Raw genomic sequence first — 1006946 nt, 5'->3', positions numbered from 1 at the left:
AAATGGGGGTGGGAGGCACTGGGCTGCCTAAGAAGGGGGTGAATCAACCCAGAACAGATTAATGCTCCTATTCTTACAAGAAGTGGCAGAAGGACTATGAATTTCCCCTGAATTTCCAGCCTGGATGAGATAGGGGAACTGAGTCTCTCTTCCCACTCTCAAAACAAACAAATAAATGAAAGAAACACTATATTGTCTCACCCAAGAAACATGTTTAAATTTTATTTAAGGGATCCAAAGAAATGATATATGAAAGTTATTTCAAGTATTATTTCAGGTTAGTTGTGGACAGTGTTTTGGAGCAAATGGGACCTTTTAGCTCCCCTCATTCTTCACCATGTGGCTATCTCGAACAAAGGGATGGTTCTCTATAGAGGAATCAACATGGTAGAGTGAAAAAAAAAAGTGATGGTTTTGGAGTCAGCGCACCTAGAGCCAAATCTTGCCTCTGAAAAAGGCAGGTAGGTGGTTCAATGGATAGAGAGCCAGTCATAGAGATGAGATACTCCTGGGTTCAAATTTGGTTTCAAACACTGACTAGCTATGTGACCCTGGGTAAGTCACTTGCCTAATCCTTACCACTCTTCTATCTTTGAATTAATACACTATCTTGATTCCAAGACTGAAGGCAAGGGTTTAAAAAAATTTAAAACTGATATCTGTTATCTATGTACTTTATAATAATGATTGCCTAATGAATAAAATAGCCTTTCGAATACAGTGCCTAATTCAACAAGTGGCATTGTAAATCAACAATTAAGTGGCAAGTTTGTGCAAAGTACCATGCTAGGTGCTGGGAACCCAAAGATTTAGGATACAGACCCTGCTATCAAGGAGTTTATAATCCACTGGGGAGAGGTGGAGTTGAATGAATGAGAAACATGCACAAAAAGTATACTGAAAATTAGAATATGATTAAGTGCATGAGGGAGATAATTTTTTTTCCAGGGAGAAAAGAAGGGATAACTTTTACTTGGAAGGATTAAGATGGGTGTCATGAAGAAGGTAGGTTTTCAAGAAAGGACTTCAACTAGCCAACATGTAGAGGAAAGTGTGTTTGCGGCATTTGGATTAACATATACAAATGGGCAAAGGTAGGAGAAAGCAAGAATTAGATCTATTTTTTGATTTTGTGGAATCATCTGGTTTTTTATTTTTATCTGGTATATAATTCCTTTCTATTTTGTCTGATTTTTTGAGGGTTAGAGATTGAAGAGGTTTGCAAAAAAGATGATTTCTTTCACTTAAGTTTCAGAATAAGATCCAGAATTAATTTTTTAAAAGATATTTTATTTTCCCAAATACATGTAATAGCAATTTTCACATGTTGTCTGAAGTTATAAGATCCCAGTTGTCTTCCTCCATCCCTTCCCTCCCCTTCCTGGAGATGGTAGGCAAATAGATCTGGGTTATACATGTATTATCATGCAAAACATATTTCTATATTGTACATTGCTGTAAGAGAATGCTCATATAAAACCAAAATCCCCAAATAAAAAACACAAATAAAGTGGAAATTAGTATGTTTTGATCTGAATTCTGACTCCAAAAGTTCTTTCTCTGGAGGTGGATACCATTCTTTGTCATGAGTCTTTCAGAATTGTTCCAATACCCAGAATTAATATTAAGGATGTACCTTTGAAAGAAGAAGGCTGAGGAGCAATTTAATATATTTTTCAGGTATTGTAAAGATTATTATAAGGGGTGGTTGGATGGCTCAGTGAGTACAAGGTCAGGCCTAGAGATGGGAGGTCCTGGGTTCAAATCTGACCTCAGATACTTCCTAGTTTTGTGACCCTGGGCAACTCATTTAACCCCAATTGCCTAGCCCTTACCACTCTTCTGGCTTGGAGTCAATAATTAGTATCAATTTTTTTAATTAAATTTTTATCTTTAGTTTATTCCAATAACAAATTTATACGTGATTTCTAAAGTTACATGATTCCTGTTTTCTCCCTCTCCTCTTTTCTCCCCTCTCCCAGAGTTGACAAGCAATTCATCTGGGTTATGCATATATTATCACTCAAAACATAATTAGTATCAATTCCAAGACAGAGGGTAAGGGTTTTCTTTTTAAACTCATCTTATGGAAGGCAAGGATCAGTAGGTCTCTGTTCCCCCAGAGAATAGACCTGAAGGAAATGGATTTAAATGGCAACAAGAGATATTTGGGTTGGACCAAAGGCAAAACTTTCTGAGAAGATTCTTGCACTGTGGTTTTAGAAGGAAAAAAAGAGCAGTTTATCTGCACCCCAAAAGTAATTCAATATATACGACTCATTTTCCAGAAGAGATTATAAAAACCTCCCAACATAAACAGGCTCAGAATGGCTTTATAAAATTCATTGGAGAGATCTCTCTGGAATATCTGTTAGCGTGCTTAGCAAGGGTAGGAGCTTAATGACAATTTGCTGACGGATGGAAGAATCCACAGTGCAAATTGTGGGCATTAAGAGACCATTCACCTTTCCCAGCATAAATAGGCATCTCTATTGCCTAAAGATTAAATCAGTCCAAGTGTCTGCTGCTACTCTAGCCCATTCTCTCCAGCTATTATGGCTCTTCCTTGAAACCTCTGAAGGCTGTTAGAATCATGTCTCTGGAGCTAGCCTATGGTTAATTTGTCTGGGTTGATTGCTCACCTGATTACAACCCCTGCCTGTCTCTTCTGGCTTTTCTCTGTTCTTCTGCAGATAAATTGCTTCCTTTTACCCACTGAATCATGCTGGGCCTCTTAACCCTGATCTCACAGACTGGGATGGGACATTCTTGATTGACTTCCTTTGCCTCTTCTCTGCTAGTGCCTCTATCCAAGCAATTCTGGGGAAAAGAAAGGGAAATTGAACCAAAGCTGGGGTCAGACCGGAAGCAAGAGCTGGCTGCCCAGAAAGTCCAAATGACTGCCCTCCAGCAGACGCTGGCTGGTGACTAAGAATTCTGTGCCTAGAGCATGATTATCTCTGTGAAACCAAAGGACAACTGGCACAGGGGCCATGTGGAAGACAGAATGTTTCCTGCCAGCAGCATAAAGTCTGCTGGGAAAAAAAACAACACCTGCAAAACTGTCCAACCAATTGACTGAACTTCCTAATTTTCTGACAAACTTTTTCGCTACAAACATTCTGACCAGAGTGACCTTCACAGCTACTTGCCTAATAAGGTCTTCTGCCTAATGAGCAATGTCCTTCTTAATAGAAAGCTGCTGGAAAAGATTTGGGCAAGAATTGCAGCAGGTTAAAAAAGTCTTAGAATCAATATCATGGATTGGTTTCAAGGCAGAAGAGCGCTAAGGGCGAGGCAACGGGGGTTAAATGACTTGCCCAGGGTCACAGAACTAGAAGAGCTGTCATAGATTTTTTAAAAAATCTTTTACAGATAATAAACATCAACCTTTGAATTTCCTGATGGTCAGAAGGAAGGAGACCAGTGTAGGAGTGTCAGATTTCTTTCATAGGGAAGCCCAGGACCTCCCCTGGGATAATCTGACTTTCCCTTAAAAGTTCTGACTTACTAATAAAATAGATTCATTGATATATTTGAGAAAAATTAGCCTATAATTCCTTTGATTGTTCACCAGTGCACCAGGACTGAGATACAACTCATCTCCTACCCAGACACCTATACTACCTTTATGAATGGAAGAACCATTCTTCCAGATACTCTTTTAGCCTAGGCACTGTAGACCAGATAGGCCAATAGGAGGTTCTCCACTTATGCCAAGGAAGCTCTGACTTGCAGCATAGTGAACTTTGGAAGATCCTAGGAACTTCTGGTTAAGATGGCATTTTATAGGGCATCCGAGTGGCTCAATGGATAGAGAGTCAAGCCTGGAGTTAGGAGGTCCTGGGTTTGATGAACACTTTTTAGCTGTGTGACCCTGGGCAACTCACTTAATCCCTTTTGTCTTAAAACAGATGCATGGTATCCATTCTAAGACAGAAGGTAGTAATTTTTTGTTTGTTTTTTAGAAGAAGGCATGATGTCCATGAGGCAGAGAAGAGGAGGCAGTGCATTCTAGGCATAGTGGGATAGTGAGAAGATAGTAAAAGCATATGATTACACATTGACAGAGCTGTAAATTAACTTTTCTAGGAAGAAACTTATTATTTTGCTCAAAAACCTCACAGCAAGCAGTAACAGGCAGAATGATAGCAGCCCAGTCAAGTACCAAGGTTTCTTATCTACCCTATAGAAGACCCTGGGGGACAGGAGGTTGAAGACTTCTTGTCTCCAAGAGCAACTTGGAATTGGAGATGGTCCTGATCTCCTCAAATGGGATTATTTCATTCTTTGAATCTATAAAGATAGTAGGAAGCTTTTAAATTAAAAAAAAAAAAACTTGATTTTCTATAATGCCCAGTATTCAGTGCCTTAAGATTTACAAAGTGCTTTAAATGTTTTCTCCTGTGATCCTCATGGTAAGCCAATGAGGTAGGTCCTATTCTTATCCCTGAGTGAGAAGTTAAGTAACTTGATTTGAAAGGTCAAGCAGAGAGGAGACATCTGTGGAAAGATTCTGATTTGTCCTGACAAATCCAGTGTTTCTTTGCTTTGCTGCCAGATTTTCCCAATATCTCCCTCCTTTTCCCAGAGAGCCAACTCTTATGACAAAGAATAATTCTAGTTCCTTCCCTCTATTGATCTTTTAATTCATCTTCTAAACATCTTGGCTGTATATTGTTGGTTTTGCATATTGTTCTCCCCATTATACTGTTGAATTACTTGAATTCAAGCGGAGACTTTTAGTTTTCTTTGTATCCCCAATGCTTAGGGAATCAAAGATGTTTAATAAATATTTATTGACTGAAAGAAAAAAAAAGTGAAAAACACTTTTTTCCAGTATGTTTTTGCTCACTTCAATGGCTCCCAATCAGGAAGGAGGCAGAGTGGCACACCTTGCAGATGTCTCAGTCAACCATCTCTTTGGCTGCCTAGCAGTGGGGTCTTCTTTTCGAGTCTCTCCTCATTCTTTCCTCCTTTGTCTCTCCATCTCTTTTTTCTAAGACTAGAAAGGAAAGTACTCAGCAGGAACATACAGGCTCTTTTTAGGAAGAGCTTGAGTACCTACACTCCATTTTAAGATTCTCTGCCTTTTAAAAAAAGGAAATGAGATATATTGTTAGTAAAAGTAAAATGAAATCAATCCTTATAACACCAATGTAGGAGAAAGGAGTATTCTAGCATTTTCTCTCTAACTAGGTTCTCCTTCCTCAATGAATTTGAAATTATACACAACTAAATTCACTTGCCTGATATATATCACACATGTTTATGTGAAATGACAATCAGGATAAAAAATTTAAAAAAGATAACCAGGGAACAGGCAAAGTAAATGGTGGGACAGTTTTTCAGAAAATCTGATCAATGTCAATCATTCATCAGAATAGTTCAGCTACCAATATCCCAAATCCTCCCTCACATTAATAGCAAAGTTTTTTTTATTTGTCAGCATTGATTATCTAGATATTTTCCTCAGCTATCTATTTTATTTTGTCTTTAGGTTCTCTCTTGTGTTAGGACACATTAAAGAGCTTATGACAAGTGCTTTTTTTCCTGATTGATCTATACCAGTTTTACTTCTTTTCCTCTCTCTTTGGAGTTTGTTTATGCTCACCAAATTTGGTTTTATTGCCATCATGAATAAAGTCTTTACACATGCCCAGAAACTAAGTGACTTGTCCAAATAAGGAAACAATAAAATATAATATAAAATAACCACATACACTAAGAAAGAACTTGATTTTTTCTCCTCCTGGTTAGAGGAATTTTGACCCACCACCATGTCCCAAAGTTAAGATGGATTTTCCATGCTTTCTAGATCCCTCAATCACTTGGTTGGAGACAGGAAGCCTGGATTGCTTCATCATCCACCTTCCCAAATCAGTGTAGGAGCCACTAAGAAGCAGTATTCTGGTTCATCTCTGAACTTACAAGATGAGGGGAGAGGGAAGAGAGAGGAGAGTGGGTATTTGAGCCATTGGACCTTCTAGAATAGAAGTTTCATATTTGAGAATATTACCCTGCTTTGGGTGTCTGTGTATGGTCTTCCTCACCCTGTTACCTCCTGTTTCCTGACTCACATGCCTAGACTCCCTTGGCTATGTCTCCTAATTCCCTCTAGCTTTGAACTTGGTCTCTACAGGTCTCAAAGGACATTGGGACAACTCAAATACCATCTTTTGCAAGAAGCTTTTCTCAAGTCCCTTAGCTGTTAGCACATTTCTTTCTATTGCTAGCCTGTCTAATCTGTCAATCTTTTGTATGTACCCACTTACTTACATTTTCCTGTCCTTTTAGAATGTAAGCTCCTTGAGGGCAGGTCAGTTTTTACACTTTTTCAAATCACTACCATGTCTTAAATAGTAAGTGTTTAATAAATGTTGATTGATTCTTTTTTGAACCATCTGCCTAAGTTGCTAAGCAAGGTTTAAATGTAATTTCTCATAACGCCCTGTAGAAAAGTCTGTGCTATGAAACCCTAATTATACGAATTAATAAAACTATTAAAAAATGATTTGTAGGGAGGAAAATGATGTAACAGGGCCTTCTCCTGTAAAGTCTTTGTGGTAGATCTTTCAAAACTCACTTTACCCCAGATCTCGTCCGGCAGAGCCATGGCAAGGAATTTGGGGGCTAGTAACAGCACAAACTGTGCTCAGGGGAAGGGGTAAGAAATGCATGTGTCGCCTCTGTCAGATCAGTTCTCCTGTTTTCCTTTCCTTTTCCCTTCCTTCTTCTTTCCTTATCTCTCCTCTCCTTTCCTCATCCCCTTTCCATTCCCTCACTATCCATTCTCCTTCTCTTCCCATCCCCTGCTTCTTTCTCCTGGGCTCTCCTTGCACTTAGCATAACCAGATCTTTTCCACAAAGCAGGATGTGTCAGGGAGCTTTCAAAGAGAAGGAAGAGTTTTCATCAGTAATTGGTGGAAATGGCACAAATGTTCTTCCTCAAATTATCCCTGAAAATGCAACTATATGAAATTAGCGAACTCTTGGGTGTGCAAATTATCACTTTGGGAGATTTGCTGACTGTATATCTTTGTCAGAATTAGCAAGAGTAGATCAGAATTGAGTAGGATATATCAATGCTAGTCTTCAATTAACATACAGTCCATCTAGCATAGAATATTTTAAGAATAACTGTGGTCTTCTGAAATTATCTATCTATCTATCTTTCTATCTGTCTACATGTCTATGTCTGTCTTTCTATCTTTGTGTCTGTCTGTCTGTGTCTCTGTCTGTCTGTCTCTCTCTCTCTACCTACCTACCTACTTACCTATCTACCTATTTCAAGGTCTTCAAGTAGAAGGGCTGAAATTTTTAAAAATGTGACAAAAGAACCTAGTCACAAGCTACTTCCCTGGCTTTGAATCTTTATTCTCTGTGTGTCTTTTAGTTGAAAAGAGACTGACTATTTTGTTCTTAAATCTTTACACTTAACTAGTATAGAGCCTGATATATCCCCTTCAAAACCCAGCATAGGCAATTCATTTTTTAGTTTTGATCATGTCTATGAATGGATATATCAAAGCCAGAGCCAATGAATAATGTCAATCAATATTCCTCAACATGGTAGGTGAATTCAACTTTGAGTTGTTAGTCTAGAAATGGTCTAAAGCCTAATGCTTAGTTGTTTTGGGTTGTAAAGGCTGAATATAACTTCCTGGTATTGTTGAAGAGAAATAGATGTTGATCATTTGTTTTTATTGTAGTCTTCTGGGCCAGGAATCCGGGGAATTGTTCTTAATTAAGGAAGGGTCTTTGGGATCCCTCTGGAAAAAAAAAGATTTTTTTCAATTCCCCATCTGTTGCTCCTTTCCTTAGGAAAAAATAACATGACCAACTTCTCAAAGGGGATGAATCATTGAGGAAATATCAGAATGGCCCTTCATTGCTCTTTATGACTAATTCTGAAACTATGTCACCAGGGTATTTTTACAAATGTTTAAGGTAATATCTGCAAAGAACAGAGTTATTCAGGTGAAAGGTACTCCAGAAGAACTCGTTTTATTGTAGTTATTCTGTCTTTAATTGCATATTCTGACTAGAAATTCTTCAGTTAACATTTTGAAATAGGTGAGACATCTGGAATAAAAGGTTGATGTTATTGTCAGTAATTGGTAATCCTTGGGTTATTTTGCTATGTTCTAAATCCTAATCACATTTAGAGACTGCCAGCTTTTCCAAGGCTGTAAAATTGAAATCTCCATCCCTCCATTCCCCCCAAAAAGAATATAACCCAAATCTAAATCTATTCTCATCCTACTTGGACTCTGTTCCAGTTGCCCTTGCTATTTAAGTCAGAAGTGCAGATACAGGAGTAAATGAACTATAATGATGATGAAAGGATGTTACACTTTAACAGTCATATTTTCATGTCCTCTTTCAGAAATGGCCTTCATTTCCACTTTGTCAGAACTCTGTGAGTAATGGAAAAAGTTGAAAAGGAGGGAGAGTAAGGAACATCGACGCCAGTCTCTTCCCCACCACCTCTTTCTTTCCATTTGATCCAAACAGAGCAGAAACACTAGGATTTAAATGTTCTTTGGGTAGATCTACAAACATCAAGTGAATTTAGTATATAAATATATGGTGATACTGTGATTCTGAGTTGTGTAGACAGTCAGGATGAAAGTATGAATATGTATCAGTCTATTTATTACCCTTTTCTCTTTGGAATTAAAAAACAAAACAGAACTCTTACCTTCTGTCTTAGAATCAATACTGTGCATTAGTTCCAAGGCAGAAGGGTGATAAGGGCAAGGCAATGGGGGTTAAGTGACACAAAGCTAGGAAGTGTCTGAGGTAATTTTGAACCCAGGACCTCCCCTCTCTAGACCTCTGTATCCACTGAGCCATCTAGGTGTATGGTCCCTTTGAAATTTTTCTTATTAGTTCATTTTTCTTTCCTGTTTTTATTTGGTTATTTAGTTCTTCCCCTTTCCCCCCTTTCAGTCAAGTAGATTCCTGGTTTCTCTCCTTTCCTTCAACTAGCCCTGTTCATTGTTTTTTTTTTTTAATTTCACTTTTTTTTTGCTCATTTCTAGAGATCACTTTCATTCTGTTCATTATCTATACTTTCTGCCTACTCTAGACCCTTATTCTCTTGTTTATAATGTCCATAATTATCTATTCCCTTTCTGTTTTCTGTATTTCTTATGGAATCATTTCACTTTTCACCTTTTGCTCTGCTGGTTTTAACTACATGGAACAAGATGTCCCTGTAAAGGTATCACCTGCCGTGACATGCTACCTCCCCCTCATCCCTGCCTTCTTGTATGCTGTTGTCTCACCTTTTAAATTTTAAGCTCCTTGGGTGCAAGGACTGTCTTTCAATTTATTAACTGTATCCTCAGTATTTAGCATATTGCCCACCACATAGTAGATGTTTAATAAATGTTACTGCTTTAATTGGATTGTAATGCAATCAAAATTTCTGAGAGATTAATTTTGGGGTCTTTATTTTAGACAGCTTCTATGGCTGTCTTGTAGAGCTTTACTCACAGATTTCTCCCTTTCCACTGTACCTCACTCCAAGAACAATTGTAATTTTTGCAGATGACAGAGAGGTTTTTAGGCATTATGGTGGGACCTCTCCTCTACCATGTTCCAGCTTAAGCAGCACATCATTGATCTTTATCTTCCCCTTGGTTACTTTCTTTTCCCATTTGCCTCAAAATTTCCTACCTGGGTCCATGCCCGAAGATTCCCCCAGGAGTTTCAACTTTCCTCCTCCTAAGGTAGGAAGAATGTTCTTTTTAAGCACCAAATCCCCTGGACAACACCCAGCACAAGTTCCTCTTCTCCTTACAGAAAACAGACCTTCACCCATAGGAACATTCATCAGCAGATTCTCCTCCTACACCAAAGGAAGGTCTTCCTCTCTCCCATTCCTTTTCAGTTCTTCAACCCTCCTCCTCACTCACCCACTTCCCTATGGGTCCTTATCTTCCTAAAAAACTCTACAGATCATTTTCCCTTCATTCCTAGACCTCAGTTGAACCTGGGCACATTTCATAATTCCCTTTATCACCTTGCTTTACTCCCTCTCATGCACTCTCACATTTTGTAATGTAATCCCTCAAAAAAATCATTGCTTCACCTATAGGAAAAGTGTTGCAAGGCTCTTTCTATAACACCCTAAACTCAAGTCTCAACCATTACCTCCACCTGACCTCCTTAGAAAGAAATCTCTTCTTGCTTTCTCTGCCTTCATTCTGCTACTATTCTATAGATATTGATAGTGGATAGAGTGCTGGACTTGGAATTAGGAAGAATAAGTTCATACAATCCAGCATGATACTTATAAGGTGTCTGACCAAAGGCGAATTACTTAACTTTCTTCAGCCTCAGTTTCCTCATCTTTAAAATGGAGACAATAATGCTACCTTTCTATCTCCCAGAGTTGTGAATATTAAATGAGATAATAATTGTAAAGTGCTTAGAAAACAAAATGGTATATATAAGCTATTATTGTTATTATTATGATTATTGTAGTCTGTCCAGGATAGAGGCTTTCTTTTTAGAGCTGGTGACTGATAATATAATTTTTGAATATAAATATTTTTTTCCTAGAGAATTTAGCTCCAATGAAATCATTTAGACAACATTTTATGATATGAGAATAGATGTCTAAAATTTCCCCAATCATTAATTTCTCAAATTTTCAAAATACTTTTTTTGGACAGATGGTTCATTAAAATATGATTAATAGTGCTTCATCTACATATGAAACATATAGGGAATAATAAGTAACCATTTGTTTAGTTTTTTCAAAATAAATTACCATACTGAAATATGTTCTAAAGCAGATAGAAAGATGCAGATCCTTTTCCTTTATTTAAAAAAAGAGATTTCATAAATCATTTTTGACTCCCAAGGCTATGATCAACTATTATTTTTTAGAATGGATTTGTATAAGCAGACTTTTAAAGAATTTGTTATTAATCTTTCATATTAATATGAAACTATTATTCTAAAGGTTGCTTTCTACAGTCAATAGACATTCCAATTCAATAATTATATAAGTACCTGAGTGAATTGTAATGACCTAGATTATGGAAAAATACAACTATATTTTGTGTTTGTGTTAGGCAATTAAATACATATATAGATCAGAGTTAAGAAATTCTCAAGCCACAGTGGAGTCTTTCACAGAATATACATCACCTGTTCAAAAACAGATTCTTCTCAGAAATATTGCTAGTGAAAATACTTTCTTTAGTACTCTGTAAAAAAAAAAATGATTCAGTTGGTCTTTGCCTTTGAGCCACTGACTCTTTGGATTTTGTTTTTGTATCCTGATGACCTGGCACAAAGTAGATGCCTAATAAATGCTTGTTGATTAATTTATCCAGAGGAGTTAATGACCAAAAGAAAGAGCCTAAAGGGGTCAAAATGGTTATAACAGCTTTCTGTTAATTGAAGAAAAGTTGGAAACAAATGGTGTGCCCAGCACTTGGAAAATAACTGAAACAAATTGGAATGTTTTATATGAAAAGTGAAATAGGCTTACACTTAAGGGAACCTGGATAGGAAGATGTTAGTGATCTCTGGGAAGGCCTGCATGAGAAGTTATAGAACTAGAAAGAAGAACTAAAAGAAAAACCTACACAATGAGTGAAATAAGGTCAATGAAGACAACATGAAAAGACAAGGTTCAGATAAAATATAAATGCACATGATGGTGCCAAATGATTGTTGTTAAAACACATTTCTTTTCTTTCTGTTTAGGAATGAAAAACTGGGAGAGTAGAAGATTATCTACTCTTTGTCACAATATTAGATGTTTTGCTTTCCTGGTTCTTTAATGGAAGGTTCTAGAGTTGTATGTGTGGGCAAGTATTTGTGGGTATTTAAATCAATTATTGCATCAAAAGAATTGTAAGCAAATGTAAAATATATATATAAAAAATGCAGTTCACCAAGTCAAGAGGAAAAGAAGCAACTCAACACAACAAAAAGAGGAAATACTTAAGGGTTTGGAAATTCTCACAATTTAGAAATAACAAAAGTTCTACTTTTGGGATTCAGTTTTGATTTACAAAATAAAAGGACTCTGAACCATGGGAGTTCACAAATTTCAATTAAATTAGGTTTATTATAAAGCTCTCTTGAGGGAAGCAACAGAAGGAGATATAGTATCCCATGGCACAATTCTAAGAACAAATGCTCCTGAGGACCTACTAAATTCTTTTTCCCCCTAATGACTGAATAACTTTGGGTAAATCAGTTGATCTATTATTTTTCATTTCTACATCTCTAAAAGTGTGATTAATTGTGCCCATTAATCTTCCTAGCAAGATGTAAGAATAAAATGAAGTAGTTAATGTTCCTAATCTTCCTTGGACAGGAAAAAGTATATTTTTGAAATACATTATTAGATGAAAAGAATAATGAATATGATAAAAATTATAAGGAAAGACATAATGTACTTGGAGTGAATATATATTTTGTGGCACATATAATTCTTCTGACTTAGAAGTGAAAAACAAGAGAAGGCAAAGGCTTATAAATTATATAGAACCTAAAAACCTGTATGTCATGAAAACTTTCCTGATGAGAAAAGACAATAGTCTTCCCTTCAATTTCAGCCAGATTAACATAAACTTCATGGTTCAATTAAGAATAATTACTACATGAAAAGTTAATGCTAGCTATTAATATATAAAGTTGAAAAATGACATAGTCCTTCCCTTTGGGTAGTTTATAGTCTAATGGGGTTGGGGAGTGGGACAAAATAGATATGTAAATACTTTGAGGATTTGGTCCCCTTTGGCCATTCTTAACACTACAGTTGTTGGTTGATTGATTGCATGACTTTAAAGATGATGGGATTCATGTCTTGAGAAGATCTTACAGATCATCTCATCTAAATCCTTCACTGCACATATATGGAGATTGAGGACAAGAGAGATTAAATGACTCACCCAAAGGCTCAAAGGATGTAGGATTTATTTTCAAGCCTTAACTCCAAATCCAGTTCTCTTTTCATTATGTTTGATGTCATTAACAAACAAAGGGAAAAATTTGGGGGAAAATGATAAGTTTTGGAAGTGTTGAATTGAATTACTAGTGGGACATTTACTGGCAGAGATGTCTATGACTTAGCTGGATATATAGGATTGGAATTCAGAGGTGATAACATAGTTGGATATGGAGGCTCTTGACTAATGACTGAAAACTTTGGAGTTCATAGATAGGTGATGCGTGCCTGAAGTCAGAAGGACCTAATTTCAGATTTGCCCTGAAATATTTATTAGCTGTGTGACTCTGAGCAAGTCACTTAACCTTTACCTCCATTTCTTCAACTATAAAATGGGAATAATAATAGCACCTTACATTCCAAGGTTGTTGTGAGGATCAAATGAAACAATATTTGTAAAGCACTGAGGACAGTGCCAAGCACTTAGTAGGTCCTTAATAAATGCTTGCTATTGATAACAATAATTACAACATATGAGCTTGCCAAAGGAGAGGATACAGAGGGAAGAGAAGAAGGCTTAGGGCAGAAAATTTGGGAGTATGTATACTTAAAGTGTGACAGCTAGGAGGTACCATAAATAGAGTACCAGGTTTGGAGTTAGGAAGACTCTTCTTGAGTTCAAATCTTGTCTCAGACCTTTATTAGCTATGTGATCCTGGGCAAGTCATTTAATCCTGTTTATAGCAGTTTCCTCATTAACTGGAGAAGGGAATGGCAAACTATTCCAGTATCTGTGCCAAAGAAAACCCCCAAAGGGGTCACAAAGAATTGAACATGACTGAAAAATAACTAAATAACAACATACTTAGAACATGTGAGAAAGAAATAAACCTATTTGGGTATTGTAAGATTAAAATTTAAGGCCAAACTGTGGCAGGTAAAAATTAGTTTTACTCTAGAAGTATTACATTTTTTAGAGGTTTATTAAAGGTTAAGAATTTAAGAAAATACAAAATAAGAAAGCACATGTCTAGGCCCAGAGAGCCCATTCACAACCACTCACACCTTGCCTGCTAGGTAAAGAGCCTTGTGTGCTCAGTAGCGGAAGTAGGAAAGAAGACTGAACTGTAGGCAGACTCTTTAAATAATCATTTTTTTCTCAGCCCAGGTGAGAATTCAGGTGAGGTTACAAAGCATCTCGGGAGCTAGAGCAAGGACTTCTGGGGATTGGAGTCCAGGGTTCAAGTCTCCATTTTTACAGTATCTATGGAATGGATAGTCCTATTATACATTGTCCTGGGTGGATCACATTTGAAGTGTTGTGTTCAGTTCTAGGCATCATATTTTTAAGTGATATTGATAATTTAAAGTAACCCAATGAGAATTTGACTAAGCAGATATGATGTTTCAGGCATTCTACTAGCTGCTATGGATGCAGAAGGGAGCAAGTCCTGCTCTCAAAGTGCTTATATTCTCTCAGGAGATACAACATGTACAGATTATGTATATATATAAAACTTGAGGATGGAGAATACATTATTTTTAAATTAAAAAGAATTTTTTACATATTACATGTTGACATAATTTTAACAATCATTCTCTGACATTTTGCCATCTATATTCTCTCCCTCTCTCCCATCCTTCTATGCTCCCCATGTATTGTTGCTATCATGCAATACATATTTCTATGTTTGTCATATTGTGAAAGAGGTTACATGTCACTTTTACTTGAAGAAAATTCATGGAGGAAATAAAGCTAAGAATGGTATACTTCAGTCTGCATTCAGAGTCAGTCTGTTCCTTCTATAGCAGTGGATAGCCTTTTTCATCATGAAATCTTTGGAACTGTCCTGGATCCTTGCATTGCTGAAAGTACTTAAGTCATTCATAGTTAATCATCCTGTGTACAACATTCTCTTGGTTCTGCTCACTTCACTTTGCATCACTTCATATAAGTCTTTCCAGGGTTTTTTGTGATCATTTTTTTTCACATCTTTTGGCACAGTGATATTCCATTACAATCATATGCCAGTACTTTTTCAGCCCTTAATTAGTCATGTCTATACAGAGCAGGTATGATCTGAGTCTTGATGGAAAATAAGCATTTAGAGAAGTTGAGGTAAGAAGGGAGGAATAAACAAAAACTCAACCATTGGGAGCATATGGTCAGATCTCTGTTTTTGAAAAATCCCCTTGTCAGTTGAAAGGAAGACACTTGAGGCATGGAGCATTTTGAAGGCTATCACAATGATCCAGGCAAGATGTGATGAGGACTTTAACTAGAGTTGTAGATATGTGTGTAAAGAGAATGACAGTATACAAGAGCTGTTGTGAAGATAGAAATGACAAGATTTGGCAGAGTTAAATATCTGGGGAGAGTGCAAATGAGGAGGAAGAATATATCAAAGTAGCAGGCTTAGATAGATGATTGGGAGAGTAATAGCAAATTTTTGAAGAACTGAGAGCTTTTAGGGAAAAGATAAGTTTTAGATCTGTTGAATTTGAGATGCCTACAAGACAATCCTAGATGTCCAAGGGACAGCTGATGATGTGTGATTGTAGTTCATAAAAAAGACTAGGACTGACTGTATAGATCTGGGAATCATCTACAGAAAGATAGTCATTGAACTCATGGGAGCTGATAAGACCACCAAATGAGAAAGTATAGAGTGAAAAGGGAAGAGATCATAGGACAGAGCCCAGGGCAGAGGTGGTAGGGTGGTAGGAACACACATGGTTAGAGGACATGACAGGAATGAATCAGATGCAGTCAGAAGAGAACAATGTCACACTTCCCCCATATTTCCCCCACCCAAAAAAAAAAAGCAACAACACCCCAACCCAGAAAGAGAATATCCAGGAGGAGCAGTGTTAAATATAACACTGCATAAAAGTCAAGATAGAAAAATATTGGGAAAAGGACACTCATTCCATTTGACAATTAAGAGGTCAGTGTCATTCATTTTTATTCCTTGTCACAATGGATAAAACATTTATTTAGGTTGTGGGGGCAAGGGCAGGGGGAGGAGTGCAATGTGTAAACAAAAGTTATCAATAGTGTTTTTTTTTTTAAAGAGATCATTAGTTTCTGTAGAGTTGTGGGTACTGAAGCCAAACCTGGAAGGAGTTGAATGAGTGGACAATGAGGAAGTCTAGTAAAGATTATATTTTTTAGGAGTTCAGCAAATAAAAGGAGATAATAAATATAATGATAGGTTGAAGATTTAAAGCTGGCTCAAGGGAAGAGTTTATTGCTGTTGCTTCTTTTTGAATGGTGGAAACCTGAGCATTTTATTAGCATAGAGAAGAATACAAAATAGAGGGAGAGAATAAAGAGGAGAAAATAAATGACAAATGGAGCAAGATTCAAGAATGGGATGGACCAAGGACCTGTGAAATCATTGGCTTTGGCAAGAATGGTCAGCTCCTTTTCTGAGACTAAATAAAAAGAGGAGCGGATGAATAAAGACAGAATGTTTGATGAGAATAAGAGAAATGAAGGAACTCAAAAGGAATGGTTTCAATCTTCTATTTTCCCCCTGAGAGACCAACTGTAAACATTAAGGATGGGATGTCCAGAGTGCACTCTATCAATTAGATGCTATAAAGAATCAGCTAGCAAGGGTGGATCCTGATACTAAAAGAATGAGAGCAGTAGCATGGCTAATGAATTAGCCTAATATTACACCCTGGAATAGGGCAGCTTTTTACTGAACTACATCTTAGAGTAATTCATTTTTAATATTCTTAGCTAATAGAATTAAAAGTTGGTGTCAGGGTGGAGTTGAACCTCAGTGACTGAGGAAAATGACATTTCTTGATTTCAAACCATTTTAATATTTGGTCACCAGTAGCATCTTAGTCAGATTGTTACCAAAACTGGGAGTGTTCTTTGTATTCTCTTACCATTTGACTGGTCTACATTTGAAGTTAGTGTCATGTAAAGCTTCCTTTTTTAGACCAAAAATTACTATTCTTTGGGGGAAGCCAGTGGCTCAATGGATTGAGAGCCAGGTTTAGAGAGAGCAGGTATTGAATTCAATCTGATCTCAGATACTTCCTAGTTATATAACTATGGACAAGTCACTTAGCTTCAATTGCCTAGTCCTTACCTCTTCTACCTTGGAACACAGTATTGATTCTAAGATGGAAAGTGATGGTTAAAAAATAGAATTCCTGCCCTTTGTGAGCTACATGATGTCATTAATGTATTCAAATGAGTCTATATTTCTTTAAAATAAAAATACTAAAAATTTGACTATTAAAAATAAAGCCAAATATCATCAAAATTTGTTTGTTTGAACCAGTTTTTCCTCTGGACTGATGTTCTTTACAAACTGGCCTTTGTCTAGTGTTTTGAGTACTTCATTCTGACAGATGATTTCAGCAATCTTGTAGATAGCATTTCAGGCAGCCAGGAAGACTTGACTTTTTCAGTAGAAACAGGCACTTCCTAATTGGTACCAAGGGGAAAACATTTCATATACTTACAAGCAGCCACTGAGCTCTCACAAGAACAAATGAAAATACTCCTTAAACTTTTTTTAAAAGTAAATTTGTGGAAAATCAAAGGAAAGGAAAGAAAATCTGTCTGCTCAAGACAGACCATAGACCAGTGTAGCAATAATTTATAGGGATGGTATGGAGGAGATACTGAATAGTAAGATACACTAGAACATATTTTCAAAATGTTTTATTTTAGAGGTTGTCTCCTCAGTGCTTCAGCTATCCTTAATTACTAATCTCCTTCCTTCCTTCTCTCCTTCCTTCCTTCTCTCCTTCCTTCCTTCCTTCCTTCCTTCCTTCCTTCCTTCCTTCCTTCCTTCCTTCCTTCCTTCCTTCCTTCCTTCCTTCCTTCCTTCCTTCCCTCCCTTGACTCAGTTGATAGCTAAGTTGCTCATATAATCTGCTGTGTAGGTGACCCAGGCTTCATGATAGCTATGTCAGCAGAACACAATGTCAAAAGGCTATTTACATGGAGTTGGTAATAGATGATATCGCTATTGTCTGAAGAAGAAACTAGCTAGCCAAGTACAGGAAGGCTCATCATGAGATTTGGTACCAGGTTATATATTAGTCACTTATTTACTTATATGTGTTTTTTTTTTAACCCCTGTCTTAGAATCAAGGCAGAAGAGTGATAGGGCTAGGCAATTAGTGTTAAGTGACTTGCCCAGGGTCACATGGGAGGAAGTGTCTGAAGTCAAATTTGAACTCAGTGCCTACTGACTCTAGGTCTGGGCCCTATTCACTGTGCTATCTTGCTGCCCCATTTGTTAATACCTCATTAAAGATGTTTTATTAAAAAAAATTTACATTATGGTTCCTTGATAGATACTCTTTCTTGAACTATCCTTTGTTACAGAGGAAAAAGTAGGAGAAATCAACTAAGTGATGGTGTCTGATGTATGTTATAGTGCAACAACCTGCCTCCATTGTCTGAAAATTCACTACTCAGAGGAAGGAATTGAGCTTTAGTATCTTTTTTCCAGGAGTAAGATTGGTCATCGCAAATAGCTTTGTTTTCACTTATGTTCTATTTGAACAATTTTGGATACTGTTTTCAAGGTTCTTCTCTCTTTGCTTTACTTCTTTTCATACTAGCCCTTTCCTATGTCTTCAATTTTCTAAATTTTAATATTTATCAGTTTCCATGTATAATAATATTCCATTGGGCAGCTAGATGGTGTAGTGGATAGGGTCTTGGAACTGGAGTCAGACAGACTCATCTTCCTTGAGTTCAAATCAGGCTTCAGATACTTACTAGATAGACACTTAACCTTGTTTGCCTTGGTTACTCATCTGTAAAGTGATCTGAAGAAAAAAAAATAGCAAGTCACTCCAGTATCTTTGTCAAGAAAATCCCAAATAGGGTCACAAAGAGTTAGACATGACTAAATTGGCCAAATAATAACAAATATTCCATTACATTAATATGCTACAAACTATAAACCTATACAAAGAATGCTTACTAAAATATAGTGCATTGGTAATCTTCAATGGTTAATGGAGATTTGTATAAATAAACCATGTATCCTTGAAGTAAATAGTCTATAGATGATTTGTTACCATAGAGTGAAAGCAAATTGATCTTTCCTTTCTTCTTCTCTTCTTTCCCCTTTCCTCTCCTTTCTTTTTTTTTCCCTTGCGGAAAAGATAAAAAGATATCTGGAGAAAAAGTGCTCCAATCGACTAGAATTTATGAAGAAACATGAAGTCCTTCCTGGATAGAAGAAATTTTCCAGGAGGAAAACAAAGAAGAAAAAGACTGACATGCTGGTTAAAGGAAAGGAGATATTATAATAGTTAGCAACTCCTTGCAGAAGAGTAGAGAGTCAGTCATGTATCACCCTGATTAGATAGTCAAGGGGTACACTGTCATTCTAGGATGTGTTTCATGTTTCCTGGGATCTTGATAATGAAATAAGTGAAAAACTATTAATGACTATTACCAGTTTGTCATATCACATATGAAATTATTCTTTAGGAAGAACCATAGGCAGAGATGGAGAGACAGATAGAACATTTATTAAGTATTTTCCATCAAGTTAGATTTTTTCCTCAAGAAGCTTATATTCTAAGAGGGAAAGACAACAAATGAAGAAAAGCTGAAAAGCAGAAGGGAGTCTCTGGTGCATACCTGTCTGGGTGAGTGGGAAGGAAGCAAGTATGGTGGTAAAAAACCAACCAGTAAGACCTCTGGGCAAGAAAGTGAGCTATTTGAAAGGCACGGGTGGTGTTTTCAACAATACTTTTTTGCAGAAGTAGGGATTTTTAGTAGAAAGAAAAATACTGGAAGTGAACAGTTAGTCAAGAAGGTATGTTGGACAATGGGATTTTGGTATCTATCATGTCAGTATTATAAAAGATATTAGGGGAATGCAAGGCTCAGGAGAGGAAGAAGGGCAGCAATTATACTACGTGAAGAAAAATGTCCTTCCATGTTTCACAAGTGCTAGGGTCCTGGGACACAGGAGTCTTAGTGAACTCAGAGTCCATCTAGAGTGTTTCAGGGAATCAAATAAAATGAGATAGTTGCAATGTTTCCTTTGGATCAAATCAATCTGTACTTGGAAGAAGAACATTTAGTTGATAAGAAATGGATGGTGTTGAGAGTGTTGCTGTGGAGAGAATGAGTTCAATGCATTTTGAAGAACAAGTTGAAGCTGGCATATGGCCCTGGAAACTTGTTTGAACATGGAATTCCTCCTCTTTTGTCATTATTGTGTGGGCCTGTTCTGTGGGGTGTGTGCATGTAGGTCCTGGCTTATGGCTAGTCCTTTCCTAGAGCTGATACACTATGTATGAAAGAATTGGGTAACTAAATAATGAAAATTGTGGTCAAATTCAATGCAGTTTCATTTGTCTGAATTTCAGAAGCTGAGATTACTTCTGATTTCTCATCAGTAGGGCAGAATGCCCATCAAACAGCATTCACCCATATATGTCATATTTGTACTTTACAAAATGATCTGCATATTATAAGCTCTTAAAAATGTTTAATTCATGGAATAGCTGCATAAAAGCCAGCACCATAATGACTGTTTCCAATGTACTACAACTATTCTCCATCCTTCCTCACTTATGAGACTGTTAACCATTCTGGTGCAGTTAGAACGGGGCTGGACAAATAATAGGTTGGAACGTTGTTTATGCTTTATCAGTCTTAGGAATAGTCAGAATAGAGAAATAACCAAGTGCTCTGATTAAAATGATACCAAGTCTGCTGCAAATATCTCTTATTGAGTTGGCATGCTACTCTAAAAAGTCATTCTTTTGTTAAAATGAAAATATACATAGATTAGCAAGTCATAATTGGTTTTTTAAACTCCTCCTCTCTTAGCTTCCTTCCTGACTTTGTTTAGCTTTCTATACCACCCTCCAGCTGCTTTTATCACCCTCAAAGAATGGTTTACCTCTTTGGTGCCCTCCTTCCAATAAATTCCTTTTGGATCCTCCATTTTGAGGAAGTGCCCAGGATTGTGTTGCTTAATGCTTTATTCCACTCCATTCTCTCCTCCTGATTCTCCAAATTTCTCCACCTTGCCTCAATAGGGAGACTTTCTCCCCTTCTCATCTTCCCCACTCCCCAATATTTTCAACTCCCTTATATGTATCATCTTTCACCATTTGAATGTAAGCTTCTTGGAGGCCGGCTGTCATTTTGCTTGTATTTGTATTCCAGTAAGTAAATAGTAGTAGGAATGAGACTCAAAGCCAGGTGGTGAACAGAATGTTTGGCAGTTTTTTTGGAGACACAGTCTTAACGCATGCAGACATTCATTAAAATCCTTTGTTTATTCATTCAGCAAGCCTTTGCTGAGTATGTAAGTTGCTGCCTGGTACTGGATTAGTATCATAAGGGATGCAAAAGGACTAGAAGATCTCACATCTGCATTTAAGGAACATTTATGTAGGGTACATATTATTCTAATGTAAAAAAAAACTGAAAAGCTAAAGGAAATTCTTGATAATTGAATTTAAACTATATACAAAATACTGAGAAAATGAAAAATAAGCAAAGAATCCATGCTGACTGTGTTGGTCAGGGAAAGATTCCTGGAGTAGGTAATTTATGAATATCTTAAAGGAAATGATGAATTTGGTTGGATGAATTTTTTTGCTCTTATTCTTTTTTCTTCATTCATTCATGCAATATTCACAGTTACTATACACTGTCTATTATTGTTGTAGGCCAATGAGGGAACTACAAAGTTGAGATAAAACATGATCTTTGCTCTCAAGTAGCTTAGGGTCTAAGAAGGGAATAAAACCTAAACAATATTTCTTAAGTGCATTAGAGTTGGAAAACAAAGGACTTCTTGAGTAATAATGTCAATCAAATGAATAATGATTAATTCTACTTTTGGAAAGAAATTCAACATTTTTTAAATATAGTTATATACTTCCATAGGGGGAGAAAAAGTAATTGACATTACAGTTGTTACACTTTTAAAAGCCATAATTTATGAATATATCATCACATGCTCTATCTCTCATCTTAAACATCATATTTGGAAGGAATGTGACATCTAGACATCCTGAGAAGAACTCTGTGGAGCAAATACAATTCCTCTCAGCTTTCAAAATACTGAGTAGAATGCAAGTAAATATGGGAGTGGGATATGAATAAAAGACCTATATGAAGCTGGCAGAGATATCTTCTTGAAATTTTGTTCTATATTCCCACCTTATGAGTAATACAAAATCCTTGATCCCTCAACTAAAAGAGAGAATTGCTTCTCTGTTACTTTTTACTTCTTCATATAATTGAGAATTTGTTATGTATATTGCATAATTGAAAATTTGTTACCCTAAAAAAGAACTACATTTCCCAGGATCCCACTGACTTCCTGTCCTTACGTACTTCTTATAGACAAGGGATAAATATTGAGTGGGCACTTCTACTCTCTCTCTTGGGTGTGCATCAAGCGTGGTGAAGGTGGTGAGTGGGGATTTTGAAATGGCTAATGGGCATGTCTTTATTTTGTCTCCTCTTTATTCCTTGATTTCTAACAATCATTAATAAATCTCCTAAAATATAATAATTTTATTATTAAATCATTAATTTTAATTTTTACAATATTTAGGTGACAGACATAAACATAAATCATTCTTCTTTTAAAGAGAGTTGGGGATACTATCTACCTCCAAAGAAAGAACTGCTGTAGTAGGAATGTAGATGAAATATAGATTTTCACTTACTTATTTGGATATATGTTTGGGGGTTTTGGTTTTATAAGAATTGTCACTCACAAAAATGAACAATAGGGAAATATGTTTTGCGCAATAATGCATAACCCAGATTGAATTTCTTTCCAACTCTGGGTGGAGGGAGAGAAGGCAGGAGGGAGACAATTTAGAGCATATAATTTTGGAAAATTTAGATGGGAATTTGTGATTACATATAATTATAAAAATAAAAATTAAATTAAAAATAAACAAAGAAAATTGGATTTATTTAGAATTTTTTCTTTCTAGAGTAGTGTTTGTTTTTAAATAACTTTTAAGACTTAGAAGCAAGTGATTAAACTTAGTGAGAAACATTCACTTTTGAGTTACTACCTCATAAAAAAAAACTAACAAAAGATAGAATAGAATTCTACCCTCCTTTGCTTCAGCATGATAAGGTAAGGTGATAATAATAGTAGTAGTTGCCATTTATATGGATAACTAGATGGCATGTTGGATAGAGCATCAGACCTGGATTTTATTAGAACTGTCTTTAGTATGTTTTTTAAATACCTTTCAAAAGAGATGTGCACTAGGAGAAATGCCATGCTTTCCAAATAAGACTGAATGTAGGAATTTTGCATTGATTGGGACCCAGAAATGATCATGAAACATAGAAATGAGTGTGAATTAGAATATGCTATTGAGAGAAGACCACATGTAGATTCTATTTCCACCAGTGTCACTGGCTGGTTAAGCTGTCAATCCACACAAGTTTAGCCAAAGATAATTTTAATCCTTTATTTCTCTTTCACAGCAGATATAATATTGATTGGCTAGGTCAGGCAGCTTATGCACCCACTCACAACCATAGGTAATAAGCCCCAACTAGTGTGTTTACTTTTGCCAGCCAGTCAGAGGAAACATAACTTTAAAATAAAGACATTTAGACAAGGTGCTTTTCAAATAAAGCAACAGTAATATATATCCTCTCATGCTCATAGGTTATTATACCATTGGAAAAGGGTGTACATGTAGAGACACATATGACCAAAAATACATCAGGTCAGGTAACATGTATAAAAGAGCACAAGCAGGAACCATTATTATCTGGCATATTCATGGAGGATAGATATATCAATAATCCATTTGTCTAGGACATATGTAGAGGGCACACATGTAGGCTCATGTATGGTCATGGCTTATGCATACCTAGGGAATCTTGTCATCCTATACTGTAGAGCTGCTGACATCCTTTGGTATTGCCATCACACTATTCTCTGCTGGGTACCACATCTCCTCTCTCTACTGGGCATTGATTCATCATGCTATTCATTACTTCTCTACCATGTTACTTCTGCTGGTTCTCTTGTAGTCAGTTTTGCTGATTTCCTCCGTCACATCTGTTGGGTTTTACCTCCTTAGAGAAAATGACTATTCTCTGTTGTTGGGTGAAGTGACTAGGAATTCTCTCCCTGACATGAGTAGGCTGATATTTTATTAACACATGGTTAAGGCTATTTATTATCACATTCATTTATGGATTCACTCAACTAACAAGGATTTTTTATTTTAAAAAAGATATTTTATTTTCCTAGTTACATGTAATATTAATTTTCAGCATATATTTTTCAAAATCATAGGATACAAGTTGTCTCCCTCCCTACCTTTCCTCCCCCCTCTCAGAGATGGCCAACAATTTGACCTGGGTTATCCATGTATTATCACACAAAACATACTTTCATGTTGGTCATTGTTGTTAAGAGAATATTCATATAAAACCAAAATTCCAAAATAAAACCATAAAAAACGAATGTGAAAATGGTATGCTTGACCTGCATTCCAATTCTAGCAATTCTTTCTCAAAGGTGGATAGTATTTTTGTAATAAGTCCTTCAGAACTGTCCTGGATCATGATAATTCTGCGAATAGCTGTCTTTCACAACTGATCATCATGCAATATTACTATTACTGTGAACAACATTCTACTGGTTCTCTTTATTTCCCTTTGCATCAGTTCATGTAGGTCTTTCCAGAACAAGCATTTTGTAAATGCCACCTAAAATGTCAGACACTGGGGATAGACAGACCCACATACAATCACACACACATACACAGACAGACACACACAGACACAACGAAAGCCCCTAACACCTAATTAGGTAGCAGCCATTTAAGTGAACAATATATTAAACTAAAGTTGAATATATCCTTTAACTCTCTTGTCTGGTGCTGATTTAAGGTCCATGCTCACAGGCAACTATCTGATTTTGGATGTGGTCATTTCTTTTAACTCCTGTTATATTCCTGACTACAAACTTCTGAGCTCATTTCAGGAAATGCTCAGGAAATTTCAAGAAAAATTCACAAAAACTGTATGTAAGTTGAGACACCCAAGGTGAATGAATACCACACCCAAGATCTTCCTTAGCACACAAATGAAGCTATTTCTGATTTTGTAATGCATATCAGCAATAAATACCCTGCCTTTTGTGCTATAAATTGATCATTACAGAACCTTGATGGTCTCCTTGCAAGAAAAGTCCCAACAGCAACTCACATTTATATAATGCTAAATAGGAGGCTTACAGAGTGCCTTCCTTGTAACAATTCTTCAAGATAAATAGGGTAAGGATGCTTAGTCATGTTTTCCAAATGAGGAAAAGAGCTTAGAGGTGATGTACCCACAGTATCAAGTATCAGAACAGACATTGAAATTCAGATATTCTGAGCTCTTTTTATCAAACCATGTGGCCATTCTCAAGAAAAAGGTCCCAAATAACATTGTGAGGATTAAAGGGTCCTCTGTTGTTTTGGAAACACAAGAACAATGCTGGCACTGCAAAAACAAACTCTTGCTTAGTTTTTCTTCTTTGGAATCTTCTAAGTGAGTGTAAGACACTTTGAGACCCATAAGAAGCATTTTGGGTAGTCTTCTTCATTCTAAATGTGCCCATTTCCTTTTTTTTTCTTTCCCTATTTGATTAAAGGCACCTTTTTACCTATGGCTTTGGGGGGGGGGGACGGACAAATAAGATTTCATTTGAGCGAGAACTTGTCTCTTTCTATAAAAGTCATGATGTCTATCCATGAGACTCTACCATATGAAGGAGATAGGACTTCAACTATCCTTCCTCTCCTTCCTCCATTCACTAGGAAAAGTGACAGAGCACTTGTGAAACTTAATATTCCAAATTTAAGGATAGCCTCTCCAATGGGTCAAGGGATGGGGTCCCTTTCTCTTCCCATGACCTCAAAATGATCATACTCTAAAGTTTTTTAGCAATTCCACTGGTTGCATCCTTCTTATATTTTCCATCTCTTAATCTCTAAGCTTGTCTGTTAATCTGTGGGCCTTCCTTTGGCATGAATTAAAAGGCTAATTTTATATTACAGAAAATCCCAAGCTTTCTTGGTTCACTAAACCCTTAGCATCTCAATAATTTTTTCATGGCACCTGTAGATCAAAATAACTACTTGGATAGTTCTCATTTTTAAAATAGTTAAAACAGCTTATTAAGTATTTATATACTAAAAAATTAATGGCCATTAAAATACATACAAACTGAAGGAAAAATGTTTTTATTTAATTTTTAAATTACTACAGTTACTAATGGGATTTCTATGCCTGGACCTTGGACAGCTTCTCTGACCTTGGAATCAAGTTTGGACACTGACACCCTCATTCCTGTTACATATTGATTTTTTTTGCATTGAACTTGCTTTTTATCACAGGAACTGCCAAAAACAGCTTCACAAAGATGTAATGTCACAAATGAGAAGATTTAAGAAGTTACTGGCATAATCTTAAATACAAGTAAACAAAAACATATCTCAAATATCTGAGAATGTCATTTAAAGGAATGTGGAGTAATCTAGCATTGACACTGAAACTATGAACCACCTTGAATCTATAATCCTCAAAGTACCCAATATTCTTTGAGTATCACTAGAAAATAATCCTCACTTGAGAGTTTGCTATGGTGTCCAATAGAATGAGTTTTACATATATCTGGCCAACATGAGACTTTTTTGTGAAAGCTTCTTCTAAATTTCAAAATCGTTGGATCAGCTGAGGACTTTAGGCATCTCTAAATGAGACAAGGTCCCAAATAATCTATTGTGGGATGTCCAGATTTGGCAATAAAATGATGCTTTACAATAGCAAATTAAAAGGCAAGCCAAAGTTTTTGGAAGTATATTTTACTCAAGATTAAAATCACAAATTATTACAGGGTTCTGTGTGGATAGAATTTGCTAGGACTTTCTTACCCAACATCCCATTTGTGTGCTCACATCAACTACAAACACTATGTGTGTACATATGGAAGATAAAGCTTTGGTGTGACCCCACCTCTCACTGGAAGAAACCTCAAAGACTATTTAATCTATCACCTATGAGACTAATAATTCTATTTCTGATATCTCCACAAATGATCATTTCTTTTTTTGAAGCCTTCTAGTAATGAAAAACCCAACCTTCTGAAGAAGCACTTTGGGATATGTATGATTGCTAGAAATTTTTTTCCTCCTCTATTGAGCCTAAACCTACTTTGCTGCAACTTCCACTCATTACTTCTAGTTATATCTCCTAGGATCAAGCAGAATAAGGCTTTATCAGGACAGCTCCTCTTATACTTGAAGAAGACTCTCATGTATCCTCTAAAACATCTTTATTTTAGGCTAAATACCTTAGTTCTCACAAATAAACTTTGAATGTCATGATCTCAATCTGCTTTGGTCACCCTTTCATTCTTTTCTGAAACCCCAGTTTTCCATTTCCCTTCCACAAAATGTGGTACCCAGGACTTAATGCAATGCTCTAGACAAGATCTGACCAGGTCAAGTTCAGTGGGACTATTCTGTGGCATTCTAGATTTTGCTCAATACTGTGCTTGGTGTTATGCATTTACTATAGAGTGGGAATATCAATGCAGTGCACTGATGGATCAGAGAAAAGCATGGATTCCATCAGAAGCTTTCTGGGATTCTGAGTAAGTCATATCAAAGTAACTTCCTTCATTATTAGGGATGAAGAAATTAGTTGTAGGATTGCAAATGCATGCACCCTTTCTTTGATTTCTTTCCCTGCTAGTTTAATTTACTTTTCATAATAACAAATGCTATTTACCCTATACTGAATTCGGTTTATTTTTTATTAAGAATAATTCCTTTGGAAAGGACCTTGCTATTGTAACTACATTGTAGCATGGCTGTTGTGCTGGCAATGGTGTATTGGGTGTATCCTCAAAAGGGAGTTTCTTAATGAATTCCAGTTGTGTTTCACAATACTTCTAGAATGGTGGTAAATGGAGCTTTCTAACTCCAGCTTTGGTCTAAAACATAGTAGTTCTGTTTTAAGGCCAATGAGAGGATGACAAGAGTCTTGTTTCTTTGTGGCTCACCATGACAGCAGGGTTTCAGTTAAGATCCTCACTCTGTTGTTTGATTTATGCAGCATTTCTCTCCTTCCTTGTCCCTTCCCCAACCAAGGAACCATATTTATTTTTAAAAGTTGAAGTGAAATAAAATTTACTTGGTCTTAAGATCTAGAGGGAAATGCTGTGATACCCATGGATATAAACCATGAATGAGAACCACCCAGATAGATGTGAATACATAATTTAACTATCCAAAGTCCTTTGCAAATTTCAACTGCAGAAAAATGGAATAGTCAAAGGTTAAAATGCTTGGGATCTAAAATATAAAAGTCAGTTGAATAAAGAAGATGAGTTTCTCAATTAAAATAAATACCTAGGATTTAATTAATGTCATCCCTCCCCCAGAGTTCAAAACAATTTAACACAAACTACCTTTGATCTTCATATCCACTCTACATAGGGTTATAATAGATATTACTCTATTGTTTGACTTTCCTGGTACTCCTTTCCCTCCCTGTTTCTTTCATCTTCATCATGTAGACAGGAAAGATGAGCCACAGAGAAGTCAGGTACTAATAGCAGGGGTGCACTTGAATCTAGGTCTTTTAATCCCCAGACTAGTTCTCTTTTCAATGGACAAAATGTGATGCCAGATGTTCCACAGGGTTCTTTTTTCCACAGGGTTCTTTAAACTGCGAGGCTCATTAAAGAGAAAATGGCCAAATAATGAGCAGCTTACATTCAATGGCAAAGCACTATAATAATTTTTAATAGGAGCCAGGCTTGCTGTGTGTTTGATGCCAATTCACACATCTAATTTCTCAATGTTTTTTTGATTTTTAGAAGATCTGAAGTGCTTCCTATTGCTTTCAGTTTGTAGAATATTGGGTCATGTTTAAGTCTTCCTTTCAGTAATTGTACAATACAACAGTAGAAATTGGGTTTCTTCTTGGAAATAGATGTTTGTTGGGTGGGTTTCTTGGGAAACAGTCCCCCCCCCCTCCCAGATATCATCACTACTGAGAAAACTGAATTAGTTTTCTTGGAATTCAGTTGAATGTTCTTATTCTAAAGCATATAATTTCTCTACTTCTCCATCTCATTGAACATTATTTTACCACACTTATTTAACTTATATATTATTATACTTTTGTTTTTTCCTTATTTTGTAGTTGTTCTTTAATGGAAACTTTAGAGATGGGATAGAAGTTTTCTTGAATAAATTTTTTCATTTTACTTTTATTTAGTTTCTTAGATATTCAGTTATCATGTACTTTCTTTTTCCAAGGAGTGTACATATCACTGTATCTTGACAGCTAAGCTCCATGAAATTTCTATACATAAAGAATTTTGGAGAAAAGAAAGCTTGTTTCTCTTTAAGTGAGCTGAACAAATATATAAATTCATAGATACTTGGGAAGTTCATTTGAAAGAACTAAAAATCAGTCACTCAATTTTTAATAGAAAATACTGCTTTAGTGTCTTGACAACTTTTGCTTCTGTGCTTATATTCCTTTATATTAATTTTTCAAAGATCTCCACTAATGAGAATTATATTTGTAGAGTTATATATATGGATACATATATGTATGTAGCATGTGTACATCTATCTATATCTGTATATGTCTTTCTTTCCATTTATCTAACATGGCAAATTTTGGGGCAGATTCTTTCTCAGTGCCCAGATTATTTTCCTGATAGCATTTTTAAAATTAGATGATACTTAATGTTACTAAGCTTCTAAAACTCTTGTAGATGTCTTGTAGAAGACATCACACAAACGTAAATGTGCTCAACCCCTGGCAGGTGCTGGAACCCCAGGAGCATCTGGAGCAAGAGATTTCCTTTTTTTCAACTCAACAATTGAATTAATTAACAAACACCTACTAATTGTCTATTATGTATCAGTAAAATGATAGGCCCTGGAAATGCAAAGAGAAAAATGCAACAATCTCTGCTCTCGGGGAATTTATATTCTAGTGAGAGAGAGAAAATGTACAGATCAATAGAGTCTGTCCAGAATATCTGGGTTCTAAAGGATTGGACATGGTAGTGTGCCTTGGTTACAATTCATATTTTCATTTTCCATGTCACATTCCATTAAATTACTACTATAAAGTGTTTCTTTCCATCTGTTACTAACTCGTTGCCTTTCCTATTCTAGCAGTATTTATATACTTCACTTTTGCTGAGACTATAAAATAACTTGAGCAGATCCCAACAACCATAGAATACTCATTAACCAAAGTGTCTAAAACACTTGGACATTTTCTTCTATTCATGAAAATAAAATGTTATTTTTTAAAAAAGAAAAAATAGAAATTCAGTGAGACCTTGTGTCATTTCATATCTTAGAGTAAGCTAATTACAGATATTGACTCTCCCGGTATTATGATATTATCTAGTATATTGCTAATTATTTTTATGATGATATTTTAATTAATTAATTTAGAATGTTTTTTTACATGGATATATGATTCATTTTCTTTCCCTCCCTTCTTCCCTCCTCCCTCCTGGATCTGATGAGCAATTTCACTGGGTTATGCATGTATCATTGTTTAAAAACCATTTCCATGTTATTAATATTGGCAATAGAGTGATCTTTTAAAAGTCAAAATAACCAATCATATACCCATCAAACCATGTAATCAATCATAAGTTTTTCTTCTGCATTTCTATCCCCACAATTCTTTCTCTGGATGGGGATAGTGTTCTTTCTCATAAGTTCCTCTGGATTGTCCTGAATCTTTGCATTGCTACTTGTAGAGAAGTCCATTACATTTGATTGTGCCACAATATATCAGTTTCTGTGTACAATGTTCTCCTGGTTCTACTCATTTAGCTCTGAATCAATTCCTGAAGGTCTTTCCAGTTCACATAGAAATCCTCCTTTTATCATTTCTTTCAGCACAATAATATTCCATCACCAACAGATACCACAGTTTGTTCAGTCATTCTCCAATTGAAGGGCATCCCCTCGTTTTCCAATTTTTTGCCACAACAAAGAGTGCAGCTATAAATATTCCTGTACAAGTATTTTCCTTATTATCTCTTTGGAATGCCAACCCAGCAGTGGTATGGCTGGATCAAAGAGCAGGCAGTCTTTTAATGCTCTTTGGGCATCATTCCAAATTGCTTCCAGAATGGTTGGATCAATTCACAACTTCACCAGCAATGTATTAGTGTCCCAGTTTTAGCATACTGCTTATTCTGCCATATATCTCTCTGTGACATTTGAGGTGATTGGGTCTTTGACTTTTCACCCAATTTATTAATTTGATGGATTTATTAGTAGTTTTATAAAGTGGGAAAAGACAGATCAGTCGAGGTTTGGTAAGTTAAATTCTAAAAGTGCTATCATTTCTTTCCTAACTTGCCTCATTAATGTCCTAAGAATAAGGAAAATACTTGTCCCAGGAATCATACAAATTGTAAAGGAATTTTATATTGTTTAATTTTCTTTACTTTTCTTTTCCTTTCTTTTCATGGAAAGAAGATGTTAAGAAAGGCATCTGTGTTTTGCATTGGAAAGAGAAAGATAAAATCTTTTGATTGTTCATTTAACTCTTATTTGGAAAAATTCTTAGTTAAAAGTTAGAGAAGGGCACATTTTCAGACACAACCAAGTCTCCCATTTCTGGACACATGAACTAAAACACATGGAAGGAAAAATTACCTATTCTACAACAATCTTCATGAGGCACCCCTTCAAATACCTGAAGTAAATATCTTTCATATCAGTGCCTAACTGTACATTGTTTCAAGTCTCTGATATGGCTATAATAGACCTTAGGATTCAAAAAGCTTTTAAATGGTCCATTTTTCTTTATCCTTGGTTTAGATTTTGATCTCCTTGTTAGGGACTGTTACATATTTCATCTTTGTATACTATGAGTTTAGCCCAGTGCATTGCACATAGCACCGTGCCATAAAATACATGTTTGTTGAATAGAATATTTAAGAACCAGTTTCCATTTTCATGAGAAGCTGAGGGTCCCTTGATTTTAATTTCTCAAGGTGTGCTTTATACTGTGAGTGTAATACAAAGAATATGCTCATGCCATATCTGACTGTAATAAGGGGCAGAAAGAATATGCCCTTGGTACAACTCACAGATTTTGTGCCACTCTCATGACTCCAGAGAGACTGAGTTTATTTGTAGGCTGAGATTTCTTCTCTCTCTTTGCTATTCCTCTTTGTGTACTTCTCAACTGCATGGGGTTGGGGTTGGAGAGGGGGAAGGCATCTGCTTCTGATATTAGGTTATCAGTAATTTTACAATATAGGGAGCCTTTTAAATATTAATGCAGAATAATAACTCAGCTGCAACCAGCCTCCTTCCCTGTTTCATAGTGTCTGGCCAGCCAGTGGTCTTTCTTAAATCTCTGAGGATTCTTCAGAGCAGGGTGGTATGATAGGTGAGTGCAGGGATGAGGGGAGAACCAAAGGAGAAGGGGAGAACCTGCTTCACTGCTTTCTCCCCTTATTTCCTTCACTCTTTTCCAGCCCCCACCTCCCTGGGTTGCTATGCAGTTTCTATGGCAGCAGCATCCTCAGACTCAACTTTCACCCATCATTTAGAGCCAATTAAGGTAAAATAGTGAAGGGGGGGGGGGTAAGAAGGGGGCGGGAAAATAAGGGGGAGTGTTGTAGGGGGGAGAGGGAGGAGAATCCAATTTAATGCTGCAAGTGAAGCGTTTACTCTGCCAAAGTCGCATTACAGATTCTAAAGCTGCAATTATAGCTCCTCTTTTCCTCTTTCCAAGCCCGAGCGGGAAGCAGCAACAACTCTTCTCTCAGCTCTGGGATTGGTGTGTAGAGGACACATCACACAAGCAGCCATATTGAAGACCCCTTGGGGGGAACCCCAATATCACAGAAGATCCTTCAAGACCTCAGCAATTGCCTCTGCATCTCTTCTGACTTTCTCATCATTCTCTCTCTCTCTCTCTCCTCTCTCTCTCTCTCTCTCTCTCTCTCTCTCTCTCTCTCTCTCTCTCTCTCTCTCTCTCTCTCTCTCTCTCTCTCTCCTCTCTCTCTCTCTCTCTCACTCTCTCTCTCTCTCTCTCTCTCTCTCTCTCTCTCTCTCTCTCTCCTGTTTGCCCCTCTATCTCTTTTTTTCATTCCCTCTTTCTCCCTCTTTCTCTTTCCCTGTCTTTCAGTTCATTTGTTTCTTTGCTCCCCCACCCCATACGTCTCTTCCATCCTATTTTTATTTCTGATCCACCAGAGGAGAAAAATAGTAAAAAAAAAATGCCAATTGCTCAGTTATTGGAACTATGGAAAAAGATCGAGGTGGAGCCCATGGAAATAGAGGTGAGCAAACAGTGGACTTAAAAAAAATAAAACAGGTGCCCTGAAGAAGCTGACCTCTGCAGTAAATAGATGATTTTGCAGATGTATAGCCTGATATTGCACTATCAGGAATAAAAGGGCACGTGATAGGGCCGGGGGCCGGGGAAGGAGGGGTGTATTGGATGTACTCCTAAATTAAACTTTTGTACACTCCTGTAATAAGTATGTCTAGATTTTCGTGGTATTGGCATATTTCACAACTAACCTGCTCTGGCTTTAATTACCAGTCAACAAGTGGCTTTCAAATGATCTTCATTTGCTGTGGGGACGGGTGAGCAGTGATGTGTTTGGATCAAAAAGAGCTTCTAGAAAGTGGCAAAGAATCTTCACATGCCAGTGGGGATGAAAGATAAAAGTAGCAATAGAATTAAAGGGAGGATGGATTAACTTCTTCCCAGAGGTTACCAAATATGATATGTTAAAAGTTGGTCTTGTTTCACAGCCAACCTCACAGGACTGCGGTGGGGAAACTGCTTTGGAAGCCTTAATGGACTTTAGAAATACAGTGCTGTTATTATTATCAGTAATAATAATAACTCTGTATTTAGCTAGCTGCTTGAAATCTCTATAAAGATTATATTCATTTCCCAGAACTGAGCTAGCAGGGGCCTTAGAAGTCATGTCTTCTGATCTCTTATCTTGAATTACAATTGCATTGTCCTAAAATTTTGCTGTATAAAAACGTTTCCCAAAGATTGAGGGGAAAGCCCTATGCTAATTAAATAACTAAACAAACACACTGGAAGTACTAAATAAGCATGGCCTCAAATTGTTTTCTTGAAATGACTCTTCATAATGCTAAAATAATCTCCATCAAGCATGTTTTCATTAAATTCCAAAATAGTTTCTCTTTCTTTCATAGTGCATTTGCATCTTTAGAGTTTTTATTTTGCTCATGCTTCATACTTAATATATCAAGAAATTCACCAATGCATGTTGCAATGTGAAAAACAAGATGCAGTTTTAAATTTAGGAGGAATTAACTTGATCCTTTATCTTGTTTTTCCTTGTAGTGCAGTTTCAGTTTTGTTTTGTTTTAAAGAAAGTTGCCTGTTATCTGATAGAAACCTAATAATTATTTAAATTTATCAAGGTGCTCCTTATTGCCTGAAAATATTAAATAATGAAACTGTTTCATAGATGGAGTTGAGAGAGACATCTAATTATTGTTGGTTTTTCAAAACTAAATCAGTAATCAGAAAAGAGATAAAATGAAGGCTTGGCATTGTATTAGTTACTAATTTGCATGTGATATTGGAACATTACTTAGAATTGTTTAGAAATTATCCCTACAATAAAAGGACTTAAAACTCCAGTCTTTGGTTTTGTTAGATTAGAAGGTCTTTATCTGTTTAATAGCATCACTCCAAAATAGAATTTTTATCAAGCTAGATTAAAAAAAAAAAAAGAGCCCCCTAGAGCCTCTTAAATATTTTATAACTACAAATGTCTGATACAGAGCTTAAGTGCAGATGTAGTGCTTGGTTACCAGTAAAAAGGCAGAAACACCTTGAGCTGCATGATCAGTATTCTTGGGGTTCCCAGGTGAGCCCTAGAAAGCAAGGGATAAGATCACTGTTTGGTTTTGCAAAGTTTAGCTTTTAAGTGGATGATCTAGAATTGAAATATATGCTACAAATTAAATCACAGAGAACCTTGTTTCAAAATAGAAGTACTAATATACCAGATATTTTAGTCGTGGTTTGAATTAGTTGCAAAAAGAAGGCTAAGATTTTTTAAGGCTAAGACTTTTAACAATAACAATGTTATATAATCCTCTTTACTGAGCACATAAGACAAAGTAATATTGTTTCATTGAATAGGTAAAATTTAACTGACTTTGTTTAAGCAATGTGTACCAACAGGATAGCCAAAAAAAAAGTAGAGAAAAAGAGCTCCCAACAATATATCAATTAGTATTAGATTTAAATTGGTATCTTCACAAAATACCCTTTAAAATGGATTGCTTCTCCCACCCACCCCCATTCCCATCTCTGCTCCCTCCCTGCCTTTGTGTGTGTGTGTGTGTGTGTGTGTGTGTGTGTGTGTTTGTTGTTTTTGTCATGATCAACTCTTTAGGACCCCATTTAAGGTTTTATTGCAAAGATATTAAAATAGTTTACCATTTTCTTCTTTGGCTCATTTTACAGATGAGTAAACTGAGGCAAACAGGGTTCAGTGACTTGCTTAAGATTACATACAGCTAATAAGTGTCTGAAGTCAGATTTGAACTCAGGAAGATGAGTCTTTCTGACTCCAGGCGCTGCATTCTTCCACTGTATAACCAAGCTGCCTACCTGCATTTAGTATAAAAGAAACAAACAAATAAAAACTCCAAACTTCCAATACATGTTATGTTATATTTCATTAAGTTATAAGTCAACAAGTAAAATTCGCCATTGCCAAACTGGTCGGTCATCTTGTGTTGAGTCGGAATGGCCAAGTTCAAAAATGAAGCAGTTACAGCGACTCGTTTAAATCATTGAAGTTCTTGGCTGACCCATTTCATTTGTGTGTTACAAAGAGTCTGAACCTTTTACTTTTCTGGGAGACCATATGACGCACAGCTATAATAGACATTAAAAAATGGGAAATCCTTAGGTTTTGAATGGAAAAAAACCAACAGAATTCTCTTAAAAATAGGCCGTAGGCTCTGCTCTGTTAATGTCTGACCTGATTCATTTCTTTTCCCAAGCAGTCCAGTAAATTAGAGATGGCAGGAAAGGAAATGGACCTTTTTTTAGTCTTCACTCTGCTCCAATGATATTTAAAACCATTCTAATTTCAACACTAGTTGTCCATGAATCAAATTTCCTAGTAGCTCTAAGAAGAAATAGTTGGTTGATAGGCAATAACATGGGGTTTTGATTTATTATATATATCAAATAAATAATAAAATGGAAATAGTTAGAAATGCTTTCTGATGTTCTTTTCTTTGTCCTTAATTTAAGTATTTTATTTTACTTAAAACTTCCCTCACCCTCCCACTTTTATAATTTAGATTGCTAAGAGTACTAGTTCTTCACTTTCAAATTGTTATTAATTGCAAAGATTTTTTCATCATTAATTGATCATCTTTGACAAAAGCATGGCACACCATGGTACCATTTTAAATGTCCTGATTTTGTTGTCAGAGGACCTGGATTCAGATCTTGGCCCTGTCACTTTCTATCCATATATATCACTTTAATCTCTTTGGGCCTGATTTTATCTATACAATGAAGGTATTCAACTGGGTGGCCTCTGTGGTCATTTTGAACTCTGCATCTATGATCTTGTGCTTATTTTAAGTTTATTTTCCAAACTATTTATAAGGATTTGAATTCTCCAGGCATATCAGTTGTTTATATACAAAGTGAAGTTTTTAAAAAAATGTCTATCTGAGACAGAATTGCACTCTCTAAATCTAAGCTTTATTTGCTTTCTCTTTTAAGCTGCAGGGAAAGTGCTGACCTTCACTGGTAGAAAGAATTCCCTACATCAGTGAAATAACAAGTCTTATTCCCTGTTTAGAATTATACAGACTTCTTGTTCTATATTATGCTGTTGACAAGCGTTTATGGTGTTAATGCCTAATTTGATATATTTCCTTTTATTTCTAGACCACTGAAGAGGAGGTCAGCCTTGATGTAGAACCTACCACAGAAGAGGCCACAAAAGAAGTAACTATATTTGCTTTATAACATTCAGATAATCCAAAGATAGGAGGTTGGATTTTACTAGCCTGTGCCTAGTCTCAAATTGTATCTCCTTTGCATTTCTAACCTTATTTCACAAGTTAGCTATCTTTTACATATGTCCTTTTACATATGTCTTAATATGTCCTAAGAAAGGTAAGCATAGAAAGGAAAGAGGGGAATAACAAAATTTAGATAAAAGAGAAGAAACAGAGAATAGAAGAAACATATATGGCAACAAGTGACATTTTACTATAGTGTCTCTGAGAAAATACTGAGGATTTTAGAAAGGGGAAATGAACTGAAGCAAAATTTGGCCTCTAACTCAGGAATGTCTTGAAGGAAGAAATGATCAATTATGAAAACAAATTAAGGACAAGATGAAGAATATGACGTATGGAACAGGCAAGTAGTTCAATGAATTAAGTGATAATTATACCTACTTGGAAACTGAATAATTCAACTTTTTGAGATACTGAATGAAACTCTACCTGTTATTTTCCTTTTGAGGTGACTATGACGTATTAAAAATGTGTAAAGGCAAGCTAACTTGTGAAATATGAAAGTTGAAGATGCAATTTATATGAAGAGCCTTTTCTTTAGATAGGAAAGACAGCAGAATATTATCTTTGACAAGAAAATAGGAATATCCTATCTTTTCTATCTTTAAAAAAGTTTCTTCATATAAATTGCTTCTCCAACTTTCATATTTCACAAGTTAGCTTGCCTTTACACATCTTTTAATATTTCATAATAAAGGTTAAGCACAAAAAGGAAGGTGAGGAGATAACAAATTGAGATAAATGAGAAGAAATAAAAAGAATTAATGTTATAGACAGTATCCTGAGAAAGAAATAGATGGAGATCAGGAGTAAAATAATACAAGTAGAAGGAATATTAACTATTGTTTAAAGATATTGATAATCTTTGGTTTTTTTCCTGGTAGAGGTAACTGTTTTTTATAAAAGTACCAGAAACAAAAGTAGCACTTGCTGCTATCATTATCCTGAATATAAAATTGTCTGTGAGGAAGGCACTGGATGCTAAGGAACTGACTTTCAAATTTCAGTTTAAACCTAAATAGAAGCCATAGAGATAATTCTATTGAAGAAGACTAGATTTATATGATTTATCAAGGAAAATAGTTTTCCAAATGGGTGTAATTATGGAAACTGAACAAATATAGCCAGAGTAGTTAAAATTACTCATAGGCAGTTGATATCACCCAACAAAAAAGCAAGTATGTATGATTCCTGTGTGTGAGGCACTGTGTTAAGTTCTGGGAATACCAATACAAGCTGAAAGAAAGATATAAGTTGGTAGGGGTTTTTTTTAAGTGGTAGTTTAAGTAGAGTAATATTTTGATAATTAACTTAAAATATATGAATTTAGAATGATACTGTGGGCTTTGAAAATCAAATGAAGAAAAATAAAATAAGGGTTTGGTAATTTTCTTTGTTTTGAAGAAATAAGAGATGATAAGCTATAGGAATTATATAATAGGATATATAGGAATAAATAGGAATTATAATGACTTAGGTTTCTATTTTTAAATTATTTGTGACTTTTGTGAGGTAATTAAAACTGTAGACCAGGTGTTACAGACTAGGGAATTTGGATCAAGAAGTATTTCAGAAGATTATGTCTTCAGATGTTAGAAACCAGAAATTACCATATGTAAATCTTGTGTGAATTGTGAGCCAGATGCTACTAGATTTCTTGGATACGTAAGTTGTTTTGGTCAAAGAAAGCCCAATATCATTATGTTGCTGGCTCAATTTGGCTGCCTCTTAATATCCTGCGCTTTTGCTTCTGACTTGTGAATTTGCAGTCTTATTCTATTCTCACCTCAGCAACTTATTTATTGATTTCAGTTTAAGCCTTTGTCTTTCCCAGAACCTCCACCTACTCTTTTGAAAAATAGATATCCCTACCTTTACCAGTCTTCAAAGAGGTGCTAGACTGGATGCACTGTCTAGCCAGTGACTCTCTGGGAAGGAAAGATATCCTTCACTAATTGGCATCTGAGTTCAACATACCAAATGTGGGTAATAAGAATTTAGCAGGCGCCTGATGGCAAGGTCTAATAGGAAGTAACCATAATTTAATAATCCATAGCTCTATTTTCTTCTACCAGTTCATTGAATTATAGGATTTTAGTGCTAGAAGAGGTCTTAGAAATTATCTGGTCCATCTCCTAGGCTTTCATGAGAGGTTAGTTTTAAGAGAACTCTGTGTATCAATTGTTGACAAATATTTGTGTTCTTTAAGCTTAAGTGATCTGAGAAATGATAAAGAGGTGGGCATTTGGGGATGTTCTTTTTATTTTATTTTTAAACCCTTACCTTCCATCTTAGAATCAATACTATGCATTGGTTCTAAGGCATAATAGTGGTAAGGGCTAGGCAATGGGGGTTAAGTGACTTGCCAGGGTCACACAGCTAGATATTCATTTTAGGGGGCTGAAAGGTTGAACTTATTGATAAGATTGTATGACTATAGGAATTGCAAGAATATTTTCATGTACATTTCACTCCCTGTATGGCTGCTTTCTGAAGGGTTACAGACTTCACTTCATCTGAACCTCAACATTTTTCATGAAAACTGGGAGGTAATGCTGCTATCAGGATCTGTCTTGAATGCAGTCATACTCATTAATCTTCCTAAATGTTATTTTTGACAATCAGGCTACAAGATAGTGGAAGTGATTATTAGCTCTTGACATTTACCCATCTTGAAAGGTCAAAAATGTGTAGCTGGTAGTTCAGAATGAATGGAGAGATTCCAAGGTTAGTTTTCTTTAGGTGGTGTACATAATATTCATGCGGGTATCTGTTTGGCAAAGAAGAGAGTTTTGGGAAATCTCTTGAGTTTTATGCTCAAATTCCAATGCCAGACTTTTCAGGTTAGCAAATTCTCCATCTAAAACATTTAGTAGGTATTTAATGCTTATGTTAAAATAAATGATTCTTACATAAATCCTTGCTAGGCTTCAGAATATTTGCATGAACAATAAATTATTGTTCCTCATTTACTGCTAGAGACATTAAAGTTCACCCTAGAGAGACAGTTTGCATGAGGTTATTATACAATCAAATTGTGGTTGAATTGGCTATAAAGTTAAAAGTTGGTCATATGGGCCTTTCTGAGTTCATGTGCTAGACAGCAGTCTTTATTTCTTTTTAAAGAATATCATAAATGAATGTCACCAGTTTGGAAATGCTTTTGTGGAACATCTCTACGTCATGTATCCTTTTTGTCATATATTATTTACTTATTTGATGAACAGAAATAATTTGGAAAAAATGCTTTGTCTAGATACACTTAATTTTGTCTATTCAGTTATACTTCTCCATGCTCTGATCTACCTGTTGTAAAACAGTTAACTGTTTTGAAGAAGTTTAGTTTGAAAAGAGTCTAAAATATGAAAACACATTTTGTTTTGTATGGGCGCTTAATGTAGTACATCTTTTTCATTTTTAAAGTGTTTTATTAATGTTTAAAATATGTGTTATTAATGCTATTGCTATTTTATCAAAATGATTTTTGGAAAATAAGCCCTTCTACTCCCTTTGAAATTGAACCTTCCCTTGAAACAACAACAACAACAAAATTAAAGCAAAAACAGCTAATTCCATGATCATGTTTGGCAATGTATATAACTACTGACTCCTCTGTGGAGACAATGTATGTTCTCTGAAATTATTAATGGTTTTTAAGTTACTTAGATTTAAGTTTTTTCTTAGCAGCATATCCTTTCCTCACCTGGTGAGAAGAGAACTTCATAGCCCCAAAGGTATCATGTTAAAGTTGCATATGATTTGTGCGATTTTATTTACTAGTAAGACTAGTGTTTCCTACCATTAGTGTTTTCTAATTAAGAAAAAAAACAAGCACAAAACAAAAAAAGTGATTTCTTCTAGAAAACCTTTCTCAATCTATTTTAAGGAAGCTTTATTTTTTTTTTAATTTTAAGGAATTCTTCTAAATTATTTTATGTAAAGATGAATCATAGACATTGAAGGAACAAAAAGGTTGGGGTCTTTGTCATCTTACTACTCACTTCCTTTCTGTAGACCATATACATTAAATTAAATAAAGTTACCAACTAGTAAGGATAGACTCTATAGCTTCTTTTCTAAGTGTTAAGAGAATGTGACTACTTAGTTTGGGGAAAAATAAAAAATATCTCCAAACAATTGAAGCACTTCCAAAACAATGGATTTGAAGTTGTTTAGTTACAATATAATAAGCACCTTTAAAATAAAAAATAATAAGCCTCACCCCTTTTTTAACCCCTTACCTTCTATATTAGAATCAATACTGTGTGTTGGTTTCAAAACAAAAGAGTGGTAAGAGCTAGGCATTGAGGACTAAGTGACTTGTTCAGACTCACACAGCTTGAAAGTTTCTGAGATCAGATTTGAACTCAGGTCTTTTTGGCCAGGTCCAGTGATCACTAAGCCTCTTATCATATATTTTTAAGAGTTGTTCATACATGTTGGATGTTATTACTATTGATGAGAGGCAATGTTTTTGGAGAGTAAGAGCATTGAACAGGTAGTCAAGAAAGATGTGTTTTCAAATCCTGCCTTCCCTTCTTACCAGTTATGTGACTATAGTCATTTGATTTCTTGGAGTTCCAGTTTCCTCATCTATAGAATCAGAATAATCTTCGCATCTCCCTTATAATATTGTTTTGAGGATGAAATAAATGACGCCTGAAAAGCACTTTGCAAACTCCAAAGCATTACATAAATGTCAGCTATTTCTGTTAAGGATGTGAACTATCATTTAGCTGATTGGATGTTTGCTAGAAAAACGAGATCAAGGGAGCTATTGAGAATGGCATTACATTTTCACTTTATCTCCTTGTGACTAGTGAGTCATAATTTTTCCAAAATGTTAGGTCCAATTTTTTTTTGAAAAGTGAGAAACAGTGCAACCCAGACACAGCTGAGAAAAATACTAGGGGAAAATGCAGTGTAAATCTGGTAATTTTCTTTTTTTTAATACTTTTTTTATTATGACCTAGAAAAATTTCAACAAACACGAACATATGCAAAGAAGGCCAGGAAATGAGGATTGTATATGAGACTGTGATTTCTAGTACATAAATTTTTCTTAGAAAATATTAAATTTAACTTGATAAAGCTTGGTAAATTTTCTGGGGTAATAAAAGATGTCCTCGATTTAAATAAGAAGATATGGGTTTAATTCTTGGATCTGTCATTATCTATGTGATCTAGGACAAATTAGGTAACTTCTCGGGGTTTCAGATCTCTCATTTGTAAAATGAGGGGTTTGTGCTAGATAGCCTCTGAGGGTGCCTTCCAATTTTAAATCTTATATTCTGATTCTGTACCAATTAAGGGGGTGGCAGCAGAGAGTAAAGGAGAACACAATATCAGTGGAACTGGGTCTAGATTTGCACAGATAAGGTATTTTATCTGTGAAAACAAAACTACCTGTGACTCACTTGAGAATGTTTGTGTATACATGATATCTTCTCTCTAAGTCAAGATGTTGTTCTTAAATCTACTTGAAATTTGGGGTCTTATCATTAAATTTTTTATGTTAATCATTGAAATATCGAGATGAGGAAGTACTGGGTTTAAAAACATCCAAAAGATGTACTCTTTAGTCTAAATTTCCTTCCTTTTAAGCCTTCTGCCACCATAAAGTGAAGTACCTTTTTGGTCACCTGGAGGAGCCAATATTATCCAACTGGACCAGAAACCTGGTGTCCCTTTGTGGTCACCAAAGATTTATAGGAGTAAAAATTAATAAATGCTCTTAGTATTTTAAAATATATAGAATTTTTAATGCTAAATCAAAAGAGAGGGAAAAGAAAAAAGATTCTTGCAGTCAAGTGAGCAGAGCAAAGAGAGACAGAGACTCATACCTGCAGAACTTTACCAAAAGCACAAGCTCCCAAAAAAGAGCCCCACAGCGTGGGTCTCGGCCAAATTTATCTCCCAAGCCTCCTTATGTAAAATGAAGACATGACTTAAAATGATGCTGGGAATGTAGCTCAGGTTTTGCAAATTTTCCATCTGCACACTAGGTATCTTTGTGTCTGGGAGGTCTTATTGGAATACCCCAACTAAAGTGGAAAAGGAAATTTAATTTCCTAGCTCTCTAATTCATACTCTTACAAAAGGCATTGAACCTGCCAGATTATTACTTGGGGAGAACATGAGTTTGAGTCATCCAGTAGGACTGAGCTCATTAACTCTTCATTTCTCTGAGCAGGTAGACAGAGGAATTTATTATTCCATTTAAAAATTTAAATTAGAAAAACTAACTTTAATAGAAACAAGACATGACCTAAGAACTAATGAAACAATTAAGAGGACAAACTAGTTCTAAGTTTAAGGAAGGCAGTTAATAATCTTGTGATCTTTAGAATGATAAAATTATTATCTAATTTTTCATATTATCTTAATGCCTTGTTGCCTTTTAAGACATGACTATTTATCAGTCTTTTAAAAAAAGACTGGCATTTTACAAATCCTAATGAATCTGTCAAATCCATTTGTGCTTCCATAGCTTATTTTTTTCTTTTTGTCTCCAAGGAAGGACATGAATCACTGTCATAAATGTCATGAGGGAAGGGAGGCTGGAGTTTTGATGCAGCAGGTTAAAATTTGGATACCAGCGGTACTTAAATTTTTATGTGTCATGGGCAGTCTAGTGAAGCTTATGTACTCCTTAAAGCAATGTGCTTAAATGTATGAAATTAAATTTACATGCTAACAAAAAACCCAAATTGTATTAGAATAAATTATAAAAAATATTTATTAAATGACAAGTTCACAACTCCCAATCTACATGGTAAATCCAATTAAGCTTAATCCCCTAATTAGCAAGAATAATTAGTTAAAATAGAAGCCTTTCAGATGAAAGTCTTCTTCCCCTACTTTGGGAACATTCCAGATGAACTCTGGGACTTCCCCCACCTTATTTTGTACCCTATTCTACAGAAGCTACCCTAGTAGTAACCTTTTGATGTCCTTATCTGTCTCCTTCATCCCCAAAGGAACAGTGCTCAATGTCAATATTTTTAGTTACACCTCACTGCATGATAGTTTTTTTTAAAATAATTCATTTGTGAAATTAACTAGTGTGGGAAAAAGCAGAAAAGTCATATCCTTCCCTTCTATCATCTTTGTTTAAAATCATCAAAGACGGGGCAACTGGGTAGCTCAATGGATTGAGAGTCAGACATAGAAATGGGAGGTCCTGGGTTGAAATCTGGCCTCAGACACTTCTCAGATGTGTAACCCTGGGCAAGTCACTTGACCCCCATTGCCTAGCCCATACCACTCTTCTGCCTTGCAACCAATACATAGTATTGGTTCTAAGATAGAAGGTAAGAGTTTAAAAAATAAAAATAAATTAAAAAGCTATTAAAGTTGATAATGTGACTAAGACGTTGGGAATACTCTGTATAATTAAGTCAATGAATGAAAGCCTGTCTCTATCTCCATGATAAAGCAGGAATTGGGGTTTTCTGGGACAATCAATGTGGTTTCAGTACTCTGACCTCTGCTGGGAAATTAGGATGTGAGCAAATTAGAAACAATGGATTATGCCCTGACTGGACTTTTTGGGAAATCTCTGCTTTTACTTCCATGGTTTGAAATTTTTATTAGATATATGGAATACTTTTGTAATAGGTTCAGGGAATTCAGGGAATATAGCCTCATTCTAAGGCTAATTTAGGGAACATCCACAATCATGGAAGATTTACATAAGATGTGTATTTGTCTTCCTTTTTCTGAACCTTCCCTGTCTTGGTTTAAGCAAATGAAGTTACAAGCATTTGTGGTTAAGCTAGAGGCTGCCAGCTGAGTCTGGGAAGCCCTCTAGTCAGTCACTTGTATAATAGAAGACTTACGTTTCATAGTGGAAAAGACAAAATGCTCTAGTCCAGAGTGAGTTGTTCCCAGCTACCTTCCAATATGTCAGCCATAAATAGGTCAGAGAAAACTAAGCACAAATGTTGATAGAATTTCTTTGGAGTCAGGGCTAAACGTTATGGATAATCAGAAGCTGCTCCAACTGTCTGAACATACATATCCTCTTTGATTAAAGCAGCCAACATCTGCTACCTTTTGATCCCTCTGCTGGAACCTTGTTCTTTGTCTAGCCATGTTCAGAAAGGTGTCTAGGTGAATCTCAAGCTCTTAGGCTCGGTCTGGAGAGAAACTGATTTCTCTGAAACAGTAAACTTTTTCCCTCAGCTCTTGAGAAACTGGAACTGCCCTAGAAAATTTTTGAGGGGGCAGATAAAAAAATGAAACCCTGAAGTCTGGAGATAAGAAAGAATACAGATTTTTTTTTGTTAAAAGCATTTTTTTAATTAAAGAGGCTTTAAAAATCTACCTGAATACTATAAAAATAATAATAGCAAGTTATAAAAATAGATGGGAAAACTATGCCAATACAGATTCAAAACTATTCAGATACTTTTGATAGATATAATCAAAAGTATCTTCAGTGATAAAGTGAAGTGAAGCTCAAATGTGAACTTCTCTTCAGAGCCAGGCTCAAAGATGCTAAAGAGATACTGGTTATAAAAAATAAAATATTTATTGAAATATATAAGGATAAAAAGGATTTATAACTTTAAGGGATTCTAACGCCGCCCAAATAAATCTCCCTGGTTCCACAAGGAACCACTTGTCCTGTTTTTCAGAGGCTACACTAATCCTTCCTGATCTGACTAACCCAAATGTTCCCTATTCTATAATAAACTACTATGTTATCCTTATAATTTTTAATTTACCTTCAAGTTATAAAAATAAGAAAGGCTAGCTGGTTGAATCTCAACAAGATTCAAGTTAGGACTCTGAGCCTTAGTAGACTCAGAGTCCAAACCAAAGACCAGGTCTTTCTTTGGTTTTCTGAGTTAAACAATCTATAAAGACAGTAATAGCTAGTTAATAGTGTTTCCCAAGTTGGAAAAAGAAAACACTTAACTCCTTCAGGTCTTTCCCTGAGAGAGAGAGAGAGAGAGAGAGAGAGAGAGAGAGAGAGAGAGAGAGAGAGATGTTACCTCCTCAAAGCCCTTAGAGAAAGAGTCTCTGTGTGTGACTCTCCAACTGCCAGAGACCAATTGCCACTCCCAGAGAGAGTAACTGTCACAGAAAAAACCATTGAACTGTCAACATTTGAAATTAACACTGTCTCATATATGCTTCAAACTCCAATTCTTTCTCAAGCCAGCCTCTCTACTTCTTATCTTTAAACTAATAAAACAATACTTATTTTCTAATATCTTCCTTATAATACACAAATCTTGTCCTCTGCTTAGGTCTTATCAGAATTAATCTGGAATCATCATTGTTTAGTTTTTTTTTTGTTTTGTTTTTTACCATGGGCCATTATTCCATTGCTCACATTTATATGGCCAGACTTGTTTCAAACTCTGCTTTGTTTTGACTTTGGGGAGTACAACAGACCTCTCAGCCATTTTTTGGTATTAGAAACAGTTTCACATTTGAGTATTCATATTGGGGTTGTCTTAAGCTAACTGAACTTTATTTTTCTCCTCTGGCATGTGCTTGAACTCAGAACTGACTGAAGCAGTAGGATATATAGCAAAATGCCTCAAGATTTAGAGTCAGGAAACTTGGTTTCAGAATTGGGCTGTGTTGCTGCTTGGCTCTGAATTCTGCTAACTGTGTGGCCAAGGGTAATTCATTCAAGCTTGCTGGGTCACAGTTTGCTCATCTGTAAAATAAGGAAGTTGCACTAAGCAAACCCTTGTATGCCTTTTAGTCATCAACATATAGTCCTATGCCATCTGCCTATTCCTTCAAGCTTTGCTTAGATTCAGAACCTTTTTTTTTTCTTGACTTCTGGTAATTTTGGGTATTCAGTTGTAGTTGTGTTCAATTTTTCATGACCCCTGTTGAGGTTTTCTTGGTAAAGATACTAGAGAGTCTTGACATTGCATTCTCCAGTTTGTTTTATAGATGAGGAAACTGAGGCAAAGAATGTTAAGTGATTTGCCTGGGGTCACACAGCTTGTAACTGTCTGAGGCCAGATTTGAACTCAGGAAGCTGAATCATCCTGGCCTGGCACTCTGTCCACTGCACCACCTAGCTTCTCTGACTTCTTATAATTACTCCTACTTAATCTCTAGATTGGGAAGTTGTTGATGGAGAACCAGTTTTGGGGAGCAGAAAGATTTTGTATTCTAATGCCACCTCTAAAATATACTAGTGATTTGAACACAGACCAGTGAAGCTCTCAGTGGCCCAGGGAATCTTTTTGGTAGACCCAAGAGTCCAGTACACTGGAAATCAATAGGTCCCCACCAAAAAAAAAAACAAAAAAAACAAACCTTGACTCTCCATGATCCCATTTGGGAGATAATAAAGTGGTTTGTCATTTCCTTTTCTAGCTCATTTTATAGATGAGTAAACTGAGGCAAACAGTTGCCTAGGATGACTTGCCCACGGGATATATAGCAAGTAAGGGTCTGAAGCCAGATTTGAACCCAAGAAGATACGTCTTCCTGAATCCAGACTCAGCATTCTATCAACTGTGCCACTTAGCCAGGTCCCTTCCTATGCTGAAATTCTAACCTTTAAAAAACAGCTAATAGAGAGGCTATATGCCTGGGATGCTACAATACTTTCTGCCTTACAAATCATCACAGTTTTGGACTGAAATAAATATTACATGTAATTATATTACAGAGACTCTGTATCATTCTGCAAATTTAAACCTCTGCTCCTAATTATATACTTTGTATAGCTATAGGAAAGATGCCTGATCTATATCAAATTGTTTTCTGGCAAAGAGGTTTTTCTTGGAGTTAATGAGCATATATAAAAATTTTAATCTTTAAAAAACAAAAAATTCCTTTTTAAAGATTAACTTAATTGAAGGCCAAAAGGGAGGAGAAAAAAATAGCCTTCTAAATGTCCACCTCTCAATTCAGGGTAGGAATTCAGCCTAACCTTTAAAAGTACCTATTTATCTTGGGGAAGAGGTAGCTAGGGGCAGCCTCTAAGTCTTAGAGTCTAAGAACAACAACTGTTATTGGCTCCTAAATCTTTTATTATTCAGAGAGGTGAAAGTGATTTGCCAGACTTCCCAGTTTATAGGTGTTTAGACAAGACAGAGGTCTCCACAAGTCAGGATATGAACATCACATGATTGGGGGGGGGGGGAAGTAAAGTAGTGATAACTAAAAAATGATAGCATATTCCCTTTTTTTTTTCTTTAAAGAAATGAGAAAAGAGACTAAGAAATATCTTAGGTGTTTCCCAAGGACCTGGAAAAACCTGAGATGATCCTAGATGATCTCTAAATTTCTTTTCTATATTTATTTGTTTTTAGTTGTGTCTGACTGTTCATGCCTCCATTTTGCATTTTCTTGGCAAAGATACTTAAATGGTTTCTCAGGTCCTTTTCCAAGTCATTTTACAGATGAGAACATGAAGACAAATAATGTTAAATGCCCAGGGTTACACAGCTAGTAAGTGTCTACAACCAGAGTTGAACTGAGGTCTTCCTACTCCATGTCTGGAACTTTAGGCACTGTGCCACTTCTTTTTGTTGTTGAGCCTCTTTTCCAGTCATACTGGATTCTTTGCGATCTCTTATGGGATTGCAATTCCTTCTCCAACTCACTTTACAGATGAGGCAGCAAATAGTGTTAAGTTACTTGCCTAGGGTTGTGCAGTTAGAACATGTGTGCGGCAGCATTTCAACTCAGAAAGATGAGTCTTCTTATCTCTAGGACAAGCACTCTATCTACTGTGCCACCTATTAACCTACTGCCCAAATTTCCTTTTAATTCTTAGATTTTGAGCTTTAGAGCAATCAATCAAATAAACCAAATTTAAAATCTGTTAAAATGCATTTAAAAAATCAAACTATTGTTGTAATAAAGTGAAAGACTTTATGTATTTACCTATATTACCAAGAATATTTCAAATTCCTATGATTTAAATTTCATCATAAGATTTTTTTAATAGAAAATGGATTTGCCTATTGTTAACATATTCTACTGAAGTATCAGAAAAGGAAAGATAGGAGGAAATTCATTTTAGTCCTTTCCCTAAATCAATCAATCTCAATGAGCATTTATTAAGTGTAAACTATATTCCAGAGACTAAGCTAGACACTAAGGGATACAAAGCAAAAAGGAAATGGCCCCTAAGCTCACTGAACTTACATTCAGTGTGGGAAACAACACAAAAATAAATTGGATATGAAATATATACAAAATAAATAGTAGTCATGTGGGGGAACAGGAATTAGCAGTTGGGGGGATGAGGGAAAGTCTCATATAAGAGGCAATGCTGAAGCAGAGCTTTGAATGAGAAGAAAAGGAAGCTCTAGAGACACAAAAGCAAAAGAAAATCTGCTCTAAGGGAGCTCATAGTCAGCTGGGAAGACCTCATAGTCTTGGATCCAGGAGCAAGCTACCTGGTATGAAACTGTTTTTAGAGAAATGCTTTCAGAGCTCAAAACAAAACAACCCAAACCTAACTCATAAAAGAACCTTTTCAAGTATAACATATTTGCAAATTCCTGTTACTAGATGCTTATGACTTTATTTAAAGTGGTAAACTATGTTATGAGTCTGTGGAGAGTATTTTTAGATGGAAATTATAATATTTAGCAGTGAGATATAAAATGGGAAAGAATGTTAGTTTGGGGCTTTTGTTTAGACTGTGGTAAGGCAACCTTATTCATATTTATCATTTATAGTCAAATTGTTTTTCTATTGGGCAAGACATTGATTTTTTTTTTAACCCTTACCTTCTATCTTGGAATTGATAGCTTGGTTCTAAGACAGAAGAATGATAAAGGCTAAGCAATGGGGTTTAAGGGACTTGCCCAGGGTCACACAGCTAGAAGTGTCAGAGGTCAGTTTTGAATGCAGGGTCTCCTGCCTCTAGACCTGGCTCTCAATTCACTGAATTATGTTGCTGTACCCAAGACATTAATTCTTGTGTGTTTGTATGCAAATAAGAATGCATGTTTGAATTTAATTTTAGTTGATAAATTTTATTTTGACACAGCAAATACTTCTCCACGTCACCCAAGTCTCCTGTCCCCCAAAGCACTTTCTTCCAAAATGGTTAAGCAAAATTCTAGTGATTACTTACCTTATAATCAATAAGGCATATTGGTTCCAGGGTAGAAGAGCAATAAGGACTAGGCAATTGAAGTTAAATGACTTATCCAGGGTCACATAGTTAAGAAGTATCTGAGGGCACATTTGAACCCAAGACCTCCTGTTTCTAGGAGTGACTCTCTACCCCATGAGCCACCTACCTGCCCTGTGATTACTTTTTTAAAAAAATGCCATGGAGCAAGTGTTCTCTCCCAATAATAAGTTTTGAAAGACTGATCACTATATCAGTTGTGTAATTGGTGATTCATATATTTTTATTTATGATGTGGGGGTGTTAGAATTGATACCTGAGGGCCTCTAATGACCATTTCCTTTTCTGTAGCAAATGAAAGTCAATTTGAGTATGAATTGAAAGTAAAAGTGGCATCAAGGCCATTCCTAATCTAAGAGCTGAAGAGGATATTTTTTCACATGTTATTGCAGCTGTGATTTAACTCTGATTTCTGAAAGAACTCCAAAACAAGATTATTTGCAAAAAAATACGAAAAAAATGAGGCTAGTTTCAATTAGTTTACAACATATGCACATTTTAGATAACAGTAAAAGCTGATGGACTAGAATAAAATTTTCCTTTGTGCTATGTTTTAAATTTAAAAAATTTTAATTATGGAAATACAATTTTTGAGAGGCAAAATAATTTTTATTTAGTTGATAGTGATTGATTTTGGGGGACAGAAGACTTGCAAGTGAGTCTTCTCTTTGACAAACAAGCTGTATCACCATGCAGAAAGTCACTTAATCTCTCAGTGCCCTTGGCAAATCTCTAAAATAACACATTGCAAAATAGGTGACATTTACCTCTCTGAAGGAGTGTCCACTTTGGAAATTTACTACATGGATTAATTAAGGTTGCTAGAAAAATTTTAAGCCTACAGAAGAGAAAATGAATAACCTGAGTAGTGTCTATTTACTCAGATATATTTTGATAGTTTCCTTTTATATTATTTTTATGGTAGTTCTCCTATTCCTTATAATATTTTAGGCTCTTTTATTTATGTATTTTAAAGTTTTGTTAATATCTTTTGTTTTTATATCACAGTGATATGTAAATTATCTCTTCTCTGTGTGCCTACTAATTTTCTTTTTGCAGCAATTTTTTTTTTTATAAAAACCCTTACCTTCCTTCTTGGAGTCAATACTGTGTATTGGCTCCAAGGCAGAAGAGTGTTAAGGGCTAGGCAATGGGGGTCAAGTGACTTGCCCAGGGTCACACAGCTGGGAAGTGTCTGAGGCCATATTTGAACCTAGGACCTCCTGTCTCTAGTCCTGGCTCTCAATCCACTGAGCTACCCAGCTGCCCCCTTTGCAGCAATTTTTGAAAACTTTAAAGTTAAATCAACTAATACTTGAACTTTTTCTAACAACATATACAACATTCTATATCCATGGTATTTGCAACTGTACTGATATTAGTCTTTAGTGTTTCATGGTTGATTGTCTTCAAGATAGTACATGCATCTTAAAATTTTTGAATATGATTTCTTTTTCTATTATTTCTTCCTGGTTTCTGTTATTTCTATATGGGAATATTGACCTTTTTTGTGTTTTCATTTTGTATCCTGTTAATTCACTGATGTAACTAATTATCTCAGTATTTTGGTTAATTCTCTGGAGCTTTGTAATTAAACTACTATGATATCTATTAAGAAGAATCATTTCACCTCTTTACTTTTTTTATTCAAAGATTTTACTTTTCCAATTTCATGTAATAATAACTTTCAACATATGTTTTCTGAAAATATAAGATCGAAATTGTCCCCCTCCCTTCCATCTTGGAGATGGTAAGTAGTTTAGCTTAGGTAATTCAAATATTATCAAGCAAAGCATATTTTCTTATTGGTCATAGTTATGAGAATACTCATAAAACCTCAAAACCCCCAAATAAAATCATAAATAAACTAATTTGAAAAATAGTTGCTTTGATCCACATTAGACTCCCACAGTTCTCTCTGTGGAGGTGGATTTTTGCCTTTAATTTTGTTCTTTGTCTTATTACTTCACTAGATTTCCTAGAACCATCTCAAATAATAGGGAAGAATTATGGACCTTACTTTCTCCTTGCCTTTACTTAGAAGGCTTCTAGTGGTTCTCTAATCCAAATAATGCTAGCTTTTTGTTTTAGAGATATGCTTTAGTCATATTTATTTGTTTATTGAAATAGTCTGGATAAAACTTCAGCTTGACAATTATTAGAAAATTAAAGTAGGCATAATTACTTGAAAATGATAAAAGTAAATATAAGAAAGTTCTAAGTAAATATTCTTTAAAAATAACTTAAATAGGGGCAGCTGGATAATTCAGTGGAAATGGAGGGAAGAGGGGGAGACAATTTTGATCTTATATTTTCAGAAAGTTCTGGAGACAGAAGGTCCTGGGTTCAAATTTAAACTCAGATACTTCCTAGCTGTGTGACCCTGGGCAAGTCTAGACAAGTCATATAACCCCCATTGCCTAGCCCTTGTCATTCCCCTATCATGGAACCAATGCACAGTATGGATTCTAAGATGAAAGGTAAGGGTTTTTTAACTTAAACTTTTTATTAATTTGAACCATTTGATCTATGTATATTTTAAGTTGCATTATTGCTATTCTACATCTTGTAAAGAGTCCAAAATTTGGTGTCATCTTTATTTTAGCTGATGCAAAAACATTATGATTAAAATAACAAGCAGATCTACTCTACTTCATATCTGTTTATTGTCTTCTTTTTACTTTTTTCAATAAATGCTCTTTTCAGGGAGATCTGGTTAAACTCAGTTTCATACCATGATCTCTTTAAGCTCATTTGCTACTCAGCTGCTTTCTGATGTTTTGTGATGATAAAGCCAGGAAGAGTGGTTGGTTTTCAATAATTATGGGAGAAGATCTATGTTGGAAAAATATTTTTAAAAATCAGTTGGAAATCAGTCACGAACAGGCCTCAAAGAGGGGAAGAGTCATAAAGAATAGGAAAAGTCAAAAATAATGCTTTTTATTGAGAGGGGAAGAAGAGGGAAAGCAACCAATAAAGCAGAAATTATAATAACAGTGTACGGCTGTATCATGTATTGTGGTTTCATAGTTATCTAAATTCCCTATTTCCCTATTAAACTATATATTCTATGAAAACTGAAATCATATATTTTAAAATGTATATCTTTTCCAACATTGGATTTTCTACATACAGTAGGAGCTCAAATGTAGAAATGAAATCAAGGTCTATAAAAGCATTTTTTTTTAATTTTATAGTATTTTATTTGATCATTTCCATGCATTATTCATTAAAGACAAAGATAATTTTCTTTTCCTCCCTCCCACCCCCCGTGCCGACACGTGATTCCACTGGGCATCACATGTGTTCTTGATTCGAACCCATTGCCATGTTGTTAGTATTTGCATTAGAGTGTTCGTTTAGAGTCTCTCCTCTGTCATGTCCCCTCAGCCATTGTAGTCAGGCAGTTGCTTTTCCTCGGTGTTATAAAAGCATTTTCCTTATATTTCTACTACTTTTGCATTACCATAAAATCTGTATAAGTAGTCTATATACATACTTCATCTTAAACGTAGATACAAGAAATGCTAGACTCTAACCACTGTAAAGATTAAAAATTGGGGAAACTGAGGCAGGTAGAAGTTAGTTTCTCTCTGCAAGGAGTATTATATTTTTAGAGGTTTATTAAAGGTTAAGGATTAAAGAAAATTACAGAATAAGAAAGCACGTGTCTAGGCTTCTGGCCTAGACAACCTCACCTACATTATGAAAAGAGCCGCATATGCTTGCAAGCAGAAACAGGAAAGAAAAAAGCCAAAAGCCTTTCCAATCAGGTTAAATACCCCATCTCGATCTCGGCCCAGGTGAGAATTCAGTGATATTACAAAGCATTCTGGGGAAGTGGAGCAAGGACTTCTGGGGATTGAAATCCTGGATTCAAGTCTCCATTTTTACACCACTGATTTTAGACATCAGTAACATTGCTAAATGCACTACAGAGAGATATTCATTTTAAGAACTTGATTATATAGCAAAAACTGCTGCCCTGAAGGCTCCTTTTTTAGAAAAGATGTCTTATGGTATGTTAGAATTATATAAGACTTCGTCCAACTGTAGCCCCAGAGATGAGTTAGTACATTGATTAGCTGAGTATCATATCAAGTATTGAACAAGGGGCTTCCATATGCTTCATATATATATATATATATATATATATATATATTTACCTGGATTATGGAATATTTCTCATGTAAGGACCCAACAAAAATTGTGGTGAGGTTTGTTAAACACTCCTATTCACAGGTTGTTGTTCAGTGTCAGTTGTGCCTGACTCTTCATGACCCAATTTGGGTCCTTTTTTTGTCAGAGATATTAGAGTGATTTGGCATTTCCTTCTTCAGTTCATTTTACAGATGAAAAACTGAGGCAAACAGGGTTAAGAGACTCATCTGGGGTCACACAAATATCTGAGGTCAGATTTGAACTCCAGGCCCAGCACTCTATCCATATGTCACTTAATAGCCATTCACAAGTTACAGTGTCTTAATTACATATATCTACAGAACAAAGCTTCCTTAAAGGAATTCATGGCAATGTGAAAAAAGTTTACATCACTAATCACTATTTCCAATGAAAAAACAAAGTAAATAAAAAATGAATACTACTCGGATGATGCCTTAGAGCTGGATGGACACCCAACAAATTAATTTCTCTGTCTCTGTCTCCCTCTTCCCCCACTCTCCCCACAGGTGGATAATAAGTAGGGCATCTGAGGCCAGATTTGTACTCATTCAACTCTAAGGCAACTCTAGGCTTGGCTCTCAATCCACTGAGCCAAAGAGCTGTGTTCAAAGAAACTAAATTCTAATGGGGGAAGATACTACCTACAAGAAAGCTGAAAAGGGGAGAAGTTACCCCCAAGGGGGGAAATGGTAGTGAAAGTCTATAGAAACAGAAATTTGCCAGAAGGGGAATAAAGATGTGGCTAGTTTGGATTTTTGTCTCACAATGCAGGTTCTTAGAGGAACTGGTAAATCAGAGGAAGAGGCATCAGGGGCAATATACAGGGGCAGTGTGAGAAGTTCACAAGTTGAGTAAATTTCCTTCTGTGACTTGGATGAACAATTCCAGAGGGTCCAGAGTAAATTCTGTGGAGAATGAAGAGCTCTATAGAAGGAAGAAGGTGGTGCTTTATGCATTTAAAAGACAAGGTAGATTTACACAGGCTGCAACAAACTATTAATGAGGACTTGTGTAGAAGAGGCTCAAAGCAAGGCTAACTGACTCATGGGAATTGTTGGTGGTTGAGAAAATGTTTATAACCAAAGGCTCTATGTGGAATAAGTTAAATCATTACCTAAATCAGTGTACTTCAGAATTTAATTCTCAATTCCAGTAGCCACTTTCTCACTTGATTCAGATGGCTTGCTTCTTGTTTCTGTAAGTGGGGAAAGGACCAAATAGAGGCATGAAAAATGAACTTGCCTCTTATGAATGCTATAGACCAATCAACAAGCATTATTACTATATGCCCCCCAAAAATGTTTAGCACTGAGGATACAAAGAAAAAGCAAAAACAGCTCCTGCCCTCAAGGAGTTTATATTTTTTCAGAAGAAGACAACACATTCACACACATACACATATATAACAAAACATACAAGATACAGAATAGATGGAAGGTAACTTTTAAGGGGATGGCACTAGCAGAGAAGGGGACCAGAAAAGTCTTCCCAGAGAAGTTTAGCTGAGTTTTTAAAACTTTAGAAGCTTTCACAGAGTCCTAAATGTAATCAGAGATTTTAAGACTAAGAAGTTAGGGAGGAGAATATTCTAGGCACGAGAAATTATCAGTGCAAAAAAGTATGGAGGTAGAAGATGGCATATAGAATGAGTAGGTCAGTTTGGCTATATCATAGAATGTGTTGAGAAGACTAGAATGTAAACAGATTGGAAGAGTTGGAAGGAACCAAGTGGGGAAGAGTTTAAGATGTCAAACAAAGAATTTTATATTTGATCCTGGAGGTAATTGGGATGCCATTGGAATTTATTGAGTTGGGCAATGGTCAACATAGTCAGACCTATGCTTTATATAAATCACTTTGACAGTAAAAATAAGAGGATGGGTTGGAGTGGGGAGAAACTTGAGGCAGGAAGACTAGTTAGAATGCTATTGCAATAGTTCAACTAGGTCATTGGTTATGTCAGTATATAGAGAAAGGGGCATATGTGAAAAATGTGTGGAGAAAAATAATTAAACTTTTTGATCTCTGATTTGAAGGTATATATGTATATTTACACACACATACACATATATGCATATATATATATGAGAGAGAGAGAAAGAGAGACAGAGAGTGAGAGAGTGAGAGAAAGAGAGAGAGAGAGAGAGAGAGAGAGAGAGAGAGAGAGAGAGAGAGAGAGAATAGTCAAGGATGAAACTGATGTTGAAATCCTGTGTGAATGAAAGAATGATTTTAACAATTATCAGTAAGAGCAGAACAGTAGAAAAGTTGGGAGGGGAAAGATAAATTCAATTTTGGACATGTTCAGTTTTAGATACGGGTGAGACATCCAGTTTGAAATATCCAACAGACTTGGTATTATGGGACTGGACCTTGGGAGAAAGCTCAGCACTGGATAAATAGATCTGAGAATAATCTGTATGGATGATCATTGAAAGCATGGAAGTTGAATCAGTAACCACATGAAAGACTTTAGAAAGAAAGAAAAGAGAAGATGGCACAGGACAGAGCTTTCAGAGATACCCATAGTTATTGGGCAAGACAAGAATGAAAATCCAGCAAAAGAACCTAAAAATGGAACAGTTAGTTATACAGGCAGGATGAAAATGAACAGAATGGAAACCCAGAGGACAGAGCCCCCAAGAGAAGAAGGTGGTCAATAGTGTCAAATGCTGCAGAGAAGTAAGGATTGAAAAGAGACCCAGAGATCCTTAAATTGAGATCAGCAGTAATTTGGAGATCGATGTAAGTTGAATGATAAAGTTAGAAGTCAGATTGCAGAGGTTTGGTGGGGGGAAAGACTAAGCAAGTAGAAGCCCTGATAGCTTTTTTTCCCCCTCACACAAGTTTGGCTAAGAAGGGTAGAAAGTCTATAGAATAAGACCTGGAGGATTTTGTAGAATGTAATGAAACTTTTTTTTTTGAGGACTAGAAAAAGGAGGATATTTGTGGGCAATAGGGAAAGAGGATATATACAGAGAGATGGAAGTTAAGTGGTAGGGGAAATAGAGGGGACAGTATATTTGAGAAGCTAGGAAGGATCAAGGGTATATACGTAGGAGTAAGCATTAGAGAAAAGGAACACCTCCTTATCATAGACTGGAGTGAAGGAACAGATAGTAAGGGATGAAATATAGTGATGTGAGATTAGATGAAGGTCCTCAATTTTTTCTTTCAGTGAAGTATGAGTAGAAGCAAGAATGTGCTGGAGCCAGCTCAAACCAGCTCTGGAGAGTCAACTTAGTTTACACTAAGGTGTGATAGTTTACACCTCAGAAATTTACTTGAAATTATGGTTTGGTTTATTGTTTTATTTATTATAAAACTAAGTGATGGAGAAAATATTATCAATGCACATTAAATTTAAGCACGTGTTGTGCATATATTGGTTTTTTCTTTTTCTTTTTTGGAGAGTTAGATGTGAAACATTTACCAGAATACTTTTTGAGAAGTCCTTAGCATGGAGGATTGGGATAGGGCATGACAAGGAAGCCAAATGTGAAGAAAATGTGTGGAAAGCTGCAGTGTTGAGGGATATTGACAACCAATTAGGAGTTGGTGAACTGCCTTTTGTAGGGAAGATCCAGATGAAAATAACCTTCATATATTATTTATAGACCCAGTCTGCAGCTTTCATAAATTCCTTCAGTTCCATTCAGAAACCAATGAATAGGCATGATGTAAGTGGGTGGTGGCAATAATCAAAAGTTAAAGTTTAAGGCATGATTGGCAAAAGGCAAAAAAGTAAGGATTAAAAAAATAGAGAAGAATCAAGATAGTGAAGGGAAGAGAGTGTAGCTAGAGCAAGGTGAGAGAGAGCCCATGATTAGAGGTAATGGTGAGAATAAAGCATAGGGTTAAGAGGGATAAGATACACAGAGAAAAGGAAAGAAAAACTATTATGAAAATTTAAAGGAAGTTCAGAATTTCTTAAAAAAAAAAGAAAGAAAAAAACCAGTGATGGCACAATGGATAGAGCACTGGGACTGAAGAGTCAGGAAGACCTGAGCTTAAATCCAGTCTCAGACACTTTCTAGCTGTGTGATCCTGGGCAAGTCATTTGACTTTAGTCTCCTCAACTATAAAATAGGAAATAATGATATCATCTCCTTCCTAGGTTGTTGTGACGATCACATTCACATGATATGATATTTGTAAAAAGCTCTTAGCACAGACCCTAGCACATAGTAGGTGCTATATAAATGCTCATTCCTTTTCTTCCTTTCACATGTAAGAGGAATCTTTGGGAGTGATGGTCCCTGTATGTGACTGAGCTACAATTAAGAAGTTGGTTTGGAAAATGAGTAACATAAACACTTGGGAAATTAAGGTATTTAAGGGAAGAGTAATCTTCATGTTGGAGTCCCGTGAAATAAAGAAAGGAGTTAGAATGGAGAACAAGTTTATGAGTAAGTCACTACACGCATGGAGAAAGGAGGGAGAAAGTCCAGAAGGTTGTATAACAGCTACTGGGTTGCTTCATTTACTATGAACATTTAGCATTAAGGAAAGCTCACTATGCTAAATGAAGGTTTTACAAAATCAATGCAAATTATAAATTGCATTAAGAACAATGCACTGAATTTGAGCATATTTACAGTTCTGTATGAAGGAAGAGATAGAGTCTGACCCTGAAAAATTTATTCTTTCATACCAAAGTATGTTGACTGTCTAGAGGGTGAGTTTTGATATATTCTTGAGTTATGATGTGAAGTTGGAATATTTTAAAACAGAAACTATTCAATGTTTCCATGACAAAGAATAGGTGGAAAGGCTCTTTCTTTTAGATTTAATATTTTTTTCACTTCATAAAGCGATTGCATGTAGATCTCGAAGGTGCTGTGATTTTTTCTTTGATTGACATATAAGTGCTGCATTTAAGAAAAAATTAAAATGTTATAAAATCACCTTTAAGAAAAGCATTACAGAATAGTCCTTTGATTTTCCAAATTCTTGGGCTCATTAGCCTTGAATTTGAGAAGAATTCTGCCTATTTAAATAAATTTTCTTCAGCTGATGACTGCTCACCAGGTTGCATTTGGGAAGTCAAAGGGTTACTAATTGTCTAACCCTAACCCTCTAAACAATAACCATATGAACAATGAAGAAGAAAACCTTATAAGATTTTCTTCAGATTTGGAATTACAATCAATATGTAATTGGATGAACAGATTTCCTTCTGGGATAAAAGCAAACGCAGAAAACTTAGCTCTCTGAAAAGGCAGTGAAAAATTTATTGCCTTTTTCGTGAAGCAACATTTTCAGCCTGGACAAGAATAAAACCCAAACTAAAAAACTGTATCTTGTCCTTACATTTTTAATTCTTTGGAAAGAACACCTAGTGAGTGAGAAAGAATATAGTAATCATAGCAATTACTTTTAATTTAAACATTTTTTCATTATGGCACATATATACATATAGTATAAGAGGCAATGTGACAATTGTGGAGGGACAGCTAGTCTCAATATGAGAAAGGTTTAGATTAGAATCCTTCATCTGACACAAATTGGCCGTGACCCTGAGAATTCCCTTAACCTCTCAATGCGTGGCAAACACTTGGCCAAATGTAGCCCAGAGACCAAACCAGTTTAAATGTCATTGGGTAATATTTAACCAAATAAATAAAAACATAAAACATAGATAATATTAATGTGTGGTTTTCTAAGTCAATATGTAGCCTATAGGAATCCTTACATTTCTTTTAGTGGTCTCCATTTTTATTTCACTGTTCTAGATAACTCTTTAAGAAGATAAATTGTAGGGGATGCTGCTGGGGGCTGAAACTAGGTGGGTCACTGGATAAAGAACCAGACCTGGAGATGGGAGGTCCTGGTCTCAGATATGACCTCAGATACTCCCTAGCTATGTGACCCTGCTCAAGTTCCTTAACCCCAACTGCCCAGCCCTTACTGCTCTTCTGTCTGACAACCATCTGACAAGTCATCATGGTATTGATTCTGAGATCAAAGATAAGGTGTTTTTTTTTTAATAGGGAAAAAAAAAGAAGATAAAATGCAGAGAAGTTTCTGACTTGTCTTATTAAAAAGAGCTTCACATTTGGAAAGTTCCTTATACCAATGAAATCAGTGTTCTTATCCTTATCCCTATATTTAAATAATTTAAAGCATAAATTTTTATTTTAGTTCAATGATAAGAATAGATGAAAAGCATGTAAACAATTTTCAATATAGTGAATAATTTAATTTAAAAAACCCTAGATTTTTATTATTCTCACCGCCCACTTCCTTCTTTTCTACTTATGTGCTGCTGAACAGAACCAGAGGAAATCAGGAAACAACTTTGACTGAATCTACTACAAATGTATGCTATTTAATCTGAACTAGGTCTTTATACAATAGGACAATTCTAGTGTTCCTTAAAGCAGTTCCCTGTCCCATTCATTGCAGTGGCTATTCTAAACTTCTTTTCCTCTCAAGCCTCCCATGCTTCTTCCAGCCCAATCCCCAACAGATGAGAACATTGCCTTATAACTTACCAAAAATATTGAAGCTTTTCTCTAAAAGTTTCTTCTCTCATTTCATAACACTGTGACATCAACCCCCACTTCTCCCACTATCTATTGGTGAGGTAGCATTTCTTTTGGTCAAAGTTTATTCTTACACATGTATCTTTAAACCATAATTACCCTCAAAATCATCTCCATCCTTTCTCCCATCTAACCTGTCCAATATTCCCCTAAATGTGGATTTACCATATGGTTCTGTCCTGGCCACTCTTCTCTCTTCATAGACCTTGTTTTATGATTTCAGCACATCCTATGTGTTTAATTTTTGCCTCTATAAAGATTATTTCCTGATATACATATCAAGTCTCAATTTTCCTTCTGACCTTGTATCACCAACTACCTACTCTACATTTCGACTAGATGTCTCACATGCTCAACATATACAAAAGAGAACTTATATGCTCCACCATTTATCCCTCTCTTTTTAACCTACATAACTTTGTATTTGGGGACAATTGTGGTTTTTTTCTCCCTGTATGAATGAAATTATATGTTTGTATCATACTGGCTCTGTTAAGACTCTTTTCTGAATGGAACTGGACAAGCAAGTGAGAATTTCCCAAGATCCCAGAGGACTTTTTTGATTGGGGAAATGGAGACTGTGTTTCAAAATATACCCCAGTCAATCAGTATTTAAGACAATGATTAATCAGGCAGCAATGCCACATTTTGCCATGAATTTGGGAGATTAATGCTCTAGTGAAACTGTGCTAACAGTGAACCTGCTCTCTTAGAGACTCCTTGGTGTGTTTTCATCAAGTGATGGGGCAGGGAGAATGGTTATACTCTTCTTGCTATATTTTTGAAACAAATATCCCTTTGTAATAGCTCATTGATATTAAATAGTTAATGAAACTGAGGTGCTGCCTACTAAGATCAAATATAAAATACTCTGGTGTTCAAAGTCCTTTATAATGTCGTTCCTTTTTATATATCTAGTCTTCTTATATCTTATTCACTCTCTCTCTATTCTACAATTCAGTGAACTCTTTTCTGTTCCTCACAGAAGTATTCCACTTCCTGTCTCTGTGCAATTTTCACAGGCTAATCCCTCCTGCTCTCCTTCCTCATCTCCCCATGTTGGCTTCCCGGGTTCCCTTCAAATCCAAGTAAAACCCATCTCTATGAGAACTCTTTCCCGACCTGCTTTTGTGCTTGTGCCTTCCCTCTGCTGATCACAATCAATTTCTCCTGTATACATCTTATTTGTACATGTTGTCTCCCCTTCCAGATGATGGATTTCCTGAGAACAGGGACTGTCTCTTGAATTTCTTTGTATTTCCAGTGCTTAGCATAATTGATTCCTGATCAACTGACATGGCAAAGGTTTAATGTTTTGATAAAATTTGTGTTTGTAATGAGACATCTTCCAGAAAGAGCTTTAGTTATATTTCTCTAATGATACTTGTCTCTGCCTCTGTCAAATCAAACTCAGTCTTGATTTGGAAAACCTAGAAGTAGATGGTATGACTTAGTAGAATAAATACAAGCCTTAAAAGTTAGAAAAATTGTTCTTGTCCAATGGTTTCAGGCATGTCCAACTCTTCAGGACCCCATTTGGGTTTTCTTTGCAAAAATATTGAAGCAGTTTGCCATTTCCTTCTCTAGTTCATTTTACCTGAGGCAAATAAGAGTTAAGTAACTTGTCCAGGGTCACACAGTTAATAAGTGTCTGAGGTCAGATTTGAACTCATGAATGAGTCCAGGTCCAGCACTACATCTACTGTGCTATTTAGCTGTTAGGAGATATCTGTATTCAAATCCCAGCTCTGATACTTGATATATGATACTTTATAAGTCAGAACTTATCTGAGCCTCAAATTGGCTCCTGGGTAAAATGAAGATCGTTATAATACTTATTTCACAGGTTTATTGGGAAATAAATACTTCATAAACCATAAAGTATTATAGACATGAGAGCTATTATTGACAAAAAATTTTCATAGGATCTCTCCCTTTTGATTTATTGTTTCTAAAATCTATTGCTGGCTTGGAAACCAGATCACTTGAGAGAACTGTGTGCAAATAATTATAAAAAGAATTTGAATGAGGACTGAGGGTCTCTCCTAAGAGTTCATTAGACTTAGTGCTGGAGACTTATGGCATTTGTTTTTGATGCTTTATGACCCTCTGTCCTTATATATACTTCATTCTGAGTTATGTTGTGGAGAGGCAAAATTGCCTCTAGGTAAGACCTAGATAGGTGAGTTGTGACCATATTGATTTACCTAGAGAATCAATACAATACTTTGTATATTTAAGGTTCATAAACCTCTAGCTATTAAAGTTAGCCTTTAAAAAGGTACTTTAGTGGATAGAGTGTTGGATTTTCATTGAAGAAAAATCTGAGTTCATAATCCTGCCTTTGCCACTTACTAGCTGTGTGACCCTGGACAATCCATTTAATCTTTTTTTTTTTTTGGTTACCATTTCAACTGTTAAGTGGGGAGCACCTACTTCATAGAGTCATGAGGATCATGTGAAATAACACATATCATGGACTTTGAAACCTCAAAGTGCTATGTAAATGTAAGCAATTATTGGTGTTAAAACATGCCCTCAGATACTTGTTAGTTGTGTGACCCTGGACTTAACTTCTATTTGCCTGTTTTCTTATCTGTAAAATGGGGATAATAACACATACTACCTAAGGTTGTTGTGAAGATCAAATGAAATGATATAATAATTGTAAAGTGCCTAGTTTAGTAGGTATTACTATTAGCATTAGTATTATGATTTTAATATCATTGTTGATATTTCATGCTCTATAAGCTCCAGTTATATATTGTTACAAGGGAATCACTTTAAAAGACTGATATATATTAATTTAAGGTCGCCAAGGAATTCAGCTATGTAATTCCTAAATGAAAACTCAAGTCAGCAGTAAATCTTTTATGGAGTTTAATTACAATAGGAGTAAGAAAGGAATTAGAGAGAGAGAGAGAGAGAAAAAGGGAGAGAAGGGAATAGGGCTTAAATACCCCTTCTGTTTAGGCTGGGCCAAAAGGCCCAAGCCCTTAGATAGCTGGGGCAAAGAAAAGAGATCAGTCCCTATTACTCACGTGACCAAAATGGAGAAACAGTCTCAGAGGCCCCCACCTTCAGCTTCCTTCAGAGCAAGCTTCTCAGAGCACACCGCAACCACTCCGGCCAACTCCTCAACCACCCCGAGTCTTCAGACCCCCCTGATCTTTAAGGAAACCATCCAAGTTCCCTCCCCTCAGTTCTCACATCTACCAATCACTGTCCATGTCTTCCCTGTGCCAATGGAGGCTCTAGCTTAACCCAGGACCGCCCAGAGGCTTTGCACATGTCTGTTGAAGGTCATATTTTCAAATAATTAAATCTTTGCTCCTTTGCTACAGCCCTTTCTAAATCCTGTTAACCTGAGTAGGGTAGAGATTGGAATAATTAAATTTTGATCTAGGCTGCAGCCCTTACTCAATCCTGTTAGGACTGAATAGGGTGGAGATTGATTCCAAGTATCTCCATTGTATCAATTCTAAAATCAATCATGACTCAAAGAAATTCCTGTTCTATGCTTAAGCATAGGTCAAAGTCCTTTCCATTGTTCAGCAAAGGGTTTCTGTCCTAAAGTAATCTTAAGAAGGGAAGGAGAAGGAACCTCCCATGCCAATGGGATTCACATTCCAATAGTCAAGACCCACTATCAATAGGAAATTTTTCAAGTATGAAATTTCCCAATGGTGAAATTTCCAACATTTATAAGTCTAAGAAATTTTGAGGTTTACAATATTACAGATCACTGAAATTCTTGAAGTTCTTTTGCCATGAGATTTCAGGCTTGGGTAAAGTTAAACTAAATTCAGTGGAATCTTTGGACTGCTCAGAAAACACCATGTTGACACAACCGTACCTATTTTTACTTTAAAATAATATCTTTCATCCATTTCCAATCTCCTGACAAATTGGATTTCTGTCTGCTTTTTGGGCCAGAAGCTGGGGGGGGGGGACCTCTTTCCATATCGTGTCTGCCTTCCTCTAGTCTTTCAGGAGATTCAGACCATTCTGGGGTTGGTGGTAATAGAATATAGGTGGAAAAGAGGGCAAACACCTTACTATAAGTAATCTGCTTCAGACTGATCTGAGCTGCCTGACCTGTAGGAACAATTTAATCACTTTGAGAAAAATCACTGTTTGAGAACTTGGTGTTCAGTGGTATTTATATATCTGAATAGAATAACATTTGTCTAGCTCATACTACTTTCCTTCCAGGGTTTATAGACTCTTAGAACCATTAAAGTTTGAATGGATTTCAAAAGTTATTTAACCCAATCTCCTCATTTTATAGATGTGGAAACTGAGGTTCAAGGGTGATAAATACCTTGCCCAAGTGTCAGAGACAAGATTTCAGGACTTTTTCTTACAAATTGGTAAATAAAATTATTGTTCTTAATTGTTTATTCCAATCTCTTGGAACAAACTAGAAAGGACCAAGAAAGGAACCAAAGCTCTCTTGCATTCTGTTTAGTCATTTTTGTGTTGGGTCCAAATGGGATTTTTTTTTGGCAAAGGCACTAGAGTGGTTTGCCATTTCCTTCTCCAGATTATTTTACTGATCAGGAAACTGAGTCAAACTGGGTTAATCAATTTCTCCAGGGTCATATAGCTAGTAAGTGTCTGAGACTGTGTTTGCATTCAGGAAGATGAAGTGTTGGTGAATTCAGGCCCTCTATCCACTATTTTAAACACTTTATCTACTGCACTACCTAGTTGTTCTTGTATATGGTGAAACCCAAGCTGTGGATGGAGCAGAGCAAGACCTTGGTCACTGGAAGGAGCTCTCTCTCCAGAGAGACACAGGACAAGGACAACTAACATTTCTAACACTTACCATCTATATGATCTTGAGAAAATTCAACAATGTCTCTGAGCCCTTGGCATTCTCATCGATTAAATGATGGGAGTTTGTCTCAGCTTTAAATCTATGATTTCCTTTTTTAACTTGAACAATTCTGCTTATCCTTCCAATCTTTGGTTATTTTAGCCTGAATATTGTTTCCAGAAATGCAAATTCTTGGGGGCGGCAATATAAAGTGCTTTCTTTAGGCTATAGAGTGGGCATATAGTTGTTGATATCAAGGTGCCAGTATTTAGCATCCTGTTTCTGTATACATGGATATTTGTATTTATTTTCTGACTATAGTATGTTTTCTTGGTTTGCTGCATTATGCTGTTAGATTAGCAGAGATTTTTTTCTTTCCTAATAGAAGCCATAGGTAAGTGATTTCTCCATAAATGAAATGCACTTTATAAACTACTGCTGGACAACTCCTCCTCTGGAACAGTCTAGAAAGCAGCACTCTGTTTCTGCCTTGTGAGCTCCCACCCTGTCTTACACATTTTGTCTGTATCGCCCCAACGCCCCCACATCCCTAGTGTCGGCATGGTGCTAGTCATGAATATTTGATGGGTTGTCAGGAATAGAATTCATATTTTCATACTGATTAGGAGCCAGTAGTTCATTTCGTGCTCCTTTTCCATCTCTTTGCTACTAACACTTTATGGAAATGTATAGAAACATTTTCTTGGAAACTTAGTTGCATACTGCATTTGTACCCAGTGAATACACATGTATTCTATAATACACATGAACACTACATTTTAGATGTAGATTTCTTGGAATTGCATCGGTATTAATGGATTTGGGGTTTGTTCATCTAGTATTCTTTGCTCTGTCCACATGACCATTCTGCTTCCTTATCTTTCTGATCTTATTTTTATTCCACTTTTCCTCCCCAATTCTTCATTATTCAGCCAGCCAGAAAGCATTTATTAAACATTTCTATGTACCAGACACTGTTCTAAGCACTGAGGCTACTATGAGGCAAAAATACTGCAGCCTACCTACATTGGTTTTCCATTGTCTTTGGAATGACTTGCAACATTAATTCTTTAGAGCCAGTGTTATTATACTACTCAAAACCATATAGCATTCCTGGAAGAATGCTTATGTTAAAAAGATGGTCCTTTCTGCAGGGAGAAAAGGGGGTCATTAAAAGAGATGCTGCAGTTTCCCAAATGGAATCCATCCAGCTCTCCTTTTCAATTCGGTTATTTAAGCTTTTTAAAAAAAACATGTAAGAATACTTGTATTTATTCAAAAGGAGATGGGTAGGGAGAGAAGAATGAGAGAGGAAGTGAAGTGTGGGAAGCTTCAGTTATTCAACCACCAAATATAATTTACATGTCTTTACCACAAGTTGAATAAAAAAAAAAAACTCAAAACAACTATGGCACCAAAGCAAAGAGGGAACCTATTTATGTAAATAGCCTGCTTTTGTGATTCATTGTTGTGTCTAACTTGCTTCATGCTTCCAGACTAATCTAGGCTGACTTTCTTTACCTTGTTCCCAGTTTTGTTAATGTGAAAGATGGAGACTCTCAGGCGATGGTGTCATTTCAGAGCGAATGTGATAGACTCAGGGACTTTTTTATTTTCTATCTTGGAAAAATTCCATTAGTTAATATCTAACACCAGTTCTCTTGACCATGTTGATTCAAAAGCAATCCCAGCCCAGATCCTTATTTTTCTATTTATGGTTCTAGTCACTTTATAAAGTTAAAGTCTATTTTCTTTGCTAAATGACTACTTTGCGGGCTAGCATAATCTCTAGTCACTTAAAAGTCAGGTTGTGAATTATGTCTATGGGCTCTACAGAAAAGAAGCATATGCAGAGTTGTTTTTCTTCCTCTCCTTTCCCATTTTTAGCTGTTTTTTTTCTTCTTCCTGTCCCCTCCCCCCCCATGTGTTGCCATAAACTCCATCTTGGTTTTATTCATTATAACTCTTTCAAGAAATGTAGGATTATGGATTTTACATGTTGATTCTCCCCCATGTAATACTTATTGTCATATTCAGTAGGTTCCTGGAAATCATATGGGTCAATCATTTACTCATTTTCATAATTCTGAGCTTCCATCCCTCTGAATTTCCTCCACTTCAGAACAAAATTTGACACATGGTATTATATTTCAGTAAAGGATATTTACTTAAAGTAGAAAACCAGGTAAATAAACAAGCTATTAAAATAAACAAGTATTAATAAACAAGCTATAAATCAATAGAAAGCAGTTATTCTACACCTTTCCATAACTATTACCTTCCAAAGCTTTTGAAGAAAAAGGGTGCTGCAAATCCATTTGTTCTCATTCTCTTATACTGGATTATTAGACTGGGCATTATAATCTAGGAAACTATAACTTTTTTTATACAAATTTGTGCATAAACTGAAAACTTAGTCTAACACAGTGTTTCATCAAGGACTTAATAAAACACAAATGAAATAAACACTCTTCTCAAGGAGCTTATATTAGGAGAAAGTACCATGCATAAGAAAGCACCTGTTAGATGCAAAATATTATATTATAAGATAATTTGGAGGTGGGTGGGAAAATGAATACTAACATCTGTATTAATTAGGAGTGGTATTATATAAAAGATAATACCTTACTTTGAAGAACCAGGACCTTTTCCCTTCCCTGACCCCCTTGCCCCTAGACCCCCTGCAGTCAAGTCACCACACCCTGTATACCCCTTCTCTGACCCCCTAGAGTCCCTGCAGTCAAGTTATTGAAGAACCAGTGACCACACCCTGGAATGTGCTAGGAACTGATAAGGACCCCAGCCACAGGAGTTCCTGGTCACTCCCCCTAGCCTAGGAATTCCTGTGCACTCCTCTACCACAAAAGTGTATAAAAAGCCTGCAAGCCCCAGACTCGGGGCCAGCCAGTTTTTAGGGCTGAGCCCCAAACTGCAGTTTGGTTAATAAAACTCCCTTCTGTATGTTACATTGTTGGTTATCATTTCATCTTTGGGATCATAACCGGGCATTTCATATGGGGGCTTGTTCTGGGATCTCATGAAGGAAACGGAGTATGACCAAAAGAGGGAGGACTCCTGTCACTGGGGCAACTCAAGATGATGGGATCTAGAACATGCCACATCTCGGTGGAGGACAGTAGGGTCTTGTGAGTAGCCTCTGGAGATGTTGAATGAATGAGCGGAGAATGTTCTGTGAGAGTGTGGGGGTAAGGGCTCCTGAGTCATTGACATATGGCTAAATGGCTGACCACTGGTCACCAGCAGGGGGCTTATTCAGGACGGCCTATTGCCAAGTCGGACTAATCCAGGAGAACTGCCCACCTATTTCTGAGTGTGGACTGGGAAAGTACACAGTTCCTATTTCCCACAAGGGGATAGGTCAGAGATCCTGGGAAGCGTGTGGACGGAGACTGTTACACCCCTCTTGGTTACCTTCACCTTTAAATGAATAAGGCTTCTGGGATCTAATGGTGACAAAGTACACAAAGGACAGAGAACGTCCTGGGATGGTTACAGAGGCATATTCTGGGCTCACCTGGGAATGGACTTTTTCTGACCATCTAGGCTGTTAATCCTTGAGTGATAGAATGATGGCATGAGCCAGTGATAGCTTTGGCCTATACATGAAGCACTCACTATATGTCCCTTGGGACATGAGGAAATATTTTCCCTGTCAGCCTTTTCCTTTGTGACAAATTCCCATAATTAGCACATAATGCAAATTGTAAAATTAAAGTTTCCATTTCCCCAAACAACCTATTAGGTTAATGATTGAAAATTCTTGAATTGTTAGGGAACATACTTTGAAAATTAGGTGAAGTTTATTCATAGATGGCTTGTATTTATAGCCTTAATTTACCACAGTTGAAGTCTGGATCTTGAGCTTGGAAATATAGCTCAAAGCTTCCTTGAATTTTCCCCAGAATCTGGGGTAAAGGAATTCATCTGTAAAATATTGTTACCCAACTGTTTATAGATGCTTATAGTTAATGTGTACTTTGCAAAAGGATATTCTTTCAACTCAGGAATCCAATTTCTTAAAGGGATCTATTCCTGTTAGAAGATTATTTCTGAAGAAGTCTGTTGGCTAAGATACCCAAATGCAAATGTGTAATCTGGTGTTCTAGTTTTTGCCCCAGTCCTGGTTTCTACACTTCTATCTTAGGGGCTGACTCTCCCCCTTGTGACCTGTCTGCCAATCAGGGGAATCAGTCGCTGGACATCCTTCAGATCTCCAAGCAGGTCCCCACCTACCTAGGACCCAGGCATTCACTGAGGACACGCCCCTAAAGACTGTGTCCACAGTCTTTCCCTTCCTGTTCAAGTTTTGGCGACTCCTCTGTGGGATATGTGGAACCTTCTCACTTCTCTAGTTGCTTCTGGGGTAGAAGCACTCATGACAGTCATCCAGATGCCCCTGTAACCTCGGCAACTATTCCAGCCTGAAGCCCTGGACATTGCCTACAGTCAATACCTCTTTCCTAATAATAGGAAGGGACAGCACTACAACCATTCTCAGCTCTGAAGAAGCTACAGAAGACTGAAACCATCACCCATTTTCCCTTAGATATTTGGAGAGGAGAGACAACATGGGCATTGAACCCCCAGAAACTCAGGCAGACTATTGTCAGGGAAATTCCTTTGCTCCCTTGCATCCTCCTGATTCCTAGCCTAAGGATTCTTTGCTTTTATGCTGATCATCTGGGGATAGTTCCATGCATTCTTAATCACCTAGTAGCTTTTGTCAAGGATCACATTAATACTGTCCAGCTAATGGTCCTTATCCAGCATTATCAAACCCTGACTCCTACTGAATCCCCTTATGATAATATGGTTGCATGAGGAAGATTCCTCATGTACAGCAAAAGAAGTGGGGAATGAAGAACCAGGTCCTATGCCCTTCGCTGACCCCCTTGCCCCTAACCCCCCTGCAGTCAAGTCACCACACCCTGTATACCCCTTCCCTGACCCCCTAGAGCCCCTGCAGTCAAGTTACTGAAGAACCAGTGACCACACCCTGGAATGTGCTAGGAACTGATAAGGACCCCAGCCACAGGAGTTCCTGGTCACTCCCCCTAGCCCAGGAATTCCTGTGCACTCCCCCTACCACAAAAGTGTAAATGCCTGTAAGCCCCAGACTTGGGGCCAGCCAATTTTTAGGGCTGAGCCCCAAACTGCAGTTTGGTTAATAAAACTCCCGTCTGTGTGTTACATTGTTGGTTATCATTTCATCTTTGGGATCATAACCAGGCACTTCAACTTGAACCTTGAAAAGAAATAGGCTTTCCAAAAGGTGGCTGTAACAAAAGAGAGAACATTACTGGGATAGTGGAGAGATAGCCCAAGCAAAGCCATGAAGGCAGTATAATGCTGTGTAGAGGAAATAGGAAGTAGACTTTGTCAAAATATAGATTGCATATGAAAGAATAAAATGAAATCAGTTTGGAAATATAGTCATCCCTCACTATATCATGGTTCACTTATTGTGGCTTTACTCTAGCATGGCTTTTAAAAAAAAATCTAATTCTCTATTGTGGAGTTTTCACTATATTGTGGGATTTTGAGGATGAATACTATACTGTACCAATGGAAATGCAGTACACCACTACCCCTTGCACAAATTTGCCAATGTGAGATTGTACACCACACATTGATATATGAAAGGTGACCAGCCATAGTACGGTGTTCTATATCCTGGATGCTGATTGGCTCAATGTTTATAAGAGTGTGGGAAAGGCTAATAAGAGTGTGGAAAAGGTTTATAGGAGAGTGGGAAGGGTTTATAAAGTCTTAAATATATATCTATCTATATAATAAAATATATATAATGCCACTACTTTGCTGATTTTCACCTATCACAGGGGTCTCTGGAACCTATGATAGGTGAGGGATCACTTTATAGGTTGGAGTATATTGAGAAGGGCTTTAAATACCAAAGAGAAGAATTTGTCTTTTATGCTTGAGACAATCAATATTGAAGTTTCTTGAGTGAGAGAAGTAACATGGACAGACTTGTGTATATATCAGTTATCAACTTAGATGTGTGTCAGAATATAGACTGGTCAGAGAAATGACTAAAGAAGGGGATCTAATTAGGAAGCTATCCTAATAATCCAATAGAGAGATGATTGCTAACCATGTCTGTGTGGTTGTAGTCATGGGAATGGAAAGAAGGGGACAGGTGTGAGAGATGTTATGGAGATAGAATCAACAACATCTGGCAACTGATTAGACATGGATGAAGGAGAATAAAGAGTCAAAGATGACTTTAAATTGTAAACCAGGATGACTGGAAGGTTGTTGGTGACAAAATTAGGGGAATTAATAACACAAGTGAGTTAAGGGAAAAGACATGGAATTCTGTCTTGGATATGTTAAATTTGTGGAGAAGTGTAGGTTGAAATTTCAGATTCAGTCTTTTTTTTTAAATTCACTTCTGATTCTTTATGACCTTATTTAGGGTTTTCCTGGCAAAGATTCTGGAGTGATTTTCCATTTCCTTCTCCAGCTCATTTGACAGATAAGGAAACTGAAACCAATAGGGTTTAGTGACTTGCCCAGGGTCACACAACTATTAAGTGTTTGAGACCAGATTTGAACATAGGAAGAGCAGTCTTCCTGACTCCAGGGCTGGTGCTCTATCTACTGTGGCTAGCTGCCACTAGGTGTACATTTAGTAGGCAGTTAAATGATTAGAAATGAGGAGAGGCTGAATTTATAGTTCTTGACATTAGAGTTCTAGTACTCCCTAAGTCAGGCAGATGTAGCTGAAAGTATATTCTCCCTGCTATTATATCCTCTTGGGACATAGAGGAAAAAGCATTTTGTCCTACTGCTTCTCAAAATCTTATGAGCCAAATGCTTGAGAAAAAAAATACCTCCTACAGCTCTGGCTGTATGCACCTGAGGGGAAATGCTGCATGAAGCTAGCTCTGTCTTAAATAAGGCTCAGTTCTACATGGTCTTCTTTCTGTCTGTCTCTTTCTTGCTCCCTCTGTGTACTTTCTGTCTGTTTCACTTGAGCTAACTCAGTCATTTTGTCTTTAAGTTCCTCATTAAAGGCCTCTAGTTATCATCTGCTCTGACCATATGTCACAGATCACCCCTGTATCTTTCTGATCCCATGCTTTACCCTACTTTTTCTGGGCAGTTCTTCATTAGTTAGTTAAAAAAAACCATTTATTAATGCTTATTATGCACCAGGTGCTATTCTAAGCAGAGGCTATAGAGGGAAACAAAAACATGGCAGCCTAGGCATGAAAGGTTATACCCTTTTCTTTTAAAAACGTCAGCACCTTGGAATGATCAACTGTGATATAGTCAGCTAATCTCAGGAATACAATGTTTAGGACAATAGTGAGGGATTTATGACAAAGAATGCTACCCACCTCCAGAGAAAAAACTGCTGGAGTTGGAATGTGGATAAAAGCACGCGATTTTTCAATTGTTTATTTGGGTGTATGTTTTGGGGGGTTGATTTTATTAGATTACTCACTTACTAAAATGAACAATACAGAAATGTGTTTTGCATGATAATACATGTTTAACCCAGATTGAATCACCTGCCAGCACCAGAAGGGGAAAGGGAAAGAAGGTAGGGAGATAAGTTCAATCATAAAATTTAGGAAAACGTATGTGGAAATTTGTTATTACTTGTAATAGGTCAAAAGAAACTTCAGTGCCAGATGACTGGAGTTCCAGTCCCACCACTGCTACCTATGTAGACCTGGGGCAAATGAAATAATCTCCCTGATGATATTCAATCATAGAGCTAGCAATGGTGCATCAGTGTGCCTATATCCCCATAGCTACTCCAACATTTTTTCTTTTCTTTCTTAAACCTGACTCTCAGAATTGTCTTAATTTACATTCGTCTAATTAGTAGTCATTTGGGAAATTTATATTTGGAAAAGCCTAGTTTTCTTCTATTTTAGTTTATAAAATCTTTAAGATTGTGCTTTCTTCTTTTGTACTATCTTATAGCATAATGATCCAAATAGAAGAGATACTGAGAATATAACACTGATTCGTTGACTTTTAAGAACAAGCTAGTCTGGGACAGATGAGAAATAAATTGTCAGTAAGAAAGAAATGACTTCAGAATATATCCATCAAATTTTACAGTGAGGCAATTCATAACATTTGTTATTTTTTCATCTTTTAACCTTTTGTCTTAATTCATAAGGAGTTGCTAGAAGAGTACGCAGTAGACAAAAAAATTTTGTTGAATGCATAAAAGAAAGTGAAAAGAAAGGTTTTATAATCAGAAATCAGGGAAGAATAGAGTCTGGTGAAAGGGACATGATTATGTACAAAAGATGTGCTTTATTGAGAACACTAATATCATATACTCGCAATTAAATTTCTATTCAAACATTAGTGTATGGAGTATAGAGATCTTTACCCTTGTCTCTTGATTTCTCTATCCAATTCAATAAATATTCATTAAGTACCTACCATATACAAGGTACTATAAAAGGTTCTAGAGATACAAAAATAAAATAAGCAACAGTCTTTGCACCTACAGTCCCTGCCCCTACAGTCCCTGCCCCAAAGCACCTTACAATTGAATAGAAGGAGAAGACAAGTATGGATCTAAGTGAAATACCAAGTAGGATATATGAAGCCTAAATTAGTGTTTAAGACAAAAAACTCTAAAAAATTGAAAGGAAGAGAGAAATAATTTTAAGTTGGGGTATGGGGGAAGACTTCATAGAGCAACTGAAAAAGTTTAAGTTGAAAAAGTTGTTTTTTTACAACCCTACCTTCTGTCTTAGAATCAATACGAAGTATCTATTCCAAGGCAGAAGAGCAGTAAGGGCTAGGCAATGGGGGTTAAGTGACTTGCCCAGGGTCATACAGCTAGGAAGTATCTGAGGTCAGATTTGGACCCTGTAAGATTTAAATGAATGTCCAATAACTCCAAGTATTATATTTTATAAAATTTATTAATAATCACCTGCAGTAGAAGAAATAAAAGAACAAAAGTAAAAAAAAACCTCAGTAAACCACGTGGGTAAAATTCTCCTGCCTGGCTCTCACCCAACTTCCACACATACTGCCTTCCCAGGGAACAGAGAAAGAGGGAGGAGTTGCATTCACAACTTTATACCTCAGAGCGGAAGGACAAAACGTGAGAACGGAAATGGGATGCTGGAAATTCTGGGGAGCAAATTCTATCCACATAATCCAGGTTCTCCTAATTCTCGATCTACTGTGCTACCTAAGCTGTACCATGAGAGTTATTTTTAGCAGGTTAAATTGGCAACAGGGGACAGCATGAGAAATGGTATAAGGAAGAAGAAGGCAGAACAAGGAGAAAGATTGAGTAGTTCAATTGGGCTGGAGGATAGAGTATATGAACTATGAGACCAATTTTGAGTCAGGGTGAAGGACCTTGAATGCCAGAAAATGCCTTGAAATTTGTTAACTTTATCTGAAAGGCACTGGGGAGCCATGAAAATTTTTGAGTACTACAATGACATGATTAGAATGATCCATTAGATTAGAGTGGTCAACAAGCATCATTAAGTGCTTACTATGTGGCAGGCAGCTGGGAACCCAAGAAAGGGCAAAAATAGTCCCTGGCCTAAAGGAACATACAATTTAACAGGGTGAAGAAATGATGCATTATGTAGATACAAGGCACATATTAAATATATGAAGGGAAACAATAAAGATATTGTAGGTTCGGTGCTAGCCCACTGCAGTTAAGTGATTCGTGTTAATCTTTTGGTCTCCCAAAGTCAATATAAGTTATTTTTATACTTTTTTGTAGACTATTCAATGTACAATAGTATATCTAAAAATGTACAGAACCTTTATTAAAATAATTTATTGATTAAAAATGATATCATCTGAGCTTTCATTGAATTACAATCTTTTTGCTGGTGTCAAGTCTTGCTTTGCTGCTGCTGAATGAATGAAAGTTGATGGCTGCTGACTGATCAGGTTACTGAAGTGAGGTGACTGTGGCAATTTCTTAAAACAAGACATTGAAGTCTGCCTCATTGATTGAGTCTTCCTTTCACATGAATATATAGAGGCCATTGTAGGGTTATCAATTGCCCTAATGTCAATATTGTTGTATCTCAGAGAATAGAGAGGTACAAAGAGAGAGAGTAGAACCAGGAATAACCAGTTTGGTGAAAGAAAGAAAGAGAGACAGATAGACACAGAAAGACAGAGAGTGAAGACAGAACCAGACAGAGCCAGAGCCAGAGCCAGACAGAAAGATACACACACACACACACACACACACACACACACACACACACACACACACACACTGGGGGGAGGGGGGGGACAGCCTTGTACTTCATGTAAATCACTGAAGAAATAGCCCTTATCTCTGTACTTTCTGGAGGTAAGCTCCCCTGTCCTTAATCATTCTTGATGGCAGAGTTCATTCTCAGCTCCCCTGGATAATTACTGTGACAACTGACCCCAAAAGAGAAGGGAGAAGAGCAATGCAGACAACTTGTCTGTGCTCCTTATCTATGGAAGAGGTCTCTAACCCTTTTTTTTTTTCAGGGAATACTGGTGTCCTTTGCTTTAAAGGACTGAGGTTGGCCAAGTTCCCAGCCAGAAGAAGAAAAGAAAAAAGGAAGCTCTGTTTGTTGCTAGACCAACTTCTTTGCTGGCAATCCTAGCAAACATTGGAGAAAGAATATGGCAGTGCCAATGGTTTGGAGATCTTTTGGTTAAGGCTTTGATTTTTCAGATGGTGATAATCCACTTCCTAAGACTCCTTCATAAGTATAGCTAGGACCACAGGTTCATGTCTTTAGACATATGTCAAAGGCCATTCCACAGGCTAAATCCCTCATTTTGTAAATATGGAGACTGAAACAGAAAGCTGTGATGTGGTGACCCAAATTACACAAATTGCCACTGGCAGGGTTGGCATTTAAACCAAGATTCTCTGATTCCAAATCTAAGTCCTTTCTACTACATTATATTATCTCTATCCTGTAGTATTTGTATATTTATACTTGTCTCTTCTTTCTTCCTTATCAGATTATTGTTTTCAGTTTCCTATTTCTCCTCCTTTCAGTAAGTGACAACATGACTACTCTTCCCTGAATAAGCAGCTGTGAGACTTTTTGCCCCTTGTTGGTTTTTTTTAGACCCTTATCTTCAGTCTTGGAGTCAATACTGCCTATTGGATCCAAGGCAGAAGAGCGATAAGGGCTAGGCAATGGGTGTTAAGTGACTTGCCCAGGGTCATACAGCTGGAAAGTATCTGGGGCCAGATTTGAACCTAGGACCTCTCATCTGTAGGCCTGGCTCTCAATCCACTGAGCTGCCCAGCGGCACCATTCCCCTTGTTTTATAAATAGAATAGAAGCCCTTGGAGAAAAGGGCAAGTATTGGTTTCTATCTATGTATTCCCAGCCGCTAGTAAAATGCCTGAACTTCAGTGGACACATTAATATAACTACATTGAAGTGAAAAATCATTTTTGTAAGGAAATATTCTTGGGCCCTCTAGCATGTTCACTCAGAGGACAGAGTCATGAACTCTCTGCATTAACCTGGTTGGGGGTGTGAAGAAAAAGAGAAATGATAGCTCTTAGTACTTGAGTCTGATTCGTGACTCTCTTAAGGGTTTATTGAAAATGAAAAATACATTTTCTTTTCTCCTTTCCATTAATTTACTCTTTTAGAATTCTTCAATTCTTTTCCTGTGCTATAGAAATTCAAATCAACATGGAGATTCTCTTTAAACCACAGCCCTGTGGTTGAATCATTGTTTTATATTTCATTAAGAGTAGGAGGAAGTGTGGGTGAGAGAGGGGTAGTGTGTGTGTGTGTGTGTGTGTGTGTGTGTGTGTGTGTGTGTGTGTGTGTGTGTGTAGGAGTAGAAGTGGAGGTAGAGGGAATAAAGATTGGAAAATAGAATAAGTGAGGGACTTGCAGAAGTTTCTATACCTGGGTACTTCTGTTTCATTGCAGCCTATGGGTCCGTCAACGAATCTATACAAAGAGTGCATGGATTTAACATGTCTTCCAGCCAAATGCTTTGTCTTCAGAAGAGAAAGAATGGAATGGAAAGGCATGAGTGTGTGTGTGTGTGTGTGTGTGTGTGTTTGTGTGTGTGTGTGTTTTACTCTTGCCATTGAGAGGCAAATGCTTTCTAAATACTTTTATATAGAAGTCGTTTAATTTCATAGGTCCTATTCTACACCAAATTCAATCTTTTCCTCCTTGCTACCTCCCTGATATCAAAATGCCAGCGAATCCACAAGTGACAATCATAACTTTGAACGTGAATGGGATGAACTCACCCATAAAACGTAGACAAATAACAGACTGGATTAGAACCCAAAACCCTACCATTTGTTGTCTTCAAGAAACACATATGAGGTGGGTTGATACTCACAAGGTTAAAATTAAAGGATGGAGTAAGACCTTTTGGGCCTCAACTGATAGAAAGAAGTCAGGAGTTGCAATCATGATATCTGACAAAGCCAAAGCAAAAATAGACCTGATCAAAAGGGATAGGGAAGGTAAATATATTCTGTTAAAAGGGAGTATAGACAATGAGGAAATATCACTAATCAACATGTATGCACCAAATGGTATAGCATCCAAATTTTTAATGGAGAAACTAGGAGAATTGAAGGAGGAAATAGACAGTAAAACCATATTAGTGGGAGACTTGAACCAACCACTACCAAATTTAGATAAATCAAACCAAAAAATAAATAAGAAAGAGGTAAAAGAGGTGAATGAAATCTTAGAAAAATTAGAGTTAATAGACATATGGAGAAAAATAAATAGGGACTAAAAGGAATATACCTTCTTCTAAGCACAACATGGCACATTCACAAAAATAGATCATACACTAGGTCACAGAAACATGGCACTCAAATGCAGAAAAGCAGAAATAATAAATGCAACCTTTTCAGATCATGAAGCAATAAAAATATTGATCAGAAGGGGTACATGGAGAGCCAAATCAAAAATTAATTGGAAATTAAATAATATGATACTCCAAAATCGGTTAGTTAGAGAAGAAATCGTAGAAACAATTAATAATTTCATTGAGGAAAATGACAATGGTGAGACATCCTTTCTAACCTTATGGGATGTAGCCAAAGCAGTACTTAGAGGAAAATTCATAAGCAGAAATAATAAATGCAACCTTTTCCAACCATAAGGCAAAAAAAATATCGATCAGTAAGGGTACATGGAGAGTCAAATCAAAAATTAATTGGAAATTAAATAATATGATACTCCAAAATCGGTTAGTTAGAAGAAATCATAGAAACAATTAATAATTTAATTGAGTAAAACGACAATGGTGAGACATCCTTTCAAACCTTATGGGATGCAGCCAAAGCAGTACTTAGAGTGAAATTCATATACATGAGTGCATATATTAACAAATTAGGGAGGGTAGAGATCAATGAATTGGAAATGCAAATCAAAAAACTTGAGAATGGACAAATTAAAACCCCCCAGAAGAAAAACAAACTAGAGGTCCTAAAAATTAAGGGAGAAATTAATAAAATCTAAAGTGATAGAACTATTGAGCTAATAAACAAGATTAGAAGCTGGTACTTTGAAAAAACAGACAAAATAGACAATGTACTGGTCAATCTAATTAAAAAAAGGAAAGAAGAAAGGCAAATTAAGAGCATCAAGGATGAAAAGGGGGACCTTACCTCCAACGAAGAGGAAATTAAGGCAATCATTAAAAACGACTTTGCCCAACTATATGGCAATAAATATACCAACCTAGGTGATATGGATGAATATTTACAAAAATATAAATTGTCTAGACTAACAGAAGAAGAAATAGATTTCTTAAATAATCCCATATCAGAAAAAGAAATCCAACAGGCCATCAAAGAACTTCCTAAGAAAAAATTCCCAGGGCCTGATGGATTCACCAGTGAATTCTATCAAACATTCAAAGAACAACTAACCCCAATACTATACAAACTATTTGACATAATAAGCAAAGAGGGAGTTCTACCAAATTCCTTTCATGACACAAACATGGTACTAATTCCAAAGCCAGGCAGGCCAAAAACAGAGAAAAAAAATTATAGACCAATCTCCCTAATGAATATAGATGCAAAAATATTAAATAGGATACTAGCAAAAACACTCCAGCAAGTGATCAGAAGAGTCATTCACCATGATCAAGTAGGATTTATACCAGGGATGCAGAGCTGGTTCAATATTAGGAAAACCATCCACATAATTGACCACATCAACAAGCAAACCAACAAAAATCACATGATTATTTCAATAGATGCAGAAAAAGCCTTTGATAAAATACAACACCCATTCCTATTAAAAAACATTGGAAAGCATAGGAATAGAAGGTTCATTCCTAAAAATAATAAACAGTATATATCTAAAATCATCAACTAATATCATCTGCAATGGGGATAAACTAGATGCATTCCCATTAAGATCAGGAGTGAAACAAGGATACCCATTATCACATCTATTATTTGACATTGTACTAGAAACACTAGCAGTAGCAATTAGAGAAGAAAAAGAAATTGAAGGCATTAAAATGGGCAAGCAGTAGACCAAGTTATCACTCTTTGCGGATGACATGATGGTCTACTTAAAGAATCCTAGAGATTCAACCAAAAAGCTAATCAAAATAATCAACAACTTTAGCAAAGTTGCAGGATACAAAATAAACCCACATAAGTCATCAGCATTTCTATATATTTCCAACACAGCTCAGCAGCAAGAACTAGAAAGAGAAATCCCATTCAAAATTACCTTAGACAAAATAAAATACTTAGGAATCTATCTCCCGAGACAAACACAGGAACTTTATGAACACAACTACAAAACACTCTCCACACAACTAAAACTAGAGTTGAACAATTGGAAAAACATTAACTGCTCATGGGTATGATGAGCCAATATAATAAAAATGACCATCCTACCCAAACTCATCTATCTATTTAGTGCCATACTCATGGAACTTCCAAACTTTTTTTTTACTGATCTAGAAAAACCATAACAAAGTTCATTTGGAAGAACAAAGGATCAAGGATATCCAGGGAAATAATGAAAAAAAAATACAAAGGAAGGGGGCCTTGCAGTCCCAGATCTCAGACTATATTATAAAGCAGAGGTCATCAAAACAATTTGGTACTGGCTAAGAGACAGAAAGGAGGATCAGTGGAATAGACTTGGGGCAAGTGACTTCAGCAAGACAGTATATGACAAACTCAAAGATCCCAGCTTTTGGGACAAAAATCCACTATTTCATAAAAACTGCTGGGAAAATTGGAAGACAGTGTGGGAAAGATTAGGTTTAGATCAACACCTCACACCCTACACCAAGATAAATTCAAAATGGGTGAATAACTTTAACATAAAGAAGGAAACTATAAGAAAATTAGGCGAACACAGAATAGTATACATGTCAGACCTTTGGGAAGGGTGAAGCTTTAAAACCAAGCAAGACTTAGAAAGAGTCACAAAATGCAAAATAAATAATCTGGAATACATCAAATTAAAAAGCTTTTGTACAAACAAAACCAATGTAATTAAATCAGAAGGGAAGCAACAAATTGGGAAACAATCTTCATAAAAACCTCTGACAAAGGTTTAATTACTCAAATATACAAAGAACTAAATCAATTGTACAAAAAATCAAGCCATTCTCCAATTGATAAATGGGCAAGGGACATGAACAGGCAGTTCTCAGCCAAAGAAATCAAAACTATTAATAAGCACATGAAAAAGTGTTCTACATCTCTTATAATCAGAGGGATGCAAATAAAAACAACTCTGAGGTATCACATCACACCTAGCAGATTGGCTAACATGACAGCAAAGGAAAGTAATGAATGCTGGAGTGGATGTGGCAAAGTAGGGACATTAATTCATTGCTGGTGGAGTTGTGAATTGATCCAACCATTCTGGAGGGCAATTTGGAACTATGTCCAAAGGGCGATAAAAGACTGTCTGCCCTTTGATCCAGCCATAGCACTACTGGGCTTGTACACCAAAGAGACAATAAGTAAAAAGACTTGTACAAGAATATTCATAGCTGCACTCTTTGTGGTGGCCAAAAATTGGAAAATGGGGGGATGCCCTTCAATTGGGGAATGGCTGAACAAATTGTGGTATATGTTGGTGATGGAATACTATTGTGCTAAAAGGAATAATAAAGTAGAGGAATTCCATGGAGACTGGAACGACCTCCAAGAAGTGATGCAGAGCAAAAGGAGCAGAACCAGGAAAACATTATACACATAGACTGATACACTGTGACACAATCAAAGGTAATGGACTTCTCCATTAGTGTCAATGTAATGTCCCTGAACAATCTGCAGGGATCTAAAAAACACTATCCACAAGCAGAGGATAAACTGTGGGAGTAAAAACACTGAGGAAAAGCAACTGCTTGACTACAGGGGGGAAAGGGATACGACTTAGGAGAGACTCTAAATGAGCACTCTAATGCAAATACCAACAACATGGAAATGGGTTCAAACCAAGAACACATGTGATACCCAGTGGAATCGTGCATCAGCTATGGGAGAGGTGGTGGGAAAGGGGCGGGGGGGGGGGAGGAAAAGAAAATGATCTTTGTTTCCAATGAATAATATTTGGAAATGACCAAATAAAATAATGTTTAAAGTGAAAAAAAAGGGCACGAATTACAGTTTTTAAAAAATGAATGTTTAAAAAATTGTTTTTACCTGTAATTGGAGAAAAATAAAATAGTACTTTAAAAAGAAAAAAAAAAGAATCTTCAAGTCAATTTTTCTTCAACTTCAGCAAATATCCGTTACTAATCCCAAAGGAATAGACCATCTTAAAAATATTTTAGCTTGATTATTTTTTTCTCCACCATGTAAAACGAGGGTTTAAATTTGGAAAAATTTGCCCTCAATATTTTTGTTGGATTTCAGTGATGATGATGATGATGATGATGATGATGATGATACTAACTCTTTCATTTAACTGCTGTGATCGTTGCCCAGTGATGGATGGTAGGGCAGGTAGATGGCACAGTGGATAGAGCCCTGGGACTAGAATTAGGAAAATTCATATTCCTGAGTTCATATCTTATCTCAGACACTTTCTAGCTGTGTGACCCTAGAGAAGCCACTTAACACAGTTTGCCTCAGTTTCCTCATTTATTAATTGAGTTGGAAAAAGAAATGGCAAAACATTCTTTGCCAAGATGTAGAAAAAAACATCTTTGCCAAGAAGAACCCAAAGGGGTCATGAAGAGTCAGATGTGACTGAAAAAATTATTGTATAATAATGAAGACATATTTTTATTGTCATCTTGTAGGCTTCTTCTGGGCTATAAATATAATGAAAATTCATAGTCTGAAGAATTTTCTATTGGGAAAAGGATGATTACAGCTTGGGTTGCTTTGAATTCTCCTTGTTAGTTACCACTAATACAACAGTGCATTGTTAGTTAATGCCAGGAAAGAAATGGGAATGGAAGCTATAAGATACCTGCATTGGTTCATTTGGGGTGGAATAATATAGAGAGCTGTCGTAATAGAGAATCAATTATCTTGGCAGTTGGACATATTGTACAAGGTCTTGGTTAGCCTTTGTACACTGGCCATCAGATTGAAAGTGAAAAGAGGTTGAGAGAAAATTTATACCTGGGGGGATGGTGGAAAAACAAATAAACAAATTGAAGTCTCCATTCTAAAGCAATGCATTGAAGGAAGCTATCTAAATGGAAATCTTAATTTAGGCAATGGTTAGTGAGAACATCCAAAGCTTCTTAGATGGCGTTAAATCCTTGAGACAATGGTAGTTATAGAAATGTGGAGCCATAGAGATTAGAAGTTTCTTGGAGGTATTCCTCTACAGTCTTTCTTTGAGTGCAGAAATCATAGAGCTTATATAAGTCATAGAGTGATATTACATTTCAGATCAGCCTGCTAGAATAACAAACTGGGGGGTAACATATTTAAATGTTTTCACACTTACCTACCATTTGTGGGTTGTGGCATAATAATAGAAGGACTATGCTTCCTGTGGGGCATGGGAAACATTTTGGTACAATCTTATGATTTCATCCATGCCATGAAATTTCTAGGTGGAAGTTCCTTCTACTAATATGCATTGGCAGTTTCTTGTAATTGAATCTTAAAGAGCTGCATACATTTAAGAAAGATTTAGTAACTTGTTCATGGTAACACAGCCATTATGTGTCAGAGTTTAGACTTGAACATATATTTTCCAGGCACCAAAGTCATCCCTCTATCCATTTCACTCTGCCATGTTGCTTTTTATGCAGCCTAGAATAAAGTTAAGGCATCCAATCTTTCTCCTGGAGATTTGGACTTCTCTTACCTAGATGATGGTCACTCAGGCCTATAGCAACATTGACTTGACCTTGCTTGCTACTGGTGGACCAGCTCTCTATGAAGTCAAGCTGGGAGTGGGTACCATGAAATTCTTGGAATAGTATTTGCATTGGATGCAAGGAGATAGGAGAGAGCAGGATATCTCTAACTTTTTAGGTAACATGTTGTCTCACTGGTTATGATTTCTAGGATATATATAACAGAGAAATTAAAGTTACTGAAGAAAAGGGTTCATCTCATTTAATGCTAATGAGGTTTTAGAGGTATGTTTCCTTCTAGATTGTTTCTCTTTCTTTAATCTCAGTGACTATATTCTCACTTAGACTCTCTCTCCTCCTGTCAGACCGTTTTTATAGACCACAGAAAGGAAAGTTCCTCCTACAAAATCCCTTCCTTTTGGACCTGCCACCCAGTGATGAAGAGGCAGCCTCAGCCTCTGAAGCTCAATAAGAAAATTTTCTGGGATCAAGTCCAGCTCAACTGGATATACCCATCAGATTATTGCAGCAAAGTCTGTACCTAGTAATTTCACACAGTTGATCAGGATTTCCTCTAATCACCATCCTTCCAAAAACATAATGGAGGACAGCCTGGACAAAAATAATAAGTGGGAGATAGCAAGTGGATTGATTTGGCTAGGAAAAAATGGGCACGGAGAATGTATAGTAAGCCTGAGTAGGTTGCCTTGGGCCAGATGAATTTATATTTTATTCTAGAGAGGAGAAGGAGCCATTGAATCTTTTAGAATAAGCCAGTGACATGACCACATCTCTGCTTGATTCCAATTTGATAAAAATAGTGGCTATGTAAACTTAGGCCAGTATTTCAAAGGTCTGGGGTAGTAGGGTAGGGTATATAGGTATTTCATGGTATTATGTTGAAGGACTTGTAATTATGGCAGAACCCTTGTCCTCCCCCATTTTTTCCAAATGGAGGGTTGCATAGATTATCTTCACAGATGTCTTATAGTGCCTCTTTTTTTAGTCTAGTCAGGAAATAAAAGTGGCTGGATGGGCTTAGGGGATATTGAGGAATAATTATTAGCATAGTCCTGTGGTTGCTTTGTTATCAATATTTCCCCCTAAGAGGGCTAAATATGTTTTAAAATTGCTAGAATGAAGAGGAAAGGATTATTGCTGGCTCAAGTGAATGTGTGACCCTTCTAAAAATTGATCCATCAATGATGACTGACTCCAGAGATCTTGGCCAAGAACTCTAATTATATCTACTTTCTCCACTACTTAACTCCTTGCTTGCTAGAGTTGGAGGATCTGAAGGTTGATTGCCTCTATCTCTATGTGGTGTTTTAGAGGATTTCTTTGAAGTCATTAATCAGCTGATTACTATCTATGGAATATGACATAGCCTAGCAGGTACCTGGAACAGTTAGTTGGGAGACCAAGAAGCTTATCTTAGTTTGGTTGGTAAAGAACTCTTCTAAGCAAATATCTATGAATAGCTTTATCTTTGCAATGAACCTCAGGACAACTGTAAACTTAACTGTCAAATTTCTCAATGATAATTATAAAACTCTTGGATGTCCTCATGAGGGCTTCCTGCTGACCCAGCAGCCATAAATAGAAACTTTCCCTGGGAAGGTTCTATTTTTGGCCCTTGCTCAACTCCTGCTATAATACTACTTTCTGGCTTAAAGGAGAGTAAGGGCAGAAATGGAGTTCAAGGTATGAGAGACCCAGAAATCATATGTTACTGGTTGAGGTTTTGATAGTAGGGGCCCAGAACTGAGAGGGGAATTGTGAACCATAAAGGCTCAGAAGATTATAATTAGAATAAGAAGGGTCTCAGAGTCAAAGGACTGTCTAACTAGATCTGAAAGATACCTCAGAGGTCCTTTGGTCCAATTCTTTCATTTTATAGATGAGGAAACGGAGACTTAGAAAGGATGTCAATCACCAAATGTTGCACAGATATGGTATTAGAGATAGGCTTAAACTTAGATCCCATGATTCCAAGTTAAGCACCCTCAGAATCCATTGGATTGTGAGTCCCTTGAAGAAGGGGCTGTCTTTTACCTTTTTTAAATTTTTATTTTTTAGATCTCTAGTGCTTAGTACAATGCCTGGCACATAAAATATTACACAATAAATATTTATTAATTGACTTACCCATACCATTTCACCATACTTTTGTCCATGAAATATACAGTATAACATTATATTTTCAAAACAGTCTAAAAATGATGAGAAGCAAAGGGAGTTCCCATATGCAGATCAAGAGGTCCACAGTTATACAACAGCAGTATCTGAAGACAGTCAAAACCAGGTCTAAATTCAAAGAAAAAGAAACAAAAACTTGTAGTAAGACAGGTTAAAGGAGGAGGTATGATTGAGTTTTTGTAGATTTTACCAAAATCTGATTATTTAAATTTATGCTTTTATTTTATTTTTATTTTTAAACCCTTACCTTCCATCCTAGAATCAATACTGTGTATGGGTTCTAAGGCAGAAGAGCAATAAGGACTAGGCAATGGGGGTTAAGTGACTTGCCCAGGGTAACACAACTAGGAAATGTCTGAGGCCAGGTTTGAACTTAGGACCTTCTGTCTCTAGGCCTGGCTCTCAATCCACTGAGCCACCCAGCTGCCCCCTAACTTTATATTTTTAATCAAAGGTGGAGGTAATGTCCTTGTCCATCTTATATCTGGAATGGGTCTACCTGAGTCTACCTGGGTCTACATTATCTTAAATGAAAGGCAAGCAAGGAGCATATCAAGTCCTACACTCAGAGTCAATGCATGGGTGTCAACAGTTTGGCACATGTTAGGACTGAGGGGGAAAAGTGGACATAGCTATTTTTTGAAAGCTTCAAAGAAATTCACATACTGATGATGATAAAGAGGCATTTAGGAGCATGAGGAAGTAGAATTTTAGGTTTAGTATAATTAGATTTGTGGAGGTTGAGAGACTTCACTAGGAATAGTACTTGAGAGACCATAGAAAAACAACTAACTGATTAGAATGTATTTGGGCTGTATGTTGCAGTAGGACAAGAATATATTGGAGAGTGGAGGAATAATGTGTTTTGGGAGTGAGCTTTCCATGTGGGAGGTTGGGATTTATAACTGCACAGTAGACTTTGGCATAAGAAAGACTGTGTATAGGACTTCATGTGAAAAGATGAATATGTATAACTAATTTTTGGTTGCTACTTCTTTACACAGCATATACCAATACAGAAAGAAGTCTAATGATAAGCTATCATATGATATTCTCTTCTATATAATTTGTTTATATTATGGGTTCTTCCTTCTATTTCCAAAGAGTTTTCTCAAAGGGCACATGATGACCTAGGAAGTCATGTGCCAACCTTTATTAAGACATAGTTGAAAGAACCATTCAGGGTGAATCACTCCAACACATTCAATGTTCCAAGGTGATAGGTAATGATTTGTAGCTCACAAATTTGAAGGAGAAAAGATTATTGTCCTTTAGGGATTTCACTTTATATGATGATTATTGAGACAAAAAAAAACAAAAACAAATGATAAGATCAATGAAGGAGAGAAGGCAAAGAAGGGATAGATTGAAACTGGGGCAAGTAGAGGTTATTCAAACATCTAGGGGGAAAGAGAAGAGGGAAGGTAATGAATTATGTATGGAAAGTGAAGAGTTAAAAATCATGAAGAAGTAGGGATAGATAATTGTAATAGGGTATGAGGCTAGAATAAAAAGTAGGAAAAGGGAGTGCTTGAAACAGAGGTGGGGTAAGAGAGAGAATTACCTAGGGAATGATTACAAAAGAAAATAGGGTAAGAAGTGCAGAATAGACAGGGTTATCTGAATCTGAGTTGGGACAAAAGACATACAACTAATAATTAAAGCATCTGACTCCATATTCATTACTCTTTCCATTACACCACACTTTCCCTGTTGGTATGGAAGAAAGCCCATAGACTTTTCACTGTATGTAGAGTAGATTCTACTAGGGGAACCTAGGAGATAGAGAATAGAGGGGAAGAGGGGAAATAATAATGGCAGGTATGCAGTAAAAGTCATTAGTGATCTGGGTGATAGATTGGGTGGCACAGAAATGAAGTAGCAATAAGAAGAATAGGTACTGATGGCTATTTAGGGGTCATATAGAATCTTCTGTGCTCCTTTTTCTTCCAAGAACAGGTCATATGACACAATAGCACTAAGCATTAATGAAATTTTGAGCACTGAAAAAAAATACATTATAAAATTATTCAGTTTAAAGTTACCATTTATTCTGATTAGTTTTACTGATTGTCTTAATATGGATTCACTTTAACCGTTAGATCATCAGGGCTACACTATTTCCAAAGGATGATCTTTACAGAAATAAGTATATTACTCAGGGCTAAACTCATAAATGTCCAAAAGAAACATGCCATATACTTTAGGATTGTAATAATATACTACATATACAGCAATATATCAGGGAGAAGAGTATTGGAGGCAGTCAACCAAATCAATAGTGATTAAAGACTTACTATGTGAAAGGCCTTATACTAGGTGTTAAGGATCGTTGAATTTAGAGGCACAAGATCATTTCAGCTAACATGCTAAAGAAATCTGCAGAAGGAAGAAGTCTGAATAGATCTATCTCTAGGTTGGTTATTTTATAATGTACCCAAAATACTGTACCCAAAATACAATAACACTATTGGCTCATTTTCCTTTTAGTAGAAAAATGAAACAATATAACTAATGATAAATGGATTTTATTTATGGAAATATATTAATTTGGTGATCAAATTATGAAAAATAATTTTCTTAATATTATTAAATAATTACATAGTTTGAACTAAAATTGAATTCAGTGGTTAGCTAAAATCCAGATCCAAAATTCCAAATAAATGGTCATCAATCTAACCCAGAAGAATTTTAGTTGTAGGTAACTCATTACCTCCTAAGGGAGTCTATTATCCTTTGGGATAACTAAAATTTTAGGATGCTTTTCTTTATAAAGTTACTTCTTTGCAACTTTGAACCACTGTTCCCTGTTCTGAACTTTGGGTTCAAGCAAAATGATTCTAATCTCTCTTGAATGTGATAGCCCTTCACATAATTAAAATCAGTTACTAAGTCTCTCCTATAAAATCTTCTCTAAGCTAAGCATCCTGGGTTCATTTAGCTGATCTAAACAACCATACTCACTTTTCTAATCATTTTGGTTACTCTCCTTGGGCAAATGGAATTTTTTCAGTGCCCTTTCTAAAATGTGGCTTCCAGAGTGAAACATAATATTCTGAAGGTTTTTTGGCCAGGGTATAGAGTAACAGTAATAGGATGTACCTCTTTAGTTGGTCTGTAGTTTCTTCTTATTGTAGCTTACAATTGTGTTAGCTATTTGGATAGTATATCATTCTGTTGACTTTGATTCACTTTGTAGTCTTCTAAACCCCTAAAGCTTTTTCAGGCTGTAGTGCTACATTTGATAAAGTAATTAAAGGTATATCATTGTTAATAGAAAGATGAAGCAGAAAATTTATCTCTTTGGTAGCTTTATCAAAAGTTATAGTCTTGGGAGCAATATTACTTGCCTGTGAGACATGAAATAGCTTATGAATTTATTGGGACAAACAATAATTTTATGTAGGTTCCTTCTGTGATAGCAATGGTTGTATGTTCCTATGTGTGTGTGTGTATATATATATATATATATATATGTATATACATATATATGCTTCTACTGACATTACACCTATTCAGAATGTTTGACCTTGAGCAGATGAGACCAGATGGAGCTGGTCTTACCTTTAATTATTTCTATTTTTCAATCAAGGTTGGATTTCATGCCACACATTTTATTGCTCTTTTTTTTTTGGTGTATCTTTAATTGTGTGTTTTTAAAGAATGGATAATACTCCAAGGAAACATACAACAGTTGTATTTCTTTAAAAAACACACATACATCACTGACTGTTAGAGATATAATAGCAGCTGTTGCTGTGGAAAAGCCAAGCATTTTACTACTTATTCAAGCCCACAATGAAATAGGATCAGTTGTGCTGAAGCATAAGAGAAAGCATAATTTTTTTAAAGTTATTTTTTTTCAGATTATATGTTGGTACAGTTTTCAATAAGTTTTTTTTATTTTTTTTTTGGTCTTTTTGTTTGCCATTTCTTACATGCAATAGTATTCTATTACACTCAGTCTGAGATCATGCTTGCTATCCCTGCTTTTTTAACTTTGGCTGTACCATAGTAGATTCTGTTCCAGCCCTTTATTTTTACTCTGTGTGTGTGTTTCCCTAATTTAAGAGAGGAAATCATAATTTAAAAATGGAAAACAGTGCCAAGAACAGACAAATTCTAAGTACTTAAGACTCAGAAAACAGGCATTCAGGACTTGAGGTTAGAAGAGTTGTTGATTCCTTGACAATGTAATGTAATACTCTTCAAGATGAAAGAACAGCAAAAAGACCTGTAAAAACAGTTGCAAACCATTGCTATAAAAAGTACTATTGGAAAGACAATATAAATACTAGAATATTGAAGATTACAAAAAAAGTAATTTTTACTGATGCACTTTGCTATAACATTCAAGATTATATCAAACTTATTGTCAGACAAAATTTAAGTGAACTTGTAAGATCTGGATATCCTTATCAAATTGCAAAATGTATACCACTCCCCTCCTGCCCCCCGCACCCCCCCATCAAATGTGGAAGGGATCTTAGAAGTTATCCAGTGTTGTCCCTTTATTTTATAGATTCAGAAACTGATGTCCAGAGAAGTTATGACTTGACCAAGGTCAAATAGAGATAAAATATGGACTCAAACTTGGAATTCATAAACTCCAAAGCTAACATTTTTTTCCTACTGTACAATTCTACCTTTCAAGAACTTAATACCTTTATATTTAAATTTTTAATTATTTATTTTAGTAAGCATAGAAATGTATTATTTATAATAAAGTTAGAAGGGTAGACTGCATGAATTGGAAAGAGAAACTCCATTTAAAATCACTCTAGACAATATAAAATATTTGGGAATCTATCTGCCAAGACAAACTCATGAATTATATGAATACAACTACAAAACACCTTTCAGACAACTAAAACTAGATCCAAACAATTGGAAAAACATTAATTGTTCATGGGTAGGATGAGCTAATATAATAAAAATTACAATCCTACCTAAACTAATTTACTTTTTCAGTGCCATATCTATCAAACTGCCAAAAAAATTTTTTATAGAATTAGGAAAAATTATAACAAAGTTCATCTGGAAGAACAAAAGATCAAAAATATCAAGGGAACTAAATGTGAAAGGATGTGGGCCTAGCAGTACCAGATCTTAAACTGTATTATAAAACAGTAATGATCAAAGCAATATGGTAATGGCTAAGAAATAGAAGGGTGGATCAATGGAATAGACTAAGGGTAAACTTTGTCACTATTTGACAAAAACTGCTGGGAAAATTGGAAAACAGTATGGCAAAAATTGGATTCAGATCAGCATCATACTCTACACCAAGATAAATTCAAAATGGGTAAATGACATAAATATAAAGAATGAAATCATAAATAAATTAAGTGAATATAGAATAGTATATCTGTCAGATCTATGGTAAAGAAAGGAATTTAAGACCAAGAAAGAGATAGAGAATATTACAAAATATAAAATGAATAATTTTGATTCTATTAAAAGGTTTGTACAAACAAAACTAATGCAACCAGAATTATAAGGGAAACAACAAACTGGGGGAAATTTTTTATAACAAAATTCTCTGACAAAGGTCTAATTTCCCAAATATATAAGGAACTATTAGTCATATGTACAAGAAATCAAGCCATTGCCCATTGACAAATGATCAAAGAATATGAATAGGTGGTTTTCAGATGATGAAATCAAAACTATCAATAATCACATGAAAAAGTGTTCTAAATCCTTCTTGATTAGAGAAATGCAAATCAGAACAACTCTGCAGTACTACCTCACACCTATCAAACTGGCCAATATGGCAGCAAAGGAAAGTAATAAATGTTGGAAGGATTGTGGCGAATTGGGACACTAATAAACTGGCATTATGTCCAAAGGGCTTTAAAAGAATGCATGTCCTTTGATCCAGCAATACTACTACTAGGTTTATACCCCAAAGAGATAATAAGGAAAAATGTTTGTACAAAAATATTCACAGCCACACTCTTGGTGGTGACAAAAAATTGGAAAATTTTGGGGTGTCTTTTGATTGGTGAATGACTGTAGTTTATGATGGTGATGGGATACTATATAGTGCAACAAGGAACAATAAACTGCTTGATTTCCATAGGAACTGAAAAACTTCCATTAACTGATTTGGAGAGAAATTACCAGAACCAGGAGAACATTGTACATAGAAACTGAAACATTATGGGACAATCATATGTAATTGACTTTGCTACTAATAGCAATCAATGATCTAGGACAATTCTGAGGGACTTATGAGAAAGAACGCTATCCATATGAAGAGAAAGAAACTATTGGGGTAGAAATATAGAAGGAAAACATTTGATTAATCACTTGTTTATATGAGTATAGGATGTGGGGTTGTGGTTTTTAAAAGATTGCTCTATTACGAAAATGAATAATATGGCAATCGGTATTGAGTGATAATACATGTATAACCCAGTGGAATTGCTTGTTGGTTCTGGGAGGGGAGAGTGAAAAGGTTAGGGAAAGAACATGAATCATGTAACAATGGAAAAATTCTTAAATTAAAAAAAAAAAAGAAAGGTAGGCTCTAATAAAGATGAGAAGGTGCATTTAAGTTCCATAGAGAAGAGTTTTTGTTTGATAATTGAGGGAACAGTAAATCATTGAAACTTATTGACTCATTGAAGGGGCATTGAAGGTGTACCAGTATTCTCTGTAACCTATTAATTTGTTAATCAGAGTTCTTTTAAATGGAACTGTTCAGATGTACAGTGTAATGATGGATCCCAAGAAGATACTATCTTACATTGGACTCAGTATGGTTTTATTATTAAAGTTATTTTATTGTAGCTTTTCTAGTCTATTAAGTGAAGGCTATGTACTAGAATATTCATTTGATCAGTATTCATTTTCTTGACCATCTAAAATAACAGAGTGTACTGTATTGGAAAAATGCTAGAGTACTTTCTGAGATATTAGACAAGTAGTCTGGAGCATGTAAGAGTAACTTATTAGAGTGGATACAGAGCTATTCTTGGAGTTAGGAAAACATTTGTCTACAAATACATTTCTAGGGCTATTAAGCTTTTTTTTATCTTCAAGGTAAGGTATATCAAATAAACTACTAGATTAAAATTTTTTAAGTTAAAATGTTCTTGAAACACATACAAAAGAAGAAGATAGAAAAGGGGGAAAGGTAGAACAATATTTTGAAATAGAAAAGATCAGAGTGCCAATGCCAACAAAAAGTCTTAGCTGGTATTCTTTCCTTATGGCAAAACTTTCATAAAAGCCTTCAATGTGATGTAGACCAAAAATATTTCCTATGCATTGTTAAGGTATATCTGTCTATGGAGACCTGAACTAGTATTTGGGGTGACTGAAAATGCAGGAGTAACACAAGGAAGGAAACACACACTTACTAAGCTCTTACTATATGCCAGAAACAGGGCATAGGATATGGGTGCTTTACAAATATTACTTCCTTTGATTCTCACAATAACTCTTTGAGGTAGGTGCTATTATGATTACCATTTGGGGGAAATTGAGGCAGATAGAATTTCAATGATTTGTACAGGTTCATGTAAGGCTCATCACCAAGGTCGGCCAGCCCTGTGTGACCTTACATGGGGTAACGAAATGAAGAGTAATGAATGGACCCTATATGAAAATGAATAGCGACTAAGCTTTATTGGGTTCACACAAAGCATATATAGGTTAAGACACACAGGAAGATATGATGTTACCACCCAGCAACACCAGGAACCAATAATTGGGCAGATTCATAGGAATTCATGACGTTACCTGCCAGGCACAAGGAAGAACCGAGAGGATTCCAAACAAGCAACTTTCCCACAGTCTCTCACAATTTCTCACAAACCTTATCAATCCTCCCTCTGCTGCTACTCCAACCTAGCATGCAGCTGGACAGGTCATACACAGTTCAACCCACGACCTTGACTATGCAGCCCAAGCAGGGAGAAGAGGAGGCTTAACCCTTATGGTTCTGCCTCGACTACAGGTTCACATAGCAAGTTTCTGAAATGATTAATAATAATGATAATAGTTAACATTTATAATTCATAATAATCCTGTGCAATGCCAGGTGCTATACTAAGTGCTTTATAATTATTATCTCATTTGATCCTCATAATCTTGGGAGGTGGGTACTGCTTTTGTCCCCATTTTATAGTTGAGAGAAGAGAGGCAAATGGAAGCAAAGTGATTTGCCCAGGGTAAAGAGGTGGTAATTTAATTCCTGCCTTGACTTTGGGTTTTTCCCTAGGACTTATACCTTGGAATGAGGGTTATACGTGTCTGATCTTACATATCTCCTCAAGAATGAGTTTCCTTTGCAGATCTCTTTGTGCTGGCATATTATTGGAAGGATTCATAGGCAGATTTTTTTTTAACTGGGTCAATTGCCTATGTGTTGTTTACCACTGATAAAACTTCCCTTGAGCTCAACCAAAGACTCACGTAAGTGTGTATTCTGAGACACCACCTGTTTCTAGAAAGAGTAGTCTTAGCCAGGGAAGTTAAAGTAGCCTTTCAGTTTTTTTTTCAATTGAATTCTTTCCTTCCTTCATCTAATAAATCCTTATTAAGCACACAATATCAGCAAAGTATTTTGATAGGTACTGAGGGAAATATACAGTTTAGACAAGGCAAGGTCCATTCCTTCTCGAAAGTTAAGGACTAATAGATTTTAAGAGGAGCAGGATCAAAATACAGATAGCTATGACACACGTTTCATGAAAAATAAATCAGAGAATTACCAAATAAAGTGCTTCCAAGGGGGAGATCATTACTACTTGGAGGAGTATCAGAATTAGGGAAGATGGGCACTAGATAAATACCTGTGAAATTGAGTAGATGTCCTTTTCACCCCATTTTTATGTATTAAAACTCCAGACCCTAAATTCTGGATACCTTCCATTACAGAACCCATTGATGCATAAATATGAAGATAGGTAGATAGATACTAGGCACTTAAAAATGTAGATTGGATTGGATTGGGTCAATATTTTATATCCATTAGTCTGGTAACATGTGCCTTTTTCATTTCAGAAACATTGTTTCCTTAAGTCAAACCAACAAGTCACCATAGAAAGACTTAAGATTCATTTCGCATTTCTTATTGAATAGTAAGTCCTAGTCTTTTTCTTCTGCAAACAATTTTTTTCTTTAAAAATATTTGTCCTGTTTACATTTTCTTTCAGCAGTGGCCAAATTATTATAAGCACATGTACTCACTTTTATTTTTAAATTTATTTTTTTTTGTTACACTAAAATTCCCAGGTATCCTCCACCCTTCCTCCCCTCGCTATACTAAGAAAAGCATAATCTAACAAAAATGTATGTGTACATATATAAAACCATGTCTTTATATTATTATATCATGTCAGTCCTGTACTTACTTTAAAAATAATAACTGATATCAATTCACTCTAACTCTTGAATTAAACCCAACCATAACCTGTCATCGGATGACTTTTAACTTTCACAAATTCCCTTCCACTGTGACAAATGGAAAACAAAATGCTAATCTATTTTTAAATTGTGTTTACATTTCAACTTTTTTCCTTGTCTTTGTTGTATGACTTTGAAATTCAACTGTCAGAATTGAATAATTATACTTTTTAATTGCTATTATTTTGTACTTCAATAGGCTTTTTTAAAACTCTTACCTTCTGTTTTAGAATTAATAATAATGGTTCCAATAAGGTCTAGGCAGTTGGAGTTAAGTGCCTTGCCCAGAGTCACTCAGCTAGGAAGTGTGTGAGTAGAGATTCGAACCCAGGATCTACCATCTCCAGATTTGACTCTCTGTCCACTGAGCCACCTACCTGCACCCCCCCCTTTCAGTAGGTTTTTTGAGGAACAGGAAACAGTGAAGAAATGTGATAGAGACAGGGTTTGTGGTAAAGGGGTAAGCTTGTTGACCCATTTCTTTAGAGTCTGCAATCTAATCTTAGTAGGATTGCAACATCAGAGAAGGAAGTTTCCCATTTTTCAAATGGTATTTTTCTAACTTTTTTCAGATTAAGGTTCTTGACACAAGGAAATATATTATTTAAAGGCTAGAAATAGATTCGTGTGTGTGTGTGTGTGTGTGTGTGTGTGTGTGTGTGTGTGTGTGTCTAAATTAATGGATGACAGATTCATGGTGGCAGACCTGATTTGGTAACACTCCTAATGATAGAATACTTGAGATGGATGGATGATGATTTTCTAAGCTCTATGGCAATTTTCTAAGATTATGAATATAAAAGCAGAGCTGATTTCCTAGGTTGAAGTTAACTCACTGGATGCTATCTATAATGACAAAATCACAAGTCCAGTACAAAATAATTGTATATTCTTAGCCTGAGAAGTACTAATTTGTATTCAGTGACAGAAATGAAATACACTCTGGTGCTCTTTGCAAACAGCCTAAAGGCTTAATTTTTAAAATTAGTAAATAGGAGTTGGAGTAGACCATCCACTTCCCAGGTGTATAGAAAATGGTTGTGAAATATTTTAAAGTGGCACTATAGTTAAATTCTTCATCTAATGGTACCTGCAAGGGACAATTACTGAAAATGTAGCCGGGTTTTTTAAAAAAATCTATGGGAACCAACTTTGCCTTGGTTGGGTTTCTGAGTCTATTGTGGTAAAGACTGAAAGTTCACAGGGCTGGTGTTGAAATGGGGAAAGACTTCAGACTTAACCACAGCCTTCCCTATTTGGGGAGAAACCAGTTATCTCAGATTATCAATCAAACCTTGGATTTTTTTTAAAAAATTATATAATTAGTTAATTTAGAACATTTTCCCTTTGTTACAAGAATCATATTCTTTCCCTCCCCTCCTGCCACCCCTTCCCACAGCCAACACACAATTCCACTGGGTTTTACATGTGTCCTTGATCAAAACTTATTTCCATGTTGTTGATGTTTGCACTAGGATGATCATTTAGAGTCTACATTCCAACCATATCCCCTCAAACCATGTAGTCAAGTACTTTTCTTCTGTGTTTCTCACAGCTTTTCCTCTGAATGTGGATAGTGTTCTTTCTCATAGATCCCTCCAAGTTGTTCAGGATCACTGCATTGCCACTAATGGAGAAGTCCATTACATTAGATTGTACCACAGTGTATCAGTCTCTGTGTATAAAGCTCTCTTGGTTCTGCTCCTCTCGCTCTGCATCAATTCCTGGAGGTCATTCCAGTTCACATGGAATTTCTCCAATTCATTATTCCTTTGGACACGATACTATTCCATCACCAGCATATACCACAGTTTGTTCAGCCATTCCCTAATTGAAGGGCATCCCCTTATTTTCCAATTATTTGCCTCCACAAAGAGCTCAGCTATGAATATTCTTGTACAAGTCTTTTTCTGTATTATCTCTTTGGGGTACAAGCCCAGCAATGCTCTGGCTGGATCAAAGAGCAGACAGTCTTTTAGCACCCTTTGGGCATAGTTCCAAATTGCTCTCCAGAATGGTTGGATCAATTCACAACACCAGCAATGCATTAATGTCCCAATTTTACCACATCCCCTCCAGCATTCATTACTTTCCTTTGCTGTCATGTTAGCCAATCTGGTAGGTGTGAGGTGGTATCTCAGAGTTGTTTTGATTTGCATTCCTCTAATTATAAGAGATTTAGAACACTTTTTCATGTGCTTATTAATACTATTGATTTCTTTATCTGAAAATTGCCTATTCATGTCCCTTATCCATTTATCAATTAGGGAATGGCTTGATTTTTTGTACAACTGATTTAGCTCTTTACAAATCTGAGTAATTAGCCCTTTGTCAGAGGTTTTTGTTATGAAGAGTTTTTCCCAATTTGTTGCTTCCCTTCTAATTTTGGTTTTGTTTGTATAAAAACTTTTTAATTTAATGTAATTAAAATTATTTATTTTATATTTTGTAATTTTTTCTAACTCTTGCTTGGTCTTAAATTTTTTCCTTTCCCAAAGACCTGACCAGTATAGTATTCTATGTTCACCTAATTTACTTATAGTCTCCTTCTTTATATTCAAGACATTCACCCATTCTGAGTTTATCTTGGTTTAGGGTGTGAGATGTTGATCCAAATCTGATCTCTCTCATACTGTCTTCCAGTTTTCCCAACAGTTTTATCAAATAGTGGATTTTTTGTCCCCAAAGCTGGGATCTTTGGGTTTATCATAGACTGTCTTGCTGAGGTCACTTACCACAAGTCTATTCCACTGATCCTCCTTTCTGTCTCTTAGCCAGTACCAAATTGTTTTGATGACCACTGCTTTATAGTATAGTTTGAGATCTGGTACATCTAAGCCACTTTCCTTCACATTTTTTTCCCATTATTTCCCTGGATATCCTTGCTCTTTTGTTCTTCCAAATGAACTTTGTTATTTTTTTTCTAATTCAGTAAAAAAGTTTTTTAGTAGTTTGATGAGTATGGAACTAAATAAATGAGTAAATAAGTTTGAGTATGATTGTTATTATAATTATGTTAGCCCATCCTACCCATGAGCAATCAATGTTTTTCCAATTGTTTAGATCTAGTTTTAATTCTGTGGAAAATATTTGTAGTTGTGTTCTTATAGTTCCCGTGTTTATCTTGGCAGATATATTCCTAAGTATTTTATATTGTCTTGGGTGATTTTAAATGGACTTTCTCTTTCTAATTCTTGCTGCTTAGATGTGTTGGAAATATATAGAAATGCTGATAACTTATGTGTGTTTATTTTGTATCCTAAAACTTTGCTAAAGTTGTTGATCATTTCTACAAGCATTTTGGTTGATTCTCTAGTATTCTTTAAATAGACCACCAGATCAACTGCAAAGAGTGATAGCTTGGTATGCTCATTTCATATTTTAATACCTTCAATTTCTTTTTCTTCTCTAATTGCTACTGCTAATGTTTCTAGTACAATGTTAAATAATAGAGGTGATAGTGGGCATCCTTGTTTCATCCCTGATTTTATTGGGAAGGCTTCTAGTTTATCCCCATTGCAGATGATGTTTGCTGATGATTTCAGATATATACTGTCCATTACTTTTAGGAAAGGCCCTTCTATTCCTATACTTTCTAGTGTTTTCAATAGGAATGGGTGTTGCATTTTGTCAAAGGCTTTTTCTGCACCTATTGAGATAATCATGTGATTTTTGTTGGTTTACTTGTTGATCTGATCAATTATATGGATGCTTTTCCTAATATTGAACCATCCTTGCATTCCTAGTATAAATCCCACCTGATTATAATGAATAACCCTTGTGATGACTTGCTGGAGTCTTTTTGCTAGTATTCTATTTAAGATTTTTTGTATCTATGTTGATTAGGGAAATTGGTCTACAGTTTTCTTTCTCTGTTTTTGACCTGCCTGGCTTTGGAATTAGTACCATATTTGTGTCATAAAAGGAATTTTGTAGAACTCCTTCTTTGCTTATTCTGTCAAATAGTTTGTATAATATTGGGATTAGTTATTCTTTGAATGTTTGATAGAATTAATTTGTGGATCCATCTGGACCTGGCATTTTTTTCTTAGGGAGTTCCTTGATGGCTTGTTCAATTTCTTTTTCTGATATGGGGTGGTTTAGGTATTCTATTTATTTTTCTGTTGATCTAGGCAATTTATATTTTTTTGTAAATATTCATCCATATCTCCTAGATTGGCATATTTGTTGCCATTTAATTGGGCAGAATAGTTTTTAATGATTGCCTTAAATTTCCCTTCATTAGAGGTGAGCTATCTCTTTTCATCTTGGATTCTGTTAATTTGTTTTTCTCTTTTCCTTTTTTTAATTAGGTTGACCAGTACTTTGTCTATTTTATTGGTTCTTTCAAAGTACCAGCTTCTAGTCTTATTAATTAATTCAATAGTTCTTTTACTTTCAATTTTTAAAATTTCTCCTTTAATTTTTAGGACCTCTAATTTAGTTTTATCTGAGGATTTTTAACTTGTTCACTTTCTAGTTTTTTAATTTGCATGCCCAATTCATTGACCTTTGCTCTCCCTAATTTGTTAGTATATGAACTCAAGGATATAAATTTGCCCCTAATTATTGCTTTGGCTATATCTCATTGATTTTGAATGGATGTGTCATCATTGTCATTTTCTTCAATGAAATTATTATTTATGTAATTTGTTCTTTAACAAACCAATTTTGGAGAATCATATCATTAAATTTCCAATTAATTTTTGATTTGCCTCTCTGTGTACCCTTACTAATTATTATTTTGTTTTATTTATTACATTGTGATCTGAAAAATTTGCATTTATTATTTCTGCTCTTTTGCACTTGTTTGCAATGTTTTTATGCCCTAGTCATGGTCAATCTTTGTGAATGTACCATGTGCTGCTAAAAATAAGATATATTCCTTTTTGTTCCTATTTATTTTTCTCCACATATCTACTAACTCTAATTTTTCTAAGATTTCATTCACATCTCTTATCTTTCATATTTATTTTTTTATTAGATTTATCTAGATATAATAGAGGAAGGTTTAGGTCTCACACTAGTATAGTTTTTCTATCTGTTTCATCCTTGAGCTCTACTAGTTTCTCCTTTAGATATTTGGATGCTATGCCATTTGGTACATACATGTTGAGTACTGATATTTCCTCATTGTCTATACTGCCTTTTATCAGGATGTAATTACCTTCTCTATCTCTTTTAACTAGATCTATTTTTACTTTGGTGTTGTCAGATATGATTGTGACTCCTGCCTTCTTTTTCTCAATTGATGCCCAATAGATTTGGCTCCATCTGCTTACCTTTACCCTGCATGTGCCTACCTTCCTCATGTGTATTCCTTGTAGACAACCTATTGTAGGATTTTGTTTTCTAATTCACTCTGCTATTTGCTTGTGTTTTATGGGTGAGTTCATTCCACTCACATTCAGAGTTATGATTACCAGCTGTGTATTTCCCAACATTTTGATTTCTACTCCTAGCCCTTCCCTTTCTTCTTTCACTATTTCCTTCTATATCAGTGTTTTGTTTTTAATCAGTCCCCCCTTTTCCCACCCCTATTTTGCTTCCCTCCACCCCCTTCTTATTCCCTCTTATTTTTCTTTAGGGTCTTTTTAATCTACTACACACACTCTCCCTCCTTTGTATTGCCCCCCCCCAGTCCATTTGTTACCCTTCTACTTCTCTATAGGGTGTGAATCAATTATCTGCCTCAATGGATGTGATTGTTCTTCCCTCTTTAAGTCAATTTCAATGCATATAAAAATTAAGTGTTTCCTGTCTCCAACCTCTTTACTCTTCCAGTGTATTGGTGTTCTCCCCCACTCCTGCCATGTGCTTCTTTATGACATATAAATTTATCCCATTTTGTTTCTTTTCCCATTTATCTTAGTATTAACCTCTGTTATATTTTATTTGTGGTTGAGACTGAAATATAATTAATTAGGTGGTCTTATTAGGTGGTCATCATGGATTTAATTTCTAAATCCCAAAATGAATTACTAAAGTAGAATGGAATTTATGGTAGTTTATTTACAATAGAGGGAAGATATTAAGGAATGAGAAAGAGAGAGACAGAGAGAGAGAGACAGAGAGACAGAGACAGAGACAGAGACAGAGACAGAGACAGAGAGACACCACTCCAGCTTCCTATGAGCCAGGTAGAAATTCTAAGGTCCTAATTAGGGAAAAGAGTCTCAAGATGATGGGCCTTTCTTGGAGGCTTACAACTCCAAGAAAGGCAGGGTTACTAAGTCAGCCTTTCACTCACCAACACTAACTGTCTAAAAAGAAAGCAGTCTGAGGTCTCCTGCATGAGCTCCTCCAGGGGTCCAGTTCCACAGCCAAGAGTCTTCACTCCAAGTCTGAGTGTCTTGTCTTCTAGTCTCTCCTTCAAGTGAGAGTTCTTCAATCATATTTAATCGAATATCTAATATAATTCAAATATCTCCTTCTTCTGGCCTCTGGTCCTCTTTTTAAAAATCTTTTTCTCTTGTGTCACCTCCCCTAAATTTCAGGTCTACCAATCACAGCAGATACTCCTCTCCAGGACTGCCCACTCTTTAGTTCACACCTTCTTTGGTTAGATTATACCTTTTTTGGTTACTTAACACCTTTTTTAGTTAACACCTTTTGTAGTTAAAATGGGTAGATATACTTCAAATACTGAGTTACCTTCTTTTGGGGATTAAAATCAAAAAATAGATTGTGGATTATAATTCAATCTTCCCAATAAAGGGAGAGCTAAGTACCTTCATTGTTACAATCAGGAGATGGCTAAATCCAATCTTCACAATCCCTTCCGATGATCATTGGGAGACAAGTCTCCTCATTGATCATTTAACATAATCATCTTGTAGTCTTAAAACCTTCTAACTACAGATGTATACAATATTTCAGTTTCTAAGAGGAAATTACAATAGAGAGAGAAATAGAAAAGATGGAAAGCAAAACTAATATTTTGCTAGGCACATTGACAAAAAGCCAAATAAGGGGGCAGTCCCCTTTGGCATAAAAGTGTACATTTACAATAAATGTTCAATCCCCTTTTGTTCAATCAATTTGTACCCAAAAGTTCATTCTCAGTCTTCTTGATGCAGTGTAGGTTTCTGCAAGCATCTTTTTTTCAAAGAGTTCATTCTTCTGGATTCAAGGAGTTAGCAAACTTCTTTTCCTGAAATTCTTTTAAATAATGGATTTTTAAAAAAATAAAAATACAATACAATCCCCCATGAAGAGTGTGCTTATCAACACCCAGATCAATTCAAAATATTTGAGTTATGAGTGTATGAGTCAATTTATCAAAAGAAAAAACCAAAAACATAAAAGAAAATAAAGGAGAAAATAAGCTTTTCAGAGAAATAAAAAGTCTAAATTAGAATCAAAATATCAAAAACCATATATGTAAAATTTCTGAATCAAAAAATAAATTCATAATAGATCCGTGTATTAGGGTCCAGTTAGAGTAATTTTTATCCCACAAGTCTGTAGGAAAAAAATGCAGTAATGTTGTATTTACCCATTATAAGTCAGGACTACAGGAATTTGCCATAATATAAGAGAGAGAAAAAAACACTAGATTTTTGTGTAAAAAGGGAAGTGTCATTCCTTAGTCCTATCTTTTGTCATTTCTCAGGGATAGGGGAGCCAGACTAGTCAATTGTTAGGTACTTTCATAGAAAGTATTTTGCAAGGAATGTAGTTTAAGAGTCCTTCATCTTAACATATGTCAAGTGCTGCAACCTCAAGTCTCACACTAGGTTCAAGTCCTTTCATATTGGTGTAGAAGATCATCAATCCCACATGAGTTGGTTTCTTTTGACCTGTGTGCTCTTTTGGCACTTTTCAGGTTAAATCTGTGCTTCTATGGCACTATGTAGATAAAATCTGTGCTCCTTTTTTGATCCCTAGAATCAGATACAATCATTAATCACAGTTCCATAACATTTATCAATAAATGGCAGGTTTCCATAGTGTAAAGCTTTGGGGTATGCATTTATATGCTAAGCAAATGGATGTCTTAGCTTACTGCAAAAATCAAAAATAGTTAAAAGAAAATCTTTTCAATACAATTACATGTGCTTCAAATGCAAAAAAAAATGAGAGAAAGAAAAAAGAAATAAAAATGCTATATGGCACAAAAAAGTGCAACAAAATAGTACAGACCCATCAATAGGCAAGTCTTATCATAACCAATAGTTAAATACAATCAATATAATCAATTACTCATTATCAACAGAAGGTATAATCAGGCACAGAGGTACTGTATTAAAAAATCAATTTCTTCTTCTTTGCTACTATTTGGAGGGGAGACAAAAATGAAAAGGTTTAATATCAATAAAAACAATAGAATCTTAGGGGCACCACCTTCTGCCCCATGTGGAGGGGTAGTAGCACCCTGAGTATTTTTTGGACGAGCTCCACTTAAGTTATACTGTTGTGGAGTTAGTTGGTTTGAGTTATCATTTGGTGTTGTTTTTTTTTTTTTGCAGCAGAATAGCCAAATAATTTATTAGACAAGAGACAAGAGACAAAACATTATGAACTTTCCAATCTTGTAAGACAGCTTTTCCCATTATACAGAATACAATGCTTCAAAATGGGGTCAATTGAAAATTGTCTTGTCCTACAGAAGGAGCTTCTGTGGATAAAAATAACTCATCAATGTCTTCTATTTCAGAGGTCACATGTAATGGTCGGGAGAAAGTTGTGTTTAAATTATCTGAGCCTAAATCTGAGTAAATATAGATGACCATTAAAGTCATGTTTACAAAAATACTGGTGACTGATGCCCCCTAGGGGAATCATGGCTCTAGGGATGTAGTATTTTTTGATGGGGCTTGTATATAAGCTCATTGGGATGATGGTCCTGAACATACTCTTAACCTATCTCGGCTTTCTTTTTTAAAAAGATATACTCTTATTGATACTTTTAAAAAACCACCTTACTTTCTATCTTGGAATCAATATTGGGTATTGGTTGTAAGGCAGAAGAGTGGTAAGGGCTAGGCAATGGGTGTTAAGTGACTTGCCCAGGGTCACACAGCTAGGAAGTGTCTGAGGTCACATTTGAACCCAGGACCTCCCATCTCTGGACCTGGTTTTCAATCCACTGAACCACCTAACTGCCCTGGATAGTTTTTATATATTAACTACCTTTCTTACAGTCAGTAAGTTTCTGAGGCAGCATCTGAAATCAGGTCCCCATGACTCTAGGCTCACTGTGATGTTTCATCTGTAAAATGAGGAAGAGAGTCTAGAAGATCCTGGAGGTGTCTTCTGGCAGTAAATCCCACAATCCCTAAGTCATCTGACCTTTCTACTTCAACTTCTTTCCCCTCCCTAAATAGGCAGGAATGGCAAGACTTCATGTTGCTTTTTTATAGTTAAATAACTGTATCCTTACTACATCCCTAGGGGAGTGTATGCGTCTTTTGCTGTAGTCATTTTATTCCATGTATCATATAATTTAATGGTTCTAACCATTGATCTGTTCCCTGCAAGGATGGTTGGGGACAGTTTCCTCTTTTTGCTTGTAGTCCTATTGTTTTTTGTTGTATGTAGTAATCCAAGTGCCATTTTGTTAATATTATATGATAGAAGTTCCACAGAGGTGTAGAGATCAGTTGAAATTGTGAGCAATTTCAGTGTCATTCTAGTGGGGAGTTTAAGGAAGAAGTCAAAGCCATTATTGGTTTCTTTTGGATAATCTGACTGCAACATTGCTGCCTTTAGGTTGTAGCCACCCATATTCATCTTACTGTTTTAGGTCAACTGGGTTATTTAAGGGTGAAAATTACACAGATGAGTCTTTGAGGCTAGGAAAAGCCTTGTTTCAATGTTTTGGTTTCTCAGAAGTTTTTCTGATATCATCATACCTCTAAATATCAATGTTCCCCAGTGTGCTAACAAAAGGTATCCCGAGTATCTGTCTTTGCTTCTATTGAGGATTCTATGTATAGTGGTCATAATTGGTATCCTAATTTTAATAATTGCTAAATCTATAATAAGATCATTTGGATATAACCAAAATTTATCTCTGATATGAAATTCTTAGATTGGCTATCACTTTAAAGGTATGTTTGAAATATTAGCTAATAATAAGACCTGTTGGTCACTCTCTAGATAGAATGCTGGGCCTGCAGGCAGGAAGTCTCATCTTTCTGAGTTCAAATCTGACTTCAGGTAAATCAGTTGACCCTGTTTTGCCTCAGTTCTCTCATCTATAAAGTGAGATGGAGAAGGAAGTGACAAATTGCTCCAGTATCTTTGCCAAGAAAACCCTACATAGTGTCAGATAGAGTCAGACACAACAAAAACTGACTAACCAACAACATCAACAATAAAATCTAGCTTCTGTGAAACATCTACTATGTAGGTGCTCTTTGGCTAAATGCTTTACATTATCTCATTTTACTTCCTAGGAGGTAGGTGCTATTATTAACCCTGTTTTATGGTTGAAGAAACTGAGGCAGAGGTTAAACGACTTGTCAAAGATAATCCATTTAGTGTCTGAGGTTGGATTTGGACTCAGGTATTCCTGAGCAAAACCTGAATTTAATGTTGAACGGTTATAGATTAATGTGCTGATATCCTCCCCCAGTTGCTCTAGCTTCCCAAACTTGAAAACAGAAAGATAGGGGGCAGCTGGGTAGCTCAGTGGATTGAGAGCCTAAATCTGACCTCAGACACTTCCTAGCTGTGTGACCCTGGGCAAGTGCTTAGACCTTACCCATTCTTTTGCCTTGGAACCAATACACAGTATTGATTCCAAGATGGAAGGCAAGGGTTTTATAAACAAACAAACAAACCAAAAACAAACAGAAAGACAATCTCAACCAGCTGGGTTCCAAACCCTGCAGAAATAACCCCAGAGAAATTCTAACAACTCACTTATGAAGATGAGCAGGGATGGAAACCATAGAGTACAATGAATTAGAAGAGCAGCAATCTTGGCCTCATGAAGTTGCCTCAATTTAATAAAAACATTTTTTTAAACGTCCACAGTATTCTGACATTGTGGTAAGTGTATAAAGTTAAAACCAAAGCTTATAGTCTACTGGAGGTCCATGAACTGGGAAGATATACACAGATTAATATAATAAAAAGTAGAGACTGATGGGAGCAAAGGAGACATTTAGGGAAAGTGTTAGAGGACTATTTGAGGAGGAAGTGAGTTTGTGTTTATGCCTCTGTAAATATCCTTTTAAAAAATCATTGACATGCTTTCTACTCAGTGAACTAGATGATTTTCTCTAGAGCTCTTAACATTTTTCAGGTTTCAAAGGCTTGTAGATTATCTATTTAATATCATTTACTTTCAGTGTGTCATCAGTTTTTCCTTTCTTTGTCATATGGGACTTCCATGATATTGTTCACACTTCTTCACTCATGTAATTTATCCTTGGTGATATGCTGCAACATTTGGGGAGATCCTGAGAAATTTTGGTATTCAGGAGGTAAACTGGAGCCAGTTAGAACTAGATAGATTGTTAAATATTCAGTGAGAACATTTACAGCTTAGAAATTAGCATGCTTTACAAATCAGGGCTTCATTTACGGTTCTGTTGACTGTCTATCTTTAAGAAGGTGTTAATCCAGATTATATTTAAAAGTGTATCCTTTTAATTTTTTGAGAAATTATTGTTTTCATTTATCAGAAAACCTCTAGAAGTCATTTATAATTTAAAGCTATGTAGCACAACACCAGTTATCACCATTTCTTATAGAAGGCTAACTGAAGTGAATCCATTTCATTCATGCTACACATTCATTATTGTCCTTTTCAGAACCCAGACGGACTTTCTCAAGATTACCACTGCCATGTAATACTTTATCATTGTCTGGCCTGCTTTCCCTGGTAATCCGGTAATCCAAAAGAATTTAAAATAGTTCTTCTCCCAGAAATAGGCTGAGATTCTGGTAAACTCTCTTCTTGACTTTCAATGGGACTATTCTCTACACTAGGACTATTGAATTAAGATAAAAACGGGGGCCATAAAACTATACATAACAGTCCTTATGGGTCACATAATGACTTAGTTTAAAATGCTTTATCTATTTTTATTATATTTTTTATTTTGCTAAATATTTCCCAATTACATTAAAACAACAACAACAACCTTACTCCCCATCTTAGAATCAATACAGTGTATTGGGTCCAAAGCAGAAGAGCAGTAAGAGCTAAGCAACAGGGTTAAGTGACTTGCCCAAGATCATACAGCTAGGAAGTATATGAGGTCAAATTTGAACCCAGGACCTCCCCACTCTAGACCTGGCATGTAATCCACTGAGCCACCTAGTTGTCCCCTCCCAATTACATTTTAATCTGGTTTGGGTCACACTTGAAAGTCTAGTGGAGGGCATCTCTGCTTTGATACTATTGTGTCATCATAGGGATATAGCTACCTATAGATTTATGAAGGACTCTTATGATTATCCTTCCTTTCCATCAATAGAAAGGAAAGATACAGTGAAGTATATATCTATTGTGGTAACAAAGAAAAATATCATTAAGATGGAAGTCAATTCATTTTGGAAATGAGAACATGATCACTGTGGGTACAGTGGGAAGGGAAGCTGTCTACAAATAATGGCAGGAACTCATTGAATTTCAGTTCAGTTCAAGAAAAATTAAATTCAGCAAGGAGCTGAAGGAGACAATAATGTATAGAGGAAAAGTGGGGATTTGGGGGTTTTTATTGGACTCTACTGACATCTAGTGGCGTACAGCTACAGTTAATCAGAGCACAGGAGGGCTGTATCTTTAATATAGTCTCAATTAGTAAATAAGGAAACTGAGGTTTCCTTAAGATCACACCAGGAAGTAGATAGCCACAGTGAATTTCAAACCCAGTTTATCAGATTCTAGATCCACTCATCTTTCCACTGTACAACATTTCTCACTACCTAGTTTCTGAGTATTAAGGGGGAAGCAACATGCCTCTCTTATCATTACTTAAAATATTTATTTAAGCATGCTTATCAAAGTGTCCATTCATGCATGCGTACTACTTTGTGCTGTCCTTTCAAGATAACATAGATGTAAAAGATAATCTTTGAACATCTTGGTGACTCAGTGGATAGGTTGCAGAATTTGTAAACTGGAAGAAATGAGTTCAGATCCTGCCTTAGACACTTACTAGCCATGCAACCCCAAGCAAGTCACTTAACCTCTGTCTACCTCAATCCTCATCTGTAAAATGGGTATAATAAGAAAATTTGCCTCCCATGCTGGTTGTGAAGATCAAGTGAGATGATATTTTTAAAGCCCTTTGGAAATCCTGTAGTGCTATATAAGTGCTAGCTAATAATAATAATAATTAGTAATAATAAATAAGGTAATTAGGTGGCTCATTGGATAGAGTGCTGAGCCTGGAATCAGGAAGACCTGAGTTCAGTTCTGGTTTCTAGAGATGTGCCTCTGGTGGACTCTGCCTAGGAGCCAGGTAGGTGGCTCAGTAAATATGGTACTATAGCTGGAGTCAGGAAGACTAGAGTTCAAATGTGACCTCCGACATTACCTAGCTGTGTGATCTTAGACATCATTTAATTTCTATTTGCCTAAATCCATTGGAGAAGGAAATGGAAAACCACAGCCATGAAAACCCAATGGCCAGTATTGGTGTACAATGATCCACAGGGTCACAAACAGATGCTATTAAACAACAATTTAATGATAATAATGCCAAAAATGTCTCAGTCAACATCAAACCTCAAGATCTATCTTTTTCTTGTCATATTGACATAGCAAAGGAAGCAAGGTGAGCAAGGGATTAGAAAGAGAGAAATCAATACATCTATTCATCACCAAATCCTCCCAGCTCTGTGCTGGGATTTATCCTAAGAATAAACAGAGGAGAAAGAGAGAAAACAGCCCTTTGGGTCATATCATTGATGTAGTTCTGCCTGTAGCCCATTTGACTTGTGGACATAATCACTTAAACTCTGTTGGCTTCATTTTCTTGGTCTATGAAATACAAGAGGAAAGGAGGTTGCTAGAGTAGAAGGTATTTCCAGTGTGAGAAATTCAGAGGTGGAGTAAACTTCCAAAGTGAAGAGATTTCTTATCTTGGAAAGAAAGAGAATATTTGTGCATTCTGGGGGTGGGATGTGTGACAGAGGCTGGCATTAGAGAAAAGTGGGCATCACATACATATTTTGTATTTACTGGAACATGCAATGCCCTAAGGAATGTCCTTTGAAAGCAGAGAAAGTTTCATTTTTGTCTTCATATTCCCAACATCTAATTGTGTCTCTCAGGTCACAACTAGTTTTATATAAATTGAAAAAAAAAAAACCAACAAACAAGGGGTGAGAATATCAGGAGTATATTGCTTTTGGAAAGAGGGGATAGAGTCACTGCCCTAGATAACAACTCCACAATTCTCTGTCCTTTGGCAACCATTCCTCTACAAGATGTTATTCATCTAAAAGAAAGAGAATGTAGTAGACTCTTAAATACTTATTGCCTAGGATACATGATTCATCCCATCACTGTCCTAAGAACTTGGGAAGAGGCAGATTCTTGTACAGGAAAGTTGAATTCCTGCATATCCTTAGTCTTTTATCTGTGTGTCATCACTGCATTACTACGTACTTAAGTACTTAACCCAAAACATAGAAAATGGGGTCTCTGTAATTAAGGAGCTCAGAATTTCATTAGGTAGGTAAGAGGAAGTTAAAATATACTAACTGCATGTTCTAGATTCAAAAGGTTCCAAGGACTGGAGAAGTTACTAGGTTCTCTCTGTCTCTCTCTCTCTGTGTCTCTCTGTCTCTGTCTCTGTCTCTGTCTCTCTGTCTCTGTCTCTCTGTCTCTGTCTCTCTCTGTCTCTCTCCCTGTCTCTCTCTGTCTCTCTCTGTCTCTCTCCCTGTCTCTCCCTGTCTCTCTCTCTCTCTCTGTCTCTCTCTGTCTCTGTCTCTCTGTCTCTCTCTCTGTCTCTCTGTCTCTCTCTGTCTCTCTGTCTCTCTGTCTCTGTCTCTCTGTCTCTCTCTCTCCTTCCTATTTTCCCACATTTAGTGACAAATGCTTTCCAAATGTATAATTATGTAGTAAAAGTTACCTCTGCATACATAGAAAGTGAAAAAAATAGCCTCACATTTTCAACTAAATATATTCCAGCACGGCTTATTTAAGGATATCTTATTAAGTGATAGATCTACATCTATATATATGTACACACATATAAATGCTTAAAATGTACAAGAGCTTTTTTGATATCCTATACAAATATATACATAAATACATACCTATATATGGAATGTGATTTGAGGAATTGCTCATACATTGTAAAAGCTTTGCCTCTGACCTCATTTGATATTAGTAAAGTACCTAATCTTCAAATGTTCTTGGAAATTAGGGAGTAACCTTTAGGCCAGGAAGCATGTGACAGAGTGGAAAGAATTTTTTCCCCCTAATGATTAGTCTTTGAACCAATATAGCTTTGGAAAATAGTCACAACTTTCTGTGGCATCAGCTATACTACCTGTTATCTCATAGGAAATCTATACTGTATTGTTTCTCCTAATTAACCTAAAGATGATGTATAATCAGTCATGCTGGGAAGTGCAGCTCTCTGTAGACTGGCAGTTTGCTCAGTTGGGCTACTAAAAATAATCACAGGATGATCTTTTTTTTTTTTAGTTTTTAAAACATTATTTTATTTGGTCATTTCCCTACATTATTCATTGGAAACAGATCATTTGCTTTTCCTCCCCCCCCCCCCCCACCACCCCTTCCCTAGCCAACGCGCAATTCGCCTGGGTATCACATGTGTCCTTGCTCTGAACCCATTTCCTTGTTGTTGGTATTTGCATTAGGGCGCTCATTTAGCGTCTCTCCTCGCCCAGGATGATCTTGACAGAAGCTATCGTTATCTTGGAGGTAGAGATAGCCTTTTGCAGAAGTTACAATAGAGGGGCAAAAAAACCTTTTGAACTTTTGGCATATAAATTTATGAGGCACCAAGTGATTATGCTTCAAAAGCAATTATTAACATGCAAGCAAAATATATTAAATGAACCATAGTCAATTTGGGGATTTCTTCCCCTTAGGAAAAAAGACTCCCAAAATGTGGCAGGGTGTGCTTGTATATATGTTTGTGTGCATGTGCTATAGTTTCAATAGGAAAAACAGTAATAACCACAATGGCAGCAACAATGATCATAATTCTGCTTAATCCATTACTTAAGCAGGTAACAATTTATACTTCAGTAGCACCTAAAAGCCTGAGTTGTGTCATAGTAGTCAAAAATATAGCACTGGTTAAGAAAAAGACTACCCAGGTCACTGGTGGACAAAATGCGCTACTGGTGGTAGTATACAAGGCAAGGAAATTATCAGTGTGAGCTTTAAGTTAAACTTTTAAGGCATATTGAAGGCATGTTTATATTCAAGTTACATAATAGCTTCATATAAATCATGAAAAAATAACTGGCAAGAACATTAGTAGTACATATATTGTTTCTGGAAAGGGAGGCTAAAGTGATTGTCCTAGATTTCATTCCACAAATTCTCTTTTTTTTGCAAACCATTCCTTTATTTGTATTGTTATTCTTCCATCTGAGAAAGAAGGTGGCTAGGAGGTAGCGAGGTGGTACAATGGATAATGGCTTAGAGTTAGGAAGATTTGAGTTTAAATCTGGCCTCAGAAACTTCATGGCTATACGCCAGGCAAGTCATTTAACCTCTATCTGCCTCAGTTTTCTCAACTGTAAAACGAGATAAAATAATAGCACACATTTCCCAGGGTTGTTGTGAAGATCAAATGAGAAAGTTGTAAAAAGTGCCTGGCATATAGTAAGTGCATAATTAATGTTTGTTCTCTTCCTTCCTCATTAGACTGTAATCTCCTTGAGGCCAGAACTCTTTATCTTAATGTATTTGTACCCACAGAACTTAGCCCAGTGCCTGGCAAACAATAAATTCTTAATACTTTATATTAATATAATTAATACTTAATAATTCCTTTGTTTGTTCATTCATTCGTTTGTTCATTCCTTCTATCTAAGATTTGTATCTTGGGCAGCAAAAACTTCAGAATTTTTTTCCCTTTATATCATATGAAATAGAGAGTGTGATTCAAAATGAGGTTAACACTATTGATTCCTTATTATCTGTATGAGCAAGACAAAACATGGATGCATGTTAGGAAATGAACAAAATATAGGGTTAGAGGGAGTGGAAGGGAGATGTTAGAGAAAGTAAAGTCCATAAGTAAAGCAGAAACAGCAAGTTTCATCTCTAAAATAGATGGTTTTGGAGGGCTTTAAGGTCTTTGGTTCTATCATTTTTTAGTTTTGTCTGACACTTTGTGGCCTTACAGTTTTCTTTTTGGCAAATATACTGAAGTGGTTTGCCATTTCCTTCTTCAGCTCATTTTACAGATGAGGAAACTAGGCAAATAAGGTTAAGTGATTTACCCAGGGGCATACTGTTGGTAAATATCTGAAGCTGGATTTGAACTCAGGGAAAAGTTTTCTTGACTCCAGACCTAGCTAGCATTCTATCCGTTATACCACCTAAGACTTAAGGAAGATTATTTTTATACTTGGAAAACTTATTTTCATTGTGACTTTTGTTTTTGTGAAGTGTTTTGTTACTGTGTTTATATAATTCCTGGGTTTGTCTTGGCAGTTATAAACCCCAATCTCTTCTATTACCTAAATTTAATTTAAATGGAATTTCTTTTTCTATCTCTTGTTTTGGGGCTTTGGTGGTAATATAAAGAAATACTAATTATTTATGTGGATTTATTTTATACCCTGAAACTTTGCCAAAGTTGTTAGATTATTTTAACTTGCTTTTTAGCTGAATCTTTACAATTCTCTAAGTATGCCATCACATCATCTGTAAAGAGTAATAGTTTTATTCAGAGAACTTATTTTCTATAGCAGGATGAATAAACTAAAAAGATAAACCAAAATCCATATTTTCTTTATTTTAAAAGGTTATTTATTTGTTTGTTATATTAAAATAGCCAATTAACTCTATCCCTCCCCTTCAACCATTATTTTTTTAACATTATTTTATTTGGTCACTTCCAAACATTATTCATTGGAGACAAAGATCATTTTCTCCCCCCCATCCCCCACCTCTCCCCTAGCCGACGCACGATTCCATGTGTTCTTGATTCAAACCCATTTCTATGTTGTTAGTATCTGCATTAGAGTGTTCATTTAGAGTCTCTCCTCAGTCGTATTCCCTCCACCCCTGTAGTCAAGCAGTTGCTTTTCCTCAGTGTTTTTACTCCCACAGTTTGTCCTCTGCTTGTGGATAGTGTTTTTTAGATCCCAGCAGATTGTTCAGGGACATTGCATCGCCACTAATGGAGAAGTCCATTACCTTCAATTGTACCACAGTGTATCAGTCTCTGTGTACAATGTTTTCCTCCCTTCAACCATTATTATAAAGTCATATTTTACCAAGTAGTTTCTACCTTATAGATCCATAGAAAAGGAAGTATTTTTAAACTGGTAGGAGGCTTAGAAAAAAAATATAATTCAATTAGATCATCAAAAAAATGACTTATTTGAGATTCATTTTTCCTCTGGTAGAGACACTAGTATAGAATGGAATTACCAAAAGAGGCATGAGAAGGGAAGAGGAGAATGAATAATTCTCTTCAATATCTATATGATTTCTTTTTTTAACATAAAAACCCTTATCTTCTATTTTAGAATCAATATTGTGCATTGATTCCAAGGCAGAAATGGGGTAAGGGTTAGCCAATGGTGGTTAAGTGACTAGCTCAGGGTCTCACAGCTTGGGAGTGTCTGAGTTTATATTTGAGAACTCAGGACCTCTTGTCTCTAGGCTTGGCATGCAATTCATTGAGCCAACTATCTGTCCTTCTAGTACTTATATAATTGCAAGTTGAATTTATTATTTTTAAGTATGAGGAAATGGAATGAATAGAATATCATTAATAGAATGTTAGACTATTTAATAGATAATTTGAAATGCTTTCTTTTCTGTTGTAATTAGATCTCTTAATTTCCAAATAATTAATAATAGGATAAGACTTTCTGTTTTTCACAGGAAAACATTAATTAAGACCTAGAACTGATGATCAGAGGTGATCATTAAAATACTTTGCTGGCTGAAAGTTAAATAAGCCACATTGTTTTTTCAGTTGAGTTTTGAGGCTGGCGCTACAAGCATTCATCACTTCCTTTGGTTGATCTTAAAAGTTGCATCAAAGTTGGCAAGTTCCTTTCATTTCATCTTAACTTAAGGGCTTGTGGACAGTTGAGAGAAACTCTTCACGTTATTTGAAAACATGTGGAGATATTTTTTGTTTAGAAACACCAAACGTAGAGGCTTGGTAAGTACTTTGTTCTGTCTTCTCAGTAAGCAATTGATGACAATAGCTCATGATCTATGTTTAAAAGTATTTTTCCTGTAACTTTCAATCATAACAGGTAAAAGCTGATTTGACCTTTCCTGAGACAAAATTAGTTACACCAGTAGAGGTAAGGAAAAACAGAGGGGACTACTTTTCCCCATGCTGTTATTAGTTGATGTGTTCTTTTGATGGGCTACATGTAAAGGTGATTTCTTCTTCTATGTTGTCACTCACTGGTTCAGACTTAAACAACAGGACAAACTATAGAATTCTCTGGATCTGGTACAACCCTATATGGTAAAGGCTAATTTAGTTGACTTTCTTTTTAGTACTTCAACACCACAGGTTGTGTAATAACGTCTTTGTACAGCAGAGGTCTGCCTTGTTTGCAAAACTGAAAATTTTCCCTTCTGATAAGCTTCAAGGCTCCAAGTTTTATCTTCCAGAATCTTTATTTTTGTCATAGAAAATTAAAAGAGAAGTTCCTTCGGTTGCAGTATCCCCTATTATACTGTTGTGCTTTGCTTGAAATAATTGGAAACTTGACATGGCACAAAGCATGGACTTGTTACAATGATCCTATTGGCAATTGTGGGTATAATACATTCTTGATTGTTTCTTTGATTGATAAACGTAAAACCAAGAGTCTTCATTATCGATGATAGTCAAATCAAAAAGTGATCTGTTATGTTCCAGGCACTGTTCTAAGTGATGGGAATATAGAGGAAGGCAAAAACATCCCTTGTCCTCATGGAACACACAATCTAATGGGAAAATAAATATGTAAACAGCTATATGCCAACAAGAATATATATAGCCTAACTTAAAAGTAAGCTCAGAGGAAAGGCACAAAATTATGGAGACTGAGAGAGACTTCTTGCAGATAAACTATAAAAGACTTTAAGCAAGAATCCTAAATTTGGATTCTAGGTTGGCTTACTCTGACAGATAGCTATAATATTGGTTATTTTAACTCAGAAAAGAGATTTCTTAAAAACAATATCTAATATAATATAATAAGCTTGTCAAATATTTAATCCTGATAACAATCCTGAGAGGTAGGTTCTATTATTAACCCCATTTTACAGATTAGGAAACTGAGCAGTTAAATAAATGCCCAGTCACACAGCTAATGAGTGTCTGAGCCAGGTTTTTAATTCAATCTTGTTTTTCAAGTGTAGCACTCATACAGCACATGTGGCTATCTGTTGTTGGTTTTTTTTGTTTTGTTTGTTTTGTTTTTTAATTTAAAACCCTTACTTTCTGTCTTCTAATTAATTCTAAATATAATTTCCAAGGCAGAAGAGCAAAATAAGGGTAGGTAATTGGGGTTAAGTGACTTACCCAAGGTTACACAGCCAGGACATGTCTGAAGCCAAATTTTAATCCATAACCTCCTGTTTCCAGGCTTTGCTCTCTATCCATTGAGATACCTACCTGCCCCAGCTGTCTGGTTTTTAACCACATACTAAGGGTCCTTAGAAGTCATATACCCCAATGTTTTCTTTGTTTGGAAAAGGCCTTTGAGACCAAAAAAAGTAGAGAGATTTGCCTGAAAATAGACACAGTGCCAGAGCTGAATTTTAAAACCAAGTTCTAAAATCTCTGACTCCAAAGCCAGCATTCTTTTCTCTGTGCTACACTTTCTCCCCTTTCAAATAAGACATCTGTAGAACAGATCTTTCTCATTTTTCTTCCCTCTGAAAAAATAGCCTCTAACACAGTAGAATGCTATGTGGTAATGATTATGTAGTACAATAGAATGCTGCTGAAGGTCTTGAAGCCATTAGTAACCAATTCTCCACTGTAGTTATTACATCTATTAAACTGGGCTATGTCCACAAGAATCAAGTAAGTGATCTGAACTTTACAAAATGGAACTTCCAAGGCAGAGTTTTGTCATTTTATGCATCACATGATGCACCCACAACTTTGGACCTCTAATTGGGCTTTTACTTTGATTGATTCTCCTCTTTGATAATATCCTAATTTGATTCTAATGCAAAAAAAAAGATGAATTTTGGAGCATTTGGTAACTTCCTATTAGTTCTCAAAAGATCAGAAAAGCTATTATGGGGAAAGAATATTCCTTTACATAATAATAGCCTTGTGAAAGTAGTAGAGGAAAAATGGACCTTAGAAAATCACAGGTGAGGAATAAACTACCCAGCCCAATTTCAGTGTCCTAGTCAGCTCTTTCTAGGTCACCAACTAATATGAGGTCTCCGGTACATACACATGTGTGTGTGTGTGGGGGGGAGTAATAGTTGCCATGGTCACTGTTTGGTTAAAGATGCATTTGGCACAGATGCTACAGATCCCTACATTGACATCACTGATGACAATCAATTGCCAGGAAGTTACATTGATGCAACTGATATTTATCATTTTATGTTACTCTTTAATTTAAATAATGATTTAGGACAGTACTAGAGCCTTAGCCATTAAGTGAACATTAGAAATTAAATTCCAATAAATAAAAAAAAGAAAAAGAAAAATTAAAAAGAAATTAAATTCCAAATAATATTCTTTTCTTTGATTTATTCAAATTCTTCTCATTATCTTGTATGAATTAGAGTTCTCTGTTGCTTTTTATTAAATATCTTTTTATATTCATATTTTTCTAACTACCTAGATAAAATCCTCAGCATCACATTGAGATGTTATTACCTCAGTTAAATTATAATTACCAATGAAAATGAAGCTATATAGAAGTCTCACTATAATGTTGAACAACCAATGATTTTGCATAAAATGAGTTTGGTTATCTCTTGAATAATGAAGAGAAGAAAACATGGCCTCGCCTCCTCTCCCATATTCTCATTTCAAGCTTGCTAATATTCTCATTTCAGGCTAGGCTTCTATCAAGTATAAGAAGAAAGTTGTGGGGGAATTTTTGTGACTCCTATTACCAGATGTATATTGAAATGTGCTTTATTGCTATTCTTCATTTGAGAGGGTGTAAACCATGTCTGAAAAATTCAGTATTTTGAATTACAAGGAATTATTATTTCAACATAAATGTTCCTCCTCCTCCTCCTCCTCCTCCTCCTCCTCTTCCTCTTCCTCTTCCTCTTCTTCTTCTTCTTCTTCTTCTTCTTCTTCTTCTTCTTCTTCTTCTTCTTCTTCTTCTTCTTCTTCTTCTTCTTCTTCTTCTTCTTCTTCTCCTCCTCCTCCTCCTCCTCCTCCTCCTCCTCCTCCTCCTCCTCCTCCTCCTCCTCCTCCTCCTCCTCCTCCTCCTCCTCCTCCTCCTCCTCCTCCTCCTCCTCCTTCTTCTTCTTCTTCTTCTTCTTCTTCTTCTTCTTCTTCTTCTTCTTCTTCTTCTTCTTCTTCTTCTTCTTCTTCTTCTTCTTCTTCTTCTTCTTCTTCTTCTTCTTCGTTGTCTCTCCTCCTCCATAGATATTCTTCTTATTACATACCTTTATTTCAGCAAGCTATTTCTTTAATGTAATTCCCAAATCCCTTTTCTTCTTTTAAAGAATAGCTCAGGTACTCCTCATCGATGAGGCCTTTCCTGGTCTCCTCTGGGATTAGTTTACTTTCTTTCATGAAATTATACATGCTTTATCCATATAGGTACTTATTACTGTACATGTTACATTACTCTAGGAGAATGCAAAGCAGGGAGGGCTTTTACTAGTTATTTTGGGCCCCCAGACCTAGAGAAAGTAGCATGAAACATGCCCTTTTTTAAACCATTTTTTTCTTTGAATAGCAAATTCTTTTGAGCATGAAGGGAAAAGAGACACATCAGAATACAAAGCTTTGTGGGGAGGAGGTGGTAGAAAGAAAAGAAATAGAAATATTGGGACTTAAGTCTCTGTAGGCAAGGTTGCCAGGACACTGAGAAGCTATTGTTGGGGCTTTGGGGGATTGGGGTGCTATCATTGGAAGGTTACCTTCTGGAATCTTTCTATTAAAACTAATTATTCTTGCTAACCAGGTGCAGAGATCATTTGTTTCTATGTTGCTTTAGGCCAGGGAAGGGTACTGGCATTCCTTTAAATTTTGGTACTGAGTAGTAGTAGTTAATACTACTACTACTACTACTTGGGATACTCTGCTAGGAATTCTTTCTTTTCTTTTCCTATCTTCAGAGCATAGCATGGTGCCTTCAATTAGAAAGTCCAAAATATGCAAGTGAATAGTAAAAAAATATGAATCAGTTCATGTGAAATTTCTTTTGGTTTCCCTCTACTCACTTGATCACAAAGATAAGAGGGAGGAGGTTTTTTTCTTCTGGGTTTCTATTTTTCTCCATCAATGAAACTTGCAAGTACTTAGATTAAGCTCCTTTATCTTAAGCCTAGGGCAAATGTTTTACAAACAAGTTAGGGAATTACAAGGCTTTCAGTTAAATATCCTGACAGGCTTTGCAATGGAAGCATAAGCAGGTGCTACTCCATTAACCTTGGGTTAGAGAATTTATAATGTTTTACTGAAAATATCATGAAGTTGCTGATATACCAACATAGTCATTAGCTGCCTTTCTTTCACATTGCCTAATAAAACCTATAATAAGAATATTTAACAGCTAACTAGATTTCTTATTTCCCTAGGACTAGTTCCTCTTTTATTTATTGGGTATTACTCCAAGGAAAAAAAAGGGAAAAAAAGACACAAAGGAAATTAACTTTCTAATAGGAATAATATATATGTATAATTATTCTCTCACACACACTCACAAATATATATTGTATAGGTATTATATATACACATGCATATGTCTAGGATATATATATATATATCTTTATATATATATATATGTAGCAGCTTAAGGTTTTCAAAGTGCTTTATATATGAGCCATATGTATAAAATGCTTCACATACATTTACAACTTTTTGTACACATAAAATGCATTATATATACCATACATATAATATACTTTGTGTATCATCTGAACTTTGCAATAACCCTGGGAGGTAGATGCTATTATTATGCCCATTTTACAGATGAGGAAACTGAGGCATGCAGAGGTTAAGTGACTTGCCCAGGGACACATAGTAAGTGCTGAGGCAGGATTTAAACTCATGTCATGCTGATTCCAAGTCTAGTTCTTTATCCACTGTGTCATCTACCTGTGTGTGTGTGTGTGTGTGTGTGTGTGTGTGTGTGTGTGTGTGTGTGTGTGTATGAGTGTGATATTTTAGGACTTGGTCATTAACGAATCTGGGATAAAAAAGTAGTTACTACTAGCCTATAAACCACTTAGACTTCCTTCTGTTTTTTCCTAGTTCTGCTCCCTCCACCCTAGAATGAATCCATTGAAGTATGTTTGCAGTTTAGATACAATAGGAGAAGCAGTTTGGTGGAGTGGACTGGAAGGCATAGGATCATCTGGAGCTGGATATCCATGTACAGAGGTCATTTAGTCCAAGTGGCCCCATTTTAGAGAGGAGGAAATGGAAACTCAGAGAAACTAAGTGACTTGCCCATACTCCCACAGCTAGGAGCACTAGATGCATGAGTTGAGCACAGGTCTTCTGGACTTCAAGTCTAACCTTTGCCTGTTAAGCCACATAGGGTTGACCCATGGCAAAGGACTTCAAATCCTGGTTCTATTACCTAGCACTGCCATGATCTGGGGCAAATCTATAACTTCTCTGCTTCTCACTTTTTTTTTCATCTCTAATGAGTACATAGCACCAGGTCTCTGGGGTCATTTTAAGCTCTAAATTATGAAGTCCATATACAAACCTTTCATTTTGTCCTCGCCTCAGAGGTAACCATCTCTGATTCTTTCTTTGATCCTCAGTGTTTATACATCTTCAAATGATCTCAAAGCATTTTTTCTGCATCTTTCTTTTGCTTGTTTCTCTCTCTACCTTTTATTAGATTTATATATATATATATATATACATATATATATATATAACTATGTATCCATTCTTTATAGAATGTAAGTTCCTTGAGAACAGGGACTCTATCACTTTTTATTTTTGTATTCCCTGTGCCTATGTATTTAAGTACAGGTCTTTAAGTATTTGTTGAATTGAATTGAATTAAAACTCTAGTATTTTCCCGCAGTATATTCATATTATTCTATGGAGTTCCATAATGTGATAGAGATAAATTATTTGTACATATTCTGTTCTAAAGCAAGGAGACTTTTACTAATCTTTAAAATTATAGGTTTAATGCTTTCTATAAAGAACATTATATTTAGGGTAGCTAAGTGGCTCAGTGGATTGAGAGCCAAATCTAGAGATAGGAAGTCTTAGGTTCAAATATGACTTCAGACATTACCTAGGTGTGTGACCCTGGGCAAGTCACTTTACCTCAATTGCCTTCCCCTTACCACTCTTCTGCCTTGGAACCAATGCTTACTATTAATTCTAACACGGAAGACAAGGGTTTAAAAATATTACATTTGAATATTGCAATGTGATTTTATTCCAATTCTGGAAGAGCTAAAATGATACCAACTCACATGCATTTAATTGATGCAATCTTAGCACAGCACTATATACTGTGAGCACTCAAATACTGATTGGTTGTCCTTGATCACATACAGTGGATACTCAATAAATGTTGATTGATTATCCTTGAGTATTCCCTAATCATGTCCAGTTTTGTGAACCACTTACATAGTGAGGGCGTATGTTTTTCATTGGCTCTCCTTCACATCAACTCTAAGGTCTATGTTACTATATAATCTTTAGTCCCATTTGGACATTTGGTGATGTAGATGTCTACAAGTGTCTCCATCATACTTGCTGTACCTTAGTTTACTAAGTTCCCCTCAAACATCTGCTTAGTAAGTGAAAGGTATTAATTTGTACATTAGATCTTTGAAACAAAACTGGCTTTGTGGTCCACTCACTTGATAATACTTTGTTGCTTATAATGAGATTTTTTAAGATCTTTTAGCAATGGGATTCAAGATGGGTTTAATTTATAGTAAATTCTCTTTTAAGTATACAGTCTTAAAGAGATATTATATATTAACATAAGCTGTGCAGTGGTGGAAAGGGTATGACAATTGAAGACAGAAGAGTTTGTCTTTTGGTTCATTTCCCTTTGTAAAATAATGTTTATGAATTGACAAAAATGGCTCAATATTCATTATGTTTTATATTTCTGAAAATAAATTTAAAGAGAAAGGCAGTATATCATAGTAGAAAGAACAATAGATTAAGCCAGGCCAAGTGAAGTGATAATCATTTATGAAGCACTTGTGCCAAGTGTTTGGAGACTAAAAGAAAAGGATGGAAAAGTCCCTTTTCTCGAGGAGCTCAAGTACAAACTAGATACATAAGAGAGAAATCAGAAATAATCTCAGTGGGAATGCACTAAAATTAAGGCCTGAGAAAGGCTTCATTTTCCTTTTCTTTTTCTTGATAATTCAATGCAATTCTGCCAATCAGTTGACTTTAAGTGATTAAGTGCCTACTATGTACAGGGGACTGGGCTAAGCAGGGGTGGAAATACAGAGAAAGGCAAAAAAAAAACCTTGTTCCTGTTCTAATGGGGAGATAACATTTAAACAACTAGGTGCAAAGAAGATATAGACAGGATAAATTAGGGCTAGTCTCAGAGGGGAGTATTCCATCCATGGAAGACAGTTTCAGAAGGAAATGAAGTATCCTCTTTTGGGAAGAACAAGAAGGCTAGTATCATTGTATTGTAGATTATGTAGACCCATGGTGGGTGATTTAATTGAAATATGAATAAGAAAATGATTTAGAGTAAGATTTTCCCCCTTTGAGCTGCTTATATGTCCTCATTAACACTTGTTGTCTGATCTAATAAATATTGAAAAGATCATTGAGTCCTTGTGAACTGTTTCATCAATATTAAGTGTCTGATACTCTGATAAATAGCACAGGCCCTGGTATTCATTTAAGTAATCTTCATTTATTAAATGAGTTCATAATAATTCAGGGCAATTGAGTAAGGTAGATTAAAGAATGATATCCTTATGATTAATTTTTTTCATTGGTTAAGGGAACATTTCTTTAAATTGTGATTGATTTCTAAACTTCCTTAAATTACATTGTATTTGCAGCCACTGATACCTTGAAAGTTATTTTGAATCTACATAGATGTTATGCTACTCTTTACAAACTGGGGCACGTAGGATATCTGTTGTGTCTTTTTACCCAAGTCAAATCATTTTTTCCCAAGTTTTTTTTCAAAATACTGATTGGGTTCCTTTCTTACACATTTCTGCCAAAATGCCTGGAATATCTTCTTTTAAAATTCGGTAAGCAAGCTACCCTTTCCCCTCTTTAAAAACTAGACCCAATCCCTAATCCCCAATCTCAAACTTTTTTCTTAGGGATTTTAAACACTGAGCTCTTGGATATTTCCCTTTCCACTCCCACCCCCACCCACAAGAGCTCATTAACACAGTTGGGATAAATTAGACTCCCCCCAACTTGTTCTGAGAAGGGGTTTATCATCACCAAACTACCAAAGGGATCTGTGGTACAAAAATGATTGAGAAAACCTGCCATCAGGGCTAATAATCTCAAAACATCATTTGACCATTGCTCAAGGTCTCTAGGCTCAAACTGCTCACAAACCAAGGTAACATTGGCTAGTTCTATTTCACCGTAATATACCATCTTCCCTGACTTTGGTCCCCAGGTGGGTTTAAACCAGTACTCATCTTAATCTGTGTCTGAACCAATCCTTATTACTGATTGACGTCTTCCCAATTTGGAGTAGTGAGAGAATGCAAAAGTTTGAAAGTTCTTTTGCAAGTAGAGGATATAAAGATCATGTGATAATGCTAAGGTAAGCTACCAGGACTTACCAGGTTGTACAGTGAAAGGACTAAAATCAGAATGCAGTAGAAACAAAAGAACATTATTTATAGCAACAGAAATAATGTGTATGCCCACCCCAGAGAAAGATAAAATAAATAACAAACATAATAATAAAATAAATACAATAATAATAATATAATAAAGAACATTTAATAATAATTAGTATTAATTAAATGTTATATTAATATTTATAATTACTAATATAATAAGCTATAATAAAATAGTTTTTAAAAGCAAGCCATAGTTATATATGCATATATATATATGTGTATATATACATATATCTTTTGTCAAATGAAGCCTTCACTAATGCAGGTAGGGGAGTGGGGGGGGAGATACCTGGGAATTTCAATGTAACAAATACATAAATAAAAATAAAAAGGAATTGGAATGTAGCATCATGAATGATAGTAGGGTCAAAACCCATGTGATCAACAAAATATGAGTTTGTGCAGGCTAGTAAAAAGTGAGGTCTATACAGTGGGAACCTATTGGGGTTTGATGTCTTTGTAAATAATAGGGTTTAAGCTTGAAAAAAGCACTCCCTCCATTTGCTATAGTCAGTGTTTTGGGAATATGCTCTCTATACATGACTAGACCTGTTCTCTAGTTTCCTAAAAATTAATCTCACCTGTATAGCTCTTGATATCACCTTCATTATTTTCCTTGATGATAGTCATTTCTAAGTGTTGAAGCTCATCACTTTCCAAAGGTTTTACTTTAAATTAAATTAGGCAACCCAAATTAACCACCTTTAGTCTTTATTTCTTACCATTTTATTTCGCATCTTGGAAAAAAAAGTGAAAATAGACAGTATTTTTATTTGTTTGTCTTTTGGTTCAAACCTATATCTTCCATGCAGGGAACAAAACCAGGACTGGCTTTGACATTTGCATTGATTTAAATCAGTAACTCAGTTGTTACTGAGGTGCCTGAAAAGTTAAGGGACTTGTTGACAGTTAATGACTAATCTATGTCAAATGTGAGACTTGAACCAGGATTTCTAAAGACAAACCCTTTATCCACCTTACCACACTACCTCTCAGTGTGGAAACTCTACACCCATACAAGAATAGTAAGTGATCACTGGTAAAATGATCATAGTTTGCAAGTTGGAAGGGACCTTGGTTATTTAGTTCAACTCTCTCATATTACTGATGTTTCCTCATTTTTGAAAGAAGGTTCTCTGATTCAGTGTTTTTTCCCCATAAAGTCTTCTGTTTTGGAAATTTCTTGTTAAAATCTTCAAAAAGCATGATTTCCCTTGCCTCTAGGGAAAATGGTCTTAACACCATAGAGTAACAGCCACCAGACACCATATGGTTCCAGTGGTTCCTGATAGGAATCATTATCTGGTTGAGATTCAATTTAATGTATTTGGAATGCTTCTGATTCATATGTTCATAGTTAATAAGTTTCACAAAGTAGACCCAACAAAAAAAAATCACCAACAAAAGAGAGTGAACTATAGTAAAAGAGGACATGAAAAAGGAATATATATATATATATATATACATATATATATATATTTTTTTTTTGCAAAAAGACTTAAATAATAGTATCAATGTGGTAAAGAGGTCAGGAATTCAGATTACTCAGACAGTTTAGGAATACAAGATAAATCAAGCCAGATTTGAGAAAGAATTCTATGTAGAATGTGAAATGATTCTTATCTGGGACTTAGACATAGAGAGAGGAAGATACATACAAATTCTTCCATTTTGAGATGGAATTGTAAAAGAAATTTAAGTTTCTTATATCCACTTATGCAAATCTTTTGTAGATGGAAGATGACAACAATAAATGCTTAAAAGGATGCTGGTAGACAATAAGAAATTATAGCTATTATGCAAAATAGATGAATTTAAAATTTTTTTATAATATAGTGAAGGTAAGTAAACTGAGATGCTATGTTATAGCTACTTACCATGGCATTTAATGAAAGGGTATACTAAGTAACCATGACAAAATTTAGTCAACTTTCTCACACAATCTTATTCCTTTAAAAGTGAAGAACATAAATAACTGATCAAAAGCCAAGGCAGCTCACATAATTCCTTAGTCAGTTTAGCTGTTAGATTTTTTTTAAACCCTTACCTTCCATATTAGAATCAATACTGGGTATTAATTCTAAGGCAGAAGAGTGGTAAGGGCTAGGCAATGGGGGTTAAGTGACTTGCCCAGGGTCACACAGCTAGGAAGTATCTGAGGTCACATTTGAACCTAAGACCTCCCATCTTTAAGCTGGACTCTCAATCCACTGAGTCACCCAGCTGCCCCCTAGCGGTTAGATTTGGAATGACTCTAAATCCTGGAAAATTAATTTCTCATTCTAATACAAGTATTTTCTGATGATTTAATTTGACTTGCATTTTGAAAAACAAAATTACTATGAGTGTTCTATTAGCCAGGAACTCATAAATGATATTCTTATATGACCTTGATCTAGAATGGAACCCAGAGTCAACTTCTCCCTCACAATCCAATTTTAAAGATAATTTTACAGATGTTTTAAAACTACATTGTTGGATCTTTGTGGGAAAGGACTGGCTTTTGCCTTTCTTCATATTCCTAGATCTTAGCATAATAATGCTTCCTAATACATATAATAATAAAATGCCATAATAAGATACTTAATAAATTTCCATTGACTGGCTAAGATGAAAAACTGAGCCTGATAGAGGCTGTGATTTTTCTGATATCACACTGGTAGTAATTTGGTAGATCTAGAAGTAGTCAGTTCCTTTGTCTCCATAACCAACTTACTTTGGACTATATACCCTGATGTAGGACACAAACTCCCCTCCCCCCTTCTACTGTTCTTTCCTATTGCTACTATCTCCAGTTTGGCTATTTAGTACACACTCAGTAGATTAGAAACTCGGAAAAAACTTCAGAACTTAGGTTTATTTTTTGAACAATGCTTTGTAAGAGATAAAGTTGACATTTTAAAGATGTTAGTCTACCATTGAGCTACATTCACTCAAAGTAGTCTAGTTCCCTCTTTCCTTGAATAGTTTTGAGATATTTTCTCCTCATAATAAAATTGATATGATTAAAGGCATTCCACTGAGCAATCGTCCCAATATACTTCCATTCACAAAAGTTGCTTTAAAGGTTGTCTTTGAATTGGTGAAATAGACTTCATGTCACTGTTGACATAGCTACCTATTAAGAAAAAGTAATATAGCTGATACCTTCAGTTTGGTGTTGTGTGGAGTTTCTACTCAGCATGCAAAATGGCTCCCAAACATTTACACCCTGAAGGTTTTAATATCATACACATGATATCAAATTGCCCCCTTCCTGTCACATTAAAGTAGCCACTATTACATAGCTATGTTATCAACTCTTAATTAATCATTTCTGCCCCCCAATAGATATGTCTCTCATTTCATTGCTTTCTTTTAATTGGAAAATTTCAATTGAAACAAATGAAAAATCCCAAACTGTCTTCTTTATCTATACATGGTAGCAGTTTACTAGAAGTAAAGGAAAAAAATAAGGGGAAAGTTTTCAGTAGTCCAGCTTTGTTTCTAACTGGAACAAAAGGATGTTAAAATTATAATTTTATAAATTATGAATCATTAGGAACTGTCATGACTAGAAAAGGAGATGGGTGGATCCTGTAGTTAGAGTAAGGAATAACAGATGAACAGATAAAGGTCACATTGGTACTTTTGAAATAGTAACGGAATCAAGGGAACATCAGAGAGTTTGATGGATTATTGATGATGGGTGATTTGGAAAGAGGTGAGCAAGAATCACATAGTATCAGAAGGTGAAGAATTGGGAGCAAAACACAACCAATGAGGTCGGAGATCCACAGTCCTGAAAGAGCAAGCAGTCACAGTTCATAATAGAAGTATTTTGTAAATATTAGTTGTGATCCATTCACTTGGCCACCTTCATTATGCTCTTAGAAATGTAAATGGAGATAAAATTGGAAGAAATTTCTTTCTCTATGGTGGCCTTGTTGGATGGGGCATCTGCTATGGAAAGGGAAGGAATCTGTAGTGAGAATGGGAACTAGTCATTTCCTACAAAATAGAAAAGAGTTGGGATGTGCCAGTACTCTCTAAAGAAATTCTGGTTTATCAGTGAATCTTTGCATGAAAATGAAGGGCAGCTACAAACCTGAGTAGCTTACTGGCCATTGTTAGGGTATGGGATGTAGATTAATTTTTTTGGTCTTATGATTTTCGGAATTGGGGAGATTAAGGAATGGGCAAAGAATTGAGATACAAGTTTTTTAAGTGTTCCTGTTAAAACCCAGGAAAATTGATTTTTATATAACAATTACTTTTAATGGCATGTATAACTTTTTCTGCTACTATTTCCTATATGACTTGAAATCAATTAAATATCATTTTCTTCTATGTAAAAGGAAAGCAATAATTTTTATCAGGAGATGGTGTTTGAGATTTTGGGAGCATGGTGCACATTATCTAATCAGTTATTTCTGTTACACACTTTAAAGGTTCATTGTTGCAAATTTGAAAGAAACAACAAAGTGACTTTCCTTAATTAAAAAAAAACAGTTTTGATTTCCCATTTTTTGCATTGGCCATTATCTGGTGCCATTTAAGAAACAGAAAAAAAATTAATGAGAGATTTCATAAAACCTTTATCAATGAACAGATGTTTAGTTTATTTTGTCATCTTCTAAGTTATAAAAGATGTACAGTCATTCTATATTTTAGATTTAATTGGGTTCAGTATATGTCCTTTTATGTTCATAATCAGAGAATTGTTAATAGCCTCAGAAGAGGACTTATTGCCTTTCCCTTAATGTGCAGATGAGTGGCATATTTCATTTGTGTTCTTTTAAAGAGCAGTGACAGGTTCTCAACTTAATTTTTCTGAAGCAGGAATTGTAATTAATATAAATTGTACCAGTGGGATTTATTTGTGGAGTGACCTACTTTTCATTATTCCCTAAAGTACTGTCAGTCGTGTTCACCTAGAAGTGATATCATATATGCACACATTTTATATGGACAGATGAGTTTTAACTAACCTTGTCACTCAGAAAAAGAACATGGGATGCACTCAGTTCAGAAGCAGTCAATTGGATGAAAGCATCAGAAGTTGTTTGAAAACAATTTTTGTCCAAGCCTAGGAAGCACTTTGCAAAGGAGAAATGTGCCTCTACCTTTTTAGTTAATTGTAAAAGGGGGAGGTGTTTCTATCCTCTTTATGTAGGGGAGACAGGAAGGGATGGACCAGATGTGTCTGTGTTTTAGCAAGCATCATGTGCTCTTAGGCTGGACAGAGGCAACATATGGTGCAAGTGGTGGGAATAAAGGAGTTTATTTTTCTGGAATAAATATATGAACTGATTCTCTTATAAGTAAGGCAAGCAAATACAAAACTGAGGATGAAAAGCTTGAAGAAAATTGAGGGTGGGTGGGTGTGAAACGAATGTGTACCAGACGACGCTGTAGTTTCTCAAAGAAAAATACCCTTTGCTCTTCTTTCTCCTTTTTTTCTGCCCTATTTCTCAAAAGGAAGAGATCTACTTCTTTATTTAAACCAAACTGAGTAAAATGTATAGATGAGAGTTCCATCTATTATTTTCAGCTGAGACACATAACATGTAAACAATTGCCAGGTGTGCTGTGGTGAGCTGCTCCTCCAATCAGCCAAACCAAGTATCTGTGACAGTTCTAGAGATTGAACTAGTTTCTTCTGAAGTCCAGCCTGGAAAGATTCAGACACGTCCTTCCAGTTTGTCTGATTGTGGTTTCTGTAGCTCTTTAGAGCCTGAGTAATTCTGCTGTTCTAAACGAGGAGAGGTGCAGCCTTGGAAGCTGGTCAGGTTGTTGTTGTTGTTAGGGGTTTTTCTCTCTTCTTTCTTTCTTTCTCTTTCCTCTTCCTTCTTTCTGTGAGCTGACAAACAGATCCACGCTTTTGCTGAATGAAGCCGGAGCCTCTTTGCCTCTGAAAACTGATTTCAAGGCAATGATGAGATAGAGCCAGTCTAGCCCTTTGATTTTTTTTTTAATTATCTGTAACTGGAAGGGGGCTGGAGAATGGAAGACATTCAGGTTGGGGGAGAGACACTAAGAGAAGTAGTGCTGCTCCTTGCCCAACTCCTTTAGGTGAAGCTAACTAAAATGAGACAATGACAAAGAAGATGATGGATTTTTGCTGAATTTGATCATCTCTGATCATTGGAGTGAATGAAAGATGATCAGATTACCACACAAGAAACTGCAGAAATTATTTCTAAAAAAGGTAAGAGGCCAGATGTCCAGTTACATGGGGGTGGGAATGGAAGCAGGTCCTGGGGAAATTTGAACTGTTTTTGAAATCACATAAGGCATGGGTTCTGTAAAGGTGGAGTCCAATCAAAAGTTATTTGGTGGGGTGGGGTGACCTTTTCTAAGTCCTAAAAATAATAATTAAAATATGCCCTTGACATAACAAATGATTCACTTGTAAAGTGATTTGTGCACAGGGTAGTTCAGCCACTCTTGAGACTGGGGTAATTTTTCTCCTTTTTTCTTATGTGAAAAGTCCTGCATGTTCTAGGCAAAATGAGCTTCATTTTAATATATTCAGGTGCTGCTGGCCACAGTGGGGTGGAGAAAGGAAGTGCTTCATTTATCAGTGTGCTCAATTTTATGATGATAGGGACAAAGTGGGATAAACTCTTCTCCTACTTGCAGGTTACTATACTTAAATGTTTTATTTTGAAAACTTTGTTTAAAGAGATCAAAACATTCTCATAAACTAATTGATTAGAATTTAGCAGTTTGCTCATTCATTTGCCAAAGGACCCAAACACTTATCCTTAGCTAAACATAATGAACATACATGAAATTCCAAGCAGCTGATAACGGACTATATCCCACAATCTGTTTGTTGGACTGATGATAGCAATTGATCTAAAATGACTATATCCTATATGATTACAATTAAGGGAAATTATGACTAATTATGTTGTCCAAAAAAATAGAATTAAGAACCCACTCTTCATAATATGTGATTAGCCTGCCTTGCTTTTAAAAATATGTATTTATTTGTATAACAATTATTCTCTCTCCTACCCACTACTCACCTCCTCTGATTGAACAATCAAAAGGAAACTCATAAAACTATAGTCCAGCAAAAAAAAAAAAAATCCCCATGTTGGCCATGTCAAAAAATGAATAAATAAATAAATGTGTCTCATTCTGTCCTTTACATCACTTTTCTGGTAAGAGGCAGGTGGCATGTTTCAACTTTAGTCCTCTGGACTTCTGTTAATCATTCCATTGATTAGAGTTCTAAAATCTTTCAAAGTTGTTTTTCTTTATAATATCATCCTTATATAAATTGTTCTACTCACTTGGGAGACTTAGTGGGCATTGAAATTTCCTATCTGTGCTTTCAACTATGTTCATATCCTTAGAAAATGTCCAATTCATGAAGCTTCAAGAATGTGTTTTTCATGACTATACAGGGTATGAGTTGATGTATATGTTTATAAAATGTTCTTGTATAACATGGTAGTAAAATTCTAAGACTGCCATCCATATAAAAATCATTCCTAAGTAATCTTTTTTAATCATCCTAAGCATACAACTTCCAAATAATATATTTGGTTTTACCAAACAAAATAGAGGCAGAGGTGAGACTCCAAATGGCAGCCCTTAAATCTCCTTATTGCTTCGACCATCTTTGGGAGTAGATAGATTCAGCATATCTTTGTAAAACATCCAGTATCCCTTTCCTGTGAGGTTGCTACATTTGATCTGCATGAATATCAGTACCATGTATATGAGTATGCACATATATATAGTATAAGTTAAATGACTAAATTTTGTCTTTAACAATTACTTGTATATACCATATTTTCCTTTAGTTTAACCTCTCTCTATATTGTTTCTTTTGGATGTCTTTTTTTTGGGAGGGGGGTTCAGGTAGACCATGTCCTTATGACCCAGAATTAATTTATTCACCTCACTTCTTCCTCTATGGAAATGATCTATGTTAACTTATTTATTTATTGATATGTTATTGATATGTATATATCAATTATTTGGCTGTTTTTTTTTTAAAGAGAATTTTGGCATGATGGATGAGGTATAATGTTATTTTCTTGTGTAGCTAAGGGTGCATAAAACAATTAGGTATCTGATACTATTCTTTTGAGGAGAATTTTCATATCAGTCAACAAATACTGAGCACTTATTACAGATAAGTGCAAGGAATTAAATGCTCCAATAAACAAACAACCATCATATGTTACACAGGTCCTTTTCTTTGATGGTATTTTCTCATTGTGATGATTTCATTCTCAGTTGTAAGTATTATCAGATCATTCAGGTAGAATTCAAATAGTCAAGAGAGACCTCGATAGAACATGTATCTTTAGGCCTTCCAGAAGACTTTTTTGGTAGTCTGTTGCCTATGTTAAGAAAGATACTGTTTCCAGGAAGAAGGACTTGACAGTTCTATACCATGCCCTGGTCAGGCTACACCTGGAATAATGTTGTGAAGTCTGGGCAACACATTTAAGAAGTACATTGTTAAGCTAGCTGGAGGGTGTTCAGAAGAAAACAATCAAAATGATGAAGGGCTTTGAGTTCATGATCCATAGTGATTAATCAAAGGAATTGGAGATGTTATAATAGTGATTATTATTATTTTATTTTACAGAATCACAGAGTTGGAAGGGAACTGGATGACCATGTATTCTATAAACCACTATTTATAAAAATAGAGACAAAACTCAGCAAGTAATTGTAGAAAAATTAATAGTTCATTGATAAGAAAAGTCACCATAGGGGGCAGCTAGGTAGCTCAGTGAATTGAGTGTCAGGTCCAGAGATGGGAGGTGCTGGGTTCAAATCTGGCCTCTGAGACATCCTAGCTGTGTGACCCTGGGCAAGTCACTTAACCCCCCATTACTTATACCTTACCACTCTTCTGTCTTGGAATCAATATGCTGTATTGATTCCAAGATGGGAGGTAAGGGTTTAAAAAAATAAATAAAAAAGAAAAGTCACCAAATTGAAAATGACAGTATTACCTAAATTAATTCAATTATTCAATATGCTAATCAAACTACTAATGAATTACTTTGTTGAATGAGAAAAATAATTTCAAATTTCATATGGAGGCACAAAAGTTAAAAAAAATATCAGTGGATATAATGGAAAAAAGTGGAAAGAAGCAGCCTAATAATACCAGATATCAATCTATACAACACAGCAGTAATTCTCAAAACAAATAGTACTGGTTCAAAAATAGAGAAAACAAGTAGTGGAACCTAGATTAAATACATAACATACAGAAGCAAAAAAAAAAAATCACATCATACTCAAGAAGGGATCATTCACCTTCTCCTTAAGGATTTCTGGTGGGTCAGGTGGGAAACTCATTATCTTCAGAAGAAATCATTTACATTTTTTGATAATCCTTTTTGTTAGGAAGATTTTTTCCCTGACATTTAACTTGTATTTGCTTCCTGGCAGCTTCCACATATTTCTTCTATTTCTGTTATCTGGGGACAAACAGTCTAGTCCCTCTTCCACCTGACAGACCTTGAGATATTTGAAGACAGCTCTTATGTTCCTCTTGAGCCTTCTCTTCTGGGCTACACATCCTCATCAACCAATCCTTGTTGGATATGAATTTAAAGCCCTTCATCATCCAGCAGTTCTGCCTTCTATCTGTTGCTAGTTACTGTTCCATTTACACTTATGGTGATTCTATTCCTTTTATTATGCTCTTTTGGAGACTCTCCAGCTTAAAACTTCCCCTTCCTAAATGTTTTGGCCGGAATTCATCATATTATTCCAGATGTGGTCTGCCCAGGAAAGAGTATAGCAAGACTATCAACTACTTATGCCTGAAAGCTATTCCTCTCTTAATGTAGTCCAATATCACATTAACTTTTGGGAGGCTCTGATATATCACTCTTGACTTATATTGAGCCTACAATTAGCTAAAAACTCCCAAATACATTATAAATTAATTTGCCTATAATCAAAGTTAAATTCATTGGTAAGTGATTTGCCAACTCTCTTCTTTACTCATTGAAAACCAGGACAATATTTGTCCTTCAGTTGCTCTTCTATTATCCTCAATTTTTCAAATACCGGGCATCTCATCTACCAATTCTTTCAGAATCCAAGGATCCAAGTCACCTTATCCAGGTCACTTGAATTCAAGAAAGGTAGCTCTTATTTATAGTGGTTATAAATGACCAGGGTGATATTATAGTAATTTATATGTTATAATTACTATAATGCAATTAATATAATAATATCAATAACTAATCTGGCAATCAATATTATTATTGATCTTATTAACTATTTTTTCTTCTGTACTTTCCAGTTTATAGGTAATCTTGGTATAGAAAAGATACAAAATAATAATTCAGCAATTCCACCTTCTCTCTGTTGCTAGTGACTGTCCCATTCATAATTTACAGTGATCTATTCCTTTTATTCTCTTCTTAAAGATGTCCATAGATCTATTTCATAAAATTTCATTTCAGTGTTTTATTATCAGGATATCAAGTTATTTTTTTTTTGTCTTGGAGAAATCTTACTTGCCTTGACTTATATTATTTTTCTTATTCAGTCTTCCATGGGTAGCAATAATTAATTAGCACTTGTTGAATTAAATCATGTTTGGCTTCTTTCATTTAGGAAGAAGAAAATGGGCTTAATTCTTTATTCATTTCTTGAAAAATTAAATTTTAGTTTTTTGATATTTTTAGCATTTTTCTCTGGTTTCTTCAAACTTTAAAAGTGTAGTGACCAAAACTAGATCCAGTATGCTAATCAATGCTATTTTGTACATGCTTTATGTATCCTCTCCTCCCATCTAAATAGAATGTAAACTGTAATAGGGCAAAGGACCATTTCGTTTCTGTCTTTGCATCTCCAATACTGTGTGTTTAAATAAATGCCTGTTGAATTGAATTGGCCTGTGAATGTATTACTCCTTTTGGCAAATCCTGATATCTTCTTTACTATTCATTTCTTTTTGCTAAGACAAAGCAGAATTTCTTTTATTAGCTATTTTAGATTGATCCTTAGCAAATAGAAGACAAAAGAGGAAGTCATATGTTATATTAAGGGGCAATGGGGCAAAATATGAATATTAATGATTACTATCATTGCCATAAATTTTATGTCAAAGTATAACAATAGCTAGTGATCATAGCACTTTTAAAGGCATGCAAAGGACTTTGTAGGCCTTTTCATTTGATCTCAACAATTCTGAATGAATAGTTTCATTCAACAATTCTGTGAGAAATACTATTTTGATCCCCATTTTACAAAGAGGAAACTGAGGCACAGAGAAGTTAAATTATTTGCCTAAGGTCACATTGCTGGTAAGTGTCTGAGGCCAGATTTAAACTCAAGTCTTTCTGATTCCAAGACTAGCACTCTATTCATTGCACTACTCAAGTACAGTCAAGTATAGGATATAAAGGTATGTACAAAAGTGGGGAATTATTGTTCAAAGTAGGAATGTATGTAATGGTTGAATACTACAAGGAGGCAGTGTGGTCCTGTGAAAAGAGCACTGGCACTGGAATCAGAGGTGCTAGGTTCAAATCTTGCCTCTAATAAATTACTTTTCTTTCCTAGTCCTCTCTTCATCTTTAAAATAAAGGAACTAGAGTGGTGGTCCATGAAGTTCCTTCCAACTTTAGATGTATGATCTTATAAGCATTTGGGAACTAAGAATATTTTAATAATGATGAAAATCCCCTATTTCTCTAAACTTTTCTTCTAAACAATTCTTAATTTTAATTGTCTCTTATTTAATGGTAGGGGCTTGCTTACATGATTTTAAGAATTCAGTTTTGAGAGCCACCTCCATCATTGGATAGCAAAAGTGGTCAGTGAATCATTCAAACAACAAAGCTAATTATAAACTTGGATTCAAAATTTAGGCTAAGTCATCATGTTTATTCTTTCAGTAAATATTGTTAAACATGTGCTAAATGACTAGATATTGTGAGAGATACAAAGATGTGCCTCAAGGACATCATAGTCCATTCAGAAAGATAAGGCATGTGTATTTATTCATGTACTTCAGAAGGTTGTACTTTTGTCAGTATAGGCTCTCTCTGTATCAGTGCATAGTTGGCACCACATAAGTTTTCAGTAATTTTTGCCACTAAAAAACTTATCACCCTCTATTCAGCCTGGTAATGAGTCTCCTCAACTTAGCACAGGTGACAGACATACAAAGCTCATCTCAAAAGACTTTGCACCTAGTAGGACCTCTGAAAGTTTATAATCCACCATATCATAGTAGTCCCTGAAAATCCAAGCCACAGTGAATAACTGGAGGATATAACTTTGTTAGGGAAAGGCAAATGTCAAAATAACTAGGATATGAAACAGTATAGGTGATACTTAATGAGTTATGAATATGAAGGGTTCTAGTTACTGGTAGATAACCAGCAGGTCTTAGTGAGCTGTCTACCCCAAGCCTTGATGGGCAGATGAAAACAATTGGTTCCATGAAAACACTGGAAGCAGTTATTGGGGAGCATTTAGAGCTTGGTTAGACATCAAAGATGCTAAGGTCATCCACTGGTGCCATTGCCAGTCACTCTGCCTTTGTCTTTCCACTGGACTTAGATGACATTGGAAGAGAGGGTGAGGCTGATGACTTTGCGCATCTCTTCCTCACTTAAATCCAGTTCATATGCAAGTCATATTATCACCTCATGATGTCCTTGGACCTCTGAAAACAAAGGATAACAACAACAGTTCTTCAGAGGAAGGAGAGAATTTCTTCTGGGTGGGGAGTTGAAGGATACATTCATGAAGGGAAAGGCTTTTCAGCTGGGTTTCAAACAGTGGATAAAAAAATCAAAAAATCATGAGCTTAGACTCTTTTTCTACCTAGAAAATGATAGAGGTAAGAAAAGGCAAGATCTGTTTGAAAAACTTGCTGCCAATATCCATACTACATTTGATCTATAGGAAAATTTGAAGAAAAGTTGTTAATTCTTTTTCCTATTGCATTATCTATGGTTTTAGAGAAATATAAGATGTGCTTTTTAGTCAGTTTCAATTTAAGAATTCAAACCTTTTGTTAAGTTTTTGTCAATTCTCAGAATATTTTAGGAAGAAAAGAATGAAATGGTGGGCATTATTGTCCTAATTTTGAAGAAATTACTTTTGTTATAATGTTAATAGCATAGTCAGGTATTTCATCTTTGCCCTCATATATAGGATATTAAGTACATCTTATTAAGTAACAGTTATAATGAACTGTTAATGTGAAAATCCTTTATGATTATCATAGTTAAATTTATCATCTTGTGAAGTTTTCTCTGAAGGGTTTTAAAATAGGTGCTCATCCTTTTTTAAAAAAAAGAATATTATGCAATATTAGAACAATAATGACAAAAGATTATGGTAGAAGGATATTTAATACAATAATTTTAGGGAAGCACAAATGAAAAGTTTTATAGAAAAACTTTCATATTTAAAGGCAGGTCAATAAAAAGAAATTTATTTTCCTTTGCTGGGTTAAAAGTAAAGTATGTGTGTATATATATATATATACATATATATACATATATATACATATTTATATGCATGTATACACACATATATTTGTGGCATGAAATGTGATCATCAATTTATTGAAATTAGCTGATAAGATCTTGGAAGTGGTTCTTAACTACTTTATTATTAAGGAGCAAATGGGATGTAATTATATTGTTTGAACATGTTTATATGTATATTGCATTGTTCAGTAATTCATTTGTGTTCAACTCTAGGAAGAGTTAAAATACTTTTAGCGGTGTTAACATAGAGTATCAATATAGAATATTTCTGATGGTTGACATTTCTAGAACCTTCCAAACCTCCATTTTTGATCTTTATGTCAATGACATTATAATATTTCATGCACCTATTGTAGAATTGGGTTTTTTCCCACTTTTGCTTAGGTATATTTGATTATGATGATGATGATGTATCTGGTTAAGGGTGATATGATGCTTTGTAAAAGTAGTTAGAAGAGAATACTAAAACTTATCTGTTAAGAAGGGCATTTATGTGAGGAGAAAATATTAGATATTATGTAGAGTTGAAAAATATTTTGTATTATGAGATTGTAGAATACATATTTGGTAATGTAGTTTCCAGAGACAACTGGTGGTGTAGTGGATAGAGCAATAGAAGACAATTCAAATCCAGAATCAGACACTAGCTATGTGATACTGGGCAAGTCTCTTAATCCTGTTTGCCTCAGTTTCCTTATCTGTAAAATGAGCTAGAGAAGTAAATGTGTCTTTGCCGAAAAAACACTAAAAAAAAAAACCAAATGAGGTAAAAAAGAGTTGAAAATGACTGAACAACAACAATGTAGCTTCATTGTACCAGAGATAGTTTTCTAAAATTATGCTAGTGAATTTTTATTTTCAAAACATTTTTCTCACCTCAAAGCAGGGGTTCATATCCTGGATCCATGAGCTTGTTTTCAAAATATATTTCGAAAACTACGTATCAATATAATTATGTTCCTTTGAAATCCTATGAATTTAGCATTTGTCATGCATTTTATTTCATATATTTTTTAAAGTTTTGGTCTAAAGGTTTCACTAGATTGTTAAAGGGGTTCATGACACATAAGAAGGTTAAGAACCCCTGCCTTAAAGGGACTGTGTCTATGTATTATACACAAGTGAATCGCCCTTTCATCATTTAGGATGCTCCTTTCATTGATGCAGTTTGAAACCATCCTTGCCTGCCAATTCTATGTATCTCTTGTTCATGCTCTGTAATTTCACCACAAGGGGTCAACCCCACATGCTAAAGGTTCTCCCATTGCTTACCTCTGACATCTAGTGGATAACAATGGTGCATTCTGGTTATCTACCTGTTCATCACTATTTGAGTAGCCCATCTTCTCTATTATTTATTTTCCCAAAGTCTTCTATGTAAGCATATGTAAAATTGAAAAGGAAAGTCAGATGAGTAGTGCCAAAATGAGACTGCAGTTCTTTGTCCTTTCCAAAGAAGCCTCCCAGTCCCCCCACTTTGGAGCTCCTTAACAACATCAGTCATTTGTCTTCTGATTTGTATTGTTTTTTGACAAGCATACCTTGCCATTTCCCTGAACTGGATATTGGTACCCAAAGGAAAACTTTAATTTTAAAGAAGTAAATGGGAGTGTTTACCTTGTTTATGATTCTAGAATGAATGAATGAAAATATATTTCCTAAGTATTTACTCTTTGTCAAGCACTGGAGATACAAAATAGATAGGCAAGACAGACAGACTAGGAGGTCAAGAAAGGTCAAGAAAGAAAAGTCTGTATGAGCACCATATCATCACAGAAACTCAGAAATTGGAAGGGACCTCAGATATTCAGTCTACTCTATAATTGGATAGATAGTACCTACATCTATAAGCTAGCATTTGGACTGAACCTTGAGGAAAGTTAAGAACTGGCATTGACAGAGATTTATTTCAGGAATATATGTGACAGAGTAAAGAGCTTTGTTAGTTTCGGGTCTAGCTTCATTTCTCCATGAAGGATGAGCAGTGATTTGATGACTTTGATGACTTTGATTTTGATGGCTTTGATCTGTGAGGATTTCAGGAAGCAACATGGGGTTAACAAACCACCCTGCTCTTTTGGTGAATTAATGTTGTAATGTCCAATTTTTCTCTTGCTTCACCACTGACCTGAGGACCTTGGTGATAACCTATGAGAGCATTTTAGCAGTGTGCATTTAAATTTGCTGAGTTATAGGATGACAAATAAGGGGTATAAAATTAACAGAGCAACACACACCTTTTAGTGGTGTCAGACTGCTGCAGATTTCTTTTTTATTTCCCCCTCTCCTTCTGTTTAAGGAAAATAGAATTCATCCCTAGAGAGTTGTGTTTCTCCATTCTAAATGTGATTATAGCCTACAAAGTAAATGAGAAAGCTCAGGTCTTGGACCTTTCACAGATAATACAGAGGGAGGCATGAATTCAGTGAGATTTGTCAATTTCTTTTGCTTCAGACCAATTTGAAACCAAGGTTATGGGTCTTGCTGGGCCCCATTTTGCTCCTTCCCTCTCACTTTATCTCAGACCAAATGAGTTAAAGAGGTAAGAGGATGAAATCCCCTGGGGACTCTTGTGGATTGAAAGGGCAGAAGATTCTGGATCAATGGTAATCATATTTGTGAATGAATATGTTTAGAGGAATGGACTTTTGGGGAGATCTATGGTAATTCCCAGCATTGTAATAGAAAAGGCTTTCTTAAATTTCAGAACTATTGTTGCTTGTGGGGCTTTTAAGGCCCCCATGCAATTTTTTTGGATAAATGGCAATGGATAAAAAAGCAGTGGATAAAATGCTTTCTATTCAGAGGTCCTGTATTTACCTCTTCATGGTTACAAATACCAAGTATTTCCTCTATTCTTTGGTACTAAACTATGACTTATGAGAAAGATATGATGCCTACTGTGTGGAAGTTTAAACCTCACTTCAGCATACTTCTTGAAAAGATACTTGTTGGTAAAGAAGGGCTGAAGTCATAAGAGAGTCTCATAAGATTCTTATTTTCACTGGGTAGAGAAAAATAGATTTGGAAAATATTGTCTTAGTTTTACATTAAGGGAAAAGAGGCATCTCATCTCAGACTCACATAATATTAGTGCTAGAAGGAACTCTCAGAGGTCATCTGCTCCAATTCATTCATTTTATGGGTGAGAAAAATGATTTGCCTATGGTCAAACAGCTGGGAAATGCCAGAGATTGGAATAATGTCAAGATTTTTTTCCCTCATAGTTTATTACACCACCCTCTTCTTTTCCTCTTTGCTGTAAGGGGAAGATCTCAATTGAATAATTTTCAAATGAACTTGACAATACTCATTTTCTTCTTTTTCCTTCCTTTCATAAAGGGATGTAATGAAGTGAACAATTACAGAAGAACTAAGAATAGGAAAGAACTTGTGAATCTTGTAGACTGACTGAAAGAAGTACAGCACATCACCATTGTTTTAGTAGAGGTTATTTTTTTTTCTCTTTCTACCCATCCCCCACCATGTGATCAGCACTTCATATCTTATTTTATTGAGCTCTTATCAAGTATCAGAAGCAGCTTACACTCTTTCCGGATAATCTTCTGATTGCATTTTCATTTATTGAGCACCTACTGCATACATAGCAACATCAGAATAGTTTGTGTTCACTTTAAAGTTTACTTCCCACATAACAATCCTATGAGGCAGGCATCCCATTTTACACTTGAGGAAGCTGAGACCCCAAGAGCTTTCTAATAAATTTAAAGCTAGGACATTAGTCATTTTACAAATGAAGAAAAGAAATTAAGTCCCCAAGTTCACAAAATAAGTGTTAGGACCAAGATTTGAATTGATATTCTCTCACTCTGAATCCAGGGGCAGCTCTTCCCATTTTGCCAGGATTCCTTTATTAGCAATTATAGGAATAGTTAGCTGCTTTAGACAGTCAATTTCTTTTCTAAGAGGTAATTTCATTTATTTTTTATAATATTTTATTTTTTGCCATTTACAAATCATAAAATTTTTAACCCCTTATCTTCTTTTTAAAATCCATATCAATGCTGAAATTGATACTAAGTTTCAGTTCCAAGAAAGAAGAGCAGTAAGGGCTGGACAATTGGGGTTAAGTGACTTGCCAAGGGTCATTCAGGCTCTTTTTGATTTGATTTTAGGGTTTGAAGTTAGGACCTCCCATCTCCAAGACTAGTTCTCAAATCATTGAGTCATCTAGCTGCCTCTCATAATAACAATTTTAACATACATTTTCCAAAACTTTGACAAATTCTTTTCTTTCCTCTTTCATCTCCACTCCACTCCTTGAGATGGCAAGTTAATTTACTCTAGGTTATATATGTGTGATTATGCAAAACATATTTCCATTTTGGTCAAATTATGAAAGACGAATCATAACATAAAAAGCAAAAAGATCCCCCACACCAAAAAAAGGTGAAAAATAATATGCTTTAATCTGTATTCAGATTCCATCTGTTCTTACTTTGGAAGTGGATAGCATTTTTCATCGCAAGTTTTTTCAAATTGTCTTGGATCAGTGGATTGTCGAGAATAGATAAGATTTCACAGTAGATCATTGCACAATATTCCTTTCACTATGTACAATGTTCTAGTTTTTCTCACTTCACTTTGCATCAATTCATGCAGTTCTTCTCAGGTTTTTCTGAAATCCTCCTGTTTGTCATTTCTTATAGTACAGTAGTATTCCATTATAGTGATATACCACAACTTGTTTAGTCATCCCTCAATTGATGGACACTTCTTCAACACCCTATTCTTTGCCACCACAAAAAGAGCTGCTATGAATATTTTTGTACAAATAGGTCTTCCCTCCCTTTTTCCTTCTCTCTGGGACATAGATCTAGTAGTGGCATTGCTGGATCATAGTGTATGCACAGTTCTATAACCCTTTGGGGATAATTCCTAATTGCTCTTCAGAAAGTTTGGATCAGTTCACAACTCCACCAACAATGAATTAGTGTCCCAATTTTTTGCATCCCATCTAACATTTATCATTTTCCTTTACTATCACATTAACCAATCTGATAGGTATGGGGGGGGTATCTCAAAATAGTTTTGACTTGCATTTCTATAATCAACAATGATTTAAAACCTTTTTTAAATATGACTAAAGACAACTGTGATTTCTTAATTTGAAAATTGACTCTTCATATGATCCCATCAATATTTTGACCATTTTTCATTTGATGCAGTTCTCTATATATTTGAGAAATAAGGCCTTTATCAGAGAAGCTTGCTGAAAATTTTACCCCAGCCTTCTGAATCCCCTCTAATTTTGGTTTTGGTTTTGTTTGTACAAAATAAAACCTTAGACTCTCTTCAGAAGAGGAGCAATAACTTCAAACCCAGGTTAAAGCATCTGGAAAGCATCCTCTGGGGCATCCATTCAGATGGAGTCTTCTCAACAGCTGAAAACTCTGGAATCCATTCTTTCCAAGAGTGAAGAGCGTGGATGTCAGCTGACCTCTCTCTGAGAACACCTTGAAGGCATCATGGCCTCCCACCTTCTATTGAATATATATATATTCATATATATAAAGTATATAAAGATAGCTTCAAAAAAAAAACGGTGAGAAGATTCTGGGAATCTCAATTCTCTCTGACATGAAGAAACTGAAGAGGAGCATGAGAGAACTTCCAAATGCCACAGACTCCCTCAAGGAGATGCAGAAAAAAAGTCTTCACTCTGCCTGGGAAAGCCCATGGAGTTGATTCTCTTCCCTGACTATATAGAAAAATTGGCATCCATGGATGACATAAGGTCCGCCTTAAGCCAACTGGAATCAGATGAAAATGATTAGGGCTGCGGAGGATAGTCTGGCCACCTACTCAGTAAAAACTGAAACCAATGAGAATAACTCAGAGTTAACAAAAAGTTTATTGGATGACCTGAGGAGTGACCTGGATCAACTGTTGATGCAGATTTATAAAATTCATGAAAAATATTTAAACAATTTAAAGGATGCTGGGTATGAATTTCAGAGCCACTTTCCCCCAAGTCTCTCATGGCCCTCCCAAAAAATTCAACCCTTTTGTAATGAGCAATAGACATGCATGGAAATGTTGGGGCATTTCCCAAAGCCCCCTTTCTGACCCATTTAATTTATTTGCCATTATTGGGCTAGACCAGTGAAAACAGGCCTATGATTGCTTAACTACTTTGCATTCACTTTTAGTTTAGTTTTCTCTTTGAAGGGCCCCCACCTTCAAGAATATAAGGTATTTTCTTCAAAGAAATTTTAAATGCATAAGAAGGGCAAGTATGACTTCAGGTGACTATAAAAGGAGTAGGTTAGCATTCGCCTCAAAAGGTCCCCCTGACCACCATTTTATATTCAAGTAATAAAAAAAATTAATGCTAATTAAAATTATCCTTAAGGAAAATATATTTTTTGATAGGAAGGGAGATGGTCCAAGTTTTCTATGAGATGTCAGTCACTTATAGTTTTCTAGCTACAGCTGGTTGCAAACTAGAAACATCAACACAATTTAGGGGAAAATATGCTAATTCCTACTGTTTTTTAAAATACTTTACCATTGTACCTCCTATACCATGCTCTCTCATAGTTTTTTTCATCTCCATTCTTCCCATCTCCATTCTATACATCTTTCAGTAATATCCAAGAGTACTATACGAAACTCAGAAGGCATTGGTTTTGCTTGTACAGAACTTTTAAAATTTCATATAATTAAATTTATCCAATTTGTATCTCATAAGCATTTCTATTTCATTTGGTCATGAAGTTTTCCCCATTCATAAATCTGACAGATAAACTATTCCATGTTTCTCTAATTTACTTATGGTATCATCCTTAATGTCTAAATCACCTATTTTAACTTTATCTTCTTTTAGGGTCTATTTAAGAGGTAATTTTGAATAAAGACTTACTAGATATTTTTAGCCAGGGTACTAAAACAGTATGAAGATTTTAAACCTGGGTTCTTAACCTGGGCTTTGTGAACTTGCTGTTTAAAAATGTTGCGATACTTATACAATAACAGCAAAACATTTTGAGTTTGACTTTCTTTGCCTGTATGACTGATCTCACAACTGCCATTTCCTTCTTTGTGTGTTGGAGAGAGGTATGGGAGTGGAGATGGTGACTAAAACAAGGATTGGTGAAGGAGTGTGAACTTAAAAAAATTGATAACTATTTCTTACAATCATTTCTTTTGTAATCTGTGGTGTTTTATTTTCTGCATTAAAAAAATGATTCCAGGAAGGGATCTTTGGCACAAAAAAAGTACTGAACCCCATGACTAAAAGTTATCTGTGCCAGGGCCCCCAATTATTTCAAAATCAGAATGAAACTTTGATTTTTCCCTTTCCTAAACCTTTAAAATAACAGTTGTATTATCTTCTTTTGTTCTCTGCATGAATGTGGGGTAGAAAACCTATTTTCTGGCAACTAAACACAAACCACAATGATGATTAAGTAGCCCATACAGCAGAAATCACTCACTGCTAGGAGAACAATGTAATCCTTCAACCTGGGGTGACAGAAGCAGTACCCAAATGAGGGCAGGTGTTATTTAGGAATGGACTTTTTCCCTTTTCTTTCAAGTATCTAAATGGCAGCCGTTCCCTAGCTGATTGGTATTGGCTGTGACCATTCTTTGGCTTTTTTTCCTATAAATTATGAAGAAGCAGTGGCCAACTGACTGTATTCATTCCAAAGAAAGACAGCAGATTTCAGCCAATTTACACCAGTCCAAGAATTTCATCTTCTCCCTGATTTTTCTTAATTCTTTTTTAGAATGTAAAAGTGATTGTGAATGTATAAAACAAGTAAGCAAGAGCAAAGAATATATATAATAAATATGTATATATGTATATATTTATATATATTTCTGTGTTTATGCAGCTGGTAACAATAGCTTGCCTCTCTGTCACACCTCACTGATTTTTTAAAATGATTATTGCAATTACTGATGCTTGGCTCACTTTTTTAGTCTTTCTGATACATTGAATAAAACAAAAATTTAACGTATTAAAAAAAACCACCCCCATTTTCATAGTCAGTTAGTATAGACTCCTGTTTTGGAAGGAGAAAAAAATGCCCCAGGGATTATAAGTGCTACCAAGAGGATTGTGTTCTCAGCCTCTTGAAACTGCATGTGTTTTTTCTGTCTTGTCCTCTGAGCTGTGGTGGTAACGTTGGCTGTAGTTGCCAGGTTTCCCTGGGTTGGGAAGTCTCTGATTCAGCTCTTCTGGATCCATCATGACCCACTACCGATATGTGGCTCTAAGTGACAGGGAGTCACTGGGGAGCTGGACGAGGTTGTGCATCGACATGGATATCCTCTCAGTAGACAGTGCATTTGTCTCCCTGGCAGAGGATGAGGGACTCCTTGACTTGCCTCTGGAAACGGCTACATCTTCAGGGGTGGGTGCACTTGAAATATTTTTTAAAAAGAAATATCTTGGTCATTTAATAGAGTTTTTCAATGATAAAATGTTAGAATGGCGACTAAAAGCTTGAAGTTATTACCAGCTGCACCATCCCTTCCCCCCTTAAAACATAACAGCAATCTGATTGAATCGCAGATTAATTTGAAATGGGGCACCAGTTGGCCAAAATGTTATCCTAATCCTGAACTTCATTGTTTGGGTGGTAAAAGGATTAGGAATTTAATCCTGAGCTTGCATGTTAAGGCTAGACATCTGGGACCTACATTTGAACTACAGAATGGAGTAAATTCTATAAACTGACCTGAGGACTCATTGAATAATTTTTGTAGCCCTAGTTTGGCTGTTCAGGAGTTAACAGAAAAGGGGGAAAAGAAGGGGAAGGAAAGATTTCACTTTTATAGCATCTATGGCATAGGTTTTGACCTCCTGTGTGGAGGTAGTTTGAACCTTTGGTATGTATATGTTTCAATATCTAGAAGAGTTATACAGGAACAGTAATAACCTCCCTGGGGGGACAAGATACTAGTAATAAGCTCTTTGAAGATTAAGCATCTGTGTTGTTATGGCAACTAAAGGCCAGAGCCTTCTGCTGAATGTACCAAAAACGTGAGGCTTTGATAGCCTGGCCAGTTATTATTTTTATGTTGGAGTCTTTGTAAGGCTGCATTTGCAAAGCTCAATTGAAATGGAAAATATACTTGTTCTTCAGGAAGCAGGGCTCAGAATGAACATTACTAATCTGCTATCCCTTTATTGGGGACAGTGTGCTCTTTTAACATATTCTTTCCATGTGGGAATACCTCTTTCTACTTGGTCCTGCTCAGTGTTGCTCTTGGTTAGCAAATACTTCTAAAAACTCTCACCTGCTGCTTATTGTGACCTTGATATCTCTACAAAGTTAGTTTTTTTTTTAAAAAATAGGTCTAATGTGTTTCACTGGCAGCAAAGAGACGTGGATGGCATCCTTCTGGATTTCAGGGCAGAAAAAAGATGTGAGTTTTCATAGAGTTAGAGGGTTTTGAAGGTTATCTCTGTCAATAGTCCCATAGCTTAGAGCCATGTGGGCAAACCTGTGGCACATGTGCTGGAGCGGGCTGCTCTGTTCCCCTTTTCTGTTCCATGCCTGAGGACATTTTTCACTTTACCTGCCCAACTGCCCAATGGGAGCGCTTCCTCCCTCCCCTGTCTGGAATAAGGGGTCGGCTTACCTGCTGTGAGAGGGCGTGGTTTGGGTACTTGGTCTCTAAAAGGCTCACCATCACTGGCTTGGAACTATGTTGTTTGCATCCAGCACCATGGACTTCAGAATCTGTAGAACTGTACCATAACAAAGTAAAGAAGTTTTCAGGTGCTCAAGGTTTGTGTAGCTGTTGTAACTAACCTTTCTTGCCCTATTTTATGTTAATACATTCTTTGATATATTACAGTTTCTATTCCAATTTTTTCTTGCTGCATTCATCCAACTCCATGATTTTTTTTTTTTTGCTTAGAGAGTTCTGGGAATCCAGTGGGTATGAAATTAGTTCCTTTATGCATATATAACATATAGGGGTAACATGAATCAATAATTCTTGTCATGTGAGTAAGAATTTTAACCTTTGTATCTTACGTAATCTATTAAGACTATAAGTGGCAGGAACAGTTGACAATCTGTATTGGCAAAAAGAATTTCCTCACAGGGAGCGCCTACATTCATATTTACCTACCCCGACTCCCTAAAACATTTTTTTTGGCTTTCACATTTCTAACTCAAGTCAAAATTTTACTAAATATAAATATTTTTAACCTTACTCTTGAATGTGAGGAATTAGTCTTTAGTTGTGTGTCTTCATGTGCCCTCTTTTTGCATTTTGAGACTCAAATATGTCTCCTCCTCCCCATTAACTGCAGACCTGTGGCATTACATATCTGCCAGTTCTTCAGTGGTCCAATTCATGCAAGGAATCAACTTTCCTTCATATAAGAGATTTCTTTAACTTAACGGGGGCCTTTTTTGACTAGTATTGTTTGGTCACTCTCAGAAGAAAGATATCCAAAGAGCCTATTTTAACGAGATTTTCAGAGAAGATGGTTTACCATTATTTGTCCCAGAATTACTCATCCTTTCTGAGGACCCTGGATAGTATTGGGATATTGGTGAGACCAGAGAAATGTTGGGAAGATAGTAAGATATAAACCAACTAGGAAGAGCCCTGTTACTGGAATTTCAACAACTTCCCTGTGACTGAGAATAGCTAATTGGAATAGAAAAAGAGGGACGATACATTGACAGAACTAGTATAGACATTAGTTTTGATAAGATTTTTCTTAGACATTTAGATTTGGCTATTCTAGTCAAAGTCTATTTATGACTAGTCTATGGTACCCCTTTTTCTAACTTCATTGGCCACACAGATTTTGTTTGACTGCTGAGTGTCCTTGTTAGAAGCTTTGGATATAGAAGAATAAAAAAAAAAACATTCATTCAGCTATTTCCAACAGATACCATTTTGTTATCTTAACTGTTTTTTAAATTAATTTTTGACAGGGATAAAAGATAAATGAGTATATTTTTGGTTAGCTTAACTACATTAAAAATAATGATAACTTTACAAAGTTCTTTACTCATTTGATTCATACAACTGGTATTGAGGTGAATGATTCAAATATTATTTTAATTTTGCACATAAAGAAAACAAGGCTCTAAGATTTCTAGTAAGTTGTCCATTGCCATATAGTTAGTAAATCTAAATGGGATTTGAACTCAGATTTTCTCTATTCCTAAGTGAGTCTGCAACTCCATGTTGACTCCCAACAGAGTGCCAAAGACACATAACTCTGGAAATTTAATGGCATTTACTTGAACCATATTAACATCTTTATTTTATAGATGAAGAAACAAGCCCAGATAAGTAAGTGAAGGTCACATAGAAATGAGCTGAACAAGAATTTAAGTCTAAGGTTGTCTGACTCAAAGTCCTTTTTGCTGATTCTATTACATTATGATGTCTTAGCCACTTAAATAAGTCATAGAATATCATAGCAATACATTTTGACTTTAATTCATGTGTTTATTCCAATATGTTGGGTTCCACAGACATGTTTCCTTCAATATGTGGTAGAAGGCTGGGAGAAATGAAGGGGTAGAGCTGGTGATTAGCCAAGCTACTCTCCCGCACTATCAAAATAGGCTCAACTCTGGGGTCTTTTAGCTTAAAATGGAAAACATTTTGATAACTACAATTGAATAGAATTGGTATTTCTTATGATCCTTTGTATTTTATTTTATGTATTAAAAAAAAAAAACCTTTATTCTGAGAAGGGTCCATAGGTGTCTCCAGATTGCCAAATGGGATCCTTATCACAAGAAGAGTTAAGAGTCCTTGTTACAAAATGGCAGTGTTGGGGAATGCTGCTTTGTTCAAAAGAAAAATATTCAACGTACAGCATTCTTTTCCCTTCTGGTCTTGTTCCCCTGCCCTTATCCCACTTGGATCCCCCTTGTTTGCTTACCTGCTGTGGCAGCTTCTGTATATAGATCATGCTTTTGCTCCTAGCACCTAGATCTGGAATCCTGCTAATTTCTGGCTCTGCCTGAGCCAGAGGTCATAGTAGAAAGACTGAATTTGGAGTTCAAGGACTTGTGTTCAAATAGTCAGCTCTGTGACTTGTTACCTTGGTAATCTTGAGCAAAGCAGTTAAACTTTCTGAGTGCTGGATTTCTCATCTATAAAACGAGAGGGCTGAGCTCCATGGTTTTTAAGGTCCTTTCTTGCTCTAAATTGAAGTTCCTATGACTTACTGCTGCTTGCTTTGTTCATTCCTAGAATATGATTTGGTCCTAGCCTGCCCTGTCTCCACTAGATTTTTACACTTTGAGCTCAGGGTACCATTAATAAATCAACAGAGTCTCAAGTTAACAGGCTGCTTCCTTTCTACCCCAAACACCTGGCCTTGGTAATGAGAAGATAAAGAAATAAAACAGATCCAAATGGATCTCGTTTGAAGGCAGCTTATCTCTCCCCCTGTCTCTCACTTCCCCTTGTTTCTCCCTCCATCTTCTTTTTCTCCCTCTCTTCTTCCTTCTCTCTTTGGTCCTGTGTCTCTTTGACTTTGTGTCTCAGTCTCTGTCTCTCTCCTGACTGTAACTGTTCAAGGCTATTTTAACATTTGGATTTAAGTGAGCCATTTAGAGTGCATCTACCATGACTGGTAGATATGACTGGGTTTACATTTTGATTGTTTCTTCTTCTACTTAAAGTTTGTTTGCATTATAGTTTAATGTGATTTGTCAGTTGAATTACTTAAATATGCAAAGCTGCAATAGAGAATGTCAAGCAGAAGAGGAAATGTTAAAAACAGTAATGACAATGGCTTAGACAAGTTAAATTTGAATGACTCACCAGCAGAAAGCACTAAACTTGTCATAAATTGTTTAAATATCTCCTAATGCTGTTTTTAAAAAATTAAATTGCTGATAGTTTTGTTTCTTAAGAAGGAGGAAAACATCCTTCCTCCCCTCCTACCCCCCACTCCTTTTTCTTTTTCCAAGACTGGGAAAGCCTGAGAAACTTCCCCAGAACTTATTTAACATTTATATAAGGTTGTTCACATTCCCAGCTGGATCTTGCTTACTATAATGTATCTGTTGTGTAAGAATGATGTTGTTATATGGAAATAGAGATTGGTAAAATGATTATTTAAAAAATTCTTTTGTTCAGGGATTATCTTGGTTCTCTTTGTGTGGCTATATCTTCATATTCTTCATTACTAGGAGCTAAACCCATGAATGCATATGTCAGAAGTGGACAGGACTTGGATCACAAAGTCAGGAAGACCTGAGTTTGAATCTACTAGCCATGAGAACTTGGACAAGTCACTTAGTTGCTTTTGTCTCAGTTTCCTCATCTGTAAAAATAGGGAACATAACAGTACCTGTCTCCCAGAGCTGTTGCAAGGATTAAATGAGTTAACATATTAGAATACTTTGAGAATCTTAAAGAGATATGTATAAAATGCTAGATATTATTTTTAGGAAATTCCTTCTACTAAAGATGTTGACATTTCTGAAATTTATTCAGATAACTGCCTAGAGGACTAAGAGATTAGGTGACTTGTTGGAAATGATACATCCTGTATATATCAGAGGCAGGGCTTGAATCTAGGACTTCTTGAGTTTTAGGTCAGCTCTCTATTCTCTATACCTGTGGTGGTAAACCTATGGCACATGTGCCAGAAGGGACACTCAGAGACTTCTCTGTGAGCATGCCCACCATCACCCTAGCACTGAGTTTGCCAGAGTTCATTACTAGAAATCCAGAGAGATTTGGGGGCCAGGCTTAGTCGTGGTAAAAGAACAAGATTTGGAATTGAAAGTATCTGTATTCATATTCTAGCTCTACCTTGGGCAAACCCCATCTAGGAATGAGTTTCTTTAAATTTAAAATGGAAAAAGTTGAACTAGATTATCTCTTGTAGCTCTGAAGCTTATGATCTGAGCAGAACCTGGGTCAACAGCAGCTCACTCTGGTTCTTGGTCCATTTTTCCTAGTCATAATTTGTGCCATTAAAGACTCTCAGACAGTGAGTGGACTAGAAGTTCACCAACACTGAAGATGAGGCAATGGGTAGAGCCCTGGGTCTGGAGTAAGAAAGGCCTGAATTCAGATCACATCTCAGACCCTCACTAGCTGTGTGAACCTGGGCAAGTCAATTAAACCTGTTTTCCTCAGTTTTCTTATCTGTAAAATGAACTGTAGAAGGAAATGGAAAGCCACTTGAGTTATTTTTTTCAAGAAAACCCTATATAGGATCATAAAGAGTTGGACAATGATTAAAAAAATCATTGAAGGCATTTAAGCATAATAATTTCTTGATCATGTGAATAAGAAATTCTCCTGAAGTGGTCACATTATTTGAATGAGCATTTGGACTTTCCACTGAATTAGAACCAATGGCCAGATTTTATATAATTATAATTTAAAATAGTATGAATTTGAATACATAAGAATACATCAGAGGATTTATTATTCATACTAATCAGACCTTGCTGTAGAAAATGGGTGGTTATCTGTAGAAAAGATTATTTGATTGGGAGGGAGGTAACAAAATGACCTCCATTATTTCTTTTTCAATGAAAGATTCTATGATTCTAGGGGTCAAACCAACCAAATTAAAATAGTATCAAGATAGAAGAGAAAGAGGAAGATTTGTCGATTATAATAGGAGAGATCATAATTTATAGTTTATCCATCCACTCAGAAAGAAGAAACCTTAGCATTCTCCAAAACCCAGTCACACATTGATTTCCCACATATTAGATAAGTGAATAAGATTTTCTGCATCTCTTTTTTTTTGTGAGAATAAAGCTTAAGCTATCAAAGCTAGAAAGCATAACAACTCCCTAAAAGTCAATCTTTTCTTGGTGGAGAAAGCAAATGCCTGCCATTTCTGTTTACTCTGAGTTTCTGCGCTTTTTGTTATTTTTTTTTGTTTTCTTGATCAGATATCTGCTAAATTTCACACTCTGGCACATTCTCTCTCTTCCCCATACTCCTAACTGTGCCCCCACTTTGATCCTTTATCTGAACCTGTGGCCATCTCATTCTGTGGTCCTCTTCAGTCACAACTGGTCCCCCATGACAGAGCTCTGCCACTTGAAACTGCATCAATGCAGCATTGCTTTGGGATTTTTAAAAGCATCATTCCTGCAATAAGAAAATATGGACTCTGAAAACAAGGTTGTAGCTCTCAGGAAGGTTGGCACTTTGTGTGTTTCTTTTTGTCTCCTGCTGATCTCTGCCTCTAGTCTTTTCTCCAGTTACCATTACTTTCTTGGTGGTTCTATTATTCTTTGTTTCTTTTTCAGCTCCCATGCAGTCCTCTGCTTAAGTAACTTTCTCCTTTCTCCATTGAACACAGGAGAAAACAGGCAACTTTCCAAGATCAATAATCAATGTGCACACAGTCACTTCTTTTAAAGTTTAAGGCATATATTGAATCTTTCTTGTTTTGTTTTATATAGGAAAAGTATTTTCCTTTATTTTAGTAATCATCTTAACTCTTCATATCTATCAGTTTTTTAAATTCATTTAAAATTTTTTAATTTAAATTTTACTTTTAAGATTTTATTTTCCAATTATATGCAATAATGATTTTCAAAATACATTTTCCAAAATTTTAAGATCCAAATTGTCCTCCTTGCTCCCTTTTGTCCCCCTTCCTGGAGATGATAAGTAATTTGGACTGGGTGATATATTTATTATCATGAAAAATATACTTCCATATTGGTCATTGTTATAAGAGAATACTCATATAACCAACCCCCAAAAGTATAAACACAGATAAATTAATGTGAAATGTAATATGCTTTGATCTGTATTCCAGTTCCCAATAGTTCTTTCTCTAGAGATGGATAGCATTCTTTGTCATAAATTCTTCAGAATTGTCCTGGATTGTATTGCTGGGACTAGTTAAGTCTTTCAGAGATGATCATTGTGCTGTATTGCTGTTACAATTACAAAGTTCTTCTGGTTCTGTTTATTTCATTCTGCATCAGTTCATGTAGGTCTTCAGTTTTTTCCAAAGTCATCCTGCTCATTGTTTCTTATAGCACATTAGTATTCCATCATCATTATACCCCACAATTTGTTCAGCCATTCCCCAATTGATGGACAGCCCCTCAATTTCCAATTCTTTGCCACCACAAAAGAAAGCCTCTATAAATATTTTGTACAAGTAGGTCTTTCCCCCACTTTTAAAAAAATCTCTGAGGAATACAAACAAAGTAGTGGTATTACAGTCAAAATGTGTGCACAATTTTATAGCACTTTGAGGATAATTCTGAATTGCCCTCCAAAATAGTTGGATATTTCACAACTCCACCAATAATGCATTAGTGCCTCAATTTTACCACAATCACTCCAACATTTATAACTTTCCTTTACTGTCATAATTGACCTACACATCTATAGTTTTTGACATTTCTAGTGTATGTTCATTGGAGGGAGGGTAAAATTTAGAACTGTAAGGGACTTTTGCTAACACTGAACCAAATTTCATTTGGTCAGCAAATGAAAAGCTTTTAACACAGGCTCATTAGGAAGAATAACGAATTTGGGAACTATTGCCCTACCCACGAAAGTGAAGGAATAAGTAATCACAGTTTGAAGTAGAAGAAAAAAAAATCCCTGGACTTGGATTCTAGAAGATTTCACACTGATACTCATTAGCTATGTGATCAGGAGAGTAGTTAGGCTCCTTATTCTCAGTGTTTCCACCTGTACTATGGGGAAATCATATTTGAATTATTTACCTTATGGGAGTGTTCTGAGAAAAATTTCCTGTGAAATTTCATGTGTTGATAAATGTAAGATATTAGAGGAGTATTAAAGAAATATAGGTTAAATTAATCATTTCAATAACAGGGTCAGAAGTCACATTTTATATAATAATAATTACCTGCAGGAAATTGAATCACTGATATCTCTTTGCCATCTTCTCAGGCTAGCATACTGAGCTTGGAGTCAGGAGATACTTGTTTTCAAACTTTAACCCAGACACTAATTTTATGACAATAGGTAGACAGGTTACTTAATTTGTCTGAGCATTAATTTATTCATTCATAAAATGTAGATAAGTCCTGAACTTCTCAGAGTTTCTAAGAGGATTGAATGCGATAATCTATATAAAGTATATAGCAAACCTATATAAGTGCCAGCTTTTATTATTAATATAAACAGAGATGCTACTTCTGCAATGCATTTACTACCTCTGTGTTTACTGTCTTTAGAGGATTCCTACTGAATGTACTTTGACTTTTAACTGGGGAATTCTTAGCAGTTAGGTAGCTTTGACAATAGTCTTGAATAGAGAATAGATTTTTTTTATTAACTAGAAATTAAATTAAATTTTAAAAAATAAACAAAGCTGTTTGGTTTGCCAAACTTTTCTCAGGAACACCAGGATAGACTTAAATTTGCTAAAATTTTCTTAATTAAAAGCCTCTCCGAATAGCCCTTTGTGTTATTTCAGTAATGTGGCTAGAATTGGCAATATGGGGAAATCAGATTTTCATAGGTCCAAGGTGTGAGTGGTTAGAACTAACTGTGTCTGAAGTATATACTTCTCATATCCCTAGTCTTTCAACTCTTCAGTGAAATGAAGAGCTATATTTTCTTATCTTTTCTGAAGTTCGAGGTTGGCCCGCTAATATTTAGTTTTGATTGGCTTTTGAGTTTATATTATTATATTCATTGTGTTTATAGTGTTCCTAGTTCTGCTTACTTTACTTATATTGGTTCATCCAAGTAAGAATGCGATTTTTTAAAGATATCCTAATGTTGACCTGAAGACTGGATATAGAAAACCATTTCAGATGGGTAAGAAAAGAAGTTATATTATTTTTAAAATAGTCTACAAATTTGCTCAGGAACTTATTAGACAATTTAATGGCTATCTGTAATATTTACCAATCTCTTTACCAATAGACACTAGGGAAAAAAAGCTAAGCTTTGGAGTACTTGACTCTTTTATGACCGTAATTACAACAATTGTTCTTTTGTTCATTTTGTGGTTCCCTCCACAGCTAAGCCTGGTCACTTAGTGATAATTTAATTCAAACAAGAAAACATTTGTTAAGCACCTACTGTGTGTAAAGTCCTGTGATTTTTTGGTCAGTCATTTCAATCATGTCAGATTCTTTGGAACTCCGTCAAGCATTCACTTGGCAAAGATACTGGAGTGGTTTGCCATCCCTTCTCTAGCTCATATTTTAACTGATGAGGAAACTAAGGCAAGCAGGAGCAAGTGACTTGCTAAGGGTCACACAGCTTGTGTCTTGATGACTCTTCCTGACTCCAGGCTCCAGACCTAGAACTCTCTCCACTTGACCATGTATCTGCCAGTTAAGTAATATGTAATACAATATACTGAGCACTGGGGATTCAAAAATAAAATGTTCTCTGTCCATGAGGACCTATTTACACATTCATATTTCTTACTGGATGAATGGCAAGACAGGACAGTTAGAAACTGATATATTGTTTTGATTGATTTGTTATGTATTAAAGTGATTTTGTTGTTTTGGTCATCTTCTTTCAAATGTTTATAGTAGTTTAAATTATTTTATCTGAAAATTACATTAAGCTGCTAAGGCTTCATTAGCCAAGACTAAAGTTCTTAAAATCTAATCTCTGCAATATTATCATGCTTATAGAGTTTCCAGTAAGAAAGCATATATGAATGTTAATATTATTTACTGTTTACAGAATGTTTTGGCATTTTGTCTCTTCAGACTTTATTTGACCCTGTTCTCAATAAGCAATTTCTTAAAAGTTCCTAGTACACATTACATTGTGATGGGCACTGGGATACAAAAGTAATTCTTCCCTAAAGCATCTTATATTTTCAATCAGCCAAGAAGCATTTATTATGTGCCAAACACTGTGCAAAATCGTGTGGATGCAATAAAAGCTTTAAGGCAGGGCAGAGACAGACTGCATTCTGCTTCCATAAGTCCCTTAATTGTTAGGAAGTTTTCCTGATATCTGGATTTGCCTATTTCCAACTGGATTTGCCTATTTCCAACTTCTCCCCATTGCTCCTAGTTTTGCTCTTTGGAGTCTAACAGAACAAGTTTAATCCCTCCTCTACCAAACAATCCTTTAAGTACTTGAACACAGTGATTAGGCTCCTCTTCCTCATTCTCCCCAACTTCTTTTCTCCAGGCTAAAAATATCTATTTCCTTCAACCAGTCATAATATAAGAAGGATTCAAAGTCCTTCACTATTCTGGTTGCCTTCCTCTGGACACCATCTCCATCCTAGCAGTATCCTTCTGAAACTGGTACCCAGAAGGGGTGAGACTTGGGAAGGGGATATAGGACCTATTATATACCAGGCACTATGTTAAGTGCCTTCAACTGAACATATTCTTCCAGAAGAATTATGCTCCTTGGGCAAGTTGGTGGCACAGTGGCTAGAGCTTCTGGCCTGGCAGCAGGAATACCTAAGTCCAAATCTAGGCTTAGACACTTATTAGCTCTATGACCCTGGGCAACCTCAGTTTACTCATCTGGAAAATGAACTGGAGAAAGAAATGGCAAACTATTCAAGTATCTTTGCCAAGAAAAATCCTAAATGAGTCAGGCATGATTGAAAAATAACTATAATATCTCCTTATTCTGAGATACTATTTTGTTCTTAATGAAGTAAAAGATAACATTAATTAACTTTTTTTGGTTGCCACTGGTATCTCATATAAAGCTTACAGACTACTAATACTCCTCTTTATGATTATAATTATGATTATTATTTAAACCCTTACCTTCCATCTTGGAATCAATACTGTGTATTGGTTCCAAGGCAAAACAGTGGTAAGGGCTAGGCAATTGGGGTCAAGTGACTTGCCCAGGGTCACACAGCTGGGAAGTGTCTGAGGCCAGATTTGAACCTAGGACCTTCTGTCTCTAGACCTGGCTCTCAATCCACTGAGCTACCCAGCTGCCCCCTAATACTCCTCTTTTTAAACAGCTTTTGCCTAAACACAGTTTCCCTGTCTTGTACATATGAAGCTGATTTTTCATACCTAAGTGTAAGATTTTAAATTAGGTTTAGCACAATACTTGAGCCAGTCAAGATCTTTTTAGACCCTAACTCTGTTGTCCATTGTATTTCCTAGTCTTTCCAGCTTTGTGCTTTATCCTAGTCACTGACAAAATAGTTAAATATTATCGCCAAACACAGATTTCTGGGGTACTGTCCTGTATACCTCATACCATATTGACACTGAACCATTACTTCCTACTCTCTGATTCTAGTCTTCCAACTAGCTCTGAAATTAACTAACTATATTGTCATCTAATCTTCATCTTCACCACAGTAATAATCATAAGCACTATTTTATCAAAAACTTTGTTAGACTCTCAGAAAACTCTATTATCTTTATCTAGTTAAATAAGGAAATGATAGTTGGAAACAGGATGTTCTGGATGGACAGGGTGGTTGGCTCCTTGAGATGACCACTTCCCTTTCCAGATATTCACCAACTCTCTTTTTGAGGTTCTTTTAAAATATTTTCTTGGAAGTGAAGTCAAACCATTTGCCTATAGTGTGCAATCTCAATTCTTGTCCCACTTTTGAAAATCAGTCCAATATTTTCCTTTCTCTATCTCATTGAATCTTTCCCATTTTGCTGACTCTGAAATCACAGTTGTCATTTCTTTTAGGATCTGGGGATAGTGTTCCCTGGGTCCAGGTGACTTGAATTTAACATGAATTAAGTACATTTTAAAAACTATCTCTTTATGTATATTGTTAGTCCTTTCTGGCCTAACATTTCCAAAGCAAAGTTTGTTCTTGGCAGAGAAAATGGAAACTATATGAGTTGAGCAGTTCTTCCTTCACTTTGTTATCATTTATTACCATCTCACCCACTCTGAGCCAAGGTCCTGCCCTATCTCTTTTTGAGCCTCTTTTTTCTTTCAAAATTGGTAAAAGAAAATGCCCCGTCCTTTGCTTCCCTCATCAGTCTCAGCTCATTCTGAGTTTTAATATCCTTCCTATCATTTTTGTGGAACTTTTGTCATACTCACATCTATCCTTTATTAGCTTGCTTTGTCTCTTTCTCTTGGACATTTCTTTTTAGGATCTAGTGAGAATTTAAGTGAGTTTCTAGTACACCTACATCAATTTCTTCCCACAAATCCCATTTCCCCCTCCTCATTAGCATGGTTTCCCTCATGTCTTCAGAATTTCATTCTTGAGTATCTTCCCTTCTTCCTGTTCTGACTTCCCCTGAAGCATTTCAGTCGACAGGAAATGATCTTTTCCCCTTTCGCACGGTGCATGTTAGATTGAGCTTGTATTTCTTGTCCTCTATCATAAATTCTAGGAAAGACAGGACACTTCCCCTCAGGATTATCATCAGTTTTGACCCTATTAGTATCAGATCAAGAATAGAATATCTTCTTATTGGTTCTTTCATTTTTGAAGTATGAAATTATCACTATAGCCAAAAAAGTTATAAGCTATAGAGAAATAGACAGAAATAGAAGCAGAGACAGAGTATATGTGTTTGTGTGTGGGAGAGAGACAGACAGACATAAAGGAAGGAAGAAAGAAAAAGGAAGTAAATGCATTCTGGATATTTAGTCTGGATAATTATCACTACTATACTATGCTTCTGTTCTGAGTTTATAATCTGTTTCCCAAACTCCTCATCTATTTTTGCTTTCTATCCAGGTGGTTTGTGTAAGACTACAATGACAAAATCACTGTGTCCCCATCCTTTCATTTTAATACAAATACTCTTCACCATGCTTTCCTCTTCTAGCTTTTGAATTTTTTTTCACATGAGTTTACCTTCTTAATAATACCTTCCTCCCTTTATTTATCCTGTTTATTTTGAATAAGTCATATTTATTCAGAGCCATGGTCTACTTATGCATTTCATACCAGCAAGTCTCAACTCATGCAAGCCCATTAGGTAAAATTTACCACTCTACATTAAGGCCTCTAATTTTTATTTTGTTGCCTAAACTTTGGGCATCTGCATATTGACAATTAAGACCAAGGGTTTTATGGTTAGCTACTTTCTTGGATTTTCATCTTCAGAGAGTTTCTGTGTATCTAAGCTGCTATTTATCTTTCTTTAGTTTCTCTTTATGGTATCTGACTTGGAGGATTTACATATGGCTTCTCCTTCCTCTCTCATTCTTTTAAGTTTAAAGATCTTTTGATTATATTTTTAAGACACATAGCTAATATATGCTTCCCTATCTTTGTTAGATATGTTCCATCTTTGACCATTAATTTGTCATCCCTTTATTTTTAAGCCATGGCTTTAGATTTTATTCTCAGACACCACCTTCTTAGCCAAGTCTTTAGTTCCCAAAATAAAATTTCTCTTCTGCATCCCTTGTTTTCCGTGGATAAGTGAGGATAACACTCTGTGTCCTTGTTAGATTTTAGCTATTTGCCCTAGACGTTATTGGCAATACTTTTTTGAGTTTTTTAGGCTTTGCAATTTGTGCTTAGATGCATCACCAGACGTAGTTGTGAGCTGTTTTGATAAAGTTTTTGGAGGCTCTTTGTTATATCTTAGATATGTGTTTCTAAGAAAATCTGTTTTTCTTCCTGTTATTATCAGATGCACAGATAGCTGCTTCGCTACCTCTGATTAGGGAATCACCAACTACTATTACTCTTCTCTTCTTCCTCTGACCCTTATTGGACAATCTCACACCCCTATCTGAGGCTGTATTTTTTCATTCTTTGGAGGTCAAACAGTTTTTTCTTCCACATTACCCAGATCCTTCCTCTTTATGAAGAGCCTGAAATATATTTTTAAGCTTGAGTTTATTTGTTCAGAAGTCATTTTTCTTTTTTTACTCATCTAACCTTTTTCCATTCTTGAACAACCCAATAATGGTCTAGTCTCTTTCTCCACATACATCTTTTTTTCCAATGGAAGGCTAGCTTTGATTTCCTTTAGGAATATTTCATTCTCTCTAACAACTTGGAATCTGAGAAGTTTTCTGCAAGTCTGTTCACCCTCTCTCTCCTTGAGGATAGAAATCAGGCTATACTGAGAACACAGATAACAACCATTCTGGCCAAAATAGAAATATCATAACCTATGTACACTTTCTCCTATCTGCCATATTGATTGAGATTTTCAGGCTTTTAAAAACACTACTTGTGGATGAATACTCTAAGCAACAGATTAAAATTTTATGACCAATATTTGCCTCTTAATAACTTGATAATGTTACTCATTTTCCTTTTCTTATTCTCAGCAAGACTCCACAGCAGCCACTTACCTCTCTTTCACTAACCTGCTTTATTAGTTCGCTGCCATCAATATGCTGTATACATTTGCTTTACCCTCTGATTGATCCACTTGCCTTTTTTTACATCTATCTTCTCCATTTCCCTCTGGAGTTTACCTTTTTATACTTTTTTATTTTTATCCATTTTTATCCTCCCCATGATTATGATCCTATAAATTATTTTCCCTCAAATATTTCTCAATTTCTCTCAAATTTCCTAAATGCTCTCCCCAAATACAAACTCTGACCTATTTCACTAGTTCATAATAGTTCAAGTCTTCTATACAATTTCCTTTCCTATTCATCTCTAGTCTTTCTTTTATTGTTCCTTCTCACAAAGAAGTTAGAAGTAGAAAGATTTTTATTGGTTCTGTCAACAACTGCTGGTAATATAAAACAAAACTTATTGAAATTTTCCAAATGCTACAATTAGCTTCTGAGATTTTGAAGGTAATTCCAGGGTTTTTTTTCCAGTTCCTGTGGAATTCATATATTTAAAAGCTCTAAATTATGGAAGCAATTTAGTCTGACCTATATTTTAGCGTGTCTCCCTATATGACATTCCCAACAAATGATCCAGATTTTGCTTTTACTATCACTAGTGACTAAGGACTCACTACCTCCAGAGACATCACTCAGTCCTTTTGTGTTACTCTAATAATTGAGACTCCTATCCCCCCTTGCCCATCAAGCCCAATTTTGCTTCTTGGAAACTTCCATCCTTGTTCCTAGTCCTGCTCTGTAGGGCCAATAGCAAACTAATTTCCTTTGCCACATGGTTTTTAATTAGGCATTTAGAACCTTTAGATGAGACTTCTTTCCCAAATGATTATTTTAGTTATCTCTGAGTTGTTTTTATTTCGGACTTGAGTCTCTTTCTCTCTATTCCATCTTCAACAATGCCATGCACATAATCTTAATAGTTCATTGCTGTGATGTCACTTATGAACTCAAAATCTTTCAACATCTGACTAGTCTGTAGAATAAAGTATAATTGCTTATGTCAGGATTTAAGACTCTCTCCATTCTGAGTCCAACTTCCTTTCTTGCTTTATCTCACACAATTCCCTTTATGCTTCTACATTCTAGTCATATTGGGCTATTCATAATCACATGTGCAGTGGATAGAGTTATGGATCAGGAGTTGTGAAGATCTGAATTCAAATATAGCCTCAGACACCAGCTGTGTGATTCTGGGCAAGATGCTTTGACTTCTGTTTGCCTCAGTTTCCTTATTGGCAAAGTGGGGATAATAATAGCACTATTTTATATGGTTATTGTGAAGATAAAATAAGATTATACTTGTAAGTACTATATAAATGCTATCATTATCATCCTCAGCATCAATTCATATGCTATCCTTGGATCATGCTATTATTCCTCAAATCTGGAATGAACTTTTCTGTCCTCTCCAACTTTGTTGAAATTTGTTTTTTCTTTTGTTCTTGTCTTCATTCCTTCTTTTATTCTCTCCCTCCCTCCTTCCTTACCCCTTTCTCCTCCTTTCTTTTTCTCTCCCTTCCCTCCCAACCCTCCTTCCTTCCTTCCTTCCTTCCTTGCTTTTTTTCTTCTTTCCTTCTTCCCTCCTCCCCTTTCCCCACCCCCAAGTCTAATTTTGTGGTTACATCCACCTTGAAATCTTCTTTAATAACTCTACTTTCCTTACCCAGCAGAGACTTCACATCGCCAATGGAAGCTCCTAAGAGATTTATTTTTTTTAATATCCTATATGCTAGAGATATGAAAGACAGTTTCTATCTTCCAGGATCTTAAAATCAACTATAAAAGGAAATATAAATATATATATACACACATATATTTGGGGAGAAGGAATATATAGTTATACAGCACTAACTATGTTCTAAGCACTGTACAGACCTTTATCTCACTTGATCCTCACAGTGACCCCATTTTATAGTTGAAAAAACTGAGGCCAACAGAGGTTACATGACAGAGGCTATATACCTCAGTCTACACTATTGTGCTTTAGTCCCAGTACAATCTTTTTCAGTGGGGCTGTTTTCAAAGTTTCAACTTATTCAATGAATGCATGGAAACACATCCTGGTACTATAATAATAATGATACCTAGCATTTATATAGCACTTAATGACTTACATAGTGCTTTCCAAATATTATCTCATTTTGGATGCTAATATTGTCCCTATTTTACATATAAAAAAACTGAGGCAGACAGAGATGACTTGTCCTGGGTCACACAACTATTATATAGAGCGTCCAGGTGTGAACTGTGGTGAAGATGCCTTCAGGTCCAGCACTTTATCTAGTATACAACCTAGTTACTTTAATTTTCATTGAATGAAAGATCTAGCCTTGCTGATAGTGATTAGGCAATGTGGGAAAAAATTAGTCATTGCCGTTGTTCATTCATTTCAGTAGGGTCCAATCCTTCAAGATCCCATTTGGAGTTTTCTTGGTATAGATACTAGAGAGGTTTGCTGTTTCCTTCTCCAGCTCATTTTCCAATTGAGAAAACTAAGGCAAAAAAAGGATTAAGTGACTTGTCCAGGGTTACATAGCTAGTGTCGAAGACCAGATGTGAACTCAGGAAGATGAATCTTCTTGATTCCAGTACTGGGACATTATCTACTGCCTCACTTAGCTATCCTAGGAAAAAGTGAGAGACATCCCTTATTAATTTTGTTAGCTGAACTTTGAGGTTGGTGAGGAGCAAGTTCTCTAAGTAAAAAAGTCATTGTTTTTCTTATATAACAATTTGCAAAGAGGAAAGTTAGAAGTTCTTTTGAATACTTCTGAAGCCAAATCTTTCTGTATTACATAGATTTTCATGATCCACATGCTGTTGATGAGAAATAAGACACATGCCTAGAGGTATGACTCATTTCACAAAGGTGGCTGCTGTGGAACTCTAGGACTCTAAGGGAGATAATTAAACAACTTTTGGAGTAAAAAAGAAGAATGTGTGTGTTCACCAATTACTAAGATAGACTGAAATAGGGACAATAGATCTTCAAAACAGTGTGGCTCATGAGAAATTGACTATCTTCTTGTTCTGTTCCCCCATATAATCTGTTAATATGTTGTTCTCTTTTTATAGATTTATCACAAGCTGCCTTTTACTCAATCTCTTGGGGTTGGGTTTTTCTGATGCTCAGCATGGCAACAGTTGAAAGCAGTTGAAAAGGGAAGTTTTAAAGAGTGTATTTTCAGCAGGATTTCACAAGACCTTGGGTCTAGGATCTTTTGGTTTTGGATAACAAAAGTACCTTCAGTCCTTTGTATCTATTTATTCCTCCTCCTTGTTCAAATGTCTAGACTCTCTGGGGTTGGCTGTGATCTCATCCCCCATTTCTGTACTGACTGATGCCCCAGTTATATTTTCATCATGTCAGCTAGACACAGTTGAATCGGGACAGGGTCTTAGAGAATGAATCATGTCAACCCTAATCAAAAAATATTTTTTCATTGCAAATGCATAATCACTTAGTCCATGAACTTTATAGAACTGAGGTAGATCAAGTTTCTCTTAGCTACTCATTTTTCAGTATATCCTTCATATGTGATTGGAATGGGCAGTGGAATTTGATTATCACAAGTAGTAAATTTTCCTGGGAAGATGGTTCAGGAAGATGACCAAGGTTGGACATGTTTTCAATCCCAAGAAATATCATTTGTTTGAAGATCAGGGGCAACAGGGTGGTCTGAGGGCAGTGTTTTCTCACATCAGGGCAGGAAATCTTTGTCTTGACAAAAATTTCTAGTGATTTTTGTTCCTATTCCTCTTTGCCCCTAAAAAAACCTGTCTCTGCAGCCATTACAATTTTGGGGCATGTTACGGTCTTTCCTTTCCTCACATACAAGTAGGGAAAATCTGGTAAATTCTAATGAGTATGGAAGAATACCAACAAATAACATCCAAAAAGATAGAAGGAATAAAGTTTTACATTGAAAATAATCTAAATTGTATGCAAGTAATATCCCCATCTGGGAGTTCCCTAAATTAATGAAATCACAGATCCAATCTCCATTCCTACACAAATACTATGTAACATATCTCTCCTTAAAAATTTATACCTTATTGTAACCCTTAAGGAAAATCCCTATGGAGAAGACGGTTCTAAAATCATGTTCACAATATATCACTCAGTGGAGTGATACCAGTTAAAAATGTGAACCAAAGATAATAAAGTTCCAGTGATAAAAACCCAACACCAATATGAAGTTTTTCCACCCCCTCTGGGACTCAGTATTTCTAATCACAAAATAGCAAGAGTATGACTATTTAAGTTGATTTTAATTCCCAAATAGATATCTGGTCTCTCTGTCTTGCTTTAATGATGGAAGTGTTATGAACCTTCCAATTATAATATTTTTCTTTGTTTAGAGGTGTTTTTATCCTATACCCAATTCATTTTCTTTTACTTGTAGAAAATATTTCTAATGAATTCAGTATATTACTTAATTGGTTTCAATTTGCAACAACCGAATTATATTTTGAGACACCTGGTTCCTACTAGTCCTTTTTAAGACTCGTGAATTTTGACCTGTCAGGTGAAAATAATTCTATTGGTAACCTTTGCACTGACCTTTTTAAGCTTTAGAATTTGCAACTCTCCCTTTAATCTTAATGGGTTGGTAGAGGGGGATTTTTTCTCTTTTTGTTATTTAAGGTAATTATTCCCTAAATAAGATATGGAAGACAGCAGCAGATTTGTGGAATTTGTAAAGGACACAGATGTTTGGTCATATGGTACCTTTTCTATGATATTTTGAGTATGAGAAGAGGACAAAAGTGCAGCAAGGTATTTGCCAGTTTTATGTTTATCATTTTATGTAGGAGAAATGGTCAAAAACACAAAATCTATACAACAGCAAGAGGCTAAAAGCACTTTTAAAGTATCTGATTGCCATTGTCATGTGACTTGTACCAGCTATTCAAAACTTCAGGCTAACCTGAGTAATAGTTGTTAAAAACCAAAATAATATCAGACTCTCCACCCCATCTCTCTTGCTTCTCTCAGATTCTCTTTCTCTTGCCACCTTGTTTTTATTGCCTATAAATAAAGGCAACAGAATGTAAGATAAAGTAGTTAGTCCTGTGATTCTGTGAAAAATGTATATTTGAAATTCTGATCCATCAAAACTATAATCAGAGGCAAAGGAAGAATATATAGTTGTATATTGTTGGAGGGCAGAACATCATAGTTGACTGTAGATCAGGAACCAACCTTCATATTTAGCCTTATCAGGATACTGAGCCCCAGCAAGGTCAAATTACCTGTACAACGTTGAAAAAATTCATAACAGTGATAATAACAATAGCAATTCCCATTCATATAGCACTTTGAGAAGTACTTCATTCATGAAAATCATTTGATATACTACTGCTAATAAATAACAAAGGCTATAATGATAATTCACATTTGTGGAGCACTTTGAGTACTTTCTTCACAACTGTTTGTGATACATTGAAAGAATTTTTTTATCCTCTTTTTGTAGATGAGAAAACCAAAGCTCAGAGAATTTGTGACTGTCCTCTGCTCATAAATTTCAGAAGGAGCAGAGTTGGGATTCAAAGTAGAGCATAATTTGAACAGTGGGACTTGACATCAAATCCAGCATTCCTTTTTGACTTCTAAAGAATAAACTGGCCTGATTTGATTCTCAGCTCTTGTTACTGCTCCTGTGACCCTGAATAGTCACAAAACTTCACTGGGCTTTAGTTTGCTTGTGTGTAAAATAAGAGAGTTGATGACTTACTCTGAAAAGTTCTTTCCAGCTTTACTATTCTATTCAGTAGGGAGAGGCAACATAGAGTAGGGGAAAGAGATCGGGCTTAGTATTAGGAGAGACATGACTTCAAGTTCCGACTTTGAATTTATCCAGATAGTATATAATAATAGGCAAGTCACTTAACATCTTCAGACCTCTGTTTCCTCACCTGAAAGCTGGGGATGATAGTATTTGTATTATCTGCTTCACAATTGTGGGGTGAAGCTTGAAGGGATTGTAGAAGACAAGACAGTAATTTAGAATGAGATGACTTGGGTTCAAATCCGGGGTCTGGAGCTTAGTTTCCTCATCTGTCAATGAAAGGATTGATTAGAATTCTTTAAGATAATCCTTGCTTTGAAAACCTGTGACCTGGAAAATGTTCTTTTACTTTCTTCTCTTAAAATCATTAGCTTCCTTCAAGGTTTAGGGAAACCTTTTCCAATCTCTCTATTTCTTTCTCAAATTATGACATTTAGTTTTATATTTTATGCAAGAGTTGGGGGGGGTAGATTGAGTCAGTTAATTAATTACCCCCACCTCACGATAAGTGTCAGGATGCTACCTTAAATAGAGGAGAACCCTTCTCAGTTGACTTGTCAAGCATAGATTTTAGACTAAGTGCAAAAAAGTCCTCAATCTAGTTAGATGTCCTTGAAAACCCTTGTATGAACTGGAGTGATATTGGATGATAAGTATATTGAGATTCATTAGGAGACTCAGTTACATCCCTCATGTTGTCTACAAAATTGCTTACCCATTTCGAATCCAGGAATTCAAGTGGGGAGAGAAGAGAAAGTAATTGCTTGAAGGCTGGAGAAGAGAAGAAAGCATAAATCTTCTCACACTCCCCTTTTCCTTTGTCAGAGCAGAACCATGCAATCTGTAGAGTCCAAAGGATTTTATACTTTTCATTGACTTTCTCACATATGTTCCAGACAGCAGCAGTTGGCAATAGTATCCCATGTTGGGAGACTTGAACAGAATGGATATGAAGAGGAAAGGCATACTCAAGACTTCACAAGGAACCTAAAGGGACTATTATAATATGACAAGGGTCTACTTCATGGGTAACCCTTTGCAAGGGGAAAAAAGACTTCCCAAAACCAAGAGCTCTGAGCTACCTACTTCAAACATGTGCTACTCACTTTCTCCTAGTTTCTGATGGTGGGATAGTTTTATACCCCACCATGGCAAATTTCCATTGCTAAAAACTAATTAAGTTGGACTGGATGATTGATATCAACTGATAAACAATAACAAGAAGCTATGGGGTGGTAATTTGTAAGCAATGCCATTAGAAAAATAACTCAACATCCCCACACACATAGTAATTTCCTTCTGAGTATCCTACCTTCCAGGGCAAGTAGAGATTGAGTGAGTTGTCCAGAGCACATATGCTTTTCATTTATGAATATTCATTGAGCATAAGAAATTTAGTTTATTGTCTTTGTATCCTCAATACTTACCATAGTACTTTGCATAAAGGAATTGCTTAATAAATGTTTGTTGAATGGAAATGAAATCAATAAGCAGGAGTACAGTGGGAAAAGTGTTGGAGGAAGGAACTTTGTTCAGATTCTGACTTGGTTATTCACTACCTATATGACTTTGCACAAATAACTTCTCATCCTCATTTTTCTCATCTGTAAAATGAGAGAATTGCACTAGATTATCTCGAAGGTTCCTTCAAGTTCAAAAATCCATGATCATATGAATACTTCTTTAGACCTTAAAGTATTATAAAGTAGCATTTTATAGCCTTATTGGATTTATAGTCTATGCAAGCCATACTCATATGCATAAAAGGGAAAAACTATAAAAGAGGAGGAAGGATGATATAAGAGGCTAATGCATTCACTCCAAGCCACAAAGATATTAATGTGTCTTCCTCTGCATAAGTGATGAGTGAGAAGGAACTGTGTGTCTGTTGTACTACAAAGAAAAAAGTGAATTGTCACATTATCAGGTAACTCTATGGCACTTGACTCCACAGTGCATTTGGCAGCAGTATCATTAGCCAAGAATTAGTGTTTTTAACATCAATGAAGCAATATAAACAAAATCAGTAGGTTAAGGGATATTCTGCTACCCCAAGCTTCCAACTCAAGAACTTTCTCAGATATTAAATATCTTCTTTTTGTTAAGTCTCAGATCATATCACACATATCACATTATTTTGAGTCTATAGGATGGAAAGATGCTGAAATCATGAATTTAGATGTGAGCAACCCTAAGAAACACTTTCTTAAGTCTATCAAAATGACGTAGATATTCTCTTTTCATCTACTCTTCCCTACAAAAGGTAGAGTGGGTTTTTTTATGTGTGTGTGGTAAACAGTGGTAAGGCCATTGATGTGTGGAGCCATAATCTTTTAAAAGTAAAATTGTTTTGTGCTTAAGACTAAATTAAACTCCAATCATTAATTTCCATAGAGTGTATTAATATTAACTTGAGTAAAAGAAAGCAGGCAGAGAAGAAAAAGCTTATTTCTAACTAGCCACATGAGTGCTTCTCCACATGGCTCTCTCCTCCATCTTCCTTTCACTGCTGCATCCAAGGGAATATATATAGAGAGAGAGCCCACCTCCTGGAATCCTCTCTTTTATATCTTCTTCTTTACCCCTGGATCCTAACCTGAATCTTTCTGGGTCAATATACCTAGGTCACTCTCCCGTGACCCAAGCACAGGGAAGCTGGTCACACTCAAATGTGTGATCCTGAGAGGGGGTTCCCTTAACACAATGCTATATTGTGTAACTTAACTTGCCTATGTGATAACAGGTGTGCAATTAACTAAGGGACAGCAAAGGAAATAGAGATAAAAAGAAATACCTGATCTAATGGCACTTTTGAGGGTCTATCATTTATGTTGTAAATATCTTATATTGGCAGAAGTTTGAACAGCCAAAACTGTTCTCATTCCTTATGCTGAATTCTTTGTTTTTCCTGCTTTCTAAGAGATTAAGACATTTATATGGCTATTTTCATCTTGACTGGTTCAGAATTATTCTGTCTTTGGGCAATAGTCATCTTATCATTCACAAATAGGAAAATTTTTGCAAAAAGATGTCTTGATACATGAATTTAAATACATATCAGTTTTCCAAAGGGCAGAGAAGTTTGATACATTTTGGAATATGCTTCAAAAGATAATGTTATCTTCTTTATTTGTTTTAAAAATTGTATGGGTTGTCATCACTATGAGATAGTTTAAGAAAACCTATCTGAATGGCAAGAGGATAGGCTCAAATTCAAGTTGCCTTTTTGCTTTAAATTAATAGTGTTCATCTATTTATAATAACTTTATTTTGCCTTCTTATTTCTCTTCTGAAAAACTTGTTAGTTCAATTCCATGTTGAACTGAAGAAGGAAGGAAGGAGATATGTGATATGATAGGTTGACATCCTGATCTAAATGACCTTTCAAGGATCTTTTCAATGCCATGACTTGATAATAGTCAAGTCATCTATAAAATAAGCAGAGGAAGGGATCACAAACCATTCTATTTTCTTTGTCAAGAAAATCCCAAATGAGGTCACCAAGAGTTGGACATGACTGAAAATGATTGAACAGCAACAACAAAATCCTTGGTATTGCTAAAGTGAGATGTAATGACATAAAAAAGGATAAGGGTTCCAAGGGAGTAGTGACACTAAGGCATAAGCATAGTGATGGATAAGGACATTAAAGCTTTTGAACTGAGATACCTTTCCTACCAGAATTTAGTTGCGTTAATTGCTCTAACAAGTAACTAGAAGCTCTCAAAATCTGTTCTTTCTCTCATCCAGCTTGTGAAAAGTCTGTTATAGGAAAGGTGAAGCAGTTCTGTTTTTTTGTCTTTAATATTTCATCAAGACAAATTTATGAAATATTTAAATAACTCCTGAAGGAGAAATTGCTTTATAAATAAAACATGAAATTGCTTAGCATGGATTCGGCATCAATAGTCCCAGGCAAGCTGGCTCCCAGCAGTGCTGTTTTTTCCTTCAGTTTGGATGAGAAACAGTATCCCAGGGAAAAGGCTGTATCCAATACAATTGCTACTCTGCCAGCCCTTTAATGTACCTGTGCGTAAATCCATTATTTTTTCCTAAAGCTATTAATGAATAATGGCTGTGTGTTTTAATTGGCATGGCAAATAATTACTTGCTTATCTAATGGTGATATGGACTCTGCTAATTACTTTGCAATTACCAAATTCTGGTAGTGAGCACAAAGTAATTATATATTACTGATCTGTAAAACCTTGATGTGACTACTAAATAAATGAAATAATCACTTTTATTTTCCCTTGTATTAATAGGCAACATCAAATATGTTTACCGCTTGTGAGGAGCAGTTGGCCTTTGGAGAAAAGGGCCTAATATTCCTATTCTTCTCTGTTTCAGTACCAACAATCATTCCAGGTTACAGATATCAGAAGAAATCTAGTACTTGAAGGATCCATGATCTCATCAAATTGTCCTCTCTTCACTAAATGCAGATTTAACACCTCTGGCCTTTAGTTCAGGGTTTCTTAACATTTCTTTGTATCTTGGACCCTTTTGGAAGTCTGATAAAATATGGTGATCCAATCTCAAAATAATGTTTTTAAATACAGGGAAAAAAACAACATATAGGACTACAGGGGAAAGTTATGATGAAATACAATTTTCAAAATATCTTTAAAAAACTCAAATATTGGGACCCTCGGTTATCTATATAGTCTGTGACACTTAGATGAAGAACTACTGCTTCATAGTTCTCTTTTAAAATGTGAAAAAAAGGTTAAAAAATAAACTATGGGCAGTTGATGACTTGAGCTCATTGGAATAAATTCCAAGATATTTCCACAAGTTTAAATAGATATTAGTATTCTAAAGGACAGAAGAATTTGATACATTTTGCAATATGTTTGGACTCATCCTCAGACATTCAGTTTATCACTGCGCCCAAATGTAAAAGCTTTTACAACTTGGTAGGATCTGAGAGAACTTTTGAGCTATTGGCATAGGCTTCCAGGGTTTAGAGTTATGTCTATGCCATGATGGAACACACTTTAGTCAAGTTGACTTCTGGCAAATAGAAGAAAGCATAACATAGCTGTTAAATATGAATGTGCTTTAAAGATGGCATTAGGTGTGCTTCCTAGTTTTTAGAGAATCTTCCAGAGACATTTTAATGTAGGAATTTTCTACTTTAATCAAGCCTTTTTTTTTTTCAGTTTATGACCGTTACTATAAAATCATCTAGGAAAAGAATTTTCCCCCTTAATATGCCATTATAATATTGCATATTTGAGTTGTCTTTAGGCATCAGTCCTGTTAAAATAATTTAGGATACTTTTAGGTTGATATTCGACTGAAAGGAATTTGAATTCTAATTTTTTAAGGTACTTGGGTCAAAATAGCAGCTCTTCCAACTTCCTGACCCCTGCCAATCTTTTTTCCACATGTACTAGAACACACGTAACAAGTAATTCTGCTATGTAGCTCAAGAGCTCTGTGGGGAAATGTGAGAAAAATGATATAACTATCAGGATAACAAGAAGAAATTTAGAAAATCAGTGAATTCCATGCACCAAACCAGAGATCAATATTAAAACTACCTTGAAAAAGTCTTTGAGAAATTGGAACTTCAGAAATAAAGAGGGAGAGAGATTTTTCTGAAAAAAAAATTTTTCTGGAAAATTAATTTGTTCACTAATTGAATAAAAAATTCTTCTTCCACAATTTGCTGCCCTAACCAACATATTTAAATTTATCTTCCATTATTTCCCTTTAAACATTAAGAAAAAAAGCCCAATAAATACAACCATCCTAAAAGGGAATGACCTTCCTGAGAAGGTTACCATTACAGGAATTCTTAATGTGTGTACAGGGAGAGGACATTGGATGATCCCTTCTGATATATGCTATATGCTATATGAAGGTGATTCCTGTTCACAAACAGTGAACATGAGCTTTGCAACTCTGAGATTCTGTAATTCTGTTCATATTTTTGTCTCATCCCCTCTCCTCAGGAGCTTTCAGTCTAGTAGGAGGATGAGATTTCTCTAAACTTTATATCAGAACATCTAGTACAAAATAAATGCTTAATAAATCAAGCAGTCTTCTACTCAATGCAGTCCCATCTATATCCTCTCAACTATTTAATTCACAGCAATTACCTGGGAAGTAGATCTATTGTCCCCATTTTATGGATGAGGAAACTGAGTCAAATAGAGGCTAAGTGATTTGCCTAGAGTCACATAACCAGTAAGTATCTGAGGCTAGATTTGAACTCAAGTCTTCCTGATTCTAGACTCAGCCTTCTATGCACTGTGACACCTTGTTGTTTAGCCCTTCAGTCACTTCAGATTCTTTGTGACCCAAAGACACTTAGGTGGTTTGCCACTTCCTTCTCTAATTTCATTTTACAGATAAGGAAAATGAGGCAAACAGGGTTCAGTGACTTGCCCAAGGTCACACAGCTAGTAAATGTCCTAGGCTGGATTTTAATTTACATCTTGCTGACTCCAGATGAATGCCTCAATAGATATAATACAAAATAGACCCTGATGCTGCTTTTCTACTTCCACAGCCTGGTGCCAATGTCATGATCATTTTATCTGTTTGGGAGAAACTTTAATTGGGAAACCTTAACTGATATTCCTGAACAGATGACCAGCTATGGGGGAAGATCTTATATACTCCCCTGATCTGTAAACTCAATCCTCCAGACTACCATCAAAGCAAAATCATGCTTATGGCTTCCTTGTCATCCCCCAGACCAACCACTTTTAACAACTGGACCAGAGTGATGAAGCTCTGAAAAATCCCCTTTATATTGAGAAATAACAATTGAAGCTGAGCAAAGCTGGAAAATAATGACACACTATTCAAATAGAAAGTAGGTAGCTCAGATGCCCTATTTTTTGGTATATTTTTAACCTATTCATTACAGTTACCATCCATTCCCCACCGCCCCAACTCTTGGAAATCTTCTACAAATGAAAAGAAGTAAAAAAACTCAGAGGGATTAGGCTGATAATTGTGTTTCCTTCCATGAAAAAGAGGTGGGAATTCTGAGCAATGATAAACCTCCAATCTAGATGATTACCAGAGATGAGCATAGATTAGAACTAATCGGGAAATCAAATTTCATAAAGGAGAAGGGATGCTGTGCATACCAAGCCCCTCAAATCTCCTTATATGTGTACTAATCTTTGTGATCTACAGTGACTTAGAGAATGTTCAATAACAATCATAATGTTGTAAAACTTGTACATTGGAGGCTTATATCATCTATATCCTAGTACTTATTTGTCTTTTCCCTCAGAAATGCAATTTATTGTATCTCTTCCTCTATACTCTCATTCATTTTCTGGACTGAATAGGGTTCATAGTTGGGACATGAGGAAAAAATTTGGTCTCAGTGGATTGATAAAATTGGGCAAAAGGAAGAAAATAGAATTTTTATTTGATTCAATTGAATACATTTTCATGCTTTATAGCACAACTATAGTTGTTTTTGTTTTCTCCCTTTTTGGCTTATGATTTGCTGGTGGTATCAAATTATTTTATTATGGGTACTTAGGGAAAAAACAAATAAACAACCTTTATCTTCTCTCTTAGAACTGATACTATCGTTCCAAAGCAGAAGAGCAATAAGGACTAGGCAAATAGGGTTAAGTGGCTTGCCTAGGGTCACATATCTAGGAGTTATCTGAAACCTAATTTGGACCCAGTACTTCCTGTCTCAAGATCTGGATCTCTAACCACTTAGCTGCCTAGATGTCCCTAATAAGGTTAATTTTGCTAATTTTCATTGTGATTGTTACTCTACTAGGTACTTATAGGAGCCTACGGGGGCATGAAATTCTTTTCATTTTCTGTCATTTAAATGATTTTACCTACCTATTCAGTTTTTAGTGGAGAAGAATCAACTTTACATAATGACAGAATTTGAAACTTGTAAGAAAATTTGGCACTTAACCTTAGTACAGTCTCTTTCTTTCACAGATGAGTCAGATTAGTGAATGCCAAAAGGACTGCATTTGGAGTCAGAAGACCCGAGATAAAATTCTACCTCTTCTCTCTGTCATCTCCCTAACCTTGGGGAAAATCACACTAGTAGAATAAGAAATGCAGGGATTGAATAAATTGACCCCTCAGGTCCCCTCCAACCATAAATCTATCATTCTGTGATTTACCACAAGTTACAAAGCTAGCAGATGTACGACAAGAATCTGTATCTTCTGACTCCCTGGATTCCAAAAGAGCCTAAATAGAATTCCATTACTCAACACTTGATGGATTTAATGTTTTTGAATTTTTATCTTAATTAGCCATCTTACAGTTGTTGACTGTGACTGACTCCATTTAAAATTAATAACATTACAATATATTTAGCCATTTCTACAGCCACAAAAATAGAGAATGTAGTATTGTACCCTGTTCATGTTAGGGCTAACTTGCCATTGTTAGCCTAGCATATTTTGAAGACTATAAAGTATGATATTTAGGACATTATTTTATCCCTCAATTCTTAATAATAATATTTTAATTCTGCTTGTATTATAATTAATAGAGGAAGTTCCCAAAAGTCTTCAGTAGAAAGTCCAGTTTATGAAGTAATAGAAAGAAGAGAACTATGTCTTCCTCTGAATTGAAAATAAACGTTCATTATGTTTGCCTGCTTCAAAACTCAATTATATGAGTCAGTTCAGGAGAGATTGCTTGAGCTGACGTCAATTGATGCATCATTTTAGCTGTTTCTATTAGACCTTGTAGCATTAGAAAATAATAGTGGGTTTGTGTTAGAAATTCCATGTAAATCTGGGGAGCTTTTATTCAATTAGAGACATTAAGTACTCCTTGTTTAAACCACAATTTGAGACTCAATGGTGTTTTTTTAGGTAAAAATCTCTTAGCTTCTCTCCTTGAATATTATATTTTGCGAGTTTAATGTTCTCCATGTAAGTAGTAAGTGATAATCAATGGGCAGCCTGCATTTGCCACTGGTATTCATACACTGGTGAGTGGTCTACAGGAAGACCCCCAGCACATTGAGCAGACATCCTGTGAATGTCTTAAGGGGAAGACATAGAAGTTCCACAGGATGAGAAATGGTGGGTGTTTTGTCTCATTTTGTTTTTATTTTTAAAAGATAAGTATGAAGCTTAGTTAGAATTTTTATTTTCTGAACATTTTCGTAAAATATTTGTCTGTAAAGATATAACTTGGGGGCTGCTGGGTAGCTCAGTGTATTGAGTGCCAGGCTCAAAGATGGGAGGTTCTGGGTTCAAATCAGATCTTAGACACTTCCTATTGTGTGACCCTGGGCAAGTCACTTAACTATCACTGCCCAGCTCTTGCCTCTCTTCTATGGTATCATTCTTTGCCCCCCACCATGGTCTGTATCATCAAAGACTATGCTGATGCAGGGTTATCTCTATATCATGTGTCTTTGGAATACTATGCATAATACATACAGTGAGAAATGTGGGAATTCTGTTAAACAATATGCTAATCTTCTTAGTATGCAACCAAGATGACACCTGTTCACAAGGCATATGAAATCTAAGATTCCCTCCACCCTTGAATTAGTTTTATTTCCTTAGCTTCAAAATTTTTTGTCACTTGTATATTTGATACTGTTCAAGGAACCATCTGTTCTGCATATTATATATAAAATAGAGCATTTCTATATGGAAAAATATATAAACCTGTATAAGCTGCCAATATTTTGTTAAACCATTAACCAAACTGTTATGTGTGTGAAACTAATTATGTGAGAAATGTTTATTTATTTTAATCTTTATGAAAATTGCTCTTAGGGCACATTATGGAATATTTATAAAAAGACAAATTATTCTGGCTATCTTGATGGAAGATTCAGAACTGCAACCTTGACAGAATTAGAAATTAATGTGAACCTTTCAGTTACACCGCCAATGTAATTTCTTGAACCAAACAACCTCTGAGTCTCAGTGACCTTGTATGACATTCTTTTTTCTCTAGATCTTTCTTTCTCTTTCCTTCTTTCCTTCTTTCCTTCTTTCCTTCTTTCCTTCTTTCCTTCTTTCCTTCTTTCCTTCTTTCCTTCCTTCCTTCCTTCCTTCCTTCCTTCCTTCCTTCCTTCCTTCCTTCCTTCCTTCCTTCCTTCCTTCCTTCCTTCCTTCCTTTCTTTCCCTCCTTCCCTCCTTCCCTCCTTTCTTTCTTCCTTCCTTCCTTTCTTTCTTTCTTTCTTTCTTTCTTTCTTTCTTTCTTTCTTTCTTTCTTTCTTTCTTTCTTTCTTTCTTTCTTTCTTTCTTTCTTTCTTTCTTTCTTTCTTTCTTTCTTTCTTTCTTTCTTTCTTTCTTTCTTTCTTTCTTTCTTTCTTTCTTTCTTTCTTTCTTTCTTTCTTTCTTTCTTTCTTTCTCCTTTCCCCCTTATTCCTTCCTTCTCTTTCTTTTCTTTCCTCTGCCTAAATTTTAAAAAAATAATTCACAACCTTTTTCTTTCATTCAATTATCATCATCTGTATTTGCATCCATTGGTCTAAAGATCACATTCCTCTACTGAATTGTAAGAGATTTTTTCTTAATTATTTTCTATTTCTTCCAATGTTCTCCATGCAGGAGATACATAATAAATGATTGTTGAATGGAGGCTTATTAGACCTCTAAACATTTAGCAAGTCTGAAACCTCCCTCACAAAAAGAAAAAGAAAAGAATCTACTTGGATAGAGACATTAGAAACAAAACTGGTCTCTTGCTCTTGCTTTTATCAATTGCAAAGAAGTCTCAGTAAGTTCTCTTCACCAAGCACTTTGCATTCATTTTCACTAATTGAGGCATCTAAGTCTCTTAAGTTAATCACTTATGAAGTCATTGCAAAGTGCATTAGTTCTTAGGATTCTCCCTTTGTACAGCAGAAAGGAGCCAGTGGTCCTATTTAAATACTCAGTGAATGTATCATAAGAAATAATAAATTAATCTGTAAAGTAATTTGAATTTCTTTTACCGGATGAAATATATTTGTGTAAAAGTGAAAAGCTTTATCATTTTTGGTTTAAAATACCTACACTAAAGTTCTACTGCATGGCTCATCATAATGTTCAAGTGACCCTGGGTTTATGAAAGATGGGTAGTCCAGTAAATGGAGGGCTGGAACTGGAGTCAAGAAGACCTTATTTAAATTTTGTCCTCAGATACTTTCTAGCTGTGTGACTCTGGGAGAGACACTTCATCCTGTTTGCCTCGGTTTCTTCCTCTGTAAAATGAGCTGGAGAAGGAAATGGCAAACTATTTCAGTGTCTTTACTAAGAAAATCCCAAATGGGATCACAAAGAATTGGACATATCTGAAAATGACTGAACAATAATCTTAGGTAAGCATAATAACAACAGCTAACATTTATATGGTACTTTAAGGTTTTCAAATTTCTTTATCCTCTCAATCATCAAAAGAACCCTCTTAGGTAGAAATTATTTTATCCCCATTTTGCAGATGGGAAAATCAAGGGGTTCCAGTTACTTATCTTCCCTTACTCCAGCTTCAACACTCAATCCACTACAGGAAATCACCTAGCTACATACCCATGGCAGGTCTGATTGCACTGGAAAGGTTTTGTATGTTCAACCAATGATGGATTTTTTTTTCTTTTGCTCATAACATCATCCTATCTAAGTTTAAAGGAGCTTGTAACCCAGCTGGTCATAGAATAATGAAACTGGTCCAACCACCTTTTTTTTAACTTTTTTTCCTTCTACAAACCTTACTTTCTATCTTACAATCTATACTATCAGTTCCAAGGCAGATGAGCAGTGAGGGCTAGGAAACTAGGATTAAGTGACTTGCCTAAGGTCACACAGCTAGGAAGTATATGAGAACAGATTTTAATCTATGAATTTCCATCTCCAGACCTGACCTTCTATCCACTATGTCACCTACCTGCACCTCAAGCAACTCTTAAAAGTCTCTTTTCTACATTATAGGTTAGTTGAATACTGGGTCAGTGGAAATCATAACTCTTTGAAATATTGAAGAATAATTATTTAAATAATTGAAATTTTTTCAAATATAAACTGTCTATAGCATCAAAGTTACCCAGGTGTCATAAGTTTAGTGGCATTGAGATAAAAAGAGAATTGATATTTTAGCTTAAATCCTCCTTCTCAAATGACCAGCAAATATTTATTGACGCTCATTCTGTGTGCTTAGCACTAAGCAAGATCAAGATCCTTATGGTTTGTTAACTTTGTATACAAGGGTGATTTATTGCTTCAGCCATGACATCTTGCACCATGACTCACAAATATATATTTTTTAAACCCTTACTTTTTGTCTTGGAATCAGAACTAAGTCTTGGTTCCAAGGCAGAAAAAGTGGTAAGGGCTAGGTAATGGGGGTTGAATCATTTGCCCAGGGTTACACTGTTAAGAAGTGTCTGAGGCCAGATTTGAACTCAAGAGCTCCTATCTCCAGATCTGACTCTTTATCCTCTGAGCCACCTACCAGCCCCCACAAATACTTTTTTATGCGTTATTAATTTTATTTTTTCAGTTTCTTTTTGGTATTAATAAGGTCTGATATATTTTTTGTCTTATCTTCTCTATTTTATTAATTAAGAAAAATTTTCCATGGTTACAAGATTCATGTTCTTTCCCTCCCCTCCTTACACCCCCTCCCATAACCAACATGCAATTCCACTGGGTTTTACATGTGTCATTGATCAAGACCTAGTTTCATATTATTGATATTTGCACTAGGGTGATCATTTAGTCTACATTCCCAATCATGTCTCCATCGGTTATGTGATCACCCACAAATACTTTTTATTTAAATTCCTAAACCTTGTTGGTAAAGCACTTGTAAATATATCCTCCCTCCTTATATTATAAGAAAATCACTAATTTCATTCAGGATGCATGTACTACATTGATAAAATTCTTACCTCTAAGCAGTATTCTCAAAGACATTGATGAGAGTTTTGCTTTAGTCACTTTGCAATTTACAGAATTTATTATTGGACAGCTAGAGGTTTCAGTGGATTGAGAGTCAGGCTTAGAGCTGGGAGATCCTGGATCTAAATCTGCCCTTAGACACTTTTTAGCTATTGGACTCTGGGCAAGTCACTTAACCCCTAATGCCTGGCCCTTACCATACAACCAATACATAGTATTGGTTCTAAAATGGAAGGTAAGGATTTTTTAAAAAGAATTTGATAGTATCTTGAAGGCACTGTCAGAAACAGTATGATTAAATATAGGGTGATAAATATTGGTTTATTCCATAAGAGGAAGACTTATCTAAGGACTATATGCAAAAACACGACAATTTTCAGATACAACTTGCCCTCTCTATAAAAGGGCACATGGAGCATGCCAAAGTGAGGAAGAACTTTGACCAATATTTGGTTAGTTAGTTAATACATAGGTCAATACACACCTGCCAAAATGGGGACTACAGACAGCCCCCTGATTAATGAGAATAATGACTCCTGCAAAGTAATCACATTATTTGAATTCATACTAATTATTTTCAAAAGACTGAAATAAACTGTCATATTTTGCTTAGTTATAACTTTAAAGAATGTGAATTCAAACACAGGTAATTCTTTTACAGGATCAATTATTTGTATTCTTGAGACCTAGCCAAAGCCCTGATTCTCATCGTGAGTGAGGTGTAAGTATCATGGAGAGGAGAAAATGTAGTGGTGGGAGGTGGTAGTGAAGGCATTGGCCGAGAAGTAGTAATATCTCATGAACAGAACTGCCACTATCCTGGCTACCTTCCCTACTTCACCTCTGCAGGATACAAGACAGTATGAAGAAATACGTTCATGGGTCATAATGGAATATAATAATTAGGTAAGAGAGGTATATAGTCAGAAAAAGTAATGATGCCTGAGAGAGTTTCTGAGAATTGCATGGAAAAGATAACATTTAAGGTGGACCTTTAAGGATGAGAAGGACTTCCTAAGGCAGAGCTGGGTAAGAAAATGGCATTTTTGGACATAAAACCTGGCATAAGCCAAAGTGAAATAGCAGGAAAGTGTTAGACGTGATGGTCAGGTTCAGAGACATTGCTAATTATTCAGTGTCTTAAGGTAGGAATTTCTCAGGTGGAGAACCCCTAGGGGACTGTGTTTGGGACTGTGCTATTTAATTTTTTATCATTCTCCTGAAAAACCTTAAATGGCATGTTTGTCAAATTTGCAAGTGATACAAAGCTGGAATGGAGAGCTAAACCAATGGATGATGGAATTAGATGTTGCCAGTCTTAGGCTGACTCTCATAAGATAAAATTCAGTAGGGATAAATGCAATCTCTTTTTTAAAGTTAATTAATTAGTTTGTTGGTTACATTAAAATTCTAGTTACCTCTCTCTCTCTCTTCTGCCCTTTACTATACTAGAGAATGCATCATTTGATGAAAAGATATATTCACATGTAAAACTCTATTGCTTGTTTTGATGTGTCAATTCTTTCTCTGGAAGTGGAAATACCCAAGCCATTCTTCAAATGATATTTCTATTGCTACTTCTCATTCCTTATGGCTAAGCAGTCTTCCATGATTATATACCACAACATGTTTAGTCATTCATTCCCTAGTTGATGGATATCCTTTCAGTTTCCAGTTCTTTTTCACAAAAGAGAGAGCTTTTATAAATATTCTAGAACATAGAGGTTCTTTGCTTTTTTTTTCCTGATCACCTCAGGAAATAAACCTAATAGTGGTATTTCTGGGTCAATGCCTTGGTGTACACTTGTTAAAACAAACCCAGCAACTACATGAACATTATTATATAAAACACTTTATACACAAATAAAGTCTAATTTAAATGCTGTCATATTCATGAAAAAAAATCAACTTCTTAGGTATAAGATGGAGGCATGTTCAGATAGCCCTTGGATTTAAAAAATCTCAGGTTTTTAGCAGATTATAAACTTTTGTTAATCAACATTGTGATTTAGTGGCCCAAAAACATAATGTGATCTTGGGCTATATTGAGAAGCATATCTTCCAGTAATATGGAAATGATATATGGAAGATAAATTCCAGGAATATGGAGTTCCTCTGTAAGCTATCCTCTTCACACATCATCTGGAATATGTGGGTTCAGTTCTGAGTCTCACAGTTAAAAAAAAAAGACATTGATTAGCTGGAAAGTGTCCAGAGAGGATAGCAACAAGAAAGATTAAGAGCCTTGAAGTTCTATTTTTTTTTTTTGAAGACTTGTTAAAGGAATTGGGAATATTTCCCCTGGAGAAGAGAAAACCTAGGGGAAACATGGTTGCTGTCTTCCAAGTTTTTTAAGGACTGTTACAAAGAGAAAGGATTAAACTTATTCTCTTTGGCCCCAGAGGACAGACTTTGGAGCAATGAGTGGAAGTTACAAAGCTGAAAATTTAGGATTGTTGTCAGAAAGGAAAAAAAAAGTTCCTAATGATTAGTGCTGTCAAAAAAACGGAAGGGGATAAGAAAATTAGGCAAACACAGAATAGTACACATGTCAGACCTTTGGGAAGGGAAAGACTTCAAAACCAAGCAAGACTTAGAAAGAGTTACAAAATGCAAAATAAATAATCTGGATTACATCAAATTAAAAAGTTTTTGTACAAACAAAACCAATGTAATTAAATCAGAAGGGAAGCAACAAATTGGGAAACAATCTTCATAAAAACCTCTGACAAAGGTTTAATTACTCAAATATACAAAGAACTAAATCAATTGTACAAAAAATCAAGCCATTCTCCAATTGAAATGGGCAAGGGACATGAACAGGCAGTTCTCAGCCAAAGAAATCAAAACTATTAATAAGCACATGAAAAAGTGCTCTACATCTCTTATAATCAGAGAGATGCAAATCAAAACAACTCTGAGGCATCACCTCACACCTAGCAGATTGGCTAACATGACAGCAAAGGAAAGTAATGAATGCTGAAGGGGATGTGGCAAAGTAGGGACATTAATTCATTGCTGGTGGAGTTGTGAATTGATCCAACCATTCTGGAGGGCAATTTGGAACTATGTCCAAAAGGCGATAAAAGACTGTCTGCCCTTTGATCCAGCCATAGCACTACTGGGCTTGTACCCCAAAGAAGTAATAAGTAAAAAGACTTGTACAAGAACATTCATAGCTGCGCTCTTTGTAGGGTGGCCAAAAATTGGAAAACGAGGGGATGCCCATCAATTGGGGAATGGCTGAACAAATTGTGGTATATGTTGGTGATGGAATACTATTGTGCTAAAAGGAATAATAAAGTAGAGGAATTCCATGGAGAATGGAACAACCTCCAGGAAGTGATGCAGAGCAAAAGGAGCAGAACCAGGAAATCATTATACACAGAGACTGATACACCGTGGTACAATCGAAGGTAGTGGACTTCTCCATTGGTGTCAATGCAATGTCCCTGAACAATCTGCAGGGATCTAAAAAATACTATCCACAAGCAGAAGATAAACTGTGGGAGTAAAAATAAAGAGGAAAAGCAACTGCCTGACTACCGGGGTGGAGGTGATAGGACTGAGGAGAGACTCTAAATGAACACTCCAATGCAAATACCAACAACATGGAAATTGGTTAGAAACAGGAACACATGTGATAACCAGTGGAATCGTGCGTCAGCTATGGGAGAGGGAAGGGGGGGGGGGGGGAAGGAAAAGAAAATGATCTTTGTTTCCAGTGAATAATGTTTGGAAATGACCAAATAAAATAATGTTTTATAAAAAAAAAAGAAATGAGAAATGAGATGATCACAAAATATATGGAAAATTTATATGAAGTGATGAAAAGTGAAATGTGCAGAACCAGAAGAATATTTTACCCAGCCAAAAAACATTATGTATGTAGATCCAGGAAAACTCCAAGGTACTCATTATAAAGAAAAGATATCCACCTCCATAAAAGGAATGAGTTTAACTGCAAATTAAAACATCCTATTTTTTGTTTAAAAAAAAAGAAAGACTTTCCATGATAATACATGTATAACCTAGAGCAAATTGCTTCCCATCTCTGGGAAGGGAAAAGGAAGGGGGAGGAAAAGAGATAATTTGGATCTTAAAACTTCAGAAAGCTTATGTGGAAATTTGTTATTGCATATAATTGATAAAATAAAATATCTTTTTAAAAATAAAATAAAATAATGGAAGGGGGTACTTAGAGACCTGGTAGGCTTTTTCTCTTTGGAGTTCTTGGAGTAAGGCCCGATGCTAAGTTTATGTGAATTTGGACTTACCATTTCATTTCAAGAGAGAAAGCATGATATAGTGAAGAAAGTTAAAATCTTGGGTCAGGAGAATGCTGGATTCAAATCCTACCTCCAATACTTACTGATTTTGTGACTCTGCAAGCAAATCACTGAATTTTACTTTCTTCAACTATAAAATTGTAATAATATATTTATACTTACATTGAAAGGTTGTTGGGAGGTCACTGGAGATGCTCTATCATTTAAACATCAGCTATGATTATTATTTTTCCCACATCTTGGCTTTGGTTCCTTCATTTATAGTATAATTTGGTTGGACGACATGAGTTCTAAAATTCTCTCCAGCTTTACAATGTTGTGATTTATTGCTGGCACTTTTTTCCCAGTTTAAATTTTGATAGAAAAAGTGAAGATTAATGGTTTTTTGAGCAGGGAAGCAATACTGTACTTTGACCTTGAGCACAGGGATACACCTGTCTATTTGCAAATAAAAACACACCCACTTAAATACTTGAAGGTAGGAAAGAGACAGAAGGACAGAGACAGAGAAAATTAATTCTAAACAAGATGGATATGACTTCAGAATATAGTCCTTGTTTGTAGGAGTTGGTAATAAAACCTTTATGTATTTTGTTTTGCAACCACTACTCTACTAAACGACATTAGATTAATGGTTATAATGATTTTTAAAGAGTTCTGCATTCTTCTGCTCTCATTAACAGAGCCAGACAGGAGAAGCAATTAACAGCTAACACAATCTGAGTTTCATGAAATTGGGGGAAAAAAGGTTACTGAGTAATGGGGAGTTGAATCTAGTCAATAAATGGCCCAATTCCCCCTTGAGTGTAAGTTAAATTTTCCAAGCCATTATCAGAATTTCACATGCATACCAGATAATTTGCACTAATGTTTTCCAAATACCTACGGAATTGTTTTTTGTTATCACTATACATAAACAAAGAGTTGAAAAAGCAGAGGGTATGCTATCTGAAATAATTTTCCAAATGTGCATATCTTTCTCTCTCTCTCTCTCTCTATATATATATATAAATGTATGTATGTATATATATATTTAGATTACTTGCAATTGAAAATCCATTTCTCTGCCATCCCTTGTAATAAATAAGCAGGTCCATAACACTAACAAAAACACCAACTTAGCTTGACAGTATATTAAATGTTACATACCCAAAGTCCCTGACCTCTTCTTCAAGGTTGGAATAACATTTTCTTCTCTCTTTTTTCAGGGCAAAACCTGATAATTATGCCCAAATATACTTTTAAAACAATTTATTTCATAATATCGTGATATATCATTAATTCATTTTATAAGAGTATCTGAAATCTCCTTACTATCTACCTTTTCACTTTTCTGAGAAGCAAATTTTTAAAGATTAATTCATCAAATTTAAGATTAATCAAGTGAGAATTACTATTTTCCATAAGAACAGATTCAATAATGATTTTATTTGCTTAAAGCAAGATTTTAAAATGGTACCTTATTAACTCTGACATGCCTTTAGGAACAAATATGTTTGATTTTGCTTAATAACAAATAAAATAAAGAGCAAGGTGCTGGTTAGGAGAATAGGGAACACGTGATTTTATTTTCCTGTTTTCCAGATTGATCTAATGGAAATTTTTGAAAAAATTTTAGATAAAACAATTATGTGCTCTGTATGAGGAGAAAGCACAAATACCACATGTCAGAGGGGAAAATTGATTTTCCCTCAATTAGATCTGCAGTTCAGTGGGGTTGGAGAAGATTATTAAATCTAAATGATATATACTCACCAAGTATCTAACCCAGTACTCTATACATAGTAGGTACTTAATAAATGTTAAATGAATGAATGGAAATTTACTATCAACTCCCTAGAAAGAAAATAAACCTTCAAAATTATTACCTGGTTTGATTCAATATGCATTTATTTCTAAGATGAAATATGAATCATGCTAATTTAGAGAATGGACAACTATATCTGGGTACAGACATATGGTGCCTGGTGTGAGAAAATTAACCTTATAGATTCATTTGAGTTTGGAAGGCTATAAAGCCATGTTGATGAACCTATAGCACATATGCCAGAGAATGCCAGAGGAGGCTTTTCCCTTCCCCCTCTGTACGTGCTCCTGAGGACATTTCTTACATGATCCACCCCTCTGCCCAACAGCCCAGTAGGAGCACTTCCTTCTGTCCCTCCCCTCATCTGGGGTAAGGTGGGGGGGCTCATTGTGGCATGAGGGTTGCAATTTGGGCACTTGGTCTCTAAGGTCTCTAAAAGGACTGTCCCATCAGGATAGATGACTTAGCAGGTGTTCTAAATTCTGGCTTTCTGAAAGTATATTTTTCCCACAGAGATATCTTAGAATATTGTTAATAGTGAAGTTGGATTTGTTAAAATTATTGCCTAGAAAACTGAAAATCAATATTGGATTCCTTCAAAGACCAAATAAAATATAGAATTATAAGGGATATTAGTAGTCATCTAGTTTTCAGGATCATAAATATAAAACTGGAAGAGATCCTAGAGAAAATATAATTAAATCTCCTCATTCTATAGTTGAGGAAATTGAGGTCCAGAGGGATTAGGTGATTTGATCACAGTTACACAGATAATAAGTGTTAGAGTCAGGATATAAACCCAAATCCTCAGATTCCAAGTCAAGGACCTTTTCCATCATACCACAAAGATGCCAAAAGGGTTTGAAGGTGCTTTTCTTTATTATGGTCAATGATGACAGAGTTCTCTGTCCCTTCCAAGATGGTAGCTCCATGCTTCATATGTCTTTTCCCACAAACATCTTTTTGATAGTTTAGTTCTTTCATTGATTGGTTGATTGATTTGTAATCAGCCTGTGAAAGGACACAGAGGGTCAAGGTGTACCAAAGAGTTATTTAGCCTGTGAGACAATAGTCTACTTGATAATATTATTTAGAGCACAAAATCTGAAACCCAGTTTGAGGCCAGGTAGATCAAGATCAGAACTGAGTAAAACCACATAAGGTCATTGAAAAGAGAGGCATTATGGCAAAGACAAATTTGGAGGATTTAAGGATCAAATGTTACTAGTACCTGAATGATGCTGGCCAAGTGATGTGACCTCTTTAGATCTCATTTTCCTTATCTATAAAGTGAGAGAGTTTGGAAAAATAATAATTATTATAAAATGATGAATATTATTCAAATAGTAAATAATAATAATGTTAAAGATGGCAAAAATAACATTAGTTATCATTTGTATAGTGCCTTTGATGTTCCAAGCACTGTGTTAAGGGGTTTATAATTATTATAAATGGTATCCTTACAACAACCTTGAGAAACAGGTGCTATTATTACCCTCGTTTTTGCGTGTGCCTCACTGCTAGGTTTCTGTGTATTCATTATTCTTTCTTCCCCTCATGGACATTGTGCATATTATTTGGAAAAGCATGACCAAGGTTTATGGGCAAAATGTTATGCTTTCATTATGCTTGATTTTCCCAAAAATATTATGTTATGATGACTCCTGTTTTGACCTTCTTGCCTAAATTATTTTTCTTCTATTTTTTTTTTATTTTTCACTTACATGTAAAAAAAATTGACAACTGTTTTTCAAACTTTTAAAATTCAGATTTTCTCCTCCCCTTCCCTGAGGCTGTGAATAGTCTGATATCGTTTGTAACTGTCCTTTTATATAATACAAATTTCCATATTGCTCATATCATGATAGGAGACACAAATCACACATACATCAAAAATCTCATGAAGGAAATCTAGTGGAAGATTCTTGCCTAATATTTGAGTCAATGCAATTATAATGACTTATGTATATGGTAAGCATACCTTTGGGGGTGCAAATGAGACCATGGCAAGCAGTAAGGATGTTTTCTTCCTTCCTCTCTAAAAACCCCAACATTATATTCAGGACTCTGAGAACAAATGGTAGCCATATTCATGCCCCCGTGGGGAAATTGTCTTCTCTGCTATAGTGTTGGTATAGAGGGAGTGAACAAGCCAGAAAGAGACAGAATCTAGGCAAAGTGGGCAGAACCATGCCTGGACTACATTAGAGATGAATAAAATAGAATGATTGCATATAGGAGATAATAAATATCTGGTATCTGGCATAATCTGCACCACAGGCTTTTATTGGTAAGCATAATAACTTTATCATATGACTTATTCAAATGTCAGTGTAACTGGGCAGTGATAAATGACTGTGTATTCAGCTGCACATGCAAAAGGTGTGGGCATTTATAGCTGAACAAGTTAAATTTTTGTTTTTTCACAAATGATTGTAAGCTACCAAATAGTGCAGCTGTGCACATTAGGGGAGACAGAAGTTATTTACATCAGCTTTGTTTGCCTGGGTTCAGGGACAGTTGAGGTCTTATGCTCTAATGGAAAGGACTATGCTCAGAATCATGAAAAATCCTCTGAATTTTAGTCCCAGTTTTTCCATTTAAATCATGACTTCCAGTGACTATCTTAAACTCTTGCTACTTCTCTAAAATGGGGTCAGTTTGTTTTATTTTAAATTAAATTTTTAAATTTTTTATTAGAGAGTATCTAATGCCATTCTTGTGGGAAACATGATGAGATTTGGGCTAATATGGAGGATTCAGAACTAATCGAATGGCCACACTCAAGGAGGAGTCTGATGATTTGCTATTATCTTGGAAGGAAGTCTCTAATAACATGCCTCAGGGATCTTGGATTGACTCTATGCTTTCTTATTTTTATTTTTATTAAGGCTTGGCTAAAGGGTTAGATAACATACTTTTTAAATTTGCAGATGCCACAAAGTTTAGAAGAGATAGCTGATGCTTCAAATGGTGGGCTAGAACACTGGACCAAATCTGATAAGATGACATTTGATAGGGATAAGCATTAAGCCATATATCTGTGTATAAATTCACTCTGGATAGCCTTTTTTCCCGTGCCCACAAAAAAGGTTCAGATAGGAGGAGGTATATAGAAATAACTAGAAGAATCAACCCAGGACTGCAAAATTTTCCACCCACATTCCATTCTTTCCTCCTACATCTCATCTAATTTATTCATGATTATATATATATATATACATATATATATATATAATGTGCGTGGAGTCTACTTATGCATTTTTAAAAGGCTATTGTTTCTTTTGCCCTCTAGAGCAATGGGTCTAAAACAGTCATCTTCAGACCTGAGGTCTGTAAACTGTATTTTTTTAATAACTGTATTTCAAAATAATTTTCTTTACAACCTTATTTATATACTTAAAAACACCATTCGGAGAAGGGATCCATAGGCTTTGCCAGACCATAAAAGGAGTTCCATGTCACAGTAAAAAAAGGTTAATCTTTGCTCTGAGTATAAGATGGCTATGGCTAGGCTTCTATAGGGCTAGATTCCTATCATATGTGCCTCTTTGTTATTTAAGAATAAGGACAGATAACTGAAAAATTGAGTAGCCACCAGGGCTGATTAACACATGTCATCTTTTAGTATGTACCACTGGCAGTTTGCATATCATAAAAAATATTTGTGAATTAGCTTTAATTTATGCATAGTTATATTTCTTTCCTCTTGAGATCCAAAGCCAATTCTTATTTTAAAAAAATTAATCTTATAACCTGTGGAGTGCATGGGGTGTTAACATTTTGTCTGGAAATGTATCTAGGGAGATTGGTGGACTGAGAAAGGTCAATAGTATGATGTGACAGTCAAAAATGCTATTTCAATCATCTGAGTTTGCCTTAAGAATGGCATAGTATCCTGTTCTAGGGGAGATGAACTTCCTATTGTACTCTTCTTTGTTCAGACCATCAGGAGTATTACATTCAGTTCTTAATTTCACATTTTTAGGAAAGAAGTTGGTAAATTGGAGAGTGTCCAGAGGATGATGACAAAGATGATGAAGTGTCTCAAGGTCATGCCATACAAGAATTAGTTGAAAGAATTTTGCCTTATTGAGCCCATTTGAGGAGAGACTTTATTGGTACTCTCTGTCTTGAATGTGGTGAAAGAGTCATGTGAGAGATGAATCAAAGTCTACTAGGCATATACTACAAATCTTTCAGTTAAAAAAAAAAACCCACCCATATCAAAATAGGTGTAGCTGCAACTTTTGTTGTAGAAAAAATTGAAAAGAGTGAATTTCTTTCAAGTGAAGTGCCTTTCCATTTCCCTTTTCATGTGATTACAAAGAAATAAAGATCCTTGAATAGCTTTGCTCACATCCTCATAGGTATTTTCTCTGTCTCTGCTTAAAACTAGGGCAAACGAGGGTACATAAAACTGGGACATTTGATCAATTTCTGGAACTGTTGAAAGTACACTTTTCAGCAGCACGATTGGCCATTGTTCACAATTTTAAATGTCATAAATGTCTCTTTGTTTTTCAATCATTTTCAGTCATGTCTGGCTTTCCGTGACTCCCTTGGGGTTATCTTGGCAAAGATACTGCAGTGGTTTGCTATTTCCTTCCCCAGCTAATTTTACAGATGAGGAAACTGAGGCAAAAAATAGGATTAAGTGATTTGCCCCAGGGTTCCATAACTAGTTATTATCTGAGGTATATTTCAACTCAGGAATAAGAGTCCATGACTCCAGGCCCAGTACTCTATCCACTGTGTCATCCAGCTGCCAAATGTATTTTTGGGAAGGCATTATAGTTGTTTTTGTTGCAAAACTTTGCAGTCTCCACACTGAAGTTGGTAGAATTGCTTCTTGTTTGTCAGGTTCATGATGAATCTTTGCAAAGTTTTGCAAAAGTCTCAGTAAATTGGTATCACTACATATCTCAGAAATTACATAATATCAAATAAATAAGCATTTAATAAGAATTTAACATTATGCAAGGCACTTTGCTGTTCTGGAAACACAAATGCAAGCTGAAACAAAGACTGCCCCTTTAATAAATAATAAAAATAAAAACAGAGTCTTGATGGAGGAAAGATAATACATAAAAAGAAGCTGACAGGAGGTAGAAAATTCTGTAGGAAAGTCAGTCAAGAGTATAGCCTAAGGAGGAATGAAATCAAGGGTGACCTCTGGGTGTCTTCCTTAAAATGGAAGCTCTAGATGGAAACAGTGGATCAAAGAAAGGGTTTTAAGGGGGTAGTAGGTACTTCTACTTTGTGAAGTCCAAGACAGAAATGACCTTCCAGAGTGGAGAAGTGAAAAAATTTCTGGGGCATTAATAGTGAAAATCTGGGAAGAAAGTTGTGAGTGCAGCATGCAGAATATATCAGTTTGGAAACTTTCTGGAAGATGTATTGTAGAGGCTAGAAGCAAAGTGGACAAATATTAGATATGAGAAAAAAAACAGAGGGGAGAGTTGAGGATAACTTACAAGTTTCCAACCTAGGTGCCTGGAAAAATGGTTGTATCTCTAATAGAAATATAAAAAGCAACAAAAGAGGAGGATTGGGATTTGAGGAGTTCTGCTTTGGGCATGTTGATTTGTTAAGACTTATAGGATGACTAGTCATATATATCTAATAGATTTTGGTAGTCCTGGACTTTATAAAGAAAGTAAGGAGGTAGATAGAGATTTTAGTGTCATTTGCATAGAGCTGATGAACCATGTGATTTCATGAAATAACAAGAGAAAAGAGGAAAGAACCCACAATAAAAACGTACTATGTACACAGAAATGGAGATATATTTGAAGGTGAAAAGGGTACTGTTCCTGTCCTCAAGGAGTTTACATTTTAACTGTAGAAGATGAAAGTGACCTTAATAATAATCTCCAAGCTCATCAGAATCCATGCATTTTTCTTTTGAAATAACCAATAAATTTGATGATAGAGCAGCAAAGTATGAAGTCAATAACAAAAATTTTATTTCTTTTTTGATTGAGGTTTGACACAAAAGCATGAGTTAAATAGCATAAGATCAATGTGTTCTGATTGATCTAGTTGTTGTCTGCGTCATGATGTTTTTTAGCGTTTGTGAATTTTGTACTCACTGATGAATATTTAAATACAAAGTCCCTCATCTATCTTTTCCAATGTGTCTCTAGTCCTTTTGTTCCCAATTTTTTCCCATTGATTTAATCATGTGAATCATTGGTTTTCTTTAAATCTATTTACCTCCCTCTTCAACCCACCCCAAAAGGAAGAGAAATAAAATCATTAACCTTTATAGCATTTATCTTTATATGAGAGTTTAGAAATAAAAATTCAGAATGGAGTCCTATTCTTGGCCCCATCATAGATCTCGTGAATCATATTCTACTACATGCCCAAGTCACTCTTATCAGCAATATCTTCAGAAATCAGAAAAAGGGAGAAGGAACTCAAGAAAAGGGAAGTTTGGAATTGGAAGGGTTCACTCAGGGAGAAGGCAAGAGAGTACAACCAATGTGGGAGAGATGACCTGCCATAAAGCTGAAGGATAAAGAGATTTGAGTTCATGGTAAAGAGAAAGAATGGGGTTTAGAGTTGCAAAGCAGAGAAAGAGGAAGAGTGACAATAGATTTTGATCAGATAAAGGAAATTCAGAGTATAAGAACATGGTTTATCAGACATTGTTGATGGCAAATAAAGGATATGGCTTATCTGTGTAGTTGTGAAAGGGTGAAGAAATAAGTCATGGGAAATGAATAGGTTGAGGAACTAGAATATTAGGTTAAGCCAGTGGGGATGAACTTTTTAGAGACTGAGTGCCCAAATTGCACCCTCATGCAACATGTACATTGCTCCTTTAACCCAGGCAGGGGGAGGAGGGAGGGATAGGAGGAAGCACTCCCATTGGGCTGCTGAGCAGAGGGGCAGCGACTGATATGAAAAGATGTCTTCAGGTGTGGTGAAGAGGAGGAAGGGAGCAGCCCTCTCTGGCTCATGTACCATAGGTTCACCAAAACAGGGTTAAGCTATCAATATGTATGTTGAAGTTTCCTAATATGTTCAAAGAAATTGGGGAGGAGAAAAAGATTGAAACAGGCACTGAACTCAATAAAGAAGAAAAAAGGTTATCTTGGAGGTCAATAGGCAATAACTACCAGGATCAGTGACAAAATATGTATTGAAGGAACCTGACAGGAGAAGTTACCGAGTGATGGTAGTAATGGGAGAGTCTGGAAGTGGCAATGAGAAGTAGGAATATAAAAACTCATCCAGCACAACCAATTAGCCAGGTGGTATGAATGAAAATTCAAAATGTGCTAGAAAAGTTGGCCAAGGAAACTGTGTCATCAGGAGGGAGGCAGGTAGGTCTCAGTGAAAAAAACATGGAAGGAACAAGAAAGGAAAAGGCTAGGGATCAGAAAAATTGGAATAGAGTAAGGTTTGATGGGGTCCGAGTAAGTTAATCCTTGGGGGATGAGTTGAAGAAGGTTGTCATTGTCCATCATACTTTGGCCTCAGGTGGTTCAGCATGTTTATCCTGGGTAAGTTGCTTTCCTGTGATCCCTGGATAGGCAGTTCTCTACTGGATTAATTTCTCTGATCCCACCTGAATGTACTCTATGCTTAGTGTTCTAAACTCTCTGAGGATTTGATCAGTGTTGGGGGAGGGGAGAAGAGGGGGGGAAGAGAAAAGGGGGAACAGAATTTCTCCCCCCCATTCCCCTCAAGAACAATTAGAATAATTCCTTCTTAGTGTTGGCTCCAACTCAAGGAGGAAACTTGACTTGACTAACTTTACACTAGTCTACACTAGTCAGAGGTGCATCTGATTCTTTTAACCAATGGGAAGATGTTTCTATGTGGTATCACTTGCCTTCATCCAATGGTCCAAGCATTATAATCCATTACAAATTAAGAGTTTATTCAAATGAGCTTTGGGAAATTTTCTTAACACCTCATTTACTTGGTGAATTAATGCAAGTGAAATAATTGTAGTATGTTTTTGTGTGAACTCAATTCATTTGAGCCCCTTGGAAAACCAATAGTCTATAATAAAAGGCTAGACTTCAGCAAATGGACTGTTTGTCAAAGATATAATTAATATCTAATGTGGTAAATGTGATTTCATGATAAGAATTCAAGAATATATCCTAAGCTCTTGTGAACTCATTGCCAAATTGTGCAAAAATGATTGCATGCAAGTGAAGGAAATATTCCATAAACATGCATTTTTAAAGATGTAAAAAGTTGGGGGCAGCTGGGTAGCTCAGTGGATTGAGAGTCAGGCCTAGTGATGGGAGTTCCTAGGTTCAAATCTGGTCTCAGACACTTCCCATCTGTGTGACCCTGGGCAAGTCACTTAACCCCCATTGCCTAGCCCTTACCACTCTTCTGCCTTGGAATCAGTACTCAGTATTGATTCTAAGGTGGAAGGTAAAGGTTTAAAAACAATAAAGATGTAAAAAGTTGCAAAGCTAATTGTAGGGCAATAAATATAATTGTTTTTACTTTATCTCAGTTAGTTTGCACCCCCTGAAGGAGGTACCCAATTACTGATGGTTGGTACATTGATAATAAAATGTCCAATTACAAGTTTGAAAAGCCAAGTTTTATTTCCAGTTCTTGTACTGACATAGGTTCAAAAAGAGGGAGAAGATGAGGCTGTTCAGGGATGATATAGGCAACTGTTTACTCTCATGTGTTTGTTTAGACATACGGAAAACAAAGTTCTTAGGTGGTCCCTAGCAGCTTTAAGTGGAGAAATCTAGAGGAACTGGACTACTTCCTGGGAAGAAGCCCAGGAGAAGAGACAAGCTTAAGGCTACAGATGGAGCAAAGACTGCAAGAAGAGACATGTAAAGTGGGATTGCCAATAGTATCCCTGCATTCAGGAGTCCTGGCAGGATCCTGATGGCTTCAGAACTGGAGCTGAGGTGAATCTAGCCCCAGAGGGATTCAGTAGAATTCTATATTGACCACTGAGAGCAGCAACCTGAGAAGAGAACAGGGAACAGTTATTGACCGTTTCCTCCCATGGTTCACTAAAAGGTTCACTTTTTCAGCTCACTCATACATTTTCCTCAGATTTCTATCCCAACCATTCACCATCTGGAGGTTTAGGAGATTATATTCATTTGCGTATTAGGGTAGAAAATGATTCTATTACTTTATTACCTTTTGTTATTTACATTGTTTTTTCTATCTTAATTAAAAGCATTTGCTATTTGATTGGTGATTCTTATGAGGTGCCATAATAAAGTGCTATATTGGATGGGGACTTGGGATATGATTTGCATAATTGGTTACCTAAAACAGCCATCCTGCACCTGGGGAAAAGTAGCAAGAGGCTGTGTAACCAGAACTGCAGTCTTCAAGGTTAGAGCTGTTACATAAATGTACTTAAGGTTTCACTATGAATATTTTACATGGCTCATATTTGCAAGCATTTTCTATTTGTAATTACACAGAGTTTTGTATACTTGTAGTCGTATGGATGAGAAATGTGGCTGATTCTAGGTTGTAAATTTTCTTCTTTTTAAAAAAACCCTACCTTCTGTCTTAGAATCCATACCAAGTATTGATTCCAAGGCAGAAGGGGTAAGCAATTGAGATTCAGTGACTTGCCCAGGGTCACACACTTAGGAAGTGTCTGAGGTCAAATTCGAACCCTCGATTATATATTTTCTAAAGGCATTATGCATTGATTTTTCAATTTTAGCTGACTGAAAAAACTAGTTTTCCACCCTTTTATTATCATCCATTCCTGTAGCATACTATAACATTTCTACCCAGTGATATGACCCAACTTTTTAAACATTGAACTTAAAAAAAAAACAGTAAAAAAAATTTCTTTATCTTTGTTCTTGAATTTTTAAAACCCTAAGCTCTTGTCTTAGAATCAATACTAAGTTGGTTCCAAGGCAGAAGGTCAGTAAGAGTTAAACAATTTAGGTTAAATGACTTGCCCAGGGTCACACAGCTAGGAAATATCCTAGGTTTAGATTTGAACGCAGGACCTCCTGTCTCCAGGACTGGCTCTCATTCACTGAGCTACCTAGCTATCTATTCTTGAATTATTTTTATATGAATTCTTCCTTTGGTGCCTTATGATAATATTCTTCTGTCCTTTAGATTTTTCATCTCTTCCCAGTTCATTCAATTTTGTACCATTTCATTAACCTATGGTTTCTCAGTAAGTGGCCCACTAACAAGAATTTCAGTTCTGTCATCCTGCTTGACTAGGATCCAATATGACCACAAGGCTGAGCCATAAATCTAATTTTTTTAAAAATTAGAATGCAGAGAAGTTAAAGAATATGTTTAGATGATTTCTGGTATAGTCCATGGGCAAAAATTCATTGGTAAGATATCTAGGCAATATGCCATCAAAAATATTCTACCAGGGAGAGCTGTTAGGCTGTGAATACCAGAGAAATGATGCAAAGCTGTCAGAAAATCAAATTGGAAAAAGCTTTGGAAGAATATAGCATTAATGAGAAATGTAGGGCTTTGCTGGAAAAGACCTTAGAGATGATCTAATCCAGTGCCCTCGTTTTACAGATAAAGAAATTAAAATTCAGAGATGTTAAATATTCTGGCAAATTCATACATCCAGTTAGTGGCTGAACCAGGATGTTCAGAACCAGTTAAGAGGTCTTTTCAATGCTCCCATTGCTTTCTTGATATAGTATTGGGGTGGGGGTGGGGGTAAAGCAGAGGGGCTGGATTAGTAACTTGTCCCTGGTGACTGAACCACTAAATAATTTCAAGTGACCATATTTTTCAATATGGAGGGTGAAGGTGGGAGAAACAGTTATCTAGTATGTGGTTTAATTCCCGATTCAGCCATCTGGAATTCAAAACTCTCTCTGTTATGGGAAAGACCTTGACTCCCATCTGAGAGCAAAGAAATAAGTAATTAAAAACAAAAAGCTGTTAAAGACAGATCTGCCAGTTTGAAATACTCAGTTGATTAATTCGCAAATATGTAAAATTATGTTCTAGTTAATTCAATATTCCTGAAAGGCAATTTAGCCTCCTTCCCTCATTAAGATGCCTTAGTATACGCTTCATATTTCTTTCTTTCTTTCTGACTTGATTTTAGTTCAAGTAAAACAGTGTACACAGGGTGCATAACAATGTCATAGGCTCATAGATTTCAATCTGGAAAGAACTCAAAGACGATCACAGGTAACGTATTATAATGTAAATGGGTAAATGCTGATTAGAGCACCGGAACAAGGTGTGCTATGTGTATAAGGTATACTATTTGTACAGGGACATGTATAGAAATAAGTGACAGATATAAGCATCTAAACTGGTCTCTTCTGATTTCTTTCCACTGTATGGCATTGCCTCTATTAGGAATACCTTCATTCTTGAATTAAAAAACAAAACAAAACCTTACTTTCTGTCTTAGAATCAATGCTAACAAGGCAGAAGGACAATATGAGCTAGGCAAATGAGGTTAAATGATTAATCAGGAAATGAGGGGAATCAACATGATACACCACATACAGTGCTAGACCTGGAGCCAGGAAAGACCTGAATTCAAATACATCCTCAGATACATACTGGCTTTATGACCCTGGACAAGTCACTTGACCCTAGTTGCCTCAGTTTCCTCGACTGTAAATTGAGTTGGAGAAGGAAATGGCAAACTACTCCAATATCTCCTGCAAGAAAAACCCAAATGGGGTATATAGGCCAAATGATCACCCTAGTGCAAATATCAATAATATGGAAATAGATCTTGATCAATGACGCATGTAAAACCCAGTGGAATTGCACATCAGCTACAGGACAGAGTTGGGGGGAAGAGCGGGAAAGAACATGAATCTTGTAACCATGAAAAAATATTCTAAATAAACTAATTAAATAATCCCCCCCAAAAAAGAGAAAGAAAAACCCAAATGGGGTCAAAAGAGTGTCTGAAATGATGGCACAACAAAAAATAAGAAATTGAGACAACAGATATATCCTCATCTTTTTCCAGATGTTCATAAGCAAATATGAAGTTAACTACAAAGAAATTTGTAGCTTAGATATAGCTCAACTCTCCTTTTCACTCCTTAAACTTTTCAGTTTCATTGCCCAGCCTTTCTTCCATACCTCTTGTAAGAGAGACAACCTAGATTAATCTGCCAGAGGAAGAGGACAAGCAGATTCATCATGCTGGCAGACCATCTTGAGCAGATTAAGTCCAAGTTTCTTCTCTTATACTCTGTTATTAGATAAAACCCCTATCATCCCATTCTCACAGACGGAGACTTTTCTGTGCCCTTGATCTAGTTCCCACCGTCCTTTCTGAAGTTTCTCTCTATAGGCATCTTTATTTCTCCTTCAAATCTAGCTATTCCCTATCTGCCTATAAATGTTCAGGAATCTCCCAGTCTTTAGGGAAACAACCTTCCCTTGACCCTTCTAGCTAACATGAGCTTTCTCTGCACTCCTTCACAGCATGTGAAAAAGTCATCAGAAGCCTGGACTTCCATTTCCTCATCACCCTCTCTCCTTAGTTCTTTGAAAATCTGATCTGTATCTTCACCTCCGTATGCAAACTCTTATTAAAAGTCACCAAATACCCTCCAATCACCCAATCCCATTACTTTTTATTTAGCCCTCAACCTTCCTGAACTCTTTGTAGCATTTGGAATGGTCATTAACCCTCACCTTGATATTTTCTCTTTCATTGGCTTCTGAGAAATCACATTCTTCTCAATCTCTCTGTAGTACATTCCAAAGTTCACTTCTTGACTCTCTTCTTTATTCTTTCTCTATAATCTCCTTCTCATCAGTGTTATTCATCCCCTTGACTTTCACTATTACTACAAGGGAGGTCACTCCCCAAATTATATCAGTCTTTACTTGTCTCTTAAATTCCAGAACTTATCTCTGACTAATTAATTCCAGTTCGATGATTCTTACTTGATTGTTCTATTAGCACTTCAGCTTAAGATATTCTAGCAGTTAGACTAGTCTAAAGGGGGATGATTTGTCATGGAAGGCTTAATGGTTTCTCCATCCACCAAAGATTTTCCAGCAACCACTAGATAAATAAGAGATGCTACAAAGGGGATTCCTGTTTGGATTCAATTTTGGATTAGATGACTTTTCCAAAGCTAAAATTCTGTGTAAAGCTTTTATGTGTTTTGTTAATGTGTTTACTGATTCATTGACTGGATCTCTCTAACTTACCCAGGCTCAAAGTTCTAGGACGAATCATGAGACAATCCCACTCTAGTGACCTTGGGAGTTCTGACCAACTTTTTATCTAACCTGGGTCTGTTCACCTCTCCTTAGGCCACCTGGTGGTCCCCTCTACCTTCTTCCCTTCTTTCCCAATAGGCTCCCCACTTCAATGCTGAACTTAGTGAAGATATTAGATCAATTTAGCTCACTGCAACTCAGAACTCTTGTGCTCAAGAGATCTACCAGTCTCAGCCTCCTTGGCAACAGAGATAACACACATTCATACCAGGCCTGCTGGTAAGTTCCAAATCAAAAACCCTATCTTTCAAGAAACTTTCTCTCATTCTCCCTTCTACTCCAACCACTCTGTATGCCTCAGTTTCTCATGTATAAAACATTCATATTCCCTTTCATTTCTGTAATCCTATGAATATATAACAAAGAAAAATGGCACATGGTCCCCTTTTGTTCCTGTGGTGACAGTAGGAAAATGGCAGACATGGGAATGGGATGATTAAATATTTCATAATCTGTAGATTTTCTATAAGCATTAACTCCCCTATTGGTACTTGAAACTTTGTCCAGTGACCATTGAGCATTCATGACAATGAAGGATATAAATTATATCCATCCTGTTGTTGCAATTAAGTAAGGCAGCATATTTATTTTCTAAAAAACCTTTACCTTCTGTCTTAGAATCAATAAGAAGTATCAGTTTCAAGGGGGCAGCTGGGTAGCTCAGTGGATTGAGAATCAGCCCTAGAGACGGGAGGTCCTAGGTTCAAATCTGGTCTCAGACACTTCCCAGCTGTGTGACCCTGGGCAAGTCACTTGACCCCCATTGCCTAGCCCTTACCACTCTTCTGCCTTGGAGCCAATACACAGTATTGACTCCAAGACAGAAGGTAAGGGTTTAAAAAAAAAAAGAAGTAACAGTTTCAAAATAGAAGAGCAGTAAGGGCTGGGCAATTAGGGCTAAGTGACTTGCCCAGTGTCACACAGTTAGGAAGTGTCTGAGGCCAGATTTGAACTCAGGAATTCCTGTCTCCAGGGTATCTTGCTATCCACTAAACCACCTAGCTGCTTCCAACATGTTCTTTGATACTCAACCAATAACCTCACAACAAATTTTTGAGCCCTGGGAAAGACCATAGTAAAAATTTGGAAGATGTGACTTAGTGATAAGAAATTAAAAAAGAAAAGAAGGAAAAAGCATTTATTAAGCACTGACTATATACTAACTGCTTTACAAATATCATCTATTTGATACAACAATCCTGGGATATGTGGGCTATTGTTTTACAGCTGTGGAAACTGAGGCAATCAAGAAAACCTGAGTTCAAATCTAAACTTCAATGTATATTAGTTGTTTGACCCTAGACAGAAGTCAATTGGCTTGCCAGTGGTCACTATACAAAATGTCATGCCTGTATACTTTCTTCAAAAAGAGATTTTAAAGGCATTAAATATGGTGAACACTGAAAAGCATCACAAAAAGTGAAATAGATTTCATCTTAATAAACCAGAAGTAACTAGTGACTAATATGGGAGTTACGTCCCAATTAGAGGTCTATGTATAGTCAGAATACCAATGTGTTAGAGCAAAGATAAAATTCAATACCAGATTAGAAAAAAATAAATATGAGAGATATAGTGTGCAATTAAAACAAATTGAAACTGAAGTATCTAAGGATGCTATTAACGCTGAAAACTGGGAAATAGACATATCTCTTGATGGAGATCAAAAGCACCTTTCATGAAAGCAGAAGAGTGGAAAATAGAGCAGCAGAGTATGTCTTTATGGCAACAACATTGATCAAAAGATTCAAAGAACAGACTATCCCACTCTACTTATTTGTTTACTATGAAAAACCAACTTTATTAGGGCAAAATGCTGTCTTAAAGCTGGAGTTTTCAATATGGGGTCTGTGCTTTTTTTTTGTACTTACAATATTTGGATTTCAATATAATAATAACTAACATGTATAGAGGTTGCAAAAGGCTTTGTCTATGTTAATTTATTTAATCTTCACAACAACTTTATGAGGAAGTTACTACATATATCATGAGTTCAATTTTACACTTGAGGAAACAAAGGCTCAGAAAGGTTACTGGGCCAGGAAGTGTCAGAGGTAGGATTTAAAGCACATTAACAGCCACGGCTGAATTGATATTAATTGATATTGAGTTTTTGAGAGAAATTTGAGGCCATTAAAAGAACTTTGCATCTTAGTAAATATAATCCAGCCCCCTCTTCTCCTTCTGTTTAATTTTGATTGAAACTCATTGTCCATCTGTCTTTACTCTCTCAGATAACCCTGCTGAAGGGCAAGATTTTTGCTCCAACTGAATGTCAAAGTTTGGGTAATAGATTTTCAGTCCACTTGGATTTTCCTGTGCTGGTGGTCAGGACAGATTTTTTTTTTGAAGCTTACAGCTCTTTTCCAGAAAGTATTTATGTTCCGATGTTTGCAACTAGCATAATGCCACCTCCAAATAGGAGCATGTGGAAAACATTTATTTAGTATTTATGAGAAATCCTTGTTCCATTTGGGTTCCACACCAGATTTCTTTTTATTATATTGAAATGCCTTTGACAAACATGTCTCCTTTTTATGTCTTGCCTGATGTTTATGAGCAGAGGGTGGGCGTCAAACAACGTTATCATTGTTTTTAGATCTTTCAGTGACTGGGTTTTTATATATGAGTGAAAGACACTTTGTTAGAACAAAACTTGCCTTCTGTTGGCATTTTGCTCTACCAAATTAATTACTTATGACACACACACATACATACACACAGACAAAATAAACACGGCCAGTCAGATTTTAGATTCTCTAGACATTTCAATCAGGTATAATTGGCTCATTGTCAAAAAAAAAACTAACCTTCCTTTAATTTTTCTACCTCCAATTCTCACTGTTAAATTAACTTTCTTGGGTTAAGACCTTGTCTCTCAAAAGGGCCTGATAAATGCCAATGTGTGATTAGAGAGGAAAAGAATTGCTTTGAATCAATTATTATTGTCAGGACAATCTCAAAATTTCTCTCAGCCCTTGCAATTTCCCCTCTCCATGACAATCTATAGAAGAGGCTTATCTCAATTTACTTTCTATGGTATATGGTGCTGAGAGGAAAATTTCAGAATGTCTTTCCAGAAATAACTGATTTAAAGTAATATCACCCTAAAGGTATTATGCCTGAAATGCTTTGTAAACTGTGTTGATTTAGAATAAGGTGACAGGTTTACCACCAGGATCTAAATTGAACTAGTCCCTTTCCCATTTTTGAACTAAACAAGGTGTGAATGCTTTAATTGGCATTCTCATAGTAAGTTTGGAAATTTTTTTTATAAAACCACAAAGGAATTAAGAACCTATTGAGAAGAGGAGAAATTGAAATACTGCAGGAAAATGTGAGAAATAAAGTTTAAACTTATAACTTTTATTAAATTTATACCACATAAACTAGATTTATTTTTCATGGTCTCCCCAAAATAATGATTTAAAAAATATATAGGTAGTGAAAGTAAAAATGTATATTATGTGTGAATTGAAAAATTTATACATTTCATAAAAATGAACTGTATAGAATTATTTCTTTTGTATTAAATCTGTACCTTTTCCCTATCTCTAGTCTTTTCTTACCTGTGATAAGAAAATGGTGGATACAAAGGTTTCTACTACAGTGTTGCCCTGGTTAACCCACTCAGAAACTCTCATCAAAAAGGAGATGCTCCTGAAGAGGCAATGCGGCTGGCTCTTTTTGTGATCCATGATTTATTTTTGAAATATTCACTTTTCATCTATCTATTAATACATTCTTGAATTTTGTTGGATATATTTTTCTGTGATTGTGGGGAGAAGATATAGAACTCTTTATGAGTCTTATCAATCAATGAAATTAATGCAACCAGAATAATTAAATATTTTCATTCAAGAATTTTCTAGTATTTTAAAGATAAGGAAATTTACCTTTGGAGAATCAACTTGCCCCAAAATTACACAGTTCCTTCAATCATATTACTGAAGAAATTTTAGAAGAAATCTACTCTAATCCATTTTACAGATAGGAAAAGAGAGGTCACAAAATTAACAAGTGACAGAAACTAACCTACCAATACATATATAAAAGAATGAGTCTGGAACTATGATTTCACTGGTGTAGGGAAATGATCTCACCAATTCAAATCTTCAACTCTTTCATCATTTAGTCTTAGAAAGTTGCTTTAGGTATTAAGAGATCATAATGAGATCTCTTAATAAGAGAACATAATGCAACAGATCAGGTGGCCTGATGAAGGCAGAGAAGAAAACCAGAAAACCAATTTCTCATAAGCTATAGACCTCCCAACCTAATGCATCCCAGGATCAAATTGCCTTTTCTGGTTGCCAGATTATACCATTGACTTGTATGGAGTTTTCAATCCATTGATCAAAATACCTGAATGGTTTTTTTTTCTTCAGACTATATAAGGGATAATTATCCCTTCCCTATTTTGTATTGATAAAGTCTGTTTTTTTCAGTCCAAGAAAATGACTATTAAATTTTATCTTAGTACATTTGATCCATTGGCATATCTTGTTACAATTCTGATTCTTTTTTCTAGCACATTAACAGTCTGTCTCCAGCTTTGTAGTATTGGCAAATTTGATAATTTATGCCTGTGGCAGGTAGGTAAGTAGAGTGGTGGGGCTGAAGTCAAGAAGAACTGAGTTCAGATCCAGTCCCAGATACTAGATGTGGGGCTCTAGACATCACTTAACACCTATCTGCCTCAATGTACTTAATTCTAAACGGAGGCAAATAAGGTTAAGTGACTTTCCTTGGTTCATACAACTAGTAAGTTGATCTCAGGAAGATGAGTCTTCCTGATTCTAAGCCCAGTGTTCTATCCACTGTACCACCTAACTGCCCTTAATATTCATTTACTATTTCTTTAATAGTAGATTTCTGGCAGAACTTTAGAATATGTCAAGGTGACTGCCCTATAGTTTGCAGATATTATTCTTTTTTCCTTTTTGCAAAATCAGGATAACATTTGCCCTTTCCCAGTCCCATGATTTCTCTCTGGTTCTCTTCAGCCTATTGGAGACAATGAATTGGTTCAGGCATTGCACTTTCCAATTCTATCAGTATACAAGAATATAGTTCATTTTGGGTCAGCTGATTTAAGCCATCAAAGACATTTGGATTCTCTGTTTCTTTCCTTAGTTATCTTGAGTATTATTAACTCCCTATTAAGTGTTTTTGTCCTTTTTTAGACCAAAGGACATTCTTCTAGGCAGAGAAGAGAGAAGAAAAATAAGTATAAAGCATCTCTACTTCCTTTTTGCCAATAGTTATCATTTCCTCTACCTTAATTAGTGATTCTATCCCTTTTTTAGTAACCTCTTTTCCCAAATTAACTTTTTTACAAAGACCATTTTTGTTGTGCTAAGCTTTCCTTGCCAGACTTCAGACTATCCAAATCATTGTGTTATTTGTACTGTTGGCCTTATTCTTACAGTTGTATCATGCCATGCATCCACTCTGTTATCTGATGTTACTTCCAGCTTCTGTTCATATCTTTTAAAAATTTAAGTTGTCTGGTCAGTCCCCTATATGCATCCATACTATATATACTCTTTAGATAGCTCCTTTCCCTATCTTATTAGGATCATTTTCTCTTTGTGCCTTTATGATTTCATTATTAAACTTTTCATCTTTCTTGTGTTGACTTCCTGGTTGTAATAGTTAAAATGGTGGATGCCATAAACTGTTATATTTAAAAGAGTTAGAGCCATAAACTGTGGCAGTTAAAAGAGTTGGTGTCATAAACTGTAAGAGTTAAAATGGTTGAGGTCAAAAACTGTAGTGAGTAAAATAGTGGAAGATAGATATAAGAGTGGGTGAGTAAATTTGACCACAGAAAATATGTTTCACTACAGTGTCTTGGTTTTAAATCAAATATAAGGTGGTCGCCAGGGAAATATTCCCAATTATGAATATACCCAAGTCAACTGAGTTTTATAGAGAATTTAATTAATAATACAATGAGGAATTAAAGAAAAGAGAGAGAGAGAGAAAAAGGAAATAAGTATGAAGGGCCTTAAGCCAACATGGCCTAGAACTGAGTCTTAAGAGAGAGAGAGATCAGTCAGTCAGTCTTTTATCACTCACCACAAGGTCTGTCTAATAAGCAAGGATTCTAGTGTCAGAGTCTCCTCAGAGAGAGTTCCAGCCAGAGTCCTCCTCAAAGAGCCTTCCAGCCAGAGACTGTTTCAAAGGGCCTCTCTCAAGAGCCTCCAGAGGGACAGAGTCCCCTCAGAGGAGCTCCAGCGAGACCTCCTTAGAGATTTCCTCCAAGAGCTTCCCTTCTCCAGAGCCTCTCTCAAGCGATTCTCCAAAAAGGATTGTCTTTCAAGAGATTCTGCTTTTTCTTATATAGGGGGTTTTCTCCTATGTCATCTCCCCTAAGTTCTTCCATCTACCATTCACAGTAGATGTTTTCCAAGGGACAGCCCATTCTGAATTCACTGCTGGGTCGACTAATCCCTTTAGTAAGTTTGAATCAGAAAAAAACCCTGCTGGGTCGACTAATCCCTTTAGTAAGTTTGAACCAGAAAAAACTTTTCAGAAAAAAAAGTTTTCACCTCTTTGCTTCTGGCAAGTTTACAAGTTGCCTGACCTTTAATAGGTACTTAGCACCCCATTGTATTAATTCTAAAAATAGGCATGGCTTAAAAACCTTTTTGTCTCATTATAAGTATGGGTTAAAGTACTTTCATTGTTTAGCAAGGAGTTCTCTCCCCCAAAGCAGTACCAAGTACTGGTGGAGCAGAGGTCCTCCCATTTCTGATCCATGTAGAGTTCTCACTGTCAAAATGGGGAATGTTCCCAGTAGGGAATTGTTGCAATGGAGAATTCCCCAACATGGAAATTTTTTTTTTAAATATATTTTATTTGATCATTTCCAAGCATTATTCGTTAAAGACATAGATCATTTTCTTTTCCTCCCCCTCACCCCCCATAGCCGATGCGTAAGTCCACTGGGCATTAGATGTTTTCTTGATTTAAACCCATTGCTTTGTTGATAGTATTTGCATTAGAGTGTTCATTTAAAGTCTATCCTCTGTCATGTCCCCTCAACCTCTGTATTCAGGCAGTTGCTTTTTCTCGGTGTTTCCACTCCTATAGTTTATCCTTTGCTTATGAATGGTGTTTTTTTTCTCCTGGATCCCTGAAAGTTGTTCAGGGACATTACACCGCCACTAATGGAGAAGTCCATTACGTTCGATTATACCACAGTGTATTAGTCTCTGTGTACAATGTTCTCCTGGTTCTGCTCCTCTCGCTCTGCATCACTTCCTGGAGGTTGTTCCAGTCTCCATGGAACTTCTCCACTTTATTATTCCTTTGAGCACAATAGTATTCCATCACCAACATATACCACAGTTTGTTCAGCCATTCCCCAATTGATGGGCATCCCCTCGTTTTCCAGTTTTGGGCCACCACAAAGAGCGCAGCTATGAATATTTTTGTACAAGTCTTTGTGTCCATTATCTCTTTGGGGTACAGACCCAGCAGTGCTATGGCTGGGTCAAAGGGTAGATATTCTTTTGTCGCCCTTTGGGCATAGTTCCAAATTGCCCTCCAGAATGGTTGGATCAGTTCACAACTCCACCAGCAATGAATTAATGTCCCTACTTTGCCACATCCCCTCCAGCATTCATTACTTTCCTTTGCTGTTATGTTAGCCAATCTGCTAGGTGTGAGGTGATACCTCAGAGTTGTTTTGATTTGCATCTCTCTGATTATAAGAGATGTAGAACACTTCTTCATGTGCTTGTTAATAGTTTTGATTTCTTTATCTGAGAACTGCCTATCCATTTCCCTTGCCCATTTATCAATTGGAGAATGGCTTGATTTTTTGTACAATTGATTTAGCTCATTATAAATATGAGTAATTAAAACTTTGTCAGAGGTTTCTATGAAGATTTTTTCCCAATTTGTTGTTTCCCTTCTGATTTTAGTTATATTGGTTTTGTTTGTACAAAAGCTTTTTAGTTTGATGTAGTCAAAATTATTTATTTTACATTTTGTGATTCTTTCTATATCTTGCTTGGTTTTAAAGCCTTTCCCCTCCCAAAGGTCTGACATGTATACTATTCTGTGTTTACCCAATTTACTTATGGTTTCCTTCTTTATGTTTAAGTCACTCACCCATTTTGAATTTATCTTGGTGTAGGGTGTGAGGTGTTGATCTATTCCTAGTCTCTCCCACACTGTCTTCCAATTTTCCCAGCAGTTTTTATCGAATAGTGGATTTTTGTCCCAAAAGCTGGGATCTTTGGGTTTATCGTATACTGTCTTGCTGAGGTCGTTTTCCCCCAGTCTATTCCACTGATCTTCCTTTCTGTTTCTTAGCCAGTACCAAATTGTTTTGATGACTGCTGCTTTGTAATATAGTTTGAGGTCTGGGACTGCAAGGCCCCCATCATATGTGTTTTTTTTCATTATTTCCCTGGATATCCTTGATCTTTTGTTCTTCCAAATGAACTTTGTTATGGTTTTTTCTAAATCAGTGAAGAAGTATTTTGGTAGTTCAATGGGTATGGCACTAAATAGATAAATAAGTTTGGGTAGGATGGTCATTTTTATTATATTGGCTCGTCCTATCCATGAGCAGTTAATGTTTTTCCAATTGTTCAAGTCTAGTTTTAGTTGTGTGGCGAGTGTTTTGTAGTTGTGTTCATATAGTTCCTGTGTTTGTCTTGGGAGATAGATTCCTAGGTATTTTATTTTGTCTAAGGTGATTTTGAATGGGATTTCTCTTTCTAGTTCTTGCTGCTGAGCTGTGTTGGAGATATATAGAAAAGCTGATGATTTATGTGGGTTTATTTTGTATCCTGCAACTTTGCTAAAGTTGTTGATTATTTCAATTAGCTTTTTGGTTGAATCTCTAGGATTCTTTAAGTAGACCATCATGTCATCCGCGAAGAGTGATAACTTGGTCTCCTCCTTGCCTATTCTGATGCCTTCAATTTCTTTATCTTCTCTAATTGCTACTGCTAGTGTTTCTAGTACAATGTCAAATAGTAGAGGTGATAATGGGCATCCTTGTTTCACTCCTGATCTTATTGGGAATGCATCTAGTTTATCCCCATTGCAGATGATATTAGCTGTTGGTTTTAGATATATACTGTTTATTATTTTTAGGAATGACCCTTCTATTCCTATGCTTTCTAGTGTTTTTAATAGGAATGGGTGTTGTATTTTATCAAAGGCTTTTTCTGCATCTATTGAGATAATCATGTGGTTCTTGCTAGTTTGCTTGTTGATGTGGTCAATTATGTGGATGGTTTTCCTAATGTTGAACCAGCCCTGCATCCCTGGTATGAATCCTACTTGATCATGGTGAATGATCCTTCTGATCACTTGCTGGAGTCTTTTTGCTAGTATCCTATTTAAAATTTTTGCATCTATATTCATTAGGGAGATTGGCCTATAGTTTTCTTTCTCTGTTTTTGACCTGCCTGGTTTTGGAATCAGTACCATGTTTGTGTCGTAAAAGGAGTTTGGTAGAACTCCCTCTTTGCTTATTATGTCAAATAGTTTGTATAGTATTGGGATTAACTGTTCTCTGAATGTTTGATAGAATTCACAGGTGAATCCATCAGGCCCTGGGGATTTTTTCTTAGGAAGTTCTTTGATGGCTTGATGGATTTCAATTTCTGATATGGGATTATTTAAGAATTCTATTTCCTCTTCTGTTAGTCTAGGCAGTTTGTATTTTTGTATATATTCATCCATTTCTCCTAAATTGGTGTATTTATTGCCATATAATTGGGCAAAGTAATTTCTAATGATTGCCTTAATTTCCTCCTCATTGGAGGTGCTGTCCCCCTTTTCATCTTTAATGCTGTGAATTTGCTTTTCTTCCTTCCTTTTTTTAATTAGATTGACCAGTACTTTGTCTATTTTGTTTGTTTTTTCAAAGTACCAGCTTCTTGTCTTATTTATTAAATCAATAGTTCTATCACTTTCGATTTTATTAATTTCTCCCTTAATTTTTAGGATTTCTAATTTGGTTTTCTGCTGGGGGGTTTTAATTTGATCGCTTTCGAGTTTTTTCAATTGCATTTCCAATTGATTGATCTCTGCTCTCCCTTGTTTGTTAATATGAGCTTTCAGGGATATGAATTTGCCTCTGATTACCGCTTTGGCTGCATCCCAAAAGGTTTGAAAGGATGTTTCGCCATTGTCATTTTCCTTGATGAAATTATTAATTGTTTCTATGATTTCTTCTTTAGCTAAACGGTTTTGGAGTATCATATTGTTTAATTTCCAATTGGTTTTAGATTTGGTTTTCCATGTACCATTACTAATCATTATTTTTATTGCCTTGTGATCTGAGAAGGCTGCATTCATTATTTCTGCTTTTTTGCATTTGTGTGCTATGTTTCTGTGACCTAATGTATGGTCAATTTTTGTGAATGTGCCATGTGGTGCTGAGAAGAAGGTGTATTCCTTTTTATCCCTATTTATTTTTCTCCATATGTCTATTAATTCTAATTTTTCTAAGATTTCATTCACTTCTTTTACCTCTTTCTTATTTATTTTTTGATTTGATTTATCTAAATTTGATAATGGTTGGTTTAAGTCTCCCACTAGTATGGTTTTATTGTCTATTTCTTCCTTCAATTCTCCTAGTTTCTCCATTAGAAATTTGGGTGCTATATTATTTGGTGCATACATGTTGATTAATGATATTTCCTCATTGTCTAGAGTCCCTTTTAACAAAATATAATTACCTTCCCTATCCCTTTTGATCAGGTCTATTTTTGCATTGGCTTTATCAGATATCATGATTACCACTCCTGCCTTCTTTCTATCAGTTGAGGCCCAGAAGGTCTTACTCCATCCTTTAATTCTGACCTTGTGGGTGTCAACCCGCCTCATGTGTGTTTCTTGAAGACAACATATGGTAGGGTTTTGGATTCTAATCCATTCTGCTATTCGTCTACGTTTTATGGGTGAGTTCATCCCATTCACGTTCAAAGTTATGATTGTCATTTGTGGACTCCCTGGCATTTTGATTGCCTTCCCTAATTCTAACCTTTTCTTCTTCGGTTCTACCTTTTAGTCCAGTGATTTACTTTGAAACAGTCCCCCTTGTCCCCTCCCTTGATGTTTCCCTTTTTAGTCCCTCCCTTTTTGTTCCCTCCCCCTCCCCCCTCTCTTTCCCTCCCTTTTTGTTCTCCCTCTCCCCCTCCCCCCCTTGGTTTTCCCTTCTCCTTACCCTTGTTGGGTAAGATAGAATTAAGATCCCAATGGATCTGGATGTTTTTCCCTCTCAGAGTTGATTTCCCTGAGATTGAGGTTTAAGTAACCCCCCCCCTCTTCCTCTCCTTCTTATAGGAGTTTTCTTCCCCTCCCCTTCCCCTGTGAATCTTTGTGTGAGAACCATTATTCTATTTGGTCTTTCTTTACCCCCTATTTATACATTACATTTTCCCCACATATTAGTATACATAGGTTGATATAAATGTAGTCCTTATAGAAGAGAGTTTGAGTAAAAGAAGATAACATTTTTCCCTTTTCCTTAATATTTACCTTTTCAGGTATTCCTTGCTCTTTGATTTTCGGTATCAAACTTTCCACAGAGCTCTGGTCTTTTCTTTGCAAAAAGTTGGAAGTCTCCTATTTTGTTGAATGCCCATACTTTCCCTTGGAAGTATATAGTCAGTTTTGCTGGGTAGCTGATTCTTGGTTGGAGACCCAGCTCTCTTGCCTTTCTGAAGATCATGTTCCATGCCTTACGATCATTCAGCGTAGAACTTGCAAGGTCTTGTGTGACCCTGATTGGCATTCCTTTATATCTAAATTGTCTTTTTCTGGCTTCCTGTAGGATTTTTTCTTTTGTTTGATAGCTTTGGAATTTGGCAATTACATTCCTGGGAGTTGTCTTTTGGGGGTTTAGTGTAGAAGGTGTTCTGTGAGCTCTGTCAGTGGCTGTATTGCCCCCTTGTTCTAGAATCTCTGGGCAATTTTCTTTGATTATATCTTGTATCACCATGTCCAGTTTGGTGTTTATTTCTGGCTTTTCTGGGAGTCCAATTATTCTTAAATTTTCTCTTCTCCCCCTGTTTTCCAGATCTATCACCTTGTCGGTGAGATATTTTATGTTCTCTTCTAATTTCTTGGTGTTTTGGCTTTGCTTTATTAGTTCTTGCTTTAAAGCCTAGTTTTCTTTTACAGTTTGGTCAAACTGGTTTTGTAGATGCGTGAATTTCTTTTGCATCATTTCCCACTTTTCCTCCCAGAGGGCTTCCATCTTTTTGGTCCTTTCTGATTCAAATTCTTCATGGGTTTGTGGAGAGTTTCTATTTCCTTTGGAAGATTTTGGAGAATTTTCTTGTATATCTTCTTCTATCTGCTCTGTATTTTGTATTTTGGCTCCATAGAATGTGTCCAGAGTCGCCCCTTTCTTCTTATTTTTCTTGGTATTTTGGGGCTTCTGTGCTTCTGTGGAGTTTGTCATCTCTGAACGTGGAGGATTGGCTTTTCTTGTCTTTGTCTGGTGATCAGAGGCTTTAGTCCTGGGCAGATGTTGGTTCTATGGGCGTTCCCTGGGTTAAACTGAATATGCCTCACTGGAACTGGAATGGAAGGGTCGGACCACGAGGCCACACTCTCCCCCTGGCTCGATTTCCGGAAGTTGCCTTCAGAATCCCTGGCCGTGAGGCTGTTTCGTCGGCCTGCGGGGGGATGGGCTGCCGCTTCCCCAAGCTCCGAGAGCACAGACTTTCACTGAGACTTGGATAGCAGGATCCAGCCCGTGAGGCTGTCTTGCCCGCCCTGAGGGTTGCTGTTGTTTTGACCAGCTCTCTGCAGCGGAGGCCCCAGGCAGTAACTTTCACCCGGACCGACCAGCTCTTTGCAGCGGAGGCCCCAGGCAGTAACTTTCACCCGGACTGGGACTTGGGTAGAAGACCCTGAGGGTTGTTGTTCCTCAGACCCTGCTCTCTGAGCCCGGCGCGGCTGCTGATTCCGGGAGCCTTGGACTCTGCGCTCCTACCCCTGAGGTCCGAGGGATCTCGGGTTCTGGCTTTTAAGGGGAGCCGTACCTTTTGAACCGGGTCCAGGTCCAGGAGGAGGGTTCCCAGGGTCTGTGCTGTTGATCGTTTTGAATTTCGGCGCCTTAGGAGCTTCTAGTTTGGGATCGGTCGGGAAGGGTTTTCCGGAGATCTGAACTTCAGCTTTCTCTAAGCCGCCATCTTAACCGGAAGTGCCCCAACATGGAAATTTTTAACATTCACAAGTCTGAAAAATTTCAAGATTCACATGGTAGAATTTTAGTCCTTGGAATTATACCTATCCTTTCTCTGAGTCTTTTGAAATTTTCTTTTCCTAAATCAAAGACATCTGTCAAATTGTCTTGGTTTTCTTCACTTCTATCAAAAACTGATTTCTTTTCATGGGTGTAGATTTTCTTTCAGCAATAGCCACATTTTTAAGTGAATAGATGGCTGGATCTGGAATCAGGAAGACCTGAGTTCATATCTGCCCTCAGACACTCCCTAATTGTGTGAACTTCGACAATCTACTTAACCTCTGTTTGCCTACTGGAGGATGAATTAGCAAACCACTCCAGTGTCATTGACAAGAAAATTCCATGGACAGCATGGTTTGCTAAGTCAGATATGACTGAACATGTGAACAAAAATAACAACACATTTTCTCTTCACAAATAGGCTCTAAGTTCTCATCTATTGGACAAGTCTTATAATGCTTTGGACACTCCAAAGAACAGTGCATAATGGAGAATTGACTAAATTTTGGTTAATTGACTTAAATAATCCCCAGGTCTCCCATTGGCACAAACAATAATAATAACTGCCTGATAGCACTTTCTATTTTGCAATAATCTTTCTACATGCTATTTTACTTGAACTTCATAGCAGCCTAGTGAAATAGGGCAACAGGTATGATTAACCTAATTTGATAGCTGAGGAAATTTGCATCTCAAAAAAATGAAGTGGAGGGCCTAAAGGTGGCACACAGTATATAAGACAGGGATAAGATTTGAACCTAGGTTTTCCTGGCTCCTCCTAAAATCTCGTCTTTCTGGATAAGTTTTTTTCTGTGACATCTTCAAGATATTAATGTTAGATTCACATATTTATCATGCCATTTTTTTTGCTTGGAATTATCATGATTCTAGGCTGCTGGATGGTTCAGGAGACAGAGTACTGAGTCTCAGAGTTAGGAAGGTGTGAGTTCAAATCTGATCTTAGACACTTATTAGCTATGTGACGCTAGGACAAAGTCATTTAACCTCTTAACCTTTAACCTCAGTTTCCTCATTTAGAAAACTGGGATCTTAGCAGCATCAACCTCTTGGGGTTGTTGTGGAGATCAAATGATATGATATTGATGAAGTGCTTAGTATGGTGACTAGTGTGTAGTAGGTGCTTAAAGAATACCTGTTCCCTCTCTCTTTCCCTCTCTGCAGGTTTGCTGGAAAAGACCAAATTTTTACCACCAGTTCCGTCCATGTGAAAGCTAATTTTCTTTTTCTTTTTCTGTTTTTCTGCTGTAGTCAACAGGTTGTTATTATTTGAAGCTTCAGCCTTTTTGGCTTCAAAAGCAGTATTACATGACTGGGATAAAAAAGAATCAAGCCATCTCCCTTTGTTGCTTTTACCCAGCAGTCCCCAGTGATGCACATTCCTTGATGTCATTCTGTGCGTCAAGGGTGGCCTCATTCATTTGATGACCTCTATCTATGGCAATGAGAAGAAAAGCCTGAGATGGACACTTTTTAGCATTGAATTGGCAGAGCCAAGGGCCAAATTATCCAAGGCTCATTCCTCTTGTCCCATAGAAGACCATGGAATTCATGCTCCTGCTTTGTTCTTGCTTGTATGAACAGGGATGATAAATGTCCCTTTGATCAGGAATGGCAAATTTTATTTATGTAAAACTTAAAGGTTTGAAAAACATTTTACCCATTCTGTCTTATAAGCATTTTCAAACTCATTTTACAAATGATGGGACTGACATATAGAGACCTGACTTGTCACTGATCACCCAGAAGGAGCAAGAGCCTGAACTCAAACTCACATCTGCCTCCCAGGGCACTACCTTCCAGTATAATACTTGACTTCCCCTGCCACTAGGGGAATTTATTTTGCCTAACTGTGTAAACCTATCACTAAGGTTTTTTTTTCTTTCTTTTCTTCATTGAGGGGACAGAGGTAGGTGGGAGGTGAGAAAGAGAAAATTTAAAGCTTGTCAATTGATTGAATAAAATACAATTTTTTAAAAAAACTGCGTAGATTAGTAGGTTGTCCATTTTCTTCTGTACAGGTTTAGCCTGGTGACATATTGCTACAACCATGTATTTTAAGATCATTAAGCTAGTCAGGGCTTTCTCTGTGTTCTCTAACTCCCTGCAGCACCTACTAAAACATTTTCCAAAAGCTTGGTTCTGGCTGGTTGGTGAACTTGCTGCAGTGATACATGATATTCATAAAGAATCAGTTGGCATTCGTTAATGGTTTATCTGCCTAATTTGAGCAGAGAGGAGTTTGTTCAAATCTGTTTGGAGCTAGAGTAAACACCGAGTAGGATCTGACCATAGTATTCTAGCATCTCCTTTGCCTTCTCTCTCTCTTCCCCCCACCTCAGCAACACTATGCTCTCTGCTTTTTTTTTCTTTTCTGCTTTCTACTTTTCTTTTCCCTATTATTCACTTATGCTATTTTTCTCCTTTCCTCTTATCCTACAAACAGCTTGAGCTTATCCACAAGGCCCGTAAGGCATTTATGGGCCATTCAACTAGAATCTGTACTAACCTCTGCTTAGCAACCCCCAAGATCTTTATTAAGATGATGCAATGTTACTGCTGCACTCAAACTTCCAAGAATGACTAAGCATTCTACATAAACACACTAATAGTCACGCAAATACACATACATACAGATAGATAGATAGATAGATAGATAGATAGATAGATAGATAGATAGATAGATAGATAGATAGATAGATGGATGGATAGACGGATAGATGGATGAACAGATGGATGGATGGATGGACGGATGGATGGATGGATGGATGGATGGATGGATGGATGGAGAGATAGATAGATAGATAGATAGATAGATAGATAGATAGACAGACAGACAGACAGATTTTATAATTAGCCTGGTTCCTGTGGCATGCTAGGTTCAGGGATTTGGGGAGTTGTCTGTATGTGAAACCTAAAGAGAAAACAAAGGATGATCATAGCAAGAGTAATAGTAACAGCAACTAATCTTTATAACATTCTTGGCATCCCTGCATGCTTATGATAAATTACCACCCCAGCCATATTGTACTTGACTGTTATTTCTTATTTGTGAGCTAAAGTTTTACTCATTTACATTGTCATCGATGGTTTCATTAACTGTTACAAGTTCATTAGTATCATGCACTATAAAATAAGCATGAGTGAGTGAATATAGATACGAATGTGTATGTTTAGGGGAAGGAATGTGAGGTAGATATGACTAATGTCAAGGTTATTAGACTAGTAACCATCCAAGTCTCCTAGACTCTATGAGTTTCAAAATGATGAGTACTGGTTTTCAAGCTGGAGGAGCTGAGTTTGAATTTTGACTCTGTTACTATTTGTGTGACCTTAGAGAAGGCAAGCCATTTAATTTCTCTATGGACTTCAGTTTCCTTGCTTGTAAAATGAATGGGTTGGACTAGGTGATCTCTTCCAGCTCTCGTTTCTATAAATCTTCATGTTTCTGATTTACCTTTAATAAAGGAACTATAGACAAGTTGTTATTATACCACCCCGGGGCAGTTTTTCTTTATAAAATATAGAGATAGGATTAAAGTCACAGATGTGTTAATAAACTCCTAGAACAGGTGTAATCCATAGATTGAAAACTGCTGAATTTTGAGTTAGAATATCTAGATTTAAACCTGACTGCCCATTTAACTCCTTGTGTGACCTTTGGCAAGTTACATAACTTCTTATTCTACCATTCCTTTATTTGTAAAATAAGGGGGTCAAGATTCTATTTTTGACATTTTTCCACCTCCAACTCTGAACTTTATTTAGGTCCTCTAAGAAGGCACTAGAAGTTTAAGTTCAGTTTAATCCATAAATATTGCTTTTGAAAGGTAATATCAAAAATTGATTTTTATTATTTTTTATCAGTTGAATTTTCATCATTCTAAATACTTCCCTTTTTATTGCATTGGGAGGAAGAGAGGGGATAGAATTTTTAACATCTTAGTTTAAAAAAATTGAAAGGCACACCTGAGGTTAATTGATTTGCAGAAAGAAAATTAGAAAGTTGCCAACTTTTCTCTGTTGTAATTATAGCAAACATAGGTTTGCATTCACCAAACAAAACAATTCTGTTCTCATCATTTCAAATGTTGTATTTCACTTTATTTTTTTTACTCTGTTCATTTCTTTCATATTTTTTTTGGAGGAGGCAGCACAGAGCAAGATTTAAGTAGAAAAAGAAATATGTATTTTTAATGATGTAGGGGCATAAAAGACATGACTCATTAGTTCTATTTTTTAGCCAATTTTATATAACATAAAGTTGAAAAACCTTAGCTTTGACTTTAAAATAATTCTTATTCAAGCCTGAATTTTTATTGCTTGAACCTTAAAACTTATGGTTATAACATGCACTATGATTTAAAAAAATATTAAAGGTAGCCACAATTGAATGAACATCAAGCAATTTTTTTAAAAAATGCAATCAACCAAGTATTAATTAAAATCCAGCTGTGTACACAGTACTGTGCTAGCACCATAGGGTGACAATAAAATAAGGTTTACAAAGCACTTTTCATGAAAGAATGATGTTATACTCTCTGAACTTAAGGAACTTACAGTCTTTTGGGGCAGACAAGACAAAATAAAACCCTGAAAAAGTTGCATAGTATTAGAACAATTACATAAAACAAGGCAAAATGAGATAGTATCATCAATACCTGTGAAGTGCTTACTAGGCAAAAAGACAATGTGTTTTAAGCTTTTGTTGATCCTTTGATTGATCCTTTTTCCAATTAAAAAAAGAATAAACAAAAGCAGTAGTAGTGGTAGCAATTCACACTTATTGCTTTATTACAATAAATAATTTTACACCCATTTTTTCATTTGTTCTTCCCCCAAAAAAATCTTTGGAAAATTATCATTAAACTCATTTTAGAAATGGGGAATTGAGATTCCCCAACTGATGCTGGGATGCTGGTTTTTGGTTTTGCCTCTTTAAAGGAGAGAAGAGCACCTAAGGGTCTGGTTGGACTTAGGAGTTGCTGGGGGAGGTATGACTTCTAAAAACACTCTCTATGAATTTCTTCTGTCTTCCAGGTATTTCCATTTCTCTTCACTCAAATAATCAATATATCATTTCAGACTTTCATTACCTTTTACCAAGCTGATTCAATAACCTCAAATTTCTTTTCTCTGTAATCCATCCTCCTCATTGTTGCCAAAGAATCTCTTAAAATGTAGATCCTACCATATAATTTCCTCTACTCAACAACTATAGCAGGTTACTTCTAGAATTATATAAAAGTCCTCCACTGGGCATTTAAAGACCATTTTGACCTGTTTCCAGCTTTTTTTTTTTACCCAGGCTCATTGAACCTTATTCCCCTTCATGTTCTCTATGCTCTAATAAAACTGACCTTATTGTGCCTTATAGAAGATAATACATCTCTGCTCTTTGTGCCTTCAGACAGGCTGTCACTCGTGCCTGGAAGGCACTCTGTCTTCACCTGTGCCACTTAGTATCCCCAGTCTTAAAATTTTAGATCAAGAAATACTTTATCAAGCTTTTCCTAAACTCTCCAGCTTCTAGCCTCTTTTCTAACTGTGTACATGTTATAAGGACCCTGTGCCTATATATGTATTGTCTCCCCTACTTGAATGTAAGCTCCTTCAGAGGAGAGACAGTTCATTTTTGCCTTTGTATTCCAAATGCCCAAGACACCAATGTTTGTTCATTGGTTGGATTAATTTATAGAACTTGGGGAGGTAGTGGCAAAAATGACAGAATCCCTAAAATCCTGCCTTAAAGGTGTTAATATTCTATTTTGGGAATATAACATGTATACATGTAAATAAATGCAAAATATGTACCAAGTAAGGCCAGTGTAACAAGAGAGGAATCTGGAAAGGCCTGATGTAGGAAATATCTCAAGCTCAACTGTGAAGATAGCCAGGTTATCATAAATCTTACAAAACAAACTATAGTCCTTTTTACTCTCTGTCTTGTTTTTTGAATGTCAAGCTCCCATGTCACATCACTCTTATCCTGCATATTATATTAATAGTTCACATGTAGAGAGGGGTCTTTGTTTATGTCTTGATCAATTCACCTTTGACCCAGTTCCAACTAGTTATGTTGAGAAGAAAGAAATAATTGCCTCACTTCCCTCCTTCTTTCTGGCCTTCATTCTGCCAAGCAATCTTGTGCTACTAACTCCTTCTGGTCTAATGGATTCTGAAAAGCTATTCAGGCTGTAACAGGTTACAAACAAGATCTCAATTTTTTCTTCTTTTTTTTTCTTTTGAACAAATGCCTACATGGCAGGAGCAATGAACTAGCAAGACTGAACAAATGTGTCTGGACTTTACCATTGCCATTAAATAATAACTTAAAATAACTTACAAAATAAACTAATCTGATTGATTTTCTGAAATGCATAAGTTATTTTGCACCATAATAAAGTACAAGTGGTAAATGACTCACAGAAATGGCAGAAACATGATTATCAGTTGAAATCAAAGATTAGAAGACATGGTAAGCAAATACCTTAATAAATTTAAGTTGTCACTAATCCCATAGAAATTACCTCTTAGAATACTGAAAGAACTAGTGGATGGGGTGGTTCAGTCACTCTCTGTATGTTATTAAAATCCTAATTAGGCATGATTATTATTGTTGTTGCTGCTGCTTCTCTTTTCTCTTTCCTCTGTCTTTTTTAAAAATCTAATCATTATTTATTTTTATCATTGTTTTCTTTTTAAATTTTGAGCTCCAAATTCTCTCTCTCCTTCTCCTTCCCCATCTTCTGAGAAGGCAAGCAAGACAATATCAACTATATATATGAAATCATGCAAAATATATTTTCATATCAGCCTTGTCAAAAATAAAGCAAAAAAAAAAGAAAATATGCTTTGCTTTCTTCTCAGAGTTCATAATTTCCCTATGGAAAGTTGATAACAGTTCTTCATCATGAGTCATTTGGAAGTGTCTTGGATCATTATATTGATAATAATAGTCAAGTCTTTCACAGTTGATCATCATTATAACACACTGTGCACAATGATCCCGGTTCTTCTCACTTAACTTTTCATCAGTTGATATTTGTTTTACCTTGTTTTTTTGAACTCCCATGCCTCTATCAATTTTTATAGCTCTTAACAATTGGAAAGTATCCTAACTGCCAATTCTTAGAGCACGATAGTATTCCATCACAATCATATGCCACAACTTGCTTAGCCATTACTCTGTGGATGAGGATCTCCTTAATTTTAAAGTTGTTTGGAGGAGAATATTGGAAGAGTTCAGCTTCTCAGCCTGTGTGCCACTATCTTGGTATTAGGTAGGATTTCAACAGAATCTGTGATTTTGTTTAAAGTTGCTTTCAAACAGATTTACTATTTTTTCACATTTTTACTCCTTCCTTCTTTGTTCTCCAATATCTACAAGCTGTGTAGCTTGGTGTGACAATCTCTTATCATCCTTGCAGTTATCATTGTTGGCATCTAGATTACATAACCATGAATAAATATATTGGGTCCTTGTTAAACATTTGCTAAATTGAAATGAATAAATGAACTCTGACATTCCTGCAAACAAAACCCTCCAAATTCCCAAAGATTGAATTCCCTTACTCCTTTCTTTCTCCCCCTCCAACTCCCTTTATCCTAGGGTTAAAGTATTTATTGGGTCCCTCTTCCTTCAAGAATTCACCTATGTTTCCCTCTGTCTTGGGGGCTATTGAACAACTGTTACTTCTTGCTTCTCACTGCCTATTCCATTTGCTTTAGTAGCGATACTATTAGAGATGAACAATGGTTGTCATAACAAAGAAGCAGAAGGAAAATACTGTAAAAGTGAATTCTGAATGCTCATGATCTGAGATGATCTTTTTGTGACAAGGAAGGAAAGGAATGACTAGGCACCCAGAAGTTCTTTCTATCTCATCCCCCTTAATCAATCAATGGGCTTCATAAATTAGATTTACCCCTAGAGTTAAAAAGAGAAAGTGTCCAGGTCCAAAAAATATTTCACTCAATTGCTTGCTTCATGTAATATTAATTATAAAAAGAAAATGCCATATAATGAGAAGGAATATATTGGTATCAACATGATTCCTTTCAAATGTAAATAATAGACCAAATGCTATTTTAAAGGCAAAAGGGAGTATTGGTAATCTAAATGCATGGGTATGAGGAGAAAAAGGCAAGCAGAAAGGGGAAAGATGGAAAAGCTGAAACTCACCACTAATATTGTCATGCAAAACACTTCCAAATTTGGTCCTTGTTGTAAGAGCCAAGTTATACATAGCACAAATCCCAAAATAAAATCATAATACACTGATATTGAAGGACAACTCCTTTCTTTCTCTGGAGGTGGATAACATTCTCATCACAAGCCTTTCAGGATTGTTCCAGATCAGTGCATTGCTGAGAGTAGCCAGGTTTTCACAGATACTCATCATCCAATATTGCTATTATTAAAAACAATGATCTCCCAGTTCTGCCTATTTCACTCTGCATCAGTTCCTGCAGATCTTTCCAGCTTTTTCCAAAATCATCTTGCTTATCATTTCTTATAGCACAATAGCATTCTATTACCAACATGTACCACAATTTGTTCAGCCATTCCCCAAATGATGACCATCCTCTCAATTTCCAATTCTTTGCCACTACAAAAAGAGCTGCTGTAAATATTTTTGTACGAGTAGATCCTTTCCTCTTTTTTGCTATCTCTTCAGTAGTGGTATTACTGGATCAAAGGTTATGCATAATTTTATAGCCCTTTGGGCATAGTTCTAAATTGCCCTCTAAAATGGTTGGATTAGTTCACAAGTCCACCAACAATGCATTAGTACCCTAATTTTGCCACTTCCCCTCCAACATTTATCACTTTCCTTTACTGCCATATTAGTCAATCTGATAGGTGTGAGGTGGTACCTCAGCATTGTTTTAATTTGCATTTCTCTAATTAAGAATGATTTAGAACTTTTTCCTCTATGATTATCTATGGCTTTGATTTCTTCATCTGAAAATTACTTGTTCATAACTGTAATGGAGGGGTTTGTTGGTGGAAAATAGAAAACAGGAAGGATCCAGGAGAGACAGCTGATGGTTTAAGGTTGACTCAGAGAGAGAAAAGTGGATTTCGATTCATTTTCTCCTTCAACCTTCGCTCCTCAACTTTGACTGCTCTCACATATTGGCTCTTGTCCCCCTCCACTACTAGAGCCTAAAAGGTTTCTTCTCAGCAAGATGTCTCTCTGACTTCAAGTTTGATTCAAATTTGGGAAAGGATAACCACTTTAATATAAATTAAGTCAACTAAGGTAACATAAAGAAAATGGTTGGCAGGGAAAGAATGGGTGAGGAAAATGGGGAAGACGGTCCTTTCTCTAACTGCACCTTTCCTTTCCTCCTTGAGTTTTGGGGAACTCAGGCCTTTCAGCCTGAGCCCCCTGAGAGATAGTCAGGTTGGCTGGCCCTGGTCTCTCTAGCCCCTGGCCACAGTTCAGACTCAGGGCACCAGAAGCTGTGAGGTAAAGTTTTACAGTGGCTCAAATGTCTTCTTCAGATGTTCCTTCAGTTGGGAATTAGAATTTCAAGTCACCAGGAGATGAAAAAGATGGGTATATCCCAGGAGAAAGGCTTGGCCAGACCTCTCCTCCTAGGCTTCTCAAAGTTGAAAGAGCTATCCAACTGAAATCTCAGTCAGAATCTTCTGTCTTCTCAACATTCCAGACCTCCTGGGACCCCTCCCTCATCGAGGTGAGCAGATCCACAAACTCGTTAGCCTGGTACAAACCCTCTGTCACATAACCTTTGACCATTTGTCAATTGGAGAATGGCTTGTATTCTTATTAATTTGACTTATTCCTCTAAAATTTAAGAAATTATACCTTTATCAGAGATAATTGTTATAAAAAATTTATAAAAAATTCTAATCTTTGTTACATTAGTTTTGTTTGTACAAGTTTTTTTTTAAATTTAATATAATCAAAATTATTTATTTTATATCTTATATTACTCTCCATCTCGTGTTTGATCATAAATTCTTCCCTTCTCCAAAGATCTTCCAGGTAAACTATTCTATATTCCCCTAATTTAGTTATGGTATCACTTTTTATATCTACATCATATATCCATTTTGAGGATATCTTGTTATAGGGTGTGAGATATGTTCTATACCTAGCTTCTGCCCTACTGTTTTCCAATTGTCCCAGCAGTTTTTGTTTAACAAGAAAACTTTATTCAAGCTTTTTAAATAGATTACCAATTAGAGAAGCTGAAATAAATCTGTCAGACTCATTTTTTTTAATTTGCAAAGGGTAATTCTCATGCCTTAGTCGATTACATAACAGTTCTGTGCTTTGAAATCATCAAATTGACTGTCAACATTTATATACACAACCAGCAAACATTTTGAAAGTATTTACAGATCACTAAGGAGGACACAATTCTTAAAGGATTGTCATTATTTCATCTCCTTGGGGAACTCCTAGAATGGGAATTCCTTCCATGTAATGATGCTACTCAGATTCCAGTTAGCTATTACTCAGTTGACAAGACCCCAGAAGTTATTTAAGGCACCTCGAGGGAAGGTGATTTACCTTAAGTAACACATCTAATAAGTGTCAAAAGTAGAATCTAAAACTATACTTTCTATTCAAACTTAGCCCTCTATCAACTATACCAGGCTGCCTTTTTAGGAGGGAAAATAAAGAAAATTAAAATTTATTAATAAATATCCTGTCTTATCGAATTTAACATCTAGTAGCATTACCATCCAAGCCAGCCAAATTAGTCAAGAACCTCTTCACAGTTTTCTACCTTCACTAAACATTCTAGCACCACCCTCAACATTCACTGTGGATGCCTAGATCCTTCTAGGAAACTTAAGCAGGGAGAAGTCTGCTGCTATTCCATTCCCTGGATGGCATCTTAAAACAAGATGAAGCAGTCAGTCAATGTCTGACTAAATCGTGATTTAACTAGCAAATCTATTTTCCCTCGCAGGCCTCTAGATTTCCCAACAGCAACAAATAGGAGATTTTGACCAGCTAATTTTCTTCAATAAAAATATCTAATATCTTTTTGTTGTTGCTGTTGTGACCAAGATTATCTCAGCAATGCAAGGTGGATACATTTATTACTTTTCTCAGTCAGTGGAAGGGTAGTAATAATAATTGGGGGAGGAGAGGAAAAGATTGGAAAGGGAGAGAGATTTTAGCAGGCATGGACAAAGATGCTCACTCCATGGAGGACAGGTTGAATGTGCTTTTAACCCTGTTACTTAATGAACCAGACAGGTAAATTACTGGATCCCAGAAGTATGTCTGAGCATGGTGAGTGGGTGTCCTCTTAACTGCATTGCTATTATTTTTTATGCTTTTTCTCCCTAGATTCTTAGAGGTCAGTATATAGTTATTTGAAAAGATTGTCAAGAAAGTCTTAGCAGATATGGTTTAAACCTTAAATTGGTGACAACACTACATTATATTATGAACATCATTAGAGTAAAGTCATTTAACTGGTAAACTAATTCTCTTCAAAAATTAATGGAAAATATGAATACTAAAGTTTTTGTCTTGTATTACTACAAATTTTTATGAGGAATATTATGAGTGAGTTAGAATTTTAAATAGCCAAAGGCCATATAAGGGAGCCTGGGTTAGTGGGTGTTAAAGGAATAATCTGCATATGTCCTTTAGTCTTTTCCATTGTGTCCTACTCTTTGTGACCCAATTTGGAATTTTCTTGATGAAGATACTAGAGCAGTTTGTCATTTCCTTCTGTAGCTCATTTTACAGATGATGGAGCTGAGACAAACAGGGTTAAATAACTTGTCTATGGTCATGAAGCTGGTGTCTGAGGTCAGATTTGCACTCGGGTTTTCCTGACTCAAGCCCAGCCCTCTCTTCATTGTGCTACCTAGCTACCCACAACCTGAAAATAAGGAATAATAAATTGCATTTGTGGTTTTTTGACTAATTGATTACATGACTTAGGTCAAATCACTTGAATTTTGTTTCATATGTCTTCATTGAAATGTGTAGAGATCACAAACAGTTCAGAAAAGGATCCTAAAGGTCATCTCATCTGATTTACTCCTCTCCCAAATCATTTTACAGAAACTATTATCTAAAAGGGTAAAGGGGGGGGGGGGAACAGCTGGGTGGCTCAGTGGATTGAGAGTCAGGCCTAGAGATAGGAGGTCCTAGGTTCAAATCTAGCCTCAGACACTTCTTAACCCCCATTGCCTAGCCCTTACTGCGCTCTTCTGCCTTGGAGCTAATACACAGTATTGATTCCAAGATGGAAGGTAAGGGTTTCAGTAAAAAAATAAATAAATAAAATACAAGGGTAAAAGAATGGTTTTACCAAAGGTTCTATAGAACCAAATGACAGGAAACAAATTCAAATCCTTTGAGTCTAAATCAAGCAAACAATGTTAAAAATAAAAGCCTTCAGAATTGTTTTATAAGTGCTAAATAATAATATTTGGCAATTGTTTATTCAATAGCATCATTTCAAGCCCAACCAGTAAAACAAAAGGAAAGGATCAGAAACTTCTGCAAATCAGGAAGATTTCAAAGAGGGATAACCTAGCCATCTTCCTGCTTTCCTGGTCAGTTTCCCCTTCCCTTCACCATTGTTTGTTGGAGTACCACTGACCCTGGGCCCAGTTCCTCTTGAGGGAGTTAGACTGGTAGCATATAACAGGTGGCAAATCTCATTGAACCTGCCATCCAACAGAAATAGCAGTTCCTATATTAGGTGAATGACCTTGAGGTATTTGATTTAATCATTCTCTGAAAGTGATATCAGTACCAGGCCACAACAAACTTGCTGAGGAAATTCCCTCAGCTCTTCCACTTACTCTCAGGGTGATCAAAGAGAAGAATTTGAATAAGTGTTTGCAGAAATTTACTTGAAAGATGGCTGGAATGAAGGCGTGAAATTCTTGATGAAGGAGTAAGACTTTTAATGCTGAAAGAGTGAGACTCTTTTTCCTTGACCAAAACTGTAACTTCCAACTTACATGACATGTTTTCCTTCTTCAACCAAGTCTTCACTGAACTCTTTGGGTCACTGTTAGTAAGTACTATTCTGTTTCTGTATTTTTACAAAGCATTCCAGACTACAGCTTTGACCTTCATATAAAAGGGGTGGGAGAAGTGGCTTGTTAATGTTGAAGGTCTCAAATCTGTGTTTTTAAACCAAATAGAACTGATATTTAAATTGATTTTCTTTATGGTAATAAATGATCTTTGGAAGATCTTTGGAAGAACACAACTTTTTCTCTCCACATTTAATGTCTTATTTTCCTTAATATAAGAAGCCTATTAAAATCTGGAATGTAACTTCCACTTCGGAACATTCTCTTCTGTCTTGTTTTTCGATGTCTTTGTTTAGGAACAAACTTGCTCTTTATTTGATTTCTTTTTCCTTTAAGTGAAAACCTGTGAAATTTTCATGGACTGCATAGTGTCTACTCTGTCAAAATATTATTTGATCTTGTTCTTGAAAGGACTGAGATCGGGGTATTATCTTGTACTAAGCACGTAATGTAGTGCTTGTGCCCTTATTCTAATAGTAAACTATTCCTTTTGGAAGTTTACATTTGTAGCTTGGCATATTTTTCTCTGGGCTACACATTTGTCTAGCCACACTTTATTAGTTGTTCTAATGCAAACATTGCTTGAGGTATGTGTTTGGGGTGGGGGTAGAAGAAAAGGGTATGGAGTGTCAGAGAGATAGGAAACAGGTAGTCTGTTACTCTTTAGCTCTAACTCCATTTTGGAACCTGCCTTAGGCATGTTATTTTTTTTCTTCCTCTTATCTTTCCCTTTTCTCCAGATACAAGGCTTCTCTTCTTCCTTCCTCCCAACTGAAAGAACAGATAAGGGAGAGAGAATGATTAGTTTAGAGACAAATATTCTGGTTCCCTTTTTTATTCCAAAGCATGCCAAGAACTTTGTTTTGGTCTTTGCATGCCCAGCATTTAACACAGTGCCTGAGACATGGCAGAGAATTACTACATACATACTAGATTGCATTAAGCCTTGGGAAAAACTTTGGTTGTCTACCTTTGATACAATCAATGTTATACTACAAGAGACCTTGTCAGAATCAAGTGTGACATAGATTCCCTTATAGAATGTCTCTCTTGGTCATTGAAATACATAGCACTGTTAATTTATACAACGTTCCCTAGTACTAATGATTAAGTGCATTTCATTTTTGGATGGGAATCACCATTAAGTTAGAAGGATAGAAGGGAATATATTCATATGTAAACAGAACTCTTCCTATATCATGAGAAATCATCTAATGTTTGCTTAAAGACGTCCAGAGAGATGGAATCATTTTACTGTGGGGTCCAATCTATGAAAAGCAAGTAAGCTAGGAACTGGATGAGGTACAACGATCTGGTCCTACTCTCATGTAGCTTTCAGGAAGCACACATGATTAACTATAACACAAAACATGAGTAAATAAGAGAAGTACAAATTGTCATATGAGGTGTGAGGGAAAGAGTTCACTCAGGTCATAGGGGAAAAGGTCATTAATGACTAGGGGAGGAAAATCAAATAAGTCTTGTTGAAGAAGGTGGAATTTGAGTGAGGCATCAGAGGATATATATGAATTCCAGAAGAGAGGGGGAAGAGAGAGAACTGAGAAAAAGCACAGATTTCAGGAAATGTATGTGGGAAAGTAATGATAAAATGCATACATGGACAGTGGTGGAAGACAAAATGAAATAGTCAATCAGATGAAAATGCCTTTTCTAATAATCAGATAAAGGAAAAATTAAAATGTCAAAGATTTTGAATAGCAGACTAAATTGGTTTGACCTTACCTGTTAGGTAAAGTAGAGCCAGTGGAGGGTTCTGAGCTCAGTAGAGACTAGATTAGTTCTTTATAAAAGGAAGCTAAGTCTGCCAGAATTTAAAAGATGATCTGAAGGATCCAGTAAAGTGGAGGCTATTACAATAATCTAGGCTGCTAATAATGAGAGACTGTATTAAAGTGATGGCTCTGGGGATAGATGTGAGAAATATCATAAAGACAGAATTGTGAGTATCTTTTCCCCACTTTCAACAAAAATAAGAATTAGGGGGATTTTTATAGCATTTTACAAAACTTATCTTATTTAATCCTTAGAGCATTCCTGTGAAATGGTAGGTCCTATTATTCATTATATTTTACAAAGAAGGTAGTTGAGTCTCTCAGAAGTTAAGTGACTTGTCTAGGATTATATTAAAGATGTATAAAGAAACATTTGGACTGGGGCTTCTCTGAATCCAAGTTTAGCATTCTATCTACTAGTCTACCTAACTATAGAAGCATCTAGAAATTCTTTTACATAGTTTATTCTCCCATCTCTTCTTCCTCCTCCATATCTTGAAAACCTTCTTATCACCTTTGCCTCAGAAATTCCTTGACTTTGTTCAAAGCATACTTGAGATACCACCACCTCCTCCTACAGTAGTAGCCTTTCTTGATTTCCCCCAGCTGTCAGTGCCCTATCTCTGTTGAGATTACTTTGAATTGATAGCTTGGTAGCTACTTTGTATTTACTTGTATAAGAGAACACATGTGAATCACTTTACAAACCTCAAAATACTATATAAATATTAATACCTTCATTGTAATTATTTTGTATCCCTTGAGTAGACTATAAACTCCTTGATGGCAGGTTCAGTGCCATTTGCGTTTTTGTGCAGCCTAACACACTGATCAATTCTGAACAGATAATGATTGACTCAAAAAGTACCAACTCTTTTACAATGTTGTGATCTTAAACAAATTATCTCTCCTCTTTGGATCTTGGCTTCATCATACACAAAATGAGGATATTATACTCTATGCTTTCTAGGGTCATTTCTATTTCTAAAGTTTTTGATAAAGCAAACTTAACAAAGATCTATAAAGTCACAGTACACCAATTATGATGTGAATAATGTAATAGTCTTAAATACTGATAGACTTTGAAACATAACTAGTAAAATATAGGAAGTTAACTAGTTAGATGATTGTTAATTTTTTTTTGTTGTTATCTGTATTAGCTCTGGGAAACAATTCTGTCACTTGGGTGTGACTTGTGATTTGAATAATGTTTCCCTGTAGGACTGACTAGCAGCAGAAATAACTGAGATGTCTGGTACATTTAGTAGCAATAGTGAGATGACTTTTGTCATCTGAGTGAGATGAGTGGATTTTTAAATATCAAAGGTTATTAAGGTCAAAACTTTTCAGTGATAAGATTTCCTTTATTAATGGCTTTTCTTTTTTCCTTATTTTATTTTCCCAATTTTCTAGCCACATAAATTGTCCTTCCTAGTTGACTTTCCTTATAGATTATGATTTTTATTAGTTTAAAGTGTCTCTCCCTCTTTGGATTGTGTCAGCAAGAGTGAATCTAAAAATAGTTTTTAAGCTTGAAAAAGGACTTGGTCTGATATTTATCAGTACCACCCTCTTCTGTTTTTCCCCATTTCCTGAACTAAGAAACTCTGAGCATTTACCTATAAGAAAAAAATTGAAAGTTTCTCTATCAAAGACTCTCATAGAAAATGGAAAGGGTAAGAATGGAAAGAGAAAGGAGATACATTCATTTTTTAAAGATTCAAAGTATTCATTCATTCAACATTTTAAATTAATAAATAAGTACTTACTCTAAACAATATATGCTTATTTCTGGGGATTTAGAAAAAATAAGCAAGACAATGAAAAAATAACTTGTAGAGGGAAGCTAAGAGAGTGGTGTCAATAATAATATGCCCAAGAACCATGCTTTTGCCTCAGCACAGAGTTTGTTACTAGAAAGCCAGAGAGACATGGGGCTGGGCTGCTTCCCTTACCCTCTCCATTTGCACCTCAAGACATTTCTTAAATCACTGTCCTCACTAAAAGGTTCACCATCACTGCCCTAGAACCAACCCAGTGGGGTCTGGTTCCATCAAGATATTGTAAAACTTTACTTCTCAGAGTTCAGTTCTCAATGAAATATTACTATGAAAGTGAGTATGTACATATTTTACAAAATTCAGACTTATTCTACCTCAATTTTTGTTAGTTATTTATAGGACTTTGAATAGGAAAGGGAGAATGTGAATTAATAAAAAGAACACTGGCCAAATTATTTGGGTCTTTTTTTTTATTCTACCATAGCACTAGAGTGATTTGAAGGATAGTTCTGTAAGAACCTTTGCTTCAGTTTATCTATAAAGAACAGATAATTGTGCATGTATGTTTTTAAAAACCTTTTTGAGCTTGAAGAAATTATATAAGATTATTTGTATCATGGGTAGGTAGATGGTAAAGTAGATGGAGCCTAGACTTAGACTCATCTCCCTGATTTCAAATCTGACCTCAGACACTAACTTTGTTACCCTGGGCAAGTCTCTTTACCCTGTGTGCCTCAGTTCCTCATCTGTAAAATGAGCTGGAGAAGAAAATGGCTCCAGTATCTTTGCCAAGAAAACCAGAAATGTGGTCACAAAGAGTTGGTCATGACTGAAAGCAGCTAAAAAACTGAACTTTATTATAAGACATATGGGTTCTAGGCCTTTTCCTTTGTTGGCTAAATATCTTTAGCCTAGAGTTTCTTTGGTTGTACTTTATAATCAAGAAGCATCAGACTTTTTTCTCCAGTGTTACTTAAAAACATCCCTGCAAAAAAAGGCAAAAAGAGAGGAGGAACATCACTATATCACATTTTGATGAAAATGGCCACAAAAGGAGAACCTAGAGCAGCTAACCCATTGTTGAAAATGTAGGTCATTTTAAAGAAACAGCTTGAGGTGAAATGTCAGCCAATGAAGCGAGCCCTAATTATGTAGTAATGTCTTCAAAGTAGAGGACTATTCATGATCAGGAAGCATAATAACGCTTTTCTTGAAAAGAAGAATTATCTCCAAGAAAGGAGTTGGAACTTTATATGTATGTCAGGCAGAATTGGCAGCTTATTATGAGATTATGATATGAACTGACAGGCATATTGTTTTGTCCTAGATGGAAAGAAAGGCTTTCCTTTTCTTCATAGTTGGATACTAGCTGTTGCTTCTAGTCACTAAACTATTGTGTGTATCACAGGATCAGTGGCATAGCTTCTATTTTTAATAGGAATCAGTTGGGAGCAGGGCTGGGACACAGGTGCAAAGGTGGGTAAATAGATGGAAAGGAGAACTACTAAGATAAGAATGAAAGGAGAATGTTGGCAACTGAGGACGAATCAGGGAGAACATTCATATTTTTTATAACATCTCAGTTATCCTTTCAGAACTTTTCTTTTTTACAAGTGTACTTGGAGTCCATAAACTTGAGTTTTAAAAAATATTATTAAAGGCATCTTTCAGTATAATTGGTTTCCTCTGCAATCCTTTGGCTTTTATTTTATGCACTTAAAAACATTATTCTGAGAAGTGGTCCATAAGCCTCACTGCCATACTGCCAAAGGGATACATGAGGCAGAAAAGGTTAAGAACCCCTGCTTTACTTCATGTTTCCATGAACAGTAAGAGAATTTTAACTAAGCTACTATATCCTTAAAGTACCTCTATTTTGCACAGTGGTTTTAAAAATTATTTTCATATATTCCATTAAAAATTTCCCAATTACATTTACAATTTTTTTGGATTTTGAATTCCAAATTTTCTCCCTTTATTCCCCTCCTCCCCCCTCCTTGAGAAAGTAAGCAATCTGATATCAATTATACATGTGAAGTTATGTAAAACATATTTCCATATTTTACAAAAGAAAAAAAAAACAATAAAAATGAAGAAAGTTTTTTTTTTTTAAAGTGCAGTAGGACCTCATTTTACATAAACTTATCATATGTAGATCCGGGCATATGAGATTGACAATAAAAAAAAAATAAAGGCAGAAAAAATATGTAAAATATGGGAGCAGCTAGGTGGCTCAATGGATTGAAAGCCAGGCTTAGAGATAGAAGGTCCTGGGTTCAAATTTGGCCTCAGACATTTCTTAGCTGTGTAACCCTGGGCAAGTCACTTAACCCCTATTGCTTAGATTTATGTTGGCAAACCTTTTGGCATGCCAGCTGGAGAGTACTACTTCCTTCCCCCTCTCCATGTGCTAAAGGGCATTTTTCATATCAGCCACACCTCTGCCTACAGCCCAGTGGGGGTGCTTCCTCCCACACCTGTCTGTGGTAAAAGGGTGGCTCACATGTGGTGTGAGGGTACAGTTTGAGCACTCAGTCTCTAAAAGGTTCACCATCACTAGCCTGTGTCTTACTACTCTTCTGCCTTGAAACCAATACTTAATATTAATTCTAAGAAGATAAGGGTTATTTAAAAAAAAACAAATATAAAATAAAAAATCTATTCCATTTTCCCAAGTGGTATAAAATTTTTCAGTAGTTGACCCAATCGCTCTCATTCTTCCTCTGAGCATCAGATGAATCATTACATTTTTTTGTGCCAAACATTAGCTCCCATATCGGGCTTTGTCCAGAATTCTTTCTTATAACTACTTATATCTTCATCAGAGCAGTGTTTCTCTTTGTTTCATTAATGCTATAGTATTTATTTTTTCAAAGAATGATAGATATGTCCATATATGAAATATTTATTAAATGATAATAATTATACTTATTAAATATAATATGTAATTTTAAACTACATGAAGGATCCTAGAACATAATGGTCTGTAAAACAAGGTTCTATACTTAGTTTGCATTCAGATTTCAACAATTCTGCCTCTGGAGGTGGATAGCATTTTCACTATGGGTTCTTTGGAATTGTCTTGGATAATTGTCTTTTTTTCTTTTTTCTTCCTCCTTTCCTCTTTCTTCCTTCTCCCCTTCCTTCCTTCCTCCATATAAACTTCCTGAAGTTATATGATTCATGTGGTCTCCCTCCCTTCTTCCCTCTCCCCTCCTGGAGTTGACAAGCAATTCAGTCTGGGTTATTACATGCATTATTGGATAATTGTCTTGATCAGAGCAGCCAAGTATTTCACAATTGATCACCCTTGAAATATTGCTGTTACAATGCTACAATTTGTGTACAATGTTCTCCTGGCTCTCATTTCACTTTGCATGAATTCATATATTTTCCAAGTAGTTTTTAAAAAAAGGAAGATGCCAAGTAGTGTCCTGCTTCCTCCTCCTGGCACCTTCATCTACATACAAAATTTGCTATTTATATTTCTGATCTTTACTGATATAAATAAAGAATGCATTTGTGTGAGTCAGTATTTTTGTTTGTTTTTGTCTTTAAAAGATCATATAACTCTTGTTTATTTTATGTCATAAGTAAGCTCTGTAGAGCCATGTTTCTGATGAAATCCTTTGATACAGTGACCAAAATATAGGTTAAAATGTATTGCAAGCAAATTTGTCTTGTGTCACATCCAAATCCCTTTTGATACTCCCTCTGCCCCTAATTCTACCAGGTTATTAGCAGTAGTCCTTTATATCCATATTCCAATTTTTCCCCACTTTTTTTGGTAACATTGTCTCACTATCAATGCTTACACATCCTTTATTGATGTCAGGGAAACTTTCTGAAATAATCTAACTGACATAGAATTTAAATTCTGTGAAGGACCATGACAATGTAAAGGGAATAGGAAGAGTTTGAGAAAAGGTAGAGGAGTAGTAGAAGCACTACAGAGGGATGCCCTGCATTGAGGCAGTCCTTAAAGAGCCCAGTGTAGAATGATGTACATACGCATTGTCAAAAGCACTCATTGATTGTACTGGTCAACACTCCTTTAACCTTGCTGACATTTCATTTAAAAATTATCTGTTTGACATTTAACATAGAAAAAGAAGACAAAGCAAGTCATGGACTAATCAAATAAAATGATTAGATGTGTACAATCCAAATACTCCAGTAAACTGTCTCAATGAAAAAAATGAACTTGGTAAATGCTGATGCATTTCTCTACTTTTATAATCATTTCCCTAACATCACATTCTTTTCTCTACTCCACTCCTGCCTTTTCCTTGGACCTTCTCTGCTATCTTTCTCCTAACCTCTACCATTTGTATAGAGCAAAAATGCTAGAAGTAATACACCATAGTGATTATAAATAACAAAAATTATGAGGCTGATGATGTTACTGTACATATAAATAAATACTTATAATACTAAGACACTTAAAGGAACCATAAGATTTACAGTTATAAGGGATTTCCAAGACAATCAAAAGTTTAAGTGATTCAACCTTACTCAAGGTTAAATGGGTAGTAAATCATGGTGCTAGGATTCAAACGCAGATCTTCTGATATCATTCCTACACTTTTACCCTTGTACTATGTGTCTTCTTGATATATTTTTTTCATCTTCATTATCCCATTTGGTACATGTGATTCCATAGTTAATGTCAGGGATTCTTTAATGAATGTGGAAAAAAGGAAAGTTGATAGCAGGACTGGAGAAGGACAAATGGGGCCTGAAATTTAGAACCAGTCATCTTGGCCTTGATTTCTGGCAAGATTCTAGAATATATTAAAAATTATTATGGAATATAAAGAAAAGGAAACAGTAGTTACAAAGAGCATCATCAAGAATGTGCCATGCCAGATTACCCTAATTTTTTAATGGGCTCACTAGGTTGACAGATTAAAGAAAATACCATAGACATGATTTATCTACATATCAGCAAAACATTTCTCAAAGCCTCTTATGTTCTTGTGGACAATGGAGAAATATACACTTGGCAAGAACTCTATTAGATAGATTTAGGATTGATTGAATGACTAGATCCCAATGAAGTCATCTAGCATTAACACAGATAACCTATGGAATTTGTCCTTGGCCTGTGCAGGCTAGCATTTTTGTCATTTACTTAGAAAAATACTTATATGGAATCCTTTTGAGATTTGCAAATAACACAAAACTTGAAGTGTTGGTCAGCATTGGTAAGGAGAGTGATGATCAAAAAGATCTCAATAGGCTAATCCATCATGCCTATTTAATAAGATAATATTAATTGGGAGGTATATAAAGATTTATACTGAGGTTAAAAAAATTAATTTCACAAATATGAAGTGTAAGAGATGTGACTAGATAGTAGATCATGTGAAAAAATAGCTTCAGGCATTTTAATCAATGGCAAGCTCAAATTGGTCAACATTTCCATATAATAGCCAGAAATATTAATGCCATCTTGGCCATTTTGAGTGACTTGGAATTCTAGATCAAGAGAGGAGATGATTTTGCAGTTTGTCCAATCATATTCATTCTCCCTCTGAAAAGTGTGAGTCATTACATTGTTTTGCACTAAACATTAGCTCCCCATCAGTCTTTGTCTGGAGTTCTTTCTAAGAAGTCTTTTCTGTGTCAGAGCAGTCCTCCTCTGTTTCAGTAACAACATTTAGTTCTTTATAATGACCCCAAAGTACAATAGTAGTGATATTGGTAGCTCAGATAAGCCTAAGAAAAGCTGTAAAATGCCAAAGCATATTTGTATAACAAATATTCATAGTAATGAAGTTCACTATTATGCTTAATTTCAATTTAGATGTAGGGTCTTGGAATTTATTGGTCATGTCAAACAAGATCTTATTGTATCAGATTTTTACTTGTCTGGTAGCTGAATTCATTTGCTGTATGATTGTAATTTAACAAATATTTGTTATGTATAGGGTACAGTATTAGGGTATTGGGGATACAAAGGACACCCCCCAAAACAAAAACAACACCAATAAAAAGAAAATACAAGCTCTACCCTTAGAAAATTACTGGGGCAAAGAGATGTAAAACACATACACACACTCATACATATATACATATGAAATACAAAATATATGAGAAATGATTTGAAAAGGAAGACTGTGTTAATGACTGAGGTGAGGTGGGGAGAATTGAGATAGGAGAGTGGAAAAGAATCTGGAAAGGACTTCTATAGAAGGTAGTGTCTGACCTGTGCTTTGAAAAAAGCCAAAAATCTAAAACACAAAGGAGGGGATGTATTCTAGGCTGGGAGGAGCTTTTCTCCCTGCTCCATTAGGAAGAGAGGTTATATATTGAAAAACGCCTAAAACTGTACTTAGGATTTTCTTATTGTAGTCAGGAATATACTGTCAAGAAGTTAATGAGACTAGCAGGCCTGTGCCACAACTATTATTTTGCATTAGTTCTTGGCTTGTTTATAGCTCTTATTTTTATAGTGTTGAATTTAAAAACATAGTTCTTTAAAAGAAGAAACTTCAACAACAAAAGGTGTAGGCTCTGAAAAGGTATCAGCTTGCAACACTTTTTACTAGCACACAAAATATTCCCTGGGACTTTCTCCCATTGTTAATGTCACAGTGATGATTCATCTGCTAGAAATAAGCATTGCTAGCCTGAAGATATACATTAAGTTTGCTGCAGGTCATCTTTTCATTTTTCCTCAAATTTGTTTTTCCCCAAATTATTAATGCCTAAAGCCAAATTTCTTTTTGAATAACCTGGATTCTTTCAGGCTCTGAGCAGATGGGATCCATACTAATTTACCTAGCTTAGAAAGTAAATTTTGAAATGATGTTATATATTACAAATAACTGTAACAATAGTCACATGAGTATTGTTCTCAAGTCAAGTGGTTCATTATAATAAAAGACTCTTGATCTCTTCTTAATCCCAAATCCCTTATTTTTTATACTTTGGCTCTCTTCAGAAGATGCCACAATCCTGGTTACTGGCTTCAATATTATTTTTTGCTTTCTGCTCTTTAACTTACTAAACTTGTAGAAATCAGACAATTTTTTGACCCACAGTACCACTTTCATGTCCCCCCATTGTTTCCTTCACTCAGTCATTTCTCCTTCTTTGAGTTTCTCTCAATTTACTGATACCACCAACATAGGGTGACAAAAACTTGAGCTATTAAAGCTTAAAATTGCACTAAGATTTATGGGATACTATATATCTATATCTATATACTATGTAATCTATAGCTTTTGGAGTTGTTCTCATTTCTCTCTCATGGAGTTTAGTATTATTTTTCTTCCTATCCATAACCCCTCCTTTCATAATTAGGAAATTGGATATACCTGTTGCTATCTTTTTACTTCAACTGGTTTCCCTCCCTATTTATCAACCTTTTAAAGTTCCATGACCTAAATCTTCACTCCATAGTCTTACAGAGGAATGATCATAACTTAGATTTTTCCATTGCTTATGTCATATTAATCTCCTGTCATTTCTATCATGCCTGACTCCTCTCTTTACCATTTTTTGCTCTTACCACAACATTAAATCCTTTATTATTATATACTCCCAATTTATCTTCTCTACAATATCGTTGGTAACATTTTTGGAAGCTAACTAAAATTGTCATAACCTTGACTCATAGGATCATAAGATCATAGAGAGAAAGCTAGAATGCACTGCAAAGGCCATCTAAATTTTATTGAGAAGGAAACCCAGACCTAGAAAGATTATCTTGTCCAAAGTCATAAATAGTAAATGGCAGAGCTGGGATTTGAACTCAAGTTCGTAGATTTCATATCAGTGCTCTTTCTAACAAACAGTGATTTCTCCCTTGCCCTTTTATCCTTATATTATTCATGTTTCGCTAATGCTTAAACCTGGATTGCCCCTACCATGTTCCTTTTCTCTTGCTTCTGAAAACTAGAAACAATAACAGGACCATGCTATATGGAGTCACTATAGTCACTTAATATCTCCACAAGACATTTACTGTTCCAGCTAAATCTCTATACTTTTCCCTGATTGACTGAATTCTTCCCCTTTCATTGATCCAAACTTTCTTCCCACCTAACATCTCAGTAGATTACTTTGATTTACCGGGGAAAGATAAAAACAAACAACAACAACAACAAAAAACAAAAAACAAAAAAACAAGATGAGCTTAGAAGTTTAAAATCTCAGTCATCTTTGTTTCTCCCACCCTCTTTTATTAGGTGTCTTCTAACAGAGGCTGCTTGAGATTAAAGCAATGATTCTTTTTTGGATATAAGATGGATCACATGACTGATGTGAAGTCCCTTGAAAAATTTTGTGATTTTTTTTTTGATTCCTTGAATTGTGGCACTTGAACTAGATATGTGACATGGCAATTCAAAGAATCTCAGGGTTGAAAGAAGCCTTAGAAGGCATATAATCCAGTCCACTTTGGGGTGTGTGTGTGTGTGTGTGTATATATATATATATATATATATTTTTTTTTATAAATAATGTGGGGAAGGGATGGTAGGAGAGAGATACCTGGGAATTTAACAAACAAATTAATAAGAAAAGAAAAGAAAGTGACCTTATTCTTTTTTCTTGACCTTTCTACAGCTTTTGACATTGTTGAACACTTCTGTCTCAAGAATACTTAAATTGGGGGGCAACTAGATGGCTCAGTGGATTGAAAGCCAGGCTTAGAGACAGGAGGTCCTACACTCAAATCTGGCCTCAGATACTTTCTAGCTATGTGGCCCTGGGCAAGTCACTTAATACCAATTGACAAGCCTTTACCACTCTTCTGCTTGGAACTAATACTTAATATTGATTCTAAGACTGAAGATAGGGATTCCAAAAATACTTAAGTTTGTCTTTCCTTTTATAATGTTCCTCTCCTGGTTTCTCTCCTTCCTATTTGACTGGGTCATCTCCCACCCTTTGTCTATGAGTATGGCTGTTCTCCTTGGTTCTGTCCTGATTCATTTCTCTCTTTAATTCTCTTCTTTTGTGATTTCATGGAGAGGATTCTAACTCTATTGCAAAAGCTTTTTACCAGATCTGGAATGTCCTCAGGATTCATGTTTACTTCTTAGTTTATCTCTAGTTTTTTCTAAGACTCAGTTCAACCCCCAACTTCTACCTGAAGCCTTCCCTGATCTCTCCAGATGGTAATGCCTTTCCTTTAAAATTACATTTTATCCAGCAGGTATTTACATATGAACATTCTGCCCTCAGACATAACATAACATATCTGCCCTCAGAACCTAGCACAGTGTCTGTTAAACAGAGTAGTTGTTGAATAAATATTGTTTGGATTAAAATAAAGTGGACTACCGAGAAAATTCAATTCAAAGAGAATGTTGATGCCTTTCTGGGGATATTCAGAATAGGTTTAAAATAACAAATTTCTCAGTGTTCATATAGACCATAGCCAATTCTAAGAAAATGGTAATGGACTTTGGTGGATTTCATTGCACATTCCTTAATTTATTTGATTATTCACATGTCAGCCCACTATAGTGCTAGGAAAAGATGCTTTTCAAAGCTAACATTGCCAACCCTGCCTTCTCTACAGTGAAAAAAAATTCTCTCAGGTGATACTCCATGGATAGAAACTAGGATGGAATGGGATCAAGGCAGTCCCATTCTCTTCATTTTTCATTTTCCCTTGAACTTTTTTCTACTGGTTTTTTGACTTCTTCATTCCCTTTCTTCTGTTTCCGACTCATGCCACATTCTTCTGAAATAGTAGTAGTGACTATGCTCAAGAGGACAAGGAAAGTCAAGCTTCCTAGACAGTGAGTACAATATTTTCTCACTCTGCTCATTCTGATCCCTTTGGTTTCTAAGCATTTCAGTCACCCTGGTAAAAGGTTCCCCATAATCAAAACAAGCTATTAGTATTCAATATACTTACCAACAGGCATTCAAAGAGCACTTATGTGCCCAAGATAGAAGAAATTTTAAAAGAATTTTGGATTTCTATTTTGGCTGTGCCATTTATTAGCTCTATGACCTTGGACAAGTCTTCTAATCTTCATGGGCTTTGGTTTCCTCTGCAAAAACAACAGATGAAATGGTTTAATTGGGAACAGAAAGCTAATACTTCAAGCATTTAGCAAACAATAATGTGCTAATTTTATGATCAGACTATAAACATAAAAGAAATCCAGTTAAAGTAAGAGTTAATATGTCATTTCCTGTCATTTCATCTGAAAGGGGGGGACTAGATCTGTTGGGAATAACAATGTGCCAAATCAGCCCTAGAGAACTAGAGAGAACAAAGTGGCTCTCCTTCCTATTGTTCTTCACCACCACTCTCCCAAATTCTTAGTATGCCACCCATCCCACTTGACTGTCAGCCATGTGGTGGGGTAGACTACCTCATTCTAAATTAATAAGCCTGTTAATATTTTTTATAACTCCTAAAATTATTGTTTCCTCTTTTCATGGCTCTGAATGCAACATGCTCCAGTGATGCTTATGGTATTGTAATGAGTTTGAGGGACATTGATTTCCCTGAGAGCGAAGCAGAGTTAGTAAAAAGGGAAGCTTATTTATAAGATTAATGGAAAGAAATAGTGAGTCAAAGATTATCCTTAAATGAGCTATTGACTTGTACTAAACCAAATCTGACTTGTCACAGTTGAGGAAACAGCTTGATTAGTTTTGAGATTGACATGAGGGAGTAATGAGGGAATTTTAGGACATATTTCACATTTCTAACATTGGGAAAATTGGGTCTGATGATTGCAGTAAGGACCTTGGGAAACAAAAATTGTGTTTCACATTGATACATTGTGCAATTTATGGCACTGATAATGATCTTTCTTTGCTTTTCAATTTTCTCTCCTCTAATTAAGAAGAAATGTACACGTATGTATGTAACATTTTATAGATCTGAAGCTTTTATTTCTTAAATGCGTTTCCTTATGAATATTGCATTGAGGGAGAGAGATTCAGAGATTTTAATTACAGTTTAAATTGTTTATGCCTTCAATTATAAACATTTTCTCATAAGCTTCTAGCAGTAATGGAAACATTTTTCTTTGGTAGAATTTCTTGGGTGTGCTAATGAAACTAGGCTAACTGATTAAACTTCAGACCACCATAAGCTGCTTCATACTTGGGCACAACTTAGAAGTGGGTTTACTTGAAGTCAGGGAAATAAAATAGAGCAGTAGTCAAGGTCTTCATCAAGCTATTTCTCAACTTTTTTTTAAAAAACCACTTTAATCCTAGTTATCTTTATGCTTAGTCATAAATACTTTTGAGTTACATGAGTGGAAGTTAATTCTAAGTAGCCATCCTTAGCAGAGACTATGGAAGGAAGCCACAGATTTAGGAGCTGATCAAAAATCAAGGGTAAATATTTTCCCTTAACATTTGTTTGGGTGATGTAGCTTATCTCACAGTATCTTGAAATACCAGTTGGAGTAATTTATTTTCTGGTATCAGTAGTGTCCATCACATGAAACAACAGCAGGGAACAGAGGATAAAATATTAGACTTAGAATTCAATAGACTTGGATTTATAGCTTACTCCTCTACTTTACCATTTGGATGCTCATAGATAAGTTATAGCCTCTCTGGTCTTCAGTTTCATCATCCATAAAATAAAGATAATAATAACTGCTATACATAACTCAGAAAGTTGTTATGAGGATCAAATAAGATACTGAATGTAGAAAAACTTCTAATCATGAAGTAATATAGGAATAAGAGTTTTAATCCTTTTTTTTTGGTCCTGTATCCCCACTGTCTAGCATCAAAATATTGATTTAATAAATGTTTGTTGAATGAATTTGAATTGTATTTTAAAATAATCAAAGCATAAAAGTATTTGAAGAAAATTAGTGCAGTCAACAGGATAATCAGAAAGTAAATTGTGTTTGTAAGTTCTTTAATAATAATCTTAAAATATTTGTTTGTTCCTAGTTCATAGGGAAATGGGGAGAATGATTCTATGCTTTATCTCTCATAATTATTCACATATAATTTAAAACACTTGTTAAGTAATTTGCCAATTATTTTTATATTCAATTTTGAAATGATTTTATTCATATTCAGAAAGAGATTTTGCAGCATATACTTTAAAACAGTTTATAAAAAGTGTTAATTAAGATGCATACAGGAGGAAAAACATGAGATAGTTAAACCATGAAGTCAGGGGAGGCTCTGGAGTCAGAGGACTTGGGTTCAAATTGTTCCTCAAAGGAGTACTACTAATGTGACCCAAGGCAAGTCACTAAACCTGATTGAGCCTGTTCTCCAGGGTTTTAGCCTATGACCTTGTGAGCCTATGAGTAACAGTTGCATTGGTTCTGACTCCTGGAGTAGTTCCAGGTTCCATGTCTGTAGAGATAGAAATGAAAGGCTTAAGTGGTGGTAAGTCCTCTAGGACTACTTTTCAGGTCAGCATCTTTCTGCCAAGACAGAATAAAGTACAATGAAAATATGAAATTTGTAAAATAGAAGAGATTTTTAACATAAACAAATCAAGTTGGCTTCAATTGTCCTTGAAGCCCTAGGTTCTCTTTGAGCTATGTGAATTCTCTATGGTTCTGTAGCATCACTTGAGTTGGGAATATGCCTGGGAAGAAGCCTGGGGTTGGTGAAGAGCAAAAGACTTCAGACTCTTGTCTGTTGCTCATGGGAAGCTTATTATTAAAATCTTTTCCTACAAACAGTGGGCTTATTCCAAAGATCTTGGCTTTGGGGTTTTATTTGTGATGTGCCAGTTCAAGCCAACAATTCACTGAATTTTTATTGATTTAGATGTATTCCCTCCCACCCCCATGCGGGTTAATTCCCCAAATGATATTCAAATCAGCAGGGCAGCTCTCCAGAGACTAGCTGAATACTGACTACACCCTAGAGGTTTCTAGTTGTAACACTACTATCATTGAACTATTTTAATACTGCCATAGCTCAGCAGCCTCTTTTGCTGTGCTCCCCACTGATTATTAGCCATTTAATAAGACTTTCGAAAAGTATTGGCTAAGGAGGTTTAGTAAGATGGAGAAGACATTCTCCCCTTGTAAATACAAAAGATCCCAGGGGAGAGCAGGTAGAAACTTAAGGAGTTTATGTGGCCAAAAAAGAACTTAGAACTCCTGATTTCTGGAAATCTGTTTCTTCCTTTTTTGAATTTCTATGATGCTGTCTTGAAGTGTATTTCTCTGAGGGCCAAAATCCTTGTCAAGTCCTAAAGTTCCCTTTCCATGATACATTCTAGTTTGTCTTCGATATGTCTCAGTTTGTTCACAGTGTGGGATGAAATGGCTGGGGGAAGAAAAGAGAAACCCAATCTCTTCTATCACCTCCCAAGAGTGAGTCTTGCTCAGGAGTCTTTTGCCATTGATTTGGCAATCCTTGCTCAACTGACCTACTTTCAGGAACGTTCTATTTTTATGGTGCCAAAAGTTCCAGATGTGTTTTTGTTCAGCCTATCACAAGACATTTCCCCAGGTGATATCATGCCTTCATTTAAGGTTCAAAAGACTTTACTTCTCTGAAATTGATTAAGGACTTGTTCACACTTAATTATACTTACAGATTGATTTTGATACAGCTGTCTGGGCCATCTATAATTATATTAATTGAGTTAGGGGTGGAAATCCCAACTCTTATGCAGAGAAAGAGATAATATCTAATTTTATTTAGTGCTTATGTCATTCTTCTTACTTGTGATACCTCTTCCTCTACTTAAACAAATTCTTCTCATTTTATAAGGTCCAGTTCAATTAATTTTTCCTCTCAAGAAGCCTTTCTCATGACTCCAGTGATCTTTCTCTCTAGTGACCTTCTTGCATTTATGCTATTCCTTTGGTACTTAATCATAAGTTTTCTTGTGACAACTATTTAATTGTTTTATTTTTATTTGATTTATATGATTATTTGTTTTTTTATATCTGTACTATATGCCTTGTCATGATAGATTGGGAGTTCTTTGAGGGTGAGGACTTTATTTAGTATTTCCCACAGTCCCTAGCATAAGCATGCTGTACTACTGTAGATACTATGTTAAATGTAATAATAGTATTAAATAGCATTAATAATATTAAATCATATTACATAGCAATAATAATGGTAGTAAGTATATATCACTTTAACATTTGTAAAGCATTTTACAAATATTATTTTATTTGACCCTAGTAATATCCCCATAAGATAGATGCTGTATTTTCCCCATTTTATAATTGAGAAAACTCAGGCTAAGAGATTTAGTGATTTGGCCAAGGTCACACAGCTAATAAGTGTCTGAGAAAGGTTTTGAACTCAGATCTTCCTGATTTCATGTCTAATGCTCTATCAATTATACATCCTATTAATAATAATCAAAGGAATAGCTAGGTAGCACAGTAGATAAAGCACCAAGTCTGGAGTTAGGAAGATCTGGGTTCAAATGTGACCTCAGATATTTCCTAGTTGTGTGATCATGGGCAAGTCACTTAATCCCAATTGGCTATCCTTTGCTACTGTTTTGTCTTAGAACTCATACTAAGACAAAAAGCAAGGGTTTTAAAATAATAGCATCAAGAACACTGATTTATGTGTTATTTTCTACTTTTTATGCTCATTTATCATATTATAACACTATGACATGGGCAGAACAGTCATTAAAATCCCTAGTTACTTAATGAGCAAACTGAGGTTTAGAGAGGTCAAGATTTGTCAAATCTCATGCAATTGGTTAAATTATTGCACTAGAACTTAAATCCAGGATCTTTTACTTTATCAAGTGCTTTTCTACAATACCCATCTGCTTGATTATAGATTGTACTTCATTTTTCTGAGGTATTACAACTAATCTTGATCATTTTTGCTATAGAAAAAATATAACAGAAAACAAGAGGAATATATGCAAAGAGAAAGTGACATAAAGGAACATATATTTTTTTCCATAAGCCTTCAGATTCTAGTTTCTAGAAAGCCTCCTACAATTATACAATGAGAAAGAAAGCAACAAGCCACCAGTGCCACAATTTCTTATTTCTCCTACAGTTCCTCTAGCCAACACTTAGACACAAGCATGGTAGATGATGTACTTTACTTTTCCATTCTCTTCTCAGTTTTATTTTACAGCATGCTATAATAGAAATGACACTGGGCTTTGAGTTAGAATATAAGTTAAACCCCTTGTCTGACCATTTATTATGTGACTGGGCACAACACTTAATTTCTCTGGTCCTCAGATTCTCCCTCTATAAAATGAGGGCAATAAAAGACAGGTAAAACAGTGAAGAGAGTAGCAGACCTGGAGTCAAGAAGACCTAGATTCATATATGGCCTCAGACACTTTGTATATGTTTGATCCTAAGCAAGTCACTTAACCTTGTTTGCCTAGCTTTTGCCTTCCTGCCTTACAGTTGCTACTAAGTCAGAAAGTAAAGGTTCTTTTTTTTTTTAATGAGAATAACTGTCTACCTCTCTAGATTACTGTGAGGAAAGTATGTTTTAAGTAGCAAAATGCTAGGTAAATGTGAATTATTTATTGTGTTACACTCTTACACCATATTTGTGGTTTATATTCTCCAGAATCCTCCCCTACCCACTGGAGCCCACCTACTATGTCTTATCTGGTGTGAAGATGACCTTGAATTCTCAAAAGCAAACCAGCTCACTAAGATAAGCCAGGGCAGAATTTAGCAAGCTAGCTGGGACTGAGTGTTCAGATGTAGCAGGATCAGCTGAGCTAAAATGAGTGAGGTTCAACATAAGGTGTACATAAATTCCTTGGTCACAGCCATTCTCGAGGACCATATATTAAGTTACAAAGGGGTTTGCCAGACCTGGAGTTGGGAAGACCTGGGTTCAAATTTGGCCTCAGATGCTTAACTAGCTATATGACCCTAGGCAATTCACTGAACCCTAATTGCCTATCCCTTGCTCTTCTGCTTTGGGAGTTATTACTAAGACACAAATTAAGGGTCTTTAAGAATTTTTAGGGGGTTTTGACACTGACTTCCACAAATGGAATCATAGGTTCTTGAAGTTTTATAGTGGTGTCTGCTCTTATGAGAAAATAGGATAAAGTAAAGCTATTTTTATGTAGTAAACATATTCCTGTAACATAGCAACCTTTCAAAATCCCAACACATCAATATACAATTGTTCAGAACTTCATCTTTAGACTGTACATCTCAGTTCCACAAACTAAAAGGAACCAAAAGATATCGGTACTCAACGTATCTTTGGTGTGACCATGGAAGCATCTCATTATTATATCAAAGAGGTGCCTTTTCTGCAATTTATCATTTTAGAGAATTTCCTGAGACACAGAGAGGTTTGGTGACTTGTCAAAGGTCATAGAACCAGGATGTGATGGTGACAAAACTTGAATCTAAGTCTTCTTGACTCTAAGGAACTCTCTATCCTCTATATCATGCTGCCTTTAAATGTGCTAGTTATTTTCTCTAATTTCAGAAATTCAATTCAACAAATATTTATTGAATACCTACTCTGGGTAGCTAGGTGATACAGTGGATAGAGTACTGGGCCTAGAGTCAGGAAGACTCATCTTTATGAGTTCAAATCCACTCTCAGATATTTACTAGCTGTGTGACTCTGGGCAAGTCACTTAAGCCTGTTGGCCTCAGTTTTCTCATCAGGCAAATAGCTCAGAGAAGGAAATGGTAAACCATTCCAATATCTCTGTTGAGAAAACTCCAAAATGGGGTCACAGAGGGGCAGACATGACTGAAAATTATTGAATGACCTACTATGTCCCCAGAATTTTGATAGTCAATATATAATATAGAAAATATAAAGTAGTCCATGTTTTTTGAGGACTTCATATTCTATTTGAGAAGAGAAAACTTACTGATGTGAAAGAATCATAAGATAATATAATGAAGGACCAAAATATACTATACAGAGGATCTAGGGTCAGTAGTCTTGCAATTTTTGGCCTATGTGACCTTGGACAAATTATTTAACATTTCTGAGCTTTAGCTTCCTTATATGTAAAATAAGAGCTTTGCACTGTTAAATTAAAAAATAGTTTATAAAGTGCCTAGTAGCTTAAATCATCTCTAATATGATATCTAGTGCTAAGTTGTATGGTGCTTTAATTATAAGTGTTTGGGAGGCTATGCCAAGGGGGAAGCAAGTAAGAAACTGGAATTGTTGGGGAAGGCTTCATGAAGGAGATAGAAATTGAGAGGATCCTTAAAATACAGATAGGATTTGGAGAGGGAGAGAGAAATGGACTGGATATCCCAGGTTGGGAGCTGGGAGCTGGGTGATATTATGAGCAAAGTCATGAGTCAGGAACTAGCTATTTGCTAAAGGAGATAATGAAGAGATTGGATTGCCTGAATCAGAGGACATATATTGGAAAGGATATTTGGATATTTAGGATCAGGTCAAGAAGGCTTTAAAAGGTATGATGAGGGGCAGCTAGGTAGCACCATAGATAGCGTGCTAAGCCTAGAATTGGGAGGTCCTGGGTTCAAATGTGACCTTAGACACTTCCTAGCTATATGACCCTGGGAAAGACACTTTATCCTAATTGTTTTGTCCTTGCTGCTCTTCTGTTCTGAAAATGATACTGAGATAGAAGGTAAGAAATTTTTTAAGTTAGGATGAGTTTAAACTTGATGCACTAGAAAATGGCAATCATTACAAGTTATATTGATTGGATTTTGGTCTCTGGTTTTATTACTCCTGATGCAGATTCATGTCCATATAGTTACTCCACTATAAATTACCCAAGGTTGTACATTTATCTTAACTCTGTGCTATTTCTCTTGAAGCACAATATGTTTGCCCATGAGATCTGCTGCTTGCAGTACATAATGTTTTGCATGACTAAACGTATCCTTCTCACAAGAGCCTGAAAGTGTCTTTTTGGCAATGTTTTTATATATCAAAAAGCATCTCTTCAGAGGCAGCTAGTGCAGAGTTTTTAAAGTCATGCTCTGAATTTTTTAATACATAACTATCCCAAGACAGGAGCATGACTATTAGAGCAATAGTTCCTTGAAATGCTACATCTCCCTATCCTTAGGAAGGAAAACCAAAGAGAACCCTCTTAAGTTTGGCTGAAAATAATGGGAAAATGAGCCTTCTATTTTAAAAGTTAAATAGATGAGATTGTACCATTTCCCTTAGGCATCTATCTAATTTCTGGATATTCCAGTCTTTCCTGTATGGAAGTTTCCCCTTATCCTTTAAATGCAGTTTGCTTCAGGTTAAATCCATTTCCTTTACTCTATCCTCAAAAGAGATGGATAACATATGGTCATCCTACCCTATGTAAGTAGTCCCAGTAGCCTATTAAGTTACCAGTCAGCCTTTTATTTCAAAAGTTTAAAAATTCTAATGAATATAACCACAATATAACATGCCCTGGCAATAGCTGCATTGGAGAATGAGCCACATTTTCTGGGTCCTAATGAAATGGATAATTGTTGTAGGTCTTCATTTGATGCCTAATGACTGCAGTCATTTGGCTGCCATACGGATAGCAACTTCTGAAGAGATGTCCAGCTTTCCCTTAGTCATTTTAAGTCTTTGAATACAAGCCAGATGTGCTCAGACTCACAAAAGATTACCAAAGTCTGATGGGGTCCATGATTAGAAGTACTTCAAACTTAACCTGGGGATATAATAAAATACTTGGACTCAAATGAGATAATGTATGGGGAAAATGCTTGGTACATGCAAAATACAACACTATCAGTTACCTGAAAGTTCATTATTTTTACAGATCAATGTTTATTACACTCCAGTCTACCCATGCTCTCATGGTGTGTAGTTCAGTGTCTAGTCACAAATGACATTTATCTACCCAGTCTGTGTAATATTTGTCTGTGGTCTGTCTGTGAATCCATAGACTAATAAATTAAAACAGAAAAGGATTGTAGAGACCATCTAATCCAACCCCCTCATTTATAGTTAAGGAAATTGAAGGTCAGAGAAGTTATGGGGCTTGCCTAAGGTTACACAGGTAGCAAGTAATGAAGGCATTGTTTGGAACTTAGGTCTTCTGAGTACAAAGCAAGAGTTCTTTCTATTCTATCAGATAGTCTCTGCCAAGAAAGGGGTCCACTCAACATTCTGGGAGCCTCCTTATAATTCTTGACATTGCTAGGTTTCATTGAAGTATACATTGAGAGTTTCCCCATTATATTAATAATTTTGTCTACATAGTATTCATTATAACAGGAATTGGGATTGATTAAAAGTACTGTCTCTTCAGAGATAGCATGAGAAGTTATGTTGTGTTCCTTCCAAAGATTCACAGAGCTGAAAAGAAGTCAGATTCAATTTGCTCAGTGTTCTCGCTTCTGTAAATATCACACCCAAGGCAAGTTTCATATGTGCTAGATCATTGCAACGAAATCTTCAATGATCCAGTTCCTAGATTGGTTGGTTAGCCAAACTATTATGGCAATGTAACAAATAAACATAGCCCCTAAACTCTCTTCATTGTCCATCTCTTGCATTAGACCTTTTAGCTAATTGTCTAATGGCCAGAAAAAACTCGTACTGGTTGACTAATTTCAAATCATATAGATATCTCTTCAAATATGTATATAGACACATTTGTCTGAATCTGAGATATTGGTTCCTGGTTCTTTTTTTCTTACAAAATCTCCTATCTTTACACTCTGCCCTTCCAGCCTTGCAGGGAGACTGACCATTGAAGTCATCTTCAGGAAACTTAATTACCTCTAGTATTTATACAAGAGATTTACTCATTCTGTCCCAGGATGGGCAGTGGTCACCATTGCAAGCCCACCTGCTGGGTTCAAAGTACCCTTGTTTCCAATCAAAGTGAATTACTCTTCAAACAGCATTCTTCCTACTTCCCCCATATACTTTCCTGAATTAATTACATTGCTTTTTAAAATAAATGTGTTTAGTGAGATCCTCTAGAAACTATGATGAATTGTCACAATGTGGAACTCTAAGCATTTTTGTCTTCAGATTCAGAGATGTATTAGAGGGTTGGATTGGATATAATGGAGAAAGAGTAGATGATCTTCTTCAAATATGGCTCTCCACTAACCCTGCCTTTACTCCCCTCTAATAACTGATTAATGGGCGAAACTTTTCCCTTGGGTAAAGAGAGAAATCAGCTCTCTCCCCGTTCAATATAACAAGGAAGTCAATTTAAGATAAGTGACACTTTATTCTAACAAATGGTGGTAAGTGGTAAGATAAACAAGATGTCTGCAGGTTGGAGTTCATAGGAAAGAGGGGTAAGGAAAGTCCCAATCTATCTAAAGTATCTTTCTCCCTCCCCCCAAAGTTGAGAGTCCCAGACTTGTCAGCCTGGTCTCTAAGAGGCTCAGGATTCAGTGACCCCTGGTCTTAACACAGCAAAGCCAATGTCCAGACTCAGGGTATCACAGGAGCTGTGTGAGATCTTCTGATGCTCTTCTTCTCAGGTTCTGCCTTAACTCTTGGTGTCTTTAGGGGTGGGGGACAGTGATTAGGATTAATGAGGGATTTGTAGAGCTCAGGAGAGAAATCTCTGATCAGCCTGTCACCCTTGGTTTTCTCAAGCAAGAGAGAGAGAGATTGACTTCCGGTTAAGATGGCGGCTTAGAGAAAGCTGAAGTTCAGATCTCCGGAAAACCCTTCCCGACCGATCTCAAACTAGAAGCTCCTAAGGCGCCGAAATTCAAAACGATCAACAGCACAGACCCTGGGAACCCTCCTCCTGGACCTGGACCCGGTTCAAAAGGTACGGCTCCCCTTAAAAGCCAGAACCCGAGATCCCTCGGACCTCAGGGGTAGGAGCGCAGAGTCCAAGGCTCCCGGAAGCAGCCGCGCCGGGCTCAGAGAGCAGGGTCTGAGGAACAACAACCCTCAGGGTCTTCTACCCAAGTCCCAGTCCGGGTGAAAGTTACTGCCTGGGGCTTCCGCTGCAGAGGGTTGGTCAGGGTGAAAGTTACTGCCTGGGGCCTCCGCTGCAAAGAGCTGGTCGGTCCGGGTGAAAGTTACTGCCTGGGGCCTCCACTGCAGAGAGCTGGTCAAAACAACAGCAACCCTCAGGGCGGGCAAGACAGCCTCACGGGCTGGATCCTGCTATCCAAGTCTCAGTGAAAGTCTGTGCTCTCCGAGCTTGGGGAAGCGGCAGCCCATCCCCCTGCAGGCCTACGAAACAGCCTCACGGCCAGGGATTCTGAAGGCAACTTCCGGAAATCGAGCCGGGGGGAGAGTGTGGCCTCGTGGTCCGACCCTTCCATTCCAGTTCCAGTGAGGCATATTCAGTTTAACCCAGGGAACGCTCATAGAACCAACATCTGCCCAGGACTAAAGCCTCTGATCACCAGACAAAGACAAGAAAAGCCAATCCTCCACGTTCAGAGATGACAAACTCCACAGAAGCACAGAAGCCCCAAAATACCAAGAAAAATAAGAAGAAAGGGGCGACTCTGGACACATTCTATGGAGCCAAAATACAAAATACAGAGCAGATAGAAGAAGATATACAAGAAAATTCTCCAAAATCTTCCAAAGGAAATAGAAACTCTCCACAAACACATGAAGAATTTGAATCAGAAAGGACCAAAAAGATGGAAGCCCTCTGGGAGGAAAAGTGGGAAATGATGCAAAAGAAATTCACGCATCTACAAAACCAGTTTGACCAAACTGTAAAAGAAAACCAGGCTTTAAAGCAAGAACTAATAAAGCAAAGCCAAAACACCAAGAAATTAGAAGAGAACATAAAATATCTCACCGACAAGGTGATAGATCTGGAAAACAGGGGGAGAAGAGAAAATTTAAGAATAATTGGACTCCCAGAAAAGCCAGAAATAAACACCAAACTGGACATGGTGATACAAGATATAATCAAAGAAAATTGCCCAGAGATTCTAGAACAAGGGGGCAATACATCCACTGACAGAGCTCACAGAACACCTTCTACACTAAACCCCCAAAAGACAACTCCCAGGAATGTAATTGCCAAATTCCAAAGCTATCAAACAAAAGAAAAAATCCTACAGGAAGCCAGAAAAAGACAATTTAGATATAAAGGAATGCCAATCAGGGTCACACAAGACCTTGCAAGTTCTACGCTGAATGATCGTAAGGCATGGAACATGATCTTCAGAAAGGCAAGAGAGCTGGGTCTCCAACCAAGAATCAGCTACCCAGCAAAACTGACTATATACTTCCAAGGGAAAGTATGGGCATTCAACAAAATAGAAGACTTCCAACTTTTTGCAAAGAAAAGACCAGAGCTCTGTGGAAAGTTTGATACCGAAAATCAAAGAGCAAGGAATACCTGAAAAGGTAAATATTAAGGAAAGGGGAAAAATGTTATCTTCTTTTACTCAAACTCTCTTCTATAAGGACTACATTTATATCAACCTATGTATACTAATATGTGGGGAAAATGTAATGTATAAATAGGGGGTAAAGAAAGACCAAATAGAATAATGGTTCTCACACAAAGATTCACAGGGGAAGGGGAGGGGAAGAAAACTCCTATAAGAAGGAGAGGAAGAGAGGGGGGGGTGTTACTTAAACCTCAATCTCAGGGAAATCAACTCTGAGAGGGAAAAACATCCAGATCCATTGGGATCTTGAATTCTATCTTACCCAACAAGGGTAAGGAGAAGGGAAAACCAAGGGGGGGAGGGGGAGAGGGAGAACAAAAAGGGAGGGAAAGAGAGGGGGGAGGGGGAGGGAACAAAAAGGGAGGGACTAAAAAGGGAAACATCAAGGGAGGGGACAAGGGGGACTGATTCAAAGTAAATCACTGGACTAAAAGGTAGAGCCGAAGAAGAAAAGGTTAGAATTAGGGAAGGCAATCAAAATGCCAGGGAGTCCACAAATGACAATCATAACTTTGAACGTGAATGGGATGAACTCACCCATAAAACGTAGACGAATAGCAGAATGGATTAGAATCCAAAACCCTACCATATGTTGTCTTCAAGAAACACACATGAGGCGGGTTGACACCCACAAGGTCAGAATTAAAGGATGGAGTAAGACCTTCTGGGCCTCAACTGATAGAAAGAAGGCAGGAGTGGTAATCATGATATCTGATAAAGCCAATGCAAAAATAGACCTGATCAAAAGGGATAGGGAAGGTAATTATATTTTGTTAAAAGGGACTCTAGACAATGAGGAAATATCATTAATCAACATGTATGCACCAAATAATATAGCACCCAAATTTCTAATGGAGAAACTAGGAGAATTGAAGGAAGAAATAGACAATAAAACCATACTAGTGGGAGACTTAAACCAACCATTATCAAATTTAGAAAAATCAAATCAAAAAATAAATAAGAAAGAGGTAAAAGAAGTGAATGAAATCTTAGAAAAATTAGAATTAATAGACATATGGAGAAAAATAAATAGGGATAAAAAGGAATACACCTTCTTCTCAGCACCACATGGCACATTCACAAAAATTGACCATACATTAGGTCACAGAAACATAGCACACAAATGCAAAAAAGCAGAAATAATGAATGCAGCCTTCTCAGATCACAAGGCAATAAAAATAATGATTAGTAATGGTACATGGAAAACCAAATCTAAAACCAATTGGAAATTAAACAATATGATACTCCAAAACCGTTTAGCTAAAGAAGAAATCATAGAAACAATTAATAATTTCATCAAGGAAAATGACAATGGCGAAACATCCTTTCAAACCTTTTGGGATGCAGCCAAAGCGGTAATCAGAGGCAAATTCATATCCCTGAAAGCTCATATTAACAAACAAGGGAGAGCAGAGATCAATCAATTGGAAATGCAATTGAAAAAACTCGAAAGCGATCAAATTAAAAACCCCCAGCAGAAAACCAAATTAGAAATCCTAAAAATTAAGGGAGAAATTAATAAAATCGAAAGTGATAGAACTGTTGATTTAATAAATAAGACAAGAAGCTGGTACTTTGAAAAAACAAACAAAATAGACAAAGTACTGGTCAATCTAATTAAAAAAAGGAAGGAAGAAAAGCAAATTCACAGCATTAAAGATGAAAAGGGGGACAGCACCTCCAATGAGGAGGAAATTAAGGCAATCATTAGAAATTACTTTGCCCAATTATATGGCAATAAATACACCAATTTAGGAGAAATGGATGAATATATACAAAAATACAAACTGCCTAGACTAACAGAAGAGGAAATAGAATTCTTAAATAATCCCATATCAGAAATTGAAATCCATCAAGCCATCAAAGAACTTCCTAAGAAAAAATCCCCAGGGCCTGATGGATTCACCTGTGAATTCTATCAAACATTCAGAGAACAGTTAACCCCAATACTATACAAACTATTTGACATAATAAGCAAAGAGGGAGTTCTACCAAACTCCTTTTACGACACAAACATGGTACTGATTCCAAAACCAGGCAGGTCAAAAACAGAGAAAGAAAACTATAGGCCAATCTCCCTAATGAATATAGATGCAAAAATCTTAAATAGGATACTAGCAAAAAGACTCCAGCAAGTGATCAGAAGGATCATTCACCATGATCAAGTAGGATTCATACCAGGGATGCAGGGCTGGTTCAACATTAGGAAAACCATCCACATAATTGACCACATCAACAAGCAAACTAGCAAGAACCACATGATTATCTCAATAGATGCAGAAAAAGCCTTTGATAAAATACAACACCCATTCCTATTAAAAACACTAGAAAGCATAGGAATAGAAGGGTCATTCCTAAAAATAATAAACAGTATATATCTAAAACCAACAGCTAATATCATCTGCAATGGGGATAAACTAGATGCATTCCCAATAAGATCAGGAGTGAAACAAGGATGCCCATTATCACCTCTACTATTTGACATTGTACTAGAAACACTAGCAGTAGCAATTAGAGAAGATAAAGAAATTGAAGGCATCAGAATAGGCAAGGAGGAGACCAAGTTATCACTCTTTGCGGATGACATGATGGTCTTCTTAAAGAATCCTAGAGATTCAACCAAAAAGCTAATTGAAATAATCAACAACTTTAGCAAAGTTGCAGGATACAAAATAAACCCACATAAATCATCAGCTTTTCTATATATCTCCAACACAGCTCAGCAGCAAGAACTAGAAAGAGAAATCCCATTCAAAATCACCTTAGACAAAATAAAATACTTAGGAATCTATCTCCCGAGACAAACACAGGAACTATATGAACACAACTACAAAACACTCGCCACACAACTAAAACTAGACTTGAACAATTGGAAAAACATTAACTGCTCATGGATAGGACGAGCCAATATAATAAAAATGACCATCCTACCCAAACTTATTTATCTATTTAGTGCCATACCCATTGAACTACCAAAATACTTCTTCACTGATTTAGAAAAAACCATAACAAAGTTCATTTGGAAGAACAAAAGATCAAGGATATCCAGGGAAATAATGAAAAAAAACACATATGATGGGGGCCTTGCAGTCCCAGACCTCAAACTATATTACAAAGCAGCAGTCATCAAAACAATTTGGTACTGGCTAAGAAACAGAAAGGAAGATCAGTGGAATAGACTGGGGGAAAACGACCTCAGCAAGACAGTATACGATAAACCCAAAGATCCCAGCTTTTGGGACAAAAATCCACTATTCGATAAAAACTGCTGGGAAAATTGGAAGACAGTGTGGGAGAGACTAGGAATAGATCAACACCTCACACCCTACACCAAGATAAATTCAAAATGGGTGAGTGACTTAAACATAAAGAAGGAAACCATAAGTAAATTGGGTAAACACAGAATAGTATACATGTCAGACCTTTGGGAGGGGAAAGGCTTTAAAACCAAGCAAGATATAGAAAGAATCACAAAATGTAAAATAAATAATTTTGACTACATCAAACTAAAAAGCTTTTGTACAAACAAAACCAATATAACTAAAATCAGAAGGGAAACAACAAATTGGGAAAAAATCTTCATAGAAACCTCTGACAAAGGTTTAATTACTCATATTTATAATGAGCTAAATCAATTGTACAAAAAATCAAGCCATTCTCCAATTGATAAATGGGCAAGGGAAATGGATAGGCAGTTCTCAGATAAAGAAATCAAAACTATTAACAAGCACATGAAGAAGTGTTCTACATCTCTTATAATCCGAGAGATGCAAATCAAAAGAACTCTGAGGTATCACCTCACACCTAGCAGATTGGCTAACATAACAGCAAAGGAAAGTAATGAATGCTGGAGGGGATGTGGCAAAGTAGGGACATTAATTCATTGCTGGTGGAGTTGTGAACTGATCCAACCATTCTGGAGGGCAATTTGGAACTATGCCCAAAGGGCGACAAAAGAATATCTACCCTTTGACCCAGCCATAGCACTGCTGGGTCTGTACCCCAAAGAGATAATGGACACAAAGACTTGTACAAAAATATTCATAGCTGCGCTCTTTGTGGTGGCCCAAAACTGGAAAACGAGGGGATGCCCATCAATTGGGGAATGGCTGAACAAACTGTGGTATATGTTGGTGATGGAATACTATTGTGCTCAAAGGAATAATAAAGTGGAGAAGTTCCATGGAGACTGGAACAACCTCCAGGAAGTGATGCAGAGCGAGAGGAGCAGAACCAGGAGAACATTGTACACAGAGACTAATACACTGTGGTATAATCGAACGTAATGGACTTCTCCATTAGGGGCGGTGTAATGTCTCTTAACAACTTTCAGGGATCCAGGAGAAAAAAAACACCATTCATAAGCAAAGGATAAACTATGGGAGTGGAAACACCGAGGAAAAGCAACTGCCTGAATACAGAGGTTGAGGGGACATGACAGAGGACAGACTCTAAATGAACACTCTAGTGCAAATACTATCAACAAAGCAATGGGTTCAAATCAAGAAAACATCTAATGCCCAGTGGACTTACGCGTCGGCTATGGGGGGTGGGGGGGAGGAAAAGAAAATGATCTATGTCTTTAACGAATAATGCTTGGAAATGATCAAATAAAATATATTTAAAAAAAAAAAAAGAGAGAGAGAGATCAACTGTCTCCCCCTGGAATCTCCTGTTCCCTCAAGATTCCAAACCTCCTTCACCATCCCCTGCTGTGGATGCAAAACTCAGCATGTCTTGCAGGCTATGTCCCTCAATGTCTCTGGATCATTCCTCTATCACAGAGAGAAAAATCTAATGGCACAATTCTATGAATGAGTGAGAGAAAAAGGTGGGGGAAAGGAACTGGAGCAGAGAGAGCATGAGAAATAAGGGGGGGGGCAGGAAAATGAGATGAACAATGAGGTAAGTAGGAGAAAAGGGGGTGTAGTGGAAGATGGGAGGGGAGAAGAGGAAGATGAGAGAGAGGGGAGAAGAAGAGAGAAGCAGGCTTGAGGAGAGGTGAAATCACAGGAAAAAGAAATGGGGTGAGAGGTTACAGAGAAGGGTGGGAAAAGAGGGGGAATTTCAAAGAAGGGTAGGAAAGGCAGTAGAAGAAAATGGAAGATAGACAGGTTGGTGAGAGAGAGGAATATCACAGAAGTGGGTAGGAGAGAGAAACAGGGAGGAGGAGAGGAGGAGGAAAGAGAGAGAGAGAGATTTTATGATCTTTCTCAAGAATTTTTTTTACTTTTGTAAAAATTGAAGTTAGATTTAAGGAGCATTTTTATTGAGGAGAAAAAATGTTATGGCCTTTTGCTGGTTGTTTTTTGGAAAAAATATTCAATTATGAAAAAATAATTGAAATGACTTTCAACAAGAAATGATAGAAGCAGTGAGGCTCATATTGACAGGCAGAATGGCCTGGTGACTAGCATCCTCAGATTGGGTCCAGATTCAGGTTTGGATCCTATCTCATATGCATGCTTTATGGGCAAATCACTTAACCTCTTCAATTTCCTCATCTCTAAAATTGGACAATGACACTCTTCTTATCTCTTTTAGCGTGCTTATGAAGAAAGAACTTTGCAAGCCTTAAAGTGCTATAAAAATGTTTCACTCTGTTACAAACAGGGAATCAGGAATCCATCATAAATGTAGTTCATGCCTTCTGTGGATTAGCATTGACCCTTGTCTGAGTAGGTAGAGGCAGGGCAGGAATGATTTCTGCTGATCACCAACAGCTCAATAGTATTAATGCCAGGTGATGGGAGTAGAGTCCTGTGGCTTCAGATTATGTACTTCCTAAAATGTAAGTATACAGGTCAATTGGTTAGGGACATCGAAGTCATTTATCATCTGTGGTAGAGGCACAAGAAGGTTCCAAATGGAATGTTCCCAGGAGTGGCAGTTGAGCTGACCAGGGGGAGGGGACTTGCTTAGAGTCACTCTCTCTGGAGGTTACAGAGAAGGGTGGGAAAAGAGAGGGGGAATTTCAAAGAAGGGTAGGAAAGGCAGGTAGAAGAAAATGGAAGATAGGAAGGTTGGTGAGAGAAAGGAATATCACGGAGGTGGGTCTGTCTAGCTGAGAAGCACCAACTATAATGGCAGGAGTGTTCCAGACCCTGCAAGGATAAACATGCTATCTATTTTCTCTAACTGCTTCAAATAGATTGTGAAAATGTCACAAGGATTGTTACTGTAAACACTAGAATTCTATATAAAATCAGATGTGGTCCTTTCATGTTAAGCTTTCTCTCATGCATCACCTAGAATTCCCCAATTCCCCATAACCCAGCTCACAAAAACCCCAGGAGTCTTTCCCTTGTCAGGGAGGATGACAATATCTTTGTGCTAACCCTTTTCTAAACATTGTACCTATATATTCTCCTATGGAATACCAGCAGGAAGTACCTTTACAACCAATGGTCCTCCAGACAATTAGCTTTGTTTAAGGCAGAGATTCTTAACTCAGAATATAGGAATGTTTACAAAATATATATTTTGATAAATGTATTTCAGTAGAATTCGTTTTATTTGAAATCTTCTGGATTTTATTTTATGCATTTAAAAACCATTCTGAGGAGTTAGCTAGGAAGCACAGTAGCGAGAGTGACAGACTTGGAATTGGGAGGACTTGGGTTCAAATCTGTCCTCAGACACTTATTAGCTGCATGACCCTGAAGTCATTTAATCCCAATTGCTTAGTCCTTACTGCTCTTTTGTCTTAGAACTGATTTTAAGACAGAAGGTAACGGTTTCAAAAAATAAATTCTGACAACAGATCTATAAACTCACTTGGCTGTCAAAGGGCTCTATGACATAAAAAGGTTAAGAATCCACAGTTTAGTGGCGTAAATGGTAGGTTCTGGCAACTGAACTAGTGTTAAGTATAGGTGTTGATATTGCTTTAGTATTTCTCCTATGAAAAGAAAGAGTGGAGCCCACAGCTGTGTAAGACTGAAAAATCCCTTAACTGAAAGTAATTGAAAGAGTGAATGTGGGAAGAAAGCAGAAGTTATTCTATGTCTATACTCAGAGACTATGCCATTCCTTGATGTGAAAGAAATGATTCCATGTGTATCTGGTTTCATGATGTCTCTAGAAGCCATCATATCACAAGTAAGTTGAAATTTGTTCAGGAGACAGTAAATATATATGATTTCAGACAAATATGCATAGATATGCTTTGTCTCTGAATATTATTTTGTTTCTACATAGTATGCTATAATCTAAGCTTTGTTAGGGCAGGGACTGTCTCACTATTATATTTCTCTCCCCAACACTGTGTTTGGTGCCTGCTGATGAATACTTATTGATTGACTAATATTTACTAAACATCATAATGCTAAACTCTTGAGTTTTTTCCTAATAAAATGCATCATTTGTAATATATCAGAGTAAAATATGCCTTAGAGTAGCAAATTCTAATTTTCACCTTATCCTAAATTATAAAACAAGCCAGTTCTGGACAAAGAAACTGAAAAAAGTAATTGGATTATTAAATTGGAATGGTTTTCTGGATCCAGGTTGGGCCTCACTCCATTTATCATTGGCACAAAAGAGAGAATTTGAGAAAACTGTTACCAGCTGTAATGATGCTTGGGTCTCACTGAGGAAAACAACTCTGGAAGCGTAAAATGCTACTCCAAGTTCAGGATGTATGTAATAGAGAATGGAAGCATTTCTTATCTCCTGTGTTAATGGTAATCATGGGTTGAATGACTGTCCAGGTGCCATCATTATTTGGTGATTCTTGTTGGTCCTTTATTGGAAGGAGGGGATTACGCCAAAGTGCTAAATTTCACAGGAAAGCAAAATGACTTTTTTGACTACAAAAGACAACTCGGAATCACCAGGATTAGGGAAGGAGAATGGAGGAATTTTCTTCAAGCTTAAGATGTAATTTTTTCCCTCATTCTTCCTAAATATATTCTTCACTTTTATCAAGATCTCTAGTCCTCTAATGCCTCCTTTATTGCACTATATCAATACTGCTTTAGACTCACTTTCTTCCTTTCATGGTCTTAACCTTATAGTTGACCACTTCAGCTATACATTGTCCTCTACCCTTGAATCTTTTGTCCCACTTATGTTACCTTTTATACATTGTATTACCCTTACCACATGGTATCTCTTACCTTCAGTACAACTATGCCAAATGGATGTGATAGAGATTTATTATTAAAATAAGGCTCTCACTGTTTTATCCTTCTCCAACTGACTCTAAATCATTCGTTCTGAAGTAGCTGATTCCAGTACTCTTCTCTTTTTCTTATACCACTCAATCAGCAGATCTTATTTTCTATTTCACCAAGAAAATAAAGGCTATTCTCCTTAAGGTCCCTCTTCTCTCTGCATAATGTCTGATTCTGTCTTTCTTTGCTCCAGGCCCTAAGAAAAAAAGTGGCCTTCTTGTCAAGCCCAATTCTTCTACTTGGGTCCTGGTCTTAACCTTTTCCCCCAACCATTATCCCTTCAGTAATTTTGATCATACTTACAGTTGATTTCAATATCTCTCTTTCTCCCACTTCTATATTTAATCACTGCTTATCCATGTCACTTCTACCCACCCACATCTTATCTAGCCTTAAACCTTACTTATACCTTACCTTATGTCCTCCAGTTATGGATTCATATTCTTTCCCCTTTCGCAGCCAAACTTTGTATACTTCTTTAAGCCTTCATTCTACAAGACCTCTCTATATTTTTTGACAGCTGACTACCCTTTTACTCCTCCTGGATATTTACTCCTCCTTTGGCTCTTGTAACATATTACTCTCTAGTTTTCCTTCAATGTGTCTATTTCTTCTAAATCTCTTTTCCTGGATTAGCATCCATCTTTCATCCTGAACCATAGATGTCACCCAAGGTACTGTCTAGGACCTCTTCTCTCCTCTCTCTATACGTCTAGCCCTTTCTCTCTCAATGATTGAATGGATTATACTTGTAATACTAACCTAGAGATCATCCAAAGAATGAGGTTCTGATCTAAGCATGACAGTTTTGATGTGACCCACAAAACAATGGAGATAGATCAGAAGACCAAAGTAGTCAATCAAAAGGACCTCTTCTTTTGATACACTGCCCCCAAGTAATAATCACTTCATATTAAATAAAACTTAAATAAGCGTTTGCTGCATGAATGAAAGAATGAATAAGCAAATAAATGTTTTGAGTAATTTTCAGCTCTGGGCATCTTTTCTGACTGAAACTCTGTACTTACTGACCTCTTTAGCTTCTTTTAAGTACCATCGAAAATCCCTTCTTTTATTGGAAGCCTTTCCCAACTCTTCTTAATTCTAAAGCTTTCCCTCTTATACTTAAATTTCTTTCTCTATATTTATTTGCAGGTCACCTCCCCCATTAGATTGTAAGTTACGTCAGGGCAAGGACTGCCTTTTGTCCCTTTTGGTTTCTAAAATACTTACAAAACAGTGCCTGGAAATAGTAGATCCTTAATAAATGTATACTGATTGCATGTAAATTCGTGGGCAGAGGAAGAATCCTTTGGAAATGGAGACCAAAGTCAAATATGCTAAGTGGTACTCACTCAGCTACTTAAGGAGTTAATTCATTTAGAGATTTGATCATTGAAATGTACTTTTTGAATTGCCTTTTCTTCAGCCTTACCACTTAAGAAGGGGCTTCCTTCAAAATTAATAGTGACTTCTGAATTACCAAATGCAAAGACTTTCACTTAGTCCTTACCTCATACTTTGACCTTTCTATAGCTTTTGACATTACTTGCAATTCCCTGTTTAACACTTCCTCTTCTCTTGTTTTCCACAACTCTTAAGCAGTTCATTTTCCTCCTACATCCTTTAACCTTTCCTTCTTTGGTTTCTCTCCCACTCTTTATCCCCTAAACCTGGGCATCTCCCCAAGTTTCCATACTGAATTTCCCTCCTCCTCTCTTTATACATTCCCCCCTTATTAGATCATCCCTTCCTGGGTTCTTAGCTATAATCTGTATGTGATTGACTTTATATCTTTATGCCTTTCTCTTAAACTTCACTCTCCTCTCTTTAACAACCTGTTGAACATTTCTAAGTGGATATCATATCATCTTTTTTTTTTTTTAAATAAACCCTTACCTTCCGTCTTGGAGTCAATACTGTGTATTGGCTCCAAGGCAGAAGAGTGGTAAGGGCTAGGCAATGGGGATCAAGTGACTTGCCCAGGGTCACACAGCTAGGAAGTGGCTGAGGCCAGATTTGAACCCAGGACCTCCCATCTCTAGGCCTGGCTCTCAATCCACTGAGCTACCCAGCTGCCCCCATCATATCATCTTAATGTAAACATGTTTGATATCACACTGATCATATCTTATCACCTTTTAAACACATTTTATCCATTAAAATCTTCACCAGTTACCAAAGTTCAAAATATAAATTCATCTCAATTCCTCTGAGTACAATCCCCTTAAGTTCTCTATGTTGTTCTGCAAGTAGATTTCTTATAGCATTTGTGTAGGTAGCATGGTGCATAAGATACCAGACTTGGATTCAGAAAGAATGATAAAAGTTCAAATCCCGCTTCAGACACTTAGCTGTCTGTGTGACTCTAAGCGAGTCCCTTAACCTGTGTCCTCTCAGTTTCTTCATTTGTAAAATAGGGATAATAATATCACTATTTACAAGGTTGTTGTGAGTGTCAAATTATATATATATATATATATATATATATATATATATATATATAAACCCCAAATTTGTAAACATTAAGTTCAGTATAAAAGCTACCTGGTATTATTATTGGTGCTACTAATATTATCATAGCAATACTATCATCTCCACATTATACCATCACTATACTCTGCTATTTCTGTTCTAGTCATCCACTACCACTTTCTTCTCACAAGAACCTTGGATTCTATATCTAGAACCACCCTGAGGTGTTATAGGTAAATTTTTGCCATATCTTGGCCAGAGCATGGCCTCTATGCCATTTCCCAGCCATCTTCATACAATATATTACCCCTTTTTGGATTGTCTTCCCCCCTTTGGAATGTGAGTTCCTTGAAGGCAAGAACTGTCTTGTTTATATATACTGATATCCCCAGCTATTAATAATTTGCATAGTACTTGGCAAACATTTAATATATCATTTTACTTTCCCATTCTGACTTTTATTGATGTCTCCTCAGAATTAGCACCAGTCTTCTCATTGATTCCAGCAAGCTTGTTTCACAATGATAAGTATAGATTGCTAGGAAGGCAGTAACTGTGTATTTTTTATCCTGCCAAAGATTGCCACAGTTAGGGAGAATTTAAGAGCCACTTGTCTTAAATCTCTAATTACGACCTGATGGTTTCTATGGTTTCTACTTTTACTGACTGAACAAAGTGATGTTTTGTTGCATATTGACTACTTGGCATTTCTTATATCTGTTCCTTGAGAACATTTAAGGGATACTGATTTTGATCAAGTTTGACACATGACTGAAAGATATCTAGTTCAATGTAATAATGTTCAGCCTTAAACAAACTCGTGGCTAATGAATCATTTTATCTTATTTCCCAAAGATTTTATTATATTTCTACCAATTGCCTGAAGAAACAATTTTTAGACTTTTTGTGATCCATATTCTTTCTTTTCCTCTCCTTTCCCCTCCCCTAGATAGTAGACAATGTATTATAGGTTATATATATGCTATTATGTAATACATATTTCCATATTTATCATGTTGAAAAAGAAGATACTTTATCACACATACAAGAAGATACTTATGAAGGAAATAAAGTGAGAAATGACATACTTCAATTTGTATTCAGAATGTATCAGTTCCTTTTGTGGTGGGTGATAGTATTTTTCATCACAAGTCCCTTGGAATTGTTTTAAATACTTGGATTGCTGATAATAATTGCCATTCATGGTTGATCATTATACAATATTGATGATACAGTATATGATATTCTGCTGGTTCTGTTCACTTCACACTGTATCAGTTCATAGAAGGCTTTCCAGGTTTTTCTGAAATTGTCCAGATTTCATTTATCATAGCACAATAGTATTCCATTACAATCATATACCATATCTTGTTCAGCCATTCCCCAATTGATGGACATCAATTCAGTTTCCAATTCTTTGGCATCACAAAAAGAGTTTCTATGAATATTTTTGTACAAATAGGTCCTCTCTCCAATTATTTGATCTCTTTGGGATACAGATCTAGGAGTAATATTGCTGGGCTGAAGAGTATGAACAGTTTTGTTGCTTGTTGGGAATGGTCAATGAACCATTTTAAATGGCCCTACCTTCTGGATTTGTGTTAAACAAAGTTCACCATGAACAGAATCACTAATTGAGTTACTGCTATATTTTGGGTCATGACTCTGTTTTCAGTAAGTATGTATTAAGTACCTATTATATGCAGGTCACTATGCAGCAAGGTACAGGGAACACAAAGTGGGAAATTGGCACACCCCTATTGTAACCTTTTCATTCTTATAATTTATATCAAAACAATTCTTACAACTTTAAGTTTTCTGATGTTTGTACAGAATAAGCATCAACAATCAGACCTCTGACCAATCCAGTGGACTAAAGAGACATCCCCATTAGTATTACTAGAAAAATTGATTGATAGGCTACTATTGCCACCTAAAGAGATAGAACTGGAGCAAGATGAAGATCTGTGTGTGTGTGTGTGTGTGTGTGTGTTAGTGAGTGAGTGTGTGTGTGTGTGAGTGAAAGAGAGAGAGAGAGAGAAAGAGAGAGAGAGAGAGAGAGAGAGAGAGAGAGAGAGAGAGAGATCTTTTGATTGCCAAGATTATGAGAGAGAGAAGACAAGGGAGAAGTATTCTGATGAAATTCAAGATTTCATCAAATGTTTCAAAAGACTAGCTTTTTTAAGGTGGTAAAATGTTGGGAGTAAAATTCATTTTTAAAGAATGCTTATGTATCTACTATGAAAACTCAGCTTTTATGAAGAATGTAAAATATAATACTTGAAAGGGAGAAAATATTTAAGAAAACAAATTTATACTAAGAACAGGCTGCAGAAGCTCCCTACCAGCATGTATCAAAATAATTAATTTGGAATCTTGCCAGTGATAATGTAAAGAGCGTAAGGAAAGCAATCTTTTGGTGTACCCCTAAATATTATTGAGGTGTTTACATTGATTGAAATAAAAGTATCAAGAAAGAAAAGAGAGAAGGGAATGAAGGAAAGAGAGATGAAGGGATAGAGAAAAAAGAAAGAAGAAAGGAAAAAATAAAGGAAGGAAGGTGAAGGTAAGGAGAGAAAGAAGAGAATTAGTGATGGGATCGTTAGCCAATTGTTGGTATGTTCTTGACTTTCTTGTACCATTGGAGAGATACTTCACTACTTTTTAACCTTTTGGATCTTTTTTTTGAGAGGGTACATTAGCACAAGTGTGATAGTAATGACATAAGAATGCTGTAGAGAAGGTCTAATTTTAGACATTTTAAACATAGTAGAAATGAACTGCTTGCAAGAATTTTGACATTCGTTTTCTTCCTTCACATTTTGTGATCAATCAGTTGTGAGAAAATTGCCTTTCAATAATTTTCCTGTGTTTGATATTCCCTAATCATTGCTTCTTCAGATTATATATGCCCATAAGAGGGTAAGCAGTAAATGAGCCATCATGAGTTTTTTCAGCATAATTTCAATCATAAATGCTTAATTGGATTCATTATGATGGGAAAGCAGGTCTCTAAGTATCTCAGGGATACTCAGAGGCTATAATGATGCTATTTGAATTTCTCATGTGAAAGACAGGTTGTCCTGCAGTAGCTAAGTAATGTCAATGGCTTTGTTACAATCTTGGCTCCTTCACTGGCTCACCATTCCCTCTGAACATTACTTGAAATACCTTTCTGAGTTTTTTATTTTCCAAAAATGAGGATAAAGTGACCGATTTGCTTTTCAAGACTACTTTTAATAATAACTAAAGATGGAATTCAAAGCAAATAGTACCTAAGGAGAAAGAGTTCATTAATTTTAAAAAATGAGAAATTCAGTTAAAAGTATTTAAGTGACTTCATGTGCAAAGCATTATAAATAGAAGGAAGAAATAGCCTTCAAGGAACTTATATTCTACAAGAATAAAACTTGCAAAAATAAATATGGCATAAGGTAGAGCCATAGCTCCATATCTCCTAGTTTTGACTGTAAGGTAAAGTATAGGAAGGGAAGGAATATATCCATCCAAATACTTCTAGAATTCTGGTCCTGACTCTTCACTCTGTCCATTTCATCCCCAAGTTTTGTCTTTTCTAGCCTACTTCCTGTGTGGATGGAGGAATGTGGGAGGAGTGTAGTATGCATATATAAAGTGGTGTCATACACTAAGCTGTTCTAGGGGGAAAGAAATAAAAACAAGGAGGACCCACCTTTTCATCAATTAATCAGCAAGTAAGAAGCACCTTCTTTTTTCTAGACACTATATTAAGTGCTAAGGATTAAGTGTAGTGATTGAAATATTCCCTGCTTGCAATAAAGTTTTTACTAACAAAGGGGGGAAAGTAAATTATAGAAGGCATAAATATAAAGATGATAAATATACACATATATACACATAAAAATATTATCTACAGTGTATTAAGGGAAGGAGGCCACTAGCAATTGGGGGAAATCAGGAAAGGTTTCATGCAGAAGATAGTTCTTAGGCTGCAACTTAAATGAAGAGAACATTTTGAGGTAGGGGGAAGGAATTTATTCTATTTAAATATTTTCCTTTCATTTTGATTATTCCTAACTTAAAGGTATGTAGCTAGTAGTATGTAGAACTTTTGAGCATTAATAGCATTTGCATACAAACCATGGGCTGCTCCCTTGTGTGGAGGTTCATTTCTCTGTGCCTTCCTTATTCTGATGCACTTTCTGTTGCTTTTACAAAGCAACACCACATCATATCAGTGACTGTTAATCTTGAGGCCAACACTATTAAAGAATATATAACTAGCTCATCAACAATAAGAAAGTAAATGCATATATTTTAGAGATAGGCTGACATGCTCTTATATTGAAGTTTCCTTTTGGTAATAATATTTTAGAATATATAGATTCTTTTCCTTTTTTCCTGATCATCTTAGGAAGCCAACCTAATAGTGATATTGCTGGGTGAAAAGTATACACAGAGCATAATTCTTTCAGCAAAATTTCAGACTGCTATACAAAATGGTTGGAACAGTTCAAAGTTCCACCAACAGTGTATTAGTGTCCCCATTTTTCCACATCCCTGCCAATATTTGTCATTTTGCCTTTATACCATCTAAGCTAATCTAATAGCTATGAGATAACTCAAGAGTCATTTGGATTTATATTTCTCTAATTAATAATAATTTAGAGCATTGTTTCACATAGTTAATATAGTTTTGATTTCTTCATCTAAAAATTGTTCATATTTTTTTACCATTTATCAACTAGAGAATGGCTCATATTCTTATATATCTGACAAAGTTCTCTATATGTTTTATTATAAGACTTTTGTAAAAGATCAGAAGTGAAACAAAGATGGTCATGATCACCACTATTATTTAATATTGTATTAGAAATGCTAGAAATAGCAATGAGGGAAGAAAAAGAAATTGATGAGCAAAGAGATAATTATATTTCTTTTGCATCTGACATGATAACATATACAAAAAATCCTAGAGATTCAACTAAAATATCATTGAAACTCTCAATAAGTGATATAAGATAAATCCAAAGAAATCATCAGCATTTTTATATATCACCAACAATATCCTGCAAGAAGACCTAATAAGAGATAACTCATTTAAAATAACCAGAGATAGAATGAAATAACTAGGAGTATATCTGCCAAAACAAGCTCCAAATCTACATGAACATAATTTTCAAATATTTATACAAATAAAGTCAAATTTAAATAATTGGTAAAATATTAATCATTCATGGGTGTGCAGAGCCAACATAATTAAAATTACAATCCTACCTAAACTAATCTAATTATTCAATGCCATCCCAAATAAACTAATAACAAATTATTTCATCACACTAAAAAAATAATAAAATTCACTTATAAAAACAAAAGGTCAAGAATATCAAATAAATTAATGAAAAAATGTAAATCAGGCTCTTTTTGGAGCCTTAAAAGTAGATTTAAGCATTAACAATTTTTGAAATTGATAGAATACTTGGCATATACATAGTACTAGCCCCTAACCTAATATTAATGAAAGTATTTTTGTTGTATAGAACAACCCTTGGGTCACTACTGGGTAGTAGAGAGATCAGTAAAGAAGCAGTGGATAATGCCTATTCTATCCCTTCTTCCTTCTGTTGTGGACCACCACCTTCATGTGCCCCAAACTGAGGAACTGGACATTTAGGATGGAGCCAAGGTGGCCCCAGAAGCATCAGCAGGTTCTACTTCTATCCCAAGTAGTTGGATAAATTGGGAAACACAATTATAAAACATGTTGTAACTTTCTTGGCATATCATAAAACCTCCAACAAATCAGTAATTCTTCAAATATATTTTTACAGCTCTGTGATCAAGTTGAACAATTGTATATATGTTGTTTTCATGTCTGCTCTATTTGACTGAAAGGTCCCTAAATTCAGGAGCTATATTTCTCTTTCCTTTCTTTCTTCAACATCTCAGCACAATGACTACAGTAAAAGTTTAATAAAGGTAGTGGCCCAAGGGTTGTTCTATAGGACAAAAATGTTTTTATCAGTATTAGGATGGAGTCTATTAGTATGTATATGCCAAGTGTTTCATCAAATAACAAAATAGTTAATGCTTAAGTCTTATTTTCAAGACTCTAAGAAAAACCTGTTTTACATTTTTCATCAATTCTTTTGATAGGTTTGACCTTTTGTTTTTCCAAATAATAAAAGAACTCTTTTATTATTTTTCTAGTTCAATAAAATAAAATTTTAATGATTTAATTGGGATGTTATAACTTATTTGGAATAACTTGGTAACTTACTTGGAGTTGAGACCTAGGTTCAGATTTATATGGGCAGAGCTATGAAGGTGAATCCCATTCTGGTACTTGGACAGCAGTTTCTGACCTCATGATTCCCTCCCTACCTCCTGAAAAACTGTATTTTCCTCTAACTTCTCTTTTTATTTTGACATGGCCACCATCTGCCAACTTACCCAGACTTGAAATTTCATCATCATCTCCCACTTTTCCTTCTTACTCATTCCAAAAAATCCATACCCAAATCAATTGCCAAGTCATTCCAATTCTATCTAAAAAAAGCAACTGGTTCACATAGCAATTTAAGTTATGCAATATGCTTTCCTCACAACAACACTGTGAGGTAAGTTTCTTGATTTGCTATAACCAAGAAATTCATCACAAATACCTCTTACCTCCTGATAATGAGATTCTACCTTCATAACTAACTCAGTTCTTGAAAATAGAAAAACTTATTATCAAGAGTAGTCAATTTTCCAGTAAAAAACAAAATAAAACAAAACTTATAGCAGCTTTTCCCACCTCTTGAACAACCACCCCATCCCCCGCCCTATCCAAGAACTGGAAACAAAGTGATTGCCCATCAGTTGGTTGATTAAATGAACAAATTATAGCTTATGAAAATAATGGGATACTATTGTGATAAGAAATAGCAAAAGAGAAGAATTCATGAAAACCTTGGGGGACTTATGTGAACTTATATGGAATTGAGAAAGCAGAACCAGAACTATTTATACAATGATTATAACACCATGAAGGAAAATAACTGTGAAAGATTTAAAATCGATGATCAATGCAATGACCAATTAGGAATCCAAAAGACTGAGGATGAAGCATGCTTCCCATTTCTTGGCAGAGAAATGATGAGCTAGAGGTGTAGAACGAATTACACATTTACGTATTTAAACTAGTGTGTATTTGCTTCCCTTATTGCATGGTAATGCTTCACTTATTTCTAAGTGTGGGAAGAAGATATGAAGGACTTCTCTTATTTTAAGATGGCAAAATAAGGAAGGGAATCATGGAGGTAGTGATAAGAACATTCTATGCTCTCCTCAGAAAAAAGAAAATAAAAAAGGGCATCCATAAAACATTAAAAAAAAAACAGAAATGGGAAATTCAGAAAGGGACATGGATAGGTGTTAGAACTACCTAGTCAAATTTAATACATACGTTTAAAAATATCTATAGTAATTGAGAGTTACAGTGTTGTATATAATCTTTTTCTGTTGTTTAAGAATTCATGTTTGTTATTTTTCTATTTAAAAATAATATTAAAAATACATTTCAGCTCTGCGCAACTTGCTATTTACCTCTACTGGAAGGATCCTTTGAGAATGAAGAGTTAATTTGCACTTTAACCACAAATACCCTGCTTTAGGTCCTGATCATTTGCTATGCAGACTTTGTAGCAGTCTAACTGGTTTTCCTTCCTTATCTTTCCCCCTCTCTGTGCCATCTTTCACATTGCTAGATATATGATCTTATTAATGTACTACTCTAATAATTACTTTGTTACACAGAAATCTTCTTTAGTACTGCATACTAAATAAAATGTAAATTTAATCCTGTTATTCAATGGCATATCTGAATATACCATGCCACATGTGTTCTGTGTCCCAGACAAAATGGGCTATTCATTATCTACCATTCTTGTCCCACCACCTCCAGTCTTCATCTTCTATGTCTGCAACTGACTCCTCTCCATTTCTCTGACTTTAAAAATTCCTCTTTTTTCATTCCAACTGGGACTATGAGCAAGTTACCCAAGTTCTCTGATCTTTTGGCAACTCTCCAAGACAATAAATTATAAATAGGTTGTAGTCTCCATTGGTGGAATAAGTTCCCATGTTGGAAAAATCCAAGCCTCAAGTGCTCCAGCATTAAATGATTTATATTCCTCCTCAGATTCTCATATTTTGTACTGTATCACATTCTGCCTTAGATCCTAAATAAGTATAGATTTGTTTTATTCTCTATATTATTTTGTAAACTCCTTGAGGGGAGGACCTATGCTTTATTTCATTCTGGATATTTCAGTGCTTTATAATAGGTGCATGGGGGCAGTTAGGTGGCTCAATGGATAGGGAGCCAGACCTGAAGATGAGAGGTCCTGGGCTTAAATGTGGCCTTAAATACTTCCTATCTCTGGGACCCCAATTTAACCCCAATTTTCTAGACCATACTGCCTTGGAAAAATTAGTAGTGATTCAAAGGTAGAACATGAGGGTTTTAATTTTTTAATGTGCTAGGTGTATGATAAATTTATGTGAATCAAAATACAGAACATTTGGGAGATGGTAAACCTGACTCTGAGGCCTGATTATACTTCAACCTAATTGTGTGCCTTGGTCAGAGAATTTATTCTCTTTGCACCTCCATTTCTTTATGTGCCCATTACAATGTTGGGATGGACTAGGTGATCTCTAGCTTTCCTTCAAGCACTAAAATTATATCATTATATAAGCCATTATCATGGTTTAATGAAAATTGAACATTTAAAGAAGTGATAATATTTTGAAAACAAGAAGCTGTACTTAAATCTGGAAAAAAAAAGTCTGAACACTATTTGTGAGCCCAGAGTTATTCAATTTCTTGTCCAGAATTCCATCCAAGTAGTAACTAAGCCAGATGAAGGCTTTCAAGATTCCTTTTTTTATTTGCCAATTTTCCTTTTAATTTATACTTGCTTTTTTATCTACCAAACAACTCTGGCTCCATTGTAAATGTGAATTATTTGAAAGAAAACTTCATGTAGCTTTCAAAATGTTCTCTCCTTCTCTCCCTTTGTCCTCTAACTGCTAAAGAAAGATAATCAACTAGATTGCAGTGGGCAGATGAAGTGAAATATAATTATGGGCATGACTAACACTGTTAATTTCCAAAGGGTGATCCATTTAAAGAAGCAGTCTACATGGTACTATTTACTTAGGTGGCTCAGAGTTCCTTAATTGTATTTAGCTTGTAGTTCTCAACACTCTATCAGAAAGCAAGAAATAATCTATGCTTTTCAGATAGAGAAATGGAGAGGTTCTGTGACTTAGACGGGGATAGAACCTAACACTTGTATCTTTTTCCTGTTCTATTCCCAGAAAGCACATAGCAAGCAGATCAACAAAGAAACACATATATACCAATAAACACACATACGCTTATGAAGCATGTCATAGAATTAATTTCTTCAAATGTACAGTGAATGGATAACATGTGAGGTCACCAATGCTGAGATTTTATGATATTAAATCATAATTCAGTTGGTTTTGTGTGCCAAATATATATACATGTATATTATATGTAGATACATATGTATGCATTAATGACTTTTATTCTGACTTGGAATCATGCAATGTCAGAGTTGGGAGTATCTTCAAATGCCATTTAATTTAAATCTGCACACATGGAGGAATTCACTTTATAATATTCCACAAACATTTAGCCATTATTTGAAGACTTGTAGAGATAGGGAATTCATTACTTGCAAGGTAGTCTTTTTCAATTAGGGATAGTTCTGTTCTTTGGAAATTCTTCCATATAACAAGCCAACTCAAATCTTTTTTTTTTTTTTAATAAGAGGGACCTTAAAATATTTGAAGATCCTTGTCATGTCTGTTTGCCGTTCTACATCCCAACAGCTATTTTACCTTTTTTAGGCTAATTGTCTTCAGTTTCTTCATCTACTCTTATATAGGATTTTTGGGATGTGTTAAAGGAACAATTTATTAAACATCTATTCTTTGCCAGACAGTGTTCTAGCACTTTACAAATATTATCTCATTTGATTCTTACAAAGAAATAAGTGCTATGGTGATCCTCATTTTTTTACAGCTAGAAAAACTGAAGCAGAGATTAAATGACTTGCCCATTATCACACAAAACTAGTAAATATAGGAGACTGAATTTGAACATAAGCCTTCCTGGCACTAGACTCATTATTCTAATCAGTGCAAGCACTCATGTACCCAAGTCCTTTCAATATCTTGGTCACTCTTCTCTTAGACCCTTACTGGCTTTATCTTTCCTAAAATGTGATGCATGGAATTTAACTCACATTAAACTCATGTGTCCTTAACTATTGCAAAGATGTTTAGTCTTCCTTGTTCCAGATACTATGCTTTTATTCTCATTCATAGGTTGCATGCATTTTTCTGGATTCCTTCATGATGCTGATTCATTGAACTTGTAGTTTAACAAAAACCCCAGGTCTTTAGCCCATGAATGACTATCTCATACTCATAAATATCTTATACTCACATAGTTGATTTTTAAATCAAGGGGAAGGTTGTTGAATTTCTTCTTATTAGATTTTATTGATCATTGAAACCTGTTGAAACCTTGGGGTCTGGTGTAATGTAGTAGAAAGAATTCTAGACCTATTGTCATTCTATATCCTGCTTTGCTCTCAAATGTATGACTATTCATGTCATAGGACTGTAAGATCAGAGATTTAGAGCCACAAATGACCTGAGACGATGCCTACTCCCATCCCCTCATTTTAGAGATGATAAACTTGGACCCAAAATGCTTCAGTGACTTTCTCAAGTTCATATAAGTATGAAATGATAAATCTAGAATTTGAATTCAGTTTCTTTTGATTCCTATTCAGATATTTAGGGAACACATATGGAAATTTGGGGATTGTTGCTCTTGTTCAGTCATGAGCAACTATCCTATTTAGGATTTTCTTGACAAAGGTACTGGAGTGATTTTCCATTTCCTTCTCTGGTTCATTTTACAGATGAGGAAACTGAGGCAAAGAGGGTTAAGTAACTTGCCCAGGGTCACACAGCTGGTAAGTGTCTGAGGTCAAATTTGAACTCAGGCCTGACACTTTATACATTGTGCCACCTAGCTGTTCTAAAAATATGGATAATGATATCTTTATTCCCTGCCTCCCTGTACTGTTATGAGAATCAAGTGAGATGTTACCTGTGTGTCTCTACATGTATATGAAATTTAAAACTGCAATGAGATATACAGGGATACCTTGAATATATCTTTGTGCATGGTATACCTTCTTTTTATAAAGTGCCAAGCAGAATAGAGTTTATGTCTTATTAATTCCCCCTTGTTGGAATTAAGATTATTTTGTAATACCATCAGCTTTACTTGTTTTCTTTTTCTTAGTTCTTTATGAAGATTTTCACCCCTAAACTTTGGGTCCTGTCCTATGCAACTCATGCCCTTCTCTTTTCTTGTTTATTCTCTTTCTTCCTCTCTCTAAATGTAGTGTAGCAGAAACAACTGCCCTGGCATTTTGAAGTTTGAATCTCACCTTGACTCTTTAGTAACCCTGGGACCTTAAGAGCACATGATTAGAAAGTTACTTTTTTCTTTCCCTATCCTTTCCTTATGAAAAGTGGGATAATAGCCATCTTTTCCCATGGCTGTAAGTCAACTATATAGTGGTTCTTAAGTTTTGTTGCACTGACAAATATAGAAGTTAGCATGGAATAAAGAGTGAGAAAATATTTTATTTCTATTCTTATCTAGACTTTACTGAGAATTTATCAGTTTCTCCCTCCCTGCCCCACCAGACATTTGAAAGCTTTTTCCCCAATGAAAATTATTTAAGATGTCAGCTAGTCTGACTATACCTGTAAAGAGCTTCCCCTCCCACATTCCTCACAAATGGTTATTAAACCTTTAATTAAAGATTGGGAGTTATTAAAAATCATATTGTAAGGCCTGAACAACCAAAGGACTCATCCCCCTCAAAGACTCTTGATCCATGACCTAACCCTACCCAGAGTTCCCCAACTATTCCAAAGAAGATAAACAGAAATAGACGTCAGGAGCCAACACTTAACAGCAAGGATCTGACCCTACCCAGTGTTCTGGTAAGAACCTACCCTATATAATCCTCCTCTCCCCTTCGTTCAGGGTTCCATCTGCCTTGGAGGCACTGGGACCCAAGCTCGAGCTTGCAATAAAGCAGTACTTCTTGCTTTTACATTATCTGGTGTGCCTCCTAATTTGGGAAATCAGAACTGGGTCTAACAATACCATCTTCCAACCAATTCCCAATGTTAGAATCATGTCTGATTCTTCCTCCTTTGCATCAAATCCGTCTCAAAATCCTTTCAGTTCCTTTCCTCAATGTCAATCAGATTTGACCTTTTCTCTTTTTTTATACAACCTTATACATAGATTAAAATAGATCCTTAATTATCTTCCACAACTTTAGCCATCTTACTCCTTTGCATCTTGCAAGCAATTGTCAAGGTAATCAGAACGTTAAATAAAATATAGATGTCTTTTCTAACATTCTAGTCCTCCATCTACTATTCAATATTTACATCTAACCAAACCTTTTCCTCTTACCAAATAAAATAGTTTGGTTTGTTTTTTTTTTAATTCTTGTTCTCGGCATGGCTATATCTTACAACTTAAGCAATTCCTTAACCATATAGTAGTTTCATCTTGTTCATATCTCTCAATGACTTTTTTTGAGGGAAGGAAGTGTAAGTGACTTGCCTAGGCTCATACAGCTGCTAAGTGGCTGAGTCTGGATTTGAACCCTGATCTTTCTGACTCCAAACCCAGCACTCTATACACTGCAACACCTAGTTGTTCCCTCCCAGTGATTCTTCTCATACTAAGCCACCTATGTTTTATCTTTGTTCCCTGTACACATATGTAATAATCCCTCTTATCTTTTATGTCCATCACTTCCTTCAAATCTCATTCCAAGATTCACACTTAAGAAAACTTCCTGACTAATTTTACCCCACTGATCACTTCTTTGTCTTGCTTATTTATGTATTCTATCTGAATATCATTGTCAGACACTTGTTTTTTTCTCTATTTTTCTCAATTATAAGACTGTGAACTCCTCAGGATAAGGAAAGAATCATCTACTTTCTGTTCTAGAGAGTACCTAATATAGCATAGTGTATTGACAAGTGGTAGGACTTCAGAGTCATAGATTTGGAGCTACAAACAACCTGAGAGGTCCCCTAGTCTAACTCCTTCATTTTACCTATGAGAAATCCAAACCCCAGAATGTGATTTGTTCAAAGTCAGACCGGTTTTAAGTGGCAGGGCAGGATTTAAATTCCCTTCCCCAAAATACATACTCCTGACCTTCTCAACTGATTTCTCAACTTTTCCTTTTGAAGCCTCATTCCAGTTCTGGAATTCACACCTTGGAAGTACCTTCCTCCCTTGTACTCTCTTCCTCTGATTGGATTGACTCCTCCCATTTCAGGACCTTCAAAATCTCTATTTAAGGGAGGCACCTAAATCAGTAATGTCTCACTCATCTTTAGTATGTACTCTAGTCTAGACCTACCTTGCCCCCTTTTTTTCTCCACTCTCCCTTTCTAGCTTCCTTTTATATATTGTGCATCCCTTAGAATGTAAGCTTCTTGGGGGCAGGGAATGTCTTTCTACTTATATTTGTTTAAGCAGTGCCTAGCAAAATAGTGCATACAAACTAAATGCTTAATAAATGTTTGTTGATAGGTATTGATAGTGTTGTGCCCCAGAAGCATTTTTTAGCAACATTTGATTCTTCAATAGAGTTCAAAACTGGTCAATACTGAGGCTTGTTTTGCTTTTATACACTAAATACCAATTGTTTTTGTTGGGTCCAGTGTAGTTGATTAGAATCTGAGTTTAAGTGAAGGGTTCATCTGGTTTAATGAAGAAAGAGACAATGGTCTTTCTTTTGCCAAGATACATCAAGGCTACGGGGAAATAGGATTGAAAATAGAAATCCCATCAGGAGCTTCATCTTGGTCTGGGAAATTGAACAAAAGAAGGAAAATTAAATCAAAGTGGAAGTGTAATTCTGTAAAAGAGGTAGCCTATGCTCTTTGCAATCTATCCGGATCAGGATGAGTAAATGAGAGAATTTATAGTCTATATCATTGTAGAGTCAGGGTCAGCAGCTTATGTTGCCTAAGGGATTATAACTAGCCAATTTACATTCCTAGTGGATAAATATATCAGCCAAAAGTATTTGCCTTTTTTTCTCATTTCATCCCTTTGTCTAATTATGTCCACTATAACTACATTATGGCACCACAGAACACAGTGTGGCATAATAGATGGAATTCAGAACTTAGATTCAGGAAGACCTGGGTTCAAATCTTGACATTAATACTAACTTCCTCTGTGGCAAGTACTTAGCCCTTCTAAGCTTTAGGATTAAAGATGCTTTATAATCAACATTAGATGGAGAAAGCTCCTACAATGACAAAATCAGAGGTTTGGGGGCATTAATATAGTGTTTTAAGGATATTCTTTTAGGTGGTTTCCACATTCACAGAGCACAATGAGCTAGTGATGTAAGGCAAGTCTGTTTTTAAAAGCTGCTAATTCTACTAAAACTATTTACCTATTGTATATTTTAAAAGTCACCTTTATCTTTTCATTTTCATTCAGGGGGTCACCATGTCTATAGTTTATCTTTATAGAGCTGGTACTATTTTATGTTGTATTGATAGTCTATAAGAGCTCACAGCTGGCAGCTGGGGACAGGGTTCAAATTCAAACCTTTCTAACTCCAAATCCTATACTCTATCCATTGAGCTAACTAGCTGGCTGTGATGCTGATCTGTCAGTATAACATGACTACAAATGAGAAAGAAGGATTTCTATTTGAATTTAATATGAGAAGAAAAGGGGAATTTCAGTGGACTCTTTAACATGGGAGTGACATAATGATAGCAGTCATTTTAGGGAGATTAATTTGGCAGCAGAAAATTGGATGAACAAAAGTCAGGGAGAACAACTAGGAAGTCATTCGTAATAAAGCTATGAGTCAAATGCCTGGTCTGCTATTACATCCTTGAATATGTAACAATATAAATCTGAAGCTTTTTAAGATGAGAATTTTGAGAATAGGGCAGAGTAGTACCTATATTCTTATAATTGAATAAGTAATTTAATTAAGGTAGGGTTATTATCTTTATTATGTTGACTCATCCTACCCATGAGCAATAAATATTTTTCAGGTTATTTAGATCTGTCTTTATTTCTGTACAGTGCTACTTTATTCTAATCTCAGAATCCTCATTTTATTTTCCCCTCTGGACTACAATTTAGGGAGAGGGACTGGATTTGTAAGTTCATTCATGTAAAAATCACTCTATCTATACAGGTGAATACCTTCTCTACAAATTGTATCCTAGAGAGCATTGAGAGGATAATTGATTGGTGGAATAGGCAATTAGTAATAAAGAATTACTAATTAATTGACCTAAGAATGTTCCAGTCCCCGACCTTGTTTTGGAAAAGACTTTCAGCATACATTCCTCTACTATTAGTTTTGTGGTAATTTTGATCTCCATGGATATTGATGGGGATATAGATTTCCCAAATCTCACTACTGGGGAATCTGGCCTCACCCCTCCCTTTCTTTGTACTTGGATACTTATTGTTATAGGCTCCTTTTTATTATTATTATTATTATTATTCCTAAGATTTTTCCTATAGCTAAAAATTTTTCAAGATATTTTTATGTAAAGAATCACCCCAATTTTGGGGGGGGGGAGTGAGTAGAACCAGTTGTATATAATGAGCTACAGAAAAGGATTTGACAATTTAAAAAATAGGAACAAAAGTAATATAATTTAATTATAAGTTCAAGTTACTCAGCAAATCACTTTTCAGTGATCCAGAAATTTCTGATTTCCTCTTTGCCAAAACAAGTCTGACTATGAGACATCAGCATAATGTTTATCTAATGTGTCTACAGAAAGCAAAATCTTTTAAGTCAGAAGCTTCCTTCCCTCCCAATGTTTATAACATACAGTGTTCTGTATATAGCAAACATTCAATAAAAGTTCAGTAATGAAATACTATCATTCATTCAACAAAAGCTGCTTATCAGATGCAATGTCCTATACTAAGAATTTGGGGGAGGTACAAAGATGATAGACAAAGAATTTAAAAAGATGACATCAAATGGTGACATTGATGCTTAGATAGGTTAAGTGTTTTGCCACAGGTAACATAGGAATTAAGTAGCAGAAATGGGATTTGAACCCAGGTCTTTTGACCCCAGAAATTAGGTGGGCAGCTATGTAGTAAAGTAGATAGTGTGCCAGGTCCACAGTTTGGAAGACTCATTTTCCTGAGTTCAAATCTGGCCTCAGACTCTTACTAGTTATGTGACCCCTGTGCAAATCACATAACCCCATTTACCTCAGTTATCTCATTTGTAGAGGTTTCCTCATTAATGCTTCAAGTTGGTCATCTATCCTGTCTATCATCTCAGCGTTTATATGGTGCCACTATGCACCAACCACTGTGCAAAATGTTATTTGATCCAAAGAACCTAGGGGATTGGTGTTATTATTATCCCCATTTTACAGTTAAGGAAACTGAGGAAGAAAGAGGTTTGGCAACCAAATTCAGGTTTCAATAAATGTCTGATGTCAGATTTGAACTCTGATCTTTCTTATTACAGTCAGTCTATACCACAAAGCCCAGGGACAAATCACTTTCCAGAGAAGTAAAGCAAGGAATGTATACTTCTTATCATTTCAAACCAATCTTTCAGAGGGAAATAGAACAGAGATAACTTGTCACTACTGTAGACAATGTACACTCATTTGGCAGATCCATTGGGAATTATTCCAGCATATTGCAGAGGCCAGCAGGGAACAGCTGTGGGAGATTTTTTAGTACAATTAGTTTTGTCAGTCTGTGCTTAAATTAAAAGCTTAATGAGTGATTCTACATAATTTTAATTTTAGTTTTAATTAATAAGCTTGGAATTGGGAAATGGCACCTTTTGTCTTAATATCTTCAGTACGTTTGACTTGTTTTTCCTCCTAACTCATTAATGTTCGAGGTTGGACATCTGTCCTGTTTATTTACTCAGCACATGACTTTGCATCCTCCTCTGAGATTGCACAGGAAAGACTTTGATAAATGAAAATTTGTATTTGGAAAGGAAAAGAAAAGATAAATGAGTATCCTGGCGCTCCCTATAGTGAAAAGTTCAACTAGGGTAGAAACAATTTCTTGGAAGAGCTCACCTACTGTGATTAAAACACCCACCTTTCTTCTAGGATACACATATTATAGTTAAGGAAAAAAAATCAGATATCTTCAGTGAATCGGTGTTCCAACCGTTGAACGAACCAAATGTCTGAATTCTGTATAAGACAAGAATGTTTCCAAGGGGATTGAGCTCTTGGATCAGAAGGGTTTTTATAACTTAGACTTTTACAATTTTATAAATGTCATAGAATGATATAGAATGAGAGACAAATAGTTGACTTGTCTGAGTGAGCTTGTCTCTCATTACCCACTTTTGTGATTGATTTGCATCCCTTGTTGCCAACCATTTTTCTTCCCAGAATCCATAGCATCAGTCAGTACATTTCCTAAGCTGTAGGATTCCTAGTGTTCTATGCACTTGAGTGCCTCTGCAGTAGTGGTTCCCAAGTGGAAAATTTAGTTGAAGTTCTTCTGGAAAGATTTTTGAATGACAGAAATGGACAGGTTACATGCTTCAAAGACCCCAGAATACAAAATGGTTCCAAGAAGGTGAAGAAATGGCTAGGCACCAATGGTAGTTGCCAAATCAAATACTTGAATTTCCTAAAAGTGTGAGAGAACAGAAAGTGACAAGGAAGTAGGCAAGAAGCCCAACCCACACACCCCAAAAATGGGCAGAAAAGGAAGGGTTAAATGAGAAAAGTAAATGGAGAATTTAGACAAACATGATGTTAGTAAATTGATACCATTCCTATGGATCTCTCCATCTTCCCTGACCTTTTGTTTTTTTTTGCTATAGCTCTTAGCTTTTATAGTTCTTATATATACATATATTTGTATGTGTTATAGCTCTTAACTTTCAATCATTTTCTATGGAGTTTATGTTTTCTTTTCTTAACTTCCTCCAGTGGAGCATCAAAACTGACTTTTGAGCTGAGCCTGTGGATAAGATAAAGACTTCCAGGGAGGTGGAAAAGGAAGGAGTGACATAGGGCACTAGTAAATGAAGTTTTTAAAAACACATTTACTAAATATGAAAATAAAGGCAGAACCAATACAAGACCAGAAGGCAAGCTCAAAAATCCCATAGACCTGTAAGAATTGTTTGAAGAAGATTATATCCTAATAGGAACTAAGGCTTCTAAAAAGTATTTTTAAAAGAAGTGACGTTGAAAATAAGAGAAAGAACCATTTATTAGATGCCCAGGTATATGCAGAAAGAATGGTGTGCTAGATCTTGGAGGAAATATTCGGATCTATGATATCATTTATATGGATGTTCCTTTCAATGATGGAGATCTCCATCCATGCCTCTTCAGCATATATGACTCTGTTTTCATGTCTTCCCTACTGTTTGCCACCCAATGTTTATCTAATGTGATGGAGGCTGTTTTTCCATTTCTTTTGATTAAAAAAAAAACAACAGGTCCTCTTAATCCAAATCCAGGACTCTTACCACTAGACCATTCAAAAGATGTGGTTTTGAGCCACTATTCCACTGCATAACCTTAGGCCTCCTTCTGTTTCAGTTTCTTTATCTATACAATGGAGGGATTAGATTAGTTGATTTTTTCAGATCTTTCAACTCTAACATTTGGTGATTATTTGAAACAGCAGTATTTCATTGAAATGTACAATTGAACTAGGGTTTTTTTCCCCTACCACAGAGTTACTATTTATTCAGGGATATACCAATTTTCCCAGATATTTCTTTTCTTATATAGACATAGGCAAAGCTTCAGGATCTTAGAATTCTAGAACTGGAAGCAGAACCTAGTTCAATCTCTTCATTTTACAGATAAGAAAATTAAGGCTCACAGAAATTTTTAAATGCCCAGGAATGCTAGAATAGGAAGGGGCCAGTTTTTTAGGCTGAATAGACAAATTGTTGCTAAATAATATAGACACAAAAGCAGGTTGGTGCAGTTTCTCATGCTCAAATGAAATAATGTATGTGAAGCATTTTGGAAATAAATGCTATATTCAGTTATAATTATTATTATTTATACGTACATCTTTTTGTCAAATGCTGCCTTCTCTAATCCCAATGAGAGGGACTGAGAGAGTAATCTTGGAATTTTTCATGTAACCAGCAAATATGTAAGTTCAATTTTTTTGAGCAAAAATAATCATCTTTATGAAAGCCATATGACTGACAAGTAGCACAAATCTGATAAAGATGCAGTCACTATCTTCTTAGAAAACGAGCAAACTTTAAAAAAAGAAGAGTACGCTTAAAAATGTAAGGTATTGTACCAACAGCTGTTCTTTCATTTTAATCTCTTCTCCCACTTCTGCCACCCTCTTCACGACTTTCTTCTGTGTGAAACTTCACTGCGCAGCTATGTTTTCAGTCCTTGACCTTTAGTCTATTTGCTAAATGGCAGGCAAAGCCTCCTAGCAACTCCCTAATTGAAAAAAAAAAGGAAACAAACGAACAACTTTACTTAATTAATTGTTAGGCTAGTTTAATAAACAGTTTGATGTTATTAGATGTGGGTAACAAAAGGTCAGCTTCTCTTTTCTAAAACTGTGGTATATTATTGTTATGCATATTTGAATCCCATTCATGCCATCTGTTGGTGAACTTGCTGTATTTTCTTTATTGCTAAGAAGCCATTTTCTGTAGAAATCCTCGTTTGTTAGCCCTTCTCAATGTTTTCAAAAAATCACCAGTGCCATTTATCAAATATTTGGGAACTTTACACTGCCCAGGCACTCAATCTAATTGTTTCTTGACCTTACCTATGACCAAATGCAATATATTTTGGATCTAGAAATTATACCATCCTTCTGGGACTTTATATATTTATATATTATATATTATTACATTATATATATCTACTTTATATATTTCCAAGGAACATTATCATACTGATCATCAGATTGCTTCTGTGAACTCAGGTTTTACATTAAGTGAGAACTTGAAGAAGCCTAAATTGTATGTTCATTAGGAGATAGAGACAGAAGGGCCAGAGAAGAAAATATTCTTGTAGCACATATTTTCATAATTAATTATATTCTGCCCTTTACTGCCTTTTAGTTGCTTCATGTTTCTAATTCTTGCTCCCTGAAGTATATGGACTCCATCACAGATTTCTCTTATATTCCTCGTCAGTAGCTAATGCAGGAGAAAGCATTGTACAATACTGGTTAAATTCTTTTTCATAGGATGAAGAATGCCATAATTTAAGAGCCAGAAAAGTGCCATTCAGTTCACTCCTTCATTTCACTGCTGAGGAAACTGAGGCCAAATATTTCCCAAATACTAAGTTGAAGAGCACGTATTTGAAATTAGGTCCCTCATGCTAAATTCAATACTTTTTCCACTTTACCATATTATTGACTTGTGTGATTCTGGTATGAAAGTTATCGTAAGTCCTTTTGTGGGGCATTATCCTTTGGGGTTAACTGACTTAATTCTACATGAAATTAGAAGCAAGGCATGGTGTTCTAGCTCCAGTACGTGAAAAGTTAACAAACATAAGGAGTTGCTGGCAAAAACAATTAGGCAAACTCAGATTCTACTCATGTGTGCCAGGGCTATGTACCATGCTTTTCCCAAATGTTGATATACTTAAAGCCACCGCTCCCTAAAGCTGAGAAAGTCTGAGCTATTCCTTTAGTATATGAAATAAATGACATGAAGCAAATTTTTTATAATGCCAAGTTCACTGTTCAATACACTGGAACTTAATACATATTTGTTGACTGCTTGCCATCTATTATAGCTTTCTCTTCCATCTTCATCCTGTCAAGGAACCTTCCTGCAACATTTGGCATTTCTAACCACACTCTTATGGATATTGTCCCCCACTTTATGATGTTGCAAAATTCTGGTACTCTTTTTATCAGTTCAGTTACTCCTGCTCAGTCTCTCACACTAATTCATCATCCTACTCTTCTTCCTCATTGTGAGTACCCTCCAATCTCATGTGCTCGGTTGTTTTCTTTTCTCTCCATGTGTTCTTTCCTTTAGCAATCTCTTCTATCTTGATGGCTTCTATTATCACTCTATACATTTGGTTTCCCCAACGTATTGATCCAGTATTTTTCTTCAGAATTGCAGTCTTGCACTTCAAGTGATTTCCAGACACTTGGATTCTCTTCCCACACCTTCAAGTCAACCTCAGAGGCAATATGGTACAGGGGAAAGAGAGCCAGCTTTGTAGTTTTAAGACTTGGTTTCAAGACATGGCTCTGCCTTTAAAGATACCTGTGTGATCTTGGGCAAGTCATTTAATTTTGGGGGGCCTCAGTTTCCTCAATTATAAAATGAGATATTGGACTAGATGTGTCAAAAGACCCTTCCTTTCTAAATCAGTGATTTCCATGGCCTTATCTATACTCAGATCAACCCCTCAACATCATCCTAAACTTACTCCTCATCAATTTCCTCATTTCTATCGACCATGACATCATTGTCCTAATTAACCAGACTCAAAACCTTGAAGTTAACTCTTCTTCTTTCATAGTCTCAACCCTTCTCCCCTCCTTCCATTCAATCTGTTGTCATATCCTATTCATGTTCCTGTTCCTGTTCCTTTTCCTTTTGTTCTGTTTTTCCCCCACCAGCATTGATATTCACTTCATTTAAAGCTTTATCAGTTTACTTTGAATGTTGCAGTTGTATCTTAATTGGCCTTCATGCCTTGAATCTGCCATCTCCAATTCATTGTTCAAATAGCACTCCAAATAATTTTCCTAATCTATATATAGATCCAACCATTTCCTCCCCTGCTCAAAAACCTTGTTCCACATTTCCTCTAGAATGAATTGTACATTTCTTAGCTTGGCATTTAAGTCCTTTCATAATTTGGTTCTGACCTGTTTCCATCCTTATCCATAATACTTCCCTTGCCCATTCTACATTATAAAGCATACAAAACTATTTACTATTTCTGGATTTCATCTTGGATTCTACTCTATCTGTGCATTCTTGCAGGATGTCATATGCCTTGAATATACTCCTCACATCTATTTGTTGAAATCCTTCTCTTCCTTTAAGGTCTAGCTCAGATATCATCTCTTCCATTATACTAATCCTCTTATGTGAAAGTCATTTTTAACTTTAAAAAAATTTAGACTACTTTGGCTGAATCTTTCTGTCTGTCTCTATCCCACCTCCATCATAGTCTACTTTGCATAATTTTATTATGCATTTTATTAGATTTTAGCCCCTTGAAGAAAGTGTCTTTAAAATTTTTTTTCATCATTGAAACCCACCAAGACCTAATGTATATCAAATTAAGGACTTAATACATATTAGCTTTATTTTTAAGCAAAAATTAATCTATGTTGGACCAGAATCCAAGGCAGAGCAGGCACATGAAATTAAATTAGTTTGACCTTAATGTTTGTGAGGCCAAAGGAATATATTATATCCTTATAGAGCTAGGATAAAGTTAGCTTCAAAGAGCTAGCATGGAGCTACAGATATATCTATTTCTGTGTTCCTTGTTTTATAAACATTTGCCAAGGAAGGTAGTAGGAAGGGACTGAGATGAAAGTATGAATTGTTAAGCAATCCTATTTTTGCTGAAAAAGAAACTAAAAATGCTTCCTGCTGGTGGTGACTCAGTAGTTGCTGTGAGTGTTACACAATGATGAAGCAATATCAGCTAATGGGCATAACTTGACCTATGTACTGGGAGAATATCTTTGTTTCTAAATTAGACTTTTGGCACGAACACTTGTAGAAAGAATAGACCTAAGATATTTTTGCTTTACCTGTATTTTTCCATTGAAAAGAAGGAGGGAAGGAATGAAGGGAGAAAAAAGGAAGGAAGGAAGGAAGGAACAAGGGAGGGAGAGAGGAAGGAAAGAAGGGTGAGAGGAAAGAAGAATGGGAAGGAGAAGAAAGGGAGGGATGAAAAAAGGAAGGAATGGAGAAAGGAAAGAAAGGGGAGAGGAAGGGGGAGGAAGAAGGAAGGAGTGAAGGAAAAAAGCATAAGAGAGGAAGGAGAGAGGAAGAAAGGGAAGGGAAGGTTTTTAAAAACCTTCAAGACATCCTGGGAAATTCTTTGATTTGTCATCTTTCTGTTCCAAAGCTCCATTTACCCTTCATGAATGCTCAAACTACAGAAACCAGAAAACCACAAAATAATGAGAAAAAGAGGAGATATATACAAACATAATTCTCTCTCTCAAGCTCCTTGTTCTTGAGATATCTTAAAAGCACTTTGGGAACCAGTTACTCAGAAAAAAAAAATACCATATGGTATATTTATAAGAAATACTAATACAACACTGTAGATAGAGGAATTAGATCCTAAAAGTAGATGAGGGGAGATTTTTTTTTTAACACACCTAATCTGGCTCTTCTGCTGAAAGCATAATCTTTCATTTGAACTCTTAAATTTATTTTACATTGCTTGTATTTCTTCCAGAGGAAATAAGGTCTGAAATAATGAGTAAGACTAATGAATCCCTATTATTTTACTCTGAGTATAAACAGTGAGTGGTATTTGTTTTACAAGCAATATTCAATCTGAAAACCTTTTGAATGCTCTTAATACAAAGCCAATGCCAGCACCAGTAATTCTACTTGCAGGGAGATAGCTGATTTCAGAACACTTAAAGTCATCAGTGGTTGCATTCTTGTGTTTAATTAAGCTCTAACATTTTTTTCCTTCAACAGTTCTGAAGCAAACAATTGCTTAATTGGAAAATGCTGTAAATGAAATGTTACTGTGCTTTGCCCAATGAGGAAATGCTTCAAGAATTGGACTAGAGTAGGTGTGGAATAACTATTTACATTCAAGCATGCCCATACTGGGTTAAATTGCTGAGTTCTCTACAGTTGGCTTCAGTTTTACCATAGAGAAATATCTATTTTTCCTTGGGAATCTGGTAACTGTCACTAAGAAAATGAATACAGGAAAGTTGCCTTTGAAAGCAAAACCAAGAATTACTCTATGAATGATTCAACACATTTGCTAAGTGAATATGTTATGACCTCTGAATTGTTTATTTTGCATTTATCTTACAGTTCATAATTTGGAGCATTTTTATATAACTATTAATAGTTTACATTTCCTCTTTTAATTTTTATTTTTTAGAGGGGGTGGAGGTGACTAATCCCATTTCCTATTAATAGAAATTAATTCCCCTTAATAAACATTTCTTCAGGGAGTAAGCTTGGAACCTCATGTTAGCCAATTAGATCAGCTTGGAAAAAGAAGAAATCTTCATTGTTTTAAAAAGAAGATGACTTTGAAGATCTCTCAGTGGACCAGTCCTTACACTCATTTCATTTCTTCTTAGTTTTCTTTTTTCCTCTCTACTTTATGATACTAAAGAGCTTCAAATCGGTAGGATAGAGCAGAGGTATGGGCTCAGAGAGTTACTCCATGCTCTACTTCCTTAAAAACCTGGAAATCTATTTTTATGAGAGAGATTCTCTCAAGTAGCAGTTTCTGCTTCCCCCAACCCCCAGGAGTTACTAAAATGGCACAATTAACTAACACCACATGCTGTAGAACAAGATTCTCCTTCTACCTCTATGGCAATGAGATGAGACCAGGAAAACAGCCTGCACTTGGCATCTAATCAATTCCTACTGGGTTCCTATTCTAAGAACCCCTTCAGGGAATCCTTGTTCAGTTATTTACATTTGATGAAAATGTGATAGTGTTCAACATCGAAGACTTTCCCCCATATTGGGTTTACATTACTAAGGGAGTTAGAGAATTCCCTGAAGTCCCAGGGAAGGTACATATCACAATCACTCTTTCTGGCCAAGGGAATATTGTTCTCCTCCAAAGACTGTGGTCCAATGAGACCTGGTTGTACACGTAGAGGTGTAATAGTGAATATGCATCCAGAAGGAAAGGAAGTCAACTTGGAATGCAACTGGCCCCTGCCCAACTAGAGAAATCACCCTGGCCATCCAGCATTTAGAAACTCCAAAATATTTCAATGGATACATTATCCTCACTAAAAATCTGAAGGAATTTTGGCTTCTAGAACTCTGTAAAAATTGCCTAAGAAAGTTTCCTCATAGGTGTGCAATGAGGATGCAAATAAATCTTCAAGGACATTTTTTAAAGATCTGTCAATACACCCAGATGTAATATAGATATGACTTAAACAGACCTGTAATTAATATTTTTATTTAAGCCACAAAATTCTCATCCATCTAGGCAGGTTAGCTCACTTATTAGAGCATAGTGCTAATGAGGTCTAAGGTGAAATTTTGCTACCTGTGTGATTCAAATGTCTTAGAAGTGAGCAAAGCTCTTTTTCTCTACCACTGCCTCAGGCAGCTGTCATCCAGATCTATTCCAGTATCTTTCAGGGGTAACTGGGTGAGCGGGCAAGGATGGTTCAACATAAATATATCCCTACTTTTGGAAAAAAAGGAAGTCAAATTTGAAGGACTATATTCTTCATAGAGATAGTTAATATGATATAATGGCTAGCCATTTTTGAAGCCAGGAAGACCAGAGTACAATTCCTTTCTTGACATCTTGACATCCTCATGACCCATGATTAAGTCCTATAATCTGTTAGGAGGCCAGGCAATGGTATAGGAATTACCAGTCTTTATCAGTGATGTTTCCACACACTCTGAAATTCCCTTATGCAGTGAAATCACAAGTCTGAACTTTAAAAAGAGATAAAAGAATCGTGTTACAGAGGGAAAAGATGTCACTAGTCAAAATTCTTCATTTTGCAAATGAAGAACTGCAAGGTAGGAGACTTGTTCAAGGTCACTCAGCCAGCTAGTGGCTAAGCTAAACTTGAAATCAGGTCACCTCTCCATTTCCCTAGGCAGTAGAATCCTCTTGATGATAAGAATAATACATAACGTAGGCTTCCAATCAACCATCTGTACCCATGTGTTCAATTCAGCAAGTTTGGGGATGTGCTCTATAATGTGGGTAGCAATTCAGTGATTCTTTTTCTAAACCTTTAATTGCCTGGATGTACGATGTTATATAACTGTGCCTGGGGGGGGGGGGGGGGGAAGGCATAAAATTAGGATTTCTATTCATTACTCTTTACATAGGTCTCAAATAATAGTGGACTGGTGAGTTAAACTAAATTAATGGCCTGCCTAAGTGATAGTTCCATGCATAAAGAAACAATATTAGAAAAGGTTTGAGGTAAATATACCATAGTTCAATGTTTAATAAATACAAGAACACCAACTAGTAGAGAAAGGAATCCTTGTGTGACAAGAACTGCTGGGACAAATGGAAAACAATGTGACTAGATAGATGGATGAAAGGAAAGGAGAAAGGAAGGAAGAAAGAGAGAGAAAGAGAAAGGGAAAGAAAGAAAAAAGAAAGGAAGGAAAGAAAGAAATGGATAGATAGGAGGAAGGAAAGAGAAATAGATCAATAGATAAATGAACACTTATACCACATGAATATTTGTAGTGCACATAATCACTTTATATTCTGCTCATTTTCTTCCCGCTCTATGCCCATACATGTAGGCAGCTACCTATATATTGTATTAAAGGGCTACCTAAGCCACAAATTTCTTTTCCCAGGATCCTACCATAACATCTGGAATGTCTGTTATGGAAATCTCTCTATTATCTTAAGGCATTAACTTCATAAAGACTCTGTTAAAATGCAAATATGTGACCTGAATATAATAATTTTACATTATTGTCCAGAATTATCACGTGTGGCCTTGGGTTACTGAGACAATGAAGAAGTAAATTTTGAATAGAGTAGATTAGGACCTGAGAGAGCATCAGAGTATGAAGTACTATTAGGTTTAGGTAGACCCTCAAGTCCTGAAAAGAATAGGAGGAAAGAACACTAAGGATATTGGAGGTGGGCGGATGAGGTAATTAAGGCAAAGGACAGCCAAGAAAGAAGAAACAAAGAGGGGCCCTGAAACAGAGTCTATGATTTTGTCCAGAGTTGGCTCTGGTGGCAGTTTCTTGCTTAAATACAGATGAGGCAACACTGTATAAAGTTATTGCAATCAAATCTATAATCTCTACCTTTTTTGTTCCCTTTGACCTGGGACAGAATCCACATAGGAGTTGGTATTGTCTAGCAAAAAAAAAAAAATAGCTTATAGGGGTATCTTGCTCCCTACAATTACTTTCTTATCAAAAGGGGAAAACTTTTTTTTCCTTATCATTGTTAGGGCAACTTTAAAGCCTTGCTGGTCTTTATAAATCTAGGCTTTGGGGTTTGAATTGGGTATAGATTCCACACTTACATTAACAGTGGAAGAGTTCGTTCTTGCTTGGAATCTCTTAAGACCATCGAGTTTTACCTTCACAGTCATTATTTTCAAAATTGATCTTTGTGGGAAACTAATGAATATATCATTGGCCCATTGCTACCATGCCTAGAAAATACTCTTCATTTTGTTAAATGAACTGACTGGTGGACCAATATATATTCTCCATGTTGGATAGATTCTATAGGACAGATGATCAGACCAAAAGATGAAATTCTTCATGGATGAAATTCAATTTCAGACCCAATATATTGGAAAAGGCTACTCACATACTATAAAAATGAGTTCCTGGCCAATAATGTACAACATAGCACTTAACACAGTGCCTAACACAAAATAGACACATAGTGTTTATTGATTCGACTTGACCTTATAGGATGCTTTATGACTTTTAAAATTTTTCATTTTATATTATAATAAAGTATAAGATCCATGTTATCAAGAATGTGTTAATCATCCTTTCTACCTCAGCCTCTAGCATTTGCCTATAGTAGATATTCAGTAGGTATTTGTTGTCTAGAATTCATTGAATTAAATTCTAAGGTGATTTGAGATTGTCAAATTCTGTGATGAAGGTTCTAAGTACTTTCCCAGATCATTACACATACTCTTCGCCTTTTTCAGGCTTGATCCATTAATGAGGAAGTTCACTTTGACCTTGCTGTCTTCTCTCAAATCCCTTGTTTCTTTGTCCTATCAATGATCATAGTGGGACCAATTTCAGCTGTGCAAACTGGATTACTCCCGCCATCTTTCTTATGTTTTCCCTTGATGTGCTTCTGAAGAGAGCTGGAGGAAGTCACAAATTATACCCATTGGCTCCACTACTAGTATAGATTTTCTAATCTCAACTGTACTCTCACTGTAGCAAAGCAATACTTCAAATCCTCCCTAATTCATTATAGCACTTACTGTCTCTCCTCAAATCTCCTGTGGGACCCTCTCAGGTGGCAATCATACCTCTTAAAAAAAATTGTGGCCATTCACTCTACTCCTAATCTCACCTTCCTTTATCATCCTTCTCAACTTTTTTTTTTCCTTTACAAAGTCTCTGGTAAAAAGGTGGCAATTTTCCTTGCTAAAGCCATCTCCACCACAATATGTATTCTTGGTCCCTTATCCTCCCACTTCTCTAGCATATTGTTCCCACTATCATCCCTAACTCTGTTTCTGGTCTTTAACATCTCTATTGATTTCTCTGCTGCCTATAAGCATACTCATGCCCCACCCCATTCTTAAAAACCAGCTTGAGGGACAGCTAGGTTGCTCAGTAAATAGAGAGCCAAGCTTAGAAATAGAATGTCCTTGGTTCAAATCTGATCTCAGACATCTCCTAGCTGTGTGACCCTGGGCAAGTCACTTGACCCCACTTGATGCTTACCACTTGTCTGTCTCAGAACCAATACTTAGTATTAATTCTAAGATGGAAGGCAAGGGTTAAAAAAAATAACTCTGACTTGATCTTATCAGACCTTGGACCTATAATCCTATGTTTTCCTCCCTTTCTCAGCTCTGTCTACCGCAATTTTTTTTCTTTTTTTCATTCTCTTCTCATTCTTCTCTAGACTATGTAAACTGACTTTCTTCCTTATTATTCAACTGAAGCATCTCTTTCCATTGTTAGCAATGCTTTCCTATTTGAAAACTTTTAATGACTTTTTCTTCAGAAGAATAAGTCCTCCCTTCCCTTCTTCAACATTAGATACTATTGATATACCACCTTCTCTTTCTCAATATATTTGTTATGATTAAAATTCTCTGCATATTAATTTATATTTATTTATAAATCTTTATTCATAAAAGTAAGAGAGAAAGAGAGAGAGAGAGAGAGAGAGAGAGAGAGAGAGAGAGAGAGAGAGAGAGAGAGAGAGAGAGAGAGAGAGATTAAGAGAGTCTCACATGATCATCTGGCCACACCTAACTAATCTGAATTTTGCCAAACTTGTCTCTGTTCTCTAGTCAAAAAATGGCAGGACCAGGAAATATCTCCAACCCAAGAGCCAGCTGCTTCTTCCAAATCCCTCTCTTAAAACCCCTAGTAATAATGTCACTCCTCCTGAATCTCTCTGGTTGAACTTCAGGCCAAGTCAGCACAATCTTCAGAATACCTGGAGTCACTCAAGACTAGGGGCTTGCTAGACTCTCTTAGGAATGCCAGGAAGCCAGGAGGTCTCTATTGTCCTCCTATGGTATACCTATGTGCCTAGTCAAAGGTTGGGGCTGATACCAACCAAAAAGGCTTTCAAACACAATAAGAGGTACAGTTTATATTAAATTCACACACACTGCTCTCTCTGAATTTTCATGACATTGTTCTTTCTTGATTCTCCTTCCTATTTGTTTCTTCTCAGAATCCTTTGCTAGATCATCATCCTTATTATGCCCCCAAATTAGTATATTCCAAAGTTCTATCTAGCAAACCTTCCTTCTCTCACTTGGTGACTTTGTCAACTCCCATGGGTTTAATTATCATCTTTTTGCTTATGATTTCCCAGATCTATACATCTATCTATAGGTTTTCTTCTGAGTCCCAATCCTTTGTCACCAACTCTTTATCTGACCCTTCCAATTGGGTGTACTGTAGACATTTAAGACTGAGCATGTCAAAAAAAAAAAAAAACTATAATGCTCCACACCCTATAACTAAAGTTAACAATACCAGTATTATATTGTTACGGGTAAAATTTAGGGTTGGGACTGAATGTATCTTTTAATTGGTCACCAGGGATTTAAATTCTAAATCCCAATGAAATACTCAAGTCAGAATGGAATTTTATGGTGGTTTATTTACAACAGAGAGAAGATATTAAGGAAGAAAGGGAGAGGGGGAAAAGAGAAGGATAGCTGTCCTGGCCTGATCTGCACCAGGCAGGAGTTCAGAGGCCTCAGCCAACAGGCCTTCCCAGAAGATTAAATCTAGCTCGGTTTTTAGCCATAAGGCCTCCTCCAAGATGAGGGGCCTCCTCGGAGGCTGGTGATCTTCCAAGTCAAGTCCCACTGCTAAGGTCTCTCACAGGAAGTGACAGGAAATATAAAGGCAGATTTTTGCATCACTTCCTGTGTCTTACATGTACCAATGGTGGCTTAAACTTGGCTTTGGACAGCCCAGGGGGTCAGTCAGTTGTTTTTGATTTGTCACTTGCTAGCACATGTGGGGTTATAGACCATCTTCCCCCACAGTTAATCCTTAAGTGGGAGTGTATACATTCCTGGTTGCTAAAATTCTAAAGACTAAGCAAGGTGGAGTAAATCTAAAATTCACAACATTCACTTACCCCCCCCCCATATCCATCCCATTGCCAAATACTGTCTCTTCTAATTTCATAAGATCACTTGCTTATGTTCCCTTCTCTCCACACAAAAAGCTACTACCCTAATCCAGGCTCACCTCATCCCTAAAATGAATCATTGAGATAGCCTTCATATTGATATCTGTTGCCTTCAAAAATCTTCCCATTGTAATCTGTGTGATCTTTGTAAAGTGTAGATGTGACTATGTAATCCAATTATGCAATAAATTCCAGTGCCTCCCTCAGGCCTAGAATGTTGTCATTCTACTTGTGAGAATCCCTGGCTTCTCCTTCAATATGGCTAGATCATAGAGCATGCAATCAGGAACAAAGTGTAAGAAGACAGGAAAGGCCAGAAGTCAGGTTCTAAAGACCTCTAAATGACAAAACAAAAGGAAGACTTTGTAGTTTATCCAAAGCTACTAACTTCAGGACCACCTCACTTCTAAAATGAACTATTGAAATAGCCTTCACATGGATATCTCTGCGTCAAGAATCAGCTCAAATGTAGTCTTCTGAAACAGGTTCTCTTCTAAGGTTACCTTTTGTCTACTCTCATGTACCTTGTATGTTCCTATTTATATTCATGCTATCTTTCTCATTGGAATATAAGCTCCTTGAGGGCAGGAACTGGTTTTGCTTTTGTATCGTCAATTTTTAGCATATTGATTGATATAATTAATGCCTTAATAAGCTTCTCTATTAAATATTCTATTATGTATAGTTTTAAAAACCATTAGAAATGTATTATCCATACACAGTCTACGTAAATGCTTGATGTTTTAAAGGAGAGAAACAATATAGCATAAATTATATAGTTCTGGACTTTATATCAGGAAGACTTTGGTTTAAATCTCTCCTTAGACAATTATTAGTGTCACCAAAGGCAAGTCACTTAAAGTCAGTGTCAGATTCCCTTCTGTCATTGAGGAACAATAATACATGTAGCCAAGAGTGTGCCAGTAAATATTTAACAACTAGATTGTGCAGGTGTGCAGGGAATGTAGGCATATGCACACTTTTAAATTTAATCTGTATTATTAACACTTTCTTAAATCTAGACAAACAACAAAGCAATCAAATCCTTATTTGTAATGATTATAGCCAGTTTCTGGGTATAAGTGCTCACACTGAAAATTTAACAATGGATTGTCAAGTTGAATCCAGAATACCCTGCTTATAGCATATACACCTAACTATGTTGTTGCAAAGCTCAAATGAGATAATGTATGTAAAGTGCTTTGACATATAAATGTCACTGGTTACAGTTATTAAAAGATATTTTTATACTGACAATCACAGTGCTCTATTTAATGTTAATTGGAATCCATAATAATTATTTATAGAGACAAATAGTGCAGGGAAAGAGCTATCTAGAAGGGATAATGTAAGTAAAATATCTAATCAATTTTGGATTAGCAATTTATGAATTATTTTTGAATATAAGAGAAGCTACTTAATATAGTAGAAAGAATGATTTATTAGAAGTCAGGAAACTTGGCTCCTACTTTTGGCTCTACCAGTTATTAACCTTCAAGTGAATATACTTTTCTGGTTCTCTGTTTTCTCATCTGTAAAATGAGAGATTTGGATTAGATCAGCTCTTAGATATCTTAGTTCTAAGATTCTTTTAATCAGTTGGATTTACTCCAGCCAGTTACCTAGAAAACATATTTCTGAACCATGCTCCTACTCAAAATGTAATGCTCAATATTGAGAAAATATTCTCCAATGAATATGTGGTCCTATCTATGAGGGTACTCCCTCCAGTGATTCAGGCTACAATACTTCTATGCCCAACCATCCTGTGCTACTTATCCATATCTTTCTATCAATTCAGTCCAAGAGGTGACTATGCATTGATACCAAAAGAACATGTAGGTCATTTGCCAGTTACACTTTCTTATCAATATGTGATCAGCCCATCATTTTTTCTGGTCATATGTTACTCTAATAAGATCTTTTATATTACTTATCTGTAATTCCTTGCTTGGGTACCCATCATACATCCCTTAATGTCTTTCTGATTGACCTAAATATCATTTCTTTGAATACTGGGATTAATAAATTTGGCCTTTGTTTCATGAAGAAGCTATGGATCATTAAAGGAAATGCAACTTTTTCCAGTGGCAATCCAGCCTACTCTCTTCTTCCTCCTACCTCATTGTCTATATGCAATATCTATCAGGGAGATTATGTATGTGTGTGTGTGTGTGTGTATGTATGCGTGTGTACAGAGAATGAGAGTGATCTATATAAATGTTCAGATTCTTCTCCAGTCTCAACTCCAAAAAATGAAGAACTGACTCTCACAGGAAGTTGTAATTCCTTTTAAAGACACTTTCTTTTGCATCACTTCCTGTACCTTCCTCCACTTTTTACGTGGACAAATAATAGCCTTGCTTAGCGCTGCCCAGGAGCCAGTCAGTCAATTCTGATTCATCACCCACTATTGCCCAGGTGGGTCACAGACCTTCCCACTAAATGATTAAGTGGAATGTTTATACTTTTGGTGATTAGATCAAAAAATGGGCAAATCTCCCCACTAAACTTTAAGTAGGGTGTTTACACTTTTGGTGATTAAATCTAAAAATGGGCAGGGGAGTTAATTTAATTTTCCCAATCAGGGGAGAGTTAAATTTGATCTTCATAGAGGGGAGGGAGGGAGGATGATATCTGGAAATTTTAATGTAATTAATAAACAGATAAATAAAATCTTAAAAATAATAAAATTTTATTTATTTATTAAATTTATTTTTAAAACACTTTAAGTTTTGCACAGTTCCTTTCTTACAATGAATAAACCATGTAGATATTTATTATAAATTTGATTATCCTCATTTTACAATTGAGGAAACTAAGTCTGAGAAGAAAAGTGATTTGACCAAGTTCATAGAACTAGTTATGTTTTAAAGTTGGAATTCTAAGCCCTGTTCCTGTGACTTCAGTACTCTTTCAATTACCCCACACTGCCTCTAGGCATATCATGACATTTTCAAGCAAATAATCAATTTTCAGGGTTTGTGTTTTTAAGAATTATCCTGTATAATTTTCCCAGCTTTTCATTTCATAAGTTAAAATGACCAGTGAACTTGAAAGTGCTATAATTTACTTTCCTGTTTGAGTCTAATTTTTCATTGAGAGCATGACAGGCATTGTAACAGTTGATATATAATGAACTGACACAGGATCTGAGTCTCTTCTGCTATTTGGGAAGTCATCAAAATCCACCGCTAGCCAGCAAGGGAAGGAAGTCCAAACACATTAATAACTGGAAGTAGTGATGTAACGGCCTGAGAGAAATGGTCACACTTAATTGGTTGCATATTGGCTCACTGATGTCAGCTTTCTGAAATGATATCAAAACCTCAGGATACACCATTGTGAATACAACAGCTGTTCCCTCCTGAGAATTCAGGTGGCTTTTACGGTAGCTGATTAAATGTCCTTCACAAACTTAGACAACAATGTCAGGTTACTGGCAAATACCTTTAATTACCCTGGGTGTTCCAGCACTGAACCCCAGTTGACTTCTTTAGAAAAATAAATCGATCTGATCTTTTGGAGTTTAGTCTCATTATATAATTGTGACTCGTGTCAATAAGTACATTGCATTAGAATAATTAGCAGCAGGTATCTAGCTGGTTTACCTATCTTCAGAGTTGAATATTTGAGAGCTTTCTTTATCAAAGACCATATTAATAGCTTTAAGTAGTTCTTTGTGAAATTACAATTGTATAGTGAAGGACCTTTATTTCTTCCCTTTGGGAGCTCCCTCCGATTATATAGATTGCAAATCATCTTTTAATTTCCAGTATTAGGGAGTTGCCCAATTTATAGAAATGTTAAATGCCTTGGTCACAGTCATTCTAGGAAGTTTTAGAAGCAAGATAATAGATAAAGGACTTTCTGACATCAAATCCAGCACCCTCTGCTCATTGTTTTCTTTTCAGTGGAATCAGATAAATAATAATAGCTTTTGGGTAAGGCTTTTTTGAAAAGAAAAATAGCACAAATATTCTATATTTTACTTTTGTATAATATTGAGACTTACAAAACCAATGTGGTTTGTCCCTGAAGGTTACTGAACTAGTAAGTATCACTAGCCAATAATCAAGCCCAAGTCTTCTGATTCTGACACCTTTCCTTTATACCATAATGCCTGTCTCATAATAGAAGGATAAGTTTTATATAATATGTTATATTATATATATACATTATATTATATTATATATATTATATTATATATACATGTAAAATATTATAATTTAATATTGTTATAATTAAGTTATAAGTAGTTCATTAAAAACCAACTGTAGCTTCACTATATTTTTCCTTCATTTAGGTGGCATTCCTAAGACATAATAATTAATTTCAGCATAATACTCAAGTATGTTCAAAGAGCAGAAGCAAATATATAATATGATTATTTTAACCTGTGTGTGTATATGTAAGAGAGAGAGAGAGAGAGATTGATTGATTGACTTGGGGATCAGCATATTTTTATAAAGCTTTGTAGAGCAATAGGTCATATTAATAGTTGAAATGGTCAAGAGGCAACAATAAATAGTTCAGTATATAGAAGGCTAAATTTGAAAAGTCTCAACTTGGATCAGGTATATGGGCAACACACACACTGCCACACACATCTGCCAGTTGCATGAAATGGATTTTTTAAAATCACAGATCAGAAGGAATAGCCAGTCTATTGTTCCTTATTGAGGAAGATGGCATCCCAATTAAAATAATTTGTACTATCTAGTTTTTAAATGCTTGTATTTTTCCAGGTCCTAATTCAGTGTTTGTCTGGTGTCAAATTAGATTATAGGCTCTTTATGGTCAGAAACAGTGATGTCACAACCTCTAGCCTCAGGGCCTATTCTACACGAAATGATTAATCAATGTTTATTAAAGTTCACAGATTTCTTCTTGCTATCTAGGGGAAAGATTCTACATTCACTTTGGTATCTCCTGTAGGGCTTAAATAATCTGTTCTAACAGAGTGGTGGGTAGAATGAAGTAAGTAGAAAGTACACTAAACTTAACTGGGTTTCACTATATCAGATTAACATTTCAGAGATGGAGGACAAGAGGGAAGGAAAGGAGAAAAGAATTTGGAACCCCCCAATTTTTTAAATGAATATTTTAAAAACTGGGTTTGAATCCCACTTTTCTTATTAGTAAATAATATGTTTTCTCTGTGTGTATGTTTTCTCAGCCTCAGTGTCTGAAAATGGGATGTACGTATTCTTTAGCTACCTACTTCACAGTTATTATTAGTAGCAAATGAATTAATGAATATGAAGCATCTTATAAATATAAATATATACTATTATTGCCAGAATTTTTTCCTTTTATATTATGTATAGCCTTCCTGCTATAGTTTAAGTCTGTTTCCTCTTTCCTGTTAAATTCCTTCCTAAGTTCTAGCTATGATTTCAGTGCCTATCTAGTAGATAGGCTACAAATTAGGACAAATTGTTAACATGTCTAAAGCTCAGTTAACTGTCCATGTGATAATTCTAACTCACTTCCCAAGATCTTTGGATTATGCAATTTCCCTATCCTACCACAATTGCCTCATTAAGAGATCTCTTTATGGGAAAAAATTTAAGGTCTTAACTTCTGTCTTAGAATCAATTCTATGGCAGAAGAGTAAGGGCTAGATAATTGGGGTTAAGTGACTTGCCCAGGATCACACAGTTAGGAAGTATCTGAGGCCAGATTCAAATCCAGGGCTTCCATTCCCCAGACCTGGCACTTTATACACTTAACCACTTGGTTGCACTAGCTTGGTAAAATTTTAATGAAAGGAATAGGGATATTGCCTTATTCAAACCTCCCCAAGACACTTCATGCATAAACTTCTCCTAATATATTCTTTCCTATATAATGTAAGTCCTCCAAGAGCAAGAGAGTGTTTCATTTTATTCTTCATATCTTCAGTACCTGGCACTTCATAAGTGCTTCATAATTTTTTTCATTTGCTTATGAAATTTCCAACTGGTCAGTGTCTTTAAATGTCTTTGATGAACATTGCCAAATAAACTCTTACACTTCTATTAAAGTAATTTTTTCTAAAACAAAGGCTAGGAATCTTTGTTTTACATTTATGGGTAATAACAGCTAACATTTGAATCGCACTTTAAGGTTTGCAAAATATCTATGATCTCATTTGAAAAAAAGGATAATCTTGAATTATGATTGGGAAAGTTCAAACATGTCAATATAGTTAGGTTATTGATAATTATCATCCTTTCCTCTTATCTCATAGGGGGAGGAAATATTTCTCTAAAACCAGCTCCTCCATTTGTCTTCCTGAATCCCACCATTTCCTCTCTGGAACAATTGATTTCCACCATTTCTGTCTTTAGCTCCTTCAGTTTCTTCTCATCCATGAACTCCTCCCTTTTTGCTTTCAAACATTCATAGATTTATTTTAACTTAAAAAAAAATCAGCTGAGAGTTACCCTGGCTAGCTGCTCTTTGATCTTCCCCTTCCTCCCATTGCCAAAGTCCATGTCCATGTGGTCTATACCAGCTGCTTCCTCTTCCTATTCAGCCTGGGACAAAAAATAACAATATTAGTTCTCAGCTTCTTCCCTCTTCAGCCAGGCTTGCCTCCTTTCTTGGTCAGTCAACCCCCAGAGAGAACAGAGGTTTCCCAGTTTCTCCTGGCCAGCTCAACTGCCTTCTCCTGGGAAAATTCCATTTGGAACTTTCTCCTTGATTTTGCAGATCAGGTCCCCAGCTTGTTTCTTGCATGCTTGGCTTGCAAGTCCTTTCTGTCTCCATGCCTCTACCACAATATTCAGTTATTCCTCTATTAACCCCTTGCAATCTGTTTTGGTTCATTTAGCCCTGCTAAAAACCACTGTGTGTATGTGTACCATTTTGTCTATCTCTTGTACCCAACAACCCCCTTCTTGTCAAATCTACTGCACTTTTCTCTATCCTACTTGTCATTAATCTCTATACAAATGAGGTTGTCAATGGTTCCTCTGCTTCTTAAAACTATCTTGATTTTTATGATTCTAAACTATCCAGGCTTTCCTCTTAACTCCAGCTCCTAATTAATGCACTCCACAAATGTTCAAAATTCCAATGTATTGTAGGTGAAACAAAGAAGCATGATACATTATCCTAGTCTTCAAGAAGGCTACAATATAAATACAGAGACAAAAGTAAAAAATGTAATAGTAATACAAAACAATAGAAGAGACACTAATTCCTTTCCCTGACTAAAAACTAACCAACAAACTGTTTGGTGGCTTTCTTATTACATACAGTATAAAGTGCTAACTATTTGAGCTGGCATTTAAGGCCAATCTGACTCTATGCTGTCTTTTTAGCCTTCTTTTGTACTACTTTTCACAATCTGCCTTTATAAATAAATTAAATTACTATTACTGATTCTCTCTACTTATGCATGTTTACTTAGGCTGCCCCCATGCCTAGGACACGTTCTAGTTGTTATGAATAAAAATTAATCTTGGAGACTTTATATTAAATTTATAAGTATTTATTAAAGAGAAAGAAAGAGAGAAATAAGGTTTCCAGCCTTTCTAATATAGTTAAATCTGGTCCTGGATTTCAGACCAGCGAGGTCCCCTCCAGGATGCTGCTTGACAGAGATGGTTGCATAGGGACCAGAATGGCTCAGAGAATGGCCTAGAAGGACACTAGGGAACAGGATGGGAACCAAGAGGCCCTTGGGTTTCCTGCACTGATTTTTCAAGCCTCCCTCTAAGTCCTTCCCTCAAATCCTTCCAGATCCTTTAATTGTCCCACAGCCTCCATACCATATTTCCATGATTCCTCAGGAAGTTTTGCTGGTCAGGAATCTGACCACCCAGATGGCAGCCAAAATACGTGACTCTGTGACTTCTATGTCCTTCCACTGGGGTGAGTCTTCCAGGATTGGTCTGTGTTGGATGTCCCCCAGATATTTAATTCACACACATTTAATACATCAGTTACCACTTCTTTCACAAAGCCTTTCTTTGACCTACTCTCAGCTGCAGATGATTTGACTCTCAATCAGTTTTTCTTAAAGACCTTTAATTCACTTTTGATTCACTCCTTTGCCCTCATTACATTCAACTTGAGTATTTGTCCTTTTCAGGTATGTGTTATACCCCTTTATGAGTATATAAGCTTCTTAAGAGTCATTACTATAATTTCTAATCCTATAGAAAGAAGCTTACATATAACTATAGTATGTGCCTAATGCAAGTTTGATGGATTCAACTGAATAATATGATACATGGTTAAGTGACAAATAAAGATGCAGAAAGTACTAAGAATTTAGTCAGGAGAGTTCATTTTGTGTTGAAATGGTCAAGGAAGAATTTATGAGGGAGGAAGTGGCATTTCAGATGGCATTTGTAAATAGCATTTTCTTCTCCATTCCTGTACAAGTAATCAGATCCTATATTCTCTTTTTTCTCTACTTTTTTGATACTTTCTAACCTTGGGTATCTTCCAAGATTATGCCTTCCTTCTGCTATTCTCCTTCCATGTACTCTCTCCTTTCTAATTCTAGACCCTCACTTCTCTTGTCATATTTTTAACTATCAATAGGACATTGATTGGATGAACTAGCATCTTCTCAAACTCAGCATGTACAAAAACTGATATACTGTACACTATTGCCTCATTATCTAACTTCCCCTTTTCTGCCAGTGGTACCATCATTCCTCCTGTTTCCCATACTAGAAGCCTTGTAGTCTTTATATCAGTTTCTTCTTTTTATCGCATTTATCTTCTCTCTAGGCCATTTCTGTGAAATATCTCTTTTTTTCCAATTTCTGATGTCCCTACCCTAATGTAGGCTCTTATCACCTTATACCTGAATCACTGGAATAACCTCATAACCAAGTCCCCAACTCATGTCTCAGACTTGGTTCTATTCTGAATACAAATATGAAATTAATCTTTGAAAACAGCATTTTCATCATTTTACTTTTCTGTTCAGAAGTCTGTTATTCAGTTGTTCAGTCATGTCAGATTCTTCATGACCCCAGAGACCATAGTGTCTATGGAATTTTCTTGGCAAAATACTAGCATGCTTTACTATTTCCTTCTCTAGTGGATTAAGGCAGACAGGTTAAGTGGTTTGCCCTGGGTCATACAACTAGTAATTATCTGAGGCTAGATTGGCACTCAAGTCTCCAAGGCTCTATCCACTAAACCACCTAGCTGCCTCCTAGCTGAAGAGCCTAAAGTAAGTGTCGAATTATGAGTTTCTTCTGCCTCAATTTCAAGGGCACCTGGGTCCACTCTGTCTGTCCACTCCTAACCCTGACCATATTAGCCTCTCATTCTAACCAAGTCAAATATTTCCCTTTCCCTTTCCCTATCCTTGCTCAATTTTGTTTCTGTGCCTTTGATTATTGTCCTAACATGTCCATAAAAAGCTATTTCCCTATACACTACAAAGACACACTCTTTTTGATAAATCAAATCCTGCCCATATTTTAAATCTCCCTAAATCTTTTCTGAACAATTATAACACACACAATATTCAATAGGACACAAGTGATATAACTTCTATTGTTCTGTACTTGTTTTATGTATGCTAGACTTGTCTTACCAGTTTGTAAGCTTTTAACAAGCTTAACAGGAACCAGCATCTTTTCCTCTGATTCTCTGATACCTACTACAGTACTAGGTACAAAGTAAGTGTTCAATAAATATTTGTTGATAGATTGGCATGCACATCTTGTTTGAATTTCCTGCAGCCATCACTGCATTGAAAATGCTTTATTTCCTTAAAGCTAGACAGTTTAATGGAAAAGAACATGCAGATGTAGGTTCTAGGAACAGGGGTTAAAGTTCCAGTCTAATCATTAATTTGTTAATGTGAGCTTCTAGGATTTGTTTGTTCCCATCTATGTCTTATTAATTTGAAAGCGGAGATATTCCCATCACATTGCTATGAGACAATATGAAGTCTTTTTTGATGGATTACATTGTCTCGATACCCAGTGCATATTTACTAAGGTGCACTTCTATTCCTCAGCATGGAAGGGAGCATTATTCTTGGTTGTGATTAGATCTATGGTTTGTTGACAGCAGCTGATTTCTATGATAGTTCATGGATCTAACCTTTCACATTCTACCCTTCTGGGGAAAATAGAGGAGTGGGAGGATAAGAAGAGAGAGACTGCTCAAGGGCATCAGTTCTTTCAATTCCTACATCCCAATACATGGAAGGGGGAAGTTTCATATAGCAAATAAATAAATAACTATCCACTATCATGAATTTCTAACAAATGAAATTTTTATGTTGCAACACATTATTCTGTAATAAAAAAGCTAGCACAGGTTTATGATAAACTTCTTCATAGTTTTAATTTGTTGGTATTTTTCCTCCCCTCTCCCCCTCCCAAATCATTGACTGTATTCCTGCTCCTTTGTTTATTTGCTGGATCTTTGGGTTTGAGCTATTCTGTACAGAAGGGGCTTCTTCTCTGCTCTGCTGATTAACTGGAATAGGCTGATAGAGCTGACTTGTTGTATTAATAAGCCCTGAGGTCAGATCTTCCCCAGCTGCCAGCAAAAGGTGAAAGTGTAGAGACTGAAGGTAGTTACCCTTATCTTCCTCTCTACTCCTTTCTTCCAGCCACCTCCCTGCCAGCTGCCAGCTCAGAGTCCTGAGCTTCCCATGGTGGGAAGTACTCTGTTGGGATTGCAGCCTTTACCCTGGGATCCTATGTAGGGGAGGGGTGTTGGAGATTGAGTTTCCCTGTTCTCTGAAGACTTATTATCTGCTCTATTGATAGACAGAATTAAGCCAGACCCAGCTGATCTGCAGAGCTGGATGTGCCTGAGACCAAAATTTCTAGAGACAGAGGCCCAAGATAAAGAGTGGTGGCTGAAGGCTGTGACCAAGCTGACCTCCTCTCTGCCCCTCTCCTCCAGCTGCTGCCCTGCCAGCTGTGGTCAGAGCTCTGAGCCTCGAGTAGCTGTGGTAGCAAGGCTCTTGTTCCTGACTGGAGCTCTCATCCCAAGATCCCAGCCTCCAACCACCTAAGTCTCAGCACAGAAGGTGGGAGATGGGTCCTGGGACCTTCTCCTTCTTTCTTTTCCTTAAACTCAATAATTCAGCCTTCTCTGCATACCTTTTAAATTCAGTCAAGCAGGAAGGTCCTGACTGCTTTGGATGTGGTTTTGTGTCCCCTTCAAAGCTCTTTGTTTTTGTTTGGTGTGGAAGGGTTTTCACAGAGGACTCAACATTGCTGTTTCTAAACCACCATCTTGACTCTGCCCCTCTTGTTAGGATTTTTAATGGCACAGTTCTCTACTGCTTTACTTCTGTTAGTTATTTCAGAAATAGTAGCAGTTTCTGGATTATTATGGTTGGGACTTCTCTATTTTACAAGGTAATAATGTATATAAATTCACAAATAAAAAACACGTTCTCTAAAGCTGAGTTCTTAACCTTTGTTGTGACATGGATGTCTTTACTAGTTTGGTGAAGCTTATGGATCCTTTCTCAGAGTAATATTTTTTAAATGCAGAAAATCACAACATAAACCAACTATATTGAATTTTTGTTGTTCAATAATTTTAGTCATGTCTGATTCTTTGTGACACAATTGGTGGTTTTCTTGGCAAAGATATTGGAGTAATTTATCATTCCATTCTCCAGCTCAATTTACAGATGAGGAAGTTGAGACAAACAGAATTAAGTGACTTGCCTAAGTCATACAGATGAGTGCCTCAGGTTAGATTTGAACGGAGGTCTTTCTGACTCCAAGTCCAACACTCTATCAACTGTGCCACCTAGCTACCCTATTTTGAAATTCAGCTGATGAAATTTATTTTTAAAAAACAATTTCATGAACGCTATTTAAGATCCTTTTCCCCAAAGAGGATTTTAGTTTCTCATCCTATATACTTAAATTTTACCTCTGAACAGTTATCTAGGTGGCCTAGAGTCAGGAGATTTGAGTTCAATTTCATCTCAGATACATACCACCTTTGTGATCCTGGACAACTCATTTAACTTCTACCTGCTTCAGTTTCCTCATCTGTAAAATGGAGATAAATAAGAATACCTATGTCTTAGAATTATCATTAAGATAAAATATTTGCAAACCATATAAATGCTAGCTATTATTATTATTAATAACTCTTACCTAACCTCTCTGAGTCTCTGGAGCATCCTATACTTTGTTATTTAGTTAGAAAAGGTTTGGAATTTACATTGATGGATGAAATTCCCACCCCAACAAAATCACAGAACTTGTTAAATAGATATGTTTTGTGGTGAGGGGTTTATTGATATATGAAATTTACTAGAGAACCAACTTTTACCAGTATGGATCAGAAACTTCTCTGCCTTATAATCAAAGAGTTGTTTCCAACACAATATTGTTCCAAGGGACTCATGATGAAAAAGGCTGTCCAAGGCCATAAGAGGAATTAATGGAGTCTAAATGCAGATTGAAATATACCATTTTTTACTTCATTTCTTTCATGAGCTTTCCCCCAATATGTGATATATATGTGTGTGTGTATGTATGTGTTTTCTTTAATAAGATGATAAATTAAAAATATGTGTTGTATGATACACATGTATAACCTATATCATATTGTCTGCCATCTCAGGAGAGAGGTAGGGAAGGGGTGAGGGAGAGAACCTGGGCCACAGAATATTAGAAAACAATTGCTAAAAATTGTATCTACAAGTAGACTGGAAAAAATAAAGCCCATGGTCACACAGCTAGTATGTGTCAGGTCAGAGATTGGATCTAAATGCTAATTATTACTTATTCCAAGGCTAATACAATTCACTTTGCCACCCTGTTATCCATTGTATACTTAAATAGAAGCTTTTCCCCCATTTCCTGTGTTTATTTTCTCATTGGCATTGACTATAATAGCATTTTGATTCATAGAATGAGTCGCTAATAGCATTACTAAACATTCTATTTTGACCATAATGCATTGAGCATACATATCCAATAATCTTAATAGTGTATATATGATAAATGAGTTGATTAAAAAGCAATTATTAAGGCCCTGTTAGGTTCCAGAACTGTGCTAAAAGTTGTGGATATACATATAAAAAAGATAGTCTGTGACTTTAAGGAGTATATATTCTAATAGGGAAAGATAATGCATATGGGAATGGTAGCTCTGGAAGGGTGTTTTGATATGGAAAATCACAGGAATGGTGAGAGAAGTCACAAAGAAATTGTTTGGCATCGCATTCCCAGGAATGCTAATGTTGTTTTGATCCAGTTCCCAGAGATCAAGATAGAAAAGGAGAAGAGGGAAGGCACATGAGCATGAAAATGATCAAAGAATAATGCTTATGGTCCAGGATTAGTTAGATGTGGTGAATTCCCACTAATCAGGAAAGCGAGAGCTGGAGAGTGGAAGACCATAGTGTTATAGGAAGGTGGCCAAAGGATAGATAGAAAAATATGAACAGAATATTCTCAGAAAATAATTGAAAAGCGATGGAAGAAAAAAAATCCAAGTTTACAGAGAGCTTAGCATGAAACTTAGTCAAACCAGATCCTCCTTATAATATCTATTGATAAAAAGTGTTTATTGCTGCTATAGAGGATATGATATTCTGTACAGTCAACTAGAAAAGAGATTCTGTGTTCACGGCAAAAATATTCAGATATTTCAGTTTGTGGATGACTTTGTGGTGATTATATTAAGTCTCCAAATACTAGAGGGACTTCTTAATGTGATCTTGCTCAAAGAAATTGGACTACAGGATGAATCCTTAGGGTCTTTTGCAAAAGTTCATTTTAAGGTTGAGGCTACTGGCAAATAGTATTTTCCTTATTGTATTTTCCTTGGCCATTGCATTTTCAAGTTCATGGTACTTTTGAAGAAATTCTGTAATAGAGAAAGAAGAAAATATTAGATATTTAAACAGAGTCCAGATGATCAAGTGTTGAGTACTCTTTGTATATGGGTTTCACTAGATGACCACTGAGACCCTGTGCAAATCATATTCTGTGGTTCTGTTCAACTGTGGCTCTTATACATAATCAGCACTAGAAAATGACCAATAGCATTCTGGCATCAAGGAAGGACCCTATGGGAAAATTAGAGATTGAATCACCAGTTCAGATCTCAGGAAAGCTAATTTGGATTCAACTTGATTTTTGAGTTCAACTATATCATCCATTTGTTTAACCATCCTCTAACTTCTCTTGTGTTCTTACTCTAAAAAAAGAAAATTTAACTCTACAATTACATTATGCTTTCTGACTATAAAATCCACCTTTGGGTTATTAAAATAATTAAGTAGGCTTTTCTTTTGGAGTTATTTTAATACAGCTTGATAGCTTTTCTTACTGCATGCTCATGGTAAGAAAAGCTATCAAGTTGTATCATTGAGTGTGACAGTTCTTTCTCTTTCTTCCTTCCTTCCTCCTCCTTCCTTGTTATTACTCATTCTTAAATCCTTAAATGAGTGATTCTCACAAGGAGTCATGTAGCTCTTTGAAAGTTCCCAAAGTGTCCTGCCCCACATTTATCCAATATATACTAGGCATAGACTAAACTATGCTTATGGGATATGGCTAAGACTTTCTTAGGAGAAAGAACATGTATCCAATTGCTGTTCTTGCTCTCCCTTTACTCCCAAACCTTTTTTTAAAAAATCATATGGTGGCTATGTCTATGAAACACAAGGATGATATAAAGGCTTCTTTAAATCTCTTTCTCAATACCATCTTGAGGCAAATCCTTCCTATGTTTTACGTTCATGCTGATGCCCTTATTTAGCCTCCTGACAGTGGGTAAAGTTCTCTTCAGTTTCTGTTCTCATAAGAATGTCAGAGGCACACACACACACACACACACACACACACACACACAGATACACACACACACATCTCATCCATTTCTGTGTACTTAACTCTTTTAGCACCTGTCTGCTCCTGGTTCCTTCAGTTCTTTTTCTTTGTGTCTGTAACAGTCTGCCCTTTTTCCTTTTCTTTGCATCCATTACTCAGACTCAAGCTCTCCAGACTTATCACCCTATTTCTTTGTGTTCATTTCCCTCTTAGTACCTTTCTGTCCATCTGTGCTTTGTCTGTCCCAGTACCTCTGGATCTAACTGACACTCTTCATTAATTCTCTCTCTTTATCTTCTAGCTTTGCACTTTTGATTTGTCTCCTTCAAAGAGCCTTTCCCTTTCAGTGTAACTATCTGTTCCTATATGCCTTTCTTCCAAAGCTCAGGAACTCTCTGGACTTCTTTTATTCCCTTTCAAATATCTGTACTTGAAGAGGCTGAGTATATTTGTACTTAAACAATGATGGAGGTAAAAGATGTTCCTGTAATTCAGAGAAACAGAAGCCTAGACAATGTCTGTTTACCACTCTGCTGTTCTCTGCTCTGTCTTACTCTACCTTTCCCTTTTACAATATAATCCCACCATTTTCTCCATTTCTGTCAACTTCTGGGGAAGAAACTTTTTTGAATAAGGGAGAATATCCATACTTTCTTGGGTGTTAAGGTGCCAAGCAACAAAAAGGAGCTTTCAAAACATTGTTCTGCAAGACTTCCTGGAGAAGAAAACCTTAACTAAACTGTGGATGATTCAAAGCTGGAGAGGTCAGCTAAGATATGAGATAATAGCATTAGCATCCACGAGACCTAAAATCTAAAAAATAAAATTTTCAATAACAAATTTAAAATATTACACATGGGGGCAGCTGGGTAGCTCAGTAGATTGAGAGTCAGGCCCAGATATGGGAGATCCTGAGTTCAAATATGACCTCAGACACTTCCCAGCTGTGTGACCCTGGGTAAGTCACTTAACTGCCATTGCCTAGCCCTTACCACTCTTCTGCCTTGGAACCAATACACAGCATTGATTCCAAGACAGACGGTAAGGGTTTCAAAAACTAACTAACTAACTAGGTAGATAAATAAATAAATAAACAATTAAATAAAATCTTACACAAGTAAAATGTACTTTTAAGTATAATATGAGGGAAAGCATTGATTTTGACATCTATTTGAAAGAGATCTGATTATTTTATGTACGTTGAGCTAAGTATGAGCCATTAGTTTGATATAACTGCCAAAAAATTGATATGATCTTGAACTACATGAAGAAAGTCATAGGTTCTGAAATTAAGATAATAACAGTTCCTCAATTCTCTGCCCTTATCATATCCCATCTGGAGTATTATGTTCATTTCCATGTGCCACATTTTGGGAAGGACACTAATAATCTAGAGAGTTTCCAGAAGAAGGCAAGGAGGAAGAACAAGAACCTTGAATTTGTGCCATGTAAGGATTGGTTGAAGGAACTGGAAATATTTAACTTGGAAAAAAGAAGTCTGAAAAGGAAGGGGATTAACTTTATCTTCAATCATTTGGAAAGTTTTCATATGGAAGAGGGATTAGTTTTTCCCATTTGGTCCTAGAAGGCATCTATTTGGTATCAGGAAAAACTTCCTAGAAATTAGTGCTGTCCAAAAATGGAATGAGCTGTCTCAAGAGGTAATCATCACCCCCTCTTTGGACATTTTAAACAAAGATTAAATGCCTATTTTCTGAGTTTGGAGTACTGTGAATATCTTTTCAGCTATGGGTTATATTAGATGGCTACTGGTATTACTTCTAACTCTAAAATGATATTTTGTAAATGGCCTTAGTGAAAAAGTCATATCGTACAGTACAAGTGCTGGATTTGGCCACAGTTCTGATATTTACTATTAGAGAGACCTTAGGCTGGTAACAAAGCCTTTCTAGACCTCAGTTTTTTATCAGTGAAAATGAGGCAATTGGACTTAAGGTCACGTCCAACTCTAAATCCTATAATCTTATGAATCCAGGGGAAAGGTCAGTGGATTTAGACACAGGGAGAGTTGTTTGAACACTGTCTCAAGCATCTCCTATCTGCATGAGGATGGGCAAGTTGTAGAACCTCTTTGAAGCTCAAATTTCTTCATCTATAAAGTTGTATCTATCCCACACATGTCTGTAAAACATTAGGTAATAAAATACTATGTAAATATTATGTTAATGACAGTTATCATCCATGAACAAAATCAGACAAAAGGGAACTACTCCTAAGAAATATATCAATTTCGTGCCATGCCTAAGAACAGATTTAATGTCTTGTAATTTCCTAGACAGCTTATATATGAAATAAAACCAGTTTATTTGAGTTACTTATAATACCAATACTGGCATAATTTGAAGAATAAAATGTGGTAATGCAATGAAAAGATTACCAGGTTTGGAGTCAAAGAGCTTGAATTAAATTCCTGGCTCTCTAATTTCCTACTTTTGTAAATTATAAAGTCCTTTCTGGGCTTTATGTTCCTCCTATGAAATATAAGTGTGTTGGGCTGGATGACTTCTAGGTCTTTTCCTACTCTAAATCAAGGACCCTATAATCTCTGCTCTCCATCCTCAGCATCACAATACCATGATTTTTTGCTCTTAGACAAAGTTAAAATTAGAAGGACTCTGCCTATAACATGGATGGCGACATGAAAGGGTTCATTACTCCAAAGTACCAACTCTTGTTTCTTGACATCTTATCAATATAGATTCCTTCTTTAGAATCTTGAAGGTCTGCCTTTTAATCCCTTATAAAAATATATATTCTCCCAGGAGCTGCTGAAATTTTAACTAATAAAGTTTACAATTAATTAAAAAAAAAGAAAGTCATCAGATGTTAAAGTTGGAAGTAATGGTTTAAATAGTATTTAGTTTGTGCCTTCTTATGAATTTATCTTGCATTTTTTGCATTATAAATATTTGTGGATTTACAGCAACATAACATTTGCTATGCATCTTTATTGGCTGCATGTCCTTTGTCAGGTGTTGGGAACACAAAGATGAAAAATGACAAAGTCCTCATCCTGAGGATATTTATAATCTGGTGGGGGAATGTGATGAGGAATGCATAGCTTCACAAAATGATGCCAGGTAGAATGCAATTTCATCATAGAAGAAAAGCAAATACATTTTTAATTAAAAAAAAACATGTCTTAGTAGCAATTCTAAGAGCAGGTACAAGGGCTAGGTAACTGAGGTTAAGGTAAGAAATGTCTCAAGGCCTGGTTCTCTAACCACTATGCTACTTAGATGCCTCTGCAAACATATTTTCTAAGAATATTTGTGGGAGAGAAGTTCAGCCAGGGGAACAAAAAAAGGTTTTACAGAGGTTGTGGTGCATGAATTGGTCTTTGAGAGAGAGGAGGAATTTTGATAAAGATGAGGAGAGAATGCACTCTAGGCACAGAGGATGATATATATATATAAATACACAGAGGCAGGAGAATAAAGAATGATATTACTGAAGGAGTCTCACAATCTAGTTTGACAGGAACCTAGAACACATGAAGGAATATTGAGAAGTAAGGCTGAAAATGTGGCTTAGTGATAGATTGTGATGAGCCAAGATATCTGCATTTTAGCCTGAAGATGATAGGAAGCCACTGAAGGTATTTCAATAGATTAGTGATCTGGTCACATAGGTATCCGAGGATTAAAAATATGAATTGTTCTTTTTAATCAGCATGAAAAATTATTGGGTGGCTCCTTCCACTATGCAGGTTGGCACCTTCTCTACAATTTATGATTGTTAAAGAGTTATTTGGAACACTGAAAAATTAAATGGCTTGCCTTGATCTAAGGCAACACTTGAACCCAGGTCTTCTTGGCTTGATTCTATCATGTTGTTTCATAGATATGAACATTAAGGGGAAAAAAATTTTAAGAGTTTCATGAAGGATGAACTAGAAAGAAGAAGTACATTGTAGTTGCTTATAAGAAGCAATTAACTTAAAAAAAATCCAGAGAAGTTTATTAGCAGCAAAACAAAACAAACACACACACAAAAAAACCAACACAGCCCTAGACATGAATGATCTCAGATGCTTTTTCAAATATACCCTGCTATATCTTTTAGTTAACAACATGATGTGTTAAAATGTATATATCTCCAAAAGATTCCCAATGAGTGTCTTCCTAAAGGAAATTTAGGAATTAGATCAGGCAGGTGGGAGAAACAATATGATAAGACAAGTCTTTGGATAGCCCTCAAATCATGCTACAAAGGATACTACCTAAACTACCTTTGCTCAAGGACAGCCCTGGACATCTGAGAAAAGCAATTTAAATCTATTTAAGGAATTTCAAATAATAAGGAAACGGGTGGTTTTAAGTTTGTGAAAATGAATGTGAACAATCCTTCTGGTGAAACCATCTCTACTTTTCTTCATTGGGAAAATTATTGTTGGATTTACTAGTACAGTTGCTCTTTCTCACCAGATAAGAGAAGATAAAAATTACTCATGTTGTCCTCTAGCCAGCCTGATTACTCAAGTGTTTCTCTGTGATTTCAGTCTTCCCTCATCTGTCCCAATATGAAATCAATTTTCTCCAATTATAGCACATAGAGGTTTGCTATTGCCAGTTCTTTTTGAGCTGAAAATTACCCTATCATGGGTTCAATTAACTTGCTAATCCTCCCTTGTGATACAAAGCTTTCACAAGCTTAAGATTTTCAATATGTGTCAAAAATATTTGGACAGCACCAGGTGTCTGAGTGCAATTGGCTAATTAGAAATCATATCTTTCCTTATTTATAATCATCAACTTCTATTGAATTATTCTCAGGTATGTAATATTTTACTAAGAATTATGGACATTTATCAAACACAGAGAAGACATGCATGGTGCACAAGGATGTGTTTTGACAGTGAGATTTGAAGCCAGGGAGAGCAAAGGACATGGTTTCAAGTATTGACTTCTTGTCAAAGGGGAAGTCTAGCTGAAGTCGCTCAGGTGGAAGCTAGGATGTAAGGTTGCTTAGAGGCAGCAGACAAAAATTATTGCCAAAATAGCCACATTAAAATTCAGAAGCCATAGAAGAATAAATTATCAGTGGGTTGGAATGGAAATTCCATGGCATTTTAGCTGCAACTGGAATGGTCATGGGGCTGTCTTTTCCCTCCATGCCTCATAATAACTTTTTAGCATGCTTTGCCCACACAGTTCTACAGCACTATAATCTACCTCTGAAGAGTTACAATCGACACAATAAAGCCCTTGTCTTAGAGGATATGATAATCTCATTGGCCATAAGAAATGATCTCATAGGCTAAGTAACAGACATATGCTCTTTCTAGGGCAGAGGGGAAATTATGGTAGCAGAGCTAAATAATTCAAGTCTTAACCTTGAGCTGTTGAGGAAAGCAATGTACCAAGGACTTCAGAGTGGTTCTCTATGTTCATCCTTCCCTCCTTGAGTCTCATGTATGGAGAGGGATTATTTCTATTTTCTTTTTGGTAGAGAGTGTGAATTATCTGGAACAATCGCTTTGTATGGTTAGTTTTAAATTATTTGTTTTATTTAGTAGTTAAAAAATTCAACCCACAGTTGTTATTCTATTATTAAAATAATTCCCTAAATGAAATGGAGAAGCTTTGTGTGTTTTTGAGATATTTGTATTTTAAAATAAATTTATTTTCTTAAAGTGAATATTAGGCAGAATTTACTTTCATTTCCTAATTCTGTTTAATAAAACTGAAATATTCTTAGAAAATAAGTCTAGAATATCCTTTCTCTTCCCACTTTGTTCATTTTCAATGGCTATTCTCCAGGCCTGGAATTCTCTCTGTCCTTATCTCCACCTCCTGACTTCACAGGTTTCCAACAGATAAAATCCCACTTTCTGCTTGTACATAATCATTTGCATGTTTTGATGGATTAGACCATGACCTCTTTGAGCAAAAGGACTATTTTCCATCTTTTTTTCCTTTTTTGTACACCCAGGATTTAGCAAAGTGCCTGACACATAATAGGAACTTAATAATGTTTGATGATTTAATTGTTTTGACTTCCAAAGTGAAGTCTAAAAACATTCAATTTCCATTTGAGCCCCTGTTTCTCTTATGTGTAAGATAATATTAAAAATCATAGATGTCCCTCTATCTAAGGGAGTATGCAAACCCAAACAATTTCCTGAATATAAATTACATATACTTTGTCTTTCATAGCAACTCTAATCTAAGAGCAAGTAATCATATAATATTTAATCTCAGGTACATAAGAGGGAAAGAGATCAACTTACACATAGATGGTGTCTCCAGCTTTCCTCCAGGATGGCATCTCCTACTTGAAGCTTTTCCCTATTTTCTCCGTTGTTAATGTTCCTCATCCTAAGTGACTGTGTATTTAATATATCTATATCTATATAGCTATAGCTACGTCATTGAAATTTATATCTATATCACCACCTCTCTCTCACTCCATATATATATATGTATAATATATATATATGATATTTTCTTTTTCATAGAATACAAGATCTTTGAGGGCAGGGACTGTTTAGTTTTTACTTTCAAAGCCAAAATACTTAGACTGGTCCCTTGTAGCTAAAAAATTTAATAAATTCTTATTGTGTTTGATAGATTATTCACTTTGCCTGAAAAGAAATTAAAGCAACCCATCAAAAGCTCAGAAATCATAATTCTTTTGAGTCATTTTAAATAACTAACCTCATTTTGCATATCTGTATGATTAAAGTTAGCATATGGAGAGAGAACAGGGGCAAATTAATAGAGATGCTATGAAGATTGCTGAGATTACTAATTTCTGAAGCCTAGTAGAAAAGCCATGTGTTTCCCTTTAAGGCACATAATGTATAGTCATGCTGCCAGGCAGCCTCTAAGAAGCCTTCCCCAGGGGAATGGGTCACTCCTCTCTTAGGGTATGCTCAGTTCAGACATTAATAAGTCATCTGTTTCAGTAGTTTTCTATATATGGAGTGGGGGTCATGAAAGCAAGATAGGTATCTTTGTTCTTCACTTCTGGAAAAGGAGGTTATTCCAAAGCCAGGAGCCAATGCCCCTGGAGTAGCTTTCAAAATCTCTTATATTCCTTTTGCAGAAAAGCTTTGGTAAATTGTTTCTAAGCCCAACTTTGTTGACCATTTTGCTGACTATTGGCTGGATATGGTGATAACTAGCATTTCACACATCTCCCCTCCCCAAAGGGGAAGGAAAATGCAGACCTGGAAAGTTAGGAATATTAAGTGCACTGTGCTCTATTCTGGTATTATCGCTTCTAAAAATATGACCAATAAGTTTTATAAATTATCGGGGCCTCTGTATTTTGCATTTCAGGTATTTGGATGTGTAGGGGGGCAGTGAGTGTGTGAAGAAAAGAGAGACAGAGTCAGAGAAGCAGAGAGAGAGAGACAGAAAGAGACAGACAGAGAGAAAGAGTTTTAAAGGAACGAGCTTCCAAAGGGGGAAAAAATCACTAGGGAAGACCAAAAGGAACTGACTGGGGGTACACACAATAGACACATGTAATATTTCTCTGAAATCCTCTGTGCCTGGGAGTGGGAAGCTGTCATTTGCTTAGGCTAATTATACATGCAGCAGAAGTGCAAGGTGATTGGCTGTAGTAACACTGAAGGCAAAGGAAGGGAGGGGAGAGGAAGGGAAAGAGTCTTGCTGCAGACAAATGTAAACAGTGGAAAGAAAGAGATCGAGAGTAAAAGCTTGGGGTGCTCTCCTCTTTAAACAGCCCCCGGAAATCTGCAATGGCTCATGTAGCCAGCCTTTTGTTCACCTAGCTCCAGCAGCCCCTGTGGGGTGGACGGAAAGCCAGTGCTGTGAAGGCTGCCAATGTCTCTTCCATGGATTTTAACAATAGGGACGGTGGGGATGCACTAGCTCCCCTCAGTACTGCAGCTCCTGGCCCTGCATGCTAGTTCAAACGGGGCAATGGAAACAAGCATGAGGAAGTTCACAGTGCGTAGATTCTTCTCGGTGTATCTCCGCAAGAAATCCCGTTCGAAGAGTTCGAGTTTAAGTAGATTTGAGGTAAATCGCATGGCCCAAATGATTGGGGTGGCATCCAGGGGAAAACGTAGGAACCCGGGAGTAACCGCAGTCGCTGAATGAATGATGAGTTGGGAAAGGCTATATTCTAGAGGTTGGGAATGTCCATCCGTACCCTGATGCTGCCGCCGCCTCTCTTAAAGCAATTGCTGAGTAGTTCACCTTTTGCCGGGCATATTTTAACCTGTTTGGTGAATTTTACTAGTGAAGCCTGATGCACAAAGACCAGTGCTTGGGAGTTATAGAAACTTATTTGAAATCATGGCTGATTCACCTACATCTAAACCAGCAATGCTCAAAATATTATCGATGTGACTCACTGAATTGGACTGCTCCTGTGGCTGTCAGTCAGCACTCAGCTTTGTCCTGTTGAAGTTTCCTTATTTTAAAAACAAAATGTAGCTGCTGTTAAGAATTCGTCAACAATAAACATTTTCCTTATTTACTTAGCTGGACCTCCGGGGCATTTTAATGTGTATCTGAATGCAGTTCTAGACTGTATCCAGAAATGCCACATGAGATTTAGGGGCATCCCATAAAGGTGGTAGAGAAGTAGAGGGTGTGCCCTCAATAGTCTCATCCAAATCCCGATCATCTCCCATGATTCTTCTCTTGTTGATTATTGCTTCTTCAGTTGCACACTAAACCATTTAGCTTAAAGGAAAATAAACATTATTTTTTTAGATTAGAGTATTTAAAATTGGTTCAAAATTAACCACCCTCACGCTGAGACACACACACACACACACACACACACACACACACACACACACACACACACACACACACACAGTCTACTTAGTTGGCTGGGGACATTCTAAAAAAGCAGCTTTACTTTAACAGCACTATGCATTAGGCCCCTGCAGCTTCACAGTCAATTTAGAATGGCCCTGAAAACCTGGCAGATCCTGAAAATGATGCCTTTCCCCCATATCATTCACTTTCTGGCTTTAAAGCTTTGCAAAGTTGCCTTCCAAACAATTCTAAAATAGTCTTATGGTAATAGCCAAGAACTTTTTGACCCACCCCAAACCCAAATCAGTTAAATTCCCTAACATCATAGAAAAGTAAGGCATATTTTCAATGAAGAGATCTCCTGGAATGAGATGAGGACTTAAGTTACATATTGCAGCATTGTCCTTGGCTAACTGGGAGTGTAGTAGGATATTTTTGTTTGTTCTTTACTTGTTATCTCATTTGAAACACCATTGCCTTTGTTTCACTGTTTCCTTTGTCACTGATGGCTCTGTATTGGACCCAGTATGGACCTCCAAGTCATTGAAAGCTCAGCTTCAGACTCAAAGGGAGCTTGGAATTATTCAATTATAAAGTTGATCTTGTGTCCTTGCTCAGACAAGAGTCAGAATCACTATGCTTAACCTTTATATGTCTGTTTTCTGTGAGAGAAAAGCACATATTTATAAGAGCCATTGATTAAGTGGTACTTGGAGGTCTCCCTTCCAATTGGGGAGGCTTGTTGATGACAGAAAAAATCCATACATTTAAGAATGCAGCCAAAATTTTGAAAGAATACAAACATTTAAAAATATCAAAGTGATAATAGAATTCTTGAGAAATATTTTTACCAGAACATGTTTATGATTTATATTTTATTTTTAATCACAGAAAAGACCGGGCGAGGATTTTTGAAATTTGTCAGAGTTGAGGGCTCATATCACAACTTTGCATTCCCTATCCCTACCTCATACCAGCCTTATTATATTTAAGATTATCTCTTGACCTATTTTAAAGCAGTTTGTAAGAAAGTTTTTTTTCTTTTAGAAAGCAAGGCCAATAACAATCTGTTCCATTATTGAAATGTTAAAATCATAAAATGTTAGTACCTATAAATGGCCAAACTGATTGGGGAAACCATAGTATTTTCTGAGAAGCTTCACCATTATTACATCTGCACATTCACATCTGATTGTCGAGCAAGGAGTACTAATCAACAAAATGTAAAAGGCAAGAGCACCCTGCCAGTGGCTTAGAATTCAGAAGTAGAAACATCCAGTAATTATCTCAAACAGATGAGTATTTGCCTTGGTTTGGTCTTGTATTCCAAATGAGAAAAAGACCCCAGTGACCAAGAAGTAAGTGAAAGCTAATTGACTTAGAAACATAAGACAACATCTCTGGTTTTTATAGCCAAATTTGTTTTTAAAAATACTAGTTTGCATTGACCCTGAAGTCTGGTGTCTCATAATATCTGAGAACCTCAGAATAGAATGAAATGTCATTTCTATTGGGGATGGGGAAGGAGAAGAAAAAAAAAAACAAACAAACTATTCATCTAACTTCCTGAACTGGTTTTCCCAAATACCATGACTTTAAAGATATCTCGCTTTGATTTCTAGTTCCTCAACTCTGATTTGTGGGCAGAGGTGATTTTATAAATTGTAAAAAAAAAAAACCATATAATGTAAACACCTCTATGACATCTGAATTGCTTTTATCAGATTCTCCATGATTGGAATGGGGGGGGGGGGGGAACAATAGAAAAAATGAATTCTTTTCCCTAATTTCCATGGTGCCTTTGCTTTAGGTCCCTTCTCATTCTTATGGGTTTATGTCTAACTCATGGGATCTTAGGATCCTTACTTCTTCCCAAAAGTCAGAGTTCAGATCTTGTTTGACGCCTTCCCAAATTTAGCTCTGGTGGCAGAGCTTTTGACAGCTAGAGGATTGTCTTTGCTTTAATGGTTGGAACTGGGCAGGGTAGGCAACTGTCTAGAAGAGCAGCACAAAAAGATACATTATGATAAATATGTTTTCATATTATACTTCTGCAGTAAAAAAAAAAACATGTAGTTTTAATTCTATTCCATTCAACACATCAATATTTATTTTGTCAGAAGGTGTCATGTGTATTTTATAATAAAGATTCAAATTTCCTAAAAGGGCAAGTTTCCACATGGGGGAAATTTTTTTGAAGGAGAGCAGTACAGTCTTCAAATCCTGTGTGGGGCATATAAATGCCTTGAATCAACTTTTCCCACTATGTCACTGAGGGGGAAAGTATTTTGTAGTCTATACTCATCCCTAGAAGGGACCTTACTGATGTGGATTCAACTCCCATGAACATAGAAGGTAAGGGATGGATGAATCCACTCAGACCATCTCAATAAATGGTCATAAAGCCTTTCCTCAAAGACTTCTATTGAGAGGATCTTATTACTTTCCAAGATGTCCCTTTATAGTTGTGGATAGCTCTACTTTAAAGGAGCTATTCTTCATATCAAAGAACTAACACAAGTATATCTCCCTGCAACTTAGTCATTGTCCTTAGTTCTACCTTTTGTTATCCAGTAGAACCAATCTAATCCCTATTGCAGATTTAAACCTTTCCGAGCTGTATATATTGATTAGGGATTACATGTCAGAAAAGTAAACTAGTCTAGAGTCAAAGGAAAATTTCAAATACTTGGCACCATATATGACTGTTTTAAAATTGTCTTCTAGGGGGGCAGCTGGGTGGCTCTGTGGATTGAGAGCCAGGCCTAGAGACCTAGGTCCTAGGTTCAAATCTAGCCTCAGACACTTCCCAGCTGTGTGATCCTGGGCAAGTCACTTAACCCCCATTGCCTAGCCCTTACCACTCTTCTGCCTTGGAACCAATACACAGGATTGATTCCAAGATGGAAGGTAAGGGTTTAAATAAAAACAAATGAATAATTTTTTTTAAATAAGTCTTCTAAAAATCCCAAATTTCCATGAGCTCCTATGAACCTCATTATACTTGCTGCCCTTCCTTAATTATAATGTATTTCTGCATAATACCAGATTTACAAAGTGGGCTAGTCATGAGATAACGTGAAAAGATAACCAATAAAGAGCCCACATACTATATTACTTATGTGACGTTAAGAAATGTGGAGGAAGACCCCCAAGTGTAAAGCAACAGCCTATGTAAAACTTACAATAAGGAAGAGACAAGCATACCATAGGATGATATTGTGTAGTTGTATTGTATACCACATCATTGAAGAGAGTAGCCATATCAATGAGATTAGAGACCATCAATGCATTTCTTCATTGGAGCACTATGAAATAGGTAGTTGAGTATATACACATATATATGTACATACATACATATGTGTGTATTTAAAATACCTATTTTATATGAGAAAACTACAATTTGGAGAATTTAAGTGATTTTCTCATGGTCTTATAACAACTAAATGTCAGAGCTTGTCTTTAAACCCACATTTCAACTTCTAAGCATGATACTCTTTGCTCAACCACATTTCCTTACAAGTATATATCTTAGGCTAACCTCTAAGGAGTCTTTACATTGAAATGGAAAACATATTTTTCTATTACAGAATACTTTTCATCTTCTCTCCAATTATGTGAATTATATTTAAAAACCAATTTATTTAAAGATAAGCCCAAGAATCTAAAAAAATTGTAACAGACTTACCCTGGAAACAAGTTCCATGTGATAATATCAAATTATACTATTTATGCTGCTAACATAATTGTTTATTTCCCTTGAAAAATAATATGTGGTACATATAGACACATGAATAGCATATTGGGCTTAAAATCAGGAGGATCTAGGATCAAAAACTGCCTCACACTTATATTGCTTATGTTGTTTCACTTAGTTTAGCATAATATAGATATATCTATCTATATAGATTACATATACTATAGATAGGTACATAATGAAATGAATTTTTCAATCTAATAGGATTCTGGAAAATTTTGTAGAAGTTTAGAGTATTTAGGGCTTATAAGATTCTCTGCAGCTAGAGTTTGCTTTGTAGTGGAAAAAACACTAGATTTTCATTTTGAATCCTATTCCTTGACCCCATTGTGATCTCAAGAAAGCAACTTGGTTAGCTGGAGTTTAGACTTAGATAGAAGACCACTGACTCTTCCATCTTTGAATTTTATATTGACACATTTTGTATTCTTGCCCTGATTTCTTTCTGTTTTGTTCTGTTGCATTTTGTCTAGTTTTGCCATAGCATTTTTCTCAAAATGGATTTCTGGAAAGTATGCATTAAATTAATTATTAAGTTTTACCTTGTATAGCCACTATTATCTTTTTCTTTTTTTAATCATATAATATTTTTAAATTCTCTTTTTTTTACTATGAACTTGATAAGCATTAATAAACATGAACATTTCCACACTGCAAAGACAAACTGTTTCACTGAACTATTTCAAAGAACAGAAAACCGAAGATCACATATGAAATTGTGAATTTCTATTATATATAGCTGGTAAAAAATATATTCCAAATTTTACATAGTAGTTCCAATCCTGCTTTGCTTGCCTGAGTCCCATTCTGCATTTTCTTTTGCTCTCTTATTTGTATTTTTAAATTATTTATCAATGTTCTTTTCTTTCTTTACTTTCTGATATAACTATCATTAACCCTACTTCTTTTCAAAACCCTCCTATTCAACAAAAAACTACCAAACTTAAAAAATTTAAATTTAAAAACTTAAAAAAAAAACTTTAAAAAAATTCCCTATATCTTCTTCCTCCTCCCCCCCAATAAGGCATGCAATATGCTAAGTGACTTGGAGACATTACGATATGTACAAATAGTCAAATTGCCTTTGTGAGAATGGTAATAATCTATAGAAAGTCATTTCACCCTTAAGTTCAGAAGCAATGGAAAAAATAGGTAAGTGTCCAACCTTCCTCTTATGTGTTCCAGACAAGTTTCATCAGATAAGGCTGTTTAAACTGCTACTTAGAGCTTCTGAAATTACATTAGATCTTACTTAAATAGCAATGCTGTCCTTCATCAGTGGTTGTTCCATGAAGCAACATGACTTGCCATATATGTGTTATTTGCTTTGTGAGTTTTCCATCCATCATTCCTTCAATAGTTTCTTCTTTTGGTCTTCATCCATTTAACTAAAAGGGACCTTGGCTAAAAGGAAATGCCCCACTTAAAGCCAGCAATCAGATGTCATGATTCAACTTCAGTTTCTTTCTTCAAAATTACTTCTGATCTCTAAATTGCCTAATCCAATGTCCTTTCTCAGTGCTTGTCCTTATTGATATCTATAAGCATTTGACATTGTTGACCACTCTCTTCTCCTGGATGCTTTCTCTTCTCTTTGTTTTCATGATTGTTGCTTCTTGGTTCTCATACTCCTATTTAGGGTTCTCTGCTGGATCAACATCATGTTTTGTCCCCCATCACTTTGCGTTGGGTCATCCTCTGTCTCTTTTCTCTCTCTCTTGTCAGCTCCTATGGACTCATTTACCATCCTTTTGAAGTTGACTCTCAATCACTATGATTCTAGCCCTAGTCCCTCTCCTGAGATTGCATATTACTGTCTATTGAACATTTACCACTTGATGCCCCTTTAGGCAGACAGCTCAAACTAACAAGCTTAAAATAGAATCCTTTATTCCCCCTGCCCTAAGCCCACCCCTTTTTGTAACTTCCCTTTTTCTGTCAAGAATACTTCTATTTTTCTGCTCACCCAGGTCCCCAGCCTAGGAGATATCCTTGTCTCCTCAGTCTCCTTCAAGCCTCATGCCAATCAGTGCTAAGTACTTATCTTCACCACATCTCTCACATTCATCCCCTCTCTCCACCTCCATAGCCAATATCCTATTGAGACTTTTGTCACCTCCTACCTAGACTAATTGAAATCACATCCTAAATATTCTCTTTACTGCATTTCCCCACTCTCCAGTCAATAAACGTTTATTTATTAAGTGCCTACTAGGTACTGGGCACTATGTTAAGTACTGGTAATACAAAGGAAAACAAAAGATGATTCCCTATGTAGAACAAAGAATTAGTTAGGGTGATTTGGAAAGAATTGACAAAGGTAAGGCATGCCTTCTCCACATAGATGCCAAACTGATATTCCTAAAGTAAAAGTCTAGATGTGCCTTTCCCCTTCTCAAGAAGCTTCAGGGGCTCCTCTTTACCTCCAGGATAAAATACAGATTCCTCTAGATGGCATTTCAAACCCTTCATAGGCTGACTCCAGCTTATCTTCGTGGTTGATTACACATTAGTATCCTTCTCACACTCTTTGCTCCTAGTTGCTGCATCCCATATGTGGTATTGCATCTCTTCTTGATTTTGCATGGGCTCTCCCTGTGTAACATTCTCTCATCACTTTCCCTCTGATTCTATTGTGCTTTTCAAGGCTCAACTGGAGTGCTTTGTTAATCCCCTTTTCATGTTCATTATTATTTTGTGAGTGTTGTTTCTCCTCCATAGGCTATAATCTCCTTGAGGCCACTTTTGTCTTTCTACTCCTAATATCTAACATAGCAACGAGGTTTCATTGTTGTTGTTTAGTTGTTTCAGTCGTACCGATTATTTGTGACCCCATTTGGCATTTTCTTGGCAAAGATACTGAGGTGGTGGTGGTGGAATATGCCATTTCCTTCTCCAGGTCATTTTTCAGATTAGGTAACTAAGTTCAGTGACTTGCAGAGGGTGACATAGCTATTTAGTGTCAGAGACTGGATTTGAACTCATAAAGATGAGTCTTCCTGATTCCTAGTCCAGTGTCCTATCCACTGTACCATTATGGATACTTAAGCGCTTTTTGACTAATTTGCTGCCTCTGTGGTTTCCATTTTCTACATCTCCAACCCAGACAGGCTAAGGAACCAATAGGTTAGAGGGACCTGAATCTCTAATTCTAACACCCTCCCATGATTTGGTAGTTCTATTATCCTGGTCTGGTACAGTTGTAGAGAATGTTAGCTGCTACATATCTCTATAGCCCTCAAATTCATTTCCCAGCTCACACTAATAAAGAGAAATACTAGATTATATTTTTCTTATACTCACCATAATTAATACCCCAAACAGAACTGGTTCATTCTAATATATGCACATATAAATTGGAATATGTCTGTCATATTAATATTAATCATTATTTAGAAGAATCTATCCCATTAAAGCTCTAAGGCTTACAAAGCACTTTTCCTCCTCAAACTCCATAAGGCAGCTAGGGTAAGCATTATTTCTACCATTTTATAAGTGAAGAACTGAATAAAAGACAGTTTGGATTTGAACTAAGATTCTCTGACTTGCAATTCAGTATCCTTGACACCCTAACCAGAGTAGAGAAGTATGGACAGAATACTAGGCTCAGCATTAGGAAAACCTTCATTTGATCCTGCCTCCAACATTTACTCTGTGACCATGGACAAATTAACTTCCCTGAGGCTGTTTCCTCTTCTACAAAACTGGGATGATAACAATTCACCAAATTTGTGTGAGGCTAAATTGAGATATTTCTGAAGTGCTTAGGGAATAGGATAATGGACTTTGAGCTAGGAAGAATCTCAGAAGTCATTGTAATTGCTCATTTTACAGATAAGGAAACTGAGATCCAGAATAATAAAGTAAGTTGCCCAAGGTCATTTGGTAAGAAAGTAAGTGGCAAAGTAAGTATACTGAGGATATCTAGACACCAAATCCAGCAATAATTATAAGGGCTAATTTCTTCTGCTTTATTACAGTGCTATAGAATGTTTCTTATTATTAATTATTATTAAAAGAAAAATCTAAGAGCTAATTTTCTTTTGATAGCTTAATCTAGTCCTCCCTGGAGTAGAGATATAAATTGTTCACTAGAAATAAAACTACTTATTCTTAGCATGGTGTCCTTGGCAAATGATCTACTATGTATTTGCTGTTCATTAAGTCGATTTCATTAACGAGAATGACTGTCCAGTTGGTGGGTGCCCATAACTATAGAATTTGCCGAGAATGTCCTGCCCCGGCCATGTCACTAGTTCTTCACCAAAGAGTAGCTGATATAAGGAAGACATAATGTGAACAATTCAACAATGCTACCTAGTTTTGGCTCAGAAAGGTTGAGCAAAGGACGTTGGAATAGTCAGCTAAAAAAAATTCTGATTTTAGTTGTTTGAGGTTTTCATTTACCATCTGTGCTTCTTACCTATAATCACAGATATCAGTAGTTAGTTGTAAACATACATGAGCCCATTAGTGTGTGGGTGTGGGTGTATTTTAAGGTGAAAACTGGTTTATTCTAATAAAGCAAACAGTAAAGAACTTTCAGTAAATATCATGTGGTATTTTGGCTTCAGTAATGGAAAAAAAAGCTTCCTGGAAAGTTAAACATAAGGCTTATCCTTAGTGCTTGATAGGTGAGTTCTTCTTCCAGATATTGGACAGCTTCCAGGAAAACCATTTCTAATTAAAATGGTTTTCAGGTACTGCTGATAAAATCACCCCAAGAAATTCCAGTAGGATAATCCCAATTTTATTGGCCTCTCTGATAGCCTTAAGTCAAAAAAGACCACAATAAATAATGCATAACGGCAAAGGGAGGTTTTTGTTTTTGTTTTGTTTTTAATGTAGGATGATTTGAGGGCTATATTTTCATATAATAGATTCTATATATAGACCACAAAAATCTCCAGGATTTTTTTGTAGGACTGCAAATCTTATTTTTAAGGCAGCTAGGTTGTGCCATAGATAGAGTATGGGGTCACCTTTGGTTTTCTCATTTGGAAAATGAGGGTGATAATAAAACCTCCCAGGGTTTTGTGGGAATAAAATGAAGATAATATTTGTAAAGCAAACCTTAAAGTGCTCTGCAATAATAGCAATAATACAATATATGCTATACAATAATACCAATTATTATTACTTATTATCATGGTGATGGTGGTAGTGGTTGTTCATGTTGAAGCAGCTACTAGAGTCATATAACCTCTTTTAGTCAGTAAAAATCTCCAAAATAGTATTGCTCAGTCATATATACTCAAGTTTTGTGGTATAAAAAGAAGCAGCCAGCAATAGTTTTTTCCCCCCTCTTTATATGCGTATCTTTCCCCCTTCACCCAGTGGCAGCCCTTTCTGTCACTTGTTACTTTTTGCAAAGAGAAAGTTGTTTAAATTGTGCCTAAATCTGTGTTCCTATAATTGCCAATTTTTTGTCCTTCAGGGCAACATGCAACGCATGGGATCCTTCTTTCACATGATTCCCCTTCCTATACTTGTAGGCAGCTACGCTGCCCTTTAAGTCTTCTCTTCCCTGATCCCTTTAACCCTTGCTATATGACATAGTTTTATAATTTTCCTAATGGCTGTACAATTTTAACCTTTTACTATATAGAACATTTTCTAATGGTTTTGCCTCTGTTTTCTAGATAGAGGAAGCAAGACACAGATTGCAGTTTGTCCAAATTGAAGGAGGCAGGCATAATTAGAAATACTCTGTCACTTGATCCAAGTCACCATATTCCAAGCCTTAGAGTCAGTCACAAAGGAAATAAGCTAGCAAGGGTCTCCTTATTTATGGCACATTTCCATAAAGCAGTGTATTTTATTCCTGGTGTAAATGGTTTGGGTCTCAACCCTCTCCCCCCTCAATTTGCTAGCACTCTAAGCTTGTTATTTATTTAAACAAGAAAAGGCATTTTTTAAAATAAAACTAAAATTATCAGTAAATAGCCCAGTGGTGGAAATACCAACAGACTGTTAAGCCTTCATGTGATTTAATCAAGCAAATGGGTCCAGTGCAAATAGGGGGGATTTCATGTAAAATACTGTTAATCATATCTGCTTTGCAGCTGTGTGGGAAGTCTTTCATGCTGACTAGCTAGCTAAGGAGATATAATTGTAGCAGTGCTATAATTAAACATTAAAAAAAAAAATCCCCCACACTAGGGTGTGTGAGGTAAATGTGCCATAACCACATACCTGTGATTTGTTATTAGTCAAGGCAAGAGCCAGTGTTTTCTGCCACCCTAGGTGTGTACCTATTGTTATGTGATAGCTTGTTTCTGTTAAAGCTTCCTGACAGCACCCTAAAGATCATTCAGGGAAGGAGCAGATGGGGAGACTGCCCTCCTTCCTTGAGTTCTCTTTCCATGTCGACTCTTGAGAATCCTTTTCCTCGCTGAATTCTAGTGTGAGTCTTCTAAAAGGTGAACATTTTCAATATCGGGGTACGTTTGCTGCTAAGCAATATCCTTGTTGGGTAGCCTTTTGTCCCCCCCATCCAGAGCTCTATGACAACCAGCCTCCCCAACACCAATGGAGTCTCTCAGTCACCACTATTATTGCTTTCCTTCTGTTCCCTCACCACACCCTTCAGTGGAACCCAGCTCATTCCAGACACTTGATGGTCCTCAAATTCTTCCTGCTGCCTTCGAGAGGTGGTTAAGGCTTCAGATCTATCTTTCTCTCTGAGAGGTGGGCATAGATGCTGTGCAAAATAAACAAGAACCAAAAGAATAGTGTGCAAAAACAACTACCAGAGTCCATGGGAAAGTCATTTAAAGGAGGCAAACATCTGAGTACAGGCATGCTTTTGGAGATATTACCAATTCTGTTCCAGACCACCTCAATAAAGCAAATAGCAGAATAATACCAGTCACGTGAATTTTTTTTAGTTTCCATTTAGTGAATACCAAAATTATGTTTAAACTATACTAAGTGCACAATAGTATTTTCTTTTTTTTTTAACCCTTATCTTTGGTTTTAGAATCAGTACTATGTATTGGTTTTAAGGCAGAAGAGTGGTAAGGGTTAGGCAAGGGGGTCAAGTGACTTGCCCAGGGTTACACAGCTGGGAAGAGTCTGAATCCACATTTGAACCCAGGACCTCCTGTCTCTAGCCCTATCTCTCAATCCACTGAGCCACCCAGCTGCCCCCAATAATGTTATTTCTTTTAAAATGACTATATCTTAATTTAAAAATACTTTATCCTTAAAAATGCTAACCGTCATCTAAAACTTCAGTAAGTGGTCATCTTTTTGCTAGTAGAGAATCTTGCATTCATGTGACTGATCAAGAGGTTTTGCTGAAGGTCGGGGTGCTTGTGGAAAAAGACCACAATAAAGCATGCCACATCAATTAACAAAAGATTTCTCTATAATGCAATAAAATGAAGTATGTCCATAATTTAAAATAATGGAACAGGGGCAGCTGGGTAGCTTAGTGGATTGAGAGTCAGACCTAGAAATGGGAGGTCTTAGGTTCAAATCTGGCCTCAGACACTTCCTAGGTGTGTGACCCTGGGCAAGTCACTTGACCCCCATTGCCTAGCCCTTACCACTCTTCTGCCTTGGAGCCAATATACAGTGATTCCAAGATGGAAGGTAAGGGTTTTTATTAAAATAATAATAATAATCGATAATGAAGTCAACCTTACTCCTCAAGAACAGGAGGAAGGCCTGTGGTTCACCAGGGCAGAATGTTGCAAACATTTCAAGAACCATCATTGGGTAGTATACATCGGGTTCATTTTTATTGTTATTTTGAGGTTCAATATGGAAGGAATCATTGTTAAGGGAGGAGTATTTCCAAAAATGACTGTGATGTTTCAAAAAGGCATTAGTAAAGCCTTTTTATTAAAAAAAAAAATAGGCATTATAGTCCCGTCTCTATTGAATAGAGGACACTCAAAACTATTCATTGGTCAGCTACTTTCAGTTCAATACAATTCTACAAACATTTGTACCTGAAGCTGGGAATAAAAAAACAGAAATGAAAAAAATTATCATCAAGAATCTTACTTCCTAAAGCAATTTTTTTTCCTGCCTGCAATTTTTTTCACATTCCTTTATGAAAAAAAAATATATATAATGCTTTTTTATGTAGACACTACCTATATACAGAGACATTCATAAATACATGTATATGCACATACATATATATATATATATACACTTGTAAAGTCTTTCCCTTCTCTTCCCTTCCCTTTCCCCCCTCCCTTTGTGCTTCCCTATTTGTTTTCATGTTACCATAACGCTAGAGAATCCTAGGTTGAATTGCCCCCAAGATTTCTTAGACTCCTGCGTTTACCTTGCTTCCAGTTCACCAAGGTGCTTTTCATCATAATTCATGGGCTAGCTGAAACAAATTCTGCAATATAAAAGCATGTTTCCCACCGTCTCAGTGCCAGATCTCATATATTACAAGGATTGAGAGATCCTAGGAAAGAGTGTGTAGAAATTATCGGCACTGCTGAAGACACATCCCAAAGAAAAGCAGTAGCAGGACAGAGTCCCAAGAAAGTGGTATTTTTTTTTCCTGGACATTTTGCCATAGGTTGTAACACTGTCTTTGCAGAAGACCATCCCCCTCACTTCTGTACTTTCTCATTAGACCTAGTGATGAAATAGCATCTGTTCCACAGGGCTGCTGTAAGGATCAAATGAGAAGAAATATGTAAATTGATTTGAAAACTTTAGAATGTTTCATAAATGTTGTTTATTATTATTTTACTAGGGTACAAAAGAAATTTGTGGAATTTTATTTAGAGGAAAAGAATTTGCTTTTAAGATGTTTATGTTGCAAAGGCTTCCACTACCCAGAACTTTGATGCTTTTGATAAAAAAACTGATGCAAACCTTGAAATTCATTTTGATTAGTTCAGTTCAATTCAATTTATATAGCTGATAGAAGGAAGTGTATAGAAAATGGAGATGGATGACTCGGGAAAATGTATGGACTCTTTCCTGTTGAAAATGTATGGACTGACTTCTTGTTCCTATGAAAAAATGTATGGACTACTCATTCCTATTACCCTTGAAAGCATAGGTATAAATGAATTTTTCCTTAGAATAATGAGAAGTATATTTCTAAAACCATCAGCAAACTATCTGTAATGGGGATAAGTTAGAATCCTTCTCTATAAGATAAGGAGTGAAACAAGGATGCTCATTATCATCAATATAATTTAGTAATATATTAGAAATGCAAAATATATTTAATAATTTATGCAAAGCTTGAGAACAGATATGATGGTCAACATTATAACAAAATACCTTTTTCTATTATATATATGTATGTGTCTTCATATATTATGGATATTATGTTCCATAATATTCTGTTTTCTAGTTTTATTCTTCGATGTGAGAACTAACATGGTATAATGTGGATAGAGAACTTGCCTCTTAGCCAGGAAGACTTGGATTCAAATCTTGCTTCCAAAATTTTCCTGGAATATGACAGTGTTCTAGGTAACTCTAGGAGTATAAGTTGTAAATATGTTGCACTGAACAGTACAGAAAAATTGTTCATCTTTGAGTTGCTTATACCCATGAAATGACAAGTCAGTTCCTTATTCTCTTTTCTTTATAGTGTCCAGAGACACTATAAAATGTCCATTTTCAGAAAAGGAGCCTAAGGGGAAATTTTTTCAAAAACAAACAGTGGCCACATGAAATTTTTTTTTTTAATTTGTGTCTCATTTTATGATCAGTAGCCATTTCTACCTTTCTCCCCCTGAATTCTCATCCTAAAGCAAAGATCTGTGACCTAAAGCAAAAACAATGTAATCTTCCATCTAAATTGCATAGTTTTAAGTAGAATGGAGTTTGGCTCATTTTCTGAATGCAGAAATAGGAATAATTCTTCTGCAAAGTGGGATAGAAATGCATGTTATGTACACAGGAAGAGCCCAATCGCATTTTAGGCATGATACTGTGCTTGAAGTGGTTGCTATGTCATTTGCTAAAAAGAGGGATTTGTGATGTGGCTGAAGTAGCCTTGTTTGCTTAACATTGAGAAGAAAAAAAAAGAGAGAGAGAGAGAGAGAGAGGTAGGAAAAACAGCCAGGAAATGTACCAATGATGGTGGTTTATTTTAGAACATTTGTAAGTGAAATGGGATATGCAGAGATGAATTGGTATCCTTAAACTTCTTGAATTCTACTCTGTTTACAATCAGTTCATGGAAAGGAACAGGTGTGAGCGCAGAGAGTTAATTCCTCAGATTTAGGCCAGGAAATAGTATGTTGAGTGTTGCTTTTATATTTCTGCATTTTAGCCAAAGGGCATGCAGGTGTTGTGCTATGTGACTAGAGTATCACTCTGTAGGGTCAGGCTCAGTAAAGAAGTAAATAAAAAGTGTCCAGCTGATAGGGCATGATAGAGCTTGTGTCAGATGGTTCATATACTTATTTCCTCCCTATCTGATGAATGATAGGACTTGCTCTTCCCAATTATCTCAGCTTTTGCTTCACTATCTACTTCTTTCCCTCTCTTTCCCTCCCCCCAGCCTTGCCTTTGGGACAGGATATGTCTCTGTGGGGGCACGATGTGGCAGATAAATATAGAAATGAGTAAAAGGAAGTTCAATCACAGAGATTCTCTGACTGACGTTTTTACACGTATAAAGGATGGGGAATAGGTATAATTACTAGAATGCTCTTGCTGATCAGCTAGCATTTATTAAGCACCTGCTATGTGTCAGGCTTTGTGCTTGGAGCAAAATAACCCCCAAAACAAACCCCAGCCCCTGCTCTCAAAGTGATCACCGTTTATTGGGAGACAGCATGCAAATAACTAAGTATACACAAGAGATAGATAGACAGACAGATAGATGGATAGATGGATGGATGGATGGATGGATGGATGGATGGATGGATGGATAGAGATATATGATAAATTAGAGGTAGTCTCAGAGGGAAATAACATAAAGACTTCTTATAGACAATGGAAGTTTAGTTGAGACTTAAAGGAAATAAGAGAAGAGGAAGGAGAGCCTTCCAGGAATGGAGGACAATTAATGAAAATGCTTGGAATTGAGAAACAGAGAAATGGAGTCTCGTGTGCAAGGATCAGCAAAGAGGCCAGTATAACAGGACTGTAGGAACCTGGAACAGTAGTAGGGGACCAGGTTGTGAAGGGTTCGATTGCCAAACAGAGGATTTTATATTTGATCCTGGAGGCAATAGGGAGCATCTGAAGTTATTAGAGATAGAGTTGATATGGTGAGGTCTGAGACCATTTAACATATCCTTCAAATGAGATATTAATCGTAAAGCACTTAGTATGGAACCTAGCATATAGTAATATCTAAATAAATTATTTTTATTATTGATTATTATTATTTTAACTGCTCTGACCACTACTTCTTTGGCTTTTTCTTCAGAGAATTTATTTTTGGTCCCTTTACTTCTCTCATTTTCCTTTGAGTCCATTTTATTTCTAACTTTGAAAAAATGAAGCAATCAAAACTACACATAGACTTCTGGTCTAACCTGCTACTGAATGAATTATGAAAGATGCATCAACATTGATTTCCTTGTTTTGTAGATGAAGAAATGGACACCCAGACTACTGTCATGATTTGCATCATGTCAGATGCATAATACAAGGAGGATTGGAATTGAGATTAGGTTGTTACTGGTTTTTTTCTATGCTATTCTTTCCAAACCAGAACATTTTTCATTCATGATTATTATTATTATTATGATTATTAGTCCATCATTTTGAAGAAGACCAATGACATCACAAAAAGTGATAGCTTGACAACTTGAACATAAATTGGATTTGTGAGGCCAAGATGCACAAAATTATCAGCCTCGCTGTTTCTTCCAGAGTAATAGCAGTTCAGTGGCAAGACAAAAGTCAAGTCTGGTGATGTCCTGGGAGCCATTGCATCACATTGGCATTTTGAGTATCTGTCCAAAGTTTCCATAGCACCTGCTTCAGCTGTCTTCGTGGCCATTGGAACAAATTATTCCCATCTACCCATTTCACCAGGAGACATTTTCATATGCTTGGGGTTGACATCACCCTAACTCAGTGATGGATTTGAATGTTGTTGGTTATCTGGTTTAGCCCATCTGCCATGGTGGTTTTGCCAGAGTGCTGCTTCTGCACATGCTATAGCTTCTTGGGGCTACAATTGAGAGTTGGGTGAAAGTTGGACAACAAAGGTCAATGAAAAGCCCTGAAAAGGTCTCAGGGAGTTCTCACACTGGAGGTGCTAGTTCTCCTTGAATACATAGTTAGGGAATTAGGGTATAGAATGTTGGAAAAAAGCAAGGAAGTATCACTTAATAATAATCCAAGGGATCGATGTATTATTCTTTAAAAATGAAGGGGAAGCTGGGTGGCTAAGTGGGTTCAGAGCCAGGGCTAGAGACAGGAGGTCCTGGGTTCAAATCTGGCCTCAGACACTTCCTAGCTGTGTGACCCTGGGCAAGTCACTTGACCCCCATTGCCTAGCCCTTACCACTCTTCTGCCTTAGAATGATTCTAAAACAGAAGGTAAGGATTTAAAACATGATTATCATTTATTTAAGTATAATTAGATTAAATATTTTCTTTTATATTAAATATAATTACTAAAAAAAGAAATAGCAGAGATGTGTTAAGAGAAATCATAATGTGGTTGGAAAAGAATTAGGACAGATTCAGAAAATGTGAGTTCAAGTCCTACTTCTGGTAATTATTAGTTATGTGACAGGAACAAGTGAATTCTCTGAATTCATTTCCTCATCTATAAAATGAAAATTATAGTATTTGTACTGCCTGTCTCATAAATTCATTATAAATGGATTATTTTGCAAACCATGATGTAAAAAATGAGCTATTATTAAAAAGGTATAGTAAATTCTAATTCATTTTTAATTCAATCTATAAAATGAAAGTAATGAGAATTTTTAAAGCTGACTTTTAATGATTAAGAACTCAAATGGTTAGGAAAATGTAATTAAAGATTCATCATTTAAACAAAAAGTAACTTCTAGAATTCTCATAGAATTTCTACATATATTATAAAACCATACTTGATGTTTCCAGTGACGATCACAAAACTCTGTAAGATTCTCAAGTGTTTTCTGTGTCACCAAAAGTGGTTATTTATATAATATTCACTGGATTGCATACTCAACCTGGATTCAGGAAGATATGAGTTCAAGTCCAACCTCAGACACTATAAAATATAATAATAATAATGTCTAGCCTTTTTACATAGAACCTACTGCTAGTCATTGTACAAATGTTGTCTCATTTGATCCTCACAACAACTCTAGGAGGAAGCTGCTATTATTATCCTCATTTTAGAAATGAGAAAGATATCATATGGTTGGTGTCTGAGTCTGGATTTGAACTTGGGTTTTCCTCACTCCAGACCTAATTCTCAATCCACTCTACCTTATAGTTGTGTGACCTGAGCAAGCCTCTTTACCTCTGTTTTCCTCATCTGGAAAATGGAGATAATAGCACCTATTTTTCACGGTTGTTTTGAGGATCAAAAGAGATTACTTTTTAAAATTTGTTGTTCAGTTGCTTCAGTTTTGTGTACTTCCCAATGACCCCATCTGGCATTTTATTGGCACTTGAGTAGTTTGCTATTTCCATCTCCCATTCATTTTACAAATGAGGAAACTCAATGAAACGGGTTAAATGGCCTGCCCAGGATCACACAGTAAGCATCTGAGGCCAGATTTGAATTCAAGAAGACTATAGCATGAGCATTATTTACTTACAAGGGAACAGAATAAGATGGTAGAGCTCCCCACTTTCCAGTTGTCAAATTTGATAGGGAAAAAGCATAAGGGGAATACTGAGGTATAAGGTATAAGCTGAAATTAAAATCAGAAGACTTGGGTTCTAATCCTCGTTCTGACCTTAAGAACTGAATGACCTCAAGAAAGTTATGTCAATGTCTTTCTACATTAATATTCCCTCTCATATGTCAAAATGAAGATAATGCCTACACATAGAATGGCTAAGAGAAGAGTATTATATAAAAGAAAGTAATTTTGTGGTCATTTGAAAAAGAAACCTAATTGAGGGAATCATCAGGTTAGAAAAAGATTGTGGCTTGAGGTAATTAGTAGATTATTTAGAACTCAGAATCTATTTTCCACTAGAAACATTCTTATATTTCTAGGTTATTTCTTCCAAAGCCTATCTAATCTTTTGTATAACTGAAATGCAACATATAATATTTTTAATTGAAAAAAAGACAGGAGGAAACACTACTATATGTAAAAATTAAATTTATATCTCTAATAATAAAATATTATATTTTATGAGGTTTATTAAAGATCATTAGAAATCAAGGAATAAAGAGGATACAAAATAAAACCATGTGCCCATGGCTGATTAGCCCATTTAAAATCCCCACATTTGGCTTACCACCATACTTTATGCATCATGCAAGAAGAGAGGACTTGGGAGGCACTACTGCCAGTTAAATACCAATAACATGATCTCACCAATGTGGAGACACAGGAGAGATTATAGGGAATTGTGGGAAATACCAAGGACTTATGGGGAATGAAGTCTAGGGTTCAAAATCTCCATTTATATATATAGAATCATCTTTGGTGTTCATCTTATTAGCCAGTTAAAGCAAAACATTTTTCAATAAATTAAAGTTTCCTGATATGCTCTAGTAGTAGTAATAAAAAAGAAATTAAAAAATTTAATAATAGTTTTATTGAATTCCTTTGAATCTAGGATCTTGAGGGAAGAGAATAAGGAAGAAGACTAACTTGTTAGTAGAGAGTTAGTATACAGAATGCTGGATGTAGAGTCTAGAAGATCTGAGTTCAAATGATTCCTAGCTGCATATCCCTGGGCAAGTCACTTAATCTGTCTGCCTCAGATTCCTCCTCTCTCAAATGGGAAACAATGTCACCTACTTCCCAAATTGTCATGAAGATAAAGTGAGATAACATTTGTTAAGAATCTTGCAAACCTTAAAGCATTATATAAATCCAAGCTATTATTATTACTTGTTGCTTTGCTCCTTTATTTTCATAGCTATAGCTATAAAAATGCACAAAGAGTAGTAGTTTGGAAAAATTATAGTCTTGAAACACCTCTCAGTTGTTCTTCCTTACTTTATACGGTGAAAGTAGTTCTGTCAGCGTGACATATTTATAATTGTTTCAATGACAGATATGAGTAACTGGAGACACAAAATGTACTCAAATAGTAATTACACACAGCTATATCTTTTCAAATGCGAGACTGAACTGCCAGTAGTGGCATTCTATTCCAAAGGATTTTTAGAATGTTTTCTGTTGTTAAGAGTTCTATGAAAAAATGAAAAACTCGGCAACTATAATTTTGGAAGCTAACATACTATTAAGAAAAACTTTTATCCTCGATTCTCAGATGATCCAGATATAGTAATTGATTGTTCCTGAGAGATTTGTTCTATATTTCTGTAGTAACAGTTCTACACCTTCTAAACTTTTCAGAGCTGTCCAATGTGATCGCTGTGATATATCAAACATAGTTTGGTTCATATCACAGAGAACAGTTTATCTACATAGAGTATATTAGCATAATGTATCAATATAATATACAGAACAAGCAATATAAGAAGACTATGTAACAATAGGAAACTAGGAAACTAAGTACCTATTCATAACCAAAGATATGGGACTTGATTAAAAGAGGTTGAAAGCCCTAACACACCACCAGCTAACATAGAAGTCCTAGACCACTGGGACCTGGAGTGGCTTGTGTTGCAGGAATATATTTAGATAGATGGATTCTGGCATCTGTTTGATCTTATCTCTTGGGAGACTTTGATTTCTTCTTTTTTTATAGAGCATAAGGACAGCCATAGCTAGGCACTCATTCCTTCGTTCCCTATTCTCCAGGACATGTATTGGACTAGAATTATGTTTTCTAACTTTGCATCAGATGTTTTCAATCTAGGAGTATGATGCTTTTTTTGTAGAGTGTGATGGAGAGTTAGGCAAAAAAGAAAGGAAGGGAGGGAGGGAGGGAGAGAAGGAGGGAGGGAAGGAGAAGGAGAAGAAGGGACATAAGACAGACAACAACCTCAAGAAAAGTGATTAAGTATTTTTTTATTAAATTTATTCATAAAAATGATTAAGTATTAAGGAGGAAGGGGTGGTCATCACAGTTGCATGTATGCAGATTGAGAAAAGGTCATTGGGTTTGGCAATTAAGAGATCACTTGGTAACCTTGAAGAGAGCAACTTCATTTGAGTGAGGGATCAAAGAAAATGAGGAGAACTTGGAGAAAGAAAGAATGGTAGTCTCCTCAATGAAAATAGAGACATTCAGAATAAGGGTGGATGTGGGAGGAAATTATTATAATTAAAACTTATCTATATCTATTCCTCCTATATTACTACTATTTCCCACTATAAATGAAAAGAGATGGGGTTATATTGCTGAATACCTGCTGTCCTGTGGCACAGTGCCAACCACTGTTGTATTTAATAGAGAGGATATGGGATCCTGGGAAAATAGAGAAAAGGTAGTGAATTTTTGCCTCCCCAGCTACTGTGGATGCTTGAGCTAGATTAGATTATACCTCTCTTGAGAGGTCTATTCCTAGGACAGCCTGGCAGAGTAGGGGACATGTTGAAGAGAGTAAAAATAATTGTGTTAGAGAGAAGCCCCCTCAGATTGGCTGGACGTGCAGTTTGGGGACAGAGAATGTGATCTATCTTCCCACTCTCTGGCTTATTATTACCTTTTGGGGTCAAAACATTGCCCTTTTGAGGATAATTTTGCCCCTCCTCACTTTGAATACCCCTTGTTTAGAAATCCAATGGAAATTTGTTTACCAATTTCAGGTGATGAAATCAGAATAGAAACAAGATAAATTACTTCATCCGGGTCACAAAGATATCCATATTGATATGTACAATGACCTCATTGATCATGAATTCAGAGAACCTGAGTTTGAATCTTGGTTCTGATATTTACTGGCTATGACAACCTGGACAAAATCATTTAACTCTCAGTGCCTTAATTTCTCATTTGCCAAAAGAGAAATAATGATACCGATACTCCTTAGTTAACAGGATCTCAAACCCATAAGTGTTACCTTAATGTAAGCCTGTATCATTCCTTAGAAAGACCTATCATCAAATCCAGAGGGCATGACTCCTCTTGTACCTCAAAGGCTGGCTCCTTCTGCTGCTTGGGCCATGTCTATCTTTAATGCTCCAAGTAAGCTAAAAATAGTGGGAAGAAGCTTACAGTGGACTCAGGGAGTTTCCAAACAGTATATATAATCTATTTGGCATCCTGGTTGACTACTATTCATCTTCCTAGTGAATGATTAATAGTACTTCTGAATTTATAGTGACTTCTTTTAGGAAAAAATGGAATCCTCCCCTTAAGTCTCATAGGGGCAATCATGTTATATCTTGACTACTATGGAAATATTGAATTTCTTGTTTTTATTCCCATAACCCATTCTCTCTTTCTTTCATTATCAGTCCACGTCATACAGAGGGAATTGAATATGGCAAACATCAGCCCTTTGTACTTATTTCTCTTCCTTTTCTTCCCTGAATACATTCCTCTCTTTTTCTCTCTGTGGATCTAATCCTCTTGGTCTAATATAAATGAGCAACCCTTTGAGCAGGGTCTTGATGTGACATTATAGTTGCTAAAATACAGGGCATATAATTATTATTATTTGTCAGTTCTTGCCTTATTACAGCCATAGAGCTAGCAAAAGTTTAAAGCATCAGATGACAATATAGGTTTTGAGCTTGCCTATCATCTTGATATTATATTATTTCTAAAACTACCTCCAAATGTTCTCAGTGCATGCTCATTGAATTCTTTTTTTTACCCTTTGCAAATTTCATTCTATCCATTTTTGTGTCTTTCTCCATGAGCCTGTGTTTCTTTTCTTTTTGTCTCCCAAGCTCTCCCATTCCATTGTCTTTTTTTTCCATTTCCCTCCCCCTCAGCCACCTTGCTATTTTCCTTTACTTTCAACCTGTCTCCTTGACTCCCATCTCTTAATTACTCTGTTGAATGGCTGATGGGTGTTACCAGCCCACATAAATAGATAGCCAACATAAATAGACTAACTATATGAAACTAAATCCCCCATTTCTACACACTATACTTAAGATTTCAACCTACTATCTCTATTAGAAAATATGGATATCTGAAATCCAAAATAAAATTTAATAAGGAATTAATCATAAAAAATGCTCTAGCTCTGAAGTCTTATTGTCTTCAGCCTAGAACCACATTAAGTGGCTTTTGCTTCCTTTTTAGTAAATTTTTACATGATTTTAATAAATGCACTTATTTGTAATAGATTTTAAATGTCTAGTGTACAGAAATAGGCACACATTACCTTAAGTTGTCAAGAATCTCAGTCCTATAAACAGATTTTAGTATAATGTAGAACAGGGTATTTCACCTTCCTTTTGGGACCAAGTTTTGTTTGCTTTTTTTTTTAAGTTCTGACTCATGAGTATAATATGGAAATGAACTTGATAGAAAAAAATACACATCTTTACAGAGGGAAAGGAAAATATTGGCTATTTTGGAGCTTATTGTGATAGAATCTTTCATAGGAAAATAAAACCCAAAAAAGTGATTTTATAAAAGATTTATATGAACAATTATAGGATCATATTTAGACTTTAGAGTGACACATTCTGGAATGATACTGCAATCTTTGGCAGCTGGAAGAAGATAGTTAGAAAAGTTATAGCAGGTAGCTAGCTAGAAGCAGAATGAAGAAATACTTCTTAGCCCTGGACAACTTCATGCAAGAGAGTGCCTAGCCAGGGAAGTACAAGGGTGCAAAACTTTAGCCAAATAAGAATGGGATATCCCTGAAGATAAAGATTATTATCTTATTTAACCTTTTGGCTCCCTCATTCTCTACCACAAAATACATATGGCACATATTAGATACTATTAATAAATGTTTATAAAGTTTATTGAATTGATCCTGGATTTAGGAGCCTTTCCCTCAGTAACAAAGGAAGAGGTGATGACATTAGTACAAAAAATATTGTTGATTGCATCAAGTGTTACCAATCCCCACAGAATTAGCCTACGGTTGATAAGGCAGATCAAAGCAAGATGTGTAGTATAATGGAAAGAGACTGGGACTAGGAGTCAAAAGAACTAGCTACTAGTCTCAGCCTTAAATATGGGCTTATAGCACCAGTCAGCCATTCAGTGTAGAAATGAGAAGATGAGGAGTCAAGGAGACTATTGGAGCTGAAGCATACTATGGCAGAAAGGAAGAGAAACATGAAAAAGACAAAAGAAGGAAAAAAATCAGAAGGAAACACCAACAAAAGGAGAGAGAAATGAATTTAGTCTGCATAAAGAAAAGAGAAGAAAAGCACATTATTGAGAGGACTTAGGGGTAGTTCTAGAAATAATGAAGAATCAAGATGGTAGTTGTTGTTCAGTTTACATTCATGGCTTTGACTCTTTATGACCTCATGTGGAGTTTTCTTAGCAGAGAACCTAGAGTTATTTGTCATTTCTTTCTCTAGGTCACTTTATAGATGAGGGAACTAGGGGAAACATGGTTAAATGACTTGCCTAGGATCACATAGTTGGTAAGTGTCTGAGGCCAGATTTGAATTTAGAAAAATTAATCTTCCTGACTTCCCATAATCCTATTCACTGTGCCACTTAGCTACTTGTTATTTCCAGAAATAATATAGAATCAAGATGATAGAAGAAGCTAAAGCCTGTGGTGGGACAGTATAAACATTCAAAAGTTTTATGAGCCTACACAAATGTTTATTGACTTGCACTGAGTGACCCCAAGCATTTAAATATTCCAGTCCTCAATGACCTCATTTGTTAAATGATGATCTCGTGGTCTTTTCCAGCTCTAAAATTTTATGTGTTTCCATGACAGACATGATCATTAGTTATAAATTAATTTTAAAACAAAGCTTTAACCTCACAATTGCCTTTCCCAGGGGTGGATGAAAGTGATACCTTTTTTTTAAAAAAATTAGCTGATTCTATAAAGTCATTTTTAAAAAGCAAACTTTAAATTCAGAAGGAGCATTTTATTAGAAATTATTTCAGCCTCTTCTTTTGCTTACATTGTGTTACAATGTCAAAGACAAGGACTAGTGATCTAGAAAAGCATGATTGATTAGTGCTCCAATATGTAACACGGTACCTATTGCCATAGGCAGGTTTTTTTTGCAGTCTTGTTTTGGTTATTTAAAAAGAGACAGATTCACATTATATTAATTTTTTTCTTGATTATGAAGATAAAATTATATAAAATTATTTAAAATATTAAAAATATTAGAGGTGTCAAAAATCATTAAATGAATGTATAAAGAATATGGGTAAAATCAACAATGCATGCTTTTGAAAATAACAATGAAATGTTAGACTCTCTCCATATCTGTTTTCCTGGACATAGCATGTAGAAGTTTTCTTATTTTTAAAAAAGAGATAGAGAGTAGGAAGACATGTTAAACATTTGTTCTTGGTACTTTCAGAAATAAATGTAATGCTGTGCACATTCACAACTACAAATTAGGTGTTGTGTACAAAACAATTTGTGAACCTTAAAGCACTATATAAATATTAGCAATTATAATAATGCATTACAGAGTGAAGACATATAAATCCCTCCTCATATCTGGGCTTTCTAAGTCTATGACTGTAGAGTATTAGTCATGGCAGATTCTACTGTGCTGGAAAGATTTTCATAGCCTGGATAGGCCTCTTAGATATTTTAATATCTAAATATTCAATTTAGATATTTAAATATGAAATATTAGGTATTTTGATTTTTTAAATATTTGGTGATAGGCTATATGTATCTTTCAGAATCCTAACCTAAATAAATTTGAGGAGGCCTTAGGGGTATTAAGATTTTTTGCCCAGAGTAACTTGGAAGACAATTGACTCAGTTTTAGAGGGGTTATAGGCTGTGGCAGCTGAAGGAATGTGTATATCTTTGGAATTATAGTTCCTTAAAGTGTTGAAGTATTTAAAATTTGGCAAGTTTTCTTTCTTACTACAGCTTTCTGATGTGGGTTGTACTACTAATAATAATAGCATTTATATGGTACTTTGAAATTTGCAAAGTACTTTTTTTTATTTGATTCTCAGTACATTCCTATGAGGTATGTGCTATTATTATTTTTATTTTTAAAGTTGATAAAACTGAGACTGATATTGGTTAAGTGACCTGTCTATGGCCACGCTTCTAGTAAAGTGTCTGAGGCATGTCTTCCAGACCCCAGGTCCAGTGCTTAGGGTCTGTTTGAATAGCTATTGTGTCATGGGCTTACCAATAAATATCATTAGTTTTCTACATTGAAAGAAAAGACTCAGAAAGATAAAGTAACTTCTCCAGGGTTACAGAACTAATAAATATCAGGACTAAATTTGTGTTTTTGTCTTGGGGTTAGTAGGATTAGTGCTGATCCCTTTTTTTTTTCTTACTGCCATTAGCCGGGGACCATCCAATTCACCAATTCATCCAATTCAAGTTTCCCTTGACCTTTCTCCCTTCCCCTTCTTATTGTATCACAACAAAAGATCCCTTGCCTTATGGGAGTGGAGGACACAAATCTAACACCCTTTTCTACTATAACATTATTTCCTCTAATCTTGCATGATGAATTTAGTTGTTTGTCTCTCTTCATATTCCTATGCACATTCTCCTTTCTCTATTGAAAACCCAGATTTAAATAGTAATCTGTTGAGCAGACTAAATATAGAAATTCACATTAGAAGCCATATATGTACAAAATTGAGATACCTAGCTCTTAAATGCATTTAGAATTACCATTTTTCTGATAATTATTCTTGTAAGATTACTATATGATCAAAAATGCTTTCAGAGCACCAGGCTTTAAAAAAATCCTCTCATCTTTAAATAATCCATCTTATTTTAAATTAAAAATAAATAAAGTAATCTTATTATCAGAACTTTCCCACTTGATCAAATTTTTAACAGCATAGATTCTTAGTAAAATAGTAATGCTCAGACTTTGACAAATTAATGGGAAAAAATTACTAAAATCCATCCAGTATTACATACAAAAATCCCTCGAGGTTACTAACTACCTATGTTCTTATATATTCTGAAGGCATTTATAAGTCATAGCAGAATCAGCTTTTAAATTAGATGCTTATTTAGCTGTCTTGGGTCATGAATCATGTTACTGAATTTCATATAATCTTATCTCTTTAGCCATTATTTTTCTTTACTCCCTCCCCCCTTATTTTGAATTAGTACCTTGATGTTTATCGCTAAATGGTAAGTAGCTAATTCTTTCAGCATCTGGTGTATCATATTAATTTCCTGTTGGGTATTTTTTTGCCTGCCACTTTCTATGCTGGCAGTGTAATTTTTCTATTGTCAATGAGGTAACCAAACCTGTTTCCACTTATTCTCCATAATTCCTAAATGTTTGAGGATACAGGGCATAGCATGACCTTCCATGCACATTTTAGAATGAACTCTCCAAAAATATTCCCATGAAATATTTTTGATAAGTAGGTGGTACCAGGTAGCAACTTGGCTTACAAAGAGATTGCAAAGAAAAATAGAAGAAAATTGGAAAGAGACTAATCCGAAGTAAAGGAAATTGCAAATGAGAGCAATAAGGACTATTAGAACATTTTAAGTGCAAAAAGAGAATGAACCAATGGCATTTGGGTGAAACAATCGGGTAATGGATAATTTGGGTTAATTTAAAATTCTGGTTAACTGAGAGTCTATTCCATAAACCATGAATAAGTAAACTCATTTCAAAGAATTAAAATGTATCTTATTAAATTATATTAGTAGATTTATTTTTCTTTTATTTTTTGGTTTCTTTCAGGAAGTTCTCTATATCGTATAGGGTGATAGAGAGGAATGTGCACTAAGCTTAGAATACCTGGCATCTGGTCCCAGCAGAATTAAAATTTGGGACAAATGGCAAAACTAGTCTGAATATCAAGTTTCTAGTCTATAAGTAGTAATGGCAGTATTATTAGGAATAATAATGCTTACACTATCTACCTCACAAGGTTGTTTTAAAGATGAAATAAGCTCATTTAATGCTTCTGTAGCCCCCTCACTTATGGTCAGCCAGCCCCTGTTTCATTCCCTCAAGGGTAATTTAGTGAGTGTCTCTTACAGCCCAATTCCATCATTGAACAGCAATGATCAAATGTATGGACTAGAATATTCCATGGACTTGTAAATTCTACCCATCAGTTCTCATTTTGTCTCCTGCATAGTTCCCTCTTCCATAATATCAGATTAGAATGTTGGAAGAAATGAAGATTTTTGACTAACTACATGGATTATTTGGGAAGTTAGATTTTTTTATCTAAATTTCAGATTGTTTTCTTTTCATTTGTCTTTCTTTTAAAAGTACAGCATACAGACCCCAAAAAGCAGGCTTTTTTTTCCCCTTAAGCTCTCTGGCTGTTTGGATTTTGGATAAACAGGAATTCACTATACTATCAACAATAAAAGAAGCAAAATAAGGGTCTAAGAAAAACAGTAATGAGTCTATGGTAGACAGATGTTGAGAAGCCAACCTCTAGTTTAATGAGAATTATGACTTACTCTTTAGGAATTAAAACAGCAACATGAAATTACAGAGTGAAAAATCATCTGGATTATTTGAGTCTCTTAGAAAAGAAGCTTTAATTAATTTTCACTAAATTCTCACTTGTTTTCTGTATGTGTGGAATCTAGATTTTTTTTTCTGAGAGCTCATATTTTATTTAGTATTCCTGTTAAATGATGAAATCATCTTGAATCTCAGGTTGTTCAGACTCGTTTAGAAAGTAGAGGGAGGGGCAGAAATCTTCTCTAATGGGAAAAAATTGAGTTGTTGGGTGGGAGCTCAGCTGCTTGTAACTTGGTGACTTAGAGACAGGGAAAACCTAGGTTCAAATTTCACCTGTAACATTTAATCAATAGCCATATGGATTTGGGCAAGTCATTTCTGAACCTTCAGTTTTCTTCATCTGTAAAATGGAAATAATATTCATGATACTCACCTGAGAGGATTGTCTAGGAAAGTTCTTTTTTAGCCATACAATTCTCTATAAAGAACTGATTTTGTGGAAAATATGTCCTAATTTCTGTAGAAACTATAAAACCTTTGTCTATCATCAACATAGACAAAGAGATACTTACTGTCACACACCTCACATGTAAAGTTATCTAACTTCTAAGGTGGTGTAAACTAAATTTTTACATAATGACTTAAGTTGAGTATCATAGAGGGACTACATCTTTTCATGTTCTTATTTTTCACACATTGTCATTAAACAATGTCCCATGAAATATTGGCATCTACCACACTTAATTGATGAGCTTTAAGAGAATTTGTAAAAATATTCCAAGTCTAGCCTTGTGTGTTGGCTCATCATTGATATATATATGAGAAAAAAGAAACTACTAATTTGCTAGAATCATATTCAAAGCACAAACTAGTTGTTATTTGTATAAATATATTTAAGTATGTATATAAAATATATAGTTTGCATGTGTAGATATACAAGTGTCAACATGGAAATATAGAAATCCCCAGTTTATTTAGTTTGAGTGTAGAAACCTTCTCAAACTAAATAAACTGGGGATTTCTATGTTTCCATGTTGACACATGCATCTACATATGTTATATTTACATGTGACATGTCAATGTATATATTATATGTGCAGATATCCAAATTCACATATATATTATCTCTAAGTATAAATTAAACCTATAAATGTACATTTAGTACAAATCTATATGTGTGCAGGGAGCAAGGCAAGTTTAAAATTATGATTGTAGTCTTTATTGCAGAATATCATATATGCATATTATACATGTATATCTTTATACTGGATTGTATGAGATAATATGTTATATAAATGTATGTGTGTATATATATGCATGCATGTGCTTGTGTGTTTACTAGACAAAGAAGGAGCAAACAAAGAAATGTGAGTTTGGGGTTTCTCTCTCCTTTTGTTCCCTTTATGTTCTGGAAAACCTGTTCAGATGAAGCTAAGATTTATACCCTAGTCAACACTGGAGTCCAAGAGAATCAAAATAAATCAAATTCAGGTGACTAGAATGTAAGCTGTTCAGATAGCCTCATGCTGGAAATACCATTCTGTTTTTGTAAGGACATGCCAAATGATACTCTTTTATTCTCCGTTCTATTACTTTTGAGTGCTTATGGCTGACTAGTTTTCTCCAGCACTTTCTGGGGAACAGATGCTTCATAAATGTTAACAGTTTTACTGTTAACATTATTGGAAACACAACCACAAGCTGTGCCTATTAAAAGGTCTTAATGGACTTTATGTAGGTCAGTTCTTCATTACATGCATCCCCAGGAAGTGACTTCATACAGGCTTTCGTGCACATATCTGAACTAGCACCAGTGTGGTGGTAAAGCAGAGAGAAAGCATTAGATATGATATTAAAAGATTTTATTTTGAATCTAAATAGCTTTGTGACTTGGAACAGAACATTCGACTTCTAGGTTCCAGGTTCCTCAGTTGTAAAATGAGTGTTTTGGCAAAATGAACTGTAAGGTTCCTTCCACCTTTAAATCCCATGACACTCCAAAATCATTACCTAGGAGCCAATGATTTGTTAACAGGTGATTGTCCTGTGTTGAATTGCCATTAAGGGCCACAAAGTAAAAAGTTTTCTTCTTTGTTATCTCAAGTAGGCATCCTTACACTAATTCCAGACAAGTTAACCAAACAGTGGTTTCTCTGATTTACTTTTTTTTACATTATTTTAATCATATCTTTGAAAGTAATTGTGTAAATCACATGGATATGTGATTATATGTCAAAAGCCCGATTCTCAATGCCATCACCTTTTGGAATAAGTATATGTTTTTCTTTTCTGACCTGTCATATAAAATTGTAAGCTCTTAAAGAGCTTCTCCATGACTACTCAGAATTAGTCTTATTATTCAAATTAATAGTCCAAAACACTAAGAAATAGAATCAAAGTTTTTGAACAGCAAACTAGAGTCTTTCTTCTTAAATTGTCATTGCCTAATACCACCTATAAAATAATTAACAAGTAATAATTGGGCACCGACTCTGTGTATTATGATAGTATGGGAAGATACAAAAGAAGTATATAATTTTTAGCCTCATGAAGTTTGCATCCTAATTAGGAAGGAAGATCAAACAATTATGGAATAAAGGATCACATGTAACTAGATCTTCAAGGATAAAAATTAATAGAATGAGACAGCTAGTCTGGGGAACAGAAATAGAATTAGTAAGAACAAGGTGGTCATTTCTGGAATTGGGTGGTTCTTTGGTCTTAATGTCTCCTGCCACTACAACTAAGGATAAACCATAATCTAAGTTGTAGGCATTGATCAAGGTGGATATATGAGGTCTGTGGTATTATCAGTCCTGGGAACTGTTTCTTGAAAGTAGTTTGATGAAGAACCAGGAGAATATTCTAAACAAAGAGAAGGGGTTAATAGGAGAGAGTCAGGACCCCAAATTTCAATAGGATGGAAAGGGACTGAATCTAATAAAAAGAACTATAGCTGTAGAGTAGTTAATAAAGAGATGACCTTGGAAGCAGGAAGACTTGGGATTAAGTATGTACTTGGCACATATGTGGTACTAGTACACAAGTACACTGTACTAGTAAATTTACTATTTACTAGTAGTAGTAAATAGTACAAAACTATTTAACTGTGGTCAAGACACTTTTAACCTCTTACTTCTCCAGGAACTTGTCCATTTGTTTTGCTAGAAGAAATGTTCATACCAGGAGATCCTTATCCCATTGAAATAAAAGATCAGGGATAAAGTAAGTACAACAATAGAAATAAATGTTAATGCTACATAGAACTTTAGAAAGTGATTGATGTAAAAGCAATAGGAAGGTTTTCATGAATTGTAAACTCAGTAAGAGTCAATAAAAACTTTTGGCAGTCTCCTCTCATCCTGAGCTCCCTGCACAGGATCTCCCTGAAAAACCAGTGAGATCTTAGCCTGATCTGAGAGAAACAGGTCAAAACAAAGTAAGAGAACTGGTGTGCTCAAAACTGATCAGACAACTCATTGTTTCTTTATTTAATAGAAATCGTGATAAAGTGGAGAATGACTAGAGATTAGACGAGAGGATTCAAACCCATCACACACAGCGTCAGTTGAAGAACCAGAAATGTTTAATTTGAAGAAGACAGGGAGATATAAGCTTAGATATTTAGATCTCAAATAAATCATTGTGTTCATCTAGCCCAATCCTCTAATTTTACCCATGAAGAAACTAAAACCTGTAGATTGGTTTGCCCAAGATTCCATAGGTAGCAAACAGAAAAAGTAAAATGTGAAGACACAACAGGATTTCTGATACCTTATCTAGTCCTATTTAGAGGACAGCTGTCTTCGAGTACTTGAAGTCTTATCATTCCGAAAAGGATTTGATTTGGTGAGTGACATACCAGAACTGTGCTTTAGGAATACCACTTTGACAATTGTATGAAGGATGGATTAGAGGGGAAAGAGATAAATCACAACTGTGGTCCTCTACAGGTGAAGCTTGCCTTCTGTAAGTCTAGTACTATATTATCATTTATAAAACTTATGGGTTATTTTATTTACAGAAAGACTTTATATTTATAAATTTCCCCAATGTTTCTTTAAATAACACATATCCTAGTGCCCTTAAATATAATTTTATACACCACGATTTGATTTACATTGGACTTTTCATAAACACATATCAGATAGAGTGAGATATCATTGGAGAGTTAAGTTTTGTGCTTTTTCTAATCATATTTAGTTAGTGAGCTAGATTTTAATCTTCCATATAGCATTTTATGTAATACTGCTCTGTGTCTGAGACCAATGTAATTGACACTGTATTTAACAGCCAAGCTTTGGGTATATGGAAGAGTTCCATAAAAGTCGAGAAGAAGATAGGAATTCAGTGAAATGGAAATGGTGTTGGAGAAAACTCATTTAGTCATGCTGTCATATTCTGGAAAGCACATTAATGTTCCCTAATGCAAGATAATTGTGTTTATATTAAATATGAAGTGCCAACAATGTGCTCAGTGCTGAACAGGATATAAATTATATTAAATCCCAATGGGCATTGTGGGCTAGTGTTTTGGAGACTGATACTATTTTCTTAAAGGAACTTTTAATAAGCCTTTACAGTTGGAATTGGGAAGTTTTCATAGTTTGGCCCTGGCTCCATTGGTAAAGCTAACAGGAGTCTTATTGAATGAATCCCTTATCTTCCATAATCGCATCATTTCAGTCCTTTCAAGAATTGTTAGCTTGTCATCTTTATTCCCTTTCCTATGATCTGTCTTGTTCTGAAAAGGTAGAGGACCATTCTTAGTCATGCCATTCTCTCTAGCCTAGATTCCTGCCAAATTAAAATCCATAGTTTGTGATTACAACCCCATTGGGTGAAAAGAAGCATTGGTCTGGATTTTTGATCTAACCTAATCAATTTAATCCATTTTTTTACCCTGTGTAATTGATTATAATCTAAATATGATATGGACTTAAGAGTAACTAAATGTCTATTTTTAATACAATATATATATATATATATATATATATATATATATATATATATATATATATATACACACTTTGAGTCAACTAGATGAAGCAGGGGATAGAGTACTGAGTCTGGAGTCAAGAAGAACTGCATTCAAATCTGACCTTAGACTTTAGCTATGTGAACCTGGGGCAAGTCATTTAACCCTTTATGCCTTGGGTTTCTTATCTACAAAATGAGCTGGAAAGGGAAATGTCAAACTACTCCAGTATCTTTGCCACAAAAACTCCAAATGGGATCAAAAAGAGTCAGACATGACTGAAACAACTAAACAACAACTATACATAATGTGAGAAAAGGATGATATAGCCTGGTATTTTCATTGTCTCCACCTAGAACCTAATATAATGCCTTGCTATTTTGGCTGAGGGATGCCCAAAATCTAACTGAGTCAACCTATTAGTCAGTTTGCAAGTGGGATAATCCCTTTTTTATACTTCTCTGATACTTTTCACATGTTGGAATGCAATCAAAAGATGTTTTATTTTTCAGGGAAGAAAACTCAACAAAGTTGAATGCCAAAAGTAGTCTAATAATGGCATTCACTGTCCTCTAGCTTAAGACAAAATTGCCTCAATATGTTTCATATAATAAAAATGACTGAGTTTAAACTTTAATTTATGATTATTTTGTTAGAAGTTGTAGACTGTATAAGAATTCTACTTGCTTCTCACTCTTTAAATTGAGAATAAATGAATTTTCCTAATATCTCAGTGATTTCATAATGTTTTTCAACATCATTTTTATACCTTTAACTCAACATGTCCAAGAAAGAACCCATCATCTCTCCCAAATCATCTATCCTACATAAAAATATTAATAGGAAGTCTACTTTTTCCACTTTCCTAGGGTTATCTCAGGATTATTGTTTAATCATTCCTCTCTTTAATCTTCTGTAACTAAGCCCAATAATTTTTGTATTATTTATTTATACTATTGTTATTAATTGTGTTTATCCCTTTCTTTACATTTGTCCTATGCCAGCTCATTCCATGTTTTAGAATCTTGCTGGGTTTCAAAATTCCATACCTGGATCATTGCAAAGGCTTTCTAGCTGAGCTGGCTTCTCTAACACTATTATCTACTTTCACTGATCCATCCTTCTCTCAGCTATTATGCTTTTTCATTATTTCAAATCTTCTGCCCTAATAGCTTATATAGACCTTAATATATATATATATATTACAGACCTCAACTAGCTCTACATTTTCTTCTGTACTAAATGTAACCATTTTCTTTTTTTTCAGGGGCACCTGTATTATCCAAACATATTGCCTCTACCATCAGAATATTTACTTTCTTTCATGAAAATGCCAAGATCTTGCCTGCTCCTATGCTCTAATTAGTGTTGCTCATGTTGTTGTTGCTAATAATAATAATAGCTGGCATTGATATAGCATCTTAGAATTTCCAAAATGTTTTATATAGTTTCATATTTAACCCCTTACTACTGCCCAATAAGGTAGATACTTTCCAAAGCCACCTATTAGCCTGTCATTTTTATTCATTTCTCTATGATCTGTCTTGCCCCTTATTCATGCTGTCTATTCTAGGTATAGGACCATTTTTAGTTGTTCTGTTCTCTCTAGCCTGTATTCTTGTATCTCTCTCCTTCATGGTCTAAATTAAAATTCATATTTTGTAATTGTACCCACACTTACTGAAAAGAATCATTGGCCTGATTTAAAAAAAAATTAATTTAATTCACTCAATTCACATATTCAAAATCTGAATCTTGCCTGGATCTCTCCAGAAAAATTAAAGCACCCAAAGTCCACACAAATACTCAGGCTAATATTTTGAATACAAGACAAAGATCTTCACCAGAGCCCAAGACAACTCCCTTTTTCTCACCAATGGACCTTCCTTCATCTTCTCAGAAACTATCACAGAGTTGAAGACCTTTATGGAGTGAGAATTAAGTTGGACTCACCAGAGAGGCAACCTTTCTGCCTGCTTTGAGTCCTATGCAGGTCACCTCCAGACTTGCCATACTATCCTCCTGTAGTAGGAGGAATACTACACCTACAGAGTAAAAAACATTCTTGGTTGCTAGAGAGTCAAGAAACCTTCTTATGACCAGCCTTAAACTTCCAGGGTCCTATTAGAGAGGCAGAATCATACAGTGGGAAGCATACTTGATGTGAAATTAGATGACCTGTATTCAAATCCTATACCTACTATTTACTCTCTATCTTTCACTTTCTTTTCTCTTTTCTTCTCTATAAAGTGAGACATGTTGGACAAAATATTCCCTTCTAGTCCTGACTCTTGTGATCCTGTACAGTCATAGATATACAGTACTGTCCCAATTGAGGTCCTTGGAAGGGGAAAATCACTAAGAACTTCCAGTATTGATACATTTCCCCACTTGATAGACACAGTTCACTTCACTCAGTAAGATTAATAAAAAGCAAGATTCTACATTTATTCCTATACATTATGGCTAGTTCTGCTCCTCAGCTCTGGCTCCCTCTTGTCCAAGATTTCTTCTGCTTTCCCACCCCTCCTGCTAGCTCTTATTCTTTCATCCCCTTTATTTACCCAGAAACTATACCTCTCCATCAAAGCATCTGGTTACTGACATATCCGGGACTACATGACTTACCTAACTTCTAAAGGCATATAGTTTCTCTCCTTCTGGGACTACATAGTTCAACAGGGGACCTTATAGATATGTATGTTTCTCCTTTGAGAAACTGAGTCCAGGTCTGATGCCTCTCTCATATTTCTACCTCTCAACTGAGTGTCCTTTCCTTTTTTTAAAACCAAGTCAAAGATTGTGTCTAGACATGTGACTAGACATGACTCAACAAATCATCTTCAAATGTAATGTTAATAAAAATGTTTCCACCTTGTATTGGGAGAAATCTTTAAAACCAAAATAGAGGCATCATAAATAAGCAATGAAGACTTTAATACTTTGTGTGAAGAAATATGTCTGAACAAAGACCTTATTGCTCTTTCTCCATCCCATTCCTATACAGGTGAGGACACACACACAGAAATTGCTGATAGTGATAGATTTAGGATTCACACAAGGGTCTTCTCATTCGAAGCTTAGTGGTATTCCTTTTCCACCTCTTACCTGAGACATTTTCCCATTTACTGAAATCTTATTCATCATATAAGAACAGCTCAAATCCCTTACATTGCTCAAGGAAATCTTTATTGGTTTACTCTGGCTCTCACCCATCTTTTGATGGTCTGATTGTCTTAGTCTATGTCACTTAAACTCTAACCAGATAATTCAGAACTTAATGATATATTGTTTGGGGTAACTAGGTGTCTTGGTGGATAGAGCCAGGCCTAGAGATAGAAGGTCCTAGGTTCAAATCTTGTTTCAGATACTCTCTAAGTGTGTGACCCTGGGCAAGTCACTTAACACCCATTGCCTACCCCTTACTGCTCTACTTCCTTGGAACCAAAACATAGTATTGATTCTAAGGTGGAAAGTAAGGGTTTTTTTTAAAAAGATGTATTGTCTAATATCTCTTTAGGGCATTAAAAGACTTTCAAAATGCTGATACCACCCTAGACCTCAGCCTCAACATATTCCTTTCTCATAGTCTACATACCAAACCAATTTTAAAAGTTTAAAAAAAATTGCCAACCCTTCTTACACACCTTACATTTCTAAGCCTTCATTCCTTTGCTCACATTATTCCTTGTACCTCTGTTTCCCTTCTAACCTCCTTACTCTTAAATTCTTACATCTCTTTAAAACTCAATTCATAGTGTTATAAATTAAGAGCAAGAAGAATCCATAAAGACCATCAAGTCCAACCTCCAATTAAATTCATTTCAATTTTTAAAAGCATTTGTTAAATAACTCTTAAGCACCAGGCACTTCTCGTAAGTTTTGGCGAAATATAAATGCTGCCCATAAGGAGCTTACCATCTAATGCGGACACACCATGCAAATAAATGTATCCAAAGCAAGCTATACATAGGATAAACAGCAAATTATTAACAGAGGGGAGACAGTGGAATTTGGAAGCATGAGAAGACTTCTGTAGGAAGTAGGATGTTAGTTGGGACTTAAAGGAAGCCAGAGAAGTCAGTAGCTGGAGGGGAGAGTGTTCCAGACATAGAGGACAGCCAGAGAGAATGTTGGCGGTGGAGAGATGGAATATCTTTTTCAGGGAACAGCCAGGAAGCCAGTGTCATTGAATTGAAAAATATTAGGGAGTAAGGTTTAAGAAGACTGAAAAGGTAGGAGGGAGCTAGTTTATGAAGAGATCTGAATGCCAAGAAACACATTTTACATTTGATCCTGGAGGCAATAAGGATGCTCCTCTAGTATATTGAGTATGAGAGGGTGATATGGTCAAACCTATGTTTTAGGACAATCACTTTAGTGGTTGAATGATGGATGGATTAGAGTAGGGGAAGACTCAAGGTAGGCAGATCCATTGCAGACTATTGCAATAGTCTAGGAGTGAGGGGGTAAGAGCTTTCACCAGAATGCTAACAATGTCAGAGAGAGAAGTGGGGTATTGATGAGATGCTGCAAAGTTAAATTGAGAGCCCTTGGCAACAGCTTGGGTACAGAGATGAGAGATAATGAGATGTCCAAAAGGAATCCCAGGTTGTGAGCCTGAAGGCCTGGGAAGATGGTATTGCCCTCTCCAATAATAGGGATGAGAGGACAAGGCTTTTGGGGGAAAGATACCGAGTTCTGTTTTGGACATGTTGAGTTGAAGGTGTCTCCTGGACATCCAGTTCAAGATGTCTGAAAGGCAATGTGAGATGTGAGATTGATAGTCTTCAGAGAGTTTGGAGCAGGAAAGGCAGATTTCAGAATCATCAGCTTAAAGATGGTTAATAAATCCATAGGGACTGTTGAGTTTACCAAATGAAACAATAGAGCCAGGACCAAAGAATGGGGGGATGCCTGTGGGTTAGAGGGTAGGATCTGGAGGAGAGTACAAACAAGGAGACAGAGAAGAAGTCAGGAGAGAGGAGTGGCCCAAAAATCTAGAGAGAAGAGAGTATCGAGGAAAGAGCAGTCAAAAGTGGCCAAGGCTGCAGAGATCAAGGAGAATGATGGAACTGAGGCTGATCTTTTATGCATTTGAATGCATTATTTTGTATTTCAGTTATTTTTTAGAATTATGTGTCTCCTAATATACTGTAAACTCCCTGAAGGCAGGACCTCTATCTAAATTCCTCCTCAGTGTCTTATGCGGGTCTCCATCTGCATTGGGCATTTAGCAAATGTTTGTTGAATTAAATGCTTATTCTTTGGGGACAGGTATCGTGTCTTAGTAAGTTCTTAAGACATACCCAAATGTTACTTGATGTATTCAAACAGTGCCAGGCAATAAGTAGATTTATCACAGTCAGAATTAGACAGAAACCTTTAACATGCAACTTCTCTTAGTAAAACGTCAGTGTTAGAATGATATAGTTGCTATAGACTCAGAGGGGCAATAGGTAATTGAGAAGCCTTGTTATTTCCCTGAACATCCACTGCTCCAACCAGCCCCGCCCCTCCCAGCTGATTAAATGAATGGTGAATGATAAATGATGCTGAATAGCCCATTTGGCAAGCCCCTGATTTGACAGCTGTGCAGAAGACCCATTTCTGAAGAGAATGAGAGTGAAGTACCAAAATGGTAAGGACATAATGTATGAGGGGTTTGTATAAAGGAAGGAGACTGTGGTTGGTGATAAAAATCCAAGACACTTAATTATTAGGAGTGTGGACCTAGTATTATATGTGACTGTTGGAAAGAACTGGAGAAAAGATCTGTCATAGAAGGTATTTGGACAGTCTACAGAGTTGAAGAGGCTAGATTTGGTAAACAAATGAGGCAGGATTTGGCTAAAGTTGTTGAGCAATACATTGTGGAAGGTTAGATAGAGCATTAGCCCTTGGGTCAGAAAACCTGAGTTTGAATCCAGACTCTGACTTCAGGCAAATCAATTTACTTCTCTGGACCTCAGTTTCCTATTCTCTAAAATGGGAAGATTGTACATAGGAAGTAATCCCTAGCTACCCTTCTAACTTTGAATGCAAGAAGGAAAAAGATAGATGCTGAAGCACTTAAGAAACTTAAATTTCTAGACTACTATTCTAATAGAAATGTGACAATTGCTTTTCTCTCCCCGCCTCCATTCTCCCAAAGAAAACAAGCTGTTGCTTCCTTTTCTGACGCAGTTGGAAAGAATGTTTTATAAACAGAGAAATTTAGAACCAAAATGTTTAGAGATTTTACCCACATGAACCACCCGTGCTTTAGTTTAGTGATGAGCAAACCTCAAAAACTCAGTTCCAGGTTGTTTAAATAAATATCTTGAAGTTCAAAGGGTCAGTTTATTCCAATTTACTTAGTATAAACCTAGCTTTAAAATTGGTTGGAATTCAGTTTCCTTGGACTTTGTAGTATTTTCCTTTTCTGCTCATGAAAGTGAAAACTAAGAAAAATCCAATCCTGCTTCATTAAATTTATTCATCCATCTTGAAATTTGATTATTTTCTCTAGAAGAAAATTAAAATGCATTAAGAAAGGAAAGGAACTCTGTTTTTGTCCTTGACAATTAACACATAGAGGGGGCTCTTTAAATATCTAGTTAGAGGGTTGGGACAGAAAATTACCCCTCACATCAGGAAGGTAAAATATCAGAGAAAACCCGAGTGATTTTACAAATAAGGTTTTTCCACTCCAGTTTGACTCTACAACCATCTTTTTTTAATTTCATCCTTTCACTGAAGTATTTTGTTTATTTTCTACTGAAAGGTGAACAGTGAGGTGCAAATAATAGCAACAATTATAGTTGTTAGAAGCCCATGTAACAGCAAATTCTGCCTGACTGCTATTGGAGATGTCTTTGGGAGTTCTGAACTCATTTAAATGAGAACAGAGTGGAACATTTTTTAATAGAAAAAGACGAATCATTTACACAAAAGCCCTGTCACTTACATGGTTGCAGTGTTCTATTTGGCAGGACAAGTATTCATAATAAACCAGGAGGAGCTAGAGCTGGGTCACACACATACACACATACACGGATGCCTGCTTAGGGCTAGCAAATTGGAGAAAGGAGAATGTTTAAATCTATAGAACATTTTAAACTAACCTGTTGCCTGTGGAAATCTGTTTCTCATCTGATCCTATGATGTCATGAACACTTGGGTTTCTCATTTCTTTTTTTATTTTCTCATTTGGAAAGGGCCACTCAGACATCTATTTTATTTTGTGTAAGGCCTAAAGAAAAGTTAGGTGAATTGAAATTAAATATTTTCCTGTTTTGATCTAATCAAACATGGAAGATTATTTTAGTTTTTCTTCTTTAAGGCATCTATCTGTCACTACATGCTTCCTATTTATGCCTCTTACAAAAGAGAGATCTATGCTTCCTCTTTTCCTTTCAGGCACTTCCCTCTGTGTTCTCTCTCCATTCCATTCCTTCCACTATAAACTTATTTTCTCTATGCCATCTCTCTCACAGACTTTCAACTTTTCTATTTCACCAGCTATTTCTCTTCTGCCTTCATATGTGCCCATTTCATAATCTTGGGGGGGGGGAGTGTTTATTTAGCACTACTAATTCCATGAGCTATCATTGCCTTTTCTTTCTTTTTCTTTTGTTAAGTGATCTGCCACTTACTACCACATATTAGTCCCAAGAAATCTAATATCTTTGCTCCTTTTTACTGAAATTGTACTCTCAGAGCTCACCCATGACTTCCTTATCACTAAATTCAATATCCTTCCCTTATTCCCAATTCTCCTTAGTCTTTTTACATCATTAATCATGAATTGGAAATTCCATTACCACCGTCCTTTTTTTTTAATGCTTTTCTGACTCTCTATCCAGTTCTGAAACTGTAGGTTCATAAGCATGGCACTAACATTAAGGGATCTGGCAAAAAACTTCTTACATAAAATGAGGAGTAGTCAAACAGGTAGGAGGAGAACTAAGATAGTATAATGTCATGGAATCCTAGAGAGAAGAGAATATCAAGAAAAGGATGATTGACAGTTTTAAAGGCTGCAGAGATGTCAAGCCCTCTGAGGAATGTTCTACTACTCAGCCTTTATAGATAATAGACATCCATCCATTTCTTTTGATGCTACTAGGTAACTGGCACTTTCACTCCAGAGAGGGAGACCACTTTATAGAATTCCAATCTCACACAGTTCCTCCAACAACTTTTGTCATGCTCTTCCTTTCTCTCTCCATTAGATATTTTGTCTCATGATGATGGAGTGATTTCCCTAAAAGAATGGCATATTTAAAAGTTCTATATATTTTTCATATTTGACTTGTTTTTCTAAAGTAGACCACCTCTTCTTAAAGAGATGAGGCTATGTATGTATGGTTAGGTCAGCAGGTTTGTGAGTATAAGAATTACTTTCAGAGATTATTGCTATGTAATAGATGCCGAACATGCTGATATTAACATGACCCATTACCCACCTGAGAGCTTTTAAATGAATAAGAAATGAAGAGTTTAGAATCAATAATTCAGTTCTGACCCAATGATTGAAGTGTCAGTGGATACTGGCTTCCAATAAGACATTTGTTAAAGGAATACTTTATGGAATACTGTAAGCACTGTAAGAAATGATGAGCAAGTAATTTAAAATGGCATGGAAAGACATGGAATTTTGAAAAGTGAAATGAGTAGAACCAAGAGAATATTATGTACAGCCACAGAATTAATGGTTGAAGAATAACTCGTAAATGTCCACCTCCAGAGAAAGAACTGATAAATAGAAACGTGAAAGACATAGTTTGTTTATATATCCATATATATTTTAAGTGATGCCTATGAGGAGCATGGGAGGGAAAGAGATACCTGGGAATTTTAATGTAGCCAATAAATAAATTAATTTAATTATTAAAACATGGAAAAACCAAACCTCCCCCCTCAAAATAAAAGGAATATTTTAGCTAAGTGTAATTTCAGTTGCCCCAAGTTTTCAAAAAATGTTTTGTTCTAAGATACAAAACAATAGAATGTGAGAGCTAGAATAGAAAGGATCTTCAAATACAATCCCTTTATTATACAGATGAAGACAATGAAACCCAGAGAGGTTGGGTAATTTGTGCAAAAAGATATTTAATAGGAGGCAGGGCAAGGATTGGGAACCCAAGTGCCCTGGATCACACTTTTGAATGCTAGCTCTATATTGTTTCTCTAAACCTTTGTAGTGTAGTCATTTCATCCCTTTTTGCCTTGAAAAGAACAAGTAGAAATGATTAAAATATTCTGAGAACAAGGTACTATTTCTATCCTAGAAAAGCTAAATACATGAAAATTTGAGATTACTTTTAAGGATTTAAATAGAAGTATTGTTCTCAGAATACTTTCGTCAGCTCTATTCATAATTTTAGTTTAAATATTAAAATGCTTAAGAAAAACAAAGTTTTTGAAACCTAGAAAGCTTGTAGGTGTCTCTCTTCAATAAATAAATGGAGTTGTGATTAGTTCTTTTAGAATTGTAATAGACTATTTCTTTTGGCTACTGTATGAACAATATTTTCAAATTATATCAGTAAAGGTCAATATGGATTCCCCTAGTGCCTACCATTTATTTAGTGCAGTGATAGGTGATAGAATAGTCACCAAAAAAGTCATCAATACAAAGAGATAGCCCATAAGCTTGTTGAGTTTACTGGCTTTTTGTAGTAGTCCAGGTGTGTAATAATATGAAATAATGTGATTATTCTATGCCAAGAACTGTGTTAAATCAGTGGTGTCAAACTCAAATCGAACTGGATCCCTGAGTTGCATATTGACTAAGAAAACTATAAATTATCATCAACTATGCTCTTACTTGTAAAACAATTAAGACATAATGTAGGACAGTATATAATTTAGTGCTTACTCTTATAGAGCACATTTCTCTGTGCTCAAGAGATACTTAAACATTTTCCCTCAGTTTTATTGTTCTATCGCTTTCAAAAAAACCCATTGATGTTTTCTTGGCAAAGATATTGGAGTGATTTGCCATTCCTTTTCGGTCTCATCTTATAGATGGGTAAACTGAGGCAAACAGGGTCAAGTGACTTGCCCTCAGGGTCATGCAGCTATTTAGTGTCTTTGGTCAGATTTGAACTCAGATTTTCCTGACTCCAGGCTATCTTCTGCATCACGTAGCTGCCCTAATATTTATCAATTATCACTTTTTAAAAAATGCTACAGACTATAAATAGCTATTAGGCAAGAAAAAAGGTGTATCAAAAAGAAGTAGAAGACCTGAATAAAACCTCAAGAAATAAAAGGAACATATTATCTGATTGTCACTGATAGTACTTTTTTTTAAGTCCTTACCTTCCATTTAAGAATTGACTCTAAATATTGGTTTCTTTTTTTTAAACCCTTACCAATCAATACTGTGTATTGGTTCCAAAGCAGAAGAGTGGTAAGGGTTAAGCAATGGGGGTCAAGTGACTTGTCTAGGGTCACACAGCTAGGAAGTGGCTGAGGCCAGATTTGAACCTAGGACCTCCCATCTCTAGGTCTAGCTCTCAATCCACTGAGACACCCAGCTGCCCCCTAAGTATTGGTTTCAAAGCAGAAGAGGAGTAAGGGCTGGGCAGTGGGGGGTTGTGACTTGCCCAGAAAGTGTCTGAGGTCAGATTTGAACCCAGGATGTCCCATCTCCAGGCCTGGCTCTCTATCCAGTGAACCAATTAGCTGTTCCCCCATTGATAGTACTTATTAGGTAGCCATGGACCCTCTGTCAAAGTTAGTGGGTGACTTTGAGAAGAAAAGACCATCCATCCTCTTGCTAATAATCTCTTTTGCTTCTTTCTATGGATCTCCTTGCTCATACCACCCAGATTAGAAGCAATGTATTTGAAGAAGATTTTTCCAACAATAAGAGCTCTCCAGCAATGAAGCAGGCACTCTTTTGAAGTCCAGAACCTAGTTAACTTCCTGTCATTGGAGTATTGGAAAAGATGTTTTATTGCATGCTTGTTTACCATCTGTCAGGGATAACTTAGGAAGAATTACCCCACTGGGCGACGATAGGACATGATGGCCATGAGGGTTTTTTTAACTTCCAATTGTCAAGAAGTCTAGATATGGAACAAAATGCTTCTCTTTTATGCCAATGATAGACTCATCATATCCTTGCCCCATTGTAAGCCCATTTTATGTATGATATCCTCTGCCCAGCTTTCACTTATAATGAAGGCGTGATGACAAGGGTGAACAGTGTTACTGGACAACTAAGCTCGAGGCTGTGCTATCATGAATATCATATCTACTAAACCCTGATCTGACCTCATTATTGGTCAATATTTTTGTTCTCTAATGATATGGATAATAATAACCTATTTTTACAGCACTATTGGCCATGACTTCCTAATGAGAATCTTTTTTTCCAGCAAAATGAACCAGCCACTATATCCTCAGATTTATTGTACATTACTCCCTAATGCCTACGCTACAACATTCCTACTCATCCCTCAAGTCCAGATGTCTCCCCTGCCCCCTGCCTCTCACCTCTTAGGTTCTTTCTGCCCATGAAGATTTTAGCAGTGCTTCAAGGTTCCAATGAAATTTGCCTTCTGCATGAAGTCCTCCTGATCTCACCAACCCTCTCTGATCCTCACATAACACTCATTTTCAGGATGATACATTTAGTGTCTAATCATAATCAATAATAGCATGTTTCTCTTGTGACGGCATAACGTTTTAAAATTTTGTTTGGGTTTTTTTTTTTGCCACAAGCCAATAATTACCCTGAAGTAAAGATTTTATATTATGCTTTATTATAATCTTCCCAAAACCCTTAACAGTGAATAGGCATTCAATACAGATTCAATAAATATATCTATAAGTAAAGCAAGGTATGGGATTACTGGCTAGCCCCAATTTTTCTAGCTAAAAGGAGTTTTTGTGGGTCTAATGTACACTTCTACATCCGATCTTCACCTTAAAGGTCTCACACTTGGGCACCTGAAAAATTTTCAGAATCATATACAAGGTAGCCCCCAAATCCTTGAGATGTTAGTTAAAAGCAAGCAAGCTACATAATAACTATTAGCAAGACTGATGAGGACCAGAATGGTATGCTAGACAGCAAGTGATCTTGAGAGTCCTACCTCTGATACAAATAGGATGTGTGACCCTGAGCAAGTCCCTTAACCTTAGAGTATCCCAGGTAACTTACTAAGAAAATAAATTGTAGCTCAAGTACAAAAATGTTCTGTCAGAAGGAGTCCTCTCTGGGACTTGTCTATGTCAATGAAATCAGTCTGGTCTAAAAAAAATGACCATGTAATTTCCAATTATTTTGAGGCAGAATTCCTAAAGCTTATGGCTTGAACCCATTTTCCCAGAAGTTAGTATCAGATTTTCTTTTTAAAAGTTTAGAATTCAGAGTCTCCATTCTCTTGTTCTTCCATAGGCCTTTTGCAACTAAATGATACTGATACATTAAAAAACAACTTTAGATTTATGGTAACATTATTAAGGCACCTATATATTAAATATAAGATAAAATATTGGTGGTTATTAACGATGTATACCCTAAATTTAAAAAGCCTTATTTTAGTCAATAAGGAATATCTTATTGAATGTTGAGGGCTGCTATATTAAAGAATTGAACTAGATTTTTTTTTCAATTTCAGGACCCAGTCAACTAGTGAGGGCATTTGAGAATGAATTTAAATAAATGGAATTTATTAACCAAGTGATTTTGCACTCTAAGGTCTTTCCTCTCCTCTTATCTGAAGAGTGGAAATAAATCGTAGACAGAAATAATATGATGGGCTAATATTTCTTAATATTAAGTGAATTTTCTTCTATTTGTATTGAGCATAAGTTCATTTTTTTAATTTTTACTTTATAATGGAGAAAATTGGCCCAATAGTGAATATTTTAATTGCCTTTTAGCAATTATAAGAGTCAGCATGGTATGGCAAGAAGAGAGCCATCCTTGAAGCCAAAAAGACTTGAGTTCAAATATTTCCTTTGATATATCCTAGCAGTGAGATTCTGAACAAGCACTTAACCTCTCAGTGTTCTAAACTGTTCTCTGAGAGAAGAAATTGCACAAAAGGTGCTAACTTAAATGGGAGTTTCTGCACTATACCAGTGACATCACATCTAATCCCTGTGTGTATCCCTTTATAAGATATATAATGCTTCATAGTAGTATGGAGTAGGGGAATAAGCATTTACACAGTACCTACTATGTACCAGACTGATTGTTGGATTTGGAACCAGGAAGTTTTGTGTTCAAATCCCATCTCTGATACACACTATGTGAAAATGAAAAGCTGCTTATTTCTTTGCACCTCAGCTCCCTCATCTATAGAATAGGATTTCTCTAATACTTACTTCACATGGGTTTTGTGAGATATAAGTGAGATAATGTATGTAAAGAACCTTTCCAATTTTAAGATCCATACAAATGTTATTTTATTAATTATATATTATATTAATTATATATTAACTTTAAGTTAGATTTAAAGGTCTAACTGAAACCCAAATATCCTTGGGAAATATGGAGTTTGTTCTTAAAAAATCTCAAATCTTTTTTCTTCCAACTTTAGGCAAAAGACTTAACCTATTCCTGTCCTATGTCCCACCCCACATCCATTCTTCTTATAACCACCCACCCCTTTTCCCCAATCAGAGACACCTGCCTAGTCGTATAGTGGAAATGGCACAGATAAGAGAGCTATCAAGTCTTGGACCATTACAAACTTTTCTAAAACCTAAAAAAAACCTTTTTAATACTTCTAGCTAAAGAGTTTTATTTACTTTCACCTTAAAAGTGTCACATCAATGAGAATTTTAAAAATTATTTAGTCCTCTGTCATCAACATGTATATGCATCACTCATAGACAAGTCAGAAATTGTTGCCATGGTGATAGTGTGCACAAAATTTGTCTTGGAGTTGTTGGCTGACCAGTTCCTTTTTTACAGTTTGCTTCTTAGGGGGATCTTGTTGCCCAGGTCTCAAGGTAGCATAGAAGAAAGTTCTTTGGGGCATAGAGGGGCATTCCCCAACTCCCCAGAGCAAATAGAGAAAAGTGATAGGAATTTAAGTTTTAAGATGCCAATATTGCCTTCTTAGTTGACTTGGTTTTCTGTAACCCTATGTATTATATACACGTAGTAACTAAAAATCAGCTTTGTTTTTAAATCCATCAGATGGAAAAAACTTAATGTTCAACATTGTTGATTTTGGTGTGAAGGGAGAGAGGAAATATCAACCCAAATCTCTCTGTCTCTGCCATGTTGCAAGGGATCTTTTCATGGTGGAGCTATGCATGGTTACCAGGGACTACCAACCAGGGCAATCTGGGAAAGTCAGAGGAGAAATTTTTTATAATAATGATAATGATTATATTTTTCTATTTATTATTTATTATTCTATATTATTCTATTTCTATGACTCCTAACTACTTGTAATTTATATATTCCCAAAGCTACAGGACATTTTAGGTGGTCAATTTCTTTATCTGTAAAATGAGAGAACTAAACTAGATGCCTTCTGAGGTTCCTTTCCAGTTTGAAATTGATGATCTCATTATCTATAAATATTATTTGATTTCAAGGTTGAGGTGCATGTAGCTGCATTGTGAGGAAAGGAACATGCATAAGGAGAAACTGCACTGATTTCCTCTTTTGGTTACTTTAATCTACTTCCTTACTTAAGAGTGTAGCAAACTTTTCTGGAGTGCATCTCTCATTGTTAGTATTCCTAAAGTGAGGGAGGCAGTGATGATCATCAGGTTTCTTCCTTAGGAAAAATTCTGTGTTTATTATAACTTTCTACTTCAAGTTTTAAGATCTTTAAAGTAATTGGATCCTTAGTCTAGTATGTAAATGTAAAATCCAGTACCCAGTCTAGTCTGCTATTTTTATTCATTCTAAAAAGATTTTTTCTTCTCTCAGCTTGAGTTGTTCTGAAGTTTGAGCTCATAGGGTTTAGAATTGGAAGGGTTCTAGTGCAGCTCCCTCATTTTGTAGTGAAGAAACTGAGGTCTAGAATGTTTAATCAACTTGCCCAAGGTCATAGAGGTAGTATTAAATCACAGAGCTGTGGAAAGGGGAAAGAAATAAGAATTTATATTTCACCTACTATTTGCCAGGCACTATTAGCCACTTTTACAAATATTGCCTCATTTGGTCTTCATAACAACCCAGACAATGTAGGTCCTATTATTATATGTATTTTATAGATGAGGAAATCTGGAGAAGAGAGAGGTTAAATGACTTACTCAAGGACTCGTAGCTATTAAATATCAGAGACTAGATTTGAACTTAGACTGGTCTTTGACTCTGCTTCTGCATGTTATCTAATTTGTCACCTACCTGCCTTTGAATACAATGCTACAATGCTTATTTTTTAACATTCATTTTTAAACATTTTCAGTTTCAAATTCTCTCTCTCCCTCCCTCCAGCTCCCCTCCTCTGCATTGAGAAGGCAAGCAGTCTTACCCCTTTTGCATGTGAAGTCATAAAAAACACATTTCCATATTAGTCAGGTTGAAAAAAAAGCAAAACATGTTTTATACATATATATTTATATAATATATTTCTATCTAAATGCAATGTTCATTCCTCTGCTCTTTTTTATGGTCTTTTTACTAGCATTTCATTTATTACCTTTTGGCTAGCCCAACTGAAACAAAAATAATGAAGAAATAATTGCATTGTAATTATCTATATATGAATGGCTTATTTTATGATACAGAGATTATGACAAGATAATGATAGTGATATTTTAACTGGGCTACTTGGTTAACAATTGTTAGTATAGGTAGCAAGGAAGTGAAGAGTCCTGGAACCATAAGCCCAAGTAGAAACCATCTAGTTTAGACATATATTTTTTCAGTCCATTAAATAGTGAAAATGTTTTAAATAAAAATTTATAATGCACCTTGGCATTTTCACTTACTAACATTATTATTTTGTATAACTATTCTACAGAGGCTGTAAAATATATTTCAAGATGTAATTTTTCCCCACTGGCTCTTCAATAAGATTTTCACTGTCACCCTTGGGTAAATTCATAAAATTACTATAAATAAAATATTTATTGATTGGATTCTGCTGGGAGCTATGTAACCATTAAATAATAGAACCCATAAGACATGTAAGAAAGAAGCAAAACTCTAGAAAATCTCAGAGCTAACTTAGGGTGTCTTATAATGTTTCAATTCTTTGGGCATCTAGAATGGAAATAATCCTAGAGAAGACTACACTTTCAGTGTAGAGGAAATAGTAATGGAGGAATTTTGTAATCTTTATCATCTCTTTTAGTTACTATAGTTTCAATAACATCATAAATAGAATCAAGTAAATTTAAATTTAGGTTTGGGCTTTTAAAAATAAGATTATTAGAAAATATTTCTCAAGAATGTCTCTTTTTTGTGAAGACTTTGGGGGCAAAAAAAAGGAGAAGAGTCTAGCTTGGAAATAAATACAGTTAAATCAGAGCAGACCTCTCTCTCTCTCTCTCTCTCTCTCTCTCTCTCTATCTCTCTCTCTCTCTCTCTATCTCTATCTCTATCTCTATCTATCTATCTCTTTCTCTCTTTTTCTCTCTTTCGCTCTCTCTCTCACTCTGAGTCAAGAGGGGGGAGGTGTGGAGGGGATCATTGAATACATAAGTCTTCTATTAATGTCTATAGTTTAAATTAGAATTTAATAAAAATACCTAATAAATAAAATATTGTACATTTAGATAAGATTCAAAAAGTGTAATGAGAGTCGACATGGATAATGAAAAAAGACCTGATCTGGGACTTTGTAGAACAGGATTCTACTGCTATAGCTCCTTCTGAGTAACTGTGTGACCTTGGAGAAATCATTATTATCTCTGATGTTCTGTTTCCTTGTCTTTAAGAAGGGGGTAGGCTAAGTAATCACTATTTCTTACACGGTGTAATGCTAGGCTCTAGGGAAAACCAGATAAAAAGGAGCTTCTATCTACTGAGGATGGAGTTAGGGAGGAGAAAACAGAACATGTACATGAATAAATTTAAGACTAGGTGATCCAAGATTATATATTCTATGTGTCTATGTTTCTATATATTGCTGACATCAGACTGATCTGAAAAATTGTTATTCATTATTAGGATGGAGAAGCTAGATGATGCAGTGAATAGCATGCTGGACCTGAAGTCAGGAAGACTAATCTTCCTGAATTCAAATCAAGCCTCAGAAACTAGTGTGATTGAACAAGTCGTGAAGTGGAGAAGCAAATGGCAAATCACTCTAGTATTTTTCACAAGAAAACCCCAAATGGGGTTACAAAGGGTAGGACATGACTGATATTACTAAACAACATTATTATAGCAGCAGGAAGTAATATTGCTTCCAGATCTCAAAATAGCTTTGGCCTCAGAATTTCCATAATGACATAATTCCATGTAGAAAGTTATAGACCTTAAATATAGGCACCATCAACTAACTTCTTCCTCCCAAAGATATCTATTCTGTCGTCAGGTCAGAATTTTATTGCTTTTTGGAAAAGGCAGTTCTAAGATTTACAGAGACAATTATTAAACCAAAATGATCAAATATAAAGATAATAGTAGTATAAAGTTAGAGTGTAAAAATGGGCAATGTTTTAAAATGATTATAACAGGATTTATGAGAGTAGTATATCAATATTTCATTTTAATTTCATTTTAACTCTAAGTACTTTTAGCTCAGGTTTTTTAAAAATGCATCATCTCATCTCAGTTCTGTCCCTCAGGAGATCTAGCCTCTGACTGCTTCTCTTAGAAGCTCTACTGTCCTCATATGTTCTGAAAGTTCCTGGGATACACTCAGTCTTCAGATATGTTAACTCTAAGTTCTGCGAATTTGCTATTTGACTCTAATATTGGCCATTGGTTACTTGAGACCTTGGTTTTTTTCCATTCATTCTTATCCAAACTAAACTAAATTAAATGTGTTTGACATGGAAGAGTTTAAACTGGCATCCCTTCTTCCCTCTGCTTGATGCATTTGCCTATTCCAGGTGCTGTCTATAGCTTTTGGCAAAAAGGAGGACAGAGTGATTTGGTGGTCAGAGTAACAAAAAGCTAAACGATTCTGAGAAATGTGTAGTCAGATGTTTAGTTCTGTGTTTGTTTCAGCAAGATGCTTGCCACCACAGTTCAGGGCAGACAGAGTAACTGGGGGAAAAAAAGCAGACTGAATAACTATTGGAAAATTACATAATTTTTCTCCTTAATATAAAGAAGGTATCTCATTTTCAGAGTACCAGAGGCTATTTCTAAAAATGTATAAATAAAGATATGGGGACCACTGAGCATATTTTCAAATATATATATTCTTTTAGAAAAAGGGAAATTGAGATTCTTAATGCCATTCTTATTGCCTAGTTATGTAGGGTGGGAGAAGTCATAAAATCACTGTTTCTCAGCTTCTTTTCTTGAAAACATTGATCTAGTCATTATTTCCTAACCATGCTCCTTCCTTTACCATTTCCTATTTTTCTTTGTTCATGTTATTTCATCTGAATGGAATATTCACCCAACTCTGCTTATAAAATTCTTATCCTTCAAGGCTCTGATCAAATGTCACCATTCCCATGAAATGTGAAGACCCATTCACACAACTTTTCCTCTGCACCGTCATAGCACATTGTGTCTCCTTTGCTGCATTTTAGAGTCTCATTTATATTATATTTATTAACATTCATATCTTTTCTCTACCGAACTGTAAACTTTTTGAGAGCCAATGTCTTATTCATCCCTGCAGATCAAAGCCCTACAGTGCTTTGCTGTAGGTGTTAGATTAATATTTGTTAGCTGAAAGAATGAACAAAATGAGGATAACAGCAGCAGCCCTAATACTTCACAGGTTTTTTTGAGGGTAAAAATAAATATTTATTTATTGGATTTTTTAGGTATAATTTAATTATAGGAACAGTACAGAAAATTCAATACTGTTATACTATTGGTTATGAATTACATATTAGCATCTTTCTCTTTTGAGGGAATTAAAATCAAGGTGATTATTATTATATATGATTATATGATCATCAAAATTCCCAAGACCACCTTAGACTAACTTTTAATTACAATGATGAATATACAGCTACCTAAACTCAAACAAGCCAAGAAATGCCAAAGTAAAGCCCAGCAAAAAAAAAATGAAATCTGGCTGCTGCTTATGAAAGAAATTTCACAGTCTAAAATCCATTAATGGTTTTTACTACACTTCCAATCTTACTATCTCCTGCCAAAATTAGACACTCTCATTGACACCTTTGGATTCCCCAAATTTTGTATTTGAAACCTAGGCCATCTGGGACACAGTTTTCATGAAAAAGATCTCTAGTCAAGTTTACTTTTAACTCTTTATTGTTTAATCAAAGCAGAAATATTTTCTGAGAGCATTTTATATATGCATTTTTGTTCAGTAATTTTTAATTTGTGCCCAATTTTTTGTGACCCCATTTGAGGTTTTCTTGGCAGACTCACTGGAGTGGCTTGCCATACCCTTCTCTATACCTGTCTGTCTGTCAATCTGTCTATCTATGTGGATGTGTGTGTGTGTGTGTGTGTGTGTTTATTGTGGCACAAAGGCCATTTTGTTATTTATGGTCCAGTCTCCATGAAGACAGTCATTTGTCTATAATGTTCAAACTTAGAGAGTTTGGCAATTTATGAAGCAATTAAATGACTTGCCCATGGTTGCATACATGGTGTAATTGTGTCTTTCAGAGGCAATATCTGAAACTAAGCTTTCTTTATTCCAAAGCCAAATTTGGTATTTTTTAGGTCTTGCTGTCCCTCACATTAGTATGAAACAAACACTGCTATTTGCACAAAATATGTGCACTTACTAAATTAGAGTAATTTGTGTTCTTTTTTTAGCACACTTAAAAGCACTTGGGTCATTTCTATGAACTAATAGCATGCAAAGTAACACTTTTTTAAAAGCAAGCTAATTTAAAATGAATCAAGAGACTATTAAGTCTTACTTCATTAGAAATATATATATATATATATATATATATATATATTACTGTTCTGTTCCCGATTTTGATGAAAATTTTGCATATGTTTTGAGTTTAAGCTCTTTTTCAATGGAAATTTTTCTATAACATTTTTATTCAATACTAAACATGGATCACCACTAAATTAGAATGGTAACAGGAAATATTTTTAAAGGACAGAGTTATGATAGATCTATATAAATAATTAGATAAAAATCACAACTTTAAGCTGTAAGGAATTTTATAAATCATCTTGCCTGACTTCACCATTATATAGATAAGGAAATTAAAGAATAACAAAATTAAGTGATTTATCCAAGGTTGCCCAGGGTACAAATGATAATTGTAGATACATATGTATTCACATATATGTAGTTGCACACATACATATATGTCTGTAATAAGTGCATACACATAAACATGGTAGATGGTTTTTGCTTAACACTCAAGTCCATGTTCCACATTTATTCACATAAAATACAAAATTTTTAAGACTGGCTTATTATATTGCTATGCTCTAGTTTTTTCTTCTCACCAAAGATTCAATAATCCCCCACAATTTTTTTAAAAATAATTCTTACATAATCTCCAGAATCAGTAGAAACTCACCAGAACTTAATAGAATTTTCAATTATAATGTAATCTGACCTAGTACTGCAAATAATGAGACTGTTGTAGGGAAAACACATTTATATATACGTATATGAAACATGTAGCATAACATTAATATAATAAATATGATTTTATAAATATATAATACATTCTGATGAATATGCTTATACAATAGAAACAAATTCTCACATTAGCTATGTCCAAAAATCTGTCTTGTTTTTTCCCCTCCATTCCACCTCTTTACTCTCCCAAAGAAAGCAAGTAGTATGATATAGGCTGTATGTATGTTATCATATACATATTTCCCTATTTGTCATGTTGTAGAACAAGACATATATTGCTTACACTACAGGAAAATTCATTGAGGAAATAAAGTGAAAAATGGTACATTTCATTCTGCATTTCGACTTTGTCTGTTTGGATGTCTTTTTCACCATACTTTTAAAGTCTCTTGTTTCTTTGGTACTTTTTCATAAAATGAAAATGCACAGTTTTTGAGAATAAAATATATTCCAATATCTTCTTCAGAAAGAACTAAGAAGCCTTTAAAAATCCTTTTCTATAGCTGTTCCATGTTTTATTTGTCATTAATTTTAATCTATTTTTATGAATTCATTTTCTATGATAACTATTGAGGTGAGGCCATTGGAAAATAGCTATAAACATTTATTATCATAACAATATTAAATGACTAATATTTTACCATTTTAGGATGCCTTATGAGTATAAGTGTATATGTTTGTCTGTGTATAAATATACAGATCTGCCCATCTGTCTATCTGTCCATTCATCTGTCCATTTATCCATCTATCCATCCATCCATCCATCCATTTATCTGTCTCTCTATCAACCTAGCCATCTACGAAACATAGACTTAGGAAGTATAGAACGAGGCTTCTAGTCTAAACCATGCCTTAAATGGAATGTGACAATAAGCATTTAACATTGCTGATTCTGAGTTTTCTCATGTGATTTCTCAGGTCACTTACAGCTTTAACTTTCAATGGGTATCTATCAAGAATGATGTTCTTAATTTGAAAGAAAATATAATTACTTCATTAATGGTTTGATTTCTTCACCAGAAAGTATGCTAGAAATCTAATTGAAAGTCATTGGCCAAAGATAGAACTGAAGCTGAGAGTATATAGATGGTTCCTTGTAACCCAATACCAATACTAAGAAAAAAACACTCAAAGTATATGTGGTATCCTATTTTTAATTTATACTGCATATGGTTTGTTGATATGTAGCTACCTACCTATATTTTGTCTTCCCCAGTAAACGTGAAGCCCCATGAGAGCAAGGGTTGTCTTTTTTCTTTCTTTGTATTTCTAGAACTTAGCACAATATTGTACATAGTAGATGCTTAAGAAATGTTTATTGATTGACTTGACAGTGGAGCAGCAATATCAGCTCTGTATACAAGTAACAGTAGCTTTTAACAGTTTTTAAAGTTTCTTTTCTTAACCCCTTACCTTTTATCTTAGAAGCCTAGCTTTTTACATTGAGATATTTTATGATCTAAAATTACAATTTAAAATATTAACAACCATAAGAAAGATTGTTCCAAATCATTAAGATGAAGAAAGGCAAATCGAAACAATTCTGAGGTTTCTTTTCACATCCAACAAACTAAAGGATGAAAAACTATGAAAATTGTCAAAGTTTGAAGAGTAGTGGATAAACAGGCTCTTGGTGAGCTGTGATTAGGCACAATGCATCTGAAAAATAAGTTAGAACTGTGAGAAGGGGCTAAAGTATCTATAACTTAGTCATATCCAAAAGAAGTCAGAGACACAAAAAGAAAAAGCTTATATATATATATATATATATATATATATATATATATATATAATATTTTAAACAACTTTGTGTGATGGCAAAGAACTAAAAACAATATAAATGCATATCAGTTGAATAATTACTTTTTTAAATAAAAAGGCTGCTTAAGTGCTTATATTAAATTCTTCAAAAAACAAACAACCAAGACATTTATTTATTTGTTTGTTTGTTTTTTAGGATCTTCAGCTTTTGTCTTAAAAATCAGTACTTTGTATTGGTTCCAAGGCAGAAGAGCAGTAACAGCTAGACAATGAGGGTTAAGTGATTTACCCAGGTTTACACAGCTAGGAAGTATCTGAGGTCAGATTTTAAATAGGATCTCCCATCTCTGGGTCTGACTCTCAATCCACTGAACCACATAGCTGCCTCCTCTAAACTTATTTCTACCAACAAAATCCACCACCATAAATCTTCTCAAAAGAAATGGAAATTAGATTCCATGATATTGAGTGATGGAGAAAATGACAAGCATGTCAGATCTTTAGATTTGGCAGTATAATCAATACAAGTAATGTTTTCAAATTTCACGATTTCAGTTGAACTAGGCAAACCCTAGTCTGGACTTGATTCAGTTCCTACAATTTTATATAGCTCCCTAATGGAAGAATCAAGAGTAAGCCAATGTCACTGTGACACAGGTTATTTATCACATCTGTAAAAGGCTGGCAGTCAAGAATCTTTGTACTCTCCGTTTTTAATTGGGCTATTACTCAAGAGTAATTCCTTAGAGCATTTATAGTGCATATTTGTAAATGATATAAATGTAAAATCTCTAAAGCTTCTGAAAGTATGTATTATTCCCTTCTACAACCCCAAACAAACAATATTTTTCCTTTTTCCAATAAGTTGAAGGACTATATATGATACTAGAAAATGCATAGGTACATAAACACATATAAATCAATATCTTGCATGCCTTCCTAACCAGTGTAATCATCCCTTTCAAATATGATTAACATTAAGTAGTACATTGAAAACCAAATCAAATGTCAACATATTTTTAAAAGAAGGTTATGGATAATAGAAATGTAGGGTGGTCAGCATTTATGATAAACATGTTCCAATGAAACCCATAAGATGGTACTTGTGAGACATTCCTGAGTTTCAAGAACTTTAATGTTATAAAAACAGAGTGAATATGCAGACTCATTCCCATTTGTTGAGGAATTTATTTATCCTTCCCATTCTTAGACAGAGCTAACAAGTCAAATGGCTTTAAATGGTCCTAAATATGGCTTTAAGCATGGAAAAAAAAAAAACATGTTCTCTCATTCTACTTGTCTACGGTGAAGAAAAAAGTAGAAAGCATTGAACTGGGAGCTAGGAGAGTTGGGTTCTAAGACTCAGTCTGCCACTAATTTGCAGGGAGATTTTTGAATGGCCACTTTACCTCTCAATAGACTTATTTTTTCATCTGCAAAAACAAGCATCAAGTGTTGGAAAGACCACTAGATATGAAATCAGAGACTTGGGTTTAAATCTTGACTCTTGTTTAACTTTGAGCAAGTCATAGCACTTCTCCATAGACTTCAGTTTCTATATGTAAAATGAAGCACTTGGACTATTAACTAGTGGACCTCTTAAGTTCTTTATACTCTCAATCCATGATCTTATGATTCTTTCACCTCTAAGAGTCTTTTTCATTTTGATTTTATAAGAAACCATTTGCAAATATGCTTATCCATTTCGGCACTGGGCCTGTCTATACCCATTGGTACTTGAAGACATGATGGCTTAGTCAATATGAAAAGTCACTCCTTCACTGTGGTTCTCAATCCCTTTATAACACAGTAGACAGTCACTCAGAGCTGTTGTAACCTCAGATTCCTTACCCTGTAGTCAACCTGGTGACAAACCTATCTGAATTTAGCTAGACATCCTCAAATTGTAGTCACGTTGGGCTTATCCCTGGAAAGACATGCCAAAAGTTGTGTTCTGCTCCCATAATCATTGAGGTCTATACCCTTGTGAAAAGGAGTGGGTAAAGTAAGACTTTAGATCAGGGACTAAATTCTGCTGAATGATGTGGGTATATGAAGAGAATATTTGAATGCATTTTACTATGCTTTGCAAAATGCCAGCTTCTAGGGATGGTTAGAGGAGGTAAATTAGTGTTCCTTTTAAAGGTTTTTATTAAAACTATCCCACCCAATTTATCCCTGATATATTTGTCCAGTGAGAACATGTCTCAATCAATCAAAGATTTTAAGTACAAAAAATATTGAACATCAATGGATGACTTGTAGTGATACTGTATCAAAAATTGTTCCATTTGGATCGGGGAAAGTTAATATCTCGTATGACTTGAATAAAATCAGGGACCTAAGATATTTTAGCAAGTGAGGAGAAGAGAGACTTCTAGCTAACCCCACTGAGAAAAGAATCATCTGGGTGAAGAGGTAGCAGGGGAAGAGTGCCAGGGTGACTAATTGATACCAACCAATAGTCTTGAGAAGAAATACACTTGTGAACATTAGAAAAAGCACCTTCATGCCCTTAGGACTAACTCTTACACCTTGAAAATGGCATAGTTGATATCCTCTGGGAACCCAGACTAATCAGTGAAAGTGGGGTCAGAATAGCAGCTTTAGAACATGCACTACATATTATTTATGAAAAATGTGATTCAATAAATATTTATTAAGAACTACTAGGTTCAAGTCAATGTTAAGCCCTGGGAATAAAGGGCAAAAACAGGAGCAACTAGGTAGCTTAGTGGGAACAGTTAAGTCCTGGGTTCACATCTAGCCTCAGAAACTTCTTAGCTGTGTGACCCTGGTCAAGTCACTTAATATTACAGTCCCTCAGTTTCCTCATCTGTAAAGCAAACCAGGGAAGTAAATTACAAACCACTTCAGTATCTTTGCCAAGAAAACTCCAAATCAGGTCACAATGAATGAGAAATGACTGAAAAATGATTGAACAACAAAAATGGAGATAATAACAGCACTTATCTTTCAGGGTTGTCTTGAATCTCAAATGAGATAATATTTGTAGAGACATTTAGCACAGTACATGGCCCAGAGTAGAGGTTATATAGATACTTATTCCCTTCATGCAGCCTCCATACTGAGGTACTTCCAGACAAGGCAGATAGGATGTTGCTCACAATCACTGATCTTTGAGTATGTGAATAGTGAGAGAAGTACCATAAGAATGGAGAAGGATCAATGTTGTTCTGATTTTCTAAAAAATAAAAGGAATAGATGAAGAAAGAAAAGGAATAAATGAGAAAGATTGAGTAATTTGTCCTATTTATTTTTCATCTGATAATAGCCTGATTGTAGTGACCGTATCATATTTAGCTATTTCTTCTCCATTGCAATTCTCCTTTTTTATTTTTATTTTTCATTTGGAGAAGAGCAAAACAATTTGGACCCTATGACTTCATTTTTCTGACGAGCTCCCTATGAGGAAACTCTCTAAGCCAATATCAATCAATATTAACTTCTAGTAATAATAGATATCATTTATATAGTGCTTTGGAGCAGTTAGGTGGCACAGTGGATACAGAGTTCTGGGCCTGGAATCAAGAAGACCCGAGTTCAAATCTGCCATAGGTACTAGCTGGTTGTGTGACCATAGGCAAGTCACTTAATCTTGTTTGCCTCAGTTCTTTGTCTGTAAAATGAACTGCTGGTGAAGGATATGGCCAAACATTCCAGAGGTTTTGCCAGGAAAACCTCAAAAGGGGTGTCAAAGAATTAGAAAAGCATCTAAATAACAACTATAGTGCTTTGATATATATTACCTTTTTTTACACTCACTGTACTCTATGTGCTATTCTCATCCCTATTATAAAGATAAGAAAAATGAGGCACGAAATAGTCAAGTGACTTGCCCAGGGCAACATAGCTGGTAGGAAGTCAAACTTGAACTCAACTCTACCTAATCATCAAGTATTCTGCAACTTATCTTGTTTTGAAAGAGCTGCCTGGAGTGCTGAGACTTTGAGGGCAGTTGATTTTTGTCAGAGACAGACCTGGAACCGGGCTTATCCTGACTCATTTTCAGCTCTATTCACTCTGCTCAGGCTGCCTCTGACATTGCCCATAGGAAGTTCTTTAATAAATGTTTGTTCAGCAAATGAGTCATTGAATTCTTAATTGTATTCTTTATAGTTGTAAAACCAGGAAAGAACAAACACACCCTTTCCAGAAGGAAACATGAATTAGAAAGCCTTATAACCCCCCAGACTTTTCTTCTTTAGAAACACAGGCATTACACTGTCAAGGGAAAAGGACTCTGAAGCAGACATGCTGACCTTGGAGAAAGGAGGAGCCTTGGAAAGTTCTTACAGAAGTGCAATGGGGAACAAACAGACTATAGATGGGCATTTTATCCGATTGTCAGCAGGCATATCGAGCTTTGCCAATGTCTGGTCTCAAAACCTGGACTATCTCTGCAGCTTCCCTCACACAAGGCTAGGAGAACTTCCCTAGAGACAGCCAAAGTCTGGAAGGAAACAGAAAAAGAGACATCTCCAGCTATGAGATCCTGCTATTTAATCCATCTCAATATACATTCATCAAGTTATTATTTTGTGTGCTAAATCCCAGAAGAATTGGTTTGTTCTTTAAGAAAGAGAGTGGGGTAGCTAGGTAGCTCTACCAAACAACTCTACCAGAAAGAGACAGAGAGTGGAGAGAGGGAATGAGAGTGAGGGAGGGGTGGAAGGGAGGGAGGAGAGAGAAGGAGAGAGACAGAGAGGCAGAGAAAGGGAGAGACAGAGATGTGGAGAGACAGAGAGAGACAGAGAGGTACACACAGAGAAGCAGAAAGAGGGGAAAGGGAGAGAAAAGGGAGGAGAGGGGAAAAATGGGACAGAGGGAATAACCATTTATATAGATGTATCCTAAGTCTTTTACAAATTTCCTTTAATCTTCACAACTATCTTGTGAGGTAGATGGGCCCTATTTTATAGTTGAGGAAACTGAAGGAGAAGATAAGTGAATTGCCAGGTATCTGAGGTCACATTTGAACTCAGATCTTCCTGACTCTATGGGCAGCTAGATGGTAACTAGTGGTTAGAAAGTAGGACCTGGTGTCATGAAGACTCATCTTCCTGAGTTCAAATCCAACCTCAGATACTTACTAGCTATGTGACCTGACAAGTCACTTAAGCCTGTTTACCTCAGTTTCCTAATTTGTAAAATGAGGTGGAGAAGGAAATAGCAAACCACTTTAGTATTTTTGCTAGGAAAACTCCAAATGGGGTCAATGAAGAAATTGGACATGACTGAATGACAACTTCCTGATTCTAGGGCCAGTGTTCCATATATTATGTTTTATCTATTAGTCACTAATAATCACTGGTTTCAATTAAATATTTACTTGTTTATATACAATAATAATATACTTAATATTAGCAAATATATAGTAATTTGCTGAAAAAGAGCTCTTAAGAAAGGATTGGGACATCAAGGACTTTTGTGACAGTAATGTTGGCAAGGAAAGACTCCTTTTGACTTTCCTACAGTCACACTACATTTATAACTTGCCTCTGTACTAATAATAGTACAACTTTTTTAAAAGGCAGGTAGGTATCTCAGTGGATAGAGCTCTGGGCCTGGAGTTAGGAATATCGGAACTCACATATGGCCTCAGACACTTACCAGTTGTGTGACCCTGAGCAAGTCACTTAATCCCTATTTCCCTGTTTCTTCACTCCAAATGTGATGCTAATATTCATATCTACCTCTCAGGGTTGTTGTGAGGATCAAATGAGAATAATTTTTAAGTTCTTAGCACAATGCATGGCACTTAGTAAATACCATATAAATCTTAGCTTTTATCATTATTATTTAAAATTCTAATCAAGTTAATAAGGTATATAAAAAAGAAATAATCAGACCATCTTCAGTGACGGGAAAGTTCTTGAAATAACCCATTCCATTTTTGATAGCCTTATCTTTGATATGAAATATGCCTTTCCTGTAACATCCATCCCTTAATTTTAGTACTGGCCCTGGGGCCAAGCAAAACAAGTTTAATATCTTTTCCATGTAAAAATCTTAAAACAAATTGAAAACAACTATCGTCTTCTTTCTAAATCTTCTCTTCATTTAACTAAAGTTATGCTATGTCACAATTTTCTTTCTCTTTACCTCCTTTGGAGAGGCTCTAGTTTGTCATTACCCTTCTTCAAAGTATGCTTGAGTATCAAATACAAAACTCCAGATTGGTTCTGATGTACTTATTTGCCTGAGGTCCCTTAAAATCTTGGAGCCACATCTATTAGTCACCATTTTAATCACTGAAAATGTTTTATTAGAAGATGGAATTCTTGTTTCAGATGAGGGCTGGAACTGATAGCTTCTTACGTATTGTCATAGCAGGTTATCTAGGCACTTCTCTTTTGGTTACCTGATTAGCATTTTGTGAACCTCAGTCTTAAAATAACAATATTGTTCTTTGTAAAAATACATATTTTACTATTTTTTTAAAAGTTCATTCCTGCAATTATCCTGAAAAGATGAATTTTTACTGTAATAAAGTGCATATTCTATTGCCATTAAGCACATACTGAAATTGTTTAAAACATTTGTATGTGGATTTCATTCACTATAAGAGAATTGCCGAAAAGATTAAAATGGAGCTTATAATCACTACTCATTTTTGTATGCAATAAAAATCACATTTGGCATTGTATTTATAAAATCCAGAGTAGTTATTTTATACACAGATTTAAAGGAAATTTTGTTATTGTCACAGGGAAAACACATTCTGGATCAAAATTATGTTTCTGAAATTTTCATTTGTGTTTTTCTTTGGCGGTCTTCCCAATGCTACATTCTAGCCCAATTCAGCTGCCCCACTTAAACATTATTGGCCAGATTCTCGCCCAATAGAGTTATCTCAAGGAAAATTCTGATATTTACAGTGACAGTTATAATCTCAATAGCAAACAGTAGTATTGAAGAAGAGTCAGCAGCCACCAAACGCTAAGATGATGAATTCCATATGGTCTTTACCCAGAATTTTTTATAAACACAAAGCATACCAGCAATGCTAAATTTAAAATTAAAAGTTCCATAGAAATGATCCCAAGATAACCTAACTGTTGTAAATTTTACTATTGGTTGTGACATCATTCCATTCTTTTAAAGAAAGGGCATCATTTATACTTGGGGTATATGGACCCTGCCATATGAAAAAGAATCTATTTTAAGTATTTATTAAGCCTCTACTATGTTAGTTAGATACTATGGAACAGTGGTACAGTGGATAACTGCACCTGGAGTCAGGAAGAATCATCTTGATTAGTTCAAAACCAGCCTCAGCTGTGTGACCCTGGGCAAGTCACTTAACCCAGTTTGCCTCAGTTACTCATCTGTAAAATGAGATGGAGAAGGAAATGGCAAACCACTTCAGTATCTTTGCCAAGAAAACTCCAAACACAATGTTGGACATGACTGAGAAACAACTTAACAAATGTTACAGGCAATGTGGTAAATTCTGGGGTTACAAAGAAACATAAAAGATAATCTCTGTCTTCAAGGAGTTTAAAGATCCAGAAGATCCCTGCAAACCTTGTAAATCTATTAAATTAGAAATCATCTACCTTCCCTGAGAGTTGCAAAGCACCACTCTTTGCATCTATATATAACATGGACTTTACAGTGAATCATTTTCAAAATAAACTAGACCAGAAATAGCATGGTGCTATTCAGACAATTCATTTAGTCAGGGGTCCTCTTCCTGTAAATTCAAGTGACTAATTGAAGTTGTATAGTGTCTGATGTTCATTCCCCATCTGGATGGTGCAACCTAAGGACTATATTACAAAAGCCTCTTATGAAATATTACTTACTTTTGTTCTACTATTAGAGAATATTTTACCCAGACGTTGGATTTTGAGTCACCCTATTAACATTTCCATTTATCAAGCAAAATAAAAGCTTTTTACCCCATATTTGAAGTTAGTCATTAATTACTCGTAGGAGAGATGGTCAATTTTATTATTTTATTCCTTCAACATGTCAGTATTTCAATGGTTTTTTCTTTTCAGTATGGATAACTTCCTCTATCATGTAAATCACAACTCATTCATGTCTTCCTAGCTTGTGTGATTCTCACTGTTTGTTTTCAAAGATCCTTTGATTCAATGCCAGAGGACCAGGCATTCTATTTTTTGTAGTTCCAACCATATCTGGATTATTGTATTATATTAATAGAATCACAAGAGCTTAGTAATCCTAGATCATAAAAATTTACATATCTTTCTAAAATATAATTGTATTTAGAGGTCATCTTAGAAATTCTTTAAAGTAGTATTTTTAAAGTTTTGTGATGTTTGTATTTGTTCTATCAGGGTTAAGGGAAAGGCTACTTGACATAGTTGACCTTTGTCCTCTGGGTCACCTTAAGTAAGTGACCCTTGCCCAAGAAACAGTCTGGATTATTTTAAAAGTAAAATCAAAAAGTGTCTAGATAAGAAAACCTATCATACATATTCTTACCTTCCCAGTTTGGAAAAGCTTGACTTGCTAACCCTATAATTTTTCCAGTATAATACAAAAATTTCAACTGTTAGGTTCAACAAAAACAAAAACTGGGACTGTTCACCAATTGACAAAGATAACAGCTTCCCATCTTACAAAGAAAACAAGACATTGTTTTAATTGATGCCTTTATATAGTTGGGTGAGATACTCTGCCTATATTTAGACATAGCCAAGAATTGGGTTGATAAAATGACTTGGTATTTCTAAGACATTTAGTAACTTTAGGAATGAGAATATGAAATCCCACTGTGCTCGTTGTTGGTTAGTTCTTTTTTTTTTTGAACATTTGATTCAGTGGAATCAGACTACCTTTAAAGGCTCTCTTCCAACAAAGTGTCTCCCATCCATATGCCAAGATTATTCATAAGTCCTCAAAACACTTTTTAAGGATAATTATATATTTTATTGTAATTTCTTTACATTATTAAAAAAAAAAAGCTACCAGAGAACCAGGCACATAAAAAGGCTTCTACATTGACAACTCTGAGAGGACACTATCAAAGCACAAGACTCACTGATTCATAGCATATATTAAAAACAGAGAGAATTCATGTGACAAGATCATAAGTAGAACAGGGCAAAAACTTGGAAGATGTATGCTCACCTGGGATAGTCTCTACTGTCTAATCTAAACTGAAAAGGGCTTCCCTTTGGAAGATGAGGACTTGCAGATATTCATCTTTGCAGATGACATCGTGATATTGCATAAATTCCTGGAAGAGATCCACAACCACTCAAAATAATTTGACCTAATTACCCACACAGGATAATCTCAAAGGAGAAAGAATGCCAATTATACAGATTATGTCATGTGTCAAGTTAGATAATCTATAGATTTCAGTCATCAATAGGGGTGAGGGGAAAAGGGAAGAAGAGAGAAAAATCTTGAAATGGTACCAATAGACAGAATTGGGCCCAGAATTTTATAATAGGACTTAGAAAATTTCATGCCTACCCACGGTAAGGGAGATTGATTTCAAGAGTGTTGATCAACAAATGGTGAAATATTTTTATCAGAATAACTCATGAGATGGACTTTTGCAGAGACATAGAGGCATTATGATCCGCATTATTGAGGGCACCATACAAACCAATGAGCACACTGATCCTTAAAATGTTGAAAACTTTTAGATAGATTAAAATAGCCATTTAAAAATACAATTTGTATACATCCTCAGTTATTGAGAGTATAGTGTTAATTGTTTAATTGTGAGTGGATAGACTGATAGAAAGATAAAGGTATTTATTAAGCACTTACTATCTTCCAGTTACCATGCTAAATATTGGAGATATAAATATAGTTGTGCTCCTGGGTCAAATAATATATCTACTGATTGTTACCTATGGTTAACCAGAGGGAAAAATGGAACTAATTGGAAAATTTGGAAAATTCCATCAAAAAATGGTTTATATGTTTCAAATTGCCTGCAAGCAAGTACAGGCTGTACATGGTTAAATCCACTAGCCCAGTACATGACTCATCTCCCTTTGGCCCTGGACCCACACTCCTCCAATCTGTCTCTAGTGTTCTTGCTTATTGCATGCCTTTGTTAAAGAAAGCCTTTATTTACTGTAATAATTGCCCCAAAACACAAGAGTAGTGATGTTGGTAGAGCAGTTGTACCCCTCTAAGTTACTCATGGTTTGCCAGTAGGGCTTGGAATATATCCCCCAAGGAGGCAGGGGGCAGGGACCCTACTGTACAAGGAAATAAGATTTTTTCTTATTTTTCTCTCAGTCTAATAGGAGAAGACAAAATATACCTATATATATATATATATATATATATGTATATATATACATATATATGAATGTAGGTTTTCTTCATGGTTGATAAAAGGCAGCTTTGAAATCCCCTAGCAACCCTGTAATACACTGAATCTTACCTAAATTGTTCATTTCTTTAAAAACCTGGCTCCACGCTTGGTATATAATCTGTTCTTAATTAATGTTCACTGAATTTGTGTTTCCCAGGTGGTATGCTTATATAGGGACAATCCCTGAAAGGAGCTCTTTCCCTACGTGAACCAGGCTCAGATTAGAAATAAAAAAATAAACTTCTCTACATATTATTCTTGCTTGTAAGAGACCCAGAGGAAGTTTAACCCATGTTTCTTGAAAGAAATGGAGCCTCCTGCGTAGTGCTGCTAGGAGAGAAACTATACTTAATCCATTGAAACACTGTGGGTTTATCCTAAATAGATGTTCCAGTTCTGAGTGGGTGGTGAACTTGTACTGTGTTATGGCCCTTTTGTAACTATATTTTTAACCTAGGCTTGTCTCAGTGGCAAAATATATTACCCAGGAGATTACAAAGGAAAATAAACTGCCTAGCCACTGCTCTTTGTTTTGAGAGCTTTCTCTAAAAGCTGACACTTTCCTTGGAGAGCCAGTGGTGTCACAGGATAAAATTCCCCTCTAGATAAAATGTCTGGGTCCATTCATCTTCTCTTATTCAATGTGCCAACCCTGTAATATGGAGACAGACTTACAGAAATCTTTCTTCCTTCTTCACTTTGAGCTTTTGTTCATTTCTAACTTTTTTTAAAGATTTTCCTTTCTATTCTGTTAATAGCAGGTATGAACCTTCTGGAAATTTGCTTGCTGTCTTACTCTCAGACTTTTGAGGACAACTGCAGTGTTTGTGGGATGTTTAATCAGACTATATACTCAAGCTGAGGAGGAAGGAGAACTTTAGGAGGATGAATCTAAGAAATGCTTTATGCAAATAAAGTGTACTATTGTGTTGAGATAAACAAAAAAAGTATATTAAAATTATGTCACTTAAAACATTCAAAAACAAGGCAGAATGAGGTTGTAGGTGGTAGTGGTTTTTCTAAAAGCCTTTGGCTGCTTTACCTAGTTTTTCCTTTGGCTTCTTGTGTCATTTCTTTTAACAATAACAAATAAGAGTCTTAATAAGACTCAAATAAGAGAAAGACTACTCCAGTTGGTTGGTACTCCAGTTTCCACACAGCTCCTATGGATTTTTTAAGCAGAATTCATAAAATTGGTTTTGCTGATGCAGGATCCCAATCAGGAATATAAAATTGTTTTTAAAAGACTGTCTTTACCCTACTGAAAATCAGAAAGTTGTCTGGGACCATGGGCTAAAAATTAACACCAGACACAATAATTTTTAAAAAATAGATTTATTGAAGTCTAAGGTATTCCACTGACTTTTATTGGCTACTCTTTGGTGGCTTAAAGCCTTTGTATATTGCACTAACTCCCTACTAGGGAGAAGCTTTCTAACCCCAGCACTTCCAGAGATAGTAAACAAAGTAGTAGTGCTAAAGATGCTAGTGGACCTGTGGATATGGTTTTATGATAGCATCAGTGTAGGCACTCTTACAAGTAATGTAGATGAGTTTTAGTCTATGTCCTCCCATGAATACTAACCTGAGAAGAGGGGATGTCCATTCAACATGCTGATCCCTCTTCTCTAGATTTTTTACTTCACATAGAGAGAAACTGATCATAAAGACGATACATCAATTATCCCTTATGTTCACTCTATGGCCAGCTATCCTTCTTTTCTGGTCATATACTCCTAATAAGACCTCTTATTCTATTTTTCCTATACAATTTCTCAATGACAAAATGGTACAGACTACTTACATTCACCATATGGTTTTCTTTTGGAACCTAATGTAATGAGGATATTCCTTGATCTGCAGCCATAAAACATCACTAAAAAAATATATTATTTTAAAAGAGATAGGCAAGGGAATACTATTGTGCTAAAAGGAATAATAAAGTGGAGGAATTCCATGGAGACTGGAACAACCTCCAGGAAGTGATGCAGAGTGAAAGGAGCAGAACCAGGAAAACATTGTACACAGAGACACTGTGGTATAATCGAACGTAATGGACTTCTCCATTAGTGTCAATACAATGTCCCTGAACATTCTGCAGAGATCTAGGAGAAAAAACACTATCCACAAGCAAAGGACAAATTGTGGGAGTAAAAACACCAAAGAAAAGCAACTGTTTGACTAAAGGGGTTTAGGGGACATGATTGTAGAGAGACTCTAAATGAACACCCTAATACAAATACCAAAAACATGGAAATGGGTTCAAATCAAGGACACATGTGATACCCAGTGGAATCGAGCATCGGCTAGGGGAGGGGTGGGGGGGGGGGAGGAAAAGAAAATGATCTTTGTTTCCAAGGAATGTTTGAAAATGACCAAATAAAATAATGTTTAAACTGGAGAGAGAGAGAGAGAGAGAGAGAGAGAGAGAGAGAGAGAGAGAGAGAGAGAGAGAGAGAGAGAGAGAGAGAGAGAGAGAGAGAGATGGGCAGGGCAGCTAGTTGGCTCAGTGGATAGAGAGCCAGGACTAGAAACAGAGGTCCTGGGTTCAAATGTGGCTTCAGAAATTGTATAGCTATATGATCCTGGACAAGTCACTTAAACCCAATTGCCTAGCCCTTAGTGCTCTTCTGCCTTGAAACTCATACTTAGTATTGATTCTAAGAGAGAAGATAAGGGTGTTTTTTTTTTTTTATGAGCCTGTTTCAAAGATCAACTTGATATCATTAAAAAATATTGGGGATTTCCTAGATGTGATACCACCAATTCTCCTCCTATTCAAATATAGACCAAGATCATTGTCATTCTAAAGAGTCAGTGCAAGATATAAGTATTGACAGAATAACTTTATAGGTTGAATTTTTGGCCATGGCAACCCATGATCAAAAAAAGCTACATAGTGCATCTTTTTCATGTATGACCTTCTTTCACTTCTTCCATAGAGATAGGGAAGGGCAGCTAAGTGGTACAGTACATAGAAAACCTAGAATCAGAAGGACTCATCTTCCTGAGTGAAAATCTGGCCTCAGATTCTTGCTTCTTGGGTGACCCTGGGGAAGTCACTTCTCCCTAATTACCTTAGTTTCATTATCTGTAAAACAGACTGGAGAAAAAAATGGCAAAGTGCATTGGGGTCTTTGCCAAGAAACCCCAAATGAGGTCACAACGAGTCAGAAAGGGCTGAACAACTAAATGGTGGTAGAGAAGAGCAGAGAATGCTAAGCTACTCCAGTAGAATATTAGTGATAAAATGACAAATATTTCTGTCAGAGTGTAGCTTGAAATTGTTGAAAATTCTACATAATTTCCCAAATACAGTCCAACCCATTTTTTCCTCTCATTCAATAGGTATATGTGTAGGGAAATTTCAAGAAATTCTATTCTGGAAACTACTTCTTAAAGCCATGAAATCTGTCACATTGTCAGATCATTAGTCCACTAAACCTAATTTTCTGTCTTTTATAGTACCATCTTGCAGTGCATTGTAAGACTATGTGATTGATTTCAGTATCACTTGGGATATCTCCAAAAAATCTCTAATTTCACTTGAAAGTATGCCATGCATTAATTTTCTATAAATTTATTTAAACTTTTGTATATCTACTTGTGTTCTAGTTTTAGCTCCCTGTGATGTAAAAAAAATCTGTCTACCAAATTTGCTTCTATTGTCATCGTTATTATTATATGATTATGTTTATTTTATTATTAGTTTTATTACTTTCTTTCAAACTTTAAGTATTATTCTTCCTCCTCTCTCTGCTAGTTCTAGGCAGCTTAGAGTAGAGCTAGGAATGAGGGAACCAGGATTTTGTCTTCTCTTTCCTACTAATTACGTAAACTTGGATATCAGATCTCAGAACCTCTTTCCATTAAAAAAATTAAAACTTCTACTATAAACTTTCTAGACTTCATCCCTCTAAGATAGTTTCCTATTTTTAAAAACTATTCCCTTTTGAAAATTCCTCTTCCACCTTATTCCAAACCTTCTCTAGTTCCCTTGTCTCTTTCTAGACTTATACAAACCAGAATTACACAGTGCCCTTCCTAGGGCAGCCATACCATAATTTTATTTAGGGGGAAAATAGTTTTGTAGTTGGGTTTGTCAGAGCTAACTAATAGGCCTAACACCGCCTGGTGCACATAATATCCTTAATAAATACTTGATTAATTAGAGAGGAAAAAAATTTTGAAGCACTAATTAGACTATTACAGGATCACAGATGATTTGATGAGTACTTGAACTAGGCTGGGGGTCATACAAATAGAAAAGGACTGATACAAGGAATGATATAAAGATAGAACCTATATACTTAGTGAGAACATATCAGGAACTCATCTCTAAATGACAGCACTTTATTCTAGTGATCATAAATTATTTCCCTTCTGAATCTGTGTGCTATGTTTACATTTATTTCATTATTCTATATTTCTTTAATTCATTATCTATATGAATATTCTCTTTCCTCAGAAAACATATTTATAGTTTTTTCTGTCTTATTGTATAGCAATTTGTACAAAATGAACTCAAAAAACATTAGCACACATTCAAATTAAGGGACTCATTGTCATTTGAAGACAAAATATTGACTGCCTTGAGGGAAGCTAAGTTCTCTATCACAGTTTTCACTGAAATAAGTAAGGGAGAATTTTGCCTTTTCTCTTTGAAAGCCCCATTATAAATAATTCAGAATAATATTCACCCAGAAATGTTCTAGGACTCCCACTTATTCTATAAATTCTCATTCCTTTAAATTTTGCCCTTATGGTCTTGAATGCTCAACATTCGGATTTAGTAATATACAGGGCATCCCAAATTCTTAGTATAGTTTTCACTAAGCCTTTCAGGATGTCCTGTAGAAGACATATAAAAAAAAACTTCAATAAAAAACTCTGATACTCTCTTCCTCTGTCTGCATTCCTTAAAAGTTATGAATGAATGATGCAAAAAACATTTGTTAAGCAATTACTATATATATGCTAGATACTGTGCTAAGTGTGGCTAATAGAAATACAAAGTGAAATGTTCCCTACTTCAAGAAACAAACATTCTAACAGAGCAAGACAATAGATACAGGAGAATAAGGACCCCAGAATTCATTTGAGGAGTCACATATGGAGCCACAGGCAATCAAATAGCATTTTTTCCAATATCAAGGCTTCCATTGATTAGATTACTACTTCCAGAGTAACACTTTGTGGAGAATGGAAATGGAAGATTTTCATTGGGGCAGCAAGACTAAAAGATACAATATAAATGAAGTAAAAAAGCTTTTATTAAAAATACCAACAGTTTACTAGGCACTGTGCTAGGTGATACAGATAAAAAGAAAAGAAAAAAAGGAGGGAAAAAACTTATCTCTGCTCTCAAGAAATTCACAACCTACTGGAGGTTGGTGGAGGAAAGACAACATGCATACAATTAACTATGTTCAAAGAAAGATATGTACAGCATATATTGAATACACAATAGAAAGACCATTTAGTTGGTAGGGAGAAGAGCAGGGTTCTTTCTAGTTCAAGCTCTTCTATTAATTGCTTCTTTGACCCCCAAGCAAGTTACTTAACTTGCCAAGTTTCCTCCTCTGCAAAATGAGGGGGTTGGACCAGTTCTATAGTCCTATGAATGCTTTGACTCATTTGGTTCCTTACTGAGGGGGCAGAAGAAGGGAATGGAAGTCCGAGTACAGAAACTCCAGAAACTCGGAGATGGCTGAATTTTAAAAATATTTCCTCATTTTCATCTACTACATTATATAGTTCATCTGAGGTGACTATCACTTCCTTCATTTATCACTATTTCTAGAATTATGGGACTTTAATGAACAGAAACTGCCTCTTACACAATAATGGAATGTTTTTATTTCCTTCCTGAGCCTCCTCAAGTAAATCATTGCCATTAAGAGTAGAAAGAGAAAACCAACTCTCCACCCTGTCTTACTCAAAATCTGGACTGTAAATTCTGCAGTACAAAATTACTTAAAACAACAAAGGCAGGTCTACAAAGGAACTAATTTATCCCAACTCTGAAAGAAGTCTAATCAATTCAAGTTAAGAAGGCCAAGTACATGCTTTTATAAAACCTTAAACAATTGGCAAGCTTACAGGATGAAAATATAGTTAGTACATTCAGAATTACCCAAGATTTGATATTAGAAAAATTGTTTCCAGAAGAGCCAAATTCATTTTATTAGGCTGAAGCTAACTCAGTTCAATTAAATTTGCATAAGGTACCCACTATGTGTACAATACTATCCTAGATAAGATTACAAAATTTCAAAGATAAGATTTCAAAAATGTAGAGTATAGTAGCAGGGGAAGACAACTATAATACACAAAGAAAGAGGGTTTGGAAGACCATTTTACTATGCAAAAAGGAGCAAAAGCATGGGAGTGGGAAAGTGTGGATACCTGTAGAGCCAAAGAGGACTCTAATTAGGCTGATTGTAGTGCCAGCTTGGAGAGAGCCTTAAATGATACAGAAAAGAAGATTGAATTATATTTGGGAGCCAATAAGGATTTTAAAAAAAGGGGGGGAAATGTTTTTCTTAAAAGGTATGGCCAAATCAACTGGTGGGGGTAAGGTAATAGAGTGGGAGTTACAGAGAAGGAGTGAAAGCTCAAAAATATATTAATAGACTAATGCAATAGTCCAAATGGCAATAGAAATAAAGAGGAAAGTGGCAATAATGATAGCAACAGAAAACCAAAGATGAATAAATGAGTAAATGTATAATTAATTCAAGGTTATTTCCCTTTTCCTCACAATTATTTGTTAGTTTATTTTAAACTTCTATCACTGAATATATTAGGTGTGTTTATTTCAAATTCTTCAGTTCAGGTATTTTATATGGGTTGTCATGATTCATACTCCAAGATGACATTGCCAATAGAGGTATAATCTGTGTATGAGGGTAGGATTGAAAATAATTATGTGTGGCCCCAAAGTTCTCTCTCCTCATTACCAGTCTGTAATGCTTATCCTTTTATTTGTAGCCTAAATTGCCATTTTCAGTTTACTGTCTTTTACTGCAAAGACTTCATGATCCTATTGCTCCCAAGAGACTTCCCTACCTCAACTGTGATTGCTTTTGCATTATTATAATAAAAATTTCCTGAAGAGAGTGAAAATGTGAAACTATCCCAACACTTCACATAACCAAACACGCAAGAGAAAATTTAAGAAATAACATGGAGCTGTCAAAAGAGAAGATGTATTTAGGCACCTGTCAATCTTTTAGATGCTTGTTTCTCCTGAAAATTTTTGAAATTGCTGGTGGGAAAAAGGAGAAAGGGGAACATGTGTGGCAACCAATCTTTTCAAAGCTTCGCTTTGGCCCTGCCTGACTGGTATTTAGGTCACATCATTAAACTGGGAGTGAATTGTTACTGATTGGGGGGTGAGGTGATACAGACGCAACTAGATATGGTGTATGGGATATAAAACTGGACTTGATATCAGAAAGATCTGATTTCAAATACTACCTTACTCATCCCCTAGATTGGTGTCCCTGAGTAAATGATTTAAACTTCTCTGGGCCTCAGTTTCTTCATCTGTAAAATGGAGATAATAGCACCGACCTCAGGGTTTTTATGAGGATAAAATGAGTTAAAATTTGTGTTGTTTTTCATAAACTTTAAAGTGCTATATAGATGCTTGCAGTTGTGGTTAGGGTGATCATCAAATCTTCTATTACATTCAAAAATAGGTATTTGCAATATTAATGAATAACTTTTGGTGACAATATTAATTAATAACAATATTAATTAATACCTCTTTTAAAGTCATAGGCAATGACTCCTAGGTGTGGAGGCAACCTTGGATCCTCGTAGAGCACAATCTCTATCAGGCTTGGCAAAGCTAGAAATTTTCAGAATATGGTCCCAGGGATGGATTTTGAGTCTTTCATCTGAAAATCAGTCTAGCTAAATTGGAGAAGGCTTATCACCAGAATATGAAATATTTGGGTCATAACCAATCATGATTCTACATACAAAAGAGTTTCAGTCTATATTAATGGAAGTAGAATCAATAATAAATGCAGCCTTGAAATCTGTGAAGAGGATAGCAACCAGAATGGTGAGGTACCTAGAAATATAAAAAATAGGTCAAAGGAACTGAGAATGTTTCACCTATCGAAAAGAACACTGGGAAAGGTTAGGCACTAAAACACAATAGCTATCCTCAAGAATTTGGAATTCTGGCTTGAGGAAAGAATTTGAATTTTTCTAATTGATCCCAGAAGGAAGAACTAGGATGGAAATTTCAGAGAGTCAGAAACTAGCTGACTAGAAAGAAAATTTTCTCAGTCATTAGGGGAAAAGTGGAAGGAAATGAATTAGCTGACACTATAAGTTCTTATAAGATTATTATAGATGAAATTCCTGTGCAGGCATAAATTGATAAAGTCTGAACTCCTAAGTCTGAGATTCTTTACTTTCATGTATTTTTTCTGGTCATTTTTCACTTTTATAAAAGGTATTACATACCAAATCTATATGGTAGTGACAGCAAACTCTGATTATAACTAGGCAAATGCATGGCTATGTAATAATTTCTAATAGGATCCAGTCTTTGATTTTAAAACTTGGTAGATTGATTTAAATTGCCTAGAAGAGTGAAAAGGGCAATCCAAAGTGACAGAATCATTTCAAAGACTGATGCTGTAAGTGGTCTAGTTCATTTAGGAATCAAGACCTAACATGGAGTTGAAAGCAGACTTAGTTATTCTCAGCAAGTATCCTACTTTGATTGTGAACATTGATTTCATTCCATTAAGGAAAGATACTTTGCATCTAAAGGCCTGTCGTACTAAAATAAATTTTATTGTTTTGTCAGGGAAAGAGAAAATGTTTTTCTCTCACTGGTTTTCAGAATAAACTGAGTAAATTATTTTAATGCCTTACCTCTTTCCTTACCGAAACTCCTCAAATAATCTTTGAGTCCCTAAAGCCTTACAGTATCTGTCTAGAACACCATATGTGTAGGGATATAATACTGTCTTCTACCAATGTGAATGAGTGATAAAATAAGAACCAGAATTCATTTCCATTCCAGAATTCACTTTTCTGCATTAGACTACCCCTCTCTTATAGTCATTTGGATTATTTTTAATAATTTGGACATACTAAAAAGAGGTTTGTTTTTGCACTAGTTTTTTTTTTTTCAAGGAAGTATCTGTAAAGCAAATTACTGGTTTAAACAAAGTAAATATTTAATTTACTTTAGAGTATAGAATTGTGATTCTTTTTAAAACTAGCCTCAGTGTTTAGGTTCAGATGGTCAATATCCTAATTACAAGTGAATTATTTAGTTCCATTCAGCAAATATTTACTAGGAATATCCCTGGCATGAGACTTGTATGAGGCATTGAGGATAGAAAAATAATAAGCTCCAGATCTTGCTCTCAAGGAGTTTATAATCTAATCTAATCTGAAGAGTTAACAATTCACAAATAAGCAAGAGAGAAGAAATAGATTCAAAGGAAAGGCACAGACAAGATTTATGAAAAAAAAATAAGAAGATAAATCACTTTCTCTTCATAAAGTCAGGAAAAAATTAGCAGAGGGGGCCCTTGAAATGAGCCTTGAAGGAATGATGATGATGATGATGATGATGATAATAGCAAAGAGTTTTATAAAAACTTTCTCACAATCACCCTATCAGACAGGCATTGAATATCTTCATATCATAGCTGAGGAAACTAAGGATCAAGGAAGTTAAATGGCTCACTTACAGTCATGGAACTAAAACATCAAAGATGATATTTAAACCCAGGTCTATTCCAGCCTGAGCCTCTCTCCCCTATATTGTACTGCCTTTCTCAGAAGACAGAGACAGATGGAAGTGGAAGGAAGCTTTTTCAAGGAAAAGGAAATAGGATAGTGATATGAGAAAAGGCACCAGGATGCAAGACAAAAATGCAGAAACAGAATAATACAGTTTTAAGATTTAAAGTACATGTATTCATGTAGGAGGGTAGGACCAAAGATTAAGAGCCAAGAGTCTAAATCTTATCTAAAGGTAGAGGATGTCTAGTCAAACATCTCTTTTTTACAGATAAGGAAACCAGTCCAGAAAATATGTGATATGCTTTTACAATCTCCTTTGCCACACTGAATGAATGTGAAAGACTTGAGTTGGTTAAGAAAGAGGGGAGATTAAAAAAGATAGTCCAAGTGGAATGGAGTAGACCTTGCTGGGAGATTTTTATTCATTTATCAAAGACATTATTGTTCCCTGGGCTGCCTTTTGACATGCTGTTTAAAGGTATGCATTACTTTTAGAAAAATAATACCAAGATTTCTCATTTGGATAATAATTTATATTCTTGTTTCCTTCCATTGTGTTTGGTTACTATTTATTGTATTGTGAAGAATTTATTAGAAACTGAAAGGGAACTGTCAAGACAATTTTTTAAAAGACTGTTCTGTCATGAACAGTATTCAAATATGTGCTAACATCCCCACAAATCCATAGATGCTATGTACCAGTGATGTCTGGTGGATTTTGTAAGTGAAAATTATGTGCCCTTGAAGATGGAAAAATATAGGATAGAACTTTCTCTTTTATATCCATGGCTGTTTCATAGAAACCTTGTATAACCAGGGAAAGGAATATTTTTGGAAGCACACATATGAGTCCAGACACTTTTCTAAGTTTCCATGGGAATTGTTATGGTTCTCCATGGTAGGATTTTTCTTGTTCTTTTGAAATATAGTGGCACATAATACATGTACAATCCAGATTAAATTGCTCACTATCTCTGGGAGGCAGGAATAGGGAGGAAGACAATTTAAATCTTATAATTTTGTAAAATGTATGTTGAAAATTGATATGATATATATTTGGGAAAATAAAATATTTTAAAGATTTTTTAAAAATATAGTGTTACATATTACTAGTGCATCAGAGAGCATATGGTCTAGTGAAAAAAGCCACAGGATTTAGAGTCAGAAGACTGTGGTTCAAATCACAGCCCCGCCATTTGCTATCTATGTAACCACCTCAGGCAAATCAGTTAATCTCTTATGGTCTGTGTTCTCATCCTGGCAATGAGGGGAGGTTGGACTATATTGCCTCTAAATTCTCTTTCAGTTCTTAATCTAGGATATTGTGATCAATGTTGATTTTTTAAGGAAAAAGCATTAGAAAGTTATTACTTATTATTGCAAGTGGTAAAAACAAAATTTATGTCATGAAAAATGAATATTGTACTTTTATAATTTTATAGCCCCATCTTAGAAAGTCGGGTACCTTTATTTATAAAATGAAATGTAAAATAATGTAAATGTAAAATAAATAAATGCTTCTAGCCATCTTAGAGGAAAAAATCAACACCAATATCTTTAAGCCAGAAAAAAATGAAAAAAGAAAGCCTTAAGAATCCCTTTATTAATAATAGCCTACTATTTCTTTCTCTCTCCACCTCTGGTGACATTAATCATTGGATGCTAGGTATAGTTTACTGATGAAATTGTCTTGAATTCCTTGGGTACTCCATGTCACTAGTGACTATAAAAGCTACCAATCTCACAATTTTATAGAAGACTAGAAAGCACTAGATGTGGTGCCATATACCTATAATCCATTTTATTGGGGAGGCTTAAACTAATGGACTTCTGGAGTTTCAGAATTCTGAGCTGTAGCAGAGCTAAGGCAGCTAGGTATCTACACAAACTCTGGTGCCCCTGTGGCAAGTTCCTGGGAGCTAGGAGTAGAAGGAAGAGAGACCAAGTTATCTAACGATAGTCAAACTCACCCTCATTAGAAATGGAGCAGGTCAATTTGACTCATGAATAGCCACTGCACTTCTCTCCTGGATAAATAGGGAGAACCAATGGAAGACAGGGAGATATTGATAGTACCATTGGTCTGAAGAAAAAATTAGTTTCATGTATTGATACCATATCGTTTTTGTTGTTCAAGATTCATACCAGCTTCTTTTACCTGCTTAGTTTTCAGGTTTTAGGGAAATGTGATTGTCGGAAAGGAAAAAAATGATATTTGGAGTGAGCATATCTGCATTGGAATCTTAATTCTAATACTTCCTTCCTATATGAGCCTGGACAAGCCACTTAACCTCATTAAGCCTTAAATGAAAGGACCAGGAACTAGACTCATCTTGCTAGTCTAAATCCCATGAACTATACATTTGGGAGAATAAGTATTTGGAGAGTGTACTAAAATTTACATTCTTCACCAACCATAATAATTTTTATGCTATATGTAAGAACTTATGTGGATATAACCTTGGATTTAATTTGTATTATCAATCTCTAATCCTGAATTTCTACTGAAAAGCAGTTTCTTGTGTTTGCCCAACAGTCCTCTGCCCCTTGGATGACTGACTGTCTGGAGGACTTTTGATTATTTTCAAAGCTTTCAGAGATGAAAGATTTCCAGAGGATGTGAAACATATTGCATTGTTAATTTTCATATTACATTCTCAGAAATTGTTGATAAAGTAGGTTAAATAAAGTGAATGCCTTTTATTTCACTCAGCTAATACTAGAGAATAGGTTGCACAAGGAAGAACAAATCCAAATATTCTTTATGTAAGTATAATTCAGGAAAACAGATGGATGAGTGAATACATTGATAGACAAATAGAGCAGTTATTAAATATTTCTTATGTGCTGGACACAATGCTAAGCACAAAATATACAAAGCTAATAAGACCTTTACCTTCAAAGAGCTTACATTCTAGAAAAGAATGACAACTCCTAAAGTAGAAATTAGAAAGGGGGGAGTAATATAATTCCATGGCTGCAAAGTATTGGATGGACCAGGAAATGGCATAGGAAGTTAATCATTATCCAAGTAGGAGTGGTACAAAGTAGGTTGGTTGGAGAACTTAATTTGTACCCTTTGAAAGGGCTTTCCATTTTGATTATACCAGCTATTCCTTATTGCTTATTTACATCTCACATTTTGATGACCACAATGTTTGGAATCAAAAGTTTTGATAATTTTACATGGGGTGGTACTATAATTGTGTTACTGCTATTTGGGAGAACTTTTTTTAAGTGAAATGTCAATACATTTCTTATGACATTTCTATTCCCAAACTTCCACCATCTCAGAAATGTCCTGCTTTCTTGTTACAAATTTCCTTTTACCCCATTTTTGGAGAAGAAATTTAAGATTCTTGTTTCTTTATAATACTCCCATCAGCAGACTACTGTTATAAGAGGCAATAGTTCTAAGATGAGTAGAGTTAAAAGGAGCATTTTTATCACTCTCTAAAAAAAAAACCCTTTGGTAATATTAACCTCTTAGTCATATCTTGAGGTTGAGGGTCATTACCTATTCTTGCTCTTTTGAGGAAGAATTCTATTTTCTCTCACAAACAATGATGATGTCTTTTATAGCAGTTGACATAGAGAGATATTGTTCTGCCAACTCTTATGACTTGGTTTAAAATCATAACAATCATACGCTGGAATTTGTGTGCTTATCCTTTCAATTTCTTGATCTGATTTAAGGAAAATGGACATAGAGGGAACTTATTTGTACTGAATGACTATTTTATGGATATGATTACTTTGTGGACAGAAAAGGCCAGTTTTTCTATGTTGTTCTTTCTTCTATTCAGAATCATAATTGGAGTATTCAAGAGACCTTTCCTGAAGTTGTTGATGGTGAAGGTAGCCAGTGTCTGGGGTGTACTTCCGCTGTTTGTTTGTCTATCTGTCTCTATCTCTTTCTTTCTTTCTCCCTCTGTCTCTGTCTCTCTCTCCCTCCCTTTCTCTCCCCACTGTCTCTGCCTCTCTCTCTCCCCACCCTGTCTCTTTCCTCCCCCATCTTCCTATGATGCAGCTTAACTGATAAAAGCTTATTTCAGTATGACCCTATATAAAGAAAAGAAGGCACAATAAAAAATTTCAATCATTTATTTTTTCCTGATTATTTGCCACAAAATCTTGAAGTTAGTGGGCTAGTGCCCCTGGAGAGTTATCTTGTTTGGGAACAATACATTTATGAAATCAAAAGGGCTTCCTTGAGGATATTGCCAAGAAGTATACAGAGATATATAGTTCACAAGGCTATATTGATTTACTCTATTTCTTGCCATGAATTTATTCAGAGTGTCATGAAAGTCTTCATGTAGCTTTAAGCTGTTAAAGATTCAACCTTCATTAAGAACTTGGTGACACCCTGCATATTTTAGTTAGAAGAAAATGCTCTGAAGTAGTGGCAGTTGCCTCATGTTATAATTATTTGACCTCAAGAGATTGTTCTTTTGTTCCTTAGCCCACATTTGTGATTATTCTCCTTTTTCATTTGTTAGTAAACTAGAAAATGGACATTTGAGTTCATCAAAGAGTCAGAATTATCTCAGATTCTCAGAACTAGAAGGGATCTCTGAGGTCATCTAATCCAACATGATCTTGAACAAGTAACCTCTCTTCAAAATCCCTGGCATGTAAGCATCCAGTTTCTTCTTTTCCTTACAGGAACCACAGTTTTATCACTTTTTAACCATTACTTCTAGTTCTACCCTTTAAGCCAAGCAGAATAGGATTCTTCCCTCTTCCACATATTAGTTCTTCAAATACTGCCAATGTAAATGGGCACTTTCTCTGCCACTTAGTGTCTTATTAAGCATCCTCAAGTATTGAGAAAGTAAGTGATTGTCCCAAGGTCACATAATTAATATATGTCTGATGTGAATTTTGAGCCTTGTCCTAGTCACTATACCACACAAACTTATTCATGGTGTTGGCTTAATTTATTAACCTGGAAGTCAAAGAGCCCATATTAGTGCCAGGTTAATTTCATAAGATTTAAAATTCAATTGACCCATATATTCTATATTGTTCTTGGTGGTTGTGGTGGTGGAGCAAGGAATAGGGTTAGGGTCCCTGGAGTTGGAAAGATCTGAGTTAAAATCCAGCCTCAAACACTTACTCGCTCTGTGATCCTGGGCAAGTCATTTCACCCTTTTTGCCTTCATTTCCTCATCTGTAAAATGAGCTAGAAAAGGAAATGGCAAGCCAATTCATTATCTTCGGGGAAAAAAACCAAATGTGTTGGACACAACTGAACAACAGTAACAACCAAATTTCATAGGATTTAGAGCTTACAGGACCCACATAGACCATCTTGTGGGTGAGTAAACCAAGTAGATTAAACAACTTGATGAGTATCACACATTCTCTGATACCAAATCTAATTATTTTTCTCTTTCATTACTGCCATTCTTAAGACCATTCATAACATTCCAAAGCTCCAATTGAGGAGAAAATTATCATTGTTGAGAGAACATGAAAAAGCTTATTACAAAAAAAGAAAAAGAAAAGAAAAGAAAAACCCTAACCTTGATCATTCTGAAGGGTATCCTGGACTTTTTTTTTCACTCTCAGTACACAATGGAATATATATGTAGTAGAGTAGATATACTCAATTAAAGCAGTTGAAAAACTCTTTAAGAAGCTTGGTAATGTGATCCAGCCTGTGATCATTTGCAGTTGCTCTGAAAATGCCAAATCTACTCCATAGATGGGATTTCCTAATAAGCACTATTTAGAGCAGATGGAGGAAAGCACAGGATCCTTTGCCATGGACTTTTGTTAATTTGTCATCACTTCCCAAAGCTCAGTACAGAAGAGAATTCTAATGTTAAAAAGGAAATGACAGAGAAACCACATGGTACCATGCTATAAATCATAAGGAGTAGTAGTGTTGGTCAATAGAGAATGATGTTATGTTCAATTGTTTAACACTTTAATGTTCTAGTTTTATAAAAGAAAAGACATCTCCTGCTTTCTTAGACTTTCCAAGTTGTTCCCTTTCCCTTTTTTATGTAGAGCTTTACATCCTAAAGATGATTTTTCACTATCTCTGTTCCTTTTGATTAGTCATTATTAGAAAACTGTTGTCCCTACATTTGTACTTATGAGTGCCTGTTGATGAACAGGGTCATATTTGGACCTTTACTTTTTTTGCCAAGTCATTTCCTCAGAATGACAATTTTACTTAAAAAGACAATAGATGTATGTGAATGTGATTGAATAAATGCACAGCAGCTGAGGATTAGCTACCTATGAAGAAAAAAATATATCAGAAACTCAACTTGGAATATCAGAGGTCATCATTATTGTCACCATTTTTCTAGGTGTTGAATTGTGAGCAGTAGTTTTAGCTAGAATGTGGTATATAGTGGAATGGGGATGAGATTTAAGCAAATTAAATGTTACTGCCACATCCCTTATGCTATATACAACCAACTTCCAGGCCAAGGCACCATAAGGAAAATTATTGGAAATGAACTATGTGGAAGGAAGTATTCAAGTCCATGATTATGCTTAAGTTATTCCACCATACCCTTCACCCCCAATGCCTAATGAAATAGAAATTTGGTAATGCAGTGGTCTAGCATAAGGTTGGCATATCCCATTGCTTAGCAATCAAAATTTCTAAATATTCAAATATGATTGACCTATAAAAAAAAGGAAAAGATAATCTTATCTTTGTAAAGGGAATTTATAGAAGTTCCCCAGTGACACCCAAATTCTAGATTCCATATGATCCCAGCTAGTTGTTCTCTCCCATATTCATTCAATACTAATTGGGTACCTATGACGTATAATCAACCATTCAATCAATAAGTATTTATTAAATGCCTTCTATAGGGGAAGCTGGTGGGGATATAAATGCAGTAAATGAAACAATCCCTGCACCCAAGGAACATAGAGTCTATTGGGGAAGGCAACAAGTATATCTTTGAGTATATATAGAATTAATGTGAAAAAAATAAAAATAAGGGTATGATTATTAGTCTGAACAGTTTAAATATTCACATGAATATGCAGGAATGATGTCATTCAAGAGGTGTTACTTAAGCAGTATTTTGAAGGAAGAGAAGAATTTTATGAGGCAAAAGTGAAGAAGGATCTCATTCCAGGTCTGGCAGATGGCCAGTGTGAAGGCACTAAGCCAAAAGATAGGAGAGGACGAGAAAAAGAGAAAAACATAGCTTGACTAGTGATCAAAGAGCTGAGGTGGGGAAATAATGTGCCATAAGGAAGATAAGGTATGTTCCCTGTCTTTATGAAATTTCAAGTATCATAAGGAAGATAGCATTTCTATAAATATTGGGGACAGCTGGGTGGTATGGTGGATACAGTGTTGATATGAGTCAGGAAAACTCATCTTCCTAAGTTCAAATCTGGCCTCAGACACTCAGTAGCTATGGGACCCTGGGAAAGTCACTTAACCCTGTTAGCCTCAACTTCCTCATCTCTAAAATTAGCTGGAGAAGGAAATAGAAAACTACTCCAGTATCTATGCCAAGAAAATCCCAAATGGAGTCATAAAAAATTAGTCTCGACAACAACATATTATGTAACAGAGTATAATATGAGAGTTTAATAAGGGAAGTACACAAATATATTTAATCCTCTTGGTTTCAAGAGAATCCTATTCAAGAGAATAGAGTAATATCTACTCTATCAGTTTTGCAGTCAGCCAACACTATAAACCAATGTTTATATGTTAATGGAAATCCATGGCTTCCAAGATTTCACTGATGCTCTAAGAAAAGGTATATAGTCAGTATGACCAAGTAGATAGTTTGGACCTAGAATCAGGAAGACAGCATGCAAAAATTCCACCTTTCACAGCTGTTAGCTTTATGGTCACAAGCAAGTCATTTGAACCTCATTATCTTTATCTGTAAAACAGAAATAAAAATGCCTAGGATTATTCTCTCATAGAGTTGTGGTAAGATTCAAACAAAGAGTGTTTTGCAAACTTTAAAGTACATGTCAGCCATTATTATTAGGTTGGAGGTAGAAAAGCTCATCTTTTCTCTGGGGTGTTCAGTAAATACTTAATAAAGAATTGATAAAAACTGTAAAAATTAAATTATATCTAGTAATAAAAATATTATATTTTTGAGGTTTATTAAGGATTATTAGAAATCAAGGATACAAAATAAAACCATGTGCCCATGGCTGATTAGCCTATTCAAAGTCCCCATGATTAACTTACTACATCATTGCAATGGAATGGAAGAGAGAGAGGGAGGCGTTACTGCCAGTTAAACACCAATTGTGACCTCTTCAACCTGAGGACTCAGATGAGATTACAGGGAATTCTGGGAAACACCAAGAACTTCTGAGGATTGAAGTCTGGGGTTTTAAATCTCCATTTATACAAAACTGGGCAGGGAGGGTATAGGAAATAACATCCTATAAAATGTACCAATCTTGGTTATTTGAGTCCTTAACTCTTTTGACTTTCATCTTATTAGCCTATCTCCTTCCTCCTTGTGACCAACTACTGTTGGATCTCCAAATATAGGGATGCTGCCATCTTTTTTTTTTTTTTGGAATTCTGCCAGAGGACACTGCTGACCACTGAATTTGTGTAATAAAGTCATGGGGAGGGGGGAATGAGTAGTTTCAGATAGGATATTCGTCAGAGAAAAAACGATTCATGAGAGTGGTAAATAAGATAATATTAGGAGTGTTGTTTTTTTAAAAAGATAATGAAAATAAAAGACCATCTGGTAAAAATGATTTGGTTTCTTGTAGTGAAGACAAAAATATTGATATGTTATTTACTGAGAAGATGCTATCATTCAAATAGTACTATAGCTGGAGGCAGCTAGGAAGTTAAGTGGATTGAGAGCCAGGTCTAGAGATGAGAGATCCTGGGTTCAAATGTGGCCTCCAGCACTTCCTAACTATGTGACCCTGGGCAATTGTACCATTTGCTTAGCTTTTATTGCTCTTCTGCCTTGGAACCAATACATAGTATTGATTATAAGATGGAAGGTAAGGGCTTTTTAAGAACAATAGTATAGTTTTATAAGATCATATCTACAACATTAGAGGGGTCTTCAGAGGTCATGGAATTCAATCCTTTCTTTGGATACTGAGGCCCTGGAGATGTTAGGACTTGCCCAACATCATATAAGGCTCTAAGTAGAATATGAAATCAGCATAAAATGCTGAATAGGGAACCAATTTTTGTCAAATGCCAATTTTAAAAACAATTTTACTTTTTTCTCTTAAATACACCAAACATACTCAATTATAAGATTCTAAGCACTTTAAATAAATTCACCCATGCATTCTACTGTAAGGGACGAATCTTCAGCAGTTGCCAAAATTTGGTATCAGTAAATAATTTTCACACTTCCTGGGCCCTATAGAAGTGATAGGTCTGCTTTGTTACTTATAAAGTAATTTTTTAGATAGCATGTTGGTTAGTTTGTTTTATCTCATACCTCTAAGATTGTAAAAAGTCCTCCTTTCCCAAAAACCCAACAAAGGCTTCCCTGGCATAGAAAAGTTTAGTAATAGGGTAATTCCAGGGTCTGAATCTGCTTTTCAGAACCAAAACCTTTTTGTTTTAGCTTGAAGCTGCTTGTTTCTACTCCTACTCCCAAACATAGGATGCATATCCTGTACAAAAAAAAAAATTGAAAGAAATTCCTATGGGATTTTAATTCATTCAGCAGCCCTTAATTAATGGCTAATTCTTGTTGTAGCTCATTTTCAGAAGCCAAAAGAGCAAAGTTAAGTTTTGTAATAAGGCTTAATAAAATTAGATTGGAAATTTGGAAGGCTCTAAAAAGACTAGAGTGCACTTGCTGATTCTATTCATAAATGTGTATTTGATATTTGTGTGTCCAGATATAGGTATCTAAAGCCCTTATAAAAATTCTGGTTTGTTGTTTAGTTGTTTTTCAATTGCATTTGACTCTTAGTGACACCACTTGGAGTTTTGTTGGCAAAGATACTAGAGGGGTTTGCCATTTTCATCTCAAGCTCATTTTATACATAAGGGAACTTAAGTCAGATGGGGTTAAATGACTTGCTCAGGATCACACAGCTAGTAAGTACCTAAGACCAGATTTAAACTCAGGGAGATGACTCTTCCTGGCTCAAGGCTGGTACCCTATCTACTGTGTCTCCTAGCTGCCCTAAAAAAATTTTCATTTCTTCATCTTTTAATGTAGAATCATAGCTCTCCTGTTACTTAAGGAAATAGTGACTTTTAGTAGTACCATGAATTTAAAAAGTAGAAAGATGATAATAAGTTATCATAATTAGACAAAATTGCTGAATTCACAAACTTTGCGGTTTCTGGGGATAGTAACTTAAGTTATCTTATTAACTTTATGAGGGATAACTAGAAGATATAGTGCTGGACTTGGAATCAGGAAGCCCACTGGTTCAAGTCTGGCTTCATCCATTTGCTATCTATGTGTCTCAGGGCAAGTCTCTTAACCCTGTTAGTCTCAGTTTCCTTATCTGTAAAATTCAGATAGTAATAGCACCTACTTCCTAGGGTTGTTGGGAAGATAAGATAATGTTTGTTGAGCAAATCTTGACTCATTGTTACTTCTGTTTTCAGAGTTGCTGAATATGACTACCATAAGCAGAACAGAGAACAGTCCCTGTCAATCCAGAGCTTTGACCCATTCACAGATTATTTATAATTAACAAAGAAAGGAGTTTAGGTAACTAATGGAGAGAAAAGAGAGAAAGAAGGATGTCCAGGATTTGAATCTTAAATTCCTTTGTATGTTTCCTACTATTTTTAAGTAGTTGGTCATTCTTGGGAAGCAAGAGAAAGAAGAGGTCTGTAGCCACACAAGTGAGGAACAAAATTTAAAACTACTTAAAGAAGAACCCGATGCTTTCCCCCATCCTTTCCCCTTAGTATCTACCCCAGTCCCCAACACACACACACACACACACACACACACACACACACAACTGAAACAATGACTATAATACACTCTTCTATAGCTTAACACTCGCCTAGAAGATATTTGATAATTAGCTTAAGTATCCCAGATTCCTGTGAATGATGGCACACAAGTTCACCCTGACACAAAAACTTTTCACCTTTAGTGTCATTTTATTGTGTAACAAGCTACCTTCTGTGATGTTTTCAGATGTTTCCCAGTAAGCCATATTTGTGCTAGAGTGAAGTATTCATGCCTTGAAATGCAGAATTCATAAGCAAGTTCCTTAAAGACCTGCAGTGAAGTGATTTTTGGTCTGTTGCTAGGAAACCTGCTTGTACCTGAAATTCAGTGATAATATATGATGGTTAACCCATAGCAGATATATGATCCAGAGAGAAATAGTGTTCCTATTCATTGATGATCTGAGTCAGAAGAACTGGACCAAAAATGGCCACAAATAAATTAATACTCAGTGTACTCGGCAATATCAACAAATATTAGCATTCTAAAAACCAACTCTTAACAAACAAACATTTTAAATGCACCTAATTAAAATGTCCTCATGCAAAAAGAATAGCTGAAAGCATTTCCTCTTTATTATATATGTTTGTTACAAGCAAACTCTTGTGTATTCTAAGGAATTCATAGGGATTGTATTCATTGCTTTGAAAGGTCTTTGGCAAAGTACTGGGCTCAGATAGATAATGCTTATATAATGCTTTAAATGAGAGTTAAACTGAAGATTTATATAGTTGAAAGGGAGCTCAGAGGTCAATTTGCCTAGCCCCTACCCAGACAAGTACATTCATTGCAAATGGTTGTTCTGCTTCCTCACTTGCTCCCTAAAAAACCTTCATCAAAATGAAAGACAATAACAAACAAGGCAGCTCATTCTGTTTGAGGAGAATTCTAATTGTTAGAAAGGTTTTTTTTATGTTATGCATAGAATCATGGAACCATATTAGAGTTTGGAGTTTTGAGATCAGTCATGGGAACATCAAGAAGTATGACTTCTTTTGTGAATACACACATACTCACACAAACAGGAAAAAATCAAAATGCATCCCTTTGGGCAGGACACAAAAGACTCAAATTAGTTTGGGGGGTTATTGCATTTCTTTTGGTTTGAATACCTACCCATCAATTAAAGCTAATTATTCTACTGGGGAGTCTAGCAGGGTAACAACAAACATTTGCAAAAACAATGGCCATAAAATATCAAAAGAAATTATTACTAAAAAGAAAAAAATCAACACACATATACTCTACTAATAAGTTGTAGTTCTAAGTGTTTGACCTACATTGATTTTTTTCACAATGTTATTTGCACTCCCAGCATGGAAAATTTTATCATATTTGAATCCCTTATGAACTGCTACTAGTTCACATCTATGGGAGCAACTTCATCTCTATGCTGATTTGACAATTTTCTATTCCCTTTTCTTGTAACATATTTGCTATCCTTTACTAATCCCACATGATCACACCTCTGCCCTGGCTCTCCCCACTGAGCCACCTAACTGCCCCTTTTATTTATTTATTTAAAACATGCTATATTAATTTATTTTCTTTTTTTACTTTATTAATTAATTTAGAATATTTTTACATAGTTACAAGATTCATGTTCTTTCCCAGCCCTCTCCTAAACCCCCTCCCATAGCCCATGCACAATTCCTCTGGGTTTTACATGTGTCATTGATCAAGACTCATTTCCATACCATTGATATTTGCACTAGGGTGATCATTTAGAGTCTACATCCCCAATCATATCCCCATTGACCCTTGTGATTGAGCAGTTGTTTTTCTTCTATGTTTCTATTCCCACAGTTCTTCCTCTGAATGTAGATAATGTTCTTTCTCATAAGTCCCTCAGAATTGTCCTTGATCATTGTACTGCTATTAGTAGAGAAGTCCATTACATTCGATTGTACCACAGTGTATCATTCTCTGTGTACAAGGTTCTCCTGGTTCTGCTCCCTTCACTCTGCATCAATTCCTGGAGGTCGTTTCAGTTCACATGGAATTCCATTCCATTCCATTCATTATTTCTTTGAGCACAATAGTATTCTATCACCAACATGTACCACATCAGCCATCCCACAATTTAAGGGCATCCCCTCATTTTCCAATTTTTTTCCATCACAAAGAGCGCAGCTATGAATATTTTGGTACAAGTATTTTTCCTTATGATCTCTTTAGGGTACAAACCTAGAAGTGTTATGGCTGGATCAAAGGGTAGGCAGTCTTTAACACCCTTTAGGCATAGTTCCAAATTGCTATCCATAATGGCTAAATAAATTCACAACTCCACCAGCAATGTATTAATGTCCCAATCTTGCCACATCCCCTCCAACATTTATGACTTTCCTTTGCTGTCATGTTAGCCAATATGCTATGTGTGAGGTGGTACCTCAGTTGTTTTGATTTGTATTTCTATGCTTATAAAAGATTTAGAACACTTTTTCATGTGCTCATTAATAGTTTTTATTTTTTTATCTGAAAATTGCCTATTCGTGTCCCTTGCCCATTTATCAATTGGCTAATGGCTTGCTTTTTTGTACAATTAATTTAGTTCTTTATAAAATTGAGTAATTAGACCTTTGTCAGAGTTTTTTCTTATGAAGATTTTCCCAATTTGTTGCTTGCCTTATAATTTTGATTTCATTGATTTTGTTTATACAAAAACTTTTTAATATAATATAATCAAAATTATTTATTTTACATTTTGTAATTTTTTCTAACTCTTGCTTGGTTTTAAAATCTTTCTTTTCCCAAAGATCTGACAAGTATACTATTCTGTGTTCATCTAACTTACTTATAGTTTCCTTTTTTATATTCAAGTCATTCATCCATTCTGAGTTTATCTTGGTGAGTTTGGTATGTCAAAATTCACCCAAAAGAAATGAGCGTAACTTGGGTGATGTGTCACTTTGAGAAAAAAAAAAACAAAATTTCACAATATTTATAGTTTAAATAACAAAAATGTATAATTGGAATATATAATTGTATTTAATAAACCAAAAACTAGCTATTTAACTTACCTGCTTAGTGACTTCTTTGTTCATATGTCGGACCATTTCTTTTGTTGGTCTTGATGTTATTTAACTTGTATGGGGTGCTGTGAATTCAGATAAGTGAAGGGGAGGGGAAATTCTTTAACTAACGTGCCTATTAGTGACTTTTTTGTTGCTGAATTTCATTAACTAAATCTTCAATTGAAGGTTGGTATTTTGTACACTTCAAGTCCAATCAAATGCTACTAACTTCATCTATCAATTTGTTTCTTTTGTTGGTTTTGATATTATTTAATACTGAGAATAAGGTCTCACAAAAGTACATAGAGAGAAAATTTGTGAGTAAAGCCATTGCTATACTTTTCAGGGTGCTAAAAGTGTCTGGTAATCTGTTCCAAGCACTCTTCTGTTGCCCATGAACCAGAGACCCACCCAGTCTTCCATTTGTCCCCACCCCCACCCCTCCTCAGCCAGCTGGCCCAAGGGGGCTATTAGAGCAGCAGCTGCAGCCAGCTAGCCTGCCTGCCTAAGCTTGCTCCTTCCATGCCCCTGCACTCCTCCTTCCCACCCCTGGGGGATCTACACACACACACACACACCTCTGCCTCCTGGCACAAGCCACTAGTGGCTTGCTGCCTGGCCGCAGATAGTGCATGAAGCAGCCCTCCCCCCTGGGCCTGACTGGGGCATGGCCATGGCCAGGACTGTGGGTACATGGCTCCCTGGGCAGCTCCCAAACCCAGAGGCACAATGAGCTCACATGCTGCCAAGTGTCATTGAAAATGGCTACACATATTAGTTCTGACATGCATGTCATAAGTTCACCATCACAGATGTAAGGTGTGAGATGTTGATCTAAACCTAATCTCTCTCATACTGTTTTCCAATTTTCAAAGCAGTTTTTGCCAAGTAGTGGATTTTTGTCCCCAAAACTATAATCTTTGGGGTTTGCCCCTTTTAAAATGATGTGACAATCATACCTAACTCATTGGTTTATTAGCAGAAAAGGTAATTTTTAAACCTATTACTCTGCAATTATGGGGTGTTTATACTTTTAAAAAGTATTATATAATGTAACTCATTAAATGTATTCACAGTAAGCAGATTTTGAGACCCAATTTCATTTTTAATTGGTTTTTTGTAGTTACTTGACAGTTCTCACTTAAATGTGCATTCCTTCACTGATATTAACTTGTTGGCAATATGATGTGATGGAAAGTTTCAGTTGTTCTCACTCACTGAACATCTTTATGTTTGCCATCTGTAGCCTAATTAGAAATTCTGTGTTAATCTACAAGATGGATTTTTGCATGTCAAAAGTAAAAAACCTAATACTTTAAAAATTGAAGTTCCTTTCTTACTTTTTCGACAAATAGAAACCTCATTCTAACCTTGCCAGGATCATGCTCAGAACACTTTTTTCATGCCTTCTATCTTTTTTTTTTTCATTACAGCTAATTATTCCATTTAATTCACTTTTCAAACAGCTCAGTAAATTTTCAGTGAACATTCTTACAGCTCAGTATAGCTAGATATTAGAGTAGCATGAGAGTTGAAAACTAAACATATTTTCATATATTATAGACATCACTTTGATGTTTTTCACTGAGTATATTTAGAAGGGATAAGTTTATACCTGCTCTTTTTTTAAAAAGTAAAATTTCCTTCTCATACTTATTGAAAAATACCTTCATTTTAAAATATTAATCTTGAATTGGGTCAGATCAGTAATCTACTCAGCATTCTTCTCTAATAATGATGCATGGTTAAAGGGCATAGATACATCCTCACTAATGCACACTTAGATTTTTAGCATGCATTTCAGATCACCCAAACTCTTATATTTATTAATTGGTGTCATGCAGGTATAATTTCATATTTTATTTATTTTAAATCCTTCTTGAGCCTATTTGTATTTCCAACTGAAACCACCTCCAAAGGTACTTTCATTATTTTATTTATTTTTACTTATACAGCAATAATTCCAGTATCTGTGATTACATCAGGACTTTGTCTACCAATGCAAATTGTAATCCATTGGAATTGAATAGATAGTCTTTGAGAGTTGTGGTGGCTAAAGAAAACCCTTACCTCATTATCTGCTTGGTAAAGAACCTTTTGAACTGAGGCTAATTTTCAAATAACAGATAAATCATTTGTCACTGGGTCCATATTCAAAGCTTTTCTAAGTTGATGGGATCTGCTGGAGCTTTCACTTTGATGGCACAGTCATCCCCACAGTATGGTAAAATATTAAATAATATATTTAGAGCCTTGAGTAGGGTAACTTGAACAGGGGTTTTACCTAAAGCACAGAAATTTAAGTAGAATGAGTTTTTAAATGTTGGTTTTAAAAGATTGAACCCATTTACAATTGGTTGATTTTCATTTTGATAGCACTTTTATCCCTTCAGAAGAATTGCAGTGAGTTAAAAAGAATAATTAGTTAACTAGGAAGATAACTAGCATGCTTGCTCTCTTTCCTCGCCACCATGACTGCAGGGTAGGAGAGGTCCTTTCAAGGGCAGCAGCCTCATTCTATACCAGAATTTCTGTCTCCCCATCACAAGGTGGTTTCCCAGAGGTTTGCCCATAGGTCAGTCTCAAGGGTTCTTCAACCACGCTTGATTTGATTGCATGTTAAGTGCTCCTTGACATGAATTATAGCTCTGAAGACTTTGGTAGAAATCATATATCTTTACTATCAAAACCAGTTGCCTTTTTATCTTGAACCACACTCCTCTTCCAAGCTCAGTTGTGCTTCCTAGTTCTAGCATTTTAGGATTGGCTGAACAAGCCTATGTTTATGTATTTTTTCAAGACATTTGCTATTTATTCTATAAGATAGATTCCTATTTTTTAAATCTGATCTATATAGCAACCCATCAATCGTCTTGATAATTTTAGCTTTGATAATTCATCTCCGTAAATGACATGAAATATTCTAGTTGTAGATGATGGTAAAATAGTGTCTTCTGTTTAGTTTTCAAGGCTTTTTCTTATCCTATCATTAAACAAGTTGACATTCATGACAAAGCCTTCTCTCTTCTCAAGCTAATTGACATTTTGGTGAATTTATGTTTTTGTGATATTTGTTGTGAAAACCAATCACAGACTTAAAAAAATTTTTGAACACATGAAATCCTCAATTTCTCTATGTCTACATATCTGGACTCATACAGAATTCTAGTAAACTAATCAGGCAATATTTTTCTTTGAACCACTTTTCCTTTTCCCAAATCACTTATGTTTGTCTAAAAGTCTTATTTTATTTTAATATTTGTATCATATTCTTATATTATATATTTATTCTATTTTACTTTTACTAATTTGCCAAGAATGGAAGTAAAACTCACTAATCTGCTCTCAGAAATTTATCTATGAGTTCCTTCTTCTGAATACATAAGTAATTATTGTTTACATATTTCTGAAAGTAGTTTAATTATTTCATCCTGGATTGATTTCAGAATTTTATCATGAATGGAATTAAGTCTTTTTTTGGCATCAGTTTTAACAGCTATTGAACTCCCTATGCTTTGACCATCATTTGTTCCAACATATATGACCTAATATTTAAAAAAATAAATTGGCAATACTTATATTAATGAAAATAGAAGAAAAAAATAATTTTGCGTTTATTTCTCCTTGCCATTCTCAACTGGTCCTTTTGCCATTTGTCCATTTGATCATCAAAGAATTGCATTTATTCAATGATTTTTTTCTCTTTCAATTCATTTCTTTACACTTATCTCTGGTGTCTCCCTTGCAAGTGATCCTCGAATAGTTTTTTGAGTAACATATCATTGAAAACTAATATATAACAATGGTGAGCATCTTACAGTCTTAGTTGTATAGTACAGGTCTTGAATATCATCTGATTAAGACCCCTCATTTTACATATGGGGAAACTGAGGCCCAAAAAAGTATGAATTACTCAAGGTTTGATGGGTAGTAAACAATAGAGCCAACATTCTAACAAAGTCCTCTGACTCCATTATAGGACAATTGATGCTACACTACAACTTTAAATAGGATATAAAGTATTTGGAAGATGGAATTGTAGCTGACTAGTTAGATAACATAGAAATGAATGTCTTGCTATTATTTTCCCTACTCGTGGATGCTTTCTGAATGCTTTAGGCCAGAATAATAATCTCTTGCATCTAATGGTCATTGGAACTGGTGAAGAAAAAATGTCTTCTTCTAATTTTACCTTTATAGAGTCTTGACACAGAATGTAAGTGTAAAGAAAATGAAAAGTCTCACAGAAGCCTAGTATCTGACAATTGGTTATTAATCAAAAAAGATTGGCTTACTATTTAATATTTGTTATACTATTTAATCAGTATTTTCCTTATTTAATTTTATCTGTAATAGCCCATATATCAACAGCCTTGTCTAGTTGTTTTAAGTATGTACTCGTTGAATTTTATAAAGTATCATACTATCACAGTGGAAAGCTACTGATTATAAATAGTTTCAGGGAAGATGATATTCATATAAAATCTTCCATTTTCAATATTCTTGGTATTCAATTTTTTTCATAGTTAAATTCACCTGTAAATAAAACTAGATCTTATTTTATTGTGTTATAATTACTAGGACAATATGATTTACCCTGCAATGTCTAGTAATTTTAAAGAATTTAATTGTTTTCCTCACATATTGGTACAAGCTTAAATTCAATACTATCCTAATTTTAAAAACCCAAAGCAAATTATTCTCCTAATTAGTAAAAGAAAAACAGAAGAAAATGGTTCTTAATATTCAAGATAACCAAGTTTTGTCACTCGGGACGTACTAGAATGTTAGTGTACCAAAATCTATATAGCAAAACTATGCTTACTGGCCCATGGTCAATAGAGCATCCTCTTTTTTTTCTTTTTTACAGCAATGAATAAGGATTTATACTAAAATGATTATTCATTCTTGCCCCTTTCTCTGCCTTCTAACCAATGGGAAGCAACATGTGATATTAGAACAGATTTTCTAAAATGAATCTTAATTGTCCCAAATGGAAATTGAACTGAGGTCTTGGGCTTCACTAATTCAACTATTCCATATTCCATTACAGTGTCTAAGCCCTCTGAAAAAGCCTTTGAGAATGTTCTTCTGCATTAAATAATCTTTTCTCCCAAAAGTTCAAAAGAATCTGGATGTAGCTGATCATAGAGAGAAAAGACTACAAAGTGAGACTAAATTTGTCCTGTTGAAGTGTCTACTTTGTAGAACTAGACACCAAACCTGTGATTTCATTGAAAAAAGAGTTTCCAGATGAGGAAATTCTCTCAAACAAATGTCAATTTCTCTGTGACTTAGTTTCCTTGAATCATGAAAGGTAAAGTGATTTGTTTAGGATTATATATCTAGTATATGTCCAGAGGACTTCTGAAACCAACTCTTTATTTATAGGCATGAGAGTAGGATAACCAATTCATTGAGTCTTTCATTATGACCTTAATGTTTCAGATTATAGTATGCTGAGAATTAATCAGGACTGAATGGATTTCTAAAAACCCCTTTCTTCCCTCCCTGCCTTCTCCAAGTAAATAGCTAGCTTTTAACACTTTGGGACTGAGAGTCTCTGCTTCCTTACACTGTTCCAACACTCAGTTCTTTGCAATTCTCCCATGTGTGAAGTAGACACCTGCAGAAAGTAGTTCCATCTGTCAGTCACAGTGTGTAACCACAATTCTAGAATTCCAATTTGCATAGGTCTTGCTTTGTTAAAAAAAAAAATACCCAGAGACTAAGAAGCTTTCAGAATGATGGGAGGGAAAGGAATCAGAGGGGAACCAGCAGGGAAAGAAGAAAGAGAGATGATGAAAAGAGTCTAAAATAAATGTATTGGATAAAAGAGGTTTGGGAATTAATAGGGAGATCAATCTTGTCTTAATGGGGAAAATTAAATAGAGAAAGGGAAAAGAAGGAGCTGAGGTGTATAGAGAAGGACTTTAAGAATGGACAAAAAGAGAGAGAGGGAAAATTAGCATTTATATTTTTCACCCTTTTAATGCAGTTTTTCCATTTCTTCCTTATTTCTCTCCATTTTTTGCTGTCCTCACCATACCAATATGCTTGTTACAAAATTCTAAATACCAGAAAATTTCGAATCTAACAGGGACTTCCAAGAGGTGACCAAAGTAGAGTTTCTGTATAGGGAACAAAAAAGGACCACATCTTCCTTGATAACCCCTTCTAAAATACTATAACCAAAATTATTGTCTTTGTCCTACAGTAGTACAAAATACCACTTCAGTTGCTGCTAACTGCATTTCTGAGGTATTTTCCTAGAAGAAAAAATGTTTCAAAATGAGTTAAAATGTGTGCCTGGTAGATGTATGTTATGTTTCAGTTTCTACAGTCATTATTGCTATATTCAGCTGAATACCATGTCAACCAAATGCTTTTAAGGTTCAAGAACTGAAAACTGCCAGGTCTGGCAGACATCTTCAGTAACTGAATAGATACTCCCCCCCCATCCCAAATATATCATATTACACTTATGAGATTTCAGAATATTGCTATCTTGATATCCCATCCAAACTGTCATCTTTTGTATTCAAATAATCCTCTCCTTGACCCTTTGTATTTCTCATCTTTTCCCCTCTGTCCCCAACTCTCATATTTTGTATGCTGTTTCTGTTTTCTTCTCCAGGCTAATCCATAAAGTATCAGTGTGTTCAATCTGATTGCTACTATCATTCGGCAATATTAAACAACCTTGCTTCTATTAGCCTTGAGACAATGGGTAGGGCAAAGCTTTCAGAAATGCCATCCTTGAGAAATTGATCCCAACAAGTATAGCTGGTCCTTTCATTTTATTTCACATTCACCCACACTAACAGAAGCAGAAATTTCCCTAAATGTATAAGGGGCAACCCAGGAATGATGGAAGATGTCAAAACCTTTGGGACCCAAGACTTTCCCCAAAACTCAAAAGTGCTGAATTCCAAATATCCTATAGGAGGCACATTTTCAGATGTTTTGTCCTAGTATTTATTTGAGAAAAGCTGGCTTTTACCTATGATATGATCTTTCTGGATATCCAAGTACTGATGTGGGCCACTAGACTGCAAGCAATAAATATTTGGTGCTAAGAGATGGTTCCTGCAATCTCTAGGACGTGTTTTGGGTTTTTGATGGTGGTGGTGGGGTATGTGTGTGTGTATGTGTGTGTGTGTGTGTGTAGTCTCCCAGTTGGTTCAGCTCCAAAGATCTCATTGTGAATCTACTTTTCTTTCATTAGAGGCATCAGGCAAGAAGTTGCTGCATTTCTACCTCTCCATTTCTCAAAAGTAAAAGTAGTAGAGGAAGAAAAGATGACCATATAGAGATAGGCATATATATATACATACATGTGTATATATTCCATGTGTGTGTGCATGTATATGTTTGTGTGCATATATATATATATATATATATTCTATAACTTTAAGGGGGCATTAAATTACCAAAAATATGATATTGTCAATGAAATGGAATGTTGTAATGGTTTAATAAGATAATAAACTCATTCTACAACTTGAGTTCATTAGATGAAAAAGTAGGCTACTCCCCAAATCTTTTACCCAATAATCTCAGGAATTTTTTATCTAGGGTTTTCTGATTGCACCAACTGAAATGTTAGTAAAGGAATCTCTTGGAGGTATTCAATATTTCATAAGCATTTAGACTAAATCAGTAGGAAATTTAAAAGTAAATGTTCAAATAATTATTTTGAATATATTATGCTTACTCGTACAGTGATAATATTTTTACATTAAAAAACTTTGAGACACTACAATCTTCAGTAGTATTCAGACTGGATATGCGCATAGGGGTACATGCTTACCTCATTGACCTGTCCCAGAAAAATCACATAGCAATAAATTCTAACATCCCACTCCCAGCTAGGGAAATCAGAAAAGGCTTCCTATAAGAGATGGCATTAAAACTGAGTTTTAGAGGAAGCTAAGAAGTATGAGAGGAAGAGATGAAGGAGAAATATTTTCCAGACATGAGAGGATGACCTGTGCAAAGGCTCAATAATGAAAGTTAGAATTTAGTGCATAATGGCTTTTTAACTTCAAACATAGAAATTTGCATTTTATCCTAGGAAGCTATGTAACCATGGAGGATAAGTCATTTAATCTCAGTTTCTTCGACAGTAAAATGGGGATGTTACCACTCAAGTTAACTGTTAATGATAGGAAGTCAATGGAGCTTCTTGAGTTAGGGAGTGATGTGTTCATTCATTTCCTTTAGAAATATCATTTCAACTACTGGGAAGTAGGGTTTGGAAAGAGAAAGACTGGAAACAAAGAGAATACTTGGGAAACTGTAATAATTCAAGCAAAAAGTGATGAAGGCAAGAATTAGGGAGTGGTCAAGGGAATGAATACAAGACAGATATTAAGTGATGATGTAAAAGCAGACAAGATTTGGGTCGAGCGAAAATGGATACCTAAGACTGTGATTCTGGGCAACTAGTTGGATGGTGGCACTCATGACAAAAACAGGAAAAATGGGGGAAAGATTTGGGGTTTGGGTAAATATAAGTTTTTTTTAGATATAGGCTTATAGACATAAATGTAAAAAGGACCTCCAAGGCCATCTAATCTAGTCCTTTTATTTTATAGACAAGGAAACTGAGGTCTAGGGAATATAAGTGACTTTTCCAAGGCTGACAAAGTCTATGGCAGACATGATTTTAAATCCTGATTTAGCCAAATCAAGACTAAAGTTCTGATTCACAAGTCAGTCTTCTTTCACTGGTCCTGGAGAGGATTACTTCCAAAGAATCACTGTGCAACCAAGAAGAGCTGACTTGAGCTGAAATGAAATGAAACCATTATAGTGAACTTTACACTTTGAATGGAACCCATTAGAGTTTTTTTTGTTGTATTGCTAACTAAAACTCTTTGAAATGAAATGTTTGTTATAAAAAGGAATTAATAGTATTCTTCTCTGCCAAGAGAATAACAAATTTTATAATATTTTAGGAAATTATATTAGCAGTGAAATTTTGATATATTTTTGTATTAATAAGGAGCCCCTGTGCTAGTAGGGCTACTCCTCACATCTGCAACATGGGAGTATTATTGTGTGTGTTGAAGGGAGGTAGGATAGGCATCTCTAGCCTCTTCTCCCCATACCCTCCTCCAAGAGAGATTATCTTTATTTCCAGGAGAGGAAGCAGGAGGTTGGAGCCAGACAGAGAAAGAGAGAGAGAGGGTTCCAGTTTAGAATTTTATCTATCTGCTCCCTCAAATATTACTTTTCTAGGTGATATGATTGGGTTCAATCTCATTTCTGATTTCTTTGTCATTATTTGAGGAAAGAGGTCCCCAAGCTTTATATCCAAGGTTTGACTCCTTTCCCATCATAAAATTGTTCTACAATGAATACACATAGCAAATAATGAAGAAAATCCATTTATCCAAACTGATAGCAAAACAGAAGTCAAAGAAAACATACATAAGAAAGTAAAATCAATATACCAAAAATACAGAGTTATCTCATTATCATTGGGAGCAAGATAACTCGGCTCAACAAAAGAAAGTGTCCTTGATCTTACCCAAGGAGAAATTCCTCAGTTTCTAGTGTAGCAAGCTGAAGACAGGTATATGAAAGAAATTTCCAGCCCCTCTGATGTTTTGCCAAAGTCTTTTTCTTCAACCCGAAATGGAGTTGTGCTCTTCCATCTTCCTTCTTGAAGCTAGAAACCAGAAGCACTCAAAGCAGCAAAGCTTGAAAAGGCTGAAAATGAATGGCACTTTCCTATTCTCACCAACTCAGCCCTGTCCCTCAAGAAGAGCAAGACATACATTGGCTGTTCATAAGGAGAGAATCTTCTACCTTGGAATGCTTTGAAGGCAGGAATATGCATCAGGCTTAGAATATGAACTGTTGGGAAAAAGGAAGGAAGGAAGGAAAGAAAGAGAGAAAGAAAGGAGGAAAGAGAAAGAAAGAGAAAAGGAAGGAAGGAAGGAAGGAAGGAAGGAAGGAAGGAAGGAAGGAAGGAAGGAAGGAAGGAAGGAAGGAAGGAAGGAAGGAAGGAAGGAAGGAAGGAAGGAAGGAAGGAAGGAAGGAAGGAAGGAAGGAAGAACATGAAGGGGAAACTAGGTGGTACAGTGGAGAGAGTATTGGACCTAGAGTCAGGAAGACCTGGATTCAAATCCAGACTTAAACACTTGTTAGCTGTGTGACCCTGATCAAGTCATTTAACACCTATTTTCCTCAGTCACCTCATCTGTAAAATGGCAATAATAATAGTACCTACCTCTCAAGGCTTTTGAGTAGATCAAAAGAGATTATAATTATAAATCTCTTCATATAATATTTGGCACATAATCATCACTATATAATATTAGCTATTATTAAGCACTGTGCTAAACACTTTACAAATATCATCTCCTTTGATCCTCATAGCAACCTAAGATTGTTTTACATTTGAGTGACTTGCTGAGTATTACATAGCTCTTAAGTATCTGGGGCCATATTTGAAATCACATCTTCTGGTATGTACAGTTTGATCTAGATGCATCCCCAGCTAACTTATCTTTCTCTGAGTCATTCTATGATTATTGACAAATCATGCAATCATGACATTTCAGAGTTTGAAAGGATCTTAATATTGAGTTCCCCTTAAAAGGGACCTTCAGTTCTTCTTTTCCCTCTACCCCTGCTTATCAATATTACTACTAAAAATTAATTCAGTTCCACCTGATGTGGAGTCTCATAAATGTGAGACATAATGAATTCATCTTACTAGGATATTTTCAACAATACATGAAAAAATTTGAATTATCATTTTTGTGAACAATTCAATTTTTTGTACAACTGCATCCTTAAAGTTGTTTTAGGGGAGAAACTTTTGATACTGAATGATTTATAACCAGTAAAATACTCACTAGGGAATGTTAATGGATTTATTGAAGTATATATTAGCATAAGTAGGGCATTTTAGTATTGGGGGTTTTTTAATAGCAGAGCATCTTTCTTTCAATATAGAAGAAGCAAGGATGAGTAGAAAGGGGAAAAATGATATATCATAATTTGTTAAAATAAAGATTCATCTGATAATGATGCTGAATTTTTTTTAGCTTTAGCACTGGAATAAAGCTTTCAAGTAGGAAAGCAAGGTTCCTTAGGTATCATCCACTGCTTCTTGATAACTTGGAGACTGAGTTAGTCAAGTTTCCTTTATCAGACACACTACAGATAGTATACACAAAACCTTGTTGGTCCCTGTCTGACTACCTCTCTTTCAACTGGAGCCTAAGACTGACTGTCAGAAACAAATCACCTCTATAGGTAAGAAATGTTCCAGGAAATTCTGGAAGCAGGAAGAGAAAAGAGCCTTATAATATAGAAATCTATTGTTCCTTCATAAGCCTGGTAAAATACATACTTTGTGTACGTATATGATAAGTAATGATTTCTTTTATCCATTAATCAATTGTCTTTACAATTATTTCTTAACCTTTAAATATGTAATTTTTAATTTTCATTAAAAAGTAAAAAACAAAATAAAAAATTCCTATCTAATCATTTTCATCTCTTCCAAATATAAATATCTCAAGTTCCATAATCATGGTGGTTTTATGATTCTGTCTTATACTTTGAAGAATGAAAATCTAACTTGTGACTTTTGGAACTGAAAAGAAAATTATATTCCCTTCCTTGCTATAAGCTACATGGTGCACCATAAGATTAATTAAATAAGCACTTTTTTAGAAGACTCCTATGTGACTAGCACTTGTAGGCACTGTAGAAATATGGGCAAAAAAGGAAGCAATCCCCAACCTGAAGGAGCACATATCCTACTGAAGGCAAAACCAAGTGACTGGTGGTAGAGGAAAATTAACTACAGAGGAAGGGAATCACTCAAAGTCTCCCAGAGGAGGTGATACTTGGACTAAACTTTGGTTAGAGCTATGGATTCCAAGAAAAGAAAATGAGTAGGGAAAGCAACAGTTTTGGAGAATAACAAATAGAAGTCTGGTTGGAACACTGTATGTGGGATGGCATAATATGAAGTATGTCTAGAAAGGTAGATGGAAGTCATTGTCATGTACTCTAAATAGCAAACAGAGGAATTTGTATTTCATCTATAGGAAATCGGGACCCACAGAAGTTTCTTGAGTGGGATGCTTTAGGAAGATCAGTTTGACAATTGTGTGGAAGATGGACTGGAGAGAAAAGAAATGAGATCAGGGAGACAATTAGGATGTTATTATTCTGTTTTGCTATCACTTCTTTGATACCCTCATGGATTTAAACGTAAGCTTCTCCATTGGGCTTTTGCTTAGAGTGACCCTTTTTGACTTAGCTCTTACCAGAATTTAGAACTTGCTCATCAAATTTTACTGTATTCTGGGCTTTGCTTCATTCACTGATTCAAACTGGTTTGTGTCTGTTACTCCAATATGTCTGTGGTAATGATGTCAAGGCTTTCAGCTGATTTCAATCAAGCTACTTAGCTGAAATTAGTGAATGATTCTGCAAGTTGTCTTTTATGTAACCTGTCTTATTTTATCACAAAAATGTTATTTACAAATGTAAACACTTTCTACAAATCAAATACCCTTCTTCATAATGCTTCTTTAGCAAAACTTCTTAATCTTTTTTGAAATACCATTTTCCCCCACAATCAGCCACAGCTGGTTGAGGGAAAATATTCATAAAATTGTTTTTTGGCACTTTTCCTAGGAAAAAAGAGAAATTTTAGGAAAAAACTGCTTCCACCGCCTACAATTTCACTACAAATTAGTCATAAATTCAATCAAAATTACCCCTGGATTTCATTGGTATAAAAAAAAAACTATTTTTGAATCTTTTCTGGGGCTTCTTATATGTAGCTATGTGACTGTTTGTAGAGGATAGCCCCATATCAGAAAATTGTATATTATTGGAATTTGCCTTGAACAACTCCAAGAATTATATTTGTACTTCTTGAATAACAATCAGGATAATTTTTTTAAACCCTCAACAGGGAATTATGCCCAGAGAGTTCTAAAATTATGTTTACCCTTAGACCCAACAATACTATTGTTACCTACAGAAATCAGGGAAAAAGGGAAAGAACCTATATGTTCCAAAATATTTATAGCAGTTCTCTTTGTGGTGGCAAAGAACTGGAAAACAAGGGATGTCCATTTGGGGAATGGTTGAACAAACTGTGATATATGATTGTGACATTGCACCATAAAAAATGATGAGAAGGTTCACTTTTTAAAATCTGGAAAGACCTACATTAAGTAATTAATAGTAAAAGGAGTACAACCAAGAGAACATTATATAGAGCTACAGAATTAATATTTAAAGAATAACTTGTGAATATCTACCTCTAGAGAAAGAATAATAAATAGAAACATGAAAGAATTTTTAAATATCTATATCTACATATGTATAGTCAAGTGATACCTTCAGTGGTGTGGAGAAGGAAGAGAGATGTAGAGATACTTAGGAATAAATTCTATTAATAAAGAAAAATAAAGAGAAAAACCCTCAACAGGCAACAACATTATCCCTAATCAAATAAAATACAAATAATAAGGACAATTATTAAGTCGTAAACCTGCTTTTCAAGAAATCTACTGTTAATTTATAGGATGAACAAGTATGACTAGACTATAGTAACTGTGAAAAAGATCTGAGAGTTTTAGTTAGCTATCAACTCATTATGAGTCAATGGTATGATATGGCAGAGTTATTATTTTTGTTGTTTTAAATAGAAGAGATTTTCTTCCAGTATTTAAAAAAGCAATGATAAGTGGAAAGGAAAAATGAATTAACAGATGTTACTACATTGAGGATTCTCTCCAACGTGATATTGACATTTTTTCTTTAGCAATAGTGTAAGCTTTTTTAAGTTAGGGAAGCAAAGTTCCTCAGCCTATAAGAATTCTCTTCTAAAGAAACTGGAGACTTTTTTGGTTAAGTTTCCTTTGTGACCACACTGTTTTTCCCTGCCTACCTGCCTTATTCCCCATTTGGGAGAGTTAATATACTTTGCTGAAATAAAAAAAGTATTCGGAACTAGGGAAGTAATGACCCGACTGTATTCTACTCTGTTAGCAGCACTTCTGGAGTATTATGAGCAGTTCTAGATCCTATATTTTAGAAAAACAGTAAACAAATATGAGTATGTCAAAAGGAACATAGTGTAAAAACCTGAAACAATTTCACAAGGGAATTGGTTAAAGGAAAAAAAGGATGTATAGCCTTGGAGAAGTAGAGATTAAAAGGAGACATAGTAGTTGTCTTCAGACACTTGAAGAAAACTTTCTTGGTAAAGTAAGCATAGACTTTTTTCTTGACCCCAGAAAGATAGACGAAGCCTTTGGTAGACATTGCAGAGAAGCAGCTTTAGTTTCAATATAAAGAAAGCTCTTCCTAACATGAGAGTTGTTCAAACCCATAATGGGCTTTCTTTGATTCACTAGCTATATTCAAGTAGAAACTGTTTGACCACTTGGTAGGAATGTTGTATAAAGCATCAAATGAAATAACGTAAGTGATGCCCTTTGAAAATTCTTGAGAAAAAGACTAAAGTCAATTGCTGCTACAAAGGTTTTTTGTTTAGGTAGACTAGATCTCTGGTATCAAACTCAAATACCACTACACCTTACATAAGGAAACCTCTGGGCCACATATTGACCTAGAAAATCACACACTAACATTATTTTTATTCTGTTGTATTTTAATATATTTTTTGTTAAATATTTCATAATTTCACTGGAGTGTAGAAGGGGTTTATTTGGGAGTATTGTAGGTTGGCTACATAATTAACACTTATGACTTTGTAGTTCTTCGAAGCCGCTTATAATTCTCAGAGTCTGGGTCTCTTTGACTTCTCAATGTAGGTACTTCTACTGATTAATGTCACTTGTAACTCACATATACTTTCTTCTTTTGGCTATACCCTGCCATAAATTCTCCATAGAGGATCTGCCCAACATTCTGGAGTCTTCTTCTAGATCTCTTTATATTTTGTGGATAGCAATGTGTGAATAATAACCAAAGTTAGTCATTCATTATCCCTTTTACTTCTTGGCTGGATCAACTCTTTTTTTTCTAACCACCCATTTCCTTGATGTTTTACATTATTCCTTATGTATAATTTATCAATGGTAGTAAGTTGCAGGACAATTAGGAACCTAGGATAGAGCACAGGGTCTGGAGTCAGGAAAACTTGAATTCAAATCTTACCTCAGACAGTAGCCATGTGACCCTGGGCAAGTCACTTACCCCATTTGCCTCTATTTCTTCTCCTACAAAATGAGCTAGAAAATGATATGACAAACCACTCCAGTAACTTTGCTAAGAAAACTCCAAATGGGGTCATGAAAAGTTGGAGACATGCCTGAAATGACTGAACAATAACAATATGTTGCAATATAATTAAGGCTTACTGTGGATCTACCCATTGCTCTTTGGTCACGTATAATTTTGATTCTTTGGAAATTCTGGAAAATATTCTTTTTGAAAAACATTTATAGCATGTAGGATATGTAATATGTCTTTGTTATGGTTAATCTACAAACCTTTGGACCCTTTCATTTTTATTCCTAAATAAAAATGTCCAACATATCATTTTTTGCCATTCTCCTCTCTTCCCACCTTACCATTAAAGGAAATCAGGAAAGAAACAAGTATTATTAAGCATTTACTATACATAAGGCACTGTGTTAAAATTAAAGATAAAGAATATCAAGAACTATGTTTATTTGATTTGGAGAATATCAGATTCTTCATAGTTTCTCATTTCAGTCTCTGTGATAGATGTTAGTATGTAAGCTACAATTATCTTGGCAGTCTTTTTACTTGTATTTTTTAGGAATACTACTGTGTGAGCTGAGCTGACCAAGTGGCTCATGAATGTGTGCTTTATTGCAATTGAGAGCACAGTGGAACCAATTATACCAACTCTTTTCAAAGTAGAACCTGTGAACCATCATCCTCTCATTTAGCTCCAATTTTGTTATTTTTTCTGTTTAATTTTTTTATAAGAATGTTGGTATTGGTGTGACTCAGTCCTTCAATAGTTTGTATCTTCATTGCTTATTTAGCAATGATCATTTTTAAAGAATTAAAAGTTAAATGAATGCTTATAGAAAAATTTTAAAAACTAGGTGGTTTTTAGTAACCTCGGCCCCTCTTTATTTTACCACTGTTACTTTGAAAAAGAAAAGGGCCTGGAGTGGGGGGGTCTCCATACAGATCTAGGGTTCATTCTGCTATAGAAAGATAGGATAGACAAATTGACCACAAAGATACATGTGTGTATATGTATGTACAGTATTTTCTTTTAAAAAGAACAAAGTAGTAAGTAAAAATGAGAATTGGTGATTTCAAAAGGTTTTAAGTGTCACTTAAGAGTGTTGCTATTCTTGTTACTCTTTTAAAGGATTTCTTGTCATAGTAAAATGAATAAAATTTAGCATAAGACTTCAGCCTGATATTTTTCAAAGCCTATCACTGGATGTTGGTCACACAAAAGATGCTCAATAAATAATAGGTTTTTAGTTAAATAAAGGAATGAGTTTTAAGATGGAATGTCTGAAAGTTGGGTATTTTTCTCATTGAGCAGAACATGGATGATGGCACTTTCCAAAGTGAAAAAGGGGAAGGTTCTAGAAGATGTTGGGGGATTTAATGTGAAAAAAATGCAATAAGGAATGTGAAAGGGCATAAATAGGTACAAATGAGAAACTTAAGAGACAAGGTGTCTGATAAAAACTACAGTGATCAATTCGTATCAGTAGTCATTTGCTTCTTTTTTTAAGGTTAAGATCATATTTTCCTGCCAGCAAATTCTTTTTGTTAAAAAAAGGGGAAAATTCTGGATTTCCTTGCTTCCTCTTGAATTTAATATGTTGCATTAAAATGACAATAAAAAACAATTTTATTTATAGTATATGTTCTCTCCCTCTTGCAGGAAGAAGGCATTGTGAAGGAAATCGACATCAGTCACCATGTAAAAGAAGGATTTGAAAAGGCAGACCCTTCCCAATTTGAGCTCTTGAAAGTTTTAGGGCAAGGTTCCTATGGAAAGGTGAGTTAAAGAAATCTTATATTTGCAGAGATTTTCTATAAAATTTCCAGAGTTCCACAAGGACATAAGGAAAATATTATATCGTTCTTATTGTTACTACTATTAGTAAACACATATTAAATTGGCAGTATTGGGAGTCTATATATAAAGTGATGGTTACTTTTTGTTTTAGTTTTTTACTTGGGATTTATAATTCTGAAAAATAATTCCTTATTATGTTCCTTTAACTAAGAGGAGGGAAACTTTTGAAAAAGAATCTTATTCCATGAAATACATAGTTCATTTCAGTATTGGTTAGGATTTTAAAATTCAGGTCAAGCCAATAAAAAATAAGGAGGAATTCTCAAAATCACCACTTTGCTCAAGACCATTTTTCTTCCTAAAAAACTCATAATTTCTCTTATTCATAGCCTGGGCTGATGAGATACCTTTGATAGACATCTACTATGTTTTGGAGAGACTTTTTTTCTCTTCTTCCTTACTTCTGGCCAAAAGTTTCAATTCCCCAATGTTTTCAGAGTTGTAAAAACATAGAGGAATCAAGGTTATCATTTTCCTTCATGGGGTGTTTCCTATAAAATAAACATTAGTGGCTATTCAGTCCAATACATACCTGAAAAAGAGTCCTAAGTAAAACATACATAAATGATCATCTAATAATTCATTGCTGGAAGACTTCTAGCAAGAAGGCATCCATCATTCCCAGAGACAACCCATTCCAAATGTGTATAGCTCCAATTGGTAGGAATTAATTTCTTAGCAATTTAGACTTGAAATAACTCCTGCCTGAATGTATGGATACTATCTCCTCCTATAAAGCTTCCCCATATAGACCACTTGGGTAGCACAAATGCCATAGCATTTTCTTTGGTCCACTATAATAACCATATAGATTCCAAAGAAAAGTTTGTGATTTACCAAGGTCCTGAAGCTATTTACCAAGAGTACCTATTAGGGTGAATAGATTATTTATACAATGCCAATTGACCTAGTTAATAACTAGGGAGGGAAGAGGGTATTTGTACAGATATTTCTATCATTAAAAAAAGACAAGAAAAAATTAAGTAAGAAGATAATTTTCATGGGGAGGGGGAGATTCTTTAGCCATTTACTTAAGATGGACTCAATGAAAAACTTTTCTAACATAGATCTAAAGTTACCAAATCTAAAAAAGTGGCATTTGATGATAAGATTTAAATATTGGAACCATATGAGCTAACATACTCTCTGAAGTCAGTAATACTATATTCTTCAGTTGTGCATCAACCATTCTCCAGAATACAACAGAGAATTTTTTTATCATGATTGAGACATTGTTTTTGACAGAGAAATTATTTTCCTAAAATTATAGCCTAAGGAATCCTTTGGAGTTTAGAATAGGACTACTCCTATTTCTAATTATTAATATCTAGATAGATAGTTTAAAAGCAAATCTTTTTCTTTATTTCAGCTTGGTATTGACATAGGGTAAACAGATGCTAGGTTTCTGTTCTCTGGTGCTTGCTCACACGATTTTGGCTTGTTAGTAATACATATGTGTGAACTGAACCAGTTTCCTTGGGAGAGCCAGTGTGGCCTCAAGTGTTTACTGTCTTTAGTTATATAAGTGGCAGCATTGTAGAGTTCAGGCATCCTTGTACTCTGCAGCTGTGAAGGTTATTTCCTGTCAGGAACTGAGAAAAAAAACAGGTGTCTAGAAGAGTGCCATGTCCATACTCCGTAGGCTCTCAGTAAATGCTTTTCAATTATGGTGACAGGTGGGACCATGGGACATCTAAAACGTCCCCAGTGACCTATTCATGTGTCATGGTGCTCTGGGTATATTTTGAGTATCTATCCTTTGTAGCCTTCTGTCAGACTGACAGCTGGCAACACATGGATTTCCGGAACATATGGACCTTAAATAAACTATGTACCTTAGGGCTAACTAACTCAAGTATAATAAGGTTGCTGACTTTGCAGAGCTGTTGTTCTTAAACATGTGCCTTTCTTCAGAGAACTTTGATGTGACAAAACCAGTATTGGCCCCTGTTGTTTGAATTGCAGGACCAGGGTTATGTTAATACTGTGTCTAATATCTTTTGAGCAACATGGTTATATTTTCTAACACATTTCCTCAGTGTCATCTATTTTTCTTTCCCCACAATAACAGCAAACATTTATTAAGCACTTACAATGTTTCACTGAGGATACAAATACAAGCGAAAAAGAAAGGCATTCCTTACCTGAAGGGAACTTAATAGGGGAAGACAAAATATTTTTTTAAAAGGATGAAAAGGAGGTCAAAAGTATACTTATGGATACATGCAGGAAAAGTCTGGTGAATGAAGAATGGCTGGGCTGGGCTGGGCTTTTTCCTCAAAATGGAAGTTCCAGGAATAACACTCCAGTGAGGTTACAGGGCGAGGGAGGAGTCTTTTTTTATATTCTGGTGCAGAGTAGAATATTTATTTGTGTAGAGCTATATTTGTGGAATAAGGATATGAAAATAGCCTTCCAAAATGACCTTCCATTAAGACAGACAGCTCCTTCTAAGAGAATAGGGGGCTTTCCATGGTTGAAGCAATACCACAAACTGATTGCAGTTTATTCTGCCATTTGCAAATGATGTCCTAGAAGAAAGGAAAAATGATTTTTTCTGAGAACCATAAATGAAACAATACAGAGATGCTGGGATGAGTAAGCACTTGTACTTTGCCTTGCAAATATCTGTCCTAACACACCTTTCAAAGGTTTCTCCCTTGGCATGGTGGTTGAAAGCAAATTGAACTCAATCCATTCAATATGCTAGAAACATCTTATCAATTGAGCAATCAGCACACACTGGCCAAAATGTCTATAAAATATCTTATGGATGAGGACGATAAAATGTTTGGTTCTATTAGCCTAGTGGCTGAATGATCCATGTACTTTTAGAGATGTTGCCTTTATCTCAAGGTTGAGTCCTATTTAGTATCTGATGTAAGAAGAGGTTGCGGAGATGCTTTCTGTACAAAGAGTAAATATAGGCCTAAGTCACTGGAGAATAATTTCCACTCTCCTGAATAAAATTGCCCTTGAAACCATTGCTGCTTAGATAGCTGCAATAGCAAGAATGAGGGGAGAGGAAAAGATACTCCCATTTTCCTCCTACCTATCCCAAAGCATAACATGCAGTTTCACTCTTAAAATCAATTACTATGTTGGGGTTTTTAAATAGTAATAACCATAACATTGTAAAAAATGAAATATGAAAGATTAAAAAACCCTAATCAACACAATAACTGAACATGATATCAGAGGACCAGTGATGAAGAATGCTACTGACCACCTACCAAACACATGTTGGACTCAAGAGATGGAAAGAGACATTCATTTTTGCACATGGCCAGTGCAAGAATGTGTTTTGTTTGGCCATGTATGGTTCTTTTAAGGACTTTGAGGGGTTTTTTTTTCCAGGATGAGAAATGAAAGAACACTATATACTTGATTATACATATATGCATATATAATTTAGCTAAATATCATTACTCTACTTATATAAGCTGAGCTGTAATCATATATAGGTATTTAAATTATAGTATAAAATACAATAAAGTAACTTTATATATACAAATATGTGGGTGTGTATATATAAAAATAGTCAAACATATACTGTTTCACTTCTCACCATAGGGGATATATATAAATATATATATGACAGATATATATCTGATATATAAATATATGTATGTATGTATATTGCTTTGGTTAAGAAGACCCAGCTTTTATTGAACTAATAAATAAGAGTAGGAGCTGGTTCTTTAAAAAAATAAAAAAGATAAAGTACTGGTTAATCTAATAAAAAAAGAAAGAAGAAAATCAAATTAATAGTATCAAAGATGAAAAGGACAAGCTCACTCTAATGAAGAGGAAATTAAGGTAATGATTAAGAAACATTTTACCTAATTATATGGCAATAAATTGATAATCTAGGTGAAATAGATGAATATTCACAAAACTAAAAATTACCTAGATTAACAAAAGATAAAAAAGAATACTTAATCCCATCAGAAGAAAACTCAGCTTATATAAGAAAAGTATAGTAATGATATTTAGCTAAACCCTAGTATAATGATACTATGTTCTAGTGGACGTCTGTAGTGATTTGAAGTGAGTAGCATACAAGTTGGTAGCACTAAACTGAAGAATAGGGACATGTTTTGATTATCTGCAATGAGTATATGTCTCACTTTAAGAAAAGCAATATATTAAAATCTGAAACTTATGAAATAATTGATGATTATTATATCAAGAAAAATTATTTGCCAAAATCGAAATTAAGGTTACCTTAATCAAGTTCTCCTACTTCCACAACATTACTAACATTTATTCTTTTCTCTTCCATCACATGTATATCTGCTTAACACAGGTTCTCGTCACCACTTGCCTGAACTCTTGCCCCTTAATTGGTCTCCCTGTGTATATAGCCTCTCTCCATTTCAATCCATGTTCCACAAAGCTGTCAATTAATGTCTTTAAAGCTTGGGATTGACCAGCAAATTCCTCTGCTCAAGAGTATAAAATCAAATACAAACACGTGTCTTCCTGGTATTTAAAACTCGTCACAGTTTAGCTCCTTACCTGTACATTATTTCCTTTCATGTACTTGGACTCTAGCCAAGCTGTTATATTTTCTGTTCTCTGTCCATAACATTCCAACTCTTGCTTCCATTACTTTGCATACTCTGTCCCACTTTCTGACTTTCCCATTTGATTTTTATCATTTTGTCTCAGTTTTCTGAAAGTGTTATTTTTTTTACCAATTGATCGTTTTTTTTAAAACCATTTGACCATTTTTACCAGTGGTTTTGTTTTTGTCTGTATATTCTCTTGTTTATCTCTGGAGCCCGAATCAGAATAGAGCAGGTAGCAAGGTGACAAAAAAAAAAGGAAGTAGAATATTCATAGCTGCATGTGTGGTAGATAAGGAACTAAACCTAGTTAATTCAACAGGTATTTATGAAGGGTCTGTTATGTACTCAGAACTGTGCTAGATCCTGTGGGTATTATTAAAAAGCAAAATAAACTACTGTTTCCACCCCTAAAGAGTAACCTAGATGAAAATGCAAAGTCTCTCTCTCTCTCTCTCTCTCTCTCTCTCTCTCTCTCTCTCTCTCTCTCTCTGTGTGTCTCTCTCTGTGTGTCTCTCTCTGTCTCTGTCTCTGTCTCTCTCTCTCTCTCTCTCTCTATATATATATATATATACACACATATATGTATGTATATATATGTGTGTATGTATGTATGTATGTGTATATGTATAGATATATACACATGTGAAGCACTTAGAAAGCAATAATGAAGTGGTTTATACAGTGGTTTAAAAGTTTTAAAAGCACTTTTCCCCATCACATCTATATTAAATAGGAGGTAATCATTACACATTTCTTTTTATAGAAAAGAGAAATGGGGCTCAAAGGCCATTTGTGTTTAGTTATACAGACAGTAAGAACCTAAGAGTTCTGGAGGACCAATGTAAAATCCATTGGTCTATTTGTTCCACCCTAGCATATAAGGTATTATATGATTCAATATCAAAATGTAATAAATTGTGGAGGGCAGAGAGATAAGGTGATCTAGAATAATCCAGGAAGATATCCCCTCCACTATCTCCATTGTCCTCTTCCTTTCATATTTACTTTTAAACAAAAATCAGGGAAGGACTCTTATTTTAATAAAGAGAGTGACTTAATAGTGTCATTTCAGCAGGGGAACATTTGTGGGCTAGGTAGCCTTTTAGAGCCTCTCAAATAATGCACATAGGCAGGAAATATTTTCTATTCTGAGGGAAAGCAGCTCTCAATCAGTTATGTTATTCAAGTTAATTAGTGCAATATGAAGGTTTGCTTTCTCTAAGCTGATTTCTTTTGAAGGAGGTGGTAATTATGTTAATGTCCTTTGAAAAAGCACAGGATCCCCAGTTGACTCATTGGTTTTAGAGGAGACTGTAGACCAACAGCAATCTTCCATTACTGAGAAATAGCTGAAAAGTTGCTAGTCAGTGTTATTTTGTGTTTGGCAATTTTGTTTATTTTAGTTATACATATTAGGGCATGGGACATTTTTAAGATGATGTGGCAGGTGGTCTAGTCTGCTCAATGTTGTACATTGTACTTATTACCTAATTCTCTTGCAATGTAGCATTATGAGTTGCTGAAATGACAATTTTTATAATGAAATGTGGGTGCCTATGAAAAGTTGCCTTTATTAGGTGCTACGGATTGAATGGCTATTTTTACTAAAATTGCTCCATGTTATTTGGAAGCAGTTTTCACCACCCAGGGTTTTTTTTCCAAATTATTCAAATAGGAAAAGGGAGGCAAGAGGAGAAAGAAATCCAATATATAACAACAAATGGGTGGTGATATTCAATGGGTCTGATAATGTAAAAAAAATGTCATCACTTCCAACTCCATTTGTGGGATTGTGATTTTTATTGTTCCTTTATGCTTTTTTGAGTTTTGCAAGGAAGACCCCAGTTATTTTTTAAAAGAATGTCTTCTTATTATTAACTATAGAAACATAAACAACTCTGAACATTTTCACATAAATGGTATGAAAAAAAAAGATTATATATAAAATGTTGAACTCTACTGCATAGTTTAACTATATAATAAATTTAACATGGTAGCACCAAAACTGACCTCATGTCAATTTCTCTTTCTGAACTTTTCTGACTTTTTTGTATGTTTTTTCCCAACATTTTATTGACATGATTTTCTTTTTTCATTTTTGCATTATTATCACTACCTACTTCTCCCTGTACCCAAATAATAAAGTTCTTAACAGTAACAGATAAGTAAAAGGAAAACAAATTCCCACATTTGACTCTAGGTTTTTATGGTTGGCTCCTTTTTCAGATTTGTGTTACCTATGACTTTCTGGACTCCTTTTCTACTTATTTTTTCATGTTAAATTGCAACTATTCTTTGTGGTATCTAAATTGGTAGATAATCCATAAAAAATCCTTTTCCTATTCATCTTCTATTTTAAAAACCTTTTCAATTAAAATTGCAAACTTCAAATATATTTTTGTTAGACTTTGTCGAGGTATACTCCATTTCTGGCTAGGAGCCCATAATTCCTTTATTTTATGTTGTGGTTCAGAAATCCAAAATTCATTTTCAAGTGACATCTTTTGACAATAGGTCTTTATTTTCCAGATTTGTCTGTTTTGAAGCCCTCACTTTTGATTTACCAAAGATCTTCATTTTCTTCTTGAAGTCTAATCAAGTATTAGCAACCATTGGTGATTTCTATGTTCTTGAAGATGGTACTTAAAAGACTAATCAGTGACCTAGAAGCTCTTCTGATAGATTACATACACACTAAGATTATTTTAGATCTGTGACTTCAGATGTTCTTTGTAGAATTTGTTCAGTCATTCACAGCCATGAGCTTGGACTAAAAGAAGAACACAACTTCAGTCCAATTATTTCTTTCAGTAGTACTGGGAGCATGGTTTGGTGGGAAAATCTAGAGTCAGAAGACCTGGGTTCAATACTGATTCTGGTATTGACTACCTATGTAATGTTGGCCATCACTCTATCATCCTGGGTCTCTTTATTCATCTATAAAGTGAAGGGTTTAGTTAGACCAGACCATCTCTGGGGTTCCTTGCAGCTCTAGATCTTATTAATGGAATAATTGGTTTAAAAAGAAAAGAAAAATGAAAAAATTTTACTAAAATTATCTGTCGAGATTTGCTGAATTATTTTTTAATTAATAACCTTTTGTTTTCTCTCCCATCTACCTCCAGAAAGATAGAGATGGAGAGAGAGAAAGGGGAGTGGGAGGGAAGGAAGGAAGGAAGGAAGGAAGGAAGGAAGGAAGGAAGGAAGGAAGGAAGGAAGGAAGGAAGGAAGGAAGGAAGGAAGGAAGGAAGGAAGGAAGGAAGGAAGGAAGGAAGGAAGGAAGGAAGGAAGGAAGGAAGGAAGGAAGGAGAATAAAAAGTCCTAGTAACAAATATGCATACTTAAGTAAATCACATTTTTGCAGTCTTTGCTCAAATTTTCTCTCTATATTAGCACACTCAGAAGGTAGATACCACTCTTCCAGCATAAGTTCCCTGTAATCAATTGGTGATTGCATTAATCAAAAAGTTGTTCATTTTTATAATATTATATAAATCATTTTCCTATGTCTGCTTACTTCACTCTGCCTCATTTGAAGAGCTTCTAAGGTTTCTCTAAAACTAGTCATTTCATCATTTCTTATGGCACAACCATATTCCATTCCATTCTTAGGCCAAGCTTTATTTAGCCATTCCCAAGCTAGTGGATAGCTCTTAGTTTCCAGTTCTTTGCTACCACAAAAAGAACTGTTATAAATATTTTTGTACAAATAGGTCCTTTACCCTCTTTCTCTGATCTCTTTAGGTGATAGTCCTTAGTCATACCACACAGAATACCCTATTCATTTATGGGTAATGTGTAATGTGGACATTGACTGGCCTTAGTAGTAGTGTTGTTGGATCAAAGGGAATATAAGACCCCACTTAAAGAAGTTATTTATTCCTTTATAGCTACTCTGCTTGTAATTAGGATAAACTGCACCAAAATAAGTGGTGGTGCCTTGATATCTCATAGTATGAATGACAAAGCACAAGTCCTAATCTAAAATATAGTTCGTTTGAAATGTACCTGGAGTTTTTGGTGGACTTTAATCTTGGATAGGTGTCAGGATTGCATGAGGATTAAGCAGGTGATAGTCCTTAGTCAGACCAGGTAGAGTACTACATTAAATTATAGACACCAGTGTGTATTATAGACATTGATTAGTTGGAGACCATCTAGAATAGGGCAACCAATATGGAGAAGGGCTTTGAGTCCACATCATATAAGTATCTGTAGAAGGGACTAGGGATGTTGAATCTTTGTTAAGTCATGTCCAATTCTTTTTGATCCCACTTAGGGTTTTATTTTTCCTTTTCCTTTCATTAAAAAAACAACAAACCTTTGCCTTCCTTCTTAGAATAAATACTGTGTATGGATTTCAAAGCAGAAGAGCAATCAGGGCTAGGCAATGGGGGTTAAGTAACTTGCCCAGGATCACACAAATGGGAAGTATTTGAGGTCAGATTTGAACCCTAGACTTATAGACCTGGATCTCAACACACTGAGCCACCTAGATGGCCTTCATTTAGCATTTTCTTGGCAAAGATTCTAGAGTAGTTTGCCATTTCCTTCTCCAGTTCATTTTACAGATGAGGAAACTGAGGTCAACACAGTCATATAGTAATTAGTGGCTGCTGAAAAATTCAGACTCAGGTCTTCCTGACTCAAGACCCAGCATTTTATCCACTACTATTGGCTATTGTTGAATCTAGTGAAGAAAATACTCAGGCATGACATAATTTTCTTCAAGGATTTGAAGGGCTCTAAAGTAGAAGTGGCATTAGACTTGTTCTACTAGTTCTCCCAGAGCAGAAAAGATGCAATGGGTAAAAATTCCCAAGAGGCAAATTTAGGCTTGATTGTAGGGAAAAAAATTTCTAATAATAAGAGTTACCCAAAAGTGGAATGTATTTCCTCAGAATGGAATGGGTTTCTTTCAAGAAATGGTAGGATGACCACTTATTGGTTTTGTTATAGAAGGGAGTCTTTCCAATGACTAGATGGCCCTTCCAATCCTTAATCTCTGGTTGTATGTGATTTTGTCATACCAGAACCATTAATTTTCCATCCTGCTTAAGATACTCCATCTGTAGATTCTGGGCATTTTCATTGGATGTCCCCCATGCCTGGAATTCTCTTTTCATCTCTGACCCTGCATTATTTCAAATTGCAGCTAAAATTCCATCTTCTATAGGAAACCTTTCCCAATCTCTCTTAATCCTACTGCCTTCTCATTGTTTATTATCCCCAATTTAACCCATATTCATCTTTTTTAAGCATAGTTATTTACATGCTGTCTCCTATTAGACTCTGAGTTCCATGAGAGCAGAAACTGCTTTTGCTTCTTGGGGTTTTCTGGCCTTTCTTTTTATTTCTAGTATTTGGCACACTGCCTGGTACATTGTAGACACTTAATAAGTGCTTGTTGACTGATTGACCTCATATCCATTTTTAAGTTAAAAAATAGGACCATATTAACTTCTTTATTAAAACCACAAAATGTAAGCAGTGACATTATAAGTAATTTGATTTCAACCAATGATAAAATTAGAGTAAGATTTAAAGAAATATGATTCAATATTTTTTCATCATTTCTTAATCATTTGCTACTAAATCCAATCCTGACTTTCTTGTTAGGCTTGAAGAGAATGCTTATTTTTCCACTTATCCTTTCTTTACAATGGATACATACATATATACAATGGATACACCTGCAGGACCAATTACTACAGATATTTTCTCTTCTTAGGTGTTTCTTGTAAGGAAGATCAAAGGTTCAGATGCTGGACAGCTTTATGCCATGAAAGTTCTTAAGAAAGCTACACTAAAGGGTAAGATTTCTTTTTTTCTTTTCAATTTATTTTTAAACATTTTTCCATGTTTACAAGATTCATTTTCTTTCCCTCCCCCCTCCCAGAGCTGACAAGCAATTCCACTGGGTTGTACAAACTTTATCACTTGATACCTATTTCCCTATTATTCATTTTTGCTATAGAGAGATCTTTTAAAGCCTAAACCCCAAATCACATACCTATATGTACACGTGATAAGTGATGTCATATGTTTTGCTTTTGCATTTCTACATCCATAGTTCTTTCTCCCAATATGGATAGCATTCTTTTACATGAATCCTTCAGGAGTGTCCTGGCTTGTTGCATTGCTACTAGTAGCAAAGGATAAGATTTCTGAAAATTGAATGATATGTTCAGTTGTTTACTGCTGTACATTCTACTTTGCTTTTTGGCTGTGGGAAGTATATGGTGTATTAAGTTTTGGAAACTTCTAGCAGCAATAATTAAAACAATATATACACTTCTGGCATGCTTCCCTTGATTGGGAGTAAATAAACAGTATTGAAAGCAAGTTTGTGGATGTTGAGAAGATTTTCTACTATCAATCATTTTTAGAAAACATTTCAACAGAGTACCCACACCCTGTTCCCTTATGTTGAGCTTATACAGTTGCTTTTCTAGTATATAGTAGCATTTTTAAGAACAAACAAAATTCAGGAAGGGAAAAAGGCAAGTTGTTGGGATTGTACGAGGTATCATAAATCAGCCTAACAAACACACGTCAGTGCCTTGCTCAGTGTACAATGAAATAGGCTTCATCATTTCTGTTGTTCTCCCTTCTAATGCCTGTTGTCAGGTTCGGGAAATGTAACTCAATGACTTTTAATTCAGATTTATTTCTTCTTTGTGAATGTAAGAGCATTCAAAGGAAACAAAACAACAATGTTTATATTAGCTAAAATCCTGCTGTTTACTTCATCGTCAAACATTAATTGAATATCTATAATGCTTAAGACACACTATTAGGATTGTGAGTTGTCCAAAGTAGAATAAAATTTGTCCTGTCTCCTGAAGGAACTTATCACCAAATTGAAATTTCTCCAAAAGAGAAAGTCTACTATAAAAACAAGCCTTAGTCAGGGGAGCAGAATTAATTGAAAGAAGCAAGAAGTAGACAACCACTAATTTCAGATATGTAGCAAGAGGAGAGGAGAAAAGGGAAAGGAAAAGAACTGACTAAAAGTTGTATTTTTTTACTTCAGTTTATTTTATTCCTTTTGTCTTTTGTATAATGATCATTTCCCAGTGTACCCTGTAGCCCCATAGAACTCTCTCTTGTAACTCTTTTGTTTTTCTTTTAAAACAATTGAGCAAAACCAGCTACCACATTATTCACATCTCAGAGAAAATACAATATCCAACATCTGTAGTTTTCCTATCTTCTGTCTGTAAAGGATGGTGTGTTTCAATACTGCCTCTGGTGGAAGTTGCTTTTCTGGAGATTTTTATCAGATAGTAGTTTTTTCATTAGGTCTTTGAAAGGAATATGCTGCTCACAAATCAAATATACTCTGGGAAACAGTACCACAAGGTAACTGTAGAAAAAGCACAGAAACATAGCAGGAGCCACATCTGTGTCAAAAGTTTGAAAAGCAGTAGAATATATCACAAATGAAGGGAAGAAGTGTGACTGAGCCATTGAAATTGCCCAGTAGGCTTGTGATTTTTCCCATAGAAAGTGAGAATAGAACCTCAAAGGAGGAAGCAGCTTCTAGTATTCGGCGGACTAAGAATAGGCACTAGTGGGAGAAAGGAAATCCAGTACTAGTCATGGAAAGAAGGGACAAGACCTGGGGTTGGCAACTCCTTGCTAAGACCTGCTGAGGCAGCCGTATGCCAACCTGACATGCGGGATCAGGAAATATACTGTCCTTCGAGGGCAATAATCTAAGATCTTACAGAAAATTTACTGAGACTTTTCAGAATGAACCCACCCAATTAATTGGACTAATTAAATAAAATAACTTACTAGTTAGTGATTCTTTTGTGGGGAAATGATACTATCAGAAATAACCTAGGAAGAACACCTAGAGATGGTGAAGAGCTGGGCAAAAAACTTAAAAACTTTAGGTGCACATGTGATGTTTGTCTCACTACTGCCAAAGGAAGGTGGGAGCTTCAGAAGAGATCCTTTTATAGTAATAATAATAGCAGCTTGCATTGCCTAGCACTTTAAGGATTACTAAGTGCATTCTTCTCAACAATGCTATGCAAGTGTTATTTGACAGTTTGCAGATTAGGCAATTGAGGTTCTAAGAGAACTGTTTCCACAGACACATAATTAATAGGTATCTGAGGCAGGATCAGAACCCAGGTCTCTTCCTGCAAGTCTAATGTGTTATCCAATTTACCATATTGATCCTCAAATGAATAGCTTGCTAAGAAGATTGTGCCAAAGACTTTGATCTAATATATGGAAAAAGAGACTCTTGACCAGAAATAGATTATATCTAATAATAATATATTTAGCTAGAGATTTATAGACCAAATCAAGAAGATTTTGATTGAAAATGTAGAGGGGGGAGGAAAACTTCCCACATATATGCACCAAACCAAATGTTACTGATAGTAATGAGGACAATATAGGAAGAACATCAGAAGAAAGATGAGTTAATTCACAAAAGATGCAAACAAAAAAGAAATGTAGTACTAATATTCATGAATTCATATGGCTTTAAATAAATGTGAAAAGTATGAGTAATAAATTGAACTAGAAATCTCACTATCTCAGGGGCAGCTGGGTAGCTAGGCCTAGAGACAAGAGGTCCTAGGTTCAAGTCTTGTCTCAGACACTTCCCAGCGGTGTGACCCTGAGCAAGTCACTTAACCCCCATTGCCTAGCCTTTACCACTCTTGGAAGGTAAGGGTTTTAAAAAAAGAAAGAAAGAAAGAAATCTCACTATCTGATACAAAGAGAAAAATACAGCCTCATAACTATTACTGAAACTTTGTGGGATAAGATTCATGTCTATAATATGGAAGTAAATCATTATACCTTTTTCTCTTTTATTTACTTTTTTATTCAAAGATATTTCATTCTCCCAATTACATGTAATAATAATTTTCAGCATACATTTTTCAAAATTATAAGATCCAAACACTCTCTTTTTCTTTCTTTTCCCACCTCCCACATGGAGATGACAAGCAATTTGGTTTACATACAATTCCATATTGCAATTAACATTTTTAAAAAGGAACAGGTTAGATTTTTTAAAATACTGCTGAGTAACCTCAATAAAGCTACTGTGAGAAGATCCAAAAAAACAGGGGGGGGGGAAGCATGGCAAAGAATCTTTGAGTGAAGATCAAGGGATGGAGAAATAGTAGCTATCTAAGGTGTCCCAAAAATCTTTTCAGTTTTAAACTATTCAACTTATAAGGTTTAATGAAATTAAACTTAGGAAAATTAAAGCTATTTAAGGTACTAAAGCTGAAAACTGTGTGGAGTTTGGCGATGCTCTGTATAGTGGTAGTTATAGAGCATCAATGTAGGAAAAACAGATAATTGAATTCAGATAATAATTCTGACACTGATGTATGATAGATGGCAATAAAAGGAAACTTCAGCTATCTAAACTCCTGGTGCTTTGTCTCTGCTAAAACAAACAAATTAAGCACCTTATGAATTGCTGCTTTTCCTTGACAACAATTTCATTCATTAAAAGATAAAGGATATAAAGGAAGCAGTTCTTCCAGATCTGATTCTTACTAAGAGAGAGGGCATTATTTCTGAAGAAACCTGTGGTTCTGCCTAATATGAAACTTTGCATCTGTACCAAAGGAATAGAATAAAAGTGTAGCCTCCCAAAGCAACTGGAAAGTCATTCCACCTTGCTCTCATCCCTTCCCAAGTCTTTTATTCCACCATGGAGGATACTTTGTAATGACTAAAAGGTCTGACTTTGTCATGAATCCTGATAATTCAGCCCTAGATTCCTCACTCTCCAGTAGTTCATTAGAACTCTTTGCTGAGGACTTAGTCTTATCACATAATTCCTTGAGCAGTGTACTCCGACTTTATGAATTAGTTATTATGATGTCGAAGCTCTATATAAGCTGTCTGATAAAGGATAGAGAAAAAATTCCCAGGTTAATTGAATTATGCTTCCTTAAAAGTTAAGCTCCGAAGTAAACAATATATTGCATTTTATTTTCATCTTGTGGTTTTTGTACTGGCTCACCATGAAGAAAGAATTGGGTTTTTGTTGATGTCATTCTCTAATCTAATTGGAACTTAGGCTATTGAATTAATCTTAAGTTAAAAAGAAATCTTTATAGAAACTTCAATAAGGTGAAGCTTAGGTGTTTTCAGTAAGGATTGGGTATAGGAATGAATGATTCAAAACTAATGTCAAAGTATCTTCCCAGCATTTCTCTTAAGACAATTTTTCTCTAGGTTTTGATACTTAATATATGTTATATCAGCCTTAGGAAGCTAACTCCACTCATCCCATTAAGTACTTTCCCCCAAATCTTGAGATTCTCTTGCCTCTAAATGACTCAAATAATGGTAGGTTACTATTTACTCAAGTTTAAGAAGCATTGGCAAAGGAGTAGCTACATAGCCTGGAGTTAGAAGATCTGGGTTCAAACACAGCCTCAGTCACTTCCTAGCTGTGTGTCCCTGGGGAGGTCAATTAATGCCCTGTTTCCTAACCCTTTCATCTCTTCTGCCTTAGAAATGATACTAAAATCAAAACTATTAATAAGCACATGAAAAAGTGTTCTAAATCTCTTATAATCATAGAGATGCAAATCAGAACAACTCTGAGGTATCACCTCACACCTAGCAGATTGGCTAACATGATAGCAAAGGAAAGTAATGAATGCTGGAAGGTATGTGGCAAAGTAGGGACACTAATTCATTGCTGGTGGAGTTGTGAATTGATCCAACCATTCTGGAGGGCAATTTGGAACTATGCCCAAAGGGCGCTAGAGGACTGTCTGCCCTTTGATCCAGCCATAGCACTGCTGGGTTTGTACCCCAAAGAGATAATAAGGAAAAAGACTTGTACAAGAATATTCATAGCTGCGCTGTTTGTGGTGGCAAAAAATTAGAAAACGAGGGGATGCCTTTCAGTTGGGGAATGGCTGAACAAATGGTACATGTTGGTGATGGAATACTATTGTGCTAAAAGGAATAATAAAGTGGAGGAATTCCATGGAGACTGGAACAACCTCCAGGAAGTGATGCAGAGCGAAAGGAGCAGAACCAGGAAAACATTATACACAGAGACTGATACACTGTGGTACAATCGAAGGTGATGGACTTCTCCATTAGTGGCAATGCAGTGATCCTGAACAATATTCAAGGATATTTATTTATTGATGACTACATACAAAGAATATTGACTAATTGTCTAATCTAATTCCAATTATGGAATAAAGTTGAGAAGAAATGCATTAGGAGTCAATACACTTGGCTTCTGCTTTCTGATTAGTTAACAAATAACTATGTGGACCTGGCTCAAAACCTTATTTTTTTATCACTTGCATCATTAGGGGAGTAAAACAGATGATATCTAGCCCCCCAAAAAATCTTTGGATCTAAATGATTTGATCTAAAAATTGATCTAAAAAACACTATCCACAAGCAGAGGATAAACTGGAGTAAAACACTGAGGAAAGGCAACTGCTTGACTACAGGGGTTGAGGGGATATGATTGAGGAGAGACTCTAAATGAACACCCTAATGCAAATACCAACAACATGGAAATGGGTTCAAATCAAGGACACATGTGATACCCAGTGGAATCGCACATCAGCTAGGGGAGGGGTGTTGGGAGGGGAGGTGAGGAAAAGAAAATGATCTTTGTTTCCAATGAATAATGTTTGAAAATGACCAAATAAAATAATGTTAAAAAAAAAGAAATGATACTAAGACAGCAGGGTAAGGGCTTTAAAAAAAATTTTTTAAAGAAGCATTAGAAATGTCCTTCTAGAAAAAGCTATATCTTCTTTGTTGTTTTTCTTTAATATATAGCACCTAATACCTTTCCCATTCATATGAATTATGTATATAAATTATGAGTTCATTCAATAAATATTTATTGAGTTCTTCATTAAAAAATGTCCTGTTTTAATTGTGGATACATTGGTGTCTCTCTGTGAGTGGAAGAAAATAAAAGAGGCTCTTAAGTGGTGCATTTCAATGGATCTGAAGGAAAGAAGTACAGTTATTTAATATTAGTGTACATGATGGTATTTTATGAATAATATTCAAGGATATTTATTTATTGATGACTACATACAAAGAATATTGACTAATTGTCTAATCTAATTCCAATTATGGAATAAAGTTGAGAAGAAATGCATTAGGAGTCAATACACTTGGCTTCTGCTTTCTGATTAGTTAACAAATAACTATGTGGACCTGGCTCAAAACCTTATTTTTTTATCACTTGCATCATTAGGGGAGTAAAACAGATGATATCTAGCCCCCCCAAAATCTTTGGATCTAAATGATTTGAACAGTCTGATCCAGTTTGTCTGGATCATAAGAATGGATTGTGTTACCCTATGTCATCATCATGATATTTTGGAGAATGTCACATTTTAAAAGACAAAGAGGTGGCATGGTGGGCAGAGCACTGATTCTGGAGTCAGGAAAACTTGAGTTCAAATTCAGCCTCAGACAATTACTAGCTGTGTGACTCTGGGTAAGTCACATAACCATTGTCTGCCTCAATTTCCTCATCTATAAAATGGGGATACTAATAGTACCAACCTCCAAGGTTGTTGGGAGGATAAAATAATTAAATGCTTTCTAAATCTCAAAGTACTATATAAATGTGAGCTATTATTATTAAGATGTGAGGTAGTAACTGAATCCAAAGCAGTTAAGTACTTGCCCAAGGTAACACAGTTGGTACATAGCAGGATTTGAATTGAAGTCCAGTGACTCCAAATTCACCTTTTTTCCACCGCTTCATGCTGTTTCTTTATAGTATGAGAACTTGGGAAAGGACTGAAAATAGTGTGCTGCTATTCTACTTGATAACAGTTTTAAAAACTAGAAATAAAGACATCAAAGAGAAAATATGGGAAATTTAAACAGAAAGATTATTTTTGGAAAATCAGATAAAAAAGCAGCTTTTTAAAGACTTAATTATAAAACCCCAGATTGTTTCCCCCAAAACATTGATGATTATCATGTGTGCCGAAGTGAAAATTGTTGTCAGTGGGAATCCATATAACTTTTGGCACAAAGGATAATAGCTTGTGACAACTCTATTTTATCTTTAAATGAGATTCAAATTGTAACTTTTCTGCCCCCTCCTTTAAAAGAAAAAAAGGATGGCAAATCATTCCTAAAGGAAATGTCAAATGCTTGAGGACTGCTATAACTATAGCACTTTGGCAGATAGCACTCCCCCTCCTCTGTTTCTCCCACTATTCTCCCCACCCGCTAAAAAGGTGACTTTGCTCATTACTGAGTTCCTTGTGGGATTTTTTTTTAATTGTTCAACTTCCTTGAGGTTATAAAGTCCATGTTTTCATTACTCAGTTTTGAATTGTAAAAGGTAAAAATGCCTTTATTATAGATTCTACAGGACCCAGATTGTTATATTGTAATAGAACATAATTGTCATTTTATAATGGAATGTGATTTATGATGTTGTAATTATGTTAGGATGAATAAATTACTAGAAAACCTATTCTCCTATAACACAAGCCATATGATATGAACTAATATGAACTAGTATCTCTATAGTTAATTAGCAAGTGAAAAGAACATTGAATGGAAGAGAGGAATGAGGGAGATGACATATATATATATATACATATATATATACATATATATGTATATATATACCTTTACCCCCAAACCCTTACCTCTCAAAGCTTCTCTAGATTCTATGGGTATTTAATGAGTTTCACTGAATTCTTTTAGATAGTTGGGTTATTTGAATTGGAAAGAAGAGAACTACCTAAAGAGATTATCCAAATAACATGAAATTTTACAAATAAGGAAATTTCCTGGGAAAGAAGAAATTGGTAAGGACTTCATCCTCATGATAGAAATGAAAATGAAAGCAATCTAACACTACTACCTCCATTTGCATGAGGAAACTGAAGCTCAATAAGAATAAGTAACTTGCCCAAATTAACTTGGAATAAGTGACAAAAATCTTACCCTCCTCTCCCTCCCTATAGTCATATGAGCAAAAGTCACCACCTGGGAGATAAGTTCATTACTATGCTGAAATACTGGCATCAACATTTTCCTTTTCTTTTTTTGTTGATTACAAATATGCTTGGGTTTTTCCAGTCTAAAAATAAAGCAAAACAAAAGACTTTTCCTCTAAGCTATGATCAATTTTCTTCTCTGCCTTTACAATAGTACCTCTAGAAATGATACATGTGGTCCCCACCTTAATTTCTTACCCTTATTCACTCCTCAGACCCCTTGTAATCTAGCATCATTGTATGCATTACTACACTGAAATTCCTCTTTCCTAGATCAGTAATGATCTATCTGTTTGTGTCTGTCTGTCTGCCTCTGTCTGTCTGTGTGTGTCTGTCTGTCTCTCTGTCTGTCTCTGTCTTTCTGCCTCTGTCTGTCTATCTGTCTCTCTCCTGGTATCCATTTCCTGTTCCTTGTATTCTATTACTTTTTCTCTCTTTCTCAATATTCTCCCTCCATTTGCATGACTCTTCTTTTTCCTGCTTACCCTTCTACATCTCTGATTATACCTTTTCAACTCCATTGATTAACTACTCTCTAAGTGATCCCATGGCTTTATCTTTAGCCTTTAGCCATTTTTTTTTCTTTACTCTTTCTCATGCAATTTCTACTTACTAGGCTTATTTGTCTTCTCTCTGAAGATGCCTGCCAGATATAGTTATCTAGTTCTTATGTATGTTCCAAGATCAGTTTCTGATCTACAAACTAAATAGATAAGAAAACTGAGGCCCAGAGAAGTAACTTTGCCAAAATGATTCATTAAGTCACAGAGCCATGATTCAAACCCCAAATCCTTGACTCCAAATTCAACAACATTTCTGCTCTGAAACACTTCCCCTCTTATCTTAACTAAGATCCAGATTGACCTCTCTGCTTCGTGGGTACCTCTACCTGATACTTCCATTACAACTTTAAAATAAAGATCCAGAAGTAAAGTCATCCACTCCCCTCCCCAATATGCCACTGTTCCAAACTTTCCTGTCTTTAAATGATTTGGTACCTTAAAATTTTCAATCTCCTAAACTGGAAACCTGAATCATCTTTTATCCTTTTATTTCTAATACCTGTCATATTGTCAGTTGCCAAGTTCTATTGATTCTGCCTCTAAAAATATTGCCATATCTTTCTTTCTACTCCCATTTCTGCCACTCTTGTTTATCACCTCTTATTTAGACCTAAAATAGCTTCCAACTAGTGTAAGGAAGCTTACCCTCCCCTAAATTTGCTTCTTTTAGACCTATTGTAGAAGTATCATGAACTTGGAATCTTCTTGTTCTGACTATAGTACATCTTGATGGACATCCAGCAATTTATAATGTCATGGATCTTTCTTTGAAAATAGGAGTCTCCCAAAGATCTCAGCTTTTGGAACAAGAACCCACTATTTGACAAAACTTTTGGTAAAATCGTAAAATGGTATGGGAGAGACTAGGTTTAGATCAACATCTCATACCCTATGCCAAGATAAATTCAGAATGGACAAATCATTTAAATATAAAGAGGGAGAGAGAGTCAGGGCTTCAGGTAGCCATGGGGGTCTTCCCCTATCACATGACTTGGCATTCTTTCTTAATGGGCATGTATGGTAAGGGGCTATATTTTTATCTGAATGTCACACCTTACTTAAGCCAGTGTGGTCAAGCATTAGTGTCATAGGGCACTTTTTAGGTTCATGTGATAGATACACTCCAAACTTCCAGAAGAACAATGGGTTTGTAGCACCAACAATACATTTATCTATTATATATTTATAGGCTTACTGAGCCTTAGAGTCTTCACTACTGTGAAGATTAAATTTAGCTCTCCCCTGACTGTGAAAATTAAATTGACTCCCCTGCCCATTTTTAGATTTAATCACCAAAAGTATAAAAATCCCACTTAATCATTAAGTGGGGAGGTCTGTGACCCACGTGTGCAATAGTGGGTGACAAATCAGAATCAAACTGACTGCCCCATGGGCCATCCTAAGCAAACTGTGATTGGTAGACATAAAATTAGGGGAAGGCACAGGAAAGGGATGCAAAAGAAAGTGTCTTTAAAAGCGAGTTATAACTTCCTGAGTGGAGTTCAATTTGGACTTTGTCTTCTTCTGGAGTTCTGAGTTCAAGTTAGAGGCTGGTGAAGACTCTGCTGACTGGACCTGAGACCCTGTTCCTGGTGAGACTGTCCTTGTCTTCCTTTGGACTGACACATGACATTGAATTCCAAGGAATAAAACAATGACACCTATAGTAGTTGTTCTCTAAGTGGGTGTAGAAGTTGATAGATTTGCTGCAATATTCCAGAAGAAGATGGCAACTCCGTATGTCCCTGTGCCTATTCCTGTAGGAAATTCTTCATCAAATTTTACAACAAACAGAAGCCAAAGAAGTTCTTCTTTTGGGAGTATTTCAACAAGTTCAAATTCTTCCAAAGGCCAAACAGAAGACTCTAATGTGGGTAGTTACAAAAAGACAACTATGCCTGATCAGATGGATAACAATTCATCTATGTGTAGCAGCCCTCTAATTAGGACTAAATTTACAGGTATAGAATCTTCCATTGAATATTCTACTAGGCCAGTAGAAAATGAAGACCAAACAAAGTACAGAATCTGTGAACTGGGAAGAAAGATCTTCTACACCTACTATATTGGGTTATGAGGTGATGGAAGAAAGGGCTAAATTTACTGTATATAAAGTGCTAATAAGAAGAAGCCCAGAAGAAAGCTGGGTTGTTTTCAGAAGGTATACTGATTTCTCTAGGCTGAATGACAAATTAAAGGACATGTTTCCAGGCTTTCGGCTGGCCCTTCCACCAAAACGCTGGTTCAAAGACAATTATAATGCTGATTTCTTAGAAGATAGACAGCTGGGACTTCAGGCATTCCTACAGAATTTAGTAGCTCATAAAGACATTGCTAACTGCCTTGCAGTAAGAGAATTTCTTTGGATGATCCACCAGGTCCATTTGATAGCTTAGAAGAAAGCAGGGCTTTCTGTGAAACTCTAGAAGAAACAAACTATCAATTACAAAAAGAGCTACTTGAAAAACAAAAAGAGGTGGAATCACTGAAGAAATTGCTAAATGAGAAACAACTGCATATAGACACTATAGAGAACAGAATTAGGTTATTGTCTTTAGAACATGAAGAAACACTTAGAATTTCAAGAGAAGGTGAATGTATCCGAAAGATAGAGTCTTCTGCAATTGAAGCAGATGAAGATAGCTTGTATGAAAAAAACAGGTCTGATAAGGTTCCCAAGAGTGGCTGGACTGATTGTGAATCTGAAAAATCAATAACTGAAGTGGAGGTAGCTGAAGTGGCCTATGCTGCTGAAGAAGAAGAAGACTGAGAAATCAGCAGCGACTACTGCCAAAATCTGAAGATTTAGCAGTTTGGACTGGATTATGTTTTAGCAAAAACACTTATTTAAAAACTAGAACAGGAACTGTAAAGCATTTACTGAAGAAGAAAAAAGGATGCACATTTGAAATGTTTACATAAACAAAATCATAACTTATTGACATAGGAAATATATGGAATGCTGCTTTTGATTTGCTTTTATCTAGCATTTAGATTTAATATATTAAAAAGGTCTAGTTAGGATTCTATTAACCTAGACCCATATTCTTAAGTACTGTACATAAATGATTATGATATTTTGCCAATATATTTTAAGCTATATGCATATTACATATATATAAAATCACAAGTAATATTAGTCAAATGGAAATTACACGTGTGAAGGCTACTTGTCTTAGACATACTTTTAATTGGTTAAAGGAATTTATTGTAAAATTATAAGAGCAATTTAAAACAATGATTTTACATACCTTAAATTAAAAAAAAATTTTTTTTCATTTTAATGCTTTAAAGAAAAAAAAAACTTGTTGGTATAAAATGAAAAGTTCCTTAATAGTTATGATTGACTCTCCCTTTAAGGTTCTGGGAAAGAAAGTAATAAATGGTAAAATAACTAAAAAAAAATATAAAGGGAAATCAAAAGTAAATTAGGTGAACATAGAATAATATATGTGTTAGATCTATGGGAAAGGAAAGAACTTAAGACCAAGCAAGAATTAGAAAAAATTACAAAATGTAAAATGAATAATTTTTATTACATTAAATTAAAAGGGTTTTGTACAAACAAAATCAATGCAACCAAAATTATTAGGGAAGCAACAAATTGGGGAAAAAACAAAAACCTCTGAAAAAGGTATAATTTCTCACATTTACAAAGAGCTAAGTCAATTGTATAAAAGTATCAAACCATTCCCCAATTGACAAGTGGTCAAGGAGTCATGAATAGGCAGTTTTCAGCTATAGAAATCAAAACTATCAATAAAAGGATGAAAAAGTATTCTAAATCTCTCATAATTAGAGAAATACAAATCAAAACAACACAAAGGTACACCTTACACCTAGCCAATTGGCCAATATGACAATAAAGGAAAATATTAAATGTTGGAGGGATTATGACAAAATTGGGACAGTAATGCATTGCTGGTAGAGTTGTGAATTGATCTAACCATTCTAGAAGGCAATTTGGAACTATGCCCAAAGGGCTTTAAAAGCATGAATACCCTTTGATCCAAAAATACCACTAATTGGTTTGTACCCTACAGAGATAATAATGAAAAATGTTTGTATAAAAATATTTATAGCCATGCTCTTTGTGGTGGCAAAAAAATTGGGAAATGGCAGGGGAGGGGGCATCAATTGGGGAATGGCTGAACAAATTGTGGAATTTGATGGTAATAGAATACTATTATTCTGTAAGGAATGATGAAATGAAGGATTTATATATGAACTGGAAGAATTTCCAGGAACTGATGAAGATTCTATTAACTTCTAATGTATGTCTTAAATTTATCATCTGATCATATTGGTAGAATATGATGAAATGAGACATTAAAAATTAAGTAATTTATTTATTTATAATATTTTCCGTGGTTACATGATTCATGATTTTTCCCTCTCTTCTTCCCTCCCTCCTCCCTTAGCTGATAGGCAATTACACTGGGTTATACATGTATCATTGTTCAAAACCTATTTCCATATTATTAATACTAATATTATTCACATTTGCAATAGAGTGATAACAAAGTCAAAATTCCCAATCATATCTCCATCAAACCACATGATTGATCATATGATTTTCTTCTGTCTTTCTGTTCCCACAGTTCTTTCTCTGGATGTGGATAGTGTTCTTTCTCATAAGTTCCTCTGGATTGTGCTGGATCATTGCATTACTGCTAGTAGAAAAGTCTATTACATTCAATTATGCTATAATGTATCAGTCTCTATACAATGTTCTCCTGGTTCTGCTTCTTTCACTCTGCATCAATTCCTGGAGGTCCTTCCAGTTCACATGAAATTCCTCCAGTTCATTATTCCTTTCAGCACAATAGTATTCAATCACCATCAGATACCACAATTTGTTCAATACATTAACCATTTGATGGACACCCCCTAATTTTCCAATTTTTGCCACCACAAATAGCATGGCTATAAATATTTTTGTACAAACATTTTTCATTATTATCTCTTTAGTTAGACCATCCTTGTTGGCCAAAAAACATATATAGCAGAAGATCTTTTGAATGTCTTTGCCCTCTGGATAAAGATGGGTCATAAGTCCTCTGTGTTTCTCTCTCAGATAAAGAGGAATGAAAATTGCCCTTTCCATATTACTAGGCTTCAGGTAGAGAAAGCAAGAGAAAAGAAAAAAAGAAAAAAAACTTTTTCTTCAATATAAAGACATCTTTTAAACTGAAGAAAATGTAGATATTATGCCTTAATTTCCCATGCTTAGGACATATGTTCTAGCCTGCCTCTCTCTCTCTCTCTCTCTCTCTCTCTCTCTCTCTCTCTCTCTCTCTCTCTCTCTCTCTCTCTCTCTCTCTCTCTCTCTTCTCTCTCTCTCTCTCTCTTTATCTATCTATCTATCTCTCTATCTATCTCTCTATCTCTCTCAACATGACTATCCTTGCAATCATTTGGGTTTTTTTCTTACAAAGATAAAATAAAAGGCTGCACAAAATAGAATACTTGGGCACCTTTTTTTAAGCATCAGCATAACTTAATATGTAAATGGGTGTAGGGTGATAGAAAGGGAATTCTTCTAAGTTTCCATTCACATAAATACAGATTGACCTTGCCTAGTGTTTCTGAGCCTAATTCATTTTAAGCCTGTTCTCATGCTGGGTTAAGTTAGGCTCCATATTGATGAATTCAGGCCATTGGTACTGATGCATGAACATTGTGGGGTTTTTTTGAGGGTTACAGCAGTCAGGCCTGTGGCCAAATAGATGAGAGGGCTACCCCTTTCAAGGGAGAAAAACACCAGCTACTCCCTTTATTATGCCTCTTCTGCAGTCTTTCCCACTGCTATAATATATCTACTCAGACAAAAATCAGTATTTAGAGGGACCACTCAAAACTATTAGTGCAACTTACATTAGTCTTTCATAAGCATTTCCATACTCAGACTACCAATTCTGGTCTTTCTGATTCTTTTTTCATCCTATATACAATATTGCTGTCCAAGTAATCTTCCTTTCTTCTTTTAAACCCTTGCCTTCCATATTAGAATCAATACAATGTATTGATTCCAAGGCAGAAGAGCAGTAAGGGCTAGGCAATGGGTCACATAGCTAGGAAGTATCAGAGGCCAGATTTGAACCTAGGACCTAGGTCTCTAGCCCGGGTTCTCTATCCACCAAGCCACCTAGCTACCTCCAAGTAATCTTATTAATGTATTACCTTTATCATGTCATTCCTTTATTCCAAAACTTTTTGTGACTTGCTGCTGCCCACCATCACAGCTCTATACAATCTGGTTCCAAGCTAACTATCCAGTGAGCTCACCTGGGACTATTCTCTTACATAGTTCTAATTTTTTTTGCAAACTAGTCTATTCATGGTTTGCCATTCTCATCTTATCCTTTCTTATTTAGATGCCTGACAAAACCCAACCCCTCCCCATCTGTTATCAGTTCCTTCTTTCAAAGTATAGCTCAGATGCTACTCACTTTTCTCAACCCCACCTTTAGCTAAAAATAATTTCCTCCCAACCAGATTTCTCATCATACCATTCCTGACACTCTACTGCACCTTCACATTTTCCCTGACATTTTTTTGTCTACATATCATTTTTCCCCCTCCCAGGAGATTGTACCTTTTGGAAGGCAGAGATGATCGTTTTTCACCTGTGTATGTACCTTTAAAAGTGTGTCATTAAGTCATTCAATCATGTCTAACTCATCATGACCTCATGGATTATAGGAGTTTTCTTGGCAAGGATACTGGAATGGTTTGCTATTTCTTTCTCCAGTAGATGGAAGACAAACAGAAGTTAAGTGATTTGTCCATGATTACACAGATGGTAAGTGTCCAAGGCTGGTGTGAACTCAAGTCTTCCTGACTCCAAGTCCAAGCTCTAACAACCAAGCCACCTAGCTACCTTACCTTTCATAGCACTAGGCACATATTAAACCCTCAATAAGTCTTAAATTGAATTGAATTAAAATAAGAAGTACATTCATTCATGGGCAGGGTTTAGAGAACATATTTATTTTACAAGATCACTAGATGTTTAGAATTTTCCAAAGTCAGATTCATTAATTATTTCTATGGACCATCCATGTAGACAGGGGCAAATGTTTTATCATGTGTAATACTGAGTATTCATTGTACTATGATTTTCCTTTATCATTTTTTTATTCTCAAATATCTTTTATTCTAACAACATTTTTTTTGAGAGTCACAAACTTTTTAGACCAGAAAACTAAGTGTCATCTAACAAAAGCCCAATGAGGTAAATTGACTTGCCTGAGATTACACAGGAACAAGATGGCAATCTGACTCCAAATCAAGCTAACTTTTCACTGTACCATGCTATACTTTATAGCCTTCTATTCATGCTGAGTAAAAGGGAGGGGGATGATAATTGCTCTGGCAAAACCTCCTCTTCGGTAAGTCCAATCACAAATGTTTGTGACTGTAGCTGAGGAGAAACTATAATGGGCATTAGATAAACTTAAAGTCCATACTACATCAATAGAAACCTTATTTCCCTGAAAACTATACCCTTATCATGAGAAGTATAGCTCTGCTCCTTTTCTGTCAGCAAATACATGTGGGAGTGTTAAAGCTTACATGATGATATTATAGGAATGCCAGTAATATGCTTGTTATTGATTATAGAGTCAGGACAAAAGAGCACAACATTTGCACAGACTCACTTGGTCTTAAGCCGCAGTTTATGGTGTTCAGTAACACTATTTTTGTCTTTACCCTATGAAAAACAATTCACTAAGAAACCAATTTTAAATTATTCTGTTGGTTTGTGGCAAACCATCTTATTTTTGTATTTCTTCTTGGCCTTTCATCTTATACAGAATCTCAGATTTGGGTGAAACTTCAAAAAACCATCTAATCTAACCTATCTGTAGCATAAGTTCAACTTTGGGTATAGTTTCAAGTTCTTGGGGAATAATGTGGAAGAGAGAAATTGGAAACGCTTGCAACAAGGCAGGAATAGCTAGGATTGATAACCATTCAAATTGATAATCATTCAAAAGAAAGCATTCTGTTTGGAATGTGACTAGGAGAAGCAGTTGGAGGAAGGGGAGGAGACCAACTGAAGTCTGTTATTCTCTAACTTCAAAAAAACATGACTGATATAGGAGACATAGAGAAAAACTATATAGTAGACACATGAAAAAAGTAGAAATCAAGTAAAAACATTATTAGAAAACCTGTTTTCAGTGCATATTGGGTACAGGGATTGAATTTTGTAAAAGAAAAAGTCAGAAAAAGTCACATAAACTCAAGCAGAAGTTAGTGAGAGACAGAGAAACAAAATTTCAATTCCCTGCAGCAAAATGTCTGTAGTAGAAAAATCAAAGCACAATTTTACTGTTACCAACGAGGTTACTGATAATGGAGCTGTAGATGCTTTGAAGACATTCACAGATTTGTACAAAAACTCACAAAACACAGTTAATTCTTCAAATACCTATATGGCACACATCTCCTTAGGAAAAGAAAAAAAAAACATCTAATTTGAATCCTGAAGCTGAAAGTTTTCATCCTACAATGACTAATTTAGAAAATACAAAATTTAATGAAAGTGAAGCTGACATTACATTTGAAAATAATAATTATATTCAAAGTAATGGAGGTGAAAAACAGATAAATTTAAAAACATGAATGGAATGGAACACTTAATAATGGATAGAACAACCAAGGATTCAAATGGCAAACTAGAAACCAACATTCCAAGTGGAGGAGGGGTATCTGGCCAAGTAAAATTATATGAGATTAACCATAGCTATGATTTAAATTCATTTTCCAAAGAAGTAGAGGATATAGTACAATCAAATTTAAATGAAGATCACTTTGGAAATTATTTAAAATCAAGAAGACTTAGCTACTTCAACCATACAACTGGCAGAAGGTAGCAAGGCAGTGACCATAGCTACACAGCCAGAAACAAATGTATGGAATACTGTGGGGAAGAATGAAGGCAGACATCCCAGTGATGCAGGGGAAAATGCTGCTGTACTAAATTTATTCCCAGAAGATAACATCACAGAGGGAAAAGTTTCTATCTCTACATAGTCAAGAGAGAGTGAAGATGAACAAAAACTTCAGGCTGATAATAAGGGTAGAACCTATGAATTTTAGCAACAGCATTGCATATTTGCAAGAAACAGTTAACTCCATAACATCAAGTTTAATACCTCAAAACATGAATCTAAAGCTTATTAATGAGAAACAACTAGGAACAAATTTTGGAAACATAGAAGCCAGTGACATAGGGTTAGATCAACACAGAAAGCCAGAGTTAACAACATCTGACATAATTTTACATGGCACTGAACAAAATCCAATAAGTAACATAAAGTATTAAAGAATTCAGTGACCCAGAATCAGAAACAGAGTCAGAAGGAATACCAGATGGGGTAATTATAATGGACCAAGATAGTGATTTAGAACAAGAACCCTATGAATTTTACAAGCTTTATGAGGAAGTGGATAGAGATTGGGATGTGTGGGGTACAAATGAGAAAACTGAATATCTGAAACCACAACAATCAAAATCTTATGAATATGATAATGAGGAGGAGATCTTTGGACACAGAACAAGTTGTATACCATTGGAGGAACTCTTTGCTAGATTAGAAGTTGATAATCAAGAAGACTTTATAGAGAAATTGAATTATATGGCTTATACAGGTACTGATTATGAATAGGAAGGAACATATTAAAGAACAAACTGGAGGGGAGATAGATATACAATTTCACATCTATTCTCTAAATTCAAAAACATGATAAATACCATTCGTGCATTAAGAGTGAAACCAAAATTAGTTTGAGTTCCATAGGGTAACATACAACACAAAACCTAGTGATAATAAACACTACTCTTAGATATAAAAAGAAAAATATATTCTGACAAAGGTACAACCAAGTAATTTGATCACAACAAGAACTCCTAGGCTTTTAGCAGCAAACTGCAACATCATAACTATGACAAATACAAGCATACAATAATGGAAGATGGGAAATACCAAGAATGCTATTGAAGCATAGATTCACATTGGATGAATTTGTAATCAAAGACTTTAACATCAAGTTATAGATGAGAACTGAAGAAGGTTATCCATATCTCTCAACCTTCATCCTAAAAACAAATCTCTACCGGAAGGAAGAGAGAGGGTATACCATGAAGATATTACCTCATAGTTTCAGATATCTCACAAGAAACAACAATGTGGTCGTGTCATTAATGAAGATAGGTGAATATGACATCTGATACAAATAGACCTAGCAATAATCAACAACAATCCCTATAAATGGAAAGCTATAAAAGAAAACATAATGGAAAGATATTAAAGACAAAACAGAAAGTACAGACCAGAGAGCATTGCACATGTTTACATGATTGACAGAAAAGCACTTCTAAAGCAAATAAAACAGTTCCAGAAAGGAACATAGCTAATAAAACAGACAAAAAGAAAAATATGCATTTTTAAAAATTAGCTCCAAAGAAAAGTCTCTACATAGTCTATATAATGTCTCTGCCAACAATAGTAACAGAAAAGAAGGTAACAAAGTTATTTAACATGAAAACATAACTCCAAGACCAAATGAAATACATTATATCCAAATTCTATCTCCAAGATCTATCTACAAGACAGCAAACAATAAATCCCCTTGTGAAAATTCAAACATCAAAAGATAGAAAACTTCAAATTCATATTCTTAACATTATGCATACACCCACTCATGAAGATGATCATAGGAAAAGCTTACTTCCACACATGAAGAACAACTAATGAATATTGACAAGCACTCATGAAGAATTCATATCTTACTTCCATGCACAATGAAAAATTTCAATCTTACATACATGCACATGTAAAAACCTTATACGCATGCATGTTCCTGATTGTTCTGATACGTTCCTGAATGAAAGAACACAGGACTTCAATCAAGAGGTGACGACAGACAAAATGTGGAATGCAGCACAGATAAAAAGACCAAGACACATAGTTTCTACAATCAACATTAAAAGACATTGGAAGGACTTTGAAATTTTGGACTTGTGATCATGAGGTTATATAGGAATGTGAAATACATGTAACATCACATAAATACATACATATGCTACACATAAATACAATGTGGAAAAAATCTCATGGGCTGGGTAAGTATATATAACATATGCATAATTGCAAAACACAAAATTCACATTGATATATAAATTTCTGTGGAAAATTCAAAGAGACAAAGAAATTTCTTATCTGCATGAGTTTGCACAGAAATCAAGAACAATGTATTATATTTGTACGTATGTAAATCTGTATAGATACAACTTATGTACATATGTGAATACTAATGTACTAACAAACTAACTATATTAGAATAAAGTATTAATGTTCTAATAACTAACTATAGGGACAGCTTAGAAAAATTTGTTCAAAGTCTTAGGGAAGTAGGGACAGACATAACACTTAAGTATAGAAGTTAGATTGCATTATGATTTTAGGTTAGCAATTGTTAGTAATAGAAAATTTTACTTAGTTGAATTTATAGACATAAGGAGTTAAGACAGTTACATATTCAAAATACGGTTGAAATTATTTAAAATTGTTACATGATTTGTTATTATGTTCAAAACTATATTCATGTAAAATCCCTATTACCTAAACCATTTTCCTATACCTACACTTAGCATAGAATTAGGTAGACAGAATAGCTAATATAGATTAGGATTTGTTGTTTGGGGACGGTAGAGGAATATTTAACATAGTACAGGCTTAAAAATTAGATAGTTAGAAATGTAACTATATATATGTGTTTGTGTGTATGTATGTATGTATGTGTATATATATATATATATATATGGTAAGTACCATTAATATAAGATGCTGGTTGCATATTTTTTCCAAAGATGAAAGGGGGGATATTTTGGAAGAGAGAAATTGGAAAAGCTTGCAACAAGGCAGGAATAGCTAGGACTGATGACATGTCATTCAAACGAGAACATGCTGTTTGGAATGTGACCAGGAGAAGCAGTTGAAGGAAGGGGAGGAGCCCAACTGAAGTCTGTTATGTCTTTGGCTTGGAAGACAGAAAGAAGTCTGTTGTCTCTTTTGGCTTTAGCCTTGAAGACTGAAGCCTGAAGGTGGTCTCTCTTGGCTTTGAAGACAGAAGAAAGAAGGACAAAGTTCAGCTCTCTCTGACTTGCTCTGTTGTGGTATAGTGACTGAACTTCCAGACCTGTCAGCCCATTTTCTCAAATTGACTATATTCTAGCATCCTTCAACCTAAGACTCATCCTAGTATTAGGGAAACCCCAAACCCTCTTTCCTTCCAATTTTGATATTTCCTTTCTTCCCCCAATAAATCCCTTACTTAATTTAGAGAAGAGTATTTTATTTGAGATATCATAAACTCACCCTGAGTTGATTTAGAGAAACCAGAAGAAGAATCATCAGGAAGAGGGAGGGGGAAAGGGAGGTGAAGGGAGGAAGGGAGGAAGGAAGAAGATTAAGAGCCCTGATCTTTAGATATCATTTACCATTCAAATAATTCCCTTATTACAATAAGAATAAGATCCAGCTATAAGTACAAGTTATTTGTACCATTTTGTGTAATCTAGAAGCAAGAACTATGCCTGTTATGTGTAAATATATGTAAGTATATGTACATATGTGTGTATGTATAGTTCTCAACAAAGATTTTGTAGTACTGCTTATATAACTTAAGGAAAGTAGTTGGCCACTATAGATAATGAACTTGTGAAAAGTGTTTCATGCTAAGATATAGTATACATAAAATTCTAGGTAGGTTTAAAAGAGATAAATTTAGGAATAATGAATTAGCTAAAAACTTTGACTCATACTTTATTAAATATTAGGGGTCATTCATTATCATCCCCAATTTTCTCTTCCTTTATCCCAAACTCTGTTTAAATAGGTTGATCACCACTTTCCCAAGAGTAATCATGTGGCCTTGACCCCATCCTCTCCCACCTTCTCCAGCAGAGTGCCTCATCTCTAATCTTCCTATCTTTTCTGCTGACTCCAAAATGCCCATCTCCTCTTACTTAAAAACCTTCATTAGACACTTCCATACCCATAAGGGACTGCTATCTCTATCTACTCACTCTCAGCCAAACTACTTGAAAAAGCTATTTACATTTATTACCTTCATTTCCTGTCATCTCAATCCTAACGCAACTGAAGCTGTCCTTTCCAAAATGATCTTTTAATTGCCGAATCTAATAGCCTTTTCTCAATCCTCATATCCTTCTAGATCTTTCAGTTTGACATTGTTATCACCCTCTCCTGAATACTCTATCCTCCATGTTTTAGTTGTTGATGGGGGGTTTTAGGTTGCTTGTTATTGGTTCTCCTACCATTCCAAGAGCTCCATCTCATTCTCCTTTGATGGACCATCGTCTATAACACGACTCCCTGTCTATGAGTGTACCACAAGTCTCTTTTCAATGGATTTTATCTCTTCTGACTATGAAAGAGGAATTGGGAAAGGCATGAAGCAAGACAAGAAGCAATGACTGAATGGTAACCTATCAATCAAACCAAGGTTCCATTTGGAATGTTACCAGGAAAGGCAGTTTGGGGCAAAAACCAACTGTGGCTGAACTCGGGATTTGACTTCTGCTAGTTATCATTTACCAGGGAAGGAGGAGCTGATTCATCTCTTGGACTTGGAATAATCTCTCTAACTTGCTCTGTTGGTGATAGTGACTTAAAGCCAGACCTATCAAAATTCCTCTCAAGTTGAACTCTATCTCAATTTCCTCCAACCTAAGATCAACTGTAGTATAGGGAGATCCCTAACCCTTTTACCTCCCTTCTCCATCTTTTCCTATCTTCCCCAAATAAACCCTTATTTAAGATTAAAGTAAATAAAGTATTTTCATTTGAGACCCTACCAACTCACCCTGAATGATTTAGTAGGCAGAAGACAAAGGGGAGGGAAGCTGAACAGGCTGAAGAGGGAGGAAATGAGGTATAGAGGGAGGAGGGGAAGACAGAAGAAATAGGATAACTGCCTGATCTGTTAGTTATCAATTAACCAAATATACCCCTCCTCATTATAAACTATTACATGACTCTACTTTTTTCTCTTGGTGACCTCATCACTTCCCCACTTCCCCACTCTTCATTATCTCCATGCAGATAACTCACAGATCTACTCTATGCTTCAAATTCTAGTTGCACTCCTGAGATCCAGTCTCCTACCCCCAACTCTCTAATGGATATTTACAATTGGATGTCCTTTAGACACCTTAAAGTGATCTCATTATCTTTTCCCCAAAAACCTATTTTTCTATAGAACTTCCTTATTTCTTTCAAGGGTACTGTCGTCTTTCTAGTTATCCAGATCTTCATACTCCACATCTCACATTAATCACCTTCTGTCCACTCACACAGCCAACACCCTAGTTCAGATCCTCATCTCCTCTAATCCAGACAATTACAATAGTCTCTTCTTTTTTAAACCCTTACCTTCCATCTTGGGATCAATATGCAGCATTTTTACTCATGGCAGAAGAGTGGTAATGGCTAGACAACTGAAGTTAAATGACTTGCCCAGGGTTTCACAGATAAGACATGTTTGAGGCCAAATTCAAACCCAGGACCTCCCTTCTCTAGGCCTGTCTCTCTATCCACTGAACCTCCTAGATGCCCCTTGCAATACTCTCTGAAATGTTCTATCTCAAATCTCTTCTCCCTCCAATCGATCTTTCTCATCACTGATAAACTGACCTTGCTGAAACTGACCATGTCATTCCCCTACTCTAGAATACATCCCAGAGGGACTTTGTTGCCTCTAGCACAAAACATTATTTGGGATATAAATTCCTTCCTCACTTAGTCCCAGTTTACCTTTTTGGTCTTATTTAGTATTTCCACCCTTACAATACTCTGTAAATCAACAAAATTGGCCTTTTCCTCTTCCTCTCAGACAACATACCACGTTCTATCTCTCAGCTGGCAATTATGCTTATGATACTATCTTTCCTCATATTTATATTTTAGAATCTATTTCTTTCAAGACTCAGATCAAACACCACTTTCTATGTGAAGCAACTCTTGATCTCTACAGTTCCCAGGGCTCCTTTTTCAAAATTACATCATATTTATCTAATTTACATTTGACATATTCTTATTTAGACATTATGCCCCTGATTGAATTCTTGACAGCAGATATTTGTTTCATTATTTTTGCCTGTATATAGAATGAAAGCTCCTTAGGGACAGAACTGTTTGATTTTTATCTTTGTATTCCTAATGCCTTTTACCATTTACATGGCACACAGCAGTTGCTTATTGTTTGTTGACTGATTAATCACTCTCATTAGTAGAACTTGCATTCTATTAAATTCTAAAGTGCTTCAACTAAGTAACTTTCAGAACTTTTTATAGTATTTATTGCAAGGGAAAGAAAAGAGAAATCTCTTAATGATTACTTCTGCTACCCTGGTAAATGAGATTAATATTTTGTTGGTTTACTCCTTTTTCAACTTTGTGTAGTGAACAGCAACTAAATATAGCCTCCGTTCTTGAATGTTGAACAGTAGAACCACTCATCTGAGGCCATTCTTTTGTTAAGAGATTTCTCAAAGTTGGAAAATAATTTTAAAAATTAATTTTCATTCAGAAACCAAAGGACTAATCTTAAATAGAATGCAATTTTGCTTCTAGTACCTTTTTATGGGTTTTGAAAGGAAGGTTTGAGAAATAGATGTTCCATTGGAACTGTGATTTTTGCCATGATGTTATTTAAAAAGATCTCAGACTAAGTACATAATTCTAGCTAGCCAGGCAACCTTGCCAGAAACGATAAAAAAAAACTTTATTGGCAAGGAGCATGAGTCCATCATGTGGTTGTAAGATCTTCAGACTATATATTTTCTTCAGTGTAAAAAAAATGTAGTCACAGCCTCCCCATAATCAAACAACAATCATTTATTAAGTACCTACTGTGGGTCAGGAATAGGACAAAGTCTGTATGACAGTCGGGACCCACATGATAAACTGCCAGACCTGTTTTGATGATTCACAACATTCATGTCCATTAACCAGTATCAAGTAATATTATATTTGCTTTTAAGAAAAACTATGTTGGCAATTCATTTTGCCCTTCTTATGTCCAAATTTCATGGGAAAAATATCATGGGTTCAGAGTGGATGACAAGCTGAATGTGAATCAGCAACTTATCAGCCTTCCTAATGATTATTGGATATTGACTGCAAGAAGTTATTTTTAATGACTGAAAATCAGACTAGACCAACAAATGTGAGGTAGTGATGACAGGTTCTGATAGAGGTATTCAGGAAAGTGACCTATAATACAGGAAGACTTAGTACTGAAAGAAAAAGGAAAAGGAGTTAAATTTACATGAAACATCCTATCTGCTAAAATGAGCTGCCAAAATGTTTCCATGTTTTGCTAGCAAAGAACTGATGCCCTTCACACTGGAATGAAACTTGTAGTTATCTCCACATTTGTCACATCCACTGAGGACCACTGCTGTGCACCAATATATCTGAGACCTGTCCCAAAAGATAAATGAAAGTCACAGCTGGTACAGAAGATAGCAACTTGCCTTACTGCATAAAGTAAACCATGAAAATCACATCACCCCAATCCTGCAAATCTTGAGTGGAGACTGATATAGTATGAGCTGAAATTAAGCTCTTTCAACCACTTATTTAAGGTCTGCTATTAGAAGAGACATTCCTAATTGACTGGAATAGTTCTCTTTTCATTTTTCTAATAGTACAGTCCTTATATTGTAGCCTTAACATAGCAGAAAAGAAGCACACTGCACGAAGGCCAGAGATTGAAGAATTTCTTAGATTCCTAGCATTTTAGATCCGAAAGGAGTTTTAGGGTTCATCTAGACCAATAACTTCCTTTCAACAGAAGCTATATTGTTGAAATGTCCATGTATGTCCATTATGGCATATCTCTTCCTCAGTTATCCATAGTTCTCAAGAAATGCAAAATGGAATATCACAATTCCTACATTTCTTCATTTATCTTGATTCCATTATGGTAGGAACAAAAAAGAAAGATGATTATAAATAAGTACCTACTGTGTGCCATGTTCTGTGCCAACATCTGAGAATACAAAGACAACCCATTCCCTACCTGGGAGTCTTAACAGCAAAGACAAACTCAAGAACATCAACACAACTACAAAACACTTTTCATGCAAATAGAGCCAGATCTAAACAACTGGAAAAGCATTAATTGCTCATGAGTAGGTCAAGCCAATAAAATTAAAATGACAGTTCTGCCTAAATTAATTTATTCAGTTTCATAAGAATCAAACTATCCAAAAATTATTTTGTAGAGGTAGAAAAAAATCATTTTTATTATATTGGTTTGGCAGGCATTTTATATTATCTACAGTTATTTTGAATGGAGTTTCTCTTGTATAATGGAAAAAGAAAATATTTGCTTTCTCAATATGCATCTTCTAAGTGGAATTGTGACTATATGAAATTATAATTGAAATGACAGCTCTATTATTCTTGCCCTCATTTTGTCCCTGGAAATCAAACGCACAACAAAAGCTGCTTGTTGGCAATATGATTCTTGCTGCTCTTTCCCTATCAAAGCTCTTATAGGTGACATGCAAGTCTTTTGATGAGCAGTCTCAAAAAAGCCATCTTTTCATCTGAGCCATACTATAGCTAATGTAATGTACTATATATGTGGCCAGCCTTACAGAGCTGGGAGTATCAGTGAACCCAGGATATATTTTCTTCATTTTAAACTATCTCCTTATTTCATGTTTATTTGTTTAGGACTGTAATTGAGGTGAGGTCATAATGAATAGATTTTGGGGTGGGCTTGAACCAATAAAAGAAAAGATTAAAGTTAATATTCAGTAACTAAGTATTATATTTAAAAGTTGTATTAATACTAACTAAAGTAAAAGAACTAACTACCTGAACCCAGCCTGGTCATGAGAAAAATGAGAAAGAGGGAGGAGTTACCGCCAACTTATTACCAATCACACAACCATGCAAACACAATGACACAGGAAAAGGGAAAAGGATTCTAGGTAATACAGAAAGGAATTTTGGGTAATGTAGTTTTTAGGGGTTCAAGAATTTCCAACTATACTAATATACTGTATCCACTAAAAACCAATATGTCAGGCAACAGGGATACAAATGAAGTCCAGAAAATTTGGGTTGAGAGCCCACCACTGTGGGGCATGCTGGGTAAAAGCAAAAATCCTGCTCTCCATCGTAGTATTCATTTGATATAATTAGAAGAAAGGGATGCAACTATTGAAGAGACAGACTTCTTACCAAATCATCTGACATGATCCTCCACCATAAGGAAAAGCTTCCTGAGTCATTAAGAAAATCATTTATCTAGGACAGCTCCTATGGTGACTGGATTTCTGAGAGAGGATGATTTTCTTTATTAAATTTTAACCAGATTCAATGTCAGCAAGTTGCACAAAGAGACTTTTTATTGAATATATGTATGTAATTTTTTTGCATATTGATGTCTTAGTCACTGAAAGGGGCAAGGAAAGTACATTTGCTGAAGAAAACCAATAAAGTCAACCAAAAAACCCACGGCCTTTCAGATAAAATACTGAGAAGAAATATAGACTATTCTCAGGATCAGTCAAAAATTTGTCCCTCAAATGAATGTAATAAGAGGTCCTGTTTGAAGGAAGAGTAAAGAATAAAGTAGAAATGGCTAGAAGACATTGTATTCTATTAGCGCCTTTATGCCTGACATTTTTTGAGAGTTTTTAGTTTTGTAACCCCAGCATTGAAAATTAAATAACTAGGAATTGTGGAACAACATATAAGCATAATGGGGTCATACAGAACTTGGACTTCTTGAATTTTACCTCATAAGGTAAAAATGAGTTACTATTCATGAGAAAATTCTGATTTGAAGCATTGAAAATCTAAAAGGATAGAGAAAAAAAGATGTGAGAACACCATCAAGAGAAAAGAAGCCAGGGGCAGGTGGGTGGCTCAGTGGATTGAGAGCCAGGCCTAAATATGGAAGGTCCTAGGTTCAAATATGGCCTCAGACACTTCCCAGCTGTGTGACCCTGGGCAAGTCACTTAACTAAACCCCATTTCCTAACCTTTACCACTCTTCTGCCTTGGAACCAATACCCAGTATTGATTCCAAGACAGAAGGTAATGGTTTTTTAAAAAATGACAGAAAGAGAAAAGAAGCCAAAGGAAGAGAAAGCAGGACAGAAGAAGGCAAATAAGCAAGACACAGCTATCATCAGGAGAATCCAGGGACAGAAGACATGGTGATGGGAGAAGTTACATCCCGCTGAGAGAGCTGACTCTTCAGATGCTTTGCTGGGAGTCTGCTGATTGGAAGAGATGCTGATCAGCAAGAAAAAAAAAAGTTGGAATCAGATAAGAAAGTTCCTTAACTGTTGGGCTAATTGGAGAAAGCTGAAGCCTGCTGCTATGTAAAGAGCCATCTAGCTTATTCCCTGATGTCATCTACATTTTGTGAGAGGGAAATTTCTCAGGGGTGCTTGTTTAATCTCTATTATCCTCTGTAGTTTGAGAGGGGGAAAAGAGGGGAAAAGAGGCTGCCTATCTTTTTTCTGAGCTGTGCTTTTAGGAGAAGAGGTTCTGGTTGCTAAGTATAGATTAGAGAAATTAGAATCTGTTGAATAAAGAGCTTTCTGGGCTTATTTCCTTCATGTAGACAACTAACTTGAAGAGCTATGTAGGGGTTTTTTTAATATCTTATTTTTTCCCCCTCTATCAAATGTAAAAACAATTTTTAACATTTTTTTAAACCCATACCTTCCATCTTAGAATCAATACTGTATATTGGTTCTAAGGCAGAAGAGTGGTAAGGGCTAGGTAATGGGGGTTAAATGTCTTGCCCAGGGTCACACAGCTAGGAAGTGTCTGAGGCCAGATTTGAACCTAGGACCTCCCATCTCTAGGCCTGGCTCTCAATCCACTGAGCCACCCAGCTGCCCCCTTCACATTTATTTTTTTTTAATTTTTGAGTTCCAAATTCTCTCTCTTCTTCTGACCCTCTGTCCCTCCCTTACCCCCTCCCTGAAACTGCAAACAATCTGATATAGATTCTATCTGTGTAATCATACAAAACATCTTTCTATAGTAGTCATCTTGTGGGAAAGATCAATGAGCTATATAGTTTTGTAATTTAAGGGAACGACTTATCATTGAACTATGGTGATCATTATCACTATGGTGATACTTTTTTGTTTTTTTGCTAAAAGAGTATATCCTTTTCTCAGAAATCCCACTAAAGGAGGCTATGAACTAAAAGAGCTTACTACTCTTATTCAACTAGTGAGCAGAAAAATCTTTGCCCAACAGAACAGCAATGAAATACAGAAGTAGCTTCTTATAGGGCAATATGTTCCTAAAGGGACCAAAATCCTTGAGGACTAGAGTCCATGATCATGAGTTGCCATGTAAACATGGAATTCTCAACTTATGCCTCCCTGCTAGGTTTCTTTCAGTGTATGTCTACTCTTCCCTATAGCATTGTGTTTATTTGTGAAAGTTTCACTCAGGTTTATTCCTGGATTATGATTTTCTGATTGTTTCTGGTTTTGTTTCCCAAACAATAAATGTTATGGTCATTACAGCTTTTGTCTTATTAAGCTTTATTTTTAACATTTAAAAGTTAGTAGTGTCAGTGTGACTGGTTTGGGAATGACATCAGAGATGGAGCACAGGAGCTACAGTGAAATGATAGAAGTATATACTCCCAGGGGCAACTAGGTGGCTCAGTGGACAGAAATCCAAGCCTACAGAAAGAGATATCTGATCACAGATATGATATAAACCCTTTCCTACCTAATATAAAGTTTATCCATATTTTTCTCTATTCATCTCCTGTTCTTTTATTAGTTTTTAATTGGAAAGAACATACTTGAAGCCACTGTTAACTTCAGGGGCTTTATGGGGACATGACCTCTTTTCTTCTTTGTGAAATGAATAGGCTACAACATGGTTATCATTCTCTGCTTCTGAAGATGTTTCCTTAGTTGTTCACATTAACTGCTGCTACTACAGCTGATAACTGGTGTGGGTAAAAGGTGTAGGTACTTTGTGATTGCTTCTGCCATGTGGTAGGTGTGTGGGTTGTGGGGAGTGGAGGAGTAGGGTAGTATCTTCACCATTCTTCTAGGTTACAGAGCCAAAGAGTAAAAATACAGGCTCAGTGACCTCTGAAATTCCTTCCAGTTTTAGATGTATAATTCTATAATGCTGAGTCTAGGTATTTATAATATTTCAAATCATGTGGGGAGGTAGCTTGATAGAGAAAGCACCCTAATGAATAAACTAACCAAGATACTGGTATGAGGTCTTGTTCTTAGATAAACATTCTTGCTTATTCCTATTAATGAGCTGTATTCATTTCATTTAGAAGATGAAATAATCAAAATATTTTCTAAATCAAAAAGCACATTTGCATTTCATATGAATGTAGAGTTAATAATAAACTTTGTTGAGCACTTAAAAGTCGTACCTTCACAAATTAACTATCCAATGCAATATTAATGCCTACTCTATACAAGAGTGGAAGTGCATTATAATGGATAGATAGCCAGACTCAAAGTCAGCAAAACCTAGGGTCAGGTTTTGCCCCTCACTAGCATTGGCTATATGACCTTGGTGAAGTAATTTAATCTCTCTCTTTACACGGGCAACTTTAGTACCATCTGAATTGATAGTTTCCATGCAATGAATTCCATATGCCAGTGAAATCACAGGTGCAGACCAAAAGTATAATTTGGAAGGTACTGAACTAGATATTGAGAGTATAAAAAAGGTAAGATCAGAGATTTAGAGCTAAAAGGAATCTTAGAAGTCATTGAATCTAATCTCATGATTTTCAAAATGAGGAAAGAAAGATTACAACTAATAAGTAGCAAAGGCAGGATTTAAATTTGGTCTTGCTGACTTCAAGTCTAAATGATTCTCCAATATGTCATGAGATGAAAAATGATACTATCTTTGCTTTTAAGAAGCTTGGAATCTAATGGGAAATATGACAGAGATATAGTCCTAAAGATTTATAATCTCACCAGTGGAACTATTCCCTCATAGATACAAATCATATCTATCCGTGCCTACTTATCCTATGCAACTCTTATTCCTGTCCTTGTGTAAGTTTACTACAAAGAAGCCACCCAATATATGATGAGCCTTCATCAGATTCTCTTGATATTACATGACTGCCGATGGATCCTATGATATACCCATTAGTTATCATTCTATATTCTTTTTTGTTTAATTAATTAATTTAGAAGATTTTTCCATGATTACATGGTTCATGTTATTTCCCTGCCCCCTTCGACACCCCTCCCATAGCCAATGAGCAATTCCACTGGGTTTTACATGTGTCAATGAGCAAGATCTATTTCCATAGTATTAATATTTGCAATAGAGTCTACATCCCCAATCATATCCCCATCAAACCATGTGATCAAGCAGTTGTTTTTCTTCTGTGTTTCTACTCCCACAGTTCTTTCTCTGGGTGTGAATTGCATTCTTTTTCCTAAGTCCCTCAGAATTGTCCTAGATCATTGCATTGCTGCTAATAGAGAAGTCCATTATGTTCAGTTGTGCCACACTGTATCTGTCTCTGTGTCCAATGTTTTCCTGGTTCTGCTCCTTTCTCTCAGCATCAATTCCTGGAGGTCATTCCAGTTCACATGGAATTCCTCCAGTTTATTATTCCTTGTGGAATACTATTGGAATGTGGAATGCTAATATTCCACAATAGTATTCCATCACCAACAGATACAACAATTTGTTTATCCATTTCCAAATTGAAGGGCATCCCCTCATTTTCCAATTTTTTGCTTCCACAAAGAGCACAACGATAAATATTTTTGTACACATATTTTGGTTGCATTGGTTTTGTTTGTACAAAACCTTTTTAATTTAATTCAATGTAATCAAAATTATTCATTTTATATTTTGTAATATTCTCCATCTCTTGCTTGGTCTTAAAATCTTTCCCATGGATCTGACAGGTAATTATTCTATGATCACCTAATTTACTTGTAGTTTCCTTCTTTATATTTGTCATTCACCCATTCTGAATTTATCTTGGTGTAGGGTGTGAGATGTTGATCTAAACCTAATCTCTCACATACTGTTTTCCAATTTTTGCTGCAGTTTTTGTCAAATAGTGGGGTTTTGTCCCAAAAGTTGGGATCTTTAGGTTTATCATACACTATCTTACTGAGGTCATTTACCCCAATTTAAATTACTTCACCAAGGTCATATAGCCAATGCTAGTGAGGGGCAAAACCTGACCCTAGGTTTTGCTGACTTTGAGTCTGGCTATCTATCCATTATAATTTACCTACATTCTTGCAAAGTGATTGATTATCTTTTTTTCTGCTAATATACTTAATTTAATTATTTTTTTCCTTGGATGCTATGTTTCCCTGTTTTACACAGGCTAAAAGTATAGGGGCTACTCATGGACCCAATCCCATTACTGATAAGTACCCTTCAACTGTCCCACTTCTAACCTGGACCAGTTTGCCTCTCCTTAGATATCTTGGGGGCCACCTATGTCCAATGGATCAGCATACTGGTTCCAGACTTAATGTAGATACCCAATCAGTTTAATACATTATAGCTGAGAATTCCTGAGAACAAGTGATACACAAACCTCAGCCTTCTCAATAGTGAGGATTACAGGGAAGCAGACCCATCATGAAAACATTCTTTATACTACTCTTTCTCCAGAAAACATATTGTTGTCATGTGTTATAGCCCAGCTCACACTCATCATGTAGCTCTCTACTGCACTATTTATAAAACTCAGTAAAGACAACATTGAATGTGAAAAAGAGAAATCCATATAAAATAACATATTTAAGAAAACAGAAAATTATTTTCAATTGGGTGAGTAAGGGAAAAATTCATTCATGAGTGGCAGCTGAGATGTATCTTGAAGGGAAAAGAAAGATTTTAATAGATGGAGATATCAGGAATGCAATCCAAGAATATGGGGTGTCTCATGAAATTAAAAGATGCTTGTTTCTCAGAAGGAGAGTTCTAGCAAATCTGGACAGAATACTAAAAAGCAGAGACGTCACCTTGTTGACAAAGATCTGTTCAGAGTTATGGTTTTTCCAGTAGGAAAGTATGGTAGTGAGAGTTGGACTATAAGGAAAGCTGAGCACTGCAGAATTAACACTTTTGAATTGTGGTGCTCAAGAAGACTTTTGAGGGTTCCTTGTACAAAAAAAGAGATGAAATTAATCAACACCTAAAGAAATTAATTCAGACTATTCACTAGAAGGTCAAATCCCAAAGCTTAAGTTTAAAATCCTTGATCACATAATGAGAAGAGAGGAGTCATTGGAAAAGACCTTGATTTTGGGAAAGATTGAAGGCAAAAGGAAAAAGAGATGGCATGGATGGATAGATGTTGTCAGGGAAATAATGAGTATGAATTTGGACAGACTTTGAGAGAGAGTGAAGGACTAAAGGATCTTGCATGCTATATAGTCCATGGGGTCAACAAGAATCAGACATGACTGCATGACTGAACAACAACAAACTATGAATGCCAAAAAGAGGGAAGTGACAGGGTGAACATAAAGATCACTTATTAGGTTAATGTAGTTGTAACAAAGTATACAAAAGTGATTACTATGAAACAGGGAGGAAAGATGGGCTTGAGTCAGATTGTCAAGGATTTTAAACCAAACTTTGAGGTTACAGGATATTTTCTGCCACATATAACAGACAGACACTGATTACTTTTGAGCAGGGGAGGGCCATGGTCAGACAGACCACTATGGTGGGAAAATTTTTGTGGATAATGAATATAAAATATAGATAGATATGGAACCTGTGATTTCTGTGAACCAATGCAGATTGACATGGCTACAATTTATAGTCTAAGTTCAACTTGAACCCCAGACATACTGGTTCTGAGACTGGCTTTCTATCCATTCATTATGCCAGGCCACATCTCTTAAATAATGATGATGATGATGATGATAATTATAATGATTATAAGATTTTCTTCATAGCCCTGTTAAGCAATTTATCAACAGAGATGCACTTCTTTTTCTGATTATAACAACCTCCTGCCATATGTCAGCCCTACCTCCATCTTTCTCTCACTTTTGCATTACAGAGTGTGATGTAGCTTCATAGTATAGACCTCTTTGAAATAAATAATATTTTAAAGTACTTTATTTAAGTGTAATATAAATGTTAATTACCCAGATTTCTCATTATTATTTGATATCATCAACTATTCTATTGAACAAACATTTTATTTAGTATCTATAATATTCAGAATAATACTTGAAGGTAGGCAAAATACAAATTTTAGATAAGACATCATCATGCCCTCATGGAGGGCAACACAATGATACTGGTGGTCTAGTTGGAGATATGGTATATATATATATATATATATATATATATATATATATATATATATATATATATATATATATGTATTATTCTGTTTTTGCAAGGAAAACCTGAACAGTTGTGGGAATGGCAAGATGAGCCCAAAAATGTACAGGTCTCATGCTTTCTGCTTATTTTTTCCATATGTAAAGTAAGGGAGTTAGATTAAATCTTTAATGTTTCTTACAAATATTAACATTTTATAAACCTATGACATTTTGAGAAGGAGGACTTTGGGAAGAGCAGAATCTTGGTCCATTCCCATTCCCTGGAGTCCATGTTCTCCTAGCCTTCTACCCCATCAGCAACCTCTTTCTCTTCTACTTACATTCCCTTCAACATCTTATTGTTTATTCCACAATTAAGATGTTTCTAAAAGTGAATGAACATTGACCATAAATCAGTAGTTAACTCAAAGAGAGGTATATGTGGATTTTTCAGTACAACCAATAAGTAAGAAATGAAGACCAACCTCCATTCTCCAGCCTATTAAACAGATTCTGAAACACAGTTACTATGATAATAAAGAGAAAAATCATCTCCAAACTCAAGGGTCATTACTCTAGAGACAAAAACACTGCTGGTGATTTAAAATTGTAATGTAAGTACAAATACTCAGCAAGCATTTTCACTTGTGAACCCAAGGCTGAGTCTGTAATTATTTTGGGTAATAGTTTCCATTCATAACCCTTTGCTTCATTAAATTCTTCCCAACCGAAATTGCCTTTGTTTTTCTTTTATCTCCCCCAGAGCATTTGTCATCTGTGGGAACAGGCTCTACAGACTACCTCTCCCCTAGCTGTTACAGTACATTAGTGCAAATGATTAGTGTCCTTTTGTCCAGGATGTTGTTAGGAATACAACATTACAGCTAGGAAACAGGACACCCAACTTTCGGTCCCAGGACTTCCCAATAATTAACTGTGTTACTTTGAGGCAAGTCATATAACCTCTAGGGTCTTAATTTCCTCATCTGTAAAATAAGTGAATTTAACTGCACAATTAGCTCTAAAAAATTATGATTCTCTTATTTCATCTAGGAGGATTCTAATAATAAGCTCTTGGGCTTGAAAAGTAGGGCTATTGCAGATTACAGGTTCTGAAAAGTAGGGTCATTAGAGATTATAGAAGATCTTGCATGCTAAATTAAAGTGATTAGGCTTTACTAGGTGAAAGGGGAGATGCTGAAGGATTGAGCCTGGGGCACATGGCCCCCTGCCAATCAAATATGGGTGTAAGTAAAGGAATAATTCTACCATCACCTATATCTGTGTCTAAGAGAACACTTGGATATGTGGTTTAATTATGATTTTGACTGTGGATTTATGTAAATGTTCAAATTGACCTTATTCTGGGGCAGTGGAGCTGGTAGAGATATTTATGTCTTTAAAACTGGTCTTGTTCAAGTTTATAACTTTCCTTTACATAAAAAGTCTACTTCCTGTCTTCTGAAAGTCTTTGTTATTGTGCTTTACAGTTCGAGATCGGGTAAGATCCAAAATGGAGAGAGATATTTTGGCGGAAGTGAATCACCCTTTCATTGTCAAGCTTCATTATGGTAAGTACAATTTTTAAAAGTAGCAAATGGTTGTGAAGACCTGGGGCAAGTTACTCCAAATAAAGCAATTAAAAGAACCATCAAAAGATAGAAAAACATTCTAGTTAATTCATAGCACTGTCTGGCAGATTGGTCCTTCTACCTAACTTTACTTCTAATTCATATCCTTTTAAAAAGACACAATGACTTATTTATTAACACACCTGTTAAAAGACATTTCTTTAAATGACAACAACTCAAAATTAGGAAATCAATTATTATCTCAGCCTAATTGAAAAATTCTTATGTTTCCTAGATTGAGTGATTTCAATATTTATTCATGTTTTCATAACCAAATAAAATACCAGAGATAAAAATCATAAATGGCAAATGATCCAAAGCTCAATAGTCTCTTAAAATTAATTCTTGCTTTTTTCTTTGCCATTTTATCTTCCCTTAATTAGGAGAATTTTTACCATGGCAGAGAAAAATTGCAAAAAATTAATAAAGGCACCAGTGATACAATATTCTACTTATATTTTTACTGGAATCTTAAGAATTTTTCTTTATTTTAAGGGCTTTTTGGTGACTTAGGGCCTGCACAGCTACAAGATAGAATAGAAAGACAAAAACTTGTAAAAGAATAACAATTTAGAGAGCTTATTAGTGAAGCTAAAATATAAATGTAAGAGAGTCATAAATGACTTTAGGGAAAAAATGGAGTCTTCTTTCTTCTCTAGCTTCTCTGGCTAATAATGTCTTCTTAAATTGATCAGAATAAAAAACTAAATATATTTATTTAGAAAGTCTTATATATCCAAATGTCTACAATCCTAGCTACCAGGGAGGCTGATCCCCTCCATAAACCTTCACCTAGTCTCTTGGGTCACCAAGGAAATGCATATTCAAGACAGTTGACCATAGTTGATTGTGCTGTCTGTAACCTGCCTGGAACACACACACACAAAATAATTAGCCATATAAAATGTTCTAATTCATTTTGCTAATTTCATTAGCATAATGTCATAACCAACTATACTAACCAGTTCGAGATACTTCTATAAAGGAAGTAAGAGAGTATAAAAAACAGAGTGTAAATGAACAACCTCAAACACAATTATAAAGCACACAGTCTTGCTGAACATAAGGGGGGAAACATAGTATTATGTATTTAAGGTCTCTTCTTTCTGAAATTAATGATGTTTTGGTGCCTCAATTTTAAGTTGCTATAGTCCTAAAATATGGTCTTCAGAGTCTTTGTCATTTAATGTACATATCAAATGTATCAGAATATATTCCATAAATATCATATAAATTGAAACAAATATTTAATTAAGCTCAAATCAACTAGTATATTCCAATATACTCCCATCACTCCTACCCATGTCCTACTTAACATCAATAATAAAACAGGTTCCTGTGGGAAAAGAAAAGAAATATCAAAATTTTAGATGAAAAAAAAGAAGGAAAAACTTTTCATTTTAGGCCATTTTTTCTATTTTCTCTACCTGGGTCTATTCTCCCACCTGAGTTTCTATATCCTTTCTGAAGTGACTCCATTTTAGAAATTGTATGCTATTATGTTGACCAAAAAGGAACTTTTCAGTACAAAGAGACTGAGTCAGAATGAATGAGTAAAGTCCACTCCAAGGAGACCTTCACAACTGATTAACTGTCCTACCTTCTTTCCCAATTCAGCCTTTCAGACTGAAGGAAAACTGTATCTAATATTAGATTTCCTACGGGGAGGAGATCTTTTCACCAGACTCTCCAAGGAGGTAAGCTTGTAAGCTGTAAGACATGTGAGTTTCTATAGGTTTTCTTCCAGAATTCAGGTTAGAGCTATTGGGGATGAAGGAAAGATTTGATGACGTTAATTTGTTTTGTAAGACTGTCACAGAGCAATGCAAAAGAGACATGAGACTTGGCATTGCTGAGAGACCTTGAAGCAAAGAACTCTTTTGTGGCTCTGTACTGTGAGAGTAACAGTAATTATATTTTTTCTACTGCCCTTTATAGAGAAATATGAGCTTGTTATTCTGATTGCTATCTAAAACTGTTTCCAAACTGTTTTGTGGTCCTTATAAGAAGGGTGCTTTGGGAACAGAGCTTTCTATCCACATTGGGTGAAGCCTCATAATCACAGTTTATTTTAAGGGACATCTATTCAAGTGTTCTATAAGATATGAAGATAGGGAGTCTTCATGTTCATTTGTAATTCTGAATGTATTAGAAATAATAATGATTAACGTTTAAAAAGCACTTGCTTTGTGCCGTTAATTCTACAATTATTCTCCTTTGGTCTTCATAACAGCCCTGAGAAATAGGTGCATTATCTCCATTTTACAGAAGAAGAAACTGAGGCAGACAAAGGTTAAATAACTTTCCTGGGGTCGTATACAACTGACTTTATATCTAACATGAAGGAGGCTAAGGTTAGGGTAGTATTCTCAATAGAAATTGGGAAATTCATTGGGAAAAGACAATGAGTTCAGTTTTTGATATATTGAATTTGAGATGTGTCTGAGATATCCAGTTGGAAATGCCTATTAGGCAGTTGTGGAAGCAGAACTGAAGCTCAGGGGAGAAACGAAAGCTGAATATATAAATCTGTGATTCACATGCATAAGGATGTTAATTAAATCCATAGAAGCTGATATGATCACTGGGAAAAAGTATAGAGAAGAGAGTACATAAGTTAGAGTTTTCTGGTACCCTCATAGTCTAGAGACAGACATGGATAATGAGCCAGAAAAGGTGACTGAGGGATTGGTCCAGGCAAGAAAAATCACCTTATCTATCAAAGATTAGAAAAAAATGGAGAGTGGAGAAAGTTGAAATAGGGTTTTGAGTTGGAGAGAAGTGGAGAAAAAGGAGCTCATGCCAAAAAGCTTTAATTTCCTCAATAAACAAGAGACAAAATTCTTAAGTGACTAGTGGGGAAAGAAAGGAGTATGGGAGGCTGGAAGAAAAAAGAGAATGTATAGAGTGTATTCTCTTCTTTGAATTATTTTTAAATGGATTTTTTAAAATTCAGAACTTACTGAACATCAAACAAACTAAGCATTTCCATATATAAAGTAAAACAGGAAGGAAATTTGTACTTAAAAGTTCAAGTTTCTATTATATGCAGCTTCTTTTTTCTTTTAAGTATAAAATAAATTTAACATGTAGCCTTGAAAACGGTTGGCTTGTGTTGTTACTTTCAGTCCCTTTACTTCTCTTTTGTGCATTAAAATAAAACTTCTGTGCCATTTTTGGTGGGGGGCCAGGGGAAGGAGGATAGTCAACTTGGTTGCTAGCCCTCCTTTTTCCAAATTCCCTCTTCCCTGGTGAAAGATAAAAATATATGTTTAACAAAATATGTTTAACAAAACAAAATAAACAAAAAAAAAACAAATGTTTGGAATATATTGATATTAATTAATTATATTAATATTAAGGGAAGTGGGATGAGGAATCATTTAGTTAGAAGTAAGATAGTCTTGCTTCAGTAAGAGCCAGATTGAGGTTAAAATATATAAATATGGGAAGCAGATAGGTGGCTCAGTGGATGGAGAGCCAGGCCTAGACATGAAAGGTCCTGGGTTCAAATTTGACCATGTGACCAGGTCAGCTAAACCCAAGCCTAGCCCTTACTGCTCTTATGCCTTGGAACCAATATACAGTATTGATTCAAAGATGGAAGATAATAGGTTTTTTTTTAATGAATAAATTGTGGTATCCCCTATCCCCATTAAAAGAAGAGAATGATCAAGAATCAACATTTTAATAAAATACATTGAGATATAATTGTATTTTTGATGTCTAACTATAATTTTATTTATTGCACTATGGGTATAAGATCTTTATTTCCCACCCAAGTATTTCCTATATTGTACATCAAATGACTAAATCTACCTAGTCTTCAATCTGTGTCCTACTAAATAGAACTTTGTCCTTTGTACATGCCAGCTGTTAACACGGTATCAGTTGACCTGTTTTGTGTCTATTTCTATCCATGAATCATTAGACACTGAAAGTTACTGTGGGTGGCCAGTGTTGGGATTTTTTTTTGTATAATCACTTTTTGCGATGCCATATGTCCTTAATCTCTTGAAAATCAGTTAATTACCTGACTCATAAAATAGCAAAATGAATAAGTAAACAGCCTGGCTTAATGAAATTAGATTTACAAAAAGAAAGAGGAAAGTAATAAATAAAAAGCATGTAATCATTGTGGAAGAGGAGAGATTTACAGGAGATCACAGAGACTTCGTGGAAATGAAAAGAGCAAAGATTTCAGCAACAGCAGGGGATGGACTGGAGAGATTTGGAATCTTAAGGAAAAAGGAATCCAGAGAGCAGGCAGTTGGGTCTCTGACTCTCTCTCACTCTGGCTCTGAGACAGCTGAGGTGAATTCCAGTCTTGACTGGGCTGATCTCAAGAAAGCCTTCTTTTCCTGAAATCCTGACTTCCATCCTCTCAAACCCCAACATGTGGATAAAGACAGAAGAAGAAAAGTCCATAAGAAGAATCTCCACAGTCTCTCCACCTGAACTGAAGCTCCTGCTGGGCAGGACTGAAATCAGGGCTCTGAACCCCTTCTGGGTCTTGAGGCCAGTGAGCCCAAGTTCCCCACAACTTTTGAGGAAGGGAAGAGTTAAGACAGGGACTCCTTCTTCCTCTTCCTTTTTGCCTCAACTTACCAACCTTTCCCCACTCCATCCTGTTTTATTACCACATTAGAATAAATTTGTGATCTTTTATAACTGGCTAAAGACTGAGTAAGAGGCAGCTTAATCTGAGGGAGTAAAGTGACTTCTCTCTCCCTAGAAAGAAGAGCTCGCTGAAAAGCAACAAAATGATAGCGGGGAGTAACCCAGCAAGCTAGGTGAGGGGCCATAATTATGGAAGGTTGAAGGGGGAAACAAGCGGACTCACCCTCCTTCTCCTTCCTGATCAATCTTTACCACAGATACCCCTCCTTTGCTTTGCCTTGAGAGGAAGAGCACTTCATTCTTCTTTTCTGGTTCTTTACCACCAAAAACACCCTCTATTAAAAGTGGCACTCCATATAGAGAGAGATGAAAGGATTTCAAGGCCTTCTAGGCCAACTCATCATTTTATAGTTGAGTAAACTGAGACTGAAAGTAGTTAAGGGATTTGACCAAGACCAACCAGATAGTAAGCACCAAAGGTGGAAGCTGAACCCAGGTCCTTTTCACATTAAAGTCCTTGTTTGTTCTGTTGTCATATTCTTGACTTAGCTTAGAATAAAGCAGAAATTTTAGGTTACTCTTTTCTCCAGATAATGCATGAAGCCTCCTGAAGGTATTATTTGCTGTGTTGTGTTGTTAAATCTTGGCTGGATAGACCAAAGAGATTTTTGGTAAGGGATAAGAGAGAAGAATTGACCCTGTTATTTCTTTATAGTAAAGCAGCTGCCTAGAAAAGAACTTCTGTCAATACAACCCAGCACCTTTTCTATGACTTATATTCTTGGGAAGTTGCTTATAATACTAGAAAGGAAATAAGAAAGGAGAGAGAGGGGGGAGAGAGAGAGAGGGAGAAAGAAAGAGAGAGGGGGGGGGGGAAGAGAGAGAGAGAGAGAGAGAGAGAGAGAGAGAGAGAGAGAGAAGAGGAGAGGAGAGGAGAAAAAGAAAGAGGAGAGAAAAGGAGAGAGAAGAGAGAAGAAGAAAAAGAAGAGAAAGAAAGAAACAAAGAAAGAAAAAGAAAGAAACAAAGAAATAAAGAAACAAAGAGAGAGAGAGAAAGAAAGAAACAGAGAGAGAGAGAGAAAGAAAGAGAGAAAGAAAGAGAGAGAAAGAAAGAAAGAAAGAAAGAAAGAAAGAAAGAAAGAAAGAAAGAAAGAAAGAAAGAAAGAAAGAAAGAAAGAAAGAAAGAAAGAAAGAAAGAAAGAAAGAAAGAAAGAAAGGAAGAAAGGAAGAAAGGAAGGAAGGAAGGAAGGAAGGAAGGAAGGAAGGAAGGAAGGAAGGAAGGAAGGAGAGGGAGAGGGAAATGAGCAAAAATAAGCAATTATGTATCTACTATATGTCAGGCCCTGTGCTAAGTGCCTTACAAATATCTCATTTGATCCTCACACTAACCTGAAGATAGGTTCTATTATTACCATTTTAAAGTTGAATAAATTGAGGCAGAAAGTGGTTAAATGACTTGCCTAGGGTCACACAGCTAATGTGTATGAGATTGAATTTGAATTTAGGTCTTCCTGACTGTAAGCCCAGCATTAGCTGCATTTAGCTGCAATTAAGTGATTTACCCAGAATCACTCTGACAATCTATCCCAGAGGTGGGATTTGAACTCAGGTCTTCCTGCCTTTGAAGCCAACTCTTATCCATTACACTGCTACTCACTAAAGATTTGATAGTGTGAATATATAGCTAAATTTTCCTTAGTCATAGTACAGTTACCCCAATACCAGATATTCCTTAATAAATCTTGTTTCAAAATTCCTACACCTCTGTAGTTCTTTGTTAAGAAATAGCCTGTTAATGTGTAAGGAGTGCTGAATTTACAATCAAAGTACCTAATTTCAAACCCTGATTCTTCCATTTATTACCTATATGACCTTTAGCAAATCAAAATTTTTCTGAGTTTTAATTTCCTATTCTGTAATAGGAAGGGGTTTAATTAGAGCACCTTCAAAGTACCTGCCAGCTCTAGATAGATGGTCATCCTTTAAACATGGGCACTCTGTCCACAAAGCCTTAATCAATCCCAGCAAAGAAGCCTTTTACAACTGAAACCATTTCTTATCTCTCTTTTTTCTTTCTTTCCCAAAGAAGGAAAGCAAACACCTATGTTCAGTAATTTTCTATGACCATGGAGGAATGATGTTTTCTTTTCCTCAAAGTTAAAGAAGAGCAGGGCAGAAAATCTGGACATATTTGCCAATTTTTCTTGTCAGATTTGTAATGTGGCATCATTATTTAATTGAAATGTTATAATTAAGGACAGCTAGGTATAGTAAGGAAAGTAGGATATTGATTAAAGTAAGATATTTGATAAAGAGATCTCTGAGAGTGGAAGCAAGGTAGAGATCAGTGTGTGAGACGAACTTCGAAGAAAGAACAGGAAAATGTTGTCAGTTGGTGAGGATCTCAAACTGACTGGTTCTCTCTTGGACTGAGTTTCTTACTCACTGGGCTTCAGTTAGTGAATGTGTTCTCTCTCCTGGCTGACTTGCCAAATGAAGAAATAATGTTGATAAATTGGAGTTGAGAGGAGGATGATATGATAAGATATTTTGTTTGGTGTTCACAAACTATCCTTTAACTCTCTCAGAAGGAAAGTCAGGGATGGCTTCCCTTCCCTATGTTAGTATTGACTTGAGAGTCAGTCCCAGAGATGGGAGAATCTTGGATTCCAATCTGGCCTCAGAAACTTTCTAGTTGTATGACCCTGGGCAGGTCACTAAACCCCCATTGCGTAGTCCTTACTGGTCTTCCAATATACAGTTTTGATTCTAATATGAAAGATGAGGTTTAAATAAAAGAAATGTTACAATTATCCCCAAACAGAAATACCCATAGTTAGTATAAGTACAAAAATATAGCCAGGGATTGGAAGATTATCAGCTATTCTCCACCAATATATTCGCATGAATGGTTGAGAGATGACTGTACATTTCATCTTTTCTCTTACTTCCTTATCTTGAAACTCTGAAAACTCTTTTTTTTTTCCATCAGAAGAGCCAAAAATGACTAGGTAGTAGGAGCCCATGGTTTTCTTACAGAACAAATTGGACTAAATTGTATACTTTTTAATAGAAATGAGTCACTCTTGCTGGCAGAGTTCTTTAGAAAAAAATCAGCTTCACAAGAAAGTAAACAGATTTATTCTTTTCTCTCTACTAGGTAATGTTTACAGAAGAGGATGTCAAGTTCTACTTAGCTGAGCTGGCCTTGGCTTTAGACCACCTCCATGGTCTAGGAATCATTTATAGGGATCTAAAGCCTGAAAAGTAAGTAAAGGAAAAGAAGCAAATGAAAACAAGGAGAATTCCTGGAATCCACATTTGTTCCTTATCTACTTCTGAAAAGTGACACTAAAACCTTCCCCCATATCCACCCTTCTTTCCTAAAAAGTCCTATCATTGCATAGCAGGGTTAGAAATTCTCAGCAAAGCAGACTGGGAAAATCTTCATGCTGGCAAACTCTTAGGCAAAGATTCTAGGAGAGGTTAATGAATGCTCTTTTCTCCCTATTCTCGGAAAAGCCACCAAGCTGCTGATTTCTGAGATGTATTCAACTCCTCCTGAATATTGGAGAAAACCATTTCTTAAAATAAGGTGCTAGTTCCATTATTTTTCACCTACCAATGAGTTTTTACTTTCTTTCCTTCTTTTACCCATCTCCACTGTACACACTAAGGTTTCTCAGGTACTTGAGCAGACCCAAGAAAAATTAGCTTCAAGCATTTCTCAATACAAGTCACTCAGTATATTTTGGAGGGGCTAGCTAATTGATTTTCAAACCCTTTTTGTAAAGAATGAAATCAGAATTCCCCAAATTCTCCTTACAATCAACCAGTGATTTTATTGCTAGAACTCAATTTGTTCATTATTTCTAGGATTTGCTATTTTGCTCTTTGCTATTGTTATTAAGCACCTACTACATAAAAAGCACTATACTAATCACACTATATATTTAATCTATTTGAGAATAAAAGCAACTTTTCAAAATACCTTTTCCCTTCCTTTTTTATTTAGAGTACTGGTATAAATAAGTCTGTAGCTACTCAAAGACAATGAAATTCAGTATATAGTTTATAAGTTCTAATTGACTAGTATAAAGTACAATTCTTCACTGAGGTAAGCACTAAATGTGTTTCAGATTCTTTTTGTGTGTGAAGTATTTGAATATTCATGAGCAAAGTTTGCATGCTAAACTTTATCATGGCGAGGGAGGGAATTCATTGTTTATGTGAGATTGTGGGCATGACAGCCCACATAAACAAGGACTTTTTGGCATGTCTTATTAAATCATATTCAAATGACTTTTGAAAGTCCTTGCTTGAATCTTAACATAGAAAGAATAATATTTTGTTAAATATAACTGTCTGGTTGAAAAGATGATATAAAAAGGAAATATTTTTCATTCCTATCTCTGATTTGTAGATAAATATTTTAATCCTTTAGCTATCAACCTCTTGGCAAGCTTTATGCAGATGATTTTTGGAGTCTTCTTTTATTATCTTTGGTATTTTTAATAAGTATCACTGAAAATAAACTTTAAAATAAGCTTACATTTCATCTCATGGACATCACATTATAGAAATCTCTGGTATTGTACCTGCTTTAACTCCCATATTCCCATAGATTTGGGAATAAACAGAGATGCAAGTGTGAGATATAGTCTTATAAATTATATGACATATATTCATATGCATAAATAAATAAATGCTGATTCCACCCTCTTTTTAAAAAAATCATAATCTTCTGACTTAGAATTGATACTAAGCATCTGTTCCAAGGCAAAAGTTTAGTAAGGGCTAGATATTTGGGGTCACATTCCTGAGAAGTGTCTGAGGTCAGTTTTGAACTCAGGATGTCTTGTCTCCAGGCATGGCTCTCTATCTACTGAGCCACCTTGTTGTCCTAATTCCATTCTCTTTTAAAGATTAAAGCAATATCTTAAAGTTTGAAAATTGTAATTCTTGAAAAATGTCTCATTTATCTCCAGGTTATTAGATTACCATTTCTGAAAGTTGTTCATTTCTTGGTATGGACTATGTGTAAGAAAAACAAAATACCTTCCTCATTTAAAAATTGGCCTCATTAGCTATAACACATTTTTTCTTTCAATTTTTTAGCACACAAAAATTGCATAAGTAGTTTCCTAGTGGATTTTCCATAGGAAATGAATCTATGTATGATAACAAATGATTATATGAGATAAATGTATAAATGTTTTTCAAACCTTAATGAACCATCTAAATACCTACCTTCCCAAACTTGTCTTGTGTGCTTGTGTGTGTGTAAATGTATGTATTGAGATAGGCAAAAATAATATTATAAACTATTTCCCTAAGTGCCTTCCAAAGAAAATTCATGTTCTATGTGACCTAACCAGCAATTCTGTGAGAAGCATTGGGATGCTAACCAACATTTTCCCTCTAAAATGTTAACTATTAAATTATGCATAATGTTCATGTTCAATCATTGTGGCATAAAATAGGCTTAATTTCCTTTATTTTCTGTCAAAATTTCCTCCAACTTCCCCTTAGAATAAGGGTATTTCTTATGCCTTGAGATACCTAAATCAGTTTATGGATTATTTTCAATATATTTAAAATATCAGAATGTGTGTACTATGGGTATATTAATTTGGAAAATGTAGCTGAAAGGAAATAGTGTACTACATATTTTCAGCTCAAAAATTTCCACCAAAAAAATGTGGTCAAAGGAATTGTGAAGTCAAAAGAGAGAGCTTATTCACCTTTAAATTCGTCACACTCTTTTCTTCCTGGCTGAGACCCTTCATACTCTGGGCAAATGGCAATATTTTCAGCTGTAAGTACATACATCCCCCACATAATTGCTGCAAAAGTCAGACATACTAGAAACACATTCCAGTCATTCCTTGAGAGTTGACCTGAACCTCTAGGAAGCATCCGTTCCTACCACTACCACTCCCTAAGGAGTTCTAAGACCATCCTGGTTTCAAAGAAATTACTTTTAAGTGCTACTGGAGTGTAGAGGCCACTGGCCAGAATAGTTTCAGGATTCTCCTAAATCCTATCATTTTCCCTCAGAGAAGGTAGACTTTAGGGAAATGGTGACACTACTTTGATGCTGGCAGGGCAGTCCAGAAGTGTCTGGCACTTGTTGAATTTTGACTAATTAAACATATACCCAAGGACCAAAGGTGCCTTCCCTCATTCAATTATAGATCTATAGTTAACTCCACCCAGAAGCAACAGTCTGAGTAGAAAGTGTATTGTCTGCAAACCTAAACCTACATTGACAAACATTCCATTGGCCATGCCCCATTCCCTTGGTTCATTTGTTTCTTGCCACGCTAATGAAGAATTTGATTTTCAATTTGTCATTAGACTGTTCTCTCCACTGTCTCTTGTGGTTTAATATGCTGAGTCTTCTTCTAAAGTCTCATTTTCTTTCCTTTTCTTTTAGTATTCTGCTAGACGAAGAGGGGCACATTAAGATTACAGGTTTGTAAGACAGCTCTTACTAAGACTTCATCTCAGCCCTTGTAAAGTTATGTCATTTGCAAATAAAAAGATCTGTTAGTACCATTTCCATTTTTTCACAAGTAGCTTTTCACTTGATTTTTCCTGAACATTTTTGTTGATTTGAGTGGGTTATGATTCATCCTTTGCTATATACTTCAGACTCCCTTAATTTGAATTTTTTTTCATTTTCCATTTCTTTCCTGTTCTCATTTCTCATCCCTTATCTTCCATTTGAGGCCCCTTTGTGTTCCTTAATGCCATTGTATTGCTCTTAGCAAGAATATTTATAACATTTTGTTGCTTCCGTCAATAACTTCTGTACTTAGATCCTATTTTAGAAACCTGTATGCATATAGGAATTTGTCTATATTTCCCCAAAGCTTTAAATCAGTGGGGTGGGGAGCAGCTAGGTGGTTCAATGGATTGAGAGCCAGTCCTGAAGACAGGAAGTCCTGGGTTCAATCTACCTGAGTGACCCTGGGCAAGTCATTTAATCTCCATTGCCTAGTCCTTTTGGCTCTTCTGTATTGGAAACAACATTGATTCTAAGATGGAAGATAAGGGTTAAAAAAAAAAAACAGTTGGATATAGCAAAGAATTTGAAGATGCCATCCCAAAAGGGTCTCCTGATACTTGATAATGGAACTTCTTCCTGCTTACAGGATTTTACAACTATTGTACCTGGTAAACAGATACAAAGGTAGCAGGTGAAGGCTCTCTGCCTCTCTCTGCCTTCTGACTTTAGCATTGGTTCCAGTGTCTGTGAATTTTCTCTCAGACCAAAGCCACAGGAGGATTTAACACTTAAGCAGAAAAATTAAACTTAAATAAATGGGCACCTTCCTCAAATTTGACTCAGATGACTGTTAAAGGCAAAGGTGGTATTTTATGGAACCTTGGGAGTCTGGGATGGTGCTCTGCCTGTGGCTTCTATTTGAATGACCAAAAAGGGACACCAAATGGCAATGCTTTCTGGGATTTATCATTTGGGATCCCTAAGCTATTCAAGAGTATTTGGTGAGAGACAAACATTCATTTTAAAAAGTGGGATTGCTTTTAGAAAAAGTGGGGGAACAGAAGACCTCGACACTCTGAATCAGTGTGTCTGAAAGTGTGGTTGAACATGATCTCATTCTTCTGAGATACTGATGATCCACATAGAAAAAAAGGTTTATGCTGATTCCTGTTTTACCCAAGTTATATCTTTTTTATTTCCCACTTTTAGATTTTGGCCTGAGCAAAGAGGCTATTGACCATGACAAGCGAGCTTATTCTTTCTGTGGGACAATAGAATATATGGCACCAGAGGTGGTGAATCGAAGAGGGCACACACAGAGCGCAGACTGGTGGTCCTTCGGTGTGCTCATGGTAATGGCCCATTTTGTTCATCTTACTTGTTGTAGTGATCTCATAGGCATTCAGACAAAATAAATGTGCATTGCCCCTCCCCAATCCCCTTTCTTCATTGCTCCTGGACTCCAATGGTAAAGAAATGTGCAAATAATTTAAAATATCAAAAGGAACTAGTCAGTGGCCTCTGACAGTAAAAGTAATGCATCTGTACTCCTGTGTTTGTCCTTGTCTTCTGTGTTCTTTCCCTTACTCCAAGATATGAGTCATAGAGTCTCAGAGCTAAAGGAAATCTCAGAGACCATCTCATCCAAACTACAGAGGAAACCTTCACTGCTACATAATTAACAAGTGGTCATCAATTCTTTGCTTGAAGACTTGTGATGAGAGGGAACCCACTAATTGTAGGACAGTACATACAATTTTAATAAGTTTAATTGTTAGGACTTTTTATTCCAGCAAAGCTAAATCTGCTTCTTTACAATTTCCTCCTATCTGACCTAAAAACATTTAAATATTTTATTTTCTTTGAAAATACATTTTACTGATGCCTTTGTTTATAATAAGCAAAAAGCAAACATTAAATATACTAACCAAAAGGGCAAAAAAATCTGTCTGTATATCTATCTGTGAATGTATAGTGTGACATTTTTTAACCCTTACCGTCTGAGCACTGAGGGCTAGGAAATTGGAGTTAAATGACTTATCTGGAGTGGTCACATATCTAGGAAGTTTCTGAGGTCAGATTTGAACCCAAGTTCTGCTGACTCCAAGCCTGGCACTCTATCCACTGTGCTACCTAGCTACCCTGTGTTGGATGTATCTTGACCCTGTTCAAATATCTAAAGTCAATAGCAGAGTCAAGACTAGAATCTAGGCTTTCTAATTTCAAGTTCAGTGCTTTTCCAATTGTATAGTGCTGAACAAGGAGCATGTTTTCAAAAGTTGTCTATTAAAGGGAGGAACCTTGTAATTTTAAAAGTACCAAAATAAATTAACTATAAATAAGCCTTAGGATTGCCCCCTTTTTCCTGCCTCCTGACTTTACTGTAGGTATGAAAAAAATGACATTTGGATGCTTATAGAATCTTTTTTTGTTGTTTAGTCATTTCATTCTTGTCCAACTCTTCATGACCCCATTTGGGGTTTTCTTGGCAAAGATACCAGAGTGATTTTCTATGTTCTTCTCCAACCCATTTTACAGATGAGGAACTGAGGCAAACAAGATTAAGTGACTTACCCAAACTTACATAGATAATAAGTGTCTGAGGCCTGATTTGAACCCAGGAAGATGAATCTGTCTTACTCCAGGCCTGCCATTCTCTCCATAACATAGTTGACATTCAATGCCTCACTAGAACTGAAAAGAACTTTTAAAAATAATTTAATCAAAATCTTTCATTTTTTTAGGTAAGGAAACATCCCAGGAAGGCTTGGTAACTAACCCAAACTCGCACAGTTTTCTAATAACAAAGCCACAAAGATAACCCCATTCTCCAGAGCTTAAGTACAGTGTTCAGACCAATCTTACCAATTTTATGACACCTCTGTAACTTCTGCTTTAATTTTTTTTACTAGACGGTACATATTGCCTTCTGTAAAAATGAGCTAAATGTGCCAGCTTTAGGAGAAACAAGTAACTAGCTCGGGGACCAAGATGACAATTTTGGTTGGTTTTTAGACCCCTGTATTCCTGAGAATCACAAATTCCTCTTAAGAGACATATATAATGTTGGAACTGTCTGACCTTCCAAGATCCCAAAGAGAGAATTTCAATCAGTGGCTCTTTACTCTAATTTTTTTCTCTCTCTTCATTAGTATGAGTTTCAATAGTATTCTGCTGCAATGATATTTAGCTCCATTACCTTTTCCTGTTAAAGCAAGCCTTAAAATCCTAAAAAGATGACAGGGTATAAGAGGAATCTAAGCTCTTGAAAGATTCATACAGCAATGATTTCTATAACCTTTTTCTATGAATGGCAGTGACACAGTTCTATCAACTGTAAATCATAGACCCACTGAATCTTAGATGCAGAATTGAAGGGACCTTGAGGTCATCTAGTCCAACTCCCCATTGCTTACCAAATTAAAGTCCCAACTCTTTAGCTTGGAAAAAAAAGAATTCCTCAGAAAGACATACACAGAAACTCTCATATCTCAAAAACCACACACACCAAGCAGAGTAGTTTTTAAGAGAGCACCATTTATGACTTGTAAGATAATATCACTTTTTGGCCATAGGCATATCATTCATTTATGTCCCATAAATTAAGTTAATTACCCCCCCCCCAGTAACCTTCCTAGGCAATTAGGTGGCAGAGAACACTGGACTAAGAAACTAAACAACCCAACATCAAATCCTGTATAACAATGGGCAAATCACCTAACCTCTCTCAGTCTAAGACTCTTCATTGGGAAAATAGGGAATAATATTTCTCACAGCTGCCCAAAATTCACCCTAAAAAGTCTCTGAGGAGGCCTTAATTTTAACTACTTCAGATGTTACTGACATCTGAAATTGTCTGAGTGATGATTCTACCTGCCAGTTGTACCATATAAGATGCCCAATGACAGCTCCCTGAGGTCATGAAGAGTTGGACAGGAATGAACAACAAAATGTGGTCAAGAACATGTAATTGAACCACTCATTCATTGCACAAGACACCTCCCTAGGACTGTAAACTGCTCAAGAGCTACATTAATTGAGGAAATTTACTCAGCAGGGAGTTCCATATATCAATTAAATCACATATATGAAGATAGACAGATAGACAGACACAGACAGGCAAACAGAAAGGAAGATGGATGGATGGCTAGAGAGAGAGAGAGAGAGAGATGATAGATGATGGATAGATAGATGTATGGATGGATGGATAATTGGATGCATGGACAGGCAGACAAGATAGATAGATGGTTATATAGATGGACAGATATATATAATGGAGATGTGGACATATATAGGTATATTAAAGTATGAATATCTATATATTTATATGTGTGTTATATATGTATATGTTTTAATACCACAAATGCCCCTGAAACATCTTTATTATTAATTTTTTAAAACCACGTTAGATTTTTAGATATAGTTGATAACACAGTTCTGGATCTGCTGATCTCATTTTGCATCTCTTCATAAAGGTCTTTCTTTAGTCCTTGAATTCTTCATATTAATCTTTCTCAGTAGCACACAAATCCTCCATAATATTAAGGTACTATAGACCCCAAATCATTCACTTTTTCGCCCATTTTGGGCTATCTATTGTTTGCTGTTACATCTTTTGGTTTTCCATTGAGATATGTAGAGGCAAGCTGTCTACATAACAAGTTTGGTTCTGCAGAAAAGCTGTTGTCATCAGCTTCCTGGTACTGACCACCATTGTGCCTAATCATCATCCAAAGCATGTTGAGTGACAGTTTTTATATCATCAATTTTAAGCTGAAGTGACATTAGGAAGTTACTGATTCTAGCCTCTCATTTTACTTGATGAGGAAACTGGAAGCCTGGAAAGATTTAAATGACTTCTCAAAGTTTACCCAGGTAGTGGGTAGCAGAGACCAAATTTGAAAGGTGCCTTGGATCATTTTATTTGCCAATTATTAAAGCCAGTTCCTTAGGCTGGAGTTTATTTGCGCTTATAAATGTGCATACGTGTGACAAAATTCCAAGCACAGGAGAGACAAGAGACTCTAAGACTCTGCCACTTATAAAACTGAAGTAAATTCGTTTTGTCTTATTTGCCAACTGGTCACAGCTGAATAATTATGGAGAGATTTTGATGCAATTCCTTATTGTAATGAGCAGCTGAGAGAAAAGCCCTCTCCTGTCTCCATCCAGCTTCCCATTTATAAATCCCCAAACAATCTGCCTTTGTTGAAAGCTCTTACTCAGCATGGCTTAAGTTGTTATCTAATAGGAGAAGATTTGTAAAGACCAGGTTTTCAGAAAAGTCATGGAATTATAATAATAATAATATGATTTACATTAATATAGTTCTTGAATGTTGCAAAGTGTTTTATTTATATTCTCTTATTTAAGCCTTCTCTTATTTGAGCCTGTTTGGTAGATGCTATTATTATGCCCATTTTACAGATAAAGAAACTTCCAGATTTCATTGGCCTTTTTATCTGCTATGCCATTTCACTGCTTTTTAGAACTGGCAGGGACTAGAAGTCATCTAGTTTATCTCCCTAGTTTCAGAAATGAGGAAGAGGAAGGAAAATTTAACCAGACAAGTCCAATGTCACACCAGTTATAAGTGTGAGATAACATTTGAACCCAGGATCTCTGAGTGGTCCAGAACCTGAACTCTTTCTTCTATATATGTCTCCTTTTTGTGAATTTTCTTTTCCTTTGTAATAAAAATAATTCTAAACCAGATGGATATAATACTACATTTTACTCTCTATAACAGCCCTATTAAATAATTTAAATACTTGTATCCTGACTGTACAGAAGAGCATACCAAGGTGTCCCAGAGGTGAAATGATTTGCCTGTGGCCACAAGCAAGCCAGCCACAGAGCAGAGATTAATATCTAGATTCTTCTGACTCTACAACTGGGTCAGTCTCCATAGTAGCTTCTGAATCCATTTTGCAGTAAACAAAATGGTCCATTGGGAGGGAATAGGGAGAGATGTAGTGTGTGAATAATAGTCTTAGCTCACGAAGAGATCAGCTCATAAAATTCATTTGGTTCATGAGGCACCTTCTGTTTGCTTTGCCAAAGAAAGTTAAATGCCATTAAGTTTCACATACCAAGAGACTGTTTGGTCTCCCACATAGTAACTGGTTCACTTCACTGAAGACGGAAGCCTGTAAGAAATTACAGCTGCATTTCTTTCTTTCACAGACCTATAAATGATTGTATTGCTTTTCCAAGTGAATCTCCTTTAGCAGGTTCAAATTTTCCCTGTTGGGAACTTGTAACTTAAAGAAAACATTTTAAAAAACTGTGTTTATGTCCTTAGGAAGTTACTAGCATGCCTCTACATCAGTCTGGAAATTTCTTTTCACAAGGATGTTTTGGCTAATTTTGATGGACTTTTTACCTATTGCTTTTATTTTTCTTTTCCAACCTATGATTTCCTTGCTATGGGGGACTCCCTAGTGTGAAAATACCCTCCACCAATTCTAATTAGCAAGTTCTGTGAGTTAGTCTTGGAAAGATTCCTAGGCATTGAGCGATTAATTTTTTTTTTCATTTTATGGACTTAGAATCTAAGAACTAAAAGGGATCTTAGCAATCATCTAGTCCAATCACTTTGGGGCAGGGAGCTGGGCTTGGAGTCAGGAAGATTCAAATCTGGTCTCAGACACTTAAGTAGCTATGTGACCCTGAGCAAGTTACTTAACCCCACTTGTCTCAGTTTACTCATCTGTAAAATGAGCTAGAGAATGAAATGGCAATTCACTCCAGCATCCCCAAATGGGGTCATGAAGAATCACATAGGATTGAAAAAGAACTAAACAACAATCCAGTTGGTTCGAGTTACAGATGAGGAAAAAAGATTCAAATTCTCCAAACTCACACCAATAATTAATGGCAGAACCAGAATTAGAACCCATTTCTCAAGGTCAATGGTATTATTACCACATATGTAAATATAAGCAAAAATAGTCCCTGTCCTCAAGGAGTTTCCATTCTAATAAAGACAACACATAAAAGCAGTGTAGTATAAATATTAAAAATCAATTCTCTGGGAGAAAATATATTCTGACACACTTTTAAGTTTAATCTGCCTTAAATAGTATTTTCCCATCACTTTCTTAAGTCTAGACAATTATCAGAACAACAAAAAAAAATCAACTTCTGATTTGTAGCAGGGACAAAGAGAAGGGGCAGGTGGGTGGCTAAGTGGATACAGAGCCAGGCCTAGAGATGGGATGTCCTCAGTTCAAATTTGACCTAAGCCCCTTCCTATCTGGTGTGACCCTGGGCAAGAAACTTAACCTCAATTACCTAGACCTTACTGCTCTTCTGCCTTGGAACTAATACTTACTATGAATTCTAAGACATAAGGTAAGGGTTTAAGAAAAATAGGGAGGGAAAAGAGGAGGGAAAATGAGGCTGGATCAGTGATTATTATTATTGGGATCTCTCAGGTGAGGAAAATTGCGTTACCAAAGTGGATCTCTCTTAGAGAGTAGTCTCTGGAGCACTAATAGTTTAAGTAATTTGTGCAGGGTGGCATAGCATATGTATGTCAGAGGCAGGACTTAAATCTAGGTCTTCTTAATGTTGAAGCTACAAAATCATTCTCTCTGTCTCTGTCTCTCTCTTTCTCTGTCTGTCTCTCCCCCATCTCTGTCTTTACCCTCCTCCCCCTCTTCCTCTCTCTGCCTGTCTCTCTCTCTCTCTTTCCAAATATATGTATGTGTATGTGTGTGTGTGTGTGTGTGTGTGTGTGTGTATTTCCTATGGAGAGAGAGAGAGAAGGAGGGAAAACATAGACAGACAGAAGACAGACAAATAGATAGACATGAGTGGGGCTCCATGTGAAACCTACTCAGCAAAACATCAGAGTCTGGCCTGGGCAGATGGTAATTGGTAAGTGATTCTCCAGTAGCTCTTGCAAGCATATTCTTGCTCTAGTTGGGACTCAAAGGTGAGCTGTCTTTTTTCAAATTCTTCAGGCTAACTTGGTCAGTATCAGCAATGTGGGCTATGGAAGCCAAAAGACTTAATATGCACAATATTCCAGAGATACATATAAACCAGCTCCTAATTAAATGGGATGATAAAATGCCTTCAAACAACTCCTGAGTGAGTCTATTCCTGGCAGTCATAATGAAATGATCTCTTTCTCTAGGTTTGAGAGAGACTATTAAGGAAATCAAAATTAAACTTAAGTAGATTAATGATGGCTTGAAAAAACAAATAAATTAGAATTTGAAAAGTTGCCCATCAATTGGAGAATAGCTAAAAAAGTTGTGGTATATGATTGTGATGGAATACTACTGAAATGATGAGCAGATCTTACAACAATGACCAATATAGAAGGGTGTCTTGCATGATAACTAATATATATATGGCCTAGATCAAATTGCTTACCACCTCTGAGTAGGGAGAGGGAAGGGAAGGGGGAATATGGTTTGGATCTTTTAGTTTTGGCAAATGTATGTTGGAAATTATTATTACCTGTAATTAGGAAAATAAATTATCTTTGAATTTTAAAAAATAATGAGCAAATTAATTTTAAAAAACATGGAAGACCCAAATGAAATTCTAAATAGCAAAATGAATAGAACCAAGAGAATGTTGTATAGAGAAATATTGTTTAAAGAATAATTGAGGTGGCAGCAAAGTGACTTCAGTAGTCTTGGGTTCAAATACTTCCTAGCTGTTTGACCCTGGGCAAGTCATATAATTCCTATTGTCTAGCCCTTTGCCTCTCCTCCCTTGGAACCAGTACACAGTATTGATTTTATCAAGTCAAAATCTGTCTTCCTGTAATCTCTACCTATTGTTTTTAGTTTCTAATTCTGCTTTCTAGGTCCAAGCCAAAAGTAAAATTTGATTCCTCTACCTTATGAACACCCTTCAAATAACTGATCAACACTCTCTTGCCCTTCCTAGGTCTTTCCTCTCTGGATAACATTCCCAATACTTCAGTATGTCCTTAAGTACCATGGGCTCCAGGTTTTTCCAGTCCTGTTTGACTTATCCTAAAGGAAGATTGTTAGTCACCTTTCCAAAATGTAGAAGCCATGCAGATGTGGTCTATCCAGGTCCCAGTACAGCAGAGACTACACCTTCCTCCCCTGGTGCCTTGTTTCTAAGATAATCCCTTCTTTCCCCACATTTTTTATTGTGCATCATAACTAATTTTGACTTCCTTATTTTAATAGATAAAACATTTTAAGTATTTTCTGTATGCCAAGCACTATCTGTCTATGTTTTCCCCTATGTGTAGATATCTATCTATCTATTCTTCCCTCTCTCAAGATAGATAGGTAAATAAATATATAGATAAGATAACACAGATGAATTGATGGAGAGAGAGAAAGAGAGAGAGAGAACAATTTTGTAATTTCAACATCAGGGAGACCTAGATTTAAGTCCTGCCTCTGACATACACATGCTATGTGACCCTGCACAAGTTACTTAAACTATTAGTGCTCCAGAGACTACTCTCTAAGAGACAGATAGACAAATAGGCTGACATAGGCAGATTGATAGGCAGGTAGTTAGATAGATAGACAGACATAGGCAGACAGTCAGACAGATACATACATACACAGATAGACAGATGAATAGATAGACAGATAGACAGACAGATAAACAGACAGAGACAGAAAGATAGATGTCAGAAAGACAGATATATACATACATACATACATACATACACAGATAGACAGAAAGACAGAAAGATAGGTAGAGGTAGATAAAGATGATAGATAGATAGATAGATAATGATAGATAGATAGATAGATAATTATAGATAGATAGACAGATAAACAGAGACAGAAAGACAGATGTCAGAAAAACAGATATATACATACATACATACACAGATAGACAGAAAGAAAGATAGATAGGTAGAGGTAGATAAAGATGATAGATAGATAGATAGATAGATAGATAGATAGATAGATAGATAGATAGACAGACATAAACAGAGACAAAAAGACAGATGTCAGAAAAACAGATATATACATACATATACAGATAGACAATCAGACAGAAAGATATGCAGGTAGAGAGGTAGATAGATTGGTAGATAGATAGATAGATTGATAGATAGACAGACAGACAGATAGATAGATAGACAGACAGACACAGAAAGACAGATGTCAGAAAGACAGATATATACATACATACATACATACACAGATAGACAGAAAGATAGGTAGAGGTAGATAAAGATGATAGATAGATAGACAGACAGACAGACAGACAGATAGATAGACAGACAGAGATAGAAAGACAGATATATTCATACATACATACACAGCCAGAAAGACAGATAGGTAAAGGTAAAGATAGATAGATAGATAGATAGATAGATAGATAGATAGATAGATAGATAGATAGATAGATAGATAGATAGATAGATAGATAGATAGATAGATAGATAGATAGATAGGTAGGTAGGTAGATAGGTAGATAGGTAGATAGATGAATATTTAGAAAGACACACCCACACATATATCTGTAGATAGATAAGATAGATCTCCCCACATACAGAATAGATAATACATAATGAAGGAGGAGGAGGCTCTAGCAGCTGGGAATCATCAGAAAAGACCTCATGAAATAGATGGAGCTTGACCTGAGCTTTGAAGGAAACCACCTGTAATACCTACCTCAGAGCACTGTTTGGAAGCTGAAATGGGACACTGTATGTAAAACACTTAGCAAATTTTAAAGCCCTATGTAAATGTCAGCTCTTATGATTGCCATCCTTGTATGCAAAGGACAGAACATTTTATTATTGTGGAGCTGTCTCCAATCATCCAAACAGGCAGAGAACTGAAAATAGCTTTTCAAAAGTGGGGCCTGAATTTCAACAGGGTGGCAATAAAAATGAGATTGAGAAATATGCCACCAAGTTAGCCTAAGCAATCAAGCGTGGTACAAATTTAACAAGATCACACAAACATCTGCTCCATGACTGTCCTTCCTTGTAACCCAAACTACCCAAGAGCCACAGGGAGAATACTATTTAGCTCATTTCAATTAAGAGTCGGGATCGTATCAAGGGCTGGTCTTTTTTGGAGGAGAGGACGGGAGGAGAGGGCAAGGTGAATAGAAGCTTTAGCTGTGTCAATCAGAAGTAGCCAGATGTTAGTGCTGCTCTGATAAGACCATATAAATGCTAGACTACTGCCAGCTTATACCTAATTTAAAGCTTTGTGGGCTAAGGAAAATGAGTACTTGAAAGAAATTTATTGTTTGGAAAATGTCAAGACTCAAAATTTGCTTTTCATTAGATTTCAGCGGAGTAGCTATCCGTTTATTATTTTTCACTACCTGGAGTGGTAAAAGCACATGTATTATGATTTTCTGTTTCCATTTCAGGTCTATATCTCCCTACAGCATATAAATCTGTTCAATGTATTTGGCATCTCTTATACTCATGGTGAGTTAGGAGGCATCTTAGATTTACAATAAAAAATTGGAGTTTGAATCCCAGTTACTACTTAGAGCACATAAATCTGTCTAATATATGTGGTAACACTTATTCCTGTGTTAGGAAGAGTCTTGGGTTTACAAGCAAAAGATATGGGTTTGAATCCCTCTTATTACTTACTAGAACAAATTAGTTACCTTCTCTGAGCCTTAGTTTCCCCATAAGTAAAATGTGGATGATGATAATATAATATATACCTCATAATGCTGTTGTAAAATTTAATAAGAAAATTATTTTTAACTTTAAAATCAATGCCTAAATATAGTAAGAATAGTTGATTTCATTATATTCTTTATAATTTCATTATATTCTCCAAAGTACTTGCTTTTGAAGGAGGTGATTTTTAAAGTATCTACAATTTGTGTTTTCTGCTGCTTGGTCATTGGGTTTATTTTCCTAGATTTCGTGAGCATGTGGCCATGGTATTCATTATCTTATTTGTTGTTCTGCAGTTTGAAATGCTAACAGGATCACTACCATTCCAAGGAAAGGACAGAAAGGAGACCATGGCCCTCATCCTCAAGTAAGTAACAAAATTTATCATTTGAGCATAATTCTCATTATTAGGGCCCATTGCTAGGAGCAGGAAAAGTTTATAAGAAGAATCAGATAAGCCAGGCAACACCAAAGGTTCTTGATTTGGTAGAGGTTCTTAATAGGAGATCTGTAAACTTTTAAAATTTTTCCATAATTATATTTCAGTATAATTTATTTTCTAATAATACTATGGATTTTATTTTATGCATTTAAAAATATTGAACTGAGAAGGGGTCCATAGACCTAAATTCATCCCCCTCTTTATTCCAGGTAATTCAGAAACTTTTCTCTATAGTAAAGTGAAAACAATCAGTTTTGATTGGTCAAGACTCTTGAAGCAATGTCTAAAATGGAGTTTAATTTCTTCTTTCTTTTCCTCATACCACTTCTTTCTCTAGTGTACTGAGATTTTAGAGGTAGACTGTCCTATCAGTTTCCTCACACATGCCTCTCTCTTCCTTGCAAAGATCTGCTCTGCATCTGAAGTTGATTTCATCTACTAATCCAGAAGAAGAGCTGGTTGTTTGTGCATAGTTTAAGTTGACTCTGAGTGCTTATATCTATAGTTTTACCCAGGTACATCTCAGATACAATCCAAGGATATCTCTGGGAATAAACCTGTATCCTGGGACTGTTTTTTTGCCAGCCAGGCAATCTCTAGTCTGGATTTACTTTCCTGGGACTCTTCAGATGTGGTCTAATTTCTATATTAAGAGTTCTTAATTTTTTGTGGTCCATCAGGCCCCTTTGGCAGTCTGGTGAAAATTACAAACTCCTCCTTAAAATGAAATTTTAAACACATAAAATAAAATACTTTACAAAGGATATCAATTATATTGAAATGCAGTGTTTATATATAATTGATAATTGATAAAATATAATAGATAAAATAATATATAATTGATAAAATTATATTTGATATAATTGATAATATATTACCAATACAATTGATATAATAAATAATTGATAAAATGTATTTGTGTTTTATCTATATAATTATAATATATATAATCAGTACATTTCAATATTTTATTAGAATACATATTAGAATTATACATTAGAAATAATAATAGTTCCAATAACAATTAGCATTTTATTTAGCATTTAAGGTTTATAAGGTACTTTACCTGGGGATAATAAACTTAAATATATATTTAAGTTTACAGTTCCCAAGTTAAGAACCCCTGCTCTGAGGCATTATTGTGTTTTTTGCCTAAAGCTCTAGGTATTCTCAAGTAGTACTCAAGGTAAATTCAAAGCAATTTCAGAGGCACCATACAGATGTCCCAAAATATATCCTCATTCAATTGCCTTAGTATTAAAAAAATTACCAATATTAAATATTAATTACTTAAGTTGCTGCCCTTTCTTATAGTCTCCTAAAATGTAAATAACCTCAGGAGATAGCCCATACTTTTTTGCTGTTTATTTTTGTCAGAATCTGTGGTTTCAACCATTTAGGGAATTCTATAACAGCATTGGCAAATGTTTTCAAGATCATGTGCCCAAAGTGCAACTTCAAGTTGCCTATGAGCCCCCCACATTACTCTAGACAGTGGAGGGAGAAAGTGCTTGCATCAAGAGACTGGACAGAGGGGCTGAGCATGCAAAAAATGTCCTCAAGCACTATGGAGAAGGGGAATGGAGCAGCCCTCTCTGTGCACCCTCTCTGTGTCATGGCTTCGCCAGCATGGCTCTATACCAATGGAAACTTCTTCCAGTTAGGCAGATCAGCATTTAATAATCTTAGAGAGTTTCCTGGAAACAAATGACTTGCCCAGGGTCACACAGCTAAAATGTGCCAGAGGTAAGATGTGAACTTGGGTCTTCCTGCCTCCAAGTTCAACTCTCTATCCACTGCCTCAAATTACCTTTACACACACATAACACATGCACTGATACTTTGACCAGATCGCTTTCTTCCCTAAGTGATGGAGCCAAAGACAGCATGAGAATACAAAGCGTTTGAGAGAGTAAGATTACTGAAAAGAGCATCAAGGGAGTCCCCAAAATGACTTTTCCTACTAAACAGTTTGGATTAAGCCAGTTCTGGCCCTAGCTTTCACTCTAATGATATATGCAGCCTTCACTGAAAAGGTAAACACTAAGGCAAAGAATAAATTCCTTCTTCCTAAATAACTTTCCTAGAATATGATGAGGTGATTGTGGAAAGCTCACCCTATTTCTACCTGGACTATCCTAATTAATAAATGTTAGAGAAGCCTGTCTGCCTTTATAGTTAATATGCCACCTCATCTAAACATTATAATCAGATAAAGGCATCTGTTGGCTGAGTCTCCTTACCATTTCCCAGTTCATTCATTGGAAATTCTTGATTACATTTTTCACCCTTAGTTTGCAAATTGTTCTTGGCAAAAAAGTAATTATAATAACTTAGTTCGGTTCATTATCAAATTTACTCTCAAGGATTTTTTTTATCCTTGGGGCCAGGGCTTGTGATGAGGATAAAGAAATCTCAACATGGTCATGTATCTACACTCTGACCATATCTTCATTTCCCTATAAGTTTCAGGAAATGGAAAAGCCAAAAGGGAAAGGGGTAGGATAGACATGAGAAAATGAAAGAGAGGAAGACGGCCTCTAGATAGCTTCTACAAACTCACAATTAAGAGAATGAAATTACAACCAGCAGAAGAATCCAAGAGTTAGTCAGTTTAGCCAGCTTCCACCCCCAGCCTTGCTGATGGTGCATACACTTGCCATTTTGTAGAACAGAGAGCTTCCTGAAAAGTGGAACATAAGCTGAAATTTTTGTTAATTAAATCCTATTTCAAATGAAGGATGGAATGCACACAGAAATAGCAATACTGTGGAATGATCAACTGTGATAGACAGCTACTCTCAGCAATACAAAGATCCAAAACAATGCTAAGAGACTTGGGACAAAGAATGCTCTCCACCTCCAGAAAAAGAACTGTTGGAGCAAGAATACAGAAGAAAGCATATGATTTTCCAATTGTTTACTTGGGTTTATGTTTTGGGGTTTTGGTTTTACAAGATTATTTACAAAAATGAACAATATAGAAAAAATAAAATTAAGAAATTTTTAATAAAATAAATATAAATTAAAAGAAGGAAGAAATTTAAAGGAATCCTCTTGTGAATCCTTTTGGGAAACAAATAATTTTGTTGCCACCACCTACCAACACTCCCTGCTAATTTTCATCTATTAAAAATATGAATATTTATGTATCTGTGCTTTCAAATAGAGCACACCACTCCCTAATTTATTTAGAGTGGTGACTTAAAAGCATCAGTTCCTAGTGTTTAGAGATATTTGATTCTCTGTCTTCATATCCCCAAAGCCTAGCATAGTGCCTGAAACAATACAGGCACATAAAAAGCTTTTTGGTGAATTATTTCCTTCTTACTGAGATGAGCCAAACTCAAGTAATAAATAGTATGTCTTTTTCAAGAAAAAGATTAGAAATAGTGCTCTCTGAAAGAAAAGTCTAAAATTTAGTCTTTAGCTGTTCATCATAGAAAGATTCTATCTTGCCAAAAATGAGATGGCTTTTTCTCCTCCTCCTCTACCCCATCCCTGCCTCCTTTTCCCCTCTTCTCCCTTCCTCTTCCTTATTCTTCTTGTTCTTTTCCTCTTATTTAGTCTCCTCTGCCTCCTCCTCTTTTCTTCTCCATGTCTTCCTCTTCTCATTCTCCTCTTTTCCTCTTCTACCCCCACTTCTTTTCTTTCTTTTTCCTCCTCCCTCTTCCTTCTCCAGTTCCTCCTATTTTTCAGCTCCTTCTCTAAAAGCATTGCTCCTTATTTGGAGAATTTGTGTTACAACAGACTGGTATTCTAGCATTAAAATAAGAAAGTTCAAAAGTTCTCCCTCCAACATGACTCACCTAGCTGAGCCAACATGGAAAATTCAACTTTGTCAATGGTTTCTTTTGACAGCCAGGTGGTTCAGTGAATAGAGTACTAGACTGACACTCAGGAAGACCTGAATTTGAATCCTACCTCAGATATTTTCTAGCTATGTGACAATTAACCTCTTAGCTTTAGTTTCCTCGTCTGTAAAATAGGGGTAACAATATTTCCTGCCTCGTAAGTTGTAAGGCATAAGTAAGATAATATATTTAAGGCACTTAGCAAACCTTAAAATGCTATAGAAATGTAAGTTATTATTATTATGCTCTTGAAGCTTTAGTTGAAGTTATTTTACTCTTGCTGACTGAACTAGGAGACTTCATTTGAAGAGTTTTTGTCATTCAATCCTTTCAGTCCTGTCTAACTTTTCATGATCACATTTGGAGTTTTCTTGGAATGGTTTGCCATTTCCTTCTATAATTCATTTAACATATGAAGAAAATGAGGCAAATAATTAAGTAATTTTCCCCAGGGTCAAACTGCTAGCAAGTAAGGCTAGATTTGAATTCAGGTCTTCCTAAACCCAAATCCAATGTTCCGTCTTAATGTACCCTCTAGCTGTCCAATTGTAGTAAGTCCCATGGCCTGCTAGAAATTTAGGGTGTCACTAAAGCTTAAAGCTATACTAAGAATTTGGAGACAGCTGGTATAAAACCAGGCCTAACCTTCAGTCACAAGTCTCCATATATTTGAGTGGAAAAATTGCAGAAGGATTTCTAATGCTTAATGCCACCTATATGTTCTTTGCTGCTACAAAGGGGGTTCTATGTCTTTGGGCTCTAGATATACCATCACTGATGACTCAGTATTCCAGAAAATCTTCAGAAGGGTCTCTCTTCCTCTGTTTTACAAATTTATCTTATAACAAAACATTCTTATATTTTTCAGAGCTAAGCTAGGGATGCCTCAGTTCCTAAGCATTGAAGCCCAGAGTTTGCTGCGAGCACTCTTCAAAAGAAACCCCTCCAACAGACTAGGTATGGATGAATGTGTACTGTTTCTGTGTTCCCATGCAATTCTGAATGATAATGTAGATGTGGCTATTTACCCTTCTGTCCCCCAACTGTTATCTAGTGCCATTCTTACAGAGATTGAGAATTCCACCATATGAAAAGAGTTTCCCAGGAAGAGCACAGAAGCTGATGCATACAACATGGCCTCAAGAGATAAGCTATGCCCAGGATCTATCTCTAAGAACTGAAAGTGGCCAATCTAAAGCAGATCACCAATGAGTCTTGCCTACTCTTCATTTCCTTTTTAAATCATTAATATGCTAAGCAATTGACCTAAATGGACATCATCAGAGAGGATCCTTCATGGTGCAGCATAGTAACTGTCTCCAAAATAATAGCAAGTATTGGGTCGTCAATGGACCACATTGCCTTTAACAGGGGAATCCCCACCCTTTGCTTTGAGGTTCATACAGCCCTCTTGGTCACAGCACCTAAAGACAATCTGGATTTTGAAAGCAGCTCCAAACATGGGCATGTGGAACAGTAGTTCAAGAGAACAAGAATTGAGTGTTAAGAATTTGATTTAAAAACAACAACATTCCTTGAGTGGTAGAAGTAAAACTGTCTCACAGGCAAGACTGAGCTGAATTTCCCTATTCTTATGTATTTTTGCTGAACATAATTGACATTGAAAAAGATGCTTTCTTCCTCTCCAAAGGGTGGAGTTTTCCTTTTTAAATTTATTTTAGTGCAGATCTGTAATTTGCCAGGTTGGGGAACTCCTCCTATAAGGAAATATACCCTTTGTCAGTACAAATCTATGAGAATCCTGCCATTTTTAGACCCAGAGAGTTTGATGACTTAGCAGAGGTTAGATGACTTGCCCAGGCTCACACAGGTAGTTCACTGAAGAGGTATTACTTGAAATCAGTTCTTTCTGACTTTTAAGGTCTTCTCTTTATCTACTAAAGCATGATGCTTCTCAACAAAGGTAGAGGTATATATTAAAGGTATGTGTGTGTGTGTTTAAAAGATGTAAAGATGTAAATGAATTCTAAGAAGTATATTAGTCAATTGAAATTAATAATCATTTTCTATCTTAATTCAGTATCTTCAATTAAGCTTCTTTATCAGTCTATATATTTTGGTCTACACTTGTGTCCATATATACATGTATGTGTGAATTTATATACATGCAACTGAATATGTGTGCACATATCCAGACTTCATATAAAAGACTACCACTATTAATCCACTAATTATTCAACTACTTCATTTTATTGTTTGTTCAAGTATTAATATTCATTTATGCCCTTCAAACACAAATACCAGGCATGTTACTTAGACTAAGCATTTTACATAGCAAAGAAGGCATCTTTCCTTAAGGGAATTGCTGCCTGATAATTCCTTTAAAACACTGAAGATATCAAGTGCTAACTAATTTTGTTTTGAAGCTAATCTGAATGCCTGTCTTTCTTTAGATATTTCTCTCCCTCTAATTTGTAATTATTCACTACTGAGATTAAACTGTCTCTACTTAAGATTCCTTCTAGCTCTAAATTCTATTTTTTCCATATAATTTAATTGCTATAAAACAAACTTGAGGCTCTTTAATTCTATTCCTTTCTAAATCCACTTTCTTCTGCTTTAAAAAAGAGAGAAATATAGGCTATAAAGATTATCAGAAGTCCAAGTTCCATCTAGACCTAGTGATTTTAATGTACTTCAAGTGAAAAATGGAGCCAGTCCTTCACAGGGCCTTCACAGTGTCATTTAAACTTAGTTCTACCTGTAGAAATGCATACATGCATAGCAACTTGCATCATGTGGGGTGGGGGTGGAGAGTGTCACTGCAGTCCCCAAAGGAACTAGCCAATAGAAAGACCATGTATAAGCACTGCACCACACTTTCCTAGCATTTGAAAGACCAGGAAGTATTAATATTTAATGTTAACACTTTATATTTGTGCAATACTTTATACTTTCTAAAGGATTCTTCACATTTGGTACTCATAACACCCCTGTGAGACTTTTGTTCATTATTTTACTATTTGCACATTGGATTTTTCAGGGATATCAGAACTTCTGCTGATACCTTATCCATTTAAGGATTAACCTTCATTTCCTCTCATTCCTTAAATAACTGAATTTTAAAGAGAAAAAAAAGAATTTGATTGTGTATGTATGGAGTATCCTGACTTCAATTCTTATACATTTTCCCTTTCTCAAAGTACAATCTTGGCCAAACTTTCAAAGCCGTGAATTATCTATTTGTAACTTGAGAAGTATAATGCTGGCCTTTCAGTCAAGCTTTGGAAAGGCTTGAATGTTTGTTTTTCTACTTTTGTGCTTTGACAGGATGCTTTTAATTTAAAAATAAAATTTAAAAAAACACAAAACATAGAATTTTATAAACACTAAGAGTTAGTACTTCAAGTACTTGATTCTTCTAAAAACTCAAGGCTACTCCCTGCTTCAAAGTCCTTAAGAAAAATTTGCATTCTTTTAGCTAAGTATCATCTAAGTCTTCTCTTCTTTTTCCCATCTATTTCCAGAAATATATGGATTTTCCAGTGTTCTATTGTTAAGGGGAGGCAAGACATGGGAGGGTGGTAAAACAAAGGCAGTAAGGAATAATAATAGCTGGCATTGGTTTTATGCTTTAAGGATTACAAAACTTCTCAAATAGAAAAGTAACCTAGTATAGTGTGGACAGAGAACTGGCCTCCAAGTTCCAGTCCTGCCTCTGACACAAACTAGCTTATGATCCTAAGTTAACCCCCTCCATCCCACCCCTAAGGCTCTAAGTAACTCTCTGAGGCTCTATGTTGTAGAGATGGTGTTGTTTATATCATAAAGTTATTGTGAGGTTCAAATTGAAATGATGTGTGTAAAAAATTTTGTCAACCATATACATTGTGAATGGGAATTTCCTATTCCTGGAAATTGCCTAGATTGGTTTTTGGTACACTTACCTGCTATTTCTCCCAATTTACAAATGGGAAAACCTAAAATCATAAAGGTTAAGTGGCTTTCTTGTGATCAACTAATAAGTAACAGAGGTAGGATTCAAACTCCAGTCTTCTCTGGCTTAAAGCCCACTATGATACATTGATTCCCATTTTCAAGAGCTGATACTTATTTAACAATATATGGTTGACAAAATGTTTTTATATATTATTTCATTTATCTTCACAACAACCTTATGATGTAAATAGCCCAAAAATTATCCCTATTTTTGTTCAATTACTTTTAATTGTATCTGACCCTTCATGATGCCATTTGGCATTTTTCTTTGCAAATATGGGAGTGGTCTGCCATTTCTTTCTCCAGCTCATTTTACAGATGAGGAAACTGAGCAATAGAGAGTTTAAAAAGTTCCTTGCCAATTATATTGTTATGTACTACAGTGCATTGACTGGCATCAGGCTAGGTTCAAATCCTATCCTGATGTGAACTTGAATAAATCATAAGATCTCTCTGGACCTCAGTTTCCTCATCTCTAAAATGGAGTTGAACTAGATGGCTCCTAGGTATCCTTCTGAGCTCTAGATCTATGAATTGTGTTCCTTAAATAAATTTAATTAAAATTAAATTTAAATTCAAGTCTGCTGGATTCAAAGTCTTTCTATTTACTATTCACCATAACAGCTGCTGTGTTATCTGTCTGTTGCTTACTATGGTTATTAGAAATACTGACTTAGTGAAGTGGCTCAGCATCATCAGGCCTGGGTTCAAATTTGGCCTCAGATACTTCCTAGATATATGATCCTAGGCAAGTCACCTAACCCCAAATGCCTAGAACATCACTCTTTTACCTTACAATATACTTAGAATTTATTTTTTAAAAAGTAGTGATTCAATAGGAAGGGTCTGTTTTTGAATAAGAAGGACTTGAGTTTGAATCTCATCTCTGCTGTTTCTTGTGGGCAAGAAAATAAAAGAGTCAACCATATGATTGGAGGACTATAGCATGGAAAAGTGCGGCATTTTGAAACTCAGTCAATACCTTAGTGAGTTTTACTGAATTTGTTCCTATTTTTCTTTTTTTAATCTTAAAAAACTTTTGGGGGTGAAATATTTGGAAATAAAGTTGATATAAAAGCAAGGCAATATAATTTTAAAAATAAAGACCCCTGGAGACTTTGTAATCATATTAACCTGACAAATTTGGAAACTTTGTCATTAGAAGTTCCAATTTCCTTGAGGAAATAATGAAAAATTAAAGTAGCATTTTATATTAGGGACAACTAGATGGCACAATGAATAGAGCTCTAAACTGGAGTCAGAAAGACCTGAGTTCAAATATGGTCTCACATACCTAAGAACTATGTGATCCTGGACAAGTCAGTTAATTTCTGTTTGCCTTAGTTTACTCATCAGTAAAATGAAATGGAGAAGAAGAAAAAAAATACTTCAATACCTTTGCCAAGAAAGACCCAAATGGAGTTAAGAAGAGTTGGTCACCACTGAAAAACAACAAAATGGAGATTATTTCCTAGGGTTATTGAAAGGATCAAATGAAATAATATTGTAAAGTGCTTAGCACAGTGCCTAGCACATGCTAAGTGCTATATAAATATTATTATTAAATGTATTATTAAAAATATCATCTTCAGGCAGTGAAGAGTTAAGATCCATATTTCATAGATTGCTATGTATAGATTACCTATAACATAATAGATGAAATATATCTAGAACATATTTCATAATGTAATATAGCAATATAACATATAATGTATATATTACACACAAATTTTAAGATATAAACAGAATGACCCATTTGGGGGGATCAAAATCCCAATGAATGGACTGTATTTTGCAATACCTCTTTCACAGTTGATCAATCTATTTCCAAGGATTCAGGAAAATGTTTTCTAATTTTTCTTATTTTGATTTTCCTTTTATTTCTATTAACAGAAGCTTTTTCCAAGGCTTGAACAAAAGAGTTGGAGTACAACTTCCCTTCCCATCTTTCCACTGACAATAAACTATCCTGAAGTTAAGCTAGTGGCTCCATACTGTCTCTGTGGTTGTGAACTTTTAGAACTCAGAACAATAGCTATAGGATTTAACCCTAGAGGCTACATGAGACCAGATCTCAACATTTGTTCTCTGATCTGGTTGGGACATCTTTGCCTCTTCACTCAATGATGTAGAATTTTCTACTTGGAACTGCTGACAATAGTTTCTAAAAATAGACTGAGAAAGAAAGCACTGGTGCTTTAAACACATTCACAGACATATTTTGAATAGAGACAAGTGTATATGTGATTTATTTCTTATAACTCTATTAAATGAATTCAAACTAAATGTTCCACAGTCTAACAAGAATTTTTAAATCCATCACTGTGATTTCAAAGATGACATAAACTTCATCTTTAGGTTAAAAGGTCAGGTTTAAAGAACCTTGATTCAAAGGCATATACCAAAGCTACATGCTTAATTTTATTCCAGTCTTTGAACCTATAAACCCCAGGGTTCAGCTTTTCTCAGCTTCAGTCAGGAATTGAAATATGATGCTTCAAGGACTTCTCTAACAACTGCTTCATCCTGCCTGTGAAATTTCCCAGAAGCTATTTTTGTATTTCTGATGACTAAAGCACTTTTATTTGCCCTTATTTAAGTTGGGGAGCTTGAAAAATGAAATGTCATGAAGTTTGATTTTTTTTTCATCATCAATGTGGAGTTCATTGTGCAAATATTCCTCTAACCTGCAGATATTCTACCAAAATTTCACTCTATGGATCTTTTGACTTACTGGCTTATGCTATCTTTTTGCTATCACATGAGCTCACTTCTCTTTCAGCAAAATTTTCATATTGTAATTAAAAAGGAAAGAGTTAAGAATTTAAATACCTTAAGAAAACAGATAAAATATGTTAGTCTTTAAGCTAATATAATATTATCACCTAGATGAAAAGCTAAATTCTAGATCAGAAATTAACATTCTTGAGTCATTTCAATCATGTCTAATTTTTCAAAAATCTCATTTGGAGTTTTCTTGACAAAAATACTAGAGTGGTTTGCAATTTCCTTCTACAGCTCATTTTATAGGTAGGGAAACTGAGGCAAACAAGATTAAGTGATTTGCCCAGGATTACACAGATAATGTCTGAGACCAGATTTGAGCTGAGGAAGATGAGTCTTTCTGACTCAGAGTCCATAACTCTATCCATTACAGTACCCAGCTATCACCCTACCCCATGGGGCAGAAAACTTGGGTTCCAAATACCAGCTTTGCTGATTACTACCTATGTAATAGCTGAGTCTCAACTTCCTCATATATAAAATTAGTAGGTCACTTCTAGCATGAAATCTGTGATTCTATGGTCTAGAAAGCATGAGATTGAATTATTAAAGATTTCTTTTTCTCTCTGGTAGAGATAGTCAACAGAATCATTATGTAATTTGATTCCCAGAAAAAAAATATTCTGCATTTTCTTAAAATGAGATTATCCTTATGAATTTCTCTGTGAAATTTGCTTTTGCTATTGTTGTTTAGTTGTTTTCAGTCATGCCCAATTCTTTCTTATACCATTTAGGATTTTCTTGGCAAAGATAACGAAGCAGTTTGCCATTTCCTTCTCTAGCTCATTTTAAAGATGAGAAAACTGAGGCAAACAGATTTCAATAACTTGTCCACGGTCACAAAACTAGTAAGAGTCTGAGGTCAAGTTTGCACTCAGAAAGATCAGTCCTCCTTATTCCAGGTCCAACACTCAATCCATTATGCCACCTACCAACTTATTTTATTGCATTTGTTATCTTAAAAAAAAAAGATTTCCTATTCAGCTTACTATTCCTACTAGGCACTGAACCCCTTTTCACCATAAATGCTGATTAGCTATAGGATGAAAAAAAAGGGGGGGATTGTAGACAATGAAAAATCTATGTATTAACTGTCAGTCAGTATTTATTAACCACTTATGATGTGCCAGACATTTTGCTAAACAGTGGGGAAACTGAGGCAATATGGAACCAATACTTGCCTTTCTTGTCTCCTCTCCTAAAACAGTTCAAATTCCCTTGTTTTCATTTAGCTATATGGTAATCTCTTGATTAGACAATCGTCATCCTCAGTTACCGAGAGACTACTACCAATTTCTTGATTGGGAAGAATAATAGAGTGGATTTCTATAGGAACATATCTAGGATTATAAATAAACAAATTTTTTTTCCTTGCTTTCTAGCCAGGCCTTTTTGCTTCCTGATAAATAGATACAAATCACTTTCTCTGCTGTTGAGTTGTTAAGTAGGAGGCAGAGGAAGATGATGATAGACAATTATTAGCTAGCCTTTATTCCTGTAACGAAAGACCAACCATTTTGAAGGATATTAAACAGATACTCTTAAAGCATTCATCCCCTCCACTGAGATAATTATAAGGAAGAGAAGGAAAAATGGGAAAGGTCCTGTTTACCTTAGCATTGTAAATATCCTCATTCCTGACAGAAATGTATGCGGGTAGACTACCAGAACACTAAAGATCATGTTTTGCTAGAAATTTGGCAATCAGAAGGGAACAAGATATATAACCTTGCCCCTTGCTCCCCCCCCAAAAAAAAGGAAGAAAGAAAAATTCTTAACTGTAATCTCCTAGAGAAAACAAATCATCCTGATCCAGCCATTCCCAGGAAGCCTTTTACATGAACTATTCAGAGCCAGCTTTGCTTATCAAATTAATGGTAGAAGAAAACATTTCAGTTTGTCATTTTTTATTCAGAAAAATCAATCTACTCTGTTCTCTTTATTGTCCCTCTTTAGTTTAAGATGAAAACCTTCCTCTAAAGAAATGAGTGAACCAGAAGAAAAGGAACAGATTTTTAAAAAAAAACTCTTTTCCTTATATAATTCTTCTATCCTTACACTCTTGACCTTTCTGTGCAGTTGTTTGAGAATCATCTGGCTCATTCACTAACGTTGGTTCTGACATCCTTTCTCTTCTGAAGGTAGTTTCCCTCATTATTACTTAATAGGAACAATGATTTTGTGGGTCAGATATTTTAGCAAGCCTAAAAAATTGCTGATGTTCAAACACTGAAATGACTGTACATTCTCCCAAGGGAATGTATGAAGTGCAAATTGAGTTTGTATATGGAGGACAAATGCAAAGGAAGTAATTCAGTGGGCCTGGGTGAAGGGAAGGCAATCTCTACAGCTTCTTGTTCATCTTTACATCATGAAACATGTGTAGCCAAATGCTTTGGAGGTTAACAAATTCCCAAAGGAAATAAGAGAAGCAAGCAGAAACAAATTTCTGTAATTGACCAGATTATTCCACTGAGAATTCAGAAGATTTAAATACAATAAAATCTCACTAATTTTTTTTTTAAAAAACTGAGAGCAGCTGGCTAAATTGTACTTCTTTTAAAGAAATGAAATTTTCTCATGTTTAAATACCTAGAGTATCTAGAATCTGGCTACTTAAGTACTAATTTGCAAAGGATGGTAAGAGATTTGCATACAGAATTCAGTGTAAGTAGTGAATCAATTATATGCTAATTGGTATTTCAAAAATCCTACATTGAGTACACTTGAAGCTAATATTTTCCCTGCTTTGCTACTTGGATACAATGGTTAATTCATGGGTCAGTATCTATACCTTGTGTACAACACAAATGATCTATAAGGATGGCTAGTGTTTATTTTGGCCCTGTTTCTTTTTAAATGAACTCAGTAGTTGTGATAATTGAGGAGGTTTCAAAAAAGAATAGGGCAAGAAGTGGCTATAAAACACTGAAAAATAATTCCGGATTTGGAACGAAGGAACTCGAATTCAAGGCCTCCTTTACTAGCCCTGTGACTTTGCTCGGATCATTTAGCTGCCCTACTTTTCAGTTTCTTCACCTATAAAATAATTATAGGGTTGCTGTGAGGAGAAGAAAAAAGGATCAAAGGAGATTATGGGCTTATGCAGCTTCAGAGACCATAAATTCCTACATGTATGAGCTATCTTTAGTAGTGGCAAAGCTGAATTAGAACTCTCTCCAAAATCCCTAATCCACTGTTCTTTCTGTCTCTCCAAGAGTTGCAGAGTCTGAGCCTAAGGGAAGAACCTCTAAGAGTGGGGGGGGGGGGGGGGGGGGAAATAGTGGAATTTAAGGAACTACAGAAGGCAACTGAAATCTGGCTTCTGGCTTCATCTTTCAGTTGAAACTCTCTCTCCAAAGTTATCAAATATCTCTTAAATGCCAAATTTAGTGGTCTTTTCTAAATCCTCCTCCTTAACCAATTTTCTGCAGTGTTTTACAATTGATCACCCTTCTCCCTTCTTTGAGACCCTCTTCCTCCTCCTTTTGTGATGCTGATCTCCCCTGATTCTCCTCTTACCTGTCAGACTACTCATTTGTAATCTCCTTTGCTATATCTTCATCTGAAACATGTCCACTAACCTTGGGTATCTTGAAAGCTCTTTCTTGAGCTGTAATCACTTCTCCCTCTCTACTATCTCAATGATTTCATGATTGCCATGGGTTTAATTTTCACTTCTATGAGGATGATTCTCAGATTGAAACATCCAGTCCTAATTTCTTTCCTGAGCTCTAATCCCTTAATAACAATGGCCATCTGGACATCTTGGATTGGATCTCCTGAAGGCATCTCAAACTCAATATGTCCAAAATAGAATTTGTTATTTTTTTCCTCCAAAACTCCTCTTCTCAAATTTCCTATTACTATTGAGAAACCACCACCACCACCGCCCCACCCCATCACCCAGGCTCACAACCTCAGCATCACCCTAGACTCCTATATATGGCACTTACTACATTTAACCAATACACTGCCAGGTTTTGATATGTCTACCTTTGAAAGTCTTTTCATATATATCATCTTCTCTCCATTCACACGGATACAAGCCTTGGTGCAAACCTTTATCCCCTCACACTTAGACAGTTTTAATAGCTTTCAAATTTGTCTGTGCCTCTAGTCCCTCCCTGCTCTTATCAGTCCTCCATTTCGCTTCCAAAGTTACTTTTCCTAAAGCGTTGGTCTGACCATGTTGCACAAATCCCTACCCCCTCTTCCCCTACCCAATGAACCATAGTAACGTTTTTCAGATACTCTAAAATGCTCTGTCTGGCATTTAAGGCCTTTTACAACCTGACCCCTTCTAACTTTTATAGTCTTCTTATCCTTTACTCTTCCCTTCACATACTCCTTGGTATAGATATTATACTGATCTATTTGCTGTCCCTTAAATGCAACAACACTATATCCTGACTCCATGACTTCTCACTGCTTATCCATCATGCTTGAAATCCTCTCTCCCACCTTACCTCCATTTCCTGTCTCCCCAGGCCCCCCCAAAACTCAACCCAAATCCCACTTTTTACAAGAAGCCTTTTCCAAAAAGCCTCTGGACACTCCACCCTTGACTACTATTGCCTTCCCTCTGAAAGTACCTTCTGTTTTTGTTATCTGTATCCTTCATAGGCATAGTTATTTGCATGTTGTCTCCCCAAACTGAAAATAAGCACTTTACAGCAGGGACTGTGATTACCTTTCTTTGAATAACTTGCACTTAGCACAGTTCCTGGACAAAGTAAATACTTAATCAATGTTTGACGACTGACTATTGATTGATCTCACATCTCCTACCATAGTAGGTAACAATCTACTTGTTCTTTGCAGAAGCTATCTCCTTATTTGAACCAGGGTGAAATCAAAGGACCAAAGGCTTACTAAAGGCAGCTAAGTGGCAAAGTAGATAGAGTGCTGGTTCTGGAATCAGGAAGAGCTGAGTTCAAATATAGCCCCACACACTTACTAGCTGTGTGGTTCTGGTCAGTTCATTTAAGCTCTGCCTGTCTTGGTTTCCTCAACAGAAAAATGGGAATAATAATAGCACCTACCTCACAGGGTAGTCATGAGGATCAAATGAAATGTTTATAAAACTTAACACAGTGCCTAGAACATAGAAGATACTTTAATAACTGCTTGTTTCCATACTTCCTTCTTTCTTTCTATCTGCAAATATCTCCCATAAGTATTCACAGCTATTGATATATTGTATAAAGGAATAGCTGGATCTAAAAATAAATATAAACTGTGACTCAGTCACACCATAGACAGGGCCAGGAGGTGGCTAAGTGAACAAAATAATCATATGAAAACAAGTAACAAATTTGTTGCAAAGAATTTTCTGTGCTTGCTATATCTAAGGGATTACATGGCAGCCCAACTGAGTGCCTTTCTTTTAAATGCCTCTATTAGTTTTTTTCAAATCTTACTTATTTTAAACCCTTACCTTCTGTCTTTGTATCAGTTCTAAGATAGAAGAGTGGCAAGGGCTAGATAATCAGTTAAGTGACTTACCCAAGGGCACACAGCTAGGAAGTAATGGGGCCTGATTTCCGTATTTGTTTTTTAAAGAACAAAAAATAGAAAAAGAATTACAAGTTTCTCATTAAGTGGATTTAAGTGGCAGTATCTACCACAACAATGAATGACAAATCCATCCTTTTTTTTACCTTTTTTCCCCCTCCAAATGGCATATGATTAAAAATTCAAAAGAAACCCACTTTCTAGCACCTTTTTATTAAAATCCAGTAACTCTTTCATTAATTGCTAATGAGCAGCTGTAGTTTTTCTCGGGAGCACTTAAGGAGACACTCCTGGAAGATTGGAAATGTCCCAGGAGAACTTGAGGCAAAGGTTACATTAGCTGATAAACAAAAAAAATGCTACAGCTAAACAAGCTCCCTTTAAATAATTCAGTCAAATTGTCATTCAGAGAGCACCTGTGTGAGTGCAACTCCCATGATTGACTGAAGGGTGGGTGTTGGTGTATCTGTGTGTTGGATTAAAATAAATGATACTGCTGTGGGGTGTAGGTGTACCCCTAGGGTTCTGGAAGGATACCTTTCACCAGAATGCAAGACTCCAAAACTTAGCTTAAAAGTAAAGAGAGACATTTATTAGTAATGTTGAATTTTTGGCCAGCAAGACATGAGTGGAACAACCTGGGGGGTTGCTCCCAGAAGGCCTCCATTCTGGAGTTTTTATATTCTTCTACTGCAGTGAGGATGTGACTCTGAAGCAAGGGGTTAGGGGACGTTAGCCCGAGGGCATAGGGGTGGTTCTCCTGATTTGGAGGATGAGTGAATGAGGTATCTCTTAGTCCATCTCAATTCAAGGGAGCAATGGAAGAAGGGTAATCTCCCAAGTCAGATGTTTGGGGTTCGGCCTAAGGGAGCAGAGGAATTTCCCTGAAAATAGTTTGCTTGAGTTTTAGGGAGTACAATGCCCATGCCAATCCCCAAATATCTTGACCTAGCATAAATTAACCCTAGTCATATAGTTAATTAGAATCCAGCTTTGGACTAATTGGTAAGGAACAGCCTTGCAGCCTCTAATACATGGTAAGACCTGGAAATAGTGTTTTAAACCAAAGACTCCTAAGAGGATTTACATTAGGAAATGTGGCTTCCAAAAAGGCCATCTTACCCCCAAAGTAAAGCTAAGGATCTAGTAAGATCTCGAGACCTTGTCTACATTTGTATCTCTCAGTGCCCCACAGAGCAGATTACATTATAATATGTATACTATAATATACACACTGAACAAATGAAGGAATGTAAAATGACACATGGTGCCTGAGAACCATAAAGACAAGAAATGGCTCTTAAAAAAATGAGAGTAAGAATAGATATCAAAGAAGACTAAAAAAATTGGAAAACTATAATCAAGCTCATTTCCCACTTCACATGTGAACATTCTCATAACTTTGATTAGAGCAGATACCTTAAAATTATGCACCCAAAATAAAATTGGTAGCACAATATTAAGTAGACTTGGTATTTAATAAAAAGAAAAGTCACAACATTGGTAGAATAAGAAAAGAAATTTGGTTTGCAAAAGATAAAAATATCTTCTTTAGAAGTTTCCAAATACAGGGACAAAACACCTTGCAAAGCCAGTCATACACATGAAGAGATGATGAATATTTTATCATTGGATACTAACTATCTAGAGACTTTGAGAGACAACTTACTCAGTACATGGGAATCCCATAATATAATAATTTTTAATGCCATATATGCATCATTAAGGCAATAGAAATTAAAACTTTATGACATATTTGCTGAAATAATTTATTTAAATATTTCCCCAAAGAACTATCATGGCATTTAATAAAAGATAAAAATGGAAAAAAATGTAGAATTCTGGCTAATTAATGATCATAGTTATGTGGCAGTTTTTAATGTTATTACTTTAAAATATGACTTTAAAGAAAAGAATATAGCACAAAGGATTGAAGTGGAAATAATGAATTCAAGTCCTGCCTCTAAAGAATACTAACTGTGTAACCCTGGACAAATTTAGTTGACTTATCAGTGCTTTAGACAGTGCTTTCAAACTTGAAGTTACTAAGAAGGCATCAATCTGCATTTATAGAGGGAGTTTCCTAATCCAGGCATTCCCTATATCAATTAAATAATAGATCTACTTCCTATCCTTAGAATCTTAAAATCAGCACATTATCCCAGTCCCCTGGCCCCCCCCCAAAAAAATAAAAATCTGAAAATACAGATGGCAAAAAATAAGGTAAAAAGCACTGTTTTCTGTGTCAATTTTCTCCTAGAATGTCATTTGTTGCCCCCTGGCTTATGTGTGATGTAGATAGATTTCAGGTAATAATATCCACTTGGGTCACCCAAGATTGCCTCAATGAGGTGATAGTATTTTATTATTATCACATAATATATCCATCCTGAGAAAAGTATACATGCTTACATGCTCATACACACTGTTTGATGTCACCTTTCAACCCAGAACTCTGTTCATTGCCACTGATTAAACATGTTAATACTATAGCTAAACAAGCTACCTTTAAAAAATTCACCTAAATTGTCACTCAGTGGTTAAAGGAGTAGCTATGGAGCTCTATTCAAAGACCAGTATCAAAAACTAATTTGTTTGAAGATAAGCAGAGCTGGAATCCCTAAGAAAGAATTAAAGAGAAAAGAAATTACTGGGGATGGGAAGTCTTAAGTGATTAATACTGCTAGGAAAACTGGAAAGCTTTTTGTCAGAAATTAGGTTTAGTCATATGCTACAATAAGATCCAAAGAGAAACTTGCATAGTATGCTCTTAAGCCAGCCCTCCCCCAATCATGATGGCAGGCAAGGTCTCAAGAGGATAGCCATAACTTTTCCATCATAGGTTTCTAAAAAAAAAGGCAAAAAGAAAAAAACAACCTAAGGTTCTAGGGATGAGGAGAGATGAGTTCTAGTTCTATCACCCATTAAGTTCCCCCTTCTGTGCTTCCTACATTGATCTTCAGTCAATATCTATCAGCTAGCCAAACCAGATTAGCTTTTATAAATAAGTATTTACAAAAGTGGTATAGGAAAACACTTTACACAAAACATCCCTCCAAACTGGGGCACACTCTCTCATAAGACCATACAGAGACTAGGTAAATGGAAGCTTAAACTTAGAGCACATATGGCAAAGAGGGTAATTTTTAGTTCCTGCAAACATTTTGGTGGAAATCTTTGTCTTCCCTACATGGAATGTTCACAAAGTTCCCTTAGGTATGTTGTTGGTATCTAGTGAGCTCCATAGTACATAGTTCATCCTCTGCTCCTCATGGAAACACTGCCATAGGCCACCAGTATTCCAGGGGTAATTCTAGGATTTGAGGGAGAAATCCAAATCTTCTAATTTTTCAAAATTCACAAGGTCTTCCTTCTAGTGATGAAGTGGTGAGGGAGACAAAGGTTTTTCTCCTCCCACCCATCAAATATTTCTTTCAGGAATTTGGCAGGAAATTATTTTAGGTAGTCAAATAAATTGCTTTCTCCTGATGGACAGCTAGAATTTGAATACCTGAGTATAGATGCCCCAATGGGTTTGTCTGTCTCTTCAACCAATCTCAACCATTTTCCTGTTGCATCTACTTAGAATCAGCTGATTGAGTCAATGGAGATGTCTATCTTGTTCAAACCTATTTCATAACTTTGATTTATTGATTCATTTGAGATGTTCAGATAATCCCCATCCTTGTATTACATCTGAACACAAAAGATCATATCTTTTCTTTTAAATTACAGACTGTTACAATTATAAGTAGGAGAATTTATAATGAAATAAGAGATAAAAGTACTGATACAAAATTAGTATATGGGTTCAAATACATAGATAAATGAAGGAATAAGAAAAAAGGTAAATAGATACATAACATTTTTACATATGCAAAATCAATACAGGTAAAATAAGAGAACTTGTTGAGAAGGGAACCTTTTTATCAAATACTACTCATAAAATTCTGACATACAGCACATATAGAGAATAATGAAAAATGTGTAAACTGAAGAGCCATTCTTCAAAAGAAAAGTGTTCAAAGCATATGAACAGTTTTCAAAATAATTTAAATCAATACCCATATGAAAACACATTCAACATCACAGATATAAAAGTCACAAAATTTAAACAACTGAATTTTTACCTCACTGCATATTTGCAAAGAATACAAAGATGGAAGCATTCAATGCCAGAGAAACTATGGGGAAATGGGCTAATATGCTATTATTGTAGCCATAAATTGGTATATTATAGAACAAATTTTAGAATTGTGAGCTTAATTTTTTGTACCCTTAATTCTAAACCAGATACACTGTGGTCCCAAGTTCAAAGTCAAGAATCTGATAATATTGAATCAATAGGCCAGTTAACAAAAAAGCCTTTTCTATTGAATAAAGAGTAGCAAGAATCTGAATACTTAACAAGAATATCTGCATGTATTTATCATCTAGTTATTTAAATATCTATCCATAGATACAAACATAGATAGATAATATCTATGTAAATATATATCCATGAAGGTGTCTATAGATATGTCTATGGATGTATCTATGAATGTATCCATGGATAGATATTTAGATACATAGATAATCCTTCCAATTATAGACGCCTCTAGATTGATAGTAACCACACCTTCCAGAGCTGAAGAACTATATGCCCTTTTTTATAATACTGACCTATATGTGATTAATCAGGTCACGAAAAGCAGGTTTCAGTATATTTAGTGTATGTACCCAATCAACTAAAGAGTAATACCCTATTATAGTGCTACCTATTTCCTTGTTCTGGGAGACAGCTAGGTGGTGCAGTGGAGAGAGCCCAAGACTTGGAGGCTGGAAGATCAAAGTTACAACAATCCAACCTCTGACATTTATTAGTAAGACACTTGACTTATCTTATGCCTTAGTTTCCTCATTTATAAAATGGGGATAATAATAGAGCCTACCCCCACCAGATTGTTGTGAGGATCAAATGAATTAACAAATGTACTTTCTAAATATTTAAGTGATGTATTAAATGCTATCTATTATTATTAATCTAGATTACTGTGACTAAGGGCTACATATATGCCTCAGATAATTAATCCTGTGTGACCTAGTCAGTCTCTTTGGCCTTGGCAGTATGTATTAGTGTTTGCTAGTGATATATCTCAAAGAGACAAAAACGAAAAGGCATATACACCAAGATATTCATAATGGCACTTCTTTTTGTAGCAAAGAACCAAAAACAAAAGGAATTCCCATCAATTGAAGAGTGGCTGAATAAGTTATGAATGATAGTAACAGAATATTATAGTATTATTTTGGTTCTCTTTGACAACAAACTAGCATAATATATGAATACTGGGGCAGCTAGGTGGCACAATGTATAAAGTGCTAGACCTGGAGTTGGGAGGACCTAGACTCAAAATCTGGCTTCAGATACTTCCTATTTGTTTAACCCTGGGACAGTCATTTAACCCTGTTTGCCTAGCCCTTGCCCTTCTATCATAGAGTCGATACTAAGAAAGCAAAGGTCTAAAAATATGATACACTAATATAATAGAAGTGGTAAATGTGATGAATTCAAGGAACCAGAAGATATGTATACTCAGATGCAGAAAGATATCAGCAAAATTAGAAGAGTAATATACATAATTACTATAATTATGTAAATGAAATCACTAAAAGGAAGCCATCTAATTGAAAAATTAATAATGACCCTAGATGTTAATGAAACATTCCTCCCGCCTCTTGTTATAGAGGCAGGGATAGTTGGGCAGAATTCTGCACACACTGTCAGATATGATAAGTTGTTTTTCCTTAATTTTTTTCCTTTTTTTTTTAACAAGGAAGTGTTCAATTCCTGAGAGTAGAGAAGGTTAGATATTCAGAAATGCTTGTTCTATAAAAACAAAAATCATCAAGAAAACTAACTAAAAAACAAAAGCAAAATAAAATGGAGACAACAATGCTTCTACCCCTTGCCACACAGGGTTATTAAAGAACTATATAAATGCGACCCCAAAAGGAAACTGGATTTTCCCACAATGGCTGACATATTATGTACAATAGTTTTCATTTTGTTTCCACTGATTTCTTTGGCACCTACTGATCTCCTAAATAACACATTAATGCATTGTTAATTCTGTATTTCCTGGAACCTCCAAAGAAAAACAGTCCAAAAACTGATAAGAATGGAAAAAGAAAATAGTAAAAAAAATGTTGTTGTCATAGTCCAAGAATAATCTGTACCAGCTAACAAAGAAAGCATAGTGATAGTTGTGCCATTATAATTGTTCTTTGCATACCAACTTTTTTCCTCTGGCTACAATATTGTTGCTGCTGAGTTGTTTCAATCATGTCCAAATCTTCTTGATTCCATCTGGTGTTTTCTTGGCATAGATACCAGAGTAGTTTGCTATTTCCTTCTCCAGCCCATTTTCTCCATTCATTCTCCATATCACAGATGAGGAACTGAGGCCAACAGGTTAAGCAGCTTGTCCAGGGTCACACAGCGAATAAGTGTCTAAAGCCACATTTGAACTCAGGAAGATGAATCTTCTTAATTTCAAGCCCATCATTCTTTCCATTGCAACTACTAGTTGCTATGTCTATAATCTATATAATTTGTAAAAGCTGAATAACAGTGAATTATGATAGAAATACAAGATAGTAAATAGAATCCTGAGTTACTACCAATGAGTTACTACACAAAAAAAATGCTTCTTTCCTGAGACTGCTAGCACTGGTTACCAAGAGAAGCAAAATATGGTGGACTAACTTGAGAGTAAAAAAGCAATAGAGTATTGTAGTCAACTGAGCACTGAGTATAAAGTCAAAGGAGTGAGGTTGGCATCCCAGGTTGTATTACCAGAAGAGATTCGCAGACTCGACCTAGGCCACTCAAGTCGTAACTTCCATAGCCTTGGATATGTCAGTGAACCTCTCTGGTCAAAGAGTAATTTATGTGGCTTTGGACAACTCTGGGATTTGGTTTTCTCAAATAAAAAATAAAAAAGTGTTGAACTAGATGATCTCTGAGGTCCCTTCCAACTTTAAATCCTATAAGTGATCTGTGCTTGTCTCCACTCTACCACTTAAGATGGGATTTGTAGTAGATTTTGTAATAGTTAATCTCTCTAAGCCTGAAAATGTTTCCTCACCTGCAAAATAAATTAATGATAGTTATGCTGCCTGTCTCACATGGCTTTTGTGCAAAGGCATGTTCCAAAGCACTATCTAAATAGGATCTATTCTTCTTCTTAAAACATGTACTCACTCTTTGCTATTGCAATCCATTATTTTATTCATTGATAGAGTGCCAATAGAGTCATAATTGGAAACTTCACATAGAAAATTTGTAAAGACAAAGAACTAAAGTGAAGTTAAAAGATTTAAAAATATGTATTTATTTATATTAGAAAATATTTTTAAACCAGAAGCACCAATCATTATCATTATTTCTTTCCATTTTTTCACTTACTTTAGCATTCATTTTTTTTCATTTGAGTTCCAAATTCTCTCCCTTTCTCTAACCCTTTACCCACCTATTGAAAAGGCAAACAATATAATACCCATTATACAGGTTAAGTGATATCATTATTTATTGGAAAATGCCATCATATTAGAACACTATATAGAGCAAGTTACTGTTCCTTGAACTCTGAGTTTACAACTGAAAACAGAAAACATTGACTCCAGCAGTTACAATTATAGTGTGTGTTGAACAACAGTACAGAAGGTTTATTTTGGTTGATTGGAAGCTGCCAAGTTTGGATTACTAATTTTCTATAAAATAAGCTTAACATAAAAATAATACTGAACCTCATTTAATCTTTGATAATTCAGAAGACATTTCAGAATTTTGGAATATCCCCAGGCTCACAATCATTGTGCATCAATAGTCATCTAAGAATATCATAAAACAGTCTTGATTATCTGAATGTCTAGTTGTAATTCTTGATAAATGGGAATTTAATGAGTACACAAAGCTTTTTTAATTGCATGCTATATATTTTTCTTACAAACCAAAGAACTGACTTTACAAAGATAGTCAGTTTAGAAATAACTCCCACATCAATAACAAGTTATTTCACATGTGCTAAAATATAATGTGTTTCATTTCTGTGCTGCTATTAAGTACTCAATGGATGAAATACCTTATTATTATTCCATTTTTGAAGAAAGCATTCATGGCATATAAATGTGGGGCTTCTAAGTACTTTCTGTAAGGCCCTGCCCTCTAATTACTTATGCATCATCCATATTTTGCAACATATTTTCATTATTTCCACCTTCATGTCAAAATTCCCTCTTTATCATCTGCAACCTACGTTGGACCATAATTCACCATTATGTTTGTGTTGGGGTTTTTTAAGTACTTAATATGTGTCCTTTAAAATGAGATGACCATATATACTTAACAAGTGATATTTCATCAAAGCCCACATTTTTATGATCACACAATTGACTGAAATAGAGAGAGAATAAAAGATTCCATTATGCTTATTGTTTGTTGACTCGAAAACGTTGGTTTGGTAGAGTAAAGCTAGGTGGTACAATAAATAGAATGCCAGGCCTGAGTCAAGAAGATCCAAGTTCAAATCCAGCCTCAAACACTGTGACCACTTGGGCAAATCAGGAATAACTTAACATGTCATTTTCATTTTCATGTCAATGAAGAACTAAAATGGCTACCATATCAAAGGGCAATGTAGAGGCCCAGATAGATGTGAATATGCTGTAAGATATTACCATCCAGGAACTATAAAGGAAAACAAGGGTAAAGAATATCATCTAAGAAATATATTACTGAAAAAGATAGGCCATTCATGTAGCACTGAAAAAGATAGGCCATTCATGTAGCACTAGCAGGGGATAACTGATACACAAACCATGTGCTCTAGCATCTTCCTAGTGTCAGGAGAAAGCAAAAGATTCCCTCAATACACTGGAAAGGCTCCTGTGCTGAACTTGTGGGAGGGCATGGACAAGAGTCATGCAAGGATGGGTTTTAGCTACACCCTAAGACAAAGCATCCATCTTAATGAGATTAGTCTGTTATTAGTAAATGAGTATAAAACTATTAATAATTGCTGTCTAAAGATATTACAATAAAAATTAATTCAGTGAATCAAATGTGCAATAAAATTAAAATTACAATGAGAGTTCAATCAATGAGTTCAGGTTTTTAGGCCTGTATCCCAAGGTACTAAAAGAACTGACAGATGTAATTGCTGAACCATTATTGGTAATCTTTTAAAAATCATGGTGAAAGGAAGACTTCCCAGGAAGAATAAAGGGAGAAAGGACCTCTGAACCTTCATAATATAACATTTTGAGGCTCTACCCATTGGGCATGGAGTTGGATTCTCAGCAGGAGAAGCAGCTTCTCTTAGTCTAAGGAATGGTGGTGAGGAAGGAGCCAGAAGAGAGGACATCTTTTGGAAGTCAGCCAAAAAAATTAGTCACTGCTGTTTGCTACTTGCTGCTAAAGTGTATCAATATTGTTCTTTGTTGACTTAAAAGAAAAATAGAGATATAAGGTATTTTTGTTTGATTTTATTTTTTTCAGTTCTAAATTCTTTGCCTCCTCAATCCTCATTAAGGAGACAAGAAGTAGAAACCACATTACAAATAAGAAGTCATGTAAAACAAATGTCTTCATTAGCTGTCTTCTGGGGTGGGGGGAGGAGGGAGAGAAAAGAAGAAAGAGAAAAAATGCTTCAATCTGCACTCTGAATCCATCAGTTCTCTATATAATTGTGACAGTGAACTTCCCAAAACTCATTTAACAAAGTCCAGTAAAAGTATATTTATTTGGAGACTTGCAAATCTTATCAAAAGAGCTTTAAACAGAAAGTGAAAGGCGAAATTAATGAACATATAAGGTTGCCATTCAGGATGGGTAGAACATGACAATAGATAGTAGACTGGTGAGTTCATCAGTAGTACCAGAATATAACTGACAAATAGGTAGTCAACACTGAGAAGGAGACCTTGAGAGTCCTACTGCAATAAGTTCATATCACCAGTCCAATAGATTCTGTGGTGCAAGTTACATATGAGTCCCTGTTGGTGATTACTGAAAAAATGTGATGAAAGTTGAAGGCTTCATAAGACTGATGATGGATAGATGTTCCAACTTAAAAAAAAAAGAAAGAGCAGATTCTTCAGACTATAAACTGGGGAGCTTGACTTCTATCTTGAAATTTTATTTTTAAAACTATTAAAATGATGATTGATTCTTTCTGATTTTAAAAGATACTCAAAGTGGTTTCCAAGAAGATTCATCAAGAACAGAATGTGCCAGATCATCCTCATTGCCTTTCCTGACAAAGTTAGTAGTTAAAAGACCAAAAATGTATCTATCATACCAGGATTTTGGCAAACCATTTGATCAATTTTTTTCATGATAATGTTAAGGAAAGGATAGAGGTATGGATTCTTGTTGATAATATAGTAAGCTAAGTTTAGAACTGGTAGGATGATCAAATCCAAACAATAAGGATTAATAGCTTTGTGACAACTTCAAGGTGGTTTTCTAGTGGTGTTCTTGGGATCTGTCCATGGTTCTGTCTTTGAATATTTTCTTAGTGACTTGTATGAAGATATGGGCAGCTAGGTAGAAAAGTGGATAGAGTGATGGGCCTTGAGTCATCTTTGTAAGTTCAAATTTCACTTTAGCCCTGGCAAGTCACACCCAGTTTGCCTTAGTTTACTCATCTGTAAAATGAACTTAAGAAATGGCAATAAACCACTTTAGTATCTTTGCCAAGAATACCCTAGATGTGATCACAAAGTCAGACATGACTGAAAAAAGCCAACTGAACAACATGCAAATGTAGATAGTATTATATTTTCTATTAACTTTAAGTGGGGAGTAATAACTAATATTTACTATATTTTATAGCTGGGGAAATTGAGAGTGGCTTGCCCAGAGTCACATAGCTAATAAATATCTGAGGTGAGATTTGAATTCAGACCCAGTGATAGCCCCCTTGCTGGCTCTGATCTCCTTAATTGACTTCAAGTCTTTTCTGATATGTTTACATTCAACTAAGAAAAAACTGGTTTGAAGCAATATAATAAAGTAATAGAAGGAATAAATTTATCACTTATGTGCATGACTATCTCTTGCACCTAGAATGCTCTTGTTCTTCATCTTCATCTTTTAGATACTCTGCCTTCTTTCAAGACATAGCTCAAACTCCACTTTCTGCTTCTATTGTTTTTAACTTTAAGATGACTTTCCATTCACTTTGTGTATAATACATACATGTATGCATTCGTGTATGAATGTTCTACATACATACACATATTTGTGTTTATGTTGTCTCCTCCATTTGTATATAAAGGCTTTGAGATCAAGGACTGGTGCCTCTTTCTGTGTGTTTTAAAATTTGTGTTGAGTTGTTGGCTGACAATGAGGGAAGAGCAATATTTAAAGGTCTATATTTCTAGTGTTAGCATTTCAGGTTCTGCTGGTATGTCAGTAGGAAAAGGGGGCCCTCTTTCAGGGGGAGGAGAAATTAGATGTGTGACTTCACTGGTAAATTAGAGGGATATTGTGGTGAATAAATACCCCATACAAACAAATCATGACCTGCTCTATAATTTATAGTCTTGGTGTCTAAGACACCAAAAAGTTAAATGACTGCCCACAGTTGCATAGCTAGTATGTGTTATAGATAGGACTTGAACTCAGATCTTTCTGACTCTGAAATTACCTTTCTACCCATGACTATGACTGTTTCTCTTAAATCATGCCATGATTAACAATCTACTTTGAAAGTCACCATAATGTAACACAAAGATCACCAGAGTTGGAATTAAGAGAACTTAATTCAAATCCCAACCCTAACACTAGTTTGTGATGATCATTGACAAGCTACTTAAGCTTTCAGCTTCAATTTCCTTATCTTTAAAAAGGGAATAATGAAATTTGTATTTCATGGCTCAGACATGTGTGGAAATAAGTACTTTATAAGCCTTAAAGTATGCCATAGAATCATAGCTTTAGTCAGTCATACATTTATTTAGCACTTGCTATATGTGAGAAACCTTTTTACGTGTTGGGGATGAAATAACAGTAAAATCACAGTCCCTTCCAGTCAAAAACCATGTATTAAGAGCCTACTCTATACCAGATCCTGTGTTAAGCACTGGGGATATAAAAATAGTCAAAAGGCAGTCCTCTTTCTCAAAGAGCTTACAATCGAATGAGGGAGTGAATAAGCAAACAAATATGTACAAAGAAGCTATATAGAAGATAAATAGAAAGCAAACAAGAGGGAAAGATGCTGGATTTGTGGGGCATTGGAAAAGGCTTACTGTAAAAGATAGGATTTTATTTGAGACTTAAAGGATGCCATTAAGTAGGCATGAGGAGAGAGATGGGTATAGGGAACAGTCAGAGAAAACACTCAAAGCCAGGAGATGGTGTCATTTTTGTGGGACAGCAAGGTGACCAGTCATTGGATCAAAGACTATGTGGCAGGAAGTAATATTTAAGAAAACTGGAAAGGTAGGAGGGGTTTGGGTTGCAAAGGGCTTTAAATGCCCAAAAGAGAATTTTGTATTTTATTCTGAAGTTAATGGGGAGCCATGAAATTTATTGAGTTGAAGGTTGATGTGGTTGCTCCTGTACTTCAGTAAAATCACTTTAGTGGCTGAATAGAGGGCAGATTGGAGTAGAGACTTGACCACCACTAAGTATGAGGAGATATTGTTCTGCACCAGGATGGTTACAGTAATCAGAGAAGAGAATGGGGTCATATTCAAGAGATGCCACAAAGGTGAAATGGACAGGGCTTAGCCAACAGGTCAGATTTGGGCAGTTTAGAGGTAATGAGGAGTTGAGGATGATGCCTAAATTGTAAGCCTTAGGAACAGAGAGGATGATTTTTGCCCTTTGTAGTGATAGGGGAGGTTGGTGGGGGGGGGGAGAGGATTTAGGGAGAAAGATGAGTTTATTTTTGGACATGTTGAGTATTTAATGGTCTATTAGACTCCTAGTTCAAGATGTCTGAAAGAGAAATGCAAGATTAGAGGCCAGCAGAGATTTGGGGGCATTATAGGTAAATTTGAGAATCATCCATATCAACTTGGTAATTAAATTCATGGGTGCTTATTAGACCATCAAGTACATTAATTAAGAGTCATAAGAGAAGAGGGTCTAGGAGAGAATATATAGGACACAAGATCTTGGTCTTCAGAGAGTAATGATGTTAAAAGTTATTCGGTCTAGCCCCTTCATTTTACTGATTAGAAAACTAAAGTCCAGGGAAGTTGTGATTGGTTGAAAGTTAAACATATAGGAAAAGCCAGAATCATAATTTCACACAATTGCATCTTTAGAAGTCTTCTCCCATACCACATCAGTATGATCTGCTTCATGTTGCTAGTTTATGACATAGAATGAAGGTTCTTTGTAGGCAAGAACTTGGCCATTGTATAACTCTATATAATACAACATATGGTGATGCACTTGATACAGTTTCAAGGTAACCTTTCCCCAGCTTTCATTATATTTTTATTGGCAGTTTCCCTCATTTTGAGATTCTCTTGTAAAAATTGAAAAATGAAAACCTCTTTAGAATGACTGGGCACCCTAATCTAGCTTTTTTTCTTCCACCTCTTCATATTTTCTCAGAAATAGAGCAGAATTGATAAAGATGTGCAGCTGAGAACCAAAACCCCAATTTTGCAATACAGAGCATTATATATAAAATCCATACTATTACTAACAGTCTGACTGCTATATTACAAGCATTCAGGAAGAAAATATCATCCTGTTTTTACTGTCATACTCAATCTCTGCTTTATTGTTGGCAGGTGCTGGCCTTGATGGAGTAGAAGAAATTAAGCGTCATCCGTTCTTTGTTACCATTGATTGGAATGTAAGTTGAATACCAAATGTTCCTACACTAACAGGTGAATGTAATGACAGGAAATTGGAAAGTAGAAGATTACTATATTTAGATTGTTTGGGATCTAAACACAATGCAAATACATGAGTACTCCACATCAGGTTACCTCAACAAAAATAGCTTGTAAACATAGTTTGTAAATCACTTTATCAGAAAATCCCACAAGAAATCTTTAAAATTCTATTATTATAAAGTCTAATGAACCCAGTTAATGACATTAGGTGAGATAGACCTGTATGCCAGAAAGTCAAATAATCCTGGGATATATTTTAGGATTTTTCTTCTGTGTGGACATGGCAGACTTACAGGAAAATAGAGTAGAAATTATTTCTGAAATATTTCAGAAGACTTTGTGCCCTCTCCATTGGGATACCCTTTTGCACATGAGAAAAATTCCTTTAACAGAGATATTTTATACTAACAAATAAATCCTAAAATCAACATATCAATGGCAGAAGTGACACGATGGCACACATTCATAGTAAAGCCTAACTGGCCAATATTTGTCATTTCCTGAGAGAAGATCTTCATAAAGGGTAGAAGATTTTTGGTACCTGAAAGATGAGGAGAATGAAGACACAAAAACTTATTGACAAAGGCCTATTTCACCAAAGCTATCCCATGGACTGTCCTCTGAGATGTCCTACAAGATCCTGCTAGCTCTGAGATTTCATGACTCTATACATGGAAGAGGACCCTCTGTCTTGATGAGTACAAGTAGAGAGATTTCCTTCTGTACAAATACAGTTCACATAGCCAAAGTATTCCAAAAGCTCAGAATTCTTTAGTAGGAGCCAAATAAAGAGACTGAATAGTACCTTTTTTTAATATTATGAGTCATAACATTCTGAGATTTTACAGTGTATTTTCATTTAGTGTAATCAAGTTGGTTTCAATAGGATTTGAATTTTCTTCTGTAACAGAAGTGAGTATAGAAAGATGTATTTGACTAGAATGAAGCAGAATCATTGTAAAAGTTTTTAAAAGTCCACAATTTCACATGCCATATTTAGGAAAGTAAAGGTAACTTCCACTTTTTGCTGCATCACACACATTCATATGGTAGTGATCACCTGTGGCTGGAAAAATTAGGAGATGTTGCCACAAGAGCTGAGCCTTGAAAGGCAGGCAAGATGGGAATAGGCAGTGATGGATGAAAAGGGAAAAGGAAGCAGCATGAAGAAAAACAGAGGATTTTTGTTGTCGTTCTTTAACCATAAAAAAAAATAGCATGGTTTAAGTTAGCATCAGCTTTAGGCTCTCAAAGAAGCCAAGCTTCCTACTTAAAAGGTAGCAGTTTTTGATGCAGAGTGAAATGAGCAGAACCAAGAGAACATTATAAACAGAAAGTGAAACATTGTAGAAAAATGCAATCTAATGGGTTTTGCTAATACAAGACAATCTGAAGGAACATATGAGAAAGAATGCTATCCACATCAAGAAAAAGAACTATGGGAGAAGAAATACAGAAAAAAAAAGAAATGACTTGTTTATATAGATATATGATTGGAGTTTGGGTTTTAAAATATTGCTCTATTGCAAAAATGAATAATATGTAACTAGGTATAAGTGATAACATTTGTATAACCCAGTGAAAATGCTTAATGGATCCAGGAGGGAGGAAAAAGAAGAGGAAAGGGAAAGAAAATGAAATATGTAAACTTGGAATAATATTTTTAAATTAAACATTTTTAAATAAAAAAATAAAAGGTAACAGTTTTACTAGAAGAAACATTACTATATAATTTCCCAGCAATTATCTCTTTTCTTTATTTGAATTTTTTCATCTAAAGATTTTTAGATTTTCAGTTGAAGTCATTTTGTTTCTATTGGACCTATATCCATTTGGCTACATATGCTCGACTCCTTAGCTCCATAAGAGCAAGGACTGTTTTCACTTTTGTGTTTATATACCTGGTGCCTAGAATAGTGCCTGGCAAATAGTGGACTTGGTAAATTTTTGTTCATAGATTGATAGGTATCAAAAATCTGAGTTCTAATTCTAACTACTACTAGCTGTACAGTCTGGAGCAAATCATTTCATCTTTGTAAGGTTCGTCTTCGTCATCTGGAAAATGAAGGGAATGCACTAGATAATCTCTAAGGTCTCTCAAGCTCTGACAATGTAAGATTTTCCAATATTTTAGACAAATGTCAGTCCTGAAATGAACAACTATGACTATAGCTGTCATTTTTTAATTTATAATTTGTTTTTGAAATTAGCTCTCCCTTTACTGAGCTAAATAGTACAATTTAAACTTATTGTTCAGTCTAAGACAAACCTACTAAACCTACCTAGGATGATCCAGGTTTCATATACAAGGTAGTCAGTTTAGGGCAAAAAAGAAATATATCAGTCACCTAGTTGGTCAACAGACATTTAAGCACTTATATTGTGCCAGGCACCATGGTAAGCACTGGGGGATAAAAAGAAAAATAAAAAGAGTTAGGGAAATTTATAGTCTAATGGAGGAAACAACATGCAAACAGCAATGAGCCAAGAGAGTAGATGGGAGGCAATCTCAGAGGGAGATTGGCACTCACTGGCAGTTTGGAAGGGGGAGGAAGACCAGGAAAGACCTCTTTCCATACCATAGAGGAAACAAATGGTGACTGCACATATATTATCTCATTTGACCCTCGAAACAGCCCTTCAAGGTAGGTCATGTAGTTGTTGTTCAGTCCTTTTTAGCTGTGTCTGATTTTTTGTGATGCCATTTGGGGTCTTCTTGGAGGAGATCCTGGCATGTTTTGCGATTTCCTTCTCCAGCTCATTTTACCAATGAAGAAACTGAGGCAAAGATTTGGTTGAAGTGACTTGCCCAGAATCATAGAGCTTTTTTTTTACCACATTCCTTAGCTTAAGTAGGTAATACAAGGAGCATTATTCCCATTTAGCAAATAAGCAAACATAACTTTTCAGATATCACATATAGAAGGTACTGAGTAGCAATGAGAAGGTAGGTAATAATCAAACCCCACAATCCATAAAGAATCAGGGAAACCAGGTAAAATGCCTGAAAGGCATTGAATAAGTATATTCTGCCTCTTTTAAAATTACCTATCACTTGGCTCTCATAACCATTTGTACTTCCAGTGAAATGTTATTACTACACACCAGAACTTGTGTTCTCTCCTCCCATTGAAGCAGGGAGCAGCAGAAGGAAAGTGATAGGGTTCAAGGCAAAATGAGCTTGGGTAGGTGGAATTAAGGAAGGCAAATTTTGGAAAAACAATTAGACAATTTTTTTTCCAGTCTAAACTTTTGAAAGCTATAGGAAAGGTTGGGTTAGTGTGAGTTCCAGAAATGCCATGTCAGGCTGTCCTTTGTGCCGAGGCTGACTTCATTCTATTGAATCTTTATAACAACAGCCGAGCTGTCAGCAGAGCCCTCAAGGGTGGAAGTGGATATGGATAGCAAAATAAGCATTGGTCTTGTGTAAATGTTTAGTCCTGATCTCTGTATTGTTAAGGGAAAAGGTCTCTGTTGTTGTAAAGATGGTCATTGTGTTCCTGCCTCAAGTACATGGTATTTAGCATTAGTTTGCTTGCAGTCAGTCAGCATCAATACTAACATGTTAGATAATTAACACTGATTTGAGGAAGAGGGACTTTTTCAGCTTTTGAGGGGTTTCTGTATGGATCCAGAAAGGAGGATATGGACAGATGTTTGGGGTACAAGACCATCTCTGAAATATTTGTCCCTTCTGAGGAAGGCCTAATCGTTTACATTTATTTATCATTGTTAATCTGTCAGAGGGGGAAAGGACAAAAGCTAAAAGAATATGTCTTAAGTGAACTTCCAAGCACAGGACTAGATGTTCTTACTGTGGTTAGCAGGCTCCAGCAACACCTCACATAATCTACTGTAATGGTAGAAATTTTAGGCTTCTGGGAGAGGTTATGAGCACTGTAATTGGTTAAAATTGTGGCTACAGGATTTATGTAATATTGAACAATGGCTGCCAAGGAATTTACTTATGAAATTCCTAAAATGAAACACTCAAGTCAGAATGGAGTTTATGGAGGTTTAATCACACTGGGAGTAGGGAAAGGAGAGGGAGAAAAGGAGAGAAGAGAAAAGGGAAAGGGGCTACTCAACCTCTGACCAAGGCAGAGGGAGTTTTAGGCCCAAAGGGCCAAGGTGGAAAGAATCAGTCCTTAACTGACGTGAGTGATCTGAAGGAAAGCTGTCTGCGGGCGTCCTCCCTGTCCAAGCTCCTAACACCAACTCCCGTCTCGCTCTCCCCACAGGAAGTGAGCGAATTCCAGAGGCTGTTCCTTACCTCACTTCCTGTGTCTCACAAATGCCAATGGTTGGCTCTAGCTTGGCTTAGGACAGCCCAGGTGGGCAGTTAGTTATTTCTGATTTGTCATTGACTAGCACATGCCCGTGTACTGTGGGTGTGCACAATTTTTGGGTGCTAGACCAAGATGGAGACTTTTAAAATTCACACTTCCCTTGCCATTTTATTTCTTCCTACCCTGTAATTGTATTCTCTGTACCACTGGACTTCCAAACACCATGCCCAGTGGAAGAATCTACTCAGCTTTGGAATGCCCACATTGGGCTGCTACAGTCGTGAATGACCAATGTGATTACAAAATCACAGAGCTGAAAGATCCCCTATATCTTGCCAGCCCATTTCATATCTTCTTCCTATTTGTCTATATTGTCCTTAACTCCTGTCACCCTTTCCCCTTCTTGGAATCATAATCAAATTGATACTTCCATTGCTACTAGAGAGAGCATCTTAAATGAATTCTCTTCTGAACCTATTCATCATTCCTCTGATTTCCAAACCAAAACACCCCACTCATTTCCCTATAAGAATGCCAGCTCTTTGAGGGCAGATACTGTCGCATTTTTGTATTTGTGTCCTGAGGACTTGGCAAGATTTTTGGCATTTTGTTGTTCTTGTTCAGTCCGTCAGCTGCATCTGCTGCAACACAACCAATGGGGTTTTCTTGGCAAAGATACTGAGTAGTTTATCATTCCTTCTTCAGTGTGTCTATGTTTTACAGATGAGAAAACTAAGACAAATGGAGTTAAATGACTTGACCAGGACCACACAGCTAATAAGTATCTGAGACCAGATTTGAAAATTCAGATCTTCCTAACTCCACACTTGGTGCTCAATCCACTAGTGGCACCACCTAGCTGCCTCATTTGGCATAAGTGCTAAATAATAATGGCTTTTTCCTGTCATTCATTCCCTGAAAAATGAAGGTTTAAATATAGCTAAAGAGCCATGAGCTATCACATCTATGCTAAATTGAAATGAAGTAACAAAAGGTTGGACAAGAATAGAATTTATTGTTACTTGTAGCCAGTAGTTTCTATACCTAATATACCTCCATGAAAAAAAGTAGCAAGCCTTTAGAGTGGCTGACATAATCGTTTTCCCAGAGTTGTGACTAGGCACTTTAGTGCTTCAGGCATGTTTTTAAAAATAGTGATCCTTTGCATTATTGCCTTCTAGAAGCTCGAAGGGCCTGTAACCAGAGAGAGAGCCTCATTCTAAAAAGAGTGGAATTTTCTGGCATTAAAAATATGCTTCATAAGCAGAATATTATGCATTCATTCTTTCGATGCCTTTCTTCCACCTGTATTGCTTCTTACTATGTCCAGCCTTGGCCCAAGCTCCATTTTCCCCATATGAGTATTCTTCTCCCCATCATCTCCCATTTCCCTTCTCCTGCCATCCCAAGATAGGTTACTCTCACCTGATTCTCATTCTAGCCCTCCAAATACAGATCCTAATGTCAGATAAGTCAATCAACTTTGCCTCTTGGTATTCAAATGTATCTTCTAGAGGTAACAGGAAGAAGTTGCCAACAGGTTTATTTAATGAATAATGTATCCAGACAGGACACATTTGTTCAATTTCTTATCCACGTGGACAAATGAAAACATTTGTTGTTCAGTTGTTTCAGTCACGTGTGACTCTTCACAACCCAATTTGGAGTTTTCTTGGCAAAGATACTGGAGCAGTCTGCCATTTCCTTCTCCAGCTCATTTTACATATGTTGAAACTGAGGCAAACAGGGTTAAGTGACTTGCCCTGGGACATACAACTAATAAGTGCATGAGGACAGATTTGAACTCAAAAAGATGTCTTCCTGACTCATCACTCTACTCACAGCAACACCTAGTTGCCTAATTGAAAACTGATTAGTGAAGACATTTAAACTATCATGTCTATTTTGCAAGAAGACAGTCATCACCAGGCAAGAATCCTGAAATCCTTTCTTCTCAGACCCTTTGCTGACAGCTGGCCTCCTGCCTGGGTGATGTACCCAAGTACTTACCTGGGGGATTCAAATCAAAGAACTCAAGGATAAATCAAGCTCCACTCTGCTTTATTCTATGACCTAAAAGTGCCAGCAAAAGGTACCCTTGTTTCTTTGAGGCAAACATCTGTCACCCAGCAGCTGTCCTGTGGAATCTTTGGGTCAAGAGCACCCTTCGCAAGAACTAACTCAACCAGCCATAAATAGAAATGCTGACAGGTGTTCCAGATTGATCCTGGCTGCCTTTTCAATTGGTTTCAAAGACCAACAAATGAGTTTTCAGTTCAGGAAAACTTCTCTTTTAGAGCTTTCTCCAGCTGACGAGTAAAATGAAAACTAACAAGTTAATTATGGACAAAGCAATTCTGTCCTTGAGTTATGTGATAGTGACCAAAACAACCTTTATTGTTGTTGATTTTTTCTATTTCTGAAGCATATGCCATCAACACCATATTAGCATATACACAAAATAGGAGTACCTGCCAAAGACTTAAGGAAAGTCAGTCATTTCAGTCCACATAATCAAGGCCTAGGAAAGTTTCCAATCCATCCTTGGCCCTCCTCGAACAAAGAGTCTTTGCTGTCCTGACTATGGAGGAGCTATTCATTAGACTAGAAGCTAGTGCTTACACTTGCCACAATTCACCAAAACACATTTAAAAATTTTAATTCATGAACTCTTTTTTTTAAATCATGTTTTCTTTGACTGATGTTCCTAAGGATACCAAGGAAGCTTTTCTTCTTTAAATAAGCTGACAGTGAAATCCTTTTTAAAGCAATTAAAACTGATTATTGATTCCATAATCTATCAGTTTTGTACATTCATATCTTTATATGAGGCTTCCTTAAAATAAAGCAAACCTAGAAAAATCACGATCCACTTATGCTTTTAAAACTAAAGGCAAGAGAATGCATTAGAGCATATATTAAACTTCTCCATTAGTCTTTCCTCTACCCACTGTCATTCTTTCACACCTGCATATTCATGCAATCTCATTTCCTGTGCAGTCTGTAAGAATGCCCTTTACTCTGCTGAGACTTATTAATTTGGAACTGAGATTGATTGTGGGAGGCAGACAGTCAGGGGCTATAACCCCACCCTAGAAGTGGCTTCCAATTCCATTAAGGCAGACTGGTGCTATCCAAGTTAACACATTCATTATACCCTACCTATCACTTTTTCTCACCTCTCTCATTTGAAAATGCCTTTTTAGGTATAAAAACAACCTTTAATATAGTTTTCCAGAGTTTCCTTTTAAATTATTTCTATCCTGTGTATCTCATTTTATCAGTGTTGTGAGACCTGTGTCACGAGGCCCTTTTAAAAATGAAGTGATTTTAAAATAGTGCCCAGGACATTCTATCAAATAAATCCCATTTTCATTCTGGTATGAATCAATCTGCATTATCATAGACTGAAAATGTAGGTCAGAATTGTTACTGAGTGTCTTGCAAAGTTGAAAATTCTACACGAAATACAACCTTTATTTTCATGGCAGTGTAATTTTGAAGTGCAATAATTCACTTTAAAAATTTTGGATTAAATAATTTAATTTATTATTCATAATCAGTTCAACTAATCAGGTTCTGTGCTAGATACTGAAGATACAAAGAAAAAAATGAAATAAACCCTGCCTTTGTGGCACTGAAAGTCTATTGGGTTGGGAGTGAGGAAAACACCTTTCCTGCCCAGTAAGACTAAGGATTGAATATATTTTCTCCACCTTGTACCTGTGTATAGTTGGTTTCTCTGTGGGCAAGTTAGCCTTGTGTTCACATTTTCTTCCTACAAGTATTTATCCTTTCATTTGTTCATATAATAGCAGGGGTCATAGACTCTTAGAAATAATATAGTCCAAGCCAAACCTAAATCAGGATCCCTTCTACAGCATTTCTTGAAGGCTCCTGGTGACAAGAAATCTGCTACCATCCAAGGCAATCCATCCTACTTTGGGACAGTTCTAATCATTTGGAAGTTTTTTGCTTCTCCAAAACCACAATCCAATTTAGCAAGTTCCATTCATTGTTTCTGGTTCTGCCCTTTTGGATCAATCAATAAGCACTTATTCAATACCTGCTCTGTGCCAGGAACTGTGCTAGATACTTATATACAAAAATGAAAGCATTTACCCTCAAGGAGCTTACAATTGAGCTAAGGGAGACATTATATACATACATAAGTATATCCAAAAAAGGCAAAAATGATTTAAGTGAAAAAGTCCAATAGAGTAAATCTAATTCTGCTTCAATATGACATCCATTAAGCTACTTGAGGACAATTGTCTACTCATCCCCAAGCTACACATCCCTAGTTCCTTTAGCCAAATATTAAATGTATTGGTGTCCAGTTTCAGTGAATACGTTTAGGAACCACATTGACATATTGGAGCATATTCTAAAATTGGAACATGTAATTCCCACAACTGAGTACCATTCCACCAATGTGATCTTACCTAATGGAACTATATAGCACTTCTCCTCCTATAGACACAATCTCTCCATTAATATAACCTAAGATTATGTATGTCTTTATTGTCTTCCATGCCACACTATTGACTTGTGTTGAGTTGTAGTCCACTTAACAATGCCCAAATCCTTTTCACATGAATTGCTGTCTAATTATTTCTTCCCATCCTATACTTGAGAAGTTAATTCTTTTTTGTCTGATTATAGGTATTTAGTCCCACCCCACTTCCACTCCCAACGAATTTCATCTTCTAAGAGTCTACTTTTCATTTATCCTATAGGTATCTGTTAAGATCCTTTCTCTCACTGTTTTTTGTGGGAAGTTGCTCAAGGATATTTGTTTAGAGTCTTGGTTTCTATTATGCAAAAGAGCAGACCCCAATGTCAGATAGTCCCTTTATGTCACATTAGCCTTTTGAGGTCTATCTTTTCCAAGTGAGCCAAAGGCTTTAGATGTTCAACAAAATTTTTCATGTCATCAGAGACTATGTCTGGTCCTGCTGATACTATGACTCTTAATTCCACAAAATAGGAGAGGGACAGTGCCTCAGTGCTATCTGGGTTCCTCTGGCATCAGGATGCACAAAATTTTGTATACCACAATTGTCCTGATACCTTTATGAAACAAATGGCCCCAACAATAAATTTGTATTTTCCATTCAGTTTCACATAGCCCTCAAATTCAATAGTCATCAAATTATTATTGGCTTCTTTCTGTCCCTTAACTTCAAAGGGCTTTGATGTTATAGTGTGATAGAGGCAAGCCAGAAAGAGAAAACTTCAGGCTTGCAAACCAAGGCTGGGGACCTGATCTGCAAAATCAAGGAGAACAGGACAAGCAAGGAGAAGGTTCCAAATGGAATGTTCCCAGAGGAGGCAGTTGAAGCTGACCAGGGGAGAAACTGGGACTTGGATTCTATCTCTCTCTCTATGGGGTTTGGCTGACCAAGGAGACTTTGGGCTCTCTGGGATTTTTCTGATCAAAGGAGGCAAGCCTGTCTGTAGGAAGAAGAAGCTAAAAACTAATCTTGTTAGCTTTGTCCAAGGCTGAAGGACCCTTGAGGGAGGGCTTCTGAAATTAGGCTGAGAGACCTTGGTAGCTTTGTGAATTGTAAAGAAGAAAAGAAGATTTTAAACAGTTGTCATCCATTTCTCTGACTGTCCCTCTGTCACTGCTGTGATTTCCCAAACCCTCAAATTCTCCTTATAGATTAAGGAAACCCTCATCCCTCTTACCTCAGTTTCCCATCCTGTTGCTTCCCAATAAACCCCTTACCTGAGAAAGAAAAAAGAGTATCTTTATAGTCCAGTGGGGGGGTGGGGAGGGAGGAAGCCAAAGGCTTAAAGAAATGGGTGGTTAAGGGAAGGAGTGAGGGAGGAAGAGGGTAGGAAATAGATTGATCCATTAACCTTCAAATAAGGATCAATAGGCAAACCCCAGTGCATCCCCCTGTAGCAATATCCCTCTATCTGTAGCAGTATCTCTCAGTGGCTCTCAAAGTACTTCTATCCCCACACTTAGCAGCCCCTAATCCCAAGCCAGAGTACTCAGTACCACTACCAGAAATAGTGTCACACAGATCATCCATTCTATTACAATAGGAAATAAGGGCAAGTATGTTTACTGAAACTGAACTATAGATTGAATTGGCATGTTCCCTCCAATGATGCAGCAATCTACATCTGCCCATCTGTTCAGCTCTTTTCTATATCTTCCCCTTAGCTAAACATTGTGGGGTTCACCATGCTACTTGCTTGCTCCTAAAATCCAAGAATATCATTATAATAGAGAGTCGAGCTATTCCTCACTCTTGTCATATGAACAATCTATCTTTTTTTAAATAGTAGATTTATAATAACATCCTTTACTTTGGTGGCCCATCATAATTCTTTATTAATAAAGTGTATACTAGTATTCTTGTTTAATTCCAGACTCTTGTGTCCTAATAGCCTTGTTGCCATATAACGCTTGGATAACATTGGTATGAAAAAGATGGTCTTTTGTTTCTGGGAATAATATGTGTATATAAACATATATGAATGTGTATATATGACTGTGCAACTCTGGCTCACTCAAATCCAATTTACACACAAGTCAACAGGCATCACCTAGTGATATCATTTAGGTCCTCTTTAAGTATGGAAGACAAAACCATAAATGTATGTATGTATGTATGTATGAGGACTATAAGTTTATAAGTGTGAGAAGTGGTATGGTTTAGTGATTAGAGAACTAAGCTTAGAGTCTAGAGCACCTGTGTTCAAGTCATCTTTCTGATACTTGTGTCAACTTGAGCAAGTGCATAAACATCCAAGGCCTCAAGCAACTCTCTGGACTCCAGTTTATAGAACAAATGCTAACAGCTCCCTATACATATTTACATATGTACATGTATGTATATATTGCATACACACACAATGAGAGGATAGTACAAGAGGGCACTGAACTTAAAAGTACTTTGACAGAAAAGATAGAGTCAGGGTGCCACACAGAGAGAGACATACATTGATACATAAAGAGAAAGAAAATATTTTGGAGCATCTAGGTAGCACTGAGGAGAGTGCACCAGGCCTGGAATTGAGAAGATCTGCATTCAAATCTAACCTCAGACACTACCTAGCTGTGTGACCTTGGGCAAGTCACTTAATCCCAATTGTCCAGTCCTTGTCACTCTTCTCTCTTAGAATTGAGACCAAGACAGAAGATAAAGATTTTTTTAAAAAAGAAAAAAAATTTAATTTTTCTATAGTTAATTTTTATGTGTGGGGTAGGAAGAACATTTGAATTGCAATGAACAGATCTGGGTTCAAATTTTGATTTTACTACTTACTACCACTATGGTTTTAACAAAACCATTTAGGATTGTTCACATATTAGGCTCTTAGCCTTGGCTTTTTCATCTATAAAGGAGGGAAGTGAACTGGAACATCCCTCCCAGCCATAGGTCCTATGATTCTGATGATAATTTATAGCTCTGTATCAGAACAAGTCCTGGTCAACAAAATGAGCACTTTTGGTAGGATAGCATCATAAGGAAGCAGACATTTGAAAAAAGAAGAGGAAATGAGTTTTACTTAAGGAGAAATATGTATTAATTCAATTCAGATATCACCAAAAGTTAGTTATAGAGATGATCAAAATAAGCATAATAATTCTATATCCAACAGTGTTTTGTTATCAAACTTGCAAAGGGCTAATATTTCAATGATGGCCCAGAGCTTTCATCTGCTTATTAGATTTCCTCCAACAAGTGTATGTATCTGGGAAGTTTATACAAGTGCGTCACTAAAGAGAGCAGTATATTTCTATTTTTGGAAAGAGTTTAAGGAATAACTCAATTCTAGAAATGCACTAATGGCAGGAAATGACTAGATTCTTACATGAATTATCTAATTATTAATCTTTTGATATTCCCAAATGAATGCATAAAACTATTATCTATGCATTCTGGAACACCTCGTCACTAAAGTAATATAATCAATATTTGACTTTCCTGAACTATATCTCCCTGTAAATAACTGCTGCTCTGTATATCCTAACCTTACATTTCTAGCCTTAATTCTTGACTTGTTTTCTTAAATGTAGTGGCATTGAGAGTGTTTTTATTCTGAGGGTCATAGTTTACTTTTGCAGAATCCTACCCTTCATTTTTGTCCATGTATATCTTCCATATTTTTTTAAAAGTCTGAGTTATCCCTTCATGAGTTTTTTTCTATAACTGATATGTGTCTTCTTTACAACATGATGAACATGGAAATTTTTTTTTACAATAATAATTACAAATATAATTTGTAACATATTACTTACCATCTTGAGAAGAGTAAAGAGGAGGGAGAGAATATGTATCACAAAATGTCAAAAAAATTAAGATTTGTATTGATGTGCAAAAAATAAAGAAAAACTGAATTAGATTATGAGTTCTTCTTGCCTTCTTTCCTTCCTTTCTTCTCTCTTCCTTTTTTCTTTCTGTCTTCCTTTCCTTCTTTCTTCCTTTCTTTTTTCCTTTCCTCTTGCTTCCTTCTTTTTTCCTTTCTTTTTCTTTCTTTCTTCCAAATTCCCTCTCTCCTCTTGCCTTTCCCAACACATTGAGAAGGCAAGCAATAACATACAAATGATACATCTGAAGTCATACAAAACATTTTTCTATACTAGCTATATTGCAAAGAAAATACAATAAAGAAAAGGTAAATAAAATAAAGAAACTGAAAACGTATGCTTCAGTCTTCACTCAGAATTCATCAGTTCTCTCCCTGGAGTTGGATAGCATTTTTCATTATGGTTCCCTTGAAATTGAATTTTATTGTCTTGATCAGAGTAGCTAAATTGAGCTTTGTTGCAATATTTCTGTTGCTATATACATTGTTACCCTGGTTCTGCTCATTTCACTTTGCTTTACTTCATGTAATTCTTTCTAGGTTTTTCAGAAACTATCCCACTAACCATTTCTTATAGCACTCTAGTATTCTCTCACAATCATTTACCACAACTGGTTGAGGCATTGCCTAATTAATGGATATCCCCGTAATTTCTAATTCTTTGCCACCACAAAAGGAGTTGCTTACAAAAATAATTTTGTACATCTAGATCCTTTCTCCTTTTCTTTGATCTCTTTGGGATACAGACTAATAGGGGTATTGCTGGATCAAAGAATATACACAGCTTTATAGCCATTTGAGTATATTTCCACATTGTTCCCCAGAATGGTTGGACCCATTTCACAACTCCACCACCAGTGCCTTAGACTCTATTTTTCCACATTTCCTCTAACATTTGTCCCACAGGAAGTATGCATAGAAAAAAAAAGCTGCCCCATGGCTATTTGTCATTATAATATGACAAGACTATTTTTTAAAATCCTAATGCAACTTTTTACCTCCAAATGAGTGTCATTTCCTCTTAAGTGGTCACTGTGGGAGGTTAAAAATTTATTTCAAAATGCTACTATTGTTCCATTTTATAAACTCCTCTTTTGGAATTGCTTTCAGAGTCAATTCTGAAACTATAAAAGAAAACCATTCACAATATTCACACCCCACCCTTTACATGAAGCTTTCCTGTCTTCACAGCTGTTAGGGCTCCCCCTCTCTCCAACACATTTGCCTTGTATTTATTTTAAATAGATTTCATATATTGTTGGCCATGTACATGTTGTCTTGTATAGAGTGCTCTCCTTAAGGGCAGAGACAGTTTCATTTTTCTATCCCCAGTACCTACCATAAATTTTTGGATTTATTGATATAATGATATGAAATATAATAAATATAAATACAAAGATGTTTATATAATGAAGTATCACACAGGGCTTATGAACCAAGGCAAGTGTCCATTAAATCTGAGGAGAGAGCTCACTGAAAGATTGTATATTACCACACCAACAAAAATAATAATCGCTGACATGTGTATAATGCTCTCTAGTTCATTAAATGATTTTTCATATGTTATGTATGTAATCCAGTTCAAACCCTTCATTTTTATATAAGGAAATTCAGCACGTCCCAAATCTCTTATAATTCATATTGAACCCATTTTATTTCCAGTGCTTTACTGATTCTTTTGTAAGTTAGGATGACCTGGGAAGGGAAACAACTTTTGTTTCAAAAACCAATGCAAACTACTTCTCTTCTAGTGTCTATATTTTTTTCAGTGTGTTGTCTTGCTCCTTTCTAGAAGCTATACAGAAAAGAGATCAAGCCACCTTTTAAACCAGCAGTGGGCAGACCTGAAGACACATTTCATTTTGATCCTGAGTTCACATCCAGGACCCCTACAGGTTAGTATGGACAGCACAAAGGGGAAGAATCAGCTGTTACTACCAGTGACATTTTTCCAATATTCCTGAACAGTTAGGGGGCAGACATCTAGGAGTTAGAGAGCCACATGAATAAACTACACTTAATAGAAAACTGTCATCATTGTTTGATGTCTTTCCTTCTTAGCTGGATTTATGGATGTAAGTGATACAGCAATTATCAATTATCCAGAGAATGGTTATAAATTTTGGATATTGTCCAGAACGCATGGATTTTTCTCCCTCCTGTCACCTGTATTTTGCCTGTTTTACTCTTGGCAGTATCTCCTCACAAGGGGAAAGCAATAGACACACAAATCAATTCTATTTCTTCTTAATAATGCTGCACAAGGTTTAGTTAAGGTTGAAACTACTGGTAAAAAAAAAATAGAGGTCTGTGGATCCAGTCTGAAAACAAATAATTTTTTCATGTGAAAATACTTGTCATCAACCATTTTATTTAAAGATTGCACAGTAGTGGAAAAAGTAAGTCAACAAGCTTTTAAAGAGCAAATTAAGCAGTGGGTGCATGGATACCTGCCAACTCCTTGGAAAATTATAGAATTAAAAATATTTTGGGTGACATAAGACTCCCTAAGAGGGAAGCAAGGACTTAAGGATAGAGGAAAGAAATTTAGATGGTGTAAAAATAAAATATAGCAACAAAAACTTATTTTGAATAATTTTTAAAGTAATAGAATGAGAAGATAGATACACAGAGCATGTAGTTAAATTAAAGCAGAGACTTCCCTAGTCCTATCAGTGAGGTTGGGTGATTATCTGTGAGTTTCAATTCATACTCTCTTAGATTCCCATTACAATGGATGATAGATAAAATGTATATTGAATTTAAGACTTGAAAGGAATGTAGAATGATTGCATCTTTGTCTTGCTGTGTCCTTAGTCAAGATACTCTAAGCAGGGTCACACTGATCTGATTTAGTGCCAGAAGGAGCATAGAAGAAACCTAGGTTGTCATTTTATTGTTAACTAATATATTTGGGATCTTGCAGAAAACCCAGCCTGACATTAATACTAGGACCTGAGAACTAATACATATATGTGATTTGCCTTACTAGATGTACATATGAGATTAGTATCATTGCGATAGGAAATGAAAGAGGGTGAGATTTGCGGGTTTCATCTTGATTTGGTCATTGTGTTTCCTTTAGTAAGTCATTTTACCTCTCTTCTGATTTATCTAGATGTCAAATTAATATATAATAGCAATTCCTAAGATGGAAGAACATTAAGTATTGATCCTTATAAAATGCTTAAGTCTTCAAATGGAATATATTTTCATTCTGGAAGCAGAGCTCTAGTCTTCACTTTGAAATATTCAAAGTCAATACCTGAAAATTTCTAGTTTTTTAATGCTAATATTGACCTGTTCCTACAATCTACCTAGCTACTAGGCATTGCTCCATTACCCCATAAACCTTTTGATATGCTGAGGGACACAAATTCATTTTAATAGTAGACTATGAAACATTTGTGTATTATAGGAATGTTAGTATTATATTATTAGCATTTATAAATTAAATGTAGTATATTAATATACTAACATAATATTAATATTAGTACACTCATATATGAATTAATCTAATATAGGGAAAACTTTTTTAAGAGGAGCCTGTAGCCCCACAAAATTTTTCATATTGAATCTCAAAAAACAGCCATAACTAGCAGTGATCTACCCTCCATTGTACATGCCATATTCCATTCCCCAACTTTGTGGTGGTGTCCTCCATGCCAAGAATGTGCTCTCTCTTCAACCCTGCCTCTTGGAATCTCTGGGTTGCTTCAAGACTAATCCCAAGAACAACCTTCTTCATGAAATCTTTCCTGGTTCTCCTCCTCCCCCACCTCACCCACCAGCTGCCAAGATATATACTCCCAAACTACCATGTATTCATTGGGTATATATTTTCCATATAATAAATGTATTTATGTTCTTTCCTCCATTAGAATGTTGAAGACATGGATTATTTGTTTCCCTATTATCCATTTATCCTAATTACTTAGCACAGTGCTTTATATAGCAGCACTCAATAAATGCTTATAGCTGAATTGATTAATTCTCTAGTATTTTAATTTTTCTAAACTATGATTTCTATTCCAATAGCATCGATTGTTTGTTAGCTTACCTGTGTTATAGAATTCCTTCTCTAGTCCCACCCCCCACCCCCAGAGATTCTCAGAGGTCATTCAGAGGTCATATAGGATTATTTTATTATATCACAGGAATTTACCTATGAGGGAGATAGGGTTTATGAGACACAAACATCCCTGCTTTTAGAAATTGGACTATTTTTATATATTTGTGTTTGCAGGCTTAGGGATGGGGGCAAGGGTAAGGTAGCAGCAGCTCTGCTCTTTTATAAGAGCACATAATACACAAAATCATTTGTATTTGACTTTAGGGTATATGATGTCATTTTTATTGTATTTATTACATTTATTGTAATTGGTTTGTACTCATTTTTATTTGGTGTAAGCTAAAACTGAAATTATTTTATTTTTCTTGAGCACAAACCTGTTAAAGGGAAGGAAAATGACTCTAGATCAGGTTGAGTGGCAAAGAGAAACCAATTTAAGATGAAAAATTCATCAGGTCAGTCTTTAAAGCAGATAATACTCAAGTGGATGATCAAGGCTTGACTGTACTCAGTTTTAATTTTTCATGTATTAATTTTATATTTTTCTCCTGTGTTCCACCTTCAGTGGCATGTTAAAGAATTATTCTCCCACAGATCTTTATCAAATCTAATCACATCATCTATAATGTAGTCATCATTTAAAGCCTATTCACATTTTCATTCTTGTAACCTTTCCCAAAAGTTGCTCCTTCTGCCTTTTAGTTGCCTGCCATTATCTGTTCAACAATTTCCCCAGATACATACATGGTGAAGTAAAAGTCCCAGTAGATAGTCAGTTTACATGTGTGGGAAGAAACTGCACCTTTTATATTTCTATTCTCTTAGTGTTAATGATTGTGTATAATCCTATAGCAAATTTTCCTTCACTCACAGAGAGGACTACAGACCACCCAGGTATGTACTCAGACCTTAATTCCATGACCTGTGAAAATCCATGTTAGTGTTCCTTTCAATAGGATCAGGTTCTTAAATCTAGAAACCTCAGGGAGGAAATTAACTCCTGTCGTTTGAAGTAGCTAAAAGCGATGATGTATCCACTTGTATTTTTTTCCAATGGGTGCACTTTTCAATGAGCTACAAGACAGCTTGGGGAATTTTGAAGAGGCAGCAAGTAATAGGGTGAACTGAGAAGAAAGATGGAGTACAAGTAAACTAAATGAAATGGAAACCCATCCATCCAGAGAAGCTTGTACGCAAGCAGGAAAAGCAGAGCAATGTTTCAAAAAACGTGTTTGTTGTCTCGTGTGTCTTGCACTGAATAATTTTCAGATTCCAAAAACTACTCAGCCATGCCTTCTGTTTTTTAATTAAGCTTCCATAGTCTGGCAGTTTGGGAGTTTATTCCCAAACACTGTCAACTCTGATTACATTAATTCAGCCATCTACAACTGGACATTCACAAAAATAGAAACTAAGGGTTCTTTGTGATGATGGTACCTTTGTAATAATCCGAAAAGAATAAACATTTCCCACTGGCACTCGTTGATTTTGTGATATTAGGATTTTAAAGTCTTTTGATTGTGATGAAACATTGAAGATGAAAAAAATATGTAGCCTTCTAAGAGAAGTCTAGTTACTCCTCTTTTTGTGGCCTGATCACTCAGCTTTGAATTAATGACATTCTGCAATATTCATGTTTCTGTATCTAAGCAAATAAAAGGTGCAAGACAACATTCATTACCATCATTCTCTTCTAGTTTGCTAATTGCTTCCTGAAAGTATTTTTTATGATATTAGCAATTCATTATTGATCTTTTAAAATTTGGTTTTCTTTTGGGAGAAATCCCTTGCAAATGATTTTTTTAAAATTTCTTTAATTAAAGTAAAAATGAGAAGTAAAATATATACTCTAATCCCTTGATTCCTACAACCCATTCTCTCCACCCTACTACACAGAAATGAATTCAAAATAAAAACCTCCTCAGCTGAGTGATATTTTATAGCTGAAAAAGGAGATATATACCTGGCTGCAAGAAAGCTGAGAAATGAAAACAGATGCAACAATCTTTCTGGAAACTACTTACATAATACCAGAACACATTTAGAAATCTTTTTGGTTTATCAGAGATATTCAGATTAATGTAGAGTTAGCCAAGATGAGAGGGAGGAATAAAGAGCACCATTTTTGGAATTGGGGTTTTATCCCATTTCTGTTTGTATATAGCTGTGTTGGGCCTTCATAAATATCATTTTCCTCTTTAAGAAAATGAAAAGTTTGGACCAGATTATCTCTAGCATCCTTTTATAGACATAAAAGTTTTGGGGTCATATTTTACTGTAATTATACTAAAGAATCCCTGGTAAGGAAACTTCTTCCACTATCCAAGTTGGAATCTGTGTGGCAATTTAGTCTCAGAGAGTTGCTTAGGAACTCAGAGAGATTAAGTGACTTTCCTAAATTCATATAGTCAATATATATCAAAAGGATGATCCAAATTTAGATCCTCCTGACTACAAGGTCAACTTGTTACAAACTGCCCCAGTCTGACTCTCATACAAGTATATAAAATATACTTTTACCTATTTAACATGTGGATTTAATTATACAATAGGCTTTGATAATAGACAATACAGTCCATTAATTATATAAATATAACAATTGCTAAAAATACTGTAGTAATTGAGCAAGCCATCCATGAAGACAAAAAGAAATTAGAAAAATTAAACTCTTGAAAAAAGAAGGTTAAGATACTACTGAGCCATGAGAAATGATATACAGGTTAATTTTTTTTAATATGGAAAAATCTACCTGAAGTTACGAAGAGTAAATAAGCAGAGCCAAGAGCACATTGTATATACAGCAACAGAAATATCGTTTGAAAAATGATTTGTGTATGTATACCTCGAGAAAGAACTGATTACTAGAAATAATCAAGACATAGTTTTATATATATATGCGTATATTTTTTTTGTCAAATGATGCCTTCTCTATTGGGAGAAGGGAAAGAGGGAGGGAGTTACCTGGGTATTTTAATGTAACAAATAAAATTTTTAAAAGAAGAATAAGTTTTTATCACATTGAAGAGTATATAAGCATCCCTTAAACTCCCTAAACTCTCCAAAGATTAATTGTTTATGTACATAATATGCAGCTCAGTGCTTAATTCACACATTTTATTTTTGTTATTAATAGTGTTGTTAATGCTAATATGACTTAATCTCTCGAAGTCTTCTCTTGTCTACAAATTGGACATACTATGTGTAGTACTTCATAGGGATGTGGTGAGGTCCAAAAGCATAACGAATACAAAGTACCTTGCAAACATTAACATTATACATTCTAACTACAATTATTAGTCCTAAAGTATTGTAGAGTAGAACAACGTTAAACTTGAAATTACTTAATGAAATGAAATCCTCATGGGCAGCAGGAATACTTCTCAATGCTTGATGTTTTCTTTAAACGATATTCAATAGTAATAATATATATATATATAGCTGGATGTGGCATAACTAAGTGGTGCAGTGGATAGAGTACTGGTCCTGAACTCAGGAAGACTAATCTTCCTGAGTTCAAATCTGGCCTCAGACACTTGATAGCTCTGTGATTCCAAGGAAGTCATTTAACCTTCTCGGTTTCCTCATCTATCAAATGATCTGCAGAAGGAAATAAAGTTCTCCAATATCTTTACCAAAACCCCTGAAAAGGGGCATGAAGACTGAATCCATTGAACAAAAATAGAAAGAGACACCATAATGTACAGCTAATGAGAATTTTTATGTTATTAATAATAATAGCTTTTATTTATATACATATCACCTCGGGGGCTGTAAAGTACCTCATATATGTTATCTCCCTTGACTATAACATGCCATAAATGTGAGTGGCTTCCACAAAAATATATGCTGGTAAATGTTTTAATAGTGAGCTCTCAGGAAGGTGGGGGGAAGAAATGCACACGTGATACACTTTAACATTTAATCTGTATCAACATTTTCTCCATCACTTCATTAAGTCTAGAAAATCAATAAGACAATAAGTTGAGTTCTGATTTATTACATTTGCCTATTTCTGTGTTGTAAATGTTCACAGTGAAAACTGAACAGTCAGGGCAGTTGGATCTAGCTCCAGCATACCACAGCTTTCATGTAATATGCCAATCATTTTTCTAACCTGCATTCTTCAACACAAACTGTACATGACATTCAATTGATGAAAGTAATAGGTTTATTTAATCATTTGTCCTATGTATTAGACATCATATGGCATCAGATCCTCTTTTTATGTGCATAATTTCTGGCGATATCCATATCCTCCTCAGGAGAGACTATGGAGTGGCACCCAGATTGAGGGTTTTTGCCTCCAGGATGTGCAAAGATTCCCCAGTGTCCATATTTCTCTTTTTAGTGAAGAATAATGAGCCCACAGTGGAAATCGCATTTTCATCCTTGTAATGATACATTTTGAGACAAGGAAAGAAAATCAGTCTGCACCAGAAAGACCTTTGGGGAAACATAGTCCTTGAACTAAGATTGTTTGGGGGTTGAAAACAACGTAGCAAAGTAATTCTCAGTTTCTTGAGTACCAGAGTAAGTTAAGTGCACAAAGGCACTTGCCTCTGAAGATGCAAGAGGAGGCTAGGAAAGAAATCCTGACTGGCCGTTCTACCCTTTTCTAATACAGCTTATATTGAAGCTTCAGATTTTCTACATAAAAACAAATGTAGAGAAACAGCATTAACCAAAAATGGAGCTTAGAAGTAGACAACAAACTAATGGATGTTAGGCAAGACTTGTCCTATGTTTTCCATATATGTGTGTGTATATACACATTTACCTATACTCACACACACGGATATTGTATGTGTATATATGGACACATACACATATATATAACACCTCACTTTTAAGAGATCCAAGGCATGTGGCCATTAAGGACACTTGAAGTTACTGAAATTTTGATTTTGTTTTGCATTACCCCAAACTCCCTCCCACTTTACTTTCTGCCCCTGCCTTTATACCATGATTGTCATAAAAAAAAGTACTCTTTTTTCTAATCTTTTTTATTATAATCTTGGTTTACCTGCAGATTCCCCCGGTGTTCCTCCAAGTGCCAATGCTCACAATCTCTTTAGAGGATTCAGTTTTGTGGCATCCAGCCTGGTCCAAGAACCTGCACAACAAGATCTCCACAAAGTCACAGTCCATCCGATTGTGCAGGTAACATCCATTATGATTTTGCTTTATTTGTGTTCAGTGAGTGCCTCAATAGTTCAGTTCACACTCGGTGTGCGTGAATAGGCAAACAATTCAAGACCAACCAGAGTAAGACTTTTGGAATTCCTGAAATAACACCATTTTACCTGCATTTCCAGTCTTTGCTTAAACAATTTAATATAGGGAGTGTTGTCCCAAAGTTCCTTGGGTTACTTAGGGAGTTACTTTTTTTTAACAGAGGAAACTTTGGGATTCAGTTTATTAGGTAGAATAATGGCCTTACAATCACAGTGACAGAAGTAAAAATACCCTAATGAGAGTTCTAGGTATGGCCTTTGCAGTGCCAGGCGTCAGGATCATACCTCTGAGCTAGCATCACATGGGAAAATGTTTGCAAACTTGGTCCAGAAAATTAAAATCTCAGGAAAATAAGATAGATAAAAATGACTTCCCTTCCCTCTTCTGGTTGCAGACACTTAGTAACTGTGTGACCCTGGGCAAAGCACTTCATCCTGTTTACCTCAGTTTCCTTCTCTGTAAAATGAGCTTGAGGGAGAAAATGGCAAACCATTCTAGTATCTTTGCCAAGAAAACCCCAAATGAGTTTTACAAAGAGTCAGGCACTACTGAAATGACTGAACAAAGCACATCATAAAATGAGGCAAAAAAAAAAGTCTTGGCAAAAGTCTAGAGTCCACAAAATCAAATTTTTCCATGTCATAGAAGCATTGCTTTCCATTGATGATGACATCCTAAGATTAACTTTTCCTCTTCGTTAGGAAAAGTTTCTCATTTGGGGAATAGGAAGGGAGAACGGGGAACTGATTGTACGGAAGTTAGAGTCTACAGGGCCCAATACTGTGACAATCTCATTTTCTTCAGACACAAAAAGCCCATTCAAGCATAAGTCAGAGATCATGTTACCCATCCTTTTGGGGCTCAGAGGCTAAGTACTCAACAAGAGATGAGGAGAAGCAAACCAAATAGGGTATGTTCCAACAGATAAGACAAGAACAGAAGGGTTCCAGATTTTTGCATTGGAATCCATGCTGACCCAACATTTCTTGCAAGGTTTTTTGTTTGTTTGGGTTTTTTTGCACCAACTTGAAACTACTGCAGAAGAAGCTGTTTGATAGTCTCTGAGATTAACTGATAGATCTCTTTAAAACATATATTACATATATATTTATGTATGTATATTATCATTTAACCAGTACAGGTTCTTAAGAGTAGGTATGGCTTTCTAAAGGAAAAGAAGTCCAAGACAAGTCCAATAAAGGAACCACAACATACAAGAAAGCTTACCCAATAGAGGCATCTCTGACACCTGTTTAAATCAAATCAAGCAGAGTTGTTTTCCCCAGAAGTAGTCAGAAACAAGAGGTCTCACACAAGAGCAAACTATTATTAGAATCATACCTCATGATGGAGAACACTGTGGCAGCCAGTCTTCCATGGCTAAAAGGACTAAATCTGGCTCCAGCGTGGATGTCATGATGTCTTGATGGCATGATGGCATGATGGCATGATGACTGACAGGGGAGGGGAGATAATGAGCATCTCTTTTCCCACCAGAAGTCCAAGGGCCATCAGTCCTGAAATTTGGACTAGTCCCTGAAAATGTGATGGTCCAACTTAACCATATTCCTGCTTTCCTGGAAACCCAACGTGGGGCAAGATCTTTGCAGCCCAGGGTAGCACCTCATGTAGCCATTTGTTTTATGATATTGTACAGAGATGGCCTTGAATATACTCTTCTGGAAATTAAGAGATTCCATTTTTAAAGAAACTTTCTACATCACAAATGTAACCACATCATAACAAGATAACGTTATGACTAGTTAGAAACCAAATTAAAGATGTCATAAGGACTGTTTGCTCCAAATAAGAGAGATCTGTGTCAAGAAATTAGAGTCCCTTGAAATTATATTCTATTTACATAAAAGGTCCACTTGATATATCTGAATATTTGACATTACACACTTCATTTTATACACTGGAATAACAAATTAGAACCTGAAAATGATGGAGTCTGGTTTTCATTCAGATATTTCTAGCCAGATACTAGCTTTAAGAATCAATATCACAAGCAGGGGGAGGAGGGATCATGAATCATGTAACCATGGAAGAATATTCTAAATAAAAAAGGAAAAAATGAATAGAATTTAAAAGAATATCATAGATTCCCTACTGTATAATGATGATGATGATGATAGCTAGCATTTATAATAGTGCCTTAAAGTTTGCAAAACACTTTACAAATATTTCATTTCATCCTTACAACTCAGAAGTAGGTGCTATTATTGTCCCCATTTTATAGATGAACTTAAGATGAATAGAAGTTAAGTGACTTGCCTAGAATCACACAGCTAGTATCTGAAACTGAATTTGAATCATTTCTTCCAAACTCCAGTTTCATTGCTCTTTTCACTGAACCACCTAGCTGTATATGTGCATATTTGTCTTCCTTTTTCAAAACTTTTATTATCTCAGTCTTTTGAAGGAAATATGATCAATGAAGGCATCTAAGTGACATAGTGCCTGGAGTCAAGAAAACTCATCCTCCTGAGTTGAAATCTGTCCTCAGACACTTACTAGCTGTAGGAAACTAGGCAAGTCACTTAATCCTGTTTACCTCAGTTGTCTCATCTGTAAAATGAGCTGGAGAAAAAAACAGCACACCACTCCAGTATACTTGCCAAGAAAACCTGAAATGTGATCACAAAGAGTCAAATATGACTAAAATGACTGAAAACAAAAGACATCTTGGCATAATAAATGTGTCTTTGCCACTAATCCTTGGGCAGGGCATATGACCTTTGAGGGCCTCTGCTTTCTCACCTATAAGATGACAGGATAAAGCTAAATGTCTGCTAAGTTCCCTCCAGTGCTTCAAAAGAACTATAATTTCCTCAGTATGGATATTTTGCTCACAAATCCAAGACAACAAGCTTCCCTTGCCTCCATACATAGTTTCCATGGATTTTTTAAAAAGTATCACTTGACAGTTAACTAGTGAGTGTGATTCTGTGCCCCTTTTCTAGAACTTGTCACTTTTATTATAGAATCAGAATGAGACCTACAAGGGCTATTTTCTGTGTTGGTCATTTAATAAATTGTTATGGGTATGAAGAAATGGCTTAATGTGATATACCTTTGATTTACTTTGGCTGTTCCTCAGACAACAGACCCATATCCTATCCCCAGGCCTATAATCAATGCCTTTTTAGTACAAAAAGACCTATCATGACTTATGCTCTATGGACAGAGCTTTAAATAATCCAGTTCCATGAAGAAACACCATTGCAAAACTGAGGTCCTTTCTTATTCAGTGGAATTTCCACTTTATTTTCATGAGGGTTACTTCTAACACTTCTTTCTTTTATTGGTCTCATTCCACAGCAGTTACATGGGAACAATATTCACTTTACAGATGGCTATGAGATCAAGGAGGACATAGGAGTCGGCTCATATTCGGTGTGCAAGAGATGTGTGCATAAAGCTACTGATACTGAATATGCTGTGAAGGTAAGAAACTCTTCTATCAGGGATTTTGGAAAAGAACAAAAATACCAAAAAAAAAAGAGTTGGCACTATACTTTCACAGCATCAGCACAGCATATCAACACATTTGGGGAAAAAAAAAAAACTTAGATTTTGTTAGCAACTAGTCTTACTCTACCCTACCAACTTCATAGAGTTGCTATCAAGAGATTATTCAGGAAATTCTAAAGTGCTTTTGTTATACTGAGAAATACCAAACCCCATTTTCATACAGAAGATCGACTTATTCCAGTTTCAGTTGTTACTAAATATTTGGGGATCTACTGTTTCTGCTGTTTGTTAGCCATTTCTTATTAATCTTTTAATTTGTGTGAACAAGCAGTGATCATCATCAGTGGCCTTATAGATGTCAATATACAATTCAATGACCATTTATGAAGTTCTGCTGTATTCTAGCCACTGTACTAGACTCTGAGGATACACAGACAATAGGGAAATAGTTCTTGCTTTTCTGGAGTTGGTACAGTGGGAAGAGAGGGAGAGAAGTAAGGTAATAACTATTAAGCACTTACTAAGCACTTTATAAACATTCTCATTTGATTCTTAAAATCATCTGTGAGGTTGAAACTATTATTGTCATCTGCATTTAATAACTGAGGATAGAGACAGAGATTAAAGGTCTTGCTAAGTGTCACATGGCTAATGTCTGAGGTTGGATTTGAACTTGGGTCTTCCTGATTACAGATCTAATTTTCTATGTACTATGCCACGTCACTGCACTGAGTTTTGAGCCAGAAGGCTATATTCAATTTCTAGCTCTTCCACTTTCTCCTTAAGTGATTTCAGGCAGATTATTTAACCTCTGGGGTCTCAATTTCCTTATCTGTAAAATGAGAGGGTATTTGGCTAGATAGTCTAAGAGTTCTCTTCCAGTTCCTACATCTTTTTATGGAGATGAATCAATATGTACAGAGATAAAATAAAAATTTAAGTATATAAAATGCTACATATACATTTGTGTATAAATATAGTTTTTATACACACATGAATGAGAGATAGCCTGGCATGGTAGACAGAAGCCTTGGAGTTAAGAGGTCCTGGATTCAAGACTTCCCTCTAAGACATACCACTTGTGCATAACATGTACAAATCAATTATCCACTCAATGCCTCAGGCAGCTTTTTAAAACTAAAAACTACATAGCAGTTGCCACTATTTGTTCAGTGGAGAGAATTCCCTGCACGAGTGAAGTCAAAGTTATGAACTAAATTTTAAAAATCACACATTTTATACACATGTACATAGTAGAGATAGTGGAGTCAGGAAGATCTGGGTACAAGTCCTGCCTTTTGTTAAGGGTAAAATTAGGGTTGTTGACTGAATATATTATTTTAGTGGTCACCAGGGATTTAAATTCAATTCCAATAAATACTCAAGTCAGTTTGGGATTTTTATGGTGGTTTAATTACAATAGTAGGAAGAAATTAAGAAGAAGAGGGAAAGGGGTATAAGATTTTCTCTGGCCTGGAGTAAGTCAAAGTGAGTTCAGAGACCTCAGCCAAGGGGACTTCTCAGAAGATTAAATCTAGCTCAGTTTCCAGCCACAAGGTCTCCTCTGAGATGAGGGGCCTCTTCAGAGGATAGTGATTTTTAGGAGGTCAAGGAAAGTAGGAATCAGCCTAACCACTCATCAAGATCACTCAGCGAAGACATCTCACCTAAACCACGCTACAGAACCAAAACGTCTCCAGCACACCAAAACACAGCCCAGAGCTCCCAGAGCTCCCAATGTTGCCGAGAGAGCCAACGTCGCTGAGAGAGCCCAATGTCGCCAAGAGAGACAGAGAGAGGAAGTGATGCAAAATATATAGGCAGTTCTTTACATCACTTCCTGCATCTCACATGTTCCAATGGTAGCTTAAGCTTGGCTTAGGGCAGCCCAGGGGGTCTGTCAGTTGCTTCTGATTTGTCACAACTAGCACATGTTGGTCATAGGCCATCCTCCTCACAGTTAATCCTTAAGTGGGGGGGAGGGTATATACATTCCTGGTTGCTAGAATTCCAAAAACTAAGCAGGGTGGAGCAAATCTAAAATTCACAATCCCCCCTGATGATGATTGGGGGACTAGTCTCCTCAATTGATCACTAAACATAATCATCCTTCACCTCTAAATCTTCTAACTGTAGGTGCACCTTCTAAGAGGAAACTACAATAGTTAGAGAGAAGAGGGGAATAGAAGAGAGAAACCAATGTTTTGCTTGGTGCATTGACAAAAACCAATTAGGGGGCAATCCCCTTTTGGCATAAAAGTATACATTCAAATTAAATGTTCAATCAACCACACTCCCAAGTTCATTCTGGATCTTCTTGATGTAGTATAGGTTTTTCAGGCATCTTTCTGCAAACAGTTCACTTTGACACATGTTTGGTTCATGACCCAGGGCTCTCTCTCAGAACAACCATTCAATTCTCTAAGATGATAAGTTACAAAGAAGGTACCATTTTGCACTGGCAAAGGAAGTTTTCTCACCCAAAATTCCCTAAGCTAGTGATATCACAAGCCTGGTACAATATATATAAACACATCTATGTAAAAAATGAAAAAACTTTGTGACTTCTAGAATTTTGCAGGAAACAAATCATGCTTGCTAACTCCAAATTCTAGCTAATGCTGCCTCAAGTATTTTCCTTTATAAAGCATCTCTAATCTCTCTGCTAAGACTAGTAGATACATGATAGTCTAAATCAAAGTTGCCTGCAAAAACCTAGAGAAGCAGAAAACTGACCACATTTCCTTCATATTCCAAAAAAGGAAGGATGGCTTTTGTAAACTCTCACTGATAACTCAGTTTTGTTGGCAATGGATCCATGCTTCTTGGCTTTAGCCTTAGTGAAAATCACTAAACTGAAGATTCATGCTTTGGATATCTGAGATACCCATTTCAGAGTTTATTCTTTGGTAAAATTCAAGTTGACCCTTGTTTTGCTATATACATATATATATATATATATATATGTGCATATATATATATATATTGAAGTTTAAAGCTCCCTTCCTCCCCCAATTAAAAAAAAGTCAAGAAAATATTTTTTAGCTCTTAATAAAAGTGAAGTGCATAAGAATATACTCTGACTAGCTGTGAGATGCAATTGTCTTGGAGAGTAACTTAAAAGCAAGTCTTATTAGATAGTAATTTATGATGTTTGGGTAATGAAGGGCAAGGCCACATCTGTTTTGTAAATCTTCTAATGCTTTGCTATACATTTGTTTAACACTTGGCACTGTGTTGGTTTCTGCAAAAAACATTTTGGGAGAAAATGGTGTCTTTTCAGTAACCAATAATATTATCAATAGTAGAAAAATAATACATTTTTTCTATAATTGATTTTATCTTTTAAAAAAAAGGAAAGTATGGTAGCCCAGTGGATAGAGAGAGCCAGGTCTAGAGTTGGGAGGTCCTGGGTTCAAATCTAATCTCAGACACTTCCTACTTGTGTGACTCTGGGCAAGTCACTTAACCACAATTACCTAGCCCTTACTGCTCTTCTGCCTTAGAATCAATACAGAAAGTAAGGTTTTGAGGGTGAAGGGAAAAATGCAAAAGATAATGACTGAGGAATAGATGTCAATTCTGGGCCCTCAGAACTATATCTCCTGGTCATTTATTTAAAACAAAAGACCTAAAATACCATTGCAAGAAGGCAAATCCAATGGTAAGCATGCTCATTTGAGATACCCACCCTGCATTCCTCACACTATTGAAACACCCAACTATGTCAAGAAAGACACAAGCCAGAGACGTAAGCCCTGCTGATTTAATTTGGACCAGGAGTTTATGGCTTTTTGCCCCATTTGTCTTGATTTACTCAATCAATGAAAAATGTTTTTAAATGGAGGAAAATATAAATTGATGTGTTCAGTTGCTGGATTTGTAAGTAATGCCTGTCTGAAATCTTGAACATATTAGGAAAGGTTAAAGGAGAGAGATCTACAGTGATTTAAGGGGCCAGAACAAATTGGTTTCTTTGCTGTGACTATGATTGCTACTTCAGTGTCAGGACCTCCACAAGAAGGGTTCCAAGTTAAGGAAAAGCAGATCATGTTATGAAATAACTGCCTATCCAACATCGGTATGTATGTATTGGTATGGGAGTGAATGTAGTAAATCTGGAGCGATTGGAATAAAGTTACAAACATCGGCTTAAATAAGCAGCAGTTTGGCATATTGCTCCTTTGGAATGTGTAGGAGATGCCTAGATCGGAGGCTAGCCATTCTCCCTGAGTCCTCTGTGGGTGCTCTTGTTATTTAAGCAGAAATTACCTTTTTTTAACTAGGTTTACATCTAAAAATAAATGCCTGGTATTTGAAATAGAACCCTTGACATCTTCACCTCCACTGCTGCTCTCTGGAAAGAACATTTTATATATAATATTAGCAGTAATAGAAAAATGATACCTTCTATCATTTAAAAAAAAAAGAGGGAAAGTGTGGTAGCTCAGTGGATAGAAGGTTTTCTCAACTTCCCCTCACATACTAGTACTCTTCCTCCCAAAACTTGTTTTTAATTCATTTTCTTTATGACCAATTGGAGTTACAGTTTATACTTACAGTGTATATAGATTACTTACTAAATAGTACATATTCTCTATTAATATTGTACATGTGCATATCCCTCCTATTGGAATGTAAGCTCTTTGAAGGGGGAGGACAGTTTCATATTTGTCATTGTATCTCTAGTGCCTAACACAGTAACTTGCATACAGTAACTTAATAAATGTAAATTAACTGATGGCCACTTCTACCATTAGACTAATCAGCTAATGCTGTCCAAAACAGGTCCCTACTGGTGAAGGTGTTGTGTCCCATGTTTTTCATAGATGTCCTCATGAGTCACTTCTGAATGAAGACCCCATCTGAATCCCATTGATTTCTTAGATTCCCAAAGATCTGGTTGAGATCGATCTCTATAATGCTGATTTCTGGGCAAGAAATTAGATCAGACTTCTAAGTTCAACTCTAGGAACTTGATCATGAATTTGACTTCAGTTAACAGTGGTAAACTCTCAACCTCAACCCTCTCAACCCCATCCCCATTTCTTTACCTAAAGCCTTGTAGATTACTAGACAAAATCAGTAAGGGGGTATCAGTGGTGACTCTCCACTTCCTTTAAGAAATCACAAGAAAGTCACAATAAGTGACTATCTGAAAAAGTCTTGAATTAATGAAGTGTGAGTAAGAGCATCTCTGTTCAAAGATCAGAGATTGTTCAGTAAGATAGAGATCATTGAACAACATTCCCTCTATAACCTAATGCTATTTCAGAGACACTTTACAAAGCAAGCAGAAAGCTGGGGATATTGGAATGAATGACAACACCCAGGTTGGTGCCTCCTTTAACTGAGGGTTGATGCCTGTGTTTGGGTTGTTCTTAGACATGCGGTAGCTGCTAGGAGTGCAATGGCCAAGTGCTCATTATTTTGGATGAGTTTATTAGTTATATAAATTGCATCAATAGACTAAAGACCAAGATTCTTTTTAGCATTTAACATTTCTAAAACAATGAATATTTGTGATCACTGGGGAATTAACCTTTCAACATCTGTAGGAGCTAACTTAGTGAGTAAAGCAGAAGAATAGCAGAGTTCAATGACTTTTCTGAGATGAAACAATCAGCCAAACAAAAATATGTCAGATACCTACTATGAGCTGGCACTGTACTAAGTGCTAAGAATACAAAGACAAATACGAAGAAGTTTCTTCCCTAAAGGAAATCTTCCAGGGGAAACAATAATAATACACATATGCAAAAATGATATGAAGCAAATGCAAATATCATATAAAAGTACATGAATGTGTCATTTCTATAACCTTACAGTGGGGTTGGTTCTTTCACTGAGGAAATAACTTCAAACCTACACTTCCAATTGCTCACTAGACAGCTCCACTTGAAATAGTTTTTGTGACAATGAAGAATAGCAAATATTTTTAAATTTATACAATTAGAGAGTTGTCCAGGCCTGATGAGAAATGAAATGGCCTAGAAATTTAGACCCACAAAACTAAAACCCACAAATCTAAACAACTTTTTTTTAATTTTTAGGAGTATTAACTATGACTATTGGTTATGATTATAAAAGATTTAGAATATGGAGGATTTAACAGATATCAAGTAGAAATTCATAAATACTTTGCCTGGGAGAACCAATATGAATTTGTAGTGTAACCAAATATACTAAGGGCTTCCATGCCTGTCTGGTCAGCATGCCCTTTAGGTACTAGAGGTGAGCCAAGGAACATGCCAGTACACTAAATGCTAACAGATCACACCAAGCTGTGTATTTAAGCACAAGGTTCATACAGAAACATGTTCTGCTTTGTCCGTTCAGTCTCTCCCGGGATCCAAGTCTTCCACATCAAGGGATGTGTAGTAGCAAGAATGTTGCTGGAACTTTCATCAAACTTGAGATGCATAAATCCACTTGAGAATAATGACCTTCAACTAGGTGGCACAAGGTGTAAATGAGAGCACTATCTTTATATACAATAAACAAGAGTCAGCTCAAAGAAACCAATCCATTTGGAAGGTGAGGAAATGGATCAATAGAAATCAAGCAGTAATCATGATAGGAAAATCAAATATTGTGGTGCCTGAGTTATAGAAAAACTGGACTTTTCTGTGTAAAACCAAGCATATAATTCAAAGGTGACAAACAGAAATATTCTATCAAAAACAGATAATATAGACCTTCCCAGAGATGCTGGCAAGGTCTTGTGGATGACTACAGCAACATTTTAACTCATCTCCAAAACCAGCTTCCTAAATGATATAGTTAACTTATTTTAAATGGAATTGAATATGATATTATTATACACAATTCCCAACATAACTGAAACCAATGTTGGAGTGGTAATACCTAGGTGATGTCCCTTAGGATTCCCCCAAACCAAAATGAATTTCTCTGAGTTGCTCTTTGAAAATCACATTGGCTGGGGCACAGTGGAAAAGTACCAGTCCTGGAGTTGAGGAGATCTGGATTCAAATTTGACCTCAGGTACTTCCTCGCTGTGTGACCCATTGTCTAGCCCTTACTCCGCCTTAGAATATTGATTCTAAGACAGAAAGTAATGGGAAAGAGAAAGAAGAAGGAAGAACGAAGGAAGGAACGAACAAACAAACAAACGAAGGAACAAGGAAAGGAGGGAGGGAGGAAGGGAGGAAGGGAGAAAGGAAACCAGGTTGGCCTTAGAGGGTGATAATGGAGTTATCTTTCATCCAATCCTTATTGCCTTCTCTAGTCTAACTCCAAATAGGGCTGTATATGAGCAACTTCTTCCACATAGTCTAACATATAAAGTCTAAGTGAATGAAATCTTATTTGCTATGAAAACTTGCTTTTGATCCATGGTCAAACATATTATTTGAACAGAAGTATCGTATCGTAGGGCTAGGAACAATTTCTTTGAGATATAACAGCCCATTAGTCCAATACAAAAGCCTAATTCCACTATTTTTTTATATAAGCAATTTCATATGTCTTTTGAAAGGGAAGTAAATAGTACAGTAAATTAAAATAGCATGGCACATTACTCTGTAGACTAAAACTAATAAGCAATAATGTCAGTCATGTAAAATAAGGCTAGAATAAAGTTAACTCTTGAGATCTGAAAGTGAAAAGAATTGATTATGATTTTTAAAAAGTGGGAAAAGGCTTTATTGCAAAAACCCAAATAAAATTATTAGCCACTTAAAGATATAGAAAACTTTCTTATACAAGGTTTTGTTGTTGGGTGGTTCTCTGAGCTATCTAGGAGTTCATGTATAGCCAAGTACATTTTTGAGGCAGTTCTATTTTATGTGAATGGATGGTTGACACTGAACTAAAAAACAGTTCCTAGGTGAGTGAGAGCTAATCTATTGTAGTCAAAGTTCAGGATGAGCTCTCCAACATCATGCCTTCTTTCAATTGGTCTTTGTTTGGAAAGGGGAAGAAAGATAATTCTTGGCAAAAATCCACAAAATTATTGTTTAATGCTTTGCTAAGACCTAGAGGTAATCTGTCAGGGAGATACATTTATCCCTTTGTCCCTATATGACCAATAGGGAAGGGGAAAGAGAATAAGCATTTATATAGTACCTACTATGTGCTAGGAGTTGTTCTAAGCTTTCCTTACAAATATTAACTAATTTGATCCTCACAACAACCCCATGAGGCAAGTACTATTATTATCTCAATTTTGTAGTTGAGGAAACTAAGGCAAACAAGTTAAGTGACTTGCCCAGGGTCAAAAAGATAGTAAGTATGTAAGACCAGATTTGAACTGAAGTCTTCCAGATCTAGCACTCTATCCCTTGTACCACCTAGCTATCTCAACACACCTAAAGTAGCAAAAGACAAGATAAGTATTGAACCTAGCAACTTGGGGAATTGAGAATAGAAGCATCCAGCTTCAAGTATAATTTATGACCTGTTTATTTAGTATTCAGCCTTCCCTGAACTTTCAATACCTCATGTGCTGACTAAATTTTATAGCAGCCATATGGTCACCCAGAGCAGCCAGAAAATCAGGGCAAAGTTGTAAATCTAGAACATAATGTTATGTGGTCATTAAGAAGAAACACAAACAGTTTAACAGCTTAAACTCATAGAAATAAAATTCAAGATTCTCTTTTATTTTACTATATAAATATAAAAAAATTAATAAAATATGTTAAATGTATATTTTATTTTTACTTGTAAAGGTAAAATAGAACTACTTTCATAATTATTTGTTTCAAGGTCATCAGAGCAAAATCTAACTGAAAAAAAGCAAATCCAATGCAAGCTTAGAGCCTCCATTTTAGAAGTAGTATCCTGAAAATTCCAACGGAATGAAGTTAAATGAACTGCATTAGACTGATGAAGGTGATCTCTATAAAATCTGAATTCAGGGAGAATCTAGTGACTTTATCCAGAAATCTGGGGTTAAGCCCTTAAGCTAGAGATGTGTTCTTCACAATGTGAGACTTTAGCAACACGTGGTATTAATTAGGCTAGCCTCCTTTGAGTTCAAGAGGGAACCTTGAACAGTTATAATAGATTCAGTGATGGCCAGATCTGAAATCATGTGCTGTTCTGATATCAGTATTTTAAGGGTCTAAAAATAAGGTATTTTTAAGCACAGGAAAAATGCTAAGGCAAAGAGAAAAAAGGATGTGAAGATTGGGAGGTAGATATAGAGAGGAAGCTAAATTAACAATCTGGAGAATAGCAGAATCAGCCGGAGACATGATCACAGACTAAAAATACCTTCACACTCTCAGTACAAATACAGAAAATTATTCATAGTCTCTGAAGATAGGACAGGGAGCAAGGGATTTGAGGGTTGGTTTGGGGGGAGGTTGTTTTCTTTCTTTCTTTCTTTCTTTCTTTTTTTACAAAAGGGGGCAAATGTAAGCCACAAAGCATGTAAGAGTTCTGGCAATAATTTTGAATGTGAAGCAGACTACTCAGGAAAGGGGTGTGGAAAAAACTTTTCTACACATAGTAAAATAAAAGTCAAAGACAGGAAAAGTATAGTTATTAATTCTTTGTGACAAAGCAGTAAATCTTATTCATCTGAATACTTTCTAGTTCTACAAAATAAAAGAGCTTTGAATGAAATGAATTGCAACATCAGTGATTCTCCTGAAACATTAATTGTTAAGTTGTGCTGCCAAATACCTGCTCTTGGGAAGGCATACAGGTTTAATGGGTATTTAAAATTCCTCAAAGGATCCAGTAAGGAAGGTTGACTTCCTTTTGACTCCTTATCCTAAGAAATTTCTTTTTTGGTAACCTAGAATGGCAAACCTAGTCTTAGTTATAAATTTTGTGGAAAAAAATTAAGTCATAGTTGAATGCTTCCCTGGAGGAGAGGCTTAACATTGAAAGTTATTTGTCTGGAAAAAATCAATAAGAGGGTTGCTTTTTATCCTGATATATAAGTATATTGAGGAACTGGGAAAAGTGATTTAAAGAAAGCAAGATAAGGAGACCTCGATCCTTCAAATTAGAAATATTTCTGTATCTTTACTTATGTTCTGTTCTGTTATGTTATGTTCATTTGACAAATATACTCCTTTTTATTGTTATTATACATAGTATTCGAGAGCTAATGCCCACGTTTTTATCCACTCTCACTCAAATATATATGACTAATATATGTATTGTATATACATGTATACATTTATATGTACATGTATATGTACATGAAACCAAAGGTGGGAAATTTGTTTTTCAAATTGCATTTTATCAAATTCTCATTGATTTTTCCATCCTGGCAAAATATATGTAGGAGAATCCTAATCTGAGTTGAAAGGGAGCTCAGAGGTCAAGTCCAACTCATAACAGAAGCAGGTATCCTTTCTACAATACCTAACAAATGTTTATGTAACCTTTCCTTAAAGATTTCCAACAAAGAGGAACCCACTGCCTCCCAAGGAAGTCTATTTCACTTTGTAATTGCTCTAATGGTTAAAAAGTTTTTCTTTATATCTAGCAAAAAATGTTCCCCTTATAATTTCCTCCCATTGGTGCTAGTTCTGCCCTGTGAGTCTAAATAGAAGTCAAATCTCTCTTCTATATCATGTTTCCAATAGTTAAAAATAGCATTCCATACCCACTAATATCTTCCCTTCTCCTAATCCTTTGACTTCACCATCATGGTTACCCTCCACTAGACACTTTGCAACTTTTCAATTATTCTTCCTAAAGTGTGACACTCAGAACTAAACGTAAGACTCCATAATGAACTAACCAAACAATGCCTGACACATAAACAGCAGTTACTAAATGTTTGTTGATTAGTCAATTATTAATTGATTATTCAGGACAGAATATAGGTAGGATTCTGTTTCCATGGTGTAGACACAAAGCATTTGCTTTTTTGGCGAGGACACTATATCAAACTGTTGACTCCTACTGAGGTAGCTTCCATAAAATTCCCTGACCTTTTTACAAAATATGCCACCTATTACTATAAAGTTGGTTTTCTGAACCCAAATGTCAGACTATTCATTTGTTTTTAAAATTCTATTTCATCAAATTCTCACTATTTTTCCCATCTTTTTGGGTCCTAGTTTTATCATCAATTTCTCCCATTTTTTATGTACGAAACAAAAGAGAACTAAGGACAGTAGTACTCTGTGGTCCTTCACTACAGATGTTCATCAAAGCTGACATAGATTTGTGAATTCATACTCTTTGGTTCAGGTCATTAATCCAGTTCTGAATCCAATGAATTATACTCTTATCCAATCCATATTTTTTCTATCCTGTCCACAAAAATATCCTGAAAAACTTTATTAAATTCTACACTGAAACATTATGGCTATATCTGGAATGGTTTATTCTTACCAGTAAAATATAAATTCCTTGAGAGTAGGAATTATTTTCCTTTTATCTTTGTGTCCCCAACATGTAGCACAGTGCCTTGCACAGAATAGACACATACCATGTTAGATGAATGTGTAGACAATAATATCCTGAAGGCAACAGACCTCATTTCTTTGTATTTCTCCCAACATTTAGCATACCACCCTGTAAGAAGAATGCATTGAGTAATCATTCATTAACTGTCATGAGCCCAAGAAATGATCTACATTGAGAAAAATTTATAATCTTCCTAGGCTTTTTCTGCTAAACAATATTTCCTCTTCCCCATTGGGCTATTTCATTAATCACTGCAACTTTTTTGTTCTTCTTGTTTTGTTTTGTTTTGTTTTGTTTTATAAGAAGGTAGAAGTATGCAAAGGATGAATCATGTCTGACAATAAGTTCATTCTCTATGCACGTCTAACCTCTGGAATCCCTCAGTCCACTTCTGGGCTTCCTTTTCACTAGCATATTTTCATGGGGTGATTGAAAATGCTTTAGTCTTGTTTCAATTCCAGGTTCATGTGGAAACAAAAGATTATAGGTGTTGGATAAAAGCATGATTTTTTCGTATAATTCTTGTTAAAGTGATTGATTTATCCAATGGATTAATATGATCTTAATATGGAATTAGATCTCCCAGAAGGAGCTCAAATTTCCATTTATATAATATGATTGTAAAGAAATCATCTATGTGCTCATTTTCATGCTGCTTGTGCCAACCCCCTACCCCAAAAGGAATAAAATTAAGGCAGATGTTTGGCATGAATAGGACTTATTTTTAGAAAGAAAACTAATTCATTAGAATAGAAATCTAACTTTTTCCAGCAGAGCAACACTCTGAAATTCTTTCTATGTGTCATTTGTTTAAATTAATTTTATAGAAAAGGTCTGTCCAATTTTTAAAAATCATTCTATGCTCCCTCTATACATTTTTTCAAATGTGGCATTTATTCTTTTGACAAGTAAGGAGGAACATCCTGAGCTTAGGCTTAATGTGAATATTTAGTGCTTCAACATTATGAATGAAAAGTCTTTGTATCATGAAATTCATTCTATCTCTTCTTTTTTAAGCTTCCCAAACCCCACAAATAGCACAATGCAGAGAAAATTGGAAGTTATAGCCATACCAGAATGATGATTTGAAGACAGAAAAGTGTCTTTGTTATCTGCAGCCTTCCCACCCAGTCTCTTTCCTCTCCTTACTTAGTAACAAAACATCCCATTCCTGTCAGGTACCTATATTTCTTAGGATTTCTCCCCATTCCTTCTTTTAACTTCATCAGGACCTGTTCTCAGAAAAGATTCATAGTTCCAAGGAGCAAATAATCAACAATTAAAAGCATTACTCCTTCCAGGAAGATTTCATCAAGGGGCAAAGTCCTCAACTAATGAGTATAAATCTCTGATGGTGGAATTCCAGGTCCCAGTGAGTGCATAAGGAGGATATTTGTGATTCCATGAAATCTCTAAAAGTGGTTACCTACAACACTTAAGTATCAGATGTACTCAGGTTGTGCAGACAAAAGTGAGAAAGTGATTATATGCTCTCCGAGGGCAGATTCTTTGTATCCCTATGACACTAAGCCCAATACTCTGCATACATTAGATTTTAGATTTAATAGATAATCACACAAAATGGATGTTAGACAGTTCAATGCCACAGTAAGCTAATAACCAAATGAACTTCACAGAAATCTAGTCAGCTTCTAAAGATGATTTAATGAAATAAGATATTTCTATTATGAAGTCAGTTCTAAGAGGTGATATGTGCCAAGTGAGTCAAACCACTACCACCACTTCAGCTACTACCTGTGATCAGATCACAATGGAGAGAGCCCAGGATTCTGCACTCAACAACTTTGGCACTTGCAGTATCCCCTAAAACACTAACCCTTCATCCAATCTGCTCTCAACAGCCATCTTTGGGCGAAGTAATCACCCTCACCACCAGTACAAAATTCTGTCAATAGGGGGAGATGAGTTCGAGAGCCCAAAATAGCCATGCCTCTAAGATTATTGGCCTTCTCAGAGGATTGAGAGCCAGGCCTAGAGACGGGAGGTCATAGGTTCAAATCTGGCCTCAGACACTTCCCAGCTGTGTGACCCTGGGCAAGTCACTTGACCCCCATTGCCTAGCCCTTACCACTCTTCTGCCTTGGAGTCAATACACAGTATTGACTCCAAGACAGAAGGTAAGGGTTTATTTAAAAAAAAAAAAAGATTATTGGCCTTGCTTCCAACCCAGTTCCCAGAGCCATTATCCCAAAAGGTAACCCCAATGGAGAAAGGACCTTCCATCCCCACCAAACACCAATTAACTTCCATTAACAGAGCAGGCAAGCCAGCATAGCTAAAGCAATGAATCACGCTCAGAAAGATAGAAAACATCATGTACCTGGTGAATCAAAACACTGCCATCATCATCTTGGCTAATACCTCTCCTCAGATCCTGAGTGCAGGAGTTCCAAGAATAGTAATGTCAATCGAGCCACAAGCCTTGTTTCCAACCTAGCCCCCCATATCCATCACTAGGAAAACATACCTTTGGAAATGCAACCTAATGATTGTTTCTACTGATTCTGTAGCCCTTTTTTGCCATTTATTTTCTAGCCACAGCTATTGAGAACCTAGTAAAGAAGGCTACCAAAGCCCTTGGAACTGCCAAATGATCCAATATCAGAAATGAATATGGTTTTGTCAGTGTAAATAAAATTAATGAAGATGCATTATGATCTCATTTGCCACTGCAACTTAAGGATCATTGTACTTTTCCATCTGACTGATAGCTTAAACCTTCTATATATGCTGACTTCACTTATTAGAATGAGAGTTTCTTAAAAGCAAATGCTTAAGAGAGTACTTTGAACACAGTAACACTTGATACATGTTTTTATTCATTTAATTAATTAATCATTATCCACAGAAATCAGAGAGAGGAAAATCCATTGGAAGTAGCTGGTTTGCTTCTGTGTTGATCAAGGTGTCCACTTAAAATTCCAAGAAATTTTGTGCATGTATCCATGAGTTTGGGCCCATGTATGTAGATAATTGCCATTTGTAACTCATCAGGGGTAATAGCGTTGTACCCATGTTCCAATATTATTCATTATCATCTAAGAAAGGAAACAAGTTCCAAATATAGTTAGAAACTACTCTTGGGATAGACTTTAAACACATATACATTAGCTGCCCTATGGAGTGAGTGATTGATATGTTTTGCCCAGTTTGATCCCTGTTTCTACAAAACCAAAAGCAATCCCCCAAAGGAAAAGCAAGTAATCAACCACCCCCTCTCCCCGATTGGCAGTGTCTATTATATATATATATATATATGTATATATATATATTAATAAAATATCAGGAGGGAAAAGGAGATCTTTATCATAGTATCTCCACGATGTTTCCCCACTTCCTGAGAATGCCTACTTCAAGTTTGTTATTCAATAAAGTACATGAAAGCTACAATACTCAGAGCATTAGAAATCTACCATCCTTATAGCCTATTTCACCTTGAATAGAATACAACAGCAATTCCAGGAAATTGAGCCCACAGAGAACAATCTATTTATAGTGAATCTCGTGGCTCAGTTCCTTGTTTTCCCAAAACAACACAGGTTAAAGCCCTGCTTATAGGCTTAGCAGCATACTAACACTACAGAAATCTTTGTTCAGTAACCAGGAAAGGAATTCATCCCTCTTTACTAACTCTTTACCACCTTGAGTTTCTTGATGGACTATCTTTTAAAAAGTAGTGTCTGAAAGAAAATATCTCTGAAGGCCCAGAATTCAGCATATCCAGATATAATTGAAAGAATAAACATTTGAGACAAAAATTAGGATAAAAATCTATATTAGAAGACATCCGTATGTGTGTCATTATTGAAGTTAAAGGTAACTTTGAGAGATGGGGCAAATTGCTTCCTTTTTCTAGGCATCATTTTAATAATCTGAAAATAATGAAGGATTTGGATTAGATGATTTCCAGGGTCTCTCTTGGCACTGTTAATGAATCTGTGAATTTTAAGATTTCAGCTAGGTGGTACAGAAATCATCTAATTCAAGTCCTTCTTTATTTTCAAATTATTAAATTGATGCCTAATTTTTGTTCATTTCAAATTCTAACTCAAGGCAGATGTTTAGAGAAAGAATAATTAGATTGTTTTAGCCTCTAAATGACTAAATGAATGAATACATTCAGTCATTTCAACCATGTCTGACTCTATGGCACACCATTCAAGGTTTTCTTGGCAGAAATACGGGATAGATTTGCAATTTCCTTCCCCAACTTATTTTACACATGAGGGAACTGAGGCAAACATGGTGAAGTAACTTGTTCAGGGTCACACAGACAGTAAGTGTCTGAGGCCAGATTTGAATTCATGAAAATGAGTCTTTCTTTAAACAAAACAAAACAAACAAACAAAAAACCCTTACCTTCTGCCTGTTAAATTTATTTGTGGTTGGACTGATAATATATTATTAGGTGGTCAACAGGGATTTAATTCCTAAATCCCAAAATGAATTACTAAAGTAAAAGGAATTTATGGTAGTTTATTTACAATATTTACAATAGAAGGAAGATATTACAGAATGAGAGAGAGAGAGAGAGAGAGAGAGAGAGAGAGAGAGAGAGAGAGAGAGAGAGAGAGAGAGAGAGAGAGAGAGAGAAAACTCTGGCTTCTTCTGATACTAGTTAGAATGTCTAAGCCCCAGCCAGAGGAAGAGAGTCTCAAGAAGATGGGCCTTACCTGGAGGCTTCATGCCTCCAGAAGGCAGGGTCACAAAGTCAGCTTTTCACTCACCAATGGTAACAGTCTAAAAGAAGTCCAGGTATCTGCCTTCTAGTTGCTCCTCCAAGTCAGTACCCAAATGAATCATCTCCTTCTGCCTTTTGGTCCTTTTTAAAGATCATTTTCTCTTGTGTCACCTCCCCTAAATTTTCACGTCTACCAATCACAGCAGATGCTTTTCTCCAGGACTGCCCACTCTTTAGTTCTCACCTTCTCTGGTTAGATTTTTTGGGGTTACTTAACACCTCTTTTGTTAAATTCAACTTTTGTAGTTACTTAACACCGTTTTGTAGTTAAAAATAAAAAAATAGATTGCAGCTTACAATTCTAACTTCACTATAAAGGAAGAGCTAAGTACCTTCATTGTTACAATCAGGAGATTACAATTTTATCTTACAATAAAGAGCTAAGTATCTTCATTGTTACAATCAGGAGATAGCTAAATCCAATCTTCACATGTCTTAGAATCAATACTATGTATTGGTCCAAGCCTTAGAATCAATACTATGTATTGGTTCCAAGGCAGAAGAGAGTAAGAGCTAGACAATGGGGGTTAAGTGACTTGCCCAGAGTCGTACAGGATGTCTTTCTGACTCCAGTGCTGGCACTCTATCCACTGCTCCTCTTAGCTACCCTGGGGGCATATAGGTCACACTTTATATAGCAACTGAGTTTCTATAATGTTGAAATATATTTCAGATCACCCCATAGCACTTTTTAATCATGTTGGGGGTTTTCCCCAATGAATCTTTGTTATTTAGGTCTCATGCCCTTTTGTTGGCATTATTTAATTATAATGTTTGTATTTACTTAATATATTTATTAATTAATAATAATGTTGAAAATGAGAGACACTGTGTCATTACGCATAAAAACTGACCTGTTATCCTAAGTAAGTCAATTCTCAAAGACTCTAAATTGCATGAGAATGCTAACCTGCATTGATCGATAGAGAGGGTTTCTTGACCTAAGAGTTTATTTTCATAGTTATCATCCCTAAGTTTGGCTTAATATTGAAAGTTATACTTTTGTGCTACTTTTACCTTAACCAGTGAGGTCAATTAAGAATGTTTGATTCTCAGATAGAATTAGGAATTTGACCTTTTATTTCCTTTGGAGAGGCTACTTCAGTTGAGAAAACCAACTCCAGGAGTGGGGGATCACAGCCTTCATGAGATTAAAAGAGGTACTTAGGGCATTAAGAAGTGACTTGCCTTGGGTCATATAACCAATGTGGGTCAGAAGTAGGTTTAAAAATAATTCTTGGCTCCAAGACTACCTTTCTTTCCCCTATGTCCTTAAGACCTTCCCTGACTAGGAACTATATCACAGCCATGGTAGTAAAAGCACCACATCCTAGCTATTAGACCAATGGTTCTCAAACTTTTTGCTTTCAAGACCCCCTTTATACCCTTAAAAATTATTAAGGACTCCACAAAGAACTTTTATTTATAAGTTATAGCTATTATTATTTACTGTTTTAGAAATGAAATAACTTAGTATTATTGTAAAAATAATTCTAACCTCATGAGCTACCTGAAAGGGTGTCAGGGATCCCCAGGGGTCTCCGGATCACACTTTGAGAACTTCTGCAATGCAGCACGAAAGAATGCAGAAATAAAGTGTCTTTGGGCTATATTCTTAGAAATAAAATGTCAAGAGACCTAGAGAAAGATCCTTAGCACTTTGGGAAAACAACCTCTGAAAAGGAGAATCATACAAGGTGGTAAGGTGTGGCTGGGTTGCTATCTATACTAGAATAGTAGACAATAATAACAAAATTTAAAACCTTGCTTTTAGCCAAAAGTTAGGGAAATTCTAGAGGCACTATGCATTGGTGGATAAAGATCCAGTCTCAGTCAGAAAGATCTGGGTATTAATAACAAGAGCAATAATAGACAGGATTTATATAGTGTTTACTATGTGCTAGGCTCAGTACTAAGCACTCTAAAATCAATATTTCATTTGATTCTCAAAATAACCATAAGAAATAAGTGTTATTATCTCCATTTTACAAATGAAGAAACAGAGGCAAGCAGAAGTTAAGTGACTTACCCAAGGTCACACAAATAATACATCTCTGAGGGCTAGATTTTAACTCTGATTCCCACACAGGGAACAATTAGAGGTAGAATATAGAGAGCCTTTCTCAGAAGAAGATCTGGGTTCAAATGCTGCCTTGAACACCTACTGAATGTGAAACAAGTTTATTTCATCTCTTGGTACCCCTAGGCAACTCTGTAGTTGCAGAATAGGTATTGATCAGCATTGAGAAAAGGAATTTCCTCTTATAAAATTCCCTATCCTCTTAGAATTTGGTGGAAATGTTAAATATTATTTTTGCATGTAATTGAGGAAAAATGAAATATCAAAAGATTTTTTATGTATTCAAAAAATTCCTATCCCAGTGAAATCATGGGTCTAGTACAAAAAAAATAGTGGAACTGTCATTTATATATTGTAATCAGATAGTCCTTTGATCAGTTTTCAATTTGATTTTATTTTTACTGATGCAACAAATATGAATGAAGCTAATTTACCATATGTCAGTGCCTATGAAGAGACTAATTATCCAACCCTATGAGATCATTTAAAAAGTAAGCTCTCCATTCTTTTTCTTTTTAGGGTATAACACACTGTCTCAAAGAATGCTGAATTATAAACAGGCTCAATGTCTTCACTAAAAGTAATAATAATAATCATTTATGTAGACATTCTTTAGCCTACAAATTATTGTTAGTTTATAACAATGGTATAGACCAAGTATCTGTAATTCTCTGAGGCAGACATAACCTAGGTATCATTATCCTCATTTTATATAAGATAGGAAAACTGAGACTCAGAAATTTAAAGACACTTGTCCATGGTCCGTCATAAGATTTGAACTTGTATCTCCTAACTCCCTCTTTCCACTCAATAGGCATCCTTTCAGCATACCATATGAGCTGGAAACTGACAAAACAAGAAAAGAGACAGATCTTGGGTTAGAAAAACAGAGGCTCCCTTTCATTGTTTAGAGGTTTATGTCACTGGGGACTCATTCCTCACAGTGTACATAAGCTGTCAGGGTTTGACAGTAAGCTCCAGGTATTTAAATAGGGATTAAGCTCTTCATCTGGTAAACCATGTGGAGTTGGGGGTGGGGGAGAGTATCGTTAAGGGACCTTAAGGGAAAGAAGTCAGTACAGCTGTACCAGCTAAGGATTAGGGTTTAAACACCTTCCTGGGCTTCCTGTGGCTCTGGGTTCAGATGCCAGCTGAACCTTTTGTTCAGCTAAAGAATCAAGATTAAATGCTATTCAAGGGCTAGGCTGTTTCCAGGGTTTAAGGTCATTTGAGAAACTTAACAACAAATGTTCTATCACATTATTAAAACTAAATAAATTTTTATTTGAACTGTGCTGTACGTACTTTCCAGTTAAATAGAGCTAATATGTAATGGTATCATAGATGGTTTCATTAAGGAAGATCTTAGAATTCCACCATTTTGCCTCCTTCCTTTTGAGTGCCAGCAGCAGGCTGGGATCTTTGGATTATACCCATATGTTGGGACCCCCTCAAAGCAGAGGCATAATTAAGATGCCTCCACCAGTGCCATTTTGTGTACACTTCTAGAACCAAACATTAGGCACAAAAGTTGACTCATGCCAACAGATGGCCAGTTGCAAGCGGACAGCTGTGTATCTGACTGGCCCCAAACTGTAATTCTGAAATTAGAGCAAGGCTTGGAGTGCTTTTTAGTCATGCTCCCCTTGGTAATAGAAATTGTTTTTGTTTTTGCATTAAGCTAGGGAAAGTCAGCTGAGGCTCTAAAGAACTTCTGTCTTCCCCTCTCCACAATCATACCCTTGAACTGAAAATCCTCTTCACCCTTGTTATACCCTGCTGAGAAATATCCAGGGCATTCCCTACTCCCTGAAAACAGTAAACAACCTTTGAGTATTTTCCATAAGTGTTTTGTTTTGAATTGGTTGGGGTGGGGGGTGATAGAGAAACTCCCTAGTTACCTGGGTTTTTGAAGGCTACATGAGTTTTGGCAGGCACTACCTTGGCAAACATTAGAGAGATCCATAGGATTCACCAGACTGCCAAAGGGATCAGTGATGAAAAAAATATATATATTAAGAATTATTACCCTAGGAAGAAATAGCATGGACAGCTAGGTGACTCAGTGAACACAGATCCAGGCCTGGCGACAGAAGGTCCTGGGTTCAAATTTGACCTCAAATACTTCCTAATTGTGTGACCCTGGGCAAGTCACTTAACCCTCCCCCCCCCCCCCATTGCCTGGCCCTTACCACTCTTCTGCCTTGGAAACAATACACAGTACTGACTCCAAGACAGAAGGTAAGAGTTAAGGGGAAAAAAAGAGGAAATCGTTAAAAATTTTGAAGGTCTAGGAACCCTAGACATGAAGAAGTCCTTCCTTTACTTCCAACTCATGTTCTCTATTCCTCCATAAATCTTCCTGACTTTCAGTTAACTTAACACTTTCTCACTCTAGACATGTTTTGACATACCTATGGTTTGCTTCCTGGAGTGTGCCAAAGGGGGATGCTCCCTTCCTCCTTCTCCACTGGTGCCTGAGGACATTTCTCACATCACCTACCCCTCTGCCCAGCAGCCCAATAAGAGCACTTCCTCCCTCCCCTGTCTAGGGTAAGGCAGGGGGCACACATGAGGTGGTGTGAGCGTTGCAGTTTGGGCACTCAGTCTCTAAAAGGTTCACCATCTCTGTCCTAATGATTTTAGCTATTAACCTGGGAAGGATAGGCAACTCTATCTGCTGATAAATGATTAACAACTAGCTTTCTTAGAGGAAAATGTGCATGGGATCCATGTCTAAGTTTAATCTGCATTGTTCACATTTTCTCCATCACTTTCTAAAGTGATCAAGAAAGCAATAAATCAAGCCCTGATTTATAGCATTTACTAATTTCTGTGATATAAATGTTCACACTGAAAATTTAAGTCAGCCCTTAGGAACTGGTATAAGCTGGCTCTAGCATACCACTAACCCTTTCCCATATCACCATCAAAGATTTCTCTCTCTAAGCTTCAAACTTCCTGCTTTGATGCTGATGGTTATGTACTGAACCCTAATGGAAAATCCAAAAACTCTAGCCATTGGAGCTTTCTTTCATTCCCTTTTCAACCTTCTCTGTTCCAAGTATTCTACCTGAAACAAACTTAAGAGCCAACAATTAATTCTCCCCTTAATGGTGACGTTGACAGTTTTGTTATTCTGGACCAAACCCAGAGCTCCTTCTCTAAAAGCCATATGGTCCTGGGACTGCATGGTCTAGACTACTATGATCCCCTTCTATGAGCTCCAAGACCTCCCACTGTTTCTTGGCTGAGTCCTCATATCTAGAATGAACTTATTCAAAGCCTACTCCCTGCTGTTTCCCCCCCATACTACCACCACCCCTACATTCCTGTGTCCCAGAATACAACTTCTGAACCATTTTTGCTACTACTCAGATCATGAGATCATAGACACTGGGCTGCAAGGGAACTTAGAAGTCATCTAGTCCAACTGTCTTATTTACAGATCAGGAACCTAAAATTTTAAAAGGTGAAATGATTTTCACAGGCAATACACAGCTGACCTCGCTTTTGAACACATTTCCTCAGAATCCAGTTCCAGTGTTCTTTATCTTATAACTTTCTGCCTCTCCTTAAAATATAACACAGCCCAGGACTTTTTACAAATACATACTTTCTTCTGACACCTGTCCATTCTATCTATTACTTCTATTCATCTCGCTGTAGTCAGCATGCTAAGTCTACTTTTTCTACCTTACAACCATCCCTTGGGAAAGATTCACTCTAGAATCAAGATTTACAATAGGAGAAATTATTTGAACATATAGTAAATAATTTTAGAATAGTTGCCCCTCTCAGTAAAGGTAGGAAATGATGCCATAGAATTTTACTTATTATACAAAAAATATCAGGTATAAACATTAGTGAAAAACAATTACCAAAAAAACAACAGCAAGTAGTGTTTTCTTTGTACCTGCCATCTCTTAGTGAGAATCTTGCAAATGTGAACAACATACCAAGTGAAATAAAATCTGAAGCATGTCTGATGGTTCATTCTAAGTACTAAGGCAACTTGAAGTTCATGCGCTTCAGTGACTTAACAGAACTGTTGAGGGCTGTCCTTGTTTGATGAACTCAGTAAGCTGATAGAAAATCTGTGAGAAACTAGTTACAAACAGTTGTCTGCGATAATCTCAGAAAGAAGGCATTAAGATTAAGAAGGAATAGTCAGAGTTTGCTTTCCCCTTTCTTAATTGTAATCCTGCAGATAGGGATTTCAAAGTTTGCTTCCCTTGCAAAACTCTTAGGATAGGGAAAGAACATGAGACCTGGAGTAGGAGGATGTGAGTTCAAATTTGGGCTTAGATACTTTCTTGCTTTGTGACCCTGGGCAAGTCACTTAAACCTATTTGCCTGCCCCTTGCCATTGTGTCTTAGATTTATTACTAGGACAGAAAGAAAGAGTTTTTAAAAATTATCTGAGGATGTATTTGGTATAAGCCTGTCCTTTTCTGAGAAACTCAATAAGTTGAAAAAAAGAGACAGCTGGGTAGCTCAATGGATTGAGAGCCAGACCTAAAGATTAGAGGTCCTAGGTTCAAATCTGGATTCAGACACTTCCCAGCTGTGTGACCCTGGACAAGTCACTTAACCCCCATTTCCTAGCCCTTACTGCTCTTCTGCCTTGGAACCAATACACATTATTGATTCCAAGACAGAAGGTAAGGGTTTAAAAAAAAGTTCATTAAAAAATCTGTTGGAATCGAATGTAATAGACTCTTCCATTAGTGGTAATGCATTGATCTTTAACAATCCGGAGGGATACAGAAGTAAAAACACTAACCACATTGAGAGGAAAAACTATGCCAGTGAAAATACCAAAGAAAAACAACTGCTCAATGACATGGGTAGAAGGGGATATGATTGGGGATATAGACTCTAAATGAACATCCTAGTGCAAATACCAACAACATGGAAATGGTTTCTGATCAAGGACACATGCAATACCCAATGGAATTGCTCATCGGCTATGGGAGGAGAGGGAAGGGAGGAACAGAAAATGATTTTTGTAACCAAAGAATAATATTTGAAATTAATCAAATTTTAAAAAATCATAAAAAAAATCTGTTAGACAACTAGACAACAAATAGAATATATACAGGGTATGTCTGAGATAATCTCAGAGGGAAGGCTTTAAGAATAAGAGCTATGAAAGGGTTAAAGGTAGGGGGAAGAAGAAAATCTGATACAACTCAAAAAGCAACCTATTTGTAGCATATAAAATATGGATCATGTTACTTACTAGTATTGACATGCATTAACCCATCATTTGTAGCAGATACCTCCAAATCAGGTTCCTCAAGCCTTCTACAACCATCATCACTCCCTTCTTTAGCATTCTCTCAAGACCAGATCCTGATTTTTCATTCATTTTGGTGAGAATTGAGACAAAGACTGAGATGAAAATTTGTAGATAACTTTAAAGGTTATTTGAAGAGTGAGAGTGCATTCCCATATAGTTTTAGGGAAAGAAACGGAAAATTTTAGGTTCATTTGTGGAATTATTCCTAGGTGACAGCAGTCTGTGATAAAGAAGTTGAAATAAGAAAATATTTTTGTACCAATGTACGTAAACAGATTTCCTATTGACCCTATGCTCCATTTGTTCCAGATAATTGACAAGAGTAAAAGAGACCCCTCAGAAGAAATTGAGATTCTCTTACGATATGGACAGCATCCAAACATCATCACCCTGAAGGATGTAAGTAACCTCACTACAAACAAGAAGTTGCTACTCCTTCTATCACTATTCTTTGTTTTATCCATGGAAAGGGCATTATTTTGAATTTCCAGGTAACTCCTAGAAGTTATAATGCATTGCTCCCCGTGCTAATGATCTGAATTTGGCCTTTCACGTCATCCACTCTATAATATCATGTGGAGTCAACTAACAGAACTCTGTAGAGTAGCTGGATCATATACTTTCATCACCATTTTGATCACCATCCATCCTTCTACCCTGTAGTTTATATATAAAGGATGGGATTATCTCTTTTCGGAATTGTCAATCAGATGTAATTTTCTTTATTATTTTAATTTATAGCTCTGACTGAAGACTAAGAAATGATAGACAGAATTGTATCAAAAACCGAGATATCTGGGAGCGTGGGGGTGGGGTTCTTAATTCTCTCACTATAAAATCTGGTTCTGTTTCCATCTTTATCTCTAAAAGGGTTTCATACCTGATTACATCCTAGAAATCATTGTTATTTCTCCTAAGGTGCCCAGTGGTCATTTTTCTTTGCTGCCCAAAGAGCAATATTGATTGGTCCACTCAGTATTCCATTAATACTATCACATTCTTATGATAAAAAGGATCCACAAGGCAAGAGAGACAGTTCAAGGAGAAATAGCACCCCTTGTACTACAGAATGTATTTAGGAATCCTTAGATATAGAATTATAAATTGTCATAGAATTTCAGAGTTGGAATGGACCCAGAAGTCATCTAATACAGTCAATATCCAAAAAGGAATCTCTAATATAAAGCATCTGGCAGGTGAGTAAATAGCTTTATTCTGAAGATTTCCAGGAAAGGGATACCCACTGCCTACTGAGGAAGTCTATCTGTGTATTATGAAATGAATAATTTCCACTAAAATTCCATTTAGTTCCTGGTATGGGAGGATTTCCACAGTGGTATTCCAGAGAAATAAAATATTCAGTGAAATGTAGCTCAATTTCATAATTATCTGGTTACCTCACTTATTAGAATCATTGCTATTCTCATGAATATTTCACATTTATAAAGAGAGTTAAGGGTTGAAAAATGTTTTACATATATTCTCATTTGTAACACAAAACAAGTTAGGTGGTATTATTCCCATTTTACAGATGACAAAACTCAAAAGCTCAGAGAGTTTTAGCCCAAGGTCACATAGCAAATAAGTATTTGAGATTGAATTCTAACCAGCTCACTGTTGCTTATTCATGTACTATTGATCAGATGAAGAAACCAATCCTATAAGATTCCCCAAATTCCACATTACTTTTGTTAGGTTCTAGAATAATTTCAAAGCCAAATAAATTACTATGGTTTTGTTCTAGCTACTGAATTGACAGTGAGATAAGAACAATGATATTCATTTTTAGAACATTTCTTTGAATGGCAGCACACTACTTTGGTAAAAATTACTTGAAACTCCACTGCATTTTGATTGGTTCATTATTATAAAGAGTAGGTTAAACTGGCTATGAAGGATTAGGATGAGTGGATAAAAGTGTAGATAAGAATTGGCTCAAATGAAAGGAGGCAGTCTTGGAGAAGCCATGGAGAAGTCTAAGAAAGCCTTTACATTCCTATTTCTTCAGAGGATACTGTCTGAAGAAGACTCTGGGTCAATTGTCAGAACCTTTTCCCCTACAGAAAAGGAATTCCTTTGCCTCTAAGTCATTTTGATCCATGTTTCTCTTGCCCAGAATGCCTCTTTCTCATGCTTCTACTTCACACACATTCTAAGTTTAGCCTGTAAGGTCAGTGGTTCTGGGAGAGAGAATTAAAAGCTAGAGCTCCAGCAAGAACTTTTGGCAGGAGGGGAGAGGAAAAAGAGGGAGCAAAGAAAAAGCTATAACAGGGAGGAAGGAGGCATATGACTTTTTATGTGTGGACCCCGCAGAGCTGGGTAGAGAATGTTCTACTGAGCAACATAAATCTTCAGGCTAGAGTAAATGGGAAATCATCTGCATTAATAAAAGCTTTCAAAGCTGCACCTCTACTGATGCGGTTATCTTCAAGGCAGTCCAATGTTTTGAATCAAGTCATAACAAAGGTATTAATAGAATTTTGAGCTGGGAAGGATTTCAGAGCTCATATAGTCCAACCTCATCACTTTATAGAGAGGAGACCAAGAGAAACTTGGTAACTTGTCCAAGGACATACAGTAGCAATGTCAGGACTCCAAACCCAAATCCTTTGACTAAAAATACAGTGCTTTTCCCACTTCATACACTATATTCATGGAAAACAACAAGTCTGAGGTTTCATTTCCAGTAAAATGGAACCTAATTTAGGGATATTTCCTGCTAACTCATGGAAAAAATTCTCTTCATCAGGTTGATTTAAATTTGCTTTAAGTTTTATTCTGTACTCGGGAAGGCCCTCTCTCAATCTGAAGACATTTACTTCTCAACATGATTATGCTTTTGTTTCACAAGCAGATTTTCATAATAATAATGATAACTTTATTTATAAATTCACATATGTATGTTAATGCTCCCTACATATCTTTTCATAGGTAATTCTATTTTGTTGTCCCCATTTTACAGATGGGAAAGCCAAGGCTGAATAATTAATCTTAGTTCATTAAAAACACATTTAGTTAATTTAAACCATAGAATGAGAAAGCAGGCATACTCAGTTCTTTTGACTCCTAATTCAGTGTTCTGATTATATCACACTGAGACTTAACGTGTAAATAACATCACAAATGGACCAGAGTATCAAAAAGGCTATAAAAACTATACTTCGACCATTACTTCCAATTCTATAAAATACTATGCCTTCATATTATGATAAAGGAATTCCCCAGAGAAACTTACCTGACCTAACTTAAGTAACACATTCATTGACAGTTTTGATCTCAAAACAGTGAAAAAGGAATTATATGTAAGACAAAGAATGCTGCCTCATAGAAAAACAGATTAGATGACATTCTGGAGAAAATTTGTTTAAGGTCCACACAAAATTCTGTCAGCTTTAATGTTATAGATTATTAATATTGAATTTTATAGTTCATTATTAAAACTGAATTTTGTGATAGTGATGATAGTTATTTATGATATTTATATTTATGATTTGTTTTATTTATTTATTATTTGTTTTTTTGTTTATGATATTTTTATGTTATTTATTTATCTATGATATATTTTAGAATAACTCTCTACTTGTATGAAGGACTTTTTTATTCTCCCAGATCAACACTCCAGCCAATAACCAGTTAATATTCTGTTCTGTCTTTTCTACAGTTTCTTTTAACACCATTGGATTTTCTCTCAGAGATACTATAAAGTTTCACAGTAATAAGCCTGGATTGTTATGAAATCACAAGCATTTCCTAATTCCTGAGGACTATGAGGTCCTTTAATTTTACCTTTCTCTGATCTTCTAGGTCTACGATGATGGGAAATATGTTTACCTTGTGATGGAGCTGATGAGAGGTGGGGAACTCTTAGACCGCATCCTCCGACAAAAGTATTTCTCAGAAAGGGAGGCTAGTGCTGTGCTCTGTACCATTACTAAGACTATGGACTACCTCCATTCACAAGGGGTAAATTTCTAGCTTTCTCCTGCATGATAGTTATGATAGCAAAGATCATAATTTTAGTACAAAAGTAGGAAAAGTAAAATGAGTTATGAATTTATGAAGTTGGAATTAAGATGTTCCCTTCATTCTGGTTGAGTCAATAGTTTATGGAAATTAAATTATTCTTTTATTAAATACACCTGTGTACAAATTCCAATGCACTCACACATAGGTATATTAGAGAGAAAGGCATTTCTACATTTCAGAGATCCAATAGAATGTAACCTACTTAAAGAAAGTACGCTTAACACATTTGGGATTTGTTTTTGGGGGGTGAGCAGATCCATGATTTTCATCAGGATGATGAACTCCTGATGAAGAAACTCTTTCCATTATAGTTCAACATCTTTTCTGCAACTTAGTGTCTTAGAGAATTTCCTAGGGTACAGAGAAGTAAGTGACCTGCCCAGAATTACAAAGGCAATATGTGTTAAGAGAAGGTACTTGAATCCCCATCTTTCTGACTCTAGGGCCAGGTCTCTATCTGCTTCTCCCCACTACCTCTCACATTTATGGTGGTTCATTCATTTTTCAGTAGTGTCCAACTCTTCATGACCCCATTTGGGTTTTTCTTGGCAAAGATACTGGGATGGTTTACCATTTCCTTTTCTAGCTCATTTTACAGAGGAGAAAACTGAGACAGACGAACAGTGTTAAGGAACTTGCCCAAGGTCTCATAGCTAGTATATGTCTGAGACCAGATTTTAACTCAAGAATATGAGTCTTCCTGGCTCCAAGTCTGGCACTCTATCCACTCTGTCTCCTTGTTTCCCACCTCTCGCATTAAATAGACATTAAATTGGTGTTTAATAAATGTTTGTCAGAAGTTGAATGAATCCATTATTTCATTGATTGATCTTTGACAATCCAACCCATTATTTGAAGTCTTTTCAACTTGGTAAGATTGACCATAGTTTGTGCCCCATTGTCATCATTTTCAAAAACTGAGAGTCACTTTAGTGACAGAAGGAGAATCAGAGAACATCTTTAGTGTAAAGAAAGAAAAGCAAACAAATTGAATTAAGCTATAAATTTGGGGACAAGTCTAGGCAAGTTCATACTGAACAATGAGATGATCCTCCAAGGGAATTGTATTAAAATTTTCAACAACTTGGTACTTTTAGTCTTACCTGAATAAGGGAAGATAGGAGATATTATTACCAATGGACTATTTAGTTATGGGAATGATGATTACATTGTTGTCAATGGTAATGACAGGTAATGGCAATTACCTATTTTCCCATAATTCCTGTAAAATAGATAATGTTATGTGGTTAGGCTGTGTCCTTCATATTTATTCATTAAAACAAGTTGATGATTTTTTTCAAGACAATACAATGTTTCTGAAGTGCTTAACTATCTAAGAGGTTAGGAGAAAGAGAAAAAACTTGATTTTGCCCCTAGTATACCCAAACTCTAGAGATAGCACTTGCAATAATGGCTTGGTTTTTGTCTTATTTTCATATTTTCTTATGATTAATAAAAATAGGTAGTAGAAGTAAAACAAAAACATTTCCACTGATGCCTAGCTATAATGAGTCTAATTCCCCAAGTCCCTCCTATTCTTCTTGGATTCTCTGTCTTGATTTTAATAGGAGATTTGAGACTTTCACTTCCTTAGCCTACTAGGGCTCACAGCATGTTATTATAATAATCCTCTCTGCTCCCATTTAAAAGAAATTTCTTTTCCATCTAAATATCTGACTTGCTTTGACATATCCACAAAGCCTGCCATCAGGCCATTATATATTATTTTAAAAACTAGATGATATTGTTTGCATTAACTCATCCCACTATATTTCCTTTTAATAAAATAGCTCCTTCTGGTGGTGATGTATTTACTTAGTTCTCAAATATTCACTATTAGTCAGGGTTCCTGATGCTGTATATTTGAATTTGACTAAAAGATCAAAATGGTGGTAGAAGGAAGAATGAGAAAGAGGGTGAGAGGATCAGTGATACATAAACCTTTTAAATAAGGTAACACCTTATTAGTTAGAATTGCTTTCCCTCCTGCTAAAATATTAGTTCAGAATGAACATGTTCTATATAAATCCATCCCAGAAGGCTTTATTCAATCTTTTCTCCTATTTCCCTTGTCCCAACTCTTGAATAATTATAAATGTTTTATGTTTCTCTAGGTCGTTCATCGAGATCTGAAGCCTAGTAATATCCTATACATGGATGAGTCTGGGAATCCAGATTCCATCAGGATCTGTGATTTTGGATTTGCCAAGCAATTGAGAGCAGAGAATGGACTGCTCATGACACCATGCTACACAGCTAACTTTGTGGCTCCTGAGGTTAGAACTCACAAACCATTAGAAAGCGTTAAGAAAGCTAAAAGCTTTTTTACTCTTTCTCAAAAATAATTAAATGATATATCCCCTACCTATGTGACTCTGGGCAGGTCACTTACCCACTCCCATTGCCTAGCCCTTACTTCTTTTCTACCTTAGAACTAATACTAATCAATACTAATATTGATTCTAAGGCAGAAGGTAAAGATTAAAAAAATAACATAGCCTTCATTTATTTTTCTAATGACAAAGATTCACCCAAAATATAATATAATATGGTAAATAAGAATGATAAAGTCATTTTTCCCATTCATATCAGTGGCAATTTCAATCAAAGCCTCTATATCTGGATTGGACCTTAGAGATCAATTAGTCCAACCCTACCGTTTTATGGATAAGGACGTTAAGACCCGGAAAGGACAAATAACTTGCCCAAAGTCATGTAAGGTAGTAAATAGTGGAGCTGGGATTAGAATCCAAATCTTTTGTTGTGACACCTGGTGCTCTTTTTGCTAAACCACAGTGGAATTGGGGTCAACATTTATGAACTTTTCTCCTAACTCAATCTCCACAAATCTCTCAGATGCTCAGTACTTTAAATTTTTAGTTTCTTGTTTGTGAAATAAGAAAATGATCTCTTGCTTATTTCTCTTTGGCATGATGCTAGCAGAGGGTTTGGATGGTTGCCAATTTGGTTTGAGAGAAACAACTAATTTGGAAGACTACATATATACATAAATATACATGAATATGTATTTATATGTATATATATATAATATCCTTTTCCTTAAAATGGAATATAGTGTCTTGACTGGAAATAAACTTAATAAATATTTATTAAGTGATGCCCTAGGCAATGAGGATACAAAGATGAAAAAGTAAAATTCTTGCCCTTGTGGTGTATAATTTAATGGAAGATAACATATGTACATGAATAAATGTGAGAAAAAGTCAAAATGTGATAAAAGCAAAGGAGGCAGAGAAAGTATATAATAAGAGAATTCAGGTAAGGGAGAGAAAGATGAGGAAGCAGTTAGTAATATAACTATCCCAGCACGGTGTTGATATTTATTGGGCATCAAATTTTTATTGTACATAATTTGTATCCTAATTCAAATTGCTAACTATAATAGGAAAGGCAGAGAGCAAAACTAAAATTAATGGCATTAAAGATTCATGAAAACCTCAGAATGGTTGGGTTGACAGTAAAACCTGACCGTAAATCCTGAGGGCAATTTTCTAAGAGTTTTCCATGCCTTAGAGTTATAGGCTCCAGTGAAGACTTCAGGTTTTTTCTTCCTTTTTCAAGCTCTCTTTCAATTACTTTATAATGTCAGTGTTATGGCTCATATAGGTTAATGAGTGTCTTTAGGAATGAAGCTAAGCAGGGCGGCCATAACTAGGTGTTTTTGTGCTTGAACAATTAATGGGCATTGGGGTTAAAATGGAACCAGGAATGGGAAGAGTAAATATGCCCTTGTCTATATATTTAGGCTGCTTTGGAAAAGAGAGAAAGCTTACCCCAAGTCAAAACCATCACCAGGTTGGAGAAGGGGGGAGAGAATAGTCAAGGAAGAAAAGCATACTCCAGATCAATGCTACAGAGACCCTCAAGATTTTTGACCCCAAGTTAAACCATAGACGTCCTCACCCTAGTTACAGCTATACAGCTAAGCACCAGAGAATCGTAGAGAAGCAAAATGGTCAGATAGGCTGAAGTCGCTAAAGAGGATGAATAAAAGTTAATAATTAAAAGTATTAACTAACATTTATTAGAATGCTCTAAATATTGCAAGTGTTTAGTGTATGTTATCCCATTTGATCCTCACAATATTCCTGTGAGCGAGGCACTATTGTTATCCCCATTTTACAAATGGGGAAACTTAATTCTGAAAGAGGTTAAACTAATTAATTCCTCAGTTACATCATTAGCAAGTATCTGTGATGGGAGATGAACTGGGGTCTCCCTGACTTAAGTTCCAGAATGCCAACCTCCCAGCTACTTAGCTGCCTTGAATGAAAACACAGGGGCAGAGTGATATGGAGGATCATGGAGGGAATATCAATAGTAGTTGAAAACTTCAAGTCAAAACACTCAAAAATGGGGGGGGGGGTGTTGTCAACTTTGTTTTTGAAGCTATCACTGCTATCTCTTCAGTCAGTAATAAGGATATTTTAAGATGTCTATGTTTGAGGTGATTAATACCAATGAAAAGTGAATATTACTCTTGGCTATTTGCTCTTCCTCACATATATTTGGCTTCTTCATGATTCCTTTGTTAAATACAGCTATATTGATTTTTGAAACACTCCTTATTAGGACACCAGTAGAAGAGATGGCAAATGATTGTCAGGAAGAAAGAGCATGCCTGCCACCTAATGGGAAAATGGAGCCATTTCCTATCATCAGAGTTAACTAAGTGGGGAAATCAAAAAGCCATTTGGCTCATTATAGCTGAAAAGTTTTAAACCTACTAGAATATGACTCTGCAATGAAGAAAGTGATAAAAAAACTGATATTAGATTATCCAAATAGCCAACTTTAATGAAGTTTTCTGTGATCTTACTCAAACCAAAAGACTCTCATATGGATATGAAGCTTGGGTCAATACTTACTGCCTTTCTTCTTATTTGTGTGGCATATGTGTGTGTGTGTGTGTGTGTGTGTGTGTATTGTTTATTTAATCAATGTAATAGTAATACTACAAAGGGGGATCGAAGCCCATTTAAATTTTTCAGTATATATATATTTGTATTATATATTATTTATTTATTCGATATGTATTATAATTGTTCAATATATATATTTTGTGTTATATATTTATTTAATATATGATAATAATAATAATAATATAAAGGGGAATTGAAGCCCATTTAAATTGTTCAGTATATATATTTGCATTAAATATTATTTATTTATTTAATATATGTAATAATAATATAAAGAGAGATTGAAGCCCAATTAAATTGCTCAGTATTGTGAATCATCAGCATCTTTCTGCCCTGTAAAATGTTTGTTTTGTAAAAATACATTGATCTTTCAAAGCTTGCCCCTGAACCATCCCTCCCTACCACCCCATCTTGCTTATTGACTTTGTTCAAGAAAAATGCTGCAAGTTAGACTCTTCCTTTAGAAGGCTAGATGTGAATTAATTATCCCATGTTTTCCTCCACATAGGTCTTGAAACGGCAGGGCTATGATGCAGCGTGTGATATCTGGAGCTTGGGCATCCTCTTATATACAATGCTGGCAGGGTAAGCAGTTACCTTCTTTGGTACCGGTTAGTAAAGAGTGTATGTGGCAGGAGGGCATGTGGGCTGATTGGTAATAGTGCTTGGGCTTGAAACTACTCCAAAACCTGTATCTCTTGCTTCTCCCCTCTTCCCAGAGACAACACATTCACATATATATTCAGGGTCTTTTGAGATTGAATTTTTTTCTCTCCCTCTCCCCTTCCTTCTTCCCTCTTATACGTTATCCAAACCATCACCACCACAACAGAAGAACAAGGAATTAGAACCTTGCGCTTTTACTTCTGTAAGATTTCCAATTTTATTTTATAATAATAAGAGAGATCTTGGGATTTGGACCTGACAGGATATTTAAAGATCATATAGCTAAGAGTTCTTAACCTGAAGTCCATGAATTTTTATAATGTTTTTGAAAACTGTATTTTAATATAAATTTTTGCATTTTATTTTACATATTTAAAAACTTTTTCAGAGAAGGGCTCCATAGGCTTCACCAGAACACATACACACACACATGAAGTTAAAAATTTCTGATCTAGTCCAACCCATTCATTTTACATATGAAGAACCCAGAACCTAGAAATGTACAGTGACTTGCCCAAGGTCACACAAGTAGTAAAAAGCAATTGTAATCTCTCCCCCAAAGCCTTCTTAAAAAGACTAGTGATAAATCAAAATGTCAGGATCTCATTCTTCAGACCCTAGAATCTACATTTTAACTTTGCTATCAACTCACTTTAGAATCTCACTTTTTCCTTTTGGGGGTTCCATTCCAGCTCTAAAGCTCCAGGACCCCATAACAGTGACCTGTCTTAGGTCATGTTTTCTATAACTTGTTCAGTCTGTGGAGTACTTGAGTCAAGTAAAAGATCCTATAAATGAAACACTTTGATGACCTGCTCCTATGTCACATATGTACAAAAATATCTCAACAGAGTAAAGGAAAATAAATTAATTCACCCCTAAAATAAAAGTATGAGCTTTGTCTTATAGTGATTTCTCTCACCTCAAGTTTCCTTGTGTAAAAATGGAGATTTTGAACCCTAGACTTCAATCCCCAGAAGTCCTTGGTATTTCCCAGAATTCCCTATAATCTCACCTGAGTCTCCATGTAGGTGAGATCACAATTGGTATTTAACCGTCAGTAATGCCTACGACATGCTCTTCTCTTACTTCCACTGCAATGATGTAGCAAGTATAGTGGTAAGCTAAACGCGGGTAGGCGTTACTGCCAGTAGAACATAAGCTCCTTGAGAACAAGAACTGTTCCATTAGTATATTGATAGCCCTAGCACCAAGCCTCAAACAGGGTAGCCATTTAATAAATGATTAAGTGAATCGAATTATACAAACCAGAGCTTCAATCCTAGAGTCCCACCTTTAAAACTGCTAAATTAGACCAATGGATTGATGGGAGGGAACTATGGGTTATTGTCCTGATTACTCACCACAGTAATCCTTAGTATGTACCATAACCTCTCTTTCAAATCTCATTTTCACTACATATGAAATGAAAATGTTAAACTTAACATTGAAATAAGACACATCAAGAACAACCAAGATGACTTTATATGGAGACAAGCAGTAACTCAATATGAAACTGGGGAAATGACTCCAAAAAGACCTTTACCTGAGGACCTAATTTTAAAAAATGATTATTCTTTATAACACAGGGTATTTATTCTTCAGGAATAAACATCTTAAAATATGGAAAGGAGTTTTATTATCCTAAGTTTCATTCATGCCACAGGTTCACCCCTTTTGCAAATGGGCCAGATGACACGCCTGAAGAAATCTTGGCAAGGATCAGCAGTGGGAAATATGCACTTTCAGGAGGAAACTGGGATTCTGTATCTGATGCTGCAAAAGTAAGTTAAAACTTCATTTGCTTACCTATCTGCCAAAGTAGGAAGTTTTCTTGCTTTGATAACAAATTCCTTTATGATAATAATAATAATTACAACTAGCATTTATATAGCTCTTACTATGTTCAGGGCTTTATAATTGTTATTATATAATAATTATAATATATTATATTGTATAATATATATAACATATTTTATATATAACATTGATATCATATTGATACAATAATATTATATTACATTATATTATAATGCTTTTAGTAGCCCCATTTTACAGATAAGGAAACTGAGGCAGAAAGAAATTATGTGACTTGCCAAGGATTACATAGCTAATAAGTGTCTAAGGCAAAGTATATATGGGTGCATTATGCATATATGTATATATACTGTTAATTTTTTTATGGTTTAGGCTTGAATATATTGATTGGTGGTCACCAGGGATTTAATTTCTAGATCCCAAAATGAATTACTAAAGTAATTGGAATTTGTGGTAGTTTATTTACAATAGAGGGAAGATATTAAGGAATAGAGAAAAGGGAAAATAGAAAGAGAGAAAAAAAAACTCTGGCTTCCTCTGAGCCAGGTAGAAATTCTCAGGCCCCAGCTAGGGGAAAGGAGTCTCAAAAATATGGGCTTTTCTTGGAGGTTCACACCTCCAGAAAGGCAAGGAAACTAAGTCAGCCTTTACACTCATCACGGTGACCATCTAAAAGGAAAGCAGTCTGAGGTCTCCTGCATGAGCTCCTCCAGGGGTCCAGTTCCACAGCCAAGTATCTTCACTCCAAGTCTGAGTGTCTGTCTTCCAATCTCTCCTCAAGTGTCTGTCTTCGTCTCTCTTCAAGTGTCTCTCTTCACTCCAACTCTGAGTGTCTCTTCCAGTCTCTCCTCCAAATGACTCTTCTTCATTCCAAGCCTGAGTGACTGATCCTTAGATCTATATCCCCATGTGCCTCTGTTTACTCTAAAGATCTTTTTCTCTTGTGTCACCTCCCCTAAATTTTATATCTACCAATCACAACAGACACTCTTCTCCAGGACTACTCACTCAATGTATGAAATGGGTGTTCATACCTTTTGTGTTTAGTTAACATCTTTTGTGGTTAGTTAACACCTTTTTTGGTTAGTTAACACCTTTTGTAGTTAAAATGGGTAGATCTACTTTAAATACTGAGTTAACACTTTGGGGAATAAAATCTAAAAATAGACAGGGGATTACAATTCAATCTTCACAATAAAGGAAGAGCTAAATACCTTCATTGTTACAATCAGGAGACAGCCAAATCCAATTTTCATGATATACTTTGCCTTAGAGATACCTATTATGTCATAGTCATAGTGGTAGTCTCTCGGTGATCAAGAATGACTATTGTCTTTGTGCAGTTTCATCTACGGTGTACCCTCATGTGACTTTGGAGTCCAAAGGCTGAGGCGCAAAGCCTGTGGCACATGGGGCATGGGACGCCAGTTGTTACAGGAGGTGAGGTTGTGGCCTGGTGTCGGCGTTCACGCGCAGCAGCAAGACGTCAACGTCGCTCATCTTCAAAGGTGGTGGTGGCATGGTTAATGTGGGTTCGTCAGCTGCTTCTGTCAGAAGCAGCGAATTCTAGTTGCTATGGTGTAATGCCAGCCCACTTCAAGTTGGACTTTAGCTGATCCTTGAATCTTTTCTTTGGTCGGCCTTGTTTCCTGAGTCCAGCTGACAGTTCACATAGAATACCTGTCTTGGTATTCGCTATGGGTCCATGCGGATGACGTGTCCAGACCATCGTAGCTGGGTTTTGAGGACCATGACTTCGATGCTGATGGAGTTGGCTCTGTCGAGGACTTCCTGATTGGTGATTCGGTCCTGCCATCGGATCCTCATGATTGACTGGAGGGAGCGTTGGTGGAAAAGCTCCAGCTGTATCATGTGCTTCCAGTACAGTGTCCATGTTTCACAACTGTACAGGAGCGAGCTGAGGACCACTGTGTTATACACTTTGAGCTTCGTTGCAGTGCTTACACCTCTGTGTTGGAGGACTTTGCAGTGCAGCTGCCCAGGTGCCTGGCTGGCCTTTTGGATCCTGGCATTGATCTCATGGTCTAGGAACCCGTCATTGGCGATGGTGCTGCCCAGTTATTTGAAAGTGTTGACGTTAGAAAGCTGCGTGCCATCGATTGTAATGCACGGCTGGTTCGTTGGCCTCCCTGGTGCAGGTTGGAACAGCACCTCTGTTTTGCTGAGGCTGATAGTCAGGACAAACAGTTTTGTTGCGATGGAGAACCTGTCCACAATGGTTTGAAGATGATTTTCTTGGTGGGCCATGAGAGCACAGTCATCTGCAAAGAGAGCTTCCAGGATAAGTCTCTCTGTTGTCTTTGTTTTTGCAGTCAGGCAGCGAAGGTCAAATAGTGAGCCATCCAGCCGGTATTTGATGTAGACGCCCAGGTCTAGATCCATCACAGCATGTCGTAATACTTGGGTGAAAAATAGGTTGAATAGTACCGGAGCAAGGACACAGCCTTGTTTCACGCCATTGGAGATGTTGAAGCGATCTGAAGTCTCTCCACCAGATAGGACTTCCCCTGTCATATTGACATGAAAGAGCTGGATCAGTTTGACGAATTTTGCTGGGCAACTGAGCTTGCTGAGGATCACCCAAAATGCATCCCTGTTCACTGTGTCAAACGCCTTTGTCAGATCTATGAAGATAATGTGGAGACTCAGGTTCTGCTCAAGGCATTTTTCCTTCATTTGCCTCACCGTGAAGACCATGTCGATGGTGCTGCAATCTGGTTGGGAGCCACATTGTGATTCAGGCAGGTTCTGCTCTGAAACAGATGACAGGAGTCTGTTGAGTATAACACAGGCGAGGATCTTTCCGGCAGTGGAGAGTAGTGAGATGCCTCTGTAGTTGTCACAGGCTGCTCGTGGGCCTTTGTTCTCGTATAGGGCTACAATGGAGGCATCTCTGAGTTCTGGGGGCATGTCTTCCTCTTCCCATATGCTGGTCAGCACTATGTGGAATGCCTGGAGCGCCTTTCCATTTAAGGCCTTGTACACCTCAGTTGGGATCCCGTCTTTACGGGGTGCCTTGCCTGCACTCATTTGTTTAATGGCTTTTTGGACTTCCTCTATTGAAGGAGGGACGTCAAGTTGTTCAATGGAGTGGTTTTGGGGCATCTGGTCAAGGGCGCTTTGGTCGACTGAAGAGGGTCGTTTGAGAAGCTGACTGAAGTGTTCTTTCCACCTGTTGCTGATGCCTTTTTTATCTTTTATGAGAGTGTCACCATCAGAGGATAGTAAGGGAGCGGTGGTGGGTTTTAATGGCCCATAGACACTCTTGAGGGCACTGAAAAATTTTTTGTAGTTTTTCATATCAGCACACCGCTGGATTTCTTCTGCCTTTTTTTCCCACCATTGGTCTTGCATCTTCCTGATCTCACGCTGCGCCATGGCTTGGAGAGACTTGAATCTGTCCTTTTTAGGAGCAGAGTTTGGGTTATTTTGCCACTCCATAAAGGCTTTGTTCTTCTTGCTCAATAGGTCTTCAATAGCAGTGTTGTTCTCGTCAAAGCAGTCGTGGTGGTTGCGTTGTTTTGGGCCTAGGACTGCCTTTGATGTTTCCTTCACTGCATCTCTGAACTGGTTCCATTTCTCAGCTGAGCTTCCAGTGAGTGGTCCCTGGGCAGACAACTTGTCGTCCAGGCAGGACTGGAATGTTTGCAAATAAGATGGATCTCTAAGACGACTCACGTTGTAAAATGCATTAACTGTCTGGGCGTGTTTTGGATGGTGAGGCGCAATGTGCATTTGAAGAGTCACTCTAACCAATCGGTGGTCTGTCCAGCATTCAGCTCCTCTCATGGCTCTGGTGATCTTTACATCCTGAATGTCTCGCCGGCTTACAATGATGTAGTCAATGAGATGCCACTGTTTTGATCTTGGGTGCATCCACATTGTTTTATATTTGTTTGCCATTCTGAACACAGTGTTTGTGATGGTGAGTTCAAACTCTGAGCATTTGCTGAGTAGCAGTAGGCCATTGTTGTTCATTTTGCCCACACTGTGTTTGCCGAGCACTCCTTTCCATCTTTCATGGTCCTGGCCAACGCGGGCATTGAAGTCGCCCAGTAGTATCAACTTGTCATTTGTGGGCACTGAGTGCAGGACGGCACTCAGGTCAGAGTAGAACTGCTTGATGGTCTCCTCTGTGCTGGTCAGTGTTGGGGCATATGCGCTGATGATTGTGGCATACCGGTCTTTGCTGAGAGGCAAACGGATCTTCATGAGCCTCTCGCTGATGCCCACAGGCAAGTCTGGCAGCTGTTTGAGCAAACTGGTCTTGATGGCCAGGCCAACACCGTGGATTCTGTCTTCATTTGAGGCTCTACCTTTCCAGAAGAAGGTGTATCCAGTGGAGGGTTCGCTTAGTGATCCCTCTTCTGGTAAGCGTGTTTGGCTTAAAGCTGCAATGTCGATGTTATATCGTGCCAGTTCTTTACCGATTAGAGCTGTTCTTCTCTCAGGTCTTGGGGTATTCTCTCTATCAAGTAATGTCCTGATGTTCCATGCTCCTAGTAGGAGTTTCTTTGTATTTTTTCTTTGATTTTGACCACTTAAAGGGATAATCCGCCAGCCGCAGTGTGCTTACTGGGTGTTTGTAGGGCAGGCAATGTTTGGGACACCTTTTCTAGTCCTCTCCCTTGATTAGGGTGAGCAGTGCTGTCCTAGAGAGGGCTGCTCAGTCACCCAGGATGCTGCTGAACGTCCCTGCTGCCCTACAGGGCCGAGCAACCACTGGTCCATGGGCTGCCTACGAGGGCACTACAGCTGCCAGTGGTCACCTCCACCTGTTGCATCGCCACTCCCCCATCGCTGGGGTTAGGATAGATGAGTGTGCACAAAGATACTTGTGCGTGAAGGAGATTTAAGTGGAAAAGTTGATGCACAGAGACAGTCCCACTCTCTCAGCATTGGAAGCCTGGGTCCAGTGGCATGAAAAATTGTTACGTCTGGAGACTTCCTCAGCTGCATTGGATGGCCCTGTTGTGCTCCAACACACCCTGAGCACTCCACAGTGCTTCGCTGCGTCGCCCTCTCAGCTGTTGAACCTTCTTATTGGTTTCTTTCGCCTGTTCCACCAAAGCAGTCTTCACATGCTGGGTTAGCAAAGCCCTGGTTCACCAGGAGTCGAAGACCCGATGGCTACCCTCACAAGGTTTGGCCAGCCTGTCGAAGCCGTTGCCCGGGGTGTGGCTGCTGCCACATGCTAGCAGCTACTGGGAGCCACAAGTGAGAGCTGGGTGTCAGGTGGGGGTCAGAGGCTGGAGAGCTGCCCTAGGAGGGCACGACAAGCCTTCCATACCAGAGATACTACCCCTCCCTGAACACCCCATACACCTATTATGTATGTATACATAATACACACATATATATGTATATTATACACATGAATAGAGTGAGTCCCTCAATGCTTAGTGCACTAGGAGGTGATAGAGTCTTTTTAAATGGTAATGAATCCTTTCTTGTCTGTTGCTTCATTTTTGGGGGGTCAGGTCTCATTTTCCCCCAGACTTCAGAATTGAGACTTAAATCATTTAATGACAAACAGTGTATATCCAGTCAAAGAGTACCTGATAAAGCATATCACAACTAAATGGAAGAGTGGGTAGAACATTGGATGTGAGGTCAGAAAGACCTGAGTTTGCATCCTGCCTCAGATATTTACTAGCTATGTGACCAAAGGCAAACTCTCTGGGCCTCAGTTTCCTTATTTGTAAAATAGGAATAATAATAGTATCTGCTGTAGTCACAAAGATGTCAACATGATCAAATGAGATGAAATTTATAAAGCTCTTTTGCAACCTTTCAGTGTTATATAAATGTTAGTGATGATGATGATGATGATGATGATGATGATGATGACATAAGATATCTCTGCCTCCAGAGGGATATAACATGTGAGAAATAGAACTTGGGTTTGGCTTTAAAAGAATGAGTAAGTTTGGCTGGAGGAAAATAATTGTATAGTTTTATTATTATGAATGGACAGCATTCGTTTAACATTTTATAGGGTCTAAAAAAATTCTCAAACACTGTCTCATTTGATCCTCACAACAATCCTTTGAGATAAGCAAGACTGGATGCTAAATGACTTGCCCAAAGTTGTTGATACTCAACTACAGGTCTTTAGATAATAAGCCACTGAAGCCCTTCTAGTTCTGAAGCTCTGTCACTGTATACCATGGCAAAAGCACTAGATTTAGGAGTCAGGAAACTCCTAATGTTCCTTTGACTTGGAAGAGCTTGAACAAGCCATCAATATTCCATAACAGCCATTTCCCCATCAGTACAACAATAATGAGCATCTTCCTTCTAGTTATCTTCTTTGTTGTTGTCAGAAATTTAGACTCGTAAGAAATGAAAAGGAACTTGGAGAGAGAAGAGCAATTAGAACAGCTTCTCTAAGCTAATTCCTGTTCATCTATCATGTTCCCTTTCTTCTTTCATCACAGGATGTTGTATCCAAGATGCTCCATGTGGACCCCCATCAGCGCCTGACTGCAGTCCAAGTACTGCGACATCCATGGATCATAAACAAGGACTACTTATCTCAAAACCAGCTCAGCAGACAGGACGTCCACCTGGTGAAGGTAGAATTTTAGAATCAAAGAATATTAGAGCTGGTCAAAGATTTTAGAAAAGCCTTTTAGTCTAACCCCATCCCTTCATTTTACAAAAAAAAAAAAAAAAGATTCTGAGCCCCAAGGAAGTAAAATTACTTATCCAGGATCAGCATTATTTCATAGCAAACCTGGAACAGTACAAATCATTTGACTCCAGATGCAGTGTTTTATTAACTAAACTTCTCTCAAGGTGTAAGATGTTGAATTTAACTTAATGAGTATTTATTATCAACTTTATGTACATTTTGCACCAAATGGGCAGCTTGGTGGTGCAGTGGATAAAGTGCTGGTCAGGAAGACTCATCTTTGTGAGTTCAAATATGGCCTTTGACATGTACTAGCTGTATGACCCCAGGCAAGTCACTTCAACCTGTTTGCCTCAATTTCCTCATCTGTAAAATGAACTGGAGAATGAAATGGCAAACCACTTCAGTATTTTTGCTAAGGAAACCCCAAATCGGGTCACAAAGTGTCAGACATGACTAAAAATGAGTCAACAACAACTGTATATGAGGCAAAAGCTATTGTGATATAGTAGCTGGACTTAAAAGTCAGAAAAACCTAAGACCTGGTTTTAAAATATGTTAGGTATGTAATTATGGGTAAATTGATTAACCTTTCATTGCCATTAGGAAACTCTTTAAAATTAAAGAAGAGAAACTGATATACCTAAGTAAAAGGAGCTTTCACACCTATAGCTCCCAGATCCAGATTTCCAAAGGAAGGAAAGAAGGGAAGGAGGGAGGAAGGGAGAGAAAAAAGGAAGGAAAGAAGGAAGGAAGGAAGGAAGGAAGGAAGGAAGGAAGGAAGGAAGGAAGGAAGGAAGGAAGGAAGGAAGGAAGGAAGGAAGGAAGGAAGGAAGGAAGGGAGGGAGGGAGGAAGGAAGGAAGGAACAGAGGGAGGGAGGAAGGAAGGGAGGGAGGGAGGGTGGAAGGAAGGGAGGGAGGGAGGGAAGGAGGAAGGAAGGAAGGGAGGGAGGGAAGGAGGAAGGGAGGAAGGGAAGGAGGAAGGGAGGGAGGGAGGAAGGAAAGAAGTTCCTACCCTCAAGTAGCTTACATGCTACAGAAAATGGTGTGCAGTGTACACAAAGATTAATATATACAATGTCTTTTAAGAAATGGAAAAGCATTAATGACTGAAAGGATTAGGACAAACATTAATGTCTGAACCATGTCTTGAGGGGAAATAGTCTAAATGGAGGTAAAGATGGAGTGTATTCCAGGCACAAGGAACAGCACAAGAAATAGAAAGCCAAGATCTAGGATAAGGTAGTCTGCTTTGACTCAAACATATACTGTATAAAGGCAGGGAGTAAAAAAAAAAAAGAAGTCTGGAGAGGAAGGACAGAAATAGAAGTGATATTGGGAAGCATAGAGAATATTGTTCTGCTAACTCCTGTTCTTCAAATAATGGAAACAGTAAAAATTAAATATAGGCACATTGTACATGAATTGGTTCTGGCATCTATTAATATTTTGTAACAGGTGGCATCCAGAGTCCTAACCTCCACAATTCTAGGCCATTATCAATATGCTCAACATCACTATCAAAATTAATGTGACATAAACAGAATAGAGGCTATTGATGAGTAGGCCTTCCTCTGAGTCCCATCAAAAATGTACCACTCAGTTAATATCTTCAGCAAGTGAATGACAGAATTTTAAATTATTAGTCACAGTTCTGTAGCTTTGAACCAGGAGTAGTGTAATGAAGACCATAGTAGAAAAATTAACAAAAGTGTAAACCCTCTTGAAAATTTCTCCCCTAGTAAAATTTCCATGTGATCCATTTTTGGTCTTATCAAAATAACCCTAGTTTTATATTTCTCTACTATTCAATCCTATCTGTCACCATGCTTTTTCATTCCCCATCTCCCATCCCTGGAATATTCTCCCTCCACACTTCCACCTCTTAATATCCCTGCCTTCCTTCTGGATTTACTACAAAGGCTATCTTGGGGTTTTTTGTTTGTTTTTGGTTTTTTTAACCCTTACCTTCTTTGATACTAAGGCAGAAGAGCAGTAAAAGCTAGGCAATTGGGATTAAGAGGCTTGCCTAGGGCTACGCAGCTAGGAAACACCTGAGTCCAAATTTGAACCCAAGACCTCTTGTCTGGGTCTGGCTCTCTATCCACTGAGCCATCTAGTTGCCCCAAAGGCTATCTTCTGCAGGAAGTTAATCTGGATCTCTCTCAGCTACTAGTGTCTTCCCCTATAAGATTATCTTCCATCAACTCTTTATGAATCTTGCACATACCTAGTTATTTGCATGTTGCTTCCCCAATCAGTAAACTCCTTGAGGGAAAAGTCTATTTTTGTCTCTCTGTTTATCTCTAGCACTTAGCTGGGTGTCCAGTACACAAGGCATTGCAATTCAATAATTATTCCCTTTTAAATAGGGAAAACTCTTAAAACATTTTAGAAATTTTCCTTGAATGACTCTTTTTAGCACCTTCCCTTAGAAGATATATCGGTCAAGGCCATAGCCTCTGATTCTGAGGTGGAAATACCTTATACAGCAAGGGAAAGCATTTGGAAAGCTTCATTTTAAAACAGTCCAACGATAATATAAAAAATCATGGGGTGTTTAGCTATAGCAAACAAAGTTTATTCTAACCCTTTCACTTTTATAGAAGAAACTGAGCTCTAGAGAGATATAAAGTTTCGCAATGGTCATAGATAGAGGGAGTAAGTATCAGAACCAATATTCAAATCTGGATCCTCTAACTCCAAATTTAATGCCCTTTCCAATTGTACAATTAAAGGGACTTGAGGAAAAAAACTGACTCCCTTTTGTCCTCACAAGAGACTTTACTAATTTACATTTCCACTTCATTTTTAGCAATCTCAAAACTTCATAAGTAATGAAAAGTAGCTCCTTCTCGCACAGAAAAAAAAAAAAGTTTATATTCCTCTGATTTAAATGCCCCCATTGGCACTAAAAGCTCACATTTGTTCAGCACTTCAAAATTGACACACTTTCCAAACAACAACCCTGTGAGGTAGGCAGAAACATGATGCCTGGTTGAAAGCGTTTGAAATACCATGTAAAGAATAATTAGACTTATTCTCTTTGGCTCAAGAGGGCGCAAGCAGTAAAAATATGTAGAAGTTGCAGGAAAGCAGAATTACCCTGGTTTAAGGTAAAACTAACCATAGCCAATAGTAGCTAACATTGATGATAGTTTTAAGATTCATTACAAATATCTTATTTGATCCACTATTATTACCTCCCTCTTACTAATAATGAAACAAAGGTAGTCAGAAGTTCAGTGACTTACGCAGGGACCCAAAGCTAGAAAGTGTTAGAGACCAGATTTGAATTTAGGTCTTCCTGACTGGAAGTCTAGCACTCTATCCATTGTGTCATCTAATGAATAGTCAGAACTCCAAGAATAGATTAAGATGCTTCAATAAGCAAAGGATTTTTGCCTTCTTGGTAGAGATTTTCAAATGGAAAGGTGAATGACTTCTTGTCAGAGATGTTGCTGAAAAGGTTCTAGATCAGATATAATGAACTCAAATTTCACTACTTTTGTCAACTGTGAGGTTCTGTGGCAGCACCTTTCTTATGAATTAGAAAACGAGATTCAGAAAGATTGTTACTCGGATCACATAGCTAATAAAGAGCAGACCAAGAATTAAATTTTTTTCTGAATGTTTAAGTCTAGTGGTCTAGAGTCTACTAAACCCTATTGCCTAAGAATAACTCAGCAAGAAAAATGATAATTTGCCTTATACACTGACCTCCACAATTGTGTTCTGTCATAGCATCAAAAATTTGGTGGGGTTTTTTTTTCAAATATTTTCCTAGACAATCCAAACAACCCACAATCATACAGTAACCTCTAGACATCCAAGGGAAGTTCCAAAGTCACACCAAGAATTCAGGACCACTCTTTTTTTTATGTTATGAGCCCATCCACATTTTATTTATTTTTATTTATTTTTAATTGAAATTTTTTATTTAATTTATTAATTTAGAATATTTTTCCATGGTTACATGATTTATGTTCTTTACCCCTTCCCCCTCCCCTTCCCCATATCCGATGCACAATTTCACTGAGTTTTAAATGTGTCATTGATCAAGATCTATTTTTATATTATTGATAATTGCACTAGGGTGATCACATAGAGTCTACATCCCCAATCATATCCCCATCAACCCTAGTGATCAAGCAGTTGTTTTTCTTCTATGTTTCTACTTCCACAGTTCTTCCTCTGAATGTGGATAGTGTTCTTTCTCATAAATCCCTTAGAACTGTCAGAACCACTCTTCAGAGAGATTCCTATCTCTAAAATAGTATAGAATCACTCAAAACAGTGAACTACGAAGTCTGCAAAATACAGTGGTTTCTGATTACTCAAAAGCGAGTTCAGTTCAGTTGAAGTCAGTTCAACACATCTTCATTGACTCAGCTCAACTCAAATCATTGAACTCATTGCCTTGCTTTTTAGCATTTCAGAGCAGAATATAAGATAATCACCCAATTGATATGCATCTTTGTTGGTATATGATACATGTGTCTGTTATTACCCACACCATCTCTTTTGACAACCAGGCAAAAAAAAGAGAGGGGAAAATAGAGGAATGCTACTCATTGAATTTTTCCTAGGTCTTTCAACCCTTTTCTTTCTATATTGTCTTACAGGGTGCAATGGCAGCCACCTACTTGGCTTTAAACAGAACCCCTCAGGCACCAAGGCTGGAGCCTGTATTATCCTCCAACCTGGCTCAGCGAAGGGGCATGAAGAGGCTTACTTCCACAAGGTTGTAGCAGGCGAGGAAGAGCACCTAGTCACAAATCCTACAGCTCCTCCCCAGAGAGGTCCATCTTTGTTACTCAGCTCCTGGACTCATGGATACTGCACATGAGCATTGCTGGAATGACCAGAAGTCCAAAATAAGTCAGCACTCTCCCTTGGCTCTTTCATTTCCTTTTCCAGCCCTGAACAGGACTCTGACTTATTGACTTCTCAAAGCTGTGCTGTGCCAACATTACCAATTGCTCTTCTTCCTTATTCCCAAGTAAAACCAAATGAATTAGTTTCCTCAGAGTCATTTTAAAGATCTTTGGGATTCTATGAGAACCTACATATGCCTATATTCGTCTTACTCTTTTCATCAAAGTAATTTTTAAGTGTTTTTAAAGAAACACTTTTTGATTGAAAGGCCAATGATTTGAGCCCACAGTTTGCTGCCTTACCAGCTAACATGCATAGAATAAAAAAAAAATCATTGTCCAAATACTCCATATACCAAAATCAATGATGCTCATTTCCAAAAGGTCAAAGGCAACTAAAACATTTTCCCAAGATTTCCAGTTGTCCAGGTAATGCTTGGACATTTGGGCATCTAGGAGTAGACACCTGTTTTCATTCAGAGAAACCCAAGGTATTACTTTTCTATCTGCTCTCCTCCTGTTTTGATTGAGATAGTTTATAATTTCCCTCTTTCTCTTTTCAACTTGAAAGGGGAGAAAAAGCCTACCTAAGACGTAAACTAGTCCACCAAGATGGTAGGTAAGACTTTGGCCTTTACATACCAATTTCACTAAAATGCAGAAAATTAACTCCTTACAAAGAAAGAAGCGTAAGAAAAACCCATGTCCTTCTCAATTTTCTTACTTCTACTGGCTTTAGCTCCTGGCAGTCACAAAGACCCATTAAGGATTTAGGGAGAGCTTTAGGTTTTCATTCCCTCAATAAGATAATTTCCCACTCCCTATGCTTTCCAAAAGCAGTCTATTTGCTGCTTGCTTTCATTTTCAGCTCTAAGAAAAAACTGTGACTTTTGAGAATATCAAGCTCTGATATCCCCCACCCCAGATTCTGTTGGCTGAGTCTGTGCCTCTCTTAAGTCCAACTGGAATCAGGAGGTATACCATTCAGGCCTTCCACTCCCTTGCCCTAAAGAAGAAGAGGGGAGGTTTAGGGAGACAGAGCAAGAGGATGCATTAACAGTAGTGATGCACTTTTTAGGAACTGCGTTTTTGTGTTGAATGTTGTTTCTGTTCAGTAGGTCTATTTTGAAATCACTGTTTGACATTTTAATAATTTAAATACTATTTAAATGTTTGACTTGATGTGCTGTGCACATGGGGGGGTGGCAGCTAAGGGTTGGGAGGGGGGGAAGGGTTGGGGTAGGAGCTTTGATGTGCTGACCTTTGCCAAATCAAACAATGCTGTGAAACGTCACCAGGCAAAAGACCCAGCACCAACAGGAAGTTGGAAAGGTAGACCTAGGTGTTATTTCGTCTCCCTAAGGATCCCTGTGGGTCTCACTTAGTCCGGTGTGTTCCGTCCAGGAACTCACCTCAGCAGAGTTGCAAAAGAAAGTAGTTTCACTATTATTCCATTTTGGTTTTTTCCTGTACCATTTACTGAGAAGAAACAACTCGTTTGGTAGTAACTAAGAGAAGATCCAAGTTGATGGTGAATGCAACCTTTCTTCTGAGCTCAGTGGTGAACCTCAGTGTAATTTCTTGTAAATGGTACCATTTGTTTCATTTCTCTCCCCCTTCTTTTTCCACCTCCCACTTACAACCCAAACCCACCATCATCAAAATATATGCTGAGGACAGAAAAATGCTAGCTCATGCAAGTTGCTTTCTGGACTTGAAAAATAAACCTATTTAATAAATAATCTTTGATTATTCTGTTAGATTTTACTGTTTGTAAAACACAAACAAAGGCATCCAAGTCCATCTTTATTTTCCCATAACTTCTGTTATTCTCATGTTTGTCATTATTTCCTCAATGGGCTACTAGGTAGAGAAATTTGGGTATTGGTTGATGATTATCCCCCTGCTTCAAAAAAAAAAAAATGAAGGTAGCAGACCTCAACCTGCAGTGTCTCTCTCTTTGTTAGTCCTAAAATTGATGTCTGTTTCTTTTGTTATTAAGGATTTTTTAGATTCCTTGGCTATTAAGACAAGTGATGGATCACATCACTTGGAGGTTTTAAAAAGGTAAGGAAGAAATGAATGATACAGAACCACTCAGAGATGGTGAAAGCATGTTCCATATGTTTCTGCTGTAAACTATACCAGCTAAAATCTTTGGGTGTTTTTTTTTTAATTCATGCAGATTCATATGCCTTTATACACTGAACTGAACAGATCCCAAAGGCAGTGATATAGTCTGCTATTGCTATAGCAAAGATCAACTTGCCTAATACCACTTCATGCATGGGCGTTACCATATCTGCTAGAAGGAAATACCCTATTACAGCACACTGATAAGAGGTATTAGATTCTGTTATAACCAAATCCAATTGGGTGACTAAAAAGCACACCCAGTTTTTGAAACTCTTATCCAAAATAAAAAGTTCTTGAAGTCATTCAATAAAAAGTCAGCCAAGATTTTCCTTTCCTCTTAGCAATGGGCACCCACAACTCAACTGAGTAGTTGTGCACAGTGAATGGTTTAAACTCAGAAAAGAGTGAATGGTTATGTCCATTTACAAGCACAAATTCAGTGCTGGCCTTCTTGTACCAGAATAGTATTTTCTTCCATTCCTAGCATGCATCTATATATATATATAGACTTTTTTTTAACCAAAACCACTAATCCCAACAAAACTAATTCAAGTAGACAGTATCCACTCCAAATTAAGAAATGAGCAAAAACAAACAAATCTTAGGTAAGATGCTTAACAGGTTTGTTTGGTTTTTTCATTTCTATGTGGATTGATTTTAATTGATAGTACTTCAGGTTAAGCCAGTATTGTGGATTAAATGGTATTATCCTTAAAATTGCACAGTGGGATTTTACCTTCTATTTTATTCTTTGAAATGCATCATAAAGACTTCATTTGCACTCCACTCTATTTCTGAGATGGTTGTATGTTCTCCTCCCTCCCTTTCACCTTTCAGTGTCACAAAAAAAAAAAAATCTCAGAAAGAACAAGAAGCTGAGAAAATGTAACATTTCAGAAGGCCAGGAATCAGATGGCAATCCATGCTTATACGGCTCACTTCTAACTAGTAGGTCAAACAATGAAATCCCTGGACATGTGTGTGTGTTCATTAGTATTTAACAGCTTTTCTACCTAGATATCATGACCCAGCACTTTGTTTACAGGCTCAGTATCTATGTTTACAAATCATTTTTATGTTCACGCTTTCTATTTTGTTTGAAATAAGCAGTCACTGTACAGATATTTATTACGCTTTCCAGAGTTTTCTGAATAGATTTTTTTTGAAAAAAACATGGGTTTTATGAAGTGTAATATTTTTATAGCATAACAACCTTTGGACTTTCTATATTGCTCCTAACAATGGTCTGTGGATAAGCTTCTTGCTACCCTTTCCCCTTGCACTGTTTTTGGTGCTGCTGCTGGCGTCAGCTGCTGTCGTGTAGCATCCTTAAGAGGTAGATGGTACTGTATTGTGTAACTATCTGAACTGAGAACTCCGTGTGTTTGTGTGTAGGCGAGTGTGAGAAGCCCAGTTGCATGATGATGGACACTGGTAGAATACAATGAGCAGTTGTACTGTAGAGTGGGGCAAGAGCTCACAGGGGCAGGCTGCTGGGGAGAATCCTCATTGTATCCTTCTGTACTCTGCCCTTTTGGCTTGGCATGCACATCCTTTCTTTATAAAGAAATAAAACAAAATTCTATGCTGTTTGTTTGGGGCTACCTGAATTTATTCTCCACTTGACAAATGCCTAATCAATTTGTATTAACAAGCATGTTCAAACACCACACACACACACACACACACACATACACACACAACTTCATCTTGCCCACTCTGTAGTAGTGAAGGGCTGGGCATCACCAAAGAGAGCTTCTAGACTCGGGGATCTTATTTCCTGTGACATGCACCCCTTTGGCAATCACAAAAAAGAGATTTTAAATCACTGAAGAAATGAGACATAGTAAAAATAAAGATGTAATTTTTCCCCATCCAAGTTCACAAACCTCCCAAACTCTATCCCCAATGAAGTAATCCAACCTTAGACACTTGGCACAAGCTTGGGAGAGCCATATTATGGAAAGAATTGTAGGGAGTCCATCAAATAAAGAAGAAACAGTATCTGATGCATAAACGTAAAGGATACTCTTTAAATATTAATTTATAGTAATACTTATCACATAAGCAAAAGTGTTTTTCAATTCAGAGACAAGTCTCTGAAAATCAGTAAGGATTAGCACAACTATGATCTTAATTGCCTAAATATGAAATGATGATCTCCATATTCAGGATGTGGATGTCTATACACACATATAGGTATATGTATGCATATATAATATGCACATATGTCTGTAAATAATCTATAAATATATGTGATATAGCTATTTCAAGGCTGATATTCTTTATGATAAACATAGAGTATATATGCACAAAAGGACATATATGTATATAAGGAAATATGCATATGCATATATAATTAGAATTATAAATTATCATTACATTTGAGCCCTACACTCCCTTTATATTATGTTATTTATTTTATTTATTTAATTATTTATACATTACAAATTATAAAATTCATTTTTAATTATAAAAATATTAAAGAATTTTTAAAAGATTATAAAAGAATTCCTCTTTTTGCCACTCTAGTTATTTAAAACTGATAGCTATTTAGACAATGACATAAAACAAGAGCAGCTCAGGGATGCAGTGGACAGAGTGTTGGGTCTAAGGTCAGGAAGATTCATCTCCCTGATTTCAAATCTGGCCTCTGACACTTCTGGGCAAGTCACTTAATCCTGTCTGCCTCAGTTTCATCATCTGTGAAATATGCCGGAGAAAAAAACAGCAAACCACTCTAATATTTTTGCCAAGAAAACCCCAAATGGGGGTGTAGATTCTAAACAATCAACCTAGTGCAAATATTAATAATATGGAAATAGGTCTTGATCAATGACACATGTAAAATCCAGTGGAATTGCACATTGGCTATGGGAGGGGAGTGGGAGGAGGGGAAGGAAAGAACATGAATCACGTAACCATGAAAAAATATTCTAAATAAATTAATTAAATAAATGAACTTTAAAATTAAAAAGAAAAATACCCAAATGGGATCAGGAAGAGTCATACATGACTGAAAAACAACTGAACTGAATATTATAATAAAACAGCAAGGGCTTGTGGAGATCTTCACCTTGAGGTTCAAATGAAATTCAACCTTACCTTGATCCAAAGTGATGAATAAAATCTTAGGACTGCAAATAAACTAGAGTGTGAAGTTTTAAAAAAGTAAAATCTAAAAGATATCTTACTTTTTCAAATGTTCATAGAGATGCTAATCCTTCTGGCATTTTCAGCCTTATCAACAAATATTTTCATACTCAGCTCCATAAAAAATACAAATGAACTCCTAGAAGTCCTTATGACCTTTCCAGAGTGAAAATGGAAAAACACATTCTATATGGTATCTTCCATATATGTTAAAATCATGACTTTATAGTTTAGCTTTTTCCCACTCTAGATTAATTCATACCAGATATGATTTGGTTTTTTATGATTTTTCCAAATCATTAAATTTTTTTCTAAGCTATTTTCAGGTTCTCCACATTCCACTTGAGTTGTAGAGCTTAGTTGGAATAAAATATAGTTCTATTCTCTCTAGAACATAAAGTATTTCATTAAAATGTCCAAATCATGGCACCCAGGAAGATTTCTACTGCATTTAAATGATTGTCAAGCAGTGATCCAAGTCTGGATAACTATTACCAGAATGATCCTGAATCAGGCAAGCCTTAAGAATATTAGGATCAATGTCCCTAGAACCTCCCACACTACTGAAAGTCTGATTATATCATCATGAAAGATTTCATGAGATTTAGCATTAAAAGGGGACTCAGGGGTCTTTTCATTTTAAAAACAAGAAAAGTGAGGCACAGAGAGGGAAAATCACTTGTGCAAGGTCATATATGTAATAAATGGTAAAACTGGGATTTGAACCCAATCTCCTCTCAATTCCAAATCCAAGTGGCCAGGATGCAAGCTCAGTCCTTCATCAGAAGTACTCCAAATAAATCATGTATATCACCAGTAATGGCCAAAGCACAGATTCAGCTCTGTGACACCCCCACAGACACATCCTTAGTCATGTTCTATGCCATATACTCTATAAGGATGATATTAGACATTGGGTCTTGTCATACTAGTTTAGAGATAAGTAGAGAAGCTAGCTTGAGAAAGAATTGGAGTTTCAAGCAGAGCTGAGACTGTCAATTGCAAATGTTGATAGTCGTAATGGTTTTTCTCTGGCAGTTGGACTCTGGCATTTGGCAGTTATACAGAGACTCTTGCTCTGAGAGTTTTGCCTCTCTCTCACTGTCTGAGATAAAGACTTGAAGGAATTAAGTGTTTTCTTTTTCCAACTTGGGAAACGCTATTGACTACCTGTTACTAGCTTTATAAATTTAACTCTGAGAAGACCAAAGGAAGACCTGGTCTTTGGTTTGGACTCTGAAGAGAAGTGGTTTCTTGTGGAACCAGAGAGATTTATTTGGATGGAGTTAGAATCCCTTGGAGTTAGAAATCCTTTTATTCTTATATATTTCAATTAATATTTTATTTTTGTATAACCAGAGTCTCTTTAGCATCCTTGTGCCATCCCTGAAAAGAAGTTCATTTATGAGCTTCACTTCACTGATATAAACTGAGGATACTTTGTGAGCATAGCAAGCAAAGTATCTGAAATCAGCTTATAATCAATAGTCAAAACATTGCCTATATTAGTTTTTGCACCTCACCTTTATTCTTACAACTCCAAACCACCGCATCTCACACACTTTTTCCTGAAGTCTGTAGGATGATGTGAAGATAAAGAAGAAAGAAGTAAAACCATATATTATCATCCTTACTCAGCAATAGCCCTGCAAGCTTTAAAAAATCCTAAGGAACAAGACTATGAGAGAAACTAGGGGAGGGGGTGGCACAGAGGTAAAGAATGTCCAAGCAAATATTCTCTATTATATACTCATTTAACAGGAAAGAAATCAACTCCCCTCCCCGCCACATGCTATAAGACATAGCAGGCTATGAAGAAGTCATTCCATACTTTGATACTTATTAACATATCCATTCTTATAATCCTTTGTTCTAAAATAATCCAAGGGTAAATTTGGCAATTTTTAAATTCCTAAAATTGCAATCTTTTTTTAATTAATCTGTTAGATGTGAATCTTCCTCCTAGTCTGTTAAAAAAAAAAACTAGAGAAGTCTTTTTCCTATAAGCAGTTGGCATATATGTATATGTTATATTTGCATGTATATGCACTATGTATTTACACATATTTGTGTAAATTTATAAAATAAAATTGAAACCCCCTAAACACCTAGGCTTAAAGAAACATCAATGTTATTGGCCATACAATTAGTTAACAAAGTTGTAATTACCACAAGCATAATAAATTATTTGCAATATTTTGATTTTGAGAAAAATCACATCCAGTTACCTGTAACCTTTCCGCTTTACTCTTTATTCTCCTCACTTCTGAAATATATTCCTACTATTGAGCTCGAATGAAAGAATCCAAAGTCACTCAACACTTCCTGTTGTGTTTTTTTTCTACAACAAAAAGACTAAATTTAATCTCTTCATTAAATAATCTCTTTCTGTCTTCTCACAGTCTCTCTAGCCATATCAGGAAAACATTCTCCTCAGAGATGACAATTAAAACTTGATCTTTTTCCAAATAATAGTGAAAAGACTCTATTTCCTCAGAGATTCTTCATAGAACAGATTTAAAAGTCACCCACTTTGCCACTGATTCTGAAATGAAAGTTCAATTTCTGTTCTTCAAGATTCCAAAATTTAATAAAGTGACAGTGACAGTTTCTCTATTGTGAGGATAAGGGATTATTTGAGTTGTTATTATATTTAGATCCCTTGAAAGGAGAGCATAATTCTCCAGGAAGTTGGTCAGCCAACAGGGAGGCTTTCTGATATAGTAATCAAAATTATTGCAGATTATTGGGATTATCAGGGGGTTGCTTTGCCCCACTTCCATAATCTTGACCATTTTTGTGGATCTCTGAAATTCCCATACAAGAATTCCTACATGACACCAAAGTCCTGCAATTCCTACACTGCATAAATACCTATGTATATGCTCCAGTATGCTGCATCCATACTCTGGGGGCTTCCCCCTCATTCCAAGAGAAAGTATGTAATTTAGGCAGACCTTTCAAAGGTTTTGATATCAAAGGACCACAGATGATCTATGGGATAAGAGAAACCTACTCCTTGTTACTCTTTCAGTAGGCATGTCAAGTATATATCAAGCTATTGTACCCTATTCCAAATGTTACCATGTTAGTCTACACTCAGAGATGCCCTCTAATAGAGTATAATTTAAAAAGCACCAAAAGACTCTCCCTTATCCAAAATATCTTCCCTATTGGCCATTACATGCTCCCTGAAATTTGCACTTCTTTAACATTCAATTTAACCACATGTATTAAGAACACACCACTATAGGATACAAATAGAAATAAGACAAGATCTCTGCTATCATAAATTTTGTAGTCTAGTAGGAGAGATGATACACATATAGAAATAAATATTATATGAGACAAAATGTGAAAATATAATAAATTAATATGAAATTTCAAAGGAGGGAGACCACTTCTGGCTGGGGGGACTGAAGCTAATTTCAAACAAAAATATAATTGGGTGAATGACATTAATTACCAAGTATTAACATTTTAGCTTAGTTTCCCTCTAGATGGGCCTTGAGATAATGACCCACTTAAAGAAAGCATGTGTTATAGAATGGTGTGACATGGAAATCACTTTAAAAGACTGATATATATTAATTTAAGGTCGCCAAGGAATTCAGCTATGTAATTCCTAAATGAAAACTCAAGTCAGCAGTCAACCTTTTATGGAGTTTTTAATTACAAATTACAAACAGGAGGAAGAAAGGTATGAGAGAGAGAGACAGAGAGAGACAGAGACAGAGAGAGAGACAGAGAGAGAGAGAGAGAGAGAGAGAGAGAGAGAGAGAGAGAGAGAGAGAGAGAGAGAGAGAGAGAGAGAGAGAGGGGAGAGAAGGGAATAGGGCTTAAATACCCCCTCTGTTTAGTCTGGGCCAAAGGCCCAAGCCCTTAGATAGCTGAGGCAAAGAAAAGAGATCAGTCCCTATCACTCACGTGGCCAAAATGGAGAAACAGTCTCAGGGGCCTCCACCTCAAGCCTCCTTCAGAGCAAGCCCTCCTCTCAGACCTCTCCAGGAGCTCTCGCTCCAGGACCTCTCTCCTCTCAGACTCCTTCAGAGCACAACCTCTCAGAGCAAAACCTCTGTCCTCAGACCCCACTATCTTTAAGGAAACCATCTAAGTTCCCTCCCCTCAGTTCTCACATCTACCAATCACTGTCGATGTCTCCCCTGTGCCAATGGTGGCTCTAGTTTAACCCAGGACCACCCAGAGGTCTGCCCCTTTGCACATGTCTGTTGAAGGTCATATTCTCAAATAATTAAATCTTGATCTTTGCTGCAGCCCTTCCTAAATCCTGTTACTCTAAGTAGGGTGGAGATTGTATTTACCAAGACCTGGTTCTGTCATTCCAAGTATCTCTATTGTATCAATTCTAAAATCAATCATGACTCAAAGAACTTCCTGTTCTATGCTTAAGCATAGGTCAAAACCCTTTCCATTGTTTAGCAAAAGGTTTCTGTCCTAAAGTAGTCTTAAGTAGGGAGGAGAAGGATCCTCCCATGCCAAGGGGTTTCACATTCCAATAGAGTTCTTACTATCAGTAGGAAATTTTTTCCAGTATGAAATTTCCCAATGGGGAAATTTCCAACATTCATAAGTCTAAGAAATTTTAAGGTTTGCAATGGTAAGAATTGGGAGGATCTGAAGAACAGAAAACATAGGACAGACATAATTTACCTTGATGGATAACTAGTTTTTCATTGCTGAAGTTTCTCAAGTGGAGTCTGGATGACCATGTGTCAGGGATTTTGTATAGGGAATTCTTACTTTATAAAAATTAAAAATTTAATCTCTAATAATAGAAATATTATATTTTATGAGGTTTATTAAATGATCATTAGAAATCAACGAATAAAGAGGATACAAAATAAAAACCACATACCCATGGCTGGTTAGCCATTTTTAGCCATCTCCACTCACCACCATCATTGCTGATTCTACATCAGAAAGCAGGAGCCTCCAAAGCCCATGCCCTTTATCCTCTGTCTACAGGAAGTACATAATGACAGGAAATCAGTGGGCTCCTGGGATATGTACTTCTTTTTTAGGGTAACAGATTTTCAATCATACATCCCCCCCTTCCCCGAGACCCACAGAAGACTAGTGAGTCTTGTAAACATACCAAATTTGAAATTGCAATAATTTGAGGATGAGAGGAAAAGAGAACAAAACCAATAATTGCTAGGTGCGCTGACAAAAAGCCAGTTAGGGGGCAGTCCCCTTTTGGCATAAGAGTACACATTCAAATTAAATATTCAATCAACCAAATCAACCACACCCAAAATTCATTCTGGATCTTCTTGATGTAGCTTGTGGTCTGTGAAGGCATCTTCATGGTGCTTCTAAGAAGAGTTCATTTTATGGATATGGAGAGGTTGCATGTTTCTTAACCTAAAATTACTCTCAAAAAGAAATTAAAATTTGTAATTTAAAATAATAATAATAATACATTCCCCCTGAAGAGGGTATTGAAAAACACAGGGATCACTTAGGGATGCATGACTGAATCATGAAGTATATGAATCAATTGGCAAGAGAAATAAAAATATTTTTTAAAAATCCAAATTAAAAAAATAAGTTCTGTATGAAATATAGACTATCAAAGTCTTATGTGTAAAAATTCTAAGTAAAGGAAAAGTAAATCCATAATAGGTCCTTGAATCAGGGTCCAATTAAAATGATTTAAGCAATTATGCATTTACCCAATCAGGAGCCAGGACTACAGACTATAGACAGAAAAGGGACTAGATTATAGGAGCCAGGTAAGAGCCAAATTTGAGACACTTGGCAGAATGTGGGACAAAGAAGACCTGATTTTAACACATGTTAAACAGCTACAACCTCAAACCCCAAACAAGTTCAAGTCCTCTTGTCTTGGCTCAAAATTTTCATCAATCCCATAGGCATTGGTTGGTCTCTTTGACCTTGTGCTCGATTAGCACTATGCAGTTTAGCTTTATGCTTCTGTGGCACTGTGCAATGGCTCTTTTTGTATTCTCTTGTCCTGGAATCAGACAGAATCATTAAGCAAAGTCCCATAAATTTTTTAAACAATTAATGGCATCATTTTTATAATCTCAAGCTTTTTATGCATTGACATTATAGCAAATATATTTTAAACTTATATTACTGCAAAATCAAAAAAGTTAAAGAAAATCTCAATACTGGTGACATGTGCTTCAAATACAAGAAGGAAAGAAAAAAATAAAACTGAAATAGTATATTGCACATGTAAGCAAAAACAATAAAAGAGTTTTAAAAATAAAAACATATATAACTTAAAATCATTGACACACTGTGTCAGCTAAGGAAATGTAGAATACAAGTTTTCTCATCAGAAATGAGATCCATTTCCACTTCATTCTTGGCCATGATCCACAGTGAGTGCAAAGCAAATTATTTTCACAAAGTAACAGCTTTTTATAAAGAACAATAGTACAATATGTAATGCACATTCAAAAAGTATCAATATCCTCAGAGTTATAATAGCCCATTTAATTACAATAGCAAACAAATCCACTATCATGTTTCATATAAGTTGCTCTATGTCAAAAAAAAAAGCAAAAATCTATGAACTTATGGATATTTGTCATAATTTTTATAGATGTAGCAAATCTTTCAACCTTAGCAAATATATTTTTAAGTAAAACTTATTTGGCTCTAGAACATAACCAAGAAATCTAGATTGTTCTGGTGGAAGTAAATTAAACTGAAGAATTTTGCAGGAGCTCTTTTTGGCTTCCTGCTTCATAGAAATAACTTGGTAGGGACATTTTTTTGTTTCACTACTTTAATACAACATTCTTTAAAATATAAATATAAAAAAACTCATCCATTCAGAAACCACTAGTTAATTAAAATTATTTCTGAAGACCCTTAGCATTATAATTTAAATACTTAGCTTATTAAATTCTCTAAAGGTTGTTAGCCAGGTTGAGTGCATCCATCATCTATGTGACAATTAACAAATGCAAAATGGAAAAAAAGGCTGTTTATGAGCTTTTGCAATATTTTACAATAGTTTGTTCAGTATTCATAAGAGAAAGGTAACAGAAGACATCTAAGAGTTAAAACACAGTAGATTAAAATGATTCAGTGTAATAGAACAGTATTGAATACATTAATATACGAACCTAAAACAACAAAATTAAATCTTAAACAAAACAATCAGCAAACTACAATAAGATACAGAGACTTTCATTTTTTTTTAAAATGGAGTCTGAAAAGGCTTAAAATTTCACCTCCAGACCCTTTAAAGTTCCTTTTTCTAAAATTCACATCCCTATTGTCATCACTGTGGAATCTCTCATAATAAGGGTTCAGAACATGGGTTTTAGGAATCTCAAACTGAGCAGGCCCAAATGGCAAAGGGTTGTAGGGGGATGAATTTCTCCCCTGAATCTCAGGCAAGATAATTAAAAGGATCAGTGGTAGTAAGAAAAAACATCCTAAAGCTGGAAGCTGTTTGAAATAGGTAATGCACTGCTCTTTCATAGAATACAACATGCTTGTAATCAACTTCCTGTTTGGAAGAGTCTCTTCCTTCTCCCTGTCACCCATAAGGTAAAATGCTAGTTTCCCCAGAGGGAGTTAGGAGGTTAATTGTTGCCTAAGGAAAAAAGATATCCTAGTTTGTTTGTTTTTTTTACCATCTGCCCTCAGAATCAACTCCAAGGACTCCTAACGTCTCTTCAGCAGCAATCAGCCCTGCAGGAGCAGCAACAGTGATCAGGGTCTGGTACTGGCAGAGGCCAATTTAGGATCAGAGCTGGAGATCAGGAGGATTCCTGGAGGCCAGGGCCTGGGGCCAGGTGAGCAATCTGGGTCCAGAAGATCAAGAGGAAGCAGTATCAGCAAGCCAGAGTCAGCAATGAGGAGGAATGAAGGAGGAACAAGGAACAAAGGACTCAAGCAGTTGGGTGAGAGAAACAGTTTCTAGTCCCTTCGTGGTCACCAACTGTAAAAATTTAGTCTCTAATAATAGAAATATTATATTTTATGAGGTTTGTTAAATAATCATTAGAAATCAAGGAATAAAGAGGATATAAAATAAAAACCATGTGCCCATGGTTGGTTAGCCATTTTTAGTCATCCCCACTCACCACCATCACTGCTGATTCTACATCAGAAAGCAGGAGCCTCCAAAGCCCGTGCCCTTTGTCCTCTGTCTACAGGAAGTACATAATGACAGGAAGTCAGTGAGCTCTTGGGATATGTACTTCTTTTTTAGGGTAACAGATTTTCAATAATACAATTTAAAGAACTCCAGTGATGAAAAATTCATTATTTAACAAGTTAAATCATTCTTCTTTTGTGCAGCTCTAACTTTTATATTGTTTTTCTTGAACTCCACAATTTCCACTAATTTTTCTTATTTTTGCTATCTGGAGTCAAAAAAGCAAATTTAAACCTATTACAAAGGATATAACTTCAATTACTTAATAGTAGTCATCATGTCTCTCCCAAGTTTTCTCTTCAAGATAAACGTCACCAGCCTTTGCAATGATTATTATATAACATTTTCTTTAGTCTGTTTTAGCCATCCTGATCACACATGTATCAATGCAATCTATCTAAAACATTGGGTCTATAATGGAATACATTACTCCATATATGGTCTGACCAGAACAAAGTACACTATACTTCTGACAATGCCACCTAAAATTAAATTAGCCTTATTGAAGCATTGTGTCATATAAGCTCTTGTGAGCTTTGTGTTACTTATATAGTCCCTGAAATGATTCTTCCAACTCCAAATCCAAACTACTGTTAAATATCCCCATAGAGTCTTTGGGGTACCCCTGACAGTATGTGTGGTTTGTCCAATGCTTTTGCCCATGATCCCCTATCCTAGTGTGGTCCTTCAACAACATTCACTAGTAATTAGTGTCTCAATATCATAACCTGGTAGAATCTCTCAATGTCATATAAGCAGTTAATATCTCCTCAACATTATTGACAGGCAATTAAAATTAATTTGCTTTTACAAAACAATTCTTATTAAGATTTAATCAGAACAGAGTACAAATACATCCTGCTATCCTAATTGGCATCCATTCTTATCTCAATCACTAGGAGGAGAGAACTCAATATTAAAGAGGCTACTACAAACATCTCTCCAACCAACTTCACCTCCAATTAGTATAGCTAAAGCACAAGTGTCTCCATTGTTGGAATTATCTTAGCTGCCTAGTTGATTAACTGATGAGCTCAGGTGTGGTTCCCCCATCAGAATTACCCTGGCTTATTATCCTAAGGAATTAGGGTTAAGAAAATTATAGCAGAGACTTCCGGTCAAGATGGCGGCTTAGAGAAAGCTAAAGTTCAGATCTCCGGAAAACCCTTCCCGATCTCAAACTATAAGCTCCTAAGGCACCGAAATTCAAAACGATCAACAGCACAGACCCTGGGAATCCTCCTCCTGGACCTGGACCTGGATCAAAAGGTACGGTCCCCCTCAAAAGCCAGAACCCGAGATCACTTGGACCTAAGGGGTAGGAGCACAGAGTCCAAGGCTCCGGGAATCCTTGGCCTCTCCCCCACCCCCACCCCCACCCCCCACCCCCCCGCAGAGAGCAGGGTCTTCTGAAACAACAGCAACCCTCAGGGCCAACAAGACAGCCTCAGGGGCTGGATCCTTCTATCCAAGTCTCAGTGAAAGTCACTGCCCTCGGAGCTCCAGGAAGCCACAGCCCCTCCCCCGCAGAGAGCAGGGTCCTCTGAAACAACAGCAACCCTCAGGGCCGACAAGACAGCCTCACGGCCAGCTATTCTGAAGGCAACTTCCGGAAAGCAACCCGACCCAGTCCAGTCGAGGGGGAACCTTAGCAGCAGGGAAACAGAGAGAGCCGGGGGAGAGTGTGGCCCCCTGGTCCAACCCTTCCATTCCAGTTCCAGTGAAAGTCATTGCCTTAAGGCATACTCAGTTTAACCCAGGGAAAGCTCATAGAACGGACAATCTGCCCAGGACTAAAGCCTCTGAACACCAGACAGAGATAAGAAAAGCTAATCCTCCACATTCAGAGATGGCAAACTCCACAGAAGCACAGAAGCCCCAAAATCCCAAGAAAAATAAGAAGAAAGGGGCGACTTTGGACACATTCTATGGAGCCAAAATACAAAATACAGAGGAGATAGAAGACAATACACAAGAAAATGCTCCAAAACCTTCCAAAGGAAATGGAAACTCTCCACAAACCCATGAAGAATTTGAATCAGAAATAACCAAAAAGATGGAAGCCTTCTGGGAGGAAAAGTGGGAAATAATGCAAAAGAAATTCACGCATCTACAAAACCAGTGTGACCAAACTGAAAAGGAAAACCAGGCTTTAAAGGCCAGAATCAGGCAACTGGAAGACAACGATCATGTAAAAGAGCAAGAATTAATAAAGCAAAGCCAAAATACCAAGAAATTAGAAGAGAACATAAAATATCTCACTGACAAGGTGACAGATCTGGAAAATAGAGGGAGAAGAGACAATTTAAGAATAATTGGACTTCCAGAAAAGCCAGAAATAAACACCAAACTCGACATCGTGATACAAGATATAATCAAAGAAAATTGCCCAGAGATTCTAGAACAAGGGGGTAATACAGCCACTGACAGAGCTCACAGAACACCATCTACACTAAACCCCCAAAAGACAACTCCCAGGAATGTAATTGCCAAATTCCAAAGCTCTCAAACAAAAGAAAAAATCCTACAGGAAGCCAGAAAAAGACAATTTAGATATAAAGGAATGCCAATCAGGGTCACACAAGACCTTGCAAGTTCTACTCTGAATCATCATAAGGCATGGAACACGATCTTCAGAAAAGCAAGAGAGCTGGGTCTTCAACCAAGAATCAGCTACCCAGCAAAACTGACTATATACTTCCAAGGGAAAGTATGGGCATTCAACAAAATAGAAGATTTCCAACTTTTTGCAAAGAAAACACCAGAGCTCTGTGGAAAGTTTGATACCGAAAAACAAAGAGCAAGGAATACCTGAAAAAGTAAATATTAAGGAAAGGGGAAAGAAGAAAAATATTATCTTCTTCCTTTATTCAAACTCTCTTCTATAAGGACCACATTTCTATCAATCTATGTATACTAACATGTGGGGCAAATGTAATGTATAAATAGGGGGTAAAGAAAGACCAAATAGAATAATCTTTCTCACACAAAGATTCACATGGGAAGGGGAGGGGAAGAAAACTCCTATAAGAAGGAGAGGAAGAGAGGGTTTTTACTTAAACCTTAATCTCAGGGAAATCAACTCTGAGAGGGAAAAACATCCAGATCCATTGGGATCTTGAACTCTATCTTACCCAACAAGGGTAGGGAGAAGGGAAAACCAAGGGGGGGAGGGGGGAGGGAAAACAAAAAGAGAGGGACTAAAAAGGGAAACATCAAGGGAGGAGACAAGGGGGACTGATTCAAAGTAAATCACTGGACTAAAAGGTAGAGCCGAAGAAGAAAAGGTTAGAATTAGGGAAGGCTATCAAAATGCCAGGGAGTCCACAAATGACAATCATAACTTTGAACGTGAATGGTATGAACTCACCCATAAAACGTAGATGAATAGCAGAATGGATTAGAATCCAAAACCCTACCATATATTGTCTTCAAGAAACACACATGAGACGGGTTGACACCCACAAGGTCAGAATTAAAGGATGGAGTAAGACCTTCTGGGCCTCAACTGACAGAAAGAAGGCAGGAGTGGTAATCATGATATCTGATAAAGCCAAAGCAAAAATAGACCTGATCAAAAGGGACAGGGAAGGTAATTATATTTTGTTAAAAGGGACTCTAGACAATGAGGAAATATCATTAATCAACATGTATGCACCAAATAATATAGCACCCAAATTTCTAATGGAGAAACTAGGAGAATTGAAGGAAGAAATAGACAGTAAAACCATATTAGTGGGAGACTTAAACCAACCATTATCAAATTTAGATAAATCAAATCAAAAAATAAATAAGAAAGAGGTAAAAGAAGTAAATGAAATCTTAGAAAAATTAGAATTAATAGACATATGGAGAAAAATAAATAGGGATAAAAAGGAATACACCTTCTTCTCAGCACCACATGGCACATTCACAAAAATTGACCATACATTAGGTCACAGAAACATAGCACACAAATGCAGAAAAGCAGAAATAATGAATGCAGCCTTCTCAGATCACAAGGCAATAAAAATAATGATTAGTAATGGTACATGGAAAACCAAATCTAAAACCAATTGGAAATTAAACAATATGATACTCCAAAATCGTTTAGTTAGAGAAGAAATCATAGAAACAATTAATAATTTCATCGAGGAAAATGACAATGGCGAGACATCCTTTCAAACCTTTTGGGATGCAGCCAAAGTGGTAATCAGAGGTAAATTCATATCCCTGAATGCTTATATTAACAAACTAGGGAGAGCAGAGATCAATCAATTGGAAATGCAAATGAAAAAACTCAAAAGCGATCAAATTAAAACCCCCCAGCAGAAAACCAAACTAGAAATCCTAAAAATTAAGGGAGAAATTAATAAAATCGAAAGTGATAGAACTATTGATTTAATAAATAAGACTAGAAGCTGGTACTTTGAAAAAACAAACAAAATACACAAAGTACTGGTCAATCTAATTTTAAAAAAGGAAGGAAGAAAAGCAAATTAACAGCATTAAAGATGAAAAGGGGGACAGCACCTCCGATGAAGAGGAAATTAAGGCAATCATTAGAAATTACTTTGCCCAATTATATGGCAATAAATACACCAATTTAGGGGATATGGATGAATATATACAAAAATACAAACTGCCTAGACTAACAGAAGAGGAAATAGAATTCTTAAATAATCCCATATCAGAAAATGAAATCCAACAAGCCATCAAAGAACTTCCTAAGAAAAAATCCCCAGGGCCTGATGGATTCACCAGTGAATTCTATCAAACATTCAGAGAACAGTTAATCCCAATACTATACAAACTATTTGACATAATAAGCAAAGAGGGAGTTCTACCAAACTCCTTTTACAACACAAACATGGTACTGATTCCAAAACCAGGCAGGTCAAAAACAGAGAAAGAAAACTATAGACCAATCTCCCTAATGAATATAGATGCAAAAATCTTAAATAGGATACTAGCAAAAAGACTCCAGCAAGTGATCAGAAGGATCATCCACCATGATCAAGTAGGATTTATACCAGGGATGCAGGGCTGGTTCAATATTAGGAAAACCATCCACATAATTGACCACATCAACAAGCAAACCAGCAAGAACCACATGATTATCTCAATAGACGCAGAAAAAGCATTTGATAAAATACAACACCCATTCCTATTAAAAACACTAGAAAGCATAGGAATAGAAGGGTCGTTCCTAAAAATAATAAACAGTATATATCTAAAACCATCAGCTAATATCATCTGCAATGGGGATAAACTAGACGCATTCCCAATAAGATCAGGAGTGAAACAAGGATGCCCATTATCACCTCTACTATTTGACATTGTACTAGAAACACTAGCAGTAGCAATTAGAGAAGAAAAAGAAACTGAAGGCATCAAAATAAGCAAGGAGGAGACCAAGTTATCACTCTTTGCAGCTGACATGATGGTCTACTTAAAGAATCCTAGAGATTCAACCAAAAAGCTAATTGAAATAATCAACAACTTTAGCAAAGTTGCAGGATACAAAATAAACCCACATAAATCATCAGCTTTTCTATATATCTCCAACACAGCTCAGCAGCAAGAACTAGAAAGAGAAATCCCATTCAAAATCACCTTAGACAAAATAAAATACCTAGGAATCTACCTCCCGAGACAAACACAGGAACTATATGAACACAACTACAAAACACTCTCCATACAACTAAAACTAGACTTGAGCAATTGGAAAAATATTAACTGCTCATGGATAGGACGAGCCAATATAATAAAAATGACCATCCTACCCAAACTTATTTATCTATTTAGTGCCATACCCATTGAACTACCAAAATACTTCTTCACTGATTTAGAAAAAACCATAACAAAGTTCATTTGGAAGAACAAAAGATCAAGGATATCCAGGGAAATAATGAAAAAAAAAAACACATATGATGGGGGCCTTGCAGTCCCTGACCTTAAACTATATTACAAAGCAGCAGTCATCAAAACAATTTGGTACTGGCTAAGAAACAGAAAGAAAGATCAGTGGAATAGACTGGGGGAAGCGACCTCAGCAAGACAGTATATGATAAACCCAAAGACCCCAGCTTTTAGGACAAAAATCCACTATTCGATAAAAACTGTTGGGAAAATTGGAAGACAGTGTGGGAGAGACTAGGAATAGATCAACATCTCACACCCTACACCAAGATAAATTCAAAATGGGTGAGTGACTTAAACATAAAGAAGGAAACCATAAGTAAATTGGGTAAACACAGAATAGTATACATGTCAGACCTTTGGGAGGGGAAAGACTTTAAAACCAAGCAAGACATAGAAAGAATCACAAAATGTAAAATAAATAATTTTGACTACATCAAATTAAAAAGCTTTTGCACAAACAAAACCAATGTAACTAAAATCAGAAGGGAAACAACAAACTGGGAAAAAATCTTCATAGAAACCTCTGACAAAGGTTTAATTACTCAAATTTATAAAGAGCTAAATCAACTGTACAAAAAATCAAGCCATTCCCCAATTGATAAATGGGCAAGGGACATGGATAGGCAGTTCTCAGATAAAGAAATCAAAACTATTAATAAGCACATGAAGAAGTGTTCTAAATCTCTTATAATCAGAGAGATGCAAATCAAAACAACTCTGAGGTATCACCTCACACCTAGCAGATTGGCTAACATGACAGCAAAGGAAAGTAATGAATGCTGGAGGGGATGTGGCAAAGTAGGGACATTAATTCATTGCTGGTGGAGCTGTGAACTGATCCAACCATTCTGGAGGGCAATTTGGAACTATGCCCAAAGGGCAACAAAAGAATATCTACCCTTTGATCCAGCCATAGCACTGCTGGGTCTGTACCCCAAAGAGATAATAGACAAAAAGACTTGTACAAAAATATTCATAGCTGCGCTCTTTGTGGTGGCCAAAAACTGGAAAACGAGGGGATGCCCATCAATTGGGGAATGGCTGAACAAATTGTGGTATATGTTGGTGATGGAATACTATTGTGCTAAAAGGAATAATAAAGTGGAGGAGTTCCATGGAGACTGGAACAACCTCCAGGAAGTGATGCAGAGCGAGAGGAGCAGAACCAGGAGAACATTGTACACAGAGACTAATACACTGTGGTATAATCGAACATAATGGACTTCTCCATTAGGGGTGGTGTAATGTCCCTGAACAATTTGCAGGGATCTAGGAGAAAAAAACACCATTCGTAAGCAGAGGATAAACTGTGGGAGTGGAAACACCGAGGAAAAGCAGCTGCCTGAATACAGAGGTTGAGGGGACATGACAGAGGAGAGACTCTAAATGAACACTCTAATGCAAATATTATCAACATAGCAATGGGTTCAAATCAAGAAAACATGTAATGCCCAGTGGATTTACGCGTCGGCTATGGGGGGTGGGGGGAGGAAAAGAAAATGATCTATGTCTTTAATGAATAATGCTTGGAAATGATCAAATAAAATATAAAAAAAAAAAGAAAAGAAAATTATAGCAGTCTCTACTATGGATTCTCATCACTGGACTTTGACTTGTTCCTCCAACCTGTTGAACCTGATAAGATTGTAAGTCACTTTATTCTAGGTCCAACACTTATTTGCATAAGATTAGCAAAGAACTAAAGCAAAGAGAAATATGCCAAGTATTCATGGCTACCTGTTTGCACTGATAAAAGCATTACCAAAACCCATAGGTTCATTGTTCATAGAAATTGGAGATGGAAGGGAACGTTTTGCCCAATCCCTTCATTTTGTGGATGAAGAAACAGACCTATAAAGTTTAAGAAGCCTATAGGTATCAGAACTAAGATTTGAAACTTATATCCTCCAACTCCAAATCCCATTCTTTTTCCACTAAACTATACCTCAGATTTATTTTTCTCACCTAAACTGTTAGCTTAGCTTTGTATTTTCCATGCTGTATTTGGCAAGGGTATTTCTTTTTAACCCATCTTTGCTTTTACTTCTGAATGTGAGTCTACTATACGCCTAGACCATATAGCATGGCAAGGAACAATTCTAAAGAGCTTCTTTCCAGAGACCAGAGTACTGGCACAAACATTGACATTCTACAATGAGAGTTTATTCCATTGTCTACTAAGTCAGAACTGCCAGTATCTTCAAAGTAATGTGGAATGGTGTCAAGCTCCAGCTAGTATGGAGTCAGGCTATTTTGAAGACACTGACATGAGAGAGTAACACAAAGGGCTTTTGAATTTTTTCCAGTCCTTCAGTCTCCCAGAAGCAGCTCCCTATCATTTTCCATGTGGATAACACTATCCTAGGTAGTCTGGGCATACCCCTGCTCCCTCTTTCATATCTATTAAATTTAATTCCATTATTTTTGCCTTTCACAATCTTTCTAGATCTAATGTAATAATTACCCCTCCCAGTTTCATCTCATCAACAAATGTAATAAGCATTCTACTTATATCGTCCATTAATTTACTGATAAAAATATTAAAGACTAGGGAGGAGGAAAAATTTCTGAGAGTCTAAAATAATAGTATCAAACTCAAATAAAAATGGAGGTTATTAATCTCTACAAAAGAATTCCTTTAAGCTGCATTTTGACTTAAAATATAGTTTTATTTTTTTAATATTCAATATTGGTTTTAAAATTCAATATTATCTATATGTTTTAAAATTCAATACTATCTATATGTTATTGTATTTTTATTTATTTTCTCAAACATTTCCTGGTTACATTTTAATCTAGTTCAGGGCACATTCAAAATGAATGGAAGTAAGATCTAATCACAACAGGTACAGAAATGGTAGGAAGATATACAGTGGTCTGGGAATGGTTATTCTATATCTGTAATTACAGGCAGGAGATTCCTTTTGCCATACTAAATTATAGTAGTATTTCATTGCTTCCCAAAACCCTAATTATTCTCTGTTTATAGTTTAAACACCCTGTTTTTTATTAAGTTTATTTATTTATGTATTTATTTTAGAATATTTTTCCATGGTTACAAGATTCATGTTCTTTCCCTCCAGTCCTCCCACCTCCTCCTAAAGCCAGTGAGAAATTCCACTAGGTTTTACATGTGTCATTGATCAAGACCTATTTCCATATTATTAATATCTGCACAGGGTGACTATTTAGAGTCTAATCCATAGTCATATCCCCATCGACCCATGTGATCAAGCAGATGTTTTTCTTCTGTGTTTCTACTCCTACAGTTCTTCCTCTAAATGTAGATAGCTTCTTTCTCATAAGTCCCTCAGAATTGTCCTGGATCATTGCATTGCTGTTAGTAGAGAAGTCCATTATATTCGATTGATAAGCACCCTATTAAAAGGAAATATGAGAGAGAGAGAGAAAAGAGACTTAGTTGTAAGAATCTTAATCTAGATGAGATATAACCATAAATTACATATAATTTTTTTATCTTAACTTAGGGCTGCTTTGTGAAAGAATAAATGAAGGATGCTGAGAGGCATAAAGAAAGAATAGAATTAATCTAGATCAAATTTAATCATTAGCCAAAAAAAATCTACATTTTCCACTGAATTGAACATTTCCATCCACTTTGTTTCCATAAGTTTTGTCTAGCAACATCATACTCTTAAATTATCTTCCTCCTCAATGGTACAGCTGTTTGTGGAATTGAAAGAGCAGTTTCATGGAGACTGACATACTCTTTTAAAGAATTTGAATAAACATTTCAAACATTAAAATTAAGAAATTACTTCATTTCACATATTCATTTCTATATGGTTACTCAAGATTGACAATGTCCATTTTGAAAGTGAGCAATTCCAAATAAATTGGAATCTAATTGCTCAAGTCTAACTTTTTTTTATAAACTTGGCAAACATCAGATAAAATAGCCATTTCCATATGCATAGCAGAAGAGAAAAAGAGGTCATACTTGAAATTTTAAATCTCTAATAAATACAGTTGGCTTTTCTCTTTAAGTATATAATAAATTCAATCTAGAGCCTTCAAAGCTGTCTAGCTTGTCTGTGTTTCTTCCTGTTCTTCCTTGTGTTCTCTGTTTTTTAAAGATATTCCTCAATGACCCTCTTTTCCTTCCTTTATTTTTCTTCCTTCTTTTCTTTCTTTTGTTTCTTCTTTCCCCTTTCCTTTCCTTAATTCTTCTTTCCTTCCATTCTTTTTTTTTAATGATCATATCCACAATTGTTCACACCTTTCTCTTTAGAAAAGAAAATTAAACCCTTTATAATAGCTATGCATAGTCATGAAAAGCATATTCTCACATTGGCTGTATTCAAATATGTCTCTCTTACTCTGGATGGTTATGTTTGGTGTTGACAATTTAAAGGCATAATAGTGTTCCACTCCATTACCCAGAGAGAGAAATTAGAAGAATGATCCTGTATACATAATGTGATAGATATAGTGAAAAGAATGCTCGCCTGGAAGTCAAAAGACTTGGATTCTAATCTGAACCCTCATACTTACTAGCTGGGTGGCAGCTAGGTGGCAAAGTAGATTGAGTACTGGGCTTAGAGTCAAGAAGTGGGTTTAAACCTGGCTTCAGACATGTACCAGTCACGTGACTCTGGTCAAGTCCCTAAACCTCTACTTGTCTCAATTTCCCCAACTGTGTTCTGATATTAATAAGGAATCAATATGTGTAAAACACTTAGCACGATGTCTGGCACATAGGACTTAATAAATGCTTCTTTCATTCCTCTTCCCTCAATGTGATTAGTCAGATTGCTTAACTCCTTGAGCTTCAATTCCATCTTCTGTAAAGTGGGAAAAATAAAACTTATAACTCCAAAAACCACAGAGTTGTCATGGGTGGAAAGGTTATTGAAACATGAATTATTTTATATGAATTCATGTGAAATATGAATTAAGAAATAGACTTGCTTCCTTTCAGCACACCTAGAGAGCTTTGAAGATGCCTATTGAAATTATTTTGTGACATTGTTTCTGCCACTAGAGGGCTCAACGAGAACTATAGATCTGCTGCAGATCCTGTGGAAAGAGTAAGAATGCAGAGCTTCTTTGAATGGCATTCATGGATGGATTTTCAGGAGTCCAGGAACTTGGATAAGAACAAAGTTACATTTTTGGCTTCCTTTGTGTTCCTATGTATTTTATTTAATACATTAAAAAATATTCTATTCCTCGTAATTCTTCACCCAATTACTAGAGTACTTCATCACACATACTATACACACAGAACCCATTTTATAAGCCATCCAATGATCAGTGAGTCTAGGAGTTGATTAAACAATAAAACTCTGGGGCAACAATAAACCCTCAACAAGAGTTGGTGCTATACTCAAAGGATAGCATCCAACAGGAGTTGGTTGCCATTGATAGCAGCAGATAACAATTGGCATGGGAAGTCTTTTTTTGCCTAAGTACCAGATACCATTTCGTCATCCCTGTGCGAGTAACTTAAAGAATAGTTGAATATGGATAATTACTTTTAAGTAATATTTTGCTTCCCCCCAATTACAGGTAAATAAAAAATTTTTAACAATTTTAAATTTTTGAATTCCAAATTCTTTCCCCTTTCACTGGGATGGTAAGCAATATTAGATATATTTTACATGGGAAATGATGTAAAAACATTTTTCCATATTAATCTTTTTATAGAAGAAAAACCAAACAAAAAATGAAGAAAATAAAATATACTATGCTTTAGTGCGTATCCAGACTCCATCAGTTCTTTCTCTGGAAACTACTGGCATTTTTCATCAATAGTCCTATGGGATTGTCTTGGATAATTGTATTGCTGAAAATGTTATTCACAAAAGGATGGAGACCTCACAGTACCAGATCTTAAACTGAACTATAAAGCAGTGGTCATCAAAATAATATGGTACTGGTTAAGAGAGAGAAGGGTGGATCAATGGAATAGACCTCATCAAGATAGTATATGATAAACCAAAAGATCCCAGCTTTTGAAACAAGAACCCTCTATTTGACAAAAACTGCTGGGAAAATTGGAAAACAGCATGGGAGAGATTAGATTTAGAACAACATCTTACATCCTACACCAAGATAAATTCAGAATGGGTAAATGACTTAAATATAAAGTAGGAAATTATAAGCAAATTAGGTGAACATAGAATAGTATACCTGTCAGATCTATGGGAAAGGAAAGAATTTAAGACCAAGCAAGAGATAGATAACATTACAAAATGTAAATAAATAATTTTGGTTACATTAAATTTAAAAAGTTTTGTACAAACAAAACCAATACAAAAAAAATTAGAAGGGAAGCAACAAATGGGGGGGGGGGGATCTTTATAACAAAAACCACTGACAAAGGTCTAATTTCTCAAATTCATAAGGAGCTAAGTCAATTGTACAAAAAATCAAGCCATCCCCCAATTGATAAATGGTCAAGGGACATGAATAGGTAGTTTTCAGTTAAAGAACTCAAAACTATCAATAAACACATGAAAAAGTGTTCTAAATCTCTCATAATTAGAGAAATACAAATCAAAACAACTCTGAGGTACCACTTCACACCTAGCAGATTGGCTAGTATGACAGCAAAGGAAGATAATAAATGTTGGAAGGGATGTGGAAAAATTGGGACACTAATGCATTGCTGGTAGGGTTGTGAATTGACCCAGCCATTCTGAATTGACCCAGCCATTCTGGGGAGCAATTTGGAATTATGGCCAAAGGACTTTAAAAGAATGCTTGTCCTTTGATCCAGTCATACCACTGTTGGGTTTGTAACCAAAGAGATAATAAGGAAAAAGACTTGTACAAAAATATTTATAACCATGCTATTATTTGTGGTTGGAAAAATGAAAAAAATTGGAAAATGAAGGTGGTTTGCTTTATTTGTAGTTCTGAAATGTTAAAATTAATTATTATTTAAATGTTTGATATAATTCATTTCTGAATCCAGCTAGTTCTATGTTGTTGTTTTCTTTTTACTTCATTTTAACATTTCTTTTAAAAGAATTTAAAATTATATTGTAAATTAAATGAAAGCTAGGGAAGAGAGACCTGGAAAGAAAATAAACATTTTAACCCAAGAGATAGCAAAAAATGATAATGGACCAAATAGAAATGATTGACTTTAGGAGAGAAGCAGGTCTCTCTTCCCTAGCTCTCATTTCATTTACAATATAATTTTAAATTCTATTTTAAACCCTTACATCATCTCTTCTGGAAATTCTAACTGATCATGTGAGCAAATTTTGTTTTTGAGATTTTACTTGTAAGTATTTTTGAGTTAAACGACTTCCTTTTCTGGGTTTGTGTTTCGAACATCCTTGTCATCATGAGATTTTTTTGTTTGTTTATTTTTTCTTTTTATTCCTTTCTAGTTCTACATCTTGCCCTCCTTCTCTTCTAGCGGCTAATCAATCTTGCTGAGGCCTTCTCCTTTACTGGGAGCCGTTCCTTTTTCTCAGTGGCTAAAACAAAATTTATCCTGCTCTGGGGATCAGACGAATTTGAGGACCTTTCCTTCACACAGGGACCCGTTCCTTCACTTTTGCCTAGACTATATGGGTTTTAAAGTGTTGTGGCCAGGAACTTCACCCCCCAGCATACCTCAGAGGTCGCTCCCTACTACTTCCTGGCATGGTCTTGAATTGGACCAATCCCATGCAAGGGAGGGGCCACACACCAACTTCTGGGTGTGGGATTGGTCTATATAAGGACCAATCCCACGCCTTGGGAGGGAACTTTTGAATCTAAAAATATTTGACATTTTGGGAATTAGTTACTTTCAGCCAGGGGGAAACTTCAGTTTTTCTTACTTTACTAAAGTTAATAAAATAAAGGAGTTTTTCTTATTTTAATAATTTCATTTGACAACCTACGAAGGGACCCCAGAACCTAACCTCTAAGTAAGCAGAAATCCCCTACCCCCAAGTCTCCCAGGCTTGATGACCTTCCCGCCCACACACAAAAGACTGGAAATCTATCAGGCTTCCACTCCATCTACTCCCTTTTATCCCTTGTCCCCCTCATCTGTCCTTCCCATTCTCCCTTCTCTCTCCACCTCTTCCTCCACCTCCTCCGTCCCTCCAGACACCCCACCCACCCCGTGGAGTTGAGCTTTCCAGCTCCTCTGGACCCCCGACTGAGACCTCCTCAGTGCTTTTTTTCCTGACATTTTCTCCTGTCCCCACTTTCCTCTTCCAGCCCAGCTGCTCCTTTCCCCGCCTTTCCCCCCTTCAGCCTAGCTCTTTTTCCTGCCAGCAGACACCCTGCTGAGCCTGGCTCTTTTTCTGCCAAATCCCCCGATTGACCCCCTCTCTCTTTGCTTTCCTGCTATCCTCCTTCCCCTCCTTCTCTACCTTTTCCTCCTCCTTGCTCTCCCCAGATCTGGATTTCCCAAGCACCCCAGATCCAGTATTGTGCACTCTCTTGCTCTCTCTCTCTGACTCTGTCTGTATCTATCTATCTATCTATCTATCTATCTATCTATCTATCTATCTATCTATCTATCTATCTATCTATCTATCTACCTATCTATCTATCTATCTATCTATCTATCTATCTATCTCTTCCTGCTTTGCCCTCTCCACTCAAGGGTTAGGCAGAGGCCCCATCACCCACCCCCCAACTTCATCCCTCTCTCCCCAGTAATCCCCAGACTCACTGTTCTTGCTCCTGCCTGATCCCTGCCACCGTACCCCTGCTGAGAGTTCTTCAGAAGCAGGTGCAATATACATCCTTTCCCCCACCCCCTAGCAAAGAAGCCCCCTAATTCCCCCCTCCACTCACATGGATTTTTTCAAAATCTCCCCCACCCCAGAGCAACCTACAATTTCCTAACTGGGGGAGGTTTAGACTTGCACCTGCTGTTTTCTTTTGTTTTCTTTGTTCTGTTCTAGTTCTAAAATAAAGCACAATGTTGCACACCTTTATGGACAGCCTTTTGTCCCCTGGGGTTTTTCATAACATTAAGGGTTCAGACTGGTTTCCTTTGCTAGTCTTACTAAATAATTAATTAAAGTTAAGGTAGGATTGATAGAGGCAAGGACAAAGGGCCCAAAGAAATCCCACAACCAGGAGTCTTCTTGGGTCAAGCAGAAGTCTACACAGGATTAGTGGGGAATGATGATTAATCCACACACTATTCACCATTAACTCACTCAACCACTCCTTCAAGATGGTCCAAATTTCCTGGCAGCTTCACAGTATTTTCCTTCAGAGAGAGCCAACTCCACTCCTAATCTATCTTCTTCCAGAGAGACAACAGTCAGTCCCAACTGCCTCTTTCCTTCTCAGTCCTCTCATAATGTTGACCCAGTCCTTGCCCTGTGGGATCTCCTTGCTTCTTGCTTTTTGCAAAGCAGTTCCCCCTTTGCACAAAGCCAAAATTGTAAGACGCAGGACTCCTTGTGAAATATTTTCTATCAAGTACCTAACAAATGGCTGTTCTGACTCCCCTATCCCTGTAAGACAAAGAAAGATCAGACCAGAGATAAAATCTAGTCCCTTTTCCATCTTCCATGCTGTGGCAGTTGGCTTTGGTCCTGGCTGCTCAGTGGATAATTGTATGGATTACTTTGATCAGACCCTGATATAAAAACCTATTGTAATATAAGATTTGTAATTGGAGGTTTTATATTTCATCCAGTAATTACTTTATTTGAATTTTTGTGATTTTTTTTTATAATTTTATTTGGCAATGATTCATATGCCTCATACCTCAGCCATGTATTCCTGGTTGATTTCAATGTTTCTTTAATCCTTCACAGGGGGGAATGTGTTTTTATTTTATATGAAAAGTTTAAGTAATTTTTAAGGGTAAGAAATTTGCTGCTTCTTGGAATCCAGAGACTAAACTCCTTGTGGAAGATGCCATGGAGATGCCCATGGAGACAGCAGGCTGCTCCAGGAGATCCTGAGCAAACCAGATATGCATAATTTAACTTTGGGGGGTTAAATTCATTTTTATTAAATTCCTCTGTTTTATTAAAATTAATTTGTTTTATATGTACATTGTTATGCAAAAGGGGCTTCCCCAAATTGGTTTTGTTCCTGTTTCCCTTTTGTTTCATTATTCTCAGATTGTTGTGTTTTCCCCTTACAAGAATCTATCTTTAGATTCTTAAATTTATTATAATCCATCCCCAAAGGATCACAGAGGGAAATGTGGGTTTTAAAGTGTTGTGGCCCGGGAAACTGCATCCCCCAGCATGCCTCAGGGATTCCCTCCCTACTACTTACTAGCATGGGTTTGGTCTTGATTTGGACCAATCCCATGCCAGGGAGAGGCCACGCCTCCCTACTTCTGGGCACAGGATTGGTCTATATAAGGACCAATCCTGCACCTAGAAAGGAACTTTTGAATCTGAGAAGATTCAAGATTTAAGGAGTTAGTTAATTGGAGGGGGGGAATCCAGTTTTTCTTACTCTATTAAAATTAATAAGATAACAGAATTTTTTTTTATTTTAATCATTTCAACTACCTTTTCCTGTCAAGATCAAATTAAATTGAAATCCTTTTTCCAAATAAGTTCTTTCCTTTATCTCAGGCATCAAAGTTCTCCCTTCTTTTTAGGGAAAGCGAGTAGTTGAGATTATTATTTTAAGATGGGAAGAAGGGAGGAGAAGAAAAAGGGGACTTCTATTTTTTGTCTAAATACAAGTCATTGTCCTCTAGGGGTGGACTTAGCTGAAGCCCTTTCCTATGGGGTTGAAGTAGGAAGACTTTCTTTAACCCACATCTATGTCCAAGATTGCCCCTCCTGAGATGGTATCACCAAGAACGGAAAAGGAAATTCTCAGATTCAAAAACAGAAGGAAAGAGGAAGGTCAAGCAAATATGATCCCAACCTATACTATAAACCAGTAATTTTCTAAAATAATTTGGTTCTGGTTTTAAAATGAAGCCCTCCGCAGACTTCACAAAAGTTCCTAGTGGGTAAAACACTCTGAAAGGGGAACCAGGGACTGAGAGAAAAAAGGGTGATGGGTTAAAGTCTAAGGGAAGGAGACCATAAGGTGAGAAGAAAGACACAAAGACAAAGAAAGTTCTGACATGAAGTAGTCAGGCAGCGAGTTAGTTCTGGTGGAATAGAGCTTCCATGGCATAGAGTTCTAGTGGTGAAGAGCTTCTGTGGTCGAGAACCAAGGTGGAGAAGAGCTTCTCTCTTGGCCTGACATACTGGTATTTATTGGGGTAACAACAGTATAGGGGGATAATTAGACAAGTGGTCTGATACATTAACATTATGAGGTAATCATCACCAGATACAAACTGCAGGATCCTAAGACAATAGGTATAGCTAAGGCCAGATCAGGAGTTCATATGGCAGATGTTAAAAGTAGGATCAATCTGAAATTTCTCTGAAACATTGACCAATTTAGGTTTTTCATGCAGACAACTGTACTGAGTTTTCAATTTTCTCTTGATTGATTCCAGCACTTGTGCTACAACCTTTTGACACAAGGTTAAAGAGTTATGCCTTACTTGTGGCAGGATTAATTCATCAAATTGCTGGAGTGTCTGTCCTTTTAAAGGTCATAAATTTGTCCAAATAAGTTTATAAACAAGCCATGTGATTGCACTAGCGAATTTAGCATGAGATCTAATTAAAGATGCTAACAATTATTTTTGCCCTGTGGTACTTGTAGTTAATGTTAACCTCATCGCAGAAAAAATATCTCTTGTCCAAAGAAATATGAAAAATACCTGAATTTTTTTTTACTTTTCATGCAAAAGAACATAATCAATCTTTTTTTATTAATTTGCTCTGTCCAATATAAATATGAGATGTTTGATTTTAAATCTGACTTCACACTAAATCCTGCGTTTAGCAAAGATCTGTTTGGAAATGGAATCAGCTGTGCAAGTTTTTTTGTCATTTCGAATTGAAAAAATGTGAAAGGCTTTGGGTGTGTTATATATCTCTGCCTTATTATTTTTGTGAATGTCCTCAGGGTAGATTTTTAGCCCCTGAGAAGTGAGACTTCTCTACTCTCAAAGGATAGACAGGTGGAATTCTCTGGATCTGGATCTGGAACTTACTACAGTATCCCAAATCCTCTGTCCATATGCTAAAATTGCACTGAGCTTTGCTGATAAAGAAAAGCCTATTTATTGCTCTGGCCATTTGAATGAGAGCAAAATTTCTGCCTGTTTTAAATTTTTCGTGATCACTAGCCTTTTCTTTGATGTCCTGAATTTTAGAGGGGCTCAGGACTACCCCACAAATTAGTTTAAATGTTGTAGGGGATTAGATGTAGCTGTTTGGGCCTGTGGTCTGGGGAGACATGGTGAGGCCCAATATTCTTCTTTGGGACACTGAAAAATTCAGGAGACCACCTTGGCTTTAAATTGGGGCAGGATCGTTTAAAATGTCCAGCTTTGTGGCAGGCAAAGCAAACATGTTTTGTCTCTAAATCGCTCTGCCTTCAGATTCTTGTGGTCTAAAGTTTTTATGAGCCTCTTGGTGAGGAATTGCTTCCTCAAAGAAATTTTTAGTTACAATTTGCCATGCTCTTTTAGCAGCTAGACCAATTTTATTAAAGGTTTGTTCTGAATATACAACTGCCTATTAACACCTCTAAATTTGCCTGTGCCAGTGAGTTCATCATAGGTCATATTTATATAGTGTTTTTTTATTGATTCTAGCTTGTTCCTCACATAATTCCTGAAAAAATGACTTCCATATCATGAAATCTTTGGCACTAAGTACAAACTGAGCTAATTCGTACCAATAATTTGGTGTTAGAGATTGCTGGCTAATTTTGCCTATCAGCACCATAGTGCCATGAGCTGCATGGATTTAGGGTTAGGGTTAGGCTTACATTATTGAATTACTGAATGACATTCTTTTAAAAAAATTAATTCATTTAGTCAATTTAGAACATTATTCTTCGGTTACAAGAATCATATTATTTTCCTCCCTCCCCTCCCCCCATCCTTCCGGTATCGGCCCTGCAATTTCATTGGGTATTTCAGGTGTCCTATTCCCATGTTGTTGAGGTTTGCATTAGGATGTTCATTTAGAGTGAATGACATTCTTCTTGAGCACTTCAAACTTTTTATGTCTGCCCATTTTATTTTTGTATTCTCGGGATTATCCTTAATGTCTGTTGGAGAAGCTGATTTGTCGGCTTTCTCCTCTAGGGTTAGGATAATTATAACCCTGCATTTAGTATGGTGGAAGTGGAAGAGGAGGAGGAATAAGCAAAGCGGTGTCTGCTGAGGTCCTCATCACAGCTGGGAGAGGTTTTACTGCAGAGATAGAAGAGTCACCTGCTGTTTGAAAGGGAGGGGAAGGAATAGTGAGCGAAAGCGGGGAAATAGCCTGCGGGAAATTAGCAGACTTTGAAAGTTGAAGGGAAAGGGCTAGCTCCCTGGAACAGAAGTAGTCAGAGGAATGGGTGGAGCAAGATAGGAAGTGTTCAGGTTAGAAGGAAAGTCTAAGATTGAGGCAGGTTGGACCAAAGAATTCCGAATGGTTTCTGCCCCTAATGCCGTCCTAACCAGTTTCCAAGTTAGTCAAGTTGCTGGCGCCACTTTTAGTCCCTTTTCTGGTTTCTTGTCTTAAAGTCTTTCCAATGAGGTCCCATTCTCCTACCTTGAGTACCCCTATTTCTAGAAACTCAGGAGAGCACAGCAAAATTACCTTAATCAATGCCTGAAGCTTTGTTTCTGTTACTTTATTGCCTTGTGCTTTGGGGGCAGCTTTTTGAGCACCCCTAAAATATTATCAAGATTTGTATATGCCGGAACTCCTACATGAAAGTTGAAGAGATCAATCAGTGAAACAAATGAGGTACATAATATATAGAAGCAAATATAACTAGAAACTTAATATTTGATAAACCCAGAACCTTAGCAACTAGAGGAAAGACTCACTATTTGTTTAAAATTGCTAGGAAAACTGAACAGCAGTATAGCAGAAATTATAGTTTAGACCAATACTTCATACCTTATACCAGAATAACCTCCAAATAGATATGGGACCCGGATATAAAAGTTCATATCATAAATAAATTAGAGGAACATGGAAGAAATTACCTTTCAGATTTTTTATGAATAGAGAAAGCATTTATGATCAGATAAAATGTGTGTTTATATGCTGCAAACTGGTCCTCTTATTCTGGAAAAAAAATTGGAATTATGCCCCTAAAGTTACTAATTTATTCATGCCTTCTGGACCAGAAATAATATGATTAGACATATAAAAAAGATAAAGATTCTATATGTCCAAAAAAATTGTCGTGGTTTTTATTTTGGCAAAGAACTGGAAACTGGAAGGAGGTTCCCATTAAGTAGGAAATGTATGACCATCTTATGGTATATGGATATTATGGAATACTATTGTATTGTAAGAGATGAAAAAAGATCATTTCAGAGACTGAGAAAGATTTCTATAAACTGGTAAGAGTGTGAAATGAGCAGAACAAGAGCAATTTATACCTTACTATCAAGAGTAAAAATGAATAGTTCTCAAAACTTAAGAACTGTGATCAACTAGATAATCAATCATGATTCCAGATATCACATATATACTACAACACTATATATGTAATATATATCTATACTACCACACGTAGATATTGTAAAAATAGACTCGAATCCAGGACTCCAATCCCCAGAATCCTTTACTCCACTTCCCCAGAGTGCTTTGTAATCACACTGAATTCTCGCCTGGGCAAGAACACAAATGATTATTTAAAGGAGTTCTGCACCTACTGAGAGGTCTTTTGGGCTTCCATTTTGGAGCAGACTTGTCTCTTCCATGATGTGAGATTATCTTGTCTAGGCCTCTCTGGCCTAGGCATGCATTTTCTTATCCTGTATTTTCTTTAATTTTCTTTAATCCTTAATCTTTAATAAACCTCATAAAAATATAATACTCCTTGCAGAGAGAAACTAATTTCTACCTGCCTCAGTCTCCCCTACATTTTAATCTTTACAATATATTGATAAACAAATAAACACAGATACAGAGAGACAAAGTTAGGCAGACAGACAGAGAGAGAGAGAGAGAGAGAGATGGATGGATGGATGGATAGAGAGACAAACAGAGAGATACATATACTACAACATTCTGTGTTTAGTAAATAGTCTATCAGAAATAGTTTTATTTAATTTCATATAAATATGTATCTAAGCCTTCTTTGGCTTGGAGAGATACCCAAACAACAGCCCCATGTATGAATTTAATGTAAATTGTACCCTCTTTCCTTTTAGAGAGGAAAGTTGTTTGCATGATTCATTTTTAATTGCCTTTCTCCCTACTCCTCTCTACCTACAGAAGGGAGGGAGGAAGAAAGGAAGAACTCTTTTATTATTTAATCATAGTTAAGCAAAATAATTTCCCATTTTGGCTACATCTACATATATGTTTCTTATTCTGCATAATAATCTATCATCTTTGTCAAGAAAAGGATAGCATTCTTTTTTATTAAGATTATATAAAAAAGGAAAGAAAAGGAATTCTGTGGGGAGGCATATCTAAAAAACTCATTTGTTATTATTATCATTATAAAAACGTATTTGAAAATATTAAGAAGTAATATTTTTTCTCTAAAGCCCTTCCTAGACTCCTAGAAAAAGTCTTTTGAAAATCTGATAGGTCCAGACAAAAGGAAAAGAAAAGGTCTTTGATTTTTGCCTTTTGTCAGTTGTGATCCTTTGTGATCCTTTATGGGGTTTTCTTGGCAAAGATACTAGAGAAGTTTGCCCTTTGCTTCTCCAGTGGATTAAGGCACACAGAGTTTAAGTGGCTTTCCCAGGTTCACACAGTTAGTGAGCACCTAAGGTCAGATCTGAACTCAGGTCTTCCTTATTCCAGATCTAGTGTTTTATCCACTGAGCCATCTAGTTGCCTCCAAGGCCTTTGATAGATGAGTCATTAAAAATTGTAGTCAGAAATTAAAAAAAAAATTACATATTCTCTAGAACATCATCTTTCCCCACCCTGGTCCCCTGTCTAGAATGCTGATTCTTCTAAGGGCATCTCCTCCTTCCATTCACATTCAAGTGGTTGATTTCAATCTTGTCTTCTACTTTTTGTGACTCTTTTTGGGGTTTTCTTGGCATAGATACTAGAGTGGTCTTCAGTTTCCTTCTGCTCATTATACAGATGAAGAAACTAAGGCAAACAGAGTTACATAGCTAGTATGTGTCTGAGGCCAAATTTGAACTCAGGAAGAAAAGTCTTCCTGACTCTAGGGCCTATATTTTATCCAGAGTGCCAAAATAAAGGTATCCAAAAATGGAATGGGATGGCTTGGAAGATAATGTGTTCTCCCTGACTACAGGACCTCAAACAAAGGAACATCCCCTCATTTTCCAGTTTCTTTGCCACCTCAAAAAGCGCATTGAAAATGTTGGGTTGGAGATTCCTGATCACTTGTGGTAATGGGACTAAAGGGCCTCTGAGGTCTTCTCCATCCCTGAAATTCTATTTATACTGTATTCTTCTTGCTCCAAAAGAATTTATTTGTGAACAGTTCTTAAAGTCTCCAATAGAATCTGAAGTCCTTGAAGCATGCTCTATTTCTCATTTGTATTTACCTAACAGTTTATTGTGCATAAATGATTGATGAATGAATGAATGTTCACTATGCCAAAAGTCAGTTGAAGTTTAATCTTGATAACTTTTCCTGGGACAGTAGCCAAAGTTCATTTCAGGCTAATCATACAAGGACACTAAAGTTTGTTTCATAATTCTTGTATGCTAGAAATGTACACATTCTCTTTTCTGTGTGTGTGTGTCAAAAGTAGGCCAAAGATCCTGACTGTGGGTAACTCAAATATTAACTTAGTCAGACATTCCTTGGGGACTAAAATCATCTCTCAGCAATAATGCTCATGATACTTTTTCCAAGGTCAAGTAAACTATTTTTAACTCATTTGCATTTCTTATGTAAAAGAGAATCTGAAGCTTTGAGGCTAAAAAATTTACTAGCAAAAAGCACACTGATGTACAATTCACTGAAAGGTGGTTTTTTGTTTTTTTTTAATCTGCCTGAATCCTCTAACCTCAGCTTTTAATATATGTACAAAACAGGTAGAATGAGCCCTCAGCTAGACCCCATAAACTTGAAATTCCCACCCTCTATCTCTGTTTCACGTAAATGAAGAGAGAAAATTATAGGGAGTTGACAGCTAATTCTAATAACTATTTAGGCAGAAATGCCATTGCCTGTGGGCCAAACGTGGCCTACAATTTACTCCCAAGTGGCCCGAACCAGATTAAAATCTAATTGGAAAATATTTGACAAAATAAATAAAACATATAATAAGACACAGATTTATATTATCTTTTAAATTTAAATTTTACTTAATTTAAAACTTGATGAATATGCAACCTTCAGGAATCTTTAAATATGGATAGTGACCTCCATTTCTATTTGAATTTGACACTATAGATTTTGCAACAGTGAGCAAGGGGAAAATATTGACATTTCCCACATCATGGTAAGAACTTTTGATGGAGCATTGGAGAAAGTAATATGCCTTGAGAAGGTTAAAAACTGGCTATGCCTATTTCTAATACAACAAGAAAAAATGAAACAGGTTATAAAGTATGGTATTTATTTTCAGAAAAATAAAATTCTTATATTTATAGAAAATGTACTCTACTGGCATCATGTAACTGTATCATATATTTCCTACTCCTTGAAATTTCCATTATGAAAAATGAGGGGGTCTATACTATACTCAGACAGAGTTGGAAGTGACTTATGAACTATAATAAAACTGGAGTAACCAGGAAGAGTGGATGTGTTGGAGTCAGCCCAAAGACACTCAAAAGTTTTCTGTTAGCATTTACACCTCAGAAAAGTAAATGTTCCATATATCATTTGTGATTTATTGTTTTATTGGTTATCTAAACTTAAGGATGGATAAAATATTACTGGTGAAGATGAAACTTTAAAGCATCTCCTATTTACTTTTCCACTCCTACCTCCCAAGAGAGAGTTAAACACTTACCAGATGAACCCAGGAGAGAAAATTAGATTGAAGATACTTAGTGCAGAAGAGCCTGATGAAATGAAGCACCCTTCATTAGTTAAATGAATCTTCAAGTTATCTTTTATAACTCCAGTTAATGTATACAAGTTTATAGGATGGATGAATTGTAATGAAGAGTTTGGTCATTAACATGATGACCATGATGGTCTTAGGTGAAATTTTGAGATAATAGGAAAATTTTGGTTTAAAATCCTTTCTGATTGTACATAGTAACAGCAAAATTGACTTATTCTCAGCAATACAATGATCCAAGACAATTCCAAAGGATTTATGATGAAAAATGCTATCCACCTCCAGAGAAAGAACTGTTGAGAGTCTGAATGTGTATCAAAGCATATCTTTAAAATAATTCCCCAAACTTTATTTTTCTGGGGGCTTTTTTGGGTTGGGAATTATGTTTTCACAACCAATATGGAAATGTTTTGCAGGATAGCACATGTATAATTTACATCAAATTTCTTGCTGTTTCAGTGAAGGAGGAGGGGAGAAAAGGAAGGAGACAATTTGGAACCTCAAAATTTTAAAAACAAATGTTGATAGTTTTTACATGTATTTGGGAAAAAATAAAATATGTGTGGGAAAATCTTTTCTGTAACCTCTTCCTCCTCTTAATAATCGTCTCTCAGGTACCTAGCATTGTGAATTTTAGATTTACTCCACCCTGCTTAGTGTAACAAAACAGGAATGTCTACACCTCTACTTAAGGATTAAGTATGAGAAGGATGGCCTATGACAGACATGTGCTAACAAATGACAAATCAGAAACAACTGACAGACCTCTGGGCTGTCCTAAAGTCAAACTTAAGCTACCATTGGTACATGTGAGATGTGATGTAAAAACGGTCTATATATTTGGCGTCACTTTCTCTCTCCGGCCTCTTTTCACAGAGAGGTGGCTTTGGTGGTAGCGTGCTGAGCATCTTAGCATCTTGGCATCTTGGCGTCTTGGTGTGGCAGCAGCTATTGTCCAGGTTTGGTGGTGAGAGTCCTTGATTCACTACTGGGGAAGCTTAGTAACCTAGTTCAGGTGAGGTGTCTTCTCTGAGCTCTCTCAGAGTTTAGGCTGATTCTTTTCTCCTTTACCTTCCAAAACACTATCCTCTTAAGAAAGCCTCTAATCTTCTGAAAAGACCTGGTGGCAGAGGTCTTTGAACTCCCCCTGGCACAGGCCAAGTGGGATAAATCCTATACCCTTTTCCTCTCTTCTCCTTAATTCCCTCCCTCTATATTAATTAAATCACCATAAATTTCCTAACTGAATTGGGTATTTTATTTGGGATATTCCCTGGCGACCAATTAAATTTAGATTAAGTCACAACCCTAAAATTTCCCCTTACAGCATTCTCATGGCTCCTATAACCTATCCATAGGTTTGACATCTAGTGATAATTCCTTAAAATTATTATCCTTCCCTTCTTACCCCAAATCAAAATTTTGTCTTCTCTGCCCCTAGTTCTCAACTAGTTATCACAATGAAATGTGATATGATAAATGAATTCACAATAAAAACATCACTGGAGTCAAGTAGATTTGTATTCAAATCCCAACTTAGACATTTACTAGATGTATGACCCAGGATAGCCCATTTTATTTCTCTGGAACCTGGTTTCCTTAACTAGAGAAAGCGGGTGCTAGGCTGGATAATGTCTAAGGTCCTTTGCAGCTCTTAACATATGATTCTATAATCAATGATTAATAATGAAAAGCAGCTTTGATGTCATGCTAAGACCCTAGAACTTAGAGTCAGAAGACTTTCATTCAAGTTTTTACCCTTCCACTTACGCAAAATGGATGAGTCACAACTTCTCTGACACTGAATTTCTACATCTCTAAAATAAGACTAATAATACTTGCATTATCCACCCCGTGTTTTTTTTTTATTTTAAAGTAATATGTATATGCATATATGTGTGCATATTTATAATTATTCTTATTATTATTAATTATTTGAATTATTAATTATTTGAATATATTATATATAGATCTATGAATATGAATTGTGGCTATATCTGTATCAGTAAGACACTGATCAATAGACTCATGATCAATCCCATCTTCTTGCCCCCAATTAACTTGCTGAAATCATAGAGCATTTAGGGGGAATGTAACAAAGACAATGAGAACACATTCCGATTTTAAGTGATCATATTTACAGGTTATAAGACTATGTACCCCTTTCAAACTCTGTGTGGTTCTTTTGCATGGTTTCAGGATTTGAGGCTTTCAAGTGTGTTTTGTTTTTAGCCATTTTAAGGCATATTACTTCCTCCAATGCTCCATCAAAGGTTGCTATGTTGCTCAGGGAAATGCCAATTGTTTTCCCCTTGCTCAATGTTATGAAATCCAGTTTGTTCACAACCATCAAACCTTGAGTGGCCTTTGTGAAGCCTGACAAAGAAAACAAACCTGTTCTGAGTCCTTTACTCCACCTAGTTACTGTCTTGGATCGATGAACAGGATTGAGAGTTTAAAGCAGAGGAGCTGAGCCTCCTATCAATCAAACTGCAGAGAGAATTTAGATTACCAGCCCTTCCTTAGGTGTGCCTCGGACAGAATTTTGGCAAGAAGGGAGGGCATTTTTATCTTCTTCCTCTCCCACATGGCTGTGCCCATGCCCAGTGATAGTCACAAGTTAACTGTTAGAGGAAAAGCCTGGTTTTTAGGCCTGGCCCCAACTTCTTAGGAGGTAGCAGACCAAAAAGCAGACTCTAAGGGGCCAGCACCACGAGGCTCGTTCACATTCTAGGGAAAGATTTTGGCTCCTTCTGGGTGAGGGCAAAACAGCAGACAAAACCAGAATTTCAGCAGACTCAGAAGTGGGGGTGAGAATCAAGCAATGACATAGATTCCAACATAGACAGACCAACGTTAATAAGAGCAATGAGAAGACCTCAGCTGCAGGGCATCCCTGAAGCCCTGCAGCTTTCAGTCATTCGTTTTTCCCTTCTCACATGTTCCACAGCCACATATGCTCCCAACATGTGTCCATTCTTCCCACTAATCCTTGAACCCCGGTTTATGAACCCCAGATGTTTTGTTGCTATTGTTCTTACCAAGGCATTTCAGCAAATGCATTTCTTTTGTACTAATTATGTCCTCCCGATAACTAAATACATGAGGGCTTGAAAATTATAGTTTTAGGGAATGTAGTTCCAGAGCACATAGAAAATGTGGGATAGCTATGGATAGAGACATAGGCATAAAGATCGCCCATTTATACAGAAACAGTGGGGTTTAGTGAATAAAGAGCTGGCTTCCGTCAAGATAATCCAGATTCAAGTATGACACTTAATCAATATGTCTTTCAGTTTGAGGAACTCCTGGTAGATGACTATTACATCTAGATCTAAATCTTATGACCCACTCAGAATTCTCTCAACATTTGCTCCCAATGCTTAAAGCTAAGTGTGGGTGGAGAAAAGATGAAAATGGAAAGGACTTCTAATCCTCCTACAATATCTCCTCCTGGAGACAGTCAAAATTAATTCATTACAGTGACTTTCTAAAGTGATGTGATAGTTTGACATTTGACAAAGTTTCTTGTACATGTCTAACCATTGACAGGAAAACTCAAATTATTATCCAGTATAACAATTTAACCACAATGAAGTTTTTTTTATTTGCTTCACTTAAGCTGAATTATTTTATGCATATGGCCTAAACAAAACTGGGACAGACTAAAGAAAATTAGACAGTGTAGCTAAAGGAGAAGTAGAAAATCTGAATCTTCCCTCCAGTTCCTTTTTGCTAGTTTTTTATGGAAAATGGTGTTTGGGGAAAATTTTCTGTTCTGATGAAGACTTCTCTCTGAAGGCAGGAAGAACAGTATAAATATGAATCATCTGTTGTCTTTGTTCTAACAATGTCTGGCTGCATAAAGATAACAATACAAAGCAAGAGGAATAAAAATGAGAAAAAGATAAGGAGGTGATCATTAAAACAGAAAGAATGCTGGATTTCTTTTCAGAGCTCAATATCACTACTTTAGTTACTTATTATTGTGACTCTGAATAAGTCATTTAGCTTCTCAGTCCACAATATCCTTATCTGTACAATGTGAAGATTGGACTAGATGACCTTTAAGGCCACTTCCTCAGGATACTAAACCTCTGATCTCTTCCATGATGAGCAATAACTGTGTGTATGTGTTCTGACCTTTGCAGAAAAGTTATTAATGATAAAAATGAAATTTGGAGAGAAGATAAAGCATAGATAATAGACATTTCAACAATGTAACTCAATTGCCACAAAAAGGAAATAAAGGGAGCCTAAAAATTGTTAGTCAGCAAGCAACTGATTTTCTTTCAGGTTCAGAAGCCAAGAACAATATAGGTATTGAATGTAAACTCAGTTGTCAAATCTTACAAAGAAGCTCCTGAAGATCTCAACTCATGAAGCAAAGAGAAGACATGGGGGGGGGGGGGGGGGGGAATAATTTTTAAGAAAGCTAGGCAAGAGCATTTAACTAAAAATATAATCATCCCAAGGGCATTTAAAATGATAATGGGAGGACCACATCAAGAAGAAAAATTGAAAAAATTTGTAAAGATTGCATTACATAATTTTTTCCCTCAAGAACAGTATCACTATCACATTTAGACTAATATAGTCTCAATGTGCTTCTAGAGAAACTAGGAATGGCAGAAAAGATCCAAGAGGGCATTGAAATAGACCAATTAAAGAAAGATAAGATTCAGGCTGGAAGGAATTCAATTATGAAGTCTGGAAAAATGTCAGGTAAAAACCAGTAATTATTTATATAATTCTTTCATATTTGAAAAGTGTTTTTATAAATATTCCCTAATTTTATCCTCACAACACTCTGGGAGATAGGTAGTAGTATTATTATTATCCCCATTTTGCAGATAGTGGTCTATTACTGTGTCTGAACTCATCTTCCTGACTCAAGGTCCAGCACCCTATCTGCTTCAATACCTAGTTGCCTTACCAGATTCCAGGGAATATCATACCCACCGCCACTGCTACCACATTAAAACATAAGGACAGCAGGGACTCTCTTTCTTATCTGTACCTGGTGTTTATCAGTTTATCATTTCATATCATATCAAACATTTATCAAATTGTATTGTAGTGAGGAAGACTAATATTTAAAGTCCAAAGTCTTTAAAGTGGAGCTCCTGATGTGAGTGAAATTTGGGTGGGCCATATGCTTCTCTTGCTTGTATTTTCTTTAACCCTTGACCTTTAATAAACCTCATAAAAATAAAAAAATAAAAAATAAATAAATTGGAGCTCTACCCCAAAAGGCACCACAGCCTTCAGGATTCATTGCTTTTTTAACTCCACAGGTTTCTATTGAACTTCTCGCTTACAACCAAACCTTCCTCCCAGAAAGCAGTGCCAGCTAGGACTTTCTTAACACTGGTGGGAGTTTGCCAGTCTCTGTTCAAGGCTGCTCTCCTTCAATTTCCTAGATTTTATCTTTGGAGAAATCAGGATTTCTGGGTCACAAACCATTATTATGATCATCTCTCTGGGTTGGTTTCCACCCGGGGACCTCGGTATCTACTCGTATCTTCATTTTCACAACTACCAATTCCATCAACAGACCCTCCGTTTTCATTGAACGGTTCCTAAAAGCTGAGAGCTGTGTCTACAGCTGAATTTCACAGCCCGATTTACTCTCAATCTGACTGTGCAGGCCATCCAATTTCCACAACACAAACATCCAGGGAATGCTGGCTGGCCCTGGTGATTCATCCAGCATCCACTTAGCTAAATCTATCTGCCTAAGCGAGCTCCTGCTTCTGGTCCCACAGAGAGAACTCACCATATAAGATCAGGAGGACCCTGGCAACAGAGTACCAGGCTATGAGTCACGGAACACTGTCATCTCTAGTGAATTAAAAATAAGGATCATACAGAGAGCAATGGAGAGGCATTTGGTGGGTGGGAAGAGTGCTGCCACAGAGAGTAGACCAATGAAGAAAAGGTAGCAAAAAGGATGTAATCAAAGACATTTAGAGAATAAAATATAAAAGTTTGGTCACATGGAAAGAGAAAAAGATAAATTGTGTCCTAGTGATGTCTTCACACTGCCAGCAGAAATCAAGAAAGGATCCTGGTCCTTAGGGTGGACCTTTTGTGGTGAATTTATCTGAGCCAATATGAAATGTGTGTTTACATGCCAAGTTGCTCTATATAATTACATCTTTTCTGAGCTCTTTAGGTAAAAAAAAAATCCAACCTTTCCTTTCTCTAAAATGCTACTGCACTTTATACCACTCACTTTCACACCCTTACTTATAATGATCACATAGGCCTCTTTTTGTAGGCCTCTGTAATCTCATAAGATCATAAAAAGCATGCTACTTTGATAAGTAAAATATGAATCTTGTTCCCTATAAGAAGCAAACCTGTGGGGTTTTCCTTAATGGACTTCCCTGATTAGCAGGGTCCCACAAGGGAAGGGGCTCACCTTTGTGATGGGACCAGAGGAGAGGTAGGAACCGAGAACCAGGGTGGAAATGAAAGACACAGACAAGTCAGTGGTTGAATAGGGCAGGCAACCCCTATGATACTCCCTTTGATAGGAGAGTATGAATACAAAGGAACTGGGGCGGAGGAGGAGATTAAGGTAGGAAATGCAAGCCAGAGATGGTTACAGCCTCAGGGAAGGAGAAGGTCAAGAGGAGAGAGAGAGATAGTCATTGAGGAGCCCAGTGGAGCTCCATGGAAGGGGAGAAAGGCCAAGAGGAAGTTCATGGGTTTGCCTCTGAATTTATTCCTGTCCTGCTTGGGTGGTACTCCCAAGGATGTAGTAACCACATCACAAAGTGTAGACAATTAAGATTGGGTGGCAGAGGTAGAGGGAACACCTTTGGGCGCGTACATTGCAAACCACGCTTTCCAGGGGAATTGAGTCCGAGCATGCTAATGAGTTTGTTTTAGCCAAGGGCTGCATGGCCAGTTCAAGGTTACATTCACAAGCCTCATTGGTATAACCTTATGCTTGGAGACACAGTAATCATACAGTCATTTATATTTCATAGATGTGAATATGCTTGGGATGCTACAAAACCAAATAAAAGCTGACACAGGACCTTATAATACACAGCAGGGACTGAGTTAGTGTTTGTGGAATAAAAGAACTGTAATGGAATATTTTCTTATCCTAAAGAATATTAAATGAATTGGTTCATGATGAATATGTTTTGGATAGATAAATTATGTTAGATGTTCAAGTATGGACATAGAATAAATGCAATATGGTACAATCAGAAGATCTGGGTTTGAATCTGTGTGACCCAGGGCTCTGAGCTTCAGTTTCCTAATTCTCTAAAATGGGGATAATGAGGGGGCAGTTGGATGGCTCAGTGAATTGAGAGTTCAGGCCTAGAGATAGGAGGTCCTAGGTTCAAATATGACCTGAGACATTTCCTAGCTGAATGAGCCTGGGCAAGTCACTTAACTCCCATTACCTAGCCCTTACTGCTCTTCTGCCTTGGAGCCAATACACAATATTGATTCTAAGAAGAAAGGTAAGAGTTTTAAAAATAAAGAAATAAAAATAAAGTGGGGATAACGAAATATGTACTGTATATGTTGCAGAGTTATTGTGAATAAAATATTTTACAAACCTTAGAGAGCTCTTTAAAAGTTAGTTATTATTACAATGGCAAAAAAAAAAGAGAGATAATTTTAAATGAATTAGGCTAAAGACAAATGCTTTGAAAAAAACCTATGATTTCAGATGACACCATTTTCTTCACCAGTGCAGACCACACTTCAAGAGAGGGTCTTTTGTTGTTATAAGGGCTGAAAATATTAATCACACGGCAAGCCTTTAGACATGAAAATTTAATCATAATAGGTTTATGAAGAAAAACAAAACCCACATATTTGTTTGATATATATATGTATACACATATATATCAAATAATTAAAAATCTTAACAGGAGAACAATCATAATCTGAGATGATAAGACCACTTTTTTTGTTGTTAGAGCTGAGATATAGATATAGCCTTGTAAAGCATTTCACATCTAAAGGAAGGAAACAATCATTTATTAAGTGCCCACTAAATGCCATACAGTTTGTTAAATGCTTTACAAATACTCTCCAATATGACTAATTAATGTGATCTAATTTGAGCTTCACCATCATCCTGCTGCCAGGATCCTCCTGGTCTTGTATCAGAACTCTCCTGAGCAGCAAGCTGCCACTGGGGCAGATGGGTTAGCAAAGTGGGTGCTGGATCAGGCTTCTGGGGAGTACAAAGAAAGCATCATGGCTAAAATAGGTGCTACCCTGTTCCCCATTTTACAGTTAAGGAAATTGAGGCAGAGGTTAAGTGACTTACTCAGGGTCATACGGCTGACTTTGAACTCAAGAAAAAAGGATTACTTAATACCTATCTTCAAATATATGAATGTTTGTTAGTAGAGGCTTTACACTTATTCATCTGAGCTAGAAAAAAGCTAGGAGCAGTGGGTAGAAAATTATAAGTCAAATGAACCAAGATTAATTAAATGCCTACTATGTGCCAGGCACCATGCTTACTTTGCAAAGCTGCAAATTTATCTCGAGGTAATGAAACATTACTAACCCTAAGTTAGAATGAGGTACCTCTGGAGGCAATGAATTCCCTCACTAAACACTGTTAGGTGTCAACATGGAAATCTAGAGATCCCCAGTTTATTTAGCTTGGAGGCAGAAACCCCAGGTTTTGACCTTGTCACAGGAGAGTTTCCCCCTGAGGGAAGGTCCCTCTTCACCAGACAGTGAACTTCCTGGTAGTTTGGGTGGGAACAGCAAATCCCATCCCTTTTGTCCCAATGGTTTCTTCCCCCTAGGCTAAAGTCCATGACCAAGGTGACCCAGCCCTAGGCTGAGTCTTTCCCTTTTGTGTCCATTGTGGGGCCCCAGCCCCTCACTATTATTCCTGTCTGGAACTCTTCATTTTCCTTTTTTTTACCCTTGTAAAGTCAATCAACTGTCCCTCTAATCCTAAACCCCCCAGGTCACCTAGAGTGGTATATACGTTCCCCAAGTTCTTTTGTTCCTCGGAGTCCATCCTGAGTCGGTGGCACTCCCAGGGGCTGGTGACCAGAGCGTCTTGACTCCGGTGCAGTCTTGGAAATCAGCTCTGTTGTCGTAGTAGCAGCGCTAACCCCTTTTCCCTTGATTAAAGAGTGATTTTGACTATTTAATAGTTCTGTGTTTTTTCTAGTTGACATAGGTAAAGGCTGAAAGTCCGCTTACAAAGGATGCTGGAGAGCAAATTGCAAAACCAGGGCTCATAGATGAACTGTCACCACTAAATATTATTACATAATATTGTCTCAGGTACCTTAGACACTTTCACCTAAAAATCAAAGGTGTAGGCAAGAGAGACAACAAATCTTAATAAAATCTATTTGGATTCAAACAAAGCAATGTGCTTTGTTTATTGACATTTCCACACTGATGAAATAGATACCTATATTTCAAGTGCATATTTATTATATATTTTTAAATTGGTTTGGCTACATTGTGAGCCAGTAAGGAATAGTTTGAGGTCTGAGAGAGCTTTACTTACTTGTCTTTCTATCTATCTTGGGGGGGGGGGGGAGGGCGAGATGGTTGCCTAACTAATGTTTGTTACATGAATGAGTAACTTTGGGATTACAGTGGATTGGAGTTGGGACATCGTGTATGTGCTTAATTTCAATAAGTATACTTTCCTGAATTTTTCCACCGAGTAGTAGTAGTGACCTTTATCACCTTAGACACCAAGGATGACACGTGGATCTAGATGGTAGAGTGCCAAGCCTGGGATCAGGTTGATTGAGAGCCTGTCCTAGAGACAGGGGGTCCTAGGTTCAAATGTAACCTCAGACATTTCCTAGCTGTGTGACCCTGGGTAAGTCACTTGCCTAACCCCTCCTCCCCCCTTCTGCCTAGGAACCTGTCGACTGGAGAAAAACACAGAACTATTAAATAGTCAAAATCTCTCTTTAATCAAGGGCAAAAAGGGGTTCAGCGCTAGTAGGGCTCAGACACAGAGCTGCACACCACACACACACAGACAGACACAGACACAGACACACAGACAGACACACACAACTGCACACAGAGTCCGAGGACTGACCTCTGACCACTCTGGTCACTGAACCCTGGGAGTGCCACCTCACTAGATGGACTCCCGGGAACAAAAGAATGTGGGGAACCTATATAGTATTTGGGGAGTCCAGGGGCAGGGAAAGATGACTGACATCACTACAGCTACTAAGAAAATGGGAGGTTCAAACTACATTGACAGGATGCAATCAAGCTTGGGAAAGGAATCATAGCCAGAGGGTAGGAAGTAAAAGAAGGGGCTACTTACAATGGATACTAAAGGATGGTTCCTGCTCTGGTGTGGATCTTCCTGGGAAAGGGTCAGATACAATAGGGGAGATTACCTAAAACAAAGAGGGTCCTTAGCATATGCTTAGTCTCACCGAACTAGGATTGTCATTCCTCTGAGGGTCTCCCTCTCAGTCTGAAACTGCTAGCCTGAGATTCCCTTACCTGTAGATTCCCATGGGAAAAGGGAACAAGTACAAACTTTGGGGTCTCCAACCTATAAGCTAGTCCTAAAACTTGGGGTTCACCAGATCCCACTAGGCCACAAGTTTGGGGTTCCTAGATTCCATGTTGACAAACCAAAACACAGTATTGATTCCAAGACAGAAGGTAAGGTTTTAATTAATTAAAAAAAAATCAGTTCAACTAAGACCTCAGATACTTCGTAGCTGTGTGATCCTGGGCAAGTGGCTGTTTGCCTCAGTTTTCCGGTCGGTAAACTGGAGTGTAATAGGAGCAGCTTCATCCAGGAGTACAGTAAAATAAATGTGCATAGCAGGATCTGGCACACAGTAAGCACTATATAATTAATGTTAGCTATTATTACCGATTCTCTTTGACAAGCTGCTCTTTTAAGAGGCAGGAACCATACTTCGGGTTAGCTTTTGTAAATTGTCATAAACCTGCTTTTAAATATTTGAAAGTCAAGTCTCTCGTTGGCAATGAATGTTGACGCTTAGAACTCTGTCTCATACATTTTTCCAGGTACTTGACCTCTGCTCAGCAGGAGGAGATGGGGGTTCGGGGAAGGAGAGGAATAGCACCTGGTGGATTGGGTTTTTAAGAATCATTGTGAAAAGGCCGCAGTAGGAACAGGAGCGGAAGGGTAGAGGAGCCACGAAGAGCCTGTACAGGAGGAGCAGCCCATTTGGACCGCCAGCGTGGGGTGACTCAGGCTGGGGGCGGGAGAGGTGAAGGAGGAGCAGCCCGAGCTAGACTAGTCCGCTCAGCAGCTGGAGTTCTCCAAGGGTGCCCTTGAGGCAAGACCAAAAAACAATAGCGGGGCGGGGCAGCGGGCCTCCAAGCTGTGCGCTAATTGGGAAGCAGACATCGTCGCCAGTCAGCCAATAGGTGGGGAGTCACGCGTTCAGCCAACCCCAAGGAGCCCGCAGCTGTTCTTGCCCCGCCCCCTTTTCTCCTTTCCTCGGGGCGGGGGAACTAGTATTCCTTAGCAACCTTCAAAGTGAATTCTGCGGTGCTTTACGGCCCCCTCCCATACCCCTTTGACGGAACAGAGGGAAAGGGGTGTGCAGGACCCAGAGAGCCAATCAGTCTCCCGCTCCCTTCCCCTGGGGCTAATCACCCGGGAGACTGAGGAGAGGGGAGCGAGGGGGGAAACTGCCGTAAAGCAAGGGTGGTGTTGTTGTTAGATCGCTGCCGCTGGGGGTGGTGGAGGGGATCTTGCTGCCCGCCCCAGCCGGGTCGGCTGGGTTGTCATTGGGATACAGCTGAGGCAGTGGCGGCGGCGGCGGCGGCGGCGGTGGCGGCGGCGGGCGTCAGCAGCCATGGCAGGGGCTCTGGTGCGGAAAGCGGCCGACTATGTCCGGAGCAAGGATTTCCGGGACTATTTGATGAGGTGACAACGGAGGGTCCGCGGGAGGGGGAGAGGAAGCTACCCCTCCACGCTGCTGTCCTTCCCGGGAGCAGGACCTGGTCGGTGGCTGGACCTAGGCTCCGCTAGGGCAGGTTGCCGAGAGGCGACGGGAAGCTCCCGCCAACGGGAGCTTTTTTTTGGACCCAATCCGACCCAGCATCCTCGCCGTCCTTAGTTTGTTTTACAGATGAGGAAACTGAGGCTCCGAGGCTTCTGGTGGCCTGGAACGCTCTGACTAGGAAGACTCAGAGCCGGGACTCGAGCACCCACAGTTTCCCCCTGCGGGGGGGGGGGTTGGTTGGGTAGAGGGAGATGTTTTTTGCTTCGACGGGAGGAGGCGATTTCGAGGCTCTGTTGAGGGGTGAGCCTCGGGCCTTGGCTCTGATCGCCTTTCTCAGCTGTCAAAACACCTGCGTCTTGAATCTTTAGATCATAGATTTAGAATTGGAATGGACTCGAGAGTCTGAGTCCAATCTTCTCTTTTTACAAATGAAGAAACTGAGGCACAGACTGCTTAAGGGACTTGTCCTTTGCCACACCGTTAGTAATTAACTGAGGAGGTATTTGAGCCTGAATATAACCTTGGAAAATACTTTAGAGGCCGTTAATCCAACCGGTTTATTTTACAGAAAAGGAAAGTGAGGCACTGATGAGGTTAAGTGACTTATCTTTAGTCACACTACTAGTAAGTGCCTAAGAAGAGATTTTGAACTAATTCATCCTGCCCCCAGTCCCAGTGCTCTCTTTTCCAAAGGAAGATGAATGTCAGTAGTGACTGCCCCTGGTTGGGGAGGGAGAGAGATGAAGGCTTCTAAATGAAGTTTGGCCATGAAGAGTGAAAAAGGATCTGGGGCTAGGGCCGCTCTGGGCTTCCGTTGTGGCTGGCTGCCTTTGGGCCTTTTGACTGAACACCTTCAAAGACAGTATAGGGCCTTAGTGCAAGATTCACTGATGTCTAGTAGATTCCCATCATTGAGGAGTTATGTGGCCTGCCCAATCTATTCCATGGCTCTTGGGATAAAATGGGTTTATCATTTAGAAGTTGGGAAAGGAAACATGTATGCTGAACTTAAGACCACATAGTATGAAACTTTGTGGTTTTTTTGCAAGGTAAGGCACCTCCCTCCCACAGAGGAACTTTTTTCATTTATGAATGCATGTCAGTCTATTTAGAGTTTATCCATAATCTTTGGTTATATTTTGTCTATAACAGCCCCATGAAATAGGTGGTAGGAATTATTCCCTACCGGTTTTATAGCCAAGTCCCCGAAATGTAAATTAATCTAATACCAGGGTGGTTAGATTGAACTGTAGATAATCATCAGGCCCAGGTCAGGAATTCAAACTGAATGCAACCATAGCCTCAGTCACTTCCTGGCAGTTTCACCCTGAGCAAGTTACTTCACCCTCTTTGCCTCAGTTTCCTCATCTGTAAAATAAGCTAGAAAAGGAAATGGTAAACCACTCTGTTATCTTTACCAAGACAATCCTAAATAGAGTCATGAAGAATCAGATTTGACTGAACGTCTACAAAAGCTTTTAAAAAACCAGAATTGGAAACCCATACTTCTTAGACTTGAGGTAGCTTCCTAGATGATGTCTTTCCTGATCTCTTCCTGGAGGGGTTAGTGTTTTCCCTTCCATTTTACTTTGTGTTAATTTTATATATACATTGCATTTTCTTCTTGTTGTACAAGTTGCCTTGATGTACATGTCTTCTCAGAATTTAGTAAAATTTTTTGTGCTTTTTTTATTTTTCGTGGTCTTTAACCCCAAGGCCTTGCACAGCAGAGGTGCCTATCAAGTGCTTTTTGGATTGAATCTAATGTTCTGTAGGTATTGGATCTTTTTAATTCTAGGGAGGTTAGGCCTTACATGCCTAAACAACCAGACCTATGTATCTAGGGAGGTGGTAGAAGTTCTCCATGGAGATAGAAGAAACCTCAATCTGAGAGATTGTCTGAACTGGCCAGTTGCCAGTTATGTGTTTTGCATTCACCTGACATACAATTGAATATATCAGGGTATGTGACTTCCTTTTAATACTATAAAAATATCACAAGAAAAATCACCATCTAGTAACCTTGTTTTTGACCTCAAATTGATCCTTGTTTGCTCTCAGATTCCATCTGATGAGGGGTTTGAGAGGAGCAGTTATGGACACCAACCTGACCCATATGCTAAAATATACTTATTAAACATGGTTACAAATTTGCAGAAGAACTTTACATTAAAATGAAGTTATTTTATGTTAGATAACTAAAGTCTTTAGTCTGTACAATTGTCTGAGCATTTGTATATGATGTGATTTAGAAGAGCTCTACATATTCCTTTTTTCCTTAAAACTCCTTTTTTCCATCTTACATTTTTCCTTTTAAGTTACAGTGAAAGGACATTCAAGGTGAAAATTCCAACTTGACCTGATCTATTTTCGGCACCTATTTAACTTTGTGTTGTATGCTTTTCCTCCTAGCATTATATCTAGTACAACAATTTTGAAACTACTTAAAAAAGATTAGAATCATTTAGGAGCATAACTAACATATAGAAATTAGGTTTAGAAATTTATGTGAGGTCAGGTCTTCTTTAGTTAGCTGATTTTTAATAAAAAATAAACATGTAAATTAGAGAACTCTGCCTTGGCACTGATCTCAGCCCCAAGGGCACTTTACAGATGTGGAATATTTGGACAGTTCAGTAAATGTTAATTTTGAAATTCTGTGTTTCATTAGAAAATATTCTTAAGATCAATTTGAAATACTCTGAGGAATATAATGCAAGTCTATGTTGTGGAGCATTGAATAGGGGAACAAAAGCTATACTGGTTTTCAATACATCTATGTCCTCAAATGAGAAATAACAAACGAAGAAGAAAAACATGTCCAAGAATTATTTTGGTGTTAGGAGGTTTAGCTTGATTTAGTTTTGGATTTCAAAAAAATCATTGGTTCTTTTGGAGGAAGTAGCTGTAAAGGATAGAAGGAAATGAGAGAGTAGAAAAAAAGCAGACAGACACCTGCTATTGTTGCTTTGGCTCCTTACCGCCAGTTTTTTCTGCTAATAAACTGGGCCTAATTTGTAGTTTGATTGGTACTTATGAAGTGTATTGAAAAGGTACCATAAACAAGGTAGTTGTGAAAATTGATCACCAATTTGCACCCCTTTTTGTTACCCTAAGAACAGTCTAGAAGGATTGGGTTTCAAGGGCAGCTGGGTAGCACAGTGGATCAAGAGCCAGGCCTAGAGACGGAGGTCCTGGGTTCAAATCTGGCCTCAGACACTTTCTAGCTGTGTGACCCTGGGCAAGTCACTTGACCCCCTTTGCCTAGCCCTTACCACTCTTCTGCCTTGGAATCAATTGATTCCAAGACTGAAGATAAGGGTTTAAAAAAATAATAATAAAAGGATTGGGTTTCCCTTCATCCTCCACACCTGTAGATTAAGAATAAGGTCTATAGGAGGGGCTCATGAGCACTTTGGGAAGATGTCCAGAAGACACTTACATCTTGTTCCACATGATGCCTCATGTCCAAAGTCCAGAAGATGGGCCTCTGATCCAGACTAAGTCTATCCAATCAGGTAGACCCAGAAAAGGTGATGTCATAGCGAGGGGACTATAAGTTATGGATCAAGGAATCTCATGGGGCTGTTCCAACCAAGCCGCAGAAGTGAGTGGAGACTCAAAATGAGCATGGAGTTCAGATTAGCTATGTGACGGATAGGCCATGACTATGGGCCTTTTCTTTTTCCAACCCACTTTTTGCTACTTAATAAATAATTATAAATTAATATACAAGCTCCAAAGAATTTTAACCATGACATGAGATGTTTGTTAAATGGATGCCATTTAAATGGAAATATTTTCCTTTTAGATCTACCTGTTTCTACTACTAAGCAGCTAGGTGCCATAGTAGATCGAGTGCCAAACCAAAGTCAGGAAGACTCAACTTCATCAACCCTATTTTCCTCAGTTTCCTCATCTGTTAAATGAGTTGGAGAAGGAATTACCAAACTACTACAGTATCTTTGCCAAGAAAATTCCCAGTGGGTTCACAAACAGTGGAATATGACTGAAAATGATTGAACTGAATTTCAGCAACTAGATGATCTTACAATTCTATTGAATGCTTTAACTGAAACTAATAATTTTAGAGCTGGAAGTTATCTTGGAGACCATTTAATCGTTCTTCATTTTTCGTATGAATAAATTGAGTCCTAGAGGTAACTTGCCCAATGTCAATGTCACATAGGTATTCTAAGATATATGTCCGTTCTTAGATTTTTTTCAAATAATTTCACCTTTTATAATATTTTCCTCACTTTTTTCATAATAGATTTTTCAAGAAGAGTTGCTTTTGAAAATAATCATATCATTGTAAGCAGAGAAGATTTCCAATATCAACATTTTTAGGAAGAGGAATGAGAAACCTGAATTTCATGAAATGTAAAACTGATTGGTTTTAAAGTGAAAAATATATTATAGAGACATAGTGATGATATGATGAAGTCAGAAATATTTTCACACAGTAACAGTTTAATATTTGAAAAGAACTTCAATGGCTATTTAATTTCGCCCATACCTGAAAAAAAAGAATTTCCTGAAAGTCTCAAGGCTTGTCCATACTGGGGCAACCAGACATACAGTTGTTTTTAAAATTTTTTTTGTGGTTAGTCTACTTTTAAAAAAAAATTAAGTTCATTTAATTAATTTAGAATATTTTTCCCATGGTTACATGATTTATGTTCTTTCCCTCCTCTCCTCCCACCCCTCTCCCATAGCCAACAAGCATTTCCACTGGGTTTTACATGTGTCATTGATCAAGACCTATTTCCATGTTATTAATATTTGCACTAGGGTGATCATTTAGACAGACATAGAGTTCTTGAGAATATGTTTGAGGCTACCCACAGATAGAAGAAATCTCAGTCTTGGGATTTGTAAAAGGGATAGTTGCCATAGACAAAGACAGTTCTATTGTTCATTCACCAGGCATATGCGTAAATCTTTCAGGATAGGTGGACTTAATTTATTACTGCAGAGTATCAAAAGAAAAGTCATCAACTTTGTTCATAACTTGACAGAATATGACTTCATTTTTGACCCAGCCTGTGCTTTGTGTATAATCAGTCATTTCAGACTGACCAGAAAAGATCTAGCTGATTGGGGTTTGAGAGGTGTGGTGTGGACCCCTTACTTCCTTTCCTAGATTAATTTTTTTTCTGATAGAATTTTCACCAATCTAAATGGGACCATCCAAATCTTAATAGCAATAACTCTAGATCATTTTGAAGAATATTCCTTTAATCTCTGACTGATAGCATTAGGTGCTTCTGCTATCAACTCACTCTTATTAGTAGCCCATACTTTGAGCATTGTTACTTTTAACTGAAGCCCCTGTTGCTATCTATGCTGTGACTTTGTTATAACATTCCATATTTGGGTTTCTTCTATCTTCTCTTCCTAATAAATTGGCTCCATTTGGGTTATGCAGGGACTAACTTCATAGAAGAATCAGGTTTCTTATAGATATGGTTAGCTGAGGCAAAGATCATAACATAAGCACAGTATTTTAGGTATAGGAACTTAATAAATGTTTAACTGGAGGAATAACAGACTAATGTTAGTGCATTATGGGTATTCTCATTTGAGTCTTACCAACAGTTTTGTCTAGTTAGAAACTATAAATATTTTCATCATTAGTTTACAGATTTAAGAAATTGAGACTCGGCTGTTTCCTTGTAATTTTTATAGCCTTCTAATGGAATTTATATAACTAAAGTTACAATCTAAAGCAAAACCTTTTTAAAATATGTATTTTTTAAAAAAATAACTTGATGTTACCACAAAGAACATCTATTCCCAGCTCTCTTTATGCTGGCTCCTTTGGATTCAATTATTTTTATTAAAATGATTCCAGAATCTATATGCCCAGTCCCAGTTTCTCTCCTAAACTCTAGTTGTACCTAAGGGTAAATCACTAGACCTTTCCATTTCTTCATCTGCAAATTGGAAATAACAATATCGGCACTATCTTCCTTATAGGGTTGTTGTGGGCAAAGACTTAAGAAAAGGCAAGCAGAGTATATGGCAGATATTGAATTCTAGACCACAGTAGTTTTAGTTTCTCAGATTTCTTAGTGTTCTGTCCTTTGTAATTTCTAACTTCATTACCCCACTTTCCTAGACCATAATTTTGAATTATGAATACTAAATCAAGTAGATTCCTTCTGGGTTGTCTATCTGTTGTCTTTTCTTACACTTTTGAATATTTCTTTTTTATATGCTGCCTATACTTCAAGGAAAGAAAAGAATAGTCTTTTCTTCCCCTTTCCTATTCCCTTTTTGGTTAAGAAATGAGAATGAGGATAAAGAGGAACTGATGGAGTTAATTGTTAAATTAATCAAACTCTGTAAGGGTAGTAATTCTAGATTTGTTTCCTCATTTATTATAGGTGCCCTGGTTTTGGTATTTTGGCTTTCCAACATAAAAATTTCAACCCAGGTGTGCAATAAGATTCTAAAGCCAAGCCTTTTCTGGTGGAACCCAAATACTGTAGTATTTCCTTATATTATCAAATAATATTTTGTATTATATATCTGTAAATAAATTTGACATTACTATGGTTGATGATTTCATCAAATACTCTGGTTAATGAGTTGTGCTATTTTTAGCTTTCAAGTTTCCACAGAATTTCCAAGAACATATTGCTATGTTCTAGGTTAGAGGTCAAGATAGAATAATAGAGGGCAAAGGGAGATTTTGAGACCTTTCTGCTATCAGCAAGATCAAGAATAATAGATATATTCATTAAGGACTCAGTGAAAAGAATGTCCCTTGTAGGTAGAGAACATAAATAAAGGCAGCATAGTAAAAAAAAAACAAATCAACTTGTAGTCAGAAGGTCCAGTTTTGAGACCTGGCTTCAAAAATTACTAGCTTTGTGAATATGCACATGCTTAACCTTTATGCCACTGTCAATCTAGTCTTGTGCACAGATTGGTCATTCCTTGCCCTTTCTTAAAACCTTCCAGTGACCTTTGCTGCTTGCAAGTCGAATTGTCATCACTCCTGAACCTGCTATTTAATGACCTTTAAGTCCACCTCTACCCCGTTTTCCTTCCTATTTCATACATTGCTTGCTATGGACTCTGTGTATATATACTTTCCATTTGCTTAAATTTTCTCCTCACCTTTCTTCCTCTTCCTTTACCTTGCTTTTTGTTTGTTGAATTCCTATCATCCTTCAAAAGCCAAATCAAATATTGTCGTTTCCATGATTTTTCCCTAGTCAATGATAACCTTTATTTCTCCAAAGAATTTGGCACTTTTCATGCATTTATACATAATTTTTACATTTTTACTGCTTATATGTAGCCAGTCTTCAACATTGGTGCATTTTTGCCACTTCATACATTGGTGTGATTTTATTTGTAACCTCATTTTTACTTTTGCCTTACCAACCAAGCACATTGGTGGCTGTGTACAGTAGAGTGAAAAAATGAGAGGTGTCCTTGCCCATCCTCATTTTCCTAAGAGAAGCAAAACTTGCCCTGAGGCATGTGCTTTTTGACATTGTAGAACCAACAGTACAACCACCAGGAGATTAGAGATGGTAGGTTTTCCTTTCCCTTTTTTATCTCAGGGTTCTTCTGATATCACCATCCCTGCCTCCCTCTCTCCTGTTTCTTCTCCCCTCCCCTGCATTAAAAATGGGTTATTGCATGGTTACTATGCTAGGAAAAGTGCAAATTATCAGAATTAATATTTGATTATCAAGAATTATATGTATATATCAAGAATATATATATGTCAAGAATTGCAAGAAAAGTCTAATTTCAGCAATCTAAACAAAGATTATGGTTTTTGATGGTCATGGGAACCTAACCCCCTTATTTCCCATAAATTCACTGTATCAGCATTCGGGGTATTGTGAATTTTAAAACTCTCCATCTTGCTTGTTCTAGCACAAAAAAATTGTGCATACCCACATTACACAGGCATGTGCTAGTCAATGACAAATCAGAAATAACTAACTGCCCACCTGGGCTGTCCTAAGCCAAGCTTGAGCCACCATTGGCACTTGTGAGGCACAGGAAGTGACGGAGAAAGCAGCCTCTGGAATTTTCTCACTTCCTGTGGACAGGGCTAGACGCTATTTGGTGTTAGGAGCTTGAACAGGGAGGAGGCCCGCAGACAGCTTCCCTTCAGATCGGTCACGTGAGTCAAGGACTGATTCCTTTCTACCTTGGCCCTTTGGGCCTAATCTCCCTCTGCCTTGGTCAAATGTTGAGTAACCCCTTTCCTTTTTCTCCTCTCCTCTCCCTCTCCTTTTCTTACTCCCGTTGTGATTAAACCACCATAAACTCCATTCTGACTTGAGTGTTTCATTTTAGGAATTTCATAAGTAAATTCCTTGGCGGCCATAGTTCAATATTATAACAATCTTAAAAGGTGAAATTTTCACTACAACAGTATTTTCTAGACACATTATCCCTGTGAAAGATGAGGATTGACTGTACTTATTTGTGTATTCATTATATTTCCATCCTAGACTGTAAACTATGTAAATTCTAGACTGAGGACAAAGATCATATAGCATCTAAACCATTTATCACAGTTTCTAGCCTAATCCTGTATATATACTAGTCACTTTATTCTTCTTTGATTGAGGATGAAAATTATTTCTAGAAAAGAAGCTTAAATATTTTTTAAATTTTATTTAATTAGATGATTTTGAATATATTTCCATGGTTACAAGACTCCTGTTCTTTCCTTCCCCTCCCCTCCTATATCTGACATGCAGTTCCACTGGGATTAACATGTGTCATTGATCAAGACCCATTTTCATATTATTAATATTTGTACTAGGGTGATATTTTAGAGTCTACTTTCCCAGTCATATCCTCACCGACCCTTGTGATCAAGCAGTTGTTTTTCAAGCTTAAATATTAAACCACTCTATCATTTGCTACTTAAAACTCTTGAGCTCCCAAACTCCCAAGTTCTTAGAACTTACTCCACATTCCTAGGGTTCTAAGATATTAATCCTCAGCCTCATCTTGCCATCCAAAATATGGTTACCAAAAAAACTATAGATTCTGAAAAAATTTTAGAGATATTTAGAAATATTCATGTTACCCAGAGAGTAGGCATGTCTGTATTTAACAGTCAAATAGCTTGTGCCCACAGACACACTGCTAATTAGCAGCAAGACTGGAACTGAAACTGAAGTGTCTATCTAGACTCCTAGTAAAATGTTCTTTCCACAATATCATGTTGCTTCTCTCCAGAAATAGGCCCCTGACGCACCAGCCAGTGTTAGTAACTAGCTGTAACAACACCTGGATGGACCTTATCACTCACTAGGTTTGAAAAAAGAAATTCTTTACCATTTTTCCTTCCTTCCTGGGCTTTCAGAGTGGAACAAGTATCGTTTGGGCTCATCATACTGATATTATATGCAGTTATAGAGTTAAAAGGTTGTAATCATCTTTATACACAGATTGCATTAATTTTTAAAAACTGGCAGTACTCATTTTAGCTACCATTGAAATAGAGAAATTGGAATCTAAGGATGAAAAAATTTAGAGACCCTTCATGAAAAAACATTTCCTAGTCTTTCTCTGCACTATTCTTGGCTTGTAAGCAGGTTTTGTGTTTGTCCTAACAGTATTCAGCTTTTTGATTTCCTCAATCTCCTTATCTCTTAAATTTTTTTGTGATTCTTCTAATTTTTCCTTTAAATTTTGCATCTGTTTATTTTGCTCTGTATGATTGTCATGAATATAAGTTGCCATATCACGTAATTCAATTAAACTCACTGTGTCATATTTTGGAAAATAATGTCTGAAAAAGTTTTTTAAGTGTGGTATGCATCCTTTCCAAAACTGTCTCCCTATATGCGATGTAGACTCTTCTGTTTGCCTCTAAGCCCATTATAGATTCAGCCATTTCAGACAGGCGATCAATAAAGGAAGCTGGATATTCTCCTTTATTTTCCATCAATTTGTCAAATTTTTCCCATGCATTAGACTTTGAACAACACAGCTTAATGGCTTGGAGCAAGTCTTCCAGGCATTTCCTTAGGTAGGTCATGCTGGTGGGATTAGAAAAATCAAGGTCTCCCCTTTGCTCCTCTCTAGGCCAACTTGTCAGGTTGTTTTCTGATCTAGTCTTTTCAATGAATTGGCAATGCTCATGGGGGCTAAAAAGTTCTGCCAAAAGAAATTCCACATCTTGGAAATCTGGTTAAAAAATTCAGAAAGTGTGTTTAAGTTCTTTCCGAGTCTTATAGGGTTGGTCAATAAATTTTGGGACCCTTTTCTTCAGGGAACTTCAGAGAACAACTCCTGGGTAGTAAATTGTCTATGAATCTTTGAATGTAACACACCAGCTGTACTTGATATTTTGGTAACATCTTTGAGTGGAAAAATTTTCTCACTATTTGTCTTAGTGTCCTTGTCACTGTCATTTCCCTGTGCATTAGACTTTGCTTTCTTGGCCTTTCTGTCTTTCTCTTTGGGTGCACTATCTGCCTGACCATTTCCCTTATCCTTAATCTGGTCGAGCACTTTTGCCTTCATAAATTCTTCAAACATGTTCTTGACTACTGTCTCTAGGTTTGTATCCCCACTACCATTATCTGTGCTGTCTGTTTGGGGATTAGAAATCTGTAGATGTTCTTAAGATAGGTCAGTGTCTATATTGCAGCCATGGAAATGATATAGATTTGTGTCAAAATTTGCCAGAGAATAGTTTCTTTTTGGAATGGCAACTGGAGTATGAACATAGTGGTATTGCTAATATATTCCACTGAATCTGCTATCATGGTCATTTTGCTGTATAATATGTTTATAGATCCAATAGCCTGTAATGGCTGCCAGCACAACTACCCCACAGATCACTTGTTTGAACATTTTTGCTGTTGTTTTAGGGATTGTAAAGTTCAGTCAGTCTGGGTGCCAAATTGTAATAGATAATAATAAGGGACTATATTTGGTTATTAATTGATAATGAACAGATCAGGCAGTTATCTTCTTTCTTTTGCCTACCCTCCCTTCCTCCCGTTTCCTCCCTCTTCCAGCTTCCCTCTTCTTCAGCCTCTTCAGCTTCCCCTCCCCACTTTCTCCTTCTTTCTCAACCACTCAGGATGAGCTATGATGTTTCAAATGAAATAAATCTTTCTCTTCTTTATCTTAAGTAAGGGATTTATTTGGGGAAGACAGGAAAAGATAGAGAATGGAGGTAAGAGGGATGAGGATTTCCCTAATACTACTGTGAGTTTTAGGTTGGGGGATGTTGAGAGAAATGTCTGATAGGTCTGGATTTCAGTCATGATCATGAACACAGCAAGTCAGAGAGATATCTGGACTATTGTCCTTCTTCTGCCTTCAAAGTCACCAGGCCACCTCCAGCTAGATTCTCCGAAGTCCAAGAGAAAAATCAGCTTCTTCCTTCCCTGATACTAGGCAAACAGGATCCACCCCACAGTTGGTCTCCCTCCAAGCTGCCTTTCCCAGTAACATTCCAAATCAGAATACACTCATTTGACTGACAGGTCTTCACTCAGCTGTTTCCTGCCTTTGCTGCATGCCTTTCCAATATCTCTCTTCCTCAAGACCCTTCTTTAAAATGATTCAGGTGTATAGATATCCAATAACCATGACAAATAAACATTCTAATTCTTCATATTGACCCTATAAAATATCTGTTTACTTCTCAGTTATGTTATTTTACACTGATTTTTGTCCTTTTCTTTGAGCAGAATAGTAGTCGTATACAAGAAAGCCAAATTTTCCAGATTCTTATCCACTTGCAAACATTTTGTTGTTTTTATTTAAATGACTCAAGGTCACATGTTTACATAGTAATTTTTATACATATATTTATATACATCAATTAGTTTCTCCTCAAATTAGTTTGTATTTGCTTACTTGTATATGGGCTGTATTATACCACCCCACCCCCACCCCTACCCCCCAAAATAGAATATAAACCCATTGAGCTCAGGTACAATTTCACTTTTGTGTTCAAGTCCATAGTTCTGGCACATAGTGTTTTTGGGGATGAGGCAGTGTTTTGTACATGGCAAATACTTAGCAAATACTTGTTAATTTGTCTGAAAACTATTGCAATTTTCAAAGCACATATCTGTATAAAAGTATACAGTATACATGCATAGGTATAATTCATGTTAATTTGGTATTCACAATAATGGCTTGAGATTGGCAAGACAAGTATTAGTCTTTTTTATAGCTGAAAATTAGTCTGTAGTTCAAAGTCAAGCAGCTTATTAGTAGCAAAATGGTGACCAATGTCTACAAAATCTTCAAATTCTAAGTCCAGGGAACACAGGTTTGTAAGACCATTGTTGCTTCTTTAAAGTTACAGTGGAGGTTACCAAATCTCTTAAAGGTTGCAAACTTGAAGTTATGAAAATTCTCTTTTAGAGCTTGTGCAAACTTATTAGCACATTGCCCTATGGCTGAGATAAAGGGATTGATTATAGTGCCCCAACCAGAGAATTGAGCCTGGATGGTCAACCACTGTTAAGGCATTACTCAAAATACCCTTGTCTAGGTTCTATGTAAAAAAACACATTTCTATGTAGTTGGGCAATACACAATTCTCTCCCCCCGCCCACCTCAAGGCCCCTGTATTTTGTAATTGTAACTATGTGCAAAGCATGATTTTAGATCCCTAACCAAGGATATTTGGATTGTCATCTAATGAATTCACTGCTTTAGCCTGATCACCTTGTTGGGGTCTTATACTCTTAACTGGCTCCATCTTACCTGTAGAACAGTACATGTGCTATGTTTGAATTTGTTTAGGAAATAGAAATTTTCTAATTTCAGTTTGTTCTGGTGCATTTGAAATACTGGCATCAGAAAGGCATAGTAGAAAGAGCATTGAATCATTGCATGTGGGTTCAAATCCTAGCTTTTGTCACTTAGGTGATTTGGGACAAGTTATTTCCTTACTTTCTTAGGCCTCAATTCCTTTATCAGTAAAATAAAGAAGCTTTATTAGATGATAGCCCCCCACCCCCGGTCCCTTCCAGTTCTGATGAATGGTCCTGTGAAAATAATGGGAACTCTGAAATGTGTTTTTAGATGTTAACAAGTAGTTAATGAACATTTCATTGAGAATTTGTTACTATTCATATCTAATACTTCTGATAAACAAAAGTTACTTATGCATTACTCAGAATATTCTCTAAGTATTAATTTCATTTGACTTGTTCTTTATGCCTTTGCTGTGACAACAGAAATGTTTGTTTGGAGGAATCACACAGAAATGTAACAAGCATTTATTGTAGAAATAAAAATCAGTTCAGTATAAAATTTAATTTTTGCTCTAAATGTTGAGCTTTGACTATTTCTCTCATCTTGTCACTAAATTAGTGGAAATTAGGTTTACTTGTCACTATAGAACATTGAAATGCAGGATATTGGCATCTACTTTTATGGAATAGCTTTTCATAATAAGCATTCTGTATATATAAAGTGGTATTTAGTGATTACAACCTTTAGGTAATATCAATGTAAACTTAAAAACACTTGTCCAAGAAAAGCAAAAGAATGCTTGATATATTTAAGGCCAAATGACTCAATAGTGGTGCAGATAAACCTGTGAAATTAGGATTAACTGATAGATCCAGTATCTCAGGAAAGCAACTGACCCTGCTTTGTTTTGTTTTTCCTATGTTTCCCCTGTTTGAACCTCGATGGCCACTCATAAAATAGTACGGTAAGAAACATGTTTGTACTTCATTTCAAGGATTTACAGATTTACTTTATTTTCAAAGTTAAGGACACCTGACCTGGCTCCCTTTGCCTGAGATAGCATATCTAACCACTTTGACTGGTGAGCTATGGATTAAATTTGCCCCCAGTTTTACCTCTTTTCCTCTTTAGACCATTCTGTCCTGACTTCTAAAGACAAGTGATTCCCATATATAACTTTTCTCCTGCTGTTTGTGTACACGGAATTTATAGTAGTTTCCATTTTTACCAGTTAACTGAGCCTCCCCAAAGAGTATTGCTAGGAAAAAGGCAGCCAAAGTAGGAGGAACTTCTCCACAGAAAAAGTGTTGACATGACTGTACTTGAGAACCATTATCCAAAGCATGCCATATATTACCATATCAACGCATTTATCCATTCCAGATTTGATTATGTAAGATTTTTTGGTCCCCAAATATCTGTTTCTATTCTGAAATGCAAATCATAAAATGGCTTATTTTTCCAGAAAATCTGGTTGCCGAATGTTTTTCTACCTGAGCATACATAGATCTTAAATTTAGTAAGAAAAGATTTCAGATATAGTATTTTGTTGGGAAAAATCAAAAGGCTAGATGATTTAGGCTATTTGAAGAGTTAGTAAAGAATGTAGCAGAGGAAGAGAAAAACAATAACTCAGGTGGAGGGAGTCAAAAAAGTTGTGGGGGAAAAGTGAGTTGGAAAGGGAGAAAAACTGGGTAGTTTGGGGGTTTGGGGAGTGGAGCAGTGGAAGAAAGAAAAGAGATGATGACCAAAGAATGCTCGTGCAAATATAGGGAATTTTAGTAGTAAGTTTCATGACAATAACATCCTGCCACATCAAGAGTGTGATCAGGTGACTTCCTCCTATCACAGGTTTTATGACAAATACTTATTTTTGAACCAACCGTGTCTTTTCACAGGTATTTTTCAGTCATAAATAGACCTTAAAATTAAGTTTTTATATATTTGGGTCTTTTGAGGGTTCTTTTTCATTTATAAGTTACTTCTGTATTAGTAAAACTAGGAGCAAGAATTATGCCAACTAAAAGTAAATATCCATCATTATTACTTTGACCAACTCTCCAAAAAACTCAGCCTGAAGAATTTTGTGGCCTCAGGTTTAAAAGACATTTGTTCAAATAGCAATCATTTAAATTATTTTTGTTAATCGTATTTCAAAAACTTTTATTTTTAGTATAATCGAGGACTGGAGGTATTGATTATAATTGGAGTTCTTGGAATCTTATAGGCATAACTTTTTCTCCTGTTCAAGCTACTACTTAAGAAAGTTTTTCTACTTTGGGCTATTCATTTATGTAGTTGTCAGGATAAATATGTGATAAAACACCATAAGGATAGTTAAAGGGGTTTGGTTATTATATTTTTTCCAAGATATAAAATTGAATGAGTTTGATAAGAGGTTGACAAATCTTTGTTCCTTCCCAATTTATAAATGGGATAATTAGGGATGATTTAGTGGTGGTCTGCCTTAAGATTGAATATGAGTTCCCAAAGCTACTCTTAGCTGTAATATAGGAATATAAAAATTGCCAGTCCATACCTATGTACAACAGGACCCTCATATCCATGGGGGATGTATTCTAAGACTTAATAGGGATAGCAGAAACCAAGGATATTAGCAAACACCTGCCTTTGGTGGGGAATCACATTTTTTGTATATACAGTTAAAAAAAAAAAAGGTATATAAACTTCCCCTCCCAGATACACATGTGTGGAGGAATATACTCATGTTTTGTGTTTACATTTTTCTTATATGAAAGTGATAAAGGAAACACAGATACAAAACCAAAATGACTTAGTCACAGCATAATCATGAAGTGCCCCCTCCCATTTCCCACCCCTCAAAAGAAAAACCTTGCAAAAAATGAAAATGAAAGCAGAAGAGACTTGTATGTGACTGGGCAGCCTGATAGCAGATTTCCTGCAAGGAAATACCTGAAACTGAGGGAGAGCACCTCTTCTACTTCCTTGTCCCTCAAGGTTGACCTTATATAACTTGAAACCTCAGAATCAGAACCTTGAAAAAGGAGGCCTTATTGTACTTTAGCAACTACTTGTCTAAATTTTTAACACAATTAAAATAATGTTAATAAAGTAAAACAGGGATGTAATGAGACATTTTAATACTAATGTTACTTTTAGAAAGTAGGAAATAATTTAACGTTCTGTATTTTTTACTTGATTCTTGTTTGCCCTTTTTGTTTCTTCATTATTTTATAGCACTTTTGGGGACCAGTAGCCAACTGGGGGCTCCCAATTGCAGCCTTCAATGATATGAAGAAATCTCCAGAAATCATTAGTGGAAGAATGACATTTGGTAAGAATGTAATCTTTGAATAATTGGAAAATTGACAGGATTTGTTAAGGATTTCCAGCCCGTTTTATAATATAGTATATATAATAAGGTGGTAATACAGTCTGTTACATATTTCTTTTCTACTCAGGAGGCAGGTTGTGGGTAAATATATACATATGTCAGGTAGTAGCTGCTCTTCAATTAGGAGATGCTGAGAAGAACCTTCATTCAGGACTTGATGGACATAACAAAGTTAAATTTAGACCCTCCGCTAAAACCCAATTCTTTCAACTTTTCTTACTCATTTATTTGTAGGGTAGTTTATAGTTTGGCATAAGGGTATAGAATGGGTTTCAATGTGGTTGTGATGTGTTTAAAACTTTTATTTGTGTAAATGTGTTTAAGAATGTTTTATTTGCTAAAAAAAGATCAGTCTTTTAAATTTTATCTTGACATTGTTGAGTTTAATTGGTAATTAATTAGTTATCTAGCATAATTAGAAGTAGAGATAAATATCAGAGAAAGGATTTTTTTCCTGGTCCCCTTTTAAGACACAGCCAGGGAACAATCATGGTGGTCACTCTAAGGAAGATTTATATGATGAAGACTGTTAAAGAACTCTGGGCCACTCTCTCCAACTCACTGTCTTGAGGAGGTTGCTGGAGACTTTTCTCTTTGACTATCTGTTAGTAATTTCGGTTAAAAATAACTTTGAGAAGTTATAAGAACATCTGTGAAGAGAGAATCAGCCAGCAGTGGAGCTCTCTGTTGGCTCTCACTGGACAGCATGAAGATCGGGCTCCCTGCTGGGGGAGAAAGAGAGAGGCTTTTAATTTCTGATTGTCACATCTAAACAGGCAACTTGTGAATTTGAAGTTCATATATTAGAATGAATTTATATAGATAGATTTATTAGAATGATTAGATTTATTAGATTTTATTAGGTAATTAGATTAGATTTATTATTTATTAGAATGATTTATATAGATAGAATTGGGTCTTAGATAGATAATTGAGGATAGTTTTAAGTAGAAGCAAATCCGTGAGGATTTAGAAGGTGGGGGGGGGGTATCTAGAAGTTAGTATTAGAATAATGTTTTTTCTGCTTTATCTCTACCTCCTTTATCCTTTCCCTGTCTCTCCTGATAGTTTATAATAAATAAGTGTTGGATTAAGCCATGTCCAGCCAGTTCATCCACTATCTACAACTAGGCTAACTTAATAGCTCAAACTTATCTATACCAACTGATAAAGATTAATCAGCTATCAATATCAAATCCCCAAACAAGATCAAATATACCCATAACAATATCTTTCAAACAGAGCATATGTTTGCTATTTAGTTTATTTTGTACTATTTTATAAGTTCTAGAATTACAGTCATAGTGTAGAAAATGTTACAGAGGTTGTATTGACACAGAGCAAACTGTTTTGCTCTTGATTGAAACATTTTGATTGCATTTTCCTCCCTTATGATGCTTTTTTTTTTAAACCCGTACCTTCCATCTTAGAATCAGTACTTTGTGTTGATTCTAAGCCCGAAGAGTGGTATGGGCTAGGCAATGGGGGTCAAGTAACTTGCGCAGGGTCTCACAGCCGAGAAGAGTCTGAGGCCAGGTTTGAACCTAGGACCTTCCGTCTCTAGGCCTGGCTCTCAATCCACTGAGTCACCCAAGGACTTAGTTGGCTCTAACATTCAGTATGTTGAAGTGATGAATGACTCTTTATTGTACTTATATATTTATTATATACATTTATAGAACTCATTTTTGCCCTTAAACTTGAAAATTTTATGATTAGGTTAAATTTATTTAAAACCTTGATCATATGCTCTGATAGTAAGTTGGTAAGTTAAAGACCCTGGAGTCCAACCTTAATATGACACAAAGGTTAAGTGACTTACACATGGTCACTTAGTGGCTCGGTGACCATGTGTAAGTCACTTAACCTTTGTAAGAGCATGAATGTGAATGCAGGTTTTCCAATAATAACTAAAGTGTTCTTTCTACTAAACTCCATTAATAATCATTAACCCCATTTTCATAGGATCATTTTTATAGGATAGGAGGTTTAGAACAGTTTCTGAAACTGGGATTTATGAATTTGTTCTTTTGAAATATTTTGATAATCACATTTCATTATAATTGGTTTCCTTTGCAGTCTTATATGCTTTATACACCTGAAAATATTATTCTGGGAATGGGTCCGCAGGCTTCCCCAGACTGCCAGAGTGGGGAGGGGAATCATGACTTTAAGAGGTAAAGAAGCCCTGCTTTAAAATCATAGAGACTATGGATATCCTCTAGCCTACCCTCATTTTAGAATCAAAGAAGCCAAAGCCCAGGGGTTGAGAGATTTAGCCAAGGTCTCATGCCTGGGAAATATATCAAGTGGAAGTTTGCTGGGTATGAGCCATAACACTGTCATAGAAAACTTGATCGGGGGACAGCTGGGTAGCTCAGTGTATTGAGAGCCAGCCCTAGAGATGGGAGGTCCTAGGTTCAAATCTGGCCTCAGACACTTCCCAGCTGTGTGACCCTGGGCAAGTCACTTGACCCCCATTGCCTAGCCCTTACCACTCTTCTGCCTTGGAGCCAATACACAGTATTGACTCCAAGATGGAAGGTAAGGGTTTAAAAAAAAAAAAAAACTTGATCCCCACATATCTGTCAATAGTAATCATTATCAGGACTAATTTTACATTCTGCCTATTACTAAATCTTTTCTTAGCATTATTGAGAAGTAAACTAGTTAATTTTGGCATCAGTGTTCACCTTGCTTCCTGAGTTAGTGACCTGTCCCTCATTGGGGATATATTAGCCCAGGAGATGACCACCTGTGGGAGGTGCCCATGGCATCACTCTCTGTGGTCCCGTTAACTGGGAAAAAACACAGAACTATTAAATAGTCAGAAAAACCACTCTTTAATTAAAGAAAGGGGTACAGTGCTAAATTAGGCCTCCACATGGAGCTGCGCACCCCATGCCTACACAGAGTCCGAGAATTGAACTCTGGTTACTCTGGTCTCTGACCCTTGGGAATGCCAGCCGCACTAGATTAGACAATTCCAAGAAACAAAAGAATGTGGGGAACCTATATACCATTTGGGGAAATTCAGGGGCTGGGAAAGATGATTGACATCCCTATAGGTAGAAGGAAATGAGAGTGTTCAAACTATACTGAAGGGATATAGGCAAGCTTGGGAAAGGAATCATAGCCAGAGGCTAGGGTGTAAGGGAAGGGACGTGTTGGATACTAAAAAGGAAGGTCCCTGCCCAGGTGTGGGTCTTCTTGGGAAAGGGTCTCTGATACAATGGGGAAGACAATCTAAGACAAAAAGAGTGCTTAGCAAATCTTAGCCCCACCTCACTGGGATTGTCATTTACCTTAGGGTCCATCATTCAGTTTGAAACTGCTAGCCTGAGATTCCCTTCAGGGAACTGGGAACTAGTACAAACTTTGGGGTCTCCTATTTACAAGCCAGTCCTAAAGCTTGGGGTTTCTAGATTCCATGTTGACCATCCCCAGGAAGCAGACTCATGGGTTCTCTTCTGCTCTTTTTTTTTACACAGCCCTTTGTTGTTACTCTCTGGCATTCATGAGATTCGCCTACAAGGTGCAGCCTCGGAACTGGCTCCTCTTTGCCTGCCATGCAACAAATGAAGTGGCCCAGATCATCCAGGGAGGAAGACTAGTCAAACACAAGTAAGCATTTCATTTAGGAGGGAAAAAGAAGGAATATAAATCCTGAACAGCAGGCTAAAATCGGGGCTTAATCAAGTGCTGAGAAGGTTTCATTCAAAGTTTGGCAGACAGTGAATTGAGGTTTTCTTTGATGCATTAACATTTAAAGTCATTTTTAAAACAATCCAGCCATTCTGCATTTTTATAAAATCAGGAATTTTAATAAATGTTTGTTTAAAAGTATTGTTCTTGTTTGGATCTGATGTGGAACCAAATATTAGATAATTGCTATGTGATCTTAGTGCTTACTGGTTTTCTTTTTTTCTTTACAGCTTGAGTAAAAAAACCTCCGCATAATAGTGGGAGGTGGGGTTGTACCCCACTGCAGAGACAGCATTTCCAGCTACAGCTGCTAAGACACAGATTCCATCACTCATGATCTTGCTAAGGAAAGGAAGATAACACACAGCATCTTTTCATTAGCCAGACTTTTTTCTTTAGAAAAAGCTGAGAGTACTTAGGATAACTCTTTGCTGCCTTACAAATACTAAACCCATTTTCTCCTTTCTCTTTTTAAAGAGTAGCTCAAATTATGCAACTAATTTAATGATCTCAACGATGGTTTTAATCTGAAATAATATGTATATTAGCTCTTGATCATGGGATTTATCTTATGAAAAATGGAAGAGAACAAAGCTTGTAACTTTTAGCACTTATGTACACAGAAAATTTGGTTTGTTCTATTGTAGTCAACCAGTGGTAGCTGGCTGCACACAAAAATCTTATTTCCAGTGAAGTAATTATTTGAACCAGTTATCTGTGTACTTCCATGCAGTATGTATGATCAAATGCTGTAACTTAATTGCAATAAATCGTTGAAATAGTAAATTTCCTCTGAGGGTGTTAACTTGTTAATTTCTTTCTCCTCCTTCCCCTTGTGTTTTTTGCACCATTCCTCACCACAGTTGGTAGTCCTCCAGCATGCAAAGAGGTGGGAGAAGGCACATGAATATGGAGAGGATGGGTTCCATTTTTGCTAGGACATAAGGAGAGTGAAAAGAAAAAGCAAAAATAGCCCTTACTCAGCTTACAGAGTACACATACCATATTAGCCCTGTCAACATGGAATCCAAGAGAACCCCAAGTTTAGCCAGCTTGAAAGATGGAGGCCCCCAAAGCTTGCTCTCTTGTTCCTGAGAGAATCTACCTGAAGGGAATCTCAGGCTAGCTGCTTCAGAGTAAATGATAATCCCAGTTAGGTGGGGCAAAGCAAAAGCTCTTTTTGTCTTGAGAACTCCCTTTTTCCCCTTTGTGTCCAGCCTGGAAGACCTACACCTGGGCGGGGATCATCCTTTTTAGTATCCCTTGTAAATAGTCCATTCCCTTACACTCTAGCCTCTGGCTATCATTCCTTTCCCTAGCCTGATTGTATCTTGTCCTTCTCTTTTGAACATTCCCATTTCCTTGTAGCCATGGTAATCTCAATCTGTCATCTTTCCCTGTCCGGTTTCCCCAAATGGCATATAAGTCCCCCAAATTCTTTTGTACTTTGGAGTTGTTGTATGGCAGGGTGACCCAGGAGTTCAATGACCAGTTGGATTTGTAGCGCATACCTCTATGAGGAAGCCTAATTTAGCGCTAATTCCTCTTATAATAAATGAGTGTTTTTTTTTTCTGAGTGTTTAATATTTCTGTTTTTTTTATTTTTTCAGTTTAACAGCTCGAATATAATACAACCCCAAGTAAGAGTTCAATCCCAAGTATTTTGAAGGGTCACTCAGAGGAAATGCCCATTTTATTTTCTCCTTTTAAATTGCAACTTTATCTTAATTCATGAATAACATAGACACTATATTCTAAGTTTTTTCAAGGTCCTGAAAACAAGGTAAAGAAGTTTTAATGCCAACACTTTTATTAAATATGTATTACTTTTCTATATGCTTATGAGAAACTACCTTCCAATATTTAATCATGCTCTCCATCTTCTATTTCCTCATCTCCTGAAGTGGAAACACCATTCAAGTCATCATTGTCACCCTCTTCTTTCCACAAAACACCATCTTCACTACCATCCATACTGTTTGATATACAACATTTTAAAAATTCAAGCACTGTGGACTCTGGAGATTTTGATCTAATTCCCTAATACAGTGACTGATGGTTTCTTTATTTTTCCTGATGCAGTAAATTCATGGTTTCCCATAAACATCCACACGTTAAATTCTAAACTCAGATGATCTTTGAATGGCTTATTAATGACTACATTTAACAACATTCCTCCTGGAAGAACAACTAAGTCTGTGTACATTTCAGCAATTCTTCACATTTTCAGTCAGGTGACCCTTGAACTAGTCAAGCACAAGCATTCCTGTTTTCAGTGTTCTCAAGATGCTTCTAGTACATTTGAACAAAGTTGCATCGTAATATGAATTCTCAATTCATTTACGATGTAGTGATTATAAATAGATGTGCTAAAATGCATTCTGAGGCACAGAATATACAACTTGTGGTTTCAAAGCTGGAAGTGCTCTAATATAGTGTGAACGTGACTTTCAGAGGTACATATTAGGGAAAAAATATCGCACTATATTCAAGCTAATATAGTAGATACCTACAAGATATTGTAACTAGCAAAAGATGAAATGACTGAGGAAAACACTTGTGATCTTCTGAGTGTACTGATTAATGTGTGCCAATTGCTCAACCAATTGGGACTAAGTCCTTTTCTCTGTTTAAGGCTGGACACTAAATACAAGGGAAGACAGACTTTTGTATGGTCAAAACAATCGATACCAATTATTTATGTGAGATTTAAAATGGTTGAGGTCTTAAACTGTAATGATTAAAATAGTGGAAGATATAAATTGTGATAGATATAAGAGAGGGTGAGTAAATTTGACCGCAAAAATATGTTTCACTACAGTATCTTGGGTTTTAAAATCAAATATAAGGTGATCGCCAGGGAAATATTCCCAATTATTCAAATACCCAAGTCAATTGGGTTTTATAGAGATTTTAATTAAGAATACAATGAGTAATCAAAGAAAGAGAGAGAGAGTAAGAAAGGAATAAGTATGAAGGGCCTCAAGCCAATATGGCCTAGACCTGAATCTTAAAAGAGAAATCAGTCAGTTTTTTAACACTCACCACAAGGTCTGACTAAACAAGGATACTAGTGACACCAGGCCAGCGTCCTTCCTCAAAGAGTCTTCCAGCCAGAGATTGTTTCAAAGGGCCTCTCTCAAGGGCCTCCAGAGCTCCTACGGCAGAGGGACAGAGCCCCTCAGAAGAGCTCCTCAAGGAGCTCTCCTTCAGAATGAGATCCTCCAGAATGAGAATCAGAAATCGAGATCTCTCGCTCTTCTCTGAGCTCTTATTTTTAAGGGCAAAATCTCCTCTGTCACCTCCCCTAAGTCCTTACATCTACCAATCACTGTAGATGTTTCTAAAGGAGCGCCTATTTTGAATTCACAGCTGAGTAGTTTTAATCTCTTTAGTAAGTCAGAAAAAAATGCTGCTGTGTGGACAAATTTCATTAAGAAAAAACCTCTGAATAAGTTATCACCCTTTTAGGTTTAAGTAGTTTACAAGTTGCCCCACCTTTATAGGTACTTAGTATCCCATTGTATCAATTCTAAAACAGTCATGACTCAAAGAACTTCCTGTCCCTTCCATAAGCATGGATCGAAGTACTTTCATTGTTTAGCAAACAGTTTTCTGTCCTAAAGCAGTCTTAAGTAGGGTGGAGCAGGGACACTCCCATAGCTAGGAGCCCCCACACTCAAGTAGAGTTCTCACCATCTGCTAGGGAATTTTTTTTTAAGTAGAAGATTCCCCAATGGGGGAAACCCCTAACATTCATAAGTCTGAGAAATTTTGAGGTTTACATTTAAAAGGAATTGGTACAACATTAGGCAATCTCATTTCTAAATGGAAGAAAGATTAGACCTTTACAAGTTGGAAAGGGGAGGGTGAGTGAATAGGTACAATTCCCTGAATTAATTTCTTCCCAAATGTCTGCAAACAATCAAAGGAAGATGGAAACAACTGATTAATGAGTAATGAGACCAGTTTTTAGAGAAGACATATAGTGAGAGCAAGGGGATGACCAGGAACAAAGAAATCTGAAGTTTGAAAAGATGCTGAGAAAAGGAGCAAATGGAACCTTCACAAGATCTCAGGGGATGGTGGGAGTTCCATCGAGGTTCAAAAGCAGTTGGAGGAAAAGACTCAAAGTTCTTATCTGGGACTCTGTGGAGCTCGGTGGAAGAAATACAATTCTGAAAAATCCTCTGCTTGAAATGAATGAAGATCTCAATGCTTAACTGAAGCCAATTTTTGGGATAGACTCTTTTTCCCTTAGGGGAACCCAGAGTTTAGCCCTGAAAGATTTTCCTTGTTCAAATTCTCAAGAGTTACATTAGGAAAGAAATCTTAGGGACTTTCCTCTTCCCTCTGACCCTTTCCTTTCTTTTCCTTTCTTCTTTCTTTTAGCAATCTTATACCAGAATAAATTTAGATACCTTGAGTTAGTTATACCAGAAATTGATTCAGAGTCTATATATAAGGAGGGAAATTTCAATCTATCAGTTAAGAAGGAGGCTGTGGGGGAACAGACTTACCCTTTAGTCTAGACTGACTGGCTCCATTGGTAACAGCTCAGTTCAGTGAAAGAAAGAGGAAGTGCCACATAGAACTCAATCCCCTAATAGCTAAGTGGTTCCTTCCCTTTCTAAGTCCCCCTCGCTATTATAATTTGGAACCCCAGGAAAAAGCCAGAATCCATCCCAGGCAATTGAAAAGAGGGTTGTCAGTTGGAACCCAAAACAAGGATAGCCATCTTGAAGGGTCAAGGACAGGAGTTTTGAAAAGAAAGCATAATGCTGCAAATTATTTTCTGGGCATCTGTGCTCATGGCATTAGTTGTATATTGGGCATATTGTATAATTTACAATACTGTTCAAGTGTTATGATGGATACAATAGAATTAATTGCTAATACTACTTCGTTCATCACCATGATACCCTTCTCCAGTTTAGTAGTTTGGCAAGTGGTGACCCAAAACTATGTGGTGATCATGACCACCATACAAACCCTCTGTTTTAAGGATGTTATCACCAGGGAATTCTGCACAGATAACTAGTATTAGACAGCAAACTAGAAGACCTGGTACAGAAAATGTGTAACGAATACTTGGCAAGAAAGGAAAAGGACAATGCTAGGGAAATGGCTGAAACACTTTGCTTGACATTTACAGTTATGAGAAAACTCCTTATATGAATCTTAGAATATGACTGGGTTTTTGGTCAATATAACCTAGGCCGTTGGTTAAGAGTCTCTAAACAGCAGGTACAGGTGGGTCAGTTCCCCATCCATGCAGGGCTAAGTTCAAGCAATGCAATAAGGTTTTCTTCCAGATCCTACAATAAACTTCTTCCTTCCTCCCTCCCTCCCTCCCTCCCTTCCTTCCTTCCTTCCTTCCTTCCTCCCTCCCTCCCTCCCTCCCTCCCTCCCTCCCTCCCTCCCTTCCTTCCTTCCTTCCTTCCTTCCCTCCTTCCCTCCTTCCCTCCTTCCCTCCTTCCTTCCTTCCTTCCTTCCTTCCTTCCTTCCTTCCTTCCTTCCTTCCTTCCTTCCTTCCTTCCTTCCTTCCTTCCTTCCTTCCTTCCTTCCTCCCTCCCTCCCTCCCTCCCTCCCTCCCTCCCTCCCTCCCTCCCTCCCTCCCTCCCTTCCTTCCTTCCTTCCTTCTTTCCTTCCTTCCTTCCTTCCTTCCTTCCTTCCTTCCTTCCTTCCTTCCTTCCTTCCTTCCTTCCTTCCTTCCTCCCTCCCTCCCTCCCTCCCTCCCTCCCTCCCTCCCTCCCTCCCTCCCTCCCTCCCTTCCTTCCTCCCTCCCTCCCTCCCTCCCTCCCTCCCTCCCTTCCTCCCTCCCTCCCTCCCTCCCTCCCTCCCTTCCTTCCTTCCTTCCTTCCTTCCTTCCTTCCTTCCTTCCTTCCTTCCTTCCTTCCCTCCCTCCCTCCCTCCCTCCCTTCCCTCCCTCCCTCCCTCCCTCCCTTCCTCCCTTCCTCCCTTCCTCCCTCCCTCCCTTCCTCCCTCCCTCCCTCCCTCCCTCCCTTCCTTCCTTCCTCCCTTCCTCCCTCCCTCCCTCCCTCCCTCCCTTCCTCCCTTCCTTCCTCCCTCCCTCCCTTCCTTCCTTCCTCCCTCCCTCCCTCCCTTCCTTCCTTCCTTCCTTCCTTCCTTCCTTCCTTCCTTCCTTCCTTCCTTCCTTCCTTCCTTCCTTCCTTCCTTCCTTCCTTCCTTCTTTCCTTCCTTCCTTCCTTCCTTCCTTCCTTCCTTCCTTCCTTCCTTCCTTCCCTCCCTCCCTCCCTCCCTCCCTTCCCTCCCTCCCTCCCTCCCTCCCTTCCTTCCTTCCTCCCTTCCTCCCTCCCTCCCTCCCTCCCTCCCTCCCTCCCTCCTTCCCTTCCTCCCTTCCTTCCTTCCTTCCTTCCTCCCTCCCTCCCTCCCTCCCTCCCTCCCTCCCTCCCTCCCTCCCTCCCTTCCTCCCTTCCTTCCTTCCTTCCTTCCTTCCTTCCTTCCTTCCTTCCTTCCTTCCTTCCTTCCTTCCTTCCTTCCTTCCTTCCTTCCTTCCTTCCTTCCTTCCTTCCTTCCTTCCTTCCTTCCTTCCTTCCTTCCTTCCTTCCTTCCTTCCTTCCTTCCTTCCCTCTTTCCTGTCCTCTCTTTTTCTCCTCCTTTTCCTTTGTAAAAATGGAGATTTGAACCCTGGACTTCAATCCCCAGAAGTCCTTGCTCTAGTTCCCAAGATGCCCTCTAATCTCACTGAAATCCCCACCTGGGCGAGATCAAAATTTCTATTTAAACTGGCTGTAAAGCCTACTGTTCCTATACTCAGAGATTGCAAGGATGCAGTAAGTGAAATTGAATGGGCCTTTTCGGCCCTCCTAGGCATGTGCTTTCTTGTTTTGTATTTTCTTCATTTCTTAATCTTTAATAAACCTCATAAAAATATAATACGTTTAGTAGAGAAACTAATTTTAACTGTTACAACTTCCATCTTAGAATCAATACTGTGTATTGACTCCAAGGCAAAAGAATGGTAAGGGTCACACAATGGGGCTTTAGTGACTTGCCCAAAGTCATTCAGCTAGGATGTGTCTGAGATCAGATTTAAACTCAAGACCTCCCATCTATAGACCTAGCTCTCAATCCACTAAGCCATCTAGCTGCCCTTTAAACTTTTCTCACAAGACAGAATTTGGATAGGCTCATAATTGAATAGAAAGGGAACTGAACTTGCTCCAGAATTGAGTTGCAAGATAAGAGTCAGTGTGGTTCACTTCCCATAATTAACCACTTCTTATCCTCATCCTCACAGTTTCCTCATATAACAGAAAATGGAAGGTAGATTAGCAAGGAGGCGGAGCTTGAAGCTGACTTTACAAAGTCCTGTTACTTCTGCTTCTTTAACTTTTGTCCCTTTTTCCCTTAGTGGCACCACAAGGCGACCCTCCTTACCTCTAAACTAGATTAATGGGATTGCTTCCAAACTGGTCTCCCCCAGTCTTTCCATCCAGCACACAACTATTAAATTAAAAAGAAAAAGAAAAAGGAAAAAAACTTCCTTGAGGCTCAGGTTTGATCATATCTCTCCCCTGCTCTAAAAAGTGGCTTCCTATTGCCTCTAGCATAAAATACAAATTCCTCAGTCTTAAGATTTTCCAAAGTCAACTTCCAATCTACCTTTCCTGCCTTATTTCATTTTCTTACCTTTTTTTTTTACATGTTCCCAACAAACTGCTCTAGTTTTCTCAAATTCATCTACTCTCATCCACACATTGGGCATGCCATGGGCTATCCTTCATTCCTGGAATGTTCAACTTTATCCTTCCAGATTTATTTTTCTTTAAGGCTCAGTTCAGGTCTTGCTGCCTCCATGAAGACATTCCTGTCTTATCCCCTTCTGATTAAAAATAACATCAAATTTTCCTAGAGCACTATTCCTGGATCTCTATCTCTTGTCTCTCTCACATCTCCTACACACCCTACCTTAGAGTTATTTATATGCATATTCTTCTTTGACCTTCCCCCTGCTCCTGGTAAAATATTTTACCTGGTCCTAGCACCTTGTAGATAATAAATATGACAATGGGTTTTTAAAATTGATTATCTGCATAAAAATATTTCCACAGGCTACTTCATGGAGAAAATGTCAACACAAAGACATAACTCTCCATTAGAATTTAAGACATGGACAAGCTATGGAGTAGAGATTTGGGGGAAAGGGTTATTTAAGAATATTTATCCTATCATTTCTAGAAACAAAAGTTATTTGTAGGATTTGTGACCAGTAAAAACTGCCCCTTTAACCTTTATATGTCAAGTTTTTCTAATTTAAACTTAAGTTTGAGATGATGCAGTTGTGGAAACTTATTGCCTTGGAGTCAAGAATGAATTGTCCCATCAGAAAGAGCTCATGCTAGAATGGGAATCATGTGATCTGAGTTCTCAGCCAACCCATGTCTGTGGACCACGATTTAGAACCAGAAGGGACCTAAGCGATTATCTCATTCAACCGAATCACTTTACAAATGAAGAAATGGTCTGAAAGATACAATAACTCGTCCTGGGTTTCATGAGAAATAAGAATCAGAGCCAGAATTTGAGCCAGGTCCTTTGATACCAGACTCAGTCATTTTTATCACATTATTTTGTGGCTAAGGAAGAATAAGAAATGGAAGGAATTTTTCCTATGGAAGAAATTTTCAATTTTATCTAACAAAGAATTGCTGGTGGGTCCAGAAAAAAAGAGAATATAAAACCCTCTCTCCTATCTTCACTAAAGGACTTTTCTGCTTAGGATCTATGGACATGGAGCCCAACTCACATGCTTTGGTCTTCTGGATCTCTCACCATGGAGGAAAATATTTTAAGGCTTAGCTTTTGGCTCATATATCCCCAAAGATACAGGAGAATAAAAAAACTCCACGAACGATAAGAATCAGGTATGGGACAGCAATTTATTCCCTCTACACAAAATATTCTAAGAGACAAAAAAAAATGCTCTGGGAACTCTTCTTCCACCATCAGTCAGCTCTCAGCTCAGTATCAAAAACTCAAAATCACAAGATAAGCTGAAACATACCCATCTTGGGATAGATGCTCATTCGCTTTAGATAAGGAACATCAGACTCATGTAGTTAGAAAATCTGTGCCAAGCCCTGTGCTAAAGGCTGGCCCTCAAGGAATCTAAAGGGAGAGAAAATACATAAAAAGAACCTGAAAGAGGGAGAGAAGGTCCCTATGAGTGGGGGATAATGAAGGCTGGCAGCCAGGTGGGAAATGATGAGGGGTCTGCCCTTGGCCTTTCCTAACAGAATCTGGTAGGAGCTCTCCAGTGCCTACCCTCTGGTCAAAGAGAGAGAAGAGCCCAAGGGGCAGGGGCAAAAGAGGAAGGATGAGTGGCTGATCTTACAGAAATGTAATGGAGACATTCTGGAGATAATAGTGAAATCCAGGAGAGTCACTAGGTGGAAAGTTAGCATCTAAGTTCAAGTGCTACCTCTTCTAAATCCTGGCTGTGTGATTCTGAAGTGGATTAACTCTTGGGGCTTATATAAATTGAAAATTTGCCTTAGTAGCAGGCAATTCCTTTTTGTGGTTGCCTGACTGACTCTTCGTGAGCCCATGGATCATAGCACGCCCATATTATCCATGGGGTTTTCTTGGCAAAAATAATGGAGTGGTTTGCCATTTCCTAAGTTAAGGCAAACAAGGGTCATCCAAGGAGTAAATGGCTCAGGCTGTATTTAACTCAGGTTTTCTGGACTCCAGATCCAGCACCCTATTCACTGAGCCATCTCACTGCCCCAGGAGCAATTCTATTAGGAATGGCTCTACGCCAGTGGCTCTCTGCTTTAAAAAATCATAACCTCATTTATGCACATTAATTTTAATAAAAGATTTACTGGGGGGCAGCTAGGCAGCTCAGTGAGTTGAGAGCCAAGCCCAGAGCCAGGAGTTCCTGGGTTCAAATCTTTCTTCAGACACATCCTGGGCAAGTCACTTAACCCCCATTGCCTAGTCCTGGCCACTCTTCTACCTTGGAATCAATATACAATACTGATTCTAAGGTAGAAGGCAAGGATTTTTTTTTTTAATTAAAAGATCCATCAGGTGGCAGTATGGGCATTTGGGTAGAGTGGACAAGCCTGGAGTCATGAAGACCTGAGGTCAAATCCAGCCTTAGACACTTGTCAGCAAGTCATTTAGCCTTGGTTTGTCTCAGTTTCTTTAAATATAAAAGGAAAATAATAATAGTCTTACCTTCTAGGGTTGTTGTGAGGAACCAATGCAATAATTGTTAAAAGTGCTTAGTACAGTGCCTGACATCTTAGGTGCTATATAAATACTTATTCCTTCCTGTTCCCTCTTAATACATCCTTTAACACTATTATTAACAAATATCCTGTTTGAAAGGAGATATTGGCTAAAGATATTGTCCTGTGTTGGACATGACAAGAAACATCAAAGATGACCCAAATTCCATTGTTAATACATTCAGGAGATGGCAAAGTACAGGTAGAGCCCAGGAGAAAGTCAGCATCAAAGAGCCCACAGATGACAAATTCCATCTTCTTTGACTTATGTTTCCAACACATAATGTGGAGTAAAAGAAACCTTGCCATCATCCATTTATAGATGCTTTGTGTACCTATCCAGTGACTATGTTGTTTCTGGGACAGAGCATTGCTTCACCCTTTCTTCTGTGGGTTCCTCCACTCCAAAATTTTGTTTTGTAACATTTTGAGGTTTTTGTGGTTGTCAGGAGGTGGATTTGGAGAGCTGGGAGCTTTCCTAGTCTGCCATCTTACCCCCTGGAATATTATGCTTTAATCAGTGGAGAGACATTTCTAAGCAAAGAGCCAATATGGGACAATGAAAAGAACTTTGAAGTTAGAAGACCTATGTACAAATCCTCCCTTTGGTGCTTACTGCCTATACAACCTAGACAAGTCCCTTAATATCTTTGGACCTCAGTTTCCTTTTCTGTAAAATAAGACCTATGCAAGTCTATTATTATTCAGTCATTTTAGTCATCTCTGACTCTTTGTGACTCCATTATGCTCAGGGAGGAGTAATATCTTTGATATGGAGGGCTTGTCATGCCCTTCTAGGGCAGCTCTCCAGCCTCTGACCCTCACCTGACACCCAGCTCTCACTTGTGGCTCCCAGTAGCTGCTAGCATGCGGCAGCGACCACACCCCGAGCAACGGCTTCGACAGGCCGGCTAAACCTTGTGAGGGTAGCCATCGGGTTGTCGTGGTCCCCTGGTGAACTAGGACTTTGCTCACCCAGCATGTGAAGACTGCTTCAGCTGAACAGGCGGAAGAAACCAACAAGAAGGTTCAACGGCTGAGATGGCAACGCAGCAAAACACTGTGGAGTGCTCAGGGCATGTTGGAGCACAAAAGACAACACGGCCATCCAGTGCAGCTGAGGAAGTCTCCAGGTGTAACAACTTTCCGTGCCACTGGACCCAGGCTTCCAACGCCGAGAGAGTGGGACTTTCTCTGTGCATCGACTTTTCCACTTAAATCTCCTTCACTCGCAAGTGTCTTTGTGCACACTCATCTATACACCATAGATGAAAACGCACAAAGACAATCGTCATCCTCGGTTACCGAGAGACTACTACTACTACTAGAGTTTATCTTGGTAGAGATCCTGGAGTGACTTGCCATTTCCTTCTCCAGCTTATTTTGTAGATGAGGAAACTGAGGCAAACAGGGCTAAAGTGACTTGTCCAGGATCATACCCAATTTGAATTCAGAAAGATGAATCTTCCTGACTTCAGGCTTGATGCTCTATCCACTGCACCACCGGATCAAAACCTGACTCTCACACTTATTAGTAGGGTTGCAAGTCACTAAACTTCTTGATGCCTCAGTTTCTATAAAATGAGTGGAACATGCTTTGCCTTTGTGATCCTTTCCAATTCTAGAGCTATGATCCTTCCAAAAACCAGAGACTGAAACTACCCGAAAGTATGGGTTAATATCCTGAACAAGTTTTCTCAGAATATTCTTAGCCTGTTACTGCTCTGATGAGAGGCACAATAAAGAACACTGATATTATCATACATTCTTTGAGTTCATAATGCATGCTTTCAAGCCCCATAACTAAAATATCAAAATAAGAGTGGGTTGGTGCAAAATTAATTTTTAAATATACTCATAAAACCCTACCATTACTGCATATCCAAGTTTGCTAATTACTAACTACATATATATATATATATATATATATATATATATACGCATATATGTATACACACACACACACACACACACACATATATGTGTGTGTATGTATCCTCCCTAGGTAGAATTTAGAATTTTGCCTTGAATTTTAAAAGAAGACTCAGTATTTTTCTTTCAATTGAAAAAAAAAGTCTAACCAAACCATGGACTTAAAAAAGTCCCTTCCCCCCCCAAATCAGGCAAGTTCTAAATGATTTCTAAAATAAGACATGTGATAATGACTCAATATTGGAGTGTACAGGCATACTCTGTTCAGAGTACTGTAACAAGATCCTTGAAAGAGTTCTTTGTGAAATAGGTGCCAATTGTGCATGCCTTCTACACAGCTAAAAAAGTGTTCCTACATAGACCTCTGAGCTTTGGCTGCAATTCTCCAGGCTTCCTGCACAGCCAGAATTGAGCAGAGAATTGTGAAATGAATGAACCTCTATTTTGTAATGTTCTTCAGGTTATAAGGGCTTTTGTTGACTCACGTTCAGCATGTTATCTTATTTAGATTAGGTTCATTTGTATTATCTTTAGAGCTGGAGTAGGGAAACAGAGCCATAAAGGTCATTGATTACAACATCCTTATTTTGTTTTGTTTTGGTTGGGGGGGGGCAGAGATTGAAATTGGGTCCCCCTTTCTAGCCCTGACTGCAAAGACAACAGGTATCCCAGTTCGTTTCTGATCTCAGCCAGTTTAATCCTCCATATATCTGGTTTTTCCACATTCTGGAGCTCACTATAGTGGAGCCCAATTTAGGGTGAACATGCCATCAGCTTTAGCTCTGTGAAGCCCTAGCTGTAGTTCATTGCTCTGCCCATACAGGTGGCACTGACCCTGTCTCTAGGGGAAATGATCGAGCAGATACTGCTGAAAAACTAGTAGCCATAGAAGGGCCTGAAGTAATTTTAACATTAACAACCACTGATGACTTAAATTTATTACTTTCCTATAATGAAAAGGAAGTGGGAAAATGGAAGCAAAAATTCAAAGCAAAAGAGATTAATGGAGTATGGGTGTCATCTGAAGTTGAAAACCCCTGCTCCCTAGAAGTTTCTATCACCAAATTTGCCATTCTATTCATAAAAATGGTCTCTTTGGTACTCAGGGCATTGTGGATTCTGTTAAGAGAGTATGGATAGCCCCTGGTATAATTACTATAGCCTCTAAAGTATGTTCAGCCTGCTCTATCTGCCAAGCATATAACCAACATGCCTTTCATGGCAAAGCTTTTGGTGGGCTTCCTCTGGCTTACACATCTTTTGAGCATCTAAAGATAGATTTTATAACAATGTCAAAGGTTGGACATTATAAATTTTGTCTAGTCATAGTAGATCAACTAACCAGATGACTGGAAGCTGGACATTATAAATTTTGTCTAGTCATAGTAGATCAACTAACCAGATGACCAGAAGCATTTCCTGCGACCCAAACCACAGCAGCTTTTGTTGCTAAGGTGCTTTTAAAAGAAATTATTCCTTGCTTTGGCCTGCCAGCATGTATTGATTCAGATAGAGGAAGTCATTTTACTGATTCTGTCCTAAATCAGATATATTCTTGCTTGGGGATAACTCCCAAATTCCATGTTCCATATCATCCCCAGAGCTCAGGCCAAGTTGAAAGGATGAATAAAGAACTTAAAACTATGATTGGCAAATTATGCACTGAGACACATTTAAAATGGCCTGAAATTCTCCCTCTGGCCCTATTTTATCTTAGAAGCAGGCTTAGAGGGGACCTACACATTTCACCATTTGAGATGCTTTTTGAACATCCACCTATACAGGCTAAACCTTTCTCCCCTGTGTATACATCACTATTACGGGGAGATACTACTATTGCTTCCTATATACAGGAATTACATCACAAACTGCGTGAACTTCATGAATCCAGAGCTGCAGTACAAGCCAGACCACTAGATTTTCCTCTTCATGACCTGAACCCAGGAGACAAAGTGTATATTAAGAATTTCAAGCGTACTGGAGCAACTCAGCCTTCCTGGGAAGGACCATTCCAAATTTTGTTAACTACTCCAACATCTATAAAGGCTGGAGAAAAGGATTCTTGGATTCATTGCTCACATGTAAAGAGATCATCTTCTGTTGAGACTGATTGTATCCTATCACATGCATTGGAGATAAGAATCCATTAACAAGTTTTTGAGAACACACTGGTTTTTGAGAACACATTGAATTCATGATTCCCCCCCCCCCCTTATTTTTATTATTGCTTTTCTTTTCTTTTGATTAGAATATTTGATTTTTTCTTTTTTTCTCATTTCTTATACTAAAGGTACATACAATTAATATTTTTTCTTCTGCAGTAATATAAGTTTAATATATATATACATATATATGTATGTATGTATGTATATATATACACACATATATATGTATGTATATATACACATATATATGTATGTATGTATATATATATACATATATATGTATGTATGTATGTATGTGTATATATATATATATATATACTTGCTATAATATTAATACATACCCCAAAGTTTTAAACTATAGGAACCTGCAATTTATTGATAAAATGTTATGGAACTGTAATTAATGTTTGTGTTTGATTCCAGGAAAAGAGATAAAAAAAAAGGAGCACAGACTTAACCTGAATGGTGCCAAAAAGAGCACACAGGAAAAATCTAGTGTGAGACTCGAGGTTGCGACGCTTGACATATGTTAAGTTGTAGGACTTCCTTGTATCTACACTTTTTGTGAAGTACTCATACAAGTATCAAAGTTTGACTATCATCCTGACTCCCTATATCCCCAAGAATGACAAAAATTAGACCAGGGAATGACACTTCCATATCAAAATAAAATTCTAATTTTTTTTCTTTTCTTCTTATAGTATGGCAACTTCTTGTAGTCTTGGCTACAAATGGGTAAGGGAAATATCACTGATTTCTATCCTACAGACTTGTGGGATAGAAATTACTTTATACTGGCCTATACAAGGACCTGTTAAAATTTTATTAAACACAAATGAGGGCCTATTTTGAATTTTTTTCTTTCCATTTTCCCCCCTTTCCTTATGTTTTTGGTTGTTTTTCTCTAAATTTTGATAATTGACTCATACAACCCCACAATTCAACATTGCATCCTGAGCTGAACTGGATCCAAGATTTTGAATTTTTTTTGTTCAAGAAAAGATCTTCAAGGAAGAAGCTTGCTAATTCCTAAATCCAGAGAATGAACTATTGCAGAAAAGATGCCAGAAAACATACACTACATCAAGAAGATCAAGAACAAACTTTGGGTGTGGTTGATTGAACTGAAATATGATTGAACATTTATTTGTAAAATGTACATTTTTATGCCAAAAGGGACTGCCCCTAATTTGGCTTTCTGTCAATGCACCTAGCAAAACATTGGTTTTGCTTTTTCTCTTTTCTATTCCTCTCTAAATACTGTAAATTCCTCTTAGAAATTCAATATTGTATATATCTGTAGTTAGAAGTGCTTTAAAACTACAAGATGATTATGTTAAATGATCAATGGGGAGAATAGTCTCCCAATGATCATCAGGGGGGATTGTGAATCTTTAAAACTGCTCAGACTGTACTTTCGAAGATTTGATTTTAGCTATTTCCTTATTGTAACAATGGAGATACTTGGTTTAACAAGAATCAGGAATGTATTGGGAACTTTTTAAATTACTCCACCCTAATTAGACATACTTTAGGGGAAGACAAAGTTGTAAACTCCTGATTGAACAATGAAGGTACTTAACTCAAACCTTATACTGAAGCTAGAACCTTAAGCTAGGTCTATTTTTAGATCTAATTCAAAAAGGTGTTAAGTACCTGTAAAGGTTAAATTAATCACAAAAAGGTCAAGTAACTCACAAAAGGTAAGCTTAACAAAGAAGTGTGAAGTACTCAAAAGATATAATATAACCAGAGAAAGTGAGAACTAAAGAGATGTGAGAACTAAGAATGGGCAGTCCTGGAAAAAAAGCATCTACTGCGATTGGCAGACATTAAAATTTAGGAGAGGTGACATAAGAGAAAATTCTCTTTAAAAGAAGGCTAAAAGTCAGTTCAAGAGATTATTCTGAACTCAGTTCAGGAGATTGAGTTCAGTGGAGGACTGGAACCCAGCTTGGAGACGTCTTGTGGTGAGTGATAAGACTGACTCCTTTACCCTTAGGCTCAGGGAGGCCACTTTGGCCAAGGCCTTTAACTAATGCCTGGCTCAGCCTGAGCCAGAGCAGTTTAAATTAATTCTCTCTCTCTCTCTCTCTCTCTCTCTCTCTCTCTCTCTCTCTCTCTCTCTCTCTCTCTCTCTCTCTTTCCTTAATTCCTTCTTTCTATATTAATTAAAATCTCCATAATTCCCAGCTGACTTAGGTATTTTATTATTTGAGAATCATCCCTGGCGACCATTAAAATTTAGACTTAAGTCAAAACACTAAAATTATCTTTACAGTTTTACTGTAGCTCAAAACTCTCTAGCTCAAGTGATACAACAACTTCAGCTTTCCCAATACCAGTGGATTAAAGGAATATTCCACCATATTGATCCAACTTTCTCATTTTTAACAAAGGAGAAAAACAAAGCCCAGAGAGCTTAAGTTACTTGGCCATGGCCATACAGATAATAGATACACGATCTGGGATTTGAGTCCTGATCCTCTGACTTCAAATCTGGTCCCTGTTCCATGGTTATAGATTATTGCTTTCTAGTACTTTTCCCACCTGATCCTAAAAAGGCAATCTGTCCCATTTAATCTTCAGATTGGTGAGGCTATTTGTTTTTTAATTCAATGAAACAAATTTTTATTTAATTCCTAGTATGTGCAAAGCACAGGTTCTAGGTGCTTCTTGATTTTCTTTGCAAATTTCCCAGGGCTTCTCAGACTTGAATATTTTATATGTTGAGTTTAAAGAAAGTTAAGTTAAGGAACTTATGAGAAAGAAGGCTATCCACAACCAGAGAAAGAACTGTGGAAACAGATATGCAGGAGAAAAACATATGATCGATCTGGTTGTTTGATTTGTATATGATGAGGGTTTTGATGTTAAAGGATCTCTCTGCTGCAAATATGAATAACATGGAAATAGTTTTTGGACAATGATACATGCATAACCCAGTGGAAATGTTTGTCAGCTGCTGAAGAAAGGGAGAAAAGAGCTGGGGGTGGTGTTGGGTGGGATGGGGTGGGGAGGCATCATGAATTAAAAAAAAAGAAAAAAGAAAGTAAAGTAAGAAGTGTCAAGAAATCCAAAGACCTTTATATTCTAGAGGTTTTATTAACTTTCTTTTTAAAATCATATTTTTGGGGCAGCTAGATGGCTCAGTGGATTAAGAGTGCAAAGATTAAAATTGATATCTAATAACTAAGTATTATATTTTAAAAGTTTTATTAATAATAACAAAAGTAAAAGAACTACCTAAACCCAGTCAAGAGAGAGAAGAAAGTGATAGGGAAGAGCTACAGAACTTATAAACAATTATGTCAAGATGCAAATATGCACAAAGGGAAAAGCATTCTGGGTAATGTAGTTTTAGGGGTTTAAGACTTTCTAACTATATATTAGTCAGGCCCAGAGATGGGAAGTCCTGGGTTTAAATCTGGCCTCAGACACTTCCTAACTGTGTGACCCTGGGCAAGTCACTTAACCCCCATTGCCTAGCTATTAACACTCTTCTAACAGACAAAAGGTAAGGGTTTATAAATAAATAAACAGATAGCTAAAATTAAATAAAATTATATTGCCCCAATTACATGTAGATACAGTTTTTCTATGATTATTTTCTGACATTTTAAAATTTATGTTCTCTCCTTTCCCCTTCCTCTCCCTCCATACCTGAGACAGCAGATAATATGATATAGGTTATACATGTGATATTATGAAACATGTTTCCATGTTCATGTTGTGAAAGAAGACACATATGTAAATCTTGAAATTTCTCAGACTTGTGAATGTTACAAATTTTCACATTGAGGAATCCTCCATTGGAACAAATTCCCTACTGGGAAACATTCCCCATTTTGATGTGAGAACTCGCCAGGATCAGAAATGGGAGGACCTCTACTCCACCCATACTTAAGACTACTTTAGGGGAGAAAACTCCTTCTAAACAATGAAAGTACTTGGACCCATCCCATGCTTATAATAAGGCAAGGAGTTCTTTGAGCCATGCCTGTTTTTTAGAATTGATACAATGAGATGCTAGGTACCTAAAAGGGTCCAGCAAGTTTTCTCTTAATGAGATTAGTTGACTCAGCTGTGTTTTCACTGGTTCAGATTTACTGAGGAGATTAGTCAACACAGCAGCATTTTTTCTGGTTCAGACTTACTGAGGAGATTTGTCGACTTAGCAGGAATTCAGATGGGCAGTCCTTTGGAAAACATCTACAGTGATTGGTAGATGTAAGGACTTAGGGGAGGTGACATAGGAGAAAAACCCCTATATAAGAAAAAGCAGAATCTCTTGAGAAGAAGATCCTTTTGGAGAATCTCTGTTGAGGATCGCTTGGGAAGAATCTCTTGAGAGAGGCTCTGGAGAAGGGAAGCTCTTGGAGGACAATCTCTAAGGAGGTCTCGCTGGAGCTCCTCTGAGGGGACTCTGTCCTTCTGGAGGCTCTGGAGAGAGGCCCTTTGGAACAGTCTCTGGCTGGAAGGCTCTTTGAGGAGGACTCTGGCTGGAACTCTCTCTGGTGAAGTCAGCTGAGATGGAGCTGGCCTGGTGTCACTAGAATCCTTGCTTAGACAGACCTTGTGGTGAGTGTTAAAAGACTGACTGACTGATCTCTCTTTCTTAAGACTCAGGTCTAGGCCATGTTGGCTTAAGGCCCTTCATACTTATTTCCTTTTTCTCTCTTTCTCTCTTTTTTTTTAATTCCACATTTGTATTAATTAAAATCTCTATAAAACCCAGTTGACTTGGGTATTTGAATAATTGGGAATTTTTCCCTGGCGACCACTTTATATTTGATTTAAAAACCAAGACACTGTAGTGAAACATATTTTCTGCGGTCAAATTTACTCACCCTCTCTTATATCTATCACAATTTATAACTTCCACCATTTTAACTCACTACAGTTTACAACATCACTCTTTTAACTGTTACAGTTTAAGGCCTTCAACCATTTTAAATCTAACACATATTATTTATATAAGAAAATACTCATGAAGGAAATAAAGTGAAAAATAGTACACTTCAATCTGAATTCAGATTCCCTCAGCTCCTTCTGTGTTGGTAGATACCCTTTCCCCTCATGAATCCCTTGGAGTTGTCCTGGATCCTTGCATTGCTGATAATAGTTAAATCATTCACAACTGATAATCAATCTTTATTGAGTACAAGGTTCTCCTGGTTCTGCAGGTTTCATTTTGCATCACTTCATATAAATCTTCCCAAGTTTAAAAAAATCATCCTATTCCTTATTTCTTATGGAATATTAGTAGTCCATTATGCCACAATTTGTTCTACTACTCCCCCGTTGAAGGACATCCCTTCTTTTTCACCACAAACAAGAGCTGCTATAAATATTTTTGTGCAAGTTTCCCCCTATCTTTGATCTCTTTGGATATTAAATTTCTTAGAAACTAGTTGATATTGTGAGAGTGACGACTTTTCCTTTCTGAAAATAAAAGAGGGTATCTATATCCATTATCACGTAAGAGTCATCCTGTGTGTCTTTCTCCATCATCTCTCCATGGTCATGGGCAGCTTATGAGTTTATTGAAACAGGTTCATTTTTTAAATAACAAGAGTGATAATTCTTTTCAAAGGACCTACATCAGGTGGATATTGAAGTAAATTAAGGAGAAAGAAAAACAGATCGCTATGAAGAAAAAGAGAAAATCCGATTTTGCCAGTCCTCCAGATTACCACCGTTGTTAAGACATCACTGGCACACTGATTCTAGCCAGAAAGGAAGGTGAAGGAGATAACACTGGAGTCCAGAAGCATGTAGCATTGGGCCCCCACTGTGGCGCCTGTCTCAGAAGGCTGCAATGGCAGGACTGAACACACAAAAAAGCATCCGGTAACATTCCTCTTGGGCATAGCGAATGTCTTCCTAACTGTGTCTGGCACAGTTGTTGTTTGATAAACAAATAGAAGCATGGAAAGCATAATGTTATGCTCAGCTGCCAGTCCGCACTAGATTTCCTTTGACTTGCACAAAACTAATTCCCACTCTCTCCTTCCTGGTAGGCCTTTTAATCTAGGATTACAAAAGACTTCAATTTTTTTTCTTTACATAAATCTCTTTATTGCAATTTTCCATTTGAAGCCAGTAGGGCAGAAAGTAATTTTGTAATAATCCAGGATTCATGAACTGAAGAAAAATGAGCTTTAATATCTGTAGCAAGGCCAAGGCTTGGAACCTGATCACAGGAATAAAAAAGACCCCTCCCCCCCCAACAAAACAAAACAAAAAACCAAGAATGACTTTTGTAATTTTTTTTAAACTACAAAAAGTACTTCCACACAAGAGGAAAAACTTTATAATTTATGTGAATATAACAGATTCTTCTCTCACCCTACAGTGATTTGGCATCATGTACCCAATTAATTAAATGTTAAGTGAGTTTAAGGAAATTCCTTCTCCTTAAGCAGTAGAATGAGCAAACCTGAAAAGGGATTAGTGATCCTGTGTGATCCTGTGAATGCTGCTACCATCTTGGATCATTATGAGCCTCTGGAAAGTAAGACCAGCCAGTTTGACTCTGTGCCATATACAAATAAGTGCTTAACCTTGCTCAGTGCTTTTTTTTTTGGGGGGGGGGGTATTTAATTAGTTAATTTAGGGTATTTTCCCATGGTTACAAGAATCATGTTCTTTCCCTCCTCTCCTCCCACTCCCTCCCTTAGCCAATGCACAATTCCACTGGGTTTTACATCTGTCATTGATCAAGACCCATTTCCATTATTGATATTTGCACTAGAGTGATCTTTTAGAGTCTACATGCAGTGCTTTGATTTTCTTAGCAAAGCTACTGGGGTGGCTTGCTATTTTCTCCAGCTCATTTTACAAATAAAGAAACTGAAGCAAATAGGGTAGAGTGACTTGCCCAAGGGCACATAGCTAATAAGTATCTAAGACCATATTGGAACTGAGGAAGATGAGTCTTCCTGACACCAGGCTTGGCACCCTTTCCACTGACCCACCTAGCTACCTTAGTAGATGATGATGACAATTTGGAGTGACCAAAAGGCTGTGGATGGCTAGAAGCATTAGGTAATATTTTAGTTATTCTGATCCTTGATTCTGGCTATTAAAAATGAATATTTAGCCAATTCTTAATTAGCTAAATTACATAAGAGGCAGCTAATTCTTAATGATCAAAGACTTCTCTTGGAGTCGGGAAGACCTAGGTTCAAATTTTGCCTCTGACACAGAAAAGCTGTGTGACCATGTAATGAAATTATTTCATATCACTTTTGACTTTAAGTTATAGCAGGATGCAGAGATGGAAGATATTTCCACACTGGTAATTCCCTGCATCAATTCGATCATATTTCTAGAATCTCTTAAAAGTGTGCCAAGAGCACTCAATGAATGTGGTTAAATGGGTGCATATAGGTTCTTCCTGGTAACATTTGGAGCATTCTGTTTCTGATATATATGGGATCTAGTCTCTTACTAACTTTTTTGAGGGGCTTATGGGGTGGGGAGTGATAGGACGAGGATGGTAAATGCTTAACAGCTAACTCCCCAAGAAAAATCCTATTCATAAGGTGCACTTTTAAGTGTAATCTGCTTCATTTTTTCTCTATTACTTTCTTAAGTCTAGATAATCAATAGAATAATATGTCAAACTCTGAATTGTAGCATTTATTGATTTCAAAGGTGTAAATATTCATACTGAAATTTTAATGGGTTATTTGATGTAGCTTAGATGTACTCCTGGGAGTCAGCGTGTGAAGGGAGAGAAATCAGATCTACGATTTCATGTGTGGGAGGAACTTGATGTGAAGTAGAGATAGGCTTTGTAACTTAAAAGTTGTCCAAGATGACACAACTAGTATGTGTCAGAGGCGAGACTTGAATCCAGGTCCTCCTATCTCTGAAACCAACTTTCTATCCTCTATACCATAGCTATTTCCTTATTAGTATTCAACAACAACCACATAAAGCAATAGTGCTGGTATTTATTCATTAGCCAATTTATCCATTAGCCATCAGCCTGGTTCAATTCCAGAAGTGAAGAGTGTTTGAGTTCATTTATGAATCTGTACATCTTTGCCATGTTTATATTTGTTTTATTCCCTGAATCCCTACTGGTGTAAACTCCTTGTCTAATCTCTACTGTGTACTGTAAATTGGTACATATTTGTTGACTGATTGGCTCCTTCTTTGGGCTTAATGACAGGTTTAGAATTCATTCTTTTCCTTAGTACAAGTCTTATATCCTAGTTTGTGGGGAAATAATGCCACCTTGTGGATTTATATGCAGGCTGTGACCTACAAGGAAGAGAATCACAATTTATAAAATCCTAATGTATTGAAGTCTGAATTCAAAAATCTTTCAAGTCACTTAGTATATTCCCCTTCCTTACATCTAGGAGATACTCTACAATATGTTGCACAGATTGGAATGTTACAGAAAAGGGGACATACTGGAGTTTTTCCTGCTAGCATTTATTTGTGGGGAATTCTGCTCTAGAATTATTGAACAAATCCCAAAACATAAAAAGGAAGGATTCTCTACTCAATTAAATTTGTCAAAAAGGAACAATAGAAGGAAGGCAGTTATGACTTACCTCCTCCTTCAACCATGACATTTCTTTTATCTATTGCTTCTGAAGTACTCTTATTTATATAGAAAATATACGATTCCGAACTGTTCCATGATTAATGAAATTCAGGATCATATATTTAGAGTTTGCCAGAAAAATCCCTACGTTAATTCATATTGAGCTTGTAGGCCACTAAAACGAAAACTCTTTATTCATTTTTTTTAAACCCTTACCTTCCGTCTTGGAGTAAAGCAGAAGAGTGGTAAGGGCTAGGCAATGGGGGTTAAGTGACTTGCCCAGGGTCACACAGCTGGGAAGTGTCTGAGGCCAAATTTGAACCCAGGACCTCCTGTCTCTAGGCCTGGCTCTCAATCCACTGAGCTACCCAGCTGCCCTTGACAGCTCTTTATTCCAAAGAATTGTATACAGAATAGATAGCTCCATCCCCAATCTTGTGCTTCTGAAGTTGATTTTTTAAACCTCAAGTGTAAAATTTTTCATTTATTCTTATTTAAATTCATCTATTAGATTTATCCCAATACCCCCCCCGAAAAATATTTTTGAATCCTGTCATCCAACATATTATCTACCACTCAATCTATCATCAACCAATAAATATTTATTAAGCATCTATCATGTGCCAGGCACTGTGCTAAAAGAGCTGAGTTTACAAAAAGAATCAAAAGACATTTCCTGCCTTCAAGGTGCTCACAACCTAATGGAAGAGTAACAACCAAGTAAATAGGTACAAACAAGCTATATACACGATAAATAGGAAATAATTAAGAGGGGGAAGGCTCTAAAATTAAGAGGGGCTGGGAAAGGCTTCTTGGTGAAGATGGAAATTTTAATTGGACCTTAAAGGAATCCATTATCTGGAGATTAAGGCAAGGGAGGTTGCCAGAGATGATGTCCCAAATTAAAAGACAAAGTATCTTGTTCATGGAAGAGTCAGGAGGCCAGTGTCATGGCTGGAAGGGTTCCTAGTTCCTAGTGAATAAGGTGTAAGAAGGCTAGAAAGGCAGAGTAAAGGTTATGTTATAAAGGTCTTTGAATGCCAGAGGATTTTGCGTTTTATTCTAGAGACAATGAGAAGACTTTGGAATTTATTTAGTTATAAGGATTTAGTCCACATATTAAGTTTAAGTTGAGAATCTAGGACAAAAGTATAAACATTGTTATAAAGTCAAAATATAGTCCACAGTTTTAGATTCAGATTATATATCAATAGATGATAGAAATCATAGGGATTACAAAAGGTAAGCTTAACAAAGAAGTGTGAAGTACCTCAAAAGATATAATTTAACCAGAGAAGGTGAGAACTAAAGAGTGGCGAGAACTAAGAATGGGCAGTCCTGGAAAAAGCGTCTACTGTAATTGGTAGATGTGAAAATTTAGGGGAAGTGACATAAGAGAAAATTTCTTTAAAAGGAGGCTAAAAAAGTCAGTTCAGGCAATTCAGTTTGAAGTGGAATTGGATTTGGAACTCAGTTCAGGAGATTGAGTTCAGTGGAAGACTGGAGCTTCCTTGGAGATGGTCTCGTGGTGAGTGATAAGACTGACTCCCTTTCTGGACTCGGGAAGGCCACTTTGGCCAAGGCCTACTGCCTGGCTCAGTCTGAGCCAGAGCAATTTAAATTAATTCTCTCTCTCTCTCTCTCTCTCTCTCTCTCTCTCTCTCTCTCTCTCTCTCTCTCTCTCTTTCTTTTTCCTTAATTCCTTCTCTCTCTATTAATTAAAATCTCCATAATTCCCAGCTGACTTGGGTATTTTATTATTTGGCAATCATCCCTGGTGACCAATTACTTAGATTTAAGTCAAAACACTAAAATTATCTTTATAAATTGTGTATCTACCTCTCCTCCTCCAGTTCTTTAATATGTTCTTTGATATTCTTCTTCCCATTCAAAATCTGTATCTGTACAAGCCATGTAATTTAACTTCTCTATAAAGTCATCTTCATTATCAACCCCTAATCTTTCATAAAGTTCTTCTAATGGTATACAACTTGTTCTGTGCTCAAAGAACATCAAATCATCATAATCTTGGTACGATTTTGATTGTACTTGTTTCAGGTATTCAGTTTTCTCACTTGTGTCCCACACATCCCCTTCTTCGTCTACCTCTTCATAAAGCTTATAAAATTGATAAGACATCTGTTCTAAATCATCTTGATCCATTATTATTATTCTCTCTAGAATTCCTTCTGACTCTGTATCTAATTCTGACTCACTGAATTCTGCAATCCTTATGTTATTCATTGGATTTTATTCAGTGTCATGTAAACTTGTGTCAGATGTTGTTAACTCTGGCTTTGTGTGTTGATCTAAGTTTATGTCACCAGCTTTTATATTTCTCAAATCAGTTTCTGGTTATTTCTCATTGCCAAGCTGTAGATTTTTGTTTTCATTTGGTAAACTTGTTGGTATGGGGTTAGTTTCTTCTTGCAGATATTCAATGCTGTTACTAATATTTATAAATTCTACTCTATCATCAGCTAGAAGGTTTTGTTCATTTTCTCTCTCTTTTGATTGTGTAGAGATAGAAATCATTCCATGTTGTGTTGTTCTGGGAATAAGTGTACTACATCTGCATGTTCCTCTGCATCATTAGGATGTGGGCCTTCATTCTTTCCCACAGTACTACATACATATGTTTCTGGCTGTGTAGCTAAGGTGTTTATAGTTACTGAGTCACTGTTCAATTCTTTGCTACCCTCTGCCAGCTGTATGTTTGGATCAGTTAACTCTTTTTGATTTAAATCATTTCCTATGAAGTCTTCATATGAGGCTGATTGTACTATATCCTCTACTACATTGGAATAGAAATTTAAATTATAGTAATTGCTTATCTCACATAATATTATTTGGCCAGATTCCCTTATGCCACTTGGAATGTTGGCTTCAAGTCTGCCATTTGAATCCTTGGTTGTTCTTTCAGTTACTAAGACTTCCATTCCATTCCTCTTTTCAAATTCAACTGTTATGTCACTTCCATTAATTTGAATAGGATTATTGTTTTCAAATGTAATGTCAGATTCATTGTCAGCAAATTTGTATTATCTAAATCAGTCATTGCTGGATGGAAAGATCAGCTTCAGGATTCAGAGTAGATGTTGTTTCTAAGGGTATCTGTGCCATATAGCTATTTGAAGAATTAACTGAGTTTGCTGGGATGTCATCATACAAATCTGTGAATGGTTTCAAAGTATTTTCTTCTTTATTAACAGTAAACTGTAGGAAATTGAAATTTGTTTCTCTGTATCTCTCACTTACTCTTACTTGAGTTTTTGTGACTGTCTGTCTTTTTCTTTTACACAATTCAATCCCTATGCCCACTCTGCACTGAAAAAAGTTTTCCAAGAATGTTTTGACTTGATTTGCACTTTTTTCCTGTGTGGTTACTATTCAGCCTTTCTCTAAGTCTCTTATCTCTGTTGCTATTTGAGAAATGATGTCTTTAATTTCTGCATATAGCTGGTTTACTTGTCTCTGCCTGTCTCTTGATTTATTGCATTTGCTATCACTCACAGATTTACTTTCTTGTGCTAAATTTTCACTATTTCTTTTAACATGAATCTTTTACACCATTTCTTCTGTCTCCATGTACCAAACTATATACATTATAAGCCTGGCTTCATAATTCTCTCCTAACAATGTCACAATATTTAGGTTTGGCTCCTGATTTAATAGCCTGTTGCATTTCCTATAAATCAGTTGCCTGTTGTGTAGATTTTAGCTTACAATGAGAACAGCAAGTAGAATTTTGCTTTCTGTGTCTTGTTTGTGTGGTTTTGTTGTTATTTACTTCATATTTCTTTTTCAGAAAACAGTCTTTTAATCAGGTGTCCTTTCTTATGGCAGAAAAAGCATTGTCTAGTCTCTCTCTGTACTGCTTTTGGTTTACAAGTAGGTTTTAGTATTCAGCTTCTTGATTTTCTCAATCTCCTTGTCTCTTAAATTTTTCTCTGTTACCTCTAATTTTTCCTTTAAATCTTGCATTTGTTTACTTTGCTCTGAATAATTTTCATGAAGGTAAGTTGAGGTTTCACGTAATTTAATCAGACTCACAGTATCATATTTTGGGAAGTAATGTTTGAAAAAATTTTTCAAGTGAGGTGTGCACCCTTTCAAAAACTGTCTCCTCACATGATTTGCAGACTCATCAGTATTTGCCTCTAAACCCATAATTGATTCAGCTATTTCAGAGAAACGATATATAAATGAAGCTGGATGTTCCCCTGTATTTTGCATGAGTTTGCCCATGCATTAGGATTTGAACAACAGAGCTTAATAGCTTGGAGCAAATCTTCCCTACATTTCCTTAAGTAAGTCATGTTTGTGGGATTAGCAAAATCAAGATCTTCCCTTTGCTCCTCTGTGGGCCAACTAGTCAGGTTGTTTTCTGACCTGGTCTTTTCAATGAATTGGCAATGCTCATGGGGGCTAATCAGTTCAGACAAGAGAAATTTCATATCTTGGAAATCTGGATCAAAGATTCAGAAAGCACGTTTGAGTTCTTTCTGAGTTTTATAGGGCTGATTGATACATTTTGGAACCCATTTCTTCAGGGAATCAAGCTCCTGGGTTGTAAACTCTATCCATTTTTGAATGTAACACACCAGCTATATCAATAATTTGGTTACATCCTTTAGTGGAAAATTTTTTTCAGGTTCACTATCAGACTTAATGTCCTTGTCACTGTCATTTCCCTGTGCATTAGCCTTTGTTTGCTTTGCCTTTCTCTCTTTCTCTTTGGGTGCACTATCTACCTGGCCATGGTTCTTGTGGGGTTTTCCTTAATGGACTTCCCTGACCAGCAGGGTCCCACAAGGGAAGGGGCTCACCTTTGTGATGGGACCCGAGGAGAGGTAGGAAAGGAGAACCAGGGTGGAAATGAAAGACACAGACAAGTCAGTGTTGGAATAGGGCAGGCAATCCCTATGATACTCCCTTTGATAGGAAAGTTTGAGTACAAAGGAACACGAGGTGGATGAGGAGATTAAGATAGGGAATGCAGGCAGAGATGGTTACAGCCTGGGGGAAGGAGAAGGTCAAGAGGAGAGAGAGACATAGTCATTGAGGAGCCCAGTGGAGCTCCATGGAAGGGGAGAGAAAGGCCAAGAAGAAGTTCATGGGTTTGCCTCTGAATTTATTCCTGTCCTGCTTGGGCAGTATTCCCAAGTATGTAGTAACCACATCACAAAGTGTAGACAATTAAGATTGGGTGGCAAGGTAGAGGGAACACCTTTGGGCGTGTAGATTGCAAACCATGCTTTCCTGGGGAATTGAGTCCGAGCATGTTAATGAGTTTGTCTTAGCCAAGGGCCGCATGGCCAGTTCAAGGTTACATTCACAAGCCTCATTGGTATAACCTTATGCTTGGAGACACAGTAATCATACAGTCATTTATATTTCATAGATGTGAATATGCTTGGGATGCTACAGTTCTTGTCCTTAATCTGGTCTAGCCCTTTTGCCTTGAAAAATTCCTTATACATGTTCTTAACATATTCCAAGTTAGTATCCACCACTATTCTTTGCTGCCTTTTGGGGGATTACAAGAGAACTTGTCTGGCATGTGAAACATGCAGAAGGTATAATCAAGGACATTTTAAGAGCATAGCATTGTGAGGCAGACCACTCAACTATATGCATTTACAATGTATTAAAATTGATTATATGAACATGCCTAAAGACAAGGGATACAAATATGCATTGGTTATTGTGGATAGACTGACTAGATGGGTTGAAGCATGTCCATCCAAGAAAATCCTGAGTTGCAAGCCAGGAGCCCGGGGTCAGCTTACGAAATCCACTTAGAAACTAGAAGGGGTGTGGGGCTGAACAGCATGTTTTAAAAAATAAATAGGCAGAGCTATTAAAGGAGTTTTAAAAATAAGAACTTAGAAGATAATCCTTGCCAATAATTCTTGGGTAATTCTCATTTCTGTAACAAGATGAAAAATAATAAATTATTCTGTTCCTTATTGAACAAAGGTAAATAGAAATTATACATCTTTCTTTAAATGTAATGGATTGTATTTTGTTTTTAGAAATGATACCTACTGGAGATATAAAGAAAATAAGGGAAATATCTGAAGAGATGAAAAGAGAAAGGAGAATAAGAATAACATACACTATGAATACTTAAAAAAAACAATAGCCACAACATCAAGAGAGAAAAAAAAAAGCAAAGCAAATCCAAAGGGAACTCAAAAGCAGAGGATGTTTATATTAGCACACATATAAAATTTATATTATCTGTGAACAAATTATAAACAATATGGAGTCTGGTTTAGCACATAATTTTTGTATGCATTTCTTTCTTTAAATATTTTTGTTGTTAGTGGTGGTTATTAAGTATATAATAAAAATTAGAAAAAAGAAAATGTACATCTTTAATAAGCTAGAGTTATTTACCACGTGACTTCAAAAAAGCATTTATTTCCATCAATTTCTTTTACTATATTTGACTAGAATTTATCATATAGAGTGGAACACAGAAAAAGTTCTTGCTAAGTGCTTTGGAAATAGCACTCATTTTCCTGGTAATGGAAAAAAAAGAGGCTTAATAACTGTGATTTGTGCTCAGTGTATCCTAGACAGTAAAATGTAAATTATATCTGCTGATAGAGTGCCTGGAGCAGAGACAGCAGTGATTTATGCATCAAAATATAAAAGACTATTGAGACAGAGAGTGAAGGTATGCAGATTTATACCAAACTTGCTTTACACATAGATGGTCAAAATCAACCAAGATAACCCAACTCTTTCCTAGTTGAAAAAAAACCATATATATGTCTACAGTTTGTCCATAAATTCTGATTTTACTCAGGAGTATGCTATAGCCTGCTCCTACAGACCCAAGAGAGCTGGCTGGTTCAGTTTTCATTGAGACCTTTTACACCTTGGAAATCAGCAAACACTACAAACCAAGAATTGATTTATTATTTGATTGATTGTCTTGATTTGAGGAAGCAATGGAGAAAGCATTAATAGTGCAGGTTAAACCTTAAAATTTGCCATGTATATATATATATTTTTTTCTCTAGAAAGACAGGCATTAAAGATTTCTGAGCATACCTCTGATTTTATCATGCTTTCAGGGAATATACATACATACATGTACATAGTTATATATAAAAAATCATCTTTCCATGAAAAATTATGTTTTGTGTTTTAAAAGATAGCCCAAAAGTCTTGATTACAGGATGACAGAAGGAGAGCTGGAATGGAGCCTCAGAGACAATGAAGTTTAATAACTTGCCCAGGGTTACAGAGCTAGTAAACATCTGAGGTGAGATTTAAATCCAGGTCTTCTTGACCCAAAGTCTATTGTGCTATCTACACACTTTATCGAACCTCCTGATGGTCTCAGCATAAGGCAGAATGCTTTTAGATAAAGATGACTGAGCAGGTAAGAGAATTCAAAACCATTTCCTACTTGGATCCATCATAGGAGTTGGAGATGTTTGTCTTAAAGAAGATAGGAGACTTGGGGGAAGATATACTAACTACTTTCAAATACCTACATGGCTATTGTATGGAAATTGTCAGGCAGGTGGTGGTAGACTTGTAGTTAGGAAGACCTGAGTTCAAATCAGTTCTCAGAAACTCTCTAGCTGTGTGATCTTGGGCAAGCCACTTAACCTCTGTCTGCTTTTTTCCCTCATCTGTAAAATGGGGATAAAAATAGCACCTAACTTTCCTCCCCTACTCACCCTTAACCTCCCCCTCCCAGGAAAACTATGAGACTCAAATTAGATACCTGGAAAATACTAGGCACTATAAATGTTAGCTATCATTATTATTAGCCCTGGGAGAGCAGAATTAGAACAACAGATAGAAATAATAATAAGAAAGATATTTACTTTTTTAAAAAATTCTGATAACAATGCACTAATTGTTCAATAGTACTATATTTAAAAATTGAAAGTGACTACCTCCACAATCAATGAATTTCCCATCATTGGAGGTTTTCAGTTAGATGGTCAATGTTTGGAGACATAGATGGGATTTATGCTTTTGGTATGAGTTGAACTAGATGACTTCTAGATCCCTTCTAATTGCAGTTTTAGGAATAAATCCACAAAATAGAACCAAATAAAACTGCTATATTTAGAAACAAGGATGCCCATTATCACCTTTATTATTTAATATTGTACTAGAAACATTAGCAGTAGCAATTAGAGAAGAAAAAGAAATTGAAGGTATTAAAATTGGCAATGAGGAGACCAAGCTATCATTCTTTGCAGATATGATGATTTACTTAAAAAATCCTAGCGAATCAACCAAAAAGCTAGTCGAAATAATCAACAACTTTAGCAAAGTTGCAGGATACAAAATAAACCTACATAATTCATCAGCATTTCTATATATCTCCAACCCATTTCAGCAGCAAGAATTAGAAAGAGAAATTATATTTAAAATCACCCTAGACAATAAAAAATACTGAGGAAGCTATCTGCTGAGACAAACACAGGAATTATATGAACATAAATACAAAACACTCTCCACACAATTAAAACTAGATCTAAACAATTGGAAAAACATTGATTGCTCATGGGTGGGATGAGCTAACATACTAAAAAATGACAATCCTACCCAAATTAATTTACTTATTTAGTGCCATACCCATTGAACTATCAAAAAACTTCTTGCTGAATTAGAAAAAAAAAACTGTTATATTTATATTTCACATGCCTTGGACTGTGACCACTTCTTCCCTCATCTTTATTTGTTGAGCCCACAGTTCACTGGAAATGGAAACATTTCAAAGCTATAACTCTTGAGCCTATAGACAAAAAAAGGAGCTTAAAGAAATTAAATATGATCATTAAGTTTCAGAGCGCACACAACTACAATGAATGACTTACATCTTAAAAGATAGTATTAAAAAATCAACATGGTTTTAGTTGGAGGGAATATATTTGACTAGGAATTCCAAGCAGGAATCATTTGTTAGAACAGTAAATGGATGTCTAAATTATTCTAGGTGTGATTTATATGCCTTTGGAAAAAAAGGAAGGAAAGGACTGGATTCATAGTCACTCAGAGAAAACTCTTAGTAATAAGTTTATGATCCCAATTTGAGAGACACTGGATAAGGAAAATATCCTCATTATAAGGGTTATGAGGTATTGAGATAATGAAGAACTAACATTTATATAGCACTTATTATGTGCTAGGCACTATTATCTCATTCAATCCTTACAACAAACCCTTTGATATAGGTATAACTATTATCCCCATTTTATAGTTGGGGAAACTGAGGCAAACAGCTATTAGGTCACTTGCCCAGGGTTACACAACTAGTATTTGAAGTTGGATTAGAACTCAAGTCTCACTCTTATCCATGACATCACCTAGCTGTCCAATTAAAAAATACAATTGTGGTATTTTCTTATTTGCAGATTTCTTTCTCTGATGTCAGAGGCAAGTCTCTGTCTCTCTGTCTCTTTCTCACTCTCTCTCTTGGATTTTATGAATATTATACTTGAAAAGAAGAAGATGGGCAAGATGATCTCAAAGCCTCTTTCAATTCTTATTTCTCCCTATTAAAAAATCAAATGACTAACTGATGAAGTAATGAGTCCTTTTGTTGCCAGATTTCTCCAAATGGAGTCTGGACAAATGTTTATTGTTGATGCTTGTGTAACCCATGGGAATTTTGCCTCTTTTGGAAGAGTTCAGACAATTGAAAGTTCAAAGCAAGTTGGAGTAGATTCTAGGAACTATAGGAGGAGGATAGTTGCAATTAATATCACTTTTTGGAATTGCCAGGAAGGCACTAGGAATGAAGCAAGAGGAAGAGAGACTGTAGAACTACCTGGGGTGAGTTGAAAGGAGAGAAAACAATAATCCACTATTGTTCAGGCTTCAGCTGCAAGTACAATGAATTTTGCTTACTTCCCAGGTAGTGAGACTTTGCTTCTCCATTTTCCTTTGGCCCTGAGGAACATTTTGAGGGTCCTAAGCATTATTCAAACTCTATGAATTATGAGAATCAGAGGGAGAATTTCTTAGCACAGAACAGATGGTAGGATGAAAGGGAAGGTATAGGGATTAAATTTATGGTTAGACTAAATATAAGAGAATGTGGTCACCAATTTTAAAAATTAATACAGCTCAAGTCAAAATGACTTTTTAGCAGCTTTGTTTACAAAAAAGAGGGAAAGAGTGAAAGTAGAGAAATGTAAAAGGAGGGTAGAGAAGATATCTAACCTAATACGCTAAATATTTGCTCCAGTGCCTGGCTCCACTCTGGCAGGGCTCATTAACCCCAACTGGAGGGCCCAGTGATGAATTAAACAGGTTTCACCCACATGACCTCCTGGTGCTAATCTCTCCAGAAGCCAGGAAAAGAGGGTCAGTTTTTTTCACTCACCTCTTCAAGCTCCAAGCTGCAATCCCAGTCCAAAAGGGAAGATCCAAGAACAGTCTTATCAAAAGCAGTTCAAGTCGCCAGCCCCAGGTCCTTCAAGCTGAACATTCAGGACAAAGACTGAAGACCTCTTAGACAGGAAATTCATCATCTTTTATAGTCCCTTTTTTACATCACTTCCTGTCCCTTCCTCCACTTTATGGGGACCAATCACAGTCTTTAAATTTGTTTAATACTGCCCAGGGGGCAGTCAGTTGCTTCTGGAGGTGTATTTCATTTTTATTAATTGGTTTGTGAATCTCCCCTACTTAATATTAAGTAGAGGTGTCTTTGCTTTTGTTTGATTAAAAGTAGACAAGGGGAGAGTCAATCCCATCTTTACAAAGGAAAGAGTTTATATAACTGTGGTTGGATTATCATTAGCCAATTTGAGTTTCCAAACATTAGATTATGAGAGTAACATATCCTATACCTGTCACATAGTCATTGTTTAATTAATTCTTCTGGATTAACTTTCCACCATTTCTCCCTCAAGTGCTGGACACTAATGGGACTCCAAATACAGTAAGAGACACTTTCCTACAGACAAAGATAAAGACCACTCTTTTTAGCATCTGTCACCTCCAGATGAACTGATTTCCTTTGGATTTGTCTTAGAATTCTCATAGCCCTACACAAGTCAATACAACAAACAAATAGCTTCCACCCAGAAATTCCACTTTCTTGGAGGCATAAAGAACCAAACCAGTCTCCATGTGGAGCAGAACCCAAGATGTTGATCCAGCAAGAGAAGACCAATAAAATGTGAATCAATGGCAGGGTACTCAGCCATTAAATCCTATAAGACAATTATCTATCCCCAACTGAAGGAATTTAAATTTCCCTAGAACTTACTTTCAGAGTTCAAATCCCCCTTCAGAGGACTGGAGAAGGAGCCAAGGTCTTTATGAACAACCCAAAAGGTTGTTTTGTGCTGCTTTTCATAGCTGCTACACTTCATCACTTTTTCAGAACCAAATGTTGGCTACCTTGGAGTATTTCTTTGCTTCAGTGCTGCTCATGGACATATGACTCTCCTGAAAAAAGACTGACAGCAAATAAGATATTGCCAACTCCCTGTCATGGTTAGAGAAGAAAGGAAAGTCATTAAAGTTTCTACACATATTTTTGTTTCCAAATAGGGCAAACATAGTGAGTTGTAATTTCTTAATACCTTGTATATAATTCTTAAAAAGATTGGTTTTATGAAGTAGTGTGATACAATGAAAGAAGCTTTGGTTTTAGAGTTAGAGGGCCTGGGTTTAAATCTCAGGTTTACTGAAAAAAAAAATCACTTTACCTGTGTGGACCTCAGCTTCATTACCTATAAAATTAGGGTGGAGCAGTTAGACTAGATGACCACAAAGACCCTTTCTGCTTCTAAATATATGATCAAGTGAAAGAGTTAGTTTTTTTCTCTTGTCCTTATTTTCTATAATCCTAATCCCGATGGCCATTAGTGTGGTGCCCTCTCCTTATTGGTGGAGATCAATGGCCCCAAGAATTAGAAATGGGAAGGAGTTGGAAGAGCAAAAGAGCTCCAGCCTCTCCAGTCTCTTCAGTCTCTTCAGTTGTCTTGAAGTTTTCTTCAAGTTGCTAAGTGTCCTTGGTCCTTAGGTACTTCTGACTTTGAGAGAGAAGATGGAAAGTTCCAACCCCACTCCAGTTTGTTAGTGGAAACATCACTGGGAAAAAAACTGACAGGAGAGGAGCAAGCAGTCTCCATCAATTGATAACATTGCCCTACCCTTAAAACACAGTCCACTCATTGTTTTTTCTTCTCATGTAGAATTTGGACAGAGGTATTTCAGACTGGGTTGCTATGGAAGAGGAACTTTTCAAGAAATCAGCAATAGAGTTTCTTCCTTGGAGTAATTTATTGTTTTAAATGAACCCATAAAGAATTCCCCTTGTCTCCCCTTTTTCTCTTTCCTCTTTCCAGCCAAAAATCCCAGATAATAAATTTGCTAGTTTCTTCTTTCTTCTTGCAGCTATATTGGACCCCTTTATTTCAGCTATTATCTGAATTATGGTTGGAAGTTCCTTTTAACTCCTATCCTATCCCTGGATATCTTTCAAATATCCTAGAGACTCTATTTAGCAAAACTACCAAGAAGTTTGATGAAACTGGGACAAAAGAGACTTTTCCAAAACCACTCCATGCTCAATAATGCTTCTGATTTCCAGAAACATAAACTCTCCATTGAAACTGAAAATGGCTGTGTGGAGCTGTTAGAATTGATGCCCTTTGCCATACTTTTTACCAATTTCCAACACTGATGTATTGTATTCTCTTTGGAGGAAGTAAGATAAGAAAGCTAGGTTGATCCCTGAGAATCACTGGGTCTAGTCCTGACTATACTATTTACCAGTTATACAACCTTGGATGAGTCACTTAGTCATGAGGGGCCTTAGTTTCCTTATCTTTAAAATCAGAGTTGGAATAGATAGTTTTTCAGGTCTCTTTGAGCTATGAAATATTACATGGAATTTTGGCTTTTGCTTGTTTGCTCATTTAAAAATCATGCTTTTCCTTCAGCCTAGCCAAGAAATTCTATGGTCAAATAGTAATGAAAGAGGACCAAAAAAGCTTGGTTTTAATCCCATTTTTTGCAATTGACTCTATGTGTAAAATGGAGAAAAACTACATTTTAGGGTCCCTGTAAGTGAAATGTAATGAGCATAAGAGACATGCAGTTGCCTTGAAATTCTCAAATGAAAGGCCCCTGTAATAATAGCTCATTATTGATGTCACTGGACCCTCTACCACTTCCATCCCACACCACCTTGGAAGCTGCTGTAAGATTTGCTATTGTGCCTCACTGTGTTTCTATGGTAACCATCCATAAAAATAACTTACATAAAAGAAGTCCTATAAATGCTGCATAAAGTAGGGTGGATTAGGATGACGTTGGTACAGCAGTGATTATAATTAGGTAGGAGGTTGTGTGCTTCCAAAATGATTGGTCTGCACCTTTGGTTTTGTCTCCAATTTCGTCAGAGTAGCCATACTATTTCGTCTTCACCTTACTAACCGTATCTATCACCTATCCCCAGCCTATTTCTCTTATTCCCAAGGTAGCAGTCCAGTAACTATGGCAACAGACCTGATAATAGTCTTCTGACTTTGTTCACTCACAAGGCTATCTGGGGCATGTAGGACAAAAATAAGGTTAGTCGTTGCGTAATTTTGTATCAAGATTTGTAATTGCATCCAACAAAGCAATTTAGACAATATTGCTCTTAATACTAATGGTTCAGGATGGGGGTTGAAAATTCTCTAATTCATGATAAACCATTCTTCTGCATTTTTAACTGGACAAAGTGACAGCTGAGTTCTTGCATAATTTCTTACCTTTAAATATGTTATTTACTATTCAATGCCCACCCTCTACAAGTACCCCTAAAGTTATAGGAAAATAAAATTTTAAATCTGGTAAGAGTTCTACTGATTTTTTCCTTTGAATACTTTAAAAGAACTGTCATTTCATCTCTGCATGTATGTGTGTGAGAAAGAGAGAAAGAGAGAGAGAGAGAAAGAGAGAGAGAGAGAGAGAGAGAGAGAGAGAGAGAGAGAGAGAGAGAGAGAGAGAAAGAGAGAGAGAAAGAGAGAGAGAGAAGGAAGGAGGGAGGGAGGGAGAGAGGATGGGCGTATTATATCCTGTACTTTTGAAGTTGGAAATCGATTAAAAATTGCTATAGCTAAAAATTAGTGTGCATTCTTCTGGCAACGAGTCTCTCTAAAGTTAATTGGGCTGATCCTGGGATAACACACACATCATTGGCCCCATTCTCCAAATATTCTGAGCTTGGAAAGATCTATTAGAGTTTGTATTCTGTTGGAATAGTTCTAGAGAACATAAAGTTAAACTCCATTGACATAGAGCACAGAAGAGAGATTACCTAATGATTTTAGGATTCTCTAGATGTACCTATTTACAAAAGATATTTTATTGGCTATAAGCACTCCTAGACTACCATAGTATCGTATCATACTATCAAATCGTATCATAATATCAAATAGCAATATTGTCATGAGTTCTACGAAGCTTCAAAATAAGTCATCAGGCAAACAATACCTACAGTAAAAAAAAAAACAACTAATTAGATCAACAATTCTAGTAGCCTAAAATATCTTCTAACATATCTTCACCTAGTGAAATCTTCTCTTTCTTAAATAGTCAGATTTGGAGATACTTTCTCCATGAGATCTTCCTTTATCCCTTCTCCTAGAAGTGCTCTCTTCAGTATGAATAACAGAAGCCTAGATTTATTTGGCACTTTACATACATTATTTCATTTGATTTTCAAACAACTCTGTGAAATAGGTGATGTTAGCCTTATTTTGCAGATGAGGAAACTGAAGTGGAGAACGATCACACAGCTAATAGGTGTCTGAGGAAGGATTTGAACTCAGTGTTTGAAAGTCTAGCACTCTTACCCACTGTGCCACCAAGGTACCTGTTTGAACTAAATGGGGGTTACTAATTGTTGCTAATCTAATTTATCTGTACATATGTCTTTTCCCTCTGTTCATAAAACTCGAAAGAATTAAGCTGTTTTTCATCTTGTGAAAAAGTACCATAGTGACTTGCAGGTAATTTGATGCTTACTAAATGCATGTTAAGTTTTAGGTTATGTTAAATATGTTATGAATTAAAATAATATAAGTAAATAAATACTTTTTACAGTGCAACCCCAGAGAAAAAGAAACTTCTGGTTGTTAGTAACTTCCCTGATGATCTTGCAAAATTTCTCCAGTTTTGCACAATTTCTTCTTCTGAGGCAAACTGAAATATGTTCAGGTTTGCAATGTGTGGCAAACTCAGTAAGACTTAAATGTGAATCCCTCCTCAGACATTTTCTAGCTTTTTAAATGTAGGTAAGTCAGTGAATCTCTCTCAGTTTCATTTTCCCCATCAGAGATTTTGTGAGATAAAATGGAAAAAATATGTGTAAAGAGGTTTATAAACTTTAAGATATTATATAAATGCTAACATATTTGAGTCAGAGGTTCACACATGCCACCAAACACCTAGATATACTTTAGGGGATTTTTTGTATCTTTGATACATTTCCACTACACAGACAATCCAAAAATTTTAATGTATGACAGCAGTCAATGTGCTGCCACCAACTACCCTTCCAAGCACAGAATTCATAAAGCTCAGAGATGAAGAAGGAGTTATTTACCCAATCAAAGAAAAGAAAAAGAGCTCTTATCAGTGCTCAGAGATTAAAAAAAAAAGCCTGACACTGACAAAAAGTAAACCCTCCCCAGAGACTTCCATAATTTATATTAATGCACTAGATAGAGCTTTCAATTGTTTTTGCCTTTTATAGATTCTCAGTGTGTGGGAACCTGCTGCAGATCTTTATACCTCACAGCAGATTTGGGTCATAATTCTAGTAATTCTCTGAGGTCTAGTCAAACAGCATTTATTAAACACTCATTTATGTGCCCGGCACTGTGCTAAATAGGAACTGGAATTATAAAGGCAAAAAACAGTCTCTGCTCTTGAGAAGCTCATAATCGAATGGGGCAGATCACATGTAAACAACCATATATGAACAAGATATAAATAAGATAAATTGGAGACAATATCAGGGGGGAGGAACTAGCCATAAAGAGGATCCAGGAACATTTCTTGCAGGAGGTAGAATTTTAGATGATGTCTGAAAGAAGGTAGGGAAGCCAGGAATTGGAGATGAAGAGGAAGACCATTCTAGGCATGAAGTGCAATCAATGAAAATGCCTGGAGTTGGGAGATGGAGTGTATTAGCTCTGTGCCTCCCACTTGGCAACAGGTTGTCACTTCTGATGTTAACTAGGTATAAAAAACAAAATACAAATAAACAAACAAAAATCTCCATGGTGCTCTGCTTGCTGTTCTTGATGACTCCAACAGGTGGAAGCATAAGCTCTTTTCCCAGAGAAGCCTCTCATCCCTTGCATGCCTAACCCAAGGGCAACAGAAGAGTTTTTCAGACTCCTGGTAATGGAACTGTCCAAGCATCTGCTCCTCTGAAGTCTCTTCTTGGGACCACAGATCCCACAGACTCCTGGTCTCATGAAGACATTTGTCAACTTTTGCCCCAAAAGTTTCAGGAGTGGAAAACAACTGAATAACTACAGGAGAGAGAAAAATGTATTGCTTCTTCTACATTATTTTCTGTTGGTGTTTTTTTTTCTTCTGTCTAATCTTGCCTAATAATGTATAATTGTCGAGCAGTCAGGAGCACAAACACTCTTCTCTTTAAATAGATTTCTAAATTAAATAAAAAAATTCAAATAAAAAAATAAACAGATCTCTATCACTAATACCCTGACGTGTCAATGTGACTCACAGTCTGATATCCTCTTCCCCAGTACCTGCAAGGAGTATTTCCTGCTGAGTTTAAGATCTCTCAGGGTTCTAAAAGTGTGACAAAATATTCCAATTTCCTCCCAGTTACTCCTTGCTCTTCTTCCATCCTAAACTGGGCGTAGTTATTTTTTTTTAAATCCTTACCTTCCATCTTGGAATCAATACTGTGTCTTGGCTCCAAGGCAGAAGAGTGGTAAGGGCTAGGCAATGGAGGTCAAGTGACTTGCCCAGGGTCATACAGCTGGGAAGTATCTAAGGTCAGATTTGAACCTGGGACCTCTTGTCTCTAGGCCTGGCTCTCAATCCACTGAGCTACCCAGCTGCCTTCACTGGGTGTAGTTATTAAAATGCTCTTGAGTTTTTTTTTTCCTAAGAAGAAATCTTCAGAATAAGGGAATGGGTATGGGAAATAAATTCATTCCTAGAACTCCCACAATTTTGGGGGACTAGGTGGCCCAATGTATAGTGAACTGGATCCTGTCAGGAAGACTCCTCTTCCTTAGTTTAAATCTGGTCTCACACACTTACTAGCTGTTTGACCCTGAGCAAGTCATTTAACTCATTTGGTTCATTTCCTTATCTATAAAATGAGGTGGAGAAGGAGATAGCAAATCACTTCAGCATCTTTGCCTAGGAAACCCCAAATGGGGTCATAAAGAATCACACGTGATTCTTTAATCTAAATTCTTTAATCTAAAATTTAATCTAAAAAATTCTTTAATCTAAAAAATGACTGCACAACTGGGCAGAGAAAGATGTATAGTCTCTGCTACATTAATCTGTCTTTTTGTCTTATCTTGCCTCCTAACCAATAATACCCCTTGAGGACACATTGGTTTTTCTTATTTTTGTATTCCCTCACCTTCTTCCTTCTCTGGTACTTAAGCACAAATTTCTGCAATACATTAATACTGCAAAAGAACCATGATTTTATTGGCCAGGATACTCCCTCCTTGCCCTCTAGTTGTGATGAAGATTACAACCACTTTAAATTTTAATAGCAGATTTTCATTCACTAAAGCCAACATAAACAACCAGCCTTCTGTGGTGATCATTTCTATCTTAATTTAGCTAGGATAGTCCCAGCCTGAAAACATCAGGTTCCACCAGTCCCTAGTTAGAACAATACAAACTTGATACCATTTGCCAGAGCTTGTGCTCTACTGGCATAGCTTTTGATAACTCAAAGTCAATTCCTTGCTTTGACAAAACAAGAAAGCAAGATTATACTTAAGAACACAATGTATATTCACAATGGGGATTTAATAAATATTCTTCAAATTTAACTAAATCCCAATGCCTTCTCCTCCCACCTCTTCCTTTTGCTATGGAGAGTAAATCTAGTCAAAAAGTGATGCACCTGGGACTCAGTTTTCTCATCTATAAAAACCAGGAGGTTTGAATAACTTTTTGCAAAGGGTTTAATTTTAAGAATGTTCTTCCAAAGGCTGCTGTGAGGATTAAATACTGATTTAAATAAGCTGTGAACTTTGAAAAAATGGGAAATGCAAGACAATCTCTATAATGAAGAGACTAAAAGAGTCTGGAAACCACTCTAGCCCAAAGACAATAAGCTCCTTGACAGATAGTCAACAACCAAGAACAATACAGATATTTGGAAAACACACAGAATATGGTTGAATACTATTATAAATATCAAGTCATCAGAGAGAGAAGAAAATAAACTTGCAAGGAATTTGACATACAGATTTAAATCTAGGAAATATTATGAAGCAATGTGAGACCTGCCTAAACTATCCTCATTAGTATTTATAGATGAAACTAAGAGAACAAGAAATACATAAAATGGAATAAATTTGCCAGCATTTCTAAGGTGATATATTCTCCCTTGTGAAAGCAGTGAACTGCTACATCATTATTCTAGCATTGTTATTCCCAATATATTAGATGAAGAAGTGGTTATACACTTAAGGGGGAAAGTCAGGAAGACAGGTTGGGTCTGACCAAATATATACAGAAGAAATTCAATGTGTAAAAAGTGAACTGTACAAAATAGGCATTTAATATATGTGTGCTCTATTTTTTGTTTGATCATAAATCCATGTTGTAATTGACACCATTAAAATCACTCTAATTAGTTTTCAAGGCATTTGAAAAGGGGAAAGGTTCAAAACATGGAAAAGATAATATTTTTATTGAAAAGATTTACCAATATTTATCAGTACCTTCCAATTCAGATGCCTATTTCCTGATCTTTATAAAATCTTTATATGAATTGTCTATGCATGCAGTGAGGATATTTAGTAAAAACATGAGAAAAGAAAAAGCACACTTTTAAGAAAAATTATCTAAAAAAAGTTTTTTTTTTTAATAGTTATACAACCAACCGAGATGTGCAAATTGGCACATTTATTGACTGAAAAAAAGCATATAGCTCAGGAGGGGGGAAAAAGCAGTTTTAAGGTTTATGTCAAAAAGGTGTCTCATATATATATATATATATATATATATATATATATAATATCATAAAAAACGCTATAGCAGGGGAGTCCATGGGGAGTATTAATGTATTGCAGAAATCTGTGCTAAGTGCCAGAGAAGGAAGAAGGTGAGGGAATACAAAAATAAGAAAAACCAATGTGTCCTCAAGGGGCATTATGGGTTAGGAGGCACGATAAGACAACAATATTCTAATGTATAAAAAGGACATATAAACACCCTGAAGAAAAGCAACTGCTTGACTACAGGGATTGAGGGGACATGATTGAGGAGAGACTCTAAATGAACACCCTAATGCAAATACCAACAACATGGAAATGGGTTCGAATCAAGGACACATGTGATACCCAGTGGAATAGCTCATCGGCTATGGGGGGAAGTGTTGGGAGGGGGAGGAAAAGAAAATGATCTTTGTCTCCAAGAAATAATGTTTGAAAATGACCAAATAAAATAATGTTTAAAAGGAAAAAAAAGATATACTTTTCTAAAGTGTCATGGAGAAGTCTTTTAATGGACAAATATAATAGGAATTCAATAATTCAACATGAATTAGGTACTTATGTATTATGCAAAGTGTCAAGAATGAAAATAGGGAAGAAAACTAAATATGGTCCTGGTAATGTATATGAACTGATAACCAGATGGGCTAAAGTGATCAAATTAATTGCTGATAGGCACATGAGAAACAGGCCTAATATTACATTGCCAGAGCCATCTGTGAATTGTTTTTTTAGAAAACAAGATGTAAATATATATTAAGAGTTGTAAAATTGTTCATGCTCATTGACCTAGGGATCCCATTACTAGGGTTAGGCCATAACGGCATCACTGAGATGGCAAAAAGCTAATATTGAAAATATTAATGGAAACTTTGTTATGAAAAAATAATTGAAAATAACAGAAATGTAATGAATGGGAGAAATGACAATAGATTTTAATATTTGAATATTATGGTCTGTATATGTGATTAGAATGACAAATACTTTAAATATAAATAAAATAAGGGAATATATGAAGAGAAGACAATAGAATAAGAATAATACATTAAAAATAACAGCCACAAAATCAAGAGAAAAAAGTATCCAAGGAAAACAAATCCAAGGGGAGCTCAAAAGCAGAAGATGCTTATATTAGCATACATATATAATTTATATTATTTTTAAACAAATTGCAAACAATGTGGAACTTGTGGTTTTGCACATCATTTTTATGCATTTATTTAGTTAAATATTTTTAGTGGTGGTGGTTACTAAATATATAATAAAAATAATTTTTAAAAAAGATTAGCTTGGCAACTATGTGGGAAATAGTTTAGGAAGGAAGACTCTAGAAGAAAGAAGACCAATAAGGAAGGAACTTCAACCTTCTAGGCAAGATGTGATAAAGGCCTGAAATAGGGTAGTGATTCTGTGAAAAGAGAGAAATAGGTAAAAGATGTATTAGGTAGAACGATGTAATAAAAGTTGGCAATTACCCTGATATGGGTCTTGCAAGAGAGTGGAAGGGTCAAGAATGACTCTGCAGTTGATATCGAGGTAACAGGAAGAATGGTGGTACATTTAACAAAATAGACAATTTTAGAAGAAGAGTGGTTTTGGGCGGAAAGATAAACCCCACTTAATGGGAAAATTTTTATACCCTCTTTCTTCCATAGATAATGTGCTAATTTGCTAGAGCATACCCACATTACAAAGCTTCTTTTATAAAATAATCACAAAAAATGATTGGGTTAACAACACATAAAAACAAAGTGGAGAAACATTTCTCCCCCTTCCTGTTATAAATTGCAATTATATGTGCATTTTACCAAGGTAATCCTTCTATATCTATCTATCTAAGGAGAGACAGAGAAAGACAGAGACAGAGAGACAGTCAGAGACAGAGACAGAGAGACAGAGAAAATGTACCAGTTATGAGATGAGTAGCAAGAAGTTTCTGGTCAGTGAGTTTATAGGACTGTGATAAAAGATGGCAATCACTGCAAAGAGTAATAATCCATGCAATCTAGGTTCTTCTACTGCATACAGAAAACTCAAGAAGAATTCTTATCTCCAAAGTACCCTCAGCCTCTGTGGCCCCTCTCCCTTATTATATGGCTCCTCCATTTCATTTTAGAGAATTTCATTTAAATTTAAATTTATTTATTCATTTAAATTTAAATTTCATTTAAAGAAATATCCCAGGCTAACCATCTCTTCATTTCTCACTAGGCTACAACCTGGACTCTATCTGAGATGCTTTCCTCCCATCTCTTCTCCCCTTTCAGTTTCCTTCTATGTGTTGTATTAAAATAGTAGCTCTTTGAAGACAGAAACTTTTTTTTGTATTTACTTAAAAAAACACAATTATCCTTTTATTAAGCATTTTCAGATATTATATTGAGGCATGTTAGAAGCATAAAGTTATTGAACATAAATCATTATGTTATTCTGCATTATTAGTTTTATTTTTATCAAGTTAATGACTATGTCAGAGGGGGTGTCTAGAGAACAGTTTGCTATAAAAGATTATGATTTGTTTCTCCTGAAAGTTTAATAGTTATAGCTTTAGAGTTTGTTATGCCAAGAATACAAAAGGTTTATCTTGAAGGGTTTTATATGTATTCATTAAAAGACTTTTAGTATTCCTAGGCATACCACAGATTGCTTTGATAGACTGCATTTTTTGGAATCTATTATTTATTGACTGCTTTCAGATGTCAGAAAAAAAAACCTAATCATATTATATATTCCATTTTGGGGTGTGTTTAGAATGCTGAATGCCATGTTTTAAATCCTCATCATTCAATTTCTCCAATCTACTCATAGGCTAATGAATTCATGCAGAAAGTCACACAACTGTGGCAATGAGTTCTCTACAAAATTATGTTATCTGATTGGTTCACTGAAGTTCTTTTATACTTCCATGTTTGACTTTCTGGCTCAATGTCTCCCATATTCATTCCTTTCTCTATATTCATTACAGTTACCCTAGTCTAAGGCCAAAACACCTTTCTCCCCTAGACTGTTACAATAGGCTCTGTTCCACCCTCCACACAGCTGCAAAATTGATATTCCAAAAGTATAGGTCTGAGTATAGTGTCCCCCCACCGTGTATCTATCTCCTTTGCTCTTAGGAAAAATTATGATCTCTCCTTTTGGTATGAAAGTCCTTTTACATATGTTCTATCTTCCCAAGCAAATTGTCTCTTTAAAAAAATATTTTTAATTTTATTGTTTTTTAACCCCCTACCTTTTGTCTTAGAACTGATGCTGTGTATTGATTCTAAGGCAGAAGAGTGGTAAAGGCTAGGCAATGGGGGTTAAGTGACTTGTCCAGGGCTACACAGCTAGGAATTCTGAGGCTAGAATTGAACTTAGGTCTTCCTGAGTTTAGGCTTGGCACCGTATCCTCTGTGCCACCTAGATGTATCTTAAATTAATTCTATCTTGCTCTCTTCACACAGGGTAGATTCTTGTGAAATTGATCTAATTTCTGTTTCTTTCTTGTGGCAATTCTGCTTCTGCACCTTGGCACAAATTATTCAAAATTCCAGGAAATGAGAGATTTCTCATTTCCTCCACCTCTGGAAACTCTAGTTCCCTTGATTCTCAATTCAAGTGCCACCTCCTTACAAAAAACTTTTCCTGATTCCCTCAGTTAGTCCCCAAACCCATGTTTTTATTTTGTATATATCCTAAATTTATTTATCTTTAGATATATTGTATCTCCTTTTCCTCCAACAGAATGTAAATTCCTTAAGGATAAGGACCAACAAAAATACAGACAAAAAAAGTACAAATACTATTGTATTTGTAAGAATTTGCTGATTATCATATTTGTTAAAATGACTCTAATATACCTTTTCCTCTCCTCTAATAGCCTTCATTTCCTCTTCTCTTCTTCAGAGGACCTGAACTACTTTCCTGAGAAAATAGAAAGTATTCTTTGGCAATTACTTTTCTCTCAAATCTTATACCTCAAAACCCTGTTTCCTCATTCCCAGTTCTTTTCCCCCTTTGTTGCAGTCTCTGATGGTGGGCCACCTTCTTACCAACTTTAATCTCTCCACTTGTACTTTTGATCACACCTCTTCCCACTCCTCTAACAATTTTTCTTCTTAAGTATTCCCTTTATTTCTCTTACCTCAGTACTTATTCCAGTCTCCACAAACATATCCAGGCATCCACCATCCTAAAAAAACAAGCTCCTCCAAACAAACAAAACCACTTTCATTGACATTTCTATTTCTCTCAAGTTGTTAATCTCTTCTCCCTTTCTTGGAAATGGTAGTCTCTATTCCCTTATCTCCATTCATTTCTAAATTTCTTGCTGGCTTCTATCCCTAATACTTAGCTGAAACATCTTTCTACAAGGTCTTCAATGATTTCTTTATTACTAAATTCAAAGACTTTTTCTCATGCCTTATTTAAATTGGACATACTTGAGGTTTGTTTGATCATCCCCTTCCTCTTAATACTCCCCTCTCTTAGCTTTGATGACATTACTCTCTTGGTTCTTCTCCAAACTGTAAGATTTACAATATACCTGATTGCTTACTTGTTAGTTTTGTAAGGTGTGTATCTATATCTATCTATCTATCTATCCGTTCATCCTTCTATCTATTTATAATTATGTACATTGCAAAAATTACAGAAAAATTTCTTTACAATGAGCCTGCTTCCTTTTCACCTGTTATATATTGCACTTATGTGTAGATTAGATTTATCATTTTCCACAGGGTTTCAAGTGAATCTAATGTTTTAAATCCCAGGTTAGCAATTACTATGCCTTAGCAGTAATGAAGGAGCAATATTACTAGAGGGCCAAAAGAAATCAAGTCCAAAGCAAAGTCTTTCTCCTTCTCCAATAATCTTTCTTTGAGTAAGCCAGCCTTTAAGTAGATTATAGGAACCTATATAATGAATGTTGTAAAATTTCTTCTGAAAGGATTATTTTATAATTTTATTCTTACATAGATCATTTGTTAAATTTTAGGCAATGAAAATGCTTTGTTATAATATTCTTTTAACCATAACTCCAAATAACAATTATTCATAGAGTGCTTTTAAGATTTTCAAACTACTTTTACAAATGCTCTTATTTTGTCTTTTATACAACCCTAGGAGCTAGGTGTTATTAATATCCTCATCTTACAGATGATTAACCTGAGACAAGTTAAGTGACTTGATTATGTATTAAAAAAAGATAAAAGAGAGAAGTTTTATATCCCGAAGGAAGCTTGGACTTTCAGTATGGAGAGGGGGAAAGAGAGGAGAACCCCCTTCTCCAAGCGGGGTTCAGGGGAGACAGCAGATGTAATGGGTTGTCTCAGAGAGAGAAGAGGGGGTTTGAAGATTTTCCCCCTTTCTGCCTTCCCTCCTTAGCTAAAGCTGCTCTCCCCAATTTGCTCTTGTCCCTCTTGTCCCCTCTCCACTACTTGGGACCAAAAGGTCTCCCCTTGATCTGTTCACTCACACTCAGCTTGGGGAACAGATAACTTTTAATGTTAACTCAATCAGGTAATACAAAAGGAATAACAGGCAGGGAAGAATGGGAAAAGGAATGTGGGAAAAGAGGTACCTGTCTCTATCTAAACCCTTTTCCCTCCCTCCTCGAGTTTGGGAGGAAACTCAGGCCTTGGCAGCCTGAGCCCCCTGAGAGAAAGTCAGGTTGACTCACTCCTAGGCAACAGGAGCTGAGGTAAAGTCTGCTCAGGTTTCTTTTCAGAAAGTCCCTTCAATTGGGAAGTGTTGGGGGGAAAGATTTCCAGTCACCAGCAGGAAAAATGGGTAACCCTCAGGAGAAAGTCTTTTTCCCAACCTCTTACTTCAGCTTCTCAAGATAGAGAGACCCTCACTGTTCTCCAAGCCAGAGTCTCCTCCTCCCCCGGAATCCACTCCCAGGGCCCCTCCCCCATCAAGGTGATCAATTTCACATACTCTTCAGCTTGGCACTTTTTCTCTAGTGCCAGCATCTGTCACAATTAGGTATAATGGAGGAGATAATAGGAAGGAGGGAGAAAGTGGGGAGAGAAAGTGAAGGGATTGTTTCTCTCCTCCATTACTTATGGGGAGAGGTATGCCAGGTACTGTCTCCTTGGAAAGGATGTGACTCCAATGAGATGTTGTCTCGAGAAATGGAGGACAGGAGACTAAAGAGGGATTGATTCAATGAGGTGGCCCTATGCCTTCCTCAGAGGAGTTCAGGGACCCTGAGGTCAAATCTGTCTCTGTGAGACAAGAGGGCTCCTTGTAATTTCCATCTCTCAAAGGGACATCAACTGTCAGCCCCCAGGGTTTTAGGTATGACCAACTGTCAAGGCAGTTTCCTTGGTCAGAGATACTGAGTCTCAGGGGTTTGGAATCAACCCCCTTCTTGTGAGAAATATGACAAGCCCAGGTCTTTGAGTTGCCACAGATAAGGACAGGATTTCAGTTTGAAATACTGTCTCAGGGACTTCAGGTCAAGATGGCAGCTTAGAGAAAGCTAAAGTTCAGAGCTCCAGAAACCCTTCCTTACCGATCTCAAACTGAATGCTCCTAGGGCACCAAAATTCAAAACAAACAACATCATAGACCCCGGGAATCCTCCTCCTGGACCTGGACCTGGATCAAAAGGTACGGCCTCCCAAAAGTCAGAACCCGAGACCACTTGGATCTAAGGGGTAGGCAAAAGGAAGGTCCCAGGACCCATCCCCTCCAACCCAGAGCGCTGAATCCGAGGCAGCATCAGAAACCTCAGGGCAGACAAAAGGGCCTTGGGAGCCGGCTATTCTGAAGGCCGCACCCTGAAAACAACCTGACCCAGTCGAGGGGGCACCCAGACAGCAGGGAAACAGAGAGAGACAGGAGGAGCCTGTAGACCCCTGACCAGATCCTTCCATCTGAGTCTCACTGAAGGTCCCTGCCTCAGGGAATACTCAGTCTGAGGTTAATACTATCACCAGCCCTCAGAGCTCCTGGAAGCCACGGGCCCTCCCCCTCAGAGTGCAGGCTCCTCTGGCCAGCAAAGGCATTGAAATACATCTGAGAGTGTCAAGCCAGGCGCAGAGCATAGAAGTAAGGCAACAGAGAAGCATCAGGAGGGAACTGAGGAGGGTAGTAACACCGAAACACCAAAACACCAGCAATTCTGGGCTTCCTGGGGAAGACAGACAATTTGCCTGGGGCTAAAGCCACTGAACACCAGACAGATAACAGAAGAGCCAGCCCCCCTCACTCAGATAGAGATGGCAAACAGCACAGAATCAAAAAAGCCTCAAAACAACAGGAAAAACAAGAAGGGGGCAACTTTGGACACATTTTATGGAGCAAAAATACAAAATACAGAGGAGATAGAAGAGGAAACACAAGCAAATGCGCCGAAACCTTCCAAAGGAAATGGAAACTCTCCACAAACTTTTGAAGAATTTGAATCGAAAATGATCAAAAAGATGGAAGCCTTCTGGCAGGAAAAGTGGGAATTAATGCAAAAGAACTTCACGCAACTACAAAACCGGTTTGACCAAACTGAAAAGGAAAACCAGGCTTTAAAGATCAGAATTAGGCAACTGGAAGACAACGAGCAGGTAAAAGAGCAAGAATCAATAAAGCAAAGCCAAAAGATCAAGAAATTAGAAGAGAACATAAAATATCTCACTGACAAGGTGACAGACTTGGAAAATAGAGGGAGAAGAGACAATTTAAGAATAATTGGACTACCAGAAAATCCAGAAATAAACAGCAAACTCGACTTTGTAATACAAGATATACAAGATATAATCAAAGAAAATTGCCCAGAGATTCTAGAACAAGGGGGCAATACAGCCACTGAAAGAGCTCACAGAACACCCTCTACACTAAATCCTCAAAAGACAACTCCCAGGAATGTAATTGCCAAATTCCAAAGCTTTCAAGCAAAAGAAAAAATCCTACAAGAAACCAGAAAAAGACAATTTAGATATAAAAGAATGCCAATCAGGGTCACACAAGACCTTGCAAGTTCCACTCTGAATGATCGTAAGGCATGGAACATGATTTTCAGAAAGGCAAGAGAGCTGGGTCTTCAACCAAGAATCAACTGACTATATACTTCCAAGGGAAAGTATGGGCATTCAACAAAATAGAAGATTTCCAAGTCTTTGCAAAGAAAAGACCAGAGCTCTGTGGAAAGTTCAATATCGAAAAACAAAGAGCATGGAATACCTGAAAAGGTAAATATGATGGAAAGGGAAAAGGAGAAAAGTGTTATCTTTTCATTTATTCAAACTCTCTTCTATAAGGACTAAATTTATACCAATCTCTATATATTAATATATGGGAAATGTAATGTGTAAATAGGGGGAAAAGAAAAATCAAATAGAATAATCTTTCTCACACAAAGATTCACACAGGAAGGGGAGGGGAAGAAAACTCCTATAAGAAGGAGAGGAAGAGAGTTTTTACTTAAACCTTACTCTCAGGGAAATGAACTCTGAGAGGGAAAAACATCCAGATCCATTGGGATCTTGAATTCTATCTTACCCAACAAGGGTAGGGAGAAGGGAAAACCAAGAGGGGTAGGGGGGGGGAGGGAAAACAAAAGGGGAGGGAAGGAGAGGGGGGAGGGGGAGGGAACAAAAAGGGAGGGGCTAGAAAGGGAAACACATCAAGGGAGGGGACAAGGGGGACTGATTTAAAGTAAATCACTGGATTAAAAGGTTAGAGCTAAAGAAGAAAGGTTAGAATTAGGGAAGCATATCAAAATGCCAGAGAAATCACAAGTCACAATTATAACTTTGAACATGAATGGGATGAACTCACCCATAAAACGTAGACGAATAGCAGAATGGGTTAGAATCCAAAACCCTACCATATGTTGTCTTCAAGAAACACACATGAGGCGGGTAGACACCCACAAGGTCAGAATTAAAGGATGGAGTAAGACCTTCTGGGCCTCAACTGACAGAAAGAAGGCAGGAATGGTAATCATGATATCTGATAAAGCCAAAGCAAAAATAGACCTGATTAAAAGGGATAGGTAACTTTTTTGTTAAAAGGGACTTTAGATAATGAGGAAATATCACTAATCAACATGTATGCACCAAATAATATAGCACCCAAATTTCTAATGGAGAAACTAGGAGAATTGAAGGAAGAAATAGACAGTAAAACAATATTAGTGGGAGATTTGAACCAACTATTATCAAATTTAGATGAATCAAATCAAAAAATAAATAAGAAAGAGGTAAAAGAAGTGAATGAAATCTTAGAAAAATTAGAGTTAATAGACATATGGAGAAAAAGAAATAGGGACAAAAAGGAATACACCTTCTTCTCAGCACCACATAGCACATTCACAAAAATTGACCATACATTAGGTCACAGAAACATGGCACACAAATGCAGAAAAGCAGAAATAATAAATGCAGCCTTTTCAGATCACAAGGCAATAAAAATAATAATCAGTAACGGTACGTGGAAAACCAAATAAAAAATTAATTGGAAATTAAACAATATGATACTCCAAAATCGTTTAGTTAGAGAAGAAATCACAGAAACAATTAATAACTTCATCAAGGAAAATGACAACGGTGAGACATCCTTTCAAACCTTTTGGGATGCAGCCAAAGCAATAATCAGAGGTAAATTCATATCCCTGAATACATATTTTAAAAAACTAGGGAGAGCAAAAATCAATCAATTGGAAATGCAAATAAAAAAACTCAAAAGCGATCAAATTAAAACCCCCAGCAGAAAACCAAACTAGAAATCCTAAAAATTAAGGGAGAAATTAATAAAATAGAAAGTGATAGAACTACTAAACTAATAAATAAGACTAGAAGCTGGTACTTTGAATAAACAAACAAAATAGACAAAGTACTGGTCAATCTAATTTAAAAAAGGAAAGAAGAAAAGCAAATTAACAGTATCAAAGATGAAAGGGGATATCACCTCCAATGAAGAGGAAATCAAGGCAATCATTAAAAATTACTTTGCCCAATTATATGGCAATAAATACATCAATCTAGGCGATATGGATGAATATATACAAAAATACAAACTGCCTAGACTAACAGAAGGAGAAATAGAATTCTTAAATAATCCCATATCAGAAAATGAAATCCAACAGGCCATCAAAGAACTCCCTAAGAAAAAATCCCCAGGGCCTGACGGATTCACAAGTGAATTCTATCAAACATTCAGAGAACAGTTAATCCCAATATTATACAAACTCTTTGACATAATAAGCAAAGAAGAATTTCTACCAAACTCCTTTTATGACACAAACATGGTACTGATTCCAAAACCAGGCAGATCAAAAACAGAGAAAGAAAATTATAGATCAATCTCCCTAATGAATATAGATGCAAAAATCTTAAATAGGATACTAGCAAAAAGACTCCAGCAAGTGATCAGAAGGGTCATCCACCATGATCAAGTAGGATTTATACCAGGGATGCAGGGCTGGTTCAATATGAGGAAAACTATCCATATAATCGACCATATCAACAAGCAAACCAACAAAAATCACATGATTATTTCAATAGACACAGAAAAAGCCTTTGATAAAATACAACATCCATTCCTATTGAAAACACTAGAAAGCATAGGAATAGAAGGGTCATTCCTAAAAATAATAAATAGTATATATCTAAAACCATCAGCTAATATCATCTGCAATGGGGATAAACTAGACGCATTCCCATTAAGATCAGGAGTGAAACAAGGATGCCCATTATCACCTCTACTATTTGACATTGTACTAGAAACACTAGAGGTAGCAATTAGAGAAGAAAAAGAAATTGAAGGCATCAAAATAGGCAAGGAGGAGACTAAGCTATCGTTCTTTGCAGATGACATGATGGTCTACTTAAAGAATCCTAGAGATTCAACTAAAAAGCTAATTGAAATAATCAACAACTTTAGCAAAGTTGCAGGATACAAAATAAACCCGCATAAGTCATCAGCATTTCTATACATCTCCAACATAGTTCAGCAGCAAGAACTAGAAAGAGAAATCCCATTCAAAATCACCTTAGACAAAATAAAATACCTAGGAATCTATCTCCTGAGACAAACACAGGAACTATATGAACACAACTACAAAACACTCTCCACACAACTAAAACTAGACTTGAACAATTCGAAAAACATTAACTACTCATGGATAGGACGAGCCAATATAGTAAAAATGACCATCCTAACCAAACTTAACTATCTATTTAGTGCCATACCCATAGAACTTCCAAAACATTTCTTTACTGATTTAGAAAAAACCATAACAAAGTTCATTTGGAATAACAAAAGATCAAGGATATCCAGGGAAATAATGGAAAAAAAAATACAAAGGAAGGGGGCCTTGCAGTCCCAGATCTCAAACTATATTACAAAGCAGCAGTCATCAAAACAATTTGGTACTGGCTAAGAGGCAGAAAGGAGGATAAGTAGAATATACTTGGGGCAAGTGACCTCAGCAAGACAATATATGATAAACCCAAAGATCCCAGCTTTTGGGACAAAAATCCACTATTCGATAAAAACTGTTGGGAAAACTGGAAGACAGTGTGGGAGAGATTAGGATTAGATCAACGCCTCACACCCTACACCAAGATAAATTCAAAATGGGTGACTGACATGAACATAAAGAAGGAAACTATAAGTAAATTAGGTAAACACAGAATAGTATACATGTCAGACCTTTGGGAAGGGAAAGACTTTAAAACCAAGCAAGACATAGAAAGAGTCACAAAATGTAAAATAAATAATCTGGAATACATCAAATTAAAAAGCTTTTGTACAAACAAAACCAATGTAACTAAAATCAAAAGGAAAGCAACAAATTGGGAAGCAATCTTCATAAAAACCTCTGACAAAGGTTTAATTACTCAAATTTACAAAGAGCTAAATCAATTGTACAAAAAATCAAGCCATTCTCCAATTGATAAATGGGCAAGGGACATGAACAGGCAGTTCTCTGCCAAAGAAATCAAAACTATTAATAAGCACATGAAAAAGTGTTCTAAATCTCTTATAATCAGAGAGATGCAAATCAAAACAACTCTGAGGTATCACCTCACACCTAGCATTTTGGCTAACATGACAGCTATGGGAAGTAATGAATGCTGGAGGGGATGTGGCAAAGTAGGGACACTAATTCATTGCTGGTGGAGTTGTGAACTGATCCAACCATTCTGGAGGGCAATTTGGAACTATGCCCAAAAGGCGATAAAAGACTGTCTGCCCTTTGATCCAGCCATAGCACTGCTGGATTTGTACACCAAAGAGATAATAAGGAAAAAGACTTGTACAAGAATATTCATAGCTGCACTCTTTGTGGTGGCCAAAAATTGGAAAATGAGGGGATGCCCTTCCATTGGGGAATGGCTGAACAAATTGTGGTATATGTTGGTGATGGAATACTATTGTGCTAAAAGGAATAATTAAGTGGAGGAATTCCACGGAGACTGGAACAACCTCCAGGAAATGATGCAGAGTGAAAGGAGCAGAACCAAGAAAACATTGTACACAGAGACTGACACACTGTGGTACAATCGAAGGAAATGGACTCCTCCACTAGGGACAATGCAATGTCTTTGAACAATCTGCAGGGATCTAAAAAACACTATCCACAAGCAGAGGATAAACTGTGGGAGTAAAAACACTGAGGAAAAGCAACTGTTTGACTACAGGGGCTGAGAAGAAATGACTGAGGAGAGACTCTAAATGAACACTCTAGTGCAAATACCAACAACATGGAAATGGGTTCAAACCAAGAACACATGTGAAACCCAGTGGAATTGTGCGCCGGCTATGGGAGAAGTGGTAGGAGGGGGGCGGGGGGAAGGAAAAGATAATGATCATTGCTTCCAATGAATAATGTTTGTAAATAACCAAATAAAATAATGTTTAAAAAGTAAAAAAAAAAAAGAAATACTGTCTCAACTATTTTAATCCAGTCCCCTTGTTTGATTGTCTAAGACAGGCCCAAACCCAAAGTCCAAATATTTCTAAATTATTTATTTGGGGTTAAGTGAGGCAAGTAGTGACAGAGGTATGAGGGAAAAGGGAAGTGGATGAAGGGTTCTAGGGGTTACCCCTCTTGCAGACTAGGCTTCAGAGTATGGAGATCAGAGGCTTCTGGGGCCCTGGCCTCTCTTTTTGCCCACTGCTTCTTGATTCTACTATTAGAGCTAAATAAATCCTAAGGTACAGTTCAAGGAACAGGTAAGGGAGAGAGTGATCCCAGGGAAGGATCTGGTTGGCTCTGGCCAGAGTGAGTACAATCTAAATCCTTCTCTTTTTTTTTAAACCCTTACCTTCCATCTTGGAATCAATACTGTATATTGGTTCCAAGGAGGAAGAGTGTTAATAGCTAGGCAATGGGGGTTAAGTGACTTGCCCAGGGTCACACAGCTGGTAAGTGGTTGAGGCCAAATTTGAACCTAGGATCTCCCTTCTCTAGGATTGGCTCTCAATCCACTGAGCTACCCAGTTGCCCCCAATCTAAATCCTTCTTGAGAAGGGTAGCTGTTGTTGAAGAGTCTGGGTAGAGGTATTTTGGGGTCCCATAAGGAAGACATGTCTCAACTGGATGGGCTCTTTCTCAGCTTCCAGAAGATCCACCTTCCTCCTTCACTTCTCAGGCTGAGAGTAAATTCTGTCCATTGGCTTTTAGAATTCTATTCACTCCTCAGAACAGTCAGCATTCTCTTTGCCCCTCCTCCAATGCTCCACAGGCTGAATCTATCAATCAGCCTGATTTCTCAAACATAGAATCTCCCCTCCTTACTCTACATAAGGTCATATAACTAGTAAGTTTCTGAGTTAGGAAATGAAATTAGGTTTTGACTCCAGGCCTAGCACTCCATCTACCAGCTGCTTCTCAGCTTTGCAGAAATTATAATAAATTCTACTGAATTTTCTCTGCTAATCATAAAATCATAAACTCAATCTTTTTTAGTCATATTTATCCATTAGTGTTCTTTATTCTAGTGAGTAGTGTAAAAAATAGACTCGAATACAGGACTACAATCCCCACAAGCCTTTGCTCCACTTCCCCAAAATGCTTTGTAATCTCACGGGAATTCTGAGGTGGGCTGAGATCGAGGAAGGATTTAAGCTGGTGGCAAAGATTTTTGGGTCTTCTTTTGGACTTCTGGTTTGGAGCAGAGGCGTCTCTTCCATGATGTGAGGTTATTTTTTCTAGGCCTCTGCCCTAGGCACATGCTTCTTACTTGTATATTCTTTAATCCTTAATCCTTAATAAACCTCTTAAAAAATATAATACTCCTTGCAGAGAGAAACCAATTTCTATCTGCCTCAGTCTCCCCATATTCCTAAATTTTAATCATTACAGTAGAGGTTTGACCACTGGAGTGGAGCCTGCAGTGCTCAGTCTCCAGTCTCTGAACTCCCATGACAAAACACCTGCAGGGGCTTCTATCTTACACCATCTATCTATCCTTACGTACACTGATATGGCAAATCCTCCTGCTATTGTCCAAGTCTCAGTTAAAAACTGATGGCTTGATCGAATTCCTCTCTCCACTCAGAGCTCAAGATAGTCTCAGCTTTTCCCAGGGGAGGAAGAAAATGTAACCTCTCTAGGTATATCTGGAGGCACATATGCACACACATGTATAAACATACATGTTCATATGTATGGATATGTGTCTACATACATGGATTCAAATATATGAAGAAAAACATTTAATGAGCACTTAATACATACAAAGCATTGTGTGCTAAGTGTTGGGGATACAAATGGAAAAGTAAGATTGCTCCTTTTCTCAAAAAGTCCACATTCTAATGGAGGGATACAAAAGGCTTTAGCTACAAGTAAAATGGAAAGGTCCTGTGGTTCTCATGATATGACAGCAAAGCAGGAGGTAATGCCTCTTCTTTAGTCATTGCCACATCAGTTTCTGTTTGCCAATGCCTAGAGGACTTTGGTGGCAACTTTCTTTTCTAGGTCTTCAGTAGCTAGCATCTAGAGAAGCAGTAGCCAGGCTTCTTCTCCACAGAGGTCATTTCCCACGATGTAAGTATTCCTACTCTCAAGCTTTTTTGATTCAGGAATCTGTGTTGTTTTGCTTAGGGTCTTAGAGGGAATGGTATTCACACTGGTGGTGGCAGTGGTGATAGTTTGACTTGCTTGGCACCTGTTGTTTCCTATCTCTCCTTCAGATTAGCTGCTGCTTTAGCCAGGCTGGCTTGCTCAAGAAAATCTTGAGATTCCCTATTTTCACTAGAAAAAAAATAATTATGCTTTTTGGTATTTTAAATAGTAAAGCCAACATTTATAGATTGTTTACTGTGCACTAGGCACTGTGCTAAGGGCTGGGGATTGGAAAAAAAAGACAAAAAGTAGTGACTCACGTTGTTAAAAGGGAAAAAACACATAACAATCAACATATAAATCTGGGGATTGGATGTAATCCCAGGGAGGAAGATATAAACTGTGGGGGCAGGGAAGTAGGCATGATCTCTTACAGGAGATGTTTAGTGCAACCCTGAGGCAGCTAGCTGCACATGGAGTCAGGAGGGGCCCAATTTCAAATCTGGTCTCAGACATTCACTAGCTGTGGGCCCCTGGGCAAGTCACTTAACTTCCATTTACCTTATTCCACAGAAGGAAATGGCAAAGCACCCCAGTTTCTTTGTCAAGAAAACTCCATACAAGGTCAGAAAGAATAGGATATGTTTGAACTACTGAACAACAACAAAGTGCAACCCTCCATCTTTACAGTTGAGGAAACTGAGGAATAGAGCAGTTGTGACCTGCAAGTACTAAGGAGCAGATTAGGCTTCAGAGTCTGGACCAAAATTCTCTGATTCAAAAATCCACCCTTTGCACTAGCTGCCTAATTCTAAGTTCAAGTCCGGTTTACTTATAGCACACTGAGTTCCAGTTCTTGTTGGGCTAATTGGTGTGCCTAATGTATAGGGTGTATTAAACGATTTTTTAAAAGCATGTCTATAAATTAAAGGCTCAAAGGGGATTTCTTATTATCATTTACGAGAAGCGAAGAAGGAAGCACCTGTTCCTGTGGCCCTTTTCTTAGCTTTCACGGCTGTAAAAATAAATTTCTGTTTTGTCTGCTCTTCCTATGAACGTGTCATAACCCATGAGAATGACCCAGCCTTAACACTTTTTGCAAAGACCATCCAGTTGGAGGTGGGGCGTGACCTCCAGTCCTCTGGCCTGAGGATTGGCTGGGTTCCAAGAGTAGGCGGGGCTGGTCGAGAAGAAGCAGGAACTTAGATGGGAAGGGGAAGAAGAGGGGAACAAGGCGCATGCCCAGTAGTACGCGAGTCTCGGTCAGAGCGGCCGAGCTCCTAGCGCGGCGGCGGATTTCTGGCCTTCGCGGCCCTCGAGCCTCTGACTTCCGGTGGTCCCGTGAGGTCGCGGTTTGCTCCGTTTCCAGGTGGGCGTGAGGAGGACTCAGTGGGGCCGCCGCCGCCGCTACCGTGGGAAGTCATGGAGAAGCTGCGGCGGGTGCTGAGCGGCCAGGACGACGAAGAACAAGGGCTGACCTCACAGGTAATGCACACCTTCCCTGAACCCAACGTGAGACACACCCCCTCCGGTGGCAGCCCCACTCGGCCCCGGGACTTCGGGGAGCGAGGCCTTTGCGCTGCCTCGGGAGCGCGGCTGATTGGCCGAGCAAGCCGGAAGCCCCGCCCCCTAGTTTCTAGGACCTCCAGCGGGCCTTGTAGTCCCTAGACGTTCTGTCCGCTACCTTCTTTGGTTTTGTTCACTCGTGCGGTTCCTCGTCCTTCTGCTTTTTTCTCTCCTTGTGGTTTCATATGATTCGCAGCCGGAAGAGACCTCAGAGGCAAATTCGGCGGATACCCTCCTTTTAACGATGGGGAAACTGAGTTCTGGAGAGAGGAAAGAAACCCTTATCCTCCCCTCTTTTTTATTCCCCGTCCCTCCCCACTCTACACTGTGGTCCTTGACTCTTCTAGGTACCAGTTTCCTCATTCATAAAATTAAGGGGTGGGATGTGTGATGGTTTTTGCATCCTCTAAAGTCACTTCCAACTCTTGAGTCCTTACCTTTCAACCCAGGCTCTTCCACCCTCCCCCTTTGCATTGTCAGAGGTACAGAACTAGTTTGGGAGGTTTGTTTTGGCACATGTGCTGCTACTTGAAGGATATATAGTTTTCTAGCATCTTGTGAACTGCATCAGAAGAACTCAGAACTAAATGTTACATTTCCTGATGAAGATCAAAAGGTGCTAGGAAATTATAAATTCATATATACAATTGATTTATGCTTTATTTTGATATTCAAAATGTGCATTTATAAATATACAACAATACGGGCAACATGTTTATATTATACATGTTATCTATGTATATATAGGTATTTATACACATGAATATATAATATGCAAATGTAATATGCAGGTGTGTCTCACCTCAGACAGTTAATAGCAATATGACCCGGTACAAGTTACTTAACCAGTTTGCCTGAGTTTCCTCCTCTTTAATAGGGATAATAATAGTACCTACCTTCCAAAGTTGTGAGGATCAAATGAGAAAATTGTAAAGTGCTTGACATATAGCAGATTCTATGTGTAACTTAGTTACATTCATGATATATCCACATGTCTATATGCTTATAGATCCATATTTATATACATATACATGGCATATATAGTTTTTTCACCAATCTCTAATTGAAATTTAGTATTTCTTATTTTTGAAAAACATTATTCTAAGAAGGGAACCACAAGCTTCACTAAACTTCCAATGGAGTCTATAATCTAAGAGACCTTAAGAACCCCAGTTTTAGTGGGTAAGTGTGGCTAATCTAGGAAGTTAGAATAATTACAAATGAAATGATAATTAAATTCAGCTAAGTACTACAATGACTGTTGTTTACAGACCATTGTAAATTATTAGTTCAGAATTATCTGTTGAAGATAAAAGTTAGGAAGATAATCTTGGTGGAAGAAAGTATGAGGATGTCATGTGACCTGATGAAGCCTTTTTAAAAAAACCCTTACCTTCCGTCTTGGAGTCAATATTGTGTCTTGGAGTCAATACTGTGTCTTGGCTCCAAGGCAGAAGAGTGGTCATTTCTTTTTTTGAGAGAATTAAAGTTGAAAGTTGTGACAGACTATCTAATTTCAAAATGAAACTTTTAAGAATGTGTTTTGAATGCTGATATCTTTTGGCTTAGTACATTATTACATCACACTATAAATAGAACTAGATGTGAACTTAAAGAACATCTATTAGAGACATCAAAAGCTGAGCCTTGCTTTGTGTGGTAAAGGAACTTACTTTGTAGTTGAGACAAGCTGAATATAGTGCATGAAAAAGATATCCCTTAGGTTCTAAAGGACAATGTGGGATAAGGGATCAATTTTTATCCAAATGTTATATTTCCTTTAGGACTTTGTATTTTGCTCTATACTCTGGAACTGATTTTAAAGTTTTAAAAAGTAAAATACCAGTACAGATTCTTTTTGGATAACTTTTCCGTTGCCAACTGTAGAAGATCCAAACTTTTTTTTTTAAACCCTTACTTTCCGTCATGGAATCAGTACGGTATAATGGTTCCAAGGCAGAAGAGTGGTAAGGGCTAGGCAATGGGGGTTAAGTGACTTGCCTATGGTCACACAGCTGGGAAGTTTCTGAGGCCAGATTTGAACCTAGGACCTCCCTTCTCTAGGCCTGGCTCTCAATCCACTGAGCTACCCAGCTTCCCCTCCCCTATCCCCCAACTCTTAAGCATGGCTGTGTTCATATTCCTCCAGAGTTCTGCCCCAACCTGCTATTCCAACTTTTCTTTCAGTTTTTTCCTAGAATTACTTTCTGGATTCCCTAACCAGAAGTAGAACTTTTCTTCCTTCCTCTGTAGCCCCATAGCACTTAGGCTTTTAAGTTTTGGTTTGTGTTATATATATGAGTTATGTTGTAGATAATATGGTAAGCTGCTTGTGGACAAGGACTTAATTTTTCTTATCTTTGTACTGCCCCTAGCCTAGTACTAAAGCACATATAGATGCTCAATCACCATTTAAATTTAATAGCTAATTGCTAAATGAGTGATAAACAGGGAGTTCCAGTACCCTAAGTTCTGAAGGAGAGAAAGAAATTATTGTGAATCTAGGTGGTGAATCTAGGGAAAGGAAGAGACTAGGGCCCAAAGGATGAGTAGAGTTTGGGTTGTCATGGGAATGAGGTAAGATCTTTCTAAAGAGATGCAAAGTTATCTGTCAAGAGTTTATTAATTTGGCAGGTGCTGTGTACCAGGCGCCAGAACACAAAGATAAAAACCAGTCTTATATCTTCAGAAATCTTGTAGACTATTGGGGAAACAATGTCTCAGTCTCTGTCTGTCTGTCTGTCTCTCATCTCTTCTCTCTCTCTCTCTCTCTCTCTCTCTCTCTCTCTCTCTCTCTCTCTCTCTCTATATATATATATATATATATATATATATTTTTATATATATATATATATATATATATATATATATACACACACACACACACACACACAAGGTATTGGCAGGGGAAGCACTATCAACTGGGAGGATTTAGGAAATGCCTTTACTAAGAGAAGACATTTGAACTGGGCTTTGAAAGAATCTAAGGAGTCTAAGAGGCTGAGGTGAGAAGGTAGTGTTATTTCAGGAGTAAGTTTGGGAGGTACAAGGAGATGAGTGTCTTGAAGATCAATTGGCTAGTCTAGATGGATGGAATCTAGTGTGAAGGGGAGTAATTTATAATTTTTGGAAAGATTTTCTGGAGCCAGATTGTGAAAGACTTTAAATGCTAAACCAGAATAGTTATTGGATCCCAGAGGTGATAATAGAAAGTAGTCTTTTGACTAGGGTAATATAACAACAATGTATGCTTTAAGAGGATTTGGCAAATGTGTGGCAATAGATATTGAAGCTAGGAGAGAGTGGATGTATTGAGGACCATTAGGATGCCATTGGCATAGTTTAGAAGAGATGATGAGGACCTAAAGTAGCATGACATTTGTAGGAGTGAAAGGAAGAGAATGAGGTGTGCAAGAGCTTTTGGGTAAGGTATTCAACAAAACTGGAAAAGTAAATGGATTTGTTGAGTGAGTGAAATGTTGAGGGTAACTAGGGTTTTCAAAATAAGTAACCAGGAGAGAAAAGGAATGGGGTAGGGGCAGGGAGAGAGACAGGGACAGAAAGAATTTAAATATAATAATTTGGAAGTTAATAAAGGAAAGGTTTTGTTTGTTCATGTATTTTTGAAACTAGACCTCTAGTTTAAAGATGAAATATAGAAGGAATTTTGGATGGAGCAAGTTCTCCCTCCCCCCACCCCAGTAATAGAACAGGAATGAAATTAACAGCACAGATGAAACTGAGGCAGAGAATTTATGTTTTGCCCATAGTCATACAGTTCCTGAGTGGCAAAACAAAAAACATCCTAAAAACTGGAACCTGTGAGAGTTGTTTAGTACTTTTTTTAGTGTAAATTTATTTTAAGGATCCTGCTGAAATGTCATTTATAGGTATATGGACTAGAATAGAAATTAAGACCATGCACTGCATTTCATCTGATTTGGAGGTGGGTGAGGGGGAGTAGGTAGAGGTAGGTATACATAATTTATGCCTCCTGTCCTTTCGCATTCTTAACTCCTAAATATATAAAATGAGAATTTTATTGATAGATTCCTTCTGATCATACTTGTTATGTTTAGGGTTGAACAGTAAAGTGAGAGGTTACTACTACTTGTTGATTAAACAAAAAACAAATGAAGGAGTAGCTCATTTTTAATATAGTCATATAACTTTTTTATGAAAAGAGAAAGGATCACAAAATCTCAGAATTAGAAGGGATTTTAAGAGTCTACTTATTCTTATTCTTATTCCTAATCCTATTCTTAAACAAGAATCCTTTCTGTAACACCCTTCAAATGTCCATTAAGCACTTGATTGAAGAATTGCCCAGAGGGAAAGACTACTATCTTCTGACATAACATCCCATTTCACTTTATTTATTAAAAGGACCTTCCATACATGAAACCTAAAATTAGAGTTTTCTGTAACTCATACCTTTTGCTTCAAGTTCTATCCTTGGTTGTCAGCGAAAGCAAGTTTCATCCCTTTTCCCTGTGATAACTTTTCAAATACAATCATGTCTTTCCTTCCCCAAGTCCCCAGTCTTTTCTTCTTCAGGTTAAACATCCCCAGATCCCTCAACTAGTCATCATGTTTCAAGATCAAAAAGGCCTATTTGCTATCTTGTTTACTCCTTTGTATTTTCGCTAGCTTATTAATGTCCTTAAAATGTGATGCTTAGAATTGAATGCCATATCCCAGATGTAATGTGACCAAGTCTATTACTTTCTTAGTCCTTTGATTTTGTGCTTCTCTTTATTGCCTAAGAACATATTATTTTTTTTCCATTTCCATATTATGTTTGACTTCTATGTTAAATTTATTGTTCACTTACTTCATTCCTTTTTGAATTTGAAAACCTCCTTTGGGGTTTTCTTGGCAAAGATGTTGGAGTGGTTTGTCATTATCTTCTCCAGCTCATTTTATAGATGAGGAAACTGAGGCAAACAGAGTTAAATGATTTTGCTCAGGATCACACAGCTACTAAGTGTCTGGGGTCCTATTTGAAATCAGATCTTTGACTCCAGGCCAGGTGCTGTATCTATTGCACCACTTAGTTTGCTAAAATCTTTAAATTTTTTTAGATGAATTAATTTCTAGTCATGGTCCTCTCGTCTTACACTTATGTGAAGGCAGATCTTGATTTTTATCAGTGTGCTAGTTGTCCCTCTCAGCTTTGTGTCATCTGCTATTTTGATCAACATTACATTTATACTTCCATCCAACTCTGATAAAGTAGAGAATTCCTTTCAACTTTGGGTTGATCTTCTAATAAATATTTTTTGGATCCAGCCATTTAGATAGTTCCAAACTGAATTGTTAATTTATGGAATTATTCATTGATTTATTTTGACCCAACTAAAGGGGTGAAATTTCCTAGGAGGGGACATGAGGTTCAGCTGCCCATTCTTGCTTTCTGTTAGTGAATTCATTGTGCCATGTGTGTTCACTGAAGAAGCAGCTGAAAGCAGCATAGTCTCATGCCTGGTGCTTCTAGTTTATGATTAGCAGAATGGATTGCTAGGAGGTCCCTTTGGATGGAGGGGGAAAGGCACTCACAGGTTTTTGGATAATTGTTGGGAAAGACAATGATGGCAGCAAGTGAGGAGTAATGCTTCAATCATGTTTTAATAAGGCAGAGAATATCGAGACAAAAGACTTGGGGGTGGTTTGGGGAGTGTGGAGGAATGGATAGGTAGTGAAGGGGAAGGGTCACACAGTCTCATAACCATGGAGACCATCAAAGTCAGGACCACTCAGGCAGCATGTACCTGTAGCATGTTGAAGAGTGCTAGGGTGCTGTAGGGTAGAGAAGAGGAATTTGGGCTCCCATTTTGTAGGGTTTTGGTCATGGGGGACAGACTCTTACCCATCTTACATTAGGCTTAGTTTATTTTTATTATTAGCATAATGTTTTGCTGGTATTTTGCTTGTCTGTTCATGTTTGGAGCTTATCTGAAGTTTACAGATCAAGAGCAGTTAGCAGGACTGAAGGGCCATTGCATTAAGGACTAGCTGGCTTCTCCTAATTTAGTACATAGTTTCAGGATGTGGCTTTAGTTAATTTATGAGGCATTTGTCAGTGGCTCCTATGCTTCCCTAATTTCTGAGACAATTTGAAAGTAGATGTCATGCTCCCTTAATTTGTGGAAGTTTACAAGTGATTTCTATTTCTACCTTTGCAATCTTATTTCTTATTATTACTTTATACTAGCTATTTATAAACTAACTTAGTTGGGGACAAGGGGAAAAGGGGTAGTGGTTAAGGGATCAAAGCAAGAATCAATTTCAACACATAAACCCTACCTAATTATTCTGCCATCTCTTCATCCTGACCATAAGAAATAGTGGTGTTTTATCCACAGAGCCAAGTTAGATTTGGGTCTCCATTGAATGGGGCTAAGAGATTTAACTTTGGTGACAAGTGCTGTCACAGGTGCTAAATGAAATGTTCCCTGCATTCTTTGCCATTACCATCTTCCAAAAGAAAGCCTGATGCCATTTTAAATAAATTCTGGTGAAATCCACTTGTGTACCCCAAACCACAAAGATTGAGGTTAATCTAACTGTTCCAGTGTCAAGAACCTCACTGCCACTATAATTGATGTTACTGTGCCTTTTGAGATAGATGCTTAGCTTTCTAATCAGCCATAATTAGCAAAATTGAAAAATATCCAATTAGTGTGCCAAGAAGGCTATGGAACAGTGGCAATCTGGATATTGGGAGGCTGGGAGTAGCAAAATAAGCTGAAAATTAGATGTATTTAAATCTAATGAGAAAACTAATAGTGTGAAACTTGATTAGGTGGGAGTAGATATAGACACTGATATATATATATATATATATATTTACTGGTGTGATACAGTATACAGAATGAAGATAAATTAAAGACGACGATAAGTTACTTTTATAGTTTTGTCTTTCTTAATTTGAAAAGTTAGTAATGATTCTCCTTATATAAAGGATCATTACAAATATTTTTATTTTTATTAGAGATAGATACTGATTTTAACATATATGGTTTTTAAATGTAGTTGCTTTACAATGCTGCTTATTTATTAAAGAAACTTCTGAGATGAATTATTGTGTGGAAGTAACCAGTTATATGTCTATTTTTAAAAAATATTTATGAATAAAGGGAAAATATCTCCATCTTGGCCATAAGAAAAACATGAAGTATAATGCCATATTTGCTAAAATTAGTTAAGATTTTTAAAGTATTAACATTTCTTGTTACCTATCAGTTTAGTTATCCTTTTTTTAAAAATGGAAATAAGGTTATTATGCTTGATGAAGAATGACTTTCTTATGATCAGTTGCTTCATTTCTTTAAAAAAGAGGGGGGATAGATTATTGGTACATGGTGAATATTTTTCCAACAAATCATACAAACCCTTTTGCAAATAACATTCCCTCAGAAAACTTTGAATTTTCATTATTATTGTCAGAAAAGATGAATGGTATATTTTATATTTGGTGACATATCAACAGTGACTAGACATTCTTTTTTTGAAGTTCATGTTATATAAATTTATTGCCATTTATTTATTTATTTATTCATTCCTTCATTCATTATTTGTTTGTTTGTTTATTTATTTATTTATCTATCAGTGGTTGTTGCCTTTAGGCTCTGGGTATTCTCCTTCCTTCCTAAATGAGTCTAGTCCCTGGCTTAAGTTTTTCTCCCATTTCCATCTTCTACCCTTATACTAGGGGACTAAGTCCCTACATATATTGATATCCATTCAAGTAACCTAACTTCCTGTTTGCCAATCTGTTGAATTCTCCTGACTTCTACTCTACCTCAGCTGCATGGACAGATGGTCATCTAAAGTGTCCCATTTCCATGTTCAAGAACTTTGAATCCAAGAAACAAGAATCCTTTATCTGATTATAATATTTTATCATTTCAACTTTCCATTCTCATATCCATTCTTTCTTATCTTCAGTCACTTCCTTTCTATTGGCCCTTTTCCTGCTGCCCCAAAACATTCTTATGTGTCTCCCATCCTTAAAAAAAAAACAAACAAAAAAATGTGGTTTTAATATGTCCCATCTCTCTTTTCTTCTCTCCCCCAACTTCCTTTTTTTTTTTTAAACCCATACCTTCTATCTTAGAATCAATCAGTTCTAAGGTAGAAGCAAGGTATAAGGGCTAGGCAATTGAGGTTAAGTGACATGCCCAGGATCATACATCTAGGAAGTGTCTGAGACCAGATTTGAACTGAGGTCCTCCCAACTCCAGGCCTCATACTTTATAAACCATTGTAATACCTAGCTGCCCCTTTTCTTTTTTATGACAAATCTCTTTGAGAAAGCTGTCCACAATCTAAGTCTCCACTTTTCTCTTCTTACTCATATTTTAATCCTTATTGTTTGGTGTCTTACCTTGTCAAAATTGAAGAATCAACATTGAAGCTGCCCTTTCTAAAGTTATCCATGATCTCTTAATTACCAAGTCTAATGACCTCTTCTCAAGTCTTGGTTTTTCTTTACTTCTCTGCAGCATTTGACCTTTTCCTCCTGGATATTCTTCTCTAGGCTTTCATAGCACTACTGTCTCCTGGTTCTACTCCTACTTGTCTAACTGCTTCTTCTCATTTTTCTCTGTCAAATCTTTATTTAGATCACTCTCAGTAGTTGTGAGTATCTTGTCCTGGCCCTCTTCTCTTGTCCCCATGTTGGGGGACTTGGCTAATGGCTAAACAAAATATGGTATATGATAGTAATAGAATACTATTGTTCTATAAGGAATGATGAACAGGATGACTTCAGAAAGAACTGGAAAGACCTATGTGGTCTAATGCACAGTGAAATGAGCAGAACCAGGAGAACATTATACACAGTAAATGAAATATTGTTGAATAATCATATGTGACAGACTTTGTTACTAATAGCAATACAATGAGCTAGGACAATTCTGAGGGACTTAGGGGAAAGAACACTATCCACCTCTAGAGAAAGAATTGTTGCAATATAAATGCAGATATATGATTTATACCTGTTTATTTGGATATTATGATTTGGGGTTTTGGTTTTATAAGATTATTCACTTACAAAAATCAATAATATGGAAATATGTTTTGCAGGATAATACACGTATAACCCAGATTGAATTGCTTGTCAACCCGAGGAGAGGGGAGGGAAGCAGCGAGAGAGACAACATGAATCATATGACTTTGGAAAACTTATGTGGAAATTTATTATCAAAATAAAAAAAAGATAATACATTAAAAAAGGATACCACAATTCTACCTATCACCCAGGTCAACATCTTTGGTGTGAGGGCTAACACTAGAGTCTCAGAGGAGATAAGGAGGCATTTTTAAGAGATGTTGTAAAGGTGAAAAGGTGAAATGGCCTTGCCAACAGATTGGTTTTGGTTATGGGGATGAGAGTTAGTGAGGTTTCCAGGTGTAGGGAATAAGCAGTGAAAAAGCACAGTCTTTTGAATTAAGTATCAGCAGGAAGACCAGCATAGTTAAATCATAAAATAAGTGAAGGAAGAAAAAGGATTCTTGACAATGCTGACTTGCTTTCTTGGTTGCTTCCCTTCCTCCCTCCTTTCCTTCCTTCTTTTCTTAATTCCTTCCTTCTTTCCTTTTAGTTCATACTCTTTTTTGCTAATTCTCAGTGTGCCATGTAAAACCTCAGTTGTTTAAATCTGTATTTCTCCTTTTTAGTGATCTAGAACAAATTATCATGTGGTCATTTATTAGTCTTTAGTTCTCATATAGACAAATCATATTCATTATTTACCTTTTTTTACTCTTAAAAAGTGAAACCAGTTATATACCTATATGATGCTTATTATACATAAATATCCTTAATATCAAACTTTTATCAGCAATATTTGATAAAAATTATTGCCCTTCTCTACAGTAGCTTTTCTTTTTAGTCTACATTTATCTGTTACTATAGCTAGCATTTCTAGAATATTAGGTAGTTGCCTGGTGAGGTAACAAGCTCCTAACCAGGTTCCCTGTTTGTCTGCTTGATACTTAGCTCTTACTGACTTTTTCTTTGGATATTTTTGGTGTTATGAACATTTTTTTTTAAATTTTATTTAGTCAATTTAGAACATTATTCTTTGGTTACAAGAATCATATTCTTACTGTACCTCCCCTCCCCTTACCCCTTCCCACAGCCTACACACAATTCCACTGGGTTTTACACATGTTCTTGATCAGAACCGATTTCCATGTTGTTGATGTTTACATTAGGATGATCATTTAGAGTCTATATCCCCAATCATATCCCCATTGACCCATGTGATCAAGCAGTTGTTTTTCTCCTGTGTTTCTGTTCCCACAGTTTTTCCTTTGAATGTGGATAGTGTTTTTTTCTCATAAATCCCTCCAAGTTGTTCAGGATCATTGCATTGCCACTAATGGAGAAGTCCATTACATTCGATTGTACCAAAGTGTATCAGTCTCTGTGTATGATGTTCTCCTGGTTCTGCTTCTCTCACTCTGCATCAATTCCTGGAGGTCATTTTAGTTCACATGGAATTCCTCCAGTTCATTATTCCTTTGAGCACATTCCACATGAGTATTCCATCACCAACATATACCACAATTTGTTCAGCCATTCCCCAATTGAAGGGCATCCTCTCATTTTCCAATTTTTTGCCGCCACAAAGAGTGCAGCTATGAATATGCTAGTACAGGTCCTTTTCCTTATTATCTCTTTGGGGTATAAACCCAGCAGTGCTATATAGCTGGATCAAAGGGCAGACAGTCTTTTTTCACCCTTTAGGCATAGTTCCAAATTGCCCTCCAGAATGGTTGGATCAATTCACAACTCCACCAGCTATGCATTAATGTTCCAATTTTGCCGCATCCCCTGCAACATTCATTACTTTCCATAGCTGTCATGTTAGCCAATCTGCTAGGTGTGAGGTGGTACCTCAGAGTTGTTTTGATTTGTATCTGTGGTTATAAGAGATTTAGAACACTTTTTCATGTGCTTATTAATAGTTTTTATTTCTTTATCTAAAAAATGCCTATTCATGCCCCTTGCCTTTTTATCAGTTGGAGAATGGCTTGATTTTTTTGTACAATTGATTTAGCTCTTTATAAATTTGAGTAATGACCTTTGTCAGAGGTTTTTGTTATGAAGATTTTTTTCCCCAATTTGTTGCTTCCCTTCTAATTTTGGTTGCATTGGTTTTGTTTGTACAAACCCTTTTTAATTTAATGTAATCAAAATTATTTTTCATTTTGTAATTTTTTCTAGCTCTTGCTTGGTCTTTCCTTTCCCCAAGATCTGACATATATACTATTCTGTGTTCACCTAATTTGCTTATAGTTTCCTTCTTTATATTCAAGTCATTCACTCATTCTGAGTTTATCTTGGTGAGTGTTGATCCAAACCTAATCTCTTCCTTACAGTCTTCCAATTTTCCCAGCAGTTTTTATCGATAGTGGATTTTGGTCCCAAAAGCTGGTATCTTTGGCCTTATCATAGACTGTCTTGCTGAGGTAACTTACCCCAAGTCTATTCCACTGATCCTCCTTTAAGCAAGTACCATATTGTTTTGATGATGTTTTAAACATTAAAAAAATTCTCTATTATTATTATTCCTTGGCTCTTCCTTTTCCTTTGGTACACAAATTACCAGTCCCTGAGATTGACTGCTCTTAAACCTTATTCTCTTTGTTTTCCTTAACTATAAAATTTTAAGTCAATTTCTGAAAGGTTTGGGGTATCAAACTTTTATCAAAGACAGTACGAAATTTTCTCAACCTATGCACTTTCTTCTTATTTAGTTGAATTGGTTTTATTTACACAAACATTTTAAATTTGTATATAAATCTCTTAAGATTGTAATTTATGTATTAGTTGTCAATCTGCAATGGCAGAAGGAGGGAATTTACACACTGGCAGAGCTCCTCACACCAACAAAATTACTGACTTCCTCTCCTTCCCTCCCCTTATACATATGTATTCTCTCTGCTAAAGCTAGAAACTGGTTTCATGAGCAGCATTCTCTGATACCAAGAAATTATTTTATTATTGCTTCTCTTCCTAATAATATACTTTGAAGTAATTGAATGAAGAAAATTGCTCTCACCATTCACATGAGAATTTCAAAAGTGCCTACTTAGAAAGTCTCTTGATGGGTAGCTTCTGACAGTGACTTTTGTAGAGGATTATTAAGTGAAAAATGTTGCTAATGGTGCTTGGAAAGTTATACAGTGTCTATTATGGATCAATTCTTTATTATACCATATTCATTTAAATGGGAATTCTAGATTATATCAGATTTACATTTCATAAAATATAAAAAATTTAGTTTAATTGCATCAAAGAAGTATTTTCAACATTTATAGGTTACTTGCTTAACTTTTGTAATGTTCCTTTTGCTTAGAATGTAAGTTTTTGTTACTCTCTCCTTTCTCCTTTCTCCTTTCTCCTTTGCCTTGCATATGAAGTTCTATGTTTAGCTTTTTAGATTGATACAAAACATTAGCAAAAATATCAGGGTGGATTGAAAAATAAGATACTTTGTCACATCATAATTATACCAACAAAAAGTAATAAAAGTTGCTGCATATTACATTTTAATAAATACATGAATAAAACATTTACTAAACATGTACTATATGCTAGTCATTGTGCTAAACACAGTGAAGAGCATTTTAAATACTTTCATATACTTTGTCTCATTTAAAATGTTTGGAGGTGGTTTTTTTTTTAATCATTGTCTTTTGGAGGATAGAATCAAAATAGCAGAGTGAGATTGAAATAGAAAATGATAATCTGTGTGACACTATTACTTGTTATAATGACTGATATGCTCTGCTACTAAGTATGGACACCTGGTGATGCTTAGTTACAATGGAGGTAGAGGTACTACAGAGATGGGGAGAGATGGAGCCACAGGGATGCTGCCACAGGGGATTACTCTAGATAGATACTGGGGAATGCTCTGGGGTTTGCCTACTGATCCCTACTGGTGGACACAAGCCCAACAAGAAGTCTTAGAAGAGTAGCAGGCAGGAAAAAAAAAATTTAAGACTAGAGTAGCAGAAGAAAAAAAGGAAAAAAAACCCCAAGCTATGTAAGAAAGTTAAGAAAAGATAATTAACATTATGGAGGAAAATAACTCTTTAAAAATTAGAATTGGCTAATTCAGTGATGGACAACTTTTTGAGTTTGGTGTCAAAATTTGCCAAAAAACCGAGCATAACTTGGGAGATGTGTCACTTTGAGAAGAAAAAAAACATAATTTTGCAATATTTGTAGTTTAAATAGCAAAAAATGTATAATTGTAATATATAACTATTTAATAAACCAAAAACTATTTAACTTACCTGCTTAGTGACTTCTTTGTTCATCTGTTAGTCCGTTTCTTTTGTTGGTCTTGATATTATTTAACTTGTGTGGGGTGCTGTGAACTAAGATAAGTGAAGGGGAAGGGGAATTCTTTAACTAACCTACCTATTAGTGACCTTTTTGTTGCTGAATTTCATTGGCTAAATCTTCAATTGAAGGTTGGTATTTTGTATACTTCAAGTCCAAGCAAGAGCTACTAACTTCATCTATCAGTCTGTTTCTTTTGTTGGTTTTGATATTATTTAACATTGAGAATAAGGTCTCACAAAAGAATGTAGAGGGAAAAATTGAGAGTAAAACCATTGCTATATTTTTCAGGGTGCTAAAAGTGTCAGGTAATCTGTTCCAGGCATGCCTCCTTTGCACATGGGCCAGAGCCCCGCCCAGTCTTCCACTGGCCCCTCCCTTCTTCAGCCTGCTGGCCCAGGGGTGCTGTGAGAGCAGTGCTTGCTAGCCTGCCTGTCTGTGTATACTCCTTACCTGCTCAAGCTCCTCTTCCCCACCCCCACAGGAGCCCCACATGCCCAAGTGGCCTGGTGTGTTCGAAGCTCGCCCTGCCCCTGTAGCTAGGATGTGGAGAAGCACCCCCCACCCCCATGGCCATGACCAAGACTGTGGGTGCAGGGCTCTTGGACCTGAGACATGTCAAACCCACATGCAGCCATGTGTCATTGAAAATGGCTATGCCTGTTAGTGCTGACACACATGTTATAGGTTTGTCATCACGGGGCTAACTGGTCAAAGAAGTAAAATTCTTGCTGAAAAAAATAGCTCCTTAAAAATTATCATTGGGCAAATTAAAGCTAATGATTCCATGAGACACTTTCCCATTTTAAATATACATTTATGTAATACAGAATTATCTTTTTTATTTTATAGCACATATTTTTCTCATTTTAACAAATAATTGATCTTAACTTTGGTGAATTAATGGTTTGCCTACAGATTTAGAAAAACTTCCCATTTTAATAATAAATCTTTTCCTGTGAAAATATGCTTATGTTTTATATGGGGTTCACCATTGTGATAGAGACAGAATGAGAGAGGTTTTGCAGGACTTGTGGACCAAGATCCTGGGACAGAAACTAATAATATTAGTTCTCAGCTTCTTCCACCTTCAGCCAGGCTTGCCCCCTTTGGTCAGTCACCCCCCAGAGAGAGAGACAAAATCACTTCCTCCCCCTGGCCAGCTCCAACTGCCTCCTCCTGGGAACATTCTGTTTGGAATCTTTTCCTTGATTTTGCAGATCAGGTCCCTAGCTTGGTTTGCAAGCCTGAAATTCTCTCTTTCTGGCTTGCCTCTACCACACTGGGTAAAGGACTGACTTTAGAAATCAGTAGTATTTTAGGATGTAGGAAATCTCATACCTGATACCCAATCAAGTTCACAAACTTAATAGTTTTATTTCTATTGTATTTTCCAAAAAAGGGTGCTTTTATAACCCACAGGTGATATGGGGTTCTTTTCAGAAGTGAAGTAGAAAATGCATATTTCTTGGTTCTGTGAACGTGTGCTTTTAAGAAAGAGAAAGAAAAATGCAAATTAAAATAACTCTCATCTCAGATTGGCTAAAATAATAAAAGGGCAAAATAACAAATGTTGGAGGGGATGTGGAAAAATAGGAAAACTATTGTGTTGTTGATAGAACTTTGAACTGATCCTATTATTTTTTTTTTGGTAATAAGAATTTTCCACATAAGTTTTCTGAAGTTATATGATCCAAATTGTCCTCTTTACTTTCCCTTCCCAGAGATGGTAAGCAATTTGATTTGGGTTATACGTGTATTGTCATGCAAAACATTTCAATATTGTTCATTTTTATAAGAGAATAATCATATAAAAGCAAAATCCTCAAATAAAAATACAAATAAACTAAAGTGGAAAATCATATTCTTTAATCTGCATTCCATTTCCAACAGTCCTTTCTCTGGAGGTGGATAGCATTCTTTGTCAAAAGTCCCTCAGAATTGTCTTGGGTCATTGTATTGCTGAGAGTAGCTAAGTCTTTCATAGGCGATCATTCCACAATATTGCTATTAATGTGTAAAATGTTCTCTTGGTTCTGCTTATTTCACTCTGCATCAATTCATATAGTTCTTTCCAACTCTTTCTGAAATCAGTGTGTTCATCATTTCTTACAGCACAATAGTATTCCATTACCATCATATACCACAATTTGTTCATCCATTCTGCAGTTGATGGATATTCCCTCAATTGCCAATTCTTTGCCCCCACAAGAAGAGCTGCTATAAATATTTTTGTAAAACTAGGCCCTTTCCCCTTTTTTTGATTCAACATCCAAACTGGAATTATACTCAGTGTTATAAAAATGTGTATGTCATTTGAACCCACTAATACCATTATTAGATTCATTTTCTAATGTGATCAAGGAAAAAGGATAAGAAATTATGTTCTAAAATATCTATATCAGTGGATTGAGGGCCAAGCCTAGAGATGGGAAGTCCTAGGTTCAAATCTGGCATCAGACACTTCTTAGCTGTGTGACCCTGGCAAAGTTACTTAACCCTCATTGCCTAGCCCTTACTACTCTTTTGCCTTGGAACCAATACATACAGAGTACTGATTCTGAAGTGGAAGGTAAGGGTTTAAAAAAATAAAATAAAATATCCATATCAGCTCTTTTTGTGGTTGCAAAGAACTAGAAACCGAAAGGATGTCTATCAATTGGGGAAGGGCTGAACAAATTGTGGTATATAATTGTAATTGAATACTATTGTACCATAAGAAATGACAAACAAGTGTGGAGGAGAGTAAATAGGAAAAGTCTGCAACAGAACTGTAGTAGCTAGGACTGCTGAGTTGTCACTCAAGGAGAACATTCTAATTGGAATGATGACCAGGAAAGACTGTTGAGAAGGATCTGACAAACTGAAAATCTTGGTCTCTTTGCTTGGAGATAGGAAGAAGGACAAAAGTCCAGCTCTCTGATTCTCTCTGCTGCAACTACAGTGACTGAATTTCCAGACCTGTTAACCAGTTTTCCCAATCTGAACTATATTCCACCATCCTCCAACCTAGGAATTATTCTAGTAATAGGGAAATCCCAAGCCCTCTTTCCCTCCATTTTCTTATCTTTCCTTTTCTCCCCAATAAACCCCTTACTTAATCTTAGAGAAGAGAAAGGAGTGATTTATTTGATACACCATAATACTCACTCTGAGTTGATTTTAGAGAGACCAACAGAAGAATCAACTGGAAGGGCAGGGAGGAAGGGAGGAGGGACAAGGAGGGAGGTAAACCAGGGAGAGTGAAGGGAGGAAGGGAGATTTGCAGATCTGATCTTGAATTATCATTTCTACTTAAATAATCCCCTATTACACAAGATGATCACAGAAATCTTGGGGAAAACTTCTATGAATGATGCAAAGTGAAGCAAACAGGACCAGGAGAATGTTGTACACAGTAACAATTGCACATGATGATCATTTGTGAATGATTTATCTATTTTCAAAAAGTCAAGGATTCAGTACAACTCCAAGGACTCGTTATGAAAAAGTATGTTCATTACCATAGAAGAAACATATAGTCTAAAAAAACAGATAGTTTAATCCAGAAGACTAATAGGAGAACTCAAGTGGATAGATGTAGTTTCCACTTAGAGAACTCCCTAAATACCCAACTCGGGTCTCCAGGTATTCTGACCTCCTGCTAGTGAGAGTAAAGAATTACTTTCTCTCACTGGTCCAGTTGCACAAAACACATTAGAGACAATGTTATATAAAATCAGTATCTGTATTCAAAGAGAGGGTACAAACTGAGGATTAGAACAAGGTGTCCCTGACGCTAAAGGATCTAGTTATCTAATCCACCATAAACTATGGCCTTCACAAGAGGGTGTCTTCCTGTCTTCAAGCTAACTTACCAGCTCCCTATTTCTATCTAGGTGTTCCCCCAAAAGAGCTAGCTAAGCTCCCTATCTATGATCCTCAGCAGTTGGTTTGATTGAGTTCAAAGCTGTCTCCAAAACCCATTATGATTGCTCTCAAAATGGCTAAGTCTAACCTTGGTGGGTCTGACCCTTAAGGTAAAATCTCAAAGGCAACTTGACAGGAATTTAGGCAAAACCTTCTGGAAAGTTGATAAAGCACAGTAGGTATAGTCAGGTCCTTTGCTAGATGTTTCTCCCAGTCAGAGAACCTCCCAAAATGATTTTAGGGTTTTTTCTTCTCCACAGACAGACTAAGGTAGTCAAGCTCCAGCAAGCCTGCCTTTCCTCCTTCCTTCAGGACAGGAAAAGAGACTCGCTTCCACACTCATTCTAACAGTTGTCCCTTCCAAACTGTTTCTCCTCTGCCCCATGCCTATTAAAATCCTTTCCATAGAATTCCTAGCATGTGCCTTAAAGACAACCTTTCCACTTCTCTTAAATCTTATCCTTATCTCTATCCTTTTCCCATTACAAGTCCAAATGGAGATTGAAACATACAATTCCTCACTTTATTTCCTCAAAGAATTTTTCTCTAGTGTAATAAAAGTAACTAGAATAAAGCAAAGGGCATGTGGATTTGAAAATGGTCTTTGTGATGCATATTTCTCAAAATAAGTAAAAAATTATAAAAGGCAGGCCAAAAGCAATCTCCCCTGAGAAGTTTCCAGCCTTGCTGATAAGTCATGTCAGTAATTGAAATATTTTGAACTATAACTAATTACCTTTTCATAAAAATGTTAGACTCTTAGTTCCTATATATGTCGTGGGTTAAAGGAGAGCTTTGGACTTTAAGAATTCTTAATGTAAGTGTCGGATTTACCTCTTGCTAAATAAAATGATTTCACTATATTGTTGGTATGATTGTTTATATTCTATCCTCTTTTTCTTTCTCTCACTACTTTTGATTAACATTGGTTAAATAGAGGTTAAACTTGTGGCTGAAATTATAATCAGTGACAATGTAATTTTTGTTGTCTTTTTCCTGTTTACAATTTTCAGTTTGAAAAATATGGTCCTTGCTCTAGATGTTTGCTCCCTAATGGTAGCGAGGGAACAAAACTTTGGTCTGAAAATTTCTATGTGACGATGAGTAGGGATTTAGGGGAATGGCTTGACACCCCAACAGGGAATTATAGCCAGTTTGATTTGATGTTGGTTCATAGGTCTAGAACTGGAAATTGGGAGGTGGGGGAAGAATAAGGAGTAGGCCATGGCAGATGTTTCAAGTGAATTAGGAGAGGAGGAAGTGACTGTTGGGGGAGGAGACAGAAAATAAGGGGAAAAACAAAGCATGGTTGAGGCTTTCCTGAAAGAGTATGACTAGAAGGCAGACACTAATCTGAAGAGTTGGTCCCCAGAATGAAAGTTCCTCCACAAGATGGTTTCTAAGTAAGGGTGGCAAGAAGGTCAGGCAGGCCATGACTACAGACAGTTTTTTCTGGGAGTAATGAGGATTTACAGGGGTTACTGTTTTCCCAAATCTGCTATTACATTATCATTTTCAAGTAAAAAAACCTTTCCTATGGAATCAGCACTTTTAAATTATATGCAAAATTTAGCAAAGTAAGTAAGCAAATATTTTATACTAAAACTAATCTTTACCTTCTCTGAATTATTGACAAAAGTCATTATTTAGTTATTCTTATCTACTTTTCATGCTACCCAAGGATTCAAGATGAATTTGATCAGGTAAGGAATATATGTTTATGGTGGATTTTTAATTAGGGAATACATTTTTACAAGTTCTAATTTTGGGGGCAGCTGGGTAGCACAGTGTATTGAGAGCCAGGCCTAGAGACAGAAGGTCCTAGGTTCAAATCTGGCTTCAGACACTTCCTAGCTGTGTGACCCTGGGCAAGTCACTTAACCCCCATTACCTAGCCCTTACCACTCTTCTGCCTTGGAACCAATACATAGTATCGATTCTAAGGTGGAAAGTAAGGTTTTTTAAAAAATAATAATTTTATTTCATTATTCTTGAAAGATACTTACTTTGAAATGTAATACATTTACATTTTGGAGTAGAAATTATTTCTAATTTTACATGTTTAATTTCTACAATTAGCTATTAATAGATTGTTCCAACTTTGGTGGTAAATGAATTTAATTGTGTACTTAGTAGTTGAATATGTGTGATGGCTTAATTAGTACTGTCTAAATCATCTTAATTCATCTAATTTGATAAGGGATTTATTCATGGATTAAATTGTCAAATTTAATGAAATGACAACATTTTTTAGTTTAATATATTTTGGTTATTCACTTAAGTCATATGACCATATGTAAAATTAAAATATTTCTCAGAGAATCAGACCACTGCCTCAATTTATTATGAAAAAAATATAAAGATTGGAATGACAATTTAAATATGGTTTTCAAACTTTTTTTCCCCTTCCTCTTTAAGGTCCTGGATGCCTCAACACTTTCTTGGAACACTAGATTGAAGTGGTTTGCCATATGTTTCATATGTGGCATTTTATGTTCTATTATTGTAAGTCAAAACTTTATTTTTGAGAATATTTAATATAAATAAGAGTAATAGCCAAATATTTACAACCATATGGATATAAGTACTTTTAAGTAAAGTGGTAATCTGTTTTTCTTGGGTTTGAGGTTATCACTTAAAATATGAGATTGACCCAGGAATGTACCACTTGGTACACTTTTTTTTTACACCTCTTAAATTTGTCTTAGATAAAGTATGAATTCATTCCATGATCCAAGTTTTAGTATTCAGGCAGTGTTATGATGGATTCTTAGTAGGTGGAGATGCTACCAAGCCAATAGATATATTAGCATCTGCAACTGGATATTTGCTCTTTAAAAAACATCATCTGAATCTCCTGAACCTCTTTCTTGGACTCAAAAAATGCTATTTTTTCATATGCAATTGATGATAGTGAAACTAACATTCTATGGAATAGGTGAGAAGAGAGCAAGCACAAATAAAAACAAAGAAGAGCAGGAAAAATAGATTACATCTTTTATTTAAATTGAGACATAAAAATTATCAAAGTAAAAATGTGTTGAAATGTAATTTCCCCATGTGTCTTTTTTCATTTAAGGAATCTGTATTAAGCATATGTTTATTAAGCATAGTATATTTTTTGGTTGAATTTTTTTAAAAAGAAGAATTTCTAAGTTTATCCAGAGGGAGCAATTTGTGCAGGGAAAGCTCCAGTAATTTAGATTCATTGTTATTTTTTTAACTTGTCATTGAAAAAGAGTATTTCGGGGGTGCCTCAGTAGACAGGAGGTTCTGAGTTCAAATTGACTTCAGATACTTCCTAGCTGTTTGACCCTGGGGGAGGTCACTTAACTCCAATCCCTTACTGCACCTTTGACTTGAAACTGATGTTCAGTATCAATTCTAAAACAGATGGTAAGAATTTTTTTTTTAAACCCTTACCTTCCATCTTGGAATCAATACTTTGTATTGGTTCCAAGGCAGAAAAGCGGTAAGGGCTAGGCAATGGGGGTTAAGTGACTTGCCCAAGGTCACACAGCTGGGAAGTGTCTGAAGCCAGATTTGAACCTAGGACCTCCTGTCTCAAGGCCTGGCTCTCAATCCACCGAGCTACCCAGTTCCCCCCCTAAGGATTTTTTTTTTTAATTATCATTGAATGTCAAGAGTTGGAAAGGAGTTTAGTTTATTTAATTCAAGTTCTTCATTTTTTCATCCAGGCTCAGAGAGATAAAGGTTCCACAGCTCACTAGTCTAGTGAGAAAGGCACAGCTAGAATTTTAGTCTCATAATCTCTGCTTCAGTGAGCTTGATATAAACAGCAAATGCCACAAGGAAATCTATTTAGGGCTGGTTGTTGTTTGCAAATAGAGGGGTTGGTGGTGGTGTGGGGAACACAAATAGTAAATTTATAAGTTTTTTTCACAAAAATAAGCTATAACATCTTTGATATTGATTTTTTAAAAATTATGCTCAGTAGTAAATGGCTAGTCTTTCTGGTTTAGAAGCACATTGGATTAACTGTAAAATATTATACAGGGAACAGCATTGCTATGGCTTCCAGGAGGGGTGAAACTTTTTGCAGTTTTCTATACTTTTGGAAATATCGCTGCATTAGCCAGGTATGTATATGTTAAATATTTTCCCTTTAATGTATTAGCTAAGAGAATTTAGGTTTTTTTCCCCCTAAATATATTCATCTTCTTGGCTTATATTGTAAAAACCATGACTGTATAGTTTTTCCTTGATGTGAGCAAATAAGTTAGTAAATTCTTTTTTTTTTTAAACCCTTACCTTCCATCTTGGAATCAATACTGTGTATTGACTCCAAGGCAGAAGAGTGGTAAGGGCTAGGCAATGGGGGTTAAATGACTTGCCCAGGGTCACACAGCTAGGAAGTGTCTGAGGCCAGATTTGAACCTAGGACCTCCCATCTCTAGGGCTAGCTCTCAATCCACTGTGCTACCAGCTGCCCCCAAGTTAGTAAATTCTTAAACTTCATTTATTTACAGTTTTCTAAGGTTTTAGTAATAATAATATTCTATGTATCTTAATGCCATCTTATGTTTTTTTAGTTTGTCGTTTTCAAAAATTTTCTGCGTAATTATTTCCTCATAATAGTTTTATGTGATAAGCAGTGAAAATATCAGCCTTTTTTATATATGATGAAACAAAAGCTAAAAGGTTAATGGTTTGTTTTAAAAAGTAAGAAATAGCTAGATTATAAAGATATCTTGTCTTTATTCATCTTTGAATATTCTATAATACCTTGCACAAAGTAGGCATTAAATAAATTTGTTAAAATTAAATTAACATTGAATTAATAGTATAAATGGAATACAATATTTCCAAAGTATTCCTGATGCCTGTGAACCAAAAAAATGAGCAAATTCATTTACCTAGGAATTTGATATTATTGTCAAAGAACTAATTTGTTTTTAAAGCAGCACATTTTCTCTTATTGAAGCTTTTATTTGCCCGTTAATAATTGCTCTGTTTAAATTGCTATCAGGATGGTGGTATATATTTCCCACACCCTAGATTTTGTAGTAGAGAATTAGGTTTAGTCAGTGATCCAGTGTATTAATACCTGTAATTAAAGTATTGGGCTCATTTTAACTTCAGAAATAGTTATCCTTCATAGTAAATTAAAGAGAGAAGTAGTATGTTTATAAATTTATTTGTTCTCTTCAACTAGGTAGTGTTTTTTTGACTTTTTAGTTACAGGACTTCTATTATCTTTAAATACAGTTTACATAAGGATAAGTAATTAGTCATATTGGATACCACATGGGGGAAATAACTCAGAAACACATCCTAAATTGTCAGTAATATAAATCAGTTTTATGAGTAATTTTACAAATTAGAATATTGTGTCTTTGGTAACTGAAATATTTAAATTTACTTTTTAGGTTTTGGAATGAGAGAAATAAATTTTTAAAGAGGTATACACACTATATAAACAAAATAGGTGTAACATGCAATAGGATCAGGAGAACATTATACGCAGTAACTGCAATAATGTGGAATGATCAAATATGATAGATTTTGCTACTAAAAGCAATACAGTGATCCAGGACAGTGCTGAGAGACTTATGAAAAAGAATGCTATCCACCTCCAGAGAAAGAACTGTTGGAGTAGGAATGCAGATGAAAACACATGATTTATCACTTGTTTATTTGGGTATATGTTTTGGGGTTTTGTTTTGATAAGATTATTCACTTACAAAAATGAATAATATGGAAATATTTTTTGCATGATAATACATGTATAACTCAGATTGAATTGCTTGTCAGCTCTGATAGGGAAGAGGGAAGAAAGGAGGGAAATAATATGAATTATTTAACTTCGGAAAAGTTACATGGAAATTTATTAAAATAAAAAATCCAAATTAATACATATATATATATGCAGTAGCATAAATTGCATGTACACATCTAAATATGATGTTATTTTTGTTCAAACTAGTACCTATCTGATTTTTATAAATTTATTCCACTTTGTAATTAGCAAAGATTTGGTTGAATGTGTCTTAATTCTTTTTTATTTTGATGTTTTTCAAATAGTACTTGCTTCTTAATGGGACCTGTGAAGCAACTGAAAAAAATGTTTGAATCAACAAGGTTGTTTGCTACAGTTATCATGTTGGTAAATAACATTTTATTACTTTTGGAGACTTAAAAGAATATTTTGCACAGTGGTTTAAATTGTATATCTTATCACAAAAAGATTTGTATTATGCTCGTACTATACTGTGTTGTTTTTATTGAAGTTTTACCCATAAAGTCTTCCTTGAAGAATATAGACTATATAGGTAACTAAGGCTTTTTGTGAGAAATAATGTGTATCCTATTAGATACATCAAATTCAGGTAAATTCAACTTTTGTGAAACTGCTTAATCTTGATTTCTGGTAACTTGTTCTATGCTTAGCTACTAAAAGTTAATTAAGAATTTAGTTTGACAAATAAAGGAATTCAATTTAGTTATAATTTTACTAGTGAAATTTTTCTGTCAAACTTTTCTAGCACCTTCATTTGCTCATTTAGCCATTTAAAAGCTTCAAAAATGTCATCCATTGGACAAAAAAGTAATACCAATCATAAACTTTTGAAATATATCATCTTCATGTTTTATTTAATTGTTTAAAACATGCTAATGGAAGCCTTAAGCAATGAATTAAGTTTTGTCTTCACTGCCTTCTTTTAATTTGTTTTTTAAAATTCTTTTTGTCACTAAGCTTTTAAGTGACCTTAAAGTAAATAGTCACCTTGTTGCATCATATTTTCATACAGTTCACATTTATCACTAGTTTGTCAAATATGATAATATAAGGAAACTATATTGCTTTAGGCCTAGTATCTATGTTAATAGTATATAATTAGCTTTTATGAACACTAATTTTAATATTTCCATAAATTGCTAATTAGCTTTCTGAAAATTTCATAGGTCCAGTAACATCAGTTTTTAGGCATTAAGATGTTTGTACAAAGCAATATTGCAAATAAGGCTTTGGGCAAGGCAATATTATAAATATGTTTTAAGAAAGTAAGGAAACAAAATGTCAATAGAAAATTTGGTTTTATGTACAAATATTTTTTAGAGATGATTTTTTTCATTTTGTTGATTAAAAAATAATTTTCAAGGTCATTTGCCAGCTTTTAAATCTGAAAAATTTCAACAGATTAACAAAACTGTGTCACATTACTACCTATGAATAAATGCTATCTTTCTTTTCACTTAGATTTGTTTGGTATTAACTCTGTGCGCTGCTCTTTGGGTAAGTGTTACTAGCTGTTAAGTTTTCTGTTAAATACTTTTAGGTATAGGTCATACTGAGCTAACCAAACTGGAACAGAGCTTGTGCTGATGCTCAAGGAACTGAAGAGTAGCTTTGCTTCAAATTTCTCAAAAGTTCCCCAGGATATTGAAAAATATAAAGTTTGAGATAGTAATGCCCCCTGACATCTGTGGGTCATATTAACATAGCCTTGAATTTGGAAATGAGCAAGGGAAAGAACTACAATCAACTTAGTAAGTAACTGCTTTGTAGAAAGTTCACTTCCCTGTAGCTTTTTATTTGACAAAAAATTCTATTTAGTACGGTTGTACTTGTAGCAAGGGAAAAGAATGTGAGAGGAAGGACAAGGGAACAATCATGGAAAAAGATGACTAATACCTGGCAGGAGAGAGAAAAACTTCAATAAAGGAACTAAAAGTCCTACACATTTCAGTAGCCTTGGAACACTGTCATTTAGAGAAAAGCTATTCATAATTAATATTACTAAAAAATTTTATTAATGAATTGAAATCATCCAGAAAATGTTCAGGTATGAACCATATACTTAAAAAAACCAAAATATTGCACATTTCCATTTCAGATAGACTTCTTTAGAAATTGATTGAACATTTTTAGTTGATACCTAAAGCATATGTTTCAGTTATTAAGGGAAGGTACTTAGGAAAAATAGTTTATTGCATAATAATGAAGAACTACTCTTCCGTTGTCTTTAAATGTACAAATCTGTAATTCTAGAATGGGCGTATTGTATCTGGCTCTGACTCTTAGTCTCTCTCTCATTCGCTATCTTTCAATAGATGAAAAACAATGAAAAAAATTTTTTTTCACCACACATTCCCAAATAAACTCCAAAAGTACATTAAACTATTATGGAAAATCATAATAGTGTGATTGAAACTTTGTCACTTTTCACTTTTTGTAGTTTTTGAGGTGTTAATAAAAAGAAATGATGAGATAAGTGCTATAATTTTGATGTTATGGCACCAACATTGTCTCTTGACTTGGCTATTCTTACCTCTTATTTTACATGATTCACTCTTTGTGTGTATGTGGGGAGGGGCAGGGAGGTGTGCCTCTGATTTCTTTATTCAGCATCAGTTCTTATCAGTCTGTTTCTCAGAATTCTTCATTGTCACCATTCTTTATTCCACTGATACTCATATATCTTAAAATTTTCAACTGTTCCCCAGTTTTGGTCATGTTTATGGCTTTTTGTTATAACCAAGTGTTCCTGTGAATATTTTTGCATATGTATGAATCTTTTCTTCCTTCCTTCCTTCCTTCCTTCCTTCCTTCCTTCCTTCCTTCCTCCCTCCCTCCCTTCCTTCCTCTCTCCCTCTCCCTCTCCCTCTCCCTCTCCCTCTCCCTCTCCCTCTCCCTCCCTTCCTTACCTTTGAGCAGAGCAGTAAGGGCTAGGCAATGAGGGTTAAGTGACTTGCTCAGGGTCACATAGCTAGGAAATGTCTGAGGTTAGATTTGAACCTAGGACCTCCCATCTCTAGGTCTGACTCTCAATCCACTGAGCCACTCAGCTGTCCACAATTTATGGGTCTTTTCTTGATGTCTATTACCTCCTTGGAACATAATCCTAATTGTGAGACTGTTGGATCAAAGGATTTAAATGGTTACGAAACTTATCATGCATAATTCCTTATTTTCCAGAACATTTGAATGAATTCACAGCTTCACCCTTCCCTAAAGCTCTCCCATTTGCTAATTGATGAGTGAAGGTGACACCCCCAGGTTGAAAAAAAAATAGCTTAAATTATAAAGAAAAAAAACCAAGGTATATCACAATAATGGAATGATAGCTTACTGAATTACTGAAGTATGGAATTCTGGCAACTGAGATTTTAGCGCCTAATATGGGAGATAAAATACAGTTGACCTGAAAATTTTAATATGTTGAGGAATTTGTGTTGTAGCCCTAAAAGTAATGACTTTAGAAGCTTTTATTTGTATTAATGCACATTGAGAAATAGTTAATGGGTAAAGTGAAGCCTACATTGTGAAATACACATCATAAACAATTTTAAAGGATTTCAGGTAAATTAAATTCTGTGTTTAATAAAAATGAAGATGAGAAGACTAGGTGTTTAAAAGTGGTCATAGTCATGAACTGGGCATTGAGTTGAAATATATTGTAAAATGCTCTTACTAATCAAAAAAAATTTTTTTTTCTGTTAGTGGCATAAAAAAGGATTGGCTCTGCTATTCTGCATATTGCAATTTTTGGCAATGAGTTGGTAAGTTCTTCTTGTCCTGATTTTAATATATATTATCACCTAGGAGCTTAGTCACTGCCTCTTGAATTTAACCCTACTTTCTGTTATAGTAACAACTCTAAGACAGAAGGGCAAGGAATAGGGTTAAGTGACTTGCCCAGGGTTACCCAGCTAGGAAGCATCTGAAGTCAGGACCTCCCATTTCTAGGCCTTCCTCTCTAGCCACTGAATCACCTTGTCATTTCTCTTTCTTCCTCCCTCCCTCCCTTCCTCCTTCCCTCCTTTCATCTTGGAATCAATATTGATTCCAAGGCAGAAGAGCAGTAAGGGTGAGCAAGGCAGTGGGTGTCAAATGATTTGCCCAGGGTCACACAGCTAGGAGGTATCTGTCTGAATCCACTGAACCACCCAAATGCCCCTGCTTGTTATTATCTCTTTAATAGAACTGTGCAGTTTGGTTGCACCTTTAGGGAGAAAGCGTTTCTTAGTTCATACCATCAGAGTGAATATCTCTATAATATGTTGTAACCTGATTTCAAATTTAAGTTTTTTAACCCACTGGCATTTCAAGCAATTGGAATGTGTTTTCACAATCAACAGTTTAAATATTGTGCTCCTAGGTTATATTGAATATATTCAAATGAATACCTGAATTTCAGAATTGAAAAGGATCTCTGTGGCCAAGTAGCTTAGCCCAGACTTGAACCACAGGCTTCTCTATAACAGATATGACTAGAGGTCATTCGTTCTTCTGCTTAAAGACTGCCTTGTTCATCATGACTTTGAGATATCATTCACAGTAGGTCAGCATTCACATTGACTAGTTCTTTTGTATCTGAGGATATAGTTTATTTTGGCCTGGGGAATTGGGGAATTAAACTTATCTAAGGCAGCTAGCTTTTTCTCTTTATCTCCTCACTTACCTTAGATGTTAACTACCTTTTAGCTCCATTTTTTTCTGTCCTTTATGGTCCATGGTCATCCTTGGCAGGAAAAAAGCAAAGTAAGAATTGAGCTACTTTACCTTTTCTCATGAATTTTTATATATAGTCACCCTAATCAGTAGTTGTCTGTAGCTATCCCTTTTTTGATACTCTTACCAGGAGGCTACCAAAAATCCTTGGCAAAAAAAATGTCCCTCTTTGTTGTTTGTATCTTTCTTTTATCAGTTCGAGATTATTTTTACAGCACTGTATCACACTTTTATATTCTTCCTTTATTGCTGACCCTTCTGTTTTTACATCTCCTAAAATTTGAAGTTGGTTGTTGAGTTCCTTTTTATGTTGGGAGCAACATGTTAATCTCCTGTCCTTAGTTTTTACTTAAATATCGACTCTTTCCTTGAGATTTGATTCACATAAGGGACCAAAGGCTGGGGTAGTTGACATCTCTTCCTAATTGCTTGAGGACAAAACAGTCACATGGACCTTCAGTCTCTTTCTGAGGTTGGATTGGCAGATCACAAATGGTAATTCAAAGTTTTGGTCAGGTGAATCAACTTGCAATGTCCTTGATGTGTATCTGGGTCTTCTTCTGCTCTGGTTGAGTACATTTCTGTCAACCAGGGAACTGGCTGGAGTCAGACCTAGCCCAGAGTCATCATAGAAGGCAGGAGTAGAACAAAGCAGAATGATCTCACTTGAGTTGGGAAATGGCAGTTCTAAGGAAGGTGAACCCACATTAGCTTCCATGAATTTGTAATGACTAGAGATGATGGTGATGGTCTCACTTTGCTGTGAGGTACCCTTAACCACGAGAAATTAAAGTTAACTGATTATTCAGCAAAGAGAGACTGGCATGAACATGCTTATGTTTCATTAAGAACTATATCCTGAAATGATCAAGACTTTGCTACTAAGAGCAATGCAATAATCCAGGACAATTCTGAGAGTCTTAGGAGAAAGAATGTTATCCACAGCTAGAGAAAGAACTGTGGGAGTAGAACTCCAAAAGAAAATCACTTGTTTTTATCACTTTTTTATCACTTGATTATTTGGTTATAGGATTTGGGGTTTTGGTTTTAAAAGATTATTCTATTACAAAAATGAACAATATGGAAATAGGTACCAAGTGATAACATGTGTATAACTCAGTGCAATTGCTTGTCAGCTCTGGGAGAGGGAAAGGAAGAAGTGAGGGAGATGACATGAATTATGTAACCATGAGAAAAAAATAAAATAAAAAAACCAAAACAAGAATTATATACCCTAAAGATAATGGTATCAAACTATTGGTGGTTGAATTTGAACAACAGCTTGTAATTGGGGAGGAGGATGTCTTCAGGCCAATTAGGCCTGTGCCTAACGACTATAATTTTGGGACAGAGCAAAAAACTGCTGAATGGACTTCCTGTGACATTTATGGGCTCTTGGGGAGACCTTTGAGAACCATGCCACATGAACTTTATTGAGAGGCACTTAAAAATAAATTTCAGTGATTTCCCCCAGAATCCTAAATTTCACAGTTGCTGAGGCTTGGTGGTGCTATCCCAGATTCAGAGGTTTAAAAAGAGAAAAAACTTCAACTTCCACATTCTGAAATGAGATACCTGTAGGTCATTCAGTGGTTAACAAAAGGAGTTGGACTTGGCCATAGTGGAGGAAGGCTATGTTCAGAGAAACCATGAATTACTCACCTCTGTTTGTCCATTGTGTTCTGGCAGTCAAGACTTCAGAAAGAGGTTGGAGCTCTTTGTTATGTACTCCCACAAACCAGGAAGTGATGTCCACCACCACAGCCTTTTAATCCTCTGAGTGAATAAAATTTCAAGGAGAGTTTTAGTACCTTTAAGGAAAATGAGCCTACCTGAATTGGAACTGGGATTATCATACTATCTCAATGTACTGCTGCAAGTAAATAAGCCTCCTCACTCCCTTTTTACTCCTCTTCATAATTGTTTGCTATTGCTATATACTGCAAGAATTCCAAGGCATCCCACCTGTCCTGTCTTTGAGCCCTTTAAAATCCTTTACCAAAATTTAGAGTGCATATCATGTGTTGGGTTGTTTTTTGTCAATAAGAAGAAAAGATACTTCTTCAGCAAGCAGTTCTCGATGAGACTGATCTGGAAATGGATTGGTTTCCCCACTCTTTGAAAAAAAATTACCATTAAAGCAAATTAAGAAATAATGAGCTGCTGTTTTTGGTAGAGAGAGAGCTCCTGCTAGTATCCATTTAATCAAAGTCTCCTATCACACTTATATCAGGCCTTTGTTTTAGGCTTTTGATCTGTGTCCCAAACTTCTCATTTGCTTCTTTCCCTTTTTTCCTTCTTTTTGTCCAGATAGAGTGCAGTGTATTTTCATAACAAAGCTATTTTGTTTCAGCCTTCTTCTTCTTCTTCTTCTTTTTTTTTTTTTAACATTTTTAAACCCTTACCTTCCATCTTTGAATCAATACTGTGTATGGTTCCAAGGCAGAAGACCAGTTAGGATGAGGCAAAGAGAGTTAAGTGACTTATTCAGGGTCCTACAGCTAGGAAGTATCTAAGGTCCAATTTGAACCCAGGACCTCCTATCTCTTGGCTTGTCTCTCAATCCATTGAGTCACCCAGCTTCTCCCCATGTTTATCTTCATACATAATTCTGACTTCTCTCTTTTACTTGTCTTGTTTCTTTTGAATAAGAGATACCTATCTAAAGCTATATTGAAGTTTTTTAGCCTTTTTGTGTTAGGTTCCCTAAATCATCATTCTTGTTGACTGTTCTCTATGAATTATGTATAGACATAGTAGAGGCCATGGATTTTGCTATTTGCTCTTGCCTTAGTTTTTTTGAGGGGGGGGTGTGTGTGTGAACGTTTTTGTATATTAACTACAATTCTTATTTCGTTATATTTATTCTCTGACATGTATTTGGTGACTATCCCTCCTTATTTTTCAGTTTAAAGAAAGGAAGGAAACAAGTATTTATTAACTACCTAATGTATGCAAGGCACTGTGCTTTAAGTACTTTACAAATACTCTCGTTTGCTCATAACAACCCTGGAATGTAGATCTTATTCTTATTATCCTCATTTTACAAATAAGGAAACTGAAGCAAACAAGTTAAGTAACTTGCCCAGAATCCCATAATTCTTTGTGTCTACTAAATGTTTTTAAAAACCCTTTTGATTAGATTTGCAAGATTCTCGACCAGAAAGAAAGAAGGAAACAGCACTTACTATAAAACTCTACTATATTTGTATCAGGCCCTATGCTAAATGCTTTATAAAAAATATCTCTCTTGGTCCTTAAAACAATCTTGGGGGCTAGTTGCTATTATTATCTATATTTTATGGTTTAGGAAACATAGGAATTTAGTGACTTGTTTGGGGTCATATAGCTTGTAAGTATCTGAAGACAAATTTGAACTCGGGTCTTTCTGACTCCATGCCCAGTACTTTCCATTGTACCATTTATCTACTTGAAAGTATCATTTCTTTGTTAGATGTAGTGATGCCTCTCCATTTCTGTATTTTAAACTGTGCTCTAGAAACTCATGTCCTACTTTTATGCACCATCTTAACCAGATACTCACTTCCTAAATCTGTTTTTCTCATATCTGTGCCCCTTACCTTCTTTGATTATGAAAACAATTTCTGTTTACCCAAAGTCTTTGGTTTCTTGCCCAAGGCTTTATAAACTTTGACTGTATTTCTCCTAGCTTCCTTTTTAATCACTATAATTTGTGTATATGTGAATCACCAGAAATGGATATAAGTAATCTATTTTGACAAGTCTTGGAAGAATCTTCACTGTTATGTTTTGAATACATTCCTCAGCTGAAAAGCATTAAGCAATTATAATATTTTCTTGTTATTTTCTTTAAGTCTTATGATAGCCTTAATAATAATGGCTATTGATTGCTCTACTGCTTCTAATCAATCTCCTGTATTTTTAAAAGAATTCGATTAAAAGGCTATATACTATTAAACTGGGAAGGGACAAAAAGATTCCTATTGTTTGAAATATAGGTGAAAAAAATTTTATGATTTGATGAATGGTAAGTACAACCAAGTCTTTTTTTATCTTTTAGAAGTAATAATTTACTAAAACAAATAGTCTGCTGTTTGGAAGAACATCTTTTGCATTTATTTTTTCCAAATTAAAGTGATTATGTCTCCATTAATTAGAAATTTGAAGACAATGCATATTTTATAATGACCTCTTAATTATGTTTCTACTGTGAACAAGTGTCAACAATTTCTGTGTAATTACAGATGAAGGTGTTTCTTGGATTATTAATGGCAGAAGTTCAAACATGAAATGTGATAAAAAAAATTTTCAGTGTTTTGATAGTCTTAGATACTAAAGTTGTCACTTTTGTATTCAAAACACTTACTTGTAATGGCTGTTTTACAACAAAAATGGTATAAAACCTCCTAGACCCATGGAATCATATAGATGAGCCCCCTCATTTCAGTTAATGAAATTGTGCTTGTAGTGATTGAGTAACTTGTCTGAAGTTTCAGAGCTAATTAGTAACAGAACCAGAACTATAGTCCAAGTGTCCAGAGATGTTCTTTGTGTTTTTTGGACTACATCATTCAGCTCAATTGTGTATAACCTTATTTGAAAAACACTCAATTTGCCAGGTAGCAAATAGTAAGCTTTCCATTTAATTGTAGAAGCTATAAATGACTTTTGTACTTAAAAATTTTAACTTATTTGTGGCTCTGAGTGGGAATACTGGTTTGCTTTTTCTTGAGAGACTGCTTAATTTGAAAGTTGCATTATATTAAATATAGTTCAAAAAAACATTGTGTGCCAGTATTTTCAAGGTACTGTAGACCTTTTTCAGGAAGCTGCTGATAGCAAATCAGAGGCAGTTGAGCAAACTAACCTCATCTCAAGACTACTATAAACAGATCAAGCTTTACTCCTTGCAAGGATTGGTCATATGGAGTTGTGAACATAACAGCTTCCAAAAAGGAGGTCTGAAACCATTTCTTCTCCTAAGTACAAAAGACAAGTAGAATTTTGTAGTATCCCACATAGAATATACAGTATTTCACTTTCTGCCATAGACAAGCAGTTGAGCTGAGAATATTGTCTGGATTATATCCTGGAGGAGAAGGTAATAGGATTTGACAAATGCCTTTTTACTCTCTTAGAGAGCAGGAAGAATGAAGAGATTTTTTTTTTTTTGATGGAAGAAAAAGGCTTTGCTTTTTTGGGGTGGTAGTTATTGATGAATAGGAAAATACTGTTTGAGAATGGGATTTGGATTTCTGGATTATAGCTTGAAATGTGAAGATGATAGTCTCTTTGCCAGGAATAGAATCCACCTAAAAGGGACAGATAAGATGCAGCTTACATACTTTTTCCTGAAAAGCATCTTAAACTGCAAGGTACAGCCTAAAGGGAACAGTTGTGGAGAATTTTGTTAGATTTCAGAAGACAACATTGAAAAGAGCAAAATTCATGACCTCAGATGGAGCTATATTGAGGAGCAGAAGAGGATGACTATTGAAGGTGGAAGGGATAATGATTTTAAGGGTTTTTTTGATCGCATTTTGAATTCTAAGCTGCCTCCCTCCAGCCCTGCAATAGAAAAGGCCAACATTTGACACAGTATATATATGCCAGTATACACAATACAAATTTCTATGTATCACTTCTTTTCTGGAGGTCCTTTGTAGTCTATTTGAATATTCATATAACTCAGAATAGCTTAGTCATTCATAGTTACTCTTTGAACAGTTTTGCTGTTACTGTATACAACATTGTCATGTTGCTGCTCATTTCACTCTTCATTATTTCATGCAAGTCTTTCCATGTTTTTCTAAAATCAGCCTGCTCATTATTTCTTAAAGTACAATAGTATTCCATCACAATTACATAATACAACTTATTCAGCCATTCCCCAGTTGATGGGTATTCTCTCAGTCTAGTTCTTTGCCACTACAGAGTAGCTATATTTTAGAATATATACAATCTTTTCCTTTTTCCCTGCTTACATAGATCTAATAGTGGGTCAGAGGGTATACACAATTTTCTAACTCTTTGGGCATAAATCGAGATTGTTCTTTAAAATGATTGGGTCAGCTCATAGTTGCACCAGCAGTGTATTAGTGTCCCATTTTTTCCTTATCCCATCCAATATTTGTCATTTTAGCCGATCTGACAGGTGTGAGATAATATTTCAAAAGTTGTTTTAAATACATTAGAATATTTTTTCTTATAACTTTATATAACTTTGATTTCTTTTTCCAAAAACTACCTGTTCATATCCTATGATTATTTATCATTTGGGGAAAGACATACTCTTATAAATTTGACAAACTTCTCCCTCTATTTTAGATTTGAGTCCTTTATCTTAGTACTTATAAAATTTGGAAGGGATAATGATAATGGATGATGGAGATAAAGCTGAGTTACTAAATTCTTTGCAAGGAGGGTAGCTTTGGGACTGTAAGAATAGCAAAAGAGACTAATAATAGAGTTAATAGATAAGAGAAAAAGAGAGCATCTAGCTGCCTGCATTTTGTTGAAGGCAGAATCAAATGAACTACAGCCTGGGGATATTTGCAGACATTTTATTGCCAAACTGTCTTTGAAATTAAATATCAACTTCATAATGGTCATTGAAAAATCATAGTGAATGTGGAAAGTGCCATACTACTGAAGGGCAAATATCTCCATTTTCAAAAAAGAGAAGAGATTAGATTTACCAACTACTGACTGATGAATGAGACCTTAACTCCTGACAAAATTTGACTACATAATAATAACTAGCTTTTATAGAACTCCAACTAAGTTCCAGGTCCTATGCTAGCACTTTACAAATATTCTCTCATTTGATCCTCACATCCCCGGGAAAGAGGTTCTCCTATTAGCCCCATGTTGAGAAACCCAGGCAAACAGGGTTTTTGTCTAGGTTCACACAGCTAGAAAGTACTGAGACTGGACTTGAATTCAGATCCTCCTGACTTGTCCCAGTGCTTTATCCACTGTGATGTCATAATCAAGTAATTTTATTTCCTCCTTTGAGAAAATAACGATTGAAACCAAGAAAATGCTTAGATATTTATAGTTTACTTAATTCTAGTTTCCTTAGGTTTTAACAATGGCCTTAACAAAATCTCATGTGTTAGAAAGATGTGGGCTAGAGGAAATAGCACAACTAGGTAAATTCAGAACTCTCTGAGTGGCCAGACTCACAATTGTAATTTAAAGCATCTATACCATCTTGGAAAGAGGTCTTTAGTGGACTGCACCAGCATCTGTGCTTGAACCTGTGGTGTTTAATAGAATTATTCATGTGAAAAAGTTAAATTGGATCTTTGGAGAATTGAAATCAGTATTTCATTTATTTTTATTTTGCATTTGCTAGTATTTGTGTATAATGGATAACAAATTCCTTAAACATTAAGAATATCTTGGCAGTACATTTAGTTCTTGCAGAGCTCTTTTATTAAGCATGTGTAATATGAGCATAATTTTAGTTATTATATCCAACTGCTTTTCTTGTTTTGGAATACAACTTATTTGATATGTTTACAAAATTATATACTCAAATTTCAGTCATTTTGTCCTTCTCTTACAGGTATAGTTTATCATATATCCCATATGCAAGGTAAGTTTATCTTAAATTTCTTGTTGTATAGTTAGCTCTGTACTATTAACTGGTGTGCCATCTTTGACAAGATTTTTTTAAAATGGCTTTTGGAGACATGACTATCATCAGAAATGAATTAATTTCCAAAAAAGTAACAAGTCATCCTATATTTTATTTTTATAGAATTGAGTGGAGAGAGTGAATTATATGTATTTCATCTGCATATATTTATAGTTGTGAAGTTTTAAGTAATCTGTTTTATTTGTCCCTTAATTTTGATTTCATTATTGGATCTGAAAGTCTTAACAAGATCTGCCCAGTAGAATAGAATAGGAGAGACACTTTGCAATAAAAGTACAAGCTTCTGGAACATATATCTTACTTAAAAATGAAAGTTACTGGCAATATAGAGAATGGAATCTGTTGGCATTTTACTTTAAGGCCATTATTGTTGGAATGTCTTTATATTCCATATGGTAAAAGATATTTATGTAATCCAACTTTATAGAAAAAATGAGATCCATTCCTCTTTTTGAACCTTTGAAATGTAACATGCAAGGAACCAGAAAAAATTTTACTTTATAATAATGCAGAAAATTAGTTGTCTTTTATTACATTTACAATTTGTATATAAAATTTGAAAGAGAGAAAAATTATGAGTCATCCATAGATGCAAAAGGAATTCTTCTACCAGTATATTGGGATCCACGAGCTTTGGTAGATTTCCATTCTCATGTCTATTCCACTCCTTTCCACCTACCCTCAAATCCCAAACTTTTACAATATTCCTAGCAGAGAGAGAAGCCTGGTAATAATCACCTATGGACTTTACTATTAAAATATCTTGTCACATCTTTTTTCCCATTAACCTTCAGTGATCACAAGGCTTCCAGGAAATACCAAGAAGTGACAGGTACCTTTACAAAACAGGTATCTTCACTACAGAATGGCATTCATATTTTTCTGTGATAAAGCATCATTAGTGACCTGATATTTATTAACACTATGCCAGAAATTTTTAACTTGTTTGAATTTCAATATGAAATGGTAATCCAAAATAGAAATAATTATCTGCCAAAAATATATTCAATGTTACAAGTTAATATAGCTTTCATTCATTTTTTAAAAATTCATAACTCATATATAAATTTTACATTTAAAAAGTAATCAGGACGCTAGTTCATTATCCCTTGTCACTGTTATTTTTTTGGTAGCTAAATTATTTTGATCAAATAAGGTCACTTATATGTATCTAAAATCTTATTGGGATAAATGTCATTTCAAAAAGATTCCCAAGATCTAGTAATCACACACATTTCAAGTAGTATCATTCCAACAAGTTGTGTTATATCAAAATATTACATTTAAGATTGCTTTAATGGCATTTGACTTCTAGTATTTATATGGAACTTGGTAAGAAAGTTTTCAGCAGGTATTTTTGTGGAAAGGTTATTATATTCTGATCTTTTCCTTCTTCTTTCTTCCTTTTCCCTAGGGATGCAGTGAAGAAATGCTGTACCTCTCTGATAAGTTAAAATAAAGATACTTTTTTGAAGGGTAAATTTTTATATTATTGTCCAATTTTCTTGAGGAAACATATTCAAAATTAATTTTTACTCCAAAAACATGTTGCAATAATTTTAACATTTTTGTATACTGAGTAAAAAACCTTTTCTGTTTAGTTAACCTGTTAAATTTATTTTTGTGTCATAAATTCACAATGTGACATTATTGTGGGTTTCCAAAGAACAGGAAATTTTAATCATAGAGTTTAGGTTATTTTATAAATCATTTAAATAGCTTCTTTTAAACTGCTTTAAAATTTGTATTTGTTTGGAGCGAGGTTATTGTGAATCTGCAGCAAAATATATGTAATTTTCTGGGCCTTTATAATTTTTCTAAGACATCATTGTTTTTACTTGAAATGTGAAAATAGTTTTTCTTTAGATTGAGTTGCATATTATGTAAAGCAAACAAATTAATATATAAATCATTATAATTTTAAAATAAAACAAAAATGAAAAAAATAATTTCTGTTATCCAGTTTATTAAAGGGGAAATGAGAGTTAGTACCCATTAACAGCCAAACCAGTTCCCTAATCAATACTTGAAGAAACCTAGCATATCTCTTTCATGCTCCAGTCTTCTCTGGACCAAACATCTCCATTTCCTTCAGCTGTTCTTTACATGGAATGAAGCTAAGGACCTTCACTAACTGATTTTCTTCTTCAAGATGTTATATGTTTTATCAGTTCTCTTCCTGTAATGTGGTTCTTAGAACAGAACACAGTACTGAAGAAATTTGTTTTACCAAAATAGAGTACAACAAGCCTATCACTTTCCTTATTCTTAAAAATTATGCTCCTCTTAATGTAGCATTAGCCTTCTAGACTGCCACAACACCTTTTCAATTCATGTTCCATCAAAATCCCTGTATCTCTTCTTAGGCAAACTATTCCTCTGTCATGCACTTGTAAATCTAAAATTTTTTAAACCAAAGTAACATTTTACATTTGTCCTTGTTAAATTTCATTTTATTAATTTTGGTCCAACAGAGTGGCCTGGTAAGATCTTTTTGAATCCTGACATTGTCATCCAGCTATCCCACCTAGCATTGTGTTGCCTGCAAATTTGATGAGCATAGTGTCTGTTCTTTAATTTAAGTCGCTGATAAAACTATTGGCAAAGGGCACATTGCAAAGCCCCAGAGCTGCTTTGAAGTTGATTTCAGTGATGGTGATGCTAACTAACCAACCATCTCAAGAGTTAGCACGATATAATTGATAGAATTCTAGACTTCACAGGAAGAACAGAATTTGAAACTCCTCAAATGTTTGCTGTTAATGAGGCAAATCACAAGCTCTCAGCCTGTTTCATCATCTGTAAAATGGGGGAATTAGACTTAACCTCTAAGAGCTGTACCAGCTCTGTATGTGTGTACCTCTGATCCTAAAATGCCAGAGGATGCTAAAAATCAGTCTTAAGACTAGAAACATTGGCATTCTAAATTTGACATTTTTCTACCAACAAACCAGTTGATCAGAGGAATTAAGTCCATATATTTTGACATTCTTACTATAAATGGAACCAGAAAACAAAAGCTTCAATAAAATGGAAGAGTAACTCGTAATTTTTACCTAAAGATGCAAATAAAGGAATTTGTGGAATTAATCTGATCCTATATACAAAAGCAACAAGAACAACTTCATTTAACACTTGGTTATTACATATCATAGTACTCCTAATGAAAATAATTTAAAAAAAAGACCATTTGAATATAAATACAGTTAGTGTGCCAATATCTATTTTATTTTTAAAATTGTTTCCTTTTGTCTTAGAATTGATAGAGGTAGTGGTTCCAAGGCAAAAGAGTGGTAAGAGCCAGGTTTGGGGGGGTTAAGTGACTTGCCCAGATTCACACTGCTAGGAAATGTCTGAGACCAGATTTGAACTGAAGACCTCCCATCTCCAGGCCTGGCATGCCACTGAGCTACCTCATTTTCCTCATACCAACATTTGTTACAAGGATGAATAGATAGAGAAATTTATTGAACTTAAGACCTTCATGATTGAATCAATATATACTTAATATTAGTGCAAAGGAAGATCTAGAGCAAGACACAAAAAAAATATTGATTTTTCAATTGTTCAAGAAACAAACTGAAGTGAAGACTTGACTACATAGAAAGAAGCCTTAAATCTATGTCTGAATGCTGTCTTCAGGAAGACATCAGGTGTGAAAGGTGCTAGATGTGACAAGCAGTGAATATCACAAAAATAAGAAAATGACTATACTTTAACAGTCAAGAAATGACTAGTTAGCAACATGAGAAGTATTTCCAAAGTATCTGCGTCGTTAGATTGTCAACTTGTTTTAGCAAAAATCAAAGACAACATCAAATTGGATGAAAGAATTAAAATGAAAAGAAGTATAAAAACATCTCCAATTTGAGCTAGTCATTGAATCCCTTAATTGAAATATGGATAAAAGAACAGCTCTTAGATTGTCACTAGAAGCTTAGGTGTCAATGCAATCTCCACAACAAGGAGACCAAAAGTCCTCAAAATTACTTGAGCTATTGTTTTACTTGCTATATGGAGAGATGGTAAAGGCCAGTACCTATGTAGAATTGAAGCTTATTTGTAAAATCATATGAGGGAATACAGGGCAAGAATGTGGTGTATATTGTGGTCTAAATAGGAGTAGTGGTGGGAAAAATTAGTTTACATAAAGCTCCGCCTAACTCCCAATTAAGCGAGATATCCTGAGAGTTTTTATGGAAGAAACTAGAAGAATATAAAGATGAAAAATGGAAAAAGAGCTGGCAGACTTGTATGACATTTTCTCATTAGTGAACAGCACATCTGAATACTTCTATCAAAATTTTTGACATCCTTTCCATTGAAGGCATAGCATTTCTTGGTAGGCAAACAGCATTAAGTCCTGGTAATGCAAAGAACAGGAACTGAAAGGATTGGGGGGGGGGGGGGAGTGAGTGTACTGATCTCTTCCTGACAACCTTGCTTTCCAAGAAAGAGCCTATGAGTTAGTGGCATGAAGGTTGGCCTTGGGTGGGGTGGGGTGGCATTTTTCATTATCTGAGTTCATGGTTGATTGTTACTTTAATTGTAGTTTTTATGTCTTTCAGGGTTGTGTCTACAATGCTATGGTATAAATTGTCTTGGTTCTGCTTGTTTTAATCTCATATCATTAGTTGAAACTGTGGTGTTCCTCTAATGGCATGGTAGTATTCAATTGTGTACATAGGCCATCATTTGTTTAGCCATTCCACACTTGATGGGTACCCCCTTATTTCCAGTTTTTTTTTAACCACCAAAAGAACTGCTATAAATATTTTTGTACATATAGGTTCTTTTCCTCTTTCTTGGATCTCTTTAGGGTTTAGATCTATCTCTCACTCAGAAGTTATCCACAATTTAGTAAAGGAGCTTTTTATCCTGTCTCTAGATGCTTTGTATATATATTTTTTGCATGTTGTCTCCCCCATTAGATTGTAAACTTGAAGATAGGAACTACCTTTTGCCACTTTTGTATCCTCAGTTCTTACCATAGTGCCTGGAATAACTGACTTGCCCAGGCTCACCTAGCTAGGAAGTATCTGAGGCCATGTTTGAACCCAGGATCTCCTGTCCATCTCTAGGCCTGGCCCTATCGACTGAGCCACCCAGCTGCCTCATCTTGTATGCATCTTGTTTGCACATAGTTAATTTGCATGATGTCTCCTCCATTAGACTGACCTCCTTGAGATTTTTTTCTAATTGTTTTACCTACATTGTAACCTGAGTGCCTTGCACATGGTAGATGCTTAATAAATACTTATTGATATACTCTTGATTTGGGCCTCATTCTAAATTGCTCTCCAGAATAGCCAGGCCAATTTGCATTAATGTCAGTGAAAACTTTTCAAGGAGAAGGCAAGGAAGAGACAAAAATGACCCATTTACAAGATGCTTTCTTCAGAACAACTCTGCTGCCACTTTCTTCTCATAAGCCTTTGATAGTGAGACGGTTTCCTAGTGAATGTATGTAGCAGTAGGAAGCCAGAGGCCTGGCTGCATCCCAGATCTCCCAGAGAAGGAATTTCTGTCTAATCCAGATCACTGATGGGCTGAGATCTGATCACTTAAGCTACCTAAAGAAGGTTTGAATATGAACCTTGTATATTTGTATCTCTATCTTTGGGGCTTGCTTTCAGTCAGAAGGGAGGCTTGAATCTGAGCACTCAGGTTGTGCTCCTGGTACTCCTGATGGTTGGTGTTTTGTTTTTTGCTTTGGTTTTAATTACCTGAAGACCCAAGTCTGCCTGGTCTCTTAGATAGAAGAGGTTAAAAAAAAAAGACATACAAGATAATGAATTGGAGAGAAGGCACTAGCATTAACCAATATAAATCAGTCATTGATGTATGCATTTTCCTTGGGAATAGAAACTAGGCTGTTACATGTTGATTAATTATCTTATAGAAATCATTGTGTAGTTTCAATGAGGTACAGATCACATTGTACCTCTTTATCCATCATTCACCTTCATTGTGTAAGTGGAAACTTGCGCAAAATCCTCAGCTTGCTTTCTACCCCTTATAAAAGTAGATGTAACTTGCAATAAAGTGCTTTTGGTTGCTATCAGCACCATCAGCCCTCCTGACCCTGCACAGGTGTTTGATCTCATCCTTCCTACCATACCTCATGCTTCTTAACCCTCCAGACCCGCTGACACCCGAGATCCAAAAATTTGAGAACTGTTGATTCAAAGACTGAGACCAGCAGTGTTGCCTACTGACCGTAGAGGTAGAAGGAGGTTTAGAAAGTTAGCCAAATTGTGCTTCAGAATGCCCTCTGCTGTTAGATGAAGAACAATAACCTTTGGGGTGAATGCTGATATTATTTGACCCTTTATTATTGAATGGAGCCTAGGCCCTTTGTTAGCCCCACTCTCTAGTCGATAATATGGTTTCTCATTTTTTTTTTCCTGCTTGGTAGGAATTCTTAAAAATGTGTGTTGGGGGGAGGGGTCCTCTTAGCAATTCTAGTAAAGCCTATACACCCCTTTCAGAAAAATGTTTTTAAATGCATAAAGCAAAATACATTGTAGGCAACTAAAATGAAGTGTGAATTAGAGTGTCAGGAAAAAACCCTTAAATTCAAATGTGGCCAACTGGTTAAAATCATTTAACCTATGACTCCATTTCCTTATCTGTAAAATGGGAATAATAATTGTACCTCTCTCCCAGGATTGTTGTGAATAATCAAATGAAATAATATTTATAAAGAGCTTTGCAAACCTTAAAGTGCTACATAAATGGTAGACATTTTAAAGATCTATATTATTACATGGATTTCAAAGAAAACTAATTATGTTGAAATACTGTTAACAAAATATTTTTTTTTAAGTTCACTGATCCCAGGTCAAGAACTGCTGTATCTCTTTGAGGACAAAGAGCTATTTTGTTTTTCATATTTATAGCACAGGACTTTGTATCTAATAAATGTTTAATAAGTACTCATGCTTGTTAAAGGAATTTCATAATTATAAAGCCCTCTATGTAAGTGTAAATTATAATGTAATTTACATATAATTACATGTTCATGTATTATATAATTATATATTATATTGCATATAAGCAATATATAATTAACATATTAATATGTATCTCCAAAATGATCTTCTGAGAATGTTTTTTAAGGAAAAACTGGGGAAACCTAGCAACCTGTGACATAGATTCCATTATCCCATCCAGACTTCCCATTTTAAGCAACAGATATAAAAAGTCAAAGGAAATATGGGAAGTATTAGAGCTAGAACACCACTTTTTAAAAATCCTTACCTTTTGTCTTAGAAACAATACGAAGGAGTTTATAAACTCCTGGTATAATGGATATAGAACTGATCTCAAAATCAGGAAGACCTGGGGTCTAGAACTCTCTCTGGTACATACTATACTGACTGTGGGGCCTTGGGCAAATTATTTAACCTCTATTTACCATAAGTTGCAGAGAAGGTACTCACTTGTCTTTAGGGGGAGGCTGGTAAATGTTTAACATCTGGCTCCCACAAATTACAAAACACTTCTGAGTTTGATCAGTATTATTTACATTTCCTCTTATCACTTTCTTAAGTCTAAACCGTCAACAAAACAGTAAGTGTTGATCTATAGCTTTGCTGAGGTGGAAATGCTTCTTCTTAAAATTTAACAACTCTTTAGAGCTGGCAGGAGCTAGGTCAAAGTTTCCTGAACCATGAAATTACATGTTTATTTTCTATCCCTATTCCTCAAAGCTATTCATGGAACCTAGTTGGCCACAGAAGTACTTGGGAGAATGAAGGAATGGGGGAAGCCATCTTTGCAGACAAAAAGGGATTGATATTCAGTGAGATATTCAGCTTGGGAAGGTTTCTCAAACAAGAAGAATGGATGGACGCCTTTAGATGTTCCACAGCTTGGAAGTCTGACCCTTTCCTAAGTCCCTTGCCTTTCTTAATTAATCAACATGCATTTAAGAATCACTTTGTACAAGGCACTGGGCTAAGTTCTGAGAATATAAAGAAAAACACTAGCTTTTTTACTTTCTAATGGCAGAGATGACATGTTCCAACGTAAGCACATGTGTGATACATGGAACAAATAGAAGGTGGCCTTCAAAGAGAAGTCACTAGCAGCTGGTGGGTGGTAAAGGGTGCTAGAAACCAGGACAGGCCTCTTTGAGAAGGTAGCATTTGGGTTGCTTCTTGAAAGAAGACAGGAATTCTAAGAATCATGTTTATGAAGGAAGACGTTCAAAATGTGAGGGACAGCCAATAAAGGACATGGAGTTGAGAGATGGAGCATTAAGTATGAAAAATAGCAAGTAGGCCAATATGGCTGGACTGTAGAGTTGTGTATAAGAAATCTGAATATACAGGAAAGGACTGAATTGTGAAGAATTTTAAATATCAGAGTTCATTTTGGATCTTTAAGATAATTGGGAGCCGCTGGAATTTATTGCGTAGGGAATGACGTGGTTAGATCTGCATTTTAGGGAAATTAATTTGGCAGTTATGTGGAGCATAGATTGGAGTGAGCAGAGATTTCTGGCTAGGAGTGATTACGATAGTCCAGGTGAGAGATGATGAGGTCCTGAGCTAGTAGTGGCTGTGTGAACAGAGAAGGGCATATATAAGAGATACTATACACGTAGAAATTTTAAGATTTGGCCGCTGATTGGCTCTGTGGAGTGTAACATTTAAAGGAATTGTAGAGGATTGAAGGGGGTTCTGGAGATAAGGAAGGTTTTGTAGCAGGGAATGGAGGAGTTGAAGGGAGAGAGAGAATATGGCTGTTGGTGAGATAAAAGGAGAGGGATACCCCTGCTGAGAGGCTATCTTTGAAAATTTGGGTTCCTGAGAAATGGGCCACCTATGATAGCCTGAGGGAATGTCTTCTCTATTGATTGATGTTGAAGATACCCCGAGCAGGTAAGCAAGGACCCTCCTGAGGGACAAGCCTTTCCCCAGGCCAAGGTTTCCCAGCAGGGTTCTGATAAGGACTGTTTAGGGTTGAACAGCTCCCTCTATGTCCCCTGAAATAACAGTCCTCTTCTCTGACAATGGTTACTTAAATAAAGATAAATTTAATAACAAGTTTGGATTGGGAGGTATCAGGGAAGGGAGAAGAGGGGTTCCCTAGATTGGGTTTGAGTCTCTCTCCGCTTCTGAACTGAGGCCAGGCCTCAGCAGGCTGGTGGGGGGTTTCTTTTATTCCTGACTATGCTAATCTGTGCTAGCTTTCTTAAGTTCAAAGCCTTAGCAGTAGACAACAAGAGGAAGAAAAGGTTCTGACTTTCAGAGCTGGTTGGGCCTGTGTCTTTGGGTTGATGCCCCGAAAGACCAGCCTTACAGTTCAAACTGCTCCCCTTCAATCCTTTTCTTCGATGACACAATCACAGGAATCCAGGGAGAGCACACAGTTGGGAAAAGTCCAGGAATAGAGGAACTTCTATCCTGAGACAGGGAGAGAACTCTCCTTCCAGTCCGAGGGTCAGAGACCAACTGTCACTCCAAGTACCCCTCCCCCCACCAACTCATTCTTGTCAATATTTTCTCTCTAACATTCCAACCGCTGTTTGTTCCACCTAAATGGTAGTCCAGAACTTGCTTCAGTTTTCCTTTCCACATTTGTCCTCTTTTTTTGTTGTGACCTCCCCAAGGTCACTTATTTTTATTATACTTACCAATCTACTAAATCTAATTACTAACTACTCTCCCCAAAATAATAAACTTCCCTCAATTACTCTATCACTATTCTATGCTAACTTTATCTACTGCTCTAAGGAATTCTTTGCAGGAAAGTTTTGGGTAAGGGTAGTGTGGGGTTTTTTACAATAAATTCAGTACAATAAATGTTTGAACAAAACCATTACAAGAAATTTGAATCTTAGTGCCAATATTACTTACTCTTGCTAAGTTAAACTAATACAAACATTTTTCCTATTTTATATATCTATACTTATTTGCAAACTATTTTATCTATATATATATTTCCATTAAATACAATTTCAGCATCAGCTTTACAATAAACAATTAAAAGTTTACTATTTGCAAGTGCAGTTTAAGTCTAATTCTAAGTATAATTAACTGTCTATGCTAAGCTTAACTTACTCCTAATTTATTTCCTATTTATTATAACTATTCTCTAAATCCCTAGTCTAATCTATAACCTAATCTTATATACAACATATATACATGCTATGCTACATATTTACAAACTCTCAGAACTTGCTTCAGTTTTCCTTTCCACAGGAGTGAATGAGGAGTTGAAGATGACAGATTTCAAACCATGTTGACTCAAGGGTGTCTGTGCCTTTAAAATTAATAGTGACATTCAAAAGGGGCGAGTTTAAGGAGAAAAAATTGAGTTCTGCTTGGATGTGTTTGTTTTGAGATGCCAACAAAATATTCCATTCAAAATCTCCAAAAAGCATTTGGGATTGGACTTCAGGAAATAAATTAGGAATTACTATATAAATTTGGAATTCCTTTGTATAATAATATTAATTGAACCATGGAAGTTGATGGGTTCAACTGAGAGGGCTTAGAGAGAAAAAAGAGGAGAGTCCAAGATAGAACCTCAGGTGAAACAATTATTGAGAATGACAGAAAAAGACCCAGAAAGGGAGACTTAGAAGCAATAGTTAAAAGAAAAAGAAACTGTCAAAAAAAGAGAAAGAACAGATTCTAGAAGATGGTTTAAAGTGTCAGATTCTGCAGAGAAATTAAAAATGAGGATTTGAAAAAAGGTTATTAGATTTGGCAATTAAAGGTTCATGGAGAAATCAAATTATGAGGTCAGAAATCAGATTGCAGACAAGTTAGAAGTGGAGACACCAACTGCCTCAAGTTTAGCTGATAAAGGGAGGATTTAAAACAAAAGCAAATAGAACTGTTTGGATCTAGTGAGAGTTTTTGTTTATTTGTTTTTTTAAGGAAAGGGAAGATTTAAGCACATTTGTTGTCCACAGGACAGGAATCAGTGGATATGGATGAATGATGAATGAACAAGCATTTATTAAATGTATACGATAGGGGATAATTCAGAGAGGCAAAGGAGAGAAAAGGGAGATATCTGAGAACTGGCCTTATTCATTTTTCTTGGAGGAATATGGGGTGAAGCCCTCAGCTGATGTAAAAATGGAGATTTGAACCCCAGACTTCAATTCCTAGAAGTCCTTGGTAGTTCCCAGAATTCCCTGAAATCTCACCAGAGGTCCTCTCCTGGGCCGAGAGCAAAAGGGGTATTTAAACTGACTATTACCTACCCACTCTCTCTCCCTGCTTCTCTCCCTGCACATGTGGCTCTCTATCTAGCAGGCAAGATATAGAGTAAATGGTTGTGAATGGGCTCTGGGCCTAGGCATGTGCATTACTTATTTTGTATTTTCTTTATTTCTTAATCTTTAATAAACCTCATAAAAATATAATACTTTTAGCAAAGAAACTAAATTTTAATTATTACACTGATAAAGTGGGGTTTGTGAGTACTATGGGAGACTTGTAGAGGTTTGTAACCATCTCTGTGGTGAATGGGATAGAGAAATGAAAAAGGATCAAGAGGATGCTTTGCCATGGTGAGGGCCCAGTTACAATTATTTCACATATATTTGTCATAAACTCGTTAAACACAGTTCTGTGACTACCTTCATCTTTTGAGTGGAAGTATAAGAGGTAGAAAGAGGAAATCCAGGGTTGGATTTGGCAAAGCATGATCAGAGACAGGACAAAAAGACAAATGATATAAGAGTAGAGGGTGTGGATAGATGGGTGGCTCAGTGGATTGAGGTCCAGGTCTAGAGACAAGAGGTCCTGGGTTCAAATATGGCCTCAGACATTTCCTAGCTATGGGACCCTGGACAAGTTACTTCATGCCCTTTGCCTAGCCCTTATCACTCTTGCCTTGGCAATAATACCCAGTATTGATTCTAAGACAGAAAGTGAGATGTTTTTGGTTTTTGTTTCTTAAAAAGGAGAGGATGGAGCAGAGTTGAGTTGGGTAGAAATTGAGAAGAAAAGGGAGTGTATGCAGATGACATCCTAGGCAAATACTGAGAAGCAGAGGGAGTTCAGAGTTCATGATGAGGACGAAAAAGGGTCAGGGTCAGTAAAACGAAGTGAAAAATGGAATGCTAAACTGTGATTGGAAAAGGGGAATTTTGAAGTTCTTGGACAAAATAGTAGAACTCCTGTGGATATGGCAAGGTCCATGGCAATGATTAGTCTTGGGTCTGGCTGGAGCAAAATGAGGGAATTGATCACTGAGGAGGACAAGCAAGTGGGAAGTGGGGGTATTTGAGTGGGTATGTTGAGGTCCTGATCATTAGCATGCATAAAGGTAAATCCTTTCATTCCATTCTGCAAGTTGTGGATTTGTCCCTAGTCAGAGGGAAGATGTTGAGGTAGAGAGAAGCCACCACAGCCTGGTTGGGTGATCAGTGTAGGCAGCAGAGACTTCCAAAGAGGGAAGGTTGCTTCGTGGTGATGGTAGAGGGAGTGACGAACAGCCTGGCTTCCTACCCAGGATCAGGGAAAGTGCCGCCCGGAGGCCCAGTCCCTTGTGGGTCTCAGATGAAAGGAAGCTTGTTCACGAGGGCGTGGGTGTTCCAGAGCCCAGTGGAAGGAGTGAATGGGTACATGTGATGCAGAATACTGTCCTGATAAGGTGGAAGTGATGGAATGCACGCTTGGGCAGAATTCAGAAGTTCAGGAAGGGGTTGGAATCTGCCTGGACCAAACCAGTTCAAATAGCCTGGAATCTCTGGAGTCCTGGGCCTTTGACTAATAAAGTCTTTTCTCCCAAGAAACACTTTTAGTTTTCCCAGATTATAATATAAACAATGTTTATGCCAGTGGAATTGCTCCTGGGCTATGGGAGGAGACAGGGAACGGGAAAGAACATGAATCTTGTAACCATGGAAAAAGATTCTAAATTAATTAAATAAAAAATAATAAGGTGTATGGTTATGGGTTCATGTGATAATAGAATTAATGCCGTGTTAAAGTTGATAATATGTATTCTTTGCATAGGACACGAATATCCCATGAATGCTCACAAATATCCTCTCCAAAGGAGTGCTAAATGACAGTCTGGACTCAGGAAACTAAACTACTATGCCCAGGGGAGAGTTTTTCACATGACTCATAAAAATACCATCCTAAAAATGCAGGTAACTAAAAATAACAAACATGAGACAGCCTTGGGTGAGAACATCTGTGTTCAAATCCTGATTCCCTGCCCCCTCCTCCAGCCCTGTTTCCCCAGGGGGCCCAGCTCTCTGAACCTGTGTGGCCTTCAAAAAAATGGGATATTTGGGGGGCAGCTGGGTAACTCAGTGGATCAGGCCTAGAGATGGGAGGTCCTAGGTTCAAATCTGGCCTCGCAGACACTTTCCAGGTGTGTTACCCTGGGCAAGTCACTTGACTCCCATTGCCTAGCCCTTACCACTCTTCTGCCTTGGAACCAATACACAGTATTGATTCCAAGATGGAAGGTAAGAGTTAAAAAAAAAGGGGGGGAGGATATTTGCAGCATGAATTTTACTGGTTTGTAAAGCAGGCTCGCTGTAAACTGTAAAGCACTACCTATATGTGAATTCTCTGTTATTTTCCAAAACTTGCCAGGCTTTTCACTTACCATTAATTAATCAATGAAAGGGGTGTGTGTGTGTGTGTGTGTGTGTGTGTGTGTGTAAGCAAGGTAGGAAGCATTTGCAGCCATTTAAAATATGTCCTGCTTAAAAAGTGAAAAATCAACTATTTAAAGCAATTATGCCCAAGCAGTTACTAACTGCTACACCAGCAATTGCAAATTCCTTGTTATCACTACATTCTTCAAATATCTGTTGCATAAATGCTTATTGAACCGAATGGTGCTAAATCCCTCCAATGTGACTGAATTTGGAGTTGGAAGCCTGGATTGAAATCCAGTCTTTGTTGCTAAGAGCTCCTGTGACCCTGGGCAAACAGCCACTTCATTTTTCTAGGCTTCTGTAACACAAAAGGAACTGGACTCCATTCTCTCTTGGGACCTTCCAGCTCTAACATTCTCTGGTCTTTTTATTGTTCCTGGAGTTGTTCGGTCATTTCTGGCTCTTTGTGACACCGTTTTCCATGCTGTTTGTGGCGTTTTCTTGGCGAAGATTCCAGAGTGCTTGGCCATTTCCTTCTCTGGTGGATAAAGGCAGAGCTTAAGTGACTTGCCCAGGTCCACATGGCCAGTGAAAGTGCGAGGAAGCCGGAACTGAACTCAGGAAGATGAGTTTTCCTGACTCTAGATTTGCCTCCTACGGCACATGAGCACCCTCCCTCCTTGGGGCCTGGAACTCCATCCCTTAAAAGTTCCCCATCACTGGATTAGGCTGAGTCCACCTACCTCTGCCCCTCAGGGATGGGGGTGCTGGATGGATGAGCTGGGAGACCTTCTGGGGAAGGGAGGGCTCTCAGGCCTCTCCATCAGGACAGAGGAGACAGAGGCCTGGCCTCTGCTGTCTGATGGGATGGCATGTAGAAGAGTTTGGCCAAACCCTTCTTTTCCTCCCTCTTTATTTGTTATAAAGAATAGCAGAGGCAGCTTGTTGGGGGCGGTGATAGGAACTTGTCTGGAGAAAGGCAGCCCCAAGTTCAGCTCTAGCCATGAACATTTACCAGCTTATGACCCTGGACAAGTCATTTGACCTCCGTTTGCCTCAATTTTCTCAGGTATAAAATGGGGATGATAACCGCATCTACTTCCCAAGGTGGTTGTGAGGATGAAATGGGACAATATGTGTAAAGCAGTGAGCACTGTACCTGGCACACAGAGCAGGTGTCGGGAAATGCTGGCTGTTTTTATTATTATAGATTCGAGGAGGAGGAAGGAAAAAGGATTCTATTGAGATGTGTAAAAAGAAAAGATATTCATAAAAACTTTAAAATCAATACTTCATTAAAAACAAATATGCCTAGGTAGGACTCTTTCCCCACTGTCCTATAGAACCAAATCTCTTTTATTCCCCCCAGGCAACTTTAAAGATGAATGACCTATAAATCAAATTTTTGGGGTCAATTATATCCACATTTATAGTTCAGAGAGAAAAGTTTGATTCCTTTGAATTTAAAAACAAGGTTTCCACAATTAAAATTTTGGTTTCCATGTATGTAGTTTCCATACCAATAGGCAAAATTGTTTAATCTAGAGGTATAGGGTGCCTTTTTTTTTTTAAGGCAAACAAGGTTAAAGTGACTTGCTTAGGGTCACACACAGGTAGGAAGTATCCAAAGTCATATTTGAACCCAGGTACCCCCTGACTTCAGGCCTGGCTACCTGACTGCCCCTCAGCCTTTCTCAAGTGTAAGGGGTAAATTTGGGGTTGAGACTGAATATATTATTTAGTGGTCACCAGGGATTTAAATTCTAAGTCCCAATGAAATACTCAAGTCAGAATGGAATTTTATGGTGGTTTATTTACAATAGAGGGAAGAAATTAAGAAGGAGAAAGAGGGAAAGGGGTAAAGATCTACTCCAGCCAGGTCTGAGCCAGGGGGAGTTCAGAGGCCTCTCAGTAAAGGGGCCTTCCCAGAAGATTAAATCTGTAAATCTTGAAATTTCTCAGACTTGTGAATGTTAAAAATTTCCACATTGAGGAATCCTCCATTGGAACAAATTCCCTACTGGGAAAACATTCCTCATTTTGATGTGAGAACTCACCAGGATCAGAAATGGGAGGACCTCTACTCCACCCGTACTTAAGACTGCTTTAGGGGAGAAAAATCCTTGCTAAACAATGAAAGTACTTGGACCCATGCTTATAATAAGGCAAGGAGTTCTTTGAGCCATGCCTGTTTTTTAGAATTGATACAATGAGATGCTAGGTACCTAAAAGGGTCCAGCAAGTTTTCTCTTAATGAGATTAGTTGACTCAGCTGTGTTTTCACTGGTTCAGACTTACTTAGGAGATTAGTCGACACAGCAGCATTTTTTCTGGTTCAGACTTACTGAGGAGATTTGTCGACTTAGCTGGAATTCAGATGGGCTGTCCTTTGGAAAACATCTACAGTGATTGGTAGATGTAAGGACTTAGGGGAGGTGACATAGGAGAAAAACCCCTATATAAGAAAAAGCAAAATCTCTTGAAAGAAATCCTTTTGGAGGATCTCTGTTGAGGATCGCTTGGGAAGAATCTCTTGAGAGAGGCTCTGGAGAAGGGAAGCTCTTGGAGGACAATCTCTAAGGAGGTCTCGCTGGAGCTCCTCTGAGGGGACTCTGTCACTCTGGAGGCTCTGGAGAGAGGCCCTTTGGAACAGTCTCTGGCTGGAAGGCTCTTTAAGGAGGACTCTGGCTGGAACTCTCTCTGGTGAAGTCAGCTGAGATGGAGCTGGCCTGGTGTCACTAGAATCCTTGCTTAGACAGACCTTGTGGTGAGTGTTAAAAGACTGACTGACTGATCTCTCTCTCTTAAGACTCAGGCCTAGGCCATGTTGGCTTAAGGCCCTTCATACTTATTTCCTTTTTCTCTCTTTCTCTCTTTTCTTTAATTCCACATTTGTATTAATTAAAATCTCTATAAAACCCAGTTGACTTGGGTATTTGAATAATTGGGAATTTTTCCCTGGCGACCACCTTATATTTGATTTAAAAACCAAGACACTGTAGTGAAACATATTTTCTGCGGTCAAATTTACTCACCCTCTCTTATATCTATCACAATTTATATCTTCCACCATTTTAACTCACTACAATTTACAACATCACTCTTTTAACTACTACAGTTTAAGGACATCAACCATTTCAAATCTAACAAATCTAGCTCGGCTTCTAGCTAGGAAGCCTCCTCCAAGATGAGGGGCCTACTTGGAGGCTGGAACCTTTAGAAGGGTCAAGGGAAAGGGAAGTCAGCCTTAACTCTCACCACGTGGTTGCCTAAGGGATACAGTCTCAGGACATAACTTCTGAGCTCCTCCAAGTCAAGTTTTACCACCCAAGTTTTCAAAAACCTCAAAAAGCCCCTCTCATAGGAAGTACCTTGAAATATAAAGGCAGTTCTTTACATCACTTCCTGTCTCTCACATGTTCCAATGATGGCTTAAGCTTGGCTTAGGACAGCCCAGGGGGTCAGTCAGTTGTTTCTGATTTGTCACTTGCTAGCACCTGCTGGTCATAGGCCGTCCTTCCCCACACCCAATCCTTAAGTGGGGGTATATGCATTCTTGGTTGTTTGAATTCTAAAGACTAAGCAGGGTGTAGTAAAACTAAAATTCACACAAGAGAGCTTATGTCTGACTTCCCCAAAGTCTCCTTCAGCAATGCACTGTTTCCATAGAACCACATTGCACCTCATGATGAGAAATGTCATGTTTTGGAGTAAGTTACACAGTTGTAAGGCAGCACAATGGATGCCATGCCAAGTCCTGGGTTGGGAAGATCCAAATTCAGATGGGACCAGAGACACCTAGGATCTGTGTGATCCTGGATGAGTCACTTCCTCCAGTTTGCCTCCAGTTCTTCCCATGTAAAATGAGGATAAGAACAGTTGTCTCCCATTGTTGTTGAGGGTATCAAATGAGATAAAAACTGTATATCACTTAGTACAGTGCCTAGCATGGGGTAAATGCTATATGATCATTAGCTCCTATTTGTGTTAGCTGTTACGATGATAAATTTGACATCATCAGTGATTGAATGAAAACTCTGTTAATAACTTGCCATCATTTTTTAAACTTTACCTTCTGTCCTAGTGACAAAGTCAGAAGGTTAAGCAAGTAAGAAGAAGCATCTGTGGCCAAACTTGAACCCAGGACCTCCCATCTCTAGGCTTGGCTCACCATTTACTGAGCCATCCAGCTGCTCCCAACTTGTAGCAATTTCAAAAATAATTATTCTGTTAAAGTTAGAAAGTTTGAAACCCATACAATGTCAAATCAATTTGAGGACTGTATTATTATCCTATAATGCAAAGTTTAAATTCTTTTGAGAGAAATTTTAGGATTAGAGACTTGCTACCTCCCCAAATCCAGAAAGTGAACTGTTTGGAGAAGGTGCCATGAAGATGCCTGCAGAAACCATATGCTGCACTAGCAGATCCAGAGTGAATTTTGTGATGTGGTGAATTGAACTCTGGGGTGGTTGAATGCATTTATTGTGCATGTGCACTCTTATGCCAACAGGGACGGCCCCCAAATTGTTTTTTTGTCAATGTAGCAATCATAGATTTTGTTCTTTTTCTCTTCCATTTCCCTCTTTCCCCCAAATTATTGTAATTTCCCTTTAGAAACCCCAATATTGTATATGCCTTTAGCTAAAAATCTTTAGAGTTTTAAGTTTGTTATGTTTAAATGATCCCTTGGGGAGACTAGTTCTCCCAAAGGATCACAGGGGAATATGTGTAAATAGAATTTGTACCCTTGGACTTTATCTCCCAGAATCCCTTTCCTTTCATCCCCATGTTGCATCCTTACATGTTGTACATAAAAGTTTGCTGTAACTCCACCTTTTGACTCTCTCTCTCTCTCTCTTTTGCTCCTTTTACTCAGGCTATCATTTTCCTTCAAGTTATTGTTAATAAATCTCATAAAAATATAATACTTGGAGTAGTGACTATTAATTTTTAATCTTATCGGGACAAAATGAAAAATAAATGTATTTTTCAAATTATCCCTTTCAGATGAGAGGGAGCACCATATCATGGGTCGATGGGTCGATTGGAGTGATGAAGAGCTGGATTCAAATCCTGTGCTCAGCTAGTTATGCAACTGTGGTCAAGTTGCTTAAATTCTAGGGGTCCCCAAGCAGCTCTATAAACAGATTCTAAATTATGAGGAATTATTCATGAGAGGGAATTTCCACATTGGGGTCCCTGAAAAGATGGTACAAAAAACCAAATCCTTTTATTTAAGATAACTAATTTAGTCATTTCAAGAGGAAAAGAAACAGCATGTTTTAAGACTCCATTCTTGTCCTCAGCAGTTGCCCAAGAAATGTGGCTTCAAAACTTATGCTAATTATAAAATAGTCTCCTATCAGCCTCTTATTTCCTCCCTTTCACTGAATGAAAGGGTGGCCACTTTTCTTGGATGTATTCTTTGCTCTGCTACACAATCCTAGGAGAGGAACAGTCAAGCTTCCACCATCTTTCTTGTTTTTGGTTCATTTGTATTCTCCTCTTAGCCTCTGCAAGAAGTAAATTTTATTATCTGCACACTCTTCTGGTGGGTCTCTGGACTGGAGCCTGTCACATGTTGCATTTCAAATACAGCTCAATGTTGAAAGGCTACAGGAGAAAGGAAGCAACGCAGCGCCAGTGGCTTATTCTTAACTGCAAACTCCGGTGTTTTGGGTCTTGTTTTTATTACAGTGTTAGACCAGCCTGCCCCTGGAGGGACTGGCCCAGTGCCACATCTTGGGCCAAAGGCTTCTGCTGCCACCTCCAGGAAGCCTTTTGCACAGAGGGAACACAGCATCCTCTGCTTGGTCTCCTCTCCCCTCCTGAAGGCTCAGAGATGCTGGAGGACCCTCTAAGAAGGCTTCGGTGGTGACTGTTTCTTTTCAGTGTGCCAGAGAGGGGAGGAATGCTTCTGGGGTCTTAGGACTCCCTGGAGATGCCCAGAGGGTGCAGGTTGGTACATGCCACTCTTATTTACTTTTCAGCACACCCTGGTGGCTCCTACTCTGTTCCAGTCTTCTTTATAACCCACTACCACTATCACTATACCTGAACCAACCTTGACAAAAAGTTATAGGGAAGAACAACATGCCAGTTTGGGGAATGTATTTCCCTTGATTGTTAGAACTTTCCCTGCACCCATTTCCCCAGGATTTCCTTATTTGGTCTTGCTGGGGAATAAATACAAAGTACAGAATGGGGGGGGGGGGCATCTGGTTCGCTCAGTGGATTAAGAGCAGACCTAGAGATGGGGGGGGGTCCTGGGTTCAGATCCAACCTAGACACTTCTTAGCTTTGTGACCTTGGGCAAGTTCCTTTAATCCCCATAGCCTAGCCTTTACCACTCTTCTGCCTTGTAACCAATACATAGTATGGATTCTATGGTGGAAAGTAAGACTTTTTAGAAAAAAATCATTTATTAATCTATTCCTGTGTGCCAGATACTATTCCAGGCTCCATAAATACAGATACATGAGTGAAGCCTTGTGCCCACCCTACGGGACTTGACTTTGACTTTCAAAAATCCCCAGCTTCTCTCAGTAACTTCTTCCCTAGCCCCAAATCAGCTAAATCCTGTTTATTCAACAAACATGGAAAGCTCCTTGAGGGCCAGGCAGGAGGCCAGCCATAGCCACACCTTCTGCTTTTATTACAAGATCTGGCCAAGCTCCATAGATTATCTCAAGCTCTCTCTGACCACAGGCTGTGTCCTAATGACATGGGTTCACCTATCTGTTTATCATTTTACTGTCCTTAATACGTTGCCGAGTAATTATTCTCTCCCCCCCCACACATATGTTGTGTCCCTACAAGCTCCAAGCAAGATTTTATCTCATGAATTAATAATAGTGATCATTATGATGAAAGACTGCATAGTGCAAGGGATGAAGGGGGAGCTTGGTTCAAGTCCTACATTGAGTCCTTTTGAGTCTAATGATCTTGGGCTCACTACTAAACCTTTCAGTTTCTGATCACTGAATCTACACTTTTAGCCTGTAAATTGTTCCTCTGGTTGGGCAGAGGGAATTTCCATACTGAGAGTCCCCAGAACTGGGGAAATCACAGATTTGGGCCACCTTAAAACAAAACAAAAACAACTCACTAATGCCTTTTCCCTTTGGTCATTTCCTTATATGTGCACCCCTCCCCCCCTTTTTTAATAATGAGAAATAAACCATTGGTCATTCTATGTTATGTAATATTTTGTGCCCATAATCTCTGACCTCACTACAGAGAGAAGGGAAGAGTGAATAATTTACTTTTTCATCATCTGCTTTCCCTCCTACTAGTCCTGAGGGCTCCATTCCCCTCACTATTCAGTCTATTTCACGGGGCACTCAATAAAAACAAGATAGTGAACAATCATGATTTGGACCAGAATATGAGATAGATGAATTTTAGATTGAAAGAACCTTAGAAAGCATCAAATCCAATCCTTCCGTTTTTTTTTAATGAAGAAACTGAGGCCCAGAGAGGATAAGTGGCTTGCCCAAGATTGATCAATCAATATTTATCAATGTGCCAGGTACTGTGCTAACCTTTGAAGTTGCACAGATAGCAAGTGATAGAGCCAAGATTTGAACCTAGGTACTCTGACATGATGATCAATAAATGCTTTTGTCTAGGGGCAGCTAGGTAGCTCAGTAGATTGATCACCAGGTCTGGAGTAAAGAGATCCTGGGTTCCAATCTGACTTCTTCCTAGCTGTGTGACCCTGGGCAAGTCACTTTTTGCCTAGCCCTTACCACTCCTCTACCTACGCAATACTGATTCTATGATAGAAAGGTATATTTGTTTGTTTTTTAAAGAATTGATACTAAAACTAAGGGTTAAAAAATTGCATTATCTATCCAGTAGAACTGGGTTATTATTATTATTTTTTTGCCTTGAATTGATGTTGATTTACTTAACTAATGAATAGATTTTATTATAGATATGGAATCAAAAGGTTAATTACTCAGGCTGAATATTTCCTCCCACATGTTCAATAAATTGCAAACCATAAAAATCTTATTTTTTCTCCAATGACACCATGCTCTAATGCGGTAATAGCCTTATTTGTCAGTATTTCCCTCCCACCTTTTTTAAGACCTTGGGTAATTAAGGAGGACTTCTCCAATATGCAAGGACTCTTTGGAGAAGGAGGAACAGAACTCTGCCTTTCTAAGGACTCCTTATCACAGAGAACCCCTCCCGCTCTGCTCTATCACAGCTTTAATCATTAGCAGGGGTTGTGAGGAGAGCTCTTGCCTCGGTCCCCCAATGCTTTCTCCTTAAGGCTTGTGACTTGCATTTTATCCCACCCATCCACCCCTTCTCCCCATCCGCAGTAGCAGGTATCTATCCATTCAACAGTTCGGTTCCCGTGAGCGGCCAAATACAGCACCAGGACTTCTGAGTGCTCAATCCTTCCACAAACACTCATATTCAGGGCTCCTCCTCCACCACCTTCTCCTCCCCCTCCTCGCCTTACCCCGCTCTCCTCCTCCTCCTTCTCCTCCTCCTCCTCCTCCTCTTGTCAGCCCAACCCAGCCCATCGCATCTCATTCAGACTGAGCAAGGCAGAGAGAGTTGACGCTTTTCTCCAGCTTGCCAGTACCTTGGCTAAGCTTTCCCACGGGAATTGAAGCCTCCGCCACCTACTGAGGTTCCGGAACTACGGATTTGACGGAGAGAGCTGCTCCACCTCTTGCTCGCAATACCTGGGCTCGCCCCTGGGTAAATGAGGATCTAAAGAGCTCGGATCTCGCAGCTGTCGGATTGAGAGGGAGCGTGCAGGGAGGGAAAGGAAGGACAGAGCCAGGAAGAGTCTCAGCAACAGATGGAGAGGATAACAAGGCACTACAGGATTCCGGCTGGAGAGACCTGTCTTCCTCCTTTGCGCGACTGACTAAGAAAGGGACCCCTCCTTTTCATATTGCAGCAGCCCAACAACAAACATGCCTTTTCCACCGATTCAGCAGCAGCAGCCGCAACAACAGCAACAGCAACAGCAGCAGCAGCAAGTCCCCGGGGTTCCGACACCTCCCACTGTCAATGCTGCTGCTACCAGGGAGCTGCCAAAGAAGCCAACAACCCAGAGGAAGACCGCCGTGCATGCCCCTCCCGTCCCGGGTTCTCTGGCACCCACAGCTGGAGGTGAAAAGAAGAAACGGCCCCCGGAAAAGGCAGAGATGCTCCTTTCTAGTTCCTGGCCATCAGCAACACTGAAGAGGCAACTGGCTAAGAGAACCCCAGGCCCAGCAGCCAGCAGGACTCAGCCACAGCCCCCACTGCGCCCCACTCAGCAACCCTTAGCGCCTGCTACTGCCACCACCTCCACACCAACTCGCCCGCTGCTCCCTGCCACCTGCACTATGCCTGGGCTGGCCCACTCCTGTGAGAGCCTGGCAGCTGGCGGGTCCTCCGTGCCAGGACCAGGGGCTGGCACCAGCAGTGGTGGGGAGGAGGAGGCTGTGAGATTCTCATTGAGCCTGACCCCAGAGGCAATTCTGGTGATCCAGAGGCGCAACCTGGAGAAGCAGTTGCTAGCTCGGCAACGCAGACCCTTCCCTTCTCCAGCCGCAGACACCAAACGCCTCTTATCCTCTTGCCCCCGGAGCAAAGCTGGAGCCATGGGTACCACTTCAGGCCAACGTAAGGGCATTGCCATTAGCGGCGCCGGTGGCACCCCCGTTGGTGGCTTTGGGAGCACCAGTCGCCGCCCTACACAGTCCCAACCCCAACTCCTTTCTGGTGCCATGCAACCCCTCTCCACCACCTCCAGAGGAGGGCACTTGGGGAGTGGGGACTTACGAACCTTGCTGAAGATATCTCTCCTGAATGAGCACCATAAGTATGATGATGTAGAATATGAAGAGGAAGCTGAAGCAGTGGATGAGGGCCTGGTGAGGAAGTGTACCGAGTGGTTACGGGGTGTGGAGAATGCCGCGGCCACGAGAGACAGGGCTGAGAAGTTGGAGACCCTGCCTCACCTGGGCACCCTCTGAGGCAGTAGCAGGGCGATAGATGCTCTACCCTCCCCTTACTTCCCGGTTTTGAATGTCTGTGGGATATTGAGAGTTAAAGCCCACAGTTATGCCTCACTAGGACTGAAACTCCAGATCACCACTGCTTTCCCTTAGCCTGGGTCCCCATTACTGGCTCTCTTACTCTTCATACGCCATACACACATTTCCTCCAGCCCAGGGTGGCAGCAACAGCAATACTTTGGCCACTTCTTTCTCCAGACCTAGATTTATTCCCTTTCCCTCATCTTTTGACTATCTGGCCCTCGACAGGAGCATTCTGCATCAGTCTTCCTGCCCTATGGAGTCAGCCGTTTCCTTTTGCGATTCCTGAGGTTACAAATCAGGTTCCCCCAAATGCCTTGAAACCCCACCACAAACACTCATTTCTACACCCCAGTGCTCCTTGCTTTGCGACCAGAAACTGGAAGAGGAAAAGGAACATGTAGTCTCTTCTAACTAAACCTTGGAGTTTGGTTTGTGATTCCAGTTGATGCTTCCTGTAGAGCATTGGAAGCCCTGTGCATAAGCCAGGTTTTGAGTCAGGAGTTTCTGAGAGAAATCTGGGAGCAGGCAGGTAACTGGCACTGGCAGCTGGATTGGAATGACATTTTTATTCTTTCTCTTCCGAGAAGCCTGTTGCTGGACTTGGGTTAATCGGATACCTGGTGCTGCATCTCATAACGTCTGATCCATCTAGATTTTGTTTTTCACCAGAAACGGGAACGATGGGGGTGGGGAGGCAATGCAGATCCTGGAAATTCAGCACCAAAAGCACCTCTGATGGGGAAAGGGATGTAATCTCCAGGAAATTGTAGACGGTGGTAAATGAATGTTTTAACTGATATGATACTTTGTTGTCATACAACAGGTGATTCATCATCTGCTTTGTTCTCTCCTCTTAGCTGTCCTTTCTGTATGCTTTGCACACACACATGTCTTTCCTGAAACAGTTACTGGAATTGTTTTCAAGCACTGGACTCAGGAGGGAGGGGGAAGAGGGGTCAGCTTTTGTTAAGACCATAGTCTTTATTTGAAGTGCTCACAACATATCTTTTGTACTGGGGGGGAAAGGGTAACCAAATGGGGAGGGAAAAAATGCACTCAGCTGTACCAGGACACAGGACAAAATGTTCTGGTCCTGTAGAGAAATTTATCTAGAGAGTGAATGAATAAGGGGTGGGAGGGGAGGAAGGGTTGTGTATGTGTTTTTAATATTTTTAATCACTGTGGAAGTATCATAGTGGCTTTGTACATTTGTATATAACATTCAAAATAAAGAACATTTCTATTTATTATTTGAATAAATGGTTTAATAGCTTTGTGTTTCAATAGCCATACATTCTCAGTTCCCAACTGGAGATTTATATTTAATATACATCTATCTATCCATTTTGAACATTTGAATATTCTTAAATTTAAGATCTCTAAGGCAGTAAAATATGGATGTTCAGATAAGACCAGTATAAGACCAATAGAATGTTTTTCTTCAAAATCTGGCTCATTTATATAACTTTTAAAGTGTCTAGTTCCATATTAAAAAAATAATGTTGTAAGCCTTCTCTGTGTTTGAAATTAGAACCGCACATTTTAATTTTCTAAAGTTAAAACAATTGCTGTAGAAATCTTTGCTTTGGCCTTTCAAAAACAGGGATCAGATCCAAATAGTATTTATTAGACATAAGACATGAAGTATCAAATTAATTATGAACCGAATCAACCACCTCCTTGTTTCTGTAGGTCCATTGCTTGTAAAAATGAGATTCAGATCTCTTGAGAACAAAACCTTTCTCAATTGGACAGTTTTAGGTTATTTTGAAAATACAATGTGAGGTCTAACTAGTTTGGATAGAAGAGAAGAGACACAAAATTCCTTTCCTAAAATTCATGTTTCAATAGTCAAAAGGCAAATTCAGCAGTGTTAATAAATTTTCAAGCAAGGTCTTTACCTTGGAAAAGCACCTGTAGTTAACATAAACAAACAAGAAAGCATATTTTCACCAGTACTGTTTGTGTGGAGGAAAACTGAGCCTAGGACCCAAAAGCCATGCTAGGAATGAGTTGATCATGTAGTTTTGGGATGTGAAACTTCTATGCTATGGATCAGATTCAGGATCACTTTATTTTCATACAAATAGTTCAGCAGGTATCAATGGCTAATGTTCCATTTATGTCTATAGTTAAAAAAACAGTTAAAAACATAAACCTCAGTATCATAGTTTGTTTTAAAATGAGGTTGATTTTCTTTTTCTCTTTGGTCTTTGTGTGTTCATTTCTGTGTCTTCCTTCATATGCATTTTTGTATGTCTTATTAGTTTCTTCTATTTTTCTTCCTTGTATTTCTTCTACACAGAGTTTCTCTTGTTCTTCTATCTCTCACCCTGAAGAGTTCAAGATACCAAATTAAAATGTGTATATATCTTATTTATTAAATTAAAACAATAACATACATCTATATAACAAAGCATAGTTACAAAACAGCTAGGTGGCACAGAGGAGAGAGTGCCCACTGGAATTAGGAACATTTATCTTCCTGAGTTCAAATCTGACTTCAGACACTTGCTGTGTAACCCTGGGCAAGTCATCTAATCCTGTTTGCCTCAGTTTCCTCATCTGTCAAATGAGCTGGAGAAGGAAATGACAAACCAGTCCAGTATCTTTGCTTAGAAAACCCCAAATGGAGTCACAAACAGTTGGACAAAACCAGAAGATGACAATTAAAAGACCAAGAAGTTACAAAGCATTCTGTTTATATTATCTTATTTGTTCCTTCTAACCCACTGAAGCTGGTGGTAGAAGTTTTACAGTTATAGAAAATGAGAATCAGAGAAATTAATTTAATTTTACCCATATTTTTATAGGTAAAATATTGTGGACCTGAGCCTCAAACCTAGATTCTTCATTTTTCAATTCAATGATCTTGTTTTTAGAAGTAGATATTTTTAGAAGATTTTATACTATATATCTTTAAAAAGACAACCAAATAAATTAGCTTCTTTTTATTTAAATACTCCTTTAGAAATAATATGCTAGAAAGGGAATTTTGGCATTCTGGAATTCAGGACACTTGGCTCCTAGTGCAGTAACTGGATATATAAGTACTGAGGAGAGCAAAATTTTGCCCCTGTCCCCTGAGAACTCACTAAGAGACTCACCCATTTCAGCCTGAACAATATATCTTAAAGTACTTAATGATCCCAGTTCAGGTGGGACTGGTAGGTCTAATCAAATGTTAAGTACCCTTTTGCCCTAGTAGTTTCTCCCATTGTATCAAAGTCCTCTCTCAGGTAGCCTAGCCCTTGACCGGATCTTTCCCTTTTGTATCCCTTGTAAAGCATCAGCCTCTCCCTGAGTCCTGGCTTGGACTTCTCATTTCCTTGTAGCCATGGTAATGCCAATCAATCATACTTCCCAGTTCTTAGTTCCCCAAACGTATATAAGTCCCCTAAGTTCTATTGGTCTTCAGAGGATCTTTTAGGGCATTGATCCTCCCAGAGATACTGTCTACAGAGCCCCAGCATTTTGACTCAGTGTAGTATTTGGCACTTGGCTTTGTGTAGTAGCTGATTATTATGGATGGACCTGTTTGTTTCCTGATTAAAGACTTGGTTTTTCTGACTACTTTAGTAGTTCTGTGTTTTTCCAAGTTGATAACATATACTCAATGTATGACCCTGAGCATATCACTTAATCTCTGCCTGCGTCAGTTTCCTCAATTATAAAATGAGTAAAATAATAGCATCTACCTCATAGGGTATACTTGTGAAGCTCAAATGAGGTAATATTTACAAAATACTTAGCACAATGCCTGGCACATAGTAGATATTTAAATGCTTATTTCACTATCTTCCCTTTAATGCATGTTAGTTGACTGACAATGGACAGCTACCTCAAGCATTTATATATAGTACTTCAAGCACAAAATGCTTGACATATATTGTCTTATTTGATCCTCACAATAACCCTGGGAGGTAGGTACTATTATTATACCATTTTAAAAATTAGTAAATTGAGTCTGAGAGAGATTAAGTGACTTGTCCAGGGTCCCACAGCCAGAAAATGAGGCAAGATTCAAGTCTTCCTGACCTTACATCTAACACTCTATCCATATTGCTACCCAAATGCCTACTTGTTTGTAGTTTTGTGAAATGCCACTAAAAACATCAGATACTAGCCATTCATACCACCAAAAGCAAATGGCTTGCCTATGTGGTATTTGCTGTGGCTTTTTCTATATCATTTTGTAATGATATCTGACAATTGTATTGTGCTTTAAGGTTTACAAAATCACATATATACATAACATATATGCATATATAAAATCTCATTTGATACTTAACAATGCCCCTGTATACTATAGATTCAATCCTCATTTTACAGATGAGGAAACTGCTTTAGGTAGGTTGTGACTTATCCATATTCACATATCTAGGGCGTTGCAGAGCCGGGATTTGAACTCAAGATTTGAATTCTTTCTTAACTTGAGGTCCAATTCGTCTCCTACTTAATTACTTCTTATACCACCACCAACATGGATGCTCATTTTTTTCTCATTCTGTCCAACTTATTATACTGTAACTATTCATATATTGTCAATATTGTTTGGCAATGAATATTTTTGTCCTAAATAGAATAGGGAGAGCCCAGTTTCTTTCATTTTAGGATCTGAGAATGAAATTTAGCCAAAGAAGGAACCATTGATGGGAAGCACTAGCCTGGGGGATCATCTGAAGGTAATATAACAAGTTTGAGAACTCCCAAGTTTAAAAGAATATGAACTGACATTTATAGAGAGAAAAGGGGATATGCTGGGAGCATTGCCTCATGGGAAAGGGAGACACTCATTCATGTGTCTCCTATAGCTAGAAAGCAAAGCAAAGCTACAAAGAAACCTATAACTTGCCACCTTTGATTTAACAATGAGTGTAGATCTGATGGAAAAGAGGGTTAAGTGCAGCTTCAGTGTGTTAGCCTTCTAGGGGCAATCCAAAGCACTGAATATACTATAAATTTGGAGGTATACCATGTAGGACCTTGGAAAGCTAGGGATGTCCTCAAATGTCCAAGGATGTCCCAATGGCAATCTCAATCTCAATTCTTTTCAAAGAGGAATTTATAGAGAACTGTGAGTACCATATGAGTTTTCTATATTTGTTTATGGACTCTTGTCCTTTTCATCTTTTGGATTTTCTGTGGGGTAAAATTAAGCCTATCTTCTTGATATTAAAGCATTTGGGAAGAAGAAAGGAAGGAAACAAACATTTATTAAATGCTTCCTATGTGTTAAGTGCTAGGGAAACAAAAATTAGCAAAAATAAAGATAGCCATGGCCCTCAGAGACCTTATATTTCAATGAAGAAAATAACATATAAAAAGGGAGTTTAAATGTAATTGGGGGAGGAAGACCCCTTTTTTCTGTGCCTCAGGGTACTGTGGTAAGCAGACTAGTACTTGTCCAGGGTGATCAATGTGAAGGGATGTTAAGTAGATGACAGAAATGGGAAGTTGAGAGAAAACATTGCTGGCAATTGTGAAGAATGAGAGTCTGGGCATGCAAGCTGTTTTGGCTAACACTTGTCATTCGGGTTAGCTGGAAACTTTCCCTCAACATGAAAGAACATGTTGGAATCTACAATTCAGTTTGGCAAAAAAATTAGGTAGAGAGGCACTGATCATTAGAAAATATGTTTAGCAACCTTGTCTAACATTGTTAGCTACAAATTATGGTCTAGACATGTCCCCTGTAGGTATTAGCATCACGCCTTTGCACATATGAGGTTTTTGAAAAATATTTGTCATTATCAATGAAAGAATACCCAAATATACTTCTAATTCAACTGTCTAGATCACTAGGGACCTCAGAAGATAAAGATGATCTCTGCATCTATAGATAGTTCAACCCTTCAATGTCTTCCCAGGATGCTTCCCAGCATGCATGTGCTACCCTTGAAGCCATCCCCAGGACAATTGGGTGCCTCAAAATGAGGGTCAAGGGTCATGGAAGTTCAGAATTTAGATTTAGATTTAGATTTAGGTCAATGGAATAAACACCAAATTATTAGGGTCTAATTTGGGTTGACTAGCTTTTTGGTTAGTGGTATCTCATTATTTATTTATTCATTTTCCCATATAGAGAAGTAGTTGGGAGGAATAGTGTCAGGGGCAGCCACTGTATAAGAGGGAAACACCAAAAGCAATGGAAATATTGAATTTGAAAGACTATCTCAGGAGAAGAGGAGATGGAACCCTAGCTGACACTGGGAGATGGTATAGAACTTTCCAGCCAAGTTCAAAAAGTCAGCAGTTGGGAAGCAAAAGGTTCTTTGCTCCATGAGCTGAGAGGAGAGGTAACTACTCTTTGCTGTGACGATACACATTTTCTCATTCCTTTTGCCTGAGCAACAGATCTTATCTTTCAATTGGTGATACCTTTAGGATAAAGACTTTTTTCCCTTAGGGGAACCTCAGAGCTTTTTCTGAAGAAGACTCCCTGGTTCAAACCCCCAAGATCTGTACAGGAAATAGCTAGGGATTTCCTTTTCCCTCTGTCCTCATTACTCTTCAACCTTTTATACCTAAATAAATAGACATCTTGATTTTTAATAGACTTCAATCAGATTCATTGTGTTAGGAGGGGAACTTCAAAGAACATCATTTAAAGAAGGAGGGCTGAGGGGAAATTTTACTTACCCTTTCAGTCCAGTCAGAACTGACTCCATTTGTTAACAGCACAACTTGGGGAAAGGGGAGGAAGGAAGTGGTGTTACTTTATGTTTATTCTCTAAGTAGCTGGCAACTTTGATTCCTTCTCAGTTTCCTCACTAATACTCTATTCATAAGTCACGCATCCCAGATAAGACAGTGGAAGATGGCAGTTTTGATCTGAAATCAGATTCCAACAGTTCCATCTTTGGCTGTGAATAGCATTTTTCTTTTATTTTTTTATTTGTAAACATTATTTTTAATTTGGTCATTTTTACACATTATTCATTGGAAATAAAGATAATTTTCTTTTCTTCCCCCCCTCCTAGCACCCCTCCCATAGCTGACGCACGATTACACTGGGTATGACATGTGTCCTTGATTCGAACCCATTTTCATGCTGTTGGTATTTGCATTAGGGTGTTTATTTAGAGTCTCTCCTCAGTCATGTCCCCTCCACCCCTGTAGTCAAGCAGTTGCTTTTCCTCAGTGTTTTTACTCCCACAATTTTTCCTCTGCTTGTGGCTAGTGTTTTTTCTTCTAGATCCCTGCAGAATGTTCAGGGATGTTGTATTGACACTAATGGAGAAGTCCATTACGTTCGATTGTACCACAATGTTGCACTCTCTGTGTACAATGTTTTCCTGGTTCTGCTCCTTTCTCTCTGCATCACTTCCTGGAGGTTGTTCCAGTCTCTATGGAATTCCTCCACTTTATTATTCCTTTGAGCACAATAGTATTCCATCACCAACATATACCATAATTTGTTCAGCAATTCCCCAATTGAAGGGCATCCCCTCATTTTCCAATTTTTGGCCACCACAAAGAGCACAGCTATGAATATTTTTGTACAAGTCTTTTTCCTTATTATCTCTTTGGGGTACAAACCCAGCAGTGCTATGGCTGGATCAAAGGGCAGACAGTCTTTTATCACCCTTTGGGCATAGTTCCAAATTGCCTTCCAGAATGGTTGGATCAATTCACAACTCCACAAGCTATGCATTAATGTCCCTACTTTGCCACATCCCCTCCAGCATTCACTGCTTTCCTCTGCTGTCATGTTAGCCAATCTGCTAGGTGTGAGGTGATACCTCAGAGTTGTTTTAATTTGCATCTCTCTGATTATAAGAGATGTAGAGCGCTTTTTCATGTGCTTATTAATAGTTTTGATTTCTTTGGCTGAAAACTGCCTGTTCATTTCCCTTGCCCATTTATCAATTGGAGAATGGCTTGATTTTTTGTACAGTTGATTTAGCTCTTTATAAATTTGAGTAATTAGACCTTCGTCTGAGGTTTTTGTCATGAAGATTGTTTCCCAATTTCTTGCTTCCCTTCTCATTTTGGTTACATTGGTTTTGTTTGTGCAAAAACTTTTTAATTTGACATAATCACAATTGTTTATTTTACATTTTGTGACTCTTTCTATGTCTTGCTTGGTTTTAAAGTCTTTTCTTTCCCACAGGTCTGACATGTATACTATTCTGTGTTCACCTAATTTGCTTATAGTTTCCTTTTTTATGTTCAAGTCATTCACCCATTCTGAGTTTATCTTGGTGTAGGGTGTGAGGTGTTGATCCAAACCTAATCTCTCCCACACTGTCTTCCAGTTTTCCCACCAGTTTTTGTCAAATAGTGGGGTTTTGCCCCAGAATCTGGGATCTTTGGGTTTGTTATCTACTGTCTTGCTGAGGTCACTTACCCCAAGTCTATTCCACTGATCCTCCTTTCTGTCTCTTAGCCAGTACCAAATTGTTTTGATGACCACTGCTTTATAATAGAGTTTGAGATCTGGGACTGCAAGGCCACCTTTCTTTGTATTTTTTCCCCATTATTTCCCTGCATATCCTTGATCCTTTATTCTTCCAAATGAACTTTGTTATGGTTTTTTCTAAATCAGTAAAAAAATTTTTGGAAGTTCAATGGGCATGGCACTAAATAGATAAATAAGTTTGGGTAGGATGGTCATTTTTATTATATTGGCTCATCCTACCCATGAGCAGTTGATGTTTTTTCCAATTGCTCAAGTCTAGTTTCAGTTGTGTGGAGAGTGTTTTGTAGTTGTGTTCATATAGTTCCTGTGTTTGTCTCGGGAAGTGGATTCCTAAGTATTTTATTTTGTCTAAGGTGATTTTGAATGGAATTTCTCTTTCTAATTCTTGCTGCTGAGCTGTGTTGGAAATATATAGAAATGCTGATAACTTATGCGGGTTTATTTTGTATCCTGCAACTTTGCTAAAGTTGTTGATTATTTTGACTAGCTTTTTGGTTGATTCTCTAGGATTCTTTAAGTAGACCATCATATCATTCGCAAAGAGCAATAACTTGGTCTCCTCCTTGCCTATTTTAATACCTTTGATTTCTTTTTCTTCTCTAATTGTTACTGCTAGTGTTTCTAGTACAATGTTAAATAATAGAGGTGATAATGGGCATCCTTGTTTCACTCCTGATCTTATTGGGAATGCATCTAGTTTATCCCCATTGCAGATGATGTTAGCTGATGGTTTTAGATATATACTGTTTATTATTTTTAGGATTGGCCCTTCTATTCCTATGCTTTCTAGTGTTTTTAATGGGAATGAGTGTTGTATTTTATCAAAGGCTTTTTCTGTATCTATTGAGATAATCATGTGATTTTTGTTGGTTTACTTGTTGATATGGTCAATTATGTGGATGATTTTCCTAATATTGAACTAGCCATGCATTCCTGGTATAATTCCTACTTGATCATAGTGGATGACCCTCCTGATCACTTGCTGGAGTCTTTTTGCTAGTATCCTATTTAAGATTTTTGCATCTATATTCATTAGGGAGATTGGTCTATATTTTTCTTTCTCCATTTTTGACCTACCTGGCTTTGGAATCAGTACCATGTTTGTGTCATAAAAGGAATTTAGTATAACTCCCTCTTTGCTTATTATGTCAAATAATTCGTATAGTATTCGGATTAGCTGTTCTTTGAATGTTTGATAGAATTCATTTGTGAATCCATCAGGCCCTGGGGGTTTTTTCTTAGGGAGTTCTTTGGTGGCCTGTTGGATTTCTTTTTCTGAAATGGGATTATTTAAGAATTCTATTTCTTCTTCTGTTAGTCTAGGCAATTTATATTTTTGTAAATATTCATCCATATCACCTAGATTGGTATATTTATTGCCATATAATTGGGCAAAGTAGTTTTTAATGATTGCCTTAATTTCCTCTTCATTGGAGGTGAGTTCCCCCTTTCCATCTTTGATGCTGTTAATTTGCTTTTCTTCTTTCCTTTTTAAAATTAGATTGACAAGTACTTTGTCTATTTTGTTTGTTTTCTCAAAGTACCAGCTTCTAGTCTTATTTATTAGTTCAATAGTTCTATCACTTTCAATTTTATTAGTTTCTCCCTTAGTTAGATCTCTAGTTTGGTTTTCTTCTGGGGGTTTTTAATTTGTTCACTTTCAAGTTTTTTATTTGCATTTCCAATTCATTGATCTTTGCCCTCCCTAATTTTTAATAAATGCACTCAGGGATATGGATTTTCCTCTGAGTACTGCTTTGGCTACATCCCATAAGGTTTGAAAGGATGTCTCACCATTGTTATTTTCCTCAATGAAATTATTAATTGTTTCTATGATTTGTTCTCTAACCGATTTTGGAGTATCATTATTATTTAATTTCCAATTAATTTTTGATTTGTCTCTCCATGCACCCTTACTGATCATTATTTTTATTGCCTTATGATCTGAAAAGGCTGTATTTATTATTTCTGCTTTTCTGCATTTGAGTGCCATGTTTCTGTGACCTAGTGTATGGTCAATCTTTGTGAATGTGCCATGTGGTGCTGAGAAGAAGGTATATTCCTTTTTGTCCCTATTTATTTTTCTCCATATGTCTATTAACTCTAATTTTTCCAAGATTTCATTCACTTCTTTTACCTCTTTCTTATTTATTTTTTGATTTGATTTATCTAAATTTGATAGTGGTTGGTTCAGATCTCCCACTAATATGGTTTTACTGTCTATTTCTTCCTTCAATTCTCCTACTTTCTCCATTAGAAATTTGGGTGCTATATCATTTGGTGCATACATGTTGATTAGTGATATTTCCTCATTGTCTATAGTCCCTTTTAACAAAATATATTTACCTTACCTATCCCTTTTAATCAGATCTATTTGTGCTTTGGCTTTGTCAGATATCATGATTGCAACTCCTGCCTTCTTTCTATCAGTTGGGGTCCAAAAGGTCTTACTCCATCCGTTCATTCTGACCTTGTGAGTATCTACCAACCTCATGTGTGTTTTTTGAAGACAACATATGGTAGGGTTTTGGATTCTAATCCATTCTGCTATTCATCTACATTTTATGGGTGAGTTCATCCCATTCATGTTCAAAATTATGATTGTGACTTGTGGATTCCCTGGCATTTTGATATCCTCCCCTAATTCTGACCTTTCTTCTTTAGCTATAACCTTTTAAACCAGTGATTTATTTTAAATCTGTCCCCCTAGTCCCCTCCCTTGAAATGCTTCCCTTTCTAGCCCCTCCCTTTTTGTTCCCTTCCCCTACACCTCTCTTTCCCTCCCTTTTTCTGTTCCCTCCTCCCCTCCCCACCTTGGTTTTCCCTCCTCCCTTACCCTGTTGGATAAGATAGAATTCAAGATCCCAATGGATCTAGGTGCTCTTCCCTCTCAGAGTTGATTTCACTGAGAGCAAGATTTAAGTAAAAACTCTCTTCCTCTCCTTCTTATAGGAGAATTCTTCCCCTCCCCTTCCCATGTGTATCTTTGTGTGAGAAAGATTGTTCTATTTAGTTTTTTTTTCCTTTCTATTTCTTGGAGTATATCTTAGTACCATTGACGATTCTCCCCTTCCCTTTTTCTTTCTCCCCCCACTTTCTCCATTTCATCTTAATTCCCCAAAATTTCCCTATGTGTGATTCTTCTTACTACTCTAATGATGCATACAATTTTTGAGAGTTACACATTACATTTCCCCCACATATTAATATATATAACTTAATATAAATGTAGTCCTTATAGAAGACAGTTTGAATAAAAGAAAAAGATAACATTTTTCTCCTTTTCCTTTCCTTCATATTTACCTTTTCATGTTTCTCTTGCTCTTTGTGTTTGGATGTCAAAGTTTACACAGAGCTCTGGTCTTTTCTTTATGAATACTTGGACATCTTGTATTTTGTTGAATGCCCATACTTTCCCCTGGAAGTATATAGTCAGTTTTGATGGATAGCTGATTCTTGGTTGAAGACCCAGCTCTCTTGGCTTTCTAAATATCATGTTCCAGGCCTTACATACTTCCAGAGTGGAAATTGCTAGTTCCTGTGTGACCCTGATTGGTATTCCTTTATATCTAAATTGTCTTTTTCTGGCTTCTTGTAAGATTTTTTCTTTTGCTTGGAAGCTTTGGAATTTGGCAATTACATTCCTGGGAGTTGTCTTTTGGGGATTTAGTGTAGAGGGTATTCTGTGAACTCTTTCAATGTCTATATTGCCCCCTTGTTTTAGAATCTCTGGGCAGTTTTCTTTGATTATATCTTGTATTATAATGTCAAGATTACTATTTATTTCTGGCTTTTCTGGTAGGCCAATGATTCTCAGATTGTCTCTCCTTCCTCTTTTCCAGGTCTGTCACTTTGTCAGTGAGATATTTTATGTTATCTTCTAATTCCTTAGTCTTTTGACTTTGCTTTATTAATTCTTGCTCTTTTGCAAGATTATTGTCTTCTAGTTGCCTGATTCTGACCTTTAAAGACTGGTTTTCCTTTTCAGTTTGTTCTGACCTGTTTTTTGAGGCTTCGAGCTATTTCTGTATTTGCATATTTTGGTCCCTCAGATTGCTGAGTTTGTTTTGCATTATTTCCCATTTTTCCTGCCAGAAAGCTTCCATCTTTTTGATAATTTCCAATTTAAATTCTTCAAGAGCTTGTGGAGAATTTCCATTTCTTTTGGAAGTTTTTGGAGCATTTGTTTGTGTTTCCTCTTCTATTTCCTCTGTATTTTGTATTTTCGCTCTATAAAATATGTCCAAAGTCACCCCCTTCTTCTTGCTTTTCTTGGTGTTTGGAGTCTGTTGCTCCTGTGTACTGTTTGCCATCTCTATGGTTTCTTTTTCTCCCCTTTCCAGTCAGAAATCTGAGTGAAGTGGGCTGGCTCTCAGTGTAAGGGTTTAATGCTGAAGGCTTTAGCCTCAGGCAAATTCTCCATTCTCCACAGATGCTCTGTCTTCCTGGGGAAGCCCAGGGTCTGCCCTCCCCTGCCTGCCAGCGTTTCGGGTGTTACTGCATTCAGGTGTGGGTCTTTGGTGTTTTTAGTTAACTCCCAAGACCTGTGGGTGCCCCTTGCATACTTCAGGGGATACCTTTGCACACTCATTGATTATAGTATGCTAGTTCTGGTGGCCCTCGATCTGAGTTCCCTTTGCCTGCCTTCCTGCCTGCCGGGGTTTCATGTTTTGGGGGGGTCCTTGGTGGTCTTACTCAGGTCCCCAGACCTCGGGCTGCCTGTTGTTCAGTCCTGGGGTGCCCCTCCCTCACTTGTTGATTCTGGCCAGTGCCTACTTAAACTCTGGCTCCATCGGCATGGTGGGTGGGGGGAGGGTGATTCAGCTTTTCGTTCCCTTATATTGTGGAAATGCCAGAGTCCCTCCTACCTTCAGTGCTGCGCCTTGGTGTGGGGTCTCTCTGTTTTTATGAGGATGGTTGTTTTTGTTTTTGGGGTGTCTTTTGAGGTCGTCTGTGTCATTGGGTCTGAGGAGAGGAAGCCAGCTGTGTCTATTCTGCAGCCATGCTTACCCGGAAGTCCATGAATAGCATTTTTCATCACATCTTGTGGATATCTTGGAAACTTACTTTGCGGATAATAGTTTAGTCCTTAACAGTTGAATTATATTTCTATTACTGTGCACACTCTTCTCCTGATTCTGCTTACTTTGCATAAGCTAACATAAATCTTTCTAGGTTTTTCTGAATTAATCATATTAATCATTTCTTATAGTAAAATAGCATTCCATTACAACTATATATTCCCCAATGATGGACATCCCCTCAGTTTCCAATTCTTTGCCACTACAAAAGAGCTAACTTTTTTTTTGGTAGAAGTAGTCCTTTCCCCCCATCTCTGATATCTTTGTAATACAGACCCAGTAGTGGTATTGCTGGGTCAAAGGGTATGCTGGGTCAAAGGGTATGCATAGTTTTAGGGCCCCCTGGTTCCATATTGCTCTTCAGAATGGTTGTATCATTTCACAGTTCCACCAACAGTACACTAGTGTATCAATTTTCCCACATCCAGTCCAATATTTATCATTTTCCTCTTTTGGTCATATTAGGCAATCTGTGTGAGGTAGTATCTCAGAGTTTTTGTCAAATAGTTCTTCCCCTAAAACTTGGATTTTTGGGTTTATTGAACAGTAGGTTTCTATGGTCATTAATTGCCATTTATTGGTTGCCTAACCTATTCCATTGATCCACTACTCTGTTTCTTAGCCAGTACCAGTCTGTTTTGATATCTTATTTTTATATCATGTTTGTTTCTGAGTATATTGTAGATCTTTAATTTATCTTTAATAAAGATTTAAATCTACTCTGAAACAATTCTTGAATAATAAGGGACTTCAAAATAAAGAGAAGAGCATGGGTTCATGGGAGCCCTAAATATGAACTAATAGCATTAAAATCCAGTTAAAAGTGGTCATGTATAGCTCACCCTTCTTCCCACACCCAGTAGCCAACTCATGTAGCAAAGAAAAAAAGAGGAAATAAAAAACATTTCAACAAAATCACTCATATCAACTGTATGTAACAGTGAATATAATGTTTCACACACAAAATCTCATCTTGACAAGAATGGAGTAGAGGTATATTTTCAATTTTTTTATTTTTAGAACCAATTCGTTCATTATATGCACAATGTTCAGGGTTTTTCTTTTTAGTTTATTTTATTCTATTTACATTGTTGTGTGTATTTTCTTATTTCTGCTTATATATCAGTTCAATTAAGTATTCCTTAGCTTCTCTGACTTCTTTATAGTCACTATTTCTTATGAATGAACAAATGAAACATTTATTAAGCAATTATTATGTGTAAAGCACTGGGGATACAATTAGAAAAATAAGACTGTCTCTGCTTTTTATGAGGAGTCAACACTTATGGAAAGTTTCAGCTACAAGTCAGAATATGTAGTATTTATAGTTCTTAGGATACAGCAGCAAAACAGATGTTAATACCCCCTCTTTAATGTCATTTCTGATGATAAAAATCACATCAGTTTCTGATGTTGAAGCATCTGACAGTGACAAGGACTTCTAAGACATTTTTTCTTGTGTGATAAAATGATTCATTTAGTCATTCCTCAGTCATTGGGCATCTACTATCTTTGTAGCTCATAACTAACATAAAAAGCACTGAGACAAATATTTTGGTGAACATGGTACCTTTCTGTCTATGACTTTCTTGGGAATAAAGGATTGTTTTCTAACTAGCTAAAAGCAAGTTGGAGCACAACAGACATGAGGATTCAGAATTAGAGGAATAGTTTGCCATTTCCTAAAGGAGATGATGGCAAACCCCTCTAGTATCTATGATCTTATGATCCTGTGTATCCTGCTGATAACCATAAATACTTTCTTTTACTGTCCTCTAAAATACAGATGAGGTTTCTAATCATGTGACCCAATCAGATGAATGCTAACACTGAGAACATTATAGTGAAGAGCTGAACAATTGAGTTAAAGATTTCAGAAACAATCACTTTTCTGTTACTTGATTCATTTGCAATTAGTATTGTTATACATAGAAAGAAAACTTGACCTTTAAGTCCATACAAGAGAAGATGCATTTCAGAAATGATTGCATTTATTCATCTACCTTTTAAAATGAAATAATTAAAACTCAATTCCATCCTTTTCTAAAATCTGGGAAGTGGGGGAGGAGAAGAATATGGAAAATATTGGGAAAGGATAAGTTGAAAAATAATAATGACTCATGTAGTAGAGTGGAAAGATTTGGGTACATTGTTTTAGTCATTATGAGTGCTGTTTTCTGGGGTCTTCTCTTTTATCTGCTTCAGTTCGTACAAACCTTCATTCTGTTATCTTTGCATTCCCCATGTTTCAGAAATGGGACTTCGACCCAGGTCTTCCTGACTCCAAGGCTGGCTCTCAAACCATTTTGTCAAGATGCCTCTCCATTATTTCTCAGAGTGGAATATTACATTGCATTAGTATACAATAATTTTTCCAGCCATTCCACAATTTAAAGGTATCTAATTTGTGTGTGTGTGTTAGTTGTTGGTTTTTTCCCCCAATACAAACAGTGCTATTACATATGGGACAGGGGACTTTCAATTTCTCTCTGCCTTCCTCGGGATATTTGCCTAGCAAAGGAATTTCTAGATGAAAGGATATGAACAATTTAGTGACTTTTCTTGTAAAATTCTATTTTTTCTAGAATGATTAGACCAACTTCTCATCCCATTAGTAGTGTATTAGTATGCCCACTTCACTTAGCTCCTCCAACATAGACTATTTTCATCTTTTATTCTTTACCAATTTGATGGGAAAGAGGTAAGATTTCAGAGTTATTTTAATTTGTATTTTCTTAGTTTTACATGGTTGTTCATAGTTTAAAATTCTTCTTTTTTGAAAACTGTTCTCATTCGTTCAATCACTTATACTGAAAAATGATACTGGATCTTATACTTGCATCAAGTCTTTATAAAAATTAGATATCAGATTTGTAGCAGATATATTTGGTGCAATATCTTTCCCTGATGAATACTGCTTTTGAGTAAAAGCTTTTTAATTTTGTGTAATTGAAAATTTTTATTTCAATTTTTATGATCATTGCTATATCTTGCTTAGTTAACAAGTCCTTCCCTAATCATTGCTTCAAGAATTATTTCTACAAGAATTTCTACAAGAATTATTTCTACTTCTACAAGTAGGTCTTACCAAGATGGAAAGGCTCCATTACAGGCCTAACAAAGGACTTTATGTCTGTAGGAGGGCTAGCCTGACTAAATTTAGAAACACTTATTGCCATAATTTTTTCTTGGAGTAACGGGTCAAATTAAGTTAGACTGAGGCACAAAGTTCTAAGCTTGATCAATTTATTAGTAAAATGCCAATTTACCAATAAATAGTATTTCAATTTCCCTAGCTAAGCCGATCCCAAGTGAAGGGAATAGCTTTCTTTTATAGTTTTTGAGAGTATAGAACAAAGAACAGGACCTCATAGGAGGGGGAGGGACAAATTATAATTGTTTAAAAGAGCTTGACATCATGAATGGTGAAATTAATCTGTTTAGTTACAGAGCAGAGACATGAGAGGTGATATGATTGCTTATTGACTGATTAATGATATGAAATTGGGAATGAGGGATCAGCAACACCCCCTTCCTTTCCACATGTATCTAAGAAATTTTCATAGTTTAAATCCACCTGCAAGGTTAGACATGGTGAACCAGAATTTTTCAGATAACGAATTGGACATCCTTGAAAGATAGTTTAACAGTATAAAGAACTAGACCAGACTTTCTGGTATCCATTAGCATTCTTCAAGGATAACAGATTTCCTGGACCCAAGAATAAAATAGTGATTAACAAGAGAAGTAGATTTGTAAATTTAACTCATTACAGGCCATCTGAGTTCTGAACTAAGTTTAGAGACAAAGAACTCAGGCAGTTATAGTATAAAATCAATTAACTGTCATATGATCAATTAAAATGATATAGAACCAACCTGATTATTTCATTGGTTGTAGCATAGGTACTAATTAAGACTATCAAGGCATGAAGTTTTAATCTGTGTCAGATAAGAAAATATGAATATATTTAATAACAGTTATTATTAGTGGTAGTAGGATTGCAATGTGCGTTCCTCAGAGTAATCTTTGATATGCTTAGTACAAGTGTTATCTCTGCTCTGGAAATGAGGAAACAGACTCAAAAAAGGCAAGTAATCTCTGAGTCATACAGTAAACTGACACTTGAACCCAATCCTTATGATTGTAAACATTGTGTATTATTTCCAATCTCCCACACTGCCTATGTTGGAACCCTAATCCTAAACTTAATTATGGGATAATTATTAACAATAATTATTACTTGTTAAGGGTAATTATTAATACATAAAATTCACATGTCTATTGTTTTTAAAGTGTTTTACATGTATCATAGCATTTGATACTCTCTACAATCCTATGAAAGTGGGGCTCTTATTATTTTCATTCCACAAATAAGGAAATTGAGGCTGACACTTTGATTGACAACCAGGATAACAAACTATTATCTAAGGCAATATTTGAACCCAAGTTCCTGATGCCAAGACCAGCCTTCAATTCACTATTTTGAGATGACTACAATAATTAGACTAACTGTAAAAAAGTATTAAAGTTGGAATTATCAGACAGTTTTGAGTCCCAATTCTGACATCTTCTAGCTATATGACCTTGGCACCATCTTTAAGAGTCTCAATTTCTTCCTTTATAAATGTGGATTTCTTTCTTCCTCCATCTCTTCCTCCCTCCCTCCCCCTCCCTCCCTCCCTCCCTCTCTCTCTCTCTCTCTCTCTTCTTTCTTTCTTTCTTTCTTTCTTTCTTTCTTTCTTTCTTTCTTTCTTTCTTTCTTTCTTTCTTTCTTTCTTTCTTTCTTTCTTTCTTTCTTTCTTTCTTTCTTTCTTTCTTTCTTTCTTTCTTTCCTTCCTTCCTTCCTTCCTTCCTTCCTTCCTTCCTTCCTTCCTTCCTTCCTTCCTTCCTTCCTTCCTTCCTTCCTTCCTTCCTTCCTTCCTTCCTTCCTTCCTTCCTTCCTTCCTTCCTTCCTTCCTTCCTTTCTTTCTTTCTTTCTTTCTTTCTTTCTTTCTTTCTTTCTTTCTTTCTTTCTTTCTTTCTTTCTTTCTTTCTTTCTTTCTTTCTTTCTTTCTTTCTTTCTTTCTTTCTTTCTTTCTTTCTTTCTTTCTTTCTTTCTTTCTTTCTTTCTTTCTTTCTTTCTTTCTTTCTTTCTTTCTTTCTTTCTTTCTTTCTTTCTTTCTTTCCCTGATGGAAACTGGTGTAAAACAAGAACTAGTCTTGATTTAATGATAAGGCCTTTTTATATCTTTGGAATTGCACCTAAATTAAAATCAGTTAAATGGCCAAAAAACATACCTTACCCTCCATTTCAGATTCAATATTGTATATTGGTCCTGAAGCAGAAGAGCAGCAAGGGTTTTATCTATTTAAAAAAATTATACTTTCTATATAATGATGTTATTTTTAAAAGCCTTCATAAATCTTAAGCATTATCACTGTCTTCCATGTAAACTTGGATATTAAGCTAAAAGTTGCCTTTCAAGTATAGCATAGTATATCATTAAAAGTGTCTTTATAGAAGAAGAACCAAGATACTTTTTTTTTAACAGTATGGCCATGAACAAGTCAAATCTATAAACCTCAGTTTCCTTATCTGTAAAATATGTTTAATACTTGTGCTATTTCCTTACAATTTTGTGGTCATTGTCCAGATCTGTGATTTCACCAGGGTAGGGAGCTCCTTTGTGGGGAAGCTCTATCTGCCAATGTCCCTCCGTAATTTCATCATAGATAATTGTCAAGGGACACTATGAGAAGTGACTTGTCTATGGTCACTCAACCAGTATGTGTCAGGGATAGGATTTGAACTCAGGTCATAATGACTCCATTGCCAATCTTCTATCCATTATGTCATTCTACTACTACATCACACAACCATGCAAATGTGTATTTTTATGATCATTAATGATACATATGAGGTATGGATCTATGGTGGTGTTATCCACAAAGCCCAGCACTTAGCATAGTGTCTGACACATAGTAGATGCTTAATAAATGTTTATTGATTGTTTGTCAGTTAGGAAGTAGGCATTACTGAAATGTCTCTCATTGTGTTGAAAACATTATTAATTGCCTGTATTATATTTTGTTAATATCTTTTAATTGTGGAGCAGTTAAATAGTTAAGTTTCAAAGTGATTATATCTCTGCCATATGTGAGTCTTTTTGTGCTCTTTAGTACCTAAATAATGACTATTGAATATAGTTTGTTTTGTCCACTATTCCTCCCATCAGCAGACTTTAAAAATGACTTGAATAACTATGTATTGCTGCCAAATCTCTATGATATACACCTCTGCACTTTGGAGCTGAAGTTGTGCAATGAAATTAGAAAGTGTTGCCTGTGTTTTGGAGTAGGTGGATACTTCCTTAGATAGTTTTGAAGAACATTCATCCATTCTTTGAATATTTTTCAACGATTCACATGTTGAAGTGCCTAAGGGGTCCAAGAACCTAGCCCATGTGTTTCTAGAACTGTAATAATGACAATCATGATACTGATAACTAATATTTATTTTATGAAATGCTTTCAAGTTTTCAAAGTGCTTTCCATATGTACCTTTGTACTGTCTTACATGATTACTTAGATAAGGTGAAGAGAAAGGAAAACATTTTCCTCTCCCTGGAGTTGCCCTTAGCATACAGACAGGCTGTGCTTTCCCCATCACTTCATTTTTTAAAACCACTGGGCCAGATCTGTTCCCTAGTTACCATCCTCAATATACCCCATAAGGAAGTACACATGAACATGAGAGAAAACAATAGGGAATATGACTCAACAGTGTCCATGTTCCCTGACCAAATATCAATGACTGCTGGCTTGTTTTTTGCTCAAGGGAAAGAAAAAACCCTGAGACCAGCTTGACTTCTTTTGGTACATTTACAAAAATTAATAAATAAAAGCAATAAGATTCCCTCTAAAATGCCTAGCACTTTGGACCAAGGTTCAAAATTTATCTTATTTTTATTTCCGTATACAAGCCATTTGCGTCCTCTCTTTTGCCATCATTCTGTTTCCAAACATAGATATCCCTTCCACATACAAATCATGAACAAGATTCTCTGACCCCTGATTCCCTGAGTTCAGCTGCTTATGATGTATAAGAATTTAAATTTAGGTTTTATGCTAAATATGAGAATTCTAAAGTAGCATTGTGATCACTGATTTAAAAACATTACAGCTTAAGTAAAAATTATCTTTAGCAACTTTATTTACAAAGAGGTGGAAACAATAAAAGAGGAAAAATGTAGATAAAGAAACAGAAAGTCCTGCCCAACTACCAATACCCTGAGTTTAATCCTAATGTCTCCAGACCACAAATGTGAATCCAAAAGCGAATCTCACCAGAATCCAAAATCCTAATTAGGAAGCCAACATCCAAAGAGCCAGGAGATGCTGAAGAATCCTCTGAGAACCTTCAGTTCACCTGAGGCTAAGACCACTAAGAATATTACCAAAATTCAGGGAAGTGTCCCACTGAAGGGAATGTCCCACCAAAGCGCCAATGAGCAGAGAGGGTCTCCTCACCAAAGAACCAAGGAAGGAATCACTCCACTTACCACCACAGGACCCAATGAATGAGTCTCCTCTTTCAGTCTGGCTTACTGACATACAGTGTGAGACTGAATCCTGGAGCTGGCCTTTTAAAAGCAGTTTTCTCAATGTCACTTCCTGTTTCTCCCCCACTTTAAGGAAATGAATTGCAGTCTTTCAATTTGTCTAGTGCTGTCCCCAGGTGGGGGCATTGGCCTCTGGAGTTATCACTCACTCTAGCAATTGACTTATGAACTCTCATACTTAGTGACTGGTACTAAGTAGGGGTACTTAAGCTTTTGATTGATTAACTTAAAAGTTGCTGATTGATAGACAGAGTTTGATTCACTCTTCACAGATGCAAGTGACTTCTTTTATCGGTGGTTTATGCACTGATCTCCTAATCTCTTCCATTGATTCACTACTCCATTTTTTTAGCCAGTATCACATTGTTTTGATGATTACCATTTTATAATATAGTTTCAGATCTGGCATGACTATGCCTCATTCCTTCATATTTTTCCATTAGTTCCCTTGATATTTTTACCTTTTATTCTTCCAGATGAATTTTGTTATTATTCTTTCTAGTTATAGGAAATAGTTTTTGGTTATTTTGATTGCTATGATACTTAATAAATGAATTAATTTAGGTAGGATTGTCATTTTCGCTATATTGGCTTGGCCTATTCACAAGCAATAAATATTTTCCCAATTCTTTATGTCTGACTTTATTTGTATTGAAAGTGTTTTGTAATTTTGTTCATATAGTTGCTGGATTAGTTTTGATAAGAATGCCCTTAGGAATTAACATTGTCTATGGAACTTTGCTAAAGTTGTTAATTGTTTCTATTCAGTTTTTGGTTGATTCTCTGGGATTCTCCATGATAGTTTGTTTCCTCATTGCCTATTGTAATTTTTTCAATTTCTTTTTCTGCTCTTATTGCTATAGCGAGCATTTCTAGTACTAAATCAAAGAGTAGCAGTGATAATAGGCATCCTTTCTTCACCCCAAATTTACTGGGAAGGTTTCTAGTTTATCCCCATTACAGATAATGCTTGTTGGTGGTTTTAGATAGATACTGTTTATCACTTTAAGGGAAGCTCCTTTTGTCTTGTTTTTATAAGGAATGTGTTGTATTTTGCCAGTGGCTTTCTGTAGCTATTGATTTTATCATACAGTTTCTATTGGTTTTGTTATTTATATGGGTCAATTATGCTGATAGTTTTCCTAATAGTAAACCATTCCTGCATACTTGGTATGAAATCCATCTCATTATGGTACATGATCTTTGTGATATAACAACATAATCTCCTTGCTAGTATTTTATTTAAATTTTTTGCATCAATATTCATTAGGGAGATTAGTCTATATTTTTCTTTCTATGTTTTAGCTTTTCCTAGTTTAGGTGCCATATTTGTATCATAAAAGGAATTTGGAAGAATTCCTTATACCCCTATTTTCCTAAATAATTTATGTAGTATTTGGAGTTAATTATTCATTGAATGTTTGGTAGAATTCACTTTTGGACCCATCTGGCCCAAGACATTTTTCTTAGGGAATTCTTTGATGGTTTATTCAATTTCTTTTTCTGTGATGGAGTTGTTTAAGTATTTTATTTCCTTTTTGGATAATCTGGGTAGTTTATATTTTTGTAAATAGTCATATATTTTACTTAGATTATCAGCTTTATTGACATATATTTTGGTAAAATAACAATAATTGCTTAATTTTTTCTTCATTGGTTGTGATTTCACCTTTTTCATTTTTGATACTGGTAATTTGGCTTTTTTCTTTCTTTTTTAAAAATCAAATTAACCAATGTTTATCTAAATTACTTTTTATTCTCATAAAAATAGACCCTTATTTACTAGTTCAATGGCCTTCTTATTTTAAATTATATTTATCTCTTCTTTGATTTTCAGGATTTTCAATTTAGTGTTTAAATGGGGATTCTTGATTTATTCTTTCTCTAGTTTGTTTTTTTTTAAATTGCATGCCCAATTCATGTCTGCTCTTTTTATATGTCATTGATGTAAGCAATTAGAGATATAAATTTCCTCCTTAGTACAACTTTGACTTCATCTCATAAATTTTGATATATTGTCTCCTATTTGTCATTATCTTTAATGAAGTTATTGGTTGTTTCTATGACTTATTCTTTGACCCATTCATTCTTTAGGATAAGATTATTTAGTTTCCAATTAAACTTTAGTCTTTCTGCTGCCCTTTGTTGAATGTCATTGTTATTGCATTATGATCTATTAGTGATACATTTAATATTTCTGCTTTTCTACATTTGACTGTGAGATTTTTATGTTTGATTATGTGGTCAGTTTTTGTAAAGATGTCATGTACTGCTGAGAAAAAGATTTAATTCTTTCTATTCTCATTCAGTTTTCTTCAGAGACCTATTATACCTAACATTTCTAAAGTTCCATTTATCTCCTTAACTTCTTTCTTATTTATTTTTGGATGAACTTATCTACTTCTGAGAGGGAAAGATTGAAGTTTCCCCCAGTAAAATTTTACTGTCTATTTCTTTCTATAAGTCAGGTAACTTCTCCTTTAGGAATTTGAATGCTAGGCTATTTGGTCTCAAATATGTTTATACTCCTATTTTCCTTTCCCTCCTACTTACCTAGGGGATAAGATATGTTTCTATAGCTGCTTAACTGTGGTTGTTATTCCCATTTTGAGCCAAATCTGATCAGAATAAAGTTCAATCTTTTTCCTTTTTATGCCATTGTCCTCTTCTGAGTTCATATTTTGATCTTCCTTGTCACTAAAATAGATTTTTGAGGTTGTTTTTCTTTCTCTTTTGTTGGTTTTTCTAGTTATTATTCAACACCTTCTTCTTCCCTCCCCCCTTTTTACCTTGTCTATCTGTTGAGGTTCTGCTTTGCTACTGGAGTAGAGAGAGGACTATTCTAAGCTTGCAGTGTAGCCTTCTTTGGTGCTTAGAGTAGGCCCAGCTATCTTTGGGTCTCTCAGAATATACTTCGAGAGGGTGGCCTGGCTGGCTTCTTGTGGGAAGACTTATAGCTGTTTTGTCCAACTGGATTCCACTCCCCTGATGTTGGTTTCCCTGTTGTCTCCTGTACTAGGCTTTTCCCTGTTCTAGTGTTCCATTGCCTCAGGCCAAATGGAAACGAGTAGAGCTGGTATTGGGTTGCTCCCTCACTCTGCTGTTTTGTTTCCTTGGACTATTTGGCAATAAGTAGGGCTTGTCCTAAATTTGAAGTTAAATTGCTTCAGGCCAAGTGCAAGTGCTTTGGGCTGGTCCACCTTTTGCTATTTCTCCTGATGCTACACTTTTTGTACTCCTCTCTCTTCTCATCCCAATGAAACATGTCTCTCCTGCTTTTCTTTGTTGTGAGGCACTTTATTTTCTATTTTTGTGTGTGTGTTTGAAGGGTTTAGTTGAGCTGTGAACTCTTTACTCTATCATCTTCATTACCAGGATGCTTTTCCCTCAACTAGTTCTTATATCTAGTCATAGGAGAAAGGAAACATCCTACTTTATACAAATAAACTTTAGATGTAGGATTGTAGATTTTGAACTAGAAGTGACCTTTGGAATTGTCTAAAACAGTGGTATCAAACTCAAATAGAAATGGAGGGCCTCTAAGCCACACATAAAGATCATCACTGGTACATATTGACTTAGAAAACCACATATTAACATTATGAGTTATTTATTGTAGGGCAGCTAGATGACTCAGTGGATAGGATTTTGGGTCTGAAGTCAGGAAGACCTTAGTTCAAATCCAAGATTAGATACTTACTAGCTATGTGACCTTGGGCAAATCACATAAGCCTATTTGTCTTAGTTTCCTCTTCTGTAAAATTAGCTAGAGAAAGAAATAGCAAAGCATTCTAGTATCTTTGCCAAGAAAATGCCAAATGGGGTCACAAAGTGTTGGAAATGACTGAACAGTAATGATTTTTCTTAACTGTTACCTTCTATTTTAGTAGCAATACTAAGTATTGGTTCCAAGGCAGAAGAGTGGTAAGGGCAATGGGGGTTAAGTGACTTGCCCAGGGTCACACAGCTAAGATGTGTCTGAGGCCAGCTTGAACTAAGGACCTCCTATCTTTAGGTTTGGTTCTCAATCTACTGAGTCACCTAGCTGCCCCCAATAGTTATGATTTTTTTTAAAAGTATAATCAATTTAGAATATTTTTCCATAGTTACATGATTCATATTTTTCCCTCCCCTTTTCCCACCCCCCCTCCTGTAGCCACCAAGCAATTCCACTGGGTTTTACAAGTATCACTGATCAAGACCTATTTCCATATTATTAATATTTGTACTAGTGTGATCATTAGAGTCTACATCCCCAATCATATCCCCATCAAACCATGTGATCAAGTAGTTGTTTTTCTTCTGTGTTTCTACACCCACAGTTCTTTCTCTGGATGTGGATAGAGTTCTTTCTCATAAGTCCCTCATAATTGTCCTGGATCATGCATTGCTGCTAGCATAGAAGTCCATTACATTTCATTTTACCATAGTGTATTAGTCTCTGTACAACATTCTCCTAGTTCTGCTCCTTTCACCCTGCATCAATTCCTGGAGGTTGTTCCAGTTCACATGGAATTCCTCCAGCTTATTATTCCTTTTAGCACAATAGTATTCCATCACTAACAGATACCACAGCTTATTCAGTCATTCCCCAACTGAAGGGCATCTCCTCATTTTCCAATTTTTTGCTACCACAAAGAGTGGAGCTATAAATACTTTTGTACACATATTTTCCTCTATTATCTCTTTGGGGTATAAACCCAGCAGTGGTATGACTGGATCAAAGGGAGTAATGGTTTTTAATTATATTTTTATTTTTAAAAAATATTTCCCAATAGCATTTTAATCTAGTTCAGATCACTCACACACATGGGTATTATGGGCTAAGTCTCAGGCTGACATATTTGACACCTCTGATCTTGACCAATCCCTTGATTTAATTAGATAATATAAGATTTAAATTAATGCCCAATACTTCAAGTATTATTTTTATATAGTTTATTATCTGTCAAAATAGAACTATGTGACTAAGTTTTTCTATCTGTTCAAAAAGCCACTTTACCAAAGCCATGACAGGAAGGAAAAAGACAGTGACATGGACCTCCACCCAATTTATATCCTGTCTACATCAGCATATGATGACAGGAAGTGAGTGGGGTTCTGGGAATTGTAGTTTTGCTGGGGATTGTAGTTTTGCTAGGAATCATAGTTTTGCTGGGGATGATAGTTTTTAGGGTAACAGATTCCAATTACGCAATAAGAAAACAGGTTCAATTGCTTGCCCATGCTAAGATTTATAGCAGATCATTTGACTCCAAATCTATCACTTTTTTTTCCATTGTACTACCCTGTTTCTCAAATGTTAAACTTATTTACAATTATCTTGCTTTGCTACTAATGTATGCTCTGAGTATTTTAAAAATCTAAAATAAATTTATATGCAAAATCCAATAATCTAGTTTGTTGTTTTGAAGCTTTCCACTTCAAATTTGTTAAAGATTTGTTTTCTCTTTAGAAAAATACACTTACCAGTGGTATCAAAGAGGTCATTATTTAAATTTAAAAATACCCAACTGATGTTATGAATGAGTTTTTGTTTAGTTGGCCAATTGCCAGGATGTTGATTATTCTTTAGAGAGCAGAGCAAGGCTTTCAGGGAAGACCAATGAATCAATGAAGAAATCCTTGACTTTCCCAAGTTCAGAGGTTCAGGTTCAGAGAGGCATCAGTCAGTATACTAAATGCGTATGGGCATGGAATGGAGTTTGTTTTCTTCGGTGAACAAAGGAAGGTCAGGGATGACCAGGAAAAACACTTGGCAAAGCCTCAGATTCTCCTTCCTTTCCAGGCTTAAGCCAGCCCTTAAGGCTGGACAGCCAAGAGAAAATCAATATTCTGGGCTTAGGTTGTTGCAACAGGAGAAACTGTGAGAAGCCTTAGATTAGGTAGACAAGGCTTTCTCCCAGTGTGTCATTGTAGTTTCATCTGTCAATTCTAATTCTACCTTTTATTCTCTGCATGATCTTGGGCAAATTAAATTACTTCCTTCCCCTATAGTTACCTTACCTGAACAACGAGGGGATTTTTCAACTATATTTTTGGTTCACGTGGCAACATTTAGCTAATCCTTAAACCCTGCACCCTTCTTGCTGGTATTCCATGGTACTTTTTGATATCTAATTGTTAAAACTTTTTTTTTCTTTAAGATTAAGCCTAATTCAATCTCTTTGCCACTTCAAACCTTTATTTCTGGTACTGTCCACTGGGGCCAAGAAAAAATGTTTAATCTATGTCTACATAACAGACCATTACTTGAAGATGGTTCCTATGTTCCTTCTTCTCCTCCCCATTTTTCTTTCCATGGATTTCTTGTTGTTTAGTCATTTTGAATCATGTTTGAATTTTTGTGATCCCATTTGGGACTTTCTTACAAAGATACTTGGAGTGGTTTGCCATTTCCTTCTCTAGCTCATTTTGCAGATGAGGAATCTGAGGCAAACAGGGTTAAATGCATTGCTCAGGGTCACATAGCTGGTAAATGTCTGTGGTCAGATTTGAATTCAGGAAGATGGGGTCCTGATTCCAGGTCTGGTGCTCTATCTACTGTATCACTTAGCTTTACATGGATATATTCTCCAGTTCCTTCAACCAATCTTTTCAACCAATGGCATTAACTTTAGATTCTTCGCTACCTTTTTTTGCTACTCTGGACACTCCAGTTTATCAATATACCTCCTAAACTCATAAATAAATAGAACGCTTTAGGTGTGATCTACCAGAGCCTAGTACAATAGACCTGTTATCTTTTAATTCTTTAAGCTATATCTCTGCTAATGCATCTCAAGACAACATTAGGGTTTTGGCTGCTAAAATGCATTGTTAAGTCAAAATGAGCTTGAGATTCACTAAACCCCTTCAGCTCTTTGTCATATCTAGCCATACTTTTCTTTTTCATTCTTCTTTCCACTAACTGTAAGGGCTCCAAAAATTTCTTCACATGCCTAGTAGTAGGTTGCCTAATCCTTATATGGTGAGAGAATCAAGCTGTTTGTTTTAGAGAAATAAAGTGTCCAGAAAGTATACTAAAGACAAATGGAAAAATATTTTGTCCAGATGCTTTAAACTAATTAAAAATTATTTCAAGATCAAAAATTTACTTTTTCTCCTCAGTAAATAGCATCTTAAAATAATAAAATGTCTAGGAAAAATAAACCTGCATCAGGGTACAAAATGTATTTGCTTGTTTTAACTCACCACCAAAAAACCCCATAGGAAAACTGTAAGCATAATAAAGAAACCACAGATGGTATTCCTCAAAATATATGCAACAGTTTCTCTCTGACTTCATTTAAAAACCCATTTTATTTGCAGTTTGGATTCAAAGTCAATATTTTGGTCATTTAGCAAATTTTGATCTTAAATAATTTTCTATCTTGACAACGTCTATAAATGAATAATTTATTATTATGAAATCATTTCTAATACATAGAAAACTGGCTCCCAACGTTTTTTAAAAGTCTTGAAAACAAATTTTAAAGTGAAAATACTTATTTGAAAATAGGAAAAGACCTCATACCTATATCCATGGTCAATTTGTCATGGCATAATTATGGATTACTTTTGCCTTTTTTTAAACTTCTTCAAGTGAGTTAATGCAATATCTAATCTGAACTATTCATGCTTGGAATGACATATTAAATTAAAACTAAATGCTGAGGTTTAATGATGTTCAAATTTAAATTGGTATTTAATTCCAAGGATGAGATATTGTGAATTAGATATATATGTAATTCCATTGCTTTTTAAAAGTGGAAAGATTTATTTAATGGCCTCTCCTCTCTTCAACCCTCCTTCCCTACCATTTAAAATATGAAGTTACTCAGTTGTTTTTTTTTTTGTTCATACTATTCCTCAAAAAGAGTTCAATTGAATCTGTAATCTCAACTATTTGAATGTTTCCTCCAATGATACAGATTATGACTCATCTGCGAATGCCTGTGTAACTCTTACCTATGTCTGCCACAAAGGATCTACCCAACATTCTGGAGACCTTCCTTGTTTTCTCCTGACAGTGAAATTATAACTACAGAACTCTGGCTATGTGATTAGGTCATACTTTTTTTTTATTACACATTTCCCTGCTAACACCTTTTATTCCTATTCTTCTTATAAGTGCTTTATTTGTTATTTATTTTTGACAACTCATATATAATACCCTATGACTTTACATTATCCTCTTATGTGATCATTCATTTTTATTCATTGGAGACTGGTGTGTCTGATTATGTCATTCCCTTTCTCAATAAATACAATGACTTCCTATTAGGATCAAATAGAAACTTCAATTTGGCATTTAGAGTGCTTTACAACATGGTTCATCCTACCTTTCCAGTATTGTTATACATTATTCTTCTCCCTGTACTTTTTTGTTATTGTTCCTCACATATACTCCATTATTTATTTCTATCCCCTTGCACTATGGCAGTGAAGTGTCTCAGTGGATAGAGTGCTGGGCTTGGAGTCATGATTTAAAATCTGACTTAATTGACTGTGTGACTTTGGGCAGGTCACTTAACCCTGTTTGTCACAGTTTCTTTATCTGTAAAATGAGCTGAAGAAGGAAATGATAAACCACTCCAGTATCTTGGCTAAGAAAACCCCAAATGGGGTCATGAAGAGTTGGACACAACTGAACTACAAAAATGTCTTTGCATTAGTTTTTTTTCTATACATAAAATCACCCCCCTTCTTTTCTCTCCCTCTTGGATTCTTGATTTCCTTCATGATTTACCTCAAGTGCTACTTTCAAAAGTGGTTGGTCCCTCAGCCATTAGTGTTATCTCCTCAGACAAGACTACCTTACATCAACTTCAATTATATTTTGTGTTTATCCATCTAAGGGGTCCACTGATTCCTTTACTTCACTTAAAAATAATTATTTTTGTTCAATAAGAACATTCTTCTGTTAATTCAATCAATCAATTTGTTGTGAATAAAGTCTGGGAATCTTCTTGAATCAATCAAAGACATTTCAACTAGTTGCAACAAGTAGTCTATTCCAAGTGGTTGAGGTGATTTGATCCTACCTTGTGAGGCTTGTATACAACAAAATGATCTCCCCATTTAGAACTGGAGACTCTTAAGAGCATTTCATAAGTGTTTGCTAATGGACTGTTCCTAATAAGTTATGGATTTACTGCCTCAAGTGATTTTTAGACTCTCTCATCTCCTTGTTATGGCAGTTGATTTGCATTGGTTGAATTTTCTGTGTGAAATTATAATCAGCATTGAAATACTTTCTTTTATCCATTACTCATTTGTTATTATCAGTAACTTCTTGTTTTTTAATAGCTTAGGATTGAGTTCTATCAACTGCATGCTATATATTTTTTCTTTTTTTTTCTACCATTGTACTGTGAAGATTAAATTTAACTCTCCCCTGATTGTGAAGATTAAATTGTAATCCCTGCCTATTTTTAGATTTTAATCACCAAAAGTGTAAACACCCTTCTTAAAAGTTGAGTAGGGAGATCTACCTATTTTTAGATTTAATCACTAAAAGTGTAAACACCCTACTTACAGTAGTGGGGAGATCTGCACATTTTTTATATTTAATCATGTGAACTTTAGATTACTCCCTACTTAGTCTAACAAAATCAGGAATATCTACACCTATACTTAAGGATGGCTTATGATAACATGTGCTAGCCAATGACAAATCAGAAACAGCTGACAGACCCCTGGGCTGGCCTAAGTCAAGCCTAAGATATCATTGGTACATGTGAGATGCAGGAAAGTGATTGTAAAACTGTCTATATATTTCGTGTCACTTCCTCTCTCCGGCCTCTTTTGCCATGGAGAGATGGCTGGTGGCAACGTGCTGAGCCTTTCGGCATCTTGGCATGTCAGCAGCTATTGTCTGGCTTTAGTGGTGAGTTTTCCTTGATACCATACTGGAGGAAGCCTAGTAACTTAGTTCGGTGGGGCTCTTCTCTGAGATCTCTCAGAGTTTAGGCTGATTTTTCTCTCCTTTATCTTCAAAACACTATACTCTTAGAGAAAGCCTCTAAACTTCAAGGACCTCATGGTGGAGGACTTTGAACTCTCCTGGCATAGGCCAAGTGGGAGAAATCCTATACTTTCCCTCTATCTTCTCCTTGATTTCTTCCCTATATATAGATTAAACCACCATATATTTCCAAACTGACTTGGGTATTTTATTTGGGATATCCCTTGGCGACCAAAAATCAAATTTAGATTAGGACACAACCCTAAATTATGCTTACAATCACCAAAGGTGTAAATACCCCAATTCACACATAATGTGGGAGGTCTGTGACCCACTTATGAAATAGTGGGTGTCAACTGTGATTGGTAGGCATAAAAATTATGGGAAGTAACACAAAAGAAAGTGCCTTTAAAAGGGAGCGACAACTGCCTGAGTTTGACTTGGAACTCTCACTTAGAGTAGAACATTCTGTGAGAGAGAGTTCTACTGGGATCTCTACTGGGAGTTTCACTTGGAGTGGAGGCTAATAAAGAATCTGCTGACTGGACTGACACATGGTGAGTGAAAAACTGACTTTTAACTGCTGGTTTTTCTGAAGAGACCAGTCTCAGGAAAGACTTCTCTATCCTCTTGAGAGACTTCCCTGGGTCCTCAGCTTTGCTGAGGCTGGCTGAAACTAACTCTCCCTGCTGAGTAAATTACTTAGTGCTTAGGTTATATATCTTACCTTATCCTCTCTCTTATTTCCTACTTCATTCTCTCTATATTTTGTAAATAAATTATAAAATAAATCTCTTTGGAATTAATTAAATTCCTGGTGACCACTCTTAAATAATCAAGTCCAACCCTTTAAAATATAACCTCTTTTCCACCTTACAGTACTCATTTTCATTTTTGCTCTAATAATGTGATAGGATAACTGTACAGTTATTTGATTTAGGAATGACTCCCACATTAATAGTGAATCATTTCCTCTCTCTTAAGTATTTTGTTGTCTGGTCATTTTAGTTATGTCCAATTCTGTGGCCACATTTGGGGCTTTTTTGGCAAAGATATTGGAGTAGTGTGCCATTTCTTTCTCCAGCTCATTTTACAAATGAGGCTACTGAGACAAACAGAGTGAAGTAATTTGTCCAGGGTCACAGAGCAAGTAAGTGTCTGACTTTGAACTCACAAAGATGGGTCTTCCTGACCCCATGCCAAACACTCTATCCACTGTGCCATCTAGCTGGATAGACATCAGACTGATGATAATAGTTAAACCTACTTTAAACACTGGTCCCTCATTGGCCAGTACTCCTATTATATATGACATATCAACTGAAGATCTTCATGAGAAAATATAGATCTGTGAATGAAGAGAAAGGTATGTTCTTTAATAAAGAATTCTCTATGTAGCTAATTTTGTTAGAATGTATTTGTTCTCTTAAGTAAAAAATCTCTATAATGGGGACACAAAATAACCAACACATTTAGTGGAATCCTCATCAAAGGAATTTACTCAAGTGAAATTAGGATTCACTTTATAGAATGGAAATCAATTTCTATATCAACAATAAAAATATACAAGTTAAATTGGAGATAGTCAATAGAAGGAAGGAACTAGTATTAAGGAGGATCAGAAAAGGCTTCTAATAGAAGCAGAGACTTTAGTTGGGATTTGAAGGAAGCCAAGGAACTCAAGAGGTAGAAATGATAAGATAGACAGTTCCCAGCACAGGGGATAGAGCCACTGAAAATGCCTGGAGTTGGGAGATGTAATATATTGTTCAAAGAATAGCCAGGAGGCCAGTGTTACTGGATCACAGAGTATATTGGGGAAGGGGAAAATGGGGGAGTAAAGTGTAAAAAGCCTGGAAAAGCAGGAAGGGAATAGGTTGTAAAGAGCTTTTAACGCCAGAGGATTTTACATTTGATCATGGAGGTTATAGGGAATAATTGAAGTTTATTGAATGACATGATCAGACCAGAGCTTTAGGAAAAGATAAGGCACTTGGAGTGTTGCCACAGGTGAATAGTAATAAAGGTCTGCTGCCTGGCCTCTTGCCTTTCAGCAGCAGAAGAAAATCTCCATTCATCCCAGCTTTGGAGTAAGGAGAAAAGATAGCAGTCAGGTGAATAGAAAAGAATATGGGTGCTTTAGGTGCTCCAGAGAATTACTTTACCTCCAAGATGTAAGCAATCTACTCCCTTTTGACTGATCCTGTAAAACAGTGATACTGGGGAAAGAGCTCTAGAAAATACCAGGAAAATAGTGATACTAGGAAAGAACCCATTCAGAAGACCTGAATTCATAGCCTGGCTCTGACTCATCTAATGGTACTTAGAGGGGATGGGAATCAGTTTTTTTTTTTTAAATCATAGAGGCAGTTAGGCAGTACAGTGGATAGAATTCTGGGTCTGGGGTCAGGAAGAACTGAGTTCAAGTCCCACCCCACACATTTGCTTTCTATCTATGTGATCTTGTGCAAGCCACTGTAAAATTGGGGACCTAGATTAGATAATCTCCAAGTTCCTTCTTAGCGCTAAATCAGAGGTTCTTAATCCTTTAAAAAATATTACAGACTTTTTGGACAGTTTGGTGAGTTGTATAAATCCCTTTTCAAAATAATGTCTTAAAAGGCATAAAATAAAATACTTACATGCAGGTATTACATATATACACTCAAACATATATATACACACACACACAACAACAACAACAACCTTGTGGACCTCACGTTAAGACTCTCAACCCAAGAGACTTGGGTACATTTCAATTTTGTCTTCTCTATGTTTGTAGAATAGGGAAACAGCTCCTTATAGTCAGTAGATTGACAAATCTAAAAGGCATAATGCGTGAGTAGTAGAACTGGTTTCTTGGTAGTCCCATTCTGTTTACCAGTTCAAATTGTGCCTCTGATCCATCAGTGTTCTACATCCTGATAGGATGGGTTTAGTCACCATAGCTAGACTTCAGCATTGTAATTCCTAACATTCTCTGTTTTGTTGACTTGCCTATTACCATGTACAGTCTTGATAGGGAGTGGCCAAATAAGAGAAGGATCTGAACAGGTAATTGGTGTCCCCTTTCCAAGGCAACAATAAGGAGGTGGGAACTCAAAGACCACTTCACTGCTAAATGCAAATAGTAACCCAACAAAAGCAGACAAAGTATGTTTTTTATTTGTTTGTTTGTTTAGGTGATTAGTTGTGTCCACCTCTTGGGTGACCCCATTTGGATTTTTTTTGGTAGAGATACTAGATTGATTCACTATTTCCAACTCATTTTATAGATGAGGAAACTGAGGCAAATAGAGTAAAGTGATTTGCACAGGGTCACACAGTAAGTGTTTGAGGTCAGGTTTGAACTGAAGTCTTCCTTATTCGAGGGCCAGCATTCTACCCACTTTGTCACCTAGAAATCTTCAGACCAGTTAAAATCCTTCCAATAAATATTGTTGTTACCTCTGCAGAGTAAGAACAAAAAGGGACCGCAGAGGTCATCTTGTCCTACAGTACTCGTTTTATAAAGGGAAACTGAGGACCATGTAGACTGAGTGATTTACTGAGGTCACATAGGTAGTTAATGACAGAGCTGAGATACAAACTGGGGGTAGTCAGATACCAAATCTAAATAAAACCTCTGAGGATCTTAAATGAGTAGGAAGGTTCAGTTGTCTGAGGAACCAATCATGAGTTATGAAAAGGCTGTCCACGAGCTCAGTCATGTGTTTCCTGACCAATTTGCTCCCAGATCATCAAGGCTGATCATATTCTTGATCTTGCTGATAAGTGTTATCAGAGATGTACATTTTTCCTCTATAAAAGCAAGAGCAAATCAGGCTCAATCTATCAACATCTGTTTGTTACTTACTCACTCTGTACCAGGTACTCAGATTACAAAGAAAAGGCAAACAGTTGCTGTTGTTAAGTAATGGGCAGAGGGAGTGTGTGTGTGTGTGTGTGTGTGTGTGTGTGTGTGTGTGTGTATCAGAAACTACAAAATAGATTTGAGTAGCAAGAAAGTAGAATGAGGAGATGGCACAAAAACTGCAAGGATCAGAAAGGGTCCCAAAAAGGAGGTAATGTTTGAGCTGAGTCTTGAAGGAAGCCAGCAGAGTTAAGAAACAGAAGTTGGGAGGGAGACATAACTTGATCAGGGTCCTATACTAAGTATCAGAAGTTGGACTTGAACCCAGATCTTCCTGACATAGACTAAGGAGATATGGAAAATTATGTTAGTTTTAAATGGGAGAAATTAGGTTCCATAGTATGATTTTTGTTCATTGATATATTACTATCAGATTACAACAATACAAAACTAGAAATTTATGACTGAGAAAAGTTTTTTCAATTATATTAAATTGGATAAACATTAGATATAAATATAACATCACAGAGCTAAAAATTATTTACCAGGCTCTTGATCTCATTCCTCCCTTCCCTCCTCCCTCCCTAGCAAATTGAAACCTCCATCATTCCCTTTGTCTAATCTTTAACTTTTGTCTACTGGTTGCTTCCCTACTACCTTCAAACATCCCCATGTCTCCTCTACCCTTAAAAAGCCCTTCATTTGGTCCTATCATTCATCCATTTCAACATATCAGCTGCAGTTGACCTGCTGACTATGCCCTTCTCCAGCATATTTTATCTTCTCTGGGCATTCATGGCACTACTCTCTCCTGGTTCTCCTATCTATCCAACTGCCCTTCCTTGGACTCCTTTGCTAGTTCATCATCCAAATCACAGTACATAATTGTGGGTCTTCCCTAGGTTCTTGTCCTTGACACTCAACTTTCTCTCTACATCCATCCTGTCAAATGGATTGTTTAGCCTCTACTGTATCAATGAGTCTTTGTTTAAGTCAACAGGATGGGAGGACTTAGAGTTAAGACACCTCAAGGTTTTAGTTAGTCTAACCCCTCATTTAAAAGAAGAGAGTTGAAACAAATTGCCCAAATTCACAGGTAGGAAAAAATGTGGCCAGTTTTTAAACAAAGATTTTTTTCAAACCTTGTATTTTTTCCAGCATGCCACAGTGGAAAGAATACTAGACTCAGAGTCAGAGAACTACATTCAAATCCCAGTGTTGCCACTTACTGTTTAGGCAAATCACTTGACTCCTCTGCATGGGGTTGGACAAAGGAAAATACCCACTTAGGTAAAACTTGTGTTCCATGAACTTGACAAAACACAGCCATTGTAAGAAACATAATGAATGATGGAGATGACTTAAGGACCCTGAGAAGCTTCTCAGGAAGCATGAATAACTTCACATTGGGGGGAAATGGTAAAACAGATAGTCTTTAAAAAATAATGATATAAATCTGTACATACTTATTTTGCCATGATTGATAAGAAGTGTTTTTTTTTTTCTGTTACTCAGCTAGAAAAAAAATCTTGTTTTGACTCCGTGTTTAATAAATTGTTAAGGTGAATTCAATAGCTGCTATTTTACTGGGCTCTATTTTTCTGTCATAATTTACTGCCTATTTTCCTTTTGTGAGTTAAGATCTTCAGATAGAAGCATGAAGGCATTTCAGGAATGTTTGTGGAAGCCATTGTGACGTTCCACATGAAGTGATTAGGTTTGTTTCATTTCATGTGCAGCAGATTAAAAACAGCATGCAATCTGGTACCTACACTATATAGTCATCATTGAGCTCAATTCTGTCGTATTTTAAAGAAGACATAAATTCAGGTTTGCTGCATCACACACATTGGCTAAATTCAGTATTGGAAATCTGCGCTTGAACCTTCCTTTCCAGCCCCACCCGTCCACTTGGATGATGAAGCCCTTTCAAAATAGAGGCTGAAAAACTCTTAGAATCCATAATTTTAATGCTACCTACTGTCTCCTCAGCAGCTAGCACAGTTCCCTTCATATATTTGGGATCTAATAAATGCTTCTGGATTGAAATATAGGACCACAAATTTAGAGTTGTTAGGGACGTTAGAAGCCATCGAATCCAACTCAATTTACAGAAAACTGAGATGCCCAGAGGTTGAATGTCTTCTTTAGAGTCACACAGTAGGTAAATGCCTCAGGCTGAATTGAGCTTTCTATCTCAGCCCCACGATCTGCCATTATAATTTCTAGCACTGAACCAAACCACACAATTTATAATTGTCGTTCAATGCTTTTGCATCCATGATCTGACTAATGTGGGTTGGGTGTAGTCCAAATCCCTCCCTGGGTAGTTCCTGTCCGTGCCTTTCTATTCCTTCAATAGAAGCATGATCTGGAGACCTTCGAGATATCCGTACCTTTCTAGAAACCTTTTTTACATAACACTTTATTTAAAATTCTATCAAGATATATTTGGGGGTGGTTTGGTTTTATAAGATTATTCACTTCTAAAAATGAATAATATGGAAACATGTTTTGCGTGTATAACCCAGAATAAATTGCTTGTCGGTTCCGGGAGGGGGAGGGAGACAAGATGGATCATATAACTTCGAAAACGCATATGGGAAATTTATTAAAATAAAAATCAACTTGAAATAGAAAAAAAAAATTCTACCAAGAATTGCGCTTAAGTGGAATTGCTTGTCTGCTCCGGGGAGGGGAAGGGAGACAACATGAATCATGTAACCATGGAAAAATACTTTATAAAAAAAACAGAAAAAAATTTTTTTTAAAGGAGTTGTGCTAATTTAAAAAAAATAAAAACTCGTAATGTATTTATCTTCACCACACGATACTCTAACAGCTTATCATTAGAATGTTCTGTCTAATATCCACCCTAGGTAAGAAAGATTTGAACACTTCCTGTCCCAGGACTTTGCGATGAGGTCAGGGGCGAGAAGTCCAGAAAGCAGCTGCAGCTGCGGCGCTTGGTCAGGGGCTCTGGGCGGGGCATAAGGCTGCAGCTGCTGCAGCTTGGAAGCGCTGGGATGCTCTACGTTGTCTTCTCTCTTGAAGAGGCTTTAAGTATCCTTGGGCAGATAATGGCCTTGGTACCCGAGGCTGCCCTGGGTAAACCCCACTAAGGGTGGTCAGCCAAAGTGAAGAAAACGCCTTTCATTGGGAGGAATGGCTACAGCTTAAGTTTTGTAAAAGCGAACGCAGTGCTCCTACATTTGGAGAAAAAAAAAGAGAGAGAGAAAAGTAATATGATTTAGAGTCGATCAAGACTTTAGAGGTTTTCTTGTTTATCGTCCTCCTTCCCCCAATATATGGATGAAGGAAAAATCCAGATAGCCAGAGAGATGGTGTCCATTCCTAGGGCACAGGGGCAGCAAATCTGGCAGTGCAACGAACCTTCCATTTCCAGCCCCGTGCCTGGAATTTGAACTCTAGTTCTATTACCTAATGGGCAATGACTTCGTTTTCTCATTTGTAAAATGAGGAGGCTGTCCTAAATGGGCTTTTATCTCAGCTCTAATTCTGGGGAAATCATATAGCTTGAATTAGAAATGAATCTCTGAATCCAAATTAACTTTTTACTAATTCAAGGGGGGAGCAGTAGGAAGAAAGAAATGAATGAGAAAAGAAATGAAAGGGAAAACAAACAAACAAAAAGCATAGTAGGGGGAGTAATTTGTAACCGTGATGACTAAAAGATGGAAAAAAAGATGAATGAAGGAAGGGCCTGAAATGCTGAAAAGAGACATTGAAAATGAGGAGATAGATGAAAAAGAAATGGATAAAGACAAGCATTAATGAGGATAAAATTTTTAAAAAGTGAGGAAGAAGAGGGAGTAGACTCAGAAATATGAAAAACATTTCTTAGTGAGTTGATGATATTGGGATAATAATATGTATGTCAAAGAAAAGTAGAATACAAAGAATGATCATTTCTCTAAGGATCTTCAGCTGTTTTGTGTGAAAGGGAAAAATCAGAATTAAAGTAGAGTACTCAGATCCCTTTTGCCTGATTGATAAACAGTGCCATGCACACTTAGGAAGACTAGAGTTTGATTTTCATCTCAGATTATCTCTAGTTATATGATCCTGGATAAGTAACTCATCTCTGATCCTTAGTTTTTTCATCTATAAGTTTCAGATATTGAATATCATCTACTTTTTTAAAAAATGTGAGCATCAAATGAGAATATCAATCAACAAGCTTTTATGAAGCACCTACTACTTAACACTTACACAGTAGGCATAAAGGCAGAAATGAAATAGCCTCTGCTTTTAAGGAGAATACATTCTTTCCAGAAAGACAATGCATATAAATAATTCAATTAATATTATTTCAATCATAATGATAGAAAAATACAACAAAATGGGGGTAAACTAGGTAGCTCAGTGGATAGAGTGCCAGACCTGGAGTCCATAGGACCTAGGTTCAAATATGACCTAGACATTTCCTAGCTGGACCTGGACAAGTCACAATTGCCTAGCCCTTACTGCTCTTCTGCATTAGAATCAATACTGAGTATTAATTTTTAACACAGAAGGGTATGAAAAAATACAGTCAAATGGTTGCTAAATGCTTTCATTTGACTACATTTCTACAATGCTTTAATGGTCAGAGTATATTGAGTGTTCAAGGAGGAATAAACGTCTTGTATAGGGGCTTGCCAAGTTCTCTAATTTAAGGGCTATGTATCTACCTTTGGTGTCCACCTCACCCAACTCTTACCTGTGGCTCCAAGAAGCTATAGCACACACAGTGGCCAAACTTTGGTAAAACCATCTCAGCAGACTGGTTAAACTACAGACCTCAAACCCATTAGAGTTAGAAGGATGTCTCTACCTCAAGTATGTGAAGACTTCCCCTGATGGAATGAGCAGATGAGAACAATTTGTTTCATGGCCAAGAAGGCAACTAAAGCAGTCACTGTGAACTGTTTAGAGTTCAGTCAAACAGAGACAATGCCAGGATCATCCATTGCATCCTGGACCATTGCTAGCTGACCTGCCTTTTGGCCTGCTTCTGGACTTGGATGACTTGAGGACAGAGAGAAACTGAAGACTTCCTGCAACTTTGCCTTACTTAAATACAGTTCACCCTCAAGTCAAGATATCATCCTCATCATGTTATTGGTCCTCTTTGGAAATCAAGGATAAACAATATCAGAAGACCAACATTGTTTTTAAATTGTATCACAGCCCATCACCATTTATTGTGGGGGCCTTTGCCTCCAATGATCTAGATAAATTGTCAATTACAACATTCGTCTAACTGAGTCTTATTCCTATTTCTCTAAGCGTTTTTATTTAGTAGTTTTTAGCTAAAGACATACCATATTATTTAAAATTTTCATATATGTATTTTTCCCTTTTTAAAGTAAAAACCTTATAAATGCAGATAAAAGAGGTTTAAACATTTATACTTTTAGAAATGAATAAAGAGAAATTTATAATTTTTTGGATTCTATGAAAATTATTATTTAAGGCTTAGGTACTATCAGAGAAGCCTGAATCAAATAAATTACTGTTTAAGTACACCAGGTACCTGGGAGCAGGTAGCAGGTGCTTCAAGCATAGTGATAAGGAGGCCAAGATATTACAATTCTATTTCTTAACAGTTCTGAAACAGTTCTCCTCAGTGATGATATAGCACCTCCTGGCTGAACTGGCTTCTTTGCTGTTTTGTAAACAAGACTCTCCATCTCCTGACTGGACATTTCATGACTATTTCCCATGTCTGAAATTCTTTCCTTCCTCATTTCCATCTCCTACCCCCTGGCTCCCTTCAAGTCAAGCCTAAAATCCTACTTTCTATAAGAAGATTTTCCTGACCCTGCTAAATGCTTTCATTCTTTTTGTTATCTCCAATTTATTTTGTATATGTCTTATACATATTTGTTTTCATGTTGTTGCCCCATTAGATTGTAAGCTCCTTGAGGACAGGGGCTATTTGTTTTTCATTTTGTATTTTTTGCATTCCCAGCATTTAGCATAGTATGTATTAATTTATGAATGCTTATTAACTGACCAACTTTAAAATCCAAGTTTCAACCCATTCATGGCTAATCATCCTGTGAGAATTTTAACCATCCCATCCCCATACCGCACAGTCTATCCCCCAGATGTCTCTAGGTCCCAATTAATATGAATATTGAATCCCTTGAAGTGGGGTAATGTATTTGAGTTTTTACTATTCAAAGTTATAATTATGTATATGTAAAATATGATAATTGAATACAGTCCAATGGAAATTTGCAATGCAGATTCAAATAATGTGACCACCAGATTCATTGTTTACATTAATGAGGTTCTTGCTTATTTTGGAGACCAGGAACCTAAGCAGCATACAAATTGTGTGCTATCCCTTGTTCTTGCTGCATGACTGTCCTTCCTCCTTTTGGATCATACTCCCCTGGATGATATATTTTAATCACTTGTGCGAAAGTCATCATTGGAAATATACTGACAATCAATAGATGTCATGCCTTTTTGAAGTGTCTACTTGAGATACCATATTGTAATGATTAAAATTCTCTGGAGATTGCATATTTACTTATAATTATTTATTGGTAGAAATGTGTGTGTGTGTGTGAGAGAGGGAGAGAGAGAAAGTGAGGGAGGGAGGTAGAGAGAAAGAGGGAGAGAAAGAGAGGCAGTCAGCCAGGACCTGGATGGCACATGGCACAGGGAATAGTGTCAGGCCAATAGCAACACTGGAGGAACACATTGATATAGGAAAGTTTGGTGATTTTGTCAACATGGAGATATTCCAGTGTGGGAACTCTCTCCACTGGCAGAGGAATCATCAATGACTTGGTTGACAAGTACCAAGCTTGAAGTATAAAGGTTAAATGATTTTCCTCAGGTCACAAACTTACTACATGTTAGAGGAAAGATTTGTTTTTTCTCACTTCAGGTCCATTATTCAATGCTACTTCAAATCATTTAGCATGTCCTACTTTTTTAGATATCTTGAGAATAAGCCTCTCAATGCCATTAAAATTGCATCACTTCCTTCCCAAGTCATCTGTGTATCAGACCAAAAAGAAAAACCTTTAAAAATAAATTCAATGAGACCTTATATTCACTGTATCTTACAGTCAAATGTGTGTGAATTAAAGTTTGTTGTTGTTGTTGTTGCTTTTTGCCATTTTCTACCTTTTATTCGAGGCAGCTACATGACAAGGGGAATATGGAGGGAGAATGAGTTCATTATTTGTTGTACCAGACTCTGAAGACTTCTCTTGTGTTAAACCCAGTTTTGTCATCTAAGTACTGATGGGATGAAGAAGTAGTGGATAGAGTGGATTCTGTTAAGGGAATTGACTATAAAATTTAATATTGCAGCCTTTTTTTGCTGTTGTAGCAAAGAATTAAAAATTGAGCAGTTACCCATCATTTGGGGAATGGATGAACCCATTCTGGTATATGATTGTAATGGAATAGCACCATACTATAAGAAATGACAAGCAGGATGATTTCAGAAAAATCTGGAAAGGCATAACATGAACTGATTCAAAGTGAAGTTAGCAGAACCAAAAGAACATTATACATAGTGACAGCAATATTTTTTGATGAGCAATTGTGAATGACCTAGTTATTTGAAGCAATGTGGTGATCCAAGACAATCCCTGAGACTCATGATGAAAAATGCCATCTGCTCTCTGAAAAAGAACTGATGGAGTCTGTGACAAAACAATCCCTGAAACATTATCCTTTATTTTTGGGACAGCTTGATGAGACTACTGATCAGTAGCAAGCTATAACATCTCTTTATGACATTCCTACAAGTCTGAATGCAGATGGAAACATACTATATTTCATTTTCTTTCTTCTTTTTTATTTGAGATCTCTTCCACAAAATAATATGAAAAACTGTTTAACATGTTTGCACATGCAAAAAAATCTACAAATTGCTTACCCTCCCAGGTCAAGGAGAAGGAAGAAGGGAGGGTAGAAAGGAGAATTTGGGACTCAAAATTAAAAAAAAAATTATCTTTAAAATGTAATTGAGAGGAAATGAAATATTCTTTTAAAATAATATAATGAATGTAATATTTCAAAAAGAACTGTTTCTCAGTTTACTTTCAGAATTTCATTCTTTTGAGTTCATTGCTTCTCCCCCAATACATATACATTAACACCTATATTTTAGTCTATGGGAACCTCTGAACTATTGGAAATATGCTTTCCCAAAATCTTGGGCACATGTCAAACTATGTATAGCTTTTTTTCCTCCTCTATCACATATTTTTGAAGGTAGTAGTCATTTCCTTCAAAGTTTCTATTATTTTTTATTTTTCTATTATTCTTATTCTTATTCTTATTCTATTATTTCTATTATTACTCCACTGATTAGTTCCTTCCTAATGGTAAGAATCAGATCCAGAACATAATTTCTAATAGTTCCTAAAGTTTTTGAAGGATGATGTTACCATTAAGCCAAGTTAAGAAATTTTTAGTTGCTTTGTTTTTTTTTTTTTGTTTGTTTGTTTGTTTTGTAGAGAGCTCACTCTAGCAGATGTCTGTATAATTGAAGGCTCTCATTACTATTGGATCATGCCTCTGGAACAGGTTTGTGACCTAATTCCTAAATACATCTATCTCCTCTTTCTGCCTAGGTAGTCTGTAATGTATTCTGATGATAAAATTTCAGGTTCTTTTACCTTACAGATCTTCACTCAAATGTACTCTATCATGTTTTCCTTGCTGTAATTTTGATATTTCTTCATGTGAATAAATGCAAATTTTAAAAATAAAATCCTAGCCAGGAAGGTGTAGTAATATATCACAAGGTCATGCACTATGGCCAGGTGAATGTCTTTTTAATAGCTAATGCTATCCTACCCTCTTTCAAACTAGTTTGTTTCTTTTGAAATAAGCCTGACTTTTCAGAGTCATAGTCTAGTAAGAGGTCCTATCCCACCAAGTCTCAGTGATTGCTGCAAGGTAAAAATTTATCCCCTTGTATTAGGAACTTTATTTTACTTCTTCTTCATACTTTCTGGGTAGAGAAAAGCATTTGAGGCCATGGCTTTTTTTATTAAAAATTTTTATTTAATTAATTAATTTAGACTATTTTCCCATGGTTACATGATTCATGTTCTTTCCCTCCATTCCCTATAGCCAACGTGCAATTCCACTGGGTTTTACATGTATCATTGATCAAGATCTATTTTCTTATTATTGATGATTGCACCAGGGTGATCATTTAGAGTCTTCATCCCCAATCATATCTCCATCAACCCATGTGATCAAACAGTTGTTTTTCTTCTGTGTTTCTACTCCCACAGTTCTTCCTCTGAATGTGGATAGTGTTCTTTCTCCTAAGCCCCTCAGAATTGTCCTTGATCATTGCATTGCTTAGGCTTTTAATAATTTCATTAAAATTTTTATCTCCTCTGAATTTTTCCATACTTCTACTGCCATTCTCCACCCCTCACACATTGTAATTACTTTTTATTTCATGTAGCTTGGTGTATGTTGGTAGTTTTCTTCCTTCTCCATGTAAAGCTCTTTTGACAATATTTATAAGATCCTGAGTAAATATATTCTTACCAGCTTATGTTAAGAGCATTCCATCCCTGGTGAGGAGCCTGCCATTTTTGTAATTAAGCCATGATTTAGAAATCCAAATCATGCTCAAGGATACCCTTTTCTTAATGTGATGTTCATTTCCTTTATTATCTGATTTTCTCTTTTGTTTCCCTTAACTGCAGTGGACAACAGCTGGATGGCAGCTAGGTTGGCCCAGTAGGTTGAACTTTGGGCTTGGAGTAGGAAGAAATGAGTTTAAATATGACCTCAGATACTTACTTTGTGATGTTGAGTAAATTGCTTCACTGGTTTCTGCCTCAGTTTCCTCAACTATGAAATGATGATTATAATAGCACCTACTTCACAGAGCTGTTGTGAGGTCCAAATGAGATGATATTTGTATAGCACATAGCATAGTGTTTGGCAGATAGTAGGTGTGCTCTCTCTCTCTCTCTCTCTCTCTCTCTCTCTCTCTCTCTCTCTCTCTTTCGCTTTGATTTTCCTTCCTTCCTTCCTTCCTTCCTTCCTTCCTTCCTTCCTTCCTTCCTTCCTTCCTTCCTTCCTTCCTTCCTTCCTTCCTTCCTTCCTTCCTTCCTTCCTTCCTTCCTTCCTTCCTTCCTTCCTTCCTTCCTTCCTTCCTTTTTTCTTCTTCTTCCTCCTCCTCCTCCTCCTCCTCCTCCTCTCTCTCTCTCTCTCTCTCTCTCTCTCTCTCTCTCTCTCTCTCTCTCTCTCTCTCTCTCTCTCATATATGTTATCATTCCCTCCTTTTCCTTCTCCTTTCTTTCTGTGGTATAAAGTTTCCTACCCAAGACTTTTTTTTTTTTAATTTCTGAGAAGACACGTTGCTTACTTCTTTCTAAGAGTATCTAGTACTGCTCCCTTCTGCCTTTCAAGAGGAGCCTTAAATTTGTTCTTTTACCCCAAACTCACTGTACTACCCCTTACCTTCTTCCTTCTTCTGATATTCTTCTGCCCTCCAACCTTCTGTTGTTTTTTTATGCCTTTTCATAACCCTTTCTACTTTTTTTACTCATCAAAACTCCCTCTTGATTTTTTTTTTCCTTAAGGAGCACTTCATTTTCTCTAATAACTTTGAGTTTGGTGGGTCCTTTCTCAAAACCCTTCACATTGTCTTCATGAAGTGAGAGAAGTCTGTTGGCATGTTGAAATATATAGCAGTCATTAGGCCATGGCCATGCTGTGAATACAAGCACTAGACACTCGATACAAGCCATTACAAAAGTTCTCCTTTCTTTCCATTCTTAATGATACTGAAATCTTCAATCCTTCTCTTTAGAACTACTGGGAAAGATTGTAACTCGTCTCTTTAGCACCTCATTAATACCTTATCACTCTTTTATTGCCCCTTAGCAACTTGATGTACACACCTAATTTCCTTTCCTTTCTCTTATTAACCTCTTACCAATTTATCTTATTTTCTTCTTATTGTGCCTTATCAGCCATCTTTTTTTTCTATTTCTTTTATCCCTTCTCAGGTCTTTTCCCACAATTCTTTTCCTCCTTAATATGACAGTCTTTCTTCAGAATGAAGCCTTTTCTCCTTGAATTTGAGTTGTTCTTCATTTTTTTTCTCAAATTCTTCCACATTTTCTCTTACTACATTCAAGCTCTAGGCTTTCAAAACCTTGTCAGAAGGCCTTCTACCAGCCCCAAACCTTCCTAATCATTGACATAAACCATAATTCCCTCTGCATTCTTATCAAAACTGTCTCTGAAATATTCAAGTATATATATATATCCAGTAAAGGTAGGAGTGAGTTTGAATCTGAGATGTATTGAGGTACGGGTTAGGGCGCACATCTATAAGAACTTACTCAGTTTTTCATTTGTCACTTTTATTAGAATTCTTCAAGAATTAGTTCTATGTCAGCATTCCTAATGACCTAGGACTAACTGGTTCCTATGTAGAATATAGTCAGCCTCCTTTGATATTCTGCCCCCCCATTATAATGGCAAATACTAATTGTTAGAAATGTAATATTTATTGGGAAAGGAAATAGGATTGGGAAAAATGGGGATAAATGGGGAATAATAGGAGGTTTGTATAGGAGTAAGGAGGAGTTAAGGGGAGAGAGGGAACACTGTTTGGTGAAGCAGGGGAGGGAGATGTCCCCTGATGAGAGGAAACAGCAGGGGTCTGATAAGGTTTTTTATTGCCTTGATGACTGAACTGAAGTTCAGCTCTCTCTATGACCAGAAAAGATAGTCCACTTATCTGACTGTGAATTCAAATAACATAAAGTTTAATAACTAGTTGGGATTGGAGTTTTTCTCAGCTTCAGACCTGAGGCCAGGCCCCAGAGGCTGGCAGAGAGTTTGTCCCACTCCCGTCTACTCTCGTTGTTCTAATTCAGAATCTTAACAGTACACAGAAAGCAAACAAGAACAATTCTAACCTTTAGAAGCCTGTATCTTTAGCTGAACCAAGAAAAGCATGCCACTCCAGACTGGGCTGAACAAGCACCTCTCTCCTCCAATACCAGGACCCCAGTCCTCCCCCCCGGCAGGAAGGAAGTGCTAGTCACAAGACCCAACTGCCACTCCCAATTGGCCCTTCCCCCACACAAACTATTAGTCTAGTTTCCTTTCCACAGAAATCATATATGATATTAAAATTAAAGATGTTTTGTTAGATTATCTAAAAGGACTTTGAAAACTATAAAGCATTATTTAGATGTAAGGCACTATTATCCTTTGCTTTAAAAAAAAATAATCCTTTAGAGGCTCCCAATTTCCTACTGATTTAAATCTAAACTTTTCTACTTGGCTTTTAAGAATCCTCATAACATAGTTCTCTTTTATTTTTAATTCTCCTGCAATATACACCCATCAGTTTTGTGAGGTTTGATTTCCTCTGTATTTCCCTTAGAATATATTCTCTTCTCAATGCTTTTTGGTTCAAGATCTCTTGCTTAAACTGGAATCCCATTGCATTTACCCACATCCTAGTTTTATTTCCTAATGCTGATAGATTGTTAATGTCCCATCTTTTCCTTAAAATCTTCTTATGAAGAATATATAATTCATAATTCTTATGAATTATGGTATATGTTGGTGATGGAATACTATTGTGCTAAAAGGAATAATAAAGTGGAGGAATTCCATGGAGACTGGAACAACCTCCAGGAAGTGATGCAGAGCTAAAGGAGCAGAACCAGGAAAACATTGTACACAGAGACTGACACACTGTGGTACAATCGAAGGTAATAGACTTCTCCATTAGTGTCACTGCAATGTCCCTGAACAATCTGAAGGGACCAAGGAGAAAAAACACCATCCACAAGCAGAGGACAAATTGTGGGAGTAAAAACACCAAGGAAAAGCAACTGCTGGACTACAGGGGTTAAGGGGACATCACTGAGGAGAGACGCTAAATGAACACCCTAATGCAAAGACCAACAACATGGAAATGGGTTCGAATCAAGGATACATGTGATACCCAGTGGAATTGTGTGTCGGCTATGGGAGGGGTGGAGGAAAGGGGGTAGGGGGGAGTAAAAGAAAATGATCTTTGTTTCCAAGGAATAATGTTAGAAAATGAACAAATAAAATAATGTTTAAAAGTAAAAAAAAAATCTTCTCTGATTGTAGAACTAAAGAATGTCATTGCTGGACATACTGGGGTCCTTGTGTAAGAATTAGACCAGCTAGTCCTGGCTGAAAACAACAATTCTTTAGCTGGCAAGTTATGATTGAAGTAAATTGGAGGAGACCAAGGCAACAAGGAAAGGGTTTGGGACAGCACCCACAGCCATGTGTCCAGACTAGGACATTTTATACCCTTGAAATGAGATGGGAAAAGAAATAACCAGAGATAATGTCAGTATTTTGGACTTGGTCTTTAAGCCATGCATGACAGAAAGAAAAAGAAGTCCAAGAATTCCAAAGGGTCTGTCTCCCTTAGAATCTGAACATCATTGATGCCAAACTCATACTACTCCACCTGGGTTCAGTCAGTGAGTCACCTGGGTCTGACTGCTCTACATACCAGGGTCATTCAGGGATCTGGAAAAAAGAAAAGGCATTTTAAAAGGAGGGAAAGGTTCTGATCTAATTAGTGAGGATGGAGAACATTTCTACTGTGAAAGATTCTAGGCGTCAAGGAGATAGAAAAGGTTTTCTGAGTGAACAAAGGAGACATGTCTAGCAGAGACGATGCAGCAGCTTTGGAGACAGAAAGGAATGGAAACTGCAGAGAAACAGCAGTATAGCAATGAGGCACAGTCACTTGTTGGGAGATGAGACCTTGAGAAATATTCCAGCCAGGCTAATATCCTAGAAGTAAGAGTTATTGATAGAGCATCCCTCTCTTTCTAGCTTGAGAGTCAGTGGCAGTTTGGTCCCCTTGGATATAGGGAAGGATGAATTTACTACTTTCATTTTCTTTATTTCTTACTTGAGTGTTCGGTCCAAATTAATTGCTTTGTCATGCCAAGTCAAGTCAAGATTTATTAAGGTAGTTCTTACCTGGTCTATTGGTGAAGAAGGTGCTCCATGGGATCTTGAGCCTCTTTAGGAAATCATGGTTCTCCCAAACATTTCATTTTGAGTCTAGGTAGCAAGGAGTTAAAGAGTCAAATGGGTTTCTTGTTATAGTACATAAATAATATAGCTGTATTCATTGTCTTTAAAAAGAAGTAGCATGGAAAAATGGAAAAAGAATTGGTCTTCAACGCAGAAGACATGGGCTAAAAGCTAGTTTTAAGCAATTACTAGCTGCAAGTTCATTGGCAAGTCACTCAACTTTTTGGAGTCTCACTTTCCTGATCTCTTAAATGGAAATAATAATGTTTGTATTGCAGGAGTCATAGTATCAAAGGATCATAGACTTAGAGCTGTAAGGTACCTTAAGTCCAACTTTTCATTTATAGATAAGGAAACTGAGGCATTTTACAAACAGGAACTATATTATTATTTTAAATGCATATTACTCATAATTACTAATATAATTAATTGTTAATAATTCAGTGGCTCAGTGGAGAGAGCACTGAACTTGAAATCAGAAAGATTCATCTTCATGAATTTAAGTCCAACACTTACTAGATGTAAGTTACAAGATGACTTGGTCAAGTCACTTAACTCTGCCTCCCTCACTTTCCTCATCTATAAAATGAGCTGGAGTAGGAAATGGCAAATCACTTCATTGTCTTTGCCAAGAAACCCCAAAATGGGGTCATATAGAGTCAGACATGACTAAAAAACAACTGAACAACAAAAAATGAACAAACAAAAAATTATGATAATTAATGATTATAAATCTGAACCTTCTGCTTAAGTCTTATACTACAATAACTTACTTTGGAGTGGTGAGTTTGAGCCCTGATCACTATGCTGGTATATCACAAGTCCTGAAAGTTCCTGCCAAGTAGAGTCTCAGTGACAGATGCTTTCAAAAGAAAAAAAAAGAGGCTTATCAATTGCAATTTGGCCAATAAGCAATGAATTTTTTCAACCACAGCAATATTTAAAACTATCTTTTAGGATATATCATCATATATTTAGAACTGGAAGGGATTTTGGAAGTGAATAGAAGTCTAAGAGAGCTATGGGTTTGGAGTAAGGCAGAAGAATTCAAATCCTCCCTCAGACATTTATTTGTCATGGGACTCTACCTCTTCCAGCTATAATTTCCTTATCTGTATAATGGGGATAAATAATAATGGCACCTACCTTCCAAAGTTGTGTGTGTATGTGTGGTTGGTGTGGTGTGGTGTGGTGTGTGTGTGTGTGTGTGTGTGTGTGTGTGTGTGTTTTAAGAAAAGGCTTTATTAAGGACTGGGGGGGCACCTTAGAGCTCATCTTGTTCAGCCCCTTCATTTTTCATCTGAGAAAACCAAGGCTTAGAAAGTTTAAGTGACTTGTCAGTGCTGACATAAGCAAGAAATAAGGACAGAATGTTTTAATCCAGATATTCTGATTTCAAATCTCCTGCTCCTTCTGCTAGGCTATACCTCCTCTGTTGTTCTAGGTTATTTGGAGGAAATTCAGTCTTTTGAACCTATTTACTCCATTAACATTCTAGTAGGGTACTTCACCCTCAGAAGACCTCCTCCCAAGGCTGTTGTGAGGATAAAATGAGATAATATTTGTAAAGCTCTGCATGGACGCTAGTTGTTGGCATTGGTGTTACTGCTTCATTTTACAGATGAGAAAATGGAGGCACAGAGAACATTGATGGATTAGTGCCCAGGTCACTCAGCTATTAAAGGGAAGAGCAAAGGATTTGAACCTAGATCCTCTACCTCATCTTCCCCTATGTCGTGAAACCAATCAGCAGATGGATTATGCTCTGCCTTGATGGAGAAAGTGCTCACTCTGATGAAAATAAATTAGAGCCTTACTTTAACTTTGGGGGTGGTTTGACAATTACATTGCTTAATGAACATAATATGTTTGGGAAAGACAAATGCTATAGGGAGTGAGCATTTGTAAGACTTTGTATGAATTTTACCTTGTTTCAGCAGATACCACTTCCTTAGAAATGATCCAACATAATAGGAAATGCTTTTCTCTTTTTTTTGGTGGTTTTTTAGCATTTTTATTGTCCTGTCAGTTTTAAATTCCAACCTTTCCACATTTAATCTATGAAGTTAAATGGCCGTATTTAAGCCGAGAGCTACAGAATATATATGAGATTCATTACGCACTCCACACGTTATTGCAATGGAATGAATAGAGTAGAATAATCCATTTGGGATAGTGCATTGTATTTCTCCCCTTTTTAAGAAACCCTCCTATTTCTCTCTGTCTTGTTGAAGGGGGTAGGAATGGGAGAGGGGTGTTGAGGTAGTGATAAAATCATTCTGCCCCAAACCCAATTCTCTTAGCTGCTATCAACTACCAAAAGCTTTTGGGGACTTTATTCACAGAACATGGCATTCTTCTGAGGCTCTGGTTCACTAGAATTTTCTGGGGGTGGGAGAGATTATGTGTTTCAGGGAGGAAAAGAATAATTCCAATTCTTTTTATACCACTAAACCCCCTGCAAATGATTCATTGATATTTTTGGAATACTAGGGAGGTGTCTGAGGGCTCCTGGGTGTCTAAAAGTAACAGATTGTCAAATGTCATACAGTTCTAATTTTTCTGAGTGGCAGTAAAGGGAAGTATTACATTTCTTGGAAGGAATGGAAAGGTATCATTAGTCATTTTTGCTTTATGTCTGGACCTGTGATTTCAATAATAAAGGGAATTTCTAGTTGGGAAACTACTCTTATTAGTACAGATCAGCAAATGTCCTATTCCAACTTACTCTTAGAGAATTGCCCGAGAAATGAAGTTATTTTGTCTGTGATGACACCACTGGTAAGTATCAGAGGCAGAACCCATATCCAGGTCTTCTTGACTCTGGGATCTGCTTTTTGACTACTGTGCTCAGTCCTAATAATTTAAATAAAAGGTCTTTTGATTGTTATTTGAGATAGACATAGTGAATGTCATATTGGCTTGAGGTTCAGAAAGACTAGGTTCAAATCCTACTACTGACATTAGGTATCAAAGTAATCTTGGACAGGTTCATTAACTTCCTCTTTGGGCATCTCCCTAATACTACTGATTATTAAATGTTTCAGGTAGTGTTGTCTTATGGAATGGATCTTGGGTTTGGATTCAGAGGGCTTTGGTTCAAATCCCATCCCTGTGTCTAATTCCAGTCCACTTAAACTCTATGAGCTTCAGTTTTCTTAGCTGAAAAAAGTAATTGAATTAAATGACTTTTAAGTTCCCTTACATCTCTAAATCTAAGATCCTATAAAATCATTGGTCATTGATTGATGATGAATCATTGTTATTATAACTGATTGTCCTATTTCCATTTTCGATTATATATCAATAAGAAGCACATGACCTGAAATGGGGGGAGTATGACCTCAGTCATACATACTCAACTTAGAGAATATTTGAAAAAATTACAGAATATTAGAATTGGATAAGTCTCTGGTTAAATTTGTATCTGTAGAGGAATCTCCCTTGTAAAATTCCCAACAGTTTCATCATTTAATTGCCATAACAGTTAGAAAGTAGTTTGGCAAAAACTGGGTACAGATCAATATCTTACACCATTCGCTAAGACAAGATCCAAAGGGATACATGACCTGGACACAAGAGGAGATAGCACAAGCAAGTTAGAAGACCAGTAAACATATTACCTCTCAGGTTTATGGTTAGCAGAGGTATTTATAAGTGATAAGAGATGGACAACATTGTGTGATATGAAATGGATCATTTTGATTACACGAAATTAAAAAGTTTCTGCACAAACAAATCTAACATAGCCAAGATTAGAAGTAAAGCAGAAAATTAGAAAAAACATTCAGTTTCTTGGTCAGAGATCTCATATTTAAAATATATAGAGAGAACATTGCCAAATTTTTAGGAATAAGAACCACCCCAATTGATTAACAGGCAAAAGATATGAACAGACAGTTTGGGGAAGAAAAAATTAAAGTCACATATAGGTATATGAAAACATGGTCTAAATCACTACTGATTAGAGAAATATAAATCAAAACAATCCTGAAATATTGTCTTACACAACTCAGATTGAGTAAAATGATAAAAGAGCAAAATCATAAAAGTTGAAAGGGATGTGGAAAAATAGGAACACTAATTCATTGTTAATGGAATTGCAAACTAATCCAACCGCTTTGGAGAGCAATTTGGAATTATGTTCAGAGAGTTATAAAACTGTGTATACCCTTAGGCCCAGCAATACCACTGCTACCCCAAAGAGATCAAGGGGAAAGGAAAATAACTTATATGTTCTAAGACATTTATAGCGGGTCTTTTTGTGATAGCAAAGAATTGAAAATTGAGGAGACATCCATCAGCTGGGAAGTGACTGGACAAATCATGGTATAAGATTGTGATAGAAGTCTACTGTACCATAAGAAATGATGAGAATGTTAATTTTTTAAAAACTTGTAAAGTTTTACCTAAATGAAGTAATGAAGAGTGAAATGAATAGAACCAAAAGAATGTCATAAACTGCTTTAGAATAAATATTTAAAGAATAACTTGTGACAGTCCACTTCCAGAGAACTGAAAAACAAAAACACAAAAGACACTATGTCCATATATATACACACATACACATATCTTCTTGTTAGTAATACTTTTTATGGGGAATAGAGGGGAGGGAGAGACTGAGATCCCTGGGAATAAATTGTATTAAATAAATAAATTAAAAATAAGTCATGATCTATTCTTTGTTTAAAAGTGAAGGGAATCCTTAAAGAACCCTAAAGGATTAAATAAAAATTAATTAAAATAATTAATAATTTCAGCAAAGTTGTAGGATGTAAGAAAACTCCACATATTTATATCTATAATCAACAAAACCCAATAAAAGCAAAAAGAGAATTTTCATTCCATATAACTATAGGAGCTACAAAATTTTGGGACTATAGCTACCCACATTGACTCAAGGGTTATATGAATCAAATTATAAAATGTTTTTTTCAGAAATAAAGATAACTTTAAGAAATTGGAGATACATTATTTGCTCATGAGTAGGTCAAGCCATTTAAAACTGACAGTACTACCAAAAAGAATTTATTTATCCATTGCTCTACCAATCAAAATCCCAAAGAATACTTTATAGAGCAAGAAAAAAATAATAATTCATATGGAGAAACAAATGGCCAGAATCTCAAGTATGATAATAAAAAAAGGTGGGAAGGAAAGAGTTCTATTAGTATGAGATCTTAAACTGTACTATAAGGCAGTAATCATTAAAATTATTCTGAACTGGTAAAAAACAGTAGATTAGTGGAACAGATTAAATATGCAATATAGAGAAGCAAATAGAAACAGTAGTGTGGTGTCTAGTTAAACCCAAGACTCTAGTTACTAGGTTAGAGACTAACTATTTGTCCAAAATTGCTAGAAAAACTGAACTGCAGTCTGGAAGAAATTAATTTTAAACCAACACTTTATATCAGGGGTCCCCAAACTTTTTACACAGGGGTCCAGTTCACTGTCCCTCAGAATGTTGGAGGGCTGGACTATAAAAACCTAGCCCAAACCCTAACCCTAACCCTAACCCTAATCCTAACCCTAACTGGGCAGCAGTATACACAGTGAGGAATCCCCTCCCCCAGATTGCCACTCACCATGCTGACATCTTCCATTGTGCAGCTACATAATCCTTTGCACAGCAATTCATTCTAAGGTGCCATGCAAAGATTATGTCACCGGAAGTAGTACTGTACATAAGCGGTGCTGCCACATACAGTGCTCCTCTCACTGACCACCAATGAAAGAGGTGCCCCTTCCAGAAGTGTGGTGGGGGCTGGATACATGGCCTCAGGGGGCCACATGTGGCCCATGGGCCATAGTTTGGGGATCCCTGCTTTACATCATACACCTACACTCCTAATAGATGAATGACCTGAATGTAAAAAGGTCTTATCATAAACTAACTAGAGGAGCAAAGAAGGAATTAACTTTAAAATTTCTAGATAGGGCATTAGTTTATGAATAAAGAAATGACAAAGATCACACAAGAGAAAATGGACAAATTCAATTATATAAAACTAAGTTTTTGCACAAATTTAATGAAGTTGAAGTTAGAAGGGAAATTAGTATATGAAGGGAAATATTTGCTGAGTTTTTTTAAAAAGCTTTATTTTTATGATACATAAGGATCTTATTCAAATGCATAAAACTAGGAGCCATTTCTTAATAGATAAATGGACAAAGGAAAATGAAAAGATTGTTTTCAAAGGAAGAAACTCCAAACTACAAAGTATTAAATAATTAGAGAAATGCCAACTGAAGCAACTTTGAGGTACCACCTCATATATTTCAACTGGCAAAGGTGGCAAAAGAAGAAAATGAGAAATGTTGGCGGAGCTATGGGAAAACAAGCACACTAGAGCAGTGTTCATGGGACTGTGGATTAGTTCAATCTTTCTGGAAAGCAATTTGGAACTTTGCTCAGAAAATAAACAGTATATTTGTCTTTTCCCACAGTGAAAATGTTGCTAAGTCTATACTCCTAAAGAAACCAAAGACAGAAAAAGAAAAAAATATGTACAAAAATATTTATAGCAGCTCTTTTTAAATGATAGCTAAGAACCAGAAATGACTAAAATAAATTGTTGTCTGTGAATATAATAGAATAATACTATGCCATAAGAAATAATAAAATAGATATTTTCAGAGGAAACTGGGAAGACTTTTATGAATGAATGCAGAGTAACATGTGCAAAACTAGAAGAACAATTTATATGATGATAACACTTTGCAGAAAAACAACTTGGAAACACTTTAGCATTCTGATCAAACCAGAAGACCAAAAGAATATAGATGAAACATGCCTCTTGCTACCTGCCACTAAAGTGATGAACTTGAAATACAGAAAAGATATGTGTTTTCAGTCACGGCCAATATGGGAATTTGTCTTTTCTGGACTATGTAGATATACATAAGGATTTGTTTTTCAGGTTTTAAAAAAATGCTAGATTTAAGTGATTGTGGGGGGGGGGCAAAGGAATCAAAATATATATACTTGTTTTTTGGGGGAGAAAGGTATTGAGGGGGAACTCAATTTCTGAAGCAGCCCGTTTCACTTTGTAATCATTTTAATTGTTGGGAAGCTTTTTCTTATATCTGAACCGAAATCAATTTCACGGCAACTTTCACTGATTGATTGTATAATATTTATGTCCTTTGGGGCCTTGCAGAACAAGTGTACTCTATTTTCCACATGGCAACCCTTTGAACATTTGAAGATAATTATAATTGCTATCTTAAGTCTTCCCTTCTCCAGAAAGGAACATCTCTACTTCCCTTCAACTAATTCTTATAGATCATGGTCTCTAGTTCCCTCTCTATACTGGCTTTCTTTCTCTGAATACTTTTTAGCTTATCATGGTAAGGTATATGCTGAAGGAATATGAGTTCCTATCGTTGTAAGGTATATGCTGAAGGAATATGAGTCAGGAAGATGAGTTCAAATCCACTGTCAGATACTTACTAGTTGGGTGATCCTGGACAAATCACTTTACTTCTATTGGCCTCGATTTTTTCAACTACAAAAAAAGAGGTAATTGAATATAACTTACAAGTTTTTTTTGTCAAATAGATATTTTAGTGTACTTAGCATAGAATTTGGCATATAGTAGGTGCTTAATTAATGTTTATTCCCTTCTTCTTTCCCCTTCCCATGTAGGTTTAGTGTTTGTCCACATTAATTATCTAAATGAGTCTTGAGCAGATACATGGATAGATCTTTGGAACCTGACCCATCCCTCTCCAAGAGAGCTTGATTCATGATTGGCAAGAAATAAGAAAAGAGGCAACAAGGCTGACAGCTGTGTTCTTCTTTAGAAGAGGAAGATCTGGGCTAGAATTATATTTATCTGTCCCCTTAAATATTGCTCGTCTAGCAACATAATTTTTTTAGATTCATATTGATTCTCTGTTATCTCTTAAAGGGAAGGGGATAACTCTTAGCTTATACTTGTAGACTTGACTCCATTCTGCCAAATTCTAATCACACAAAAGACCATGGCAGATAGTGCATAGTGAGTAAATTTTTTATCCAAGCTGTAGCAAGGGAATTTAGCAAGACTGGCTGACAGCCTTCAAACCAAGATTCCACAGATCAAGGACTAGGTCAGCATTCTAAGGCAGTTGGAATACTGGCAACTGATACTCTCTCTCTCTGGGAAGCAGACAGAGTAGGTGTGTGGAAGTGTCTCTCTGAAGGAAACCAACTTTGGAGCTGCCCGAGAATTGGATCATCTTTAAGGAGAGGTTGAATGAGTGATCCCCCCACACTGGTGGATTGTGTGTGTATGTGTGTGTGTGTGTGTGTGTGTGTGTGTGTGTGTGTGTGTGTGTGATCCTCCTCCCTTCCTGAAATTTGTGAGGACTCATCTTGAGACAGCTGTGTGACCCAACCAAGGACTGTGGTGTTGTGAGGATCTGGGCCCTGTGGTCGTTACTAATCCCCTTTACCTTTAATTATCCTTTTATTTAGTTAGATTAAAGTTATTTAGAAATGCTAAGATTTTAATATCTGGGTGGGTTAGAAAAATAAGTTACTCCCTGATTCCCTTTCCATTCCCTTGTCTCTTTAACTAATAAACCTATTTATATTTATATATGTACATATATATAGTTAATTAGTTAGCTAGCTAGTTAGTTAGCTTGATCCCTTCTGTTTAACTTCCCTATAACAAAGCTGAAACAGCAATCAAAGGTGTTACACAGGTTAGAATATATCAGGAAAATACACAGTGAATGAATCAACTATCCCATTGGGAGAGTACTATCTCAGTTCATCCAAGAGGAAAAATCTCACCAAAACTACAAATTCTCCCAAGTCTCTAGGCAAGCAAGCTGGAAATCAAGGATGCATTAAGGATGGTTTTGCTGCCAACATTTTTGGAACTTCAATGTCTTTTCTCTTTTCACAGGTCTTTTCCTGAAGAAAGTCTGGCACTTGGTATCTCTCTCTCTTGAAATGGGAATGGAGGGTGTTTTTCCTCTCAAAAGTTCTATTATCAACCATTTTTTCTCACTTAGTCACACAGCATAGAATTGTCTTTCTTCCCACCACTCCAAAATTATGGCTAAGCAGCATCTTCAAAATGCCTCAGGCTTGAAAACTAGGTTACATCAATATCTTTCCTAAAAAAATATGACTGTCAGAGCTAAACACAATAATCTAAATGAAGATGGACCTGGACAAAGTAAAAGAGATTCTCACTTCTGGTGTTCTGGACAGAACATCTCTCTTAATGTTCTCTATCACATTAGCTTCTTTGCCTGCCACGTCTTATTCTTGATGCCAATGGAATTTCCAACCTCTGAAAACCCTAAGACATTTTTTTATGAACCGATGTCTAACCCTACTTCCCTCATTTTGTAATTGTAAAACTTACTTTTTAAAACTCAAAAGTAGGAAATTAAAATTTTCATTTTTTTGAATTTAGCACATTGTTCTAGTCTATTCTTAAATTCAAGCATTAAAACTGGTGTACTTTTAATAACCTTTCACTTCCTGAGCTCTAAATTATTTTGCATGAGTAAAGGAAAATAAACTTGTTTGGTTCTAGAGGTTTTTATGTATTTGGCCTCTGATCAATTTCTCCTTAATAGTAATCACTGTCTAACATTTGGTGAGCTGAAGTAAAGGATTAGTTAACTCAGACTTGCACAATATCCTTTGTATTGTGCCTTTCTCTTCACACTTTTCCTTCCCCTTCATGATTACAACACACTTTGCTTAACCTTTTAAGACCTTATTGTTCATGTTCACTATTGATTTAAATGGGGCTGCCTCATTTTCTCTGGAATTACAACTAGTGGGTCTAATGTACATATGAACAACAAGTTTAGACTTGTTAGTGTTACTCCCATGGCTACATAACATACAGTTATTTAATTTCATTTTTTCTTTACTCTAACTCTTTTTTTCCCTTTCCCCAGGGATGAACTTCATCAGAGGTAGGCAGGGAATATAATCAACTTCTGCATTTGATTTATCAATATAGATTCTCCTAAAGTTATATCAGGGCAGAAATAGACATCATAGAATGTGGGAAAGAGCAACAATCACATATTAGTGTCTTGTCTAACTCATGTGCTAATACGGTATTTGTTTATTTCTCTCCTTTAAAAAATTATCATGAATTTGGTAACCTCAACATAAACCCTAAAGTATGCAAAGAAAAGGAAAAGAAACATTGTACATAGAATCATAAACTCCCACTATTTATAGATTATGAAACCTAACTTTTTTACTTGAGTACTTCAAAAGTTCTTTGATCTGATCAAATTAGGAACTCAGAATTAGAGTTAGCTACTACCTGTCAGTGATATTTGATAGATTTTAGAATGGAAGGCATACTGTAGGCCAAAAAAAGGAATAAATTTTCTCATAAAAAATTTCCCCCAAATAGAAGATAATAGGATATGCAAACCATAGTCCAATAAACTTGAATTTGATTCCTGACAAAATTCTAGAATGGACTATTAACCATGTGGTTAGTAAACATCTAGAAGAGGAAAGGATGATCATAAAGGGGCAGGGTGACTTCATCAAGAATAAGTCATCTCAAACTTACCCACTTTCACTACTCCTCCCTTTTTTGACAGGTATAGGAGCCTGTTATATCAGGGAATAGCATAGCTGACATAGATTTTTGCTGTTTTTGATAAAGTATCTCATTCTGGCCTTATAGAAAAGATGGAGAGATGTAGCCTAGATGACTATAGAATCAATATGATGTCAGACTTGGCTGAATGATCAGACTTAGAGAGAAGTTATTTATGGACTGATGTCAACTTGGGAGGTAGTCTCCAATGGAATGTCCTTGGGATTTGTGTATGTTTCTGTACTTTTTTTAAAAAAACATTTTTACCAATAATTTGAATTAAAGCAGATAATGTTCCTATAGTGGCTGCATGATAATTTATGAGCTTTAGATAGCTATATAAGACTGTTAAAAATGAGCTTCCAGTATGCTTTGGAGGAGGTAATAATGAAATTAGAGGTCTAAATGAAAACAAATGTAAAAAAAATGATAAGCACATTGGGATCTTATATTCTCTGTACAGTTGTGTGATTTCAAAGATGTCGACTTTTGTAGACTATTATTTTGAAAAGTCTGCTAATTCCCTTCTTGCTTTCATTGAGAATGCCCTTAATAAATTTATATATTATTCTCATAAAGATTTTATAGAAATGGGGGAAAAGGCAGATTGGTAGTGCTTTAGACCCAGAATATTGCTATTCTTCATAATTCTTCAAACTTACTCATTGATTGCCTTAATAACATCTTGTGATTCTTTTAGTAAATTGGGATGTAGTTCTTCTAGTCTGTCTAATTTGAAATCAATAACCTTCTCCAGCCTATCCCCAGTGACTAATGTGGAGAGCCAGGAACTTTCTCCTATCTTTACCTCCTACCACCTGCTGCCCAGATTCAAGGTGGCATCTTAAGAGTGAAATAGGAGCAGGTCTCAGCAAACATTTTCCCTTCCCTCTGAAATTAGATAATATTTGTAAAGCACTTAGCACAGTGCCTGGCACATTGTAAATTGCTTAATAAACATGTTTACTTTCTTCCTTTCTATTGCCTCTGCCTTGTTGATCAATTCCTTCTAGGAACTAGATGACCCTTCCTGGATTCCTACTTCTCTTCCTCCTCTTACCCTTACCTCTCTCTATGGTAAACTTGAGCCCCTCTCTATTTGAAATCTTGGACCAAATAGGAAAAAAAATACCCTATATATTTCCTTAGATATCTTTGAGCTTCCTATCCCAGTTCATAAGCAAACTGGAGAAACCTATTTTTCCATGAGCTTTGGTTCCTTCCTCAACATTCTATCACCCTATTCCCCAAACCCCTGATTTCCTGGGTTCAAACAATGTCATTGTTACTGAGTGTCTGATTTATTACAGCAAAACAAACGAAGGTGTTTTAAAATATCAACAACTTGTATATCGGCCAAGAAAGATCATAGTCAGAGATATCACCAAAAGCCATCACCTTTATTGCTTCCTTATGAAAACTCACCCTGTTCTCTCAATTTTATTTAAACTTTTTCAGTGATTCAGGATAGATTGTCCATAGCATGTCATCTTCACTGGATCAGAGTTATTTTATAGAGTTAAACTCAGTTCTTTCAAAATGTCTTTTCAGATTCTTTCTCCTCGACAAGTGTGGAAGAGGCATGAAGAAAGAGAGAACTTCATGTTTGCAAAAGAAAGTTGGGGACATGATCTGTCAATCAAGGTGAAGATTCCAAAACAGAATGTTCCCAGGAAAGGCAGTTGGAGTTGGCCAGAGGAGAGGAACTGAGATTTCTTCTCTGGGGGTTACTGGCCAAAGGAACTAAACCTCTTCTCTGGGTTCCTGACCAAGAGAGACTGTCTTTTTCTGATCTAGGCAGAGAGAGACCTTTGGGAGGGCTTCTGGAATTAATATGAGAAGAAATTAACTTTTGTTTGTGGTTTTGTGTAATTGGAGGAAGAAAGAAGATTTAATAGTTGTCCTCCTTCTCTCTGACTGTCTCTGAGTCACAGTTGTGACTGGACTGACATTTCCCAAATCCTCCTAATTCTCCTTATAGATTAGGGAAACCTTCATCCCTCTCACCTCAATCTCCATTCTGTTGTTCACAATAAACCCCTTTACTTGAGGAAAAAAAGAGTAAAGAATATTTCTCTGAAATTTCCTAGTTCCCCTGAGTTACTTAGAAGGTGGCTGACTAAGATTGGGGGGAGGGAAAAGGGAGACAGAAGGGTGTGGGTGGAAATTGGGAGGTGAAGGGAGGAGAAGAGTAGAAAATATCTGGATTTATTAACCATTAATAGGGATCAACAGGCAACCCCAGAGCACCCCACAAGCAGCATCTCTCTATCTCTCATTATCTTTCATCTATCTCCATTATAACTAGGCATGCTGAAGTCACCTCTCTAGTTAGCCAGAGTATCCATTTACCACAACCAGAAATATAGTTCCATAGATTATCTCTTTATTATACAGTTAACTCAGACCATTCATTCCTTTGACAGTTAACTTAAGTCTCTTCTTTTCAGAGACTTTGGTCTTTTCTCTGGATCTCACACAGATTCCCCTAGCCATGCCAGCTAACTTTTTCCACATCAAAGTTAAAACTCTTTAATATTCTCTTCCTTCTTAAAGCTCCAGAGATAGTACCCATAGTCATTGTGGGAGGGTATTTCTCTTAGGGACTATGGCATTATCTCTAGGGATCAGATGAGATTAGGTAACATGCTTAGCCAACTTTGAAGCACAAGCAGCTATTGTTAGTGGACCATGCTAGTCTTAGATCCCATCTCAGTTACCTGCTTTCATTTCATTTTTGTGTATATATATAAATATATACACACACACTAAAAAAACAACAACAACCAAAAAACCAAAAACCTTTACCTTCTGTCTTGGAATCGATACAAGTGTTGGTTCTAAGGTAGAAGAGTGGTAAGCACTAAGCAATTGGGGGTAAGTGATTAGGGGACATACAGCCAGAAGTGTCTGAAGACAGATTTGAACCCAGGTTCTCCCAACTCCACGCCTGGAAGTTTTCATACTGAGTCACCCAGCTGTCCCTATTTATAGATCTTTTAAAAATGGAAGTTGGTTGATTAATTTCTTGCCTATTCAAATAATTTTCTTTACTTTCTCTTTGTTGTTAGTCAGTCATTTTCAGTTGTGTCTGATGCACTATGACCCCATTTAGGGTTTTCTTGGTAGAGAAACTAGATTGGCTTGCCATTTCTTTTTCTAGCTCATTTGAAAGATGAGGAACTAAGGCCAACAGGGTTAAGTAATTTGTCCAGTGTCCCACAGAATTTGAACTCATGAATATGAGTCTTTCTTATTCCAAGCCCAGTGCTCTATCCACTGTGCCACCTAGTTACCCCTAACTTTTTCTTAGGAATCCATTATTAATTTGCCTTTTGAACATTTTTCTTCGTGTTTTCCATCTCCCTGGGGTTGCTTTCCTTGGCAGAATTCTGTACTATACAATCCTACTGAAATATACCTATATAGGGATAACATCTTCACCTTTTTGGCATTGAGAATAATATCTCCATTTAACATTTCTCATATGTGTGAACAATTCTTTTTGAAAATAAATTGAAAGGAAACTAAAGGAAGAACATTTAAAAGCAGCACTGAAGGTGGTAGCCAGAAATTTCTTTCTGAGGATGAGAAAGCTTTCAATAAAAATGTCAGCTTTCTAGCTGACCTAAGTAACTAATTAAGTTTTCATCTTCAAACCATAAATATTTTCTGTAGACTTGTATTCTTCATTTGACCATTTTTGTGTTTTAGACTAAACCCAAGAGTTTTACACAAATCAATCAAAAGTATTAAAATATGCTTTTACTTTGATGTAAATTTTCTCCAGAATCAGTGTATAAATAGATCTATGTAGAATGCTAAAATAAAAATTTTGCTCTCATGTAAATAGCATATATTTGCTTTAAAGGGGCTATGTGACTTCCACACACAAGCTAGTGTTTGGCTGAGAACCCTCACCCTAGGAGATCTCTTGAATCCAGGCCAGGGAAGCAGGTGGAAAGGCAGCTTCTATTGTTTACTTTCTGGTGTTTTGTTTTGTTTTTTAAGTCAGTATCTAGGAGACTGAGAATTAGACTTTAGGCTAAATGGGGGCACCTTTCCTCAGATCCAGAATGTCCTTGAAACCTCTCACTCTGGGGTGATCCTAAACTACCAGAAGAGAGCCATTGCTGAGACTTGGTGGCAATCTGAATACCATTTTAAGCTTCAATTTGGAACACCCTCACCTAATCTTATTGCCTTGGAGTTGGTGAGTCTGCCCTCTCAGGATACTTCCTGTTGGAGAGGGAATGCTCATAAGATGTAGATTTATTACAGTAGTTTAAATTTTATATATATATATATATATATATATATATATGCATATACATATATATATATCCACATAAGATTTGATTGGATTAGGATTTATTTGATATTATTTGGTTATTTGATCCCAGATTTTCACTTCTTTCCTGGTTTGCCATGTTGACAAGCCATATTGAAAGGAGGAGAGGTAACATGTGGACAAAAAAAATAACATAGTTGGAAGATGTGGTCAATACTGACAAAGTCAAAGGAATCAGTTGTTCTCTTGAATAATTTCTTAGAATGACAGAGTGATGGAGAAGAAAGATTTTTTTATTCATGTATATTAAAGAGTGAAAAATTAGCACATCAAAAATTAATAATGTGAATTTCATGTATTTCATGAGAGACTACAGCGGTATAAATAATCTCCCAGTTGTAACTGAGGGTTCATTTCCCTGCCAAAAAAGACAGCTTTCTGCCCTTGTTTTCCTCGCCGACCCAATTTTGAGATAATTCTCTATTGTGATTTATAGTGTGATTTATTTTCAGCTTATTTTCATCATCATTGAGGTGCAGGAGACCAATTCACTGTATTTGGTGCTCAGCCATTCTAAAATCACCAAGGGAACAAGGAGTTGCTTCTGTTTTTTTTTGCCTAATTCAGCTTTCTAAACAACCCTCTCATATAATGGAAAGAAAAAGAAGGCTGAGTTTTGCATGCTAATCAGGACAAATTCCCTTCTTCAGAAGTAATTCAGGATAGGGATTTGATTTGCCAATTCCCGTTGCAGACTTGGAAGCATTTCTGTGTACTACATACTCCAGAGCCCTGTAGATTTGCCCATTTTCAATGCACATCAAGAGGTTAGGAAACAGACCCCTGTCTGATGTTCACAATGATTCACAGCATGGACTGTATCATATGATATGAGGAAATGACGAGATCCTCTAAATGCAGGTATGATGACGAGAGCAGACAAACATAGTGTTGCCATGGTAACACAGCAGTGAATGGCTATATTTATTATGAAATGCTGAGTTATAAAACACACACACACACACACACACACACACAAGCAAAGTCTTATTTTGCTGTAATTAAGTAAAAATCATTAGATTTTGCCTTCGTGGTTCTCATTCTAAATCAAGAGTATGGCAGTTTCTTGACTGATGACTGGGTAATTTATTATTTTATAAATCTATCTTCATCTTTTTCTAGAGTGGTAAAAGGTAGTGCCTACTCTTCTACCTTTTAAAAAAAATAATTCTGTTCGCCTAAAAGTCCTGTAGAATTCTAAAGTACCATAATAGTAAGTATTCAATGGTCTTTTGGGTCATTTAGACATAGCATATTGATTCAGTATAGTAACACAGGACTTTATACATCAAGCCTTCAGAGAACTAACCTATACCTGGTAAAATATAAAGCTCTACCCTCCTCTCCTCTTCCTCCCTGTCATTGATCCTTTTTTTTCTCTCTTTATTTTCTCCCCTCCCTCCTTCCCTTTGTCTCTTTTGGCTTTTCTTCCCTCTTCACCCATTTTCTCTCTTCTTCTCCCTCCCTTATTTTCTCCCATCTTTTCTCCTTATCTCTCCATTTTTCCCTACTTCAGAACATTTATTCCCTTGTTAAAGTAATTCAGATTGGCTATTTACACAAAATATCATAGTGCACAATAATATCTCAGTTGGATCACTTCAAGTTACCTTTGACCAAATTCAGTTCTCCTTGGGCTATTGATGGATGTTGGAGTAGGTAAGAGGTAGTAGAGAGGATGGGATGGAGAGGAAAAATGTAAAAAAGGAAGGAAGGGAGAACTGAGTATGGCAAAGACAGAATTGTGTAGAGAACAAGAGGCTCAATAGACTATATACTAAAGAGAGAGAGAAGCTGAAAATGAGGCATGGATCTTTAATGCATATCAAGGATGCTAAAAGACAGGATGCTTTGTGCAGAGGGTAGGTGGATGTCCAGCACTGTCTTTCTTCTCTCCCAAGTCAGAATATCATATTAAAAATGCCCCCAGTGGGTTTGTATAAGATGTTATAGTAGGGATAGCAACATTCCTTTTGGAACACAACAAAAAGATCAAACATGTCCATATCGTCCACACAGGAGTCAACTACTAGTTCTCTAGCTTATGTTGTAAGGTCTTTAAGTTTTGTTTACCAAAGGTCTGTTCTCCAATCAGCACTTTGTCTAGTACCCTGACAACCCATAGCAAAATAGTCTTTCAAGGAAATTGAAAATGACATTCAAGGATTCAGAGTGAAATGGATTCCTTCGCCTGGAATGTTCTTACTTCTTGTATTGTGCTCCAGGTCATACTCCAGGCATTATGTAATGTATGGTGAAAGAGATGGTACTCAAGTTATTGTAAGGCAAGTCACAATTTCCCAATGCCCTAGGCTGAGACTTTAAATTGCAAATAGTCACATATATGCACCAGCAGAACAAAGTCCCACACTAAGTTTCCTAGACAGAAGAAACTATAAGCTTAAAAATTACCCCAAAAGATAATGATGTGTTACTGGGTTCATACTAATAGGTAACAGTTAAAGATGAACAATACTGATATACCATATATGTTGTTATTGTTCAGTTGTTTTTCTATCAAGTCTGATTTTTTTATGACCCCATTTGGAATTTTCTTGGCAGAAAGACTGGAGTGCTTTGCTGTTTCCTTCTCCAGCTTATTTTATTGATGAGGAAACTGAGGTAAACAGGATTAAGTGACTCATCTAGAGTCACACAGCAAATAAATGTCCAAGACCAGATTTGAACTCAGGAATATGAGTCTTCTGGCACTCTGTCCACTGCATTACCTAGTTGCTCATATGTTAGGCTCCCCCATATACTAAATCTCAAAGCTTAGTGAGCATTTCTGCTACTATCACCCACTTTGGCAACCATTGATAGTTTGTGTTCTATTTGCAAAGAACTTTTAAGGACAATGTAGATTTCTGATCATCTCTGGAAAAAAGTTAGTGTTTGAATATGCATTTACAATCATAGACACCCCCAAAAGCCTGCTTTCTAAGCCTTTTAGAATTCAGTCATTTGCAAAGAGAAATGATTCAGTAAATGTGGGCATTACAAGGCGAACCTTAATAGGAAAGTCTATTGATTTGATAAATAAGTCAGAATTAAATTTTTTAAAAATTATTTAATCCATGTTTAAGCCTATCAAAATGATAATTTACTTTTTGTAAAATTGGAGAAATTTTAAAAGATTTAAAAAAGTTGACCAGAGTTACTGTAGTTTTTTTTTTTACATTTTCATTTATATTTCTCTCCCTTAAAAACATGAATTTACATATTGGGCCTTATATTTTTCTTCTGTTTTCATAATTAAAACTATAAAAGTTTTGGAATTTAAGTTCTTAAAAAATATCAATACCTAGCAAGGAGAAAATGATGCATCCTACAAAAAGAAGAAGCAGGGGAATCCAGTAAAAAATACAATTAATTCACATACAAAGACATACATACACATAGACATCTAGTGTTTAATGTAAAATATGATGATATCAATAAGGTGTTACCCTAGAAGATTTATTGGAGAGCATTATAACATCAATGGATAGCAAAACAAAATCAGTAAAAAGAGATTCTATCTTGGAATCCATCCAAATGGATTTTTGTTCCTTCTAGTATTAGCCTCTAATTGTTTCACTTGTGTTCATCTTGCCCTCCTTCCTATGCTATTTAGATTGTAAATTCCTTGAAGACAAGAACAGCTACAGCGTCTTATAGAATAGCTTGTATTCTTAAGAACTTTAAGTGCATTCCTTTGTATGGTTGGGAACTCAGGAAATACATGTTGATAGATTGATAAAGTATAATACCAAAAGGAATTCATTATATTGTTTTGTTATAATACTATTGTTCTGGATCTATGATTTTTATCAGTGTAAGGAACTGTCAAAGTTGAAATTCCCCTGAATACAGTAATTTATAAGTATTTGATAGTCTTAGAGAATTGCCAGGGGTGGGTGGGGGTGGCAGGTGACACAGAGAATTTAAGTGACTTGGCCATGAGCTAGTATGTGTCAGAGGTAAGATTTGAACCTAGTTCTTCTTAAGTTTAATCATCACTCCATACTTCCCCTGTATAATAATAATCCATTGCATTGCACTTTATTTATTATATAATCCAGTGATGTTATCTATCTATCTATCTATCTATCTATCTATCTATCTATCTATCTATCTAGTCAAGTCTTTTTTCTGGGTCCTGGTCATTATACAAAGATTCCATAGTGTTTCAATTTTCTGTGGAAGAGAGATTGAGATTCAGAGAGATTCTGAGTAATAGAAGGAGAGAGAAATATTGACTTTGACATTTGGATTAGGTTGGAAGTAGGCTAGTAAACAGAAGGTTATAGATGGTAATTGGAAGAGTTTCTTGGCAGCTAGGAACAGTACTAATTTGGAAGAGATTTTAGAGAAAGAAATAATAGTATTTACAAAGGAGCAGTAGTTAAATGAGAATACAGTGAATTTGGGACAAGATAAAAAAATAGCATTTGTAGTGATTGAAAATAATGTGAACTATGTCTTATTTAGTGTCTTTTAAAAAATAAATTCATTCAACAAAAATTATTTAGGTTCATTGAATATTTACAGGTGATGAAGATGATAGAAATTTTAGATTTGTCATCATCCTTGTCTCATGGAGTTTAGAGGTCCTTGTGGTGAAAATCTAAGCACAAATAACTATTTCAGAATATTAGATAAATGCATCAATAGTGTGGAAAACTAAGGGTTGTGTAAGATTCAAGGGACCAAGGAAGTCTTTAAGTAATTGGTAATTTAGTTGGGTTTTTGAGAATGGCAAAGTGGGCAAGGAGGATTGATAACAGCTCTAGGGAAGGTATAGAAGTAAAAAAGTACAAGGCATGTTTGGAGACTCATAGAACTGTCCAGTTTGATTAGAGTACCTGAAGAGGGATACTATGACTTAAGACTGGAACAGTAGTATTTACTCAATCACAGAAGGCCTGGATAGGTTATTGAATTCAAACTTAACTTGGTAGACAGTAGGGATCCCCTGAAAATTTTCTAGCAGAAGAATGTCAAGATTAACTATGAAAAAGAAATATTTTAATAATAGTATTAAGGGTGGAGGGAGAGACTTCATGTGTGATCTGTTAGGAGGCTATTGCAATAGTCCTTTATTAGAATGGTGACAGAGGGAGCAGAAAAGAAAGAACAGATATGAGAGATACTGGTAACGTGGAATTAATAGAAATTGGTAACTGATCAGATATGGAAGGTGGAGGATAAGGAAAAACCAAAGATAATCCCAAGTATTTGATTGTGGAATATCATGAAGTGAAATAGTGAATAGTGAAGGTAAAAGGAAGATCAGGCTTGAAGTTGTAGAAAAGACAGGAAGTTCAGTTTTGTACATATTTGGTTTGAGGAGATATATAATTAGGGGAGACATCCTGTAGGTAGTTGGAGATGTGGAAAGTAGTTAAAAGTCAAGATGAGAGTTATAGATTTGGGGGTCATTTCCTAGGACAGAAGTTTAAACCATGGGAATGAGTGAGATTACCCTATAGTATAGTGATAGTCTCTCGGTGATCGAGAATGACTATTGTCTTTGTGCAGTTTCATCTACGGTGTACCCTCATGTGGCTTTGGAGTCCAAAGGCTGAGGCGCAGAGTTTGTGGCACACGGGGCATGGGACGCCAGTTGTTACAGGAGGTGAGGTTGTGGCCTGGTGTCGGCGTTCACGCGCAGCGGCAAGACGTCGACGTCGTTCATCTTCAAAGGTGGTGGCGGCATGGTGAATGTGGGCTCGCCAGCTGCTTCTGTCAGAGGCAGCAAGTTCTAGTTGCTTTGGTGTAATGCCAGCCCACTTCAAGTTCGACTTTAGCTGATCCTTGAATCTTTTCCTTGGTCAGCCTTGTTTCCTGAGTCCAGCTGACAGTTCACCATAGAATACCCGTCTTGGTATTCGCAGTGGGTCCATGCGGATGACGTGTCCAGACCATCATAGCTGGGTTTGGAGGACCATGACTTTGATGCTGGTGGAGTTGGCTCTGTCGAGGACTTCCTGGTTGGTGATTCGGGCCTGCCATCGGATCCTCATGATTGACCGGAGGGAGCATTGGTGGAATTGCTCCAGCTGTTTCATGTGCTTCCGGTACAGTGTCCATGTCTCATAACTGCACAGGAGCGAGCTGAGGACCACTGTGTTATACACTTTGAGCTTCGTCGCAGTGCTTACACCTCTGTGCTGGAGGACTTTGGAGCGCAGCCACCTGAGTGCCTGGCTGGCCTTTTGGATCCTGGCATTGATCTCGTGGTCTAGGGACACGTTGTTGGCAATGGTGCTGCCCAGGTACTTGAAAGTATTGAAAGCTGCATGCCATCGACTGTAATGTACGGCTGGTTAGTTGGCCTTCCAGGTTGGAACAGCACCTCTGTTTTGTTGAGGCTGATAGTCAGGCCAAACAGTTTTGTTGCGGTGGAGAACCTGTCCACAATGGATTGGAGATGATTTTCTTGGTGGGCCATGAGAGCACAGTCATCTGCAAAGAGAGCTTCCAGGATGAGTCTCTCTGTTGTCTTTGTTTTTGCAGTCAGGCAGCGAAGGTCAAATAGTGAGCCATCCAGTTGGTCTTTGATGTAGACGCCCAGGTCTAGATCCATCACAGCATGTGGTAATACTTGGGTGAAGTATAGGTTGAATAGTACCGGAGCGAGGACACAGCCTTGTTTCATGCCATTAGAGATGTTGAAGCGATCAGAAGTCTCTCCACCAGATAGGACTTCCCCTGTCATGTCGACATGAAAGAGCTGGATCAGTTTGACGAATTTTGCTGGGCAACTGAGCTTGCTGAGGATCACCCACAATGTGTCCCTGTTCATTGCGTCGAACGCCTTTGTCAGGTCTATGAAGACAATGTAGAGACTCAGGTTCTGCTCAAGGAATTTTTCCTTCATTTGCCTCACCATGAAGACCATGTCGATGGTGCTGCGATCTGGTTGGAAGCCACATTGTGATTCAGGTAGATTCTGCTCTGAAACAGATGACAGGAGTCTGTTGAGTATAACATAGGCAAGGATCTTTCTGGCAGTGGAGAGTAGTGAGATGCCTCTGTAGTTGTCACAGGCTGCTCGTGAGCCTTTGTTTTTGTATAGGGCTACGATGGAGGCATCTCTGAGTTCTGGGGGCATGTCTTCCTCTTCCCATATGCTGGTCAGCACTATGTGGAATGCCTGGAGCGCCTTTCCATTTAAGGCCTTGTACACCTCAGTTGGGATCCCGTCTTTACCGGGTGCCTTGCCTGCACTCATTTGTTTAATGGCTTTTTGGACTTCCTCTATTGAAGGAGGGACGTCAAGTTGTTCAATGGTGCGGTTTTGGGGGATCTGGTCAAGGGTGCTTTGGTCGACTGAAGAGGGTTGGTTGAGAAGCTGACTGGAGTGTTCTTTCCACCTGTTGCTGATGCCTTTTTTATCTTTTATGAGAGTGTCACCATCAGAGGATAGCAAGGGAGTGCTGGTGGGTTTTAATGGCCCATAGACAGTCTTGAGGGGACTGAAAATTTGTTTGTAGTTTTTTGTATCAGCAAAGCGCTGGATTTCTTCTGCCTTTTTTTCCCACCATCGGTCTTGCATCTTCCTGATCTCACACTGCACCGTGGCTTGGAGAGACTTGAATCTGTCCTTTTTAGGAGCAGAGTTTGGGTTATTTTGCCACTCCATAAAGGCTTTGTTCTTTTTGCTCAATAGGTCTTCAATAGCAGTGTTGTTCTCTTCAAAGCAGTCGTGGTGGTTGCGTTGTTTTGGGCCTAGGACTGCCTTTGATGTTTTCTTCACTGAGTCTCTGAGTTGGTTCCATTTCTCAGTTGAGCTTCCAGTGAGTGGTCCCTTGGCAGACAGCTTGTTGTCCAGGCAGGACTGGAATGTTTGCAAATAAGATGGATCTCTAAGATGACTCACGTTGTAAAATACGTGAACTGTCTGGACGCTTTTTGGATGGCGAGGTGCAATGCACATTTGAAGAATCGCTCTAACCAATCGGTGGTCTATCCAGCATTCAGCTCCTCTCATGGCTCTGGTGATCTTTACATCCTGGATGTCTCGCTGGCATACAATGATGTAGTCAATGAAATGCCACTATTTTGATCGTGGGTGCATCCATGTTGTTTTACATTTGTTCGCCATTCTGAACACAGTGTTTGTGATGGTGAGTTCCAACTCTGAGCATTTGCTGAGTAGCAGTAGGCTGTTGTTGTTCATTTTGCCCATGCTGTGTTTGCCGAGTACTCCTTTCCATCTTTCATGGTCCTGGCCAAGGCAGGCATTGAAGTCTCCCAGTAGTATCAGCTTGTCGTTTGTGGGCACTGAGTGCAGGACGGCACTCAGGTCAGAGTAGAACTGCTCGAAGGTCTCCTCTGTGCTGGTCAGTGTTGGGGCATATGCGCTGATGATTGTGGCATACCAGTCTTTGCTGAGAGGCAAATGGATCTTCATGAGCCTCTCGCTGATGCCCACAGGCAAGTCTGGCAGCTTTTTGAGCGAACTGGTCTTGATAGCCAGGCCAACACCGTGGATTCTGCCTTCATTTGAGGCTCTGCCTTTCCAGAAGAAGGTGTATCCAGTGGTGGGTTCGCTGAATGATCCCGCTTCTGGTAAGTGTGTTTCTCTTAAGGCTGCCATGTCGATGTTATATGGTGCCAGTTCTTTACCGATTAGAGCTGTTCTTCTCTCAGGTCTTGGGGTATTCTCTCTATCAAGTAATGTTCTGATGTTCCATGCTCCTAGTAGGAGTTTCTTTGTATTTTTTCTTTGATTTCAACTGCTTAAAGGGATGACCCGCCAACCGCGGTGTGCTGACCGGGTGTTTGTAGGGCAGGCAATGTTAGGGACACCTTTTCTAGTCCCCTCCCTTGATTAGGGTGCTGTCCTAGAGAGGGCTGCTCAGTCACCCAGGATGCTGCCGAACGTCTGTGCTGCCCACAGGGCCGAGCGACCACTGGTCCATGGGCCGCCTACGTGCAGGATCGTGACTACAACTGCCAGTGGTCACCTCCACCTGTTGCGTCGCCACTCCCCCATTGCAGCAGGTCTTGAAGAGGTTGGACGTGGTTAGGATAGATGAGTGTGCACAAAGATACTTGTGCATGAAGGAGCTCTCCAGCCTCTGACCCCCACCTTACACTCAGCTCTCCAACTTGTGGCTCCCAGTAGCTGTTAGCATGTGGCAGAGGCCACACCCTGGGAAACGGCTTCAACAGGCCAGCCAAACCTTGTGAGGGTAGCCATCGGGTCGCCGTCGACCCCTGGTGAACTAGGGCTTTGCTCACCCAGCATGTGAAGACTACTTCGGCTGAACAGACGGAAGAAACCAATATGAAAGTTCAACGGCTAAGATGGCAACGCAGTAAAGCACTGTGGAGTGCTCAGGGTGTGTTGGAGCACAAAAGACAACACGGCCATCCAATGCAGCTGAGGAAGTCTCCAGGTGTAACAATTTTTTGTGCCACTGGACCCAGGCTTCCAACGCCGAGAGAGTGGGACTGTCTCTGTACATTGGCTTTTCCACTTAAATTTCCTTCCCGCACAAGTGAGATTACCCAATGAGAGAGAGTATATAGAGAAGGGATGCAGGGGAAGGGAACAAGCATTTATTAAGTGTCTACTATGTACCAGCTACTGTGATAGGTATTTTTGTAAGTTCTACTATATCCATTTTACAGTTGAGGAAACTGAGATATACAGAGATTAACTGTTTTGTCCAAGATCACACAGCTAGTGTCTGAGGTAGGAGTTGAGCTTCAGACTCCAGTCCACCACTATATGTACAGCACCACTTAGATGTTTTCAATCACCTAGATGAAGAGGGAAGAGGCAGCGAATGCCATCCTCAAGGATGAAAAGAGAGCAAAGTAAGTAAAGAAGGAGATATTAGAAACCTAAAAGGATTAGAAGAGTGTGGGGTCTCTGTATCCAAGGCAGTTGAGCATATCCAAGAGTTGGGAATGGTTCACAGTGTTGAGATTTGCCATGTGATTAGAGAAGATGGAGGCTAAAAAGAGTGAGAGGATTAGGTAATTAGGTCCTTAGTGAGCTGTGAGGGTATAGTTTCAATAGAGCTTTGGATACAGAAGCCAACTTTCAGGGGACTGAGAGAATGGATGGTAGGCATTTGGTGTAAACTTTTCCTAGAAATGTAGCTGTGAGGAGGAGGAGAGAGATGAAATAGTATCTATATGAGACAGAAGGATAGAGGTAATGTGATGTGTGTGTGTATGTGTGTGTGTTTCTTTTTAATTGGAGAGAAAGACCTAAGCATATTTGTAGGCAGATGGAAGGAAGCCAGACTGAGAGATTAAAGATACATGAGAAAGGGGATTGATGCTCAAGCATGGTCTTGTAGGTTTAGAGGTGAATGGAATCATGGATACAAGTAGAATTATTACCTTTAACTATTTCTTTCTAAGAAGGAGCAGTGTTAGAGATAGGGAACTAGACCTATGATTTCACTGATATAGGAAATTCCCTGGTTAAAAAAACAAACAAACAGCTTCCTCTTCAGTGTATGCTCCCATGGTCTCTAAAACTTACATTTTTAGTCATGTAGGGCACTTAAGTAATTAAATGATTTGTGTAGAGTCACACATTAAGTGAGTCAGTAGTAGGACTTGAACTCAGATCTTATTGGCACCTAGACCAGCTCTACTGTCACATGGCTTCCCCAGGAGTAGCAATTGGGGTTATATCTTCTTTTGTTCTTACATTATCTGAATTAATTATGAAGGAAGGGTGGCAGCAAGCCCTGTGGTTAAATTCAAAGGTTAGAAAATGCTGGTTCAAGTTCTGGCTCACCCAATTCTTAACTTTTTGACCTTTGCTAATTCATTTAGCTTTTATGAGCTTCTGTAAAGTGAGAATAAAAATATTAACCCATTTATAGAAAGGTATTTTGTTAACTGCAAAGAGCTCTACAAATGTAAATGGCCCTTGTTCCTATTTTACAAATAAGGTAAGCAAAAAGCTTTCTTTATGAAGATCATGGAACTAGTCAGTACTTTTTTGTTTTCCATGACTATTCTGTCTCTACCATGATTTGGAAATTGAAATAGAACAACAGCATCTATTCAAAACAAAGCAAAAAAAATCTGTAGTACAGAAAATGCTAAAGCAGAAATTTTGCTCTCTCTCTCTCTGTCTCTCCTTCTTTCTCTCCTTTCTTCCCTCCTCCCCTTTTCTCTCTTCTCTTTCTCTCCCCTTGCCCTTCCTTTTCCTGTTTTCTTGTCTCCCCCTCTCTAGTAGTTTCCCTCTCCCTCCCTCTCTCCTCCCTCCTTGGTTTCCTCCAAGCAGTAGTAATTTCTCTTCCAACCTGATTTACAGTGTATTTGTGCACAGTTTCTTGGAGGATTCTAGATCTTTACCTGTAGTAGCCTGCCTGGATATTTATTAGGAATGACTTCAGCCTCTGGAGATTTCTCCCCACTGAGATTACTATTCCTCTTTCCTTTTCTATGAGAAAGGCATGGCTTTTGTAAATAATAAAAGACCAAATTCTACGACATCCTTTTCCAACAACTCTATTGAACAAGATTTCCCTCTGATGGAGAAGTAGCTCGAGGAAACAATGACTTTGACTATGATGGAAACCTTTAGGGAATTTGCTGCTGTCCTCAAACAGAGATTTCAGTGCTGACAGTAAAACAGATTGACGATATGTGTAGATGAAGACCTCTCAAAGTGCACTCTGAAAACAATATTGCTATTTATTATATTTTATTTTATATTATATTATATATAAAATATATTATATTTTAAAATAAGGTTTTGCTATACTTTAGTTTTTATATAACCATAGTTCTTCTCAATATCCTTTCCCCTCCCAGAGCCCCATCCCACAATAATAGAATATTTTTTTAAAGACAAAAAATAAAAAGGAAAAAAATCACCAAGATTGTTAAATATATCAAAAGATTCTGAAAATGCTTGCAGTATAAGACATTTATGAGTCTTCGACCTCTACAAAGGGATGAAGTTGGAGTTCCTTCTATCTCTTCTTTCAAGACATGCTTAGTTGTTTGTTTTTCATAATTTCACAATAATCACTTTGATGTGTGTATATATGGTTGTTCTTTCCTTTTATATTGGTCTAGTCATAGTATATATTTGGCTCTACTTCATTCTGCATCAGTTCATGTAGACCTCTTCAGGCTTCTATATATTAATTACATAAATCATTTCTTCCAGAACAGTAATATTCCATCACATTCATGTTCCACAATTCATTTAGCAATTCACTAGTTGATAAGTATCCTCTGTTTCTATTTACTATAAATATTTTGGTATGTAGGGAGACTTTCTTCTTACCAATGACCTCCTTGATGTATAAGCCTAGTAATAGAATCTTGGTGTCAAAAGACATGGGCATTTTAGTTACTTTGTATAATTCCAAATTGTTTTCCAAAGTAGTAGTGCTGATTCACAGCTCCACCAACAATATATTAGTATGCCTGTCTCCATACTGTTGCCTATCTCTCTACAATGTTGACTGTTGCCATCTTGTGTCACTATTATCAATTTGCAAGTCATGAGGTGGATCTTCAGGATTGTTTTGATTTGTATTTATCCTATTGTTAGTGAGTTGGTGTATTCTCTCATATAATTGTTAATAATTTGCCATTATTCTTTTGAGAACTTTCCATTCATATAATTTGACCATTTGTTTTTTGGGGAACGACTTGTTGTACTTAAAAAAATTTTTTTCTCACTCTAAGTCCAGCTTTCCATCTACATTGCCTTGAGAGGATCATGCCAGAGTAGATAGAGAGTAGATCTTGAAGTCAGGAAGATCTAAATTCAAGTCCTGCTATATGAGCTTTTTCAAATGACTTAACTTTTCACTAGCTAGGAAAAAATTCTAAAACCATAAATTACAGAGAAGACAGGGATTTACATTAGTAGAGGTGGGTTACTTATCCATGAATTTCCTATATAAACACAATAGTATAGTGATCCTTTGACTTTAAAATACTTCTTATTAACAGAGAATAATCTTATCCTATCTGATGATTCTAAGGGAAAAGGCTTGTTATTTGTAGAATTCCTTTTTGTAGTTGAATGAAATTCACCTGTAGATTCACAAAAAAGCAAAAAAAAAATCTGAAAAGAGGAGTCCCTAGCTTGTTATATTAAATTTTTGACAGTACAAAAGGATAAAGTAAATTTTTTTTGTTTTGTAACTGAATAAGAACAGTAGGATACAAGTTCATCTTGCAATATGGCTTTCATTTCTGCCTCCAGGTCTCTATATTTTGAAAGATTATTTATCCTATATAATTTGGAAATTAAGAGTATTCTTATTTCGTTTTTGTGTCGTTGTTATCTGTAAGTGCCGGTAGATAGTAATTTTGTGGTTTCTAGCAGTGATGCCATGTTGTGGTAATGTTCTATGCTGATTGATCTGGGTTATAATTTCTCATTTCTATCCCTCATGATTAACTTCCTTCCTCATCTCTTCTGTGATAGGAGGGTGATGTTCCTTTCAAACAATGGGCAGGAATGTGACAGTGCCTGTTTCCCTGGTATATACCTGTTTTCAGTCTTTATTATTGCCCTATGAAATGGAATCTTTTTTGTTCCAAAACTATTTCTGTAAATGCTAACTTATTTATGTGTTCTGAAAATATTGATTAAAGCCTCTTCTTTTTTTTTCTATAATGAAAAAGTGTTAAGCTTTAATGGTTGTCTTGGTATAATAATAAGCTCTATATTTTATTAAAATTGTATGGGATTCAACTGGACAACTTCTGGATTTATTGTCTATTTTACTGTGCCAAAAGTATAAGTTAGTATAGCTATTACATAAGTATTAATTGCTCTAGAGTATTTTTACCATTGAGTGCTAAATTCAAGAAATCAGTCTCTTAACATATACCACATCAGGATTCTCCTTGATGTCTTTCTGTATGATGTACTATGACTGGCAACAACAAAGTATTTGTAAATAATCTCCTTCCCCTGTTGGCTCAATTTGACCTCTAAACTCAAGTTCAGAGCCTGTAGCATCCATTATACCTTGGTGAACATTAAGAATTTAATACTTATGGAATTAAAATAATGCTATGAGTGGAGAAAGGTTCCACGAACTGAAGTAATTGTTTAACGTGTTTTTCAGGGGAGTGCTATTTCTTGTTACCATTCATGTACATCAAGTGATTAATATGATGTTTTAGTATGACTACCTATTTGACTTGAAAGCCATACTCAGTTCTTTTGAGGAGTGGTGGCTAGACAGAACCAGAGTTGTCTTTGTTATCTATCTGGAAGATGATGCAATTTACATTAATTATTATTGATATTCTTTCATTAGTAGTTTAAAAAAATTTTTAAAATAGAGAACAGTTTTCCACCTGGATATCAAATACTCCAATATTCTCACTATACTTGAATATTTTATAGACTTGAAGCACATGACTAAGTCATGAGTGTGGGACAGAATCAAAGGCTTTGTGATAATCAATAAAAGTGGTATCAGTGTTATTGAGCTTTCAGGTGGCTTTCATAATCAATGGATATTTGTAGTATTGCTTTTAGTAGCAATGTGGCTACCTGCTAGGAATTTGACTTTTGAGGATTTCTCTTTACAATGGTAATAAATTGAATTTTTAACCCCTAGGTATTTTAGCTAACTTTTTTTTGCTCCACAGTTTTTATGGGTTTTTAAAAGCAATATAAGCTGGAATGCTTTGTAAAAAATACATAAACATAACATTTGCCTATATTTGGAGGGATCACTAGTATTCCCATTCTTTGATAATAAATAATTCCTGCTGCTTGGAAAAAAGGAATCAGATTAGTGATATTCTTTGCTAGAAATTTATGTGCCACTGTGACGCATTTGAGTCAATAATTATGCATCTTACCTGGCATCACTGTTTTCTGCTTTTGCAGAGAAACTAGAAATTATCACCTCTCTTCAATGCTATAATTCATTTTGTAGTATGTTTGTCTCAATGTGACTTACAGGAGGCAAGCATAGACATTTCTAGCATCTCCTCACCCTATAATTCTCTATGGGAGTCCTTAATGCCTCTCCTAAAATCAGGAGGAGAAGCAGAGGTTGGGACCAGAGGCTAGGCATTCTGCTCTCCTCAGAGAGAGGATGTACTGGGTCAGAATTATATGTGTCTACTCTCTTTACATATATCTAGCATAGAGGAAGTAACAAAGTTAAAACTAAACCCCTGATCACTATTTCTTAACAGGGAAAAAGGGGACCTCATGATTTCAAGGTTTGACTTCCCAACACATACTAGTTCCACAGTGAACCCACATAGTAAATAGCAAATAGATCCATTTTTCCAAATCAAAAGCAAAATAGAAATTGATGAAAGCATACAAAAAGAATATATAGACCAGACAGAACAGATTGAAAAAGCTCTTTCTCACTGGGAAGGAGATATTTTAGCTCAACCAAGAGAGAGAGTCCTAGATCTTACCAAATGGGAAAATTCCCCAAAGTCTCTTGAATAGCAAGCTGAGAATAGGGACATGACAGCTCCTCTCATGTTGATTTCCCCCCTAAAGTCTTTTTCTCCTTTTAGCAAACTGAAAAGAAGCTGACCTCATAGATATTTTCCCTCAAAGCTCAAAGCCAGAAGAGCTCCTGGAAGCTGGATGAATCAGGAAAGAAGAATTCCTCTCTCACTCTCACCAATTCCACTCCAACTCTTAGGCAGATATAGGACATTGGTCTCCACAAATGAGGTGAGTTTCCCATACCAATGGCCTGTGGGGCTCAGGTTAGATCTTTTCTTCTTGTGACACCAGAATAAAAAGGAGACTAGATGACCATTTATCATCCTTTTTGTTATAGTGTGGATGTTTTTGAGACCAAGTTGGACTCTATGATTGCTGATGTCCCTTCTTGACTCCAAAATTCCATGACTATGGCGAACCTAGAGAGCTAAAGGGGGGAAAATCAATTCTAGAAAGACTTGTTGAATTACAGGGTTAAGTAAGTGGTGGGCTTCTTTTGATAGGAGAATACAGATAGTGTAGTCCTATTTATTCTGTCATATACTAGAACCTATGACTCTTTGATTTCAGATATTGATATTGAAAAATGTGGCCATTGTTTTGGGCTGTTACTCATTTGACTCCAAGACTGGAAAGTAAGGGTTAAAAAAAGAGATACACACACAGAGAAAGAGAGAGAGAGAGGGAGAGAGAGAGAGAGAGAGAGAGAGAGAGAGAGAGAGAGAGAGAGAGAGAGAGAGAGAGAGAGAGAATACAATTATCAAAGGCAAATGTTCTTAATCTTTTTTTGTGTCATGGACTCCTTTGGCAGTCCAGTGAATCCTATGAGCCTTTACTAAGAATAATAGTTTTAAATGAATATAATCAAATACATAGGCTTGCAAAGGAATTATATTGAATAGTTTTAAAAATATTTTTTAAAGTTCACTTCCCCAGATCAAGAATTTTTGCTATGGTTTTCTCATTAAGGGGGAATTTCTGATATGAACTTTTATCTTCAGATTAAGCAAAAACCTAGATATGATGAGTTGAATTGAATTTTTAAAGATGTTGACACGATGTCCTAACATACTAGAACTAAGTATGGGAGGTGGAAAGGAAGGCAGGTACCTGTTGAAGTGGATTTTTTTAAGGGTTAGAAAGACATGATTGAAAGCCACATGTATATTTTAATATTCTGTATAGCACATCCTTTAGTTGAGGAATATTCAGATTGTACATCTGCTGAGGGCAGAATTTGACCCAATTTCAACTAATATTTTCAAAATAATGTCTTAAAAATGAAAATTGAAAAGAAGTCTTGTTGTTTCCTTGTAGGTGTGGGTACACAAGTGGGTAACCCATTCTGAAAATAGAATTTGCTTCTGAAACTGTGATTTGAGTATAACTTTCCATTTGAATGAATGCCATCCTCAGAGTTGGAAGATGAAAACTTATTAGCAATAGGCTTCCTGAGAGCTGTGATGACCCTGAACAACAACTCTGAATGATTCAGTGCTGTGCGCTTTTACTAGCCCTTTACGCCACAGTGTTTTGATGCCATGTTTTGGAAGAAACATTTTGGAGAAATGTGATGATGATTAGTTTTTAGTTACTTGTGACTCCATTTTATGCATCATTGCACCTTAAATAGAGTGTTCGTGTATTTTCTTTTTAACAAGTGTGACATTTCCCTTCTGCTTTTGGTCTCAAGTTTTCTTTTTCAAAGTCCCCCTGATTCTGTTACCATGGAAAAGTTGGAGAGTTGTTAGGAAGAGATCTGCTGAGATCTTAAGTACTCTGGAGAACCAACTTAAAAACATATAGATAATGAAGCTAAAATGATAAGAAATCACCTTCATTAATTTTTTTGAAACTCAAAAAAAATCTTATACAGATTTCCGGCGGTTCTCTGGAAAAGAGTTTTTCAAAACACGACTCCTAATAATTGTTAGAAAAGGGAAAAATAACTCATTATTCTGGAATGCATCCCCATATTTTAACCTTGTGACATCCCCTATGCCCAAATAGCACTCTTCTGATTCCTCTCCCTCATTTTCCGAAGCCTAGCTCCAGTGTCACATTCTCCATGAAGATGATCCCCTCAGTCCAAAGTAATCAGTTCTTCCATAGTTCTATCATGGCTCCTTTTTAGGGTACCTTTCTTGTGCCCTAATATTGTATTATGAATCATATGGATTTGTGCCCAAAACTCATATCACTACTAAGATACCATATCTTTTCAAGGAAAAGTGATATATTATTTACCTTAGTACCCTTTAATATGTTTCATAGACAATTAATAGGTAACTATTAAATCCAATTTCTTCTGCCACATATCTATTTTGAAGTGATCCAATTAAAAAAATTCCTTGGGAACAAGGCACATTTCATTTTTGTTTTTGTATTACCAACACAGAACTGCATCTCACATAAAAATGACTATTGATTGATTAATTAATCAATTACCAAGATTCTAGGGAAGCTAAGTGGCACAGTGAATAGATTGCTAGACCTGTAGTCAGGAAGACTCATCTTCCTGAATTCAAATTTGGCTTCAGATGCTTACTCACTGTTTGACCCTGGACAAGTCACTTAACTCTGTTTGTCTCTGTTTCCTCATCTGTACAATAGCTGGAGAAGGAAATAGTAAACCACTCTAACATTTTTGCCAAGAAAACCCAAAATGGGGTCCTGAAGAGTTGTACAACAATAAAAACTGCTGAACAATGAACACCTCACTGTATTGAGACACAGAAATAATCTTCTTTTAGGCTGGGAGACCTGGGAGGGTTATACTAGGTTAAATGTCTGAAATAGGGATAAGCACTAGTGGTGAGGAGGCAGAGGCATGATCAAAAAATGCTACGAGCTCCAACTGTGTGCAAAAAAGATCATATCTAGTGCTGTGTGCTAGAAGGAAGATAATAGATAAGATCATACCACAAAATGCTTATAATCTAACCAAACCCAATTCCTTGGGAAAGAAACCAAACAGTCATGGAGCAAGTCTAAAGAATGCATACATAGGAAACTGGTAAACTATAAAATTGTAAGACCACACAGAAGTACTATTGAAAATTAATTTTTTCAGACCTCTGTGAAAGTCCCTACTTCTGGCCATTAAAAGATCTCTGATTGCATTCCTGGGAGTAATCTTTCCACTGAGGGAGATCACAATCTCCTCCACTTCCTCTCCAGCTCTGCTTTCCTAATTCATTGTCTTTGTAAGTGCTGTAGCCCAAAAAAGGGCTAGAGAGGTGGCACAGTGGGTAGAATGCCAGCCCTGAAGTCAGGAGTTTAAATCCCATCTCAGACACCTACTAGCTGTGTCACCCTGGGCAGTTCGTTAATCCTGTTTGCCTCAGTTTCATCATCCGTAAAATGAGTTGAATAAGGCAATGGCAAACCTCTGTAGTATCTTTGACAAGAAAACCTCATGTGGAGCCCTGAAGAGTCAGACACGACAAATCAGCAAAACAACAACAATAATAGCAACAACAAAGCCAAAAAAATTGCATTACCTATTCAGTCAATTGATATGCATTCATTAAATGCCTACTATGTGCCAGGCACTGTGATAAATGCTGTGACATACATATAAAGACAAAAAAATCAGTCCTTTACCCTCAAGGAACTCAGAGTCTAATGGGGGAGATGCCATGCAAACAACTATGTACAAATGAAATATAGACAGAATAAACAGGAAATAATTGACCAAAGAAAGACACTGATAATAATAGTAATAGCTAACATCTATGTAGTACTTAACAATGTGCCAGGCACTGTGCTAAGCATTTTACAATGATCTCATTTCATCCTCACAACAACCCTGGGAAATAAATACTGTTTTTATCCCCATTTTACAGATGAGGAAACCAGTACAAATAGAGATAAAATGACATGCCCAGTGTCACACACCCCGTGTCTGGATTTGAACTCAGGTCCAGAGCTCTTTCCATTGTGCTACCTAAGGGTATTAGGAAAGGCTTCCTATAGAAAGGTGGGATGTTAACTGGAACTTGGCAGCTATCCTTCTGCAGACAGGTATCTCCATATGTAGATAGACTGGTTTTGAGATGACAGACATAAAGTCCATTTCTGGATCTGCCAGGATTGACATTCCAGTAGCACAGGCTTAAAGAAGCCAGGGGTCTCTTCTACTCCTCTCCATGATAAGACATTGCAGTGGAAGTTTGACTACTGCACTAATGAAAATGTCCCAGAAAATAAAAATGATAATAACACTAATAACTAGTATTTATATAGAGCTTTGGTTGCAAAATATGGCATTGCAATAAGTAATCTCATTTAGTCCTTCTATGAGGTAGGTGCTATTATTATTCTCATTTTATAGATGAAGAGACAGACTGAGAGAGGCTTAGGGAAGGAAATAAGCATTTATTTAAATACATATTATATGCCACCCTTTGCAGATATTGCCTTATTTAATCCTCACATCAATCCTGTAAGGTAAGTGCTATTATCATTCCCATTTTATACTGGAGGAAACTGAGGCAAAGAGGGGTTAAGTGATTATTAGCCTAGTGTAACACCACTAGTTAAGTATCGGGTAAGATTTGAACTCAGGTCCACTTTACCTCACTTCCAGTCTTTTACCCGCAGTATCTCCTAGCTACTCTCTAATATTTCTCAATTGTCTAAGAAACACAAGAAGGATGGATAGTTGGGCTGAGAGGATTGTCTTTCCTGATACTTTCCTGACATAAAATGAATAGATATTGTGTGTTGCTGTCTGAAACGCCCTCTTGGATGGCATTTGCAGAACTCCCAGTAAGAGAAAGGACATGGAGATAGGGTGGGTAACTCCTTAAGCTGTTCACTTTCCTCTGAGCTTCATCAAATGGGATTCTAATTTCTTTTTTTTTAATTAAAAATTTTTATTTAATTATTTTTTCCATGGTTACATGATTCATGTTCTTTCTCTCCCCTCCTCTTCTCCCTCCCCCCCATAGCCAATGCATAATTCCACTGGGTTTTACATGTATCATTTATCAAGACCTATTTCCCTATTATTGATAATTGCACTAGGATGATCATTTACAGTCTACATCCCCAATCATATCCCCATCAACCCCTGTGATCAAGCAGTTGTTTTTCTTCTGTGTTTCTACTCCCACAGTTCTTCTTCTGAATGTGGATAGCATCCCTTCTCATAAGTCCCTCAGAATTGTCCTGGATCACTGCATTGCTGCTAGTAGAGAAGTCCATTATGTTCGATTGTGCCACAGTGTATCAGTCTCTGTTTACAATGTTCTCCTGGTTCTGCTCCTCTCACTCTGCATCACTTCCTGGAGGTCATTCCAGTTCACGTGGACTTCCGCCAGTTCATTATTCCTTTGAGCACAATAGTATTCTATCACCAATAGATGCCACAATTTGTTCAGCCATTTCTCAATTGAAGGGCCTGGGATTCTAATTTCTATCTGCTGTGCACCGAAGAATCTTTGAGGTGGACTGGCTTTGAGTAGAACTCATGAACAGCTCTCCATTGGCCAGTTGTCCTCTTGCAGGGCATTTTGAGAAATTATCTGTCTCTGAATGGAATGGCAAATTACCTTCTAGCCCTTCCCTTTATACAGTCCCTCCCATGTGAGTTGCCAGGTGATTGCCAACAGGTGAGCTGTTCCAAGAAATAAGTGTGTGTGTGGGGGAATAAAGAGTGGAGTACTTTTTCCTTGGACTTGGAAACAACTTCTGTGGTGATGGAGGGAAAATATGTGGAGAATTTCTGTTGCCCAGGAACCATGGAGCTTGCTTCTGCTTGATTAAACCTTTCATTTTGTTAGGAATTTGGTTGTCTTGGTGCCATGCTATTGTGGGGATGATATATTCCTATCAATAACTATGTGGGTTTTGCTCATTTTCTCCTTGTGCTCATTCTAATCCAATTCTAATAAAAATCCAAATTCTTATTCAAATCTAATCTAATCATTCTGGCTGAGCAAAAACCTACCTATGTTATTTTTCATGTTAAAAGACCATAGCTCTAAAGTGGAAAAGATTATCAGAAATGATCTAATCCAACCTCTTTGTAAAGCTAAGGAAGCCTCAGCTCAGTTAAGTAATTTGTCCAAGGTCACCCAGGTAGTAAATGTCAGAGGTGGGATTTGATTTTCCAATCAGTCCTATTTCCTCTGTAATATGCTACTTCCATTGGCAGCTAGGTGGTACCATGGATAGAGTGCCAGACCCAGAGTCATTAAGACCGGAGTTCAAATCCAACCTCAGACACTTAATAGCTGTGTGACCCTGGGCAGATCACTTAATCCTGTTTGTCTTTGTTTCTTCATCTATAAAATGAGCTGGAGAAAGAAATGGCAAACCACTGGTATCTGCTAATAACCCTCAAGTCCCAAAAAAGCATTATGAAGAGTTGGACACAACTGAAAATGACACCACCACCACCACCACCACCACCACCACAACAACAAATGCTTCTTCCAAGCCTCCCTTTGTTTTTGTAGGAAACATCTCAAGAGGAAATTTTCTCTACCTCTGTGATTATCTCCAATTTATTCTGTATATCTTTTGTTGGTGCATTGTTTGCATGTTGTCTCCCTCACTATATTTCAAGCTCCTTGAAGAGAGGGACTGTCCTTTGCCTACCTTTGTATCCCCAGGACATAGAACAGTGCCTGGCATACCACTGGCACTTAATAAATGCTTAATTACTTGACTACCATCACTAATTGGTGTTTTCCTTGCAATTTACAATCTGAGAGAATTGTCTGGGTTATTGGAAGTTAAGTGATTCCTCTAGGATCACACAGTCAGTATTTGTCAGAGGCAGAACTAGATGCCACATGTGACCGACTTGAAGGTCATCACTCTATCCACTCTGCCTCTTATTCTATTAAAATCTTTCATTCCTCTTACTTGAGTATGAAAATTAAGTTTTTTCCCAAAATGATATGTTGGGAAATATGAATAAATTTTGATTTTTGGGATTGGAATAATGAATTTTCTAATTCACTTTCTATTATGGAATTGTTGGGGGTGTAAGGGTGGGGTGAACTATTGAAGAACAAAAGATAACTCTTCTTATGGTTGATTATTGATTCTGAGTTATAAGAATAGGTTTTAATAAATAAAATAAAAGAAAAGTATATCAATATTTAGATTGGAAACAAAATTTAACCATTAATACAGTGACACATCATTTTTGTCTTTGTCTTTTCATCTTCTTGGCTATTCAAGATAATCCAGCTCAAGGAATGATAGCCAGCATTAGAAACAAAAAAAAATTCAAGAACAGAACGTCTTTTATTAAGAAATGCTGACCACTAGTAAGGACCTCATTCTAATTAGAAAAGGTATTTTAATCTTTGCATCATTGTTCATAATTTAAACTGGAGAAATCATTTTCACATTTATCTTTCTGATGCTTTCAATGAATAGTCTGCTCACAGAGTGGTTTTTTATTCAGTAAAAGAATTAAACTGGTACTCTTTGATGTGGATATACTTTATCATAGTTATAAAACTATGCTAAAATTCTATATTTCTGGCAAGGTGGAGGAAGTCTTCTTCAGAAGTTACTCAGTGTACAATTACAAACTTTCAAAAGGAAGGCATTGTTCATATTCATACATTTTATTCTGTACAGTTGAAGTCACTAGTGTAAGGTATTTTTTATTATGAGTGTCTAAGATTTTCACAGGGTGAAGTGATGTAGATCTGTGATTTCATAGTTAGGGACCCCCATTGTGGAAATGTCTTCCAAATGATTGATTGGAAACTCATTTATGTTTTATAATTTTAAACAGTTGCTTGGAATGCTGAGAGATGAATCATTAAACAAGTTCAAAATTGAACTCAATGTCTTTTCTTCCAAATCCTACCCCTTTCCAAACTTCCCTATTATTATAAAGAGTACCACCATTCTCCTAGTCCCCCAAGCTAACAATATAGATGTCATTCTGGACTCTTCACTATCTCTCACTCCTCATCTCCAATTTGTAGCCAAGACTTGATTTCAACTTTATAACATCCCTCAAACATATCTCTTTTCCCCTCTGATGTCTCCAGCAATCTGATGAAGGCAGTTCTTTATTATCTCATGCCTGAATGATTGCTATTACAATATTGCAATAGTCTAGACTAACCATTAATTGTTTACTGGTTAGTCTGCCTGCTACAAGTCTTTTCCTTCTCCAGTTCATCCTCCATCCAACTGCCAAGATAGTTTTCCCTTTTCTTCCTCAATGAACTCGAGTGGCTGCTTATTGCTTTCTCTGTTGATTACTTCTTATTTATCCTGTCTTTAGCTTATTTGTACATAAATATTTCATATGTTGTCTCTTTCATTAGATTGTGAACTCCTCAAAGTCAGAAACTGTATTTTGCTTTTCTTTTGTACCTCCAGCCCTTAACATAATACCTGGCACAGAGTAAGTATAAATAAATAAATAAATGCTTATTGACTGGTTGACTATAACAAATACTGAGCAGGAAAAAATCAGATGGGTGAGAGGGTCACAAAAGAGGGTCACAAAATGTCATTATCATCCAGAAAGGAGAGAACATGCAAAAGAAGTTGATCAGTTTCATAGAGGTCAAAAAAGCAGAAGGACTGATGGACAGAACCCTCATACACCCCAGAGCAAAGGTGTGAAATTTACCCTCTTTTCTTTTTACAGAGTGCCTTTATAGTTTTTATTCCTTGGGAGCTTTTAATCTCTGCTATAACACATGGTGCCGCTAGGTGGCACAGTCGATAGTGTCTGGTCTGAAGTCAAGAAGATTCAGCTCCCCAAGTTCAAGTCTGGCTTCATATATAGACTATCTGTGTGACCCTAGGAATGAGTCATTTGACCCTGTTTGCCTCAGTTTCCTCATCTATAAAATGAGCTGAAGAGAAAAATGGTGAACTATTTGAGTATCGTTGCCAAGAATACTCCAAATGGGACTAGGAAGAGTCAGACACAACTGAAATGCCTGAACAAAAACAGTAATACATGACCTGACTTCTCAGTATCAGAATATAATGTTCTAAAATTTAAATTTTCAGATTTATATAAAGTGACATTACAGAGTGTCTCTTGTTGCATCTCCCCATGCATGGTGCCTTGTCTAGCTAATTGCCTGGTCTAATCCTAGTCCCTGTTCTATAGGTAATATATTTCATTATTATAGAATTTAGACTTGGACACCTCAGCAGTCATAGAGTTCATCCCATATGAAAAAAGAGCCTGTACTATATCTGATTCATGGGCTCTACTTGAACATATCTGAAGAAAGGAACCCAGTACCTCTAGAAGAAACTCAGCCAACTTTGGACAGCTCTCAGTTTTAGGAAATTTGTTCCTGACAAGTTTAAATTGAACTTTTTGCCCCTTCTCAGATTGTTCCCTGTTCTGCTCTCCAGGACCAAACAAAAATAACCTAATCCTTCTTGCACACAACAATTCTTCAGATACTTTAAGCCACCTGCCATACTCCTGCTGAGGCTTCTCTCCTTCAGGGTAACGTCCCCAGCTTCTTCGTATGATGGGTATTATCTTCTCTAAATTCCTTTTAGCTTCTAATCATCTCCTTTAGCGTTCTAGAGCCTGACACAATCAATCTGGCTTTGTCTGACTAGGAGAGGAGTAAGGAACTATCACCTCCTTGTTTTTGGAAGATGCATCCCTTCGAATTAGCTTCTTTGGCTAACCCTACTTAATTTTTTTTCCATTTTTTTGCGGGGGGGGGGTAACTTTAGACTGCTGAATTTTACTTACTCTTTAGTCCACAGAAACCCCAGACAAAAGTCTTGTCTAACTATGCTTTCCACTTTTATGGTTCTGTCAGGTTGCTATCTATCTCTCCCAGTTTTGTTTTGCCTGCAGAGTTGATGACTTTACCCATCTATGTATTTTCCAAATCAATGATGAAAATGTTTAATAGCCCAGCACCAAGCATAAATCTCTGGGGCCCTCCATTGGAGGTCCCCTGTGAAATTGACATTGAACCATTAACAACACTCAAAGCCCTCTAATTATATATTATCACTTAGACAACATTGCTTTGTCTTTTCTACAAGAACAGCATGAGATGCTTTATCAAGTGCTTTGTGAAAATCTAGGTCAACCATATCTATATTATTCCCTTAATCTACCAGTGTACTAACTCAATCAATAAAGAAAAAAATGGTTAGTCTGATGACCTATTCTTGATGAAACTGCTGTTAATATTAATGTAATCCACTGTCCCTATTAATAGTCATAATCCAGTACATTTTCCTCTAGAACTATCTCTCTGGACTGATGTGTTATTTATGACTCAACTTACTAACCCACAAGCATTCCTTCAAAGTCTAGATGTAGTATCAATCATTCATGCCTCAATATTTATAGTTAATGGATTAATTAGATAAGTAAAAGTATTCTAAAATCAAGAAATCAGTAGACACAAGTATCAAAGAATACAAAATTCTATTTCAAAGGTCCAACTCTAATAAAATGTACTCTGCACCATTCAGGTTGAAGTCTGATGCCATTCTTTTCAGTCTTTAGAGTTATCCCAGAATTTAAATGTCTTGTAATACTTCTCCTATCTCCTGATGAAGCAAGAGTGTAGTTACCTTACAATAGATTATCTACATTGGTACTGGGAAGCATCTGATGATTCTTATGGACACAGCAACCGACTTGTAAATAGAATAGTGGGATCACTGCTTCTTGGATCCAAGAAATCTACTCCATTGTAGGACTCATGGATTAGAATAGGGCTCTGTAACTCTGATACTGAAAAAGAGCACTACTCAGATGCTTATGGGGCCCCACAACCCAACTGTCTCAAATCTGCCTCCAATCTTGGCAAAAATAGACAAAGTTCTTCCCTAACACCATTCTTCTGTCTCAATTCTTCTTAAAGTTGTGTTCCTAGTCCTCGGTCTGATGTTATATCTACAACCCAACCAATTATGCTGGCAAGGAAACCAACTGGAAAGTCTTAGTCTTGGCATTTCTGTGAAGATATTATTTAGATATTATTTTCCTATGGGCATGTTTCCTTGATTAAATTTTGACTTCAGATTTTTTGGAGAGGACTAAAGGCTTCAAAAAGTTCAGAAACTCTTGATCTTTGAATTTGGGTACTATTTTCTTCTAGTTCTGTAAAGTAATCTTTTAGTTGTTTGATGTGGCATTGAATAAATAAATTAATTTAGGTCATGTTGTCATTTTTAACACTTTGGCTTGTCCCACCAATGGAACCTTAATATTTTTCTAATTACATTTTAGTCTTTTTTTCACTTCTCCATAGAGTTGTTTGTAGTTGTCAGATTGCAAACAAATCTGTAGTTATTAAAAACCATTTAGTGTTGTTTAAGATCAATCAATGGAACAGATTCGGTACATATCAGAGAGAAGCAAATATATTTAATACCCAAGGAGTCAGTGAATACAAAGTTCCTAGTTACTGGTATGAAGACTCACAATTGACAAAAGTTGTAAGAAAATTGGAGAGCAGTATAGAGGAAAATAAATTCAAACTAACACCACATCTTATAGAAAGATAAATACCAAATGGATACATAAACTAAATATAAAAGGTTACATCATAAAAAATCAGAGAAGTGTGCAAAAAATTACCTATTAGATCTTTGGACAGAAGAAAAGTTTATAATCAAACAAGAAATATAGAGGATCACAGAAGATAAATGGATAATTTTGATAGCATAAAATAAAAAAGATTTTGCACAAACAAGTCTAATAAAGCTAAGAAATGAAAAAGAAAAAATAGCTGGAGGGAAAGACTTTGCAGCAAGATTCTCTAATAAGTCTGCTTTCTCTAATTACTCATTTCCAAATAACTAATCTATTTTCTCCAATTAATAAATAATCTAAGAATATGAATAGACAGCTCCCATGGGAAGAAATTTCAGCTATCTATAGAAATCTGAAAAATGCTTGAAATCACCACTAACAAAAGAAATGCAAATTAAGACAATTCTTCTATCCCACTTCATACTTATCAGTGTAGGAAAGACAATAAAAAATGAAAAATGCTAAATATTTCAGGAGATGTAGGAAAATAGTCACATTGATTTATTTTTGAAGGAACTATGAATGAATATAACTATTCTGGAAAGCAATTTGGAATTATATAAAAAAAGATTGAGTAGTAAATGCCCATTGATTTAGCTATAGCACTGCTAGGCCTATACCCAAAAGAAATAAAAGAAAGAGGAAAAGATCTTATATGTAGAAAAATATTCATAACAGCTCTTTTCTTTTCATAGTAGTACCAAACTGGGAACTAAGAAAATGTCCAGTAATTGAGGAATGGCTAAATAGGTTATTGTTGAATGTAATGGAATACTATTGTGCTATAAGAAATGAAGAAATAAAACAGGTGATTTCAAAGAGACAAGAAAAGATTGATTCAAATGAAGTGATGTAGACTTGAAGTGAGCAAAACCAGAAGAAGAATTTGAACTATAATATCAATATTATAAAAATGAATAATTTTGAGAACTTTTATAAAGTGAGGAAAAACAAAAGGAACAAAACCATTAGAATTATTCCCATAATAACATCAACACTGTAAAAACAACTTTAAAAGCTCTGCTATGATCTATATAATGATAATCACTCTATGAGCAATACTATGATAAATACAATGAGCATTCATGGTTCCAGAGGACTGGGGATAAAACATGCTCTTTGTTACAGAGAAATCATTGTTTTAGAGAGCAGAATGAGACTTCTATCTATGTATTTGCACATATATATCTACACACAAATATATAAATGATATGTGTTATATGTAAATATTATATATATTAAGACAATTCTTCTATCCCACTTCATACTTATCAGTGTAGGAAAGACAATAAAAAATGAAAAATGCTAAATATATACATACGTACTGTCAGGGGAATTGCTTTCCTTGACTAAACATATTTGTTAAAAGACATTTTTTTCATTTTTCTTTTCCCAGTGGGCATTGGAATGGAAGGCAGAGAAAATAGATTTGTTGATTTGTTTTGTTTTTTAAATAAAGAGGTATAGGAGGGCTGGTGGTGTTTCAGATTTAAAATGTTGCATACCCTTTCATATGAGGTCACTATATTTTTAGTTTTACTTAACTATTTTACTTTGTTACAAGAGAACCTTCATGAAGTGGGAGTAAATTATAAATATTTGTAATATAAAAACCAAACATAGGATGCAACTAGATAGCACAGTAGCACCAGAGATCAAATTTGGCCTCAGAAACTTCCTAGCTGGATGACCTTGGGCAACTCACTTTAACCCCATTCACCTAACTCTTACCACTCTTTTGTCTTGGAATTGAATTCTTAGTATCAGTTCTAAGAAGGAAAGGGTTAAAAAAACAACAACAACACTTCAATAAAGCTGTAAATTAAAGTAACACAACAAAACAAAAAACTTGGGTAAAAAAAATAGCTTTTCTGACAAAATATTTCTTATGTAGAAAGATGTGGTTCATCACCTTTTATGTGAAGTCTTTCTTATACCTGCACACACCCAGTTGCTAGTGGCCAATGTCCTATCTGTACTTTGTATTTGCCTTATTTATCTATATTTTCAATTTATATTTATTCTACATATACATATATCCAAATCTATAATCTATAGACTTGTCTTTCCTACTGGAATATAAGATCTTTTTTTAATTGAAAAATATTTAATTAATTCATTTAGAATATTTTTCCATGGTTACATGATTCATGTTCTTTCTCTCCCCTCCTCCGCACCCCAGCTGACTCTCAATTCCACTGGGTTTTACATGTCATTGATCAAGACCTATTTCCATATTATTGATAATTGCACTAGGGTGATTGTTTAGAGTCTGCATCCCCAATCATATCTCCATCAACCCATGTGATCAGGCAGTTGTTTTCTTCTGTATTTCTATGGAATATGAGATCTTGAGAACAAAGGTTGTTTCCTTTTTTATGTCCCAAGCTCCTAGCACAGTGCTTGGCTCATAGTAGGCAGCTAATAAATGCATATTGATTGAAACCTCAGGCAAAAATGCTCACTTTTTGTGTAATTTCAAAGAATATTGAAGTGGAGCTGGAATCTTTCTCATTACCTTCAGCATGTGTAAATTTGGACACCAGAGAAGAGGATTTGGACTCTCTTTGCAATAATAAAAAAGGCACGTGTCCTTTGAATGCATCTAGTTTGTATAGAAGGTTGGACAATAGACAACAGCTCCATCTGTTGGGAAACTTCTCAGCATGCACATTGACCAACCACCGCATCATTAATCAATATTGGAAGGTCAAAAAATTTAACTCTAAAAAGCAGATTGGCCTCATATTCCTTGTTAATTCTTTCTACTCGCGAAGTCATTTGGGGATAGCCTACAATGAAATTTCTGCTCAACAGGACTTTGTTTTGAATATTCAGTCTCAAAGATATGGTATGTCAGTATAAAGTAAATCATTTGCATAAGCCAGGCATGAAATCAGGCTCATCCTTTGCAGTCACACCACGTATTCGTGTGACTGCCTGATGAACCAGTGCCAGGGACACTGCAGAGAGATGGGGAATCATCCTCTAAGTTTAAAAATGACGTCAGTTCTGAACGTGTTTTTAGGATTTGAAACCTATAAAATAATATGTATGAATCAGTGTTTAGTGAGTGGGAAGATCTCCTTGGAGCTAGTATTTGGTTCTGTTTCTTTGTAGCTAAAGGAAAAAGAGGGTGATGATTGAATCCTCACCAATTCCTCCCAATACCCAACTAGGAAGAAAAGAAAGGGAATCTGAGAAAGAGAATCAGTCTTCCAGAACAGAGACCTTAGGGTTCATCTAGTCCAACATCCCAACTGAAGCATGAGTCCCTTCTATGGCACCCCAGACAAGTGGCTATCCCACACACAGCTGAAGCTCTCCAGTGACTGGAAACTCATTAGCTTTTCCTCCTTTCTGGACCTCCTTTTAAAAAGCAGCCTATTTACTTCTAAACAGGTTGGTTTTATTGTTAGGTGATTTCCCCTTATATAGAGCCAAAATCTGCCTCTCAGTGACCTCCTGAGTTTAGCTCAATGAATCTAGTTCCCGGTTCCTGTGATAGCCCTTCAGATACTTGAAGAGTACTGTCAATCCCTACCACTACCATAAAAGGCTTTTCTTTTCTGTACTAACCACCTTTAGTTCCTTTTGGCTACTTTATTGTAAGTGGTCTCTCCATTATTTCCCCTGCTTCTCCTTTCAGACTGTAGGTCCCTACAGTTTATATATAATTGTTTTCTTCCTGTTTCCCATAAGCTAATAGAACCCAAGGGTTGATAGGAAGCGTGGCCACTATACAGTCCAATCCAGTACCAACCTGAGGCATGAAAACCCTCTAAAATCATTATGGATTCTTCTTTATGAAACAATTGGTCCATTGTGAAATGATTGGTTAAAACCTTAGAAATCTCAGATCATAGCGCTTAGAGCATGAAAATAGGACACAGAGATAGATGATCCATTCATCCTTTATTTAGGAGAAGTGTTATCTTCACTTCTTTTGAAAATCTTAGTAAAGAAGACTGTTTTGGTTCAAATACAATTCTGCCTTTTACTACCTGTATGATCTTGGGCAAGTGATTTAACATTTATACTGCTCTCACACTACATTGGATCTGGAGTCACGAAACACACCGCTAACACATACTGCCCAACTGACCTTGGGTAGTTTCCTCACTTATAAAATGAAGGAGTTTGACTCGTAGATCTAGAAAGTCTTTTCCAGTCCTATACCCATAAGGGTCTTGGAGGTCTGTTCTATGTATGAAATTTTGTGGTCCTTTGTTACAAAATGACACTAGTTTTGTTTACCTTTTTAGGATAAGAATGGAATAAAAGGGTATTTTGATTTTGTAACTTTAGATTACAACCATCTAGAACATTTCAAATGGAAAGTGGCTGAGTCTAGGAGTTTCTAATTTGAGCCTAAATAACCCTAAAGAGGCCTTTCTATACATGGAGGTATAAGTTCTAGTTCTTTTCTGTCTTCAGAACTTCCGAAAATCAGCAGCAAACATTATCTATAATTGGGAAAAGCTAGAAGCCTTCCCCAAAGATCAGAGGTGAAGCAATGATACCCATTATCACCACTATTATTTAATATTGTAAATATTAAGAGAAGAAAAGAAATGGAAAGAATTTGAATAGGCAATGAGGAAACAGAATTATCCAAAGGCAATCTTTAAAATTTATAGACTGACATACTTTTTTTCTTAAAAGAATACTATGGGGAAAAGAAAACACTGGTTAAATATTGACATGGCTTGTTCTGATTTTCAAGATTTCTAACAATGGTTTTAGGAGAGGAGTATATTCTAGGAATAATCATAAATTCATAGAATCTTAGAATTCAAAGTTGAAAAGCTTTGTAATGAGGCATGAATATGAGATCTATTCTTTGGACAGTTCATTTGATTTTCTTCATATTTCTGATGATATGTAATTTCACTGGTCTGTCACCTCCACTGTCATAAGGCACATTACCTCTAAAACTTTGTAGATGGTCTTTGAGAATTGCTGGGATAAGATTTTCTTACTCTGCAGTCAACCTGGAGTTGAACTTCTTTCAACTCAGCTAGCCTTGTTCTGATGTGACAGGCATACAGTTGATCAAAGTGTTTGTGCTCGAAGCTTTTCCAGCTTGGTAGGACCCACCTGTCATGATTCTGTGACTTGTAGAAATGCACCTCCTGTGTCATGGGTATCTCTCCCCTGTCCACAGTTGTGAAAAGAGACCTATGTTTTCCCACAAGGAACTTCAAGGAGCTCAGAAATTAATGATTTAGATAAATTATATGAGACCACATCTATTTGCCAACCAGCTGCTTGTCTTTGTTCTTTGCTTGTATGTGCTACTTCACTGGGAAGGTGGTGCATTAAAACACAGACTCCTGTGTACAATTCCTGTTGGATCAGCTCTCAGTCTGGATCAGTGCATTGTCAGGATTCATCAGTTCTAAACTTCCTCTAATTCTGAGCATCTTATTAATTTTTTTTCACACTCTCCGGGATTCACACTCAGTGAATTCTCTTCTTGCCTCTTTGCCTCCTATTCACTCTTTCAAAACTGCCTTGATCAAACCTTCTTCCATGTTGCATTCTGACTTCCTTCTACATCCACTCATAAACTCTCAAGTCCATAATAGAAGTGCCCATTTTTGAACCACATTCCTTCATTTTCCAGAGAGAGGTCATTTGTATATCTTTCAGGAGTCCAACCTCTATGCAATAATGGGCAGTTGGAGCAGAATTTTGGTGGAGGTGATTCAAGAGAATTTGGATCCTTTGTTCAAGAAATAAGTAGATGATCTCTTCACAGATGCAAATTGCAACCCATTTGTGCCTGGACTCTTGCCCACATCTTCCCACAATTTTATGACAGAGAGTCTACCCAACATATTCAGAATTCATCACTTCACTTTAAAATCACCATATTATCAGTAGAATATTTATACTATCTATCAGTTGCCTTACCTCTTGCTGCATTACTGGCCTGTTGTTTTCTATCATTCATTTCATTGACCACATCCCTTCCTTCAGCTTCTCAGAGTTCCTTGTTGTTTATGTGTTATAGAATTGTATGGTGAATGGTGATTTATTGGGATGATACATAAGAGCAAAGGTCATCAAGAAGCCACTTGAATTCACATATGCATCTGTAGTATGTCCTGAATTAGTGCCCAGCTCTCAGTCATACATACAACAACCAGGAACCCAGATCCCAATTAATGGTGATGTGGTGAACCTTGTTAATAATACAACTGAGAACTGCATGAATAGCAGTCAGGATGGATACCCCATGCATGCACTGGCTGAAGTAATTAGTAGGTGGCACGATGGATGGAGCAGTGAGCATCCTCTCACATTAACTAACTATGTGACCTTGTTTGACTCAGTTTCCTCATCTGTAAAATGAGCTGGAGAAGGAAATGCTAAACCATTCCTGTATTTTTGCTAAGAAAATACCAAATGGGGTAAGGTAGGCTCAAACATGACTGAATAACAACTCAGCAACTGACCCTGGGCAATGTGACAAGGATATCACTTTAAAGACTGATATATATTAATTTAAGGTTGCCAAGGAATTCAGCTATGTAATTCCTAAATGAAAACTCAAGTCAGCAGTAAGGTATTTCTGGGGAAGTGGAGCAAAGGCTCATAGGGATTGTAGTCCTGTATTCGAGTCTATTTTTTACAGCAAGTCTCTGTTTGTCTCAGTTTCCTCAAATGTGAAATGGAGAAAATATCACCTACCTCCCAAGGTTGTTAATGAAGATCAAATGAGATAATATTTGTAAAGAGATTAGCACAATGCCTGGTCACATAGTAGGTTCTTAACAAATGTCTATTTACTTCCTCAGTGACTCAACATCTTTTGGGGCAGAGGGAACTTTATACCCTAAAGGAAGAATGGATGGAAAATATTAGCAGTACCTTCCTTATATTTTCCAGTATGGTCTTACATAAAGTATCTCAAGGGAGGTGAGAATCCAGGAGGAACTTGAACCAGGAAGAGCATGACATCTTATCTCTGGGAATAAACTACATGAAATAAGGGAATCCCTGGCAAATAGTAGCATCCATAGACAAGTAGAATATGTGCACATGACTGTCATTTAGGTAATGATTGGAAATTAGCTTGTACTTATAAAACATGCAAAATACATAGAAAGTAAATTCAAGGTAATTTTTAAAGGGAGACACTACCAAGAGAGAGATATAGGAACTTACTCATCAACTAGGCTTTGAAAGAAGGAAATATATTCTAAGCATGAGGTCTAGCTTGTGCAAAGCCACGGAAATGAGATAATGTTTTATGTAGTAGTAGTCTCTCTGTAACGACTTTTCATGCCACTGGACCCAGGCTTCCAACTTCGAGAGAATGTTTTGTGTAAGGAACAGCAAAACCCCCCACATTTTTATTGGACTGTAGGAATACTGTATAATAAGTCTGGAAATGTAGGTGGGAGCTAGATCCTGAAGGACTTTAAGTGCCAAACAGAGTAGTGTATATTTGATTCTAGAGTTGGTAGAAGATCAGGGGAGTAACATAGCCATGCAGCAATGATGACTTACATCAAAAGCCCGCGATGATAGGAGATGTGCTTTCTCAGGCAAGCCTGAGACCGGGGCACCTACCTATGCTTTTGAATCTCAGTCTTTCATTTTCGTTTGGTGAGCAAAAGTCATTGATTAACAATCTTGAAATACAGATTTTCTAGCCTATCATTAATTATATCATCAGTATTTTTGAGTTTGAGAATTCCTGAATAAGATATCAACTGCTCAGAGTGAGACTATCTTATTCATAAAATGCTTCTTGGAGAAAAGGACTGCTAATCAGGATTGCCCTGAAGCTAGAGAACTGAAGTCATGTAATGTATGGAGGTATGAATATTGGCAAAAAGAAGCAACTGAGTAGATAGAGCACCAATCCTGGAGTGAGGAGGACTTGAGTCCAAATATGACCTCAGATACTTTCTGACTATGCGATTCTGGGCAAGTCACTTAACCTTTGCCTGTCTCAGTTTCCTCAGCTGTCAAATGGGGATAATAATTCCACCTTTCTCTCAGAGTGGTTTGTGAGGGTCAAATGATATAATATTTGTAAAAAGTGCTTATCACGGTGCCTGGTGCACAGTAGTGTTCAATTGCTTATTCCCTTCCCCTACCTACCTGAAATCTATGGGGTATTCAGAGAGGCTAGTACCTTTAGTATGAGGGCTTGCTGAGCCCTTTTTAGGACTGCTTATCCATGGTGGGTATTTGCCTATCAACCAACCCCCATTATAGCTCCAAGAAGCTGTAGAATTTGGAGCACCACACTCTGATAAAACCAGATGGGCTAAGCCAGGTTAAGGGTAACTGACAGGTCTCAAACCTGTGGGTGAGGATGAGTTAGGGGGATATGTACCCCAAGCATATGAAAACTTTGCCCATCAGAATGGACATAGGAGAACAATTTATTCCAGCTACTGTAAAGGTGGCTGAATCAGGTGTTGTGATGTGCTTAGAGCTTGGTCACACATTGAAGATGCCAAAGTCATCCCCTGCATCCTGGGCCATTGCCAGTTGTCCTGATTTTTGTCTTGCCTCTGGACTTTAATGACTCTGGAAGAAAGAGTGAGGCTGATGACTCTGTTTCACTTAAATCCAGTTCAAAGGCAAATCAAGACATCACCTGTGTTGCCATTGATCTCTTTGAAAATGGATGAAAAAAACAACTACAAAAGAAAATGAAGGATGAAGAACAATTCTGCATGATATTACTGTGAGTGTGGGTTTGAGGTAAGGAAGAGATATTTGTTTAGCAGTCTATCAAAGGGTCTATACTTTCAGAAAAGTGAAATGGAATATTTGAAAGCCTACCTTTTAGTTCTCTTCAGATTATGTAATTTCTATGGTGAAGGAATAGAAAAGCTGTCCTATATCTGATATCCATACTGAACATCATCTCGATGAGAGAGAATCATACTGCCCATTCTGGAAAAAATCCTAGTTAGGAGTCACAATTTGTTTTTGGAGATTTCCCTTGTTCCTGCTGCATAAAAACAGCAGTAGTTTGAATTTGAGGACCAGTTAGAAGGCTGCTGACTAAAGTGGAAGATCTGGTCATGCTATCTTGATATTGTCTTTACAACTGTTATAGTATTCCTTGTGCCAGATTGGGGTAAATTAGCATGTGATTGATGCAGTAATCCTTAGAGGACCAAAGCATTTTTGTTTTGTGCTCCATAATCCTTAAGTAGTGGTTTCCTTTGGTTTTGGTTTTCTTAAATGGTGTTTTCATTTGGTTTAGATTTTTTTAAACTTTGTGCTTGAAATTAAGATTTAAAAACAGTCTAAAAATATTCTACCTAAAAATGATCCAGGAAAATACTTCTCTCTAGGGACTAGCAGCATCAGCTCCATTTTCTAAAAGGCTAAAGTAGGCAAAGCACTTTATTTTCTTTATCTCCTTTGATCTTGACAACAGCCTTATAAAGTAGGGGCTATTATCATCCTCATTTTACAGAGGAGGAAACAGGATGTGAGGGCTAAGGTGACTAGTAAGTGTCTGAGGCAGGAAACAAAGCAAGGTCTTCCTGGCTCCAAGGTCAGCACTCTCTCCAATCTACTTCTGTTGATGTATCTGAAGAGTTGTTTGGATGTCAAAGAAGTTGGAGTCAATGTTTAGAGCAACCCAACCAGGAGATGAAACTTACCAGGACAAAGTGAGCCATGTGGACCCATACAAGGAAGACAACCAGACTGAAAGAAGCATGAATACAGCTGTTGACGAGAGGTTTCCCAAAGTCCTGGGATCCCAGGCTAGACAAAAGACAGAATGGGACTTTGATGGATTTGGCAGTCAATTAAAAAGTTGTTCATGCAGATTTCCTTAATGATTTTGAAGACATTTGGATGATGAGATGACAATGATGATAATATTCAGTGAATCGATTTCCAACTCTGCAAATCTAAGATGCTATTTTTATTCTGTAGCAATAGCATGAATGGACAAGGTGGTAGCTGAGTAGTTATAGCACTGGGCCTGGAGTCAGGAAAACCTGAGTTCAAATGTAGCTTTTGGCCCTTAGCAACTTTGTGACTGTGGGCAAATCACTTAACCTTGTTTGCCTCAGTTGATTCATGTGTGAAATGAATTGGAGAAAGAAATGGCAAAGTACTGTAATATATTTGCCAAAAAAAAACCCAAATCAGACCAGATTGAAATGATTGAACAACAACAAGAACAATAGCATAAATATTCTTATTGTTCTAAAGAGCTCCTGAAAGTCACTAAGGGGGTTGAAACCTGGTTAACAAAGAAAGGAAATTAATTACAAAAAAATGGCCATTAAGAAACCAACAGTAGATATCTTTTAATATCAGCTACTGTCCTCATTTGAATAAATATGAAAAAGAAAAAAGAAAGAAGTCTAATTTCAGTGTGCTACCATATTCTCTAGTAGGTTCGTTGTTGGCAGTTTGTTTTTGGCTCGCAAAGCTAACATATGTTGACACTTTGGGGCCAGCAACTACAATGCCCCCATGGTTTTTATTTGCATATGTTTTAACTCCAGTCACATTGAGTATCTTCCAGTAATCCTTTAGGACTCCAGGAAACAAGGGCATACAGCACACAGAGCACTAAACATTTCACAGGTACAAGTCACCTATTTTAATTTTCCTGGCACTATGACCTCTGGCAGTACAACTTGTACAGTAAAAACTGATTTGTATCCTGTGTTCTACCAACTGAAGGTCCCTCTTGATGGGGCTTTGTCATTAATAATAACAAGAGCAACAACCAGTATTTAAGGGTCCTTATAAATGTGATTCTTATTTGACATAAGGAAGTCAGAGAACACAGAAGTCTTGGGAGAGATGCTGGAGTTGAAAAGAAACAAAGTTCTAACATGGTGACTGCTGCTTTCACGTAGCACTGAGAAAAGTCAGGGAAAACTAAGTTCTTATACTGTGAAGGATCAGTTGGGATCCCTGCTGGAAGTTCTGATCAGCCATGCTCTGGACTGGCCAGTGTGATCAGTTCCAGTTAGTGTCTCAAGGAAAAGAAAAGAGGAGAGAGACTAAGGCAGAAAAAATGGAAGACCTCTGTTTGTTCTTTCAAATGGCCATCCCAATTCTTGCTCCATTTTTTTTAACAGTTTGATCCATTTCCCTTGAATGAATTTTCCTTACCTCTTTCTTAATTTCCTTCAAAGCTCAATTTTTATGTGTTCCTATATATAGAATATCATTCATACTTCCCCTCTGTGCTGGGTTTCTCTCCCTCATCAAATTATATCATTCTTTTAAAAAAATTTTTAAATGCTGCATTGCCACCTACTCCTATCCATCAGCAATCTATCTGGAGAAATATTCCATATCTCATCATGAGTTCTTTGGAATTATAGTCATTTTTTTGATCAGAGTTACTAAGGTTTTCAAAATTGCTTATCTTCACAATATTGCTGTTACTGTATCAATTGTTTTCTTGCCTCTACTCATTTCACTCTATGAAACTTCATATGCTTTCACAAGTATTTTTCTGAAACCAGCTCTATCATTTTTTGCAGCACATATGCCATAACTTGTCTGGCCATTTTCCAGTTGTTGGGCATTCCATCCCTTTAGTTTCTAGTTCTTTGTCACTACAAAAAGAGATGCTCTAGATATTTTTGTACAGATGGGTCCTTTTCCTCTTTCTTTGATCTCTCTGGGTTATGAACCTATTAGTATGATAAAGGTGATGTAGAGTGTTTTTTTTGTTATAAAGATATTTTATTTTACCAATGATATGTAATGACAAATTTCCAGGTAAGGTTTCTGAAGTTATATGATCTAACTTGTCTCTGTCCCTTCCTTTCCTCTCCCAGACCCCTCAGAGCTACCAAGCAATTATATCTGGGTTATACATGTATTATCATGCAAAACACATTTCTATGTTGTTCATTTTTGTAAGAGAATGATCACATAAAGCCAAAACCCCCAAACAAAAGTCCAAGTCAACAAGTGAAAAATTGCATACTTTGAACTTATTCAGTTTAAATAACTTTTTGGACAGGGTACTAAATTGCTTTCTAGATGGCAAGGCTAGTTCACAGCTTAACAAGAGTACATTAGTATATCTGTTTTCCAGTATACCCTCAAGAACTCCTTTTCTCTTTTTTTGTCTTAAGTATCAGATGATGGTGGTATGCTATACATATAATATATTTAAATTTAGTCATCATGTTGCTTTATACTCATACAGAGGTGGGAAATAAACCAATATACTTCCCCCTTTCTCCTGAAACTTCCACATATGCTTTCCTGACTCCAGAATCTCTCGAAGGTTTTTCTGGCTAGGAAGTAGAAATATATATACTCATCTGTAAAATGCTGGGATTGGACCAAGCAATCTCCCAGGTTCCTACTGGGTCTAAAATTCTATTCTGTTAACCTTACTCTGAATTTTGTGTTAGGAAATATTCAAGGAGTCAAATCCTAAAATACCACCACTATCACCACCATTACCAACAAAACGAAAACAACAAACATAACCTTTATAGCATCTCACCAAAATCTGTTCCCAAACATGGATGTATCAACCATTCCCAGACTCCTTATAGTTACAAAAATGAAGTCTGAGAAGTAGGATTGGAAGAGCATCCCAGTGCAATTACATTTCAATCTCATCCATTTATATATAACTAACTTACTATATTCTTCTTCTATTTAGATTTAAAATCATCTTGATTATCTTTAAGGTTAAATGTAGAGCAAGATTTTTTTACTCCTGTGTTTCTTCAAAAAACTATTTAAATCTCTGATCAACACCCCCCCCCCCAGCCACCAGAGAACTGTTTTGTTGTTGTTTTCTTCCCAATGTAGCTAATCTAGCAGAATTAGAGCTATTGTGTCCTATTTGATTTAAGTCAACTATAAACAGTTTTGAGGATATTCCTGGTACAAGAGAGTCACAGATTTTGAGGAATTTCCTTGTTGTGGGCAGTTTGGTATCAGGATAGCTTTCTTTCAAAAGCATCATTAAATAATAGATAAAATCACTTGGTGATTTGCCCAAATCTGTGGTTTCATTGGTATAGGGAAATTGTTGTTTGCCTCAGTTTTCTCATCTGTAAAATGGGGATGACAATAGCATCTATGTCACATAGTATAAGGTAATATTTATAAAAGTCCTCACCACAGGGTCTGGTACTTAGTAAATGCCACATAAATACTTAATAGCTTTTTCTTTTCTTCCCTTCTCCCTAGCAGTGGATATTTTCCATTTATGTCCTTAGAGTTGCATGGTGCAATGAGAGGTTTAGTAAATTGTTTAGGATCCCACAGTTACTATGGATAATGGGTAGTTGTGAACCTCAGATCCTCCTAACCCCAAAGCTGTCTTTCCATTATGGAACACTACTTCCCTATTTTGTGAGATTTCATATTATTAAAGATTCAGCAGTAGAATAGTTCACTATATATACTCAACATGTTATTAACTTTAGGGTTTGTGCTTAATTCCTACCATTGGGAAGCCATGGCGCCAACCTTTTAGCAGAAATATCTAAGTTTCAAAAAAAAAATCAGTGGATTATGTAAAATTCCATTCATTTCAGCTGTTGATAACTAGGCAGTGAGAAGCCTCACTATGATTCATAGGACTAGTACAAATGCTTCACCAAGCCATTCTCATTTATCTAAGGGAAGTGAAGTGAAGACTTCCTCTTGGCAGAATGTACTGAAGTGAACAATTCATTCCAATGTCTATGAAGGTAGCTGAAGCAGGTACCATACAGTGCTTAGAGCTTGATCAAACATTAAAGATGCCAAGGTCATCCACTGCATGCCAGGTCATTGCCAGTAGTTCTGATTTCTGACTTGCCACTGAACTTCCATAACTTCAGGAGAGAGAATGAAGTTGATAACTTTGTGAGACCCTACTTCACTTAAATCCAATTCACATACAAGTCAAGACATCAACCCATGATGTTCTTGGAAAACAACAAGTGAAGGATCCTCATTAATCTGAATTTGTCATGAAAGAAATAGAAACAAAAAGAATAATAAAGCAATAAGAACCCAAAGCTTAGTGTTGAACCTATTTCCCCTTCTTTATCTCTTATATGATATTATAAAAGGCAATCATATTCCATTGCCTTGAAATTGATGAAAAACTTTTGTATGTTAAAACAAGAAGACAAGAATTAAAATAAGTTAGGAAATAACAAACTGGGAGAACATACTTATAATAAAACTCTCTGACAAAGGATTAATTTCCCAAATATATAAGGAACTAAGTCAAATTTACAAAAAATACCCCAAAACAACAAGCCATTCCCCAATCAACAAATGGTCAAGAGATATGAATAGGCAGTTTTCACATGATGAAATCAAAACTATCAATAAGCACATGAAAAAGTGTTCTAAATCCCTCCTGTTTAGAGAAATGAAAATTTAAATAAGTCTGAGGTACCACCTCATACCTAGCAGATTGCCCAATATGACAGCAAAAGGAAGTGATAAATGTTGGAGGGGATGTGGCAAAACTGGGACTCTAATATACTGCTGGTAGAGTTGTGAATTGGCTCAACCATTCTGGAGGGCAATTTGGGACTATGCATAAAGGACTTTAAATGAATGCCTGCCCTTTGACCCAGCCATACCACTGTTGGGTTTATACCCCAAAGAGATAATAAGGAAAAAGATTTGTAGAAAAATATTTATAACTGTGTTCTTTGTGGTGGCAAAAAAATTGGAAAATGAGGGGATGCCCTTTGATTGGGGAATGGATGAACAAATTATGGTATCTGTTGGTGATGGAATACTATTGTGCTGAAAAGAATAAAGAAATGGAGGAATTCTATATGAACTGGAATGACCTCCAGGAATTGATGCAGAGTGAAAGGAGAAGAACCAGGAAAACATTGTACACTGAGACTGATACATAATGGCACAATCGAATGTAATAGACTTTTCTACCAGCAGCAATGCAATGTCCCAAGACAATCCAGAGGACCTTGTGATAACTGTGGAACTAGAAATGCATTAGAAAAATACATAATTGATCACATCGTGTGAAAGGGATGTGATTAGGGTTTTGATGTTAAAGGAACACTCTACTGTCAATATGAATAACATAGAAATATGTTTTGAACAATATGTGTATAACCCAGTGAAAATTCTTGTTGGCTTTGGGAGGGGAGAGGAGAGAAGGGAGAGGAGGGATTATAAATCATGTAACCATGGAAAAACATTCTAAATAAAAATTAAAAAATAAGTTAGGACATACTTATATAAATCAGTAATTTCTTTTATAATTCATTATAAAAACACAGATGTTGGGACTTGGAAGTTTCTTTAACCTTTAAATCTATTTTTCCCACTCTATAAAGAGATACCAATTATAGAAAAAGGTTATATGATGAAAGAGTTAGAACTAAAAAGGAAATTAGAGGCCATCTATATCAATCCCTTATTTGTACAGATGAGGATTTAGAGGCTCAAAGGGGTGAGATTTGAACCTAGTTCTTTCTAACTACAAATCCAGTGTTCTATTCACAATACCACACAATCATATGAGTACAAAAATCTGATCTTTTCTCTACTCTCATCACTACTCCTACCTCTGCCTTCCCAGAATTTAAGGGATTTATCTTTAGGATGGAAAATGTTACTCTAAGTTCTTTATTATAATTGATTTTGTGCTAAAGCAATTTATTCTAGTTGTCATAACATGACTATAAAATAATAACTAGCTTTCATACCTGTCTCCTTATATCTATAATCATGCCATGTAACTTTTTCAGTCTAAGAGAAGGTGACTGTAAAAAAGGATCAAAGGCAGTGTTTAATAACACATGCTTCTTTAATGGGATACTTTCTTTTTAAATTAAATTTTACTTTATTTTTAGTTATTAAACATTCTGTCAAAACCATTGTTTATTAAGCACCTACTATGTGCCAGGTACTGAGTGAAGTAGAGAGTATGCAAAGAAAGGCAGAAAAACAAACAGACCACATCCTCAAAGAGCTCATATTCAAATGTAGAGGACAACATGCAACAACCAGATACAAACCAGATATATTTGGTGTGAGGCCTCTGACAAGGGATTGACTAGCTACAAAAGGAAGGAAGGAAGAAAGAAAAAGAGAGAAAGAAATATAAAAAATGAAATGTGAAATTTGATATTCTTCACAGTTTAGGAAGTGAGAAAAATAAGATGAGGTCAGCTTTCAGGATGGTAGAGGCTTTCACTTATAAAATACTGTAGAATTTGAGAGGCTCTTGAGAATGAGAAAAGGAGGAAAAGTGATGGTTGTCCCATGACAGCAGCACATTGTCTGACCTATCTATAGGTCCTTCCTTAAGACCTTTACTTAAATGGACCAAGTAAGAGTTGTAACAAAGTGGTTACTATCTCACCCCAACTTTACTTCCACTTAATTTCATAAAAAAGTTTCTTGATTTATTATTTCTCATAAATCTCCAATTATTGACTCCACTGTGTTTCCACATCTTCATCATCACAAGAAAGATCAGTTTTTATATATTTTTATACATAGAAAACCTTTTCCTCCAAGTCTTTGATTTCCTTTATAGACCAAGCAGTAAAATTGCCAGGTCAAAGGATATGCACAATTTATAGGAAATTTTCCTTTAGTGTTATTTTGAAAGCAACAAAAATATGTATAGATTAAGAAATACAACTAAAAATGAATGAAAATCCAAATGCAGAACTAAAATTTTTGGCGTTCTATAAAATTATTTTAATTGTTGGGAGGACTCCTCAATCTATTTTTTTTTCAGCGAATAAGCATTTGTCAAGAATTGGAAAAAAATATTAGCAGAAAGAAGTCCCTATCATCAAGGAGTTTACGTACTTTTTTTGGTTACCGTTTGTTTTTATATATAACATAATATGTAATAAATTATAATAAATATGCTTATCAAAGAGAAACAAATTTTCACATTAGCTATGTCCAAACATTTATCTCTATTTTTCCTCCACCCTTCTTCCCACCTTTCCCCCTCTCCAAGAAGGCAGGTAATATTATATAAGTTGTACATATATTATATAATGCATATTTCCTTGTTTGTCAGGTTGTGAAACAAGATGCATATTGCTTACATCAGAGAAAAATTCAGGAGGAAATAAATCAGAGAATGGTATGTTTCAATCTGCATTTGGACTCCATCTGTCCCTTCTATAATGTTATATATCCTTTTTTATTATGAGTCCCTTTTGTTGAAAATAGTTGTCATTTACAGTCATCATCATTATTGCTGTTACTGTGTGAAATCTTCTCCTGGTTCTACTCACTTCAGGTTGCATCACTTCATTGAAGTCCTTCCAGGATTTTTTGTGATTGTCTTGTCCATCATTTCTTATGGTATAATAGTATTCCATTACAATCATAAAACACAGTTTGTTCAGCCATTCCCCCACTGATGGACACCTCTATAGTTTCCAGTTCTTTGCCTCCACAAAAAAAAGCTGCTACAAATCTTTTAAAACAAAGAGTTTCTTCTCATTTTCTTTGATCATCTTAGGAAATAAACCTAATAGTTTATTATTTTAATTTTTAATATTACTTTAATAATTCAAAAATACCTTTCATATACATTTTACAAGTTTGAAACTTAATCAAATGTCACAGTTTTAATGGACCTCAGAGGTCATCTAGTTCAACCCATATCTGAAAAAGAATCTCTGCTATGGTATTCTCAATTTTGCCTTTGCATGAAGACTTTCAGGAATGACTTTTAACCATTAAAATAGCCCATTCTACTTTTGGATAATTCTAGTTGTTATGAAAATTTTCCTCAAATACAGTGAGTGGCCTTCTCTCTCTATGTATATATTATCTTTTTCTGTTAACTGCCCACATTAATTCTGCCCAATATTGTGATAGCTTTTGGGGGGGCTACCATGCTACACATCTGATTCTTATTTGCCTAAAACCTACAGATTTTTTTCATAAAAATTTATCTAGCATGTCTATCCCATCCTGTCTTTTTATACTTTTTGGAACCCAAGTATAGGAATTTACATTTATCCCTATTTACTTTCAAGTTATTAGAAGTAGCTTATTATTTTACAGTCTTGGTTCTGTCATTCAATCCCACCTTTTACAGGAAGCCTTTCCTAACCCCTCTTAGTTCTAGTGTCTTTTCTCAGTTATTTTCTGTTTAATCTTTATATAGCTTTGCTTTAAGTATATTTGTTTGCATGTTGTTTCCATTATTAAATTGGAAGGGGAGGGACTGTCTTTGGTCTTTTTTTAGTGCTTAATGCAGTGCCTGACAATTAGTAAGCACCTAATAAATGTCTATTGATTAACTGTTTCAACATGCTAGCTAATCTTCCTAGCTTATAGTTGTTCAGCAATCTGATAAGGTACTCTTCATGTCCTCAAGAACATTTAACAGCATCCTAATTTGATTTACTTTTTTCATATGGAGTCTACTTAAAAGAAAAAAAAATTTAAGCCAGGTGTGGTGGCACACATCTGTAATGTTTGCTACTGGGGAGACTGAGACTAGTTTGGGAATTCTTTGCTATATAGTAGAGGTAAAGTCAGGGGAGGAGAGGAGGACAAGATCTGTAAGGAAGGATGAACCAGCTCAGGTTGGAAATGGAGCAAGTTGAAACTCATTCCTTTGCACTTCTAATCTGGACAACATCAAGAAAGCCATTCTCAAATTTATTAACAGTAATAGCAACAATAACAATAAATGATATTGAGCAAGTCACTTCACCTCTTTGGGTTTCAGTTTACTCATCTTTAAAAATTAAGATTTATCTCTAAGGTACTTCCATTTCCAAAGTTCTGGGAAATTAATAGGCTTTTAGTTGTATAGGTTGCACAGTGGATAGAACACTGGGCCTTAAATCAGGAAGACTAGTTCAAATATGGTCTCAGACATTAGCTGTGTGATCCTGGGCATGTCATTTAACTTGTTTGCCTCAGTTTGCTCATTTGTAAAATAAGTTGGAGAAGGGAATGAAAAAACCTAAACTTTAGTATCTTTGCCAAAAGATTTCCAAATGAGGTCATGAAGAGCCAGACATAACTGAAACAACTAAACAACACCTTGAGCTTATCTAAAGTTCAATCAATGCCAGGCAGAAATTTGTTGGTAGAAGTCAAATTTCAAAGATTTTCACAGAAAAAGAAAGAATAAAGTGGGAGTTCCTTCTTTCCTTCCTTCCTTCCTTCCTTCCTTCCTTCCTTCCTTCCTTCCTTCCTTCCTTCCTTCCTTCCTTCCTTCCTTCCTTCCTTCCTTCCTTCCTTTCTTCTTTCCTTCTCATTCTCTTAGAATTGGTACCAAATATAGGAAAAAAAAACAATAAGGGCCAGGCAATTGGGGTTAAGTAACTTGCTCAGGGTCACATATCTAGGACATGTGTGAGGCAAGATTTTAACCTAGAACCTCCCATCTCCATGCTCGGTGCTCTATCCACTGAGCTGCTTCTCCTTTTTAAATAATGTTTTAAACTATTTTGCTTCTTTTAGGAAAGTGATTCTCCTATTTTAGCATCTTCTTTAAAAAAAGTATTAAATACTGGGAATTCTATTATCCTGAATTGAAACTTTGGGCTATGTTCATACAATATATTGAACTGGAAATTAACAAAGAGATTCACAAAATCTCAGTCACTACTCTGATTGAGAAACTATACGGTAATGATTAAGAACAGGGGTTGGCAGCCCATGACACTTGTACCAGATATAACATGGTGACATATTAGTCCAGTCATTATGGCCACATCACCACTCAGTCAAAATGATTTTTGAGTGCCTATTAACTGCCTATTCCTTTGCTTATTGGCTATGGGGGGGTGGGGGGGGGGAAGAACATGAATCATATAACCATGGAAAATATTCTAAATTAATTAATTGAATTAATATATTAAAAAAGATAACTGCCTATTCCTCCTCAGAATGAGGAGAATCAGCCAAACCATCCTTGAAACTCTTCTCCCCAAAATTTATAGACATATTGCAGACTGGTTCTAGGAAAAATCTTGAAGTAGTTGATACTTGCCTTTGGGATCCTTCTTTCTCCTTTTCTGTAGCTTTTTCCCACCACTTGGTACCTTCTGTTTCATGTTCTCCAGGTATCCAGTACCAATTTAATGAATTCACACTACTGTGTGAATGACTCATAAACCTCCCAAGGGACATTTGAATTTTAAAAGAGGAGTTTGTTAACCCAAATGAATCTGTAATTGGTAGAATTTCAGGCAATGCGAAAAAGCAAAAAATTTCAAGACCTCTGAGGAAGATATTTGAAAGAGCAAAGGAGTGTCTCAGTTAAAAACAAAACAAAACAAAACAAAACAAAAAAACAACAACCAAACAAAACATCATAGTAAGTGGTTTCCTAGTAAAAAAAAATAAGGTAAAATCAGCCCTATTCTCCCCCGCCCCCCCTCCTGCCCCCCAGTCCATCAGGTACTGACTTTAAGTAGTCGGTAAATTCTAAGCAATCTCTGCAGTGTTTGCCACTGTGCTCTCCCCTCCCCTCCCTGACCAACACATCCCATCTCCCAAAGTTGCATGCCAAGAGCACTGCTGAGGACTTCAGTCTGGAGAGTTCGCTCTCGGAATTTTGGCGAGTGACCCAGAACTGAAACTAAGGGCCAACCTGTTGTAGAAACCGAACTAACCAGGGACAACAATCGTTTTTGAGTTTTCTTTTTTTGTGTGTGAATTCTAGCTTAACAGAGCATATTGTTTATCTGCTCGGGTGATATTTAGTAAGCATTGGTAACTCTCCAGGCACTAACAGAACATAATCAAAATACGTAGCGCTATTGTGACCTAGTATGGAGACGAGAGGGAGAGGATGGGAGAAAGTTGACAAAAACGTATGCACACACTCCCCCTTCGAAATTTGCCGAGGGATGTATGAGTCCTGAGAGCAGGCATAGCTGGAAGCTGAAGATGACAGCAACTGTTCCAAGGAGTCCTCTAATTGAGAGGGTGGGGAAGGTCACAATCTTCTAGATCCTCCTGCCAAGCCACCTGTCCAGTGACGATTACATCTATAAATTACTCTTGGCCATCTGTCCTCTTCTGTGAAATGTGGAATTCCATGGGCATTGTTTTCAAATGATCCAATTGCTGGCAATTGGTGTGGCATTAAGGACTAAGACCCCCAAAGAGCACAGGGGGTTCTGAATGTGTATGTGCGTAGGGGGAGACAGGTGGTGGTTGGACAAATGTTAGTGAAGTAAAAAAATTGAAAAAATACTCCTTGCTTTTCTGTTGGAGAGCCTGCTTGGATTTGCAAACAGAGCCTGCGTTTGGGCTCAGAGAATCATAGATTTAGGGTTGGAAGGGATCTTTCAAGTCACCTAATTCAATCTCCTCATTTTAAAGAAGAGGAAACTGAGGCTAAGAGCTGTCGAATGGCTTGCCCCAAATGACACTGATAGTATTGGAAGAACTGAGATTTCCTCATTGGAGTGTCATTGTTTGAGGATATCCCGAAATCAGTGTAACTGACTTCTGAGTTTGAATATGCTTTAACTAATCTTAAAGGTCTCCTTAAAACATTCAGTTTAAAGGTCTCTAGATTTAAAAAAAAAATTATTGGAAAGGAGAGAGAGAAAAATGAGGGGGGAGGCAAGAAAGACTTTCTAATATTCTAAATTACTACTAACTACTATTATAATTTCAAAAGATGAATTTACTAATAATTCTAAATTATTCAACAGTTGTGCATTTTAGGTATTTGACTTTGTAGAGGTGTGAAATCCACCATCTTAAAAATCTGTTGCAATTTTAAAATCTATTTTTTGCACCATTTTATTTCATTTTCAATATTCCCAGAAGGTGGCTATGTCAGATTTTGCTTTGATGATTATTTGGTGCCTGAGATTCTTCTATAAATGTTAATATTTACATGAAGAGGCACAGGGCTTCACCTTCTGAAAAATGTGCAAAGCATCATATTGCAAGAAAATTGTGCTATTTTCTCAATCAACAAAATCAGAATTCAGTTAACACTGTGCTAAATATGTACAAAACAATTCATATTAGAGCTCTGCCTTTCAGACAATAATACTGCCTGATATTTACAATAGTATTAAACAAATGCAGGAATTTTAAAAGTTGTTTTTAACATATGCAAAAAAATGAGGTACTATTTAGTGCACCTATGGGGCAGCCTCAGAGATTTGCATGGTAAGACTAAAGAGTTGTATGCTAAGGCTAATTATGAGCTCCCTTATTCATAAGGGGAGGATCAAGTCTCTTTATCATATGGTAAATTTCTCTTGTGAATATGACAGTTGATTCTAAGGGTAGAATTGCAATTTCAAGGGGAACAATCTATTTTGGTTGATTGGTCTAGAAAACGAAGGGTGCTTCTCTAAATTAAGAAAACCATAAAAATAGGGGAAATTACTTTGGTTGTAACTTCCATAACTTATTGAAAGCAGCTCTAAATTAACTACTCACAAATATACTAATTAAATCACTTATTTTCCTGTTTACAATGGAACATTCTATGAGAAATGAGAAAATAATAAAAGTTTATATCCTCAGGGGTTAAAAAGGAAATCATTCTCTTCTATGATGCACCTATGAGATTGTTCCCTAAACAAACTGGATTAGTTGACATACCATCTTCTTTTCATGACCATAGATGTTCTTTGAGACTCTGATGCTGAGAGCTTATGGCAGTGTGTTTCAGTGCCACTGGCCAATTTTCAATTTTATAGTGTAATTCTCAGAGAATTCCTGGAAGCCAGACAAATATTTTAAACAATTAGTACTGAAGCTGTTAATTTATTCTTAAAAAAACAACATTAAACTGGGTAACTATACCATGAAAATATTAAAATAATTTTTGAAATGGATATGAATATGTAAGCCCTACTAATAATTTGACTTGGGCTCTTTAAGAGGTAAAGAGTTAATCCTCTGGCTTTTCTTTCCCAGGTACTTAATAGAAAGGAAAACATCCCCAACCAAAAAAACTTTTCTGTTTACAATACTCCCAGTTAAATACCACTGTAGTCTCAGGACACTTATTAGCATTCTATTCGTATGTGCATAAAATGTTGTCTGTGTCTGAGCCCAAATACACAACCTGAGAAATCAAAGGGAAATCCTTCACACCTTTTGCTGGTTTCATCCTGAACATGTATTTGTCTTAGGACAGCTTCCTTAAAGAATTTCCTCTTTTAAAAAGAAACTCCTCTCCATATTTAGCAGCACAATTGCCTCTCATTCCCTGCTGGAATCCTGAAAGTTACTCCCAAATCAGAGATAGTGGTTGGTTTTCTTTTCTCTCTAATAAGGCTGTTAGGTCAACCTCTTTCAAAACTGGCTTAAGGAAATTTGTGTAAAATTAATATAGTTATTGAGTTGTATTCTTATTTCTGTATTGAAATACAGTAGAGTGGTTAACTAAAACCAGTTAGAGTTTGGGCCAGTTTTATGGAAGAAGACAAAGTTTTAGTTAAATTACTTGGTTTTGAAACCAAATAAAAAAATCTAATAAATGGCATTAAATATTGTATTTGTCACCCCATTGAAAAAATCCTGTAAGCACAGAAACCAATCCCCAAAGTCTAACTAAGAAAACCATAGACTTCAAAAACAAATATTTTAGACAATGTTTTTCTGCTAATTTTTAGCCATCATTATTGGCAAGTAATATAATATTTGTTTGTAGGAACTCAGTCTTCAGCATAGGAATCCCCTTATTCTATGGGATTGATTTAATTGAATGATTTTACAAATCATTTAACAAAAATTTACAAACTGATTATATGGTACCTCAGTACCCCTCAGATGATAGGAAGAACTTAGAATCATAAAATTTTAGTCCAAACTTCTCATTTTGCAAATGAGACCAAGTGAAATTAACAAGTTTTACTCAATGACACAACTGGTTGGTAACAAAGCCAAGAATAGAATGTAGGTCCCTGACACGAAGGCCATTGCTTGTTCTTTTATTTATTAAATACCTTATGGGGGTATTTCAGAAATAATAAATTTTCATCTCTAAATATCTTTAAGATTTTTATATGTTTGTTAATCCATCCAACAAATATTTATTAGAGCCCTATTACTCATAAGGAATGGTGCTAGGTGCTGTGAGAGATACAAAGATGCATAAGTTATAGTCCCTATCCTCAGGAACCTTAATTTAATTAGCAAACTAAAACAAATGAACAGAAATTTATCAGAAAAAAGGTTGAACCTGTGAAGTGCTATTATTTAAACAAGGTAGAAACAAAGTAATGTAGGTATTCAGAAAAAAAATAGAGATTACTTGTGGTTTGCTTTCTTATAGTTTGAAGGGTGGTGAGTCTAAAGCTGTAAGCAGTCTCACAGGTCAGCTAGTCTGACTTCCTCAATTTATAAGGAGTTGAGGCTGGTGGAGGTTAAATGACAAATAAGATCACACAGGGAGTAAGGACCAGAGGTAGAATTTAAACTCAGATCTTCAGAAGTTAAAAGGTGGCCATCACTCCTCCCTCTTTATTGAATAAAGATAATTATCAATAAAAGTTTATGTGAATTTATATTGTGTAGCAATATGAACATGACATTATTACATTCTATTAATTGTGGAAATTATGTTAATTCAGTTAATTATGAAAAGCTATAATGCTTTTAAAATACATTGCTGTCTCTTGTTTCTCATGTTGTAATGCCCAGCATTCTTTCCTCTTTTCCTTCCAGAGAGTCATTCCATATAATAAATAGTATTTTTAAAGGAGAAAAAAAATCAGTACAACTGAACAATATATTGAAAAAGTTAAAAAATGCATGCAATGTGCAACACCTGTGGAACTCCTCCCTCCACAAAGGAGTGGGTTAGGAATCTCTTCTCATTCTATGCTTGCTTGATTTTTATAATTTTATAGCATACCTTTTTGATTTTTTGATGTGTCGTTTTTGTTTCCATTTATATTGTTGTAGTTTTGTGTATATTTCTGCCTTGACCCTATTTACTATACTCTGCATCAGTTCATATAGATTTTCCCTTACTTCTCAGTATTCATCACATACACAATTTCTTACAACATGGTAATATTCCATTATACAAAAAAAAACTTTTTTAGCCATTCTCTAAATTGATAATTATTTTCTCTGTTTCCAATTCTTAATCAGAGAAAGTGCTTCTATAAATTCTTTGATGTATATGGGAAATTTTTTATTGATAACTTCCTTGGAGCCTACCAATGGAGTCTCTGGTTCACAGAGTGATGAACATTTTGTTTACCTTATTTGCATGATTTCACATTTCTTTTTAAAATGGTTGTATCATTTCACAGCTGCACCAACAATGTATTAATGTGCATATTACTCCACAATCCCTCCAGCATTGATTATTGCCATTTTTTGCCACCTTTGCCTATTTGTAGGATGTGTTATTTGGATGTGCATTTATTTCTCTAATTATTGGCAATTTGGAACATTCTATCATTGGGTTGTGAATAATTTGCTAAATTTTTTTGAGAACTGTTCATATCCTTTTACCACCTGTCTATTAGAGAATTGCTATTAGTCTTGATAGATACATAGATAATGTATATATCTTGGATATCACAGTTTTTATCAGAGAAATTTTATACAAAGGGGTTTTTCCCTATTTAATCATTTCCCTTCTTATGATAGGTGTATTAATTTTGTTTATGAAGAACCTTTTTAGTTTCATGGGAACAAAAGAATCAATTTTATTTTTTGTTGTCACAATCTCTTGTTTGGCTAAAATACATTTTCTACCCACTTATGTAAGAGGTATATCATTTTCTCTTCTAGTTTTTTAAATATTTGCTCTTTAATATTAAGGTCAAATGTTAATTTAGAATATATTGTGGAATGTGGTATAAGGTGTTCCTTTAAACTTAATTTTTAGCAGACTGGCAAAGCCATTATACTTAATTGAGGAACTATTATTTATATTGTAAAAATTTGTGCTAATGTGTGGCAGGATGAAGAAAGCTCCAGATTTTAGCTCTGCTACTGACCACATGGTTCTATATTTTTTGTCCAGACATGATTTCATGAATATTGGGAATTCATGGCTTAGTAAAGAATGAAACTTCAGGTCACCTCTGCAACAGACAATTTTTTTTTTTGCAATGCATAGTCTTGGGATATTGAGGTTAACTGATTAGCCCTTGGTGGCATGGATTCTGTATCAAAAGTAGGACTTGAATCTAAGTCTTTCTGATTCCAAGGCTAGCCCTTTATCCATGCTAACACACCGTATTTCTATGTGTTATCTCAGGTAAATCATTTAATTCTTTTGAAACCATCTCCTCATTTGTAAAGTGAGGAGTCTAGATAATCTTTTGTGGTATCTCTTAGGTCTAAATCCTATGCTATATACAATGACAACTACTCACACCATGATATTTGGCAGCTTATGAGATCTTTGCAGAACTGAAAAAAATTATTTTATTGATACCTTTGTTTTTTCTGTTACATTCCATTTCCAAATATATCTTTTCCTCTTCTCCTAACCCAAAAACAAAGAATAATTAAGAAAAGGGGTAAAATAGTTTAGCAAAAGTAAACAATTAAGCAAAGGAGTCTGATAGTACATGCTGTGATCCATACCCATATTCTCCTCCCTTGTAAAGAGGGAAAAGAGGCCCATTTACTCCTCTCTTCTGGGAATAGCTTGATTATTACAATTAAACAACATTACATTTTGTTGTTAGTGCAGTTCTTTACATTTATATTATTGTCAATGTAGTATATGTAAGATACCCCTACATGTAAGACATAAATTGCCTAAATGTATATGTGTGGCTGGAGTAGGGTAAGGATAAATACCTGCTTGGAGCTAGCTCAATCACTAGAGATTAGGAAAAGAGCTGTGCTCATACCATGTACTATTGCTAGGGTGAGAGGAGGGACAAGTAAAATCTATGACCCTCTGAGGTTAGGCCATCTTTCTTTCAGCCTCAAATAGGGGTATCTGGTTAAATTTATTTCTATCTGGTCTAGGGGTATGGGTCTGATTTCATAAGGAAACTTTTGGAGATGGTAGTCCTTAGCTTTCCCAATATAGCTTGGTTCTTCTCCACCAAATACTAGTTACATAAACAAATCATGGTATATAGTGGATATTAAATAAATCCATTTGTCCAGGAAAAATAGCCAAGAGAAATTGGAGAATTTCTACAGATTAGACTATGACAGGAAAAACAACTGGAAAATGATCTCTTTAGCTGGGATTAAGATGAGATCTCAGCTCAAACCAGGAGAAAGAGAATTATCTTACCCAAGGGAATCACTCTTTTACCAGTCTCTAGAATTGCAGACCTTGGAAATTAGGAACATGATGTATTCATCTTGAAGATCTGTAGTGCTTTCCTTCTTAACTGCTTCCTCTTCTCCATATGTTTCCCAAAGAATAGCCAGTACCCACTCAAGTAAATCCCTTAAAGTAGGTCTATAACATTACCTCTGCTAACTAGGATTCTTGTTTTCCTCTGCATATTCAATAATACACAATCTCCTCCCCTCTTCCCATATCCCAAGATAAGGGTGGAAACTGGACTTCATGTATAATGTTTTCTATTTCAGCTTATTCCATTCTGTGCACATGTATTTCCCATGCTGCTTTGTATTTTTCCTATTCATTGTTTCTTATCATACTATAATATTCCATTATGTTCATGTTCCACGATTTGTTTAGCCATTTCCAATCAATGGTTAGCTACTTTGTTTCTAGCTCTTTAGTTACAGTACAAAAAATACTTCTATAAATGTTTTAGTGTAGACAAAGCCTTTCTATTTTTTAATTTATTAGGTGTAGATGCTTAGCACTGATATCTATGGGTCAGTCTTGGATGTTTTAGTCATTTTCTTAGCCTATGACATAGTGGTTAAAGTGCTAGATTTGAAGTCAGGAAAACCTGAGCTTTAATCCTGCCTCCTGTCTGACCTGTGTCATTATGATGATCGAATAATTTAACATATACAAAATTCTTTACAAACTTTATTGTGTTATGTAAATGTAAGTTAGTGTTATTATCATTATTCCAAATTGCTTTCCAAGAAAGTTGACCAATAAATTTAGAACACTTTCAATAATGTATGTCATGTGATGTTCTTCCTGTATCCTTTCCAGTACTGACCCTTCCCATTTTTTCATTTCTTCTCAATTTTCTAGGTGTGATCAAAACCTCATCTTTGCCAATTTTGAGGGGTTTGAGGTGAAACTCCAATGTTGTTTTTATTTAAGTTCCCCTTATTATTAGTGATTTGGAGCAGTCTTTCATATGATTGTTACCAGTTTGTAATTCTTTTGAGAATTCTGTATTCATGTTCTTTGACCACTTATCAATTGGGAAATATTAGTTTTATATATTTGTGCTAGTTGCCTATTTATCTTTTATTCAGACTCATATCAAGTAAATTTGATACAAAGATTCCCCCCCCCAATCAATAGTTTCCCTTTTCAACCTAATTAAAATTGATTTTTGTGTGTGTGTGAAAAAGCTTTTCAATTTTGTGTGGCTAAATTTATTTGCTTTATCTTTTGTAATCACCTCTACAATTAATTTGGTTGAGATCTCTTCTAGCTATATCAGTAAAAGGTACATAAACTGGTACCCTTCTATTTTGTTCCCAAAGTAACCCTTAACATTCAGAACATGTATGCATTTCTCAACTATGTTTTACCAAGAGTTAAGAATGTAAATTTCCTTATTTAGAAAATATAAGCAGAACCATGCTTTTCCCTAAGCCTTTCAAGATGAAATTTCAAGAAAAAAATTTCATTTGGAAATTTTTGGAATATTTTTCATGCTACCATGCTTAAACTTAAGAAAACTGAACTTATTCAAATATCTACTTTCAAAGTCCAGAATAAGAAAGATATTTATTAATCCTGCTCTCTGCAAAATGATTCACCATGGCTTTTGAAACAACATCTTTGTTTAATGATTTTAGCAATTCAGAAATATATCATTATCCATAGTGAAACACACATGCTGTCAATGAGAAGTTATGTATATTATTATGAGAGGCACACTCCCTATGATGGGCATTAGCTGGAAATATCTTTGTATTGTAAAAGTTCATTCAACTTGGGATATGGAGTCAAAGTCTCTCTGTTCTATCACTCACTAACCATGTGACCACGACCAAATGATTTAATCTTTTTGAGTTTCAGTTTGAGCTTTACATATAAGAAGGGAATAATATAATATTGTAAAGGTTTCATAGATTACAAAATGGCAGATATTCAGAATCTCAGTGCTGGAAAAAATCTCAAAGAACAAAGTACTGGATGTATCTTTTAGAAAATTATTTACAATATTAGCAAAAAGTGGTTCTTTATCCTTCTTACTTCTTTCTAGTAAGGAAGAACTAACTTGTTTCTCACTTTTGGATAGTTCTCACTATTAGCAAGCTTTTCCCTTCACCAAGTCTAAATATATCTCTCTAGAATATCATGCAGTCATGAACCAAATATATGTCTGATTCCTTCTTTCACCCAATAACCATTCACATACTTGAAGACAGTTATCCTGTACCTCTTAAGTTTCATCTTCTCTTGGCTTAATAGTCTCAGTATCTTCTTTTAAAAAGTTTCATTGATCTGTTTTGCTTTTAATATTAAAATATTTATAAATATTATAAACTTCTTGAGAGGTCTCTTATAGTAAGGGACTTCATACTAAAAGTGTACACAACATTTCAAGTCTATAACACCTCTTTCTCTAGTTTTAAAATTTAATAGAAACTTACTTTGTCTCTCACTAACCTCTTTATCCTATTAGAAAAGAAAGATAAAATAAATTTCTCATAATAAATAAGCATAATTAAGAAAAACAAATTCTGGTTGCATACAAAAAGGTATATGTCTCATCCTGTACTTTAAATCACTCATTTTGTAATGTACAATATTTCATCCTAACTTTTCTGGAACCATTAATGGTCATTGTATTGATCATAGTTCTTACAATTGTCAAAAGTTTTTTTAAAAATTGTTTCTGTTCTTGTATTTTAGTCTGTTCATTTCATTTTGCATAAGTTTGTTGGCATTTATTAAGTACCTACTATGTGCCAGGCACTGATAAGGATACAAAAGAACGGCTAAAGGCAATCTGTGCTCAAGAAGCTCATTATATAAAAGCCCTAAAAACTGCTCATGTCTATAATTTTGATGTTATAATATAAATTGTTCTTGTTCTGCTAACTTGATTGCATCAGATCATGTTGATTTTCCAATGTCTTTTTGAAAATTTTCAGAACAATGGTACCCCATTACATTCATATACTACAAATTATTCACCTATTCTTCAATTGTTAAATAGTCTTCAGTTATTGATGTTTTTGCCACCATAACATGAGATACTAGAAATATGTTTGTACAAAAAGGACCTTTTCTTTGATCTCCTTTGGTTATAGGTAGGTCCAGCAATACATGTCCTTGATCCAGGTATTTCTAGTCTTGTTTTTTTAATAAGTCTTTGCATTGCATACTTTTGGGGCTCCTTACTGTACAGATCATCTTTCTCTGGACATTTTCCAGCTTGTCAGTTTCTTTCCAAAAATGGAACAGTCAAAATTTAGAACTCAAGATGTGATCTATATATGATAAAGCATATTTGTCATTTATCATTTGCCAGTACCTCCTACGAAGTCAAGTGCTGGGCGTTATGTCTTTCTTAATGTTGAATTCTCTTAATGCAGTTTAAGATATTTATTTGATTCATACTGAATGCTCACTGAAATGCTCAGATACTTTCCTGGTAAATGGTTGCTTATCTATGCTTCCTCCATCTTCTACTTATGAAGGTGAGTTTTTGAGCCTAAGTATAGGACTTTCTACTGAGAAGGAAATGACAAACTTCCCATATCTTTGCCAAGAAAGTCCCATGGACATTATGGTCACAGGGTTATGAAGAGTTGGACATGACTAAATTACTGGACAAAATCAATAGGACTTTATATTGATTCCTTTGGTTTTTATCATGTTAAATTTGACTCATCATTCTAACCTTTCATGATTATTCTTGTTTCTGATTCTGTCATCCTATATGTTAGTTATCCCTCCTAGATTTGTGTAATTTATAAATTTGATAAATGTGCCATCTATGCCATCATCAAAATCATTGATAAAAATGTTAAATCAGACAAGACCAAGAACTGAGTTTCTGGAACATTTTCCTAGAGACCTGCCCAAATGTTACTCAACCAACTCTAAATCCCCCATATTGTGCTGTTGTTTAGTATACTTCTCTTCAAAAACCAGCCCTAATAATGTGCTATGGAATTGTCTTTGACTTTATTCAATTCTCTTTCCTCTTTTTGAAAATCAGGACAATATTTTCTCTTCTCTAGACCTAAAACATTCCTACATCACTAGGATCTTTGGGGAATCACATAACCAGAGGCAGAACTGAATGCAGAACCAACTCTCCATCCACTACAAACTCAACTGTCAAACTCAAGTAGAAATGGGGTAGAATTTTTGACATCTCTACACTCTGTCAAATTGTATCAGATAAGACATATGCACATAAAATGATAAAATTAAAACAAGTCAATATTTGTAGCTATTTATTTAGAAAATACTAGTTCTCATTTGCACATAGGATATTTTTAATGTTCAGAACTTTTTTGTTTAATTTAGTTTAATTTATTTTTAGTCCATATGTAAAGTTTGATAATTAATAAGTTTATTTGGGTGTTCAATTAATATTTGTAGATTCTATTTTTAAAAGAAGATTTTAAAAAATTATGTTTCATAGGGCATTTTGATCATAGAATGTATCACCTACTGGTCAACCTTTTGTTCATGAGCCTTCCAATACTGAAGTTGATTAGTTCTCAAAAAATAGGCTTAGTCTTTCACAAGGAAAATACTCAAAATCTTTCTACTTTAGAGGTAAAGGACCACTCAGAACCCATATTCATTGTTAAAGTTTTTGAAATTCAAAGCTCTCTTGATGACACAGTGAAGCACTAAAAGAAAATTCTTTCAGAATCTAATAAAGAAGTCCTTTATTTAGTGATTTGGGGGACGCATAAAAACGTACTCATTAAAAAATAAGAAATATGACTATATACTTTGATGATAATAAGTTATGGTCTACTCATGTCCACCATAAACCTCTATTGTCCCACATTTTAAGTCTTTGGAGATTGGTATTCCATGACTCAAAGCCATATAGCTTCATTGGAATAATATTGAGGTTAAAAATATGGGCCTTTGTTTCTGAGGGAAATTTGGGGTCAACAAAGGCACTAATGGATTTTCCCAAAGCAATCCAGCTCATTATTCTCTTCCTCTTCATATATAGACCCAATTTAATTATCCATTCATTGTGTCTGTCCATGATAAATGTGCTGATGTATCAACTCTATGAGTTGATTATCCTGTCTGGACAAAAGATATTTTTCACCTACTTGGTTTTTCTTGAGAGAAAATTCTCTTCCATTCTCTTCCTTCTTTTCAATTCTGAACCCAATTTGTTTTCTCTCCATTGGGTCTGTCCATATATTCATTGATGGACAAACCCTATGATGTGTTCATCTAGTGTGGAAAAATGTATTTTTATATGCTTGGTTGTAATTTTTTCCCTTTTTTAAAAAAATTCCAAATGTTTACAAATCCAAACAAAATAAACATTTCCATATATAAAGAAAAAGAAGATATTGTACAAATTAATTCACAGATCTCTAATATGTTTAACTTACTTTTTTTCACATCTCCATATGAGATCCCATTCACTAATGTCCTAACCCCTCCCTTTCCTCTCTGTATCACATAGGATATCACCATGGAGGCCAGCATGTTCATATATATGAAGTCTTTCCTGTTTTATTTTTCTGTTAACTTTTGGGAGGTAACTTCTCAATTTATGCTTCTAGTATTAGTATGGTGGCTGTGTATAATGTTCTTCTGGTTCTATTAATTTCATTATTCATTATCTCTTACAGTTCTTTCTTGATGTTTAAAAAAATCAGTTTGTCTTTCATTTCTTATGGTGTAATAGTATTCCATCAAGGAAAACTCTTTTGAGTAGTTAGGGATTCCATTCAAGAGAAGGGGAACAAAAAGAGAGAGACAAAGACAGAGGGAAAACAGAGTGACAGAGAGGAGGAAGAGGAAGAGGAGAGGGTGGAGAGGGAGAAAAGGAGGAGGAAGAGGAGGACAAAGCAAGAACAGAAAAGATGGCAAGCTGTTTATGAAGGGAAAGTGAGGCTAATTAATGGATGATAACCTACATACTCCAAAAGTGTCAAAAGATCTAAAAAGTTCTTATCATTCCAGGTTGATTTTCTATAGATTTACAGTGTGGAGAAAATATTGCACAGAAAGGATATGAAATGTTAGAGTGAAGATTGATTGACAGCAAAGGCAGTTGGAGGGGGGAGGGGAGACTTGGAGAGTGACAGTTGCTCTGGAAGGAGAACTCTTTCCTGGACCTGGGGACTGGAAGGAGGTCTCTCTGTCTCTTGGGATAGAAAACTACCTCTATTCTTGGATTTTCCCAACTGTTTGCTCTACCTGGATTCCTGTGGATTGTGCCATCAAACAAAAGGATTTTGGGGGAGTGACTTGAACTGTAATGCTGGTCTTTAGGGGTGTTAGCCTGAAGAGACAGGCTCAACTAGCTTTGAAGGTCAGATTATCTTTTTCCTCTTGCTGTCTACTGTTAAATACTTTAAACTTAAGAAAGCTAGCATAGACATAGCATAGAAAGGAATAAAATAAACCCTCCACAAGCCTGTGGGGCCTGGTCTCAGCTCAAAATCCAATCTGTGGCAAAGTGTAGGGCAAATCCCTATTCCCTCTACCCTGATACCTTCCCAATTTGAATTTTTATTAAATCATCTTTAGTTAATTAAATGCAGTCAGATAATCTTTGTAAGGGTGAGGGGCCCTGAAAGGAGAAAGGGTTTCTTAGGGGAGAAGGTTCTTTGTAACCTCAAGTACACTATATATATATATATATATATATATATATATATATATATATATATATATATATATAGAGAGAGAGAGAGAGAGAGAGAGAGAGAGAGAGAGAGAGAGAGAGAGAGAGAGAGAGAGCTATATTGTGGTCTTCACTGTTGGAAGGAATGGCCACTTCAGAACTGCTACAGAACTATCAAAACTATCTATATGCTTTGAAATTATAACTATGGATCTTTTAAACCTTTCCAATTATTTAATTGTATTTATATATTTTACTTGAATTTATTTAAAGTGTGTAGATTCTATATATAGTAATCAATTTAAGTAGGAAATAAACTTTGGAAATATCACAGTAAAGATGTTAAATATAATCAATTGGTAAGCATAAATTCAATGATTTGATTATATGTAAAAAGTAGGAGCTCTGGAAGGATCATAAAACCAAACAAAATGGGACTAATATCATCAGTTCTGTTCTCTCACCTCTTCCCCTTACTCCTCCCTCATCCAACCCTTCCAAACTGAATCAGATTAGCAGATAATTCAATATCAGGATGGGCTAATATATTTCACATATACCAATATATTTGGAGAGAAAAATACAATTTATTTTTTCTTTTCTTTTTTTTCCTAAACAGCTGTTAACATCCGGGCCACTTTATTTTTCTCATCCATAAAAGAGAGATGCTAAGATTTGTTTGTGAAGTACATCAAGACTCCCAAGATGAAAGTCACTAGATTAGTGCAGAACATTATTATTTTAGGAAGACTTGGCTTCAGACCTAGTCAAGTAGGAATTTAGTCTGGGAAATAGGTCTAGAGGGTATGCAATGTCATGCTTTCATTATTTTGTTTTAGAAAAATGTTGTATAAGACTTGGTATGATCAGAACTTTAATAGACAGATTAATGTCCCAGATCCCAAGCTGCTTCTCTCTTTAGCATTTTCCATTATACCTACCAAAGAAATATATCCTCCCAGGCTCAAAATCCTACCTTGTGTAAAACCCAGAGAGTATAAAATATCAACTTTGTTCAGCTTTTGAAACTATTGGATAGGTATGATTTTTTAAACCCTTATCTTCTATTTTTAAAATACTGTGTATTGATTGTAAGGCAAAAGAGCAATAAGGTCTAGGCAATGGGGGTTAAATGACTTGTCTATGGTCACACAGCTAGGAAAAGTCTGAAGATAGGTATGATTTTCATTGTTTCAGCTCATGCACAGGTTAGTGGACTGCAAGCCTTAAACTTGTGTGATCATGAAAGTGCCAATTGTCCATTGTGGAAAAACTCTCTTAATCCAAGGGGTGGAATAGTTTCATATGAGCTGATATGACAAATGAAGATTTGTGTGGTGAATGTGTTATCACATTTTGATACTTATGGAAGCATATTTGGTTATTGGTTAATTCGCCTGATCTTGGTCTGGGAGTACTCCATTTCCCTCAAATGCATAGTTAAGTGAAATATAGTAGACATTTGTAATGGGCAGCAAAGTGGCACAGTGGATAGTGTGTCAGGCCTGGAATCAGGAAGACTCATCTTCCTCAGTTACTATCTGGCCTCAGACACTGATTAGCTATGTGACCCTAGGTAATTCACTTAACCCTGTTTGCCTCAGTTTCCTAATCTGTAAAATGAGCTGGAGAAGGAAATGGCAAATCATTCCAAATTCTTTACCAAAACAAACAAACAAACAAACAAACAAACAAACAAACAAACAAACCCAAATGGGGTCACAAAAAGTCTGCTGGAGAAGGAAATAGCAAACTACTCCAGGATTTTTACCCCAACCCTCCCCCAAAACAACCCAAATAGGTTCATTAAGAGTTGAATATGGAGGGCAGCTGGGTAGCTCAGTGGTTGAGAGCCAGGCCTAGAGATGGGACGTCCTAGGTTCAAATATGGCCTCAGACACTTCCCAGCTATGTGACCCTGGGCAAGTCACTTAACCCCATTGCCTAGCCCTTACCACTCTTCTGTCTTGGAACCAATACACAGTATTGATTCCAAGACGGAAGGAAAGGGTTTTAAAAAAAAGAGTTGAATATGATGGAATTTGAACATCAGGGGCAAGAGTAATTGAGGCTTAAGTGAATATCTCCTAGAGAAAAATGGATGCTTTGATTTGGTAAAAGATGAGAAGTATATGAACTCATTTTGTGCTCTAGCAGGGTGAAGACTCAGTGTGGGTGGCATGAGTTGTATCTATTCAACACTCTAACAAAAGATTATTTTGGCATTGATTTGCCTATAATCACACAGCTACTAAGTTTATTTGAGGCAGGATTTAAACTCAATTCTCCCTGACTAGAAGCCCTGTGCTCTCTAAACACTATCTAATTTTAAAAGTAAATCAGAGGGGCAGTTAAGTGGCTCAATAGATTGAGAGCCAGGTCAAGAGACAGGAACTGGGTTCAAATCTGCTCTTAGATACTTCCTAGCTGTGTGACTCTGGGCAATTCACTTAACCCCCATTGCCTAGCTCTTAGTGCTCTTGTCCCTTGGAACCAATACACAGTATTGATTCTAACACAGAAAGTAAGAATTAAAAAAAAAGTAAATTAGAATAATTCTATTCATTCTGCCAACTACTAGTTTCTAAATGTTAAATTTTAGTTTTAGTTTTAAGATTTATAAGTAAAAATAACTAATTCTGCACAATAGCTCAAATAAGAAGCAGATCATTTTGACACAAGTTTTTTCTTTTAAGTTTCATTTTTTCCATTTAGGCTTACTGAAGACTTTTTTTGGGGGGGGGGATATATATTTATATACATATATAAAATGAATGCTAAATGTTTTAGCTGAAGGATGAACAAACACTGACATAGATTACTGAACTGAAAAGAATGTTTTAAAAAACCCTGACCTTCCATCTTAGAATTAATAAGGCTAGGCAATGCGGGTTAAGTGACTTGCCCAGGATCAGAGAACTAGGAAATGTCTGAGGCCAGGTATGAACCCAGAATCTCTTGTTTCTAAGCTTGGCTTTCAATCCACTGAGCCACCTACCTGACCCCACCTATATAATCTTAGCAACAAGCCACCCAGTTGCCCCCTCAAAAAGTCTCTTAATAGATATTTGTTGAATGAAAGAAAATATTTCAAGTCATTTACAGATTTTAAATTTCTTTTAGGCAAAGATTGTGTCACAAGATTATGAATTTAGAACTGGAAAGTATCTTAGAATTCTGTCAACTAGTCCCACCATCTCAATTACATATTAAAAAATGAGCTCCTACCCCACCCCACGGGTGAAATGGCTTGCTTGAGATTCCATATAGAAGGCCTGGAAGCTGAACTTAGGTCATCTGACTCCATAAACATCATTATTTTCACTTTACTAAACTGCCTTGATCCTTTTTCAACTATCTCATGTCTGCCATATAGCATTTGCTTAATAAATATTTGTTGAATTAGATTGTCTATATCATATTTTGAAATATATGTATTCTTGTTAACTATAGTTTTTATATATATTTCCTGGTTCCAGTAGGAAATGTACACATTTGAAAAATTTTGGCAAGAAATTAATTAACTGTTAGTTCTACATCTCACTCAGAGTTCCACAACAGCTGCTTACATTGAACACATGATGTAGTTTGTAGAGGAAAGAAAAGTGGATTCACCAGAGCCTGACCAAGAAATCTTACTGGTTCTTGAACTTCCAAGGAAGTCAAAGATACAAAGAAAAGTCCTGGATGCCACAAAACTTTTTGGTAACATTTTTTTGTAGTAGCAAAGGATTAGAAACAAAATAGATACCTTTCAATTGGGGTATGGCAAAAATTATAGTACATAAATCAAGAACAACAAATATTTAGAATTAAGAGGATCATGGGAAGAAGTGTATGAACCGATATAGTATAAGAAGGAAGAACTAGGAAGACAACATACACGAACGATAAACAATGAAAAAATGGTAAAAGGGAAAAATTAATACAATGTAATTATACTTATGAAGTTTACACATAAAGCAAGTCTGACACTATGTGCAATGTTTGGCACTCTTGTTTCCCATATTTCCAAAAAAGGAGATGAAAAATACATTTTTCTCCCCTCCTTGTAGAGGCAGGAAACTAGGAATATAGAACATTATATAAAGTATCAATACTTAGTTTAGTTTTTTTACATTTTGTCTTTAATTGATTACAAGGTGTGATTATCAGAAGTGAGATGAAGGAAAAGAAATATTTGGAAATAAAGATATCAAAACATAATTTTTAAAAAATCACCAGACTGAGAGTCAGAAGTGTTCTTAGGTTTGACTCTATACCTCAATAGGACAAGCTACACTAACTTCCTTCTTTGTAATATTAAGAGATGGTACTAAGGTCCTTGTTAATTTTAACATTTTATGAATATAATTAGCAAGTATTTACCAAGTACTAATTAAGTGCTTGAGACGAATTCCTTTAAGTATACATTTATATTATAAAAATTAATTTCTCTCTTTTGTAGACTTGAAATTTCATATATGATATTTAATTTAAACAAGAGCTACTTGTAGGGCAATGGTGTCAGACTCAGAAAGAAACGAAGTCCTGTAATCCATACATAAATATCCCTTTGGGTCTCATATTGATTTAGAAAACCACACATACTTATATATTTACACTAATTTATTTAATTAAATATTTCCCAATTACATTTTAATCTGTTTGGGCTCCACTCATGAATGTTGTGGTGTCATATAACCCATATCCATGTGCTTGACACCTCTGCTCTTGAGTATAGTGGAAAGAGTTACATACAGTCTGGATCTGTGATTTCATCTATATAGAGATGAAGAAGATTAAAGGAACTTTTAGGTCTCAACCATATAAATCTAAACCTCCAATGTCATGTCATATAATAGTGGAATTAGATCCTAAATTAACTGACTTAATTAATTATGCTCTAATAGGAGATAGAGAGTTTACAATAAATATAATATACAGTGCTTTGAGAGACTACTACCCTTGAGAAAGTGTTTGTATGCCTTTATGGACAGCATTTTGCTAAAGGAGATAGGGAATCAAGAGATCCTGAGAGTAATTAATACTCAGAAGAGTTGGAAGAGATGGGCCCAGAAAGGAGATTTGATGGTAAATAGGAGAAAATGATCACAAGGGAAGAGATAATATCACTATCAGGGCCATAGGAAAATTCCTACCATGTAACTATATTTCTGCCCTCTCTATCTCCTATAGGATTTGACATTTCTAAGAGTGAGATATAACTGAAAAGATAGGACAAGGGGACAAGACCTACAGGCAATAACAAACTTTTTAGAATGGTGAATTCCAAAAGAGCACCTTACAAACTTTGATTCCATGAGGAATATAGAAACTAAAGGAGAAATAAAAAGTATAAGGGCTATGAGTTAAATAATTCAAATCTAGAATGAATAGAAATTGAAGAGAAAAGAGAACAAAGAAAAATATGTTTCAGAAAAAGGTGCAGAAAATAAAATTTTCAAAAATGAATAAATGAAACAAGTTGAAGATAAGAAAAAAGGGAATTTTTCTTGACTACTTAACTAAGAGAAAGAGAAAGAAAGAATTGGGTAACTAAATAAAAGAAAGGAAGAAAGAAAGAAATTAATAACTTGGGCAAAACCCTGAAATTAGGGAAAGAGATGACAAAAGTGTTGGGGGAAGAGTAAAATTGAGGATGAGGGGAGAAAAGCTGGTAAGAATTGTGTTGCTTTAAAGAAGCTTAAGCAAAAATAACTGAAGAGACAAAATATTTGTTTTTAGAGAAGAAAGAGGGGAAAAATTAGAGACAAATAGAAGAAAATCTAAACCTAATTCTCATAACTTTAAATGTGAATTTAAATGTGAAACAGTTCTCCCAAAATGAATTTTTTTTTAAAAAGCAAGGTAATATATTGGATAAGAAAATAAAACTCCATGAGCTGTTGCTTATAAGAAATACATCTAAAAAATAAAGACACGCACATACCCACAAAATAAAAATGAGAGGCTAGGACAAAATATACTATGTATCAGAAAAAAAGAGAACAAAATAAAAATTCACAACATAGAAGAATAAACAAGAAAACTACATCACATTGAAAGGAATCATAGACAACACATTAATATCAATATTAAATGTATAAGGTCCAAATGTCTCAAACATTTAAATTTTTAAAGAAAAAAGTAAACAAATTATAAGATATAGATAGTAATACCATAGCAGAAGGAAATTTTAATGTCCCTCTTTTAGTTTTGGACAAACCTAACAGAAATATAAGAAGGAACAATTTAGAACTTAGAGCTGAAAGAATTATGGCATCTTCAAAATGAGACTACTGAAGAATATACATATTTCTCAGTAATATATGGAGCTTAAAAAAAAGACCATGTACTAGGGCCCAATGATATTGTAAACAACTGCAAAAAGGCAGAAATGGTAAATGTAGCCTTAATAAATCATAATGAAATAAAAATAGCAATCAATTGAGGGAGTGCAAACAAAATATGCAAACCCAAATGGAGACTTAACAATAAAATCCTACATAATAAATGGGTCAAAGAATAAATAATAGAAACAATAATTATACAAAAGAAAATGATAAAATGACTTAAAGAAATTTGTCAGATGCAGCAAAAGCAGGCTTGGAGGACATTTATAGTCCTAAAAACATACATTAACCAAATTGAGGAGAATATTAATGAACTAAATATGCATTAAAAAACTCAAACATTATCAAATAAAGAAATCCAAAATAAGTACAAAAGAGGAGATATAAAAACCTAAAGGAGAAATAGGTAAACTAGAAATAAAATATTTAAATTAAAATTTATAATTAATAATGGCAATACAAAGAAGAGATAGGAGCTCAGTTTTAAGTGGCATTAAGTGGTATATAGGATCTCATGAAAACATGTATGGGCTGAGATATGAGGATAAAGAAACATATTAAGCATATTGAGGACATTGTAGTATTGATCATGATGAGGGGGGAAATTAAAATTGAGTAGCATTAGCCTTCTCTCTAAAAGAAAGATGAAATTTATTAGCAGTAAAAATTAAAAAGGAAATAGTGACATAATTACCTTACTCTCCATGAGGCCAAAGGAGAAATGGTGTTAGCATAGCATATATTTTTGTACCTGTTGGATGTTAGCTTTAAGATTATTTTTAGGGGGCAGCTGGGTAGCTAAGTGGATTAAGAGCCAGGCCTAGAGATGGGAGATTCTAGGTTCAAATCTGGACTTAGACCTTCCCAGCTGTGTGACCCTGGGTAAGTCACTTAACCCCCATTGCCTATTCCTTACCACTCTTCTGCCTTGGAACCAATACACAGTATTGATTCCAAGATGGAAGGTAAGGGTTTAAAAAATATTATTTTTAAAAAGTATTCAAAAGTTAAAAAATAAATTGATATAAATCTATATTAAGAGGTATTAAATTCAAATATTAATACTAAGGTGCATTTTTAATCTCTACCCAACATAAATGTAAATTACTTGAAGGTAAGAATTATTTTATTTTTGCTTGTATCCCTAGCAGATAGTAGATGCTTAAATGTTTATTGATTGAGTTGCTAAGCATAAATTTCAAACTCTGGAAGGACCTATTAAGTGGAGAAGTCTAGTATTTGGTCTATATGTATATATAGACCAAATACTATATATATATAGACCATATATATATATATAGACTATATATATATATAGACCAAATATATATATATATAGACCAAATACTAGACATATATATATGTAAAACAAACTTTGAATTAATTCTATTTTAATTACTTTCCACATTTGAAAAGACAGAGGACAGTAGTGAGAAGTCTAGTATTTGGGGGATATATAGATATAGATATAGATATAGATATATATGTAAAACAAACTTTGAATTAATTCTATTTTAATTACTTTCCACATTTGAATAGACAGAGGAGGACAGTAGTAGATGAGCCAAGAAAGAAGGCAGGAAAATTCACTTTGGTTATTATATATTGCTTTCTATCATTAAAACACTTGCTAAGAATTTTCCAATTAAAATATGCCCTCACACCTTAATTAGTGGATATATATATATATAATAAAAATCTGTATTTTTAAAAGTATAGGTACTCTGTGGACAAAAAGTACAAGCTCTTTGTGACTTAGTTCCAGTGCAATCTAACAAGCAGCTGTGCAGAGTTTCTGAGGAGACATGAAACAAAAAGTAGCTTCCACTCTACTAGGGGTAGGGAGGAGGATAATAATAGCATCTGCCATTTATATATTGATTTAAGATCTACAAAGTTCTTTACAAATATCTGATTTACTCCTCACAGCAAGGAAGTTAGAGCTGTCATTATCCCCATTTTATGGCTGACAAATTCGAGTCAAACAAAAATGAAGTGGCTTGCCCAATCCCACAGTAAACGTCAGAAGTAAGATTTCAAGACTTTCTTCACTGCTCCACCTAGTTACCTCTCTCCCCAAAGAACATCGAAACAGAGAAGTCTAATTTGAGGCCAAATAATAGAGCACTAAGAGCTAAAGAGATAGGGAAGATTTCTTAGAATAGAAGACACATGACATGGCCCTCAAAAACCAAACCAAACCAAACCCCCCAAACCCGAGGGATTTTTAGAGTTTACTGTGAGGATGTTTAAGTTGATGGTTCAGTGAGTAGTGCTTCCCTCTGAACTTTCATCCTTCCCCCACAAAAAGTTATCTCCTAAAACTAACCGTGTAGTGAGAAGTTTCTCGACTGTAGCCAGGCTAGTCCTCTAACTAGAGAAAGAGTTAATCAATCAATCAATCAATCAATCAATCGACTACTTTGTGCCAAGCATTATGCTATTAGACTAGACTTAAAACTTTCTGATTTTGTAGTCTTTCTGGCAAGTCTTACATATAAATGCATACAGATGCATTTGTTTACAATCAAATTGACCTATTCGGTTCTTCCTGCAAGGGGGTGGAGTAACCTCAAATATCCTAGGAGTGCCATGAAATACTTGCACAGCGGGAGATGTTTACTGTTAAAGCTTCAATCAGTCCAGGTCTCCAAACCTTCAGAACTGTTGGAAATGAGCTTAGAATCAATGATGGGAAATCTTAGTTTCATTGGTGTGGATCCCACCTCCGTTGGGGGAGGGAAGGAAGTTAGGGAATGAATTATTCAAGGCTTCAGGGATGGTAAAGCATCGCATCCAAGGAGCAGAATGAGTAGTAGACTGTGCTCACCACTAGATGTCAGTGCAGTTAAAAAATAGGGGACATTGAGCAAGTCTGGTGTGTGTGTGTGTGTGTGTGTGTGTGTGTGTGTGTGTGTGTGTGTGTTGTGTTGTGTGGCCCGTCAATGAATGTTTTTTTTTTTTTTAACCTGAGTTCTACTGCATGCAGAGAGCTAAACCAGGAAGAAGGCACCCAGACTTTAATCGTGAAAGGTACTTCCTTGGAGCTGCAGACAGTCCAGTTAGACACTTAACAAACAAAAATGTTTGAATGGCTGTAAAAGAAAATCGACCCTTAGCCTGGTGGCCAGTGGAATTTAGATTAATGCAGGCAGATGACCGTACTGTATTATTAACACGAGCTTGGAAAACTAGGCATCGGAACTTTAAAAATATGAGTCAAAATTGTCATCTGGAGGCATAAAGAATCATTTACTTTTTTAAAATTGCTTATTTTTGAGTGATATCCCTTAAACAAAATCCTTGGGAAATATATTGGGCATTTAAAAGCCAGTTTGATGAAATAGCTTTTAAAGTTCATAGATCTTGGGAAGAGTAATGCTACTAGGAAACTCTTTTTTCTCAGATTATAGATTTTTCTTTCTCTGTCTCAAATTAGAAGTGTTGCAGAGATGGTCAGAATGAAAGAGATCACAGAATCCTTTTTATTTTTTTTTCTTTAACCCTAAAGTATACGTTTTGGGGTTAACAGTAATTGCAGTTTCTAATGACACAAACTTGAAGGGAAACAGAAAAAGACTACAAACAGGTTTATGGGTCTATCAGCAGGATTCTGGGGCTACAAATTGCTGAGTAAATGAAACAGCCTGTTGTTTCCTAAGCTGGAGTTTGTGAGGGCTGTGTCAAAGCCTGAAGGGCGGGGCCAGCGCGGCGGGCGGTCCTAGGGATACCTGCTGAGCCCTAATTAGAGCCCACTGTGGTTAATGGCTTCCTGTGGCTGAGTGTTTACTTGTCATTTGTTTTGTGCTTTGTTTCTTGGCTACTGAACAAAACACGGAGTAAAAACTTTTTTTTTCCATTATTTTTAAGTGCATCCTTGGACATTCACAAGGCGCTCTGCGTAGACTCTGGGGATACTAAGTACAGACAATCCATTCCCCATTCCAGCGACTACTTGCCATGATATAGACAATGGGCAGGTATAGACAATAGGCAGTATTTGCTCAAAATCATGTTGTTGTTGCTGTTGTTGTTGTTGTTGTTTAAATCGCTTTGAACTTTAGCGGCATGACTGGCATGACCGTTGAAATTTGTAGGTTGCATACTTTGGGGAAGAGCAGGAGATGAAGGTGTTATGAAACTCCCTTGTTCCCTCTGTCTTGGTCAAGTCACTTGTCTCCGGCTTATGTTTCAGGGATAAAATAGGACGTGTGAAATACTTCAATCAGCCTGGAAGAAAAGTGAGACATTAGAGACAGCATGATACTGTGGAAGGGTCTGGATCTGGAATCAGAGGATTGGATTCAGATCTTCCCGCTGCCACTTGTTACCTTGTGTGACCTTGGACAAGCCACTTAACTGAGAATCTCAGTTTCTTTATCTGTAAACTTAGGTTGTTGGACTAGATAACATCTAAGGACTCTTCTACTTCTAAATCTGTGATCCTGTGATTAGAGAGTAGCTTTGGAGCCAAGGGAACAATTTATACAATGATCACCATGATATAAAGGAAAACAATGTTGAAAGTCATCAGAACTCTAGTTGATGCAGTGACTATTCTTGACTTAAGAGGACTAGAGGTAAAACATATGTCCTTTTTCTTAGTTGGTTGGTAGGGGAGTATAGTGGAATGAGTCCAATAACTGCCCCCAAAGGGCCAATGTTTGACTTTTTTTAAAAATTAGCTTTGTGACAGTGGAAGATTTTTTTGGTAAGGATCAGGGATGAGTCATTAGAAAGTGAAAGTGATATAAAATCAGTAAAATGCTAAATTTATTGAAATAGTTAGATATATTTTGTTGCCATTTAGTCAGTTGGTCATATTCAACTCTTTGTGACCCAATTTGGGGTTTTCTTGGCAAAGATAATGGAGTTTTTTGCCATGTCCTTCTCCAGATCATTTTACAGATGAGGAAACTGAGGAAAAGAGGTTTAATTGACCTTGTCCATGGTCACACAGTTAGTGTCTGAGACCACATTTGAACTCGGGTTCTCCTGACTGGCACTCTATCCACTGTGCAATCTAGCTGCTCAAGTATACATATTATTATATACCAGATATTTCTGTCTTTTATGGAGGAGCCCAAGGCATCATTGTTCATGAACTTTTTTCTCCTATATCACATAATATACTGCTACATTACCTCAGGAAATACTTCCACTTGTACATTTAGTCCTCTGTGTTGACAACTTGGTTTTGAACAAAATACTTCAAGAATCTATGATTTCATTTGCATGATAGGATAAAGGCTTAATCTTCTAGCAGAAATCTCCACTCCCTACTTTAATGTTTGTGATTTTTTGTGCCCAAGAAAATTTGTCACCTTTTGGCCAGCCTTCTGGCAACTAGCAAAATTCTGAAAACTCCAGCTGGCCCTGAAGAGGACAAATTCAGAAACTATCAATTGGTCATTACTTGAAACTTGGAAGGATCTCTCAGAGATTATGCTTCGCCAAGGTCACTGCCCAGCTACATCATTTTGGTAGAACATCATTGTAGTTATGGTATTGCTGTTCAGACATTCATTCAAGTATCTTACTGACATTTATTACTTTCTCAAAGGGGCCCTCTAGTGTAGGGATTCTTAACCTGGGATCCATAATGGAGTTCATGGAGAGATTTCAGGGTCTCCATGAACTTGGGGAAAATTACATTTAAATGTCAATATAATTGGTTTCCTTTGCAATCTCATTTGTTTTATGCATTTAAAAAACATTATTCTGAGAGAGGTTCCATAGGCTTCACTAGACTGCCAAAGGTGAGAGGAAGGGCCCATGACACAAAAAGGTTTAGAATTCCCTGACTTGTGACACATAAATTGTAATTCCATGTTTATGATCTAGTTGTTTGCAATTCATTGTCTAAATATAAAAGAACCTAAGTATGAAAAATCATGTTCTAAATAATTTACTAATATAATTAAGCCAAATTTATTTCAACCAAGATCTTCTCTTGTTCTATACTGACCTTCAGAATAGATGATATCTAGATTTTCTTTTTCTTGAATTGCAAATAGAAAAGCCAATCTACATTTTAGGGAGCTATAGGGAAAGCAAGTAGGTGTTATCACTGCTTGCTTTAAGAGCAGTCTGCCGACCTTGTCATTTCTCTTTAAGCAGAGTTTATCAGTTTGTGATAGACTTTCAATTTCTTAGAGATAAAATGAGCTTTAGAAAAGGCATTGTGTTGTTCTTTTTCTTTTAAGTTTGAATGGCCCTATGTATTTATCATAGGTAACTGATGGAGACTGATTTTATGTTTAATATATTTCTAAAGTTTAAAAGAGAGGAAGAAAAAATGAGAAATTAAAATTTAATGGAACATTGTCTTGGTAACTAATTTCCTTTATTAATTCTCTCTAACTTTTTAAAGGTTGTCTGTAGTTACTTTGGAAGTGAGGTGTAGAGAAACAGCTTATTAGGGCAAAATTTCCATTCATTCTCCATTTAATATTTTAGCATCAATTTATTATAAACACTTAAAATTTATCTCCATCATATTTTTCCTACATATCATGAAACTTATTTTTTGAGCATATAGCTAAAAGTGTAACTTCCTTAGACATTGGATTCAAGATTCAAGCATTTCCTTCTGTTATTAAATAATGATTTGAATTTCAAATTTTCATATTTACTCTCCACCTTTATAAAATAAAATCTAAATGTCAACTGGCAACATATGCATAAAATATATGTTTTTTAAAACTAAGATTATAGAGTTGCAAAACCAGCTAACATGAAGAGGAATCATTAGGGACCTGGAAGACTAGGAAGATTTGGGGGACTTAATTCAAGATAAACTTCCTGATGAAAAGTTTAAAGAAGAAACTCAGAAAACAAAAGCAAAAAGTTTGTACCCTTTAACATTTTGTCCCTTCTCTGTTTTTTTTTAATGGATTATTCTTTTTAGTAATTAACCCTGGGTAATTAGAATGATGCTGTTAAGTACTTTGGGCAGAACATTTGTGTTCTGGTTTGGGGAAAGCTCCTGATACACACACACACACACACACACACACACACACACATATACACACACATACATACAGATATGCCTGTATGTAAATATTTAACCATGTTTTCTACAGATTTTGTTGTTTTCTTGGGAAAAGATCACAGGGATATTGTTTTGCAAATTAAATATTTTCCTTTAATGTTCTGAAGTCAAATGTAGCAGCAATGTTTTAAGTCTTTATTGAGATTGAGATAATGAAAAAAATGTAAAAAATGGATTACTATATCAGAATTCTACTCTAATCAAATTGAGGTGATATAATCACAGATGTTAGAAGGAACTGAGAAAGTGGAGTTTTTAAAATTGTTGTGCTTTGAGGATGAGTTATTTTCAAATCAAGCAATAGAAATTTTGTCCTGAATAAACTTATATGGAACTCTTCATATAACTAGTATTCATTCACATAGTGTTGACCATTTTAAGAGTAATCTCTTTTAATAATAGAGAAAAATACTTTTACATTAGTAAAATATCCAGTTGAACTAAAAAGTAAACAAAAGCTGGTACCTGGGCCTGTCATAATCACATCAACAAATAGATTTTTCCAGCTCAAACTTTTCTCTGCTAGTTAATCTGCAGGCTTAGTTCTTTCAAATAAATTGGTTGGGTCAAGTGACAAGTGTGCTAGCAAACTACAAAGGACTTTGCTGTTGTCTAGCAAACTGCTGTGTCAGGCTCTGACAGATATTGGGTGTTTTGTTCTTAAATATTCTACCCTTTAAGTTGGCAGCATACTGAAATACATAGAGTCCTTTTGTTTTGGCCTGCTCACTTCAGCAGATATTTCCAACTTTGTAAGAGTAGTTCCTATTGGCTATTAATTGTATATTTTCAAAAGAGAAATTATAACCCACAGAAAATCTGTAAATATTTTCTAATGGGATTTTTAAAAAAAGAATTAACAAATCAAGGAAAAACTTTTAATGGGAAAATTTTGAAGCAAAGGGAATCATTCCTATTGAGGAGCATGCATAATTCCCAAGGGGAGGTAATAGTCTGCAAAGAGCCAGCAGGGAAAGCTTCTCTATCCTAGGAATTTAATTGGAAGGTGACAGTTCCCTACTGGTTTGGAGGAAGGAATATCTGGCCAAAAATTTAGTAGGGGTCATTTACTCTGAATGCATATCTTAGCTCTTTACATTATAAAAATATTTTGTGTGTGTGTAAAGCAGAGCTTAAAGCAGTGGAGCCCCATGAGGTCTCAGAACAGCTCCCTCATGGACTATGGAGGATCAGAAACCTTTTTAAAGTGTAAGGTAGAGATTTCTTCCTTGTTTTCTTCCACAAAGGATGTGTGAAGAAAACATGCATTGCTATCCATCAGTGTTGTTTTGTACACTCTGAAATACTTTGCTATGTTGCTGTAACTGTGATCTCATCAATGTATATACTCCTTGCATCAATATAGATCAGAACCCATTCATGCCCTTTGAGTGTGTCTATCTTTTCCATGCTCTACTCTCCCCCAATGTCCAAAGAAAGATCAGTCCTCAATGTCCCCCTTCTCCATCTGCAGATACTATGACAAAGTGGCAGAAAAGGAGTCTGAGGACATTGAAAATCTTTTACCTAAATGAAACACACACACACACACACACACACACACACATATAAACATGCAACCAGTATTAACCTGTTTGCCATATCATAGTCTCATTGATTTAGAACTTGAAAGGTCCTCTGGTCCAATTCTCATGCTCATCTGAAATATTTTAAAATGTCCCCTCACTTCTCCCCCACACAATTAGCCTCACTTCTCAAATAAATATGTTAGTGCTTTGTGTTTCCTTTTATCAAGGCTATGGAATTTTGTCATCTGTGATATAATGTTCAATGCTAACATTGGAGCAAACTATTCTTCCAAGCACTAAAACATACATCAGTTTCTTTCAGTGCCTGCTCCTGTATCTCTGCCTTCAATTACTCCTATGAGAATCAAAATCAGTCAGATACTCTTCTGAACAATGAAATCTCTCACCTGAAAAAGGCAAAGTATAGTTTCATATTTTCTTTTAAATGCACTTTAAAAAGGATCCTGTGAGTGGGATGCTTTAAAGCTAGTTCATTCAGTAGGTTGCATTATAACCTAGTTGTAAAAATTTTAAATTGTAGCCAGGTTAATCAGGCTGTCCCAGAAGTTGCTATAGCTTGTACTATTTGAAGTTAAGTCCTATTCTTTGCAGCTTGTCTATCCAATGTTCTTACAAGGTTTGCTTTAACCCCTTCCCGAATTTAAAACAAATAAAAAAGTCCCTTGACTAGGAAGCCTTCCACGATTCATGCTTCCCACAAAATGGTAATGTTACCTCCCTACCACTACCAAATAGCACTTTGTCATATCTCTCATTTCTATCATGAATTATGATTAATCATGGATGAGTCATATCTCCCTTTAAGAAAGCGAGCCCTAGAACAGGACCTCATTCACAACTGATGCTTAGTTTTAGTTTGATTTATTTGATGGTAGACCATGGGATAAAATACTTTTTTTAAAAATTATAATTTAATTAGATTTTGAAATTAGAAAAGTTCTTTTCCAGGGATGGCATTATGTTGAGATTGGTGACTTGTCCTAATCAGTTTTTCCCCTTCTTTCATTTACTATCATTAATCATCTCTGGTTGTATCTAAAGCTGAGAATAAAGCCTGGCTAGGTAGGCAGCTACTCAGGGCACAATACATTGGGAAGTACCATAGAAGATTTTAAAAAAGTATATAATGTACAGGCTAAGCTTCCAAGGCCAGGCTCCTCATTACATGTTTAATGCCAGAAAATGATAATTCTCTATGGTCTACAGGTAAGAATTTTGTATAAAGTCCTATAGCTTAATGATGAAAGACCAAATCTTGTCTAGGGAGTTCAGGCCACTTCTTGCTTTCTGGCTATATCTACCAACCAATTTAAAGGGTTCTGAGCTGGCACAAATATTTCCAAAGAGGACGGTTATGGAAGACTTTTTCTGATATATCTTTGAGATATGCATTTCTAGGAGAACATGTTAGTTACTAATTAGGCAAGAGAGAAGTTTGGGTTGACGCAAGAAGGCATACCCTCCCACACACACCTTTGAAGAATTTATAGCCTATCTGAAGAATCAAAAAATCCACTAAAGAAACACAAAATATGTAAGGGCTGGGGGAATATCAAATCAAGGTGAGATCATTTAAAGGTGAAGTTATTCTGAGAAGGCTTCCCAGAGGAGGTGAGTTTTGAATAAAATCATGAAGGAAGAAGTAGACATAGACTGCCTAAAAAGGATGGGTGGTCTCTGCCCTTGAGAAATTTACAATCTGTCTTTGATCTTCTGGGCTGTATTCTTTACTCTGGCCTCAGCCTTCATTTCTGCTCCTAAATTGTTCTGCTGTCCTGAAGAATTTTAGGAACTGACTAACTTGTAAAGATTGTACCTTTCCTTCTGTTGTGTTTTTCTTGTTTTCTTGATGTCCAATGTCCATTCATCACTCTTCAACTGGTTACTACTTTCACTTTTGATTATTTCCTAAACAAAGGCAAATCATACTCAACACTTCTTTGTTGACATGCTTCTGAAATGAAAGACCAAAGGACCGATAGCAGTTCCCAAAGATATCACTATATCGATAATATATATATCTTAGAAACCAGAACATGATAGTTGTTTCCTGAATTTTGATGAATCATAGTGGCTTAGCATACATAACACTTAGTTGTATTATGACAGTATTCTTACCAGATATAAAAATAACTAGGATTATTTGAAGACTACTTGACAAGGCATTGTGCTTCTTCCTATTCTACTGAAACATTTCTCTTACTGGCAATTTCACCTATGAATAAAGGACAGTTTTTCCTCACCAGAAAATTGTTTTCAGTTGATGTGATAATCAAAACTGTTTGGAAGAAGAAGGAAAACAATTTACTAAAGTCTCTACTTTTGCTCCCTTCCTCTAATACCTCAGCCTGTGTACAGTTCACCAGCTGTGCCCTTCAAGATGAGTTGGGGAGGGTTGGGTCCTTCACACCTTGGTGCAAGGAGCACATCATGCTTCCAATCTGCTAGACAGGGCAGTATTTCTTGGGCCAGTCTGTCAGATGGTGAAAAATGGCTAAAGGTTTAATTTGCAGCTCACATTCTTTTTCAGGGTACTGCATATTCTGGAGAGAAGTCAAAAACAGTCTCATGATTGTAGACTCAGAGATTCCTTCTACTCAATTTTTATTTAGAATGAAGTTGAATCTTATAAATAAAGTTATAGTCTTCAGATAATCATAGTCATTTTTCTATCTGGAAAGACTGAATTTAGTTGGGGGGAGGTTCTCCCTTAGAAATAGTGGTAGAAATGTGAAATTAAAAATAGTGTCATAATTTCTGGAAGAATTTTGGAGTCTCTACTGAAATTGAAGAACTAAAAAAGGGGAACCAATCTTTTTTCAAGATTAACTTAAAAAATTAAGCTGTGTGAGGAGGAGAACCAGGATTGTGAAGGGGTTGAGAAACAACATCATATGAGGATTAATTGAAGAATCTTGCCATGCTACAGAGAGAAAAATTATGAGGAGATAATAGTTTGTTTTACTCCAGAATACAGAACTAAGTTATTAGGAGGGAGATTTTGGCCCAGAATAAGGGAAAGTCTTAAACTCTTACAGCTCTCCATGGTTATGATTATAGGATTTAGACTTGGTAGAGACCCTTCTGGTCATTTAGACCATGGACCGCATTGAATATTCAAACAAAAGAGAAATTACTTCTACTAGTAATGGTATACAGTTTTCGTTGGGATGAAGTTTGGGCTAGATAACAACAAAGATCTCTTGTCATAGCTGAGATTCTATGTTTCCACAAATAGGAATAAATGAGTTGGAAAATATATTGGTAATTTGAAAAGGAAGGAAGGAGAGTAACAAAAATTTATTAAATGTCTGATATGTATGGGACACTGAAAGTATGCTAAGGAAGGAGGGATGGAAACAAGAATTTGTTAAACTTCTACTATATACCTGGCACTGAAGTATGCTACTTTACAAATATTATCTCATTTTGATCTTCACAACAACTTGGGAGTTAAGTGCTTTTATTATCTCCGTTTTGCAGCTGAGGAAATTGAGGCAGACTGAGGTTAAGTGATTTGCCCAGAGTTCACATAGCTAGTAAGTATCTGAACTCAGATCTTCTTGACCCCAGGACCAGAATTCTATCCACCCTCTCAACTAAATGCCTAATGAAACAAAATCAGGATAATTCATAAGATCAATATACAAAGGAATATTTAGTTATTTTTTTCTCCAGAGGATTTTGTTGCCTATAAGGAGTAGTATTACATTTGTGACAGCATCAGAATATTTTGTCTTTGTTCTATTTACAACAAAATTGTACTTTCTAATGCCATAATAACAGAATCCATTGGGGAGGGGGGCTTATATAGAGATTAAATTATTTGAAATAAAATCACAGCCAGAGGCATATGTGTAGCCTTTTTTTAAACGAACAAGGCAATAAATTTGAGATTCTGTATAGGAAGTCTGCAGAATACCATCTAGAGGCAAGAAAATAATGCTGGAGACTTTGTCAGTGTAGTTCTGTCCTAACTGGCTTGCCATATCACTTTTTTTCCCCTTCTCATCTTCACCAGGGCATAAAATTTATCTTTTTTTGTTTTTGTTGTTTCTCTGGTGACAGTTTGAAGACTGTTTATATAAATGTATCCTTAAACTTAGTCCATTAAGCAATAGTTTAAGGAGAAGAAGAGCAGAATTTGGGGGAGGGAGATAAGTTAGTTGAAAGGACACATGCTTTCTCTGTTGCAATTCTTCAGGAGCAGTGATGCCAAACTCAAATAGAAACAGGGTGACTAAATCATACATGAGGATTCCTGTGACTTAGGTTTTTTTTTTAATTAAAAAATTAATTAATTTATAATATTTCCCACCCTCACTCCTCCTGGAGCTGAGAAGCAATTACACTGAGTTATAAATATATAATTATTCAAAACCTATTTTTATCATTTTATTAATTTATTATATACTACCTATGATTTCTATATTCTATATTTATTATATTAATATTCATTATGTTATTTATTAATACATTATAATATATTTCTTATATTTATATATTATATTTTACAATTATCATCTATTATTTATTAATAATAAAGTATACTTCATTATTTTATTAAACATATAAATGCTCAAAACATATTTGTAATAGAGTGATCTTTTAAAGCCCAAACCCCAATCATATCCTCATCAAACCACATGATCAATCATATATTTTTCTTCTGTTTTTCTACTCTATCAGTTCCTTTCTCTGAATATGGATAGCATTCTTTCTCGTATGTGACTTAGTTTTTCAATGTAATATTATTATTACAAATATATTATTTGTTTTATTGTATTTTTATTAAATTTTATTAAATACTTCTCAATTATATATTTTTCTGGTTCTTGTTTCACTTGTAGCAGGCAATGGGATTGACATCTTTGTCCTAGAATACTCATAGAACTCAATATCAGTTTTCAATATCAGAGTTCTCAATACATCTTTTCAAAATTGTCATATTCCCATGCCCACATCCTCCTGAATCTTTAAAATAATTTTTTATGGACTTAATCTAGAGAGGAGTACTTTAGCACTGCTTCCTTTAGGAAAGAGTTGGTGGTTGGCTCACTTAAAGGTGGGCTTTTACAGATGGAAATTGCATAGCTGGTATATTGTAGCTGAAATTTATATAGCACTTGAAATTTGGAAAGCTCCTGACATATGTTACCTAATCTTCACAACAATCTTACCAGGCAGGTGCTATTGTTACCTTTATTTTACAGAGAAGGAAGGTGAGGCTTAGTGGATTTAGATGAATTAACCATGGTCATATAGCTGGTAAGTATCTGAGGCAGGATTCAAACTTGGGTCTCCTTGACTTCCCATCTTAATCTCTATCCACTCCATCAAATGACTTGTTCAAGTCACACACAGCTTGTGTCTGAGAGAATATATGAACTGAGATGTTCATGTCTCTAATTCTACCAGTAAGCCCACACTATAAGATGAAAAAAAAAACCCAGCCTATGTGTGACTATGTCTGAATGACCTAAGACAGTGGAAAGAGAGTATTGTAGCAGAGAACGCTAGCAGGATAATAGTGGGGGTTGAATATGCCAAAGCAGAATAAAGTAAATTGAGAATATATTCTATAGTTCAGTGTAGAGAATTTGTATATGATGAGTAAATAAATGAGGAAATAAGGAGATCTTATAATTTTCTGTATTTTTCTATTTGTTAAGCATTTATTTTTCTCTTCCTCTTACTTCCCTCCAAAATATTAAACAATTTTTAATAGTAAAAGAAAACTCATTATAGATATATGTCATCAACAAAACAAATTCACAAATTGGCCATGTCCAAAAATGTATATCTTGTTCTGTTTTTAAGTCCATTATCTCTTTGGCAGAAGAGTGGGTAACATGTTTCATCTTTGGTCTCTTGGAATCTTGGTTTGTCATTTCATTGATCAGTTTATTCTTCTGAAGTGTTCTATGCTAAATAGCATATAGTATCATCATATTAGGCATATAGGTCTGGACCTGAGATTTCTGGACCTGTGATTTAATGTTACAAGGAATTCCCAGGTAAGAAAACTATCTACCAATGTAAGTTGCATTCTTTCTGACTGACTGACAGATGTTACATTTTGTATCCTTTTGTTGTCATTTTGGGTTAATTTAGAGCTTAAAATGAATTGAATTCTTACTTTCATAATTTGAAAAGGACATTGGATCAGAAAGAAGTAGATTAAATATCCAACCAGTCTCATGATGTGCATAAGAAACACATAGGTGAGACTATAGTAATTGTGACTCTTGGCAAATCAATTAACTTTTGTCTGCCCTACTTTCTTCATCTGTTAAATGGGGATTAAAAATAGCACTTACCTTCCAGGGTTGTTGAGAGAATCAAATGAGATAATAATTACAAAGCAATTAGCACGGTGCAATATTTAGCATATAGTAAGCACTATATAAATGCTGTTATTATTATTTGTTATAGCATGAGCCTGACAAAAATTCTCAAACTGTTTTATGATTTATATTTAGATGTTACTTTAATGTTCACTTTCTACCAACAACAAAATTCAACATGTAGTACAAATATTGTTATTTTTCCCTTCACAGATGAGGAAATTGAGTCTTTGAGAAGTTAAGTGACTCATTCGTTGACTAGTAACTGTTAACAGAAGGATTTGAATCTAGGTCTCCTGGTTGCATGCTCTACGCTCTTTCCATCATTCTTTACAATTGTTCATGATTTTCCCTTGCCCTTTTATTAGTGAGTATTAAGAGCAACTTCAGCAATTAGATGCAAAGTTGACCCAATTGTCCAGGAATGCCCAGTGCAATTAATACTGTTCTGGATGGCAGTCAAGTCCCAAATTAAACATATTCCAGTTGTACTTCTAGCATGACTCTAAAATCAGGAAGAATCCCTTCAATCAATATCACCTCGATAAGTCAAAAACAGACAAAATGGCTCCATCTCAAGTAGAGTTGAAGGTTAGTCAAGGAATAACTATAATTAATTTTATGAGTGTGATTAGCTGGAAGTTTCAAGTAGAACCATCTTGAAAAAGTTTTAAACAACATATAATTATTTGTATTTCTTCCTAAACTGGGTTTTTTAAAGTCTTAATGAGAAACCTCTGAATAGAACCATTGGCAACATCATGATTAATTCTACACAAGTTAAAAAACAAGCACACTTTATGTGTAGGCTATTCCTATCTCATTCTTTATATCATAAAAGTAACAAAGAGCCAGGAAGCAGGTTCGTCATGCCATTACAGTTCCTGTTGAGCAGCTTTAATTCTTTTTAATTCAATAAGTGTCTTATCAAGTATCTATTATGAGCTAGGCACAGCAAAGTGCCCTGGGGATAGGGATAGGGACTAGACCCCTATTTCACTGGTATGAGAAACTTTCAAGTGAAGAATCTCCTTCTATCAATGCAGATCTTAGGAAGGTTAAACTACTTGCCAGACATAGTATGTCAGAAACTGGATCTGAATTTAGCTCCTCCAGCTTTGAAGGCCAGTTCACATTGTCTCCTGATGGGCATACAAAGACAACACTCCATTCCCCATTCCCTCAAAAGTGGCTATACTCAAAGAGCTTATATTCTGAAGGTTACATTAAATTAAAAAAAAAACTATAACGCAAAAGTAGATTTTTGATATGGGTTTGGGAGTTGGTCAGCTAGCATTTCTTTTTCATTTTTTATTGCCATACAAAACACACTTCCATATTGGTCATTGTCACAAGAGCACACCCATACACAACCAAAAGCCAAGATAAAGCCAGATATACTAATGTGAAAGATGATTCCAACAGTTCTTTCTCTGGAGGTGGATCACATCCTCCATCATAAATCTTTCAGGATTATCCCAGATCAGTGCATTACTGAGAGTAGCCAAATTTTCATAGTTGGTCATCATCCAATATTGCTATTATTGTGTACAATATTTTCCCAGGTCTGTATATTTCACTCTGCATCAGTTCCTGCAGATCTTTCCAGTTTTTTCTGAAATCATCTTGTTCATCATTTCTGATTCAGCCAGCATTTATTAAACATCATCTCTGTGCCAGGCACTGTGCTTACTCCTGAGGATACAGTGTCTCCTCTCCAGGAGCTCCCATTCTAATAGGGGAGACAGTATACAAACATCTATGTACAAACAAGGATACATACAGAATAAATTGTAGATAATCAACAGAGGGAAGGCACTAGTATAAAGGAAAATTAAGGAATATGACATGGTCCTTGTAGGGATAATATAGTCCTTTCCCAGCATTATGACATTGTTTCTGGCATTATTCTAAACAACTAACAAAGGCAGTGATGTCCTTGTGTCTAGGGAAGTTTCATTTAATTTAGGCAAGGCAATTGATTGACAGTGTAGAAAGAGTTAAATTTTTAGGAATTTATATTGAACAAATATGTAAGACAGGCTATGAAAAGGGAAAGAAAGAGAACCACAGTCAATTTCAAATTATGTTAAATAATGATTAATGGTGAGTTAAAACATGATTCTGAAAGCTGAAAATGTCTTCACTTTGTATTTTAGGCTGCTGCCCGTAAGCACTTTTACTAGTATACATTCTTTATCTGGACTATGCAGGTGAATCTGGTAATTGGTTTCTAACTCAAGTAGGATTAGGGCAGGTATCACCAAACTGTGAGGAGGCCTTATTGGCCTTTCATCCTGTCACTGTCTAAAGGTAAGCCACCAGAACTCCTGTTTGGCTTGCCTGATCTAAGGCAAATATATCTTTGGCTCAACCTTGTTACTCTAAGGTTGACTGAAGGAGGAGGAGATTGTTCACAGAAAGGTGAGAGAAAAATAAAACAGAAATGAAGCAACACTTTTCAACATGAAAAGGCAAAGTGCCACTTGAAATCTAATCCAAAATGAATTTCAGATGATGTGAACCCTGACAATTTGTCAACAGAGCAGAAAATGAAGTGTGAACAAGACCTCCTTTGTGGGGAGTTATAATAAGAAAAATTAAACAATTAAAAAATAAGAACTTGAGAACAATTCATTTAGATGAAACCCAAATGCACCAGGAATAATGATTTCCACAGATGCTGGCATTTTTATAAAACTCAGTAGTTTTCATATTTTCTATAATTCAAATAGGACAAAACTTGGCTATTCAGGCTGTTGCTATCCAAAAAGGTAACATGATGCTGTCAATTTTATTAGTGTTCTGATTCATGCTGATATGTTAATGTTATTTCATAATTAGTTATGCCTTGAAACTTGAGGAGAAGAGCACAATTTAATTAACAACCAATAAAAACTTGTTTTTTTTACTTGAAACCTCCAAAGTGATGAGAATTGACCAATGTCTTTATATAGAGAACCACGTGATAAATTCCTTCTTGAATTCAGATCCAAAAAACATGTATTTCCTCTCTCTCTCTCTCTTTCTCTCTCTCTCTCTCTCTCTCTCTCTCTCTCTCTCTCTCTCTCTCTCTCTCTCAAACCCATACATTCTGTCTTAGCATCATTTCTAAGGCAGAAGAGCAGTAAGGACTAGATAATGAGAGTTAGTTAAATCTTGCTCAAGGTCACATAGTTAGGAATGTACATACTTTTTTCAGACTGAGGATCATAAAGTCTTTGCTGCCATCAAACTCAGAGCTAAATTCAGTGTTTTACTACAATTAGGTGCCTGATAGCATTTGTTATTCTTCTCTATTTACTTGTTTTTTTGTTCTTTTTATTCTTAATTGTTTTGCATATTTGCAATTAATTTCATGATTAATAACTTCACTCAAAAAATTTTGGAAGTGATTAGGAAAAAAATCCAAAATAGAAAGATAGGTGACAAAATATTATCCTTTGAACATTCAGACTCAGATTTAAATATGGTTAGACCTGGAAATATTACAGGTCATCTGATAACCCAATTTCCTTATTACTTTTCCCCAAACATGAAATTCCATCTCTTACCTTTGTTCTGGCTGCCCCACATACCTAGAATGCTTTTTCTCCTTATGCCCGCCTCTTATAGTCTCTTCTTCCAGTACTCAACTCAAGTGCCATCTTGTGTACCAGGTTTTTCCTTGTTCTTCCAGCTGCTAGGTTTTTCTCTCTCTAATCTTGCCTTATATCCATTCTGTACATGTCATCCACATGTCTTTTTGATTATGCATTGTCTCCCCCATTGGAATATGAGGTCTTTCAAATAGGGCTTCATTTCAGTTCTCTTCTGATCCTTAGTGCTTAGCACAATTCTTGGCACATAGGAAGCATGAAATAAATGCCCTTTTTAACCCTTACTGTCTTAGTAACAACTTTAAGACAGAAGGACAAGGGTTAGCAAATGGGTTTAAGTGACTTGCCCAGTGTCATACAGTTAGGAAATATCTTAGATCATAATTATAGCCAGATCCTCCAGACTTCAGACTTGGTGCTCTATCTGCTGTGTCACTTAGCTTCCCTCTATTAATGTTTTTTTTTAATTGATCTACTTATAGCTTTTTTGATTTGGGAGTAAACAATTGTATTTCAGTAATATAGGGAACCATAACTTAAAAAAAAGAAATAATACCTAACATTTATATAAATAACACTTTAAGACTTTCAAAGTATTTCACATGGGTTGTTTTTTCTTATCCTCACAACAATCTTTTAAGTGCTACCAATTGTTAACAATATCATTATTGACAAATAAGGAAACAGAAAGGGTAAATGGTATCCCAGAGCCCCATAGCTCCTAAGTGGGATTTGAAGCAATGTCCTCCTGACTTCCTCCAGTTCCAGTACCTCTCTGCTTTACCATGCTGGAGACATGAAGGAATCTCTCTCTCTCTCTCTCTCTCTCTCTCTCTCTCTCTCTCTCTCACCATATATATATGTATGATATGTATGTGTGTATATATATATATATTGCTTTTTAGCCCATGTATAATTCTTAAATCTATATAGTAATAATGAACATTCATGAGTAATCCCAGCTGTCAGTGAGTGCCTACCTGGGTTTTATAAGAATGTGACCTGGGCTCTCAGTAAGGGCACCAGAAGAGTCACAATGACTTGTGCTGACAAGTCTTTCCTTAGTGTGAACTCTCACATTGCTATCAGCAAACATGGCTGCCAGGTCAGGCAAAGGAGCTTTTCTAAATGTGGGGAGCTGAGGTGACAAGTGAATTTGGGAGATTTAACAACTGTTTACAGATTAATGTGTCTGATTACTCTGCCTGAATGGATTCTTCCTGCTCATCTCCCTCTTAGGGCTTTGCACCCTTAGTGAGCATGCTGGGTCAAATAAACAGGTACTTGTTTCTTGTGAATGATGAGAAGGAAGCAGCTGGGTATTTGGGGGGCTTTCTTTCTTTTTTCGGGAAGAATCATCAGTTTTTAACTCCCCTTAAAATTCTATCATGTCTCTTGTGAACTAAGTGATTGAACATTTCTTTCTTCTGGGTCTAGCCTTTGTCGTGGATGGCAGATGGCCTGAAGACTTAGACATTAAGTTGTGAGGCATCACTAATGATGTGCTAGTTCTCAAGGATATATCAGAGTGCTGCAGATAACACCCGATAACACTGCTCACTCCAGTGCTGGCACACTTTGGCTTCTGAGTGCAAAAATCAGGATCCTGAGAAGCATCACTAGCAGAAACGTCAAACATTTCACTCAAGGCGATGTTCAGTAGGTAATGTTAGAAAACCAGCACTAAATGAACTTTTCTTTTTAGGCTAACATCAAGTTGAGTTACAAGATATCGTTAAACATTTTAATATTATTTATACACATATTAAATCAACATTGTGAAAGACCTGCATTTATGTCTAAAAAATGTATATGTAGGTATATATTCACCTCTTTTTTTCTCTCTCTTTCTCTCTCCTTCCTCCCTCCCTCCCTCTCTCTCTTTCTCTCTCTCCTTCTCTCCTTCTTCCTCCTTCTTTCTCCCTCTCCTTCTCCCTATCTCCCTCCCTCTCTCTCTCTTTCCCTCCCCCCTCTCTGTTTTGTCTCTTCATTTTGTTTCTCTGTCTCTCTTTGTCTCTCTCTGTGTGTTTGTTTTTCACTGTCTCTGTCTCTCTCTTTCTCTCCCCCATGTACCCTATCTAGCCATACACAAGGATTTTTTAAAAAGTCCCCTTATCAAGTTGTATTTTGCCAGCCAATCATAAAGTACAAAATTAAACAATGTAATGTATGGGTTATCCTCAAAGGCTTAATGCAGTTTTAAGCTTTTAAAGTGAAACTAAGCCTTTTGGCACACTGGATTTGTTAACTACATTGATTTAGCTGACATTTATGAAGTGTCAGCTCTGCTAGGGGTTGGAGATGCAAAGTTCAAATAAAAGAGTCCCCTTACTTGTCCCCTTACTAAAACACAAATATAGGTGACTATAATATACACTATTACATAAATATATTGGATTATTTTAATAGGGTCATAGACTTAAAACCAAAAGATACTTTAGAGTGTCCTCTAATATAATTCCCTTATTTTATAGATGAGGAAAATGAGGCCAGAAAAAGTAAAATTGCCTAAGGAAGGTCATTTGTAGCAGATCCAGGATCTGAACCCAGGTCCTATGATTCAGATCCAACATACTTTCTATTGTATCATACTTTTATAAACAAAGTACCACTGAGACCCAAGGAGGACTTAGTTCTTGAGACAATGTGACCCATGCTGAACCAACATATCATCTCACCTATGAAGCTAAGAGATAACTATAAACAATGGTGCTAATATCTAATCAGTTGTTAGTTATCCTGGGTGTGGAAAAGACACATCAGGCTTATCTTCTACCTTGACCATAGTGCCATTACTGATACCTATAGACTTGGGCCATGAGATCTTTTCTTGGGGGCATAAATGTTGTCTGCAACAATATTTTATGTCATTTCTTTAGCTAAGTGAATATTTTGTTTGGGTACAAGAAATCAGAATATAAAGTTTATTAAGGAGAATTAAAGAAACTTTTTATATATCAAAAAACCCTATCAACTAGGCAATTGGGGTTATGATTACCCAAGATCAATATTTGGCAGTTCTTATATATGAGAACACTATGAAGTGATATCAGTACTAAGACAAAGATAGCTATTCTGGTAGTATCAATTTCATTCCTGGTATTTTTCCAAATTCCCCTGATTGTTAGGGAATTTAAAACTATATCCTACATTTATTTATCTATAAACACATTGTCTCCCCATGGCCAGTAGAGTGTCATCTTCTTAAGGGCAAAGACTGTATAATTTTTTATTTTGTGTCTACTTGCCCAGCATAGTTCTTGATACATAGGAGATACTAAATAAATATTGATTGACTGATTGGATTCAATTGAAGCTTCTGGGTTTGGTTTAAACACAAAGGTTAAATACATTCACACAGTGGTTTATTAAATTAAGGCCTTTCTCTTTCAAAAGTTGCCAAACAAAACTTTCTAGTTTAATACAATTTCAAAGTCAAATGTGATGAAGTTAGCCATGAGACTCGGGCAACTTATTAAGGGGAAAAAAATAAATTATTTGAGACTTAAGTGCTTTGGAGGTTCTTCGGTACTTCATTCTTTTATTTAATTTCCTTTTGGTGGTAAGAGTGGTGATGGTTGTGGACTAGATTCTAAGACTATTTTTACTATTTTCACAATAAATACATAGTGAACATCTGGCTTTAATTCCAGGAGCCTAATCTATGCTGTAGTCTTTGTTCAGCTGTGTGGTGTTTAAACTCAGTGTCATAATAAAGAAATTTGTAAATGTTTTCAATAAGGATGAGGGAAGAGACAGGTTATGTTTATTTTGAGACAACCAACCAACCAAACTTAGACTGGCTCTTTATGATTCTCAAATATGTGAGCATATATCAGGAAAACCTGAAAGAAAGAGATTTTTTGCATCCCATTATCTGGCCATCTTCCTTTTCCTCCCTTAGTTTTTCTTCTATTTTCTTTTATTTTTTTCCCAGTGTCCTGAGGTATTTCCAGCATGTACCATAGTGGGACTATCACCTCAGGAATCAGCCAATCTGGGTACTTTTCTCCAGAATTATATTTGTTATTGATATCTTAGGGGTTACACAATTTATTGAACTCTAGTAGTGAAAAGGGAGAAGTAAAAGTTTACTGTTGTGCCAGAGAAGAGTTCATTTGAACATTTTACATTGAGCTAACTACCAGTCTGAAATGTGGGGAAAATGCAAATTTTGTTTCTCTCATCTTAAATTCATTCTCATGAAATCTTATACTTTTTTTATTTTGATCAGAAAAGTTTTTTCATATATCTTGTTCACCAGAAACAAGCCAGAGGAACTGGCCATGATACCCCTGCCAGCTTGCTTTCTATGCTTTTTAATTTAAAACCTTACTTGTGGTAAAATTGGTACTAGTATCGATTCCAAGGAAAAAGAGGGGTAAGGGCTAGACAACTGGAATTAGGTGACTTGCCCAGTGTGTCTCACAGCCAGGAAGCTTTTGAGCCAGATTTGAATCCAGGTCTTCCCATCCCCAGGCCTGAGTCACTATCCACTGAGCCACCTAGCTGCCCCTTTTCTATGCTTTTTGAAAGTTTTTATTTTGCTAATATTCATGCTTTTGGTTTAGGAACTCAAAGGGTTTCCCTTAAATGGAACTCCAGATGATTATATGCTAAATGTTCAAATATTTATTAATAATTTACTCCACATAACAAGCTATAAGGGATACAAAGAGTGGTTAAAAAAAACTATAGTTATCTAGATAAGAAAAAAGGATTGTTTTTTAATCAAATGAAAAATTACTTTGTTTCAGTTGAATATCTTTGACTTTTAGAATAGTCTTTTTTCTCTCTAAGTATTGTAGAAACATGAAGGAAAGTTAACACCTCAAAATCAATTAGGCTTTTGTATCGAAGCTGTGAAGTCATCCTGGGTTTTGAGAGCTTCCTGATCTTATAGAATAAACATTTGCTTTTGTCTTCTTAGAGATGTCAACATCTGTGCTATGACCACTATCCTATCCCTCTCCAGCTCCTGAGCCGCCTCAGAAATGCCCTAATGCTCCAAGAGAATCTGAACATTTTTTGTCTAAAATAGGTAGCAGATAGGAATGTAGACTTAGCTACGGTCTCTTCAAATCTGGGTTTTTCAAATTTTCTCAATTTGATAATGCACTAGATCAGGGTTTAATTTGTTAAGAAATGCCCACCTTCTCTCTAGTTTATTGATATGCAGGTTAAATTTGCATGTGTGACCATTCTTGGTAGAAAGAGTTTCTTATTGAACAATTCTTTCATCTAGATCTGTTACTGTTCTATTTTCTATTAGCAAAAGACTTCTATGTCTCACGAAGTTGGGATAGACTGTTCCCAACATTCTTTCTTTCATTGCCACATCGAAGTATGCCCAGAAAATCTTCTTTTCCCACAGATTTGGAATTCAGACAGACTAAGTCATATAGTCCAACCTCCTCATTTTATAGAGTAGAAAACTGGAACCTAAAAAATTTAGCTAGTTTGCCCAAAGTCAAATAGGAGATAAGTAGCAGAGTCAGAATTTGAATACTGGTCCTCTAGGTTCAAATCTAGTCTTTTTTCTGCTATAGACTATTGCTTTGTCTGATGAACTTAATCCTACAAGCTTTTTGTTATCAGAAATTAGTCTTCAAGGTGATTTTCCCATTATTAACATTATAAACTGTAATGTTTTCTGTTATTATTCAAAATCTAGAATATGCTGCAATTTATATCTAGTATATAATTTTAACCATGGTTGTTGTTAAGGGGTGTGATAGCTTTTAATAAGGTTGAATTCTTTAAGGGAAAGAACTAAGGAACATTTTATTGACATGCGCTGAAAGTCTCCAAATGTAATGGGAGAAGACAAATCACAGGAGCTTTTAGCAATAGGAATTAAGAGATGCCAAAGAGGAGAAGTTAGCCAATAGTTTTTGAGTGACAGGTGTAGCAGAGGCCTCAGCCAAAAGCAGAAATACTAGTGCCTGGAATGGAGAAAGGAGAGGTGAATTTGGGAGAAATTGGGTGAAACCAGAGGTCAGGTTTGAGAAGGGAACAGGATGTGGCCAGGCTAAAGACAAAGTCACCTAGGATACTTTCCTCACCTGGGTCTAGGACTCAAATCAGTTGAAAGTTGTTTCATTACTTATGCTTTAGGAGTAAAGAAAAAGTACCAAACCATGTTATATGAAGAATGTTTGAAGGAAATTGCAGTATTTAGCTGGGAGGAGAGAAAACCTTCAGGGAACATGGGAGTTTTCCCCAAGTGTTTAAAGGATGGGAAAGATTGTGGAAAAAAGATTAGACTTATTCCAACTCCAGAGACCAAAAAGAGGACTTCAAGGCTGGTGGTAGAGCTACAGGATATATATTTTAATGTAAGGAGGAACTGTTTAAATAAATGTTCAGAAATGGGATGCACTGCTCTGAGAGCTAATGAGTTACTCAAACTATAAGTGTTTCCCCCAATTACATGTAAAAACAGTTTTTAACATTAATTTCCTAGATTTTTGAGTTTCAAATTCTCTCTCTCTTTCCTTATTTCCCCTCCCTTATTCTCTGCTCTCTCCCCCCTCCCTGAGACAGTAAGCAATCTGATATAGATTTTACATGTGCAATCATGTAAACATTTTTCCATATTAGTAATTTTGTGAAAGGTATTTCAAATGAAGAAGGAGGATGGAGAGGAGGAGAAGAAAAGGGAGGAGGAGAAAGAAAGAAAGAAAGAAAGAAAGAAAGAAAGAAAGAAAGAAAGAAAGAAAGAAAGAAAGAAAGAAAGAAAGAAAGAAAGAAAGAAAGAAAGAAAGAAAGAAAGAAAGAAAGAAAGAAAGAAAAAAAGAAAGAAAGAAAGAGAAGAAAGAAAGAGAAGAAAGAAAGAGAAGAAAGAAAAACAAAATATAGTATGTTTTAGTCTGCCTTCAGACTCCATCATTTCTTTCTCTGGAGGCAGATGGCATTTTTCATCATGAGTCTCTGGGATTGCTTGCCTTAGATTACTTCAGTGCTGAGAATAAATAGGACATTTACAATTGTTCATCAAAAAATATTACAGTCATGGTATACAATATTCTTCTGGTTCTGTTCACTTCACTTTCCATCAGTTCATGTCTTTCCAGATTTTTCTGAAATCATCCTGCTTGTCATTTCTTATAGCATAATAATATTTTGGTACAAATAGGTCCTTTCTCCTTTTTTGGGCCTCTTTGGGATAGAGAGCTAGTAGTGATAGAGCTGAATCAAAGGCTATACACAGTCTTAGAGCCTTTGGGGCATAAAAATCCCACTACTTTAGAGGTAATTTGTGTGTCAGAAAAGGTTGAACCAGATGACCCTACCTTAAGGTCCTTCAAGTCTGAAATCCTATGATTCTTCAACAGAGATCTTCATATGACAGGTGTGATATTTTATTCAGCAATATCAAAATCCTTTCTTTATTCATCTCTTGCAACACTATTCTCATATTTTCATGCTCTTATTCAGGGTATCTTCTTTTCATCACTGTTACCCTAGGAAGAAATACAAATTCCTCTATTTTGCATTTTGAGCTCTTTACACCCTGGCTTCAACATAACTCATTTTGATTTATTACACATTACTTTCCATTACATGTACTAGGGCACAGCCAAACTGGTCTTCTTTCCTCTCATAGAATGCCCCCCTTTGTGTAAGCTGTTCCCAGTGCCTGGAATATTCTCTCTTCTTACCTTCATCAACTAAAATTCCCAGGTCTCTTCAAAACTCAGCTTAAGTGCTCCTTCTATATGAAGCTTTTTCTATTCCCCTCAATTAATAAGACAATTTTGGTATAAACAAATATACAGAATGTATACAAATCATTTATGTCTTTTATATATATTTACATGGGTTCATATATTCCCCCTATTAAAATTAAGCTTCTTGAGAGCAGGAATATTTTATTTCTTATCCTCTTTTCTCCAGTATATGACAGTGTGGAACATAGTAGGTACTTAATAATAAGTTTGTCTGATGTACAGATTGATCCCACCTTTTAACAATGGGCACATTCCAATGAGTACTGGTTATTATAGCACTCAGCTCATTTCTTTTCATGGAGAATGGGACAGTTTGGAATGAATTTTGCTAAAATTCTCCTAAGGGTGAAAAATAGTCATGTCTCTGGTGTTTTCAAAACTGAAAGATCTCCTAACTCTTTTTTAGAAATTTTTTATAGATACAGCATCTCAGAAGGCTTTTGTATCTCTTCATTGTTTCAGAACCTCAAAAAGAGAGAATTAAACCACAATTTGAGTTATTTGTCATTCATCTTGAAATTCAGGAGGTGCTCACTAGCATCAAATAGTTTTATCTTTTATTCATCTTATTAGAGTGAGAATCCCAAATTCACTTCTGACTAGAAGTTGCAAGATAAATGTAGTGTTTTCATCACCTAGAGAGTCTTATATGAATGGCTCAAATCATGTCTTTCTAGTGTGCAATAATGAGAGTTTGAGTAGTTTCCTTCTGTTCCTGGAGCCCAAAAGGGTTGGTTTCTGAGTGCTTAGACCAGACCATAAATAGCTTTCATGGCGCTTACAAAATCTGCATTTTGTGGGTGTTGGAGGGATGCTGGGATCACTTTCGCTTTCTCATCCCACCATCTGTTCTTTGTGTCTCAAGTCTTCCTTTGAACATTTGCTTTGGCTTGTAAATGCCTCAGTTTATTTCACTTCAAGTTTTGAGTTGATGTCGCTTTGCCAAATGCACTTGTGCTCAGTGGATTCCTGAATCTCTTCATTTTGTTATGTTTGTCAAATTGGCCTTAATGATTCTTGGTAGAGAATCTAGCATCTTTCCAGGTGCTAACTGTGGTGGATTTAAGGGCACCCCAAATGCTCTTATTGCTCATTTGACATAAGATGCTTCAAGATTTCACCTTTTCTCTTCCTTCCTTGTTGATGGCTCACTCCATCTTAAGCCTTAGGTCTCTTGCAGATCACATGTTAATGTCACTGAAAAGTATAGGTTGACCCTTCCGAGTGACAGTAAGAAAATTATCCAATTAGCATGAATTTGGGATGAATTCCTCTTTTGTCTTATCAGCAGAGCCATTTCAAAACATAAGAAGGCACTATTGGTTAAAGTGAATAAATTTTATGCTTGTTTGACAGAGATTTAGCTTGGTTTCAGTGACAGTAGGCTGGATTTGTGGCAATGGAGGCACAAGTTTAATTCTAAGCCCTCAATATTTACTAGCTGTGATACCAAAGGGAAGTCATTTAATCTCCCTAAGCCTCAGTTTCCTTACCTGATACATGTAGATGATGATATTGGTAGTACCTACCTCACTGGTTTGTTCTGAGGATCAAATGGCATAATGCACAAATTTATAAATATCAGCTACAGTTTTTAAAAATATATCTACTCTGTTGCAAATAAAAAATATATACAATACAAATAAAAAAGCATGATAGTCAGTCCTTTCAAGGAGCTCCCATTCTAATTAGAGGAGACAACTAAAAGAAAATTTGGTCAAATGTTGGAGGAGAAAGGATGAATATCCTAAGAATTCAGCAGCAAGTCCAAGGGGTGCTTAGATTTTATCATTAGGTCTGATGATAGTGCTAGGGATCTCAAGGGCAAATGGTAAGATCTACAAGGTATTAAAGACAGTGGCAAGAGAGATGGAAAGACTCATTGGTGTGCCATCTCATGGGAAGGAATAGGATTAGCTATTTTCCATCTTACTTAAGCAATGTAAGAAGTCAGGTAGCCCCTATGGATTCTGGTCAGTCTCTAAAAGAGAAAGCAGAGTGATAAGAAATAGGTACCATAATGATTTGTATAGTTCTTAGCACAGCCCTTGGCATATATTAGGTGCCATTTAAATGTATATTCCCTCCCCTTCATCGCTCCAGTAGCCCAGGATCTAGGATAGATACTAGAATAGCCCAGAACTGAGAGAAGGGATTGGAGGAATTGTATGCAAGGAGAAAAGGTGCCATACAAATTAGTTAAGTTTGGGGAATTTTGAAAGGGAGGGCACTAGTAGTTGAGAAGACCAGGGAAGATTTCATGTAGAAAGTGGTGCTTGAGGCAGAGAAGAGGAAGGAGAGCATTCTATGTATGGGGTACAGTCAATGAAAAAGCACAGAGATAAGAAATAAGAGTGTTGTGTCAGAGGAGCAGTAAGAAGGGGGGCTAGTTTGGCTGGATTACTGAGTGTGGAAGACTGAGAAGTAATGTGTGAGGCTGGAAAGATGGGTTACAGCCAGGTTATGAAAGGTTTTAGATGGTTATAAGGGCTTTAGGAATTAAAAGATATTATATTTGATTTTAGAGGCAATAAGAAGTCATTGGAGTGAATTGAGTAGATGAATGATATTGTCAGATTTGCATTTAAGGAAAATATATTTTTTAAAATTTTATTTAATTAATTGATTTAGAACATTTTTTCATGGTTACAAGATTCATGTTCTTTCCCTCCCCTCCCTCGAACTGACTCCCATGGCTGGTGCACAATTCCACTAGGTTTTACATGTGTCATTGATCAAGACCTATAAGGAAAATATCTTTGTCAGCACTAAGTAGGATAAATTGTACTGGGGAGAGATTTAAGGCAAGGAGCAAACTGGTAGGCTCTTGCAGTATTTGGTGAGAGATTATGAGGACCTGAGCTGAATTGATAGCTGTTTGAGTAGGGGAAAGGTATCAAATCAGAGTCATAGGGAGATAGAAATGGCAAGATCTAATAACCAATTGGATATATGGGTGAGAAGTCAAGGATTGCACCAAGGCTACAAATCCTTGAGATCAGAAGGTGGTGCCTTCAACAGAAAAGGGAAAATTTGGAGGAAAGGTGGACTGGATATTAGGGCAAAAATAATGACTTCTGTCTTGGACATCTTAAGTTGGAGATGGCTTTGGAAAACCCATTTTAAAATGTCCAAGGGAAAGACCAGGGTGAGATCTGGGATCCATTGGCATAAAGCTGATAATTAAACTGATTGAAGCTGATGAGGTCAAAGAGAGGGTGTAAAGACAGATCAGAGGAGTCTAGGATAGAGCCTAGGGAAGACCCACAGTTATATGTTGTGATCTGGATAATGAATTAGTAAAGGAGACTGAGGTGCAGAAATCATATAGGAGGAGAACCAGAAAAGCGGAATGCAATGAATGCCCAAAGAAGATAAAGTATTCTGGAGGAGAGCATGGTCAACAGATTGAATGCAGCCAATAGGTTGCAAAGGATAAGGATTTATAGCCTTTGAGGGAATGTAGGATCTAATGAAGGTTTTTAAGAATAGATGAAACATAGGGAGGTTTGAAGGCAGTAGGGAAGCAACCAATAGGTAGAGGTTAAAGATTAGAGAGAGGGAAAATGATGGATGTTTCAATTTGCTGAAGAATATGAGAGAGATGGGGTCAAAGGCATGTCTAGAGGTTGACCTTGATAAGGGGAAGGACCACTTCACTGTTAAAGCCTGGGGGAAAGCAGAGAGTGAGGAGTGATGTCAATGGGTCAAGAGAAGGGGCTCCTTTCCTTGAATGACCTCAATATTTCTTAGTATGTTTAAAGATATGGATGAAGGAGAGGGTAAAGAGGGAGAGCGAAGAGGAAGATGTGGGAAACTTGAGAAGGAAAAAGTAGAGATTTTTAAATGTAGGGAAGTGAAGTAAGAAATCAATTAAAGGGAAATTAGTTCTTGAGAGTATTAAATAATTGCCTAAAAAGTTAAACCACATGATATCACAATGCCTGTAATATAGTAGGTACTTAATAAACACATGCTGATTTATTGACCAGTGGGAGAATTAAGCATTGGATTTAATTTTGCTCTATCCATCTGCTTAAATATATTTGTTGTTCTTCAAAATAAAATCAGCAATCAAAACGTTGTTATGTAGAATTCCTCTTTTTTTGGTAGATTTCATGCACATTTTAAAATGACCCAATATTCATGCATGTAGCAGACAATTTTGTTCTTTTGTGAAAGGTAGTAATTGAAGGGGTTTTTTTTTTTTTGGTTGCTAACACTCTGACACTGCTCAGTCAGTAAATAATACTGTATTTCAAAGTTTCCAAGTCTCTGTTAATGACAAGACATTCCTTTCTCTATGGCACGTAACTTCAGTTCCACTGGCAGAAAGCTCTTACTGAGGAAACTTGGCAGCTTCAGCCTATCAAAATACCTAACTCGTTGCACTTCTATGTTGAGATCTTGTGTTTTTTAAATCAGTTTGGGAATTTATAATCATGTTTTCTAATTGTTTTTCCCAAAAGGCCTTGGAGTATCATAAACTGTCATTATGCCTCTCTTTACTTGCATATTCTTAACTGATGTTCTGGGGAATAACAGCATGTCCATTTTGAAATCTCTTTCTCCAAATACTTCTTTAAACTCGTGAGGGCATAGTATGTAAGAAGCATGTGCTTTTTAAGTTTTTAGGTAAAGGCAGGCAGAAAAGAAAACTTGGGAAACATCTGCAGTTATATGTTTGCATAAAATGGGCTCCATCCTACAATATATATGACTTTTATACTTTCCTGGTTGTTTGCACCTATTGGAAAACTTTGTTCTTAATAAGTTTACAACTTCAGTTGGGAATTTTGCATGCAGTTGCTTTATTATGATAGGTAAAATACACTGAATCTCATCCTACTGTTACTGTAGGTATGTTGTAATATAATTCTAGTGCCTATCCCTGTTGTATCTAACAGGCTTTGAAATGTGGCTAGAGCTTTCTGTAGTACAAATGGCATTAATTACCTCAAATTAGTATAAGCCAAATGGAGTCATTGGTTTAGAAGCTTACCATATCCTCTGCTCAGATCAAGGATCAAACTTTCTTTAGCTTAGTTCTAGTAAAGCAAGAGCATCAACAAAAAACTCCCATTTTAAGCAGGGTTAGAGTTAATTCCTGAAGTGTAAAGGGGGAGGCGGGGGCTGGGGAAATGCACATCAAATGTGTTTCTTGCCCTGTGTTCTGCTTGCTTTCTGAATTCTTCTCATATTCAGTATTTAATCCAGAATAATTCACTTTTCTTTGGTTTCTCAAAGTATGGTAATTCCCAAATAGACTTAAAAGAGTGTTATTTCATATAGTGTGCATGGTGGGAAGGAGGAATAAGAAATTCTATCAGAAGCATTTAACAATTGAACTGGGAAGTATCTTGCCTTGCCCTGTCAAGGGCTAGAAAAGCACATAGACTTTTAACAAGTTTGTTAATTTATATATTCACATATTATATCTATCTATTAATGTATTATATTTGTATATTACCTATTAATTCATTCAATATTTATTATATATTATATATCATGTTTAATAATTAATATATTATATATAGTAATTGATATGAATGCATATTCATTTTGTTATATATTTACATTTGCCATTATATGTTAAATTTTCACATTTATTATATAGTATATATTAGATACTTAAAGATACTTATATATTATGTACTTACATATACTATTATGCTTTTTCACATATTATATGGTATGTATTAGATGTTAATACATATTAATTATATATTATATACTTAAGTATACTATTATATATTGCTATGTTAAGTTTTGGATTGACCTCTGATTTCATTGGTGGTGTAGGAATTTCCATAGTGAAGGGAGTGCATTTTCCAATGTAGATTAGCAGCTACTCTGTTAGGTGGTTTCCTGGGGAGCAATGAAAAGTTAAATGACTTACCCAGTGTCACACAGAAACTAAATGTGGGACTTGATCCCTGGATTCTGAGGTGAGACTTGATTCCAGGTCATTTTGATGCCAAGAGCATCTCTTTATCCACCAATACATGCAATCTCTCACAGTCCTGCTGCTGGAATAGAAATGAAAAATACGACCCATTTCTACCCTTTACAGAAACTGTCACACTATGACCAAATGATATGCGACATCAGAAAGCTCAAACATGTTTTTCTGGATGTCATAGAGCCTAAATGCTTGTCTTTCATAATATGGAGAAGCAATAGTTCTCTTGTTCTTTAGTCATTTCGGCCATGACTGATTCTTTATGATTTGGGGTTTTCTTGGCAAAGATACTAGAGTGGTTTGCCATTTCCTTCTTCAACTCATTATATAAAATAGGAACTGAGGATTACAGGGTTAAGTGACTTGGACAGCTAATAAAGTGTTGATGGCCAGATTCGAACTTGGGAAGATGAGCCTTCCTGACTCTAATTCCACGCTCTATGCACTGAACCACATAGTTGTCCCAACAAATTTCTACTATGAGAAGTAGCTAGGTGGCTCAGTGAAGAGCGTACCAGCCTTGGAGTTAGGAAGACCTGAATCTAGTCACTTTATTTATTTGCCTCAGTTTCCTTAACTGGAAAATAGGGAAAATATCAGTACCTACCTTGTAGGGTTATTGTAAGGATCAAATGAGATAATATTTGTAAACAGCTCAGCACAGTTCCTGGCACATAAGTAGGAGCTTAATAAATACTTGTTCCCTTTAATACCCTTGGTTTAGATTCTAAATGGCTAGTGTTTATTTAGCACTTTAAGGTTTGTAGAAAACTTTACAAATATTATCTCATTTCATCCTCCCGACTTTGAGATGTAGGTGCTATTATTATGCCTATATTAAAGATGAGATAACTAGGGTAAATATAGAGTTAGCAATTTTCTCAGGGTCACATGATTATTAAGTGTCTGAGGTTGGATTTGAACTCAGGTTTTCATGACCCCAGTTCTCATCATTGCACCATCTAGCTTTTCTTTGATGTTCTAAAATATCTGTGATTCCATGACTGGTACAGATCACAGACCCCTTCCTACCTTGATAGGCAACTTTGTGTTACAACAATGAGGAAAAAAACCAAATATGGTGGCCAAGCTTCTAATAATGAAGCTCTCTAAGTTTAGCTAAGCTGGTTTCTTAGACAAACCCAGGCTATTCCCCACTCCAGTTCTTTCTAGCTAGGTAGGACAGAGTAGATCTACTCTCCATTGATAGAGTCCATAAGAACAAGTCCCTGTGCTGCAGAGAGACCCCTATGTAGGACTGTATAAGACAGATTCAGGCACAAGTAAATTATTTTGTCATAGTCTCAAAAAAATTACAGATTAACTCTTGTATCTGTAGCAAAAATTATGGCTTTGGGGTTTTATTTTTTATTTTTGGTTTACTTTTTATTCTGAACCTTTGACTCCATCTAGATAGCAAGGTGATAAAATGGATAAGGAGGAAACAGTATTTATATAGCACCTACTACATCTAAGCAGGATGCTAAGGGATTTACAAATATTATCTCATTTGAGCTTCACAACCACTCTGGGAAGTACTTGCTAATATTATCTCTATTTTACACTTGAGGAAACCAAGGCAGGCAAAGGTCAAGTGAATTTTCCTAGGTCACCTGGCCAGTAAGTGCCCTGAGGTTATTTTTGAAATCAGGTCTGATTTCTCACTCTAACCACTGTACCTCTGAGGTAACTGCTTCTCTGAATTTTGAGTAGGACATGAATTCAAATCCTGCCTCAGATACATTAGTAATTGTGTGACTCTAGGCAAGTAATTTCAACTTTCCGAGTCTTTTCCTTCTGTCTAAAATAGAAATAATAATAGCACCTCCCTATCATGGATGCTGTGAGGATCAAATAAGATAATGTATGTAAAATGCTCAACAGACCTTTAAGCCTATATAAATGCTGGCTGTTATTTGCATGTAGGGAGCTCCAGGTGAGAAAAGAATTTCTATCAAAGCACATCTTCACTTTCTTAGTTAATTCCTGGCTACACTGAAAAGTAAAATAACTTGCTTAGGGTCTCACATCATTATGTTAGAAATGGCACTTGAACCCAGCTGAATCCTAACTCTGAGGCTGAACCTTTTGACCACTAAAGGCTTCCATGTCTCTCTTCTAAATCAAATCTTTAAATAATATAATACTACAAACAAACCAACTGAAATTAGCTAGATGCCAAGAAGCTATTTCAAAAATGGGGGGAAAATGTTTGCTTCTTGTAATATTTAATCTATCAATTTCCTTTTAAGTCTATTGATATTCAATGAATAAATTGAGGATTGGGAAATAAATTTTAAGTGACCTCATATGGAATATAGAACCCTGGATGTCCATACACTAATAACCCTGAAAAGCAGAAGATCAAAAGGTCAGTGAAAAATATTGATTTATTTCTCTAGCTACCTTAGATTCATGGTTTGTATTGCAATCTCCCTTCTTAGTCTTTAATTTATATAACATGCAAGAATTAAAACAAATAATCAATAATTTTTTCCTTCACTGGGGATCTGAAAATGCTTAAGATACCTTCTTTGTCATCTTAAATGTAAATAATTTTTAGCTATGCAATGTTACATTTATATCCAATGTTTATTGAATTTGGCATAATTGAACATTCTTTTCTCAGTCATGAATTATTGGTTTTGTGTATTTTTAATCTGATAGCAATATATCAATGGGTAAAAATAACAATATGGAACCCAATTTCTAGCATTTAAAACTAACTTAACTTTCGTATCTCCTTACTCTAAATCAGAAAGAGATGTGGTCAAGACCTTCTTCTGATGCTTAGTGTAGGACCCTAATCAAGTCATATAACCTCTCAAGGAGACACTTCCCAGCAGTCTAAATTTCAGAACAGTTGCTAATCTGCATTTGGAAAAGGGACTGTCCTTTTCAAAGTTTGCTTTCCTAAAGAAATCACAGGTTTAGATCAAAACTAACAATTTTAGACATAAACATTGAATTATGTTGAAAGGCTGAATGATTCATGAAGGTAAGCTCTTTTTATTTCTTTGTAAATATTTTTAGAATACTTATTATAAATATTTTATGCATCTTTAGCTAGTCAGTGTGTGATGAGCATTTTTAAATTTAATTTGTTTTTCCTAATGACTGTTGGTGGTGTTTTTCATTGTTGGTTTTTTGAAGAGGACCAATGACATCATGATGATGTCCTGACTTGTGTATGACTGTGGTGCTTTTGAAAGAGGGTTCAAGTCAGAGGACCTGTGTTTAAATATTGGCTCTTCCCCTTGGGCAAATCTCTAAAATTCTCTAGGTCTCCATTTCCTTATCTATTAAATGAAGGGTTTTAGACTAGATGACTTCTAAGGGCCTTTCCAGCTCCAAATTAACAATAGTTTTCCTAAATAGGGTTCCATATTGTTATTTTTAACCATTGATATATTGCTATCAGATTAAAAATACACAAAACCAATAATTCATGACTGAGAAAAGAATGAAAGAACAATCTTCTTTCCTTTCTCCTCTCTTCAATGGTACTTAGAACTTCAAGATTTAGAACAGGGCAAGTATTTAATAAATGTTTCCAAGCAACTTCATTTGGTCTCTAATATTGATATATTCTTTAATTCTACCCTTCTTATCCCCTTTTATAAAGAATAATTACCTTTGTAGCTATACTTGGTTAGCAGAAAAACTTTGTATGTTTAAATTTCCCATTTTGCAGAATCAGAATAGCAGGATTGGATGAATTACTGAAAAGGAATTCTAGGAGATGGATATGATCTCCATTGTCTCCTATGTTTCATATTTTTTTAATAACCCTTGCCTTCCATCTTAGAACCAATACTGGATATTGGTTCTGAGGCAGAAGAGTGAAAAGGGCTAGGCAATGGGGGTCAAGTGACTTGCCCAGGATCACACAGCTGGGAAGTGTCTGAGGTCAAATTTGAACCCAGGACCTCCCATCTCTGGGTCTGACTCTCAATCCACTGAGCCACCCAGTTGCCCCCTATGTTTCAGATTTTTGAAACTAAAATAATTAGGACTATCCTCAGCAACTATTTTCAGAGTTTAGATTGCAGTATTTAGTGTTGAAGATGCATACAAAGTATTAATTTTTGGCTCAATAACTATTTGGTTCAAAAACTATCTTTTTAGAAGAGTAAAAATCAAGAGAAATTTAGTAACACTTAATGAACAATACAACTCCATTAATTTCAAATGCAGAATGAGCTGATTTGGTGGGGCTTCATGCATATTCATAATGATAAGTGTTTTGGACATGATAATAGTTAAGAAAGATGGTTGGCAATTCAAAATTTGGGAAGAAAAAATTATCTTAATTTGTGTACACATACATTTTAAAATAGAAGATTAGTTGTATTTAAGGACAGTACATACAGAATGGATAGAATTGAGCACATGCCATTCCTTTCTTTAGTAAATTGCTTACATGAGAGTTTATTGGTCAAAAGTTGTAGAACTATACCCAGGATCTTTGAATCAAGAGCTAATGACAGACTTATAGAAGAAGGTTAGAGTTGGAAGCTATGTAGACATCATCTAGGTCAGCTACTACATTTTATAGACTAGGAAGCTATTTCTAGCTTTTATATACAAATATAAGTAAATCATTTTGATTGAACTTTCAGATAGGGAGATTTGTTAAATAGCATTATGTCCTCACAAAGATTCTATTCCTTCCTTGACAAAAAAGGAAGGAGGAGGAAAGAAAAAGGAATTCCTATCAAGTCTTCAAGAACAGAATAGCAGGCAGTGGTTTTACCTTTCTTTTCTTTCTTTCTTTTTTTTTAAAGTCTCCTTAAATAGTCTTATCTTTGATGGCCTTTGGACTCCACAGAGGATTTCTAATGAGAGCCTAAATGGAAAATAAAAGTTTTCATAGTGGTGTGATGAAAACTTTTCCTCTCATTAAAGCCTCAAAGTATGTTTTAATGGTGGTAAATCATTTTGGTAAACAGCCCCTCCTCTCCTTCCCCAACCCCCCATCTAACTAAGACCCAACACCTTTGCAGCCAAAAACGTGCTGTGGTCCAGAGCACCTTTCCAAACAACGAGAAAGCAAGGCTTCCTCAAGCCAGGTCTCTTTTTCAGCAGCTCAGCAGCTCAGCAGGCGGGGCTAGAAAAATCATTAATGGGCCCATCCTGCGCTTCTCCCTTTCCACACCTGCATATCATGATTCCCTGCTGTAACTTTATGGACCGTGAGGAGGCAGGTTTGACGCCATGAAACACAGTCTGAGCTAACAGCTGCAGACAAGTCAGCACACTAGACAGTAAAATGTAAAGAGGAGGAAGGGGAGAGATCACCTTTGAAGTTTACAAAAAAGCATGACTTTGACCACTTCCTTTTTTTCCTTTTTTTAATTAGATGTCTCAGGTACATTGAGAGAAACTGGTTGCTTTCTTTACAAGGTGGAAAAGCCTTCTTCAGTGTAGTTAAAACCTGGGCATTATTTCCAAAAGTGTATACATTTCTGAAGCATTTTCTTCATTTTTAGAATGAAGCGTGCCATTATAAACACATCCCAAAATTGAAATTGAAGCCAAAGATATTCCTAAAGAAACGTTTGATTGTGTTTCAATGGAGAGCAAAAATATGATCTGGATTCAAGTTTAAGGTTGAAATTTTAGCTGTGAGAAATCAGAGGAAGTGATCTCTCAGAGCATTCTCCCTAGATGTTTCACATTTTGTATTGATGTCATTGGGTATAGAGAAATGTAGCCAGATTAAAGCTGTTATGTTCCATGTATCACTGTGACTCCCCTCTCCCTTAAATCCAGAGCTCAATTTCGGTTTCATGAATGTTTTACTTCCACAAAATGTCAACTGAATTTTTTGTATTCATTTTAAAAAAGCAACTATGGGGTCCCTTGGATGGGGGAGGGGAGACCAGAGTTGATACCACTGATTGCTCCAGTTTGGTTTTTACATGTCTTGTCTTCTAGAAATGCAAATAAATGTTCTACTGAATGATATGAAATTTGCAGATGAGTCTTTTTTTTTCTTGGATTATATAATTCATTGTCTATAGAAATGTTACTAATGAAAGATGATTTCCAATTGAAGAATTATTTTCCCTAGAATTTTAGTATTTCTAAACCCAAGCCCTTTAAATTTAGCAATGGCCTTAACCTTCAATTGAATTTAATCAAAGTATAAATAGTTATTTTTGTTGTTTGAAAGTCTGTTGAATATTTTATTTTAATACTTGATCATGCAATAAGCTAATAATCATTTTAAAATTGTTTTGCTGATCAAAAGAAAATGGGCCAAAATCAATACTTTAAGACTTTTTACCTTAAAAAAATAAAGACAAGAGGCATCCTAGAAACATTTTATTTGCATTCCTTTGAATATTTTTGTATAAAACAATATTAGGTAATACCAGCTTAACAAACATGAATCTCTTGATCTTCATGATATACTTATTAGAAAAGGTTGCTGATATTGCCCTTGCTATTTTTATATTCTTGTGAAAGTTATTTAAATTCTTTAAAACTTCATTTCCTTATTTGTAAAATAGTCATTGAATAAGATGTTAAGTCTTTATAAGTTCTGAAATCCTGTGACCTACATATTATTCATGAACTGAGGCACAAGTTCTCACCCAGCAGTAATCCATAGTCTTGTGATAGGATGGCTAATTTATTCTTTCCTGATCCCAACTTCTACGTTATATGATCAGTGATGCAAACCAATGAAATAACCTCAAATGTCTTATATCAATCTATTTTATGGAAAGCCTTGTATAGTGTAGGCTCTCAGTGCTTAGCATAGTTTCTGATCTCTAGCAGGAACTTAATAAATGTTTATTAACTGGCTGAATTATTTAGTGTATGGCATCAATCTTCTCACTTCCAGTCTATTTTAATTAGCACTGCCATCTCTCTTTCCTTAAAACAATGATTTGATCATGCTACTTCCACTGTTTGGAAATCTCAAATAATTCTCCCTTTTCTTCAGAATAAAAGTCAGAGCTTTATGACAGAGTTTTTGCAATCTTTCAGAGTCTGACCTCCTTTGGGTGGTACCTCCATAATTTTCACTACTCCCCAACCCAAATGTTCTGTTCTCAGAACATGGGCATCAACACTGACTTCTGAAAGTGCCATCATTCCCAGGTCCTGGTCTTTGCTTACTTGGGTCTTCTCACTTCCCTATCTAAAGCTTATGCCTTCTCCAAGGAATAGGCTTTATTTTACTTCTACATCCTCTAAAGAGCCATCCCCTGTCATCCTCACCTCATTCCTCAGGAATTTTTTAACATATATCATAAGTATCATCATTTTAGTTCTAAATCATCTACTACCTTGTGTTTTCTTTTCCTCAAACTAGAAGGCAAGGATATTAACAGAGTTTCTTAAGATGAAGGAGGAACGCTGGAATGGAATGTAAAGGTATCTAATTCACCCCCTCATTTCACAGATGAGGAAACTGAGGCTCAAAGAGATTTAATAATTTGCTCAAGTTTTTACAGGTTGTGCTTTACCAGGGTTGGAATTAGAACCATTGTGCTTTCATTCCAAATCCAGGACTCTTTTTACTGTGCTATTATGCCTTTTATTATTTTATTTATTTATTATTTTATTTTTATTATGCAGCATGTGAAGACTGCTTCGCCTGAACAGACAGAAGAAACCAATAAGAAGGTTCAACGGCTGAGATGGCAACACAGCAAAGCACTGTGGAGTACTTAGGGCGTATTGGAGCACAAAGGACAACATGGCCATCCAATGCAGCTGAGGAAGTCTCCAGGTGTAATGATTTTTCATGCCACTGGACCCAGGCTTCCAACACCGAGAGAGTGGGACTGTCTCTGTGCAATGACTTTTCCACTTAAATCTCCTTCATGCACAAGTGTCTTTGTGCACACTCATCTATACACCATAGATGAAAACGCACTAAGACAATTGTCATCCTTGGTTACCGAGACTACTACTATGCCTTTTAAATCTTCTTCACTATCTAGTGTTTTATTGTATATATTCAGAAGAGATTATATATGTTATGTATTATATATGTGGACCTCCAAAACAAGAGGCTAGGAAAAATATAGCACCTTAAAAATTATGTTTTATGAACTAGAAAATCATCAACAAACATAAACATTTATGTGTAAAAGGCCAGAATGTAAGGGTTATATTTGAAACCATGTTTATTATATACATCTCATTTTTTAACTTTAAATTTAATGTGATAACAGTTAGCACACATATTGATTTAAGATGTGCAAAGCACTTTATAAATATTTTTATCTCATTTTGTCCTTATGGCAACCCAGAAAGGTCGAGACTACTGTTACAACCCTTTTACAGATTGGAAACTGAGGAAGAAAGCTGTTAAATGATTTGCCTAGAGTTTATATAACTAGTAAATGTCTGAGGTCAAATTTGAACTCAAGACTCCCCTGATTCCAAGCCTGGCATTCTGTCTTCAATACTATCTAGCCTACATTTCCCTGTTTGTATATCTCCTTCTAAACTTCCTTTTTATCTTTTCTATGCATTTTCTAAATATTTCCTTGGTAAAGTTCTCCTCATTTTCTTTCTTTCTTTCTTTCTTTCTTTCTTTCTTTCTTTCTTTCTTTCTTTCTTTCTTTCTTTCTTTCTTTCTTTCTTTCTTTCTTTCTTTCTTTCTTTCTTTCTTTCTTTCTTTCTTTCTTTCTTTCTTTCTTTCTTTCTTTCTTTCTTTCTTTCTTTTTGCTTCACTATAACTTCTTCCTGCTCCCTCCACCCACATATAAACACCTTCCCTTGTTGCAAAAGTATATTCAAACAAAAAAAAGTGTCATAAAGTTTCCATTTGAAAATATGTATCTATGCTTCATCTTCATTAGTTTTTTGGATCCATGATCTAGTCAGTTGTTTTTTAGTCATTTCCAATTTTCTGTGTTCCCATTTGGGAGTCTTCTTGACAAAGATATTGGGATTGTTTGCCATTTCCTCCTCTAACTCATTTTACAAGGAGGAACTGAGGCAAACAGAGTTGTGTCTCACCCAAATTCACACAGCTACTAAGTGTCTGAGTTCAGATTTGAGCTCAGGTCTTCTTGACTCCAAGCCCATCACTATATCTATTACACCACCTAGCAAGACAAGACATTGCATTGATTAGAGTTCTTAAATCTTTAAATAATTTTTCTTTTATAAAGTTGTATTCATTTTGTAAATTGTATTCTTGGTTTTGCCCACTACACTACTTTAGAAAAGTCTCCCCAGGTTTCTCAGAATTTATCCCTTTCCTCATTCTGGGATCACCATGGAGATACCCTGCTTTGGGGGCTAGTACTAATTTGCTCAAAGCAGAGACTGGCCACAAGTCTATCTGTGAGACATTCTAGCTTCCCTGGTGGGGCTCCTCTGCTGGCTTCTGGCTCAGTTATGGGGGTTGGTGTCATGGTTTCCCTTATCTGGCTCCCTATTTCTTCTGCTGGTTTCTGTTGCCATTTTGCATAGCTCTGGAATGGATGGGGTAATTTATTTCTACTATTTTTCATTCTTATCACTGGGCTTTCTGGGACTCTTTTCAGGTGTTTATTAGAGTTTACAAAGAGAGCTCATTTTCTCTCCAGCCATTAACATCACCATATTAACCTAAAACCTGATGGGCTCAGACCTTAATACATTTTTATTGAATTATGTTGACTCAACATAACTTTATTTGATTTGATATGAAAACCATCTAGCTAGTTCCTAGCTATGACTTAGCCAGAACCTTGTAACAACAAAAGAGCAATTTGTTTAGTTCTTCCCCTGATTTATAAGAGGAATACACTAGAAGGAATGTCTTTTTGAGAAAATGGGGAAAGTAATTTATCTTCAAATGGTTTCTATCAAGGGGGGAAGAGCCTTTACTTTCTGTCTTAGAACTGAAACTAAGTATTGGTTCCAGTAAGGACTAGCCAATTGGGGTCAGTGACTTGTCCAGTGTCACACAGCTAGGATGTGTCTGAGGTCACATTTGAACCCAGAAGTATGTCTGGCTCTCCCTCTCTCTCCACTGATCCCCAAATGGTTTATATTTTAAATTAGTTTCTGTATTTCCTTTGCACATTTACATTTTTCCTGTCTTGAATGAACTTTAAAACTGGCAATCATTCAATGGTCAACTAACTGGTCCTCAGGTTTCAGACCACAAGTGATTCCCATAGTAGATTTTTTTTCTGACTTCTATTCCACCAGTGCCATATTATCCCAAATGATTCTTGTGCACATTTCCCCATAAATCCTCTAAAAACAATCTACCCTACTGACTAGCACATTCCTCTTCTTCTTCTTGTATCTTCTGGGTATCAGCATGTTAGTATGGCTATATATCTACTGTCCACCTTTTCTTCATATGTGTTTTTTAAACCCTTACCTTCCATCTTAGAATCGATACTGGGTATTGGTTCCAAGGCAGAATAGCGGCAAGGGCTAAGCAATGGGGATTAAGTGACTTGCCCAGGGTCACATAGCTAAGAAGTGTCTGAGGTCAGATTTGAACCCAAGACTTCCCAGAAAGTAGTCATGTGCTATTACATTTTTTTCACTATCCTCATTATAGCCACCTTATATTGAATTAAAACCTGGTGCTGAAACTAGTCTTACCAGTATGTTTCTATTTACATGATTGTTTGCTTTTTCTCTCTGTGAACCCAACACCGTAATGTGTTAATGTATCTGGTGCAATGATGAGATGATACTGTGTTTCTTGTCAGCTTTGGAGGAATGATGAAACCAACTCTCAACTCTGCCAGCTAGAGGTGTTTATCCTGAAGGAGAAAAAAAAAACTTAGTGAAGACATGATAGTTGTCTTCTGGTGTTTGGGAACATAATGATCATCACCATGCCAACATGAAACATTGAAGCATGACTTTTGTGAAAGAACCTTGAATCTTTAATTCTCTAGTAAAATATGTGAAGAAAGCCTCCTTGAACTCCTTTCCCTCAGTCAGTATCATCATCATCATCATCATCATCATCATTATCAAAATAATTTCCCTGCTGTTGACTCTGACATTATAATCACTATTACTGTCATTGCTATCATCAACATTATTAGATTTAGTCAAGTAGATGAGGTTAAAAATTTTCCTTATAAGTTTTATTATCTCACATTTTTCTGAGTTGCTTTTTCTGGTAGTTTGGTAATTAAAATTATCTTTAACATTCTTTCATTATCTAGTCTTCATAATGATTTCATTCATGTTTAACATCATTTTCTACTTTGTGTACCACACTTATAACTTTTAATGTTTCTCATATGTTGAGTTTTGAGGGTAAATTTAAGTATTTAAATTCTGATAGAATAAGGATCTGGACCAGACCTGTGATTTCAATGAGCCAGAGAATTCTTGGGTGAGAAATTCCCCCTACTGATGTAGATTGGCACCTTTTCAGGAACTTTGTCCTAGAGTATTGCCTAGACCGCTAAGAAGTTGTGGGTTACATAGAACATGGAAGAAATGAGACTCTTTCCACACTGCCTCTTATAAGTTTGAATAATGAACCAAAAAACTTACTCTTTTCCCCTCTAATTTGATGTTATATTTTATCTATAAACCCATATTTTCATATTGTTTCTGATATAATATTGTTTAACTTTAATTCCAATGATCATTTGTCTCTACACTTTCCTTTTCATTCTAGCATTTTTTCTATTATGAGTCCAAAATTTAAAATCAATTTTTCGTGTTTTTAAATCATATGTATTGTACATAGCAACTCAAAAACATTTAAAAATAATAATAAAATAACAAAAAACAATAAAAATAAAATAACCTGAAAATAATCTAGAAGGATAAAAAAGTACTTCATCATTTGAAATTTTTAGTATTTTTTTCTTACTAAGCCACTTTTCCTCTTCTACTAAAATCCTACTCTGATGCTTCATTGTGTTGAGGATTGCCCTAGAGGGATAATTCAGTATAGTACAAATTGGCAAGTTCTATCATGGTAGAAAACATAGCCCTGGGAAGAGACCAAGTCTGCTTTTCCAAGGACCAGCCTATCTAATAATAGAGAGGCACATCACTCTTAGGCTGGCCACTTGATGATGAAACTTATTTTAGAAATGGCTACCCATAAACAGAGAAAAAATTTAAGCATCTTTCAGTTCTGTGTAGTTACCCATTGGCTTCTGCAGTGACAGTGGCAGGATGGTGAGAAAAGGGATATAGGATACAAAGAAATATACCATTTTTAGACCACAAACAACCTTTAATTTGACCTTGGAACTCTAAAGCAAGGTTCTTGTCCAAGGACCAATGAGTAGACATATTTTTGGAGGAGCCAAATCATATCTCTATCTTGGCCTTTTTGCTCTTAACAAAACCAGAAGGTAATTGCAGTTAAGTTAAAGGACATCTGGAAAAGAAAAAGAATTGGTAATGTTTATTTATTATATGCCCAAACGTTCCAAGAAATATTATTTTGTGGAGTATGTGGTCATTCTGTATTGTAGTATTTATGATAACTATTTGAAAAAAGACCATCACTGAAATAATTGTAGTTTATGTAGCAATATCAGTTGCTGAGGAATAAGCAGTAGTGAAATTCTATTAAGTACTTGATGAAAATTCTAAATCAGATCAATATATAAATACCACTTCTTGGTGACTTTAATGCAAAGGTGGGAAAAGTTGAGGATAGGAAGAAATATATGGAGAACTGTATTTCAAGATAAAGATATGAGGAAACCAAGGAATCATAAGCTTTATATAAACTCATTCTCTCATACCACGAATACTTTATTCAACAAAAATGAATTGGTATGTATTGGAAATCATAAGCTCCAAAAAACATCACAAAGAATGAAACTGAATACACTTTGACAGATAGGAAAAGATTTGCTGTGGATATGGGAATTAACTTTGAATCATCTTTATCTTCACTATCAGATCATCAATTTATGAGAGCCAAGATTAGAGTTTATAATTTGAAAAAAGAAAGAGATATACAATTAAAATACAACTCTGGGGGGGGGGCAGCTGAGTGGTTCAGTGGATTGAGCGCCAGACCTAGGGACAGGACATCCTAGGTTCAAGTCTGGCCTCAGACACTTCCATGCTGTGTGACCCTGAGCAAGTCACTTAACCCCTATTGCCCAGCCCTTACTGCTCTTCTGCCTTAAAACCAATACACAGTATTGACTCCAAGCCAGAAGGTAAGGGTTTAAAATAAAATAAAATACAACTCTGGACTAGAAACTACTGAAATTAAATTGGAAAAAGGATGACATAAATAACATCAATATTAGCTTAAAACTTTTTAATCCAATTAACTTACAAAATATAAATTTATAAATGTAATTTCCATGAGACCAAAAAAGCCATGAAAATATCTTAGAAAATGTTTGTGTTATTTTCCAAAAGGCAACACATTAGGATGTAAATTCATCTATAAAATATTATGAAAGATAATGATGAGCAACATCATCTTGATCAATCAATAAAACATTCATTAAATACCTACTATATGCCAGGCACTGTGCAAAGTGCTACATATACAACTACAACAAAAAAAGGCAAAAGACAGTGCCTGTCCTCAAGGAACTCTATCAGCTAAGTATCTGAGAGGGTTCTTGGAGTTTCTTGTGACCTTTTTGTATTTGGATAACCAGAAAGTGCAACAATCTAAACCTTTAGTGTCCTGAACCAACCAAGTCAAGGATAGTCTCAATACTTTTAAAGGAAAAAAAAAACCTAGACTAATTTGCATGGAAGCTGGGGTAAAGATTTGCTACTACCCCTATAGTGATATATGGAAAAGACAATATAGATGAATAAGATCAGATTTAAAAAGAACAAATTATATTGCTTCAAAGCTTGTTTACTGATTCCACGCTTCTAACATCAGCAGTGACCTGTTTCTAATACAAGCATCTTACCCATATTGCTATGCGGCATTCATCAGAGCCAAGATTAGAGTTTATAATTTTTTTTAATGGACACTTTGTTTTGAATGTTCAGAAGTTCTGGGAAGTTTTCTTGTATTATTTCTTGTATTTTGGTTTGCAAAATGTTCTGGAATTCCTATAATCCCAAAGTTTTCTCTATATATTTTGTCTTTGAGATGAATAAGTTTTAGCTGTATGGACATCATGCTTTCTTTTAATGTTATTAATTTTTTTTTGCTTTTCTGTTTCAAGGTTGTCCTTTGTGTTTTTGTATTTGCATTCCCAATATATTTGAAGAAATCCATTTATGTCTAATTACAATTACAGTGTTAAATAGATATAAATTAAAATGTCAAATAAAGAGATATCCCAATGTAGTTAAAATAATATGTAAGATTTATTTTTGGTACTTATATGTATTTTTTCTACTTGATATCTATGTTTTATATTTGTTCCTTCATTACTTCAATAGACCAATGACATCATAGATATGAATTATTTCTCTATTAGCACAAATCAGAACTCACCCATGTTTCCTTATCTTGGGCAACTCTTGTCCAGATTCTGTCATAGACAAAAGAGTCAAAAATTTAGGACCAGAAGGGTCTTAGAGTCTATTTTATCCAACTCCCTTAATGTATAGATGAAGATATAGAGTTAATATGTCCAAGGCCACACAGGTAAGTTAAAAGTAAAAACTCATATCTCATTTCAACATGACTGGCCATCTAGTTTTTGTTTGAAGATATCTAGAGCAGGGTTGCCCACTAACTTTGGACAATCCGATCTACTTTTGAGTAGCCATAATCATTAGGATGTTTTGTTTTGGTTTGTTTTTCTTACACTAAATCTGCCCATTTGTTATTTCCATGACATTATTCTTTGTTCTGCCTACTAAAGCAAAAAACAAAACCAAAACAAGTCTAATCCTTCTCTTCATACAGCAGCTTTTCAAATTCTAAAGGTAGCTCTCATTATTCAGAGTGGTACAGTAGAAAGAGTGTTATGCTAACTCTGGAGTTAAAAGCTGGAGTTCAGAGTTCTTACTCAGACTAGGTAATCTTGGACAAGACACCGTACACCTTCTTGGACTTCAATCTCCTTATCTGTGATTAAGGAATGGGCATTATAGCCTCTATGGTTCCTTCTAGCTTCTTACCTCTGACCTATGATCCTATATCCCATTTAAGTCTTCCTGTCTCTAGGCTAAACATCCTGAATTTCTTTAACCAATCAAGGCTTTTCACCACCCTCTTTCCCTAGATGCATCTCATTTTATCAATGTCCTTTGTTAACTATGGATCTTAGAAATGAAAATTATACTCTAGATATGATCTGGAATCTACGCTTTTCTTTAAGTATCCAAAAGTCACCGTAGTTTTTTTGGTTTCTGTGACATATTGTTGATCCTTATTAATGTTGTCATATAACTAAAACACTTTTTCAGATGATGTACTGCTTAGCCATTGTTTGCCTATCTTGGATTTATAAAATTGGTTCTTTGAACCCAACTATCAGACTTTATATTTGTCTTGACTAAATTTAATCTTATTAGAATTAGCTTGTTTTTTTAAGTCTGTCAAGATCTTTGTTGATCCTGAGTCTTCAATCTAGTGTGTTAACTATTTCTTCTAGCCTAATATCATCTGAAAATTTTTCAAAAATATTTTATTTTATTAATTACATATAATAACAATTTTCCACATAAGTTATCTGAAGTTATAAGGTCCAATTGTCTCTGTCCTCTTCCCAGAGATGGTAAGCAATTTGATCTGGGTTATCCATGCATCATCATGAAAAACATATTTCCATATTGTTCATTGTTGTACTTACAAAAAATCAAAACTCCAAAATAAAAACCCAAATGCACTAAAGTGAAAAATCTTATGCTTTGATTGCATTCCAACTCTAACAGTTTTTTCTCTGGAGGTGGATAACATTCTTTGCCATAAGTACTTGGAGATTATTCTGGACAATTAATTATCCCACAATATTGCTGTTACTGTGTACAGTGTTCTTCTGGTTCTACTTATTTTGCTTTGCATCAGTTCATGTATTTCTTTCCACTTCTTTCTGAAATAATTCTGTTCATCATTTCTTACAGCAAAATAGTATTCCATCACTATCATATACCACAATTTTCTCAGCCATTCCCCAATTTATGGGAATCCCTTCAATTTCCAATTCTTTGACACCACAAAAAGAGATTCTATATTTTTGTATAAGTGGGTTCTTTCTTCCTTTTTTTAATCTCTGGGATACAGACCTAATATTGGTATTACTGCATCAAAAGGTATGCTGAGTTTTATAGTCCTTTGGGCATAATTCTAAATTGCCCTTCAAAATGATTGGATCAGTTCACAACTCCACAGCAATCCATTAGTGTCCCAATTTTGCCACATCCCCTCCAGAATTTATCATTTTACTTTACCATCATATTGGCCAATCTGATAGGTGTGAGGTGGTACCTCAGAGTTGTTCCTCTGCAAATTTCATAAACATTGTTATCTCTGCCATCACCCAAATCACTGATAAAAATTTTAAACCAAATAAAACCAAGTACTAATCCCCAGGGCATTTTATTGGAGACCTCCTTCCCTGTTGATATGGAACTATTGAGTCTAGGCATTAACTAGAACCAAATCCATCTAATTATACAATTGCCAAGTCCACACCTCTCCTTCATTTATTCAAGGGTAGCATGAGATATTTTATCATATTATTTTGCTAATATCTAAGAGCAGTCTATATTTATGGCATTCCTCCGATTAGTATCCCTGTCAAAAAAAGAAAATTAACTTAATACCACCCATTCTTGATAAAACCACACTGGTTTCTTTTTTATCATTATAGTACCATAGTATTATAGATACTGAGATGAAAGGGCCCTTAGATTTCATCTAGTTTAACCCCCCTGTTTTATGAAGGAAGAGGGTGAAGGTATTCAGAGAGGGTACAGGATCATCACAAAGTCACAGAGATAGAAGTAACAAAAGAGGAACGTGAAAGAATCAATTTGTTAATGTTGTCAAATGGCTCTAAATATGGGGTGTATGGGGTGCTCAGGGAGGGGTAGTATCTCTGGTATGGAGGGCCTGTCGTGCCCTCCTAGGGCAGCTCTCCAGCCTCTGACCCCCATCTGACACCCAGCTCTCACTTGTGGCTCCCAGTAGCTGCTAGCATGTGGCAGTGGCCACACCCCGGGCAACGGCTTCGACAGGCCGGCTAAACCTTGTGAGGGTAGCCATCGGGTCATCGTGGACCCCTGGTGAACCAGGGCTTTGCTCACCCAGCATGTGAAGACTGCTTAGGCAGAACAGGCAGAAGAAACCAATAAGAAGGTTCAATGGCTGAGATGGCGATGCAGCAAAGCACTGTGGAGTGCTCAGGGTGTGTTGGAGCACAAAAGACAACACGGCCATCCAATGCAGCTGAGGAAATTTCCAGAAGTAACAATTTTTCGCGCCACTGGACCCAGGCTTCCAATGCCGAGAGAGTGGGACTGTCTCTGTGCATCGGCTTTTCCACTTAAATCTCCTTTACTCACAAGTATCTTTGTGCACACTCATCTATCCTAACCCCAGCGATGGGGTAGTGACGACGCAACAGGTGGAGGTGACCACTGGCAGTTGTAGTCACGATCCTGCATGTAGGCGGCCCACAGACCAGTGGTCGCTCGGCCCGGTGGGCAGCAGGGACGTTCGGCAGCATCCTGGGTGACTGAGCAGCCCTCTCTAGGACAACACTGCTCACCCTAATCAAGGAAGGGGACTAGAAAAGGTGTCCCAAACATTGCCTGCCCTACAAACACCAGGTCAGCACACAGCGGCTGGCGGGTCATCCCTTTAAGCGGTCGAAATCAAAAGAAACAAAATACAAAGAAACTCCTACTAGGAGCATGGAACATCAGAACATTACTTGATAGAGAGAATACCCCAAGACCTGAGAGAAGAACAGCTCTAATCGGTAAAGAACTGGCGCGATATAACATTGACATCACAGCCTTAAGCCAAACACGCTTACCAGAAGAGGGATCACTAAGCGAACCCACCACTGGATACACCTTCTTCTGGAAAGGTAGAGCCTCAAATGAAGACAGAATCCACGGTGTTGGCCTGGCCATCAAGACCAGTTTGCTCAAACAGCTGCCAGACTTGCCTGTGGGCATCAGCGAGAGCTCATGAAGATCCATTTGCCTCTCAGCAAAGACCGGTATGCCACAATCATCAGCGCATATGCCCCACCACTGACCAGCACAGAGGAGACATCAAGCAGTTCTACTCTGACCTGAGTGCCGTCCTGCACTCAGTGCCCACAAATGACAAGCTGATACTACTGGGAGACTTCAACGCCCGCATTGGCCAGGACCATGAAAGATGGAAAGGAGTGCTCAGCAAACACGGCGTGGGCAAAATGAACAACAACGGCCTATTGCTACCCAGCAAATGCTCAGAGTTGGAACTTACCATCACGAACACTGTGTTCAGAATGGCAAACAAATATAAAACAACGTGGATGCACCCATGATCAAAACAGTGGCATCTCATTGACTACATCATTGTACGCCGATGAGACATCCAGGATGTAAAGATCACCAGAGCCATGAGAGGAGCTGAATGCTGGACAGACCACCGATTGGTTAGAGCGACTCTACAAATGCGCATTGTGCCTCGCCATCCAAAAAGCGCCCAGACAGTTCGCACATTTTACAACGTGAGTCGTCTTAGAGATCCATCTTATTTGCAAACATTCCAGTCCTGCCTGGACGACAAGCTGTCTGCCAAGGGACCACTCACTGGAAGCTCAACCAAGAAATGGAACCAGTTCAGAGACACAGTGAAGGAAACATCAAAGGCAGTCCTAGGCCCCAAACAACAACGCAACCACCAGGACTGGCTCGAGGAGAACAACATTGCTATTGAAGACCTATTGAGCAAAAAGAACAAAGCCTTTATGGAGTGGCAAAATAACCCAAACTCTGTTCCTAAAAAGGACAGATTCAAGTCTCTCCAAGCCACAGCGCAGCGTGAGATCAGGAAGATGCAAGACCAATGGTGGGGAAAAAAGGCAGAAGAAATCCAGCGTTTTGCTGATACGAAAAACTACAAAAAAATTTTCAGTCCCCTCAAGACTGTCTATGGACCATTAAAACCCACCAGCACTCCCTTGCTATCCTCTGATGGTGACACTCATAAAAGACAAAAAAGGCATCAGCAACAGGTGGAAAGAACACTTCAGTCAGCTTCTCAACCAACCCTCTTCAGTTGACCAAAGTGCCCTTGACCAGATCCCCCAAAACCGCGCCATTGAACAACTTGACGTCCCTCCTTCAATAGAAGAAGTCCAAAAAGCCATTAAAGAAATGAGTGCAGGCAAGGCACCCGGTAAAGATGGGATCCCAACCGAGGTGTACAAGGCCTTAAATGGAAAGGCACTCCAGGCATTCCACATAGTGCTGACCAGCATATGGGAAGAGGAAGACATGCCCCCAGAACTCAGAGATGCCTCCATTGTAGCCCTATACAAGAACAAAGGCTCACAAGCAGCCTGTAACAACTGCAGAGGCATCTCGCTACTCTCCACTGCTGGAAAGATCCTCACACCCGTGTTATACTCAACAGACTCCTGTCATCTGTTTCAGAGCAGCACCTACCTGAATCACAATGTGGCTTCCGACCAAATCCCAGCACCATCGGCATGGTCTTCACGGTGAGGCAAATGCAGGAAAAATGCCTTGAGCAGAGCCTGAGTCTCTACATTGTCTTCATAGACCTGACAAAGGCTTTTGATACAGTGAACAGGGACGCATTGTGGGTGATCCTTAGCAAGCTCGGCTGCCCAGCAAAATTTGTCAAACTGATCCAGCTCTTTCATGTTGACATGACAGGGGAAGTCCTATCTGGTGGAGAGACTTCCGATCGCTTCAACATCTCCAATGGCGTGAAACAAGACTGCGTCCTTGCTCCGGTACTATTCAACCTATACTTCACCCAAGTATTACAACATGCTGTGATGGATCTCGATCTGGGTGTCTACATCAAATACTGGCTGGATGGCTCACTATTCGACCTTCGCCGCCTGACTGCAAAAACAAAGACAACAGAGAGACTCATCCTGGAAGCTCTCTTCGCAGATGACTGTGCTCTCATGGCCCACCAAGAAAATCATCTCCAAACCATTGTGGACAGGTTCTCCACTGCAACAAAACTGTTTGTCCTGACTTTCAGCCTCAGCAAAACAGAGGTGCTGTTCCAACCCACACAAGGGAGGCCAACGAACCAGCCGTGCATTACAATCAACGGCACGCAGCTTTCTAACGTCAACACTTTCAAGTACCTGGGCAGCACCATCGCCAATGACGGGTCCCTAGACCACGAGATTAATGCCAGGATCCAAAAGGCCAGCCAAGTACTCAGGCGGCTGCGCTGCAAAGTCCTCCAACACAGAGGTGTAAGCACTGCGACGAAGCTCAAAGTGTACAATGCAGTGGTCCTCAGCTCGCTCCTGTGCGGTTGCGAGACATGGACACTGTACCGGAAGCTCATGAAACAGCTGGAGCAATTCCACCAATGCTCCCTCCGGTCAATCATGAGGATCCGATGGCAGGACCGAATCACCCACCAGGAAGTCCTCGACAGAGCCAACTCCACCAGCATCGAAGTCCTGGTCCTCAAAACCCAGCTACGATGGTCTGGACACGTCATCCGCATGGACCCACAGCGAATACCAAGACGGGTATTCTATGGTGAACTGTCAACTGGACTCAGGAAACAAGGCCGACCAAAGAAAAGATTCAAGGATCAGCTAAAGTCCAACTTGAAGTGGGCTGGCATGACACCAAAGCAACTAGAACTCGCTGCCTCTGACAGAAGCAGCTGGCGAACCCACATTCACCATGCCGCTGCCACCTTTGAAGATGAGCGACGTCGACGTCTTGCCGCTGTGCGTGAACGCTGATACCAGGCCACAACCGCACCTCCCGTAACAACTGGCGTCCCATGCCCCGTGTGCCACAAACTGTGCCCCTCAGCCTTTGGACTTCAAAGCCACATGAGGGCACATCAATAGATGATAATGCACAAAGACAATCGTCATTCTTGGTCACCGAGAGACTACCACTATTAGACTACTTTAAAAATATACTTTGTGTGCATCTGGGAATATTATATTTTCTCTATCTAGATAGGCTTTATCCTAATATTATATTTGATATAATCATGAACTTTTAGACTTGGAAGGACTTATTAATGAGTGGAAACGAACTGATACTATTTTAGTTAATTTGTGCAAGAATTATGAATTACTTCTGAACATCCTAATAGGAATTTTTTTCACTTAGGAACTATTCCCCCCTCCCTTTTTAAATAAAATAAAAACTTCAGATATTGTTAAAATTTACAAAATGGAATGCTATTTCTCTAGTTATAATTTTCAGCTGTGCAGTGTTAGAATCAGTATTACTATGGAGAGTGGAAAGACTATTCCTTGAGCAATTACCTACAGATTAAATGCCAATAGAGTGGAAGTCACATTAGCTTCCAGGTACCGCCTGTGGCAATTCAATTTTAAAAAAAGAAATCATCACCAAAATTGTAGGTGGTCATTGTTGTAACAGGATGGAATCTTGTCTAAAGGACAAAGCTAAGAGCGTCTTTCAACACAAATATTAATTTCTTGATACAGACTTTGCCCAGGTGGTTGGCAAGTTGCAAAAGATGCATTTAATTTTAGCTCTCTTCATTAATACAGAGGAAGATCTCTAAGTATCTTTAAACTCAGTAGCCTGTAGATGGACCAAAGCCATGCATGTTTCAAAATACTTTTGTACTTGCAATATCTTTGAAGTAAATATCCATTTTGGTAAAAACATTTGTAAAAAAAAATAGCGATATGAAAAAATGCTCTGAATTTGGAAATGTGTGTGTTTATTAATGTTTATCAAGTTCACAGTAATAAAAGAGAAATTTTTTTAATTAAAGAAAAACTTATGCTTAGAAAATTTAGCTTTTCACGTCTGGTCCATGAAGTTTACTTAATCTTTTCTGGAATCTTATTCTTATGTTGGAGAACTCACTTATTTGTTCTGGAGCACCAGAGAAATATTATTTTAAACTTTTTTTATGTGGGTGTATGCAGATCTGACCTGTGATTTTATCAAAATAAGGAGCTTCCCAGTGAAGAAACCTATTCTGCCAATGCATAGCAAAAAAAAAAAATTTCTGAACTTAGTCTTAGAATAACTGGAGGTATAAATGGTTTATTCCTCCCTACTCATTTCTTCCTCAACATACTTTTTTTCTCCATTCAGCAAATCTAGAAGGAATTAACTTTTCCAGAGTCACAATTCAGTATGCACTAGAGGAGAAAGACTCAAGCCTGTTATTAGAGTCTGGAGCAGACCCTCTGGCTATGTTGTCCCTCCTTTTAAGCTATTGAGAGAAAATACTTGACTTGTAAAATGACCAAAACCTATTGTTTTATGAGGGTTTATAACATAACTTATCGTGTTTTCCAATAGCCAATTCTTTCTAGATTTGCTGAATGGAGAAAAAAGTATGTAGAGGAAGAAATGAGCAGTGAGGAATCAGAAGACAGGAAGAGAGTTGCTCACCAGACCTCCGTCTTTGTAACACCTACAGACTCTTCTCTATCTCTTCCTCTTTCCGTTCTTCCTTTCTCTTTCACATAAAAGTTTATTTGAGCTCCTGTAAATATTATCTGGGAGAGGGCCCAAGGTGTTGAAATTTCACAGTGAAATTCAGAAGCAAGACGTGGGAGAGGCTTGAAGAAAAAAAGGAAGCAGGAAAACACTTGCCTTTATCATGATAATAGTAATGAAGTCTAGGCTAGAAGTTGAGACAAAAGACTAGGTTACTGTCCTATAGACTGTTTCCTGCCAATGAGGTTCATGAGTCACCTTTACCAGGCTGATTAGAGAACTACAAAGCCAAGTAGGTTGGGTTTGACTTCCTATCAGCATATCAAGACCACTCCAACCTTTTACATTAGCTACATTACAGGTTCAAATGGTAATCGTGTATATTTTAAAGCCAAGCAAGGAAATTTAACAAATAACTTCGTCTTTTGAGAACTTTGATAATGGAGCAAGAAAATTGTAGTTAAGAGTTTTTTACATTTTCTTTCATTAAGTAATCTATAACGAAAGTAGAAAATGAAATTTTCAATGGAGAAATAAGCAAATTGATAAGAAAAGGAATATATCTCTACAAACAAAAAGCTAAGAAACATAGATGAAAGTCAGCAACTTGTGTAAATTCTTTTCACTGTTTTGCTCTAATTAATGAACTACTACATAAATACTAATGTACCTGAACACAGTAACACTCATTTCTGGAGTATCATGTTTGCTATTTTATTTTTGCTCATGCTTTTGAAACAAATGCTTAAACTTACCCCAGTAACTTACATTCTAGGTACATACCATAAGGTATCATCTAATCTATATTATAGATATATAGTAGTAATATATCTATAATATATAAATAATATAGATTAAATTTTAATGAGGTTCAAGCCATTATCCTCCAACTCTTGGCTATCAATAACATGAATTATCCTGAGCAGATTCCCATAGTAGAAAAAGTCAAGATACATAGTGAGACAACCTCTGCCTTGGGGGTGTATTCAAGAATGATCTGGGAAAAGGAAACAGGAAGAACCAATTAGCCACTTTTCTTTTATTTCTCCTTTAGTCCTGCTGGGGTGGAAGTTGTAAGTAGCCTACAAGCCATTCTCTCATTTTCTAGGACTAATATCATAATGCAGATCCGGTATCATATCCTGACTCAACAACTTCTGTTCCCTTGTTCCTAAATGACTCAACTGTAATTAGAATACTTTTTTTTTTTAACCATTCCCGAGTATTCAACTTTAGTGGAGAGAAGATAAGGAGAAGATACAGTGTATTTTGATTGTTTTTTTTTTTGACATCTATTTAAGGACATCAAAGTCTAAAAAATTGACTCCCATTCCATGTACATATATATGCATATATATATATATACACATATGTGTGTGTGTGTGTGTGTGTAAAATACAATTTATCTGACTATATTAAGCACTTACTGAGTGTAAGACACCATCCTACGCATAGGAGATGCAAAGATGAAAAATGATAGTCCGTATTACTCTCAAGGAACCTTCATTCTATTGACATTCAATGAGACAAGTAAATAGGAAGTATCATTTAGAGTAGACTATGATAGGGGGGAAAGGAGACACCAAGACATTGCTATAAGAAAGTTTTGTGAGAGAATGATTTTAGTTGAAATGGCACCAGGGAAGGTTTTGCCTAAGAGAGCTGAGCTCTTTGGAAAAGAAGGATTTGGGTTAGTAGGAGAGGAGAAAGATGTATATTATTGACATGGAGTTGGCTATATTGATGTACCAATGTGGAATAGTGCTGGACAATGCAAGACACTAGGGAAATTGTTAGGAGTTGGATTTGACTGGAGGGGCTGGTATATAAAAAATAGTTGGAGACAAATCATGGCACCTTTAATGTTGGGCTAAGGAATTTATTCTTTGGGAAAGTGGGAGCCATGTAAGTGTTTTGAGGAAGGAAATAGTTGGGATTATGTATTGGATTTTTTGGGCAGCTGTGGGAAGAGTGGATTAGAAGAGAAATAGATTGAAAGAAGTTAGAAAGCAAATGCCTGCCATAGAGTAGGCACTTAAATTTCTAGGCAAAAAATCATGAGAGCATGAACTAGGGAGTTATTTTTCATACTCTCTCTATAAAATATATACATATACATGTATATGATGTGACATATTTACATGAGAAAAATAGTTGATTGATGCAGAGGTAGCTATAAATATAGGACTTGAAAAAGAGATATGTATTTTATATGTATTAAATATATCTGTGTAGCTATATGCATATGTACATGTAATCTATTTTTCTACATATCTCTATAAGAGAATAAACTATAGTAGTATCAATCATGAATATACATAATATACATATGTAGATGCATGTATTGTGTATATATATTAATATATTTGTGCATTAGCTACTTCACTCATGTGTACCCCCTAATGGGTGAAGTACCTAATGTAGAAACAGGTAATATGGATACATATGAAATATGTGGCTACAGCATTGTATTCAATATATAGTATATTTTCATTTTCATTTCATGTATAATATCATCACTGATATTGATATTCAATCACTGTTTTTCAACCCTGCTCTTTCTAGATTTGTCTACAACAGTCAACTACATTTCTTATGCAAATATATTGATATTTATTGATAATAATGACATTTATATAACACTTTATGGTTTGCAAAGAGCTTTGTATATTATCTCATTTGGTCCTCACAATAACCCTATGAACTGGGTGCTTTTATCCCCACTTTACACATGAGGAAGCTGAGATTAAGAATATTCGTCTTGCTCAGTCACTGGTGTTAGAGGCTAGATTTTGAAATTGTTGTTGTTCAGTCATTTTCAGTTGTGTTTGACTTCATGTCCACATTTGGGGCTTTCTTTACAAGAATACAGTAGTGGTTTGTCATTTCCTTCTCTAGTTCCTTTTATAGATGAGGAAACTGAGACAAAAACAGTAAAGTGACTTGCCCAGGATCATACAGCCAGTAAGTGTCTGAGACCAGAAATGAACTCAAGAAGATAGGTCTTCCTGACTCCAGGTCCAGCACTCTATCCACTCTTCACCTTAGCTGTCTCATATCTGTGTGTAGATAAATGCATTTATATATGTATGTATGATTCTTGCCTGTGGCACTACCTTTGTGGCTGAGTATGTCAAATCATCCTGCTGAGTATCCATTTCTTTATCTACAAAATAGGAGGGAAAGGAGGAGGGGTAGAACTGAACCCCAATGGGCTCTGAGGACCTTTCCCACCCATAAATCTATAACTCTTCGATTCTTTCAATAATATCACCCTAGTTCTGACTCTTCTATCTCTTGTCTGGAGTATTGTAACAGTCACCCAACTACCTGTTCTTCCTCCTGCCAGCCTCTCCCCTCATTGCTTATAGCTGCCAGACAGCATTGCATATTGGAAAGCCAGCTAGATTTGGATTTGGAGGACCTGGGTTTTTCTGCTTAATATCTGTGTGACCCTGTGGGAATCCCTCAGCCTCTTTAGAACTCAGTTCTTTGTCCATAAAAAGAGATTCTTGGTTTTGAAGGCCACTGAGATCCCTTCCAGTCCTAAGTTTTTATATACTTATGCATATTCTCATACACTCACTTGGTTTCATGTACATGTAGTTCTTTCTTTCAAGACACATACATTTTGGGCTTTGTTTTACTAGTGCTTGACAGAGGGGCTTGCTCAGAACAAATACTGAATCGATATTTGATGTTGATGTTAACAAAATGCAGTGTTCATCCATTATATGCATTTTAAGTTTCTCTGATTGCTAGTGACAGAGCATGCTCTGCATATGCTGAGTTTGAGACATCCTGAAGGAGAGTGATGAGCTATACGGTTTAAATGAATCAGAAAGAAGTGATGTCTCAAAGAATGGTAAGATAGTTAGTTTAAGGCATATTTTGAAGTCACTCAAGTTGGGAAGGTCAAGTCCAGAATTAGAAGAGACAAAATTAGAGAAAAAAAGGGAAAGAGTCCAAATAAGAAACCTCCAGTCTGTTAAAGATAACAAGAAAAATGAAATCATCAGAAAGTTGGAAGGGTTAGAACAGAGTCAGATTAAGATAGGCAGGGCCTAGAAAGGATTCCAAGTTGAAGGTGAGTAGATGTAGTTAAAAATGCCAAGTTTGATCAAATAGGGAGAGAGAGTGAAGGAAGAAAGGGAGGCATTGAGGGAGATGGAAAGGAGAGGACAGGACAGGAGAGGAGATGTGAGGAGACCAAGAGAAACACAAAGACTTTTGTTAGAACAATTTCTGAAACACCTACTGTGTGCCAGGCTTTGTGCTAAGTGTTGGGGATACAAACACAAATAAGATGGTATTTGCCTTGATGGACTTATTTTCCAATGAGGAAAGCCAGCATATAAAGAAGATCCCATGTTAGGTGATTTAGTGTCTGGAAGTTTGCAAAAATAAGGTGGAATTGCACCTATCAAAACCCAGCAAATAAGTCCAAAAGCAGAGTCCAAAGTTTTGATGTGTCTGGGTTAAGAATGATGGCTCTCGTGCAGGTAATATGGTATAGTGATGGTAGGGAGGGTCACTCAGCAACTGGTAGGAAATGCCCCTACTCAACACAGGGCTTTCTAACTCAGAGACCTCCTCTCAGTGGATGCTCACATATTTTGTATATGTATTCATAAAACTGAATATAGAAGCTGGTACCTAGTAGGTACCTAATAAATGTTTGGACTGATTGCTGATAAACGTGGTTCCTATTTTCCAAAGACCTACCTACCTACATACACTATTTAGGAAGCCAGGCTACATATGGAAAAAAGATAAATAATAACACAAGGTATTTCTTTACCACAGAATGAAATTTGTACATTAAATGAGACATGTTTTCCAAGTAAGAATTATCTAGATCACTTATATGAGATGTAGATCAACTCCATTGGTAACATGGATTCATCTTTGAGGTAAGTTCATTTCTGTTTCAGATTCAATTGGCTATCATATGTCTTTTCATTATATTTAGTCTATATTATATAGAGTCACCTTTTGTTATGCATATCTATGAAGAATAAGTGTAGATAATTAAAATCTGTTGTTAATCAAAACCTAGGTCATCCATCCAATTTCACTGGAGTCCTGAGCATAGTATAGTTGAGATTGAAGCTTCCACATGACAGGATTCTTTCCATCTTGAATTAAGGTTACCCATTCAGGAATTGCTCTTGGTATATGCAGAATTTAGATAGTATTCCAATCCAATATGCAATAAAAATACATGTTGTATAGACATTGAAACTTTAATTAACCAAATTGATTGGATATTGGGGCAGTTTGGTTCATTGAAGATGAACTAGACACCCCTTTTCCCCTAAGCCTTCATTAATTGAAAATCTTTCTAAAATATATTAGTCCACTTTTTGTTACTTAGATGGTAAAATATAGTAAAGGATATTTAATCTTTTATTAATAGTTTAGTATCTTTCAATACTTGAATAATTAATTACTTTGAATACACAAACCTCAGGAGTTACCTCTCTGAATAAAACTCTGATATCATCTTCCTTTTCTTTTGATTTGCCTCTTTTAAAATGGAGTGTGGGCTTTTGTTTTTGTTGTGGGCAGGCATTTAGAGTTAATTGAATTTGTTTTACTCCAGTACTTTGATCCATTTGTAGATTTTGTAAGCTGTGACAATCCTTTAAAAAGTAGTTAATTTTTTTTTCTAAATGTCTCCACATTTTCTTATAGCATTCCTTTTCACATATCTGTTGATTTTTTTATTTGGTCCATAATATGAGATATTGGAATTAAACTTCAAATACTCCTCATCAAAAGTGGTGTTTTGTGTACTTCAATATATTAAGAATGAGGGGAATGATGGCAAGATCACATCAAACAGGAAACTAAGGTTTAACTAGCTGTGCTTAATAAATTAATTATCAAATCTTCTTTAGGAAAAAGTCCTCCTTTTATGAATCTCCTGACAGTGGATAGCTACTTGAATGACACTTAGGAATAATGGTCAGACTCAGGGATCTTACTATTTTGGAAACTAAGAGCCCAAATCAGATGTTTTCTCTAAGATAGCTGGGGAAAATGGTAGAAATGGGAGAAGCAATGAAAGCCCTGGCTCAAAGAGGCTCTTTTCTTTCCTTCTTTCTTTCTTTCTTTCTTTCTTTCTTTCTTTCTTTCTTTCTTTCTTTCTTTCTTTCTTTCTTTCTTTCTTTCTTTCTTTCTTTCTTTCTTTCTTTCTTTCTTTCTTTCTTTCTTTCTTTCTTTCTTTCTTTCTTTCTTTCTTTCTCTCTCTCTCTCTCTCTCTCTCTCTCTCTTTCTTTCTTCCTTCCTTCCTTCCTTCCTTCCTTCCTTTCTTCCTTCCTTCCTTCCTTTCTTTCCTTCTTCTGGTTCTTCTGGTCTTCTGGTCTTCTGGTTCTTCTTCTTCTTCTTCTTCTTCTTCTTCTTCTTCTTCTTCTTCTTCTTCTTCTTCTGGTTCTTTCTTCTTCTTCTTCTTCTTCTTCTTCTTCTTCTTCTTCTTCTTCTTCTTCTTCTTCTTCTTCTTCTTCTTCTTCTTCTTCTTCTTCTTCTTCTTCTTCTTCTCCTCTCCCTTCATTTCTTTCCTTCCCTCTTTCTCTCTTTATCATTGGTTGATTAATAAGTGATAAGTTGAATGGAATCAATTAATTTTCAATTGAATTCTTCAGTCACTTATTAAACACCTACTATATTCCATGAACTCTAGACCAGAAGTTAAAGGAAATGATAAAAGCAGTCCCTGCTCTCAAAAGCTTAGATTGGATTCTATATTTTAATTCATAGTTGTATACTGAGAACAGAAAAATACAGAAGATGCAGTTCAGAAGGGAAGTAACAGACTTCTAAACAAAGAAGGTAATGTTTACTCCTTGAGAAGAATTCTAATTCTTTAATATGTCTATGCAATCTCTATAGAATCTAGAAATATTTTACATGACTGATTTATATTTATACACAGGGTTAATTGTAAGTTCTAGGAAAAAAATCATGTTAATGTGAATCATTTGGCAGTTTCTTTGCAAACTTCTAAAATTCACTCATAATTCTCTCCCATTCTAACTTTATTAATCATTATTTATACTAATCCTGACTTAAAAGAGAAAAGCAACATTTTATGGTGAATTTACTAAATACAAGGAAAAAGCTAAAGACAACATTTCACAGACCACTTAGAAGTACAATGTCAAAGAATCTAGTATATTCCAAATGAGAATTGGATAAGGCAATGAAACATGTAAAATCCAGTGGAATTGCGTGTCATCTATGTGAGGAGTTGGAGGGGAGGGAAAGAACATGAATCATGTAACCATGGAAAAATATTCTAAATTAATTGATTAAATAAAAATTTTCAATAAAAAAAAAAGAATTGGATAAGGACTGGCTGGGTCTGTGATTTCATTGGTATAGGCATGTCCCATATGAAGAAATTTACTCTAGCAATACTGGTCAGCACCTTCTTTGAAATTTATAGTTTTGGAGAGATGCTTGGTACATTGGAGGTCAAATGACTTGCTCAGGGCCATATAACCAGTGTCAAAAGCAAGACTAGAACTCAAGCCTTCCTGATTCCAAGGTCAACTCTTTATCTGTTTTGCCAGACCACAGCACCTTTCACATCATTATACATAGAAACTTATTCATAGTGTATAGGTCATTTTGTACCATGGTATCCAAGGAACATAACCAAGGCTACATAGCCAATTGGTGCCTTAGTCAGGAATATTAGGAATGAAGATTCAGCATCTTTCCATTGGAGCCAAGGAAGGATGCAACACTAATAAAAATGCCCTTTTTGAATATGGAGAATGATACGAGCTAAAACCAATGCCACCTTTCTTGAGCAAAGTCCAGGAATTTTGCCAAACCTATTTAAATGACTTCTTGGTCTTGTGATGGAAGAGATGAGAACTGACATAAGGATTTATCACCTTGGTCAAATTTAAAGCCTGATTCTCCAGACCTTTGTTTTGTCAAGCCCTCCTAGGACCACCATGAAAATGTTTCTTTTGAAGCAATATTGGAAATGTGAGAAACTTGTCATTTTTAATTTGTTTATTTTTGACAGACAGTTATGAGAATTGCCACAACAGAGGAGTCTCTAGTCATTTGCAGGAGAAAGTCTCTCCCTATTTTAGTGACCAATTCAGGGTCCCGGCTATTAGCATTTGAATCAAGCAGTAGTGTTGTTTTGATTGAAAAGAGAAACCAAGCCTTTGTTGTGGCAATTTAAGGGCCTAGGTAATTTTCCAGCATCCTTTAATCAGTTCAAGTAGTTGGGGAAATGGCAATATATAGGAAAAGTGTGTTTTAGCCACTGAAATGGAAATGTGACTGGCCTCCATGAATGTTGCTCCAGATTAACCCTTGATCCTTAGCTTTTGCAACTTACTCTCTTTCAAAGATTGGGGAATGGTCCTGCTAGGTCCTTTTGGCTTTGGGCAGGCTTTTCCTCACTGTCAAGCTTGAAGGATCTTTAAGGCATGATAGTTATTAGGCTAAAATTAAGTGGCTGTCAAACAAACAACAACAAAAAACCATGTTTAAGGGGGATGATGGAGAAGGCTGAAATGAACTCTTTACAGCCACAGCTTCTTTCAGAAGTTTTTCTATGCTACAAAGACTGGAAAGAAGCAAAAAAACAAAGTTGAACCAAGGCCAACAACTAGCTAACTTCCTGGAACCCTTCACCTTGAAGATACTATTTAAACCAGAGTTCAGGAGGCTCCCATGAAATAGTTAATCATATTCCATTTGGAAATGACTTGCCCTACTGGGACAGGAACTAGAACTCTGATTCCTTTTAGTATAGGGACCTCCTAGAATGAGTAGACTTATGCCACCAAAGCAGATGGGCACCTTTTCTTCAGTTTATAATCTTGGGAAGTTGCTTAGAGCACTGAGAGATTTTGGCCCAGGGTCACAAAGTGTGTGTCAGAGGCAGGACTCGAATAGTGATCTCTAGTCTCTCTCTCCAGCCCCTACACCAAAGCTACCTCTGCCCTACTCTTTGGTAATGTTACCACCTTAGCCCAGCTTTCTCTGAATTCACAATATCTACTTAACTATTTCTGTCTCTTTCTGCAAGTGATAGCTAATATACAATCTGCAGAGATTGGCAAAAGAAACTGTTTCAAAATGTGTTAAAACAATAACTAATAAGATATATAGAATGCCTACCTACCCTTTCCTCTGGCTTCATAATATCCACCTGGGTATCTTTGTCCCTTCCTGCAAGCGACAGCTAATAAAAGCCCTTCAAGACTTGGAAAAAGAGTGTGTTTCAAAAGATGTTAAAACAATAACTCTTAAGATTTAGAATGCCCACCCACCTCTGGGACTTTGCATTTAACTGTTTCTATTTCCTCCATCTGAAAAGCTATTTCTTTTTCTTCCTTCAACATGGCCTCGTTATTAATAGATGTAGGGACAAACTGATATCATCATTTGCCTATTTGGACAAGAATATTTCCTTCTCTTGAGAGGTATAAATAATTAATTGACTTTTGGCCATATGACAAAATTTTGTGAATGCTGATGGGAATGTTTTCAAAGCCATCTCTATGACTTCTCTTTAGTCCATTAGAATATGAGTTCTGATTGTTTTTTTTTTACCTTTCATGGTATCTAAAATGACAGGACAATGACTGACATATAGTAAGCATTTAATAAATAATTTTAAAAAATACTGAATGACTTCAAGTGATAATAACTACATATGGTAGAAGGATTCCTTTTATTTCATGTGAATAAAACTTCATATGCTTGATTTTCTTTCTTTCTTTTTTTTGAAAACAACTCCTTAATTACCTTTTCCAACTGTAGATGTTCCCTTGTGCTTTTGAAAAAATTGAACTTAATGATAAAAACATTTTCAGAGAACTCTATACCAAAATCCCACTGGGAAGTACTGAGGTGAAGAGGAATAGGGTTTGGTGCCTCAGATAGAACATAATAATTTACTTCATTTTTCCTTAGATTAGTCAACAAGCATTTATTTTAAGGACCTACTATGTTCCAGGTATTACTAGATGCTAAGAATATAAAGAAAAGCTAAAAACAGTCCCCTGCTCTTGAGGTGCTCACATTCTAGGATTCTTATATTGACTGCATTATGTGTCCCCTTACTGTAAATCTCTAATAAACCCATAATGTAACTACATCCATATATATGTATGTAGTTATAGTAGTTATGGTTACATTATGGATATATGCTTCCTCACCGTAAACCTGTTTTTGCTTTGGATGGGTTCTGATACCTTCATTTGAGTTTGTTCTACCACACCTTTCCTAAGAGACAAATCTTGTCCTACTTTCTTGAGCTAACGAAACTTTCAAACATTAAAGTGTTCAAGTATTAGAGACTATTTTCCCCAAGCCTTTTGTTTGGAGACATGCTGCTTTATGCATACATCATTTGACATTTTCTCAAATCATTTGAGAAGACGGGAAGACAAGTATGGTTTCTGAAAAGTACTCATTTCAAGAAGAGAAGAGTCAACTTTGATGGTTGAGCCCAGAGTTTAGGCTATCAAAGTTTGTTTGCTTTGAACTTTGGCCAAAGTCTTTGACCAAAGGTCTCTGAACGTTGTGGGACTTTATAAACCAGCACAGTGTGGGATTCAGTACCAGGACCAAATGGGGAGTGTCAAGGGTGACTCTGAATATCCTCATTAAGCATCTTAGTTAATGGAGACTTTAGAAGTACCATTAGGTTCTTTAAATCCTACAAGCAGCCATTCACCTTACAGGAAGTACCTGGGGTTTGACTTCCCATTCAATGTGTGACTAGTCTAGAGATTCACTCCTAGGGAGAAGCAAGTAGACCTGGGTCTATTTTTATACAGGCCAAAATATCCAATAGGGATGACTTTGTTGCTGATGTTATCTTCTCATATAGTACTTTAGAACTATCAATGGCATTAAAATTGTTATAGAAGTCACACCGAAAATGATCTCTTAGATTATCCTTCCTTCCACCAAACCACATTTCCCCCTCTATTCACATTAAGCAAATTTGCTTATTTTCCTGCCTTTCCCTTTTCACATTCTACTTTTGTGAATGCCCCACCTGCTTGTAGAACTTTGCATTTACTATTCCTTTCACCTGAAAAGCTATTTCTCTGTCTTTTCAAAGGCTTATTTAGTCTCCACCAACTTCAGGAAGCCTTCTATGATTTACTTCTTCTTCCCCAATAACACAGGGGCCACTTGATCTTCCCTTAGAGTAACTCTAAAAGAAAGGGACAAGTCACTTAACCATGAGCATCCTTTCTGCATCTTTAAAATGTGAGGCTTAGTCTAGATCAGACAATTTGAGCCTGGAGACTGAAAAAAAATTAGAATTCTATTTTGATATAGTTCATTATTTTTAATCACATGTATTTTATTTTATGCATTTAAAAACCTCATTAAGAGAAGGGGTCCATAGGCTTCACCAGACTGTCAAAAGGGAACCAGTTATACAAAATTTAAGAGTTACTTCTCTAATGATATGTGAATGCTATATGTCAGTGTTTATGGCCAAGTCATTTGCAATTTGAGTGCCTACTGTGTGCCAGGAAGTGGACTATACACTAAGTATACAAAATAAAAGCATGGAATAATCCCCGCTTTCAAGAAACTCCAAGTCTAATAGGAGAGATAGCATGCAGATAACTAGATACAAATAAGATATAGACAAGGTTAGTTGAAAATAATCTTAGAGGGAAGAGGCTAGTCTTAAGGGGGATCAGGAAAGGCTTCATGCAAGTGTCATTTTATTAGGAACCTGAAGGAAGTAAAAAAATGGAGATGAAGGGGGCAGCTGGGTAGCTCAGTGGATTGAGAGCCAGCCCTAGAGACAGGAGGTCCTAGGTTCAAATCTGGCCTCAGCCACTTCCCAGCTGTGTGACCCTGGGCAAGTCACTTGACCCCCATTGCCTAGCCCTTACCACTCTTCTGCCTTGGAGCCAATACCCAGTATTGACTCCAAGACAGAAGGTAAGGGTTTATAAAAAAAAAATGGAATGAAGAGGGAGAGAATTCCAGACATGTAGCTCAGTCAGTGCAAATGCACAATAGAGAGATGGAGTATGGTATGTGAGGAACAGCCAGGAAGGCCAGGGATGTGGAGGAGAACAAGACTGGAGAGATAGAACAGGGTCAAGTTATGTGATGGACTTTAAAAGCCAAACAGAAGATTTTTATATTTTGTCCTGCAGGTAATAAGGAGACACTGGATTTTATTGAAGAAAGGGCAGAGTGAAATGATCAGACTCACACTCTAGATTAAGAGCAAAAAGTCCCTCAGTGGTCACCTACCCATTTCTGCCTTTCACAAATGAGAAAACTGAGGCTCAGAAAAGTTTGAGGTGACTTACCTACGTCAAAGACATAGTAATATAGTGCCTCCTGGCCCTAGAGCCACTACTCTTTCTTACTACTCCACAAACTTAAAACTCTCCTTTGAAGTAGCTAGGTGCTAGAATAGATAAAGGACTGGATCTGAAGTTAGAGAAGATGAAAGACACAGGTTCAAGTCTATCCTCAGGCATAAAGATTTTGTGAGGTAAGTGTTAATAAATGTTTCTTCCTTTCCTTCTCTTTCAGCTCTGAATATTATGATCCTGAGTTGTGATCTAGTAACTTGATAGATTTAGGAATTACCCTTTTCTAAGGTATTTAACCAGCATTATTGTATGTTGGTAGAGTAGGAATACATTCATTGAGCATATCATAGAGGTGAGATAGTGCAAATGATATATGCATATATTTATATTTATAAATGCATACTTAAATATAATTTAAATTTGATTTATAATAGTAAAACTTTTTACTTCTTTTAACTCATTGCATGTTTGTTTTTTATAGGGATGTTATAGATATTGTTTTCATTGCTTTGTGTTTTACTTTTATCTGTGTTTTATAAAAAGATCCCAAAGGAAGATTCCTCTTAACTCCCCTACACACACACACACACACACACACACACACACCCCTTTGCCTACAAAGGGCACTTAAATGATTCATTGAATTAAATAAAAATTGAACGGAATTGGTGAATTGGTGAATTTAAATCCTACTTACTGGATTGACTCTGTAGTCCCTCAGATCTACACCCTTTGGAGTTGTACTTATTTCAGTTCCCTTCATTCCTTTTTAGGTTCTGATCTCCACTGGAAAAATACTAAGATGGTCTCTCCCAAGATGGTTCCTCATTGTACCTATTTCAGCATCTCCAGCCCTTGTGGAAGTGGATCTTAGGACCACCAATATTTCTGCTCATAATTTCTAGTCTTTTAGATCAGGTCCAGACTTGGAATGGATCATCAAACTGTCTCATGATGAACTATGGTCCTAGGGACAATCCAAGGATGGACAGCTTGGGCTTGGAGCTGCACCATGTTGATAAATGACATGTTTGCCATGGCAATGAATTTTGACCCATAGCTTTCTTATCAGTTTGTGCATATCTAATCCATTATGACATCTCCTTAGAGAATTGCAATTTTGCATACAGTTGCTATTGATCAAAGACTGGAACATTTTCATATGCCTAAAACACTTGTAGGCAAGCTGAAGTAAAAGAAAAAAAAAACCCTTTATTGCTGTAGACTTGTTTCTTTTAAATCAATGCCTGGTCAATGAAAGAAAAAAGAAATATTTAAGCCATTATTTCAACAGCTGCTGTGTATTCAAGGGGTGAAAGATCTGATTACTTTCTTCTGAATTTGCTTTTCTCGGTTTGGTGCTAACCTGGGAAGACTGCTTGAGAGAAATGGCCATTTTGCAGATGTGGATAAAGAGTGTAGTGCCCGTGATCTGGTTAGTAGTGCACTGATCTAGAAAAAGCAACAATCTGTTAATTCAGGAAAGGGGAGTGGTGTGGAAATGGAGTGTGGTATGCGCCTTCTTGGGAGAAGGCTAATTTGATAACACTTTGTCTTTTCACAGCCTTTCTCCCCAATGAGACCTTACAACTAAGGTTCTACTCTTCTTTCTTTTCTTCTCCTCTCCTGTCCTGTCCTGCCCTCTCTTTTCTTCTCCTCTCCTCTCATCTCCTCTCCTGTCCTCTCTTCTCCCCTCTTCTTGTCTCCTCTCCTGTGCTCTCTTCTCTTCTCTTCTCTTCTCTTCTCTTCTCTTCTCTTCTCTTCTCTTCTCTTCTCTTCTCTTCTCTTCTCTTCTCTTCTCTTCTCTTCTCTTCTCTTCTCTTCTCTTCTCTTCTCTTCTCTTCTCTTCTCTTCTCTTCTCTTCTCTTCTCTTCTCTTCTCTTCTCTTCTCTTCTCTTCTCCTCTCCTTTCTTTTCTTCTCTCCTCTTCTCTCTCTATATCCTTTCATATAGATGTATATATGTGAAAGAGGCTATTACTCCACAGATAGCCAGCATTTGAAAATAGAAGATGAATGCCCTGTTCAAACCATTTGTTTCACAGTGCACATGATTTGTAATTCATTATTCAATGCTGGTTATTTTGGTGGCTAGGATATAAGTGAGGCTGAAAAGGAGGTAGGCAGGATTAATCAGACTTTGGTTTCTGAGACTACTTTGCTTTGGGTTCTAATTAAAATCACATTCCATAGACTCATTTATTTTTCTTTTTCCTTCTGATCATTCAGTTCTATAATAAGACTACTTTCTAGTTAATAACAACAGAGGACAGAAAGTGAAATGGAATTGTGATGGGTTTAAAATTAGGCCCAGAATTTTGGGGCACAGTTTTCTGTAAATCTTGAAATTTCTCAGACTTGTGAATGTTAAAAATTTCCACATTGAGGAATCCTCCATTGGAACAAATTCCCTACTGGAAACATTCCCCATTTTGATGTGAGAACTCGCCAGGATCAGAAATGGGAGGACCTCTACTCCATTCATTCTTAAGACTGCTTTAGGGGAGAAAACTCCTTTCTATGGGAGGACCTCTACTCCACCCGTACTTAAGACTGCTTTAGAGGAGAAAACTCCTTGCTAAACAATGAAAGTACTTGGACCCATGCTTATAATAAGGCAAGGAGTTCTTTGAGCCATGCCTGTTTTTAGAATTGATACAATGGGATGCTAGGTACCTATAAAGGTTGGGCAGGTTTTCTCTTGATGGGATTAGTCAGCTGTGTTTTCTCTGGTTCAGACTTACTGAGGGGATTATTCGACACAGCAGTGTTTTCTCTGGTTCAGATTTACTGAGGGGATTAGTCGACTTAGCTGGAATTCAGATGGGCTGTCTTTTAGAAAACATCTACGGTGATTGGTAGATGGAAGACCTTAGGGGAGGTGACATAGAAAAAAAAAAACCTATATAAAAAAAGGAATCTCTTGAGCAAGGGATCCTTGGAGATAGATCCTTGGAGATAAATCCTTGGAGATAGATCCTTGGAGATAGGTCCTTTTGGAGGAGGCCCTTTGAAGATCTCTTGAGAAGAAGTCCCTTGGGAGGCTGATTCTGGCTGGAACTCCCTCTGGGGAGACTCTGTTCCCCAGACATCCTTGCTTAAGACAAATTTTGTGGTGAGTGATAAAAGACTGACTGACTGATCTCTCTCTCTTAAGACTCAGGTCTAAGCCATGTTGGCTTAAGGCCCTTCATATTTATACCTTTTCTCTCTCTCTCTGTTTCTTTGATTACTCGTATTCTTAATTAAAATCTCTATAAAACCCAATTGACTTGGGTATATTCATAATTGGGAATATATTCCCTGGAGACCACCTTATATTTGATTTAAAAACCAAGACACTGTAGTGAAACATATTTTCTGCAGTCAAATTTACTCACTCTCTCTTATATCTATCACAATTTATATCTTCCACCATTTTAACTCACTACAGTTTACAACATCAACCATTTTAATTATAACATTTCTCAGTTCAGATAAACAGATAATTCTTTTGGCCAATCCTTTCTAGCAAATCAAATTTGTCACTGAGAAAACTGTTTCCAACCTTCCTCCCTCAATACAAAAGAATAAAGTAAAAATGAACAAGTCCTTTATTTCTGGAAGCTGGATTTCCTATTTCCAAGTGACCACAAGAAGCCAAAAAGACCTCCCAGGAAAAAAGTTGATTATCAACAAACACAGGACCAGCATTACCTGGACTTCTCTCAATGTAAACTCCAGTCCTAAAAAAGAAGAATCCAAAATGACACAGTTCAGAAACAAAAAAAGCCATGGACGCATGAGTATATCCTTGAGTAGAAAAGAGAAAAATGCAAGAAAATGAAATTTGAAAAATTCAAGTAAGTGTTTTAGAGGATTGAGACAGTGGCATATCATGGGGAGAATAATGGATCAGGAATACAGAGAGCCATGTCCTAGTCTTGGCCCTGGTACTGACTTTGTGTATGATGTTGGGAAATATCAAGTCAGCTCTTTTTGCTTCAACATTTCTATATATGAAACTTACAATAGATACACATATACATATTTGTACATATGTGAGTCCACATACAATAACTGCCTTCCGTAGGGGACCTTGTAAAGAGGAAGGAAATAATGAGAATCCCTTTAAATTCTTTTGAGGTAGAGGGAGGAAAGGAGATGAGTCGTATGTGAAAAATATTGTAAAGTTACAAATGGCAAAATCCGGCAAGTGGTTCAAAATGTGGAATCAGGAGAATGAAGAATCATAACTTCAGCATTAAGACTATCTAAGACAGGTGGAATAGTAGATTCTTCAACAGAAATTAGGAAAAAATAGGGAGGGAGGATTAAGTTTAAGGGAAAGGATAATGAGTTTGTTTTCATACATACTGAGTTAGAAATGTCTCTGGAACAATGTCTTCCAAATCTTCCCAATCCATTCATACCAATATAATTCAACATTGTAGAAAATGAGCATTTTAATACTGTATATCTCTCATAATTCCCAATTTTCTGGAATATTCATTTTATGCAATATAGAAAATGACAGAGGAAACTTGGTAGCTTATGTTTTGGGTTTTTATTCCCTAAATATGGAAATGAATGTCCTCTTAAAGATAAATCTTCAAGGGACAAAAGGCCAAAAAGGTTACCTCCATTGTTAAACAAGGAAGTCTCAAACTTGAAAACATCCAACTTTTTCCTGCCCTCTTTGTATGTATAGAATGAATCTGTAGGACAGTTTTTTTTTTTAATTAGCTTATATATGGCACAGGAAATAAATAGAATATGGGCTTAGTGTGGTAGAATGGAAAGCTAGAAAAATAGCTGTAGAACTAGGAAGATCTCAGCTAGATCCATATTGTGTCAAGGCTCATATTTTTTCAATGCCTCAAACAATTTCCTAACACAAGTTGCAGAGAAGGTGCCAATTTGCATTGGTAGAGGAAGTTTCCATTCCTTATATGAATAAAAGCACAGATCCATCCCTATCTCTTTATCCTTACAGGGTCTGGAAGTTAGAGAACTTGTGTTTTGATTCTGTTTAGGACTATGGAAGCCTTCATTTTTGTTCTCAGGTCTCCTTTCTCTTATGTCAGAGAAGTATAGGGTTAATTGTTTGTTAGATTTAATTTATCTTTAACTCTACAAATATTAATATCTAAAAATATTTCCTCATTACAATGTTCTAAAAGATCAGACAATGACAAGCTCTAGCACTAGAAGCAGGCTAGTATGTGTCCACAAAGTGATAAATTATTTGGGGACATATCACCTCAAAGATTGCTTTGGAGCTAGCCAGGCAGGATGTCCTGGATTCAAATCTGGTCTTAGATTCCTCCTAGCTGTGTGACCCTGGGTGAGTCACTTAACCAAAATTGCCTAGCCCTTATCACTTTTCTGCCTTGGAACTGAGGCTTGCTATCAATTCTAAGACAGAAGATAAGGGTTTTAAAATATATTGCTACAGAAACATTATAAGTAAAGATGATTAAAAAATCTACCAAGGAAACCATAGATCCTAGAAGAATTAAAATAAAATTTACTACACACACACACACACACACACACATATACACATACATGCACTTTATGAAAGTGGGCAAAGCATGAATAAAGCCAGGATTTCCTGACCACAAAGCCCTGAAGTGATTTTCTTTTTGTTGGCCCAGTAAAAATGATACTAGATTGGAATTCTGAAATAACACTCATTTCTAGTCAAACCTGGATTTCATTCTTGTTAGCCAAACACTTTTTGCTTCTGAAAGCAGTCACTAGATCTTCATTTCCCCCAAAGTCTTCTCAATGCATAATTTCATAGGATGTTTCTTAGACTGTAACTTTGAATAAATAAATAAATACATGTAGTAGAAAAATCTGAAGAGGCAGTGTGGTACAGTGGAAAGAACTCTGAATTAGGAGTCAGAAGATCTAGGTTCAGATTCTAGTAATGCCCCTTACTACCTCTGAGACCTTGTCCAAGTCCCTTCAAACATTTGGGGTCTCAGTTGTCCTCTCTGTAAAATGATGGGGTTGGATAAGATAGCCTTTGAAGTTCTTTTTTTTTTAACCCTTATCTTCCATCTTGGAATCAATATTGTGTATTGGTTCCAAGGGAGAAGAGTGGTAAGGGTAGGCAATGGGGGTTAATTGACTTGCCCAGGGTCACACAGCTAGGAAGTGTCAGAGGTCACATTTGAACCTAGGACCTCCCATCTCTAGTCCTGGCTCTCAATCCCCTTAGCTACCCAGCTGCCCCCCCTCTGAATTTCTTAAAAGCTTTAAATCTCTGATCCTGTATTACTTCTTATTTTTCAAAATATTCCAATGGAACTGTGATCTTATCAATGAGGATATTCCTTCTAAGTACCAATCACAACCCAAAATTCCTTCATACTCTGTATGACTCTTGTTCATGCTCACCTAATGTAGATCCTACATAGAATATATAGATTCTGATCTAATGAGCTGGAGACTGTGACAGAGGCTGCCACTAAAGAAGAAGTGCTAGGCTGGAAAGTGTGTGAAACTGATCACTTTGACAGGGGAGGAGCCCCAGGAGTTGGGAATCTAGAGGAGAAGACTGCACGGGAGAAGAGTTGGTCTCTCAGTCTAGAGAGGCCAAAGAGAAAACGTGGATTAATACTTTCTCCTGAGGGTTACTCACTTTTTCCTGTCTGTGACTAGAAATATTTCCCACCAACATTTCCCACTTGAAAAGACTATTGAAGAGGAAACCTGAGAAAGACATTTTAAATCTTGGTCCAACTTTACTTCAACTCCTGTTGCCTTGAACTGTGGCCAAGGGCAAAACCCAGGGTGAGTCAACCTGACTTTCTCTCAGGGGGCTCAGGTTGAAGACCCGAGTTCCTCCCAAACTTGAGGAGGGAGGGGAAAGGGTTTAGATAGAGACAGGGACCCCTTTTCCCCCACCTTCCTCTCCCATTCTTTCCCTGCTAGTTATTCCTATGTATTATCCTGATTGAGTTGACATTAAAAATAGTTATCTTTTCTCCAAGCTGTGAGTCAAGTGAGTGAACAGATCCAGGGGACACCCTTTGGTCTCCAGTAGTGGAGGGGTGAGGGACAGAAGAATCTGGGAAAGCAGCCTTAGCTAAGGAGGGAAGGCAGAAGGGGGAAAATCCTCAAAACCCCTCTCCTCTCTGAGCCAACCTTAAACATCAGCTATCTCCCCTGAACCCTGCTTTGGGAAGGGAGGTCTCCACTCTTTCCTGTCTCGATATATACTGAAAGACTTGACCTCCTCTTTAATGCAAATGGAACCCCAGATGGGACAAACATCCTGTATAAAGTTTCACTCACATGCATCAGCATATTCACTCTTACATGCACGCACACATTAATCTTACACACAGGCATGGTCCTATACTTCTGGGTACCTGAGATTGTCTTTCAAGGTGAGACGACAGACAAGTATATATCCTGTAAAGGCAAAGACATGGGACCTGTGACTATTTCAAGCAACACCAAAAGATGGAAGACCCACTGACAACTGGAAAGAACAAAGACATTAAGGGAAATGAACTTCAGGAAAATGGGTCACATAAGATTAATCATTGATCATATAATTTCACATATAGGGAATTATATCCACATACACATTAGAATCAACACAGGAAGAATGAAGGATAGATCTTCAGGCAACATGAGAAAAAAACTAGAACATGAACAAATTTCACACTGACATTAGGGGCTGTGCTGTAAATAAGGGCAGCTCATAAATTGTATATCTGTAAATAGATCTCTAGTACCAGATGATTTGTATATATGTATATAAATAATGTGTAACATATGTAAATGTGTAGAAAATCCAGACATGTACATCTGTAGCATAATAATGATTTAATTCACTAATATAGATAAAAAGGAAAGAGTTAACATACTGACCATTAATAGACAGGGACATAGTAGTTTAGGGTGGAAAAGGGAATGTTTTAACTAGAGAGGTAACATAGAGACAGAATAAACCAGATTTCATTAGATACAAGTTAATATATATATACATATATCTAATTGTTATGAATTATTACATTGGAATTAGCATTACATAAGGCATAGGATAGTTTAATTTTACTTAGGAGTTAAATTTTATATTGATTGCAATAGAAATGACCTTTGTATTAAGAAATTGTTCTATTGTAGAACTTTGTTGGCACATAATCCTAACCCTCTTCCAACAACTCATTCTTAGCATAAGATAGGAACTTAGATTAGCAAATAGACAGATTAGGATAAGATTTATTATTTTGGGAGAGGGGAGGTTAGATGGGAACAATAAGTAGTATAGATAGATTAGAATAGACATAGAAGGTAAGTAACTGGCATGGACCAGAGTGGTACCACGCGAACATCAGAAAATGGAGGATTTGTGACAGAGGCTGTCACAAAGAAAAAGTTCCAGGCTGAAGAGTGTGTGAAACTGATCACCTTGATGGGGGAGGGGCCCCAAGGGATTGGAATCTTGAGGAATAGACGATTCTGGCTAGAAGAGCAGTTGGTCTCTCAGTTGGGAGAAGCTGAAGAGAGAAGGTTGATAAAGACTTTCTCCTGAGGGTTACTCACTTTTTCCTGTCTGTGACTGGAAATATTTCTCCCCAACATTTCCTAATTGAAAAAGGTCCTTTAACCCCCTTTTTGATCTCTTTGAGATACAGACTCAATAGTGACTTTTCTGGGTCAAAGGGGTATAAACAGTTTTGTAGCCTTTGGGAAGTTATTCTAAATTGTTCTTCAGAATAGTTCACAAGTCTAGCAATAATGTATTAGTTTGGGTTTTTTCCACATCTGATTTTTCTACATCCCCCTCAGAAACTGTCATTTTCCTTTTCTTTCATGTTAGCCAATCTGATAGGTGTGAGATGATACCTCAGAATGGTTTTAACTTGCATTTTTCAAATCAATAGTGATTTAGAGCATTATTTTCATGTGACCCTTGATAGCTTTGATTTCTTCTGAAAACTGCTTGTTCATATCTTTGATCATTTATCAACTGGAAATGGCTTATATCTTTAGTAATTTGAATCAGGTTCCTATATATTTGAAAAATGAGGTCTTTATCAAAGAAATTTGCTATCAATTTTCCCAGTTTCTTTTTTTCTTCTAATTTTGGCTGAATTACTTTTGTTTATGCAAAAGATTTTTAATTTAATATAATCAAAATTATGTATGAATTTCCTATGAGCATCTCTATCTCTTATTTGTTCATAAATTCTTCCCTTATCCATCAGTGCAACAAGTAAATTTTCTTGTACTCCCTTACTTTACTTATGATAACACCCTTTATGATTAAATCATTTATCCACTTTTGTGTGAGATGTTGGTCATTTCCTATTTTTTCCAAATTGTTTTCTAGTTTTCCCAGCTATTTCTGTCAGATGGTTAGTTCTTATCCCAAAAGCTTGAACCTTTGAGTTTATCTGGCATGAGATTATTATGGTTATTTACGAATGTGTATTATTTACTGCATCAAATTTATTGATCCTGTAATAATTAAAGGAATTATTTCCTTTTTTATTTAAATAAAAATGAATTTAATAACAAGTTTGGATTGGGGAGGTATCAGGGAATAGGGAAGAGGGGTTCCCTATACTTTTCCCCAGATTGAGTTTGAGTCTCTCTCAGCTTTTGAGCTGAGGCCAGGCATCAAAGGCTGGTGGAGGGTTTCTTTTAGTCCTGTCTATGCTAATCTATGCTAGCTTTCTTAAATTCAAAGTCTTAGCAGTAGACAGCAAGAGGAAGAAAAGGTTCTGAGCTTCAGAGTTGGTTGGGCCTGTCTATTCAGGCTGACACCCCTAAAGACCAGCCTTACAGTTCAAAGTGCTTCCCTTAAATCCTTTTGTTTGATGACATGATCACAGGAATCCAGGTAGAGCACACAGTTGGGAAAAGTCCAGGAATAGAGGTACTTCTATCCAGAGACAGGGAGAGAGTGCTTCTTCCAGTTTGAGGACCAGGAAAGAGAGTCTTCAAGAGCAACTGTCACTCTCCCAGTTGCCCCACCCCCCACCAACTGCCATTGTTGTCAATATCTTCACTCCAACATTCTAACTGCTGTTTGTTCACTTGAGTAGTAGAAAGGCCCAAAGTTTGATTCAATTTTCCTTTCCAACCCATCATTCTATTTCTTAGCCAGTACCAGATTGCTCTGATTGCAACTTTGAACCAAATCTGGTAGTACTGGGCTACCTTCCTTCATAATATTTTTTCATTGATTTCATTAAAAATCTTGACCTTTTATTCTCCCAGATAAATTTTTTTATTACTATCTCTAGCTCTATAAAACAATTCATTGGTAGTTTGATTAGCATGACACTGAATAACTGAATTAACTTAAGTAGAAGTTTTTTAAATTATATTGGATCAGCTTACCCATGAGCAATGAATATTTCTCCATTCATTTAGATCTGTCTTTACTTTTGTGAAAAATGTTTCTTAATTATATTCATATTGTGCCTGCATTTGTCTTGGTAAGTAGACTCCAAAGTATTTTATATTGTCTAGAATAATTTTAATGAAATTTTCCTTTCTATCTTTTCCTTCTGGGTTTTCTTGCTAGTATATAGAAAAGCTGATTGTTTTGTGGGCTTATTTTATATCCTGTAACTTCACTAAAGTTATTAATTGTTTCAACTAGTTCTTTCTTTTAATGGTGTATGATCTTGTGATATGTTGATATAATCTTCTTACTAGTAGTAATGTTTAACATTTTTGCATCAAGATTCATTAGGAATATTGGTCTATATTTTTCTTTTCCTGTGTTTGTTCTTCCGGGTTTGGGAATCAATACCATGTTTGCATCATAAAAGGAATTTGGTAAAGTTCCTTCCTCAACTATTTATTTAATAGATAATGTAGAATTGGAATTAATTGTTCTTTAAAAATTTGATAGAATTCACTTGTGAATCCATCTGGCCCTGGGGCATTGTTTTTAGGAAGTTCATTAATGGCTTGTTCAATTTCTTTTTCTGAGGTGGGATTGTTAAAGTATTCTATTTCTTCTTCTATTGATCTGGGCAACATACATTTCATTAAATATTCAACTATTACATTTAGATTATCAGATTTGTTGGTGAATATATTAATTAGGCAAAATAACTTCTAATAATTGCTTTAATTTCCTCTTCATTAGCTGAAATTTCACCCTTTTCATTTTTAATACTGGCAATTTGATTTTCTTCTTTTAAAAATTAAATTAATCAATGGTTTATCTATTTTATTTATTATTCATAAAACCAACTCATTATCTTATTTATTAATTTAATGACTTTTTTACTTTTGATTTTATTAATCTCTCCCTTTCTAATTTGGTGTTTAATTGGATGTTTTAGCATGTTCTTTTTTTCTAGCTTTTTTTTTGTTTGCTTGCTTATCAAATTCATTGATCTACTTGGTATGTTGTCTTTTTGTCATTCTCTTAAATGGAATTGTTGCTTATTTCTATGATTTGTTCTTTGACCCACTCATTTGTTTCAACTGGTTATTTAGGTGATTCTCTAGGGTTCTCTAAATATACCATCATATTATTGAAGTTTTGTTTCCTCATTGCCTATTTTTATTCCTTTGATTTCTTTTTCTAGTCTTATTGCTATAACTAGCATTTCTAATATAGTACTGAATAATAATGATGAGAGTAGACATCCTTGTTTCACCTCTTATCTTATTGGAAAGGGCATCAAGTTTATCCCCACTACAGATAATACTTGCTTGTTTTAGAGATAGATATTACTTAGTTTAAGAAAGTTTCCATTCATTCCCATGCTTCTTATTTTTAATGACAATGATCATTATATTTGTCAATGATTTTTTGTTGTTTTTGTTATTGATATATTCAATTATGTTTATGCTTTCCTAATAGTGAACCAGACCTGAATTCCTGGTATTAATCCTACCTAACCATAATATGTAATATTTGTGATATATTGCTGTAATATCCTTGTTAGCATTTAATTTAAAAATCTTGCATCAATATTCATTAAGGAAATTGGTTTATAATTTTCTTTCTCTGTTTTTGCTCTCTTTGGTTTAGGTATCAAAGTCAAATTTGTGTCATGAAAAGAACTTGGTAGGACTCTTCTTCACCTACTTTTAAAAATAGTTTATATAGTATTGGGATTAATTGTTCCTTAAATATTTGGTGGAATTCATTTGTAAATCCATCTGGTCCTATACATTTTTTTTAGAAAGCTCATTGATGGCTTGTCTAATGTCTTTTATTAAGACAGTATTATTTAAGAATTATATTTCCTCTTCTGTTAATATAGGTAATTTATATTTTTATAAATATAAAATCATTTCACTTAGATTGTCAATTTTAATTGAATATAATTGGATGAAATAATTCCTAATACTGCTTAAGTTTCATCCTCATTGGTGGTGGATTAACCCTTTTTATTTGAGCAATTTGGTTTTTTTCTTTCTTTTTTAAAAATCAAATTAACTAATGGCTTATCTATTTTATTAAGTTTCTTTTCCACAAAAGTAATTTTATTTATTAGTGAATTTTTTACTTTCAATTTTTTTGATCTCTCCTTTGATTTTCATATTTGTCATTTTGTGGTTAATTGGAGATTTTTTAATGTTCTTTTTCTAGTTCTTTTAAGTTGACTGTCCATTTCATCAATCTACTCTTTCTCTGTTTTATTGATGTATGCATTTAGAGATATAAAATTTCTCCTAAGTAATGCTTTGGTTGCATCCAACAATTTTTGGTATGTTATCTCATTGTTGTCACTCTCTTTAATGAAATTATTGAGTGTTTTTATGATTTGTTCTTTGACTTGCCCATTATTTTGGATTAGATTGATTGGTTTCTGATCATTTTTAATCTATGACTCCATAGTCCTTTTTTATTGGATTTTTATCTTAAAGGGGCATACCTACTATATCTACTTTTATGAGGTTTTAAAACTTTAATACATAGTCAATTTTTGTGAGGGTGCCATGTACAACTGAGAAAAGGTATATCCTTTCCATTCCCATTCAGTTTTCTCCCCTTTTCTGAGATCAATTCATTTCTTTGACTTACTTATTATTTATTTTATAGTTTGATTTATCTAGTTTTGAGAGGAAAATTTTGAGCCCACCACCTCCCAACAAGTATGGTCTTACTGTTGATTTCTTCCTATAACTATTTTAACTTTTCCTTTAAGAATATGGATGCTATGCAATTTGGTGCATATATTTTTAGTAGTGCTATTACTTCTTTATCTATAGTAACTCATAGTTTTCCTGCTTATTTTTAAAATAGATTAATATTGTTTTCCTTTTTCTGAGATCATGATTGCTATAAAGTTATTAAGAGGACAGGATTTAGAGTTTGAGATCTTGGGATTCAATTTCATCTCTGGCTCTTACTCCCTGTGTGACCTTGGGCAAATCACTTCCTTTCTTTAAGCCCTCAGTTTCTTCATCTGTAAAATTAAAAAGTTAGACTGAGTGCCCCCCCATACCACATGCCATGCCCCTCCCTGCACATGCTGAGTATTTTCCATTCCCCCTATCCCACATAGGGGAGGGAGAAAGCACTCCCATTGGGCTGCTGGACAGAGGGGTGGGTGACGTGAAGAAATGTCATCAGACATGGTGGAGGGAGAAGGGAGCAGCTCCACTGGAGTCCTTTGCCTTTCTATTCATGAACTCTGGTGGTTTGGGGTGAGTAGGGAGGGTGGCTGAGTGTCCACAGAAAGCACTCTGTATGCCATCTTTGGTACCCGTGTCATAGGTTCACTGTCACTGACTTAGATTCTGTGGGACTTGTAGGGAGTCCAAGATCCAGATTACTTTCCTTCAAAAAAAGTTTGGAACTGGGATAGGAATCTCTCTCACCTCCAACCCTCAAGGACAGAGATCTTGGGGGATGATCAGAGTTTATGCTTTGTTCATAATATAGCCTTACCTGAGGGATATGGTCTGTAACAAACTAAAAATTTCTGTCCTGAAACTTCCTTTGAGCAAAATAGCTGACTGTTCTGGTGCTAATATTTACAACTTAAATACCTAGCATTTAAAATGCTAGAAATAGTTCACATTTATATAGTATTTGACATGACCTACTTAGGTGACAGTTAGGTCATTTAAAGGAAAATGATAATCAGTAGCATTCATGTAACACTTTAAGGTTTTCAAAGCACTTCACAAATATTCTCATTTGATCCTCAAGAAAATCCTGTAAGTTAAGTTCTGTTATTAGCTTCATTTTACAGATAAGAAATTGAGGCAGCCAGAGGCTAAGTGATTTGCCCAAGTCACACAGGTGTTGGGTCTCTAAGAATGTATTTAAATTCAAGTTTTCTTAACTTCAGGTTGAGCCCTTTACTGGGTCACCTAGCTGCCTCAAAGAAGTCACACAATTTTTAAGTGGCAGAGAAGGAACTCAAATCCATTCCTTCTGAAGCCAAGTTTGGCACTCTTTCCACTACTCCAAACTTCTATTCAAGTAGTTCTAATTCAAAGCAGACTCCATCTTCACACACACACACACACACACACACACACACACACACACACACACACACACACTCATGCCTGAAATACGTATCAAATTTAAGATACATAATAAAAATTTTAAATGAAGATTAAATACACTAGTTCTTTACTACACAGGGTTAGAATATGAACACATGATAATAGTGAGAATATAACTATTTTATATTTTTAGATTGATATTCTAAGAATTTATTTTAAAGTCACAAATTATACTTTTCTTCTTTAACTTTTCACTGGATAATTACATGGAATGATGTAGATAAATTAAAGATCATCACTGGACCATTGACTTAGAGATAGAAGGGATATTGATTCTCTACTTCAACCTCCTCATTTTGCAGAAAGAGAAACTGAAGTCCAGATTCACTAGGCAACTTTTCTGCGATCTCATTGTATATTTCATACCATGGATTTTAGCTCATGTCTTCTGAATAAGTCCAGCTCATATCCAGTGTTCATCCTACCATCCCTCTATTTATAACTTAGTGATAAGTAATATAACATAATTATGACTTGGCAATGAATTAATTTTAGATAGCCTGGATTGATCATGAACTTAGTCAGGGAATCTTGTGGATTCAAACCAGGAAATAAAACCAAAAAATATTTTGTTTAAGTTACCAGGATAATTACTTCAAATTTCCATCTTGCAATAATAGACACAGCCTAATTCTTTTGGAACATTGAAAGTGATTAGTGACTAAAACAGTGAAGAAGTGGGGTGGTAAAAATAATCTAAAATAAGATTTTTCTCATATGTTTGCAAATATTCTGTATTTTAAGACATCTATTGTTATAGGTCACTTTTGAGAGTGATTGATTTCATGCACTTTAAAATTGAAAAGGAGGCAAATTTAATGGTCATTTTCAGATGTATCATTCTGAGTGTGTGATTTGGCAGTATCTCTCAAATCCTTAAAGGTAACACTTTACACATGAGGACGTGAGAAACAATCCTATTGTTATAATAAGAAGTACTGTTTGTGCTTTGTTTTTGAAGACCAGCATGATATCTTGACTTGTGCATGAGAATTGGATTTAAGTGATGTAGCGTTGTCCAAGAGTTAGACCACTGCTGATGGCCCAGAATGTAGTGGATCACCTTGTCATCTTTGATGTCTGACCAAGGTTTAATTGTTCCACAGCACCTGCTTCAGTTACTTTCATTGGTTGCTGGAACAAATAATTTTCATCTGCCTGTTCCACTAGGGTAAGTCTTCACATGCTAGATCACCCCTCATCAATGGCCCATTTTTTGGACCATCAGTTACCTTCAACCTGGTTTATGCTACCAAGATATTATTTTAGACAAAAAGTATTTTAGCCAAGTGAACTTATTTCACTGAAATGGATATCCATGATGAATTTGAAATGAAAGTTAAAGTAAGATAAAGTTAAGTCTGCCATTGTCCTTAAATTTCAGCATTAAAGCCATGAGATAACTCTCAGTAATTAATTAAGATCAATAATTACATTTCAACTATCATAATTTCTTCATTGCACAGCAGTAAAGATCACAACCTGTGTTTCATTGTCAGGATGATATAAGTAGAAATAAGGATACTGAAATTAACAAAATATTGTCATAAATTTTAGAATTTAGCAACTGATTAAACCTATAGGAAGAGGGACAGATTTTATCCCTCCCTCCTTCTCTTTCATCCCTCTCCAAAGTGACAAATAGTCTGATATAAATATCATGCAATATGTATCACCATATCCCTCATGCTATGAAAGAAGACACGTATCACACATAAAATAAAAAACTCATGAAGGAAATAAAATATAAAATGGTATTCTTTGATATTCAATCAGACTCCACCAGTTCTTTCTTTGGTTGTGAATAGCATTTTTCATCCTGAGTCCCTTGGGGGTAGTCTTGGAAACTTGTTTTGTTGATAATAATTTACTTCTTCGCAGTTAATCATCATATTTCTGTTACTGTATACACCATGCTGGTTCTGCTTACTTCACTTTGCATCAGTTGACTTGTCTTTACAAGTTTTCCTGAATTCATCTTGTTTGTCATTTTTAATTGTATAATAATATTCAATTACAATAATATACTATAACTTGTTAAGCCATTCCCCAAATGATAGACATTCCCTCTGTTTCCAATTCTTTACTGCTATAGAAAGAGCTGCTAAAAATATTTTTGTAGAAGTAGATCCTTTCTCCCTAACTCTGGTCTTTTAGGGATATAACCTTAGGGTTAGAGGATATGCATAGTTTTATTGTCCTTTAGGGCATGGTTCAATATTGGTCTCCAAAATGCTTGTATCAGGTCACAGTTTCACTAAGAGTGTATTAAGTGTCCCAATTTTCTGACATCCCCTCCAACAATTATCATTTTCATTTTTGGTCCATATTAGCTATTCTGATAGGTATGAGCTGGTATCTTAGAGTTGTTTTAATTTGCATATCCCTATTAAGTATTGATTTGGAACATATTTTCTTATCACTATAGATAGTTTTAATTTCTTCATCTAAGAACTGTCTGTTCTGTATACCATTCACATATAGTTTGCTAAAAGGACTATAGTGCATACGAAAAAATGCCAGAGCTTCAGCTTCACTGAGGGTGTGGAAGGGGGAAACCTTATCATGCTGAGGAATTGGAACAGGTCATTGTGGGAAAATTTACAGCAAAAAATTTCAAATAATAACCTAACTAGATAGTTATATAACTACTAGCTATAATCTTGGTTCTTAATGTAATAAAATTTACAAGTCAAGTCAATTACTCTATAATACCACAATCCCTGAAGGATCATCCAAAAATTTCCTGTAGAACCACAAAAACCTTTGAATTGAATAAATTGAGGTTGAAGAAGATACTATCTTGGTCAATCCAATTAACCAACCAGATTAAAAGAAGAGGAAGATAAATAAGAATTAGAAAATAAGAGAGTGAAAGGGAGCTAAGACATTGGTTCAAGACCCTTATATTACTGTTGAGAAAACTCAGTCCCAGAAAGTTTTCATATGATGTTCCACCCCCATTTAAAAGTGATTCAGAAATTTTAACATAATTTTAAAGTCATTTACCTGTGCACAAATATATAATATAATTTTTATATAAAGGAAACATTCTCTATATAATTACTATGTCAGGAAGCTAACATTACTGAAAATAAGATACATATAACAATGATTTCATTATCTTCCACAAAGCCTTTAATGTCATTTACCATAGAATTAGAAAAAGTAAAGCTGTCATTTAAACATTTCTTCCTCAAGAAAGAATATTTCGTAAACTGTTCTGTCCAGTTAAGTCATCTTCTCCTTAATCTTAGCCAACATAATTACTCCAGAATTTAACTGTTGACTTAACTCCCTTAAAAATGTAAAAAAATAGAATTTTTAGAACTTATACAGTCAGAAAAATTTCTTCTTCAATAACATTTAACATAAAGGTCAATTTGAAAATACTAGAAAATGTGCATTTTATAGCAAAGGTGTCAAATCTGAGGCCACCAGATTAAAGTGTTGAGAAATGTTTAACAAAATGAAGAAAAACACATTACAAGTACCTTCCAATTCCAAGACTCAAAATTATCATCATTATACCTAATACTATTAAAAAAAACATGCTATATTAGTACATTTTAAAGGTAGGCTTGAACTTGTTGATCAGGGATAAACAATTCCTGGAGAGACCCATGGAAGAAACAATAGAACCAGGATAAACAAATAAGTTTTCTTTTTCTTCATAACATCAGCATAATCTTGAAATATCATTATAGGAAGCTTTCAATTTGACAAAGCAGCTGTATATGCCCACTGAAAACAATTTCAAAGAGTTGAATGTGGAAGTCAACTTCTCTCTATTAGGAAAGAAATGTGAAGACTTCTTCGGCTGAACAGATGGAAGAAACCAATAAGAAGGTTCAATGGCTGAGATGGCGATGCAGCAAGGCACTATGGAGTGCTTAGGGCGTGTTGGAGCACAAAAGACAACACAGCCATCCAATGCAGCTGAGGAAGTCTCCAGGTGTAACAACTTTTCGTGCTACTGGACCCAGGTTTCCAACGCCGAGAGAGTGGGACTGTCTCTGTGCATCGACTTTTCCACTTAAATCTTCATGCACAGGTGTCTTTGTGCACAAAAACACACAAAGACAATAGTCATCCTCGGTTACCAAGAGACTACTACTACTACTACTACTTAGTCTTAATCAACATAATTCTCCCAGTTTTTAATTGTTGACTTAATTGTTTAAAAAGTGCAAAAATGGAATTTTTAGGACTCATGCCTTAGAAAAGCCTTCACTTCAATGGCATCTAGCATGATGTTGTATTTTCTATTCATTTATTGTTATTTAGTCATTCAGTGAAATTTGACTCTGTGACCCCATGGACAATACTGTCCATAGGGTTTTCTTAGCAAAGATACTGGAGTGGTTTGCCTGGTGACCCTGGACAAATCACTTTGTTCATAAGGCAAACAGAGGTTACATGGCCCCTTGGTCATAGTTCAGACTCAGGGCAACAGGAGCTGAAGTAAAGTTGGACAGAGATTTAAAATGTCTTTCTCAAGTTTCCTCTTCAATAATGGCAGCTCTTTTTGTAGTGGTAAGGAATTAGAAATTGAAGGGATGGCCATCAATTGGGGAATGAATTGTAGTATATGATTATTATGGGATACTATTAAAAATGATGAACAGGATGGTTTCAGAAAAACTTAAAAAAACTTTATATGAACTTATATGAAATGACGTGAACAGAACCAGGAGAACATTGTGTACTATATCAGACATAATGTAATGTTGACCAGCCATGAAAGACTTGACTACTCTTATCATGACAATAATCCAAGATACTTCCAAATGATCCATGAAGAAAAATACTATCTTCCTCCATAGAGAAAACTGGTAAATTCTGGGTGCAGATTGAAGCATATTTTTCTTTCCTTCATATTTTCCCGGTTCTTTGTGTGTGTGTGTGTGTGTATTTTCCTTTGCAACACAGCTAATATGGAAATATGTTTTATGTGATTTCACATGTAAGATCAAAATGTTGCGTGTCTTTTCAAGATTTAGGGGATGGACAAGGGGGAAGGAGAGAATTTGAAACAAAAATTATCTAAGTTAATGTTTAAAACGTTTTAATGTAATTTGGAAATATTTAAAAAATAAATAAAAAGTTTTTTAAAAAACATTTTTTTATATCACTTAATACTTTACCAACCTGGCAAGTCTTAACAGACATCTCTCTTTATCTATCTAAGCCCAATTGTTATTTGTTATTATGGTAGCTGACATTTATATTTTCTCTAAAAATTGTGAAAGGATATCTTGGCAATCAGCACCTTGGTAAAATGGGTTAAATAATCACTATAATCCCCATTTTACAGATGAGTTAGATTAAGATCATAGTCTCAATATGGAAAAGACTTAAAAATCCAATGTGGCAATTTTACAGATGAGGAAATTGAAGCCTAAACTCAGTAAGAACCAGATCTGGCATTTGAATCCAAGTCCTCTGGTTTCAAATCCAGTTTTATTTCTCTTTTATCACACTGTGATTTGTCCATGGTCTCTCAGATAGCAAGCCTTGGGTTTTAGGATCTGAATAGCCTTCTGAGCTCAGAGTTTACCTTAAACCACCATATGTATGAACTTTAAAAAAGAAAGAGTCTTTCAACCTCCATACACCTTACTGTCTTTGTAAAATGTGGAACACAAAGCTGTTGTAAGAATTTAGGCATACTTGTATAAAACCTTTTGCAACCATAAAATGCTTTAATTATTACTATTAGAAGACCTGACCCCTCCCAGAAACCTACCTATTTCATTTGACTAAAGTCTTCTTAGATGCCCAATGATTGCTGCTACTCAATATTTCTAATGCTATTAACTACAAAGATTGTTTCTAGAATATCTGTTTTTAGGGAATTAAGAATTCTGTCCTGGATAATCTCTAACCTATCCTTCAAATGCAACGTTCTACAGGAGGCAGCTTTATCATCCAAAAGTGTTTCAATATTCATAGCAATACAAGAAGAGGAATTGAAATAGAATCCTTGTTCCCTGGAAATTTATAATCTAAAACTGACACAGGCGAATGTCTTGCTAGCCTTCACAAGCAATTCTTGCTAGCATCATTACCTATGATAGGAAAACTGAGGCTGAAAAATGTAAAATAATTTACTTAAGGGTTACATACACTTTATAAGAATAAAAAATGAACACCCATTTTTCTAAGAGAAAGGATTCTGGAAGCTAGCTCCCTGCTTCTTCACTATACATTTCTTGGTAAGGGGACCTGATTTCTACATTTGAAACCGAAATCTTACCTTTTAAAATATTGTTTAAAAATGAATAATTAAAAAATTAGAGACACAGCAAGAAATTAGGGGAGAAACAAAAATAACCAGACCTAAGAGGATCGAGAAAGAATTACTAAGTCACCTTAATTAGGATTCATCAAGATTTGCTTTCTTGTTTCTTTCTTTAGTTTAGAACCTCTTAACATCAATAACCTGTTATTCCCTTGTGATCTCCCATGGAAGACTTCCATTTGTCTTTAATAATAGTCTTTAAATGTCACTAGAACCTCAAAGAGGTTTAAATTCCTTACTTGTTTATAACCATAGAGCTAGTATCAGAGGTAGAATGTGGACCCATGTTTTCTTGATTCCAAGTATAGCATTTTAAGTTCTTTTAGAGCTTTCATGTTTTTGATAATCTATCCTTAACTAGTCTCTTGTCTATGAACTCTTTGCAAATGCTAATTAATCCACCAAATGGAAGGGAGTCAAAAAGGTAATATTATTCCCAGGAAGTAGTAAGACAGACTTGAGAATAAGTGCTTTATAAAAGTCATACAAAGAGTTAGTAATCATATAATGAGTTAGATTTTTATGACTCCAGGGCCTGCTTAGGCTGGTTTATATTTGCTTTTGGCTTTGCCTATTCTTATAATAATGAGTTCCTATAAAAACTTACTAAATGTTGTCAGTGAGGCATCTTTCCCCTTTTCAACCCTAATTTCATTGATTCCAGAAAATTAACTGGTGAATTGAAAACTAAAGAATTAATTAATAATGCTTTTAAAGACTACTTTAAGATATGTAAAGCTTTTACCCCATAATATATGATGAGGAAGGTTATAAGAAATATTCATGGCTTTTTTATAGATGAAAAAGTTGAGACCCTAACAGGTAACGTGCATTGTCCAAGGAAAGTGTTCCAATCTGGATTTGAACTCAAGTCTCTTGATTCTCAAGGCTAGCAATCTTTTTTACTACAACAAGCTATCTCCATTGAAAAAGAAAGTGATTATAAAAACTTGTTCCAAGGTCATCCTTTTGTTGTAATCCCCCATTTTAGAACTCATTTGGTAATGAGTTCTAAACACAGCAACATATTCTTTAATTCATCATGAAAAGTGGAAGCACCTTTAATAAACAGTATTTTTCCAAGCCCATGTTTGATTAAAATATATGGATTTTTCAATGGGGTTTAAATCAGGTAAAATTCCAAGTCACTGAAGTATATTTCTATCTTTTGGGTTTATTTCTTAATCTTTCATGACATGTGACTTGGTATAAGGCCATATAGTACTCTATTTCCATTTGGGAAATTTTGTAATTACAGGACAATTTTGCTTCCCATGATATCTATATCTTTTCCAGAATTCATAATTTTCTCAATAGTATCAAATTTCCAAGCCCATTGGGAAAAATCCTCCTTCTCAATTTTTGGGGGTGAATATTTTACAGGTTTATGAAAATGCCTAGATCTAGGCTTACCTAGAATTCCTTTGAGTTTGTGTAGCCTCAAGTGAAAAGTGAGTTACATTAATTAAAAATTACCTTTTTTTAATCTTCAGTACTCCAATCTTTGTCTTGCTCATGGCAAGCATCTTCTTCATCTCAATAGTTAGCAACTTAAAAAAAAGAAACTACTTTTCTCCATGTTTTTCCAACTTTAAGAAAGTGATGTTGCATTGTACATAACTTAATAACAGCCTCTCATTTCCAGCTCCCTCTGAATGATTTGGCTCATTTTCCAAGATTAAATAAATTGTTTTATAGACATCCTTTTTCAGTTTTTTTCTTTTTCAACTTAACTTTTTCTTGTATTTAAAAGTGGCTGATTCTGTTTTGTAGATTTCGTCATACCCATACCTGCTGAAATATCTCTAATAGTTATTGCAGTGTGATTTGTAAGAATTATAACTTTTGTACCCTTACTCAAAGAGATATCTTTAATTTACAACTGTGGAATTAAAAACACAACCAAAGAGTATGTATGAATGGCAAAAAATTCAGCAATTATCTAACAGATCTAACTAAGGATCAGGAGACATTCTAAGTCAACCTGTTGTCAATAGAAGCACACTTTAATTAGCATTGCTGTCACAAAATGAAATCACATCAAAATCTGTAACATACAAAAGAGTGGTTGCCATAAACTGTGACCACGAAAATATGGTTTCAAGACTTTGAATTGCCAAAACTAAGATTCACAAATCATTGCTTGTCTTGGTGCAAAATTGTTAAATAGTTATGTTACAGGAACTATATTAAGTGCAGAGAATGCAAATACAATGAATAAAACAACCCTCACACTCAAGCAGCTTAAATACTAATGGGAGAGACAACAAGTACATTCTGAAGTATATGCAGAATGAATATGAAGAATGTAATATGAAATGGGTTAAGTTCAAGGTAGTTACAGGACACCAGCAGTTGGGAATAAGGAAAATGTTCATGTAGAAGATAATGTTTGAGCTGCATTTTGAAGGAAGGGAGGGATTCTCTAAAGCAGGGGTGGAGAGCAAGTATATGCTGGACTTGAGTGATGATCATAACAAAAGTGTTAAGATGGGAATGGAGGTTGTGTGAGACACACAAAGTGAGCTAGTTTGGCTGCATCAAAATATGTGTGTGCGTGCGTGCGTGCGTGCGTGCGTGCGTGTGCACATGTGTGTAATAACATAATCAGGCTGGAAATCTAGATTGGGGTAACGTTATGTAGATCTTGAAAAGCAAACAGTGAAATTGATATTTTAGACTAAATTCAATAGGGAGACAATGAAGTTCATTGAGTAAAGAAGTTACAGGATTAGATCTGCACAGTAGATGAATTTTGGTAGCAGTGTGTAGGATGTACTAGATTAGTGAGAGACTGGTGGGCAGGGAGATCATTTGGGAAACCATTGTAGTAGACTATGGAAATGGTAAGTAGAGAAAGAGTTAGATGTGAGAGATATAGATGTAGGAGATGGAAATAATTTCCCAGAAAGCACTGGAAGGAACAAGATAATAAACTTCCTAGAGGAAGTGGCATTTGAAATGCACTTCAAAGGATGGATGGATGGATTCTATGAGGTGAGGAGGGAATGTATTTCAGGGAGGGCTAGTAGTCTTTACAAAGGCATATATATATATATATATATATATGTATATATATATATATATATAATGGATAGGGCTGCCCTGAATATGGATGTGGTGTGTGTGTGTGTGTGTGTGTGTGTGTGTGTGTGTGTGTGTGTGTGTGTGTGTATGGCATGTAGGTAGATAGAGCACTGGACCTGGAATCAGAAAGACTCATCTTCTTGAGTTCAAATCTAGCTTCAGACACTTACTAGCTGTGAGACTCTGGGCAAATCATTTATCCCTGTTTACCTCAGTTTCCTCATCTGTAAAATGAGCTGGAGAAGGAAATGGCAAACAAGTCCAGTATCTTTGCCAAGGAAAACTCCAAATGGTGTCATGAAGAGATGGACACAATTGAAATGATTGAACAATAACAAAATATATGTATGTGTTTATATATGCAAGTGTATGTGTATATATATATATATGGAATAGAGAAGATACACACAAAAATACATACAGATTGGTTCTGTCTATTGTATTCTGCAAGTTACTCTGTGTCTGTGAAGATGTTTATTTTATTTATAATGTATACCTGTATACACATATGTATATATACATACACATATATACGAGTACATATATACAAAGAGTTTTGTGTGTATCCTAATAAAGCTCTTGTGATCTTTTATCTGACTACATCATATATACTGTATTACTCAGACTACAGGTCTCTTCAAATGCCAGTAAACAATGCCTCAAAATGTCTCATGACAGCTCAAGCTCAGTAGCAGAGGTCTACTTCAGGTTCTTCTTATAGGACTCCCATCATTCCTCTTTTTTCTTGGCCTTTAACTCTCTGTCTTCTCTGTGCTATTGTAAAACAATATTGTAATTGTCAAGTGTACCTGTCAAAAATTTGTGAGAAGTAGTTGATGCAGTAGAAAGGAGACTGGACTTGGAGTGAGAGGACTGGGATTCCAGTTCTGGCTCTAACCTGTGTCACCTTGTACAAAGCATTTAATGTTTCCGGGTCTACTTTTTCTAAACTAAAAAACAAAGGATAGAATTTGATAATCTTTATGTTCCCTTCCAATATTAAATCCCATGATCTAATGATCACATACTGTCCAGCTTACCCATTCCCCACAGCTACTATTCAAGATACCTTTTCTTATTCCCAAGAGGAAAAAAATTAAGATAGTCTTTTGCAAAATCTGCCTACAATTTTCTGCCTTGGTTCTGTAGTCACTTTGTTTCCTCATTAGTACCCCCTGTCTGATCAAAACTCTATATTACAGCACACCAGTCTTCCCTCTGCTATAGCAATCCCTGATTTAAAATTATACCTCCTTCCTTCTCCCACTTAAAATTGGAGGGAAACTAATTTTTTATGTAAAACAATCAGATTGATTAAAATAGTTCTCACTAAAGCGTGAATGACATAGACTCAAATCTGAAGTGTTATTTGCATTTTAAAATAAGAACTTGTTAACTGAAATGCATTACTTCTTGGCATAATGTATGAGGGGGAACATTAAGCAGTATAGTCTTTTCTTATATACTTTGACTATGGTCAACTTTCCATTCTCATCCCGTTAAAATGCTTCTTAGCAAGAAAGATTAAATCAAAACTAAATAGTCTTGAATTAAAAACTCTCTACATTCTAATCCCAAACTAATTTTCCTGATCATATATCTTTCTACTTCTCAATGTACATCTCTCTTCTTCATCTAAATTTTTCTATTTGATAACTTTCAAACATATTTCAAGATCATGCTCTGAAGGAACATATCCCTAACTTTTTACTGAGTTGAATCCCATACAGTCCTCAAAACCCCCTTAAAATTTCTTACTCTCTAGCACCAAAAAGCTTACTCTGATTAACTTATTCCATAGCTTCCCATTTCTAGAATTCAATAATTTGGATAGAATAAAATTGAATAGAATTCAATAATTTTTTCATTGATAACTTGCCCAAGAATCTAATTTTTGCCCCACTTGGAATGCAACAATTTTGGGGAAACAATTATTTTTAACATACTTAAGTAGAATCTATATTCCTCAGTGCCACCCATTCCATTAGAGCAGTTTCCTAATTCAATTACTAAGTATGTATCAAATGCCTACTGTATTCTAAGGCTTAAAAGCTTTTTTTTGTCCAACAAAATTAAAAAGAATTCTGAGGTTTTTCTCTACCTTGGAAAATTACTAGGCCAAATTCTCTTGGCTTCAAAAATTATTTAAATGAAAAATTTTGTGAATACTGTTAACTTATGTAATTAAAAAGACAAAAATTCCTCTAAATCGACAAGTGGCTAAGAATGAAACTCAAGTTTACAGCAAATATCAGGATATCCTTTACATTATATAGATCAGAGATAATATCGCAGATCTTGAACTGGAAATAACCAAAGAGGTCATCTAGGTGAATTTTCTCATTTTACAGATTGTCCTGTCCTGGTGAGTGGGCCAAATTACTTATACATGCTTACATGACTTGCAAGGACCATGCAATAAACATTTAGGATGGTATGTGAATGTAGGCCCTCTGGCTCAATACCTAGGGTATTTGCTACCACAGAATACTATTGTTCTCTATCCTGTATTGTTCCTTTTTAAAGTCTGGTCCAAGTTTCCTAATAATTATCACCATCTAAAAGGGAAATGAACCACTTGAGAGATAGTTGGTTCACTATTTTCTGATTGTCCATTGAATCACAGATGTAGAAATAAAAAGGAAATTATAGGTCACTTAGTTCAATATTTCCATTTTACAATTGAAGTAATTGAGAACCAGAGACTTGCCCAAGGTCATACAGATAGTATCAGATGACCTCAGGTTCAACACTTTAACTTTAGTGTGCTTTTCCACTCTGGTATGGGGACTTTGGCAGAAGCTAGAACAATTTTTGGAGATGTTATTGAGAGTATTCCTGCTTGAGAATAGTTTGTTGTAGATGGCCTTTCAATTCTCAGATTATCTCATACACAATTCTTAAGTTCACCAAGGGCAGGGACATTTTGTAGCTGATAGAGTGAATACTAAACTCTTAGAGTATCTGGATTCTTGACGAGTTAAACAATTAACATTTATTAAGCATCTACTATATATTAGATACTGTGCTAAGTGCTGGCCGGATGCAAAGAAAGTCTAAAAACAATGCTTGCTCTCAAGATGGTCAAATGGGGAGACAATATGTAAACAAGCATGTTTGAACAAGAAAAATACAAGATAAAAATAGCAATAATCGTAGAGGGAAGGCATTAATATTGAAGGGACTAGGAAAGGCTTCTTGCCTTGGCTAATTTTGTGACCTTTGAAAAATGTCCCTTAGCTTAACCTCAGGTTCTTGAGGTTCACAGGGTTGACCTAGATCATATATAATCTCTCCCCTCCCCCATATCCATATCAAGATAGAAAGAGAATCCTGGACTGTTCTAGTATGGCAATCTGATTTGATGTATTAGCTACATGTGAATGAAAAGCATAAACTATAAAAGAATTGTGTGGGGGAGGGTGAGAGAGATTTCTTCTGGGATTTCCATTGTGAAGACTTACTCCTCCTTACCTGTAGATGTACAACCCACTATAGCTTTTTAAAAAGTTGCCCAAGTAAACAATCCCATCTCAGAAAAAAAAAAATTGAACAAGTCATCAAAGAATTCCCTAAGGAAAAAAAAAACACCCCAGGGCCTGATGGATTCACAAGTGAATTCTATCAAACATTCAAAGAACAACCAATCCCACTACTATACAGACTATTTGACAAAATAAGCAAAGAAGGAGTTCTACCAAATTCCTTTTATGACAGAAATATGGTACTGATTCCAAAGCCAGGAAGACCAAAAACAGAGCAAGAAAACTATAGACCAATCTCCTAAATGAATATAGATGCAAAAATCTTAAATAGAATACTAGCAAAGAGACTCCAGAAAGTGATCCTGAAGGTTATTCACTATGATCAGGAGGGATTTATACCAGGAATGCAAGGATGGTTTAAAATGAGGAAAACCATCCATATAATTGACCATATCAACAACCAAACCAATTATCTCATTATTATATATATAAATAATCATCTCAATAGATGCAGAAAAAATCTTGGACAAAATACAACATCCATTCTCATTGAAAACATGAGAAAGTATAGGAATAGAAGGGCCTTTCCTAAAATTAATAAACAGTATTTATTTAAAACCATCAGCAAGTTATCATCTGCAATGATGATAAGTTAGAAACCTTCCCAATAAGATCAGGAGTGAAGCAAGGATGCCCATTATCACCTCTATTATTTAAAATTGTACTCCAAATGCTAACAGTAGCAATTAGAGAAGAAAAAGAAGTTGAAGGAATTAAATTATGTAGCGAGGAGAAGAAACTATCACTCTTTGCAGATGATATGATGGTCTACTAAAAGAATCCTAGAGAATTAATTAAAAAGCCAGTGGAAATAGTTAACAACTTTATAAAAATTGCAGGATACAAAATAAACCCACATACATCATCAACATTTCTATAAATTCCCAACAAAACTCAGCAGCAAGAGTTAGAAAGAAAAATTCCATTTAAAATCACCCTAGACAACATAAAATACTTAGGAATCTACTTGCTAAGACAAACAGAGGAATTATATGAACATAACTACAAAACTTTCAACACAATTAAGACTAGATCCAAATAATTGGAAAAACATTAATTGCTCATGGATAGGATGAGCTAATATAATAAAAATGACAATCATACCCAAATTAATTTACTTATTCAGCACCATATCTATCAAACTACCAAGAAACTTTTTTATTGAATTAGGAAAAAAATGATAACAAAGTTCATTTAGGAGAACAAAAGATCAAGAATATCAAGAAATTAATGAAAAAAAGTTTGAAGGATGGGGGCCTAGCAATACCAGATCTTAAACTTTA

At 36.2% G+C, this 1006946-nt stretch overlaps 5 protein-coding genes and 2 long non-coding RNA genes across 10 annotated transcripts; 5 read left to right on the top strand and 2 right to left on the bottom strand.

The window, feature by feature from the left end:
- The first annotated feature begins 32744 nt into the window (after positions 1-32744).
- On the top strand, positions 32745-596741 carry RPS6KA2 (ribosomal protein S6 kinase A2). Of its 4 annotated transcripts, XM_001371705.4 has the most exons (22): positions 32745-33294; positions 36936-36995; positions 421428-421544; positions 431931-432012; positions 467700-467780; positions 469458-469537; positions 475621-475727; positions 478900-478937; positions 480184-480326; positions 490897-490967; positions 495765-495853; positions 520961-521025; positions 535484-535586; positions 542793-542923; positions 546323-546448; positions 570335-570424; positions 573830-573988; positions 576166-576327; positions 579503-579579; positions 581327-581444; positions 587940-588077; positions 592762-596741. In XM_001371705.4, the coding sequence occupies exons 1-22, from the start codon at positions 33232-33234 to the stop codon at positions 592885-592887; spliced, it is 2226 nt and encodes a 741-aa protein (XP_001371742.1). In that variant the 5' UTR covers positions 32745-33231; the 3' UTR covers positions 592888-596741. The 4 variants fall into 4 exon arrangements, with proteins under 4 accessions (XP_001371742.1, XP_007484950.1, XP_007484948.1 ...); XM_007484888.3 differs by lacking the exons at positions 32745-33294; positions 36936-36995 and adding an exon at positions 222659-223125; XM_007484886.3 differs by lacking the exons at positions 32745-33294; positions 36936-36995 and adding an exon at positions 224012-224878.
- Positions 186150-198735, bottom strand: LOC103103368 (uncharacterized). The gene is made up of 3 exons (XR_463168.3): positions 197986-198735; positions 186569-186620; positions 186150-186348 (listed from the first exon to the last, which is right to left on the bottom strand). It is a non-coding gene; the product is annotated as an uncharacterized LOC103103368 (long non-coding RNA).
- Positions 441954-444816, top strand: LOC103097616 (sorting nexin-16-like). The gene is given in 3 exon segments (XM_056814387.1): positions 441954-442800; positions 442802-443144; positions 443147-444816. Coding segments are annotated over 3 exon segments (1041 nt in total). The 5' UTR covers positions 441954-442512; the 3' UTR covers positions 443557-444816.
- Positions 596742-642238: 45497 nt separating the features above from the next.
- Positions 642239-662984, top strand: MPC1 (mitochondrial pyruvate carrier 1). Its single transcript, XM_056814389.1, has 5 exons — positions 642239-642309; positions 645546-645549; positions 658337-658433; positions 661985-662117; positions 662429-662984. The coding sequence occupies exons 1-5, from the start codon at positions 642239-642241 to the stop codon at positions 662451-662453; spliced, it is 330 nt and encodes a 109-aa protein (XP_056670367.1). The 3' UTR covers positions 662454-662984.
- A 57562-nt stretch (positions 662985-720546) lies between these two features.
- On the top strand, positions 720547-757934 carry SFT2D1 (SFT2 domain containing 1). Its single transcript, XM_001371664.4, has 8 exons — positions 720547-720850; positions 740628-740714; positions 742227-742309; positions 744255-744336; positions 745432-745467; positions 747676-747734; positions 756242-756271; positions 757749-757934. The coding sequence occupies exons 1-8, from the start codon at positions 720788-720790 to the stop codon at positions 757786-757788; spliced, it is 480 nt and encodes a 159-aa protein (XP_001371701.2). The 5' UTR covers positions 720547-720787; the 3' UTR covers positions 757789-757934.
- An 8468-nt stretch (positions 757935-766402) lies between these two features.
- Positions 766403-781252, top strand: PRR18 (proline rich 18). Its single transcript, XM_056814386.1, has one exon. It carries the CDS (start codon positions 778877-778879, stop codon positions 779924-779926), a length of 1050 nt encoding a protein of 349 aa, XP_056670364.1. The 5' UTR covers positions 766403-778876; the 3' UTR covers positions 779927-781252.
- A 795-nt stretch (positions 781253-782047) lies between these two features.
- LOC130456854 (uncharacterized) lies at positions 782048-786806 on the bottom strand. The gene is made up of 2 exons (XR_008915894.1): positions 786635-786806; positions 782048-782325 (listed from the first exon to the last, which is right to left on the bottom strand). It is a non-coding gene; the product is annotated as an uncharacterized LOC130456854 (long non-coding RNA).
- Between the last annotated feature and the right edge of the window lie 220140 nt (positions 786807-1006946).

This window comes from Monodelphis domestica, chromosome 2 (assembly GCF_027887165.1).
Source record: "Monodelphis domestica isolate mMonDom1 chromosome 2, mMonDom1.pri, whole genome shotgun sequence".
Lineage (NCBI taxonomy): Eukaryota > Metazoa > Chordata > Mammalia > Didelphimorphia > Didelphidae > Monodelphis > Monodelphis domestica.
Note: the sequence above shows the minus strand (reverse complement) of the source record. Positions and strands in the feature narration are given on the sequence as shown.

What these genes read in the sequence shown, in the direction of transcription:
- RPS6KA2 (XM_001371705.4), top strand. Translation starts at nt 33,232, where the DNA reads ATGCCAATTGCTCAGTTATTGGAACTATGGAAAAAGATCGAGGTGGAG. An exon ending in TGGAGCCCATGGAAATAGAG is followed by an intron (nt 33,295 to 36,935) that starts GTGAGCAAACAG and finishes TTTTATTTCTAG; the next exon opens with ACCACTGAAGAGGAGGTCAG. An exon ending in CAGAAGAGGCCACAAAAGAA is followed by an intron (nt 36,996 to 421,427) that starts GTAACTATATTT and finishes TCCCTCTTGCAG; the next exon opens with GAAGAAGGCATTGTGAAGGA.
- MPC1 (XM_056814389.1), top strand. Translation starts at nt 642,239, where the DNA reads ATGGCAGGGGCTCTGGTGCGGAAAGCGGCCGACTATGTCCGGAGCAAG. An exon ending in TAGTGGAAGAATGACATTTG is followed by an intron (nt 658,434 to 661,984) that starts GTAAGAATGTAA and finishes TTTTTTACACAG; the next exon opens with CCCTTTGTTGTTACTCTCTG. An exon ending in GGAAGACTAGTCAAACACAA is followed by an intron (nt 662,118 to 662,428) that starts GTAAGCATTTCA and finishes TTTTCTTTACAG; the next exon opens with CTTGAGTAAAAAAACCTCCG.
- SFT2D1 (XM_001371664.4), top strand. Translation starts at nt 720,788, where the DNA reads ATGGAGAAGCTGCGGCGGGTGCTGAGCGGCCAGGACGACGAAGAACAA. An exon ending in TTGCTACAGTTATCATGTTG is followed by an intron (nt 744,337 to 745,431) that starts GTAAATAACATT and finishes CTTTTCACTTAG; the next exon opens with ATTTGTTTGGTATTAACTCT. An exon ending in CTCTGTGCGCTGCTCTTTGG is followed by an intron (nt 745,468 to 747,675) that starts GTAAGTGTTACT and finishes TTTTTCTGTTAG; the next exon opens with TGGCATAAAAAAGGATTGGC.
- PRR18 (XM_056814386.1), top strand. Translation starts at nt 778,877, where the DNA reads ATGCCTTTTCCACCGATTCAGCAGCAGCAGCCGCAACAACAGCAACAG.